The following is a 1,153,433-nucleotide window of genomic DNA, read 5'->3' as shown; positions in this document are numbered from 1 at the left end:
AGAAAAATCAGAGGTCATATTATTTCTGTCTCTTACAGGAGCATTTTACTGGCAGGCATTCCAGAAAAATGGCTTTTTCTTGCAAACAACTTTCTTTTCTCTGCCCTCTCTCCCTCCAAGGCCACATTCTGTGTCTTGCCTGTGGTCTTGTTTTGAAGGGTTGGGGTTGGGTGAGGGTGTCCTCCAGGGTGAACGTCTAATGCAAAAAGAAAGTCGGTTTCCACAAGTGCAGTGAGGCCACTGCTATCATGCTACTTGGATCTGGACAAGAGTTGCCAACCTCCAGGTAGTGTCTGGAGATCTCCCACTATTACAACTGATCTCCAGGCAACAGAGGTCAGTTCCCCTGGAGAAAATGGCTTTTTTGGAAGGTGGTCTCTATGGCATTATATCCCTCCCCTCACCAAACCCCACCCTCCTCTGCCCTCAAATTCTCCAGGTATTTCCCAACCCAGAGGGGACAACCCTAATCTAGCCTAATGTTTCTGCAGGACCAGGTGTCCAAAAAAGAGCCAACAGTTCTGGAGAATGATACATAAAAGAATTCAAGACATTTGCAAGTACAATTTGTATTAAACCCCAAATTCATGCTACTGGGAATTGTTCCCTCACAAGTGAGTCCAATCCATAAAGAACTTTTTCAATATGCAACCACCGCAGCCAGAATTTTGTATGTTTCATATTGGAAAGATTCTAAGACCCCCACAATGAACGAGTGGATTTACAAATTATTTGATTTTGCCTCAATGTCAAAACTAACCTGTTTGATAAAAAGACAACCATTAGATGACTTCAAGCATAAATGGCAACCACTATATGATAAATATGCTACAGCAGTAAATTTTGCCAACTGCATTTAAAATGCCAGCTTGTTCCAAGACACTCTGCAAGCGCAACTTGATCTAAATCCCAAATACATGATATTGGGAATTATTTCTTTGCAAGTGAGTCTAATTTATAAAGACTCTTTGAAAATGCAACCACGGTGACCAGAACTTTATATGCTTCATATTGGAAAGATTCCAAGATCTTTACAATGAACGAGTGGATTTACAAATTTTTTGATTTAGCGTTGACGTCAAAACTAACCAGATTGACAAAAGACAATTATTAGATGATTATATATGTAAATGGCAACTACTAGATGACAAAGATGTCTTAACAATTAATTTAGCCAATTGCACTTAATATATCAGTTTGTTATACTTGAAGTAAGAAATCAAAGGGTGTATTCTAAACTAAGCTAACTTATGAAACTTGGAGGCTATGTACTGGAAAAGTGTGGACACAGAAATTTAATGTTTTCCCCATTTCCCGCACCCCCACTTCTTTTATTTTTTGTACCCTAAAAAGCCTTAATAAAATATTTTTTAAAAAATCACATCTCTGTTTGTATGACTTGCCACTGGGTTTTTTTTTTTTTAAAAAAAAATGCTTTTATATATTGTCACCAATATAGCTTAGTCTCTGGAGCTCTGTACTGTTTTTAATTACCAGTGTTAAAGTGGCTTGCATAAAAACTGACTTGCTCAAAAATATCTGTAAGGTAATACTATGCCATTTCATAGAATTAATTGATCTTTAACATCCTATGGAAGAATGTAAAGCAGCAGAATAACCACTTATTGACTACAGTTTCTGGGAATACATCACATCCCTTAATCACTACCATGCAAATAATATAATCCAGTATGGCTTTTCTGAGCTCTGCTCAATTTGTTTTCATTCTTCCTCACACAAAGCAAAAGCAAAAGATTTAAAGTGGAATGTTATTACCCCACAAATTTTGAATGGAAAATTCATATGACTGCAACATACATTAATCCTGTACAATTCAAGGAAGGCAGAGCAGGGTATGTATGTGTGTGTTGCTCCGATTTTTTCCCCTTCAGGCTATTTTGCCATGTGTTTTTTAACCTTATTCACTTGGGGCACATTCCTGAGGAGGGGGGCTGAATTAGCTTAAGAGGTGGCGTGACCCCGACGCTGGCACCTGTGCCACTTGCGCTGTGCAAACTGGCATGGACGCTGGCATAGTGCCACTTATGCCGGGCCTCCTGGACTGTGGCAACAGCGTGACCCTTGGATGCCGGCGTGGCCCCATGCTGACATCCCGGGAGGTCTTCCCGGGAGCAATCTGGGAGGTGGAGCTGCCTTTACCCCTTTTGAGGTGGCGCAAGCCCACTTTCCCCTATAGGGGAAATAAGCCTTTTCCCCCTTTTTTTATTTCAGAAATAAAGGCTTCCCCCCACCCCTCCACAGCAGCCAGGAAGCCTCTGAGGAGGCTTCTAAGCTGCGCCGTCCCAGCCACCAGGGTTCTCTCTCCTCAGGAATGCGCTATCTGTTTCAGATCAGACATGCAGCCGTGTACTCTGAGTGCTTTGTGCACATGAGCGAGCCGCTGCTAGGCTTGAGATGTGGGAACATTCATGGGAAATCCCCATGTGAGAACTGGTGGTGCCACACAAACACATTGACACACACAAATCATGGCGTCCCCTCCCATGGTTCCCACAACAACTGTGTCCCCCACCTCCAAGCCTTGCTGGCCTGCATTGCCAGTGTGTAGTTTCACAATGCAAAGTCATCTGATTCTCATTTAGCAAACGTGGCAAAATGAATGCCTTAATTTGCAAAGGCTGTGTGAATTATATAATTGGTTAATGGGAATAGTTTTCTGACCTTTTCTCCAATCCATGGCTTTTACAGCCTTTTCTTGTTTATTTGATTATGTTGATGAGCTCACAGCTGTAAGAGCTATGCAAATAGTGAACTCTCTATTCAGAATTAGAAGGTCAATTAGGAGGAGGCATAATGAAACGGGCACTAGATACTTCAAAGCTCCTTTTCTTGAACGTCTTTCATCCCAGTTCTAAAGGAAGGGTGATGATGATGATGAATGCTCAAAGAAAGGGTACTGCTATGTGCCAGTGCAGGGCAGATACACGTCATGCATCCTTTCTCAGCATTTTCATAGTTCACACTTGAATGTGAAATGACAGAGCTGGATCTGAAAGGGCTCTTCTGCTGGCCACGATGCTAGCCAGATGGCACTTCCCCTGGCAGGAAAGCCTAATGGCATTTCCATTGCTGATTTTCATTCCTCTGCAGGGCCCCACAACTCCTCCTCACATTGTTCATGAGGTTCCTTTGACCCCCCCCCCCCAGGAACAGAACTGGGCGGCTTAGTGGGATGCAGTGGGAGGGGAAGGTGGGAAAGTTCTACTCTGTGAGCTGTTCTCTGCAGTTGGTATATTGGGTCCAACCAAAGAGCCAGCATGGTGTAGTTGTTAACAGTGGTGGTTTGGAGCGGTCGACTCTGACCTGGAAAACCAGATTTGATTCCCCACTCCTACACATGAAGCCAACTGGGTGACCTTGGGCTAGTCACAGCTCTCTTAGAGCTCTCTCAGCCCACCCTACCTCACAGGGGGTCTGTTGTAGGGAGGGGAAGGGAAGGTGATTGTAAGCCAGTTTGATTCTTCCTTAAGTGGTAGAGAAACTCGGCATGTAAAAACCAACTCTTGTTCTTCTTCCTCTTCCTCTTCTTCATGTCTGAGGTCATGACAGGTGACATAGAGCCCTATGTGGTTGTGGTTCTAACAAATTACCACTTAAATTGTTGGATGGAAATATTCCACCACCAATTGAAACACAAGTGAATAATTTGAGCGATGTTCTGAAATGCGGATTGCATTGCAACTGGTGAGCAGACCATGTACCACACCTGCAAGTGATTGAGCATCCCTGGTACCCATTGCAACATTCACAGTGACTCACCTGCGATTCCACTTTTCCAGACTTCTGTGGAAACTTTTTGTTCAAAGTTTAGTTTTGGAGTAACTGGATGAGTTCTGTGGGGGGGGGGCAGCCCTTTTGTACCTTTTTTGGCTTTGGGGAAAAGTGAACAGAATAACACACAAGTCCAAAATCCAGATAAATTATTTATGTAACTCAGCAGGAGAGACAGGAAATATAAACTGAAGAAGGAAAAGAAGAACTTCTTCAAAAATCTGTCCAGAAAATTGGATGGATTGATTTGAATTGTTGATGTAGATCAAGGTTCCCATGAATACTTTTCATGTAAATGGTGTGCATACGTGATAAATAAACCATGTCAATATATAATTAAATAGAGTATTTGTACCATACAGAAGGGTATACTTTATATAATTTTTCAGATAATCTGATTTTTTACTAACTTTAAAAAGGGTACATAATTGTTAAATGGATAATTTTGCTTATTATCATTATCAAACTGCCTGATTTTAGGGACGTTAACTAGAAGTAAATCACACATAAAATAGGAATTAATACATGTGCACATCACAGCATTCATCAAAATGAACAGTGCAATCCTAAACAGAGTTGCACCCTTCTAAAACCATTGAGTTCCACAGGCTAAGAAGGATGTAGCACTGCTGTAAAGGACAAATCCAAATTAGATCTACTCAGAATCCTACTAAGGTGCATTGATTGGGGCTTAATCCCAGGAAAGTGTTGTTACAATTGCGCTGTTAACATGACAAATTTCCTGTCCATATTTCTTTCATTCTGTCCATGTTTTTTCCCATGTACTAGACCTGGGAACCTTCTACCAATGCCCTGTTCTAGCAAGTGGAATAAAGCCTGGGAGAAAGTGCCACACACTACTGCAGGGGTCGTTCCCCCCCCCCCCCGTTTTCTCCTGCTGCTGCTCCAATGATGATCATAAACAGGAAGGCTGCCTGAGCAAGGCATCTCCCTTAGTCACAGACCTTACTCCTTACTTGTTTAGTACTCACAGGGGGGGGGGGTTTCACGGAGGTTTGCAGCGGTTTCATGTCTGTTTTACCGCGCTGCTAATTTTTGATTTTTCATGACAGCTTCGGATTTGGCTAAAAAAATTGCGTCATCCCCGCATCTTCTCAAACCTGTGTTGGTGTGATCTTTGATTTTGCTGCGCGGTTTTTGCCACAGGGCTCCATGAAAAAATTTCCCTGGTTCAAACGCCGCATCTATTTTCCCCGTCCATGCTGGCTAATTTCTCCTCTCCTGTGAATGGTGATTGGCCGGGGAATTTCGCACTCAGACAAGAATAACACCCCTTTTGCTGCCTGCCTGCCTGCGTGGAGTCGTGGCACTTCTCTCCCTCCCTCTGTCCCGGAGGCAGGTGGGTGGCACACCTTCCCCACCCCTCGCCCAGGATGGGCCTTGGAGCCAGGTCCACACCTCCAAGCCCAGGGGGATGCTGGCCGGCTCCAAGGGGAGGCCGGTGGGGCCACGCCACGTGCGCCTCGCACGCCGGGGGGGGCAGCTTGGTCTAGGGCAGTTGGACTCATGGGGGTGTTGTTCAAGGGAAGGGGCTTTTGGCCCCCCTACCCCAGTGGGGAGGGGATTTTTGAGAATTCGGATGGGAAAAATGTGCATCCCGAGAGAGGAAAACCCAAGGCAAAACTCCCTCCCATAACCCTTCTGAAGAGGGGTGGCCAGTCTGCTCTGGTCTCCCTCCTCTCTCTCTCGATGCACTGAGGCCGGATCGGGGCCAGTGCACAAGCCAGGGGCCTTTTTTCCTCTCCCCCCCATACACACGTTCTGGATCGAGACCGGCACGCCAGCCAGGAGGCCTCTCTCCTCTCTCTCACGATACACTGGGGCCGGATCAGGGCCGGCGCTCAAGCCAGGGGCCTTCCTTCCTCTCCCCCCCCCCATACACACGGGCTGGATCAGGTCTGGCATGCCAGCCAGGAGCCCTCTCTCCTCTCTCTCACGATGCACTAGGGCTGGATCGGGGCTGGCGTACAAACCAGGGGCCTTCTTTCCTCCCCCCCACCATGCATCCTGTGCATCCCCAACCTGGTAAAAGAATAGAACAAAGGAACTATGGAAATCTTGGAAAAGAGGGAGAGCAATGTGTGTTTTTCTTGTAGGTTATCCGGGCTGTGTAACCGTGGTCTTGGTATTTTCTTGGTATTTTCTTTCCTGACGTTTCGCCAGCAGCTGTGGCAGGCATCTTCAGAGTAGTAACACTGAAGGACAGTGTCTCTCAGTGTCAATGTGTGTGGATTGGCATGCTGCGAAGGGAAGGCAAGGGAGAGTGTTTGGCCATTTATTTATGGGAGCATGGTAAATAGAAAAATTATATAAGGAAACCTGAGGGACTGGTGCTTGTTTTTTTTTTTTTTTTTTTTTTTGTATATTGGAGGGGACATACTCTGGGAAATCACTTTAATGCAAGAGGTTTACAGTGGCCATTTATGCATGGGAGGTTTTGCCTTGGATTTGCCGCTCTCTAGATGCACCTTTTCCCCATCCAAATTCTCAAAACTCAACAATCAGCCCCCAGGCAGAGTTTTGAGAATTCGGATGGGGAAAATGTGCATCTAGAGAGCGGCAAATCCAAGGCAAAACCTCCCGGCCATAAATGGCCTCTATGTGCATCTAGAGAGCAGCAGATCTAAGGCAAAACCTCCCGGCCATAAATGGCAAGTGCAATCCTATGCACAGTTATTTCAGTCTACATCCATTGAAATGAATGGGCTTAGACTGGAGTAATGCTCTTTAGGATTGGACTGTTAGTTCGCTCCTCTGCTCCTTGGGCTAGTCACACTTTCTCAGCCCCACCTACCTCAGTGTCTGTTGTGGGGAAGGGAAGCTGATTGTAAGCTGGTTTGATTCTCCCTAAAGTGGTAGAGAAAGTTGGCATATAAAAACAAGCTCTTCTTCTTCAAGCCTCAGAGCTCTATAATTTGCTGAGTGCCCAAAGAAGTCGTTGGAGTCCACACTTCCAGCCAATGAGAAGTTTAAGGGCAGCCCTACTAAATTCCATTCCCTCTGGCTAAAGGGCGAGAGTAGTATACTTCCATTACCTGCAAGGTAGTATCCAGGCAGGGAATGGCACTCCTCGAAGCAGTCAGCACAGGGGGCAATCCTAAACTGGTCTACTCAGAAGTTAGCCTAATGTCTTTGAATACACCTTACTCACAGGGAAGTGCCATTAGGATTGCAGCCACAGTCACTCCTCTTGAATTGAGCACAGGTTGGAGCTGCTCCGTTCCCACTTTCAGCTAAATACTTCTCTGGGGCACATGGATGCAATTCCTGTCCCCTCCCAATCCTTTCTGTCATTAAAGGGCAATGGGTTCCACACTTATCGAAAATAGAGGGAAGCTTTGAGGAGAGCGCTGCCTTGCCCCCCCCCCCAAATTGGAATCTGACTGTTCAAAAAGCAGAACAGAGCAAGGGTGGAAGAAAAATGTAGGAGACCAGAGGGACTGGTGCTTGTTTTTTGCGCTGGGGCCGTATCCACAGAGGTCAACCGCACAAGGTAATCCGCTGGGCAGAGTTGGGGGCGGGCATCATGTGCTTGTCAGAAGGGGAGGGCTCCAACAAAGGGGATGGGACAGACCAAACCGTTGTTGAATACTGCAGACTTTGGTTCTTGTAGGTTATCCGGGCTGCGTGACCGTGGTCTTGGTATTTTCTGTGTGACCACGGTCACGCAGCCCGGATAACCTACAAGAACCAGTGAACTCTGACCGTGAAAGCCTTCGACAATACTGCAGACTTTGTTCCCATGAAAAACCAAAACTACTTTGGGATTGATGGGGATGATTCGTGGCCATGAAAAACAATTTAAAATCGTGGGGGGTTTTGCTCCACTGCAAGAGAGAAGCAAAATTGTCCGTAAAAAGTTGGCCACAGAGTAGCTGTGAGCCTGTATAAATCCCTTGCACTCTTTAAATGATGTACACAAGACATCAGCATTACTCTTGAATTGTCATACTGATGTCATTTATTTTAATTTATTAACTTTGAAAAATTATCCCAGTTATTCACTTTCAACCAGACTGATTGGATAGGGATTAAACAATAGATCAATTTTGTTTTTCATGTTAACCACTTACCACTGCTCTATTAGGCATTCAAAGTAGTAATTAGCATGTCTCAAACATTTCCCTGGTGCCTACAGTAGATGAACAGTTGGATGCTGAATGAAAATGCTTTGGAACCTCTGGTTTATCTTGATTCAATAAAAGCCAGCTTGTCAAAAAAAAAATCCACACCAATTTGAGGCCTCAGGCACAAAGCCTTGGCTTCCTTTGGATCTCCCTAAATCTATCAAAAATGGCATTAAAGGATGAAGAAGGTTGTGCCATCTCTCTGTTTAAGGGTCAACTTTCAATAAAATGGGTTGGTGCGAGTGTGTGATTGTGTTTATAATGGTTTCTCACACAGTCCTTCAGCATCAGGGCTGCCAGGCTAAGCATGGCAACTATAGGGTTGCCAGGTCCCTCTTCGCCACTGGTGGGAGGTTTTGGGGTGGAGCCTGAGGAAGGCGGGGTTTGAGGAGGGGAGGGACTTCAATGCCATAGAGTCCAATTGCCAAAGCGGCCGTTTTCTCCAGGTGAACTGATCTCTATCAGCTGGAGATCAGTTGTAATAGCAGGAAATCTCCAGCTAGTACCTGGAGGTTGGTAATGCTAGGTGGGAGAGTTGGGGGGCCAAGGGCATAGTGTGGGGGGACAGCATCACCAGTGCAATGATGTCACTTCCAGGTATTCCTGAAGATTCCTTGAGCTCACAAAAGCTTATGCCCTGCCATAAATTTTGTTAATCTTTAAGGTGCTACTAGACTCTTGCTCTTTTCTACTGCTATTGACTAACACAGCTACCCATGATGATCTGTGTGCAGGATTGTAGCCCAAAACAACCTTGGTAGTGATTTTCAAAGATTATGATGAATTTATAATCTTTGATGGGCATTCCCTACACATAATATGAAAACTCCTGCCATTATAGTTCATGTTTGCCATTCCATCCAGCCAAATGACCATGTGCCATGACAGTTGACACAGTTGGAGCCCCGAAACGAATCCTACATTGCAGAGATTGGGTATGCTGCTTACTCATACACTTCCTCATACACTTTCCTTTCCCCAAGTGACTTCTGAACATTGCGATTATCAAGCAGGAAGACGAATGTCTAAAACAGCAGGAGAATTTACTGAGGAGTCCCATTAAAATTACATTCTCCTCTGGGGCTAAAGCACGGTAATGTGGTGTGGTTCGGTACAGCATGCAATAAGGGTTTTGAAATCAAAATTGCTGAGTTTAATGTTAAAAATGTGTCCATTTTGGGGTCTTGTTGCTTGTTTAGTTTGTGGTTATAGCCACTTAATGTTTTCTCAGATCACTTCTGGGAAGAACTTTTATTGTACCTGGAAGAGCGAGGGCAGCATGGCTGTTTTGTTAATTATAATTAAAGCAGGAACTGCTGACGAAGTCCTCTCCCACGGACCGGCCATTGTCAAAAGTACTGATGCCAAACTTATAATGTACAGTAAGTGTTCACTGGCGGTGGCGGAGGGGGGCATATTTACCCTTCCTTTCATTGTTTTCTCTGTCAAGTGGAACTGACTATCATAAATTTGCATCTTTTCCAATTTTGATGGTCTAGGCCAACAGACCAGAGATACTAATCCAGTAATTCCCAAACGGGGTATTACAACAGAACAGTTAATGTCTTCTCTCTCTCTCTCTCTCTCTCTCTCTCTCTCTCTCTCTCTCTCTCACACACACACACACACACACACACACACACACACACACACACACACACACACACAGAGAGAGAGAGAGAGAGAGAGAGAGAGAGAGAGAGAGAGAGAGAGAGAGAGAGAGATTAACTGTTCTGTTGTATATATATAAAGAAATTAAAGCTTCAAATACCCTCCCTCTGGGGATACTGCCCATGATTCATTGCTCTGGCTTGACTTCTTTCCAATTAGCCACTTCTGTAGATGGGAAATTCTGCCACGTCTTCACATTGGGTAGGATTGTGTTCATTCAATCACCACTGATGCAGAATTACTTGCATTCATGGGCAGTCTGCATGATGAGTCCCTGCATGAGTCAGTGTTCTAGGTTTACCACTTTTTAATCCAGAGGCACACTTAGAACATTGGGTTGCATGCAGAATAACTCCTCTCTGGTTGTGTTGTTCTTAGTCTTAAACTGTATGTTAACTAGAGTTGCGAACCACCAGGTGGTAGCTGGAGATCTCCCGCTGTTACAACTGATCTCTTGGTGACAGAGTCCGTTCACCTGGCAAAAATGGCCACTTTGGAAGGTGGACTCTATGGCATTAGAAGTATAGAATAGAATCATACAATCACAGAGTTGGAAGGGACCACCAGGGCCATCAAGTCCAACCCCCTGCACAATGCAGGAAATTCACAACTACCTCCCCCCACACCCCCAGTGAACCCCACTCCATGCTCAGAAGATGGCCAAGATGGCCTCCCTCTCATCATCTGCTTAAGGCCATAGAATCAGCACTGCTGACAGATGGCCATCTAAAACCTCCAGGGAAGGAGAGCTTACCACCTCCCGAGGAAGCCTGTTCCACTGAGGGACCGCTCTAACTGTTAGAAAATTCTTCCTAATGTCTAGATGGAAACTCTTTTGATTTAATTCCAACCCTTTGTTTGTGGTCTGACCTTCTGGGGCAACAAAAAACAACTCGGCACTATCCTCTATATGACAGCCCTTCATTTAAACAAACTAGGCATTTGTGCACTACCCCAATGCCAATTCTCGGCTGCAAATCCTTCCCTCATTGTGTGTTCTGTTTATGCCATGTTGAGCACTGCTTCCCTTGCAAGAGAAGACTGAGGAAAAGTAGGAACTGAGGAGTTCTGCCCTCTCTTCATCTCCTATAACAATTTCACTTTCAGGTGTTTGCTGGAAATGTCAAGACACGGATGGTTCCTACTTCCATGTTTGGTGGACATGTCCCAAATTACAAATGTTCTTGAAAAAGATCCACCGAGAATTGCAGATAATAATAAAAATGAAGATAACACTAGACCCCAAATACTACTTGCTTAGTATGGTCCCATCAAATTTGCTCTCGAGATTTCACGATGTTTTTAAGTATGCTACAACGGCAGCCAGAATGGTTCTGGCAAGAACCTGGAAGCAAATGCAAATATCTGAAACAGAAGATTGGAAAGAAAAATTGTTGGACTATGCCAGTATGGCCAAAATGACTTTTATGCTAAATCCAAATTTTAATGAACCTACAGAACAATTTGATGAAAAGTGGGAATCGTTTTACACTTACATGACCTCTAGTTAATCAAATGAATGACGCATACTGACCAGCACGAAAATGAATAACAGGCAATGCTTTATTTAATATGTTTCAACTATTTGCTAAGTAATTTTTGGGCTTCTATACACTTTATACTATATACTTTTAATGTGTAACAGTTTGATAGTTTGAATGATTTTTACATTTTTATAATCACTTTTTTAGATATATTATACTGCATTTGATCAGTATTTAGGCTGGTTATATGTTACTGTATTCGACTGAGTTTATCTTCCAATTGAAATTGCTATATTGTTTTTGTATATAAAATGGTTTATCCTTCCCTTTTTTCCTTTTTGTATCCCTTCAATTAAAAAAATTAAAAAAACTAAAAAAAAAAATTTCACTTTCTCATAGGAATGGTTGGTAATTGCGCCTTCAGTATTTCATATTTAAGAAGCTCCAACCCTTCTTGAACTCCCTTCTTCTTCATTATTTCTGCCCATGGGATTCTACCCAGTATAAGTTTCAGTTTGTTAAAATTTGCTCTTCTAAAGTCCAACCTATATTTCTGACTACGTATAGTTTTTCCTTTCCCCAAGATTGTAAATTCCAACATTACATGGTCACTACTACCCACGGTGCCTACTATTTTAACCTCATCAACCAGGTATTTAAAATCTCCCATGACCACCATGTCCCGTCTCTTTGAGAACTTTGTAATCTGGTCTAGAAGTGTCTCATCCAAGTCCTCTGCCTAGTTTGGTGGTCGATAGCAGACCCCCACAACATCACAATTATTTCTTACTCCTTTCGTTTTTACCCATAGACTCTTGACTGAACTACCATGGTCAGATTCATGTACGTCTTCACAAGAGTACACATCTTTGACATACAGTGATACTCCTCCCCCTTCCTTATTTGTCTATCCCTTAAAAACAAGTTGTACCCCTCAGTCTTAATACTCCAATTCTGAGTGATATCCCACCAAGTTTCAGTAATGCCAATTAGGTCAAAATCCCCTTCCTGTATTAGGGCTTCAAGTTCTTCCTGCTTGTTTCCCATACTCTGTGCATTAGTGTACAGACATCAGAATCCATGGTTTATGTGCCCCGAGGTTTTCATTTCTGTACTTACCCACATGTTTATGTTTCCTTGCATACATCACACTCCCCACAAATCTTTATTGTTCTCATCTTCAGTTATTGTCATTGTGCTAGGCTTTAAGTTCCTGTTTCACTCCCCCATCGGATTTAGTTTAAAGCCCTCCTTATCAGGTTGGCAAGGCTCTCACCAAAAACATTTTTCCTACCCTCATGAGGTGCAAACCGTCTCCCAATAGAAGAGCTTCATCTCGAAAGAGTAAGCCATGGTTCAAAAATCCAAACCTTTCTTGATGACACCATCTACACAGCCAGTCATTAATTTGTAGTATTCTTCTTTCCCTTACTAAACCATGACCTTCAACTGGAAGAACTGATGAAAAAACAACCTGCACCCCAAGGTCCTTCACCTTCTTACCCAGAGCCGCATAGTCTCTTTTAGTACATTCTGGGCTGTGTCGGGCAATATCATTTGCACCCACATGAATGAGCAAGAAAGGGTAATAATCTGTGGGCTTGATGAGTCTTCCTGCCCTTTCTGTCACATCCTGAATGCGTGCACCTGGTAGGCAGCAGACCTTTTAAAACAACAAGTCTGGTTGGTACACTTTAGACTCTACCCCTCTCAGTAGGGAATCCGCAACTACCAGAACATGCCTCTTCCTAAATTGGGGAGCAGAAGATTGAGTCCTCTCATTTGCAGGAGCCTGAGAAATTTATTTCAAGCTTTGGGGGGTAGCCCTTGGTCCAGGGGTCCAGAATCAGTATCTATGTGGAGATCCTGGAACTGATTGCTAAGCAACAGAGAATCAGAATGAGTCCTGATTTTCCGGCTCCTGTGGGTCACATTCTTCCATGCACCCTTCTCCTGTGTTGCTTGCACCTCCCTTTGTTAAGATTCCTTACTCTCCTCCTCCTGTTGCTCCCTAAAGAGTGCTTCATGCATTCTGTCCATGAACTCTTCACCCTCCTTTATAAAATGGAGTGTGGACAAGCGTGCTTCAAGTTCCTGTATCTTCTCTTCCAGCAGGGCTACCAACTTACACTTCCTGCAAGTGTAATTATTGTTACCCTCATGTAAGAATACAAACATGCCACAGACCTTGCATGCTACTGCCTCTGCCACACTACTGTTATCCATTGCTGAAATTGTTCAGGTTTTTTCCTGTGCTACTCTGATAGTTCCTCTGACAAACTGCCTCTCAAGGCTCCCTGCTTGAAAAAGCAAAAACATTCAACACATTAAAAATGTAGAAACTTGTCAGCTGCTTACAGGGCCCCCAGGCTAAGAGCCCTTGTGCTTTCACCCTTTGGCATGTACCTCTGGCAAGAGGAACCTTCTTAAATACTCTCAGCCCCACCCCTCAGCAGCCAACAGCAGAGAAATTAACTTCAGCCACACCAGCCCTTTCTGACTCAGAAACAGCTTTCTCTAAGCTCCTGCTGTGTCTCTCAGCCAAGTTGCCACAGCTGCTGGATTATACCCCATTGAAGTCCCTACCCTCTCCAAACCCCACCCTCCTCAGGCTCCATCCCCAAAATCTCAAGGTAGTTCCCAACCCAGAGCTGGCAACCCTAATGCTAACCCTTTGCAGTGTAATGGTATTGTATGCTTCAGCTATCTGAACCACTGTCTAATTTTGTGGACAACAAAAATTGAGATCTTAATAGGCATGTACTGAATGGAGTGGTTGAATAAACTGGACATAAAGGCCAATGTCCATATAAAGGGCCATACTCGTCTCTATCAGGTGCAGATCTCCTACATACACAGGAATGCTGAGAGATGGAAATTCTTGAGGGGGGATTCTGGGGGCCTTGGTCATCCTGAGGGCCTGTGGAGCAGGGGAAATTGTTTGATTTGCTTACAAATGATGATTGGGTTGGATCAGAGAGATGGGGGGCAAAAGGAATCTTTGTCTGGGGGCCATGATTGCTCATGGCAGCCCTGCATATACAGATGTGCACCACAGCCCATGGCCTCTTGCACCCCTTTGAGGAGCATCTTGTGACAGTATGCATCCCTTGTTGGTCTTGTCCTCACTGGGCCATGTCCTGGGGCCTGGAAAGAAATGGGCAAGAGTCAGATCTTGATGGGTAGCCATGTTAGTCTGTCTGTAGCAGTAGAAAAGAGCACCTTAGAGACTAACACAATTTCTGGCAGGGTCTGAGCTTTCGTGAGTCACCCGGAGAGGTTGAGAATCCCAGGGACAGGGGAGGATTGGAATAGGACCTGCAAGTTGGAGCAGGCCTATTCCGCCACACTGTACCAGAAATATTGTTAATCTTTAAGGTGCTACTGGATTCTTGCTTTTTCTACCGGCAAGAGTCAGTTCAACTTGCTCCATGGGGACTTCCTTAGTCCTGCAAGAAGCAGATGGATGGCAGATGAATGAGTGACAGATACATTATTATGATGGATGGGGAAAGTGGAGTGAGGGCCTGTCTACTGTAGCATCCCCAGGAAGGAGGTGCAAGGAATGTTGAGATGCCAAGCACTGTGGAATCCCTGTCAGTTGTGGGTGGGATACCCAGTCTCAGGGTGAAGGGCATGCTTTGCCCTCAAATACAACAGCAACCCTCTAATTTCCCTTTACAGGACTGACTCCAGGACCCCACTGGGGCAGAGCTGCTCCTGATCTGTTGTCATAGTGCCATCCATCTTTTAGAGGTCCTTGTGCCAACGTTCTGCATTTCTTTTGCAGAGTTAACAAAAGCTAATTATTAAAAGGTGCAAGCATTCTGCCCAGCAGAAAAGCACAGCCTGCTAGTTTTAATGAGTTCGACTTGAGTTGCTTGCTAATGTTTGTTTGATAGATTAATCAAGTAAAGCATTAGCTGATTATTAATTGGGGACCAATTTTTCATTGATAGGGCAAATTTTAACAAGCGGGACTATAAATTAAGGTTTTAGATTATTTAGAGGTCTGGTGAGAAGTTGTAATGGACAATAAAGAAGTAAAAAATTAAGATGGCTTCTCCTTCACATTATAAGTGGTAACAATTATTTATTAACCTTTTAAATAGTTTAACACAAACTTCTCAAAAAGGCAGTTATGCTGAGATTTTGATAATCTGCATATTTTTTTTAACCAAGAGTAAATAAGCTTACATGCAAATAATTCATCAGATGAAAAAGAAAACGTAAATTGGTCGACACCCTTAAGAATTAAAACAAAACTTTTCAAAGTAAGTGCAAAGGCTAAGAAATGAAGGCAGCATGAAAATGATAATTTCTAGGCGTCGGGTTTCAGGTCTGAGCACCGGGCTTTGGAAAGCAATCTTCAGAACATGCCCACTAGACAGAAAGGGCAGAATGACAGAGCACCTGCCTTCCCCCAACTAGGGCTTCCACGGTAGGCAGGAGCATCTACCTCGGGAGGCTATGATAATAGGAAGCCACAACTTCAGCAGTGTTCACAAAGACATACAACATTAATGGATGTTGATTTAGAGGACCACTTGAAGGACAAAAAGAAGCACTGTTTCCCATCAACCTGCCAAACAGATCAAAGCAATTACTGTATTGTGTAAAGCATTCAGTCAGACTGCAGTTCTGTTCTGAAAATGCTACGGAAGTTAATGAGGCTTGCATTGAAAAGACGGTGTTTTTACTAGCGAGGTACCTTTGTAGCTAAAGGAAGAAAAATAATTTATGGGAGAGTAGAGGAAGGGGGAAAAAACCGAGATGTTTATACTTGAGTAGGAGTTGGGAGGACTTTTTAGTTGCCCACCACTTCAGACTGGCAACTAATTAGGGTTTCCAGGTCCCTCTTTGCCACAGGCAGGAGGTTTTTGGGATGGAGCCTGAGGAGGGCGGGGTTTGGGAGGGGAGGAACATCAATGCCATAGAGTCCAGTTGCCAAAGCCGCCATTTTCTCCAGGTGAACTGATCTCTATTGGCTGGACATCAGTTGCAATAGCAGGAGATCTCCAGCTAGTACCTGGAGGTTGGCAACCATACAACTAAGGCAAGTGAGTATCGGAAACTACTTGGCATTACAATCCCCCCACCTGCCAGAAATTAATTAATAAGGCTGTGCTAATGTACAAATGTACGAATGTACTGGAGTGTTTCCTTTTGTTTCATTTCTGTGTCCATTAATTATTTAGCACCATTTCATTTTCACTTCCTGTTCACTTACAGGTTGGAGTTTCATTCAATGGGTTTGCTTTTGTTCTTGAGTTAAAAAACACTCTATACACATTTTATATGTTAGCCATCTACTCTTGGGAGAAATGGACTAAGACATCATTACAACATGCACTAAGACAACTAAAGATGTATATTGCCTGATGAGAAATTTGCAAAACAAAGTGAAGGCAAAATGGGAGAAATGGTTTATACTGTGTATGTTTCATTTTGATGCAATGCAGGAACAAAAATTCAGTATTGAATTACAACAAATGAGAAATAATACTGCTGGTGTGAAAACCTACAAAATCTCCCCGCTAATTGCCATCAGACTCACGACCAGAAACTACAGATCAGCTTTCACAGTCTCTTTTTTCTAATTTAAAGTATTTTTTATACTTCCTGAACCCACAATCAATTGCACTTTATCAGAAAAATTGTCCTACAAATCCAGTTACACACAGCTTACAGAATGTTTTTTAAAATTCAACAACACTTAACACAAAAATAAAAGTAATTAAACTACAACAGCAACAAAACCAAACAATTGAAAAGAAACATAAAAGCTCAACTTCAGAAGACCTCAAGCCATGTGAAGGTTCATTATGGCCAGAACCAAGCAGTAAATTCTGTTGGTGTCTTGTTTAAATGGCCTGTAAGTTTATACAGTTTATTTTTTAAATTGTAAGCTGCCTCAACCAGGACTCTGGAGAGGCAGTGTGGAAATCGCATAAATAAATGCATTTCAAGAGGAGTGGCATTCGTTCATTTAGTCCCCAAGAGATCTGCAAGGGCAACTAGAGGCTATAATGCATCCATGTTGTTAGGCCTAAGTAGGGATGCCAGCCTCCAGGTGGGACCTGGGGATTCCCCAGAATTACAGCTCATCTCTTGATGACAGTGATCAGTTCCCCTGGAGAAAACGGGTGCTTTGGAGGGTGGACTCTGTGGCATTGTACCTGAATGAGGTCCCTGTCCTCCCCAGGATCCATCTCCAAATCTCCAGGAGCTTCCCAGTCTTGAACTGGCAACCCACCCCACCCCCTGCTAGTGACTAGGGGGGACCTGGAAACCCTAGGCCTAAGAAATCCCGAAGCAAACTGGAATCCCTGTGCTGTAAGACTGGGGTGGCCAGTTTTTCAGGAGATTTTGCTCTACTAGGTTGTTAAATACACACATAATATATGAGACACCTATACAAACCAGTATTACAACTAGAACCAATCTGACCAGATGTTTGAGTAATTTGTTAATAGATTTTACAATCTATACACTTGTCTGGTTTGATTTAAACTTTTTGTATATGTATTTATTTCTGTAAATGTGTGCAGGCTTAACATGGGTTTTAATTGACCACTGATGAAGGCCCAGTAGATATCAACCCCAGAAAATGCCATTGTGCTATTGTAATGTTTTTAAATATTTTTAACCTTTACATAGTGCTTCGAATAAATTATATTTTCAGTAGGTAGGTAGGTAGGTAGGTAGGTAGGTAGGTAGGTAGAGAGAGAGAGAGAGAGAGAGAGAGAGAGAGAGAGAGAGAGAGAGATTTTCTTTCTACCCAACCTTGGGTACCCAGCTTCTGTTTTTAGGTTGGGTTTTATTCCCCCTTTTTTCTTCCTCTGATCTGGAGAACCAGGTTTGATTCCCCACACCTCGATATGAGTGGCGGACGCTAATCTGGAGAACCAGGTTGGTTTCCCCACTTCTCCATATGAAGCCAGCTGGGTGACTTTGGGCTAGTCATATCTCTATTAAGAGCTCTCTCAGCCCCACCTACCTCACAGGGAGTCTGTTGTGGGGAGGGGAAGGAGATTGTAAACCGGTTTGATTCTTCCTTAAGTGGTAGAGAAAGTCGGCATATAAAAAACAACTCTTCTTCTTCTTCTTCTTCTTCTCATGTCTGATCAAGGGACTCACCTTTTAAAGTGCCTTTAAAAACAGTCTGCTCCAGATCATGGTGCAAGGGGAAGAGGGACTTCAACCTTCCCTTCCACGCTATGTTCACAAGTGGAAACATATTAGGGTTGCCAGCTCCAGGTTGGGAAATACCTGGGGATTTTTGGGGTGTAGCCTGAGGAGAGTGGGGTTTGGGGAGGGAAGGGACTTCAATGCCTTAGAGTCCAATTGACAAAGGGGCCATTTTCTCCAGGTGAACTGATCTCCAGGTGAACTGATGTCTATTAGCTGGAGATCAACCAGCAACCCTAGATCATATGACTGAAACGACTGGCAGTAAACAGTGCCCCCCACGGTCCTTTCTCAATGCCACACGCCACAGCAGAATCAGGCCCCACTGCACTTTTTAAGGTGAGTCCCCCAATCAGACCTGTCGGGTTAGGGACCCTCACTCACACATCACAGGCCCACACAAGCTGACCTCCCAGTGGTCGTGCTCCACAATAAAGTCGGTGACTATCTGCTTCTCCTCACCTAGTCCTTTTTTGAAGTCAAGTTATCCCAGCTTGCATTTGCAACTACAAAACTTCATGTAGTCCCAGGTGTTGATTCCTACCCCTGTTCTCACAAGTCCTTTCAGTTCCCTCCCTCTTTGGTGAATCCATTCCTTTCCCCTTTCAATGACATGGGCTAGTTTCATATTGGGAGTAGGGTTGCCAGCTCCAGGTTGGGAAATACCTGAATGTTTTTGGGGCAGAGCCTGTGGAGGGCAGGGTTTGGGGAGGGGCTTCAATGCCATAGAGTCCAATTGCCAAAGCCGTAAACTGATCTCTATTGGCTGGAGATCAGCTGTTATAGCAGGAGATCTCCAGCTATTACCTGGAGGTTGGCAACTCTAACTGGGAGCCTGCAGGCAGAGGATTATCTTTAAAAAAAATTGTACAGCCCCAGGAGCTTTGTCATCTTTTATTTATAATGGTGATGGAATAGTTCTTGTTCTCACAACATGAAAACTTTCCTTCCTTTTCTTTGCAAGTGAAACTATGGGTTGATTGAAACTTTTAGGGCGATTACAGGGCCACACAAAGTTAAGCCCATTAGTAGGGTTGCCAACCTCCAGGTGGTGGCCGGAGATCACCCGCTATTACAACTGATCTCCAGGCAACAGAGATCAATTCCCCTGGAGAAAATGGCTGCTTTGGCAATTGGACTCTATGGCCTTGAAGTCCCTTTCCTCTCCAAATCCTACCATCCTCAGGCTCCACCCCCAAAATCTTCAGCTATTTCCCAACCCGGAGCTGGCAGCCCTACCCATTAGTGGCCACCTGAGATTACATATGCCTTGTTTCATTACTGCAATCTCTCTCTCCCATCCCAGGGCTGCCCCACAGATCTTAGGCAACCTAGGTGAGCTGCTAGTTGTCCCCCACTAGCTGGAAGCACCCCCGCACCCCATGGCCTAAGAGCATGTAGAGTCGCCACACCCAGAAACAAGCTGCCATGTCGCCTGCTGGGTGTGCATGGCCCTGTTGCACCCACAAGTGATCTGCCCTACCCCTGGTTTCTTATGGGTTGATCTGGAAAGCCCATTAGACAGAACGGTAGGCAGTCATTACAATGGAGTTAGTGAAATTATCTCTACTTGGATCTATATTTTAAAATATCATGGCAATGTCCTATGATTAAGACAATACAATTGTTTATTTTATTTACATATGTATCCCCACCCTTTTCGTCAAGCAACTTGGGGCGGTAAACCCAAGGTGTGGGGGATGCCAATAATTATTTTTGCACTCTGACATGATTATCAAAGGGAAAATAAAAATCCTGTATGTGAATGTTTCAGTGTTTTCCCCCCAGTAAATGAAATAAAACAGTTATCACTAGTAGCTTAGATTCTTCCAGCAAAGATGTCAAAAAGAGCAATCCTAATAACGTTTACTCATAATTAAGCCCCATTTTATTCAGTGGGGCTTGGTGGTGGTGGAAAGTGCTGTCAAGTCACATCTGACTTACGGCAATGCCGTAGGGTTCTCAAGGCAAGAAACATTCAGAGGTGGTTTGCCATTGCCTGCCTCTGGGTGGGCTGAGAGAGTTTGGAGAGAACTGTGACCGGCCCAAGGTCACCTAGCAGGCTACGTGTGGAGGAGCGGGGAATTGAACCCCCACTAGATTAGAGTCCACCACTCTTAACCACTGCACCACACTGGCTCTCAGTTAATGCGGCTTACTCCCAGGAATTTCTTTTTGTAATATTACAGCCCAAAGGAGCAACACGTTTGTCTTTGTTGTCCATTTTTGCAAGGCACCTGGGAGGGCCAATTATTATTTTATTCTTATTTACAGAATTTATATTCCCCCCCTTTCTGCCCTCACAAGGGCCACCATTGAGTCTTTATCCCAGCATGCCCCAACATAGATCTTTTGCAAGAGTAACAAGAGTAGCCTAATCAATCTGAAAGAGCTTCCTCCATTACGGTTGTAAAATGGAAAAAAAAAACTGTAGGAAGGGGCACTGTATCCTCAACACCTATCCCCTCCCTTCTTTTTTGCTTAGCTTTCAGCATTCATAAAAGCTCAATATAATTCCAAAGCTTACATTGCAAATTGTGAATTCTGGTTGACAGTAATAAAAGAATCACTCCCTCTGTTGGGATGTTTTCTTTAAAATACCAACCCAAAATCTAGGACCTATTCCTGTTTCAAATTCTTAGAAATGGCAGACTATTTTTATATGTGGTGTTATCATGATCTTACCAATTTGGGCACAGGTTTCTATGTCTGAAATAGCCTCAGAACAGGATAATAAGAGGGGCTAAAATGAATTTTCCATGGCACACTACTCATTTCTCAAACAGTGCCGAGAACAACAGCAAGAATCCCAAGAGGGGGTCCATTAAAGGATAAAATATAAGGGCTGGGCCTCAAAGGTTCATTATTAGTTCATGTCCTGTTCTTTATATGCCCATCAAATCTTGATACATTGTAATCTATAATCATAATTACAAACCTCCTAACAAGGGAGAATGGAAACTCTAACTCAGAAAGCTCGGTCATAAAAAGTGTATGACAGCCAGATGGTATTTTCCCTTCCTGTTGGTAAACATATTACTTGAAATTTCCCAGAGCATATATTTGCTGATCTAAAGGTTCACCATTCTCTAGCTAAAAACAAAGATGAAGCAGAAGAAAATTAAGATGAAACATCATAGGGGGCTCCAGTGTGAAACTGCTGAATTAGAATTCATCAAGAAGTTCGATAACCCCTCCCAAGGGTTTAACAAAGAGATAGGATTTCTGAAACATTGCTGGAGCCAAATAGCTTTCCGATATGAAACAGAAGGCTTGTCAGTGCTACTAGCTTGTCTCCAAAAGTTACGTTCCACTAGCAGTAGAACCTTCCTCTGCCAGAGGAAGCCTTAGTGGGACAGAACATTTGGATCCTGTGAATAGTCACTGTACATTTTTTTATTACACTGGAAGTTTACCAGATGGAATCTTACTTCATATTTCCCACAGTTCATGGCCCTTTGATCCTGCTTTTTATCAAGTAGAAACTGACCACACTGTGCACTTAAGCACTTGGAAAAGTGGTCATCCTTATCATGGTGAGGGGAATCCAACCACGCTTCTGCACATGATTAGGGCTGTGTAATGGGGGGGGGGTATTTTTTGGGTTTAGGTTTACCAAACCCGGAAATTTCAAAAAATCTGGAAAACCTGGATTAAAAAAAAAAAAAACTTCAGGTTTGATAAATCCTAACTCAAAAAATATACCCCCCTTCTCAAATCTATCAAATACACCATGCCAGGCTTCTCTAAGGTCCAGAGAAGCGTTGCAGACTGGATTGCTGTCAGATCCACCCCACCGGGCTTCTCTGGACGTGGGCAGATCTGAAACAAACCTCACTGATCCAACCCCCCTGGGGTTCATATGAATGCTACATGCCAGATGCCACCTCCTCCAGGAGGTGAGAGCCAGCATGCAGCATTCAGATCAGTGGGGAGGAATTGAAGATTGTGCCGTCACACAGCACGGTCTTCAGGTTTTTGTCCCTGCCCCAATCAAGCTCAACATGGAGGTGGGGTGGGGTGGGGAGGGACTGAAGACTGTGCTGCCTCCCTGCCGGGAGACAACATGATCTTCAGTTTAGCGTAGCTGTAGGTTGTGGACATCCTTAACTTCAGAGTGGGTGGTCACGCTAAACAAAAAATTGCTCAGTTTAGTGTGGCCACCCACTCCGAAGCTCAGGACTACCAGAACCTGCAGTGACTCCAACACAGGGACTCCAGCCAGCAACAGATAAGTAAGGGAAGGAGGGAGGGGAGAGGGAGAGGAGTTTTAAAAAATGGCAGTGGGGCCAAAGCAGCCCCAAATAATGCCGAATAAATTCAGCATTATTCGTGGATCTGCTTTTTGCCTCCCATTTATTGCCATCATTTTTTGCTGGCATTTTGGCATATTGATATGCACATTGACATATAGTAATCTAATATAATCTAGATGTATGTTTCAGTGGCCAGAACGTCTCTGCCCTTGGAAAGGCCACAACTGGCTAACCAGTTGAAGATCATAAAAGGAGCTCCTGGCCACAGTTGCCACCTGCTTATCCTTTAACTATGTATTATCCTTTAACTGTTGTAAGAACTGTATTACAAATGTAAAATCGATATTGATTTGCAACCATAGTATTGAATTTAAATTTATGTTTATACCAATGGATGTATAAATACACTACTGTGAGAGTTTGATACAATTTTATATCAGAGGTTGGATACCAGTCAATATATAGTTAGTACTACACATTTACTACCTGTAGCCCCCTGCAATTATTATTTAAACCTGCTTATCCAGCAGGTAGCCTTAGGTCCAAGAGCACCCCTAGAATATGGACCAGTTCCTTCAAGGGTAGTGCAACCCCATTCAAAAACAGGCGACAATTTAAATCCTGAGTCTTTCTTCTCACCAGTAGCAGTGGCTCTCCAGGGTCTCAGGCAGAGTTCTTTCACATCACCTACATGCCTAGTCCCTTTAACTGGAGATGCTGGGGATTGAACCTGGGACCTTCTGCATGCCAAGCAGATGCCACTGAACCACGGCCCCCTTCTCCAGCCGAAAGAGATCAGTTCACCTGGAGAAAATGGCTGCTTTGGCAGTTGGACTCTGGCATTGAAGTCCCTCCCCTCCCTAAATCTCGCCCTCCTAAAGCCCCCCCCCAAAAAAAACCTCCTGCCAGTGGTAAAGAGGGACCTTGCAACCCTAAAGCTGGTAGCCATTCCAGCCACAGAAGACATTTAAGCAGAAATTCAGAAATACAAAACAAATATTAAATGATAAAAGCAAAAGCCATGCCATCGCTTTTATTAAGGCCAACCAAACGAACACGATACACATGTGCAAGCTTTGCATTCTCTAGAATTCTTCACAAGACTGGATGTTAAAAAGCAAAAAAAGGGGGGACCAGGCCATGGTCCTCCTGAGGCCTTTGTGTGTTGAGAAGCATGGCCACAGGAACAGTAGGTATAGGAGTGCAATCCTAAGGGGGGGGGGAACCAGCTTAGGAGCTGACGTGATCCCGCACTGCATTATGCTAGCACGGGGGGCATTTCTACTAGTGCCTTGGCACTGCGGAACTGCATCAGCCTCCCCCGCCGGCATCCACCTGGCACAAGTTCCTATGCCAGTGTCCCAGGAGGAGTTTCTGGGGCATTTCTGGGGGAGGAATAGCCATTAGGCAGCTTCCGAACCCCTTTCAGGCTGGGAATGCCCCCTTTGCCCTTACCACAAGTTATGCCACCTTTTTAGGTGGTGTAGCCCAGTGGAACACTATGGAGTGGTTCCACAGGGCTCGTAATTAAGGGCAGCATTCTGACTTTGGCAGAGGAGCTGGATCCTGCTATAGAGGCTGCGCGGCTGCATAACACACACACACCCCTCAGAAATGGGCTATTTATCCATACGTATGTGTGTGTGTGTATCCATCCATCTCTGGGGTTTTCAGAAGAAAGCTGATCTACAAATAGCCAAGAAAGATTCATGACCCAAAGTTGCCAACCCTAATTTCAAGGCTACCTCTTACTAAGAGGAATCAGCTCTTCGTCTGAGTGTGGCAACCCAGTTCACAAAGAATTCAGGACTGCCACCAAAACCAGCTGTGGGGTATCGGGGTCTCTACCTCTGTAATGTTTAGTAAAACCTGTTGTCTCCCAATGTCATCACACTATCTCTTCCCATTTTTCCTCACCTCTGCCCCACACCACTGGCCATGAGTTTCCATGTAGACATTAGGAAGAATGTTCTAACAGTTAGAGAGGTTCCTCGGTGGTACAGGCTGCGGGAGGTGGTAAGCACTCCTTCCCTGGAGGTTTTGAAGCAGAAGCTAGATGGCCATCTGTCAGCAGTGCTGATTCTATGACCTTAGGCAAATCATGAGAGGGAGGGCATCTTGGCCATCTTCTGGGCATGGAGCAGGGGTCACTAGGGGTGTGGGGGGAGGTAGTTGTGAATTTCCTGCATTGTGCAGGGGGTTGGACTAGATGACCCTGGTGATCCCTTCCAACTCTATGATTCTACGCTGGGTGGGACTGGAGAAAAGTACACGACGATGTCAGAACAAAGGGTAAATTACTCTACTGAATGGAGGGAAAGCCTGAATTCGGGTGTCACCTGTTCCCCCCAGCTCTGTGACTCATTTCCTTTTATTCCTCCCATTAAACGAGAATGAGGACAGGGGAAGCTCAACACTGAATGTGCCAATGGATCCACGCTTACTTTGCAGTGTGTTCCGCTGACCTGTGGCTCCTCCACTTGGCCACAAGCATGCAATCGAACAGCAAATGCTTCCATTTAAATATTCAAAGGGTTTTTTTTTTTACATGTCTATCGCCCTTTGCCGATCCCAGACTATCACAGTGTTTGCTGGCACCGCAAAAGTGCTACTCTCATAACTTACGCTTCTCTGCATGCTTTTAGCGATGTAACAAAACAGAGTCTGTTGCCATGGTAATGGCCAGCCGCATGCCGCATGCCCCCTAATCGGTATTAGAGGTGCAGACTGCGAGATTTGGTGTGCTTCGCTTTTCCTTCCAGTCTGTTTAGAGGTCATACTTTATTCCTTGATTCAATGTATTGGTAATACGTTCAGATTCTTGTGTGGATCACAAGAAGAAGCCGCACTCCCCAGGGAACTTATTGAATTTCTTTCTAGTTCATGTATACAAACCTTTGTAAAGCATACCTTGTAAAGGGTAAAAGAAAAAAGAGTTGACATTTGTTTTGAAACTATATTTAGAACGCCTCTCAAACCCATAAGCAGTTGGGTTCAGAAGCCACATCCCTCCATTGAGCTATGCATCCAGCATGGTGTAGTGGTTAAGAGGGGTGGACTCTACTCTGGAGAACCGGGTTTGATTCCCCACTCCTCCACATGAGCGGTGGACTCCAGTCTGGTGAACTGGGTTGGTTTCCCCACTCCTCCACATGAAGCCAGCTGGGTGAGCTTGGGCTAGTCACAGCTCTCTTAGAGTTCGCTCAGCCCCACCTACCTCACATGGTGTCTGTTGTGGGGAAAGGAAGAGAAGGTGACCCCATATGGAAGCTTTGATTTAGTCAATGTGGACTTCCTTGATAGAAATGAGGACTAAAAATAACAATGTGTATAGTGAATATTTTTTTAAAATAAATTATTTCACATAAGTACATGTTATCTGTCTAGCTGGCTCACTTATGTATATATTTAATTGATAATTTATTAGAAAATATATTCTTGGCATTCGTTTTGTCTCTTTCTTAGCCTCGTTTTGAATCTCAGCATGACTGAAAGAAGAAACCAAGTGTAAAACTGGGCTGTGAAATCAGATGCTGCAAAGACTGACCACAATTTATTTCTGAATGCTGAGGGTTTCCACTCTCGTTCCAAAGATCAATGAAAAGAGAAGGAACTGATTGATATCCTCTCTTCTGAACGGCTCCTGTGCCAGTAAGCTGGGAGGTCTGCTTGCCAGAAATGATCTCTCTTTGTCTCCTTAAGAAAACATAGTACACCAATCTTATTGTTTACTTTTAGCTATGTAGTGGATTAGATAAATACCAATTATTCCTAATTTAATTGCTGCTTTTCATCCCTCTCTCCCAGCACTAACAGTCTTCAGGTAAGCATCAGCTTTGGAAAGTAGAACATTCAATTTCAGGAAGCAGTTTTGTGAATTTCACAGGGCTGCTGTGATGCATCAGAGAAAGCAATTAGCTAAGGCTAGTTATGGCAAGGCATGTTGTGATGTACCTGAACAAACATTACAACTATAGAAATGCCAAGCTCTCCTGATGCAGTAGAGCTGGAAGCCTTCCTTTCAATGAAGCTGGCTCTATAACCAATCAGAATCCCACTTTTTCTTTCACTACATTAAAAAAAATGAAGACCCCCTTTGAGTTTTAAGACGCTGACGTGCAAGAAAAAATGTGACAAACTTGCATTCCTTCATACAGTTAGGCTGCAAATACCCTTGACAGTCTTGGGATTTGAACAGTTCCACTGTGCACATGAATGCAACAGGCAAGGCTCTCTTTTTTTTCATTTTCTCTAACCCTCCATCTCACCCCTTCTCCCTTTATCGTATATGCCTCAGAACAAAGATCTGAAAGCTCAGATCACATCTTCTTACTTTCTTTATGTACCGAGTATAACTGATGGATGGTTTCCATAAATACATGTTTTATTAGTATTACTCCTGTCTCCTTTTGACCTTAAAGGCAGGATGAAAATGTAAGAGGGAAAGAAGGTGTAATAACTCCACAGCACCCGGTACCAAAACAGAACAGAGCTTTATTTGAACATAAGCAAGACCATAACCAGCCACAGCCAGCAACCAACATAACAAGTGAAAAATAAATCGAAGCAGAGACTTTTAGCTTAAGGGATCATGTAAAAATGACTATGCCGTACAATAAGGGAATGTTAATAGATTCACAACTGCTCCCTCTTTCTTCTAAGACTCAGTGTGTTCAGGATGACCAGAGCTGGACAGTTTCTCATGATTCACCCAAATGAAATCTGTTCTATATCATTCCCATAATGGAGTAGTCTGAGACTTAAAAACAACGACAGAGTAATAGCTCATGGCAATAGGCAACCAACACTGCTATACTTGGTGGCTCATGGAGGGTGTGAGGTGGGATGGTTTTTGTTCCCCCCTTAGAAACCTCAAAATTTTCTCTGGTACCCGTAGCTGAGAGGAGGTTTTAACATTCTTTAAACCCCACAGACTGTCACCTTTGTCTGTGTGGGGAGAAAGCTCCCCTTTCCTCCCCCCAGGTGAAATAGAGAGGCTTAGAGGCTGAAGCTGATATTAAAAGTAGAAATATAAATAGAAGTTTATTATTTACAGAAAGGTTATTAGATTGGTGTTTTTTTTCCCCAAGAGAGGCGCACAACTTAGATGGTTACGAGCAGGTCAAATATTAGATGGTTACAGGCACAGTACTTAGTTCAGTTTCTTAAGAACATAAGAAAAGACCTGCTGGATCAGACCAAGGCCCATTAAGTCCAGCAGTCTGTTCCCACAGTGGCCAACCAGGTGCCTCTAGGAAGCCCACAAACAAGATGACTGCAGCAGCACCATCCTGCCCATGTCCACAGCACCCAATATAACAGGCATGCTCCTCTGATCCTGGAGATAATAGGTATGCATCATGACTAGTAGCCATGAATAGCCCTCTCCTCCATGAACGTGTCCACTCCCCTCTTAAAGCCTTCCAAGTTGGCAGCCATCACCACATCCTGGGGCAGGGAGTTCCACAATTGAACTATGCGTTGTGTGAAAATATACTTCCTTTTATCTGTTTTGAATCTCTCACCCTTTTATCTGTTTTGAATCTCTCACCTTCAGCAGATGACCCTGTGTTCTGGTATTATGGGAGAGGGAGAAAAACCTCTCCCTGGCCACACTCTCCAAACCATGCATACTTTTATAGACCTCTATCATGTCTCCCCTCAGCTGCCTTCTTTCCTAGCTAAACAGCCCTAAGCGTTTTAACCGCTCCTCATAGGGCAGTTGCTCTAGTCCCCCTAATCATTTTGGTTGCTCTTCAGGTTACTCAGTAATAAACTCAGATGTTATTCAATATATTATTATACTTAATATACTCAGTAAGGACTCCGACTACCCTAGCGCACAAAAAACCAGAGAGTGGAGGTTCATCCACCACCTTTCCCACTCATCAGATTTGCCCACCTCCTGTGGCAAACAACTCTTTTTCCCCCCAAACACTGAATCAGTAGTCTCCCTATTTCAGGAGCCACCTCCCACTTAGTGACTGAAGAAAGGGTTTTTCTCTCTCTACTCCAATCTTCCCCTTGTCACCACTCAGGTTTGGTTTATACAAGCTAGGTAATATTTGAACAGACAGGTTCTAAGAGTCCCTACGCACAACCGCACAGTTCAGGAGCTCCAAGCTAAAAGATCAAGAACTTCTCTCTCCTTCCAAGAAGACTCCGGTCAGCTCACCAGACTCTGCCCACTGACTGCTGGCATTGGTTGACTGTTCCTAGATCTCCGAATTTATAGATGTATATAGTAGTTTATTTGTTTTGGTAACCAGATCAAAAGGTTGGGTTGTTTGACATGTAGCCTGAATCCCTGGCGGGAGTGGGGAAAGGGGGAGCCATGTGTGTGCGTAGGGGAGGTTTCTAGGAATTCACACAGCCATGCAGAAAAGTGACCTTGAGGGGCACAGATAACACAGAAGGCCTCTGAGAAAAGAGAAACCACCTGGACATGAGGGGGATGGGATCTTGTGTTGGCTATAACCAGAGACTGCTGGAACGTATTGGTCATTAGAGTCTTTGTGCTCTACCAGAGCTATGAGATTTTCTGAATGCTCCCTGGAATTACAATAAACCACTGTTTACTGCTGAATAACTACTGAGTGCCTGGAATTATTGGAATATTGTCGGGACAATGAAGTCTCACACCCCCAACCCTTCTAAGGGTTAGACACATAGAATTCTCTAAATTGTCTTAATAAAAAATAAATAGAAGCAGGCTCGCACTTACATACATACATACTTCTGCTGTTATAAAAAGGTGGATTGGGGGCAGGATCCCCAACACCACTGTCTCTCGCCTGACAAATAGCTGATCCTCAGGACTCCAGCTCTGGAAAAATGAAACAAGTGTCAGTACAGCTGTAGCTGCAATTACTGCTCATGTGCTCTCTGGGATCAGGGTCATACTTTGTATTAGGAAGACATCCCCCCACCCTAGCCAATCAGATTGCTTAGTGTTGTACACCTGCTGTGTGGAAGAGACAGGCTGGAGAATTAGGAGGATGTCGACCAATAGGGTTCCCATTTGTAGGGTTGCCAACCTCCAGGTACCGCAAAACAGTGCGATACAAGTTGGCTAAGCAAAAATAATCAACACTAGGCTCAATTCTACACATATATTCTAAGTGAGAAGTCAATACAAAAAGTAGTGCAAGCAATATCTACAAGTGAGCGATAGTCAAACAAGAGAACATAGTACAACAAATATCAATTAACAAGGTCAAGGAACATATATACAAAATATCTATGTCTAGTGTTTCTCTCTGAGTCTAAAGACTTTCCAATTATAATATCAGTCTTTGTAAGAGCTGGTCTAAGTGATGAAAAGGATTCATGTAGATTTTTGATGAATTCCGTATATGGAATCAGACTCTATAATCCGCTGGCCATGTGCTGCGGGTAATTCAAACAAGGACCAAGCTGACACTTAATATCAAAAGGAAATGTCTTCCAGGTAATAGACACTTTCCCCAAAGATGGCTTCTTCAGCCTTTGTATTTTCTTAATGCTACATAGTAGTCTAGAAGTTGATTCTTGTCTGTGTAATGGTCACTAGTGTTGTACACCTACTGTGTGGAAGAGACAGGCGGTGGTGAGGAGGCACCTGGGAACCCTACCCATTTGCCAGTTAATGCTGGGCAATTGCCTGACAATTAATGGGCCTTCCCACCTGCCCTCAGCTGGTCAGCAAGAGGAAGCATGCCAGCTGCACGCATGGCAGCACATGGCGAAATATTGTCCTTTCTAGGGTTACCACAGAAGATACAGGAATGCTCTAGCATGCCCCTAAAAAATAACTCTATGGAAACCACAGAGTTTTTGGAGGAATTTGCTAGAGTGTTCCCATAACTTCTGGGGTAAACCCGGAAGGGACATTATTGGCCATGCACACAAAACACTCCCCCTTCACCACCACAAGGAAGCTCCTGCCAGTGCTAAGTGGGGACCTGGCAACCCTATCAGCCAATGTGCGGGTGACACAGTGTAATTACTATAGCTCTTCAGTCTTCATTATTCAATTTAATTGGGAATTTATGATAAAAATGCCACGGTATTTGGGGAACAAATGAAGTCCGTGGCAGATTTCCCCATCCAACTGATAATAGTTTCCTTCATAGAAAATGATGCCATTTCCCCCCTCCCCCAAAACCATTCATTTCTCTAATGATTGTTTCTGATCTCTTCCAGGCGAGATGTTTAATGCAAATGCCCTATTTTTGCAAGAAAAGATTATTACATGGCTCATGCAGCAGATCCTCTGAGGCAGGATGCCACCAGGGGCTACAGGCAATGTAAACAAGTTAAGCTAAAATTAGAAACTGAGAAAATAAAAGTACCCTTCAAGAATATTACCAAAGTTTGAACATGCTGTAGATGGGTTTCAGTTTTCTTTTCAAGCCATCTGGCTTGTTCCTCCAACCCAGATTTTCAAAAACTCCCCACCCCCGCCATCCTTAGGACAATTCTTCCTCTAACACTGGCTGGATAGCAGCACCCTTCATAAAAATAGTAATGTATTATCTTGGTTTAGGAGTAAATAAAAGGTTTAACAATTTGCCACTTAATTAGGTAACAGTGCTTGTTTGCATCTGCTATGGTTAGAGTTGCCAGCTCAAAGTTAGGAAATACCTGGAGATTTTGGGGGCAATGCCTGAGGAGGGCGGGGTTTGGAGAGGGGAGGGATTTCAATGCCATAAAGTCCAATTGCCAAAGCAGCCATTTTCTACAGGTGAAAAAAATTAGAATTCTGATAGTATATGGGGCGATCCTTCTGGATGGGAGAATATTCAAACACGCAGCCTCAACCTGGTAGCCTGAAATCACTTTACCACTTGCTGTGGCTGATTGTAGAAACTGGACATGAATAAACTTATCACCTGATAAGTGCTGGTTCTTGATTTCAGGGAGGTGTTCCTTGCAAAATCACCTCTCATGCTGCAGAAAGGATAGTCAGGTCTGTTGGTTTTGTTTGTTTGTTTCTAAGAGACTTTCATGCCTAATAATGTCATTGCTTTATGTGGTTAGAGCTTAGATAATGCAGAGAAAATAATTCACAATAGACTGAAATGATGGATTAGCAAGGGACGTGAGCCACCAGTGATAAAGACAAGAAATATTGGCAAAGAAGTACAAAATCCATCATACTAATTCAGTTGAATTAAATGTATCTTCGCTTCAGCACCGGCCAAAATGAGGGAGGGCAGTTTTCAAGCAGTGGGGGTGGGAAGCATTCAAGAACTCGCTGCGTGCTCTTCTTCAAAAGCTTTCTGTCTTTGTTGCAAGACTTTAATCTCTTCTGTATTAACATCAATCTTTTTTTCTATCCTGGAGAGTGTCTTTTGTATATCTTCAGTTTTCTTAGTGTTATCTTCTATCAGTTGTTTAAAAAAGTCTTTCAAATCTTCCATATGTTCTGAAGCTTGGGTAGCCAGTATTTCTTTTTGTTTCCCCTTCTTTGTTGTTGACTTTGGTTTCATCACCACTTATGGTTGATCTTCTGTTTCTAATTCCGGGATTTCAGGAAGCTTCTCTATAGACGTTTGTAGTTGCTCAGTGGCTTCTCCGGTCATAACAATAATTCTAGGTGTTTTTCTTCTTTTTGATATGTTCAAATACTTTTTCATAATTTTTTAAAGAAAAAAATATTGTCTGTTGGAGTAGTTACCAAATGCAAAAAGTCTATATAAATTACTCAATGAATACCTTATTGACTTCTACAATTAATTCTATTGTCCTTTACCCAGCCCTCATTGATCATGAAGCAAATTTGTAATCATACACACTAAATATTCAATGATAGTATAGTTGGTAAGTTAGTCAATTGATGAGTTAATCAGGTTAATAAAATTCATTTCAATTGGTATTAATAAATTGGTTTAATATTTATTATTTTAGCCAGAAGTTAATAAAGATATAGAATAGAGAGTGGCAGTTTTTGAACTATGGGTATACAAAAGCCTTGTAGAGTTAATACAAGTAAGAAGGGAAGAGTTAATAGCATGTAATAATTTCCCTGGACAGATGCAGTTCAGTTTTTGGTTACTCGGCCAGTAGGTGGCAGTATGTCACCAGAGTAGTCCAACTGCAGCTGACATCTTTCACTTACACACACTTCCTTGGTGTGAAGAAGAAGAAGGGAAAACCACAATGGTGTTGTCCTCTTTCTCTCTGCCATGAGGGGGAAGAGGGCCTTTGCTTGTAAACCTCCCAGCTGGGTTAGGAAAACGAAAGGAAAAAAATAACAAACTGGTCTTCCAGTCGCTCAGATGAACACCCACTGATCTTGCCGGTTGTCTGAGAGGGGGGACCATTGGGGTCAACATTTATTTGGCACACTGCCAATAAATCAGGTAAGTGGTCGCAACCCTTTCTCCACACCATGCACCTTCCCTCTCTCCGTTGATTCATTCAGCCTCAGCAGTCTCAGTTGGGGCAGGCTTTTCAGCTGTTCTCCTTTCTGTGCTTCTATCTTGAATCCCCCCCGTCACTTTCACACTGTCGTGGAGGAGGCAAAATTTACACTGTCTCTCCTTCTACTTCAGATCCAGTTGTCAAACTCTTTGTTTATTTATTTAGTTTTTCAGTTTCTGCTGGTGTATTTTTGGTAATAAATTTTTAAGCTTTTGAAGAAGAGCTGATTGGGCAAACAGCTACCCTAGATCTTCATGAGTCAAAACACAAAGCGACTAAAGAGAGACTGGATCTCCAAGAGATAATAAATAGAGAAAATAACCTTAAATTTAGAGGCCTGGAGGAGCAATTTGGCTCATTAGATCTGGAACAAGAACTGCAAGATTTGCTCCAGGACCAATATGCCCTACGAGATCAATTTCTACAAATAGAGAAATTTTACAGAATAATCTCTTTTTATGCTAAAAGAAAGAAAGTACCAAGGGAAATACTGGTGAAATTTACGCATCAGAAAACAAGAGACGAAATTCTCTGCCTCCAAAGGGAAAAACCCCTGATCTATAAAGAAAAAACGATCCAGGTTTTTTTGGATCAATAAGCATCAATGGATTGAATTCACCTACTAAAAGGAAGAAATTTTTTCGAAAGCTGACGAAATTATCCTCAGATGTGATCTGTCTACAAGAAACTCACATTAAACAGAAATATGAAGGACTCTTACAATGCAAGGCCTTAGACTCACTATAGTCCTCTTCCTTGCTTTCAAAAAAGAAAGGAGTTGCCACCTACATTAAGGGAAATAAACTGACTGTTCTAGATGTTGCCAAAGACAAAATGGGAAGATTTTTGATTTTGCTAATACAAGGCTCTGATGGAAACAAATTCACAATTGCAAATATTTATGCACCTTACAATACAAAAGAATTTTTTTTCAAATAATTATTTGAAACCTTGCAAGATTTTTAACAAGGAGAAAACCTTATTTTGGGAGACATGAATGGAGTATTGGACCCCAAATTAGATAAAACAGGTGATTCAAAAGAAAATAGGTTACAAAAAAAATGTTTTTACTTTCTTGAAAGATTGGAATTTGACTGATGTCTGGAGACTAAAACATCCCAAAGAAAAAGACTTTGACTGTTAGCCCTTTTAGAATTTTAAGAGACATTGATATTAGTTTTAGATTTGCTCTAGTTTAACATATACTTGTTCTATTTTTGTTTCTTTGTTTTCTATTCTTTTTTGCTAATGAATTTATTTCTGATATTGGCTCGGAAGTGAAAACCTTGTGATATTTGGCTCCTTTCCCCTCACTCCCTTTCTTTTCTGTATCCTAAAATCTTATAAATATTTTTTTTAAAAGACCTTGCTGCATGCATTCAAATGACTCCCTGCATGCACTGAAATGAACAAGCAAACAACTATTAATAACTGCATGATCTAGCTCTAGCAGCACTGAAGTACTTTTAAATCTACAACTTTCACTAGACAAGTTGAACAACTGATCAGCAGCAGAGGTTTTGGATGCTTCTGATCCAAAACAGTGCCTGAAATTCCCTGTTTAGTTTCAGATCAGGTATTTCCAATCAAAAACTAAACAGGGAATTTGAGGCACTGTTTCAGGTTGGAAATAGCCAACCTGATATCCCTACTTAATAGTTCAATCTTAAGCAGAGTCACAGCCTTCTAAGTTCATTGACTTCCATGAATTTAGAATGCTTAGGATGATTTGGAATCAGTGGGGGCATGGAATGCCTTGCTTTGCCTTCTTTGCACCCAGAGGGAGCTGCCAAGTCAAGCATCAAAGATTTCCAGCCCTATGATTAATTGTTCTAGCTCTGTGGATGTGCAGAGAGGGAGGGAAACTTTGGCTTAGTGCCTCTGCTTGGCATGCAGAAAATCGCAGGTTCAATCCCCAGCATCTCCAGTTAAAGGGTCAAGGCTTGTAAATTATGTGAAAGACCTCTTCCTGAGACCCTAGAGAGCCACTGGTGGTCTGAGTAGACAATACTGACGTTGATGGACCAAGGGGGTGTCTGATTCAGTAGAAGGCAGCTTTATGTGTTCATGTGGAAAGGGACTGCATTCTCTGGCCCTTCTCTCAACCACCACTTTCACACATTGATCAGGTCTTCTGCATATAGTTCCAGGCTCTGTGCAGCAGATCTGATCAAAATGCTGACCTCGTGCACAGCTGGTCCAATCCTGCTCTACCCTCCATGTGGCTTTACCTCTACAATGATATTAGATTGGTATCCTCCAAGGAGCTCAGAGCAGTATATATAGTCCCTCCCCCATTCGTTGGGTTAGGTTGTAAATAGTGACTATCTGTAGTAAGCTTCATGGCCAAGTGAGGACTGGTTGATGGATCAATCAGTACTGTGCGCAATGGAGACTCAAAATCAGTTGACAAAATACAACTGATCCAACCAAACAAGCCCCTCTCCCAACTGTACTTTGGATTCTGGGCTGGTCCTGGACGTACTTGTTTCAGGGCTAACAGCCAAAGGCCTTTTGGCTCAGGCCAAAGGATTCCTCCTCTGGCTACACCTGGGCTAAATCCCTGTAATGTAATCCCAACAAAACAGAGGTGCTGCTGCTTGGAGGAAGGATTGAATAAAGAACTGAGGTGTTTCCTGTTGCCCTCCCCAGGTTCAGAGTTTGGGGGTGTTGCTGGACTTTGCCTACTTGCTGGAAAAGCAGGTGGCTGTAGTGGCCAGGAGCACCTCTTACCAGCAGTGAACTTCCTGGACAAGAAAAGATCTTGCCATGGTGGTGCATGTCGTAGTAACATCTGGATTAGACTACATTAATGCACTGCATGTAAGGCTGCCATAGAAGAGCATCTGGAAGCTGCAACTGGTGCAGAACTCTGCTTATGAACCCATCTGTCCACTATAGTAACCTTTGGAGGCTCTCTTTCATTTTACCCTGCCATCTGCAGCTAAATGGGTGGCAGTTCAAGAAAGGGCCTTCTCAGCTGCAGCACAGAAACTTTAGAACTCCCTCCCCAGGGAGATTAATCAGTCCCCCTCTATAGTCTTTTAGGCATGGCTGTTTCCCTTGCCCTCACCCCTCCAATGACTTCGGGCCTTTGTTTGGATTATGTATGCTGTTTCCGACCGTCAGAGGGCGTGTTGCTCTCTCCCTGCATTTCCCCACTTTTTGCCCACGTTTTGAGGGACTTGTTTTATCTCAAATTTGAAAATGTGGGCGAAACTCAGAGAAAGGCAGGGAGAAAGTGAGGTGACCTCTGATGGTCGGAAATAGCATGCATAATCCAAACAATGACCTGAAGTCATCAGAGGGGTAACAGCGAGGGAAACAATAGATTACTTTTTTTTAAGAGCTGTGTAATGTGTCCAACTGAACAAACAAAAACAGCAGTAACTGTAGCATGAAGTATGTAGCAAATTTCAACAGGCTTTTTGCGTATCCACCGGCTTTTGCCCCAGGATCTCCTCGTTCCTCAGAAGATTCCATGCTGGCCATAATTAGGCAAGGAATGGAGAATAAAACTGCTGATATCACACTGCCCTTGTACAAATCTATGGTGAGACAACACTTGGAATACTGTGTAAAGTTCTGGTCACCACACCTAAAAAAGGATATTACAGCGCTTCAGAAGGTACAGAGAAGAACAACTAAAATGATCAGGGGACTAGAGCAACTACCCTATGAGGAGAATGCTGAGGGGTGTTTAGCTTGGAAAGACAGCAGTCAAGGGGACAGAGGCCTGGCTTTTGCTTCACATTAGAAGCTCTCTTCTCTGAAGAGAGAAGTGTCACAATCCAACTTTGCTTGTAGGTTGTTAATAATACATTGGACTGGTTTCAGTTGTGAGCATTATGTGACCACTAGAGGTAAGAACATAAGAAACATAAGAAAGGTCGTTCATGATCAGACCAAGGTGCAACAAGTCTAGCAGTCTGTTCACACAGTGGCCAACCAGGTGTTTCTAGGAAGCCTACAAACAAGACAACTATAGCAGCATTATCCTGCCTGTGTTCCAAAGCACCTAATATAATAGGCATGCTCCTCTGATCCTGGAGATAATAGGTATGCATCATGACTAGTATCCTTTCCTTTATCCCTTAGAAGCTCCTTGATCCATTGATCTTGAGCAGCATATAGCTAATGTTTGAGGGATATAAGGACTGAAACAAATCTTGCCACTGACAATGTAGCCTTGGGATCCCTGTCAATTAGTGAAAAAGGCATTATGTCAGACAGAGGCATTCGATTTATATGTTAAAAGGGGAGAGATATAATGTGATCGAAGTTCCTCATAAAAGCGGCATTCCAAGAGGGCATGAGCTAATGAATCGATAGAGCCAGAAGAGACAGGACAGGTCCTGTCTGGGTATGGTATATTCAAAATTCTGCCCTGCATAACCATAGAGGGGTTAGCATTCGGTCTAGCTCAGTGGTTCCCAACCGGTGGTCCGCGGACCCCTGGGGGTCCGCGAGAACTAAACCAGGGGTCCGCGAAACAAAGTTTACCACCAGGGGTCCGGCACACAGCTCTCTCCCTCTCTCTCAGTTGAGCTGCGGCCGTGGCTCAGGGGCCGTGTGTGAGGTAAAGTGCCCCCCTCCTCCCCCCTTTCCCTCTCCTCACAGCGCTGGGTTTTGCACGCGGCGCTCGAGGGCCGGCGGCACCAAGGCGGGCGGCGGCAGCAGCCAATCAGCGGGCAGGATTTTCCCGCTGGTTTTGGCTGGCGAAGGAGGCCGAGGCGCTGAGGACGGGCGGATGGCAGGCTCCCCGGGGAGGGAAGGTAGGAAGGAGCCCAGGCGGCGGCAGCGAGGAGGAGGAGGTCTTGGATTTGCCTTCCCGTGGTGATCCTCTCGGCCTCCACCCCATTCCCTCTTTATAGGCCGTGTCTTCTCCCCCTCGCTCGTCCTCCTATCTCCCAGCCATTTGTGGGGAGGTTTTGCCTTGGATTTGCCACTCAGATGCATGTTTACCCCATCCAGATTCTCAAAACTGTGCATGGGGGGGTTATTGGCCATCTGTGAATGGGAGGTTTTGCCTTGGATTTGCCTTTCAATAAAAAGTTGTTTGTATCATTGAAAGCTCTGCTATTGTGTTTTTCTTTTAAGGCAAAAGATGTTAACATATGAGTTGTTTTTTCTAAACTAAAACCTCAGGTTAAATTCAGGTTAAATTGCCGCATTGGCACTCGGAATTTTTATTTTGAACCTTGGGGTCCCTGCACCGAACAAAAAGGTTCTAGTGGTCCCTGGTCAAAAAAAGGTTGGGAACCACTGGTCTAGAAGGCTCTAGAAAGACAAGGAGTCATCAAATAATAAGTATATGCAGGCAAACCACATGGTGGTGGTATTCCGAAGAACTGGGATGAACAAACATGGTGAGTACGAAAAGTAGTGCCGTTATAATCAAGCTCTTTAATGTGCTTTTTAATTTTGGTGAAAGCTTCAGTTTTCCCAAGATCTAATAACATCTCCTGCGAGAAGCCCAACAATGACAATTTCTCATCTAAGAATTTTTGTATTGAGGATTTAAAAGGGTCATGCTTCAGAGAAGCTAGGAACCCCTCAGTGCTAAAGCACAGCTTAAGTTGTAGCTTAAAGGCGGCCAACCATGCCCTAGCTTCGAGCAACATTTGACCAAATTCGGAGTGAAGGGTAACACCAGCAACACATCGAGGGACATTTAAGAGTTTTCATAAAAACTGAAGCAGTGGACGATCTATAGATTCATTGACAACAGTTATCCAAATGGCAACACCAAAAAGAACAATTTGAATAGCCCCTGGAATATATTTGCCACCTTTGGCATGAGTAGTATCAGTTTTTTACTAGTAGCCATGAATAACCCTCTCCTCCATGACCATGTCCACGCCCCTCTTAAAGCCTTCCAAGTTGGCAGCCATCACCACATCCTGGAGCAGGGAGTTCCACAATTTAACTATGTGTTGTATGAATAAATACTTCCTTTGATCAGTTTTGAATCTCACTCTGCAGCTTCAGCAGATGACCCCACATTCTAGTATTATGAGAGGGGAGAAAAGCTTCTTCCTGTCCACTCTCTCCAAACCATGCATAATTTTATAAACCTCTATCATGTCTCCCCTTAACCACCTTCTTTCCAAGCTAAACAGCCCTAAACATTTTAACCTCTCCTCATAGGGCAGTTGCACTAGTCCCCTGACCATTTTACTTGCTCTTTTCTGTACCTTCTCAAGCTCTGCAATATCCTTTTTTAGGTGTGGTGACCAGAACTGTACACAGCATTCCAAGTGTGGTCTCACCATAGATTTGTACAAGGGCAGTACAATATCAGCAGTCTTATTCTCTATTCCTTGCCTAATTATGGCCTAATTATGGCCAGCATGGAATTTGCATTTTTCACAGCAGCTGCACACTGGGTTGACGTCTTCATTAAGCGATCCATTACCACCCCAAGATCCCTTTCTTGGTCTGTCACTGCCAGCACAGATCCCATCAGTCTATATGTGAAGTCGGGATTTTTTGCCCCAATATTCATCACTTTACACTTGCTCACATTGAATCACATTTGCCATTTTAATGCCCATTCTTCCAGTTTGTAGAGATCCTTTTGGAGCTCTTCACAGTCCGATTTTGTTTTAACCACCCTAAATAATTTGGTGTCTTTCCCCTTTCCAAACCCCGCTCTCCTCAGGCTCCGCCCCAAAAATCTCCAGGTATTTTCCAACCTGGAGCTGGCAACCCTAGACCAGATCTGTTCCACAGGAGGTGATGAATTTCATATTTGAATGTTTCCCTATGAACCCAAATTCTTACACATAGAAAGTGAACTTATCAATGAAAGCATCTCGACTATTTGATACCAGAGTATTTATTCACCCTTTCAGAAAGCTTTATTAGCAGGAATTGTACCTTTTGTGTATAATTTGTTGTCATATACATTTGTAAAGTTTTGACTAAACGTCGCCTGCGGCCATGAGCTTTTAATTATGCTTGCTTTTCTCTGTCCACTTCTAACTTGTACTTGTTTTGCAAATCAGCAAAAAAACTTCGGCTTATGTTATCTGAAGTAAATAATTGGCAATATCTGAGGAATGGCTGATGAAACTTGTTTCAAAGATGCCTCTTCCAAATGGAGCTTGTAGTGGTGGGACTGCATCTTGTGAGGGAAGTTCCCAAGTATTTGCCCTGTACTGACCTAGCTGGAATAAGGAATCAAATTAAAGTGCGGGTAAGTGAGAATTCCAGTTTTGTATTTCAGTTTTAGGAATTCATACCATGAACTCTATCTCTCCTGGCAGCACATGATTGAAAGGTTATAGGGTCAAAGGAATCAGGACTACACTGAAAATGTAATAAATATGACAAATGGGAAGATTTGCAATGTCTACACTTTGTCAGATCTAATAATGTGAAAACTTTTTAACACCTTGCAAAATATGCAACAGCAGCAGAATCTTTTCCAGACAGTTTTGCTATTGACTACATGACATAAATGGAACAATCGTCCATATAAATGTATGCAATTAATTTGTAGCACGTAAATTTCTGGCATATCTGTATGCAGGCTGGCTTCTTGGGTTGACAGAAACTGCAATCCATAAAGGTCTTATTCTATTTTTTAACTATTAGGTTAATCCTGGTTGTTAATGGTAACATAGAAATGAACTATATAACCAATTCTAGAAATAATCTAGACCTGACCCTCTGCATGGAAACCTTTGGTCTGAGTTCCAATTTGCAAAGAAGACGAAGACGAAGAAGAGTTGGTTTTTATATGCCAACTTTCTCTACCACTTAAGGAAGAATCAAATCAGCTTACAGATTCCTTCCCTTGATTGAAGAGAAGAATATAAAGTTTGCAAATATTCTACCCATTGCAATGAGTGCTCTGGATCTGCCCATGGTATTTAAATTACTACTACTTTCAGTGCCACACTTTAAGGCAGAATTTGCTTTACTTAGCACTGCTAACTTTAAGAACATGAGAACATAAGGAAAGCCCTGCTGGATCAGACCAAGGCCCATCAAGTCCAGCAGTCTGTTCACACAGTGGCCAACCAGGTGGTCATAAGAATATCAGAACGGCCCTGCTGGATCAGACCAAGGCCCATCAAGTTCAGCAGTCTGTTCACACCAACCAGGTGCCTCCAGAAAGCACACAAACAAGACAACTGCAGCAGCATTATCCTGCCTGTGTTCCACAGCACCTCATAGAACAGGCATGCTCATAAGAACATAAGAAGAGCCCTGCTGGATCCATCAAGTCCAACCAGATGCCTCTAGGAGGCCCACAAAAAATTGGACTGCAGCAGCATTATCCTGCCTGTGTTTCTCCTCTGATACCAGAGAGAATAGGTATGCAACATGACAAGTGTCCATTTTGGCAAGAAGCAGAATCCATGGCTGTACTTTGGTACTAGATGGGTCAGTCAGCTGCAGAGGAGCTGTACAGTCTTGCCAAACCAGCAACCTTAATCAGGGATGAAAACAATGAGGAGCAACAGCAACTCTGGGCCAAAATCCTAGGAATCAGCCAGTGTGAAGACAGCCTGAAGGCTCAGAGGTCATGGACCACAGATTCTGGAGTGCTCTTCAGGAAATCGGGGTGCCACAGGAATCCAAGGATCCAAGCCAATGCACAGAGAAAGGAGTCGCTATGCTCATGGACGAGAGGGCTATCCCTGGCTACTAGTCAAAATTAATACGAGTCATGATGCAGACGTATTCTCTCCAGTATGAGAGGACCATGCCTGTTATATTAGGTGCTGTGGAACACAGGCAGGAGAATGCTGCTGCAGTTGTCTTGCTTGTGGGCTTCCTAGAGGCACATGGTTGGTGTGAACATTCTGCTGAACTTGATGGGCCTTGGTCTGATCCAGCAGGGCTTTCCTTATGTTCTTGTGAGCATGCTTATTATCTTAGGTGCTGTGGAACACAGGCAGGACAATGCTGTTGCAGTCATCTTGCTTGTGGGCTTCCTACAGGCACCTGGTTGGCCACTGTGTAAACAGACTGCTGGACTTGATGGGCCTTGGTCTGATCCAGCACAGCTTTTCTTATGTTCTTATGAGCAAGCTTATTATCTTAGGTGCTGTGGAACACAGGCAGTGCTGTGGAACACAATGCTCCTGCAGTCGTCTTGTTTGTGGGCTTCCTAGAGACACTTAGTTGGCCACTGTGTGAACAGACTGCTGGACTTGATGGGCCTTGGTCTAATCCAGCAGGGCTTTTCTTATGTTCTACGTTATATTCAGAGCCATGAAGTGAGAGTGATACCTCTTTGAGGGATCCTGGCCAAATCACAGCTGCAGGAACTTCAATGCCTACCAGCAGTGCAGCTGAGCCTGATTACCTCCCAGCCTATTTAGGCTGAGGCTTGGGAAGGCTGCCTTGCTGGATGAATCAGTGCTCTAGGAGTAAGCCCTGTGCTCCAGCTGACACCCTCAAGTCTCACACTCCAGGCCTGAAGGCTCTACTCCAGAGGTAACTGCCTGCAGACTGCAGGACATTCCCTACCGTAGATCTGGGTGGTCCCCAATTTGTTATGCTCTGATGAGTTATTATCTACTCCTTTCACAGACAGATGACACTGAAAGTGAAACCTATTTGTGGGGGCCTGCTTATTAGTTGTTGTTGTTTTTTAAAATGTTTTCTAAAGTAGTTTCATAGTAAGTTTACAGAGCCAGTGTGATGTAAGGGTTGGATTATTTGACTCGAGTTTAAGCCATTCAGCTGTACAGTTTATTTATGAATAAGAAACTTTGGCACAGTCACTTACCCTCAGTTGGGATTACTGACTTTGAGGTGGGGCCTGGAATTCTTCTAGAATTACACCTCTTCTCCTGACTACAGAGATCAGTTCCCTTGGGGGAAAGGGCAGCTTTGGAGGGTGGGCTCTGGGGCATCCCATCCCTTCTGTGTTCCCTTCCCTCGCTAAATGCTCCCCTCCCCAGGCACTGCTCAAAAATTTCCAGTTAATTCCCAATCTGGAGTTGACAACCCCTGGTGGTTGAAAGCGCCTTCAAGACACAGACAAATTATGGTGACCATGTTGGGTAGTCAAGGCAAGAGAAATATGGAGGTGGTTTGCCGTTGCCTGATTCTGTATGGTAACCCTAGACTTCCTTGGTGGTCTGTCCAACTAGGGCTGCTCTTGCTTATTTCTGAGATCTGGTGAAATTGGGCTAACCTGAGCCATCCAGGTCAGGGCAACACCTAGTGTCAGTAGGGTTGCCAACCATCTTCTCAATCCTCAACTATGCTGGTATATAAGACTGCATAAAACAGTCTTCTCAACCATGTTTGTTCTTGGAATAAAATATTTGTTACCTTACAGACATTTGTCAGCTAGTCTGTGGTCTTTACTGGCCGCATTTATAGTCGCATAAAAAGTTCAAACAAATGTATCAGTGAGATTTCACAAGGCAAACACCTCCATAACTTGCAAATATGGCTTCACATTAAATTTAGCCAGATGTTTTAAAATTCAGCCCTGTTCCTCTCATTTGATTTGTTTGTTATAAAACAGTTCTCTGTCTTATGCTTCCATTACCAATAGCAGATCTCCAGCCTTTTCTCTCAGTAATGATATCATTGTCTGACAAAAATCATTGAAATTTCAGACAGTATCTATTTGCATACCTCATTCGAGATTTCCCATGATCTTCACATTTTTCAAATCTAGACTTATTTTCACACAAATAATAATTACCTGGATGTACCCGCACACAGGCTGCCTTAACACTCTAATAGTGTTTTTTTAAAAAACTTATTCGCAATGTATTTGGGGTATAATTTCTATCCCAAACCAAATTTCAAAAACACATAGCTGTTTTTGTTTGTGGTAGTAGAAATCATTTGAGTTTCACAGTACTAAAGCATCTAGCACTTGAAAACACACTCACATGACAAGGCAGAAGGTTTCTTTTGCTTAGATTCGCCCCTCCCCTTTTGCATGTTGAATAACTAGGGTTGCCAGCTCTGTGTTGGGAAAAACCTGGAGATTTAAGGGTGGAGTCTGAGGAGGGCAGGGTTTGAAGAGGAGAGGGACTTCAATGGCATAGTGGCCATTTTCTCCAGGGGAACTGATTTCTATCACCTGGAGAACAGTTGTAATAGCAGGCGCTCTCCAGCCACCACCTGGAGGCTGACAATCCGATGAATAACTCACACTACTATGGTTATTTTACGAAGCTATTTTTTAAAATTTGGAATGGTAAAAATGTTGGTTTGAAGCTATGATGTTAGACAACTAACAAACTTTAATTAATCCAAAACATCTAAAATTAATAATTCCTAACATTTTTGATAATTGGAGTGTTTTTCCAGCTCCACAAATATATTTCTCTGTGATGAGGTACATGGCCTCCGGTTGTCAGGAAGGACTGCATCACTCCAGAGCACTTAAAAATGGTTCCCTGGATCAGACGTTTCTTAATGAATTCCTAAGGTGTTGACAGCACTTGATGCACATGCACCAGGGTGAGAATCAATTTCCCCTCCTACCCAGCAGAGATGTGCAGTGTGACTTTCGGTGGTGTTCTTCTTCCTGAGGCTGATACCTGAAGAATTCTGGTGCTTGCATGTGACAGTCACAACACACATGTTTCGAAAAGCCATCCCTACCCCCAAAATCTCTCTCAAAGGCAAAGCAGGAAACAATTGTTTTACTAGCAGATACTAGAAAATAGAGGTTGTTTCTGGCCAATAGACAAAATGAATGATATAGAAAATAGAGGTTGTTTCTGGCCAACAGACAAAAATGTATGATATACATTTTTTATTTTTAATCAAGACAGAATTTTATCTTTTCTTCTGTTTATCACCCAAACCTTGCTTTGAGTGGTTAATATAACATTTACCAAAATGGGTGTTTTTACCTTTTTATTTGGGACTCTTAAATATTGTTTTGTCTTCTTATATGAACCGTTAACAATGATTCATTGAGAACGCCCCCAATTTCAATATGTCCTCATTTGCAAAAAACAATTTGCAATATGTTTCTAACACTGTGCTTTCCTGAGAAGAGGCATAATGCTTTCGAACAGACTCTGAATTGGCCACATAAAACTGATTCTGTACTTCCTAAACTGTCAAGCTTCAACCACGTTTGAATTTCACATTTGGGGGGGCTGTCACTCTAAATCTGCTTGGGAAAATAAAACTGCAAAGCTGAAAGCACCCATCCCTTTTTTTTACACAGAAAAAAGGAAGAACTGGAATGGGGGGCAATAAAAGAGAAAGATCTGCGAAGGGCACACACAGTATGCTGATTCAAGACTGTGAGCCTGCTTTATCGTCATTTCAATGCATTAAAAATGCATTTTTTTAAAAAGCAAGCCTCTATCCCCTTTCCTTATGGAGATATGACTTTTTCCCTTAAAAATGAAAGCTGAGAATTCAGAAAACTTGCTTGACCTATCATTATAGCAGTATATACTGATATTTTAGTGCCATTGTATTAAAAAAGTAAAAATGAAATGATTCATCTTCGGGGGGGAGAAGAAGAATTGGTTTTTATGTGCCAACTTTCTCTACCACTTAAGGGAGAACCAAACCAGCTTACAATCTCTTTCCCTTCCTCTCCCTACAAACAGACACATGAGGTATGTGGGGCTGAGAGAGTTCAGAGAGAACTGTGACTAGCCCACCAGCAGGCTTCATGTGGGGGAGTGGGGAATCAAACCCGGTTCTCCAGAGTCCACAACTTTTAACCACTACACCATGCTGGCTTTAATGATGTTTACAGCATTGTGAATAAAATAATTGTTACAAGGTCAATACAAAATGCTTCATTGGATACTTATGTTTGCATCACTTCCTGAGCCTATTGCATAAGAATGACAGTTCTGTGTCATTGAACACTACCCATGATGAGTCCCATGAAATTAATGGTAACATATGAAAGATCTCGTGCAAATAGACTACAAAGATATTGGAAATTCTGGCTGGGAAGCCCTTCATTGTCTCTTCTAATATGCTTCTTTTCCAGATGAAAGGATTTGCAAAAGAATCAGTGTGGTCTCCAGATGTGGTCAACAATAGATAGCAGAGAAGGGATTTGTCATGTTTCAAATTCTCCATGAAAACAAAATAAGATTGAATTCCCACAGTCAATCTTACAAAATATAAATGCCAATTTTATGCTTTCTGCTATTCCCTCAATCATCTGGAAGCCCTTGATCTTCTGGCAGAGTGGGAAATGTGCCGCAAACTCAGATTACGTAAAGTCAGGATTCCATTATGAAGGACGTATCTATCACTGTTGTTTGTAAGGTCTTTGGTACGTTATCAGAGAACTGTTCTCTGCAACACATTCATCCTTACTACACCCTAGGATGTGAGCATTTTGAAGTAGCCGGACGTGACAGACGACACTCAATCTTCATGTGTAGATCTGCCTCTAAATTTTTATTAAAAAATGGAATTTGAGTTCCATATTTTGGCCCATATCTTTTCAGTATCCTAAAAAGGGGTGGGCAGCCAGTAGGTCACATGCCAAACTTTAGCATATCAGAACATTTTGACCACCATTCAGGGCCTGCTCTCTACCCAAGCAACCAAGGCAAGCCACTGAAGCACTGATGCCACCGCTGTGGCCAGGGATGTAGAAGAAGGCAACAGGAATGGCTGGTGTTCACTGTTGCCTCCAGGACCCATGCAGGTACTGGCCAGGTCAGGCTCCACTGAGGTGCTGGGAGGACCGCTTAGGCTACACTTTCTCCCAGAGTATCTGGCCAGGTAGATTTCTCATTTCCTGTGCCAAAGTTTTTGTCCACCTGACATAGATGGCCCAGGCTAGCCTGGTCTTGTCAGATCTATATGATTGGTGCACGGCTTTAGCAAGATGAAGGAAGTCAGTAGTGCCAATAGAAATGTATGGATGGTAGGGCTGCAAACCTCCAGGTGGTGGCTGGAGATCTCCCGCTATTACAACTGATCTCCAGGTGACAGAGATCAGTTCCCCTGGATAAAATTGCCACTTTGGAATGTGGAGTCTATAACATTATTCCCCATTGAAGACCCTCCCCAAACCCTGCCCGCCTCAGGCTCCACCCCCAAAGTCTCCGGGTATTTCCGGACCCGGAGTTGGCAACCCTAATGGATGGAAAGCCAGCATGGTGGGGTGGCTGCAAAGTATGATTTTGACTAGGGAGACCTGGATTTCGATCTGCGCTCAGCCATGAAGCTGACCATTAGCTATTCTGTCTCCGTTTAACCTACTGCTCGGGAGGGGGGGGCATATGGAGGAAACATCCATTCTACTCTAAGCTCCTTGGAGAAAGGTTTAGGTAAAAAGTCTAATAACGAATGCAATAGTTTGTGCCAACGTTGCCTTTCTCTGGGGGTCCTGATGGGGAAACTACTTATGTAACAGGGGCACAACTCCACCGTAAATCACCAATGTGGATTATTTGCTATCCTTACGTACCTGGTAGTGACTATGCCTGCTTCCCTGAAGGCCTTCTGGATGTACTTAGACCAGTCTTCCTGGAGGGCCTTTGAACTAGATCTAAATGAAATGGGATAACCAGGGGGAACAGCACGATTGGGATATTGTGTTATGTTGATGTTATGGTGTTCAGTTGATTTCTGTTGTACTGTATTGATTTTACTGGGTGTAATTGAATGTTTAGCATATCTTGAGGGCCTTATTGATTTCATTGTATTCTTCTGTACTGTGCTTGGTTTTTCCCGGAAGTGCTACAGCAATGCAACAGACATCGGCCCCCCATAGCAGGAGGCCTGTGGCAGCTCTACTGCTGGAAGTTCAACAGTATGCAAAGGCCAGTACTACGAAAGTAACAAAAAATTGTTTAAAGTGTATCCATGTTTATATTTCAGTATAGAAGCTTTTGAATCAGAGAACTCTACATTAGGCAAAATGCAAAGATGGCGGACAATTGTGGGATGCCTGGTCACATGACAGGGGTGTGTTCTCTCTGAAGCCCATGAGCTCCCTTTCTGAGTGGCAATTCACATGAAACTAATATGAAGTCAAAGTAATGAGTACTTTCTCAGAACATCTGTGACTTTCTCATCAGAAAGCAATTCCTTGTTCCAAAGAGTTGCTTCAGTGATCACTCTGCTTAGCCACTGATCTGGAGCTGCCATCTGGAGCGGCATTTGTTACTCTCTGACTTTCACCAAAGTATCAGGTCAGCACAGAATGGAGATGCCTCTTTCCACATACAGCCTCATTAAGCCAACATTCCACTCACATTGGGCACTTGGGCCCTACGCAAACTGAGGCTTGAATTCCCTTGAACGCTTCAAGCCCCTAGCAAACTTTCCCACAAAGTCCAGAGTCTAGCAGAAATGACCGCCAGAGGCCAAATTCCAGGTGAATTTAGAGATTTGTGTTCAAGAAGTGAAGCGATTCTGGATATTTCAAAGGAACTTAAAAGCAGTTTTATAAAATGGGGTCTTTTGTCCCAAGGTGGGGAGGTGCAGATCTCTGACTAGACATACAGACCAAGGACCGGATTAAATGTTACCTTGCTCAAGGGGAGAGCTCACTTAGAACACTTACTACTCCTTTCTGCAAGCTCTCACTATTTATTTACTTTATTTATAGTCTGTCTTTCTCACTGAGACTCAAGGCAGATTACCCAGAATAAATTGTAAATCAACTCAATCGATAGGATAAAATAACTAATAAGCAATGCAGTATGACCAGGATTACAGAAATCTGAAATAAGGCATAGAATATTAGACATGATGTATTAAACAATGCAGAAAATGGTACTACTCAGAAATATGCAAACCCCCTGCCTTGAGACAATGCACACATCTTATAAAACTGCTTTTAAGTTTCCTTAAAATGTCCAGAATTCTACTTGAGTTTGGCCTCAGATGGTCAGTTTTGCTACACACTAGGCTTTGTGGGAAAGCTTGCTAGGGGCATGAAATTTCCATGGGAATACAAGCTTCCGTTTGGATAGGGCCAAGAAAACAGTGCAGTGAAAGCAGGATCATATAAACAGCAAACAGATAAATACATACTGTAGACAGTGGTATAGTTCACAGCCCTGTTCTGAACTATCCCATAATTATAATATCACCTTTGTAAAAATGCCTTCCTGATCGACAGGTGGGAGAGACAGCAAAGACTTCCAATGCAGGTTCTTTGCACTTCACTTGCCAGAGAGAATGAGTTATTGTGGCTGACTGATCTCGTTTCTTTTCTGCTGTTGCCTGTCCCATGGCTTGCTTTCCCTGTGGCTCCTTCCAACCATTAGAGACTGACCACATAGAAGTTCATATGTTGCAGTGAACACACATACGTCCCACATGCACATGTGTACATCTGTTTGTAGGAAAGACCGATGTGTGTTCACTTCACAAATGAAACCCAGGACTAGTATGTGGACAAATATGTGATATCATGATGCATACTTATTATCTCCGCGATCAGAGGAGCATGCCTGTTATATTTGGTGCTCTGGAACACAGAAAGGATAATGCTGCTGCAGTCGTCTTGTTGGTGGGCTTCCTGGAGGCACCTGGTTGGCCACTGTGTGGACTTGAAGGACCTTGGTCTGATCCAGCAGGGCTTTTCTGATGTTCTCATGTTCAGCTGTATATGCATTGAATGTAAAATTAGAATTACTCAATGCACAAGTAAAAAAAAAATCAAGTGTACACTGTACATGGATTACAATCTTTGAAACTTGTAAACAGGGCTAGATATGACAACGTTAGAGTGTTCATGGAAGTAAAGTCTACCAGGTCAGACAATTTAATTATTTGGGTATTACATTCCAAGCTAATTTAAATTGGAAACAACATCTTAAAAATATTATACTCAAAGCAAAAGTTTCAAGCAATGCATTGATTCATTTTTTTTCTGTTCTAGAGGTGGGAACTATATACCTGGAGCAATTAAAGCTTTTAATGCCAAGGTGACTCCCCAATTACTGCATGGTATTGGAGTCCTAATTGATGTGGTTGGTGAAGGCATTGATCAATCACTAATGCAATTTCAATTTCTCCATTCCATTGCAGTGATGCCAAATTGTGTTTCCGGGGTAGCTCTTAGAGTGGAATTGGGCCAGAAATCCCTGGAGGTCCTTGTGTGGTAAAGAGCCTTTCTATTATACCTTAAGATGCTTGTGTCTAAAGAAGGGTTTATAAGCCTTATTGGAAAAGATCAATCTGCATTCTTTTGGGGAAAAGTTGTTGCAAATAGATTGCAGCGGCTGGGTAACATCTCTTGATCGTAGTAGTACGCAGGAGAGAGCTTGGTTAGTCTGCTCTGTGGCCACTCATGGTTTAATTCCCTCTAAGTCCATTCTAGAATATGTCTTTAATTTAACAGTATATCAATATAGAAGAGCACTGATTTTTTTTAAATGTTTTTATTATTTTTTCAATAATAACCAACATTACATTTAGACATACACCCTCTATATCAATAAAAATAACCATTAAAATTCATAGAATTATTAGATGTATGTCTTCAAAATACAATCAAAAATAATTGACTTCCCCACCGTCTTCCTCCCTCTCTAAAATATCTAAAATCTCCTTTGCATCCATGCATTCTAATTCATTTATAAGTCACCCTATTTCATATTGTACTTTCCCCTTATCCAATATATTCATTATTAATAATACCAAGGAGAGAAAAAGAGAAGAAAAAAAAGAAAAAGAAAAGAAAGAATAAAAGAAAAATAAGAGAAATCTCACTTCCCTCCATATATTCATCTCAAAATACATGTGTTAATCTAAAAAGAAAAGTGAAAAAAGAGGATTAAAAAATATATAATCTTGTACAAAGATAATGATTATAGTATTTTCCCTCTACCCCCCACCTTTCCCATATTGAAAATCAAATTAGCGTTCTTCCTGCTTTCTCAGCCCTTCTTCTTATTCTTTTTCTTCTGTCGGGAGTTTCTGTCGCCCATCACTTTTTTGCTCGAAGTAGTCTCCTTTCTGGAACAGTCAATGCCCTGTGTTTCGTGAGCTATAGAATCTTCTTCTTGTTTTCCAACAGCATGAGTTGATAGCTCACTGTTTCTTGTCAAAAAAAATTCCATGTCTGCCAATTAGTTGATAGCATATTTAGTTTGTTTATAGGTAAAGGTAAGACCTTGTGGTAGCAACCAGGTATATTTTATTCCTTTGTTTCTGAGTAATTCAGTAAAATCTTTGTATACAGCTCTCTTTTCCATCAGGTGACGTGGAATATCTTTGAGAATTAGCAGTGGTATATTATCAAATCTCATTTGATTCTCCAGTTGAAATTTTATGATAATATTTTTCATCCTGATGTCAAAGAAAGAGATCAAAATTTCTCTGGGTTTTGCTTGTACTCGTGTTGGTAAAGGAATTCTATATATCTTATTTATTGCTGCATTCAGTTCTTGTACATTTAGATGGAATATTTCAGCCAGTGATTTAATGATGTCATCTCTGGTAACCCCCAGTAGTTCCGGATAATTGCGTATGCGTAGATTATATTCTCTTTGCTGTAGATCCAAAATAGCAAGTTGGTCTTTCATTTGCTGTTCCTGAAGTTGTATACCATCAATTAGTTGTGCCTGGGAATTCATGTCTTTCTTAAGCCTGTTGACATCGTCCGTGTTGTTGTTAATTGAAAGTTGCATCTTATTCATACTCTCTTTCATTTGTGAAACTTGGGTTTTTATTTCCTTGATCTCATTTATAACATCAGCAAACTGTTGAGTAATGATTAAAGTCATTTGTGTAACTGATTGCTCTTGTTGCTTGGAGACCTGTTCAAACTTTTTCTTAACTAGTCCATTTATCAATTCATTTTGCTCATCCAGCATTTCCTGTATCTTCTGATAGTTTATTTCCATGATTGTCTGTGGCTTTCTCCTTTTCCCTGACCAGAGATAAATGTAAGCAGGCAGACCGGTTCAGTAAAGTTGTGGAAAGAATCTGTTAGCTTTAGTGCTGTTACTAGGCAAAACTGGAAGATGCAAGGATGTAAGCCTTCCGTGACTCTCACTCTGATACAGGGAGTAGGATGTATTTTGATGTTGCACAGAGCGAGGCACACCGGCACGACCCTCCTCTTTGGTTTCCAAGTCCTAGAGAAGTCTCTTCTTGGAGGACTCTTCCAGACGGGGAAAACGAAAGCTAAAAATATTCCTCCTCCCCTTCACACTGCAGCTGTCGATTGGAAGCTATCGATGCTACTCAAATCTTCCAGGTTGTTTTTGTTTGCCTGCTAATTCAATTTATGTTGTTTTAAACAGACTTTTTAGCAGAATGTTCATTTAAAAGTCTGGGTGGTGGGGTGTAAAGTCTTAGTTGGATTTTAAACAGTTCCAGTTGTTCAAATCCTTGGTAGTAAGCAAAAGGAATTCAAGTAACTTACATGGAGCTTGAAAGACGGGATTTCTCTTTCATTTGCTTGTAGAATTTATTAGTGTAAAGTGAAGGGGACCACAGCTTCTATTCCTCGAGGCGTTTTATGGTGATGAAATTCTCCTCAGCCGGTGGGACTCAAACCATCTCTCCCCCTCTGCAGGAGGGGGGAGGTTGGGAGTCAAAACCGCTCTTTTTCGGCAGCAGGAAGTTTCCTGCATTCCAATCCCCTGTTTAGGATCGGAGACGAGGCTTTTGAAGGGAGCCCCGATTCAAAACGCCTCTCGGTTCTTCCGAGCGAACTCAGAAGACATGGCGCTGGGTCGGCATATTCACAGGAAGTAATATAGAAGAGCACTGATGTTGGCTGGGATGAATGTGTTTCCGTCTATGGTTACCAAAGGAATTTTTGCAGGCATTTGCAGGATGCTTTGCAGATGTAAAAAGGGTTAATTTTGGGGATTATATTAGTGTGATGCTGCTTGTGGCCTTTTGGCTGATTATGCAATATTATTTAAGTAAGAAAATGTTAGAGAACGTATACTGGCCCTTGACAATGGCACACTTCAGTCATCTCATAGCATAGTTCATTTTAACTATGGTAAGTTTGTGAAATCAAGATTCTGCTCTCAGATGTCACTCAAATCCTGGTTTGCCTTGACAAATATTGGCCTTCACTCTAACAAAGTGTCTCTGTAGCTCAAATATGTTCACGACCAGTATCATGGAACAAACCCGCTTTAAGGGGCTGTTGCTCAGAAGTAGAGATTAAATCACCAAAACCTTTAGTTTGGAGAACTGGTCTGTAAAAAAAGGTAAAGGTCCCCTGTGCAAGCACCGGGTCATTCCTCACCCATGGGGTGACGTCACATCCCGACGTTTCCTAGGCAGACTTTGTTTGCAGGGTGGTTTGCCAGTGCCTTCCCCAGTCATCTTCCCTTTACCCCCAGCAAGCTGGGTACTAATTTTACCGACCTCAGAAGGATGGAAGGCTGAGTCAACCTTGAGCCGGCTACCTGAAACTGACTTCTGCCGGGATCGAACTCAGGTCGTGAGCAGAGTTTGGACTGCAGTACTGCAGCTTAACATTCTGCGCCACGGATGATGTGAAAGACCTTTCTCTGCCTGAGACCCTTGAGAGCTGCTGCCAGTCAGGGTAGACAACAGTGCCCTTATAGACCCATGGTTTGACTCACTGTAAGGTGTTCAAGCCAGGATGTCCACATTCATACATCATATGAAACCATAGTTTAAGACCAAATGTGTTTTTAAACCCTGGTGTAAAGTAGCTTGTGTTCAGGCAGTCACACTAATCCTGTCTTGTGCCATGGCTTTGCCTGGTTTCTGAATGAAGCCAATGACCCATTCCTTCTGGCAAGGATCTGCTCCTGCTGTGGTGGATTGGGTCCTCTGTCCTTCTCAGAGGCCTGCAGGCCAAGGTGAGGAGTGGTCCAGTGTCCAGCCTTCCCTATCCATAGGGACAGTTTTTGGGAGAGAGACTTTTGGGTTCCAAACTAGTGGAGTCAAACTGTTGTCGTTCCGAAAAGTTTTCCACTGAGATAAATTGCTGTTTAAGAGACTTGAGAGTAACACATCATAAATCCCTTCCAGAAATTCTCCTAGAAGAGGCCAGTATATGAACAGCTATGGACCAGTATAGTTCCTTTGTGTGGAGATTTGTCTTCATTGATCAAGGGTCATTCTAAAACACATTGAAATCTTTCTCAGTGCAGTCCTAAGTAATTATGCCCCTTTAAGTCCATTGACTTCCATGGACTTAGAAAGATGTAACTCTTTGTAGGATTGTCAACTCATCTTCTTACTCTTAACTGTATACAGCAGAATGCTGGTGTCTGATATTCAGTTATAGGGTCGTGCAAAAATAAATCCGGTAAATTTCAAGTTTGGGTTTATTGGGCCTGATTTTTTCGGTAAACCTAGAATAAGCCAGTAAATATGGATATTCGGCTTATTTTCGGGTTTACCGAAAAAAATGCAGGTCCATTATAGTCTATAGGGATTTTTTTTAAGTTCCTGTGGTCACCAAATTTTCAGTGTGGCTGCAAGGGACTCTCCTTAGACAGTCACCAAATTCTGGTGAACTTTGGGACAGGAGGTTCAATTTTATGGGCCAGCAAAAAGGTCGCCCCCATCTTCCAGGCAATTGCAAGCCAAGCTGTCCATCGGTTTTCAGGCTCAGAAGTTCAGCATTGCCAACGACTGCCGGAAAGAACCGATTAGCAGGCTAGCACCTCAAAGTCGGGGGGCTCCCATCATATCTGGGATGTCCATGCAAATTAGTTTCCAAATGGAGGGAAGAGGCTTAAATGCAAGCAAAATAAGGGACAGAAAACATTTATTTTGGTGGCAAATGACATCCTGTGAACAGTCCTTTATTATAGTCATCAAAAATCTGATTTCAAGAGATGGTCATGGTGCGGGGAAATGAAGCCTCTGCTCTAGACGACCTTCAGTTTGATAGCAGGTTTTTTTTTTGGAAGGGGTGATACTGGAGCCAGACGATGTCTTGTCCAAGGGGGTTATGCTGAAGGAGACTGCTCATCCGCACAGGTGAGTAAGTCTCCTTTGGAAGCCTGGTGGTGTGATCAGCTGTTGAAGCTGGTTCTTTTTAGTTGGAGGGTATATCCCTCCAGACAGGACTTGGTCAGCCCCGTCTTTTAAATAACCCTTATGCTTGATCCAGATTAATCTGCTGAAAGGTGATAGTTGGTCAGACCAAGTTGGTTCCGATTACACTGCCCCTACCTCAAAAAGGCCCCAATCAAAAGACAGAAAAATGGCAGAAAGCACAGAGCCATGCATCTGAGCAAAGGCGAATAGGTGAACCCGAAAAAGCCAAATAATTATTCAGCTTTTTCGGGAATCATCTATTTGGCTTCGGGCATATTCCCAGGTTTGGGTAATTCGGTAAACCTGATACCTGAATATTGCCGAAATGGCTAATTTCAGGTTTATTTTTGGTTCAGGTATATCAATATGCACAACCCTATTCAGTTACTCTGCAAAGGGGTTGCTGACCTGCCCCCTGTAGGGGCATTTAAAATTCCACAGATGCCATTGTTTAGTGTATATGATATATATTTTTACTGATTTGTAATATTTTTCTGTTTCTCATTACAAGGGCTTACAGTTCTTTGTAAATATATTCTGTTACATGTCCTTGTTCGTTAAGGGATCCCTTTTTGTTCTTTCTTCCTCACTGACTGAAAACACAATATACATATATGTGGAAAACAAGATTAAGAAGTAACATTATAATTATGGTATAAGTGGAGTGGCAGGAATACTTTAAATGAGTAGTTCACAACAGGTTCAGGAAGCAGGAGATTCAAAATCCTGAAAATGACCTTTTACTTAAGGGCATGGGGGTGGAAGAGAATTCAGCAATATGGAATTACGTAATGTTTTTAAATACACTTTTAAAAACTGCATCTCACTATAATATTGTGAGCTCATACTCTCTTCCATCAAGTTCATAATGTCATGGGGGGATACCGCTTCTCCACAAAATAACCACCTGCAGCACTAACCTCAGAAATGTCAATTGAAATTAAAGGCCTTTTTAATGTCATCTTTATTCCTGGCGACGAGTGCTTCTTACTGGGTGAACTTTCAGAAAGTTGGATCTCATGTATCAGGAGTGGTTTCCCTCTAAGCTACATGTAAATGGCATTCAACTTCTCTTTCTGCATCCTGGACAGCTGATCGGTGAAGGCCAAATGAGACCTGGCTCTGAATTTCAATTCACCTATCATATTTGACAAATGAACGAAGTGCCAAATGTCAGGGTGGCAGCTTGACTGAGAGAAGCTCTCTTGATGGAAATTTACCTGAGGTGAAAATTTTACAGAGAGATCTAGAAGGGCAAGGAATATCAGTGGCTGACATCTAATATGTTCCGAGCACATCCTCTCACCTGGAGTGTCCCTGAGCATTTGACCTCTGGAAGGTGCAAGTGGATAAGAGGTACTAAAGATTATGAAAACCTTGGAGAAACTTTTCTGATCCCATGGAACTTCTTTTAACTTCATAGGATGCTTCTTGAGACAGACCTTCTAAATACATTTTGAATTTCACTTCAGAGGCAGCAGATGTCTAGAACTCCTGAGATCAGTCACCCATTTTATCGGACATCATTTGACCCATATTTAGAAGTGTTGTAGGCTGTGGTTATGGTATTACCACCACAACGTCTCGGATGGTTTTAGTGCTTGGAACATTGGCTCTTTGCCCCAGTACCCCAAATAAAAACACAAGACCACAGCATACCTGATCGGTGTCATTGGTTGTTAAATATGCTAATATTCCACAGGATGAGCTGTGCTAGGCTGCATTTGTTCTGGCTAATCCACCCTGGCTCCAAACCTGCCAGCCTTGTTTATCTTCGCCTGCACATATTGTGCTGAGAGGTGCTCGGCCCTGACTCCCTTCCCTGATGGGCTGAAAAGCCATTGCCAGGTTCAGAATGATGTTGCTCAGCACCAAAGGCACTCCTTCCTTGGCCCCATCCTGCCATAAGGCCAGTGACGATCTGTTCAGGACTCACCCTCCATCATGCCCAAAGGGCTCAGTGCGCTCATTGCTCATCCCTACCTGCCATAAGCAAGCTGGCCTGGGCCTGCCAAACAAGGGGGTTAGCCTAGCTTAACACTCTGTGCCCCACCTGCTGACAATGGCCCTTTATGCAGGGATGTTTGCCTGCGGTCACCCCCACCGACTGCTTTGGGGTTTCCTTTTGATTATGCATGCCTTTTCTGACCATCAGAGGTCATCTCTCTCCCTCTCTCTCTCCCTCCCCCTTTCCAGCAGGTCTTCCCATTGGATGGCATCTATTTTGCCAACGCTGGGGCCATGAATGCTGTAAACTCGGGGTAGAGAGAGCATTTGGTGTGTTGTTTTTATTCATTATTGCTGCTTTTTACTTTGTTGCTTTTTTTTTTTTTACTGCTAGCTGCCCCCTAAAGGTATCTGGAAAGGTGTCATGCAAATTCACTAAATATCATCATCATAATTGATAATTCCTGCAGCTGTTGTGCTGAGCAGAAATGCAGTTTGAATTTCCCTTAAAGCACAATTCTACAGAATCATATGGAAACTCTAGATATTGGAGTCCCCATTAAATACTGATTTCTGCCCTTTCAAAAGAAGGGCATCTTGTTCCAGAGAGGGCACCACTTTCATACTCTACTGTAGATGAAATCTAGCTCCATGGCATCATACCCGTGGATAAACTTAATAAGAGCACTTAACTCAGTGATGATTGCTGCAGCATGAATGGAATAGAAAATATCAATATCAATTTGTCATTGATGTATACATTCCAGAGGATGTTAGAATGAGTTGTGCCTGCTCAGCTCACATTAAATGGATGATTTGATAAATAATTAATTCCACCACTACAGGACTCCATCTGGATGGTACAGAGCATGGACACATATGATTGCATGGCATTATTTAGGGCCACACCTGCCTTAGAAGATGAAATAGCAGATGATAGTTTCTAGCTCCCAGCTGTATGTCCCAGCAATTGTGTTGGGTCACAGGGAGGGATACTGCAAACTTCACAGCAAACACGTTCAGTGGACAAACATAACATATTTGTGAACACACATAAGCTGAACCCCGAACCTATTTACCTCCCCCCACCTCCACTTTACACAGCTTTTGAACAACCATGCAGTAGCTGAGAACTGAGTCAGCTGGACTGGGGTAAGGAGCAGAAGACAAAGCTGCTGGTGAGGTGATTTTTTCTCTTTCCTAAACTGCTGGGGACCATTAACTGAGGTTGCTGTGCAAGAGGACAGTGTTTAAGGTAGGGATGTGCATTTGAAAAAGTCAAAACAAAAACTGAAATGGGGGGGGTTCTCCCCACACCAAATGGCAGCATTTAAAGAGCGCCAAAAAGCATGTCCAGAATCATGCCAAATGTTTCCAGCATGACCTGGCTGCTTCGGCCCCACAGTCATTTTTTTTTTTAGAGTGATGGGATCCCGTCTCCTCTTCGCCTCTCCCTCTCTTCCCCTCACTTACCTAGTTAAGTATAAATAATAAATAAATTTTATTTGTGGCTAATATGCCAGATAAAACAGAAACTGGCCATACAGAGTAGTTAGTAAGTAAATATTTATTACAGTCCTATTCTTCCCTGGAGAGAGCTTCATTATAGGAACAAGCAAAGCATCCAGAATATGTTTGTAGATTTTACAGTCAAAAACAACATGTTCTAAAGATTCAGCATGCCCCTCTTTACATAAACATTCACAATCCTTGAGAGGAATCCTTTTGTACCTACCTTCCAGAATAGCTGAGAGGAGTGCATTGTAATGCAACAAGGTAAATGCTCTCCTATAATCTGGATTGTCAAGATGGAAAATGTAAGATGCTGGAAGCATTTTATTAAGGGTACTAGTATCAAATAAAATGCTTTTAATCCTATTCAAGTCATGTTGCCTTTCAACGTCTAATATTCTCTATTTTACCAGAGCCTTAGCCTGGAGGTAATTCATTGAGACAAGGAATTCTTGTAAGGCCATAAAAGCCCATTTTATTTCTGAGCAATCTCAGCCAAGGAGGGACGAAATTATCCTGCAAAATTAACTGTGCAATACATTTCCTAGAGAAGACCAGTTTCAGCCCATAAAAGAATACTGCAATCCATAGCCTACCCTTTACCATGACCATACCCACCTCTAGACAGCAGCATTAGAAACAATTGGTGGCACTTGCAATATCAGTCTCAGAAATTTTGACTGAGTTATTACTAAGAGGATCTTATTGGCTGAGATACTGAAAGATGCCCCATATACTAGTTGAACTAAAGATTTTGCCTCCCATTTAAAGGAGACGCTCCTGAGAAGGGGGTATCCTGCACCTTTAATAGATGCAGCGAAAGAACGGGCAGATGCTCAGACACGAGATCAATTATTTGCACGCCCTAAAGAAATTAAAAGAAGGCTGGCATCATCCTTCCAGTACACTCCACTTGTGGGTGGCATATGCAAGATTATTAATAAACATTGGCACATTGTTGCCTCATTGCCAGACTGCTCAGAACCACTCCTCCTGGGATATAGAAGAACGATGTCCCTTAAGGACAAACTAGTGCACACAGACACCATCGATCACCTGATCGGAGATACTAGAAGGGGCCATTATCGTTGTGGATCATGTGTCATGTGCCCTTATGCATTCCCTGTCAAGAGCTTTACGTGCGTAAAAACAGGACTTTTGAAACTAAATGTTACACTGATTGTACCTCTGTTAATGTGATTTACGCCGTCCTGTGCCCCTGCCAGCTTCTTTATATAGGCAAGACCAATCGATCCTTCAAAACAAGGATTGGAGAACACAGGTCGCTCATACCCAATTCTGTTTGGGAGGCACCGATCGTCCCACATTTCATCCAAGCTAAACACTGCAATACTGACCTAAGATTTTTTGCTCTCTGGCAATTTCATAAAAGACCATTTAGTAAAGAGAATGTGGACAAAATATTAAGCCAGAGAGAATCTTATTTTATAACTTTGTTCAATACAATGATCCCGAATGGACTGAACTCGGCATGCGATTACTCATCCTTTTTGTAATTGGGTTTGTTACTCTAATTGTATTCAGGAACCATAGATCAGCATTTCTATAAATGTCACACCCTTCCTCTCCCTTGTATCCCATCATGAATTGAGTAACATACCTATGTAGTTACCTGGATATATGCTCAAGACGTGGAAAGTTGTCAGTAAGTAATTATGTTATATTATGTTTTGCATGTTATACTGTGCACTAGCATAAAAAAATTTTTCCCAATGATATAAGTTTTAATAATAATCAATTTAATTGATCAGAATAGAAGCATCGTGGGATAGCCATTGAGCACCAACTCTTCAAAAAATCTTCAGTAAAGGGATCTGAAAAAAAGAATAAAAGAAGAACAGAAGACTAATTATTATTTATGGACTATTATTTATTAACTGATGAAAAGTTATATGAAACAGGACATTTACCGGAAGCCTGTCTGTGAATGGTCCTAACAATATTTTGTTAAATGTCTTTGTGAAGGAACAAAAGACTAATACAGTATTATATTTATACTGATATCATTGGTTTGTTTTGTGTAATTATAGCCATAGTGATTGCTTATCATTGAATAATTAAATAATTTAACAGCTGCTAACACATTACATCTTCCTCTAGACCAATAAAACCTCCATATAGCACCAGCACTCTTTTGTGCATTCATTATGCCATATTCTACATGGGAGTTTCTTCTTCTGAAAGCCTGAAAAATTGTCCCCAAATATTTATACCAGTGGACTTGTTCAATACAAATCTTATTCAAGTACCAAGAATAAGTTTTAGGTCTTTCTGCAAAGACCATAATTTTAGTCTTGTCATAATTGATCTGTAGTTGATTTTGCTGAGAATAAAGGCTGAGTGAATGCATAGCTATCTTAAGGCCAATGAGAGTCCTTGGAAGGAGTACAGCATCATTAGCATATAATAGAATATTAACATGTTTATCTACCAGGATAAAATTCTATTTTTTAAGATGTGAAACCAAATCATTAATATAAAAAGTAAATAGAAGGGGTGCCAATATACAGCCCTATTTAACCCCCTTATGTGTTCTAATGGGATCTGTAAGATGCCCTTGTGGATTGCATCTTATCTGAATGTAAGTATTTTCATACTTTCCTAGTAGCTGCTGTCGCCTCCAGCCTTCACATGGGAATCAGAGGTGGCTACCACCACCACTGGACTTGAGTAAGTGAGGGGAGGGGGAAATTTGGTGAGAGGAAAAGTTTCAGATGCGGGTCTAATGGACCCAATTTTTTTTCGGGAATCCAGGATATTCCCAAAATTCGGGTCCTTTATTTATTTTTATTTATTTATTTATTTTGGATTTGTATCTTGCCCTCTATCACAGTTGAGGCGAGGCTCAGGGCGGGTAACACCATATCATGACATAGACAATAAAAATATTCAAATCCATACAATATTAGTTAAAATCAACAATTCTCAGTTAAAAACAATTAAAGATCAAAGACAGATGGCGCTCAAAGATCTGAATCTGAATTTTACCGGTATTTTGGTTTTGTTTTGGTTTTTTGCACACCCCTAGTTTGAGGGTGAGTGGGTGCTTGTATCCTGCTGGAGAGTGGTGTCTATTGGGTTCTGTTTGTTTTGTCTGATTGTTGCTGACTACAGAATGTTTGTTTGCCTGGGTTAACTCCTGACCCCTCCCTCTGCTGTTGCTGTTGAAAGGTAGAAACTGTGAGCCTTTCAACTCTAAAAGATCCTCATCATCAGAGGCACGACCCTTTGGCAAGAACCAAAAAGCTCATGGCCTGTGGCTCTTAACCTGGGGATCAGGCCTGGGGACCCTGTAAGAAGCTACAAAGTGTTTACATTCCTATATGTGTTTCTGCTTTTGGCTTCAGAAGACACTAGGTCAGGCCAATAAGTTCCCGGTTATATCAACACACAAAGGAAATTGTAAGATGAAGGAATCCACTTGAAAGGTGACGATGAATACTCAAGGCCTATTTCCAATCACCTGCCGGGAGTGCACCATGTTTCTTTTCCTCCCAAGGAGGACAAGAAGGACTTCACTTGTCAAATGTGTATGCTGATAGGGCACTTAGAAGAGAAGGTTCAGAGCCTGGAGGAAAGGATTACTACCCTTCAGGAGATCAAGGAAGGGGGGTTCATTAACAGAAGCCATGAGGCCCTGCATAAGGATGGGGAGACCGGTCAAAGGGAGAACATGGTGTTCAGCTGTACTAATGGGCTTCTGAGTGATACAGTCTGAATCCAAAGACATTGAGCGAGACAGCACTCAGTGCCTTTGGGACTCAGGCTAGGGCTGTTGATTCGGTTCGGCCCAAACTGAAAAACAGCCGAATTTCCCCTGATTTGGTGGTTTTTAGTTTGGGACGAACCGAACTCAAAAATGGCAGGAAACCGGGGAGCCGAATTCAGCGAGTTCGGGAGTTCACGAATAAATCCGGCCAATTCGGGGCCGTCAGTAAGCAGCATTCTCCTCCTCCAACCAATCGGTGGCCAAGCTGGGTCTTCTTCTGGCCAACCAGTCAGGATTGAGTACTGGAGGAATCAGCTGATGTGCGGCCCGGCCAGGGAGAGAGAGAGAGAGAGGGAAATCCTCGTTTGTGTGGCGGGGAGTGCTTGTGCACATTCGCTCCTTTCTGTGGCTGCAGGGGGCATATTTTTTTGAGTAGGGACACAAAACCTTCAGCAGAGATTCAGACAAGCCTTCTTAAGAGACCACCCAAGTTTTGTAAACATTGGGTCAGGGGGTCCCGAGATATGGGCCCCCTTTTTTCTTTCCATGGCTGCAGGGGGTGCATTTTTGGGGGTACAGACCCCAAACTTTCAGTGGAGCTTCAGATGAACCTTCTTAAGATACCCCCCAAGTTTTGTAAACATTGGGTCAGGGGGTCTCGAGATATGGGCTCCACCCCTTTTCCCTCCCCCCTTTTCCCATTTACGTGGCTGCAGGGGGTGCTTTTTTGGGGATACAGCCCCCAAATTTTCAGCATAGCTTCAGACAATCATTCTTAAGATACCACCCAAGTTTTGTAAAGATGGGTTCAGTGGGGGCAGAAATATCGGCTCCCACCCTTTTCTCTTTCCGTGGCTGCAGGGGGCGCATTTTTGGGGGTGCAGATCCCAAACTTTGAGCGGAGCTTCAGACAAGCCTTCTTAAGAGACCACCCAAGTTTTGTAAACATTGGGTCAGGGGGTCCCGAGATATGGGCTTTCCCCTTTCCCCTTTCCCCTATTGGGATGAATGGATCAGCTGATCTTGTATGCATCTCCAGAGCAAAATATCCCGTGCTTAAATGGAATCTTCTTGGATTACCCAGTCCTCCTCCCACCCCTCCTGATGGAACAGAAGACAGCCACAGTAAGACCCCTTTGGGGGCTTTAATCTATACTTTTTCTCCTGTGTGTGTGTGTGGGGGGGGGAAAGCAGAGTCTGTGTGTGTGTGGGGAGGGAGCAGTTTCTGTGGGTGGGGGGGAAGCCAAAGGGGGCTTTTGCCGGTTCTGCCTGGGGTGTGTGTTCCCCCTCGAGTCTCTCTCTCCCTGGTTTGAGGGGGGGTTTCAGTTGTGTGTCTTCAGGTTTTCCCTCATTCATAAGAGCGGTTAGGACTATTTGGATGCTTGCTCAAAACTGGTTTTCAAATGGTGACTTAAAGAATGCATTTTCCTGGTCCCGGGTCCGATGCAAAAGGGGAAATTCCACCCCTCCTGCTCATTATGCATAGCTAGCTGCCTCTGTCCTTTTCCATGGTTTGCAAACTCCCAGGTGTCAGGTGTTGCTTTGCACAGTTGCAAAGGTGTTGCTTACAAGGTTGTGTTGCTGTGCAGTTGAGTTGCTTTGCATTACTCTTGCAATGCTTTGCAAACCTCTCAGCTGTTTGTCGGGGCTGGGAGCTTTGCGCATGGGCGGCAAGCTCTGCTCAGACATGCTCATTAAGGGTGGGGGGACCCCTTTCAGGGCCCATATCTCAGCCCCCCCTGACCCAATCTTTACAAAACTTGGGGGGTCTTTCAAGAAACGTCCTTTGAAGCGCTGCTGAAAGTTTGGGACCTCTACCACCAAAAATGCCCCCCCCAGAGCCACGGAAAGGCGCGGTTGTGTTTTTAAAGGCTTTATTCAGCCGAATTTATTTCCCGAACTTTTAATTCCCGCCGAATTGCACGGACCCGAAGTGGGGGAGTTCGGACTTCGGCATATCAAAAGACACATCAATAAATGATTTTTTTTTATATATAAATTTTATTGGGTTTTATGATAGAAATTTTCCATTGCATTAAACAACATCTATAACAATATCGAATTTCAATTCTAACCTAAAGTTGTTATAATTCCATATCATATAATAAAAAAGAGAAAAGAAAAAAGAAAAAAAGAAATGGAAAATTTTTTGACTTCCCCATCACCTCTATCTGCCTCTTAATAAAAAGTTCCTCCCGTCATAGGTAATCTAATCTTGATAAAATATCAATACCATATATAAAAAACCATAATCTGTTAGTAAATATAATTATGCTTATTCAATATAAAAAAAATCAAAAATAATCCTCTGGATCAGATTAGAAAATATTCTTCCATTCTTCCCAATTTTAACTCATATTCACAATAATGCATCCACGCCCCCCATTCCCCCAAAAACCGAACGTCATTTTCTTCATTTAGAATAGCTGTGAGTTTTGCCATTTCTGCCACTTCAAACATTTTAACAATCCAGTCTTTTTTCTCTGGAGTTTCTAGCCCTTTCCATTTCGCTGCATAAAGCAGTCTCGCAGCTGTTGTGGCATATATCAAAAAGGTCCTTTGTGTTGCTAAGTCGTCTGGAATCATACTCAATAACATCATTTCTGGTGTTTTGGATATATTCTTTTGTAGTATTAATCTCAGTTCGTTATAAATCATGTCCCAGAAGTCTTTGGCTTTGTCACAGGTCCACCACATGTGATAAAAGGAACCAATTTCTTTGTTACATTTCCAACAAGTAGGGGACATCGTTTTATAAATCTTTGCAATTTTCTTGGGTGTTAGATACCATCTATACATCATTTTATAGATGTTTTCTCGCACTGACTGTGCTTTTATTCCTTTTAAATCTTTAGACCATAATCTTTCCCATTTATTTAAAACAATATCATGTCCCACATTTTGAGCCCAATCGATCATAGTTGGTTTAATCGTGTCCTGCTCACAGTATATTGTTAAAAGGAGATTATACATTTTAGAAATCAGCTTTGTATTATTGTCTAGTAGAATCCTTTGAAAAGGAGATTTTTCTTTAGAGAAACCTTTTTTTGCATCTTGTACAAAAACTGATTTGATTTGGTAATATTGAAGCCATTGTAAATCATCCTTAAGCAGTTGAAAGTCTTTTAGTGAGCATTTCTTTCCTTCCCAATTAGTTAGATCTTGATAAGTAATAAATTTGTCTGGTCTAAGTGGGCGCAAAGTTAGCATTTCTTGGGGCGATATCCACATCGGTGTTTCTGGTTCCAAAATGTGTTTATATCTCATCCAAATACGAAGTAGAGAGGACCTGATTATATGATTACGGAATGTTGCTTGTAGTTTAATTTTATCATACCACAAATAACCATGCCATCCACTTAAGTTATTATAACCTTCCAAGTCTAGCAAACGTACATTTGACAAATTCATCCAGTCTTTTAGCCATACTAAAGCTACCGCTTCAGCATAGAGTTGAAAGTTAGGCAATGCTAAACCTCCTCTAGTTTTTAGATCCACCAAGTATTTATAAGCAGTCCTTGGTTTTTTTCCTTGCCAGATGAAGTTTGAAATGTCTTTCCTCCAAGTTTCAAAATATTTTGTTTGTGATATTATTGGTAAATTTTGGAATAAGAAGAGCATCCTCGGTAAGACATTCATTTGGATCGTTGAAATACGTCCCATTAATGACAATTTTTTGTTTGACCATATAATCATATCAGTTTTAATCTTACCCCATAACTTGAGGTAATTGTTGGTTAACAGATCTTTATTCTTTGCAGTGATCCAAATTCCCAGGTATTTAACTTTGTTAGCTTTCTCCCAGCCAGTATATGATATAAATTCCTGTTGTTGTATTTCCGATAAATTTTTAAATATTATCTTTGTTTTTTCTTGATTCACTTTAAAGCCTGATACTTTTCCAAAATCATCCAAAGTCTCCTGAAGTATATTCATTGACTGTGTTGGGTTTTCCAAAATTAGCAGTAGGTCATCCGCGAATGCTCTCAACTTAAATTCATGTTTTTTAATTCTTAGCCCGCGGATGTCCTCCATACTTCTTAGTTTCACACATAGCGGTTCCAACACCAACAAAAATAAAAGTGGAGACAAGGGACATCCCTGTCTAGTCCCTTTCGTGATTTGGCAGTTATCTGACATTGATTCATTAACCAAAATTTTAGCTTGTTGGGAGGTATAAATAGCCGATATACCTTTCTGAAAACGATCTCCAAAATTCAATTTATCCAAAATCCGTTTCAAAAAGTTCCAAGAGACCATATCAAAGGCTTTTTCTGCATCCAAAAATACAAAAGCCGCAGTTTGTTGAATATTATGGTCATAATATTCCAGTGAATCTAGTAAAATTCTTACATTGTCTTTTATTTGCCTTCCTGGTATAAAACCTGCTTGGTCCTCATGTATAAGATCCTTAATAAATTGCTTTATCCTACATGCCAAAACCGAAGCAAAAATTTTGTAATCCACATTTAAGAGCGATATAGGTCTGTAATTAGATGTTTTTTCTGGATCTCTTCCTTCTTTGGGTATCAGTGATATAAATGCGTGTGACCAAGTCTCCGGGGATGTTCCCTCGTCCAAAATTGCATTGTAAAGTGAACCAAAAAATCCAACTAAATTGTCACTAAAAGTTCTATAAAATAGTGCAGTAATTCCATCTGGTCCAGGTGTTTTATCCGTTTTTTGTCTCAGTATTGCTTCTTGTATTTCTTCCCTTGTTACTGGAGCTTCAATACATTCTCTCTGGGTCATTGACAAAGCTTTCATCTGTATTGAGTTTAGAAATTTGTCTATTTTCTGTTTTGGAGTATTTTCTTTCTGATATAACTTAGAGTAAAATGAAACAAATTCTTTCTGAATTTCTGAAGTTGAATAAACTGGTCCTTTAGCAGTTTGGATTTTTGTTATAATCTTCTTTTGAAATGAGTCCTTCAGTTGTGTTGCTAAAAATTTTCCTGGTTTATTTGCATATTCAAAATACTTTTGTTTAGCAAGTTTCAGATTTTTATTCATTTCCTCCATTATTACCAAATTTAATTGGTGTTTAGATGCAGAAATCTGTATTTGAATTTCTCTTCTCTCCTCTTCCTGTGTTACCATTACCAATTTCTGCTCCAAATTTTGTAAATTCCAAAGTATGTTGTTTGTAAATTGCAATTGAGTCTTCTTCCAGGCCGAGTGTTTCTGTATCATAAAACCTCTCAGAACAGCTTTGAATGCGTCCCAAACTGTATTTAAAGAAGTTTCCCCATTAAGGTTAATTTCAAAAAAGTCTTTCATTAAAACCTGTAATTCCTTTTGTATCTTGTTGTCTTTTAAAAGTTTATCGTTCATTCGCCATCTAAATGCTTGTTTATTGTTCCAATCAAAGGTAACAGGATTGTGATCAGAAAAAGTTCTAGGTAAAATATGAATTTTACGTAGTTGCGTGAAAATTGATTTACTGGCCCATATCATATCGATTCTGGAGTGTGAATCGTGTCTTGCTGAATAAAAGGTGTATTCTTTAGCTGTTGTATTCATCGTTCTCCAAATGTCTTGTAATTCTAATTCTGAAGCCATGGCAAAGAAAGTTTTAGGCAAGCATCCATCATTGATATCTTTTGCTTTTGATTTTTTGTCCAGAGATGGGAGAATAATTCCATTGAAGTCGCCCATCAATAAAATTTGGTCTTGTGCGTACTGGGTTATCAGGTCATGTAATTTTTCATAGAAGGATTTTTTCCCTTCATTGGGTGCATAGATTCCAACCACTATTGTCCTTTGTCCCAATATTTTAGTTCTGATAATTACAATTCTTCCTTCATTGTCTTTATATACTAGTTCTGGACAGAGACTGGGGTGGGCATAGATTACCACTCCCTTTGTTTTAGTTTTAGCAGAAGCAATAAATGCTTGTCCAAGCATCTGTTTCTCCAAGTATTTTTTATGCTTTGAAGCTATATGGGTTTCTTGTAGGCAGATTAGGGAGTATTTATATTTCTGTAGATATTTGAAGATTCTGGCCCTTTTAGTTTTCTCATTCAGTCCATTTACATTCCAAGAAATTGCTTTTGCCATAGTGTAGTATTTTTAACAAAATAAAAAGTCTATAATTTAGTACCACCTTCTGCACCCTGTACCTCTTCTTCTTCCTCTTCTTCTTCCTCCTTCTCTCCAGGTAATTCTTTAAGGTCCATTTTATATTTTCTCAAAAATTTCCCCACATCTGCTTGGGATAGAATTGTCGTTTTCACTTCCTTATAGGTGAAAGCCAAACCTTGTGGCATAATCCAACGATATTTGATGCCATTAGCTTTCAGTATAGACACAAAGTCTTTGTAGTTATTCCTCTGTGAAAGTAGATGCCTTGGAATATCCTTCAGTAGTATAAGAGAGGAGTCTCCTGCTGACACTGGATTTTCATAATGAATCTTCATAATCTTGTCTTTAACTCTGGTGTCATAGAACACTATCATCAAATCTCTTGGCTTAGATCTTCTCATTCTAGCAGGTAGTGGTATCCTGTATATTCTATTAATGGCTTGTTTTAATTCTTGTTCATCTATCTGAAATAAGTAGGCCAAATTTGGTATTGCAGATTCTTTATTATCTCCCATCATATCTGGAAAATTGCGTATACGAAGGTTGGTCTCTTTCACTCTCATCTCCATCATTGCCATTTGATTTTTTGCCGCCATCTGATCCGCTTGTATTGTTTCAATCTGTTTTTCTTGGCTTGTTAATTTTTTCTTTGTGTCCTTGTGCTCATCCATCACTTTCTTAATTGATACATCCATCGCTTGCATATCTGTCTTCATAACAATCATTTGAGTTTTTACTTCTTTCAAGTCTCCAGTGACCACATCCAACTTCTGATTAATAGCTTGGGATGCTTGACCAAGATTTGTCATCATAGAAGTCAACTGTGCCATCTGTGCAGACATCTGTTCAAACTGTTTATTTGTTGCCTCAGTTTGTTTAGTTAGCATATCCTGTAACTTTTTTTCCATGGTCGAGGTTTGTAAAGAGTCCCTTAGTTTAGTATAGGCAGGGCTATGTAGTGAGCCAGAGCGGGGTCGAGACATTTACATTCAAAAAAAGCTGGTAAAATACATGTCCATCGACAGGGCCTTTAAGGTGCTGGTTAAAAGATGATAGTTCAAAGATCAGCCTAGTAATTTTTTCGGGTTGAAAAGAGTCGAAATTGGCTTTAAAATTGCATTTTAAAGTTTTAAAATACCAGTGAGTTTTTTCGGTCGCTCTAGATCGGATTAATCAGGAAGTAAACAGGAAGTTACTAGTGCTGCAGACCTTCTATCGCCTCTTCTCGATGGTTATTCCTTCAGGAATGATTTGAAAGTAACTCGAGTGCGACGGATATTCAGTCCCGCGGCTACTTCCTGTTGTTTTAGTTCCAATGATAGAGAGGGTGTTATAGAGAGTCTTCCGTTCCAGGCACTCCCTTACTGCAAACGTGGCAGGAATTCACCGGAAAATCAGGAAGAGAAATCACCCTCCCCTTCCTTCGGACCTCTCATTGGTGATAATTCTTGTCAGTCTAAAAGGTATCCTTCCGACTCTTTGTTATGGTTTAGGCTGATCGATCCGATAAGGCTCCTGTCGCTAATCCCGATGACTAACTCAGATCAAACTTTTTCAGTTCGGATTATGGAGGGGTGGGGGTCCCAGAAATATTCTTATCAGCCTCCCGTCTGTTCAAATTTCTAGTAAGTAGACGAAGAGTTCTTTTGTACTCACTTGGGTGTCAAGAGGTGAGGTTCTTTTCTTTATGTAGTCCTTATGTTGGTATTAAGGCGGTGGAGGGTAGAGCTTGCTGCCAAAGTTGCGTTTTGGCGATGTCCTTCCCTAGTGCCCTCGCAGGACCGGCGTCTAGGACTCCGAGGGGCTTAAAAAAGCCCCCTCAGAGTACCTAGGAGGTCAAACCGCGTTTGCGGGCTGCAGGGAGTTCCTGCTTTCCAACCCACTTGCAAGGGTCGGATTGGGGTATCTATGTACCCCAAAAATAACGCAAACTTGGATTTCTCCCAGGACAACCTGGGGAAATGGAGTGCTCTCTCCAACGGCACCACCGGAAGTCCATCAATAAATGATTTTTAACCAGAATCAAATGGATGATTTCTTCAACTGTTACCAATATAACTGTAACAAAAAAAGAGATACACGTTCTAAGTTTCTCTGTTCTAGTATATTCCACTCTTCTCCCAAGTAGAATCCATCCTGGAGGGTTCCTCCCCACATCTTCTAGGCATGGAGTAGGGGTTAGTAGGGATGTGGGGCGGGAGGTAGATGTGAATGTCCGACATTGTGCAGTGGGTTGGACTAGATGACCCTAGTGGTCCCTTCCAACTCTGTGATTCTGTGAATGTTTTCTGTCAGCAGAATGTTGCTTTAAGGCAGCTCCCTGCTTAAGAATTACATTTGAAAAAATACTTGGATATCATGAAAAGTGTGGTCTCACCATAGATTTGTAGAAGGGCAGTATGATTTCAACAGCTTTATTCTCTATTCCTCGTATAATTATGGCCAGCATGGAATTTGCCTTTTTCACAGCAGCCGCACACTGGGTTGACATCTTCATCGAGTGATCCACCACCACCCCAAGATCCCTTTCTTGGTCTGTTGCTGCCAGCACAGATCCTATCAGTGTATATGTGAAGTTGGGATTTTTTGCCCCAATATGCATCACTTTACACTTGCTCACATTGAATCTTATTTGCCATTTTAATGCCCATTCTTCCAATTTGTACAGATCCTTTTGGAGCTCTTCACAGTCTGATTTTGTTTTAACCACCCTAAATAATTTGGTGTCATCTGCAAACGTGGCTACTTCGCTTTTCATTCCCAACCCCAGGTCACTGATGAGCAGGTTGAAAAGCACAGGTCCCAACACAGATCCCTGAGGGACCCACTGCTCACATCCCTCCATTGGGAGAACTGACCATTGATTCCTACTCTCTGCTTCCTATTTTTCACCCAGCTCTCAATCCATAAGAGGACTTGTCCTCTTATCCCGTGACTATGAAGTTTGCTTAGCAGTCTTTGGTGGGGGACTTTGTCAAAAGCCTTTTGGAAATCCAAATACATAATGCCCACAGGCTCATTCCTGTCCACATGCTTACTGACACTTTCAAAAAACTCTAAAAGGTTAGTGAGACAGGACCTACCCTTACAGAAGCCATGTTGGGTTTTGCTCAGCAGGCCTTGCCCTTCTATATGCTTGACAATTCTATCTTTAATAATGCTTTCCATCAATTTACCTGGAACAGATGTTAAGCTAGCTGGTCTGTAATTTCCTTTTATATCTGTATATATATATAAATGGGTGTTACATTGGCCATTCTCCAGTCCTCTCGTACAGAGGCTCATCAAAGGGACATGTTACATATCTTTGTTAGGAGTTCAGCAATTTCCCATTTGAGTTTTTGAAGAACCCTAGTATGGATACTGTCTGGTCCCTGTGACTTGTTAGTTTGCAGTTTGTCTAGACATTCTAGGACTTCCAGCCTTGTTACCACTATTTGCCCCAGTTCCTCATTCTCCCCTCCCCAAAAATCTGTTCAGGAGAAGGAATCTGCCCTATATCTTCAACAGTGAAGATGGATGAGAAGAATTCATTTAGTTTCTCATCAATCGCTTTATCCTCCCTTAGTGTTCCTTTACTCCCATTGTCATCCAATGGTCCAACCGCTTCCCTAGCTGGTTTCGTACTCCTAATGTACTTAAAGAATTTCTTATTGTTTGTTTTGATGTGTTTAGTGATATGTCCCTCAAAATCTTTTTTTTTGCATCTCTAATTGTTTGCTTGCATTTCCTTTGTGCAAGTTTGTGTTTGCATTTGTTTGCCTCGTTTGGGCAAGCCTTCCAGTTTCTGTAGGAAACCTTTTTTCTCAAATTGCTTCCTTCACCTTACCTGTTAGCCATGGTAGTGACCTTTTGGACCTATTACCACCTTTCCTGACCTGCGGTATACAATTTAGCTGTGCCTCTAGTAATGTGGACTTTAGTAATCCCCAAGCCTTTTCCAGAGATTTAACCCTCCTAACTGTTCCTCTTTACCAGGTTTCTCATTTTAGAGAAGTTCCCGCTTTTAAAGTTAAAGGTAATTGTGTGTGATTTCCCAGTCACTTTCCCACTTACATATAAATTAAATTTGATGCCATTGTGGTCACTATTGCCAACTGGCTCAACTATATCCACATCCCGCACTAAGTTTCAGGCAGCACCACAGAGTATTAAGTCCAGGATCACCTCCCCTCTGGTTGGGTCTATGACCAACTGTTCGAGGGCACAGTCATTTAGGATGTCTAAACATTTTATCTCTTTGGCTTGACTGGAGAAGACATTTAGCCAGTCAATATGAGGGTAGTTAAAGTCTCCCATTATTACTACTTCATCACCCTTACATGCTTCTCTGATTTCATTCTCCATCTCAAGATCACCCTGAGCCTTTTGGTCAGGGGGCCGATAGAACGTCCCCAGTTCTAAATTACCTTTGGGGCCCAGAATCGTCACCCATAAGGATTCTGTGGACGAGTCTGCCTGTTTTATGGTTTCTAGATTATTAGACACTATGCCTTCCTTGATATACTTAGCAACTTCCCCTCCAATATGCCCTTCCCTGTCATTTCTTTACAGTTTGTAACCAGGGATGACCGTATCCCACTGGTTCTCTCCCCTCCACCAGGTTTCTGTAATGATCACTATATCTATGTTTTCCCTTAAAACCATGCACTCTAACTCCCCCATTTTTGCTTGTAGGCTTCTAGTATTAGCATAGAAACACCTCCACACTGTGTCTCTCTTTCGACTTGCCTGGCATGTGCCCTTGGGCATCCTTAAGTGGCTATCCCACTTTTTTTACCATCCTCTTTCATGTCTATGCCATTCCTGTGTGGGCAATCAAAAGCAATTTTCCCTTTGTCCATGTGCATTGAGTCTGCCCGAACCAGATGCTTCTCAGCTCCTGACCGCTTTTCCCCCAGGTTCAGTTTAAAAGCTGCTATGCCACCTTTTTTATGTTACACACCAGCAGTCTGGTTCCATCCTGGTTCAAGTGGAGCCCATCTCTTTTGTATAGGCCCGGCTTGTCCCAAAATGTTGGCCAGTTTCTAACAAATCTAAAACCCTCCTCCCTGCTCCACCATCTCATCCACGCATTGAGACCCCAACTGTGCCTGCCTAGCTGGTCCTGCATGTGGAACAGGTAGCATTTCTGAGAAAGCTCAACAAGAGGTGTGCGGACAAAAACAGTGGGATTCCAAGCCTCGCAGATCAACCACATGGAAAATCTGGAGCAAGTGATGCATGCAGAAAAGGCCAATGAAAGGGGGCAATTTATGCTGATTCCCCCCTCATGCTACAGTTTCCCTGTCCCCCTGTTTCGGGAACATTTGAGGATGGAGAGGAGGGCAGAGTAAGGGAAATTCTGTACTGCTGATAAAAGGTTTTCCATTAGAAGAGAATTATCATAAGATCCAAGCTACAACCTGTAGCCTTGCAGGAGTCCTCTGAGAGTAGGCAGTCCTGCTACATGTTTGCATCAAGAGAGGCTGAATCATACCTGAGGCAGAGATGTGACCAAATTAATTACCCTCTGGCAGAGGCTGCAATGATGGAGATATGGTATGATTGGTAAATGCTATGGAGACACAGCAGAAACCAATTCCTCTCTGGGTGAGTGTTCTGAGCTCTTATTTAATTAGTGGATTTCTTGTTTGCATGCCATAGAGTTTGGAAATTACTGAGCTAAACTTTTTTTCCCTTCCTTTCCAAATAACCTCATTATTGTGTTAGAAACATGGCTTTGTTTTTTACTGCAGCCATTCCATTACCTGACTCAGAGTGAGCTGAAGAAAATCTAACCAATACAAATACCTGGGGGGAAAAACCACCAGTGGCCTTTTAATTACAATGGTACTAAAAATAGCATTCAAATCCCAGGCAAATCAAAGTGCTTTGTTTTCCCTTCCAGTATGCACTTCACGATAATCACGCTACTTGTTGTAAACAGTAAAGCGAGCCAGCTAGTCAATTAGCCAAGTACTCTCTTAATCTTTTCATATAAAGAAACATTAAATTCAATTAAAATCCCACTGCTTAAAAATGGTAATGAGCACCCTGATCTGCTGACATTTTTAAGATGGAGAATTTGGACAGAAGCCATTCCATTGAAGTCTGCTTGGGTGGTCAATGAGTAGAAACTGGCTTAAGTCCAAGTTCTGTATGGTTATGCTAGTTCACAGGTTTGGCTGCCCACAATGAATATTTATTTTAAAACATCCTATTTATATTCAGCCATAGCAAAAAAAAAATTGTGTCTGAACTATATGATAAATTAAAATGGAAATGCTGCGTCTATGGGGCCATTGCAACGGACGTGGCTTACAACACTAAACTATTCATAGATTTTGAATGTTTCTCATCTTCACCACCAGGTGCTCAGTTTTTCTAGCCCAGGTCTGCAACACACCACCCGCATCCTTCAGTGGTACAGCATTTCCACTTCTTCTCAACATATTTATCTCATGGCTGTCATCAATGCATTTTTTTAAAGTGCGAGTTCATATATTTCAGGTTGCGCTGATTTCCACCAATTCTCCCCTTCTTATGCAGTTCCTAAGGGTCCTCTCTCTTTCTCTGACTGAGTGGGGAAGGCCAGCACACGAGGATCAGGACTTCAGGGAGCCCCCGCCCCAAAAGGTACTGGTAGTACCGATGGGAGTCATCACAAAAAAGCCCTGGATGTCATCCACCGAAGTTTCAGAGAGAGGAGCTAAAGAACGCTCTGCTGTAAGTGCTGAGCTACAAAGAGTTGAGTACGTAGAGAAAGAAGGGATAGCTTTGAATTTTTTATTCCTGCTATTTCAGCTGGAAAAGCCCATGTAGATTGAATTTCTCCCTGATATGAATTGACCCTGGGATTTTAAAAAAAGATTTGCACCATTTTTTTTTCCTGGCACCAACTGTTTTTTGCTGTAATATGTCTGGTGTTGGGATGGAAAAGTAGGGTAAATCCTATAGGAAGCAGGAAACACAGACATGGTGTAACCATACCACAAGAGAGTCAGTCCAAAGTGAAACTTTTACAGTAGGCTGAAAACCAAGCCAAGGAGTCCACCCAATGAAGGTGGAATAAAGCTACAAGGGAGCTACAGGTAGGTGAGCAAGCTGAACAAATGGGATGCCACAGAACAAGGGTCCCCAGCTTGGTGCTGTGGGTGCCATAGTGCCCACCAACAGTTTTCTTGGTACCCACCAAGTGTTTTGTAGAAAGTGGGTGGGACCAGGTGGAACTCTTGCCCAGCAGGGCTTTTGATTGGCCACTGAAGTTTTCATGGGCTGTGCTGATTAAAATAATATTATTTTAGTGGTAGCCGCAACCACAGTGTTTCACGGAAATATGTTCAACAGTCTGACTTTCCGTATTCAACTGTAATGATCAGATCTGAAGTGGGTCTGTTTGATACAGAAGTGAGTCTGTTTGATACAGAAAAACTCATATGCCCACCAAACAGGTTTGTGCAACATTTTGTAAAAATGCATATACAAAAATGCTGCTAATCTAAACAGATTGGCAGCCATTAAGATTGATAAAGAGTACTAAAATGAACACCCAATAATATGATTTTAAAAAGACAACAACACAGCATTTCTTTATGATTGATTCATATAATTTCTGACTTTGACTGTTCATGTAAAAAATTGCCTACTGAGCAGAACACCAATGCAGCAAGTACAACGTGGTGTAGTGGTTAAGCGTGGTGGACTCTAATCTGGAGATCCCCACTCCTCCATCTGAGCGGCGGACTCTAATCTGGAAAACCAGGTTGCTTTCTCCTCCTCCACACGAAGCCAGCTGGGAGCTGAACCAAAACCACTCACAGGTCTTCATAAATATTTTCAGTAGTGCCAGAACTAACACTTCCCCATTTTTTTTGTATTTTCCCCACACAAAAATGTTTGCTTACTCGTTTACATGGCCCTCACTTACCATCAGTTGACCTTACTTGCCCTCAAGTAGCACAATCACAAAGCTAAAACTGCTGTGCTATGTAATATTGTGCTACCCTCAAATTCAGTGAATGATTATTAACTGGGGAGGGTTACCCATAAATGACTAACGCAAGGAGGAAGGAGCAGGAGAAACAATAGTGTCAAATATTTCCACAATCAAAGTATATGGGAGTGGGTCATTTATACCCTACTGAAATGACTAAATTCAACTGAAAAATCAAAACTGGAGAGCATTTATCATGATTCCAATTTTGATCTTACTTGGTTATTTACAGGGTCAGCCTAAGCAGGTCTACTCAGAATCCTACTTAATGTAAGCAATAAGACTTACTGTCAGGAAAATATTCTTAGGACTCTACTCACAGAATCATAGAGTTGGAAGAGGCCAAACAAGCCATCTAGTCCAACCCCCTGCTCAATGCAGGATCAGCCTAGAGCATCCCTGACAAGTGCTTGTCCAGACTCTGCTTGAAGACTGCCAGTGAGGGGGAGCTCACCACCTCCCTAAGGAGCTGATTCCACTGTCAAGCAACACTGACTGTAAAATCCCCCCCAATATCCAGCTCGTACCTTTCCTCCTGCAATTTAAACCCATTATTGCGAGTCCTATCCTCTGCTGCCAACAGGAACAGCTCCCTGCCCTCCTCTAAAAGACGGTCCTTCAAATACTTCAAATACTTATTCATACTCTTAAAGAGAGCGTATCTTGTGGATTGAGCCCAAACACACTAATGTAATTCCTACAATTGGGTCTATGCTATAGTGAAGGAGGCAAATGTTATAAGAGGATTCACTGTTGACTGTGAGTTACTGATATTTATTCTTGGTTCTGTACCTTGCATGTGTGGTATTAAGTTTAGCTTTAAATAAGAACTGGCTAGAAAGTAAATTAAAATCAAATACATAATAAAATACCAGCACTCCTGGGTAAACAATTGAGTTTCACTGGACATGTCCACCAATCAATGCAAGGCAGTGCCTTCTAGGCCTAGTTTTCAGTGTGGTGATAAATGTACATCTGTAGGGCTGCCAACCTCCTGGTGGTAGATGGATATCTCCCGCTATTACAACTGATCTCCAGATGACTGAAATCAGTTCCCCTGGAGAAAATGGTCGCTTTGGCAATTGGACTCGATGGCATTGAAGTCCCTCCCTTCTCCAAACCCTGCCCTCCTCAGGCTCCACCCCCAAAATCTCCAGGTATTTCCCAACCCAGAGCTGGTAACCCTATACATCTGAGTTGTGTACCTTCAGACTGCAGGTGGGGGGCTGATGTTTATTCATGTGGCATAGCTCACCGGCAATCTACTGTGGTACAACCCAGACATAGATTTACCACCGCTGAGATAATTAATCCATGAAGACAATGATAAACAGATCTGGCCTTTGAGAAGCAAGGCCTTCCATTTCTTTGTATAGAATATACTTGAGCAAAAGTTAACAACTGCACTACAGTTTCATACATCATTAGGCTAATACTCTCCTTAAATATGGCTATTCGTCATTTCCCGATTAAAGACTTTTATGCTTAGCAACAAACGTGCATGAAGCCAACATGCTTGTTCATTACTCATGCCAGCCAAGCATTAGAAAAATGCACAAGATAGAAATGATGATGGCTCCTGTAGTCCTGATTCTTTTGGAGCCAAACGGCAAGGGCTCAGTGGAATGGATGGATCAGCACAGCTCCATGGGAAATCTTTTTGTTTACTGTGCTGCACTTAATGCCTTGGTGGTGGCTGACCCCCAGCCATACACAGGATGCCTTGATAATTTATTTCATTGTTCTATACTGTCAGCTCTTTTTGGCTATCACCACAGAGGATTCTTATATCATTGACAACTATGCTGGATCATTTGGGACCATATGAAGTCTTGAATGAACACACATAGAATGAACAGAGAGGCCCTTTTTCATTTCTTTTTGTACGTTATCATTGCAAATAGTTCATTTTTGAGATGGAGGACTCATTTCTTTTATGAATTTTTAAACAATTTGTACAGGACTTACACATGAACATAAGAATAAGAAGAGCCCTGTTGGATCAGACCAGTGGTCCATCTAATCCAGCATCCTCTCTCACACAGTGGACAAAGAAGAAAAATATGACTACCCCAAGCAACATGCCAGAAAACCAACAACAAAAGGAAAAACACTAGATGACAGCTTTATTTTTATACAAAGCCTTTACACGTTTCCCCATAAAAGCTTAATCAGGGGAATCTATAACAACCATTTTACGTTGGATATAAATAATAGATGGGCCCCACAATAAAAATTATTACTACACACTATTAAAATTAATTCAAAAGACAGGATAAAATTAAGTCCAAAAAAGTGTGTATATATTGATTAGAATGCAGAATGAAATGCATAGTCTATACATTGCATGTGAAGCAAGACAACAGAAATATATAAATATGTATAAGCAAAGTTCACTTTGTACTGAATCTGTCAATAGTAATTAAGTTCTTTTACTGAGTGAAGCTCGACGTAGCATGTTTTAAGAGATTAGCTGAGCAAGGCCAAAAGTCCCAGATCGGAATTTAACCCATGAGGGGCCAAAGCCTAATCTTAACATCCATTCAATCTCTTTTTTAACATGATTTTTCCATTAATTATATTATTTATATAAACCCCCATGTTCTTTTTCAATAAAATGTTGTATTCAAGGGGCACCAACTATTTTGCAAAATATGTTCCTTCTGTGTTCAGTTATTTGTATTTTTCATTTTCTAGAGGTCTTCTCTACATATACTTTAGTGCAAGAACATCTAATGGAATAAATAACCCTATTTGAATTCAAAATTGTTCAAAATTGCCCATATATAAATAAGCAATCTCCGGTGTCATAGAGGGCATAGAGGCCTTTCCTTGATGCTGCCTCCTGGTGCTGATATTCAGAGATTTACTGTCTCTGAACATGAAGGTTCCCTTTAGTCACCATAGCTAGTAGCCACTGGCAGACCAGCCCTTCATGAATCTGTCTAATCCTCAATTAAAGCTGTCTGTGCCTATGGCTATTACTACATCCTCTGGCAGTGAATTCCACATTTTAATCACTGCCCATCAGCTTCATTGGATGCCTTCAAGTTTGAATATTTTGGAAGTGGAAGAAAAATTTATCTTGCTCTACTCTCTGCTCTGTTCATAATTTTTAAACCACTGTCATATCCCCCCTTAGTTGTCTCTTTTTCTAAACTGAAAAGTCCCAGACTCTTCAGCCTTTCCTCATAAGAAAGGTGCTCCAACCCCCTTATCATCTTGGTTGCCCTCTTCTGTACTTTTTCCAGCTCTGTGATAACCTATTTGAGATATAGTGAACAGAACCTCACACAGTATTCCAAATGAGGCCACACCATAGATCTATATAGGGTAGGGTTGCCAACCTCCAGGTATGAGCTGGAGATCTCCTGCTATTACAACTGATCTCCAGCCAATAGAGATCAGTTCGCCTGGAGAAAATGGCTGCTTTGGCAATTGGACTCTATGGCATTGAAGTCCCTCCCCTCCCCAAACTCTGCTCTCCTCAGGCTCCACCCCAAAACCCTCCTGCCAGTGGTGAAGAGGGACCTGGCAACTGTAATATAGGGGCATTATAATATTGGCCATTTTATTTTCAGTCCCTTTCCTAATAATCCCCAGCATAGAGTGCCTTTTTCACTACTGCAGCACACTGGGTTAACACTTTCATTGAGCGGTATACTACAACCCCAAGATCTTTCCCTCTCTCAGCCTCAGTAAGTTAAGACCCTATTAGTCTATACTTGAAGTTGGGAATTTTTGTTAAAATGTGCTTCACCTTGCACGTAAAGGTAAAGGTAGTCCCTTGTACAGGCACCAGGTCAGTACTGACCCATGGGGTAATGTCACATCCCAATGTTTACTAAGCAGACTATGTTTACAGGATGGTTTGCCGTTGCCTTCCCCAGTCATCTACACTTTACCTCCAGCAAACTGGATATTCATTTTACTGACCTTGGAATGATGGAAGACTGAGTCAATTTTGAAATGGCTACCTGAAACTGACTTCCATCGGGATCGAACTCAGGTCGTGAGCAGAGCTTTTGACCGCAGTACCACGCTGTGCCACAGGGCTCCTTGCACTTACCGACATTAAACTTCACCTGTCACAGTGTTGTCCACTCACTTATTGGTTTTTAATTTCCCCAGTAGGTCTAGAACTTCATCTCACATTGTAATGGCCTATGGTCTTATACAATAAATTTGACTTGACTTAGAACTTCATCTCTCACCATCTCAGTTTGATGCAGTTCTTCAGGCTCCCTTCCTGAAAATACCAGCTGTGGCATGCAATGTGAATCATTGTATATGCAACATACAAATTATAAAGCTAGTTTATTGATATTCCTTTTACTGGGAATGTTTATTGCAAGGAAACAAATAAAATGACATGAAAATAATACTAACAGGTTTGATCTGCACAAGGAAGAAGCCAAATCAAAACAGAGATAATCATATATCAGTGAGCCTGTAAATTTAGCAGCATTCCTAATACATATGCACAACTTCAAAAACATAATTTGTTGTATAAAAAGCAATGGAGACTTTTCTTTACACAGCCAGGTCCGCTGTTAATTCATAAGGATGGCTCATTCTTAACCTGATTTCAATTCATCCGAGTATTTCGTAGGGGTTTAGAACACATTGGTTTGCCTCCTGGCGAGTTTAGGGCCCATTCATTCCAGATTGGGGCAGTCATGGAAGCTGCTGTGCTGGGGCTTCTGGCAGATAGGATCTGTGCAATTGGCCGATGGAGATCCGGGGCGTATAAAGGATACATCCCCCCTCCCGTCAACAATGTTTAATCCCTTGTTTTTTGAGTTCCAGCAAAGAGGACAAAAAACATCTGGATCTTTGGCCACAGCATCGTGTATTAGGCGGGCCAGTATGCAACATCTTCTGGTTGGGGCAGGCATTTGGGCCTGGAGGGAGTGCTTCGGACATCCTGGCTGAGCACGAGGGGCATGAGGTGGTCGTCGTTGATGCCTGATTTGATGTGTCTGGTCTGAAGACGCACTTATCATACAACTCGGGGAGAATGATTTGGGAGTGAAGATGGGGAAAGGTTTATCTGAAGTGGTGTGCACTGACTAGCAGGCTACTGCAGCCCAGTTTCCAAAAGTGGTGATCGGATAGTTGGATATGCTTGAGTGGCGCTCATGGAGAAAGGTTGTCAATGCAAAAAAGTTGGACGTGGCCAGGCGTAAAGCCACCAATGCCATTGGCAGGGTGGTGGTGGCCCTTGGTGGTTTTGTTATTAGGCATTGGGATATCACTTTTCAACAGGCAACATTATTCTAGCCTGACTGCGTTCATTTGTCAGAATAGGGTCAAGATGTGTGGTTACACGATATTCGTTCTGGCCTACAATGTTGGCTTCAACTGTAATCGCGTTGGCAGGAGCTCGGGCAGTTCATGGGTTCCGTCCGGCTCTTTGGCAGTGTCTGCATGGGGCTGGCGTCAGTTTATAGGGGAAAGTGGCCTGTGTGCCCCTTTCCTCTTCCATGGGGAACCCACTAAGGGGTTTTGGGCAAGGCTTCAGGGATTGATATGCCCGTATGGTGGGCTGTACGGGCAGCCTTTCCCCAAGTGGCAGGGGAACACCAAGTGGCTCATGCCCAGGTGTTTCCCAGAACTTCCATCCCTGCTACTCCTAGCGGGCTCACTGGGAGTAGGACATCCACATCTGCCACACTGGGGTCAGCAGATGTCCCTGGGCCAGCCTCCATGTGATGCCAATGCATTTCCAGCTATTGCCAAAATAAGTTGTGGCCATTTTATTTCCATAATTAAAGTCTGGTGTTTAGATCAAAATATGATGGTTGTGTATGTTATTGTGTTGCTCAGTGACTCCTCCCACTCAGTCCTGGGTCAGCAATGGGTTTTTAAAAAGCTCTCTGGTGGCGTGGTGTGGAAAATGGCAACCATGAAGGACTGACAGAAGGAAAAATAGTCCTCTGATGTTGGCAGAACCTTTGAAAAGGAACACTTTTCTGTCCAGAAGGCTTGCTAAGACACTATGATTCTTTCTAGAAAGATCATATCAAACCAGACTTGAGAAAGAACAGACTGAGGATGGGGGGGGGGAGCCTGGGAAGTGGTCATGAGGATGGGGAGGGGAGCCTGAGGACAGGGTCATGTGGATGCTAAACGCACGTGCGCACGCACGCACACACACAAAACACTTCAGTTTGGATGTCAATGCAGAGAACGTTTTAAAGTTTTTAAAGCATGGCAAATGCTTGGCATCCCCTTCCACTCCCCACCAAAACAACTGAGCCCTTACCTGTGTGTGAATGTTCTCTGCTGGAATCACATTCCATTCGATTCCATAAACCTTTAATGGCATAGACATTATGACAAATATCACAAACAGAAAGCATACATCTTAAAATCGGTACGATAAGATCAAAACTGAGAACCATAAATATCAAAGATCTTAAGATTTTGGATTTTCATCACTTCATCCAAAAACTTGGCTACGTCCACAGTGATCTCTGGAGTTACATCATTCATTAAGGATTGGCATTTTACTTTATTAGGCAAGTGAGACCTGGCATGTAGCCTATTTCCTAACCATTTCTCACGTGGTGATACATATAAAGATATAAGTAATAATGTATGATAGTAAAGTTTAATATTTCTGAGAAGTAAGTTTGTGGTTTGCGCTGCTGTTATATTTTTCTTATTTTTGCTAGTACCTGGAGGTTGGCAGCCCTACATGGAACCTCCTCCCCAGGTCAATTAGAATTGCTTCCTTTCCATTTAGTTTCTGCAAGCAATCCCTGACGTTTTAGTTTGCTTTGGCTTTTACCAAATCATTGTTCGAAAGCCTGCTGGAAATTATCTATATCTAGGCCTGATTTGGTGATATCTGGCAGCTGCTTTTTTCAAACTGACACATTTTCTGATATGGAAATGCTTTCTGTCAAGAAAATTTGTAACATTTTAAGCAGGCCTCAGATTGTGAAATGATTCAGAGTTGGCAGTCACACACACACACATTACAGCCATTCAGCTGATTATTGGGAAGGCAGCTAGCGACAGCTTCAACAAGATGAATGTGAATAATGTCCCATTTATGACGTGTTGGCTCCATTCTATTTACTTGGCAGCGGCAGCTACGAAGTTTTGAAAGGAGAAACTGAATAGATTTGTTTAAAGGCTGTTTGATTAGGTTTGATTGACTTTCATAGTATATTCTCTCCATTCCCTGTTCTAATCAATTGCCTATTGAATATAAAGAGACAAGCAGCTACAAAATATCCATTCCTAAATCCAAATTTGTTGAGGTCATTACAGAAAGGAGCACATTAAGCAGGATGAAAATTCTTGTACTTCTGTTCTGTCCTTGGAGGTAGGGTAGCAAGCTCCAGATTGGGAAATACCTGGAGATTTTGGGGGCGGAGCCTGAGGAGGGCAGGGTTTGGAGGGGGGAGGGACTTCAATGCCATCAAGTCCAATTGCCAAAGTGGCTGTTTTCTCCAGGGGAACTGATCTCTGTTGTAATAGCAGGGGATCTCCAGCCACCACCTGGAGGTTGGCAACCCTACTTGGAAGTCACTAGCATTTCATGGCATGCTGAACTACAGATTTGGGATTTCTGAACAGAATTACACACTTATACAAATGACAGTACAAAATTACTAGTGTTTCTGAACTTAATGGGAGTCTGCATGCAACAGCAAAAAGAGCTGGACTTGGATGAGGGAGGGCTGGGTTTGATTCCTTATTCAGCAGTTAAATTCACTGGATGACTCTGGGGCAGCTGTGATCTGTGTGTCTTCCAAGTTTGTTGTACAGCTAATACAGACAACACCCATATAAGCTGCTCTGAGATTCTTGGAGGCAGGAAACAGATGTGCTTAGTAATAATAGTTATTAGTAGTGTCCATCATGGAATGGAGAGCATTTAAAAGCTTACGGAATAATTAGATTCTCCCATAGGGAAGAAGAACTTATTTATTTATTTACTTCATTTATATCCTGAGTTTCGCCAACTGGAGATCAAGCAGTTTAAATTGTTCTCCTCTCCTGCATTTTATCCTCACAACAACCCTGTGGTGTAGCTGAGACTGAGAGTGTGTGAGAGTGCCAAGGTCACCCAGCAGGCTTCCATGGCTTATTCCCAAGGAATATTACATTAGACTGAAAACTGGATGTTATTAGCCATGATGACTAAAAGAAACCTCCATGTCCAGAGGCAGTAAACCTCTGAATACCCAAGCTAAGAAGCAAACTCAGGAGAAGCCTTGGCTTCTCTGCTCCATTTGCCGGCCCTCCAGGGCAACTGACTGGCCAATTTTAAAACTGGATGCTGGATGAGAAGGACCACTGGTCTGATCTTATTAGGGTTGCCAACCTCCAGGTGGTGACAACTGATCTCCAGCCAATAGAGACCCGTTCCCCTGGAGAAAATATCTGTTTTGGCAGTTGGACTCTGTGGCATTGAAATGCCTCCCCTCCCCAAACCCTGCCCTCCGCAGGCTCCACCCCTAAAACATCCTGCCAGTTGCCAAGAAGGACCTAGTTCTTATGGCTTAGAAGCGCTCAACTTCGGTTTGATCGCATCCATGTGGTCTTAAATTATTATATGTCTGGGCTAAAGCTCCATTGATTTCAATGCTACTTAAACACCTCTAACTTCCCCTGGATGAAGGTCTCACACAGCTGACCATGGATTGATTAAAAAGACAGAGGGGTCATCATGTACTCCGCTGACATCATTAGTTTTGTTTGTTTTTTACCAAAGTTTAAAGTAGTATTAAAAGTAGTTAGGAAGAAATGGGTGTTTACAACAAATTTAGTATGATTAATTTTCCATATTGTTGCCAACCTCCAGGTACTAGCTGGAGATTTCATGAACACATCAACATATGAGCACACGAAGCTGCCTTATACTGAAGCAGTACTGACTACTCAGACCAGCAGTGGCTCTCCAGGGTCTCAGGCAAAGGTCTTTCACATCACCTACCTGCCTAGTCCCTTTAACTGGAGATGCCGGGCATTGAACCTGGGACCTTCTTGTCAAGGAGAGAGGAGAAGAGAGAGCCTACCCAGCCTCGGCTAGGCAGGGTCATCTTTATGAAATGAGCCCAAAACAAAGTTGCTTTCAAAACCAGAACACTGGGCCCGGGACTCTTCCCTGGTCCAATGGATATTGCTGCCACCAGCCCTTTACTAAAGGTTGAGCTGCAGGGAAAGGATAAGGGCAATCCCCTCCCAACTCACTTCAAAATTAAGTGCAACGCTTACCCTGCAAGGTAGAGGCCTTGCTAGGGAAAGATTACACTCCCAAAAAAGGTTTTAGGTTTTGGTAGGTGGTTTCACACTCACACACACAGAAGGCACTTAGATTTAGGCTTGGAATCCCAAAGGCAAAAGACACAGCCAATTTAAAAGGCTAATGATTTATTTTATAAGATTTATGCTGGTTACAGGAAAGAAAAGTCATGAAGTTTTAAGCAAGAAAATAACAAAATGATTTAGCATAGCTAACTCATACAATGTTTCAGTTTCTAATATTCAAAAGATTGGCAAGGCGTCTCAAAAGCAATGTTCCAATAGTTACCAGTTTCAAGAGTTCTTTCAGCATTCAAGGGTTTCAAAAGGTTGTCCAAAGGTTTCTCCAAAAGGTCAGCTTGACCAGAGTTTCCCCCTCAAGGGCCAAAATCAAATGGGTTCTGATGCCGCCAGCATAGCTCTCCTGCTGTACCCCAAAGCGTGCATAATTTGCTCAGGACTGGTCCGTCCTTATATTCGTTTTCTCAATGGCATACGCTCATAGAGGCCAATTGAGAAAACGAAAGTAATTAGCTGTTAATAAATCGCTTGGTCAGAATGCTGACTCACTAATTAATGCATTCAGGTGGTGAAGCCTGCAGAACTCCCTGCACCTGAATGTCATCACGAACATTAAGATAGTGGCTGACCGGTTAGTTACCATGACAAAGCACGGCCTTGCATTCCAAAAAGGGGAGAGGAGGCTTTAACGAGTAGCAGCTGGATGCCTATCTTATTCCTTCCCCAGAAGCAGGTTTCAAAATGGAACTATTTTACTGTTCTAACATCCCAATAGCACAAAACTCATAGGCCTCCAGGCCTGAACCAAGGAAATCATGAAACCCAAGAAATTGAGGGACCTCAACTTCTTGACACTTCTGCATGCAAGGCAGATGTTCTACCACTGAGCCACAGCCCCTCTTTATCCCCTGCTATTACAACTGATCTCCAGCCAATAGAGATCAGTTCCCCTGGAGAAAAGGGTCGCTTTGGCAATTGGACTCTATGGCATTGAAGTCCCTCCCCTCCCCAAACCCTGCCCTCCTCAGGCTCCACCCCAAAAACCTCCCACCTGGAGGGACCTGGAGCCCTAATTTTCCAGAAAATTTAGATAAAGCAAGTTGATTGTCTCTGCCAAGGGCAAAGGTCAGCTCACATTTACCTTCAGGGTAGGAGGAGACTGAGATGAGAGCTTGTCAAGTTGGTACTGATTGACACCTTACAGAGTACACAGGTTGGTTCTGGGGTCACTACCCTGGGTCAGATGGTAGGCAGATAGGAATTAAAAATAAGGCCAAGGCCAATGGTGCAAAATTGGTAAAAAATATTTTTTTTATTACTCAGAATAGAAATTCCCCCAAGGGGCTTCTTCAGGGGAATCCGTAGTTATTGAAGTGGTCCTGCAAATGAGCATAAATTCTGAGTAATAAAATGTTTTTAACCTGTTTTGCACCACTAGCCTCGGCCTTATTTTTATCTCCTGTTACTGGTGCGTCCCTTTTATTTATCTTTGCTTAGGCAGATAGGAGTGGCAGGTTGTCCTCGATTCCTGAGTCTCTGGTCCCTGATTTGAAACAGGATCATAGCATGTGTGGAGAAGGGGCTTCAGCCTTCCCCTCTGCATGATTTTCCCAAACTGACCTGGATAGCTCCAGGCTAGCCTGATCTCATGAGATCTCAGAAGCTAAGCAGGGTCAGCCCTGATCGGAATTTGGATGGGCAACCTTCAAGGACTATCAGGGTCATGACGCAGAGGCAGGCAATGGCAAACCACCTCTGAACATCTGTTGCCTTGAAAACCCTATGGGATCGCCATAAGTCAGAACTGGTGATTTGGCAGCATGCACACATACAAGGTAGAGAAAAAAAGGGTACAAAAGCCTTCTCTTCTTCTTCTTGAAGGTGGTGCTATTTGGCATGGAGGGGAAACACACAGGTATCTCGGTGGGTTTCCCCAAATAATGTTTCTCGCATACTTTATTCCCAGCAGTGCATTGTCATGTCAATCCTATGTTATATAACCCAGAAGAAAAAGACCACCACTATCCAAGTACACACAGAGAAGCCAGTTGTCTCATTTTTCTCCCTAGCTCAGTGGTCGGCAAACTCATTAGTCAACAGAGCCAAATATCAACAGTACAACTATTGAGATTTCTTTTGAGAGCCAAAATGCCTTTTAACAACCATTCATGTACGGGAGGTTTTGCCTTGGATTTGCCGCTCTCTAGATGCACATTTCCCCCATCTGCAGTCTCAAAACTCTGCAGGGGGGCTTATTGTTGAGTTTTGAGAATCTGGATGGGGAAAATGTGCATCTGAGTGGCAAATCCAAGGCAAAACCTCCCATTCATAAACGGCCTATAACCCCCCATGCAGAGTTTTGAGAATCTGGATGGGGAAAATGTGCATCTGAGTGGCAAATCCAAGGCAAAACCTCCCATTCATAAATGGCCTATAACCCCCCATGCAGAGTTTTGAGAATCTGGATGGGGAAAATGTGCATATAGAGAGTACAAATCCCAAAAAGAGAGTACAAATGAATCAAACATGGCTTCGCCCCCCGGGCCCCGACCTCCTCCTCCTCCTCCTTGCCGCCGTCGCCTGGGCTCTTTCCTTCCTTCTCTCCCCGGCCGGCGTGCCGTCTGCCCGTCCTCAGATCCTCAGCCTTCTCCGCCAGCCAAAACCAGCATGAAAAATCCCTCCCGCTGATGCTGCCTCCGCCTGCCTTGGCGCCGCCGGCGCTCGAGAGCTGCCTGCAAAACCCGGCCGTGCTGTGAGGGGAGGGAAAGGGAGGAGGAGGAGGAGGGCGCTTTCCAGAGCCGCACTCAAAGGGCCAGAGAGCTGCATGTGGCTCGCAAGCCGCGGTTTGTCGACCACTGCCCTAGCTGGATGGAGAATCATGCAGAATACAAAGGTCCTAAGATGATCCAGCAGACAAAGCTTTGATCAGATGGGGAAGCTGAAGGGGGGCGTGGTTTTAGCCCTCCTGCTCCATTGTATTGATATTGTCAGTGATTGTAGTCTGAAGGTGTATTTGCATACAGTCAGATAGTGCATGTTTTGGCTGCAGGTTAAACTATTCTAGTATTAAAGACAAATTTATCATTTTGGATGGGGTGGATAGCAATGATTCTGGATGCAGGTATAGTAAAATTAGGGACTCAATTTCTGAATTATAAACCTAAGTTTTTAGCATTGGGATTATTGGTTTGACATTCAGTTATATTCCTGAGGATAACTTATCAAATGTAAGAGGTGACTTCATTTCTTTCCCCTTCAATAGTAGCCAAAAATATCCAATAGCTGACCAGATTCGTCTCCTGCTTCCGGATGTCTAGACAGTGCTCTGAATGCACTTGCTGTTCACTTTTCCTTCTGCAGGAATCTAAGAACTAAACTTAATTCCACACACATTATCTTTCTCTGTTTGGGGAGATCATGTGCCATTTAGTCAGTGGGATCCAGGCGACAGATTCTTGCCACTAAACAAATTGTCACCGCCACATTATCTCCTGATAATGCACAGCTTCTGCTATTCAGAAAGGGCACCCAGAACATGCTATGGAAATATTTAAATTGAATAATTCCCCTCCAAGGTACAGCATTTCATAATGTTATTACCTTTGCTATTCATCTCCTTATCATGGCAACATTTTCCAGCAGCTCCTCTTAAGATTCATCCACTCTAGGATATCTTGAATTATTGCATTCAAGTGATGCAGTCTCCATTTAGTATTTCTTTCATCCACCACAAGCACTTTTAAGCAAGGCAAAGAATATTTATCATTACCCTGAACCTTAGTTTACAAAACTAAAATGTGTGCATATTGAGAGATGAAAGAAAGACACTGGAGGTGGAAAGTTGTTCAAAGAATTGCCTTTGCTGACTGAGTAACAGATTGGTCCTCTGTCTCTGTCTCTCTCAAATAAATCTGTCTTTGCACCTAGTCTAATCTTTGCTCCAGTCTGGAGTGTGGAAACTTATTTTATGAGGTTTATAGGTCAGTAATTTAGCCCTATCTGCAAATATCTCCTGTGCATGTTGTGGGGAGGAGAAGGGAAGGTGATTGCAAGCCAGTTTGAGTCTCCCTTAAGTGGTAGAGAAAGTCAGCCTATAAAAACCAACTCTTCTTCCTTCCTTCCTTCCAAGTCGTGAAGAACAAAATTTGCTTGGGAGGTGCAATGTCAAGACTCCGCATGCCATGAGGTGACACCAGAGTTCATCAAGCTGCAAATGGATTCAGTCCTTTCCTTTCTGGAGGGCACAGGGTGCAAAGATTTCTTTTGCAGCTCACAAGTCCTGAAATGTGATGGGTGCCTAACCAGAGCCATGAAGAAAGGTGGCAGCGGCGGAGGTCTCCACAGCCCACAACCCCCCATTCTTCCGGGAAAACCATTGTGAGAATGGTAACTAGAAATGACTGGTGCAGTCACCTAAATTTCCAGTGTTGCACACTGCGTCCTGGAGACGCTAACACAGCAGTGTTCCCAGCACAAGGGGGACGACAGGAGAGAAATGGGAGGGTGGGAAGGAGCTGCTACCATTGCTGCTGATTGTGAGCAGGAGGATAAGGAGAGGGGGAGAGATGAGAGAGGTGCTGCCTTCCTTCCTTCCTTCCTTCCTTCCTTCCTTCCTTCCTTCCTTCCTTCCTTCCTTCCTTCCTTCCTTCCTTCCTTCCTTCTTCCTTCCTTCCTTTCTCTCTTTCTCTCTCTCTTTCTCTCTTTCTCTCTTTCTCTCTTTCTTTCTTTCTTTCTTTCTTTCTTTCTTTCTTTCTTTCTTTCTTTCTTTCTTTCTTTCTTTCTCCTCCCTAGAGGAACAGGCAAATTAGATTTAAAAAAAATAAGATATGGCATTAGAGTTTAAAGTCTATAAATCTAGATTTAAATCTATAAAAATCTAGACTTTTATCTCTAGTCTTCCTGGATGTGATGGTTGCTCCACTTGGAAATATTCCTATGTCAGAGAGGTTGTGGCCTTCAGAACTGAAAATGTTTCCCTTTTATTTGGAAGAAAATACACTCACCTGGTGCCACCAGGTTCAGAGATAGTTTACCTATAAATGTCATATGATGGGAACCATAAAAAGAGACAGAAACGTATTGGCTCCATGGCCTGCTTTTGGGCTTTCCCAAACATCTGGCTAGTAATTTTTTGGGAATAGGATGCTGGCCTAGAGATGGACCCTTGATAAGATCCAGCGGGGCTCTTAGGTGATGACCAAACCAAGTAGCCACACCTCTGACTCATAAGAACCAAAACTATTCCCTTCCTTTACAGAGTCACTGTGCTCCTTCTCATCTTTGTATTTCTCTCTCAGCCCCTGAGGAGTGGCTGTTAAATATTCTCCTGGCCTCCTCTTTCTCCTGCCGTAAGAAATTATTAAAAACTCGTCTCTTCTCTCTTGTGTTTCCTGCTGGCTTTTGTACTTGATTTCTTTCATTCTTCCCTTATTGCTAGGTTAATTATTGAGTAGATTTTACTTTAAATCATTTGCTTCCTTCAAGCCTCACTCAGCAAGCCCGTTCCTTACTGTCCCTTCTCCTTTCCTCGTGTATCTTAGGTTGTGAGCCTGTGGACAGGATCTGTGCATTTTATTCATATACAACTAGTTGTATTCATGTAAGGAGGTACCCACTGTGGTCAGGGAAATTCCTGGAGATTTGGGGGATGGAGCCTGGGGAGGGTGGCATTTGGAGCTCAGCAGTGATGTGACGTAATAGAGTTCACCCTCGAAAGCTGCCATCCTCTCTGGGGAAGCTGATTTCTGTCCCCTGGAGATTAGCTGTAATTCCAGAAGAACTCCAGGCCCCACCTGTAGGTTGGACACCGTATGCACAACAACCCTTATTGTGTGTATATATTTATGCATGATCATTTGTTTGCCTCCTAGATTTCTCCCCCTCAATTAATTACCTTTCCAAATAGTATTCCATACCTTCTCAGCTGCCCCCACAAACAATTTACCCTTTTGAAACATCATTACTCTCTCTAGATGATACTTTCAAAGTTTCCTTTCCCTAAAAAGGAGTAAGAAATAATCGTGATATTATGGTGGGGGTCTGCTATCAACCACCAAACCAGGCAGAGCACTTGGATGAGACACTCCTAGACCAGATTACAAAGTTTTCAAAGAAACGGGACATGGTGGTCATGGGAGATTTTAATTACCTGGATATCTGTTGAAAGTCCAACTCTGCTAAAAGTTCCAATAAATTCCTGACTTGTCTTGCTGAGAACTTCCTATTCCAGAAAGTGGACAGGGAAACAAGGGGATCTGCTATTTTATACTTGATTCTTCCCAACAGGGAAGAACTGGTTGATGATATTAAAGTAGTAGGCACCCTGGGTAGTAGTGACCATGTAATCTTGGAATTTGCAATCTTGGGGAAAGGGAAAACTGTACTTAGTCAGACATATAGTGTGGTGGCTAGCTGCCAATGCTCAGGTCTCCACTGCTCCACAGAGCAGCGTCTCTGAGATACTGCTCCAGGCAGTTGGCAACAGCAGGGAGAGGGTAAAGCAGAGTCCAAAGAACAAGTCCATTTGTCAAAGAAATCAGTGTCCAGTACTTGCCAAATCAGAGTTACAGTTTGTAGTCCAGGTAGCCGGTCCAAGGTTGAGGGTCACGGAGAGTCAGAGGTCCAAATAGCCAGTCCAAGGTCTAAAGGCGGAGAGTTGTTCTAGGGCTGTTGAAAAAAAAATCTGGTATAATTTGGATTCGGGTTTAAATGGCCTCCCCCCCCCCCAGGAAATCCCGATTCCTGAAATCCCTATACTGGTAAAGGTAGGAATTCGGGTTTAAATTCGGGATTCCTGAATAATTCGGCCATTTAAAGCCATTTAAACACATTAACGGCTTTCCGTGGCTCTGGGGAGGGGCATTTTTGCAGGTAGAGGTCCTAAATTTTCAGGGTAGCTTGAAGGGACTCTCCTTGCAAGAACCCCCAAGGTTGGTGAAGATTGGGTCAGGGGGTCCAAAGTTAAGGGATCTGGAAGGGGTCACCCCCATCCCCCCATTAGAAAGCGCTGGAGCCTCTACCTGCAAAAAATGCCCCCACAGGAGCCGCGGAAAGCCGGATATTCGGGAATGGCAAATTCAGCTTTGCCACCCTCCCATATTTTGCTGATTCGGTATACCCAAACCAGAAATTTATTGAATTTGCATTTATACGGTATTTTTCCAGTTCGGTTTTTACCAAATCAACAGCCCTAAGTTGTTCAGGCGTGGGAGACAGCAGGTTGTTCAGGTATGCACTGCATTGCTTCCTCGACCCTGGGCTGTTCAGCTGAGGCTTTTCTGGCATCTGGCTTCTCTGTCAGTCCTCCTCCTGTAAGGACTCACTGTTCTGCTGCTGTTCCAGAACATGCCAGTAGGCTTCCAGCCGGGCACTATGTCTTTTAGCCACCAGTGCCTTTCTCTGCTGCTGCCTCCACCTGTCAGTCTTTGCTGCCTTAGTAGCTTGAGGGCTCACAGCTGGGCCACTGGATCCGGGCTCTGAGCAGGTTGGTTCTGCCATGACTTCTGACTGCAAGTCTTGTGCCTGCTCTGGAGAGTCACCAGCTTCAGGGCTGCCAGTCTCCTCACCAGGCTGTACTGAGTCAGGCCCCACTTCAGGTTGCAAGGTCAGAGGCAGCTCCATTGGGCTGAATTGTCCTGGTTGAGTTCCTCCTCTGAGGAGGACCCATTCTGCAGGGACTGCCCCATGGCATATAGGTTGGACTTTAGGAAAGCAAATTTTAACAAGCTTAAACTGATGCTGGGTAGAATCCCATGGTCAGAAATATTTAAGGAGAAGGGAGTTCAAGAAGGGTGGGAGTTTCTTAAAAATGAAATACTGAAGGCGCAATCACAAACCATTCCCATGAGAAAGAAAAATGGGAGGAGCCTAAAGAGGCCAGGGTGGTTCCATAAACAGCTTTTGATAGAGTTGAGAAATAAAAAAGACTAATTTAGGAAGTGGAAGGAGGGCCTTATAACCAAAGAGGAATATAAAGAAATAACTAGTGCTTGTAGGGAGAGTGTTAGGAAAGCTAAAGCTCAGTATGATTTTAGGCTAGCAAGAGACGCTAAACACAACTTCTTTTCCTATGTACACACTAAGAATAAGAACACGGACAATATGAGCCCATTGTGGGGACCGGAAAGTGAAATTGTAACTGGAGATAAAGAGAGGGCAGAACTCCTCAATTCCTACTTTTACTCAGTCTTTTCTTGTGAGGGAAGTGGTGCTCAACATGGCATAAACAGAACCCATGATGAGGGAAGGGATTTGCAGCTGAGGATTGGCATTGGGGTAGTGCACAAGCACCTAGTTTCTTTAAATGAAATGAAGTCTTCCGGGCCGGATGAATTGCATCCAAGGGTACTTAAAAAACTTGTGGATGTAATATCTGAGCCTCTTGCCATTATTCTTGAGAATTTTTGGAGAATAGGTGAGGTGCCAGAAGACTGGAGGCGGGCAAATGTTGTCCCCATCTTCAAGAAGTGGGGAAAGGAGGATCCGGGTAACTACCGACCCATAAGCTTGACTTCTATACCGGGAAAAGTTTTTGAACAAATCATCAGACAGTCAGTCCTTGAGCATTTAGAAAGGATGGATCTGATCACTAAGAGCCAGCATGGGTTTCTCAAGAACAAGTCATGTCAGACTAATCTTATCTCCTTTTTTGAGAAAGTTACTACCTTGCTGGATCAAGGGAATGCTGTAGACATAGTTTATCTTGATTTCAGTAAGGCTTTTGATAAGGTTCCACATAGTATTCTAGTTGACAAATTGGGAAAATGTTGTTTAGATTCTATTACTGTTAGGTGGATGTGTCACTGGTTGACAGATCACACCCAAAGAGTGCTTGTTAATGGTTCTTCATCCACTTGGAGAGGAGTGACTAGTAGAGTGCCTCAGGGATCTGTCCTTGGCCCTGTGTTGGTCAACATCTTCATAAATGATCTGGATGAAGGAATAGAGGGGATGCTTATTAAATTTGCAGATGATGCTAAATTGGGAGGGGTAGCAGATATAGTAGAAAACAGAGCCAGGATACAGGATGATCTTGACAGGCTGGAGAATTGAGCTAAAACCAATAAAATGCATTTCAACAAAGATAAATGTAAAGCTCTGCATTTAGGTAGGAAAAATCAAATGCATAATTATAGGATCAGGGAGACTTGTCTTAGCAGTAGTGTGTGCGAAAAGGACCTTGAGGTCTTAGTAGACCAAACACTGAACATGAGTCAGCAGTGTGATGCGATAGCTAAAATTGCAAATGTGATCTTGAGCTGCATTAACAGAAGTATAATGTCCAGATCACGTGAAGTGATGGTATCTCTTCACTCTGCTCTGGTTAGACCCCATCTAGAGTATTGTGTTCAGTATTGGGCACCACAATTTAAGAAAGATGTAGATAAGCTGGAACGTGTCCAGAGGAGGGCAACAAAGATGGTGAGGGGTCTGGAGATCAAGTCCTATGAAGAAAGGTTGAAGGAGCTGGAAGACCTGCAAGAAATACTAGGGGTGTGACGTGGAGGCAGACAATGGCCAGCCACCTCTGAATGTCTCTTGCCTTGAAAACCACACCAGGGATCGCCATAGGTCACCTGTGACTTGATGGCAAAATAAAGAGCTCATCCAACAAGGACCTCTTTGAATGAGCAATAATAATGGGCATTATTTAGGAGAAGTTAAGCACTATTAAGTTATGTTGATTTCAGTGGTAATGTTAAGGAGGGGCCTAACTCGCTCCCACATAAAAAATCAGTGGGACTTAAAAGTGCTTCACTGTGGCTGAATAATTGAGATGTCAGTACACATTTCAAGTATGGAAAAATATGTCCCCCCAATGCTACTTGTGATTTTGCAGTCCCTAAATATGAGGCAGTTGGATTTAGTTGACCAAGATGTGTCTAGCCTTGGGTTCAAAATGCATATACATTTACTCTTGAGTTTTGTGTCTAGAGGAAAAAGAAGCCCTCATTTTAAAAAAAATCATATGTACTAGAAGGAAGAAATAGACCAATACACTGATGAAGTTTGGTTTGAAGAGACAGGGGCTTTCTGGCTGCTTTGACAAGTGCTGAACCAAACTGAGCTTGTCAAATCCAATCACATGGACAAAGCACAAGGCCACATTTCAAGGCAGTTTAAATGTTGTCCAGAAACTTATGGCAGCCAAGTTAGCAGAGGAAGACAGTTGCAGAATTACTTTTACATTACTTTGCTGCATAGGGTGTAGCTGCAGCAGGGTTTTCATGATGAATCATGCAAACCTGTGCTTCCACAGAATCAACCATCTTCACTTTGAAGTTTATTTTAAAGCAAATTTAGGGTGACAATGGCTGGCAAATGGTTGTCTGATCTCATAATGCTTCAAGTGAGGAAGTAAGAGGATTGCAAATTCAGGTTTTACCAACATCGTAGACAATATTATTATTATTGGAAAGATCATGTTCAGCATTGAGAAAGTCACTGAAACATATTGCTGTATTAAAGTGACACTTTCTATTAAGTATGACTTACACTTCAGCCACAAAGATTGCTGTTGCACAGGCAGAAGAAGGGATCCACCAGGAGAAACACTGGTAGCTGTTTGTGTCTCAGCAGGGCCCAATTTAGGCTGGGTCCTAGGGTTGCCAGGTCCATCTTTGCCACCGGCGGGAGATTTTTGGGGCAGAGCCTGAGGAGGGTGGGGTTTGGGGAGGGGAGGGACTTCAATAGCATAGAGTCCAATTGCCAAAGCTGCTGTTTTTCTCTGTTGCCTGGAGATCAGTTGTAATAGCAGGAGATCTCCAGCCACCACCTGGAGGTTGGCAACCCTACTTGGAAGGCACTAGCATTTCATGGCATGCTGAACTACAGATCTGGGATTTCTGAACAGAATTACACACTTATACAAATGACAGTACAAAATCACTAGTGTTTCTGAACGTAATGGGAGTCTGCATGCAACTGATCTCTATTGGCTGGAGATCAGTCGTAATAGCAGGAGATCTCCAGCCACCACCTGGAGGCTGGCAACTCTACTGGGTGCAGAACTGCCCCTTACCATATTTGTGTATATGTAACCCCTGCCAATATTGTGGGCTTTAGGATCCAGGGAGCTCACTGAGCATGAGCAGTTAGGTAGGTTACTAACTGCAACGGCCCCACCCCTCAGTCAGTTGGGATGGCAAGGAAATGGGAAGCCCAGAGTTCAATTGAGGGGATTAATCATTTCCCTTTACAGTCCCTTTGCACTGTTGTATTAAATGTTTAAGATGTATTAAATGTTCGTTACCTTATAATTTTAAAGCAATTTCCCATTTGTTCACAAGGGGTGCTGTCATTTTTATTGAATTTAGAAGGGGAAAAAACATCCTCTAATAGGGATTTGTGTCACTAGGATTGTACATATAGACCACTAGGATGGTTTTATCACATGGCCTGGTTGGTTTGTCAGCCTGCAGGAATATTGTCCACATATTCCCCATAGGCTGAAAACTATTTGCCTGTTATGGACCAGTCAGACATCCTCTTTACCATGTCGTCATTCATTGAACACATGAAGCTGCCTTACACTGAATCAGACCCTCAGTCCATCAAAGTCAGTATTGTCTACTCAGACTAGCATTATGTCATTAGGAACACTGAACTCACTTGCTCTGATCCACCACCAAAGGATCTGGGAGTGGAAATTCGGAAAACTATTTATTTCATTTATTCCCCACATTTCTCCCAATGGGGGCCCGAAGCAGCTCACATCATTCTCCTCTCCTCTATTTTGTCCTCCTAACAACCCTGTGAGGTATGTTATGCTGCGACTGCGTGACTGGTCCAAGGTCACCCAGCAAACTTCCATGGCAGAGTAGGGTCTCTAACCACTATCCCAAACCACCCCCTACAGACATGGGAATGGGAATTGCATGTGTGAGGGAGCAGGGAAGGAGTAATGTTCTATTTTCCCCACCTTTATGGACCCTCACAAATTTCTCCCTGTTACCAGTAGCTGACAGGAGCATTTAATACTCTTTCTACCCCACAGACAGCCACCCTTGCTTTTGTGAGGAGAGTTTCCCTTACCTTCCCCCCAGTAGAAATAGAAAGGCTTAGAGGCTGAATTCAAAAGGTGAATAAAAAGATGTTTATTATTTACAGAAAGGTTTTTAGATTGTTGGTTATTCTGCAAGAGAGGCACAAAGCTTAAATGGTTACAGGCTGTTCAAAATCTTAGTTGGTTTCAGGCACAGTTCTTAGTTTAAAGTTCAGTTTAGGGCTGTCGATTCGGCAAAACCCAAACTGGAAAAAAGCCGAATAAATGCTGATTTGGCTTTATCCGGTTCAGGATTTACCAAAGCAAAAAAAAAGTGGGGAAAAGCTGAAGCCGAATTTAGGTGCTTCAGCTTAAAGCCAAATAAATTCTGCTTTCCAGCTTCGGCTTTTCCCTGCCTTTCGAGGACAAAGCTCTCCTCAAGGGCAACCTACCTTGCCTTCAGGGAGACAACCAAACTCATCAGGGAGCAGTCCCAGTGGCCAATAGGTGGCCAGAGCTGGGTCTTTTGGCCAATCAGAGAAGGGATTCTCCCATTTGAAATTCTCTGAGCTGGCCAAAAGGGCTATATACTCCCTGCGAGTCCATGCGCTCTTGATTTTGCTGCTGCCGATCCTGAGCTGACCTGTGTGCCTGCATTTGGATTATTTCCTGCCTGCTAACTGGAGGAGGAGAAGACATCCAACAGTTTGACCCTATCGTTTTATTTTATTTGGGGCTTTTCTTCTGAACTTGATTCCTGTTGGCTTTTTGGGGGGTGGGGAGGCAGTTTCTGCTTGGTGTGAGGATTTTCTTTGGGGCTTCAAGTTCCAGGCTAGGGTGAGTCTCTGGGGTGTGGTGTCTGTGTGTGTTTCACTCTTTTTTGCTTAACTGCCTCTGTGCTTGGGCTTTTAGCTCCAAGAGGTTTGGTGGGATTAATATCTGCTCTGGTTTGAGTGGGATTAATATCTGCTGTGGTTTCAGTCCACAGTGGCCTTTAAGCTCCAAGAGGCCAGGGTGTGTGTGTGTGGGGGGGGGTTCACTCTGTGGTTTTACTTTGCTAAACTTGTTTGGGCTGCCTAAATCAGAACTTACTGACTGCTGTTTTCCTTTTCCTGTTGAATTGCTGACAGCCTGCCTCTGCGTGTGGGTGGGGAAGCTTCTGCTGTGGTTGGCTGGCTCCAAGCAAGGCTGGGTTTGGATCACAAACTCACACAGCTGCTTTGATTGAGTGTGTACTTTGCTGGTGGTTAACTTGGGTTCCTAAAGTGTTGCTTTGCCTTACCTGTGTGATTTCTGCCTGTGGGGGGGATCCAGTTCACCAGCCTCCAGGGGGTGATTTGCTGGTGTGACATCAGGCTATTGAATGGGGGGGGGGAGCTTCTGCTGTGGTTGGCTGGCTCCAAGCAAGGCTGAGTTTGATTCACAAACTCACACAGCTGCTTTGATTGAGTGTGTACTTTGCTAGTGGTTAAATTTGGTGGGGGGAAACCTCCAGCTACCTGGTGTTGTGTGGCTGGACGTGGGTTTTGTGGGGCATGTGCCACCAGAGCATGCCTGGGTGCTGTGCCCAGCCTCCACTCTGCGCATAGTGTAGGTTTGGTAGGGGAGGGCAAAAGGGCCCCCACTTTTGATTTTGTTGTGGTGTGGTGTGTTTAGGGGTTTTTGTTAAGGGTCTCGGCTCCATAGGCTTCTTCATGTGGTTTGTTGTGCTGATAGGTTGTTCTGCTTCTAGGTAGCTAGGTTGTGATGTTGTCTGGTGGTTGTGTAGGGGTTGCATTAGTTGTTAGGGATGAAGAATATGGGCTGGGAAAATTTAAGGCAATGGGCTTTTTTGTTTGCAAAGCTCCTGAGGGGGCATTTTTGCAGATAGAGATCCCAAACTTTCAGGGTGGCAGGAAGGGACTCTCCTTGCAAGAACTCCCAGGTTTGGTGAAGATTGGGTGAGAGGTTCTGAAGTATATGGGGTCTGGAAGAGATCCCCCCACTTACTCCATTGGAATGCATGAAAATATTTTAATGTCCATTGGTGTGATGTACCATCTGAAGAACTGTTTATACCAGTTTTCTCTCAGATTGTTGCTAGCTGTAAACTTTACTGAAATTGTCCAAAGTTTTGTTTTTGACATCCATCACATCAGATGTAGCATCTTTAAGTCATTGTCTGTGGTGACCCCCAATTATTTTTGTCAATCTAATTCAACAGCAGACTGGAATGAAAAGGGTGTGTGAATTAGGTCCCCCCTGGCCACCGATGGGAAGGTGGTAGGGTTGCCAGATCCAGGTTTGGAAACGCATTGACTTTTGGGGATGGAGCCTAGGGAGGACAGGTAAGTCAGCAAGGTACAATGCCATAGAGTCCACCGTCCAAAGCAGTCATTTTCTCCAGGGGAACTGATCTCTGTAGTCTGGAGGTGAACTGGAATTCCAGGGATCTCCAGACCCCACCTGGAGGCTGGCATCCCTAGTGTCAATACTCAGAACTGGGGTTGTGCATATTGATAAATCTGAACAAAAACTAAACCTGAAATTAGCCATTTCAGCAATATTCTGGTTTCAGTTTTACCAAAACCTGGGAATAAAGCCAAAGCTGGATAGCTAATCACCGAATCAGTGATTGCCGAATTTCTTTTTCTGGGGGATTTGCCATGTTACACAGTTGCAGCAATAATAAGCAGGAGACTCATAGCACCTGAAGACAAGGAAGATTTGATGCTAGCATAAACATATTTATATAATATTGGAATGTCAGAAATAAAAAATAAAACATTTTAAAATGTTTTTATGTGACAAAGGAGCTTCTAGATCTCAAAGTAGTTTCGAATATATCCCCCCACAGTTTGCCTGTGTATGGACCACCCCACCTTGGTTCCAAGCACAGACAGATATTCACTTTTAGATTTTACCTGCATGAGTGAACAGCCATGATCCTTTTTAATTGGCTGATTCAAGAAGTCTCTTTAAATTTTGCTGTTTTGGAAGCAGGCCCGATGTTTGTTGGAATGAGATTGTGGGAGACAATATCCCAAATGACTCTCTCAACATTTAATCAGCACAATATATTTTCTTTAGAGCTTTGTGACGACCCTCAGCACAATAAGCAACAAAAGAAAACAAAAATCCAGGGTTATTGCTAACTTTGTGCAGAAAACAGCCAAATGGCAGTTTTATTAATTTTCAAGCTAATCTAGAAAGAAACCTTGACAAACGTTATGCATTGAAAAGGAGCAGCAGGATATGAAGGGCAAAGATAAGGGACGTTTCCTCACTATTAAGAGTGAAAAGAAGAACAGCTGGAGCCCCAACACTTCTCCTATAGAAGGGAATTGGGAAGATCGGGAAGATAAAATGGTCAAGACATTTCATTTCTCTCATGAGAGGCTGTCAGCTTGAAAGTCTTACTCTCTTACTTGGAAATCATGTCTCCTAACCTCAGATATATATGTGAATTTGGGAGCCCTCTGTTATTATTTTATATAGTTCAGGGCAGCAGAGGTCATCCACTACAAAAAGGTTCTGGGGCAACCCTATGAACCATGCATATGATGGGGGTAGGGTTGCCAACCTCCAGGTAATAGCAGAAGATCTCCTGCTATTTACAACTGATCTCCAGCCGATAGAGATCAATCCACCTAGAAAAAATGGCCACTTTGGCAATTGGACTCTATGGCATTGAAGTCCCTCCCCTCCCCAAACCCTGCCGTCCTCGGGCTCTGTCCCAAAAACCACCTGCCAGTGGCAAAGAGGGACCTGGCAACTCTAGATTGAAACCATGCTCAAACCAGGAGCCCCCTCTCTCACCCCTGGCCACAGATACAGATGGAAACCACTACGATGCCTCCCCACTTTCCCACTGCCAGACTGTTCACACACACACACACATTTGTGTGAACACACGAAGCTGCCTTACACTGAATCAGAACCTCAGTCCATCAAAGCTGGGAAAATTATTTAGACAGACAGCATAGAGGCATAACCTGCTAAAGAACTTCCAACTACTGAACAATTTCTAACCCCTTATATACTCTTTCTCCATGAGAATTCAAATTTGTCTTATCTATTATTGCTTTCACATCAAATCTTTTCCCAGGAATCAAGACATCATTCTCATATATTAAAAATACAAATCAGACAAAATTTCTCCTAATAAGCATTGAGTTCCATCTTCCCATCCATTGTACTAAAGGTTACAGCTGCAAAATGGCATGGTCAATTGATAACAGTATGGATTTGCAAGTATGTTCACAAAATCTAGAATCTCATCTTCAAACAGTTTCTCACTAACTTCAAACATCAACACAGATAACAATATAAATGGCTAATTATACAATATGTTGAGAAATACTTTAATTCACACTTAAAAGAATTTGAGAAAGATGCTTGTATGCATCTTTCCATTACAGCAGTTTAAAAGGACCAAAATCTTTTGTTGTTAACTATGTTTACGTTAAAAAAGTTCTCTCTGGCTGAATGCCCAGAGTCAGATAGAGCGTACTGTATCCTCTTCACTTTCAGTTCTCCGCAAAACCAAAACAATTTATAATTACACTTGCCAGGCTCCAGTCAGGATCTTAACCCTAATTCTGTTAATTGCCATAATTTGCAATGCATTTAACATATTTCTAACCCAATATTTGCCTAAAACCATTACAGACCCTCTCCCATTCAAGTGAGGCAATTAAGTATAAAACAAAACACACCTTAACAGAATGAATATATGACTATATGAGATAAATGTGATTACAATGAGATAAGCAAACTTAAATGATTACATACATGGTTATATTTGAAAAGCATACAGCATACAATAATAAAAGCAGCATTAATTGTTAGCATTCAGCTGTTAATCTTCATCCAGATGTTGAATCAGGCTATCGAGATTGAAATCTTCTTCCAGGTCAGAATTCTGATCAAACATCGCATCAGGAAGATCAAGATCAGGCATAGGCAATTCAATATTTTCTTGATGAACTTCATTTAAAATTGCAGGAGATTGAGGAGTAATTCTTTATTTACCTCAGGCTTATGCACCACTCCATAGAAATCAAAGTCATATATAATTTGTCAAGCGAAATAGGCAGTTCCTTTGTGTTTGATAAATATAGTCCTTATTGTTTAAAACATTTGAGCTATGAACCTGTTTCAATGAAAAACAAGAGTTATATTCAGTTGTTCCGTTCTTTATTCTTACAGTCCATGACCAGTAGATAAATAAAGGAAACATTAATTGCAAAAAAGTATAAAAGTAATATACAGAAATTCATTAATAAACACAGGATAGTCCTAATGGATGCCAGCTAAAACTACACATTTCTAATGGATGCCAGCTAAAACTACACAAATTGGCACTTGGACACTCTCCTGGGCAAATATTAAAAATTAGGTCATTTCAGTAACTGAAATCACTGCCACTCTTCAGTGTTGAAGGCCCCACTTTTTTGTGATTACAGACCAGGGTGCAAAACCGGGCAACCAATCGTGTTGCATGGTGGTTCTTATCTGACAGAAGAGAGTTATATTATAACATTCATGCAAACTTCAAAAAGGTTTCAATAATGTCCAAAATACTTACATTTTTTCTCAGGACTTCTTATAAATATTGCAAACCACTGAACCACTTTGCAGGCAATATATTTTCCTGTTCTCTTAACACTTCAAGCAAAACACTTTCATTTTCAAGCAGAACATTCTCCCAAGATTGTGTTTGAGAAAGAAAGCTGCTATGAATGAAACTCATTTTCACAAACATTTGATAATCTTTGTTGACACTGTAGTACAACACACTGTCCTTGAATTTTTCCATGCTGTAATATTTACATTACAGTGAGAACATCTTTGTTAGACATCCTTGTTGTTTTTTAAGAATCAGTTCTGCAGCCATCTCTTGTTCTTCTCCCCCCCTTTATAAGAAAAGTACGCTGACAAAAGGGACTTTTATGTCTTTATTGGCCTTATTTATACCCTGCCTTTCACCAGTGATGACCCTGCAGTGGTTTACGTTGTTCACCCTTTCTCCATTTTCTCCTCCCAAAAGCCCTGAGACTGTGTGACTGGCCCAAAGTTATCCAACAAGCTTCCATGTCAGAGGGGAGTTTTGAACCCACATTCGAACTGCCACAACCAATAGGGTTGTGCATATTGATAAACCCGAACCCAAAATAAACCCAAAATTAGCCGTTTTGGCAACATTCGGGTTTCTGTTTTACTGGATACCAAAACCTGGGAATAAAGCCAAAGCTAGATAGCCCATTGCGGAATCAGCCGAATTGGTATTCGGCTTTTTTCGGCTTTCCGCACGCTTTTCCATATAGGAATTTTTTTTACATGAGCTCTGGGGGAGGCATTTTGGAGGTAGAGTTCCCAAATTTTCAAGGTAGCTTCAAGGGACCCCCCTTACATGAACCCCAAATGTTGGTGAGGAATGGGTCAGGGTGGTCTGATTTTATGGGGTCTAGAAGGGGTCACACCCCTCCTCCATAGCGAAGCATATTCAAGAATAGACATGTTAATGTTTTTTGAAATCCAACACATCAAAAGTTGGAAAAGCAGAAATTCTGCCAAAGACTTTGGCAAATCATAGCCCAATAGAAATAAGATGGACAAGTGAAACCAAGAAAAAAAGATTACAGTGCACTTTTGATCACCATGCTAACCTGTTTTATCAACAGCATGGCTGCCCATGAGCATCAACAAGCTCTTAACCTGATCTGGACTCCAAGAATTCATACCCTTTATCATTTCCTTAACATGATACACCAGCATATTTTAAAAAAAGATGCTACATTTTTTTCCCTTCACTCCATAGAAGAAGCCATGGCCCTCAGTTTGAAAGACCCGAGCAAGGCTGTTAACAATTAATTCATAGGGTTGCCTTAAGTCTGAAGTGACTAGATGGTACTTAACATATGCACATTTTTCCCTACTGCACACCCTGACTGTGCATGGCTCTTGAAAAAGCCTTGTTCTGTTACATATCCTAAACCTTAATCTAAGCCACATGAAACTCTACAGACCAGATCCTTCCGAATGAATTTCATGTAAAACTGATGGGTTTTTTATGCCTGCCATAGTCCGTTAATTCTTTTGCTAAGTACTGTTTGTTTCAGTTATGTGTCACTTTATACTTTCCTGCTACTAAATCCTCAGCACTACATACAATTTATTTTAGTGTGGATATGAAAATGGGGAAATGAATAATTGTTTCCACCATGGTCTAAATCAGCAAGTCACTTGAAATAAGTATCAAACTTTGTGCCCTCTGAGTTTTAACTGGGGAAATCAAGAGGAAGCCTGTGTAACTACCGTCCTTGTGGGATCCATGAGGAAAATCGGGGGCCAGATGTTTACCTGGTGAAAACCTGTTCACAGACTTCAACAGCGCCATGCAAAAAACACCTGTGAGGGATTCAGCCACCGCTTTCTAGCCTAATGAGATTTCCCCAGTGTGTCAACTCTGAAAGAAATAAAATATAACCCTGTTGTTCTCCAACTATCCTCTAAAACATCAGCAACTGAATGAAGCTTCTGCTATTCCTGTGAAGCTAGCTGGGCACAATTAAAATAACCATTCTGACCCAGTTGTCTTATCTTTGTCTCAGCCCTTCTGTTTAAAGATTCTAATAAAACACAAATGCATTTAATTGGCTAACAAGGAGCTTAGGTTCAGCTGGAACTGATTTTGTTTCCATACCAAGGGGAAGGAAACTTGGGGGTTACTGAGAAGCTCTAAGCACATATGTTACTTGCTCATATAAAGGAGAACATGCTTCACTAATCTACGTTCAAGTTAAAGTGAATTGCGCTGTAGAGCGCATGGCTGCATTTCCCTTGCAAACCATGATCCTTGCACACGTCAGAGAGATGACAGCCAAAGAGACGAGCCCATCGCAACAGCCTTTCAAATTGCATGCCTGAACAAAAAATTCATCAGAATAGTCTTCTTCTGTCATTGATGCACATGTGTTTTGAGAGTTGAGATGTTTCTTGGCTTTTTTGAGGCTGGGTTGATTGCTTCTTTTGGTTATTAAACATGTTATTGATGCTCATCCATGACCTGGATGGCCCGGGCTAGCCCGATCTCATCTCATCTTGGAAGCTAAGCAGGATCGGCCCTGGTTAGTATTAGAAGGGAGACCACCAAGGAAGTCTAGGGCTGCTACGCAGAGGCAGGCAATGGCATAACCACCTCTGAATGCCTCTTGCCTTTAAAACCCCATGAGACTTTCCATCAATATTGATGCCCAACAGCAAACCCCCGAACAACGGATACAATTTTCCTAGCTTTCAGTTAGATGAGAGGAAAATACTGGTTTATGTTAAATTTATGTAGAGTTTAATTTTCAGCTACCAACCTTTGGCCACCAAATCCTCAACCCTGGTTGCTGGCTCATGGCAATGTTGAAGGACTTGCTGCTACTGTGCATGCATACAGGGCCAGTTCTAGGTTTTTGTTATTCCTAGGTGAGAGACTGTAACTGAAATACCTTGCACTTCCCCATCACACGTCAGATCATTCTACACACACTAACTACTTTCTTGGGAGAATTGCCACTAAGATTTCCCCAATTGTGGTCTAAAAAGGTAAACACCTATCCTCAAGAGAGTCAGAGATGCACACCAAAATGTGCAGGAAGCATTCTGCCAAATGAAACAAGCTGTATGCTCCCACTTTCTATTGTTCTGGCCAAAGAGGCAAGTTACAGCTGTGATTAATGCTTATTACATTTATCCTCAACAAGTTTTGTTGTTGCCTGAGAAGAAAGCAAGAGTAGCATGAGCAAATGGCCAAGTGAAAAGAAATTTCCTACAACCTTTCCCCAACTTTTTGTGGTGGTTATTAGGAACACACACAAAGTAACTAGAGAACACTATGATTGGTTTCGCATGACCAGCAAAAAATTTGCTTAATAAGAAAATTAGACAGCTCGGGTCTGGGGAATTAGAACTCTAATCCTGAGTTTCTCAACAAGCCTGGAAAAACATGTCCTGTCCCTTCAGGAGAAATTCAGTGTGTGGAAATGGGCAGCCAAAGCTTTTAATGCAATGAAGTTAAATAAGGTCACACGGTAAATTCCAGTCTACTAAGTCTTATTAAAGGGATGCTTTTTCTCCAGGCTGGTTGGCAACTGTGGCAGGCCTTTTTATCTACAGAGGGGACACACACAGCCGCCTGTGTTTTTTGGGGATCTAGGTTTGTTTTATACTATAAACCTTCCCCTCGGTTACCAGGCATTGTAAAGGTAGCAAGTGTATAGGCTTTGTGTTAGCTGCCATGAGGTCAGTTTTGTGATGCACAAGGAGATGATGGAGATCACTGAGGCAGGATTAGTATATAAACAACAAAGAAGATCTGTTTATCTACAGGTTGGTTTCAAGGAACAGATCAGCAGCACAGGCTTCTAGGTAGACAAAGGAGCTACCTGGCTGAGGCACATAAATGTAAACTACTTGTGGCTTCGAAGAATAGTTAGAATTTTCTTTAATGCTTTCAGGCGCAAACAGGCTTTCACTGACCAGCCGCTAGGTTCGATCTCCTCTCTCTCACACACAGGATTCCACCCACACCTGCCTGCCCTTTCGCATGAGTCGGACCAAATGGTACAGGTCTGCTCATCCCCAGGGGCAGGCCTCGCGATTGAGCACTCTCTTCTCTCCAGGAGATAGAGCTAAGCCACTCTGCCACGCAAACCTGCAAAGCTACCCTTGTCTCTGTCTGCTCTTTTTCCAGAGCCAGACCGGAGCGCTCCCTGCTCTCCCCCTGAGAGGGTTGCCAACCTCCAGGTGGTGAAAGAAAAATCAGACACCTCTATACAATTATAAAAAGATGAGAAATTCAGTATAGGAATAGCTGTAAGTAATGCCAATCATGTTATGGCTATATATTTACAGTATGTGGTAATATACCCACCAGCAGCATATATTCCCAACAAACATATGTATTTTTCCTTCTTTATATAGAATTTCACAACAAACAAGTTCACAACAATTCCTGTAACAGGTAAGTATTGAAGCAATTTCACTTGAAATGTCCTTAAAGATGTACCTGTTACAGGAATTGTTGTGAACTTGTTTGTTGTGAAATTCTATATAAAGAAGGAAAAATACATATGTTTGTTGGGAATATATGCTGTTGGTGGGTATATTACCACATCCTGTAAATATATAGCCATAACATAATTGGCATTACTTACAGCTATTCCTATACTGAACCTCCAGGTGGTGGCTGGAGACCTCCTGCTATTACAACTGATCTCCAGCCAATAGCTATCCGTTCACCTGGAGAAAATGACCGCTCTGGCATTTAGACTCTATTGCACTGAAGTCCCTCCTCTCCCCAAACCCCGCCCTCCTCAGGCTCCACCCCCAAAATCTCTAAGTATTTCCTAACTTGGAGCTGGCAGCCCTCCCCCACCCCCGGCAGTCCTCCACTCCCTCCTATACTGTACTGTTGCTTTAAGGCTAATTCTCAGGGGGAGTCTGGCAGAATAAAAGTGCTTCAAGTTACATGATTAGAAACTGTGTGCTGCCTAATCCACATTGGGGCCTGTTGTATGTTGTGGTGCTTCATAAACTGTTGTTTTCCAGGCATCCTGCCACCACCTCTGTTTCTTGAATTAAAAGGAGAATATATTACAGCTCTTTTGCTTGATAACATTGATTAACTGCATAACATAGATGCGGAAAAGCTCTAAGATTTGGAATAATTTTGCAGTCTTTCCATAGTTTTATGAATGCAAAACAGTGCATTGAAGTATGAGGCTCAATAGGTATAAGAAAAGAAGAGAAATTGTATTAATTTACTGGAAAGTATTCCAGCAGAATGACTCTACATCTGAATTATTCACAAATAAAAGAAAGCTTGTTATTGAAGTAAGCAATCCTGCCAAAATAACAAGCTTTGGCGGCTAAGAAGGCCAATGCAATTCTGGGCTGCCTCAATAGGAGTATTGTGTCTGGATCAAGGGAAGTAATACTACCACTGTATTCTGCGTTGGTCACACCTCACTTGGAATACTGTGTCCAGTTTTGGGCTCCACAATTTAAGAAGGATGTTGACAAGTTGGAACGCGTCCAGAGGAGAGCGGCCAGAATGGTCAAAGGTCTGGAATCTATGCCCTATGAGGAGAGACTTAAGGAGCTGGGTTTGTTTAGTCTGGAGAAGAGAAGGTTAAGGGGTGACATGATAGCCATGTTTAAATATTTGAAGGGATGCCATGTTAATGAGGGAACTAGCTTGTTCTCTGTTGCTTCAGAGACTAGGACACCGAGTAATGGATTTTAACTAAGAGAAAAACTATTCCACCTAAACATTAGGAAGAACTTTCTGACGGTGAGGGTGGCTCGATGGTGGAATGCGCTGCCTCGAGTGGGGGAGTTCCCATCTTTGGAGGTCTTTAAGCAGAGGTTGGATGGCCATCTGTCAGGAGTGCTTTGATTGTGGGATCCTGCATGGCAGGGGGTTGGACTGGATGGCCCCTGTGGTCTCTTCCAACCTTGTGTGATTTTGTGATTCCTTTCGCCAGCTTTTGTTAGTTTTAATTTCCTGCATTCTGTGTCTTTATAAGTAAAGTTGCCACTTGCCATTAAAACAGAGGAAAGCACATCATAGCTGGTTGCAGCAAGTGTTACTGAACTAGCAATAGATGTTGGTTCTGAGTAGGGTTGCCAGCCTCCAGATGGTGACTGAAGATCTCCCACTATTACAACTGATCTCCAGGCAATAGAAATCAGTTCCCCTGGAGGAAATGGCTCTTTCGGTAATTGGACTCTATGGCATTGAAATCCCTCCCCTCTCCAAACCTCGCCCTCCTCAGACTCCGCCCCCAAAATCTCCAGGTATTTCCCAACCTGGAGCTGGCAACCCTAGTTTTGAGTGTGGCAGTATAGGTTGTGATGAATGCAAGAGCCAGGAACAGCTACTGGAGCAAAATGTATATTTGCCATGTCCTGAGCAATGCTGACCTTCTGAATCTGAAAACGGATTGAAAAGCTTGGCTTGCAAATGTCTAGAGGATGGGGGCAACCCCTTTGCGGGCCCATAAAATTGGACCCCTGTCCCAAACTTTGCCAAGCTTTGATGTCCATCTAAGGAGAGTCCCTTGCAGCTATGCTACAAATTTGGTGACTCTACCTCCAAAAATGCCCTCACAGGAGTTTAGAAAAAATCCCATAGACTATAATGGACTCGAATTTTTCAGGAAACCCGGAAATAAAGCCAAAATACCCATTTACCGGCATGGGTATTTGGCTTATTTTGGGTTTACCAACAAAAATTCGCACCCAATAAACCCAAACCCAACAGAGAACGGGGTAGAAATGTAATAAATAAAATTTACTGAATTTTTTTTGCACACCCCTATTTCCTAAGTATAATGCAGCTTTACTTGTAAGTCAGGTAGTTGGTTTCACTATTATCTCGTACAGCAGACTCTTCCAGATCCAAAGCCCCAAATCCTCTTAATAGGTAATACCAGGGATTGAAACTGTGACCTCCTACCTACAAAGCATGGGCTCTTTCATTCCATCATGGTATCTGAAGGATCACCTCTTCTCAACTGAAATTTCTGGTTTACTTAGATCAGCATCAGAGGGTGTTCTGTGGGTCCCCCCATACTTAGAACTAAGGTCTGTGGTGTCCGCAGGTTAAACCTTTCCCACTGAGGCAACATACCTTTGGCTCTCTTTTCCTTGAGTGGTCCACCTAGCGTTGTCAGTGTTGGCTTTTAGGCGCTAGGCAAAGAACTTTCTATTTTCATGTACTTTTGGTTAATTCATTCCTGGTTTTGCTAATTCTGGAAGTGAGACTGGGGTGGAAAACCCAAACACAAAGTCTCCTCAGTGCAGTTACAATTTCAAAGAATTATGGACGATATTAGAGTCTTTCAAAATTCTAGTTCACTCACAAAGGAACAGCAAAATTTGCTATGAGTTTCACTTAACTTTAAATCCAGTGACAACCTAAGGATAGGAAGACACATAATTGGATAAGAATACTTTTTTTTTATAATAGTTTTTTTATTGAGGGTTTTTAGGATACAGAAATGAAAAGGGGAAATTGGGAGAAGGGGGAGGGGAAAAATATTCAAGTCATATAAATATTCTATCTTACAAAAATCCATTTGATCCATAATACGTCCGATCCAATCCGATATTTTCAAGTAATTAGCATTATTTAAACTTACATTAATATTTACACTAGTGATACATATCATTTTCTTTTTCTTTTTATTATTATTATTATTATTTCATCTTTTTATTCATTTTCAACAAAACAAAAATTATTAATTAATAATTATGTATATTTCTACATATATGCAATCGATGGGTCAACTGGTAACGTAAAAAAAAACGGGGCTAAGGAATGGAATAAGTCCAACCTATCATACAAATAATCTTATTATTTATAACTATGATTATTTTTATAAGTGTACCAATTCAAAATTTTCTCACTTGTTACATAAAGTTAGAATAGTCTTATTGGGGTTGTTGGAGGCTTTCGCTCAATGTGTGTTTAACGTGTATCTTGACATGAGTTGTCACGCACTTTGCATATTAGCTATCTCTTCGTCTTATTTCTTGTGTGGTTGCTGGCAATTAAAAGGTTCTTTTTTGTTTTTCTCTTAAATTGTCACAATAAACATAAAAAGGTTTCAATTTTTCTTGATATTGTGTTTTAAATTGGATAAGGATACTTCTTCCATAAAGATAATTGTCATAGCCATTCGGAAGCAAACAAAAATGTATATCCCATACATTCAGTCCAGTTTATCTTCAGTGTTATTTTATTTGCACATAAAACTGTTGATAGCAACACAGAGTTCATTAGGTGAAACCTGACCTCATGAAATTTAAGTTAAATAAAAGCTAAGAATGGTGTATTAGTATTATAGTTCGTTACTTTTATAGGAACCTCCTTTTTAAAGTATTGCCTGTCTCTTATCTAACCAAACCATTCATCAAGTGAATCATTAAATATATTGGGGGAAATACCCTAGACAATACAAGTGGCTAAGTATAAAATAAACAAAAAGAATCTAACTTTCCAGCACTATTTCAAATTAATTGCCCTTGGCAATTGACAGTTCATTCTACCTTTGAAAAACGAGGGGGCTAAGGAGATTAGGTAACAGCACAAGCCAAATATGTTGGGAGGTCTGCTAAGTCAATAGCAACAATGGGATTAAATAATTGAACGGTTTCTCTTTAACATAATGAAACACAATCCTACTAGAAGTAATTAATCTTCATCTGGCTGAAAAGAAGGGATATCTGGAACGCTCTTCTGGTGCACAGATACCCCACTTGTGCTATGAAAAGAGTTCAAGAGTGCAATGCACCAAGAATTTTTTTGTAAGCCTCATCGAGTGGAAGTCACATAGAAACATGAGTGTACATGGAGATGTGTAGCATGTGGAGATGTGTAGCATGTGGGCTACACTGCATGTACCTGGATCTATCCAGAGCTAAGGTCTCATCAACCCCTTGGGAATGAATACTATTTACTTCAGCTGCGCTTTCAGCATGAATTCGTGTTTTTTTTTTAATCTCACCCTACAAAACGTTTCTACATACACACTGAACTTTTGTATCAAATAAATGATTCTATGATTCTATGAAATGAAGACCCATGGCACTCACAGGCTGATGCGGCATCCCTTGGCTTATGGTTGTTTCTAAGAAGCTAGAATCCTGGCATTTGGCACTCGTGTCACCCAAGGATAGAGATGTGAAGGGGGAGAGAGGGCAAGTGTCACACAAAGATTTTAGGTAAGACAAGGAGTTGGATCCTGCCAGTTCTTTCACTTAGGGCGCTTTCACACATGCCAAATATTCCACTTTCAATCCACTTTCAGTGCACTGAATTCAGCACCTGAATATGGTATAAATCCTATTCTGACATCACAAAAAGCAGTTCAGAAATATTATAATAAATATGGCCAGATCTATTTATTTTTGTTTTTCTTGACATGTTTCTGAAATTCCTGTCCACAATTCCCAAGTGCATCCACTCAAGAAGCTCCTTATATCTGTTCTCCAGTGCAGCAGAGTACAGCTGGTCCGCTCCCTCCTCCCTCTGAAACATGTTTTACTTTTCCAACAGCAAAATGATCAAGTCAATAAGCATGAAAACACGACAGCGAGTGGAATATTTTACCCTTGCAACTGGGAAGGGACGAGAGCAATGCTCACAAACAAGGAGGCTTCCCAGGGTGCCAAAACCCCCAGGGGCATCGGCCTCTGTGATGCAGATGTCTGGCAGAAAGGGTTTTTGCTTGTATTTCTGGAGGAGGCTGGCATAGCCCACAGAGCATGCCCGGCATTCCAGGGATGGCGATCAAAGGTCTCCTGGTCTCTGCTCCAGCAGGGGAAACACTGCTGCAAAAAAGAAAGGAAGAAAAACATGGGCAGGCATCAGAAATGTAATGAGAAAATAATATCCCAGTCATCTCTCAATATTTTAATATGCCAATGTTATCTCTGTCAGGGATGGAGATTCATTTCAACAAAAGTGAGGGGGAAAATGAAACTAGAAAAATGACATTTGTATTCATCTGTTTCCAAATGAATCAAAATAAAGATGCACTTCCCTTTTGGTTTTGTTTCCTGTGGCTGAAATGGGAAAACATATTTCTGGTAATTTCTCTCTTTTCCATTCAATAATAGGAACATTTCCAGAAACGGTATCCCCACCCCACCAGATATCCTGTTAATCTTCTGGCAAGTAGCAGAAACCAACACAGGGCTGTTAAAGACAACAGGCAGTGGAGATGGTAACTGCCACCCAGTTAGGATGATTTTTTTAGGGATTAATTAGGATGATCTTGGTCACCCTGACTGACAACATTTGCTGGTAAAGTAACAAGGGAAATGCATCCCTGTTGGTTCCTCTGGACTTGTGTGATTGATGGGCAAAGTTCCTGCCCTTTTCTCAAATACACCAATCCCCTTTAGTTCTGTTTGGTGTGTGAGCAAGCCACTAGCAACCAATCAGGATCCCTGGAAAGTCTGGAGGCATCAGATGGGAGGTGGAGCGAGAGAGAGAAAGCTGTAACAGTTGTCAGTTTAGGCAGGTCTCCGAGTTTGCCTTGTGTGTAAACTGGATGAACTAGTGAATGTGTGGGATAGGGGTCTACATCTCCAGGGCATTAGTTAGGGGACAACCTGTCTCAGGAGAGTCTCAGAATCCATCTCTGGTGATAAAGCAGATGTTCTGCTCATCAGCTTGGAGGCAAATCCCAGGTCACAACAGGTCTGTCAGCAAGGCTTCTAGGGTTTCAGTCCAAAGTCATGGGTTCAGTAGCACAGTCTAGAATCGTAGTCCAAAATTAGTCCAAGGTTAGGTAGCAGAGTTCCAATAGCTTAAAGAAAGCAGGTAGCTGGTTGGGTTATTAGCAGGATTGCAGACAACTTGATTCCATGCTGGCTGCAGCCTAACATAGGGAGTTTCCCTGCAGGTGTTGCTGGGTTCCACATTACTTCTCCTTGCAAGCTGAGTCATCTCCCCTGCTCATGAGGAGTACTGGGTCCCAGCAGCTGTGGCGACTTTTCTAGCATTTCCTTAGTAGATGGGAGGTTGCAGGCTGCCAGGTGTGCATTCCTGGCCCAAGCCTCAGCCCTCGCCCTTCACCTCCTTGCTCCTGGGGTAGGTCTGGTCATGGATATTTTGTTTCAAAATAACTATAGCAAGTTATGGCAACAAATGGTCATAGATCTTAAAAATTGGGAAAAATTACCCTTATCATTATGGGGTAGAATTTCAGTGGTTAAAATGATGGTATTACCTAACATGCTTTTTTGTTTCAAAACTTACCAATCCTAAAAAGAGTACAAATATTTAAAAGTTGGAAGAAAGATGTTTTAAACTTTTTATGGGGTAAAGAAAGACATAGAATAGCATATAATAATTTAATTGAATTAAGAGAGACTGGAGGGTTAGGGTTACCAGATTTAAGAATGTATTATGAAGCATCTTGTTTTGTGTGGTTAAAAAATTGGATCTTTTTAGAGAATCCTAAACTATTGGAAATGGAAGGATTTAATTTACGTTTTGGATGGCATGCATATCTATGGTATGAAAAAGATAAAGTGAATAGAGAATTTTATTCTCATATTATTAGATTTGGTTTATTCCAAATCTGGAAAAAATATAAAAGGTTCGTGGAAAATAAAACCCCATGATGGGTCAATCCAGTAGAAGCTTTTATGAAGAGAGGCATACAATAAAATTTGGATATGGATATTTATAGAGAAATTATGGATTGTAAGGAAGGGGAATGGTTTTTAAAGAGTAGAGAAGAACTTAAAATTAAAGATTGGTTTATGTATTATAAATTAAAAGATATATTTAATAAAGACAAGTTGATGGGATTTAGTAAAAATAAATCTAAATTAGAAATTATATTAAGTAAGGGAAATAAAGGATTGATAGGAAAATATATAAATTATTAATTGAATTAAACTTGGAACAAGAAAGAATTAAACCAATGATGGTAAAATGGATGCAGGAACTAATATATAATATTGATTTGGAAATCTGGGGAAATGTCTGGAAAAAAGAGTATAGATTTACAATTACTAATGAAATTAGAGAGAATTTATATAAAGTGTTCTGTAGATGGTATATAACTCCTGTGATGATAAGCAAAATGAAAAATGGAGAATTGGACCTATGTTGGAAATGCGGAACTGAAAAGGGAACCTTTATGCATGCCTGGTGGTTGTGTAAAAAAATTAAAAGTTTTTGGAGAAAAATTCGGAAAGAAACCAATAATTTGATTAATATTAAAGTAAAAAAAGATCCGGCTTTTTGTTTATTGGGGATTCCTCAAAGTAAAATGGATAAATGTGATAGAGTCATATGCCAATATATATTTGCAGCAGCAAGAATCATAATAGCTAAAACCTGGAAGCAAATAAATAAACCTTCAATCATTGACTGGAGAGAGAAACTATGGATGTATATGCAGATGGCCAAGTTAACAGATTTCTTACATGGAAACGATATGGAAGAATTTAAAATAATATGGGCGAAGGCCATCACATATTGGGACAAACTGGCAAAAATGAATTTCACTGTTTTCGTTAATGAGTTATAGAGATAAATGTTTATATCTTTATATTACTGTTATGAATAACTTCATAAACTGTTAAGACCCTTCTCCGGATGTCTGGTGATGGGTCACTGTTTTAGGTGGGTGGTGGGTTTTAAGGTTACTTTAAATGGTGTAATCTTTTAGTATACTATGTAGTTAAAATATTCTGTATGTACTCTTTTGTTTTTTCTGTTTTTTATTTGTTTTGTTTTGCTCACTCTTTGGAAAGTCAGCTGGAACTGGGGAAAGTGTGGAAATGATGGAAGTTACAGATTAGCTCCAAAGACTCACAAATTGGTGAAAATTATAGCCGCACAATCGGGCGAGTCTAAATGGGGTAAGTCTTAACCCTTACCCAACCCACAGCATGCCACCAAACAGTTTCCGGTGATTAGAGTTTGGTAAAAATGAAACAAAGGAAGAAGCAGGTTACCAGTCTACTCACCAGAAATTATGGGAGTGGAGGCACATATATCTTCAGGATTTATTGTATGCAGCTCATTGCTGAAGAGCTCTTCTGACCAGGGGTAACAATGGCATTGTTCCCACGCTCCTCCGTTACCATAACCAGGTCCATGCTCCGGGCCACTCGGATAGGGGTTATGGTAGCATCCGCACCAGGAATCCCATGCAACTGGTTGTAATAGGTGCATTTCTTCATGCTATTGCCTGAAATGTTGTTATGGGCCACACATCGCTTATATTCTTGCCGTAGTGACTTGATTTTGTTTGGCACTCTACTGCAATTCTGCTGTGTCACCTCTGCGCCATCTCTGCGGTAATCTTATCAAATAAATTGTTGTTGCAATGAAAAGTAAACAGAGCCCGCTGTACTCTATGCTCACCCCATATCGCAAGTAAATCCAGTGTTTCCCACTCCCTCCACATCACACCACGTACACCTGCACCTCTGTTGTTCCCCACCATTGCAGTTGTAGAAGCTAAGGTCACCCGACTCCTGAGCTAATGAGCTGTAGGAAATTGAACAGTGGCTGCAAGATGGCGTGCAGAGAAACCCCCCAGGCAGCATGAATGGCTCAATACATCTGCAAGAAGTCACGCCCACCACAGTGCACTGGTTACCTCCATCGTTATTGGCCAGATGTGGTCATGTGAGCGAGTTGTTTAACACAATTGGTTCTTCTCCCTCCACCATTAGCCAAGATATGTGTAACGAGACAAAATGGCAATACTTAACCACGTTGCTTTTAAATACACACCCCATGTTTTGAATAGCTGAAAAAACTGGGTGGGGGGAAATTCGGAGAGCGACATTTGTGTGCCGCTTGCCCTCCCTCTTACTTCTGAACTGTGAAGTGACATGTTGGTTAAAGGCAACGAGACAGTTTTGTTGCTGCCAATCATTGCTGTTGTGAAGTAATAACGGTGGACACAACAATCACGCTGGGAATCAACACTGGGCGGGAGGCGTTCGCCGACTATAGAAATAGCGAGATAGGCAAAAAAGGGAGAATGTTCGGCCGAGTCTCTTCATTGGCGCTAAATGTAAAATGGATGACCGTGCAAAGGGTGAATCAAGAAATGGCGAGTGGGGGGGGGAATCTCGGCCACACAAAGGGAAAAGGGGGTGGGGTTCTAGTTGGAACGCAGCCTCTTTTTGTCCAATCGCCGTTTGCCTGGGTGGGGAGTCGCGGGAGAGGGAGGAGAGAGGGCAGCATGGGCAGGAAGACATGGATCCGAATCAAAAGGAGTTTTTCATGGATCTCCGCCGCAAAAAAGTCAAGGCAAAAACCAGATTCGCCGCAAAAAAGGTTTGTGCTGATGCGGAGATAATGCTCTCCGGCTGCGAATTTTGTGCTCAAACCCTAAATGGTCGTGAATAAATGAAAATTACCCGCGCGGCAAAACAGCATCCATTGCACGGCAAACCACCATGAATAAATGACCTTAGGGTTAAAAGGGTGTAACTGCTTAGGATGTCATCGTAAACCACAATTGTTGCTATCTGCCCAGAACTTTAAAAACAAGAAGGTTGGCAGAAATTTTGCAGGCTACAGTACATGACTGGTGAGCTGTGTTTTGATTTTGTGGGTCACAAGTTTGGCAGGTCTGGTTTGTGGCATTTTGTCACAAATGTAGCATCTTCGTATTCAAGAGATAGAAAACAGTAGATTTCCAGTAAAACAATTTATTCCATTGAAATCCAACAGAGGAGGAGGAGTTTTTATATGCCGACTTTCTCTTACCACTTAAGGAAGAATCAAACCGACTTACAATCACCTTTCCTTCTGCTCGCCACAACAGATGCCTTGTGAGGTAGGTGGGGCTGAGAGAGTTTAGAGAGAACTGTGACTAGACCAAGGTCACCCAGCAGGCTTCTTGTGGAGGAGGGGGAAACCAACCTGGTTCACCAGATTAGAGTCCATGGCCCATGTGGAGGAGTGGGGAATCAAACCCGGTTCTCCAGATCAGAGTCCACTGCTCCAAATCACCCTCTTAATCACTACACCATGCTGGCTCTCATGCAGCCCCCATCACATAGACTGTGCTCAGGGATTGGCAACAAATGATGATTAATCACAAAGTACAAAGTTTGTGGGTCTGTCCAGTTTCAGACCACTGATAAGAGAATATTACTACTTATGGAAACTTCCAGGGGCATCAAGAGTTATATTGGAGGACACTTCAGCATGCAGTTCCCACCTTCCCTTTCAAAATCTATGGTCCCAGGAACTCTCTATACTGTGTGATTTATCTGAGAGAGTAATGGGCCCTAACAATCATTTAAAGTAATAAGCCGAGACTGTGCCTCAGATAACAGTGCCTCAGGAGGAACGCGGTACAGCTCTGCAGTTAGGCTGTTTCACATCAATTCATAGACTCGGGCAGTTGTGTGGAAATTAGCAAGGTTTTATACATTTGATTATACAGAATGACAAATTCACAATGACAAATTCACACACATCACATGTCCAAATTATTGATACAGAACACAGTAGTAGAAATAAAGGTGATCTTGTAACCTAATTTTTCACATCCCTGCACAGATTTTTTTTTTAACGTGCATTCTGGACACATAATGCCTAGCTCCCATTTTCGTCTCTGACATTTCCCAAACAATTCTACAAACATAAAATCGCCCAAGCAACAATGACAACCCTGAGATCTTTTTCTAATGACTAAATTATTACAGCAGTGAGAAGCTTGTGTGTTTTGTGTATTAAACTTTAAACATCATCCATAAAAGCTCAACTGCACGCCTGCTTAAATGCAGGTTATGAAAATATCTATTATCGAGAAGGCTGAAATGATATTTAACATTTGCTTTACAGTTAACTTGATGGTAATGCACACGCCTATTATTTGTTTGGCTTTTAGGTGATAAAACTGGAAAAGTAAAGGCAGCTTTAATTATGCACATTCCATAATCCTACAGTATGTATGATAAAAAAGACACCAAGATTTGTTTTAATAGCCTGAGGGGTGATTCTGAGTGTTCTACTCATTTTTAGTGTATTAAAAATGCATTATTAATCGTGTTCACAAGACTGCTTAGAAGTCTAGGTTTTTCATCTCTCTTTCTATTGTTTGTGATGCTGAAATGATCTGAGTTCCTTTTCTGTTCATGCATTTAGATAGCCTGGTTTGGGTTGTATTCTATTATGAAGCCAGACATACAAATGTTCCATATTCAAGGGGTATTCAGACACAGTATAATTAGGGTTGCCATCCTCCCAGTATTAGCTGGAGATCTCCCGCTTTACAAATGATCTCCAGCTGATAGAGATCAGTTCCCCTGGAGAAAATGGCCACTTTGGCAATTGGACTGTATGGCATTGAAGTCCCTCCCCTCCCCAAACCCCACCCTCCTCAGGCTCCACCCCAAAAACCTCCTGCCAGTGCAAAGAGGGTCCTGGCAAACAGAAGTAGAATACTAGGAAACTCATTTACTTAGTTATGTTCCCATTTCACCCAAAGCAAAATTGCTAGATCCAATAGTGCAGTGGCTAGCCCTCATAAGTCATGACAGCATCAACAACATGCTTCCTACAGATAACGGAGGGGTGTCTACATATTCACGACACTCCATAGATATGCAGAAAAAAATGACATTGTGACCAAAAGAAAATACCCCCCCCCCCAAAAAAAAAACCCCAGCATGATTGGGATATGATCTAGAAGGGATGTTCCTAACGAGAAAAGGGAAGGAGGGTAAATAACCTGTACAAGCCACAAACTGCTTATAGATTGATGGGGGGCTTCAAATTGTTCCCACTCCCATGATTCCACATGGACCCCTTGCTTGTGTTTAAATCATAGAATCATAGAGTTGGAAGGGACAACCAGGGTCATCTAGTCCAACCCCCTGCACAATGCAGGAAATTCACAACTACCTCCCCCCCACACCTCCCAGTGACCCCTACTCCATGCCCAGAAGATGGCAAAAAAACTCTCCAGGATCCCTGCCAATCTGGCCTGGAGCAAAATCGCTTCCTGACCCCAAAGTGGCGATTGGCATTACCCTGGGCATGTAAGAAAGGGCCACAAGAGCCAATCACTGATGCTACCCTTTGCAGTCCTGCCACACACCTCTTCCTCAAACTTACCCTGGCAGCGGGGGGGGGGGGGGGAAGCTGCAGAGAGGGCTAATATGGGAAGCTAAAGCAGGGACAAAGCCTTCTTATTGAAGACCTGGATGTTTTCAGGTTAAGCATCCATTGTCTTTAGGAGTCTGGGAACAAAAATCTTTTTGCTTAAGTGATTGAGCCAAGAAGGGCTCCCCCCCCCAAAGGCCATTGTTCATGCTATTTTGCAGAAATACACACTTCTCAGTGTGCCCAGAACAAACCAGGGCCATCCAGGTATTCAAGACGAGGTCTTTGCCACGGCTGAAGCCCTCCACCCCGGCCCTCTCTACTATCACTCCATTTTCACCAGAGTATGTTTCTCAAAAGGATGTATGACTGGCTTTATTTCATTTCATCTTGTAACATTTTAATACAACAGCTGACACAATGAAACTGGGTTCACACATTAGAATTTGGTGGCTCTCTGTAAACTGGTACTTTTCTACACTTTCGAACATTACCTTTCCTTCCCTAACATTACACCACATTGTGCCTATTAATCTAGTGAGAGGGAAAACTGGCACCAACACCCTTGTTCCTGACCAAACGTTATTGTAGATTTGTAGTTATTTCCCCTTAATAGAACATAAGGAGTAACTATTCCAAGATAAGAATTGTAAGGAAACTGACCATTAAGTTTTACAATCTCAAGCAGAACAATTTGTTATGTAGGAGTTTTATTACCAAAGACTACTCTCACTGGAACTCTGACTTGTAAGCAGGTTTCAGATTTCCATTGGTATGTGACACAAGCAATTTCCTGAGGCTTTTTATCCGGTTAACAGATATATCCTTGCAGAAAGAAATTCAGTACCAAGAACAGCTCATAACTCAAGTCCTAGGCAAAGCAACATTTTGTGGGGTGCTGCTAATGCAAGAGAGAAGCAATTTTCATTTCCAGTCCTGCATTAGGTCACATCTGCTGCTCAGGAACAACAAAGGTGATGGGGAAAGGACCAGGCAGGCACAAAGGGGAAAGGAGGCCGGTTAGCAATCAACAGTGTGGATTGTAGAGCTGGATGAGAGAGAGAGTCCTGCTTCTTACAGGTTTTCTGAAATATCTCTCTAATCCCAACATATATGTTACTCATGTTCAGTTCTGCACAACCATCTTCAGATTAGAGACAAGTCAGCTTGGTGGGAGGAAACAGAAACATTTAGGGGGAAAACAGTTAAATTTCAGAACTCCCTGTACCAGGATGTGGTGATGGCCGACAACTTAGAAAGCTTTCAGAGGAGAGTAGACATGTTCAAGGAGGATAGGGCTACTAATAAAAATGGATACTAGTCGTGATGCATCCATATTCTTTCCAGATCAGAGGAGCATGCCTGTTATATGAGGTGCTGTGGAACACAGACAGGATAATGCTGCAGTCTTTTTTGTGGGCTTCCTAGAGACACTTGGTTGGCCACTGTGTGAACAGACTGTTGGACTTGATGGGCCTGGATCTGATCCAGCATGGCCTTTCTTATGTTTCTCATGTTTCTTATGTTAAGGCTTTCAGAGGGGAGTGGACATGTTCATGGAGGAGAGGGCTATCCATGGTTGCTAGTAAAAATGGATACTAGTCATGATGCATACCTATCCTCTCCAGGATCAGAGGAGCATGCCTATTGCATTAGGTGCCATGGAACACAGGCAGGATTATGCTGCCATAGTCGTGTTGCTTGTGGGCTTCCTGGAGGCACCTGGCTGACCACTGTGTGAACAGACTGCTGGACTTGATTTCTGAAGTACTTTTTTCAGGTTTTCCAGTGGGGGGGGGAATTGATATTTTGGACAGCAGTGGGGAAAAATAATCTTATGAAATACTTCCTTTTTTTTTTTGAATTAGTGGAATGCTTTCTAAGATACTGCATAAGACATAGTATTATTTGGGGGGCCTGGGCCTGGGCCAGAGACATTGGTATGCTAGGTTCTTAAAAGATCCGGGGCCCAGTGAAATCATAGGGAGGATCCAGTGACAACACAGGGAGGAGCCTCCATTGCCACTATCTATGGAGGGGGGCGATGAGGGATTTAGAGAGGGGCTCCACTGAAATTTAGGGGTCACAGGCTCCCCTGTGCACCCCCCTAACAACACCCCTGGGCTAGGCCAAACCTAGGAAAAGGTTGGAGTTGGCATGGCTGAAGCAGCCCCCCAACACTACCACCATGACAAAAACAATTGTTCTCAATCAAGGATACATAGACCCCTCCAACACCCAGCAAAAAGCAACACCAGAAGCAAGCAAACAAACAAAGCTATTTCAATAAGGAAATGGAGGCACTACCCTTCCCCAGTGTTCCATTTCCAAAATACAGTGTAATGATAACATAACTGAAAAGTAAAATAAAACAGGTTCACTTTTTACCCCCAAATGTAAATTGGAGCCAAGCGAGTATGGTGACCCGACAGAGGCCTGGCAGTCTGACTGGGGCTACCTTGAAAGAGGGTGGAGCCAGCCAGGGTTGGGGAGGGGCCACGGCTCAGTGGTACAGCACTTGATTGGAATGCAGAAGGTCCCAGGTTCATTCCCCAGAGTCTCCAGTTAAAAGGACCTGGCAGTAGGTGATCAGAAAGACCTCAGCCTGAGACCCTGGAGAGCTGCTGTCAGTCTGAGTAGACAATACTGACTCTGATGGACCAAGGGTCCAATTCAGTATAAGATAGCTTCATGTGTGTTCATGTGTGAAGGCCTCAGCTGTGTTGTGTGAGCCAGAGGCACAGGTCTTTCAAGGCAGTGTATAAATTCTTAATAAACACACAAATAAATACTAGTAAACAGTAACAAGGCCCAAAAGAATCATGGAAATTGTAATCATAGAATCATGGAGTTGGAAGGGACCACCAGGATCATCTAGTCCAACCCACACACATACCCAGTGACCCCTACTCCATGCCCAGAAGATGCCCAAAATGCCCTCCCTCTCATCATCTGCTTAAGGTCATAGAATCAGCATTGCTGACAGATGGCCATCTAACCTCTTCTTAAAAACCTCCAGGGAAGGAGAGCTTACCACCTCCCGAAGAATATGATACAACAGGAAGAAAGGGCAGTCCTCCTCTTCAGCTGCCATTGTAACAGAGTCCCTCATGTGAGTTTGTCAATATCGCCTGGCACTGGTTGCCCAGGGGAGACTCAGCCCCCCCAGCCAAACCCAGGGGGGCTTGAGCCCCTCAGCCCCCCCAAGTTTACACCTATGCTAGGAATCAGTATTAGATATGGAATATATATTCCATAACTAATACTGATTCCTAGCATAGGTGTATATTCTATATGGAATATAGATTCCATATCTGACACCCTGAAATTGCCCCCAGCACTGGTTTTCAGATGTTTACTGCCTCTGAATGTAGAATAATGTAAATGAATGTAATTCTACAATCCAGTTTGATGTGGTACGTGCCACCGAGAGTTATGTCATACAATTTGCTGATCATCAGTTTCATTGTAAATCACTCCTATATCAACTAACTAGAGAAAAAAATTAAGTAGCTTTCCTCAACCCTTTTCTCCAATTTGCTCATACAATATTAAATTCTTTAATTTCTCCTCAGAGATGACCTATTTTGATCCTTTTTAATTATTTTACTTTCCCTCTTGGGGTTTTTCATGATTTTTTGATGCAACCGCGTGATCAAAGATACAAAAACTCTATTACTTTGCTTGATTTAACCCTATAAATGAAGGCAATAACCAGGCTGACTCTGACTTTCCAACAGGATTGTCACTCCATGTTTTGTTTTTTTCCACCATAGCTCAAATAATGGAGGAAATGTTCCTTTGTATGATGCCAAGAAATTCTGAAAAGAGGAATAAGCTGCACAAATGTGGGGGTGCTCATTGTATTGAAAGCTGGAGGCCTCAGACACAGCTGCTGATAATTTAGAGGGGCTTTTGTGGTTCTAATTCTGATTCCTAAAAAGATATATTTCCAATATTCTGTTACCAACAGAAGCCAGCCAAAAGTTTATGTAAAGAGGAGAACCACCTTCTTTTTTTCTGTTCAGAACATCTGGTACACTGGGAGAGCAATCCTAAGCAGGTTTACTTGGAATTGTCCCAATGTTCTTTGGTCTGCAACCAGAATAAACTACCTCTGAACAACCATTTTCTCTTTAGCTACCATAACCAATTACCTTAAAAAAAACCCTAGTATTACCAGAAAGTTATTACCATAACTAAAGTCATTATTGTTAATAACTGCAGTGTGTTCCTTAAATGAATATGTATGGCCCTAGATGTGCTTCTTTTCATCTATTCTGAACACACAGCAAGCTAGTTTTGGGTAATCCTAAATTCTAGTATAGTGAGAGAGGGTAACTAATTACTCTCAGTCCATTCTCTTCACTGTGCAAATTCAGAATGCTATAAATGTCTATCTTGTCTTGGCCTCCTCTTAGATGTCTAAGTGATTTGGCCATTGGAAAGACAGAATCATAGAATCATAGAACAGGCCATCTAGTTCAACTCCATGCTCTATGCAGGATCAGCCACTGAGGAACCACTCTAACTGTTAGAAAATTATTCCCAATGTCTAGACGGAAACTCTTTTGATTTAATTTCAATCCGTTGGTTCTGGTCCAACCTTCTGGGGCAACAGAAAACAACCCAGCACCATCCTCTATATGATGGCTCTTCAAGTACTTGAAGATGGTTATCATATCACCTCCCAGTCTTCTTCTATAAAGGTTAAGCATACCCAGATCCTTCAACCTTTCCTCATAGGACTTGGTCTCCATATCCCTCACCATCTTTGTTGCCCTCCTCTAGACACATTTCAGCTTGTCTACACCTTCTTAAATTGTGGTGCCCAAAACTGAACACAGTACTCTAGGTGAGGTCTAACCTATTACATCCTATGTCCCATTGATTCAACAAAGGAAGCCACAGCCTTCAATTTGCAAGATCTGAGCAAGGCTGTCAAAAATAACGCATGGGCAGAATGTTCTTGGTTCGCTCCTCCCTTATCTCACAATATTTTATTCTGAGACAGGATAGTCAAAAGCATGATGCTAGTCCATCCCACTATAAGTCTGAAGCAAGTAGCTGCTGGAGGCTCCCCATGCATTTGAGCCACCCATATAATGTGGGATAGTAGTGGAGTGACTGCCGTGTCATTGCCCAAGGATTGGCTGAGGGGTTATCCAATCAAAGGCTGATTCTCCCCCTTTTTTTTCTTGGGACACCAGCATTCCGATATACCATAGTGATGGTGTGAAGCACCCCCCCTACAGGGCTGGTCGGGGGGGGGCATCTGTCTGGCCTGGCAATGGTCGGGCCTTGAGGCACGTCTTCAGCCTCAGACCAGTCCAAGGGAGAGCCTGAGATTTCCTCTCCCTCGGAGGCTACCCGGGTGTCAGCCAGACTGGATCACAGCATGCTTCCTCCCTGGCTACTCTTCAGGCCAGAGAAGCTCCACCCCTTCCACCTCTGCCCTCCTCCCAGAAGTCCATAAAAGGAGCTCTCCTTCCCCGTCACGTCACTTCCCTTCCTAGCCAGCACCGCGGCTCGCACCTGTCCTGCCCTTGCTCACCCGCAGCTCAGCTATTTGTCGGGGCTGGGAGCTTGAAGAAAAGGAGGTTAGTAGCGGGCTAGTCATGTGATTACATGCACGCCAGCGTTCCGGTAATGTAGCGAAATAAAAAAAGTAGCGGTTTAACACAAAAAGATCGCTAGAAACCAGGGATTGCTTAACCTGTTTTTTTTTTTTTTTTTTTTGCTTAAATCGCGCCTAAGGTGGGTCTGATGCGCTGCCCTCGGATGGTCATGTGTTTAGACCACGGGAATTTGCTACTTTTAAGGCACAATGGCGAGAAAAATTGGCCATGCGTTAAACCCCGCTGTCAAAGATAGGACATTTTGGAGGACTTTCATTCATAGTGTCACCATGAGTCGGAAGCGACTTGATGGCACTTAACACACACACCCATTGATTACTGCCGCTTGTTCCTTGGAAATCTTGTCTTTGCAATGGAATGATTTCTTTCTGGAACAATTCCCCACACATCCCCTGATTTTAGTCCCAGACTAGCAATTTGTTTGTGTTAGGGCCTTGATCAAGCACTTCTTTCCTTCCTGGAGTTATACCACAAAGCTCCAACTCTGCTGCCACTTTAATCAATAGACTCTCCCCTGGAAATACAAGGTTTCCATGAATGAACTACAAAGTGAAAGCCAAGGAATGAAACGAGCAGAATAAAAGAAAGAGGGGTATGAAATGTGACACCACAAGAGGACTTTCAATCTCACCCAAATTCACCCTGAGAAACTTTCCCCTTCTAAGCTAAGAATAATTTTCCCAGCTACCTGTAAAAGTGTTGCAGGTTATTACTATTTCCAAATGGGTGACTGACAATTACTATTGAATGCACCCTTCCAGTTGACCTTTTCAAAAGAAACAGTTGTTGAGATTTCTTTGAAAAACCTCCTTGAAGGTTATGTAAAATGGCTGTTCATCTCCATGGAAGCTAATCAGGCAACACAAACCATAGAATTCTATTACTGTTTAAAACATGTGAGCTTTTCTATGGGACCTACTGTCTCTAGTATGACATCTTGTCTATAATTATAGAGAGCGGTGTTCCCCAGCATTGGTGCACTTTACAGTTATCACTTCAGTATGCAATACAGTGTGAAATGTTCATTCCTCTAACCCAGGAAATAAATGCCATTAAAACCAAGAGTATTTGCATTCAGGTAAATGTACTGAATTGAACTGCTGGTAGCAGCCTCCAAATATTTACTTCTCAGCAGTCAACAGATGCCCATGGGAATACTTAAAAGTTAAAAAAAAAATCCACCGTATTCTGTATTGTTGCTATGGCTTTCTTTGCTCATGCAATAAAGACTTGATGTTGATGATAACTTAGAAGTAAAAAAAGCAAACAGAGAGAGAAAAGAGAAAGTTTCCTGAGAAGCTTTTTAGCAGCCAGCCAGACAGAGTGAGTGAGTGACATGGTCTGCAGAGAGAGAATTTGTAAGACAAAGACAGGGGGCTGTGAGCCCCCCACCCCCAGTTTATTTGTGCTAATGTTCAACCAGATCTTGCCCCAAGCAGAGAAGTGTAGCAAAAGAAAGAAAGGCAGGGGCTCCAACCGTCTATACAGCGAAGAGGCGGAGATGGGTATTTGGAAAAGCCTCTGTTCCCTACCACCTGATCTGGCTTTAAGAATATGACAGGCTGTTTGCACCCCATGTGCTCTCCAACTCAGGGAGGGGGAGGGTTGAGGGAGAAAGGGAGGGGGAGAGGAGGGGTTGGCTTCTGTCCTTACCAAACAGCTCTCAGCAGTATGAAACGACAGGGGCAAGCACGTCACATGGCTTTCTAGTTTTCCCCAATCTTTATCAAACACGTGTTTTTTTTTTTAAACTTTGCCTCAGAGACAGCGACGGGGCTCCACAGGACAGAGAGTTTGTGGATTGACAGGTCCCGAGGGGGAGGGGGGGCACAAGATGATCGGAGGAGCCTTCTATTTTTTTCTAAGTGGCTGAACGAGCCCAATCTCGCAAGGAGGTCTAAAGGGGCTGAACGAGGAGGGCTCGACTCTCACACTTCTGCTTGCAGGGCTGACTTTCTAGATAAACACACAGTGTTAAAAGCATGACAGGTTGGAGAAAAAAGCATTCTGTTTCTTAAGGGGTGGGGTCGGGGAGAGACAGGTGGAGTAACCTTCTATTTTTCTAAGGGGCTTAACGACTTTTGCTTGGTGCCTGGCCCGTGAAAGTAAAAAATAAAAAACACAGAGGAAAGTTTTCCTGTCTTAAACTCTCCTGTTGAAAAGAGGTCGGATGGCTAATTCACACCAACAAAAAACACTCACACGAGTGCCCCTGATGCCCAGTCCCCAGAGACAGACCGAACAGGGCCTCCTGTTTTTGCCCGCTTGTGTAGTTTTTTTAAAAAACGCGCAAGACCCGTCAGGCGGGCCACCCCAACGCACCAACTTGCAGGGATAGCTGGCCAGAGCACCGAGCTTTGGCCCAGAGGTCAGGGGCGGCAAGCCCGGGCGCCCCGATGATGTTCATGGAATTCTGAGCTGGTTTAACCGACAACCACTAGGGGCGCTCTGCCACACATGTATCATCGGGGTGTAACATGTCACCTATCACCGTGTGCATCCGGGTGAGGGGGTGCCGGATCTGTTACCCCCGAGGGCCTGCGGCCTGGCACAGAGGAATTAGGGTGCAAAAAGCACCCCCGGTTGAAACACAAGGTTCTGACAAGGGGTGCGAGGCACGCCTAGGGTGGCATAGGGGAGAGAGACTGCCGATGCTCGATAGGGGTGGAGCGGGGGTGCGGCCCCCAAACTGCAATTTTATTTGGTACACCGAATTTCATAGCAGTATCGGTAGGGTGAATGTCATGAAGCAGTTCAAAATTACAGGTTCTTAACCATCTCTACTAAAAATTGAATTACATCGGGCCCTTCAATTGAGGCAATGATGCTGGCTCACACAAGACTTAACAAGGATTTCCAGTCGCCTTGCTCTCTACAGATTTTAAAAAATACGTGTAGTTCTACCGTTGTTCTACATAGCACTGATACCAGGTAGATATTTGCTATACAATGTAAACAACAGAGGGTGAAATTTCCTTCTGGTCAACCCTGACCTGCAGTAGCCAAAACAGTGCAGGTATCTTCCCAAAACACTGACTAGTGTAATGCAGGTGTTGCAGGTAGTAGCGGGGACAGAGACCGGCATCTTCTGGGGCAAATACAATAGAACCAGGCGTGAACGGAGCTGGCGGGCAAAAATCCTGTTACGTTAGATTTTTAAGACACCATAAGGCTCAGACGCACAAATACGCCACCCATTTGTGCTGCAATAGTAAATGCAGATGCTCCTGTGCTGGCAACATCGACCAATTCCAAAAGTTGTAGCATTCAACACCATTTTTTTGTGATACAGCAACTGGGTAGAAAGATGTGGCAGAGGTAAAAACGCAGTTCCCTATCAGAAAACGTATTCACATGACTAGATGAGTCCTTCAACATGAGCTTCGGGGATTAAATAATGATACAAAAAAGGTACCTGGTGTGTTGTGGAAAGCCTTCTTTAAGGCATTTAGGACAGACTTGCGGGTTTTAGGGTACAGCTGCATCTAAGCCATACTGGCCCCTATACTAATGCAGCCGTTTTTACAGATCAAGGTGATCAGGACTGTGAAGTTGCTTCTGCAGCCACTGTGAGATTGGTAACTCTTTCCTAACCTTCAGGGTTGTTCCATTCCGAGAGCAGGGATGTTGTAGAAACAGACTGGACCGGAACGCAGCTCCATGACTTTTTTTTTTAGCCCTGGAGTGGAGATGTCACTAAACAAAATGTCTTCTGGGCAAACCTATAAGGAGAGAAAGATTAATCATCACTTTTGCTAACTAGAGTTATAAATATTGTTGTTGTCTGTTAATGGAGAGTAAAATATACAAAATAATTAACCTTGGTTATTTTTTGGGTTTTACATAAGGACGTTTCCCCGCTGTCCCCCCTGCCAACTGCTTTGGGGCTTTTTTTAAATCATACATGCCTTTTCTACCCATCAGAGGTTGCCTTGCTCTCCCTGCATGTTTTGCCCATGTTTTCCAGATGCTGTTTTAGCCAGAATCTGCTGGAAAATGCAGGCAAAACACACAGGGAGCGAGGCAACCTCTGATGGGCAGAAAAGGCATGCATAACCAAAAGGAAGCCCTGAAGCAGTCGGTGGGGGTGACTGTGGGGAAACGTCCCTGCATAAAAGGCCATAGAGTCACAAACACTGTATTGGTAATTGGATATACAGCTTATACTAGTTTGAGTGTGCACAAGGCGCCCTTATGAAAGCCCCCCCCCCCAGTTCCTCAAAGAAGTTTTGTAATATCTTTCTTTATGTAAGGACCTGGAATTATAGTAAAGAAACAACTTTGCAGAATACAGAAGTGGGAAGAGGGATAAATGAAGTGGCAGAAAAATATCTGTTTACTCCACCACGGGGTCACAGAGAAAGAGGGATAAGGTAATTGTCTGGGGACAACAGGATCACAGGCGTCCTGGACTCCCACTAAAGAGCTACCTACCATGCAGATCCCCCCCCCCCCCGCAACCGGGCTCTCTGCAGGCTCAGAAGGCCATGGGCAGTCCACCACTGGTCTCCTGGGCAACAGCCCAGGCACAGCCAACGTCCTCGCAGCTGCCAGGCAACAGAGGCATATTTGGCAGCCTTGGCAAGACTCCTCCGGTGCCTCCAAAGCTGCCCCAAGGCTCCCTGATGGAAGGATGGCAGCATGGGACGGTACTGGGGGGAAGTGCTGCCCTTGGGGTATGACCATTCCTGGGCAGGTCATCAGGGCATTAAGAATACGCTGGCCCAGGTTCTCTTTCACTTCTTCTGGCCTGCAGGGCCTAAGGATGTGAAGACATTCTTTAAAATGTGTACCTTTTGTTAGCAGATGACCAGGAACCCCAATTCCGAGGCACCCCTTTCTCCATTGCCAGTGGTCAGATTCCCTTTCAAGCTCTTAGCTCACAACTTCATGGGACCCTCACCCTGAACTCCTCAGGGATTCCATGATTTGTTGGTGATCATGGACTATGCCACTAGGTACCCTGAGGTCATCCCCCTATGTTCCATGCAGGCCTATAGGGTAGACAGAGTCCTGATACACTTCTTCCCCCATGAGAGGTTGCCCAAAGGAGTCCTGACTGACCATGGGGCTTCCTTCATGGCCAGCATAACCAAACAGTGGTGCCAGGCCTTAGGAATCCAGCACCTCTTTACGACAGCTGCTCACCTCCAGACAGGTGGGCTGATAAAGTGATTCAACCACACTCTGAAGGCTAAGTTAAGGAAGCTGGCATATGACAAGCCTCAACAGTGGGACTTGTATGTGGTCCCATTACTTTTCACTATAAGGGAGACCCCACAGGCCTCTACAGGCTACATCCCATTTGAGCTCCTGTACAGGAGGAAGCCACAAGTGATAATGGAGCTGGAGGTTCCCTTTAGTCACCATGGCTAGTAGCCGTTGATGGAACTCTCCTCCATGAATCTGTCTAACCCCCTTTCAAAGCTATCTACTCTCATGGCCACCACTACATCCACTGGCAGTGAATTCCACAATTCAGTTACTCATTGGGTAAATAAATCTTTCCTTTTGTCTGCCCTGAACCAATGGCTCATCAGCTTCATTTATTGCCCTGAGTATTATGGGAGAGAAAGAAAAAGCGCTCTCTACCCATTTTCTCTGCCCCATGCCTACTTTTATGAACCTCATAATTTGGTCATTAGCAGTGCAATCCTCTGCAGAGTTACTCCAGTCTAATGCCATTGAAATGAATGGGGTTAGACTGGAGTAACTCTAGTTAGAATTGCATTGTAAGTTGACCAAGTTGTATTGTAATGCAAGATATCACTTGCAGTTCCTCTCCTCTTTAAGATTGCAGATGGATGCATCCCATAAGAACATAAGAAAGGCCCAGCTGGATCAGACCAAGGCCCATCAAGTCCACCAGTCTGTTCACACAGTGGCCAACCAGATGCCTCTAGGAAGCCACTAACAAGACGAGTGCAGCAATGATGTTGTCCATCCCTTAAATGGACAACATCATTGGGAAGCGAGCACAAAAACTGATCAAAAATAAATCAAAGTAGTGCTCAACATTCCTCTGAAGTATCTAGTGAAATTGCAGTTTGACATCAGGAAGTGGGCAGCAGAACTAGAGACTGTCCTTGTCCCTTGGTCTCTCTTCTCCCTCTGTGAAGTTTCAGTAGGATCTGAATATTGGAAACAAGAAAGGGGACATTTGGAAGGAGAAGCCCACCTTCATATACATACGCACACATCCTACTTTGGGGGGATCAGACATAAAGAAGGGAGAGGCTTTCTTTTCTTAATAATGGTGTGCTATGGGTATAGCTTGTCTCACCCCTGCATGACAAATTTACTTTAGTGGTTAAGAGCAGCAGACTGTAATCTGGAGAACCAAGTTTGATTCCTCATTTTTACACATGAGCGGTGGATGCTAATCTGGTGAACAGTGTTGGTTTCCCCACATCTACACATGAAGCCAGCTGGGTGACCTTGGGATAGTCACAGTTCTCTCTGAACTCTCAGCTCCACCCACCTCACTAGGTGTCTATTGTGGGGAGAGGAAGGGAAGGAGATTGTAAGCTGCTTTGATTCTCCCTTAAGTGGTAGAGAAAGTCAGCATATAAAAACCAACTCGTCTTCCTCTTCTTCCTCCTGAACTTCCCCCTTGGAAAGGACATACATACAGGAACTATTTTGCATCTGTTATCTCTTCCTAATGTAGCAACAAACTATAATGTTTTTGACTAGGTAACATAATAAAACAAACTTGGAGTAGCAGAGAACCCCAAACTTTGAATTAATTAATGCATACAACCCTTCATCACATCCTTGACTGGTCTGCATAAGAGTTGTATGCCCCAGGGTTCATCAGATCTTGTGGCTTCAAATATCTCTACATTTTTCTGCTTCAGGAATTTCCCAAGGTCATAGAATCATAGAGTTGGAAGGGACCACCAGGGTCATCTAGTCCAACCCCCTGCACAATGCAGGAAACACACAACTACCTCCCCCACCACACACCCCAGTGCACAGAAGATGGCCAATATGCCCCCACTCTCATGAACTGCCCAAGTTCATAGAATCAGCATTGCTGACAGATGGCCATCTAGCCTCTGCTTAAAAACCTCCAGGGAAGGAGAGCTTACCACCTCCAGAGGAAGCCTGTTCGACTGAGGAACTGCTCTAACTGTTAGAATGTTCTTCCTAATGTCTAAATGGAAATTCTTCTGACTTAATTTTAACCCACTGGTTCTGGTCTGACCTTCTGGGGCAACAGAAAACAACTCGGCACCATCCTCTATATGACAGCCCTTCAAGTACTTGAAGATGGTTATCATATCCCCTCTCAGTCTTCTCCTCTTCAGGCTAAACATACCCAGCTCCTTCAACCTTTCCTCATAGGACTTGGTCTCCAGACCCCTCACCATCTTTGTTGCCCTCCTCTGGACACATTCCAGCTTGTCTACATCCTTCTTAAACTGTAGTGCCCAAAACTGAACACAATTCTCTAGGTGAGGTCTAACCGTAGCAGAGTAAAGCGATACCATCACTTCGCGTGATCTGGACACTATACTTCTGTTGATGCAGCCCAAGATTGCATTTGCCTTTTTAGGTACCGCATCACACTGCTGACTCATGTTCAGTGTTTGGTCTACTAAAACCCCAAGATCCTTTTCACACACACTACTGCTAAGACAAGTCTCCCCCATCCTATAATTATGCATTTGATTTTTCCTACCTAAATGCAGAACTTTACATTTATCTCTGTTGAAATGTATTTTATCGGTTTTAGCTCAATTCTCCAGCCTGTCAAGATCATCCTGTATCCTGGTTCTGTCTTCTACCATTTTTGCTACCCCTCCCAATTTAGTATGATCTGCAAATTTAATAAGCATCCCCTCTATTCCTTCATCCAAATCATTTATAAAGATATTAAACAACACAGGGTCCAGGACAGATCCCTGAGGTACTCCACCAGTCACTCTTCTCCAAGTGGATGAGGAACCATTAACAAGCATTCTTTGGGTGTGATCTATCAACCAATTACAGATCCACCTAACAGTAATAGGATCTAAACCATATTTTCCCAATTTGTCAACAAGTATATTATGGGGAACCTTATCAAAAGCCTTACTGAAATCTAGATAAACTATGTCTACAGCACTCCCCTGATCCAGCAAGGTAGTAACTTTCTCAAAAAAGGAGATAAGATTAGTCTGACATGACTTGTTCTTGAGAAACCCATGCTGACTCTTAGTAATCAGATCCATCCTTTCTAAATGCTCAAGGACTGACTGTTTGATGATTTGTTCAAAAACTTGTTCAAAAAGTTCAGTGTTGGTTTGGCATCTCCTTTCATTGTTGCTGACAGATTTGGTTATGGGCAGGCTCAACTCTGATAAAAAGTTGTAGGTATTCTGTTGGTTTCATACTTCAAACCATTGTGCATTGAAAATATATATCCTTGCCACTACACAGAAATCACAAGACAATAACATTGTCTTAACTGAATGGGCTCTTAAATAACTAACTGTTTTCTAGTGTATTAGGGCAACCTGTAAAAAGAAAATGGACTGGGTACTTTTTTATAACCACCACTGGGAGACTTTATGTATTTATCTTGACGACTACAGGAATTTTTACATCATCAGTAAGTTCTGACCTATTGATCTGCTTTCTGTCTGCTGACACCATTTACTACCACGCAAAGCAAAATCAATAAAATGAAAGGCATACTTTTTTCCTTTACTGAAGTGTTATTTTTAGCAACTCTAGAGTTAAAACTGAATTTTTAAAATAACCAATATGTTGTTGTTGTTTTCAAATTATAATCCCATTGATATGGTATGGCACTGGGTACTCAGATCAAAAACCTGTTATCTTTCCCACAGAAAAACAAGCCAACAGTGTGCTGTTACAGGAGACTTCAATGCATTCTCCAAAGTATTTGATTTTTCCTGGTAAATTTCTAAGTTATTTCTATATTTATAGAGCAAGCTTATCCTTGAGTTGTGCTTGCTCCTAAGCTCCCTTCCCCCCAAAAAAGCACAGAGATAAACTACTGGAAAGATTATGCTGGTGTCTCAATACTGATGGCAGATGAGCACCATTGAAATGGGATAAATGGCGTGGAGCTGGTGGAAAATTGGTCACCATCACTCTCAACTTTGGTGCCACCCTCACTGGCAGTATACTATCATACCTATAAAAAAATAGAAAAGAGGTGGCATAATTTCAAACATTCCCCTCAGAGCCCCAGATGGTTGCATCCCATCTCTTCCCTCTCTGAATAACAGCATAAAGTCTGGACTAATCCTGCAACTGATCAGGCAGCCAGGAGGAAGGCATAATAGTCTTTTCCCCCCAAGCTCATTCAGACGCAGTTTGTGGAACATTCAACTGTGACGAGTGAACTGAACCTAGTTGGGTGGTCAAGCATCCCCAACAGCCATGCTTAAGAACTCCAATGAAACGGCTACGGTGGGGGCATTGTGCATCAGTGTTGTGATTTGTCAGTAGCAATGGAGTTCTCAGTGCCACTATAGAACTACTTGTTGTTCTTACTTTACCTTGTCTTTCTTCAGCTATTGTTGTGTTGTCGATTCTGCTGGCAAGCACAAAAATTAATACATTTATTTAGAATATTTCTATGCTGTCTCTTCAAAATTCAACTTGAGGTGGCTTAAAACTGCAGTATTAAAACACAAGCCATTAAAAACACAGCAATAGACATAAGTAGCATAAAAACGATCAATAAAACAGAAGCAGGTTATTGAAAAGCTGATAAGGTAAAACGTCTAATTAAAGGCTAAGTAAAAAGATGTATTGAACACATGAAGCTGCCTTATGCTGAATCAGACCCTTGGTCCATCAAAGTCAGTATTGTCTACTCAGACTGGCAGTGGCTCTCCAGGGTCTCAGGCAGAGGTCTTTCACATCACCTACTTGCCTAGTCCCTGTAACGGGAGATGCCAGGGATTGAACCTGGGACCTTCTGCAGGCCAAGCAGATGCTCTTCCACTGAGCTACGGCCCATCCCCAATTTTGGCCCTAAAGAAAGTAAAATAGGCATCAGCTAAGTCTCAAGGGGAAGGGTGTTCCAAAGGTGAGACGCCACCACAGAAAATGCCCTGTCTCTAATCACCACCTGCCTCACCACTGAGAGCAGGGCTTGAGAGGAAATTCTTAACTGGCAGGCTGGAGAGTATGGGAGGAGATGGTCCTGCAGACTGTCCTTTATCTGTTAAAAGAGATGCTCATCATCATCAGACTTTATTATGGTCCACGACCAGCACAAAAACAGGTACAGGGAATAAATATAAGGAATAAGATCAATATACAACCAACTTCATGTATCAAGCACCTATAAACATAATAGATACCAAACACAAGTTGCAGGATAAACATAATCTATAAACAAATTCTCCTTAGCAAATACTAAAAATTCAGTCTTACCCAGGAAGAACTTTAAATCTCTATCACTCTTTATATTAAAAGGCTCTCTTCACTTTTTCTAAAATTACAAACCTGGGTACAAAATCAAGCAACCAACCGTGTCATTTGATGATTCTTATCTGAGAGAAGATATTCAACTCTAATTTTATTGGATCTCCTGGGGAACCTTTCCAGCAATGAACCAATAGTTTCACAACAGTTTTTATTATATAGAGCACAATCAAATAACATGTGCTCAATCAATTCAATACCTCTTTGTGGGAATGCACACAATCTCTGTTTATATGGTATTTTCTTATATTTTCTTATATGTTAATGTCGAAGAGGCAATGTTGACATGGAAGTATTCTCAGAATGCTGAACTGTATGGAACTGCATAAGAGGTTGAGAATGTCTGAAAACTCCTACACTTAAAAATAAACTCCTCGCATACAAGATCAGCAGCCTGTTCTCAGCCTTTCTAGTTTGGAGGGGGGGAGGTTTGGGGGGGCAAAGGTGGGGCAAATATTTGATCCCCCACTGTCTGTCTGGGGTCAGCCCTGGTTAGTATTTGGATGGGAGATCACCAAGGAATACCAGGGTTGCTATGCAGAGGAAGGCACTGGCAAACCACCTCTGTTAGTCTCTTGCCATGAAAACCCCAAAAAGGAGTCGCCATAAGTCGGCTGCGACTTGTAGGGCTGTCGATTCGGTTCCATCCAACATGGAAAACAGCTGAATAGAATAGAAATTTTATTACAGTCAATGACCAGCACAAGTAAAACAGGTAAGTTACCAATTTACAGTCGTCTAAAAAAAAACCCATCTGAATAAAAACATGCTGGTTCATTAGTTAGTATAATGAATGAACCACTTGTTAAGAAAAGGAGAGCACATATAGTATAACTGTTTGCCTTCATTTTCAAGACTGCTGGTTAGCACAGCCCCTCCTCCGTCGTATGTCAGCTGAATTTTCCCCAATTCGGCGGTTTCCAGTTCGGATAGAGCCGAAGTAAAAAAAGGAGGGAAAATGACGAGACGAACTCGGCGAGTTCGGGCGGACGCCGGATAGATTTGTACAATTTCGGCTCCCCCGAATCAGCATTCTCCCGTGGCCAATGGTGGCCCAAGCTGGGTCCTCTTCTGGCCAATCAGAGCAGGGATTCTCCCTTTTGAATTGGCCAGGAGAAGAGTATAAAAACTCCCGAGTCCCTCCCGTCCCGTTCATTTCCTTCTATTTTGGTGCTGCTGCTCCTGAGAGATCCTGAGCTGAGCTGCTTGCTGGAATAGGATTGGATTTACTTCTCCTCCCTGCTCCTGCTGGAAGACATCCACACAGTTTGATTTTTGGGGTTTTTCTCTATACCTTTTCTCCTCTGTGTATGTGGGGGGGGGGAAGCAGATTCTGTGTGTGTGGGGGGGGAAAGCAGTTTCTGTGGTTGGGGGGAAGCCAAAGGGGAGCTGTTGCCTGTTCTGCCAGGGGGGTGCCCGCTCGCCTCTGCGGGAGTGTGCGTTCTGCCTTTTTCTGCCCATTGCCACCCTCGGCTGGAGTTGAGTCAGTGCGGCGGTGCGGCGTGAGTGTCCCTCCGCTCGACACCTGCGCCTCCTCCTCTTCCTTGGATCATTTGTTTGGGGTTGAGCCGAGAGCCGTACTGGTTTGAGGGGGGGGGGCTTTGCCTGTTCTGCCGGGGGGCGCTCGCCTCTGTGGGAGTGTCTGTTCTGCCTTTTTTTGCCTGTTGGCACCCTCTCCTGGAGTTGAGTCAGTGCGCCGGTGCAGCGTGAGTGTCCCTCCACTCGGCACCCGCAACTCCTCCTACTTGGATCGTTTGTTTAGTTGGGGTTGAACTGAGCCGTACTGGTTTGAGGGGGGTTTGTTCTGCTGTGGGGTCTTGATTGCCTCTGTGGAGTGTGATTTGGGGGGGTTACCTGTCCTAGGGGGGCTGCTTGCCTCTTTGCGAGTGAAATCTATCAATCCTGAAGATACAGAATTTCCGCAGGTCGCACTTACACTAGTAGCGTTATAAGATGCACTTTGGCTGTGTTGAAATGAAAAGATACGTTACCCATGCTAGTTACGCTGTTTACTTACGCTTTGAACATTGTTGGATGCACTTTCGGCGTAGTTACATTGGTTCTTAGAAGCCACGGACTGGCTTCTACTGTGTGGGGGGGTAGCCAAAGGAGGGGTGACCTGTCCTGGTGGGGGACGGCTTGATCTCCTCTTTGCGAGTGTGATTGTTGCTGTTATCACTGGTTGCAACCTTTGCCTGGAGGTCAGTGTGGGTCATTGAGTCTCTCTCTGGCTGCCCCAGAAACAATGGGAGGTTTTGCCTTGGATTTGCCGCTCTCTGATGCACATTAAGGATTGCTGGCTCCTCTTCATTCCAATGGGCGGAGGGGGGAACCTTTTCCAGACCCCATAACTTGGGATCCCCTGACCCAATCTTCACCAAACTTGGGGGTTCTTGCAAGAAGGGTCCCCTCAAGCTACACTGTTTGGGACCTCTACCTCCAAAAATGCCCCCCCCCCGGGAGCCGCTGAAAGCCACAAATGTGCTTAAATGCCATAATTCGGCCGAATTTATTCATGAACGCCAGATTTCATGCCGAATTCCACGGATCCGAATAGGGGGAGTTCAGACTTTGGCATTTCCCAAATAAAAACGGGCCAAATTTTGCCGAATCCGAATTTTACTGCATTTTTTTTCCAACAGCCCTAGCGACTTGACAGCACTTTACACACACACACTGTCTGTCTGGAGTGTTACAGTTCAGCAACAAGTTGGTTTATTATGTGGCGCTGCAGTTTAGGAAGTTTGGATCTCCCCTCTCTTGTTACTCTAGAATTCTCCTCATAGCAGGGTTACATAGAGACTGCATAATAGCGTATACACCTGGACAATGGCATTACACTCACCTTTAATTTGAACCATGAAAAAAATACACAATAGGAGAACAAGTGTATGCCAATCAGTAGAATAAATCAGGGGAAATGTTTCATTATTCCTAGTATCTTTGCCAGGCTAGAAAGTTTTAAATGCTGCAAAACCAATAGGGTTCCTTTAATTGGGTGCTGTACAGTATTATTTGAAATGTCAGTGGACTGATTGAATCAGCTAGTGGCCCTAATAGCGTTAAATTGGTTTCAAAATACCAACAGGAGGCATTTACAGAAAAACAAATCAGCCAAAATATTGGCCAATTCGACTACATCTGCAACTTAAACAAGAAGATTTTAGACAGATGCTTGAGAGGGATTTTAGAATGTCACCGTGAAGGCAGCACAATAAGGAAGAAAAGTCAAGGTTACTGTGAACTGTTGATGTGATATATTTATCTCGGTTTTCTGTAGGCTTGTATAAAACCAAATGCACATGATCACTGTGTGGGGGTGGGGGGAGGGAGATGTTGTGCTTCACCACACAGAGTTCATTGGCTGCCGTTTTTAGGGAGTGCGGAGTTCTGCATGCCCCTTTACCTTCATACTACTTCTCCATGGTACCAAATCCTGGCTTTGTATTTGCAACTGTACTATACTGCACTGCACTGCAGGGTAAGATCTGAATCTTGATTTCCACTGCTTTTGTGGGTGTGTCTGTGTTTGTGTTCTAAGAGATAGTGGTCTTGAACCCCTCCCCCCCAACTCTTATTAGTAATGCTAGCAGAGGTTCAGCATCAATCTCAGATGAGCAATGAATTCGTCATTTGCTGAATTGGGCCTCCGATGCCTGACAATTATGGTTTAAAAGTCACTGGAAGCACCAAAAGTGGAACTGCCAGAAGATACTTCATTTGGCCCTCGGATTCATTCTTGAGCTCTCAAGGTGTGCGGTAATCTCCACAAGCCTTATTCAAATAGGAATTCTTTCAGATTTCTCTGATTCTGAGCTTCTCTCCAGGAATTAGTTTCCCCTGTGTACCTAGTTCTGGTTGCAGAGTGATATTAACATGTTTTATTTCTGTCATTCCTCCAGCATTATGCTCAAGAATGTGTAAGGACAGGTGTGCATGTACCGTTTTTGTACTGCTGCAGGGTTCCCGTCTTTCAATCTACATGGCCTGTTTGCCAGCTGATACTAGCACAGAATGTTCCTCCAACACCTGCACAGCAGCTAGACTATATAGCACTGAGAGGGGGGGGTGTAGTGGTTAAGAGCAGCGGACTCTAAACTGGAGAACTTGGTTCAGTTTCTCCACTCCTCCACTTGAAGTCTGATGGATGACCTAGGGCCAGTCACCATTCTCTCTGAACTCTCTCAGCCCCACCTACCTCACAAGGTGTCTGTTGTGGGGAGGGGAAGGCAATTGTAAGCCACTTTGAGACTCCCCAAAGAAAATCAGAGTATAAAAACTAACTCTTCTTCTTCTTCTTCTAGCTAATGTCAGAATAGTCTTTTTATTTATTTATTTATATTTCACAAAATGTATACCCTGCCTTTTTGCCCTCAACAGGGCCACCAAGGCAGTCAACTAATTAAAACATACACAGTAGTAGTAGTAGTAGTAGTAGTAGTAGTAGTAGTAGTAGTAGTAGTAGTGTAAGCAGCTGGACCTCTCCTCCTAACATAAGTACAAAACACTGCTCCACTCAAAATGGATGCCACTCAGAGAAGTGTGGGATCCATCTTGAGTGTTTGACTTGGGCAGGAAGGCAGTTGGCAGCTATGCATTTTCCCATGGCCCAAGGGGTGCCTGGCTGGACAATGGGGCTAGCTAATCTCCATTGCCCCACCTTAAGGTGATTTAATCAGTGCTCTGAACTTAGTTACACCCATCCTGGGTAATTGTCAGAGGTGGTCTTTGGTTTCTTCTTCAGGATTCCTGTGTTGTCCATACTAGTCGTGGTGGAGCTGACTCGTACAAGCAGTCAGGCTCCTGACATGAGTTAGGGCCCTGCGAGGTGTTTACATAGTTGTTCTGCTGTTCTCACTCCCGGTTTCCCCCCGCCCTCTACCTTGGCCTTGAGCAGCTAACAAGCTGCAGTCTGTTTTGGGTTGCTTCGCTCTCCTCTCCACCAGACATTGTTATCAGTCCCTTTCCTGTTATCTATCCCTTTCCCAAGCCTGTTAGTATGCGCACCTGTGATGTAATCATGTAACCATGTCTTAAGTATTATCCTGTAACCTGGCCCACCATTAGCAGCTTTGAAAACCTGCAAGTTACCTTAGCTGTACCTGATGCTGCTACAATAAAGTTTACCTGCTTCTGACTTGGCTATCTGAGCGAGTGGCTTTTTGGGAATTGCCCAGGTTGGCTGGAGAACCTGACAGTAATGAAATCAGTATTCAGGAGGATCGCACATTCTCCTGCAACCTGATGACTCATCAAACCTCTCCTGTCTTTTTGTTCAGAACCCTGAAAAGCAATCAATTCTTTGTCTCTGGCTTTCCTGCCAGCTTACCTCATATCACCTCAGGACCCATTTCAGGGTATAAACATTAATCCTTTGGCCATTCATAATGTATGTATGTGTCCTGAATCCGTGCATGGGGGCTCTTTTTTCCTTTGCTCCTGGAAATGTTGGCCATTTTCACCCTCAGGCGCACTACTTTCTCTGCACAGCTTTTCTGGACCGGTAAATATTGCCTATCCCACTATTCCAGTTTTCTACCCTTGTTTCCTTAGCTCTTGTATAATTGTGTGTGTGTTTACCACTACAGGAAGTTGACAATAGCTGACTCATAGGGTTGCTAGGTGGGTGGTTTTGGTGGGCAATTGAAACTCAGAAGCCACACAACCTCAAGCAAAGAACTTATCCCTCTTTTCCTCTTGCAATGGTCCCAAGCTCAGGTCCCCTGTTAGAAACCTTCTTTGAAGCACTGGTCATGAGCTCCAGGAGCGAATAACGGGCACCACTACAGTCATACAACATTATGGAAGAGATTTCACATTTTAAAAAGTCAAAGAATTCATAGCTCTGTGGTTCCCACAGAAACCACTACACAGTGAACATATATTATGGCATTAAAATTTAACACCATATGGAGAATCACAAAATATTATCTCCATGTAATGTGGGCAAAGTTACAAATGCAGGAATTATTAGTTTGAATCCCCTTACTTTTGTGTAACTCTTGAATGAATGCTGTTACATAAAATGTAAATTTGAAGATATTACCTGTTTGCATTACATTTTTTTTTCAACATGCTGAGGTGGCTACTTTCATGGTATCACCCATTTGATATTTGTGAATATGTATCGATTTTTCTTTTAACTGTGCATATTTTCTTTTAACCGTGCATATTGGCTTTGACCTGTGTTCCTCTTTATACATTACATTTTTAGGTATTAAAGCTAAGCAGTTGCACCCTTATATGCCCCTTGACTTCAATGGATTTAGAAGGGTGTGACTCTTGTTTCAGAGGTTTACTGTCTCTGAATGTGAAGATTCACCATGGCTTACACACCAGGGATAAGAATATAAGGGTGTAGAGGAAAAAATAACAACACAGTATCGTGATTACAGTCATTCACAAGAAGTGTTAATTCTCTGACAGTTAGCAATTACACATGAATAGCTCAAGATTTTCTCCTTATCATTGTCTTTTTATTTCCATTTTCAAGAAATAACATTCATGAGGGACAGAAAGTTATCAATTACACAGCCCATCTGTGCAAGGTAATTGGCAAGCTGTGTACCCAGAATTTATCCCCATTTATAGAGGAAAATGAAACAGATAACAGGAAGAAATAAAGAACAGGATGAAGGGGTGGGATTAGAGAGCTAATGCACCGTGGAAAAGAAGAAGGGCTGTTGTCCTATTTTCTGGAGTGTGAGAAACTGAGCTGTGTGCATTTCATGAATGTGACAAAACAGATTTCCATTACAGAAAAATAAAATGCAAAGTAGAAAGACAAATATGGATGCATGTAAAGATTCCTCACACTACTCCAGACAAGGCTGCTTAAAACCTGGGGGGACAGGGACAGAAGCAATTCTTTTAAGGGGCCTTTCTGTGTGGATTTTCCCATTGCTCTTGCTTCAGTTTATCTCCTGCTTTCTGCATGCATTTTTGTACATTTACTTTTGACTACAGTCCCCCCTCCGGTAGGTTATTTTGGCTTCTTTGGAGACCACTCCTCCCCCCCCGCCCCGATCTTTTTCTGGAAGCCAATTTGGAGTCACCTTTTTCCTTGTGCATAATATTTCGGTCGGTTTTCTTTGTCCAGCCCACTCCCACCCACCTCTAGCCCATTTTTCGATGATCAGATTGATCATCATCAACCACTCCCTCTCTCCCTTGCCATGAAGACAAGTGGTTTAATATTCTGAAAGCACTAAAATATCTATATATTGATATGCTGCTGTAATAGGGTTGCCAACCTCCAGGTACTAGCTGGAGATCTCCTGCTATTACAACTGATCTCCAGACAATAGGGATCAGTTTGCCTGCAGAAAATGGCTGTTTTGGCAATTGGACTCTATGGCATTGAAGTCCCTCCCCTCCCCAAACCCCGCATTCCTCAGGCTCTGCCCCAAAAACCTCCCGCCGGTGGTGAAAAGGGACCTGGCAGCCCTATGCTGTAGTTATGGTCAAGCAGGTTGTGACGGACAAGGGGTTACTCCGCAGCAAGCTCACAAAAAACCAAAAGTGGGCAGAGTCAGGGAGATGACATTCTGAGCTCTGAGGGAGAGAAAGGATTTGAAGCTTGGTAACCAGCTTGAGAGAAGGCTGTGAAAGATTCTGAGCTGGGTGACATGACTGAGAAGAAGTGTGTCTGTACTCTGTAAACCTAAGGGTTCTGTATAGCCTAAGCTAGCAGAACACACAACCTGTGGAATGACCAAGCTGGATTCACGAGCCGTGAATGCCTTAATTGCAGAGCATCCTCAATCTGAGTCTCCTGATGTGCTGGGATATTCAGTCCTTCTGGTTGTCTCACGATGAGCAGGTCGTCCTGTAGAGTCCAAGCCTAGGCTCTCATAAACAGTGGTTATTATATGGGGAAACTGCTGCTGTCTGGCACGATCATCTGGAAGAACTGACAAAGCTGTTTGAATAGATGCAACCACAGCAAGTCCTGTACAAGTTGGTTTCAGTATGCCCCATATCAAAGCAAAATCATCTTTCAACATCATGCCAACATGAAAGGCAGTTATCAAACCTTCATTTCTGGCCAAGTCAGTCAAAGTTCTAGCCAGTTCCACAACTGGAACCATGCCATGGGCTTTTTTTATATACGTTTCCAATAACCTGAGGCCAGGTAGTGGCTTCTTCAGCTCTGAGTGAGAGGGAAGGATGCTCTGCAATTAAGGCATTCACGACTCATCGCAGTTACCTGGCTTAAATAAAGCAATTCAGCTCTCCTTTGAGCTGCTCCCCAGAGCATCAATTTCATCTCTCATTATAGGCAAAACCCCAGCTGTGTAAGGGTGGTCAGGTTACCAACTGTCATGAAATGGACCATGTCTGGCAGTCCCATCCATAAATTCTACATGTCCATGACCCACTACAGTTTCAGCTTGGAAATAAGTCAAAGAAATTACAGCATCTTGTGGGTCCACTGGCCCATCATTCAAAGTAATAGTAGGTTGCGGCAAAGGTTCACCATCATCAGCAACTTCTAGTGGTAAGTGTCCTCTCATGAAATGATCTCCAAAGCCAAAAGTCCCACTTGTAACATGAAATACTAACTGTTGCTCATGAACAAGTTGAATCCGAGCTCTTTATGCCAGGTTATTCAATGCAGTCATTTGTAAACAGAGAGCCATTTTATTTAAAGCTCACTTGAAATATCCCGGGGTTTTCATCATGGAACAATTATCTCTTATCTTATCTTAGATCTCGCTGGGGCCTCCAATTGAAATGGCCTCTGTACCGTTATTGATGACTAAATCTATAAGATGTATATCTGATTGACAAGTATGCTTCCTTAATTGAAATAGTAATCTAAGGTAAAGAGGCAATGTTGTTGAACCATAAAGTTTCTTTTTAATGCTTATTTCAATATATTAAAAAGCGAGTGCCAAAGCATAAGACAGAGTATAAGAGAATATAGGCAGAGTCACAACAGGCTATTGTAAAAATCTGCACAGAGTATACAGATCATAATATGCACAAAATACAATTTTATACGTACCAACCACCGCAGGGAAGGTCTCTGATAGACCTCCGAAACCTTCTAAAATTAACCATTTTCACCTGTTTCGCACCTCACAAGGTTTCTTTATATGGCCAGAAACAAGATTTGCCAATATAGATATAATAAAATCTTCAATGTCAAACCCATCACTCAGAATAAGGTGAGAAAGTCCTAGGAAAGATGCCTGAAGCATCCTGTAAAGGGATTCAACGCAAGTCAAACACCCCCCATCCTAGGATTTAAAAAGGAAACTTTATTTCGCTGTTATCTCACGTTTATACTTAGCAAAGGTCATTTTGGCTGTGAGCCCGGCTTTCCCGCCGATAGTTAACAATGACGTTACGGCATGGGGCTTTTGCTTGCTTGCCAGTTACTGACAAGAAATCCAGCTTTTAATTAACATACGTTGCATGAATATATATTCTTCAAGGCTAAATATGACTAGTGCCGCTACAAACTGGGTGAAAGAGGGGCCTTTCTCAGGACACAAAGGGGAATTAGTCTCTGGGGCAGAGCTATTCCAGTTGCAGGGTGGTGAGGAGGATTACTGCCACTGGTGTGGGGTAGTCAGTGAGAACTGGAAGAGGGATCTTGGATATTTCCCCATACTTCTGAAAGTTGTCTGTGGAGAAAGGGATTCAGAGTCCCTTCACTCCTGTTAGCTAGGCTGGGAACAGAGTCTGCGAAATTGAATCTGTGAGAGTTCTGAGAAACAGAACTAAGCTTGTAACCAAAGCACTGAAGAAACCTAATTTGTGAAACATCTAAGCTGAAGACAACTTGAGTAACACCTAAACTAAGCTATCTCTCTGATGGAATCTTGTATTTGTGATTTTGTCTTTTCCTTCCAATTCTGCCTTTTCATCTAAAAATCCATCTTGTGAATACTGTTCAATAAACTTCCCTGTTCTGTTTGTTAAAGTTAAGAAGCCTCTTTTGTCAAATTTCTCTCAGAGGCTAATACTGGTGTGGGACTGGAGGAGGATAAAAATAATCTCCTCACAAATACACTCAAGGTAACGCTTTCCCCTCAGCATACACAGTCAGGGTGGGTATTAAAGATAGGTAAAAGGGGGTGTGTCATACAGGTTCTCTGAATTCTCAGCTTTCATTAAAAACATAGTAAGTTTCTAGCTCCTTCCCTCACAATGACATGAGGAGGAAAGCATATCTTTGCAAAGGAAAGAGAGAGAGACTTTGTTAAATGAAGACTGGGAGTTCAGAGGACCTGACAAACCCATCATTATAATGCTATATAGATATTTCAGTCCCTTTTTTTAAACATGCAGCCATGATATAGATATATCAGTATCACAGCTCATTCCTGGGCTTAGGAGGCACCCAGACCCCTATGCCACTTGTGCCATGCAAACTGCCATGGACACTGACTACCATGGCAGCACAGCCCTAGGATGCCGGCTCAGCCTCCTGCCGGCATCCTGCCGGTGCAAGTCCTTGCACCGGCATCCCTGAAGGCAATCCTGGGGCGTTTGGGGGGAGGGCGGAGCTGTGGGTAAGCAGCTTCCTAACCCCTTCCAGGGACTGGAATGCCCCGCTCTGCAACAATGGTGCTGCACCAGCTTTTTGTTGGCACAGCATCACTGTTCTCTATGGGGCTATTTCCCCCATGTTCACATTTTTTTATTTTTTAAAGGGTTTCTTTTTTGCCTCCTTGCAGCCAGGAAACCTCTTTGGAGGTGCCGCGGAGGCACCTCGGCCACGCCGTCCCCGGCCACTGCAGGGCTCCAGAATTACCTGTAATCGTGCATAAAAGTGGGGGCACTGTGACGCCACCGATGACGACAGCGCCCTCACTTTAAAATCATGATTATTTAAGGTATGTCCAATAAAAAAATTAATAAACTGACTCCAGAACTGTGACAATGCAGAGTGAGTGCAGATATGTGGAAGAGCCATGCCCAAACCTATTCCATTGCTTGTGGGTGGACTGCCAAGAAAATCAGGAGTAAGTCAAGTGTGAGAGAAAGCTTGATGTCTGCATTGCAAAAGGGAGGGTGGGAAGAGCTTGTTACACTCCCCTCCAGCAAGTTTAGTGGGGACAGAAGCAATGCTTTTCAGCTCTGCCTTGTAAAAGGAGATAAGGAGGAGCTCCTTTCTCTCCTTTTCTCTGTAGCCCAAGCCCAGTTTGGGGCTGGCAGAAGGGAAATGAGCTGGGCTTCTGATCACATGCCTTCCCTCTGTCAAATCTGCTACATTTCAGCGGGTTTTGGAGGCAGCAAAGTCTCCAGGATGGGAGATCAGAAGAGCCCAATTTACAGCTAATTAGCTGTGAATTGGCTCCTGTTTCCTCCCCTCCCCACAAAAAAACTTTGCTGGGTGCAGCATGAAATCAGAAGTTGACTCCCAGCTGATCTCTCATCAGTTGGGAGTCAGCTTCTAATGGCTGCAAATAGGCTGTTCCTGTGAACACACACTAACAGGTTGCAAATTTTAATTGGTCACCACTGGCAAACAGGCAGTGAGCCTAACTGGCAGGTGTTTGAACATCCCTAATTATCAGTAGCTTCTAACTCCAAAAAATTAATTAAAATTCATAAAGTACCAATTATTATTGGATAATTCTATGGAGTTTGTCAAATTGGACCTAGTTTAGGCCTCAGCATCCAGCCATGATGCCCATCTTCTCTTTTGTTCAGCCTCCAGCCGAGCAGGGATTTTTCTTGCTGAAAAATCACTGTGGCTTCTCATTCTCCTTTAGTTCTGTAAGAAGTGTCTGAGGTTTCATGATACCCAACAGAAATACCTCAAGACTATCTCCAGGTGTCCATGCTACTATACTATGCTTCATTCAGCTTTGTTTTCCCCACTTCATTGTTGTTGAGAAAAGATGGCCCCTGGGCTCTGCATTCAGGCACTATCAAATGAGCAAAAAATGGCTCCAGACACGCTGTATTTTACCCTTGAAACGTATTTTACTACTATCCTAATGAGCATGCCTTTTATGAATAATTAAGTGGTCCTCTAACACTCCTAAATGCTGCGCCATTTTTTAAAATTTCTGCAATCAGGTAAAATTCTCAGCATCCAGCCAGATGTGCAAGGGCTCCCAAGCGATGTAGTCCCTTTATGCTTATGAGCCTCTCAAACCTGTAGCTTTGCACGCAGACTACAAATCGATTTTCCTAGTCTTTAACCACTTTTTACTAGGCTTAGGTTCCCATGCACCAATAGTTCTTTTCCTCCTTACCACTGGAAACGAGCACATAGCCATGCCTCAATAACAGGGGTCCCCAATACACAGCACTCACGCCCATGAACACCGACACTCGCTGGGAATGTTGCAGATTTGACATTGTTTGTTTTAGCATGTGAATTTTGACAGGGGTTGTTTTAGCATGTGGAAGACAGCTTCCCCCCCCCCCCCAGCCTTCTTTCTCTCCCCAGGAGCAGCACCTGGGAGGAATGGGGAAACTCCTGCTTTGGGAAAGGGTCAAGAGACTGCACATTTAATACGTTTGTTTTCTATGCTTGTCAAAATGAGTGGGGGACCTAGCAAAAAACCCAGGACCTATTTTTTACAGTTCTGTCTGGGAAGAAAGATACTGTTTTGTGGATGCGAAAGGCAAATCTGTTGTGCTCTTCAGCTGTTGCAATCCCCAAAAAGCACAACATTGAAAGACATTTTGAGACACAACACAGCACCTTTACACAGAGCTCTCTACTCAGTTCTGGGACTCATAAAAAGAAAATCTCTGAATTGAAATCAAAATTGGCCTTGCAACAAAATTGGCCTTGCTGCCCTTTAAGGCTAGGGTGCAATGCAATTGCATCTTTTATAACTGCAAACTTGCTTATGAAAAGGAAGAAACCTTTTGAAGATGGATAGCTCTGCAAAGAGGTTATTTTGACTGTGGCTCAGTGGTAGAGCATCTGGTTGGCATGCAGAAGGTCCCAGGTTCAATCCCCGGCATCTCCAGTTAAAGGGACTAGGCAAGTAGGTGATGTGAAAGACCTCAGCCTGAGACCCTGGAGAACTGCTGCCGGTCTGAGTAGACAATTCTGACTTTGATGGACCAAGGGTCTGATTCAGTATAAGGCAGATTCATGTGTTCATGTGGCTGTTGGTGAGTGACTTTTTGAAGATTTTCACAATAAAGTTGAAATCTTGTCTGCAATCCAGAAGTTGCGGCTCTCTGGAAACACAGTGATCAGAAGAACTGAAGCCATTTCTAGTGACCTGGAATATCAGTTACTAACTGACTTGCAGAAATGTCTGTTTAATTGTGTATGTTTGTTATATTTAAATTATTCTATACGTGTGGTTTGCTTTGCTCACAGAGAGAGAGAAGACAGGATGTAAACATTTGAAATAAAATGTTAAATAAAAGCAAGTGGGTGGTTTTATGGTTGGCTCCACCTCTTCTGGAAGCCATTTTGTGCTTGTGCCCATCACCCTGTCCCACAATCCCAAAAGTGCCCCCAGGCTCAAATAGGTTGGGGACCCTCCTGTTCTACAGAGACTTGCTTTAGGCAGCTTTCAAGTAAGAGCAATACCACAAGACAATTAAAATAATATCAGTATTTTTAAAAGCTATTAAAACAGGGTATGGGCATTTAAAAAACATAGAACAACAACAAAATAGAAGATCGACCATGAGTAAGTTATTGGTGTGGAAACGGCCCAAGACAGGCTGAGTCGATAAATACAGATCTTTTGCTTGCACTATGAATGGAGCGGCGGAAGTGGGAGGGGTGCCAAGCAGTTTTACTTACCTGAACAGCAAAGGGATATTATCTGTAGGGCAAGGGGTTACCCCAGGCCCCCTGGGGCCCCATCTTACTAGAGAAATGCACAGGCTTTGCCATCCACTCCTGTTGTACTGCAGATGAGCTTGGCGAACTGATGGTATCAAATGATGGTATCCTACAGATCCAGCCATAGGATCCATCTCAATGTTGTGGAAGTCTTTAGTTACATTGGTATAGCCTGTGATGTGCAAATTCATCTCTGCAATGAATTAGGTAGTAAAGGAACATATATTGCAGTTTACACAAAGTCTGGCTCTACTTACCCAAAAAGTAGGTACCAGAAAGAAAACACAGTCTGAACATGGAAAGGTTGAAAGGAAGACAGGATATGCAGTTAAAAATCAAGAGTGTTTTGAAACAAAGTATTTCCTTTGCAGGTACACAAAAGACAGGTGTGTGGATGGAGAGTATGGAGATGGTGAATAAGGTGCCTTGCTGCAGAGCTGAAAAATCCTGGCCCACCATGGGCCCTGTCCTAGTTCCAGTACTGCCAAGAGTAGGGAACTGTGGCCATTTCCTTTATAGATTAATATCCTGCCTCTACCAATTTGCTTACAGATTAATTTCCTTCCCTACCAATTAGCAATGGCTTTGTATTTATCTTTTTGCTTCCTACACTCACTGAACAAAAAAAAAAGGAAAGAAATCCAACCCATTTATAAACTTAATAACTCTTCAGGACAATTTTTACCTTTTGTATAGCCACTCTCATTGATTAGATTGTTAAAAATCAGGATGCCATATCATGAAATGACTAAATGCTTGAAGCAAATGCTGATACAGCAACAGTCTAGTTAAACTACTACACTAAACAAAGTTTTTAAAAGCTACACTAAGACAAACATTTCCAGCGGTTCTGTGATAAAATGAAAACCACACAGAATATGAGAATTAACCCTAACTCTTAGTAAGACCATAAAGAAGGAAATGATTGGATCTGAATCTCGGTTAGGGGTGTGCAAAAAAAAAAAATCAAAAACTTTGGTAAATTTCAGGTTTGGGTTTACTAGGCAGGATTGTTTTGAGGAAACCCAAAATAAGCTGAATTCCCATGCCGGTAAATATGAGAATTTGGCTTTTTTCCCCCCAGGTTTCCCCAAAAAATTGGCCCATTAAAGCCTATGGGGACTTTTAGCAGCTCCTGGGGGGCATTTTTGCAGGTAGAGGTCCCATATTTTTAGCTTGAAGGGTCTCTCCTTGCAAGAACTCCCAAGTTTGGTGTAGATTGGGTCGGGGTTATGAAGTTATGAGATCTGGAAGGGGTTGCCCCATCCTCCATAGAGAAGAAATAGTGACGTGGCCGTGGTAATTTTCTTTATTGAGAACTTCACTATGTTTCTCTAAGGAGTAGCCCTGCAAACGTTCTCACCATTGAAAGCAATGGGCCATTGAAAGCAGGTAGGTGAGGTGGAGCTTCTTGGGCTCCCCACCTCCTCCTCCCCTGGCAAGGTCCCCCTTTGGGCTTGCATTTTCTGCACATGCTGGGAGAGCTCATCTCTCCAGTGCAGCAGCTGGTTGGCCCACTCAGCAATGCTGCCCTTGATGCGCACATGGTTGCCAACATGTAGACTGGCTGCTGGGCAACAGGCTGAAGACGGGTTATCAGACCATATTGCAGCCTCCACACCAGTGTGTGCACTGCTGGAAGGTACTCTGCATGTCCTTCGGCTGGCTTCAGAAACTCGACCATCCTCTCATGAAGAGCATGTGTCACGGGAGCAACCAGAGGCAGTATTACCATGTCAGAGGAGAGCAACTGTGTGTAGTCCTTAAAGGGCTGACGGACCTCCACAGTTTGAGAGATAGTCAGCCAGTAGTCCCGGCTGAGCTGGCTCTCTGGCTCCAACACATCACTCTCACGGAACAATGCCCTGAGGGCTCTCTTCTGCTCCACCAAACACTCAAGCATGGCATGGGTGGAGTTCCAGCAAGTGCTGACGTCACCTTTCAGGTGGTGCTCTGGCACACTTTCCTTTGCTCTTTTAAAGACCTAACAGAGCCTAGTCGGTACGAAACTACAGCCCTACAGCTATGGTTTAAACTTGAGGGAAATGAAAATTACCCAACAGGTTCCTAACAAGTCCTTCCTTATTAAAGCTAGTTGTGTGACTGTGAAGTGCCTGGTGGATGAACACAGCACAGCTTCCAAGAGAATGCTAGAATCCACGTAAAGCTAATGCAGAACACAAGAAGAAGACACCAGCTGCCAGAAAAACCTCTCTCTAACAAGTGGCAGCATCAGCTGCAGGATCTCTCTCCCAGTAAAGTGAACTCAGCGCCTCACAGAAGCCCCCCACCAATGCTTTCTTCAAGCAAGATCTCCTCCCCAAACCCCAAATCCAAAAAGCAAACAGTGGAACTTTAAAATTAATTTGCAACAAGCAGTGCAGTATAAATGGTAGACAAAAAACCCAGATGAAACCACCCCCTCACCGATGCTTTCTTCAAGCAAGATTTCCTCTCCAAATCCCAAATCCAAACAGCAAACAGTACTTTAACATAAATGTGCAACCAGGATAAATGGAAAAAGAACCACCACCCCCAACAAGCAGAGTGCTAACAGTGTATAGATGAAAGATTTCAGCCCCTCAGCACACACACACCCCCAACCAACAGGGCAAGACTTCTAGAAAAATTAAGAAAGCAAGGCCCAAATAAAAGGAAAATGATGAAATTATCTCAAACCCTTCGATGACTTCTTCTCCAGGCAGCCAGCAGGCAGGAAGGAATCCAATTCAATCCAGCAGGTAATCCAAATGGTCAGAGGAATGAGGCACCAGGATCCAGGAAGGAAGGCAGAGGGAGAATCACACTACAGGAGCTACACCAAACTCAAACAGCTAGAAAATGCTGGTCCCTGCTTTTATAGTCTTCTTTGGCTAAGCACAGAAAAGTTTGAAAAATTACCAGCTTCTGTGACTGGCCAAAGAACACTGTTCTTCTGATCTGCGTTCCTCCAGGCCAATGAGAATTCATGGCACTTCTCTCTCCTTTAGGGTTAGGTTGTCCTCGAGTCCAGGTAGGCTGTCCCAGCAGGCGAGGAAATAATAACTTACTTTCCTTTCCTGCCACAAGGAGAAATAACTGATTCCTGAATAGCTGAATATATATTCGGCTTATTCGAGAATCGCCCAGTTCTGCTCAACTATTTCCCTGTGGTTTTCCTTTCTGGCAAAACCCGAACTCGAAATAAGCTGAAATGGTTTACTGATACGCACAGCCCTAATCTCAGTGTTTCCCTTGGCAATAGGCCAGTTTTGATCAGAGCAATACATTTGATTCAGTTTATGAGAACCATGTTTTTATTTTATTGACAAAAAGAGATTAGGAATATGCAGCTGGGGGGAGGAGGTGGGAGTACGTGACTATGTGTCCCTCCCACTCTCCCATCCTTAGGATCAATCCAATAATGCTACATGTCAACTGTGCAGTAGTCAAGATCCTTAATATTATTTATCTCATGTTGAATCTAGTCAAATATCAAATAGTACTTACTGCATACTGTCCTCTATTAAAATACTATCACATGTGAACTTTAATAACTGTCAAATAATAAACAGATCATTGTCAAATCATGATATGAAATGGCAATGGCTGACAAATGCCAGTTGCAGATGCTCAGTGGATATTTGCGTATTCAAAGACTTCACCATAAATACTCCCAGAGGAAGCCATTTTGCATCACATTCATTTTAACTTTATTCTGGAGTTGTGCCTATACCATATACACTGAGGTCTCCTTATTTTATAAATGTCCCAGTAAAATGAATGATAGTCTTCAGGGTCTTCCAAGAGCCTTCCACTAGGGAAAGGCTCCTTCTGCTGTAGGAAAATGCCAGCATAGTGTAGTGGTTAAGAGCAGTGGTTTGGAGTGGTGGACTCTGATCTGGAGAATTGGATTTGATTCCCCACTCCTCCACATGAGCGGTGGAGGCTAATCTGGTGAACTGGATTTGTTTCCCTACTCCTAAACACGAAGCCAGCTGGGTGACCTTGGGCAAGTTACAGCTCTGTTAGAGCTCTCTCTTAATCCCAGCTACCTCACAGGGTGTCTGTTGTGGGGAGAGGAAGGGAAGGTGATTGTAAGCTGGTTTGAGTCTCCCTTAAGTGGTAAAGAAAGTCGGCATATAAAAACCAACTTCTTCTTCTTCGCTAAATGGATCCATCAGATCTATCCCCTTCTCTCATTTGCTCAATAGCTGAACCTATAAATACTGGACATGAAATGATATGATCTTGTGTGTGTGTTATGTGTCATCAAGTTGTTTCTGACTTATAGTGACCCTATGAATTAATGATCTCCACAACATCCTATCACTATCATACTTACTCAGGCCTTGCAAACTGATGGTTTTACCTTCTTTTATTGATTCAATCCACCTCATATTGGGCCTTCCTCTTTTCCTACTGCCTGCATTTAGGGCTGTTGAAAAAAAAATCGGTATAGTTCGGATTCGGCCGAATTCGGCCCGTCTGGATTCGGGATATGCTGAAGTCAGAACTCCCCCGCTTCGGGTCCGTGCAATTCGGCGCGAATTCAAAGTTCGGGAAAAAAATTCGGCCAAATAAAACCATTAAAAACACAACAGAGCCTTTCCGCAGCTCCAGGGGGGCATTTTTGGGGGTAGAGGTCCCAAACTTTCAGTGGAGCTTCAAAGGACCCTTCTTGCAAGACCCCCCAAAGTTTTGTAAAGATTGGGTCAGGGGGGGTGAGATATGGGCCCTGAAAGGGGTCCCCCCACCCTTAATGTGCATATCTGAGCAGAGCTTGCTGCCCACGCACAAAGCTCCCAGCCCCGACAAACAGCTGAGAGCAAGGGTGGGGCAGGTGCTAAGAAGTTTGCAAAGCAACAGAACTGCAAAGCAACACTGCAAAGCAACACAACTGCAAAGCAACACCCACAACTGCAAAGCAACACCTGACACCTGGGAGTTTGCAAACCATGGAAAGGGACAGAGGCAGCTAGCTATGCATAAGGAGCAGGAGGGGGTGGAATTTCCCCTTTTGCATTGGACCCGGGACCAGGAAAATGCATTCTTTAAGTAACCATTTGAAAACCAGTTTTGCGCAAGCATCAAAATAGACCTAACCAATCTTATGAATGAAGGAAAACCTGACACACACACACACACACACACACACACAGGAGAAAAATTATAGATTAAAGCCCCCAAAGGGGTCTTACTGTGGCTGTCTTGTGTTCCATCAGGAGGGGCTGGGAAAACTGGGTAATCCAATATGATTCCATTTAAGCACGGAGGTTTTGCCGCTCTGGAGATGCATACAGTATCGGGTGATCCATTCATCACAATAGGGAAAAGGGGAAAGCCCATATCTCAGGACCCTCTGACCCAATGTTTACAAAACTTGGGGGGTCTCTTACGAAGGCTCGTCTGAAGCTATGCTGAATGTTTGGGGGCTGCACCCCCAAAAATGCACCCCCTGAAGCCACGGAAAGAGAAAAGGGGGGGAGCCCATATTTCTGCCCCCACTGAACCCATCTTTACAAAACTTGGGGGGTTTCTTAAGAAGGCTCATCTGAAGCGATGCTGAAAGTTTGGGGTCTCTACCCCCAAAAAAGCGCCCCCTGCAGCCACAGAAATGGAAAAGGGGGGAGGGAAAAGGGGTGGAGCCCATATGTCGGGACCCCCTGACCCAATGTTTACAAAACTTGGGGGGTCTCTTAAGAAAGCTCGTCTGAAGCTCCGCTGAAAGTTTGGGGTCTCTACCCCCAAAAATGCGCCCCCTGCAGCCACAGAAAGGAGCGAATGTGCACAAGCACCCCCCCATGAGGATTTCTCTCTCTCTCGCTCACTCCCCGGCCCGGCCGCACAGCAGCTGATTCCTCCAGTACTCAATCCTGACTGATTGGCCAGAAGAAGACCCAGCTTGGCCACTGATTGGCTGGGGGAGGAGAATGCTGCTTACTGACGGTTATGCTGCTTACTGACGCCCCAAATTTGCCGGATTTATTCATGAACTCCCGAACTCGCTGAATTCGGCTCCCCCGGTTTCCTGCCATTTTTGAGTTCGGTTTGTCCCGAACTAAAAACCGCCGAATCAGGGGAAATTTGGCTGTTTTTCGGTCTGGGCCGAACCGAATCGACAGCCCTACCTGCATTGTTTCCTAGCAATAGTCTTTTCCAGTGGTCTTCTCATGATGTAAACAAATTACAGCGGCCTCAGTTTAGTCATTTTAGCTTCTAGGGAGAATTCCGGCTTGACTTGATCTAGAACTGACTTATTTCTCTTTTTGGTGGTCCATGGTATCTGTAGAACTCTATTCTAACACCACCTCATACTCAACTATAAACTGGAGACTTGATTCAAGAATATTTGTTTGGCCAAAGGATTAAAGCAGAGAGGGTTTAAGGGAGATACTTGCTGCCAAGAGCATCCTGTTGTGATAGAGGCTTAGTGGCCTCTATCTGTGGTGATAGAGGCTTAGAATTCACAGCATGTCAGTAAACATACCAGCAGTATGTTTACTGTTCTCCCTGTAATAAGTATTTTAATTTGCCTACTGTGAGTTGGGCCCTGACATGGATGGCCCAGGCTAGCCTGATGTCAGATCTCAGAAGCTAAGCAGGGTTGGCCCTGGTTAGTATTTGGATGGGAGACTGCCACGGAATATCAGTGTCATCATGCAGAAGAAGGCAATGGCAAACCACCTCTGTTCGTCTCTTGCCTTGAAAACCCTATGGCATCACCATGACTTGGCTGTGACTTAATGGCACTGTCCACCACCACAGAGGGCTGGCTTCAAAGTACCTCTTGCAAGAGTGAAAGGCAAGTACTTTTGAGGTGCAGTCTTAAACAAGTATACATAATTCTCATTCTGTAGTGCACATGCTTAGGACTGCCACCCTAGTCATCCAAGAATGGTTAACAATTTCTTCCCTGCAGGCTGCACCCCACACTTCTTAAGCACCCCCCAACCCTCAGGAATTACTTTTTAGGTAGTTCAGAGATCTGTAGAAGAGAGGGATGACAAGCAAGCAGAACCCTCCTTTGAAATTCATGGGTCCAAACTAAAATAAAGATACCAATCTATGCTTTTTAATGTCTTCTGGAATAAGAATTCATCTCTGCATTTTGTCATTGTGGTCTCTCTGAGGCACCAAACTCCTCTCTGGCCCACGCTGCTTGAGTCTAAAGCTAGTGACTCAAATTTCCACACAGAAAACTAGCATTTTGGGGAGAAGGAATCTACACTGTAGAGCTCTCAATTAGGTGAGCCACTACCTGCTCTCTAAAGTGGTACAGCCCTCTCATAGGCTTATTATCTTTGTAAGAACTGGGTCTGTATTGCGGGATTTCTAACAATCTGATCATACCTGTAAGAAGAAGGGGAAGTATATAAACAGCTTACAGTGCCTTCAGAATCCTGGCAAGGTCCTGGTTCTTCCATCCATATAGCCAATTTCCATCCCGGTTTCCAGACTATAGTGAGATTGTCCAAAATATATAAGCTTCACATGTTATATTATTGTACAAAACATAATGGCTTTTATAATTTTAAGATCTTGTTGTTTAACCATAACCTTATTGATGGTTTTTCTTAAATGGCTGTCTGGGTCTAGATTTGCAAAATAAAATTGTCTCATTTATCCATTAGTGGAAATAACTACTTTTGTGAAATGGATCTATAACAAATTACATGTGGTTTCCATTTTCATGTCTCATATCCTTTAAAATATTTATTGTAGCCTCACTGGATAATTAACTAGCATTTTCCCCCTCTAAGGTTGAGGCTGGTATGATTAATGTACCATAAAAATGAACTTCAGTGGTAGAATCTATTACATCATACCCCCAATATGCCCATACCTAGAAAAAGTTTGATTACAAATGCTAGTAAAGCCTATTATTAATATGCTATTTAGGTAGACGTTTGCTTTCTATAGAGTCTTACTGGTTTTAACAGCTTGTTTTTTTAAAAGAAAAAAAACATTTGCTTTACCATCAAAAACAAGAGCAAAGTTGCATTTAAATTCAGGAATATAGCAGGAAAGTTCAGATTAGTCACTGAGACCAAGGCTGTGCAGACAAAAACGTTAGGAATTTACATTAAATTAGAGACTTGAGGAAATGTGTGAGGTAGAACTTGACTCAGAGCTTGTGGATTTGTGAGAAGGTAAAAAGTCTTAAATATCACCTGAACTGGACCCAGAGAGGGGAAGTTAGCTGTTAAGGAATCTTCAGAAGGGTAAACAAGGGATCTTTTGTCTGTGTATATTAAGGTTGCCAACTGCCCGCTTATGGCAGGCAATCTACCACCAATCACTGCTGTTGCCCGCCAACTCTCTGCTGGTCAGTGGGCGGAAGTAGGTGGGGGAAGAGAGGGGGAGTGACTAGCATCATCTACGTGACGATGTCACTTACAGTGTAACTGACAGTGGGTAGCCGTGTTAGTCTGTCTGCAGTAGTAGAAAAGGGCAAGAGTCCAGTAGCACCTTAAAGACTCACAAAAATATTTTCTGGTAGGGTAGGAGCTTTCGTGAGCCACAGCTCACTTCTTCAGAAAGCTCATACCCTACCAGAAAATATTTTTGTTAGTCTTTAAGGTGCTACTGGACTCTTGCCCTTTTCTACTACTACAGTGTAACTGGAACTGCTGGTGTGAGGCTGTCCCTGCCTCCTCCTGTTCCTATCTTAAGTTTCCAGCCAGCCGGTTTTGCTCCCCCCGCCGCCACTCAGCTGTTTGGCGGGGGTGCAGGCTTTCTTTTTTGCTTTGCCGCATCTCCGCGGCTTCCCTGGGGCCCCAGCATGCAAGCTTTCTTTGCTGTGCTCTGCCCGGTGTCCCAGGTTTCTCAGGCAGCTTTCCTCCCTGGCCACCTTTCCCTGCGGTTTCTTGTGAGTAGCAAGTAGTGCTTCTTGCAAGAAACTGAGTAGTGCTACTCGTGAGTAGCGAGTAGCGCTACTTGCGAGAAACCACGGGGAAAAGCGGCCGGGGAGGAAAGCTGCCTGAGAAACCTGGGACACTGGGCAGAGCTTTCTTTGTCGTTCTCTGCCTGGTGTCCCAGGTTTTTCAGGCAGCTTTCATCCCTGGCTGCTTTTCCCCATGGTTTCTCGCAAGTAGCGCTACTCACTACTTGAGTGAAACCTCACTTCTGGTTACACTGTAAGTTACATCATCGTGTAGATGATGCAGGTTGCCACCCCCAACCCCGCCTCCCTAAATCTCCCACCCGTTCAAGGTGGGACCTGGAAACCCCAGTGTATATGGAGGTTTTATTCCAGACCAATATTACCGAGAGGAGGAGGAGAATTGGTTTTTATATGCTGACTTTCTCTACCACTTAAGGAAGAATCAAACTGGCTTACAATCACCTTCCCCTCCCCACAACAGACACCCTGTGAGGTAGGTGGGGCTGACAGAGCTGTGACTAGCTCAAGGTCACCCAGCTGACTTCATGCAGAAGAGTGGGGAAATTGTCTACTCAGACCAGCAGCGGCTCTCCAGGGTCTCAGGCAGAGGTTGAAGTGGGTGAGTGCCTTTTGAGTGACTATGCTCTTAGAATTGACCCCTTCCTGAGAAGTGGTATGTTATCTTATTCAGATAGTCACCTACTAAGCAGGACTCAACTACTTTACTCACTTAAAAAGTGGGGAACCTTTTTCCTGCCAAGGGCCATTTGCACATCTATGACATCATTCAGGGGCGATACCAGGTGTAGATCTCCTGGTGGGGGGAGAGGCTAGGGTTGCCAGGTCTCCAGCCACCACCTGGAGGTTGGCAACCCCAGGGGAGGCCACACAGAGAAGGCCTGCAGGGTGCCCCCGCTCCCCCCTCCCAGGCGGGAGGGCAGCAAGTGGTGGGCCCGAGCAAACAAGGCACCAGGGGGGCGCAGCCCACAGTTGATCGGCAAGGGAGGAAGGAAAACAGAGAAAAAGGAAAAGGGAGGGAGGGAGAAAGGGAGAAAGAAATGGAGAGAGGGGGAGAAAGAAAAGGACGGAGGGAGACAAAGAGAAAAAGGGAGAAAAAGGAGAAAGAGTGACAGAAAAAGAGGAAGAAAAGAGAGAAAAGCCTTCCCACACACACACACACACACACCTGCACACGCCGGCCCCGTGCGACCAGGCCCCAGCCTCCCCGCCCCAACACACACACGGCGGTGCACATAGCCCCGTGCGACCGGGCCCCAGTCTCCATACCCTCTTCCCCCAGAGTCCACAAAAGCCCCCCCCCCAAAGCTCGATCGGCTCCTGCATGCATGCTCTGCCGCCGGGAGCCGCCGGCCTCTCCCCCACCTCGCTGCTCAACAGCCGACAGGCAGCAAGAGGGGCTTACAATGTGCCGTGGTGTTCCTGCACACTGTGGCTGTAAGGGGCAGCCTTGGGGGAAGCATCCCTCCCCCTCTCCTCTTGCCGACCAACAGCCGACAGTCGGCAAGAGGAGGTCCAAAGGGCGCCGCAGCACCCCTGTAAGCCGCAGCCCCAGGAATGCCCTCAGGGAGGGCTGCCCTGCGCCCCGCCTCTGTGGCAGGGCCCCGGAGCTCCCGAGGGCCACAAAAATGTGGCCCCCGGGCCTGAGGTTCCCCATCCCTGATGTACTCCAATGTAATTGTGTATATATGTGTGTATATGCAAATATTACAAAGTCTTAATATTCAGTAACAATGTATACAGTAAAGCAAGTTCTACATACGATTCAGTTTTAAAATCCAACACTTAAAATATAACAGTTAAAGAAGTCTGATTTAGTTCAAAGTATCTAATTCACACTCTAGAACAATATATTTGTAAAGCCATACATACCAACACCATCTTCTGAGACCCTCTGAGAGAGGTCTGAAGTTCTAGCCCTCTCCTTGCCTGTATTTATACTGTTTCAATCACCTTCAATGAGGTTGACTCTGACAATCGAGCAATTGACATTTTTACTGCAACTGCTCAGTGGCCTCCCATTGTATTACCAAATAAGGACTTCCTCTTTCACCAGGCTATTTTGCTAAACTTTGAACAAGCAGTCTTGAGCTTTGGCATCTCTCTATATAATCCATTTTATCATCATTCTCATCTCCAGAAAAATACGTTGAGATTGAACCCATTCATTAATTAATAGCATCATGTTTTCATGTTTAAATCATAAAATACAATTATTGTTTACATTACATCATTACATCTTAGTCAGCCTATAATACCCTTGGAATGGATAGCATTTCCACACTCTAAGTCATTGGAAAGGTGAGAATCAAGCACTCAGTTCTGTAACTCAAGAATTATAGAAAGTGCTGCTAAGCGTTTCTCATTAGCCATTGAAAAGGCTGGGAAAGGTCATAGAAAAACGCAGAATGTGCTGCTAGTATATTGCAATGACTCTGAAGCATTTAAGAGCATAAGCCTCTGGCAAAGAATATCCAGGCTCTCTTTCCTTTTAAAAGGAAATTAAAAGCCTCTGCTTTATGATTTGCAGTTTATATGTGTAATTGGGCTTTATATTGAATAATTCTGCATAAGTACAACACTAATATGTGCTCTAATATGTCAAAGCCTGTAACACACACTCCTTGTACATTGTAGAAATCATTCATGTAAAACATTTAACATCACCTTACTTGCCTAGTGCCTTTAACTGGAGTTGCTGGGGATTGAACCTGGGACCTTCTGTATGACAAGCAGAGGCTCTACCACTGAGCTACAGCCCTTCCCTTCAAAACAACTAAGAGGAGATTGGGGGTCAGATTGAGGGGTCTCCGCAGGAGGCGCGGACAGGGACTCACTTAAACACACTGCCTCAATTTGTTCTACACATAGAGCAATAGGAAAAGAGGAAGACCCGGCATGAGCTGGATGATCTCAATAAAGGAAGCCATGGCCTTCAGTTGGCAAGACCTGACCAAGGCTGTTAACAGAATGTTTTGGAGGTAATGAATTCAAAGGATTGCTAATTCATAGGCCATTTATGCATGGCTGTTTCCTCACGGTCACCCCGCCGACTACTTTGGAGTTTTTTTTTATTATGCTTGCATTTTCTAACCGTCAGACGTCACCTCCCTCTCCCCGCATGTTTCCATGCATTTTCCCCATGTTTTCTGGACTTGTGTTTAGCCAGCATCCAGAAAAAGTGGGGGAAATGCACAGAAACACACAGGGAGAGCATTTGGCAGCAAATGACTTGAATGCTTGCCAAAAAGGTTTGGCAAAGTGCTGCTGACTAGCAGATTAGCAGGCGTTAACTAAGGATGAATACAAAACGGTAAGACTTTTTTTTTTTAAGGCTTTGTCTATGACTGATTTAACTACCTATGGCTGCATCCACACAGTAAGCCAACATTTTCACTGCATTTTTCACCTGCTATGTTTTGGAGTTTTTTTTTTTTTAAAAATGGTAATTACTACTGTGATGTAATGTTTTAACAATGTATTGCCACAATTGCTGAAGTTTCAGCTTTCATTTTTTAAAGTCTCTAGCCCCTTCTGCAGTGGGCTTATAAGGAGGGGAACTGCAACGTCTACACCTTTCTCCTTGTAACTCCACAGCAGAAATAGCTAGAGACTTACTTTTTTTCTTTTTAATGAAAGATGGGACTTTGACAATTGTGGCTATACACTGTTAGAGTGTTAGATGGCAATAATGCAACAACAATGGCCAATTTTCCAAAAAAAATCTTCCAGAAGGCCATGCAGGGAAAAATGGCAATCATGGCTTCAGGAAAACCAACTGCACCACCCTGCACTGTTAAGAAGGAAAACAGTGAAGCACCTTATTGAACAGCCATGAACCAGTTGATGAAAAGAGGAACTGATCATCAGAAAAATCAGCTTCTTGCTCATGACTGGCAAACGAGACAGGAGCCAAACGAGTGGGTGTTTGGGCAACCAAAGGGAGAAGCCTCCCCCCCTTCTAGTCTTACCCTAGTTTGATATAGGTTTTTCAGATAAATTCTTTGTTCTTTCCTCTCTTTCTTTTAAACTAGCAATGCAATCCTATACTCCTTTATACTGTCCCTTTATGTTGGTGGATCTCAAATATATGCCAGTTTGGAGATTGGTAGGGGGATGTGGAATTTCTTTGTTTAACCCAGTGATCCCTGCTGAGGTAGCCATGGGTGTCATGGTGCCCATCAATGTGTTTCCTGATGCCTACTGGTTTCTTCCCCAAAGCACAGAACAATTCCTGGCTATCCTCACTGGAGCAGGGGGTGATTTCCAGGAAGCATCACTTGAGTGTCTGCTGGGAGCACCAATTCAGAAGCTGCCCCCATCACAGGAGGACGCTTGGCTTGGAATCTCCCAACTCCTTGTCAATGCCCCCAATTGCAGCCATTTTGTGACTGCTCCAGCCTCCCATGGCAGCCTTTTAGGGGTGGTGCCCACTACCTTTTCCAAAACCCCAAACGTTCTCATAGGCTCAGCAAGGCTGACAACCACTGGCCAGCATGGTGTAGTGGTTAAGAATGGTGGTTTGGAGCGGTAGACTCTAATCTGGAGAACCAGGTTTGATTCCCCACTCCTCCACATAAGGGGTGGACTCTAATCTGGTGAACCGGGTTGGTTTCCTACACAAGAAGCCAGCTGGGTGACCTTGGGCTACTCACAGTTCTCTGCACTCTCTCAGCCCCACCTACCTCACAAGATGTCTGTTGTGGGGAGAGGAAGGAAAAGAAATTGCAGGCCAGTTTGATTCTTCTGAAAAGGTAGAGAAACTCGCCATATAAAAACCAACTCTTCTTCTTCTGCCCTGCTTTGAGTTCAACCCAAACTTTATGCGAGGCACAGATGTTGCTGTGTTTAACACACCCAGACCAGTTTTCTAAAACCATGTCATAACTTTCCAAAAAGAATATGAGCTTGTTCCTGTATGTTGATGTAGGTTAGGGCCACCAACTGATCCAAAAACTGGCTTGCCGGCCTTGTGCCTTTAGCAACAGCCGGCTATGCAGATATCAGCAGATGAAGCTTTTCGTGGCATAAAGAGAAGCTTGATTACTGCAAAAACAAACATTGGCAAACACAGTACAGATTGTGACCCGATGGCATCTGGCCTGGCTACCACCTGGATGTTATCCTTTCTCTAAGTTTTACAACCAGATGTCTTTGTGTGTTTTTGTGTGTGGTATATAGCAGAGAGCCAATATTATGCAGTGGTTCGAGTGTCGGACTAGGATCTGGGAGACCCACCTTTGAATACACACCCTGCTATGGAAGCTTGGGCCTGTCACACCAACTTGGCTGAGCCTACCTCACTGGGCTGTTGTGAGGACAAAATGGAGAGGGGAATGGTGTAAGCTTCTTTGGGAAGAAAAGTGGGGTATACATGAAATAAATTAATAGTAAATGAATAAATAGTGAAACCTGGTCCTGAGCAAGCTGAATTTATATTGAATTTATGCTGTCATCATTAATTCCTTATTAATTCATTGCTAATAGGATCTACCCAGTGTGGTGTAGTAGTTAAGAGCAGTGGGCTCTAATTTGGAGAACCGGGTTCGATTTGGAGAACCGGGTCCCCACTCCTCCACATGAGTGGCAGACTCTAATCTGGTGAACCTGGTTGGTTTCGCCATTTCTCCACATGAAGCCTGCTGGGTGACCTTGGGCTAGTCACAGTTCTCTCCGAACTCTCTCAGCCTCACCTACCTCATAAGGAGTCTGTTGTGGAGAGAGGAAGGGAAGGAGATCGTAAGCCTGTTTGATTCTCCTTAAAAGGGAGAGAAAATGGGCATATAAAAACCGACTCTTCTTCTTATTCCCTTATATTTTTTATATTTAAACACTGTGGGATTTTTATTGTGTATGTGTGTGTATAGATTTTGCAAGTGTTTTGTGCTAACTCACTGTGCATAGCTGCACATTCTGTTGCATAGCACCACTGGCTCATCTTATGTGTCATAAATTTTGACATCCTTACAAATTATTTCACTGAGGAGTAATAAGATGCTTTGCTTGGTCTGTGCAGAAACTCGTTCCAAAAAGTAATCATTGTAATATACCAAAGATTTCCAATACTGCAGCTTTATTACGTTATATTGCTGTGGGATCTTTTCAAAATCTCATAATCTGGGTTTCCCCCTTCATTTTCAACACCAAGATGACACCAGAGGAAAATGACTTTATATTACTGAGCAATTTACACTGTGCCATGTAAACATTTCTAAAAGAAAGGTGCATATTTGCAAGGAGTAACTTGAGATTATTAAGGTGATGGTAAAGCAACATTTAATCAGGATAGCCTGTTACCCAGGAACATCTATGCAGGGATAAGGCCTACATTAATTCTTCTATTTCAATGTACCACGAGTACATTTGACAACAGTGGTGGGTGAGTTAAGTCCTTCTCATGTGTTATAATCACATTTACCAGTAGCCCACCAAGACCCAGAAATACAGTCCATCAAAATCTTCACAGGAATATGCCAGCAAATATGGAAAACAAAAGAATGGCGCACAGACTGGAAACGCTCAATCTACTTTCCAGTTCTGAAAAAAGGAGATATCAAAGACTGCAGCAACTATCGGACCATCACAATAATTTCTCATGCAAGCAAAGTGATGCTCAAAATCTTACAACAAAAACTGCTGCCATATATGGCAAGAGAAACCACAAATGTTCAAGCTGGATTCAGAAAACAGAGAGGCACTAGAGAGCATATTGCAAATTTACATTGATTACTGGAGCATATGAGAGAATTTCAGGAGAAATTAGCTCGTGTGATAACAGCAAAGCTTTTGACTGTATGAATCATGAAAAGCTATGGGTGGTTTTAAAACAAATGGGTGTGCCACATCTAGACAATACAGAGGGGGAGGAGAAGAAGAGTTGGTTTTTTATTTGCCAACTTTCTCTACCTTTTAAGGAGAATCAAACTGTCTTACAAACTCCTTCCCTTTCTCTCCCCACAACACACACCTTGTGAGGTAGGTGGGGCTGAGAGGAACTGTGACTAGCTCAAGGTCACCCAGCTGGCTTCATGGGGAGGAGTGGGGAAACCAACCTGGTTCAGCAGATTAGAGTCTGCCGCTGATGTGGAAGAGTGGAGAATCAAACCTGGTCCTCCAGATTAGAGTCCACTCTCTTAACCACTACACCACACTGGCTCTACACCACGCTGGAAGGAGAGTGCAATCCCCCTCATGTGATACTGACACTTCCATGTTTTCAATGGTTATATTTATAGTGTTCCTGTGTGATGCCAGCACGTCCGAGGGTAAACCTGGAGGTTTCAGTATTGCGCCAGGAGCATGAGCACGCAAATGGCTCCCCCCAGCCCTGCTAGACAGAAACTCCCACTGAAGGTCAGAGGGGACCTGTCAACCCTACCAATCGAGATCTCTGCTGGTCAGAACTCTGGTTTCCTTCCCTGCTGCATGCCACAGGCCTTTTCTCCTTGCTTTGTGGGCTCCTTGCTTTGCTCCTTGAATCTCCGCTGCATCTACCCCCAGACCTCTCCAGATCTCAAGCCCCGTATTTAAGGTTGTATGTCTCTTCCCTAAAACTTCCCAATTTCCTTCCTTCTCCCTTTTATAAAGTGTGCCCCCTAGCTGGCGTGTATGCATGATTGCTCAGGTAATCAGTTCTCAGGTGCTTAATGTAGATTCTTTACATTTTTATTTCTTTTTTTATTTTGTATACAATAAAGTTATTTGTGTGTGTTTACAATTATACTCTCACTCTTTTTCTTCATAATTTTATTATGGGGTACCCCTACTGAGAGCCACCCTGGTATACAGACACTACGTCATGGTTTTTTTCTTTCTGGAACCCTTTTTAAGCAAATTTCCCTTTCTCTAGGTCCAGTTTGGGTAACATCACCAAGCACCAAGTTTAAATGGCAGGGTTGGCAGATTTATTTTTATTGCCCCTGCTGCTGTGCCTTTAATAGAAGCCAGACTGTAAAGTTTAGTAGCTAAAGCTTTTCCTGGTGTGGAGTGGTAGGGAAAGTTTTAACAGCTGAATTTATGTACAGACATTTATTAAAGGCACAGAAACAGGTGCAGGTAAAAAAAGAAACACCTCCCTGGACGGAATCCACAGTTCAATTAGAATAGTTTTCTATGGAATGAGTGAGAGACAAGATCATTGCTGTAATCAAAAAAGTTCTTAGGAGGATGTCTTCTTCATGCACAGGTGAGCTAGAAGACAGCCACACTAGGAAATAAGATCAGCCAATCATGACATCTGGTGAGCCACCAAGTGTTTGAGGCCTGGATGGCAAGAGTAATTGAATGATGAAATGTTGGCTGGCTTTATGCAACGGCCAGTATTCCATCATCTGGGTTTAGGCCAGTCCACCCAGAAGCCCGTAAAGAAGGCTCCTCGTGCTCTGAAGTCTGCAGGTGACTGTAGCACTTATGGGTTCTGATGGCTGCTACAGCCACCCACAGAGACTGTTCACCAAGGCCTTGTTTAGTGCTGCCACCTGCCCTCCCCGTCCAGCAGAGCTCAGCTTCTTCTTGCAGGAAGGGAGAGGAACGAGGAAGTCAACAGTGTGAAACATAAATATGAAGCAAATGTAAAATCCATGAGAAGGGTTGCCAACCTCCAAGTACTAGCTGGAGATCTCCTGCTATTATAACTGATCTCCAGCAGATAGAGGTAAGTTCACCTGGAGAAAATGGCTGCTTTGGCAATTGGACTTGATGGGATTGAAGCCTCTCCCCTCCCCAAGCCCCTTCCTCCTCAGGCTTCACCCAAAAAACCTCCCACTGGTGGTGAAGAGGGACCTGGCAACCCTATCCATGAGCAATCCTTCAGCCTACAGATCTGCAAGACAGCTTTGCCTTGTTTACATTGGCAACAGATGAACATTCACCTTTGGGTTAATATTTTATTGACAGGAAATAATTAGGAGTGCTAAGCAGGAAGGAAGCCCTTATGGAACGTGAAAGGTCTGGGTTTCACTGCATTCCTTATGAACCCTTTTTGTTTTTAGGGTAATATAATATCTGTATCATTTCTTTTCCTGCAATACAGATGAGATTGTTTCCAGCATACATTTGCATAGAGCTCTCCTCATTACCATTCTTTATTTCTAACAGCTGCATATGCATTTGTTATTCCATGGAAAATAAGCAGAAAGTATATGAAACAAAGAATTTAACAAGCACCAAAAAAACAAAACAAAAACCCTGAGCTATTTAAGCAAACTTTACAAGATAGCTTTCTGGGTGCCCTTGAGCCAAAGATGAGAGATTAGTCTAATTCACACTGATGATGGTTTTCTTTATATTAGCATATGCATTATTAACAAAATATGTATGGAATCAGGTTATCTGACCAGACACTAGACTTGATACCAGATTCCCCCCACCCCCCAGAACCCAGGCCAATAGGTTTGCTTAAGTCTATTACAAAATACTATAACAGTACTATAGACTAAAAATGCTGAAGTTCTACATCTTCTTTCCAAACTTGGGAGGGAAAGGCAAAGTGTATTTATTTTATTTAAAATGTGCATATATTTTACTTAAAGTAGTTATATAGTAATGCAAGTAAATCTGACCTGGATGGCCCTGGCTAGACTGATCTCATTATATCTCAGAAGCTAAGGAGGGTCAGTCCTGGTTAGTACTTGGATGGGAGATCACCAACGAAGTCCAAGGTTGCTACACAGAGGCAGGCAATGGCAGACCACCTCTGCCGGTGGTTGAAAGCGCTGCCTTGAAAATCCTACGGGGGGGCCCAGTCAGCTTTGACTTGATGGCACTTTCCACCAACGCAAGCAAAAATGGAATTTGGGGGATTCATTGCTAGAAGGACAAGCAACACAAATGGACTGACAGATGCTGAGGAGCAGGTCAGCAGCAAGGGAAGGTGATGCCCAGTCAGCCCTGCTGGTGGGTTTCCTTCTGGAATGCAACTGGCCACTGTCAGAAAGGGGCTGTGAGATGAGCTGGACCAGCGGTCTGCTCCAGCATGGCAGTTCTTTTGTCCTACACATTCCTTACAACTTAATGTTAACTAGATTTACTTATTTCAGAATCATATAGAAGGTAAAAAAATGGTTTCAGGAAAATACTTTTTAAAAATTAAAATGCTGTCAGGCTAAAGCAGGAGTCAGTGAACTAAGTACATGGGCCGAAGAATCTTATGGGTGTTCCTAGTTTTTTGAACTGCAGCCCCTTTGCAGTATGTTGGAGGCTACTTCTTATAGTTCTTATGTTCTCATGAGTATGCCTATCATATGAGGTAGGAGCCCCGTGGTGCAGAGTGGTAAGCTGCAGTACTGCAGTCCAAGCTCTGCTCACGACCTGAGTTCGACCCCGACGGAAGACGGGTTCAGGTAGCCGGCTCAAGGTCGACTCAGCCTTCCATCCTTCTGAGGTCGAGAAAATGAGTACCCAGCTTGCTGGGGGTAAAGGAAAGATGACTGGGGAAGGCACTGGCAAACCACCCCGCAAACAAAGTCTGCCTAGTAAACGTTGGGATGTGACATGACTCCATGGGTCAGGAATAACCCAGTGCTTGCACAGGGGACCTTTACCCTTTTATTATATGAGGTGCTTCTGGAACACAGGCAGGACAATGCTGCTTCAGTCTTCTTGTTTGTGTGCCTGGAGGCACCTGGTTGGCCACTGTGTGAACAGACTGCTGGACTGGATGGGCCTGGGTCTGATCCAGCAGGGCCTTTCTTAGGTTCTTATGTTCACTTGCTGTCCAGACCAAACTTTGGGGTGGAAGACCTCCGCTCAGTTGCGGGAAAGGGGGGGGTGCAGGCAAACCCTATGGAGTACAGGGAATCTTACTTCTGAGTAAATGGGTATAGATACAGGTTAGATTTTGTGTATTTTGTCTGTGGAGATGGTGGGATGGGATGAGACCCTCTGCGCTGAGCCTACCTCACTGGGCTGTTGTGAGGACAAAATGGAGAGGGGAATGGTGTAAGCTTCTTTGGGAAGAAAAGTGGGGTATACATGAAATAAATTAATAGTAAATGAATAAATAGTGAAACCTGGTCCTGAGCAAACTGAATTTATATTGAATTTATGCTGTCATCATTAATTCCTTATTAATTCATTGCTAATAGGATCTACCCAGTGTGGTGTAGTGGTTGCTGTTGCAAGTCTGTTGCATGTTCATTCTGTGCTTCACATTTGAAATATAATAGCAATCATGGTGTATGGTTAAGAGTGGCGGACTCTCATCTGGAGAACCGGGTTTGATTCCCCACGCCTACACATGAGCAGCGGACTCTCATCTGGTGAACTGCATTTGTTTCCCCACTTTCCCATATGAAGCCTGCTGGGTGACCTTGGGCTAGTCACAGTTGTCTTTGAGCTCTCTCAGTCCCGCCTACCTCACAAGGTGTCTGTTGTGGGGAGAGGAAGGAAAGGAGATTGTAAGCCAGTTTGATTCTTCTTACAAGGTAGACAGTCAGCATATAAAAATCAACCTTCTTCTTCTAATAACCATCTGAAGACTTCATAAGACCATTACCTCTAGAGTCTAATATTACTTACGTGCACCACTACTTTCTCTTCCAAATACATGCAAAGGTTGGTTCCTGATTATTGCTTGTATGCATTTTGAAAGAAAAAATCAAGCCTCGACGCATTGTATGCCCTTCTATCTACTGCAGTACACACATCTTTTTTCTTTCTCTTCAGTATCAGAACTTAAGAAGCTACCCTCAGAGAGTTCCTTCTCCTGGATGGGAGTGCTTCTTCCCTAGCAAATTGCAAAGCAACTGAGTTGCCCTTTTTTCCAGGCACTAGGTTTGACTTTAGCAGCACTGATAACAGCCGGGGCTACATCTACATGTCTGGGGTTTGTGTTCCCCTCTGCGGAGACAGGGAGGAACAAAATAACTTTGTAGTGTAAATATTCTGAATAATATTACAGTTTCACTACTAAATTATAGCACCTTCATTTTGGCCAGGATCCGTTTCAGTTATTTTTCATTTTCATTGATGTGCTGGCGCTAAACAACTCACGCAAGAATGATTTTGCCTCCGTGTGCATTTTCATATTCTCCATCATTCAAATTATAAAATTCTGAACATTTTTCAGAGAACCATTATGTAGACATGTTTAGCTTTTTGTTATCAGCATAAATAAATCATCACATGTGGGTTATTCTTATTGCGAAGATGCACATAACATGTCAATTATGAATTATACATTGTTTGCTTAATTTAAAATAAGTCCATAGAACCAGCATAGTTCTCAGTGAGACGCTGGTGAAAAGTAATTTGATTCTTGAAAAAGTGGTGCCTTCCGTTCCACGTCCATGGTAGGACCACCTTATCATTGAAGACACAACAATACTAGTGATTTACTACATGGAGCAGCAGATCTTGTAAAGGGAATTGTGCTAGAACTGCAAATGTGGCTGATAATGGTTAAACATGTATATCTGTAATATACCACTGGGACTGGGGGGCAGTGGCGGACCTACATTTTTGGGGCCCTGAAGCTTGAACTGTTATGGGGCCCCCTTCACAACCAGCAACAACAGGGCAACAACCAACAAGGTCCAAAGGGCTTTGCTGTCCTTGCAAGGACCTCGAGGCCCAAATGGCGGAGAACGGGATGGTGGGGTGGAGTCCTGAAAATGGGCCATACAGTGACGAAATAAAACTATTAAGCCATGCACCAATGAAGGATTTGAGGATCCAGCTGGCAAAATGTAGGCTATGAATAGATTCTGGTGAGCTCAGAGAGACCTTACAGCTAGGGGTTCGGGCGCTGCAAGCCTCCGAGAAAATTTTGAAATTTGACCAATTACAGGGACATTTTGAGGCCATATGAAATGGATATTAGAGCATATTCTAAGGTCAGTATTAAGTACTTCAACCCATTGGCTTATGATTCTATCTGTTGGGTATTTAGTGGCGAGCTTTTGTTGCATGTCAGACAGTCAAGGGTTAATGTTGAATGTATATATACTGACCAGTTCAAGGAAATGATGTAATGTGTTAATTAACCAAGTGGTCAGCAGAGTATCCATTGCAGACGTGTTTTTTTGTCACGTACCCAAGCAATCTGCATTTTACTGCTTTTGTATTTTCCTTTGTGTAGAAGCAAAAGCAGTATCCAGTCTGAGCTTTGATACCAACCTGAAAAGATAAATGTTTTCATGTATTTTATTCTATGGATTTTATCTATGCTGTAAACCACCTTGAGCTTCTTAAGGAAGAAAGGTGATTAATACAAGTTTTAAATAAATACAAATTAAAAGAATCTTAAAATGATTGTAAAACTGTACAACATTTGGACTGAACACATAACCCTTAAGTGTCAGTAAATATAAGGACAGAATTGAGAAGTGACATTTCACTTAAAGTCCAATGACCAGTCTAATGGACAGGGCAGGATCATGAAATGAGAGACAAATAGGAGTCTGTGTTACCCACCCATTTTATATTTACTGACTTGGAATATTTATGGATTGCCTCTTGGGAGACTTGCTCAAGGTGGCTTACAAGGGAGGGAGGGAGGGAGAGAGGGAGAGAGAAACTTCTGCATGGTCCCTGGTCCCAAAACCATCCAGATGTCCTCAACCAGGGCTAGGTCCTTTTTGGCTCTGGCCTCAGCCTGGTGGAACACTTTGTCGAATGAGACCCATGCCTCGCAGGGGTTATAAGACGGAGATGTTCACCCAGGCGTATGATTGAGGGTAGCAACGGTGGAATAGGCCTCCCCTCCTGTCCTCCCTTCCCGTCTTCCCTTCCTTGTCCTTCCCCTTCCTTTTCCTCTCCCCCCTTGTTCCTTTCCCCCTTCTCCTTGTTTCTTTCATTCCTCCTGTCTCTCCCCTCTGGGGGACCTAGGAGTTTTTAGGTCACCATTGGTCTCCAGATCTATCTTAGTCCATCCTCACCATCGATTTGAGTAGATTCTTCTCTTATTTTATCACACGTAGATAGGATGCCATCTTAAGTTAAATTGGAACTAATGTTTTAAAACTATATGTTTTAATCTGATATTTATACTGTAATGTATTGTAAATTATTGTTGGAAATGCCCTGAGCCCAGGCTGGGCAGGGAAGGGCAGGGTATAAATGGAATAAAACAATAAATAAAATAAAAACCACTATAAAATGCTAATATTAAAATAAGCTATAAAACCAATATTAAACAGACTAAAATCATTTCCATAAAACAGCCTTCAGGATAGACTATCCCCCCCCCCCAAAAAAAAAGCTTTTAATGGTGGAACTCTTCAATTAAAAGAATTGGGTAAAGAGAAATGTTTGCCTTGGTGCCTAAAGGATGGCCAAGGGGGGCTCTGGGCATCATTCTAAGGTCACTCAGGAAGTGGGATGGTGAATATCAGTCACTGTTCTCGATTCCCGGGTTTGAGACTCCAGCTTCTCTGCTTAGAGCTTCAATCTAGCCCTTCTGTTCCCTGTATCTTCTGGGTTGCCAGCCTCCAGGTGGGGCCTGGATATCTTCCAGAATTGCAACTGCTCTCCAGACTACAGAGAGAAGTCCCCCTGGAGAAAATGGCTACTTTGGAGGGTGAACTCTATGGCATTATAGCCCACTGAGGTTCCCTCCATTCCCCAAACCCTGCCCTCCCCAGGCTCCACACCAAATCTTCATGAATTTATCAAATTGGAATTGGCAAACCTACTACCATCTTACCTAACTAGGGCCAGACAAGACATAAAATTTGCCACAAGTCAGATTGGGGTTCCAAAACTTAAGGACAGGTGTGACATCCAAGAACTTATGCTTCCAAACATGCTCCCCCCCATCCAATGCTCCTGAACCAAATTAAGCCCCAAATGTGCCTGGGAATATTATTTCTCTGATGTTATGTCTATATGTCAGGTCAGGGAACTCAGCTCATGGTAGATGTCATGGCTAGTCTGGCCCTAAGACAAGGAACACATGAACAAATGAAGCTGCCCTTCATGTTTCTACTGAATCAGACCTTTGGTCCATAAAGGTCAGTGTTGTCTACTCAGACTGGCAGCGGCTCTCCAGGTTCTCAGGAAGAGGTCTTTCACATCACCTACTTGCCTAGTCACTTTAACTGGAGATGACGAGGATTGAACCTGGGACCTTCTGCATGCCAAGCAGAGGCTCTACCAGTGAGCCACGGCCCCTCCCCTAAGTACAACCTGTTTGCCCCAGTAAGAGACTGAGGCATTTCTGGATGAACACAGGAAAGCTCACCTTGTGTCAGAGGCTGCCTGACAACAGATTCAGACTCTGACGGAGACCAGATCTAGGGACAGAGTCCTCCTTCCCCACCCACACTGACAGAGAAAACATCTGATGACGATGTATTGCCAAGACATACCTTAAAGTCACCGGCTACAGAGCGGCCTAAAGAAGACCAGACGCCGGCCGACCCAGGAACATCAAGGAAGCTGCCCAGGGAGCCGGGAGACCATGAGGAACAGATGTCTCCTGGGACTCGTCGAAGGAAAATGGGCCGGGTCCTGGCAGAACAACGCCGGCGTTCAGCCAGGTTGGAACAACAAAGAAGGAACCGAGACAGCCATGAAGATAGTGAGTGAGTCTTTACAGAAGCTGCCTCCCCCAGACAGCTGCAAGTATTTAGGAAGGCTGAGCCAGCAGAATCTGTGGAAGCAACGCGTGGCGAACCTGCGGCACTCCACTCTGGCTGACGCTGTATCGACTCGGACTGCTTTCTCGACCCTGAATTCTTCTGGACTCCCTGCCTGACCTTGGACCGGCCCGACCCTGGCTCTGCCTTTCGCTCTGACGGATTGCCTTTCACCCTGACTGACCTTGGACTGTTACTGGACTGCGTGATTACTCCCATTCCCAATTAATACAGCTGCCAGCTGTAGAAGCCTCGGCTTCAGAAACCCCAGCCTGTTGCCCCGCCTGCTGCAGGCCTCTTCAGAGCACCGTGCTGCTACAGGAGCACCCCGCCCTAGTGGGCCAGCACACCTGGCCTGGCTATGGTTATACAGACCTCAATCCCTGCCTGAACCTCAATTCCTGCCTGCACTTCAGCTCAGTGGATTAGGTGCAAAACCACTCCAAGGCACAGAGGATCACTTATGTAGCATTACCTCATACTGCAGACATGACATAGGTACAAAAAGGCTAACTGGCATTATTCTACAAAGTGTCTGATTCCCTGCATCAACACATCTCTAGACTAGCTGCTTGCCCTCAGCTGGAGCACCAGTTTCTAATTGTACTTCAGTGTAACTTCTCCCTACCTGCCTGCTCCTTTTCACAAATCCTTTCCCACTCATAAGGTTGACAGGTCCCTCTTCGCCACCAGTGGGAGGTTTTTTGGGTGGAGCCTGAGGAGGATGGGGTTTGGGGAGGGGAGGGACTTCAATGATGTAGAGTCCAATTTCCAAAGCGACCATTTTCTCCAAGTGAACTGATCTCTATCGGCTGGAGATCAGTTGTAATAGCAGGAGATCTCCAGCTAGTACCTGGAGGTTGGCAACCCTACCCACCCAGGGTATCTGAAGACGTAGCAATTGCTTTAGAGTCAAAGGACTTACTGGTTTATTAATTATTTTATAAAAAAAATGCAAATAGAAAAATAAAATCACAAATGATCAGCAGAACTCACTGAAGACATTTGTTTAAAGCCCTATTGGTATCTTTGGCCCAGGGTCCACCAGGAGATTAGCATTTGTTTATCATAAAGCTCTCTGAGGGGCATACCAGGAGAGGTCCACACTCTCTCATCGGGGAAGGTGAAGAGTTCATGGACAGAATGCATGAAGCACTCTCAAGAGGGCAAGAGGAGAAGGAGGTGAAGGTATTGAAGGGAAAAGCGAAGCACCAAACACAGGAAGAGGGCATGTGGAAGAACATGACCCGTGGGAGCAGGAAAATCAGGAGTCATTCTGAGCCAGGGTTGCCAGCTGTGGGTTGGGAAACACTGGGAGATTTTGGGGGTAGAGCCTAAAGAGGGCCGGGTTTGGGGAGGGGAGGATCCTCAAAAGGGTGCAATGCCATAGAGTCCACCTTCCAAAGCAGCAATTTTCTCCTGAAGATCAGTTATAATAGCAGAAAATCTTGAGCCACTACCTGGAGGTTGGCAACCCTATTCTGAGCCTCTGTTGCTAAGCAGTCAGTTCTAGGGCCTCCCCATAGATACTGACTCTGGACTACTGGAATAAGGACTACTGCCCCAGGCTCTCTATCAAGAGATAGAATTCAACAAGATCTGGGAAAGTGGACAGATATGAACAAGATTCAATTCAACAAGGATAAGTGCCAAGTTCTACATGTGGGTAACAAAAATGAGGTGCACGCACAGTGGATGAGAGATATACTTCTGGGTAGCAGTGTGTGTGAACAAGATCTTGGGGTACGGGTTAGGGTTGTGCATATTGATAAACCTGAACTGAAAATAAACCCGAAATTAGTTAAATCCAAAGCCGAATAGCCAATCCCCGAAAAAGTCGAATAGATATAGACTGATTTGGCGACTTGCCTTTGCTCAGAGGCATGGCTCTGAGCTTTCTCCCCTTTCTCTCTCTCTCTCTCTCTCTCTCTCTTTTTCTTTCTTTCTTTGAGTAGTTTTGTTAGGGCGCCATAGTTGAAGCCCTTTTGAGATGGGGATCGTGTAATCGGAGCCAACGTGGTCTGACCAAACTATCCATCTAGTCTGGAGGCAGAAGGGTCATTAAAAGACGGGGGTTACCCAGTTCTGTCCAAAGGGATATACCCTCCAGCTAAAAAGAGCCAGCTTCAACAGCTGCTGACCACCAGTCTTCCAAAGAAGATTTCTTCATCCACGTGGATGAACAATCTCCTTCAGACAGCCCCTGTGGTCAATCTCTTTCTGCCAGTCCTCGGCAACTCTAAAATTCTGAACCTGAAAACCGAGACACAGCTCAGCTCGCAAATGCCTGCATGATGGGGGCGACCCCTTTGCGTGCCCATAAAATTGGACCCCCTGTCCCAAAATTCACCAAACTTTGGTGACTGTCTAAGGAGAGTCCCTTGCAGCCACACTGCTTATTTGGGGACTCTACCTCAAAAAATGCCCCCCAGGAGCTTAAAAAAAAAAATACTATACTGGGCCTGAATTTTTCAGTAAGCCCCCAAATAAGCTGAATACCAGAATTTACTGGTATTGGTATTCGGCTTATTTCAGGTATACCAGAAAAAAATGGGCCAAATAAACCTGAACCCCAAATTTACCTAAAAATGTTTTTGCACAATCCTAGTATGGGTGGACTGTAAGTTAAATATGAGCCTCCAGTGAGATGCAGCAACAAAAAAGGCCAATGCAATCTTAGGGTATATCAGCAGAGGCATGCAAATTTCAAGATGTCATAGTTCCTCTGTACACTGCATTGGTCAGGCCGCACCTGGAGTATTGTGTGCAGTTCTGGAGGTCACACTTCCAAAATGATGCGGACAGAATGGAGCAGGTGCAGAGGAGAGCAACGAGGATGATCAGGGGCCTGGAGACCAAGCCCTACGAGGAAAGGCTGAGGATGTTGGGATTGTTTTGTCTGGAGGAGAGGAGGTTGAGCAGGGACATGATTGCTCTCTTTAAGTATTTGAAGGGCTGTCACTTAGAGGAGGGCAGGGAACTGTTCCTCTTGGCAGCAGAGGAAAAGACTCACAATCATGGGTTTAAATTATGGGTGGAAAGGTAACGGCTGGACATTAGGAAAAAATTGCTTACAGTAAGAGTTGTTCAACAGTGGAACCTAGGGAGGTGGTGAACTCCCCCTCACTAGCAGTCTTTAAACAGAGGCTGGACAAGCACTTGTCAGTAATATTTTTTATGCTGCCTCTCCTGGAACCTGCCCAGGGCAGCTTAAAAAATAAAAATAATAAATACTAAAAATATAATTAAAAAAAAGATTTTACTGGCTGGACCCAAGAAAGCATTTTTTATTATTATTAATTAGAAGGTCTGTTAGCCCAGCAGGGAACTTCTTGTTTTGGAAGCCAGATGTTAAGAAATATGGCTTGAAATAGATCAACAGTTTTTTTCATCTCAAATGTGTAAACAATTTTTTCATCTGAAATGTGTAAAGCAACAAATCCTTCAATGGCCTGAAAATCTTCAATAGGAACCTCTGTGGGATGATGGAGACCTAAATGTACTTACTTGCTATACTTGAATGCTGCTCCCCCCCCCCCTTTTAGGAAACTTCGGGGCAGCATACACAGGAACAGGCATTCCTCTCCGCTTTTGCAATGAGTAGAATGGATTAGGATTCCCTACTCTAGTTTGGGAAATTCCTGGAGACTTGGGAGAGGAACCCAGGGAAGGCAGTGTATAATGCCATAGAGTCCATCCCCCAAAGAACCCACTTTCTCCAGAGGTAACTGATAGCTGTAGTCTAGAAACCTGGGGTGGATCCCAGCTGCCAGAAGTATTTCTTTAAATCTCTCTGCAGCTACCTTCTATCTGCAACTGACACTGATGTGTGGCTGTGATGGATCCCTGAATCTGATATGAATCAAAGGTGCTTTTTATTTTTATTCTTTTAAGCCTCACTGTCCATAGGATTACTTCTCTAGCAAAAGTGGAAAGGCAGGCCTATGAAGGGAAAGTGTAAGACAAAACAAACTAACAAATCCCAACCCCATCATGTGTGCCAAGGGGAGACAAGAACCATCCCTCACTTTCCAATGGAGGCCTCCCTGTATTCCAGATTGGTACAGAAACCACTGGAACGCATCTGTTCCGTAAATGCATCAGCTCCAGATTGGGGGAGGCATAATTCTTCCCCTGCACTGGCTCTCAGTACTCTCTCATACAGTGACAGATAGGGTCACCTACTAGCTGTAGAGAGAAAAAGACCTATCCCAGCATGGTGTAGTGTAGATCTCCTGATCTGGAGAACCAGGTTTGATTCTCCACTCCTCCACACGAGTGGCGGAAGCTAATCTGGTGAACTGGGTTGGTTTCCCCACTCCTACACATGAAACCAGCTGGGTGACGTTAGGCTAGTCACAGCTCTCTTAGCCCCACCTACCTCACAGGGTAGGTGAGGGGGAGGGAAGGCAATTGTAAGCCTGTTTGATTCTTCCTTAAGTGGTAGAGAAAGTCCACATATAAAAACCAACTCCTACTCCTCCAACTCCTCCTCTTCTTCTTCTTCTGGGATTATAGAATCATAGAGTCAGAAGGGGCCATACAGGCCATCTAGTTCAACCCCTTGCTTAATGCCGGATCAGTCTAGAGTAGCCCTGTCAAGTGTTTGTCCAGCCTCTGCTTAAAGATGGCCAATAAGAATGGTAGGAGTAAAGAAGCTGTATAGTAGTGATTCCCATGTCACTGTAGTGCCATATAAATTGACCTTGGACAGCATCTCTGATTGTATCGTTGCCAATCCCCAGGTGGGGCCTGGAGATCTCCCAGAATCTCAACTGATCTCCAGATGACAAAGATCAGTTCCCATGGAGGAAACGGCTGCTTTGGAGGCTGGGCTGTATGGCACTATGCCCTACAGTGGTCCCTCCCTTCCCCAATCCTCAGCCTCCCCAGACTCTACCCCTGAATCTCCAGGAACTCCCTAAACCAGAGTTGGCAACCCTATTCAACAGGAAAGGGGATACAGGGAAAGAGACATGCTCTTTACACAAGCTGAATAAAGAGGGGAAATAAAACTGCCAGGATGGAATTATAGTATTGTTATGTATTCCGTTAATTCGTTAGATATCTCTTTTTCCAGCATGGCTTATTTCTCAATTTTGAGTTCCCAGCTATTTCTGACCCACAATAGGCCAAATGGATGTTATTTACCTCCATGCCATGAGAAACTTCATCTGCCCATTTCCACACATTAAGCCTGGTTTTATTGACAAGGTTTGTATCTTTTCTGGCTAATGCTGTAATAATAAATACCTACCTACCACATTAAGCCTGTATTAAAAGGACATGTCCCCCACCCCTTCCCGGCCTGTTGGCAACAGGAGTCATAACTTCTGCAATGAAACAGCACTGCCCTGGGAAGACAGACGACTTCTGGTGATTCAGTACAGTTGTACACTTTATGGCATTGAATATAATCTCTCAGTTTTTAATATCCAGACTAATGTATCATCTGGCAATTTAGCTATATCAAGACAAGCTTATTTTTTTTAATAAACAACAAAAGAGATTGTCCTAGTTTCACCACCAAGGGCCCAAATAATTAAATGAAGGTTTATTTTAAAATATTTAAGATATTTTTAAATATTTAAAATACTTTTTAAAAAGTTTGTTTTCTTGTGACACGGTCATGACATCTCATGCAAAGGACAGGGCGAATGGCCCAGAGAGATTGTGAATATGGAACTTAGGTGGGATTTAAGATCCAGGAAAATAATCAGAAGAAGATAAACTGTAAGGGAAAAGTGGGGTTCCCTTCAACCCCATTTCTGTTCATGATATCTCCCTTTGATTCCAAGTTTAGTGCAGTAAGTCAGCTTCATGGTCTGATAACCCATGAATTTGTTAATGCCACTTTCAAATTAACTGTGTAAGAGCCACATGTGTCCGCTGGGATAACCGTACACCTTTAAATACTGAAGCATGCTGAGATTTTCAAGTAGGAATAGCAATCTCATTTGGACTACAGTAGCTGCAGCAATTAGAGACATTTATTGTGGTATCCAATGCATGTCTACTCAGAAGGAAGTCCCGCTATATTCAATAGTGCTTACTCCATAGTAAATATGCACCATTTGTTTATGAAGTACCTGCCTTCACGACAGAAAACTCTGAAAGGTAACTCAACACCAATGTTCACCTAACAAGACAGCCGCTATTAACTTTTTTTTAGTCAGTAGACAAAATGATTCACAGGTTAGATGTTCTGATCTACACTTCAGGGATAGATAAGAGGAAACTGAGATCTATCTGTAGATCTTCATACCATGAAGAAACCAGTATATATGGATGAAACAAACAGAACTTGTCACAAAGTTTTATTAATGCTGTGCTTTGTATTTCTTCTTCTTTGAAGTATAAAGATTCACTCAAAGGTTTATTGCTATGGTTACTAGATAGAAAAGGCCTGTTAACTTGTTATGTTGTGTTGAATGGCTGCTGAACATACAGGATTTTGAAAAGTTAAAACAGCAACAAGAAATATAACTAGGGTTGCTAGGTCCCTCTTTGCCACTGGTGGAAGATTTTGGGGGTGGAGCCTGAGGAGGGTGGGGTTTGGGGAGGGGCTTCAATGCCATAGAGTCCAGTTGTCCAAGTGGCCATTTTCTCTAGGCAAATTGATCTCTATCGGCTGGAGATCAGTTATAATAGGAGGAGATCTCCAGCTAGTACCTGGAGGTTGGCAACCCTAATGATAACCCACTAACAATGTTTGTACTTTCTGTTTTAAGCAAACCAACAAAATGTGTGAGGCTAAAGAAAATGGGGGGGGGAGAGAAGGTGGCATGGTATAGCCCAATCTTATCAGATCTCAGAAGCTGAGCAGATTTGGTACTTGGATGGAAGGCCCCCAAGAAAGACTTTGCAGAGGAAGGCAACTTTGCAGAGGAACGCCACCACTTGCCTTGAAGGACCCTTGCTAGGGTCACCATAAGTGGGTTGCAACCTGATGCCACTAACATACGTAAAGAGCATGGTGCTGTGTTGTGTCCTCCAGCATGGCTAGAGAGGGAGGGAGGGGAAGTTGTCTAGGGCCTTCTTTTGACTCCAGTGGAAGTATTGTTATTTACCTTATTTTTTCCATAGGCATGATCTTACACTGGATGGGCATAAGGGTTGCCAACAGCCTGGAGGCTTAATGGAATGTTATTCACCAGATGTTGTTACTTACCTCCATGCCATGAGAAGTTTCACCTGCCCATTTCCATGCCTTAAGTCACTGTAAAAGGGACAGGACATTTTTCTCCAGCCCTGGTGGCAACCCTAGCTATTCCAACTCTCTCTCTCCCTCCCTCCACACCACCAACTCTTCCTGATCTGCATTTTCCCTTCCTGTGCTGTTGCCAACCTCCTTCCAGACCAAGGCTAACACTACAGTGGCTGTATTTACTGCACTGGTATAGAACTGTGTACTACCAACCCAAGAGAATTTAATAGCAATCCTATTGCAACCTGCGGGCACAACTCAAGGATAGTATTTCTCTGCTTGTTCTTTTGAGGGAGGAGTATTGTTATTACCAAGGGACACAATATGGCCCTATGCTATTCCTTTCCCATTTTTGTATAAAAATAGTTTTTGGTGTAAATGATTCACTCAGGTTGGCACCTTACTGAGCAAAATATAATTGACTGCGGGAGTAAGGTACTGTGCCTAGAGCACTGGCATTTATAATGTAATCATGTAAACAGTAAGAGGCAATTTTGCTGTAGCAGCTTGAGTGGAGTCACCCTCTTCGGCTGGTTCGATTACCTCTGAATTCCCTGAAATTAATTATAATAATGCTCCTGGACTATAGTGACAGCTTTAAATATGAAAGAAGCCAGTCCTCTATAGATTTTCCTGGTTGCCAAACTGGATCAACATCCTAGCTGTGATGAGAAGACGTAAGGGCCATAGCTCAGTGATGATACGTCAGGGAAAAATACCAGGGAAGATATATTTTAAACGAACAAAAAAATTGCTAAGATGCATTCCATCTGTAACCTTTTGTAAATACAGTCACTCAGCTGACAACCGAAAATAAAAAAAATACCATTTTCAAATTTAGGAGAGAAAATGAGTGACAATGATCATAATAAGAGGTTAAGTAAGGAAAAACACACAGAGAGTAAGAAAACAAAACCTGAGCTTCCATCTACTTGTTATCATGATAGCCGTTGCTTATATATTTAGATCTTTCTCTTTATCTTGTGTGTGTGTGTCAAGGGCCCTTAAGTCACAGCTGACCTGCAGTGACCGCAGCAAGGGGTTTTCGAGGCATGTTGAGAAGCAGAGGTGGTTTTGTCATTGCCTTCCTCTGCAGAGCCTTCCTTGGAGGTCTCCCTTGCTTAGGCTTCCAAGATCTGACAAGATCAGGCTACAGCACGCTGCCTTCCTTCCCCTTAGGAAGATTGGGGCAAGCAAAATATTACAAGAAACATGGATCTGCTGACCAAAGCTAGTTGCAAAGTGTGTTTGCAGATTACAAGCAGCAGCATCACAACAGCTGGGAAAAGAAGTTGGCCAGTGCTCAGAATTGGATTGCACGTGTGCATTCCAACATACTCAATCTTGAATTGGGGATGCTGGGGTCCTGTGCATTCCCACTGCAATATATGCTTTTCTCTTCAATCCTTCCTGCCTTGGGATATATATGGCTGGTTGGACACCATAATTCCTGAGGGATTCCTGTCTAGCGTGGTGTAGTGATTAAGAGCGGTGGTTTGGAGCGGTAGAGTCTGATCTGGAGAATTGGGTTTGATTCCCCACTCCTCCACATGAGTGGCAGAGGCTAATCTGGTGAACGGGATTTGTTTCCCCACTCCTACACACGAAGCCAGCTGGGTGACCTTGGGCAAGTCATGCTCTCTCACCCTCACACACCTCACAGGGTGTCTGTTGTGGGGAGGGGAAGGGAAGGCGATTGTAAGCCAGTTTGATTCTACCTTAAGTGGTAGAGAAGTCGGCATATAAAAACCAACTCTTCTTCCTCTATCAACTGTGTGCCCAGTTGGGTATGTGATTCAGGGATTGCTTCAGAGTGTGTGAGGTATAGATTCTAGTCTGGCATTTCTGGCTTGCGGCTGATTGAAAGTTCAGCTCTAGAGGTCTTTCAAATTATGCATGGTATGGAGAGAGAGGACAGGGAAAAGCTTTTCTTCATGTTTTGCCTGCGTTTTGGGGGGCCTGTTTCCCTGCATTTTGCCTGCATTTTGAGGGACCTGTTTTATCTTGAATTTGAAAACATGGGCAAAATGCAGGGAAAGGCAGGGGGAAAGTGAGACAACCTCTGACAATCCATGCATAATCCAAAGTCGTAGGAGGGGCGACGGCGAGTGAAACAGCCATGCATAAAAGACCTTTCATAACATCAGTTGGGGCCTTCTTTTTAACTCCAATAGTCCAGCATACTAAGGAAGCAGATGTTCAGGGCTGTAATCCCAACACAGTTCTTCAGAACCATTTTGTTGCCAGTGGCAATCCACTGGAGCAAATGTGTTTGGGATGGCTGCCAGAACTTTCAGTCACAAGTTCCTAGAATTCATACTGAAACAGGGAAATTTTGTCTTGTATAAATAAAACATCAATCAGTATGATTTTAAAAAAACTTTTCAAGCATGTTCCGCTTATATCAAGGAAAAGTTTATCACTCCTTATTGGCCTTTAGCTCTCCAACACATCTATGAATTTGTTTCCTGCATCGTGCTGTTCCAGAATCACCGTCTCCTATAATAAGAGGAACGGTTGCTGAGTGGTTCTTCAGTCCTTTGTATTTTTTTAATTCAATAAAAGAGCATTTGATTTCATCAGTTCCCAATTAAAATTATTGGGAGGGGGGCTAAAACACTGCACACCCATGATGGGAGAGGGCTAAATTAATCCAATGTAGTAAGAGCTTCAGTTGAACACCACAATTGTTACTTCATGATAACATTTCAGGAGGGTAGCCATTTTGATCTGCGGTAGAAAAGCTAGATTCGAGTCCAGGAGCACCTTAGAGACCAGCAAGATTTTTTGGTGTAGAAGCTTTGGAGAGGTATCTGCCAAAGGGAGCTTGACTATCGCAAGCTTGCACCCTGAAAATCTTGTTGGTCTCTAAGGTGCTCCTGGACTCAAATCTAGCTCTTTATGATGATGTGGCTTTTAACATGAGGCAATATTAATCATTTGGGACTTTCTCCCCCTGTCAGCTTTTTTCAAAAGCTGCCTTACACTGAATCATACCCTTGGTCCATCAAAGTCAGTATTGTCTACTCAGACCAGCAGTGGCTTTCCAGGGTCTCAGGCAGAGGTCTTTCACATCACTTACCTGCTTAGTCCCTTTAACTGGAGATGCCAGGGATGGAACCTGGGACCTTCTGCATGTCAAGCAGATGCTCTACCACTGAGCCACAGCCCCTCCCCAATGGGGGAGAGAGGTCAGTAGTAAAATGCCATTCCCCATTCCCTATTCTGCTACCCAACCCATGTGACTACTTAAAGCAATCTAACTGTAAACCCAATATTAAGTTTTACAAATGTGTGGGTTAAAATGTTACTGTCTGTGAACATCTGGACATTTTTCATGAGAAGCAGTAATCCTGATTAGAGAACATATCCCAGCACTTGCCCAGTAAGGAGGCTAGCTCCATGGAAGAGCAGGGCATGTTGACTGATACCCCTGACCAGTTCATCCTTAATCCACATGATGATAAATCTCTTTGTGTGTCAGCTTCCCTCAGACTGATGACTACATGAGAAAAAGAATATCACATATAGAAAGCCACAATAAGAAGCAATGCATCAAATGTCTAGACTATTGCATAGGAACTGAGCTCTTTTCGTTCTGACCGGTCTTCCTCTGGGGCTACTGGCAAACCTCTAAGGACAGAAACGAGGGATATTTTCCAACTGCAGTTCAAATTCCATTGAGGTCTATTCTGTATATTTAATTGAGCATTAAGGGGGTGGTTTTTTTTTTTTGAACGGTATGTCTATATGCATTATAATGAACTGGCTATTTTCTCTTTTAACATAGAATGAAAGACCCAATTAGTCTGGCATACAGATGAATGCTACTCGCTTCATAATCTAATAGGAGCATATAGCTGCCTCTTGAAAGACACAATTTGATTCTTTTCCCACTGTACTATGCTCATGTGAACTGTCTCCTTTGAAACCACTTCTTATTTTAATCACATGGACATCTAAAGGACAACAGTAACCAAATGAACTGAATTATAATTAATAGAACCTCCCCCCCCCCACTCTATCAAATGAGAGGGCAACTGAGTATGAAGTCAGATCATTTTTGCTTCTTAAAACCTTCAAAGCTCATTTTTGTATGTCCTTATTGATATGTCCCATTTTGGCAACAATGATTAATATGCCCAAATTTGTTTGAGGGATGTCTGCATAAGCTTGAAGCCTTAGCATCCCTTAGTACAACATTGGGAGCAAAACCCAGCAGGAAGTTCTTCGACAAAAAACTCATTGAAATCTAGATTCCGAACACATGACAGCGTTTTGATCCAGATTCTAGTTATTCATCTAATGAGTGGCCTTTTTGCCCCCAGTCTGCCTTCAGAAAGGCTGCACCAGGGATCAGTAATGGGTCTCCCCACCATCCCAATTCCAGGGGCAGAAGCTACATGATGACTGACAGCAGGCTTTTCAGAAAGGATACTGAGAGATTTTCCTAATGCACATAAGTACCCTAGAGAGAAGGCCGAAGAAGACGTATAACGCAAAAGTTATACCTTAATCCCACAGGCTTTCCATGCTCTAAATGTATTGAAGGATACATTTTTTAAAAAATGGTTTTGGCATTGAGAAATTTCAAATGACACTAACAGGGATTAATGTGTTTTTGAATAGCGAGTTCTACATTTTGGGTTTGATTCAGCAGAGCTGACATCATATTGCTCTCAGAGCTGTTCATGGGAAGATGGAGCCAGATAACTCATTCAAGAATCATTACCCGGGGCTTAGAAACTCTCGAGCTAAATTTAATCTTTTAGCATTATTATTCTATCTTTGATTTTTTTAAAGGTCAATAATATCTATAATTAAAGGTTCAAACATTTCCACTGGCACTTTAGTATTATTTGTGTTCTCTGTGTTCATGGGCATGATTCAGCCACAGTGAAGCATTTTGGAGTCACCAATAAATTCTGTGGAAGAAAGTCACATATGTTCTTAACCCTCTTATTAAAATCAACAGGCATTAAGGGTGCTTAAGTTGGGTCAGGCCAGGCCATTAATTGGCAAGTAGCCAAATTATTTCAGTTACTTAAGAGAGAGGTTGCAGTCCTATGGATATTTTCTTGCAAGTATAACCCAATGAACTCAATAGCACTTATTTTGGAGAAAACATTAGAATGTGCTATAGGGCTGCATTCTGTTATATTCTTTAATGTCTACAGCATCACCTGTGTGTGTGTGTGTGTAAAGTGCCGTCAAGTCACAACCGACTTTTGGCGACCCCTTATGGGGCTTTCATGGCAAGAGACTAACAGAGGTGGTTTGCCAGTGCCTTCCTCTGCATAGCAACCCTGGTCTTCCTTGGTGGTCTCCCATCCAAATACTAACCAGGGCTGACCCTGCTTAGCTTCCGAGATCTGACTAGATCGGGCTGTACCATGCTGCCTTCCCAATACAGCATCACCTACTTCATTGCTAAAAATACATGAAATGTGAAGCAGTCAAGTGAAGCAGGTGAAATCTTATTTATGATCCATACAGTGATTTTTGAATGCTCAAAGCTGTTCATGTGTATTATCTCAGTAATCCATAAAATGACCTTGTTAGGTGGGTCAGTATTATGATCCTCTTGTTGGGAAGCAGAGACCCCACTATAGTTTTAGTCTGACTCTAGTAGGCACAGAGTCTCTGTGCTTTGAAGCCAAGTAATTCAATGGGGGCCCCAAGCTCTGCTCAGTAGAGGGCTGTTAAAATATAACTGTATTTCCTTCCTCCACAGGAACTGTGGGGACTGTAGTTCAGGGAGGGAACAGAGAGAGGGATTTCTAACCAAATTCTCCTCACCAAACTACAGTTCCACAGAATTTACTGAGACTCCAAAATGCCTCACTGTCCACCGCTCTTAACTACCACACCTTGCTGGAAGCACCACATACTGATTTTAGGTTGGGGGCAGTTTCAGTAGAGGTGGGGTGGTCTTAGATCTTTTAGGGCTTTAAGGGTAAAAATCATCATTTTGAATTGGACCTGGAAACAAAATGGGAGCCAGGTCATAAAGCTGCGGCTTCAGTAGCTTCCTGTTAAAATCCTAGATGCCAAGTTTCAAAATAATATTCAAAATAATATTCAAAGGCAGCCCCACACAGAATGCATCAAAGTGGCATAAACATTATGTGTTATCAAGGCATGTGTGCAATTTACCCGTTCTTTTTCTCCAGGATTGAGAGGGAGGGGGCTAGGCTAGGGAGGTTGTTCCATAAATATGGGGCTGCCACTGAAAAGGCCCTCTCTTGTGTACTCACAAAACAAGCTTCTTTGGCAATTTATGCATGGTTCTTCTTCGCAGTCACCCCACCGATGACTTTATGCATGCATTTTCCAACTGTTAGAGGTCACCTCGCTCTCCCCGGGCATTTACGCATGTCTGGGTTTTCGAGATGCTGGTTAAACACTAAACCAAAAAACATGGGTAAAATGCGTGGAAACACGAGGGGAGAGCGAGGCAACCTCTGATGGTTGGAAAATGAATGCATAATCAAGGCAAAGCCCCGAAGACATCAGCAGGGTGACCTCAAGGAAGCAGCCATGTATAAACGGCCTTTGATTGATGGGACAGTCAGGAGGGCCTCTCCCTGTGATTTTAATTTCTGGGTGGGAACATATGGGAGAAGATGGTCCTTCAGATACCCCAGTCCTAAGCCATGTAGGGCTTTAAAGGTCAAAACCAACACCTTGAATTGGACTCAGGAGTGGATCGCTAGTTGGTGTATTTGCTGTAATATTGAGGTCACATTTATACCCTGTCTTTCTCCACAATGGGAACCATGTCTTTCCCCACCATGGAGACTCCTCCATTTTATCCTCACAAAAACCCTGTGAGGTAAGTTAGGCTGAGAACCTGTGACTGGCCCAAGGTTACCCAGTGAGCTTCCACAGTGGAGTGGGATTTGAACTTGGATCTCCTACATTCTAGTCTGAAACCATTACATCACAGTGGCTTTCATGGGGTGGCTGCTGTTGAACTATAGCACTGGATGAGTCGTGCAAGTTTTGGATCAGATTGCCTGGTGATTTCTTCCAGGCCTTGCCCCGATGAGTCCTCTCTGTAAGGTCAAAACAGCCCTGGAAAGGACCCCATCCCCTCTAACAGAAACCAAGGCTTGAAAGCTGGCAACACTGTTGTGGTTGCCTAATTATGGCTACAACACCACTCAGAGGGTATTAGTTTCTTACTGCTGTTACTTGGGAGGGCATTAATCCTCCATGTACTTCTTTTAGATTTTTCTGCAATAGTAGGGCTTTCCTCCCAGAAAGATCTGTCTTGTCTGTTCATGGCCCCAATCTCAACATTTAAGTATCCTCCGATTTGGTCATGTTGCAAGCATGGTGTAGTGGTTAAGAGCAGTGGTTTGGACCAGTGAACCTATGTACACCTGCCTGCAGAACTTTGCTTCTTGCATGGGTTTTTGAGTGGCATTTGGACCTTTGCTGGACTCTATTTTTTCAAATGAGATGATCCTCTATTGTTTACTTCTTCTTCCCAGAATGCAAGTGCTGTAATCTAGCACCTACAGCAATTACTGTGAGCTTGTCAGCATCTAACCCCAAAGCCTGGCATGACAGGGTCTCGACCTGGGAAATCTGCTTTTTTTCATCCTTCATTTTAATTTTTTTTTTTGTAACATCTAGTCTGATGAAGAGTTCTGATGAGCTTGGAAACTTGCATGATGGCTTGTGTTATTTTGATTGTCCCTAAGAAAAGAAGCTGAGTGGTAAACTGCAGTACTGCAGTCAAAAGCTCTGCTCATGACCTGAGTTCAATCCCGACAGAAGTCGGTTTCAGGTAACCAGCTCAGGGTTGACTCAGCCTTCTATCCTTCCAAGGTAAGTAAAATGAGAGTACCCTACTTGATGGGGGTGACGTGTAGATGACTGGAGAAGGCCATGACAAACCACCCCGTAAACACAGTCTGCCTAGTAAACGTCAGGATGTGACATCACCCCATGGGTCAGTATTGACCCGGTGCTTGCACGGGGAACTACCTTTACCTTTAAGAAAAGGTATTACATGGATTCTGAATTCTACAGGACCAGAGAGCCTTCCCAAGTGAGTCAGATTTGGCTTTGACATTGAAGTGGAAGTGTCTAAGTAACAAGTCATGCCTGTGTACCCAAGCACAGAACTAGCAGGAAGTAAAAACAGCAGAACATTGGCTGGAAGACATACACTGAATGGTCTCCATACATACCCTCTCCTTCTCTGCTGGGAGATTACAATGGAGAGATGAGCCTTGGTGGTTGGGGAGCTACACTTTCGGGTTCCTTGCTTGAGAGCAAGCATGGTGTAGTGGTTAAGAGCAGTGGCTTGGAGAACCGGATTTGATTCCCCACTCCTCCACATGAGTGGTGGATGGACGCTAATTTGGTGAACCAGGTTGGTTTCCCCACTCCTACATATGAAGCCAGCTGGGTGACCTTGGGCTACTCACAGTTCTCTCCAAACTCTCTCAGCCTCACCTACTTCACAAGGTGTCTGTTGTGGGGAGAGGAAGGGAAGGGGATTGTAAGCCGGTTTGATTTTTCCTTAAGTGACAGAGAAAGTCAGGATATAAAAACCAACTCTTCCTCTTCTTGAGTCTGAATCTCCAACCTCAGGGCAGAATCAGGTATCAAACCCTCTTCATATGGGCATCCTCCTCTTCTTCAGACTGGGTGTCAGGCCACATTGGATCCTGACTGCAGTTGACCTGTATCTGCAACAGCCCTTCGGAGTTGCTATCTAAAGTGTAATGGAATATGGTTCTACTGTTTAATAGCACCCAACAGCTGTGACTTCCTACACAGTTAGGAAGTGTACCATTCTCAACAGTTACACCCTTCAAAGTCCATTGAGGTCAATGGGCCTTGAAAGGTGTACCTCTACTTAGGGATAGTTCCCCCTGACCCTAGAGACAGACCAAGCCCTAACCGATTCATTATTGTTCTCACATAATAAACTTGGGAACAGACTAGAAAATAGTGGGGGGAGAGAAGGTGAAATAAAACAACTTTTTTTTCCTCATTGGAAGGGTTTGATAAGCACCATAGAGAAACTGAGGACAACATTCAGCTTTGTAAGGTGATCTTCAGAAGGGATGCACTATGGGTATAATTTCCTCTTGTCTTTGGAATTCATCTTTGTTTGAATTACCTTCTTTTGAGTGGCCTTCTTTCACAGGGGTGGCTGGTCTTTGATCATTAAAGGAGAATGTCCTTCACTTCAATTTAACAAAATTTTGTATATGGAATAGCAACCAGGAGGAGTTGAACATTAAAGTTATCATTTTTAATATTAAAAATGGAAAGAAATGGCAATTCCTGAGAAAATTCATTTATTAGATACCTTTCTCAGAGGTGGATAAGAACAGATGTGAAAAGGAAGACTCAAATGTTTGTGTGGGGGGGCTGTATATTCCTTATTACTTCAAGCAAAACTACTGAATTCATTCCAACCATACCAAGTTACTAAGCAATATGAAAACAGAACTTAGTTATATGTCTCTTCCCAGACTTTTCTGTGTAACCTTTATATATGTACATCTTTCCATTATTATTCTTTTCATTTCACTTTGAAAATTAGGTCTTGTTGAAGTGTTCCGGCCATTATTCCTTGACTCCTGACATGGAGATCTTTCCCAAAAAGTAAAGAAATATTTGACATCTTCTATCTTTACTACTTCACTTCTGCTTTTCAGCACCTTTTCAAACTCAGCTGACACTCAGATCTCCCCCTCACTGACCCTACATAGATATAAAAGCTCATTTCCTGTACTTTTTTACTGATGATGAGGTCAATACAGAAGCTAACAGAGTTATTCCTTATTTTTAGCCCCAATTCTCGAGCTTGAGTAATTGACACTTGACTATACATCCCTTTAAGTTAAGGCAGTGATTCTCAAATGATGGGTTGAGAGACATGTGTAGGCCTCAAAGATTTTTTTAGTGGGTAACCATGGTAACATTATTGGATGTTAGTGATCTATCTAGCACAGCAACCTACTGAGACAAATATCTGGTATAAAATGGGAAGATATGTATTTACTTGTGAACAGATACATTGATGACAATGATTAACAGCTGCTTCTCTTGCAATGCTTTTGCCAAAACTGCAAAGGGATTTTTAATTTCATGCAATGAAAATATTTATACTCTGCTTTACTCAACAGGGCTTAAAGTGGCTTATATAACCATTAAGAGTGCAATACTAAACAGAGTTATGTCCCCCTTCTAAGTCCCTAGGAGTTGGTCTCCTTAGAAGAGTGGGGCTGTAAAACCAGCTGACTGAACTGTAAAACCAGCTGACATCTCACTTCATAGAAACACAGTGAAAATAAAACAGGATGGAGCAAGCAAGCCACCACCCATCATGTTAACTAACCAGGGCCATGTCCACACCATTTGCAGCTCCGATTTCTGCGGGCTTTCCTTGCATGTTCCCACTTCATCTCACCCGAAGGATTCCAAGGACATCTCCAGAACACAATTCTTCCGCATTAAGCGCATCCGCTTATTCGTCGAATTAAAAAAATAAAACGTCTTCCACCTCCGGAGCCTTAAAGTGGGAACATGCAATGAGTATTAAATCCACTTCCTGCTGCCAGCCAATCCCTGCACTCCCCCCGCCTCCCTTAGTAACGCTGACCAATCGCCGTCCTTGCTTGGAGCGCCGACTGGGCATGGGTGGGAGCGTGCCGGTCTGGGGATTATCAAATGCAGCGGAGAAAGGAGGCGCGGTGGGAACAGGAATTTAAAGGCGTTTTGGATACTTGCGTACTGGACGTGTGTAACTTGCGAGGTAAGTGGCTAGTGCGTTCACAGGCCAGAGGTCACCCAAAGCATAATGTAACAGCTCCACTTCACAGAGCCTTTGGCATGTTTTCAATTATGGTGCTCAACATAGCACCCATGGGCACTTTGGCGCCTCCCAACACATTTCCTGGCACCTGCCAAGCATTGTTAGAAAATGTAGCCAGATGAGGCTTTTGCTCAGCGGGTCATCTGATTGGCCACTGTAGTAAATCTGATTGACTGTGACTAGTTTAAAAAAAAAATCCAGTGGTGCCCGCCACCATAGTGTTGGTTTTATTCCCTCTCACTCCTCTTTCACAGTGCATTTTTAAAAATTACCCTTCTTCTCCCCTGCACTTGGGCTTCCTCTGCACACACATGTTTGTGTGGTTCACTGTGGGCGAAAACGCATGGTCGTTTTATCCTCCTTTAATCCCTGTTTTAGCCAGGATTGAACTCATATTAGGCGAAACGCATAGGTTTGATCCTGGATGAATCCTGGCTGAAACAGGGATTAAAGGAGGATAATGCGACCATGCGTTTTCACCCTCTGTCTCTTGTGGCAGCCATTTTGGGGTAGTGACCACCACCCCATCTCAGAATTCCAAAGGTGGGCATGGGTTCAAAAAAGGTTGGGGACCCTTGATCTTCTTTCTTTCTTTCTTTCTTTCTTTCTTTCTTTCTTTCTTTCTTTCTTTCTTTCTTTCTTTCTTTCTTTCTTTCTTTCTTTCTTTCTCTCTTTCTCTCTTTCTCTCTTTCTCTCTTTCTCTCTTTCTTTTTCTTTTGCCATCAAGTCACAACTGAACATAAAAGAGCGGGAGTGCATCTCCAGGCACAAAACTCCTATTGCATGTGTGATACAAGGGTGACTTTCACACATGCCGAATAATGCACTTTTAATCCACTTTCAATGTACTGTAACAATTGTTTGCAAGCACACAGTAAAATAAGGCTGCAAAGTGCATTGAAAGTGTATTGAAAGTGTATTATTTGGCATGTGTGAAAGTGCCCAAAGCCTGTAGAGGGGCTGTGGCTCAGTGGTAGAGCATCTGCTTGGCTTGCAAAAGGTCCCAGGTTCAATCCCTGGCATCTCCAGTTGAAGGGACTAGTCAAGTAAGGTGATGTGAAAGACCTCAGCCTGAGACCCTGGACAGCCACTGCCAGTCTGAGTAGACAATACTGACTTTGATGGACCAAGGGTCTGATTCAGTAGAAGGCAGCTTCAGACTCTTCTCTGAACTGCTTACAAGGAAATTATTACAAAAATTTGCTATACTCATCTAGCTCCTTGACATTTTACTGGGTTTTATACATACATACCTCCATGCAAGTGGAGAAGAGAATACATACCTCATACCATCAGCACTTGTCATAATCCATGCCAGACTTTGATTATTCACAAATAAGGATAAATAACAATGAACACTATTGGCACCTTCTACAGATTGCACATGTCTTGGAACATCCATTAATCACACAGACAGCAAAAGAGTAAATGATGTCCACAATTCTGACAGCTAATTTGTGTGATAATAGTTTTGAATAAAGTAGTCACATTTAACTCTACAAAAAAAAATGTATTCCTGGTATTTTATTTTATTGCCATCAAGTCACAGCTGACTTATGGCCACCCTGTAGGGTTTTCAAGGCAAGAGACTTTCAGAGGTGGTTTGCCATTGCCTGCCTCCCCATCATGCCCCTGGTATTCCTTGGAGGTCTCCCACCCAAACACTAGCCAGGGTCAGGGCTGAGGGTGCGCGACTGTCCCAAGGACACCCAGCAAGCTTCCACGGCAGAGTGGGGATTTGAACCTGGGTTTCCCAGATCCTAGTTTGACACTTTAACCAATACACCCCACTGGCTCTCATTCCTGGTATACAATACTGTAATACAACCAACACTGATATATGGAGCAGCAACTTGGTTACCTATGAAAAAATTCTTAGGAGGAAATTAAAACTTACGAATAAAAAATGCAAACTGTCAGAGGACAACAAAACAAGCATGAAGTCTTTATGACTAAGCAATTAAAGCAACCGAGGAGAAATAAAAAAGGAAACAAAACTCTTACGATGGTTTGGACAGGTTGTATGTATGGATGAACTGAGGGCAGTAAAAAAAAAGCTGACTTATGGCAACTCTGGTGGGGTTTTCAAGGCAAGAGATGTTTGGAGATAGTTTGCCATTGCCAGCCTCCATATCATGCCCCTGGTATTCCTTGGAGGTCTCCCAACCAAATACTAGTCAGGGTCAGGGCTGAGAGTGTGTGACTGGCCCAAGGTCACCCAGCAAGCTCCCATGGTACGAGCAGGGACTTCAAGTCTGACCCCTTAACCACTACCCCACATCAGCTTTACTATATAATAAATAGCCCACATGGAAGAAGTTAAGGAAATGGCACTGGATAGAAGCACAAAAAAGTTATTTTGTAATCTGGATTTGGTGCTAACTGATTTGAACTATGTTTACTCGGAACTAAATTATTCTGATTTCAATGGGACTCTCAAATAAGTATTCAAACTGTAGCAGTCTAGCACTTATGTTTAACTAGTGGAGGAATATTTTATTTATTTAAAACATTTATATGCTGCCTTTCCACCCAAATAGGATCCCCAAGGTGGATATAAACAACCACCAACTCAGCTGACATGATAATGTTAATTAATGATAGTAACATCCTCGTTCTAAACGCGATCCATGACAACACATCCTGCTGACACTGGTGAACCATTCTTCCAGGTAGTCTGTTTATGATTTGGGTTTTGAGAGCAGAGGAAGTTATGAAAGGAACATCCAAGTCTTAATAGCTTCTGTGCAGCCTAATCCCATGCACGATTGCTCCAAAGCAAGTCCAATTTACTAGGATTTTCTCCCAGGTTAAGTGTACACAAAAATGCAGTCTAACATCCTGATGCTATGCACACTTATTTGGAAGTCAATCCTACTCTGCTCGATGGGACTTACTCCCAGGTATGTAGACACAAGAATGATAGCCTGATGCCTACATACTACTTTTTTTTTTTTTGCCATCAAGTTGGCCCTTTACTTTTTCCTGTGAGCAAACTACATGGAATCTAACAGAGATTACTTCTGAGTAAACAACCAGGTTTGGGCTGTGACTCTTTCACACAACAAAAACCCTAAAAACAAATAGTAGCAAAGAAAGTATATGGACCGATAATGCACTGCCACAAACTCTCTCTCCCTCCCTAAACAAATAATGAAAAATAATGCTATTTGAGAAGCTGTGAAAAATCACCAAGCAAAAGGTGGAAGCAGCAAGTTTCTCTGAAATCAGCTTCTACTGACAAATATTAATATAGAATGCACTCAAACAATATTATAATATATATTGGAAATTCAATGCTGATAAGAAAGAACTTGTTGATTTCTATTTATTTTGAAAATGCCTAAATGATTTTATACTACTTGAGTATGGGTTTGTGTGAATATCTTTATGTGGATATCATTACACCAAAATCATAGAATCCTAGAGTTTGAAGGGGCCATACAGGACATCTTGGCAAACCCACTGCTCAATGCAGGATCAGCCTAAAGCAACCCTGACAAGTGTTTGTTCAGCTGCTGCTTAAAGACTTCCAGCGAAGGGGAGCTTACCACCTCCCTAGACGTCCAATTCCACTGCTGAATTACACTCAGTACTCCAGGTGTGGCCTGACCAATGCCATGTACAGTGGAACTATGACATTATGCGATTTGGATGTTATGCTTCTGTTGATGCACCCCAAGATCGCATTAGCTTTTTTTTAAGATAGAAAGAGAGGGGGAGGGGAAAGGTCAGGAAAAGATAATAAAGAATTACATACAATACACTCTTTTTCTCCTTTCTTCCTTGGCACCCAGAATATGTTGTGATAAACTCACTAATACAGGGGTCGGCAAAATCATTAGTCAAAAGAGCCAAATATCAACAGTACAACGATTGAGATTTCTTTTGAGAGCCAAATTTCTTAAACTATATAGGTAGGTACACTGTTTATTAACTCAATAAACTTTAATTAAAGTTTTAAGTCTTAATCAAACTATAGGTACACTGAATAAAACTTGATATCATACTTAATAGTGATCTTATTGTACTATCAGTATCAAATACTTGTAGAGATTCTAATTTCGGGATCATTCATCTTCATACAAAATACATACAACTTCTATAAACATGTTTTATACTGTTTCTTCTCTTAGCATTTTACAAGCATTTACTTTTGTTTAGCATTGGGACTAATATATCTCTAATAGTCATTTGGAGATGAGAAATCATTATGACAAACACAGAGCTTATTTAAAACAAACAATAAGAAACTAAGAAGGAACTGAGTTACATATCTTGCTATAATACTGTTACTAAGTCTGTTTATGTATTAGAAATTTTTGTATAAAGTTTGTTTAACTATATTGAGAATCTGTGGTTTATGAATCTAAAATCATTCTAACATTCTCAGTGAGGCAGTCCTCAGACACCTATCTGTTTAACCAGGCTGCAGAAGGAGTCTCTACTGGGTTGAGATAGAGAGCCTTCACTTAGTTCTTTAACTAGGCTCTTTTGGGTTGCAATAGAAATCTCTACTGGCCTCTTTAGAGGCCAAAACAGACCAAAGCTAGATGCCAGCCATATGATATAAGACTTGACATATTTTCAGGGTCTTTCTACTGGCCGTGTTCAAGACCTCTCTAATGGCCAAAAGACACTTCAATAAAGCTACAGAGAGAGACAAACTCTTCATGGAATGAAATCATATGGAATGAAAGTGTTCCCTTCCTCCTCAATCTCTCTATAGAGAAAAGTGCTCCTTTCCTCCCCAGAGAGGCTACCAGCCAGCCCTTGAATGAATTTCAATGAGGCTTACAAAGGATTTCAATAAAAACTCAATGATTCCAAATAGGAAAATTCTTCAAATCCATATGTTCTACAAATCTCCTGTTGATGTGGTAGAAGTCCTAAATCACTGCCTGAGTGCTGTAGTAAATTGGCTAAAAGTGAACAAATTGAAACTAAACCCTGAAAAGACAGAGGTAATGCTGGTTGGGAAGTAGGGCTGTCGATTCGGTTCGGCCCGAACCGAAAAACAGCCGAATTTCCCCTGATTCGGCAGTTTTTAGTTCGGGACGAACCGAACTCAAAAATGGCGGGAAACTGGGGGAGCCGAATTCAGCGAGTTCGGGAGTTAATGAATAAATCCGGCAAATTCGGGGCCATCAGTAAGCAGCATTCTCCTCCCCCGGCCAATCGGTGGCCAAGCTGGGTCTTCTTCTGGCCAATCAGTCAGGACTGAGTACTGGAGGAATCAGCTGATGTGCGGCCGGGCCGGGGGGAGAGAGAGAGAGAGAGAGAGAGAAATCCTCATGTGTGTGTGTGGGGGGGTGCTTGTGCACATTCGCTCCTTTCTGTGGCTGCAGGGGGTGCATTTTTGGGGGTACAGACCCCAAACTTTCAGAGGAGCTTCAGACAAGCCTTCTTAAGAGACCCCCCAAGTTTTGTAAACATTGGGTCAGGGGGTCCCGAGATATGGGCTCCCCCCTTTTCTCTTTCTGTGGCTGCAGGGGGCGCATTTTTGGGGGTAGAGACTCCAAACTTTCAGCGGAGCTTTAGACGAGCCTTGTTAAGAGACCCCCCAAGGTTTGTAGACTTTGGGTCAGGGAGATATGGGCTCCCCCTTTTCCATTTCCGTGGCTGCAGGGGGCGCTTTTTTGTGGGTGCAGTCCCCAAACTTTCAGGATATCTTCAGACGAGCCTTCTTAAGAGACCCCCCAAGTTTTGTAAAGATGGGTTCAGTGGGGGCAGAAATATCGGCTCCCCCCTTTTCTCTTTCCGTGGCTGCAGGGGGCGCATGTTTGGGGGTACAGACCCCATACTTTCAGCGGAGCTTCAGACAAACCTTCTTAAGAGACCCCCCAAGTTTTGTAAACATTGGGTCAGGGCCCCCCGAGATATGGGCTTTCCCCTTTTCCCTATTGGGATGAATGGATCACCCAATCCTGTATGCCTCTCCAGAGCAAAATGTCCCGTGCTTAAATGGAATCATCTTGGATTACCCAGTCCTCCTCCCAGCCCCTCCTGATGGAACAGAAGACAGCCACTGTAAGACCCCTTTGGGAGCTTTAATCTATACTTTTTCTCCTGTGTGTGTGTGTGTGGGGGGGGAAAGCAGAGTCTGTGTGTGTGGGGGGAGGGAGCAGTTTCTGTGGGTGGGGGGGAAACCAAAGGGGGCTTTCGCCCGTTCTGCCTGGGGTGTGTGTGTGCCCCCTCGAGTCTCTCTCTCCCTGGTTTGAGGGGGGGGGCTTCAGTGTGTCCTCAGGTTTTCCCTCATTCATAAGATCGGTTAGGTCTATTTTGATGCTTGCTCAAAACTGGTTTTCAAATGGTGACTTAAAGAATGCATTTTCCTGGTCCCGAGTCCGATCTAAAAGGGGAAATTCCACCCCCTCCTGCTCCTTATGCATAGCTAGCTGCCTCTGTCCCTTTCCATGCTTTGCACGGTTGCAAAGGTGTTGCTTTGCAGGGTTGTGTTGCTTTGCAGTTGTGTTGCTTTGCAAACTTCTCAGCTGTTTGTCGGGGCTGGGAGCTTTGTGCGTGGGCGGCAAGCTCTGCTCAGAGATGCACATTAAGGGTGGGGGACCCCTTTTGGGGCCCATATCTCAGCCCCCCCGACCCAATCTTTACAAAACTTGGGGGGTCTGGCAAGAAGGGTCCTTTGAAGCTCCGCTGAAAGTTTGGGACCTCTACCCCAAAAAATGCCCCCCCAGAGCCATGGAAAGGCGCGGTTGTGTTTTTAATGGCTTTATTTGGCCGAATTTTCCCCCTGAACTTTGAATTCCCGCCGAATTGCACGGACCCGAAGTGGGGGAGTTCGGACTTTGGCATATCCTGAATCTAAACGGGCCGAATTCTGCCGAATCCGAACTATACCGAATTTTTTTAAATTCAACAGCCCTATTGGGAAGGCAGAGATCTCGAAGGATGTTGTGTTCCCCACTTCTGATGGAGTTCTGCTGACCCTTGGTGACTCAGTTAAAAGCCTTGGGGTTGTACAGGGCCCACTGTTATTTCTGGAGAAACAAGTTAATGCAATAGCAAAAAAGGCTTTCTCCCAACCCAGTCTAGCCCTAAAGATACAGCTGCTCTGGCCACCTGGATCCATGTCCCGGTGACACTGAGACTAGACTACTGTAATGCATTATATATTGGTCTCCCCTCAAAATCAATTTGGGAAATTCCAGTTGGTACAGAACGCCGCAGCTCAGCTATTATCGGGAGATAGCTGGAGCGTGCATACTACTCCCATGCTACAGTCATCGGTCACTCCACTGGCTGTGTATCAATTACTGGGAGCAACTAAAAGTATTGACTATCACATACAAAGCCCTTCAAGCCCTTGGACTCCCACATCTGTGAGACTGTCTCTCCCCCTATGCTGAGCCCGTCTGAGCACGGTCTTCTGCAGGCGCCTGGTTGTCCACTGTGTGAACAGACTGCTGGACTTGATGGGCCTTGGTCTGATCCGGCAGGGCTTTTCTTATGTTCTTATGCCAACCTGCAAATGGGCAGAATCAATCAAAACCCTCCTGTATGTGTGCCTTCTCTCTCCAGGCTCCCACCTTGTGGAACAGTCCACCTGAGGGGGTCAGGAAGGCTTCCTCTCTCTTGGCTTTCTGCCAACTATGCCAAACTGAATTATCCCAGAGTGCTTTTCTATGCAGGCAACAGCAGCGTTACTCGGATAAATTATGAGGGACTGGAGTGGAGTCCATTCTACCGCTTCGCGTACTCAAACCAGCGTCCTGCTATGTCATTTTTGCATCAGGTAGCGTGTCCTGTTCAGACTGCCGCTTGGCGTCGGTTCTGTTTTTAGATTTCGGATTGATTTGACAACCCGACCCCGACGCCCTGGTTTATTGACCATCCCATCCTGCGGATCGCAGGTGGACTCACCCCGTAATCCGCCCGGAGCCCGAACGAGAAAGGCGGACTGCAAAAAAAGGGGGACCCACGGAAAGGTTTCCTCTCTTTGGGGGCCCTTCTCCCAAGCAGGGAGGCCAGGCCCCCAAAGAGCCCCCAAAGAGAGGAAACCTTTCCGTGGGTCCCCCTTTTTTTGCAGTCCGCCTTTCTCGTTTGGGCTGCGGGCGGACTACCCAGAGGCCAGGCGCTTTCCTGGCCAGCCTAAGGAGGACTCCGGCGGCCCGTGGCCTGGGGAGAAAGGCAGCCCCGACTCGCGCCCCCTCTCCCCGGCCGGAGGGAGAGCCCCCTGCCCAGCCCAGCCCAGCGGGCGGAGAGGCGTCTGGAGCGCCTCCCAGGAGCCCTGCCCGGCCGGCGCGCGCTTCTCCGGCCGGGGCGACGGCGAGGCTGGGCGCGCCTCCTCCGCCTCCGCCTCCTCCTCCTCCTCGCGGCGGGAGCGCCGAGCGGAGAGCGCAGCCGCCCGCCCGCCTGCTTGCCTCGCCCGCCAGCCCGGCCTCGGCGGCGGCGGCACCAGCGCCCGGCGCGCGCGCTCCTGCGGCAGCAGCTGGCCCAGCCGCCTCTTCTCCAGCGGCGGAGGAAGGGGGGAGCAGCCGCCAGCCAGCCAGCCAGCCAGCCAGCGCCGCAGCCCCTCGCCCCCCGGGCAGCAGCTTGCAGGAGGAGGAGGAGGAGGAGGAGGAGGAGGAGGAGGAGGAGGAGGAGGAGGGCGGCGGCGGGGCCGATGGTGTGAGCGGCAAGGTCAGGCCCGCGGCGGGGAAGGGGGGCGCGGCCGCCGCCCGGAGCCTCGGCCTGGGGGCGCCCGGTCTATGCTGGGCAAGCAGCGAAGGGGAGCGCCGCCGCCGGCCTGGGGTGAGTCCCGCTCGTCGCCGCCTTCGCCCTTGGGGCGGGGGGGGCCGCCTTGGAAGGGGGGAGGGGGGAGGGGGGAGGGCAGAGGCGCCCCCTCCCGCTCCCTTCCCCCCTCCCGCTCCCTTCCCCCCTCCTTTCCTTCCCTCCCCCCGGCGCGCCTTTTGTGTCGAGTCGGGACCCCCTCCCGTGGTGCGGGGCTGCTGGCTTGCGAGCATCCGTTGCAACGCTCCGGCTGGCGAGCATCCGTTGCAATACTCCAGCTTGCGAGCATCCATTGCAATACTCCGGCTTGCGAGCATCCATTGCAATACTCCGGCTTGCGAGCATCCATTGCACTACTCCGGCTTGCTGCAATACTCCGGCTTGCGAGCATCCATTGCAACACTCCGGCTTGCGAGCGTTAACGAAAGCCATTGCTGAAAACTGCATTTTGGCTTGTGGCTCTGAATGGCGGAGGGGCGTCGGCGGCCCTGGCTCGGCCTCGGGGGAGCGCCCGCGCCTCTTCCCTCCCCCCAGCAGGGACGAGCGGGGGGGGGGCGCTCCTTCCCGGGGCTCTCCCCCCTCCCCACCGTCCGTGGCGGCGGGCACGGGCATGCTGCAGCCGTCCGGCCTGGGTGCGCGCGCGCGCAGCAGCAGCAGCAGCAGCCGTGGGCACGACCTGCCTCTCCCCAGACGGGGGGCAGCGGCGCGCCACCGCCTCCCCCCCTCCCCTCCCCTCCCCTCCCCTCCCCTCCCCTCCCCTCCCCTCCCCTCCCCTCCGGCCTCTGGGCGCCGAGGGTCCGGTCCCCCCGCGGGGCTGCCCACCCTGTGCGTGGATCCTTGCACCTGCTAAGCCCACGGGGGGAGGGGGGGAGAGGCAGGCGTCTGGCACCCGCGCCCTGGGAAGAAGGCCGGCCTTTCTGGCCGCTTCTCTGATCTGATCTAATCTATAATTCATGCCTGAAAGGGAAGATGCTGCTGGTTTGATCCGCCGCCCCCCCTTTCCCCTCCGCGTAATGCGCTCCCATTGATCGATGGCTCCTAAGCTCGCCCCCGCGGTGAGTCAAGCCCCCCCAGAGGAGGAGCGGCAGGCCAGACAGTAAATGGTGGTGCGCAGATTCCGGTTTTGCTGGGAAGGATGGAGACATCTTCCCAGAGGAATGAGCTTAGGAGTGAATGAAGCCTCCCCCCCCAGACAGAGGAGAAGAGGAAACAGGAGAGACTTTTTTAATTGTGTGTGTCATTACTTCTGGCACGTTTTGCCCTTTAGGACATGCTTTACCGTAAAGGGGGTGACTTCATTGGCCCAAGGAATGTACGGTTCACCTTTACAGTTAATGGGAAACTTTGCAGTAGCTTCCCATATACAATCAGGAGAAAAAGATTAAAACGGGTCGGCTATTTAACTTTTTGTGAATTGCAGAGAACCGGCACTTCTATAGGAGGGTGCATCGTCACAAAAAGCAGCTAGAGAAATGAAACTTTTTTGACCACGCTCATGATATATATCCATCATATAAAGAAATGATCTGTGTGACGTCATGCAGCCTGGTACTGTTCTAATTCTCAGCAAGGCACACGTGATTGTCATCTTCTTTGCAAAGGGAAAAGCTCTGTTTGCCTGAGAAACAAAGCGTCTTGCCTGTGTGAAAGACAGAATGAAAATGTCTTTAAAACACTGGGTGCGTGCCATATTTGTATAGAAAAGGAAGATCCGCGACCATTCCCCTCCTACTTTCTGTGAGCTCTGCGTGGAGTATAAAATAAGCATCGACTGGTTATTTGCTGTTGCGGTGAAACATCAAGAGGTGGAAAAACGAACGCATTTCTGCTGTCTCAGAAATTAGGTTAGAGCATTTGTACTCTTTCTAGATGCCTCAAAGTCTCTTTGACAGTGCTTGTTTTCTCTAGGGAATATTCTTGAATTGCCTTAGTTTACCCATGCATTAGATCAATTTTCTAAGCCTTTTTGACCAATTCTTTTGCAACTGGGGTGGCTGATCCTTTCTAGGTTTGATTGAGTCCACCTTTCCAGGGCTTTTGATGAATGCTTCTGTAGAAACTGCACACATGAGAATGAACTCATATAGATTAAGCCCTGGTTTAATGAGTGTCACCAATGGCTCAGATCTGTGATACTTGAGAAATATCCTGCTGCAGTACAGAAACATGAGATTCCATCTTGATCGTGTCTTCAAGAGATGGTGTTTCTGCAGTCTGTTATATAAGCGAGGCTTTGGAAAATGAAGTCGCAGACAGCGGTGTGTCCATTTGCTAAAGGGGAATATTCTTGAAAGCTGCAGATGAAAGGAGGAAAGGAAAAGTCTGTTTAGTAAATCTGTTCGCCATGTTATGTTTTTAAGTGGTTGGATCTAAAGGTTGTAAGATGGCTGTAACTACTGTAACTGAATTTTGTTTCTTTGACGTTGTTAAATGATATTGCCAAGCAACACAGAACAATTTAATGTAAATTAAGAACTCATAGAACTTTGCTTTTTTTAAAAAATGACATTATTCCTAAATTATTTCTATTCATAAGGCTGTTTATGCTCATAAGATTACAGCTGCAGAAGACTGAAATAGTGTTTATATATAGCTGCATGATTTTTATTTCAACAAATTGCTATGAGTCATGGTAGTTATCTTGATTCCAAATGACAGTAAAGGTAATGTGTTTGTGCTAAAGGAAGTATGAGTAAAATCATTTATCAATAATGGTTTATGATAGCGGAGGGGGGGTTGTTGTCTGAGGGCCAGTTTATTTTTGTCTTTCGTGTACTCTCGAAACTGTCAATCTGAACTGACTTGTTTAATGAAGCAGACAGATTCATAAGGATTAAATCCTACCATCTACGTTCCAATAGGTTATAGAAGATTTAACATTATAGTCTTTATCTAGGCAAAACATTTTAAACCGCAACTCCCAGCACTATTTATTATTTTTCAACAATTTTAATTATATAATTTTTATGAAGCGTATACAAAATACCGTTCCCATTTTGGTTGAAACTCTTCATAGGATCTTTTATGTACTTAATTCGTCCCCTTTGCCACCACCACATACTCTGCCATTTTGCTTTTCTGATCTTCAATGTCTGGCCACTCTTCTGACTTCTACTTCGTTGCAATGGCAACTCTTGCTGCTGTAATCATGTGATTGTGAGCCAGTTTGATTCTCCTTAAAAGGTAGAGAAAATCGGCATATAAAAACCAATTCTTCTTCTTCCTTACTCAAAGAGTAGTTGTCAATGACATTTCATCTGAATGGCAAGAGGTGTCCAGTGGTGTGCCATAGGGTTCGGTTCTGGGCTTGGTACTTTTCAATATTTTTATAAGTGACCTGGTTGAGGGTGTGGAGGGATTACTCATTAAATTTTCAGATGACATTAAATTGGGTGGAGCAGCGAATACACCAGAAGATATAGAATTCAAAAAGATTGAAAGGTGGACTGGAAAGGTGGGCAGATGTGAACAGGATGCAATTCAACAAGGATAAGTGCAGAGTTCTACATCTAGGTAACAGAAATGAGGGACATACATACTCGATGGGGGATACATTTCTGGATAGCAGTGTGTGTGAACAAGATCTTGGGGTACAGGCGGACCATAAGTTAATTATGAGCAACCAGTGTGATGCAGCGACCAAAAAAGCTAATGTGATCTTGGGGTATATGCGATCTTCTGTACCTGTTGTCTGCAAGCTCCGGGATGAGCCCAAGCGCAGCACCTGAGGAGCCAGCGAGGGCGGGTTGCAAAATGGGCAGCAGCTGAGGCAAACGGGCTCCGTCTGTCCACTGGCTGCAGCTTCTCAGGCAGCTCTGAAAGAAAGAAGCGGGGAAGGCTCCCATCCTTTGACTACCCTGTGCCTGTCGTGCAGGCGGAAGCGATAGCGAGCAAGGAAGGGGGGGCGGCTGCTGCTGGGTGCATTAGCAGCGTCTCCTCAAAGGCCACAACAAGCTCTGTAGGGAGCACCAAAGAGGAGCTGCTGCCACCGCTTCTGCCACCACCATTAACCCTTCCCGGGCTGGAGCCACTTCAGCCAGCAGATCGACCAACCACCTGGTTTTCCTCTCTACTCCCATCAGATTTGATCCACCCCTTTTCTCCCTCTTCGGAATCTAGAGATCTGCCAGGACCCACGAAGGGCCAGACCAAATGATTTTGTGGGTCTTAAACGGCCTGAGGGCCGGACATTCCCCACCCCTGCTCTAGTCTATCCTGTATTGAGCAGGGGGTTGGACTAGATGGCCTGTCTGGCCCCTTCCAACTCTATGATTCTATGATCCTATTCTTCTTCCTCCTCCTCAGTGAAATTTTATTTGGTTTATTATGTAAGTCAAGCTGAGGGAACCTGTGCCCCTTTCCCCTAGCTGTAAATGCATACCATATTGCAGTAGTTTAAGCTGGAGAGATTACCAAGGGAGGAATAATGAATGCAAGGTTTCTTTGGAGCAGCAGCTGGGCTTACTTTTGATTCAGTGGAGGTAGGGAAAGGCATTTCTGTCCACAGTCAGTGACTTACGCAGCAAAGCCAGATCTAGAAGCACACCTACCTGTGGACCTGCGGTTTTGCATGGGGTTCCCAGACCCCCCACCAGTCTGAGGGCCCCTCCCCCTGGCACTGATCAGCAGGGACTTAGAAGCAGCTGTTGGAGGCCTACACCTAAGGGCTACTTGGCAGTCTTATGTTTTGAAGGTGTTCACCTCCATCCAGAGTAGCTCATCCTTCTACTTCCTGATCAAGTGACCCAACTATCAATAATTCTGTCTTTTCTACATGCATCTTAAGCCAGGTTGAGAGCGCTCTTGCAGAGGTGAAAGCAAACCTTGTACCTCACTGTTCAGGTCAATATTAGGATTGTACACAGTTAATATTCGAGGTAACCGCTAAGACTTCTGGTTTGTTGATCTTTTTATTCTTGTGGTCCATTAACCCCACTCTGGATTTATTGTAATCTTTTCAAGCTGGGAAGTAAATGTTGTATTGCAGGCTTCAAATTTTTGGGGGTATGTTACATTATCAGGAGCCCCGTGGCGCAGAGTAGTAAGCTGCAGTACTGCAGTCCAAGCTCTGCTCACGACCTGAGTTCGATCCCGACGGAAGTTGGTTTCAGGTAGCCGGCTCAAGGTTGACTCAGCCTTCCATCCTTCCGAGGTCAGTAAAATGAGTACCCAGCTTGCTGGGGGTAAAGGGAAGATGACTGGGCAAACCACCTCTTAAACAAAGTTTGCCTAGTAAACGTTGTGATGTGACATCACCCCATGGGTCAGGAATGACCCGGTGCTTGCACAGGGGACCTTTACCTTATGTTACATTATGATCTTTCTATATGGTACTTTTCAATAAAGATCATATTAAGAGTAAAGAGGAGGGACAGCGGCTCAGTGGTGGAGCATCTGCTTGCCATCCTGAAAGTTCCAGGTTCAGTCCCCAGCATCTCCAGTTGTTGTTGTTGTTGTTGTTGTTTTTTAGGAGCAGGTAGTGGGTGATTTTAAAGACCTTAGCCTAAGTGTCTTTTATGCATTGCTGTTTCCTTCACAGCCACCCCTCCAATGATGTCAGGTCTTTATGTTGATTATGCATGCTGTTTCTGACTGTCAGAGGTCGCCTCACTCTCCCCCTGCATTTCCCCACCTTTTGCCTATATTTTCAGAGACCTGTTTTATCTCAAATTTGAAAATGCAGACAAAAAGTGGGGAAACGCAGGGGAAGAGCAAAGCGACCTCTGATGGTCGGAAATGGCATGCATAATCAACACAAAGACCCAAAGTTGTAGTAGGGGTGACGGTGAGTGAAACAGCCATGAATAAAAGACCTGAGACTCTGGAGAGCTGCTGCCTGCCCAAGTAGACAGTATTGATCTTGATGGACCAATGGTCTGATTCCGTGTAAGGCAGCTTCATATGTATAAGGCAGCTCCCTCCTCCTTTCAAGGGAGTTTCCAATTGTGGTTTGGAGGGAAGTAAAAACCATTGTTTGGCGTTGAATCAAGATTGGCGAGCTGTACTATTCAGACTAGACAGATGGGGAAGAACATGCTCCAGAGGCTTTATTATGACCACCAAACCAGGGTTGAGGGAGGCATGTGAGGTTGCCCACTGTTGTAAGAATGTTTGTAGCAATAACTTCATGTGCTCTTTGAACTCCAATTGACTTGATCATTAAAAAAAAAAAATCTACATCCTCCCAATTTAATAGAAATGTTTTTTTCATATATGGTATCAACAAGTGTAGCATACCACTTCATCGGGGTATAAAAACCAACTCTTCTTCTTCATCATCTGGCACTGTCTTTCATATTTCCTTTCTTCCTGACTCATGTGATTTTCATGGTCTTAATCCTGTATTATCTTTGACAGATAATGAAAGAAAGACAGATGCAAGCAATCCTTCTTTGCATCTCCTGAGAACAATTTACTAGCCCCTTCACATGGAAGCATCTCAGAGTTTTCCTCTTGGATTCTTAAAAAGCATGATGAGTAGTAATAAACCATGCAAAACTGTAGAATAAAAAGCCCCACTTTTTAACGTTAACAGCTTCAAATCTCACCACTGAAACTTGTTCTACAAAGTATTAATTATTCTAGCTTGCTTTTATGAAACCAATAAGATTCTCTTCCAGATAAATAGGTTTAGGATTGGGGTGGCAGAATGTTTCCAGACTGTTTGGAAAGTAAGAGCTTCTCTGAAGGAGAAGATTCCTTTGTGTGTGTGTGTAAAGTGCCGTCAAGTCGCAGCTAACTTATGGCAACCCCTTTTGGGGGGTTTTCATGGCAAGAGACTAACAGGTGGTTTGCCAGTGCCTTCCTCTGCACAGCAACCCTGGTATTCCTTTGGTGGTCTCCCATCCAAATACTAACCAGGGCTGACCCTGCTTAGCTTCTGAGATCTGATAAGATCAGGCTAGCCTGGGCCATCCAGGTCAGGGCAGAGGATTCCTTACTTGTTAATTTTTAAAAAGGATACCACTGGCTATTTTGGTCAGCATGGTTTCCTGAGTAACGCTTCTTATGAATGCAGAGACTTTGTCTGAGTCTTTCCTGCCTATAGCTTGGCACATCCAACTACTGTTTAAGCTACCTTATCTGCTAAGTGGTAGTTTCTTCCAGTTGTAGCTGCTAATGTGCCAGAGTGATCATTTCATTAGCCTCCTCCACTGAGCTGTATCCACTGGGGTTTAAGATAATGTCTTCATTGTGAATCTAAACAACCCAGGAATGCTGAATATTAACTGTTTTCATGCCCATCTATTCAAATGTGGGAGTGGGGGTCAATATTGGATTTTTCATGACATATATTTATTTACCATGCAATATGACTTCCATTCGTTCAGGTACCAGCTTCCAGAGGAGGCCTCATTTTCTTATTGTCTATACTGGGAAAAGTTTTCAGACAAATCATCAAACAGTCAGCCCTTGAGCATTTAGAAAGGATGGATCTGATTACTAAGCACCAGCATGGGTTTCTCAAGAACAAGTCATGTCAGACTGATCTTATCTCATTTTTTGAGAAAACCTTGCTGGATCAAAAGAGTGTTTGTTAATGGTTCCTTATCGTCTTGGAGAGGAGTGACAAGTTGAGTGCCTCAGGGATCTGTCCTGGGCCTGTGTTGTTCAACATCTTTATAAATGATTTGGATGAAGGAATCAAGGGGATGCTTATTAAATTTGCAGACAATACTAAATTGGGAGGGGTAGCAAATATGGTAGAAGACAGAGCCAGGATACAGGATGATCTTGACAGGCTGGACAATTGGGATAAAACTAATAAAATGCATTTCAACAGAGATAAATGTAAAGTTCTGTATTTGGGTAGGAAAAATAAAGTGCATAATTATAGAATGGGGGAGACTTGTCTTGGCAGTAGTGTGTGCGAAAAGGATCTTGGGATCTTAGTAGCCCAAACACTGAACATGAGTCAGCAGTGTGATGCGGTAGCTAAAAAGGCAAATGTGATCTTGGGCTGTATCAACAGAAGTATAGTGTCCAGATCACACAAAGTGATGGTATCGCTTTACTCTGTTCTGGTTAGACCTCACCTAGAGTACTGTGTTCAGTTTTGGGCACTGCAATTTAAGAAAGATGTAGACAAGCTGGAACATGTCCAGAGGAGGGCAACAAAGATGGTGAGGAGTCTGGAGACCAAGTCCTATGAGGAAAGGTTGAAGGAGCTGGGTACGTTTAGCCTGAAGAGGAGAAGACTGAGAGGTGATTTGATAACCATCTTCAAGTGCTTGAAGGGCTGTCTTATAGAGGATGGTGCCGAGTTGTTTTCTGTTGCCCCAGAGGGTTGGACCAGAATCAATGGGTTGAAATTAAATCAAAAGAAGCTGGAACATGTCCAGAGGAGGGCAACAAAGATGGTGAGGAGTCTGGAGACCAAGTCCTATGAGCAAAGGTTGAAGGAGCTGGGTACGTTTAGCCTGAAGAGGAGAAGACTGAGAGGTGATTTGATAACCATCTTCAAGTGCTTGAACCATCTTATAGAGGATGGTGCCGAGTTGTTTTCTGTTGCCCCAGAGGGTTGGACCAGAACCAATGGGTTGAAATTAAATCAAAAGAATTTACGTCTAAGTGGAACAGGCTTTACGTCTAAACAGAGTTTATGTCTAAAGAGTTCCTCAGTGGAACAGGCTTCCTCAGGAGGTGGTAAGTTCTCCTTCCCTGGAGGTTTTTAAGCAGAGGCTAGATGGCCACCTGTCAGCAATGCTGATTCTATGACCTTAGGCAGATATTGACAGGGAGGGCATCTTGGCCATCTTCTGGAAATGAGGTAGGGGTCACTGGGGGTGTGGGGGGAGGTAGTTGTGAATTTCCTGCATTGTGCAGGGGGTTGGACTAGATGACCCTGGTGATCCCTTCCAACTCTATGATTCTATGCTCTCTCTTCCCATTAAAGACAAAACTCTAGTCTCGATGCAGAGAAATTAAACAAAAAACTTTGCCTGGAAATACATGCACATTCTCTAGCAATAAGATGTCTGTGTTTTTGAGGCTTTGCCAGGAGTCAGTCAGTGACACTGACGTAACAAGCCTTAGGGGCGCTCAGCAGCTGTCTGAACTGCCTGTGGAGTTTACAAGAGCCAGAGGCAAAGCCGAGCATCGGCTACTCTAGATATAATTGCCATCCACAGTGGGAACATGGGCAGTGTGTTTTTAAATATTGAGGGAGAAATAGGGACTTTGGGTGCATTAGAAATATGAAGAGCTGTGGAGGGGATGTAGACACTCTGTGAGGTAGATGGGGCTGAGAGAGTTTGGAGAGAACTGTGACTAGCCTAAGATCACCCAGCTGGCTTCATGTGGAGGAGTGGGGAAACCAACCCGGTTCTCCAGATTAGAGTCCACCACTCATGTGGAGGAGTGAGGAATCAAACCTGGTTCTCCAGATCAGAGTCTGCTGCTCTTAACCACTACACCACACTGTCTTTAGCCCTGACCCGGATAGCCCCAGGATAGCCCAATCTCATCTGATCTCAGAAGCTAAGCAGGGTTGGTCCTGACAAATATTTGAATGAGAGACCTCCAAGGTATTGAAAATTATATAAATAATAAAAATATATTTTATTAGAAGCACTATGTAAAGATTAAAATTATTTAAATATGTTAAAACAGCACAATGGCATTTCCTAAGGTTGATATCTATAACCACATGCCAAATGCGTTTCGGCCTATATGGCCTTCCTCAGTGGTCTATACTATCACAGTAAAACAGTGTCACGCTGTTTTACCAGGTGGATAATTGCACACATCTTATATGGGAGAAGTATACAGCCCAGCATAACAACTTGAGACAATCTTACCAGATGTTTGTGTAATTGGTAATATATTATACAACCTATTACATGCCGAATCTGTTTCATATTGTCTGAATATGTATATATATCTGTAAATGTGGGCATGTTTTACATGGGTTTCAAATAGACCACTAAGGAAGGCCAAAGAGGCCGAAACGTGTTTGGCATGTGGTTATAGATATCAACCTTAGGAAATGTCATTGTGCTGTTTTAACATTTTAAATAATTTTAATCTTGGCATTAACAAAACCGGAGACGGTACAAGGAAGATTTTATTGGTCAGGAATGGGCAAGAACATTAGAGACTTTTGCAGATCCTGTGAGACATGCCAGCTCATGGGCAAGGCCCAGGACAAGACTAAAGGGCTCCTATGACCCATCCCTGTAGTTTCTGAAGCCTTTTCTAAAATCTGAGTAGACATTGTGGGGCCAATCTCTAGAGTCATCAGGAGGAGAAATAAGTACCTGCTGCATTGTGGACTAGGCCACAAAGTACCCTGAGGCCATACCACTGAGGAACGTGAGGCCAAGACCGTGGCTGATGCATTGTTGAAAACCTACTACCACAAACATCCAAACAACTGGGACCAGCGGCTGCAGCATTTCCTGTTTGGGTATCGAGAAGTGTCACAGGAGAGTTCCAGATTTAGTCGTTCTGAGCTGCTCTGCAGATGACAACCTAGAGGGCCACTGGACATCCTGAGAGAGACGTGGACAGGGTGAGACAACATCAGGAGCCAAGATGACATCTCCTATCTGCAAGAGCTGCAGGGGAACCTGAGGGAACTGAGATCTACAGCGTCTGACAACATGCACAGACCCCAGAAGAAGAAGAAGACCTGGCGACATGCCAAGACCAGAGACTTGAGTATTAAATTGTTGAGACAGTTCCTCGAAAGGAATATGTGGTGCAAGACTTTCAGGTGGGGAGACGGGATCAATCACTTTGACAGGGTGGGGGAAGCTTGCTCGGGAGAGTGCAGCTGGTAAAATAGTTTTGTCCCCATCCCTGACCAAGGACCAGGTATGGCAGGTCCAGGCGGTGTTGATGGAGCCTCAGTCCATCTTTACAAACCTCCCCGGGGAAAACCCAAGTAACATTGCAGAGTTGGCATGGGGGATTAGCAGTACCTCTTCACCGTGACACTGGCCCAAATGCCATTATCGATAGGGGTAAGGGGTTAAAAGAAATAATGAGCCTTGGGCTGGAATGTACTTTCTGAAGGTCCTTGGGTCTCTCCTGAGATTTTGGTCCATAAGCCAAAATTGACACCATGGGGGATTCAGACTCCCTCTTTACTGTGTCACTGACCCAAGTGCCACTATCAATAGTGAAAAGGGGTTAAAAATAGTAATGAGCCTTGGGCTGGATGTACTTTTTGAAAGTCCTTGGGCCTCACCTGAGATTTTGGTATTCAAGCCAGACAGAATGGTTCAATTTTGGTGCAGACTACAGGTAATGAAAAAGTGTTATAAAAAGGTTCAACTAAGGTGCAACTAATGGTAAGGATACATAAGTGAAATGTTTGTCATGTGGGCATATATTGTTTATGGTTATGAGAATATAGATAAGGTAACTTGATATAGTTAAGAATGGTAATATATGCTTAAATAGCAGGAATGGTTAAGTAAGAAATGTTTAGAATGTAAAAATGTGTTATAGGTTAACCCAGTGTGTTCATGTCCATTCATTGCCTAGGAGAGGTTTTTAAACCTCCCCAGAAGCAATGATCTCAGAAGGTGGGACATGTGACAGACAAGGGGTAAATCTGCAGGAAGCTAGCAGAAACCAAGAGTGGGTAGAGCCAAAAAGCTGACACTCTGAACTCCGAGGGAGAGAAAGGATTCAAAGCTTGGTAGCCAGCCTGAGAGGAGGCTGAGATAGATTCTGAGCTGGGGAGAGAGACTGAGAAGGCGGCTGACTGGACTCTGTGAACCTAAGGGGTGCTGTAAAGCCTAAGATAGTAGAACCCACAACCTGTGGAGTGACAGGAGTGAGAATTGGGTCAAAGAGGGCCCATTCTCACAAAGGGGAATTAGTCTCTGGGGCAGAGCTATTCCGGATGCAGGGTGGTGTGGACGATTACTGCCACTGGTGTGGGGTAGTCAGTGAGAACTGGAAGAGGGATTTTGGATATTTCCCCATACTTCTGGAAGTTCTCGGAGGATAAAGGGTTTCAAAGACCCTTCACTCCTGTGGGCTAGGCTGGGAGCAGTGTCTGAATCTGGGGGGTTCTGAGGGACAGAACTAAGCTTGAAAACTAAGAACTGAAGGAACATAACTTGTGAATAACATCTGAACTAAGCTATCCCTCTGAAAGACTCTTGTGTACATATACCGTATGTGATTTTGAGTTTTCCTTCCAATTCTGCCTTTCCCTTAAAATCCATCTTGTGAGTTCTGTTCAATAAACTTCCCTGTTCTGTTTGCTAAAGTTAAGAAGCCTCTTGTGTCAAATTTCTCTCTGAGGTATATACAGGTGTAGGACTAGAGGAGAAGAAAAATAATCTCACAATACACTCAGGCTAACACTTTCCCTCAGCATATTGAGTCAGGCTGAGAGGGTGGGATATTAAAGAGGGTATAAAAAGAGGGGTGCTTCATAGTTGGCTTTAAGTGGCCCCAGCCAGCCACCGCAGCAACCGAATGAGCGGCATTCCTTGGAGGTGGCGTGGCGCGGTGGCGTGGCCATGATGTACAGGGCAGCCCGAACCAAGCAGGGGCTGCCTGGCACAGGGGCTGAGTCAAGCAACCGTCAGAGCCCAGAGGTGGAAGGGGGCGTGGGCAGCGATGCTGGCTTGCTGTCAGCGGCACCTCCTCCCTTATTGGGAACAAGTTCCTCCACAAGTCCTTGGCCCCCTGCCAGTGTTGCGATGGGCCCCAGCATCCCCCCACCCCCCAAACACCCCCAGGTGATCACACGCCCATGTGGAGCTGCAGGTGCCCACCCTTCAGAAGGGGAAGGTGGAGATGTTGTGGGCAGCCTGTGCAGTCACAGGTGCCCTTTGCTGACCAGCATGCCCTAGTCAGCATCCAGAGCTGCTTTGGGCCTTGTGGGTGTGGCTGTGGCATTGGGGTGCACTTGTTTTTTGCTCCCCTAAACCAACCTTTTTTCTTGGCACAACTTTGTGTCTTTGTTGGGGGCATTCCCAGGCAGAAAGGCATTAGGGAGTGGACTAACTCTGGCCATGCTGCACGATCCACCCACAACAATGCTGGAGCTGAGCCCTGTGCCTGAGTTGCGCTGGTGGGTAGCCCCTGTGCAGCAGTGCCGATACCTGAGAATAACACAGCAGTGCTGGCAGCCTGCAGCAGAGTAAACAGCCCGGCGTCAGGGTCAGGCGGCTCCCTGTCCCCTTTGTCATCGTCCCCCCCCCCCAGGATTGTGCTGTAAATCTATCAAACAGTTTTCTCTTCACAACTATGAAAAATAAGGGGGGGAATAAACCAATCTTTTTCTTGCAAGTAAATAATCTGTATACACTGGGGGGCTGGGAGGGTGGAATCTAATATCTAAGGTCTCTAAACTTGAACTGCTTGGAATACATTTTTGCCCTAGTAATAAAACCAACTAAGGAAAGTGGAGTAAAATGATGATTTCATGGACTAGAACAAAGAACAAATATTTCAGTGAAAACTGAACGCATACAAGATCAGTCATAGAGATGCAGTAGATTCGAGGCTGCTTCCATGGATCTCCCCAGTGGCGAAAGACTGGGAATGGGGCATTTTCAGGCTGACACTGCATCTCTCCCTTAATCTCTAACTTGATTCAGTGTCATGCTCCATCTCACCCAAAATATCTAGGCAGTAAAGGCTGTCTTGTGTCTATGCAATTTCTTTTCAGCCAGCTGATTCCAGTATCAAGAGAGCTGCATGAGATAATAATACTTGATTAAGTTATTGTTGATGTATACTGGACTGATCTCTGAGAGGCAAAGTGTCTGTAGGCCTTTGTGGATGGATCCTGTCCCAATAGGGAGTAATTGCAAATTTATCACAAAGCCGTCCAACACACGACGACTACTGTTTTTTTCAGGAATTCCAGAGAGTTATACTGTTATACCAGTGTTTCCAAATAATTTATATTAGTATTGTTTAGGACAAGTCGGGCATAAATAGAATTGACAAATGTTGAAGAAAATATAAGTGTGCTTTTTCAATAGTGTGGTGTTATTTTGAAGATTGACATTCTGGTTGCACTGAAATTTTAAATCTACTATGGGAAAGATTTAAACTGCAGTTATGATAGTATGTGTGGGAGTGTATATTTACTCAAGAAATCTAATATTCTATATCAGGGGTGGGGAACGTCAAGCCTGGGGCCGTTTAAGGCCCATGAAATAATTTGTTCTGGCCCTTTGTGGGTCCTGGCAGATCTCCAGCTCAGAAGGATCTAAGACTGGTGATCTGCCCCCTCCCGCGGACAGGAATAGCCTCTATTCAATGCGGATGTGAGTTTGTTTTGCGGAGAAAAGGAGACTTTTTCCCCCTTGCAGAAGAGTCGTTAGCTATAGAGCTGCTAGGACCTCCCAAGAAACTGTGTTAACCCTTTCCCACCCCGGGCCATGGAGAAACATATTCCCTCTGTACTACAAGAGGGCTGCGGGCGGAAGTGGTGACAATGGAGGGGTTAAAGGAGGCAGGGCCAGAATGCGCAGGGTGGGGGAGTTCTTAGCCAGTGTGTACTCATTTCATCCCTGCAGGCTGAGGTAGCAGGAGCCAGCTGTAGAATCTGGCCCTGACCATGCAGAACAGGAGCAACTATGGCGTGTGGCTGGACGGCTACGCCCAGCTGGTGCAACAGATCATCCTGTGCCAACAGGTGGGCGAGTGTGCCACCGGTTGGATGCCTGCCTGCTTGCCCACGCCGGGGGGGGGTTGTCATCTGGGGCAGCTGCCTACTTGGGGCTTGGTAGCTAATTTTTAAGTTAATAATTTTGTATGGCCCGCAAATGATGTTATAAGTATCCAAATGGCCCTTGGTGGAAAAAAGGTTCCCCACCCCTGTTCTATATCATGTGGTCTACGGCAAAAAAGCTTTAAAATGATCTACACTTGAAATGAATGTATTTAGTACTAGATGGCAAATGTTGGAAGTGTAGACAGATAAGGGGGAGTTTGTCCAAGAATTGCCCTTGTTAAGACAACCAATTCATTAAAGATTCTAGTGGCTGGTAGTTGAAGACAGAAAACTTTAGAAAGAAGTTGGTCATTGGAATGAAAGCTATAGGAAGGTGTTTTTCTGCTACATGGTGTCCTTGTTGGAGATGCTAGATTCCCTTCAAAGACACATCTGGCTTCAACAGTGTATACATTTATTGGGGTACAGCAAGATCACACCCTGACCTGGATGGCCCAGGCTAGCCCGATCTCGACAGATCTCAGAAGCTAAGCAGGTCTGGATCTGGGACTCAGATGGGACACCACCAAGGAAGTCCAGGTTTGCTATGCAGAGGCTGGCAATGGCAAACCACCTTTGAATGTCTCTTGCCTCGAAAACCCTGCAGGGTCACTGTAAGTCGGCTGCAACTTGATGGCACATTCCATCACCCAGCAAGATCATAATTATTTATTCTTTAACACCCTTCAAGTGTCAAAATGCCCCCTTACTTACTGTTTATGTCTCTACCATTTTTACTCTATTGTCAGTGGTTTAAAGATGTTTGCTATAATATTGGCATGTTTCTTCTTGCAAAAAAAAAACAATTACGCATCTTTAGAAAAGCTTAGTTCCACTTAGTAGGAACAATGCTACCGGGAACCCTTGGTAAATCTGGAACTGGGGTTCATTTAGGACTTCAGCAGTTTGAGTCCTTATCAGACTGGCATTTTTAGTCTATTTATGGCTTGTCCCAGTGCCTTCAACAGAAAGGAGGTTATAGCAACTACCCTGGGGTAAGGGATGGAAAAAATACATGTGGAATGCTGACAAAGGAAGGGATGTGCCCCAATGTTACAGCATGTGGTTTGCATACAGAAGGACCCATGTTCAGCAAAAGGAAGGAGGTGGGGAAAAAGTTGTGCTCCACTGATGGAAATCCCTTCCATCTACAGAAGTAACTGGTGGGCTTCAGCCCCCATTATACTCGCTCTCAACCCATTTATTTTGAAAGCTTCATTATTCTGGATCATTGATAGGCATTAAGTATGGTGTGAAATGAGCAGTATCTATTGCTGGCCAAGTTAATTCCTTATTACCAAGTTCATTTAATGTCCTATTAATGTCAATTTCTGCTGGTAACTATAGTCAGGGCAGGTTTGCTATGTAAGTTTTATTACAGCTCATGGACGTTTTGTAAAAATTAGTAGCTTATAAGATATTCTATTTCCCGTATCTGTAACTGAAAATTAAAAGTCTACTCTGCAAACCAGATAATTGGGAATACTGGGAGAATACATCCTATGGCTGCTTGTTAAGAAATGTGTAGTTTGTGCCTACTTACTTCTAACTGCTCTCCATGAACACTGAAGGAATTGTTTGTGTGTGTAGACTAGTTCTAGTGAAGGAATGAGAGGCAGTGAGTGACTATTTTAATATACTGCGTAGAGCCCAATGCCACACAACCCTGAACGGCATTATTACTCTTTCTACTGTTATATGTTGTTGGCTGTGTTACCCAGTTTTTTCAAAAATGTTGCTGGAAGCACGAGTTTACATGTCATGCTTCTGAGTGGATTTGCGTTTGGTAAGGATCTCACAATATTCGCAAAATGATCACTAGAGACTAATACCCTTTTACAAAGAGATACGCTTGTTCTCAGTTTTATGAATACAGCAGGATAGTAATAATAATAATAAAATACAATTAGAGTTGAGGACAGTCTTGAGCTGCATGTAGGATTAAAGACTAACATAAATTCTGTGGGTTTAAATGCTTTGATCGCTTGATACTGAGAGCAGGTTAAAAATGTAGCCAGTTGGCAACTTCACCTAACAAGTCCTCTTAAAAAATCATGTAGGAGATGTGTGATATTTTTTGAAAATTTCTTAATATTTCCTTCTTTTAAATGCTTTTTCCCTTACAATTAAAGTTTACCCTCTCTATCCATCCCAGCAGCAATGAATGTAGAGTAGGGGTGTGGAATGCAGCAATGCCTGGCTATATACAATGTCAGCCAAAGACGATGCAATTGTCTCAACTGTTTAAACTAGATTTTTTGCTCAAAAAGTATTTTATTTAAAGAAATACAATTTAAATTTTTAAAACCTGGTTTAAAGTTTAAAAATCAATTTTTTATTTTTATGTTTTAAAAATCATTGATTTTTATCATTGATTTTTATCATTGATTTTTCATTGATTTTTATCCACCCTCCATGTCTTTGCCCCCCCCTTGAGATGGCTACTCTGAAAAAGTATGTTGCTTCCAACTGAGAGAAGCATTAGGATGCTGCCTTTGTCCCAGAAATAAGGTGGTCTTTCTGCAGTGAGGATGAGATTTTTACTTCCCCACTTAGGGTCTTCATTTATTTGAGCATGGCTGGACTAGTTGAATGTTTAACATGGATGCTAGATCATATCAGAATACCTTAGAGATCCTGCAGAACATTTGTGTGGGTGTTCTCATTTCTGAAATAAGTGAGACCTGCCTATCATTAACCTTTTGGGTCAAGGAGGAAGCAAATTGCCAAGGTGCTTACGGTTAATGCACAAACTCTAATCAGGTTTCATAAGAAATCCAGACAATATTTTGATGGTTTTTAAAGTGGCTGGAGGTTTCATTGGTAGAAAATACTAATGATACTATGTTGACATAAATGAGACTTCCCTCCTCTCCATTACTGCTACTAATATGCCTCAAGCATTAAGTAGTGTAAATCAAGCGCTTTAAACACCACTGAATGGAACAAATATCTGTGCAATATATATTCTGCAAGCACTGCAGTTTTAAGAACTGTTTCTTTTGTTGTATGCTGTTCTTTAACACAAGTGATTCTGAAGATATGGCAAAGACATGCCAATAGCAAAAAGATCTCCGGATTGCAGTATAAAGTGGCTTCCATAAAGATTAAGAGGAAATAAATGAAATGAAATGTTGCACAGCCAGTTGGGTATGCTTGGCTATTTTTTTGTTTGGTATTTTTAGTCTTTCTCTGAACTTAATGAAACATTTATATGTTGCCAGCTACTTCTGCTTACTAATGACCTGGTGATATAGTATGTCAAGTACATTGCATTTTATTTAGAGGTAACAGAAATGTAACTTTTCATCCACATTATTGCTCTCTCTGATGAAATGACTTGTCATAAATCATCAGCTTTGAACTGTTGGCAAACAGGAAAAAAAGAATTAAAATTTTTTAGGGGAAAATACAATGCATTTCCACAAAATATACTTTGCACATATTAGAAATGGTTTTCACATGATTATATGGTCTGTTTCAGTAATAATTTCAGAGTTTTGTGTTGAAGTGTACACAAAGGTAGTTATATTGTTTATCTCAAAACTTTTTTTTGTTTTTGATAATAGTGTTGATCAACATCTTTTATTTCCTTTAGGTATGAATTTATAGAAAATGCCTAAGATTTTGCTGCTATTCCCCGAAAACAGTGAATGCTAATTTAAATTAAATCAAAAGAGTTTCCGTCTAGACATTAGGAAGAATTCTCTAACAGTTAGAGCAGTTCTTCAGGGGAACAGGCTTCGTCAGGAGGTGGTAAGCTCTCCTTCCTTGGAAATTTTTAAGCAGAGGCTGGATGGCCATCTGTCAGCAATGCTGATTCTATTACCTTAGGCAGATCATGAGAAAGAGGGCTTCTTGGCCATCTTCTGGGCATGGAGTAGGGGTCACTGGGTGTGTGTGTGGGGGAGGTAGTTGTGAATTTCCTGCATTGTGCATGGGGCTGGATTAGATGACCCTGGTAGTCCCTTCCAACTCTATGATTCTAATGCAGTTAGAAATTTTTACAGGACGTAAGAAATGCTATTCTTGGGGACACCATCTTGAAATCCCTAGGCCAAGGCTAGCCTCTTAACCCCATATCCACCCTCACACTGCTCTGTTGAAAATAGGAAGGTGAAAAAAGCATTATTATTATTAATTATTAAGGAAGGAAATTATCATTAAGGCAGCGGGCCCTGCTGGTTCTCTGGACAGGGTGCCTCTGTGGAAACTCTCTGCTGTCCATGGTGCTAGCTTGTCCCTTTTCATACTGATACTTAGAGGCCCGCTTCATGTAACAAGAACATTCTACAGTCTCTCTCTTGTAGGGAATTGGGAATTGCGCGTCTGATTTGCCATTTGTAGATATGGGCAGGAAACAATGGTTGACAGTTATTTCCCTGCTGAAGTAATTTAAATAGACATTTGTGTCCATGCATCGAGTCATTTGTGCCGCTTCCTACGCTTCTGTGTAGGAAGTTTCATTTTGTCTGAATGGTTTTAATACTGTGTGAGCCTGACTTCAGTTAATTATCTCAATTTAGCCTAGACATGTAAGTAGCCAGTTGTGGTCTGGTCAATTGTGAAAACTAAGAATAAACTCCAGGTCACCACCACACAGAGAATTTTTTATAAATTGGACATTAATTGATTCTTCAAGGTGATTGATATGCCACCAAAGATGCATGCTGATATAAGAGATGCTGGATTGTTTACAAAAAAATAACCTTTGTAGGTTAACAACATTAACAGGCCTGTTTGCAAGGGGATGGTGTGACTGTACATATCTTTGCAAGTCACAGGGTTTCCATGTGTGACTGCACAGGCTCGGGGGGAGGGGTCTCATTTCTACTTTATTACTCATGCAAAACAGTGATGCCTTCTTAGCTTAAACAATACAGATCTGTAGCTCTAGCAGACATTATACTAGTGTGCTCACTAAACATATATAGCTTTTTAGCCATGGAGCTGCACATTTTTGGGACACATAGAACAATCCTTCCCCCAGGAAAATGAAGATCCTGACAAGGGGAGAAGGAGGAATGCTGCTAATTGTGCAAGCGCAAAAGAAATGGCCATCCCACAGTGCCCCAGGGCATAGTAATCTAGTATCCATTATCTTTAGCTGCCTGTCCACTGGGCACATAACTCACAATACATGTTTGACTGCTCAGATCTGTGGGGGTGGGGAGTTTAATCTGTACTTAGGCCTGCAGCTTCCACCAGCTCAGACAGTATCAGCATATATATTTTCTCGTTCTGATGTGCATCTCCTTGCAATTATATACACATATCTTTATTGTGTATTACAATTACAAAATTACAAAAATTACATAATTAGAATACTTTAGCCAATGATCGAAGCAGGATCAAAGCAATTACCGTATTTTTCGCTCTATAAGACGCACCTGACCATAAGACGCACCTAGTTTTTAAAGGAAGAAAAAGAAGAAAAAATATATATTTTTTAAAGACCCACTGGGTCTTTAAGAAAATATATTTCTCTTATTTTTCCTCCTTTTTCCTTCTCTTTCCCCACCGCCCCCCTTCCCGGGACTCCCAGGAAGGGGGGCGGTGGTGGTTTAAACTGCTCTGCGCTGCCTGCCCAGGCAGCGCAGAGCAGTTTAACCTCCGCACACACACACCCCGCACTTCCCGACCAACAGCTGAGAGGTTATTATGGCCAGGGCTGGGTGGAGGGATTACTGCACTCCACTTCCAGTTTCCCTGTCCTGCTCTGTGGAGCGTGCGCACAGCAGGGCTAGGAGGAAGGCTCCAGCCTCCCTTTCCAGGCTGTAAGCCCGATTGGGACCAGTCAGGCTTGCAGCGTGGAAAGGGAGGCTGAAGCCTTCAAAGCCCCACTGTGTGCATGCGCTGAGAGATCAGAGCGTGTGCACAGTGGGGCTTGGGGGAAGGCTCCAGTCTCCCTTTCCAGACTGCAAGCCGGATTGGGACCAGTCAGGCTTGCAGCCTGGAAAGGGAGGCTGAAGCCTTCAAAGCCCCACTGTGTGCACGCGCTGAGAGATCAGAGCATGCGCACAGCAGGGCTTGGGGGAAGGCTCCAGCCTCCCTTTCCAGGCTGCAAGCCGGATTGGGACCAGTCAGGCAAGCCCGATCAGGAGGGGCGGTGGGTCTTTAAACTGCTCCTCCGCACACACACCCGCTTCCCGGTCCCGAGGCTCAGCTGAGCCTCGGACCAGGAAGCGGGGGAGGTTAAACTGCTCTGCGCTGCCTGGGCAGGCAGCACAGAGCAGTTTAAAGACCCCCCCACGCGCTTCCCGTTCCGAGGATCCGCCCAGCAGCTGAGCCTCGGGATGGGAAGCGGGGGGGGGGGAGGTGAAACAGCTCCAGCTGGCGGCGTCCCAGCCGGCTCCCGGGGCGGGCGGCGCTGCATTCGCTCCATAAGATGCACTGACATTTCCCCTCACTTTTGAGGAGGAAAAAAGTGCGTCTTATAGAGCGAAAAATACAGTATATACATTGAACTTCATTTGTTATTGGATTAGTTGGGTTTAAGCTATAAAAAGGCCGTGTGTGTTCAAATTTCCGTTTCACTGTAATGTTACACCTTTACAATGCTAGATTGACATCTCTGTGGTAGTGGGCCTCATAAACCAATGACATGTTATCATAATGGCATGATTTTTCTCCTTTGTCTTTCAAAATGCTGAACACCTTCCAGTTTAATTTCTGACAAGGGTGGTGCTAGATGTTAAACTAGGACTTGTGGGTTTTGTAGGTTGTTTTGAGAGAGTATATTTAAATGGGGACACAGTACATTCCTGAGGGAGGGGCAAAACTCTTGTAGAGGTGTCATGACCCCTATGCCAGTGTCCATGCCACATGCGCTGTGCAAACTGGCATGGACGCCGGCATAGGGCCACTTCTATCCCCTTTTGCCCTCCCCCCTTTGTAGATTGCTCTCACTGTGCTTGAACAGGCACAGATCTGGGCAATACTTCAGGAAGGGGTTTGTGGTAGCAGAAAGTGAAGGATGATTCCTAGTGTCAGTCATCATTATGCTTGATGTTTCTCCTTCTAACTAGTCCAAAGTTGCAATCCATCCATGTTACGAGCAATACTGTGTGCTCAGGTAAGGAAGGGAGCAGGTAGGAAGGTGAGAGTTGAAATTTCTCTCTGTACAGCTCTTGTAGTGGAAGAATGCAGAAGACATCTTTGGGGGGGGCAAGCAGTCTGATGGAAGGGAGAGTAGATTAAAGAAGCAGAGCAGGATGTTTCATGCATTGCCTGATCCAGCAGTTGTCGAATTCCTGACGTAGTGCGGGAGAGGAATCTCTGCACATTGATTTCAATGGTTTCAGAGGAGCAATTCTGATTTCAGAGGAGCAATTCTGAGGAGTGGCCTGAACCTTTAGACTACTAAGACTTGTCCTAATGTGGCAGGGGAACTGTCTGGGGGTGGAAACTGAACCTGATTTGTTCATGCCAGGAGGCTACCTTTATACATTTTTACCTGGGTATTAACTATTGGAGCCAAATTCTATTGGTTGCGTTTTTGCATTTTCTCTGTCATTTGGCCAGATTTCAGAATCTGTGTGTGATTGGGGAAGGGGGGGATTTAGGATGCTCTGTGATTGGAAAAACATTAGAATCCTTGTTCTTACTGGGGGAGAAAGTCAGAATCCTTGCTCCTATTGGCCAATGTAGGTGGGAGGATTAATTTACCTGAGTGGTAGGTATGACTAATGTTTGTTGATAAAGACCAGGAGATCTCTTGATGAGATTTCCAGAGAAGATTGTGTTGCAGATTTCCGTAGGGCCCCCCAAAATTGGTGGTTGTTCTGTTGTGGTTGTCTTAGACATCAGAAGGTCTGAGAAGTTCGGCAAGGAAGTCATGGTTCTCGAAAATGGGTCTCCCAACACAGGTGCTACAACCTTTGCGATATTCTCTCTCTGAAGGGAGAGTGCTGCGTCTTAGTTTATAGTGGACATCCATAAATCTGATAGTATTACCATTTTAATTGACAAGTGTGTTCCATAGTCTAGTTTGAACTAAATCTTAGAATGCCGATCTGGATCACTGGGAATTTTAGGGTGTAAAGTAACATTTAATCTGTATTCAGCAATTGTAAGTTACTCAGTTTGAAGCCTTGCCTTTATCACATAAATTTCAACTTTGAATTGGAACTGGAACAAGGTGTAAATGAGATTGATCCAAAGATTAAGTAAACATATATAATAAAAAGGAAAGTAAATACGTAAAATGCAATTCTCCATTGTGTTTTGGTCCTGTTCTACATGCTCTAAAAGGGATTATATTCACAAAACTAGTAAAATGAGTAAAAAGAAGTCACATGATCTGGAAACTAAGTTGGTATGGCCTGTCGGCCACCCGAGTATTGACTAATAAATATTAGAATAAGAACAAAGTATATCTAGATATTGAAGACTAGTATGGCATAAAAGAAAAATACAAGGAGAATATTGTCAAAGGCTTTCACGGTCAGAGTTCATTGGTTCTTGTAGGTTATCCGGGCTGTGTAACCGTGGTCTTGGAATTTTCTTTCCTGACGTTTCGCCTGCCACAGTTGCTGGTGAAACGTCAGGAAAGAAAATTCCAAGACCACGGTTACACAGCCCGGATAACCTACAAGAACCAACAAGGAGAATAGTTGAAAATACAATTTTTTTGGGGGGGAGGATACTGTTGATCTTTTCTGGACAGAATCTATATGATTGCTTGCTTGTCAATCCCAAGAGTGAACTCTTTCCATTTTAAAACTTTCATTTCCTGTATCTGGAAATGCTGTGGCAATGAATGACAGTATGCGTCTCCGTTTTGTGTTAACCTGTCTCATTTCCGAGGGTGTAAGTCTGTTAGCATTTCTATAGACAAGCAACGGCAAAGGATTCTTCCCATGAACCCAAAAAAGTATCTGGAAATAAACTGTTTCACTAACAGTCTTCTTCGTCAGCCTTCAGTTTAATCTCATAAGATGCTGTTTTTACTGTAAAATCAGAGATACTGGGAAATTTGAGAGTGCAGACACACGTAGTTAATCTGACCATGGCCTGTAGCAAGTAACTATGCATCTCTTTGATATGGATATCACCATGGTTCAGATTAAAACCCTAATCCTTTGGCATGTGTTTAGCCTCACTTTTTTCCTTTTTTTTAAACATTAAATTTACATCTGCTTTAATCCTGATTAAACCTATGCTTAGCTGAATTCATGTTGTTGAATGTTTTAACATGGATGGTGTTCTATGCTTGTGATAAGAGTCCACCATAATTATGACACATTCCTTAAAGTTATAAGTGGATGTATAAATCCCTCAGGCTATAGCTAGCTGTAGGGTTGTTAATTTCTTGCTTTACAATCTTGAATTGCTTACATTGAATGAAGAATCTTGGGGTATGTGTGTTTTTAAGTTTACTATCAGTATGGGAAACTTAAAATGTTTTTATTGAAAAATGCTGTGCAAGAATAAGCATATTCTGAATTTTAAAAATTTGATAAAAATTGAAAAGCTATTGCAAATGCAAAAATCAGAGGTCTAACATACATCATTAACTGTGTAATCCTGAAGGGGAAGCTGAATGCTCTTAGGAGCCAGCATGACCCCTATGCTGGCATCTGTGCCACTTGCGCTGTGGAAACTGGCATGGACACTGGTGTAGGGCCTCTTGCACACACACCCCTGGACTGTGGTGGCAGCACAGCCCTTGGATGCCTGTGGAGCCTTCTTAACCCGGTTTGTGCTCGGAACGCCCCCTAATGCAATGCTGCGCTACCATTTTTGGTGGTGCATCATTGCTGTTTGTAATGGGGCCTCCCCCCCCATTTTAAGGTTCTTTTGTATTTAAACCCCTTTCCCCCCACTCATGGTGGCCGGGAAGCCTCTGTGGAGAGACCAAGGTTGCGCTGAGGCTGCACCGCCCCCGGCCACTGCAGTTCCCAGGATTGCTCTGCCCGAGAGGAAAAAAATACATATTTTGGGTTAGAAATGTGAAGTATGTGATGGGAGTATTTATTCCATTTATATTGTGCCTTCTTCCATGGCAGACGGCAGGGCGGGTGTGCCTGAGCTCCCAAGAGGTCTGCTGTCCAGACACTGACCAGACCCCGACCTGCTTATCTTCAGCAGGGTGGCTGTACTGCGAGCAGTCTAACCATTCCCTGAAGAAGGTCTCCTTGGAAGGCCTGTTGGATGCTAGATGAACCAGAGAAGGGGCACCCAGTCTCTCCTCTAGAGCCTACAGCAGCCTCTAGGGCCCTGGGGTGAGCGCCAGAGTCAGAACACTCTTGTCCCCCAAGCTCACCCAGAGGTCAGGGTGGGGAAAGGAGGCTGTGGAGCGGAGAAGGCCTCTGCCCAAATGGGGGGAAAGCTGCAGCCCCATCTCCCCTCCCCCCTCTAGTCTTCACTTTTCCCGTGGCCCCACTGCACTCCCTTCCTGCCACTCATTCTGCCCCCCAGAGCCCAACTCTGTCTAACTAGTTGAGGGAAGTTAGGTACTTAGCTACCTGCACTACAGCCTACCAGACTCTGAAACCTTTTTAGCAACCCTCCCTCCCAAACACTAAGTTTTTGTTTTGTAAAACTGCACCTAACCTAACTTTGCTTCAGTGGTTTTTTTTAAAAAAAATTTTTTTAGAACTAGCGGCTTTCTGTTCTAACACCAGACTAAAGATTAATTGGAACTAACCCCAAGTTAGACTTTGAAAACTTTTTAAAAAGCATGAAGGAACAGTATCAAACTTTCCCTTCCCTACCTCTCTTTCAAAGAGCAGCTAATTCTTCAAGGGAACCCTTCTGAAAAATGGAACTACAGGACAGCCAAAAACACTCTCTTTCTAGAACTGCCTGGCTTCAATTGTTTTAAAGCTCAGAGTTGACACTAAAAACATTTTTTACAGTTAATCTATACTAATTATTGTTTGATAACCTTGCCTCTTCTTAATTGCCTTAATTGGGTTCCTCCTAATTAGGGAGGAACCCAAGCCCTGTGCTGAAATTTAATTTGAGGTGTGTTTTTTTTTAACAGTTCCTAACATATCCCTATTAAAAGTAACCCCTTTTAAAAACCTTACTGGAATTTGTTGCTCAACAATTCAATGGCTCAAACCAACAGGAGCACAACACAACACGTCAACTAGCCAGAAAGGCAACACAACAGTACTGTGTTCTGGAAACTTCTAAGAGGAAAAGAACAACTCCCCCACCCCCCAACCAACCCTCTAGAAATTCAAGGGGGGGGGATGCAACAATAATAACAGACACAAAATCCCCTACACAACACAAAAGCAGAACAGAAGCCTTTTAACAAAATAAAACCAGCAGAAAGTGACGCTCAAGGGAAAAAAATAACCAGAGAAAGTAAGCTAAGAAATCAAAGCCCCCCCAGACCCCCCCAAAGCAAGCAAAAAAACATACGAAGAATAGGAATGGCAAGACAAAAAAATTCCAAAGTTACATAACTTAAAAAAAAACAAAACAAGCCGAGCCCACCCACCCACACCAGCCCAAAAAGTTGGAAAAAAAGTTGAATCCCGGCAGAATCCCAGCAACACAACAGCAAAAGCTAAGAACTCACTGACCACACAGAAGAAAAGGGAAGGCCTTTTAGGCCTTAGGCTCTTTGGCCTCCCGGCCCAAAGAACAAATGTAAAAAACTAAGAAAACGTTAACTAATGTTTAAATAAACCAGTTGATGGTCTTCTCCAGGCAGAGAAGCGGGTTCCAATCCAGCTCCATTTGCAGACTTGCAGGCAGCATCAGCAGACCTCCAGAGCTGCAGCGAATGTTAGCCCATTCCAGAGACCTCTCACTGTAATGGAGGTTAGCTGCAGGCGGGATTTGCTTTTATGCCCTTTGACCATGCTTAGACGAATTTAAAGAAAACCAGTCTATGAAACAACTGCCGTGATTGGGCTAAGTGTTCTGCTCCCCCTAAATTGCAATCCTATTTGCCTGTGGCAACTGCCTCCTTCCCCCCTCCCTCCTGTTCCCTGGGGAAACAGGAAATCAAGGTTGGGAAAAACAAGGTTGTTGGACTCCACATTTGAAGCCAAGCAAGCCTATAAAACATCTGCTGTGATTGGGCAAATGGTACAGCTTTCCCTAGCATGCATTCCTATTTGCCTGTGAAAACTGCCTCATTCCTCCCTCTCTTCAGTTGCCCTTGAAACCTTCAAAGGCAGAAAAAAAGAAACCTTGGAAAGCTTTAACAGCTTCTATTTGGCATTCCCAAATAAACCCAATTTTGTTCAGATTTTTTGGGGCTCAAGATAACTGACTATACAGGGGAAATTCTATGATGTATATTCTGCTAAAGGAAGCCAGCCTGCTGTAGTGGTTAAGAGCGGTGGACTCTGATCTGGAGAACCAGGTTTGATTCCCCACTCCTACACATTCCCAGATCCTCAAACGATACTCTAACCACCAGACAACACTGACTCTGGAGCATCTGTGTGCTGAGAGGATTGCCTGAAGACTTGATAGGTCGAATGTGATATTCCCTGTAAATGCTGTTAAAAGACCCTGAAGGCAAATTTTTCTGTTTTTATACTTTGATATGTTTATCACTCAGCAGTGTACACTGATAACTCTACCGGTGTGCATGCGTGAGATGATTGCTACATGTAATGACTTTGTGCATGAGAAACAGCAGTCTTATTTATACCACCAAAATCTCATGCATGAATGACTCTGCAAGGAACCACAATGTGTGCAAATGGATCCTGACAAACACTTCAGGGCCTCCATTCCAAAGTCTCTGCTTGCAGTAAATGAGGAGAGATTGAAAATGCAGAGGGTCTTCTGGGATGTAGCAACATTTTATAGCCAGAGTATGCAGCCATGTTTTTTTAAAAAAATTCTGAAATGTCCTCATATGTTTGTATTCCATTACTGTCATTATAACTAACTCATCTGATGGATGTAAATAATTGAAACACGGATACAATTCTATCGGTGTATTAGGAAAATGGAATTTGTACCTGGAATGCAGTATTTTTTTATTTCTCTTTCTGAACTAGTAGAGCTTCATTTGTTATTTGCTCCAAACAGCTGTTTTATCAGCATCAGCAATTTTATTCTCCCTTGCAATCTGCTCCTCTTGTGTGGGAATACTGTAATACTTCTTTGTGACATGATACTACAAAATACTAACACCAATAACATTTGAATATAAAAGTTAATTGTCAGTGGGAGGGTGTTAACTCAAGTACTTGCTCCATTATCAGCAGGAGAAGATTACAAGAAAGCCACGCTGCAAATCATGGAGAAATTGATTTTCATATGGTTTGGTGCATCTAGGCGACTTTCAATTTTTTTTTTACTTCCAAATAATGATACAATTTTTGTTTTCATCATATTGCAAGGGTATTTTTTTGGTTGTAGTATTTTGTACACTCTCAGTGGCGGTTAGACCAGTAAATCAGGAGATGCACAGGTCGATTTTTGTCTGTTCCTTTATTAGCTCACACCAGTTCAGTTCTGTGATCACACTGGGGATTTTAACTTGCATTTGTTTCAGAATTAAGTAGGTACTGGATATTGTCCACGGAAGACCTGCATTTGTATCACACTGATGACTAATGGCTTTCCCAGATTCAAGCCATTACTAGTCCTGTCTATGTCTTTTCATTTCAAAATATGCTTAAAGGTGAAGATATTTCCTGTTTCTTTTTTTCTTTCTTTTTTACTAATGGCTGAGCTGGTGTCAGTGAGATTAAATGCAACATTATCTTGCAATATGATCCCAAAAATGCATAGGCAGATTTGGGAACTCAATCCAGAGAGCCACATGGGGCCTGTGTGCATGTGCACCAGAGGGAGTTGGGCTGTGAAAAATCTATGCCTACAGTTGGCTGGCAACGGGAAGGGAGGTTTGGAGTAGAAAGTCCATCGTGTGCAGTTTCTGCTCCAAGCCTCAACAGCTAGTCAATGGCTCTTCCATACATCCTTTGCTATCTCCTTGCTCTGAGGAGGAGGAGGGAATCTTGCAGTCTGGGTTATTCCCACTCACTGCTCAGGGAGGCAGGACTAACTTTCAACTTCCTGTCTCCTGTGTGGGAAAGCCCTTCTCTCTCAGTTCGTTTCCTGCCTAGATAGGGAGTGCAGCTAGAAAGTGTTCTCTCCAGCTAAGACTAGTTTTTTTGTGACCTAACTCCTTATTATTCTTTGCTGAATCATAGAGTTGGAAGGGACCACCAGGGTCATCTAGTCCAACCCCCTGCACAATGCAGGAAACTCACCACTACCTCTCTCTTTCACACACACACACCCAGTGACCCCTTCTCCATGCCCTGAAGATGGCAACAAAAATCCTCCAGGATTCCTGGCCAATCTGGAGGGAAATTGCTTCCTGACCCCAAAGTGATCGGCATTACTTTGGGAATGTAAGAAAGGGCCACGAGAGCCAAACACTGACCCACCCTTCCTGCCCTCCCTCTCAAGATCTGCCTAAGTTCACATAATCAGCATTGCTGACAGATAGCCATCTAGCCTCTGCTTACAAACCTCCAGTGAAGGAAAGCCCACCACCTCCCGAGGAAGCCTGTTCCACTGAGGAACTGCTCTGACTGTCAGAAAGTGCTTCCTGATGTTTAGCTGGAAAATCTTTTCATTGAATTTCAATGTGTTGGTTCTGGTCTGACCTTCTGGGACAACAGAAAACAACTCCGCACTCTGTGTTATCGGCAAGAAAAGGGCTTGTGCGTCTTCCATAAGGACAAGGTGGTACACCGTCCGGATTCCACCTTCATGCCTAACATCAACTCCCACTTTCATAGGAGCCAGGAAATTCATTTACTGTATGTTCTCATTATATGTACTGTATTTTCTGGCGTATAAGACTACTTTTTAACCCAGGAAAATCTTCTCAAAAGTCGGGGGTCGTCTTATACGCCGGGTGTCGTCTTATACGCCGGATGCTGAATTCCGAGCCGGACTGGAGAATCTGCCTGGGGAGCCGCCTCCGCTCTGTCCATGTCCGGCAAAGGAGGGAGGGGAGGCGAGCCTGGCGAGGGCGCTCACTGCCCAGCTCGGAGTCAGAGCCAGGTGCGCCGGGGTGCACGGAGGGAAGTGCTCGGCTGTGCTCCAGCGGCAGCGCAAGGCAGGCATGCGGCTGGCTGGCCGGGGCTGGGGTGGCCACTCTCTTCTCCCGGCACAGGGTGTTTTGGCTGCCGCCTAGCACACCCAACATGCCCCCTTTCCTCCCCGGCCTCCGCTTCAGCTTCTGTCCTTATGGGCTTCCCTCCCCTCCAAACCCTCCTTTAGCCCCGCCCTCCACGGGCCGTCGGCTCAGTCCTCCCCTTGCCTTTAGCCTCGCCCTTCTCGAGGGCCCTTACTCTCGCCCCCGTCCCCCTCTTCTTCCCCGCCCCAGGAGGACCGGGGGTGGCCGTGGGGTTGGGGCGCAGTCCCGAGGGCCGGCCCCAGGCCGCGGACTCGTCTTGTACGCCGGAAAATACGGTATGTCCTTCCTGTCATTGATCTAGCTTGGCAAGTACTCGAACTGAGAGACAAGGGCTTTCCCATACAGGAGACAGGAAGCTGAAAGTTAGTCCTGCCTCTCTGAGCAGTGGGTGGGAATGACCCAGATTGCAAGATGCCCTCCTGACCTCAAAGCAGAAGGAACCCTCATAGTGAGTAACCAGGTTTCCATTCCCCCTGCCACCATTTCCTGTGCCTTACCTCAGCTCTTTTTATGAATGTGCCTACTTTGTTATTTACTTGGACAGAAACCATTTTATACAGCCACAGTAGGACCAGCAGCACGTTTTGATACTGAGTAAAACTTAAACATTAAAAGCATTGAATTCTTCAAATCTGTGTTATCATACATCAACATTATGGCATATTAATGTTGACAATTAGGTCTCAATAATAGGGTTGCCAAGTTTTGAAACCGTATTAACAGTTTTGCTAATTTATTTTTATAATGAGCATAAGTATTAAACCTGGTGGTTGATGTAAAGCTAATGTTTTCAAAATATTGAACTGTATTTTGGCAAGTCAGCTGATCAAATCTTTGACTGATGCTTAGGAACCAGTACAGAAAACAATTCAGACGATAATGTGGGGGACGGGACCCTATTATGCCTGTTGCTGATAGTAAAAGAACAATGGAGCACGTTGCTTAGTCAAGATGAGAGCTTTCCTCTGGCCCTCCTCCAGCAGCTGCGTCCCTGGTTGAGCAGAATGGCAGGATACAAACAAATGTCTGCTCGTAATCTGAAAGGGTTAATCACTGTGCCCGAGGAAACTGAGATGTAGAAACCAATTAATAAATCTTTTTGTCAGTCAGCCCAAAGAATTGGAGGATAGCGGTCTTCCTCGACTGTTGCCTGCTGTCATCAGCAGTAGTTTGTCTTTTCCCGTGGAGATTAACATCTTTCTTCATACTTACTTTAACGATACTGCTCATACAGCTAATTCGGCTCTGAACGGTATCACACTAAGATACATCTTTATTCCTGTTTCTGTAACTTTGGTGTTTCAATTTCTTAAGAGATTCCGATAAGCCGTCAGCAATAGTACACAAGCAATAGAACAAAGGAACTTCAGCATTCCTAGAAACCAGAGTCTGTTTCAATCAGGGGGCATATAATGCTTCACAGAGGGCCGGTTACCTGCACCGGTTGGCCACTCGGTGCATCTTTCCAGTGAGGTACAGAGCAATTCAAGTTAAAACCAGGTCAGCATTGCACATCTGCTGCAGTTTTATTAGACACAAGATGCTTTTGTGATGAAGGGTCTGGCCGTGGTACATGTGATAGTTGTTTCCTCCGTTCCGTCTCAGCGCAGCGTTTCTCAACCTTTTTACCCTTTTGCGGAACCCTTGAAATAATATTCATGTCTCAGGGAACCCCTACATATGATTACATATGATTTACATATGATTAGCCTATTTATCACTATTTCTCATGGAGCCCCTAGTGATTTCTTGTGGAATCCTAGGATTCCGGGGAACCCCAGTTGAAAAACGCAGGAGTGGAACCAATAGTCTCCCAAAGACCGTTTTCTGAATGGCACTTAGTACTGCGAGTGCTAAGTGAGTATTCCTTCATCATAAGTTGACCCATTTTTCTGATGGATAGCAAACTTCTCTACAGAAAAAAAGGCAGAAATCACGTAAGGGTTCTCAAGAGTGCACCTCTCTCATGTTTCGGAGCATTATTATACTTGGGTCGTAAGGAAGCTTACATTGCCAGAATTTTACATATATCATATATGATAATTGTATGAAATGTTGACTGCATTTCACCTCACTTGTATGTAGATTTAAGATGAAGGAGGCCTTGATGTCAAGAAGGCAGGCAATACGTTCTAGCCCTAGTCTGGCTAGATAGAATGTGAAGGTATTAATGAGGTTGAAGTTAGTCATGACTACTTTTGGAGAGCAGTCAGTGTCAGGATCTCAGTGAGTAAGGGCATTTTACTCATCCTTAACACTAAAGGCCAGTGTAAAAGGTCAGAAAATTCTAATATTTGCCAAGTTAATCTGAAGCAATCTTTTTGCTACTGACCAAATTCCATCTTTTCCATTATGTACCAGCAAATGACATTTGCAGTGATAAATGTCCAAAGTAAGCCCTGTAACACAAGTATACTGGACATTTGAGAAGTGTCAGAAATTGAGAGGGCAAGAGCCAGTTTGGTTGTAATGATTAGAGTGTTGGACAAGGAACAGGGAAACTTGAGTTCGAATCCCTGCTTACTATGAAACTTACTATGTGATCCGGGGGCCACTCATTCTCTCACAGGCTTGTTTGGATAAAATGGAGGAGATAAAATGCTCTAAAATAAGGTTTACCTTTAGAATATATTCACTTCTAAGAAATAGGTATGGTAAGGCAAAGGTCCCCTGTGCAAGCACTGGATCATTCCTGACCCATGGGGTGATGTCACATCCCGACGTTTACTAGGCAGACTTTGTTTTTACGGGGTGGTTTGCCAGTGCCTTCCCCAGTCATCTTCCCTCTACCCCCAGCAAGCTGGGTACTCATAACAAGTGCCTTAAACACACCCGTTTTTCCCCCTCTGTAAGCTGTAATGTTGTGTACACAAGGTTGCTTTCCATATCTTTAACAGAATTCTATTTTTATTTTAGATAGTATAGAAATAATTCTGCTATTGTTACCAGCCAGCGTGGTGTAGTGGTTAAGAGCGGTGGACTCTAATCTGGTGAACTGGGTTGGTTTCCCCACTCTACACATGAATCCAGCTGGGTGACCTTGGGCTAGTCACAGTTCTCTCCGAACTCTCTCAGCCTCACCTACCTCGCAAGGTGTCTGTTATGGGGAGAGGAAGGGAAAGTGATTGTAAGCTGATTTGATTCTCCTTAAAAGGTAGTGAAAATTGGCATATAAAAACCAACTCTTCTTCTTCTACCTATAGGCTAGCCATCAATGACACAGTGACGTGACAGGAACACAAATTGCCTTATATGACTCCTTTGGTTCATCTACTTCATAGAATCATAGAGTTCATAGAATCTTCATAGAATCATAGAGTTGGAAGGGACCACCAGGGTCATCTACTCCAACCCCCTGCACAATGCAGGAAATTCACAACTACCTCCCCCCACACACACCCAGTGACCCATGCTCCACGCCCAGAAGATGGCCAAGATGCCCTCCCTCTCATGATCTGCCTAAGGTCATTGGCTATTGTAGCCAGGATTGGCTACTTAAATGTCAGGCAGAAATCTTTCACCTGTCACCAGAGAGTCTCTGTTTTAACAGGAAAGGCCAGGAATTGTACCTGGAACTTTCTACAAGCAAGTGTGTGCTTTACCAATTGTCTGTGGTCCCTAATCATCTTAGAAGTCTTCAGAAGTAGTTGTGCTAAGGATCTACCGTTTGGCTGGAAATGTTTGTGCCCTGTTGTAGCAAGTGATAAGATTAGGGTAAAACAAAATGGATTGCATCTAATTTTCTCTTTCGTGCTGAACACTCAGGAGACTAATTTAGATGCAACCTGCCTAGAAATCTTTATACATTATTGTCCTTCTGCTCAACACTGAGCTGGGAATTCCCAATCTCATAATGTTGTGCAATATGAGCAAGATCCCATGAGCATTTATCAACACTGGAAAGGCTGTCCTGCTTTTGGGACACCTGAACATTTGCAAGGGTTTATACGAAGCCTGTCATTGATCTGTCATTAGAGATCAACAGATATAGCACATACAGCCTCCACCTAAATAATTTGGACAACACTTCATTCCACAGCACAACTTAGTATACTCTGTGGCTGGCTCCATGTGTCTTGGCTCCATGTGTGTAGCTCTGTGTGTCCCCAAAGCATCTGTTTGAAATAAGGAACTATGCAGCAAAAGGAAATGACAAGAGAATTTCAGGTTTCACTTGTATTTGCTTCCTCATTAGAAAGGAAGAAGTGCGTGCTGGAACGTTAAGGAGTAGATTGCTCTCAGCACAATATTATATATTCCTAGACTTCATCTGAAATTTATATCTGGGTTGAAGAGTTAAAATATCTAGAGCAGAGATAGCCCACTTGTGGAATGGGTGTGTTCCACGATACACTTTTGTGCCACCTACCAAATCGTAATCAAGTTGTGGTCAAAAATTCTCCCAGCTTTACTGCCTTGCTATTCAATGTGTCTTTAAAAAAAAAAATGCCACTGGTAATCTGCCTCTTCTGGGAATTTTCACGATGCATGTTAATTTCTCAGTCTCCCCCCCACCCCATGAATTACTTCATAGTGCTAGAGTATTGGTATGCATGAAGGTCTTGCTGCTAAGTGACACCAGGTTTATTACAGAATCTACTTTGCCATGAGACTATTATTTGATTCTGGACACAGTTTACCATCTGAAGAATAAATTGGCTCCAAGAATGCAAAAGTTGGCCATACCTGATCTAGAGGGATATTAGAATTACCAATAATTGTTATTTTGGCTCTTTTTGGTCTAAAGAGCTAGTACAGAGAAGTGTTGAATGTTGTTTGGAGAGAGATGACTTCATACAGTTTAGTTCCCCACTCATCCACATGAGTGGCAGATTCTAATCTAGTGAAACGGGTTCGTTTCCCCACTCCTACACATGAAGCCTGCTAGGTGACCTCGGGCTAGTCACAGCTCTCTTAGAGCTCTCTCAGCCCCACCTACCTCACAAGGTGTCTGTTGTGGGGAGAGGAAGGGAAGGAGATTGTAAGCCAGTTTGATTCTCCTTAAAAAAGACAGATAAAATGGGCATATAAAAACCAACTCTTCTTCTCCTCCTCCTCCTCAAACCAATATTTTATTTAAAAAGCAATTGTTTCAGAAGGAAGCTGCATTGGTCTACAGTAGAATAGCTAGAATTGAGTCCAGTAGCACCTTAGAGACCAACAACATTTTTCAGGGTAAAAGCTTTTGAGAGTCAAAGCTGTCTTCATCAGATAGTTTAAAAAGAAGTTTCTCTTCATAAAATGGCTGCATGTCATATAACTTTCCATGTATATGTGAGTTACGATCCAAGAACGTACACGTCTTTTTCCTTACAGCATTATATATATTTTTTCTACTGCTGATGTTGCCTCATTAGACATGGAAGAATGAACAATGTCATTTTTTCTTATAGAGAACATTCGTTGCATGGAACCAGCATTTAAGTTCATTTATTTAAATGTGATTATTTTGGGTTCCAAAGAGAAGGGGGCTTAGATCCAGAGCAGTATTTGCATGGGAGCAAGGATTTTTTTTTTTTAACCTGTGAAACACTATTTTCCCACCTCTCCCCAGGGATCCCTTGGAAGCAGCATTTCACAGGGTGTTTGGGTTCGCTGCAGGAGAGGGAAGGTGAAAAAGTCATGGTCCACCGGCAGAGATCTTTGAGCCCGTGGAGATGCTTTTCTGGATCCAAGCCTATGTCTGCTTTCCTGAATGTCCCAATACATACAAAGGAAAACCGCTACTAAAAACCTCTGTTACTGGGAACAACATAAAGTTTGAATCTCAGATTCCGTGGTGGCTGGGTTGAATTTTTTTAGCCGTATTGCAGGTTTCGTCTGTTAAAATTGATTTTCTTTACCTTGAAAAACCCTCAAATGAATGCACCGCATTCAGGAACATTCAGTTCATTTTCGTGGCTTCTGGGCAGTCCTGCATGACTAGAAAGCTTTTAGGAGCTTCAGAGCACCAGGAGCGCTCCCCCTCCCGTCTGTCCCAGGCCAAGAGCAAGCTTCCCGCCCAATGGTCACGTGGAGAGAGGACTAGCTATTGTTTCAGAGCGTCTTTTCCGTTACCTCAGAAAAAAATTCTCTTTAGGATTTTATTTCTTTTTTGCCAATATGGTTTTATTTAAACAAATGTGCCTAATGTACAGTGAGTATGGTGCAAAATATTAATGGTTTTTTTTTCTGTTTGAGAGATTAGTGTCTTTTCTTTTACTTCAGAAAAGTTTTTTCTCTTCAGGATTTGATTTCCGATTTGCCAGTATGGCTTTATTTAAGAAATACGCCAAATACACAGTTAATATGGCACAAAATAATGATGGTTGTTCTGTTTAAAAGATTCATGCTTTTTATTTTATTTCAGAAAAGTTTTTCTCTTCAGGATTTGATTTCCTTTTTGCCAGTATGGCTTTATTTAATAAATGTGCCAGATATAAAATGAGTATGACACAAGACAATGAATGTTGTTCTATTTAAGAAATCCATGCCTTTTCTTTAACTTTAGAAAAGTCTTCTCTTCAGGATTTGATTTCTTTCACTCTTTTTTGCCAATATGGCTTTATTTAACAAATGTGACAAATGTACATTGAGTATGGCTCAAAATAATGATGGTTGTTCTGTTTGAGAGATTTGTGTCTTTTCTTCTGACTCAGAAATGTTTTCTCTCAGCATTTGATTTCTGTTTTGGCCAGTATGTCTTTATTTAACAGTTCTGCCAAATGCAGAATGAGTATGCCTCAAACTAATGGTCTGTTTTGGATACTTGTTTCATCTTGTCACCCTCTCATTTTTTACAAGTCATTCAGGATGTGTTGTGAGAGAAATCGCTAACAGCGGTCGGTGTTACTTGGTGTTCACTTCGGAGACCCCCATCAAATAGACGAACAGCCGTGTAGTCTACTCTGATGTCACCTTGGCGCTGTGACTTGCAGTCTCCAGTTTGAATGTCTGTGAGGAAACCCGGCTTTACTAATGCAAGCTTTTTTTACAGTAGCACTAGGGGCTCTGTCCCCAGTGATGTGCATGCATGACATCTCAAAGTCGACAGGCTCCGTGGAAAGCCTGCTAGTCTACAGCACTAGGGGATGAGTCCCCCATGATGTGCAGAGAGGAGATAGATAGAGAGGCTGAACAATTCCAAGAAGGGTTGACTCCATCAAGCCCAATGGATCATGCCCAGTTCCGATCTGAGGCACCATCTCCTCAATGTCTGTCCTCATCGGGCCCAACAGATCATGCTCAGCACTGATCCAAGGCACCGTCTCCTCGATGTCTATCCTCATTGGGCCCAACGGATCATGCTCAGAGCTGATCCGAGGCACTGTCTCCTCGATGTCTATCCTCATTGGGCTCAGCGCTGATCCGAGGCACTGTCTCCTTGACGTCTATCCTCATTGCATGATGTGCAGAGAGGAGGTCTCAAGGTCAAACAATTCCAAGGAGGTGGGAACATCTATCCCTTCTCCAGGTGAAAAACCCCTTGACATTGGTTTGCCTCCGATGCACCAACATGACAGCCACCTGGCTCTTATTGATGTCATACACCGATGTCTCCTTGGTGCCGAGATGACCATGTCTTCGACATCATACACCGATGCCCCCTTGGTGCCAAGATGACCTTGTCTTCGGCATCATACACTGATGCCTCCTCGGTGCCAAGGCAACCATGTCGTTGATGTCATACACCCGTGCCTGCTCGGTGCCGAGATAACCGTGTCTTTGATGTCATGCACCAATGCCTTCTCGGTGCCAAGAAGACCGGTGCCAGAAATTGGGGGCCTCAGGCTACCCTTAATGTGTGACAGATTAGGATAAAAAGACTTACATTGCCAATTTTTATGAAAAGGAATGGGTCCTTTTGCGCCCTGAACACATAGGTGTGAACCCTACAAAGTGCCAGATTGCCAGACTGTTTTTAAGTTCTCCGTGGGTTATATCTGCTGAGAGAACAAACTTAAACACAAACAACCCAACCGTTTCTTCAAACTGGTATTTTCAGAGAATCATGAAGTATCCTCATGAGGTTTATTGATGAGGAAGTTGTCTGTGTATCTTGGAAATTCTCCAAATTGTATCTTGGAAATTCTCCATAGTTGCAAAACTATGGCTGGAAACTCCATCTATGTAGCAAGCTTCATCACAGCTTGTGCATTTTTAGAACTTTACAACTTTGTAGTTTTTTCTGATCACAGGGTCATAAAAGAAGCATGGATTGGGGGAAGTTCAAGTCTGTTTTTTGTTAACGTTATTTGGGCTTTCTAGTAGATGACAAATGTCTTCAAAATATCCCAGCTACGCCTGATACTCCCAGTTATCAGCCTCATCACAAATCTGGAACATTGCTGGCACCAGTTTTGTGCATACTGCTTCCCATTTCCCTCACAGATCCAAAGCCTTAACTAGCTGTATTGTAAAGGAAGTGCCGGTATTTTGCAGAAAGACACCCGTGGAGGTGTGGCTTTGTAGTGTGATGTAAAAACCGTCATCCTCCATGCTGTCTTCAGCAGCCACCCCGCTGTTCAATTTAGGGGGCCAGCCTAACCACTTCATTAGGAGATACCTTTTTCTTCTCCATTCGAGTTGCTATAATTGTTTCAGCCTTGTTCCATCATGTCCTCAGACATTATTCTTCCACAGTTCCTCAGAGTAGAATCTCCCTACTAATACTTTGCCATCAAAATCTTTCAGTTGAAATAAGGGCTGCTTGCCTCTTCTGATGATTTCTTCTATTATGAAAATTTCATCTGTGAGCAACTGCTCATAATCATTCTCAAGAGTACCTTTCATGTTTGATACTCTCATGTGGTCTCCTTTTCTAAACTGTGTTTGCTTCTTTTCTATGAATGTTGGGCTTGTAAACATGTTTCCATATCAGGGGAGAGGTAGATTTATGAAAGAAGCTTCAGTAACACACCTGTAGGTATTATTGGTTGTGAAATACCTTCACTTCCTTGACTTTAAAGTCCTGTTAAATTTTTCAAACAACGCTGCCTTGACTTAATTGTTGGTCACAAAGTGATGAATCCTGTGCTTGTTTTGACAGCACAGTCTGCACACATTTTTATTCAAAAAATATTTCCCCACAATCTGTTTGTAATTTGCAAGTGGTGTGACCCTGGCTGAAAATATTTTTTAAAGCCTTGAATACCTCTGCTCCAGTGTGATGTAGTGGTTAAGAGCCGCAGACTCTGATCTGGAGAACCGGGTTTGATTCCCCTCTCCTCTACATGAGCAGCAGACTCTAATCTGGAGAAGCAGGTTTGACTCCCCACTCCTCCACATGAAGACTGCCAGGTGACCTTGGGCTAGTCACAGTTCTCTCTGAACTCTCTCAGCCTCACCTACCTCACAAGGTGTCTGTTGTGGGGGGAGGAAGGGAAGGCAATTGTAAGCTATTTTGAGACTCCTTGTGGTAAAGAAAAAAGCGGGGTATAAAAACCACCTCTTTTTTTAATCTTTCAGTGCAACGGCCCACACATATATTTAGACAAAATGTCAACCACTGTTAAAATGTATTTGTAGCCTCCACTGTAATTAGAAAGCTGTTGCATATCAGCTAAATCAGCCTGCCATTGTTTGTCCCCATCCCTGACAATCATCATGTTTCTTTTAAAAATGTACTCCTGCCCCTTTATGCAGTGTGTAAGCATCCTGAGCCATAAGCTATTCTTTCAAATCCTTTCTTGTCAATGTTAGAAGCTTCTCGAAAGAGGGAGTCCACTGCTCCAAAACTCTGTTTCCCATGGGATTACAATAAATCCTTTTTAATACAATCTTGTGAGGAGTCAAGACGCAAGGCATCTCTTTTACTCACTGAAGAAGCTAGGGTTGCCAAATCCCTCTTTCCCATCAGTGGGATGTTTTTGGGGTAGAACCTGAGAAGGGCGGGGTTTGGAAAGGGGAGGGACTTCAATGCCATAGAATTCAATTGCCAAAGCAGCCTTTTTCTCCAGGGGAACTGATCTCTATCGGCTGGAGATCAGTTGTAATAGCAGGAGATCTCCAGCTAGTACCTGGACATTGGCAACCCCAGAAGAGGCAGATATGAATCTATTTGCTGTGGGGAAACGTGGAAACATGTTTCTCTGTTTTCATACCACACTCTTTCTTCCCTGGACTTGCATAGCCGTGGCTGTACAGGAAACAGTTACTCTGTGGGGCTAATTGTATTCTTGATGTATAAAAACAACTTCAGGAGGGAAGAATGGAAAGTAAGGAGGCAGCAAAGGGAGTGCATGCTTAGTCCTTTGATTGCTTATTATCTCCCCATATTTTTTGAAACCTGTATGTGATGTTAACAGCTCAGCTAAAGTGCACAATCGTGCTGATTTGGAAAAGAGATATTCTGTAAATAGCAGAAACATAAGTATCTTTTTGAAATAACTGCATACCAATGAGACTAGTTGTTATTCATTACTTCTTTGTCCTTCCTTACATAAAATTTATAGATCTGCTTATGAAGACTGTTGAAACCCATAAGCAGTTGCCTGTTGTGAGGAAACTGTAAGAATACTGGATATTGCCTCATTTCACCTTTTGGCAAATGTGGATTCAGCCCGCGCCCCCAATCTCAGTTTGCTCATACCAGCATTTCTTTGGCAACCTAGAACCCACCATATAATCTGTGAATAGAAAAATATTTAGGTCTACTGAAAAGTTTGTAAAACTGTGAGTTTAACAGCATCCACTTGGTTCATGAATTTCTTCGCTTCTTGGCTGTGCTTCTGTAACCCATGCACTAGAGGGCTGCAACGTATTCTATGCAGAGCTGCCCTTGAAGATAGTTTAGGAACTTCAGCTTAAACAGAGGGTGGCTGTATGCCTTCTTATCTGATTTACTCATTATGCACCTTTTATGCCGGTTTCAAAGTGAGTTGACTGTTTCCTGAGAAGTGCATTTCAAAGTGCTGCTTTCTTATCTTTTAAACCTTCTCATGACCTGGAATGTTAGGGTTGCCAACCTCCAGGTACTAGCTGGAGATCTCCTGCTATTACAACTGATCACCATCCGATAGAGATCAGTTCACCTGGAGAAAATGGCCGCCTTGGCAATTGGTCCCTCCCCTCCTCAAACCCCACCTTCCTCAGGCTCTACCCCAAAAATGTCCCGCCAGTGGCAAAGAGGGACCTGGCAACCCTATGGAACATACACATTTGAGGTGGTGCCTTACCCATCCATTCCTCTCAGCTGTTGTTTTTTTCCTGTCTTTCCTGCCTCCCCCATGAGTAGGCTTACCAGGTCCCTCTTCTTCTTCGGCGGGAGGTTTTTAGAGTGGAGGTGGGGGGGGGTCGCACACTCCCAGAAGTGCTTCAGCACTTCCAGTTCACATCTGGAAGTGTTGCATTGCAAAGGACCGGTTTCCACTCAAACTCCCAGTCTGAGTGGTAAAGTCCTGTTGCGATGCGGCACTTCCGGGTGTGAAACGCACCACAAGGGGCCGTTTTCCACTCAAATGGCCCCTCGTGATGCGTCTTACACCTGGAAGTGCCGCATCGCAACAGGCCTTTACCACTCAAACTGGGAGTTTGAGTGGAAACCGGTCCTTTGCAATGCAACACTTCCAGATGTGAACTGGAAGTGACCTGTCCCTGCCTACACAGATTGCCCGCCAACTCTCAGCTGGTCAGCGGGTGGCCAGGTGGATTGGCGGGGGTTTGCCCGCCACAACCTGGCTCTTGGCAACCCTAGCCATGAAGCACTTTCTGCTTCTCTCTGTTCCCAGGGTTTTTCAGCTGCTGCCCTAGAGCTGGGGAACAGACAGCCACGTCTGGTCTGCAAATGCCATAAGGCCTGGAAATCATCTAAGCCCATTGGGCTTTCTCTTGATTGACATGGACCCCAAGTAAGTTTGCCAGGTCCCTCTTTGCCACTGCCAGGAGGTTTTTGGGGTGGAGCCTGAGGAGGGTGGGGTTTGGGGAGGGGAGGGACTTCAATGCCATAGAGTCCAATTGCCAAGGGGGCCATTTTCTCCAGGGGAACTGATCTCCTGGAGGGTGGTGGAGTCCCCGTCTTTGGAGGTCTTTAAGCAGAGGCTGGATGGCCATCTGTCGGGAGTGCTTTGATTGTGGGATCCTGCATGGTGGGGAGAGGGTTGGGGTCACTGGGGATCTGGGGTGGGAGGTAGTTGTTAATATCCTGAATTGGGCAGGGGGTTGGACTAGATGACCCTGGTGGTCCCTTCCAACTCTATGATTCTAGGCAAGGTGGGATATAAGTATTTTAGACAAATCTTCCTTTCCATATTCACTCTTGCAGTTTTCTGCCATGTGCAGAGTTCTTGCGACAGATGTTTGGGAGTCATTCACAGATGACTCCGTATCCTTGCAAATAGGAAGTCTGTAAATCACTGGGCTCATGTACTTGCTTATTAGCACAAAACATGCAAGCACACCTGCAGTCAAACTCCTATACTCTTATGGAGTTATATCTAGAGTAACCCCCTTTCTTTTCTCAAAGTTTTAAGTCGGTTGCGTGCATGAACCAACTTTTAATTAATCCGCATAATCTGTGCAGAGGCAGGAACTGTGCACTGTAAAATTACTAATGACATGTCAATGCAATTAATATTTAATGAATTGTTCTGCACATCAATGCTTTTGGATGTATGTGGCAACCTGCGTGACTTAGAATTACCCAGCATAATTCTGACTGGAGCACAGCAACCTGAAATATGTCAGCTATTTTTTAATATTACATTTCTCAGGCAAATGATTAGAAGAGAAACTGAAAGTAATTGTCAGGTATTGCTATATTATTTGTTTCTGGAATTAACAGGAAAAATCTATAGGAATTAGGGTTGCCAGGTCCCTTTTCGCCACTGGCAGGAGGTTTTTGGAGCGGAGTCTGAGGAGGACAGGGTTTGGGAAGGGGAGGGACTTCAATGCCATAGAGTCCAATAGCCAAAGCGGCCATTTTCTCCAGGGGAACTGACCTCTAGTGGCTGGAGATCAGTTGTAATTGCAGAAGATCTCCAGCTAGTACCTGGAGGTTGGCAAGAAGGAAAACACCTATGCTGTACCATAGAAAGCTAGCAATAATAAACAGCACAAAGCTCAAGCATGTGGAAAGCACTATATTCAACAACTATACCCCACTACAAAACACCCAAAAATGTGTAATGAATATATATACAAAATCATAACATGAGAAAAAGACACAATTACAAGTCAAAAGTCCATAAGCAAATAATGCAAATGAAAACAGTTTCTTATAGTTGCCTGGACGGCTGTATGTATGTAGACTTGTCTTCTCAAGGAGGTAGTCCAGGCCAAAGATGGGAATGTTTTCCGGATTGTTTTTAACGTTTTCACCACTAGAAGACTTCATCAGCCTTATGTTATGCGACACAATGGTCTGTTATTGTCCCATAGGGTTCAGCATATCCGCACTGCCTCAATGGGCTAGGTCATCTTACAAGCAACCTCGGGTAGGGGCCGTGGCTCAGTGGTAGAGCTTCTGCTTGGCATGCAGAAGATCTTAGGTTCAATCTCTGGTATCTTCAATTTTTTTTTAAAAAAAAAAAGATCAGGTATTATGTGATGTAAAATACTAACACCCTGAGACTCTGGAGAGCTGCTGTCTGTCTAAGTCAGTGGTTCCCAACCTTTTTTTGACCAGGGACCACTAGGACTTTTTTGTTCGGTGCAGGGACCCCAAGGTTCAAAATAAAAATTCCAAGAATTTGAAAATAAACTTTAATCATAACTGTTAGTTAAATATTAAACTTAGAATAATATTTGAATATATATTTTATAATAGAGAACTTTTAATTGAAAATATTAATTTATTATGGGTTTATAACTTTGTTTCGCGGACCTTAATTTAGTTCTCGCGGACCCCTGGGGGTCCACGGACCCCTGGTTGGGAACCAGTGGTCTAAGTAGACAATACTAACCTTGATGGACCAATGGCCTGATTCAGTATAAGAGAGCTTCATGTGTGTGTTCATGTGTGTTGATGACTTGTCTCTGGTTTGCATCTGGGAATGCATAGTCTTTAGTTGAGTATAGTCCTCTTAGTTGCAGTGCTGCGTATCATTTTAATTTTGTTCTGTTGGTTCATTTACATTTATAATGGTCACAATTGTGCCATATTTGTACCACACCTCACCTAATAAATGTTTGTGATTAATAACAATGTTAGCTTGGATCCATAGATCCTGGAAGGCAGGTCTGCTCATACACAGAAGATCCTGATCACCAACACACCCCATCTGCACCCACCCCAAAGTGGTTCCAGGATGACTTTTGGGTGCTGCTTGATTGTAGATCAGGGAGAGAGCAACACCAGGCTCTTTCACCTGAATCGGTTGCAGAGAGGGATCTATGCCTTTTCCACCTGAGGAATCTTGTTTGGTCCCTTTCTTGTTCCATACGGCTTAGGGTTGCCAACCTCCAGGTAATAGCTGGAGATCTCCTGCTATTACAACTGATCTCCAGCCACTAGAGATCAGTTCCCCTGGAGAAAATGGCCGCCTTGGCAATTGGATTCCTCCCCTCCCCAAACCCTGGCCTCCTCAGGCTCCACCCCATAAACCTCCTGCCGCTGGCAAAGAGGGACTTGGCAACCCTAATACGGCTCTAGAAAAAGGAGGAGAGAGAATTGTTTATTCATGTGGTCATTCTTCTTTTGCTTGGTATCAGCAAATAATGACTCTGTAGTGAACATGGATCACTTTAAACTTTTGTCTGCACGGGCTCCCTTCAGAACCTTGAACTAAATTAACTGTGCCCTGTAATCACTCTGTCACACTCTCTACCCCCAGGAAACACAGCTGGCCGTGAAGCTCATAGTAGGTACGCACGGGTTGCTGGTGTGACTGTAGCTGAACTGATTTCTGCCTAGTAAATTCCCCCATGATTTCTTCTAGCTGGAAGCACAGATTTAAGGAACCACAGATTGGGGAAGGAAGGGGAGCAATCTGTCACTGTATTAAGAGCTTTCTGAAATAGGCATTCGTTGATCGGGCCTGAGGAGCATCCAGCTTGTTAAGGCTGTTACAGAGAACCTGCGAATGTCCCTCAGATCGAGCATCTTCCTGACTGCCGACCAAGCTGGACGAGCGCCAGCCACATCACCGCATATTCCCATCTTGTTGTTACCAGCCTTTATGATTAAGTCATGTGTCGACATGTCCTCTACAAGGATCCATCTGAATGTGTCCTCTAAAGCCTTCTCTGGGGCAAAAAGGAGATTCGCTGGGAGTCTCAGAATGTGAGCTTTTCAACTCCATTAACAGCCCTTGCTGTTTCGAAGTCAAGCTATGCTTTGATCGTAAAGTGCCTTTCACAGTTTTTAAACCCCTCTTTCAAAAGCAGTCATCTTTTTGCCTCGGGATCCTCCAATAAAAACATGAGACAACAGGAATGGGTTTAACTAGTTTAAGCAGTTAATTATGCAGATCTGTGTCATGTCACTAAATATGCTAACATTTAAATAGTTAAATTGTGGAACTCCCTGGCCCAGGATGTGGTGATGGTTGCCAACTTGGAAAACTTTAAGAGGGGAGTGGACATATTCATGGAGGAAAGGGGTATTCATGGTTACTAGTCAAAATGAATACTAGTCATGATGCATCCCTATTCTCTCCAGGATCAGAGGAGCAGGCCTATTACATGAGGTGCTGTGGAACACAGGCAGGACAATGCTGCTGCAGTCATCTTGCTTGTGGGCTTTCTAGAGGCACCTGGTTGGCCACCGTGTAAACAGACTGCTGGACTTGATGGGCCTGGGTCTGATCCAGCAGGGCTCTTCTTACGTTCTTAAATGGGCAGGCTGCTCTAGGCAACCTGGCAATGGCTGCCTTTGTTGGGCAGGTCTACCCTGATGCCAAACTCAGCATGCGCTGGCATTGTTTATCATCACCTGTACACAATGTACCGAGAGTTGCCCAGCCCCAGCCCCCTCTCCTGATGGGATGCACGGCCATTACCAGGTTCAGAAAGATGTAACTCAGCACTGAGGGCACACCTTCTCAGCCATACCAGTGACGCGCTGTTCCAGACACAACCTCTGTAGTGGTGCAGGCAAGGAGCGAGGGCTGGAAGCTTAGTCTGGGGAACAGTCCAAGGTCATTCACAGTTCAGGCAAAGTCCAAGATCTCAATACCAGCAAGGGAAGTCCAAGGCGTTAGTCAGAGCCAGTCCAAGAAGTCAGGATACCAGGAATCCAAAGGATAGCAGGGAAACAAGGCCGGTACACCAGGAGGTTGGTGACAAGTTGCTTGCACAACAGCCAAGCCTAACTGATGGCTTAAATCCCTTCCCCTGCTGCTGTAGCAGAGCCACCTGATGCTGATTAAGCTGAGTTCACAGGTGGTGCTTCAGCCCTGCTATTCCTCATCACTGCTACTGAGGAGATTCCTCTGTAAATCCATCAGTCTAGCACTTTGCCGTCTCTGCTGCATTGCCGGATGGACCTGTTTTCTTCTCTGCTCCAGTGGCCTTGGCGAGGCCTCTGGAGACACTGCATGTTGCAAGGTGTCAGGTCCAACTGGAGTCCTTGAGCTGGCAGGCTGCAGGCATAGTGAGTCATCTCCTGACTTTGGCTGATCCTCTATTCTGGCAGCCTGTAGTCCCTGTGGTTGTTCCTGTGGGACTTCTGCCTGAGGATGTCCCTCTGTTCTGGCTTCTAATTCCCCTTCGTCAGAGGAGGTCTCTGCAGGCTGACTCATGACACCCTCCACCACTGCTGATACCTAAAGGTGCTTGCCGATCATATCGTGATTAGACCACCCTACATGTCGTGATCAGACCACCCTATCCCCACCACATGAGGCGGTTAGCCTAGCTTAACACCCCTTGCTTCACACCCCCCCCCCCGAGCATTATGTCCTGCAGTCCATGACCTAGATCTTCCAAACAGATGTCGCACACTTCTGGAGAAAGATGCACATCCTCCTCCCTATGCAGGTGTGGCGTATCATATCCAATGGAGTCGTACAATATACATACTCCTCCACCATCCAAAATTACCCTATGCACCAAACTATAAATCTTGGCCCTTGTGAGCCTGATCCAAGCAGGCTTTGAGGCTCTGTAGAAAATCCAACCAAATAGTAATGGCCCTGGGAAACAAACTTTTAACCTGTTGTAGGTCCTTAAGTATTTTCCAATTAGCGCTGTTCCTTTCGGCTGCTTGGGGTTCTTTTCACCTATATGCAGGACTAGAATATGGGGATGCCTGCCTCCATCAAGACCTGATGGAGGGAGGGCAGGTGCTGGCTCTCTAACGTACCCTGAAGGCCCCAGCCCAGGATGTTGGCCATGGGGTAGAGGCCCAACTGCGATCCTATCTCACAGGCAGCCACTCTCTTCCTTGCCCAGAAGACAATGGAACGGCTACCACCAGCACCCTGATCGGGCTTCTTGATATGCTCAGACCCGTAAAAAATAAAAACCATCAGCTTATCAAATGTAAGCCTTAAAAGCCAGTGGCTGCCACCTGCCAAGTAATTGAATCGCCTGTCCATCATTCCCAATGCAGCAGCGGTGGATGCGGCCCCTGTTCTAAATGAATGGGTTCCAAAGTCCCAGGGCTTTGGAACCCATTCAGCCATCCATATCTGCTGGATGATGAGCAAAAACTGCATCAAAGGTATTGCATGAAAGGCGGCCTACCTCTGTGTTGAAATAGGCAACACGGGCCATAGCCCCACGTTCTCAAGAATGCCTTGAGTGCCTTCACAGGGCAGATCTGGGGTCCCTGGCAGGTCCTAAACCCAAGTGATTTCCCTTACCCAATGGATCCATTTTGGATTCCCGTATCACTGACTGTGTCATGTCTGGCCACAGCAGCAGATCCCAAACTAGCAGTGCTCCCCAGGACACATCCCACAGAGAGGCAACCAAGGGCTTTGCATTGTGCACCGCTGCGTAATGAGCAGTCTTTGCTGCTGCCTCCTCCACACTATTGTGAAGCCCCCTGTACCCCACACCAATAGCCTCACCAGCTCAGGTCTAAGTGATCACCATGACACCTTTTGCGCTGGTGCTTCATGCACCCAACCCTTGAGCATCTTTGTAATCGTAAAATCACCTATAATTTTCAGCGATTACTTTGAAAGCTAATGCAGCGACCCTTAAAGGATATTATGTTCCATAGATAATAACTTGTTGGTGGTCCCTAGCCCTAGAAGTGCATGGCTGTCCCTGATGAGGGCCAGGGTCTTTTCAGCCCTGGCTGCGGCCTGGTGGACTTTCCTTCCCACTGATGACACTCAATTACTGTTATCAGCGACTAAAATTATAGGATTTATACCTCACTGAAAGGTATGTTTCCTTATTAAAGATAGATACCCAAGTAATGAGGCAATAATTGGTTAATCCTTTTTATTGCTACACTTCAGAATTATTAATATTAAATCAGTATATATGCAATAAGTGTAATAAAATGTAAAAAGAGCAGAACAAGCTAGTTTACAAAGTTTCACAGATCTAAGTATCACAATAAAAAATATAACAGCAATACCTACCAATAAGGAACATTCCGTCTGGGAAGCTCAGACTGCGACTTCCAATGTCTTACAATTTCTACCCCCTTATATACTCTTTCTCCATGAGAACTCAAAACTATTCTCATCTATTACAACTTTCACATCAAATCTTTCCCAAGGATCAAATACATCATTCTTATATATTAAAAATACAAATCAGACAAAATTTCCCCCCAATAAGCATTCATTCTAATCTTCCCATTCATTGTACCAAAAGTTACAGCTGAATGTGTTACATAGTAAGTTGATAAAAATATGCATTTGCAAATATGTTCACAAAATCTAAAATTCCATTACATGTGTATTTCTCTATTTGTCCATAAGGCTCTTAAAGCAATTCATAACATTTTGAAATTACAATATTAGTTGTTTCTTCTTCTTCTTCTTCTTCTTCTTCTTCTTCTTCTTCTTCTTCTTCTTCTTCTTCTTCTTTTTCTTTTTCTTCTTCTCCTCCTCCTCCTCCTCCTCCTCCTCCTCCTCCTCCTCCTCCTCCTCCCCCCCCAGTATATCTGCCATCTGCTGCTTTACCACAAGTGTTCTATTGGTCACTTCAAAATGGTAGATGGTAGTAGTGTTGTAGAGACCCTCCCCATGTATTTTATTAAGGGTACCTCAAAATAGGATGCAATTACATTTCACAGTCCTGTGTCTCCCGTCCCCCATTCAACACTATTCTTCCAAGGACTGCATTGTCTAGAGGTGTGTATCCAAATATCAGGTGATTCTTGGCGCTGTGCAGCTTGCAGCAAAGATTGCCCTCCAGTCCTAGTTCTTAGTCACAGAGCTGTGCTCCCATGCAGACTAAGAGTACTTGCCCAGATTATTGAAAACTGACAGGTTGTCAGCAGCTAAAAAAAGCCTTGATCAGTCCCATTTTCAGTATTCTTGGTGAACACTCTTATCGTACTAGTTTGCATGGAAGCAGTCCTCTACCTGAGAAGTATGTTTTCAGTGTGTATTGAAAACAAAATTGGCCAAGGCTTTCTTCGTGGCTGTATGTCTTATTGTATGAGATTAGGTGGGAGCACAGCTTGAATTGGAAAGCAAGCTTGCTTAATTCTACCAAAACAATTCCTCCAGCTCAAAATGGGAGGAGAATCTAATGCTGAGATCACACTGGAGAATCTGAAACAGCGACTTCCAATTGATGTATTCTATTCTACAGAAAGTGGCAGTTTTTGATTCCCTTGTGTGAAGAAGGCAGGAGGCCTTTTACTCCACCTTTTTTGGGGGGTTTCACGGTTGTGGAGGAGTGCACCTTTGAGGGGTGGGGAGAATAGAAATGAAAGAGAGCTTCTTGACTGTGGTGAATAGGGGAAGGAGAGGGTATTCTATAAACATTTCCAGGGGATATGCTCCGAGTTTGAGAATGTCATATTTAAAAGAAAGACAGAAATTGAATGCACAGGATTTTTCAAGTATATTGACACAGAAAAGCAGTTTAAAAGAATGAGTCTCTTGTTGCAGATTCAGGTTAGAAAAGAAAGGTATATAATTAAGGAAGGTGGAATTTGCCCTGAGATCTGGTGTCCCTCTGGTAGCTGTGGAAGTGAGGAAATTTATGTTCATCTTTACAAGCGCTGTCAGTGTTCAGGCTTCTGTGGTATCCCCCCCTTTTTTTTAAGACACCACGTTATGAACAGTGAGATGGAGCACATGCATCAATGTTGGTGCACAGCCACCGCCTTTTACAGACAGATGTTAGAGAAACTGTAATTCTTTTGAAAGCTGTTTCGAGGAATGTGCCCAGTGAGGTCAGCCATCTGTAAGAAGCACCTCTTGGTCTCTGTCCCCTGCAGCAGTGAGGCCTATTTTGACAGAATGAATTACCATACGCCACAGAAAGAAAAGGGATTGGTCATTGTTTCTTAAGAAGTAATGAGTTAACAGATGAGATAAAGCAAAAAAAAATTAAGTATCTAACTTCAGGGTTTTTTTTATTTCTGGCAACCATAAACTGTGACATTTGATGATGTAGATCATTATCACCCCATCTGTTAATATAAGAAGGTAAACTTGCATACTTATTTGAACAAGTAGAGCAGAAAACCAGCAAGTTTATAGCAAAGTGGATCTTATGCCCCCAAATAAATGTGAGGCAAATGTTTTCTGTTCTTATGCTAATGTCCTCAATTAAGGACTATTTGTGATTCCTGTTCAATATGGCTAATTGATAGTATCCATGTTACCAGTAACAAGAGTGTGTGTTTGGTCTCCCTTGCGCTGTCTTAATTTGCTATGAAAGGCTATCCATAATAATATCCTATAACCTTGCATACTGTTGTGGCATCCCTAATGAAGTCTTTAATGTACTATAGCTTGCTTGGTCGCTGTCAAAACATATTGCCAACTTCCTGTAACTGTACAAAGTTCAACAGGATGCTTTTAGTTCTTCTGAAATGTTGAAATATTTATTGGTGAAGAAGATCCCCAAAGATCAAAATACAGAGTATAACTAGGGAAGAAAAAGAATGAGATAATGGTATGATTTCAAATTTTATTTAGCAGCATATAACTGAGATGTTTGCATCTATTCCATTAATTGTATCCTCACCCCTGATGTTTATTCTTGCATTATTTCTTTGCTGAAAGATAAACAAAAAAGTGGCTTGTTTTACTGCTAATGGGAAAGGAAGGTTCTGATTCTGCTCCTCATCTTAGCCCTCTGAATGACAATAATTTGTGCCTACATGGGTCCTTTGATCTATGGCAATGGATGCAGGGTGGGGGGGGGAGGTTACAAAATTGCCAGGGGGGAAAGGTAGGTAGGGAAAATATCCACTTCCACTCATCAAATATTCATACACTTCAACTTATTATTGTCAGAACAGATCCTGATAATAACTGAACTATAGCATTTTGTATCAGCTAGAGTTCTGAGCTGACTTTAACAGAAAACCCATGCAGAGTGCATTACAGTAGTCTAGCCTAGTCATAGCATGGATCCTTGTGGCAAAATTGGCTAAGTCGAGGTGGGGAGCCATCTTCTGGGTCAGTTTCTCTGCAAAGCCTTCCTTGGTGGTCCCCCATCCAAGTACCAACCCTGCTTAGCTTCTGAGATCCAACGAGATTGGGCCATAGTGTGCCACCTTCCCTCCCCTGGCTGTTTTATGCATTGTCATCACAGGCTGTATGGAATAACGCTGTCTCTTCTATTGGATGATGATGTGTGGGTGCACAGTCTTTACATGGTAAGTGAAATGGGGGTAGGGGTACTTCATCTTCTTAGGCTGAAGGTATTTGTACCAAGTAATTGTACTAATTCAGTTGTGACTTATAGCACTGTAACAACTTAGAGCCTGGAACTCTGTCAGATACTAGATATACTAGATTTTTAAATGGGAGAGTGCTGTAAGAATGATTGTCTAGATACTGTGAAATAAGGCCTAACCAGTTTAGTTTGTGGTCCTTGGATGACTGGTGTCATATAGTGGAGAACTAAATAGATTTATTGTGTTCTGTTTTTCTCCTCATGCAAACCCCTCTGTGCCAGAGATGATTATGGGGTTTGGATCAGTCAGCATCTCATAGGTAAGGTTGCCTGCTGGCCTGAAGAAAAATGTCCTATCCCTTTTCTTTAAAAAGACTGAATATATGGAAATGGCCAGTTGCAGCTTTGCATCGCATGAAGATAAATAATGTCCCATTAAGTCTTGATTAAAGCACAGGAGGTTTTTCTCATGGCCAGTTGGCAACCCTAAAGCCTTGTGGCACTACCAGGCCTCAGTGAATTGGATGTCTAGAGATATCAGCTGGGTAACTCTAGAGGGGGCCGTTTTTTCCATTGACTATTGTCATTTTAAAGAAGAGAGAAGAAGAGTTGTTTTTTATATGCAATTTTCTCTACCACTTAAGGAAGAATCAGACCAGCATATAATCACCTTCCCTTCCCCTCCCTCAACAGACACCCTGTGAGATAGGTGGGGCTGAGAGAGTCTGAAGAGAGCTTGGAAAGAAGGCAGTTAAGGGGAGACATGATAGAGGTCTATAATGCATAGTTAAATTGTGGAACTCCCTGCCCCAGGATGTGGTGATGGCTTCCACCTTGGAAGGCTTTAAGAGGGGAGTGGACATGTTCGTGGAGGAGAGGGATATTCATGGCTACTAGTTAAAATGGATACTGGTCATGGTGCATACCTGTTCTCTCCAGGATCAGAGGAGCATGCCCATTATTATGTGAGGTGCTGTGGAATGCAGGCAGTAGAATGCTGCTGCAGTCGTCTTGTTTGTGGGTTTCCTAGAAGCACCTGGTCGGCCACTGTGTGAACAGACTGCTGGACTTGATGGGCCTTCCTCTGATCCAGCATGGCTTTTCTTAGAGCTGTGACTACCCCAAGGTCACCCTGCTGGCTTCATGTGTAGGAGCAGGGAAACTAACCCAGTTCTCCAGATTAGCATCCACCACTCATGTGGAGGAGTGATGAATTAAGCCCGGTTCTCCAGATCAGAGTCCATCACTACACCATGCTGGCTGGAAAAAACAACGAAAGGTGGTAATGGCAATAGTCTGCACTTTTGGATGATGTTTGTTTGGGTGCAACATTTTCAAAAACCTTTCTTGAACACTGTGTATTTATATGGCCAGGAGGGGAGAGATGTGTGGTATAATGGTTATAATCCTGGGTTAATTCCTGCTTGCTGTGAAACTTGTTGGTTGAGCTTGGGCTAGTCAGTCTGTCAGGGTTGCTGTGAGAATAAAATGCAGGAGGGGAAACCCATGTATGCCTCCATGGTCTTCTTGGAGGAAGAGTGGGGGGAAATTTGCTCCAAATAATGTATTATGAGCACCCAAGAACCAGAGACAGTGCTTTTCAGTGTAATCCACTTTAAATCCCATGAAATAAAAAAGGTAAAAGGTAAAGGTCCCCTGTGCAAGCACCGGGTTATTCCTGACCCATGGAGTGACATCACATCCTGACATTTATTAGGCAGACTTTGTTTATGGGGTGGTTTGCCAGTGCCTTCCCCAGTCATCTTCCCTTTACCCCCAGCAAGCTGGGTACTTATTTTACCGACCTTGGAAGGATGGAAGGCTGAGTCAACCTTGAGATGGCTACCTGAAACCAACTTCCGTTGGGATCAAACTCAGGTTGTGAGCAGAGCTTGGACTGCAGTACTGCAGCTTACCACTCTGTGTCACGGGCTCTAGCCCATGAAGTAAGGCAGACTATAAACAATGTAAATAAATAAATAAATTGCTAGGGTGCATAAAGTCAGTGATTTAAAAAAATAGATTTTCATGTTAGAGACATTTTAACTTATAAACTCCTCTTAAAATATTAAATGGGTTCATGTAACACAATAGTTTGCTTCTGTTACGATTAGGGCTGCGCATATTGATATACCCTAAACAAAAATAAACCCAAAATTAGCTGTTTCGGCAATATTGGGGTTTTGGGTTGACTGAATACCAAAACCTGGGAATCTGCCCGAAGCCGAATATGCGATTCCTGAAAAGCTGAATTATTATTAGGTTAGGATTGCTGTGTAAATTATCTAAAAAAAAGGTCATTGATGTAATTAAAAAAATAGTAAAAATATTTAAGAAAATGTATAGTGAGGTTATATAACCTTTTGAGGTTATATAAAGCTCCTATTTGCATCTAAAAATCAGTGTTTTTCTGGTTACAGCAATTTAGTATATACTTTCATGTGATTGATTGATTGTATATACTTTCATGTACTAATAAGTAAGTAATAAATTTTAAAAATTTAAATCATTTCAATTAATCCACACAGTAAGTTGCTTGAGCCCATTGCTGAATATTCAGGTTTTGTGTAGGTTAGCTTCCTGCCATCTGCCCATGATAAATAAGCCATCCATAAAAGATCTTTGATTGCTGCTACATCTTCTAAAAATTCATGGATTCATTTAACTGCTGTTTCTTGTACTGGAGGTCAGCTGATTTGCCAGTGTTCTAAACTAGCAGGAAGATATTTCTTTTCAGCTGAATTTTTATGTCCAATGTTTTGGCATTTTTATTGGAATATTTTATTTGTATTTTTGTAATTTAACATCATGACTTCTTCCATATTGTGACGACCTTCAGCTATAAAGAATAAACTTGACTCTTCTTGACAAGCAATCTTACCATTATTACCCCATTTGCAGTGATATTGTTTTATTCATGTTACTCTTATTCTCCCTTGATAATAGCAATGGCTTTTCTTTTCTACCTTTATTCATCAAAGCTGCAGATTGCTCGCAAGCACCTTGGGCAAACTGCTCACTTAAGCTACCCACCTTTCTTAACTCCTCTTCTAAGTTGCATTGCATTGTGCCTGGTCAGAAAAAGGTGGTAATATAAATATTTAAAATAAATAATAGACATATTGTAGTCCAAAATCCACACTGAGAGTTACATCTCTGTGTAAATGCTAGACTTTACAAAAGCAACCTGTGCTCTTAATGTGCCACCAGGAATATGCAAGAAAGAGAGAAGTCAGCATGAAGAAATGGAGCCCGCTGCCAGCATCTTGCCCAGGGCCCCCAAATAGCTGGAGTCAGACCCCATTCTTCTGAAATCTAAAAGTTCTTTGCTTTTTTAATTCAGTTGTGCTCTGGATCTGCTGAATCCATTTTATTCAGTGTCTTGAGAGGGAGGAGGGAAATGCCCTACTCCTAAATAATAGTTGGACTCCAGGGTGTTCAAGATTAATGTTTTCAGACTATCACTCTTCCCATTGTGTTAGATACTACAGAAAAGAGGGCTTTAAAATATGTAATAGTGAACAAGAGGTTTGTATCATTTGCATTAAACGCATCAGGATATGCTTCACTTACTTGCTAATTTCTATTCTTTTCTTTTTTTAAAACTGTAGGCTAATAATGCAAACAGTAGTCGTACTTAATCTGGTATGTTCACTGAATTTATTTAGTGAAAACATCCTGATTTCAGGTTTTAACTTTATCAAGAGAGCATTAATTCCCTTATATATGGGGTAGATTTGAGTCCAGTAGCGCCGTAGAGACTCAAAGCTCGCTTTGTCAGATACAAGTAGGAATGGAGACTCCTGTCCTTATATCCTGGTCAGAAGGTGGGAGGCGTGTGGCAAAAAAAAGAAGTCAGGATGCAGAGGTCCAATAAAATATAATTAGCTTGATTAGAACAGGGGAGAAACACTTAAGGGCAGGAAAACAGCATCTCTCATGAGATAAGAATTCTATGTCCCTATTCAGCCCAGGGGGTGTTCATTGTTCTGAATTACACCCCGAAAATCTTGCTGGTTTCTAAGGTTTTCCTGGACTCAAATCTAGCTCTTCTACTGCAGACCAACATGGCTACCTTCCGAAACTATCTTATATACATGGAACATGTACATAGATTTAAATATCCTGATCCTGTTTGCATGCACTTTTACAACTTGCATTAGGTGATTCTTAAACACGTTGGCCCGAATTTTCCAGAAACCTGCTATGACTGCACCTGCTCACATCTCTGCACAACACTTCAAACCCTGTTTGTTCATCTGATGATTGCTAACATTTCTTATGGTTCAGAAATGTGAAAGATGAAAGTCCTTAGGAGGCCAAGAAGGGGCTGCGCCAGCATTCATGTCCAGGGTGGCATGGATGCCTGTGAGGGGACCCAGATGTCATCCTCCTGGTGGTGCTGCAGCAGCAGCGCCACCTAGGGTCCCTGGCTGAGCCTCCCACCATCATCCCACCAGCGCAAAGCCCCGTGCCGGCGTCCCAGGGGGCCAGTATGCTATCTAAAACAACAGTGTTGCTGCACCAGCTTTTTGCTGGCACAGCCTCACTGTTTTCAGTGGGGCAAAATGCCCCATTTTCAAAGAAAAAAACATTTTAAAGGCTTTAAAAAAATTTTTTGGCAGACATTAGGGAAACATTTTTTACAGTGAGAGTAGTTCAGTAGTGGAATCAGCTACCTAGGGAGGTGATGAGCTCCTACTCCCTGGCAGTCTTTAAGCAGAGGCTGGACAAATGCTTGTCAGGGACTCTCTAGGCTGATCCGGCATTGAGCAGGGGGTTGGACTAGATGGCCTGTATGGCCCAACTCTATGATTCTTTTATTCTATTATTGCAAATTTTAAGGAGCATCTGAAAAAACTGATATCACAAATATTTGTACAGTAGAGGGGTAATAGTCCTATTTTAATATGCAAAACCAGAATTCATTAACTATTGTTAAGCCACTTTTTGAAATGAATGTGAGTTTAATTTTCAGAACATTGCTTCAGGCAGTGGTTTGACATTTTCATGAAATCTGATTGGTTTTCAGTGTTATGCTGAGAAATGGCATTACTGAAAGAAAACACCATAAAGCTCAGCCAGCAAAAATAAGAAAAAAAGGCATTGATATTGGGTAAAACAGGTATCATGTTATATATTTCTCTCAGTCCTGCTAGGAGGAATCCACACGAATACCAATGTTTGTGCTGCAGGCCCATTGCCCCATTTCAACCTGCTGTCTAATTAGTCAGCCATTGACTAATTGTGTCCAGGCAGGAGGGCAGCCTCTTCTACCGGTGTCAAACTGGAAATCAGCAAGAAGGAAGCAGTCCAGGGGCTGTGCACACGGATGGTTTGTTCAGGGCCAACTCCATTATGTTATTAAACCAAATTCTTAGTAAAAATGGTACAGATGGGATTGGTTTCACTGGTATTCTTAGGGTAATGAAGTATAGAAATGAAATTAACTTCAAACACAGCCTTTCAAAGTCTGTGACAAAATATTTTGAAAAATATTTTGATGATTTTCACATTTAAATGATGAGAATATTGCAAGACTCCAGTTCGAACATCCAAAGTTTAGAATCTTTCATGAGTACTACATTGGCTAGGTATTATTTTGAATCTGTGACTTTGGGCTTCATTAATGAATAAAGATGATAATTCATTCTCAGTAGCTGTTAGAATGCAAGAGTATGCAAACATGATCTCTGAAATGGACATTGGAATATGTCTTCAGAGACGACAACAGCACTGATAGAGAAAAATCACAATAAGGTTACCCTGTGAAAGGCACAGGGTGTGGACAATCATTCAAACCTTTGGAATTAATTCATTACAAAATAACTTCCATGGGTCAGAGCAAGCTGTCTTTTTCTGCCCAAAATTTGGATGAGTGTTAATGTTAGTTAGTATAGAGGTACATCTGGGGGGTGGGTGTTAGTCTTTTATCCCAAAGAACTTATATCTGGGTTGGCAGTAGTGTATCTGGTAAGGATACATGACAGGTTTGCCCTTGCTGGATAGATCTGAATGTTAATGTTGTTGGAATATCAAAAATGCATATTTTACTGCATTGGGGCCAATGTTTTCTGTGAGACATACTAGATATGTCTTGACTTCTGTTACTTGTATCTTGCTCTGTCAAGTACTGTGACGAAAGCTGATTAAACACATTTTAAATTATTTTATGCAGTTTCATCTGTGTATTAAATATGTTTCACACTGCTTCTTAAAATCAACCTGAATAAGAATGATCCTAGCAATGGGAACTATTTTTAGAAACCTTTAAAGACGTTGCCTTTACTGTAACTTCTATAGAAGGTATAAGAAACATTAAAAAGTTTGTTTCAGCTGATCAACATTTTGGTGAGTGAAATACAATTTATGTTAAAACAATCCTAGGTCCTTCGTAAGATCATTTATAGGTCTTTTATGTTTCATTTGCCGTCACCCCTCCAATGACTTTGGGTCTTTGTGTTGATTATGCATGCCGTTTCCGACCGTTAGAGGTTGCCTCATCCTCCCCTTGCCATTCCTCATGTTTTGCCTGTGTTTTCAAATTTGAGATAAAGCAGGTCTCTGAAAACGCAGGCAAAATGCGGAAAAAGACAGGGGGAGAGTGAAGCGACCTCTGATGGTTGGAAATGGCATGCATAATTCAAAGACCACAAGTCATTGAAGAGGTGACAGCGAGTGAAACAGCCATGCATAAAAGACCATTGATACCTATATTTGCAGAGTAAAATACAACTTTTAAATAGCCTTGTTTTATGATTTTGGGCTTCTATATTGGAGTCAATAAGAGCTATATTTTAAAACAATGTAATTATCTGATATTTTGGAAGTACAGGCTGTGCTTAAGGGGATGCTTCACTTGAGTGAGGAAATCATTGCTTTGGCTGTGGCTGTACTGCAAGAGATGGAGGTGAATATCTTTTTAGTTTATTGCTCATTTACAAGTTGATGGAGAAATGGCCTTCATCCAAATGTCACTTTTTTTTCCTTTGAAGAAATTTTTGTAACACTTGTTGAAGTGCTTATGGCACCTTTACCCTTTGATTGCTTTTGATAGTTGTCTAGTTTTCTGTTCAGCATACTTGTTTCTTGGGGGTGGGGGGATGGAACAATTTAAAATGTACAAACTGTCATGTTGTAAAATAGTCTCTAAAAGCAGATTTCATCTATTTTGATTTAGTTTTTACCAAATGCAATAAGAAAGGATGCAGTTTTGCACATTTCCCATGACCTTTGTGTGCGCATGTCATATACTCAAATGTATAGATTAGGTAAACAGTAGTAATGATTTCATTTTGCACATAATTGTGTTTGTGTATTTTTTACTTTTAAAGCTCCAGCTTAGAGAATATTATGTTTAGGTCTCCTTGAAATTAATGGGACTTGAACTAATCATGATTAGTCCCGTTGATTTCAATGGTGACTAACATCCTCTACGTCAAGGTAATTGTTATTTATCACTAGTCAGTAGGACTAGAATTAAGTCATGGTTTTCTACACTCTTTTACAGACTGCTGCCATTATAGGCTCTCTCCTCCAAGGAGAGAATTATATGATAAACCTCAGGCTATACATACAAAGTTCTCAAGACTTGAGGAGTCTTCTGCTCAAAAGGTTTCACTTTCATTTTTACTGCTTGCCCCTCCTTTAGGGTTTCCAACCAACAGGTACTAGCTGGAGATCTCCTGCTATTACAGCTGTTCTCCAGCCGATAGAGATCAGTTTATCTGGAGAAAATGGCTGCTTTGGCAATTGCACTCTATGGCATTGAAGTCCTTCCCCTCCCCAAACCCCGCCCTCGTCATGCTGTGTCCCCCAAACCTCCCACCAGTGGTTAAGAGGGACCTGAAAAACCTCCCCTCCCTCCTCACACATAACTCCTTGTGCAGATATATTCCACTCCAAACAATGTTCTGTTCATTGAACTTGCTGAAACTTAAGGGGTAGGGGGTTGACTCTGTGTACCTAGATTTGCAAAGGAACAATGGGATTAAGGACTTTTTCTCAACCCTGTATGTTTATTTTATAACATTTTTGCAATGCAGAAGAGGTATGTTATCTCTGCAGATGCAAATTCACAGTTTTGAGAACTGCAAAACCAAGCATCTGTGATAATATCTTCTAGATAGAAAAATTGCCTCAAATCGTCTTATAAAAACCTCTGGAAGAGCATGATGTTGTGATTGGATTAATGGAATTCATTTATCCAGAAATTTAAACATTGCATGAATATACAACCTCATGTTACAGAATTAAAAGCTAATCCTTAATTTCATGATGAATAACATTTGGACTATAATGTGTCTTAAATAGAAAACAATCTTTAGATAGATTTTTCCTCAAAAAGCATTTTATTTAAAAAATCCGATTTAAATAAAAAAAATCCGATTTAAGTAAAAAAAATCAGATTTCTTGATTTTAAAAAAGCATTGGTTTTTATCCACCCTGTTATTTATTATAGATTATTTCTGTATATCTGCAATATGAAATGAAAATTTAGTACTACTATATATGTGTTATTATTAGATGTGCTATCTTTTGAGTGGATTGCTTTTCAAATGGGTTTCTAGGACAGAGACTGCGCTGCGAGACAAGCAGAAGGTGATTCTTCCTATAGTGTTAGGAACATGAGATATTCATGATAAAAACCATCAGTCTTTGCGTCTTCTCATCCCTCGAGATGATTCTGCATTTACTGTATTCTCATTTAATTAGGAATATTGTCGGCACTCTCCGTCTCCATGGTGATGGCATAATAGCTAATGCTTCGTGAATACTATTATTTGAGAATTTAACTTCTTTTAAAAAAAAGTGTTCAAAAAAGCCCCCTGGGGCAAAAACCCTATCATAATGATTTTTTTCACAACCTAACCCCCCCCCCCAGTCCATTAATGCTGTTGCTTTGGTAACATTTTAGGGCTTCTTCCTATGAAGGGCCCCTATGAACATAATGATGTTCCTTGTGGTCACATACGTTCCTTGAATTGGATATGGCTATGTGAGGGCGTCAACAGACTTTTTATAACCATTTACTCTGAACTGGGGAGAGTAACATTTTCACTAACCAGGCCGCACTCCCTGATCTGCCCCTTGGAGATGGCCGTTCCATTGGCAGCTTTCACCTAGATCCTGCCGTGATTGATGAAGTTGCTCATGATGCTCATTAAGCTACACAACTGAATAAATCCATTTTGTTTAAATTAGGCAACTAATTCAATTGGATCAGGAGGGGAAGCACGGGCCAAGCTGCTCCAGTATCAGAGACATGTTCCCTCTTCCCCATTGCAAATGTGATAAAGCCCTTTTGCAAACAGGGCAGCCTAGCCTCCAGAGAGAGTGGGGGAACAACTGGACCCCAGCTCTCATTTCCCACAGCTGTTCTGAGTGGTGGCAGGAGCGAATTTTTTTAAAAGGCCATTGCCCTGCAGTCATGATGTCACCTCTGGGGGAACCCGGAAGTTACCTCCCTATGTTGCTGACAGCAGCTCCCTCATTCCCCCTATGACGCACCCCCTTTTTACCCCCCTTTAATAACCCACTCTCTCAGCCTGGCTGTGTATGCTGAGGGGAAAACACTAGCCTGAGTGTATTTGTGAAGATATTGTTTTGCTCCTCCTCCAGTCCAACACCAGTATTGGCCTCAGAGAGAAATTTGACACAAGAGGCTTCTTAACTTTAACAAACAGAACAGGGGAATTTATTGAACAGTATTTACAAGATGGATTTTTTATGAAAAGGCAGAATTGGAGGGAAAACTCAAAATCACATGTATGTACACAAGATTCTTCCAGAGAGATAGCTTAGTTCAGATGTTAAGATGTCTTTAGCTTAGATTTTTTCACAAGTTACAGTATGTTCCTTCAGTTCTTAGTTACAAGCTTAGTTCTGTCCCTCAGAACTCTCACAGATTCAGTTCCACAGACTCTGTTCCCAGCCTAGCTAACAGGAGTGAAGGGACTTTGAATCCCTTTCTTCTCCGAGAACTTCCAGAAGTATGGGGAAATATCCAAAATCCCTCTTCCAGTTCTCACTAGGGCTGTTGAAAAAAAATTCGGTATAGTTCGGCTTCGGCAAAATTCGGCCTGAAGTCCGAACTCCCCCGGGCCGTGCCGAAGTCCGAACTCCCCCGCTTCGAATCCCCAGAAATTCGGGGGGATCCGGAGTTCGGGGGAAAATTCGGCCCCCCGTGCGCCTTCAGGGAAGCCCCCTGAAGGCATGCGGGGCGCTTTTTAAACAAGCCCCTCTGCGCTGTCTGGGCAGGCAGCGCAGAGGGTTTCCAGACCCCCCCCCGCCCTGCTGGGAGTCCCGGCAGGGCTGGCGGGGGGCTGGCAAGACCCCCTGTTCTGTCTGCGCAGACAGCGCAGAGGGGCTTGCCAGCCCCCTGCCAGCCCTGCTGGGAGTCCCAGCAGGGCTGAAGGGGGGCTTTAAATAGATTTGTGCCTCCCGGCCGGCTGTGCCTGCTAAAAAGCTGGCATACCCGGGGTGAAAGGGGACAGGAGGCTGCCTACAGGCAGCCCCACCCCCCAAAACAGCCAGGGAACGCCCCTGGGATGCCGGACCGCTCCCCAGAATGCCGGCGCGGGCCTTTACGCCAGTGGGCACAAGGCCCCATTGACGTCCCAGGGTGGCGCTACTGTGGCAGAGCCAGGAGACTGGCGTCCAGGTCTCCCCACCAGCATTGGGGCCACTTACGTTGGCATAAGTAGCCTGGATACTGGCATGGGGGCCCCCAATGCCGGCACAGCCCCTTCCTGGCCTCCTGAGGACTTTCATCCTCAGAAGTCAGTAATGCGCTGTCAATCTCCTTCTGTCTTCTTGGCTAGGAATACAATCCTTTCCTTTCCTTTATCCCTTAGAAGCTCCTTGATCCATTGATTTTGAGCAGCATGGAATACAATCAGTAGGACTAGGATTACAGAACTGGAAATGGTGGGAGTGAAAAGCTTTTCTAAGACCTGACATAATATAACAAAGAATGAGATTACAAAATAGAGAATATTACTATAATAAGAGAGGTGTTAAATTCAATAAATGCAATAGACTAAATGTCTTATAGAAGCAACCTTCTTATTTTCACTGCATTTATTGCTAAGAACAATCTTTAGCAAGTTTACTTCTAAACTCTTAAAACTATTCTGTGGGAGTGTAAACCATGAAATTGCTCCTGAATTATGTATTTGAAACAATGTGTTGTTTTACCTTGGTTTTAATGTTTTATATTGTTGGTAAGTTATGCCTTGTAATACATAGCAGTTATGATGAAATAATTGGTGTAAAGAGAAAACAGTTCCATTATATTCTTGTTTTAGAATGAAGATAAAATTCCATTTAATTCATGTCTTGAATAATAAATTCAATTCCATCTGTATGGATTATGTTGCAGTATATATTTAACAAGAAAAAGCCCAATTGAATCTTCTGTGTTGCATTTCATTTGTGTGGTGAAATTTATGTATTTCATTCCTGAAGAGGAGTCATAGTAGTTTGTTTTAGAAAGGGAGCCCTGTGGCACTTTCCAATTAGCAGTTGCATTGTAACTTGAATTATTTTAATAATTTAATTGTTGATCCAATTTGGAAAGTCATCACTTTTCTAGCAAATTCAGTATGTACCTTAATGGGAAGTTTCCCAGAGAGTATAATGTGCTCACATTTAGTTTCAAAAGCGGAAACTTCTCTGCAGTGAGTGGGTTAGTTAAAAGGAAGTTTAAAAAGCAGTCAGTGGAGTCACATTTCTTCAGGCCAGAAGAAGATTATTTAAAAACACAACATGACAACTTCAGCTAAAAACCATAGTGCAAGTCAGTAAATATACAAACATGTACAAGAGGATGTCATTATAGTTAACAAGCAGAACCAAGGAAACTCTGTTCAAAGCAAGAAGATTTGTTTATCTTTGCCCAAATGAGGAGAATGAAAAGGAACTGGCCAAAAAAAGTATGTTGGCGATAAGACTAAAGAAAAAGACAGACAGACAGACAGACAGAAATTTGGGGAGCACAAAGGTGCAAGAAAAGTCCTTCAAATACAATTACATCAAACTTGGGAAAACGAGGAGGGACTGAAAGACTGCAGAAAAGCTAAATGAACTATTAGCATCAGAAGCGTTAGCCCCACCTATACTACTTCAGATGATGTCTGAGGAAACAAACCAGATAGAGGTGACAAGAGATGGAATTCCAGAACTAATTTACAAATTAAAAATTAATGTCACCAGGTCCAGATGGCAGGCAGCTGGCAGTTCTTAAAAAAAAAAAAAAAATCAAATGTGAAATAGAAGATCTAAAAAAATGCAACTTGTCACTAAAATAAGCCTCCTCACCAGAGGATTGACAAGCTAACCTACATAATGCTCATTTTGAAAAAAGGAGCTGGGATCTTACAGGCCCGCTAGCTTAACAGCTGTTTCACATAACCCAATGCAAAACAACTTTGTTTATTAATCCTAAACGCCATTGGTCTTAAGATCCCTGTCCTCTGATGACACTGATATTGCAAATGGCACTTGTAAAGTCAGTTCATGTGGTACATTTCAGTTCATGTGATAAGAGTTATTGAGCCAAATAAGATAACTGAAAAATGTGAAATTCATCCTTTTGGAAATTTGCATCTGCTGCTTGTGCCTTTTCCTTTCAATATGTCATAATATTTGTGGGAAATATTAATGACACCTTCATGGTTGCGTTTTGCTTGTGTTTGTTGATGAGGTTGTGTTGATGTTTGACTGGCTTGTATCCAACCACATTTTTAAAAAGGGTCCTTAAGGCTCCTTAAGAGGGGATAACAATCTCTGCCAATTCCTCCTCCCTCTCTCACTGTGCTATTCTGTCTTCTGTCCCTCGGGAACAAAATTTCAGCAGGCTCGGTGGGCTGTAGCTGGAAGGGGGTAATTAGCAGAAATCATCCCTTTAAAATGCCTTAAAATGTTGCATCTCTCCTCTGCCATGCCATGGCTGTGGTTTCCAAAACTGTGCCCCACTCTGTGAGCGAGAATATTAATGGCCTACAAAAAGAGGATCTTGTTTTGTTCTGTTTTCGCAGCCTACCTGAAATTTGGTCGGTTTGTGGGGTAGTATCTGAAAATTTCATCCAAATGGAATGGGAAGCCTGAGAGTTACATCCAGAAGTGTAAAACAGTAACACTTTGAGCAATTTACTTGAATTGGGCAGGCAGGCTGTCATAGTTCAGATGCATAGACTGTGAGAATTTCATCTCAATAAGGAGGGAAACAAAACATTTACAGCTAGAAAAGTGTTTCCCATTGAATCCAGTAGAAACAAATCTGAGCATGGGTAGTAAATGCAATTAATATGAACACAGTCCACCAAGGGTAGCCATGTTGGGATGCAGTATAAGACCTAGGTTAGAGTCCAGGAGCACCTGAGAGACCAGCACGATTTTCAGGGTATGAGCTTTTGAGAGTCAAACTCCCTTTGTCAGAGACGATGTAAGGAAGGGACGAAGTCAGCTTTGACTCTTGAAGGTTTATACCCTGAAAATCATATTGGACCCTAAGGTGCTACTGGACTTGAATCTAGATCGTCAATTAATATGAGGTAAGGATGAACAAAATTATCTGAATCAATTTTTTGTGCACCCTTAAGGAATAAAAGCATCTTAATTAGAAATTAAAATGGGTGATATCTATTCCATTTCTTATGAGGTGTGTCTTAACAGTTCATGGACAGTACAAATCAAGGGATGAAATCAAATTTGCACATTACAAACCAGAAATGAACAATTCAGTATATATTTTTCAGACAAAGTTTTAACCTGCCGACCTTTTCCAACCACGTTAAATTATAGGAATGGGTCCATCAAATACACCAACTCTGGTGTTTCAGGTTTGTGGGAGCATCTTTGACTTCACTGGTAGCAGTTTAGACAAGCTCTGCTGGAATAATAAATTAACCCCCCCCCCATGGTAATTGCAGGTTCATGGTCATCGCTAGGATCACCCTTTCAGGAAGGAAGACACACACACACACACACACACACACACACAATGGTGCCAAAGAAGTTGTTAACAGGAGAAACAATTTCACCTTTTAAAAAGTGACTGTTATCACAGTTGGAGGGGGGCCTTATGTCCACCTCCCCAAAGCACTATTTTCAGCTTGAAAATCAAAACAGGAGAGCATTTAGAGCAAGCGTGCTAATAGCAACTAGGGTGGAAAGCAGTTTGGATCGTTATGAACCTCTCATTATATGAGGTTAACCCCTGTTGATGTGCATTAGTGAATCAGCAGTTCTAAGTATATTTTGGCCTCATAGGTCATAATCTTTGGGAAAATAAAAGAAAAACCTAGGTGTACATTACCCAGGAAATAAGAGCTATTATTATGGTGCTCTGATGTTGTAGATATCAACTTCAAAGCATCTCGTTTAAGATAATTGTTGCTTTTCCATTAGTTTTTACAATAGCAACAACTGGAAAAGACTATATTGCATTGTGAGGACAAAAAGAGGGATATAAATGTTGTAAAATAAATGTTTTGCAGGAACGCAAATGTTTGAGGGGGCAGACAGGGAAGAACTGTAAGAAGGAAATAGGTGCAGGGCCAGAATAGACAAGAGACACTATATCTTTAGTTCAGGACTAAGGTCCTGTGTGTGTTAAGTGTTAAGTGCCGTCAAGTCGCTTCCGACTCATGGCGACCCTAAGAATGAAAGTCCTCCAAAATGTCCTATCTTTGACAGCCTTGCTCAGATCTTGCAAACTGAAGGCTGTTGAAGGCAAATTGAAGGACCTGTTGAAGGTCTTATGACTATTATTTTTATTCACTTAAAACAATTCTAGATATATTTAAGAATTTTGACCACTGAACAAACTCATTCAATAGTAATTGATGTAAATGGCTGCTGTGCAATAAGCGTTAATTTGTATTGCCCTTTCATGAGTATTTCTACTGAACAATTCTCATAAGACCATAAGAAAAGCCCTGCTGGACCAGACCAAGGCCCATCAAGTCCTGCAGTCTGTTCACACAGTGGCCAACCAGGTGCCTCTAGGAAGCCCACAAACACAACAACTGCAGGAGTTTTGTCCTGCCTGTGTTCCACAGCACCTAAAATAATAGGCATGCTCATAAGAACGTAAGGAAAGCCCTTCTGGATCTGACCCAGGCCCATCAAGTCCAGCAGTCTGTTCACACAGTGCCAATCACGTATCTCTAAGAAGTCTACTAGTGAAAATAGTAACCATTTTTACTAGTAGCCATGGATAGCCCTCTCCTCCATGAACATGTCCACTCCCCTCTTAAAGCCTTCCAAGTTGGCAGCCATCACCACATCCTGGGGCAGGGAGTTCCACAATTTAACTATGCATGGTATGAAGAAATACTTTTATCTGTTTTTAATCTCTCATCCTCCAGCTTCAGCAAATGACCTCATGTTCTAGTATTATGAGAGGGGGAGAAAAACTTCTCCCTGTCCACTCTCTACATACCATGTATGATTTTATAGACCTCTATCATGTCTCCCCTTAATCGCCTTCTTTCCAACCTAATCTTATGAACTGGTTTCCCCACTCCTACGCATGAAGCATGCTGGGTGACCTTGGGCTAGTCACAGTTCTCTTAGAGCTCTCTCAGCTCCACCTACCTCACAGGGTGTCTGTTGTGGGGAGAGGAAGGGAAGGAGATTGTAAGCCAGTTTCATTCTTCTTAAAAGGTAGAGAAAGTCGGCATAGAAAAACCAACTCTTCTTTTTCTTCTTCTATTTACCTCTGGATCACTGGAATTTATTTAGGGAACCATCAGAGTTACACTTTCACTTGCTGCCGTGTATTAAGATTTTATATAGAATACTGCCTTTAGGTTGTTGCAAATGTGACTTGAATTCTTTGCTTATCATGGCCTAAGGCTTGGAGGCCTTTGTGAAGAGAGCAGAGCAAGGTATAGTGGCTGTTCTTCTTTGTTTGTGTCCAAATGGGGGGTGTATTAGAACAGAAGAGATGGGCGGCTGCACCGAAAATCCCCTAAGCATCAGGAGGGCAAATAATTATTTGGAAGACTGTGCTTAAAAATGATTGTGCCCATACTCAAAGGAAGACTCACCACTGTTCTTGGATGGATATAGAGCTGGAGCGTCATTCATTAACAATTTTCCCCACAGCAGACCTTAACTCTTACACTGAACTTCTCTCTCCAGTGTGGGCATCTCTGCCGACACGGACGTAGATTGATCCACCAGCCTTATCCCATGCCTGGACAACTCCATGGCTTAGAGCCCCAGTGCCGTTGCCTGTAGTGCCCCAGTGCCCTCCCATTCTAGGATGTAGAACTTCCCAGAACATAGGCCACAGAGACCTGAGTCACTGGTCTGATTGATGAAGCTCACCTAGCTGTTATAGAACCAAGGTGAGCTTAGGGCTTTAAAGGTGTAGTACTTTAACTAGTACTTTGAATTGTCCCTGGAAAAATTGGCTGACACAGTACCGGTAGAATATCCGGACATCCCATATCCGGACTGATCTAAAAAATCGGACCCTTCAAGCCGGCATGCAGGCTGATCCGTGCTGACTGCTTTCAGTGCCCATCTTCTGGGCATGGAGTATGGGTCACTGGAGGCGTGTGTGTGGTGGGGAGGTAGTTGTGAATTTCCTGCATTGTGCAGGGGTCCCTTCCAACTCTATGATTCTAATGTTTCCTCTCACCTACAAAAAATAAAATGCAGTGTACACTGCATCATAGGTGGAGACTGAAAGCCTGCCATTGTTAGTTTGTTGGTTGTTGCTCTTGTTTAACAGCTGATACAGGTATTCTGGTGAGATAGTTACACCTTTGCTTTCTGATGGTTCAGTGCACACAAAATTATTAAAAATATTGTTTAAAATTACATTCAGACTGTGTGTATAAAGTGTATATAAAATATAAATGAATTTGGGTCCCATTCCCAAGATAACTCATTATGTATATTCAAAAATTCTAAAATATTCCAATATACAGAAAGATCCAAAATACCGACCACTGCTGGTCCCAAGCAGTCCAGATAAGGGATACTTAACCTGTACTTTGGTTGCATATTTCTCACTGTGGCTCCCCCTTAGGACTCTCACTGTTATAGATTCCAGACACTTTTCAGAGGCAGTCCCATTTAGAGTGCATGAATCTTGGGTCTTTTATGCAGGGCTGTTTCCCTCGTGGTCACCCCTCCGATGACTTCTGGTCTTTGTGTTGATTACGGATGCCATTTCTGACCGTCAGAGGTCGCCCCGCTCTCCCCCTGCTTTTCCCTGCCTTTTGCCCGCGTTTTCAGAGACCTGTTTTATCTCAAATTTGAAAACACGGGCAGAACGCAGGGAAAGGCAGGGGGAGATAATCAACATAAAGACCCAAAGTAATTGGAGGGGTGATGGCGAGGGAAACAGCCATGCATAAAAGACCTCAGTAGTACAATCTGGAGGTTACAGTGAGGGGAAAAAGTATTTGATCCCCTGCTGAATTTGCCCGTTTGCCCTCTGATGAAGAAATGACCAGTCCATAATTTTAATGGTAGGTCTATTGTAGCTGTGAGAGACAGAATAACAACAGGAAAACCCCCAGAAACCCAGAAGACAAAAGTCAGAGATTGATGTGCATTATAATGAGTGAAATAAGTATTTGATCCCTTTGCAAAAGATGACTTAGTACTTGGTGGCAAAACCCTTGTTGGCAATTACAGAGGTCAGACGTTTCTTGTAGGTGGCCACCAGGTTTGCACACATCTCAGGAGGTATTTGGTCCCACTCCTCTTTGCAGATCCTCTCCAAGTCAGTAAGATTTCGAGGCTGATGTGTAGCTACTCGAACCTTCAGCTCCCTCCACAGATTTTCTATGGGATTAAGGTCTGGAGACTGGCTAGGCCAGTCCAGGACCTTAATGTGCTTCTTCTTGAGCCACTCCTTTGTTGCCTTGGCCGTGTGTTTTGGGTCATTGTCATGCTGGAATACCCATCCTCAACCCATTTTCAATTCCCTGGCTGAGGGAAGGAGGTGCTCACCCAAGATTTGACGATACATGGTCCCATCCATCGTCCCTTCGATGCGGTGAAGGTGTCCTGTCCCCTTAGCAGAAAAACTCCTCCAAAGCATAATATGTCCCCCTCCATGTTTGACGGTGGGGATGGTGTTTTTGGGGTCGTAGGCCGCATTCCTCCTCCTCCAAACACGGCGAGTTGAGTTGATGCCAAAGAGCTCGATTTTGGTCTCATCTGACCACAACACTTTCACCCAGTTCTCCTCTGGGTCATTCACATGTGCATTGGCAAACTGCAGACGGGCCTGTACATGTGCTGTCTTGAGCAAGGGGACCTTGCGGGCTCTGCAAGATCTCAGTCCTTCAAGGGGTAGTGTGTTACCAACTGTTTTCATGGTGACTATGGTCCCAGCTGCCCTGAGATCATTGACAAATTCCCCCCGTGTAGTTCTGGGCTGCTTCATCACCGTTCTCATGATCATTGCAACTCCATGAGATGGGGTCTTGCATGGAGTCCCAGACCGAGGGAGGTTGACAGTTAGGGTTAGGGTTGTCACCTTCTCACCAAGCTGCTTGGCAATAGTCTTGTAGCCCAGTCCAGCCTTGTGCAGGTCTACAATCTTGTCCCTGACATCCTTGGACAGCTCTTTGGTCTTGGTCATGGTGGCTAGTTTGGAATCTGATGGATTGATTGCTTCTGTCGACAGCAGAACCCTAACCCTAACCTTAATCTGGCTGGTTGCTAGGGGATCAAATACTTATTTCACTCATTATAATGCACATCCATCTCTGACTTTGGCTTCTGGGTTTCTGGGGTTTTTCCTGTTGTTATTCTGCCTCTCACAGCTACAATAAGCCTACCATTAAAATTATGGATTGGTCATTTCTTCATCAGAGGGCAAATGGGCAAATTTAACAGGGGATCAAATACTTTTTCCCCTCAGTGCACTATGGCATGTATAACTGTTCCCTGATATGCCTTATCTATAACTGGCTGCAGCTGCAATTTATTCTTCCAGGTTTTGGATTTTTGTTTAAAACTAGGTCAGCTCTTTTTTGCATGTTGAATTCTTGATAAAAACCATGTATATAATTGTTCATTGTTTCCTTGTTACAGGAGCTATGCCGGTTCCAGACCAGCCATCATCTTCGGACAAGGCAAGTTCTCTGAGCCCGGTGTTGAACACATCCAGTGGGGATGGATCTGAAACAGAGACCACGTCTGCCATTCTGGCATCAGTCAAGGAACAGGTAAGCAATTGCAAAAAATTACAGTATGATTTCAGTTGTATTTTATGTTGTGCACATGAGCTCATCCTTTTACTTGCTATATTCCATAAAAGAGTTGTGAATTAAATTTTGGAAATATTTCTCTTTTGCATCCCTCAGTGTAATTTGCAAATACCGTTTTGTGAGTGAAATGTTGATTTAAATAGTTCACTTTCCTTATTTACCTTAAAATGATTTAAAACAAGTGAACAGCACACCATTGGTCCATTTTTAATGTTTCCCCTGCTGTAGATTTTAGGAATGGGAGCTTTATGTGAGTGATAGGAAACACGTTTAACTTTCCTGAAGTCTTGAGTCAGGACTTCTTTAACTGTGAAAGAATTTGTTGAAATTTGTTTTCTTTTGCTGGACTGATAATATCTGAACTTGTTTTTCTTGATGACCGTGATCAGCATTAGACTGCATGCAGTGAGCACCATTGGTGTTTGGTTTGAGGAGGTCTTGCGTACTAGATTTTTACTGTGGTGAGTTACCTTTGCCAAGCAGTTGCTGACTTTCAGGGATGCTTGGTTTATCATCAAGTCAGTTCACGTTCCGCTTGTGAGCTGCAGTCAGCACAGGTGTACATTTGACAAACTAGTCATTTGTGCTCAAAGAGTTTGCACATGTTTATGCAAAAAACCTCAACAACACCCAGTTGCAGATGCACATTCATGCTCCTTTTCTCTGGCTTCCCCCATCCACTGCCCCGTTTCCTCCTAATCAGCTTTTCATCACATTCTTTAGGTACATACTCATTTACATTTCTCTGTTCACGAATTGTGGACCGGAAGTGTCTCCTCTGGCCATTTCAGTTGCCTGCCTTGGTGTTCATTAACGGCAAAGGTAGTGAGACTGCGTGGATCTGGAAAAAATACATTTGTGTGTGTATGTGTTTGTTGTTGCACTTCCTCATGGGCATTGTAGTTTCCCCCACTATAGGTCATTCAAATGATGCCTCTTGACTGTGCAGGTGCAAATAGGTGTTGAACTCTAAGTGATCTATTCTCAAGAATTAGGTCACTTTAATAACCTAAACATAACACAGAGCAGGGGGAAATGTTTTGTATGTTGGCTGTTCAAGTGTAAAAGCTGCTACCAGCTGCAACACATGCATTGCAAATGTAGTTTGCACATGCCCCAGCCATGATTCTGTAGCGTATGAAACAAATGTACTAAACTGGAAAGTCGGTGGAAGCAGCTACTGCACAGGTGCACAGTTGCACAATGAAGCCATCCAGATAGAAGCTAAATCAAAACGTTAAGGTGAGAGCCTTGTTTGAGAATGAGAGCCTTGTGTCAGACTCCAGTACCTCGTTGCATCTCAGCAATAGTAAACTTTACTCCAGACGTTGCAGAGAGTTTAAAGTTTTATTAGGAAAGCAAACGGGTTCAGTGGTCTATACAAACTTAAGGTCAGAATACCGATGGGGAAAATACAGGCTATACTTATAGGGAACACACACTAGAATTGATTACACGTAATCTTTGAAATGCAAAACATCAGGGTTCTTTCAAGTTACTAGAGGTGCCAGGTTTCTGGCAGAATTGACACCTTGAGAACAGATATTTGATTTACAATAGGAAGGCTTTGAAGTGGAGGTACAGTGCCTCCGGCCTTCGCCCCTTCTTCCCACACTGAAGAGACTTTCCCACGAGACCGGGAAGCGGGGGTGGGGGAGAACACGGAGCTTGGTAACTGGGGCCCGACTGGGTGCCCTTGCTGACACCTTGTTTGAGAATGTTGATCACATTTTGTGTGAAGCTTCCAACCTTACAGCTGACTTTGGACATCCCATGCTTGACTCTCTTCTGCCGAAAATCCAAGTGAAGTACTTGGAGCATGATTCAGACAAAGTTATTTAAAGAAACAGTGTTGCTTTGTAAAAGGAATACATTGGCAGTGACTAAACAAAGTGGACATGTGCTAAGAACTTGTTTCCTGCACATATGTCATAACCATGTGGCAAATGTAAGTTTGGTATGTATTATGTTTGTTGCTATCTTGCTGGGTTGTTTCTGAAAAGGCTGTTGCCCTCTCTTGGCTGTGTACCCCGTCTTTAAAGTTCAAGAATCCTTATGCAAAGTACTTTATCTGTCACTCCAGCTTTTTTGCTGGCAACTTTTACAATAGTATGCAAGAACCTTTCTATAGGAGCCAAGAATTAAAAACCTGCATTTTTGTGCCAGAAAAACCAATGCTTATGTAGGCCAAGTTTCAAAACAGCAAGCTTATGCCTCCTTCTCTGCAGCAGCCTCTTGGATTTTCCTTGAAAAGTTCAGTAAATACCCTTCTAAGCCCCCAGTCCACATGAGTATCTGTATACCAGTAGCGTCTTTCTTCGTTGAACCTACCAAGTCTTGCCACATTGAATTTCAGGTTTTTTGTTTGCTATAAAAATAGCAAAATGCACATCTTTACATAGCATGAGATAGATAATTCGAAGTGTGTATGCATGCACGCACACATACACATACAGACACACATTGGTTTAGATCCAATGGAGGGTTTCTGCAGATGGAAAGGAGGGTGATTTTCACCTATTAACCCCTTCCATGCAGAACTCCCCCCCCCCATGTTGTGTTAGCCAAAATGCCGGGTTACGAATTATTATATGGGGGAATTAGCATTCAATAACCGGCACTGTACATAACTTAAGCAAGATGCAACCTTTGTCTACCAGAGTCCATACCATGACCAGAAAATGAGGCAGAAGCAATGGAATTAGGTTTAAAAGAATTTTACTAAAATTATATTGTCACACATGCATACAAAAATAACATACATGCACACAACATACAGAGTCTAGGAATTGAAGGTGTTAGAGACATTTGCCAATGTGGCAGGCCCTCTGAAGACGAGTAATACTGCACCTGGTCCAGAAGCAGATTTCCGAGGTTCCATGCGGCTAAAGGAGGGGGAAGGGGTAGGGATTCCCGTGGCTTAACCAGCAAGGCTGGGGAGCTGTGTGCTCTGGCATTGCTACCCAGACCGACAGAATAACAGCGAGTGTGTGAGGGAGAGCGAGAGCTGGCGTATAGATGAGAGTGAGCCCAGATATACTCTCTCTCTGGGGTGGGGGAAGTTGGGTTTTCCCCCTCCTTGCTCCCGGTGTGGACAAAAGGTGATAATGAATCTAATGATCGGCTACTGGGGTGGGGCAGGGGGGTGATTGAGACGGACTAACTAGAACCTATGGGCTTTGCGCAATTCCGGAAAGTCTGGGAGACAATCGTTGATGGGTTTATTGAGTTTGACACAAAGGCGCGAACACCTGCGTTTGGGGTGAATCACTTCCCGGTTGCCTGAGGTGCGATCTCTGGCCGCTGCTATCTCGGGATAAGTCGTTAGTCATGCAGATGGAGGGGTGGGGGGGAATGACTGCGTACGTGTCAGGTCTTTTCTTGCGAAATGACAGCTGCTGGAGACACGATTTGGGCACAGAGAGAGAAAATGGATCCCCTCTGGTTCTTCCTTCTTGCTAGTGCGGGGGCCTCTGTCCATAACGTCTGGGCTTAACTCCCGTCTAATGGCGGTGACACATGTCTCCAGGTAGCACAGGCTTGGAGGAGGGCCACTGCTTGGCTACAGTTGTTGCTGGGGGAGCCCATGTCGCTCAGGAGTAGCATTTTGGGGGCTGTTTTTGGGCTGCAGTGGGAGGGGAGGGGTGAGGGTGTCCTGCTCCGTGGACTTCAGCCCCTTATGTTCATGTGGATCTGAGCCATATTTTAATATTTTTATCCTTTGTTTATTACAGCTGGTGCTTACTGGAAACCACCTCCTAAATGGTCAGCACCATATATGTTAAATAACAGAATGTATTTCTACCAAGTTTAAGGGTTCTGATACATGATTGAAATTTCCCCTTTTCAAAGATCCTTCCTCTTTTATTCTAGTGATGAATGTGTGTAATGGAGCAACTTAGAATCATAGAATCATAGAGTTGGAAGGTACCACCAGGGTCATCTAGTCCATCCCCCTGCACAATGTAGGAAATTCACAATTAACTCCCCACACACACACCCAGTAACCCCTACTCCATGCCCAGAAGATGGCCAAGATGCCCTCCTTCTCATGATCTGCCTAAGGTCATAGAATCAGAATTGCTGACAGATGGTCATCTAGCCTCTGCTTAAAAACCTCCAGGGAAGGATAACTTACCACCTCCCAAGGAAGCCTGTTCCACCGAGGAACCATTCTGTTAGAAAATTCTTCCTGATGTCTAGATGGAAACTCTTTTGATTTAATTTCAACCCGTTAGTTCTGGTCCAACCTACTGGGGCAACAGAAAACAACTCAGTACCATCCTCTATGTGTCAGCCCGTCAAATACTTGAAGATGGTTATTATATCACCTCTCAGTCTTCTACTCTTCAGGCTAAGCATACCCAACCCCTTCAATCTTTCCTCATAGGACTTAAATTTCAGACCCCTCACCATCTTTGTTGCCCTCCTCTGGACATGTTCCAGCTTGTCTACATCCTTCTTAAATTGTGGTGCCCAAAACTGAACACAGTACTCTAGGTGAGGTCTAAACAGAGCAGAGCAATACCATCGCTTTGTATGATCTGAACACTATACTTCTGTTGATACAGCCCAAGTTCGCATTTGCCTTTTTAGCTACTGCATCACACTGCTGATTCATGTTCAGTGTTTAGTCTACTAAGACCCCAAGATCCTTTTCGCACACACTATTGCTAAGACAAGTCTCCCCCATTCTATAATTATGCATTTGATTTTTCCTACCTAAATGTAGAACTTTACGTTTATTTCTGTTGAAATGCATTTTATTAGTTTTAGCCCAATTCTCCAGCCTGTCAAAACCATCCTGTAGCCTGGCTCTGTCTTCTACCATATTTGCTACCCCTTCCAATTTAGTATCATCTGCAAATTTAATAAGCATCCCCATTATTTCTTCATTCAAATCATTTATAAAGATGTTGAACAACACAGGACCCAGGACAGATCCCTGAGGCACTACACTAGTCACTCTTTTCCAAGTGGATGAGGAACCATTAAAAAGCACTTTTTGGGTGCGATCTGTCAATCAGTTACAGATCCACATAACAGAAATAGGATCTAAATCACATTTTCCCAATTTGTCAACAAGAATATTATGGGGAACCTTATCAAAAGCCCTACTGAAATCAAATAAACTATGTCTACAGCATCCCCCTGATCCAGCAAGATAGTAACTTTCTCATAAAAGGAGATAAGATTAGTCTGACATGACTTGTTCTTGAGAAACCCGTTCTGGCTCTTAGTAATCAGATCCATCCTTTCTAAATGCTCAAGGACATCCTTTCTAAATGCTCAAGGACAAAATCTAACACAGTATTCCAAGTGAGGTCTGACCAATGCAGAATACAGTGGTAGAATTACTTCCTTTGATCTAGACACAATACTCCTATTGATGCAGCCCAGAATTGCATTGGCCTTCTTAGCTGCCATATCACACTGTTGATTCATGTTCAGTTTGTGGTCCACTAAGACTCCCGGATCTCTTTCACATGTACTGTTGCCAACTATCTCCCATCCTGTACCTGTGCCTTATGTTGTTTCTGCCTAGGTGAAGTACCTTACACTTCTCCCTATTGAAATCCATTTTATTGCTTATGGCCTAGCTCTCCAGTCTATCAAGGTCATTCTGAACTCTGACCCTGACCTCTGGGGTATTAACTACCCCTCCCAACTTGGTGTCATCTGCAAATTTGATTATCATATCCTCTATTCCATCATCCAAGTCATTTATAAAAATATTAAATAGTACCCGTCCCAGCACAGACCCCTGTGGCACCCCAGTGGTCACTCCTCTCCAGGATGAAGTTGTGCCATTAATGAGCACCCTTTGGGTTCGGTTGGTTAATCAATTACCAATCCACCTAACAGTAGCAGTGTCCAGCCCTCATCATGTGTTCTGTGCTTATATGTGTCAAAACATTTGGGTTGTGGCTGTTTCATGAAATAAACATGGATTAATATATGTGTACTTTAGGAATAGCCCAGTTTAATGGCTAGTTAAGTTCAGAAGAATTTTTTTAAACAAATGCCTACATAATATTAACTATAATAATATGAACAAACATAAAATATATGTAACAAAAAAAACCCACGGACAATACAATACATACACAAAATCTAACATATGCAAAAAAAACCTTTAACTAGGTGAACATATACTATTTTGTTTCTATTTTGTTTCCCTCTTGCAATCTTCCCTAAGATATGCTATTGTAACTTTATAACATTGAATTTACTGTTTTTTATTCAATCTTTCACTCTTATAGTATATGTACTTTAAAGTTACATAATAAAACTGACCATTATGAAATCATTCTGCCTTATAATCTTACATAGATTAGTTTATATTCACTAGATTCTATTATATACTTTTCCTGTATGCATTTTAACTAAACATTTTCATTTCAGATATACATAATTTATGAGACATATACATTATATAATTTCCATTTTTTTAAATTCTTCACTGGATCTTTTATCCACATAGTTAGTCATCTTGGCCATCACTGCATACTCTGCTCATGTATCTTTCCACTCTTCTATGTGGAGAGGGACTGTGGCTCAGTTTGTAGAGCATCTGCTTGGCATGCAGAAGGTCCCAGGTTCAATCCCTGGCATCTCCCGTTATAGGGACTAGGCAAGTAGGTGATGTGAAATACCTCTGCTTGAGACCCTGAAGAGCTTCTGCTGGTCTGAGTAGACAGTACTGACTTTGATGGACCAAGGGTCTGATTCAGTAGAAGGCAGCTTTATGTGTTCATGTGTATGTCTGAACATTCTTCCAAATTTTTGAATTACAATTATGAATCTCAGGTGGCTCTGCAGTTTGTGATATTATATTTTCACTAGAGGCTGGCAGTCCTACAGGTAGAACTTACACATGATGATGAGTTGTGCTTCCATGTTGCTGTGTATGGGAATGGCAGCCTCATTGCTTGACCTTTGGCTCCTGCCCTGGCTTGGAGGGAAGAAGAGGAAAAGGCATCTGCTGCAGCCTGCTCATCTCTCTTCTCAGATCTCAGCAGGTGCAGCTGTGTTTGCGAAGAAGCCGTTTGTCACTCTGTCCAAAACATGCCACCTTGAAAGCAGGTTGTTGCAACGGCAAAAAGGCACGTAGCTTCTTTGCAAAGATAGACCATGACTGATGGGGACAAGATGGAGAATCCGGCGGCAGCTCTTTCTTTTGCCTACAAGAGAAAGAGAGAGGGTGGAGATCATAATCCGATGCAGTTAGACAAAAGGTAACTTAGCTGAATGCAGTGGACTTGCTTCTAAGTGAGCACAATTTGAAAGGATTGGACTGTAATCAAGTGTCTGCCTCATTCTATCCATCTCTAGCTTTGTCCTCACCCCAGGGTGATTCTTTACCTCCACAAGAATAATAGAATGTGATGTATTTGGGGTAAAAGACTGGTTTCTATTGTAAATTAGAGAACTCAGGATATTTGCAATTTAATAGGCTTGGATCCTAAACTGTTCTAGATCTCAGTTTGGAATCTGCTAGACTGTGTCATCTCTTATCTGTGGAGCTCCTGTCCCAAACACCTACAGGATGCTACTTCTCTCCCTTCAAACCTTCAAACCTGTCCTCAAAACCCATCCTTTCCATGAGGCCTTCGGAATTCCCTTTTGCCCCTCTTCCAAGCAGAAATGAAACTTGTATGTGCATACATTAAGGACACAAGAAAAGCCCTGCTGAATCAGACCAGTGAGGGTCCATATAGTCTAGCATCCTGTCTCACACAGTGGCCAACCAGTTAACCTGGAGGGCCAGCAATAGAGCATAGAAGCTGAGGCCTTTTCCTGATGTTGCTTCTTCTCACTGGTATTCAGAAGTTCACTGCCTCTGGATGTGGAGGTTCCCTTTAGTCACCATGCCTAGTAGCCACTGATAGACCTTCATGAACTCTTATCCATTCCTTATTACTCTTACCTCTTCCATTCCTTCTGCCTCAGCTGGCCTCCACTACTGTTGAAACTGTAACCTGCTATTGGAAGCTTGAGATCTAAACACTTGCTTCTGGGGGTTTCCAGATCTTTTACCATTTGTATATACTGTTTCCTCCAGCTGAATTCCCCAGGACAACAAGATTTTTCTAGAGATAATGGAGTTTCCCAGGTACAGGTAGTTATCATGGCTGAACTGCTTCACATTCTCAGACTGGACAAGTTGACCATATTGTCCCGATATTGGAGCATCTGTCTGTCTTTGCAATGTGGCATGTGATATGTTGCTCAACCGTTTTTTGACAGTTGCATGATGAATTACTTTGGGTTCCTATATAACAACACTTCAAAAAAAAGCATTTAACACCTTTCAGACCAAGGATTAGCACGTCTCTGGTAATGCTTTCTTCCCTATTCAGTAGCAGGCTCAGTGATGGAAACGATGAATTTCTTTATAAAACAAGAGGAGTGCCCATGACTCAATAATAACTGAGAAACTCAATAATTTTTGAGACTCAATAATAATTCAGAAAGCTGCTTAAAAGCTATCCAAGGGCTTGAGCATATCCACTAAGATTTGTTACCTGCTCCTGCAATTTACCCACATTTCAAAAGCAGGTGCTTCTGTAGCTATCAGTGATGCTGTATATACGGTCAGAGAATCGTGACTTTAGCCTACAAAACAGAGTAGAGTTGTTCATTTCTATAGAGCTTGTAAGTGAATCTTTCCCTCCTTCTCTTCTGTGTTTCTGAGGGTTTATTAGGTGTTCCTCAGAGTCAGCTGCAACATTGTCCGAGGCATTGGGGAAAGAGTTCAGGGAATGAGGGGAGGGGACCCATTTCCTACCTTTAAGTTGCTTAGCTGGCCACCTGCTTCCACCACCAGCTGCTACAAAGTAAATGGGAATGTGGAGATTAAGAGCGATTTCACAAATCCTGAATAATGCACTTTCCATCCACTTTCAATACACTTTAACGATCGTTTGCAATTGGTTTTTTCGTTACACACAGTAAAATCCAGCTGCAATGTGCATTGAAAGTGGATTGAAAGTGCATTATTCAGGATATGTGGAAGGGCCCTAACTCTTTTGAGTCATCCTAAGCTCTGAAATGGGTTCAGAGAAAACTGAGATATTCACTGTTTTGTTTTGTTTTTTAAAAGCCTTGAATTTCCATTTTTAGCAGCCACTCAGTAAGATCACGGTTATGCAAAAATGATAATCATATTTTTTTTCTATCCAAGTGCAACTTTGTCTGATAGGCACAGTTGCTTCCATAACCCTTTTGATGCTTATGAATTTTATCAAGCAAGTAAAGTTATTCTTTCTTTATACCTCCCCTCCACCACCACCCCCGACACCATTATTGAACTCAAAGACAGTAAACTTGGTTTTGGCTTAAAAGGAAAGAAAGGGCAACTGTATTAATACCAAGAAACAAATGATAGATTGGTTAAACATGAAGGCCCTAGTGATTCCTCATTCACAGGTGGTTGTTACAATTCCTGCAGTTTGTTGGAATTAGGATATTTTTAGCATACAGTGTAAATGCAAAAATGTAAATAGAATTGCACCCTTCTTAAAATGATTACACTGTTAATTGCTTATTCAAAAAAAAAAAGAGCCTGAAGAGGGGAAGACTGAGAGGTGATATGATAACCATCTTAAAGTACATGAAGGGCTGTCATATAGAGCAGGCTTCATGTGCAGAAGTGGGGAAACAAATCCAGTTCACCAGATTAGCATCCGCCACTCATGTGGAAGAGCGGGGAATCAAACCTGGTTCTCCAGATCAGAGTCTACCTCTCCTACACCACTGCTCTTAACCACTACACCACTATACCAAAGCAACTCCAACAGTGACCAGGGCTATGTCATAAGCGGCTTTCAAAATCTGAGTGTGTCAAAGGCACCCAGCAAATAGAACAGAGGGGCAGACTGTAGATGCTGGGGGGACAGAATTAAAAACCCAAAAGTACAGGGTCAGCCCTTGGGTGCAATCCCGATCCATCAAAGTCAGTAAGAGTTCCACACATTAGCTTAAAGGGAAATGAATGTTACCCTTAAGGTTACAAGAGAAAACATTTAGGGACAAAGACTCTTTTTTCCCCCTTCAAAATAAACAGGTTTAACCAAGTTGAATGCTGCTCTTTGCTTGTGGAGTTGGGAAGGAAATAGGTGGCAAAAATTAATTTTTCCTGTCCCTTACTGAATGCAATACTAATTAGTGTTACTACAGCTTCTAAAATGCAGATTGTATGATTTCCGCATTTTCCCGCTATTGATCTAGAAATATGTTTCTTTTGTCACCTCATACACTTTATTTTTAATTTACAACTGCAAGAAAATTTTTTTTATAAATTCATATTAAAAGTAAATTAAGTCGTCACTCAATATTGCTTCTGTGCTGGAAAATTCAATGCGGAATCTATTAAATGAATATTTAACTTTATGTCAAAACTGTAATTTAAATACTAATCTCATTAAATGACTGGCATGTTATTCTTAATGTGATTTTTCTTTTTCTTGTTTTCTGGGAATGATCAGACTCAAATAATGATTCCAGCTATGAGGGTTCTCCTGCAAAGAGTAAATGTTTACCTATTACCTGTGTGCAGCGAAAAACTCTGTTGAAGCAGTTGGTGATGGTCATTCTAATTTTGTTTAGATTTTGCCTGTTAAGGACTGGGTGGTACAATTTAGTAATTGCTGCTGTTGTACAAATTGTACAGTTGTACAAATCTACAGTACAATGTTTTTGGTTCCTTTATCTGCAGTTTTCAGAGTTTTCAGGAATCATGGGGTTCTTTGGACATTTTTCATGGGGTTTTCCAATGAGAGGTAAGAGCCCCGTGGCGCAGAGTGTTAAGCTGCAGTACTGCAGTCAAAAGCTCTGCTCACGACCTGAGTTCGATCCCGACAGAAGTTGGTTTCAGGTAGCCGGCTCAAGGTTGACTCAGCCTTCCATCCTTCCGAGGTCGGTGAAATGAGTACCCAGCTCGCTGGGGGTAAAAGGAAGATGACTGGGGAAGGCACTGGCAAACCACCCCGCAAACAAAGTCTGCCTTGGAAACGTCGGGATGTGACGTCACCCCATGGGTCAGGAATGACCCGGTGCTTGCACAGGGGACCTTTACCTTTTTTACCTTTTTTCCAATGAGAAGATAAGTGCTGGGAAGCCATGTTCTCTCAACGGGAGATAGCTTAATACTACCACGTTTTCTTCTTTCAATTTTTTTAACTTCTTCTGTTCTTTGCCTTTCTCCCCAACAGGGACTCGAAGTAGCTTACTTTGTTCTCCTCTCCTCCATTTTATCCTCACAACAAAACTGTAAGGCTTGAGAGTATGTGACTGGCTCAAGGTCACCCAGTGAGTTTCCATGGCAGAGTAAGGCTTCTAACCTGGGCCTCCTCAATTCTAGTTCAGCGCTCTAACCATTACACTGGACTGGCTCTTTTGGGATGCACCCTTGCAGAAGGAAGGTTTGATTGAATATTAGGCTGGCTATTAGTATGTTCTAGGCCAGTGGTTCTCAACCTTCCTAATGCCGCGACCCTTTAATACAATTCCTCATGTTGTGGTGACCCCCAACCATAAAATTATTTTCGTTGCTACTTCATACCTGTAATTTTTCTACTGTTATGAATCGTAATGTAAATATCTGATATGCAGGATGTATTTTCATCACATAGGGAGACATTTTAGATGTTACATTAGGTTTGCGTAAGGCAGCTAATTGTGCTCATGAACATTCAGCAATTCAGGGGAACCATATGCTCCGCCTGGGATCATTGGAGAAGCCAATACAGTAAATAAAAACAAAATACACCAGTAGGAAAGAAACACCCAACCCCAATTCGTTCACAGTCAAAATCTCCCTGCCCTTGGAAGGAGTGAGCCGTGAAGAAGGTGAGCTGTGACTCACGAAAGCCCATATACCCTGCCAGAAATGTTGTTAGTCTTTAAGGTGCTAGATTCTTGCTCTTTTCTACTGCTACAGACAGTTAAGACCCATCCCGATCTATCTCCTTGGAAGTTTTGCAAACGCACAAAGCTGCCTTCTACTGAATCAGATCCTCAGTATTGTCCATTCAGACTGGAAGCGGCTTTCCAGGGTCTTAGGTCAAGGCCTTTCACACCACCGAAATTCTGATCCTTTAACTCAGCTGTTTTCTAACTGTGCTCCATGGAGTACTTGGTGCTCCGCGAAACATCTCCTAGTGCTCCGTGAAGAGACTGGAAAGAAAAATGCTACTGTCATTGCTAGATGAAAATTAATGACTAATTTCTCTCCTGAAAAGTGCTCCAGGATGCAATAGGTTTGGGAACCACTGCTTTAACTGAAGATGCCGGGGATTGAACCTGGGACCTTCTGTTTTGCTCTTCCTTCATGAAGTACTGAGACTTTGAACAGAATGTCCTGAGGGGTTGCAACATCCCCTTTTGTGAATGCTGCCATCGCCCCCCACCCCCAAAGGCAGTTTTCAATGCAGAAAACGCAGCAGGGAAGAGAAGGCAGAAACCAAGCACAAAAGCTGAGCCTGACCTAAGCCTCTCTCATGGAGCCCGCAACAGCTCCCCGTCAGACAAGTGACCCTGGGGAGGGGGAGGAAACGCCGGAGGGCTCCAGTTTGCCCATCTGAGCTGCCTCAGGGGAAACTCATCCCCGGCGTCCCCAGCGCAAAGCAGCCTCCCGTCCCCCACGCTGCGTGAGGAAGAAGCCACCGCGGCTCCCACGGGGGGAAAGAGTGAGAGCGCGAGTTGCTGACTGAGGCGGCTTCCTCCCTTTCCTCATCTGGGGAGCCTGAGAAGGGGGGTGGGAGGGAAAGGAGCCCTGCGTGGGGTCTGAGGGAGTTTTCCGATGGTCTTAGGCAACCCCTGTGAAAGGGTCGTTTGACTCCCAAAGGGGTTGCGACCCACAGGTTGAGAACCACTGTTCTAGGCCTTTCCACAAGCAGTCTTGTATGAACAAAGCATATGCTATCCAGCATCCCAAAAAATATTTTGCAGCACTCTAAAAATGAAGAAGAAGAGTTGGTTTTTATATGCCAGTTTTCTCTACCTTTTTAAGGAGAATCAAACCGGCTTACAACCCCCTTCCCCACAACAGACACCTTGTGAGGTAGGTGGGGCTGAGAGTGTTTGGAGAGAGTTGTGACTAGCACAAGGTCACCCAGCTGGCTTCATGGGGAGGAGTGGGGAAACCAACCCAGTTATCCAGATTAGAGTCTACCGCTCTTAACTACTACACCATGCTGGCATCCAGAGGGCAAGTTACTGATACTGCATGAAGCGATTGTCAAAATAATAGTAGGCAGTTGTAGCTGTGTTGTGTTTATCCTGTAATCCGCCTTGAGTCTCAGTGAGAAAGGAGGATTATGAATAAAGTAAATAAATAGTTGGTGAATACAAGAGTGTCCCTTGTAGTGTCCCTTAGCATGTCATCACATTGCCACATACACAAGGGTTCACTCAGCTTTTTCTCACCTCCTGTGCTTCATTCAGTTTTGTAACCAGAAAGGGAAAAATCATGCCCCAATATTGCCAACTTGGAAGGCTTTAAGAGGGGAGTGGACATATTCATGGAGGAAAGGGCTATCCATGGCTACTAGTCAAAAGGAGTACTAGTCATGATGCATCCCTATTATCTCCAGGATCAGAGGAACATGCCCATTATATAAGGTGCCGTGGAACACAGGCATGCTGCTGCAGTCATCTTGTTTGTGAGCTTCCTTGAGGCTCCTGGTTGGCCACTGTGTGAACTGACTGCTGGACTTGATGGGCCTGGGTCTGATCCAGCAGGGCTTATGTTCTTATTACCTGGGCATCAAAGTCGCACAGTATGAATCAAAGTGGTAATGTGGATAGGCAGTGGTTTACAAGCTCTAAATAGAATTTGAAATCAACAGTAAAATGGAATTGATTTTTTAGGAAATCAGTGTTCACTTTCTTTTAAAAACAAAATAAAATCATTCTACAAATGACTATCCCCCTACATTAAAATGTATTACATTCTGAGATTCCATGCGACCCAGCTAGTCTGAGCTAATTCTATGACCATCAGTCAGTTTTAAGGCACCCCTTTTGGACATATCAAAACATATTAAATATTGTTGCAACTATTTGTCTTATTATGTATGTGTGGTAAGGATCCTGTCTGCTTTACAGAGTTCCAGGTAAGATGCTGTGGTGAAAAATAAATAAGGTATTTGAGGAATGCATTTCAGTGTTCAATGTCTGACTCACAAAGGAGCAGCATTTTGTTGCCAATGTCAGAATAAATTTGATTAGTGTCATAAAAATTGTTACTTAATTCGCATGTGTAGAAGAAGTATTCTTTCTTTAAATTAGGTTTTCCATCATGTATGACTGGGTGTTTTTCTTTTTAACTCCAATGGGGTTAGGTGGAAAGAGAAATTAAGGTAGTTATGCCATATTTTTCAATAAAATATGTTATGAGTAGTGTTAAATATTAATTTAAATCAGACTGGAGTATTTGCATTCTCAATGAAACTATTGTGACAGAAATATTTTAAAAGGAAAAAAGCTTGTTAAAACTTGCATTCCTTTCTATAAAATTTACAATCAACCTAATTAAGCCAATCTAGCATTAAAGAAACCATGCCTCATACCTTTAAAAGCAAATGGCTTGGGATGATTGGAAATTTCTGCAGAGAGAAGGAATTTCCATCCAGAGTACAATGTCCCTTCTACAGCAGTCCAAAATATCCCCAAGTGTTGCTTCTAGGGGAAAGAGGAACTCAGGAACAGCATGAGGGGAGTCAGAAATCAAAGGTGGGAGGATGGAATCGGCAAAAATCCCCCCACCCATCTATAGAAATTCTTTGTGCAATCCCAGCCAAGGTTTGTGCAGAAAAGGAGAATCTCAGCATTGATAGAGATTGTTTTCGTCTTTTAGGTTGCCAATTGTGGGGGTGTTTATTATCCACTCCCCCCCCCCAGTTCCCAAATCTCACAAGGTCATTAACCAACCTGTCAACCATGTCACCAGGAATCCCTACAGATTCACCATTAAAAATCCCAAACCTGAACGTGGCTGCCATATTGATGAGCAGAATTTGCAGGGCAAAGCAGATATTGTAAACCTGATTCCTGGGGCCCAAATAAAATGGCATGACTTTATCTTCTTAGCAACCTCCATCCTCTGCTGGGGAGACATACCGTATTTTCACCCTGCAAAGGACAGAATTGATAACAGCATGGGGTGCTAATGTGCCCCTATATAAGGTAACAATTTAGATCACACACACTATAGTGTGATCCAAACCAGGACCCTCCACCACTGTTTCCACCTTTTAAAACTCTTGAGCATAAGAACGTAAGAAAAGCCCTGCTGGATCAGACCCAGGCCCATCAAGTCCAGCAGTCCTTCACACAGTGGCCAAGCAGGTTCCTCCAGGAAGCCCACAAGCAAGACGACTGCAGCAGCATCCTGCCTGTGCTCCACAGCACCTAGGGTAATAGTCATGCTCCTCTGATCCTGGAGAGAATAGGTATGCACCATGACAGTATTAATTTTGACTAGTAGCCATGGATACCCCTCTCTTCCATGAACATGTCCACGCCCCTCTTCAAGCCTTCCAAGTTTGCAGCCATCACCACATCCTGGGGCAGGGAATTCCACAATTTAACTATGCGTTGTGTGAAGAAGTACTTCCTTTTATCTGTTTTGAATCTCTCACCCTCCAGCTTCAGCAGATGACCCCGTATTCTAGTATTATGAGAGAGGGAGAAAAGCTTCTCTCTATCCACTCTCTGTCCACTCTCTCCATACCCAGTTCAGATTTTATTTGATCTAGAGCCCACTTATTTGTCTTTTTTGGCAGTCCACAATATCCCTATGTAGGGCTATTTAAGCTCTCGTGTAGTTTCAGGCTAGTGATGGATGAGCGTTCTGTACTCTTGTTTTGCTAGGCTCTGGTATCCCTCTCATGGAGCTATCCTTGGTCCTGATTGTGGCTAACTCCTTTGAAACATTAAGAATTTGAATTCTTAACTGAGAATTAATTAAGAATGGATCTTGGAAGAGCCATTCTCAGATCTGAGTTTGTTGTGAAGTTTGGCTTCCACTTGGATTTTTTTTCTAGGAGTCCCCACAATCAAACCTTAGGAATAACTGAACTCTTCCATCCCAGCTACATAATATCTTGAATGCCAGTCTAAATACTTCTCATTTAACTAACAGTGTAATTCTTTGCAGATTTACTCCAGTCTAAGCCTATAGGAATCAATGGGTTGTATGCAACAATCTTCCCAACCTTCTCCTTCCCCCTCAGCAGTCCTTTCTGATCCTGAGAAAGTTGATTCCTGCAGCTGAATAGAGCTGCATGGAGCCACCCCGAGGCTTTCTTTTGCAAATAATATTCATGGTAGTTGGGGGGGAATTACAGCTCTGCACTTTCTCAGATTCTCATTCATGGGTGTGGGTTTACACAAGAGACTTTTTGAAACCCTAACCCCTGTGTTAAAAATTGGCAGTGCTATGGAGGGCCTGAATCTTTCATGTCGTCTCTGTTTGTTCAGAAGAAGGATCCCTCAATGGGTTTTTGTGTATTTGTAGATTCCCTCAGTATGTATGTGCTGCATTCAAGAGGAACAGCAGCATATCTTTATATAACTGTGTTGCAGCTATTTCTGTGCTATGTTTATATCAGCTTCCATGAGTTTACTCGCAAGTGACAAAAGCAATCTACTGAGCCACTAATCGCTTTCACACAAACAGCTAGTCAAGAAACGACCGTAGCTGAAGGCACACTTTGCCGGCCATTTTCCACACACAATTTTGTTGCAAGTATCACCAGAACTGAGTATAACATAGGACTTCTTCACATATTATGGATTTACTTGTGCAACTGAGTTATTTTTAAATGTACATCTGAAGCTAAAATGACTAAACTGAGGCTGTCGTACTTTGGACATATTATGAGAAGACAAAAGTTACTGGAAAAGACAGTCATGCTAGGAAAAGTTGAAGGCAGCAGGAAAAGAGGAGGACCCAACAAGAGATGGATTGACTCTCTAAAGGAAGCCAGAGCCCTCAATTTGCAAGATCTGAGCAAGGCTGTTAAGGATAGGACATTTTGGAGGACATTGATTCATAGGGTCGCCATGAGTTGGAAACGACTTGACTGCACTTAACACACACACACACACACACACATCTGAAAATCTCAAGTGTATACAGCAAATGCATGTTTTCAAAGAGTATTTGCCCTTCGGGATGTGCGAAGTAGTATGATCACAAGGCTTTGTGTTAAATTCAAAGCTCGCAATATTGTTAGTTCAATATATGTTAACATATTTCTATATTGAAATATTTTACAACACTAGCAGCAATCATAAACATTTAGCACTGATCCTTGTGCAATATAGATATGTATATATTGGTTTAAAATTGACTTCAGTTTTTTAAATATAAATGTTGTATTTTGTTTGTTCATGGATTGGTTTCTTGTTGATAGTTTCATAAGTTCTGAAAATGAAATCCTTAAAGTGTGGAATTCTCTGCCAAATAATTTTAAGTCAATGAAAGTACTTGGGATTGCTTTCCTTACTTTGTTTGGATCATCTTATGCTTGTGAGCAGCTGTTTTCAGCTTTGAATTATATCAAATCTGACACCAGAAACAGGCTAACAGATGACCTGAGTGCTGCATGTGTTGCTCTCAAACTTACAAAGTATGAGCCAAGGGTAGACAAATTATCAGCATGCACACAACAGCAAAAATCACATTAATTGTTCAAAAAAAGTTGTTTTTATACAAATAGACAAGCTGTTGGCCTGTCTACAGAATGCAATACTCTGTGGTTAACAATTTCTGTAAAATAGTTCATCCTGCTTAAAATAGTTCTGGATTGCTTCCTTTTGGTATAGCTAGATGGTAACAGATTTCCATTTTTGTTTTGTTTTGTTTGCAGCTCAGATTATTTAGAAAGCTTCCCTCTAATTTTAGACCTATACTGTAGAAAAATAAACCTTAATATGTGAGGATTCTTATATTTCTTTCAACGTTCACAGATAACGGTTGTACTTTCTAAAGTTTTGTTGCAGTATCTCTAAAAGAACACTCCAGAGCAACCAGAAACAAGCACCTTCCCTACAAGAAAAGACTAAGGAGTTTAGGAGTTTTTAGTTTAGAGAAAAGACAATTAAGAGGGCAATGTGGTAGAGGTCGATAAAGTTAGGCACAGGGTAGAGAAAATGGACAGAGAACTTCTTCTCCCTCTCCCATAATGTTTTGCTTGTGGGTACCCGATGAAGTTGATGGACAGTAGATTCAGGACAGACAAAAGAAATTGTGTGTTGTTTCAAAGAGTAATCGACTTTTGGAATTCACTGCCACAGGATTTAGCAATTACCCCTCATTTAATTGATTTTCAAAAGGAATTAGACAAATTCATGGAGGATAGACTCATGGCTATTATGTCATGATGATCAAATGGTGTGTCCTTGTTCTGTGGCAGTAACTCTTTGAATACTATTGGTGGGGCTAACAAGAGGGAGATGCTTTGGCTTCCTCATCCTTTTTGTAAACCTCCGAGGGGCGTGTTTGGCTACTGAAACAAATTGCTCAACTAGGTGATAGGGTTGCTAGTTGGCTTGGAATGGCGAGCAGTTGGCCGCCAATCCATCGGCCAGCTCATAGCAAGGATTGCACGTGCTCATGTCCATGAGCAACGCGATTCTGTCACTTCTGGTTTACTTCCGGAAAGCTGCAGCATGACAGGATGATTTACCACTCAAATGGGGTTTTTAGTGGTAAATCATCCTGTTGTGCTGTGGCACTTCCGGAAGTAAACCGGAAGTGATGGGATCATGTTGCTCGCAGCTGCGCATGTGTGATCCCTGCCTCAAAAATCTTCTGCCAGAGGAGAGGGGGGACCTGGCAAGCCTAACCATTGAACTCATCCAACATGGCTGCTGTTACATTCTTAAGCAGTTAACATCAAACTGGGGTAATGTGAGCCGTGCAGTAAGCCCCATTTAGTGTCCTTTCCGCTTTATACTGTGGTTCCAATTTGAGATCGCGGCAGCAAGAGTCTCTTGCCATCTTTCCATCCTTCACGGTACTTAGTCCTGCACTCTTTGTGACACCTCACTGCCCAAATTCAACCCCAACAAGATTAAAGTCAGTAGGTATTGGAGCCCTAGCCTTGTGTCCTTGGTCCTGGTTTGGAGTTGCAGTGTCCTCGTGATGCCTCCCCATGATTCAGACCTGGTTAACACATGCAGGTGAAGGAGTGGGTAGATGGGAGTGCTCCATGTCGAAATGCAGATGGTGGATCCCAGTTTGGAATCTTTTCCTGTTACAAAAATTCTCTGCGAGAGAATACCAGCTCAATAAACAATGAAAGCAGTTGAAACCTTTTTTCCAGCTGTACTGTGGTGCCTGTGATTTCTGAACTGTATTAATACATCCCCCCAATTTTTAAAGGATTATATAATAGTACAAAATCCTTCTTTTACCACATCATGTAATGGAACCATTTTCATGTACAATGCAATGTATTATGAAAGCCACAGAATTGTTATTTATTCTACAACTTCATAATCCATCAAAGCGTATACTGTGATAGATGTGTGCTTAACAGATTTGCATTTCTTTGTCAGTAATGCATCCATTTTACACAGTTTGCTGAACAAATATCATATGTTCCCATGAACACTGGAAAGATTATATGTCATCCATATCTAATATGTTCACTAGTATTCTCTAGGATTTTTTTTTTTTTTTTTACAATTTAGTCAACAAAGGCAACTCGGTCTCAGAGCTCCCTGCCAGGCAGACTCAGAGTGAGAATGTTGTGACTCTGAGTGCCCCTTCGAGCCACCTGATCACAAGCCCAAGGTGGAGGGCTTGAGTGGCCATGGTTGGTTGTTCGGGTGCCACTGGTCTCTGTTGTACTCATTTGCAAAATGCAGCAGGGGTCCGGCAGCACCTTCAAGACTGAACTCACACCTGGGGCCCCTCCCCTAACACCTCACTGGCTGCTGTGTGAAGGGGGGTGGACTGGTGGGTGGTCCAGGTGAAAGTATGCCTGCATGAAGAAGGGGGTGCCTCTGTCATGCAGGGGCAGACATCTAGAGGGGGCGGAGACCAACCTGGCCCTCAGCCTTCTATCCCCCCTGTCCCCCAAGTGCCCCTGTGGGCTGAGTGGCAGGCAGCCCAGGCACCATGTGTTCCCATCCTTGCTCATGCTCAGCATTGCCTCTGACCTCTTGCCCCACTGCTGCTTCCTCTGCTGCCCATAGTCATGGGGCCACAGAGTACGGCCGGGACCAACTCACCCACTTCTGCCTGCTTCCCCCAGGCCCATGCACCCTGACGTTTGCTGCTAAAGCCACCCTGAGCCCTTCGAGATGAGCTGTGGTGGCCAGGACAATTGTCTTCAAGACACGAGATATTGTGGGGACCTTTGAGTCAATGGCTTGGGGGAGCCATGCAGAGGGCAGTCTCTACATCTTCGGATGGGGGTGGGTTGGGGACTATAGGGGTTGGGAAGGGTGCTGGTGGGGGAGGAAGGTAGCTGTCTGAAATTCCTGGTGCCCCTGGGATATGGGGGACTTGGAACCCTTCCCAGGGTCCCGACATGGGCCCCCCCAGCTGGTGCAACCCATCCCCCCTCTTCCTAGAGCACAGACTTGAGAGCCAAATAATAAAAATCATAAGATATTTAGTGGAATTACATGTATGAAAGGATTCATTACATGCTTTGATCAAAATATGCTTCCTAAGACCAGTAATTAAGCCAGGAATTCTGCCAGTGTGATTCTATGCACCACATTTTGCCTGGATCACTTAGGCACGTACTAACAATACAAAGTGAGGTATCCTATTATAGGGAATTAATTGCTATTTATAGTTTGGGGAACTGTAAATCCCCAGTTTAAAAGAGAAGCCACTGGTTGCAAATATTGTTTTATTGGGTTGTAGGGGGTTTATCTGTAGTGCTAAAGTTGTGAAATTAAACCTCCATCCTAGCTTGTGATTGGTTTGTGTTGCAATATAGAGCAGTCTGTTTTCAGTGCAATATAATTTAATTGCTGCAAGAAAAGTAGCTAATACTCATTCCAAAGATCTATGTACTCCTAAATATTTGTGTTGATTTATTTCAGTCCTAAAATTCAAGCCATGTGAAGAGCTGTTTTCTATAGATATCCGAATGCATCCGTTCTACAGAAACAATATAAGGATGTTTAAGGATCATTCATTTATGAGGATGAAGAATTATGCTGACAGTGCATCTGTGCAAACAAAACAATATGCCACTGAGAATGGAATGTGCCAGAAACAATGAGCTATCACAAGTGATCCAATAGGTTACTCTAGAAAGAGTTGTTTTAGGAAGTGCCACATCACGTATGGAGGTTTCGGAACAATTATTTTTGAAAAATGGCCACAGGGTAGGCAAAGAAGCCCTGTCAGATTGCTCAGATTTTGAACTTAATTCTAAACAGCATATGCTTAAATGCATGTGTAAATGAGTAGGGCTTGAGTAGGACTTCTTCACACAACACATAGTTAAATGGTGGAACTCCCTGCCCCAGGATGTGCTGATGGCTGCCAACTTGGAAGGCTTGAAGAGGGGAGTGGACATGTTCATGGAGGAGAGGGCTATCCATGGCTACTAGACAAAATGGATACTAGTCATGATGCATACCTATTCTTTCCAGGATCAGAGGAGCATGCCGAATATATTAGGTGCGGTGGAACCCAGGCAGGATGGTGCTGATGCAGTTGTCTTGTTTGGGGGCTTCCTAGAGGCACCTGGTTTGCCTCTGTGTGAACAGACTGCTGGACTTGATGGACCTTGGTCTGATCCAGCAGGGCTTTTCTTATGTTCTTATGAGCATGCCTAATATATGAGGTGCTGTGGAACACAGGCAGGACAATGCTGCTGCAGTTGTCTTGTTTGTGGCCTTGGTTGTCCTCTATATGAACAGACTACTGGATTTGATGGGCCTGGGTCTGATCCAGCAGGGCTTTTCTTGTGTTCTTATGAGAGAGGGTGTCCATTTGTAGATGTTGCAACCTTAGCAGCATTATTCACAGAGGGCACTTGACTCCTTTAAGATTGACTAAGATCTGTAAGACTGAAACCAGCAAATATTGGTTCTGTGGAGAAAATAAACCAGACTTCTTTCATATATGGTGGACATGCATGCATGCCTCCAGCTATTGAAAGCAAATTGTGAAAATTATATCAACTGAATTGAGAAAACTGATACTCCGCAAGCCAGAGACCCTGCCGCTAAATTATCTACCTGATATCCCTAGTGACCTGTTAATGGTTGCCTTACACATAATTACTGCTGCTAGGTTGGTGTTTGCATGGCAAATGAAACAAAAAAATGCTCCTAAATTAGAAGACTGGTTGTTGAAAATAAAAGAGATCTATACCCCTGTGAAATTAACAGCATATCAGAAAAGCAGGAAGACATGATGTGAAGTTGAGACCATACTTTAATGAACCATGGTTCAATTTTCCAAAGCAGCTGTTTTGGACTCCATCTGTTCCACTCATGTACTGATAGACTCAATCAACCCTCAAAGCTGTTGAATTGAATCGTCGGTTATCTTATAATTAGCAGAAAGTTGTTTTAGTTCTTCAGACTGCTGTTTTAGTTGTTCAGATTGTTTTTCCAGCTGGGCAGCCGGAGAATCACCTCTTCTTGACCATCAGTGGCAGAAGGTTAAGTATCTTTTCCTTTACGGCTCACAGTTTGGATATTATATGCCTGTTTATCAGAAGAGTTGATAACAAGCAAAAGCAGAATGATTAAATGAGAGCCAATCGCCACAGTATCAAACAAAACAGGTTCAAATCAAAGTGTGATATTCAGAAGAGACAAGAGCAGTGCAGATTTGCTTGTGATTTCTCTGGCATCTTAACCGGAAGTCTGTGCACGAACCGACTGTAACACCATGTCAATGTGCTAAAATCCTGTTCCTATGGAAGGGCAGAGACAGCCACTGACATTTAGCATTGTAAAAGGCATGAGAACACTTAGTATTTTTAAAAAGTGTATTCTATTAGCTAAGCATTATTGTAGTTGCTAATCATGCAAGAATGTCAGAGAAAAGGCATCAAGTTCTTTATAGAAGAAGAGCTGATTTTATACCCTGCTTTCCCCTACCTTTAAGGAGTCTCAAAGTGGCTTACAATCCCCATAACAGACACTTTGTGAGGTAGTTGGGGCCAAGAGATCTCAAAGAGAACTGTGACTAGCCCAAGGTCACACAGCTGCTTTCATGTGGAGGAGTGAGGAATCAATCCTGGTTCACCAGATTAGAGTCCACTGCTCTTAACCACTACACCACACTAGCTCACCAGTGGAGCAAAAGAAGAAGAGTTGGTTTTTATAAGCCAACTTTCTCTACCACTTAAGGGAGACTCAAACCGACTTACAATCACCTTCCCTTCCCCTCCCCACAACAGACACCCTGTGAGGTAGGTGGGGCTGAGAGAGTGTGACTAGCCCAAGGTCACCCAGCTGGCTTCATGTGGAGAAGTGGGGGAACAAATCCAGTTCACCAGATTAGCCTCCGCCGCTCACGTGGAGGAGTGGGGAATCAAACAGATCAGAGTTCACCGCTCCAAACCACCACTCTTAACCACTACACCACGCTGACTCTGAGTACCACAGATGTGATATTGCTGGACTGTTGGCATTTTATGTAGTGTAGCCAAGGAAACAAATCTGGTGCGGTTAGGCAAATAAGAGGTTTCTAGATAAAATCAAGCCTGAATTCTTCCTGGAAACTAAAATGTCTAAACTGAGGCTGTGGTACTTTGGTACTTTGAAGACAAAACTCACTGAAAAAGACTATAATGCTTGGGAAAGTTGAAGACAGTCGGAAAAAAGGAAGACCAAGATGAGATGAATTGACTCAATAAAGGAAGCCAAAGACATGTTTGCAAGATCTGCACAAGGCTGTCAGTGATTGTACATTTTTTAGATCATATATTTGGAGGGGTGCCATAAGTTGGAAGTGGCTTGATGGTACCTAACAAACAGAGGCTGAATTCATATCCTGGGTGGGATTGAACAAAGTAAGATGGTAAATGATTCCTTTAAAAAGAAGATGCTCACGTTGATGGACAAGGGTTAAGAATCAGATGGTTCTCTGACAGCCCATTCCTGAAAAGTCAGTGTCTGGAGTCGGTGGGGAAGAGGCGCAGTGGCGCCTCTTCCTAAGCCGATTAGCGCACGTCGCGGGAACAAAAAAAGCCATTTTGCAGCTTTTTTTGTTTTAAACAGGGCCAAAAGCCCCATTAAAAACAGCGAGGCTACGCCTGCTAAAAAGCAGGTGCAGCACCGCTGTTCCCAGCTCTGGCGTACCGCAGTGAACTGGGATAGGAAGCCACCTAACCAGCCCCTGGAACGCCCCCCTGCGATGGCGCAGCCTCTCTACGCCATGGCCTGCACCACGGACAGGCCGCGCCGGCTTAGGGACGAGGCGTGGTCCCGCTGTGCTCGGCTCCAGCGGGACTGGTCTCGCCACTGTCAGAGATACAAGTTGACCATAATAGTTTGACAGACAGTGGTTAGATAGCTGTCAGATCTGGGACATCTAAACTGATGCAAGAGGCAGCAAGAGCCTTGGAGGTTCCAGAGTGAACTTCAGCAAACCAGATTAAGGCAGTAGGCTGATGCAATACTGTGGGCAGGTCTGCAGGTGGCCTAATTGGTATCTGGTGCTGAACATGTATATAAGACTGTATGATAACTACTCTGTGTCGGGAAGTATAGTGGAGTAAGTGTACGTGATGGTTGGTTTTATCTGTGCACTGTAAAAATAAATGAGCACTGTTTTCTACAAAGCCAAGGAGTTCTGGTGGTGTGTTCTGGATAACTGCTAATCCACTAGCTCCCGCGTCAGCTGCCAGCGTGTGTGTAATCACGCGATTACATGCACTTACGCTGGCGGCGAGGTCACGCCTCCTCCAAAGAACTTTCGGCCTAATTCTCAGGAATGGGCTGTGAGAATGAAAAAAAGTACTAGAAAAAGTGGCAGGTTTTGCACTTGTAAGCTAAATGTTTTAGAATTGACTGAATTATTTCTGAATTGATCTCAGAATTTTTCATGTTCCCAGATCTGCTGATATGCTGTGCTGATAATTTTTCATTTATCATGCAGAGCATGTGTGTGATTTTTATCCAGCTTTTTGTTGGTTTGGGTAGTATTGAGTTCTTTGTACCTGCACCATCTCATCAGCAATTGTACTTTACAAATATCGGGTGAAATTCTAAGGTCCTCTGGCTGGGGGAGAGCCCTCTTACAGTTATGATGAAGTTTATGAAATGAAATATTTTGGAGGAAGCAACTGTTTTGACATTAAATTCCAGAAACAGTAAATAGAATAATAGAATCTTAGATTGTAGAATCACAGGTTTTAATTATTGTTTTAAAATGTTTTGTTTTTGTTTTATTGTATAATATATTATTGTGTGAGCCACCCTGAGCCCGGCTTTTGCCAGGGAGGGCAGGTGTCGTGGCCCCCCCTGTGCCTGAGTCCGAGGCCTTGGATGCAGAACTTGAGCAGTTGGCCATCCCATCGGCAGCTGACCCTCCCTGGCAAGTACATCTGAAGAGCCTTCTGAGCCAGATGCTGAATTAAAGGGGCCATCAGACACTTCTACGTCTAGCCAGGCTGAGAAATTCCAGTCCCCCTTGGAAGCCCACGTGCCAGAGCCAGCCAGAGACTCAGAAGAGTCCTTCCCCATGATTCACTGAAGATAGAAACTCCAGACACTGCTGCATGAAAGAAGATGATCATCCCGGCTGCAAAGCCGGAGAGGCATTCCAGCTGTAGAGAATGACAGTGAGTAATGACAGGACCAACCTCACTCTGAGAGCTGGCCAGATTTAAGGAACGGCAAAAATCAGACTAGGCGTGGAAGCAACGAACTGAATTCTGGTTTCAGCTGAGCTCCACTCTGTTTGCTGTCTTGCCTGAGTATGACCTTGGACTGTTTGAAGATGACACCTACCGCCTTGCCTGTGACCCGGACCTTGGACTGCTTAACAACGACCCTTGCTGCATAGCCTGTGATATGTAAGAGAACCCAGCCTCTCTTCTTGGACTGCTTCCTGGACTTTGCCTTGCAACTGCTGACCCCACTGTTTCTGTGCAGCCACCCAGGCTGCAGAAGCCTTGGCTTCTGTACCCTCCACCGCTTCCTGCCACGCCCGCTCTGAGCTCCCTCTGCACCGTGCTGCAGTAGCACCCCTGCCAGCCTGCCTGGCCAGTACAGCGGGGTATAAACTTAATAATTAATTAATTAATTAAGTTGGAAAGGGCCATACAGGCCATCTAGCCCAACCCCCTGCTCAATGCAGGATCAGCCTAGAGCATCCCTGACAAGTGTTTGTCCAGCCACTGTTTGAAGAATGCCAGTGAAGGGGAGCTCACCACCTCCCTAGGTAGCTGATTCCACTGCTGAACTACTCTTACTGTAAAAATAAATCCTACTATTCAACCGGTAGCCCTTCCACCTGCAATTTAAACCCATTATTGTGAGACCTATCCTGTACTGCCAACAGGAACAGCTCCCTCCCCTCCTCTAAGTGGCAGCCCTTCAGATATTTCAAGAGAGCAATCATGTCCCCCCTCAACCTCCTCTTCTTCCGACTGAACATTCCCAACTCCCTCAGCCTTTCCTCGTAGGGCTTGGTCTCCAGGCCCCTGACCCTCCTCTTCGCTCTCCTCTGTACCTGCTCCATTCTGTCCACATCTTTTTTGAAGTGGGGCCTCCAGAACCGCACACAATACTCCAGGTGCGGCCTGACCAATGCAGTGCACAGTGGGACTATGACATCTTGTGATTGGATGTTATGTTTCTGTCGATGCACCCCATGACTGCATTAGCATTTTTTGGTTGTTGCATCACACAGACTACTTACAGTATGTTTAGCTTACAGTTCACCCATACCCCAAGATCTTGTTCATGCACAGCGTTACCCAGAAGTGTGTCCCCCATCCAGTAAGTGTGCTTCTCATTTTTGTTACCCAGATGTAGAAATCTGCACTTGTCCTTGTTGAATTTAGTTAAAGTGACCATCCTGGTTCCTTTTTTTTTAGGGGAGGGCTGGGAAGGGGATTTGAATTTTGTAGGAGAGCTTAATGGGAACTGCAAAAATAGCCCCTAATAGTTTAATAAAAAATGGGGCTGTCCATAGGGTAGTTGTTTTTAGCTTTGATTGTCATAAAAAGTGTAACAGAAGCTAACTTAAAGTATGTGTTTAAAAACCCCTGTAAAATACCTGGATGATTTTTTGATGATGGATAGGCAGTATGGATTCAGGCGGAGAAGGTCATGCTGAACTAATCTGCTGGAGTTCTTTGAAGATATTACTGCAAGAAAAGATAAGGGAAATTTAGTGGATGTCGTATTGTTATATTTTCGAAAAGAATTTGACAAGGTTCCACATCAGAGACAAACGCCTCAGGTAAAGAGCTCTAGTGTTAGAGAGAAATGGAAGTGTTGGGTTGAAAGATGGTATGGGGAGCAAACAATGTATCATGTAGACAGAAACATTTGAAGGTTCAAAAGGGTTATGAACTGTGTACCCCTGGGTCTAGTACCCTCAGGCACCTCTTCATTATCCTATATAAAATGAGGCCAAAGAGTGACATAATTAATGCACACCTTGCTGTTGTTTAGCTGTGTATTCAAGCTAGAGGACACAATCTATATTAGTGCTTTGTGAAGGAATTCTTGGCTCTATGGTGACTTAATGTAATGGTTCTTTAATTTTCTGAAAAGGGAGTGAATTTACTGTACTTCTTGGGACCAACTTGCCCTTGGGACCCCCACCACTCCCCCTCAGCATGAAATGCAAAGATCTCACATCAGTGAACAGATTTATCTTCATTTTTAGCATTTTCACTGAGTGATCAACTGTATTTCATGGCCATTTTGCACAGTCCTCAGAGGCAAACCCTATTTGCCATTGAACTTCTCAGAGCTTTGTCTGCCAAGTAAGCCTGTTTTCCTCCTCTCTTTTGGCCCACTTGCAAGAGAGTTGCAGCCCACATTTGGGTTTTGACCCACAGTTATATCACTGGCTTAATGGCCAGTGCACACAAGCTGCAGAAATGCTTGCTCAGTCGGAGAGGTATGTGATGGGTCATCTTATGTTCAGTGGCTAAACCTGTACCTGCCAGACATGGGAAAGCCTTTCACCGCCGTCTTTCAGGCTCCACCGCCCTTCGGAAAGTCATAATTGCTTAAAATGACTTCAGTGGGAAGTCCTAAGGAGGTAGACTTCAGGTACTTAAATTTAAATGTATATTCATGGGAACAATATTAAAAGTTAAAGATTCACAATTGCATTATGTGTATTATTTCAGCACTGCTGTTGTATCTCTATTTGTTGATGAAATCCTTTCTTAAGGTATCAAACCAGGGGTTTACATGGGGGGGGGGGGAATTTGATGCTTGTCTTTTCTGGAGCCTCAGCTCAGCAAATAGTGTCTCTCAGTTTGCTCTTTCTGCATCTGTACACACACAGAGCATCTCCACCACTGGTGCCCAAAGCCGTTCCCAGCAATGAATTGAAACTGCTCATACAACACATAGTGACTATACTATGGAAAAACCTAGCTGTTTCAACCCTGCCCCCGCCCCCAGCAGATTGAAGTACCCTCTTTTTTAGAGCGCTTACCCATTGCATTAGCCCCTCAAATCCCAGAATTCTTTTTTTCCATGAAATTTAAGGGCACAATCATTTGGATAGCTGCTGGCTTCCTTCAGCATTTCAGATAATGTATGATTATCGTTCTCAAGAATCTATACCTCGACTCTGTACACTTGGACATGTGTAATGATGGCACCCAATTTTTGAATGAGGGAGGAAAATCTTTCCGTTGTAGAGCCCAACCAGCCATTGTAAGCTTAAAACTTAAAATAACTCATTCCATCTCTAGCACTCTCCATGGCTAGAAAACTCTACCTAAGCATGGTCCCACCATTTCCCAAAACTTACACTGCTGTAGGGAGCTGGTGGCAGAAATGGCTAGTACGGAGAGATGACGTCTAAGACCTTAAGACTTGTGGAACGTTGAGGGTAAGTTTTGGGAAAGGGGAGCTGGGAGCAACCTCCCACAGGTTTCAGCTTTCTAAGCTGTCTCAAAGCACTCTCAAGGTGGGGGGAAATTCTAAGAATTATTCGAGAGAGCTTGGAAAACAAATCAAGCCAATTATGAGAGATGGAGGTATGTCATCCATCTCCGGGGAGAGGATATTTCCCTCCTGAAATCATAAATGGTGCTTTTGAGGAGAATGGACTTGCTGAGGGATGAGTTGTCATTGCAGCACCAATATTTGTTGATGAAATGCTGCAATTTCTGAATTTAGGAAACACTGCTTAGCAAACATGCTGTGATGATACCTTCAGAATTGCCTCTACTACCATGAGAAATAGAAACGTACCTTTTTGAATAAGGAGAGCCAGATCCCTTAAGATAGTGCACCTCAAACACTTTGACGTAAGATCCACATATACACTTATTGTACTTTTGAAATCCACTTCAGAATAATCCCACTCTGTTTTTTCCCTCCTGAACATGAAATATGAGTCTCACATCAGTTAATACTGAACAAGTTTACATTTTATTTCCCAGCACTCTTCCTGGTTGCTACTTTGCCTTCCTGCCCCCTTCCAACTCTCCTTCCCATCTTGCAACCACCATAACATCTTTTCCACCTTTCCAATCCCCCGTCTTTTGCTTTCATACTCCCTCGCTTTCGAAATTGGTTAAATAAAACAAAGATTAGTTTAAATGTTCCAATATTGAGAGCCAGTGTAGTGTAGTGGATATGAGCAGGGACTTTAATCTGGAGAACCATGTTTGATTCCCCACTCCTCCACATGAAGCTAGCTGGATGACCTTGGGCTAGTCACAGTTCTCTCCGAACTCTCTTAGCCTCATCTACTTCACAAGGTGTCTGTTGTGGGGAGAGGAAGGGAAGGGGATTGTAAGATGGTTTGATTCTCTTTAAAAGAATAGAGAAAATAGGTATATAAAAACAAACTCTTCTTCTTCTTCTTCTTCTTCTTCTTCTTCTTCTTCTTCTTCTTCTAACTACCTCATGAAGTATCAGCTGCCATGTTGGGTTGCTAGGTATTGTTGGGGAATAGTTTAGACAAAGCAAAATAGAGGCAGAGATCTCATAAGGTAGACTTGAGATATATTGCTGCTTTATATCACTATTATTTTACATGTGTGTCTAAACTGTTTTGTATTTTATATAATACACCTTTAACCCTTAAGGTTTTGTCCTGGACACCTGGGAGTTCCTCAGGGTTTGCAGAAACTTTTATCAAAGCCCTGGCTGCTCCCCCCGGTGGGTTTTTTGACCCAGGTGGTGAGTTGCAATGCTTTGCTTGTAGAAATATGTGACCAATATTGAGCAATAGCCTGTATAAAGATCACCATTTAACTCATTATGCAAAGGCAACCCAAAATTTGGTGCTGAGTGTACTCTCAACATTCGCTGCAGCCAGTCACACTTTCCTGATAAGGTGTTGCCAGGTGCTTGCAGTTATGAATAGGACTGCCAAGTCCCCCTTCACCATAAACATGAGGGTTTTGGAGCGGAGCCTGAGGAGGGTGGGGAGGGACTTCAATGCTGTAGAGTCCAATTGCCAAAGTGGCCATTTTCTCCCGGGGAACTGATCTCTAGTGGCTGGAGATCAGTTGTAATAGCAGGCGATCTCTAGCTAGTACTTGGAGGTTGGCAACCCTAGTTATGAAGGTGTGAATGCAAGCCACATTTTATATTTTTAATCACACACCTGGTAATATTAGGAGTGCACTTTAAAATGTAACATGTTAAGTACCTCTTACCGCCTTGGTTTAAGAATCAGGATTCTGCCCTTTTCAGCACTTTTTTTTTTGCAAACTTTCTCTGATGACTCACACCAGAGCTATCACCCCCCCCCCATCAATCTCTGTCACACAGTTCCACGGAGCCTCACAATAGGCTTCTACTTTGCAACCAACAGCAAAGAGCTTCTCTGGCTAGCCCTGTTCAGCAGCAAAAGGGGAAAGTCTGCCAAAAAGGGTCAAGGCTTTCTGAAATATTCCTCAGCTGGAGCTTCCCACTGGCTGATTCCTTCCAGCCAGCCATTCCCCCCCCCCTCCTGCTTTATTTGAATAGGGGCAGGGGGAAACAGATCCACAGCCAGACTGCTTTGAATGCCTCTTATGGCATTTTTGCTTTAGTACTAAAGCATTTCATGGAATTCTGAATTTGCCAGAGCTAGAAAACTCTTGAGTTCTATTTAGATCAGCTACAACTGGGAGCACACAGAAAAGAAGGAAACAATTTTATAGCATAATGTTTTGCACAAATGAAAACAGTGGCTAAATAGTGGAGGGAAGTTCTGGCTACTTTGATGCTAGCAAAATTAGTAAAGCTATCTTGTTAGGGTGTAATGTTTTGGATCTTTTGAAAAGCATTAGCTGAGTCATAAATTAGGGTCTAATTTTAAACAAAACGGCATTGTACTGTTAATATTTTCTTAACCCCAAATTATTTTAATGTGTAATAAAGAAGTGTAATAAAGCGCACTGAGTGTTTGGGAGGAGTAATTTTAACTGAAATAAAAATGCTTTCTTAGAGGAAGAAGAAGAGTTGGTTTTTTATGCTGACTTTCTCCACCACTTAAGGAAGAATCAAACCGGCTTACAATCACGTTCCCTTCCCCTCCCCACAACAGACACCCTGTGAGGTAGGTGAGGCTAGGGTTGCCAACTTCTAGGTACTAGCTGGAGATCTCCTGCTATTACAACTGATCTCCAGCCGATAGAGATCAGTTCACCTGGAGAAAATGGCTGCTTTGGCAATTGGAGTCTATGGCATTGAAGTCCCTCCCCTCCCCAAACCCTGCCCTCCTCAGGCTCCACCCCAAAAACCTCCCGCCGGTGGCGAAGAAGGGCCTGGCAACCCTAGGTGGGACTGAGAGAGCTGTGACCAGCTCAAGGTCACCCAGCTGTCTTCATGTGTAGAAGTGGGGAAACAAATCCAGTTTACCAGATTAGCCTCCACCGCTCATGTGGAGGAGTGGGGAATCAAATTCAGTTCTCCAGATCGGAGTCCACCACTCCAAACAACCACTCTTAACCACTATACCACGCTGAAAAAGGAAATAAAGCAGTAATAAAGCACTGATGTTGTTTTGCCTTTAGTAGGTTTATTGAGAATGCTCAAGCATATTTAAGAATGAAAAACAGCTCCTCTATCATAACATACTTAAAAAGGCCTAGTGCATTAAAGAATAAATATGAAGTTTACCATCTGTTATAATCCATCATCATACTTCATTCCACTTCTATGAAGCAAAAGTCTTTTCCAGCATGAGAACACAGGAGAATGGAAAATGTTTCCCTGTTATGTGTTTTAATAGAAGAAAATCAAAGAGAAGGAAGGAGGGAATGGTTGAGCTACAGAGCAGAGTCTCCGTCATTGCTGTTGTTGTTTTCTTCAGAGATGAACATAATCACATGAGTTCCTGTTACATCAGAGAAAAGGTCTATCAGATTCAGCCTTCTGTTTCACACATTGGCCAACCAGATTCCCCCCAAAAATATGGGGTCAGGAAGCAAAGGCCAAAGCCTTTGCTGGTACTTGCCCCCCCTCCACCGGCAGGAACCGAGGCACCCTTCGTCTGAAGCTCCCCTTTTGTTTTTAGGGCCAGTAAGAGTTTCCCCTATGCATGTGTCAAACCCCATTCAATAACTATCAAACGTAGCAGCTATCGCCTGTGGTGGTGAATTCCATTATCCATTTTGTGAGGAAGAGTTTTCCTCCATCAGTTAGGGAGTGTCTTTCAGTGTAAGGGTATGAGTAAATCAAGGCCATTAACGCATGGCCACTTTCTCCCTCTTTTCTCCCGGGAATGCAGCGAATTGAGGAGGTCTGCACGCACGTGCTTCGCCCACATGCGCGTTCAGTCCTCCCGCTTTCGCTGTATCCCCGGGAGAACCCATTCTTCTGTTATCCGACTTAAATGGAAGTTGCGTAACAAAGGAAGGAGTCCGCCCGTGCGTGCTCCTCCGGGTCGAGTCCCTGCTGGGAGACATCCGGGCCGGCAGGGGCAGCAGCGGTGGCACCTTTTCCTCCCCCCCACCTTTCACCTCTCTCTCCCCTCCCCAGGAGTGCAGAGCGGCAGTGACTCCTTTCCCCCACCGTCTCCTGCTCTTCTCCAGCCGGGGGGGAGGCGGGCGGCACCCCCACCCTCCACTGGCTTCCCCCACCCTCCTCTTGGAAGCGCCTGTCTCTCTCTCCCCCCCCTTCGCTTGGCAACCCCAGTAGGGGGGAGGCGAGCCTTCCCAATCATGCGTTCAATTTTTTGAGCGCGTGATCGAGAGGTGCGCCGCAGGTGAGAGACAAAAAATTGCGAATCTTGCCATGCGTTAATGGCCTTACATCTGTAATTTTTGATAACTTGCTTTACAAGTAAAAGTCACTGCAAGGAAATAGTATTGTGTGTGGATAGCAAAATCCCAATGTATAAATGATAGTTCTATCTAAGAACAATGTAGATGAGTAGCTTTTCCAGCCCATACCCCCTAACAGCTTATACTAAGGGAAGTCTCTATTTTTGTACTGTGGTTTTATTGTATGGCTCAGGACCTCCAGTTGAAGGAGCTTATTGTTAATAAAGGAAAGGAAATTTCTGTTCCATAATTATATTTCATTATATTTATTTTTGAAACCCGTATTTCTATGTTCTGAATTTAATTTACAGGTAACAAATAGGTATTATGCCAACTCTGGGTTAACTTTTAAAATTTTATACCTGATGGCATCAGTATAGTCACCTCTCCAAATTAGATGTGCATTTTCAATTACTTTTGCAATTAAACTTTCATGAAATCAGCAGGGTTTGGTGGATACTTTTCTGTAGTGTTCAGAGCAGCTAAACTCAATGAGCAAAATTATGTTAGTGTCATTCATGCCTGTGGATTATATGAACTAAGTAAATCTGAGAAAGAGTGAATTCCAATGGTGGTATTTTTGTATTCCTGCCCAGTTCCTACTAGCTTAATATGATCCTATCACCCTTTTAAATCCTATTAGCTAGGTTGTTTTCACTTTATGTTATTGATCTCTCTATTGATCCAGCTATTAATGAAACTTTCCTACTCTGGAGCAGAACATCCAAAATGAACAAAAAGTCATTCTCCAGACTGTGAGTCCATTCATTTACAGGGAAGCAAATAACCTTTTTCTTTTTTGCTGTCAAGTCACAGCTGACTTATGACAACCCTGGGGCTTAACGCACTCAGTATGTACTACACTTAAAAAAAGTGTCATCCAGGTTAGATCACACCTCAGATCTCCCATTTCTGCTTGGAAATGCTTTGGAAGCGCCAGACATCTGTTTCCCCCCCCCCAAAACGCCTATACTACGATGTATTTCGTTATGTCGTTTCAAAACCGGCAATCCAAGGGGTGTGTTCACCCCTTGCTATTCAGTTCTCCTCCCCTCTTTTTGCAACACCCAATGAAAAGCCTTTCTCCTCCCATCCCACCTTCCCCCTCCCCTCCTGTTTGCATCCAACAATCATTATTGTTACTTAATTCCCCCCCCCCCCAAGTGCTTGTGGTCTTACAAAGGAACACGGGAACGTTGGAACATTAGATCAACCATTTTTATTTGTGCAGGGTCCCAATCAAACATTTCCCTCATATGGAATGTCCTTGAAGTGGATTTTGTAAACAGTTCGTGGGCTTGAGGGGAAGGAATGCAGAGGAGGGCGAGGGCTGGAAAAGTAGCAAAATTGCTGCAAGCGGCAGATAGGGGAGGGGGAAGCAGCAGGAGGAGGAAGGGAGAGAGACTGAGGGAGAGAGAGAGAGTGCCCACACACACACACACACACACACACACACACACACACACAAGTCAGGGCTCTCCTGCCGGCACAAAGTTTCTCCCTGCCTGTTCCTCCCTTTCTCCCGCTGCCTCCCTGCTCTCAATTTTTTTTAATGTGCTCATCCCAACGAAAAAATGCAAGATCGTTGGACCAACACCCGAAAAGACGGCAGCTCTGTGATTAGCACTGTGCAAGGAACGGCTCATTTTGGGTTTTTTTTTTGTGGGGGGGGAATGCCTGCATAGGTTGTGATTAGGGTTTCCCTGCTGTGCAAATGAGGCAATTCTTAATGGCGTACAGCACTCCTTCAGATCAATGATATTGCGCATGCATTAAAAAAAGGGGAGGCAGGGAAGCATCAGCGGTGTAGACATGACGCAGTGCTCCCCCACGCTCCTCCTTGCGATATGACGATAAACCGTCTTGGGAGCAGTCTTAACAGGCACGGTGTGATCGGAAATGATGAATACACGTCCAAAACACACACACACCAAGCACGATGATAGTATGCTGTAAATTGTTGGTGCGATAAGCCTCCCTGTCAGGTTTTTAAGGCAAGAGACACTCAGAGGCGGTTTGCCATTGCCCGCCTCTACGTCACGCCCCTGGACTTCTTTGGTGGTCTCCCAGCCAAATATTAACCAGGGCCCATCCTGCTAAGCTTCCAAGATCTAAGGAGATTTAGCTAGCCTGGGCTATCCAGGTCAGGGAAAATAACCTAGAAGATAAAAATAATCCACCTTATCTCTGTAGGCCAGTTCACAAACCTTTGCTTATAATCAGGCTACCGTTTTCCATTTGGGTTCAAATAGGCTCATGATCATGCAAGACCATGATCTTCCATACTTCTTTAACCCAGGCCATGAGGGTGAGGGCATTTGTCCAAAGCCTCAAGCTCAAAGGTGGACTCAAATGTAGACACTTAAAAAAAAATATTGGCTAGTCGTAAAAATTGGCTAGTCGTAAGTTTCACATCTTGTCTTTATGTCCATCCTGGGCCCTAATTTTTAAGTCTTTATTAGGGCTTGGAGCCTTAAAAGCTGGAAGTGGCCCAAGCCAGCGAGAGGGTCTGTCTCAACCCAATTCAGAAATGATTGTAGTCATGTGAGATCTAATGCACAAGACTGTTATGAATGTAAGCTGGGAAGATCTAACTTGGTTGTAAATTCATGAGATGGTTTTAGGCAAGCCACTGTTACTCTCCACCCCTTCTACAATATGGAAATAAAATTAAGTTACCGTACAAGGTTATTTTATATGTGTGTGTGTGTGTGTATATGTATAAGTATATAATTATATATTACATATATATATATATAATATAAAGTGTGTGTGTGTGAAATTATCTATTAACAGACTTTTTTCATTAATTCAAAATATTTTGAAGCTTCATGTGCCTGAAAACAGTTTTCTTATTTAGTGTGATAACTACATCTTCATGTCATTTGATACATACGACACATATTTTAGTTGCATTGAGCTGAGATTGTCTATGCAAAGACAACTTACCTCTCTTTTTCACCCTTGTCTGCCACCCTCATGCCCTGAAATTAAATGTTGATTAGCAGTACTGTGTTCCCTGTTTATGAATATTGGAACTTGGCAAACGCCATGTGAAGAAATGCCCTTATGATGGAGGGGGTTATTTTGAATAATACGATGTCAGAAATATTTGGCCCTCGAGAAGCTTTTTGAAACACAACTTAAAAATAGTTTTATTTGTCTCTTTTTGTGGGATTTAAAAATCAGGTTAGCAAATCTCCAATAGTAAGAAATGTAGATTGTAACAGAATAACAGAACTGAGAAGAATGAGATGGTTAAGTTCAAGTGATATATTGTACTTCCAAATGTATGAAGGTGTTTCACATACAAGTGTTTTAATCTTTATTTTCTACTGAGAGGGATTTCTCTTGGCAGTCCAGTTCCAGTTCAAGTGTAAAAAGAGTGCCTGTATGCAAATGAGCATTTAGGCGTAACTTGGTTATAACTTTCGGCATATCTTCAGGGCATCTGTTAAGTAATAAACTACAGATAGAGTAACAGCCTTATCTTTACCACACAACAAATAAATTAAATGGTAATCATGAGAACAAACAGGAAAGTGTGCAATCAGTGGAGAGATAAAAGACAATCTTACAGAAGAATATAAATCACAACTGAATAAAAAATGGGTGTTTCTGTCTTTAGCTTTCCACACAGGCAGACTCTCTGATCGATTAAACTGTCTAGGAATCTGCCAAATAATTCATTGAGAGGTAAGGCATTGTGTCTGGCCAAGAAGAAAAGTCTCCAAAAGGTTGGGGAAGTTAATCTGTCCCCAGGAAGAGGGAGCACATTTCCTTTTGGCATCACCACATAATTCACGATCTCTTGGCAGTCTCTGGTTTGTTTCTTAAGCCTAAGTTTCTTTTACATTATTATTATTATTAGTAGTAGTAGTAGTAGTAGTCGTAGTAGTAGTCATAGTCATAGTCGTAGTAGTAGTAGTATAATGCTTTAAGTCTGATTTCTGGGGGGGGGAATCCAAGCCTATTTGGGCTTGCTATCTGAAATGTAGTAATGGGGAGGGACAGTGGAGTAGCTCTCCATCCCTGGAATATGATAACTTGAATTTGTAACATGGGGGGGTTGCCTTCCCATGCTAGCTTGTGGAGCAAAGTGGGCAGCACAGCAACCGGGCGGGGGGGGGGGCGGCTTTAAATGGCAGTGCAGGTGTAGAGAGCTAGATGTGTGAAAAGATGTGTCTATTTAGCAAAAGATACTCAGAGTCATTAGTGGCAATGGATGGGTGCCAGTTTGTTTTTTTGGCATCCCTGGGGAATGAGGGGAAGGGAAGGTAGCCTCACCAAACAGAGACTTGGGTATGGCCGATGGGTTGTTCTGATCTTTCAGGGACCAACCAGAATGAACAAAAGGGGCTCATGAGTCCATTCCTTCACATATCAATTCACTAACCTTGTTTTTGAAAAGAAAGGTAATACATTCATTATTATTAAAAGATTTATATCCTGCCTTTCCTCATGATTCAATAATAGTTAAAACATCCCCAGCTAAAACCAAAAATAAAATAGCAATCCGCCCCCCCTTACAAATGTGTGCCATTCAAACCCCTCCAAAAGACCTGGCAAACAAGCAGGACTTACAATGCCTCCTGAAGACCTCCAGGGAGGGCCCCCCCTTCCCCTCTTCAGGGAGCCCATTCAGCAGAGCTGGAGCCACTATGGAAAAGGCCCTGACTTTGGTCAATGCCAGATGGGCTGCCATAAGTGGTGGGAGAGCCAACCAATGGCTGCCTAACTGTCATAGTTGGTGAGCAGGGTCATGTGGAAGGAGATGCCTTTATGCTTGCTCGTCTGAACACCACACCTTCAGCAGTGCTAAATGGAAGATTTGGAAATTTACCCTACCCTGAAAGACTTTGCTTATGTAATATGAAGAAAATTGATACGCTCTCTCACATGATACTGGAGTGTCCCCATTTCAAACTCCAACGTGACCAATGGATCACTCCTACTTTAACAAAACTACCTGCCACTGTAACAGATGATAAAATAGTTCCCTTTTTGCTGGTGGACAAGTTATCTGTTATCCAAGTATGCTGTTATCCAAGTATAACATTGGCAGTGGACAAGTATATCTCCCCCATATTTTTCTTAAAGAAATAGGAAAAAAACCCTCCCCATTAACTGCTCAAGACCTGTGGGTCATGGGAGTTTGGAAGGAAAGGCGGAATAGTTGGTGAACAGGGACATGTGGAAGGAGAGGCACATGGAAATATGGAGGGAAATGTGTGTACTGCTTTTCCTCCTGACCTAGAAGCTCAAGGTGGAATACAGTTTTGTTTTTTTAAGTTCTATTGTCATCAACTTCAGCCCTGTATCCCTGGAACAAGAAATATGAAAGCATCCCAGTGCTGTTTCTCTAAAACCAAGATCTCAAAATTTAAAATTATTGTGCACAGTCTAGCCAAATTGCAGCATTTGTACATCTTATTTTAATGGGAAATGATTTAATGATTTTAATGGGAAAGTTTAAACTTTCCCTCTGAAATACATTCGATTTTAAATTTGCAAAATTATTTCAGATGTTTTAATACAAGTGTTGGTTGTATTTATATTTATAGGCATACGTACTGCTTTACCTGTCTTTGTAGGTTCCTGTAAAGAACAGGTGCGCAATACTTCAGGAATTTTCTATTAAAACTATTATGGCACCTCATCACTATTGCCTTCAGCATTTTTCATTCAGGCTTAGCACTGGCTAATGCTATTTCTCCAACCTGAAGAATGACAGCTTGTCCCTTACCTAATAGACTTCTTCGGCTTTTCTAAGCTCTCTCCATTAAGCTTTACCTGTTATGAGCAATGTTGTGTCATATGCAGGTTTTCTAACTTGTTGCACCCCTTCCCCATACAAAATCTTTAAAAGGAACTGTCATTTCTTCTCCTAAAGAATGACTTGAAGACTCCTCGCCATGCTTTTATGCACTACATAGATACAGTGCTTTCCTATGCTGACAGACTCATTGGGCAGGGGGAATTTCCATATTTATAGCAACATGTTTAGCATGGTATCAAGAAACAGAAAGCTGCAAAATTTCAGTATCTCTGAAAAACAGATTTTTGTAAACAAAAAGATATTCAAGCAAATCCCCACTTGTCTGAAATAAGAGGATGATTTCCACATCTCAATAAAACAGTATTAAGGCTGTTGGGGCTGTGGGATAGTATTACTTTCAAAGGTGTGTGTGTCTGTGTGTGTTACAGGTATTCAATCCTCATCTCAAATCCCCTCTGTTCCTGGCTCTTTTTGCACTTTCCTGCGCAGTTCCAGGAAACTGTTTGAGATTAAGCGGCATTTTGTACAGGGACAAGAAATAATACCAACGTGAGAGAGACAGGGAATTGTGTGGTCGACTGCTGAGCGCATCTGAAATTATGATACGCCAATAAACACAGCTAGCACATTTCAAACATTTCTTGCTTATGTGAGGATTAGAGACTTTGGGCACAATTCAACAAGAGTTAGTCATGATTGAGACCCATTCCATTCCTTTCAATGTTGCAATCCTGTCCCCAATTACCTGGGACTAAATACCATTAAATTCAGTAGGATTTACATCTACGGAACCATTGATAGGATTAGTCACAACTAATTTTAGCTGCATTTGTTTTTCTTTGTTCCTGAGGATGGGTATCCTGAAATTGAAAAATATTGTCCTGAGTTGCTCTCTTAACAATGTTCCGTTGTTAATCTGTTCCCACATTATAAACTAGATTCCACATAGATGCTTGTCCTGGTTCTTTTCCAGAATATTTGACCTGGTATTATTAAAAAAAAAAAATGCCTAGATCTAAATTTCTTCTCTCTAGCTTCATCAAGCTTTATTTTTATTTATTTTATTTTTACCAGATATTGCACAACATCAGTGACTGAGAAAGGTTTAATACCTTAGCCCCACCACCAACTGTCAAGCTGTCGATGGAGAGAGGTCACAGCCTTACCTGGGAGGTCAGCATAGGGCCAGGGAGATCCGTGATTGAGGGGGGACGGGAGGTACGGCAGTGGGAGGAGATATTAGAAGGGAAGGAGACAGAGATATGGCTGTGCTCAGACTCCTTCCAATCTCCGTCCCACCCCAAGACATGTACAGTTATTTAATGTTACCGTCATGACCAGACTCGGTAATCCTGGGGGCTGCCAAAAGTTCTACACCTCTTCTTATTGTTCTGATTCACTGTAAGACTATATTTTGTATTTTAAGAAGAAGAAGAGTTGGTTTTTATATGCTGACTTTCTCTACCACTTAACGAAGAATCAAACTGGCTTCGCGCACTGACAGTGCCCTCAATCTTCCCTTCCCCTCCCCACAACAAACACCCTGTAAGGTACATGGGGCTGAGAGAGTGTGACTAGCCCCAGGTCACCCAGCTGGCTTAATGTGGAGGAGTGGGGAAGCAAATCCAGTTCACCAGATTAGCCTATGCCGATCTTGTGGAGGAGTGGGGAATCAAACCCGGTTCTCCAGATTATAGTCCAACTCTCTAAACCACCACTCTTAACCACTACACCACACTGGTTTTAAGACATGAGTCCTGAAAGCATATTTTATTTGATATATTCATGGCAGCCATTGACCTCAGAGTCAGATAAACAACATGGCTAGATATGCTAAAAGGCAAGCAGGAGTCCTGCGATCGCGCTTGTTCACATGGAGGAGGCAGTTGTTCATTTTCTGAGCTCCTGGGTCAAGCAGTGACTGCCTTGGGTACTGTTGTAACCTGCTTTGTGTTGGGAAAAAAGAGGGCGTACAAATATATTAAATAATTATTTTTTAAAAAGATTAATGAAATACACATAGTTTAATGTATGCATTACACATATACATATTAGATAGCCCCTTATGAAACAATCTCCCTAGGGAGGTTCGCCTGGACCCCTCACTGTCAGTTCCCAGGATGCACTTGAAGACAGTCTTATGTAGGACTGCATTTGAATTAGTTTTTAATTTACTGGCAGTCCTAATTGGAGTTTTTAAATTGTAACCTTTATGTGTGTTTATAATTGTTTTCTTCAAAAATATATATAATTTTTTTCTTCAAATTGTTTTTGTTGTGGTTTTTTACAATTATTTTATTTATATTATAAGCTGCCCTGAGTTCCACAAGGGAGAAAGGCAGCTAATAAACGTTTTAAATAAATACATATTTGGGTTGTGGTGGAAGCAAAACACGCATACTTGAGGTTTCTCTGGAGAAAATAGCCAGCTGTCTTGCATGTGCCAACCAACCTTGTATGAGTTAGTGTTGGCATAATGATACATTAAGGCAGCGGTAGTTTCATACTGCTACATTACACTGTGGGCAAAAATGACTAACAGCTGCAGCAGCCAACAAGGGAGTTTTAGGTATTTAAAGATCAAAAAGTGGGGGAACCCTGCAGCATGAGGGGGCATTCCCAGGGTGCAAGGGGTGAGCCTAATGGCAGCTCCTCCGCCAGGAATGCCCCTTCCGGGAAAGCCCTGCCAGCATGGCTGTGTTGGCAGCAGGGGCTGGCAGCTCCTGGATACCAGCGTATTTGATCCCGCGCCGGTGTAGGTGCAACCTTATTCTGTGGCACCTATGCCGGTGTGGGGTCACACTGGCTCCTAAGGAGCTTCACCCCCCACTTCAGGAATGTTTTTGCATTATAAATGCAGCATGGCAGCTAGTACCTGTGCAAATTAACGCAAAGTGGAAGATTAATATGAGGCAGAAAATTGGAGAGTGGGTTATTTTTTCCCCTTCCACTAAAAACAAACCAACAAGTGAGATATCTGTACTATGGAAGACTACTGCTGCAGTATTTTAAATTTAGTGATGACCTTTTCAAGAAACAGTAATCTTGACTCTTCGTTTTTAGCCTACTTAGACTCTCTTCGCCTCCCGCCGCTCCCACTTCTGCGCTGCGGGAAGCAGTCATTGAGTAGGCATGGCTTCCTGCGTCACGGAAAATAAGTGGTGTGTTGCAGGAGAGGATGCTGGCAGCATAATTAGGACTGAGTGAGCATACTGTCATTGCTGATTTTCATTTCGCAATAGACATCAACCCATCACCTCACAGTGTACTTGCCTTTGGAATAATTCATACTGTTATATTTCATGGTGTCTATTTTAATTCAAGAACAAGCATAAATGGATAGGCAGTGTGATTACCATGTAGTCTGAACATTATTCCCTCCGACTTCAAGAGACTTAAGTTTTTCAATTTCTTGTATTTACCTACAGCTGACTTAGAACTTCCCACAAGCAGGTTCCAGAGGAAACAATCATAACAGGTCTTCTCAGAATTAAGTCCCATTTTACTCAGTGGGCATTACTCCCAGGAATGTGTCCTTAGGATTGCAACCAGTGTCACAGGCCAGTAACAGAGGCCCCTTGAGATGCCATGTCTACTGTCAGGGAAATCCAGTGTGAAATCCTAGCTCAGTCAAGAATCTCTCAGTTGCCTTCAACAGGTTACTCAAGCTTAGCCTAATCCTAGGACAAAGGAATGTTGACAGGATACAGGGAAGAAAGAATTGTGTGTGAAGTCTGAAAAATGCATTGAAACTAATAGGCACTTTACTGTTCGTTCTGTAGAAAAGGATTTACTTGTCCTCCTTTCACTAATGCACAGGAAGTAGTTGGAATTAACTGAGATATTTGGAAAGTTATTTTTGGCATAAGACCCTGATTGCGTTACTGTGACTTTACAACATAATTAGAGTGTTTAGAAGAAAAATAGAGGACTGCTTTTATATTACTGTCAGTTAATCTACATTTGTAAATACTACTTGTTTTAGTTACTGTTTATTTACTACTTTATTAACTACTTGTTGTATTTACTATTGCACCCTTGTGCCACTGAGCTCAGAATGGCATACATTGTATTCTCAGACCTCTGTAAAGTTGGGTAGGAGATAAAACAGTAGTGTTTTTTTCAGGCCACACTAGGCGCTTGGGAAAGTGGGGAAGGGCCGTAGCTCAGTGGTAGAGCATCTGCTTGGCATGCAGAAAGTCCCAGGTTCAATCCCTGGCATCGCCAGTTAAAGGGACTTTTGAGAAGTCTTGGAGAACAGGTGAGGTGCCAGAAGATTGGAGGTGGGCAAATGTTGTCCCCATTTTCAAGAAGGGGAAAAAGGAGGACCCGGCTTGACTTCTATACCAGGAAAAGTTTTTGAACAAATCATCAAACAGTCAGTCCTTGAGCATTTAGAAAGGATGGATCTGATCACTAAGAGCCAGCACGGGTTTCCCAAAAAGAAGTCAAAGTACAAAAGTACAAAGAGAGTTTAATACGGTCCAAGACCAGCATAAAAACATACCAGAACAAGTCATGTCAGACTAATCTTACCTCCTTTTTAAAGAAAGTTACTACCTTGCTGGATCAAGGGAATGCTGTAGACATAGTTTATCTTGATTTCAGTAAGGCTTTTGATAAGGTTCCACATAGTATACTTGTTGACAAATTTGGAAAATGTGGTTTAGATCCTATTAGGTGGATCTGTAACTGGTTGACAGATCTCACCCAAAGAGTGCTTGTTAATGGTTCTTTATCCACTTGGAGAAAAGTGACTAGTGGAGTGCCTCAGGGATCTGGGCCCTGTGTTGTTCAACATCTTTATAAATGATTTGGATGAAGGAATAGAAGGGATGTTTATTAAATTTGCAGATGATACTAAATTGGGAGGGGTAGCAAATATGGTAGAAGACAGAGCCAGGATACAGGATGATCTTGACAGGCTGGAGAATTGGGCTAAAACTAATAAAATGCCCTTCAACAGGGATAAATGTAAAGTTCTGCATTTAGGTAGGAAAAATCAAATACATAATGATAGGATGGGGGAGACTTGTCTTAGCAGTAGTGTGTGTGAAAAGGATCTTGGGGTCTTAGTAGACCAAACATTGAACATGACTCAGCAGTGTGATGTGGTAGCTAAAAAGGCAAATGCGATCTTGGACTGTATCAACAGAAGCATAGTGTCCAGATCACATAATGTGATGGTATCGCTTTACTCTGCTCTGGTTAGACTTCACCTAGAGTACTGTGTTCAGTTTTGAGCACTGCAATTTAAGAAAGATGTGGACAAGCTGGAACTTGTCCAGAGGATGGTGAGGGGTCTGGAGATCAAGTCCTATGAGGAAAGGTTGAAGGAGCTGGGTATGTTTAGCCTGAAGAGGAGAAGACTGAGAGGTGATATGATAACCATCTTCAAGTACTTGAAGGGGTGTCATATAGAGGATGGTACTGAGTTGTTTTCTGTTGCCCCAGAAGGTCGGACCAGAACCAGCAGGTTGAAATTAAATCAAAAGAGTTTCTGTCTTGACATTAGGAGGAAAAAAAATGGAAAAAAGGGGCAATCAACAAAGAGGAATTCAAACAAGTAGCCAGCATATGCAGGGAAGTCAGAATGGCTAAAGCGCAGAATGAGCTCCGGCTTGCCAGGGAAGTTAAACACAACAAAAAGAGTTTTTTGGTTATGTCCATAGCAAAAGGAAGATCAAGGTAATGATGGGGTCACTGCATGGCGAAGACGGTGAATTATTAACAGGGGAGGCAGAAAAGGCAGAATTACTTAACACCTTCTTTGTCTCAGTCTTCTCCCAAAAGGGAAATAGTGTTCAACCTGGGAATAATGGAGCAGAGGATGCAGTAGGGGTATTACAGCATCCAGGGCCGGATGAACTGCATCCAAGGGTGTTAAAAGAACTGGCCGAAGTGATCTCAGAACCACTGGCAATAATCTTTGAGAATTCCTGGAGAACAGGAGAAGTTCCAGCAGACTGGATGCGGGCAAATGTGGTCCCCATCTTTAAAAAGGGGAAAAAGAAATCCCAAACAATTATCGCCCAGTCAGCTTGACATCAATACCAGGTAAGATACTAGAGCAGATAATTAAACAGACAGTCTGTAAGCACTTAGAAAGAAATGCCGTGATCACTGACAGTCAAAATGGGTTTCTCAAAAACAGGTCATGCCAAACTAATCTCGTATCTTTTTTTTTTGATAGAGTGACAAGTATGGTAGATGAAGGGAATGCTGTAGAGGTAGTGTACCTTGATTTCAGTAAAGCCTTTGATAAAGTCCCCCATGACCTTCTTGAAGCAAAGCTAGTAAAATGTGGGCTGGACACTGCTACTGTCAGGTGGATTGGTAATTGGTTGACCAACCGAACCCAAAGGGTGCTCATTAATGGCACAACTTCCTCCTGGAGAGGAGTGACCAGTGGAGTACCACAGGGGTCTGTCTTGGGACCGGTGCTATTTAACATTTTTATAAATGACTTGGAGGATGGAATAGAGGACATGATAATTAAATTTGCAGATGACACCAAGTTGGGAGGGGTAGTTAATACCCCAGAGGACAGGGTCAGAGTTCAGAATGACCTTGATATACTGGAGAGCTTGGCCATAAACAATAAAATGGATTTCATTAGGGAAAAGTGTAAGGTACTTCACCTAGGCAAAAACAATTTAAGGCACAGGTACAGGATGGGGGATAGTTGGCTTGACAACTATACATGTGAAAGATATCTGGGAGTCTTAGTGGACAACAAACTGAATATGAATCAACAGTGTGATATGGTGGCTAAGAAGGCCAATGCAATTCTGGGCTGCATCAAAAAAAAGTATTGTGTCTAGATCAAGGGAAGTAATACTACCACTGTATTCTACATTGGTCAGACCTCACTTGGAATACTGTGTCCAGTTTTGGGCTCCACAATTTAAGAAGGATGTTGACAAGTTGGAGCGGGTCCAGAGGAGAGCAACAAGAATGGTCAAAGGTCTGGAATCTATGCCCTATGAGGAGAGACTTAAGGAGTTGGGTTTGTTTAGTCTGGAGAAGAGAAGGTTAAGGGGAGACAGGATAGCCATGTTTAAATATTTGAAGGGATGCCATGTTAATGAGGGAACTAGCTTGTTCTCTGTTGCTTCAGAGACTAGAACATGGAGTAATGGATTAAAACTAAGAGAAAAGCGATTCCACCTAAACATTAGGAAGAACTTTCTGACAGTGAGGGCGGTTCGATGGTGGAATGCCCTGCCTCGGGGAAGGGGGGTGGAGTCCCCGTCCTTGGAGGTCTTTAAGCAGAGGTTGGATGGCCATCTGTCGGGAGCGCTTTGATTTTGGGATCCTGCATGGCAGGGGGTTGGACTGGATGGCCCTTGTGGTCTCTTCCAACCTTGTGTGATTTTGTGATTTTTGTGATTTTTTCTAACAGAGTGGTTCCTCAGTGGAACAGGCTTCCTCGGGAGGTGGTATGCTCTCCTTCCCTGGAGGTTTTTAAGAAGAGGTTAGATGGTTATCTGCCAGCAATGCTGATTCTATTACCTTAAGCAGATCATGAGTGGGAGGCCATCTTGGCCATATTTTGGGCATGTAATAGGGGTCACTGGGGGTGTTGGGGGGGAGTGTTATTCTGGTATTACAGGGGGAGCTGTCCCCTTATCTCTTATGACTGTCCTCTTAGCATCTTGTTTCATGCAGAGAACTCAGAAATCTGTCCCCTCTCTGGCACTATTCAAGACACCCTTCTGTTCCTTTCAAGGAACTCTCTATGTCTCACTGTGGGTATGTGCCTAGCTGAGGACAGCAGGGTTCTCAGCCCTGTACTGCTCGGTGTGTGTGTATGTGTGTTTTGGACATTCCAGCCATGCACATCCATTTTATGTCTCCTTCTTTTGGCTGCCCCTGCCCTCTGCATTTGGTGTGATCAGGAAGGTAGTATCTTCTGTCTATCAGTGACTCCTGCCATACCCCAGGACCCTAGCTGCATTAGAATCTATATATGTCTTCCCATCAAGTAAATGCAATCTTATCTAGGGAAATATTTTTCTCTTCTATTTGTGCCATCAAGTTTTTTTTCTATTGTATTGTATGTAGTACACTATTTTTATTGCATTTTTAATTCCTTTTTTTAATGTAATGTCCCTAAACATACTTGTATTTGCAAGTATGTAGACATGAACTTTATGTGGAAATGGCTGATGGTCTCCTTGCCTTCTTACCATGGCAATATTATTTTTCTTTTAGAAGAAGAGTTGGTTTTTATATGCTGACTTTCTCTACCTGTTAAGGGAGACTCAAATCAGCTAACAATCACCTTCCCTTCTCCTCCCCACAACAGACACCCTATGAGGTACGGGGGGCAGAGAGAGTGTGACTTGCCCAAGGTCACCCAGCTGGCTTCATGTGTAGGAGTGGGGAATCAAACCTGGTTCTCCAGATCAGATTCCACCGCTCCAAACCACCACTTTCAACCACTACACCGCATGTTATTAAGCTAATAAAATTATTGCTTGCACACACTTCATTCAGCTTCATTGTATCGAAATTGGCTTTATCCTCACTGGAAATAATACCACCTTACTGTTCATTCTCAGTGTATTTTCTTCTGACTTTCTGTTCACATTGTAGCTTGAAATGTGTAAGAAAGGATACATATTAGAACTGATATAGCTAATCACACACACACACACACACACACACCTCCCCCAAAACAAACTGTTTGAAACATGTCAACAAATAGTGTTTCCTTTCATGAATAGGTAATTAGATAATTATATAATTAGGTAATTTTATATATATATATATATATATATATATATATATATATATATATATATATATATATATATATATATATATATATATATGGTCTAATTTTAAATTAGTAACATATGCTATATATTTTAATTTTTATTGGTTTTTAATTTGAAAAATGGGCGTTGGCCTACCAGATTTTAAGACCCAATTGTATGTTGTTGAATTCAGGTGTGCTGTAGTATTTAATGGACACTGAGAAAAAGAAAATGGAAAATAGAAGCATCCGGATCTCCTACTTGATCTAATCGAAACATTCAGGTGCTTAACCTCAGAATTTTTTATAAAGTTAGTTGAGGCTCTCTCCATGATTTGAGTGTGCCTGAAGAATATTCTACATAATTTGATGGTGCATGTCATTGCAGCTGAATAGTGCAACTTTCTTCTCTCCTTTTTTAAAACATGCGCTGAACATGCGAGGAAGGCTATGACAAACACAAGAAGGGGAAAAACAAACACAAAATAAAAATGACACCTCATGCTTGCTATCACAGCGAAAAAAATGCCTGCGTAAAGAGCTGACCGACGACTACAGAAAATGAACTGAAGTGGGAGGGGCGGGAGGTGAAAAAGGCCCCCCCCCCCAGCAAAGTATGTCACCAACCAAGGAATAAGGGAGAGAAAACTCATTGCTCTTCTAAGCCAGTTCTTGGATGTCCTGGTCAAGTTGGTGGGGGGAGAACAAGTTGAAATTCAGTCAAGACAAAATAGAGATGAATGCCTGCTGGTAAAGCTGATGTTCTGGGGGAATTGATCAGCCTATTCTGGATGACATTAGGCTATCATTGGCTGATCCTGTGAAAAGTCTTGGGATGCTTCTGGATCCATTCCTTGTTTTTTGAGAAAGATTAATGTGGTTGTCATGGATATGCCCAGACATATAGGGGAACGGTTGCTAGACTTGACCAAAAAGATCATAGAGGATGTTGTGGCACACATAAACAGAACAAACCTGACTTCTCAGGGAATCTTGCCAAGAAGGGAGACTAGAGACCCAGAATAGAATAGACTTGAAGACCAGTAAGAAAAAGACAAAGTGGTAACATCATTATATGGCCTTGTGTAGATTAGAACTAATCAAACCCATTATCAGCATATACATTTTGTTGAGGCCCAGGGGCAGATGCATCTGAGAATAGCAAGAATGTCCAATTTCACAGAAGTGAAGGTATGATTCAAGATGGCACTATTGGTTGAGAGCCAAAATATATTCATATGTATGAGAAACTTGTAATCATTAATCAATAGACTTAAGATAAAAAGTAGCAAGAATGAACTGACGTTGTTATATATTCAAAGAAGACATTTTAAGTATTGATAATAACCTAGTAGGGTTTTTGAAGTTATGACATATATATGTGCACCCTTATCAAATGGAACAATTAGCTATTGTTAGGAGCTGATTATAAAATCCTACAAAAATTGGAAGCTGTACTGATCAAGAACTTCTTCTCAGAAGGGGTTAGGGCTGTCAAAAAAAAAATTCGGTACAGTTCAGATTCGGCCGAATTTGGCCCTTGTGGGTTCGGTACGTGCCGAAGTCCGAACTCCCCCACTTCGGATCCGTTCAATTCGGCGGGAATTCAAAGTTCGGAAACAAATTCGGCCGAATAAAGCCATTAAAAACACAACCGCGCCTTTCCGCGGCTCTGGGGGGGGGGCATTTTTGGGCTTAGAGGTCCCAAACTTTTGGCAGAGCTTCAAAGGACGTTTATTAAAAGACTCCCCAAGTTTTGTAAAGATTGGGTCAGGGGGGGCTGAGATATGGCCCCTGAAAGGGGTCCCCCCCACCCTTAATGTTGTGCATCTCTCAGCAGAGCTTGCCGCCCAGCCCGACAACAGCGGAGAAATTAGCAAAACAACTGCAAACACAACCTTGTTAAACAACACCTTTGCAACACACAACTGAAACCTCCCCCCTCAAACCAGGGAGCGAGAGACTCGAGGGGGAACACACACCCCAGGCAGAACCGACGAAAGCCCCCTTTGGCTTCCCCCCCACCCACAGAAACTGCTCCCTCCCCACACACACACAGACTCTGCTTTCCCCCCCACACACACACATACACAGGAGAAAAATTATAGATTAAAGCCCCCAAAGGGGTCTTACTGTGGCTGTCTTCTGTTCCATCAGGACGGGCTGTAATCCAAGATGATTCCAATTAGGCACGGAACGTTTTGCTCTGGAGAGGAGATGCACACAGGATCGGATCGGCTGCCCCATTCATCCCAATAGGGGAAAGGGGAAAGGGGAAAGCCCATATCTCGGGACCCCCTGACCCAATGTTCACAAAACTTGGGGGGTTCCTTAAGAAGCTTAATCTAAAGTTCCAGTGAAAGTTTTGTGTCTGCACCCCCAAAAATGCGCCCCCTGCAGCCATGGAAAGAGAAAAGGGGGGAGGCGATATTTCTGCCCCCACTGAACCCATCTTTACAAAACTTGGGTAGTATCTTAAGAATAATTCACTGAAGCTATGCTAAAAGTTTGGGGGCTATATCCCCAAAAAAGCGCCCCCTGCAGCCACATAAATGGAAAGGGGGGGAGGGAAAAGGGGGAGAGCCCATATCTCGAGACCCCCTGACCCAATGTTTATAAACTTGGGGGTATCTTAAGAACACTGGTCTGAAACTCCACTCAAAGTTTGGGATTTGTACCCCCAAAAATGCGCCCCCTGCAGCCATGGAAAGAAAAAGGGGGGAGCCCATATCTCGGGACCCCCTGACCCAATGTTTACAAAACTTGGGGGGTACCTTAAGAAGCTTCATCTGAAGTTCCAGTGAAAGTTTGGTGTGTGCACCCCAAAAAATGCGCCCCCTGCAGCCACAGAAAGGAGCGAATGTGCACAAGCACCCCACACACACACACGAGGATTTCTCTCTCTCTCTCTCTCTCCCTGGCCGGGCCGCACATCAGCTGATTCCTCCAGTACTCAATCCTGACTGATTGGCCAGAAGAAGACCCAGCTTGCCCACCGATTGGCCGGGGGAGGAGAATGCTGCTTACTGACGGTTATGCTGCTTACTGACGGCCGAATTGGCCGAATTTATTCGCCGAACTCCCGAACTCGCTGAATTCGGCCCCCCCGGTTGCCCGCCAGTTTTGAGTTCGGATCCGTCCGAACAGAAAAGCACCGAATCAGGGGAAATTCGGCTGATTTTCAGTTCGGACCGAACCGAATTGACAGCCCTAGAAGGGGTTCCTTGCCTGTGATCTTCTTAGTTTTGTGGTAAGAAACTTTTATGGAGTCATCTAATTGCTTTCCTTTAATTATCTATGTAACAGTGATGTATGGATGGTATAATGCTTTGTGGATTTAGTCTGTGTAAAGAATGCAATAGTTATGCCTTAATTAAAAAAAAACCCTGAGAATGGAAGAAGAGCTTTTTCAATAGTATATACTTGTGTACTATACCCAGAATGAACCTGTAGTATTACTGAGGTGTACCTCTGACTAGGAGTTAAATGATCTGGTACAGGAAAGCTAACCAGATAGCCATAGTTTCTTAATTGCATGCCTATACATGAATCAAGCCTGACCAGAGTAATCCAGGACATCGTGGCAAGGAGCCCTCCCCCCAGTTGCTTCTGATGTTCTCCCATCTGAACCCTCTGATCTGGCCACGCTGGTCTGTCCTTTTGTAATTTCTAAGTGAAACTATTTTAATGTGCTTCAAATTGGACTGCCCTTGAAGACAACCTGAAAACTTCAGCTAGTATAAAATATACTTGTTTACTTCTGAGAATCAGGCATAATGAACATACTACACAAAGTGCTGAAGGACTTGCTCCAGCTACCTGTTTGCTTCTGGACTTAATTAGGGGTGCTAGTTCTTACCTTTAGAGCCTCATACTTTCTGAGGTTCATATCTCTTTATATGACCTTCTGTTGCCCCAGAAGGTCAGACCAAAACCAACGGGTTGAAATTAAAAAAAAATTCTGTCTAGACATTAGGAAGAACTTTCTAACAGTTAGAGCAGTTCCTCAGTGGAACAGGCTTCCTCGGGAGGTGGTGAGCTGTCCTTCCCTGGAGGTTTTTAAGCAGAGGCTAGATGGCCCTCTGTCAGCAATGCTGATTCTATGACCTTAGGCAGATCATGAGAGAGAGGGCATCTTGACCATCTTCTGGGCATGGAGTAGGGGGTCACTGGGGGTGTGGGGGGAGGTAGTTGTGAATTCCCTGCATTGTGCAGGGGATTGGACTAGATGACCCAGGTGGTCCCTTCCAACTCTATGATACTATGACCAGCTTAGATCCTCCCAGCACTACCTCTTGTTTGTTCATTTCATGAGGATGGCATGTGCATCTTCTGTATGGATCAATCTTTCTTACTTACTGCTCCTCATTTCTGGAATAACTCGCTGAAGGATGGAAAGCTCCTCTTTGTTGACCTTGAGGAGGATACATAAGACAAGTTTATTTCAAAGGACTTTAGTGCATCCATGACTTCTTTCTTTCCTTCCTTTGGATGGTAGTTTGCCAATGATCTGTAACATGGGCTTGCACTGTACACACTTAATTTTACCCTGAGTTCTGTTCCTTCAGATGCTATGGGCATGATGTGTCTGAACATATTGGGTAGCTGTACTGTCAGTGGCATGCATGCACATCACATGGCCAGTCTTCCTCCTAGGAGCTGGTCTTGGGTTTTAAAATCTCTATTGAGGGATGTACAATTGCAGTTGACAGATAAGGGCTTCATACATCTTTCTCACTGAATGGATTACTGACTATAGGAAAAACATGATCAAGATGCACATGCACATTTCAGTGGGGGTTCTGACTGTGCTCCTTTGTGAGCTATATTTGGGTGAAGCGGGGAGACTGACCTGTTTGTGAAAATGATCCATTTTCACTGTAATAGAAGGAGAACAGCCAGCAAATTCCACAAAAGGGTTTTGGCTGGCTGAATTCCCTGGAATTTGGGGAGGGGGCATATTGGATGGCAGAATGCATCCACAACAAGCTTGAAAACCTCCTCATGATTCTCTACAAGGATAATGTTGTCAGTATAGAGTACAGGACTGTTTCAAGAGGAGACTTTGGAGCCAACATTCTGGGATCTATGGCTGGTATGAAGGGGGCCTAGAGAGGCCTGTGGTGGCTTTTGGCAGCCATGATAGGATAAAGTCTAGATGCTTCTGTATCATCTTATGCAGCATGCAGATCACAAACTGTGTCCTCCCAGCTGTCTGTGTGGAACAAATGTCCAAATCTGGATCAGAAGAAGAGAAGAAGAAGAGTTGGTTTTTATATGCCGACTTTCTCTACCTTTTAAGGAGAATCAGACTGGCTTACAACCTCCTTCCCTTCATCTCCCCACAACAGACACACTGTGAGGTAGGTGGGGCTGAGGGAGCTCTAAGAAAACTGTGACTAGCCCAAGGTCACCCAGCAGGCTTCATGTGTAGGAGTGGGGAATCAAACACAGTTCTCCAGGTTCGAGTCCACCACTCTTAACCACTACATCACACAGGCACAGAGATCTTCTCGCCTTTGATGGGACTAGCCTAATGTGCTCTGGTGTTGTGGAGGCTTGGCAGCCTTTGTTCAAGAAGTCCAGTTTGATAGAATTTGGGGTGGGGGGCTCATGTACATCACACAGGCCCCCATCTCAAGGATATAACGGGTCCTGTTATTCTGCAGAACTGGTGGGGTTTTCTCACCCTTCAACAGAACCTGTACCTTCTCCCGGTGTACACCGTGCCAGCAAACACTGCAGGTCAGACTTGCATTACAGACACCTCAAATCAATACTGTAGTGAACAGCTACCGATTTGCAATACAGTACATTTGCTTCTGATTTACTAGTGTCAATTGTTTTAATTGCAGGTTGTTATTTTTAAGTAAATGAAGTTAAGAACAGATCTCTCATCGGTGCCTTTGTTTTATACGCCAACCATAAAGATAAATGGACACAGAGTTTAGTAGCAGTATACAAACGTAAATTATCTGCAGCTATTTTAGTTTTTCTCCTTCTTCTCTTTCTTCGATAAAACTATATCTGAACACTCCCCCCGCCCAAGAGGGCACATTTTCTTGCCCCATGACTTGCAGCGGAAAGTCCTGCATTGAGGCATAAGGGTTGGTTTATGATGCAGACATTTTAGATTTCAAAGCGGGAATGGTATGAAGCATCAACTCCCTGCAAGGTTGAAAGTGCACTTTCTGCCTTGAGAGACGGAGCGTTAAGCGACGGGCAGGATGCATTTTGCTTCAAACCAAATGTCGTATTATTATTTTTTTTGTTTTGTGGGAATCTAAATAAATGGAAAGGCCTCAATTGCAGGGAGGAAGAGCTTGGAGGTCCCAGGGAGGCTGGTAGGAGGGTCCTTTTGTGATGAAATGTAGCATAAGTAATAACGGCGGGGAGGGCCCCCTTCCATGTTTCCATGGAGACATTTGTGGCTGGCTGAATTCAATTCTTTTCCCCTTCATGTTGGCAGCCTCCGGATCTTGGAGCGGCTCAGTGTTTTGTCTTTTATTCTCTGCAAATGCCTGCATGCTTAAAAACGGAAGGAGAAGAGTTCTGGCCTGGGTTTCTTGGATGGTCAGGATGGTTGCTGATATTTGGGATTTAAAATGGTACGTGTTTCTTTTTATATGCGACGAAAGGAACGAAATGGCTGTGGCTGCTGGCCTCGCTGCTTCGGAAAGAGGCAAAATTCACCCTGGGGCTTTGTTTGCTTCAAGGGCTGTGGATCTTTTGGGAACTGATCAAGAGATATCCATTGGCAAAGTCTGTAGCAACAACAACAACCCATAAAGCTAAATGGATACATATATTTCTTATATTTAATAACAATCTTATAAAGTCTAGTGTTTAATAGCAAGCTTATAAAATTTCATTTTAAGTTTGACAGACCAGCTTTCTGAAAGTTATACTCTATAATATGCTACCAGTGAATCAACTCCTTGTGCTTATTCATGGGTGGTAAATTATCTTTTTGCTAAGGTAAGATTTTAGAAGGTAACAGAATAGTAACACTGACCCATAAGGAAAGAGTATTTGTTAAGCATGGATTGCATATTTGTCCAATTTAAGCTTATTAACATTTAAAACCTCATTAAGTGGCTGATTTTTATTCTCTCTCTCTTTTAAAAAATATTAAATGATGCACTTTTAAATGTAAGAAAATTCTCATTACAGAAGACTGGCGTGAGAGAGGCTACATATATCTGTTCTAGTCCCTAGATCACCTCTTGTAATTGAGGACTTTTACTTTTTGTTTGTTTCAGACGTTTAAAGAAAACTAAGACGTTTAAAGAAAACCCTACTTAGCTTCTGAGATCATTAGATCTCAGAAGCTAAGTAGGGTCGACCCTGGCTAGTATTTGGATGGGGAGACCTCCAAGGTATACCAAGGTCATGACGTGGAGGCAGGCAATGGCAAACCACCTCTGAACGTCTCTTGCCTGGAAAACCATACGGGGTTGCCATAAGTCAGATGTGACTTGACAGCAAAAACTAAATAAATAACCATATATGTTTTAATCGTCTGGATAATCATATCATGTTCAAAATATATGTTACCTTCTATGATAATAACTCATCCTATTTCTGTTTTGTGCTGCAAACCTGTTGCTTTGGGTTTCCACTCAGGACAGCATTCATTTTCAATTAATGCTCAGTAGTAACAAATGTCTTTTCTAACATTAGAAAGGTAATGAAATATGCATGTGTTCAAAGAGAGTCTCCAAAGTTTGCATTCAGATAATTCAGTCATTATAAAGTATGTTATGGAAGGTTCTTGACAGCGGCACATGATTATAACCTCACAGATGCATTGCTATGCAGTGCTAGAACCAAAGAATATCATGGGTGGCTGCTTAGCAAATTGAATCAAATAAATTGATATTGTTATTTGGATATGTCTAAAATGCAGTTGCCTTTCTTTTCAAATTTTACTCAGAATTCTGATCTATACGCTTTTTAAACAAAGGATTTAATTTGCTGGTACCTCTTATTGGTGCCTGGATTTCAATACTAAACCAACAAAGCTCAGTCAAACCACTTGACGTTCTTGATCATGTAGTAGAGAGTACACTCAAGTTGGCCCATATCTTCTGTCAAATTTGTTCTAATCAAACATAAGGGTGAATTTGCATTATTATAAAGATTTAGAGACATATTACACTTATAAGAAAAGTGTGTTTGATTAATTTAATAATACATTGCCTCTTTAAAATTTCTGTGCTGATTAAAGCGTATGGACTAATCCCATACACGCAGAGCTGGATAATACTCATTTTAAACAAAAATCAATGGAACAGGATTCAGTAATTGTGAATAAGATGGCACTAATGAAATTAAAGGGAATAATATATTTGATATGCTTGTGAGTAGTATTTGCCTGAACTCAGAAATAAGTTTTTGCTCCTATATCAGTAAAGCTTAGCTGCTTAATCCTATGCTGAATGTTTTATTTGCACTTCAACATTCTACATGAAAGTAACCTTAGATTTCCCCCCTAGTTCTTAAAAATACAATAATGTAGCATCAATCATGTTGTGATTAGAACATCTTATCTGTGGAAAATGTAATTGAAATTAAGTGCTCTATGTTTTAGAAGTTTTTTTCCCCCCTGTCAGTCCAAGCTTTGTTAAAATATGCTCTGGGACTTACTATTTAATTTTGTCTCCCAAACACACATTTGACTGATGCTGATGGGAATACTAAGCTGTGTTAGTTGTTCATGTGCTACTGAATTTATACTTCCGAGTCAGTTTCTTAGAATGGCAAAAAATGACTTCCTTTCTAACATCATGTCATTACAATAGAATAGATTTTTAAAAGACGGTTGGTGTGGATTCTGAAATCTTATATCTTATAGTCAAGTGTGGCCGAACTGCGGATCAGAGCCACATTGACAGAAGAGAGATTTTTCTCCAAACTTGTGAAACCCGCCAAGTTTGCAGGAAAAATATCTAATAACCCTGGGGGAAATGGTAAAAGGGAAGGTAAAGGTCGTCCCCTGTGCAAACACCGGGTGAACACTGACCCATGGGGTGATGTCACCTTCTGACGTTTACTAGGCAGACTGTGTTTCCGGGATGGCTTGCCATTGCTTTCCCCAGTCATCTACACTTTACCTCCAGCCTCGGAAGGGTGGAAGGTGGAGTCAACCTTGAGCCAGATACCTGAAACCGGCTTCCATTGGCATCAAACTCAGGTTGTGAACAGAGCTTGGACTGCAGTACTGCCGCTTACCACTCTGCACCACGGGGCACCTTTATGGGAGGAAATGGAGGGGATATAAATCCCCATTTGCTGATAGGTCTTCTCCACTGGAGGTGCTGTAGGCAGTTGGCATCATCATTTCAGCTTGGCCACGACCGGCTTTGCTGGCACCACTGCTGCCAGGCCTGGCTCAGTTCCCACCATTGCAGCCACAGCTCCTAGCCCTGGCATGGCTCCTGGCATTGTTGCTGCAGCCAGGGCAGCTGCCGGTGTCACTGCCCCTGGGTAGGGTTGCCAGGTCCCTCTTGGCAACTGTTGGGAGCTTTTGGGAGGCAGATACACGGGGTGGCAATCTGCATCCCCTTGTAATGACGTCTCTTCCGGCGCAATAGGGGGACATAATGATCCATGTTACGGTCATCTCCAGGCTAGATTCCTGTAACTTGCTCTACATTGGGCTGCCCTTGAGACTGATCTGGAAACTCCAGCTGGTCCAGAATGCAGCAATGAGGGTCCTTACTGGGACCCTGCTGAGAGCATATATCCAGCCAGTGCTCCAACAACTGCACTGGCTCCAGGTGGAGTACCGGATCAGGTTCAAGGTGCTGGTTTTAACCATTAAAGCCCTAAACGGTCTCTCCCAGTACGCCCCCTAGAGAGCATTACACTCAGCAAATACTAACTTGCTGGTGGTCCCTGGCCCGAAAAGTGTCTGGCTGTCCTCAGCCAGGGACAGGGCTTTTTTGGCTCTGGCACCAGCCTGGTGGAACTCTCTCTCTAATGAGACCAGGGCCCTGCAGGATCTCTCATAGTCCCGCAGGGCATGTAAGACTGAGATGTTCCTCTAGGCCTGTGGTTGAGGGCAGTGACAGTTTCCATTGTAGCTGGCCTCCCTTCCCTTCCCTTTCATCCCATCTGAGCTTTCTGACAGGGGACCCCAACTACTTTTCCCCAGGCTGGTCATAGACCTGTGTACCAATAATTGGGTGCCCACTTGATTTCAGCATCAGAATTGTGGGTTTTAAATTGGAGTAGAATTATTCTTTGTATATTGTCACTGTTTATTTTATTGTGTTTTTAATGGATGCTATCTATTAATTAATAAGTAAGTTTGTGGACTGTTGTGTACCTGAAGGGCATATTTGGGTCTACTTTGGAATTTGTGTGTGTGTGTACGCAAGCTCATATTGAAAGTTGTAGTGGCTTCATTGGGAGGGATTTGGCTGTGCTTTGGTGAATGCAAGGTTGGATGTTATCACAGGGTCTCCCACTTAGAAGCATTTCTTCTCCCCTTCTCCCCCTCTCCCATTCCCTTTAATTTTCCAATAGCATTCTTTTCCATATTGATTTGGCCGGGCGGGGGGGGGGGGGCGCTTTTGTTTGGGTTCGACATCATTGACAAGTCCTGACGTTAGAATTTGAGTTTTAATATTACTTTGTACAACTTTTGCATTTTTGGTGCATTGACTCAGGTTGCAGGGTAAGGTCGGACATGTAACTGGTAGTTGTATTAGGACTGTGTTAGTTAAAGAGATGGCTGCTGATTAAGTTAGCCAGCGTGGTGTAGTGGTTAAGAGTGGTGGTTTGGAGTGGTGAACTCTGATCTGGAGAACTGGGTTTGATTCCCCTCTTCACATGAGTGGTGGAGGCTAATCTGGAGAACTGATTCCCCACTCCTACACATGAAGCCAGCTGGGTGACCTTGGGCTAGTCACAGCTCTCTCAGCCTCACCTACCTCACAGGGTAACTGTTGTGGGGAGGGGAAGGGAAAGGTGATTGTAAGCTGGTTTGATTCTTCCTTAAGTGGTAGAGAAAGTCAGCCTATAAAAACCAACTCTTCTTTTTCCTCCTCTTTCTCTTCCTCCTCCTCCTCCCCAGCAGGGTTTGTACTACCCTTATATTGACTGGGTGATTTGGCCAAGTAGATTTGGTATTACAGTCAGAGTAGTGTTTGCATTATAGTCACTCCATAAGCAGCTTTTGAAATAACACACTGAGTTTGCATTACAGGTTAAGTTGTGTTTGCAAGGCAAGAATTTAGCATTGGAAGTGAAGCAGTAAGCAAAGCTGGCATTGAATGGAGTTTGGGCATTGTAATTTTACACTACAAGCTAGTTAGTAAGCAGTTATTTACATTATTTATATTTATTTATGTTATTTATAGTCCATCTTTCTCACATGGACTCAAGGCAAGATTACACAGAGTGAGTCAATACAATTGATGTATGGTACATTCAATAAACAATGCAATAGGATTAGTACGGTTGCCAGGTCCCTCTTCGCCACCAGCGGGAGGTTTTTGTGGTGGAGCCTGAGGAGGGTGGGGTTTGGGGAGGGACTTCAATGCCATAGAGTCCAATTGCTATTTTCTCCAGGGGAACTGATCTCTATTGGCTGGAGATCAGTTGTAATAGCAGATCTCCAGCTAATACCTGGAGGTTGGCAACCCTAAGGATTAGGGTTGTAGAACCAACCAGAAGTCAAAAACAGAACTGAGGCAAGACATAAGTATTAACATGACACATTAAATGATGCAAAATTCCTTAGGAGGATTGTTTCAGCAAGCTATACACAGTGGTATAAACCACTGTCCCTAATAATTTTTCTGAGTAACTCTGTGAATCATTTGATACATTGCAGATCTATTGCCTGCACAGAAAAGCCCTTTTGAATAATTCAGTTTTGCATAGTTTGTGAAAAGCCAAGTGAGTGGGAGCCCTCCTGACCTTCTCAGGCAGGCCCATTTACAGGTAGGCCCCTGCTGAAGTCCCTGCTCGGATGAGTGAAGTTGTCATGGCGGATAGGGTTGCCAGGTCCCTCTTCATAAACGGCGGGATTTTTTTGGGGTGGATCCTGAGGAGGGTGGGGTTTGGGGAGGGGAGGGACTTCAATGCCATAGAGTACAACTGCCAAAGCGGCCATTTTCTCCAGGTGAAGCCTCAAATGCGGAAATGGCCGAGGTATAAGATCTTAGTGTGGCCGGGGCTATAGACTACAAAACCCCCTCCATTACGGCACACCGCCAATGTTCCAGAGTTCTTCCGGGAAGGGGTGCCCAGGAGATACTACCCTACACGCAAAGTTCAAATGCCCTACTAGGGATTGGAGCTCCTTTAAAGAACATTTATTGCATGCCAAAAAGAGAGACACCAATGCTTGCAAAGCAAGTACCTTGTCAAAATATTGTCGAAGGCTTTCACGGTCAGAGTTCATTGGTTCTTGTAGGTTATCCGGGCTGTGTGACTATGGTCTTGGAATTTTCTTTCCTGACGTTTCGCCAGCAACTGTGGCAGGCATCTTCAGAGTAGTAACACTGAAGGACAGTGTCTCTCAGTGTCAAGTGTGTAGGAAGAGTAATATAAATTCATAAACATCAGCACAACTTTAACAGAAAAGAGGAGAGTTTAAGAATGAATAAGGCTTGGCTTCCTGTTCTGAAAACCTCCAGACTAAGAAAGGCAACAGTCAACAATAGCCATGCAGATTAGCTTTGGATTACACACATTAACAGATCACTTCAGGATACAATTGGTTCCATATTAACATACCATACCCTCATTAGCACATTATCTTGATACTTACAGGACAATGATTAGCACATTACTTTTGCCGGACAGTACTCAGCTCAAACCCAACCCCTTTCTGACTATATATTACTCTTCCTACACACTTGACACTGAGAGACACTGTCCTTCAGTGTTACTACTCTGAAGATGCCTGCCACAGTTGCTGGCGAAACGTCAGGAAAGAAAATTCCAAGACCACGGTTACACAGCCCGGATAACCTACAAGAACCAAGTACCTTGTCTTCCGGGAGCCTGGAAACACCTGCCACAGAATCAAACTCGATGCCCAAATAGACTAATTTGGAAGTGGGGCCCTCGGTTTTTTCCTGTGCTAAGGGGACCCCCAATTCCTCCGCTAAATTGCAAAAGGCGCCCAGGACCCTGGCATAGTCTACTGACTAGCTTTCCCAAGGAACAGGAAATCATCGAGGTAATGAGTGACAATTGGATAGCCACACTTATCCTTAACCGCCCATTCCAAGAAGGTGCTGAATTGCTCAAAAGAAGCACAAGCCATGGAGCACCCCATGGGCATGGCTTTATCCACGTACCACTCATGCCTGACTCTGAAGCCCAATAAACAGAAGTCCTCCGGGTGTACTGGGAGGAACCGAAATGCTGACTTAATGTCACACTTGGCCATAAGGGAGCCCTGGCCACAGGCCATAGCTAAGCGGACCGCCTGATCAAAGGAGGCATACCGCACTGAGCAATATTCCGGCAGAATTGCCTCATTTACAGATGCCCCTCGAGGATAGGAAAGGTGGGGGATGAGGCGGAATTTCCCAGGCAACTTCTTAGGCACCACCCCTAAGAGGGATACTCTAAGATTAGGCAGTGGAGGTGCTCGAAAGGGACCGGCCACCCGCCCGACTGCGCACTCTTTTCTAACCTTTTCCTCCACCACCTCAGGCAGTACCGGTGCAGATTTCAGATTTGTGGCATCCATAGCCACCCTTTAGCCCATGAATTGTATCCTAAACCCTTGTGTGAAGCCATCCCAAATGTATTCCGCAGCCGCCCGAAAGGGGTACCTGGCAACCCTTGCCCGCAAAGCCCCCAGCTTAATAGGAGTGCAAGCGAGACCCTCCAGTGAAGCCACATCACTTACCATCCCCATGGGCTCCGCCGACCGTTCTTTTTTGCGGGGGGCCGGCCCCCACGAAAGGGCTGGGAGCCACCCTGGTACCTGGAACATGATACTTTGGCATGGTGGCCGGCGCACAATTCGCAAACATGGTCATACCTGCACTTGGCCCGACTGCAAGAACCCTTGTTGAATTCCCAACAAGTTCTCTTCGCCGCCACCCTCTCGGAGCCCCCTCTACTTAGTCTAGACATGTCAAGTTTGCCCCGCACGTGTGGATTCACCACCAAGCTCCAAATGTTATTGTTTACCAAGTCCCAACGTGTCTTCGCATTGTATGAGGCCCGTTTCCTAAACTCCTCATCGTACTCCAAGGCAGCTGACTCACCTGCCAATTCAGCCGCCTTTTCGATGTATGAGGCATAATTCCAAAGGTGCCAGCCCTGTTTTGAAAACACCATGGACGCTACCCCAGCGTATACCCCAAACGCCTTACGCCAACGTTTTAGGGACCTCGCCCGACTCAGGTTTGCGGTCATTAGAAGATGAGCCAGTACCCCTCCCCTTTACTGAATCAGGCTTGATGAGGGTGAACACATCTACATAACAACCCTCCAGAATCTTTTCCCTGAGTTTACGTGGTAGATGCAGCCCGGGAGGATTTTCCTTCTCCTTATAAGTGGATTCCACCCGTCGCCTCTTTCCTTTGGACCCTGGCTCCCAGACTGCCTTAACCCCACCATCGGCATCCAAGTCCTCCTCAACCCTTCTATGGCAGGCCCAGGCCGGTAGGCCAGGCAAATCGGCGTAGGTCCCCCAATACCCTGCTGGAGCCCCATCAGATTCCTCCTCTGATGAGGACTCACCTGAGGATCCCGCACTGTCTTTTCCATTGCCAGACCTCTTCCCCTTCTTCCTGCGTTGACGTTTCTTCTTTCTGCCTTTCGAACGCCGCTGCTTGCCCTTCTCCCGTGATCTGGACTCGCTGGAGCTGTCCACACCACCGGGACTGCTATCACTGCTGGAGCTACTAGAGCTGGATGAAGAATCCATCCTTCGCCTGTGCTGGGCTCCTCGCGCCCCGCCCCTGGGCACTTCCTGGATCCCTGCTGGCTCAACAGCTGATGCCCCAGAAGATTGCGCCTTCAGGTGGCCAACGTCACTGACCAGCTGCTCAACCATCTTGGTGAGCCCTTGTATTGCTTGCTCAGGCGCCGCTGAAACAGCATCTGAACCGGCCGTAGTGTTACTCTGAGGCCTCCGTGCCTTGGGGGCCAATGCCCCCCATGACTTCCTGGGTCTGCCTTCCTGCCCCCGTGTGCGTGGAGGTGATGGGTCCTTCCTGGACGGCCGGCTGGAGGAGCTAGCCTTCACAGACGTCTTGGGTGTTGTAGACTTCCTGGGTGCCATGCTGGCAAAAATAAACACACGCCTGCAAATAAGGCTGAAGAATGAACAAGTGATTTTAGCTCAGCAAATCCCTGCAGCCGATTGGGCAGCCTGCTCATTGATTCCAGCAGAGGCTGGGAATGGGCCCCCAAGGTGCAGAGCAGTCAGGCGATGCCCCCAAAACCAGCTTCCCAAGTGGGGGAAAAAACATGTGCAGCCTGCACAGTGATTTCAGCAGAGGAGGGAACGTGCCTCCAAAGTGTAGAGCAGGCAGGCGATGCCCCCAAAACCAGCCTCCCAAGCGGAGGAAAACACGTGCAGCCTGCAGTGATTTCAGCAGAGGAGGGAACATGCCCCTAAAGTGCAGAGCAGGCAGGCGATGCCCCCCAAACCAGCCTCCCAAATGGAGGGAAACATGAGCTCTCGCCAGGGCGAGGCAACCCCCAGATGAAAAATTTGCCTCCTGCGGGAAAAGCCTCCGCGCCTCCTGCCTGGCCACCTGGGTGGGGGGTGGTGCGGGGGGAGCCCACTCGCCCTGAGCCTTCTTCGGGCCAGCAGGCTGGGGGGAGGAGAAAATTCTTCCCGTCCACGCTGCCGAACCGCCGCCGCTCAGAGACGCCACCGCCGCTCTTCTGCCGCCGTCCCTTTCCTCTTTGGCCAGCAGGCCAGTGAGTTCAGCTGAGAGAGGGGACCAAGCTTGCTCCGGAGCTCCTCTCGGCGTCACAATCAGAAGCTGAATGAGGACTGCCCAGAGCACGGCTGCTTTTTATGCTGGGGAGCTGGACCAGAGTGAAAACCTCTGGTCCAGCTGCCCGGTGGCCCCGAACCCCCCCCCCCGGGAGCCTGGGCCTGATTGGCCCATTTCAACTGGCTCCCGGCCAATAGCAAGTGGCAAGCGGCTGAGCCCGCAGAGTCAAGCCCGACGCTGCATTTCCCTTTCCGCCGCCGCCTGGGAGAGCCGCGGAGGAGCCCGGCTCCAGCCGGAAGCCCCAGGGCTCCTTGCTTCTTGAGGCCGCCCGCCCTCCCCGAGTGGGGGGGTGCAACTCGCCCCACGCCCGCCATGGCCCAGCCCAGCAACCTTGGGCTCTTCAGGGTAAGTCAGTGCCCCGTTTAGCTAAAACCTATGGCTTGCGGAATTCCAGGAGGGTCTGGAGATGATCGCTGATAAGTTTAAACAAAGGTGCGAACAGCTGTGCACGGGCGAGTCACTTTCGCAATGCCGGATGAGCGATTCTTATTTGTTGATATCACTGAGGCTTCTGATGGATCGTTAATCATGCAGATGGCTGGGTGGGTGCTGGCTACGTGTCTGGTTGTTCCTTGTGAAATGGCTTCTGCTGGATACTCAAACGGGGACATAGGAAAATGGATTCCCTCTGGTTCACTCGGAGGGGTCATCCTGCCCGTGGTTCCTTCATGCCTGTTTCGCGGGACAGTGCAGGAGCCCTTTCCATAGTGTTTGGGGCTTGCTGCACATCTGGGATGGTGGCCACATGTAGCTTCTGGGGTTGCCATGTATCTAGTCCGGGAGATGGCAAGCGTGGGGCAACAAGTAAACCGGCAGCTTCTTTTACATGTGACCGTGTTGTTAAGCCTGATCAGGTTACTTATACTGGGTAGCTCAGCTGAGTTTGCCTAACAAGCTATGAAGGGTTAGAGAATTGTCAATCTAGTGTCTCTCAAGATTATACTAGATAGATTCTAAGAACATAAGAACATAAGAAAGAGCTCTGCTGGATAAGACCGAGGCCCATCAAGTCCATTAGTCTGTTCACATAGTGGCCAACCTAGTGTCTCCAGGAAGCCCTCAATCAAGACGACTGCAGCAGCACCATCCTGCCTGTGTTCCACAGCACCTAAGATAATAGCCATGCTCCTCTGATCCTGGAGAGAATAGGTATTCATCATGACTAGTGTCCATTTTGACTAGTAGCCATGGATAGCCCTCTCCTCCATGAATATGTCAACTCCCCTCTTAAAGCCTTCCAAGTTGGCAGCCATCACCACATTCTGGGGCAGGGAGCTCCATAATTTTAACTATGCATTGTGTAAAGAAATACTTCCTTTTATCAGTTTTGAATCTCTCACCCTCCAGCTTCAGCAGATGACCCCGCATTCTAGTATTATGAGAGAGGGAGAAAAGCTTCTCCCTGTCCACTCTTTCCATTATCCAGGGAACAGGTGGGTGTAGGGTAGTTCTGGCCATTACCAGTGGATTGTGTTAGGCGGTATTTAGTATACAGGGAAAACTTTTTGGTGGTGCAGGCCTATTTGGTGCTTTTGTCTCTTTAAGCCAAAGCAGAGGGTTTGGTAGACAATGGTTTACTGTTAGGTTTAGGAGGATGTTGGGGGGTGGTCTGAGGAAATTTTGGCACTGCAGAACGTTAGACATGCCTCCTTCCAGATTGGAAGCATTCAAGGTTGATGAGCCTGGTAGGGTTTTCTTATGCACATAGCAATTGTACTAGGAATATTAGTCATGCACACTTCAGGATTAAGGTATATGGGCAGATCAAGGTGGATGCTAATGTGTGGCTGAAATTCCTAATGCCATTAAGCATAGTTAAATTGTTGAATTCCCTGCCAACTTGGAAGGCTTTAAGAGGGAAGTGGACATGTTCATGAGGAGAGGGCTATCCATGGCTACTAGTCAAAATGGACATTAGTCATGATTAGGGTTGCCAGGTCCCCACTTACCTTCGGCGGGGGGTTTCTGTTGTGTGTGCACTCGTGCGCACGCCGATGTGCCGACGTGGCACTTCCGGTTATATACCAGAAGTGCTGCCTGGCGCGTGGGGCTGCAGCGGGCGGCCCGCTCACCCCAGGGAGGGCAGGCGAGGGAAGGTTTCCACTGGCACGCGGACCTGCAACGGGCGGCCCACAGCCCCGGGGAGGGAGAGGAGAGGCTTCCCAGCTGGTGCGCGGGCCTGCACGTGCACGATTGCCCACCGACCCTCAGCTGGTCGGCAGGCAGAGGGGCACTTTACCGGGGATTTGCCCGCCACCAGCGGGCACCTGGCAACCCTAGTCATGATGCATACCTATTCTCTCCAGGATCAGAGGAGCATGCCCATTAAATTAGTTGCTATGAAACACAGGTAGGAGAATGCTGCTGCAGTTGCCTTGTTTGTGGACTTCTTAGAGGCACCTGGTTGGCCAATGTATGAACAGACTGCTGGACTTGATGGGCCTCAGTCTGATCCAGCAGGGTTCTTCTTATGTTCTTATAAGCATGCCTGTTATCTTAGGTGCAGGGAAACCCGGGCAGGATAATGCTGCTGCAGTTGTCCTGCTTGTGGGCTTCCTAGAGGCACCTAATAAGTCAGTTTCACAGTACGTGTTTTGTTTGTCTTTATATTTCTCTCCTACTTTACAAGTATAAAATGGTTTTGAAGTAGTTCACAAATATTGTTGTTTTATCTCTGTCTTTTGGTTTGCCAATAAAGGTTAATGAAATGAAATGAAGTAGTTCACAACAATTTAAAAGTACAATTTAAGATCCAACAAGCAGCTTAAAACAGGAAAGATTAAATAAGTAAACAATCAATAAAAACAGCCAAATAAAACCACTGCCTTAAACCACACAGTTTAACCAATTTGTCAGAGTCATTAAAGAAAATTGCCTGTCAACTGATAAGGCATTCAAAAAATAGTATTCACAGTTTCGTAATGCTTGCAGAGCGTAGGCTAATCACCCTTCCCAAAGAAAAGGGTATTCCTTAGGGAGAGTACTACCTCCATGAACCCCAACTGGTCCATTGGAAAAGCCATATGGTGCTGCATTCTGCATGGGCTGTGATGGGTTGTTCATAGAGGGGAGGTTATGTCTGTCAGTGTTGCATCAGTGAACTCGAGGATCTTTGGGTTCTTTTTTTTAAAAAAAATTTTGGTTTGAAAAAGATAATTAGAAAAGGAGAAGGAGAGGGGAAAATTAGGAAAAGATAAAAAATAATTATATACAATACATTCAAAATTTCTGTTTTGTTTATTTGTTTGTTTGTTCTTCCTTGGCACCCAGAATATATTGTAATAAACTCACTAATACATTAAAAACTGCCTGTTAAAAATAATATTGGATATTTTCAACATTTCTTGTCCTGTCTTCTCTTCTTTTCTTCATTTCTTCTCTTCTTATTACACAAACTCAGTTATGACCCAAATTAGATTGTGATAAACATAATAACACAGTGAGACATATCTATATTTGTAAAGTTGCAAGTGGATATTTACAATATGATTTAAGATATGACTGACTATATATATTGCTGTATATTAATATAAACTCTAATATAATGTTAAGATAAACACAATGAAATCAATAATATTGATAGACCAGCTTCCATCTCTCTTGGAATACATCAGAAGGTTTCGTGTCTATTTGATTTGTAAGCTTGGCCATTAAAGCAAATTCATAAAGTTTGTCCTTCCACTCTGATATTTTTGGTATTGTTGAAAGTTTCCAGTTTCTGGCAAAGATAATTCTGGCAGCTGAAATTGCATATAGATAAAGTTCTTTCTGTAAGCTGTCAGTTTGAGGTGGAATCATATTTAACAACATGTATTTTGGTTCTAGCTCAAAATTAGTTCTTAACATAGCTTGGAGATCATGGTGAATCTTCTTCCAATATTTTTGGCTTTTTTCACAAGTCTACCACATATGGGCTGTGATGAGTTGTTCATAGAAGGGAGGTTATGTCTGTAAATGTTGCATCAGTGAACTCGGGGATCTTTGGATTCTCTTGTGTGGCAAATAGAAGGCACGACCAAGTGCATTGAGAGACCTTTGAGAGCATTGACAATTAGGGTTGCCAACCTCCAGGTGGTGGCTGGAGATCTCCTGCTATTACAACTGATCTCCAGCCGATAGAGATCAGTTCACCTGGAGAAAATGGCCTCTTTGGCAATTGGATTCTATGGCATTGAAGTCCTTCCCCTCCCTAAACCCCGCCCTCCTCAGGCTCCGCCCCAAAAACCTCCCCCTGGTGGTGAAGAGGGACCTGGCAACCCTATTGACAATACTGATAAAATGGCTGAAAGTCCATAAGAGTAGGTGTGGTATGAATATAAGAAATAATCCAATACTCTTGTCCTGCGGCTTAATTCAAGCTCTTGCCCCATGCCCCAAGACTCTTGAATCTTACCATCAAATTGAGTCATTAGTAAAAATGTAAAATTTCTGGGAATTTTGAAGCCATGAAAAAGATTGCCGCCTCAGCTCAGAAAACTGAACTGTGATACATTTATAAAATGCAAAAGTATAAATGTCTTTGTTTTATTCAAGTAATAATTACAGATGCGTCCAGATATAGAGCTGCAAGCTACTGCATCATATGGTATTGAAGTAAATTTTTGCCATTTAGAGTAAAAAGGGAAAAAATAAAAGCCGAAAATTGCAATCTTGAAAACTGTAGAAAATAAAATTAAGATACCATCATCTAAGTTCAACAACAGCATATAGGCCTCAGCATTATCATATTAAACAGAGGAAAATTACTTTTTAAAGGCAAAAGTCTCTGTCTCTCTCTCTCCATCTGTCCATCTGTCTGTCCATCCGTCTGTCCATCCGTCTGTCCATCCGTCTGTCCATCCGTCTGTCCATCTATCTATCTATCTATCTATCTATCTATCTATCTATCTATCTATCTATCTATCTATCTATCTATCTATCTATCTATCTATCTATCTATCTATCTCATTACGTGTGGATATTTGTTAAACTTTATAACAATATGGTACTTCCATGCCATCCATACCAGGACTGCAGTCTTATGCACATTTACCTGCAAGTAAGTCCAAAGACCTTTCTTCTGATTAATTATGGATTGGGTTGCAAGTTTCATATAGTAACTGTGGGCAGAATGTGCTATCCCTGAGCAGAACTACCTAGAACCTACTCCCATGTCAGCAGCTAGTCCCAAATGCAGCCAAATACATGTTTGGTATGCGGAAGACCTCCATCTGCTGATGCCTGGATGAGGGAGGGGGGAAGCCCTCCCTCCATAAGGCCTGTCAGCCTGAACCCCACCCTCCTTGGCCAGGCTGGAAGAAGGGGCCATAAAGAGCCTATGTAGCCACCTAAGGCCTCTATGCCTGTGGCTCAGCTGTGGCCACCAACGCACCACCCTCCTTCCTGCCTCATCAGGGCCCACAAACCGCGCCCTTATTGAGTCTGGGGGTCTTGCCTTTTAAAGAAGTATTTCACTTCTTTGAAATTTCACTATAAATAAGCAAAATACTTTATCTAAGGGTTCCTCCCCCCACCCCAATTTTCCCAAATATTCCAAACTTTCGGTTTTGTTCTTCGGTGGGGGGTGGAGAAGAAGACCCCCACTCATTCCATGGGTTTCTTTTCCCCAGTCCTCCACACCTCTAGTGATTAGTGAAGCGATCTGAACGAACTAACATTTCCAGGGCCTTTTGAAGGGGATAGGTTGAAAAAGTAAAATATGAAAATGAGTTTTTCCCGATAGTCCCCTGTGTTTTTACTGTGCCATCTAATTAACTTTATAGGGACCTTTATCTTTCAGAGCTTAATGTGCTGCAGAATGTTCTTTCTTCTTTCCTCTGTGTACCATTTTTCATTCACCTTTGTCAGCATTGTGCAGTAATATCTCCTATAATTGTACAGTAATATTGCCTATAAAACTGTTCCATTATAACATTCTTTGGGAGCCAGCGTGGGTGTAGTGGTTAAGAGCAGTGGTTTGGAGTGGTGGAGTCTGATCTGGTTTGATTCCCCACTCCTCCACATGAGCGGCAGACTCTAATCTGGAGAACCGGGTTGGTTTCCCCACTCCTCCACATGAGTGGCGGAGGCTAATCTGGTGATCTGGGTTGGTTTCCCCGCTCCTCCACATGAAGCCAGCTGGCTGACCTTGGGCCAGTCACAGTTCTCTCTGAACTCTCTCAGCCCCACCTATCTCACAGGGTGTCTTTTGTGGGGAAGGGAAGGAGATTGTAAGGCGGTTTGATTCTTTCTTAAGTGGTAGAGAAAGTTGGCATGTAAAAACCAACTCTTCTTATTCTTTATCCTTGGAGTATGTTCCTCCTCCTCTCTAAAATGTGTGAGGGGACAACAGGGCGGCAGCTTCTCAGCCTGCTCATCCCATCGGGAAGTAAATACAGTAAGGCCAAAAGTGATGCAGCCGTTCAGCAGGAAGGGCAGCCATCGCCTGACTGCACCAGAAGGCTCTTGGGAAAAACAACAACCAACAGCTGGGGCCAAGAGCCTGGGCAGGCGTTGCAAAGGAGGCTGCAGCTGCCCCCACCCGAGGGTGCCCCGATGTGGGGGACGGTGCTCCAGCTGGGGTGCTCCAGCCTCGGAGCCTAGCAGAGCCCATCAGTTGCCGTCACCTCCAGCTGCTGCCTCGTACGCCACTCACATGAAAGAAACGGAAATACTTAATTATTTAAGAGCATCTTTATGCTGCCTTTGCATCCAACTTAGAATCACCAAGGTGGCAATGATCTAAACCACATTTTTGTGTTTCTCCTCTACCATAGCCATCTTCTTAATTATTAAAAATAGTTGAGTGCTGGGCTTGCTCAAGACTTCCTTGTGGCGTAGGGTTGCCAGCCTCCAGGTACTAGCTTGGTGATCTCCTGGGATTACAACTGATCTTCAGCTGATAAAGATCAGTTCACCTGGAGAAAATAGCCGCTTTGGCAATTGGAATCTGTGGCATTGAAGTCCCTCCCCTCCCCAAACCCCACCCTCCTCAGGCTCAGCCCCAAAAATCTCCAGGTGTTTCCCAACCTGAAGCTCACAACCCTATGGTGACTTGAACAGGATTTGTGGTTCTTTCCTAAGAGCGCTCTCCTGGGAAAGCAGCCCCACTGAATAGACTGGGACTGGATTCTGAGTAGACCTGTACAGGATTGCTCTCTTAAGCGCTGGTTTCGTTTGAAACTCCCTTCGTTTGTTTTTCACAATGTTCCCTAATTCAGCAATCCTAGTCCTATTGCATTGTTCATCGGTTGTTTTATGCTGTCTGATTGCGCTTATACCCTGTAATCCACCTTGAATCTCAGCAAGAAAGGCAGGCTATAAATAAAGTAAATAAATATAAATAGATTCTTCATGTTATGAAACCAATTAAAAGCAACAGTTAAGCTAAGCACATAAACAAAGCTAGGAAGATGAATGGGGGGGGTCAGTGAGGGAATACCAAACAAAACAGGTAAGTCTAAATCCTCTCGCAGAAGACCATGATCGGGGCGGGGGGAATAGAGAGATGTCCCTGTTCGCACACACCACACCCCTTCAGAACCAGTATTATCATTACTTCTCATAGAGCTGTTTCACATAACTAGTATCAGAGGAGCATGCCTATTATATTAGGTGCGGTGGAACACAGGCAGGACGGTGCTGCTGCACTCATCTTGTTTGTGGCTTCCTAGAGGCACCTGGTTGGCCACTGTGGGAACAGACTGCTGGACTTGATGGGCCTGGGTCTGATCCAGTAGGGCCTTTCTTATGTTCCTTTATGTTCTTATAACTCTCTGTTTTCTGGAACGTAAAAAACCCCCAGGAATAATTGGTGCTGCTGAATTTTACTGCTCTCCACCAAGATAATGTTCAGCTGTAATAATTGTTTCTTTTTTTACCAGTAATTTTTGCTGCACTAAAAATGTGTATTTTAGGGTCATCTGTTGGACATACCTGGAAGGAATACCTAGGGAGATATGTCTTTTTCCTGTTTCTGTGCTCTCCCTTGCCCCGCTTGCTGCCCCTGTGTGGACGCTCCCATAATCGACAGGGTTAAGGAAGCTGGAGCCTCCTGCAAGAACAGGAGTTGATCATTTGTAATTGTTCGTAGGCACCTCGGTTGGGCCAAAAGACTGGCTATCAATGAAGTGCACTCCTGACCTCCTTTCACAAGCACTTCTTTCAGCTTAGGGGAGTAAACTCATCTCCTCCTCCCTTGGTTGCCTTTACTCTGCCCCTTTTAACCATTCCCACCAAATCCATAGCAGCTTGTTAGAGCAGTTTCTGTTTTTAAGCAGAACTGTATCACCCAGTCCTTCCAGACTTAAGGTACCCGGGATAACCTATCCCTCCATCCCCTAGCTGTATAATACATTTTTTTTAATTTCCTTTCTGACATGTTCAAGAGTTACCTCTGGTTTGATGGGACGCTTTACCCTACTTCCTGTTTCCCCTCAGTCTGTCATGCAAGATGGTTGTTGCGCCATTTGTCAATGCCAATACACTGAAGGTGCTTCCACATGAAGGTGCAAAAATGTGCCCACACCACAACAGTAGCAGTGGCAGGCAGGACAATACTGGCATGCACCCCCTCATCCCCCTGCCTCTCCCTGTCACAAAAGCACAGGTGCATGGTGGTGATTCCATTGGGATGCTCCATAGCCCTATAACCCCCCACTTTCCTGTCACTTTCCCTTTCCCTTCAGCTCAGCAGGGAAGAGAGGGAACAGCCCAATAGCTGCAGCAAGCTGGCCCCCTGCACAATTTTGAAAAAAAGCTCAATTCTGCCTTGCTTCCCATAGTGGGAATGGGAGGAGCATCCACAGCTAGGGTTGCCATATTCCAGTTCCCCAAATCCTGTGCAACTTTAGTGAGAGAGAGAAAATCCATTTGAGTTTTATAAGTTTGTAAAACTTTCCAGGATTCTTTCTCTTTCCTTCTTTGCACCTATGACCCATAGGTTCTGAGCAGTTATTTCTTAGAGGAAAATATGATGGAGAGATATTTGGCCACAACCAATGTTATACTTGGATCTCTGTTAGCAAAAAGGGGACTATTTTGTCTCTTGTTATGGGGGCAGGAATGTTCGCCAATATGGGGGTGATCCATTTATCTTGGTGATGTTTAAAGAGAGGGCATTCCATCATCTTATGAGGTAATGTGTCAGTTTTCTTTGAATTGCATGAGCAAAGTCCGTCAGAATATGGTAGATTTCCATATCTTCTGTTTAATACTGCTGAGGTTGCAGCATTTAAATGGGCGAGCGTAAAGGCTCTTTGGAAGGAAGGGACTGTCAGGTTGTAAAAGTATAGTGGAGTTAGCAAAGGAGGAGGAATGCCAAAGAATTGAGTTGAACATACTCTCCGGGCATGCATTGTGGAACTATGGTGGTCTAATTCTTTTATGCATCTCTTAATAGTTAATATAGATTTCCTTTTCCCCATATTTAGTAGGGTATCCTTAGACAAACCAAAAAGTTGTAATTTTTTGTCGATTTCTTGCATCCAACAGCTGCTGAAGTGATCTTGTTTTAGTTCATAGATAAGGCCGTCCTTCACCATTGTGAATATAATTTTTAGGCAATGTTTAAAGGCTTGCAGCCATGCTTTGGCTTCAATAGAGCCTTGGCCTAACTGTAATCTTGGGCTAACTCCAGCTATACAATTCGGTGCTACTGTAATGCATCACAGAAATTGACACAATAGGAGATCAATAGTCTCCTTGATGTCTAGAATCCAGACTTGAGGGATGATTTTAATATTGAATGCATATAACCCACCAGGTATATATTAACCACCTTTATACCACCTTTATAAAACAGAAAGCGTTCAATTGCTGCCACCGAAGGTTTAATTTTCCTTGTTATGTAGTTAATGTGAGGTTTCCAACTTAAGTTAGAACTAAAAGTCACACCCAAGTATGTTATCGATTTACCAAATCACAGGATTTGGTTTTGGTTTTGGAAAATATCAAAGTCATGTCAGACTAACCTTATCTCTTTTTTTGAGAAAGTTACTCCCTTGCTGGATCAGGGGAATGCTGTAGACATAATATTGTCGAAGGCTTTCACGGTCAGAGTTCATTGGTTCTTGTAGGTTATCCGGGCTGTGTGACCGTGGTCTTGGTATTTTCTTTCCTGACGTTTCCCCAGCAGCTGTGGCAGGCATCTTCAGAGGAGTAACACTGAAGGACAGTGTCCTTCAGTGTTACTCCTCTGAAGATGCCTGCCACAGCTGCTGGCGAAACGTCAGGAAAGAAAATACCAAGACCACAGTCACACAGCCCAGATAACCTACAAGAACCGCTGTAGACATAGTTTATCTTGATTTCAGTAAGGCTTTTGAGTGATTATTAATGGTTCCTCATCCTCTTGGAGAGAAGTGACAAGCGGTGTGCCTCCGGGATCTGTCCTGGGCCCTGTTATTCAACATCATTATAAATGATTTGTATGAAGAAATAGAGGGGATGCTTATAAAATTTGCAGATAATACTAAATTAGGAGGAGGAGTGAATATGGTAGAAGACAGAGCCAGGATACAGGATGATCTTGACAGCCTGGAAAACTGGGCCAAAACTAATAAAATGAATTCCAGTGGAGATAAATATAAAGTTCTAAATCAAATGCATAATTATAGGACCTCAAATTAGTTTGACCTCTCTCCCAGGGAAGATAGTGGAGCAGATATTAAAGAGATCAATAGGTAAGCATCTGAAGGACAACTTGGTGATCCGGGGAAGTCAGCATGGATTTGTCCCCAACAGGTCCTTCCGGACCAACCTTGTTTCCTTCTTTGATCAAGTGGCGAGCTTACTGGATTGAGGGAATGCAGTTGATGTTGTTTACCTGGATTTCAGTAAGGCTTTTTGACAGGGTTCCCTATGATGTTCTGATGGGTAAACTAGAGACTCTCAAATAGTTAGATGGATAGAGAACTGGTTGCAGAACTGCACTCAAAGAGTAGTTGTCAATGGCATTTCATCTGAATGGAGAGAGGTGTCCAGTGGGTGCCACAGGGTTCGGTTCTGGGCTCGGTACTTTTGAATATTTTTATAAATGATCTGGATGAGGGTTTGGGGGGACTACTCATTAAATTAGCAGATGACACCAAATTGGGGGGGAGCAGCGAACACACCAGAAGAAAGAGATAGAATTCAATGAGATCTGAACACCCTGGAAAAGTGGGCGGATGTGAACAAGATAAAATTTAACAAAGATAAGTGCCGAGGTCTACATCTGGGTAACAGAAATGAGGGACATACATGCTTGATGGGGGATACACTTCTGGGTAGCAGTGTGTGTGTGAACAAGATCTTGGGGTACAGGTGGACCATAAGTTAAATATGAGCAGCCAGTGTGATGCAGCCTCAATGCAAATGCGATCTTGGGGTGCATCAACAGAGGCATAACATCCAATCACAAGATGTCATAGTTCCACTGTACACTGCATTGCTCAAGCCACACCTGGAGTATTGTGTGTGGTTCTGGAGGCCTCACTTCAAAAAGGATGTGGACAGAATGGAGCAGGTGCAGAGGAGAGTGACGAGGATGATCAGGGGCCTGGTAACCAAGCCCTAGGAGGAAAGGCTGAGGGAGTTGGGAATGTTTAGTCTGGAGAAGAGGAGGTTGAGGGGGGACATGATTGCTCCCTTTAAGTATTTGAACGGCTGTCACTTAGAGGAGGGCAGGGAGCTGTTCTTGTTGGCAGCAGAGGGTAGGACTCACTATAATAGGTTTAAATTGATGGCGGAAAGGTACCGGCTGGATATTAGGGAAAAATTTTTACTGTAAGAGTTGTTTGTCAGTGGAATCATCTACCTAGGGAAGTGGTGAACTCCCCCTCTCTGGCAATCTTTAAGCAGAGGCTGGACAAGCACTTGTCAGGGATGCTCCAGGCTGATCCTGCATTAAGCAGGGGGTTGGACTAGATGGCCTGTATGGCTCCTTCCAACTCTACAATTCTATGATACTGGGATGGGGAAGACTTGTGGAGGCCCTATTATGGTAGTGTTTTCATGAAGTTTGGAAATGATTCTTTTTAGTAGTAGCATATTCTTTCCTTAATTTTGAACATCTTTGAAATACAGCCACTTTTTATGTGGAATATCATCTTGAGTTCTTAGGCATGGCTCCCTCATATGCTTTAATTACCTGGGCCAACCCTCCATGACCTTGGGTAGCATCATCTCACCTGCTGTGCAAATGCAGAAGCCCCTGTAGGGTAAGCAGATGAGAGTTTGCCATCACTGGTACTGCACAGCTGCCAAGTAGTTTAATAGCCATTTGAGGCAGACGGCTGACAGGTGGAGGCTCGGCTGATGCTTGAATGTGGCTGTCAAACATGTTCAACTATCAAATCATGTTTGTCTGAAGTCTCAAGATCTGATTTCCTCAACATTTGTTGTAAATATTCTCTCTCTCTCTCCCCCCCCCCCCCACCAAGATTTTCATACTTATAACTACATAAAGTACACGATTATCTCCAGGGAAATCTCCTTTCTTATTTTTTTCTGAAGTCCCACTTCACTCATTCAGGAGTCAAAATGATAAAAAAAACAAAAAACAAAAACAAAATCAGTGTAATTTAACAGCATGTGATTTAACAGCTTTCAACAAATGCTGGTATCTCGTGTTCCTTTCGTCACCATCAGATGACACTTTCTTTAGTTCATGGGAGTTAACAGCTTTTATTATGCCAATGTAAACATTTGGCATATATTTAGGTGCTCTTGTAGAAACCTGGAATATGTTTACAAGTATTTGTATGAGTTATAGGAAGGAGATGAAGCCATTCATGTTTGATTTATTGGGAAAGACCCATGTTCTATGGAAGCAACAATTCCATCAGGAATTATCCTACAAGGCAAAAGAAAACAATATCTAATTTCTCCTTCCCCCATTCTAGAATCTCTGCCAGACCAGGTTCAAATTCCTAGTGTTTTTCTTTACCTTTACAGCTTTCCTCACTATCTTTCCCTTTGTATATCCCACTCTTCAACTCTGTGTGATTGCCTACTGTGTGATGGTCCCTTTCCCCACCTTTTATTACCACTTTAGTGCCTTCTTTCTTGCTCTTCTTCTTAGGATGGTCTTCCCCTCACAGAAGTCAGTTCCCTAACCTGCTCACAACTTACTCATGAAATCCCACAGTTTGTTGGTTACCATCTCCCGTGTCTGCAATTTCTTCATCAAGACAAATTTTTCCTCTTCAGTTCTGTCCATTACATCTTGCTAAGAATGCAGGTCAGAATCAAACTGTTGCTGAACTAGTATGAACTATTTATGGGTAATAACAACAGTTGCAAATGACAGTAGGTGTTCAGTTATTATTTTAAGGATTATGTTATTGACTAGTCTAATTAGGATTTATGGAACTATAGTAGACTAACCGTGCCTTCCTGGGGAGGGGGCGAATCCTCTCTGGAGGCAGCGTGGCCTCGCCACCAGCGTAAGTGCGTCTTATCACAGGACAAGATGCACTTACGCTGGTGGCGAGGGCAGTTCCGTCGGTGCCCGAGCACCGCGGAGCTGTGACTCACCCCTCCGCTGGCGAAGTCTCCCTGTGGCGCAGGCCACGGTGGAGACTTGCAGCGCCGGCATGGGGGGGTGTTCCCGGGGTGGGCTGGGGCTGGATCTGCTGTTAGGCAGCTCCCTTTGCCCTTTCGGCCCTGGCCGCCACCGGCCAGGATGGTGTTGCTGCACCTGCTTTTTAGCAGGCACAACCTCTCTGTTGGGGCTTTTAGCCCCATTGAAAACGAAAAAAAGCCTTTAAAAGGCTTTTTTCGTCCTGGTGGCGTGCGGGAAACGGCTTAGGAGGAGGCGTGGCTGCACCTCTTCCCCATCGTCCCCACACGCCGGCATCTCAGGAATGCATGGTGTCTTCCTTCCAGCTGTATCGATCGTTTCCCCCACACACACACACACACCAAAACAAGGAAAAAACAAATGGGTAAAGCTTAACTAACATATACAACATGGAAAGAATTTCTTCCACATCATCCCAAGGCTAGCTTTTTTTCTTCAGAAATCCAAGTATTGCTCAACAAATCTTTAGATAAAGGCAAAGTAGACTGGTGAGTTGTGATTTACAAGCTCTGAATTGTTTGACTAAGAGGATATGAGGAGGCATGCTAGAACCATTCTCCGAAGCAATGAGATCTATCAGTGGCTTCCAGTCTTGATGGCTACTAGTCATGATGTGTATCTACTCCCTCCAATGCCAGAGCCAGTATGTGTCTTTATATCAGTTGCTGGGGTCTGTGGGCAGGAGGGAGCTGCTGCAGTCATCCTTCTTGTGGGCTTCCTAGAGGCAGCTGGTGTGAACTGTGCGAACAGAATCCTGCACTAGATGGGCCTTTGGTCGGATCCAGCATGGCTCATCATGTACTTGTGTCCTTTTGGTTTATGCATTGTAGCAGCTCTAAGGGAGGCATATATATAAGGCATATAAAACCAAGTCTTCTTCGTCTTCGAGCCAGAGTGGTTGTGGTTAAGAGCGGTGGTTTCAGCAGTGGAATCTGATCCGGAGAACCGGGTTTGATTCCCCACTCCTCCACATGAGCTGTAGAGGCTAATCTGGTGAACTGGATTTGTTTTCCCACTCCTACACATGAAGCCATCTGGGTGACCTTGGGCTAGTCACAGTTCTCTCTGAACTCTCTCAGCCCCACCTACCTCATAGGCTTTCTGTTGTGGGGATGGGAAGGGAAGTGATTGTAAACCGGTTTGATCCTTCCTTAAGTGGTAGAGAAAGTCGGCCTATAAAAACCCAACTCCTTCTTCTTCTTCCTAAAACTGAGCTTCATAGCTAGTTGCTTTGATGATTAATTATATAGCAGGACTATATAAATTGAACAATTGAAGTACTGTACAGATGTGATTTTTTGTGTGTTTTAATGTTTTATATATAAGATGACATCTGTAGATGGCAGAAATAATTTTTGATTCTATGATACTGAAGCTTTTAAATTCTGTGTGTTTGTGGGGGAGAGAGAGATTAAAGTGTGAAAACACACAGACTGCTGATGAGCTGCCAGCGATTGAACAAGGGAATGCTACAGACATTTGGCATCTGAGCAACGAAATATACCAAATGGTTGAGTGTTTTCAGATGAGAAACTATTCCTGTGTTTTGCTGTATAGAGAGAAAGTGCTTTCTCATGTCTCCAGCCAAAACGGAAGGATGATCTACAAGTCCGTGCATTCAAAATAGGGAGGGGGGGGGGATACAGTGTTAGAATAGGTAGTTATCCTGATCAATAGAGGGAGCTGTAACAAAGACTGTATCTAGTCAGTAAGGAACTGGAAATGCAGCTACAGGTCAGAGTACTAAGGGAGGAGTTATGCTTGTTGCCAGGTTGTTCCATGGTTGCTTGTAATAAAGACTGAGTTAATGTTGTTGTCCTTGAATGATCCATTAAAATATACAGAGGCAGCTATATGATACAAGAGCACTTACACTGATCATGAAGATTTTATACTTGCAAAAATGGAATCCTTTCCCTAGCAATTGTATTTGAAAGCCTGACATTTGATTCCATTAAGTCCATTGTACTACAGAAGATGATTGAGTGAATTATATTTTTAGCAGTCTTATTTTACTGGAGTGGGGTTTTTACAATATCCAGGAGTAGTGGACTCAACCTTCTATTCTTCTTTTCTTTTCCTTCTTTTTTTTACAGAAAAAGTTTATTAACACGCTATAGTATATACAAAGTCACAGACTATATTTTTACAAGAAATATTTCCCAAAATATTTGTGACACATCATATCCTTTCTTTAAATTTGGCAGTTTGATTAACAGAAAGATTTCCTTAGATTTCAGAATCCACTCATCAATTCTAGGTCTGATTTCCAATATCTTGCAAATACCAGTCTAGCAACTGTCAACAGATGTGCAATTAAATTCCATTTGCCTTAGGGGGATCCTAAAGGGAAGTGATCATGTCCTCCTAGAATTTTTTTGTGGTGGGGACCAAGGAAGTTCATAGCTGGATGTGTATGCTAGATTTTAGTAGGGCAGACTTTAATGAACTCAGAGACACGATGAGAGTCGTTCCATGGGCAAAGCTGCTGGAAGGTAAAGGAGCGAGTGAAGGGTGGGCTCTCCTAAAATAAGAGCTCTTGCAAGCTCAAGTTATCCCTGTCCCAACAAGATGGAAACATAGTAAAGGATTGAAGAAGCCAATGTGGATGAACAGAGAATTTATTATTAGTAGTTCAATTTAATACCCCACTCTCCCCATCAAAGACTGGGGAGAACTCTGTGATGAGCTAATAAAGAAAAAAGACATATTCAAGAAATATAGGCAAGGGCATACCTCTAAAGAAGAGTGTCTGAAAGTTGCTGGGTACTGTAGGTCAGCCATCAGAGAAGCCAAAGCTGAGAGTGAGCTGAGGCTGGCTAGGGAGGCTCGCTTGAACAAGAAAAGCTTCTCCAGCTATGTGAGGAGCAAACATAAAGGAAAAGAGACCACAGATCCACTGTTGGGTGAAAATGGAGAAACTCTGACAGAGAGGGTGTTACCGCGATATGTATTCCCACCAATGTATTGAAAAATTTGAAAAATTATTAAAAAATTAAAATATATAAAAATTTGAAAAATGTTATAAAAAATACTGTTTGCACTTTGTTTGGCCCCTTTAGCTGTGAAGTCGTCTTCCAACAATTTTTTAGCCGTGGCATCCAAAAACCCTTTTAAAGCGATGTTTTTTATAACATTTTCAAACTCTTAATACTTCGCTGGGAATACATAATTTGGTAACCCCCAGAGAAAGCAGAAAGGCTCAGTGTCTATTTTGCCTCAGTTTTTCCCCCCTGAAGAAGAGAAGGGCTCATCTAGAAATGGTAGTAGGCAAGTCATGACTTCCAAGCTGCTGGTTGATATGGACAGAGAGGTTGTTGAAAGGCACCTGGCTGCTTTGGATTTGAGTATGAAGCTGGTCAGTGCATTTCAGTGATTATGCTCTTAGTGTTGACCCCTTCCTAAGAAGTGGTATGTTATCTTATTTAGATAATCACCTAATAAGCAGGACACAACTTTATTTAACTTAAGCAAATAAGTTATTTTTATTGTAAAGCTTCAAACAGAATATGTATGTAACTGTATATGTGTAGTCTTAAACCTGTTAAAAAAGTCTTAGGCCATTTATGCAGGGTCAATTTTGATGCTCGCTCACAGCTGTTTTTTTAAATGCGACCTTTAAAATGCTTATTCATGTTCCCAACGCAAAAGGAGAAATTCCATCCCCCTCCCACTCACCTGCTCCTTTGTTCTTTCCATTAGCAGCCGCTGTTTGCATAGCTAATGCATGGCTTTGATTTTGTATGCTTCCTTGAGGGGATTCTTCGAGGCGAGAGCAAAGCAAACACAAAAGATCGCGTTAAAGGGCCCTTAAGAAATGTGAAGCAGGTATGCACGAACCTCGCAGTCACTTCCTGATTAAGGTTCAGTGTGAAAAACTCAAAAAAATATGCAGGGCAATTCAGCCTGGAACGTGCTGCTAATTACCAAGCACAAATGGCCTGTAACATCAAAAGTCTTAAACATGTTTCATATTACAAGCAAGTTCTATATATTAAAGATTCCAACCTTAAAATACAACAGTAAAAAGATTTGATTTAGAAAATAAAACAGTTACAGAAATCTAGAATCATAGAGTTGGAAGGGACCACCAAGGTCATCTAGTCCAATCCCCTGCCCAATGCAGGAAATTAACAACTACCTCCCCCCACCGTCCCCAGTTACCCCAACCCTCCCCCCACCATGCAGGATCCCACAATATAGAATATATGGGCAACGTCTTGGGATTAATGGTGGGTTTGCGAGCATGGCTGCGGAGCTTGGGCATGCCACGTCAGTTGACAGCAAATGTTCGGGTTCCAGGGTTGGCTAAACGCCATCACTTGGAAATTAGCAGCCGGGGGCCAGGACCCCCCGCCAAGGGCAAACGCGACCTGAACAGATGCATGTTTCTGCAGCTGTGCAATGCCCGAGGAGGGCGGCCATTGAGAATATGTGAGCGGCAAAAGAGGCACAGCCAACTGACTTCTATTGGGTGGAGGTGTCTGAGTGGCGAGCATGGGAGGGCCGCCGAACGTAGGGTGGCCCCGGGTGAGGGGGTGACAGGGGTGGTCAGGTGTGCACAAGGCCATACACAATAGCCTGGTGTGTGCTCGACATGTATGGGTGGCCAGAGGGTGCAATCATTGGACACTCAAATGAAGGGGTGGCTCACGGTGGCAGCAGTGTATCAGCAGTAGCGAGCCACCCCATCTAGGCTCATTGCCGTGATTTCCTACCCCCCCTTTCCACCCTCCACCCTCTTGACAGGGCTCCCACCCAGCACATGGCCTATGCTCCCTCACCTCCCCCCAGTTGATGGGGACTGAGTTCTGAGAGTGAGAAGGCCATCCCCGGTGTGATGCTGGCTGTGTGGTATAGTGGTTAAGAGCGGTGGTTTGGAGCGGTGGAGTCTGATCTGGAGAACCGGGTTCAATTCCCCACTCCTCCACATGAGCAGCGGATGCTAATCTGGTGAACTGGATTTGTTTCCCCACTCCTCCACACGAAGCCAGCTGGGTGACCTTGGGCTAGTCACACTCTCTCAGCCCCACCTACCTCACAGGGTGTCTGTTGTGGGGAGGGGAAGGGAAAGCAATTGTAAGCCTGTTTGAGTCTCCCTTAAGTGGTAGAGAAAGTCTGCATATAAAAACCAACTCCTTCTTCTTCTTCCCCTGCCTGGGCTGGCTGTACCAGGGCACCAAGACCCTTCCGTCCCCTTCCCCAAACACAATGCAGGTGCCTGGTTAACAAACACAACTTTATTTTCACATAAGTTGGAGAGTGGCAGGTGAGAGGGCAGGGGTGGAGTGGCAGGGTAGGGCACTGCTGGAGTTCCATATGTCAGACTGGGTGTTGGTGCGGGCCAGGGGGTCGGAGATCCGCCACAGTGCTTGGAGGCGAAGGTAGTGCTCTCTCGCTGAACTGCTTCTGTCCTTGTGACAGCATGTGTGGGGGTGGCTGAAGGCAGCAGGGCAGCTGTCGGAGAGACCTGCAGCAAGAAAGATGGGTCTGAAAGGAGATGGGCAGCTGACCCCTGGGTGGCATGTGGGCCAGCCAGGGGTCTAGCTCCAATGGCATGGTGGTGGTCCAGGCCAGTGGCTGTGGCACGCTTCAGCAGCATCGTCACAAGGCTGTCCGTGGAGGATAGAAAATGGCTGAGGGTGAGGCTGGCGTGATTGGCGGGCGGCCGGGGTGAGGGCATCAGCGATGAGGGAGAGGCAGAGCAGCATGGATGTGGCGGCGAGCCCCCGGGCTGCCCAGAACTCCACCGGCATCTGAAAAAGAAACACAGAGAGGGATGAGAGGCGACCTCGCCCTGGCCTTCCACGAAGGCTCTCACTTGAGTGAGGCCAGGTGTGCGCCTCGACAATTCCAGTGGTTAGGATGGAGGGGGAAAGTATGGCACCAGGCTGCAGAGGTGGTTCCCCCCACCTGAAGCCGCTCCCCAGAGAGGGCAGCTGGAAGAGCCATAGAGCCAAGCCCCCCCCAAGAGGGCTTTTGCAAGGCCCCATGGGCCTCTTAAGCACTTTCGCCACCAAAGCTCACAAATGCACTGTTAATGACGGATTGATATATAATTAGGGTTGCCAGGTACCCCCTCCCGATCGGCGGGAGGGTTTGAAGCGGGTCAGTGCGTTTCAGTGCCTATGCTCTTAGAATCGACCCCTTCCTGAGAAGAAGTATGTTATCTTATTCAGTTAGACACCTAATAAACAGGACTCAACTGCTTTCTTACCAAAGTAAGCTTTTTATTGAATTGCTTCAAAAATATGTAGAATATATATATGTATGTACAGTCTTAATATGTATGCATGTAGATGGTTACAAAGTCTTTAAAATGTTACAAAGTTTAGACATTATGAGTCTTAAACATGTTCATGTATGCAAGCAATCTTAAACAATCTCTATACCTCTATATGAGTTCCAAATCTTAACTCAGTAATAATATTTCATTCAGAAAATATAACAGTTACAGAAATCTTATAAAAATGGTTCATTCAATGAATAAGATCTGATTTAGTTAAAAGCATCTTAATTCAAAATATCTAGACTATTATAAGAATAAGTAGGCACACTTTACCCAATCATATCATCTGTGAACCTCCCCAGTCTATCAGGACTAGAGAGATCTAAAAGTCCCCAGTCTATGCTTAGGATGGGTAGACCTTTAAGACTCTCCATTTGTTGTTGGAGTCTCTGAGAATCTCTAGTATATGAAATGGCTAGAGAAATCTCTGAGTGCATGTTAGGATTGAATTCATGAGCCTATAGAGAATACTCTCAGCCCATGCGAGGACTGAGTCTATGAGTTCCACCATTTTTTTGAGAGGCCTCTGATCTATGCAAAGATCAGAGAGATCTGTGTGTGAACCCCTAGTTCAGGCAAGAACTAGAAAGCTCCATGAACCTTTTAATCCATGCAAAGATTAAAGAGTTCTGTGTGAGACCTTAGTCTAAAGGAAGTCTAAGAACTTCCATGTCTATAAGGACTGAAGTGTCCATGTAAGGGCTAGATAGATCTTAGTGAAAACTCCTTAATCCTTACTAGGTTTAAGGAGATTTCAGTGTCTCCATACAAGGGATGGAGAGATCTATAAGAAGTGAGCTAGGAAGCTCTTAGAACCTCCATGTCTACGGAAAGACTTGGAAAGATCTAAGCTCCTCCAGTCCATGAGGACTGGAAAACTCTAAGAGCCTCAATCCATGCAAGGATCAAAGTCTGAGAGCTTACATCCCACACAAGGGATGGAGAGATCCATGTAGGCCTGTTAGGAACTCTAACTCTACTACTGTTGTGCCCCCTCTTTTATATCATTTCAAGATCTCTCTGCCCTTGGCAGGATTTAATTTTATGGCTTTATCTTATCTGATCTTGAGAGATATACTCTGAGTTTGTGCACAACGGCTGTATGTTCCCTGTGGCAGCAGTTTTTCTGGACGTTACCATATAAGGAGTTCCTTTTTCCAGTAGGTCACCTGCTGATCATGACCATATATACTAAACAGTTTGTGTCTTTGTTATGTTTCTATAATGGTTGATTTTACCAGCATTCTCATCTCCTAAAGAACACGATAAAAATGAATCTATTTTCAACTTTCTAATACCATTTTTTCATGTTAAAACCTTTAAAACCCAATATAACATTAGGTAACAGCAAAAATACCACCGGGTCAAAATGCTGCCAGATAAAAAAATCCCCAGAGTACAAAGAGAAAGGCCAAAGGAAAATATATTCCTGAAAGTGTAGTCATTCAAAGACAAAGATAAATGAGAGTGCAGTAATAATTCTGGCACACAAGTCCTTGGCAAGAGAATGTTTAGGCTTGTCCACTTTTAAATGAAAGACAAGCTTCTAAATGGCTGTACTATGAACTTTAAATAGGAAAATTCTACAAACTCTTCTGCTCCATGTGTTCCCATAAGCTTCTATATTATCCTTAGGTTCAGGACTGTGACAGTTTTAGCAGGGGGGGCTGAAGCAGCCACGTGTGCCCACTCAAACCCCAAAATTTTGCCCGCCAATACCACCCACCTGGCAACCCTATATATAATAGATGATAGGTTTGGGAGCCCCAGTTCTAACCATAGAGGGGAGGAGGAGATACATTGCGGAATACCCAGTAAGTTTCTGAAGAATTTAACTTGAAGAATATCAAGATGTTCTATATGTCCAGTGTATCATATGTGTGTGTGTGTGTGTGTGTGTGTATCCCCTTCTATCAACAACCAGAAAGTTATTCAGAACAATTCATTCCCTGTCTCCATCTAAGATGGCATCAAAAACACGGAACAATCAGATGTATGCAGACCATACCTCATGTGACCCAATGTATGCCATTCCTTGAGAGAGAACTTTCATTGCCTTTGAGGAAAATGTAGGCGTGTTTTATGTTGCCTCCTCTTTCAGCCCTCAGCCATATTACCCAGCATTGTCACCAAGACTAGAGCATGACTGCCTGTGTTTTGTATTTTAGGAGTTACAGTTTGAAAGGCTTACCCGAGAACTTGAGGCTGAACGCCAAATTGTAGCCAGCCAGCTGGAGAGATGTAAACTTGGATCAGAGACTGGAAGCATGAACAGCATTAGGTACCGTATGAGAGTTGCTTTGTTTCTTTGCCTTTGTGATTGATTGACATTCATTATAGTCATCATTGTTCTGATGATCTTCCTTTTATGATCACCAGAGAGGGTCTGATATTTTTAACAAACAGAAAAGAAGTTATTTTTAAGTAACCTTACACTGTTCATATGTGTTATCTGATAATGAATTGTTGGCAAAAAAATGATAGCAAAAATACGCACTATGAAAACTGTGGAGGAGATGAAATGGCATGATTTATGAATCTGATTAGCATTGGCTCCTTTTTCCTGAAGAACTGGGCTAAGAAAGCAGAGTGAAAAAAATTCTGTTATGTGGACTATGGAAATGTGGAGTAGTTACTTGGGTCATTTATTATCACACAAACACATAAAAACAGATTACTGGGTAATCTTTGGGCCTTTATTCTAGTTGGATCATTTTATTTGAGAATTTCTTTCCTTTACAATGTGTTGGTTTTAGTGGAAATATTCTGAAATCTGTGCATGCTAGTTGCTGTGCTTACAGGTTTTTAAAAGGAAGTACTGTGTTTCCATATGCAAAATGCTGCTATTTGATTTCTGAATGACAGCATGCATAGAATACTACATCAAGGGTGGTTTCTTAGGTAGTTGGCTGAAGGTGACTTGGCTCGTAAAGAGAATTTGCCATAGAAGGGCATTCTGGTAACGAAGGGATGAACAGCTGCTCCAGGTGATCCTTTATTCAGTGCCAAAATAATGCCATGTAAATAGAAGTTGACAAACAGCACATTTATTGGCTTGTGAGACAGGTGCTTTGTGGAGCTAACTTGCCCATCATTCTGGAAGCCAATCAACTATGCAAGTTAAACTGTGTTAAAGTGCTGGGAATCTAAGAAACCTAGGACATGCATATAGGAACATATTAATTGTCAAGTGTTTTAAAAGCAATGGTATAAATTCTGGAAAAAAACATTCAAGAAGATCGTAATATTGTTTGAAGATACTGCAAATTTTATTATTTAACTTGAAATGTTACAGTTGTTAATTTCCAAACCATTCAATTCTGACCAAATTGTCTGTTTGCCATGTTAGAAATTCTTGATTTTGAACTATTCATACTGCCACATTTTCCTAATCCCAAAGTCATTCTGAACTTTAAAAATATGCCTTTGTCTTTGTATTTACAAATACAAATTAAAAATGTTATTACACAGAAGTTGCATGGGGAGAATTACAGAGAGAAACATTTCAATTTAAATCCTTTCTTTTGGGAAAAAATAATTGTAAAGTGTCGAAGTCTTTCATATTAGAAAGCTACCGAAAAGAAACTCTGATATATGTAAAGATATGGCAGACTCTTCAGGTTATGATGTGGATTCTGCATTTTGGTGCTTCTTATTAATATATAGCTCTTCCTTTTCTGTTAGCACATTGTTTAGAGAAAATATAGGCAAAATGCTACGTTAGTGGCATTTGTCACCATTAAGGATTAATAGGATTTAGAAAAGCACACAAACCACTGTTGGTAGTAGGGTTGTCCTATATCTTATTGGTGCCCTGAAGTGCACTGTTTGTAACAGAAAAAGTCTTATATTTATTCATTGAAATTCATTGGTAAATAATAATAGCAATATTGCACAATATATTCATATAAACTTTATATTCACTATTGTATGATTACTTGTTTCGTTCATAGTGCTGTCCTTTTGTAGTACCGACTGGAGGTTGGCAACCCTAGTTGGTAGTATGATTCTGATTGAGACGACTTTTTACACTTGTGGTGGCATTTTTGTAGAGTGAAGCGTTTGTGGGTAGCGGTGGTGAAAACTTCCGCTGATGGATTTGGAATAGAGCTGTTGAGTACTCTTCAGTCCCACGAGAATATCAGTGCGTCGCTCTTTGTCTGCTCACAACAGCTACCTTAACTGTGTCCAAAGTGTCGAGATTGAACGTACTTCCCCAGAAACATGTTTGTCTTAAAAAGGAGAGACCATTTATATGTTAATTCAATTAATTGCAATGCAGAAGGCCTAAGATGTGAAATAATTGGATCAGAAATGGTCCGCTGTCCTCAGTAGAACTGAAACATGTAAAAAGTGGTTTGATCTTTTAATGTACTAAGATTGTACAAAAACTCTAGATAAATTCAATTTTATCTTCAATATTTTTCTGTGTGTGCTTAACAATAACTGCAAGGTTTGTTTATGTTGCAAAAAGAAAGTAATAATAAAAATATGCCTTGATATTTTAAGATGTTGATGAATATAAATGTTGATTAGCTTGGAGATATGGTTTATGTAAATACTGTGTACCAAAAGATTGCATTAAAAATGTTTGCATTATTTGTAATTGGCTCCACCGAGATTTTAGAAGTAAAATAGTAACAAATGCTTTTTAAAATCATTAAACAATGTCAAACAACAAAGCAAGATTTTTTAAATCACCTGCGAGAAGAGCATACAATGTCCATCATAGTTTGGCCTTATCTTCTCATTTTGACATGTTTTATTAAAAGTCTTAATAACAGTGTGGAAAAGGAAAACTTGTAATAAGCGTATCTCAGCTTTTCATGCAAGTAACTGTCCAGTGTCAGAAGGGGGGGTACCCAAATCTGATGACCCCACCCTTTCCAAGCCAAGAATGGCACCCAGTTCTGCGTCAGTTTACCATGAGCCCTCTGCTTACAAGGTTTACACCACCAAGCTGCTCCTCCTTCCATGACGTAGTTCAGGTTGATGTGTAGGGTTGCCATGTCCCTCTTTGCCACCAGTGGGAGGATTTTGGGGCGGAGCCTGAGGAGGGCAGGGTTTGGGGAGGGGAAGGACTTCAATGCCATAGAGTCCAATTGCCAAAGCAGCCATTTTCTCCAGGTGATCTGATCTCTATCAGCTGAAGATCCGTTGTAATAGCAGGAGGTCTCCAGCTACCACCTGGAGGTTTGCAACCCTTTTGATGTGAGTGGGAAGTGGAGTGCTGCCCTTGGCCAGTCTTCCTGGCCCTTCTGAAGACCATGCCACTCTTTGCACAGGCCACAAGCCCTATCTGGCCTTCAGCCTCTCACAAAAACTCCCTGTCTCACCTCACAAGAGGTGGATTCTTCTCTTAGCATGACCAAGATGTGACACCACCTCCCCTTGCAGCCACAGCTCAGTATGCCTTCAAATGCCTCCATTCCCATGGTGCTTGCTCTCTCCTTTGGACTGCAGCAGCTGCCGTTTGGGGCTCTATGAATCCCCAACCCTGGATATTCAAGCAATTAATGTTGCCATCTCTTTATACTCTATTTGCATGGAAAGAGCCCTGTGGGGCAGAGTGGTAAGCTGCAGTACTGTAGTCAAAGCTCTGCTCACAACCTGAGTTCAATTCTGATGGAAGTCTGTTTCAGGTAGCCAACTGAAGGTTGACTCAGCTTTCCATCCTTCCAAAGTTGGTAAAATGAGTATCCAGCTTGCTGGGGGTAAAGTGTGGATGATTGGGGAAGTCAATGATGGCTAACCACCCCATAAACAAAGTCTGCCGAATAAACGTTGGGATGTGATGTCACCCCATGGGTCAGTAATGACCCGATGCTTGCACAGAGAACTACTTTTACCTTTTCCTTTTTATTTGCATGGAATGAAAAACTAGTCTTTCATGAATATTCATGACACTGCAATATATAAAGCTGTTATTACAGCAATGTTGAGTGCATTAGAGAGGATGTGGGTATGTACTTTAATTCATTCTCAGTACAGTCTTGTGTGTGTGTGTGTGTGTGTACTTAAAAGGAAGTCCAGTTGTATCCCTTGGGTCTAGGATTGCCAACCTCCAGGTAATAGCTGGAGATCTCCTGCTATTACAGCTGATCTCCAGCTGATAAAGATCAATTCACCTGGAGAAAATAGCTGCTTTGGCAATTGGACTCTATGGCATTGAAGTCCCTCCCCTCCCCAAACCCCACCCTCCTCAGGCGAAGAGGGACCTGGCAACCCTACTTTGGGCCTATACCCAGGGAATTGTGCGTGGGGTTGCAGCCTTGAACAATTAAATGCTATTGCAGGTCACAGTAGGAAGGAGGTCATTGTGAGTCTTATGTTTTTCAGGTGGGTTCACTTGACTATACATTGGAAAATAAAGTCCTTTTAAAAAAGGGGGCTCAGGATTTAGCTTCAACTAAAATAAGAACATTAAAAAGAGTACAGCTGGGCCTGCTCTGGGCATTTTTTTCTAAGAATAGTGTTCACTGATTAAGAACCTGGAATTCCTGTGCAGGTTAATTCTCCCCCCACCCCCCAAAAAAAACACCCCTAGCTTGAGGGTGAGTTATCAGCAAGCAGACCGATAGGGTTATTATGATCTATCAACCAGATTTGTATATGCTGAATATGTCAGTCAGTTAGTGGCAAAGAAAGGTCTGTTCCTATATTGCACCTTGGCTCCATCCACACTGCTGTGATAAGTAATGAAGGAACTGTAAAGATATTTGGGCAGAATTCACTTCCATACTACCACTTCCTTTCCCAAACACTTGGTGGCTTTTAAGTAGGGAAAGGGTATGCTCCTGATTTCTTGTCCCCAATCGTGAGGGATACAGGTGTAGGGGTGTGCACCCAAGAAATCATTTTAAAAATAATTGGGTAGATTAGACCCAAAATTTTATCTATTGGCCTTAACTTTGACTCTTTGCTTATGCTTACTGAGGCAGAAGCTTTTCAAAGGATAAAATGCAGACTCTTAGACATAGGACTTCAAGACCTAAACATGCTCCCCATCAAATTTAGGAGTATCTTTTGACATTTACCAGCCCTCTCCATACTTATCTCACCTGTGTGATCCTTCTCAACATAGAGCCATTTCTCTGGCCAGATTTAATATTTTGCCATCTGTGCTACTCGAGGGCAGATTTTGGAAAAGCCCTCTGCCTGACAGGCTTTGTCCTTGTGACAACAATTGTATTGAAATGGTTGCTCATGTCTTATTTTATTGTAGTTTCTATACAAAATCTCGTAATGAACTTTTAAGCCCCCTGTTGGTTAATAGACAGAATGTCTCAGATTCTTTTAACGTTTCCTATTTATGAAACAATCGTTTGCCCCAAATATTGGAGAAGGTGGCACCGTTTTTAAAGTTTGTTTTAAAAGCCCGCCAAACAGTTAATTAGATGGCAGTATCAACAATATTATTCAATGTAACTGTCTTCTAACTATTCTATAAAGGGCACCTTTTTATATTTCCATTCCTTTTGTATCCTTCTGTATTGTGTTTTTATGCCAACAAATGAACGATGATGATGACCCAAAAATTTTCAAGATTTCTGAAGAAAAGCCAAATCTTTATACTGATATGGGTTTTCCCCCAGCTTTATTTCAGGAATTCTGAAAGTGTTCAGCTCCATTATACCCTCTGAGGAATCTTGGGGGGCTCTGGAGGGGCTCTTATATTTTTTTTAAAGGTAGAGGCACCAAATTTGCAGCGTTGTTGTTGGTGACTCTCCTTAGAAGAACCCGCAAGTTTGGTAAAGATTAGGCTGGTAAAGATTAGGCCCAATAAAATTGGACCCCAAATGGAGAAAAAATGGGGCCAATAAAATTGGACCCCTCCAGCCTAATCTTTACCAAACTCAGGGATTCTTCTAAGGAGAATCACTAACAGCTACACTGCAAATTTGGTGCCTCTACCAAATCAGTTCAGCAAAGCCAAATGCATACCCCTATAAAGGTGCCAATCATGTTTGCCCCAGTGGAGCACATAACAGTTCTCCTGGTGCTTTTTCAAGTTGGGGAAATGGTGTGTGTGTGTGTGGGGGGGGAGACTTAATTTCCTTCTCCATTTCATGCCATGGTATTCCGGATCACAATTGAGCCCCCACATGCTATGATGAATTTCCAAAAACAAAAAACAAAAAAATTGGGAACTCTTTTCCTAGAACCCCCAATGACGCATCTGGGTTGGCCCCAAATTAGCCAAGCAACTTGGAAATCACCCTTGCAGGTGCCTGAGGTGTCAAAGAGCTGCTGCTGCTGCTGGATAGAGCAGGCAGTACTGAGCTAGATGGACCCACTGTTTGACTTGACTTATCTTTAAGCTATTTTATGCATCTTTTAGCTTTTCTGTGGCCTGAGGACTCTTTTATCAATATCCTTTTCGGCTGCGTGGTGGGCACATTACATGTTTTTTGTATCTCGGTTTGTTTTTAATGTCCTATTTTAATGGCTTGGTTGGTTTTTAATGGTTTTATTTTAATTGTAAGTCAACTTGAGTTTGAATTGCGAGAAGTGGCATATCATTTTTCCAAATACATTAAATAAGGCTAATGGGGTTGCTCTCCTGAGGTGGGAGGAAATTGTATAACTTTAGCCTCAATGGATCATACAGATCTGATGCTTCAGCTTTTCAATTTAAAGTGAAAAATATTATTAAACTTTCTTATTTTTGTTTATTATTTTTGTCTGCTGTTTTTGGTAATTCATGTATAATTTATTTAGTGTATAATTTCATTGGAAGCTTTGAAACCAGAAATTTATTTATATATAAATTACAAAAATACTCCAGATGCTTCCCTTAGAAGCTGTTGTGGGGAAATATGTTCTCACTCTGAGTCAGAGAGGGCACCTTGGACACAGACCGGTGATTCCTCTTCCTGGTGCTAGGGTAGGCAGGAAGTAATTGATTCTAACTCCACTTCCTGTTTCCTGGCCGGAATCACCCTCTGTTTCCAGTTTTCCTCCTGCCTTGACTAGGGGAAGGCAGCCTTGCAGCTTGCTCTGCATCTACCTACAGCCACGAGGAGGGGGACTCCAATCCCTCCCTCCCAACGCGAGGAAAGATCTCCATGGAGTTTCTCCCCTCTCCCTCTCTCACCAACAAGAGGAGAAGAATGGTGGCGATGGAGGCAGAAGCCGACAGGTACCTTGACCAAGAGGACCACTTGGCTGGGCTCCTCTTGGCAGCACAGCAGATGACTGAGCAGTCCCGCTGTTGACCCAACCGGGTTGCTGCCAGCAAGAAGATGAAGAAGAACATAAGAACATAAGAAAAGCCCTGCTGGATCAGACCAAGGCCCATCAAGTCCAGCAGTCTGTTCACACAGTGGCCAACCAGGTGCCTCTAGGAAGCCCCCAAACAAGACGACTGCAGCAGCACCATCCTGCCTGTGTTCCCCAGCATGTTAAGATTATAGGCATGCTCCTCTGATCCTATGATTCTTTGAATAAAATTCAGCCACCCTGCATATGGAGCTTTCTACTCACAAGAAGGCTTCCAAAGGGGGGAAAAAGCTGGTGGCAGGAAACTCCCATATACTGAGCCATGCATGTGGCAGAAACTGTTAAGCATGCTAGAAGTGGGCCTTAAGATATGCTGACAACAGCAAGCTCTAGAAGCCAGAATCTATGAGCTTCCACTTTACATACAATGGCTCACACAGGCATATTCCCAGGAATTACCATTTTTCTTGAAAAGGAACACTGATTAAAGTTGCTGACGACTCCATTATGGTAAGAGACAGGCATAGTAATCCCATAGTAAAGTTACACTCTTCTAAATCCATTGAAGTACAAGGTCCCGGGATATGTTACTTAAAACTGGTTTCTTGTTAATGTGCACAATATTTTAATTGTCTGAGAAACTGAAATGCATCATCATATTAATGCTGACTTATGGCAACCTTGTAGGGTTTTCAAGGCAAGAGATGTTTAGGGTGGTTTGCCATTGCCTGCCTCCGCATCACTCCCCTGGTATTCCATCCAGATATTTGCCAGGGTCGAGGCTGAGAGTATGTGACTGGCCCAAGGTCACCCAGCAAGTTCCATGGAAGAGTGGGGATTCATACCTGGGCTGTTTATTATTATTATTACATTATTATTAAACAACCCATAAATTGGCATGCCTATAGTGGGCTGGGCCAAAATGAATTAAGCATTTGAATAGTAGTTGGATAGAGGAGAGGTATGTGTTACCAATCACAATTTGCCCCACCTGTATAGGGTCGAGAGTGTGCCTCTCTCTCCTGAGGGATGTGATGCCTGTTTAGCTGATTTGTGTCAGGGACTACAAGACTTTTTAGTCAACCAGTGGGGCAAGGGTGGCTAAACTAGGCAAACCCCCTTGTGTGTCAGTGATCGAGAGGGCTGATCATGATAGGTAGGGATGATCGGTAAGCACCCTGAGTCATCCGAAGTGGTGGCGGGAGTGTCTGGAACAGCACATCACTGGCTGTGCGGCTGGGAAAAAGTGGCCCTTTGTGATGGGCAACATCTTTTCCAACCCTGGTAGTGGCTGTGCGACATATCAGGTGAGGGTCTGGGGTTGGACACATCTCGGCACATTGTGGGCAGGCAATGATAAACAAGGATGGCAGAGGATGCTGGCTGTGTTTGGAGTCAGGGAGGCTCTGCCAGAAAGGCAGCCATGGACGGACTCCGTAGCACAGCCTGCCCATTTAAATATGTCAGACTATTTAAATATGATGCAAATCAGTTTAATTAATTAAATAAATTTGTTAAACCCAATGTGGTTGTCTCCTGTCTTATTGGAATGAGTGCCTGGGGCCAAAGGCAGGCCAATGGACAGATAATATAAGGCAGCTTCGTAGGTAGACAATAGTCTCATGGCCTGATTTTCAGCATTGGATCAGAGCAAGGAGTTTTGAAATGGATGGCGTGGCAGGAGACTCAAATTCATAATTCAAGTAGAGCAAAAGGGAAGTCAATGGGCACATTAAAGGAATTGCCACATTATCCATCATCATTTAAAATCTCTTTTTAACTTCTTCAGTAATGACTTATCCTCAAGTGTCACACACTAAGAACGGTGCCGGTTTGAATCCATGAAAAGCAATTTATGCTTTTCTAATGGAGTAAACACAGATGTTTCAACTCTTAATGTTAGAATCCCTAGAAATGATGCCCAGAATATAAAAAGTGTGTGTGTGTGTGTGTGTGTGTGTGTGTGTGTGTGTGTGTGTGTGTAGTGATGGAACGTTTTTCTGCAATGCTTCTGCAATATTTTCTGAAAGATCCAGATAGGCTGTAAACCTGTAAAGGGTTAATAATTACTATGTCAGGTACACACTTTATTGGTGTAATTATGGTCCCTTCTGTACTTGAATCTTAAAGCCTTGATTGTTAAAATTGATGTATGTTAGGAATACAGAGGAAACTCTTGTGTGTGCTGGCTAAATCCAAGCAAGTTGTTTTGAAGGAGTTAATTTATACTGAGGGGTGGATCATTGACCATGTTTCAGAAGAAAACAGATGTCAGTACGTTTATTTTAAATGCTTTCTGTTTTATCAAGCAAAGGTTAGTGTTTTTGTTTAACATGCTTATGATGAGAGCAAAGTAGCAAAGTATGTAATTTCAGAAATCATCTCTTTTACATGCTTTAGTTGTAATGACCATAATTACTTTATGGTTTGGGGTAATATTTTTTAAATGGTTATTTAGGGTGGTTGCTTCTAGGGGACTTAAGAACGTGGCTCCACCTAAGTGTTTGACAAGACTAAAAAGCTGAAACAACAGATGGTGGCATCCTTCCAGTCACACACCTCTTGAAAACAGCATTCAGTTCAGACATACAAAGCCTTTTTTAAACATTGGTTCTTGTAGGTTATCCGGGCTGTGTAACCGTGGTCATGCTATTTTCTTTCCTGATATTTTGCCTGCAGCTGTGGCAGGCATCTTCAGAGGAGTAACACTGAAGGACAGTGTCTCTCAGTGTCAAGTGTGTAGGAAGAGTAATACTGTATATAGTCAGAAGGTTTGAGCTGAATCATTGTCCTGCAAAAAGTATCAAAGGTAATGTGCTAATCATTGTCCTGTAAGTATCAAGATAATGTGCTAATGAGGGTGTGGTATGTTAATGTGGAACCATTGTATCCTGAAGTGATCTGTTAACATGGGGAATCCAAGGCTAATCCGCATGGCTATTGTGGACTGTAGTCTTTGTTAGTCTGGAGGTTTTCAGGACAGGAAGCCAAGCCTTATTCATTCTTAAACTCTCTTCTTTTCTGTTAAAGTTGTGCTTTAACAGAAAGCAAAAATCAGAAAACTCAGGAAAAACAGTCTCCCATAGGAAAGGTATTCTTGCCATTTATTAAAGGAGTCACTGATAGGATGGAGAAACTTGAAAAAACATAACCTACAAACAGTGTTTAAACCCACCAAGAAAATACAACAGATGCTACGATCAGCAAAAGACAAAAGAGACCCCCTCATCTCTGCAGGAGTATATCGTATACCTTGCAGTTGTGGACAAGTTTACATCTGGACCACAAAACACAGCATACAAACAAGGATAAAAGAACATGAAAGATACTGCAGACTTGGCCAACCTGAGAAATCAGCAGTGGCTGAACATGGACTGACCCAAACAGGGCACAGGGTCTTATTCCAAGACACTGAAATACTGGATTATTCTACCAACTATTTTGTCAGATTGCACAGAGAAGCCATTGAAATTCATAAACATCAGCACAACTTTAAGTTTAAGAATGAATAAGGCTTGGCTTCCTGTCCTGAAAACCTCCAGACTAACAAAGACTACAGTCCACAATAGCCATGCGGATTAGCCTTGGATTCCACATGTTAACAGATCACTTCAGGATACAATGGTTCCACATTAACATACCAGACCCTCATTACCACATGATCTTGATACTTACAGGACAATGATTAGCACATTACCTTTAATACTTTGCAGGACAATGACTCAGCTCAAACCTAACCCCCTTCTGACTATATACAGTATTACTCTTCCTGCACACTTGACACTGAGAGACACTGTCCTTCAGTGTTACTCCTCTGAAGATGCCTGCCACAGCTGCGGGCGAAACGTCAGGAAAGAAAATACCAAGACCACGGTTACACAGCCCGGATAACCTACAAGAACCAATGAACTCTGACCGTGAAAGCCTTCGACAAGGCTTTTTAAACACTTCACTTGAATTAAAATTTAATTTATATAAAAAGCACATTTAAGCTTGAATGTTTCTGACCATCTAAAGTAGACAGAGTGAGAGATTCAAATCCAGTTCACCAGATTAGCCTCTGCCACTCATGTGGAGGAGTGGGGAATCAAACCTGGTTCTCCAGATCAGAGTCCACCGCTCCAAACCATTGCTCTTAACCACTACACCACGCTGGCTTCCCTGGTGAACTGGATTTGTTTCCCCACTTCTCCACATGATGCCAGCTGGGTGACCTTGGGCTAGTCACGCTCTCTCAGCTCCACCAACATCACAGGGTGTTTGTGGTGGGGAGGGGAAGGTAAGGTGATTGTAAGCTTATTTGATTCTTCCTTAAGTGGTAGAGAGAGTCAGCATATAAAAACCAATTCTTCTTCTTCTGCCGCCACCGCCGCCGCCACCGCCGCCGCCGCTAGGGAGTCAGGCGGGGCTCTCCTGGGCAGGGCTTCAAGCCCATTACCATGACCTGATTTGCTCATGTCATTTCAGAAAGATGAGAGGGTATGGGGTGGCAAAGAGAACATCCTTCTCTACTTAACTTCCTTTGTAAAGAAAAAAATAACAACTCAAAAGCCCTTTCTTTTTTAGACCAATGTAAAACATCTTCTATCAATGTTTGTGTGGTTTTGTCATGAGGCTATGGCAGTGATACATGTTTAAAGATTGCCTAGTTGGTTACTGTGCCACATACTAGCTGAGCTAGGTTTCTCAGTCTTAACTTTAGCTGAAGTGTCACGGCTGTCATTTGGTTCACTACATGGAAGAACAATATGCAGTTTGGAGATCTGTGAGTGTCACCAGATTTAAGGTGTTACAGTAATTCTTCTGAAAGGTGTTTCATTCACCATCAGCATCTACCCTTCTTGCTCTGCTGTTTGCTGATTTCAGATGAAAGGTGGCACCTTCTTTGAGTTGTTACTAATAGGATGTCCCCCCGGTGAAGGTTGAGAGATGTATCATCCTGTTCTACTTTCACTTACAGCTTGTTCGAATTTGTGGTTGTGCCAAGGAAGGTTAGGCAGAAATATGGTGATGGGGGGGGGGGTGAGATATAAAAACAATCATTGTAGATAAGGTGGCAGATGAAGATGGATAATGTGATAAATAATGAGGAGGATGAGGCAGTTATATAAAGTGATTGCCCAGGAATTAGGGGCCCTTGCCAACAAATGATTTTGTATAGAAAATGGTCTGTGAACAGGAACGTGGTAATACATGCATAATGGGATGGGAAAGCAGTTAACTCTAAAAGAATGAGTGGGATCACAGTAGAGAAATAACTTGCCTGGAATGCCCAATGCTATTGCATAAAAGAATAACTCAGGCCAATGATGACAAGAAGCAAAATTTTAAAACACCCAGAAATATTGCTGCTACTGTAAATGACAACTTCAAAACCATTTCCAAAGTGCTGGGTCTTATTTTTAATCAATCATTTTGAAAAGTAACAAGAATGATTCAAGGACTGTGCATTTGTTGTTTTTGAATCTAAACATTTGTGCTTGTTGAAAAGAAAATTATAATATCCCTTTCTGCTTAAAAGAAAATGGTACTATCCCTGTAAATCTACCACGTCAAGTTCTTTAAGAGGGATTTAAGAGCCCAGATTGTTGGAGGTCCAGACTGAGCAAAGGTGACCTGCTTAAAGTACCCAGCAGCCTTCCCTATCTGACTTGTTCTGTAAAAAGAGCTTTTGCTAATTCCCCGGTCTACTAAAGCAGCAGATCTCAGGGAGAAGCAAGGAAACTGGAAGTCTGAGTCTCCCTTTCCTCCCACTTAAAGGATCATTGCTACATAGTACAGGTTTTGTCTGATTTCTGTAGACTGAGGGATGGTGGGGTATAACATCATAGAATCAACTCTCCAAAGCAGCCATTTTCTCCAAGGGAATGAATATTTGTGGGAAATCTCCAGGCATCACCTGGAGACTGGAAACCCTATTTCTGATGCATGTGTTAGCCAATGTGTGTCTGTCACATTTAGGCTTGAATACTTCTTAGAAATGAACGTGTGAAGAAGTCACTCTGAGATCAAGCATCAGCGCTGAGGGAGGGTGGGGGAGAAATCAGTGCAACATGGTTCAAACAAAGTTTCTTACAATTAGGGGGGTGTTTGTCTTATTTTGGGAAAATTTAGAAACATCCCCAATTTTCCCTTCGATATGACTTTGCCCCAACTCAGGGTACGAACAGCTGACTGCTCTAATGCTCAGCTACCTGTTACTTCTCCTGGTATTTTTGGTGGCTGCCTGTACAGCTCCAGGGCCTACACCAACATGGTGTAGTGCAGGGGTCTCAAAACTGCGGCTCCAGAGCCGCATGCGGCTCTTTGGCCCGTTGAGTGCGGCTCTCCGAACTTGGTTCGGAGCCCCTGCTCTTGCGCCCACTCGCACCAGCAGCCGGGCTGTAGAGCAGGCGCGCCTGAGAGAGAGAGAGAGAGTGGGCGAGCTGTCTCTCTCCACCCCCCCCACCGTGGAGAATGGCCGGGTCCCCCTTTTCCTTGTCCTCAATGGTTGGGAGGCTAAAGCCTCCCCTCCCCTTTAGCAGCACGATTGCTGGGCGGGTGGCTCGGCGGTTCCTGCCCCTCCCGCCTATCAGCTGTTGGGCGGGGCGGGCTTCCTTTGGTAGACCTGGCCTCCGGCTGAGTCCCATTGGGAGGCCATGTCTACCCACTGGCTTTCTTGGCAGTAGACCTGGACTCCGAGGAGGGGAAAAGTCCCCCTTCAGAGGCCAGGTCTACCAATTGGCTTCTATGGGCCTCCGGAGGGCAGGTCTACTGCCAAGAAAGCCAATGGGTAGACCTGGTCTCCCAATGGGACTCAGCCGGAGGCCAGGTCTACCAATAGGCTTTTATGGCGGTAGACCAGGCCTCCAGACGAGGACTCCGGACGGGGAGGGGGAAATGGCAGGGACTTACAATTTAATTTTTATCAATAAATAAGATCACTATTAAGTATGATATCAAGTTTTATTCAGTGTACCTATAGTTTAATTAAAACTTAAAACTTTACTTAAAGTTTATTAAGTTAATAAACAGTGTATCTACCTATATAGTTTAAGTTTAAGAAATTTGGCTCTCAAAAGAAATCTCAATCGTTGTACTGTTGATATTTGGCCCTTTTGACTAATGAGTTTGCCGACCCCTGGTGTAGTGGTTAAGAGCGGAGGACTCTGATCTGGACAACTGGGTTTAATTACCTGCCCCTCCATATGAGTAGTGGACTCTAATCTTGAAAACTGGGTTTGATTCCCTGCTCCTCCACATGAGCGGCGGACTCTAATCTGGAGAACCGGGTTTGATTCTCCACTCCTCCACATGAAGCCAGCTGGGTGACCTTTGGCTAATCACAGTTCTCTTTGAGCTCTCTCAGCCAAGAGAGTTTTCAAGGCAAGAGTCATTCAGAGGTGGTTTGCCATTGCCTGCCTCTGCGTCACGACCCTGGTATTGTTAGCCAAATTGCTCAGTTATGAATATTTATATGGGGAATTAGCAAATCAATAACTGGCAAGTAACTGCAGGATCTAACCTGTGTCTACCAGAGTCCGTTCCGTGCTTCAATGGATAAGGCGGAAGCAGTGGTTTTGCTTTTAAAAGGTTTACTCAATAATATGTACTCACGCATACAAAATTACATAACACATATACATAACACATTCAGAACCTAGGAAATAAAGGTAGTACCGTAGAGATGTTCGCCAATGTGGCTGGCTCCCTTTGAAGAGGGGCAATACTTCACCTGATCCAGAAGCGGATGTCCGGGGGTTCCATACGGCTAAAAGGAGAGAAAGACGGGGGCAGGGGATTCCCGAGACTCGGCCAGCGAGATGGGAGGATTGCATGGTCGGGCTGCGCAAAACCCACTCCAACAGAGTGACAGCAAGTATGAGAGGAGAAAGGGAAGATAGCTTATGGCTGAGATCGACCCCAGTAATACTCTTCTGGGGCGGGGGATAATGGAATTACCTCCTCGTGGTTCCCATAAAGAACAAAGGTGGCAAAAGACCTTAATGGTCGGCTGCTAAGGTGGAACAGGGGGGCAGTTGAGACAGGCTAGCCTGCACCTATTGACTTGCGCAATTCCGGGAGAGTCGCTGATGGAATTATCGGGCTAGATACAAAGGTGCGAACAGCTGCATCCGGGTGAGGAATTTTCGTAATGCCGGAGGAGTGATCTTTCGGAGCTGATATCTAGGAGTCTTTCGATGGGTCATTAATCATGCAGATGGAGGGGTGGGTGCTGGCTATGTGTCTGGTTGTTGCTTGCGAAATGGCTTCTGCTGGACACTCAAACGGGTTCACAGGAAAATGGATTCCCTCTGGTTCACTCAGAGGGGCCTGCCTGCCCGTAGTTCCTTTACGCCTGTTTCACGGGACTGTGCGGGAGCCCTTTCCATAGCGTTTGGGGCTTGCTGCACGTCTGGGTTGGTGGGGACACGTAGCTTCTGGGGTTGCCATGTAACCAGTCTGGGAGATGGCAAGCACGGGGTAACAGTATTCCTTGAAGGTCTCCCATCCAAATACTAGCCAAAGCCACGCTGCTTAGCTTCTGAGATCTGATGAAATCAAGCTCACCTGGGGCTATCCAGGTCAGGGCCAGAACTTTACAGTGGGGCGGAATTGTCCCTTCATACTGGAGTCCAGAAACCGATTCCTGCAATAAAACAGGGAAGATAACAGTCTCAGGTGGTTTCCTCCCATTCCCCAATTTCTTGTATTTAATGTTATTTTGATCTTCCTTGTTGCAATTCTTCTTTAATTGAAATCATTCAAAGAAGCATGGATTCCTTTGCTATCCTTTCTTCAGATATTTTGGTTGCTTTCAAAAATTTAAGTTGTGCTTTTTGTAGAATCATAGAGTTGGAGGGGACCACCAGGGTCATCTAGCCCAATCCCCTGCACGATGCAGGAAATTCACAGCTAACTCCCCCCACACCCCCAGTGACCCCTGCTCCATGCCCAGAAGATGGCCAAGATGCCCTCCCTCTCATGAGCTGCCTAAGGTCATAGAATTGGCATTGTTGACAGATGGCCATCAAGCCTCTGCTTAAAAACCTCCAGGGAAGGAGAGCTTACCACCTCCTGAGGAAGCCTGTTACACTGAGGAACTGCTCTAACTGTTAGAAAATTCTTCCTAATGTCTCTTTTTATTTAATTTCAACCCATTGGTTCTGGTCTGACCTTCTAGGGCAACAGAAAACAACTTGGCACCCTCCTCTATATGACAGCCCTTCAAGTACTTGAAGATGGTTATCATATCACCTCTCAGTCTTCTCCTCTTCAGGCTCCTCTTCAGGCTTCATGTCTTGAAAGAGCTGCCCCCTCTCAATTTTTAAAAGTTAAGGTGAGTGAAAAGGAAATTCCACACGTGCCCTCATTGTCTAAGGATGATCCTGACTTCAGACAGCTTCTCTCGCTTTCTCATTTCTTCTGCCACCAGGTCTTTGAAGCATAACATTCGGAGCCCCCAGTGTGGTCTCCTAAACTTCACAAAAATCAGGCAGGCGTTCCTTCTGAAGCTGTGCTTCTTGCAAGTCTAGCATCACATTCTGTGTCCTGCTAGAAAATGGGAGCATAGAGGGGTTATTTATTTCTTTATCATTCTTATAGCCTGCCCTCCCCAGCAAAAGCTGGGCTCAGGGCAGCTCACATATCATTAGTTACACAATAAAACATCATATAACATCATGATAAAAACAGAGAGTTAAAACAGCCCTAACGAATCATAAAATCACAATCTAATCTAAGTGGCACGTTTAATTGTAACCAAGGCCATAGCAAGGCCTGCAGGCAGTTCGAACAGGATGCAGAGCCTGTCAATCAGATGGACTACCACTCAGGCATTAACTGTAGCTGGCCTCAACCATAAGCCTGGTGGAAAAGTTCTGTTTTGCAGGCCCTGTGGAACTCTGTAAGGTTAGCAGTGCTCTCGATCATTATTAGACTAGCATGATTGGTTGTGTGCACTTCCTCCCATGAAAATGAATGGCTTCCATTAACCTTCTGTAGGATAAAACAACCGAGTGACAATTAAGAACACCACTGAGGGGGAGGTTGAGCCTTCCCACCCCTCAGAGAGTAATGACCCCGCTATATTCTATTTTTCTCAATCCCTTTTAAATCCTCATGGCAAAAAAATCTTAGATGAGAAACTGTCGTTGTTGGGCTTCTCGCAGGATATGTTATTAGATCTTGGGAAAACTGAAGCTTTTACCAAAATTAAAAAGCGCATTAAAGAGCTCGATTATAACAGCACTACTTTTCGTGCTCGTCGCGTCTGTTCATCCCAGTTCTTCGGAATACCCCCTCCGCGTGGTCTGCCTGCCTATACATATTATCTGACAACGCCTCGTCTCTGTAGAGCTTTTTGCTTGGCTAGATTGAATGCTAACCCTTCTATGATAATGCAGGGCAGAATTCTGAATATCCCATACTCAGACAAGATCTGCCCTTGCTCTTCTGGCTCTATTGACTCATGAGCCCATGCCCTTTTGGAATGCCGCTTTTACAGGGAACTTTGATCGCACTATATTTCCCCCCTTTTAATATACAAATCCAATGCCTCTGTGACTGACATAATGCCTTTTTTACTAAGTGATAGGGACCCCAAGGCTACATTGTCAGTGGCAAGATTTGTTTCAGTCCTTATATCCCTCCAACACTATATATATGCTGCTCAAGATCAATTGATTAAGGAGCTTCTAAGGGATAAAAGGAAAGGATTTTTCTCAATACAAAGCTCATAAATATCTCTCATAGAAAGGAGAGGCGTGCTAAGAGCTGTGTGAGAGCCATGCCAGCGGGGAGAGGTCATGGGTTTATAGTTGTGATGGATGTGGTTGTTGCCTGTTAGTTTTGATATTTCAATGGCAACCGCTCAATATCAGCGGTGGGGCTGTGAGGAAGGTGCTTGCAATTAAATAGTTGTGTCAAACAAACAGGTCCAGTAGCACATACAACCAAGGCTTTGGTACTTTGAAAATCAATTAAGCATCCTTTCCAAGGATAGCTTCTTTGAAGGTTTCACCTGAGGAAAGCTTCCATGGCCTCCATGATGAATGGTGCTGTTATTCAGCAGCTGTTGCTGTAGCCAGAGCCACTGTTTATTCATTGCCGGTGACTCCTGCATAGGCTCAAAGTGTGATTGTTAAAAATGACAATGATCGAAAACCTGCTTTTTGAGTTTCCCCTTGTTGCTTCACAAGTGTGTAGCTGATGCAGCAAGTTTGTGTTCGGGATGAGTGTGTTAACACTACACCGGGCTATGCCGGTAGCTTTTAATGTCATTTCCGTATCATTACCCCTTAGAAAGCAATTTAGGGCACCTGTGATGGCACTTTTCCATCTGCCAACATGGCACATTCATGCCACTCAACGTTTATAAGCAGTCAGATAAGGCAAAGTTAGGATTCCTTACATGCTCTGCAACATTGCTGTTAATAAGTGGGGCCCTCGGCTAAGAGGCAAGGGGGCAGCAGGGGCCACGGGAGGTGGGCCCCTTCAACTGCATTGTTCACCTATTTACGTTTGACCAGGCAAGAATCTTAATGCTGGCAAAAGGCACTCCAGGTTTGTGTCTCTGCATGGTGTGGAAATATGGTGGAAACTCTAGGAATTTTTAGTCCATATTCCACCAGAGCTCTAGTCAGACTAAAATAATGTGTTTCGAAAAATTGTTGTGACCGTGTTTTTGTTTTTTTTGTCACTTGGTCATTTTCAAGTTTTTGGTGGCAAGTCCTTAACATAATAGTATTGAGTGTGGTATTTATTTTCCTGTGTTACTGAACCTGTTGACTAGGAAGTACATTTTTTAGCTACATAAATGTTATTTTTGTCACAGCCTGCGAATTTGAAAAGCAGCCAACACTGTTAAGCATGTTTTAAGAACATAAGAAAAGCCCTGCTGGATCAGACCAAGGCCCATCAAGTCCAGCAGACTGTTCACACAGTGGCCAACCAGGTGCCTCTAGGAAGCCCCCAAACAAGACGACTGCAGCAACACCATCCTGCCTGTGTCCACAGCACCTAAGATAATAGGCATGCTCCTCTCATCCTGGAGACAAAGGTATGCATCATGGCTAGTATCCATTTTGACTAGTAGCCATGGACACCCATCTCCTCCGTGAACATGTCCACTCCCCTCTTAAAGCCTTCCAAGTTGGCAGCCATCCCCACATTTTGGGGCAGGGAATTCCACAATTTAACTATGCGTTGTGTGAAAAAATACTTCCTTTTATCTGTTTTGAATCTCTCACCCTCCAGCTTCAGCAGATGACCCCCATTCTAGTATTATGGGAGAGGGAGAAAAGCTTCTCCCTGTCCACTCTCTCCAAACCATGCATAATTTTATAGACCTCTTTCATGTCTCCCCTCAGCCGCCTTATTTCCAAGCTAAACATCCCTAAGTGTTTTAACCACTCCTCATAGGGCAGTTGCTCTAGTCCGCTAATCATTTTGGTTGCTCTTTTCTGCACCTTCTCAAGCTCTGTAATATCCTTTTTAGGTGAGGTGACCAGAAGTGTACACAGTATTCCAAGTGTGGTCTCACCATAGATTTGTACAAGGGCAGTATGATATCAGCAGTTTTATTCTGTATTCCTTGTCTAATTATGGCCAGCATGGAATTTGCCTTTTTTACAGCAGCCGCACACTGGGTTGACATCTTCATCAAGTGATCCACTACCATCCCAAGATCCCTTTCTTGGTCTGTCGCTGCCAGCACAGATCCCATCAGTGTATATGTGAAGTTGGGATTTTTTTGCCCTAATATGCATCACTTTACACTTGCTCACATTGAATCTCATTTGCCATTTTAATGCCCATTCTTCCAGTTTGTTGAGATCCTTTTGGAGCTCTTCACAGTCCGATTTTGTTTTAACCACCCTAAATAATTTGGTGTCATCTGCAAATTTGGCTACTTTGCTTCTCAACTCCAACTCCAGGTCACTAATGAACAGGTTGAAAAGTACCGGTCCCAACACAGATCCCTGAGGGACCCCACTGCTCACATCCCTCCATTGGGAGAACTGACCATTGATTCCTACTCTCTGCTTCCTATTTTTCAGCCAGCTCTCAATCCATAAGAGGACTTGTCCTCTTATCCCATGACTATGAAGTTTGCTTAGCAGTCTTTGGTGGGGGACTTTGTCAAAAGCCTTTTGGAAATCCAAATACACAATGTCCACACGCTCATTCCTGTTTACATGCTTATTGATACTTTCAAAAAACTCTAAAAGGTTAGTGAGACAGGACCTACCCTTACAGAAGCCATGTTGGGTTTGGCTCAGCAGGCCTTGCCCTTCTATATGCTTGACAATTCTATCTTTAATAATGTTTTCCATCAGTTTACCTGGAACAGACTGTAAGCTAACTGGCCTGTAATTTCCTGGGTCCCCCCTGGAACCCTTTTTATAAATGGGTGTTACATTGGCCATTCTCCAGTCCTCTGGTACAGAGGCTGATCGAAGGGACATTTTACATATCTTTGTTAGGAGTTCAGCAATTTCCCATTTGAGTTCTGGTCCCTGTGACTTGTTAGTTTGCAGTTTGTCTAGTTTCTAGACTCTAGACGGTCTAGGACTTCCTGCCTTGTTACCACTATTTGCCCCAGTTCCTCATTCTCCCCTTTCCAAAATCTCTGTTCAGGAGAATTCATTTAGTTTCTTAGCGATCACTTTATCCTCCCTTAGTGTTCCTTTGCTCCCATTGTCATCCAATGGTCCAACTGCTTCCCTAGCTGGTTTCCTACTCCTAATATACTTAAAGAATTTCTTATTGTTTGTTTTGATGTGTTTAGCAATATGCCCCTCAAAATCTTTTTTTTTTGCATCCCTAATTGTCTGCTTGCATTCTTTTGTGCAAGTTGTGTTTGCTTTTGTTTGCCTCGTTTGGGCAATCCTTCCAGTCTCTGAAGGAAGCCTTTTTTTCTCTAATTGCTTCCTTCACCTTACCTGTTAGCCATGGTGGTGACCTCTTGGACTTATTACTTCCTGACCTGCGGTATACAAGCTAGCTGAGCATCTAGTAATGTGGACTTGAGTAACCCCCAAGCCTTTTCAAGAGATTTAACCCTCCTAACTGTTACTTTCAATTTTCTCTTTACCAGGTTTCTCATTTTAGAGAAGTTCCCTCTTTTAAAGTCAAAAGTAATTGTGTGAGATTTCCCAGTCACTTTCCCACTTACATATAACTTAAATTTGATGCCATTGTGGTCTCTATTGCCAACTGGCTCAACTACAGCCAAATCCTGCACTAAGTCACTGGCAGCACCACAGAGTATTAAATCCAGGATCACCTCCCCTCTGGTTGGGTCTATGACCAACTGCTCAAGGGCACAGTCATTTAGTATGTCTAAAAATTTTATCTCTTTGGCTTGACTGGAGCATACATTTATCCAGTCAATATGCAATGCTTCAGAACAAAAAAAATTGATGGTTTGTGTGCATTATAGAACATTTCAGTATTAATTGCTCAGTCTGGAAAGCCACATATGATTGGTGAAGAACTCATCCAACCAGCGGTTAGTGAAGTTCTGATAAATGTTTGTGTAAGTAACCACCCAATATAATTAAGATGATTCCTCCCAGCAACAATTCAGTGCTAAGATACATAGATGAAATGACTGAAAATGTGGAAGCATTTGTGCAGCATACTAAGAACAACAGCATTTGCATTATGGCTGGATGAGTCAGTTTTGCCAGGCAATGAATCTTTGCTTCTCACTTATGTGCACTTTATAAAAGACGGAAGCTTGACTCAAGAGTTGTTATTTGCAATGCAACTAAAAACAGATACTAAAGGGAAGTAGAAGAGTTGGTTTTTATACTCTGCTTTTCTCTACCCTAAGGAGTCACAAAGTGACTTACAATCTCCTTCCCTTCCTCTCCCCACAACAGATGCCTTGTGAGGTAGATGGGGCTGAGCGTTTTGAGAGAACTGTTACTAGCCCAAGGAGTCAATATTTTGTGTTGTTGAGCAGTTACTAACATATTTGCTTGTGCAACTGATGGAGCACCATCAATGACTGGTTGCTACTGTGGGTGGAAAAAAGCGGTACCAAATGTCTTTACCATTCACTGTATCATTCATCGCCAACATCCCGTTGCAAAAAAACTCAGTGATTTCCTGCATAAGTCATGACACACCATCAATACAGTTGAATGAATGAATTTTATTTGCCGTCAAATACACACTATATGTAGCAATCATACAGCATTTCAGATAAAATACAATATAAAAACTTATCAAAATTAAAATCAGATTATTGCACAATAATTTCACAATTATCTCTTTCCTATGAACAGAACAGCCATCAGGTTTCTCCACTTTTGGAATCCAATAGTAAAAGCTCAAACTTTGTCTGTGTCTTCGCTTTTTAATTTACTGTGTACTTTAATCTCCGCAACACAAAATTTGGCAACCTGTCTTGTGGTCAAGTAGTTTTCGTCCACCAGTAATTTTTCAAGTTTATATTTGTTCTGATAGCCGGAAAGGTTTTCCAATAGTGGGGATAATATGGTGAGTCGGAGCTGATTTTAAATAGGGCATTTAAAGAAAATATGCTCCCTAGTCTCGACTTCTCCAAGTTCAGATGGGCAGATCCTTCTTGCAAGCAGAATTTTATTGTATCTACCATCCATTACAGCAGATGGTAGTACATTGCATCTAGCTAGTGTAAGGATTCTACATAGTGTGATTACACTTAGCTCTGTAAGATACGAAAGCGGTGTGAGTATATATCTGTTTTTTGTAGATGATAGGAAGCCGGGTGTCCTTTCTATGTCCTGCTGCCGTTCGATGTCCTCTACCCTTTGCCTTACTATTTGTTTAGCTTGGTTTTTACCCAATTTCAGTAGGTCCTGTGAGGATAGCCCCAATCTATCTAGATCATATCTGACCGCTCTTTCCTATTTAGATTTATATTGGTCTTGTTCAAGCAGCGGTAGAAGACCTTGCTGGGATTGTTGTACTTTAAGCCATTGATAGCAGGACATAAGTCCAATCCTTGCCCTCACTTTAATCATGCCCGTTTCAAGGTGAGCCATAGAATTAGAGACACAGGAAGGAACCTGTGAGATGGCACGCAAAAACTTAGACTGTACTTTCTTTCTCTAGCCGCTCTAGCCCTGTAGTTGATGACCCTATATAGGACCCATATTCCATCAGAGACAGTGTTTTTGCTTGGAATAGATTTAAAGCAGCTGGAATATAGAATCCTCCCCTTGAACAGAAAAAAATAATTATAGCATGAGTGGAAATCTTCGCATGTTCTGCCACATAGTTACAGTGGGCAAGACCATCAATATGGTTATTACTGAATAAAATTCAAGCCCGTGCTCTCAATTATTGGCTATTCTGGGAGCTCTGTGATGAGACTGAAAGTTGCAAACATTTGCTGCTTCATACTGAAGTTTGTTGGCTATCAAAAGATGCTTTTATGACCTTTTTGACACTGTAGTTGAGTTTTCTGACGATATGAATGCTTTGTTCATGGGTGAACTCAAGGATATCAGGCATGACATTGGTTAGGTATCAGAAATTAAACTTCAATTAAATGAATTTGCAGTTCCAAGGAAATGAGGTCAATCTTATTAAGGCCAGATCTGTTCTCTCTATGTTTATTTCAAAGTTAACTCTATTCAAACACAGCGTAGGCCAACACAAGCGATACCAGTTTCTGAGCCTGTCTTAACTAGAAGAGAAAGGTAGGATACGAGATGACAATTTGCAAATTTTTGTGACCATTTGGATACGCTGGATATGTCTGAGTGATGTGAGGATCTTCTTTCGATGGAAATTCCAGATTGGGTTCTAAATCTATTTTTCAGATACTGAGGAAGTTGGGGTTGTGGAGGAAGAACTAACTGAGCTACAAAATGTCATTGAGCCGATGCCAATTTTAAGAAATCGTACCAAAAGTTTTGATCACAGAAGGAAATTTCTGATCTCTGTCCAGCACCATGGACAGTGGTTAAGAAGCTCCTTGTTGCATTTCCAACATCTTATTTGGTGGGACGTAGTTTTAGAGTCTTCATCCAACTACCTCTCCAAGCAAAGAAATCAACTCCAGATTACTGGTGATTTAAGACTCTTGCTGGGTGACTTTAAACCAGACATTGCTAAACTAGTATCACTTCATCAAGCCCATCCATCATGTTAAGAATTTACTGAACAGTGAAGTAGTTACTAAATGTGGTATCTACAATTCTTGCTAAATGACTATCAGATAGAAAACCCATGTGTAGGCCAATGGAAAGCCACTATATTCTGCCTTTGTAGTATGAAAGGTGCAAGTTGATTACTTAAAATATGGTCTGCTCTTTCCTCCCTAGTAACTGTCTGCTCATTATAATAGAATCTTGTTTGCATAATTTACGCTGGCAAATTAAGTGCATAATTCTTATAACATTCAGCTTTGATTTATAGCAGCAATTCATTTTTCAGCTTTCTTTGGCATTCATGTTCTGTATTTTGTTTCGGAACAGTAAGTAGGTTCATAAGCCAAAGAAACATGAAGGGTTTTTTTTTTTAACTGATTTTTAGCACGGCTGACTCTATGCTTCAAAATACTACTATAAATAAATAGAAGCATGCATTATGAAAATTAAAAAAAAACAATTTATAGAATGCACTAATTTAATAGTCAGATAATCAACGGCACCACAGTGGAAGCATTATGAGGACATGCTTTTATTTGTTTTTAATGCTCTTCATTTTTATATCAAGTTTTACTTAGGGATAGATGTGTGTGTAACCAGTAAATATCATTTTACCACATTACTTCTGAACACATTTCACTTTAATGTTTAACATTTAACGTGGACCGCATAGTCCCAGCCCAGGTCTGGAGCAGAAGGGATGGAGTGGGGGCAGCAGAGCCAACAGGGCTGGGAGGAGAGCCGGGCGGGTCGCAGCAGCCACAGAGGAGCAATGGGAAGGAAGGTCCATCGGTACTCACTCACTGTGGAGGAAAGGACTCCTCTGGTGTAAAGTCCTCCTTGAGAGGATAGACTTGCTCAGGAGTAGTTAGCAGGGAACTAGGAACTAGGAATGAACAGGTGGAGGTAGTGAGGGGGCAGCGACTGAAGGATGGGAGGAGGCTGTGGGGCAGCAGTCTTGGGGCCTTTGCAGATAGGAAGACAGCACACCTCCTGGAGACTCAGAAGCCAGCATTCCTGGCAACAGGAATTTCTCTTTTGCGCAATAATGAGGGGCTATCAACACCAGATAAAGTTAAGAAACTCTTGACAGGCATAGACTTATGAGTTATGTTGGCTGCAGCCAAATCTTTTAGCCCACATAATCAAATTCAAAGGACCTCAAGCGGAGTAACTGGTTGGCTATTATTTATTTTTGTTGTATCTAGTGTGACTTTGCTCAAGGCCTGTAGGCTAAATGAGCAGTATCATTGAAGTAAAGAGTCTTGCGGTTGTTGTTTCAACTTGACTGTTCGATAACTGATTGTGAATCCAGTTTTTCTATCTGTTCAGGACCTTGCCTCTGAGCAGGAAAAAATATGTATATAAAATATTTTTATGCTGCCTTTCCACCTGATCAAGGTCCCCCAAGGTAGCACATATAAAAAAAACATTACAATATTTGAACAATTAAAAAAAACACTTTAAATTATAAAATAATTCATTAAAAACACATAACAAACAATACAAGAGGTGGGCCCATAACCATTATTGATGGTATGCCAGGTGAAACCAGAAAGTCTTCACCCCCTGGGGGGCTGGGTGCTCTTGGATTACCACTGTCGTCTGCTTGAGATGTATCATGAATCTGCATGATGTTACAGCCTTACAGAAGAGTTGAATATTGTGGATCCGGTTATCAGGATGGCTAATATTCATCAAGGGTTCTCCTCCTTGTTGCTGTATAGTGTTCCTCTTTGTTTGACAATGATGTCTCATTATCCATGAAAGAGTCTTGGATTAATTCTATTCAGATCTATCAAAGGGAGCACTATGGGAATGAGAAGTAAAATGATGGTTTAGATGGTGGATGTATGCCAAACAGTTACCTCTTCCAATAGTGCATGTCCTTATTTTCAAAAAGAACGTCTTACATCCCTTCTCCCCCAGGTTCCACATGCTGTTGGCAACTTAAGATACCCAAGCCTCTCAGGGATATCATAATGGTTAGGGTATGTTCCTTAGTTCAAAGCATCATCGTTCCTTAAGCAGACATCTGTTGCATCTTCTAGTTCTGTAGATTAGACATGCTTCTTGCCAAATGCTCCCATCTGAGTCAAAATCCATCCTTTCTCTGAGAAGTATCATTTTAGAGTCACATTTTCAGCTGTGACATTAAAACTAAAAGCATTTTTGGGTATTTCTTGGAAATGTAAAACCTAAACTCGCTACAGTACACATTTAATCTCCAAGCAATTGGAGATTTAACATTTTGACATCATGTAGTTTCAGCAGGGAGCTCAGGACACTGTGCATCATGTTTACCCCCTTTTATCCTTGTACCAACACCATGAAAGAGAGACAGAATGAGACAGACTTGCCCAAGGCCTCCCAGTGGGGTGGATCCAAGCATCCTCCAAGGAGCCTTCCTCTAACTTAAGTGGCTTCTCTTCTCACAGAGGAGCCTTTTAAGTTGGAGGAAGTCTCCTTAGGCTAGAGGAAGGCTTCAAACTTCAGCTTGTGAAGTTTTACACAGCCATCCCTGTATACAAAAGATCTTGCTACTGTGGTACATGCCCTGGTACCATCAAGATTAGAGTACTGCAAGGCACTGTAAGTGGGGCTGACCTTGAAGCATGTCCAGAAACTACAGAGTGCAGCGGAGTGCACTCCAGTCTTGCTTCATCTGCCTTGGCTTCTAGTTTGCTTCCAGGCCCAATTCAAGGTGTTGGATTCTTCAATATCAAGGAAGGGTGCTTTTCTTTCCTCCTCCCCTCTGTTTCCAGCTGCCCTGTCTTTCACTGACAACTGGTTTCTTTCTCTGCATCCCCACCCCCAGCCAAGGGGGTTCACATCTCACAGAGGAACACATTTTAACTTCAGTTGATTTTAAATTGCTACTACTGACGAGATCGGGCTGGTTTTCATACCTTTAATAATGATTTCCCGGTGTATATCAGGTAATAAAATTACTTCTCATTAAGTATCCTGTTTCTTCTCCATCTCCCACCCCCACCCCAGGAGGCTTATTGTGCCAAAACTGACAGCTGTGGTCACATTGGCCAAAAGTGTCCATGATTTACCCCAGTGCCATTTTCTTAGCCAATGTGGTTTAGTGGTTAGGAGCAACTGGGTTTGATTCCCCACTCCACCACATGAGCAGTGGACTCTAATCTGGAGAACAGGGTTTGTTTTCCCACTCCTCCACATGAGCAGTGGACTCTAATCTGGAGAACCAGGTTTAATTCTCCACTCCTCCACATGAAGCCAGCTGGGTGACCTTGGACTAGTCACAGTTCTCTTAGAGCTCTCTCAGCCCCACCTACCTCACAGGGTGTCTGTTGTGGGGAAAGGAAGGGAAGGAGATTGTAACCCAGTTTGATTCTCCTTTTAAAAGGTAGAGAAAATCGGCATATAAAAACCAACTCTTCTTCTCCTTCCTAGTCTGTATATGCACCAAAAAAAAGGGGTGTCCTTGCCTGGCAGACTGGGCTGAGGAACTGATTTGGAGAAAAAAGGCAAAAGGTAGCTATATCCTGTGCCAAATTCTGACAGTGTACCAGTTCTAAAGTTAGTCTTTATTTATTATTTCAGATTTATATATTCTGCCCTCCCCAGCCAAAGCCAGGCTCATGGCAGGTAACAACATTTAAAAGCAGCCTACAAGCATAATGACAATCCATTCCATTAAAATAATAAAAACAATCCTGAATCATGCTAAAACCATAGGTGGAGCAATAAGTCCTATGAAGAAAGGTTGAAGGAGCTGGGTATGTTTAGCGTGAAGAGGAGAAGACTGAGAAAAGATATAGCCAAGAGCTGTCATATAGAGGAGGGTGCCAAGTTCTTTTCTGTTGCCCCAGAAGATTGGACCAGAACCAATGAATTGAAATTAAATCAAAAGAGTATCCACCTAGACAGAGCAGTTCCTCAGTGGAACAGGCTTCCTCAGGAGGTGGTAAATGCTCCTTCCCTGGAGGTTTTTAAGCAGATGCTTGATGGCCATCTGTCAGCAATGCTGATTCTATGACCTTAGGCAGATCATGAGAGGGAGGGCAGCTTGGCCATCTTCTGGGCATGGAGTAGGGGTCACTGGGGCGTGTGGGGGGGAGGTAGTTGTGAATTTCCTGCATTGTGCAGGGGGTTGGACTAGATGACCCTGGTGGTCCCTTCCAACTCTATGATTCTGTTATTCTGTTCTATGATTCTAAAAGTAGTTTCCACTGAGAAATCTTGCAGCCAATGCTCCCCATAAACCAATCGCTTAATTCAACTAAAAGTGAGGGGGAAAGGTAGGGAGGCCGACATGGATGACATCTGCCGCTGCCCTCAATTGTAGGCCTGGTGGAACAGCTCCATTTTACAAGCCCTGCAGAACTCTTTAAGGTTCCGCAGGGCTCTGATGTTCCTAAGGAGTGAGTTCCACCAGGCTGGAGCCATGCCCGAAAAGGCCCTGGCTCTTGTCAAGGACAGCTGTGCATTCTTAGGGCCGGGGACCCACCAGTAAGTTATCATCTGCAGAATGCAAAGTTCTTCGAGGGGTATACCAGAAGAGGTGGTCCCAAAAATACGAAGGTCCCAGACCATGCTAGGGGTGCCATTTGTCTGCTTTTGATGGGCAAACCCCTGCTGAAGCACTCCTGTTCTCTGCCAGTGCTCAAATGAGCATTGGAAGAAAATGGCATGGGGAGAAAGGACGTTGAGGCATCAGTGCTGGAAGCAGCTAAAACCAGAAAGTGATGTCACCACACCGGCACTCTAGGCTGTTGCTAAGATGGGCTTTTGCTGGGATGTCAATTTCAGTTTTTAGCCAGCAGTGACACTGACGCATCACCCAGCTGCCTTTCTCCTATGCCCCCACCCAAGTCTTCTGGGGTTTCCAGGCATACACCTGGCCTACTTTTTCTGCAACAAGGTTCTTGAAATTAAAACAGTAAAAAATATTTCTTTCCTTGATATTATTCATTATGGTTTAGAAAAACATAAGGAAAATCAGTGAAGTGCACCATCTAGCTTGTGACAACAGCTTCCTGCTGTTAACCTAAATGTCATGCTGTCACTCGACAGTATTTATAATAAAGGGGGGGGATACAGGTTCTGGTGAAGCTGTAAGTACATTTTCCTAGCAGGGAGGCATTGATCCCAAGTCAAATATCAATGTCAGTGATTTGATTTCCATTATAGTAAATGACTGGTATGGATTTAATAATCTTCCAAACTTGACATTGTTGGTACAGGAAAACAAGAGGTGATGGTAATTATTAGATGCATTTTGATTTGCAGGCTAATTTCTTGACTTGGAAAAAAATGGGTTTAAGGACTGGCAGAATCCTTTGGAGATGGATCACATTTTCATGAAGAAACGTCCTTTTTGATTGACCAAAATAATAACAATAATAATCATAAGGAATTGGGGTCAACCTCCAGTAGTCTGATTGCTGGCAATTTTGGTTCTGTTTCATAAGTAGGAAAATAAAGTGCCATTGACCGTCTCCTGCTGCAACTCTTTTGATAGGTAAGTTAGGGATTTGCTTGTTAAAAGTTCAGTGATTAAATCCTGTTGTGCTGGACCGTCAAAGAGAGTGGGGTCTGTGTTTGAAATCAGGGAGGTGTGAATTCCATGATTCTTCTGGTACTGAGCAAAGTTGTCTTCACAATATTCATAGAATACTAGAGTTGGTAGGGTCAATAGAGACCATCTAGTCCATCCCCCTGCTTAATACAGGATCAGCCTAGAGCATCCCTGACAAGTGCTTGTCCAGCCTCTGCTTAAAGACTGCCAATGAAGGTTGAGCTCACCACCTCCCTAGGTAACTGATTCCACTGTTAATCAACTCTTACTGAATTTTTTCCCCCTAATGTCAAGCCAGTAACTTTTTGCCCACAATTTAAACCCATTACTGCTAGTCCTATCCTCTGCTACCAGCAGGAACAGTTCCCTGCCCTCCTCTAAGTGACAGCCATTCAAATACTTAAAGGGAGCAATCATGTCCCCCCCTCAACCTTCTCCAGACTAAACATTCCCAAGTCCCTCAGCCTTTCCTCATAGGGCTTGGTCTCCAGGCCCCTGATCATCCTTCTTTTTTTATGCACTTCTTTCTTCAGCTGTTATTATAGAGTTGCCCTTATATTCTGCATCTGTCATACCTCTGTGTAAATTGAGTAAGACCAATTTCCTCTCCCTGAGATTTAGTAAACAGTTCACTTCATCCAGAGTGTATTCTTGGGCTAGTTAGGATTCTTCATGAGCTGGGCTGCCTTTGAAATTAGGCAGTTTAGACAGCCCTCCATTTTTCATGCACGTTTGCAGCGGGCTTGTCAAAAGAGATTGCAGCAGCTTCATTTTGTCTGCAGAGTTTCACATCATTAACCTTGCCATGTCACTTTTAGTACATGAGGGAAATGAATGTGCTAAAATTTGAGGTGGGAATAATATTGTTTCTTGTACTAAAAATATGTATCACCAAAAAAGCACAGAAAATCCTTTTTTTATGTAATACCGCTGCCTAGTGTCTTTAAAGCAGTATGGCTCAAGGGCAGGTTTGAAATAATGAACTGCATGGTTTGTTGAATGAGGCACAAAAAGGCTTTTGTTGAATGAGGCACTAAAAGTTTTTGAAATGTATACAGGGGCTTTGAAAACATCCACAACGAGTGGTTGCATATTCAAAGCAGTCTTCCATGTATTTGCAAGCATTTTACAAAACAAATTTTGCCAGCTGGAGAGGGCAGGGTGGGCTTACAGCTGCCGGTCGAGCTCTTCAGTGGGAGCAAAAATGGGGGGTTGCAATGTCACAACATCATTGCCAGTTGTATCCAGACGTAGTGTTGCAACACTTCAGAAATTCCCTGTCCTCTATGGTAAAACCATAGAGATTTGGGGATACCTAGAGTGTCATGACATTACTTCTGGATGTAGCTGGAAGTAATGTCACAGTGTTGCTCCCCCCTGTTTTTACTCCTGCTACAGTGAAGACTGCGGTAGCAGCCTGAAGCAGGAGATTGCCTGTCACACCAGACTAGGGCTGTGCAAAAAAAACAAAAAAACATTACAGTTCGGATTTATTGGCCCTTTTTTCCCAGGAAAACCCGAAAGCCGAATTTCCCATATCGATAAATGTTGAAATTCGGCTTTATTTTGGTGTTTCCTGAAAAAAAATGGGCCATTTAAACCCTATGGGTTTTTTGTGGCTTTTTTCAGCTCCTGGGGGGGCATTTTTGCTGATAGAGGCCCAATTTTTCAGGGTAGCTGGAAGGGACTCTCCTTGCAAGAACCCCCAAGTTTGGTGACAGTAAGGTCAGGGGTTCCGAAGTTATGGTGTCTGGAAGACATCACACCCCTTCCTCCATTGAAAACCAATGCAAATACTTTGCATTGGTGCCTATGGAGGAAGGGAGAAAACCTCTTCCAGACCCCATAAAATCCGATCCCCTGACCCAATCTCCTCCAATGGAGGAGCAGGCTGTAATCCACCAGGTCAGCTCAGGTTGAGGCAGCAGGAGCAAAAGCCAAGGTTTTTGCACCAGAACAAACTCTCTCTCTCAGTGAGCAACATCCAGTAGAGAGAGACCAGGTAGTATAGCCTTTGGCCAAAACACAGAAATGTTTGAATGGAGAATCCAGCTTCTGTGATTGGCCAAAGAACACTCTTCTCTCAGGTATAGCCATTGTCTGGAAGTTAAATTCCCCCCTCCCTCCCCCTTGTTAGGCTGTCCAGGCAAGGTAGATTGCACCAAGGAGAGCTTTCTCCTTGCAAAAATGCAGGAAATAGCCGAACCCTGATAAGCCAAATTCTTTCAGCTTATCCGAGAATTGCTCAATTCGGCTTGGCTATTTACCACATTTTTTTGTATCCAGTAAAACCCGAACCCAGAAAAGCTGCAATGGCATTTATTGGGTTTTTTCCGGTTTGGGTTTTACCGGACGCACAGCCTACACCAGACAGTCTGGCAAGCCAAGTGGCCTTTGTCCATTTTCTGTGATGGTGCACCATGTGGGGTAAACAGCAATGGTGGCATCTGTGCTTTCCTAACTTAGGAATGAGGGAAAAGCAGCTGCAGTCTCCCCAATAAACTGCTTCCTGTTCAAAGTTTTTCCTAGAAGATCCCATATACTGCTTCAATTACAAGAGTCAGCCTGCTGAGGCTTCCTTGGAGGAAGGGGACCTGGAAGCAGAAGACAGTGGAAAGGAGGAGCCACAGCAGGCAGAGCAGGCATGGACGGATGAGTGTTCCCCGTGGGGAAGAAAATATATATTTAAATAGTGAAAATAATAATGCAGTTTCAGACATAACAGAGGACCTCCTGTTTGAACAGTGTTAATGAATATTTCTTTTGTATCCAAGATGAGCAGCTCTGAGCTGCCAGGGGCAATCTGGAGTCCATATTTTGTCAGAATGCTTGAAACGTATGGGAATCGTGCTTTGAAACTTAGAATGTGTGGTTGACTTGGCTCTTTCATGATGCTGAGTTGAAGGCTAGAGGCAAGTCTTCCCTTTGAAAAGCACTTTTTAATGAGTCATTTCTAGACTTCCCCATTAGTAAATGAAATGATTCAGATAACTTCTCTCCCCCCGGTATGATTTATTTATTTATTTGCAGGTCTGAACCTTCGTGTGCTGCTGTTCACATAATACATAGTGCATGCATGTTGTGAATGGCACTGTGGGAGTGAAATGCTGAATGGCAAGGCAGATATGTCAATAAGGGAACATACAAGTTCCTTCTCGATTAATGTGGTGACTATAAACAGTCCAGTGGGGCTAACATACTGGTATGCTGGAGCTGAAGTGTATCTTGAAAGAAGTCAGTGGTAAATGATAGTCCAAGTCAGTTCTAGGCTGGAAAGAAAACAGGTGGATAGCTTCTAAATGGGATTGGCCTCCACAGAACCATAGCATACCTATGAGAGCCAGCATGGTGTAGTGGTTAAGAGCAGTGGACTCTAATCTAGAGAACCGGGTTTGATTCCCCACACCTACACATGAGCAGTGGACTCTAATCTGGTGAACCAAGTTGGTTTCTCCACTGCTACACATGAAGCCTGTTGGGTGACCTTGGGCTAGTCACAATTCTCTTAGAGCTCTCTCACCTACCTCACAAGGTGTCTGTTGTGGGGAGCAGAAGGGAAGAAGATTGTAAGCCAGTTTGATTCTCCTTAAAAGGTAGAGAAAGTCAGCATATAAAAACCAGTTCTTCTTCTTCTCCTTCTCCTTTTCTTCCTCCTCCTCCTCCTTCATCTCTACACAACCAAGAACCCAGATATCTGAGGGACAGAGCCATGCACACATTATGATCTGCTGTGTCATCTTTGCTGACAGTTCCTTCTTTTTGTGAAGCACGCATGATGGCATTCTTAGAGGTGGCTCCACAGTTGTGGAAAGGTGCCCAGAAGCTTCCAGAAGAGCTGGCAGGGGCTGGCTTCTTACAATGACTTTTAGAAACTCTAAGGAAGTAAATGGGAGGTGCTTTGTAGCAGGCTTACATTTGGAAGGAGAAAGTTAAGCGTTAGAGTGTTTCATGTTGTATTGGCCCTGAACAGGTTGTATTTGTGTATATGCTGTTGTGAAGTGTTCTGTGCTTCAGAAAAGCAGGATATTAAGATGTTTTAAAAATCACAGGTAAGAGTAGAAGATAGTAGATAAAGGAGAAAAAATCTGTAAGGTCTTCACAGGTTTGGAGTATATGTGGGAGCTGGAAGGGATGTATGTGTGCTTTAACAATTCAATGAAAAGTTGTAGCCTTCCTTATACACTGCCTCCTCTGTTTTCAAGAAAAGACACTGTTATGAATCTGCCTACTTCCCTTTTGAATTGTCTTCTTCTCTCCTTTTGATCTTGGCTTGGAGACCTGCTTGCCTCCAAGTTTCCATAAAGGCTAGTAATCTGGTTTCTGGCCATCTCAGAAATGAAGAAAGCCAGGGAAGGGAGTGCGACCACACTTAATCCAATCATATTAACTGGCGCAGAATAGAAAAACCCTCTTCCAACTGGCATTAAATAACTATTGCTCAGTGTCTACCAATGGCTCTTTGTGTCTTTAGAGCATGCAGACAGTTTCATTAGAATTCCCCATTACCTATACATGAACACATGGAGCTGCTTTATACTGAATCAGACCCTTGGTCCATCAAAGTTAGCGGCTCTCCAGGGTCTCAGGCAGAGGTCTTTCACCTACTTGCCTAGTCCCTTTAACTGGAGATGCTGGCAATTGAACCTGGGACCTTCTGCATGCCAAGCAGATGCTCTACCACTGAGCCACATGCTCATGTATAGACAACTCTTCCTTCAATTTCCTGTCTGGGCTAATCATCCCAGTAGTTCAGTTCGTACTTGTTCTTGAGTTGCCCACCAAAGCCCCACTTTAGCGAGCAGTCTGAAGAAGAAGAGCTGGTTTTTATATGCCAACTTTCTTTACCACCTAAGGAAGAATCAAACCGGCTTACAATCACCTCCCCCTCCCCCTTACAACAGACACCCTGTGAGGTAGGTGGGGCTGAGAGAGTGTGGCTAACCCAAGGTCACCCAGCTGGCTTCATGTGGAGGAGTGAGGAAACAAATCCAGTTCACTAGATTAGCCTCCGCCGCTCATGTGGAGGAGAGGGGAATCAAACCCAGTTCTCCAGATTAAAGTCCACCACTCCAAACCACCACTCTTAACCACTACACCATGCTGGTTCTGAGGGCCAAACTCACCTACATGGGCGCCACCAAGGACCCCTTCCATTTTGAAGTGGTGAGTTGCCAGCTAGTAACTCTTTTAAATAGTTCTGCAAGGGCCTGAATCTGGTTTTGACCACCATGGTCCAACTTGAAATGCCGCCAGGGGGTGTGTTTGGGCAAACAACTTCCTCTAGGTCATTTTGGGTCATGAATAATAGGGCCTCCTCTGTCCCCTGTGCCAAGGTGGTCCCAACCAGAATCAGGCCTCTGTGGTGCAGTTTAAAAGAGTTTCTGCCGGGGGACTCTCTATTTCAAAACTACAGGCATCACTGGGGACATTACTATCTACTTTAGCCCAAAGATTGTTCCAGTACACACTCCCCCATGGAACCTCTCATGTTTGATTATTGCTAGGATGAGAGACCACCCACTTCACTCCCCTGTTCAGCCTGGTTTCATACCTGGGCCAGATTCACACTGACATTTGTCTAAAGTTGCATATGGTGAAAGCCTCAGCTGCGAACTGGAGGAGCAATAAGGGATATGCAGTGTTGTATGTCAAAATGAGGTGATGCTCAGACAGGCTGTTTGGTATCACCTCTGCTGGCTGAAAACAAGAGTATTTGTTGTTTTATAATTGCTGATCAGACTGAATGCAGCCGTTGTACAACTGTCGAGCTTTCAGTGGTCCCAGCATTTGATTGGCCTCCGTTTCGAAGTCTCGAGTCTGGCAAAGGCAGAGCAGCAGTTGTTTCGATTATTTATTTAAACTATTTCTATCTCACTTTCAAAGCCAAAGGCATTTGCGGCTGTTTAGAGGATTATTATGAGCAATATAAACAAGCACACATGAATATCACATTTTAAAACAATAACCGTACTCCACAGAAAGCCTTTGTAAACAAAGATATCTTTAGCTGATGCCAAAAACTTAGCAGTCTTGGCACATGATGAATGTCTGATGAATTTGTTTATTTACTTCATTTATACCTTTCCCCCCAGCGTTGTATATGGGTTTTATACGTAATTTCAGCTTAGCATCTTGGAAACCCCCTTTTGGAACCATCTGGAAACTCCCACGAGTCAGTTCGAGGCAACTTTGTGTAACACACACAGAGAGAGACACACACACAGACCACATATGCTTTCACACACCTTCAGATTTTTGTGCCAAAATGTAACAGTTGTCCTTTAGTACCAAGTAATGAATAAAACGGAAGTACGATTAATGTTGGAAGAAGAAAAGGAGAAAATATATTTGGAAGATGAAACACTATAAATAACACTTATACATATCAGGTATATTCTTCTTAAAGGTAAAGGTAGTCCCCTGTGCAATCACTGGGTCATTCCTGACCCATGAGGTGACGTCACATCCCGACGTTTCCTAGGCAGACTTTGTTTACTGGGTGGTTTGCCAGTGCCTTCCCCAGTCATCTTTCCCTTTACCCCCAGCAAGCTGGGTACTCATTTTACCGACCTCGGAAGGATGGAAGGCTGAGTCAACCTCGAGCCGGCTACCTGAAACTGACTCCCGTCGGGATCGAACTCAGGTCGTGAGCAGAGCTTTTGACTGCAGTACTGCAGCTTACCACTCTGCGCCATGGGGCTCTTATTCTTCTTACACATCACATAATTAGTTCAATTGCCTCTAATGATTTTTCTCTCTAAATTATCACGACTTTTTCATGAATTCGGGGGGTGTTACACTTGATCAACCTGGAATCCTAATAAAAACGGAGAGAGTCAAAATCATGGTGAGCAACCTCTATGAAAACCAGAGTCCTAGAAGAGCTGACATAATGCTTTCATGTGTGAACACCCTAAATATTTGGATCAGCCATGAATGGGCTTTTTAACATTTCCTTGCCTTTCCTCCCCTCAGCCCTCTGGCAGATTAGAAATGGTTTTGCTGGAAAGGAAGGTGGAAAGAAATAGAGAACATTAATCTATACTGATAGTGAATGTCTATATAGGTTAAGAAAGGCTTGCCACTACCAGAAATGCTATTTAGATGCTTGTATGCCCTGAAGCCAGGAGAGTTTGCAGAATGTGTCGGAATACCCATGTCAGCAGTGTAATTTAATTTTTTTAATAATCTGTAATTAGTCACCTATGTCCACTGGATCACATCGGGGCTTGATCTCTACCCTGGGAATGTCTTCTGCAAACAGCTATTTGCCCTCGGCCTTGAGGAAGTGAAAATTTGTGGCACTAATTTGTATTTGTCAGTGCAGCATCTGCAAAAAGAAGTCAGGATGCTTAAACCCTTATTAAAAATGCAAATGTGCTCTTATCTTGTCCAAACACTTGATAGCAGATGAGTTGTGATAAGACAGGTTTCCTGCTACACAGGGCATAAATCTGCAAACGGTGTCAACATGAGAGAGCTTACAGGGCATTACTCTTGGCTTGGCGGCTGATGCAAGCAGTAAGACGATTCTCGAAACCTGACCTTTGTTAAATTTGAAGATTAGAGGGTTGTTTTCGATACCTAAAACATTGGTAAGCAGTCATGAATGCGCATTGTGATGAGTGTGCAGTTCCCTGGGCAAAATTTAGGTAATCATAGCTGTGGGATGCGTGGCGAGATTACGCCTCTTTCAGTTTTGGTGAGATGTGGAAGCATGCATCTCTAATGCTTCCTGCGGGCCTGAATTTGCAATCCTTGCATCTGTATGCTGTTAGCTGCTGAGTCTGTTTCAAGGTGCTCGTTCTTCCCTTTAAAACCCTTCACAGTCTGGAGTGCGCATCCTTGAAGGGCCGTCTCTGCTGATAGGAGCCTGTACAGTAATACCTGCTAGTTCTCCTGTATCTGTGAGTTTTGTCTGTAGCTGCTTCAGCCCTGTGGAACAGATTTCCTGGGGCGGGGGGGGGGGGAATAAGCACCCTCCCCCAATCTTCTGTGCAATTTTGTAAGAGGTAAATTTAGAGAATCTTTGACGTCTCTGATTAATGTTGCCAACTCTGCATTGGGAAATTTCTCAAGATTTGGGGGTGGAGCCTGGGGAAGGTGGGGTTTGGGGAGGGGAGGGTCCTCAGTGGGGTATAATGCCACAGACTCCACCCTCCAGAGCATCCAAAAGAAATGAAAAGAATCCAATCCTGCCTGTTTATGATTGGAAATTTTGAAATGAATGAACATAATAGTACTAATTTTGGCACCATTGGTATCAGCGGGATTGCCATAGAATGTGCGGCCCATTATTTAATTATTAACTAGACTGTGCTAGTAAATTATTTATCAATGTGTTAATAAATATTAATTGTAAATATTACTAAATGGTTATTCTCTAAAGTGGCACAGTAGAATCATAGAATCACAGAGTTGGAAGGGACCACCAGGGTCATCTAGTCCAACCCCCTGCACAATGCAGGAAATTCACAACTACCTCCCCCCCACACTCAAAGTGACCCCCTTACTCCACACCTAAAAGATGGCCAAGATGCCCTCCCGCTCATGATCTCCCTAAGGTCATAGAATAAGCATTGCTGACAGATGGCCATCTAACCTCTGCTTAAAAACCTCCAGGGAAGGAGAGCTTACCACCTCCCGAGGAAGCCTGTTCCACTGAGGAACGGCTCTGTTAGAAAATTCTTCCTAATGTCTAGATGGAAACTCTTTTGATTTAATTTCAACCCGTTGGTTCTGGTCTGACCTTCTGGGGCAACAGAAAACAACTCAGCACCATCCTCTATATGAGGCGACCCCTTCTAGATTCCATAAAATCGGACCCCCTGACCCAATGTTCACCAAACTTGGGGGTTCTTGCAAGGATAGTCCCTTGCAGCTATGCTGCAAATTCGGGGGCTTTGCCTGCAAAAATGTCCCCCAGGAGCTGTGGAAAGCCTCATAGGCTTTACTGGACCAGTTTTTTTCGGGAAATTTGGAAAAAAGCCGAATTCCCATATTTACCAGTAGGGGAATTCGGGTTTTGTCAGGTTTCCTGAAAAAAATCCTGCATACAATAAATCTGAAATTTACTGGATTTTTTTAAATTTATTATTTTGCTCAGCCCTACCCTGTAGTGGATGGGGAGCGGGCTGTGCAGCATGGGCTTTCAGGTAGCTGGGACAAGGAGCTGCCACACCTGTAGGCAGAAAGAACACAAAGCTAGGCAAATGAAAAGGGGGGACGAGAGGGCCTGCACAGGGGCCACCCCCTTTCCCCTCAGCCCCACCTTCCTTCCCAGGTCTCCTCCTGCTCCCAGCTGGGGATGGTGGCGTCATCGTTGGCCATCCAGGCACTGGGGGATCCAGGCAAGCTCACATCATCATCTGAGGGCACAGTGTAGGGTGAGTGGTCTAGCGAGAGGCAAAGCCAGACAGACTTCCACATCCCCCCAGCCTCCACTGCCATAGCATCCCATCCAGGGGTCATGATGGGCCAGCATCCTCCTCACCCTGGAATGGACAGGCAGACATATCAATCCCCCACTTCTGTCTTCCACCCTCACAGCCCCTTCCCAGGGCTCCCTGCCACATGCAACACAAGACGTGTGCCAGAGAGATGGCCAGGAGGACAACTAACCAAAGGTGGCTCTCCCTCTGCAGCCACAGAGGAGTCTGTGGGCATCTCCCCATTGGTGTGGAGGACTGAGGGGCCGCCCTTGCCATCAGCCAGGCCCATTGCCCCCACGTGTCAAGCCTCCTAGCCAATGGAATGCCCCCGGGAATGCCCCCGTGGCCACCTCTCGAGCACTGGCATGGCCCTTGCTCTGGCACAGCCGTGCCTTTCCCCTCCGCCGCCTGCCGCTGCCGGAATATCTCGACTTACACTGGCGCCCAGGCCACTTGCGCCGGCATAAGTACCTTTTATGCCGGTGCGAGGGCCTGTGGGCCCCCCAAGCACTTTCAGCCCCACATCTCAGGAATGCGCTGTTAGCTTCTCTTTGAGAAAATTACATCTCTCGGAAGCACTGTCATAAATTCAGTTTAGTGGGCATCTCATCTCTTTTTATTGTGGTCGTAGCTTTCTCGTTTTGTTTTTTGCTGCTAACATTCAAGCTCACAGGCACTGAAGGTGTTAACAGTTACAAAATAGGTACATATTGCTGCATTAGACACTTTTGTGTGTTTCCCTGCTGGTTGTTTGATCACTCAGCAGTTAGAACAAATTTAACAAAAAGCCATAAAAGTCACTGCTGCAATTTTGTCTGCCTACTAAGAGTTCTCTTGTTCTCACCCTGGGACTCACTTTTGATTGCTGTAGAGCTGGGAGATTTGTTTAGAAAGCCACTTAGCAAATAGCAAACATTTGCACGAGTGGAGAAGTACTCAACAAGATCCATAACAGAACAAAAAAGCATGTAAACATGTAGGGGTTTTTACTAGCAGCCGCTACAGCAGAGATTCTGCAAGATCTAGTGGTGTTCCCTCCAGAGACATTTTGACACTGTGACATGTATAGCCAACAAGCAAGAGTGGCTGTGGAGGTCTGGAACATTCCTGAGCTAAAAAAAAGCTTTCTTAGGCCTGGCTATGGCAAAGGCATGAACCCAACTCTCTCTCTGCCGAGCCCTGTCAAGGAGCCTCCAAAGAGCCACAGCCCCTGGAGCTAGCTTGTACTACAGGAGGGCAGGTGTCTGAGTTAACAAAACCCCGAGCAGGGAATCCACCCAGCTCCTTGGTAGTCTTCCACCACTCCTGTACAGGGCTCAACCCAGGCTGAGGCCAAGAGCACACCAGCCTGCCCTTCACAGTTACAAAACCAAAACGCCGACCCTGTATTGTGGGGTTATATTTACAGAAGCCTAAGAGCCCCATGCGCAGAGTGGTAAGCTGAAGTACTGCAGTCAAAAACTGACCTGAGTTCGATCGCGACGGAAGTCTGTTTTGGGTAGCCGGCTCAAGGTTGACTCAGCCTTCCATCCTTCCGAGGTCGGTAAAATGAGTACCCAGCTTGCTGGGGGTAAAGGGAAGACGACTGGGGAAGGCACTGGCAAAGCACCCCGTAAACAAAGTCTGCCTAGTAAACGTCGGGATGTGACGTCACCCCATGGGTCAGGAATGACCCAGTGCTTGCACAGGGGACCTTTACCTTTAATTCGGTGAGTGTGCCATTTTAACCAGGCCAACTAGATTTAGCTCGAAGCCAGCAAAGTTCAAGAAGCCAGTCAGAAATATATTGTAAAGGTTTATTAAAGCTTGTACTTAGTTCCAAGTAAAGACATACATAAGCAGAGCAAAGTAAAACAATAAAGCTTAAAGCAAATATCTAACTACACAGTAGGGGTTTGGTACTGAAGAGGTTTGGTATCCAAAAGCAGTTACCGGTTCACATAGGTTTCTCATAGGCTTCCCCCTGTATTAGCATGCAGGATAGTATCCAAGGTTGAGAGCGACCGCAACTCTTCCTATGGAACAAAATACAAACATATGGTGATGGCCTCCCAGCAGTTTTGCATGCAGAGCACCACACAGTGACTAGGCCCAAATCAGGTGTTCTTATTCTTGCTCACCCAGAATGGGGTGAGCTCATAACCCAAACAGGTTCCGCAAATGACTATAGTCAGGTGTTGTAAATTATGCTGAGGAAGCAGTTCACAACTGTCCCTTTGAAGTGTGGTTGCCGAAGAATGGCTACCGTCCATCCATCACCCCCCCACACATCTTCCAAGTGACGTGTGAAACTCCTTATGTGAACAAAGTTGTTTCTCTTGAAGGCCAGAAGGAGGATAGCTTGGGATTACACCCAGCTGGGTGTTATCTGAGAGGTGCGAAGTGTTCCCAGGGACTTCAAACACCCCTTGCATACCAAAGACTTCTAAAATTGAAATCAGGCAGGCCAGGGCCCAAGCCTGAACCAAGGATTGATCATACAAGGAATTGTGGGTGATCTCAATTCCTTGACAAGCCCCCCCTCCCCACTGCCTCCTCCCTGGCTCATTAGAAAACAGGAAGAACTGTGCTAATACACAGAGAACTGAATACGCTCTCTACGATGCACCAGAGTAACACACCCTACTGTGGAACTGAGTACCCAAATGCCAAAAAGGTTGGCTACCTCTTGGCTGTAGTACGGTTTTCCTGCCTCCTGGTTATGGGCGGGGGGGGGGGGGCACATCCATCTCTCTCATACTGTGTAGGAGAAGGAGGTCAGATAAATCCTTCTTCCTTTAAATGCCCAACACAGTGATCTGGATCCCTGATACAGGAAGACATACTTGTGTAAGTGCCATCAAGTTGCAACTGACTTATGAAAACCCTAGCAAGGGGCTTTCAAGGCACATGAGGAGCAGAGGTGGTTTCCTATTGCCTTCCTCTGCACAGCCTTCCTTGGTGGTCTTTAATCGAAGCGCCAGCCCTCCTTAGATTCCACGATCGCACAGGAAGGCATACGAGAGAGAAATTTTGTAGATGTTGCTTATGTGATCACTTTTATATATGTCAACTAAATAAATGTTTTCATCACTGCCTTTGAAATTCCTTTTACTATCCTGTGAGTGATAACACCCCACATTGCTGTGGAAGGGGATGTTCCGTTACTTCCCCCTTCTCCCAACAGTCCTTTTAGAGAGCCAAAACTGAGATACCAAGGGCTGGGGAATCTGTATGGATGAAAAGGCCATGCAGTGCGGGCAGTGAAGACATCGAAGGGGGTGGGGTGGCTCCTCTCTGCCTCTTAAGTTGGCAGAACCTCTTTTGCCGATGACAACGCTGCTGGTGGGAAAGGCAAGAAGGGCGGTCTTGCCCATTTCTCCCTCCTTAGTGCAACCACCCATGAGATAAATGTGTGCGTCTCAGAGCAGGAGCAATATGGAAGATAGATTTTAGGTGAGAGTGGGTGCAAAACCACAAAACAAACCATCATATCCTTTTTTGCTCCACACTAGATCTCTCTAAAGCCTCTCTTGGTGCGTCCACCCAGTTGGGCAAGAGATATTTCCCAATTCCCTATATCCATTATGGAACATTAACAAATGTTATATTTGTTCCATTTTAATTCTGGGAGACCTAATAAGAAATGGAAAGAGAAATATCATCCCTACACAAAGAGTGGAAAGATTGGCAGCAGCTGTAAGTGAATCAGTTTACATCCCACAGATTTTGGTGTTGTCAGGAACCTAGAGATGTCAGGTGCTTCTAAGCTCATCAGGATGTTCCTGGGGTTCTGGGAGCAGCTCCCTATCCCAGGGAAGACAGCCATAAAGTACACATGCAGGTCAGCAGGAGTGGAGAGGTGTTTCTGCAAACAGATAACCATTTAGTCTACCTGCCAGGAAGGGCTAGATGGGTGGAGTGGCTGTTGTTCAAAAATGAGCTGGGTGATATTGAGATACGTAGGACATGCATTATTTAATGATCAGGAGATGGGGGTTCACCATCCCATGAGGGAGAAGACGCCCCAATTCTGGATTGGGTAAGGAACTTCCAGCCAGCTGGGGCAGGAAGGGTTAAAAGGTTTGAACAGCCCGTTAATTGTGTTCAAATACTAAGGATTGGATTCTGAATCCACATTTGCTCTGCAAGCATCCATGCAGGGAGATGCGGAGGGAACTTCTGTATCATTAGGGCTAACGGGCCTTTTATGCAGGGACATTTCCCCACAGTCACCCCTGCCGACTGCTTTGGGGCTTCCTTTTGATTATGCATGCCTTTTTCATAACATAAGAGCATAAGCATTTTCCAGATTCCAGCTAGAACAGCATCTGGAGAACGAGGTGACCTCTGACGGATGGAAAAGGAATAATCAAAAGGAAGCCCCCAAGCAGTCAGCGGGAGTGACGGCGGGGAAACGTCCCTGCATAAAAGGACTTGCAGATATGCTTTTGCTGTTCTTTTTAAAAATCTGCTGTGGATAATAGGTACGATAGTTATTTTTTCTTTCTTGTCTTGTGCTCTAGTTTGACAACTTGTAATTAATAAGGTCTTTCCTGTTTAAGAGAGCAGACTGTGTTTCAAATACCTCTCTGTATGCCTGACACTCACAAATGTGTTTATGCACAGGGGAGGGGCTGAAGTAATTGGGAAGCTCTGCCCTTTGTACATGCTCAGAAGCAGCCTTTAGTAGTGTTCCCCAAGCCACTGTTAAACATGGGAGGCTTGATTTATTTTGGGGTGTTGGCTCTGAAGAAGAACACACACACATGAATACATGCAAACCCAGGGCGGGTTTGTGAAAGGTGCTGCCATGGGGCAGTCCCTGGAGAATGGGTCCTCCTCAGAGGAGGAACTCTACCAGGAGAATTCAGCCCCAATGGAGCTGCCTCTGACCTTGCAGCCTGAAGGGAGGCCTGATTCAGCACAGCCTGGTGAGGAGGCTGACAGCCCTGAAGCTGGTGACTTTCCAGAGCAGGCACAAGACTTGCAGTCAGAAGTCTTGGCAGAACCCACCCCGTCCTGCTCAGAGCCTGGATCCAGTGGCCCAGCTGTGAGCCCCCAAGCTACTAAGGCAGCAAAGGCTGACAGGTGGAGGCAGCAGCAGAGAAAGGCACTGGTGGCTAAAAGACATAGTGCCCGGCTGGAAGCCTACCGGCATGTGCTGGAACAGCAGCAGAACAGTGAGTCCTCGCAGGAGAGAAGCCAGATGCCAGAAAAGCCTCAGCTGAACAGCCCAGGGTCGAGGAAGCAACACAGTGCATACCTGAGCAACCTGGTGCCTCCCACGCCTGAACAACTCTGTGCCTTTAGACCTTGGACTGGCTATTTGGACCTCTGACTCTCCGTGACCCTTGACCGGCTACCTGGACTACAAACTGTCACTCTGATTTGACAAGTACTAGACTCTGATTTCTGGCTTTGACAAACGGACTTGTTCTTTGGAGTCTGCTTTACCCTCTCCCTGCTGTTGCCAACTGCCTGGAGCAGTATCTTGGAGACACTGCAAGTGGAGACCTGAGCATTGGCAGCTAGCCAGCACAGGTGCCATATCTAATGGAGCAGCAGAACCAGCAGTATTTAAGGTCTCTGTCAGAGTGGATTCATCCTGTCACTATTGAAAGTTGTAATCACAAAAATGCAACTTGAAGCAAGAAGGATTGCCTTCCACTGTCGTGAAAACAGAAGAAAATTAACAACTGTCAGGTTAAGAAGATGGGTGGGGCAAGAAAAGACTATTTAAAATTGTAAACTTTGATTCATGGGGCCTGCCTTCCCAATATATTGTCACTAATGAAGAGACTAATTGTCTTTATTTTCAGAGTTGTGAAAAATAAATAGTCTAAATAGTAAGTGCACAGCTGAATATATTGTCATTCATCATCTTTCTGTATAATTATTGCCCTGTGTTACTCTTGAATGGATAATTCACAACGGTGCCTCAGAAAGTCTGTATTTGGTAGTATTCACACCATCTGGGATAGTTTGAAGTAAATGAAATTCCTTGTGATCATCAGATTACAATTTGTTCTTGATTTTCAATGGCTGGATCGCACTTGTGTTTGCCTTCAAATGTGTGACTGGGAGTGGGGTGGGGGGAGAATACACATAATTAATCTTGTTTTGCTAGTTGAAAGATGGCAGGACTGCTTCAGCCTTTACTTACATTACAGTTGTGTGGTCTTTTGCGCTTTATCTGTCAGCAACAGTATATGATTTCTACCTCCCCTCATATGTTTTAGAAGCTAATTTCTGTTTTAAGGAGAGGATATTAAAAAAAAACATGCTGCTATTGCTGCTGCTAATAAAAGTTATCTGTTACTATTATACATCTGCATAACGAGACATCTCTTCACTGAGAAGAATATGTCCTATATAGACAGGCTACTGAATATTGAAAAGGCACAAGATGTAGCTGTGATCAGTACGACTGAACAATATCAATATTCATTGCTCACTCTGTTTTTCTTGACTTCTTTATACTCAGAAAATACTATTTCCCCAGATGCCAGCCTCCCCTGCTCCCCAATGGCTTACTTTTTAGAAAAAGCCATAGGAATAAGATATTGTTTCTGTCTGATACCAAGAAAGTGTTCACTACTATACTTAAGTCTCTCTGCAGTAAACATCTTTTTAATTAATTCCCTGAGTTCTGCAATCCTTCTGTGGCTTTCTCCTCCAGTCCCTAGGAGGCACCACCAGCAAAATTGCAGATATTGCCAACAGATCTTTAATATTTGCCACACAAATTCATAGAGCCAAGACAGATTACTCTTTGCTCCACATAATTTTTCATCATATGCATGTTTGCAAGTTAATTTATATATGTGCAAATAATTACTGGAAATTAATTTTCACTATGGCTGTTGGACTTGTTGATGCAAAAATAATCATAGATGCAGGTAATTAGTTTTTCTTAAGTTCAGATTTTCACTGAGAAAAGTACTTTTAATGCAGAATGAGATCATGCAGCAAAACAATTTTTTCTGATTTATCTCAGTTGTGAGGAAGTAGGGGGGAAATCCAGGATTAGAAACTTGGCTGACTCTGCCAGTAATATTCCCCAAAAGTTCCTCATAGGAGAACAAGTTGCTTTTCCCCCCTGCTGGGGAAAAAAACAACACCTTGCCAATTAATAGTTGACTGGCCTGCGAAAAATGTAGAAGATTAAAATCATAATCATCATGCCTTCATAAATTTCTGCAGAAGATAAGAACATGGAGATGACCAGCCCAATTCCAACATTCCATACATTGGACAAGATCAGGTCATATGAAAAGATCACTTTGGAAATATTTAGGTCTTGGTCCAAGAAATGAAGCAAGGCCATTCAACTGACATTACAGGTTAATATTTGTGGCAGTGCCTGTTGTAGTTCCAGTTTCTCTAACATATCTTTGTGGGTTAACATCTATCTCTGTCTTCTCTGTACAGTGTGTCTTTAATGTCACTGATACAAGAACAACACCTGGGTGGGGGGAGGAAACACTGTGCCCCAGCCCTTTATAAAGACTCTACTGCAATAATAATGAACCTGGTTGTGGTAGACCCACATAGAATCATAGAGTTGGAAGTGACCACCAAGGTCCTGCCCAAGGTCACAGGATCAACATTGCTGACAGATAGCCATCCAGCCTCTTCTTGAAAACCTCCAGAGAAGGAGAGCTTACCACTTCCCGAGGAAGCCTGTTCCACTGAGGAACCGCTTTAACTGTTAGAAAATTCTTCCCAATATCTAGACGGAAACTCTTTGGATTAAATTTCAACCGCATTAGTTCTGGTACGACCTTCTGGAGCAACAGAAAACAACTTCGCACTCTCCTCTATATGACAGCCTTCCAAGTACTTGAAGATGGTTATCATATCCCCTATCAGACTTCAACTCTTCAGGCTAAACATACCCAGCTCCTTCAACCTTTCCTCATAGGACTTGGTCTCCAGACCCCTCACCATCTTTGTTGCCCTCCTCTGGACCCGTTCCAGCTTGTCTACATCCTTCTTAAACTGCGGTGCCCAAAACTGATCACAATACTCTAGGTGAGGTCTAACCAGAGCAGAGTAAAGATCACTTTGCGTGATCTGGACACTATACTTCTGTTGATACAGCCCAAGATTGCCTTTGCTTTTTTAGCTACCACATCACACTGCTGACTCATGTTCAGTGTTTGGTCTACTAAGACCCCGAGATCCTTTTCACATAGGCTACTGCTGAGACAAGTCTCCCCCATCCTATAATTATGCATTTGATTTTTCCTACCTAAATGCAGAACTTTACATTTATCTTTGTTGAAGAGCATTTTATTAGTTTTAGCCCAGTTCTCCAGCCTGTCAAGATCAACCTATATCCTGGCTCTGTCTTCTATCGTATTTGGTACCCCTCCCAATTTAGTATCATCTGCAAATTTAATACGCATCCCCTCTATTCCTTCATCCAAATCATTTATAAAGATATTGAACAACACAGGGCCTAGGACGATCCCTGAGGCACTCCACTAGTCACTTTTCTCCAAGTGGATGAGGAACCATTAACAAGCACTCTTTGGGTGCGATCTGTCAACCAGTTACATATCCACCTAACAGAAATAGGATCTAAACCACATTTCCCCAATTTGTCAACTCGAATACTATGTGGAACCTTATCAAAAGCCTTACTGAAATCAAGATAAACTATGTGTACAGCATTCCCTTGATCCGGCAAGGTAGTAACTTTCTCAAAAAAGGAGATAAGATTAGTCTGACATGACTTGTTCTTGAGAAACCCATGCTGGCTCTTAGTCATCAGATCCATCCTTTCTAAATGCTCAAGGACTGACTGTTTGATTATTTGTTCAAAAACTTTTCCCCGTATAGATGTCAAGCTGATGGGTTGGTAGTTTCCCAGATCCTCCTTTTCCCCCTTCTTGAAGATGGGGACATTTGCCTGCCTCCAGTCTTCTGGCTCCTCACCTGTTCTCCAAGACTTCTCAAAAATAATGGACAGAGGCTCAGAAATTACATCTGCAAGTTCTTTGAGTACCCTTGGATGCAATTCATCTGGTCCTGAGAACTTCATTTCATTTAAATAAACTGTTTGTGCACTACCCCAATGCCAATCCTTGGCTGCAAATCCCTTCCCTCATCATGTGTTCTGTTCCTGCTTCCCTCACAAGAAAAGACTGAGAAAAGTAGGAATCGAGGAGTTCTGCCCTCTCTTCATCCCTTGTTATAATTTCACTTTCCGGTCCCCACAATGGGCTTATCTTGTTCTTATTCTTACTCTGTACATTGGAAAATAACCCTTTTTTGTTATGTTTAGCATCTCTCACTAGCCTAAGCTCATACTGAGCTTCAGCTTTCCTAACACTCTCCCTACAAGCACTAGTTATTTGTTTATATTCCTCTTTGGTTATAAGGCCCTCCTTCCACTTCCTAAATGAGTCTTTTTTATTTCTCAGCTCTTTAAAAAGCTGTTTATGGAGCCACCCTGGCCTCTTTAGGCTCCTCCCATTTTTCCTTCTCATAGGAATGGTTTGTGATTGTGCCTTCAGTATTTCACTTTTAAGAAACTCCCACCCTTCTTGAACTCCCTTCTCCTTAAGTGTTTCTGACCATGGGATTCTACCCAGCATAAGTTTAAGTTTGTTAAAATTAGCTCTCCTAAATTCCAACCTATAGGTCTGACTACGTACAGTTTTTCCTTTCCCCAAGATTGTAAATTCCAAGATTACATGGTCACTACTACTCAGAGTGCCTACTACTTTAACCTCATCAACCAGTTCTTCCCTGTTGGTGAGAATCAAATCTAAGATTGCAGATCCCCTTGTTTCCCTGTCCACTTTTGAACCAGCGGCCAAAAAGAAGAGTTTATTTTTATATTCTGACTTTCTCTACCTTTTTTAAGGAGAATCAAACTGGGTTACAATCACCTTCCCTTCCCCTCCCCACAACAGAAACCTTGTGAGGCAGGTGGGGCTGAGAGAGCCCAAAGAGAACTGTGACTAGCCCAAGACCACCCATCTGGCTTTTTGTGGAGGAGTGGAGAATCAAACCTGGTTCATCCAGATTAGAGTCCGCAGCTCATGTGGAGGAGCAGGAAATCAAACCCAGTTCTCCAGATTAGAGTCTATCACTCTTAACCACTACACCCCACTGGCTCTCAGAGGAGGAACAGGTTAGAATGAGAATGATGCTTAAATCTTCCAGCATGACGCCTGGTCAACCCGACCTGTCTCCAGAACCACCTGAAAGCCTGTCCCACCAACAGCCCTAGAGACACGAGAGATGTCACAGGGACAGTTAATAGATCACAAGACTAGAGTGCTCCAAGCAAAAGTGTGGATCCTCCAAAGAGCCATTCTTCAGAGAGGTGCTCTTCAGGACCTGCACAAGTACATAAACCCCCACTCTGATTATTTCCAAAGAGAGGAGTGCTTTGGAGCTGTCTATGGTCCTGCAGCTAATATATAGCTCATCCTGCTTCCTGTTCCTCTGATGAAGCGTTTTTTTCATGGTGCGATCTGTCAACCAGTTAAGATCCACCTAATAGGTTCTAAACCACATTTTCCCAATTTGCCAATTAAAATACTATGTGGAACCTTATCAAAAGCCTTACTGAAATCAAGATAAACTATGTCTGCAGCATTCCCTTGATCCAGCATGGTGGTAACTTTCTCAAAAAAAAAAAAGATATATCAGCTGGTGACTTCAAAAGATAATCCAAACACACATTCCTTCTTCTGCACATATTTCAAATTCTCCTAGGACTCACCTTTCAGACCATGCGGGGAAATATCTTGGTTATAGCAAGATTTGAGTCCAACGAGATTCTCAGGGTATAAGATTTTGATAGTCAAAGCTCCCATTGTCAGATACCTGTCAGAGCTTTGAGTCTCAAAAATTATACTCTGAAAATCTTGTTGGTCTATAAGATGCTACTGGACTTGAATCTTGTTCTTCTACTGCAGACCAACATGGTTTTCCACCTGAAATTATCTTCGCTCTAGTTCTTCTTCTGCACTGGTTTCAAATGCTCCTTGTAGCCATCCAGAACTCTCTGTGGGAGAGATATAGCAAGGACATAAAGAATAAGAGAATAGGGCAAAGGGGGAATGAGGCACAATATCACATAGCTGGGAAATATTTACTGGCTCATTATGCCTCACTGTGGGTTTAGATGGACTTTGGCAGCTTTCTGCCTTCAGCTCCAGGGGTTGCAGTTAGACTTCAGCCAGGCTCCCTTGTACACAAAAAGGCATGGACCTGCACATTATGCAACTCTGCACTTCTCCAATGTGCCTCTAATCATCTTCCAGACTGTCCCTACATGCTGGTTAAATTTATGGTTACATTTCTTTTCAACTAGGAGAAGCAGCGTGTGAATAACTTTAATTCATTTAATAGATCCAATTTATAAACTTCTATTACCCGGCATTGTAAATGAGTGCAAACAAAAATCCTGGCTGGATCAAAAGGTCAGTCTGACTTAGTATGGTGGACCTGTTTTTTTTTTTTTGTCTTTCTACTCCCTCTTCCCTGCTAACTTGTTTTCCTAGTAAACTGCTTTTCTCTTTTTTTTTGTTCCATCATTAAATTGGATGAAGCAAGAGATTCACTTTATCCCTCTCCTTCTTTCATTCAGCACTCCACATATTCATGCATTTGTCCCTCACGCTTGATGAAGAAGAAAAAAGAAGAGTTGGTTTTTATATGCCGATTTTCTTTATCTTTTAAGGAGACTCAGACCACTTACAATCTCCTTCCCTTCCTCTACCCATGACAGACACCTTTGTGAGGTGAGGTAGTTGAGGATGAGAGAGCTCAAAGAGACTAGCCCAAGGACACCCAGCAGGCTTCATGTGTAAGAGTGGTGAAACCAACCGGGTTCACCAGATTAGAGAAATCCATTAATATAACACACAGTTAAAAATAACACCAATACCAATTCCAAAACCTTTAATGACGTAAAATATACAAGTCAGACAATAAAAATATCGCATAAGCCAAACTATTACAGTTACAGAACAGCCTTCACCTCTGAGTTTTATCAAAGCACAGTTTTATAACACTCTGCAAGAATTTGGCCACTTTAACCATTCTATTGGAATAATCATTGTTATGGAGAAAGAACACCTTAGCAGAATCAGAAACTTCTGTCTTGTTTGCCACATCCGTTACAAAATGGCTTATACTTAACAATAACCCTCAGGGATTGTCATCATTGATATTACATGACAAATTTCAGTCCTCATGGCTTGTAAGTGTCCAAAGTAAATAAGCATATTTAGGTTTTTCTACCCAGTTTATATTAGAGCTAAGTTTAGACCAGGCTATAACATTAGTTAAAAAAAGAGTTAAGGACATTGGTTGACAATTGGATTTGACCAGAACACCATCCTTTATTGTCCCAGCCCCAACTAGATACCTGTTGGCGCCAGCCACTTATTTGCTTTCTCTTGAAACAAATAGACATAGAAGAGCATTCTCACTTGCCAAATGCTCAGCATTGCCCGCGGCTTTAGTAGAGGGTCGTTATAAAAAAAATCCCCAGGGACCGAAGATTTTGTCTGTGTGGCAGTGGTCAAGTCGATACCACGGAACACATCCTACTATTCTGTCCTCTCTATGAAAAAGCTCATGTTGAAATGATCTCTCCGCTGTTGGTAATTCAGTGTGGATTCAATGGATAGGGTTGCGAGATTGTTAAGCGGTGAGAACCCTCAGGTTACAACTCAGGTTGCCAAATTTTGTGTTGTCTATATGAAGCTTCGTAAATCTCTGCTAGAATGATGTCATTGGCACTTATTGCACTTTTTTACACTCCATCTACTTTTTATGTAGTGTTCTTAAAAGTTATATATATATGTGTGTGTTTCTTTTTTTAACGTTGTTTTTATATTGGCCATGACTGGTTCATTGTTTTATAGCTTTTACTGGTCAATTGACTGTACTAATAAATTTGTAAAATTTGTTTATCTTGTTTGCCAAGATGAGTTAAAAATTTGGATCACGTTTCTGCATAGTAAGAACAGTAAAAAAGTGTGTGAGAGATAGTTTCAATACAACTCCTGCCACAGGGGTAAGTCCTAGCAGAATGAGGTAGATTTTGAAAACTCCCGTACAGAATTGCAGATGGGAAGAATCTCACGAAGGAAAAGGCTCTGCGTTGCTGTGGGGCTTGCAGAGCAGAGAAATATGGGGCTAGTTGATCTCCTTCTAAAGAGATCCCCAGACTAAAGGGAGAGCAAGTTTTATTTGCAGCACTATTAAGATTTTGGTGTTCAGTCTCCAAAATTCTACGTTTTGTCATTTGGAATGCATCTTTGGCCAAGAGCATGAGAAGCTAATCGAAAGGTAGACCAACCGATCTAATTTTTTTCTTAATACAGAATAGCCAATTAGAAAATTTAATATCAGCAAGCATTTGGTAAGAAAGATTAGATGTGTCAGAATTATAATGTAGCTGAAGCCTTCAATTTCCCAACATATTTGGTTACAGTATTTTACCTTTATTTCATGTAATGGAGTCACCTATTTCTGATCTGAATGATGCTCCCTATTGGCTTCCTGTGACCACAGAGGAAATTAAAAATAACACCCAGCCCAAATGCCTTCTCACAGTGGCAAAGAAATAGAAGAACTGGAGCCCAAGGACAAACCTCGATCCTTCCCAGTCAGCTCAGCCTCTCTTTCCACTTGTGGGGGATGGACGGACTGCAAGAGAGGTTCCCACCTTCATTTCCTCACATGACCAAGGCCCCTTCAGTCTCTCCTTTGCTCTCTCTAGGCCCAATAAGCTCAGTCTGAAATAATTAATTGTGTTTCTTTTGTGGCATTGCAATTTCCACCAAGAATTTACTTAGGGGTGTGACTTTTAATGGTTCTGGGGAACCCAGCAAGCCTGCCAGCCTCCTGCAACCTCTGCAGCTGGCTGGCCTTGCCCAGGTGGCAGGAGCGGCCAGCGACCATCCTTGATGGCCAGAGAATGGCTGGGACAGGGAAGGTGAAGCAACACCAGCAGGGGCAGTTGGGCAGCAACAGGGAACTGGGGGAAGAAGGGCAACCTCTGGGGGCTCCCTGGAGCAGGAGGAAGACCTAACAGGCTGGAAACAGACTGGGGAAATGTGGGGTGAGCCCTCGCCCTGAGGAGGAGAAGCTAGGAAATGGTGGAGGGATGAGAGCCCATTGGCCAGGAGGCCTGTCCCCCAATGCTCCCTTTATAAAAGGGCCTCCTGAACAATTGGACTAACAGTGCAATGAACAACGCAACGGACGCTGCTTAAACTTTCATAAACCTTAACTATGACCCTTTATTTTTTTAAAGGTGCTCCTGAAAAATTCTGTTTTGCCCATTCTGCACAATAATGGAAGCGCGGAAGCCTCCTGAACGTGTCGGGCAGGATGGTCCGCCACAGGGGAGACAGTACAGCGAATGCTCAGGAAGGGCAAGGGTTAATCTACCAATGTGGACGCTGGCAACTCCGGGGGGGGGGGGCGGCTCACATGAGCAGAGCTGCCACTGCACAGCGCATTGGAGGAGGTGGTCTTACAGATATGGCGGTCCCAGTTGGTGATGACATTTTCAGAAAATCTGGTTGAAATAGGATCGTTTTGAGAGAAGGGGAAGAGATATAAAGCATTCAGTTGAAAAGTTCAATAGGAATCTCTGCAACCAGAAGGAAAGACCACCAGTCAAGCAGCCTGTTCTTTCTTACGCAGTGTGATTAGTGGCTCTGTTCTTCCTCAAACGAGCAGAGAGGCAGATGGTCGGTGTCCCTTGTCTAGCTTCCTTAGGGCTGCCAGGCCTCCAGCTATGGTGGAAGGCTCCCTGCCAGCAGCTCTTGTTGCCTGGGAATAAAGGATACCATGGTTTGAGCTGCGACATCACTTCCAGGGAAAACGAAGCCCTACGAATTGCCATAAACTTACCGTAGAGTTTCTGGCAATTCCTAGAGCTACCCTATGTCACTTCAAGGGTTCCCATAAGTGGCATCATGGTGTGCCGTGCCCCCCCCCATATCCCCACCCTCAAAGCTCCCACCTGGCTGCCCTCAGCCCTCCCCTGCAAGGCTTCTCCAGCTATGTGCCAAACATGCAGCATCGTGGCCAAACCATGCGACTCTGAGGTAGGTGGGGCTGAGGGAGTTCAAGGAGAACTGTGACTGGCCCAAGGTCACCCAGCAGGCTTCATGTGGAGGAGTGGGGAATCGAACCCAGTTCTCCAGATTAGAGTGCACCGCTCATGTGGAGGAGTGGGGAATCAAACTCAGTTCTCCAGATCAGAGTCCACCACTCTTAACCACTACACCATGCTGGAATTGGGTCTGGAAGCAAATAGGCAACTCACGCATCTGTTTTAATAGAAGTAGAGTGGCTAAGCACCCCATAAGGCAAGTACCTGCATCCTGCAGCACTGGGTAGCATTTGAGTTGTCGCAGCACTGCAAGTGGTATGTTGCAGTAATCCAATTTAGCAGTTTCAGCTGCATGGATCAGATGCACACAGCCTTGTTTAGAAGGGAGGATAATAATCTGGTCATAATAACATCACTGCCTCTTCTATACTTGAATGAACTACAAAAAACAGAACCAGCGCCTTCTTTGATGTAGGAAACTGTCCAAAATTCCAGGTCAACATGCTGATCTAAAAGCAATGTGTAATAAATATTTTTTACTAAGACTGCTTGAAACACCACAAAGTAATGAGCAAGTGCTGGCATTCTCTAGAAAACTTCTTCAGGCTATAAGTTTAATTTCAATAAGATCAGGGAGAGAGACCTTTCAGGGTGTGATGGAGAAGAACCTTTCTCGTCTGCAGTACATCTGATGTAGCAAGGCATAATTTGTTTCTGAAACACAGGTACCCAATACTCATGCATTTCTTCAGAATTGAAAGATGTCCATGTGTACAAACCAGGGCCTTTTGCTTTAAAATTCATGAGTAGGGTAGCCACTTGAGTGTATTTTGAAAGAAACAGCCCTGATTTATGCGCATGCACACCCTTCCTATTTGATGCAATAGTTGTGTGTTTTGTGCTTGTGTATCCCAATCAGAATACAAAAGTTTTTGTAAGAAACGATCCTTGGCTTAATGCCAAGGGAAGTGCTTTCTTCAAAAGATTTTTATTCCTCCCCAGTTTATCCAGACAGTCTTGTATAAATACCACCACAGTATGTACCACAGTGCTTTAACCATTTTTTTTATTATCACAGTTGGCTGTAAAATATGCTGGAAAAGAATCTCTGTGAGGAGAAAGAAATTTTATTAATATTTAAAGAGCCAGTTCTGTAAAAAGACATCCACTCAGCAGCTAATATGATAGTTACAAAGAGATGAATAGTGATAACTTTAATCATCCCAGTATTCCAGTGAGTCGCTATAGTTTGGTTCACACCTGTCTATGTACTTTGCTTGACTGCTTATTTTTGAAAATGTATTTATTGAATTCATTATCTCTGTTGGCAAAAGATTTAGCTCTCTGGAGCACAAAGCATCCACTGCTATCATCATAGCACTGACTTATTGGCACTAAACAGACCCTATATACAGAATAGTCTTTGGTCTGACTCACACATGCAGGTTCATCTTTTGTTAACTTCTGAGTAGACCTGCTTAGGCGTGTTCCCTTATCTACATGTTTAGCTCTCTCCTGTTAATATCAAAGGACCTGTGAAGTCCTTATCTTTGGCTGAACGGGGCCTGACAACTGCAAAATGAAGACAAGCTGTAGCCTTGCTCAAACTCGAAACAAGTGTGCAGTCCATACAGAAGTGGGTTTCCAAAAAGAGTGTCCATTTTAATGCAATATGTGTAATTTTAACATTTTAAATTATTGTTATAAACCTCTAGATTTTTTTTTTAAGTTCTCATTTGCAGCAGATAATTATAGTGAAGGATTACCCTGGTATCACACCATATGCAGCAGATAGGATAGTTATCAGAGTGCATTTTAAAGCTGGCCCCAGAAGCAAGATAACATAATTAGTGTGTTCTTGAAATGGAGTGTTAAAATGGAAACATTTAAATTGGCAAAACTATTATGTTGGGCTCATGTTATTAATCTTCAAGAAGGATGGCAAAGGGATTTAATGAGTTTTAAATGTGAGACTAAGATTGATTACTCTTCCTCTTTTTAATACTCAGTGCAGAGAAGCATGCATGGTGGTTGATGTGTGCAAATACCATGCAAAGTTCAGGTGGCAGATGAAAAAGGAGACAGGTCTGCTGATACTTAACTTTTCCCCTTATTGCATGTTCCTTTTAATTGCTATTTCCTGAAAGCCCAAATGAAGGAAACCTGCATGCCAGCAGAAATACCAGTTTGCACCATCACTTAAAGGTAGCACTGATCAAAGTATCTGACGAAGGAAACTTTGATTCCTGAAAGCTCATACCCGGAAACTCTTGTTGGTCTCTGGACTCAAATCTATTGCAGACCAACATAGGTGCACACTGAAATTAAATTGAGCACTCTGATGGCTTCGCCTCTGAGCCTTTTGCTAGTTGACCAAGATTTGTTTTTCTGCTTACCCCTCTAAAAAAAGTGCATTTTTTAGTCGGAAAACTGTGAGGTAGTACTAGATATTACAGTAACTACAAATATCAATCTCAAATGGTTTGGAGTCTCATTAATAAACTCCCAGCAAATTCTCAGCCCCCACCCTCAAGCCAGCTTCCTCCTGGCTGTGCGGCTCAAATGACAGACAGTTGTCCAATTAACACTAGTTCATCGTTCAGTTTTACCTCTCTCCCAGACGTTGGTGGGGCTATCAGGGTTGGTTGGTTTTTTACAACGTCCGCATGAATATTTAAATATTCATTCATTAATTTAGTACTGTATAACTTTGAAAATGAAACCCTTTATTTAAAAGAATACAAAACTGCTCTGGAATTTGGGTGGAGGTGTCTTGGTAGCCGTGTGAGGGGTAGCCAGTCAATTACTGCTGTGTGGAAATATGCAAGAAATATCCAAGAAAGTACAGAGTGTATTTCTCTCACCCTTGAGAAATCAGCCCCACATAGGTGGACTCTTTAAAAAAGCCTTCCACGTCAGAAATCATGACTGACTGTTTGATTGATTGACTGATTGATTTACTTCATTTATAACCTGCCTTTTTCCCCATTAGGGATGCAGACTGGCACACATCATTCTCCTTTCCTCCGTTTTATCTTTGCAACAACCCTTTGAGGTAGGTTAGGCTGCAAATGTGTGACTGGCCCAAAGTCACCCAGCAAGCTTTCATGGCAGTGTGGGGAATTGAACCTGGGCCTCCCAGATCCTAATCTGAAACGCTAACCACTGCATAACACTGTCCTTCATGGGGAGGTTGCTGTTGAACGGAAGCACACAGTTGGGCCTGGGTGAGTCATAGGTAGATAGATAGATAGATAGATAGATAGATAGATAGATAGATAGATAGATAGATAGATAGATAGATAGATAGATAGATAGATAATTTATTTGCGGCACTTAGCCAGTCAAAACATGATAAAACGGAAAGCATGGACTAATAGATTCTTACAATCAATGAATTACAGTCTGAGTCTTAAAACATTTTTAAAACATTTTAAAAAAGAATTACAGCTGGGACACGTCTGTCAATTGTGCTGTTCTAAGGCAACGAATTTTCATTTCTGCTAAACAGTTTCGCAACCTGAAGAGTGGTCAAAGGATTACCCCCTTGTAGGAGCATCTCAAACCTTTCACCTGCTCTGTCAGGTCTCAGTCTCGATAAGAGGGGCTCAATAAACTTTGAACGGAGTAATGTATAGAAATTGCAGTTCAGGAGGGCATGCTGAACAGTTTCTAAGTCCCCTGATTTGCAGGGGCAGAATCTCTCTTCCCAGGGCGTCTTCTTATATTTCCCCTCAAGAAAAAGAAGATGGTAAGGCTGCACATCTGGCCAGGGTAAAGGCCCTTCTATAATTATTTATCTCTAAATAGTGGAGATAGGCTGCTGGTGCTAGGATGTATTTAGTATGGAGGGGTGCAGTGAATAGAGGCGCCCTTGCTAGATCTGTTTGTCTCTCGATGTCTTTGATCCTTTGGGATATAATTAACTTAGCTTGTTCCCACCCTAACTGAAGTAAAGCTGGGGGTGTAAAACCCAAGTTGTTTAATTTGACATCTATGGCTATCACCCATCTGGATCAGAGAGATCGAGGACAGGACAATCCTTGCCTCCACCTTCATCGTGCCAGTTTCTAAACGTATCAGAGCATTTGGCAATTGCAGGGCAGCTCTAAGGAACTTAGATTGCATACGTTCAATGGGAGTAAGACAAGAGGGTGAAGAGTCGAGTTGTGTTCCATATAGCATTTGTGCTAGGGTTTTCGCCTGATAAAGTTTGAGTGCTGCTGGAATGTAATGTGCCCCTTTGGTCCGGAGGAAATTGATTATCAAACTGGCTGACCTTTCCCCCAAATTGGCTACATGAGTATTATGGGCCAGATCCAGATGCCTGGATTGTCGTTCCGAGATATTTATATTGGGTGACCTGTTCCAGCCTGTGGCCATTAATGCTCCACCTCCTATATTTAGGACGTCTACCAAAGGCCATGACTTTTGTTTTATCATAGTTGATCATCAGGCGTTCTTTCTCACAAAACGTTGCCACTCTCATAAGCGCCCTCCTAAGATCAACCGGGGTTCTTGAAAGAATTACCGCATCATCGGCGTAGAGCAGTATATGAATATGCCTGTCCACCAGTTTAGGGGATGCAAATCTGGTGCTTTCAATGTGTCAACTAGATTATTTATATAGTAGGCAAAAATCTGGGGGGCGAGAAGACAGCCCTGCCTAACACCTCTATAGGTGTTTATGGGGGCAGTAAGATGTCCTCCTCTATTACACCTGACTCTCAGTGCTGTATGTTCGTGCAGGGCTCTCAGCAACATCAGGAGCCTTTTGTCTATGTTTGTGGCTTTAAGCTTGTCCCAAAATAAAGGTCTGGAGATCGAATCGAATGCTGCCTTGAAATCAATGAATGCCGCATATAAGGAGGAATTTCCCTTATTAGAGTATTTCTCTGCAAGGTGTTGAAGGACAAGGCAGTGCTCTATTGTAGCTCTCCCTTCCCTAAAGCCTGCCTGTTCTGTTGCCAAAATATCCTCTTGGGTCAGCCAGAGAGTTAATTTGTCTAGCAAGTGTCTTGAATATAGTTTGCTAACAACGCTTAGGAGACTAATAGGCCTATAGTTGGACGGGTCCTTCCTACTACCTTTTTATAGAATGGGATAACTATTGTCAGCCCCCAATCTTTAGGGACTCTTCCAGTAGAGTCTATAAATGTAAACAATGCTGCTAGAAAGGGCCCCCACCAATCTATATTCTCCTTAAGCAGCTCAGGGGGTGAATTCCCAGCTCAGTCACTTGTTCAGTGGGTAATAGTATCATGTAGTTTCAGTGTCTTTGTAGAATATGTTATATCTAAAGGTCAAAAGTATTTATTACAGTCCATGACCAGCAAATACAGCAAAAATACAAAAAAAATGGCACAATTAAAAATAATCATGGTATACATCAACCATGAATACAATATGTTATATCTAGTATTCCATATTTGTACGTCTGTCTGTTCCTCAACCTGTTTCCCGCCCAGACAAGAGAAGCTTCTAGGGAAAGAGAGAGGTCTGCTTGGATTCGATTTGAACTGATCCTCCAGATGCCTCCTTTCTGCACAAGCGAAGATAAGAAAGCCATAAGAAAGAGATAAGAAAGCCATAGCATGGCGACCTGCACACTTGCCTTTGTCAGGAGGGCAGCCAAATGTACTAATATTGCTCCTTCTCACCTCATTTGCATGATTGTAAACCCCCCTCCCCTAACAGATATGTAGCTGCTAAGTATTCCATCCTGCTAAATAGAAAGGTAGCCCAGCAATTAAGTGGCAGCCTAGCCACCTCATTGGCGAGGTTATTGAAGCCTCTAGCCAGTCGTCCATGCAATGCACCACTGAGACACAGAGAGCTGTGTGGCAGCATCAAAAGTAAACTATAATAGTAAGAAATGTGTCTTTAAAATATGCAAGGAATTCAGGGGGAAGGCACTGGGGCAGTGTGGGCATCCATGCCAGCAGCAACCACTGGGCAAAGGTATGAAAAAGGATTAAGGAAATGTTAGCATCTGCAGGCTGCTCTCACGGCATGCATCTGAGTAATGCAGAGGAACAATGGAAAACATTTTCTAGGGATTTGACCCATTCTTTTGATGAGCATATTGTTATTATCTATTAATGCCTGAACTTGCTGTGTTGTTTCCTTTATTGATACATTTATGTGCATCAATAAATGTGAGGAATGGATTGAGTTAAGGGTACATTAGATTCACTGAGACCCCAGTGTGCGAGGAACAAGCAAAAGAGCAGTCCTCTGCAAATATTCAGGCCTGTTTCTTTTTTCCAATACCAGCTGGACAATAAAAGGCACGCAGCAGCAGGTGGCATCCAAAGTACATGTGCTTCAGTATGATAAATATAGTGCACCACCCCATGGTTTTGCAGAGGAAATTAGGGGGGAATGTGGACCTCTGAAGTTAGAGCTTTAAATGATTTATTCACAATGTCGCAGACTTTAAAATGTGCAAAAAGTCATCTTCTCTTTACAGCATAAACATGATAAATGTGGGCTCAGATCTCTTGTCATGTTTTGAACCAGTCTTTTCATTAAGTAGTTATTCATCTAAGTGGACTATGCGGAACCAAAAAAAAGGATTCGGCTGCGATTGCAGTGATAGATGTGGATACATCAGTCTGTTTGTATAAAGATCAGAATGCAGCACACAGAAAAGCTGTGGGGAAGGCAGGCAGGAGCCGCAAAGCAGGAGGCTTTAGGGAGACGCAGAGATGGAATGTAAGAGAGGCCCAAAGGAAATCTTTGAACCCAATTCGAAAAATGCTTCCCTAGGAAGCTTGCAGGAACTATCATACCTTTGTGTGGGAACAATCCAATTTCAATTACATTTTAATCACAAATGATGATTCTCTGGATATCTTGTGATGCAAAAGATAATAGAATTGTGTTACTTCAATCTTCACCCCCCCCACTCAACCCATTTTGTTATCTTAATCCATAACCTGCTGTATGAATAGAAATACACTCGCAACTGTGAACAAGTTTAAATAGGTCAAACCAAACAGTGCATGTTGTTCTAGACAATACATTGTTAAGTCACTTGGGAACACTCTAGCACTTCCCAAAGCAAATGTGTGTGGAGCATGGCCCTCAGGACTGGGCTTTTCCTTACTGGCATTAGAGCACTGAGCAATTAAACTTATATTTAATTGAATAAAGGCATGTTTTGCATTCTGATAGGACATTCAGTACCATGCAATAATAGCAATAATACAGATCTTCCCTTGTGGATCAGAACCAGAAGATGAAATGATATATAACAACTTCATGCCATCTTAATTATATAACATAAAAGCTTGTATGAATTTATCATTGGCTTCAGTAGACATCATTATATCGGTGTGGGGAAATGTAATTGTGCCTTTTCACGCCCATTAATTGAGTAATAGGATTACCACATCTGCATGTGTATGGGATTTTCTAACTTCTTATTCATCTTGAAGTAGTTCCCGGTCTGTATGATTAACAGTGAATATTGTAATTGTCATGAAGGACAGGCCGATACATAGGTAGGTGTATGTATTTGTCCAGATTTTAGAAATGCAGGGGCTTAGAGAAGATGAAGAGGGCAGAATTATATACAGGATTATAAAGCCTTTGAGCTGTAATGAGGCATCTCATATCTGCAGTACCACATTTTACTGAAAACCTGCATTCTGTTGAATGTGTTATCTTTCTGCACTATATCCAAAGAACACCAAATGCCCTTCAATGCCTTATGAGGCAATGATTTTCAAATCTTCCTCTGTCTCACCCACACTATACAAATAGGAGTTTATTACAGCTGAGACATTTGAACTTCGCAGCAGAGGGTGTGTCTTCATTTGCTTGCTTTGGTTCAAATAATAAGGAAGAGAGAATCTATCACGAACAGTATCAATGTGATTCTTAGTGAATGGCAGATGTACTCTTTATGGTGGGTGGATGTAGCTCACGCTGCTCAGCATAGTTTGAAGCCTTCCTCCAGCCTAAGGAGCTTTTCATCCAACTTGAGCAGCTCAAAAAAGATAGCTTCAAACTTTGTTGAGCATTGTGGGTTGGATCCACCTTGTTATTCAATTTATGAATAGCCCAACCGCTATTAATTAGAAATGGTATACCAGGTACACAGTTCACCTTTTGTAAAGACACACTCCTTCCAATTGAGAGAGTGACTTCCTGTCTTTTACGTATGATGGTTAAACATCAGTTTGACAATGCTGGCTGGAACCACAGAAAGATACTTTTGAGAATCTTGAGTCATGGTCTTCTGAGTTCAGAGGCAGTATGAAGTACTGGGAATAAATAAAGGGGGATTTTTTTCTATCACTCCACTCCTCCACATGAAGCCATCTGGGTGACCATGGACTAGTCACAGTTCTCTCTTAAACCTCTTAGCCTCATTTACCGTATTTTTCGCTTCATAAGACGCACTTTTTTCCTCCTCAAAAGTGAGGGGAAATGTCGGTGCGTCTTATGAAGCGAAGGTGCGGACCCCCGCCCCTCCCCCCAGCCGCTGGGCGCACCCGAATGCAAGCCGGCGTTCCGCCGGGACAGGCAGCTGGGAGGCGGGGTATTTAAACTGCTCTGCGCTGCCTGCCTAGGCAGCGCAGAGTAGTTTAACCTCCCCCGCTTCCCGTTCCTGAGTAGACCGAGAGGGGGGGGGTTCTAATTGAGCATAAGGCAGCTTAACAAGGAGGGGCCCGTGGCTCAGTGGCAGAGCCTGTGCTTGGGCATAGCAGGAGGCCCCCAGTTCAGTCCCCGCGGGGCGCCTCCGCTCCCACCCGCCCCTCGCCCCGGCGAGCTCGGCGCTGCCCGGCCTCTGCCTCCCCACCCCCCACCCCCACTCACTGCACGGAGATCAGGCGGAGAGCGAGGCCGGGTCCCGCCGCCGGGACGATCCGCGGCCCCTCCCTCCTTCCCTTCCGCTCGCCCGGCCTCCGTGCAGTGGGGATCGCCGAGGGGGAAGTGGGAGAGGGAAGAAAGGAAGGCCGGGGGGTCGGGGCGAGCGGAAAGGAAGGAGGGAGGGCCCGCGGATCGTCCCGGCGGCGGGACCCGGCCTCGCTCTTTGCCCGCCCCGCCTGGTCTCCGTGCAGTGAGTGGGGGTGGGGGGGGAGGCAGAGGCCGGGCAGCGCCGAGCTCGCCGGGGCCAGGGGCGAGTGGGGGGGGAGGCCCCCAGTTCAGTCCTCACGGGGCGCCTGCGCCCCCTCCCGCCCCTGGCCCCGGCGAGCTCGGCGCTGCCCGGCCTCTGCCTCCCCCCCCACCCCCACTCACTGCACGGAGACCAGGCGGGGCGGGCAAAGAGCGAGGCCGGGTCCCGCCGCCGGGACGATCCGCGGGCCCTCCCTCCTTCCTTTCCGCTCGCCCCGACCCCCCGGCCTTCCTTTCTTCCCTCTCCCACTTCCCCCTCGGCGATCCCCACTGCACGGAGGCCGGGCGAGCGGAAGGGAAGGAGGGAGGGGCCGCGGATCGTCCCGGCGGCGGGACCCGGCCTCGCTCTCCGCCTGATCTCCGTGCAGTGAGTGGGGGTGGGGGGTGGGGAGGCAGAGGCCGGGCAGCGCCGAGCTCGCCGGGGCGAGGGGCGGGTGGGAGCGGAGGCGCCCCGCGGGGACTGAACTGGGGGCCTCCTGCTATGCCCAAGCACAGGCTCTGCCACTGAGCCACGGGCCCCTCCTTGTTAAGCTGCCTTATGCTCAATTAGAACCCCCCCCCCTCGGTCCATCTACCCAGACCGGCAGCAGCTCTCTAGGGTCTCAGGCAGGGGTCTTTCCCATCACCTACCTGCCCAGTCCTTTAACTGGAGATGCCGCTGGGGATTGAACCTGGGACCTCCTGCATGCCCAGCAGAGGCTCCACCACTGAGCTCACAGCCCCCTCCCCATGGCTCTCCAGGGTCTCAGGCAGGGGCCTTTCCCATCACCTACTTGCCCAGTCCCTTTAACTGGACATGCCACTGGGGGTTGAACCTGGGACCTCCTGCATGCCAAGCAGAGGCTCTGCCGCTGAGCTCACAGCCCCCTCCCCATGGCTCTCCAGGGTCTCAGGCAGAAAGGGTCTTTCCCATCACCTACCTGCCCAGTCCCTTTAACTGGAGATGCCGCTGGGGATTGAACCTGGGACCTCCTGCATGCCCAGCAGAGGCTCCACCACTGAGCTCACAGCCCCCTCCCCATGGCTCTCCAGGGTCTCAGGCAGGGGTCTTTCCCATCACCTACCTGCCCGGTCCCTTTAACTGGAGATGCCGCTGGGGATTGAACTTGGGACCTACTGCATGCTGAGCAGAGGCTCCGCCACTAAGCTCACAGCCTCCTCCAAAATACACATGAACACATGAAGCTGCTTTCTAATGAATCAGACCCCCCCAATTCAGTATTGTCTACTCAAACTGGCAGCAGCTCTCCAGGGTCTCAGGCAGGGGCTCTTTCACATCACCTACCTGCCCGGGCTCTTTAACTGGAGATGCCGGAGATTGAACCTGGGGCCTTTCAAGACCCCCCCCCCCCCGCCCGACTTCCAGGGAGTCCCTAGAAGTCGGGCGGGTCCCTGCCCAACAGCTGAGCCTTGGACCAGGAAGGGGGGAAGGTAAAACTGTTCTGTGCTGCCTAGGCAGGCAGCGCAGAGCAGTTTAAAGACCCCCGCCCGGCTTCTAGGGACTCCCTGGAAACCGGACGGGGGTCTTTATTTGGCAGAATATTTTTTCTTGTTTTCCTACTCTAAAAACTAGGTGCGTCTTATGGTCAGGTGCGTCTTATGGAGCGAAAAATACGGTACCTCACAAAGTGTCTGTTGTGGGGAGAGGAAGGACAGGAGATTGTAAGCAGTTTGATTCTCCTTAAAAGGTAGAGAAAGTCAGCATATAAAAATGAGCTCTTCTTCTTCTTCTTCGTCTCCTCCTCCTCCTCCTCCTCCTCTTGATAGTAATTGAAAATGTAAATTTTCCATGCTGTATTGGATATGGAATGCTGGACTAGTTGCAATTTTGGGCTTATCAGTTCCTATGTTGGTATTTGCGTTCTTTGCTCAGGCCAACTGGCTATGTTATGCATCTTTTCCTCCTTCATGGAAGGATTTCTGTCTTTATGCTTAGAGAGCTGATCAACTGGCTAGTTGTATCCACATTACTTGACAGTTTGACCCCATTCAAGTCTTCCCTGGAGTCCATAATCTGCTGACAGGGCTGCTGGCCTGTATTTTGAACTGTATTGTGGTTATCATCTGCTAGCAAAGGCGCCTGCTGAGGTCACTTATGTCCTGTAATCACAAACTCATGTTGTAAACTATTTTTGTATGATTAGTTTGTCGGTGTTTTATAGTTGTTCCAAATGGTTAACTGCTCTTTTGAATACCATTGACACAGTTCTATCCTTTTTTTGTTTGTAAGCAACAAAACCATCAGTTCATTACATTTGTCCTGGTTGCATGTCTACAAACGTATGCCTTTTATGCAGGGATGTTTCCCTGCGATCACCCCTGCTGACTGCTTCGGGGCTTCCTTTTGATTATGCATGAGTTTTCTGCCCGTCAGAGGTTGCCTCGCTCTCCCCGCACATTTTGCCCATGTTTTCCAGATGATGTTTTAGCCAGAATCTGGAAAATGCAAGCAAAACATGTGGGTAAAGTGAGGCGACCTCTGATGGGCAGAAAAAGCATGCATAATCAAAAGGAATCCCCAAAGCCGTTGGAAAAGGTGACCACGGGGAAACGTCCCTGCATAAAAGGCCTTAATGTTTTATGCAAATGAACTCCCTTGAACATTTGAAATGCACTATATAAATTCTGTTATTGTTGCCTGATTATTATTTTGCACAGAATGTGCTGAACAGAAAAGTTCAAGAGGATGTTTTTTATCGGGATTAGAATTACAGTATAATGGAACAGTCTAGAAAAGGGCCTTTATAAGGGACTGGGATTATAGTCTATTGCAATCTTTATTGTGTGTATCATCATGCTTCTACGGCACTGGATTCTACCTTTGTAATCCACTCTGTATGCTTTGTATGGTATGATAGGATTTAGATGGTTCTGTGTTCGCATCATTCTCTGATTCTGTAATCCTAATCCTATTGCATTCCTTATTGGATGTCATATGCAGCCTGATTAAATTGTTGTTATGCTTTTGTTATCCACCTTAAAGTGGATTATAAATTAAGTAAGTAAGAAATGAATAAGAATGTTATGATGTTTTACCATATTTTGCATAACCAGTTAACTGGTTAATTGACTGACAGCGCCGTTCTAAGTAGAATCACACCCTTCTAAACCCATTGACTTCAATGGATTTAGAAAGCTGTATCTATGCCAACTCTTCCTATTGGTAGCTTCTTTTTTCTTTGGTTGTAGCATTTCTTGGCAAATCTCAAATCCTGTGCCAGGGATCACTCAGTTTATATACAGTCTTTTCCTAAACAGGTTCTGAGCCACCTCAGCACTGTTTTCTTCTATCTGAGAGCAATCCTAAGGAAGTCTATTCTACTCAATGCTGTTCTATGGGGCTTACTCCCAGGAAGGGGTCCATAGGATGGCACTATCTATCTCATGACATACGTAGATGGCAAGCCCTAATAGGCTTGTCTCCATCTTGTCCATTACAGATTGAGTATTCCTTATCCAGACTGCTTGGGACCAAAAGTGGTCTGTATTTTTGGATCTTTACATCTTTTGGAATTTTTGCATATCCATAATGAGATATCTTGGGGATGGGACCAAAGCCTAAACACAAAATTCATTTATGTTATGTATATATAACATAATAACGTAATATATATATTATACACATAGCCTGAATGTAATTTTAAACAATACTTTTAATAATTTTGTGTACGTTGAACCGTCAATGCGCTGCTGAGGGCCTATGAGTAAGGCCCATACGCCGGCTCAAAAGGTCTGATTTTCGGATCAGTCCGGATATCAGATGTCCAGATAAGGGATACTCAACCTGTACTATTGTCCTGAAGCTATGAAGCAAAAGTGCTTTAGTCAATAAGAATATTTTTGGAAGATAAATGCAAAAGGAGGATGTGGCTTCTTGTATCTTTGATATCTGTGTAATAGCTTAACAAGGATGCAAAAAATACAGCAGCAGTGTGTCAAGAGAAATGGTCACCTCTGTAGCAGTCAACTTGACAGTTTATAAACGTCAGCCTTTTGGCCATGTCATGAATTTAAAGCAATTGCCTGTTTCCTGATGTGTCAAAGTTCCACATCAAACGTTCACAAACTCTTCTGTTGTTCACAAACTTTTTTACTGTAAGATGAAGAGCTTGAGATCACACCTTTGCATTTCAAAGCCTTAACTGCTCTCAGCGATGTCAGTTGGGAGGGGAGAATCTTGCTCCTCTTTAAGACTCATCTTTTGGATCGTTCTTGCTCGGCTTATACTGGTCAGGGGATCAGTGGTCCAGTTTCCTATAAAGTTAACCTATAGCCATCTGGCACAGGTTTTTCCAAGCATGGTGCAGTAACACCATCAGGACCAGTAATGGGCCAGGTACCATCTTGCATAGTCTCCTACACACTTTTTTGCTACTTACAGTGATCTGAAGACGTTGTACCCTGCTTGCCTTCATGTATATTAGTGTATGTTATGAAGCCGGATTTTGTTATTTTATTGTACCAGTGTGTCCTTTGCCTTATGCTTAAGCCTGAACCTTTTCTTTAATCTTTTCAATAAAGCCTGTTGCTTTTATTGGTGTGTTTTACTGCATGTGTGAGAGTCCAAAACCAGTTTCAGTCAAACTATCAGAAGGAGATTTATTCTGGGGTCCCAGGTTTGGGGACAGGGGAATGAAATCATCCTTGCAAGAATGTGGTGGGTCAGAAACCCCCATCTTTGACACAGTGTTACTTTTCCTTTGCATCTTCTTATCCACCAGAAGGATATGCCGCATTTCAGACATCAGAATCTTTTGGAACCCAGAACTCTTTGAACTGGAAATTATAGCATGGGGCCTCATTATTTTTTAGAAATGTATATTTGCAACCTTCTCCATCTTTCTTTTTGGCTATCTCTTTTTTTCTCCTTTTTGTCCATTTCTCTCTCTTGCTCCATGTTTTTCTTCAAACAAAATGAAAAATGGTTGGAGCATCACGGCTCAGCCCATACGACCAGGCCTTGACAAACTGGTGAGTCAAACCACCAGCTAAAGACCAGGGCTGTAAATATTTTGTTGTGGCAGTTGCTGTTCTTATTATCTGACAATATTTAATTATTATTATTATTTGCTGCAGAAGTTGGATCTGGACATGAAGCTGCCTTATACTGAATCATGCCATCTAGGTCGATCAAAGTCAGTATTGTCTACTCAGACCAGCAGCGGCTCTCCAGGGTCTCAGGCAGAGGTCTTTCACATCACCTACTTGCCTTGCCCCTTTATCAGGATATGCCGGGGATTGAACCTGGGACCTTCATGCCAAGCAGATGCTCTACCACTGAGCCACGGCCCCTCCCATAGGGGGTAAGAAATTCTGTAAGGTCAGAACCTTACCAAAAAAGAAGACTGTGCCATTGAGTCACAACAAAGTGATGGCAACCCCGTCCGTGGCACGAACCAGGCAGGAGAGGAGCCTTCCTCCACCTAGCAGCCCCGGGCTTCCCTGGAAAGGTCCCATCCAACTACTGACTGTGGCCAATCCTTCTTAGCTTCTGAGATTTGATGTATTGAGGCTAAGCTCGGCTATTCAGGTTGCTCAGAACATCATTAGAAAAGACTGTTTGTTTGTTTGTTTGTTTGTTTCATATATACTCTGTCTTTCGTCCCACTGGTGACCCAAATAATATGTTAATGCTAAGTAAAAGATGCTTTCAGATACATAAGTGACAAAGGAAGATGAATTTAGCTGTGAGACATTGGAAGGCTAATTTATTCAGCACCTCTGTTCAGCCCTCGTGTCTTACTCACAGTGGTCATTTATGCATAGTCGCTTTACCTTCCTTTATTCCCTGTTTCAGACAGGATCCAATTTTTCAGTATGCATGTTACCTTATTCCTTGGAAGCTCAACGCTGTTTCGACGCAAAACGAACCCGGCTTTTCCCATTCCACTTCTGGCCCAAATTAAACCGTTCATCCTGGCTCATTCCGGAGTCACAGAGCGTGCATACTCTGTTCTCGGGTAGAGCTTCGCCCCACCCTTTTCCAAACCCCTCTTCAAGGCAGCATGCAGATAGCCAAACAGGGGAAGCACAGAAGATTGATTTCTCTCACAGCCAATCATGAAGCAGTGTGCAGGGATTCAAGTGCTTTCTGCTACCTGCTACCGCAAACTCTTTCTGAGCAAAAGAAAGGCTTTTTAAAAATGAGGCTTGGATTTCTCCACCTCCCCCTCTTTCAGATCGCTCCCTTTTTTTGTTGTTGTTCTTAAAATGCTTTTTTATGCAGCAGTTGGGACTGGGGGGAAGGAGATCTCCTCTCAGGGTGAGTACTGCGAAGTCAGCCAATTACAGAGCAGCATTTAAAGGAGTGGGACTTGATTTGAACTTGGGAGACTGCTTTTCTGTATCCATGCCTCCATTCGCACACATTTTCGTCCGTGATCATTCCAGCCAATGCATACAGGTGTTTTATGCACGGTCGGTTTAGCCTCCTTCATCCCCTGTTCAAGCCAAGTTTTTGAAAATGCACGTTACCTCATTTCTTTTCGGTTCAACCCCGTTTCAACCTTAAATGAACTCAGCTTTTCCCATTCCTCTTCTTGCCCGAGTCAAACCGTGTTTCCTGGCTCATACCAGATTCAAAGAGCGAGCATACACATTCCTTGCGTTGAGCTTCCTTCCCCCCCTTTCCAAACCCCTCTTCTGTTCTGTTTGCTGATAGCCATAAAGGGGAAGCAGCGAAGATTGGCTTCTCTCACAGCCAATCAGAAGAAGTGTGCAAAGAGGCAGGGATTCAAGTGCTTCCTGCTACCTAGGAGCTCTTTCTGAGAGAAAGAAAGGCTTTTTTAAAACGAGGCTTAGATTCCCCCCCCCCTTCTTTCAAATGGCTCCATTTTTTATTTTTTTGTTCTTAAAATGCTTTTTTATGCGGCAGTTGGGTCTGGGGGGAAGGAAACGTTCTCTTACGAGGTGAGCCAATCACAGATCAGCAATTAAAGGGGTGGGACTTGATTTGAACTTTTCTGTATTCATGCCTGCGATTTGCACACAGTTTATTCCCTGATCATTCAAGCCAATGCATAGTTTTCCCCAACCCGGGTTACTTTGATCCTGGCTGAAATGGGGAATAAAGAAGGGTAAAGTGAGCATGCATAAAACCTTACAGTTTCCCACAACCCGTGTTACTTTGATCCTGGCTGAAACGGGGAATAAAGGAGGTTAAAGCAACCATGCGTAAATGACCATAGAAACAAGGTGAACCTTGGAAAATGTCACTGGCTGTATCCACTGATCTCTCAGAGAATCCGTCAACAAACAATCAAAGAAAACATGAGATGACATTTCAGTTGTTCCAGACATGCAAGCACACAGTCTGTCTGAGTAGGGTACCCCTGAGAATTCACCCACCAAAACAGCAGAGGAGAAATCATTTAGCCCGGCAAAAAGAAAAGCCCTTCAATATTTGGGGCAGTCAGTTGATGAAAAGAAGATGGAAGGGTAAGAGGAGACATGATACCAAAAAAACAGCACAGAACATACTCTATGAGCCGGCAGACTGTCTAATGCATTCAGTGTTCTGTCTGAAGAAGAAGAGTTGGTTTTTATATGCCGATTTTGTCTACCTTTTAAGGAGAATCAAACTAACTTACAATCTCCTTCCCTTCCTCTCCCCACACCAGATACCTTGTGAGGTAGGTGGAGCTGAGAGAGTTCAGAGAGAACTGTGACTAGCCCAAGGTCACCCAACTGGCTTCATGAGGAGGAGTGGGGAAACCTACCCAGTTCACCAGATTAGAGACCACCGCTCATGTGGTGGAGTGGGGCATTGAACCCGGTTCTCCAGTTTAGAGGCCACCGCTCTTAACCACTACACCACGCTAGTGTTGTGGTTAAGTCCAGCAGCCCGTGGGCCAATAGACAGAAGGAATGAAGGGGGCAGCCCTTCAAAATAAAGTTTGAATTCAAGATGTGACTGGCAATGCAAAACGTATCTGACCATAAAAGATCTGACTGTAAAAGAGAAAGAAAACTGCTAATATCCTCAGAAGACAAGTCCTTCAAGTAAGAGTGAAAAGCCAGCTTCCACGTGTGGCATTCCACTGATCCCCAGCTCAGTTCCAGAGAACCACAAAGGCAATACAAGGAATGCCACTGATTTTTTTCTGAAGAAAAGCCTCTAAAGGTCAGTCAACAGAACTGTCAACTTCCATAATCCAAATGGTCACACCATATAAAAGCTGAGACTGCAATTTATTCCTAAAGACTTGAATTGCTGCAGGGCCATACTGACCCCCCAGCAGAGGAGGAAAAAAGTGACAAGCAGCTGCCAAGGAACCCGGCCACTGAAAGCAGCACAAGCTCTTTGTGAGCTTTCTGCGAGAGAGAAGCTTGAAAAAGAATACCTACACAATGAAACTGGGACACCTGCTCAATTGGCTGATTATTCAGTTTCTAAGAGAGTTGTGTGGGCTGAAAATAGCTCAAAAAGACCATAACTTTACAGTTTTTTGCACAATGTATTATGAAGCCCTTGCCAGTGCAATAGTTCTGAAAGGCCTTGAGCAATCTACACAGACCCACTGGCCTAGACAGAAGGGCAGTGTTGTCTGCATGGAGCAACAACAGGATCTGACCGGTAGCTAGAACAGGGGCACAGGAATTCACCGCTGGTATGCTCCCTATGAGGCCATTAATATAGAGGTTGAACAGGAGAGGAGCCAATAGGCAACCCTGTCTGACACCCCTGTTGTTTGTCAGTTGCCTCTCAAGGCTTCAACGGACATGAACAGTAGGATAAATTCCTGAATTAAATACAATTGAAAGAGGATGCATACAAATTGGCCTACAGAAGCTCTCTGTGCAGCCATTACGTCCAAAGAACTACACAAAGCAAACCCTTTGGGTGGGCAATATACTTCTCTGCCAGGTGGAGAAGAACCAGGCAATGATCCAACGTCAAATGCCCTGTTCAGGATCTAGCCTGCTGTCTGCTCAAAACACCCTCTGTCACCGGCCGCAAAACCAGCTTCAAGGATAAATAAGAAGTGTGGCTGTTCCCAATGGAGAAGAGCAAGCTAACAAGGCAGTAGTCAGGTGCAGCACACCTGCATCTTTCCTTGTAGACGGGTACTGTGATCTCCTGCAGCCGGGGCTCTGGAATTACACCTGTGTAATCAATTGCACCAAAGCAGACAAACCACTCAGGAAAGGTTTTGAAAAATCTGCCAGCAAGAAAAGTCGCCCAGGGGCCTTACTAGCCTTGACACACTGTATTGAACCCCTGACTTCCTGCTCCATTACCGGAGGGGAGATCAGGGGCTGTGGCAAGAAGGGGAAGATCCTTCTGGGCTCAGGAGCAAAAAGTGATCCTTTGCTGTTAATATCACAATAGGTGCTCAGCTGTGAATGTTCTAGGATAATGGCAATTAGAGAGATGTTCTAATATAATAATAAAATGTTGGGTAGCAGCAAGTGCATTTACTTGATGCCATTTTAGCACTGGAACAGCAACTCCAGATTCAAGTATATCGCTTACCTTGAAAATTCAGCTTGCAAGCTCTTTTGTCTGTCCGTGGCCCTGCATAATATTGTACTGTACCTTTCAGAGTGTGTTCTGCCTTGCTTTCTGATATTTTACATGGTTTGGCTGTGATGGAGTTGCTTCTACATTTCTTTTGTAATTCTTGTTTGATTCCACATAGTCTTATTCTCCTTTTATTTTGGTTAACTGGACTAACCATAGTGCAAAATCTGTGTATTAAGTGAAATTTGGGATATATTCCTGTTCATAAGAATATAAGAAACACCCTGCTGGATCAGACCAAGGCCCATCAAATCCAGCAGTCTGTTCACACAGTGGCCAACCAGGTGCCTCTAGGAAGCCCACAAGCAAGATGACTGCAGCAGCACTGTCCTGCCTGGGTTCCACAGCACCTCATATTATAGGCATGCTCCTCTGATCCTGGAGAATTGGTATGCATCATGACTAGTATCCATTTTCTAGGCAATATTGATGCTTCTGGAACTCCCCTGCATCTATCAGCTGCATCACTACTCATGAGGTCTCTCCACACCAACAAAATGGATGTATTAAATGTGGGGGCTTTGGTTTTCAAGGCACATCTCAGCAGTTCTCATGGTAATCTCGTGTGCCCAGCATACAGCTTGGGAAAAACAAATGCAAGACTGTGTTACTCTCTGTTCATTTTACTTTCAGACAAGTAATACATATTAGCTTTGTCAGAGGAGCATGCCTATTATCTTTGGTGCTTTGCAACACAAGCAGGATAATGCTACTGCAGTTGTCTTATCTGTGGGCTTCCTAGAGGTGCCTGGTTGGCCACTGTGTGACCAGACTGCTGGACTTGATGGGCCTGGGTCAGATCCAGCAGGGTGTTTCTTATGTTCATTTGTCCCCTTTCAAAGCCCTAACTGACTAGGGAAAAATGAGGGCAAAGGGCAATATTTACTGGGATAGCCCAAAATTATAAGGAGACCTCTTTCCTGTTATTCTGGGATCCAATCCAGAATATGTTTGTGTCTATCTGAGTTAAAAAGTAAAGGGTGCCTTGATTTCTAACCCAGAAAAAGTATATCCTAGACATCAAAATATGGGAAATGTTTCTTTATAAAGTATCCCTATATCATCCAAATAGCTTTGTATCTGTGACCAGATGCAAGCAGAACTGCTAGATACTCATGTAGATGAGCACTTAGAATCATAGTCTCATAGAGTTGGAAGGTACCATAGAGGCCATCTAGTCCATCCCCCTGCTCAGTGCAGGATCAGCCTAGAGCATCCCTGACAAGTGCTTGTCCAGCCTCTGTTTAAAGACTGCCAGGGAGGGGGAGCTCACCACCTCCATAGGTAGCTGATTCCACTGATGAACAACTCTTACTGTAAAAAATATTTTCCTAATAACCAGCCCGTAGCTTTCTGCCCACAATTTAAACCCATTATTGTGAGTCCTATGATCCTCTGCTGCCAACAGGAACAGCTCCCTGCCCTCCTCTAAGTGACAGCCATTCACATACTTAAAGGGAGCAATCATGTCCCCCCTCAACCTCCTCTTCTCCAGACTAAACCTTCCCAAGTCCCTCGGCCTTTCCTTGTAGGGCTCAGTCATCCTCCTCACTCTCCTCTGCATTTCATCCACATCCTTTTTGGACTTTCTGCCCTCCACAAAGGAGACAGGATCATGGCCCAGGCGGTCCAAGCTGAAGTTCAACAGTTCAGAACCTTGCTGCATTTTGCACGCAAACAGACGAGTGGAAAATACTGGGGGATTCATTTTAGACTTATTTGAATCTTGAAGGCACCCTGCATATGGGTGGTTGGAGGCCACGGATCTGATTTCTTTGGCTTGGGCTGATGTGTGAAGTAATTTAAAAAAACTAGTCCTTACTAGAGTATATGGAAAAGTGTGTCACATCTGGGCTGAAATATTGCATAGGCAGCTATATTTAAAGGCTTTTTATATATTGGATACATTCTATGTGTCATTTTGTTTTAAATCAAAACAACAGAAAATAAAACTGCATGAACCCTTTGGTAGATCTGCAGGAAAACTTATTCTGGGTGATTTGCTACACACACACAGAGAGAGAGAGAGAGAATCTAGATGAAAGGTGTGACAGAAATAAACAGCTCTTATGGTGTTATTGGGCTTATGAGGGAAAGGCAGGGCATAAATGTTTTAATAAATAAATACCACCTTGAACCAACACGAAGGCAGGATATAAATATTTTAATTAATAAATAAATAGATAGATAGATTTTATTTTTTTATTTTATTTATTTATATCCCACCTTTTTCCCCATTGGGAACCCAAAGCAGCTGACATCGATCCCCTCTCCTCCGATTTATCCCCACAACAATCCTGTGAGGTAGGTTAGGCTGAGAGTGTGTGACTGGCCCAAGGTCACCCAGCAAGCTTCCATGGCAGAATGGTGGTTCGAACCTGGGTTTCCAGGATCCTAGTCCCGGTACTCTAACCACTGCACCACTCTGGTAAAAGGATGATGTATTCAGTGTAATATATAAGCCTTGCAGATAAGTTATTTGAATGATTGAAGATGGTCCTCTGGAAGTTCACAACTGGATTTACAAAGATACCAAACTTGGTTGACTTTCTGAGTCGATTGGATGTTGCTTTTCAAAAACTTCATTAAATTATTATTTTTTAAATCCAAGACTTGATCCAAGGATTAAGAGATAGGAATGATACATTTCAAATGCATTTCCTGTTGTTGTCGAAATGATTGGTATCTGAAAATTTTATTACAACTTCCTACATATATTATTATAGTGCTAATCTCCACACAAGAAGTTATTATACTCAAGGGACGCAGCATAATTGTTTTTAATTAGCCATCAAATGTTTCTTTTGTAAAAAAAAAAAAATGCAGGACACGTTTTTAAAGTTCTTTTTGCTATCTAAAGTTTATGAACGTTTTGTGTCGGCTCTCTCTTGTTATAATTTCCGTTGAACCGAAATTTTCTTCATTCTTACTGATTTCACTTTGGTGCATGCAGAGATTTTCTGGATCAAAGCCCCAACATGGTGCCTGTGTGTGCCATGGTGCCTACTGACGTCTTACGTGGTTCCCACCTAGTGTTTTCAGGAAGTGGCTCAGGGGTCAAGGTGAGGCTCTTGCCAGAACACCTTTGGACTGTCCTTTGCAGATCAGATTAACTTGCACATATTAAGACAACACTGCCTTGGCGGCAGCCGCCCCACCGTCCTATTTTGTTCTGTCTCTCACTCCTCTTTCCCAGCGTATCGTTCAACTTACCCCTCATCTTCCCTGCTCTTGGACTTTCTCTGGGTGTGTCTATGGCTCCGCCATTTGTTTGGATGCCATTTCGTGGTTGTCTGACACTCTGTTCCAAAGGTGTCTCCAGGCTCAAAAATGCTGGGGACCTCCTGCCCTTAAACAAAGTCCCGTCCCCATCCCAGATGCTTCCTTTTCAGTCACAGTGGGTCACATGACATCAAGAACCACTATTACTTACCTTAAAATGTGACCTTATATGCCAAGTCTGAGAAGTAAAAAAACCCCCACAATTAATTTAGATTGAGCCTTAGTACATCCTTTTCTTTTTTCTTTTATTCTCTTCAATCCTACTCCTATTACATTGTCCCATTGGTCGTTTTATGGTGTCTGATTGCACTGTTTATACCCTGTAATCCACCTTGAGTCTCAATGAGAATGGTTGGTGGACTATAAATAAATAAATGACAACATTATAACTAACAGCTTCTAGTAGAACTATTCTACTCCTAGGGTTGCGAAACCCTTGCTGGGGGTGGGGGTCACCCACTTTGAGCCCCTACTCCTGGCACTGTCCAACTGGCCAGTGGGGGTCTTCCCAGGCTTAAAATGAGGCCAAGGCCTCGATGTCGATGGCATGGTGACGTCACTTCTGGAAGGGACAGCCTCACATCAGCGACATTGAGGGAGACGCTCTGGTATTTGGGCAAAATTCTATGTTAAAAACAGCTTCTACCATAGAGTTTTTGCCCAAATACCTGAGTGTCTCTCTAGACATTGCTGACATGATGACATCACTTCCGGAAGTGATATTGGCATGTCGGTGCTGTCCTCTCTCCGTTGCCGGGGGGGGGGGGGGACATGGCAACCCTGTCCACTCTCTCTAAGACACTGAAAAATGTGTAGCCATCACTACATCAGTGAATTATTCACTGTATGAAAAAGTATTTTCTTTTGTCCGTTCTAGATCTATTGCTGATCAAATTAATTTGCAGTCTTATGTTCTTAGGTATTATGGGGGAATGGGAATATGGTTTAACAACTTGCACTAGACTTTGCATATGTTTATAAATCTCTACCATATCCACCCAGTCATCTCTTTGGTAAACTTGCATGGAAAGAGCTTGAATGGTAATTTTTGTTGCCCTTCTATGAGCCTCCCCCCCCCAACTGTACAGTTCTTTTATGAGACTGGGTGACCAGAGCTGTACACATTATTCCAAATGTGGTTGTAACCTAGATTGCATAAATGCCGTGTCTCCCCTGCAGATATTAAAAGATGACAGGGAGGATCATGTGGGAAGAAGTATGCCGCCGGTAAACTCAGTCGAGGCCATGAACAGCATTTTGACTTGTTCCCAGAACCTATTTGGCCTCATGTATGATCTGGCTTTCAAAATCATGTTCCAGGAGTTTTTAAGACTATTCTTTGTTGTGTTCAGTTATTAAAATGATGACAAAATAGTGTATTCAAGTGTGTGTTCTGAGACAAGTTAGAAAAAGATAAGAGGGAGGATGCTATTTTTCCTAGTTTTGATGATAGGCAAATGTTCCATTACATTACTGTAATGCCTACTATGTAGTATGCTTAACTGTTTTCAACACTGAATATAGTATCAAATATGGAAGCTGAAATATGAATTAAATTTTAATAATTTATCCAAGGTTCTGTTCTATATATTAAAATGCATTTAATATGTTTGTTTTTGCAGTTCAACTGAAGAACAGTTTCACTGGCAAACGCAAGGTACAGTATAATTTCAAAGAAATCTGCATTTAAAGTTTTCTCTCAGTAAAGACTATAATCTGCTGTTTTCAGTAGTAGGTTATCTTGATCTGTGCTGTACTATCCACTAAAATACTGAGGACCTTTCTGCATGATTGCTTCAGGATGGTCCAAGTACTTTTTTTGCTTGGTATCTCATTCACACACCATAAAGAAATAAGCAGGTTCCACAAAAGCCAGGCTATGCACTCTCCATCCACTGAGCAGCAAAACCAACTTACAAACACATAAATCCTAAAAGGAAATAATATTTATGAATAACTATTACATGCTAATTGGTTTGCAAAATTATGTGGTACGTTTGAGCAACTAGAGTGCGAATAAGCAGGAAAAGGGAGAATATATATAGATGTTCTGAAATGTACTGTTTGGTATGCCTTTCACAGACCTTTTTAGGATCTTTCTGCTGCCACTTTTTTATGTTGCCATTACTGTGATGCAACTTATAGGTCTAAGGTGGAACTAGGCTAACATTTCAGTATGGGGCTTGAAGGATTATTCTTAGCCTCTCTTCACAAGTCAGAACAGATCCCAAGCAAAGAAAAGCTGATTTAGATCTCATCACACCTCAAGTCAACAGCTGGCTTACTGGCACATTACCCAAACTTAGGGCAAAACTGAGACTATATCCGCATTTATGAAACATGCGTTGTGAGACAGCCATCTGTGCCAAGTACAAGACTGAGAAAAAAATCCCGCTCCTTTAGGGGCAGTTGTTGTGAATGGTTACAGTTGCAGATGTCACCAGATGTCCAAAACTAATTTCTGTCATTCTGCCCATGGTCATAATGAGAACCTTCAACCCTTAATTTGTGGTTTTATCTGATAAAGAATGACCCAAAAAATGGCCACAACAGTAGCAGCGGCACATTCGCAATGCTGTTGTCAACTGCCGTGAATCTGTGGGAAAGAACGGACAGGAATTCATATTTCTAGCTCAATTTTTAAAGCTTTGTTGTTGTATTAAGCTTGATTGCCAGTGACCTTTATGGTTATATTGATATTTCTTGTTTAATTTGATCTCATTTCTCAGTTGTGACTTGGGGTGGGGGGAGTTGGTTCCATGATTGCTATGATATTCTTTTCTATTCTGCTCATTCTATGCTTTTAGTAATCTATTAATTTTTTTTAAAAAAAAAATGGCAAACCACTGGAAATATTCTAGTTGATTTTCTAGTTTGATTTGTGGCTCATAAATCTCTATGGGCAACTGTTATTCTGGGTATAAAGGACCACTCTCTGAATCTAGAGGAAGAGAGCCCAGCTAATTCTGCTTTAAAGAAATAAATAAAAAAAGGTCTTGCCTCCGTTTTCTTCTGGAATTTTTTTGGATTGCAAAGAGCATTTCATAATCTGTTCTTACAGATGGCCAGAAGGACATAGAGGATGAGCTTACGACCGGTCTTGAACTGGTAGATTCTTGTATTAGATCCCTGCAAGAGTCGGGAATACTTGATCCACAGGACTATTCATCTAGCGAAAGTAAGTTTCTGAAGTATTTGCCTTTCTTTGTGTCTGTCCCTGAATTAAAACCCAGCCTATTCAGAGTACTTTATGCTTTTAAGATGAAAGGGTATCTGGCCATTATGCTCTTATTTAATCTTTCATCTCTGATGGCTGGCCATGTTCCCTAAGCAGTTGCCTCTTCACATCTGAGGATAACAATTCTCAAGCAGTTTTAGAGCCTTTTCACAATGCAGAGAAAAAAAGCAGCATGAGCTAATTGTACAAGTTTGTGGCTGTTGGGAGGAATGTGCAGGGAAGGGGAAAAATACAGGTATAAACATCAAACGTTTAGGAGGGGTTTTTTTTAATACCTGGATGCTTGGGCGTTTTCTCCTATCTTGAGACACTAATAAAGATGGACTGACTGAGACACCCTGCTGAGGTTGCTTCCCTCCCCAAACCTCACACAAGGCTCCTCCCCCAAATCTGCAGGAATTTCCCAACATCTGGCAACCCTAAGGGGGAACCAATTCCTGTAGTTGGGAGATCCATTGTGATTCCAGGAGAGCCACTGCTGCCACCACTGCTATATGTGGCGGGAGGAAGCAGGTGGGGGGGCTGAGAGGGTGATGAGGGGCCGGAAGAGAGAGAAAGAGTGATGGGGTGGAAGACAGAAAGAGAGAGAGAGAGTCACAGGCATGGAGGAGAGAGTAAGAAAAGGGGTGTCAGGAGGGAGAAAGCGAGAAGCAGGGGGAGAGGGGAGGTAGCAAACATGGGGGCAATGTGACAGCTTTTCCTGCAAGTTTCTTGAGGGCCCCACTTGTTGTCTTCCAGTGTACATTGCCTTGTTGTGGTTGCCTTCACAATAAATCCAGATGGGACACTGAGGCTAAGTGGCAGTTATTCTCTTGGCCACCCAATGGCTACAAGGCATGGGGGGTGGGGAAGCTGAGGGAGCCTCAGAGGTTGAGCTGTAACTTCTTATAAAATAATTATATGTATTAAGTGTATGCAATAGATAAAAACACAAGGCCTGGAGCACAGGCTACATATAACACCACCAGTATAAACTGTTACAGAAATACTCAACACAGTTGATGGTAACACGTAATATAAATGACCAATAGACCATATGCGATTCAGCCTCTTGGACCTTCCTCAGTGGTTATATATATATATATAAATTGACAAATTATTAAAAACACATGCAGAAATTGGAAAACCTTAAGAGGGCGGAGAAAAAGGAAAGCCAAATTAAATTGACAAATAAATTTACTATAGCCAATTTTTAAAAATTATTTTTGAAAATTAAACCATATATACCTTATGCCTTGTGTGGCCAGATGTAAAGTATAACACCAATCATGGGTCTTTTAGTACAGTAACTTGCTTACACATGCATCTAAATAACAAAAATGTCCAAAAAATGGTTCTGTGGGGACACAGGAAATTACAGGCCAGTTAGCTTAACATCTGTTCCACGTAAATTGATGGAAAGCATTATTAAAGATAGAATTGTCAAGCATATAGAAGGGCAAGGCCTGCTGAGCCAAACCCAACATGGCTTCTGTAAAGGTAGATCCTGTCTCACTAACCTATTAGAGTTTTTTGAACGTATCAATAAGCATGTGGACAGGAATGAGCCTGTGGACATTGTATATTTGGCTTTCCAAAAGGCTTTTGACAAAGTCCCCCACCAAAGACTGCTAAGCAAACGTCAAAATCATGGGATAAGAAGACAAGTCCTCTTATGGATTAAGAGCTGGCTGAAAAATAGGAAGCAGAGAGTAGAAATCAATGGTCAGTTCTCACAATGGAGGAATGTGAGCAGTGGTTCCCTCAGGGATCTGTGGTGGGACTGGTGCTTTTCAACCTGTTCATCAATGACCTGGAGTTGGGGTTGAACAGCAAAGTAGCCAAGTTTGCAGATTACACCAAATTATTTAGGGTGGTTCAAACAAAATCGGACTGTGAAGAGCTCCAGAAGGATCTCTGCAAACTGGAAGAATGGGCATTAAAATGGCAAATGAGATTCAATGTGAGCAAGTGTAAAGTGATGCTTAATGGGGCAAAAAATCCCAGCTTCACATATACACTGAAGGGATCTGTGCTGGCAGCGACAGACCAAGAAAGGGATCTTGGGGTGGTAGTGGATAGCTCAATGAAGATGTCAACCCAGTGAGTGGCTGCTGTAAAAAAGGCAAATTCCATGCTGGCCTTAATTAGATGAGGAGTAGAGAATAAAACTGCCAATATCATACTGCCCTTGTACAAATCTATGGTGAGGCCACACTTAGAATACTGTGTACAGTTCTGGTCACCACCTCAAAAAAAGGATATTACAGAGCTTGAGAAGGTGCAGAAAAGAGCAACCAAAATGATTAGGGGACTAGAGCAACTGCCCTATGAGGAGCAGTTAAAATTCTTAGGGTTGTTTAGCTTGGAAAGAAGGCGACTAAGGGGAGACATGATAGAGGTCTATAAAATTATGCATGGTTTGGAGAGAGTGGACAGGGAGAAGTTTTTCTCCCTCTCTCATAATACTAGAACACGGGGTCATCTGCTGAAGCTGGAGGGTGAGAGATTCAAAACTGATAAAAAGAAGTATCTCTTCACACAACACATAGTTAAATTGTGGAACTCCCTGCCCCAGGATGTGGTGATGGCTGCCAACTTGGAAGGTTTTAAGAGGGGAGCGGACATGTTCATGGAGGAGAGGGGTATTCATGGCGACTAGTTAAAATGGATACTAGTCATGATGCATCCCTATTCTCTCCAGGATCAGAGGAGCATGCCAAATATATTAGGTGCTGTGAAACACAGGCAGGATAATGCTGCTGCAATCATCTTGTTTGTGGGCTTCCCAGAGGCACCTGGTTGGCCACCAGTGGTGGACTGGGTCTAAAAATATTGGTTGCCAGGAGACCAAGGGGGCCCACCCACAACTATAAGACTATCATTTAATTTTTATAAGAATTAAATAACATTTTCAAACAATACATAAGTGGGGAAAAGATGCAATTAACATTTTTTGCAAAACAAATATATATTTTTAGTAATTAAAATGTAATTACTAAATGTACCGTATTTTTCCATATATAAGATGACCTTTTTTCTTAAAAAATTAGCCCCAAAATTAGGGGGGTCGTCTTATACACGGAAGGTGGCTGTTGCCGCCAGCCGCGTCCGTGACAGGCCGGGCTCGCGGCAATAGCCACCTCTTTCCCCGTTTGCTCTCTTTTCCCGTCTGTCAGCTGTTGGGCTATAAGACGCCCCCATGTATAAGATGACCCCTATTTTTTCTTAATTGTAGGTTAAAAAATAGGGGTCGTCTTATACACGGGGGCGTCTTATAGACGGAAAAATACGATAAATACAGATTGTTATAATTGAATTTTTAAATTCTTTTTAAAATTTTAAATAAATGGTGGATATTTTTAAATAGTTAGCTTGTACTGAACATTTTACACATTAACAGGTAGTTCAAAAGCATATTTCATGCAGTCCACTATAGTAAGATCAATCATTTGAATTAGCTAGATAATTGTGCGAATCTGTCAATAATTGCTTCTGCATCCAGTTCATCTAACGATTCCTTTTCAATGGACAGCAACATGTATGATTCCAAGTTCTCCTCAGACAGTGAACTTCTATTATATTTTCAAGATACTAAAAGGTCATTTAATATTTTAAAGAAATTGTCTAATGTTTAAGGGGGCCCACTTGCCATCGGGCAAGCTGATACCCTGGCCAGTCCGCCACTGTTGACCACTGTGTGAACAGACTGCTGGACTTGATGGGCCTTGGTCTGATCCAACATGGCTTTTCTTATGTTCTTTTGTTCTTATGAGTGGGAATTTTTACTGTTAGTGTGGACGCTGTATATGATCACATATACAGCTGAGCCCAGATTTCCTAGATGCAAGTCCAAATCTTGTTATTTACCAATGACCCATCTTGTTCTCCAATAATTTTCCATCCCTCTTTTTCTCCACGTCATTGCAAAGTTCTTTTAACTCATCTTTTTGGCCTTGATGTTTATGTTAAATTATACACCTCTTTCATCACTGAATATGACATTATTAGTTAAATGTCTGCTGTCTTTTTATTTTCACAATCATTAGAAACAGGTTGAGGTTTTCTGACATTTAGTGTTTTCCACTTGATGTGGTACAGTGATGATATCTGTATTGTAATTTAACTGATCCTCCCACCCCACCCCCACATACAGAAGTAATTCATATGTTTAGGCTTCACCTTTTTCAGTACAATTCTTTCATTTAGTCTTTACACCACATGCTGTCATAGTAAAACTATGGTAGTAAAACCACATATTACATGGCAACCGATCCATGTTTGTTGGTGCCTGCACATGCTCCCATGACTGTTCCCAACCTCCTGATGCATTACTGTGTTATATGTAATTTTTCAGATGCACAATTGTTGATTGTGTGCATTACATTTTTAATGCAGATATATGAGAGCATATATATACATGTGAAGTGACCCTTTAAATATAGTTCTCATTTCCCCATAGTGAGTCTGAGATATCTTGTGGGAGCAGAGCTTGGCTTCCCTTGAAAGTAGCGCAGATGTGAAGAACTGTTCCAGTAAAAGTATAATATAGGGGAAAGGCTCCAGGGGCCAACACCTGCAAACATGGACCAACACATGGGAAAGTGTTAAATTTGTATTTGAGAGGAAGGCAGCATGGAATAGCCTGATCTAGTCAGATCTTGGAAACTAAGCAGGGTCAGTACTTGGATGGGAAACCACCAAAGAAGGCTCTTCAGAGAAAGGCAATGGCAAACCACCTCTGCTTCTCACTTTCCTTCAAAGCCCCTTGCCGGGGTCACCATAAGTCGGTTGTGACTTGACAGCTCTTAAATCTGCATGTAAATCTGTATTTAGTGTAACGGGTGCCTGGTATATTTGATTTTAATGAAAGGACTCTGCATACATACAATGTGACACTTCATTAAACCATCTTGATTTAGCTCTCAGTTAATAGTATGCTTTCAGCAGTCCCCCAGTGAATACAGAGCAAGAATCAGCCTTATTGTAAAATCCCTTACAAAGCAGATGTCTGGTTCTGAAAAGCATTAGGTCCTTGATTTTATTATGGGTTCCCCCCACCTGTCACTTCCTCTGGAAAAATGGGGAAAAAAGACTGTACCATCATCTGCATTGTTAGATGTGTAAAAAGCCAATTCAGTCCATGTAGTCCCGCCACCCCTTTTTAAATAACCATCTGTTAGCATAAGATTAAATGTCGCGTCTTTTGAGCTGCCAATCTGTTCTTCAGAGAGAGTTGCTTTCTTCTTGCAATCCAGGAAAGATTTCAGGACAACCTCGTGCTGTTGGTCTTGACAGACAGACATTTGAGGTGTTCCTGGGTGTGTCCTGTGCGAATTACTCCATGCCTAACTAAAGTAATATAGAATAATCTGATGTATTTGCTTGCCTACATGCAGTACCTGTCTGCTTACGTTTTCTAAATCTTGGTTGGGGGACTTAAAATAAATAAGAGAGGTTTGGGGGCCTCAAAGTCACTATAAAGCCCTACATGGCTAGCCCTGGCAGGCAAAGTGTAGTGTTGGGGGGGGGGTTGCTGTCAAGTCACAGTTTATGGCCACCCCTGGTGGGGTTTTCAAGGCAAGAGAGGTTCAGAGGTGATTTGTCATTGCCTGCCTCCATCTCATGCCCCTGGTATTCCTTGGAGGTCTCCCGTCCAAATACTTGCCTGGGTTGAGGCTGAGAGGGTATGTGACTGGCCTAAGGTCACCCAGCAAGCTCCCATGGCTCGAGTGGGGATTCAAACCTGAGTTTCCCAGGCCCTTAACCACTACACCACGCTGGCTCTCTATAGTGTAGCATACCCATTTTGTATGATTGGCCAGTTAGTTTTTTTCTCAGAATAAAGAGAAAGGAGAGAGTAATTTAATTATTAAGTCACAGTCTAGTTAATGCAGACCACAGAGATCAGGCTGCAAAATGGGTAGTTAGTGAAGCCACACTGTTGGTCCACTGTAAAGAAAACTTGTCTACTGCAGGTTGTATCCCATCCTCTTCCTTGTAATGCCCCGTTTTCATGGTGCCTTCTGTAGCCACAGGTCTTCTTGTAGGGTTGTCAACCTCCAGGTAGTAGCTGGAGATCTCCTGTTATTACAACTGATCTCCAGCCGGTAGAGATCAGCTCCCATGGAGAAAATGGCCACTTTGGCTATTGGACTCTATGGCACTGAAGTCTCTCCTCTCCCCAAACTCTGAGATTAGGCTAAATTACATGATGATTACTAATATTCTAAAGTTTCCTTTTCCTCCTTTACAGATACCAGTGCATTATATAAACAATTTGTCAGTGTTCAGTAGATTTCATGGTATGTGGATGGAACATCTGAGGTCCTCTTTCTATCTCAGCCACTCAAAAAGCCACTTGAAAGTTAGACAAACTCTCTGGGGCTGCATCAAACAGCTGCAAAGGGAGGAGGAAATTCCAGAAGTCCCAATACATGTCTAGAAGGGCTTGAGGGGGGGACCTAACCAAATTATACTGGAGTGGGTTTGTTGGAAGCACTTTCAGCATTTGTCTGCTCAGCTACTGGATTTACCAAATAAAGCATCAATAAAAATGAGAGTTGGGGTGGTTTCGTCTTAACAAGGTAGATTTTTTTTTTAATGCTCTCTTTCTTGTTCAGCTGTTCAGGGCAGAACAAAATGTCGAAAGAATCTAACAGGTGCTCCGTGTCAGGTTCCTCCTTCCATTGTACCCATCTCCTGACATCACTTTACCTGTTCCCCTGCCCGCTCCACATCCTTAGCGGGTGGAGTTAGGGAAATATCACGATGTCAACTAAACGATGTTAGGGAAATATCACGATATCAACTAAACACCACAAAATGGCCTTGGAATGTGGAGTAAATGTCAACTACATTTCTTGGTGTGGGGGTTGGTTGGAGGGTTGCTGTTACGAGCCGTAGCTGCTCCTTGCGATCTTGTAACATTTACCTCTGTCCTGCAGCCTTTCATTTACCAGTTTGGGTTTTATTTATTGTTTGTTCAGTTCAGCAGGGTGGCATTTTCAGTTATTAAATATTCTGTTTCTTTCTTGAGAGTGGCAAAGTAATGATGTTTATGTAATGAAGGGCCACTTTAAATGATATGACCTGATTTTCCGTGCCAAAATGCCAAGACATCCAAAGCAGCAAATCGTCCTCTCCGAGCTTTTTGCAATAAATAATGCATGCTTTCCCTCCTTAGTTGTGGCACGCGCTGACTCCTGCCAATTACTTTCGACACAGGGCCCAGCCTTCTATCCCAGAGTGCACTTCAGCTCACGTCCAAACCCGAAGTGTCTTTCCAGTACTCATCCAGCTACCACAGCAACCCGACCCCTGCCCTAGGTGAAACAGCAACGTCACAGCTGCCAGCCCGAAGCAATCAAAGCAGATCAGCTATACCGAACTATAGCCAGGTATGTGTTGAGAAGGATCCTCCTGCCTTGATGTGAAAATGCTACTTTGAGGAGTGTTCTGATGGGGAAATGATGAGTATATGTAAACACACAGAGCTTTGCTGATGCAATATAGATCTAACGACTCCTAAGGAACAGTTTCTTTTCCTGACGGTCATCGAAACAACTGCGTTTATGACTTGAGAGCAATATAATTAATAAAATCAGTGCAGTATTTTTAAAAAGTGATTAAGAATAATGCATAGCATATTCATGAGTTTATATATGAGCAACTTCTTTTTAGATCTCACCCCCCCACACACACACACACAATTAACATGACTGTGATTCTTGTGATTTTCATTATGTCACACAGGAAGCACTCGTACAGTTGGGGATATGTGAAATCTCTCCATTTATTTCCTTGTATATATCCACTGACCACTGACTCATTGGCATAACGCTTGCCAGTAAAAGTAGCAGACAGATTCTTTTCATAATGCAGATCTGGACCGTTGCTCTTGATCATCTACAGCTGTCTTAGTCCTGCATTGTATAGCATGGGTGATGGAATGATGTAGATACACATCACTGTTGGGCATTTAATGTACGGATAACTGAACTGTGTGAGCATTTGCACATCCTGTCACTGCTTCCCCCTCCCCTTCTTTTTCTTTCCATGGCTCTAGTGAGCACATTCATCATCTTGTTGCTTATTCACTTACCTGCAACTGCACATTTGCAGCAAATGAGAGATACTTAGAGTACTTTTGCTCAGCAGTAGTGATGAGCAAATCCAGCCCACCTTGAATTGTAGCTGAGTTTTCATCTGCACACACTATGATTGAAGACAGGCCATTTATGCTTGGTTATTAGCCGTGTGATCCCTGCAAGACTGATTTGGGGCTTCTTTTAAGTTATTCATGATTTTTCTGACCTTCAGAAGTGACTTTGCAGCCACCCCACACTTGTCCCATGGTTACAGGAATCTGTTTTGTCATTAATTTTAATTTTGCCTCAATCCCAAAGCAGGGCTAATCGAGGCAATTTCTGTAGGTAGTCATAACTTTGGATTTATCTTCCCCCATCCATTCTTGTTTGTCTTGACCTCACCCAAGCCCTCCCAGGCAAGCCATTTTGGTCAGGAGTGTTATGATCTCTGGAAGGGAGCCAGTTTCCCGCACCTCACAGGCATCCTCTCTGGTCAGTTTCAGCAGCATGTTAACATCTCCAGGAATGGAAAAAATCAAATGAAAGAATTCTGCTGCTGGGCTGGCAAGGGGCTGGTAACGTATGGGCAGGCTGCTGGGCTGCTGCCGCAGCCTGTTCACCCCCCCCCCCCCACATCATGGGCGTCCTCTCTGGTGTCTCTAATCAGTATCAGCCAGGCAAGCCCCAACACACGCCGCCACAAGAACTCGCCCGATGGCATTCTCCCTGGCCTGGGCAACCATAGTGCCAAACAGCTGAGGGTTGGAGGGGCCCTGGAGCTGACAAGGGGCACTGGGTGATGGCCACTGCAGCTCGCGACCTCCCGGCCATTGGCGCCCCTTGGCAGCCAATTAACAGAGCAGCGTTTTCAGGGGGGAGCGACTCTGACAGTCTACATTTTCACTGTGATTTCTTCTTTGATGAAATGTACTCTTGCTACTCCTACAATTTCTTTGGGGCAATGAGCTCCCATGCATAGGGTTTAGAACATTCAGATCAGAATGTCTGCAGAGCAGCAAACACTCCAAAGCATAAATGCCCTCAGTTTTTAGTAAGAGTTCTAAATTGGATCAAAAATGCCAAATAAGATACTGCATGTGGGCAGAATGTTCTGTTTATTTAAATCAATTTTTTCATGGCCAAGGACCGTAGGATTTTATTTATTCATTCATTTATACCCCCCTTTCTCCACATTGTGCACCCAGGGACCTTATATCGCCCTCCTGTCCTCCATTTTATCCTCACAACAACCCTGTGATATAGGTTAAGCCGAGTGTATATATGGGCCAAGGTCACTCAGCAAGCTTCCATGCCAGAGTTGGGGTTCGAATGCACCTCTCCCAGATCCTAGTCCAACACTCCTAGTACCATCAAGCCTCCATGTCTGTTGGCCCCTCTCCTTCTGCCTCCATTTTGAGGACATGGAACTAGTCTCTGCCTGTCTGTCACATGAGATCAAGGAGTTGTGTTCCTAGCTATTTTTTAAATAAAGTTTTATTGAAATATGCAGAATATTACAGAATATATCCAAAATATACAAAAAACATAATATACAAAAAGAAAAAAGTGAAAAAGAAAAAGAGAAAGTGAGATATAAAACAATACAGAGACCGACTTCAAACTCTCTTCATACAGAACAAATTATTATATATCTTATTGCTTTTGTGAATAACTTTGATTTAATCTATTTTTACTTTAATTATTATTTAGCTATTTTCATCTTAGAACCTAAACTTATTAAACGGTAGACTAAAACCTAAGGTCATTTTTTAATCCCTAAAATATTGATTTATATATACTGACCATACCTTCCAGTCTATATCAAAGTCAGAAACCCAACTATCTTCAATATATTTACTTAACTTGGCTATCTTGGCCAACTCCTTAACTTTCTGATGCCATTCATGCAGTGTGGGTACTCCTTTTATTCTCCATTTTTTCTCCCATACAATTCTTGCTGCTGTCAAATATGTAAGGATATCTCCCAACTGTTTTTCTACTGTCCTATCTAAGATACCCAGTAAATATATTTTCAGTTTTACTGGAATTTTTACTCCCATAACTTTAGAAATTTCCTCGTGAATATCTTTTCAAAATTTCTTTGCTTTGCTACAACTCCACCATTGGTGGAAAAATGCTCCCACCTCACTTTGACATTTCTAATATTTTTCTATTCCTCTTTCATTCTTCTTCATTTTTGATATTTTAAAAGGCATCAAGTACCATCTATAATGCATCTTATAGTAATTTTCTTTTATATAATAGCTGGATGAAAATTTGAGGCCCTTTTTCCATGAATATTGCCAATCCTCTAATTGAATATTATGCCCCAAAATTTATTGCCCATGACGCCATAAATTCTTTGACAATCTCATTTTCTGTATCTAATTTCAAACACTCCTCATACATCTTTCCAATTAAATGGTCATCATCTTTTAGCTGTTGATGCATTGATGTGGTTGATTTTAATTCAAATAGTAACCAGGGCTGACCCTGCTTAGCTTCCGAGATTTGATGAGATCGAGCTGTACCATGCTGCCTTCCCTAATCTTGGTCTAGAATAGACTCTATTTGGGTTACAAAACGGGTAAAACTTATGATGGTTAAAACAGAAATACTTTCCGGGACTATTTCAGATCATAGACCGTTATGGTGTGAATTAAGGAAATGGAAAAGTGATGAGAAATTGAGATGGTCATTGAATAAACTTTGTTACAAGATGCAGATGTAGCAAATTGTAAAGTGAAATTAAAAGAATTTTTTCCAGATGAATCTTGATAAAGAAGTGGAAGACAGAATAGAATGGGATACTAGTAAAGCTTGTATAATGGCTATTTTAACTACATACAGCATTCAAAAGAGGAGAACTAGAGACCAGAAATTGCAGGAAATTCAAAAAGAGATTAAAAAAGAGGAAGTAGAACTAACAAAGAATCCTAGGAATGAGATGAAATGGAACAAATTAAATTTAATAAGACAAGAAGTTGATCTGATTTTGACGGAGAAAGTTAATAAACAAATAAGAGTAGCCAAGCAAAACCATTTCGAATTAGCAAATAAACTGTGGAAATGGCTTGCTTGGAAAATAAGGAAACAACATCGAAGGAAATGGATAGACAAAGTAGATGATGGCATCGCAGTAGTGGAAGGTAAGCAGAAGATTCAGAGAAAATTACAGGAATATTACTCTAGATTGTATAAAAAACAGAAGTGATTTAGAAAGGAGGCACTATTTGAGAAATGAGATAATAAAGAAACTTAATGAAGAACAGAAAGACATTTTAAATAAATTACGCCTGAAGAATTGAGAACAGTAGCTTCTTGGATCACAACCAATAGTGAAAGCCTTGTTCCAACCCAGCCTTTTCAAGTCTGATCTTTCAGTCCTCTGGACATAGAATCCACTCTGTTAACGCTACTAAGGAAGCAGCTTGATGATAAAGTTTCAAACTTGGTAATGCCAGTCTTCTGCTTTTCTCATCTTGTAGCACTGCAAATCTAATTCTTGTTTTTTTGCCTTTCCACACAAATTTATTGATACTTTGCTGCCATTTACTCATTATAGATGAACTTATATTGATTGACAATGTTTGAAACAAAAAGTTAAGTCTCGGCAAAACATTTATTTTGATCATTGCTATTCGACCCAACCATGAAATTTGCAGTCTGTTCCACCTTTCAAGATCCTCTTCAATCGTTCTCCATAAAGTTTTATAATTTAAGTCAAACAATGTGTTAGATCCAATAGGAATTTTTATACCTAGATATTTAACACTTTTCTTCGGAACAGAACATTGCAATATGTTTTGAATTTCAAGCCTTTCTTCCATGGGAATATTATATAGGATCAAATTTGTTTTAGATTTGGTCAGTTTGTATCCAGAATAATAATTAAATCATTTATCTCCATCATTGACGTCTTTGGATTCTGACATATAAGCACCATGTCATCTGCGTAGCTCCTAATTTTATATTCTTGGTCCTCGGACTTTAATCCTTTGATTCTCGAGTTTGATCTAATTTTGTTAGCAAGAACTTCCATCGCAAGGTTAAACAACAGTGGTGACAATGAACAACCTTGCCTTGTACCTTTTTTTATTTTAAACTGATCAGTTACCATCCCATTAATCAACAATCTCACATTCTGTGTATATATGGCCTTAACAGCTGTTAAGAATTGTTTGCCGCAATCTATCCGTTGTAATATTTTTAAAAGTTCCAAGAAACATTGTCAAAGGCCTTCTCCGCATCTAAGAACGGCATTGCTGCTTTTTCTTTTGTTGTTTTAATATGATTGATTGCGACCAAGACCACTCTAACATTATCCATCAACTTTCTTTTTGGTATGAACCCTGTTTGGTTTGGGTGTATGATCTTCAGAATACATCTCTTTAACCTTTCAGTTAAAATTTATGCTAAAATTTTATAATCCGCATTCAACAATGAGATTGGTCTGTATGCTCATGGAGAACATCTATCTTGGTCATCTTTTGGTATTAGTGAAATGTGGGCTTTTTTCCACGATTCTGGAACTTTACCTTCTTGAAGTAAATCATTGAAAACTTCTTGCAATTGGGGGATCAAAATGTGTTCCAAGGCTTTATAATAACTGGCTGTTAAGCCATCTGGACTGGGTTCTTTATCTAATTTTGATTTCTTGAAAGCATCAGAAATCTCTTGAGTCAAAACATTCTGATACAAAATTTGTTTGTCTTCCTCCAAAAACCCATTTAAGCTGGTTGATTGAATATAAGACTCAAGGTCTATCTGGGCAGTATCATTATTCTGGTAGAATTCCGAGTAATAAGATCTAAAGATCTCTTGAATGTCCTCTTCCTTCTTCATCAATTAGTTATTTTTAAAAAAACAGCCAATATCCTTCTTTTCTCTGACTCCTTTTTTAATGTATTTGCCAAAAAAATTCCAAGTTTATTGGCTTGTTCAAAGTATTTATGTCTTACAAATCACAGTTTCTTTTGCATTTCTTCTGTTTCAACCACCTCTATCCGGTGCTTCAGGTTTTGAATTTTTAATAAGTCTTGTTTGTCTCCCGATTTTGTATGAGCTTCTTCCAGCTGACATAATTGTGAATATAGGTTCTTCAATAATTGGTCTCTAGCTTCTTCAGTTTAGAGGTTATAACAATTAATCTGCCTCTCATATACTTCTGCCTTGCTAGCATCCCAAATTGTTCTTGCCGATATGTCAGTAGAGTTTAGTTCAAAAACATTTTTAATTTCTTCTTGGCATTGCTTTAATATGTCTTGTCTGAGAAGCAAGTTGTCATTCATCCACCATCTTCTTAAGCCTCTCCTGTCTCATTAGAATTTTATTTGCAGCAGACTGTGATCAGCATATGTCGCTGGTAGGATAGACTTCTTCTAAGTTGTTAAGTAGTGAATTGGAGATCCATCCTAGATCAATTCTGGAGTAAGAGTTATGTCTATTTGAAAACATCTTTTGGATGTTTAAACCACCACGCATCAATTAAGTTCCAATCTTTTAGAAACTGAAATACAATCTTTGGCAACTTAATCTCTTTAGACTTGACCGATTTATCTAGTTTTGGATCCATGACGTTGTTCATATCACCCACAATTAATATTTCTCCTTGATGAAAATTAATTAAATTTTCAAAAAAAGTCTCAAAAAACTTTTCTTTTGCTTGATTTGGTGCATATATATATTAGCAATTGTATATTTTTTGCCATTGGTTCCTTGAATGAGTAGAATCAAATATCTGCCCTTCTTGTCTTTTAAGGAATCTGTTACAGAGAGTTTATTGCCTTTGACTAATATTGCTACTCCTTTCTTCTTATTTGATGATGAAGATGAAAATAGGGTGCCTACTTTATTACATTGTAAAAAAAAATCATGCAAGTCTTTTATGTGTGTTTCATGGAGACAAACCAAGTCTGAAGTCGATTTGATTAACTTGTGGAATATCTTCTTTCTTTTTGCTGGTGAGTTTAACCCATTAACATTGACCGAGATTATCTTTAAGCTCTCTGTTTTACTCTGGTGCTCTAGCTTCATCCAGTTTCAGCTCTTCTTCTTCTTCAAGTGACAGACCCTATAGTGCTAGAATTTCCGCTTGTCTTTTTTCTTCTTGATCTATTTCCAGCAAGGTTTCAGGAGAAATGAACGGTTTCGCCAGACCAACTAGTTCTTTAACTCATTCTCTTTCATGGCGTGGTGTTTGAGGATCCACTTGTACTAAGCCAAAAACTGCTTCCTTGAGCTCTTGTCTCCGCTGCCGTCTTCTTCTTAATAGTTCCTCAAGTTTAGCCTCCTCCTCTGGAGTATTCTGATCTTCTCTTGATCTTTTTTGGTGATAATGATGAGGGAAAAGCAACTATTCAATAAGTTGATCGGCTTCTTCTTTATTCCTGACAGTTATTCTACCTGGTATTGGTAATGAGGTCTGGTGATGAGATGTCCAAAGCATATGGCACAATCCAGCAGAATCTTATATTCTTCTTATGTAGAACAGCTCTAAATTCATCAAATTGTTTCCTCTTCTGAATCACAGCTGGTGGCAGGTCTGAAAAGACCAGGATATCCTTTCCATCGTAAGTTAGAAACTTCTATCTTTGGACCCGAAGAATCTCATCCCTTGCTTTCTGATGAGAGAACTCTCTCGGTGTCTGATGCCTTCTTGAATAAGCAGAGTTAATTCTAAATATTTTTTTCTATCTGAAGACATTCTTCTCGGAGATTATATGTTTCTTGTAGTAACTGTTGAAGCTCAGCTTCCAAATCAGTTAATCCAAAATTTTCTCCGAAGCCTCTAAATTTCAGATTATTTTCTCGATTAATAATCTCTTGGAGGTCAAAACATTTTTCCGTCTGTTTATTTATCTTCGTGAAGGTTCAAAGTTGTAGATTGTTGTTCAAGTTTTTCTTCTATCTTCTGTTGTCTAAGTTGAAGAGCTTTTATATCCTTAGAGCTGTCACAATCTTCTTCTCTATCCTTGATAGAATCTCCTGCAGCTTCTTATTAGTCTCTTGCAAGCTCTGTTGAAAGCTCTCACGTAAACTTTTGTTTTCTTCCTGTTTCTTCGTGTTTTCTTTACTTAGTTGTAACATGAAGTTTTTAAGATCTTCCATTTGTGCATCCTCCTCATCAGTTTTTTACCTTTCCCCTTTTGGACCTAGGCATTCCTGCTTGAAACAATGAGTGTTGTGAAACTGTTTTTGAAGATCGAACAGTATTATCTGAAACAGCTGTGGTTTCTTCTTCTTGGCCCTCTCAAATCAACTGTATCCTTAGTGGTGGCTGCTTCTTTGTCAGGGTCAAATATTTTCACATATTAAATCACACATACATCAGTCTTATTCTAATTCAAAAGCCTTTGGAGATTTAGTTAAATTAATTTCATATACAGACGCAATTTTTAGTTTTTTAGTTTAGTTTTTTAGTCTTTCTAGTTTTTAGTACAAATTAATTAAATTAGATGACTATTATAAGATTAAAAACTTTATAATTTATTAATTGTTATGAGGTTAGAATCTTTATTGGGCAATTCATTAATAAGGGGGGTTGTATTTTAAAACTATTCAAGCAGGGAGGGGAAAGTTAATACACCCAAAGGGAAGAGGTTAGTTTCCTTTATAGCTTTTTCACCAGAAGATGGCACCAGAGTCTCATTTAAAAAAGCATGTTTTAACAGTCAACCGGCTCCTCTAAACTGAGTCAAGAGTTTTGCATAAGCATTCTCCCCTCTTGATCATAACAGCCTGGCTTCCGTTTTGGTGCACCTGCCCCGGCGCCCAATCTAACACCCAAGAACGGCCGCTCTACCCCCGTCCTTGCCACCACATATTTTAAAAATAAATTTTATTTTGTAAGTCACTTCGGGCAGGTTCCCTGTAGTGGTGGCATAATTTTTACCCAAAATAAATAAACTTCATTGTTATGTCATCTCATTTTTAATCACTTGCTTCACTGTGAAAAGTGACCTCAAATTCCTCTACAACAATTTTTTCTTACAGCAGCCACAGGCATCAGCGATAATACAGCTGAGATCACTAGCAATACCAAAGGTGTGGGATTTAACTTTTTTATTATGCCCATTACCAAATATCTTCAAAATACATACTGTTCATATCTTTGAAAAACGGTCTGGTTATGACAGCATCTCTGGTTTGGCCCAAACCTAAGAAAGCTCATCTTCTCATGGCCAGCCCCCTCCTGCGTGCCCCCGCCTGCGCCAAGGAGAACTTCAGATATCCTGCTTCTGGCAAGACATTTCACTGTCCTTCCGTGCTTCTGTTAAAGATCATGGCAATTTTCCTCCTTCTGACCCAAACTGAAACAGGATTAGTCTTTTCACAGAATGTGTGCACATACATATATAACTTGATTTGTGGAGTGGCTTTGTAATCTTTCTTAAAGCACAGTTGCAGTCTGCATAATGGCATGGGAAAAGTACAACATATGCAGCACAGAACACAGAGAAATGTCTTAAACATTCTTTCAGCTTATCTACTTCACACCGTTAGCAGTTGCTGCACAGGATCATATTAATTCTTACAGCATAATGCAGTTTATTGTAGATACACTGGTAACAGGAATAGTAATTGTACGTCCACAGCATGCCATCTGAATTTGCACATTCATTTTACTCCTGAGGAATTAAATGACTGACACATTTTATCACTGTTAGACTTATCTCATTTTCTACATCAAGCCCCATGCTGTACTACTGCCTGGAGATTTGTCTGCAATTCTAGTAGTTGGCCAACATCTCCAGTTCAGACTATTTAACTGAACACTTTCCATTTTACCAAGCGGTTTTGGGTTTTTGTTGTTGCTTTTTTTTTGGTTTGTACCAACACTTTCCATTTCTCAGACCCACCTGCACATATTCTTTATATATGTGAAACTTGGGCCAATGTGAGCACACACATTGCCATGGAGCCAGGCTAAAAAAACCATCAAGTCCAACGTTGTTTCCAAGAGCAGCTAGCCAGGCAGCTCTAGAAGCACAAAGGTTTGTCACAAGCTTCTTGTAGTCTAAGGAGTCCTTTATTTATTTATTTATTTATTTATTTATTTATTTATTTATTTATTACTACATTTATATCCCACCTTTCTTCTTAAAGGGGACTGGAAGCACAAACATTGTTCTCTCCTTCGTTTTATCCTCACAACAACCCTATGAGTTAGATTTGGCTAAGAAAGGCCCATGGTCACATTGCGTGCTTCGAACCTGGTTCTCTCAGATCCTAGTCCAACCCTCTCTAACCACTTCATCACACTTGCTCTCTACTTCTGTAACATGGAAGTTGTCATGGCTAGCAGATACTGATAGACATATTTTATACGAGTTTGCTTAGTTGGTTTTCAATCCTACTTAAGTCAATGCGGTATTCTGGCCAGAGTATCAGATTAGAACTGGGGAGCTCTGGGTTCAAGTCCCCATGCCTACTTCACAGGGTTATTAGAAGAATAAAATTGGGCTTGTGACCTTGGGCTGAGCTGCCACCTATATGCAGGTGACATTTAGCTCTACCTCATGCTACCTGCAGATCCCAGGAAGGCTGTGAAAGCCATGAACAGGTGCCCGGAGGCAGTTTTGGGATGGATGAGGGCTAACAAACTGAAACTAAATCCTGACAAAACAGAGGTGCTCCTAGTGGGAGGAACGTCTGACCAGGGTAGGGGGCTATCCTGTGTTCTGGATGGGGTTGCACTCCCTTTAAAGGAGAAGGTTTGTAATTTGGGGATGCTCCTGGACTCAGACCTCCACTTGGATAAGCAGGTAGCAGTGGTGGCTAGGGGTGCCTTTCAGCAGCTTCGGCTGGTGAGCCAGCTGTGGCCCTTCCTAGACAGAAAAGATCTTGCCGTTATGGTACATTCCCTGGTAACACCTGGATTACTGCAACATGCAATGGGTGGGGCTGCCCTTGAAGACTGTCTAGAATTTACAGTTGTTACAGAATGATGCAGCCAGAGTGTTGACTAGAGTGGGTCATAGGGACAATGTCATTCCAAACTTGTTCCACCTACACTGGCTTCCAATTTGCTTCTGGGCTCAATCCAAGATGCTCATATTGACCTGTAAAGCCATGTATGGCCCAGGACCAACATACCTTAAGAACTACTTTCTCCAATATGAACCTACTCACCCACTCCGGTCATGATTGGAGGGCCTTTTTTGCCACTGCCGTTTGAGGGTAGACGAGAAGCAACCCAAGAAAGACCTTTTCTGTTGTGGCACCAAATTGGTGATTTGGTTGAAAGATGGCATAAAAATGTTCTAAATAAAATAAAATAAACGTACACCACTCTGAGCTTTTGGGAACAGAGACAAGACAAAAAAATCTCTCCAACAGCAATAATAATGGCCATCAGTATGTCTTGTGACAATAAGCTTATGCACTGTCTCCTCGTTTCCCATAGTTTTGTAATGCTTTGTATTGCCCTTGAACAGGCAGCCCCCACAACCAAAACACTTGTAAGAAAACTACAGATTTGCAATGCTTGAGTGGATGCCCGGGACCTCTGAGGCCACCTCAGTTTTCTACGTTCAGAGCGTGTACAGTTCCAGTCCACCATTCCTTAACAGCTGCCATTCATTCACCAGTTGGGCCGCTCCAATCAGTTTTAAAGTTAGGGCCATTACTAAAATGCTAACGACCACTTCTGAATATTAAAAGTACAGAAGAATGATTCCATACAAGTTGAAGGTTAACACTGCCTAACCTAGATCTGAGCAGCATTCCAAGGGCAATTAGTGTGATTTGTCCTCAGCGGGCTATTTTGGGGGTGGGGGTGGGGGTAGAAGTGTTTTTTTAAAAGTTACAAACTTTTTTTCTGCATATCTCTCCCAAGAATGCAGAAATCCTGCCCCTGTCAGCTGGCCAGCCTTTCTCTTTGACTTTGTGACCGGCACTTAACCATGAAGTTTGCTGTTTGAGGGACCAAGCTGGAGGTCTGCAGGGACTTGTGGGTGAGGGGCATAAACAGAGCCCCCACCCCAGCACAGAATTGCATCACTGTGAGCAAATCTGTTGTGACATGGGAAATGTATCCTGGCTATGTAGGTTCCAGCAGGTTTTTATTTCTCCCACACATGTAGATATGTTGGCTCAACAAGTAAATCAACAAGTAAATCACTGAGTTAATGCAATTTCCCAACCATGTACGTTTAAGATTGCGGAAATCTATTGTGGAAGGCAGGCTGTTGCCCTCAGCAGCCAGAAAAGGAACAGTGGCCTCTTTGAATGAACGCTCCCCCAACAAAGGGCTTCTGGTGTTGGAAAAGTCCGGATTTTTGCTTTTCTCCTTAAAATCTTTCTGCGCCAGGTCATTTCTCCTTTTTTGGCTGGCTTCCTTGTGTCTTATGGCACTACTTTCTTGGGTTTGACTTTAGCTTAATGAACAACCAAAAGCCATTGGTTTGGATAATTCACAATACAAAGTCTTCCTAAAGTCTCTGAGCATTTAGGGACATTCTTTGATGTTTTAAATACACGCCCCCCCCCCACTCAAGACAGATAGAGAAGCAAGGGGTGGGGGGAGGAGATGGGGGGCAGAAATGGATCTGAAGCTCTTGCCTCTCTCTCACTCTGGCCATGTGCTGTTATTAGAGGGTTTGAATGTTACCAGATTAACAGCCACAAATGATCTCTTGAGCCTAAGATCTCCGATAAAAACTGGAATGCAGTCTCTGCTGGGAGATAAAGAGGTGCATTCTATTCTTTGCTGTTCCAGAAGGTTGATCAGGCACACAATGGAAATTTTGAATAGGGAGCATCTGCTGAGGATTCTCTCTCTCCCTGCTTCTTCTCCCTCCTCCTCCTCTTTTTTTTAAATTATAAGATTTGGGGGGAACTCTGCCCAGGATTGTGTCACAGGCAGGGAAACCGAAGCCTTCCTGGCCAGTTGTACCTGGCAATGCACTGTTTTCACCCGAATGCCAATTTCTGCCTGGATTGGATCCAGAGGAAGGGCCCCACCCCTTCCACAGCCCCACCCCTGCCTGTCCCCCCTTGTATGCCTTGCAAATAAGGGAGCCATAACTGCTTTTCACGGCAGAAGCTGCAGGGGCTTCTTGGAAGGGAGAGCAGCAGAGTGAAGGACCTGGAGGTTGTCATAGGAAAAAAGAGGCAGGGCTGGGTGGTCGGGCAGGAGGAAAAGGGGCCCTTTTCAGAAGAGTTTGTCCCCCACCTTCCAACCTTCCAGCTCCTCTGGACCATTTCTTTCAAGCAGTAGCCAAATCCTTTGTACAGTGGCAGGATTTGCATTAAAATTCACTCTTAAAAAACAAAGAACTTTAGAATAGCTAGACCGAGGGTTTCTTGTTAACCTTTCAGCTCCCAGGCTAAACTTTGAATTACCAGGGACCTGTTATCCTTAGTGTAAAAGAAGCAAAGCCAGACACACTCCAAGTATCATTGAACTACTTTATTTCAGCTGTGCTATGATGAAGAGATTTAAGGCAAGAAGATTTGTCCCTTCATTTCAATTTATTACAAATTTCTCAACCCAATAGGATAAAATATTGTCGAAGGCTTTCACAGTCAGAGTTCATCGGTTCTTGTAGGTTATCCGGGCTGTGTGACTGTGGTCTTGGTATTTTCTTTCCCGACGTTTCGCCAGCAGCTGTGGCAGGCATCTTCAGAGGAGTAACACTGAAGGACAGTGAAGGAGAGACAGTGAAGGAGAGACACTGTCCTTCAGTGTTACTCCTCTGAAGATGCCTGCCACAGCTGCTGGCGAAACGTCAGGAAAGAAAATACCAAGACCACGGTCACACAGCCTGGATAACCTACAAGAACCAAGAGGATAAATTCTTCAAAAAAAAAATCTAGAGGTTAAATTATCTCCACTAGTTCCTCTCAACTCAAGAGGACAAATTCCCAAACAGTTGAGCTGTTGGGAGCCACCTGAAGCCCTGTGACCCAGGGGCAGGGTGGGGTATAAGTCTAAAACAAAGTAAAGAAATCTCAATACATTCTAACACATTTTACCCTGATGCTGATTCTTCTTACCTCATCATCCTGGCCAATTTCCAGTGTGGTGTAGTGGTTAAGAGCAGTTGACTCTAATCTGGTGAACCGGATTGGTTTCCCCATTCCTCCGCATGATGCCTGCTGGGTGACTTTGGGCTAGTCACAGCTTTCTTAGAGATCTCTCAGCCTTTCCTACCTCACAAGGTGTGTGGAGAGGAAGAGAAGGAGATTGTAAGCTGGTTTGATTCTCCGTAAATGGCAGAGAAAATAGGCATATAAAAACCAACTCTTCTTCTTCTTCCCAACCAGTTCTGGATTTTTCCAGTTTGTTGTTGAGGGTCTCCCAGTAAAGACACATGGAATATGGCAAAAACTCTTTGCCTGGTCATTTTGACATTAAAGGAAAACATGAAACTTCTGTGTGCATTCCTCTTAATCAGTGTGGGTCATGTTACCCTTTTTGGTTTTCTCCGTAGCCCCTCACAATGCCAAGAATTCAACCCCTGAATACAATCTGGGTCGCCTTCTCCAAGGCTTATCCCAGAATGTTAGAAAGTTGCCTAACACTACCTACGCTATATCTTGGATCACGACACATCCGGTGATGGGTGAATCTTGAACCTGGTCCAAACTTAAACCTGGATCAAACCTGTCCAAATAGTCACTGTCAGAAAACAGTCCTTCTTGAAGACAAGCTTTAGTGAGAGCTGCTCCCTTAAGCACACACATTGCCCTTTAGAGCCCCTTGACTGATAACATGAAGATTCAGCTGACGTACAGGGAGTGTATTTGCTGTAGACCACACACATGTCTCTACAGGTAGTGAGAGCAAGAGGGTGTGAATACTTAGAGAGAGGCGTGTGACTTTTGACCCTCTAGGCTGTCAATCCAGTCAGCCTCTAACTGTCTTATGGACTCATTTGACCTTTTAAAATCCTGGATGCCCAAACTGCTCACCAGTCTTTTTTTTATGGCTCTCAGTTCCCTAACTCTCCAACTTGACTTGAGATTTTCCCTTTGAAGAAGAAGAGTTGGTTTTTCTATGCCAACTTTCTGTACCACTTAAGGGAGACTCAAACCGGCTTACAATCACCTTCCCTTCCCCTCCCCACAACAGACACCCTGTGAGGAAGGTGGGGCTGAGAGAGCTCTAAGAGAGCTGTGACTTGCCCAAGGTCACCCAGTTGGCTTCATGTGTAGGAGTGGGGGAACAAATCCAGTTCACCAGATTAGCCTCTGCCACTTCTGTGGAGGAGTGGGGAATCAAACCCGGTTCTGCAGATTAGAGTCTGCCGCTCCAAACCACTGCTCTTAACTGCTGCACCATGCTGGCTCTTCTTTGGAAGGTAGTCTTTCTTTTCCTCGTAAGAATCGTAACCACAATGCTTTATGCTTCATCCTTGCTTTCTTGCTCTCTCTTTCTCTCTGTGATGCATTTGCCTCAGCTGTTTTGGGCTGCTCCGATTTCTGGCCTCCTTCAGCGCCAACAATGTTCTGGGATTACTCCCAAGAGGGGCTACCACAAAAAAGCTTTGCCCAGGTCAGATAGAGAGCAAACACCAAGGCTTGAAGACCCAAAATTTGACAGAAACGGTGTCAACATTTCCCAGACAAACAGAAATGTTTCTCACCAGGCTTCATGCTTGATTTTAGTTCTGTAAATTTTTGTATACATCAAGCTTGCTGGAATCCATAGGTCTAGCAGCGTCCAGGTCTAGCAACTCCCCCCCAAGGTATTCCAGTAATTTTTTTTCGTGCAATGACTCTCACCGAAGTTATTTTATTTTCTGAAACGAAGATGTGTGTCTTCTCCCATCCTATTTAAGAGAGTACTCAAAGATATAATCCCTCTGGATCAGTGGTTCCCAACCTTTTTTTCACCAGGGACCCCAAGGGCTTTTTTGTTCGCTGCAGGGACCCCCAGGTCCAAAATAAAAATCCCCGAGAACTCGAAAACAAATTGTAATCATAACTGTTTAATCATAACATTAAGCTTAGGATAATATTTGAATATATATATTTTACGATAAGAGAACTTTTAATTGAAAATATTAATTTATTACGGGTTGATCACTTTTGTTTCGCGGACCTTAATTTGGTCCCCGGTTGGGAACCAGTGCTCTGGATGCAGAGAGACCGTTTCACGATCCTGGCCGACGACCACTCTTGATAGACCTGGTCTGGTATGAACGGTCCTATAAAGCCCCCTGAAGCTAGTGGTTGCCCTGACCTGGCTGGCCCAAGGCTAGCCCGATCCCATCCGATATCGGGAGCTAAGCGGAGTTGGTGACTTCTTGGATAGGAGACCGCCGAGGAAGTGCAGGGCGGCCGGGCAGGTAGGCGGCCAGGTGTGCCGGAGCGCAGGGGTGCCGTCCAGCCGGCGGAGGGCAGTGGGGTAGCCTAGGGGGGGCGGGCGGGGTGCTTGGCCCGGGAGGGGGCGCGGGGCGTGCGGCGGGCTCTGACTCGGGGCCGCCCGCCCCTTCTCTCTTCTCCCCCTCCGCAGGGCAGCAGCGGCCGGTCCGGCGCGTCGGAGCCGCCCCCGCCGCCGCCTCCGCCTCCTCCGCGGGAGCCCTTCGCGCCCAGCCACGGCAGCGCCTTCCACCTGCCCGACGCCACCCCGGCGGCCCTCTACTACTCCAGCTCGACGCTGCCGGCGCCGAGGGTGAGCTCGCCCCTCTCCGCGCAGCACGAGAGGCCGGGGGGCGCGCCGGGGGCGGCCGGCTCGCCCGGCAAGCCGCCCCCGCCCCACCCGCCGCGCGGCTCCTCGCCCCAGCAGCCGCCGCCCCAGCCGCAGTCGCCGGCGCGCCTGGCCAAGTCGTACAGCACCAGCTCGCCCCTGGGCATCGCGCTGCCGCCCGCCCCGCTGCGCCTGGCCTCGCCGCCGCCGCCCAGCCTGGCCGCCGCCGCCGCCTCGCCCCTCCACCAGCTGAGCGCCGCCGTCGCCTCCTACGCCACCCTCTCGCCCGCCAAGCGCCTCGCCCACCCCGAGCACTTCGCCAAGCACGCCCACGAGCTCTACGCCAGCGCCACCCTCCAGCGCCCCGCCAGCCTCTCCGGTAAGCGCCCCCAACCCCGCGGCTTGCAAGTAGGGCGGGGGGATGTGGGAGTCAAGAGACCCGCGGGGGCACCCGTTTTAAGGGTTTTTTTTTTATATATATATATTTTACTGTTGATAGATATATTGAAAACTGTTGTGACCCATCACCCGACTTCGGAAGAAGCGCCCTATTTGCACGGTGGGTGGAGGGTTGAAGGGGTATCTTTTTGATCTTAAAAACTTGGTCACTATGGATGTATTAATAAGTATTACATACTCTTTTGTATTATCTTTTGTTATATATTTTTGTATTACTTATTATTGTATTTGTCTTTTTTTTGTTTTATGTTTTATGTTATAAAAATTAATAAAAAATTATATTAAAAAAACAGAGAGAGAGACCGGCACAGGCCATGTGCCCTTCCCTGCTTCTGGGTAGGCACCCTCGACCCCCCTGGGTGGGCTCCCTCCCACCCAAGCACCGGACCAGGGACCACCCAGCTGAGCTCCCCAGACAGCCCTGACCAGGGACCACCCAGCTGAGCTCCCCAGACAGCCCTGACCAGGGACCACCCAGCTGAGCTCCCCAGACAGCCCTGGGCTAGCTAGGTCAGGGCCTCCTCGGAAGTCACAGGCACACCTTTTCTGTTCCCCACGAGGAGCGGCTGGATCTTCCCAGCTCTGGTTGCCTTGATAGGACCAGTTTCCCATACCCAGGTATGGGAAAGCACCCCGACCCCCGCGACCCCGACTGCTTGCAAGTGGGAGGGCTGGGCCCCGTGGGGGGATGTGGGAGTCAAGAGACCGGCAGAGGCCATGTGCCCTCCCCGGCCTATGTATAGGCACCCTCAACCCCCCTGGGTGGGCTCTTACCCACCCAAGCACCGGACCAGGGACCACCCAACTGAGCTCCCCAGATAGCCCTGGCTAGCCAGGTCAGGGCCTCCTCAGAAGTCACAGGCACACCTTTTCTGTTCCCCATGAGGAGCGGCTGGATCTTCCCAGCTCTGGTTGCCTTGATAGGACCAGTTTCCCATACCCAGGTCGGAAGGATCAGGATTTTCTAGAAGCCACATTCTAGATCCAAAGTGTCAGCTTGGATCTTCCTAGTGATTTGAGAACTAGGTGTAATACTTGATTCTCTTTTGGGCTTATAAAAAAAACGTCTAGAGACATTGCTATAGCAACAATTGTCTGTGCATATGTTAGCTGATATGTATGGATAGATATGACAGTAAGGGGAATTCACATGAGAGAAGATATTTAATAACAGGTAAGCATACTTTTTTTTGGGGGGGAAGCATGAATTGGTATACTCCATTCCCACACAATTGCTTGTCTCTGCAGGCTAAGCTAAAAAGGACACCTAGTTGTGTATTCTGTTACCAATTTGTCTCTTTCTCTAGATGTAATTTTTATCATCTTTTCCCCCCAAAATGTTCACTGGCAAAGATCTGTTTGCAGAACGAGTCTGTTGAGAATGTTTGAGGGTGTGGTCCAAAGACACACGACTCAGAAAAATAAGAGAAAAGTCTGGGGGCACCTTAAAAAAGGCTAACCAACATCTGTTTCAACATGACCTTTCCTGAGTCACAGCTCACTTTATCAGATAGATGTGTGATGGAAAACTGCGATGGGGAATCTTATGGAGGAGGTGGGGATGGTGTCCAGGTTTGGTGTGAATAACACCATGAGCCTAACTCTCAATGTAAGGCAGAAAGGGGGGGGGGGTCTGACGTAGAAAGGTTAGGTGTGAGTCCCAACATAAATAAACAGAATTATGACTTACACATACTGGATGGTGAGGCAGGTCAGAGGTTCAAACAGATAAGTGAACATCTTAAGTGAAGATTAACTGATATTGGTACAGGGTTGTAGTCTGGTAAAACATGGTTGCTGTTTTTTCCCTGTCAAGTCACATCTGATTTATGGCCACCCCAGTAGGGTTTTCAAGGCAAGATGAAGAAGAAGAGATGGTTTTTATATGCCGACTTTCTCTCCCACTTCTCTCCCACTTTCTCTCCCACTTAAGGGAGAATCAAACCGGCTTACCATCACCTTCCCCTCCCCACAGCAGACACCCTGTGAGGAAGGTGAGGCTGAGAGAGTTTGGAGAGAACTGTGACTAACCCAAGGTCACCCAGATGGCTTCATGTCTAGAAGTGAGGAAACCAACCAGGTTCACCAGATTAGCATCTGCCACTTATGTGGAGGAGTGGGGAATCAAACCCGGTTCTCCAGATTAAAGTCCTCCACTCCAAACCACCGCTCGTAACCACTATACCACACTGATGGTTCAGAGGTGGTTTGCCATTGCTTGCCTTCATGTCACACTCCTGGTATTCCTTGGAGGTCTCCCATCCAAATACTTGCCAGGGTTGAGGCTGAGAGAGTGTGTGTAACTGGCCCAAGGTCACCCAGCAAGTTTCCATGGCAGAGTGGAGATTCGAACCTGGGTTTCCCAGATCCTAGTCTGACACCTTAACCACTACACCATGCTGGCTCTCAAAATGTGTTAAGAACCACTAATTACATTTTCTAAAAAGTGAGTCCTGTAGCGCTATTAGAGATTGCAGCCAAAGAAATCCCATGTCCCCTTCAAACTGCCCTTATAATCTGTTTCAGCAGCTGGTTGCTATCGGATTTTAGTGTGCCATTTCATACACAGCTAGTTTTGCACCCGGCTGTGAATGGATTTTTTAAAACCTTCTCAGACAAAGCCACTTATGGATCCCCTTGGCATCCTGGGGCTCAGCCATTATTTATGAAAACTGCTTTCTCCCATTTTCTATTTTTCCTGGCGCTTCTGAATCACTGCAGTATGCTGCTTACAATGTCTGGAGCACTTCGGGGAGGACCACCTTTTTCCGCAACACGTTCTTTTTCAACTTAATTTTTTCCCCCTGAGATTTGTGCTAAAGCCTCCCGGTTCGCCACTGCAGCCTGTGCCAGCGGCCAGAGGCCAGCAGAAAGCTGCAGCGGCGTCAAGGCCCAACGCTGCGCTGGAAGCGGCTGGGGACCGGCATCCGGGCTTGCACACCGGCGCTGGGGCCACTCACGGCGGCATGCGCCCCTGCACCAGCGGAGGCCTTCGTCGGCCTCCTAAGGCCTTTGGGTCAGGCCGCCCACATATTTCAGGAATGTGCTGTAAAGGAGTCTTTTTTATTTCTCAACTCTTTAAAAAGCTGTTTATGGAGCCACCCTGGTCTCTTTAGGATCCTCCCATTTTTCCTTCCCATAGGAATTGGTTGTGATTGTGACTTCAGTATTTCATTTTTAAGAAACTTCCACCCTTCTTGAACTCCCTTCTCCTTAAGTATTTCTGACCATGGGAATCTACCCAGCATCAGTTTAAGCTTGTTAAAATTTGCTTTCCTAAAGTCCAACCTATATGTCTTACTACGTACAGTTTTTCCTTTCCCCAAGATTATAAATTCCAAGATTACATGGTCACTACTACCAGAGTGCCTACTAATTTAACCTCATCAACCAGTTCTTCCCTGTTGGTGAGAATCAAGTCTAAAATAGCAGATCCCCTTGTTTCCCTGTCCCCTATTTGGAATAGGAAGTTGTCAGCAAGAGAAGTCAGGAATTTATTGGATCTTGCAATTTTAGCAGAGTTGGAATTCCAACAGATATCCAGGTAATTAAAATCTCCCATGACCACTATGTCCCATTTCTTTGAGAACTTTGTAATCTGGTCTAGGAGTGTCTCATCCAAGTCCTCTGCCTGGTTTGGTGGTCAATAGCAGACCCCCACCATAATATCACAATTATTTCTTTTTGTAATCTGGTCTAGGAGTGTCATCCAAGTCACAAAATCACAAATCACAAAATCACACAAGGTTGGAAGAGACCACAAGGGCCATCCAGTCCAACCTCCTGCCATGCAGGATCCCACAATCAAAGCACTCTCGACAGATGGCCATCCAACCTCTGCTTGTCCTCATAGGGCATAGATTCCAGACCTTTGATCATTCTGGTCGCTCTCCTCTGGACACTCTCCAACTTGTCAACATCCTTCTTAAATTGTGGAGCCCAAAACTGCACACATTATTCCAAGTGAGGTCTGACCAATACAGAATACAGTGCTAGTATTACTTCCCTTGATCTAGACACAATACTTTTTTTGATGCAGCCCAGAATTGCATTGGCCTTCTTAGCCGCCATATCACACTGTTGACTCATATTCAGTTTATGGTCCACTAAGACTTCCAGATCTCTTCCACATGTACTGTTGTCAAGCCAACTATCTCCCATCCTGTACCTGTGCCTTATGTTGTTTCTTCCTAGGTGAAGTACCTTACACTTCTCCCTATTGAAATCCATTTTATTACTTATGGCCCAGCTCTCCAGTCTATCAAGGTCATTCTGAACTCTGACCCTGTCCTCTGGGGTATTAACTACCCCTCCCAACTTGGTGTCATCTGCTAATTTAATTATCATGTCCTTTATTCCATCATCCAAGTCATTTATAAAAATATTAAATAGCACCGGTCCCAAGACAGACCCCTGTGGAACTCCACTGGTCACTCCTCTCCAGGATGAAGTTGTGCTGTTAATGAGCACCCTTTGGGTTTGGTGGTCAACCAATTACCAATCCACCTGACAGTAGTAGTGTCCAGCCCACATTTTACTAGCTTTGCTTCAAGAAGATCATGGGGGACTTTATCAAAGGCTTTACTGAAATCAAGGTACACTACATCTACAGCATTCCCTTCAACTACCATACTTGTCGCTCTATCATAAAAAGATATGAGATTAGTTTGGCATGACCTGTTTTTATGAAACCCATTTTGACTGTCAGTGATCATGGCATTACTTTCCAAGTGCTTACAGACCGTCTGTTTAATAATCTCCTCTAGTATCTTACCTGGTATTGATGTCAAACTGACTGGGCGATAATGGTTTGGGATTTCTTCCCCCCCCCCTTTTTTTTTAAAGATGGGGACCACATTTGCCCTCCTCCAGTCTGCTGGAACTTGTCCTGTTCTCCAGGAATTCTCAAAGATTATTGCCAGTGGTTCTGAGATAACTTCAGCCAGTTCTTTTAACACCCTTGGATGCAGTTCATCTGGCCCTGGAGACTTGAATTCATTAAGAGTAGCCAGCTATTCCCATACCACCCCAGTGTCTATACTATGCTCTAATTCCCCTACTGTATCCTCTGCTCCATTATTCCCAGGTAGAGCACTATTTCGCTTTTGGGAGAAGACTGAGACAAAGAAGGTGTTAAGCCTTTTCTGTTTCTTCTGTTAATAATTCACCGTCCTCTCCACACAGTGACCCCATCGTTACCTTGATCTTCCTTTTGCTATGGACATAACAAAAAAAAAAAAAAACCCTTTTTTGTTGTCTTTAACTTCTCTGGTAAGCCGGAGCTCATTCTACACTTTAGCCTTTCTGAATTTCTCCCTGCATATGCTGGCTACTTGTTTTAATTCCTCTTTGTTGATTTCCCCCTTTTTCCATTTCTTGTACATGCCCCTTTTAAATCCTATCCCAACCAAACGTTCTTTAGACATCCACCCTGGTTTCTTCCAACCTCTACCATTTTTTCTCCTCATTGGAACTGATTGAAATTGCGCCTTCAATATCTCAGTTCTGAGAAATTCCCATCCTTCAGGCACTCCCTTCTCTTTCAGTATTCTTACCCATGGGATCACCTCCAGTAGTTCCCTAAATTTACTGAAATCCTCTTGTTTAAAATCTAAAATACATGTCCTGCTACTTCTTGCTTCTCCTTTCTGCTGTATAACACACTCCAAGAGAATATGGTCACTCCCACCTAAGGATCCCACTCCTTCCACCCCATAAACCAGGTCATCATTATTGGTTAAGATCAGATCCAAAATAGCTGTTCCCCTTGTTGCTTCTTCCACTTTTTAGACAATGTAGTTGTCTGCAAGGGAAGTGACAATTTTTTTTGGACCTTATTGACCTGGCAGAGTTTGTCTTCCAACAGATGTGAGGATAATTGAAATCTCCCATCACTACCACATCTCTCTTTTTTGAATGTTTGAACATCTGTTACAGGAAGGCATCATCTAACTTTTCAGTCTGGCTTGGGGATCTATAATATACCACTACAATGAAATCACTGTTTTTCTCCACCTTAATTTTTACCCAGATGCTTTCAAGCTGGCTTCCAGTGTTTCTAAGTCCTGGACTTCCTCGCAGGTGTAATCATCCCTAACATATAATGCTACTCCTCCTCCCTTTCGATTTGGTCTATTTCTCCGAAATAGGTTATACCCTTCAAGTATTACATTCCAATCATGAGACTCGTCCCACCAGGTTTCCGTAATGCCTATTATATCATATTTGCTTTGTTCTGTTAAGAGTTCTAGTTCATCTTGCTTATTTCCCATGCTCTGAGCATTAGTGTAGAGACATCTTAGACCACGGGTCCTTCTTCTTGGCAGCTTATTCAAGTCTGCTTCCTGGTTTGGTGGTCGATAGCAGACCCCCACCATAATATCACAATTATTTCTTACTCCTTTTATTTTTACCCATAGACTCGCGATGAGTTCCATTTTCAGATTCATGTATTTCTTCACAAGTATACGCATATTTGGCATATAATGCTACTCCTCCCCCTTCCTTATCTGTCTATCCCTTTTAAACAAGTTGTACCCCTCAATCTTAATATTCCAATCATGAGTGACATCCCACCAAGTTTCAGTAATGCCTATTAGGTCAAAATCCCCTTCCTGTATTAGGGCTTCGAGTTCTTCCTGCTTGTTTCCCATACTCTGCACATTAGTGTACAAACATCGGAATCTGTGGTTTATGTGCCCCGAGGTTTCCGTTTTTGTACTTACCCGTGAGTTTATGTTTCCTGGCATACATGCCACTCCCTGCAAATCTTTATTGTTCTCATCTGCAGTTATTGTCAGCATACTAGGCTTTAAGATGTTGTCTCGCTCCCCCATAGGATTTAGTTTAAAGCTCTCCTGATCAGGCTCTGTTTGAAAGGGCCAGAGTTCTTCAGAGCGTTTTACAGACAGCTCATAGATGGGATATCAATAGAGCTATTCCAAGCCACAGAAACGGAGTCCATCAAAATCTTGACAAGAATATGCCAAAAGATATGGAAAACAAAACAATGGCCCACAGACTGGAAACAATCCATTTACATTCCAATTCCCAAGAAAGGAGACATCAAAGATTGCAACAACTATCGGACCATTGCATTAATTTCTCACACAAGTAAAGTGATGCTCAATATCTTACAGCAAAGGCTGTTACCATATATGGCACGAGAAATGCTTGATGTTCAAGCTGGTTTCAGAAAAGGAAGAGGCACTAGAGATCATATTGCAAATATACGCTGGTTACTGGAGCGTACGAGAGAATTTCAGAAGAAAATCAGCTTGTGTTTCATAGATTACAGCAAAGCTTTTGACTGTGTGGATCATGAAAAGCTATGGCTGGTTTTAAAGGAAATGGGTGTGCCACTACATCTGATCGTTTTGATGCACAACCTGTACTCTGGACAAGAGGCCACAGTTAGAACAGAATATGGAGAGACGGAATGGTTTCCAATTGGCAAAGGTGTCAGACAAGGATGTATTTTATCTCCCTATCTCTTCAATCTATATGCAGAACATATAATTAGGAAAGCTGGATTAGATTTAGATGAAGGTGGAGTGAAAATTGGAGGGAGGAACATTAATAATTTGAGATATGCTAATGACACTACATTATTGGCAGAAAATAGTGAAGATTTGAAACTACTGCTGAAAGTTAAAAGAGAAAGTGCCAAAGCAGGACTACAGCTGAACATCAAGAAAACAAAAGTAATGACTACAGGAGAATTACACAACTTTAAGGTTGACAATGAGGAAATTGAAATTGTTCAAGACTTTCTATTCCTTGGCTCCACCATCAACCAAAAGGGAGACTGCAGCCAAGAAATTAGAAGGAGATTGAGACTGGGAAGGGCAGCCATGAAAGAGCTAGAAAAGATTTTGAAGTGTAAGGATGTGACTCTGGGCCACCAAGACTAGATTAATTCATGCCATCGTATTCCCTGTTACTATGTATGGGTGTGAAAGCTGGACAGTGAAGAAAGCTGCTAGGAAGAAAATAGATTCCTTTGAAATGTGGTGTTGGAGGAGAGTGTTACGGATTCCGTGGACTGCCAAAAAAACAAATCAGTGGATTATAAATCAAATCAGGCCTGAAGTGACCCTAGAAGCTAAAATGACTAAACTGAGGCTATTGTATTTTGGTCACGTCATGAGACGACAAGAGTCACTGGAAAAGACCATCATGATAGGAAAAGTTAAGGGCAGCAGGAAAAGAGGAAGACCCAACAAGAGATGGATTGACTCAATAAAGGAAGCCACAGCCTTCAGTTTGCAAGATCTGAGGAAGGCTGTCAAAGATAGGACATTTTGGAGGACTTTCATTCATAGGGTCACCATGAGTCGGAAGCGACTTGACGGCACTTAACACACACACACACACATAGACAGATTGAAATGAGCTGTGTGAAACACCGGTCATCGTATTGCTTTGTCAATGGGAAAAGTTGTGACTGTGGCCTACTCCAGAGGGCAACAAAACTTTGTCTATGTCGTGACTCCAAGACCAGCAAAGGTAGTCTGTCCCCCACCACTTTTATTTTGTACAGGGTACCGAAGAAGATTTGCAGGAGTGGGCCAGAATTCTCAGTATCTACCACTGAGCCACAGCCCCTCCCCAACCATATTACATAAAATTAGACAGAAGTTTCATTCAGTAGTTTGTCCCATTTTGTTCAGATATTATAAATGAATAAAGATGTACGAATGGAGTGCATTGTACCTTGATATGGGTCATTCAGACCCAGATGCATCTACACATTTGCTGTATGCAAATGTTTATACTCCACTTTACAGTTCTGAAGAAATATGTTGTGCTGTTCAATAAGGGGAGAAAATGGGAGCACAACACATTGCTTGGAATTGCAAAGGGGGCAGTGCAGTGAAGCATCATGGGTGAGGGGGACACAATTGGTGACTCAAAAATCCTCCTTCCCCTGACCCAAATCCCTTCTTCGAGAATAGCCTAAGCTAGGGGCACCCACCAATACCTTTCCTGGCACCTGCCAAGTCCAGGAGTCCCCAACCTTTTTGAGCCTGCAGGCACCTTTGGAATTCTGACACGGCATGGTGAGCACAGTCCCAAAATAGCTACCACAAAATGGCCTAAGCCAGGAGCTATTGAGGGCTCGAACAGGCCAGTTTCCCTGTTTCCTTTAAGAAGAAACCTTACTCTCAACTGCTCTCCTCATTCGGAGGGCAGTGAGCATGCTCCGTCTTCATCGCACCTTTTTTGAGAGCGTAATTTACAAACTCTTTCTCTCTCTCTTTTGCTTACGTTGGAAGTCCTGTGAGTACCCAGGAGTCCTGGCCTGGTTTGCAGGTGGGCTTCTTTCGTTGCCTCCATGATAAACACTTGGGGGTGAAGTTTGTTATTGGGGGAGAAACAGTAGACCATGAGGAAAGAGGGGGGGCCTTTAAACAGGCACTCGGCATTCCATGACTCCTGATCACAATGACTCCCCCCATTCTTTTTCTTTTATAAATTAACCAAGCTTGGTTTTTTTCTGTATACTAAGGAAGTCCCGACACTGGAATCCTTACCTTTTCTGTGTGGATAGATCACAATGGGTAGCCATGTTCATCTGTCACTAGCAGTAGAAAAGAGCAAGCATCCAGGAGCACCTTAAAGACTAAAAGAATTTCTGGCAGAGTAGGAGCTTTCTGAAGAAGTATCTGAAGAAGTGAGCTGTGGCTCGTGAAAGCTCATACCCTGCCAGAAATGTTGTTCGTCTGCCCCGTGGCGCAGAGTGCTAAGCTTGCAGTACTGCAGTCAAAAGCTCTGCTCACGACCTGAGTTCGATCCCGACGGAAGTCGGTTTCAGGTAGCCGGCTCAAGGTTGACTCAGCCTTCCATCCTTCCGAGGTTGGTAAAATGAGTGCCCAGCTTGCTGGGGGTAAAAGAAAGATGACTGGGGAAGGCACTGGCAAACCACCCCTTAAACAAAGTCTGCCTTGGAAATGTTGGGATGTGACGTCACCCCATGGGTCAGGGATGACCCAGTGCTTGCACAGGGGGACCTTTACCTTTTACCTTTTTAAGGTGCTACTGGTGCTTGCGCTTTCCTATGTGGTTTGTTTGATTGCTTTTGCAGTCATGACATAGGCCCGTCACTTTACCATTAGGAGGAGTGACAAGCTGGGGCCCCCACAAGGAATCGTGGAGGGGGAACAGTTGGAAATCTCCCTCTTGGGATCCTCAGGAGCTTAAGCAAATTCATTGTCCCTCCTCCTTTTCCCTTGTTGGAGTATTAGCTACTCACAACATGCTCTACTTCCTAGAGCTTATTCAGGCTGCAAATCCTGTGCACACTTTTCTGAAAATATAGACCAAAATAGAACTTAGTTCAGAGTAGATACACCTGGGATTATGTTGTCAAGCCTTTTAGAGTTGTGGGGGGAGGCTTTTTCTTTTGGTTAATTTACATAGTCATTTTTTTTCTGCGTACCTGATAAGTCCCCTGAGTAAGTAGAGATCCTCCCCAATTTATCTGTAGGTGGCCTCTTTTTTATAATGGATTACATATATTAATAGGTTGCATATATTTTAATGTTCATAATTTTTAACAAAGCAAGATAATATGTTAATTTTTTTTCTTAACAAAATCACTAGCAAAGCTGATACTGTGTAAGAATATATACATGGGCTAGATCAGGGGTGTTGAACTCATTTGTTAGGAGGGCCAGATATGATGTAAATGTCACTTGGTTGGGCCAGGCCATGTGTATGTACGTACATACATACATACAATAAAATGTAATGCCAGATACTGGAGTTACAAACTTTACAAAAGACACTGGCAAAGTCAATTAATGATATTATTTTTTACTTAAAACACAAACAAGTTTACAACAATAACATTCTCCCATTATTTTCTTTTATTTAACAATCTTATTGTTATTTTGTAAAGTATATTTGTATTTTAAGTAAAAAAAATCATTAATTGACTTTGAAAGTGTCTTCTATGAAGTTTGTATCTCTAGTCCCTGCCATTAATTTTGTTACAAAATTTAAACCAGGGGGGTGGCTGCCTTGGCTGGTGAACTTGCAGTGGACTCACCAGCCCATATCTGTACTGGGAGGTTGGCTGCCTTGGCTGGCAAGCCTGCAGCAGATTCACCAGGCCAGATCTGGACTAGGGGAGAACTGGCTGGCTTCACTGGTGAGCCTGCATCTCTCTCCCAGTCCAGAAAGACAGGGAGAAAGAGAAAGATAATAGAAAGAGAAATAAAGAGGGAGACAGAAAGAGTGAAACAGATAGGAGAGAGGGGGAGGGAGGGGAGAAAGAAAGAAAGAAAGAAAGAAAGAGAAAGGGAGGGAGGGAGGGAGAGGGGGGAGGGAGAGAAAGAAAGAGACAGAAAAAGGGAGGGAGAAAGGGAGGGAGAGAAAGAAAAAAGGAGGAAGGGAGAGAAGAAAGGGAGAGAGGGAGAGAAAGAAAGGGGGAGAGAGAGACAGGAAAAAGGAGAAAGAAAGGGAGAGAAAGAAAAAAAGAGTGACAGAAAAAGAGGGAGAAAAGAGAAAGAGTGATAGAGAAAAAGAAAGAGGGAAAAAGTGAGAAGAGAGAAAGAAAAAGAGAATGAAAGAGAGGAAGAGAAAGACAAAGAGGGAGGGGGGAAGGCTTTAGGCTGGCACACGGGGGCTGCAGCAGCCCCTGCGCGCCCAGGAAGGGAGGGAGGGAGGCTTCTGGTTAGGCATGCAGGGCCACAGAGGCCCCAGGAAGCCCAGAAAAGGTTGGGGGAGGGTAAAAGGGGGACTAGCTGCCTCTGCTTCGCAGGCCGGAGAAAAGCTTTCTGCAGGCCACATCCGGCCTGCGGGCCACGTGTTTGACACCCCAGGGCTAGATAGAATGTGAGCTTGTTAATATTTAACCATTTAATCGATACAATTTAGATAGTTTAAAAGGTGAGAAGAGAGAAGGAAATTTATATCCTTGGTTCGAACAACAGACTTTCACTGGAGAACATTCACCTCACCAGAGAGAGAAATATGTATTTGGGGCGCAAAGATACCCCTAATGCAAACAAAATTAGCAATATATATCATTTGATGTTTCCTAATATCTCAGGTTCAAAAAGTAGCTCTTTCAAATTTTAAAATAAAACTAATAGCTTTAAAAAGGAACAGAACTGGTGTTATATTCAAAAGACCGGAGGGGGGAGAGAGAGGGGTCTTCTCAAAAGAAACATTCCACCTCATGTAGAAGTATGTTTTCCAGATGTGAATATTGGTAACTACACTGACTTCTGATATCACACTTCTTTTTTGGTGTGTGTGTGTGTGTGACATTTTACTTCCCTGAGATACACGGGGATTTTGCTTGGGGTGGCGAATACATCCCGAGTACAAGTGTAAGGTTCCTCACACACACACACACACAGGTGCCCACCTGCAAATGGGCAACACCAGCATCTGCCTGGAGACGTGCTTTCCCTGTTGTGGTTCCTGCGTTGTAGAATGGCCTGCACGAGGAGGTCAGGAAAGCTCCCCCTCGCCTGGCCTTTCGCAAACTATGCAAAACTGAGCTATTCAAGAGGGCTTTCTGTGCAGATAATAGGGTTGCCCTGTACAAAATGGTTTTACAAACTTGCTTGGATAAATGATTAACGGCTGTGGTCTGTACCATATTTAGCTTGTGGTGAGCAATCCTATTTATGTAACTTTGTTACCGCTTAATGTGCCATGTGAATACTGTGTTTCAGTTCTTTCTGGTGTGTTTCAGTTCTTTCAGTTCTTTCTGGTGGTTCCAGATGTCTAAAATCCTAATGCCTTGGTTACTGAATATCCCATTTTTGTGATTATGCTGGCTCACTATGTGTAATCTGCCTTGAGTCCCTGTGGAAAAACGCAGAGTATAGAAGAAGAAGGAGAGTTGGTTTTATTATGCTGCTTTTCTCTACCTTTTAAGGAGAATCAAGCCAGTTTACAATCTCCTTCCCTTCCTCTCCCCTCAACAGACACCTTGTGAGGCAGGTGGGGCTGTGAGAGTTTAGAGAGAGCTGTGACTAGCCCAAGGTCACCGAGCTGGCTTCATGTGGAGGAATAGGGAATCAAACCCGGTTCTCCAGATTAGAGTCCACCACTCTTAAACACTACACCACGCTGACTCTCTAACATAAACAAAATAAAATAATTTAGCAATGCAGTATAATTCTCTGAATGCTGTATAGCAAACTAGTTTCCATAGAGATATATTCCTGAAAAATCACAAGATGAATCTACCTAGACTTCTTATGTTGAAACCAGCTGATAGAGTAAGCAATTTCATAATTGGATGTTGCACCTTTATAACATGAACATATGTTTTGTTTTTCCTGGAGAGAGGTGTTTGAGGCATATGGGTAAAAAGGCAGATCAGCATTTTTTTAAAATGAACTTCTTTGCTTCTTCAAGTAAGAGATGCTGCTATCACCTTTGGAACATTATTTCAGCTGGAATGATAGAATGTGATTGAAACTGGAGGATCAACATGGTATGTCATCCAAGTAAGGGGATGTAACAAAGCCTTATTGGTTCTTCTGTCAGTTCTAGAGTGGCTGGTTGCTGATGCAAATTTTATTCACTGGGTGGGGGTGGATGGAAGTAGACTTTATCTATTGCAAATAATGTAAAAATTACAACTTCCATCATTGGATTTTGGTGGAGTTTCTGTGACGCTTAGTAAGTGAGGGAATAAATTGTAAGCCTAATAGAAAAAAATATATATTGGGCCCGCTACCCAAGAATGTTCTGTTAAGACATGTTTGTAAAAGACAGTCTATTCCTAAACATCTTTATGTTTTTCCTGGGCGCATCTTCAGCTCAAGTCATAGACATGTTCTGAGAGTTCCATACTTCCCAGGCATGCGGGAGCCCAATTCAGATCTGGACGGCCAATAGTGGGAGGCTTAGACCTTCGCTTCCCCCCACTCCATTTTTCTGAACTGGTGCCCCCAGAGAGCTAATATTTGCTACACTGGGGAAATTGGCACATCAGAAATTGGCAGCCCCCAGTGAGACAAATAGCAGCAGCTCCCTGACCTATTACAGGCTGGGAAAACAGCGTGTGAGGGAGTTCAAGCCCCCTCCCCCTGGAGACCTGATTTGAATCGGGCCCCTGTGCATCTGCTCATCTGTTACCTAGCCTGGCAGCGCACCCCAGAAAAATGTAACATGCAATGGAGCCCTGAGAGATTGCTTTCAGAATGTTATAAGAAATAATATCAGAAAAGCCCTGCTGGATCGGACCAAGAAGGCCCATCAAGTCCAGCAGTCTGTTCGCACAGTGGCCAACCAGGTGCCTCCAGGAAGCACTCAAACAGGACGACTGCAGCAGCCTTATCCCTCCTGTGTTCCACAGCACCTCATATAATGGGCATGCTCCTCTGATCCTGGAGAGAATAGGTATGCATCATGACTAGTGTTCACTTTGACATGGATAGCCCTATTTTTCATGAACATGTCCACTCCCCTCTTCAAGCCTTGCAAGTTGGCTTTAATTTTTCTTCATTGATGGTTTATCGGCAGGCTTGTATGCTGCATGGGTCACTGAGATTATATGACTTATCAGATATTACCACTGGCTGATGCTTCCCATCCTTAATTCTGAGTCTTCTGAAATCCGTGACTTTTCTCATGTTACACTTTTAGTGTACACCAACAAATGTAAAGTATGAGTGTGACAACCAAGTGTCTCCTAAAGGGAGCTTATCAGAGAGCTGCAATTCACTTGTGGGTTGAGTGGACGCTTGCAGGCAGTGCTGGGCTGTTTCCGAACAGCCCCGTGACTGTCACTGATTTCAGTTTGGCCATGGTTGTGCTTCCAACACTCGTGTGAAATACTGAATTGCATCAAGTTGTGAGTTTTGCTGCACTAACGTCATGTTCTCTGCTCCATGTTTGCTCCATGGGCATGCATTATATTGTGAACTGTTTGGAGTCACTTGTTTGCACGGTAATGAGCAGCACTGAATTCCTGGGTCTTCAGTTCGGAGGTGGGGACAGAAAGGAGAAGGGAAGTAATTTTCAATAAAGTAATTTTCTGAAAAGGAGAAAATGAATAAGGCTTGTTGTTGTTGTTTGGCCTATTTATTTCTGTGGGAGGTGGTTTTCTGCTTTATATATAGACTTTAGAAATTCAGGTCTTGTCTGCTCATGATAGATTATGACATTTCAAGAGAGGGAAACTGAAGAAGTCTTTGTTTTTTGTGTCTTAGCACTTATTTAACTCCACTGACAAATGAACTCTTGAATCAAAGGTTGTCTTTGTTAAATATAAATCATTGCCAGATCTCTTCCATTAAACTCTTTTGATTCATGGTATCCAGACCTTGGGAGGGGGGTACTTTCTTTGAGGAGGGGGTGAGACTATTGAGGGAAATGTAAGCTTCCTTTAACAAATGGAAATAGGATTTTGTTTTACAGCTCACCTTCTTTTCAAAGACCAGTAGGGTTGCTTTTAATTTGAAGAATTCAATCTCTGTTCCTTGTTCCCCGATGTCAGTGGCAACTACCTCTGGGGATTTTGGACAGTAACGAGGGAAGTTCCTTTGGTTTGCCATGCGGTCAGGTTTGCTTGCATAAGTGGCCTTTTTTGGGGGGATGCCACTCTCCTGGGATATGCTGTCTGGTTAGGAAATTGCATTTTAGAAACTGGGAAAATAAGGTCTCCTGACAAACCTTCGGTATGGCTACATAATGCTGAGCCAGCATTTTGTGTGTTTGTTTTTGAAAATAATACCTTGCAAGAAGATAAAATACTCACAAAATCACACAAGGTTGGAAGAGACCACAAGGGCCATCCAGTCCAACCCCCTGCCATGCAGGATCCCACAATCAAAGCGCTTCTGACAGATGGCCATCCAACCTCTGCTTAAAGACATCCAAAGACGGGGACTCCACCCCCCCCCACCCCCGAGGCAGCGCATCCCACCGTCAGAAAGTTCTTCCTAATGTTTATGTGGAATCGCTTTTCTCTTAGTCTCAAAGTTTTGAAAGTCAGGGATTAAATTCAGGAATGTATGGGTCTCTCTAATATTGACCAACAATCCCCCCCCCCCAGTTTTTATACTTTGTGCAACCATACTAATCATCATTAAGTGAAGTAAAATATTATTTATGTACTTGAATTCCATCTTTCCTCTAGAGAACTTGGGGCTACATATATGGGGGTTCTTACTGCATCCTTCTATGTGTTGAGTTAGACTGAGGCATGCAGGTAACTTAGTAGCTGTGTGGGGGATGGGATACGAACCCATGATTACCTGGTATGATTCCAGCACTGTATTGGCTGCACCACACTGGCATATTCAGAGAACAAGGCTAAACTAAGTGGGTTTACTCAGAATCCTACTCAGGTCTATTGAATGAAGCTTACTCCCAGGAAAGTCTTACACTTTCAATTTCTATTGCACTGTCAATTTCTATGGTGCCAAACTCTAAATATAACTTTATATCATGTTGTTACTGTGTCTATCACCCCCCCATCTCTGAGAACATCTTTTTTCCCCATGACCCAACTTCATCAGCTTCCATTTCTTGAAGCTGATATTAAGGATTCATTCCCATGTCTCTATTTGCTGCAAGAATAATTGGTGTTGACCACCGCATATGCCAACAGTAGATTCCAAAACATACCTTTGTAAAGCTCTTTTGAAAGCTGAAACTGGGAACACTTTTTTAAAAACCCACTACGAATTTACATAGATTCATTATATTTCGTGCAATGAATATTTTATGCGCTCTCATGTTTAAGGTGTTTGCTTTCCTGCTTGGGGCTAGCCAAAATTCAGCTTTAAAATATGCATCAACCTATTTTCTTCTGCTTTGAATGACTGCTTATTTTCCTTTGCCTATTCCCAGTTTAGGTCTCATATCTGCAAGCTGGCGAATACAGCATGTTTTCAAGGCTGTAGATGCAAATCAGGGGGATTTTATTGCCCTGTCTTGCACCATCAGATGCCTAATGAAGCCTTCTTTGCCAGGATCAGAAGTACTGGTTTAGCCAAACCCAAAAGCTGATCCTTACCAAGTGGGATTTTTCCCTCCACCCCCATGCCCCCGACCAGCATACCTCTCTCTCCCTTTTCATGTTGCAGGCATCCTCGTAGCCTGCCTCTGCTTCAGAGGTCTTTTGCCAGACAACTCGGAAAGCAAGACTGCCGTTCAGGAAGTACAAGTCCTAAGCCGCCTTGGGCTCACACAACTAGCTGGCTGGTTCTTTGAACCTTTAACTTTGTTGTCTAGTATAGGAACCAATTCTGTATGCTAGCTGATCATATATTATTTAGAGTTATTCCCGACCTGTAACCTTATACTTAATGTAAAGCCAGTCCTATCAATGGGATTGAGTTCTGAACAGACAAGTTTCGGATCAGGGTAATGTCCAATAACAACATTGTTTTATTCATTTATTTATATTACATTTATGCCCCATCCTCCCCTTCACATGTATCATTTTGTGTTCATCCCATTGTTTTTCGAGTGTATTCCTATCATAACAAATATACTAGCTGACAGATTCTGATGCTTTTGCATGAGAGAAAAATCTTGGCTGCAGCAGGGAAACAGGATGAGAAACTCGGCTGACCTCCGGTCTGCCCCAGCGGTGCTTCTCTTATGTTCAAAAAGCCTTTTGTACATAAGTAAGATTTGACCCAGACCACGTCAAGCCATTCTTGTTTACAGAGCAGTTTGCTACTCTGTTTTTGGAATCTGTGCATGTCAGATGTTAAGAAGTATATTTTATTAATGGAATGGACTGTATAAAAAGCTAAGGACCTTTTTTTAAAACCAGTTGTTGCAGAATTAAGATCTCAATTTCTTCTCCAGTTCTTAAAAAAAAAATCACACAAATGTAACACATGTATGATTTGTAATCAGTTGCAGCCTAAGAAAGCTTAGGACCCTGGTTGCTATAAAACTGGAGCACCAAAACATCAGTAATAAGCAATGTGTCATGGTTTTTTAAAACAACCCCCCCTAGTCGGGGGGTGTGTGGAGGGAAAAATCCCACTTGTTTTTTAAAACAAACAAATCTGTGTAAGGGAAATTTTAACACGGTTATTTAAAAAAAATTACAAAATCACACAAGGTTGGAAGAGACCACAAGGGCCATCCAGTCCAACCCCCTGCCATGCAGGACCCCACAATCAAAGCGCTCCCGACAGATGGCCATCCAACCTCTGCTTAAAGACCTCCAAAGACGGGGACTCCACCACCACCCCACCCCGAGGCAGAGCATCCCACCGTCGAACCACCCTCACCGTCAGGAAGTTCTTCCTGATGTTTAGGTGGAATCGCTTTTCTCTTAGTTTAAATCCATTACTCCATGTCCTAGGCTCTGAAGCAACAGAGAACAAGCTAGTTCCCTCATTAACATGGCATCCCTTCCAATATTTAAACATGGCTATCATGTCACCCCTTAACCTTCTCTTCTCCAGACTAAACAAACCCAGCTCCTTAAGTCTCTTCTCATAGGGCAAAGATTCCAGACCTTTGACCATTCTGGTCGCTCTCCTCTGGACGCGTTCCAACTTGTGAAAATCCTTCTTAAATTGTGGAGCCCAAAACTGCACACAGTATTTTAAGTGAGGTCTGACCAATGCAGAATACAGTGCTAGTATTACTTCCCTTGATCTAGACACAATACTTTTTTTGATGCAGGCCAGAATTGCATTGGCCTTCTTAGCCACCATATCACACTGTTGACTCATATTCATTTTGTGGTCCACAAGACTCCCAGATCTCTTTCACATGTACTGTTGTCAAGCCAACTATCCCCCATCCTGTACCTGTGCCTTATGTTGTTTCTGCCTAGGTGAAGTACCTTACACTTCTCCCTATTGAAATCCATTTTATTGTTTATGGCCCAGTTCTCCAGTCTATCAAGGTCATTCTGAACTCTGACCCTGTCCTCTGGGGTATTAACCACTCTTCCCAGTTAGGTGTCATCTGCAAATTTAATTATCATGTCCTCTATTCCATCCTCCAAGTCATTTATAAAAATGTTAAATAGCACCGGTCCCAAGACAGACCCCTGTGGCACTCCACTGGTCACTCCTCTCCAGGATGAAGTTGTGCTGTTAATGAGCACCCTTTGGGTTCGGTTGGTCAACCAATTACCAATCCACCTGACAGCAGTGTCTATACCACATTTTACTAGCTTTGCTTCAAGAAGGTCATGGGGACTTTATCAAAGGCTTTACTGAAATCAAGGTACACTACATCTACAGCATTCCCTTCATCTACCATACTTGTCTTTCTATAAAAAAAGATATGAGATTAGTTTGTCATGACATGTTTTTGAGAAACCCATGTTGACTGTCAGTGACCATGGCATTTATCTCTAAGTGCTTACAGACCGTCTGTTTAATTATCTGCTCTAGTATCTGACCTGGTATTGATGTCAGGCTGACTGGGCGATAATGGTTTGGGATTTCTTTTCCCCCCTTTTTAAAGATGGGGACCACATTTGCCCTCCTCCAGTCTGCTGGAACTTGTCCTGTTCTCCAGGAATTCTCAAAGATTATTGCCAGTGGTTCTGAGATAACTTTGGCCAGTTCTTTTAACACCCTTGGATGCAGTTCATCCGGCCCTGGAGACTTGAATTCATTAAGAGTAGCCAGCTATTCCCGTACCACCCCAGTGTCTATACTATGCTGTAATTCCCCTACTGTATCCTCTGCTCCATTATTCCCAGGTAGAGCACTATTTCCCTTTTGGAAGAAGACTGAGACAAAGAAGGTGTTAAGTAGTTCTGCCTTTTCTGCCTCTCCTGTTAATAATTCACCGTCCTGTCCACACAGGGACCCCATCGTTACCTTGATCTTCCTTTTGCTTTGGACATAACCAAAAAACCCTTTTTTGTTGTGTTTAGCTTCCCTGGCAAGCCGGAGCTCATTCTGCACTTTAGCCTTTCTGACTTTCTCCCTGCATATGCTGGCTACTTGAGGCCATCATTTGCTGTGGAAAAGCTAAAAGGTCTGTGTTATGCTTTTTAAGCATCAATCCAATACTTGCCTTCGTTTTTGTTTGGCTGTTTGTTTTTTTGCATGAGTATGCATTGAACTACCAACAAACTTGCTATCTTTTGGTTCTTGTAGGTTATCCGGGCTGTGTGACCGTGGTCTTGGTATTTTCTTTCCTGACGTTTCGCCAGCAGCTGTGGCAGGCATCTTCAGAGGAGGAACACTGAAGGACAGTGTCAGTGTCAAGTGTGTAGGAAGAGTAATATATAGTCAGAAGGGGGGTTAAGTTTGAGCTGAGTCATTGTCCTGCAAAGTATTAAAGGTAATGTGCAAATCATTGTCCTGTAATTACCTTTAATACTTTGCAGGACAAAAAGGTGGTGCTTTTTGTACCTTCTTGCTGGGGGAAGGATTACACCTGTTATACATCACTTGAAAGAAATAGAGCCCTTCCAGGAAAAGGTAGCATTGATTACTATCTATCTCCATGGACTATGTTCACCTAGAAACAGAAGGTATAAAAGGTAATGTGTGTATTTGCGTGTTTAATCAGTGTTTTTGGACATTTTTTTTTGTTCTTGTGTTTGTGGGACAACAGTGGGTAGGAATTAGAGTAGTCTACCCTCCAGACAGAAACATCTGTGCTAGGCGGCCATAGAGCCTTTGTGAAGATGGAACAGTATGTGGGCAGCAGATCTCCTGCTCCACTTATTAAGCCTTTGCGAACGATGATGGGGTCACGGCGAGAGTCATCTAGGCCCCAATTCCTTCTGTGCTGCTGATGAATCACTTTAATTACCGTTAGATTTTGCTTTCTCCAGACAGAGATGTGAAAAGCTAATATACAGTAGCATTATTCTGCTGAGAGTAAAGTTTTGCTATTAACCAAGGGACACACTATAATCAGATTTGTGGGTGACACATAGATGGGGGTGATCAGCTGAGAAATTATAGACAAAAATAACTCAGTTGAGCTATTTTTTTAGCAGATCACATGGTGTTTAGATGTGTGGCTCATGGTGCCCTTCTGCATGTGGAACATGTCTTCTGCTTCCAGGATGGATGTTTTTCACCTAGTGTTAAAGAGTTGTAGCGGGGAAGTGGAACTGAATCCAAAGATGGCTACTGCATCCAGAAATGGGGGAAGGTACTACAAGTCCCCTTGTGGGGTCAGTCCATCCCTGCCTGTTATTGATCTGTTCATCTAAGCTACTGCATGTGCTTACAGGAGCCCTGCAACTAAGCTGTATTCTTTGCATATAATATTAGTTCCCAAAGGATCAACCCATCTCCGCTACAGTCAGAAAGCAGGAAGTAGCCAAATTGAGCCTAACTACATCCTACAGATAGAGCTTGCACTGTCCAACTTGCTGGTTCTGCCCTTTCCATGTTGTCCCATACTGTTTCCCTGAAGTAACTGTTGGTCCATATAGCCGTAGCTAGAGGTAGCAAATTACCTTTGCAAGAATGTAAATAGAAAAAGCAATAAGGAAACAGTAAGAACAATAAGATACAAATTCTATATTTTAATGCTATTTATGTGAAATTTTTTGACCATAACCTTAGATATTTGGGGAGGGGCTGTGGCTGTGGTTGCCAGGTCCCCACTCACCTTCGGCGGGAGATTTCTTTTCAGTTGTGTGTGTACTTATTTTCAGTTGTAAACCGGAAGTGCCGCCTGGTGCGTGGGGCTGCAGCGGGCCACCCACTTGCCCCAGGGAGGGCGAGGGAAGGTTCCCAGCTGGCAAGCAGGCCTGCAGAGGGCGGCCTGCTCGCCCCGGAGAGGGAGAGGAGAGGCTTCCCGGCTGGCACGCGGGCCTACAGCGGGTGGCCCGCTCGCCCCGGGGAGGGCAAGGGAAGGTTCCTGCTGGTGCGCCGGCCTGCAGCGGGTGGCCCACTCACCCCGGGGAGGGCGAGGGAAGGTTCCCGCTGGCACGCAGGCCTGCAGCGGGTGGCCCACTTGCTCCGGGGAGGGAGGGAGAAGAGAGATTTCCATGCTGGTGCGCGGGCCTGCGCGGGCACGATTGCCTGCCGACCCTCAGCTGGTTGGCGGGCAGAGGTTCACTTTACCGGGGGTTTGCCCGCCACCAGCGGGCACCTGGCAACCCTAGCTGTGGCTGGGGAGGAGCTGTGGCTCAGTGGTAGAGCATCTGCTTGGGATGCAGAAGGTCCCAGGGGATTCAGGTTCAGTCCCCGGCATCTCCAGTTAAAGGGATAGGCAAGTAGGTGATGTGAAAGACCCCTGCCTGAGACCCTGGAGAGCCACTGCCAGTCTTAGACAATACTGACTTTGATGGACCAATGGTTTGATTCAGTATAAGGCAGCTTCATGTGTTCATGTTCAGAAAGAATCCTCTTTTTGCGAAACAAAGTTTGGTACAATGTATATAGTACATTATTATTGAATCACACCCTACTATTGAAAAGTAGGTCAGAGATTGAGACTTGATTCATTGCATGTAATAGAGCTGGAGTGGAGAGTGTCAAGGAGAGCTCCAGCCAGTCTCCACAAGCTGGGTCTGCTTTGTTTAGGTTTGGGGTGTTTCTCAAAAACAAAACGTTAAACTCCAGGCTGCCACCTTGAGCTAAACGGGTCGCTGCCACCAGCTCTGAGTCAAAAGGGTGAGCCTTCAGGCAAAGGGGCCCAGAGCAACCCCTGCCAAGCTCCAAATACAGAGTGAGTCTCCCCTGCCAAGCTGAGACTTGGTCAGAGTGGGTCTCACTGTCCAAAAAAGGTTTACACAAAAGATAGCATGGGCAAAGCCAATCTAGGCACTTAGGATTCAGACTTGGGAAACCACAGAAATCACCAGACACAGTTACTATTAATAAACTGAATAGTTTATTCAAAGTGCTCGTTACAGAAAGACAAACGTTACGTGAGGTAATTTAGCATTTAAAACAAGAAAGCTTCAATAATCTACACATTTCATTTAAAAGGCAATTGGCTTAGGTTTAGGCAATCAGGCAAATAGGTAAAGCATTCGGGTATGCAAAAGAGTTACCACAGTCCAAGAAGTTAGCATCTGGATGTCAGCATGCTGGTTTCCTCAATCAAGCATAGGATCATTCTATGGGATAAAGCAAAGAGTGATGAAAGGCCCCAGGAAGCCTCCATTCTTCCTGAGTCCAAAAAGGCTCCTTTTATCCCCTCCATCTTACCGGCCTATGGCCATCTTAGCCAATAAAATGGTGAGGATGTCAATTAACCCTGAATTAATTTGTCATGTCATCTCTTAGTCACGAGTGTTACCGCTGACCCGCAGTCTGCAGTTATGCGAGGCACCTGGGAAGACTCAAACTCAGAGATAACGTTTAATGGCCCATTTGTTGTCTAAGAGATAAATCGTTCGGTGCTGCCCCCAATGGTTGTAAATTCAGGGCAGCTGCTTAACTGCAACCTTGACACCTTGAGGAGTAGTCTCCAAAATCGAAAGCACATTCCACTGTGATTTGTGATAGGCCTGCCGGTGTTTTTGCAGGCCCCAATGTTTAATTACCAGTATTTAATATCAAGGAATACTAGGCCATAAGCCTGAACCATTGTTTCATAGAAGGAAAGCAGGGTGCTTTTCCTTCACAGAGAGTTCTTATAATGTTGGGAATTTCATAGAAGACCCCTGATGGCTGTTAACGTGACGAGGTATATTATCTTCCGGATTTCTCATAACCATTATGATTTGGAAGGAATATTTGAGTCTTCCAGGGTCTTGCAGAATGTCAGCCTTACTGTTACTAACAGATTGTTGCTATGTCTAGTTTTCAAGCTATCAAGCACTGCCATTTACTAATTAGGTAAGTCAATCAGATGATCCCTCAGTGATTACATGCCTAGGGGTGCCACCCCCAAGAGCACAATATTTGGGAGAGGAAAGTGTTATGTCACAAACTTCCTTTGTGACATAACTCTTTTGATTTAATTTCAACCCACTGGTTCTGGTCCACCTTCTCATAGTGTAAGATCCAATTACATAGCCATTCTATAGCAAATTCTCCCTTAAGTTGCATGTCATTCTAAACTATAGATCTTTTCATCAAACTTTATCAGTGAGGTTGTGCTGCATATCATTTCTCTCTTTCTTAACATAAGATTTAGTATTACTTATGAATGAGCCAAGACTGAAAGGGTTGCAGGACTAGTTTTACATGCCCAAATATGATTTTTTAAACAGTAGCCCCACCATGCCACATGGCAAATTGCTCTAGTACCGAAAGAAATTGCCAAGAGCAGATTAGGATATGGCGTAAGAGCCTACTAATCAAAGAAGAAAAGTTCATAGTATCATAGAATCATAGAGTTGGAAGGGACCACCAGGGTCATCTTGTCCAAACCCCTGCACAATGCAGGAAATTCACAACTACCTCCCCCCACACCACCGGTGACCCCTACTTCATGCCCAGAAGATGGCCAAGATGCCCTCCCTCTCATGATCTGCTTAAAAAGTTAGGTAAAGGTCCCTGTTCAAGCACCAAGTCATTCCTTACCCGTGGGGTGACGTCACATCCTGACATTTTCTAGGCAGACTTTGTTTACGGGGTGGTTTGCCAGTTCTTTCCCTGGTCATCTTCCCTTTACCCCCACAAGCTGGGTACTCATTTTACCGACCTTGGACGGATGGAAGGCTGAATCAACCTTGAGCTGGCTATGATCTGCTTAAGGTCATAGAATCAGCATTGCTGACAGATGGCCATCTAGCCTCTTCTTTAAAACCTCCAGGGAAGGAGAGTTTACCACCTTCCGAGGAAGCTGGTTCCACTGAGGAACTGCTCTGTTAGAACATACTTCCTAAAGTCTATGCGGAAACTCTTTTGATTTAATTTCAACCCACTGGTTCTGGTCCACCTTCTGGGGCAACAGAAAACAACTTGGCACCATCCTCTATATGACAGCCCTTCAAGTACTTGAAGATGGTTATCATAAGACCTCTCAGTCTTCTCCTCTCCAGGCTAAACATACCAAGCTCCTTCAACCCTTCCTCACAGGACTGGATTTCCAGACCCCTCACCATCTTTGTTGCCCTTCTCTGGACATGCTCCAGCTTGTCTACATCTTTCTTAAATGGTGGTGCCCAAAACTGAACACAATACTTCAGGTGAGGTCTAACCAGAGCAGAGTAAAGCGATACCATCACTTTGTGTGACCTGGATACTATACTTCTCTTGATACAGCCCTAGATTGCATTTGCCTTTTTAAAAAGTAAAGGTCCCCTGTGCAAGCACCGGGTCATTCCTGACCCAAGGGGTGAAGTTGCATCCCGACGTTTACTAGCCAGACTTTGTTTTTTTTACGGGGTGGTTTGCCAGTGCCTTCCCCGGTCATCTTCCATTTACCCCCAGCAAGCTGGGTACTCATTTTACTGACCTCGGATGGATGGAAGGCTGAGTCAACCTTGAGCCGGTTACCTGAGACCAATTTCCATCAGGATCGAACTCAGGTCGTGAGCAGAGCTTGGACTGCAGTACTGCAGCTTACCACTCTACGCCATGGGGCTCCTTATTTGTCTTGTTAGCTATTTGGGGGGGGGGAACGTAAAAAAATCGTTGGTTTTTGTTTGTTTGTTTGTTTGCCTTTTTAGCTAGTTGGAAAAAAATGCTGGGAATGCCTAAGCCCTTTGCAATGTCTGTAAAAGTGCAGAATCACGTTTCTGGTGTTTTTTTAAAACAGTTTATTTAAAAACATTTCAGATTTTTCTGCAAATTTGAGGGTTTCTCCCAGTTTGGAGAAGAATCCTCCCTATCTTTACATGAACCCATTATGTAGGTCCATGTCCAGAATCAGATATAAAGATGCATAAGTTCTAATGAGATCACTCCATGTAATTTGTTATTGTTCTGTGGTAGATAGAAAATGTATATGTGGATGATATTGTAATCATAGAATCATAGAGTTGGAAGGGGCCACCAGGGTCATCTAGTCCAATTCCCTGCACAATGCAGGACATTCACAACTACCTCCCCCCTGCACCCCCAGTGACCCATGCCCAGAATATAGCCAAAAAAAAACCCCTCCAGGATCCTTGGCCAGTCTGGCCTGGAGGAAAATTGTTTCCTTACCCCAAAGTGGCAATTGGTGTTACCCTGGACATGTAAGAAAGGACCACAAAAGTTAAACATTGATGCAGCCCTGTCTGCCCTCCCTCTGATGATCTGCCTCAGTTCACAGAATCAGCATTGCTGTCAGATGGCCATCCCAAGAAGGAGAGCCTAGCTAGACAGGAGTTTCAGGCTCGGTTGTCATCAGTATGCAAATGACACCCAACCTTATCTGTTGGTGGATGGGTGCCCCGTCCCAGAAAATCTGGCCAAGTGTCTGGAGCCTGCGGTGGGATGTTTGAAAAATAGCCGCCTCCTAAAATGTTTTAATGCTGACGTTATTTTGTACTGTTGTTGGAAGCCACCCTGAGCCCGGCTGGGCCAGGGGAGGGCGGAGTACAAATAAAATAAATAAATAATCCAAATATTGATAACTTTGCTTCAGACTTACACTTTTTTGTGTCTGAAAAAACTTCCTTTTGAGACTGAAGCAATATTCAGATAATGGCTTGGATCCACTGGGTGGTTTTCACGACCACAGGCGATTTCCATCTGCAGAGCATGACTTACTCACTTCCCACTGCAGCCAGAATGGCAACTGAAATGTTGTCCACGGGGGACAAAAGACACCCCACACACACCAGGAGTAGTATGAGGGGGTTAGAGGAGGTCCGTTTTGGGAAATTCTTCTGGTGAATGCAAGCCAAGGACCTAGTGGCATAGCCTCATCCAGAGAGAGGCATCTATCCTGCCCTGTTCCTCAATATCACATCCAGGAGTAACATGTCTGTATAACACCAGCTTTCCTGCTATGTTAAGAATATTGGTCATAATAGAGATGGTTTATACTGGGTTTGTAGACTTTAGAAATGGCTGCACATTGGAACATGACAGTAGAGTGTCATACCCATGTGGTCTGAGTGTATATATTTTTAAAATATTGGATAAATATCTTCTGGATGTATGGGGCAGTTTCCTGGAATGATTCTTTCAGTATCTGCAGACCCTCGAGTCCGATGCTTCAGCTGCACATTGTGGCATCAGCAGAGATACAGACGTGTGGTGGGAGCCTTTGGTTACTGTGGGAATCGCCGCCTTGCCCCCGCCATAAGATAAAAAGCTTCTGAACACAAGCCCCATGTTGTGCTCTCTGCCAAGTCAGCTGCTTCCACATGGGAGAGATGGTTTTGTTCCAGGCGAGTCAGGTGACGGAGGTTCAGGAAGCCTGTGGGCAGTGAAAACACATGCTCTGAGGAATTCCTGGCCAAGGACCAGCAAGGCTTCTGGGAAGCCTTGAGGTGGCTGGGATTTGAATAATACTTGCCTGGGAAAGTGTCTGTCAGAGGGGAGCACAGGACAAAATGTTCTGTAGGGTGAAGACGCGCAATACATCCCTGTCCGGGGCGGGGGGGGGGGTATTATTTGACCTTTGGCTGAAATGGAACTCGAAGCCCACGTTCTGTTGACAGACAGATCCCAGGAAAAGGAAGCATCAAACTGCAATGTACTGGTTTAAGTGTGTTGCTGAGAACCGGACAACCGTAGACTTCCACCTCCCCATATTCTGGGGTAAATAACTGTCTCAACAGCCCAGTTCTATGAACACAGCACCTCCCAGAATGCAGCCCTGAGTACAGTTGGGTGGGACTTAGGACTTGCCTATGTAGGGGTACGAGCGCCAAGATAAATGTTTGACTTCATACTGGCATTAGGCGATTAACCCTAGCGCCGCTGCCAAGCTCTCATCCCTCTAATGATGGCCCTACAGCACAGCATCCTAAAGCCCATGATGGTGGTTCCAGAGGGATAAATTGGCAACCAGCTGTATGGCTTTTATTATGACAGTGTTAGGGGTTAGTGTTTACATACAATCATGGGAACCGCTCAGTCGGCTCTGATCTGCCTACCTGATCAAAAATTGCCCTGACACATACACCACTATTAACATTGCTATGCTCATTTGTATTTCAAATGGATAAAGAACAGCCAGTGGACTGAGAGACCCTGTCCTTCAGTGTTACTCCTCTGAGGATGCCGGCCACAGCTGCTGGCGAAATGTCAGGAAAGAAAATACCAAGGCCACGGTCACACAGCCCAGATAACCTACAAGAACTGATGAATAGCCAGTGGGTACAATAAAGGCCATTTCCAGATTTTCTTGTGCATCTTGAGCATCAGTGACCCCCTCCCCCAGGGATATATTTCTTCAGCTAGCACACTCCTGGGTCATTCGTATCATTCAAGAGTTATATGCAATTATGTTCAGGCAATGTGGTACAGTCAAGCATGTTTAAGTCCCATTGATTTCTGTGGGAGAACTAAACATACTTAAATCAGTGGGGCTTTAAATAATAGTAACATTGTGCCTTATAGATTTCTCTCTCTCTCTCTCTCTCTCTCTCTCTCTCTCTCTCTCTCTCTCTCTCTCTCTCTCTCTCTCTCTCTCTCTCTCTCTCTCTCTCCCTCCCTTCCTTCCTTCCTTCCTTCCTTCCTTCCTTCCTTCCTTCCTTCCTTCCTTCCTTCCTTCCTTCCTTCCTTCCTTCATTTTTAACACAGTCTTATATTTTCCTGGACTTTGGTTGGAGACACCCCTGTGTACTGAGGTAGAGCAAGACTGCCAATATATTTTAAATAAACCTATATTTATATAATCATTATATTTTACATGAACTAAACAAGCCTCTGCTCAAACTGTTAACTAGCGTTAGCATGATTATGGCAATAATTAGCGAATCTCTGAAGAAAATGCTGCTTAGTTTGGCCCGAGTGCACTCTTGAAAGTTAATGAAGCTCTTATTTCCCTAGAAAGTAGCCAAGGTTCATAGGTTGCAGTTTTAGTGAAATGCAGAGATCTAAAATGTCGTCTTGAATATTTTAGTGGCCTTTGCATCGTAGGAAATAAAACTTTAAATTTACATTGCCTCAAAAATTACTTTCATGTTAAGTTACAGTTATTTGATTTTGTACTTACAGTCTTGAAAACATATAAATTGAAGTAGATAAGTTTGAAATACTTTAAATGCATGATGTCTAATAAGATGCAACTTGCATAGTAAAGACAGTTCACAAAGAATATGTATTCCCCCCTCTTGACAGAAAATACCAAAGGAATTAGAGGGGTTCTAAAGGTCAGAGACCTGCCAATGTTCCAGAAAAAAAATATTTTTGCAATCAGCTAAAATCAAAGTGCAGTTCCTTATCTAAGATTTGTTTGAAGTTTTTTTTTAATTAACTAAAGCTCTGAAAAAAATTTCCAGTCTAATATTGAAAAGAACCATCAATGAACATTTAACCTGATCCAACGGATTCGGTATGTGTATAGGTATGTATAGCTTGACTTCTGGCAGTTGGGAAGGATGCTCCATGCACACAACCTCACTATATAGGCACTGCATTCCCTGGCATAAAGAAAATGGGGGCAGCTGCCCCTGCTTGAACAGAACCTTTGCACGATCACCAGGTTTCAAGGAGTATTTGACTGTGGCCAGAATGCTTGGCATAGAAATTTACAGGAAAACTATCCATTACAAAAGACAGAACAGCTGAGTGAGCCCGAATTATATTCAATTCTTTACGAAACCTGGCAGGAAAGACCCCTTTCTCTTTTTTTCTCACAGTTCATTCCTGAACCTGGGGGCTGAATGGGCTTAGGAGGCACCCAGACCCCTACGCCAGCATCCATGCCACTTGCGCCATGCAAACTGGCACGGACAACAGCATAGTGCCACTTGCGCCGGCCCCCAGGACTACTGCAGCAGCATGGCCCTTGGACACCAGCTCACCCTCCTGCCGGCATCCTGCCAGCACAAGTGCTCACGCCAGCATCCTGGGAGGCGTTCCTGGGGCATTCTGCGGGATGGAGCTGCTGGTAGGCAGCTTCCTAACCCCTTCTAGGCCCCGAACACCCCCCTCCGCAGCTGTGGTGCTGCGCCAGCTTTTTGTTGGCACAGCATCATTGTTCTCTATGGGGCTATTTTACCCATTTTTGATAAAAGCCCTATTTCAGCCTTCCAGTGGCCGGGTAACCTCTTTAGAGGCGCAGTGGCGGTACTTCGGCCAAGCCATCCCCGGCTGCTGCAGGGCTCAGGAATGAGCTGTCAGTGTTTTAATTGACAACATTCTATGTAATGTTCATTATCCTCATTAACCGGCAAGCTTAATAACAAAATACTTGCTGCTTGTTCACCTCTGTTTGCAGATTTAAAACACTCTCTCCATCATTTAGCATATGGAACCATATAATTTTCCATTCCTGTGTCAGCGTGTCTCCTCCTGCCATCGCTTCCCCCTTATTTTCATACTGCTACTGAAACTTCTTGCAGTTTTTGTGACCTCTTCCTGCACAAAGGTAAACATAGTTGAATAGTTTTCTTTTGACCAACCAGTCAGATGCATGAGTTGAGAATGGATTGTTTCATTCTGTGGACTTCCAGCTGGGTGGAGATAGGTTGCACAGGCAGACAAAAGGAGGAGAAGTAGGCGGTCGGTCCCTCCTGTTCTTCTGGCCTGCAATACTGGTGCTCCTTGACTCATTACCTTATATGGAAGAACAGGTTATTCGCAGGGACATCTCTCAACAGCAGGAGACCCTTCTAAAACTGTTGCAGTCCTTGGGCTTCAAGGGATCTCTGCTTAGCATGACACTAAATATTGAATGAAAACATGATCCCATTTTGCAAATCTTGTGTTGTTGGTAGGCCATCTTGCAAGAATGCGTAGCAGTTGTGCGCACCTCGCAATCTGCTAAGCTGAATGCAGCCCTCCAGGAGCTTCATAAAGCATCTGTGTTTCTTTCCTGTCTGGGACTGTAAAAAACAGGGAGGTTGTCAAATATCTGGTGGGCCATAGGTAGTGTTGGTGGGCTGCATGTGTCTTAATGGCTCACAGGTTGTGTAGGCCTGGCTTATAATTTTTTTTCCGGGATATAGGAGTTGTCGAGACTTGTGTGTATGTGTTAAGTGCTGTCAAGTTGTTTCTGATTTATGGTGACCCTAGGAATTAATTTCCTCCAAATCATCCTATCATTAACAACTTTACTCAGATCGTTCAAACTGAGGGCCGTGGCTTCCTTTGTAGAGCCAATCCATCTCATGGTGGGCCTTCCTTTTTTCCTGCTTTCTTTGGGTTGAGACTGAATCGGCTGAATTCCTCCTGAAGCGGGGGGTGGGGGGGGCGGAGAATCATAGTTATGTCCATAGTTATCCATTACCAAGAATTAATTTCCGGAAAGGGGAAAGGCAGTCTACCCTTTGCCTAGAGACTGGCTGACTTGTAATTAATGTGGAGCAGATTCAAACATACTCTGCTCAAATGAGCTATTATTCAAATTAAAGTATCACAAGAGGTCTCTGTAACAGATTATGCATTCAGTAAGCACAAATGAGTTGTTTGTATGCTCTAAACACCCAGGCACACCAATAAGTACAAAACAATTAGCTTGCTGGATTTGATATCCATAGCAGTCAACAAGGTGCCTCTGGGGACTTACAAACAACGCATGAAGGTAGCGCTTTTGGAAGATCTCCAGACATTTTAAACAGCACACTGTGGCGATTCAGAAGTGCAAGGAAAGGCTGAACACGGGAGAAAGCAGTTTTTATGAAACTGGCTGAGTCCCGGGTTGCGAATGGGACATGTGGCCTCTGGTATGAAAAGGATCGGGCGGCGGGGGGGGGGGGGGAATCCATTAGCTTCCGGGAGCCAAAACTGAAAGCTGACCAGAAGAAAGTAGATTACTTTGAAATGTGGTGTTGGAGGAGAGTGCTGTGGGCTACCAAAAAGACAAAAAAAGTGGGTTCTAGATCAAATCAAGCCCGAACTGACCCTAAACCCTCAAATGACTAAACTGAGGCTATTGGACACATTATGAGAAGACAAGAGTCACTGGAAAAGACAATAATGTTCAGAAAAATGGAAGGCAGCAGGAAAAGAGGAAGACCCAACATAAGATAGATTGACTCTATAGAGGAAGCCACTGCCCTCAGTTTGCAAGACCTGAGCAACGCTGTTTATGAAAGGACATTTTGGAGGACATCAATTCATAGGGTCGCCATAAGTCGGAAGCAACTTGACGGCACTTAACACTCACACAACTCTGCTTAGGATAGCATGGCAAAACATCTAGAATCTGTAGTACTGTGGAATATTGTGAGGTTTGTTGCATTAGTAACTGGAAACTGAATACACATTCCAAACCACAGTGCACGTAGAATCAAAATTTCTAAGCTGTACTAAGTAGCCCCCCATTTGTGTGTTTGTCTTACACCCTTTTGTATATGTTACATGCAGCTGACTTTTTAATGGTTAAATGACAATTGTATATTGTTACTAGATTCTGACTTTAAATTAACCCTTTCCTTTTCTTATGCATGGAAATTCTTTGCTATATCAACTTTTCCGTAACCATTTTCAAAACATAAAATATGTGTTCTTTCTTGTTCTTCCTATACTTCTCTTGGGTGTTAAACTCACTGGTGAAGGGAGTGGAATGTGGAGTTAGGTGTGGAAGTCAGGATCATGGAAGAAGTGGGGCTAGGAAGGTAGAAAGTGTGGGAATGGGGGTCTGAATCAGAGATCGACAGTAGAATTTCTCTGTGGTTTGGAGGGAAGATCTTTGTAGGACATTTGGACTGATAAAAATCAGCAGACTACTTTGGGGCCTATGGGTATCAGTGGTCATGTGCTTTAGAATCGCAGATGTTATTTTGCTAACCAAAGGTTGTGGGGTGCATGGTGTGACCCAGCAGGAACAGGCATCAGCAAACGTAGAAGTTATGACCTGTTTCGTGGGACTTACCACACAACAGTGCCACCCTGTTCTGCTTGGGAGCTTTCCAGGAGCATTTGGATAGCCACTGCTAGGGGAAATAGTGCTTTTCTAGAGGCAGCTTTGGGCTGCGATCTTCAACCAGCCTGCTTAAAATTCAAGTAAATGATGCTTAAGCTGCCCAGCTGTGTGTGCTGGATTACAGTCTGATTCAGAGAGGCAGTTATAATAGTTTTCTGTCCTTTCTGTCAGAGGTGCTGGAGCCAGGAGGACTGAGGAAGTGCCATTGCCTTTTTGTTCCTGAGACCCCCCTCCCCCTCTAAAGAAAACACATTAAAGATTTTTCCCAAAAGTGTGTGCTATGTCATTCTGCTTTTATTTTCCCCAACACTACCCACCCACCCTCCACTGTTACTGTGCTTGCTTTTAAACAAACTCATATCTTTCCGCTTAAAAAAAAAACAAAACCTGGCTGAGAAAGAGCTCAGAGCTTTGAAAGGTGCTTCTGTTCCAAACGATTTTGTTTTGCATTTGGGAACTGTCATGGAGCAGTGGTTAACTACCAGACAGTGTGCCCGCCGTTGCCTGGCATCATTGCCTGGTATCGTTGCCTGGTAACATCATGCTATCACTGTAGCATTTGGCTTTGAGTCAGTGTCTAATGAAAATAGTTAGACATGGTGACTTACATTTAAAGAAATCAGTGACTGTGTCCAGTTGCATACAAAACTGCTTTCTTTCTTTCTTTCTTTCTTTCTTTCTTTCTTTCTTTCTTTCTTTCTTTCTTTCTTTCTTTCTTTCTTTCTTTCTTTCTTTCTTTCTTTCTTTCTTTCTTTCTTTCTTTCTGTAGATAGGTGAAAAAAATTAGGCTTGTTTGCCCAGTACACTTACAGTGCATTCCTAAGGAGAGTTACTCCAGTCGAAACCCATTGAAATGAATGGGCGTAGACTGGAGTAACTCTCCTTAGGAATGCACTGCTAGACTTCATCTAAATATGAAATAACTGGGTATGTTTGTTGATTGGAAGATATTGGAGGAGTTTCTTTTTACCCAGATATACCATAATAAGGTAGGAAAGGAAGAGTTATCTTTCCAGTATTGCTTTCTGTATTCAGTCTTCTTTTCGATAGCTAGATATGTCTTGCCATGTTTTAGATCTCAATCACATATCTTATCTCTCTCTTTTTTTCCCATTCATTTTTTGATGATGAAACTTAATCAGTTGGTGAATGGTTCCAGATACAGCACAGTCTGCTGGAAAAGAAAAGAAGTGGGGGGAAAACATGAATATTTTGACAATTTGGAGATTTTTTTCATGGTTTTTAAATATAAAAAACTTTAAAGGCATTAAAAATTGTCTGGAGCTTTTAGGTGCTCTGAAGGCAGAGAAGGAAATGTTTGAAGCTGGAGAAGTAGAGCCCAGACACCTTTAAAACATAAGGCAACAGGATTGAGGTTAATGAAGGGAAACAGTTTGGAAGACATAAGGAGGATTGGGTCCCAGGAATCTGTTCTGCTAGCAAAGGTTCTTTCCTTTGGCAGAAGGAGACAAGATACTCCAAGTATCTTGTGTCAGGGAAAGCCTCTACTAGCAGATCAAATACACGGGATCCACCCCAGAGATCCTTAGAATCCAAAAATGAGCCCCTGCCCCGCTCTTACAAGACACTTACCTTTTCACTGTGGGCAAATTTCTGTCAAACATATGGGCACTCAGAGTGCCAACACAACAGTTGCTAGTGTAAATGCAGATTGTTTTTCGGCTGGGGCTACAATGACCTTGTGTGGAAAGCAGGATGGAGAATTGGAACAGGAGCCTGTGAGAGGCCTTTTCTGCCAACCAAAGGGACCTACACAGCCTCCCTTGTTTTTTGGGGAATCTTGGTTTGTTTTAGACTATAAACCTTCCCCTCAGTTACCAGGTGTTCTGAAGGCTTGAGGTTTACCGCTGTGCGGTGAGTTTTATGGTGCACAAGGAGATGGTGGAGATCACTGAGGTAGGCTTAGTATATAAACAACAAAGATTTCCATATATCAGGCTGCTGTTTAAAGGCAGGAGAGCAGAACCGACAGTACAATAGGCTGATATACTGATTCATTCATCAAACATGGAGTGCATGTCTATGAGCGCTGAGGAGAGAGAAGACTCCCTCTCTGCCGTCTTTTCTTGCTGCACGCTGTTGCTTTAAGCACTTCCCTTACACCCTTGCTTCGATTCTGAAAGTTAGCCAAGCTGGGACTAAAAGCGCTTAAAGCAATGGAGCAAAAACAAGGTAAGGTGGGAAGGCCAGAAGCCATGGAGGGCTCCTTACAAGGAAGAATGCAGAAACCTCACAAAACCGTGGACCCTTCCGTGCCCAGAATGGTAAGGCCGCAGCACGTCATCCTGCCTGGACTGGCATTTCAGCATCTGCTTCTGGGAAGATACTATAGGTGGCAGACAGTTGGCAGCGCAGCTGGTGCCGCACTGCAGGCAGCATGCTCAGGGCACCGCACAAAGAGGATGCCCTTTGCGTGGCCCTTAGCATCCACCTGGAGAGCTTCCGGAAATACTTTAATGAGTGTATGAATCTGGCTGTTGGAGGCAAGGAGGAGGGAGAATGTTCCTTCTGAATGTGCCCCAAATTGCCCGCAGAGGCTAAGGTATTGGATATGAGATCTTTGCATCTGGGCATTCTACTTTTTTGCCTGTAATTATTTGGGAGAGCTGTTTTAATAATCTGCTAGCAACACTATTGAAAAGGGGACTTCTATTACCCAGCAAAGAGTTAAAAAAATGGAAATTGTATTATTCATATGTGTTGTAAAATATGTAAAAATAGAATTGAAAAGGCTTAGATAGAAATCTAAGCTGGAAAAGTAAATAGGAGAAATTAATGATTATAAATAAGTTAGCATTACTGTTAAAATCAGATTAGAATTTAGTAAGGCAAGTTTTACTATGTAATTGCAAAGTACTAATACTGTGAGAATGGACGAATAAACAAAATGTAGCATGTTTAATTTAAAAAGCTAGAATATTACAACTTGTGTGTGTGTGTGTGTGAGAGAGAGAGAGAGAAGTGCCGTCAAGTCGTTTCCGACTCATGCCGACCCTATGAATCAATGTCCTCCAAAGTGTCCTATCCTTAACAGCCTTGCTCAGATCTTGCAAATTGAGGGCCGTGGCTTCCTTTATAGAGTCAATTCATCTCTTGTTGGGTCTTCCTCTGTTCCTGCTGCTTTCAGCTTTTTCTAGCATGATTGTCTTTTCCAGTGTCTCTTGTCTTCTCATTACAACTTAGGGAAGATATTAAAATGGAAACAAAACTTATATGCTCACCCAGAAATTGCTTGTTTTTTAAAAAAATATTTTACATTTTATGTTTGTATTGTCATGTTGTTATGTTCTTTATGTTTGTATTTTTATGGCTATAAAATAAAAACTTTCAGAAAGGTAACTGCTGTTGCAACAATAGCTGGAACTGCATAAAGGCACCTTATTATCATTACTGTGAGCTGCTATTGACCCTGTAGTGGCCGCTACATTTTACTGGGCTATATTTGAATAGAGGCACGAGGTCTCTTTAAAGTTGTTTGCTGCTATTGAATTTATTGGGCTCTGCTTAAATAAAAGAAATAAGGTCACTTGTAATTTGTGGCTGTTATTACTGGACTATACTTCAAGGAAGACACAGGGCCAATTTAAAATTGACTTGCTTCTATTGACCTTCTTGACTTTATTTTAGCTTTGAACAGAGCATGAGACCACTTTACAGTTTTCTGTTATTACTGGGTTATACTTAAACAATTTTTCTCTGTAGGTTATTATTGATATTGTTAGTACTACTGATGCTAGTTCTTAGTTATATGTTCAAGAGTAGTGTTGGTTGGATGGAATTTATATATTAAAATACTAGTAGGAATAGGGTTTATTCATTGTAGGAAGTTGTAATTGTTGAGTAAGAAAATGAGGTTGTTATTATAGGTATTTCTAACCAGTGCAAATTATTGGAATGTGATTTTTGCTTAGTCTGCACAGTGTTTGAGTAAGGTTTTTTTTACCTCCTTCCAGCTTGAGTAAGGCTATAATTTGAACATTTATTTTATTTATACCCTGCCTTTTCCCAGCCAAGTCAGGCTCAGGGCAGCTTCCAACATAGACTAAGAAGGTGAGAAAGAGTCTTAATATTTAAAGTAAGGTTGATTTCTGGACATACAAAAGTGAAATAAAAAGTGTATGTCAAGCACAAAATATACAGTGAGGGGAAAAAAGTATTTGATCCCCTGCTGAATTTGCCCGTTTGCCCTCTGATGAAGAAATGACCAGTCCATAATTTTAATGGTAGGTTTATTGTAGCTGTGAGAGACAGAATAACAACAGGAAAAACCCCAGAAACCCAGAAGACAAAAGTCAGAGATTGATGTGCATTATAATGAGTGAAATTAGTATTTGATCCCCTATCAACCAGCCAGATTAGGGTTAGGGTTAGGGTTCTGCTGTCGACAGAAGCAATCAATCCATCAGATTCCAAACTAGCCACCATGACCAAGACCAAAGAGCTGTCCAAGGATGTCAGGGACAAGATTGTAGACCTGCACAAGGCTGGACTGGGCTACAAGACTATTGCCAAGCAGCTTGGTGAGAAGGTGACAACCCTAACCCTAACTGTCAACCTCCCTCGGTCTGGGGCTCCATGCAAGATCTCATCTCGTGGAGTTGCAGTGATCATGAGAACAGTGATGAAGCAGCCCAGAACTACAGGGGATCAAATACTTTTTTCCCTCACTGTATGAGCAACTAGATATACTAGCGTGGTGTAGTGGTTAAGAGCAGTGGTGTAGTGGTTAAACCAGCATGGTATAGTGGTTCAGAGTGGTGGTTTGGTGGACTCTAATCTGGAGAACCAGACTTGATTCCCCACTCCTCCACATGAGCGGTGGACGCTAATCTGGTGAACTGGGTTGGTTTCCCCACTCCTCCACATGAAGCCAGCTGAGTGACCTTGGGCTAATCACACTCTCTCAGCCCCACCTACCTCACAGGGTGTCTGTTGTGGGGAGGGGAAGGGAAGGTGATTGTAAGCCAGTTTGATTCTTCCTTAAGTGGGAGAGAAAGTCGGCATATTAAAACCAACACTTCTTCTTCTAAAAAGAAAAAGGAGGATAATGGTATTCCTACAATAGAGGCTATACAGAGGTCATTCCAAATTGTATGTATAAAAAGTGAAATAAAAATGGTCAAGGAACTAAAAAGAAGAAGATATCATCAGTAAGGTGGAAGAAGTTGAAAAGAAATTATATCACAGACTTCATGATCTGGAAACTAAGCTACAGACTGTTAAAAACAAGCTTAAAACAACCTGAGCCACAGTAGAAGAACTGAAGGAAAATAATATAAAGATTGTAAACAAGACTGAAAAATTAGAAAAAGTTTTGGAGCCCATTCCTGAAGAGGCGGATTAAGCTCCTTTGGAACCAGCATAAGAACATAAGAAAGGCCCTGCTGGATCAGACCAAGGCCCATCAAGTCCAGCAGTCTGTTCACACAGTGGCCAACCAGGTGCCTTTAGGAAGCCACAAACAAGACGTGTGCAGCAGCACCATCCTGCCTGTGTTCCACCGCACCCAAAATAATAGGCATGCTCCTCTGATACTAGAGAGAATAGGTATGCAGCGTGACTAGTATCCATTCTAACTAACAGCCATGAATACCCCTCTCCTCCATGAATATGTCCACTCCCCTCTTAAAGCCCTCCAAGCTGGCAGCCATCACCACATCCTGGGGCAGGGAGTTCCACAATTTAACTATGTGTTGTGTGAAGAAATACTTCCTTTGATCAGTTTTGAATCTCACCCTCCAGCTTCATCAGATGACCCCCCATTCTAGCATTATGAGAGGGAGAGAAAAGCTTCTTCCTGTCCACTCTCCAAACCATGCATAATTTTATAGACCTCTATCATGTCTCCCCTTAACCAATAATGTGTGTACTAAACAAATTATTGGTGTGGATCTCACTTCACCCAGCATGCTTTTGTGTGCAGGTGGTAAGAGGGAAGCCACTGGCTGCTTAGGGGAAACAGGGAAACAAACTATCGCCTTTATCTGCCTTGACAGATACCACGCCAACTCTTTGGATACGCAGTGCATCACTATGATTAGATTATTGCTTTGTTTGGAGTCCAGAGCATTAGGAGCAATCGTGCTTGGATGCAAGTTTTATTCAGTACGGCTTACTCCCAGGAAAGGGTTCTTGGTGGCTCAGCAGTCTGCTACAAGCTGATTCCACTGTTGCCTCTGCAGCATATGAGACACACGTGGCCCATGTCATATTTGCCTGTAGTGTGGCACAGTAGCATGTTACCGTACAAACCAGGTTCTCTCTGAAAGTGGAGGGGGGGGCAAATTATTGGAACATCCGCTAAATTTTGTGAATGAAGTATCGCACAAAATTTGCCATTTTCCCCTATCAGCAGGGCTTGTGCCGGTGATGTTACCATCCACATTGGAGGAGGCAGTTCTGTTGTCATGCTCCATCCACCACATTTGGTGTGAGAACTGAAGAGTTGAGCAACTTTTTCTTTGGCTGTTGCTGGCTTCTGTCATGAGTATCTCTACAGCGCAATCCTATCTCTACTGTGCCCTGTGATACCACATGATATATTTTCATCTTCTTTGAAGCCTACAGAATTTCAGTTTCCTGTGTATGGAAGACTTGCATTTAGACTTGCCTGTATGTAAGGAGGTCTTCATTGGCTTGGCTCTTCTTCAAACCCTAGTTTATTGTAAGGTGAGGCCGCTTGTCTCATGGAGGATTTTCTCGCTTTTGAACATTGTGCCCTGAAGGTGTGTGTGTGTGCTCTTTCCTGCAGCCAGAGTGGTGTAGTACTTAAGAGTCGCGGACTCTACTCTGGAGAACCGTGTTTGATTCCCCACTCCTCCACATGAGCGACGGATTCTAATCTGGAGAACCACGTTTGATTCCCCACTCCTACACCTGAAGCCAGCTGGGTGACACAGCTCTCTCAGCCCCACCTACCTCACAAGGTGTCTGTTGTGGGGAGAGGAAGGGAAGGTGATTGTGAGGCCATTTGATTCTCCTTCAAAGGTAGAGCAAGTCAGCATAGAAAAACCAACGCTGCTTCTTCAAGGATAGAGTTTACTTCCCATCTGTCTGGTCTGTCTATAGAGCAAGTCCGTGAGATGAGCTGAATGCTTCACAGTGCGTTTTTAGCCAGGGTTTTAGCCAGCATAAAGAAGGTAAAACAAGGAAGCAGGGGATCAGAGCTTCAGAGCTCCCTGCAACTCATAGATTACAAAGCGAACAGAGATTTGAAAAGAGTTTACAATAAGGGATTTGCTCTGAGAAGACACTGCAAACATCTGGCCCAGGAGAACCCTTCCATTCTAAATGTTAAAATGTCGTCATTCATTTACCTAAATGGGGAGGGGAAATGAGTGAAGAGGGTGGCAAATAAACAGTGTTATTGCAAAAATGGCTTCCTCGGTATTTCCATATTTGTACAATGTATTTATCCCTGCAGTTATAGGAAGTCCCAGTGACGGGGTGTCTACGTAGCCTATGACAAAAGGCGGACAGAGCATAAATCAGCAATTATTCTTCAGAATTAAAATCATTTCATTTTTTGGTTTTAGGCGCAGACACAGATGATGTATTTGTTTGGTTATTGACTCCCTTGCCTACTAGCAAGCTTCTTTGGATAAAGCAAATGCATTTGTCAATAAGAGAGGGTGTGTATGTGTGTGTGGGTATTAAAAGTTCTGGCTTTACGGAAATATCCTTCTTGGATCTGAGTCAGTCAGATTGTGCACCAAGAATAGGCATTTGGGTCACGTCACCAGCATGCTGCGGCTGCCTTGATGGGGCATTTCTACTTACATTTTATCTATCCTTTGCTTTTTCCCCCAGTTGTAACTCTTGTTTCCACATATGCCTGTTGGGGGCCTGCTTTTACATGAACAAGTTTGCTCTTTCCATTGTTGTTGTTGTTTTCCCACCTGCCTCCATTTGTCTTGCAGCGGGATCTCGGGCTTCTTACACGAGCCAGCACAGCCACCTGGGTTCCGAGCTGAGGGGGCTGCAGTCCCCTGAACACCACATAGACCCTATTTATGAAGACCGGGTCTATCAGAAGCCCCCTATGAGGAGCCTCAGCCAGAGTCAGGGGGACCCTCTTCAACCAGCACACACGGGCACCTACCGCACGAGCACAGGTAGGTGGAGATTACCCGCCATTTCTTTCCCTTGCTGGGGCAAGTACGTTATTTTAAGCCCCCCGTTTCTGGATTTCATTGGATCTATTGGAAAACATAACTGAATTCACCGTTAGTCGATTGTGCAAACTACTGACGCAGCAAACACTTCGAAAGAGTTTATGCATTTTCCTGTATTTTACTTCTATTAACTTTTTTGCACTCTTACATTTTTCTTTTGAGCAAAATGTACGATGGCTCTCAGAAGAGGTGTTTTTGCTAAAGACGTGCAAGTTAAAAAAGGGCAGGGAAATATTTTCTGGTGAGGTTCATGGGCATTTACCATAGGATAGTTTAATTTGGGGGACAAGAGGGTCTCAAATGTGGGTTCTTTCTCCCCTCCATATAGGTATACACATGTTCATTCATTCATGAATTATCTTGGGTCACTCCATGTAAAACAGTATTGTAAAGTGGTTGCATTTCAGCCAATCTGTCTGTACCATTGATCCATCCATAATGTAACAATGCATGGTCTCACACATCAGCTGTATTGTTGTGCAAGCCTTAGTTGTGGAGTGTCCTAAATAACTCTATATTTGTAACCCTGCATACAACAATGAAATCAGTTGTGGCACTTAATACATGAACCAGTCTGCACTCGGCATGCTTGAAGCCAAAATAGGTTCTAAATAGACATGTGGAGAACTAACATCCGACATTATTGTGGTGTCATTCATGTCTATGAGATTTTTATTTATTTATTTATTTATTTTGCAGTCTTGATCTTGTATAGAGGAGTATTGTGGATTTTATCAAATGCAAAAGAGATTGTTTGTATTACCAGAAAATTGGTTTCATTCTGCTCGAGTCTTTTTTGTATGTGCATTTTTAGACATAAGATTTCTTGACTTTAACATTTTGATTACTTTTTTTTTTTTGTTCTCTGTGGATCCAGAAGTCAGTGAGGGCCATCCAAAGAAGAAAAATCCTGCCATTTAATTTGACTCATAAATACCAAACCCTTCATTGCATGATACAGACCAAGACAGTCAACAAAAATATCGCCAGGGGGCCTGTCTCAGTCAAGCATAAAAAAAGAGCAGGCTGGTTCGGTAGGAGTCCTGCTTATATCCATGATGAGCAAACGTTACAATTAAATTGTAAAATGAATAAGGAGTTAGCGAGAGGAATGAGGATGATTTCATGTTAGCAGCTGTAAACTTGATTGGATGAAACCAGAGTTATATAGTGTGTGAAAACATTCAAAAGATGGGGAGATGACAGCATTGTATTTTCCAGGTATGGGAGACCCAAAATGAGTACGTTTGGTTTACCACCAGTGTGGTGTCATGGCCAGAGGGTTGTACTTAACTTGGGGAAAACATGAACCTCACAGAATGAGCTTGGGCCGATCATTCTCTCTTGACCTAACCTACTTCATAAGGTTGTTCTGAAGACCCAATAGGATCGTCCTCATCAATATGTGTTCCTCTCAGCTCCGAAGGTCAGATAGAAATGTGATTGACTGATTCTATGCAAATTAACCACAATGTACACCCTAGGAACAGCAATCTAAGCAGCAGCCCCAACCTAAACAGAATTTTGGGGAGGAAAGAATGAAGAAACCCAACAGTCAACAAATAATTATCACTGCACACATGACTTATTTAATTTTAAAGTATTCTAAACAATGTTTTATGAAGCAGCCCATCTACTGTCATGGATCAGTTCTACATATACCAAAGACAGCTGAGAAATTAAAAAAGAAACTGAAGATCTACAGCAGGGGACCTCAACCTTGCTGAGCCTGTGGGCACTTTTGGATTTTTGAGAAAGGGTAGTGTGGTGTAGTGTTTAAGGGTGGCAGATGCTAATCTGGAGAACCAGATTTGATTCTCCACTAGTCCACATGAAGCCTGCTCGGGCCAGTTGCAGGTCTCTCCAAGCTCTCTCAGCCCCTACCTACCAAGGAGCCTTTTGTAGAGGGGAGGGAAGGGAAGGCGATTGTAAGCTGCTTTAAGAATCCTGACGGTAGAGAAAAGTGGGGAATAATAACTCTTCTTCTTCTAGTGAGTATCTCCATAAAATGGTGGGACCAGTCACTGAATAGCTGCTATAGGGAGGGGCAGTCATAAAAAGATGCAGGTTTCCAAGGTAAGTGTCATCTTGTGTTGGAACCATAATGTTTCTGAATGGGTGAACCAAAGGTCCAGTGAGAAGTAGGCCATCCAGAACTGGCTCTTAGCTTTGTGGAAGAATTTGGTATTTTTGGGGGGAAAACATCTAGTGGGGACCAGAAAATAGGTTGATAAGCACCATGGCTCCCATGGGCACTGTGTTCAAGATCACTGTTCTACAAGGATTCTGACTTCTGGGCAAAATCCCTCTCTCATCGTGCTCACAGTTCTGCTTATAACAACTGTGTCCTCTATGGAATTGGGTGTCAAACATAAGGCCCGAGGGCTGGATCCGGCCTCTTGATGGCTCTTATCCGGACCGCGAGCCAGCTGAGGCAGCCACCCTCCTACTCCCACCTCCCTCCCAGTCCTGATCTGGGTTGCTGAGGCAGTCATCTCCCCCAGTCCCGAGATGTCAATTATCAAAGATTGTCAAATAAAAGAAAATCCTGTAAGAGTGTTATTGTTTTAAGCATGTTTGTATTTTAAGTAAAAAAAATAATAATAAAAAATATTAGTTGGCTTTGCCTGTGTCTTCTGTATAGTTTGTATCTCCGGTACCTGGCATTACATTTTATGGTACACATGGCCTGGCCCGACCAAGTGACATTTATGTCACATCCGGCCCTCCTAACAAATGAGTTCGACACCTCATGCTATGGGTTGCCTTGTTTGCTGTCACTGCTCAGTTCTGTCCTGCTTGGCTTTCAGTAAGGCACAGCCAGGCCTCACTGGCAGTCTTTAAGCAGAGGGTTGACAAGCACTTATCAGGGATTCTCTAGGCTGATCCTGCATTGAGCAGGGGGTTGGACTAGATGGCCTGTCTGCCCCTTCCAACTCTATGATTCTATGATATACAATATTAGATAATAATTATATTGTAAGTGTTCAAGGAAACTGCAGATCATTTCTGATGTTGGAATGGAAGGCATAGATTTTTTTCCAGTTTATGAATATAATTAAGGATAATACATTTTACAAATTTGGTCTTCATTCAGCTGAAACCACAAGGGCTGCTTCACAAGAAGTGATGTTCCTATATGGAAATAATGTGAAGAAGAAGAGTTGGTTTTTATACCCCTCTATTCTCTACCTTTAAGGAGTCTTAAACAGGCTTATAATCGCCTTTCCTTCTTTTCCCCACAACAGACACCTTGTAAGGTTGGTGGGGCTGAGAGAGTTCGGAGAGAACAGTGACTGGCCCAAGATCACCCAGCTGGCCTCGTGTGGAGGAGTGGGGAAACCAATCAAGTTCACCAGATTAGAGTTCGCCGCTCTCTTAACCACTATGCCTCGCTGGCTCTCTAAGGGTCCTTGCTCCTTCTCCAGAGCAGTGAGGAGGTTCCAAGTGAAAATTTATTTTTATTTGTATGAAGGCAGCTACTCACTGGTTCTTCCTTCACAATGGCCCATGACTGCCATGTTGGGGAACCTGTTACCTGTGTTGGCTCAATCTGATATACTTATGTATGTAGTCAGGTAGTGTCCACTACTTTATTATTTATTCAACACTTTAAACCATAGAGCACTGTCCCTAGCCTCATGGAGTGGGAATGTTATGCGCTGTCAAGAACTGAGATAATTTTCAGTGCATATTGATGCAGCAGCAGAACTTGAGACTTGTGGTGGTGAACCACACATCAAGTGTCGCTTCCTTGCCCTGGGGTGCAAGGCTTTTTAGCTAAATCAGACTACAGGCTGATCACATCTTCCACTTTTCTACAAGCCTGCTATTGAAGATGCAATGAAGATGCCCAAGTTTATAAATCTAACATAGCAGGAATGTTTCAGTGCAGCATAAATATCCTCTATAGTGAATAAATTAATGAGGGAATATATTTACGAACCAATAATTGTGAGTAATGCTACTCATTAAAGCAAATGGAATTCTTACTCTTGTTATAACTAGCAGATCATTGGGATTCTGTGGTTCTATGTTTCTGTTTCTTTAATCATTATATTTAGGTTTTTTAAAGTTAGGCTTAAAAAAAATAAGTAGTTTTATACCCCTGTAATTGTGCTGTATTTGGATGAATGTATACTGCTGATTTACAGCAGAAAAAAAGTTTAATCACAGACTAGTCCAATTGAGGAAGCAAGTAATTGTCTAAAAATGTGCTCAGATGCTGAAAAATACAACTAAGAATGGGTGATAGTTAAAAATAAAAACCACCAAACAACCGTGCTCATTCTGTTTTCTTCACCACCTTCTGCAATCAGGAGTGTAATTTGCAAATGAAGTAAATGTAGTCCTGCATACCATTTCCCGACCCAACTTACTTAGATCATCATTAGCATTAAGGGTAAACATGATATACATTGTCGGGTAGATGACATGCTATAGGTGTGCGGGTTTTTTGGTGGATTGTCCCATGCCGGTTAGGGTTGCCAGGTCCCACTTCGCCATCGGCGGAATGTTTTTGGGGCAGAGCCTGAGGAAGACGGGGTTTGGGGAGGGGAGGGACTTCGATGCCATAGAGTCCAACTGCCAAAACAGCCATTTTCTCCAGGTGAACTGATCTCTATCGGCTGGAGATCAGTTATAATAGCAGGAGATCTCCAGCTAATACCTGGAGGTTGGCAACTCTAATCCCCCTTCCCCGCAACTTCCTGTACATAGAAAGTCAGCATTTAAGGAGGTAGTTGGACTAGAATCCTCCTCCTTCAGATGCTAAATTTGTACGTGCAGATAGAGTGGTTGTCAGGGTGTAAAGTTTGGGAGAGTATTCAAACTGGTAATTGCCCACATGGCAGTTTGAAATCCACAATATTATGACATATTTTCGATCTGATTCTGCAATTTATGCTTAGGCTGCAAAACACTGGTTATGACAGCCCTGTACATAGCAAGTATACAATGTGGCGCACAATCATTTTCTCAGTTAAAATATAATGGTTGCATAGATTGATCATAGATTGCTGTGGTTGATGTGGATGCTTTATGATAATACAACCATCCAGGTTAGATGTGGGCCAGAGGGGCAAATGATAGGAAAGTTTATTATGAAGTCCGTAGTTAAGCAGGGATTTCTGATGGCTCCATCACTTTTTGATTTAGCACCTGCTCTTAAACAAGATGAACTTCACTTGCCAAAACTTGGGGCCTTAGAAATACCCATTTTATTATATGGTGATGATCTGGTGTTAATATAATGATCTATTGGGCTACAAAGATTAATACGGTTCTTCTCTAAGTACTGTCAAGAACATGGGTCGATGAACAATATCTATTGGTTTTTACAAAAGCGAGACAAGATCTAAGATATAAATGGATTTTAGAGGATAATGAACGAGTAGGTTAGGTCTTTTAAATATCTGAGAGTGATTTTTGATGCACATTTAACTTGGAAACCTCTGTGTAAGGCTGTGATGGCACATCAGCTTTTTTCCTACAGGAAAGGTGGACAGTATTTTCTGGCAGCAGTCACACCTTTTATCACTACGGTATTGCCTCAACTACTACATGGGGCAATAATCTAAGTCCATAGGATAAATGAGACTATAGATTGGCTGCTAATACAATGCTTGCATCAAATCTGTGGGATTCCTAAATATGTAGCTGGCACTGCCCTTAGACTGGAACTTGGCCCGCATTCCGTTGAAGCTAGGGCTCAGATACTGCAAACAATTCTCATTTATGCTTCATAAGGCATATAACAATACAAACAGTTACATTCCGTATCTGTTACATTCGTGGACAATGTCCACAATTACATATGTAGCCACAATGAGAGGATCGTACAGTCCTAGAGTGAATAAACTAGGAAAGTGTCCGTCTCTTCAGAAGGTAAGGTGATGAAACGATTCGACAGAAGTCCGGTTTCCTTTCTGTTTCGGCTTGATAACAGCCTTCCTCAGGGGCCACTATATAAACAAAATAACGATGTGCAGTATAACGGCATAAATAATACTTACAAACATGCTTACTAACAGGAAAGATATATCAAATTATCAAGATACTTACACGCTAGTTGTAAATTACAATGCTTCCGCGTTGTCAAAGTGGCCATGTTACCGCCCCAACTAAATAGAGTACAGTCACGTGAGTACATAGTACGGCTCGACTTTAACAATTTAAAGATACAGAGTTCTAAATATACTGTGAACATCATAGCTGACACTTATACAGTTCGACAATTATAACAGACAATTTTAGTAAATTCTTACAAATAGCATGTTAAGTCCAGCGCAGTATTTAAGCCTTTAGGATAGATCTTCCCTGTGGTTGGATTTGTAATTTCTTTCACAGTCAGCATAAACCTACAGCTTAAACAAGAACAATCTATAATTACCATTAGGCAGATTTGATTTGGTGCTCTTGTGAGAAGTATTTTGTACAAGCATATCCCTAAAGGATCTCGTGCGTTTATATGCCACACGAGGTGGCAGTGCACATCCTGGTAAATGTTGCACCAGGTGCCAATGTCTATAAATAACTCGCCGAATTAGGGGGGACATTGATGTGTACTGCAACACACAAGTAAGGTGTTCGTCCTTCTGGATAGGTGATTCTACAAGTAGCTCTGCTCAAGGTTTCAGTTGGGCTTTACATTTTGCCCGTTCTATCACGTGTGCTGGGTAACCTCGATGTTGTAAATCTTGTGTAAAGCGCCTCATGGAATGATTATTGTCTGAATTATCAGATAAATTCCTTTTAAGTCTTAAGAATTGGCTAAAAGGAAGATTATCCTTCAGGTGGAGCGGGTGGAAAGAGTTGTAGTGCAGAAAGGTATTCCGTGCCATTGGTTTAGTGTAAGGACGGACACCTAAATTACCGTCAAGTTTCTTATATACGGTAACATCTAAATATGGAATAGATGTGTTGTTGCATTCCCCACTGAGGGTAATATTGGGATCTTGCAAGTTAATACAGTTGCAAAATTCGTGAAAGTTGTGTGTGTCAGTCATGACCAGAAACAAATCATCCACGTACCTAACATACGAGATGATATTATTACTAAATGGGTTGTTATGTAGAATGTGCGCATGCTCAAAGGCCACCATGTATATGTTGGCTATAGACGGGGCGCATGCACTGCCCATGGCAACCCCATGTTTCTGCATGTAGAATGTGTTGTCATATACAAAATAATTTTTCTCTGTTACTATATCCAATAAATTCAATAAAAATTGAGTCAGGGGTTGCAAAGACAGACGGGTGTCAAGAAGTGTCGCAATTATTGTTCGTACCTCGTCCGTCGGTACATTAGTGTAGAGGGCGTTAACATCTAACGTACACAATATTGAGTTTAAAGGAACCTTCACTTGTTCCATTCTAGTGATGAAGTGTCTAGTATCCTTGATATAAGTGCTCGTTGCCATAGTAAAAGTATTAAGTAAATATTTAGCTAGTGGTCTACCCAAAGGTGGGCGTGTGGGTTTGTGGATTTTAGGTAGGATGTAGAATTTTGGTATTTTCGGGAATTCATTATAAAGAAACTCTGCCGTTTCTTTCGATATATGGTCACTTGCCAAAGCTTCATTGATCACTGTGCGGATGATGAGTTGTATTTCATCCGTCGGATCATGGGACAATTTTTGATAGAATTGATTATTGTTAAGCTGTCTATGGATTTCACTATTATAATCTTCGATGGACAAAACAACTATGGCCCCGCCCTTATCAGCCGGTTTCACCACAATATCAGGTTGGTTGGCCAAATTAGTAACAAGATCATTTCTCCGGTTCATGGAATCAGGCTATAATGGAGAAATTGAATATTTACAATGCCCAGAGAAAGTAGTTTCTACATTAGGGTGGCCCCTATCCTGTAAGATTTTCAAGCAGTTGATTATGAAGATTGATATCAATAGTATCATTGCCAAGCTAGGCATGTTCACTCTACTCTCCCTATGGGAATCCCACCTGTCTTTACAATCCAAGATACTTACAGTTCCAAGATATAGGTGAGCAATTATGCTTGCAGGATTAAATGCACTACCGTGTGCAATCTCTGAAGGCCATGCATTAGATATACAATTTTTCAGGGAGATACTGCAGTTGTGGTATAGGGATTATAGAAATTGTGAAGGATGTTCTATTTGAATGTCCATTGTATAAGGAAGCTAGAGAGAAATGGATCTATCCACTTACGTTCCAGTGAAATGAGCTTCTTCTAGATATTTTAATTACTAAAATGCTAATGGATTTTAGGACAGCAAATATTATTTTCTTAGCTAAACTCCTTGTTCATACCCATTTAGCTGAGAAGGGATTTGGAGGGGGGAGGAGGGGAACTAGCAGATTGTCTGGTGAGAAGGTAATAATTGTTGTACTTTGTAATCTTTGACAAAACATCAGCATAGAATCATAGAGTTGGAAGGAACCACCAGGGTCATCTAGTCCAACCCCCTGCACAATGCAGGAAATTCACAACTACCTCCCCCACACACACACCCAAAGTGACCCCTACTCCATGCCCAGAAGGTGGCCAAGATGCCCTCTCTCTCAAGATCTGCCTAAGGTCATAGAATCAGCATTGCTGACAGATGGCCATCTAGCCCCTGCTTAAAAACCTCCAGGGAAAGAGAGCTCACCACCTCCCGAGGAAGCCTATTCCACTGAGGAATCGCTGTAACTGTTAGAAAATTCTTCCTAATGTCTAGATGGAAACTTTTGATTTAATTTCAACCCGTTGGTTCTGGTCCAACCTTCTGGAGCAACAGAAAATAACTCAGCACCATCCTCTATGTGACAGCCCTTCAAGTATTAGAAGATGGTTATCATATCACCTCTAAATCTTCTCCTCTTCAGGCTAAATATATCCAGCTCCTTCAACCTTTCCTCATAGGACTTGGTCTCCAGACCCCTCACCATCTTTGTTGCCCTCCTCTGGACACGTTCCAGCTTGTCTACATCCTTCTTAAATTGCGGTGCCCAAAACTGAACACAATACTCTAGGTGAGGTCTAACCAGAGCAGAGTAAAGCGATACCATCAGCAGAATTGAGACCATTTCTGTTCTTGGGCTCAAAGCTAGAATATATGACTTAGAGCAAGCTAAAGGTGAAGTAAAGGTGAAGACCAGTAAGCTGAAAGGATAGAATCTGAATGGTCAGTCTGATGCAGGGATCCCCAACCTTTTCAAGCCAACTGCAGGAGTTGAAGCCTACTACCATAGGAGGCTGAACCAACCACAGAATTCCAGGGAATGAGGTTGCACATAATGCAAGTAGTAACTCTTCAAAATTTCAAGCAGAATCTCTGTTTAACAGGTTGACTTTAAAATGACTCCATGCAGTAGTGAAGATCCTTGTGCTGTGGTAGCAGATGTCACTGAAGCGACTTTTAAAATATCTCCACAACCAATCAGAAGCCCTGCTGGGCAAAAGCCCCACCTGGCCCTGACCTCATTCTAAAAACACTTGGCAGGATCCAGGAAACATATTGGTGGGCACCACACAGGCATGCTGTCGGGAACTCCTGGTCTGTGGGAACAGGATGAAGACCGTAACTTGGAGACATGGACCGACAGACCAGGATTAAAGCCGGAGGTAGAAAACAGGTTTCAGCTAAGCATGAGGTAGAGTCCAGCCCCCTCGCTCAAGATACGTGCTGTGCTGGGCAGAATTTGCCCTCAGGAAGAGCGAGCTACAGTGTGAATGTCAGAGGGACCTTCCTACAGGCTTCTCTGAACAGACGTTACTTAAAGACACTTATAGCATACTGAGATTTTGCTTTAAAATTAGTCTTCTAGAACATTTTTTTTTCTTTGTGAGAGATAGTACGCCACGTTTATTGGGTCTAGATGACCCTTTGGTTCTTCATTAAATATGTGGATGTCCAGTCCCTTCTATCTCGTCTGTTGTTGGTCGTGCTGATTCTGTAGCTGAAATTGCAGCATGGTGAAATGTTCCTTAGCTAGTGAGAGCTTATGTCTGCAGGGCAATAAATGGTGAGTTCTGGACTTTCATTTGTTTTTACTGGTCACCAGTCAATATAGAACAATTTAGAACATACTTTCAGATGTCATGTTTCTCATATTTTACCAATTCATGTATAAACGGAGATGTACTCCTGTGCACAGGAATGCAACCTGACTACTTGTGCCTGCCGAACCACCTTCAAGAATACTCATGATGCTCACATTTTTGCCGCAGTCTGTAGTACATGCACATAGTTTATTCACAACAAAGAAACTGGCAGAACAACTAATCTGTATTAAATGTTTAGGGTAATTTTATTCATGATTTTGCAGTGTAATCATTGGTACCTGAATGGAGTTTCTTCAAATTTTGAAGGTACACAGATTTGAGAATGGGAATATGGCTTATTGGTCACATCCATGTTTATATTCATATGGATTGTAATGCAGGATTTGATTTGAAAATTGTTGCCTGGCTGCACTATTCCAGAAACTGAGGGGTCTAAAAAAATCAAATAGTTCAAGAAGTCAGAAAGAGGGATTATTTACACATTAAGGAGAACACAGGTTGGGTCCCCCATGTGTCCTATGTGACAATCAGACATGAGTCTAGTTTCAGCCGGGGAGGGCAGGCTAGAAATATAATAAATGTAATAAGTGATAATGATGATGAGTTGTGGATTCTCAACTCCTGCATGCAGAGTGTGCAGTTTGGAGCTTGACTGCAATATATTGGGAAGGGCTTCAGCACTGTTTTCCTTATCTGAAGTGGTCTCCAGATGGTACTATAGGCCGAGTGGGGACACCCACAAACATACACGTGGGTTGGGGACCCCACACTAACCTGAGTACTTTATAGTGTGTAATCACCTTTCCTACCACAGTCACCATTGGGTTGTAGTTGGCATTTGGGAACAAGAGAGGTCAGTTTCTGGATCCCTTTGTGCATCTCATCGTAGGGAGTCAGGTAAGGTGCCGATTGTTTTGCTTAGTTCTCAGCTGCACATTCTCAGCTGTATATTTTTGCTTGCTGCTTGCCACAATATATTTGAAATTCTTTGTGACACCTGATGATTTGAAAAGTGCATATGTCCTGTGTTTGAAAAAAGCACAAGTAAAATCAGCTGTTAAAATGTAAATACACATAAAATTTCAGCTTTGGAAGGACTGTGTTTTGGAACCTACAATAATTGCATATTACGACAAGGAAGCTGAGAACCAAACGAAATAATGAATGTATCAGTATCAAGAATTCCAAGGACTTTGCCCACAATCTGCACCATATGGTTCCCAAAATCCAGAATATTTAACCATTAAGACTCAAAAATATGGTGATAGTTCATGAGCAGAAGTCAGAAAAAAACTTCACTTTCAAATCTCATTCATGTTAATGCTAAAACCATAACATATACAAATATTAGCTGCATGTGCTGTGAGATCCTAAGAATGCTTAGTGAGAAGTAACTTGTACAGAATTCATTGGAGCTTACTGTCAAATAAGCATGGGTTTGGAGCCATTTTTGAGTACTCATAACTATTACGATGAAAAGGCCCTGCTTTGTTTTAAAAATTTGTTTCCATTTTAGAAGAGGCGTTCCATCCTGTGTGGGAGAAGGTGGAATACTTCTTCTTAAGGTGATGCCTGCCATCCAGGGGTTTTGCTAAGTTTTTGTATTTTGAAAAAAAAAATCAAAACTTTAAAAAACCCTCTGCTGTCTGATTAACCAGGGTGCCTTCATTTTTAGTCAGTGAAAAGAGTTTTTAATCAACCTAAGCAGTTAATTGACTGGAAATGTAACCCTAGTTTCAGTCAAGTGTCTTTTTATATGTACTCTTGTCATTGTCATTAAATAAGAAGGAAAGGTACTTTGTTATACTTGGCTGTCATACTAGAGCAAATATATCTCTTTTAACATATAAAATATTAATTAAAGCTAATAAAAAGTGGTATCTCTCTCTTACTTCTTAGCTGTCTTTGCCTCCTTAGGTGTGTGCCTGAGATAATTTAAGAGGTAGACTGAAATGACAAAGATAGCTTTAAAGCCAAGCAGAAATCTAGTAAAGAGAGAGAGAGAAGATTATGTGTTATAACTGAAACCTTACAGAGGGAAGAAAATTATAGACAGAATGTCTCTGTCTAGTTTTTGTTCGTTTTAGGTTTCCCAAACGGGAAAAATCCACAACTTGAAAAATGTTGAGGAACATTTAATTCATTAAGGACAAAGACAAAACAGTGTGTCAAAAAGAAGAGTGAGAAAGATAGGTCAAGCTCTAAAATAGGTTAAGTTTGGCACTTAGGCACTGCAAATCAGGGTCCTTTTTGAGACAAAAATTGGAATAAACCTCTATACACATGTTACAGTGAACACATGTTCAGCATACATGCATCTGTTTATAAGAAAGAGAGAATGCACATTCACTTGAAAAATAAAACTGAGAAGCAGTTTCCCTGATGAATGCGGGTTTTAAATTACATATACCCACTGAATGTAATGTATGAATTACTCAGTACAAATACAAAAAAAAATGATTATACGTACATGGATTGTATGTACATACACTATAACGTGCAGGGATAATGTATATCAAAATGAAGTATTAAGGGCAGATCATTCAGGTATTCATTCAGCATTTATGATAGGCTGTTGTTTTTATTAAAGATGTTTATAAATAGAATATGCATGTTAAACTGATATGGAAGAAGATGATTACACAAACAAATTACTACCATAATTTCTTTTTTTTTTTTTTTCTTTTTTTCTTTTTGCATTTGAATGCAAACCTTGAATTTTCACAAAGGTCAGTGGAAATTGCCCAGGCAAGACTGTGGTCTCTGCTACAGTTTTTCTTTTTAGTACCTTTAATTAAAATGTAATATTGTTGTCCTTTTATTAAAATGTGGCTTAAAACACATCATTTTTTGAAAGAGTGACAAGTATGGTAGATGAAGGGAATGCTGTAGATGTAGTGTACCTTGATTTCAGTAAAGCCTTTGATAAAGTCCCCCATGATCTTCTTGAAGCAAAGCTAGTAAAATGTGGGTTGGACACTGCTAGTGTTAGGTGGATTGGTTGACCAACTGAACCCAAAGGGTGCTCATTAATGGCACAACTTCATCCTGGAGAGGAGTGACCAGTGGGGTGCCACAAGGGTCTGTCCTGGGACCAGTACTATTTAATATTTGTATAAATGACTTGGATGATGGATGCTAATCAAATTTGCAGATGACACCAAGTTAGAAGGGGTAGTTAATACCCCAGAGGACAGGGTCAGAGTTCAGAATGACCTTGATAGACTGGAGAGCTGGGCCATACGCAATAAAATGGATTTCAATAGGGAGAAGTGTAAGGTACTTCACCTAGGCAGAAATAACATAAGGCACAGGTACAAGATGGGAGATAGTTGGCTTGACAACAGTACATGTGAAAGAGATCTGGGAGTCTTAGTGGACCACAAACTGAATATGAGTCAACAGTGTGAGATAGCGGCTAAGAAGTCCAATGCAATTCTGTGATCTTTTAGACCACCGCCACACTGATGCTGGTTTTTTGGGTCAGACCTTCAAAGGCTGCGCTCCTTTCTCCAAGATTGGGGACAGAGAGTGGTGCTTGGAGATGAAATATTGCAGCAGCGCCCTTTGGTGTGTGGGGTTCCACAAGGGGCGATGTCTCCCCTATGTTGTTTAACATCTATATGCTCCCTCTCGCCCAGGTTGTCAGGAGTTTCAAGCTAGGGTGTTATCAATATGCTGATGACACCCAGCTTTATCTGCTGATGGAAGGCCTTGTTTGTTTATTGTTGTTACAGCCAATGGCCAGCAGAGAATTACAAAACAGTGCAGGTACATATATACCGTTAAGTGAAAGCAGAGAGAACAGAATAAGATATCCTAAAAAGGACAAGTTAAAATACATTTATCAACATATTAAAATATTGTAATAAATAAATAAATAAATAAACATTATACCTTGGTTCACCCATCACTCATCATCTGATGCATCGCAAATAGTATAACCCTTTTTGTTTTGAACATTCCTTTTGGTAATGGCCTTCCAACAAAATTTAGCTACATCATAGGATATAGCGGGATTTTTATCCTCGAGCTGAAATAGAATAATTAAACTCTCTTTAGTTACATATTGATGTAACAGGCCAAATAGTTGTAACCAGGGTTCAATTATGGATCTTCTAAGTTCCAAATAAAATTCGCAATGTAATAAAATGTGTGACAGGGACTCTTCCACTCCCGTGTTTCATAAGCATTTTCTCAGCCCTCTGGGTTGATTTAAAAATCTACCCAGGAGAACAGCCAAGGGGAGGGCATCAAATCGTGTTCTAGAGAATGCCCATCTCAGTTGAGTGATGTAATGTTGATGAGATATGGGACCATGGCTTTGCCACCACAAAATAATAAATCCCTATACACCCCAGAAAGTTGTGCAATCTCCGACTGAAACTCCATATCACACAAGCATTGGTGGACTATAGCTTTTGTTCTGTCCATCCCTAGGTCCATCAAACGTGCCGGATTGATGCCAACTGAAGAAAGTGTATGGATTATAAACAGATTGAACTCTTTCCAAAGTGGTGAAATTATTATAAAAGCCCAATTGTGCACCGTAACAAAGTTGGGATAAGGATTTGGCATTAAAAACCTTTATGGTCGCAGGTATACATCCCCCGCCCCTTGTCCTAATGAATCTTATAATAGCATTGGCACTCCTTTGCACTGACATAATCACAGATTGGGTATGAGCAGTACTCTTGCCATTATATGAGAATACTACTCCCAAGTATCTATTCTAAAGGATTTAATTTGCTCAATCTAACGTTCATTGATTTGCCATGATGATTTCCTATATCGTGAATTAAAACACATTATCTTGGACTTCTCATAATTAATCTCTAATTAAATTAGCTGGCATTGTCGTGTTAGTTTCTCCAGTGCAGATTTTAACCCCGTCTTAGTTAATGCAAAGACAACTGCGTCATCCGCATGCATAAGAATAGGATGTTTTTTCTGTGCGGATAAATATGGGGCAGTCACTTCCTCGTTCTGCAAGCATGTTAGTAAAGAATTTATGTAAATATTAAAAAGAAAAGGGGCTAGAAGGCAACCTTGTCTGACCCCTCTCCGTGTGGGTATGGGGTTAGACAGTTGGCCATCCAAACTAACTCTTATCTGCAAACTTGTATTTTTGTGTATTTATATAATTAGATGGAGAAGCCGTTTATCCATTGTGGAGTTCCTAATAGATGGCCATCCAGACTCTGCCCTGGTCACACTGGCCAGGTGCTTGTAAGCCATGATTGAATGGATGAAGCAAAACTGGCTGAAACTATATCCATTGAAGACGGAGGTCCTGTGGCTCAGCCGTGGTGGCTCTGGGGTGGGGTGCCAACTCCCGGCTCTTGACGGCATGCAGTTGACACTTATGTCTGGGGTCAGGAGCCTGGGTGTGACCCTTGATGCCTCCTTGTCAATGGAGGCACAGGTCACAGCCGTGGCCCAGTAGGCGTTTTACCATCTCCGCTGGGTCCGGCAGTTGTTGCCTTACCTCCCCAACTTAGCTATGGTAATCCATGCGACAGTCACCTCTAGGCTAGATTACTGCAACTTGCTCTACATAGGTCTGCCCTTGAAAGCACCAGCTGGTACAGAATGCCACAGTGCGGCTCCTCGTGGGGATCTCACTGCAGCAGCGGGCGCATATTACGCCAGTGCTCTACCAACTGCACTGGCTCCAGCTGGAGTATCGGGTCAGGTTTAAGGTGCTTGTTATGACCTTTAAAGCCTTATACAGACTGGGACCCTCGAATCTGCAAGATCACCTCTCCTGGTATGTGCCCCAGAGGATTTTACCATCATCTAACACCAACTTACTGGTGGTCCCTGACCCAAAGAGTGTCTGGCTGGTCTTGACCAGGGCCAGGGCCTTCTCTGCCCGGGCCCCTGCCTGGTGGAATAGCCTCTCCAGTGAGACCAGGGTTCCACAGGGCCTGCAAGATAGACCTATTCTGCCTGGCTTATGACTGAGGCCCGCAACGGTATCCTGTATAAATGCTGGCCTCCCTACTCCTGCCCTGCTTACCCTTTATGCTACTCTATGGGGTCTCATTCTCCAGCATGCCCTATTGTTGTCAGCTGTACAATTAAGGGTGCCATCAGATACATGCTATCCTTTATTTAATGATTTTATAGGGCTGGTTTTAATTGTTGTTTTAAAATGTTTTTAATTCTTGTTATATTGTGTATTTGATTGATCTGAGGCTGGCTTTTGCTGGGGAGGGTGGGGTAGAGATGTGATTAAATAAATAAATATAAATGAGCCCATTTTTCCAGTGCTGATATCGCCACGTGGGAGGGGGACCAACTCTCTGCTTGGGCCCCCACCAGCCTACCCGCTCTTCATGGTCTCAAACAGGCTCTGAATGGCATTACCAGGTAAGGTTTCATGCCCTAAATTTTAAGGAACAGGAGGGCCCCCCAAGAAATATCTGGACAAGCCTTGTTTTCTGCTGGCACCAGATGCTTCTATTAGTGGAAGACTGAGAGCCATTTTCACCGATTTCCTCCTCTCTTTCCAGACCTCCACTGTGCCCCCTACTGTTTTGGTTCTAGTTTTTCTTCTTCTGTGTGTTCTTGCTCTACGTTTCGTTGGAATATGTTGCTTATGTAAAATGAAGCCAGCTATAGCTGGCACTTCTAGGCACTTTGCCAAGGTTTGCATAGCACAGTGGTTCTCCAACAGTTCTATATTTGGAAATACTAAAAATGAAAAATAGAATACAAATGTGTTCAGTGTTGGCTGATGTGTCATTCCGGTGTTTCATTCTGGGGAAGGGGAAAGTAATGTGGAGTTACTTTGCCAGTGGGCCCCGAAAGGTGTAAATAAGTTGAGAAGAGAATCCAGAAGAGTACAAAAACTTAAGAAGTGGATTGTACTTCAGAAAAGTTTCAGAACCACTGCTAGTTCATTCTTTCACTTCATGCAAAACACAAAACCATTCTTAGTTGGTCCATCAAACCAGGATGGTTTGGACTTGTTCAAACCACCACGTGAAGCCATGCCTCCGTTAACATATGGGGAGCCAGGAGAGTTCCCAGAGTGGCCCCCAGTCTCCCTGGTGGAAATACTCTTGAATATTGGACGTTTAAAGAAGAGGAAGGCTCCAGGAGAGGATGGGATCCCCCCTGAATTCCTTAAGGAACCCGATGGCTGGTGGGGCCCCTCTTGGCAGCCCTGTTCACATATATTGATGCTACTGGCCACATTCCAAAAGACTGGGGGATGGCGGTGGTGGTTCCATTTTTTAAGAAAAGGAGGAGAGATGAGCCAGCAAATTACAGGCCGATAAGCTTATTAAGCATGATCAGCAAGTTATATGCCGGACACTTGCTTGATAAGTTAGTTGTGGTTAGATCAGGAGAAGGTTATTGTGCAGGCTCAGACAGGTTTTAGAGAAGATAGAGGTACAATTGAGCATTGTATAATTCTTCAACACCTAATAGAAAAATATAGCTCTAAGAATTTGACCTCGCTATACACCACCTTTGTAGACTTTAAGGCAGCTTTTGATTCGATCTCAAGGTCCCGGCTATGGGCCAAACTGGAAGCTTCTTCCATAGACAGGAAGGTCCTTTTTGTTATAAGCGCTCTGTATGCGCAGATGGCAATAATAAGGTACAATAGATATGGACACCTTACAGAACCAATTGAAACATCTAAAGGAGTCAGGCAAGGTTGTCTTCTGGCACCCATGCTTTTTATCTACTATATCAATTATTTGGCTTGTTGTCTGAATTCAGCAGCCTTCCATCCGCCTAAATTGGTGCATCAAAATATTCCGATCCTCCTTTATGCAGATGATGTAGTGATTCTATCGAGGATCCCAGTTGGCATGAAAAGAGCACTGGCCTGTTTAGCTGATTATTGTATTAGTGAATCGCTTACAATAAATGGCAGGGAAACCAAGGTGATGGCTTTTGGCAGACATAGAAGGAAAGGAGCCTGGTTTATAGACGGGGGGAAAATCAAAGAGGTTAAGACCATTAGATACCTGGGGCTGACTTTTCAGGTGAATCGACTACGTTCAGAACATCATAAACAGGTTGCAAACCTTGCCAAGAGATCATCACATAATATTTTTTTAAAAATTCGCACAAGGGGAGCCTATTTTGTCCCAACTGCCTTAAAATTGCTTCAGGCCAAATCAATGAATCAGTTGTTATATGGGACTTTGTTGGGGTCACCTTTATCTAGCTATCTTCTGTTGGAGCGAGTTCAATCTTAAAGATGGAGTCTAGGATTGGCCTCTTCAATTTTTCTCTGGTTGAAAGTGCATGGGGTGACAGAGGGGCTCCTTCCATTACTTCTCCATGATAATTTTAAATTCAGGTGGTGAAAGCAGACTGAACAGAGAATTAGAGGCCTCAGCTTCTCCCCGTACTCCCTCTTGGAACTAAATAGAGATCAAGCAAGGTACACAATTAGACAAAGGCTTTTTGATATGGAATGTCAGAAGGAACTTACGGATTCTCCAGCTTTTTTGGCTCCTATCAGAAATGGATATATTCAAGTACCAGCAGAATATATATCATTCATAGAGCTGCACAAGCAAGGGAGAGCTTTCGCACTAGCGAGATGCTCCGCCTTACCTTCGGCGATTTTACAAGACAGATTTAAGAAGCTTCCAATAACAGAATGGGTGTGCCCTTGTAAGTTGGGGGAATTGGAGTTTATAGAGCATGTTTTGCTCAGGTGCTCCTTCTACGAGGAAGCTCATTGTAAGCTAATCATTCCCCCACTCAGACAAATCGCAGTCAGCTCAGATGAAGGGAGAATTAAGAGTCTCCTCTGGGAAGGGAATGCCCAGATGGCAAGACAGGTAACCACATTTTGTGCAATAGCATATAAAGTTCGACCCCTAATGTTGGACAACTGCAATTAGGTTAATTCATAATTTGGTCAATTTTAGTCTATTATAAATTATTTGGAAATTTTAATTACGAATGTTTTTTGGTTGAACTGCCGTAATTTTTTACCTTTTGTATAAATGACACGTGTTTTTACTGGCTTATGCTGTATTAATAAATCTGAATCTAAATCTGATGGTGAGCATTCATGTCTGGATGTAGGGTCCATCAAACCAGTTTGGTCCATCAAACAAGGAACTGAAGTTGATTAATTAACTGTATTAATTAGTTGTAACCATGGTTTTGTGCAATATCACTCTGAATGCAGACTTAAGCTTAGTTCAGGCTAGAGGTGTGAAGGCCCAGAATAAAACTGTGAAAATTCAGGGGAGGGGAATAAACACCTGTGGCTTCAAAATTTCTGGAAATTTTGCATGTTTAGTTCAAGCACAATGTGAAGCATGGCTTATTGTAGCTGCAGTTAGTTGGTGAAACCAAAATTGTGCCCGCATATGGTCAAGGAATCCTGGCTCATCTTGGCAAATTCTTGCCTCAGTGCTATTCTTTTTTCCCCTTCCTCCCTGCCGTAGACCCAGCTGCTACCCCAGATGGCCTTGCAGTGGCCAGTTGTTGGCAAGGCCTTGCTTCACCATCGACACACTCACCATTGGCTCTTGGAAACAGAAGGGCAGGGAAGCTTCTCTTTGGCTGCTCTCAGAGCAGCAACCAGCTGCCAGGTGTGTGCCCAACCCCTGTCCCCCTGTTGGAAGCTGGCCAACAACACTGGCAGGCTTTCATGACACCCTGAGGGAAACAAGCTCCAGCTGCCAACTTCCGTGCACCACCCACCGACTGATGCAACCAAATACTCCCACCTGAGCATTCGGTCTCTCTTCCATGCCAGACATGACACTTATTGCACATAATATATTCCCTGCTCCCGACCCCTAACTTTTAACGTGTATTCCCCAGGAAGTTTTTTTTTGGGGGGGGGGGTTGTTTTTTTGCATCCTGCAAATGCTTTTCTGCTAACCATGTTCCTGAATTGTTCACACACAGAGTCCAAAACACCACCGAGGCCCCTGGAAAAACTTGCTTGTCTCATAGTAGTTTCTGCTCACACAATAAACACGTGGCCCAATTGAGTGAGATGCACTTTAAGGCACAGAACATGCAGGTAGCAGGCTGTAAAATAACTGTGCATACTAACTTAGATAAGTTGATGTAAAAGGGAGGATACTTTGTTGTAGGAAATTCTGGGGTAGATTAATTGATTAAAAACCTGGCAATGGAACTAAGAATGCATGATTTGATACTGCTATTGATGAAATTCTTTTTAGACTCAGGGAAGAATTGATAAACAAGATGCTTTCCAAAGCCATAAATAGTCAAAATCACACAACCATATTCCATTCAAATGCCCTACTCTAACTGAAGGAAACTCATCTACCCGTATGAATAAAAAGTATACAGATAATACTTAAATCTTAGGCTAATTATTTTTCTCTTTGTGGGTGGTGCTGAAGAATGGGGGCAAGAAGGTAGAGGAGATTTTTTTCATGTGCCTATGGAAGAAAAGTAGCTTCCCACCCACCAGGCGGGACCCAGTTCTCAAGCGGTCCCCATGCTTCTCACATAGTTTAGGTGGGCAAGGCATGGCCAATGTCTTTAAAAGAAGGGATGGAGAAGGGATGGAATGGAATCAAGGTGGGGCTATTCAGAAGATTTCCTTTCATTTCTTTGAAATGTCATGGATTTTCATTTTTTATACTGTTTCCATACTTCCAGGTTCATTGCCAATGTTACATCCAGGCAGTCATTTGGAAGAGCTAGAGGGGAAAATTCCCCATAGTCCACAAAATGTCTCAAAGCTCAATGGAGATCTTGATTTCTGGTTTTCATTAACATTTGTGAAATTTGCTGATCTTGGGGTAATTTTTCTTTCATGGTGCCCAACTGTATTTCCTGGTTATTCATGTTTATGCAATCCAGTGTACCCTTAAATCTCATTGAAGTCAATACGGTTTCAATCTGATAACTGTTCAACATGTGAAGCTGCAGTAACTCTGTTTATTTTTAGAATCTCCACTTGTTTCACATACATTAATAGCAAAAACATACTGTGGAATCCAGGATTTTGGTTGTTTATATATTTATTTTGTTTTATAGCCCTTTTCTTCCACAAATATTGATGGCTGTTTGAATATATTGATTTTGTAAAGTTATAGGTTTATGTATTATTCAACTTTTTAGATTTCCATTGGAAAGATCAGTTATTATGAAACACACACTGTTGAATGAAGACCAAGTGCCTGTTTTGTATTTTCATGCATGTGGACTACTAACTTGGTATCATTACATTCTTTTTTGAGTGTCTACTAACCAATAGGATTTCAGTATTGCACCACCATGCCCATTGCCATACATAACAAGTACATTCTGTAGCTTGGTTTGCTGTTCCATAGACATGAAAATGCCAATTGCATTAAGAAAATGAACATTGAACCCTACCTGGAAGGAGCAAAATAATGTCCTTAACTTTTACCGTGAAGAATGCTGAGTATGTGCTTATATTCAAACTGGCATGTGGTTTTTTAAAAGGTCACAGAGGACATTTAGAAAATGTACAATTAGTTTCACCAATTGGTTTTCACCAAAGTACTTCAGTATCAAATCATTCCAACAGTATAATATCCCAGTCCGGATGGATGAATGGGTACATCTCTTAAATTTACATTTGGGAGAGAAATCAATGGCACCGTTATAAAATACCTTCATGTGTACATAAAAGTTAAACATTGAGGAATACAAGCAGCATCTCTAAACAGGTCTACTCAAAAATCAGTCCCATTTGTTTAACAGGGCTTGTTCCCATGAAAGTGTTTTTAGGAATGTCACCTTAGTCCCTAAAGTTCTGTTTCCAGTGACAGAAGCAAAATAGAGCACATATTTTCATTCACTTGTGTTCATTATCTCATAATTATTCACTTGTGCAATGTAAATGGAAATAGTTTCATAATGTATACCACATCCAAGGTCATCAAGTTGCATAGGGGTTCTCCCTGTAACTCTAAAAAGGGATCCCATTATCCATATTACATAACATAAATTGAAGTAAACTTTATTAAGAGGAAAACAGGAAGTTCAACAGAACTTTGGTCTCTTTCAAACTCTGGAAAAGCTGTAAGGGGAGGGCATTATCTGGTGGGGGGAAATTGCTGACTTGGGGAAGGGATTCTTGCATTTCTCCCCATCTGCTCCTTTTCACATGCAGATCTCTTCTCCCTCAGTTTTCCTCCCAGCTACAGGGAAATACGCATTTGGGGATACTCAGCTGGTGAAAAGCAGCTGAGGAAGGGAAGGGCAAAGAAGATACACCTCTTCCCCACTCCCTCCAAATGTTGCCCCCTTTCCCACTGCATTTTAGAGAATTGCCAGTGGCCCAGTTTCCAGATCTATGTCACCAAAGGTCTCATTTAACCCTGCAAAAATGAATTCCAATGAGTTCAGAAAAACAAAATTGGGAAACTTTCAAGAGGTTTTGTCTGACCATTTGCATGAAAGGTCGGGAGAGATCCCGTTCATGCCCATGGGAGGGATGACAACATGGTATAGCTCTACCTCAGAAGCTAAGCAGTGTAGGTACTTGGATGGGAGACCACCATGAAAGACTCTGTAGAGGAAGGTGATGGCAAAACAACTCTACTTCTCACTTGCTTTGAAAGCCCCTTGCTGAGGTTGTCATAAGTCAGCTGTGACTTGATGGCATTGTACACAGACACACACACACACACACACACACACACACACACAAACAAACACACAAGTATGCATTTGATTATAGTCTTGGTTAGTTACTGTTTCAAAAATGGTTTAAATAAAACCACACTAGAGCATATTTGAATGTTAATGTATTGTTTCCCAACATCATATTTTTAAAGCCACTGAGGACCAATTGACTTCTTGGGCTTTTTCCAATTTATGTTGGCTTTTCCCCACTGTACTATTGAAAGTTTCTGTGATATTCTAAAAGTATTCTAAATGCATGCCTGTATATCCAAATCCATTTTAGTGTGCCACCACAGATGTTTCAGAAAGCTCTGGTGAAATGCTATCCATGGGGTCAGGCCACGTCGATGTTGTCCAATGACCTTCGCACCGCAGATGATGGTGTTCTGTGGTGACAGATGTGTGTCACCCCAGACTGCCAGGAAAGCCATTAAACAGCTGTGTGGATTTGTCCTTATTTGGGGAGGGGGAGGGGAGTGTACTTTTATGTCGATCTCCTCAAGCAACTTTAGATGGAAGTAATTAAAAACCTGAGCATTATGAAGCATGTTACCAATCGTTTACAAAAGGGGGCTTTAAAAATCCGGAATTATCTTGCTGCTGTTAATACCCCAGCTTGGATTGCTTTTCACTTCTTTTGCAAGCATTATTCTAAGTGTGGTGTACATTTAAAGATTCGATATGCAGAAAAAAGAGAATTTTATGCAATATCTATCAATTGAAAGAGAGAAATCCTTTTCATGTAGGATGCTATAGAAAGGCGCTGCTGGGGCAACTGCATACGTATTTCATCCTTAAAAATAATTTTCTCTCTTTTGGTGCCCTTCAAAATAGTGCTGCAGTTATCAGGCAGTAATTTTGCCTTTTTAAAGACCTCACAATTGAATATTAGAACCAAGGGGAACTGCAATGCGATTAAATTTATGGGGGATTTTTGTTTGTATGTTGTTTGTATCACACTTATCTGTGGCAAATATTTTGGAATATGCTTTAATCAGAAGATTATACTTCAGAAAAAAAATACGATAATATATTTGAAATTTTCATCAGTGTATTTCATTGTGATTTCAGGTATGACAATGTTCTTTTTTCCCCTCATTCTTTTCAAACCCCTGTTTATATGTCTTGTATTTTTTTCCTCTGCCTAGACCTGGTTAACCATTTCTGTGAACAGGTCCTCAATTTTTTACTTTGTCCCTACTTTCCTGTCGTAGCCCCATCTTCCCCTGGTGTCGACTCCGTACCCTTACAGCGCACAGGCAGCCCGCACGGCGCACAGAACGCAACCGCGACCTTCCAGAGGGCCAGCTATGCGGCAGGCCCGGCCTCCAATTACGCAGACCCCTACCGACAGCTGCAGTATTGTCCTTCTGTTGAATCACCATACAGCAAATCTGGACCAGCCATCCCACCTGAGGGAACCTTGGCTAGGTCACCTTCCATTGATAGCATTCAGAAAGATCCAAGGTGGGTGAAATGTTACTTCTCTCTATGGTTACGAGCTCATAAAAGAGATTTACAGTTGAAACCAGCTTCGTATGTTACAGCTACGGGGTGTTGCTTGATGAGCCAAACCAGTTGGACTGGGGGTGGTGGTGGTTGCTGTTTCATTTGTGTCCTCTTTCATTAGCTTTCCCTCCATACACTTGTCTTTTGGAGAACAGAAATGAGAAAGTACCCTGAATACTTATTGTTGCATCCTCCTAAATATTCCATTAAACTTTTTCTAAGAACGACTTACCTGTCTTGATCAAAGAATCAGAGGAGGCTCTGCTAGTATTTTTGAATGGTTTAGGGTAAGTTTCCTGTCAATAAAGAACAAAAAATAATTGATTTGCTGAGAAGATTAATAACTTTGGTTAAAATGTCACCGCTTCTGATAGCTTAGAGCTGGAATTGAGAGTGTGAGAGAGAAATGTGACTGGGTCTGTCATCATAATGGGCTTTAACGAAGGATTATTTGGAACATCAAGGTGAAGCTAGTTGTAACCCCAGGGCATCCCCTGTGTTTTTGTGATAGCCACAGAGTCCCTGAACTGGATCAGGGGTTGCAGGGGAAGGGGGCTTAACCAGATCTTTCCGTGGCATTGTCTTAACTTCGTATGTCCCTCTGGAGATCCGTTTGCCCTATGTGGGGGGAATGTTCCATCACCACACATGTTTTTGTATTTTTCACCCGCTGGGCAAGTAGCAGCACTGGAAAGAGTTGATGAGGTTAACCACCCTTTTTTCTGCCCAGATGTTACCCTGAGCAAACTTAGGCCCTGCACATGGTCACGATTTAAATTTAAAGAGCCACTGATCCATTCATGAATTTCACGAAGGCCATTTAAGCAAGGGTATTTAGCTCGCAATCCCTGCTGGACTGCTTTGAGGGTTGTTGTTTTTTTTTTTGCATTATTCATGATTTTACCAACCTGTAGAAGTCATTTCGCTCCTGCCTCGTTCTTTCCCCACAGTTCTAGGATGCTGTTTTATAACAAATTTACATTTTGCTTTGAGGCAAGAGCGAGCCAAATCCCCGCCATTTCCATGAATAGTCCTAACTTTGGAGTTTCTCTTCCCCATGCCCATTCTGGCTTCTCCCTCCTACATGCTGTCCCTCCCATCCAACCCCTTCCCTCAAAGCGAAGCACAAAAGGGGGAGTGAAACCGTCATGAAATGTGCAGGAAGACACCAACTGAAGAGAGGCTAGAAGGCAGCTCCTGGAAGGGAGCTGTTGAAGAGGGTAGGAATACCCACCTCTGCAAAGCTCTCGCACAGACAGGGAGCAGTCCCTTTAAGAGCTGACTTGCCCCCTCCAAGTAAACTGTAATAAGGCTGCATTTCAGGGGGAGGGACTCAGAAGCTCAGAAGTGAATTAGTGGGGGTGCATAATTCATCACAAGGTACTCCTGGAATTTCTTGGGGGGAGGAAGCTCTAATGCATATGATGGTTGAGAATTCGGACCTAATGCTGAAACTGGGTTTACTGAAAAATATGCCAAAAAAAAAATAAGCACTGACCTTTTCGTTCAATACTTCCATTACCAGTTGGTTAAATATGCACAGTAAAACAGTGAGCTAAACACTTGTTTTTTCAGGGCTCATGGTAGAAATCCTCTTCTGACCCAGAAGCAAATAATTCTGTCTCATGATCTCATCGTCTTTCATGTTTAACATGAAAAATGATGAGAGGCTGTGTGGCTCCCTCCTCCTCCTCCTCCTCCTTTGTTTGTAAAGGTGAAATGTTGTCCTGCAAAAGAGTGCACAGGTGTCCATTTAATGTTAACAGTTCCAGGATGCAGATGTCTTGACTTAATTTATTTAAGAAGTCTCAGCCTGCACTATATGAAAAATGTATAGTACATACAGGAAATAGCAGAGATAACACTGGCTCTGCTGGATACAGATAGAGAAATAGGAGAAGAAGACACTTTTACACAGAGGAAAGTGCATTATGTCTCATGTGGCATAAAGTGCTTGACATCAGAAGGGGGGTCTATGTGATAAAAATGGGATTTTAAGATCAGCGAGATTGGTGTTTCCTTACTGTTTGCCTTGTTTTTTCATTTGGCATTTCTTTGGTATTTTGCCTGTTTCTCCTATAGTTCATATTTCCCTCATTATTTTCATATTTCCTTAGGTAAGTTTCCCTATGTCCATTGTATAGGCAATAATTTCCTTGCATAGCAGTTTCAGTAAAAAAAAAAAAAAAAAAAAACAGGATCAAATTGTGCTAGTGTTTGAGAATTTTGTGGGGCTCAGAGGTGACGGCACCTGGTACCTCCACCCACCTGCTTCCCGGACCTTTTAAGGTGGCTCCCCAGGTTCTGTGTGTCCCCTGGGCCTCTTGCAGGGCCTCTCTCCTCTTGAGAGGCTAGGAACTATGTTTTCTGGCCACACAGTTAAAGCCTGCTCTCCTTCCTCCCAAGCTAACTTGTGTGCTGCTGCTCACATGGTGGGATACCCTCGGGCGTGGTAGGTGGGGGGAGCATCTTGACAGTAATTCCCAAAAGGGCCCCAGGTAAGTCCAGGGATTCCCCCACCCCCAGATACTTCAAATGTAAGTCCTTCCAGTTCAGAAATCCTCTAAGAGGAGGGCAGCTGGGAGACCTGACTAAGGTTTCGGACTCTTTTAGTTTCCCAGCACTGTCTTATGCCATCTTCAAGTCATATTCGGAGTCTTCCTGAGGGTGGTTGCATTAATCCTGGGGAGTAAAGATTTTTATTTAACTGATTGATCAGGTGAGCTAAAATTTAGTTTCCAGAGTTCCCTTCATAATCAACAATTCCCCCATGTCTTCTATGATCCCCCAAATTGGGCTCCCATGGGTCAGTGAACCCCTGAGAACACAATGTGGGGTCAAAGTGGGAGGCTACAGGGAGGGGTGAGAATCGGCCATGATCACTCTCTCCCTCTTCTTCAAGCACAAGTGGGAAGGGAGGTTGGAATTCATGCCCTGGTTTTTGCTGCAAGAAAATGGGGTGTGTGTTTTGTATATTTGTTTAATATTTATACCCCACCTTTCCCTTGTGGCTCAAGGCAGCTTAAATGGTTCTTTGGGTAACCACCATCAACCATATGGAGGAAATTTAAAGATGGGGGGGGGAGGAAATCAGCAAATACATAAGATGTTTGTTGGGTTCCTCCCCCACCTTTAAATTTCCTCCAATTGGCTGATGATGGTTCTGTTCAACAGAATTGCATGCACAGATGAATGACATTTCCATTTAATTGGCAACATTGAGTTGGATCCCACAGAGGATTTCTGCAGACAGAAAGGGGGGAAAGTCAGGCGAGTCAGTTGGCGGTGCCTGGATTGGCCAGTGCTTAATGGAGCAAGGCAGAAGGCGGTGTCCAGCCCTGCACAAGGCAAGGTAGGTGGGGGCACCCAGCCCAGCCCATGCAAGGCGAATCAGAAGGCAGTGCCTGCCGGGCTGAGCTCCATGCAAGGTGAGGTAGAGGGCACCCAGCTTTGCCCAACTGAGCCCCACACAAAGCGAGGCAGATGGCAGCCCCCAGCTCTACCCAACTGATCATCATGCAAGTTGGGGCAGATGACAGCACCCAGTCCTACTGAGCCCCACACAAGATGAAGTAGGTGCTCAGCCTAGCCCCATGCTAGGTGAGGGAGGTGCCCAGGCGGCATGGCCAAGGCATACAAGGGAGGCCCTCAGCCTGCCCCCCCCCCAGTGGAGAATAGGGAACCAAAGCCTGGCCAACACAAGACAAGGGAGGTCGTACTTGGCCTACCCGAGACAAGGAAAGCTGCAGCTGGCCAGTTGGTTGGGCAGACTGCTTCTTCTTCTTCTTCTGTCCTTTCCCTCCTTCAGGGGGGTGGGGTCCTGGTGGGCAAGGGAAGGGGCTTTTTCCTTGGGGTTTTCACTCCCACTCTGTAGCCCTGCTTGCAGGGTTGTTCTGAGGATAAAATGAAGGAGAGGAGAATGAAGTGAACTATTTTGAGTCACTGTTGTGGAGAAAGGATGGCTATAAATGACATAAATAAATACAGCTGAAGATGGGGGAACAGGTAAAAGTTAGGTTGGTGGGTGCACGGGAAGGGGAGAAGGAAGCCAAGAGGGGGGAGGATGTGGGGGCTGCCAGGTGAAGGGAAAGAAGAAATAGTGTGGGGAAGGTGAGATGGGGAAAGGGGGTGCCCCTGGCGAGTCCTTGCAGGTTCCCCACTGGGTGGCTGGCCCTGCCCTGGCAGCTGGCACCATGCATGGGGGATGGGCATGGTTGTTGTTTTTTGGACAGAGGGTGCCAGGAGTAGGGAGGGTACGAAACGGAAAATGTGGAGGAGATAAAAGGTAGGTTGACTGGTGGACGGGAAAGGAGAGAAGGAAGCAGGAAAGGGGGGAGAGGCTGTGGGGGCTTTCAAGGAAGAGAAAGGCGAAATATTTGGAAGAGAGAGAAAAGAGATGCCCCCTGCCAAGTCCTTAACAGTTCCCCCTTGTTACCATGAAAGCACCATGAGATTAAAATACAGAGCGCACAGCATGCATCTTTTAAAAAGGCAAATCAAAAGGTTTCTGGGAAGCCCTTGTAAGATACCTGGTTTGTGTTTATTGAGAGTTGTTGCAAAACACTATTAGAAATCATTTGAGACCATTCTAAGCATAAGCCTTAACTCATGTGCTTAAGCAGACACCCTTTTTCTTGTTAATTGTTTAAAGTTATGCTGCACTGAACAGTAATAAAACCAAGGCAAGGTTATGTGTAGGAGTGGCTGTCTTCAGTGGCTTTCCCTTAGCTTCCTTTTGGCTCTTCATTGCTCTTGTAGAGATATTTGTTTCCACCATATCCTTGATGGATCGGTAGACTTGGCAGATATAGGCAGCAGCAGCAGCCTTAAAATAGGCTTTCTGCAATTAACAGCTCTTTGTTCCCTGTCCTCTCTTCCTTCAGGGAAGGCATTTCTTATGCTGCCTCCTGTTCTTATGCAGAAGAGACAGCACAAGCTCACAGACATCTACCAGTACTTATCCAATCACTGAACACTAAAAAGAATTTGGCGCCGTGATCCGAACGTTTGGGCCAAGGCAACATCTCTGCATCCTGTTTTGTGCCGTGGGATTGATTTGGCTGTTGTGCCGATGCACTTAGTTGGTGGTGCAGCAACTGTTAGTCATTATGTATGGGTCAAAGTGGGGGGGGGGGAACGAGCCTGTGCAGATACCAAAATACCAGCAGAATCTTCACAAGGCTTAACCAGCCCCCTCTGCCATCTCGAGCCTGTGCCATAGGGGGTTATCCCCCCCCCCATTACTGCAGGGAAATGTGGCCACCCACAGTGTATTCACAGAAGTTCCTGGGCCCCCATGGAAGCCACAGTTATGCATTCTTTTTTTTTCTTAGGGGCCTGTTCATGCAAAACATTTTCTCAACCATCTCAGTAATTATGATCTTTCCTGAGCAGGCACTTAGAGGGTTACGTTTCAGCCAGATTGGTCAGATCAAATAATTACCTTTCAATAAATGAGAAATCTTCTTTCATTTGAAGGAAGCGTGTCTTGTGTCTTCCCGAGTGCCCTGAAGTTTTCTTGAGGTTTGCAATTCTGCCAGTTTGCTTCTCTGCCAGATTTTGTTCCTCAGGGACAGCCTGGTGGGGACTGCAGTGGGAGGGGGGAATAATCATAAATTGTCACACCCTCTGAAAAAAAGGCTTGAAGTCTTTGGAAAGTGATTGGACAGTGATTGAAAGGAAAGTCTTTCTGTAACCTGCTGCTTCACACATCACACACGACCCTTGTAGTGCATTTCTGCTAATAGAAGGGTGTTCCCATCAGTGAAGGGAGGTTTTTCCTCCCACTGCAGATACCCACTTAGCCTCCACCCACCCCCGTCTTGTTCATGATGGTCCTTTGCTCAGTACTTTGATTTTCTTTCTTTTTTTGTTAGCAACTTGCTTTGTTTAGGGCAGCCATAATGTCCTTTTGGAAATAGGAAGCTGGAAATGGGGTCTTAAATTTTCCTGGGGATCCAAAATACCATTTAGTGCAAGGAGATTCCAAGAGATAAGAAATAGTTTTGTCTGTGTTCTAAAATGTGTATGCATAGTTTGAGATCAGATAATTGTAGGGTATTTTTGCAGCTTGCATTTGGTAAAGCTTAAATTCTGTCTTTCGTAGCATCTTGTCTTTGTTCTGCTGAATTTAATCATGAAAACTTAGCATGTATTGAGATTGGCATATATATTTACTTTCTTCATTTTGTAGTCCTCCTTTCTCACTGAGATCCAAGGTGCATTACAACTAAAATAAAAACAAATCGAGTAAGAACAGTATATGATCCACAAAATTAGAGAACACTGCACTAAAAACATGGTGTATAATACAGATGGTAAAGCAGGAATTACACGATTGTAGAACAATGTAGTAAAACATTATATTCTGTACAATCAACAATGTAATAAAGAATCAGAGGACAATGCAATAAACAGAGCATGATATATGCCCTGAAATTCCACAGACATTAACTACAGCCGTATTATAAGTAACTGTCTATGCATGTTGCTGGTATGCTTCTGGATCCGCAGGCTGGTATTTATCACCATGCAACTCTGAACTCTGTTGAACTGGCTGGGTGGGTCTCTTGATGGAAATATGACCGTGCATCCACATTCGGGGTCATGAGGTAGTATCACTTATTGCCTGCAATAGCTGGATTGGGTAACGGGTACAAAGGGAAAGTTTAGAAGAAGAAGAAGAAGAAGAAGAAGACACTGCAGTATCCAACAAAAGTATACCGAACCACCATAGGACTCTAAACTGGATGCTTTGAGGATTTCTATTCGTACATGTTCTGGTTTAAAGTGATATTCCAATTTCTGCAAGAGCACATATGTGCTTAAGTTAGACTGCAACATATTGACTTTTGTGACTGCTGCATCACAAAACATATTATACCAATATCACATTAATAGTATCTAGGGTTGCCAGGTCCCTCTTTGCCATCGGTGGGAGGTTTTTGGGGTGGAGCCTGAGGAGGGCGGGGTTTGGAGAGGGGAGGGACTTTATAACATTAAATTGCCAAAGCGGCCATTTTCTCCAGGGGCTCTATCGGCGGGGGATCAGTTGTAATAGCAGGAGATCTCCAGCTAGTACCTGAAGGTTGGCAACCCTAATAGTATCAGTGACAGATACTAAAGACTGAGCTTTAAGTGCTGATGCAGGTTCACATTTTTCCCAGTTCCATGCTTGCTACATTAATTTCTCATCTCCCTCCCTCTTCTCACTTGGAAGTCTTTTCAACTGAAGTTCAAGTGAGATGCTGAACGTCCAGGATTCATTAATTGTACAAGGTAATAGGTTAAAAACAAACTCATGTCCGCTAGCTAAACATGAAGACAAATTCCCACTATGTTACAATACAATAGTACATAGATATGTCGGGAAAAGAATTTGATAAACAGGTATTCAAAAATTGATTTTTCGATAGAGGGTATGTCAAGGGCCTTGGCGAGGCATTCAAGTGGTCTCAATGCCAAGTAGTTAGCCGTGATCACTCCTGCAATGTACATATCTTAAAGTGTAGTTTATGTGACTCCTCCTCCAAATCACATGGCAGGGAGGTAGGAAAATGTTTTATTGGGTTTGAGTTGAGCTGAGCCAAATGTTCGAGTGTTTCAATTTTTGTGTCAGAATGTGCATGTTCACTGAATGTTGACTGCCAGTCCCTTTAATGAAACAGCTCAGCATATTAAAGAAAAGTCAAAAAGCAATTTGATTTTGATACAGATCTTGCAAGCAGCTCTGGCAGAGGTGTGCAAAAGACTCTAATGGCTCAGTTTGTCCCATGTGACTTGTAACAAGCCTGCCATGTGATTGGGAGGAGGAGTCACATAAAGGGACTGCCCATAAGCTGTTTTAAATCCCTACCTGCATTGTATTACTACAGTTCCCAGGGTCCCCTTGTATAAGAGAGTGCATGTTAAACCATGTTACATTTGCAGTGTAGATACACTCTTCAGCATCAGCTCTTGGGGCTTTAATGACATGCAAAATTGGCAGTCAGCCTCCCGGAGATTTGCAGTTGCAGCTGTCAGATTCTCAGAACCATTCCCAATTGCCATTCATATTACACTCCATTTTCATAGTGGTGTAGAGGGGAAATTTCAGAATCAAACATATGCCTGTGTGGCTGAAATAATTATAGGAGGAAACAAAGCATCCGTACACCCCTTCCTTCATAGAATCACATTAAGATGTTCATCCTTCATCAGTTTAGCACTTGGAGATATTTTCTACTTCAAAATGTCTTAAGCCTTCCTCCTTAATTTCCTATAAAATAGAACACCTCCCTCTCTACGTCTGAGGCTTGAGGTGAATAATAGTGGGGGTAAACCGCTTACAACTCAGCAAATGGGACAAGAAGAGCAAGACCCTAAATAAGTTTATAATTGGGGTGCAGATGGTAGATATTGGGGGAGTCTCCCCAGATTAGTGCGGGACTTTGCAAAAGAATATTTGGAAGGTAGCAACTTGATTCTGTGTGGCTGCAGAAACAGAGCCTATGAGACGAGCAGAGCGAATCTCTTCTAAGTCCATTGAAGTCAGTGGACTTTTAGAAGGGGGGTAATTCTACTCTGGGATGGCCTGTCATGGAGCTAGTGAGACGGGGCTGTCCCCAGTCAAAAGAATCGTTATGCTGAAGTCAGAAAAGATGATCCCATTCCTTGTTGCTTCACTTGTCATGGGAAGCTCTGATGAATTGGTGTGCAAGGGGGCTGGCTTTCTGAGCTCCCAAAGGAATGGGTATGCCTCTTCCAGGCAGGAGCTCCGTTTTCTCATTCGTTTGCAGAAAGCAGGGCAAAATGCAGGTGTGGAGGCAGCCCGCTCTGCTTTTCAGCTTTTCTAGTAATTGCAAGGCAACCTTTGGCTTAAAGGGATCTAGAATTGAGGCTCGAAGCAATTTCCTAAACTGAATTATTTCCTTTCCTTTCCATTGAGCTTGGCATCAATATCTTTATCAGTCCATTTGCTTGCCCTCTAGAGATGGCTCCAAGCTACAGAATTAGCTCTTTTATACATCTGTGCAACTATTTTCTCTTTCTTCTCTGCTAAGGTAGCTACACCACATTCTTATTATTATTCACTTTAAAAACTGATGCTTCTAAATTGGCCTCCTGCTTGGAACTGAGCAGGTTGTAATACAAGTTTATGCTTTTATATCGAAATACATTTAAATGCATTGATTTTGTGGTCATATCGTAAAAAAAAACCAACTTCTACTCATCATGTGTTACATCCCAGCACAGCAACTTCTTATGTTGCACCAAGTTTGTCCACCATGATCTGGTCCTCTGAGGAAATGGGAAATGCTGGCAGATTGTTAATCAACAACGCTTTCCTTTTTTCTTTTGCTTGCAAAGTATTCATGCTCATTCCAAAAACACATAGATTGCAATCAGGTAAATTAGTGCAGCTCTTGACTGGTATAAAATTATTTTCATGTTTTCCATCATCCTCGGGAAACATCCTCCAGTTCAACAGATACTTTAAGATGATCTTAAAGAAGAACATAAAACACAACAGAATAAAAAATGGGTAAGTGTTTCTGTCTTTGCCTTTTCACATGGGCAGACTCTCTGATCAATGGGGCTAACTAAGAATCTGCCAAATAATCTGTTGAGAGGTAAGGCATTATGTCTGGCCAAGAAGAAAAGTCTTCAGAAGGTTGGAATAGTTAGCAATTTTCTGGAAAAGATGGGGTAATCTGTCCCCAGGAAGAGGGAGCACATTTCCTTTTGGCATCACCACGTAATTCAAGATGGTCCCTACATTCTAAATCTGTGAGGATTTACTAAAGGAAGGTCTGAGGGAAAGTCTTTTGTCTCCTGTCTTTGTCCAAGAAAACACAAAAGGGTCAAGCTCAGTCAATTTTAAAAGCTCAGGAAGAAAATCCTGATATAATAGGAAAAATCTGAATTTTACCACAGCTTTCCACACTAGCAGGGAGATGTAACCAAGGTCAGCCTCTAAATATAAATTGGAGTTTGAAATACAGTTAGGCACTTGAAAGATGGCATGTAAGAATTTTGATTGTAAAGATCAAATTTAGAGGAAAGTGCAGCAAACTAGATTGGTGCTCCATAGAGCAAAAAAGATCTAATTTTTGCCATATAGCCTTCTAGAGCTAAAGGAATAAATTGCCCTCCTGAATGATTAAAAAATCTCATAATGGCAGCTAAATGTCCTTTAGTAGACTCAAGAAGTTGAAAATAATGAAATTTCCACTTATTGGAAGAGACAAAGTGAAAGCCTAAGTAACTGAAGTTCGATACCTGCTTGATCTTATGCCTATCTCAAACCCAGTAGTTTACTTTTTGTCGTGATGGATATTTCTGAAAACACATATTTTTTGATTCAGCATAATTAATAGTAAGCAGATTGTTGTGACAGTATGAGGCAAAAGCTTGGAGAAAACGTCTTAATCCCACCTTCAAGTAGGTAAGAAGGGCTGCATCATCTGCATAAAGTAGAATTGGTATTGAGTGAGTAGCCAAACTAGGAATGTGGAAGTGGTTAGCTTGCAATTGATTAGGTAAGTCGTATAAATAGAAGTTAGATAGATCTGGGACCAAAAAACATCCCTGTTTTGTGATCGAGACCGGATCTGAGAAATGACCAGTTCTGGGACATCTTACTCCCATGAAAGTTGAAGTGTGTAAAGAATCTATCAATTGTAACAGTTGTTTGGGAATTCCCAACTGATTTAATTTATTCCAAACCCTTGTGCGGGAGATATTGGGGGTTACCGCACTTTGTATTCCCAGCGATGTATTAAGAGTTTGAAAATGTTGTAAAAAACATCGCTTTAAAAGGGTTTTTGGATACCACGGCTTATAAATGGTTGGAAGATGTCTTCACAGCTAAAGGGGCCAAACAAAGTGCGAACAGTATTTTTTATAATGTTTTCAAACTCTTAATACATCAGTGGGAATACATAGTGCGAACAGTATTTTTTATAACATTTTCAAACTCTTAATACATCACTGGGAATACAAGTGCGGTAACAGCCATTATCAAAGGCAGCTTTAAGATCTATAAAAGCAGTAAACAATTTCCCCTTAGGATATGATGAATATTTGTCAGCGAGAAAGGAAAGCACATATGCAGGATGTAATGTAGATGAACCTTTTTAAAAGCCAATTTGTTCAGGACCTGGTATTGACAGGGTGTGACTCCAGCTACAGTGATTTAAAACTGTACTATGATTAAAAACTGTAAGATACAAATACTCAATACTTTAAAACTCTAGACTCTGATATATTCCGATATTAAAAGTAAAGGGAATAAAAAAGTCCTAACAGTAAACTGACCCTAGAAGTTAAATGACTAAACTGAGGCTATCATATTTTAGTCACATTATGACAAGAGTCACTGGAAAAGACAGTCATGCTAGGAAAAGTTGAGGGCAGCAGGAAAAGAGGAAGACCCACCAAGAGATGGATTGACTTAATAAAGGAAGCCACATCCCTCAATTTGCAAGATCTGAGCAAGGCTGTCAAAGATAGGACATTTTGGAGGACTTTGAGTCATATGGTCACCATGAGTCAGAAGCGAGGGCACTTAATACACACACACAACAGTAAAATAAGTATGTAAATCTGTCACTTTCTACTCCTAAATTACTCATTCTCTCTGGTTTTTACGCTCCTATACTTCACTCTTCTGCTTTCTTATACTGCCTGGTCACCACAACCACAACCTCAACACACTGGCTACTTACTAAACTAAACAAGCGGCAATTTTGTTGTAAGTGAGGAAAGAGAAAAGGAAGGAAATACTTCTCAACCCTTTGGGAGAAGCTCAGAATTTCCCTAGGTTGTAGTAACAATAACAAATCACCAGCTATCAGATGATAAGGCACATAGTTAAAAATAAGCCAAAGAGACTAGTTAAAAGAAAGAACAGTCATCTAAGGAAATACTTTGCTAAAATAAATAAACAGAAAGAATACGATAGGTGGAATAATTAGCAACACACACACACACACCTCTACCTCTGCTTGGTAAGGAGAGAAACAAGGAGAAAAAGTTTCTCCTTTATTAGCTGCCCAGCCAGCTAATAAAGGTAGCTGAGATTGAGAAGCTAGCTAAGGCAAAAAAGATTTAGAGCACTTAAAATATATAAATTTTAGATAAGATAAGGATGAGGATCCAAGGAAAAGGAGAAATGAAAAACCCAAACAGTGAAATAAATAAGGCTAAAAACGTGGAGTGTGGGCTTGAGCATCTGCAATCTTCCACCCGGAAACCGGAAGCTTCTCCAACTATTATAGACCATAATGTATTACAACGTGAAGGTGCCTGTAATTTGAGTTTTTTCTCTTAATAGTGCTGCATGATGTTATCTTTACATTTCACTATTATTCTTTTAATTACATGGCATTGTAAACCTCTTGAAGTCACTTGCTGAGGTCAGGTACCAACCCAATGCTAAATCTGTCCCTTGAACCTGGACCTCTACACTGATGGCCGTGAGGCTATGAGAGGATCCTCCTCTGGAACGGAGGGATCATTTCTCTTTTCTCATATTCTTGAATCTTCCTTCTTCATCCTTTTGGATTTCTAGCTAGGTGGAAGTATTTGGACTAGCTCGTAGTTGAGAACTGCTTTGAAGACTGCTGGGAAAACAATAATGGAATATTTGATGGTATCTGACAAATTAATAGGGTTGCCAGGTCCCTCTTCACCACCAGCAGAAGGTTTTTGTGGCGGAGCCTGAGGCGGGCGTGGGTTGGAGAGGGGAGGGATTTCAATGCCATAGAGTCCAATTGCCAAAGCGGCCATTTTCTCCAGGAGAAACTGATCTCTATTGGCTGGAGATCAGTTGTAATAGCAGGAGATCTCCAGCTAGTACCTGGAGGTTGGCAACCCTACAAATAAATGACCAATTATTTTTGACCAGTTGAATGCTTTTTAAGAACAGCTTCTTCCTGGTTTACTGTTATCACCATTGTGGATTTCAAGCTGGGCTTTAATCTCAGGTCTGAGCCAAGATGTGGATGGGAGAGTACGGACCCTTTTAATCAATTGTGTTGAAGACACTTTTTAAGGACTGTTTTTTACAGGAACTACTGCAGAGAGAAGGCAACCCCCAATATATATTAAGGTGACCGTTGCTCCCCCATATCTAGCATTCAGGCAATACATTCCATTATGAGCTGCAATGTCAGTGTCTTTTCTGTTGCTGTTGTTGAAAACAAGTTCTTCTACTAGTTTAATCATCTCATTTTTTTAATTTACATATTTGCAAACCATGATATTATCATGGAATAGGGTTGCCAGGCCCCACCACCACCAGCGGCAGGATTTTAGGGCGGATCCTGAGGAGGGTCTTCAATGCCATGGAGTCCAATTGCCAAAGCGGCCATTTTCTCAAAGGGAATTGATCTCTATCAGCTGGAGAACAATTGCAATAACAGGAGATCTCCAGCTAATACCAGGAGGTTGGCAACACTATCATGGAACCAATCAGATTAGGAGTCATGACATCTCCGAGGGTAAATGAAGCTGGAGAGGACTGAGAAGGGAACATGATAACCATCTTCAAGTGCTTGAAGGGCTGTCATATAGGGGATGGTGCCGAGTTGTTTTCTGTTGCCCCAGAAGGTCGGACCAGAACCAACGGGTTGAAATTAAATCAAAAGAGTTTCCATCTAGACATTAGGAAGTAATTTCTAACAGAGTGGTTCCTCAGAGGAACCGGCTTCTTTGGGAGGTGGTAAGTGCTCCTTCCCTGGAGGTTTTTAAGCAGAGACTAGATGGCCATCTGTCAGCAATGCTGATCTATGACCTTAGGCAGTTCATGAGAGGGAGAGCATCTTGGCCATCTTCTGGGCATGGAGTGGGGGTCACTGTGTGTGGGGGGAGGAGGTAGTTGTGAAATTCCTGCATTGTACAGGGGGTTGGACTAGATGGCCTTGGTGGTTCCTTCCAACTCTATGATTCTATGATTCTAAGCTAATTCAGAGCAAAGGTAATGCTATGTTTTGAATAAGATTTGATGTCAAAACTTCAGTTTATATGGGAGACAAAAAGGCAGCGAACCTACAGAAAACAGCTAAGCCAGAGGGGCTGTTCTGGGAAACATTTTGTGTCTTTCAGCAGTACTTTTTTGCACCAAATATTTGCTGGAGACCATGCAGCTCAACCTTATTTATTTATAGCTGTCTGTAACAATTTATAGGCCTTGAACAATTTGTTCCAAATGGTAAGTTATTAACAAAATGATCCCCAGTCTATAGGAGTCAAGGGTTTCTTATATTATTAGATAATGGCACCATTTTATTTATTTTTTTGTTTACATTATTTATAGCCCACCTTTCTCACAGGGGCTCAAGGTGGATTACACATAGTGAGTTGGCACTATGAACAAAATGGGGCATTAAAGGGTACAGAAATTACATACTAGGATCCCACTTACAATAAGCTATACATAGCAGTATCGACCAAAGTCCCAATCATTTCTCCAAGTGAATTTGAGAACCATTTTGTACAGTCATACATATGGATTTTTTCCAGACTTTGGTAGAAAGAGTTTTTGTTCTCACTTGGGTAGAGTCTTTCCACCCCACCCCTGATCTAGGTACAGTGCATTTCAATTAGTAGGATTCTTCCCCATTCAGCTGTGGATTTTGGAATGTTTTTGCCACAGCTGCTGGCGTCCAGTTGGCTCAGTCTTGTCAAGCCACTTGAGTTACTTTGAAACCTACAGGGCAGTATATCCTTGAGGTTCTTCAACAGATATATTTCATTTGTCATAATGGTGAGACACGTCAGTTCAAAATGACATAGGAGAACAGAGGGTGGAAGTGACAAAGCCCCCCCCCCAAAAAAAATCAAGTTTCTGCACAGCATTGCTGTAGTATTGAAAAACGTCCATCATTATTAGGATCCATCGATGGAAAGATGTGGATCTTATGGTTACGATTTACCACTGCAGAACTTATTTTCATAAATCCCTCAGCATAGCGGTCAAATCTATCATTTCATCTGCTTGATGTAACATTAAACTCCTCTGTAGTCTTTTAAGCAACAATGTACAATAAGAATGCCCTTATTAAAACTAAAATGAATTAGATGAGCTGAGTTTAGTAGTATAGCTAAGGAAAAGAATAGGTGCCTTTGACTGTAGTCGAACAAGTCTTTATGTTCCTAGGCAGATTTCCTGGTAATTAAAATTGTCACTGATCCATAATGATCATGGGAAAAATCACCTACAGGTTTGTAAGTCTTTGAAATTTTGAGCTGTTTTGTCTGTTAATGATCTGACCAGCTCATCCTGTGCTTTACCACTTTAAAAATTAGCTGTTTCCCCCAATATCTTTATCTGTGTTTCTTCATCTTCTAGAATTTTTAATACTGAAGTTATTCTGTGAAGATAACACTGTTTACATTGCATTGCAGGTTTGTGTATAACCAGTTGCCTCTGATGAATAAGATTCACCTCTGGCAACATGAAAATTGCACATGCACGCACACACACACCCTCCTGTTGAGACCACTCATTGTTAAGCATTGGGTATGTGTACACAAATGGACAATCAAAGTATTTTTGCACTAGTCACTTCTGTAGACTTCTTAGCAAGGGTACGAATTGTAAGACGAACTTTTCCCACTGCAGGTTTGCAGACTCAGCAGCCAATGTAAGCCGCAGCAGTTTTATCCCACCTCAGGACTGTGGAACTTGTGACCCAGGAAGCCAAAAGAAGCCCACCAGCCAAGGATTCTGATCTATTCTGATGACCTTTTTGACTTTTAACTACTAATTTGATCTGAGATCCCTCCTGAAGTATGACACAATTAATAAGGCTTTTTTCTTACACTCTCTATTTGTCAAACATTCTCCTTTTTAACTAGTAGCAAATCCCTTCTTCATTGCAATGAGACTCCACTCCCTTGCTCTTCTTGTGTGACATCCTTCATTCAATATCTCTTGGAAGAAGGAAATACTCCTAGATAAATAGCAGTGAAAAATGTTCTGGAGTGATTCCTTTTTAAAGGCAAAGAGATGCCACTAAGGGGCAACACTGAGTCTTGAGAGGGTGACTTGTGGGGGAAAAAAGGTTTTTAATCACAAAAACCTACCCAATTTTTAAAGAAAAAGTTCTTGCAGACTTACTAACTGGTTTAAAAAAAAAGATTAAATTTTGAGGAGTACTGTCTGGGTCAGTACCCCTTTCCCCCAGTTATTTTTTTAAAGTATGCTTGCAATAGAATTGCAGGAAAGAAAACATGCATCGGAACCATTCTGCTATCATAAAAGGTTAATAGATGTTTTCAGAATTCAGATTGCCTTGGCACTCAAGGAGTTTGCTTCAGGTTATATGAAATCTAATGTCTCATTAACTTTGAATGTCTTGCCAAGAAAGTTGTACCTGAAAGAATAAAAAGAGCCTGTCCTGGGGGCGGGGGGAGGAAATGCGCAGTCTGCATGTTCAGTACTCTCTCTGCATTGAACAAACTGGAGAAATGCTGGTGTTTTCAGATATACAACTATCTCAATGTTTAGGTTGTTCATCTTTCCTGGAGATCTACAGTGCAGGCGATATTTTGAAATACTGAGCAATTGACTTTCTTAGAACAGTATTCTCATTCTGAGACAGAACAGTGTTGAGATGAGTGTGATATAATGTGGCATGGAATACTTTGCTAAAATATTCACCATATAGTCTTTTACTTTGCTCTCACAGCCAAATAAACTTTATGTAAGCATACTAAGAATGCATTTTTTCTCCATTTTTGGTCCTCTACAAGCTGGACAATTTTTTTTCCCCGTACACATCAATTTGAATCAATAGCAGTAGAAAAGAGCTTCATATCTTAGGTTGCCAAATGTACATTGGACCAAAGGAAAAAGCATGTATCCAATTATTTCTACCACTCCCCCCCCCCAATACATCTTTAAGACAAATATAATAAATATTGTCGAAGGTTTTCACGGTCAGAGTTCATTGGTTCTTGTAGGTTATCCGGGCTGTGAGACCGTGGTCTTGGTATTTTCTTTCCTGACGTTTCGCCAGCAGCTGTGGCAGGCATCTTCAGAGGAGTAACACTGAAGGACAGTGTCAGGAAAGAAAATACCAAGACCACGGTCACACAGCCCGGATAACCTACAAGAACCAAATATAATAAAACTTAATTCAAGGTTGAGAAAATCTGGGCAAGGCACATTATTATGCTTGCATATTCAGGGGATTTCAGATTCTTATCATTTGAAAGATCTGAACCTCTTCCCTTGTGGCACCCTTCACCTCCCCCTCCCTCATCTAGTTGGCACCCCAAGCATCTGCCTTGGGCCCCCTGGGTGGTGAACCGGCCCTACTAATTTGCATTAAATAATCTTGTATATACATCCTACATGTCCTGAGCTTTTGCAGCTCAGTCTTCTAACATAGCTGAGTGTATGAACTTGGAATCTACTCTGTGTTGTTCACTCATTTATACCCTCCAGCCACACTGCTAATCTTCTCCGTGCAATCTGTCTGTACACTAAACAAAGTCATCTGTTCAATTATCTGTTCTGTTGTGTTTATAGTAGAGCTGTTTCCTGGGGATGTGGGTTGGGGTGCAGAGAAGAAGAAGAAGAAGAGGAAGAGTTGGCTTTTATATGCTGACTTTCTCTATCTTTAAGGAGAATCAAACTGGCTTACAATCTCCTTCCCTTCCTCTTCCTGCAACAGACACCTTGTGAGGTAGGTGGGGCTGAGAGCGTTCGGAGAGAACTGTGACTAGCTCGAGGGCACCCAGCTGGCTTCATGTGGAGGAGTGGGGTTCACCAGATTAGAGTCCGCTGCTCATATGGAGGAGTGGGAAATCAAATCTGATTCTCCAGATTAGAGTCCACCACTCATGGGGAGGAGTGAGGAATCAAAACCAGTTCTCCAGATTAGAGTCCACTGCTCTTAACCCCTACACCAAACTGGCAGTGACCATAGGAAAAGAGTGGTGACCCTATTACCATAAGTTTCCTCTCACATTGGCTTCCATTCAGATGTCACCCAGACCACCTTACTCAACTTTGTTTCATTCAACAGATTATATCCTCAGATTGTTGACTGGTGATTTCTATAGCAGCAACAGTGTATGCAACATCAGCAATAAGGCCTATCAGTGACCCAAAAGGTTTACTGTGGAAACAGAAAGGTGTGATGAAAGGTGTGATGAATAAATATAATGGTACTTATGACATGTTGTTTTTTAAGGAAAAGCAATTTCTCTGTCATTCCAGGTTTGGCCAACATATCTCTGTGTTTCTCTGTTTCCTTTCTTCACAGTGATTTTGAAATCTTGTTTGGAAGATTGGGGTCATTTATGCATGGTTGCTTTACCCTCCTTTATTCCCTGTTTCAGCCAGGATCAAATTTTTCAGTATGCACGTATTCCTTGGAAGCTCAACACTGTTTCAACGCAAAACGAACCCGGCTTTTCCCATTCCTCTTCTGGCCCAAATTAAACCATTCATCCTGGCTCATTCCGGAGTCACAGAGCGTGCATACTCTGTTCTCAGGTTGAGCTTCGCCCCATCCTTTTCCAAACCCTTCTTCAAGGCAGCCTGCAGTTAGCCAAACAGGGGAAGCACAGAAGATTGGCTTCTCTCACAGCCAATCACGAAGCAGTGTGTAAAGAGGCAGGGATCCAAGTGCTTCCTGCTACCTCGGAGCTCTTTCTGAGCAAAAGAAAGGCTTTTTTAAAAATGAGGCTTGGATTCCCCCCCCCTTCTTTCTGATAGCTCTGTTTTTTTGTTCTTAAAATACTTTTTTATGCAGCAGTTGGGTCTGGGGGGAAGGAAATTTTCTCTCAGGGTGAGTACTGCAAAGTCAGCCAATTACAGAGCAGCATTTAAAGGGGTGGGACTTGATTTGAATTTAGGAGACTGCTTTTCTATATTCATGCCTCCATTCGCACACAGTTTCATCCCTGATCATTCCAGCCAATGCATACAGTTTTCCCCAACTTGGGTTACTTTGATCCTGGCTGAAACAGGGAATAAAGGAGGCTAAAGCAACCATGCATAAAAGACCTGGGTTTCTTACAGTGCAGTCCTACTCAGAGTTACTGCAGTCTAAACCTGTTGATGTAAACAGGCATAAACTGGAATAACTCTTTTAATCTACCAATTCTAGGATTACCATCATCCTGGTGGCGTGTGGAGGTCTCCCAGAATTACAACTGATCTCCAGACTACAGAAATCACTTCCTCTGGAGGAAAAGGCAGCCACACTGAGCGCTCTTCTGAGGCTCCGCCCCAATTTCTCCAGGAATTTCCCAAAACAGAGCTAGTAACCCTAACCACTTCCCAGTGGCTCCTGCTACACGAAAAAGGTTGTAGTGGTGGTGATGGTGAAGCACTAGAATATGCTTCATAACATGCATCATTTGTAGAATTCCAACTTGTACATTTACAAGTTTCTAAATATTGCTTCTCTTATATAAAATAAGCATTTCCCAAAAAACATGGTTACTACATACTCTTTCACAGCTGTTGGCAGCTGATATGCAGTCATTTTCTCATAACATTTCTTTTAGCTGTTGTTTAGCGAGTCCCACCATTCTCCAGATGTAGTAATGAAATCATAACTCAGTAATATTGTAGATGAATCCATACAACAGCTGGGAAGCAATATTATGGGGAACTTCTAATGATTTTTCTACTTAGCTGATATAATGTTCTCTTGATGTTTAAAATGTCACCCTTAATGTAATGCTGTTCCTAAAGGCAGAGTGTGCTACATTTGTATTCTCCTGGAAATACCATGTGAAAATGTGGTTCCAGAGGAGAGAATTGCAGAGAATTGCAGAGCTTCAGGATCCTATCTTTCCCCTAGTTTCACATTTTCAAGTATGAATGAATGAATGAATGAATGAATTTATTTACGGCAAAAGCCAGAATAAAATGACCAGATACAACCTGTGAGAGATTAGGATCTCTCTTGTTTAAAAATATCATAATTTAAAAACAGTTAAAACCAGTAATTTACCAGATAAAAATTAGCCAGCCTCACTGTTAACCTTACCCATACTGATCTTAATTGCAGCAGCGCAAAATTTGGCAACTTTTTTGTCTCAATGTCAAATATCGTTTGCTTCACTGAGGCTAGTTTGCTGGCTCTCACCTGAGCTCTAAAAGGGATTGTGGAGAGAAGCCCAGTCTTTCTATTTTTTCAATGGAGTGCTTCCACCATTTAGATTTGAACTGATCCAGCCCAAGCAGGGGTAAAAAAAACCTTCTGAGGTCTCATGTACCCTCAACCATAGTAAAATATAGGCTAAGGTAATTCTTGCTTCCATTTTCAGCATGCCTGTTTCCAGGTGAACCCAGGAATTTGAGACTAGGCGAGGAACCTGTAACACCCCCATAAGGAATTTTGATTGGACCTTCTCCAGTGGGCTATAACTTCATTTTGAGGAGCCTAGGATTGTACCATAGGCCATTTGGCTGACTGATTTCGCCTGGAAAAGTTTGAGGGCCTTCATAATAGAAAAAGCTCCTTTCGTCCTAAAGAACTTTAGAATATTAAATTAGGACCTCTCTGCAGCCAAGGCCACTTGTCTATGGTGTTCATTACGCAGGCCATTCATCTGGAAGGTCACCCCCAATCTAACTTGTTCAATACTATACCCATCAATCAGCCATTTACTCCTTTTCCGATGGTTTCCAAATGCTAACACTTTGGTTTTTTTATAATTTATAGAGAGCGCTTCAGCTTTACAAAAATTAGCTAGTCTTCCCAGTGCTCTTTTCATGCCAACCTGGGTTCTGGATAAGATCACCACATCATCTGCATAAAGTAATAGCAGGATATGGTGCTGTGCTATTTTCGGGGGCGGGGGGACAAATCCTCTGAACTTAAATGCTCTATGATATTATTGATATGAAAAGAAAACAAAGCAAGAGCAAGAAGGCAACCCTTTCTAACACCTTTAGTTGAAAGAATAGGCACAGTAAGGCTTCCATTTCTGTTACATCTTACTCGAATGGATGTGTGCCTATGCAGTGCCTGAATAAGGTATGGAAGCCTCCTATCTATGGAGGATTTTTCTAGTTTATTCCACAATCGGGTCCTGGAGACTGAGTCGAAGGCCTCTTTGAAGTCGACAAAAGTGGCGTAGAGGGAGGTAGCGCACTTTGAGCTATATTTCTCTATGAGACGTTGCAGGATTAAGCAATGCTCTGCCTTCTCAAACCCTGCTTGGGCTTAGACAATTATCTTTTCTTGATTTAGCCATGCCATTAGCTTTTCCAGTAAATGCCTGGCGTAAAGCTTTCCAATTAAGTTTAGAAGACTAATCGGTCTGTAGTTGCTTGGATCTTTTCTATTCCATTTCTTAAAGAAAGGAATAACGACTGCACTACCCCACTCTTGTGGAACATGACCTGTAGAGTCTATATAAGTAAACAATGCAGCCAAGAAGGGGGCCCACCAGTCTTCACATTTTTTGAAGAGCTCCGGTGAAATATCATCCCCTTCAGGAGCCTTCCCATTTTTAAGCCTCCTTATATGAGATCTAATTTTTGCGTGTGTGACCGGAGGCCATTCAGGGGACCCATCTAGAAGTGCCATAGATGTGGGGACAGAGTGAGAGTCATTAAACATTCTAGAGAAATAAGACACCCAAGTATTGGCAGGAATAACCGAGTCTAGTGGAGTATATTTTGCCCCAGGACAGTTAGAGGTTATATGCCAGAAAAGCGAGGAATTCTTTTCTTTGGTTGCCTTAATTAGGGCAGCCCATTGCTCTCTGACGCAGTCCTTCTTTTTTTGTTTAATCAGTATTTTATACTTCCTTTTATAATATGTCACTGAATTTAATGCTTCCTCCTTCATGGGTTCTGGAGCTTCCATGAATTTTCTGTAAACTGCCTGTAAGGCTTTTTTTTAACTCCTATACAGTCTTTGTCAAACCACGGTTTGAAACAAGGATTTTTTTTTTTACTTTAACAGCAGGTGTGGAGAATAAAATGGGTCTTAGATTTTGAACAATATTCTCATATAAGCAAAGTGGCCTACGAGCCAACTGAGGACTGAGAAAGGCATTACAGAGCACTTTAAGATCCTGTCTCTCCAAAAATTCTTTAAGTCTCTCGAAGAGCTGGATTGACCACCTAAATCTGCCATCTAAGTGGTTGCCAGGTGTTAATTTTAGGGGGTTCCCTATAGAAAGATGGATAGACTTTGCTGGAATTTCTAACTGTAAAAAAAGGGGTAGATGGTCGCCCTCTAAATAGGGTAGGATTTTAAACTCTTTCACTCCCCCTAAAAGTGGGGAACAGACTAAAATGTAGTCAATGGTGCTTGCTCTTGAGCCAGCTACAAAAGTAAATTCTCTTGGATGATCACCTGGACAGGAGCCATTTAGGATATGAAGGCTGTATCTTAGAGCCAATTTGGCTAGACAGAGCCCAGCAAAATTGGAAGTTTGGTCTTTAGAGCTTCTTAAATCAGGATATGAGCTTAACATAATTTCAGGATCTTTTAAGTGAATTTTAAATTTCATTTCTAGGCTAGCATCATTTGGACCCAGCCGAGCATTAAAATCCCCCATTACTAGCACTCTTGCCTCTGGATGATCAAGCAATAAAGTCATTATATACCTATCCAGCTCTGCCCAAATACTCTCTAGCTCAACTTTGCCTCTCTGTGGGGGGGATATACACATTTATAACTAATAACTGGTACGAACTCAATACTAAAAGAACCGCCATCGCCCAATTCCTGTGCGGACTCAACTCCAAGGCTGTTGAAATCAAAATGCCGAGACCTCCCTTAAGTCTCCCTGGCCCTTTCCCTGGGGCTTTATATAAAATTCAGCAGAGGGAGAATTTTACCTAATAGAGTAAAGGGAGATGTAGCTGTATGAAACGTAAGATGTAAGTGAACAGTTTTAGAATTTCCTTTTCTTTCAAAAATAAAGGGGGGAAAGAAAATTGCTGTGTCTGTGCTGGATAGGGGAAGGTAGCAAAACTTTATTGTTTTTTTCTTTTTCACAGAACTGTAACAGTACAACAGCATCCCTCTGCAACATAACACAAGACCAAAAAAATAAATAAATAAACATTTCAAATTGAACCTCTGTGTACCCATGAACAACTTTTTAAAAGTTTTCCCCCCATGCAACCAGTTAATTTTGAAGGATGTTAACGATTTTAGTGCTGTAAGCGCCCCCACAGGCAACCCACATGTAAAAATACACTGGCAGAAAAAGGTATCTTCTTATTCCATATTGCTCCCCCCCCCCGCCACTGGATCCCCTTCCCTTGATTGCTCCTGTGAAATCTGCTGCCTCCTTTGCATTCAGCTGGGCAAGTGGCAGCTTTTCTGAAATTTGGGAAGACATCCCATTGTGATTGTTTTCTTAACCAAATGCCCAGTCTCCCTTAACTTGTCATTACTTCAAAAAGCAACTTAAATGGATCCTTTGAAACCTCACAAATTTTAAGAACATTCAGTGGCTATCCACCACACCAGTGAGAGCAAGCCTTCTAGAATATTGATGGGTTTTTTGGAAAGTAAGCCCCCCCCCAAATAAAACCAAAACCATATTTCTGTTAGACAGCAAATCAGTCACAAATGCTAATTTTCAAAAGCATTTTCCCCATTTTTTAAAAAATTCAGCAATTTTACATTAGATTTTTCTGAAATTGAATCAGATTATTCCACTTTCTGGCTGGATCCTCTTTACTAGATTGCAGACTGGTGGGACAAATTATCCTGATTTTTGGATAAGTAGAATTTTCACACAATATGAGGACAGTGCCGTCTCTCTTATCCGGGAGCAAAGCATCTGCTATAATGGCCATTTCAGAGGGTAGCCATCTTGGTCTGCAGCTGCTATATTGACCTTGTTCAGCAGCAGAAACAACCCCCAAAAAAGTCTGACTTTCTTATTCTCATTCTGCATTGCTCAGTAGCCCTGGTTGTTCTCAATCTGAGCCCACTGTCTATTTCTAGAATGCCAGGCTCCTGCCTGCCCTTCTCCTCCAGTGCTGGGCTCACGTACCCCCCAAGTGCCCCCCAAGTAGATGCAGGGAGGCCAACAGCAGGTGCTCCGTAACCACCCACTGGGACCGGGGGTTTCTCCCCAGGCTGCTTCTTGCCCTGACAAACCCTCTGTATCTACGGTGCCCAAGGCAATTGCTGGCAGGTCGCAACTCTTGTCTGAAATCCTTAGATCAGCTCTAGCAGTGGAGTGCCATAGAAGAAAATGTGATAATTTCTACCCAAGATAACTGATTTATTTTTAATTCAAAAGTTTGCATTTGCAGGAAAAGAATGGAATATTTGCAGGAGACATTAAACTTCCTTGGGTAGGAGAGCTGCTCTGGTAGGCCACCTAAAAGCCTTTCTTTCTGAGAACCTTGTTTCAGTTAAGCAAACCATCAGCCCCATTAACTCCATGAATCTGGCAGTCAAGAGCAATGGCAGGGAGCCAGAATCCAGCTCTAGCTATGTTCTGGAGAAAGGACAAATTGGAAATCCATCACATTTGCTGAAGAGAGAGAGAGGATGAGGACGAGATCAATAATGTAATTGCAGGCAATACCCACAAAGTAAAGAATTTCATTCCACTGGACAATACTGAGCAAGAAGGATGTGGGCGGGTCAGTCTCCTTTCCTACTGTCACAGAATTCTAAGGAAGATAAATCATCTCACAGTGATGAGAAATAGATCTGGAAGATGAAGTGATTACCCAGTTTTCTTCGTTTTGGTCCACTAGTAAAGATTAAGTGCCGCTAAACCCGTTGTCCAAAGGGGAAAGGTAACTCTACTTTTCAGCTGTACAGTTCTAGTGTACATGTACCAAATAGGGGTTTGCATTTGGATACACCTGAACCAAAAATATACCCAAAAATACCAGATCAGTATTTTTTGGGTATAGTCAGGTCTCCCAAATATTTCTGGGATTTTTCGGGAAACCAAAAAAAAATGGTACCGGAAAATCCCAGAAATATTCGGGATTTACCAGGAAGATCAAGAGTTAGCATTTGAAGCTCCCCGAGGACTTTTTTTCCTTCTCTCTCTTTCTCTCTCTCTCTCTCTCTCTCTCTCTCTCTCTCTCTTCTTCTTCTTCTTCTTCTTCTTCTTCTTCTTCTTCTTCTTCCTCCTTTTGTTTTTGTGTCTTGGGGGAGTTCTGTGGGCTTGCTGGGCTGCTGCCATTTCAAGTTTTGTTTGTCAGTTTCAAGAGGTTTTTCTTTTTTCTTTGCAAGAGTTTCTTTGTGTTCCCTCCACTGTGTTGCTCAGTGCTTGGATTTGTTCTTCTCTGGTTTGAGATTAGTCCTGTTGAGCTTGCGCTGCCCGAATGCCTCTGGGGTTCTGCTGGGCTTCACACCAGTAATAAGTCCAAAATAGTTCAAGGCGAACTGGGCACAGATGTTTACTGGGCACAGATGTTTACAGTATCAGTTTACTGTCCTTCCAGAAGTTAACTCATGAAGCATACAGCAAATTTCAATCACTCTCAGGATCTCTCACCTTTGCAATAAGACCATGTCCCAGCACAGACTCCAAAGACTCCAAGCTTGCCTGGGCTCAATGGGGAAAAGAGCAAATGCAAATTCATCATTAAAATATAATAGGAAGGAAAGATCATACAATCCAGAGACAAATAAAAGATGACAAATGACCCAGAGTAGAGCAATTATGGGTCACAGATATTATGGTCAGCATGTCCCATCATCTTTTTATGCTCCATGATGGCGGCAGCAAATCTTGCCATTTGAGAAGTAATGTATTTGTCTCTGTCTTTCAATAATATGACTAATTTCTCCTGATCTGACCTTCCTGGGAAACGGGATAATATGGTCTGCCAAAATCGGTTACGCTCATCCTCATATCTTGGACATTGGAATTTGATGTGGGATAGATCCTCAATAGAGTTTTGATTACAGGAGCATACTCTTTTCCTATATGGGATCCCATTGAAATGGCTTTCCAAGAGTGTGAGCGGCAAAATATCTAAGTGTGCACTGGTGAAGGCTTTTCTATGCTTGCAGTTCCTTAAACTGGTGACATACTCTGGAATGGTCAGGGGAGAGAGAAATAGCTGTCTATAAAGCATTGATGTTCTCAAATTGCCTACAAGACCTATATCAGTTTGAGCACTCTGATCTAACAATCTTTGTTTTATGAGTAATTTGGCTGCATAGAATCAAAGGGTCCTCAAATATTCTACTGAGAAGCTAAGACTAGCCACCAATCGCAATACAGAACTGTGCCATGAGTTATTCTTCATCTCTTGATACGCCAAGGTCAAAAGGCCTGGGGATGTATGGAAGATAATCTTCAGCCAGTAATTAATTATTGTTTTGTTAACTAGGGTTGTTATTGAGGGTAGAGTTAATTCTACTCTAGCCATAGCTGAAGGTGTTGATGTTGGGACCACTAACAACCGGAGTGCAAATTTGTTTTGAGAAATTTCTAAAGATTGGAGATTTCCAAGACCCCAAACCAGTGCTTTATGTAGAAGTTGGGGCAGTAATTTCATTTTATAAATTTCTATAGTTCAAGGAATCAGACAGCCTCCTCTTCTCCTATAAAATCTAAGACCAAGGACAGCTTTTTCAAGGTTATGCTTAGTGTAGTCAATATGAGTTGCCCAAGAACCTGACTGATGAAACATCACCCCTAAATATTTAAAGCTAGATACCTGTTCTAAGGGTTTCTCATCCATTGTCCATTTATAATAATGTGGTCTTCTACCAAAAACCATAATCTTAGTTTTAACATGGAGTAGATTTTCTTTAAGTAGGAGCTGAACTGTCTCAACAGCCTTCTAGACCAATTTGGGTATGGGAAATTAGCAGTGTGTCATCTGCATAGAGCAAAATTGAAATGGCATTCCCACCTACTTTAACTGGAAAGAAATGAAGACCTGACAGGAATTTATGTATAGACCCCTTTTGTGGTTTTAGCTGAGCCAGACAATTGGCCATGGACACCTAGTCTGATCTTTAATCTGGTGTCTGTATAAAGGCCTTTTATATGCTCTAGCAACCTATGATCTATATTCATATTACTTAATTTTCTCCATAAATGATATCTTGAGATGGAATCGAATGCAGCTTTAAAATCGATGAATGCCACATATAATTGCTTAGATGATCCATTTAAATATTTATTAATAAAATATTGTATCAGGAGACAGTGGTCTAGAGTGGAATGTCCCTGCCTAAAATCAATTTGCTCTTGTGCTAACAAGTTATTTTCAAATACCCATGTTTCCAGCTTCAATAGGAGATGTCTTGCATAGAGCTTTCCTATTACATCTAGGAGGCTTATTGGTCTATAGTTAGCTGGGTTGGTACGCTCCTCCTTCTTATAAATTGGGACCACAATAGAAGAAGTCCATTTTTGAGGAAACCTACCAGACCAGTCTATATGAGTGAACAGGGTGGCTAAAACAGGTGCCCACCAATCCTGAAAAACCTTAAGCAAATCAGGGGGGAATAAAGTTTTCACCTGGGGCTTTATTACTTTTCATCCTAGAAATTAGGAGTTTTATTTCAGTAGCAGATACAGGGGGGCACTCAGGTGAGTTGTTTAATGGGATCATCACAGGGCATTTAACTACACTATCCTCATAGGTTTTACCATTAAATTATTTAGAAAAGTGTTCTTCCCATTGGTCTTTAGATATGTAGGAATCTAACTCATGGTGCATCCTCCCTTCTGAAACTGCAACTATGCACCAGAACCTCATTATATCTTTCTGAGTTAAAGCAAGGCAAGCTCTTGCCAAGATTCTCGTAATGAGGCAAGTTTTTGCTCTCTGAATAGACGTTTATATTTATTATGGAGCTCAAAAAAAGATTTGGGTAAGCAGTTTGTTTGTTTTTGTTTATGTAGCCTAATATCAAACCAGTTGTTCTTAAATTAGGGCTGTCGGTTCAGTTCCATCTGAACTGGAAACCGGCCGAATTTCCCCTGGTTCGGCGGTTTCCAGATTGGATGGAGCCGAACTGAAAAAAGGCGGGAAACCGCGGTGCCGAAATCAGCAAGTTTGGGGGACCGCGGAACATTTTGACATCCCCCGAACCTGCCTTTTCCCAGCTTTCAAAGAGCTCTCCAAAGGCAAGCAAACTTCCCTTCCAGGAGAGACAACCAAACCAAGCAAGCAGAGGCCAATAGGTGGCCAAACTGGGTCTTCTTCTGCCAATCAGAGAAGGGATTCTCACATTTGAACCTCTTCTCTGAATTGGCGAGGAGATTAAATACCCCTGGCTTCGAATCCGACTTTGCACCTTCCATTGCTGGCGTTTTCTGCTGTGCTGAGCCTTGGGCTCCTGAGACCTGAGGTGACCTTCTGCCCACTGCTCCTGGCTGGAATTGGACTGCTGGATCACTATCTCCCACCCTGACCTGACTGCCTGCTGCTGCCTGCTGGAAGAGAAGACATCCACACAGTTTGACCCATTTTGGGGCTTTTTCTAAAACTTTTTTCCTGTGTGTGTGTGTGGGGGAAGCAGATTCTGTGGGGGGGGGAGGCCAAGGGGGGGAATTTTCCTGTTCTGCAGGGGGTGGCCTTTCAATTTGATTGTTTCTGTGTGGGAGCTGGGAGTCTGGGACTGAGATTTCTGCTGCTTTAGCCAGTTGCCAACTGTACCTGGAGTGAGGTGTGTGTGTGTTTCTCTGCCAGGCCTGAGTTTGTTGTGTTCCTTTGTTTGGGAGAGATCTCCCTGTTCTGGTTGCGGGGGAAATTTTCCTGTTCTTCAGGGGGTGGCCTTGCAATTTGATTGCCTCTGTGTGGGAGTTGGGAGTCTGGGACTGAGATTTCTGCTACTTTAGTCGGTTGCCAACTTTACCCGGAGTGAGGTTTGTCTCTCTGCCAGGCCTGTGTTTGTGTTCACTTTGTTTCTCCCTGTTCTGGTTTTTTTTTTGGGGGGGGGATTTTCCTGTTCTGCAGAGGGTGGCCTTGCAATTGGATTGTTAACCACGAATAAGGAAGTAGCTTAATGAGAAGTATCCCAGCATAGAAAGCCATAGAGACGTTTTTTCCCACGGCTCTGGGGGGGGCATTTTTTTGAGGTAGAGGCCCCAAACTTTCAGGGTAGCTTGGGGGGACCCTCCTTGCAAGAACCTCCTAGTTTGGTGAGGATTGGGTCAGGGGGTCCGGATTTATGGGGTCTGAAGGGTCCCCCCCTCTGCCCATTGCATGAATAGCAGCCGGCTATTAACTATAATCTTCTTACCCTAAAAGAGCTGTTTAAGGTTTCAACTGATCTCAGGACAATAGACGAACCTTTAATTTTTAGGCTGTTACCGCACTAGGTATTCCCAGAGATGTATTAAGAGTTTGAAAATGTTATAAAAAACATCGCTTTAGAAGGGTTTTTGGATGCCACGGCTAAAAAATGGTTGGAAGACGTCTTCACAGCTAAAGGGACAAAACAAAGTGCGAACAGTATTTTTTATAACAGTTTCAAAGTCTTAATACATCGGTGGGAATACATAGAAAGTGCGAACAGTATTTTTTCCTAAAACCATTCCGCCAATGCTGAAAAACAAAAAAAAAGCCTTTTCACTGCTTTTTTTGTTAAACAGGGCCTTTTCGCCCCATAGAGAACAGTGAGGCTGCACCTGCTAAAAAGCAGGAGCAACAACGCTGTTCTTGGCACTGGAGTTATGGCGCAAAAGGGGACAGGAAGCTGCCTACTGGCGGCTCCTCCCTCCGGCCCGCCCCGAGAATGCCCCCCCAAGACAGCGCCGCAAGTCTCCGCCGTGATCTGCGCCACGGGGCGACTGCGCCAGCGGAGGAACGATGTGCAGCTCCGCAGCGCTCAGGTGCCAACGGAACTGCCCTTGCCACCAGCATAAGTGCCTCTTAACATGGAACAAGAGGCACTTACGCTGGCAGCGAGGTCATGCCACCTCCTAAGCGCAATCGGCCACAATTCTCAGGAATGCTCTTTAAGTCCAGTATGGTGTAGTCATGGGTGGGTGTCGGTGGGGAAGAGTTCACAGAGCTTTGCAGTTGAAAATCAACATTTGCCATTCAGCATGTGTCTCACTCTGTCTCCAGACCGAGTGGAAGGTCCTACAGCTGAACTCTAAGTTGTAAATTAAGCATTGGGCATTCAAACAGCTGGGCATCTTTCGCTCAGTTGCCAGACCTAGTCATAAATTAGGACTTCAGCAAAAATTCCTTCAGTTGGTGGTAGTTTATGCAGTCCTCTTTCTTCAACTGCTAACAGAAGTGCAATAAAACTCACTTAAACTGGAAAAAAAAATCCCATAAAGCATCCCATATGCAGAACGGGAGGTCTTAGCTACTGCTCCTGCCGCGACGCCATCTTGCCCCCATATCCTTAGAGAAGAAAGGGGTTCTGCTGGGCATTCTGTACATGGCCATTCATTCTGCTGGACTTGCGAAAGTGTCCCCCCCCCCCCCACCTTGACCTTCCACTGCGGAGATTCTCTGGTTCTGCAATGGGAGGCTCGTTGGTTCTTCCATGGGAGGCTTGATTTGGCCAGTGGTTGCTGCTTGCAGGCATGGCATTTGCCTGGATCAGCTTGGAGGTTCGTTCTTGCTTGCTTGCTTGCTTTCTTGCTTTCTTTTTCTTCCTTCCTTCCTTCCTTCCTTCCTTCCTTCCTTCCTTCCTTCCTTCCTTCCTTCCTTTTCCTCCAAAGGAAATAATTGTGGATGGCTGGAGCACCCTGTTCAGGGGCCCATAGAATTTTACCTCTTGATCCAATCTACTTGAAAACTGGGGGTTATTTAAAGGTCAAGCAACAGCAGCTCCACTGCAGTTTTGGTGCCAGTACCTTCAAAAACAACGCTTCCACCAGCGACCCAAAATGTTTCCCCATAGGGAATAATGGACCCGAAAAATTCGGCTTCCCCCCAAAAAACCAGAATCTGAATACCATATCAGTATTGGAATTCAGGAATACTGATATTTTTAAGGTCTAATATACCTGAGTCTGGAAAAAATGATTTCTTTTTGCACATTCCTACTACCAGATAGAAACAGAGAGAACTAATGCAGAACTTCCAGATCTATGTATTCTTTCCTGTAGCACACTGGGAAGCAGAAGGAGCCATAATCTTCTCTCCCAGCTACTTTTCTTATAATAAGAAGAAAGAGCTGGTCTCTTCTCCTTTGTGAGCCTTTTATGTTGGGGAGGAGGCATTTATGAGAAATCTGCAAGGCCTTCCAAACATAAATTGAAATGGAAGCTTCTGTTTGTCAAGCATAAATGTCAATATAAAAATATTATTTTATGAGAAAGGCCACATTACCTTTTGAGCGACACAGGCTAGATGCAACACAAAGGCGAGCTGGCTGAGCATTCTAGAGACAGAAACCTCTCAATTGTTTCAGAGCCAATTGTTTCAGCGTCCCTCCAAGAATGTAAACATTTGGTGGGGTGATGAATGCGAGATGACATTTCCACCTGCCAACCCACAATGAATGCGAGGGTGAGATTTCCATTTGCTGACACACAGAGATTATGGCTTCTGGGGAAATTGTGGCCATTCCTATTTGGCAATCAGCACACAGGCTAAGACAAGACAACCAGGGAGCATGGAAACACCTAGCAGAATGCAGATGAGTTGAAGAATTTTTTAAAAAATTACTTTATGCCATATTCCTGAAAAGGCTTTTATGCAAGTATCCAGGAAGAAACTGATCACACACCTAAACAAGATGTGCTGATACTTATAGGTGACTGGAATGTAAAAGTAGGAAACAAAGTAGAATCAAATATTGTTGGCAGATGTGGGCTGGGAGCATGGAATGAAGCAGGCGAGTGACTCATATAATTCTGTGAAGACAACAATTTGTTCATTGCAAACACTTTTCAGGCAACCAAATAGACAATTGTATACATGGACTTCACCAGCCAGGCAGTATAGAAGTCAAATAGATTACATAATTGGAAGCTGAAGATGGAGAAGCTCTATTTTTTCTGCTAAAACAAGAACAGGAACCAACTGTGATACAGACCATGAATTGTTAATATCAAGAATTAGAATAAAGCTGAGGAAAAACACCAGAACATTCATAGTGCAAAAATACAATCTAAGCAACATTCCTGAAGAGTTTAAAGACCATGTAAAGAACAGAACTAAGTTCAAGTGAATTAAACCAGAAGAACTATAGGTTGAAATTAGAGAGATTTTCATTGAAGAATGTGCATAGACTATTCCTGTAGCCAAAAGAAATGAAAAGCCTCAATGGATGACAGAGGAAACTCTTAAAATTGCTAAAAATAGACAAGAAACAAAAGTAAAAGGTGACAGAAACAGAATCAAAAGTCTAAATGCAGCATTCCAACGACTTGCATGTAGAGACCAAGGGAACTGTTATAATAATCAGTGTAAAGAAATAGAACATCAAAATAGGAAGAACAAGAGATCTGTTCCACAAGAACCAAGAAATCAAAGGAAAATTTAAAGCATGGTTAAGCATGCTGAAAGGGCAACATGATATATAGATAAATAATCTTGATTACGATCAATGACCAGCACAAAGGACAACATGGAAATACATTAACTGAACAGTACAAAATAAATAAAAGATGGGAACAATCCACTGAAGAACTATACAGAAGAGATTAAAGGATGACAGACTCCTTCCAAGAAGAACCTTTTGAAGAAGAACCCATAGTTTTAGAAAGTGAAGTGAAATCTGCACTGAGAGCAATTGGGAGAAACTCATCACTAGGAGCAGAAGGGATATCAATAGAGATATTCCAAGCCATAGAAACCAAAATCTTGACAATATAGCACTTAGTAGCCATGCATTTAAATCAGGGATTTATTATTTTTTTGTATTAATAACATTTTAACACATTTCTTTTTTCAGTATTATATCAGATTTTCTTGGTCATTGACTGTAAATAAATTTGATTTGATTTTACAACAATGTGCCAACAACCATGGGAAAAAAATGGCCCATAGACTGGAAACAGTCGATTTACATTCCAATTCCCAAAAAAGGAGACATCAAAGACTGCAGCATCTATTGGACCATCGCATTAATTTCACACATGACTAAAGTAATGCTTAAACAGTGCATTCCTGAGCTCTAAAGGCAAAAGCCCTTAGGAGGCCAGGAAGGTACTGTGATGGCATCCACCCCACCGCGCCAGCGTCTGGGCAACTTATTCCGGCGTTAGTGGCCCAAACGCCGGCGGGAAGGCCCGGATGCCAGTTGCCAGCCACTGCCATGGCACCACCACCCTGGGACTCCGACGGGTCCTTCCGCTGGCATCCGAATGCCATCAAAGCCCGTGCAGGCGTCCCGGGAGGCATTTCTGGGGCGTTCTGGCACTGGGCTGAGGGAGAAGCCGCCGTCAAGCAGCCTCCTATGCCCTTTTGGGCCGGGAACACCCCTTTTTAATTTTTGCAAGATACACCACCTTTTTAGGTGGCATATCTCCCGTGCAACCCTATGAAGGGTTGCACAGATTTTTTTACGCCCCTGGGATTTTTGACGCCGTTGGGTTGCACGGATTTTTTACCAGCCACGTTGCCTCCAAAGACCAGCACAGGTCTTACAACTGAAAATCTTACAACGAAGGAATGCACTGAAAATCTTACAACAAAGATTGATACCATATATGAAACAAGAAATGCCTGATGTTCAAGCTGGGTTCAGAAAAGGAAGAGGCACTCGAGATCATATTGCAAACTTACGTTGGTTACTGGAGCATACAAGAGAATTTCATGAGGAAATCAACTTGTGTTTCATGGATTACATCAAAACTGATGACTGTGTGGATCAAGAAAAACTATGGCTGGCCTTAAAGGAAATGGGTGTGCCACAGCATCTGATCATTCTGATGTGCAAACTGTACTCTGGACAAGAGGCTACTGTTAGGGCAGAATATGGAGAAACAGAATGGTGTCAGACAAGTATGTATTTTATCTACCAATCTCTTCAATCTGTATGCAGAACATATCATAAAGAAAACTGGATTAAATTTAGATTAAAGTGGAGTTAAAATTGGGGGAAGGAACATTAACAATTTGAGATATGCCAATGATACTACATTACTGGCAGAAAATAGCGAAATCCTGAAATGACTACTGCTGAAAGTTAAACGAGAACATGCCAAAGCAGAAAAACAGCTGAACGTCAAGAAAACAAAAGTAATGACTGCAGGAGAATTACTCAACTTTACTTTTGACAATAAGGAAATTGAAATTGTTCAACACTTCCTATTCCTTGGCTCCATCATCAACCAAAAGGGAGACTGCAGCCAAGAAATCAGAAGGAGATTGAGACTGGGAAGGGCAGCCATGAAGGTGCTAGAAAAGATTCTTAAGTGTAAGGATGTGTCACTGGCAACCACGATCAAGTTAGTTCATGCCATCATATTTCCTATTACTATGTATGGGTGTGAAAGCTGGACAATGAAGAAAGCTAATAGGAAGAAAGTAGATTTCTTTGAAATGTGGTATTGGAAGAGAGTGTTACAGATACCATGGACCACCTAAAAACAAATCAGTGGGTTCTGGATCAAATCAACCCTGAACTTTCCCTAGAAGCGAAAATGACTAAACTGAGGCTATCATACTTTGGTCACATTATAAGAAGACAAGAGTCATTGGAAAAGACAATAATGCTAGGAAAAGTGGAAGGCAGCAGGAAAAGAGGAAGACCCAACAAGAGATTGATTGACTCAATAAAGGAAGCCACGGCCCCCGGTATGCAAGACCTGAACAAGGCTGTTAACAATAGGACATTTTGGAGGACATTGATTCATAGGGTCGCCATAAGTCGGAAGCGACTTGACAACACTTAACACACGCAAACCTTAAGGTGGAGTTTGTTACATACTGTTGGTCACAATTCAGGCATAATTAAGTACTATAACAGATTCTACTACTCAACTGTGGGCCAATCTGCAGATATCTAAATCTGCGGATTGTTTCCACATTTTCTCCAGACTTGGGGGACCACCCAGATTTGCAGAAAAATCTTAAAACTTAAAGAAATTATATTGAGGGAAGTAACAATAACATTGGTTCTTGTAGGTTATCCGGGCTGTGTAACCGTGGTCTTGGAATTTTCTTTCCTGACGTTTCGCCAGCAACTGTGGCAGGCATCTTCAGAGTAGTAACACTGAAGGACAGTGTCTCTCAGTGTCAAGGGTGTAGGAAGAGTAATATATAGTCAGAAAATTCCAAGACCACGGTTACACAGCCCGGATAACCTACAAGAACCAATGAACTCTGACCGTGAAAGCCTTCGACAACAATAACATTGTCTGCTCACATGCAGATGACTTACCTGCACAGCCTCCTGGATCATCGCCTCAGTTGGCTGCGATGTGGCAGTTCATGGGTCCCCTGCCAGCTCCCAGGGGCCCTGCTGCCAGCACAGCAGCTGCCCAGAGCCCTGCCAACTCCCAAGGGCTCTGCTGCCAATGCAGTGGCTTCCAGGGGTCCTGTCACTAAAACGGTGGCTCTTGGGGGTCCTACCACTGGTATGGTGGCTTCTGGGGATCCTGCCGCCAACACAGTGGCTCCCAGAGCAATGGCAGCCCCAGTGGCCCCAGAGGAGGGGGTTAAGGTAAGGAAGGGAGGGAGAGAGGGGGAAGATTGTCAAAGAGGGGAGGGGAACAAATAGAGGGGGGAAGAGGGGTGGAGAGGGAAGTGAGCAAAGGCAGGGTGGTGAGATGCACCCTCCCTGCATGTTTTTTGCAGGTACCCATTTGTATTTATTCTAATAGCCAAGTCAGCCAAATCTGAGGATATTCAAATGTAGAGGTTGATATTGATATTCAATAAATCTGAAAAGTGCCTCAGATTTGCAGAAAAATCTGAAATCTTTAAAAAAAATCGCAAAACAAAACATTGGGGGTTAATAGACCCCCAACATGATAAAATGAGCACCTGTCACTTTAAGAAACAGATGCCCTCAGTTCCCATTGCTAGGCACCCACAACAGTATTGCCAGCCAGCTGGAGCCTTGGTTGTCAGTAAAAGGGGGAGGGGGAGGGCCCTCTCCAGTGCTGTTTTGGCTTTTGAAGGATGACTCATTGGAGCCAAGCCCAGCAGCAACCACTGGGTGACTTTATACTACACAACTTGCATGACTCACTCAGACCTGGCTGCTTGCTATGTTGAATGGCAGCCACCCCACGAAAGCCAGCTCAGTGTAGTGGTTAGAGTTTCAGACTGGGACCTTGAATCCTCAACCTGCCCTGGAAACTCACTGTGTTACCTTGGGCTTTCAGTGACACATTCTGAGCCTAACTTACTTCACAGAGTTGTTGTGAAAATAAAATGGAGGTGAGGAAAATAATTAAGCTGCTTTGAATCCCCTTTGTGAATAAAGGCGGGATATAAATAAAGTAAATAAATAAGACGGGGGCAGATAAAAAGTAGACTGGTGGGTGGATAAGAAGGAAGCAGGGAAAGGTGAGGATATGAGAGTAGCTAGAAGAAGAAAAGGATGAAATAGTGTGGTGGGGATGCTGGAGAAAGGTGCCCCCCACTGCAAGTCCTTACAGGTTTCCCACAGTGGACCCAGCTCAGCTGGCACTGGGCAACCAGGCCATAGTTTTCCTTGAGGAGAGGCTGACAGAGGAAGGGAAAGAAGGAAAGCTGAAGACAGAAAGCAGATAAAGGTGGATTGACTGTTGGGTGGAACGGAGGAAAAGAATCAGGAAAAGGCTATGGGGGCTTTCAGGAAAAGGAAAGGTAACATAGGGAAGGGGAAATGAGTTGCACTCTGCAAGTCCTTGCGAGTCCCTCACTTTCTACTAGATGGAATTCAGGTGTATTTGAATTTCTGTGATCCTGGATTTCATCCTGGATTCGATACACCACCTGGACTTACGGCACTGATATGGAATCCACCTTACTGGGGAAACTCTTCATCTTTGATCTGTCAAACAGGGCTTCAAAGCTAGTAAAAGGCTCTGAAATCTCTGAACTGGAAGAAACAGAAGTTCCCCTTTTCCATGAGGAAGCTATGATTTTAGTACTTCATGTTTCTAAATGAGATTATCACCTGCCAGTGTCTTCATACAATAATTATTAACTTCTAAACAACTGAAAGAAAAATTGTCACTTTGATTTTGAGTATTCTATATTTAAGAACTGTGCAGAATAAGAACATTAAGAGGCAAATTAGTCAAAATGAAAGTTGAGTATTTTTCTTTTAATTGCTGACTTACTTAGAAATCATTATGTGAATACTTAGGCTGAGCTTGTAAGTTTATTGTCCAAGCAAACATGGAGATTTGTTGCAGCAGTTCTTAGCGCTGGCTGATTTAGCTGGTCCCTAAGCACATTCAAAGTCTGAACTATCCATCCAAATAACATGCAGAGAGGAAGATCCATTACTTCATCATGGGAGTGCATTTAATTACAGGTAACTGATGGAAATTTGTTGAAGAATGGGCGTGCTCTTGATCTTCTTCCTTGCCACACCTGAGACAGAAATATTATTCATCAGAGTAGCAGTGTGCACTGTCGACGTGTATATTAGTCACTAACCATCATTTCTCAAGGTTCTGCCATTCTCTGTTTTCCATATAGACGGTTTGCTCTGCCTTTGTTTCCAAAGTGGAAAACTACTTTTTTCCCCTGATATTCTCTAACTGTCTACTTTCCAGGTTTGCCCCTGATTTGTTCAGATCTTTTAAAAATCAGAAATTGCTGTTCTACTATATATAGCACAACAACGTTATAGCAATCTGTAGTCATAATCTACTACTTCCCAGCTTTTTTTAAAGTTACATCTTTATCCTTTTTTGCTGGATAAAAAAAGGGAAATATGCCAGCTGTTTGTGTCTAAATTGTCCGGAAAGGAATGGGGAGGGGTGGGTGGGCTGAGGGGCAGGGCCAGGGCAAGAATTTGCTCCTCAGCAGGTCGTGCAGATGATTCATTCCTCCCTGAAAATGCCACTGCATTCACATCTGCAATGGGAAGGGAGAAAGTGGTTAAAAGGCCTGCCAGCTTCGTTCTCAGTGGCTGGGACATCAGGAGATGGAAAGAGACATAGTCACCGCTGTAGTGGCGGTCCCATTGGTATTTTCTCTTGTTTAGATAAGTGCTTTACTCCGTTGGGGGAAATTAAAGTACTGCACTTGTGAGCGCTATTTTGATGAGGGCAGAACCCATGGTATGTAAAGTTCATCCCACACAGATGGAATCCTGCAGGGTTTAGCAGGGTCCATCCCAATGATCTTTGCTCATATTCCTGTAACAACCCCACACACACACACACTGCAGTATTCATAGACATATTCTTAATGAGTAAAGCTGACATGACCTTAGTTCTTTTGCAGCAGTATTTTGTTCTACATTCCAAGCCAGTTAGGAGAGATTTTTTTTTCCTGCCCTAGTTATATTTCCCTACTTGATCATCTTGCGTTACTGCTTAGTGTGGCTGAATATCTTGGTCCCAGGACAAGAGACAGTATTATCCTAAATCTCTCTCTCTCCCCCCGCCACCCTGCACTAATAAAGGCAGGTGTTGTAGTTGAATGACAGGCATGAAGGAATTATCCGTGACTATCTAATTTTAAAAATGCTTTCCAGATAAAATTAGCCACTTGGAGAGAAGTAAGGCATGGACTGCAAAAGAAGGCACCATTGTCATGGGGTTTGTTATGCGAGATATCACATCTCTGAATTCTGACATGGAGCAGGCTTATGGCTTCTGACATTTGACAGTTGCAGAAGGCAAGATAGGTTGGATGGGATTTCATTGCTGACTTGGTGATTTCACAGTTTAGTTCTTACCTATCCTTATCCATCTATGAAGAAGAGCTTTTCCTCACATCTTGTTTGAGATTGAATGGTACCTTTTTATGTCTCTTGGAAAATACCAGAAAGCCCACTCCAGCAGAATGATCGATGAGCTCCTCCCAAATTGCATGAGCTGCAATGTCCATGTTGAATGGGGGGGAGGGGTTGCCTTCAGTGCTGCACAGAATGGACAAGCATTTGCTTGCTGGATGCACCTTGCATGCCTCTTCTCCTTTTAAGAAGTTGTGTTCAGACTTCTGAGCCCATTCTGTTTCCTTTTTACTCAATTAGGAAGCTTGGCTAAAGCAAGTCCCACTACCATCGCTGAAAAGCAAATACCAATATATTTTATCACATTCGGTTATCTGTATAAAGAATTTTACCAAGTGATAAAGGCGTCTGGTTCTGTTGCAGTTAGTGTAAGAATTGGTGGGAAGCAAAGTCTTCATGGGAAGGCAGATTGTACTTTGGAGCACAACCTCCCTCTGTCAACAATACAGTTATGATCAGGCTGTTGATACTGAACAAACAGTACCCATAAAACCACAAGGCTGGAGCCTGTGAGTGAACAGGAGCACTCTCCCACCTTCCACCAGCAGCTTCCAATAACTCCCAAAAAGGTGTGTCAGAGGGACTGTCCAAGCAGCACAGGAAGGGGGTGTCCACTGGCAGGGAAAACAGGGAGGCAATTTTGCCCAGTTTCCTTCTTGAATCTACAGGTCCCTTTTGACAGCTGGCTTTTTGTGCCCACAGGTCTTCCAGCTCCTGGCATCACCTTTTCAGGAGTTACGGAGGATTGTCTGGGGGAAGATCTGCCTCTGTGAGCAGCTCCACACCATAAAACGTATTGCCATTGTTAGCTAAAACACATTTCCTGTGACTGCCTGTAAAGTTAAATTAACAGCCATGGTGAACAAAGTTAATTTGGTTCTCAACAGACCTGTAGGAGTCATTGGAAACCAATTATATATGTACTTTTGCCATAATAAATATGGTTAAAATAATATTGTGTAGGAATACTATATTCAGTTTACTTTTTAAAAGATTCAGGTTATAGGCAGTAAGGGCATTGCCTTGTTTATTATGTTTTAAACTTGCTTTATCTAATTTTGATTGTAATTCTTATGACAGAAAGTGCACAGTCTTCTCTTAATAACTGACTGAACCGTGTGTGTCTGTTTTTCTGCTAACCTCCGCAATTCTGTTCCTCTCCAGATCTTTCATGAACCCTTTTTCCTGGATGATGGTTGCCTCCAATAAGATTTCAAATACGCATTCAAATGTGTATGTACTTGAATGACTGAATAATTTCTAGCACATTTTTTTAAAAGTTGGAATGGAACTCCAACCTCTATGACGCATTAAGTGTTGCAGCTGACATATGCACTTAGGCATATTTTCTCGCTACGTATTACTTGGTTTATCATATTGATGTTGATTTCCCTTTCCCCAAAAGGTTCAAAACATTGTGCCATAAAGATTTATCCCCCCACCATACCCACCCCGTTATAGTGAAAATTCGAAAGGCCATGTTTTGTCTACTGCATGTCTACAGGGGGTCTTCAGATCCCCTGCATCCTTTGTCCCCCAGCTGTCCCTGAAGGTCAAGGGACCCTCAAGGTCATGCCCCCATGTGCACATATCACCTCTCTGTAAACCAATTAATAAAACCAGTGAAGCCAGCAAAAAGCAGAAAGGAAAACAGAAACCTCCATCAGCTCAGCCAGCCGTGGCTCTCTGGCCAGATGGTATCATAAGGACCACCATGTTTCCCTGCAAACAGAAGCTTAATAAAGATCAATTCCCTCTCTTTTCTATACAACCACCAGAATGTTAACAAGAATTCTGGCTTCATTTAAAATTATGATTGATAAATTCTAGAGGAATAAAACTGGAGGTATAAAAAGGCAATTAAGATGCTTTTCTCTTTCACAGACATTATCATTTGGCACTATATGGAGCGCTGATTTATTTTTTACAGAAATTATTTATGTCTATGCTTGTGAACTATTATAATGCCCTTTGTGCTTTTCATAGCTGTGTATGTTCTACTCCAGGGATCAGTGTCATCCATTATGAAATTTAAATATATGTGATATGAAGAAATCAGGCAGGTAAAAATAGCTCTTAACTTTATAATTTTGCCAATATTATTATTAATGCAGCACTTTCAATGAGCATGAAGTTGGACACAGCAGAAGAACATCTGAGGTTAGGGAAGGAAGAAAATTGAGTCACGCATTTCAGCACGTCTTTCCAATATGTGTTTCTGTTATTTGTACACTGGAGTATTACTTGATGGATGTTCTAAAGCAATCCCAAATTTGGTTAAGTATTTGTGATTAGGAAACAGCCTCTGATTTGTTCACTGCTTGAGCCTTTCACAAGACTGGGTTAATAGAACCATGTCTGAGTTGGATTGATTTAAAATCCATTTCAGAGAAACAAATAATGCACCATGTGTGTGTGTGTGTGTGTGTTTTATGACTTACTTTGGGGAACCAGGCAATTCAGGACCAAAAGTTATATCAAGACTATGCTGGCAACTTCCTTTGATTTCCTCCCTTCCCACTGCAAAACCCCACCTCACCCCATGCCATCTCCCCTGGAGGAACTCTTCATGGAGATCAGTGGGCTCAACGGAGAGGAAGGAGTTGGGGAGGGTCTGTTCCGCTGATGGAAAATTTAGTCAGGACCCAACCCACAGTTTTGTATGTGGACCAAGAGGAGACATCACTGTGGCACGGAGAAGGCTGCAACCAAACACTATCTCCGCGCGTGGGCCCTCGTCCTTTGCTTTCTGTCTGCTAGTCGCTAGGACGACCCCAATGCAATCCTGAGCAAAAATATACCCCTTCAAGTTCACTGAAGTCAGTAGGCATAGAAGGCTGTACTCTGTTTAGGGTTGTGCTGCCAACCTGCTGGAAGCCCCATTCTCCAGATACCTGGAATGCGATACTGCACACCTCTCCACTTTGGCATTTAGAAGGACTGGTAGGGTGGGAGGATGGCCTACTCTGTGGGAAGCAATTTGACAGAATGGCAGTTTCTAATTTATCATTGCAGTTGTGAAACTAGTTTAATCTGTTGCACCACGCAAATCCTCAACTTCATTCATAAAGACATTTGCTCAAGATTTTAAATCAAGAGTAAAAAAAAAAACATATTTAAAGAACCTTCTCAAGTTTTTTCCATTATGTTTCCCCTGCAAAAGCTTCCTTCTTGCTTCTAATTGAAATATAGTGTTAGTTTTTTGTAATTGTCCAAAAGTTTCATAAGACCGTGATAGAAACATTCTCTTTCATTCAAAGAGAACAAGCCACTGATTGCTGAGACATCAGATTGATGAGGAGACAGGAACCTTATCCTGCAGGAACTCTGTACTGAGTATGACATTTGGGTAGGATAATCCCAGAGAGAAGTTTCCAGAATACCAGTTTGCAAACAGTAGACGTTGCGTCTTCATTTCTAGAGCCCAACATTTGGCTTGATGCCTACGTACAGTATGGGAGGCGACAGTCTCGCATGTGTCTTCCCTCTCACATGCAGACTCTTCTGGACCACTAATGAGGGCTGGTATCATGTGCAAGTGTCACCAATCCAGATTAAAATACTCCCAAGTAATGCTCCTAACACACTTTTAATCACTCTCATTAAAACCAGGTCCACAATTTACGTGTTGCATTTAATTTCAAACCCACCCAGGAAAGGCATCATTTTTAGTCAGGCAATGAAGTTGTGTCTGGACTGTATCACTTCAGCATGTCTCAATGCAATAAAATACAATTGAATCCTGTGTTTGCTGCAATCCAATGGGTTTAGGCTGGAGTAACTCTGCATAGGATTCTAGCATTAGAAAGTGAAATGTCGAGCAGAAGAGTTCTCTATGTGTTGGCTTCCTGTGTGAGAGGATTTTTTTTTTTAAGTAATAAGGGGAGACCCATTCTGCAAACTGATGCCATGGAATTAAAACCGAGCTTTGCTACCTTAAAGTCAAACCAGCATTTTTTCAAAAAGACATCACCATGAAAAATCCTACTGTTTCAGAGCGGGTGCAAGAAGGATTCCTCTTCCCACAGAGTTTTGCCAGTCACAGCTGACCCCGGGTGTGTTTGAAGGGGAGAAAGAGCCCTTCCAGTTAGAGCCCGCAGGTTGGAACACTGCAACACTGTGGGTTGGAAAAGAGGGCCTTTGTGTGATTGTGGCTTTTTCAAAAAAACTCAGGAGGTCTATTCACCAAATCCCCTGCTTTACATCTAGTGTGATCTTCAGTGAGAAGCTGATGTGAAACAGTAGGAGATTGTGAGCTCCAGGGAAGTGTGTGCTTCATCCCGCAGCCCAGTCCCAGATCCTAAATCTTGCTTAATTTATGTGTCAGTACTTCACCTTTGCCCTAACCTGGATGGCCCAGGCAAGCCTGATCTCTTCAGATATCAGAAGCTAAGCAGGGTCAGCCCTGGTTAGTGTTTGGATGGGAGACCACCAAGGAATACCAGGGTTGCTGTGCAGAGGAAGGCACTGGCAAACCACCTTTGTTAGTCTCTTGCCATGAAAATCCCCCAAAAAGGGGTCACCATAAGTCGGCTGAGACTTGAAGGCACTTTTTACTCACACACACACACACACACACACACACACATTTTACCTTTGATTCATGGTTTCAGTCCCAAATAGTCTTTCCCTTCTCGCTGGCCTTAAGTCAAATGATTCCACTTAAGAAATGTTTGTCATCTCACTTCACGGTGGGAAGTCTTGATGACATCCACAATCAGTGTTGTCCAGTGCCATAACTGGTTAATCAACCGGGTGGTTCTGTTCTCTGCCACAAATCTGAGCCTAGTAATGTAATCTCTATATACTGTACCTGAACATGATGTGTATACATATTATGGAAAACATTGTGTATAAGCTACTTTATAGAAGTCAGTACTATTGTCGGTGCCCTCACTTGGATGGCCCTGGCTAGCCTGACCTCATCAGAACTTGGAAGCTAAGCAAGGTTGGCCCTGCTTAATACTCAGATGGGAGACCACCAAGGAAGTCCAGGGTTGCTACACAGAGGCAGGCAATGACAAATCCACCTCTGTTTGTCTCTTGTCTTGAAAGTCTTACAGGGGTCACAGTAAATCAGTTGCAACTTGACAACACTTTCCACCAGTGATACTGGAGGTAAAGTTCTTTTCCGCATTTTACATGATGTGCAAGTTGAAAGCTACTCTTGGTGGTCCAATCTTGAATCCAGGCTTTCTTTTTTTAGGACTGTCCCCTTTGTTCCTCCTGTACATTGGCCCATGGCCTGCTAGACAGAACATTGGAGGCAGGAGACCATCAGTCAGCTCTTGGCAGGGCTTGTAGAGTATGCTCTACACTATTTTGGGTGTTGTGCTTCCATCACTTTTTCATCAACTGACTGTCCCCACATATTTTTATTTTGGCCAGGCTAAATACTTTCCCCTCAGCCATTTTGGTAGGTGGATTCCAAGGACTATCCTACTCGGATACATTATGTGCATGTGGGAATTGAAACTTCATCCCATATTTTCTTTGATTGTGGGTTGACTTGAGTGATCCGTGGATAAAGCCAATGACAATTTCCAAGGGTTGCCTTGTTCCTGTGTCTTCCCTACTAGCTGGCAGCAGCGGCTTCTGTACGGGGATGGAAATAAAGGAAGGTATTTGTAAGACTGGTTCTGTCCAAGACCACTGGGTCATTGGGTTGTTAAAGAAAGCTACTGTTAATGGTGCTTTATAATGCCCCAAAAGCTACAACCAGAAGCTGACTGCCATAACAAAAAGGTTATTAAATCTGAAATATCTAAAAAATAATCTTAGGTGGGTTGTTAAATGTCCTCCAGTGGCTAGTGGACTTGCAAAGAAAATGTGCCCAAGTTGTCAGTCAATCTTTATTATGGTCCACTGGCCACAAAGATAATGTTAAAATCATTGTAGTTTTCTTTCTTTCCAACTTCATGGTTTTCTTTTTACAAGTATGTGATTTGTGTTTTTTAAAGCAAGAAGGGGGCTCTTTTTTGTTAATGCAAAAATGTGAAAGTTACTCTTTTCCTGGAAAGGCCATCTGTGAGGTAGCACACCTGGACCTCCCTATAGGATAGATGCTTTAGAATTAAATTGGTGAGGGGGGGGGGTTGAATGACAACAATTAAGTATATGTGGATTCTAATATTAGTCCTCTGAATCCTGTGTTCGTAATCCTGTGTTCATATGTTGGGTAGGCAAGTATTCTCTAAACTGTGTAGGAATAAAGCACCCTATTGAAACACCAGCTTACTCTTATTTTAGTTTCCCCCCCACATTTGGAGCTTTGACCCTTCAGGATGGGAGAGGCTAGAAGTGTTGATTTCAAATAAAACAAATAAACCTCCATGCACAATTCACAATCACTCAGAAAATTTCGCTGGAGGAATATAAGCCTAATGCAGGATTCAGTTTGCTAGTTTTGTTGAATTCTTTAGGAAGATCACCTGAATAATTATTTTGCCAGTATCTGTTTTCCAGACCATTTAATCTCCTCCAAAACTAACTCAGTGTCTTTGTTTTTGTCCAAGATTAAGACCTCTTCTGAACAGTATGCACCACAAGGTTGAACAGTTTACAGTTCATAACAATCCTCAAGAATGTACAGTTCTTTACAGTCCTCAGAGAAATACAGAAAAACAGACTGATTTCAGCAGAATGGCTTTGTCAGATGCCTTTCTATAACATCAAGGGATTCTACTTAAAGGGATTCTACTTAAATGGTGCAATCTGACAGTGTGATCATTACAGAGCTAGATAACTTCACAGGGTCAACATTTTGCGAACATTTTGGGGTTTCGTATTGCCAGGTCTTTTGAACAGGCAGGTATTCTGTACTGCAGGCCTTTTTTTAAAAAAAAAAAACTCCTCTATGATCTGGTCACCTGGCATGTTCTCACATCTGCTTTAAATAGCAACATATAAATTTAATTATAAGTTTTTATTTCTTTCCTTGCAAAAGTGCTAATATTCCTCTTGATCCAAGGAGTCACATCCTGGGCTACAAGTCAGGATTCCCACAATGCAGCCTTCAGCACATTTGCTGTGATGTAAGCCTAGCTGTTTTTCAGTGGCTCCACAGGATTGCGTAGGAGCCTCTGAATCCTCCTCTCCTTCAAGCAACTGCCCAAAAGGCTGCCTCAGATTCAGAAATCTCCTGCAGTCTCAGCTGCTTCAGAGACTAACCAAGGGCCAAGAAATATTTGTTTGCTGAAATTTCATTCTTCAACACACACACTAAATCCCAAAGCACAGCTTTTAATTCTAAACTTAAAAGGTTGTGTTTCTTGTCCCTGTGTAGGGTTGCCAGGTCCCACTTTGCTACCGGCGGGAGGTTTTTGTGGTGGAGCCTGAATAGGGCAGGGTTTGGGGAAGGGAGGGACTTCAATGCCATAGAGTCCAATTGCCAAAGCGGCCATTTTCTCCAGGTGAGCTGATCTCTATCGGCTGGAGATCAGTTGTAATAGCAGGAGATCTCCAGCTAGTACCTGAAGGTTGAGCAAACCAAAATCAACACCTCTGCACTAATATCAAGGATAAGGAAAGTAGTGCAGGAATCTTAGGCTATAGTTACTACAACACAAATGAGTGAAACATCAAAGTGTAATCAATGCATACAATAGTGGAAAGGGACAAACATACAACTATATACAATGGTATTTCAATAGTCCACAAAGGTATGTATAAATGTGTTTTTTTCAATAGTCCATAAGGGTACATAGATCCAAGAAGATTCCAATAGTTGGTCACAAGACCTCAGCAGATGTGTAAAAGACTATTATGAAAGGAAGACAATCGTTTCATTCTTCATCAGTTCCATTCAATTCATGCAGTTCAAAAGGTATACAAGGTTCAAAAATTCATTTCTTCCCCTTAGGGATAAATCTTATAACTATATCCATTGGCAAATGTAATAGTCCATATGACTTAAAATCTATAGAGGATATAGTTGGAATAAACAGAAGTCATTGCAAATGTAACAGTTCCACAAGGGATACATCCCTAAGGGGAAGAAATGAATTTTTGAACCTTGTATACCTTTTGAACTGCATGAATTGAATGGAACTGATGAAGAATGAAACGATCGTCTTCCTTTCATAACAGTACCTGAAGGTTGGCAGCCCTGTCCCTGTGGGGTAATTCTATAGAGATAGTAAGAAATTTTAAGTACCTTGGGGTCATGTTTATGCACATCTTTCTTGGGACTTTTGTTAATGCAAAAGTTAAACTCCTCCTTTAGCTTCCTTAAAAATTATATTTTTGCTAAGGAGAGCAGTTTGTACTGGCCCTTATGACAGAGCAATCATACATTCAGCTAGATATGCTCCTCCAGTTTGGTACACTGGCCATATAGAACATCTTGATAGTCTTCAAGTTATTTTTTTTAGAAACTTGCTGGGTATTCTGCAATGTAACTCCTCCTCCACTCTATGGTTAGAACTCGGGCTCCCAAAACTATCATCTATTTTTTTTACAGTAGAAATAAATAGTTTATTCATAAAAATGGATGGTCAAAAATAAATATATACATAAACTAAAGGGGCTGGGGTCAGCCTGTGAGCTGCATGTTTGACACCCCTGCTGTAAACAATTACAAAATAAGATCTTAAATGAGGCTTGGTCCTTACTGCTTAAGGACGCAAATTGTAAATGTTCACCTCACTTCTTCCAGATATCCTTTAATATAACTTTTTACTTGCCAGACTATTTCTGCTGGTTAGAAATCCATAAATTTAGACAAGCTTTCTTATTGGCAAGGTGTAATGCCTTAGACTCAGCCGAGATGCAAGGGAGATACAATAACATCATTGCAGAAGAACACAAATGCCCATTTTGTCCAGATCAAGCAGACTCCCTAGACCACATTGTTTTAGCATGTTCACAAAATAATATTGCATGTAGTAAATATATCACTCTTTGGATAAAACAGCTAATGACACTTTCTGAGGAGCAGATACTGCTTTATCTTCTATCTAGTAGATTGGTGAATTGTGCAAGAGACATGGCAACTTTTCCCTTAATAGTGTCAAGAAAAATAATAATTTTCATCTCCCCCTTTTTTCTTGTTTTTTTTTAAAGTGTGAAATGGTAGATGAGCAGCCAACAAGAAAGGAAAAATGAGACAGAGGTTTCCTATAGCTTTTCCATAAAATAATTCATCAGACTGTGGTATTATTAGTTTTGGCATGACATACAGCAGTAGCCTGATTCATCTTTTATTAGCTGAATGATTTTCCTGGCAAAATATCATCAGGTGAGCATAAAACTATTAGATGTTCTGCCTTTATCTTCATTATTGCTTTATAGGAATGTGGAGACTCATCTGATGGGCAAGTTTATTTCCTCTTAACTCATGTGGTTCCCTGATTTTGATATTTTTTAAAGAACAGATTTTGAATTGTTTCAAACAGTATTCAGCTTTGAGTAGTGGTTGAGATAAATACTCTGTAGTCCACAAAAAAGCACAGTATTAATCTGATCTAAAGTCTTCTGAAATCAATTGAAAAGGCTATTTTTGGATCTCTGTTAGAATCACCAAGAGTGTTATTGAGCGAAGAAAGTGTTCGAAACCAAGTTATCGGTTGACTTAAATAAGATTGATTAAGGGCTTCATGCACTCATACTGTGTAACAGGATCAGAAGAAACGGTATCCCTCTGCAAATGTGGTTTGCTTCAAAAGATTCTTTTCCAACAATACTGGAGCCTTACCCCAGAGGAAAAAATGTGTTTTGCCAGCAGTTTGTTCCATTTGCCAGAACAGAACCTGTGAATCCAACCCTAGTTCTCTTGCTACAGTGACTATATATACATATAGTTCTTTAAATTTAGCCAAGCAGTTACATTATTGGTAATTATTTTGTAGTATAATATTCTTAAAACAGCTCACAGGGATAGACAATGAACACAGAGAGCCTATTGTCCATCCAGGCAACCAGGGAAAGCCCTGTGGGAGCTAATGGCCTGGAACCCATCCCCTGGTGGGGCCACACTGGCCCCAAGGGAGGGGTGGCCTTTGCCCCACGTGCTGAAGGACATTCCCACACCAGCCTTGCCACCTTGTGGCCCAGCAAAGGATTTTCCCTGGCTTTACCATGGATATCCTGGCAAGGGAGACACCTGGCCGAGCCACCCATTGTGGGACTGTCTGAGCAGGCTCTCCCTCCATCTCTCCTGCCTCAGAGCAGGCCAGGAGCAAGGCCGCTTTGCCAAAGGCATTTTGTTCTTCCCATTAATTGTGCCCGTGATTTGGATCAGTGCTTGAAGATTGCAAGTATAATTAAGAAAAATATTTTTGTAACTACTGATAAAAAAGCAGGTATACTCCTTTTCCTGCAAGGTTTCAAGAACTTCACTGGCACCATAATTATTTAAGGCCTTTTCCAAGGCCAAGGAATGCTGATTCCTGGGGACATAGGACCCACGTGGACTAAGAGCCACGTAGGTCATGAGGAAGAGAAAGTAAAAACTGGCCTTCTCTTCCATCAACAGAGTTGCCCTGACAGGGATGAGGAGAGGGTGATTTTGCCCCCTTCCCACTGCAGCCTCCCAACCAACATGGACTTTCGGTCAGAAAGACCTGCTGGCATGAGGAAAAGAAAGAAAAATCCCTTATTCTCATAGAACACAGGATCCAGTCCAATTGCCACAGGGCAGTCCCTGGGTAATGGGTCCTCCTCAGAGGAGGAACTCGACCAGGAGAATTCAGCCCCACTGGAGCTGCCTCTGACCTCGCAGCCTGAAGTGAGGTCTGACTCAGTACAGCCTTGTGAGGAGGTTGACAGCTCTGAAGCTGGTGGCTCTCCAGAGCAGGCACAGGACTTGCAATCGAAAGTTGTGGCAGAACCACCCCCGTCCTGCTCAGAGCCTGGACCCAGTGGCCCAGCTGTGAGCCCTCAAGCTACTGAGGCAGCGTCAAAGGCTGACAGGTGGAGGAAATGACCGAGAAAGGCACTGGTGGCTAAAAGACATAGTGCCCAGCTGGAAGCCTACCGGAGTGTGCTGGAACAGCAGCAGAACAGTGAGTCCTCACGGGATGAGGACTGACATGGAATCAGTATGCCAGAAAAGCAGCAGCTGAACAGCCCAGAGACGAGGAAGCAGTGTGTACCTGGGCAACGTGCTGACTCCTACGCCCAAATGACTCTCCATGACCTGAGACCTTGGACTGGCTATTTGGACCTACAACTCTGTAACATTTGACCTTGGACTGGCTATCTGGACAACGAAATGTGACGCTGATTGGCAAGTACTGGACTCTGATTTCTGGCTTTGGCAAACGGACTGGATTTTCTGACGCTGCTCTAAACTCTCCCCGCTGCTTGTAGCTGTAACTCTGAGACTCTGTAAGCTGACACCCAGGAGTTGGCAGCTAGCCAGCACACCAATGAGTCTAACTGGGAAAATACCTTATGAGCTTTATCATCCTGAACCTTGCCACAGTCTTGCATAGTGGTTCATCTTTTCCCCCCTGTCAAATGGGAATACAACATTGAGACTTGATTATTTGCCCAAGGTTCCAGATTGTCAGTTTGTGCCTGAGACAGTATTTGGAGCAGGTTCAGGTGGAACATTATGCCTCTCTGTCTCTCAAGCATGCTTTAGGACCACACATAGAATCAGCGAAACATACCTCTGGAGAGGAGTTTCCAGTGAATATCCTTGACTTTGTTTCTCAAATGTATATAGGACATTATAGGGCAGAGCAAAGATTAGCAACCTTGCCAGAAATTAGGGTTTGGAACTAAAATCTTAGGGGACAGCTCACCTATTCAATGAAAGTGATAGCTATCCTTTGTTAGACGATAAACATAATACTTTCTCCGTTGGCTCTTTTATCGGGTAAATGTTTGAGGTGATTGAAGTTTCATACTTTCATGAAATAACTGAGTGATATGCCGGGGGGTGGGTGGACGGGGAAGCAGCTTGGCTTCCTTTAGTCAGCACTTTTTTGTTATTCCGAAGTAGAACTTTTATCTCCCTCCATGGTAAAATGTGCAATGTACCGACAGTTCATGTAACTCCTTCCAAATGCCTCATCCTGGGGGACTCCCCAGTTCACCAGGCTTTTATAAACAATGCTGGAAGCTCTGAGTACTGGTACCTGGTATTTACTGCATAGTTTGCCCTATCTTGAACTACTGTCGTAACCCTCAATTGCATTATAACACTGTTCTGTTCTCCTCCTCTCACCTTCTGCATCTTCTTCAGGTTTTTTTGTTTGGACTGAGCTTTGGCCGCTCTCCAGACTTGCCTGTGCTTTAGTAGTTACTTCAAGTCTGACACCAGAACATGTTCGCTAGATGAGTCTTAAAATATATATGCTGTTGACAGCATGTAGTGTAGGGTGACCAGCTGAATTTTTCCTGAAAATCCTCATGAAAGGCAAAAGGCATACTGGCATTCTGCGAGCAATGTCTGTGTTGAAATGAGATTCTTGCTGACACAACAAAGACAGTTCCCAGAGGCTTTGTAAGTTCAAAGTACCTGATTAACATTAATTCCTTGATCTGAAGTTTTGTTGTTGTTTTTGTAAAATAACTAAATGATACACAATTATGATTTTTGTAGAAGAAAAACCATCAAGTACCCTTTTTTTAGGACAATGTTCACAACAGTCTGATCAAGGAAGCTCCTGGCCTTTTTGAGCCGCTGAATAAACTTTCAGTTGCATGGGGAGAAAGCTAACAGCGCATTCCTGAAAGGAAAGCTAAAACCTGGCGTATCTTAACAAAAATAAAAAGGGGCGTTCCCGAGCCAAAAGTGCTCGGGAGGCCAACTAGCTTATATTTATGTATATTTATGAATACCCCCCAATCTTTATTTATGAATATTTATGAATACCCCCCAATCTTTAGCTATCTCAAATGTCATGCCTTCAGACCATTAACCTCACTATATTAAAGGTCATTCCCAACATAAAGGAGCAGTCTTGAATCTCCATTACTGGAACCACTGGAAGCAGGGATGATCCTTAACCCCTCACCCCAATCATTACTGTGTGCTTACATGGGTGAGTTCATTCCTATGGGGAGGAATGGAGCACTGTCTCTTAATGACACTGTTGTGGGATCATCTCTTGTGAATTGCCCTGGTTCTGCATTCTGCTGAATTAGGACTAGACAGGAGTAAATATCATTTATTTTAATAGGGAAAATGCTCTAGCATGTTCTATAAACGCTTTACATCTCTCTAATGTGTACTTGCTTTCATTGTCTGTTGATGAACTGTTTGTATTCAGTGATTTAAAACAAACAAAACATCCTAAGTACACTATCACAGATGTTGCTTCAACTTTAATGTAAGATTACATGAAGTATTTTGCATGATGCGGGCCAACATCTTGGAAGTCTCCTTCCATATTCCTCAGTGAAAGTCAATATTTTTCAGAGGGAGGGGAGCAGAAGAAATCCTATAAATACAGATCAGTTCAGAGCCTTACAAAAGCTGTAGAAATCTGACAGCAAATCTGAACACTTAGTCGAGCTTTGCTTTGAATCAGAGATAAATGTTAATGCCTTCATGCTGTGAGCACCAAAATCCATTATTAGAAATCAGCTTCATATATTCCATGAGGCACCAAGCTTCTATTTGAGTGTTTCTGGTGGGAGGAGGCATCATTGCTCACAGCAAGGGTGAAGCCTTCGATGTCATCTTGACCTAAAGTAAATTACAGTTTGAAGAAATCAAATCAACATGGGACTGCTTAGTAGTGCAGTCAGCTGATATGTCCCTTCACACAAATGATGTGTGTCCTGAATTCTGTTGGCCTAGAGACGCCTCTTCCTTAGCCTCCTGTGCTCCAGGAAACAATCATCCTACTCCTCTCTGACTTGCTAGTAATGGCAACCTCCTTAGTGGCTGGGGGGCCAGTATTCTATTTTTTTAAAAGGATGCCCACCACAAATTCAACTTGCAGCATTTGGATTTTCCTCAGCAGAAGGGTCCATTTACTGAAAAAGAAAAGAAAAAAATCAGCTACTGAAATAACTTAGAAAGATTCCTTCCCTTTGCATTTTTTTTTCAAACTACTATTGACAGCCTGAAAGCTAACAGAGACTCATAAGTCAAAAAGGGCAAGAGTCCAGTAGCACCTTAAAGACTAACAAAAATATTTTCTGGTAGGGTATGAGCTTTCGTGAGCCACAGCTCACTTCTTCAGAAAACTCATACCCTACCAGAAAATATTTTTGTTAGTCTTTAAGGTGCTACTGGACTCTTGCCCTTTTTGACTACTGCAAACAGACTAACACGGCTACCCACTGTGAGAGACCCATAAGACAGGAGTGCGTTGTTTCACAAGGGAGCAAGAAAGAGACCTCTTCCTCAAAAGCCAAAAGGGAAATTGTAGTCAGTTCTGCAACCTGTTTTTCAAGCTGCACCAGAATAGGGGACCCCTGATTTAAAATGTCATGTTTTGGTATACCATTGGTTATATATATAGGCTGTTATTCTTCAAGGTTAAAAAAAAAACCCTTTGCTGTTGTGACTTAACTAGATGGAATAGGAAAACAAAGAGCTGAGAAGAAGGAAATGGGCCTTAGAACACTACTGTTGCTCCTAAATGTTAAGCTATGGATTCTGTACAGGAGATACCTAGAAATATGTCTCAGGAATACAAGCTCAGGAATACAAACTTCTTATGAACTGTATAAATCTACCCAGCCACAACAGCCATCTTTTGAGCTTTGAGTGCACTTGCCTTCTGAGATGAGGCTGGCGGCAACCCAGGAGAGGACCTTCTTGGTTGTCGCACCAAAACTCTGGGACTCTCTCCCCAGAGAAACTTTCCTGGCCCCTTCTGTTGCCATCTTCTGCCAGCAGGTGGAGACTTCTTTGTTAGGCATTCCCTCGGTGACCAAGGTTTTATTTGTTCTTGTTATGTCTTTGTATATGTGTTGTAGTTTTGTTTCAGTTCTTTTATTGATTTGTTTTTGTTTGGTTTTAGTGGTTTTTAAAACTCGTTTTTATTATGGATGTTTTTAATCTGTAAGTTTCCTTTGTGGCCCTAATGAGGGCAAAAAAGTCAGGTATAAATTCTGAAAATAAACAAAACAGCTTCTTACTAAACCTAGCTTTCTGTCAAATGAACTGGAGAGTATCTCTTTTCTTGCTTAACTCCCCCATTCTTCCTCAATGCTGCTCTGTTGCAGTCTTGCTGTTTTGGTTTGTTTTAAATAAGGGAAAAAAGCATTAATTTCTCATGTAAGCAAAAGTGATGCTCAAAAATCTTACAACAAAAACTGTTACCATATATGGAAAGAGAAATGACAGATGTTCAAGCTGGATTCAGAGAGGGAAGAGACACTAGAGATCACATTTCAAATTTACGTGGGTTGGAGCATACGAGAGAATTTCAGAAGAAAATAAGCTTGTGTTTCAGTTTATAGCAACGCTTTTGACTGTGTGCATCATGAAAAGCTGTGGATGATTTTAAAAGAAATGAGTGTTCTGCAACATCTGATTGTTTTGATCTGCAACCTGTACTCTGGACAAGGGGCTACTGTTAGGACAGAGTATGAACAAACTGAATTGGTTTCCTATTGACAATCATGCCAGGAAAAGTTGAAGGCAGCAGGAAAAAAGGAAGCCCCAACATGAGGTGGATCGACTCAATAGAGGATGCCACAACCTTCAGCTCGCAAGACATGAGCAAGGCTGTTAATGACATGACATTTTGAAGGTCATTAATTCATAGGGTTGCCATAAGTCCGAAGTGACTCGGTGGCACATAACACAACTTAGGTACGCTACCTGTATAGCCTCCCAGGTTGGCATGAAAGAAATGTAGTGTCAGTCTTACATGTCAGTCCTAACAGAAGTTATTGTTGTTGTGTGTGTTTACTCTACATTAGGTAATGACATCAGACTGCTCTGAGCAGGTGCAGCTCATAATGGAAATGCACAGAGGAGGCTGACTGCCAATGACAGCCTCCCAGTAACTCATCACTCACTCTGTCAACAGAAGACATTTCTGAATTATCCCGTTTTCAAACACCTGATGTCTGTGAAGAGATGCATATTGTTAATGTGTTCTGCAAATTCGGTATGCCTGCCTGTTCTATCGGTTCATAGTTTTTCAGAGCTAAGTCCATCTGGGTCTTCAATCCTTTTTGAAGGGAGAATATAAATGTCTGTTGGCATCATGCTTTGGGGCATTCCTGTCTCATTTAGCACTTTTAGAAATTTTACGCTACCTGCAGACATTTGGGCAAGGGGGTGAGTGTTTCTTGGTCCTCTCAACTAAATAGGTTGTTCTTGATGCAACATGTCACTTGATAGTTTAAGGAAGTAAATGCATAACTCTGAGGTATAATAAACCTTTTCCAGACATCATAAACCTTTTTACCTTGAAAGTACAGATGGTGAATTAAGAGCACCAGTATCAAATTTTACCCCTTCAGGGAAACGATTTTAAATTCCATTTCTACATGCATGTTAAGATGTTTAAGATTCCATGATGGCCTGTATTGCTATGCATTACTTTTGTTAGTTTTTAGCAGTTTGTATTTCCTGCTTCTTTCAGGAAGCTGGAGATCAGTTTAATGGCAGGAGATCTCCAACCACCATCAATGGACAGATGTGAACCACGTGCTGGCCACCACTCAGATAGCTGAGCTCTGTCTGTCTGTCTGTCTGTCTGTCTTCTGACATGTTTAATATGAAAAGAACACCTCTATTCTAAATTAACACAATCACAAAAATCAGCATAGGAAGCCAAAATGTAATGAAGTCTCCTATTTCTAACAGTATTTTAGTTCCAGTAGAACACTAACCCCACAATACTGTATCTTTCATGGAAGTATAATGCTATGTAGCCGATTAGATTTGGCATGTGATGATATTGCTATGTAAATTAATAAGCAAATATTTTTTTCAAGGAGATAGCTTTGTAGAAGTTTTTTTTTTTTTAAATTCAAGGACAGAAGGGGTTTTTAATTGCTATTTCCTCCCCCACCCCCGGTTTGGCCTTAGAGTGGGATAGCCTCTTTTTTTGCTGTCAAGTCACATCTGACTTATGGCAACCCCATAGGGTTTTCAAGACAAGAGACGTTCAGAGGTAGTTTGCCATTGCCTGCATCCATGTCATGACCCTGGTATTCCTTGGATGTTCTACTGAAGTATCTGGATGCTTTGGATGGGGATAAGTCCCCTGGGCCGGATGGTGTCCACCTGACCTGAGAGTGCTTAAAGAACTAACTGGAGAGTTGGCAGAGCCATTATCCATTATCTTGAAGGCCTCTTGGAGGACAGATGATGTGCCAGATGACTGGAAAAGGGCAAATGTCTCGATTTTGAGAAAGGGGAGGAAGGATAAACTAGGGAACTATAGGCTGGTCAATTTAACCTCTGTCCCAGGAAAAATCTTGGAGCAGATTTTAAAAGGGCTGATTTATAAACATCTAGAGGATAACTTGGTGATAAGAAGCAGTCAGCATGGATTTGTTCCTATTCGGGTCTGTCAGACTAATCTCATTTACTTACTCATTTATGACAGGTTTAGTAGATTTTGGGGATTCTGTGGATATTGTACATTTGGATTTTAGTAAGGTGTTTGATAAAATTGCTCATAATGTTTTAGATTGATAAAATTGCTCATAATGTTTTAGATTGACAAATTGGAAGGCTGTGGATTAGATTTTAGGATGTTTAGGAGGATAAGGAATTGGTTGGATAATTGCACTCAAAGAATAGTCGTTAATGGTTCCTTATCTGGTTGGAGGGTAGTATCTAGTGGGTGCCGCATGGCTCAGTTATGGGCCCAGTGCTTTTTAATATTTATATCCATGATATAGATGAGGGTGTGAAGGGATTACTCGTTAAATTTGCTGGTGATACCAAATTGGGTGGGGTAACAAACGCTCCAGAAGATAGAGATAAAATACAATTAGACTTGAATATATTGAACAAATGGGCAGATGTGAACAAGATGTGATTTAATAGAGATAAATGTAAGGTTTTACATCTGGGTAGTAAAAATATTATGCACATGTACTGGATGGGGTTGTCCTTCTGTGTGAACAGGATCTTGGGGTTTTGGTAGACTGCAAACTGAGTATGAATATGCAGTGTGATGCAGCAGCAAAGAAGCCAGATTCTACCTTAGAGTGTATCAACAGATGAAGATATCTGCAGGATATTAGAAAAAAAACTTTTTAACAATAAGATAAGTTCAGTGGTGGAATCTGTTGCCCAGGGATGTGCTAGGTTCTCCCTCTTTGCAGGACTGGACGATTATTTGTCAAGGTTGTTTTAGGTCATCCTGCATGGTGCAGGGGGTGGAACTGGAAGGTCTTCAGGCCCTCTCCCACTTTTTTAATTCTGTGAAATCGTATCTGTGGGACTTTCTCTCCTGGTATGCCCCCCCTCAGAGAGCACTATGCTTATCAAGCAATGGCTTACTGGTGGTGCCTGGCCTGAAGAGTGTCCGGCCGTCCTCGACCAGGGCCAGGGCCAAAAAGGCCTGGTGGAACTCTCTTTCTAGTGAGACCAGGGCCCTGTGGGATTTATGACAGTTTTGCAGGGCCTGTAAGACTGAGATTTTCCACAAGGCCTGTGGCTTAGGGCAGCAGAGATACCATTGCAGCTCCCCCCCCCCGCTTGTTTGTCTTCTTGTCTCATTGAGACTTTAAGGGGGGGGGGCTCTTACTGCTTTTCCCCGGGTTTGTCATGGTCCTGTGCATGTATAAATAAGTACCATTTGATTGATCTGATGTTATTATTGGAGTCTATTGTTGGATTTTGTATTTGAATTTTATTTGTCTGTTTTTGTTTATGTATTTCTATAATGCTAGAAGCTGCCCTGAGCCCAATTTGGGAAAGGGTGGGGTACAAATTGAATAAATAAATAAATCTCAGCAGTTTCAGCTAACTCCAAAAAATAGTCATTCACCCATCTGTTCAGTTGCAGTCCAGGTGAGAAATCTGCTTCTCTGAGGAACTTCTCTATCTGGAACTGTTAAAAACAGTAATGTAATATTTCATGCTCATGATTCTATACAAAATACAGAGGGAGTTTAAATTCAGACATGTCATTTTTTATCAGGCGTGGAATAATCACCTGCCATCTCTTCTGTTTACCTTGTAGTGCTGAAGGGATGGAATTCCATGTCCTTCATGGCAGAACACTTCCTGCATTAGAAAGTACAGAGCTGCAAATTATGAAGATTTAGTAACTTAATCTTTTAGGGCTTATTCCAAAAGATAACACACCAAAGAGAAACTGTGGGCATTGTGTGTGGTAGGCACTGAGAGTGCAGGGAACAAAGATGTTTTTTCATCTGCCCTGCTGTCGTGGTGCAGGCGAGGGGCGAGGGCTGTAAGCTGTAAGCGTAGTCTGGGGAAAGTCCAAGGTCATTCACAGTGAAGGCCGAGTCCAAGATATCAATACAGGCAAGGGAAGTCCAAGGTGTTAGTTAGAGCCAGTCCAAGAAGTCAGGATACCAGGAATCCAAAGGATAGCAGGGAAACAAGGCAGGTAAACAAGGCAGGTACTCAAAGAGGTTGGTGACAAGTTGCTTGCACAACAGCCAAGCCTAACTGATGGCTTAAATCCCTTCCCCTGCTGCTGTAGCAGAGCCAGCTGATGCTGATGAGGCTGAGTTCACAGGTGGTGCTTCAGCCCTGCTCTTCCTCATCACTGCTACTGGGGAGGTTCCTCTGTAAAGCCTTCAGCCTAGCACTTTGCCGTCTCTGCTGCATTGCCGGATGGACCTGTTTTCTTCTCTGCTCCAGTGGCCTTGGCGAGGCCTCTGGAGACACTGCATGTTGCAAGGTGTCAGGTCCAACTGGAGTCCTTGAGCTGGCAGGCTGCAGGCATGGTGAGTCATCTCCTGACTTTGGCTAATCCTCTATTCTGGCCTCTACTTCCTCTTCGTCAGAGGAGGTCTCTGCAGGCTGACTCTCTGCAGGCTGACTCATGACACCTGCTGTGTTGCTTGCTGTCCTGAGCATTCAAAGTTGGCAAGGGGATGTACCAACCATTTATACCTCAACTGGATGAAAACCAATCTTGCTAGCATCCTAATAGCTTAAGATAACATGCATCCTTCCTCTGCAGTCCTGTACCTCGTGTCAAATTATTAGCTGGAAATACAGAAGCAGCTCACTGCCTGCAATGTCAACACCGAAGTTATGAGTTAAAGAGTTTTGAAGCTTTGCCTGTTGGGATAAAACTTCACACTGTTGTGTGTCACTCTTTGCCTTAGCAGCCAAGAAAATTTGGGCAAAAGCTGTATTTGATCAGGGCATTTAATGCATTTAATGACTAGCATTGTTTGGTCATGCTGTTTTAATGTTACTATTTATGACTAGGATTTATATGACAGATAGTAATGGCCTTCTACCGCAAACAATGAACTTTTATCATATATCAAGCACTAGTGGTGAGCTTTGCTGGAAGAGATGAGGAGAAGGAAGCCTTGGTAGAAGGGAGGGAGCCCCTTTTGCCGCTTCATAGTCCACTCTCCTCTTTCTAGGCAGTGGATCCCATGGATTGGTCTACCCTGGGTTCCAGTGATACCAAATGTGCCTCACTGAAAGAAATAGCTGAGAATTCATGTAAGAAAATTGCAGTATATTGTGTGGGGAGAGTACTGAGTATTCATACCAAAGAAGACCACACTCCATTGTGTCTGGATCCTGTGTTAAATAAGAACATAAGAAAGACCATGCTGGATCAGACCAAGGTCCATCAAATCCAGCAGTCTGTTCACACAGTGGCCAACCAGGTGCCTCTAGGAAGCCCACAAACAAGACGACAGCAGCAGCATTATCTTGTCTGTGTTCCACAGCACCTTGGATAATAGGCCTGCTCCTCTGATCCTGGGGAGAATAGGTATGCATCATGACTAGTATCCATTTTGACTAATAACCAAGGATAGCCCTCTCTTCCATGAACATGTCCACTCCCCTCTTAAAGCCTTCCAAGTTGGCAGCCATCATCATATCTTGGGGCAGGGAGTTCCACAATTTACCTATGCGTTGTGTGTCGAAATCTGTTTTGAATCTCCCACCCTCCAGCTTCAGCAGATTACCTCTCATTCAATGGGAGAGGAAGAAAAGCCTCTCCCTGTCCACTCTCTATATACCACGCATACCTTTATAGACCCCTATCATGTCTCCCCTTAACCACCTTCTTTCCAAGCTAAACAGCCCTAAGAGTTTTAATCACCCCTCATAAGGCAGCTGCTCTAGTCCCCTGATCATTTTGGTTGCTCTTTTCTGCACCTTCTCTAGCTCTGCAATATCCTTTTTTAGGTGTGGTGACCAGAAATCTTGACTGGTATTCCATTAACAAATTCCCAGAAGGGGGTTCCCTCTGTGTTCTGTAAGAGGCTGTTCCCTGCCAAGGAAAGTGACCTCACTTGGTTCCCTCATCAAGCCGTCTAAATTTCTGAGCCAGAAGGTGGGATGCTGGAGGTAAGCAGCCTTTTAGAATTGGTGAACCACATGACATCGACATTCAGAGCAAGAAATCAAGAAAGAGCCAGAACAACAGAGCCCACTTGCTGAAATGAAAATATGTAACTTAACATTAGTGATAATTGACATTTTGATAACCCATTTTGATAAGTAATAAATATACACAGGAGCTGCCTGAGTGATTGTTTCAGTGCCCTGGCATGAATCTGTGCATATTTCTTCCTTGGATTACTGGCAACTGTTCACCTCTCTCGTTTCTCTTGCTATAAAACATCTCCAAGCCTCCTTTTACTCTTATAAAAATCTTTGTCTGCCATTCCCTTCACATTCTAGTTATTCTAGCCCCCCTTTAGTGGATCTTGTATCTACAGGCTACAATATGCACGTGCCTTTTGCATACCTAAATAACAATGATCATTTGGAAACTCGCTTGAAGGTCTGTTGTTTGTGTGTCAACTTGTGAGTATATTCAAAGGAGAAAGAATCCAAAATTAGTATGATTGAAATGTCTTGGACTTAAAATCTAATTTATTTTTTAAAAAAACCTTGACTCCTGTTAATCTTCTGCAGTGCTTTCCCACATTTGCTCATTTTGCAGTAGGAGAGCATAGCATCTTCCTTCACCTGTGATGTTTTACTATAGAGTTTCTGGCAAGTCCTAGAGCTATCCTATGTCATTTCTGGGTCCCCCCCCCCCCCAAGTCTCCTGCCAGTTTTCCACACAGCCTGGCAACCCTATCCATAAAATAGAAGCAGACCACTAAAAGCTGGTAAGAGAAAAAAACTCTAATTAAACATTAACAATAAATCATGCTTAATTACTACTCAGGCCAAAAGCAAGAGGTTGCTATCATGACAACAAAGCCGGATTCACAGCACGTTAATTTCAGCAGAGGTTTTCCTCGACAAGAGCAGACATAGGAAGTAAGCAAAGCAAGGCGGTTAACCCATTTGCACCTCAACCAAATGTCTGAAATTTGCACTGTTAATTCACAGATGTGATCATAATTGGGTCAAGGTCAGTAGCCAGCCCTGTGCCCAGTGCAATAGGAAACTCTCTTCGATTTTGGACAGATCTAGATTCCTGTCTCTATCAAACCGTGTTCATTTCAGAGAAATTGAGAAAAGGAATGGTTGCCGTATGAGCTGTTCTGCTTCTTACCGTGCATTCCTGAGATGCCGGCGTGCGAGGGCGGTGGGGAAGAGGTGCAGCCGCGCCTCCTCCTAAGCCGTTTCCCGCACGCCACCAGGACGAAAAAAGCCTTTAAAAGGCTTTTTCGGTTTCAATGGGGCTAAAAGCAATGAGGCTGAAAAAAGTGAGGCTGCACCTGCTAAAAAGCCGGCGCAGCAATGCTGTCCTGGCTGCCGGCATCCCGGGCCGAAATAGGCATAGGGCCCACCCCGGGAATGCCCCAGGAACGCCTCCCCCCATGCCGGCATCGCAAGTCTCCGCCATGGCCTGCGCCACAGGGACACTTCTCCAGTGAAGGGGCGAGGAGCAGCTCTCTGACGGAACTGCTCTCGCCACCAGCATAAGTGCGTCTTGTCCTGTGATAAGATGCACTTATGCTGGAGGCGAGGTCATGCTGCCTCCTGAGAGGATTCGCCCCCCCCCTCAGGAATTCACTGTTAGTCTCACAAAGCCATCCACAGCAGAGTTATAATGAACTTACAAGGGTGTAACTCTGCTTACAACTGCACTTCCAGTTTCCAAAAGGGAGTTGGGGGGCTCGAAGCAGTGCAGTCCTCAGCAGCAGGGGCATACTGGGAGGCAAAAACAGGGCTCCACCAATAATCTGCCCCAGCCTCCTGATGGGGGGAGGAAGGAAAGAGCATCCTCGCTGCAACTTCTTCCTGTCTCGGCCATCGGCCCATCAGGATTTTCCTTGGTGGCCTTAATAGCCAATCGGCCCCTGATAAACAGAATTACACTTTCCTAAATCCATTGGGCTTAGAAGGGTGTTAAGTCTGCTTCAAATTGCACCGGAAGAGTAGGAGACTCCAAGCAATGCATCCGATCTCTACTTGCCACCACCTTTCTTTGTTTTCTTTGCCTAAAACATCCTTGGCATTTAAAAGCATCCCTAGTATCAGCTTCTTTATTAAAGTAGGTGCTGTAGAAATTATGGTAATTAAGCTGGAGTGTAATTATACACTAGAAATACAATTTTGCAGTAAGATTTCAATTGTTGTAGATAAATGTGCATTAACTTAATAGAGCGCAGATAATTAGTTTTTCTATTTATTCACGTAAGGTTGGGGGGGGGGGTAATAATCAGTTACTTGAAGCTTTCATGGCTGACCGAAAGTGTATTCTATCAGGATCCTGATAATGAGTATTTTCCTGACATCTGTCTCTGATTTTTTCTGTCCTGTAATTACAATGGTCAGTGGTGACTAATTAACCCATTTCAGTTTATTTCCATTTATGACATTTCTTGTACAAGAGAATTAAATGTGCTCCAGTAGCAGGGCATGTTTGCAATTATATTCCTCATTTGATATAAGGGTATTCTTTCAAGTAAGTAGCTGAAATTTACAGTATCACCAGATGTCTGTCTGTCTCTCTTTTGTACCCTGCTGAGAGGAAAGTGACTGACAGCGCATTCCTCAAATGCACTGGTGGCTGAGGTGAAAGGCCTTAGGAGGCTGATGAAGGCCTCCACCGGCGCAGGGTCCCCCATCGCAGCGGAGAGCCGGGAAGCGTTCCCAGGGCATTCCGGTGCCAGCCGGGGGGTGGGGCCGACGTTAGTCAGCCTCCCGAGCCGTTTTGGCTCAGGGACGCCCCTTTTTATTTTTCACAAGGTACTCCAGCTTTTTGCTGGCGTATCTCCCATGCAATTAAGGGTTGCACAGGTTTTTGGTGCCGGGTAGAGGTTTTGGCGGTGCCGATTTCAGACTGTGGAAGACACAGCTTGATGAAAAAGACCTTTATTTGTCTAGTACCTTCTGCTTCATTAATCCCATCGTTATGGGACATGATTTGGGCATAAAGTTCTAAAACTCAATGGAGGGGAGGGGAGAAACACTATATGCAAAGATATGCTTATCTTTAGATTATTTCTTGATATTTGCCGTAGCCTGTATGTTATGACCTCACATGCTCCATGCAGGTGTGGTTCAAGCTTGAGAAATGGAGAGTTCCCAATTAATTCCTGTCGACTAAGTTGTCCTTGGTCCCATGTGCAAACATCGTGGAAAGCCTCCAGCTATTTCAATGTGGAATCATGTGATCTGTTTTGTTGGTTTCCATGGCACCTCACAATGGGCTGCTGTCCTTTCCAAATGTGCATCATAACATAGAAATAGCATCAGGACGCTGGTTCTTGGGTTCAGTTAATATTTGCATATGATATGGTCTGATGGGATCGTCTGTGCCTGTAAAACGCAAGCCATCTGTGGCCTCAAGCTGGTTTCTTGTTGTCTTTGCTTTTGAACAGGACTGTCTTAATCACAGTGACATGATAAGCTGGAGAAACAGGTCACCAAGTGGTGCTTCAGCATCCAAATGTCCTTTCAAAGGCTAAGAACTGCAGCGTTTTGGAATGGAATCTACACTCTTGCTAGCCTGTGTTTCTCTTTCTCACAACTATGCACTCACTTTTAGAGTCCACGGAGGAGTGAACTTTGCTGATACATAACAAGGAATAATTACAAGGGATATATTGATGATTTTCTTTTCCCCACTGTAAGATACCTGCTGGAACGCATCATGTTTTAAAAGAACTAAACTGGGATTTTATTCAAATCCAGATTTTCATTTTTATATATATTGCATATGAATTGCGTTCATTCAGTGGAGCAAGCACTTGAGGAAAATGGACATCAATATTTGCCATCAAGTGTACTCCCAACTATAAAGTATGCTTAAAGGGCCAATAATGGCAGTGCCTTCCCCATTTGTCAAAGTTAAGGGTGCTTTTAGTTTTCATGTCCAGCCTCGTTTCAGAATTCTGCTCTGCCCGTACTTTTTAAACAAGAGGCTGAACCAAAGCCCATTTAGGTCTAGATTGGATTTCTCTTACATTATAAGGTGGTGCAGTCCTGCAGAATTAGCCTAGCCCATGATTCACAACTTCTACACCCCCAAGACAGAGTCTATTGCTGCTGTAGTTGGGTGCAAAATACTGAATCATAGGAGGTTGCTCGTATCATGTGGATTGGCACATCCATCCCATTGTCAAGTGAGAGGGCATCTATAAATTCGTGAGCCAGAATGGAAACCTGTCTGCTGTTCAAAAAGGGAAACCACTCTTAGACATATGTGAGTCAAGGTTGCTGGTGCTCTGTGGCTGTATGTCATAGTACTGTATTTAGTTGACTGTTACCAACTCTGTCTAAGCATGTGCATGTTATTGTTTTGTATTCAGATGCATTTCCTTAACAGGTGCCAAGGGACCCCCTGTCTGTGTTTCAGGAGAAGCACCTCTTTTCCCATATTGAGGAGCCAATAAGATAATATTGTACCCATTTACTTTGTGAAGTGGAGCACAGTGTTACTCTGCTCATCAAACCTTGGGTCTGTTTCTAAATTTTGTCTTTGTGCTTTGATGACTCAAATGGAAGCAGTGTGTAGCTCTTTAATTCTTTTTTGATATTTGCTTCCACACAAGCAAGCTGAGCAATTGTGCAGAAGCATTTCTGATAAGTTCTTTTTTTTAATTATTAGATTTTATAGGATACAGAAAAAAGAAGGGAAGGCAAAAACGTTAATACATTGCTTGGTCAGTGCCTGGAGCAGGCCACCATTAACATCTTGGAAAAAGTAATAGATCACTAGTGAATTAAAATACCCTATCTAGCAATATATGCTAGATATTTATTCACGGAAGGTTGGGGGTGTTACTTGAAGCTTTCATGGCCACCATTAACAGAAAAGACAATACACTACCAGTAAATTAAGATGCCCTATCTGACAATCTCAAAATTTCATAGCTGTTACTTTTTCGTGGAAACCATTACAAATACCTGAGTGTTATATTTTCTTTAATCTAGGTCTACTCATAACTCATAAACTCTTATATTCAAACAGTTCTACTAAAATAAAGCAAGTCTGTCATATAGAGGTTGCCATTTTGCTTGTGGTCTTCTATCATGTTTCTTTGAAGCAAGTTAGTTAATTTCGCCATGGACTCATATGCATACATTTTTGTAATCCATTCTCTTAGCTCTGGTATTTCACTATCTTTTCAATGCTTTGAATATAAAATTCTGGCTGCAATCATCGCGTATTGGTATAATTCTTTATTTGCGGATTTGATTTGAGGAGGAGTCATTCCCAACAAGAAGTATTTAGCTCCCAGATCAAAGTGTGTTTGAAATATTGCCTGAAGTTCCACATGTATCATCTTCCAATGCTTCTGTGCCTTTTTACAAGTCCACCATTGATGAAAATAGGTTTCTTCCGTTTCTGAGCATTTCCAACAGTTTGCTTGATTCAATTTGTACATTTTTTGTAAGTCTTTCAGAGCCAGGTGCCATCTATAAAACATTTTGTACCAATTCTCTCTGATAGTCTGTGAACTGGAAAACTTAATTTCTTTCTTCCACATTTCTTCCCACACTCGCATGGGAATCATCTCGCCAAGGTTTTGCATCCATTTGACCATGCAGATCTTTACTTGTTCGGCGGGTGTTTCTATAGTTAATAGCAACTTGTAGATCTTTGAGAGGAGGTGATCTGGTGTTTTTATTATCATTTTTTCAAACTCTGTTTGCTTCCTCTCCTTTTGTTTTTGCATGAAGTCCTCTTTTAATGCATGAATAACTTGTTGATAGGCAAACCATGAGATCTTGGCATTGGCCTCTGTTAATTCTTGAAATGACTTGGCTTTGCCATCTTTTTTGAGAAGACCTTTATAAATTAAAAAGTCATTTTTAACTCTGCCTGCAAAGTCCATATACGCCTCTGTTGGTGACATCAGCCCTGGTGGTGATGGACTAAGAGTTTTCTTCAATGCATTCCACACTTTTAGCATTTGAAATGCCAAGTTCTCTTGGTTCTTATCTCTTGGGATCTTTATGTGTTTATTGGGCCATAACCAATGATGAAACCCTTGGCCTAGGCAGGCTTTCTCCAGTCGAATCTTACGATCTTCAGGTTTTAAAATCCACTCTGCCATCACCACTAAAGTTGCTGCTTGGTGATATAGCTTCAAATCAGGCAGGGCCAGCCCCCCTCTGTTTTTATCATCTTGCAAGACAGCAAATCTTATCCTTGGTTTCTTGGCAGTCCACACAATTTTATTAATGGTCCGCTGCTATTTTACAAAGGTTGCAGAAGTAATTTCAATTGGTAATGTCAGAAAGAGAAAATTAAGTCTCAGAAGCACGCTCATTTTGATCGTTGCCATACGGCCCAACCAGGATATTTGAAGTCTATTCCATCTTTGAAGATCTTCTTCTATTGCAGCCCATAGTTCTTTATAATTTAAATCAAATAAAGTGTCTTTACCTGTCGGAATTTTTATCCCTAAATACTTTATAAATTTCTTTGGAATGGTACATTGCAGCATATCTTGAATTTCAACTTTGTCTTCTTCAAGTATATTATACGTAATCAAATTTGTCTTTTGTTTGTTCCGTTTGTATCCTGAGTAGTAGCTATAAGTGTCAATTTGATGCATAATCTCCTTAACTGAAGTCTTCGGATTTTGACAAATTAACACCACGCCATCTGCATAGCTTCAAATTTTTTATTCTTGATCTTCGTTCTTTATTCCTTGAATTTTGGGGTCAGCTCTGATTTTGTTGGCCAGCACTTCCATTGCCAAATTAAACAATAGGGGAGATAGTGGACAACCTTGTCTTGTGCCCTTTCCAATCTTCAACTGTGTTGTCAGCATCCCGTTGATGAGTAATCTCACCTTTTGCGTGGAATAAATAGCTTTTACCGCCATTAAGAACTGTTCTCCACAATCTATTTGTCTCAGTACCTTAATGAGAAAGTTCCAAGAAACATTATCAAAAGCTTTTCTGCATCCAGGAATAACATGGCCACTTTTCTATTTTTGGACTTGATGTAATTAATTGCAGCCAACACCACTGTAACATTGCCTTTCAACTGTCATTTTGGTAAAAACGCACCTCTTTAATCTTTCTGTTAGAATGTGTGCCAATATTTTGTAATCCATGTTTGACAGGAAAATCAGTCTATATGCTCGTGGTGAGCATCTGTCCCGCTCGTCTTTGGGAATAAGTGAGATATGAGCCACTGTCCACGTCTCTGGTAACTTCCCCTGTTGAAGTAGATCATTAAAGACTTTTTGTAAATATGGTGTTAATACCTGGTCCATCCTTCTGTAAGACCGTCTGGTCCTGGTGCTATGTCTGGTTTCAACTGCTTGGTCCTGGAGCTTTGTCTGGTTTCAACTTCTTAATGGCATCCATGACCTCTTGTATACCTTCTGATTAAGTAGTTGTTGGTCTGCAGATGAAAAAGGCATGAGATTAGCTGATTGAAGATATCGGTCTAAATCTGATCGGTCTGTATCATTGTTCTGATATTGTTCTGTGTAATAATTTAAAAAAACTTCCTGAATATCTTCCTCTTTGTTTGTGACCATCTCTCATGACCATCTCTCATAACTTCCAATATCCTTCTTTTCTCCGATTCTTTCTTTAACATATTGGCTAGTAGCTTTCCTGGCTTGTTGACTTGTTCATAATATTTGTGTCTGACAAATCTTAGTTTTTTCTGCAAGTCTTCTACTTCCAGTTCGTTGATTTTATGTTTTAAGTCACATATCTTTGCCAAGAGTTGTTTACTTCCCAATTTCTTGTGTTCTTCCTCTAGCTGACATAACCGTGAATGCAAATTTTCTAGGTTTTGTTCTCTGTCTTTCTTCAATTTGGATGCAAATGATATCAGTCTTCCTCTCGTATATGCTTTACTTGTATCCCATATAGTCTTTATGTCTACATCATCAGTTGAGTTCCTTTCAAAAAAATTATTTTACTTCTTTTTAGCATTGTTTTAATATGTCCTATCTGAGTAGTAAATTGTCATTCAACCACCATCTTCTAAAACCTTTTATTTCCCCTCGAAATTTCAGTAATAGTGGATTTTGATCTGCAAAAGTAGCCGGTAGGATGGACACCTCTTCCAAATTGTTGAGTAACGTATTCGAGATTAGCCCTAAGTCAATTCTGGAATAAGAATTGTGTCTGTTAGAAAAAAAGGTATAGTCTCTTTCTTTTGGATACTTGAATCGCCACGTGTCAGTTATTTCCCAGTCTTGCAGGAATTGGAATACTATTTTTGGTAACTTACTCCCTTTTGCTTGAGTCGATTTGTCTATCTTTGGCTCCAAAATACCATTCATATCTCCAATGATCAACATTTCTCCTTGATGAATGCCAACCAGGTCTACAAAAAAAACCTTGAAAAACCTTTCCTTTGCATGGTTAGGTGCATATACGTTTGCAATGGTGTATGTTTTGCCATTTACTCCTTGGGCCACTAAAATCACATATCTTCCCTTCTTGACTTTTATCGTTTCTAATACAGTAAGTTTTGGTTCCCTTAACATAAATAGTGACCCCTTTCTTCTTCTTCGTTGCTGAAGAGATGTAAACTATACCTGCTTTTTTACATTCGAGATAGTTTTCGTGTGAATTTTTGACATGTGTTTCTTGAATGCAAATTAGGTCTGCAAATTCATCAACATGAAATATCTTTTTTCTTTTGGCTGGTGAGTTTAGTCCATTGACATTAACCGATAAAATCTTTATGTTCTCCATCTTAATTTATATGAGGTGTTTCTCTTAGCTTCTTCAGGTTGCTTTGTCTTTCTTTGATTCTTCTTCTATTTCCTGTGGAACATCTTCCAGTCCCAGAAGTTCAGCTTGTCTTCGCTCTTCCTGTGTTATTTCTAATAAAGTCTCAGGCAACACAAATGGTTTGGCTGCTCCAGCTAATTCACTGAATTGCTCTCTCTCTTGTCTTGGTGTTCGTGGATCTACTTGAACTAGCCCTAAAACCGCTTCTCTAAATTCTTTCTTATGTTGTCGCCTTCTTCTCAAGAGTTCTTCTGATTTAGCCTCTTCTTCAGGGGTTTCACGATCTTCTTTGGATGTGCTTTTTTGGTATTGATAAATTAGTTCTGCCGCAAGTTGGTCAGCTTCTTCTCTGGTCCTAACTGTCCTCCTCCCATCTGGTAATGAAATGTCCAAAGTGTATGGCGCTACCCAACTGAATCTGTTGTTTTTGTGTAAAATTGCTCTTAACTCATCAAACTGTTTTCTGAATTACAGCTGGTGGTAAGTCAGTAAAAACCAGAATTTCTTTCCCTTTGTATTTGAGACGTTTTTCTCTTTGAAGACGAAGGATTTCGTCTCTCGTCTTTTGATGAGAAAATTTAACTAAGATATCTCTAGCTGTTTTAAATCTTGTGGAATACCTAGAATTTATCCTTAAAATCTTCTCAATTTGCAAAAATTCCTCTCTTAGGTCATAGGTGTCTTGTAACAGTTGTAATTTAGTTTCAAGATCTGTTAGGCCAAATTTTTCTCTGAGCCCTCTAAATTTCAGGTTGTTCGCATGGTTAATAATGTCTTGGAGATCAAAGCATTCTTCTGCTTGGTCGTGTTTATCTTCATGAAGACTTAAAGTGATGGCTTGTTGTACTAATTCTTAAATTTTCTGTTGTCTGGTTTGAAGAGGTTTTATGTCCTTAGAATTGTCATCAATTAATAGCAGGGGGCTATAATTTCTCCATCCACTGGGTGTTGCTGTGGTCCTCAGCGTAGTAGTCTCTGTTTCCTCAGGCTCAGTTTCTCCTGCTTCCCTTTCTGATTAAGTGGTCTCTCTCTCTGATTGATGGTCCAAGTAGGCAGCCATCCAGCTTTATCTGTAAAAGAGACTTCTCCAGTTTCAGGGCTAGTTTGCTCTGTGGGCTCCATTTGCTTGGACACTTGGAGTATACTGCTTTCATCTATGTGTACTACATTGCACTCTTTGACTAATAAGGTTTTAGAATCCATAACTCGGTAGCCTCTCCCACTTGGAGCATATCCAACAAGTATTCCCTCTTCAGCTCTGGGGTCTAGTTTCTTCCTTCTTTCCTTGGGTACATGGGCAAAGACTTTAGATCCAAATGCTTTAAAATGTTTTAAAACTGTCTTCTTCCCATGCCTGTCAGGCCTGCTTTCCACTGCTCTCAGCAGCCTGTCAGACTGAGAATGGTTTAGTTTCGATTCCACCAGGTGCCTGTCAAGGTCGAACTTGCTAACTGCTGAATTCCTGTTCCAGCGCTATCTCCCATGGGAACGGCTCCTCATTAGAGGGGGGGCCGCCATGACCCATTGTGACTGATACTTTCCCTTATAGGCCCTACACTGTGCTCCTGTTGCCATTCGTGCCAATTTACCTGTAGCTTTGCAAACCTGTATGTTTTCCAATAAATCAGCTCTCTTTTGGACTCCTTGTCTGTGGATGCTGTTTGTGGGATTACCACAGGGACAAGTGCTCACAATGCCATAGTTCAAATGGGGTTTTTCCTGTTGCTTTGCAGGGAACTCTACACAGCTGTCTTCACTGCTTCTGCCCAGCAGGTGTCAGGTAAGCCAGCTTGGAGTAGTAGGCAGTGTGTCATTTCTTATATACTTCTGTTGAGAAATTCTATAGACCCATTTTGCTGAGGACAATATGCAACACTCTTATTGTGCTCTATTCCCTCTTGCTCCAAGAAACTTTGGAACTCTCTGCTGTAATATTCAGTCCCATTATCAGTAAATAACACCTCTGGAGCCTTGTTAAACTTGTTTTTCACAGCTGCAACATACACTTAAAACTTTTCCAACATTTGATCCTTAGATTTGATAAAATATACATATGCAAAGCGACTTCCAGCATCCATGAAAGTCAATACATATTTGTTTCCTCCAGTTGAAGCACTGAAAGGACCAATAAAATCTGAATGCACTTGCTTTAACAACTCTTCATTATGCTCAGTCTGATGCCCTTTAAAGCTTGGTGCTGTACCTTTTGCCTTCAAACCGATCTCACAACGCTTTTCCATATGATTACATTCACACCCCTTAATTCCACAATCTTTAAGTAGCTTCTGCATGGACTGGAGGCTTCTATGTCCAAGTCTTATGCGCCATGCATGTTCACAATTTAAATGAGAGCATTCAATTTGTTTAGTCTGATAGTCTCTCTCTTCAATATTCCTTAGGTAGTAAAATGCCCCAATTCTTTCTCCTTTTTATCTCAACATCTGCTTCAGGGTGGTAAGTACTACACACATTGCCTTCCAGCAGAAAACGATTCCCACTGTCTAATATCCTTCTCACTGATAACGTTTTTGTTGGTTTTAGGTGCAAACATACAATCTCTTAGATAAAGCTCAGTCACATTTCCATCTGTGTCTAAAACTTGGAGTTCGACAGTCCCAGCTCCCTCAACACATAATGGGGACCCATCTGCTTGGAGTAAATTCTGCTTTCTGTCTTTATTCAACTCCACAAAATAATTCTCATCAAAACAAACATGAGAGCAGCTTTCTGAGTCTAAAAGCCACATGTTCTTTTCATTTGAATTTTTAGAAGCGACAAGGTATGAACATTTCTGATGGGGTTTGGCTTCACACTTTTCTGTAACAATTTTTTCTTTAAATGTGGCATTTCTTTAGGAATCATGTATCCCTCCATTCCCTTGTTTGGCAGAGTCAGTCTTCACCTTGCAAAACCTTGCAACATGCCCCTTTCCATGGCATTTAAAACATACAATGTCTCTATTTCTATGCTTCAGCTTTAGTACAGACATTTCTGCAAATATTTCTCTAAAACTCCTCTTTGTATATTAATCTTTTTAAAAGTTCAACATATATGAAACATCAATTTCATCTCTTGTTTCCAAAACAGCAATCTGAACAGCATATGAACTAGGTAAACTATTCAGAATGGTAGCATTTATTTCCTTATCTGATATAAGTTCCCCTGCGGCTTGCAGTTGTTGTACCAATGCCATTAAGGCATTCAGATGTGCACATAGATCTGCCCCTTCTTGCAGTTTAAAGTTATACAGTTTTTATTATGTATGCATGGGTGATACACGAGACTGGAGACGGAGTTCCAACAGCAACTGCTTTATTAGGCGAACAAGAACAGAACTGTAGAACTGTGCAACAACCCCTGCTTATATGCCCGCTTGGCCACATGGGCCCCCACCCCCCAAGTCTGTGATTGAGCAGCTGCAGCCCCTTGAGCCAATTAGAACACACAAGCGCAGGAGCCTGGAGAGGCTCCAAGCTCAACATGATTCCAGCTTCCCACTGCATACATAACACCCCTCCCCCCTAAGTTGGAGCTCAACCACATCAGCAGACATAGTCCTTCAGGTGACTTGGTTGCAAACGGACTCGCTGCGAGTAGCATGGCTCTGGGGTGGTAGCCATTGTGCTCTTGGCGGTTGCTGGCGCTGCCGCATTGGAGGTCGCAGTCGGGACCTCCAGATCCTTTGGCTGTCCATGGAAGGGGTCCATAGTTTCCGTGGCCACCGGGTCCACAAGGGGTTCCCCTTCTGGGCTGGACTCTGCTGCTGTAGGTGCTGCTGCAGCTGCATCAGGGTGTCCACTGGCCGGCACTGCAACTGGTTGATGTGGCGCCGAAGGACTTGGCTGTCTGTGGTGGTTACCTTATACGAGACTGGCCCTGTTGCCTCGTGGACTGTTGCCAGCACCCATGCTGGCCCCAAGCCATAGGTCCTGGCATAGACCGGCTTCTCCTGCACCAGGGACCTGGGGGACACTCGAGTCTCCCAGCCAGGAGGATGGTCGGAGGTCAGGTCTGGGTGCATCTGGTTGAGTCTTTAGGCGGCGGCCCATGAGCAGCTCTGCTGGGCTCCTGCCGGTGGCAGTGCACAGCATCAGTTGCTGCACCAGGAGGAAGTGCACCAGCCACGAGTCCCAGCCCCCATAGATTAGCCGGCCCAGGGCGTCCTTGGTTCTGGGCATGTCCACACCATCCACTCTGCCTGCCTGTTGGTCGAGGGGTGGAAGGGAGTCGAGGTCACATGCCAGATCAGGCTCCTATACATAAACTCCTGAAACTCGGCGGATGTGAACTGCACCCCGTTGTCTGACACGACAGTGTCTGGCAGGCCATGTGTCATGAAGACCTGCCGCAATGCTCTCACAGCCACCCTGGCCATAATGGACGCAATGGCCCCAGGAACTCCACTTGTGAAAGGCCCAGCTTGCACTTCTCCCGCTTCACCATGAGGCCGGTGTCTCTGAAATGGCCAAGGACTTGCTGGACCTGACTCAGCAGCTCCTCTTCTGATTTGCCCATAACCAGGACATCATTAAGTGCGGGATGACTCCTGCCAGGCCCTTGAGGAGGTCTTCCATGAGGTTTTGGAAGATCCCCCAGGCTGTGCTGACCCCGAACTGGAGGTGCTTCACCCGGAAAGCTCCCTGGTGGGTGACGATGGTCTGGGCCTCGGCGGACTCTGCGTCGGCCAGTAGCTGCTGGTACACCTGGCCAAGGTCGAGCTTGGTGAAGACCTTGCCCCCTGCAAGGGATGCCAGGAGGTGGCTTACGATGGGCACCTGATAAGATGCTCCTGGAGGGCCTTGTTAATGGTCCACTTGTAATCCACGCAGATCCAGATCTCGCCATTGGCCTTCAGCGGCATGACGATGGGCGTCTCCCACTTCACATTCGGGACCGGTTCCAGGAATACGTTTCTCCATGGCCCGGGTGGGAAAAGGTTAACACAATTTCTTGGATGGTCCCAGCAGCTCCATAGCTAATGACTCTTCTGCAAGGGGAAGGAAGGTTCCTTTTCTCAGCAAAACAAATTCACATCTGCCTTTAATAAAGGCTATTCCTGTCCGCGGGAGGGGGCAGATCACCAGTCTTAGATCCTTCTGAGCTAGAGATCTGCCAGGAGCCACGAAGGGCCAGACTAAATGATTTTGTGGGCCTTAAATGGCCCCCGGGCCTGATGTTTCCAACCCCTGTGCTAGAGCTCCCAACTCTGGGTTGGAATATTACTGGAGCCTGAGGAGGGCGGGGCTTAGTGAGAGGAGGGATTTCAGTGGTGTCTAATGCCATAGAGTCCATCCTCCAAAGCAGCCGCTTTCTCCAGGGGGACTGATCTCTGTCATCTGGAGATCAGTGGTAATTCCTGGAGGACTCCATGCCCCCACCTGGAGGTTGGCAACCCTAGAATCTGCCAGTGGTCCTCTCTCCCTCACTTTCCAGCCCAATTACTGTTTGGTAACTCACCGCTTCCCCATATACTTTCATCTCACTGGTTTATGCAACTACAACTAAGTGAACTCTTCTGTCAAGAAAACCCACCTGTATTCTTGTTAACAAGAGAGAGGGCTCCCCCACCTTACATATGACACTGACACCCAGGTCAAAGGCTTCAGCCTGGAGATGGGGCAATGAGCTGCCCTGATCCTATGCAGATGCCCACAAATCTCCTGCTGCCTGTGCGATACTGATGCACATGGTTGTGCAGTAGCTTCCCCATTCTTTCCTCTTCCCCCCTCCCCACAAATTTCCCCCAAAGCATCACCATTCCAAACAGCTGCAGGAGCTGGAGATCCAGAAAACATGAACTTAGGAACTGCACTTGATCTGCCTAACCTTACTCATCAGTCTTTTCTAGCTCATAGTAATTAATCCTGGAATTCTGTGTAGTATACTATTTTTAGGCAAGTTCTATAAAGCGACAAGTCAGCTTTGGAGGCTTACTCTGCATTTTTTCCTGAGTTTATTCTTTTTTTGCTAGTAGCAAAGCTTCTCTAATTTAATTGCTTGCCACATGAACTGCAGTTTCTGGAGCTTGAAGAAAAACAGCATGTTTTCATTTGATTCCTAAAAAATATATGAAAGAAACTGTGTAGAATTGGTAAGATGTTTGCTTCCTATAACATGCCTAATTAGATGTACAAAACATATCAAGTCCTCCAACTAGAAAATGACTTCAGAAATAAAAGATTGGAATGATCAGACAGATTGCTTCTCTTATGATGTTTAAGGATCAAGGATATATAATTTCAGTTGCAAACCTGGGATATGGAATGAGGCAGATAGTTTATTTAATCAAAATTTCAAAGCTATACCATGGCAAGTGCTGGCAGTGCTCCGTCTGTTCCTAGTAAATAGTGTCAAATGAATAATTTTCCTGTTTTGTGTTTTTAAATCTTACTTTGTAAATTGGATTCCCACCCCTGCCCACTGGACTTTTCCACTGTCTATTCTTCTGATAAAGTAGTAGACTGAAGCTCATCCTACTTTGCAGGGGTTTTGTACAGTTTACACATCTGCTTCTTGAACATATAACAGGATTCTCTTGGCTTGGCTCAGACAGCTGCAAACCAAAGTGTATTGCTATATGAAAGACCCTAAGGTGATTTGTGGGCTTGTGTACCCTCTCCTCTGCACCTGTGAGACCAGCTAATGAATAATTTCTGCTTTTGTGATATACCATAAGTTTGCCTGTATGTTCAAACTGGCAAAATATAGTTGCTGCTTTTCCAGCAAACCCGGATTTCAAATATTGGTTTGAATTCCTGTTTTGCTTGAGAAGCACAAACCATAGTTTGGAGGTAGCAGCAAGCCCTGGTTTCCTATGGGATCAGAAATTTCTCATCAGCTAGCCAATTCAGTTTATTTCGATACATGATCATAAGAACATAAGAAAAGCCTTGCTAGATCAGACCAAGGCCCATCAAGTCCAACAGTCTGTTCACACAGTGGCCAACCGGGTGCCTCTAGGAAGCCCCCAAACAAGACTGCAGCAGCACCATCCTGCCCGTGTTCCACAGGACTTAATATATTTGGCATGCTCCTCGGATCCTGGAGAGAATAGATATGCATCATAGGGCTGTTGGAAAAAAAAATCGGTATAGTTTGGATTTGGCCGAATTCGGCCTGTCTGGATTCGCGATATGCCAAAGTCCAAAATCCCCCGCTTCGGGTCTGTGCAATTCCGCGCAAATTCAAAGTTCAGGAAAAAAAAATCAGCCGAATAAACCCATTAAAAATACAACCGTGCCTTTTCGCGGCTCCAGGGGGGCATTTTTTTGGGTAGAGGTCCCAAACTTTCAGCGGAGCTTCAAAGGACCCTTCTTGCAAGACCCCCCAAGTTTTGTAAAGATTGGGTCAGGGGGGGGTGAGATATGGGCCTCGAAAGGGGTCCCCCCACCCTTAATGTGCATCTCTGAGCAGAGCTTGCCGCCCACCCACAAAGCTGCCAGCCCCGACAAACAGCTGAGCTGCGGGGAGCAAGGGCGGGGCAGGTGCGAGGAAGTTTGCAAAGCAACACAACTGCAAAGCAACACAACTGCAAAGGAACACAACCATGCAAAGCAACATGTTTGCAACCATGCAAAGCAACACCTGACACCTGGGAGTTTGCAAACCATGGAAAGGGACAGAGGCAGCTAACTATGCATAATGAGCAGGAGGGGTGGAATTTCCCCTTTTGCATCGGACTCGGGACCAGGAAAATGCATTCTTTAAGTCACCATTTGAAAACCAGTTTTGAGCAAGCATCAAAATAGACCTAACCGATCTTATGAATGAGGGAAAACCTGAGGACACACAACTGAAGCCCCCCCTCAAACCAGGGAGAGAGAGAGACTCGAGGGGGCACACACACCCCAGGCAGAACAGGCAAAAGCCCCCTTTGGCTTCCCCCCCACCCACAGAAACTGCTCCCTCCCCCCACACACACAGACTCTGCTTCCCCCCCCACACACACACACAGGAGAAAAATTATAGATTAAAGCATCCAAAGGGGTCTTACTGTGGCTGTCTTCTGTTCCATCAGGAGGGGCTGGGAGGACTGGGTAATCCAATACAATTCTATTTAAGCACGGGAGGTTTTGCCTTGGATTTGCCGCTCTGGAGATGCATACAGGATCGGGTGATCCATTCATCCCAATAGGGAAAAGGGGAAAGCCCATATCTCGGGACCCCCTGACCCAATGTTTACAAAACTTGGGGGGTCTCTTAAGAAGGCTCGTCTGAAGCTATGCTGAATGTTTGGTGGCTGCGCCCCCAATAATGCGCCCCCTGCAGCCATGGAAAGAGAAAAGGGGGAGCCCATATTTCTGCCCCCACTGAACCCATCTTTACAAAACTTGGGGGGTCTCTTAAGAAGGCTTGTCTGAAGCTATGCTGAAAGTTTGGGGGCTGCACCCCCAAAAAACAGCCCCCTGCAGCCACGGAAATGGAAAAGGGAGAGAAAAGGGGTGGAGCCCATATCTCGGGACCCCCTGACCCAATGTTTACAAAACTTGGGGGGTCTCTTAAGAAGGCTCGTCTGAAGCTCCGCTGAAAGTTTGGGGTCTCTACCCCCAAAAATGCGCCCCCTGCAGCCATGGAAAGGAGCAAATGTGCACACTCACCCCCCCACACGAGGATTTCTCTCTCTTTCTCTCCCCGGCCGGGCCGCACAGCAGCTGATTCCTCCAGTACTCAATCCTGACTGATTGGCCAGAAGAAGACCCAGATTGGCCACCGATTGGTCGGGGGAGAATGCTGCTTACTGATGGTTATGCTGCTGCGTCCCGAATTTGCTGAATTTATTCGTGAACTCCCGAACTCGCTGAATTCGGCTCCCCCGTGTTCCCGCCATTTTTGTGTTCAGTTCGTCCCGAACTAAAAACCACCAAATCAGGGGAAATTCGGCTGTTTTTCGGTTCGGGCCGAACCGAATCGACAGCCCTAATTCATCATGACTAGTATCCATTTTAACTAGTAGCCATGAATACCCCTCTCCTCCATGAACATGTCCACTCCCCTCTTAAAGTCTTCCAAATTGGCAGCCATCACCACATCCTGGGGCAGGGAGTTCCATAATTTAACTATGTGTTGTGCGAATAAATGCTTCCTTTTATCTGTTTTGAATCTCTCACCCTCCAGCTTCAGCAGATGACCCCGCGTTCTAGTATTATGAGAGAGGGAGAAAAGCTTCTCCCTGTCCACCCTCTCCATACCATGCATAATTTTATAGACCTCTATCATGTCTTCCCTTAGCCGTTTTCTTTCCAAGCAAAACAGCCCTAAGAGTTTTAACCACTCTTTATAGGGCAGTTGCTCTAGTCCCCTAATCATTTTGGTTGCATTGTCTGCACCTTCTAAAGCTCTGTAATATCCTTTTTTAGATGTGGTGACCAGAACTGTACACAGTATTTCAAATGTGGTCAGCTTGATAAGTATCACTGAAAACATGTGAGGGCAATCTGGCTGCAACATCAGCTGGCCACATAATGGGGAAGGAGGAATGTGACAACACATGAGTCCAAGCATCCCCCAAGATCATTCACACAGTGGCAAGACACAGTTTGAGCCCAGCTTGTTGTGGGTTTTGTGTTCTGGCCAGCTGACATGGCTAATCTTCTGGCAGTTGCATACTACTGCATAAGACTGTGGTAGGGCTAGACACTTGTCTTCATGAACCCATGGCAGAACTTCTGTAATGCAGAATTTACACCTGGAACTTCATTATTGAGGCAGATAATAAAGTGAAGAATCCCAGGATGTATGTCATGAAGGACTCCATCGGTACAGTGGTTTTATCCTTTATTGAGCAATGTGCTATAATTCCACACTGTTACCTTACAAACTTGACTCAGTTGTCCATTTTTGCAACTGCCAAGATTATTATTAGATAGCTTTCATAATTTATTTATTTCTCCTTGATAAAACAGTAATTTATGCCAAGGGTGGCTTTCAGAGGAGTCTAAAGATTAATTCTGCTTGTTCGTATCCTTTGGTAGTCATCTGAGCAGCTGGTCGGAAGCTGTCATCTATGCAGAGTAGAGTGTCTTTTTTTGCTTTGGTTGATAGGCATCATCTGATAATTTTGCATGAGGTTATGTGTGAGGGAGATTTGGTAGGACCTAGGCAGGGTCTGATTTAATTGTTAGCTTCCATATGTACATTGAGTCCTCCACTGACAGAGACTATTCTGTGGTAATGAATTGTGAGTAGGCGTATTTATTTATTTATTTGTTTATTACATTTCTACCCCGCTCTCCCCAACCCGAAGGTCGGGCTCAAAGCAGCTTACACAGTCTAAAAAACAATAACCCATTAAAATAGTTTAAAATACGATTTAAAATAGCCCAGTAATGCCCCTCAATGGTGCCAAAACTCCAGAGACAGAAATTTGCAGGTAATAAATTAATCTAACCACACCCTAAGGTGGTATAGAAAGTGTGGTGCTCAGTAGCGGGGAAGGAGGGGAAGGACTAGGGAGGCCAGTAATTATAACAAGAACCGTCGCTGGCCTCAACCATAAGCCCGGCGGAATAGCTCCGTCTTGGAAACCTTGCGGAACTCCTGACGGTCCCACAGGGCCCTTATCTCACTAGGGAGGCTATTTCACCAGGCAGGGGCCAAGGCCGAAAAAGCCCTGGCCCTGGTTGAGGCCAGCTGGATACTACTTGGGCCAGGGATCACCAGCAAGTCGGTATTACATGAACGTAAGCTTCTCTGGGGAACATACCAGGAGAGGCAGTCCCGTAGATACGACGGTCCCATAACAAGCACCTTGAACCTGACCCAATATTCCAGCTGGAGCCACTGCAGTTGACGGAGCACTGGCGTAATATGTGCACGTGGTGAGGTACCAGTAAGTAGCCTCACTGAGGCATTCCGTACCAGCTGGAGTCTTCGAGTCAGTCTCAGGGGCAGCCCTATGTAGAGCGAGGTGCAGTAATCTAGCCTGGAGCTAGACAGTAGTCTAGCTGTTTAATCAGCTGTAATAAGGAAGGGGCAGTTTGACTATGGTGAAATGCCTGACAGAATCATTTTACCCACAGTAACATAAGAATAGCATTGCTAGCATCAAAGTAAGGGTCTATCTAGCAGAGCAATCAATGTACAACTGTGGCTACTGAAATGTACCTAGGGAGCTCACAACCTGCCTCTTTTGTTGAGCATCTGGTAATCAGAAGTGTGCTGCCTCTGAGCATGTAGGTACTCTTTTTACTTGTCATGATGTGCTCGCCCTGGCTTTGTCTAATCATCTTTCAAGTAACAAGTTTAACAGCTGCCATCATCTCTTGAGACAATTAACTTCATTAATTATGTCTAGCATGAAGAAATGCTTCCTTTGGACTCTCCTGTCAATCAGTTTTGTTGAATTCTAGTAGTTTAGAGAGAGAGGAAAAAAATCTCGCATCAGTTCTTTCCATACCATTCACCACTTTGTCGATGCTTTCAGCTGAAAGAAGCAATTGGAGAGCGAAAGCAGTATTGCTGTGTAGCAGAAAAGAGGTGTTTGGTAGGAGAAGTTGCAGATTTACAAAACCATTTCAGTCAAAGGTCTTGGGGAGAAAAGTAGGATGATCTGGGCATGCTTACTCTGGAGAAGAGAAAGCTGGAGCAGAAACATAAGAATGTGTACCATCACTCTGAACTCAATGTTAACCTTCTCTGAATTTCACTGCCTTACCAGCTTTCCAGCCTGGGCCCCTCATTGGATGACCTTTGTCCATCTCCTCTTTGCACTTAAGGATGGTTTCTTCCCTCATCCAGCCATAAAGCCAATAAGCAAGGGAGGTGAAAGCAATCATTCTCTACTGAATTCAAAGTAATGGGCTAGCAATTACGAGAAGGTGACATTTCACAGCAATTTAATTTCCCTTTGGGAAGACGGATGATCCCTTTGGGAAGATAGATGAGCACTATATTGCATTGCCCATGACAGGTCTGCAGTGCCCAAGACTGTTACACATGCTCTCTGGAAGGGGAAAAGAGTGTCATGACATAAGGGAAAGTGAGGATCACATCAAGGAAAAGCAATCAACCAATGTTGGGCAGTGAGGCAATCTTGTTAGTTGAGCTTTCTAGCAACATGTGAATAGCTGTGTCCTGGATATAATTTTTACAGTTACTATAGATGTAGATAAGAAGACATCAGTCTTTCATACATTGCACCTGAATAAATGGGGTTAATGAAAAGGTTGTTCTGAAGTGAAATGTGCTTAGGTGCCACTTGGTTGGGTCCCGAGTGTTTCAGCTCTCTACATTACATACGTCACACAGTCATTGAGAAGAAAGATTTGTCCTTCACTCTCCTCTATATTGTTTAAATCAGAGTAATACCCTGTGTAGGGGGATTTGGGGCATTTGTGTGTGTGTAAGTGTACATTTGTGCTATGACGCACTGAGCCCCTGCCTTGGTGCCATCAGAATGGGCAATGCAGTGAGGCAGGGTTGCTTTAGGGAGGCTAGGGAGACATTCCATTGGGTGCACTGACCTTCCATTCTGCTTCTCTGATTTACAGCAGAGACTTCACTTAGGCCAAAGGAACATTTCAAATACATTTCCACATGCATAGTTAATCCCTCTAAGTCACCTCTCTCTGCTGCAAAGTGCTGCCTGACAAGATCCAGGCACTGATGATGCATCTTCATCATTCTCTTTCCTCCCATGCAACTGCTCATGACGATCAAAGCCTTCCAGATGTTGAAAGGATCAGGCCAGGATTGCTTCTGCTTCTGAAAATGCTGCTTCCTTAGTTGCCGTATCCTCACCATCTGGTGATTCAGGTTGTGAATCCAGGATGTTGGATTGGAGTGGATGCTAATTTCCAGTGCAGGGGTGGGGTGGTTGTTCTCCCTTGTATAGAACCATCAGGAAGAAAGGAGGCAACAAAAGTATCCTTACATTATATTTTTATCAATAGAGATTGCTTTAAGCAGTCTCTCATTGATCATTTTAACCAATTCTGCCAAATTTTTGTTTTCCCCATTTTTGTTTCTTTCTTCTGTTTTATTCTATTTGCAGAGAAGGATGACTGACATGCTAATAAAGCAGCTGGTGCTCTGAGCACCAAAGAATGAGATAACGGGAGGCAATTAAGACTAATCCTCTCGAACCTTCCTATGGATATACATTTGAAGAAGACCATTCTGAATATTCTGCTTATGCAGTTTTTTAATCTCTCATCCACAGATCATTACAGAAATCATTATAAAAAGAGATACAGAATCATAGAAGCATAGAGTTGGAAGGGACCACCAGGGTCATCTAGTCCAACCCCCTGCACAATGCAGGAAATTTCGAACTACCTCCCCCACACACCCAGTGACCCCTACTCCATGCTCAGAAGATGGCCAAGATGCCCTCCCTCTCATGAACTGCCTAAGGTCATATATAAGCATATAAGTGGCATATTATATATATATGGACTGTTTATTTTGTGTATTTACTACACTTACAGGTCACGTTTACCAAAAAGCAAAAGGTGACAGTCATAAAAAGCAAGAATTTTTAAAATTAAGCCAAAATGTTAATTGGAAAGAACATGAAGAACAGTAATAACAGCACAGTAAAACCAGGTTCAGTTTCAAAATAATGAGGTTAGGCTACAAATGCTTTGTTTTCAAAGTATTTTATCTGGTGGAAATATGTAAGAGGTGAAAGTTTGATGGACTTGTCCTGGGAGGGGGCTCCAGAGAATGCTGTGTCCCAGGAAGGTGGAAGTTAAATCTCTTTCAGCTACTTGGTACCTGGAGCCAAGAGCTGACCCCAGATCTAAGAGCCTGGGGGGGGGGATCTGTGTGGGGGAGAGGACGGTCTCTGGTAAGCTGGCGGATGGCATTACAGAGAAAGCATTCAGATTAATCCATATGTGTGAATAAATTTGCTGTGATTACTTATTTCCTTTTTTTTACTCTGAATAATTTCCTTTCCCAAAGCTATTTTTAAAGTAAAGTATTATAGATTTCTCTTTCACAAACATCTGGTTGAATTAGCTCCTGTCAGTGGAAGCTCGCAATAGCAAAACTATCAGTACTGGTTTAGGCTGACTAAAATCTGCATTCAGGATTTTAGGAGCCTTTCTTTATAGCAGTAGTTCCCAACCTTTTTTTGACCAGGGACCACTAGGACTTTTTTGTTCAGTGCAGGGACCCCAAGGTTCAAAATAAAAATTCTGAGAATTTGAAAATAAACTTTAATCATAACTGTTAGTTAAACATTAAACTTAGAATAATATTTGAATATATATATTTATAATAGAGAACTTTTAATTGAAAATATTAATTTATTATGGGTTTATAACTTTGTTTCGCGGACCTTAATTTAGTTCTCGCGGACCCCTGGGGGTCCGTGGACCCCTGGTTGGGAACCAGTGCTTTATAGGGTGAGAGTGAAACAGGGAAGTATCAATCAAAGGTGGGCAATAACAGAGCCAGCATGGCGTAGTGCTTAAGGTGTCAGACTAGGACTTAAGAAACCCAGGTTCAAATCCCCACTCTGCCATGGAAAATTGCTGGTTCACCTTGGGCCGGTTACACACACGCTCTCAGCCTCGGCCTTGGCAAGTATTTGGATGGGAGACCTCCACAGAAGACCAGGGGTGTGACGTGGAGGCGGGCAACGGCAAACCACCTCTGAAGGTCTCTTGCCTTGAAAACAATACGGGGTTGTCATAAATCAGCTGTGACTTGACAGCAAAAAAAAAATCATCCCTGTAATACTTCTGGGTTCACCATTATAGCTGGTGCCCCTACGTGATAAATTGTAGCTGTTGAAAGACTGTTGTTAATTTTCAAGGGGAGGATTTTCTTTAGGGGGTTAGAGTGCATTTTTAAGAACCCCAGAAGACTCACCGGGCTTTTGTGGTGGGAAGAAGCAACTCTCAGCAAAAATAAAATAAAATAAAGCAGTCTGTGCAGGGACTGGCCATTTGACTTACTGGGGGATCAATTGGGGGGGGGGGTGGCACTGCCTTAGAGGGCTGCTGGTGGTAGGGTTGCCAGGTCCCTCTTCTCCTCTGGCGGGAGGATTTTGCGTTTAAGCGCGTGTTTAGAACTGGAAGTGCCGCCTCGCAAAGGGCCTTTACCTCTTAGTTTGAGCGGTAAATGGTGCTGCTGCACTCGTCTTGCTTGTGGGCTTCCTAGAGGCACCTGGTTGGCCACTGTGTGAACAGACTGCTGGACTGGATGTGCCTGGGTCTGATCCAGCAGGGCCTTTCTTATGTTCTTGTGTTACCCCTCAAACTAAGAGGGAAAGGCCCCTCGCGAGGCGGGACTTTAAACTGGAAGTGCCATGCGCGGCACGCAGGCGTGCGTGCCCGTTTGCCCGCCAACTCTCAGGTGATCGGCGGGCAGAGGGGGCAATTGCCGGGGGTTTGCTGGCCACCAGCGGGCACCTGGCAACCCTAGCCGGCGGCCAGAAGCCGGCTGAGCCAGGCCTCCGAGGCTGCTTGGCTCAGAACCAAGTATTTGAGAACTTTTCAAAACTGCAATTTGCTTTGCGATATATTTTCGAAAGGAGGAAAATAATTTTATTTCCGGTCTTAGTGGGAGGTGATAAATGGCTGCTCTTGATTGTGGGGGGAGAATTGCCTCCTTTTTCATTGCTCCTTGCCCTGAATGTTCTAAAAGGGATGCTGAGGAGGCCCTGGCGCAGTTTTGTACATTAAAAACCAGATTAGTTTGACAGAAGGGAGATGAAAATGGCTGTTTGTATTTCACTGAAGCTTTCTGGTCACAGCATTTACAAGGGCTGTGTACATAGAAAGCCAACCAGTGGACACGTATTCTTCTATGGCAGCTGGAGCAGCAGCAAGCAAGAAATCTGGTGAAGCGGTTTAGGAGCTTAAAGGTTGACGTTCCAGACATTTATGCCATCTTCTGTGAAGCAATGCAACTGCCTTTGTCTCCTGCTGGGAGTTTAGAGGTCCCTCCCTTTGCAATCTTTTTCATCCTAAATTAAGATTTGTTTATTGGGGGGGGGGTTCTGCTGTGACAACAAACTTTCCTTTCCTTTTATCCCTTAGAAGCTCCTTGATCAATTGATCTTGAAGAGCACATATCTAGTGTTGGAGGGATATAAGGACTGAAACAAATCTTGCCACTGACAATGTAGCCTTGGGGTCCCTATCACTTAGTCAAAAAGGCATGATGTCAGTCACAGAGGCATTGGATTTGTATATTAAAAGGGGGGAAATATAGTGCGATCGAAGTTCCTCGTAAAAGCGGCACAACAAACTGTGATTCAGACTCTTAATCAAAGAGCTGCTCTTTCGGCACCTTCCCTGACAGTTCCTGGCGGCTTGATTTGATGATTTGCACTTTGTGCCGTAGCAGTTATAGTAGCAACTGAAAGGTAATAGCAGAGACTTCATTTTCTACTTGATTAAAAAAAAATGCATGTACCCAGGATTATTTCTGTGTTCCAGAGCCAACTGTAATCCATTTTAGTGCTTTATCAATGTGAATTCCTCCCCCAAACCAGGATCCACCGAGGGTGCTATGAAATAGAACCTCCATGTTCAGAGGCAGATAGCCTTGGGCCTGGCTTTTAGGCTTCTCAGAGGAATCTGCCTGGTGGCTATAGTAGAACCTGGGTGCTGGGGGAAACGGCTCCTTGGCCTGATCCAGTAGCGTGAGCATAGTGTGAATGCTTAAGTTGGAGAGGCACCAGAAACGTTGGAATGTGTAGTTCCTTAGAAGCAGATGTCAGTGAGAGACGGCTTAGAGGTTCAAGGGTGGGATTTGGATAGAGAGTGAGAAGGAGGGTAGAGACAGAAATCCTAGAGGAACACATGCTTCGTAGTTTCCAATTTGATGTGTGAAATGCATCGGTCTCTGCATTCTAGCCAGGGACAGCCCTGCTCCCAGAAGCAAAAAAAGAAAAGAAAAAAGAAAAGTCCCCATATGGGGGGATGCTCTGAGCTGGTCGGTGTTGCCTACCATCGACGTGGGTCATTCAAGGGCAATGCTGTGCACCACTGATGCTGCGCCTGCATCCAGCAGGGCTGTTCTTATGCCTGGATCTCTTCCATTCTGGGAGGGGCTGAGGCTACGCACCAGCATACAGAGGCTGTGTGTCTGTATGAAACAAAACTTGAAGGCATAAACCTGATAACCGTATGGCCGTGAGAGCTGGTTTTGTTTTGCTTTGTTCCCCTTTTATGATGAATGTTTGATGCCATTTTTAGTGTATGATTCCTACAGAAATCTGCTCCACCAGGCTGCCTGCACAGGACTGCATCTGAAAAGCAATGAACATTGCTGTCAGTGTTTCTGCACACCAGCTAATTGATCAGATGTCCATGTTCTGCTCTAGTAAGAAAAAGAAGAGTTGGTTTTTATATGTTGACTTTCTCTACCGCTTAAGGAAGAATCAAACCGGTTTACAATCGCCTTCCCTTCCTTTCCCCACAACAGACACCCTGTGAGGTAGGTGGGGCTGAGAGAGCTCTAAGAGAGCTGTGACTAGCCCAAGGTCAGCAAGCTGGCTTCATGTGGAGGAGGGGGGAATCAAATCTGGTTCTCCAGATTAATGTCCACTGCTCCAAATCACCAGTCTTAACCACTACACCACGCTGGCTCTCTAGCATAAATTGAAAGAGAAATTCACACATACACCTGAAAAATTGCTATAACTAAGTGATGTTTGTCATACCTGCCCCACAACTCTAATGTAAAGCTAGTACTGAACATGTGTCTTCTGGATGCCAAATAGTTAGAGAGCCAGCAGGGTGTAGTGGTGGGCTCTAATCCGGAGAATCAGGTTTGATTCCCCACTCCTCCACACGAGCGGCTAACACTAATCTGGTGAACCGGGTTGAAGCAGTCAGTACTGTGAAGGTAATTAGTTTTCTAGATGTTGTATTTTACTGGAAAATACATTATCTTACATAACCAATTACCCCATAAGTAGTGATACAAGCTTTGAATTAAGAAATTCCTTTTTATTGTAGAAACTTCAGTATAAAAAATAATATAAAGACAGAACATACAAAATACAACAGTTACAAATATATTACAGTTACACTGTAGGAAAAACCTAACATTGTAGGAAAAAAACTAACTGGATTATTACAAAATTTAAGCAGATCTGTTCAGTAAAAGTTACAGTAGAAATACCAAGTTCACATACCTCTGGATGTGCCATGCTTCTGGGGAAATTGTTTAGACAGACAGCATAGGGGCAGCATGTCTGCTATAGAACTCCCAACTACTGAACAATTTCTGACCCCTAAAAACCTTTTTATGGGAATTCTAATCTTTAAATAATCTTGTTTATGACATCACATCAAGGATCAAAAACCTTTCTCAGCCTTCAAACAAGGTTGTCTAGCAGATAACTAACATAGATATGTGATTATATCTTCCAAAGACAAACATATTAATTATAATATAAGAATATGACATAAAAAAGATGGGAAGCAAGGCTATTTAACTTTATATAATGAAAGCCTATTACCCCCCCCCACTCAGACAAAAAATAATTCGGTGTTGTCTTATTATTTATACTTAGTAAAGGTTGCTGGCTCAACACCCGGCCTTTAGCTTATCGTCTTGCCTTGTTGAAATTACAGCCAGGCTACAGCTAGGCATCTGATACACTTTAATTAACATTCATAGCAACTATTGTATAGAATTTCAAGCTATATTGTATAGAATTTCAAGCTATATATGCCTACATTACTACATGCCCACAACAGGGTTGGTTTCCCCACTCCTGTGCATGAAGCCAGCTGGGTGAACTTGGGCTAGCTAGTCACAGCTCTTTTAGAGCTCTCTTAGCCTCACCTACCTCACAGGCTGTCTGTTGTGGGGAGGGGAAGGGAAGGTGATTGTAAGCATATAAAAACAACTCCAACTCCTCCTCCTCTTCCTCCTCCTCCTCTTCTTCTTCTTGTTCTTCGGCATCCTCTTTGACATGTCTCTATTCTCATATTTTGTCATGGTTTGTAAGGAGGTGTCTGCACAGACTCGTTCAAAGGAAGTTAAATGCTGTTTCTGCTGCCTTGCAAGCAGCAAACAACTTATTGATAATTCTGCTGGGATGGGGAGCTTTTATGTTTCATTTGTAATTTTCCTTTTAAATACCCTCCTGTCAATATATACAGTAAACTGCATGTTGCATGTTTTCAAGCCTAATAAAACCCAACCTTTTGTGGATTGGCACTTTAGTTGCTACAGTGGTAGTTGACTGATATGCCAGGGTGGCCAACATTTTGGCCACACAAATCAAGCCTTGAACTATTAGACTGTGCATAGCCAGACCACATTATGATAGCTTGTGTGAAGCTCTTTTTGTGTGGTTTCCTCTCTAGCCTCCCAAGCCAGGATGCAGGCAACGCAGAATCATGGAGATGGACCTGGGAGGTTCCCCCCTTACATTTTAAGCTGGAGACAGGTCTTTGCAGTATCTGTAGAAGATGAGGGCCCCCCAGCTTAGCATGTTTTGCACCCCAAGCCCCCTGCTCCCACACTGCTCCAAGGTGGGCAGCACATGCGCTCAACAGCTGGTCTTGGTCCCAGCAGTGGGGCATACCACTATTGCTGCTCTCCATAATGCCTCGATTTATTATCTCAAAAACTGTAAATTTAGTTCAAATGTCTGATTGTGAGCAAGTCAGATCTGCCAGGTTTCTCCTTAAGTAATGTGAATGTTGCAGTTCCTTTATATAGTCCGCGTACAAAGGATTACAAAGGCTTAAGTTCTAATTCTGTCTTCCAGCAAAAGGTTTAGTCTCCGCTCAAATATTATTAGCACTTATTTTTCTTATTGCTGTCATGTTTTCAATTACATATCTGATTAGAATAATGATTAGAATAATGAGAGCGCTGTGGCTGGCGTCCAAGTACAGCATGCTAGTGAAAGGCAGGCAAGACTGTTAGCTATATACTATTAAAAATTGGCGTTCTTGTCCTCTTTTGATTGATGAAATCAATGAAAACCTATGGGCATCATCGCCAGTCAGTTCTGCAGAATAAACGTGCTCTGAATTTGCCATATGACTTTCATATAAAGAGCAAACTTGTGAGGAATATTTGTGGGATTTAATGCTTGTTTGGACTTTCCGCATTAGTAACCACAAGTGGGAACCCAAAAGGACTTGCAGGGGGCATTTCATTTCCCCTCCACAACTATTTCCTCTTTCCTTTTATTGAAAGCCCCCATAGCCTCTCCCCTTTTCCCACCTCCTTCTCTCCTTCTGGGGTTGCCAACCTCCAAAGCAGCCTTTTCCTCCAGGGAAACTAGGGTTTCCAACCTCCAGGTGGGGCCTGGAGATCCCCTGGAATTACCACTGAACTCCAAACAACAGAGATCTGTCCCCCTGGAGAAATTGCTGCTTTGGAAGGTGGAATCTATGGCATTATACTCTGCTTAGGCCTCTCCCCTCCCCAAACCCTGCCTTCCTCAGACTTCACCACAACATCTGCAGGAATTTATCAGCATGGAGCTGGCAAACCTAGCCAGGCCTGGCCACAATGAGTCCTTCCTCAAAGTCCAAAATAGGCCTGGAAAAAGCTCTGCCCCCTCCCCCTGCTTTTTACTCCCAGAAACTGAAGCCTGGAATGCTGTGGCTGCCTAGCAACAGCCACTGAGGGAATATGTTGCTTAAAGCTACAGGTGCTCCTTTTATCATTTTCCGGTTTTTAAAACTGCCCAAAGTTTGTTTTTTTGTTTTTTAGATTTCATATTTTTCTGCAAACCTGGCATCCTTTTCAGGTTTTTAGAAAGATCTATCTTGCCCGTTTACAGTTCCAGTCACTGTATTTAAGCTTCCAAAGATTAGGTCGACTTTGCTATTACAATATAAGATAAGGGGGGGGCTGTGAAATTCACAGGGGGGGGGGATCCCATCTCCCTTCCCCATCATGGTTTCAGGCCCCACCACCTACCTTTATTCTACACCCCTCCCCACAGTCCATCTCTTGGTGGGCTCCGGAGCGGCTCTGTGTGTCCTCTTCTAGTGCCTCTGGGCCCGGAGACGCTGCTGATTGGCAAGCATATGCAGACAACACTTTTTAAACCAGGATCTTATTCTGATCTCCAGGATCAGAGAAGCATGCCTATTATCTTAGGTGCTGTGGAACACAAAGGCAGGGTGGTGCTGCTGCAGTCGCCTTGTTTGGGGGCTTCCCAGAGGCACTTGGTTGGCCACTGTGTGAACAGACTGCTGGACTTGATGGGCCTTGGTCTGATCCAGCAGGGCTTTTCTTATGTTCTTAAGAAATAAAACAAATAACGTTGCATCAGGTGTTTGTTTTTTAGTTTTCAGATTTTTCTGCAAACTTGGGGGGTACCCTAAGTTTGAAGAAATATCTGTTTGGGGTGAGTGTGTCCCTTATCTGCGGATTTAAGTATCTGCAGGCAGGGGCAAAGTTGGGAACTAGATCTATAGATTTACAAAACTGATCACTGCTGCCGCCTAATGGCAGGGCTGGCAAGGACACTCAGTGGTGGGGCAAGAGCAGACAGCAGATGTTGAGCAGCAAATTGCCAGTGTGCAGTGGGAGGGGACCCTGGTTTGCACAACAAAAATCTTGGCCTCAGAAGGGTTGCCAACTCTGGGCTGTGAAATGCATGGAGATTTGGGGGTGAAGCCTGGGGAAGGCAGGGTTTGGGGAGGGGCTGGTGTACAATGCCATAAAATCTATTCTCTAAAGCAGCTATTTTCTTCAGGGGAACTGACCTGTGTAACCTGAGAGATCTGCAGGCCTCACCTGGAGGTTGGCAAGTCTAGGTCCATTCCTGCCTGGCAATAGTTTGGAAGATGGAGCTGCTAATGCAAAACAAAAAAATGAAGAGAAACTGCACTGTGACGATCCATTACCAGTTTGAGCTTAAGGGAGTCACACAAAGAGATCTCTTCTGAAATTACACTGTGGGAACATTTATAGCTGCATATGCAACTTTCATTTGTTGAATTGGCACATGTTCTTGATTAGCTGAAAACCTGCATTGACACCAAAACAATGCATTCCTGAGCCTGAAGGCCAAAGCCCTTAGGAGGCCAGGAAGGCGCTGCACCGGCGTTCGGACCCCCGCAACAGCGTCCGGGCAACTTACACCGGCGTTAGTGGCCCCAACACTGGCAGGAAGGCCCAGATGCCAGGTGCCGGGGGCTGCTGCAGCAGCGCCGCCCCAGGACGCCAAAGGGAACTCCTGCCGGCGTCCCAGGAGGCATTCCGGCAAATCCAACCACACGTCAGGTTCTCACACATTTTTACTGATCTCAGATCCAGTGTGTGACAACTGAAAAGAGCTGGTCTGTGCTTTGAGGGCAGAGCGAAGAATAGGATCTGAGTTGGAAGAAATCTTTAGTGAGAAAAGTAGGTGAGTTCTGAAGGAGGGGAATGTTTATGAAATGAAGAAACCGACTGCAAACAATATTTCAGTTGTTGAAATAGTAATTGATGCCTTATTCTCTCTAGAAAAAACTTCCTTAAACTTTAACACACACAATCCTTGTTATTTATCTCTTTAAAGCAGTTAGTAAGACTTTCCCCTTCTGAGGGAGCAGGAAAGTCAGCAGGGTTAACACATTTGACTAATTTACATAACTGTTTTTTAATGTATTTAGAACTCACTAAAATAACAGTTTTTAAAGAACATCTGCTTTTGAAACAGCCATTGCATATGGACATTAAATTAGTATTTTCTTATCTGCTTTTGTTTAATATAAAGCAATCACTGGTTACTAAATTCATTTCATAATAGTACCAAGATAGAACTGCATCCATATGTATTTCCTTTTCCAACTAAAATTAGAATCCTTGCATGGATAATCTTCTGAAGTTTTTTTTTTTATTTAACCATTTGTGCTTGTTATTTATTTGTATTTTGACCCTGCTTCTCTGCCCAGAATTGCATTCCTTCCTTCCACTGTTTCATTGAAAAGTCATTTTGAGCTTATTAAATTTCGCTTTGATTGCAACTTGAACCTGTGTTTGTTTTTGTTGGGTAATTCATAACAACATACCCATCCTTGAGAGAGCTAGAATAGAGAAGAAGTCAGGGTTAAATGTGGGGAAACCTGGGGAAACCTTTCATCATCAACTTCAGCTGTTAAATGTGAATTTGAGGTCTCCATACCTAATCTGCCTTTTGAGTGATTCTGGGGCTGAAATGCCCATGTGAGAGAGGAAGAGGCAAGATAAAATATAGAAATGGCAAGCAAAGCTAGCTGTTTGAATGTAGCGATGATTGTCCAACTCATTTCTGATATAATGAATTTTCATAGCAGAAAACGGTGTGTTAAAATAAAGATGATACTTTATTTCCTCTGTTTGAGAGATGTTTCTCATGCAGTGGGAACTGCAAGTTGTCTGGTAATTTAGACTAAACTAATATTGAAACTCAAAAGCTGTCAGCTGTAGAAAGACAGTGAAACTTCAGTTGGCAGCTGCTACAAAGCTGGTTATTTGGAACTGCCTTAAAGTTCATCTCTGGGGAAGATGTAAATCAACCTGTCTCACTTGGTAGAGCTTGACCAGTTTATCTTCTCTTATGACTGCACGTTTTGCACAGTCAGTCACATTTGAGTAGTAAATATGTATGACTTTATTTGTGGGAACTAATGAACTTACACTGCACAAGAAGTCCCATATTCACAGATTACTATACCTATTGCCCTCTGTCTGCAGTCCAACATTTTTCTTTGGTTTAGTGTTGTTCCTTGATGTTGGCTCAGCCCTAATTGTGTCTTGATGGCCATGATTCTCTATCCTTCAGAGATGTCTGCCCGTAGTTCCTAGTCTCAGGCTGTGAGCTGTTCCTTGTCTCAATTGCTTCCCCTTTAAATGGCATTGAATGTGCCCAATGATAGTTGGTTATTTCACATGAAGCAATACACTTTTAACTTCACAGGAGTACCAAAAAACCGGGGGCGGGGGGGACTCTGTCTACAGGATTTGGAAATAACTGGGTTAATACAACACAAAAAACAGTGAGACAAAAAGAAATAAGGTATCTGGTGCTCATTTGCATTAATTCTGTAAAAGAGGAGGACCAGCAGGGCAATGGCTGGGATGGAGGGACTTTGCAAAATGTCTACCTAAAGAAAAATTAAAGTGAAAAGTAATGGTTGTTTTAATGAGGTATTGACTTTCACATTGAAAATCCTGAAGTGGAGCTCATTCAGAACTGAACATGGGATAAGTCATGTCCATGGGACATTCAAGTATCTATAATGTGAAAAATAGTACAAGGTATACTCTTGTTGATATAGCCCAGTGGAGACCACCACGGGAGGATTTCCCATACTATAATTGCTTTGGTCCAACCATATTAAAATAAATTGCTACACATTCTAATAGACCTAGTAGCAGAGTCCAGGCTAAACTAGGGAGATCTGGCATCTCCCACTTAGGCACAGGGGTCTCTGCATTGCAGCGATCCGAGAGCCTTACCTCTGAGGCTGCTTAGGTCAAAATGCCACACCACCCCCTACCCCAGAACCTGCTAGTTGAGAGGGGCGCTATTCTGACTCAGTGAGAAAGCATGTCTGTGCATCTTGGCTGTGTTTGTGTATTTCTTTTTCTTTTTTCTTCAACTTCATCACAATCAGGGCTTCCTATAGTGCTTTTGATTTCTATTAGGTTTAAAGGAAAACAATGAAAAGAAAACCAATCCAGGCAAAGTCTGTAATGGCTAAGCATATTTAAAATTCTGGATAGCATTGTTTCCATATGTTAATTTTGGCAGTGACACTAGTAAAAATCCCTCCCCTGCCCCCCCCCCCAATACATTTCCTGTTGTCTTGTTAGATAAACCGATGGCACTTCAACAACACTGGATGCTACTGTCATTTTTTTTTTTAGAATAATTGCTTACCCTTTTTCTTGTTTCTTTGTGTACAGAGAGTTTGGATGGAGAGATCCAGAACTTCCAGAGGTTATACAGATGTTACAGCATCAGTTCCCCTCAGTGCAGTCCAATGCTGCTGCCTACTTACAGCATCTTTGTTTTGGAGACAATAAGATAAAAGCTGAGGTAAGATAACCATAATGGTGGCATTAAAAATAGCTGTTGCTTGGGTGTGTGTGTGTTGTACACAGCCTTCTGTGGCTGTGCCAACGTCCTCGAAATTCCATTCTTGTCCAGACTGAGGTTGCTTCAAGAGCATGAAGTCTAATATTCCAGCAGTCTAACCATTGGATCCTGTTTTTCCATTGGTGAATAAAGGAAGAGGGAGACCCCGATGACCCCCAAAATGTTGAGGATCAGGGGACCTGCATGAACAAAAGCCATGTTGGGTGGAATGGGGTCTGTAGTAAGAGGGGGAACTGGGTGATGGTGGGAAAGTTGGCTGGTCTAAGCCTCACATTCTTTCCTGGGTATGGAGGTTAGAGGAGTAGAGGAGGCATGTGGTTTTTTCAGACTTTTTCACAATCATGGCCAAGTCCCGTATTTCAGCTTTCTTAATCTTTTTGATTCCATTTCTGGTGCTCAGACTTCTTGAGAGAGACATAAATGGGCAGGTGGGGTAATAAATCTTTCTTTAGAAATGTTAACTGCCAGCTAGATCTTAAAGAGAGATGTTATGCCAGAATTGTAATACATTTGGATGTATGTTTGGCATCTACTTCAGAGTGAAAGGTTGAATGGGACAAGAAATGCTTCCGAATTGTGCGTGCTTTTCACTAGGACAAACCTGTGTATTGTTTTTATAAAGGAGTATTCCTTTGATTTGTCACAGATTAGCATACCTCCTGGGGGTGAACCTATTTCTTTCATCAGTGACAGGAGAGGTGGGCTTTTTTATAATTCTGCTCTAAATTATATCACTGACTCAAACAGTAACTATGTGAGTAGGACTTTTAAAAGTCAAAGTTATTACTACTTCACTTTAATCTTTAGCATTCCTGTTTAACAAAGATGCACCTTAGAAGTTGGATTATTCAGTAAAGAATATGATCGAGGAAGCACCAAAGGTGCTTTGTCTAATTTCATTCGAAAATAGTGACTTTGGAGAAACAAGAAAGACCTTTGTTGTTCGTTTGTTTCCTGGAGCTGTTTAAAGGCATTTCTGTTTTGAACTAACTAGCTACTTTCAATTCCTAACTAACTCATATCTTTCCCAGCGAGCTCCAAAAAATGCTATTGCAGCAATCATTAGTGGTATCCTATCCACAGAACACAATTTCATACAAAACGTTTCTCTATGGAGGATGGTTTGCAAAGGGCACAATTACATGTACGCATACAAACTCTACCTAGGAGCGGCAGAAGTCTGTAATGGTTGATTCCACTTACTTCTGTGATTGGTGTAACTTAGAGTAATAGAATCATAGAGTTGGAAGGGACCACCAGGGTCATCTAGTCCAACCCCCTTTCACAATGCAGGAAATTCCAAACTACCTCCCCGCCCCACACCCCCACTGACCTACTCCATGCCCAGAAGATGGCCAAGATGCCCTCCCTCTCACCATCTGCTTAAGGTCATAGAATCAGCATTGCTGACAGATGGCCATCTAACCTCTTCTTAAAAACCTCTGGGGAAGGAGAGCTCACCACCTCCCAAGGAAGCCTGTTCCACTGAGGAACATGAATTCTAACTGCTGTTCCACATGTATAACCACTGAAACAGACTACCATCCCATTACTATGCACCTTTTTACTACCTTTTTACCCCTCCGCCACGTCTATTCATAATATTAACAAGGGTTTGCTGCTATACTTCTATTAAATACATTCTGAGTTGCTAACCTGGGATGATAGACCACAATTTGTCTGTCTGTACTAGTACTGACAGTATTTGTCTGTCTGTACTAGTCGAAAAGAGCAAAAGTCCAGTTCATACCCTGCCAGATATTCTGTTAGTCTTTAAGGTGCTACTGGACTGTTAACTTGGGATGAGAAGGAGTTGACACCAAGACTGACAAATAAAGTGGGGATTAGAAGAAGAGAAAAATGAAGGAACAGAAAAGTGTGGGGAAAAGAAAGAGAAATTAAGAAAAGAGGAAAAGTTGTTTTATTTCTACAACACACTAACAGAGCCACTGCTCTGCAAGATCTGATTGAGCAGACAAAACTATAGAGCTGGGTGGATGGAAAGGGAAAGGGAAACAGCAACATTGTGAGGAGGCTGCAGCCCGGAAGTGACTCTTGCAGCCGTGAGGGGTGCTGGTTGGCCTTGCCTTGCTCCAGTGCTGGCTTGGTTGATGGGTTTAGCAGGATATGCAGGTGTTGGCCTCTTTGTAGTAAATGGCGAGCAGAAAGCAGAGCGATTGCTGTTTACTGTGCTTCTTGGGACCCAGAAATTTGTCCCCCCAGGCCCCTCCCCCTTGGCAGCCCAGCTTAAACTATTACTGCCATTCAAACTATTACTGCAGCTCACTCCCATCCGTGTAGAGTTGGGAGCCCTTGAGCTGCTGGCCTGAGCACAGATGGGAAATGGTCCTTCTGTCCTTCAGAAAAGTCCCTTAGGCACCTAGCCACTGTGAAGTTGACCTGTCCAGTCTGCAGATCACCTTTTTTGATCTCACATCCTTCAGGGCAATTGAATTTGTGTTGCAAAATTATGACATGATTCTTGTCACCTTCCCATACTGTTGGAAACTTTGCTTTTCCTGCCTCTTTCCTAGCGCTGCAATGAATGAGAAAGGTTTCAAGGCCTTATATGTATTTGTGCAACAAGTAAAACAGATCGTTGGAGAATGTTCTTAATCTGCAGATGCAACATCATTCCAGCTAACCCTAAACTGCAGCCATGCATTATTTTCAGCTATTAATTATAAACTTAAAAAAAAAAAAAACTCACCATCCACCTCCTATTCAGATCCCAGCTACTCTGGACTATTTTGGTTTAGAACCACTTTAGTTCAACTTGAAATCCATGCCAATTACACTGGATTGGCTCAGATCCTAACACTGAAGTTTAACTCATGTGTGGATTGCAGCCTTTTTTTGTCAGAACCTATTTTGTCCTAATTTTTAAACTGCTTTGCATTAACTCAGTCACTGTGTGCAATTTGTACTCTACATCACCATTAGAGGGGGAAATGAGAAGAAAATCAGGTTCCCTTCCCTATAATCAGTGACTGTAAACTGACCCATGGCTCAGAGTGGTAAACTGCAGTACTGCAGTCAAAAGCTCTGCTCACGACCTGAGTTCGATCCTGACGGAAGTTGGTTTCAGATAGCCAGCTCAAGGTAGACTCACTGTACATCCCTCCAAGGTTGGTTAAATGAGTACCTGGCTTGCTGGGGGTTCAGTGTAGACGGCTGGGGAAGGCAATGGCAAACCACCCCATAAACATAGTCTGCCTAGTAAACGTTGTGATGTGACATCACCCCATGGGTCAGTAATGACCCAGTGCTTGCACCTTTACCTTTTAGTCTGTAATTCAAGATAATGCATCCAAGAATAATAAAGAATAGTCCTTTGGACTTTGTTATGATTTTTTCAATTGCTGGTTTCTCTTTCAGTAAAACGTGTTCCTAGTCCTCTTCCTTTCCCCTCCCCACAAACAAAGGAGAAGCCTGTAGTTTTGAACTCCTTATTCCTGTTTTTGGCACTTCTTCTCTGTCAGCTTAGATTCCTGGATACCAATACATTGAAAGAACATTTGGCAGAGAAAATTATTTGTTTTCTGGACAGAAGCCTGAAGCTGGTTGCTTAGGTGTCAGAAACTATTTGCACGTTCACAAAACACCCCTTGTGCTTGCTTGTGTTGATTTCACCTGGAAGGGTTTTAACTTTTCCTTTCCAGCTCTTGTCATGAGGTCTTAATAATTAAAGTGAACTAAATGATTACAATTAGGGTAGGTTGTATGGGGGGTCCAAATTGTGTTGTTGTTTTTTCCATTGCAATGTTGTCAATAAATATTTTAGAGAACCTATTTCCCTCTACAGACAGGGTTGCTTGTTTTCTGCTAATCCTAGAAACCCCTGGGCCTGTCCATTTCCTGGCAGAGCTATGGTAGTTGCAGGGATTTAAAAATGTAATCATATTAAGAGAGATATGCCTAGCTTAATACAACTTGTTTAATCAATGAGTTCTGGCTCTTAAGCAGGGTTATTTTTAACTTCTCATGATCCAAAACAAAAGAAAAGTCCAGTGGCACCTGGAAGACTACCATGTTATTCCAGACACAGGGGGGTCTCCTTTATTGGGGGAAATTAGCTGGAGACTAGATAGAGCTTTGCAAGAGGGGACCTTTTAACCAATTTCGCCCCTAGGTGAGCTAGCCAGATGGAGAACAACCCAATAATGAGGAGGCTTTTATGAATTTTAAATGTTTTATTAAAAGTAATCACATAGGGTAACAACAGACACACACAAACAATTCCCAATACACATAGAGCTAAGAAAGTAAAGATTTGAGATTCCCAAGTGGGCTATAGTCACCTTTCCTGCAGAACAAGGTTCCAGAATGGCAGCTACAAGAGAGGAAGGGGAAAAGGACTTCCCTCCAGTTGTAGGGCTCACATCTTTGGCCAGCTACTGTGGCTAAAGGAGATATTTTATACCCAAGGAAGGGAGGAGGAGCAGGTATGGTCTCCCTGCAGTTGGCAACACCTGGTGATGGCTGAGAATGACTGGTCATTGCCACTCAAACAAAGGTTTGGTTGCTTCTCAAGTATTGGAATATTATAGAAAGAAAAGACAGGAGCTTGGGCAATAGAGTTTTGATGGCCAGTTGATATCAGCCATTGATTAGCTGTGTGTAAGCATGGGGTGGAGAGGATCCACAAGATGGGATTAACCAGCTGTCAGGCTGTCCCAGGAAAGGAATGCAAGGTGTGAGAGTGAGCGGTCATTGTTCTCTCTCCAGTTGTCAGGCAGCTCTTGATAGAGGGGCCAATTTGATGGCGATGCAAAATGTAGCAAAGTCCTTCTATTGTTTGAGTAGGTGTCGTCCTTCCACAGCTCAGGGGGTGGCAAGGTGAAGAGGTTCTTTTCTCCAGTGGAGTGAATCTTCTTCTAAGATGGAGTCCAGGGCACTTCCTGTCCTTGACATCCAGCACTGCATGCCTATGGAAAGGTTTCACTTCAGTCCTGCACACTTCTTCCTGTCCAGTCCTGTACATCAGTCCAGGTGTGCCAGAAACTCTGGGTCCTTTTCCAGCTCAGCATGCCTTCTGGATGGTACTGCTCCAGTCCTGAGCACTGATTCATGGGTGCCAGGAATGCTGGGTATGCATGGGTCCTGCCACAACCATTAGCTAAGACTACTGTGACTCACAAAAGCTCTCATTGAAATAAATGTTAGTCTTTAAGGTGTCACGGGACTTTTGTTATATCTTGCTATAACAATCATCGAGATCCCACCCACGCTTGATTTGATCTCTCTTCCCAGAGAGCTCCATTACACCTCTAGCACCAGACTGGTGTGTCTGAGTACTTAATCTTTCCTTATGTTTCTATATAAAGTAGATATAATTCGTGATTAAAGTCAGAGGTAATGTGGTGTAATACAGAGGGTTAAATGCGGGGATGGAGCATTTGTTGCGGGGAGTTAGGGGGTTATGATAACCAGTTAGCATTGAATCTTACTGGGTAACCTTGGAGCAGTAATTTAACTTAGCTCCTGAGGTTGTTGTAAGAGAGCTAGCGTGGTGTAGTGGTTAAGAGCAGTGGACTCTAATCTGGAGAACTGGGTTCGAGTCCCCTCTCCTCCACAAGAAGCCTGCTGGGTGACCTTGGGCTACTCACAGTTCTCTCAAAACTCTCTCAGTCCCACCTACCTCGCAATGTGTCTGTTGTGGGGAGAGGAAGGGAAGGCGATTGTAAGCCACTTTGAGACTCCTTAAAGGTAGAGAAAAGCAGGGTATAAGAACCAACTCTTCTTCTTCTAACAATAAAATGGGGTGACGTATGTATTCCGTGTAGAAAAGATAGAATAAACAAGGGGAATATGTGTGACCAAGAAGCAGAGGTTAGACAAAGCTACGCAGCTGAAGCAGTAGGCTTCTTTCTCATTGGCTCCTGTTAAGTTCTGTGGCACAGAATAAAACTGCTGCAAACTGGGGGGGCACAGATGGAAGGAGACATCTGTGCCAGGTACTGGTAGCGTGGAACCCTCCTACAACCTTTGGCCTTCCCTTTGGCCTTCTCCTTGCCCATTGTTGTGCTGGTTTTCGTACATTGTGTGCCCATGCATTCTTGGTAGACCATCTAGGATTCTGGCATAGCCTGCTAATGCTGTTGATGGTGCTTGCTATGAAAAGAGAAGAGATAAATTGTAAGCAAGAAGAGAGAGACCTTTCAGCTGCAGCTGACAACTGGCAGAAATGGTGCGGTAGAATTACAGGCGATTTGAGAAAGTCACGTGATGCATGGCAACTAACAAGGGTGAGATTGTTTGAGCTTGTCCTAGCCTACCATCAGAGAAAACAAGGTGAGGGGGAAGTGGAGCATTTTAGAGAATTTAACAGAAAGTTTTAAGGAAAAGTGGCTCCTATTAAACAAAAGGGTCATTATTCTCAAAGCAATTCCTTGTGGTTATAAAGACATCTCGCTCTTTTGTGCAAGGCTGCTCTACAAAAGGAATTGAATTGTTCAGTTTTGCATGCCAGCATCATTTTGTTCTGGTAGAAAATGGCAGCTGGCCATCAGCAGCAGTGACTCAACAGGTTACCCAAGGTTCACGCACTGGTGGCTCTCTCCTGCGTGCTGGGAAATTAACGTTACCTATGAAAGCAACGGTACTTTCTCATGACATTAGATTGTACAGGGATGCGGGAGAAGGGGCAGGTGACTAGTGAACTAGCCGTCATAGTTCTCTGCCTGCCTTAACAAACATTTCTCTTGACAGGGAGTTTTCTTTTCCTCTGCTTACTCTCTGCATCTTTGGTCATTCTTTTAGAACATCAATAATAATTAAAAAGAGAATGAAGCTATGTTGGAAGTATTCCTCATCCTGCCCTACATGAATGCATGCAATTGATGCATTTATTTATTTATATCCAACTTTTCTCCCCAGTTGGGACTGAAAGTGGATTAGAACAGCATTGTTCCCTCCTCCATTTTCTCACCACAACAACAGCCCTGTGAGGCTGAGAGTACGTGGCTGGTCCAAGGTCCCCCAGAGAGCTTCCATAGTAGAAGTGTGGATTCAGGCCTGGCTCTCCCAGGATCCTTGTCTGAGACTCTCTCCACTATGCCATGCCATCCCAGCTTCCCGTAGCAAAGGTGGCACTCCAGGTCAAACACAGCCCACCATCAGGGTATTCAGATACACGTACACCAGTCACCAATTTGTACTTATAAGAACAGAGCACAAACAGAAGTTTTATTGGGTTATGTTCAGTTTGCTGGGACACAAGCTGTGTAGACCTTCTGTAGCATAAATGAAACCAAAGCAGGTCAGGGAGTCTCCATGGTCTTTGTCTTGGATCCTGTGCCTTTGCTCTGCATACCAAGCACTGGGAAGGCAGCGTATGCTTCCTCTTCCACTAGGCACTTGGGAGCTAATTGAAAAACAAGGGGCGGGGGGAACCCATTATGCAACCAGAAGTGCCAGAGGAAGAGAGCTCCTTGGCAGGCAACGGCCTCTGCAGTGTCCAGAGGGAATCATGTGCAGAGCAAAGGTATAGGATCCAGACCAGTATGTTCAAATGGGTTTCAGCTATATTTGGAAGAGGGGTATATCCAGTGTAGGATGAGTGACTCCATGTGCTCAAATTCAAATGCTGATTCATGCATAACTGCTGCAGTTCAAGGTGGACTCAACATTAAACGTGGAGGATGAATCTGATTTGGTACACCCAGTAGCACTATAGTGGCTCCTTCTCCACTTCCCCCAGAGCCTCTCTCGGTATGTGCGGAGGCTCTTGGGACTAGCGAGGATGGCTGGTAGAAGAGATGCACAAGTTTCCTTTTCACTGTCATGTCCTACTGCAGCAAACCACATGTACAGGGGTGTTAATTTTGTTCCTTTTAAGCAGGAGGCCTCTCTCTTTTTTCCCTACAGGTTTTCACCCTGGTGAGTAGGCAATTGTCAGTAGGAAGACGCAGACTTCAAAGTGTTATGGATGCAAATTAAACAGTTATTGGAAGTCATTACTGCACAATACAGTATTATAAAGGCAAATTGTAAACTGAATCAGATGCATGATACAGGAATAGGTATGGGAAAGCATGGATAGTAATTACAGAAAGTAATAGAAACAGATAGACAGCTGAAGCACAAACAATAAAATACAATTTTAGATCCATTCTAAACCAGGAGATGATATACTAGATAGTGGAGAGGTGAACCATAAACCGCTGGACCTTGTAAATACACTCAAAACAAAAAGCTGCAAATATAACAGCAAATTTAATTCATATTAGCCAATCTAAATCTAAATATTAAACCATTAATTGCCACCCTACCACCCTTCTGTGTCCCCCCACCCCCGGTTTTAGCTCAATTTCCTAGCAAGCAAGCTGATGTGGTTTCATAGCTACTTTGCAAGGATCCAGAAAGGTTGAAGAGGCAGGGCTTTCACAGGCTTCTCAACCCTCAGACTCCTAGGAAGGAGGAGGAGGAGGGGAGGGAAGACAATGTATTTGGAGGCCTCAAGACATCCTCAAAGCAGGAGGGCCACCAACAGCAAAGGCTATTTCTGGCCTGAAAAAAAAAAGTTGTTCAAAAAGTGAAGCTGTTGCCAAACCTGCTTTCCTCCTGGACTTTTCTACATTTTCCTTAGATGGGGAGGCACCGTGACAGCATGTCACTCCTAAAAGATGGGGACTTAATTTCCCCCTCACTCTTTGTTTATTTTGGTACCCAGGAGACTGCAAAGCCCATCCCCAGAACATCTCCCTAGCATCCCAAAACAATATTTTAGTCCGAGCTCTTCTGATTGGCCATGAGACTGGTCTTCTTGCTTGTCAGAGTTGCAGGTGATTGTCAGGTGTTTGTCAGTCTTCATGCTTGGTCAGCAGTCAGCATCAGTACATTCTGGGGCTTTTCAGTGACAAGTTTCAAGAGGGGTTCAAGGAAAAGTACTTTTGAATAACATGATTGTGTACGCTAACGGCCGGGGGCGGGGGGAGGAATCTTTGCTACCTCAAACATGAAACCCAGTCCTGTTCAATCTGGTTCTCATGGCATCTCAGCAGCTGCTTATCTTTTCTTAGTTGAAAAAGTTAATATTCCACACCAATTTCTTGGCTCCTTGGGCTGAATCCAAAGATTTTCCCAAAGCCATGGGCACGATCCCACAAAATGGGATCAAAAATCCAGCAAACCATGCTTTTTCTTCTTTTTCTTCTTCATATGATAGATGTGTGCCCTGGGTAAGAGACGGCGTACACTAGACCACTGGTATGCTACAGCCCACAGTGAGCCACATTCACAATTGACAGCAACCAAAAGAGCCACATGACTACAGCATGCCCACCAAGCACACACACACAGTAATATAACTATTAATATTAAATATATAACAATAATTTTTAAATTACCAGTGACTTCTGAGCAAGTCAGGTTGTCTCTTCCCACTGCTGTTGAAGCCTCGGCCAGTCCTTGTGCATCCGGAGTGAGGAGAAAGGATCCCCTCTCGGCCCCCTCGCTTTCTCCTCAGCATGAGAAACAGCCACTCAGGTGACAGACAGGCTGCAAAATCTCCCAGAGGAGAGCAAGCTGGTCATGGAGAGAAGGGAGTAAATCCAACCCCGCCTGCAACATGCTGTTTTCCTGGGTGGCCATCACGGGGGTGGTTGCATTCTCTGTGGACCAGCTTATGGTCCTCCCAGCAGCTGCCCAGGTGTTGGGATAAGAGTGTAAAGGAGAGCGTGGAGAAGGGCTGGGCGGTTGTTAGAGAGCATGGGGCCTTTTCCTCCATCCCTGGCATGAAGATGTTCACACCTTACCCATCGTCCACTCCCTGTCGTGGCTGCTGTTTCAAGATGTGGAACTCCTGCTAACCTCCAGGCCTACCAGGCGGTGGGCTAGCTGACTCTCTTGGACTATGGGGGGTGGGAGCCACATTGATGAACGCTGCCCAGAAGAGTCACTGAATGAGTATTATTATACTAGACTACAGTGCAACTACATTGAAAAGAAGGCATCCCGGGGGTTTTTCTCCACTATGCAGTCTACAGATAGAAGTGTCTATATCTGGTGCTTTCCCCCTAACAGCTTTGAAAAAGGAACGGTTCATCCACAGTCCAAAAACCTGTGCGAGCAAATAGGTGTGAGTTCAGGTTACTTGACATCTGCTACATACATACAACAAGCTCCCCGATACTGAGTCAGACACTTGGGTCATTTATGCATGGTATCTTTAACCTCCTTTATTCCCCATTTCAGCCAGAATCAAAGTAACCCTGGTTGGGGAAAACTGTATGCATTGGCTGGAATGATCAGGGACGAAACTGTGTGCTAATAGAGGCATGAATACAGAAAAGCAGTCTCCCAAGCGCAATTCTGCTCTGTAATTGGCTAACTTCTCAACTCACCCTGACTTCCTTCCCCTCCCCCCAGCCCAGCTACCACATAAAAAAGCATTTTAAGAACAAATAACGGAGCAATCTGAGAGAAGGGGGGGGAATCTAAACCTCGTTTTAAAAAGCTTTTCTTTTGCTCAGAAAGAGCTCTGAAGTAGCAGGAAGCACTTGAATCCCTGCCTCTTTACACACTGCTTTGTGATTGGCTGTGAGAGAAGCCAATCTTCTGTGCTTCCCCTGTTTGGCTGCCTTGAAGAAGGGTTTGGAAAAGGGTGGGGCAAAGCTCAACCCAAGAAAGATGTACACTCACTCTGCGATGAGCTGGGAAGAACAGTTTGACTCGGTCCAGAAGAGGAATGGGAAAAGCCGGGTTTGTTTTGTATTGAAACAGCATTGAGCTTCCAAGGAATGAGGTAACATGCATTCCCAAAAATTTGATCCTGTCTGAAACAAAGAATAAAGGAGGGTTAAGCGACCCTGCATAAAACACCTTGGACTATCAAGGACAATTTTGTCTTCTCTGGCAGCCACTCTACAGGGCCTCAGGCTGAGATCTTTCCCATCACCTACTACCTCGTCCTTTTAACTGGAGATGCTGCTGGGGATTGAATCTTTGGGGGAAGGAGAAGCAGTGTCACTGCTCTGTGCTCAAGACACTCTCAAGAATAGATTCACACTTCAGATTTTCTAGTAATTGTATGTAACTTGCTCTAGCGCTTACTACTCTGTTACTCTTAAATTTGTGAAGTCACTCAGACTGTTACATAATACTTCAGTAGTCCCATGGAAATATATTTCATTAGCATGCTGTTTCTGATTCACCCTTGGAATATATTGGGTTGAATTTAAGCAGCTTTTCTGCAGTTGATAAAAGGAAGAGGGTATGCGGAAGAAGCTATGTGGAAGATCACGGGACTTGTGTGGACAAAAATCATCACGGGACTTGTGGAAGATCACGGGACTTGTGTGGTCAAAAACCATGTAGGATGGGGAGTTGTAGTAAGGAGTGGCATTAGTTGAGATTGCATGGGAAAAGCTGGCTTTTAAATTATTTTTATCATTTTATTTTATTTATTAGTATTATTCTATTTTATTATTATGGTATTGCATGTGCTAGATTGCCATTGTTTGGGAATGTTCTAGTTTGGATTTCATGCACCCAGTAGGGTATTGGGCAATTGGCCTACAAGGGCCTTTCCAACTTTGTGATTCTCTGACTTTGAATGATGGTGAATTTACCTGAGAGTAAAGTAAATGCAAAGTTACCTGACAGGCCCATGGGACTCAGTGGGGCTCACTTCTGGGATAACACACATTGAGTGGTGCTTGGCTGCAGTTCATATGATCCAGCCAGAAAATACAAGTGTGTCAGCAGCGGTGTCCCCTGTTGCCTCTTTGCAGGCTATGAGCTGATGCCTAAATAAAAGATTTACCTCCTTTTGTGTAATTAGCACCTCTCAAACTTAGGGTTCACTGAACTCTGTTAGTTGCAGACCTATTAGTGTCTAGAGCTACCAAAATCCATCCGTGCAGCAACACACTATGCATGGGAGTGGCAGCCCGAACGCTTCTCGAAGTTCAAGGGAAAGAATCAGGGATCACTAGGAATTTTGTATATTGGTAGGGAGAATAATTGCATTATTTGGCCTGGTAGGGCTGGTACTTGGGATAGACAGCCCTTGGGGATGCTCCTGATTGAGTGACTAATGTGTTTGAACAGACCCCAAGCTTTCTGAAGCCCACCCCCTACAAGAGGAAATCATGCTGTGCAAGGTAGAACACAAGAAGCTGCCTGGTACTGGATCAGACCCCCCCCCCCTTGGGGTCCATCAGAATCAGTATTGTCTACTCAGATTGGCAGCAGCTCTCCAGGGCCTCAGGCGAAGGTCATTCACCTCACCTACTGCCAGATCCTGTAACTGGAGATATCAGGGATGGAACCTGGGATCTTCTGCATGCCAAGCAGATGCTCTACCACTGAGCCACAACAACCCTCCCCACTTCTTGTGGTAGTTCTCTCCCTAGACATTGTTCAACCCTCATAAACTATATTGAGATATTCATGGCTGATCCGGCTGTTAGTTGCTGGACTGCTCGACTACATGCAGAGTTTATAATTTACACCTTTGAAAAATTCATAGTAATACTATGGGCAAGTTCAGTATGCAAGGTATGATTGTTCTTAAACCTAATGAAACATTGTATATAAAGCAATGGCTGGGTTTATTTAAATGAAAAGCAGTAATTGTTTTAAATGTTGTTGTGGTTACCCACTCTAACACATCCTTCATTACCATACTGAAAATCTCTGTTTAAATGGGACCTAGGTTTCAAATGTTAATTTAGATTTCCTAAACAAATTAGATGTTTTGAACTAACACAGCAATTTGCATACCATTCCACTCTATTTTGAGCTTAAATTGATCCAATGCTTTTTGTAACCCGCAACAAGTTACTGCACTGATGAGGCTAAATTAAGTCATGATATTTTAGGTAAATATGTTTCCAATACTTCTCACCTACATTTTCTGCACAAAGATGTCACATTGCTTGCCCCCTTAAGAAAAAAAATCTAGGATACTTAAAAAAAAACAGTCAAGGAAGAAAGGGGAAAGCTCTGGATTTGATCCTAAGGTAAAGGTAAAGGTCCCCTGTGCAAGCACCGGGTCATTCCTGACCCATGGGGTGATGTCACATCCCGACGTTTCCTAGGCAGACTTTGTTTACGGGTGGCTTGCCAATGCCTTCCCCAGTCATCTTCCCTTTACCCCCAGCAAGCTGGGTACTCATTTTACCGACCTCTGAAGGATGGAAGGCTGAGTCAACCTTGAGCCGGCTATCTGAAACCGATTTCCGTTGGGATCGAACTCAGGACATGAGCAGAGCTTTTGACTGCAGTACTGCAGGTAACCACTCTGCGCCACGGGGCAGACTAACAAAATTTCTGGCAGGGTATGAGCTTTCATGAGCCACAGCTCACTTCTTCAGATACTTCTTCAGAAAGCTCCTACTCTGCCAGAAATTATTTTAGTCTTTAAGGTGCTACTGGATGCTTGCTCTTTTCTACTGCTAGTGACAGTTGAACAAGGCTACCCATTTGCAGCCTGAATAAGCTCCAGGAAGTAGAGCATGTTGTGAGTAGCTAATACTCCATCAAGGGAAAAGGAGGAGGGATAATGAATTTGCTTAAGCTCCTGAGGATCCCAAGAGGGAGATTTCCAACTGTACCCCCTCCATGATTCCTTGTGCAGCCCCCAGCTTGTCACTTCTCCTAATGGTAAAGTGACGGGCCTATGTCATGACTGCAAAAGCAATCAAAAAAACCACACAGGAAAGCACAAGCACAAGTAGCACCTTAAAAAGGTAAAAGGTAAAGGTCCCCCTGTGCAAGCACCGGGTCATTCCTGACCCATGGGGTGACATCACATCCCAACGTTTCTTAGGCAGACTTTGTTTACAGGGTGGTTTGCCAGTGCCTTCCCCAGTCATCTTCCCTTTACCCCCAGCAAGCTGGGTACTCATTTTACCGACCTCGGAAGGATGGAAGCAGAGCTTGGACTGCAGTACTGGAGCTTACCACTCTGCGCCACGGGGCCCCTTGGGCTTGATCCTACCCCTCTGCTAAGCTAAGTGTGAAACTGTCCTCTGGAGAAAGACCCTCATCACTTGGAGGAATCCACCACACTAAGCTGAACAGTGCAGGGGGTCCCAGCCCCCACTGTCTAATATTGTGGTGGTGGAGCTAACATTGTTTTTTAAAAGAAAGAGCCAGCATGGGAAGAGCCAGCATGGTGTAGTGGTTAGGAGCAGCAGACTCTAACCTGGAGAACCGGGTTTGATTCCCCACTCCTCCATATGAGCAGCAGTCTCTAATCTGGTGAACTGGGTTGGTTTCCCCACTCCCACACACGAAGCCAGCTGGGTGACCTTGGGCTAGTCTCAGCTCTCTCCAAACTCTGTCAGTCCCACCTACCTCACAAGGTGTTTGTTGTGGGGAGAGGAAGGGAACGCGATTGTAAGCTATTTGATTCTCCTTAAAGGAAGAGAAAAGCAGGGTATAAATACCAACTCTTATTCTTTTCTCCTGTCTCTTAAGAAGTGTATATTTAGAAAGTCATTAATCATCATGTTTTCCATCTTGGAAGAGCACCTAGTCTGAATGAAGTTTCCTCCATCTTTTGGATCCAACCCAGTTCAGGGCTGTCCATTTTTGGTCTGGTGGGGCCCCAGTCTCTCTGGCTGCCCTGTGTCCCTTTCCTGGGGCCAACAAGAGTAGAAGCAGTGAGGGGACCGAGAGGCAGCAGATATGTGCCTGACAGGAGCACCTTCCAGACGGCATCACTTCCTGGCTGGAGTTTCTGTACACATGGTTTCCCCCGATCACATAGCTGGTTTAGTGCCTTGGGAAGGCTCGGTCTATGGAAGCTAGGGTCAACCCCATAGCTATGGGGGGCTGGGAGGTCTGGCCCCTTGGCCACCGCAGTGGAAGTAATTTGTCCCTTCTCCCTTTCTCCTGTCCACCACCACCAGTCACATCTTCACCCAAGCCAAGTGCCTAAGCAGGTAAAATTTCTGTTCGTCCCAGTTCTTCGGAATACCCCCTCCACGTGGTCTACCTGCCTATACATATTATCTAAGGAAATGATCTCAGTACACAGCCACTAATTTTCTTTAACATATGCACTTTTACTAATATGTTACTGCAATATGCACACTGTATATGCTTAACACTATATAACTAAGTTCTAAACTACAAACAGCCTGAAATCAATGTCAATTAGGCTTGTATGCATTTACACAGTTTTTTTCTTTGTAATACAATTATTCCAAGTTATAATACCCCCAGGGGGAATATTTCTTACGACCAGCAGCAAGGTCCATAAAGTCCTTAAGATGTGTTATACTTCGCCACAAATCAGGCAATGCGAATTCAAAGTGTTCTCAATCGCGGTCAGCTGATCCCGCGTAGACCAATCCGATGATTCTATCGCCTTTACTGCTGGTTGAGCCGATTTTAAACGCTAGCTTCTATGGCTATGCGCTTTTGTTGTTATGATATATATGGCACGTAAATGATGACAAGTTCCCGGTTATATCTCCTTGTTTCGCATAAAAGTGCAATATGCTTCCTCAGACTGTGCAATAATATCTCTAAAATATTAACAACATTACAATTACATATCAATGAAATACAATTTTCTCTGAAACCCACCCCTGTGCATTTAATATAATAAATCAAAGTGATATATATCCTACCTGACTGCAGATTTGCTGTTCATGAGGATGACCCATAGTCACCTTTTTTCTTTTTTGTTAGTGCCATTCACCTGACTTTAAATAGTCTTTACCAGGTGTGAATGCTAAAATCTACTGTGGTAAGTATTCTGTATAAACTTATTTAGTTGTAATTATTTTAGATACATTTTTAAATACATTTTAAAATACATTTCTAAACACTCTTATAAATACATTTTTAAATATATTTTTAAATACTTTTTTTTGGATTTTATTAATGCTTTTAAGAATTTTAAAAGTTATAAGATTTATAATTAATTTATTGAATTTTAAGAATTTCCAAATGTTAAATGGATATTGAAAACATGATTCCTGTGGATGATTACATAAGAATTAATGCTTGATACTTGTTGCTATTTATAAATAACTGGACAGATCCAAAGCAGAGTTTAATCCTTGGGGATGGATTGATTGAAATAAATGAATGAACCGTGCCTCTTGCTGACATAAAATTCTTTCAGCATTAATATAGGGGCCTTTCTGTATTTGCCAAATGGCAAAAAATTGTAAATCTGTATCTCTATGTCCTTTTTCTATAAAATGGGGGATCATGGGGGCCTCTAATACCTTGTTCCGAATTCTGGACCTGTGCTCCCCTATTCTATATTTTAATGCCCTAAGGGTTTTGCCAATGTAAATTAAATTACAGGCACATTTAATGATGTAAATTATCCCCTTTGAATTACAGTTTGTAAAGGATTTGAGCACAAATCTGAAGCCTGTCTGTTGGCAAACAAATTCTTTCACAGGTAATGATAAATGGCATTGGACACAATGTCCACATGAAAAATGACCCTTAATAATTGGTTGAACATGCTCTTTTATGCTAAAGTCAGACTGTATAAGATGATCCTTAATTGCTGAAGTTTTTTTTAAACCTATTTTGGGTAGAAAATTACATCCAGAGATGTCACTGATTATGTGCCAATTTTTATATATTATAGCTTTTATTGCTGGAGCTAAATGTGTATATGTTAAGGAAAAAGATATTGATTTATTCTCATTGATTTTATTATCTTGTAAAAGCTGTTTCCGATTTGTCACTTTGGCCCTGTGAAATGCTCTTTCTACAATTTGTTCAGGATATCCCCTAATCATCAATGATCCCTTCAATTCTTTAGCAGCTGTTATAAAATCTTGCTCTCTTGATGAATTTCTTTTGAGGCGGATAAATTGGCTGTATGGAAGGCTATTTTTTAGGTGAGAAGGATGGAAAGAGCCATAATTCAAAAGTGCATTCTTATCAGTGTTTTTCCTGTAGGCACGTACAGCTATTTTACCTTCTGTATTAATAAACACTTCTGTGTCCAAAAATGGGATCATAGTGGGTGAAATATTGCCTGTAAATTTAATGTTATTATGACTATTGTTAATGTTTTGTATGAATTGTGTATATGTGTCTTGATTACGTATAATAATAAAAATGTCATCAATAAACCTAATGAATGTATGAACATGTTGTATGTATATGGGATTGCTGTAAATAAACTGTTTTTCAAAAAAAATCATAAATATGTTAGCTATAGAAGGGGCACATGCTGAGCCCATTGAAACTCCCCTAGTCTGTAAATAATAATGTTGATCAAATCTAAAGTAATTTCTATCAAAAACCAAATCCAAAAGTTCCAATAAGAAGTGAGTGGGTGGTACATCAATATCTCTGCTGCATAACAATTCTGCAATGATTGAGCGTACCTCTTCCAAAGGAATGCTAGTGTATAATGCATTTACATCTATAGATGCTAACATGTATCCCTCAGGAACTAAAATTCCTTCTACCTTTTGAATGAATTGTTTGGTGTCTTGTATGTAAGATTGAGTTCTAATAGAAAAGGGGTGTAAAATGCTTTCTAAATATTGAGCTATTGGATCTAATACTGATGCTGTTCCAGATACAATGGGGCGTCCTGGAGGAGGGTATATATTTTTATGTATTTTTGGTAGACAGTAAAATACTGGAGTGCGGGGATATGAATTAATTAAATAATCCGCAAGCCGTTTGGAAATGTAATCCTGGGCTAATGCCCCGTGTACAACCATGCGGATAACCCGCATGGTTTCTGCAGTGGGATCTCCCGCTAACTTTTTATAAGACTCTATATCACTAAGTAGCCTAATTGACATTGATTTCAGGCTGTTTGTAGTTTAGAACTTAGTTATATAGTGTTAAGCATATACAGTGTGCATATTGCAGTAACATATTAGTAAAAGTGCATATGTTAAAGAAAATTAGTGGCTGTGTACTGAGATCATTTCCTTAGGGATTCACTAACCTTATATCAGTACACCTCCAGTTTATAGTATTTACAAATGGCCACTTGGGTAGATACTTTTGCTTATAATGATAATGACAAAAATAGAATTCTGGAAAAAGTACCCCCCCTTAGGGGAGTAGACTTGCCTACAAGTGAAGGTTTTGATAAGCTTTATAATTTGGCAAAACGGGAAACTCGCAATGAGTTACATGCATCCACCCTTAAGGAGTACATTAAAGAGAACATGATTCCTCGTGGTTTGAGGATTAATAAAGCACCCACCCTTTTTAGGGAAAATAATGACTTTAAAAAGAAATGGGTCACAATTCTGAATAAGTGCTCACTGGACCTTATGATCCTTATAATAGAACAGGCAAATGAAGAAATATCTCTATTGAAGGAGGATATAAAAAAGCAGCTGGAGAAGGTTAAGGATGATTTGGATATTTCCACGTTTGATAATAAATTGAAACAATTTGAAGAGGAGCTAAAAAACTATAAGGAAAATATTAGAAGCAATAAGATCAATAAGTTAACTAGAGACTCCACCGACTATAAAAACAATCAGGTCTACCCATGGTTAAATAACACCAAAGAGAATACGTCTCAGTTCCAAAATAGGCGCAGACCTCAATACAGAACGGAGCAATCTTCCCGCTCGGAAAGCGATTCGTCGAGTCTATCCAGTAGAACTTCTTATCGCGAGTACGAGCTGAGACCACGTAATCAAGGAGGAAGAGGTAATATGCAGTATTTTCCCCAACGCCGCGCACGGCGGAACCAATTCAATTAGTAATTAACCTCTCTGACAAACATCTCACTAGAGATGAAATGCGTGTGCTTAATTTAGGGCTAGGCTTTGTGCCGAAGCCAAAATACTCATCGTTCCAAACAAGGGTGGAGATATTTAAATTAATAAGACTTATAAAATTAAAAGAATATTTTGGAACCACATCATTTGAACAAGATATATCCACTTTTCGTGTTAAATCCACATTCATTCCTCCCAATCAAAGTCATTGCATTTCCACTTTTCAAACAGTAATATTAAGGGAAATTGAAAAGGCAGAAAAAAGACATAGAGATTGGTCACAAGCAAATTTTTCTTCACGAGATTGGGAAGCTGTCCATAATTTAAGTAATGACCCCAATATAGTCATTAAAAAAGCAGATAAAGGAGGAGCTACGGTTATTTTGAATAGAAGTACTTATTTGGAGGAGGTACAACGTCTACTTAGTGATATAGAGTCTTATAAAAAGTTAGCGGGAGATCCCACTGCAGAAACCATGCGGGTTATCCGCATGGTTGTACACGGGGCATTAGCCCAGGATTACATTTCCAAACGGCTTGCGGATTATTTAATTAATTCATATCCCCGCACTCCAGTATTTTACTGTCTACCAAAAATACATAAAAATATATACCCTCCTCCAGGACGCCCCATTGTATCTGGAACAGCATCAGTATTAGATCCAATAGCTCAATATTTAGAAAGCATTTTACACCCCTTTTCTATTAGAACTCAATCTTACATACAAGACACCAAACAATTCATTCAAAAGGTAGAAGGAATTTTAGTTCCTGAGGGATACATGTTAGCATCTATAGATGTAAATGCATTATACACTAGCATTCCTTTGGAAGAGGTACGCTCAATCATTGCAGAATTGTTATGCAGCAGAGATATTGATGTACCACCCACTCACTTCTTATTGGAACTTTTGGATTTGGTTTTTGATAGAAATTACTTTAGATTTGATCAACATTATTATTTACAGACTAGGGGAGTTTCAATGGGCTCAGCATGTGCCCCTTCTATAGCTAACATATTTATGATTTTTTTTGAAAAACAGTTTATTTACAGCAATCCCATATACATACAACATGTTCATACATTCATTAGGTTTATTGATGACATTTTTATTATTATACGTAATCAAGACACATATACACAATTCATACAAAACATTAACAATAGTCATAATAACATTAAATTTACAGGCAATATTTCACCCACTATGATCCCATTTTTGGACACAGAAGTGTTTATTAATACAGAAGGTAAAATAGCTGTACGTGCCTACAGGAAAAACACTGATAAGAATGCACTTTTGAATTATGGCTCTTTCCATCCTTCTCACCTAAAAAATAGCCTTCCATACAGCCAATTTATCCGCCTCAAAAGAAATTCATCAAGAGAGCAAGATTTTATAACAGCTGCTAAAGAATTGAAGGGATCATTGATGATTAGGGGATATCCTGAACAAATTGTAGAAAGAGCATTTCACAGGGCCAAAGTGACAAATCGGAAACAGCTTTTACAAGATAATAAAATCAATGAGAATAAATCAATATCTTTTTCCTTAACATATACACATTTAGCTCCAGCAATAAAAGCTATAATATATAAAAATTGGCACATAATCAGTGACATCTCTGGATGTAATTTTCTACCCAAAATAGGTTTAAAAAAAACTTCAGCAATTAAGGATCATCTTATACAGTCTGACTTTAGCATAAAAGAGCATGTTCAACCAATTATTAAGGGTCATTTTTCATGTGGACATTGTGTCCAATGCCATTTATCATTACCTGTGAAAGAATTTGTTTGCCAACAGACAGGCTTCAGATTTGTGCTCAAATCCTTTACAAACTGTAATTCAAAGGGGATAATTTACATCATTAAATGTGCCTGTAATTTAATTTACATTGGCAAAACCCTTAGGGCATTAAAATATAGAATAGGGGAGCACAGGTCCAGAATTCGGAACAAGGTATTAGAGGCCCCCATGATCCCCCATTTTATAGAAAAAGGACATAGAGATACAGATTTACAATTTTTTGCCATTTGGCAAATACAGAAAGGCCCCTATATTAATGCTGAAAGAATTTTATGTCAGCAAGAGGCACGGTTCATTCATTTATTTCAATCAATCCATCCCCAAGGATTAAACTCTGCTTTGGATCTGTCCAGTTATTTATAAATAGCAACAAGTATCAAGCATTAATTCTTATGTAATCATCCACAGGAATCATGTTTTCAATATCCATTTAACATTTGGAAATTCTTAAAATTCAATAAATTAATTATAAATCTTATAACTTTTAAAATTCTTAAAAGCATTAATAAAATCCAAAAAAAAGTATTTAAAAATATATTTAAAAATGTATTTATAAGAGTGTTTAGAAATGTATTTTAAAATGTATTTAAAAATGTATCTAAAATAATTACAACTAAATAAGTTTATACAGAATACTTACCACAGTAGATTTTAGCATTCACACCTGGTAAAGACTATTTAAAGTCAGGTGAATGGCACTAACAAAAAAGAAAAAAGGTGACTATGGGTCATCCTCATGAACAGCAAATCTGCAGTCAGGTAGGATATATATCACTTTGATTTATTATATTAAATGCACAGGGGTGGGTTTCAGAGAAAATTGTATTTCATTGATATGTAATTGTAATGTTGTTAATATTTTAGAGATATTATTGCACAGTCTGAGGAAGCATATTGCACTTTTATGCGAAACAAGGAGATATAACCGGGAACTTGTCATCATTTACGTGCCATATATATCATAACAACAAAAGCGCATAGCCATAGAAGCTAGCGTTTAAAATCGGCTCAACCAGCAGTAAAGGCGATAGAATCATCGGATTGGTCTACGCGGGATCAGCTGACCGCGATTGAGAACACTTTGAATTCGCATTGCCTGATTTGTGGCGAAGTATAACACATCTTAAGGACTTTATGGACCTTGCTGCTGGTCGTAAGAAATATTCCCCCTGGGGGTATTATAACTTGGAATAATTGTATTACAAAGAAAAAAACTGTGTAAATGCATACAAGCCTAATTGACATTGATTTCAGGCTGTTTGTAGTTTAGAACTTAGTTATATAGTGTTAAGCATATACAGTGTGCATATTGCAGTAACATATTAGTAAAAGTGCATATGTTAAAGAAAATTAGTGGCTGTGTACTGAGATCATTTCCTTAGGGATTCACTAACCTTATATCAGTACACCTCCAGTTTATAGTATATACATATTATCTGACAACTCCTCGTCTCTGTAGAGCTTTTTGCTTGGCTAGATTGAATGCTAACCCTTCTATGGTAATGCAGGGCAGAATTCTGAATATACCATACTCAGACAGGATCTGCCCTTGCTCTTCTGGCTCTATTGACTCATGAGCCCATGCCCTTTTGGAATGCCGCTTTTACGAGGAACTTCGATTGCACTATATTTCCCCCCTTTTAATACACAAATCCAATGCCTCTGTGACTGACATAATGCCTTTTTTACTAAGCGACAGGGACCCCAAGGCTACATTGTCAGTGGCAAGATTTGTTTCAGTCCTTATATCCCTCCAACACTAGATATATGCTGCTCAAGATCAATTGATCAAGCAGCTTCGAAGGGATAAAAGGAAAGGAAAGGAAAGGTAAAATTTATAATAAGACATGTGGACTGACCAGTGCCAAATAATCTAAAATAGAAAACATGGAGCATACCTCTCTTTGTTTGAGAACAGAAAATATCACAAGGAAAAACACCCCTTCGGCCTGTTAGATTATCTGCTTTCAGCCTATCAAAACGTAGCTGAACATGAGAGAAGTGGATTAGAGGCAGAAATACTTCAGAGGTTGATCAAAGTCCATGAACCTGATAGATTTGGTTTCATATATCAAAATCTGGAAAGTTACCAGAGTGTACAAAGGCTACTGTGTGCAGCAAAGCCCCATTTCATCTCTATGTGTACCAGAAACAAACTTACTTGGAGACTTTTTATCTATTCAAACTGATATACTTCATTTACTGTAGGAACTCTATTTCTGGATAGGATAGATAGAATATAGTTTCCTAATCTAGACTAGCTAACTAGGATGGGGGGAGATACAGAACCTACGTCCTTCTCTCATGGTGGCAAGATGAAGAAGTGTGCCTGTGTGTGGAGTGGAGGTGTGGAAGAAGCAGGAAGGAAGGAAGTTTCCCAAAGAGTAGCAATCATCAAATGAAGAGGAAAGTTCAGAGCAGTAGAGCAAGGATGCCCCATGTCTTGAACCCCTTTAGCTCTCTGACTCGCTAGTCTAGTCCCCCTCTGAAGTCTGAGGTTAAGAAAAAGCGCAAAGTCCTTCACTTCCAAAAGAACCTTGATCGGATTACGTTTCCATAGGAATGGGCCACAGGAAGCAAAAAGTGCCCCCGAAGGATTTCTCCCTGACCTTCAGGAATCATCCTTTAGTACTGGCGAAATACAGACTACCTACTTGGTACTTTGCTGAAAGGACATGTTGGCATTTTGTTCTCGGCACCTACTTAGGTAGCATAGAAAGCCAAGCAAGGTGGTGGTGATGATGATGATGATGATAATGAAAAGCCAAGCTGGAAGAAGGTGCGTCAGTGCCCCCTTGTGTCTGTCAGCCCCTCAGTACCCACTGCCTGCTTCTGGAGAGCCACTTCCCAAAATTGAGTCTGGATGAATATGGTGTCTGTCAGCATTAACAAAGGTAAAGGTCCCCTGTGCAAGCACTGGGTCATTCCTGGCCCATGGGGTGACATCACATCCCGATGTTTCCTAGGCAGACTTTGTTTACGGGGTGGTTTGCCAGTGCCTTCCCCAGTCATCTCCCCTTTACCCCCAGCAAGCTGGGTACTCATTTTACCGACCTTGGAAGGATGGAAGGCTGAGTCAACCTTGAGCCGGCTACCTGAAACCGACTTCCTTCGGGATCGAACTCAGGTCGTGAGCAGAGCTTTGGACTGCAGTACTGCAGCTTACCACTTTGCTCCACGGGGCTCCTCGTCTGTCAGCATAATCCATAGGTATATGATTAAAACAGTATATATGTAAAAATTGATATTCACAGCTGATCTTCATATTGCCTCTCTGATTAGTAATTATCTGCTTTAAACACAGGATTGGAAAGATCAAAGCGTAGGTCTTCTTAGTATGGAATATTATAATGTCTGCTGTTAGCAATTAAGGAAGACCAAAGCCAATTATTATCATGCCCTTTTCAGAAGTCTTGGTGTACTTGATGGACTGATTATGAAAGATATTTCAAACACTCTGATAAGCCTTCACAGCTCGGACCACTTTATTTAATCAGAGCTGACAGTCTGAGAAAGAATAAGCGGCATCTGAGCAAACATTTCAGTAATCGGCCAGAAAGTCCATTCACATTCTTCTGTTCCAAATGAATACTTATGGAAGAGTTACTGTACATTCATTCTGTAGTCACAACCATTAATGTCAATTGAAATTGCGAGTCCGAACATGCAATTCCCCTCCCCCAGTGGTTCTAAGTGCCCTTCAGGTGTGTATCCTACCACCAAAGCACAAGGCTTTAAGCATGCACATCATGGGCCTGGGAGATGGAATGCTGTGTACCCAAGCATCTGAGCTCCATGTGTCCTGGCTGGGGTTTCTGGGATACAGAGAGGGCTGTTATTGGGCGCCTGGCTGGAAACAGGAGGCTGCCTTCTCCTGAGTCAGGTCATTGGTCTGTTAAGGTGCGCAGAGACTACTCTGACCCACAGTGGTACTCCAAGGTATCAGTCGGAGGTCTTTCACATCCTCCGTTTACTACCTGATACTTTGATCTGGGAATGCTGGGGACTGAACCGGGCCTTTTCTGCTTACAAACCAGATGATCTGCCCCTGAGCCACCGTCCTGTACAAGCACCACCTTGCATTAATCCTTGGGGGGGAGGGGAAAACAGTCCACCCTCTGCCCACTTTTTGGACATCCTTAGATACCCTTTGGATAACCTAGCAGATGTTTATACCCCATGTTCAGTACCAAGGGATTATGAGGATGCATTCTTACCTCCCAATACTTAATATACAGTATTTATTTGGAGGGACACACTTTTTCCTTTTAGTTAGACTTGCCTAGAATGGCATCCTTATTCACATTGAGTAGCTCTTCTAGGGCCATTCAGATCTCCAGATGCCCAGAACTTTGTCTGGCAACAAAAACTGCCCCCCCCCCATTTTCCTGCTCCATAAGGAAGTTGGTTCCATCCAAACAATCAGGGCATCCCAATTATTAAACGTATAGACTTTTGTGCAAGTAGTTAATTTCTATGTTATACGTACATCACATTAAAAAAAACAGATTTAACATTAAACTGTAGAACATCTCGGCTTCTTCTGATTTGAAGGCATTTTTTTCTGTTAAGATTGTGGGATACTGGATTGCACAGAGAGCCATTTAGGAACATTTCCAAGAAGACCTTTTTAGGGTGGCCCAAAAGCAGTCAAGGAAGACACGAGTCCTAAGGCACAAAAATCCTGGCAGAGGAAGATATCTTGGGAGCAGCCCTAAGAGGGGTTGGTTGGCAATAAGTACAATTTTATTACATAGGTTTAAATTACTGAAACATGAGCAGAAGGAGTAGAAAAGAGCAAGAGTCCAGTAGCACCTTAAAGACAAACAAAATTTCTGGCAGGGTATGAGCTTTCATGAGCCACAATTCACTTCTTCAGAAAGCTCATACCCTGCCAGAATTTTTTTTAGTCTTAAAAGGTGCTACTGGACACCTACTCTTTTCTACTGCTAGTGACAGACTAACACTGCTACCCATAGTGATCTATGAGCAGAAGGAGTTCGCAAAGGTGAGTTTTCCTTCACCATCTCCTTTTTGCAAGCCCCCCATAACCTCCCCGAAAGTACATTCTGAGAGCCATAAGGAGTAGGAATCAGGTGTGTTCCCCCCCCCCACTGCACTAATGGATGAAAGGTTGGTGGAGGGAGCTCTCCAGGAAACCTCTCTAGAACGCTTTGCTTGGGGTTGGTGGACCTTCATGGCCACACGGCATGGGGGTTTGTTACATCCTGGTGATTTCCCCTGGTCCCCTCTCCTTAATGCAGCCCTTCATGTTGTGTGGCATTTTGGCCAGGAAGGGCCCCGTGGCATCAAAGGGTTCCAGGAGGCTCCTGGAGGAAGCTGGGGGAAAATGCTAATTGCACACGATTATCCTACCCATGTTGATTTTGTCTTTACTGCTTAGGAAGATGTTTCAGACAGCTGGTGACAGATATGCAGGCTATCAAGGCCAAAAAGTCAAGCTTTTATTTAGCCAAAGGTGGAAGGGTCTTTTCAGAGGAATAGAAGCTGCTATGCCTGCAGGTGTATCCTCTTAGCAAAACCACAATGCTTGGGAAGTACATTTATATTTAGTAGATATGAACGGCAAGATGAGTGACATCTGCTAACACATGATAAAGACAGAGGTTTGGGTATATGGCTAAAGCTTTGCTTTAACTAAGAAACCTGCATTTACTCATCACTTCTGATAAAGGCCAAAATTACCGTAGTTATGGGAAACCAAGACACACAGAATTAACAAAGATGTATGAGGTGAAAGGTGTGTCATGATCATCTGGCCAGCATTAGGTAAAGTGACTAGGCTGTATTCTGAAATGTCCCAAAGGGTCCAAAAAGAAATAGGGAAATAAAGAATAACAGATGCTTATTAGATGTCTGAAAAATGTCCAGGTCACATGGCCTGGAGTCAGTAGGCATGACTCAAAATCCTCCTGCCTACGTTATAAGGAAAATCACCCCAGGGGGAGGCACTAGAGGACAAAATCTGTGCCAGCCCAAGACAAAATCAGAAATCTCACTTGAGAGATTCCTCCTTCATCAGCACCAAGGGGCTTGGCCAGCCCTTTTGGATTTTTATCAGAAATCTCCCCTTAAGAGATAAGTCAATATTAGGATATTATCTGCTGGCCAGCATGGGTGTGTGGGTGTGTGCTCAAGTCAAATTGTAAGTAATTAATAAAGACTGCCGCTTTACCCAAAGCACCCTCACGTCCTGTGCCTGTTCCTCCAGGTAAAACCTGCAGCTCAAATAACAAACCTCTGATAAATTGACTGAGAGAAGGAGAGATCTTGATCAATCCTTCCCATCTCCAGACCACCACTGAATTTCATTTCTAACATTGGAGTGTACCTGTGGCTAGTGTAATGAGTTGCAGGAAGGTCTAGGAGAGCAGTGATAAATAAGTAGACCATCTCTCTGATGAAAGCACATCCAATTTGGACAAAATTAGAACTCTCAGTACTGTAAGGTGACTGATGACTTCATGCACATAGCCTAGTTGTTTTTCCAAGAACAATTGCGGTATTAGCCCATAAAACCCAGCGTCATCTATTGAGGGGCCTCGGCTGCCTTCTGAGTATCTCCTCTAGAGAACTGTCTTCTCAGCTCTTTTCATTATATGAATGAAATTTGTTCATCAAGTCTTCTGGCCGCAGGTTTGATAAGCTTAGATCTTTTTGTACTTTAGATATCTGTTCGTGAATTCTTAATTATACACTTACAGTGCAATTTAAGAACACTTTCCTTGAAATAAGCTCCACTGAGTAAACTTGAGGAGGATTCTGAGTAAACTTGCTTGGGGTTGCTCTGTTAAACTCTTCTTGACATATTTTGAATCCTTTGGAGGGGAGGGGCTGTGGCTCAGTGGAAGAGCTTCTGTTTTGCAAGCAGAAAGTCTCAGGTTCAATCCCTGGCACCTAAAGTTTAAGGAAAAGGCAGCTTGATGTGGGAACCAATTCTGCCTGAGACCCAGGAAAGCTGCTGCCAGTCAGGGTAGACAATATGGACCAATAGTCTGATTCAGTACAAGACAGCTTCATGTGTGCTTACATGTCCATATTTGACTCTTATAAAAATTTCAACTATTAAGTATAAAATCAAGGTATAATTTCTGGTGGGAAATGCATACTCTTGAATCTAGACCCAGGTCCCCCAATTTGGCCTCCTCCAGTACTTCCCTTGACACCTGCCAAGTTTTTCAGAAAGTGGGTGGGGCCATTGTAAGGCAGGGATTGTTATTGGTTGTCCTCATTCAAGTGAAAGGTTTTTGCACTGGAGGATCAGGAGGACTCGTAAACCCCTGAGTTTTCTTAGTCAGTGTGTGTTTCCATCCCCCTTTCATGCTTTTGTCTGAACTCGGATCCCATTGGAAAGAGCCAAGCACCCAAGGACTTCCATGCCCAGAAACATGAATTTGCTGCCTCTCCATCCTTCCCCATACACAAAATGTTGCTCCCGGGGACACAGGAAAGAAGGAAGCTGCTGCAGAGGTTGGAATGAGCAAAAATCCCCCCCACACACACATGGATCTGCTCATCAGAATTCAAGCCCTGGGCCAGAATGGCCCACTACCTCAATGCGAAGGCTGGTTTGTACTGCAATAGCTAAAGTAGCATTTGAACTTTAGCATGTGGGACGAGCCCTGACCTGCGTAACCCAGGCTAGCCTGATCTTGTCACATCTCAGAAGCTAAGCAGGATTGACCCTGGGTGACCTACAAGGAATGCCAGGGCCATGACGCGGAGGCAGGCAATGGCAACCCACCTCTGAACATCTCTTGCCTTAAACACCCTCCCCCCAGGAGTAAATCAGCTGTGACTTGAAAACAAAAAATTGGGACAAACTATTTTGGGTATACACTCTCTGTATCCAATCAAATTGATTTTTCAATACAAGGTCAAATATCAGTACAAACTTAGAAATGTTTATTAATAATAAGGAGACAGAAGACATGGCTGTGTGTCCATGCTTGCATATTCCCACACCTGCACGCTGAAATCATGATGCATGTACACCTTGCTCAAAGACTGACTCCTCAAAGTTTCTGGGAGGAGGCCAGAATCTCAAAAACCCAAGTAGATATGAGTTGCCTAACAATTTAAAAAAGCCTTTCCAAAAGTCTACATGGTGATAGAGGTTTTACCAAGCCTACTTACCAGAAAATAGAGACTTCTATAACACAAAATAATTACATAGTAGTTTTTTTTAAAAAATAGCAACTCTTACAAGGTTGGTTAGTTGCAATGTCGTGAGACACTCAGTGTCTAAGGACCCTCGTCCAGGGTGGGAGGGGAACAGCCGCCAGGCTCCCAGAGCCACCGGGAGAGGACGGGGACGGCCACAGCCGAACCTGACCTCAGCCCCGTGGAAAGGGAAACCGGCTGGGAGGAGAAAACAGGAGTGGGCAGGGAAAGTCACCCATGTGGCATCGGGAGGAACGAGGAAGCCAGGTGGGCGGAGGGGAAGAGTGCGCCTGCCTGCGGGGGGTGGGGGTGGGGAGCAGAAAGTCGGGAAGCCGAGCTGCTGCAAAGGGCTGCCCAACAGCTGACAAGTGGCATCGGAGCTGGTAGGGCGTGCAGGAGGCCGATAGTTGGGAGGGGCCCAGGAAAGACGCCGGGCGAGGCGGCCGAGGGAAGCCTTATGGCCTCGGGAGGCGGACCCATAGGGAAGAGGGGGCGGGCGTGGGAACAAGGGGGCGGGGAAAAGGAAGAAATAAAAGGGAGGCAACAGCAAGGCCAAGGAGGATGGCAAACCTAGTGACTGGCTGACGTAAGCCAGTACTAGGAGAAAGGCGAGAAAGGTGAAAGCCCAGCCAAGAGCCTCCTCAGCCCATATCCGAGGCCATTGCTGAGCCCAAAAAGGGGGAGAAACATTCAGCGGGGCGACACCTAGGCTGGACCCACTGCCAGAGCAGAAGGAGGGTATCGGCCAGAAAGGCATCGTGGACCCGTTGCCAGCAGGGGGCGGTGCTAGTACGGGCGACATGCAATAAAGACAATTTCCTGAGAAGCAGAAATGAAAATGGCAAGATAGGTTCAGTTGCTAGATTAATCCACTAAATTGGTAAGCTTTCATCAGAAGATTAAATCGTGTAAAGCTTATTGAGTAACAGGGGTCAATTTTATTCATTAAAAGCCTGTATTATTTGATGGGTCAGCACATTGATAGCACTCGGGTTTATTTTAGTACACCAACTAATAAGAGACCAAAAAAAAATTAAAATCATTAAAGCTTGCCTTTCCGTCAGAGTTGCAACATTTCTTTATTAAACTATAAAGTGACCTCACACAACAGTTTCTCAAAGAGTTGTCTGTGTAGAGGTTTTACTAATAAGCTGAAATTTAGATTTACTCACTTTATGGATCAGAGAAAACAAAGGTAATGAAGATTCTTTAGTCCACTGACAGATTCTTCAACTGACACTTCAAGAAGATAGGAAGAGCCCCGGAATTGGCTCTTCTGGTTCAGAAAATAAATTGTTGCTTGGTTTCTATATAGTTCACACCCAATTTTTTTTTCTGGGATCCCCGAAATGAACAGTTATGTCCTGCAGCTCTTGATGGTTATACGTGGCTCCAGCCACCTTGTGGCTGGCAAACAGGTTGCATGAGCTGGTAGCATTCTACCCTCTTACATTTTTAAATGTGAAGGACTGGATGACCTTGATGCTCGCTGGAAGGGGGGCAGCGGGGCATTAATGGGGGCAGCCGGCTTAGCTACTTACACACCTGGCTGTAATTCATTCTCCTGAAGTGGGGATGACTAAGTGCTTTGACTGGTACTTATCACAGGCAGCAAAAGATGGAAGGCAGGAGGCAGGGGGAGGTGAATGCAGGCTGTTTACCGCTTGCAGTGTAAAATTATTCCTTTGCTTGTGTACGCTTGGGAAAATATTGAAGAGAGGAAATTGGACATTTGTTTGGAAAAGGTTAAAACACTGTTTTTAGAAATAGTGGGGTTTAAAAAAAAAAAAAAACACCTACCACATCAGTCATCTTTCTCAATATTATGTTTTGTCCAATATGATTCTCAGTATATCCTTATATTTAGCTTGTGTTTGCCTCAATGCAGTTCTTCGTAGCTCACTTTTCTAATGCAGAGAAGAATAGTACCTAAGAATTAGCATTAGGCTTACATATATTCAAAAGTAAGGAGTTATAAAACAACCCATTTATATAAACATCAAAGAGCTCTTACAAAACACTAATTGCTTTAAAGGAAAATCTCCTTCTATCAAAAGTATATTTAAATGTAGCTCATTGTGACCAGGACACAGCTGTAAGAGTTTGTCTTAACATCAAGAACAAATGCTGCTTTCCTACTAGATACTAAATACAATTCTCGCCTAAAGATTACTGACTATATCTTGCTGGAGACAAACAGACAAAGCAGTTGGGCAGCGGTGGAGTGGATGTGGTGCTTTACCCCACTTGCTGTTCTGGGAAGAAAAAAAAAACCTCTGGGAGACTGCGCAGAAGAAAGGTGGTCAGTTTCAATATCTCAAAATACAGCACACGTATTTTCTCAGATTACACAGTCTAAATCTGTTTCTTCTACAAGTCATATGAAGTGGGATCCTGCTGACTGGTTCCCTTCCCTTAACAAAGGCACACTCTTCCAGCCTTCTCCAGATGCAAGACACTCTTCCACATAGAGGAAGGCTCCTCTGCTAGTGGAACAGATCCATGGAATCAGACACAAGATGTATAGCTAACTGGTGTAACTTATAACCAGCGCATCACTGTAGTAAGGAAAAAGGTAATGATCATCTCACCTGCTCATTTTTTAAATTGTTGGACAGGACAGTATGCATTAATTCCCCTTGGGTTCAGAGGTTGAGGCACAACACTATACCCCAATAGCTGTGCTTCTCTATCGAAAAATATTCCAGCACCTCTCTGCACCTATCTCAACTGACAGTACCAATTACGAGTGCAGTTTTGAGTTTCCTTGTATCAAGTTAGCCTCCGTAGAAAGACAGCCTTCCACCCTCTCTTCTGGTGCTCATAGTTATAGTGCTCTTGAAGCCAAGATTGTCAAACACACCCAGTCTGGGCCTGCCCTCTCCACTGGTCAGCTAGCAGCGGTCACTGTTGGACACAGAGGCTTCTCCCTGCTCTACCAAAGCTCTCAGTGTAGTCATACAGTAAACACTCACACACACAAGCCACAAGAGAAATAAGCCTTGGTTTGAAGGGAGATGATGAAATGCATGTTCTCAGAGTTAAAGTACTTGTAGTCAAGTTCCCCAAATAGCTAGTTTTGTGTACAACGTGAGTATTTTTGAGGGGTCTGCTCAGCCTATCTGAGGCCATTGCTGAGCCCCAAAAGGGGGAGAAACATTCAGCGGGGCCACACTTAGGCTGGACCCGCCGCCAGAGCAGAAGGAGGGTAACGGCTGGAAAGGCATAGTGGACCCGTTGCAAGCAGGGGGCGGTGCTAGCACAGGCTACATGCAATAAGGTGGTTAGGAGGTGGTTCCTAAGTGATGTGCTCTATTGGAGAAAATAATTTATAATAATCTTAAACCACCCATCCCTACCCATAGGCAGCAAATTTTGAGCCAGCGCAGGACCCAGGGCATTTACAAGCAACCAGTAGGAACTGGTCACTTTTCTTGGATGCTAGGGTCAATTTGTCTGGATACAAAATGCACTTGGAATGAAATCCTGTACTTTAGGAATCTCTCCTCCTACTGACACTTCATTTCCTCCAAACAGCACTTCCCCCACCACCAATAGCCCCCCCCCCCAGTTCCCAGCTAGTTTGCCTGTTGATGGAGAAACCATCAGAAACACACCCGTTGCCCCTCCCACAACATGCCAGCTACTCCCCATCTTCTCCTAGAGAGCTGTTCTGGGGCTTTTAGATTCAGATGCCTGCCTCGAGGTGGGCAGGGACTAATAGTAGTTGGCAACCGGCAGACTAAAGTATCTTCAGACTGCTACCAAGAAACTGAAGGGTTAGATTACATTTTTACACACATTTAAATCACCCAAATCTTAGTGAGTCAGCCAGATTATAAATAAATATATAGCATGAATCTCAGTGAGTCCGGTGGATTATGAATAAATACATATCATAACTTTTCTAGATTTGGTGAGGTAAGGAACCTATAAACAATCTTTACTCAAGAGAACATATACCAGTGATGGCGAACCTTTTAGAGACCGAGTGCCCAAACTGCAACCCAAAACCCACTTATTTATCGCAAAGTGCCAACACAGCTAGAAGTCCACATGGAGCTAGGGATTGCCAGGTCCCTGTTTGCCACCTGCGGGAGGTTTTTGGGGTGGAGCCTGAGGATGGTGGGGTTTGGGGAGGGACTTCAATGCCATAGAGTCCAATTGCCAAAGCGGCCATTTTCTCCAGGTGAACAGAAATAGCAGGTCTCCTGCTACTACCTGGAGGTTGGCAACCCGGCATTGGCGGCCGAGCGGGGGAAGGAAAGCAGCTGGAGCATAGCCGACACCCCTTCAGTTTGGTTCTTTTTCCAACTGTTATCTCCATACGAATTAAAAAAGACTGTTATGTGGGGGGGCTGATGGTGGGGACAGCCCTCTGCACGCGCTCAGAGGCACCTTCGGTTGCATGAATGAGCAGAGTGGAAACCCAAGCTAAGCGAAGGGCTTGGCTCCAGCACAAACGCCAGGCGGGCCTAGTCCCTTTAACTGGAGATGCTGGGGATTGAACCTGGGACCTTCTGCATGCCAAGCAGATGCTCTACAAACTGAGCCACAACCCCTCGTTTATTCAGCTCTTCTGAATTCAACTGCCATGGTGTGGTTTGTCAATTCAAATGTCACATCAAGCCATAGATCAGATGAACAGCCTGCCCTCCAACTACATATTGTATTCTGTGATCCAACCCTATGTTTTCTGTTCCTGGTTTACCAGCCAGTCAACAGCCACAGTTGGTTCACTCTGATATATGTGCATTCCTGCTTCTCCACTGTGGCTTGGCAGAGCTATTGATGTTCTGATCTCTGTGTTTCATATATGTAAGAATCTCTGATACAACATTGTATATATTTATTCTTTCGAAACATCATTAACCTCTTTATAATACCCTTTGAACATGTAATGGTGTGTTTCAGGTAAGAAAATCTAGAAGCTGATCAAAAAGATGGTTTATCTCTATAGCTGAGTTGAATTTTTTTGTTTTAATTTAGATGTTGGTTTCTAATTATACACACATACATCAAATTAAAGCTGCACTCCGTTCATTTTGCATAATCATTAGTAGTGTAGCAGAAAATGCAGTACTGAGTCATAATTATTGTAAACAGCAATGCATATCCCATTCACTTTTACTGAAGATAACTCTGATAACAGCTTTCACCAATCAGATGCTAAGACCGTGTGCCATCTTCTCTCCCTGAAGGTAATTTGTTTTAGCCCTTCACAAGGGAAGATGGTCTCTTTCTGATCAACTCAGTCATCACTTGTCCATTTTTTTTGATGGTTGTTCAACAGAGCTGTTACTTCCATAGCACCCTTGAAAGAAACGTGATGGATTCCTCAAATCCATTCCACTAATGGCAACGCCTTCCCCCCATGCAATTTTTTTTCATTGGGAAGGAACCATAAGTTGAATGGACGTGTAGGAATCTAACCCAATGAAAGTGGCCCGGCACGTTGTCTCATTAGTGGATACTCACTCTCTGTCCTTTCTGTAGTTACTGTGTAAAAACCGTTGGTATAGACTATGCTGAGAATATCTCATCAGCTACTGATTCTTTCTCTCCCCCCCCCCCCAACATTTACTGTTGCAGATAAGAAGACAAGGAGGAATACAATTATTGGTGGATCTTCTGGACCATCGAATGACAGAAGTCCACCGTAGTGCCTGTGGAGCTCTGAGGAACTTGGTCTATGGGAAAGCAAATGATGACAACAAAATTGCTTTGAAAAACTGTGGGGGTATTCCGGCACTAGTACGATTACTCCGCAAGACTACAGATTTGGAAATCAGAGAACTAGTCACAGGTTTGAAGATCTTTTGTTGTTCTATGCAAAAGTGTTGTTTGGAATATGATCTAGGGCTGTCGATTCGGTTCGTTCTGAACCGAAAAACAGCTGAATTTTCCCCAATTTGGTCGTTTTCGGTCCGGATGGAACCAAATAAAAAAAAATGGGAAAACGACGAGCTGAATTTGGCAAGTTCGGGATGATCGCCGAATAAATTCTGCAAATTCGGGGCTCCGAATCAGCAGCATAACCGTCAGTTAGTAAGCAACTAGCAGCATTCTCCCGCGGCCAATGGTGGCCAAGCCAGGCCAATCAGAACAGGGATTCTTCCTTTTGAATTTTCCAGGAGAAGAGTATAAAAACTCCCGTCCTCCCATCCCGTCCTGATTTGGAATTCCTTCCATTTTGGTGGTGCTGCCAATCCTCGCCTGGAGTTAAGCCCGTGCGGCGGTGCACACGTGCACGAGTCCCTCCGCTCACCAACCACCCCGCCTCCTCCTTGGGTCATTTGTAGGTGCTTTGAGCCGAGTCGTAATGGCTTGAAGGGGGGGGGTTGGTGCCCGCTCGCCTTTATTTGGGGTTGAGCCGAGCCGTACTAGTTTGAGGGGGAGGGGGTGTGCTGGACCGGTTCTGCTGGGGTCTCGTGTTTATGCCCGCTCGCCTCTGTGGGAGTTTGCTTTCTGCTTTTTTTCTGCCCGTGGCCTGTCCTCGCCTAGAGTTGAGCCCATGCGGCGGTGCGCACGTGCGTGAGTCTCTCCCTCCGCTCACCAACCGCCCCGCCTCCTCGGGTCATTTGTAGGTGCTTTGAGCCGAGCCATACTGGCTTGAGAGGGGGATTTGGTGCCCACTCGCCTTTATTTGGGGTTGAGCCGAGCCTTACTGGTTTGAGGGGGAGGGGGGTGTGCCGGACCGGTTCTGCCTGGGCCTTGTGTTTGTGCCAGCTCGCCTCTGCGGGAGTTTGCTTTCTGCTTTTTTTCTGCCCGTGGCCTGTCCTCGCCTAGAGTTGAGCCCATGCGGTGGTGCTTGCATGCGTGAGTCTCTCCCTCCGCTCGCCAACTGCCCCGCCTCTTCCTTGGGTCATTTGTAGGTGCTTTGAGCCGAGCCGTACTGGCTTGAGGGGGGGATTTGGTGTCTGCTCGCCTTTATTTGGGGTTGAGCCAAGCTGTACTGGTTTGAGGGGGAGGGGGTGTGCCAGACCGGTTCTATCGGGGCTTTGCGTTTGTACCCGCTCGCCTCTGCGGGAGTTTGCTTTCTGCTATGCTGAAAGTTTGGGACCTCTACCTCCAAACATGCCCCCCCCCGGAGCCGCGGAAAGGCACAAATGTGTTTTTAATGTCTTTATTAAGACGAATATTTTCCCGAACTCCGAACTTAGTACTGAATTCCACGGATCCAAATCGGGGGAGTTCGGACTTCGGCATTTCCCAAATCAAAATGGGCCAAATTTTGCCGAATCCAAATTTTACCGATTTTTTTTTTTTCAACAGCTCTAATATGATCAGAGTTTAGTGTCATTCAGAGCTTGGCTGGTAGATTTGAAAATGTCACAGGTGCTTACTGGCTAGTTGGATTTGGTTGTGATGTCCTGCGTGTTTAATTACAACTGCTGTTTCCAGTTTATTCTAGAATTGAGGCACCTTGTTTGACATCCTAAATCCCTCAAAATATGTAAAAATGATTTTAAAAACAAAAACCTACTTAAAGATACTCAGATAATATTCAGAGCACTTGCTTTAAAAGGAAAAAACAACAACCCTATGGGCCATTGTCTCAGTTAAGACTCACCAATAAGGTAATCATCTGTTGCTTCATGCTTTTTCTCACTCTGGCTGTGTGACTTAGCTTCAGTGATGGATTCTAAGTGCAGAGCTTTATACGAGTGCATTTAATTCTGTCTTAATCATCCTACCTGTCATCACTTACCTGGTGGACAGGATTAATTAGGTTTTTCTTGACACAAGGATGCTGTGCTGAGCCATGTTCAGGAGCTGCATCCTGCTGTGACTTCTGTTTCCATGCGCTGTTCCAGTGCTTGGCTGTAGCACTCAGGTTCTGGCCCTGGGGAGCAAGCCTGCAAGCTAATCTCCGTAATCAATTACAGTCAGTGTTTACAATGGAAGTCCTCCACATTATCTGCTGGTGTGGATGATTCAAGGGAGAGAGAGGGGGAGATGGATGCAAGACAGATGAAAACCTTGTGGCTTTTTGTATTTCAGAATCAGTTGTGTATTATCCTCTGCCTTCACACTCAATATCCTATACTCTTACCAACTTGGGAAACCAGTGCACTAATGTGGCTTTAATCAGGTTACCTTTACATTGCGTTGCTACGTTCATTGACTTTTAGTCATGAAGCAAGGCAGAATATACAATAGCTACAGTATGAAGCATAAATCACACGGCTGCTAAAGTAATTAGTTGTCATTGCACAGAAGAGAAATAAAACGTGTTTCTGGGTTTTTGGTTTTCACATGCATTGTGTACCGTATATACTCGCATATAAGCCGAGTTTTTCAACCCAAAAAAAGGGCTGAAAAAAGCCAACTCGGCTTATACGCGGGTCAATACGGTAGGGGAGGGGAGGAGGGAAACTTACCACTGCAGCCATCCTTCGCTGCCGGCCCGCTCGCCTTCCCGCGGCCTGGGAGCGACCAGCGGAGCCTGCCTGAGAGCAGGCAGGCCTCGCGGCCGCCCCCCCCACCCCCCCGCCCCCCCCCCCCGCCGCTGGCCCGCTCGCCTGGGAGCGGCCAGCGGGGCCTGCCTGCTCCCAGGCAGGCCTCGCCGCCGCCCCTGCCGCCCCCCCCACCGCCGGCCCGCTCGCCTGGGAGCGGCCAGCGGGGCCTGCCTGCTCCCAGGCAGGCCTCGCCGCCGCCCCCGCCGCCGCCGCCCCCCCTGCCGCCACCCCCCCCCCACCGCCACCGCCGGCCCGCTCGCCTGGGAGCGGCCTGGGAGCGGCCAGCGAGGCCTGCCTGGGAGGCTGCCGGGCCCGTGCCGCTTTCCGCCGCCCGGAGCAGCCTGGGGGCGGCCTCCAGCGGCTGCAGGAAAGCCGGCCCCACCGCCGGCCCGCTCGCCTGGGAGCAGCCTGGGAGCGGCCAGCGAGGCCTGCCTGGGAGGCTGCCGGGCCCGTGCCGCTTTTCGCCGCCAGGAGCCGGTCAGGTAAGCCTGCGGGGGGGGGGGAGTTATAAGCCGACCCTCGGCTTATACGCGGGTGCCTAATTTTTCCCCATTTTTGGGGAGAAATTAGGCACCTCGGCTTATACGCGGGTCGGCTTATACACGGGTATATACGGTAATCTTTCTTGAAAAAATTTTTTAAGGAACAAATAAAGGTTTCCTGTAAATGGCACATTCGTGGTTCAGGTAGGGTTGCCAGGTCTCTCTTGGCCACCGGCGGATGGTTTTTGGGGTGGAGCCTGAGGAGGGCAGGATTTGGGGAGGGGAGGGACTTCAATGCCATACAGTCCAATTGCCAAAGTGGCCATTTTCTCCAGGTGAACTGACCTCTATCGGCTGGAGATCAGTTGTAATAGCAGGAGATCTCCAGCTAGTACCTGGAGGTTAAGAAACAAACAATCTTATGAGTACAGTTTCAGAGACACTTGGTTACTTACCTTGCTGTCCATTGTCTTTAGGACAGACATATTGTCACTTACCTTGCTTTCTATATTGTGTAGGTTGACTAATATATCATTTTGCACTTTGTTATACAGATACAGATATTAGAACCAGAAGTAAACCATTAAAGTACAGGCAAAAGATATCATCTCAGAGAATTTAATCACCCAGAGCCCCCCAGAAAATAGCACTCTTAACTAGAAGGTCAAAACCAAGGGGTACAATGAATTTCCTTGATAGAGGATATGTTGGGTGGACATATCACAGCTGAAAACTCTGGGCCCACAAATCTGCCAATCCTAATGCAAGAAGGCAAGCAGGGCAGCAGGAGGTGATCTTGGATCATAAGCAGTCTCTTGTGGGGAGATTTTTTTTTTTTTTTTAGAGAGGAATTCTGGTCCTGTCTGCTGAGTACCATTTTGCTAAGAGGAAATGTCGGCTCAGCGCCAGCATTCCCAATCGGAGGTCCGGATGCCCTTCTGGCTGTCTGTGTGAGGGCATTCAGCACCGTTATGGTATGTAAAAATAAATACAACATGAGAGATGATTTAATGGGAAGAAAAATGAAATGGAAGTCCAGTGGCACCTTAAAGAATTACAGCATTTATTCTCGCATGACCTTTTGTGAGTCAGGACTCACTTCTTCAGAGGCAAGGGAAGGAAGCAATGGAAACTGCTGGAGAGAGAAATAAGAATATGTTAGATGGCTGAATCGTTTGCTTATTTGGATTTTGACTGTGTGTATGCTATACTTTTTAAAGACAAGAGGGCTATGACGGATCTCCTTTTGTTTTATGCATTCCCCCCCCCCCACCAACAACCACCTCTATGACGCCTGAGATTTATCGTGTCTCCTGTTGTTTTTTCTGTCCCACTCTTGAGATGGTTGGGGGAGCTTTATATATAAGTTAGAATGTATGGCACAAAAGAGGCTTATTGAAACTAAAAAATAGTTTTGTTTCTTGTGAGAAAAATTGAAAAGTCAGGATAACATGGAAGTTTGAGAAAATAAACTGGGCAGATTAACAAAACAACAGGAATGAGGAAATGTAGGATATTTATAAGTAGTAAATATTTTGTAATCAGGATGTATCTGATGTAGTTCACAGACAGGTGTTGATACTTTTGATAAATACTGATATAGATTTCACTTGGCAGTCACTGCTTAGTTGAATTACGTTTTTGATTCAGACCAACATTTCAGTGGGCATAAGGACCTGCCCTTGGGGCAGGATATTCCCACATGCCCACTCTGATGGGAACCTGAAATTCTTCCTGAAAAGCTGTTCTTGGGGTAGGGGGATTCTCAGGAAGAGGATCGGGGACATTTGGGGCTGCCATGGGAAGGGGTGGGGTGGGAAAATTGTGGTCTGTGAGCAGAACTTCTTGAGCCCATGGAAAACATTAGTCTGGACTCAATTCTACATCTACAAGCTGCTTGCATTCCGAAAAGGCCCAGGTGGTCACCAATCCAAGCACTGAACAGATAACATCTTCTGTACCTCAACATTTTACAGTGTTAGTTGCTTTCAGACTATTCTCTAGACACAGTTTCTTTGTGGAAGCTTCTTTTCAAAGATCTCCATATTAAATACTTCTGGGATTCCTTAGTTTTGATCCAAGTTTGCATAAATGTGTGCTTGATTGGTATTTTAGGAATACCACACAAAATACAGCAATGGGCTGTGAGGACCAGTTTCCCCTCTGGCCACCTAGAACTTGCAGATTTTGTGAATTTACATGTCTAAACTGGTTATGGCCATTATACCATCATTAAAATTAACATAAATGGGCATGAAGACTATTAGGCTCAGAATGATTAGTGTTGACAGAAAATGCACCTGAGACTTGGAGCACCTGAGCTTCTCTGACAAACCTGCACCCTGGTGGCCTTTCTCCAGTTTCCTCCTTTGCCTAGATCAGGGGTGGGGAACCTTTTTATGCCAAGGGCCATTTGCATATTTATAAAATCATTCAGGGGCCATCCGGCCGTAAATCTCCGTGGTGGGGGCGCTAGGGTTGCCAGGTATTCTTTGTCAACACTGGGAGGTTTTGGGGGTGGAGCCTGAGGAGGGCAGGGTTTGCAGAGGGACTTCAATGCCGTATTGCCCAATGGCCCAAGGGGCCATTTCCCCCAGGGGAACTAATCTCTATTGGCTGGAGATCACTTGTAAAAGCAGGAGATCTCCAGCCAGTACCTGGAGGTTGAGGAATCAAAGTTATGCACTTGTAGAAAGCTCAATAAAGCACATAAAAGCAATATGCAAACAATTGTATTCAGAGAAAAAAGAACCTCACTGCAAAGGCATCCAAAGGATGTAAATACTGAGCAAGGTAAGTAATACACAATAAGAATACAAAAAATGTGTACAAGAATAAGTCAGGTATACAATAATAGACTATCCAGAATGGTAAAGTCCAAAAGAGCACGGAATAAATATCAAACGCGAATAAGTCAGGTATACAATAATAGACTATCCAGAATGGTAAAGTCCAAAAGAGCACGGAATAAATATCAAACGCAATGGGCTTCCGGTAAAATCCCCATTTCAGAGCTTTCCTCAAGCTTCAAGAAGTACCACGTGCCAATATCACCTGTAATAAAATGCATGCTATCACAATATCCAATCAAATTTACAAGACAACATTTGATATAAATTAATTAAAGGTTACAAATTATTAAAATATCATGCTTACAAAAATATATCATTTTACATACCAAAATTGGAGAGAGACGTCTATTCTGCCATTCTATGTAAGAGGCTTGGTAAGCGTCTGAAGTAAAACTGGCTGACTCTCTCTTAAGGCTTTAATGGTTCCACAGGTGTATGCTATCTGCTCATAAGTGCTAGGTCATGCTACCTAAAGCTGTGGTGAAGAGGCAAACCTACTGCAAATCAATAGAACATTAAAGAAAACTGGAGAGATCCAAAAATGAATTTAATCCTTTTGGCATTAAAGTGTCAAAAAGGAAAATGAAGCGGGACTCCTGTTGTGCTAAAATCCTGTCTATATTTTGATTCTGAAAAACCTTCCCTTGATACTGCCAAATAACAAAAAATTGCATGTCCGTGTCTAAGTGCTTGAGTTCTTTATAATGGGCAGTCAATGGAGCTTCTAGATTAGAATTCCTGATCCGGGACCGGTGCTCCCCTATACGAAGTTTGATCTCCCTCTTTGTTTTGCCTACGTAGAGTAGACCACACGGGCAACGAATTAAATAAATAACAAATTTACTGTTACAATTACTAAAGTGCCTCAATGTGAAAGTAAAGCCCGTTCTAATGTCCCGAAATTCTTTAACCGGTAGTGCTTGCGCACAAGCACTGCAATTGCCACACTTAAAATGGCCGACTGGCAGGCAATTTTGCTGGAGAGGTAGACAATCAGATTTTACAAGTTTGTCCCGTAAGGAGTGTGTTCTTTTTAAACCAAATCTAGGTAGTTCTTCACAGCCCGGTATGTTTTGTACCAAGTGCCAGTGTTTTCTGATGATATTCTGTATATCCCTAGTTTTGTAATTAAATTGCAGGGCTGCAGTTACACTGGCAGGACTAGAACTTTTATGCTTCCTTTCCAGGAGTTCTGATCTCTGTCGGCTGTCTGCGCGACGTTTGGAAGTCGCAATGACTTCTGGGGGAAAGCCCCTATTGGTTAGCGTGTTCTTAAGGTGGACTGATGCAGTTTCATAGTCTCTAGACTCTGTAGCATTACGTTTTAAACGTAAAAACTGCCCATATGGCAAATTATTTTTTAAGTGCATGGGGTGATGAGAGTTAAAATGTAGCAAAGCCCCCCGATCCGTAACTTTTCTAAAGGGTCGTACCGCTAATGTGTGTGTGTCTTCTTTTAGATAAACAGTAATGTCCAAAAAATTAATATCTGTTGGACTCGCATTAGAGGTAAACTTAATATATGGATCCCTATTATTAAGCCAAACCAAAAATTGAGGAAAAAGGTTAGCTGGATAAAAAACACAGAAAACATCATCTATGAAACGTTTGAAGAGGGTAATGCAAGATGAAAATGGGTTATTATTAAAAATAAATTTATTTTCAAAATTTACCATGTAGATGTTGGCCAATGTAGGGGCGCAGGCACAACCCATGGCCACTCCTTGCTGTTGCAAGTATAATTGGTCCTGGAAACGAAAAACGTTATTATCTAGAACCAAATCCAGGAGATCCATAATAAAATGAGTGGGTGGAACTTGCTCAGTTCTAGAAAATAGAAGGTTTTCTGTGATTTCTCTGATATTAGCTAGTGGAATGCTCGTATATAACGAGACAACATCCAAGGATAATAAAAGCGCGGATTCAGGGATTGCCAGCCCCTCTATATCTTTAATGAATTGTTTAGTATCAAGAATATATGAGTCCGTTTTTGTACTATAACTATGTAAATGATACTCCAAAAACTGTGCTAATGGTTCAGTCGCTGAATTGTTGCCTGCAATTATTGGACGTCCCGGGGGTGGAAGTTGCTTTTTATGGATTTTCGGGAGGGTGTAGAACACTGGAATTCTGGGGAATTTGTTAATAAGAAAATCGGCTTCAGACTTGGTGATATAATCTAAGGCTAAGCCCTCATTTATGGTAGTTTTTATACTAAATTTAATGCTATCACTAGGGAAGGTTTTTCAGAATCAAAATATAGACAGGATTTTAGCACAACAGGAGTCCCGCTTCATTTTCCTTTTTGACACTTTAATGCCAAAAGGATTAAATTCATTTTTGGATCTCTCCAGTTTTCTTTAATGTTCTATTGATTTGCAGTAGGTTTGCCTCTTCACCACAGCTTTAGGTAGCATGACCTAGCACTTATGAGCAGATAGCATACACCTGTGGAACCATTAAAGCCTTAAGAGAGAGTCAGCCAGTTTTACTTCAGACGCTTACCAAGCCTCTTACATAGAATGGCAGAATAGACGTCTCTCTCCAATTTTGGTATGTAAAATGATATATTTTTGTAAGCATGATATTTTAATAATTTGTAACCTTTAATTAATTTATATCAAATGTTGTCTTGTAAATTTGATTGGATATTGTGATAGCATGCATTTTATTACAGGTGATATTGGCACGTGGTACTTCTTGAAGCTTGAGGAAAGCTCTGAAATGGGGATTTTACCGGAAGCCCATTGCGTTTGATATTTATTCCGTGCTCTTTTGGACTTTACCATTCTGGATAGTCTATTATTGTATACCTGACTTATTCGCGTTTGATATTTATTCCGTGCTCTTTTGGACTTTACCATTCTGGATAGTCTATTATTGTATACCTGACTTATTCTTGTACACATTTTTTGTATTCTTATTGTGTATTACTTACCTTGCTCAGTATTTACATCCTTTGGATGCCTTTGCAGTGAGGTTCTTTTTTCTCTGAATACAATTGTTTGCATATTGCTTTTATGTGCTTTATTGAGCTTTCTACAAGTGCATAACTTTGATTCCTCATTCTCCTATTTTGTACTTGGAGCCCGATTTTGAATACTAATTTCCACATGGCTAACTGGTCGGAAACATTTGCTTATACAGCAGAGGACCAAAATAGAATTTTGCATAATTTACCGTCCTTACAGGATATGACGGTCCCTAAAACGGATATTTTTGAGCAATTGTTAAACACCTCAAAAAAGGCTATTAGATGTGAAATGCATGCCGCCTCAATTGCAGACTATATAAAACATAAGATGATTCCACGGGGTTTACGTGTGAATAAAGCTCCCACCTTATTTAGAACTAATGAGAATTTTAAGAAGAAGTGGATAGCTATTTTAAATAAATGTTCATTTGATCTTATGTTATTAATTGTGGAACAGGCAAATCAAGATACTGCAACTCTAAGAAAAGAAACTGATAAATTACAAGAAAAATTGCATAAAGAAACTAACTCCTCGCAAGTAGAACTTTTGGTTAAAAAACTGGAGACTGAAATAGCAGCTTTTAGTGACAATATAAAAGCATATAAGCAAAAGAAATTTGAAAGGGACACCTCTGATTACACGAAAAACACAGTTTACCCATGGTTTAATTCTGGGAATGAGATTAATAATGACAACCGACCCAATAAAGGAGGAAGAAGACAAAATCGTAGGTTTCAAGAGGACAGTGATTCCTCTAGCCTATCTAGTAATTCCTCCTTTAGGGACTATCCTTTAAGATCTAAAATGAGGGGAGACGCAGGAAGGGATTTTTTACCCCAGCGAGGAAACCGGCGGAGACTAACCTAGTTGTTAACCTCTCTAGTAGAATATTAACTGAAGCAGAAAATAAAGTTTTAAATAAAGGCTTGAGCTTTGTGCCTCGCCCTAAATATTCTGCTTTTCAAACTAGAATAGACGTCTTTAAACTAACTCGCCAATTAAAACTTCGTGAGTTTTTTGGAAATACTACTTACAATAGAACGCCCTTTAGAGCTAAATCTACTTTTATCCCCTCCACATGTAGCCATCTTATCTCTTCATTCCAACATTTGGTTCTTAGAGATATTCAAGTTCTTGAGAACAAAAGGAAACCCATATTAGAAAATTTCAGTGAGGTTGATCATAAGATTATTGAAAACCTAGCAAGGGATACAAGCATTACTATTAAGGAGGCGGACAAAGGGGGCGCTATTGTCCTTTTGGACACAAAAGACTACATAAAAGAAAATCTAAGACAATTGGCTGATCATACCACCTATAAAAAACTGACTGTAGACCCTAGTGATAGCATTAAATTTAGTATAAAAACTACCATAAATGAGGGCTTAGCCTTAGATTATATCACCAAGTCTGAAGCCGATTTTCTTATTAACAAATTCCCCAGAATTCCAGTGTTCTACACCCTCCCGAAAATCCATAAAAAGCAACTTCCACCCCCGGGACGTCCAATAATTGCAGGCAACAATTCAGCGACTGAACCATTAGCACAGTTTTTGGAGTATCATTTACATAGTTATAGTACAAAAACGGACTCATATATTCTTGATACTAAACAATTCATTAAAGATATAGAGGGGCTGGCAATCCCTGAATCCGCGCTTTTATTATCCTTGGATGTTGTCTCGTTATATACGAGCATTCCACTAGCTAATATCAGAGAAATCACAGAAAACCTTCTATTTTCTAGAACTGAGCAAGTTCCACCCACTCATTTTATTATGGATCTCCTGGATTTGGTTCTAGATAATAACGTTTTTCGTTTCCAGGACCAATTATACTTGCAACAGCAAGGAGTGGCCATGGGTTGTGCCTGCGCCCCTACATTGGCCAACATCTACATGGTAAATTTTGAAAATAAATTTATTTTTAATAATAACCCATTTTCATCTTGCATTACCCTCTTCAAACGTTTCATAGATGATGTTTTCTGTGTTTTTTATCCAGCTAACCTTTTTCCTCAATTTTTGGTTTGGCTTAATAATAGGGATCCATATATTAAGTTTACCTCTAATGCGAGTCCAACAGATATTAATTTTTTGGACATTACTGTTTATCTAAAAGAAGACACACACACATTAGCGGTACGACCCTTTAGAAAAGTTACGGATCGGGGGGCTTTGCTACATTTTAACTCTCATCACCCCATGCACTTAAAAAATAATTTGCCATATGGGCAGTTTTTACGTTTAAAACGTAATGCTACAGAGTCTAGAGACTATGAAACTGCATCAGTCCACCTTAAGAACACGCTAACCAATAGGGGCTTTCCCCCAGAAGTCATTGCGACTTCCAAACGTCGCGCAGACAGCCGACAGAGATCAGAACTCCTGGAAAGGAAGCATAAAAGTTCTAGTCCTGCCAGTGTAACTGCAGCCCTGCAATTTAATTACAAAACTAGGGATATACAGAATATCATCAGAAAACACTGGCACTTGGTACAAAACATACCGGGCTGTGAAGAACTACCTAGATTTGGTTTAAAAAGAACACACTCCTTACGGGACAAACTTGTAAAATCTGATTGTCTACCTCTCCAGCAAAATTGCCTGCCAGTCGGCCATTTTAAGTGTGGCAATTGCAGTGCTTGTGCGCAAGCACTACCGGTTAAAGAATTTCGGGACATTAGAACGGGCTTTACTTTCACATTGAGGCACTTTAGTAATTGTAACAGTAAATTTGTTATTTATTTAATTCGTTGCCCGTGTGGTCTACTCTACGTAGGCAAAACAAAGAGGGAGATCAAACTTCGTATAGGGGAGCACCGGTCCCGGATCAGGAATTCTAATCTAGAAGCTCCATTGACTGCCCATTATAAAGAACTCAAGCACTTAGACACGGACATGCAATTTTTTGTTATTTGGCAGTATCAAGGGAAGGTTTTTCAGAATCAAAATATCGACAGGATTTTAGCACAACAGGAGTCCCGCTTCATTTTCCTTTTTGACACTTTAATGCCAAAAGGATTAAATTCATTTTTGGATCTCTCCAGTTTTCTTTAATGTTCTATTGATTTGCAGTAGGTTTGCCTCTTCACCACAGCTTTAGGTAGCATGACCTAGCACTTATGAGCAGATAGCATACACCTGTGGAACCATTAAAGCCTTAAGAGAGAGTCAGCCAGTTTTACTTCAGACGCTTACCAAGCCTCTTACATAGAATGGCAGAATAGACGTCTCTCTCCAATGTTGGTATGTAAAATGATATATTTTTGTAAGCATGATATTTTAATAATTTGTAACCTTTAATTAATTTATATCAAATGTTGTCTTGTAAATTTGATTGGATATTGTGATAGCATGCATTTTATTACAGGTGATATTGGCACGTGGTACTTCTTGAAGCTTGAGGAAAGCTCTGAAATGGGGATTTTACCGGAAGCCCATTGCGTTTGATATTTATTCCGTGCTCTTTTGGACTTTACCATTCTGGATAGTCTATTATTGTATACCTGACTTATTCGCGTTTGATATTTATTCCGTGCTCTTTTGGACTTTACCATTCTGGATAGTCTATTATTGTATACCTGACTTATTCTTGTACACATTTTTTGTATTCTTATTGTGTATTACTTACCTTGCTCAGTATTTACATCCTTTGGATGCCTTTGCAGTGAGGTTCTTTTTTCTCTGAATACAATTGTTTGCATATTGCTTTTATGTGCTTTATTGAGCTTTCTACAAGTGCATAACTTTGATTCCTCATTCTCCTATTTTGTACTTGGAGCCCGATTTTGAATACTAAGTACCTGGAGGTTGGCAACCTTAGGAGAGGGAGGAAAAGAGGGAAGGAAGTAAAAAACGAAAGGGAGGGAGGAAGGGAAGGAAGGGAAGAGAGGGAAAGAGAGGGAAAGAGAGGGAAAGAGAGGGAAAGAGAGGGAAAGAGAGGGAAAGAGAGAAAGATAAGTAGGGAAAGAAAAAAAAGGACGGAGGGAGACAAAGAAAGAAAGAAAGACAGAAAAAGATGGAGAAAGAGGGAGACAAAGAAAAGGAGAGAGTGACAAAAAAAGAGGAAGAGAGAAAACCCTTCCCCCACAGACACTCACCCGGCCTCGCACCCGAATGGAATGAAGCCTTCCCGCTTCCCCTCCCCTCCCCCACGGTCCCACCTCTGCCCTCTGCCCGCAACGGAGAAGTCAGGGGTGCACAGAACAGCCACAGTGAACAGGGTGCCGGGAGACCCCCCCCCCGCAGAGGCTTGGCGTCCTGCCCCATTGACAGCTGCCCCCGCCCAGCCGAGCCCAACTCCTGATGCATCCGGAACTTGAAGAGCAGCTCTTCTATTGGGGGGGGGGGGAGAAGAATGTCAGATCCTCTCAAAAAGAGGAATTAGAACTGTAACCCCCCCTCCCCAGGGATTCCCAGCGGAGGCTGCCGAGTGGCAGGAAGGGGCCCTTTGCAAAGGCAGCTGAAGGGTGCACCGCATCAGCCACCGGTTCAAGCTGCCTGGAGGCGGGGACAGGAGCGGCGAGTTGCCCCGGTGGCGCCGAGCCACACTCCCTGGCCAGCGGCGCCCCGTGGGGATGGCACTCCGGGCAAGCTGGCTGTGCTCCAGCAACAGCAGCGCCCGGAGCCACATCCTGCCTGCCTGTCCGGAGGGACTCGACGGCAGGGCGAAGGTCACAGGCTCTGCCTAGCCAGGGGGAAGGGAGTGGTGGGGCCTGGCAGATCACAGGAGTGGGTGCGCTGGGGCGGAGCCGGCCACTCCCACGGAGTTCCTGGCCAGGCTCTCGGCATGCCTGCGAGCTGGGTTGGGCCCCGAGCAGGAGGAGGAGGAGGAGGATCCCCCACCCGGCCCGGTCTCGCCACCACCTCCCCCACACCCACCCCCTTCAGACAGGCTATACAGGGGCCCACCGAGCTGGCGGGGCCTGCAGCGCGCAGGCCCCAGCGGCACCAATCTCAGCCGCCCCCTCAGTGCTGGCTGCGGAGGGGTCGAGCAGGGGGAGGGCTGTATAGGGGCCCACCGAGCCAGCTGCGCGGCCAGCGCGCAGGCCGGCGAGGCCCGGTGGCTTGAGTCTTGGCCGCCCCAGCAGCATTAGTCCGTGGCACAGGGATGCGGCCGGGGGATTGCCCCACCACACAGGCAAGCTGGGAGGGAGAGGGAGGTTAAGGGCTGGCATTCAATCCTGCCTCCCAGCAAAGCCTGAGAGGAGGCCCTGGCTAGCGGCAGCTAGCTCTGTGGAGCTCCCAGCCTCAGCAGGCAGGCCGTGGAACTCCCAACCTTGGCAGGCGGGCGGGGGGCCATTTAAAATGAGCCCACGGGCCGTTTCCGGCCCGTGGGCCAGAGGTTCCCCACCCCTGGCCTAGATCAATGGTACTCAGCCCATGGTTCACAGAGAGCCATCTTTGTTCATGTTCTTCTGGCGTCTTCTTCTTCAACAGATTGGATAGTCTGGCCATATCCTCATATTCATACATTTTTATAGTCCATTCTTTTAACGTAGGTGTTTTCTTGTCTTTCCAGTATTTTGCATACAGTATTCTTGCTGCCGTCATCCCATATTGGAAAAGTTCTTTATTTGCAAGATTTACTTGGGGTGGTATCATTCCTAACAAGAAATATTTTACCTGAAGATCAAAGTTCACCTGAAGGATAGCTTGAAGTTGCTTCTTAATTTCTTTCCAGTATTTCTGCTCCTTTTTGCAAGTCCACCATTGGTGAAAGTAAGTTCCATCTGTTTCCGAGCATTTCCAGCAATTTGCTTGGTTTGATTTACACAACTTTTGCAAATCTTTCGGGGCAAAATGCCATCTGTAAAACATCATGTAGCAATTCTCTCTGATTGATTGTGAACTGGAGAACTGAATCTCTTGCTGCCATATTTTTCCCCATGCTCGCATAGGTATCATTTCGCCAAAGTTCTGCATCCACTTTACTATGCGTACTTTCACTTGCTCAGGGGCTGTCTCAGTTGTTAATAATATTTTGTAAATTTTTGACAATAGATGGTCTTGGGTGCTCTTAATTACGCGTTCGAATTCTGTTTGTTTTCTCTCTTTTCCCCTCCTTTTTGACATATAATCAGTTCTTAAGGCATGGGCAATGTGTTGATATGTAAACCATGATAATTTTTATTGTCATCTGTGAGCTCTTGCAACGACTTTATGTTGCTTTGCTTGCTAATAAGGTCTTTATATGTTAAGAAGTCACTTCTGGATCTAGTTGTCCAATCTAAATAGGTTTCTGTCAGGAACATCATCTCAGGAGGTGATGGACTTAAGGTACCTTTAAGTTCATTCCAAACTTTTAGCAACCGAAAGGTTAAATTCTCCTGATTTATTTCCCTTGGTATTTCTCTGGTTTATCCCGCCATAACCAATAATGAAAACCTTTATTTAAGCTGGCTTTTTCCAAACTAATCTTACGATCTTCTGGGTTGAGTATCCATTCTGCAGTACAGCCGCCTGGTAATATAATTTCAAATTTGTCACAGCCAGTCCTCCTCTCTCTTTCTCATCTTGTAACACAGCAAATCTTATTCTGGGTTTTTTCCCGTTCCATATGAATTTATTAATTACACATTGCCATTTTTCCAGTGTCATCTTAGATATTCTAATTGGAAGTGTTGTGAAAAGAAAATTAAGTCTTGGTAATATATTCAACTTTATTGCAGCAATTCTTCCGAACCAGGATATTTGGAGTGTATTCCATCTTTGAAGGTCTTCTTCTATTCTTCTCCATAGTTCTTTATAGTTCAGGTCAAATAATGTGTCTATTCCAGTAGGGATTTTAATCCCTAAATATTTGATGCTTTTCTTTGGGGTTATGCATTGCGTTATGTTCTGAATTTCCCTCCCTTTCCTCTGTCGATAAGTTGAACATTAATAAGTTTATTTTCTGCTTGTTCAACTTGTATCCAGAATAGTAACTGAAGGTGTCAATCTGGACCATAATTTTGTCCGTTGATGTTTTTAGTTTCTGGAAAATTAATACTACGTCATCAGCATAGCTTCTAATTTTATATTCTTGATTGTTATACTTTATTCCTTGTATTTGAGAATCCATTCTGATTTTGTTAGCCAAAACTTCCATTGCCAAATTAAATAATAAAGGAGACAAAGGACATCCTTGCCTTGTTCCTTTTTCTATCTCAAATTGCAGAGTCAGCATACCATTAATGAGTAATCTTGCCTTTTGTGAGGTGTAGATTGCATCTGCTCCTTTCAGAAAGTTTTCTCCACAGTCTACCTGCTTCAAGGTGCACTTTAGGAAATTCCAGGATACGTTATCAAAAGCTTTCTCGGCATCTAAAAACAACATTTCTGCTTTTTTCTTGTTTGCTTTGATATGATGTATAGCGGCCAAAATTACTCTCAAATTGTCTTTTAATTGTCTTTTAGGCATGAATCCTGTTTGATCAGAATGAATTATCTTTGGTAAACATTTCTTTAGCCTTTCTGTTAATATCATGGCCAATAATCTGTAATCCACATTTAATCAGGAAATTGGTCTATATGCTCTTGGAAGATGACTCTCTTTTGGAATCAGAGAAATATGAACTTTTTTTCCATGAACCAGGTAGTTTACCCTCTTACTGCATTAAAGACTTTCTGTAAGTGTATCACCAAAGTATGTTCCATCAGTTTATAGTAATTTGCTGTGAGTCTATCTGGTCCAGGTGCCTTATCTGGTTTTAGTCTTGTAATTGCGTCTGATATCTCCTGCATGGCAATCTTCTGGTTCAGTAAGTTTCTGTCCTCATCTGAGAACTTATTCAAACTTGCAGATTGAATATACTTTTCTATACCTGTTTGTTCAGTGTCATTGTTCTGGTACAGTTTTCTATAATAGTCCATAAAAACTTCTTGAATGTCTTCCTCTTTGTTAGTCAACTGGCTATCTTTCAATACAGCCAAAATCCTTCTTTTCTCCAATTCTTTCTTTAGCATATCAGCATATCTTCCAGGTTTGTTTGCTTGTTCAAAAAATCTGTGCTTGGCAAATTTTAGTTTTTTTTCTGCATTTTTTCTATTTCTAAGCCACCAATTTTCTGTTTTATTTCTTGTATTTTGGTCAAAGTTTGTTTTCTGCCTGATTTCTTATGTTCTTCTTCTGATTGTTGTAAAGAGTCCTAAATTGTCCTAAATTAGTCCTAAATTAATTCTTGAATAGGAATTATGCCTTCTGGAGAAAACGGTAGTCTCACGTTTTTGGGTGTTTAAATCGCCATACATCAGTTAGACTCCAGTCTTCCAAAAACTGAAATACCACTTTGGGGAGTTTATTTCCTTTCTAATCTTTAAATGAGTCTATAATTGACAGCTTATTCCCCTTTACATATGTTGCAACTCCTTTTTTCTTCTTAGTTGATGATGAAAAGTATAGTTTCCCTAGCTTCTTGCATTCCAAAAATTTGCCGTGCTCATTTTTAATATGGGTTTCTTGTATACAAACTATGTCACAGTCTTCTTTAATCAACTTATGCAATATTTTCTTCCTTTATGGTGGTGAATTTAGCCCATTAACATTAACTGATAGGATTCTTAAGTTGTCCATCTTAACTTGTTCCTGCAGCCTCGTCTAGTTTCTGTTCTTCCGGTATCTCCTCTTCTTCCTCTAATAGAATTCCCCCCAAGGCAAGTATCTCTGCTTGTCTCCTTTCTTCTCTTGCTATTTCCAAGAGGGTTTCTGGGGAGACAAGTGGTTTCGTAGCTTCCAACAGTGCGTTAACTTGTTCTCTCTCTGGTTGTGGTGTGTGGGGGTCTACGTGAACCAATCCCAAAAGCGATTCTCTAAGCTCTTGTCTGTGCAATCTCTTGTCACTTATCTGCTCTTCTGTGTCTCTTTTTGCTGGCGTTCCTTGTTCACTACTTGGTTTCCCCCTTCGAAATTTGACGGTTAGTTCTGCGATGAGCTGATCGGCTTCTTCTCTGTTCCTGACAATTTTTCTCCCTTCTGGTAATGAAATATCCAAAGCATATGGTGCAATCCAACGGAATCTAATGTTCCATTTATGCAAGGCTGCTCTTAGGTCATCAAATTGCTTCCTTTTCTGGATCACAGCCAGTGGCAAGTCAGCGAGAACCAAAATGTCTTTCCCTTCATGTTGAAGATGGTGCTTTCTCTGAAGATGCAAAATCTCGTCTCTTGTCTTCTGATGTGTGAATTTAACCAAAATGTTTCTAGGAGTTTGATATCTCTTGGAATACGCTGAATTTATTCTGAATATCTTTTCTATTTGAACAAATTCTTCCTTCAGTTGATACGTTTCTTGAAGTAACTTGTAGTTCCGATTCAAGGTCCGCTAGGCCAAAATTTTCTCCAAAGCCTCTAATTTCAAATTCTGTTCACGATTAATTATGTCTTGATGGTCCCATCGCTCTTCAGCGTAGTTAAGCTTGTCTTCATGCAGGTTCAGAGTAATAGCTTGCTGCACCAGCTCTTCTTCAATCTTATTTTGTCTACATTGAAGTGTTTTTATCTCCTTGGTATTATCATCAATCTTTTTCTCAATTCTTGACAAGGTTTCTTGAATAGAATCCTGTAATTTTTCATGGCTTTCTTGCAAGCTTTGCTGTGGTGTCTCTTGTAACTTCTTTTTATTTTCTTCTTGCTTTTTCACATTTTTTTCCATTTAATTTTATCATCAAGTTCTTAAGCTCATCCATTTGAGTGTCTTCATCATCCGAATTTTTCCCCTTCGTTTTTTTATTTCTTGGCATTCCTGTTTGATATAAGAAATTTTGTATATTCATGGAAAAGGTTTGAATGGCTGTCTTCTGTCTAATATCCCCTTCTTTTGTTCCTTCTTTTGACCCCTGAGTTGTAGGTGATTGCTGTTTCTTTGGTTGAGCTGATCTCTTTTTCATATTAATTCATTCTTTAAAATACTGACAATCAATTTAGACTATTTATAATAAATTCTATGAATGCATAATATTGGTCTTAAAAATCAATTAAACAATTTAAGCAATCAAAGACAATATCATTCCAATCATTATTAAAAATTCAGCATATCTGTGCTTTCAGAACCATTAAACACTTTAAACAGTCATTAAATGAACAGTTTTACAAATAGAATTAATTTCTGATCAATTTAGTATTATTATTAAATTAATCCCCTTTATTAATTATTGTTAGTTTTGCCAAACCCGAAATTAGTTGATTATTACTTGTTAGGTTACAGTTAGTTCTACTTGCTTTGCTAGGAAGGTAAGAGTAGTTTATATAGCAAGGCTCAACATAAGTCAACGGCAAAGGGCAGCATTTAATTGTGGGGGACTATTCTGACTGTGTCCACTAGATGTCATTGTTGAAGCTCAGTAAGACACCATCCCTCTCCTTCAAAATGACTGCTCCACTTCCTTAAGGACACCAGATGCCAATGGAGACTTTCAGTTGGCAAGTCTTGGCTGTGTGCCCACAGAGTCAGCTCTCTGTCTGATCTGACACCTTGGAAAGGTAGGGCCCCGGTTAAGTCAATATCCCTTTCCCTTGTGCACGGGAGACTTGTATTGTGTTCCTTCCCTTTTCCCTCTCGCTTTTCCCCGCCACTGCCGCAGGAACCCAGTGGCTTGAAAAACGAAAGTTGTTTTAATACCCTCTGGGCTTCCAATATCGCTTTGCCCCCCTACCTCAAAATGTTCTTCCCTTCTCAGTAGCAAATACCTTTTCTCCCTTATTGTTTAAGTAGCATCTCTGATCCAGTCACTTTGCTTTCGCTTTGAGTCCGTGCTGCGGTCCTCCAGTCTCCGTTCAGTTCCTCTTTGCCGCTTCTCCGCCAGACTTCTAGGATCTTTAATAGTTGTAGCTGTTACTGCCCTTTCAAAATATTGTCCTTTTAGGGCCTGCCGTGAACGTCTCCCCAATCTCGTTGAAAAAGGAAAAGAGGGAACAGAGAAAAAAAGGAAAAAAAGACGGAGGGGGGGAAATGGCGGGTGCGGTACGGCTCGGGCAGTGCCCGACACCTAAGCCGGTTTCATTTAGATCCACAAAGAGGAACACGGCGCCCAAAACACATGGACCTCATGGGGGGGGGCTTAGAATGTGAAATGTTAGCCCCCCGGGGGGGGATCTCCTTCCCAAGACTCCCCTTCAGCTGGCAAGTGCTGGGAGCAGCTCGGTTGCCTCCATGCTGCTTCTCATCTGGGCCCCTCCGAAAGTCACAAGGCATTTGATAGCTAATCAGAGAGGATGGCAGTGAAGGCAAAGGGAAGCAGCACGTGTGGAGAAGGTGTCAAGAAATTTATAAATTGAACATTGTGGATAAGGTTGATTTGGAATCAATTAAATATTCTTTAATATTTGTAATTCCAGGTGAATTTCTGCTTTAACACTTGGATTGAAGTATAGAACACTCTAAATGGAGCAATGGTGCTATCTGTCTCACTCATAGAATACTTTACGTCCTTTGTATTCTCAAATTTGCTGTGGTCAGCCACAGAGACCAACAGACTTCTTTCTTTTGTCCTCCTGCCTTGGAAAGTTGCAGCAGTGTCAGTCTCCTAGACAGCAAATAAGGAAGTAAACCTGTGTTTAGGCTGTATTGACTCAGACTGCAGGTAAGGACTTGTATGATAGAAAGTCCCAGGCAAACAAGATTTCTCCTGGAAAACAAGGATATCAAGAGAAAGCTGGACAAACCTTCACCTTGATATGCTAGTTCTCTAGTTGCAGGGATTTTTTTTTTAAGGAGAAGCTTTCAGTCATGCAGGTCTCCACCTGCAGTCCAATCTGGTGCAGTCCAAATGTAGGTTTTCTTACCACATTTTTTAAGCATTAAACTCTACAGTGTTAAGGCTGAAGAGAATATTGTTCTCATGATCTTCAGTGTAATACCAACAAAATTAGGACCATGGCCAGCGGTACTTCCTATCATGTGATAATGAATATCCATACTGGCAGAAAAGAGGAGATGTTACCACTATAAATGTAGCAGCAGGATTGCTTCTGTTTTTCCTGCATTTTAGCGTTGCATAGCTGATAAAACCTGAAAGATGCTGGTCATGGTTTCCTTCCTAGTGATCACTGCAGCTGCCACTGGTATTTCCTGCATGTTGTTTGAGTGGGTTGGATGCCAGAGCTCTGTCAGCAGAAGGAGACTTCCCTGCCTGGCTGCAGCTGCTGGAATTCTGCTCCGTGGGGCTCAGGGGACCCTGGGGAACAGAGCAGAGTGAGGATCTGCAGTGGGGAGGGAAGAATCAGCAATAAAGGTGGACAAAACCACCCCAGCTGTCCTTCTGGTGGAATGGCAACCTTGGATCCCACTCTCTTGTCTGTGATACCAGGACGTGTGGCCTCAATCTACTCAATACCCTCTCAAGTCATTGGACTGCTATTAAAACAAACAAATATTACAGCAGAAGATAAGAACAGTTTCCCCGTTTGGAGGAGAAAAATACATCATGGATGTTCTACTTGACCCTTTTGTCCTAAGCCATATTTGAATCTATCTCTTTTTCTTACGTTAGAATTACATTTTAATACATTTCTTTGAAATGTGTTGACTAGGGCAGGCTTGAAAATAGCCTCTGTCCTGGTGAACTGGAACAAATTAGGCTCCAATCGACCAGGCAGGGAAGATTGTGTTCTTTGAAAGAGAGTTGTTTCTTTCACGTCATGAACATGCTGCAGCTGATTGATACAGGAAACAAGCCTAGGCAGATATCCTCAGAAGAAAGTCCCATTTTATTCAGTGGGTATTTCTTCCAGGAGAGTGTTTCCTAGAGTTGCAGCTGTACATTTCTGTGGACTCATTTGAAGCCAAGCCACACACTCCAGGTGTTGCAAATGCAAGTGGAAATTCTGCAGTGTCACATGCCTGTTTCTCTTTCCCAAAAACATTCATTTATTCCATTAAACCGTTCAGGGGTACAAAACAGGTTGCAGTGGGGGGAAATGTAAAGAGTATTTTTCTTTTTCATCAAGGAAACTTTTGTGCATTTAAGGTAATATAATATTTCCATCAGACCTATTTACAAAGTACTTTTTTGATAAAATATTTTGACATTTAGTTTCAAGATGGTATTCAGATGTGTTGCAAAGAATTACAGCAGATGGAGATGAGTCTAATATATAGGATTTCAAATCAGTTAATCAGCTCGGTCATTTTTTTCCTGCAAAAGTACATTTTGACGTCAGCTTAGTAAGTACACAAATGTGTCCTATTTATTGTGACATCAGCTTTTCACAGAGAGACAACATAGCTATTTTTTAGTAGTCTGAGGGGCTTAGATTTGAAGCAGGCCCAGTACTGTAGAAGGAGACATTCTGATCATTCCGCTGACTGTCCTGTGGCTTCATCATAAGTGTGGCAGGCTGTGCGGTGAAAACTGCTATCAAGTTGCAGCCAACTTATGGCCAACCCCTCATAGGGTTTTCAAGGCAAGAGACGGACAGAAGTGGTTTGCCGTTGCCTGCCTCTGCGTAGCAACATGGAACTTCCTTGGTCATCTCCCATCCAAGTAGTAACCAGGGCTAACCCTGCTTAGCTTCCGAGATTTGATTAGATCAGGCTAGTCTGGGCCATCTGGCCTGTATGTTCCCACAGCCAATGCCTTACGCAAAGTCCTTCATTCCCTGACATTCAATACAGATGCTTAGCTGTAGAAAAACTATATTGCAACTCTCTTTCTGACTCTTTATATATTCTTTACGTAGGTTTTGTTGAAGTTTTTAATTTTTCAGAAAATGATAGTAATATTTTGTCTGTGATGCTGGTTCGCAGATTTTAAGGTTATAAGCTACCTTGTACAACTATTAAACAGAAAGACAGCATAAAAATAACACTGTAGTAGCAAAAGTGGTGGAACATAATTCCAGGGTGCGCAGGAACTCCAACATTGAACCAGGGTAGGCAGTTTACACACTTACTCCTTTAGCCTGGTCCACAGTGGCAGAAGCCTGCATTACATGTGTCAGCATATAGTGTAGAAAACCAGAAATCTTGTGACTGCTGATCAGTGATCACACAGAAAGTCTGTGTGACCATGGATTGTTCATGTTCTCTCTCTCTCTCTCTTTTTGCCATTATGTCACAGCTGACTTATGGCGACCTCGCAGAGTTTTCATGGCAAGAGACGTTCAGAGGTGGTTTGCCATTGCCTGCCTCTGCGTCACACCCCTGGTATTCCATCCAGATATTTGCCAGGGTCGAGGCTGAAAGTGTGTGACTGGCCCAAGGTCACCCAGCACGTTTTCATGGTAGAGGGGGGTTTCAAACCTGGTTTTTCTGGATCCTAGTCCAACACTTCGACCACTACCCCATGCTGGCTCTTCCACCACACTGGCTCTGTCATGTCCTCATAGCATTTGCGTATCTTTTCTTGAGGACAGGTTGGCTACATCTCCCCAGATATATGCATTGAAAAATTCTGGTGGTGGTGATTACTCAATTACTATTAGCTATAATAAATAAACCCAATCCTCCCTCAGTGGCTAGGGAGCCCTGAGTGCCTCTTTGACTTGCCATCTGTGGCTCTTCTAAGCTCTGATCCCCAATGGGGTGCTTGGCCCCTATCTTGGGGGACTGGACAAGGCTCTTACCAGGTGGGGACTGTGGTGGGCCATTGGTTCCTGCCTTGGAATGGCTGTGGCCAAAGGAACAGGTAAGCTTTGCCTCCCTGAAGTGTAGGCCTCATGCTAGGGAAGGGAAGAAAAGTGGTTCTTTTGGCTGAGGGTAACTGTGAATGTGGCTCTCTACAATCCACAAAGTGAGTACCACTGCTCTATACTGAGAGGCAGCACAGCTCTTGATAGACCCCAGGGCCTAGCAAGGAAGGATTGTGGTCTCAGAAGTGTCTGGGTGGCCACATTTGGAAACACGAATATGGTCTACATCAACTTTTGATCTGCTTCGGCAGAGTTTTTCTTCTGTACTATGGCAGTTTTGCTGCTGTGCTGCATCTGTTCTTTTGTGTCTCACTAAACTGTTTATTCCTTAACTTCTTTTCAGGTGTACTGTGGAATCTGTCCTCTTGCGATGCATTAAAGATGCCAATTATCCAAGATGCCCTCGCAGTTTTGACCAACGCAGTGATCATTCCTCATTCAGGATGGGAGAACTCCCCTCTCCAGGATGACCACAAAATCCAGCTCCATTCATCACAGGTGCTGCGCAACGCCACCGGGTGCCTCAGGTGAGTTCGGACAGCCCACTCCCTCCGCTCAAGGTGTTCTCCTCTCCCCCTCTGCTTTCCGTGCCTAAGTTGCCATCATGCTGAACTAAACAGTGTTTTTTCAGAGCATCTTAAACATCATAGACGTGTGAAGAGCTTCTATATGTTGCACCTGAGTTCTATGGAATGATTTTGCATGACATTTTGCCCTTCTCAAAGCAACCCTAGGTCTGGCAACAACCGCTAGGTGACTGGACACCACCCGACTTGCACAACTCAGCGAGGTCCTGCTGCTGGCTACTGTTCAACAGCAGCCATCCTATGAAAGCCAAAGTGGTGTAGCACTTAGAGCTTCAGAGTATGGTCCGCATCTTGCTGTGGAAGCCCACTGGGTGATTTTGGACCAGTCACATACTGTCAGCCTAACCTACAGATTTCCTAGGTAGAGGCTGCCGGGGGGGGGGAGTGAAAGCTTAAAACATGGGAGATAAAGGTAGGCTGGCTGTTGGGTGGGGAGGAGGTAGGGTTGCCAATTCCAGGTTAGGAAATCCCTAGAGATTGTCGGGGGAGCCTGAGGATGGTGAGGTTTGAGGAGGGGAGAGCCCTCAAAGGGATATAATGTCATAGAGCCCACCCTCCAAAGCAGCGATTTTCTCAAGGGGAACTAAGGTTGCCAACCTCTAGGTGGGCATACTAACAAGAAATCACCATATACTATAAGTCAAGTTTAAGCAAAGTAATAGTACTAGGCTCTACAATCACACATCATGAGATGCAGAGAAAGAATGAACAGCCGCAGAGGCGCTTTGAGATCTCCAAATAACCTTGGATAAATCTATGAAAAAATTCATTAATTTGAAGTTTGAAAGAAACACTGAATTGGAACTTTGGCTGATGAAGCTACGCTATAGTAGCGAAAGCATGATAGTTTATCCGGACAACGTTCCCTTGTTCCATGTCAAAAAGTCTTAGGACTGATATTGAATAAGCTGTGATGAATTAGAAATACCTGTAACAAAGAAGAAATGATTAAGTACAAAGAAAGAAAAGTATTCATACTCACCTTATAATTTCATTATATTTCACACTTGTCTTGCTGTATTGTTTTAGTGTATACCCTGTACATAGTTGTTGTTTCACACTTATTGTTGGTTGTTGTTATGTTTAGTTAAACGTGTTTTTGACACACACTTATTTGTTTGAACTTGAATTATTATACCTAGAGCCTAGTACTATTACTTTGCTTAAACCTCTAGGTGGGGGCTAGAGATCAAGTACTTGAAGGGCTGTCATATAGAGGATGGTGCTGTGTTGGGTAAGGGTAATAAGTTTAATACGGTCCAAGACCAGCAAATAAAAGATATACATAAATATACATATACATACATAAAAAGGATAGCAAGTATATACCCCAATAAATACTTGTCACTCATAAAAAGCCGTTGAGAGCATGATTTTAAAATATAATACATAATTGGAATCAACATAAATATAAGTCTAAAATCGCTCAACCATTGAGTTCAACCCATGCACGCCTAGTCCTCATAGCTTGCTGTGTTGTTTTCTGTTGCCCCAGAAGGTCGGACCAGAACCAACAGGTTGAAATTAGATCAAAAGAGTTTCTGTCTAGACATTAGGAAGAATTTTCTAACAGTTAGAGCGGTTCCTTAGAGGAACAGGCTTCCTCGGGAGGTGGTAAGCGCTCCTTCCCTGGAGGTTTTTAAAAAGAGGCTAGATCTGTCAGCAATGCTGATTCTATGACCTTAGGCAGATGATGAGAGGGCATCTTGGCCATCTTCTGGGCATGGAGTAGAGGTCACTGGGAGTGCAGGGGGAAGGTAGTTGTGAATTCCCTGCATTGTGCAGGGGATCGGACTAGATGACCCTGGAGGTCCCTTCCAACTCTATGATTCTATACACAGTGGTTTTAATTTTTCTCTCTCTCTTTGTACAAAATTAAACCTGTGCTCCCTACTCTGAAGCACCCATAGCTATTTTTCATGTGTTATTCAATACAATTTTGAATGCATTACCATAGCTCATTAATAAGATATTTATTGTATTTCATTTTTTGTATAGCCCCACCTTTCAGATAAACTTCCCAATTTCCACTTGTCCCCAAGGGACAATTCCCTGTGATTAAAAAATAGAATAAAATGGACCTAGATATGAGATTTTTTTCTGGCAGCCTTCAGTTAGTAAATTTCAAGTACCTGCCTTTCATTTTCTGTCTCTGCTTCCCACCTCTTTTATAAACTCAATTATGGCCATTCTGAGTCCTTTAGTGTTGTCATCCAAAGGTTAAATGAGTTTCTAGCTAACGAGCTTTAAGCCGACAGCAAAATATATTTTGCACTTTATGTTCCCCCATGAATGAAATAAATGCCCACTGCTGATTGAACGCCTTCTCAGAAATGAGGAAGTCTTTAGGGTTCGCATGTCCATTTTACACTCCAAGTTGTGGATTTGATAGAAGAAACTTTTTTTAAAAGCCTCAGACTTATCTCATGCCTTCCAACTGATATCCGTTCCCTGGGACAGCCCTGTAGTTTTGACTGCGGCCTCAGGATGTAACTGTCCTGGGAACATCCCAGATTCTCCTCATTTTTTTAAATGTGAAAATTTGTCCCCATAAAGAGTGCTGCCATCTTCTCTGTGGCTTTAGCTCTCTCATACCTTTGCACAAGTTGTGATCTGTAAGGCAAGAGATGTGTCAGCCAATCAGAGGGACAATGGTAGCAGCACCCTGTTTAAATCTTGATTCCTCATCCCTGCATTTCCTATGGGCTGGATCGAGACTGAATTTTCCACTAATGTTGATTTTTGTTGGGGGGGGGTTATATGCCGACTTTCTCTGCCACTTAAAAGAGAATCAGACCGGCTTACAATCACCTTCACTCTCCTCCCCACAACAGACACCCTGTGAGGTAGGTGAAGCTGAGAGAGAATAACATGTCCAAGGTCACCCAGCTGGCTTCGTGTGTAGGAGTGGGGAAACAAATCCAGTTCACCAGATTAGCCTCCACCGCTCATGTGGAGGAGTGGGGAATCAAACCTGGTTCTCCAGATCAGACTCCACCTCTCCAAACCACCGTTCTTAACCACTACACCTTGCTGGCTCTCTTGGAAGGGATAGGGTAGGGATGCCAGCCTCCAGGTAGGACCTCAGGATCCCCTGGAATTACAGGTAATCTCCAGACTATGGCCATCAGTTCCCCTGGAGAAAACGGATGCTTTGGGGGTGGACTTTATGGCACTGTACCCCACTGAAGTCCCTGTCCTCTCCAGGCTCCAACCCCAATTCTCCAGGAGTTCCCCAACCTGCAGCTGGCAACCCTAACCCGCCCCCATCTTTCATCCCCCACAAGGAGAGACCTGGCAACCCTAGGGTAGGGTAATTTCCACTGATTCCTTATACCTGTTGCAGACCTTCCCATCTGCCTCTCCTGCTGTTTTGGAGAAACCCTGTTCCCCCAGGAGCATCATTTTGGGGAGGTCAATGGGCCGCATTGGGAGGGGGAGGGAGGAGCATTCTGCCCTACTTTCAAAAGTGCCTTGCCTGGGTGGCACTTCTTGGTCTGGAGGGAGCCCTCAGCCTCCTGTGTCCATCATCCTTGCCCTATCAGCAGGGAACCCCAGCATGTAGCGGCATATGGATGTTCCTGCTGAGTCCATGATATCAAGGAGGTTCTGGTGAACCTTTCAGAAATTATGCCCTGTCTCACTGCCTTCTGTGAGGGCAGTATTTACTCCCAATTCAGGTGTGAATTTCTGCTTAATTGCAGATCTGTTAAGCGACACATTGGACACAGTTTGCATATGTGTCTTTTAGACATCATAGTTTGCCATTGGTATCATGATGTTGATCCATACTTTGCTTATGCCTGACTACTTCACATCCTCCTTCCCGGTTATGTAGGATTTCTGGAAACGACTGTCATCTGGGCGCTTGTTCGTGGTATGGCAGGAGGGGCTGTGGACGTTGTGTGTATGATGGGATTGCAAAATGTACTGAAGGGATTGCCTAAGGTACTGAAGAAGAAACTGCTGAACCTACCTAGGACTTCTCTGCCATGGACCTGATTGTGGGTCTTATTTCTGACATTGAGTGTTTCAGCATTAAAATGAGTGGTTGTATTTATGCTGAGAATTGTTGCCCAGGGCTTCAGCTGCTGGCGAGCCTCAGTGTTTACCCATAAAATGGGCCAAATTATTTATTTATTACAACATGTATAGCCTCAGGGGTGTAAACTTCAGGGGAGGCAGCAGGGCTCAAGCCCCCTCCAGGATTTCCTAGTGGGGGAAATATCCCCCTCCAGGCTTCCAGGTAGCATCATGAAGCTGTTCAAGATGTCAAGTTCTGTCAGTCCTGTTGGTCTTTGTAGCAACTGAGCACGTTCTTAGGAGGCAGAGGGCTGGTTTAGTTTCTTTAATGTGGTCAAGATCAGAAGGGGAGGGGACCTTCAGTGAATAATACTGTCTGTGAAGAAACAATGGGGGGGGGGAGAGAAGGCACCTGGAGGGGAAGGGAGGGGAAGATTAACAGAACTTGTGGATTCCACTTAGCAATCAGAAGGCTTCAGAGATTGGACTGAAGAGTACATGTCCTGTGGCCTCCAACACAAACTCTGATGCAAGTAATGGATCAAGTGAATTTTGGTTTGCCTTTGCAGATGGTATAGTAATAATTGCAGTATTACTGTGTCTTGGTGAGCCCTGCTTTAGGCAATTAAATGGTCCCATTTTATCTTTAGCTCTGGGTGGGGGAGAAAAAATGGTTCCTGAAAGGTGGCAAGGTTATTTTATTACCAAGGCCCTCTTTTAAATAAAAGGAATATTTCCATCTCCATTATATTTAGTCTGGTGTGTTTGGGAGGCGCAAAAGCCTGTTCCTCAAATACTGGAGGTTGTAAGTTGGTGGGGTGGTGAGCAGAGGCCTGTGGGCCAAATGGTGGTGTCCTGGGACTTGCTTTAGAGAAAAAGAAATGGAAAAAATGGGAATATTTTTGTCTTTGGCTTTTTTTGTCTCTGTTCGTCTGTACGTGGGGGAGGGGAGAGAGATAATATAAAAAGTGAGATGATTCTGCTGTCCTGGACACTACTTCAACCAAACAAATACGCTCATACTTTCAGGCCAGGGTACCTGAGAAATCAGTTTTTACCGTGGATACTGAGATTCATGTGGCGATTCACCCTGAGTATCCAGTGTTTGAGCGGTATAGTTGTTAGAGTGTTGGTCTAAGATGGGGAGACCAGAGTTCAAATCCCTGCTTAGCCATGAGCTCACTATGTGACCATGGGCCAGTCACATAGTTTCAGCCTAGCCTACCTCATAGGTTACCTATAAATAGGGTTGCCAGGTCCCTCTTTGCCACCGGTGGGAGGTTTTTGGGGCAGAGCCTGAGGAGGGTTGGTTTGGGGAGGGACTTCAATGCCATAGAGTCCAATTGCCAAAGCAGCCGTTTTCTCCAGCTGAACGGATCTCTATTGGCTAGAGATCAGTTGTAATAGCAGAAGATCTCCAGCTACTACCTGGAAGTTGGCAACCCTACTGTACTGGCCGGGCAGGCTGGCGGGGGCTGCTACTGCAGCATGGTGCAGAGGGAACTGAGAGCGGGCATGGCAGGAAGCGGTGGAGGGTACAGAAGCCAAGGCTTCTGCAGCCAGGGCGGCTGCACAGAAATAGTGGAGTCAGCAGTGGTAAGGCAAAGTCTAGGAAGCAGTCCAAGAAATCAGGCCTGGGTCTCTTACCATCTTGGCGCCATCTGTTAGTTCATAGAATCATAGTTCTCAGGTTTTAATTGTTGTTTTATTTTAATTATTTGATATTTAAGGGCTATGTATTTCTATGATTGTTAGCCATTCTGAGCCTGCCCTTGGTCGGGGAAAGGATGGGTTAGAAACTGAATAAATAAAAATAATAATAATAAAAGAACATGCAATGCTACAATACCCTATAGTACTGAAATGAAATATTCTTGACAGCAATCTAGTCACTTGATGACATTAAGGTATTATGCCTTGATTATCATTCTTATTCTAGTGGCCAAATGAAATGTGCATATTGAAATCTGCACAAATTCTAACTATTGTATATCCAGCAAACAATAATTCCTATGACATGCAGTATTAACTTACTGAACTTTTAACCTGTGATTTGAAAAAGCAAAACAAGATGAATCAAGTATCATTTTTTATAATTTTCAGAGTAATTTTATTCATTTTGATAGGTTAAATCCCGAACAACTATTACAACTTTACACACTATTACAACTTCACACAATTCAACTTCCATGAGAGTAAAATATCCCATAAAATGGTCATTTCTCAAATCCGGTCCCAGGAGTTAGACAGGGATGTGTTCTGTCCCCAGATCTATTTAACCTCTATTTATACGACTTCCATAATAAATTGCAAGCTAAACACTTCCATGTTCCTAGTTTGGTACCAATTCTACTTTATGCAGATGATAAAACCCTTCTTTCCTACTCGAGGGTGGGATTAAGACGTCTTCTCCAAGCTTTTGCCTCATACTTCCATAGGGTTGCCAGGTCCCTCTTCGCCACTGGTGGGAGGTTTTATGGGGCAGGGCATTGAGGGGGGTGAGGTTTGGGGAGGGACTTCAATGCCATAGAGTCCAATTGCCAAAGCGGCCATTTTCTCCAGGTGAACTGATATGTATCATCTGGAGATCAGTTGTAATAGCAGGAGATCTTCAGCTAGTACCTGGAGGTTGGCAAGCCTATACTGCCATGACAATCTGCTTACTATTAACTATGCTAAATCAAAAATTATGTGTTTTCAGAAATTTCCATCACGATGAAAAGTAAACTACTGAGTTTGGGATAGGCATAAGATTGTGTCGAACTTCAATTACTTTACGTAGGCTTTCACTTTGCCTCTTCCAATAAGTGGAAATTTCATTATTTTCATCTTCTTGAATCTACTAAAGTACATTTAGCTGCAATTATGAGATTTTTTAATCATTCAGGAGGGCAATTTATTCCTTTTCCTCTAGAAGTCTACAATGCAAAAATCAGGTCTTTTCTGCTTTACAGAGCCCCAATCTGGTTTCCTGCGCTTTCCTCTAAAATCGAATCTTTACAATCAAAATTCTAACATGCCATCTTTCAAGCACCTGATCGTATATCAAACTCCAACTTATATTAGAGGCTGGCCTTGGTTCCATCTCCCTGCTAGCATGGAAAGCTGTGGTGAAATTCCAATTTTTCCTATTAGATCAGGATTTTCTGCCTGATCTTTTAAAATGGACTGAGTGTGACCCTTTTGTGTCTTCTTGGACAAAGACAGGAGACAAAAGACTTTCAAGCTTACAGATTTTCTACCCAAGTTTTCCCTCAGACTTTTCTCTAGTAATGAACAAGATTCTCATGTTGGGTCCATCTTGAATTATGTGGTGATGCCAAAAGGAAATGTGCTCTCTCTTCCTGGGGACAGATTAGCCCCATCTTTTCCAGAGCTTCCAGACTATCAAAATTTCCTAACTATTCCAACCTTTCACAGAACTATTCCAACTTTTCTTCTTGGCCAGACATAATGCCTTACCTCTCAACAAATTATTTGGTAGATTCTTAGGCAGTCCAGTCTATCAGAGAGTCTAACCATGTGGAAAGGCAAAGACAGAAAAACTTACCCAATTTTTAATCAGTTGTGTTTGTATTCTTCTTTAAGATCATCTTTTTTCACTCCATTGATTTCACAGTTTCCTGTTTGTTCTCATGATTACCATTTAATTTATCTGCTGTCTGGTACAGATACAGTTGTTACTCTATCTGTGGTTTATTACTTAGCAGCTGCCTTGAAGATATGCTGAAAGTTATAACCAAGTTACACCTAAATGCTCATTTGCATACAGGTGCTCTTTTGGCACTGAAACTGGGTTTAAAATGGGAAAAGGAATATGTCAAAGATGTCCATTATCACCACTTTTATTTATTCAAGTGCTAGAAGTGTTAGCTACCAAGAATAGACAGGACCCCAGAATTAAAGGATTGAAATTGGATGGGGAAGAGTTCAAAGTGAAAAGTTATGCTGATGATATAGTATTTACAGCTACTATGGCTAATATTTAACAACAATATAACGTCAACACAGTTTCTTGCACTCACTGAGTATTATATTTTCTTTCTTAGTTAGCTAAATACAACATATGTTTAAACAGAAACTTAGATAGGAAATCAATAAATTGTTGCAGCTACAATTTCATTACAGTATAAAGTCCATAATAAACACAAGGGGTGATACAGGTTTCCAGTAATGTATCCTTGTTTCACTGTATTCCTTCATCAGTCACCCGTAGTTGAGCCGAGACTGTCTTGTAGAGATTATATTGCCGCTTAAATCATTTCTAAGCAGTTGCTAGTCTTCCTGTGAATTCCATAATCACAATGTTTTTACAAATAAAACAAATTTCTAATGCATATAAATACTGTGTTTAACATAAGACTTATAACATATTTCAAAAAACTCACCTGCTCCAGTGTCCATGCTACTTTGGACAATGCAAGTGGCATGGAGGCCGGCACAGGTCACACCGTCTCCTAAGCAGCTCTGCCCCCCCTTCAGGATTGCAGTCAGTCCTCCAGTATCACCACTAATGTCTTCCATAGAGGCATAATATGATAAATATGTGAGAAAAAATGATCATATAACATATGAAGATATGATAAATTTGCAAGGAGAAATTAAATCATGGCAAAAGATAAAGGATGAAGGCAAAAATATACAATGGTCATTATATTTTCAATTAGTTTCAAGATTTAAAAAGGACTTTCACATGGCATAAGGAGTAAAAAGGAAACTGACTGAATTTGATAGGATGATAATACAATAAAATGATCACTTATTAGGGATGACTATATAAGCTGTTACTTAAATTTGATACAGAAACAGAACAAGTTAAGACATGCATGGTTAGATGGATGCAACATTTTGAGGAAGAACTATCCTTCCAACAATGAGGATCCTTATGGACAAAAGACATAACATTTATAGCCAGTCAGTCATTAAGAGAAAACTGGTACGTTTTATGGGTGGTACACTGAGAAGATGGACAAGAATTATAAAGGGAAATGTTGGAAATGTAAAGAGATGGACGGTTCTTGTTATCATATGTTGTGGATGTGCAAAAAAAACAAAAAAGTACTGGAAAGAAATACATGCTGAAATTAGGAAATTTTAAAGATTAAATTTGCTATGGAAGCTAAAAGTATGTTACTGGGCATTCTACCAAAACAAATCCAAAAACTCTGTAAGAACTGTTTAGATATATGAAAATGATGGCCAGAGTCACATTAGCAACTAAATGGAAAGCTGAGGAATGTCCTTCTAGAGAGGACTGGGAGAGTAAATGTCCTGAATATGCAGTAATTGCAAAACTGACAAACTATGTGAACAAAAAAACAGTTAAAGAATTTCAAGATAAATGGAAAGTATATTACTCATATTATTCTTTAAAAATCGTCTTGACATTGTATACTGAAAACATGTTTAAAAAGAATTAAAACATAATTTTTAAAATGTGGGGAATGTTTTTAGAAATATATAATAATTACTAGTACTGCAGGTGGTTTTATCTATTGTATTTTGCAATTCATTTTATAATATTGCTTAATTTTGATAACATGTTTAACCAGTATTGTACACAGTGGGTAGCCGTGGTAGTCTGTTTGCAGTAGTCAAAAAGGGCAAGAGTCCAGTAGCACCTTAAAGACTAATAAAAATATTTTCTGGTAGGGTATGAGCTTTCGTGAGCCACAGCTCAGTATTGTACAGAATATGTAAGATTTTAGATTAGTAGAATGATTACTGTTTAACTATTATTATTACATCATATATTGCTTTTATAATGACTAATACTGTTCTATTGTGCATTGATTATAATACTGTATATTATAATTTTGCCTTCTCTTCTGATGCAATTGTAACTGTTGCTTTTTAAATTTTTCTTTTCTCTGTATTATTTCTTTGTAGTCTGATTTTATATAAACATATAATTTTTTTAAAAAAAACATTATGAATACAATATAAGCTGTCAATAACAACAGAGCTAAAGTAATACCTAAAAATTAAACTAATATAGAATGACATTTTAAAATGAAAATCTCTTTTGTATCTAATAATACACACTAGTCATTTAGACCCACATAATTGAGAAATTGTAAATGTCTTATCTCAAATGAACAAAAAGCTCTCTCAAATGTTTTATTTATCTGTTAATTTTAATTGATGCTTCAGTCATTTCACATTAGTCTAGGGCAGGGGTCCCCAATGTGGTGCCCAGCAACATCATTTTTGACACCTGCCAAGTGTTTGTAGAAAGTGGTGGGGGCAGGTGCGGCTTTTGCCCAGCAAGCCTTCTGATTGGCCACTGGAGATTTTATTTGCTGTGCAGACTTTAAAAATGTTGTTTTGGCAGCAGCTGCACAAGGATCTTCACAGTCTGACTGAAGGTGGCATACTGTTAACCTAATAAAGTGTGACATGTTGCTTATTTCTGCCTATGTAGGGAGAAGCTTAACTGAATTCCTGAAACTTGCATGAACAGCGTCACAAATCTGCCTAAGGACTGCAGCTGTCAGAAACAGGGAATGGGCTTAGTTATACTGTAATTTACTGTGTAATTTCTGCTGAATTATTTGTTTTTGGACTACAAGAAAGTCCATTGCACCACATACCATTGCAGACGTCACAGATAATCATTTTTTATTTCCTCCCTTGCTTGCTTGCTTCTCCTAATATATATGGATGTATGTAAGCTTCTATATTATTGACATTTGTATTTCCACCCTACTAAAAAGGGATATTGCATGTCCAAGTCAGTTAGCTAGGACCACTGATACATATTTTTCATGGGTTTAGGATGTTCCAGATAGGGCTGTTGATTCGGTTCGGCCCGAACTGAAAATCAGCCAAATTTCCCCTGATTCGGTGGTTTTTAGTTCGGGACGAACCGAACTCAAAAATGGCGGGCAACCGGGGGGGCCGAATTCAGCGAGTTCGGGAGTTCACGAATAAATCCGAAAATTCGGCCGTCAGTAAGCAGCATTCTCCTCCCCCGGCCAATCGGTGGCCAAGCTGGGTCTTCTTCTGGCCAATCAGTCAGGATTGAGTACTGGAGGAATCAGCTGATGTGCGGCCCAGCTGGGGAGAGAGAGAGAGAGAGGGAAATCTTCGTGTGTGTGTGGGGGGGGTGCTTGTGCACATTCGCTCCTTTCTGTGGCTGCAGGGAGCGTATTTTTTGGGGTACAGACCCCAAACCTTCAGTGGAGCTTCAGATGAGCCTTCTTAAAATACCCCCCAAGTTTTGTAAACATTGGGTCAGGGGATCTCGAGATATGGGCTCCACCCCTTTTCCCTCTCCCCTTTTCCATTTCCGTGGCTGCAGGAGGTGCTTTTTTGGGAATACAGCCCCCAAACTTTCAGCATAACTTCAGACAATCCTTCTTAAGATACCACCCAAGTTTTGTAAAGATGGGTTCAGTGGGGGCAGAAATATCGGCTCCCCCCTTTTCTCTTTCTGTGGCTGCAGGGGGCGCATTTTTGGGGGTGCTGATCCCAAACTTTGAGCGGAGCTTCAGACAAGACTTCTTAAGAGACCACCCAAGTTTTGTAAACATTGGGTCAGGGGGTCCCGAGATATGGGCTTTCCCCTTTCCCCTATTGGGATGAATGGATCAGCTGATCCTGTGCATCTCCAGAGCAAAACGTCCCGTGCCTAATTGGAATCGTCTTGGATTACAAGTCTTCCCCAGCCCCTCCTGATGGAACAGAAAACAGCCACAGTAAGACCCCTTCGGGGGCTTTAATCTATAATTTTTCTCCTGTGTGTGTGTGGGGGGGGGGAAGCAGAGTCTGTGTGTGTGTGGGGAGGGAGCAGTTTCTGTGGGTGGGGGGGAAGTCAAAGGGGGCTTTTGCCGGTTCTGCCTGGGGGGGTGTTCTCCCTCGAGTCTCTTTCTCCCTGGTTTGAGGGGGGGTTTCAGTTGTGTGTCTTCAGGTTTTCCCTCATTCATAAGAGCGGTTAGGTCTATTTGGATGCTTGCTGAAAACTTGTTTTCAAATAGTGACTTAAAGAATGCATTTGGAGTCCCATGCAAAAGGGGAAATTCCACCCCTGCTCATTATGCATAGCTAGCTGCCTCTGTCTCTTTCCATGGTTTGCAAACTCCCAGGTGTCAGGTGTTGCTTTGCACAGTTGCAAAGGTGTTGCTTACAAGGTTGTGTTGCTTTTGCAGTCGTGTTGCTTGCAGTTGTGTTGCAATGCTTTGCAAACTTCTCAGCTGTTTGTCGGGGCTAAGAGCTTTGTGCGTGGGCGGCAAGCTCTGCTCAGAGATGCACATTAAGGGTGGGGGGGACCCCTTTCAGGGCCCATATCTCAGCCCCCCCTGACCCAATCTTTACAAAACATGGGGGGTCTTTCAAGAAGCGTCCTTTGAAGCTCCGCTGAAAGTTTGGGACCTCTACCCCCAAAAATGCCCCCCCAGAGCTGCGGAAAGGCGCGGTTGTGTTTTTATGGCTTTATTCGGCCGAATTTTTTTCCCGAACTTTGAATTCCTGCCGAATTGCACGGACCCGAAGTGGGGGAGTTCGGACTTCGGCATATCCCGAATCTAAACGGGCCGAATTCAGCCGAATCCGAACTATACCGAATTTTTTTAAATTCAACAGCCCTAGTTCCAGATTATTTGCATCCTTGCTTAAGCGTGCTTACCTTATTTGTAATATCGGTGGCTCACCTTGTTGCTCCTAGAAGCTCCCCGAGGAGGGTGACCAAAGCTCTGAATGGCTTGCCGATGTACTGGGTGCTCTTCTGTTGTTAAAAAGGCGGGAGTATCGCTTCTCTGTCCCATCTTTGTGCTGTAATTGTGAATCACCATTATTGTTCCCTCAGACCTGCAATAACTGTTCAAAAAGCTCTTTCCTTTTTGAAGGACACTTTAGACACTTACCTGTAGCTATAAATATGCAAGTTATGGCTTTCAGCAATAGCAATTGATGGGTGTTTATCCATCCTACCAAACTGTCTTGAAGGATTTAGGAAAAATTACTTTCACCATCTGTATTGTTAGGCTTTTCTTTATTCAACTTATAATCTTCATGGCTGATCTTCAGAGATTTTTTGGCTAAGTACAAAGGGTGACACGTTAAGTCCAGCCATTATTTGAATGGAATACATAGACGTGTTCATTTTCACCTTGTGTGATTGGAGCCAAAATCCTCCTTTCCCAATGCTAACACTTCATGTTTGTGTTGTGACTTTGATCCAGGTCGTTGCAGAATAATGAAACGAACAAGAGATTTATCGAGAAAGCAGTTTCTTTTTAAAACACAGTGAAGTGCAGTTCTCATAATGCTTTGTTGGAATATAAGGCGACCCCCAAAACAAGAACAGAAATTGTCATCGCTCAGCATTAACAATGGGTGAAACACTACACATTCTGTACAAAATATTTAATTCCACCATTACTAACTGCGTGTGTGTAAAGTGCCGTCAAGTCACAGCTGACTTTGGCAACCTCAGCAAGGGGTTTTCAAGGCAAGTGATTAAGCAGAGGTGGTTTGTCATTGCCTTTCTCTGCAAAGCCTTCCTTGGTGGTGTCCCTTCCAAGTACTAACCCTGCTTCGCTTCCAACATCTGATGAGATTGCACTATACCACGTTTTGTTTTCAGTCTGCCTTCCTTACTGAGATTCAAGGATGATGACAACTAAAAACAAATCACACCTTTATTTGGCATTAAGACAACTAAAAACAATGAAGAAAGAAAAGTACAATACATAGAACCAATAGCACTGTAATGTTACAATGATGTATTACAAGTTTCCATCTTTCGTGTATATATAAAAAGGTTAAGTCTCTGGCCCTTTTGGTTGTGCAGTTATAAGCAGAAATTGCACAGCCAGTATTTTTCTCCCTATATCTCCACAACCAAAAGGATCAGACTGACCTTTTTAAAAATGAAAGCTAGGAATTAGTACACTTTTGCAAGAGATTGCTATTATATTGTAATGCTATAGCGCTATGCCTGTTACCGATCCTTGTGGCAACAGCCTTGAAGAACTATGCAGTGAAACATGATATTGCAAGCAGTTGCAGAAATGGATTTCAAAATTAGAGGACAGCAGTTTTTAATAAACCTGAACTCTGCCTTTTAATATGGAAAATTGATGGCTAATTTAAAGGTTATTGTTCCCCTTCAAAAAAACCTTTCAAACACAAAGTCATCGATTCATAAACAACATTCAAGACCACGTACCACCGAGGGCTTAACAGGGGACCTTGGGCCCCTATCTCACTGTAGGGGCTGATATCAGGCATATCCCTCCCCTTGCAGATGGGCGGTTGTTCCACAGTCCCATTTCTTCCTGCATTAGATTTGATGTAAATTCTCTGCTGCTGTTGGTTGGGAGTGTCTCGCACCACCCTCCGCTGTTTCGCAGCAGCTTCTCTCTAACGTTTTCCCTCTCCCCCTTTCTTTCTGTTGGGTATTTAACTTTGCCTAATGTATGTACACTTCTATGCATATGAGGAAGTGAGCTCTGAGACATTAAAAGTTAATGCTAAAATAAATTCTGTGCCACTTGGACTCCTGTTTAATTTTGATCCAACAGACTAACATGGCTTCCCCTCCAGAACCTTTTTATATGCTGTTGGTTGCAACTGCTGAGAGTATTGTCAGAGCTTTAAAGAAGACTAGCGGGCATTAGCGGCACCGATCTACCCTTTTTTGTGGCTGAAGGGGTCCTTTGTAGGGTTGTCAGGTCCCTCTTTGCCACTGGTGGGAGGATTTGGGGGTGGAGCCTGAGGAGGGCAGGGTTTGAGGAGGAGAGGGACTTCAATGCCATAAGAGTCCAATTGCAAAAGCAGCCATTTTCTCCAGGTGAACTGATCTCTATCGGCTGGAGATCAGTTGTAATAGCAGGAGATCTCTAGCTACTACCTGGTGGTTGGCAACTCTAGTCCTTTGCATCCTTAAGAAAAGTCTTTCCCGATACCCTGCGTTAGTATTATAATATAACAACATTACTCCATGGGCACAATTAACCCCGCATTGAGGACTTGACTGCCTGTACCACTCTGGCAGGTCTGTTTTAATTGGGCCAGGAAAAGAAACTGTGATGTTGCTATTTGATTGCTTCTCAGAACACACAGCAGCAGCATACATGGCAACATCTTCTGCCATGAGAACAGACAAGTGTGAGTTCGAGGACAGAGGCCACCTGCAAGGTCCTTGACTAGAGCGACTAATTGTACTGATGCTTTCCAGAATAAAAAGGGTGACGGAATAAAGGAAAATTAAAGTAGCGTTTCAGGCCATTTGGCTGGAAGATCACAACCTTTGAACTATATTCAAATTCATTGTGGCTTTTATAATTATGCTGAACAAAATCAGTAGCTGAGGGATGAAGATGTATGATTTATTTGCTGATGTAAATGTCAGGAAAAGTAGCACCAGTTACCCATTGAAAGTAGTGGAATGGGATTTCCTGAGCCCCGTTTATCTCAGTGGGAGGCTGCTGTGATGGGTTATTGTTAGATTGCGTCCGGGAAGTACTTGAGCAGAATGATATGGGTCGTGCTCTGTACCTTGGGACTAGTAGCAGCTTCTCGACTAAATTTTCATTAATCATAGTGATATTTGATCATAATACCAGATTGATACCTGGTTAAAGTTTGGAGTACAGTTTTGTGATGCTGACTTCCTTTCCTTTGTCACGGGACTTCCTTTTAAGAAGAGGAACAAGGCAAAGGGCCGCACCACCATTCTTAGCTATGTGTATTTTATATTATGCTTTACTTGGGGGTGGAGCAAGACCATGACCTAGGAGTTGCAGAATCGTTTTTCCCTCCCACAGCTGCCTCACAGGTTACCCTATTTTTTCCCCTGAGATCAAGATCATCTGGAGTGAACTGGAAGAGATTCGTGATACACCACATACAGTACAATCCTCAGAAGAACTGCATCCTGCTAAGCCCAATAGATTTAGAATGGAGTAACTCTGTTTAGGATTGCCCTGATAGAGTTACAATTAATGAACTATGAAGGGTGGTAAATGCTTTTAAAGGCAAAAACAAATCGAACGCCTGTTGTCCAAAGTGGAGAGTTGTGCTGGGCAGACTGTGACCCTTGCTGTTGTTTCCTTACAGGAATGTCAGCTCTGCTGGAGAAGAGGCCCGCAGAAGAATGCGAGAGTGTGACGGGCTTACCGATGCGCTGCTGTATGTGATCCAGTCTGCTCTAGGAAGCAGTGAGATTGATAGCAAGGTTGGTCATCTGTGTCCTTAGAGGGGCAGAATTACAAGTCTATAAATGTAAAAAAAACAGATTAGGATCTTTGGGCTTGATTGGAAGCCTGGCCCATATGTTTGTTTTGCTCTGTATATCTGTATTTTGCTCTGTACGTCTGATATCCCCTAACATTCACTGTATTTGGGTAAAAAGCTGTTCAGTCATGGAGGCTGTAATAAATTCCCAATTGTCCATGCACATAACACAAAACTTTCAACCAGAACAGGAAGTTCTATGGACTGAGGAAGATCCTTGAGAACCAGTTTTACTTTATGCAGAGAGTGCCTGGAATCAATTCTAGGTTGGACAGAGTGGGTTGGATCCCACAGACCTGTTCTGCTGGCAGAGAGGTTTTCCTCTAGCAGATGGAGCTTCCCTTTGACTCTTGCAAAAAGGCACAAGAAGGGAGGATGATTTTTGCTGCTTCTCCACACACGCTCACACTGGAGACCCCCAACTCCTCCATAAGCTATTCCTGCGTGTCGTGTGTAGGGTGTTTGGGGCTGCTGCAAGAGGGAGGAATCATTAAAAAAATCATCTGCTCTCCTTGTGCCCATGGAAATCTAGGTGGAATCAAAGCCATCATTACTTACTCTGTGGACCTGTTAGGTTAACAACTAGCTTAAAGGTAAAGGTAGTCCCCTGTGCAAGCACCAGGTCATTCCTGACCCATGGGGTGACGTCACATCCCGACGTTTACTAGGCAGACTATGGGGCTGTTTGCCAGTGCCTTCCCCAGTGGTCTACACTTTACCCCAGCAAGCTGGGTACTCATTTTACCGACCTCAGAAGGATGGAAGGCTGAGTCAACCTTGAGCCAGTTACCTGAAACCGACTCCCAATGGGATCAAACTCAGGTCGTGAGCAGAGTTTTTGACTGCAGTACTGCAGTTTACCACTCTGCACCACAGGCCTCTAACAACTGGCTTAGCACTATCCTAAATAAAATAATGTGTCTTTTAAGGCAATGTTGGGAGCAAGAAGAAGAAAAGATTTCATGAAGATTTTATTTACATGTTTGTGAACCTTAAATACTGCAGAGACTTCTGTTTCCTTTCTTGGGGAGAGGCTGTGACTTAGTGGTAGAACATCTGCTTGGCATGAAGAAGGTCCCTGGTTCAATCCATGGCATCTCCAGTTAAAAGATATGGCAGTAGGGGATACGAAAGACCTCAGCCTGGGACCCTGGAGAACTGCTGCAAGTCTGAGGAGACAAGGCTGGCTTTGATAGACAAGGGTCTGATGATTCAGGGTGATGCAGCTTCAGGTGTTCACTGTAGTTACAGGATGCTCACCTCCACCCCAGGGACTATAGGCAAGCAGGTATATGCGGGTTGCTTGGTATAGCCAGGCATTCCTTCAGACATTACGTCAAAAATGTGGAGATGGAGGCGAAGGGAGGAACTGCATCACAAATAAGGCAATTGCAAACATGGAAGTCCATGGACTTGGAAGGGTATCACTTAATTTAGGACTGCACTGCAAGGCCCACCCTGCATTCTGTGGAACATCTGGTGGAACATCTCAGTCTCATAGTCCCTGCAGAACTGTGCTAGGCACTGCAGGGCCCTGGTCTTACTGGACAGAGTTCCACAAGGCTGGGACAGAAAAACGCTTTGGCCCTTTAGGGCAGTCGAACACTTTTCGAGCGGGAACTACCAGCAAGTTGTTGTGCGCTGCGTGTAATGCTTTGGGGGGGCATACTGGGAGAGACACACCCACAGATAGCTGTGGAATTCATGCAAGCAATAAGCAAAATAAGCAAAAGTAGTATTTTCCCTCTGTGCTCAGTTTGTAATTGGCAAGATCCAGTTCTTGCTTGACTTTCTCCTGTTCATCGTATTTTAACTTTATATGCTTTCACCTTGGATTTTTCATGATACCTGAAAAACTATAGGTGTCCCATATAGAATAAACTGTGATCCTATGCACACCTAGTTGGGATCAAGTCCCTTTGAACTCAGTGCCGCTTTCTTCCAAAGAGAATCAAGCTGAATGTAAGACATAGTTCTCTCAATAAAATAGGACTGCACTCATTCTTACATTCAGGTTCATTGAGGAGCTTTAGTTTTGGCACGGGAAGCCACTTACTTGAAAGCACCTGAAAACCCTACGCTATTGAAAGCAGGCTAGCATTTGAGCTTCCTTCCATGGGAGGATTGTACCATCAGCAGGGAGGAGGTAGTGTCTAACTGGCAGGTTGTTTTGACTTTTATAAATTGTAGCTGGCTTGTCTGGGGAACAATTCCAAAAGAATATTCTTGAACAAGTATTTATCAAGTCTGCAACTTTTCTGGTGAATACATAAAACCTTCCTTTAACTTATCCTGCCCATTGGATTATTGCCTTCCCTTTCAGACCGTTGAAAACTGTGTGTGCATTTTAAGGAACCTCTCATACCGACTCGCTGCAGAAACATCTCAGGGACAGCAAACGGGGACCGATGAACTTGACGGTTTACTTTGTGGTGATGCCAATGGGAAAGATGTGGAAAGTTCTGGATGCTGGGGCAAGAAAAAGAAGAAAAAGAAATCTCAAGATCAGGTACGCCAGGCTGACTTGGAGTGGCAAACGGTTAGTGCTGGTGCTAATGGAGAAACAAATTGCGCAGCAACAAAAGAAGGGGATATTTTGATCAGACATTTGATCATTTTAAGTGTTACTATTACTTCTGTCTTTCATATAAGGCTGTGCATTCAATAAAACCCAAACCGGGAAAAAAACGACAAATGCCATTTCAGTTTTTCTGGGTTCGGGTTTTACCGGATTTAAAAAAGGCAGGAAATAGCCAAGCCGAATTGGGCAATTCTCGGATAAGCTGAAAAAATTCGGCTTATCAGGGTTTGCCTTTTCCCACCTTTGCAAGGAGAAAGCTCTCCTTGGGGCAACCTACCTTGGCTGCAATGACACCCAAACCAAGCGGGGGGGGGGGGGGGAATACAAAGACCATTCTTTGACCAATCACAGAAGCTGGAATCTCACATTCAAACTTTTGTGTTTGGCCAAAGGCTATGTATACTCCCTGGTCCCTACTGGCTGTTGCTCAGTGAGAGAGAGTTTGTTCCAGTGCAACAACCTTGGCTTTTGCTCCTGCTGCCTATCCTGAGCTGACCTGGTGGGTTACAGCCTGCTTCTTCCATTGGATTATTTCCTGCCTGCTGCCAGGAGGAGAAGACATCCAACAGTTTGAGGTCCTATCGTTTTATTTAATTGGGGCTTTTCTTCTAAACTTGGCCCCAAGCAAGGGAGGGTGTTCTGAGACTGAGTTCAAACATTGATTTCAACTCTTTGTTGCTGTTGCTCATAACAGGTTTAATTCCTGTTTACAGTTTACAAGTGGTAAAGTTTGGTTCCTATTGAAGTGTCACTCTCAGTTTACTGAATCTTCTATTTTCTGTTAACTTGTGGGGGGGCGGGACTGTTAGGCTTTGGTCTTGGACTTCCTGGTCTGAGTGGCTGTTTTGATCGTTTCTCTCTTGGTAGCCTAGCGGGGTGAGGTGACTTCACAGACACACAACCAGCATTAATAAGATCTGTTAGGATGTTGTAGGGCTACATTGGCCTACGGCTTGGATAGCTGTACGTTACTCCCAAACACCATGGGCCTGTCGCCTATGTATTTGTGGGGCCGCTCCAGAGGACCTAACTCATTACACCTTATTCATCCATTTAAACCCTAGCTGTAGGGCCTCAGTTTCTTACCAACTAGGCTCTGTTATGTCTTTAAAAGAGCAAGGGATATTGATTTCTGTGAGGGAGCGGGGAAGGAAGGAGGAAGGTTTCTGTTTTTCTTTCCCCACCTTTAGGACCCTCACAAATCTCCCCTCCGGTAGCTGAGGGGAGGATTTAATTCTTTCTGCCCCAATAGAAACAGAAAGGCTTAGAGGCTGAATTCAAAAGGTGAATAAAAAGATGTTTATTATTTACAGAAAAGGTTTTTCTTTCAGAGAGGCACAGAGCTTTAATGGTTGCAGGCAGTTCAAAATCTTAGTTGGTTTCAAGGCGCAGTTCTTAGTTCTCAGTTCAGTTACTTCAGATTGCTCAGTAATATACTTAGATGTTGTTCAGATGTTCTTGGTCTCAAAATACTTAGTGTGGACTCAAACTAATCTAGCACACCGGTGAGTGGAGGTTCACCCACAACCTTTCCCACTCCTTAGATTTGCCCACCTCCTGTGGAAACAAATCCCTCTGCCCCAAAACACTTGAGTCAGGAGTCTCCCTGTTTCAGAAGCCACCTCCCACCAAGGGACTGAAGAAAGGGCTTATCACACACCACCACAATCTTCCCCTGGTCACTACTCAGGTTTATTTTGGCACAAGCTAGGTAGTATGTGAACATCCATTCACAGAGTCTCTCCACACCACACACAGATCAGGAGCTCAGAGCTATCTCCTACCCAAGAGCTAACTGCCCCAGATCTCCTCTCTCCCTCCAAAAAGAACTCTGTCTGCTCTCCGGACTCTGCCCACTGCTTGCTGGCATTGGCTGACGGTTACCAAGTCTCTCTGTTGAACCCTTCATCCATCACAATTTCTAAATAGATAAATAGGTCAAACAGTTATTGTTGTTGTTGTTGTTTGAGTTTATTGTCTGTGGCAGAAGGCCATCACAATCCACCATACAGAACATTAAAATAACATTAAAATATCGTAAAATAACATTAAAATAACTGTCAGGAATCATGGCAAGAGTCAGGCTTATTCATGCTTATTTCTATTCAAGTGTATCTATTGGTTGTACTGTTCAAGTGTATCGAGTGCGTTTATTTCTCTGAGATGTTCGAGCTGTCAGGAGTCATGCTGTCCACGGCTCTTGACATGAGTTAGGCCCATGTCTGGTCAAGTGGTAACCTTTGGTTTCGTTTCTCTGAACCGTTCAAGCTGTCCCCGCTCCTCTCCTCTCCCCCTGCTCTGGCCCCCTGCTCTGACCTTGAGTCTCTAGCAGGCAACTTCAGTATTATGGCTTGCTTACTCCCTACTTCCTACCAGGCACCGTTATCTCCTGATTCCCAGGCCGTTTGGTTTTGCACCTGGGATGACTCTGTGCTTAAAGTTATGCTTTGTAGTTTGGATTGCCATTAGCAGCTTTGAACCTGTGGATTGCTTATGCTGTATCCTGCGGCTCCTGAATAAACGTTTACCTGCTTTAGACCTGCCTGTCTGAGCAAGTGACTTTTTGGGATTGCCGAGGTTGGCTGGAGAACCTCACAATAACTTTAAAACAATCTGACCCACAAGAAACTAATATATAAATATGTTAAGATCTCTGGTTAAAAACAGCTTTAGCTCGGATTTTCTTAGCTGTTAAAGCAAAGAGTGACACTTTGTAGGAAACATCAGGGTTGGTGTCTGATAAAAAGAGCAGCTTCTCTGGATCTAGAGAAAGATTTAGGCCCTTTAGAATTGCTCCGAGGAATTTAAGTCTGGGCTCTGTATAAAGAGGACAAAATAATGTGTAATGAATGAATGAATGGTTTTATTTGCATTTAGCCATAGGCCATTACAAATCTGTCAGGGATACCTCAGATACATAATAAAAGGAAATACTGGGATAATAAAATTCTGGATTAATAATAAATATACATAATAAAACTATGCTAAATCAATAAATAAGGTGTACTGAGTTAGGTCCTCTGGAGCGGCCCCAGAAATACGTAGGCGAGAGGCCCAATGGTGTTCAGGAGTAACGTACAGCTATCCCAGCCGTTGGCATGGTTTGAAACCGGAGGGAGGTAAAAGCTATTCTGAGGTTATGGAAGGGGATACTGACCAGGTATGAAGTTCTGACATGATCCCTTTTAAACTGTTTAAATCATGGTGAGAATTTGGACTGGGAGATTGATTGCCTGTCCAATGCAGTATCACATTTGAACACCCAATCCCGAATGTTGGTACCTGCTATTGGGGACAGCCTGGGTGTCATCTGATATGGAGTAGCAATGCAGGATGTTGTTATAGCAGGCTAGCTTGTCAGCATCATTTTGCATCATCAATTTGAAACACTGCCTGCGATGTAAGTTGGTGGTGTCACTGCTTTGCTTTTTCCAAGATCTTAACAGAGCTAAGTGAACACGGGTCCTGATAGAGGGCAAACCAAGTTCTGCTCGCATCAGGGCTGCAGGGGTGCCTCTGGGTAAGGCTAGAATTCTCCTCAAGAAGTGAGTTTGGATAGTTTCCAGCTTTGTGCCCAGACTATCCTTCCAACCCCAAACCTCTACACCATTCAAAAGTTGGGGAACCGCCTTACTTTGATAAAGTTTCAGAGCTGGGTCAATCAAGAATCCTTCTTTTGTATAATAAAATTTCAGAACAGCTCCTATGGAACTTAAGACTGTGACTCTTGTAATTGCCAAATGAGCCCTCCAGGTTAAAGTTTAATTGAACGTTATACCTAGATATTTGCAGGTGCTGGATTGCTCTATAGGGGTTCCGTCTATGGACCACTTAAACTTGCAAGGCTTTTTCCTAAAGACCATCACTTTGGTCTTGGCATAGTTGATTCTTAAGGCCTCTTCTTTCCGGTAGTCACCTAGTTTGTGCAACAACCTTCTTAGGCCTACACATGTAAGGGAGACCAGAGCCATATCATCAGCGTATAAGAGGACTGATATTTTCTGAGGGCCTAAAGTGGGAGAAACGAACTTAGAGCCAGATAGTTTTGGGATTATGTCATTTAGATATAAATTAAACAATAGGGGGGCCAAGACACACCCCTGCTTTACTCCTCTGTTTATTGGGATTTCCTCCGTTAAAGAACCTGAGGTACCTACCTAAATTTTCACAGAGATGTTGGTGTGTAGTTCCTGTAGCAGAAATAGTAAGCGTTTATCTATGTTTGTGCCAGCCAACTTCATCCAAAGGCGTTCTCTATCAATAGAGTCAAAGGCAGCTGTCAGATCTACAAAGGCCACATATAATGATTTAGTCGGGCCCTTGATACTTTGAAAGGCTAGTTGGTTAAGAATTTGACAGTGGTCGATAGTACATTGCCCTTTTCTAAAGCCTACTTGCTCTGGATGAATGACATGATTGGAAACCTCCCAATCCTCTAACTTGCATAGAAGGAATTTGCTGTGCAGTTTGGCGGCTATGTCCAGCAGGCTTATTGGACGATAGTTCTGCTTTATTCCCCCTTTTGTACACAGGGACTACAATACTCAGTTTCCACCCAGTGGGGATAACACCTGTTGAATTTACATGGGTGAAGAGTTTTGCTAAAATGGGTGCCCACCAATCAGGAAAGAACTTAACGACTTCCTGTAAAGACGGTGATCTGAGTGCCACGTTCCTCGGGAGCTCCCGAGGGACCCAAGAAACGTTCGAATTTGGGGTGCAACCCTGCACCCCCCCCCCCCGGTTCCTAAATAGTGGACTGGGAAGCAGGAATACCCCTGCAGCCGCGAAGAGCGGTTTGACCCCCAATTTCTCTGAGAGAACTTCAAGAAGTCTCTCGGAACATTGGGCGTGGTCCTGCCGGCATCGAGGGGAATTACAACGCCGCGAACGTCTCTTTGGTATTAGGCACAGATCTTCTCTATCTATTACCACCTAAGCAACTACATGGAAGCAAGAATACCTACTCTTCTAAAATCTGAGTAAGTTACAAGAACTCTTTCGTTTTGCCTGGATTTGGAAGCTCTGAAGGATTGTTAAAGACATCTGTTAAATCCACGTCTCCCCACCTAATGTATAAATGACTCTATGAAAACAAGAAAATATCTGATAAACCGGCAGGAACCTTATCAATTTGATCGGTGGGTAGACACAACATACAGGATCTTTTGAAAGACGCTACAACTACCAATCAGACACTACAACGCAGAAAGGGGAGGGAAGAGGAGATACCCCCCCACCCCAGTGGTGACGTCTTTCCGACTCAAGTAGGTCCTCCAGCCACGTTTTTCCTGGAAGCGACTTATCTTGGAGAACTGGAAGACAGTAAGAAACTTGGTGCTCTCTAAGGCGTCTAACACCATCGCAGTATCATCGATCGTAGGACCAGAAGTGTGTCTCCCTTGTGCAACTGGCAAATATCTCCCAAGTTCCTGGATATCAAGAGGAGGTAACGGAAGGTCCACTATCCTGCAACTTCCTGTGTATATCCTGTTTCCTGCAGCATCTCCGTGCTAAGTGACTTCAACTCGATGGTATTCTAATACTAAAGTATACAAGAATCCTGCCAAACTGTTTACAAACTTTCTTTTTTCGGTGTATCTGTCTGGACTTTACCAACTAAGCTTTAATAAAAAATTTAAAAGCAGCAACCATGGAACGTGTGATTAATCAGATGGATCAACTACTTGCTATGATAAATTCTCAATATCAATCTATCAACCAAAAATTGGACATCCTCTTAGACGAACTTAAAGAGATAAATAACCAAGTTACTACAATGAAGCAAGATGTGGGAGCAGTGGACTTTCTAACTGAGAAGGTGGCTGAAGAACAGGAAAATCCTATAAAGGAATTGGAAAGCCATGATAAACAGCCAGAGGCTGCATACCTTCAAGAAGAAACCGCAATAGATCAGTTGGCTACAATGGATCTGAATGTGAGAGACTTTGATTTCTGTCTTTGTAATCTGCATGAAGAACTCTTTAATGCTAGCTTGGAAGATTTGAAGGGTGGAAAGGCTGGAATTACTGGGATCTCTCTACGACTTTGGGATGGAAGAAATTACAATGCAGATTTACTATGAGAATCCTATGTCTGCAGAGGGAATTTTACCAACAATCTCTAAGGATGCTCTTTGACGTTTAGTGTTAAAGTGGAAAAGCGGAAGAAGCTGAAAATTCCGGAAAAAGGGACTGGATAAAAGAGTTTAGATTTTCTGGAACAAAAAAGGAACTGGTTAAAAGGTTTAGCTTTGGTGGAAATGGAACAATTTACTATACTAATATACTAGAAAGATAATTTGCAATTATGGGTGATTGGGAGACATGGAGGGTTTACAGAGAAATTGACTTTTAAAGGAGGTAATAAATGTTATCTATTGTTCTAATCTATTTACTATTAATGAGACCTATTAATTTTTTTGTGTTAGTATCAATTAATTTTTTAACGAATATATTCAATGCTTTATTTTTAAAATTGCATGTGATTTAGTTTAATGAATAAAATTAAAAATATTAGGATTGGAATTATCTATACTAAAGAGTACATAGGCTTATTAATGGATGGAGGAAGATGTAGGCGAAGTCTTCTTTTTTCTTCTTCTTTCTTTTACTTTTTATATTGGATATACTTTCAACAATAATATAACGTGTTTTTTATTATTGTTAGTAAATGTAGAAATGTATATGTTTATTTGACTTAGAAAAACAATAAAAATATTTTTTTTTTAAAAAAAAGGAAAGAACTTGAACAACTCTGGGGGAATCAAGTCCACACCAGGGGACTTTCCAGAAGCGAGGGATGAAATAAGACCTCTGATCTCAGTCTTGGTGACAGGGGGCCATTCTGGCAAAATGGACACATCACAGAGAGGTTTCTGACCTAATGCCTCATAAGCCAGAGTGAAAGAATCTCCAAATACCTGGCTATAAGGGGCATGTCAATCTTTTGCCAAGATCTGGGCTTCCAAAGCAAGAGGAGGCCTACCTGACCCAAAAGAGATGAGTTCCCAAAATCATGCATCCCTCTTTTCCTGCACAGCCAATCCTAGTTCCTGCCACTGTAGGTTAGCATGGTCAGACTTTTTCTGCCTGAGAAGCTTCTTTTATGCTGATCTTAACAAGATAAGATTGCTTATAGATTTTCCTTTCTTAAGAAGGCGAATCTGTCGGGTATAATAAACAAGCTCTTTCCTGGCAGTTCTGCATTCCTGATCAAACTACCCTCTGCTAAAGTGAGTAGTAGTTTTGAAGGGCCTATCATTGGAGAGCAGAGGTTTAAGAAGTTGTGCTATATCTTCAAAATACTTAATTGCATCTGAGCCTTCCCACAATAGTTGCATCTGAGCCTTCCCACAATAGTTCTTGGCGTTTGGACCACAAGTCGTCCTTTGCCAAGGATTGGGCTAGGTTGGCTTGGTGGTTTGCTAGAGGCTGGGGCAGAGATGAGATTTGGACAATCGGTTGAACAGGAAGAAATTTTACACTGTGTTAAAGTCGCACTTAGGAGGTTCATAAAGAATTCCATCACCTTATTTGAAGGAAGAAATTGGTTGCAGGCCAGCCTGCTGAAATCATTTTATTCTTGGGGGGGGGGGGTTAATTATCAGTGTTGCTTTGAGCTGCCCTACTTTATCTATTTGTATTACTCATGGGGGGGGATGGAAGATTGCACCCAGAGAAGCACCTCCTAAATGCAACTGCGGGTTGTGTGTCGATGGTGATTGTTGTTTCAAGTCATAACATTTCCCCAAATGCTTTCATGTCGCCTCCATTCATAACAGTCTCCTTTTCTGCCTCTTTCTAGTGGGATGGAGCAGGACCTCTCCCAGACTGTGCAGAACCACCCAAAGGAATCCAGATGCTGTGGCACCCGTCCATCGTCAAACCCTACCTCACACTTCTCTCTGAGTGCTCAAATCCAGATACGTTGGAAGGGGCAGCAGGGGCTCTGCAGAATCTGGCGGCAGGGAGCTGGAAGGTATCTGTCCCCCCACCGCATGCCGGTCACCAGAGTGTGGTAGGGGCGTGCTGATGGGGGTGGCGGGAGCCAAAGTCCAATGGGAATAATTCTCTTTCCATCACACATGATCTTTAAAAGGGTTCTCACCATTAAATGTGGGACAATCCAATATTTATGCAGTACCATATTGGCTGCTGTTGGCCTTAGTTTCTAGCAACTTGAATATTTATCTGAAGTTTGTGCTAGAATCATAAAATCATAGAGTTGGAAGGGGCCGTACAGGCCATCTAGACCAAACCCCCTGCTCAATGCAGAATCCACCTAGAGCATCCCTGACAAGTGTTCATCCAGCTGCTGCTTGAAGACTGCCAGGGGGAAGAGCTCACCATCTCCCCAGGCATCCAATTTCACTGTTAAACAACTCTTACTGTAAAAAAAAATTCTAATATCCAGCCAGTACCTTTCTGCCTGCAATTTAAACCCACTATTGTGAGTCCTGTCCTCTGCTGCCCACAGGAACAGCTCCCTGCCCTTCAGATACTTCAAGAGAGCGATCATGGCCCCTTTCAGCCTCCTCTTCTCCAGAAGAGGTGGTTCCAGTGATTGGATCTGAAGTGGGTCTGTTTGGTACTGAACAACTCAAATGCCCGCCAAACAGGTTTGCATAACATTTTGTAAAAATGCATGTGCAAAAATGCTGCTTATCCAAACCGATTAGCAACCATTAACATGGCTAATGGACACCCAATAATATGATTTAAAAAACAACAGCACATCATTTATTTATGACTGATTCATATTATTTCTGAATTCAACTGTTTATGTCAATTATTGCCTGCTGAACAGGACACTGATGCAGCCAGTACAAGGTAGGAATCTGTTGGGCTGTGTGAGAACACACATGCGCAGAAAGCTGATTGCTCTGTCCTGCATTGTCGGGAAGGAACACACTGAGGCAACCTGCTGAAAAGTCACAAGTGAGGAACCTCCCTCAAAAATCAGCTGCATAATGATGACTGTGGAACATGATGCTAGTCAAACCAGTGGGTGTCTGAACATCCCTAGACTACACTGTCCCTTTCTTCCTCTGTTCTTCTCTAATAACAAAATATCTACACCAAAATAGTTTTTAATTCTTTTCGTATTCTTATGCTTCCAGGGCTCTTTGTGCTACTTGCACTCTTTTACATATGGATATCTTTAATGCATTGTTGCACAAATCATGTTGTTGTGGCTTTGCTGTGCATTATTTGAACAATTTTCTCTGAGAGCAACATATTCTCTCTCTGAGAAATCAGGTCTTGATCTAAAATGGGGCTTCTCTCTCTCTCTCTCATAGAATCATGGAATCATGCTGTTAGATTAATTCTTACTTCCCTTTAGCTAAAGCACTGGTCAAAATCTCTAGTTCTGCATACTTGTTTGATTTAAACAAAGCATTCTCATTGTAGGAGCAGCCAAATATACTTGTTGGCATTAATTAACATCCTTGCTGACAGGTTCAGTAGAACAGCCACGGATAAATGAGAAAACGAGACAGGCTCTGGGGAGGGGGGGGTCTCGAGAACAACCTAAGCAGTTCCACTGACTTACTGCAAGACAAGAATTGATTCTGCTGAAAATCCTTTCTTGGACCTTAATTAGTCCCATACCAAGATGCATGGACTCAGGTTGTGTAAGGCTGATGTGATTTAATATGTCTGTTTCCTGTATTATGCCAGCATGTTTTATTTAAGCAATGAAGCTGTTAATTCAGTGTAGTAATCTATACAGACCAGGTGGTAGAATACATGATTTATCCTGCTGGTGCTTGCCAATAATAGTCCATATATCAAAAAGATGCAGTGTTTGTCATGTCCAAGGTAAGCCTGTTCGACCAAATGATCACTCTGTCAAATGGGAGATCAGTGATACAGCTGAGCAGTGAATGAAATAATCCGCTTACCTAGAAAACATGTATAAAAATAACCTATGTGCATCTCATTCTGCCCTTTTAATTTGCTGCAAATGTTATTGACCCTAGAGGGGACCATTTCCAGGAGAAAAAGCAAATGGCTGTTCCTCCTTGTGTATCCTTTGCTTAAGCAATGTCTTTTAGTCCTTGCTTTTTGCCAGTTGTAGGGCCTTTTCATAAGGCAGAAAATATTTGTTCACAAAGTAAAATCTGACTACAAGCAGAGCTTTCTGTACACTCTCCAGCAAATGGTAATAATATCATTGGAGGAGAGCAGCCATCCAGTTTATGATATACAGTTCATTTGTCAGAGTTCCCAGCGACCTGGCTTAAAATGACCCTGAAAAGCTCTTCTTAGATTCTCAGTGATTTTAGGTAACTGTCAACTGGTCTGCATTTCCTGGGCAGGACTTTGACTATGTAGATCTTTAGCATTACTTGACTGGTTCTTGGACTGAAACCATCTTCTCTGAAATGATGACCTAGTACACCAGGAAATGAACAGGGAATATGATCCTGCTGGTTCTCTTGGATATTGATATTGATAAAAGTTTATTGTTTATGGCCAAAGGCCATCACAACCTACGATATAAAACATTAACATAACATTAAAATAACTTTAAAACAGTCTGATCCCCAAGAAGCTAGTACTTAAATATGTTAAACACCCTGATTAAAAACAGCTTTCGCTCAGATTTTCTTGGTTGCTAAAGCAAAGAGTGATACTTTGTAGGAAACATCAGGATTGGCGTCTGATAGAAGAAAGAACAGCTTCTCTGGATCTGAAAAAAGATTTAGCCCTTTAGAAACACTCTGAGAAATTTAGATCTGGGCTCTGTGTAATGAATTAGGTCCTCTGGAACAGCTCCAAAACTTGGATCTGTTAGTATTCGGCACCGTCTGTCTTGATATGTTTTTGGCTTGCCTTAAGAATATAAGAAAAGCCCTGCTGGATCAGACCAAGAAGGACCATGAAGTCCAGCAGTCTGTTCATACAGTGGGCAACCAGGTGTCTCTAGAAAGCCCAGAAACAAGACGACTGCAGCAGCATTATCCTGTCTGTGTTCCACAGCAGCTAATATAATGGGCATGTTCTTCTGATCCTGGAGAGAATAGGTACACATCATGACTAGTATTCAATTTGACTAGTAGCCATGGATAGCCCTCTCCTCCATGAACATGTCCATTCCCCTCCTAAACTCTTCCAAGTTGACAGCCATCACCACATCCTGAGGCAGGGAGTTCCACAATTTTATTATGCATTGTGTGAAGGAATACTTCCCTTTATATGTTTTGAATCTCTCATCCTCCAGCTTCAGCAGATGACCCCGTGTTCTGGTATTATGAGAAACCGATAAGACTAGGAGTACCGTTATGCAGTGACCGTGGTCCTGCCTTAAAAACTGATACATCTCATAACTCCATCTCATAACTCTTGGCATATGGGGTGCTGCAAGATTCCATCTTTTCTTCCATGCATTAACATATTTATTCATGGCATAAGGAGTTCTTAGCAATGGAATTCATATCATTCTGCTGTGGACGGACAAATATGCGATTAACATATTTATTTATTTTATTTAGAAAATGCATTTATTTGCTCAAGGCAACTGACAAAGTAAAATGAAATACAGGAGAATCATAAAAACAACCACCATAAAAGTATCAATATTAAAACAAGCCAGACAACCAAATGCAACAAACACCATTAAGCAGCCTAAAATTGTAGCTATGAAGCAGACCATAAAAACCAGCCTTAAAAGATGGAACATGTCGTTTAAATTAAAAGTCTGGGTAAAGAAAAAATGTTTTGGGTTACCATACACATGTGTGAAAGGGCTAACACACATCTGGAATTCTACTGTGAAGATTTACAGCACAATCCTAAATATCCCCCCTCTTTTGAATCCAACGAAGTAAAGAGGTTTAGAAGGTCACAATTATATTGGGGTACTGATTCCCTGCCACGTCCTGCTGCTCCTACTCAAAATTGTCTCATCCCAAAAAATGCTTTTAATTTTTTTAAAAAGTCATTTCTTATATGTGTTTTATGAATAATGTGTAGTTTTCCTCTTGACCTAATTTAATCCACCTCCATTGAAGAGCAAAGCCTTTAAAAACATTTTTCTAACAGTGGCAAATGAAGGAATAACATTATATTACAGTTCATGATGGGTAGCCGTGTTACAGTACATTCCTGAGAGGAATGCCTGTGCTGGTCATAGGAGGCAGCGCAGCTGCATTGCCTCCAAAGGAGGTTTTGTCCCTGCTGAAACCTCCTCGCGCCATTAAAAATCCGTGCAACCCTTCATAGGGTTGCATAGGAGATACACCACCTAAAAAGGTGGCATATCTCAAGAAAATAAAAAAGGGGCGTTCCTGGCCCAAAAGGGCCTAAAGGCGGCTCCTCCCCCAGCCCCGTGCCGGAACGCCTCCTGAGATGCTGGGGCAGGCTTTGCCGGCGGTGGGAAGCTAGCGGAAGGCCCCATTGGCATCCTGGGGCGGCGCTGCCAAGGCAGCGACCGGCAATCAGCATCTGGGCCTTCATGCCAGTGTTCAGGCCACTTATGCTGGCGTAAGTGGCGCGGATGCTGGTGTGGGGGTCCTGAATGCCTTTCCTGGCGTTTGCCCTTAGTTTGTCTGTCAATAGCAGTAGAAAAGGGCAAGAGTTCAGTAGCACCTTAAATACTAACAAAATTTCTGGCAGGGTGAGAGCTTTCTCTGAAAAGGAGCTGTGGCTCAGGAGAGCTCATACCCTGCCAGAATTTTTTTTAGTCTTTAAGGTGCCACTGGACTCTTGCTCTTTTTTGCAATATATTACAGTGTTTTCCCTCAATTTCAATGTCTGGGCTGAAAAGGAAGATTATTAATGAAAAGGGACGTTGGGGTGAGCTCTCAGTCTTTAGAGCCATGTCAGCAGCTACGCCCCACGCATCCCATTGCCTGCAAAGCGTCCTGGAGCACTTAAGGCTGCCTCGGTGCATTCCTGACAATTTATCAGCAATTGAATTCAAAGAAATACATTTTGTTTGCTGCTTTACCTCATTCTGAGATGTAGTAGGCCATTCCCACAGGAATCCCTCCCCTTTTCATGCTGAGCAATTATTGGGATGCCGGTGTCACACCAATTTATGGAGTAACCGGATGATTAAATATCTTGGCAAGCTGTCTCTTTTTTAAAACAAAAAGGGGGGGAAATCCTTTCCCTTTTCTCACTTTTTTTGGTAGGCTTATAGGAATGTATTGACTGGCAATGTAGAAATGCAAAAATGTTTCTCAGTGGCTTTAGTCAAACTGCAAGCATAATCAGGACCCACCAGAGTCAATCCATTTCTCAATACTTGGGGAAGAACGAAGATGCTGTTTGTAGCATCCCCAACCAAATGTTCCTGTAATGCAAACAGCCGGGATAATTGCTTGAAAATATATCCTAATTGACAGCTGAGGTGCCCAGAGATTTCTCACATGGTTAATAGAGGTGCCTGCATTTGCTGTCAGTAATATTTATGGCTCACAGGCATAGATGAGATTATAGATTCCATCAGAGTGACAGTTTGTTGTCTTCTCTTTGTGGATACTGGCTGGAGAGGCTAAAAACTGTTGCTTACTCTGGGGAAATTGTGACAAAATCGTTGTTTCACACTTTTTGGCAGAATCCAGACAGATACTTAGACATGCATAAGAGTTTGTGCACGCCCATGTCCATATCTATGTACACGTGTGAACAGTTAAGATTTTTCCATGTGGAAGCAGACCCTTTCATGTTGCTAAGAGATGCCAACTCTGGCTGGGGAAATTCCTGGAGATCTGAGGCGGAGCCTGGAAAGGGTGGAGTTTAGGAAGGGGAAGGAGCTCAGCAAGGATGTGATGCCATAGAGCTCCCCCTCCAGAACTGCCCTTTCATCCCGGGGAACTGATCTCGCTATTCTGGAGATCACTTGTAATTCCAGAACTCCAGGCCCCAGCTGGTGGATGGCAACCCGATGTTTCTATCGGATTTTGTATGCACACTTTAAAAAAAAACTTTTCACCCTCTTTCTGCGTCACTGAGTGTAAAGATCTCGTGGGGTCATTCCTTGTTCATGTTGATTGTGAGCTTATAAATGTTATAGAACGAAATTTAAAATGCATCTCAGTTCTGTTGGTTTTATGATCTTAATTTTACATTTTTCCCTAGATGCACTTAGCTTCTATTCTGCTGTAGAATTATATAGCTGTTTTTTTAAAAAGAAAAGAAAAGATTGTGCTGTGCATTTCACTTTGACTCCCCATTAGAAACAAATTATAATAACAGAATCTGAATGGCGCCTAATATAACAATTGTATTTAGTTGGTACAAGGACTATGCTGAACTATTGAACTCTTGAATTCTTGAACTGTTGAACTCAGCTGTGCTGAACTGTGTTGAGCTTGAGGCTCTGCTCCAGGCTCCCTCATCTGTTTCTCCTATTGGACAGTGGACTTTGGCCGTCCAACCATGGACTGGGTGTGTGTGGCTCTGGGTGGCTGGGAACTGTATATAAGTTGGGGTGTTTTGCAGTTAAGTTAGTTCTCTCTTCCCTGTTAACTGAATAAAGCGGTTGTTGTTGGAACTCCAGCCTCATGTGTAATCTATGCATATATAATACTGGTGACGAAGGTGGGATTATTCAGCTGGTAGGCAGCCCAGCTAGTTCCAGCTGAGATCACTTCCAAGGCCAAGCCTTGGAGTTTGATACCTCCACCCCTGAGAAGGTGGGGCAGCTATGCACTGCGACTTGTGTTCTACTTGAAGGCTAACAAGATCACTGATGATGATCTTAAAAGGGCAATGTTCCTCAGCGTGAGTGGAGCCGACATGTTTGAGCTTGCACAGGCATTACTGTCTCCCGCCACACTCGAAGAGACACCATCTACAGACATCTTAGAGGCTCTGCAAAAGCACTTCATGTCTCAACCATCTGAGATTGCCAGGCGGCATGCATTCTACCAGTGGAATCAAGCCCCAGACGAGTCTGTCACTGCATACGTTGTGGTCCTTCACAAGGCCGCCCGTGATTGTAGCTTTGCCGACCTCGACACCACACTCAGGGACCTGCTAGTTTGCGGCCTCTACAATGAGAAGGTTCAGAGGCACCTTTTCGCAAAACAGGTTGTCACCTTCAACTCCGCCCTAGAGAAAGCCCTGGCAACAGAGGCGGCCAACAAAATGACTCGTGAGGTGCACCACGCAGAACAATCTTAGCCACTATCATCCCAAGGGCCGGTTCCTGTCCACTTCGAGGATGACAGTGAGGAGGAGGAAGTACAAAAGCTGAGTTCTGGGGGTTCCAAGTGTTCCAGCCTGTGGGGAAACTGTGTGCAAGCTGTGGACACCAGCACAACCTCAATCATATAGGTTCTGTGACACAAAATGTCAGGCATGTAGCAAGGTCAGCCACCTCACAAGAGTTTGCGGGCAACACGAATTTTCCTGCCAGGGAAGGCAGTGAGCACCAGCCAGCTCCCTCCCATCATTGCAGGGTACCAAGGCAGTTGGGGAGCGACAAGCAAATGTCAGGGCACTCATCAACAACACGTCCAGAGCGTGGAACTCAACAAGATACACTTGATGGAAAAGATCTGCATAACCATCAAAATACAAGGCATCCCATACAAAATGAAGGTTGATTCGGGGTCTGCCCTCTCCATCGTCTCTGCCAAAACATTCAATTGTCATTGTGTGGACAGGGGAGCACCTCGCCTGCAACCAAGCAACCTCATCCTCACAGATTTCCAAAAGAGAAGGGGTCGCCAAAGTTGACATATGCTACAAGCAGTTCTCCAGTACTCTTTGCTTGTAGTAGTTGAGGGACAAGCCCTCCTGGGGCTTGAATGGTTCCAGGCCCTGGGTATCCACATGGTCGGTGTGAAGCACATTGACCACTCACAGTTTGAGGCCGTATGGAAGGAATTAGAAAGCGTCTGGAATGTACCATTGGGCCATGACAAGGGCCTGCCAGTCAAACTTCAAATCGATCTGACCGTCACACCAATCCGACACAAGCCCTGTTGAGTGCCATTTGCACTCAAGGAACAGATCAATGCTGAACTGAACTGTCTCATCGAGCAAGGTGTCCTGGAGCCGGTTCCCAATGCCAAGTGGGAAACACCTACCGTCACACCACTGAAGTCCAACAGTGAAGTAAGAATATGTGCTGACTACAAGTGCACTATCAATAAAGCCCTTCAGCAGCATTCATATCTGGTGCCCATAGTCAGTCACCTCATTGCATCCCTGGCTGGGGGCAAAGTCTTCACCAAGCTTGACCTCGCCCAGGCATACCAACAGCTTCCAGTCGATACAGCCTCTGCTGAAGCTCAAACAATCATCACCCATGGGGGGCATTCTGCATCAAATGCCTCCAGTTTGGGGAAAGCACGGCACTAGGGATCGTCCAAGGCCTAATGGAAGATGTCCTGAGCGGTCTTCCAGGGGTCATTGTCAAAGAATGCCGCCTCAAGCCGCATCCCCAAGGAGCACCTTGAAGTTATTTCAGAAGGCAGGTGACCAGGTTTAACACAAACCCCGAGCCAAGGTCACTCAACTCGCTTGGTAGCTGCCACCACTCCTGTGAGGGTTTACCCCAGACTGGGGTCAAGAGCACTCCATTCTGTCCCTTCACGGTTACACAACCGAAGACACTGACCCTGCAGGGAAACACTCCTGCAAGGTGGGCTGCAAACACAGAAGTCTGATTAGGTAAGCATGTCGTTTTAACCCAGGCCAACTAAATTTAGCTTGAAACCCTTGAAGTTAAGAAGCCAATCAGGAATTATAGTTTAGAAATTTATTAAGGTTTGTACTAGGTTCCAGTTAAACATGTACATACAAGGTAAAAGTAAAGGTCCCCTGTGCAAGCAACCGGTCATTCCTGACCCCCAGTCGTTTTCCCTTTACCCCCAGCAAGCTGGGTACTCATTTGACAGACCTCAGAAGGATGGAAGGCTGAGTCGACCTTGAGCCCGCTACCTGAAACTGACTTCCATCGGGATCGAACTTAGGTTGTGAGCAGAGCTTAGACTGTTGTACTGCAGCTTACCACTCTGCGCCACGCAGCTCGTTAAACATGTACATAAACATAGCAAAATAAAACAAGAAAGCTAAAGCAAATATCTGACTACACAGTAGGAGTTTGGCATAGCAGAGGTTTTGGTACACAAAACAAGTTACAGTTTACATCCAGTCCCCATGGGCTTCACCAGTCTCGGCATTCAGAATGGAATCCAAAGTGCAAAGTGACCGCAGTCCTTCCTGCAGAGTAAAGGCAGCATGGTGATAGTCTCTTGTGTGGGTTAGCATGCCGAGAACCACACACCGACTAGCCAAAAGACACAAGTTGTTATCCTTGCAGACCCAGATTGGGGCGAGCTCATTAACCAACCTGACTCTGCCACAGCTATAGCCAGGTGGTGTTCATTTTGCTGAGCAAACAGCTTACACTAGCCTTTTGGAATGTGGTTGTGACAAATGGTGGCTGTCCATCCATCACCCCCAGCTCCCAAATGACAGCTGAAACTTATGAAGTTGTTTCACTAATTGCTCTCCAGCCTTGAAGACAGAAAGGAAGATAGTTTTGCATTCCTCCAAGCTGGAGGTTATCTCAGAGGTGTGAAGCGTTCTCAAGAGTTCGAAAACACCCCTTGCATACCAAAGCTTTTTCTGAAGTGGAAATCAAGCTGGCCTGAATCCAGACCTGAACCAAAGAGTTGGTCACACAAGGAATTGTGGGTGAGCACAATTCCTTGACAGTCATTCCCTACTTCGACAATGTCCTTGTCACTGGTGAGTCCAAGGAGGAACTCATGAATCATGTTCGTCAAGTCCTCTGTCGTTTCAAGGCTGCCGGCCTCACCATCAAGAGAGAGAAATACCAGTTGGGTCTACCACAAGATGAATTTTTAGGATTCCTCATTGATGCTTCTGGAATCCACCCAACTCCTGCAAAGGTCAAGGCCATCCATAATTCACAACCACCCAAGATCAAGCAGGAGCTCCAGGCATTCCTCAGACTCCTGAACTTCTACCATTCCTTTTTGCCCAACAAGGCGTCCACTGCAGAGCCCTTACACTGTCTCCTTGATAAGATGACACCATGGTCCTGGGGGCATCTGCAACAGTCCACCTTCAATGCTGTGAAGCAATTACTGTCGTCATCCAGTCTCTTGGTCCACTCTGATGAATGGAGGCCAGTCATTCTCACTTGCAACGCTTCACCATACGGTACTGGTGCTGTCTTGAGTCACAGGTTGCCAGACTGCCGGGAGGCCCCAATCGGCTACTACTCATGGACATTGTCCCTGATGGAAAGGAACTGTGCCCAGATCAACATGGAGGCACTGGCAGTGGTTACAAGAGTAAAAAATATATATCCATGACTACATCTATGGTTGCCCCTTTGCCATCATCATGGACCACAAGCCACTCCTGGGCCTCTTTGTTCCTGACTGGCAAATGCCTTAGATCCTGTCTCCTAGAATGCTCAGATGGTCCATCTTCCTTAACGCGTACAACTTTGAGCTGCACCACTGTCCTGGACGGAGCATCAGTCATGCTGATGCCCTCAGCTGCCTGCCTCAAGATGAGTTGGACCCGGACCCCTTGCCAGCCCATGATATCATGCTCATGAAGATACTGCCAGAGCCGCCACTCCATGCTTCAGTCGTTGCCACCTATTCAGCAAAAGACTTCCTCCTCTCCCGAGTACTAAACTGGGTGTGAAGGGGGTGGCTGATAGGCCACCTCAATGCTTAGTTTGCCCCATTTGCTGCCCGCCAGCATGAACTCTTGGTCCACAAGGGTTGCCTCCTTTGGGGAAACAGAGTCGTCATCCTGAGCAAGCTGAGCACCAGTCATGGAGGCTCTCCACACCTGCCACCCAGGCATCATCAGAATTAAGGCACTGGCAAGAAGTTATGTATGGTGGCCGGGCATTGACACTGCTGTGGAGGAGTGGGTCAAACACTGCTGGATCTGCCAGGAATCACAGCCTGAGATGCTGCATGCTCCAGTGCAGGCATGGGAGTCCACACATACACCGTGGTCTCACCTCCACATTGACTTCGCAGGACCTTTCCAGGGACAGACATTTCTCATTATTGTGGACTCATACTCTAAGTGGCTGGAGGTTATCCCTGTTGTGTCCATGACCGCTCGAGTAGTCATCCGAGCACTGAGGCAGGTCTTCACGACCCAAGGCCTGCCCAACACAGTCATTTTGGACAATGGGGATCAGTTTACATCTGCAGAGTTCTGGCAATTCATGTCCAGAAACCTGATCTGGCATGTAACATCGGCACCATTCCACCCATAGATCAACAGGCAAGCGGAGTGGATGGTGCAGACAACAAAGGAATCCCTGGGCCGACTGGTCACCGGAAGCTGGGATGTGCACCTGGCAGACTTCCTCCTTGCACAACACCTGACACCATGCATCGCCACCAGTTGGAGTCTGGCAGAGATAATGATGGGCCACTGCCTGAAGACCCCCCTGGACCGTATTCATCCAGATCTGACATCAGGAGGCTCCAGTGCCCCTCAGATCCCTGGTGCAGGACGAGCCGATGTATGTCCGGAACTACTGCTCGGGGCCACTGTGGGTGCCCATGACCGTCAGTAAGGCCACCGGTCCAGTCTCATACAGAGTCACCACCCCTGATGGGCGGGCCTTCTGGCACCACACTGACCAGCTGTGGTGCTGGCTTGCAGACTTGCAACGGACAAGGTGACCCCAGCAGCCTTACCGAGCCTGAACTCAAGGAGAGCCCCCCAGTGGCTCCAACACCAGCATTTGGTCCAAACCCCCCTCCAGTGAACTTCGCGGACCAGGAGTTCCCAACAGAAACCATAGGACCAACCATGTCAGCTCCAGCCGAGCCTACAACTGTGACCTTTGAGAAGCTGCGAAGCTCAGCCGAGCTACCTGCGGGACTATGTGTGCTGAAAGCAGGTACGCTCATTCTTAGGAGAGAGGGGTGTAATGTATTTACTTGGTGCAAGGACTATGCTGAACTCTTGAACTGCTGAACTGTTGAATTCAGCTGTGCTGAACTGTGTTGAGCTTGAGGCTCTGCTCCAGGCATCTGTTTCTCCTATTGGATGGTGGACTTTGGCCATCCAGCCACGGACTGGGGGTGGCTCCAGGGGGTTGGGAACTGTATATAAGTTGGGGTGTTTTGCAGTTAAGTTTTCCCTGTTTACTGAATAAAGTGGTTGTTGTTGCAACTCTATCTCCAGCCTCATGTGTAACCTAAACATATATAATAATATTTATAAAGGATTTTTCTAAGTGTTCAAAACAGGTTCTTCTACTAGTAATCAGAGCAAGCCTGTAAAATGGATGTGTGTTAGAGGTGTGCTTTCAGCATAGCCACACACACCCCCAAAAACCCACTGAAAAAGACCTTATTGGTATTTGGGGCGTTGTTCTCCCAAAAACGTTTAAAGGAGTCAAAAAGCAGATCCCAAATCATGCCAATACTTTTGGGCATGATTTGGGCTGCTTCGGTCCCACTGCCATTTTTAAAAAAAGACTGGGGGGTATCCCCACTCCCCCTCTCTTATCTGATAGCAGCCCAGTTGGCACAGAGCTCCACCACCACCACTACCCCCGGCTCCACGTGGGGTTCGGAGGGGGCACTGCTGCCGCTGGACTCCTGGGCTTCAGGTAAGTAAGGGGGAGATGGGGGAAGGGGGTAAAATTCAGATTTGGGTCTAATGGACACAATTTGTTTTAGGAATCCTAGATATTGCTGATATGGGGGTTCAGGAATATCTGGGATTCCAGAAAAATATTTGATCCATTAGACCCAAATCCAAATTTTACTGAGTTGTTCTTTTTTGCACACCCCTAGTGTGTGTTCAGTGCTGTCAAATTGCTTCCAAGTCATGGCAACCCTATGAATCAGTGTCCCCCAAAATGTCCTGTTGCCAACAGCCTTGTATTGACAGGGCCAAGCCAATATTGCGACAAATTAACACATTTCCAAAGTGGAAATTAACTTGGTGCTGGATCATCTAAATAATTTAAAAATCGGAATTCAGCTTTCTAGTTGCCTGTGCAAATTAAGGTGAGCTTGAAGGTCAAGAATCCAGTTAGAAAGATTATCAATTTCCTGCCTGCAGCTGCTACAATCAAGAAAATATAATTCTAAGCTTTGTAACAACATCCTGCTCTTCTTGAGTTATAGGTCTTTGACTCTTTCTTTTTTTTGAGAACTAGTGTGGTGTAGTGGTTAAAGTTTTAGACTAAGACTTGGGAGACCCAGGTTTGAATCCCCACTCTACCATGGAAGCTCACTGGGTGACCTTGGTCCAGTCACACAAACTCAGCCTAACCCACCTCAAAGGATTGTTGTGAGGATAAAATGGAGGAGAGGAGAATGATTAAACTGCCTTGGGTCTCCATTGGAGGAAAAGGCAGGGTGTAAATGAAATAAATAAGTTTTTCATTCTCCCTCATGTCCTATATCTTTACAGTGGTCAATATACATCCGCGCTGCCGTCCGGAAAGAAAAGGGCCTGCCAATCCTGGTGGAGCTGCTTCGAATAGACAATGACCGGGTAGTATGTGCGGTTGCAACAGCTTTACGGAATATGGCCTTAGATGTCCGAAATAAAGAGCTAATAGGTAAGTGCTTTCAAAACACACACACACACACACACACACACACACACATATATTGCTATTTTATCTCTTTCCCCAAAGCATGGTTCCATCCTACCTTTTAAATGCATAATACTTAGATTCAATTCTGCAAGACTTCATTAGAATATTCAAGAAAATATTTGCTTTCCTTTTTAAAAGGGTCGTGGGGGCACCCACAGCTGTTTGGCCTCAGACTGCTAAGAACAGTTGCTTCTTTGATCTCACTTCTTTCCCACCCATCATATCTCTTCAGATAGTGAAGAATCACATGCTGGGAAGAATCACTCTTGGGAAGAATCACATGGTGGTGTGTGTGTGTGTGTTCAAACTAAACATTGATGGTTTGGATCCAGTGTGAAAAATTATGTTGATTGTCCCCGCAAGATACCCCAAGGTTGATTCTAGGGTTTCCAGCCTCCAGGTGGGCCCTGGAGATTTCCCGGAATTACAATGGATCTTCCGATTACAGAGATCAGTTCCTGTGGAGAAAATGACTGCTTTGGAGGGTGGGTTCTGTGGCATTAATACCCCTGCTGAGGTTCCTGCCCTTCACAAACCCTGCCCTCCCCAGGCTCCTCCCTAGATCCCCAGGAATTGTCCAGCCTGGAGCTGGCAACCCTAGTTGGACCCCTTTTACCCTGCACACCATTTGTATCACAGATAGCCAAGAAGTGAACACTTTGTATAGATGATAGTTGTGTGGTAGTGATTGCTGCATGCAAGTGCAATCTTGGGCTGCATTAACAGAAGTATAGTGTCCAGATCATGCGAAGTGATGGTATTGCTTTACTCTGCTCTGATTAGACCTCACCCCAGAAGGTCAGACCAGAACCAATGGGTTAAAATTAAATCAGAAGAATTTCCATCTAGACATTAGGAAGAATTTTCTAACAGTTAGAGCGGTTTCCTCAGTGGAACAGTCTTCCTCAGGAGGTGGTAAGCTCTCCTTCCCTGGAGGTTTTTAAGCAGAGGCTAGATGGCCATCTGTCAGCAATGCTGATTCTATGAACTTGGCAGTTCATGGGAGCGGGCATCTTGGTCATCTTCAGGGCACTGGGGATGTGTGGGGTTTCCTGTGAGTTTCCTGCATTGTGCAGGGGATTGGACTAGATGACCCTGGTGGTCCCTTCCAACTCTATGATTCTATTATTGTGATCAGAATGGTCATAAAGTTGTTATATAAAAGAGGCACATTTATCAGCCTCTCATTGAGTTTTGGTGATTGTACATGGTGAGCATACACATGGTATGAATTTAATTTTTGAACGAAAATATTTGATTTCAGTTGTGCTTACATTTCTGTTCCATATTCTCAAATATATTTTTGGTTGAAGGAAGAGGCACTAAGCTGGAAGAAGGCTCTTTAGGCTGGAGGAAGGCTTTGCTTAGTGGAGTGGTAGGTTCAGGTAGGATAATCCTACCCAGTACATCACCTCTGACTTTAATCCAATATATTTATAAATTTTGGGATGTTTGTTTGGCCTTGTGCGTGGTGCACCACATTTCTTTGGTGTTGGCTCCTTACGTTATTCACAGTGGTTGAAAAGAGTCTGAGGAAAATATCAGGGAAATTATTTGGAGTAGGGGTAAAGCAATGGCATTATCACAAGTCAGCACTGCTAAATAGTACCATATACATTTTGCTCAGTGAAAACATTTTACATTTTTGAGAAAATCAAGTGGATCAAGAAAAAGGGCATAAAGGCTGGATGTTAACCCTCCCGCTGCTGCCACCTGCATTAGTACCTGGTTTTACAGTAAGAATTGGAAGTCTAAAGTTGTGTGCTGACTTACCAAATTAAGTCTGTTAAAAGCTTGTGTGGGGGGAACCAGAGGACATTTTGATTCAAGAAGTATCTTTTGATTCTCCTGCAAGTGTCTCCCCATCTGATCAGTGGTGGCCTGTCAATAGAAGGCTGTGAATTTTCACCAAATAAAGCTAAAGGATGCTCACCTTCCATTATATCCATGTTACACATTTCATTGCTGGAGTTTGTTTCCTAGAAGCATTTTTTTGTCAGCTGTCACAGTAAAAAAGTAAAGTAGAGCTTTCCCTCTCCATAAAGCTAGACTTTCTGACATCACATTTGAAGCATAAGATGTTGCTTTTACTGCCAATTGCCTGCCTTTAATTCTCTCGTGGCTAAAGCCAGACATTCAGAAGGCTGTCTAAGCAAAGTCTATACCAGAGAGCTGATAGCTTAACAGTTGTTACAGGGGAGTTGTGTTCTTGGCCCTGCTTCCCTAAAAGGGTAACACTCTGAGGCATGACTTCCAGCAACATTGGAAGGTCTCATTAAATCCCTGCTTCTAGAACTGATGTGGTGGTGAAGGTTGAACTCCATGATTTGAGGAGAAGAGACGTCTACCCCAGATGGTGTTCTCAAGAGCAGGGTTCCTTTCCCTCATTACCTGTAGAGGTGTCTTCTGTAAAGGATTCACTGGCAGCTGCCTCTGATACCTGGGATCTCCATCAGCTTGGTGTCATCAGGCTCCTCTTCAGATGTAGTTTCAGGAGGATAGCCATGTTGGTCTGCAGGAGAAGAATTGGATTCGAGTCCAGTAGCACCTTAGAGACTAGCAAGATTTGGGGGGTACAAGATTTCAAGAGTCAAACCTCCTTTCAGAGGAGGTGTGAGTCAGTATCTATTACTTTTACCTTGTACACTGTTGGGCTGCACATAACATAACACAAGACAGAGAATCCTTTAATGTGAGGGAGGTACTCCACTAAAAAGATTTGTGGGATTATAAAATAAAATGATAACCCCTTTATTCTTGCCTACTAGGTAAAAATAAACTTGAGTCAAAACCACCCCCTCCTAGGGCAATCCTACAGCCCTTAAAACCAAAGTAGCCCAACCAACCCCACCTTCCCTTTGAACATTCATAACATTCATTCGCATATTCCTAGCCTTTTTATAACTCCCAAATTAAATTAAACACTGTACCCAAAAGTCTTTTCCACAGTATCCCAAGGAGAGGGTACACAATGTCTTTTGATCATGCCTTTCTGGCTTTGCCTTTAACATGCTGCTTGTCTTATGGCTTGACTGTAAAGATAGGCATCCTGACCCTCCACACATACCTCTGGCCGATGCACTGCCTCTGGTCTGTCAGTGCATTCTGCCGGCCAGCAGAAGTATTTGCAGCGGTCATCTTCAGATCTTCTCCCACAATCCAAAAGCAGCTCTGTGGCTTCTTCAGTCTTCCCAGCAAAGAAGGCCTCCAACCCTGTAAAAGCATTCTATGGAAGCCCTAGAGAATCTTAAACCTTGTACACCTCTAACTCAGCACACACAAATGCATCCCTCAAAGCAAGAAGCTATTACTTTGCCTTCCTTGCTTAAAGTAATTGACCCTAATAAAGGCAGGCCATTTAAAAATCTGTTTAACACAGTATTGTAATTCCTATGTACAGAAAGCATATAGATGAACATTTTTTTCAAGCTACTAATTTTGTAGGAATGAGCTGTAAAAGAAGTGATGTTATTTTCGGGCATCACGCCAAATTGGGGAGTGTCTTCGAACCAGCTACTTACTACAGCCCCCCAACCCTGGCCATTCTTGGCATGCAATAATGCATAATCCTAATACTGTGATGACCTTAGCATACAATTAAACACGCAGAGACAGTAGCTGTAATGAAAATGGCCACAATTTTATTGGTTACAGCATCAGGCATTGGCGTTGCATAGGGACTGGATCCAAGGCATCGGCCTGACCCACCTTCTGACCGATGCATCCTACTCCCAGCCCACCTGCTGGGAGTAGCCTGAGATGGCAGTATGTGGGACCCACTTGGATGGAAGCCTGCTGTGTGGATCCCCTGCCACTTGGCGGGAGGCCACCACCCAGACAGCCCCCAACTGTCCCCAACTATTCCACTCCAATACCAAGTGTAGCCAACAGCAGCTGTTTTAAGTGATTCAAAATGTGCCACCCAAAGAGTGCTAGTTAATGGTTCCTCATTCACTTGGATAGAAGTGACTAGTGGAGTGCCTCAGGGATCTGTGCTGGGCTTTGTGTTGTTCAATATCTTTATAAATGATTTGGATGAAGGAATAGAGGGGATGCTTATTAAATTTGCAGATGATACTAAATTGGGAGGGGTAGCAAATATGGTAGAAGTCAGAGCCAAAATACAGGATGATCTTGACAGGCTGGAGAATTGGGCTAAAACTAATAAAATGGCACTTCAACAAAGGTAAATGTAAAGATCTGCATTTAGGTAGGAAAAATCAAATGCATAATTATAGGATGGGGGAGACTTGTCTGAACAGTAGGGTGTGTGAAAAGGATCTTGGGGTCTTAGACCAAACACTGAACATGAGTCAGCAATGTGATGCAGTAGCTAAAAAGGCAAATGCGGTCTTGGGCTGCATCAACAGAAGTATGGTGTCCAGATCACGCGAAGTGATGGTATCGTTTTACTCTGCTCTGGTTAGACCTCACCTGGAGTACTGTGTTCAGTTTTGGGCACCACAATTTAATTTTATAATTCTACCTTGGAGTATAGTAGTGGGTTGTGAAGCCGGTGCGTATGAGCCCTCTACAGGTGTTAAGCCTTCATATGTTAAGGTTATTATCCTGTGACACAGAGTTTCAGAAAAGGGGGTGGGGAGCATTTCTCAGTCTCTCTTGTGAGTCACTAGCAATCTAAAGTACAAAGTACATGTTGAGCAAAGCCTCCTAAGATGATGGTGCTGAAGACAAATGTTGGCACTTTATCCCGTGTAGTGAAATGCATTCTGCTGATGTGGGGCTGGATATGCATCTGCTAAACCAAAATGCTGAACTTCTTCCTAGGAAAGTGAAATCCTTCTTATTCACTCCCCCCCTCCCCACACGCACACACATTTAAGCATCTTTTATTGGAAACTTCAAAGCCAAAGAAAAAATATCAGAGAAAAAAGAAGAGGAACTTGAGTTCACATTTCAAATAAGAGGGAAATGTCACACACAGCACATTCCTGAAAGGAATGCCTGTGCCAGGCTTAGGAGGCAAACTAGCGGCGTTGCCTCCTAAAGAGGTTTCGGCACTGCCCGGCGCCTAAAGAGGTTTCGGCACTGCCAGGTGCCAAAAACCCGTGTAGCCCTCATAGGGTTGCACGGGAGATACGCCAGATGCTGTATCTTTACAAAAAAAAAAGGGGGGTGTTCCCGAGCCCTGGGAACGCCTGTGCCAGTAGCCGGAGGCCGGTGGGAGGCAGCCGCAGTTGGGGAGCGGCACCCGGCCCTGCAACCCGAAGCTGGGGCCACTCACGCCGGCATGCGCCTTCTGGGCGCCGGCAGTGTGGGCCCCTGCGCCGGCGGAGGCTGTAGTCGGCCTCCTAAGGGCTTTGGGCCCATTTTTCAGGATTGGGCTGTAAGAACTGGAGATTCATTTCATTTGGGGCCTGTTCCCCCACTGCAATTAGCTGTTTCCTACATCCCTTTGTTAGGCTCTCCTTTCTTTCCTGAGCAGTGGGGATTTCCAGGGACAGCTGTGCCGTGCTTGGTTTCCATTGCATGACATTTTTTTTGGTATCTTTACTTTGTTTTCTTTTTCTTTTCTTTTTAATTGTTTTTATAAAGGGATGCAAAAGATAGAAAAGGGGGTAAAGTGGTGAAGATGGAAACAAGATCAAACCTATTTCGTCTTCCAAGCTTTACACAGCCTAAGCTATCGTCATGTCAAAATAACATAAATTGTCTTAAACATATAAACATTATTATAAGCACTCATTGAGTAGTTTCTGAAGTAATTCTCAAAGCTCTTTGTTTCTAGTGAATATTCATGGCAATTTTATCATGAATTCATCCACAGAGTTCATTTTGCTTTGTTTTCTAATATACACACAGCACCCAAATGAAGGTGAGGAGGCACTCCTACGAGGCAGCAGGATCCTCTGCCCCACACCATATCCCCAGAGAGAGACCCCCGACCCCATATGGTTTTAAATGGCACAGAGATGAAGAGCTGCAGAGGATTGTGGGATGTGCTCACAGACATCCCATTACCCTTTGGTGCCTACTTGCTCCACTTGGGTGCAGTAAGGGGAAGCTCTATAGAAATCTGTGGGATTCCTCCACATGAAGGTGTAGTATCCACGGTAGAACTGGATCAAGCCCTAACTGATTTTAGGTTTAATTTATGTAAAGCAGCCAAGCAACATAAAACTGTGCACAGTTGTTTTTCTTCCAAATACCTATTAATCATGCTAATGGCGCCATGCAGAATTTCCATTGTAGCTAATTAGGAAATGTGTGATCACTATACCATGGCCTTATCCCCCTGCCAAGAGACAGGAGGCTTGGTTTTTATCATATTTGTTTTTTATCATAGCATTTCCATCAATTCCATAGTGAATATAAAACCAATTGTTATTAAATGGATTATCGGGAGTTTTTTTTTTTAATCGTTCTGGGAACTGGTAGTTTTTAAACGGCAGGAGGGTTGGTGTGTTGCATCATGAAATGCTTGCAGTCAGTTTATGTTCTGAGTAGATGCCAGCATGTACTGGGGATATGATTGAATGTCAATGTTCAATATCTCAAGAAAAATGACAAATATTATAATTTCAAACATTAAATGTAAAATTTGCATTGTACATTAATAACTAGACTTCTACCTTGTTTTCAGACAAAAATAAATACATCAGAAAATTTGGCGTTCTCAGCAGCCTAGGTAGCAACATTAGTAGGTGCTCACATGTTGACCTCTAAGACGCACCCCTCTTTTTATACCCTCTCTAATATCCCACTCTCTCAGCCTGACTCAATATGCTGAGGGAAAGCGTTAGCTTGAGTGTATTGTGAGGAGATTATTCTCCTTCTCCTCTAGTCCCACACCTGTATATACCTCAGAGAGAAATGTGACACAAGAGGCTTCTTAACTATAACAAACAGAACAGGGAAGTTTATTGAACAGAACTCACAAGATGGATTTTAAAGAAAAGGCAGAATTGGAGAGAAAACTCAAAGTCAAATATATATACACAAGATTACTTCAGAGAGATAGCTTAGTTCAGATGTTATTCAGGTTGTCTTTAGCTTAGATGCTCTCTTAAAATAAGTTCCTTCAGTTCTTAGTTTTCAAGCTTAGTTCTGTCCCTCAGAACTGTTACAGATTCAGATTCAGGGAGTTCAGAGTGTCAGCTTTTTGGCTCCCCCAACTTTGGTTTCTGTGAGTTTACTGCAGATTGACCCCTTGTCCATCACAACCCCTTAGATGAAACTGCCTGATATGGATTGCAATGTTGAAAGACTCATCTGGGCAGCCATTGGTTGCTCAAGCATGTTACAAAGCTGTCTTATAAAATTGGCATCTAGGTCAGTGTCCCACTGGGCAATTTTTCCTGTATGTTAAACGCCCACGTACAGTTGAACACAAATGACATGTGCAGAATTTGGCAGCTCTCCTTGTTCATATCACTGTGAATCTAATTTTGGGAACAATGCCAGGGAAAAAGCTGATCCACAAAGAGTTCTGCATGTAGCATCAGCATTTGCACAGCCATTTGCATCACAGCACAGGCGGACGTCAGTGTGGATGAAATGAAATGTGTGGCCACCTGATGCTGAGAGGGTTATGAGACAATATGTCCTCGGAGGTTTTTTCACAGAAACTGGCACAGGTTAAAGCTTTTCTTGCAACTGTATACTTCAGGGAAGGCATTTATTTTTGATGGAAAGGTAGAAGTCAGTAGCGTATGATGTTCAGGGGTGCTTGTGTGACCATGCTGGTGGCCGCTGTCATATTTTGAAATTCTTCTTTATTTGCATCAGAACAAAGCGCCAAAAAGGCCTTTTGCTGGCATTCCTAAGCACTGCCATCCTGAACAGATTTTGTTGGACTCGACAGCTCCTGCCCCCTTAAATAGAGAGTGCCTTTCTCTTCGCTTCCTTAGCTGGATGTCTAATCTACTCCAACACAATTTTACTACCTTGAGTCCATTTGGAATGCTTCTATGAAGTTTTCTTGAGTTCATTTGAGGGCAACTGGCTGCGTTCCTCTTTGAATCCATTTATGAGCCCCCCTTTCTGAGATCTGAGCAAGGCTGTTAAAGATAGGACATTTTGGAGGACTTTCATTCATAGGGTCTCCATGAGTCGGAAGCGACTTGACAGCACTTAACACACACACACACACACACACACACTTTCTATACATCCCTGTTTGGCTGCACTCCTTGCAGCCTCTAGCTTCTTACTGAACTGTCTGCCCCCCCACCCCGGATTGTGCCATCAATAACCGCAGTTCCCACCTAACAGTTTACCCCTCTGCTACCTTTATGATTTCTCCCAGCCTGTCTTCTATGTAGCTAAAGTGCTCCTTATACAGTCCTACAAAACAACTACCTTCTGTTACTTTTTCAAACACCCAGCAAGAATCTTGTCTCCTCTGATTCCTGCAAAAGTTCAACACTACTTAGGTGATCAGTGCTTCCAGAGTACGGATTATAACCCCAAATACAATCCTATTGCGATACTGCTTCTTCCCTCCTATTGACTGTGATGGTATTCGCTTTATAGAGTCAGGAGCACATCTGCAAAGCCCCAATGATCTTACGATCTCTGTTCATGGCCTCCATTTGTCACCATAATACAGATAGTCTCTAAAAAGAAAAGTTCAATGTCAAAAGATATAATAATTACCTTCTTTACTGTATGTTTTCTGTGGGCTTTTAACAGCTAGAATAGAATGGAGAAAAAAACTAGCTGGTAATTATATTGCATTCAAGCAACAGTGTGATGCAATGACATTTCCAATGAAATTAAAATGCCCTCAATTAGCTTGCCTTTTTGAGTTTACTTTCCTGCTTTATAATTACCAGTAATTAAAAGTGAAGAGTTCTTTTTTTTTAAAGTCACAGTCTAAAAATCACATTAGCTCAGAAGAACGTTCCCAAGAGTAAGGAAAAGTTCCATTGACAAAAAATAGATTGAGCAATGTAATTCCAGTTCTTAGAGCAAGGATTATGCATCTGTGTTGCAGACATGAGACCTTTGAGAACACTGGTAGGCACTGTGATAATGCTAGCAAAGACATTCAGAAATTCAGAAATGTCCGTAGATGAGTTACAGTTGTAAAACCTTCTGTACAAAAACAAATACATGTAATACATGTAAAAAACAAATACATGTAATACAAAACAAATACATGTAATACCTCTTATAAAGACCAAAATAACACAAACACAACATTTTTTGCAAGCTTGCTAGTCCTCTTCCTCTCTTTCTCCATGGCTTATAAACAAACATACATACATACCTTCATTCCCTTTACTTACATGCAGTCCTCAAATATGGAGCTGATGTGCCATTCACATACCACTACCATAGACACAAAAGGTTCACATATACAATCTAGATTGGTATTGTACTATCTAAACCCATTTCTCAGTTTTCTGTGATAAAACAGCATACAGCCCCCAACTGTCCTATTGTCCTATAGGGAGGCAGTTTTTTAAAGTTCTGAGTCATTGGAATATTCATAAACATTCCATAGTTACAGAGGGATTGCCGTGTTAGTCCATTGCAGCAAAAATAAGCTAGAGCCTTGTGGCACTGTAAGGACTAACAAAAATTAATCCCAACATCATTTTTTGTGTACTAGAGCCTGTGTGTTCAGAGACCATACATTAAATCCTTCCTTTTTAGAAAGCCTGGGAAAAACAGCAGGGTCTAGGAATCATGAAATGCAGGAAGTACCAAGTGAAAGGTAATTATGTAAAATTCAAATCTACTCAGTCAGAAATACTCAAAGCATTCATTAGTTATGCTAAACTAGTTAACACCTGTAATAGGTGGGGAGTCACCAGTTAAAACAAGGGCATTTTAGAAACTCACAGAGTTTATTCCAGCACCATTTCAGGAAAGGGCTGGTTAACGTTAACAGAGAGCCAACGTTAACAAAGAGCCAACACACATGGGTGAATGTGGGACCAGGACATGGGTAAATGTGGGGTTTCTGTCACTTATTCAGTGGTGCATATGTTGTATGTGACAATTATTCAAGACATATATTTTAAAAACTTAAGTGTACACTTTACACAGATTGTACATGCATTCAGTGTAACTTGTGAACAGAGCCAGTGTCATAATGTCCAACAATCCATTGCACATACCTATGAGTTAGATTGTGGAACTCCCTGCCCCAGGATGTGGTGATGGATGCCAACTTGGAATGCTTTAAGAGGAGAGTGAACATGTTCATGGACGAGAGGGCTGTTCCATGGCTACTAGTCAAAATGGCTACTAGACATGATGCATCCCTATTCTCTCCAGGATCAGAGGAGCATGCCTATTATCTTAGGTGTTGTGGAACGCAGGCAGGACAATGCTTCAGTCATCTTGCTTGTGGGCTTCCTAGAGACAACTGGTTGGCCACCGTGTGAACAGACTGCTGGACTTGGTGGGCCTGGGTCTGATCCTGCCGGGCTTTTCTTATGTTTTTATGACACTGTCAGGTGCAAAATCTGATAGAATCAGTCAAGTTTTAAAAGGATCATAGTGCTGTTTTTCTGCCCTCATCAGGACCACCAAGGCAGTTAACAGATGAAAAACATACATGAAGAAGAGCTGGTTTTTATATGCTGACCCTCTCTACCACTTAAGGAAGAATCAAACCGGCTTACAATCACCTCCCCGTCCCCTCCCCACAACAGACACCCTGTGATGTAGGTTGGGTTGAGAGAGCTCTAAGAGAGCTGTGACTAGCCCAAGGTCACCCAGCTGGCTTCGTGTGTAGAAACGGGGAAACAAATCCAGCTCACCAGACTAGCCTCTGCTACTCATGTTGAGGAGTGGGAGATCAAACCTGGTTCTCCAGATCAGAGTCTTATTAAAACCAAACAAAAACACATTGTTCAAACAATTAAAACCAAGCTAAAATATACACAGGAAAACATCGAAATAACAATTAAAACGAAGGGTGGGAAGGAGACTTCACTGAGAGAACACCTGATGAAAGAGTGTTTACCTGCTGGTGGCCCTCAGCAACAGCAGGGGACCGGCGTGAGTGGCAGAGGTTGGGTGCCCCACCTGAGAAGGCCCTCTGCCAGGTTGTCTCAGAAGGCAAGAGCACCTGGAGCATGGCCTTGGAAGATGGCCATAACGGTAGGGTAGGTTTGTAGTTTTCCAGTTCTTAAACTGTTTCTGGATTAAGCCCTGAAGACTCAGCAAAGAGGAGTCCATAAACAGATGAGACATGATGTTCAGTGTGTTTTTAAACATGCACTACCTCAAACACAGAGGAAGGGCAATGGAGTTGTGGTTTTAGCAGCCAAGAGAATATGTAAGATAGGAATGTACAATTCTCTCTTGACCCTGCCCACAACTTGTGTCCCAGTGGGCTTTTCTCCTCAATGCCTCGCCCTACCTCTTGGGGGGAGGCAAGCTGTGAGGAGAATTCTATCCCCCTCACTGAAGTACCTCATTTGCTGTGAAAAGCAGAGCTTCACCTCCTTGTTCTACACGATGGAGGTAGTTTCATGAGCTTAAACACATGTAATTGTCACAGTCACATCAGGTTTAGTCCAAAACTGGCATTTTTTTCATTGTTTGAAAATAAAGCACAAGCTCGCTCGAATCTGTTTTGCCTCAAAGGCAACTGTAAATCAGTGTCATCTTCTAATGTTGCTTTTTGAATATAAAAAAAACCTAGAAAGCCATAAGAGAGCCCTATGTTAGAATAAATAATGTAGATTCTAATCCAGAAACACAGTTACTTTTTAGTGACCTTTTGCTAGAAGGTGCAACAGATCCTAGCACCTAGTAGAAATACAGTGACATTGTGGTATCAGAAACCTTGCTTAGAAGGATAGCTTCACCTTCATCAGAAAATTCCATTTCTGCAAACACATTGTTTCTTCTGTGAATGGTGTCCTTGAAATTTCTTTCATTTTTGTTCTGCCAATAAAACAGGGCAGGTAAATCAGCTTCACTAGATGTTGCAGAGAATTTCAACTCTATCATCGCATTCAACCCCTTTTAAAGTATGTCAAGTCAGCAGCCTTTCCTGTGTTGCTGTGAAATATGCATTTGTTTGCAATTGCATATTGCAGCTCAAATGATTTAAGTACAGATGCGTGCTTGAAAATTTGCTGTTGCTGAGCAAAATACCCATTCATCCTGAGGAAAATACCTGTTCATGCTTAACTATTGAGCTGCACTGTCATCTCTGACAACAAAGATGATGAGAGCCAGTGTGGTGTACAGGTTAGAGTGTCATAGTAGGTGCTGAGAGACCCAAGTTCAAATTCCTGCTCTGCCATGGAAGCTTGCTGGTTGACCTTGGGCCAGTCACACATGCGCAGACTAACCTACCTCACAGGTTTGTTTAAAAAAAAATGAAGGAGAAAACAATATAAGCCACACGGAGTCCCCATTAGGAAGAAAGACAGCGTATAGGAGAGGTAAAGGGAACACCTTGATGCAATTCCACTTTGTTCCATCTTATTTTATCATTCTGACTGCTTGGTACCTTGGGTTGAGAAAGCAAAGCTTCCCTCTCACCAGCGGGTTTTTATCCATCCAACACACTGGAGCAAGGATGTTATTTATTTGTATAATTGTTCCCCTGGCAACTCTACTCCAAATGAAGTACAACCGTTTGCAACATTCATAGCCCTGCTTTATTTCATACCAAAAGTACATGTAATTGAATATTTGTATGAGGGAGCTATCTGTCTGTCACTCAGAAACTGCTGTGTCCTTCAGGGGCCACTGGCTATTGAAGGTGAACAGTTGAATATGACTAGATCCAGGTCAAGGCCATCGTCTTTAATATCAGTTTTTGACTGCTCAAAGGTTTTGGGAATATTTGGTGCTGAGAAAGTCTAGCTGAGGCAGCCCACGTCACCTTTTTAGCACCTTCCTGAAAGGATGAGAAGAAACCTAACCCAGGGAGCTCAGGCCATCTCCTACTGAAGACATACCACCAGCACCCTGAAAGATTTATTATTTTGTCTTTTTGTATCTCTTCTAATTTTTGTTTGTGTTTTAAATTATAAACTGCTATGGGTATACAGGCAGAAATTTAAATAGTGGAATTTGTATAGTATGTAAATTTGCAATTTACATACTATACAAATGTAGTATGTAAATTGCAAAATGATATTAACAGATTATCAGGACCTTATCAGAGATTTCTGTTTTGAGTGCAGTCATTGTAGAGCTGTAATACTCTACTTCTGAATGTTCAAAGTGTTTTTCATAGCTGGATCCAGCAGTAATTTCTGCTGACGGAAGGGTTTCTGTCAGTGGAATGTAACTTTCTTGCCTCCTTCCTTCCAGTACAAACCAGTATGCTGCTTCTGGGGGACAGGGGAGCCATGGAACATTATGAGGGGAAACGGGGTGTGTGTGTCTCCAGTGGGAGTAGAGAACTGGCAAAAATTGGCCTCTCTGTTAGTTGAAATTTACTGCTAGATCTGACCCATAATCTTATTGTAGACTTCACAGCAAGCCTTGTCAGGCCAGTCCCTAGGATTGTACTCATGGGACTGGTGTGTTGTGTCATGGGTGTAGTTCCCCCAAGCCTTCCTTCTGTTTTGCTCTTTGCTTGTGCTGCATGACTCTTCCCTGCGTGCTCTTTTTTCTTCTCACAAGGCAAATATGCCATGCGGGACCTGGTTCACCGACTTCCCGGAGGTAACAACAGCAACAGTTCAACAAGCAAGACCATGTCCGATGACACGGTTACTGCCGTTTGCTGCACCTTGCATGAAGTCATCACAAAAAACATGGAGAATGCCAAGGCCTTACGGGATGCAGGAGGAATTGAGAAGCTTGTTGGCATTTCCAAGAGTAAAGGAGACAAGTATGTTTCACAATCCCTCTCTTGCTTATGAGCTATAATTTAATTAGTTCTTGTCTGCTCTAATTATTTCCTGGAGAGTTGTAGTTTATCATTTATTAGTAAGCTTGATGGATGAAGAAAAAGGGGTTGGTGAACATTTGCATAACAACATATTTGACACTTCCAGTCCTTAATGATGTTGATCTTATAATATTTATTTATCAAGAGAGTCTTTTGAATTAACCTGCATCCACCAACAGTGCCCAGCATTGTGGGATCTATACTTGTTAACACAGGGGCATGTTTCTCCAGGAGTATGATTAGAAAATGCTTTCTCAGATATTTTCAGGTGGTGCAGTTGGGCAGGAGTGTGTCCCACCCATGACAACATGTGAGCCTTTTCTGTCTGGAAAAGTTCCAGCACTTGCCATTCATGCCTTTGTAGCCTCAAGGTTTGGCTGTTGTCATGTGCTGTATTGAGAAGAGCATTTGGGAGCTTCTGCGTCTGGGGTGGGTTAGACCTAACAGACAGGAACACTTCAGTGCCCTCCACTGCTTAACTTCTAGGCATAATTCATGGTGTGCCGGTTATAGGCAATTGATAGCATGAGTTCTGCACAAGTAAGGTCGTCCAACCAATTTGTATGCTGGGTTTGATTACAAGGAGAAGACAGTGAAATGTTCTCTGGCTCTTTGATTATGAAACTCTCTCCCAAGCAAGGAACCCCAGAGCCAAGCTTGATGTTTTTTTCTTGACATCATGAAATCTTTTTGTATGTGGTTTTGATTAGTCAAGCAGCTTCGGCATTTTTATTGAAAGAGATGCTAGGTAGAAACTATCTATTACTATTTTTTCATATGAAGGACTAGGTTTTAAAGTGTTAGAAACGTGATGTATATTTTTGGATGCATTTTAAATTATTGAGTGATCTTTTAAGCTGCTTTGAGTTATGTGGCAGTAGACAAGAAAGAAATGGAATATTTCATTTTAAGAAATACACCGATGTGTATCAGCCTCCCAGAGTCATCCTTTGTGAATTATGTTTTACTGTGGCATTTATTGTCCAGCATTAGGCCTTTGAACGAGGATTTTCACCGTTATTTTAAATGCTACACTTTCTTCCAAATGCTTTGTCAACTGTTAATTTGTTTATAAACGAGCACTATTCTTGTTCTGCCAGCAAACCCTCTTTTTGGCAGTCTGAACCTTGTGAAATTGTTGCTCTTTTCCCCCTCATCCAACATGTAGTAAATATTGTGATGAAAATTCCGATTCTCAACTATCATGAATTAACACAGCACGCCTCACAAGCAACTGACCGAATTGATGAAATTCAGGCCTGCTCCCTCGAGGTCTTAAGTTACTCTGAAGTGTCACCTTTTTTTCCTTTCTTAAACAGGCACTCTCCAAAAGTAGTCAAGGCAGCATCTCAGGTCTTAAACAGCATGTGGCAGTACAGGGACCTGAGGAGTCTCTACAAGAAGGTAAGAGTTGGTTTAGTAATGGTTGCTATGCATTTTCAAAGCAGAAATGAGGAGCTCTAGAGCAAAACATATTAATGGATCTGCTATTTCAGTGGAAGCCTAAGTCCTGGTTCAGTAAGGGGTACCATGTTAAGGTTGGATTTCATTAGGGTTGTGGGATAAGGGAACTGACATAGGACAAAGTGCTGTTCTTAAATTCACTCGGAGATAAATTACAAAAGAAAAGTATATTTTAAAAATACATTTGTTATGATTGATTTTTTTATGCCTCATAAGGCCCCCCTCTGCAGAGTTAATAAGACAGAACAGTCATCTTAGTTAAAAACAAAAAGGGCAAAGATTTCAGCATCTTTGATAGGAGTATCTAATAAATGAAACCCATTTAATAAACCAGCATTATTTAGTAGACAGAGGCAAAGAGATGGGTGCTCCTGAGGAATATACCTGTGTGATCTGAAGGTTGCCTCAGATCTCATTATTTTGTTTTCAGTAATGTCAGAAAGTATAAGCCACACCGTGGAATTTTCACCCCTACCCACTCATAGCCAGCAAAATCACTAATGGAAGTGAGAACACTGAAATGAAAGATCCTCATCCACTTTAGGTCTTTGTCTCTTTCCCATGCTGAGAATGCAGACTATTCTTTAAAATACAGGCAATATGACGTGGAGTGAGTTTATTTTGCATCCGTGTAGAGATCGTGATCTTAGAATTACAAATATGGTTTAGATTCAGTGATGAATATCAGGCAGTTTAGCCCAGCTCCATTCCTAGCTGTTGTCTGATGGCAAAGTACAGGCATTGTGTGTAACCATATTGGCCTCTAAGGTGCTCCTGGACTCGAATCGAACTGCTCTACTGCCGGCCAGTACTGCTATCCTTGGAAACATCTTTTAACTCTGACTGATGAGCATGCTTGTCTGAAGATGGGCCACCCCAGTAATTCTGGCTTGTTAGTATCTATCAAATCAGAACATGAGGTTGGTTTATCTTAATCGATTGTAAATCAAACTAAATCAGCCTCTTTCAGCAGGAAGAGACTAAATAGATCTGTAAATGACAGATGTGATGTTGGGGGAGGGGGGAAATCATGAATATTTCATTTATTTTTTAAAAAAAATTATCCCACCTGTCAACCCAAAAAAGGCTTTTCAATGTAAATAACAACCAAAAGGGTCTTTCCAAACTGAGTGGCTGGAAAGCAGGACAGCAAATGAGGGGAGGTGTAAATAAGCCCAAGGAGCTGGGCTCTTTGGGACCAAATTCCTGACCACCAGGTGCAGATCACAGGATCTAAGGCTGCAGTCTTACATACAATTTCCTGGGAGTAAGCCCCACAGAATAAAATTGGACTTCTGTGTACACCAGCTTGAGATTGTTCCCTAAATTTCTTGTGCCAGCCCTGGAAAGAGATGTTGAGTTCCTAAGCTGAAGACACATAGACTCATAGAGTTGGAAGGGACCACCAGGATCATCTAGTCCAGCACCCTGCACAATGCAGGAAATTCCCAACTACCTCCCCACACATCCCCAGTGACCCGTACTCCATGCCCAGAAGATGGCAAAAAAAAATCTTCCAGGATCCCTGGCCAGTCTGGCCTGGAGGAAAATTGCTTCCTGATACCAAAATGGTGATCAGCATTTTCCTGGGCATGTAAGAAAGGGCCACAAGAGCCAAACACTGACACAGCCCTTCCTGCCATCCCTCTCATAAATTGCCTAAGTTCACAGAATCAGCATTGCTGACAGATGGCCATCTAGCCTCTGCTTAAAAACATCCAAAGAAGGAGAGTCCACCATTTCCTGAGGAAGCCTGTTCCACTGAGGAAATGCTTTAACTATCAGAAAGTTCTTCCTAATGTTTAGCCGGAAACTGTTTTGATCAACCCATTGGTTCTGGGGCAACAGAAAACAACTGGGCACCATTCTCTGTATGACAGCCCTTCAAGTACTTGAAGTTGGTTATCATATCACCTCTGAGCTGTCTTCTCTCCAGACTAAACATACCCAGCTCCTTCAACCTTTCCTCATAGGACTTGGTCTCCAGACTCCTCACCATCTTGTTGCCCTCCTCTGGATATGTTCCAGCTTGTCTACATCTTAAATTGTGGCACCCAAAACTGAACACAGTACTCGAGGTGAGGTCTAACCAGAGCAGAGTGATACCATCACTTTGCGTGATTGGGATGCTATGCTTCTGTTGATACAGCCCAAAATCTCATTTACCTTTTTAGCTACCACATCACACTGCTGACTCATGTTCAGTGTATGGTCTACTAAGACCCTAAGATACTTTTCACACATACTACTGCCAAGACAGGTCTCCCCAATCCTATAATTATGCATTTGATTTTTCCTACCTAAATGCAAAACTTTACACTTATCTCTGTTGAAATTCATTTTATTGGTTTTAGCCCTGTTTTCCAGCCTGTCAAGATCATCCTGTATCCTGGCTCCGTCTTCTACCATATTTGTTACCCCTCCCAATTTAGTATCATCTGCAAATTCAATAAGTACCCCCCCTATTCCTTCATTCATTCCTTCATTTATAAAGATGTTGAACAACATAGGTCCCAGGACAGATCCCTGAGGTACTCAACTTGTCACTCCTCTCCAAGACGATGAGGAACCATTAATAAGCACTCTTTGGGTGCAATATGTCAACCAATTACAGATCCATTTAACAGTAATAGGATCTAAACCACATTGGACCAACTTGTCAACAAGAATATTATGTGGAATCTTATAAAAAGCATTCCCCTGATCCAGCAAGGGAGTAACTTTCTCAAAAAAGGAGATGAGGTTAGTTTGACATGACTTGTTCTTGAGAAACCCGTGCTGGCTCTTAGTAATCACAGCCCTCATTTCTAAATGCTCCAGAACTGACTGTTTGATGATTTGTTCTAAAACCTTTCCAGGTATAGACATCAAGCTGATGGGTCGGTAGTTATCTGGATTCTCTTTTTCACCCTTCTTGAAGATGGAGGCAACATTTGCCCGCCTCCAGTCTTCTTGCACCTCACCTGTTCTCCAAGAATTCTCAAAAATAATGGTCAGGAGCTCAGAAATTACATCCACAGGTTCCTAGGTTGCAATTCCCTTCCCTCATCATCCGTTCTGTTCTTGACATGTTGAGCACAATTTCCCTTGCAAGAGAAGACTGAGGAAAAGTAGGAATTGAGCGGTTCTGCCCTCTCTTCGTCACCTGTTATAATTTCACTTCCCTGTACCCGCAGTGGGCCTACCATATCCTTGTTGTTTTTCTTACTCTGAACTAAGCATCTCTTGCTAGCCTAAGCTCATACTGAGCTTTAGCTTTTCTAACACTCTCCCTACGAGCACTGGTTATTTGTTTATATGCATCATTGGTTATAAGGCCCTCCTTCCATTTTCTAAATTAGTCTTTTTTATTTCTCAAATCTTTAAAATGTTGTTTATGGAGCAACCCTGGCTTCTTTAGGCTCATCCCATTTTTCCTTCTCACAGGAATTGTTAGTGTTTGAGCCTTTAATATTTCACTTTTAAGAAACTCCCACTTCCTTGAACTCCCTTCTCCTTAAATATTCCTGACCATGGGATATATTGACCCAGTATAACTTTAAGTTTGTTAAAATTTGCTTTCCTAAAGTCCAGCCTATATGTCTGACTATGTACAGCTTTTCTATCGCCCAAGGTGGTGAACATATTTGCACCCTGGAAGATTTATGCATTGATCTACAAGGGAACTTTCCAATAACAACTTTACTGTTTAAGCTGGCAAAAAAAGTTCTAGAGAAAGTTCTAAATATGATTGTGTTTCAAGGCTTCTTGCCCAATGCTTTGTAGAGGTAGGCATGCCTATTTATTTTAGTTAGTCTGTTTATTTTAGTACAGCAGGAGGAGGAGGTGGAGTCCTTATGCAGTACGCCCGTGGGATTCGGAGTTGGGTCAGGATGGGAGATGTGCTACTTGGCCCAGCACTGGCAGCAGCAGGAGATTCACGGAGGCAAAGGCATGAGTTTTGTGCAACAGGCAGATGGCTCAGGGAGTGTGGGTGGGTGGGGGTCTTCTGCTTTACCCATCTCTTAATTTCTAATGTCTAAAATTTCATGGAGTCTTACATGTGAATAGGAGCCCTGTGGCGCAGAGTGGTAAGCTGCAGTACTGCAGTCCAAACTCTGCTCACGACCTGAGTTCGATCCCAACGGAAGTTGGTTTCAGGTAGCCGGCTCAAGGTTGACTCAGCCTTCCATCCTTCCGAGGTCGGTCAAATGAGTACCCAGCTTGCTGGGGGTAAAGGGAAGATGACTGGGGAAGGCACTGGCAAACCACCCCATAAAACAAAGTCTGCCTCGTAAACGTCAGGATGTGACGTCACCCAATGGGTCAGGAATGACCCGGTGCTTGCACAGGAGACCTTTACCTTTACCGTTTTTACATGTGAATGGATGAGGTAATTATTAAATCTTGGTGTGAAGTGCAGAGATCTTTTAGTCACTTGGGGTTCCTCTTTTTTCAACAGTGTGATCCGTCTATGTTTATTCAAGAGAAAGTTTCACTGAGCCCAGTGGGACTGACTCCCTAATAAGTATGTATAGGGCAGCCATGGATGATTTCACACCATCTGCAAACGAGTGAAGTTCCTGGACAGTCTTATCACTGTTGTTGTTTGGTGTGCACTGTGCTGAAGCCACTTGGTTCCTTAGCCAGTCCCAGGCATTATTGCTTTAGACGACCTTTCATCCAGCTAGTAGAAATAAAGATTGGCAACCAAGTGTAGCCACAATTCGTAGACTCCTGGCTCTGTGTTATGAATAACCATGCATGTGCAGCTGTGCTTTTCCGTACAACACCATTTTTTAGTAAGACAGAATCATTTTTAGGGAACATTTGGGAAGCCTGCATGAGTATGAGCAAGTCTCCCAGAGCCTAGGCCTCTCCTCCTCAGTCAAATGACTGTTAGCCTGTGGACCTTAAGGCGAGATGGCATTTGGCCATTTTCAACCTAGGCCGGCAGTCCGGGGTAGATGCACAGCATGCCAAATTTCACTGTGTCTGGGCACATGAGGAAGAACATCAACATTTGACAACTTTTGATCAGTATTGGGCCAATCAATTGATTAAGTGGTTATTGACTTGTGAAATGCAAATCCTTCAAAGAGTAGTCTGTGTTTTTAAATACATATTTTCCCTTGTTTATATTACTTGGGCATGTTGATTCATTTATTTATTCATATAAAGAAGGCCAATCCCTAAGAGGAAAGTCTGAGGAAGTTGGGAATGTTTAGTCTGGAGAATAGGAGGTTGAGGGGGGACATGATTGCTGTCTTTAAGTATTTGAATGGCTTTCACTTAGAGGAGGGCAGGGAGCTGTTCCTGTTGGCTGCAGAGGAGAAGAGTTGCATTAATGGGTTTAAATTATGGTTGGAAAGGTACCAGCTGAATATTAGGAAGGGAATTTACAGTAAGAGTTGTTCAGCAGTGGAATCGGCTGCCTAGGGAGGTGGTGAGCTCCTCCCTTCTGGCCGTCTTTAAACAGAAGCTAAGTTCTAATTTCTTGTGAGACTCAGTACAACTTGAACAAGCTGCCATCTGCCTCCTGAGTCTGGTACAGAGGAAGTGATTAGGAGGACCACCCATGACATTCTCCAGTGTCATTTTAAGTGCCTCCAAAGCTCAGGGCAGTGGTGAGGATTATTAATTCTGAAGGCTGAAGACGAAGGCAGAACAGTCATCCTGGTTCTCATGCTATGCTTCTGGTGCATTTTTTAGAGATGTGCATTCAAGGGGAAGGGCCGTAGCTCAGTGATAGAGCATCTGCAGAAGGTCCCAGGTTCAATCCCCAGCATCTCCAGTTAAAGGGACTAGGCAAGTAGGTGATGTGAAAGACCTCTGCCTGAGTCCCTGGAGAGCCACTGCCGGTCTGAGTAGACAGTACTGACTTTGATGGACCAAGGGTCTGATTCAGTAGAAGGCAGCTTCATGTATGTGTTCAATATATCTGATCTGAATATATATCCAAAAATACCATATCAGTATTTTCCAAATACATTTGGGTCTCTGGATGGTATCTGGGATTTTTCAGGATACTGGGAAATGGGTATCAAAAAGTCCCAGAAATATTCGGCAGTAACCAGGAATATTAGGAGCCAGCATTTTAAGGCTCTAGGGACTGTTTGTTCATCCTGGGGCTTGGTAGTGGCTTGCCAGGTTGTGTCCTTTGAAATTCATTTTGTTAGCCTTGCAACATTGTGTTCTTTGCTTAAATTACATTTCATTGGGTTTGCAGTGGATTCTCAGGTGTCACATTGCCTTTGATTTTACATTTGTTGGGCTTGCAACAGCATTCCCATTCTGTTTGACTTGGACAATTCTCTGGTTTGACATTGGGTTGTACATGTTTTGTGTTAGCCTTGCCACATCGTCCTGCGCTTCTGCTGGGATTACCTGGTTTTGCATCGGTTTTGTGGGCTTGTTGGTTCTGTCTGCTTTGAGAGGCTTTTGACCAGGGGTTGCTTTGCTTTCTCTTTATTTTATTTTTTAATAATTTGTATTAGGCATTTGAGGGTACAGAAAGTAAAAATATGGGGAAAGGGAAGGGAAAGGGGGGGAAAGGAATAGAATAAAATACATCACTGTTTGCCCGCCTCTGGCGCAAACACAACTCTCACCCCCTTCATTAATAGAAGCCCCAGATTTTTTCTTAAATGAGACCTTCATCCAATACTTCAAAAATACCACTACGTTTGTTCAATTATGTTTCGTCGCTCATTTACTACTGTTGACGAATACATACACCATAAATTCAACCTTGACTGCTAATTTTATTACTAACACTATCTAACTTACTTTATACCATTTTACTCAGCCGATACATTTTCTAAACTATCTCTAAGTAGTCTCATAATTAATATTAACCTGATTAAAGACAGTAAACCACATTAAATCACAAATATCTGTCATTAAAAGGTTGCCATCTTTGCTTATGTTTGTCAATCATCTTGTGTTGTAGCAAAGCTGAGAGTCTTGACATAGCTGCATATTCTTGCATTTTTGTAATCCACATTGTTAGTTCAGGTGTCTCTCTGTCTTTCCAATTCATTGCGTACACCGTTCTCGCTGCCGTCATCACGTATTGATATAGTTCCTTATGTTTGGATTGAATTTCATTTGGAACTAATCCCAGCAAAAAATACTTAGCTTCACATTCGAAGTTTGTTTGCATCAATTCTTGAATCTCTTTGTGTATTAACTTGCAATACTTTTGAGTTTTCTTACATGCCCACCACAAGAAAGTTCCTTCCATCTCTGAACATTTCCAACAGTTGGCTTGGTTGGATTTGTACATCTTTTGTAAGTCTTTCGATGCGTAATGCCATCTTTTGATCTTGAGAATTTGATTTCTACCTTCCACATTCTTTCCCAAGTGTGCACTGGAATCATCTCTCCAAAATTCTGCATCCATTTCACCATGCAAATCTTCACTTGTTCTGGTGCAGTTTCTGAGGCTAACAACATTTTATATATTTTAGACAAAAGATGATCTTGTGTTTTCATAATCAAAAGTTCAAACTATGTAGGTTTTCTCTGCTTTGATCCCTGTAGGTAGTCCTTTCTTAAAGCATGTGTTATTTGGTGAAACGTGAACCAAGAGATCTTGACGTTTTCTTCTTGTAGATCCTGTAATGTTTATATCTGCCTGTCTTTTTTAATCAAATCATTGTAGGTAAGATAATCATTTCTAATTCTTCTGGTATAATCCGTGTATGCCTCCATTGGTGACATCAAACCAGGTGGAGAAGGGGCTAAGAGATCTTTTCAGTAAATTCCAAACTTTCAGCATCTGGGTTGTTAGATTCTCAGTGTTAGTGGTTTGCTGTGTTTTTTGACCACAGCAAATTGTGAAATCCAAAATCAAGTCCTGCTTTTTCTAATCTGATCATCCGATCTTCTGGACGTAGAATCCAGTCTGTCAACACCACCAAAATTGCCGCTTGATGATATAATTTGAGATTTGGCAAGCCTACTCCGCCTCTGCTTTTGTTGTCTTGCAAAACTGCGAATCTTATTCTTGGTTTCTTACCATTCCAAATGAATTTGTTGATAGTCCGTTGCCATTTAGACATTATTGTTGAATTTATATAAATTGGTAGTGTCTGGAATAGGAAGTTAAGTCTTGGCATAACATTCATCTTTACTACTGCTATTCGGCCCATCCAGGAAATTTGAACTCTGTTCCATCTAGGGTTGCTTTGCTTTCTCATGTGTCTTTGGGTATTCTTTGCTCTGGAGAAAGCATGGGATTACCCCCAGGAAACAATGGTTGGCGGCACCTTGTTCAGGGACCCATTGAATTGGACCGCTTGGTGCAATTCACTTGAAACTTGGAGTTGATTTAAAAAACAGGCACCAGCAGCATGGCTGCAATTTTGGTTTTTGCAATTTCCTTTTTGGCTGTGAAAACTTCATTGATGAGCCAAAGACTACTCACCTTTAGCCTGCTAGGCAAGAAGAAAAAATCATTGTTTGATACCAGTGCTGGATGCACTATTTATGAACTTTGATATATTACAACAATGCCGTGTGCAAAAAGAATTTATTGAATGTGTCTTTATATGTTTGTATTGTCATATTTGTTGCACTTTGGTGGTGTTATTCACTAGTCACATAGTTGGTAATTCGTAAGTTGTAATATTCTTATTATTATTACAAAAAACCCTCCAGGTAATACCAGAAGATCTCCTGCTATTACAACTGATCTCCAGCTGATAGAGAAAATGGCCTGGAGAAAATGGCCGCTTTGACAATTGGACTGTATGTAGGCTGACCATATTTCCTTGAGACAAAAGCAGGACATTGGGATGGCAAAAATGGGACAGGGGTTATGTAATATTCTGTAATCATGAAAAAGCAAGATGATAAAAAAAGTTTTATTACACAAACATATTGAGTTTCTTCAGTGACAGAACCCATACAAAAAATTAGGTAGACGTAGAGGGGGAACTGGCTAAAATCAAATTGAGAAATTTAAAAATAATACTGTTATTTTATACTACATACAACTTTCCACTATATTTTAATTGTTTTAGCTAATCACTATATTTCTCAAACCAAGAGCTTAAATAAAAATATTTTTTATGCTCCTGGGGCCATGTTTTCTTAATATGTCCCAACTATACATCAATAGGAACAAGATTACATGGATGCCATATTCAGAAAAATAATGTGCAATAGGAAAATTTAGGAAATATCCACTCTAGTAAATAAAAATATTTAATTGTAATAATTTTATATAATTTTACAGCAACATGATAAATATTAATGCACTGTTGATATCATACTGCCCTTGTACAAATCTATGGTGAGACCACTCTTGGAATACTGTGTACAGTTCTGGTCACCACACCTAAGAAAGGATATTGCAGACTTGAGAAAGTGCAGAAAATAGCAACCAAAATGATCAGGGGACTAGAGAAACTGCCCTATGAGAAGCAGTTAAAACGCTTAGGGCTGTTTAGCTTGGAAAGAAGATGGTTAAGGGGAGACAGGATAGATTAATTAATGTACAGGGAGAGTGGACAGGGAGAAACTTTTCTCCCTCTCTCATAATACTAGGATGCGGAGTCATCTGCTGAAGCTGGAGGGTGAGAGATTCAAAACAGATAAAAGGAAGTATTTCTTCACACAATGCACAGTTAAATTGTGGAACTCCCTGCCCCAGGATTTTTGCACTTTGATTACATGTAGTCTCGCTCCTGTGCTAATTTCCTAACCTCCAGGTAATAGCAGAAGAGCTCCTGCTATTACAACTAGGGTTGCCAGGTCCCTCTTCATAACCGGCAGAAGGTTTTTTGGGGTGGAGCCTGAGGAGGGTGGGGTTTGGGGAGGAAAGGGACTTCAATGCCATAGAGTCCAATTGCCAAAGCAACCATTTTCTCCAGGTGAACTGATCTCTATCGTCTGGAGATCAGTTGTAATAGTAGGAGATCTCCAGCTAGTACCTGGTGGTCAGCAACCCAGATTACAACTGATCTCCAGCTGATCTCCTGGGGAAATGGCCTCTTTGGCAATTGGACTTTATGGCATTGAAGGTCCTCCCCTTCCCAAACCCTGCCCTCCTCAGGCTCCACCCCAAAAACCTCCGGCCAGTGGCGAAGAGGGACCTGGCAACCCTATATATCAGGTGCATTGGAACACAGGCAGGATAATGCTGATGCAGTCGTCTTGTTTGTGGGTTTCCTAGAGGCACCCAGTTGGCCACTGTGTGAACAGACTGCTGGACTTGATGGGCCTTGGTCTGATCCAGCACGGCTTTTCTTATGTTCTTCTTATGTGCAATAAGGAATTTGAAGCAGAACATGGAACATGATCAACTGTATTTTTAATGTTCAACTGACAACAAAATTAGGCACCTTAATGTGGAATACCACAACTAAAACTGCAGGTGTAGCCAAGGCCTTTTGTGTCCCACGTATTCCACCCCTGGGGCTGTCAACCCAGTCCCAGAACACTTTTGTTTGTCCCTGGGGCTGTCAATCCTATCTGTGGGTGTGGCTACTGTGCTACATAAGAGATGCCTGGCTGTTGTTACCTGGCCTTGTCTGCCATGGCAACAATTCCCAGGGGAGACGATTTGGCCAGAGAGCAGCCCCGGAGTTACCAGGAGCCGAGAGGCTAGAAAAACGTGTAAAAGGAGCCTGACCCTCTGTGTAGCTCTGGAAAACAAATGATTTTATTCAAAAAGCTCTGCTCTTGCTAAGTTTAAGAACTGCTGAAGATATATATTATTCTGATCACCTGCTTGGGGACTCATAGGGTTGCCGTCACACAATAATGGGTTTTCTCTGCTTCGGAAATAGGAGTGAATTTATGTAATCTATTTCTGCTTATAATTTAAACCTGTTATTGTTCTGCAAAGAAAATATGGACTAGATCCCATATTTCTATATCACTGTAAAAAAAATTAAAACCTCATTGAAATATATGATTTATTGACTGACTGATTGATTTATGGCAGCGGGCGGCCCCAGACTTCAGAGTGGCTGAGGAGAGAGGATTTTCACCTACCCATCATTCTGAGTCATGGCACGCTCAGCAAGCCCTCTCCCAGAACCAAGAAACCAGAATCTATTCCCAAACCCAGGTATTCTGGATGTCAGATGACCAGTCTTGATTTGTGATTTTTCTTTCTCTCTTTAACATAACTTATTTATTCTAAAATTTATATGCCACCTTCTAACCAACAATAGCTCTCATAGTGGCTAACCAAGTATTAACACATTTAAATGTGAAATAATATTTAATGCATTGTTTAATTTGCATCTGCTAGGAGCATTTAAGAGTTTCTTAAATATTTATATTATGAAAGGGACAGTTGCCAAAAGTGATGTGTGTAGTTTATTTTAATATCAGTTGCCTCATCAGTCAATATCTTGTGGGTTAGTGGAAACTGCCACCCTTGTGCTACTGTTTACTGAGAGTAAGGTGAATTTTAACATTGAACAAATAGAAGACAAAGGGGACTTGATTGTGCTTAATTTATTCAGTTCTTCTTTAAAAGCCACCGTTAATTATTTCAGTGCTAGATTTCGATCATGAGAAATTTGGTCATTTACAAAAACCTTTGTTTTAGCTAGCCGAGAAGATTCTTTAATCTTCTGCTTCCTTTTGTAGGCTGGTACGTAAGCTTGTACATTGGAAGTTTTATTTAGATAATGTATCCTGAAGCTTCACCTGGATGGCCCAGGCTAGCCCGATCTCATCAGATCTCAGAAGCTAAACAGGGTCAGCCCTGGTGAATACTTGGATGGGAGACCACAAAGGAATACCAGGGTTGCTGTGCAGAGGAAGGCAATGGCAAACCACCTCTGAACTTCTCTTGCCTTGAAAAACCCTATGGGGTCGCAGTAAATCGGCTGCAGCTTGATGGCGCTTTCTACCACCTGAAACATGCCCCCCCCCAAAAAAGTGAAAGGGAATTATTATTAGCTTCATATCCCTTTTAGCAAAAATGATGCAAATAGACTTGCAAACTGTATGAACTGTGAGCCAGAAAATGACAGGTTAAAATGAAAGGATCTCAGGTAAACTGTTGTCTCTCCACCTCAGCCACTTCAGTTTGGGGACAATAACAGCAGTCTATATTAAAGACCTGAAATAATGTGAGCAAAGGACTTTGAACATTGGGACTGCACCATATAAATGCTTACTATAAAATAAGTGTCATTATTAGACTCGAGACTGTCTATCCAAAAAGGCTACCCCAATTCCCTTTCATAGATATTACTTTAATATCAGCTACCATTTTCTCGGATTCTTACCCTTTTCCTGTTTAGCGTGGTTTAGTGGTTAAGAGCGGTGGTTTGGAGCAGTGGAGTCTGATCTGGAGAACCGGGTTTGATTCCCCACTCCTCCACATGAGCGGCGGAGGCTAATCTGGTGAACTGGATTTGTTTCCCCACTCCTACACACGAAGCCAGCTGGGTGACCATGGGCTAGTCACACTCTCTCAGCCCCACCTACCTCACAAAGTGTCTGTTGTGGGGAGGGGAAGGGAAGGTGATTGTAAGCCGGTTTGATTTTCCCTTAAGTGGCAGAGAAAGTCGGCATATAAAAACCAACTCTTCTTCTTCAAGTATTGCATAGTGCAAAAAGCCCTATTCTGAAGCTCCTACATTTTCTGTTTTAGTCCCGTTGTCCTGTACAATTGGAATGAGAAAAAAAAATACCATTTGATGGGGACTGTGTTCAAGTTGAATATTTGATCAGTCCTGCCACAGGCTAGGTACTGGTATATAGCCATGGTTCCAACTTTAGAAGGCGCTTGTGTAGCCAGCTGCCTCTCTCCAAGGCAGCCTGGGGGTTGCCCTGAAACTGTCATTTCTCATGTTTTCAGCAGGATTCAGCCTTTGGTGATACCAAAGCTGGCAGTAGCTGCCACCTGTCGGTTGACTAGATACATCCAGTCATATTTAGGCAGAATGTAAGCATACAGTGTACTGTGTGTCTCTAGGATGGGTTAGGGAGTCAATTTTTAGAAGGACGTGGCACGGGGAACCCATGAAACACTTTTCCTGGTACTTCACCGCTAAAGCATTGTGGTTTGATCAGTTTTTCAATCTATAGTGAAATGCTGATGCACAGAAAATTTAAAAATATTTAATTGTTTTTAACCTAATTCTCTTTGTTCTGATGGGACCTGCTAATTAGTGCTGTGTTTTGGGTTTATAATATATGTTACAAATTGTAAATGTTATGCCCTGTGTGGACCACATTCAGGCCTCACCCAAGAATTTTTCATTGATTTGGCTCTAAAGAAAATGGCTCTCACTGATATTATGTTTAAATGATCAGGTAGTCTAAAACCATGCTATACATGATGCATTCAAAACAGAAGAAAATATAGCAAGAATATTTTGCTATATCTGGCTATATCTACATTGCAACAAAGAGACCCATGTCAGTACACACAACGTTTGTTGAGTATTGGTAGGTATTTTAAATTTAGAAATACAAAACCTATATTCTTATTGCTATTTTGTCATGCTGCATTCTTTCTTTTGTTTGAAGGCAATGGCAAACCACCCCGCAAACATAGTCTGCCTATTAAACATTGGGATGTGATGTCACCCCAGGGATCAGTAATGATCTGGTGCTTTCACAGGGGAACTACCTTTACCTGAATAATCCTGTCAAATAATTTCTATCCAAAACACAGGGACACTTTAATACCTTTCCCCCCCAAAAAAATCAAATTCTTTAGTATGTAAAAAATTACTGTGCTGTTAGCCAGCTAGAAAACCGATGCAGTATTTGCTTGCAGAATTACATAGGGAACAGAATTTAACCATACAAGTAAAGGCTTTTAGATTACAGTATTAATACAAATTATTGTATTGATCAAAATGTCATATTTGAACCTAGAAGATGGATGCCACATATTTTCAGCCCTCTGTAGGGGCAGGGAACCTCAGAGTTAACATTTGGTAGAAATTGTGTTATTTACAATCCTCCAGAGTACTGAACATGCTCTAGTTAACTTACATAAGAGCTCCTGGACATGAGGCATTTTTGAAAGTCCCAACATTTCTCTACTGGCTTTACATCTGAATTTAGGAACTTGAAACATTTCACAGAGCTTCCAACAGCGCTGGTTATTAAAGGGTCCCATCTTTACACAGAGTAGGGTGCCTTCTTTTGATCTTCTGGTAAAGAAAGGCAAATTCTCTGCACTGTCTGGCACTTATAGTCTGAGTATTTGATTGACAACCTTCCTTTTGAAGTTAGTTATTTAAGTCTCAAAACTTGCTCAAGGCATCCAAAGAGTTTGTGTAGGTCAAGGCTGCGGTATCTTTATAATCCATTCAGAAGTTCAGTGAGGTGCCTTTGCAGAAAGTTTCTCCAGAGGCATGAACTTCAAAATACCAAATTTCAAAATATTTAAGTTTCTTCTTGATGTGCCAGAGTAGTCCTGCCTGCAGCTATAGGTCTCCCTTACACCATCATCCCATGTGGTGTAAGCAGAGCAAAACTCAGAGTCAGTTCCCTTGTGGCCTCTGGGATACGTCCACCCTCTCACCAAGGCTGTGTGATGTGAGCAGGTCATCCATATGTCCCATTCTTGGTAAAAGGTGTATTAGTGGTGGCCATGGAAGAGGAGGAGCCACGTGAACGCCTGAATCCATCAATGCCAGTATTGTTTACCCACCCTGGCTGCCCCTCTCCAGGCTCTCTTTAAGTGGAGGGGCTGCCAGGGATTGAACCTGGGACTTCCTGCGTGCCAAGCAGGTGCTCCATCCCTGAGCCACCGCCCCTCCCCGAATCCATCACCCTGTGGCAGGAAAAGGGTTTAGCTGCTGTGATTGTGCACCTGTAATCGCAGGAGTGAGGTATAATTTTGTCATTCAAGGCAGACGCCATGGACAGGTAGATGAATCAGCGCTGTAAGGGTAGGAAGCTTTCTCGTTTCCTTTGGGGATATTCCTCTACCACACTACAATAAAGGCAAACAAAAGGACTAGTTATTCTCAGTTCTTAAGAGAAATCAAACAAAGTGACCAGTGCATGCAGCTAGAAACTGTACGTTCTGCCAGGACTATGAGTGAGTCAGTGATAAGATAGTCATTTCGGCTTTTTCATGTTTGGTGTGATCTAGTTACACACTTGTTTCAGAAGCAGTTCGGGGAATAATGGCTTATTAGTTTTCTTGTTCTCAATACTGAGGTGGGAAGAGTGGGCTGCTATTACTTGCATACAGATGCAGAGTGTTCTTGTGGTCCTGTTTCTATGGCTGTCAGTTTTAATTTATTTAACCCAGGGGTGTCAAACATGCGGCCCGTGGGCCGGATCCGGCCCCCGGAGGGCTTTTATCTGGCCCACAGGTCAGCTGGGGAGGCCTGGGGGGGCGTTTTGCCATGGCCCCAACGGGCAGCGAGTCAGCTGGGGGGTGTTTTGCTGTAGCCCTGAAGGGCCCCGGGTCAGCCGGGGGGGCTGGGGGGGCAGGGGCGTTTTGCCCCTGCTCGTCAGCTGGGGAGGTCTGGCGTTTTACCACGGTTCGTCAGCTGGGGAGGTCTGGGGTGGGGTGGGGGCATTTTGCTGTGGCCCTGATGGACAGCGGGGCAGCTGGCAAGGCGGTGTGTGTGTGTGGGAGGCTTTTCTCTTCCCCCCCCTCTTCTTCTGTCACGCTGTCTCCTTTTCTTTATTCCCTCTCTTTCTTCCTCTTTTTCTGTCCCCCTCTGCTCCTTCCTTCCTTCCTTCCTTCCTTCCTTCCTTCCTTCCTTCCTTCCTTCCTTCCTTCCTTCCCTGTACCAAAGCTAATGCAAAAAGAAAGTTGATGTGCTTGTTCTTTTAACAATGAATGGTATCCCACTTAGTACATGAAAGTTATCTCACATGCAAGAGAAAATGTGCCTTTCCTTCTGTATCCTCAGAAAAGATACCTACGACCATGGCTTTGAAAGACTGGACTTTATAAAACTTGAGTTGATCAACCAATTAGCTGATTTAAAGCTAGAGAGTTGATCAATTAAGAGCTTCAATTAATTGGCAGCTGTGCTCTATTCTACCTTATGTAGATGACAGCTTAAATTTAATTAGATATCCATTTAATCAAGTCCAACTCAGAATGATGTCAAGTATAGTTGAAAGAAACCGGTGTAGAACTTTTAGTAATGCCATTAACAGTAAAACTGAGTTACCACTATATTTTAAGCCCAGGGCACAGACTACAAGATAACATTAAACATTTAAGAACTGTCACCAGAATTTTAGTTTAAAATTGGGCCTGAATTCTTTCTTGAAAATCAAGATTCTTAATAGTACACCCCTTCCACCTTCTGAACTGGATATAGGGGATGATGGAACCTCATTCTATTTGTATCTGACGAAGTGAGCTTTAACTCATGAACGCTTATACCCTTGAAGTATTAGTTGGTCTCTTTTTATTGGACTCAGATTTGGTTCTGCTACTACAGGCTAACACAGCTATCCACCTGGAAGCTCAATCTTGTCACTGAATAACATAGGTCCCTATCATTGCTATGTTATAGATTAGGAGCTACTAGCATGCCCGAGACCACCAATGAACTGATAGCAAAGAAATTATTTTCTGGTCAAATTTCATCCACTGGGAGTCTATAAAAAGATGTCTTATGAAACTGGGTATTAAAGGATTGGAGTGTAGTTTTTCCCCTCAGCATACCATTTCCCAAATGCTGCCTCTGGTGAGACCCTGGCTTTTTACCCAGTGGGAACTCAAAGCCACTTATGTCATTTTCCTCTGTTACATTTTATGCTGACAACAACCCCTGTGAGGTGAGTTAGGCTGAGAGTGTGTGACTGGCTCAAGGTCACCCAGCAAGTTCCCAGACCAGAGAAGGAATTCGAATCTGGGTCTCCCAGACCCTATTCCGGCACTCTAACCTCAACACCAGACTGGCATACTTGTTAATTTTGGTTTGGTTTGTATGGATTGAATATGTGTGCATGGATGTGTTGTATGGATGTTCCGGCCTTGCAGAGAGGAAGATTGGGGATACCTTTTATGCCTAATTTGACAGGTTGTACATACTTGATTAAATCCTTCGTAGAGCTACCATTGGGGGAAATGGGAGACAGTCACTTTATCCTTATGCTTCAGACCACATCTGATCATTGCCCAGGAGTACCTGTGTCTCTGATTAGGTGATATGAAAGGTGACCACAACAAATGTTCATAAAATGTACAGGGTTTTTTCCCATTTGTTTTGGTTTTTTTGCAGTTTAATCTTGCCTGTATCTGCAGGAGGCTTTGATTGTTGCTGTCTGTCTTGAGATCTGTTCTGCCTTCCTGAAGAGTCCTCTTTCTGATCCCTCCTGGTAGCTTCCAGTTCTTTAGCTACAGCAAAGTCACCACCTCCTTCCCATCCACATTTCTTTCATGCAGTTTTGCAAAACGACTGGAACCACGTTTCCAGAGACCCACCAGGCAGTGAGTGGGTTTGTCAGCGGCCTGTATGGAAGTGAACCGCTTTGCTAAAGACCAGCATTGTCCGATGGAAAAGCTTTAAAGGGCTTTATTATTTTGCTGTCTACATCACATCAACAGTGTGGCTAAAGAACTTCTGTTAGGTCTGAGGTTCCCTCCTTCACAGGCTGTTTGCTTTTCTTATGGCTGTGTTATTAATGAGGTTAGGTCTTGTCACCTTGTATTCCCAACAACAGGAAATCAATAATTAATTATGAATAGGTAAAGCAATGCTTGTCTTGCTTTTCAAACCTCCCTAACTTCTCATTAGAAAGAAACGGTTGGGTATAGCTCTTTAGAAATTTACACTTAATTGAATTATGGGGGCCCACTGGTGGTTGGGGGTGCCTGGAAGCATCAAGTTACTCTCACACCAGGGGTTCCTGTGTACCAAACCCCGTTCTGCTCATGGATTCCAGTCAGTTGCCTCGCACGGTGCTGTACCATTGATGACCAGCTCTAGAATGTCCTGAATCCTGGCTCTGCTGGGCCTGTAACCCTTCCAGATTTCAATATGATCTGAAAGAAAGAAGCAGTTCTCCATAGGTTTACTGGGCTGTAAACCCCATCTACAACACCACCAAGAAGACTTGGGTTGCTGCACAGAGGAAGGCAATAACCTCTGCCTTGAAAACCCCATGAGGTGGAACTTCACAGGGCCACCGTGAGTTAGCTGTAACTTGATGGCACACTGTATCATTTCCCCATTTTACCTTTACTTCTACCTCTACAGATACCCACCAGGAAGGAAGTCCATGGTCACATAGATACAACAACCATTCTTGTCCCTACATGGAAAGAATGTATTACCAGGAAATCTCTGTTCCTCTTTGTGCTGTTCCAGTGTTCCTTGTAAATCCTACAATGTTGAACCGTGCCGAGAGCCAGTTTTGTATAATTTGAAGGCATGTAGTGGACCCCCCATTTCATACAAATCCAAAAATGTGGGCTCAATTTTTTGTGTCCAGATTCATGGTGCATAGTTTATGAATTGTGGACACAAAGTCTGATCTGCTTTGCAGCCTCCAAAGACGAATGGCAGTAATGCACTGAGTTGCTGCTCCTTGTGCTCATGCATGTGCCCTGTGCAAAAGTGCATGAAAATTGGATTGTAAACCTGGGGAAAATAAAGCAGCTCAACATGTGTTTCAAGATAATGTGAGCTGGCCTTGAATTTATCCACCTTAAAGTTAAAATCAAGAAGTTGAGCTGTAAATGGAAAAGGCTGCCTCTTTCTTGCAGTGTGTGTCATTGGTGAAATAGCCACCATTTGAAAGAGAGAAAAAGGCATATGTTCAGGCCGGTAGAAAGGCGAGGCATAATGAAGCATTCTCTGTGGCATTAAAGCTGTGCAGTAATAACTTGAAGAAAAGGAGAGGGATCAAATGCTTCATGTCATTGTTTGAGTCTAGTATGTTGACTCTTGAGAATTAACAGGGTATTGGTTTTCAGAGTATCTCAGGCAAGAGGCTCAGTAAATCGACCAGAATGAAAGATATCGAGCCACTTATTTTTGAAGTCTAGACCCTCATTGATGCTGGCTGCTTCCACTTCAAGTCATGATTGTGCAACCCAAGAGCTTTGTAGTCAGATCCAGAGAGTTTCTGGCTTTGCATGTACATTTGACATCAGTGTATCTAGCATGTTTAAATTCCCAACGATATTAACAGGATATCTGTCCTAGTACTGAGTAATGGGAGACAGGTGTAGCATGATTAGTCGTGTAATATCTCATTGTCTTTGTCTTTTTGAGTCTACTAAAGTACATTTGGCTGCACTTATGAGTTTCTTTTATCATTCAGGAGGGCAATCTATTCCATTAGCTCTGGAAGTCTATAAGGCAAATATTATATCTTTTCTGCTTTACAGAGCTCCAATTTGGTTTCCTACACTCTCCTCCGAAAATGAAACTTTGCAATCAAAATTTTCACATGCCATCTTTCAAGCGCCTAACTGTATTTCAAACTCTAACTTATACTTAGAGGCTGGCCTTGGCTCCATCTCGCTCTTAGCATGGAAAGCTGTGGTGAAATTTAGATTTTTTTCCCCTATTAGATCAGGATTTTCTTCCTGATCTTTTAAAATAGACTGAGCTTGACCCTTTTGTGTCCTCTTGAACAAAGACAGTAGGCGAAAGAATTTCAAGTTTACAGATTTCCTATCCAAGTTTGCCCTCAGATCCCCCTTTAGTAACGAATAAGACACTCATGGACTTAGAACAAAGGGACCATCTTAAACTATGTGGTGATGCCAGAAGGAAATGTGCACCCTCCTTCTGGGGACAAAGCACCCCATCTTTTCCAGTGCTCCCAGATTATCTTGAATTCTTAACCATTCCAACTTTTCAAATACTTTTCTTCTTGGCCAGACATAAGTATAGGATGGGGCTGGCAGAAAGTCTGAGGACACCCACAGTTCTTTAGACAACAATAAATAGCCTATTCCCTTTCTATTTTGCTTTTAAAAAATAGTGCTGCTGGATAATCCATAAATAAGAATAAAAGAGCTGCAATGGGCATTTGACTTACAGGAGCTTGAGCTTTTCTTACAGTTTATGGATCTAGCCCAAATCTCACCTCTTCTGTCATGGTTCATAAAGACACAGAATTTCACAGGGGTGGGGGTCCCACAAGGAGTTATGAGGTTGGGGTAAACAACAAGGAAATATCACCCCTTAATGCAACAATGTGAGACCACTCTGGGGCTAGAGGAGTCATGCTCCACCGACAGAAATCCTTTCCATCAGCAGAGATTTACTGTGGGATCTAGGTTTGCTAACTTTGAGTTGGAAAATTCCTGGGGCTTTGGGGGTGGAGCTTGGAGAGGGCAGGGTTTGAGGAGGTGAGGGACATCTGCAGGGTATAGTGCCACAGACGCCACCATTCAAAGAAGCAATTTTCCCCAGGGAAACTGACTTCCGTAGTTTGGAAATCAATTGTAGTTCCTGGAGATCTCCAGGCTCCACCTGAAGGTTGGCAACCCAGTTCAAAATGACCCTCTTACCCCCCCTTCTATTGTATAGTTATTGTTCATTAACTGGCGGTAACTAATACTTCCATCCCTACCATAGCCTCAATGTACAAATATTTTTTGTCTTAATTTTGGTGTACTAAAGTAGGGTGGATTGGATAAATAGGGTTGGTAGGTAAATAGGGTGCAGCTTTTTCTTTTTGATTTCCTTGCTCCCTGCAGGAGACCCTTATATGCTGTACCTTCTAAGTGTCCAAATCAATTTAATTAAATTCCATTAGGAGCACCAGAGCTGAAACAAACTAATGAATGCATCTAGCACATCAGGTGGTATTTATTTCTTCATTAAATTGGAAATAGTCCATTTTGGCTTCTAAAAATTAGTTTAACACTAATAGCTTTTAGAATTGTTAATAAAGTAGGTCTAATTAATTTGTTACCAACAGTTTACCTTTAAAATGACAGCATGCTTGTTTTCTTGGAGCGAAGGAAGGCTAATGGTAGATTTTGATTATCAGCACTGGAAAATATTGTAGGGGTCTATCAGACACACATAAACATAAAAATAAGGAAGTGCAACTGAAACTATATACCACAATGGCAATAACATCTGCTTTGGTCTGACAAATTGTTATTTAAATCATATATGAGGCTGACCCAAAGAAACCTGTTCAGGGTTTATGCTGTAAGATCTCAGAAAGAGGCAAGATTATTATGATACAAAATCAAATTATAATTGAAAGACAAGCTTGGTACATTTGGTATGTCTTCTGATCTTCTTAATAAAGGAAAAGCAACGCAAAAGAGACTCATGCAACTTCTGAAAATAAATTTCTGTAGTATTTAGAGTAGGTTTATATAACCATATTGTAACTTTTAAGATTCCAAAAAGTGAGGGCAGGACATTGAGATTCAGTGTGTTACCCCAATAACAATTTGCCAGCCCATCTACGAAGCCATGCCCCGCCTTTTTTTGGTAGCAAAATAAATTGTAGTTTCTTAACACCATCTTATTATAATCAGCTATCCAGTACTCTGAGGATGCACAAAACCTGCCAACCAATTGTAGTGGCTTTCCAGGGTCCAATCAGAGCATGACAGTTTTAGATCTAGCCAAATATGTCCACTTCTTCCTGCGGAATGTTATCTAAAATTAATGGGAAAGAAGTGTTACTTAGGTTAAGTTGTTGTTCTCCCCACCCAGATACATTTGGTGTAAAGTGTTAAAGTACTTAACACTCTGGGCATTTTGTCATCTTCTCCTTACAGTGCTTGGGTGGTGAGAAATTTATTTGTATGTGGCCATAGGCCTTCACAAAACATCATCCACAAAGTAATACAATATTTAAAAACGACATGTACAAGAAAATAAAATCTAGTAGGGTTAACATGGATACGAAGCACCAAAAACAACATCATTTGTGGGATTCTGCTCTAGAGCTAACTATCTTAGCTCTTATTTTCCTTGCTGCCAGGGCAAACAATGCTTGGGTAGGAAGCATTTTATATGTAGAGACACCATGTATTTGAAACTCTTCGTAAGGTCAGGACAATGTACAATTCGAGTCTACTGCATTTGGAATTTGCTTAATCTATTTGGCATTTTCGTTTTTCCTGTGCTGCAAGTTTAATGTTTTTTTGGGGGAGGGGGGATGCATGACGTAGCTGTGGGGTTGTTAATATCAGTCTTTGGTGAACATAATCCATGCCACCTGCTCAACATATTCATCTGTAACCGAACGAGTTATGCATTGACTCTTTTTCTCCACATGTTTTTTTCTGAAGGTCAAACTAGACATAGTCCATATACATACATGTACATATCAGGATAGGAGCTTGAAATGTTAGGAGCTGGCTGGTGAGGGTGAGGAATTCCTGGTTTCTACCAGTTTCTCCATCCAATGACAATCCCTGGCACCGCATCCTGCATTGTTCCTGAGGCGCTGCGTCAAGAAAGCCCTTCTGAAGAATCAGAACTGCTCCTGCACTTTCCTGGATCCATGGTCTTTTACCAATTTCATTTTTATTTATTTTATTTCATTTATGGTCTGCCTTTCTCCCTGAGACCAAGCTAGATAATCCAATATAAAAATCAGTTCAGGACTAGGATTACAGAACTGGGAAACCAGTGCAAATAAAAAACTTCTTAAGGCAGCATGATGCACCATACCCTTTGACCTGCTAGGCTCCACCCTCCAATGTGATCCATTGCATCTGTGGGGGCCCTCTGATGCTTCTTTGCCTGAGTCATTTTGAGTTCCCCATCCACCCCTCTCTGTTGAGCTCTTTCGTTCCCATGTGAGCTTTGCCACCCTGGTGATTCTGGAGCTTTTATTAGAAGAAGAGTGGGTTTTTGTATGCCAACTTTCTCTACCACTTAAGGGAGACTCAAACCAGCTTACAATCACCTTCCCTTCCACTCTACTGAACTCCCATTTGGCATCTCCTTTTCCATATCAGTGACACAATTCCTGTGTTTGTGTTCAGTAGCACCTTAAAGACTAACAAAAATATTTTCTGGTAGGGTATGAGCTTTCGTGAGCCACAGTTCACTTCTTGAGATACCTGGTATCTCAAGGTGCTACTGGACTCTTGCCCTTTTCTACTACTGCGGACAGACTAACACGGCTATCCACTGTGTTTGTGCTGTCCTCAGGACAGTTGAAAACTAGTTTTCCTGCTCAAAGTTACGCTATGTATCTCTGGACCATCCAGCTGTTGTGGGGTTTAGCCTCCTTGTATCATTTATTTGTATTTGCTGTTGTCTGGAAAGATGACTTATGCTGATCAGCAGTAGGATTCCCTTCCACTGGGATTTCAACAATTCATAAAGGTAAAGTTCAAGGCCTATGTGGGTTCTAGTGGGAAGATGTGCCCTTTCTCTACTCGTATGTCAGCAACTTCCATAGAGTTACGTAAGCTTTACAGCAAAGCAGTTTTGCGATAAGCTGCCATAGATCGAGGGGGAGAACAATCAACTAATTATGTCTGTCAGAAATTAATGGCACACAAAGGCTTGGTGAGGTAAAAGTTTTATTAATAACAGCAATGTAGGATGAAGATCTAAACAGGGAAACTTGGTTTCAGAATGGTAATAGGTTGGTCATAGACCAATAAAGATTAGGCACTTCACACTTAAATTGTTTTTGTTTTTTTCCCCAAATGGTAACACTAAATTCACTGCAAAATGCTGGAGACTTGTTTTCACTGAGAGGCTTGCTTTAGTTTATCAGTTACTTGTTCAGATTCAAATTATTTATTAATACGGCAAAGCCATTAAAATATTCATATCGATTACAAGGTAGAATTAAAAGACGAAGTATCTAAAACTATGAGATATATAATTCTTAAATAGATAAATAAATTAGCTAAAAACCTCAGATTAAAATAACGTTCTCCTTTTTAGGTTGGATTGCCAAGCCCCCGCTTTATCTGATGGATCTTGTATATAGTAGCGCAGAATTTAGCACTCTGGATTCTAGAGAATAATTCTCTTCCACCCTTTTGGGATCCCTCAATACACCTGAGTCGACTTCCCTCTCCCGGGTTCTGAGAACTCTCCCTCAGAGCTATCTCCCAATTTCAGTACCAAGAGATGCACTCTGTACACTCAGAGTTAACGTCCTTATGAACCAGTTGCTTACCCTGTCATGGTCAAACAACTTAAAGAGTGTTTCTTTAACTCCTGGGGACAAATTCTCCTTAGTTCAGTCCTTGTATCCCTCCAACACTAGATATATGCTGCTCAAGATCAATTGATCAAGGAGCTTCTAAGGGATAAAAGGAAAGGAAAGGAATTCTCCTTAGGCAGCTCACAGCCCTCACTAGCTGCTCAGAGCTCTGTCCATCCTGCACCCTGGTGCTGAACTGACCCTCTCTCTTTCTATCCCTGATGCTACCATTGCATTGGCCACTCCCAGAATTCATTAGCTGTCAATCAACTAGCTCCTAAGCCAAAACGACCTCTTGGATTCTTGCATTCTTCACATAAGCATTAAACAAAATGACCTCCTTCCAACTGACTCTGAAATTTTAAGAGCGCTTGGGGCAATCCTAGATTGAATTTAAAAAAATCCTTCGGCTTCACTTGACTTCAAAGTGATTGGGGTTGTAGCTTAAAATTCTGATGCCATTTAAGACTCACCTTGGAAGCAACTCAAACACAAGCCCCGTGAGTTTTAGTTCTACTATTTTTGCAGCTTGAGGACTGGTGCCTTATTAATTTCAGATAGTCCATATTACTGTAATTAAAAATGCTCGCCTTGTAATTTGTAAAATATTAATTATTTTCCCTACTAAAACAGCTTGATGCTTGCATGTTTTCAATGGTTGAGACAGTTTTTAAAAGAAAAATTTCAAGTAAGAATGAAAAAACACTAACAAAGCAGAAGCAAAATAAATGCCATGAGATCCACAATTATCTCCCACTGTGTAAGCTCTAGTCCTGTGGCCCCATTAAACAGACTTCAACAGACAACCAATCCACAAAAGCGGTTTTATTGGGTATAATCGACAGGTTTCAGAAGTCATTTTCAAAAGGACACTAGTAAGGGTCAAAGGCAAGGTACACTGCATATATGGAAGAGCAAAAGGAGATAACCAGTTACCCAAGCAACCCCCACCCCTCCAGGAGGCAGGAAGGAGTACTTGGCGATTCCCACAGTATGGTAATCTATGAAGACTAAACACGGGGCATAGACTGGCCTTGGACAGAATAGCACAACAGCACATGGAAGCAGCACAATCGCACTACTGCATACCATCTTCATGGCCTGCTCCTGACTCACTGCCTCATATATGTAAATAAAGTTTAATGAGAAACTTCTACATTCACATCCAGGTCAGGGTGATGGGCACATGATTATAAATGTAAATTGAAGAGTATTTCTTTTTTATTGATTGATCATGAACTTACAAACAAAAATTAGAACATACACACATGATTATCACACTATTTACTGTAAATCAGCAATTTTGATCTAAATACAATTAATGATCTTTAACCACTCAGACTTCTTCAAGATTTCCATTCCTTTGAAAGGATGTGAGTGTAATAATCAGATAGACCTCCTTTTCTAACCACTCATTTACACCAGGAATATCTTTTGATTTCCAGTGCCATGCAAATACCGGTACTTTTCAATATTTTTATAAATGATCTGGATGAGGGAGTGGAGGGAATACTCATTAAATTTGCAGATGACACCAAATTGAGAGGAGTAGCAGACATCCTGGAATATAAAGATAGAAGAGTTGGTTTTTATGCCTGGCTTTTCTCTACCTTTAAGGGGTCTCAAAGCAGCTTACAATCACCTTTCCTTCCCCTCCCCACAACAGACACCTTGTGAGGTAGGTGGGGTTGAGAGAGTTCTGAGAAAGCTGTGACTAGCCCAAGGTCACCCAGCTGGCTTCATGTGTAGGAGTGGGGAAACCAACCCGGTTCACCAGATTAGAGTCCGCCACTCTTAACCACTATACCATGCTGAATTCAACCAGATCTGAATGCTCTGGAAAAGTGGGCAGACATGAGCAAGATGCAATTCAACAAGGACAAGTGCAGAGTTCTACATCTGGGTTATGAAAATGAGAAGCACTGGATGGGGGATACACTTCTGGGTAACACTGTGTATGACCAAGATCTAAGGGTATGGGTGGGCTGTAAGTGGAATATGAGCAGTGTGATGCAGCAGCAAAAAAGGCTAATACAGTCAACGGGCAAACCATCCAAATCACAAAATGTTACAGTCCTGCTGTATACTGCATTGGTCAGGCCACACCTGGAGTACTGAGTGCATTTCTGGAGGCCTCACTTCCAAAAGGATGTGAACAGAATGGAGCGGATGCAGAGGAAAGCGACAAGGATGATCAGGGGCCTGGAAACCAAGCCCTGTGAGGAAAGGCTGAGGGACTTGGGAATGTTTGGTCTGGAGAAGAGGAGGTTGAGAGGGGACATGATTGCTCTCTTGAAGTATTTAAAGAGCTGTCACTTAGAGGAATGCAGGGAGCTGTTCCTGTTTGCAGCAGGACTCGCAATAATGGGTATAAATTATGGGCAGAAAGGTACTGGCTGGACAATAGGAATTTTTTTTTTTACATTGAGAGTAGTTCAGCGGTGGAATGGGCTGCCTAGGGAGGTGGTGAGCCCCCCATCTCTGGCAGTCTTCAAACAGTGGCTGGACGAACACTTGTCCAGGATGCTTCAGGCTGTTCATGCATTGAGTAAGGTTAAACTAGATGGCCTCTATGGTCCCTTCCAACTCTTTGATTCTGTGAATACCAAGTGTGAAGCTGTTATTAAATTCAAAGTTATATTTTGTAATTTCTGTAAAAACATAGTTTAGTAGCATAATTTCTGGCTTAATTTCTACCTCTCTAGATGAAAACTCAACAGAATAGCAACTTTTCTTTTTTATATGTGGTCTTTTACAATTGCTGGGTCTATAAACACTAATGTATGGGTGGGATCCTGAATATCTGTTCGGCTAGCAAAAGCATCTTGCTTCCGAGGAAGGCTCCTTCAGCCAGATGATGGCATCTCTGCTAGTATAACAGTCACAGGATTAAGCCTTATAAATGCCAGAAGTTATAGATTATATCTGTGCATAATTTCATGAGGATGCAGTCTATCTGGTACATCTCCTTTGCAAACCTCTGAAATTACCAGGAGTTGCAGAAGAACAGAAGCAGCACTCAATAACTTTAAATATGCCACCCCAAAAAAGAGAAAATGATCTTCCATTCTTACCCAGAAGAAGAAGAGTTGATTTTTATATGCCGACTTTCTCTACCACTTAAGGGAGAATCAAACTGGCTTACAATCATCTTCCCTTCCCCTCCCCACAACAGACACCCTGTGAGGTAGGTGAGGCTGAGAAGGTGTGACTAGCCCAAGGTCACCCAGCTGGCTTCATGTGTAGGAGTGGGAAAGCAAATCCAGTTCACCAAATTAGCATCTGCCACTTATGTGGAGAAGTGGGGAATCAAACCCGGTTCTCCAGATCAGAGTCCACCGCTCAAAACCACTGCTCTTAACCACTCCACCACACTGGCTCCCACTGATTTCTGGTGTGACAAATGCTAAAGGTTTAAGGTATTTTATTTTCTCACATGGAGAATAATCTCTAATTGTGACACTCTCTGACAGACTTCAAGTAACTGCTGGACAGACGCTTGTTAGGGATGCTCTAGGCTGATCCTGCATTGAGCAGGGGGTTGGACTAGATGGCCTCTATGGCACCTTTCAACTCTATGTTTCTATGACATTGTGAGCTGGATGATCTGGATGAGGGAGTGGAGGGAATACTCATTAAATTTGCAGATGACACCAGAATATATTACACTTGTGACATGGGCTGTACATTTCTTAGACATAGGCTTTGGTATGTCAGGACTTTAAAATCTTAATTCAGAACAAAATGTATACCTTAAAGACTAACAGACATTATGGCATAAACTTTCATGGACAAGAGTTCACTTCATTAGATGAAAGGTGCTTCCATTATAATTCTGTTAGTCTTTAAGGTGCTGCAAGAAATTCTTTGGTGGTTGTAGAGTTTTATTTTAACACAGGAAGCTCCCTTACACCTAATCTGACCAATTGGTCCACCTAGCTCAGTACTGTATTCTCAGTACTTTCTCAATTTTCTTTTGTGGGGCCAAACCTCCAAGAACTAGGAGTGATTCTTAAAAACTTAAATGTGGCTTAAACATTTAACACAAAGAAAGCTTATGGGATTAGCTAGTTTTCCTAGGGGTTCATGTGGCCATTACATGATCTCCTTGGAGTCTGTCAAAAGTAAAGAGAAGACTGTGTTCAAAATATGGAGGCCAGAGAGCCATCCAAAGGAGGAGCTGCTGTCTTAAAACAATCTGCCTTTCTGAAAATAGCAGTCACTCATGGCAGCCCTTTATGGGGCATCTGTTGTCATTCCATAAATTAAAGTTGCATCAAATTATTGCAACTGTTTTTGTTCTAAAAAACTGGGCTTACTAGCTAGAGTAGTCTGGAATAAAAAGTTCTGAGAGATGTTTACTTTAAATAAATATAAACCCCAATGTGTAACTAGTGAATATTTTTAAATTAGGCTTGCTTTTGAAACCATATCGGAATCTTGACTTTGGAGAAGAGAGAAATGAAGGCATTTCAGAGATTCTGTATTTCTTCTACATTTATTGGCCATGGAATATTCTGCAGTTATGCTAATCTAGGTTAATCCTTATGTATGTTAAGTGCCATCAAGTCACTTCCTATTTATGCTGACTCTATGAATTAATGACCTCTATAACGTCCTATTGTTAACAGCTTTGGTCAGGTCTTGCAAACTGAGGGCCGTGGCTTCCTTGACTGAATCAATCCATCTCATATTGGGTCTTCCTTGTTTCCTTCTCCCTTCAACTTCTCGTAGCATTATTGTCTTTTCCAGTGACTCTTGTCACTGTGACCAACATACAATAGCCCCAGCTTGGTCATTTTAACTTCTAAAGAGAGTTTAGGCTTGATTTGGCTTAGAACCCACTTATTTGGCTTTTTGATGGTTCATGGTATCCATAAAACTCTGCTCCAACACTCTCCTCTCCTCCATTTCAAATGAGTCACCTTTCTTCATTGTCCAACTTTCACACCCATACATAGTAATGGGAAATTCCATAGTGTGAATTATCTTAATTCTTACTGTGATAGATTGAAGAGTAACTTGGATTTTTTCAGGGAAATGAGGTCTGTCACAAATTTGATGGCACACAGAGGCTTGTGGTAAAAATTCAAGACAACAGGAATTTATAACAGAAAGGCAGGATGAGGGTTTAGGATGATAAACTTGGATTTAAGAAAGATATTACGATATTCCAAAAACATACAGAGTAGCACTTCACAATAATAGATATTTACATAATAGAGGTTTGGTTCTTCTAGATCAGGGCTTCTTAAACTTTTTCCACTCATGAACCCTTTTTGCCTGAGAAATATTTGTGCAACCCCAGGTATGTAGGTATATAAAATAGGTATACAAACCAAACATTTACTGATCAAAGGTTCAGAAACCTTTTACTGTCGCCAAATTTTTTGTGACCCCCAGATTCAGTTGTGACCCATAGTTTAAGAAGCTTTGTTCTAGATGGTGTGGCTAAATTCATTTTGGGATGTGAGATGTTTGTTTTCACCGAGAGTTTGTCTTTTTGTTTGTCAGTTTCTTGTTTCAATTTCACTTGAGTTGGCTTTAAAACACAACCCAGTTTCAGTTTCTGGAGTAAGGAACTACATGACACTCATCACCATCGCAGCCAGTGGTTCACCTCCATTATGAACTCTATGATTCTATCTTCTGTTCCTGTTGCATTCCTCTTCCTCTGACAGGAAGGAATGAAGAGAACACCACCTGTGCCCTTATTCCCTTCAGCTTCCTCTTGAGAACTTCATAGTAAGCATGTGATCCCCCCTCCATACTAAATACATCCTAGCACCAGCAGCCTATCTCCATTATTTAGAGATAAATAATTATAGAAGGGCCTTTACCCTGGCCAGATGTGCAGCCTTACCATCTGCTTTCCTTGAGGGGAAATATAAGAAGACACCTTGGGAAGAGAGATTCTGCCCCTGCAAATCAGGGGACTTAGAAACTGTTGAGCATGCCCTCCTGAACTGCAATTTCTATACATTACCCCGTTCGAAGTTTATTGAGTCCCTCTTATCGAGATTGAGACCTGACAGGGCAGGTGAAAGGTTTGAGATGCTCCTACAAGGGGGTAATCCTTCGACCACTCTTCAGGTTGCGAAATTTTGTTTAGCAGCAATGAAAATTCGTCGCCTTAGAACAGCGCAATTGACAGATGTGTCTCAGCTGTGATTCTTTTTTTAAATGTTTTAAAAATGTTTTAAGACTCGGACTGTAATTTTTTGATTGTAAGAATCTATAGGTCCATGCTTTCCGTTTTATCATGTTTTGACTGGCTAAGTGCCGCAAATAAATTACCTATCTGTAAGCATGTGATGGTGTTCACGACCATTTGTTCCCACATGGACCATCACAAATGGGAAATGATCTGTACGTTGGATCAGTTTGGGCATCTGGTTTACAATATCTTTAATCTTTGCCCCTGGCAAGCAACATACCTCTAGGGCCAGGCCTGGACACATGATGCTCCATACCCTTCAGCAAAAAGTCACCGATGACCAAGACTTTCCTTTTCCTTCCACTGCCATTTCTGCATATCCCCTTCCTTCCTCCCTCTGTCTTTCTGTGTTTCTGGTTTCTTTCTCTGGCAGTGTTTCCATCTCTGTTGCCACCGCAAGGGCCTGGAATCAATTCCTGAGTTCCAATGGCACTGAGTGCCGTCTTGTTCCATGTCTTTGGGCTCATGCTGTAGCTGTCAGAGGTGGCTCATTAGGGAATTCAACCACTCTGTTGTCCCTTTAACTGGTCTCACCATCCCTATGCAGGTCCTCATGGCTTCAGTTAATGAAACCGTCCCCTTCTAGTCATCCTTTCCTCCAGGCTCTGAACCTTCTCCTCTTAGAGCCCTGTCAACTTACACCTCTGATAAGTGAAGTCCATTTTGTCCTCAGGGAGGAAAACAAACATGGCTCACTCCCTGCAGGTGACTGGAAGTGGCCCTTGAGCCTCCTTCCAGATGGATTCCTTTGCCCTAGAATTTCCTTGGTGTGTTGATCTAGCCTGAAACTTACAGAACTGATCAAATGTCTATTGAGGCCAAAAGGGATAACACACACAAGAATGTAAGGACTTCTTAGGTACTTACAGGGTCTCCAGGCCTGATCCCCAGGCTAAGAGCCACAAGCCAAGAGCCCTCTGGCAAGGAGGAGCCTGATGGTTCAAAGGCTCACAGCCCCCACCTCTCAACAGCCACAGCAACAGTAGAGGGCGGGGCCAGGCAAGCAGACCCTCCTCAATCAGCAACAAACTAGACTCACAGAACCCATCAGAACCCATCAGAAACCCCTCTCCAGCAGTCCTCAAACGCTCACACCCACAAGCACTGCTCTCTCACACAGCAACTTCAGTTAATGAGGTCATAAGAAGTACATTCATAAATGGGGCATTTTCAGTTTGAGTTTTGATTAATTACAAGCACATCCCTAGTAGCTGAAAATAACGTATCAGTTTTTTGCATTGCCTTTTGTCCTAGAACTTGAAGGACATGGATTCAAGATTGTCTGTTTCCTAAAGAGTAATTATTGGGTTTTTAAAAAAAACGTGTTATCATTAGTAGTCGGGATTAACTAGCCCTTATATTTTTTTCCCCACTGCTCTGTGTTGGCTATCAATTTTTCTTCCCTGCAATTTCTCATCTGACTCTCAGCTGCCTAGAGACATACAGATTAGATTGCGTGTCTGAAGTGTACAAGTGGTTAGAATTTAGTTCAAAGAAATTTTTACTTTTTGTGTTTGAAATGCATCCGCACAGGGTAAAAGGAACACATGCAGATCGTGTACTTCAGCTATGCGACACCTAACTAACATTATACATATGTAAATAATTTGTAAGCAAGTATTTTCAGTTCCCAAAATACAGATCAATACTGAAGAAATCAAATTAAGGCATGATTGATGCAAAATTAAGTCTCATTATTTTTAGGAGGGGATATTTAAACAAGTACTTAATATTTCTGTTTCTGTTAGTGAGACCCAAAATTTGGTTAGATCACCCTCCCCAAGTTTTCAGCCATAACAGAATGCATAGATTTTAATTTAGCAAGAACATTTTATTATTTGTAAATAAATAATAAATCATTACATGCAGAAAACTACAAAAGCAGGCACAGAATAAAAGGGGGATAATTAGGGCGAGAATATAATGTTCATCATATATGGAAAATGGTATACTTGCTGATGGTAACTCATATTTTTAGACATTTGGTAATGGCCTTTTCTAGGATTCTAACAGCCCATTCCTCACCTTTCGGCAGCCAGGGATGGAGTGTCCGAGGCGCCGTGGTGGCGCCTCCAAACCTGTTTCCCGGCCACCGAAAGGCTTTAAAAAGCCTTTTGCCGGTTTTTTAAATAGTAAAGGCTACAGAGAATACACAGCACGAGGCTCTATTATGGAAAACAATAGGGAATAGGAATAGGAAGGCCCAGCAAGAATCTAAGGGTAGTGCTGCAATGCAACTTTCGTCCTTTGAGGTCAGGAATGGGCTGCCTGTGCAAGAGGCAGTTTTAACATACAACTGATGGGCCTTTGTGTGTGAGCTCGGTTAGAATGTGCAACATCAACCTTTGCTCATCCACAGCAGGCTGATCAACCTATAATAAAGAAAGCATTCATAGTTGAAAAAGCTGAACCTGGCCTGAGAAGTGTCCGGCTGTCCTCAACTGGGGCCAGGACTTTTTCAGCCCTGGCCCCCTGCCTGGTGGAACTCCCTCTCAGAGGAGACTAAGGCCCTGTGGGATCTGTCAAAACCGATGTTGTTTTAGCTTGGAATTGTTGATTTTAAATTAATTATTGTATCAAATTGTTTTGTTGTATTTTATGATATATCATTGATGTTAGCCACCCTGAGCCTGGCTTTGGCCGGGATAGAGGGCGGGTTATAAATCCAATAAACAAACAAACAAATAAATAAGGAAAAATATCTCATTAGCAGGGGAGTACTGAAGAATGTGGGACAGTGGCCCTATTAATGAAAAACAGATGATTCAGTAAGAGACAGCATTTTGAATGCTTGGAACACATAAAGATATTCTTGAGGTAACATATGTAGTACACCTTAGGTTGTTTGCTTTTTTTGCCATTCTCACTGTGTGTTGGACTTTTGCAGGATGGATGGTCACAATATCACTTTGTAGCCTCGTCTTCAACAATAGAGAGGGATCGGCAAAGACCGTACTCTTCGTCACGCACACCCTCCATCTCTCCAGTGCGCATGTCTCCCAACAATCGTTCAGGTAAAACCCGTCCAATTGTTTTGATCCGCACAGACTAGTATGCATGGAATAGAGTGGCCCCAGAGAGAAAGCTCCAGAATTAAACTCAGAGCCCCCCGCTTTCAACAGCTGCCATGTGTACATTATCCCCATACACTGTTATGCATTAAAGATAACATACTTCTCCATTAAGTACTTAAGGTAATCTCAGTAGCCCTTTTCAGTCATTGTGTTCATGGTGCTGTGAGCACATGTACCAGAGGAACACACCACACACGACAATCCTATTACACATTATTGCTTTTTCTCTTTCACAAAATGGATTTTCAGTCTCAGATCCCTGGAGGATCATATGTTGTAAATTCATCATGTACACAAGGTCAGATGTAATGATTGAAAAGGGCTACTGTTTTGAAGAAAATGGTGTTACATGGTACTGGGAATCTAAACTCTGTATCTCCCTGAAGACAACACTGTGTACACAGATGGTCCTGGGTGCATCATTTAAGTCCTGATTCCATTGAATGTTATCATCTAATTTTGCAAATATGAGCCTTTTTGGAATTACATTATATCCTTTAAAGGGATTTATGTTACACTTGCATTAACTGTGGCAGGCCATGGGCCACAACACTCATTTAGTTCTGTTCCAAACCAACCAGACAGAAATAACCCTAGTGCACCTTGTTGACCAACATCTGAAGCCTTGATCCAGCATAAGGAGCCTTCTTCCAACTTGCTGGAGATGAGGGCAGCACGAGGCTCAAAATAACTTCAAAATACAAATAAGCCTTAGCCAATTTAAAGAAATATTTCATTCATCAAAAAAACTAAAGAACAAACAAATTAAGGAACCTCTTAAAGAGAGAAATATGTGTTAAATCACACCAATATGCCTCACAGGGCTTAACCCTGCTTAAGCCCTGCGAGGCATATTGGTGTGATTTAACACATATTTCTCTCTTTAAGAGGTTCCTTAGTTTGTAAAGTAAAGCCCTGCGAGGCATATTGGTGTGATTTAACACATATTTCTCTCTTTAAGAGGTTCCTTAGTTTGTTTGTTCTTTAGTTTTTTTGATGAATGAAATGTTTCTTTAAATTGGCTAAGGCTTATTTGTATTTTGAAGTTATTTTGAGCCTCGTGCTGCCCTCATCTCCAGTCTATACTATATCAGCACAGGTTATTTTTTTCCTGAGAGGTCTTCCAACTTGCAGCAGAAGAACGACTTAAGTTGAAAGAAGTCATCAAACTTTGCTGAGTAGGATGGGATGATACATGCCTCCAACTCACAATGACAAATTACACAAAGCACATGTTTGAGCATATTTGGAATCCCCTCTGATGATTCAGCACTCCACTCATTGACAGATAAACTCCACACTCATCCTAAATGACTAGCCAAATTAGAAGTCAGACTGACTTTTCTGCCTCCCAGCCATTTTTGATGCCCTTCGCTGATCTTCTGTGATGATGTAAAGTAAAGCTTTGCAGGGAGAGCTGCCATGCTCCTCCTCTGGATTGAGGTGATTGAATTGAATAGCCAGGGGCAAGTTAGCAAAGTGCTAGGGAAGACTTGGTTTTTTCAGAGGCGTCAATGATTTCTTCCACTGCAGCCCATTGACTCCTGAATTTTTTTCAGGAGGGGAGGGACACAGCTGACCTTCAAAAATATTGAACAGCCCTTCAAGACCTCTACCTGAAACCCTGGAGAGGCACTGCCAGTCTGAGTAGACAATATCGACATTGATGGACCAATGGTCTGATTCAGTATAAGGCAGCTTCATGTGTGTGTGTATTAACATGGGGACAAAGTGGGAAGAATCAGCAGAAATTGCTTTCCCTTCTTTAAAAAACTTCAGGACTCTTTAGAAAGTGTGGTTGGATATAGGCATTTGAATTTATTTATTTACATATTTATCCTACCAATCCTCCAGGGAGTTCTGGTGGCATACATGCTTCAGAACAACAACACTTTGTGGTAGGTTAGGCCGGGAGAGAATGGTATGCTCAACATCATACATGGTGAGTCTCAAAGTGAGCAGGACTTTGGACCTAACTTGGGTCTCCGCAGATATAGTCCAACACCCATTGAGTGACCTGTTATTGCTTCAGCTCTGAGACGTGTTCAATCCTTCTGTGAAAATAGATGATGGTGCTATTTAGTATGTGATTCTTTAAATAGCTGATAACAACAGCATTTCCTTCCAACTCCTCTTTGTGTGTGTGTTCACTAGAGGCAGATTTTACACAAATTTGATGGGAGGTTAAAAAACTTGAACATGTTCCTCTTTTGTAGCAAGTGCCCCAGCCTCACCTCGGGAAATGATTAGCTTAAAAGAAAGAAAAACAGACTACGAATCAACTGGAACAAATGCTACTTACCATGGAAATAAAGGAGAACACACTTCTAGGAAAGATACAATGACAGGTGAGACAACAAGTGTGTATCTCACACAAAACATGATTGACAGAACATAAAACAACATGTGGCAAAATTGCTCTCCCTGTCTATTGAAGATACACATTACAGGCTCTGAACATCATAAAAGATCTTCCTCTCCAATGTACATGCATTTGTATTGTTTATCGTTATGGTGCCATTTGGTCTGACCTTGAGGTGGCCACAGAAATTCCTTCTATGTGCCATTTTTACAACTTGCCATCCTTTCTTTTTGTGTATTTAATTAACACAGGTCTGTGTTGGAGGTGTGAGCTATAAAGTGTTGCTGGAGTAGGTAGGAAATTACAATTTCAGTCCCTGGAGCACAATGTTTAATTTAGTAATAAAGCTTCATACAGGAATGATGCTTGCTCCTAATGTTTTTTTCATACATTAAAAAAAGCTTTCAAAATACTTTTTTTTCTAAACAGAAGAGTGTACGTGTGACTTGTACTAACCACTTCAGTTTTGATATTCCTTCCCTGTCCAGCGATATTTAGTAACTTATAGTATCCCTCTTGGCATGAATAGGAATAACTGGCAGACCAAACATCAGAGCAGTACTCCAACCACCTGGATTTTGTCCCCCCCCCTTATTATCACAACTTTGTTTTATCCTTCAGCAGTCTAATTTTTCTCTCTTCTCAGTTGGCACATCTTACCTAGTTAAGAGCTTCTCTTTCCTAAACACACTTTCAGACGCAGCTAATTTTATTCAAAGGTTTTGTTTGTTTTGCTGTAAAGTCACATCTGACTTATGGTGACCACGTAGGGGTTTCAAGGCAAGATATGTGCAGAGGAGATTTGCCACTGCATGCCTGGTATTCGGGCCATGCATGCCATCTAGTCCAACCCCCTGCTCAATGCACGATCAGCCTAGAGCATCCCTGACAAGTGCTTGTCCAGCCTTTGCTTAAAGACTGCCAGAGATGGGGAGCTCACCACCTCCCTAGGCAGCCAACTCTACTGATGAACTACTCGTACTGTAAAAAATTTATTTTTCTAAAATCCAGCCAATATCTTTTTGCCTGCAATTTATACCCATTATTGTGAGTCCTATGATCTTCTGCTGACAACAGGAACAGCTCCCTGCCCTCCTCTGAGTGACAGTCCTTCAAATATTTAAAGAGAGCAAGTGAATATTCCCAAGTCCCTCAGCCTTTCCTCATAGTGCTTGGTCTCTAGACCCCTGATCACCCTTGAGGATGTTATGCCTCTGTTGATTTATCCCAAGACCGCATTAGCCTTTTTTGCCACTGCATCACACCGACTCCTCATATTCTGTTTACAGTCCAGCCCTAAATCTTGTTCACACAAAATGTTACTCAGAAGTGTATCTCCCATCCAGTTGCATTTTTCTCATTTTTGTTACCTGGATGTAGAACTCTGCACTTGTCCTTGTTGAATTGCAACTTGTTCACACCTGCTCATTTTCCCACTGCGTTCAGATCTCGTTTAATTCTATCTTTATCTTCTGGGGTTTTTGCTACTCCTCCCAATTTGGTGTCATCTGCAAATTTAATGAGGTCTCTCCACCCACTCATCCAGATTATTTATAAAAATACTGAAAATACTGGGCCCAGAACCGAGCCCTGTGGCACTCCACTGGACACCTTCCTCCAATCAGATGAAATGCCATTGAGAACTACTCTTTGGGTGTGGTTCTTTGATCAGTTTCCTATCCACTTAACAACCCTAGAGTCTAGCCTGCAGTACTCCAGCTTACCTGCCAGAAAATCATGGGGAACCCTGTCAAAAGCTCTATTGAAATGTTGTGGTAAGCTAGGAAGGAAGGGAGACAAAGGTCCCACACAGAGCCCCACGTGAGGGAATGTCTTGCCTGTTTTAGATGCCTTCTTTATCTCCTCATCCCTTCCGTTGCCAGCAGCCCATGGGGGCAGGACAGAGTTGGATAAATGTGAGGATTTCAGTGGGGGAAATGGGACATGATCCTCTAATGTGAGGATTCTAAGAGGTCTTGGATTCTTTAGGTTCCCTGACCAATCTTTTAATTTAGGAGGGCTGAAAACCATGCCTCTAGAGCTGGGTGACCAACCCCACTGGCCTCTGCTTGATGTCATTCTCCTTGTCTGCTTGAGTGCTGCTGGGTTTCAACTATGCAGCACTCTCTCAACTTGCCTTCTGTTCCTGACTACAAGCACAATATCCTCATTCTAGCACTGTCTACACCAACGTAAAGCCTAAAAAGAAGGTGGTGCAGAGCTAGAAATGGGGTGGATGGTTTCATCCATCCTGTACAGTTCCAATTATGCAATTGAAGCTACTCATTTTTCCTGTATTAAAAAGACTATTGAGGAGTGTGGCTTGCCCTCTGCTGCTTCTGCTGCTTCCAGAATTATTGTTAAGGAGACCTGCTCTCTCTGCGGATAGGAGCCCCCCCCCCACTTCCCCCACAAGTTATTTGGGGGAGTAGCATTAAGAAGGGATTGCATGTAATCAGGTAAAAAGGGGGCAACAGACACTTTATTTCCAGGTTGCCGATACAAGGAAAGAGAGTAATGGGGGGAAGATTCCTGATGGCAAGTAGGAGGGAAACAAATAGTAACAGAAATTGTAGTACGTGATATAAAATCTAATTCCATGTAATCCTTGCAGATCTGCAGATGTCCGGATCAATGATAACTAGTATTTCTTTAAAACGGCTGAGAATCAAGAATCAGTTCTCCAAAGCATCTCTGTCCTGCCGTACGAAGGCTCCCCGTTATGTTAGGAGGCTCACTCTGTTCTTGTTACTAAATGCAGCCTGAGGGGTGGAGGGAGAAAGTGGGTTGATTTTATTGGCCAAGTGGACTGTGAGTTACTGTTCCTTCTGCACTGGTGGAGGGGGGAAATAATAGTGCCTTTATCATGAATATATTCTCCTCTGGGCTGAGCCAACAGCAGCTTGAGTAAGTTAGAGCAACGGAACGAAAAGAAAAGCTAAATACCTTCCCTGTTCCAGTCAAAGTGGAAGCCTCCCCAAGCTGCAGTTCATGTAAAAAAAGTAAAAGATCCACCACAGACTTCCCAGGGTAATACATGGTTTCCCCCTCAACTTCCTCATGGAGAGGGGCCATTGCATAGGTGATGTGAAAGACCTCTTCCTGAGATCCCGGAGAACTGCTTCCAGTCTGAGCGGACAATACTGACCCTGGTAAACCAATGGTCTAGCTCAGTATAAGGCAGGAAGGGGAGGAAGGGATTAGTCAGTGCCTGGGTCTTGTGGCCCTTTCTTACATGCCCAGGGTAATGCCAATCGCCATTTTGGAGTCAGGAAAACATTTTCCTCCAGGCCAGTTTGGCCCAGGGATTCTGGAAGTTTTTGCCATCTTCTGGGAATTTAGTAGGGGTCACTGGGGGTGTGAGGGGGAGGTAGTTGTGAATTTCCTGCATTGTGCAGGAGGTTGGACTAGATGACCCTTGAGGTCCCTTCCAGCTCCATGTTTCTATGTTTCCAACTTCATGTGTCCCATTCAGCCAGAATGATGTCATACTTGCTTATTTGCTACATATTGTTACCAGTCTGTGTGGCAGTCCTAGCCAAACCCGTCAGATTTTTCACCTAAGGGTGACCAACAGATGGAACATCATAAAAGCCACTGTAGGACACCTTACTCCTCCACCTGCTCATCAGATTTCAATACACTGGGAACTGGAAGAATTCAGAAGAACCAGCAAAATGATGACTCCTCTGTTCTAAAAAGGTATTGCATGTTGTGTTGACCTTCATTGTTTGAGAATAGCTGAGAGCCGTTTCACGCATGCCGTGGTGTCCAACCCCCATCCTGATTCCTTCTCTCATGCAGCTCTTTGACCTTCGTTGCATGCTGAAAATATCTTAAGCATATGCCTGCAGACTTGATGTGCAAAGCTAAAGGCTTGGTTTTACTCCAGTTGGACTGCTAGACATACCTTTGTTGTTGCTGCTGCTGCTGCTGCTGTTGGTCTTTAAAATTCATGTCCTGATTAAGGGAGACCTGAAGTATCCTTGCTTGTTAGAATCTCATTTGGCACCACAGAGGAAAATCCTGCTTTAGTGTGTGTGTTTTTAACTGAAAAGTAAGGTTACAATATTTGAATTGATCAATCCAGTAGGAGTTGCAGCAAAAGCACATTTATTAAGCAGTCACTGGCAAAGGCAGCGTATTAGCACAGTTTCTTTCCATATGTGTGTGTGCGTGTGTGTATGTATATATATTTTTCAAAGAAAACTTTTAAAAATACTGAATATATAATCAGTGTTTTCTAAAGTTTTCTTTCTCTTTGAAAATAGGACTTCCTTGTTGTTTAGGCTTTTGTTGTTGCTGCATTGGGGCTTTTGTGCCATATTCAATCCCTTCCCTCTTCCATTTTGCCTGAGAGTCTCTCTTTCTCTGTACATACTGCTTTTTAGCTCAGCACAGCCATTGACAGGCAACCATTAGCCTCATGGTTGTCCTACCATATGTTCAGTTCTTTATGAATGACGAGATAGACAGCCACGCTAAAAAAACTTTTTTTAAAAAAACTGTCATCTTGTCCTCTATAATACTGTGTGCTCTCAGACAGAGGACAGAGTTCACAGGTCTTGTTTGCTCTCCAGGTTGCCCCAGCTGAGTTCAGGGGAAGTCATTCCTGCAGCAAATGAAATATCACCTGAAGAGAACAGCAAGAAAAAATGAAAGAAGAATTATTCTGTTTGTGTATGGAATGTTTATATCACATTGGGGATGAACAAGAAAGGCATGAACAAGAAAGAAGCTCAACAAAATATAAAATGGTTAAATAAAGCATAACACAAATCTCATCTTTCTGAGCTTTTTTTTTTTTTAACCTCCTGAGACAGACTGAGTTAGATCCTGCAGATCCATTCCACTGGGGAAACACTTTCCCTCAGCAGAAGGAGCTGGCATAAGATACCCTCACATAAGATACTCTTCTTCTTGGGTCAAAGATGGCAATGGGTATGGTGGTGGTGGGGGAGAGACTCTGAGGCATCTGCCCACTGGAATGAATAATGTCCAATCCTCTACTCTGGCCTCTCCTATGATTCTGCCAACTGCCCCCAATCAGGGTTGGCAGCATATAAACTGTGTGCTCCCTCAAGGTATCTTATTTGGAAAGCTGCTAGACCAAGACTATAATTATTCTTGTTTTTCTTTTTTTCTTTTTTTTTAAAGTTTATTTTATAATTAAGGGGATACAAAAGGGAAAAAAGGGAAAGGTCAAAACCGTTTGATATACAAAAACAATAAAGCAAATTCAATGGAAAAATAAACTTAGTCGAATACAATACCATATGACAAGCATGAATATTAATCAAGTAAAATAAAATATATCTAAATATGTAGTTGTAAAAGTTTGAAAATCAATCAAAATATGTACCTATTACATAGTAAAAATGTTTTATACTGTTTGAAAACCCAGAAGTTACATAACAAATGGTTAGAACATAGTGAATAAAACATTGCCTATTACTCATTCTAGTACTATTCGGTATTTATCAATCATTTGATTAACTGGAAGTCATATAACTATAAAATGATTCCCACTTTTCGTCAAATTGTTCTGTGAGTTCGTTGTGATTGGGGTTCAGCATAAAAGTCGTTTTGGCCATACTGGCGTAGTCCAACAGTTTCTCTTTCCAGTCTTCTATTTCGGGTATTTGCATTTGCTTCCAGGTTCTTGCCAGAACCACTCTGGCTGCCGTTGTAGCATACTTAAAAACGTCATGAAATCTCGAAAGCAAAGACTATAATTATTCTTGAGCTAAACAGAACAGATTTTTTCATAGTTAATTGACTGGTCAGTCAAGACACAGATGGAGATTAAACAATAAAAGTTTATTCATCCGAAAATATTTAACGGGGAGAGGATCCTGTGTGGAAATGTTTCAGCATGACAGTGTGAACTGCTTCTCCACTTCACCTCCATAGGTTGCAAGCTTTCCCAATGAGAGTAACTAATTTGTGACTGAGACTCAGTTTATATAAATAAACCCTGAGGGGAGGTTTGATTTCCCTCTCTCCTGACAGGTGATCTCAGCATGGTCAAGGTTGCTCTTTTAGCACACAGAACCAGTACACCTGAGATAGGGATGTTGTTCCCTTAACAGGATGCTGATTTGTCTCACTGGAATAAGTTTCTTACCTAAACCGACCCCAAACCATAACTAAAAGTCAAACAAAATCCTGGCTAAGCTGATGCTCTTACCCAGAGCCACAATCCCATGTCTAAAGGGGGGGATTCTTCACCCTTCCTAAGCTGAGCCTGACTCAGCCCCTCCCCTCTAGTGAAGTTCTAAGGGCTCTGATTGGTTGGAAACCACTTGGATTGGCAGGTGACCAAAATCACAAGGGTTGGTTCAGAGCCCTGGAGGAGAGGCGGGGCTACTGTATTTTGGGGTAATAAATGTGCCACTTTTTTGTGGGGACAGAAGCCGTTGTGTTTCACAGCACACTGAAAACATACCGAAAACACACTTGCACATGAGTGTTTCATTTGAGTAGATTCACCCCTCCCTTTTTACATATTGAATAACACACCAACACAATGCCTTTATAATGCTATTTTTTTCAATTTGAAACAGCAGAAACTCTGTTGTGAACCTGAGATATTAGAAAACATGCATAAACTTTAATAAGTGTTCATGAGAAACCTCTACAATTAATGTTCTAACATATCTGTCCATGGTGGCCGAACTGTTCTTCAGGAGGAGGAATGTGGTTAGCAGGAGCGGCTGCGTCTCTCCAAAGCATTTAAAAATGTTTCTTTCAATCAGTGTTTTCCATAACAACACAAAAACCTGAACTCATACATTATATGAACTGGCGGGGCTGGGGAAAGCACCCCACGTGTTGAAATCAATATATTTCCAGAGTTGTTTTGTACCCCGGATGCTTTTTGTATTTATAGAAAGAAAATGGTAAGTAGCTGTAATTTGGGCAGTGGGGCTGGATCCCCCTCCTTACTACAGCCTCTGTCCTTCAGTCCACGCAGCTTTTTTTGATAGTCATTGGGGACCACTTGACCTATTACACTGCTTGATGTATACCCATCCTTAAGAGCCCGACATGCAACAGAAGGTGAGACAAGGTTCTAATATATAAGAAATAAATAAACATACAGGGAGCTTCACTATACTAGAAGGGCTTTTATACATTTTTTACTGTTCTTTATGATATAATATAAACTATAAACTATAGTGCTAAACTATAACTATATTACTGACCACTGAGGAAGGCCTTCTTAGGCCGAAACACGTCTGGTCCTTTTTTGGATTCTACTTTGGTCAATATAAGATTGTACATCGCAGGTGTTCATGTTTGTATACATTGAATGTGAAAGTTTTGCCTATGCTAGAGGCCTATGTTTTTATCATGAATGTGTACCTTATTAAAATTTATATATCTGTAATTTTAGCATTTTTCAGCTCAACCTCTTTGGTCTGGAATCAGTATTCTGGTTGAGTTCCATTTGGTTTCCCCCACCTCTTTTGTAGTCATTGGGGACCCCCCATCTCTCTTTTTCACCTGTGGAAAAGTTGGATGGATCCAAATTGTACTGATGATGTCCTAAGAGGAAAAAGTTGTTGAATCACTTCTCTATTCATTCTTCTGAAAAAAAGTGCAATTGGGGTAGGAAATTCACTCCAAAGTTGTCTTCAAGGCTATGCACACTTAGCTAAGTGGCATTTGCCCAGATTTTACTTAGGTGAAATTAGGGTTATGACCCTTCCCTGTATATGTTACTTGCTGATTCAACATCTTTCTCCTCGCTAGAGTGCACAAAGCCAACCTATTAAGTTGACTAACCTGGCTCTTCTTTTTTCCATTCTGTAGCTCAGAATGCAGCAATCTCTACTTTGTATAGAAATTCTTATGGTGCACCTGCTGAAGATATTAAACACAACCAGGTAAGCTGTCAGAGCGCCTTCATTGCCTTTCCAACTAGAACAGAAACTAAGCTCTACGGCTCAGATTCCATAGTAACTCTCTGATGATGGAGGAGATTCCCCCCACCGTCAAAATGGGACTTCCTCACCTCCCCCCTCCTGCTGCAGCACAAAATAATGAGCCCTGAAATGCTGGCCCTGGGAGAGAGGAGACCACCCCCAAGAATGGTGTGAGGCACTGTGGTATTCTTAAGATGTCAGTAAATGTCACTATTTTCTAATATTTACTACCATCCTGTAAAGGTGTTAAGAAATTTTGGTTAATGTTTTAACATACTTGTATGAAAAGAGGGGAGGATAATTCTTTCCTGTGCTGGATCCTTGTGACTTAATTTGTGAGTCGCTGTGGTTCAATGGTAAAAGAAGAGTTGGTTTTTATATGCCAACTTTCTCTACCACTTAAGGAAGAATCAAACCAGCTTACAATCCCTTTCCCTCCCCCTCCCCACAACAGAAACCCTGTGAGCTAGGTGGGGCTGAGAGAGCTCTAAGAGAACTGTGACTAGCCCAAGGTCACCCAGCTGGCTTCATGTGTAGGAGTGGGGAAACCAACCCAGTTGACCAGATTAGCGTCCGCTGTTCATGTGGAGGAGTGGGGAATCAAACCTGGTTCTCCAGATTAGAGTCCGCCGCCTCAAACCACTGCTCTTAACCACTACACCACGCTGGCTCTCAATGTGCTGAAGGTCCCAGGTTCAATTCCTAACAACTCCAGGTTTGTTTGTTTTTTAAAAAAGATCAGGTGATATGAAAGACCTCTACCTGATATTCCAGAGAGCTGCTCTCAGTTAATGTACCGATCAGCTGATGGACAAGTTAACTGATTCAGAATGAGACCATTTCATGTGTTCATGGGGTACATTGAAGAGGATGGAAGGACTGTGTGTGCTCACAAGATGGAGAAATTGGGAGATGTGCCACAGGTTTTTCATGATAGAAGCTGCCAGGTAGAAAGGGGAAAGGGAGGATTCCCACCATGCCCATGCTATTTTCCTCAGTGAGGTCTCAAAGCTGTTATTTGCTGGATGAGGAAGGGGCTGACAGGATGAATATACATGCATGATTTGTAAGCACCGTTCAGTGAGACCACTGGCCAGTGTACACATGCCAACTGTCTCTTATTTATTTTATTTTACAAAATGTTTACCCTACCTTTCTGCCTTCAAGGCAGCTAACAAATTAAAACATACATAATGAAGTCTCCATCTTAAAAGCTAATAAAACCAATAAACAAACATCTTTTAAACAATTAAAACCAGTGCTAAAATAAATTAGAATTGGCAACTAAAACATTGGGGAGGGAGGAGAAAATAACCAATGGCGCAACGGACAAAATAAAAAGGCCTTCCTCTGCTGGCAGGAGATGGCAGCAGAAGGGGATGGGTGAACCTCCCCAGGGAGAGAGTTCCAGCGTTTTGGTGCCACTACCAAGCAGGCCTTCACACAGGTTACCACCTGCCTAATCTCAGAAGGGGGGGGCACCTAAAGCAGGGCCTCCAAAGATGATCACAGTGGTCAGGTAGATTCATAAAGGAGTAGGCAGCCCTTCAGGTACATAGGGCTTTAAAAGTCAGCATGAGCACCTTGAATTTCAAAGACTCCCTCCTTCTGAATCTCTGAACTGTACATCTCTAACATTAGACATCTCAAAAATATCACTCTCATATCAAAATTATTCCACAGCTCTGCTGGGGTCTTTAACAACTCAGCATTTGCAAAAAGTCTGTGCAATTTGGTTTGCTACCTGAATGGGTTGTGGGGGGGAGATAAATTTCTAGAGGTGCCTGCCAGTATAATAGGGAAACCTCTTAACTCCAGTCACTAGGGAAGAGTCATTAGATATCCAAATGATTTTGGGATTCCCACTTATTCAGTACCTCACTATCTACTGGTTGTTTGTAATGTATGCTTCTTTAGCTGAAGCTTGAATATACATCCGAGAACAACCTGGAAAATGGTAGAAGGCATTTTTACAACACTTTTTAATTCAGATTTTGGGACCTTGGACTCTTGTTGAAACCAGCTATAAATTCAAAATGCTTTGGCCATCTCTTTAACCAAAGTATCTATTGGGTAGAGTAATAAATGCAAATGCAAAGTAATCATTGGTTCTTGTAGGTTATCCGGGCTGTGTGACCATGGTCTTATTATTTTCTTTCCTGACGTTTCGCCAGCAGCTGTGGCAGGCATCACAGCTGCTGGCGAAACGTCAGGAAAGAAAATACCAAGACCACGGTCACACAGCCCGGATAACGTACAAGAACCAATGAACTCTGACCGTGAAAGCCTTCGACAATATTTTGCAAAGTAATCACTTGGCAAGAAACAGCAAAGCAGTACAATTAATTCAAGATGCCAGATGTATTCATATTGCCAATCTCATAAGCAGTGCTGATGTGGAACCATCATAACCATGCCCTTTGGTTCCCTTATCAAGGGTTGCCAACTCTCAGATGGGAAATTCCTGGAGATTTGGGGGTAAAGCCTGGGGAGGGCTGGGTTAGGGGAGAAGAGAACCCTCAACAGAGTACAATGCAAGGTTTGGGGAGGGGAGAGGCCTCCCCTGAATATAATGCCATGGAGTCCAGCCATTTTCTCCAGGGGAACTGCTCTCCCTAGTCTGGAGATCAGTCATAATTCCGGGAGACTGCCTGACCCCACCTGGAGGTTGGCAACCCTAATCTTACTTAGAAGCTGAGGCTCTTCTTCTGTTGGGCAGGTTTCAACACAGCCAGTTCCACAGGAACCCAGTAGGAAAGACTATGAAGCATATCAGCCATTTCAGAATTCAACAAGAAACTATGATGAGTCCTTCTTTGAAGACCAAGTGCATCACCGTCCACCCCCAAGCGAGTACAATATGCATCTGGGACTTAAGTCCACCGGCAACTACGTCGACTTCTATTCCGCTGCACGACCCTACAGTGAGCTCAATTATGAAACAAGCCACTATCCAGCATCTCCAGATTCCTGGGTTTGAAATTTGGGCAAGATTTCAAACAAACAAACAAACAAACAAACGAAAAAGAGGCTCCGGGGACTGTGCATGTGCATGCAAACCACAAGACTTTATTTTCCTGCAAATTTAGTTTGTTCAAGCCTGTTCCATAGGATGGCCCGGGTAACCAGTTTGGAAAAAAATTAAGATATTGTCAACAGCTAAAAATAATTGGAAATTAAGCGTGGGGGGGGAATCATTATCAAGGAGGGAATTGTATATCTATTTCTGTATCTATATAGTCTTGTCTCTCTATATATAGATATAGAAATATATTGGGGGGCAGCTTTACAGTTGACCTTGTATGTAGAGTTTAAAGAGAAATAGTGCTGTACATTGAATGTGGCAGAAGGGAGTGGGAGAAGAGTGAGACATCAGGAGTGGGTCCAGAGTTAAGCACAAGAAAATGAGGCAGTTTACACACCTTAAAGGGGGGGGGACAGCTTCTCACACTTTGTTTACTCTCCTCATCCATTGTGAATTTAGGCTTCCAGTTGCATTTGGGGTTTCCTCTGTACAGCAAGATGTTTCTTGCCTTTTGTTAATGCATTGTTGTAAAGTATTTGATGTACATTACAGATTTAAAACGAAAAAGCGAGAGAGAGGTGCATTGTGTATATTACACCAATGCCCCAGTGTTTCTTCATCTATGGTTCTAAATACTGCTTCAGTTTCCAAACTTTGAAATATATATGAATTTCCAGAGGGGAAGGGGGAGGTTTTTTTCTTTTATTTTGTTTCCCCAGTGCGTTTTAACAAAAGAAAACAACAACAACACAAAACCCCAGACTATTTAGCAGTATTGTTTGTTCTGATATGTGAATTTGTTTGTGGCAACTAAAAAAAGACATTCAGCAGTTTCTGAAAATTAACATTCATCATTCCACACTCCTTGTCAACGAAGTGCTTTTTCACTGCCTAAAATTTTAGCTGTAGATACTTGAAATAGATTTTTTTCATTTATACCAGTTTTCTTTATGATGATACAGTGTTAAAAGAAAATAAATTACAATTGATCTGTCATCCATATTTGCTAAAAATGTCTACTTCCAAGAATCCTCCTTCAAAACACATTTTCTTGCCTGTGTGTATGTTCCCATGAATGCCTTATAGTCTAATATTCTTCTATGTATGGTTGTGCTGTATAAGCAGTGTTCTGTGTTACTGCTGCCAGGCCTGAAAAAATTCTCAGTCATGGAGCTTTTACGCAATCTCAGTTTCCTTGCATCTAACTTCCTATTTCTTCCCCGGGGGGGGGGAGGGGTCAGTTCTGCACGTGTTTTGCTCCTTCTAGTGGTCAATTTGATATAACACCAATTTTTATCAAGTGCAAAAAGCTGCCGATTTAACCTGCAGGGAGAAATGCTTCATTTAGAGCGGTGTGATGTTGAATCAACCATCAGAGAGAGCAAAACGCATGCAGAACTGGAAACCCCCCCCCCCCAGAGAAAACAGGAAGATAGATGCGAGAAAGCTGAGAATGTGTAAAAGCCCATGTAGACTTCATACAAAGTGTGAGACCTTTTGTGTTCTCATACAAAAAATATACAAGAATACAGGCTTCCTTGGAGCAGCACTCATTTTGGTACCAGCTGGTCTGGGGAGGGTAGCGCGGTAGCTCTGTTTCTAACATGGTCAGTGAATCTCAGTCAAAAGTGTTTTTGTTGTACAGGTGAGCGAGAGGGAGAAGAGTTTTCCTTTCTGGTGTAGTTGTTGCCCCATCTGCATGAAATGAGAAATGCAGCGGGGGAAAGCCAATTAGTTTTTGAAAGACAGCAAAGAAGGAGAAACTCTGTGCTCTTTAAGGTAGGTTGTGTCTGAAGGACAGCAGCCAGGATCTTTTGTCATTGCTGCCTGAGGTGAGAAATGGCTGAGAAGCAAATGGGTCTGTGCTCCTCCAAAGAAATGTGGTTAGACCAAAGTTAGAATTTTTCTTCCCTTCCTCAAACACAGGAGGTCTGTTTAAAAAACAAACCATGAGGATTTTGAGGCTCTGGAAAAAGGAATCTAAAAAATTCAGGGCTTGTTTATAGTTTATAGCAAACTATACTGTATTTTAATCATGTCTAGGATTGGGGGATCACATGAGTTAATAGATAATAATGGAAGCTCCACTGTATATTTTAATGGAGTTTCCGCTGTAGATTTATATTTATTACATAACTTCATTGTGTACTTCCATTACCCTTACTGTGAGCTGACCACTATTGACTCATGGGTTCACCCAACCCTAGATAGGCAAAAAGTATAGTAAGCTACTTTTTTCAGTTTCTGAGACTCTTTAATATTGTTTCCACTGATTTTCCCACCAAAAAAAGGGTATCTGAGCTCTGCTCTACAAACTCCAGTGCAGTCTACACATAGGGTTTGTGGTATGAGAGGGTTGCCCGACACTGCTCACAATCAGGAATAAATGCCTTTGAAGAACTTTACCTACACATAGAGTAGGCACTGCTTACCTGGCACTCTGCATCACATTGGGACCCTGTTAAGTAGTTCAATGGGGAAAGTGCCATAGGTACAAACACTCTCTGAGGTCTTGTGTGCATACTGGAGGAAAGCAGAATGTAATACCACAGCAAGACTATCTAGTGGAATCTTATAGCTGGGCCAGCAACACAGCCTTAAAACCTAACCCTTTTGTCTGTTTGTGCTGTGGTGGCAGCTGCTGCTATGGTTGCCAACCTCCAGGTACTAGCTGGAGATCTGCTATTGCAACTGATCTCCAGCCGATAGAGATCAGATCACCTGGAGAAAATGGCTGCTTTGGCCTTTGGACTCTATAGCATTCAAGTCCCTCCCCAAACCCTGCCCTCCTCAGGCTCTGCCCCAAAATCCTCCCACCGGTGGTGAAGAGGGACCTGGTAACCCTAGCTGCTGCCAAAGCAGCATTTAAAAAATCTGTGCAGCCAAAAACTCCAATGGCCAATGAGAAGCCTTGCTGGGCAAAAGCCCACCTGTCCAGGAAAGGTGTCAGCAGGTGCCATGGCTCCCACTCCATCACATAGAACAAATACTGCAACAGAGACCCCACTGTGGAAAAGGGTCAGGAGATAAGTCAAAGTATGGTATGTTTCACCAAGAGAGCAGAACAGTAAATTGCATTTTAATAACAAATCTAGTCTCCCCCATCTCCCCCAAAAAGTGTAGAAACCACTGTATGTTTTAAAATCAGGTATAATCAGTGGGGAAGAAACATCTTCTAACCATTTGCAACAAAGATCAAGAAGGCAAGGCTCTTTGTCCTTTGAAGATCATTGGTAAGTATAAAAATTATGATGGTTTGATATTGTTTTATTTTCATTATCATTGGCCTGGTGATGCAATGCACAGCCCTCATGTTAACAACTGTCATTTAACATTGAACACCAGCAGAATCCTGGATATAGGTCAGAATGTAGAAGGGAACATACAAATAAAATACAATTAAACAGAATGCAAATACAATACAAATAAAATATAAATAAAATACAAATACTATATATATTTACACATATACATGCACATACAATATATACACATACAGAATACAATTCAAATAAATGAAACAAAGCCAAATGTGTTTCTGCAACAGTAGCCTATCGCCATAATTTCCATAATCATATCTAACATACACAGCAAAAGACATAACAAATCACAAGAACAAGCAGGATAGCCAAATTAATTACCTGCAAAATAATAAAAATTAAACTATAAATTAAAGAAATTAAAATTAAGCCAGAAATTGAAAACCATCAGAACTTTTTAAATAATCGTTCATATTTGGAGTGAATCAAATATATAATGTCAGTCTTCAAATATTTCCACATTTAAGTATCTTTAAAAGATGAATAAATAAAATCACAATTACAAATAAACATACATGTATACCACTGTATATTTTTAAGTCAGGTATAATCAATGGGAAAGAAACACCTTTTAACCATTTGCGACAAAGAACAAAGCCAAAAAAGCTTGAAAGTCAGCTCCACCCCCTTTGATGCTGGCACAAACTCTTGTGCCAGGAAAATGCTGCTGGCAGGGCTACTGCACTGCTCCCCAGGGCTGGTGTTAGTGGCCCTGTGCCGGTGTTAATGCCAGTTTGGCCCGCACAAGGGGTCACACCAATTCCTATCCCCCTTCAACCCCCCATTAGGATTGCTCTGCCCATGACAGAGAACGATCAAGTGCCAAGTGAGGAGGCAATTCCCAAATATTGGCTCAGAATAGGGTCTTGCAAGCCTTTTAAACCCATGAAAAAGGCTGTGTAGCTAAACGTCTCAACATAGTTTTGCATTTGGGGAGGGATTTCTAACAATAGAACTAATTTCCATGGGCCTAGAAATCAGCTTGGAAAAGTCCTAAAACAAATGTTTATTAACTAAGAGATTTTTGGATGTTCACTTGAGTCTTAGGAGGGGAAAGCCCTCTGCTTCCATATTGAATGAGTGCTCAAGTCTGATGACCCAAAAACTGCCTCCCCAACATTGGCTAGCACTTGAAGTAGGAGTAACAATTGAAAATTTTATTCTCCAAACAATAACTCTATGATAAATCATTGAATACCTTCACAATATTGGTAATTAATGATGTAGCAGTGCATGAATCCAATTTTGCTAAGGGCCCCCAATATCCTAAAGTTATGGCATAAAGTACCACCTGTAATAAAAGGGTTTGTTAGTTAGTTCTATTTAAAAGTTGGTGTTATTCCTACCACCATAGGAATGTGACTGTTATTTAAAGATGCAATCCTAGTCACCGTTACCTGAGAGTATGTTTCTTTGAACACAGTGGGGCTTACACATGAATAAAAACACATAGGATAAAATGGCCTGCATGCATCAGTATTCATGGATACTACTAGTACCAAAAATGTTTATGGTATATAGAATCATACAATCATACAATCATAGAGTTGGAAAGGACCACCAGGGTCATCTAGTCCAACCCCCTGCCCAATGCAGGAAATTAACAACTACCTCCCCCCTCCACATCCCAATGACCCCCCACCATGCAGGATCCCACAATCAAAGCACTCCCAACAGATGGCCGTGTAATGTATGGTGAGCTAAATTTTCAGATAAATTTTGCTTGTATCAGCCTTGCAAATAAAGTCCACACAAGTTACCTGTCAATCAAACATATAAACAATGTTTTGGCGATATTTATAGAGACAAGTCCAATTTTCAGTGCCTTGGTGCCTTAAAGAGGCCGCCATTCACAAGAGATCAGCCTTTTTAACCAGCCTGGTTATTGCCAGAACTCTTCTAGAACTAGTCCGCCTCAAGCATTCTTTTTTATTTTATCTTTCAAGGTCTCAAAGCTTCTGTGTGACGCTGTCAAATTAAGCCCACCCACAGCCATAAATCACAATGAATTCTACGAGGGATGGCAGTCCTCACAAAATCCAATCAGAAGCTTGCAATATCCTCAACCTCCTGCTCAACCTTCTTTAAAAAGAAAAAAAAAAAAGCTAACCACTCCAAGTAGAAAGGCAGGTCACAGACGCAGCTTATAATTTCTCTGAGACAGCCAGAACTTGCTTGCCACCCAACTAATACTTTTCAGTGACAACTCAAGTGTATTGTTCCGACAATTGAAAGCATGTCTGTTGCAATCAATTTTTCACCAGAAATTTGGAGAAAGCTTAGTCTTTTGACCACAGGCTGGGGATTTCTCACTCTCAGTTTTTTTGGGGGGATTGACTTGTGCTTCTGCTCATTTATTACTGTCATATCATCTAGTTGGGCCCAGAAGGAATTCTCTTTCTCTCTGTACAAATCTAGTTTAAGGGCCTCTCATTTCCCCATTATATGCCTCTATTATCAGGGACTTATAACAACCTCCAAATGTCAATTCTGTGCAAGGAGTGAGGTCTTTATAAGTCAGCTGCCACATCTGAGTCCTTTTTAAGATGGTAAGACATAAGACTGCCCGTTTCATCCTTTAGTTGAAGCAATTTTACCATCACAAAAATCATTGTGATTCAACAAGCTTTTTGTGATTGTGGCAGGATGGAGACTGGATACTCTTGACCTGGCATGATTGTCACACATCAGCCAGCACCAGCACTGCCTCTGGGTGCGAAGGTTAGTCGACATGGCTAGTAGCTGCTGTTGAATAAGATCTGGCCTCAGTCTATTGACCTATCAACTTAATTAGGCGCCCATAAGTCAAGCATTAAGGGAAGAGAAAAGGTTTGATCCACTAATCCCAACTTTTAAGGATTCATCTAAACTGGATCTTTATGTTGGTTTTGCTGCAGGGCATTGGCCCATTGAATTGGTCTCCATAATTGTATGTACAGATAGCAGGTTCCATTTGAAGTGATTAATTTTGATGCCTTCTTAAGAGACTATCCTATATCCATCTTTTTAATGGGTGTGAAGATTAGTAACAGAATCACAGATTAAAGGAGCAGGGCTATACTTTACATCATTAGTGATATTATTATGAAACGTATTATCATTATAATGGAACAAATTATTTACAAACCTGTGTACCATTTGAAAGATACACTAGTAATTCTCAAACTGCTTCAGCAGTTTAAAAAATATTAAGGCCCATTTTATCGCTATAATTTCAGGAGCAATTCAGAAAAAATGATAGGGTTTTGTTGGTTTTGAACCTGAGATTTCCCTAAAAGCAAAATCTTGCAAATCTAAAATGCATTTGCACCTGTTCAGAAGACAGGATAGGGTCCCACTTCTTATATCAGGGGAGAGACTGTAGCTCAGTGGTAGAGCATCTGCTCAGCATGCAGAAGGTCCCAGGTTCAAGCCTGGGCATCTCCAGTTAATGGAACTACACAGGTAGGTGATGTGAAAGACCCCTGCCTGAAACCCTGGAGAGCCACTGCCAGTCTGAGAAGACAATACTGACTTTGATGGACCAAGGGTCTGATTCAGTATTAGGCAGCTTCATGTATTCATGTGTACACACGCCTCGCTTGCAAACAGAGACAAATGTTTAACATTGAACTATTGTAGATGTTATTTTTCTCTCAACCAGACTACCTTTGGTGTACTAATAACACCAAAGTTATTGTTGTCCTCAGATTCCATTGCTGCGTTCTTTAGTTAAAAAAATCGTTATTTTTACCGTCAAATGCAAATGACTGGGATCGAGTTGGGTTCTATTTACTAAAAGTAAGATTTTTTAAAAATGTATTTAAAAAACCATGATAATGTTAGTGCAGCATAATAGCTATCACAGGATTTCACAGTCAAATTTGTTCAGCTCTGTCAATACTTTAAAAAGTTCCCATTCAATAGCCAGCTTGAGTATTTTTTGTGCTCATGAATCCATAAACAATTAACAATACAAAAATCCATCAAGGCAGCCAGAGAGAATCTTGTGAGGGGACAAAATCTCAGTGGTCAACTAAAGAATAAGGCAACAAAGCACTCTTTGGTCTGAAATGAGCAAAAATGGCATCTACAGTCCAGCAGGGTCCCTGTGAAGGTTAGGAGGTAGTGGCGGATTAAAGAAAAAAACTTTATCATTTATATCGTGCTTTTTTAGGCATTCAAATGTTTCTCCATTATTTGTAAGAAAATGTAATTCCTTTCATTCTGGAGCCAAATTTGACTTCCTGCCTGAATCACTCCAGTATGCAACTGTTCATGGGACTAACCCATCTGAACACAACATGGCAGAAGAGAGATAGTTGCTCAGACCAAACAGCAAGAAGAGATTTGTGCAGATGTCTCTAAGACTCTGCAGCCAATTATGCCACAAAGTGTACACTGTAGGGGCATTTGGTCAGTTTTTCCTGAATAGAGTATTGATGTTAGCAAGGTCATCTACTCGAGAAGCCTGGTAGGTGTGGAGTAGAAGTTCCAGCTATGGAGAGATGGTAAAGGCACAAAAATTATTGTTCCCCTTAGACACTGTGTCTCTGGGAAAATCTAATGTTGCCGCATTGGAAACTGTAATCATCAAGCAGTCAATCAACATAGTAATCAACATTTTTGCCATTTTAGAGGAAAATTTTAGATTGGTGAGATGTCATTATTCTCTGATCTCAATACTGACTACAATAAAGCAAAGGCTGTTCAGCCTGTCGACATCACCATGATCCTCATTCAGACCCGCATATTTCCTGTAAAAGGAAAGATGAATTTTCAGTTGGGCATAGGGTTGTGCACATCGATAAACCCGAACTGAAAATAAACCTGAAATTAGCCATTTTGGCAATATTTAGGTTTCAGTTTTACCAAATGCCAAAACCTGGGAATAAAGCCGAAGCCAAATAGGCTATCACCAAATCAGCCAAATAGGTATTCAGCTTATTTCAGCTTCAGCTTTCCCTAGGCTTTTCCCTATTGGAATTTTTAAAATGAGCTCTGGGGGAGGCATTTTTGGAGGTAGAGTTCCCAGATTTTAAGGGTAGCTTTAGGGGACTCTCCTTGCATGAACCCCAATGTTTTGTGACTATTGGGTCAGGGAGTCTGATTTTATGGGGTCTGGAACAGGTCGCTCCTCCTCCATAGAGAACCATTGTAAGCTTTACCATACTTCTCCATGGAGGAGGGGGCTGACCCCTTCCAGACCCCACAAAATCGGACCCTCTGTCCCAAACATTACCAAACTTTGGGCTTCATGCAAGGAGAGTCCCTTGAAGCTACGCTGTGAATTTGGTGACTCTACCTTGAAAAATGCCCCCCGGGGGAATTTTTAAAAACTTTTCAGTCTGTAATGGCCACTTCCTCTTCAAAGAGTCATGGGAAAACTCAAGTTTCCAGATTAGAAACCCTAGTAAGTGCCTAACAAGTAGGTTTGGACCCTCATGTGTCTATTAAACACATTCGGACCCTCATAGTTGGCAATTTAATGGTGATTGGTGCCAAATATTGGGATTCAGACCCTAACAAGCACCATATAAGGTGATTCAAAAGGCCAACTATGAGATTTTGGACCCTGATAAGTCCCATGTAAAGGGATTGCCTAATGAGCTGGTGCAGATCATAAGAGTTGGCAATTTAAGGGGGTTCTAAGTAACCAATAATGGGCTTCAGATCCTATCGTGCCAAATAAGTGACTCTAAAGGCCAAATTGGACTGCCACATAAGGAGGTTTGGACTGCCATAAGGAGGTTTGGACTTTGAACCCTAATAAGTAAAAAATGAGTGGGTTTGGCCCCAATAAGTAAAAATTAATTGGGGTCTAACTAATGTAATTTCACAATAAGAGGGCTGAGAACCTAATAAGACCCTAACAACTGACAAATTAAGGGTGATGTATGTGCCATATATGTGGAATCAGACACTAACAAGCACCATATAAGTTTGTTCAAAAGGCCAAATATTGGGTTTTGGACCCTAATAAATCCCATAAAAAGGGATTCAGACCCTAGTAAGATCACAGGGCAGTGTGCCAAATAAGGTGGTTTGGAAACTAGAATGTGTTACAAAAAGATTTGTACCCTAATAAAGGGTCCCTAATGGGATCCAAAAGGCCACATTATGGACTTCAGATCCTAATAACTGCCATACTAAAAGGGCTTGGACACTAATATGCACAAAAAGGTAGGTTCTGACCCTAAGATCACAATGCGGTGATAAACGCATTCAGGCCTTAAGCTGCCAAATCTGGGGATTCAAAACCTATTAAGGGCCAAATGAGTGGGTTCTTATCCGAAGGTGCCATAATTTGCACTTTGAATCCCCGTATTGTGACATTATATATGTCAGAACCATCTAATTAGCACCTATTAGTGTCTGAGGCCCCTTAATTTTCACTTTACAAGGTTGTGAACCCAACATTTGTACTTTGAACCCCGTTATTTGGCAATTATAATGGATCTTATTAGGGTCCAAATTTGGCAGATTGTACCACATTACTGTGATCTTATTCTGGTCGGACGCTGATTTTACATTGATTAAAGTCTCAAGTCCCTACAGCGGTGAGTTTGAACCCACATTAGTCACTTATTAAGGTCTGAATTTTTCTTATATGTCACTTAATATGATCCGATCACCCTTATTCTGTTATTTTGAACACAATTATATTTAACTTCATGACAACTCATTTGGCTTGTTTCTGTGTGAACCTCATCATTTGCCGCATATTAGGGCCTGAAATTGACTCTAACTTTAACCATTAAAATTACCAGAACCTGAACAATAACCCTAATTACTAACTCCCATTCAATTTTTTTTACTTACTTAATTCCAACTTTAACCTAAACCAGAACCTGAACCCTAATCCGAACTAAGAACACCTTTCCAAAATAATTATTTCTAAATTACTTAACTCTAACCTTAACCCGAACCCAAACCCTAATCCTAACTAAGAACACCTTTCCAAAATAATTATTTTTAAATTGCTTAACCCCAAGCTTAACCTTAACCAGAACCCTGACTAATAATCCCTATCTTAAAAATTATTTCAAATTACATAACTCCAACATTGGCCTTAACCAGAATCAGAACCCTAACCCTAGCTACTAACCCCTATTCAAAAATTATTACAAATTACTTAACTCCAACCCTAACCTTAACCAGAACCGAAACCAGAACCCTAACTACTAACCCCTATCCCAAAAATTGTTTCACATAACTTGACTCTAACCTTAACCTTTAAAAGAACCACAACCTGAACCATAACCCTAACTGCTAACCCCTATCCCAATAAATTATTTTTAAATTACTTCACTAGAACCTTAACCTTATCCAAAACCAGAACTCTAACCACCAACCCCATCCCAAAAATTACAGACAGGGTCAAGGTCAGTGTTAGGGTCAGGGTTAGGATTAGAGTCAGGGTTAAGGTTAGGAAAATATTTTTTTAGGAAAATAAAATTTTATTAGTTTAAACTACCATTCTACATTCAATTGAACTCTACAACCACAGTCAACAAAATCCAACTTCCCCAAATTTTACATAAACAATTTTCTTATTCATACAATTTATATACACCATATCCTTTATCTTACTTAAAATACAGTTATATATACTTCTTCCTTACCTAACATTATACAAACCATTGGATATAAACACAACATACCCAACATGACATAACATACACAACATACCAAAATTTACATAACTTTTTACAAAAACAATATATGATTCTGTATTGTTGCATTTCTACTCTCAATTTCATGTTATAGGTTGTACATTCCCCATCAACCATGGCCACCAAGAATTCCATCTACATCTAGGAATTTTTTGCATATCATATGTTGCTAACTATTTTAATTTCTGGCAAATATAACACTATCATTCTCTCTAAAGTTGCGTTTTTCATTTTCTAGAGTTGTTTCTCTCTCAGCCACACCAACACTTGTATAGTTACCAAGTTTACAAGTCTAATGGTTGACGAAGAAATTTTCCACTCCTCTTTTTGCGTGGCAAGCGTGCTATCATCTTTGTTTCTTTGCTTATTTCTTCTTTGGTACTTTTGTGGTCCTTTGATGCCCTCCGATGGTTCTTTTATCCAAAGCCATTTCAGAGTCTTAGCCAATCCTTCCCATACTTCTCTGGATGTATTGCAGTCCACTAAAAAGTGTTGAATGGTTCCTCTTGTGTGGGTACAATCAGGTCATCTGCACACTTGCTCCATTGGTTTGAGCCAGGGGCTAGACTCCCCTACAAACACAGTGCGGTGGAGAGCCCTCCACCTAGTCTTCCATATACTAAAAGGTACTCTCTTGTCCCCAAAAGTGTCCTTCTTTTTCCTCATCCACTCCTCATTGTCCACACCCATTTTCTCTCTCAGTTTTGCATCATACAGTTCTTCATATTCTTCTTGTGTTTTTAAATAAAATATATTTGCTGCAAAAGACGCCTTTTCCTCCGTAGCTTCCTTTACCTTAGCTGGATCCACTTTCCACTTTTTAAGCTTGTTTATTTGTTGCGGCCAATGGCCAGCATAAAATTACACTTTTTAAGCAATCATCTCAACTAAGAAACTCAGTAACTCCTCAGCCCTATAGCCCCAACCAGCCTTTTCTACTATGTCTGTTTCTTCTTCTATTTCTGTATCTCTCCCAGTTGCATAAAAACTACTTTCGCTATCACAGTCACTGTCACTCTCTACCCCTTCTCTTTCACTTTTTGACCTATCTGTAATCATCCTCCCCTCTGTAATTCCAAAAACCTCCTTTTTCTCCTTTCCTTTTCTTTTCCATCATAAATTCTTTATGGGTCAAAATAGGATTTCTAAGAAATTTTGGTTCCTTTGCAGGTGTTAAAATTATCTCATCAGTGTGCGGGGTCAGCCCCTTGCCTTTATTAACCTCAGACAGGAGATCAGGTGATCCAGGCTCCCTATCCACTCTTCTGTAGACATCACAGAATCTTTGTCCCCCACCATTTTCCACAACTTGAGACCAGGTCGAAAATTTCTCTGTATCTCTTGAAATGTTTTTATCATACGCCCATCTTCTAGCCACTCTGGTGGCTCAATCACTTTAAGCCTAGCTTTTCTGCTCACCAGTAGTTTCTCCACCAGTGCCAGGGTCTTGCTTCTGCTAGTTGGCTCCCTCCATCATCAACTTGGGATCCCTTAAAAGCTTGCATAATAGTGAATGAAGCCTTGGTGAGCATTTTCCACAAAACCTCTTGTTTATAAGATCTCAAATTAATATAGCCACGGTATGGCTAACTTTGAAATCATATAGCCCCATAATTTCAAGAGATCCTTAAAGTCCATCCGGTCAGAAAAAAAATATCTATGTATCTCACTCATCTCTGTGCTCAAAATCTGGTCCCAAGTCTCCCTAATAACTCTCTCTCTGGACTTCTGACCCTCTTCACCATCTGTATGTCCATAGAATTGATGTTGACAACCACTGTGTGGAGAGTGCAAAATAGTTCCTGGAATTGCTACATCCATAGCCTCCTCTTCCTCCTCTCCACTCTCCCTTTGACTAGCAGAAGTGCTATCTGTTAATATTCCCCTACTCTCATAAGAAACCCAGCAATGAAACTGTACTTCAAAATTTTCAAAGTCCTCATCCAATTGGTATTGTTCCTGCTTCCTCTTTCTGTCCTGCCTGCCTGGCTGGTGTCAGGGTATAGTGTCTCTCCCAGCCTTCAAGATTTACGAGCCAAAGGAATGTCCGTAAATCAGAGTCAAAACAGTCCAGAGTCAAAAGGGAGCCAAAAAGATACACAGGAAGGTTTGCCGGTCCAAGGTCAGGTCACAGGAGATAAATCAGGTAGTGTCAGCCAGTTCAATGCCTATTGAATGTGTCGCCTCCATGCCCACCACCTCCCATCTGGAGGCTTTATAGCTGGGGAGGGGCGGGCCGGTTGCCTCCAGAACAGTCCTGCAACTACTCATCATCGCTGTTGCTTTCCATCTGCAGCTGACATTGAACAGCCAGGCGAGTACTCCGTCTTTGAGTCTGCAGTTCTGTTCTCAGTTGTTTTCTTCCAAGGGCTTCCAAGGGTGCTGGTGACCCTGGGGAGCTGGGGGCTGGGCTACTGCCTCAGGGTCAGGAGGTGGAGGTGCCTCTGAGCTGATTGTCGGCTGCACCTCTGGGAGTGGCTGCACTTGGTCTCCTTGCCGGTTGTCTGTTGACAGCTGTGGTTGTGCTGTACTGGTTCCTTCCTCCTCTGAGGAGTTCTCACTGTCGCTGAGCTCAGGCTGGGCCATGACACTTTTGTTCCTCCTCCCTTAACATAGTTTCTACTTCTGTATTACTCACTTCCTCCTGTGTCTCTGATAATATGGCATCAACACTATCTCCTGGGTTCAAACCCAGTCTACTGAAATCACCTTCAGGTTCCCGCATCTCCGAGGTTTCCCCCCCCCCCTCTTGGCTACTTTGGGGTTCGAGGTTGCAGGTCACAGAGTCTTTGCCACTTTGTCCAGGTATGCCTTCATCCATTCTTTCTGATTCCTCATTTATTTTCTGCAGAAGAAACCTTTGCTTTTCCTGTTAGAGGCTTGGGTTTTTAAAGGACACTTTTTTTCTTTGGGGTTTCTGCCCCCCCCCTCCGCCCCGCTCTCCCTCTCAGCCTTATTCTCCATCATTTGCTGTATTTCCATTGACGTGTTAGTTTCTCCCTGGGGTTGCCCAGTTGAACTTTTCTCCTCTCCTGGTTTTTGCAGCTCAGGAGCTTGTAATTGACCAACATCTTGCAAAACAGCTCCTCCAGCTCTAGCCTTTTGCAAAGATGCCCTTATGTGGTCATCTTCTACTTCAACTATATCTTCTTGCAAAAATAACCTTTTATGGTCACCTACTGTGCTCTGCTCCTCTTCTTCTACTTCCAGTTTGGGCTGGGCAGCCACCGGAGTCACTTCCTCCTCACTCCCACTACTGATTGAAACTTAGCTGCTTGCAGCCTTTCTAGAGCCTGTAGGGCTCATTTTGCTTCATATTCAAATTCCCCCTTTTTCACATCAACAGCCTCCCGATGAGCTTCACCCAAAACTTGTTGCTTTTCAACTGCCTCCTCCATTCCTTCTTCAACCGGGTAAGGGCCTCCTTCTCTCACTAAGGCTTCTGCAGCCATTGTGCTGCTGTTTCCCACAATGAGGGAGGCAGAAGGGTTTTTTTGTTGAAGGTTAATTTTCAAAAGCCCCTCTTTTCCCACATTCTTCTTGTTTCTCTTTGACCCTTCCACATCCTTCCATGACAAGGGCCCCGTTCACTTGCCTTTTTGTCCAATTTGAGGTCCATCAAAGGAGGTTTTTCTTCTTTTTGCTGGGGGTAGTTCTTCTTAGCAGCCATTTTGAGCTGACTGATCGACATGGTCCCTGAAAAATCCAAACTTTCCCCTTCTACTTTTGATGGGGTTTTTTGGCACCTAAGACTTTCTTTTTGAACTCTTTTGAAGCCCCACGCCTTTCTCTCACCTCTACCATCCTGAGAGACAACCCATACAGGCAAAAACCATCTTTTTTTACCCAAAAACTGTCTCTCCAACCACATCTGCTCGCATTTAAGGTTAGGGTTAGGGTTGGATTGGGGTTAGGGGTTAAACCTAGGATTGGCTTAGGGTAGGGTTAGGGGGTAGGGATTTGGGTAGGGTTAGGGGGTAGGGGGTTGGGTTGGGTTACGGTTAGGATTGGTTTAAGGTTAGATTTAGGGTTTGGTTGGGGTTGGGTTAGGGTTGGGGTTAGCATTAGGGTTAGGTTTAGTGGTAAGGTTAGGGGTTAGAATTGGTGATAGGGTTGGGGTTACACTTAACATCAGGGTTGAAGTAAGGGTTAGGGTTATGTTACCCCTAATCCTAACCCCTAATCCTAACCCAACCCCAACTGTAACCTAACCTAATAGTATTCAAAACATTTAAAATGTTTAGAACATTAAAAATGGGGAAATAATAAAAAGGGGGGAAAGTAGAAGTAAAATAAAATAATATGAAAAAACTCTGAACGTAGAAAAAAGCCTTCAATGTCTGCAATCTCACACTCAGAAATAGAGCCAAAAATACAACAAAACAGACAAAAGCTTGGATAAACTTAAAATAAACTTAAAAGAGCCATGGGAGATAAGGAGAAACAAATAGGAGCCCTAACTAAAAGCTAATTAAAAGTGAAAACAAGGAAAAATAAAACCAGTAACGGAGCACGTCCTTGAGCATCCTGCAGTCTCATCTACAATATACATTATACTTTCTCCTACAACTTTCTCTTATATCAACCAACTTTGTACCTAACAAAGATTGGTTTTAACAAATTTAACAGTTTTTTATTTACTATTTTAACGATTTAGCAGCTTTTATGTGCTCTTTCTCCTATTCATAAACACCTGGTTGTTTACAGCCTTCTAACCACAACCACCACTTTGCTCCTGAGTGGGGTACTGTTTCCTCGCAACTAATTGGAATTCAACAGTTTCTCTGCTAGGTTTCAGTTTTGTTTTTGCTCGCTCTGTTTGCTCCTGAGTGGGGTACCAATCAATCACTTATTGCAGTCAAAAGACCAGTTCAGCACAGACTTTAAAACTCTACAACATTCAGTTTTCCCCCCCACATAAAATGTACATATCCAGTATTATTTAAAATTCACCCACTGCATAACAAACAGATATTAGTTCTAAAAAGGACTGACTAGTAAAATCATAAATCCCTGTCCTGCTCTGGGGTAAAAGTATGGCTCAATTTGGCCTTTCTGGTGTTACACACCAGTCTGCGAAACCTGGCTACCTGTTTTGTTATCTCCGGTGAAGCATCATTGAGAAGAAAATTTACTCTACTTCGTTAAAACCTGTGCTTTTCTCTAAAAGAGGGCCTAATATCTTTCCACGCACCTCCTTATGAAAACTACATCTAAAAAGAGCATGCTCCACTGTTTCCAATTCATCAGAGGCACAAGGACATAACCTTTGTGAGTAGGGGATTTAAAAAAAAAATCCCTCCAGAAGGGCCAAGGGCAGAGCCGAGCAGCAAGCTAAGGTAAAAGCTCTCCTGGTATTGATGGCTTCTACCCTCGAAAGGTGTTCTGCAGGGCAAGTTTGAGATTTAGTATTTATCGGTGCTCTAAATAAAGGAGCCTGAGTGGGGTACCATTTCCTAGCAATGAATTGTGATCTTAACAGTTTCTCTGCTAGGTTTCAGTTTTGTTTTTGTTTGCTCTATTTGCTCTTGACTTTGCTGTTCTGTGCCTTCTACTGGCTGTTACTCGTGTTCTCTGATCCAGAAGGAACTTTTAAGCTGGGCCTGAACTATCAACACGGCAAACATCCAGGATACAGATAAGTATTCAAGTAATAATCCATATATGATGAGTCGCACAACTGATCTTCCCAGTGGTGGGAATTCTCAGGAGAGAAAACTTGGATGAAAGTAAAATTATCTCTTTACCACTTGTGCTACCCAAGGGAGGAGAGGTGGTTGTATTCTGTTCCTCCTGTTCTGTCCAGAGCATCAGCATGATTATCGATTTGACCAGTACCGATGGCTAAGAAGGGGTTCAAATTTTCATAAGCAACGTTTGCTCTCTCGAGCCGTTTTGAAAAGATACTACAGCCTAAAAAATCCAAAAGGCTCCTGGAAAGATTCACTGCATGGCTTCAAGAAACATGTGTACTGCCTGAGGGAGTGCACTGACCAAAGAAAACTGTACATTATTCACTATTTGGGTGATGAGACATTGAACCAACCTTCCAGTCATGGTAATCTGAAGGGTTCTAGGAGACCTTTCATGGGAAGTATGAAGCAGGTCTTTACAAAAATGGAAAGTGCATTGGAATCTCATAAAGAGCCAATGAAGGTATATAAATACTTGCAGTCCACAATATCAGCAGACAGTTCACATAGACATACGGCAACTGATCGCCACGCAATCTGAAGCAGGTGCAAAATATATCATACCAAAAAAAGAAAAAGAAAATTGGAGGTGATAAGATATTTAACCTTATAGAACTCTCACAACATCTTGAGAGCTTTATAACAAAATTAACCCTTTTGCCTGATCTCATAGTTTCATTTGCACATCCTAATATCATTGCTGAGGCATGTGTCCTCCTTTCCTTATCAAACAGAGATGTGTCCTTGCCCCAGCTTGTTTCCTATGACACCACTTTTAAACTTGGTTATTTCTGTTTCTCTCCCATTATGAGAAACATCACCTTGGAAGGGGACCCAATATTTCCTGTCACATTTCTCATGCATTCCAAAAAAATTATGGCATATCATAAAGACGTCTTATGTGAAATCCTCTCAACATTAGGGCTCAACAACATGGAAAAAATACCATTTGTCACAAATCAAAGGGGTATTGTTCAACCACTGCATGAAAAATTGCTACAGATTCCAAATATATATTGTTGAAATCATATTCTTAGAGATATACAGATGTGGGTCAAAGATCATGGTAGAAAGAAAGATGATGTGAAGGTATTAATGGACCACATGACACAATTACTTGATTCATCTTCCATGAAACAGTTTCAGGATAAGTACAGGGAATATAGTATGCTATGGAGCCAGCCATTTAAGAACTATTTTAACCAAGAATCAAAACATATAAAAATATGCAGCAAAGTTTCATACACAGAAATTTGCTGCCTTTAAAAATGACATAACTGTGACTAATAACATCAGTGAGAGCATGAATAAGGTAATTAAAGATGAGATGCTGTGGAAAGAAATACCCGTTGATAGTATGGCGCTCACAATGTATTATATGCAGACGTATTATCTTTATGAATTCAAACGTGCCTATTGTAGTCTTGGAAACTATACTCTAAAGAAGCAATATTCCCACTTACAAAAGGCACCTTGAGAGGTAAAATTTCATCCATTTTATCCTCTTGAAAAAAATCACTGACACCATAAGATCCATCCAGAGAGAAAGCAGTTCCTGGACACATGACAAAATCAAAAGGTTATCGGATGAGCCAAACATCTCTGGCCAAACTTTGCAAGGGCTCAGGAGGAGTCACTCTGTGCAGTCAGTCTGGCACCTTTAACGTACGAGATGTGTACAGCAGTAAAATGCAAGCAGTTACACTGTACCCAGAACCAGCATATTGTTCCTGTGGCAGTACAGTCCAATGCTATCATACTATAGCCACTCAAATGGCAATTCGATACACTGAAAGAGTAGATAAACACACAAACTCTCTCTCTCAATGCTTATGAAAAAAAGGAAGATCCTACAAGTCAGGAAAGATAAAACCAAGAGCTGATGACTATGATTACAGCGTAAACCGAGCAGCTGATACTATTGTTGCCACATCACTTTTAGAATCTCCTGTATCAAGGGATCAGCAGATCACAAACACCGTTCTAGATAGTTACGAAATGGAAGGAATCCATTTTAGCGAGGCAACAGAGGCGGGATCACCACACCATTCTACACCAAAGGCAGAGAAAAAGCAAGACCAATGCATATCTTATTGGAAGCCATGGAATACACCAGCAAATGAGGAATACAAAAGATACATGAAAAAGCTACCAGTCGTGCTCCAGAAAACATTAAAATCTAAAAATTGGGTCTGTGGTGAAGTCACTGATGAGGTGATAAGCAACTTTATTTGTTGGAATAGTTTAAGGGATTACATTCTCCTCTGTCCCACATTCATATATCAGAGTGTTGCATTAGGCAGCACAAGTCTGTTCTATGGTTTCCTTGACCGTAATGTTGCTCTCAACAAAGACTTTCTTATAATTCCTTTCAACACCAATATAGCAGGTACAGGGCATCACTGGCTTCTCAGTGTTATCATTTCCACAACAAAAGAAATCATTATTATTGATTCAATGAAAAACCAGCAGAAGTCAAAACAACATGGTCACATTCTCTTATGTCTTGCAGGAGCTTGTCGCCAAGTGGCAAATGTGCAATTCAAGATGGACTTGTGGAAGGTGCTGTTATGTTCAGATGCACAACAACAAAAGAATGCCTGTGACTGTGGAGTCTACACAGTTCTAAATGCATACTCTACAATAACTGGAGAGGAATACTGCGATGTTGTAAGTGAGCATGCCAGATCATGGATTGGTGCACCGGCAAGCATGCATAAGATGTGTGCATGCAAGCAAGGAAAACAAAGAAGAACTGCCCATTTGTATTCCACGATACATCAAGAACTCTTACAAGTTATTACAGCTGTAGAGGTAGTGGAGATACCATTGGCTGCATATCTGCTAACATTAACTGATAGAGAGGAAAGTAGATGGTTTACATGTCCCCAAGCTTCCTGCAAAGGTAGCTTCTCCCCAGAGGATACAATGGCTTTCTGCTGTGTTTGCAGACAGTGGTATCATGTGGCTTGTATTGGACCAGAACTGATCCCATTGCAGCCTATTATATTTGTGACCAGTGCAGCAACTACATTTCTACATAGGGTTTTTCTGTGAAACAGGGGCCTTTAATGCATGGGGACTTTGCCTCACATTCACCGCCAGACTGCCTCAGGTCTTGGTTGGAGTTATGCATGATTTTTCCATCCTTAAGAGTTCACTTCGATTTTGCCAATGCTGTTTTGACACACATTTAAAGTCTGCTTCGAGCTCAACTCGATGCAAATCGATGCCATCTGTGTGCATATGATTGACTTCGGGTATCTTTTGTCATGGCCCCATTCTTATTTTCCCCTCGCACTCCCCCTCCAGCCAGACTTCAGACAACCCCTCTGCTTGAAGCTCCAGAACCCATCTTTTATCACTGGGGTTTCTCCTATACTCAATTTCATTTGTCCTCCTCACCCGCCCCCTTCCCTTTAAAAAAATTTTAAATTGAAATTATTGGATTATCGATAATGTGATGAAATAGTGCAACTTTGAGGGGCTGAGGGAATGCTTTCCACCATCCAGAAACTGAGCTTTGGTGCCATTTTGCCGGCACGCTTCTCTGGCTTGCCTTGGTAAGGTGAGGTGTAATTCTCTAGCTTGCTTCTGTGTGATGAAGATGGCAGGGACAAAGGGCCTAATAGGGTGCGTGGAGTGTCCTGGCGAGAGTGTGAGACACTAGATCTTCTCTCTATCTGGGGCAAGGAGAAGATGAAGCAGGCCTTGGAGCTGTCCCACAGAAACATTGATGTTTTTGAAAGAATTGCTGCACAAATGGTGGAAAGGGGCCATGAGAGATTGGTGGTGGAGTGCTGCCCAAAATCTAAAGCACTTCACAAAGAATACAAGAAAGTGGTGGCACATAACAACACATCAGGAAATTCTCCCACTACCTGCCCATACTACAATGAGCTACACTGGATTTTCCAAGGGATACCAGCATAAGGTCAAGATGCCTAGCCAGGAGCATGAACCTCGTGATGGTAACTGAAGATCCTAGACCAAGCATGGAGGTGGCTGACTGCTCAAAGGAGATGTTCATGCATGATCTGGCCACAATCAACCCAGCAGACATTCATTGCTCTACCCTGGTGGGCTCAGGTGAGAACTCTGTTACTAACCCCTTCCCCGGATGACGTTGGGGTTCCTTGTGTGGGTGCCAGCAGGGGCATGCCATTGGCAAATGTGCCCTATCTCCCCCCCGCCGCAGCATTAAGTTGGGTTTTTCCCCATGTGCCCTTTTAGTGCCCCCACGGGATTACTATGGGGATTTCTTGTGTGGGTGCCACTAGGGGGGTACCATTGTTGGACATTCATTGCTCTATCCCGGTGGTCTGTCATATTTTGAAGGTTATTTTCTGCATTGCCCTTTGCCCTGTCTTCTGGCATTAATGTGGTGTTTGTTCTTGGTGTCACATTTACTTTTGCCCTATCTTTCATCTAGCATCCCCAGCCTATATGGATGTGTGCAGAAGCCATCACTCCCCTAACCACAGGTAGTTCTGATGGGGACCATGATGAGACAAGGCTTTCATTCCAGGTTGAGCCTCCTGTGTCCTTGAAATCAGATCTAGGTAAGAACTCTTCCTCTTCTGCCTCGAGGTGGTCACCATCCATGATTAAAGTGATGTGTCACTAATGGGCATGCCAGCTTCCTTGCACTTTCTGGGAAGGTCAGTGAGCTAAGCATGACAAGAGAATCTTAAGGTTCTTTGAGGTTGGCCAGTTCATTTGTTGGCTCTGTATTGATGTTCTTCCTTGTTGCCAGCAGCAAGGGTTGAAAATGTGATGTTTGTTTTCTTCCCCCACTTAATTCTTATCTCCTCTTGTTACATTTCAGTGGGTGATGCCCCAGAAGTCAACGCACCAGGGCATCCCCAACCAAATGTCTACCCTGCCATGAAATATTGGTGGTTATAGTACTCCTATGTGTTTCATCCTGCATCACTGAGGGTTCCTGCAGAGGGGAGAGTCAGTAACCCATTTCTCACGCAATGCAAAGATCACTGTCATCTGTGCTTGGGTCCAGGCCAGGCCAATGCCTACAGGGGAGCCTGCAAAGTGCGGTGTAGAGAGTCTAGAGAATCTAATTTAATGACAGGCTCCTTGTCAATGACCCATCGTATATACACATTAAGGAGCAAAAGTTGGTACTTGTCTGGCAACCTGCTAAGAACATATGTCACAGTTAGGGTTGTGAAAAAAAAGTTTCAGTAAATTTCAGGGTTTTTTTTCAGACCTATTTTTTTTTGGTAAACCGAAATAAGATGAATACCTATTCTGGTAAATATGTGTATTCGGCTTATTTTCGGGTTTCCCAAAAAAATTGGGCTCATTATAGTCAGTGGAGATGTTTTTCTAAGCTCCTGAAGGGGATTTTTGGAGGTGGACTCCTCAAATTTGCAGCATGGTTGCAAGGGACTCTCCTTCAACTGTCAACAACGTTTGGTGAACTTTGGGGCAGGGGGTCCAATTTTTGACGCCCACAAAGAGGTAGGCCCCATCCTCTAGGCATTTAAATTGCAAGCTGAGCTGTTCTCAGGTTTAAAAGTTCAACGTTGCTGAGGACTGGTGGAAAGAGGCTATTCCGGGCTGGCACTTCAAAGTCTGGGAGCTGCCTTCATATCTGGGGTGCATAGCATGATGTCCATGCAAATGAGCTTCCAAACAGAGGGAAAAGGCTTAAATGCAAGAGAAATAAGGCACAGAAAACATTTCTTTGGGTGACAAATGACATCCTGTCCTTTCTTGTGGTCATGAAAAGTCTTGTCACAGTGCGGGGAAACAAAGCCTGTACTCAGAGCGACCTTCAGTTTGAGAGCAGGTTTTTTTGGGGGGGTGAGATCGGAGCCAGCTAAAGTCTCAACCATGGGGGCTGTCTGAAGGAGATTGCTCATCCACATGGATGAAGAAATCTCCTTCGGAGGCCAGGTGGTGTCAGCAGCTGTTGAAGCTGGGTTTTTTTATTTGGAGGGTATATCCCTCTAGACGGGACTGAGCGAGCCCCGTCTTTTAAAGTGCAGATCAGGTCAGCTCATTGATGTCAGTTGGTCAGATTAAGTTGGCTCCGATTACATGATCCCCATCTCAAAAGGGCCCCAACTATGAGGCCCTAACCAAACCAGTCAAAAAAAATAAAGAAAAAGACAAATAGTTGAGCATGAAAAGTCAAATATCTATTCAGCTTTTTGCGGGGGAATCGCCTATTCGGCTTTGGCTTTATCCCTAGGTTTTCACATTCAGTAATCCCCAAACCCGAAATTTACCAAAATGGCTATTTTGGGGTTTATTTTCGGTTCGGGTTTATCGATATGCACAACCCTAGTTGCAGAGGTTTTTTAAACTCCTTTTTCAATTTGACCATATTATTCCCATTTCGATGCCTTGCATGAGTGAAGTCTGAGTCTTGGATTGCTACTTTATGTACTGGCAAAACAATCTCTGGATTCAGCTGGTTATATTTGTGCTTTACTTGCAGGTCAACAAAGCGATGCCCAGCTGGAGCGGCTGCCCGCAAAGCTGTCACCAACCAGACGTACAACCAATTCAAGGAACCGCAAAGTGCATTTTGCAGTCCTGACCAATGTTGCCCATCAGAAGTTGTGCCAGAGTAAACAAGAGAAGCAGAATGCTTCACAGTGCAATGGGGTGATGATGATGGCTGATGAACAGTGCATCCATGCCGAGGAGCGGCATCATGAGAATTTTCTTGTGGAGGCCAGGCTGGACTGCTGTGCAATCCAGGATGCCATGGAGAGAAAAACTGAGGTGATGCTTGCCACGACTGATGCTGTAAAAACCATTGGTAAAGCCTTATGTAGGAGACAGCCAGAGGAGGAGGCGTCAGTGCAATGTCAGGTTCTTTCTCAAGCAAAGGAGAATGTGCCCAGGCATGGCAAGTGTTCATGAGTGGATCAGAAGAGGGCATGGCCAGACCTCTAGGACGCTAGTGGTCTCCCTCAGGACATGCCACACAATGCTAAAGTGGACATTTAGAGGTTCCGGTTCCGGTGGTGAAGACGCAGGCGACGCCCTCTTCAGCACCGCAAGTTATTGCTTTTAAAATCCCTTTTTAAACAGTTTTACCTTTTATATTTTAATCTCTTCTCCTGTGGGAAGTAAACTTGAAGATTCCAAATTATCTCTACTCCTCCGAGTGTCAGCCTTTAGCTTTTATCTTTATATAATAGGGGCAAACAAGCGGAGGAGAGAAAAAGATTCGGAGTTGGAAGGGAGTGACGACATTGACTGGCCTCCTGCCAGCAAGCAGTCTAAAATAATGGACTTCTTCTCTAGTGAAGAGACTGTTACATACAATGTCCCAGTAAAAAATCGTTACGCACCCTTAACTGAAGGTCAGGACTGAATCACAGAGTTAGAAACGCCCGGCGAAAGTGATTTAATTACTCTAGATGAGCAATGGAATGAGGGGAGTGTACTCTCAGAAACGCCGAAGGAGAATGAGGAGGACATAACAACCAATTATGCACGGCTGACGGCAAAAACAGTCTCCTTGATCTTTGTTATGCTAAAAGAAATGCAAGCTCAAATTGACACTCTTACAAGGGGAATGGAAAAATTAGTAAATGGCAACGGGATGGCAGCTTCATCTACATATCCACCAAGCAGCAGCAGCAGAGGGTGCTTATCAAGTATAGGGCCTTCAAATATTGAGAAACAACAGCATGCAAATATAAATCACCCTCCACAAAAGCTCATTCTACAAACAAAACAGATATGTTTAACAGTATGCCCATTCAAAGGGAATCAAATCCTCTGGAACACCAGAGCCGAAGCAATTAAGCACCTGGCCCACTTACTCAGGAGGAGGGTTACCTTTTCGGATGTGCAGGCTATTGTACCTCTGAGTAATTCAAAACAGACTCAAAAGGTGCTGTTGTCGTTCAAATCTCCTGAACTACCTAATTTGATACTGAGACAACAAAGCAGATTAAGCTTGATGGGAATCTTTCCAACATGTGTTTTCCACAATTCTAATATAGCGCCACTGTTCCCAAAAGCTCTCCCTGTGGGGCATCTAGCCTCTCTAAAAAGGGATTTACCTGAATCAAATCGCCAAACTTCAAAGATCGATCCGCCTCACATAACTGCAGCCACGTCCGATAACATTTACCTGGAAAACTCAGTGGAGGATGAATTACTGCTGTCCTTTAAAGATCTCCCTACGATGGAACAAATAGCTATCACGAACAGACTGGACTCTCTGAGAAACCAATTGATACAAACAAAAAAAATGTGCATCAGCCCAATGCCCCATCAGAAGAAAGCCCCTTCCCACATCACAGCTCACTCGTCAAACAGATCGTCTAAAAGCTTCCCTTCTGAACTCTCATCTGACATCCATATGAACACTATTGCCTGTCAACAAACTTTGAATTCTCAGCAACAGGTTAATTTTACCATAGATATGCAGACCTAACCCTCAGAGAAGAATCTGAGACCCATGAACAAAAATGGATGTGTTTTTGATGATGCTTCTGGCCACCTGGACCTCATCACTTTGGTTTGACTGCACAGGACTTCGAGAGCTAAGTCCCCCTTCGGCCATCAAATTTCATTATTATCATGGAACATTGCAGGATGGGCTACCAAAGCATTAGACAGGGGTTTCATTGAATATTGAACCCATTCTGATATAATTTTACTACAGGAAATGTGGATGGTAGAAGAGTTTGATATACCAAACTATACTGCAGCTCTTGCCCCGGCATCGCCCAGTACGAAGGGGGGAAGAGCTTCTGGGGGGCTGGGCATTTTTGTTTCCACCACATTAAATGCTGTGGTGGAAGAAATCCACCTTCCGAACAACTGGGGCTTGGCAGTCCTTCTTAGGTTCCCTGATTATTCCATTGTTTGCCTCAATTTATATCTACCTCCTTACCACTCTCAGGCGCAAATCGATGCCTCCTGGCAAAAAACGGAATCATGTATTGTCTACTGCATGCAAAGTTATCCCAAACTATGTGGTTAATTGGTGGCGACCTAAATACTAGAATGGGACCAAATGACGAGACGCTATTGAACAAGTATGGTTTTAACCCATGTATGGAGGGTGAATTCTATAATAATATTAATCGTTGCTCCTTAGACCCGGTGTTAAACTATGCAGGACTATGTTTAGCTTTGATGGCACATAAGCTAAACCTTCACATTTTGAATGGTGAAGTGCAGGGAGACTGCCCCGGCCAATTTACTTACTGGTCAGGTACGAAGCACTCTACAATAGACTATTAGTTAGCTTCTTATGATATGTTAAATAGAGTTAATATGTTTACAATTGAAGTAAGAACAGAAAGCGATCACCTCCCTCTCAGGTTGAACTGGTTGGGGGGTCATCACACCAGACAACAATCACATGGAGTGCATATTGACTCTGAACAACTATATGGTAGACAAAAACTCAAATGGGATGCTGAATTGAATGTAAAATTATTCCAATGGACTACCTCAGAAACGGGTAGATCAATCTATAACCAATTCTGTGAACCTTCAGCGGTTGGAACATCTCCCCTAGATACTTACACAATTCTGATTTCCCATTTAACTCCTTTATTATCTAGAGAATCTACCCAGAGTCTACCCAGCCCCAAACAAAATCTCATTAATATATTTAAAGTTTTTCAATCTTCTCTGAACCCACTTTTAGAAGCAGAAATCTCAATCAGAAAAAAGGAATATAAAACACTTATAAGAACAAAAAAGTTATTAAATACTCAATCCAAGTGGCAGTCCTTGATAAAAGCCGCCAAGGAAAAGGACAGCAGAGAATTTTGGAAATTTACCAAAGCAAATTCCAGAGGCAACAAATTAAGGGCATGTGTGATTCCTGCCAAAACATGGAAAATTCATTATTCCGCACTGTTTAAGGGAGTCTCCCCTAAACTTTGTATTAAGCCACCCCTAAATAACATCACGTCATGGGACCTGGTCTCTCCAGATGAGGTCGAACATTTAATTAAAAATCTAAGAAATGGGAAAGCCTCAGGGAGTGACTTTGTTACAGCAGAGGTGCTGAAATCTAAGGTAGACTGGTGGGCCCAGATTCTTGCAAAGATTTTTACGTATATTGATCACACAGGTTTAATTCCGAAGGAATGGGGCCTGGCTATAATAATCCAATATATAAAAAGCACAGTAGAGCGGATCCTAACAACTATAGACCAATCAGCCTTCTAAAAATTATCTGTAAACTATATACTAAACACCTATGTGTTAAATTCATCGACTGGCTGAATCAAGAAAAAATTATAGCCGTTGAGCAGGGAGGTTTTGCAAGAAACCGCTCAACCCTTGATCATTGCCTGGTACTGGATTATATTATTCAAAAATATGTCAAACAACAAAAGGGAACTCTTTTTGCTGCCTTTGTGGATCTAGAGGCGGCTTTGGATTCTGTTGATCGTTCAAGGCTTTGGGCTAAATTGGGATCTACTACCATAGATAAAAGACTTCTACATTTATTAATTAGCTTACACAAAAACACTCATCTACATAGAGATTCTTGTAAAGTGTCTTGAAGCTTTTGATGACTTTCTTGCAAACTCTGTTGAAATGATTCTTGTAATTTTTTTTGGCTCTCTTCTAATTTCTTGGCGTTCTCTTCACTTAACTGTATAATCAAGTTTTTAAGATCATCTATTTGTGTGTCTTCTTCATCTCCTTTTGTTTTTTTTGTGTTTTGGCATCCCGGAATGTTGTAAAAAGTTCTGGAAGTTAGATGATAAAATTGAAATTGTGGTCTTGAGTTTGTGGTCTTCTTCTTTTACTTTTTCTAATTCAACTGGAACAATTTCCTTGGATTCTTCTTTTAGTGTTGGTAAGGTCTTTCTCATAATAACATTAAGTTCATTTAGCCTTCTCTATGATCTCACTTTTCAAATATTTTATACTTATTAACTTTATATTTAAAGATTTAATCAAGTCAAAACCACAGAATTAATTAAACAATCAATTTTGGATGAACAATTCAAAACACAATTTTCTCGCAGTTCAGTACATCAATTTCAACCCACTGTATCAATACTAGAAATGTTAAAAGCTTAAAACAAAATTAATGCTCAAAAATAAAATAAATAAATAAAAATTAATATTATTAGATTTGTTATGGTAATTCATTCATGTTAATAGTTTGTTCCCGAAGTTAATTGGTTAGAGTTAATTAGTATTAAGATTAAGATTGCAATGTTATTGGGATAATTCTGGCATCTACAAGCAGGCTCAAATGTTGTTAATAGCTGTGGAGAACTTTGAATAGCAAATTGTAATTTTTGTAATTTCCACTGGGTGTCGCTGTTTTCTTCTGGTTGGTTTTCGCCATCTCTATACTCCACTCTATTATCTTCCATAAAGAAACTGGAACTGTTGGTTTATTCAATGGCGGTCTTCTGGCAACTAGCCAAGTTTTCCCGATCAGGGCCGACAGCTTATTTCAAGTCTGCGCAAGCAAGGTTAGAAGCTTTAAAGTCTGTTTAGATCAGTTTAAAATTGAAAGGGGGCTTTTGTTTCTGGGTGGCCACGGCTTTAGCAGGCTTTAATAGGGAAGACAGGGTAGTTAAACGCATTCGCCCGAGACCCAACGATGAAAATCTACCCTCTTTTTTTCCTTTTCTCTTCTTTCCGCCTAATTGGTGTCCTGTTTTATTCTTCTCCACCCGTTTGATGCCCCCTATTATTTTTCCACCCCTTCTTTAAAATCTCTTTATTTAATTCTACTTGTGTTTTCTTGATATCTCTGTGATTCAGGATTGCTGGTAGACTCTTCTCAGGTCAGTAATTTCAACAGGCTTGATGTGGCCCGTCCAAAATGGCAACTACTATTTTTGAGTCTTTTGCGGGGATAATCAGAAAGGCAAGGTGGGGGGGGAAGAAGGGGAAATGGGGGGCGCGAGAAAGCTCTGGCAAAGCCCGACACAAAACTGGCTTCACTTGGAGCCGCTTTTGTTTTGCAGCGCCCAAGACTCATGGACCTCGATGAAGGGAGGCTCAGAAAATTATTTCTTTGCCCCCGGGGGTTATCTGAGCCCAGATTCCCCTCCTAGCCAGTTTGGTGCTGAGGGCAGACCAGAGCTCCCGATCCACTCTTTGCTCGGGTCTTCTAGCAGAATTGGAAGTGCAAGATAGGAGTGGAGCTAGCAGAAATTCACAAACTAAATCCAAATCTTCCACTGGTCATTCTTCAAGAGATGGACACACAAGAAGATACAAATTAAGAGATTCTCTTCTGGGCTTAGCGCAAGTTGAACCTGGAACTCCTCAACCAGAGAGAAAACAAGTGAATGCTTTCATTGATGCAGTCAAGCCATTTGTTTCACCAGAGACTTTGTTAGAAATTGAGAAAGAGGAGAAAAGGCAAGCAGAAATACTAGCTTCCGGAGGAACAATATCAGAAGAAGAAGAAGAAATTCCAGAAGAACTCAAATTAGACAAACTCAAATCAGCTACAAATTAAAATGGACGACCTGAAGATATTGTTGGTCAATGTTAATGGATTGAATTCCCCTGCTAAAAGGAAGAAAATATTCCACAAGTTAATAAAAGAAAATTGTGATATTGTTTGTATCCAGGAAGCTCATGTCAAAAATACTCATCAAAATTTTTTAGAATGTAAGAAATTAGGGAAAGCATATATATCATCAGCGTCTATAAAAAAAAGGGAGTGGCAATATATATATAAGGCAATAAGGTGAACGTAATAGACATTTTAAATGACAAAAATGGAAGATACCAACTAGCTGTGACACAAGGAGCAAACGGAAGAATTACCACAATTGCAAATGTATATGCCCCGAACCATTCAAAAGAAAGCTTTTATACCAAGTTTTTTAGATATTTAATAGATATTCATCAAGGAGAATTGCTAATCATTGGAGACATGAATGGTGTATTAGATCCAAACCTGGACAAATCTTTTCAATCAAAAGGGAGTCAGCTACCTAAAATAGTCTTTCAGTTTATGAATGATTGGACTATGACAGATGCCTGGAGATTTAAGCATTTGAAAGAAAGAGACTACACCTACTTCTCTAACAGGCACAATTCTTATTCCAGAATTTATTTGTGTTTAGCATCAAAGACTCTGTTGAACTCCATAGAGGAAATCTCAATTTGACCTTCAACGTATGCAGATCACAATCCTCTATATTTGAACTTTTGGCAAGAAAAGAAAGGTCTAAGAAGATGGCATATGAATAACAACATAATATTAAGGAAAGATGTCGCAGTTCAATTACAAGAAGTAAAGGAATTTTTTTGATATAAATTCTACCCCAGATCAAAACCCAGACTCAATTTGGGATGCAAGCAAAGCATATATAAGAGGACGAATGATAGCGATCACATCAAAAATAAAAAAGCACAAATAACTCAATTAGACCAATTAAACAAACAACTTCAACAATTAGAAGAGGAACACAAGAAAACAAGTAACAAACAAATAATGGCCAAGATTCAAGAAACGAGACACAAAATTAATGAGATTAAAGTGGAAGAAATGCAGAAAAAACTGAAATTTGCCAAACAAAATTTTTTCGAACATTCAAATAAACCAGGAAGATTACTGTCTAATATATTAAAAAAGGAATCTGAAAAAAGGAGAATATTAGCAGTTCTCAAGAATGACCAAATGTCAAACAAAGAAGACATACAGGAGGAATTTCTGAATTATTATAAGAAACTTTATCAAAACACTGACACACAACGAATTGGTCTAGATGAATACATACAAACTGCTTGTCCAAATAAATTTTCTGATGAAGATCACCAATATTTGAACCAATCCATTACTATTCAAGAAATATCAGATGCCATAAGAAAACTGAAACCCGAGGGACTTCCGGTGGTGCTGCTGGGGAGAGCACTCCATTTCCTCCGGCCGTCCTGGGAGAAATCCAAGTTTGTGTTACTTCTGGGGTACATAGATACCCCAATCCGACCCTTGCAAGTGGGTTGGAAAGCAGGAACTCCCTGCAGCCCGCAAACGTGGTTTGACCTCCTAGGTACTCTGAGGGGGCTTTTTTAAGCCCCTCGGAGTCCTGGACGCCGGTCCTGCGAGGGCACTAGGGAAGGACATCGCCAAAACGCAACTTAGGCATCAAGCTCCACCCTCCACCACCTTAATACCAACATAAGGACTACATAAAGAAAAGAACCTCACCTCTTGACACCCAAGTGAGTACAAAAGAACTCTTCGTCTACCTACTGGAAACTTGAACAGACGGGGGGCTGATAAGAATATTTCTGGGACCCCCACTCCTCCTTAATCCGAACTGAAAAAGTTTGATCTGAGTTAGCCATCGGGATTAGCGACAGGAGCCTTATCAATCCGATCAGCCTAAACCATAATAAAGAGTCGGAAGGATACCTTTTGATTGACAAGAATTATCACCAATGGGTCCAAGGGAAGGGGAGGGTGATTTTTCTTCCTGATTTTCCGGCAAAAAGAATATCCTGCCACGTTTGCAGTAAGGGAATGCCTGGAACGGAAGACCCTCTATAACACCCTCTCTATCATCGGAACTAAAACAACAGGAAGTAGTCGTAGGACTGATTACGCGTCGCACTCGAGTTACTCTGAAATCATTCCTGAAGGAACAACCATCGAGAAGAGGCGGTAGAAGGTCCACGGCACTAGCAACTTCCTGTATACTTCCTGATCAGCCCGACCTAGAGCGACCGAAAAAACTCACTGGTATTTCAAAACTTTAAAACGCAATTTTAGAGCTAATTTCGACTCTTTTCAACCCGAAAAAATTATAAGGCTGATGTTTGAATCATTATCTTTTAATTAGTACTTTAAAGGCCCTGTCTGTGGACATGTATTTTACCAGCTTCTTTTGAATGTAAATGTCGGGAACTCGACCCCGCTCTGGCTCACTACACAGCCCTGCCTATGCTAAACTAAGGGAATCACTACAAACCTCAACCATGGAAAAAAAATTACAGGACATGCTAACTAAACAAACAGAGGCAACAAATAAACAGTTTGAACAGATGTCTACACAGATGGCACAGTTGACTTCTATGATGACAAATCTTGGTCAAGCATCCCAAGCTATTAATCAGAAGTTGGATGTGGTTACAGGAGACTTGAAAGAAGTAAAAACTCAAATGACTGTCATGAAGACAGATATGCAAGCGATGGATGCATCAATTAAGAAAGTGATGGATGAGCATAAGGATACAAAGAAAAAATTAACAAGTCAAGAAAAACAGATTGAAACAATACAAACTGACCAGATGGCGGCAAAAAATCAAATGGCAATGATGGAGATGAGAGTGAGAGAGACTAACCTTCGTATACGCAACTTTCCAGACATGATGGGAGACAATAAAGAAACTGCACTACCAAATTTGGCCTACTTATTTCAGATAGATGAACAAGAATTAAAACAAGCCATTAACAGAGTATACAGGATACCATTACCTGCTAGAATGAGGAGATCTAAGCCAAGAGATTTGATGATAGTGTTTTATGACACTAGAGTTAAAGATAAGATTATGAAGATTCACTATGAAAATCCAGTGTCAGCAGGAGATTCCCCTCTCATATTACTGAAGGATATTCCAAGGCATCTACTTTCACAGAGGAACAACTACAAAGATTTTGTGTCTACATTGAAAGCTAATGGTATCAAATACCGTTGGATTATGCCACAAGGTTTGGCTTTTACCTACAAGGAAGTGAAAACGACAATTCTATCTCAAGCTGATGTGGGGAAATTTCTGAGAAAGTATAAAATGGACCTTAAAGAACTATCTGGGGAGAAGGAGGAAGAAGAAGAGGAAGAAGAAGAGGCACAAGGTGCAGAAGGAGGTACCAAATTATAGACTTTTTACTCTGTTAAAAATACTACATTATGGCAAAAGCAATTTCTTGGAATGTAAATGGACTGAATGAGAAAACTAAAAGGGCTAGAATTTTCAAATATCTACAGGAATATAAATACTCCCTAATTTGTCTACAAGAGACTCACATAGCTTCAAAGCATAAAAAATATTTGGAGAAACAGATGCTTGGACAAGCATTTATTACCTCAGCTAAAACTAAAACAAAGGGAGTGGTAATTTATGCCCACCCCAGTCTTTGTCCAGAACTATTATACAAAGATAATGAAGGAAGAATTGTAATTATTAGAACTAAAATATTGGGACAAAGGACAATAGTGGTTGGAATTTATGCACCTAATGAAGGGAAAAAATCCTTCTATGAAAATCTACATGATTTGATAGCCCAACACGCAAAAGATCAAATCTTATTGATGGGCGATTTCAATGGAGTTATTCTCCCATCATTGGACAAAAAATCAAAAGCAAAAGACATCAATGACGGATGCTTACCTAAAACTTTCTTTACTATGGCTTCAGAATTAGAACTACAAGACATTTGGAGAACAATGAATACAACTGCTAAAGAATACACTTTTTATTCAGCGAGACACGATTCACACTCCAGAATCGATATGATATGGGCCAGTAAATCAATTTTCACTCAGTTACGTAAAATCCATATTTTACCCAGAACTTTTTCTGATCATAATCCTGTTACTTTTGATTGGAACAATAAACAAGCATTTAGATGGCGAATGAATGATAAACTTCTAAAAGACAACAAGATACATAAGGAATTACAGGTTTTAATGAAAGACTTTTTTGAAATTAATCTTAATGGGGAAACTTCTTTAAATACAGTTTGGGATGCATTCAAAATGGAGGAAATGAATAAAAACTTGAAACTTGCTAAACAAAAGTATTTTGAATATGCAAATAAACCAGGAAAACTTTTAGAAACACAATTGAAGGACGCATTCCAAAAAAAGGTTATAACAAAAATCCAAACTGTTAAAGGACCAGTCTATTCAACTTCAGAAATTCAGAAAGAATTTGTTTCATTTTATTCTAAGTTATATCAGAAAGAAAATATTCCAAAACAGAAAATAGAAAAATTTCTAAACTCAATACAGATGAAAGCTTTGTCAATGACCCAGAGAGAATGTATTGAAGCTCCAGTAACAAGGGAAGAAATACAAGAAGCAATACTGAGACAAAAAACGGATAAAACACCTGGACCAGATGGAATTACTGCACTATTTTACAGAACATTTAGTGACAATTTAGTTGGATTTTTTGGTTTACTTTACAATGCAATTTTGGATGAGGGAACATCCCCGGAGACTTGGTCACATGCATTTATATCATTGATACCTAAAGAAGGAAGAGATCCAGAAAAAACATCCAATTATAGACCTATATCGCTGTTAAATGTGGATTACAAAATTTTTGCTTCAGTTTTGGCATGTAGGATAAAACAATTCATTAAGGATCTTATACACGAAGACCAAGCAGGTTTCATACCAGGAAGGCAAATAAAAGACAATGTGAGAATTTTACTAGACTCACTGGAATATTATGACCAGAATATCCAACAAACTGCGGCTTTTGTATTTTTGGATGCAGAAAAAGCCTTTGATATGGTCTCCTGGAACTTTTTGAAACGGATTTTGGATAAATTGAATTTTGGAGATCGTTTTCAGAAAGGTATATCGGCTATTTACACCTCCCAACAGGCTAAAATTTTGGTTAATGAATCAATGTCAGATAATTGCCAAATCACGAAAGGGACCAGACAGGGATGTCCCTTGTCTCCACTTTTATTTTTGTTGGTGTTGGAACCGCTATGTGTGAAACTAAGAAGTATGGAGGACATCCGCGGGTTAAGAATTAAAAAACATGAATTTAAGTTGAGAGCATTCGCGGATGACCTACTGTTAATTTTGGAGAACCCAACACAGTCAATGAATATACTTCGGGAGACTTTGGACGATTTTGAGAAAATATCAGGCTTTAAAGTGAATCAAGAAAAAACAAAGATAATATTTAAAAATCTACCGGAAACACAGCAACAGGAATTTATATCATATACTGGTTGGGAGAAAGCCAACAAAGTTAAATACCTGGGAATTTGGATTACTGCAAAGAATAAAGATTTGATAACCAACAATTACCTCAAGTTATGGGGTAAGATTAAAACTGATATGATTATATGGTCAAATAAAAAATTGTCACTAATGGGACGTATTTCAACGATTCAAATGAATGTCTTACCGAGGATGCTCTTCTTATTCCAAAATTTGCCAATAATATCACACACTAAATATTTTGATACTTGGAGGAAAGACATTTCAAACTTCATCTGGCAAGGGAAAAAACCAAGGACTGCTTATAAATATTTGGTGGATCTAAAAACTAGAGGAGGTTTAGCACTGCCTAATTTTCAACTCTACGCTGAAGCGGTAGCTTTAGTATGGCTAAAAGACTGGATGAATTTGTCAAATATACGTTTGCTAGACTTGGAAGGTTATAATAACTTAAGTGGATGGCATGGCTATTTGTGGTATGATAAAATTAAGTTACAAGCAACATTTCGTAATCATATAATCAGGTCCTCTTTATTTCGTATCTGGATGAGATATAAACACATCTTGGAACCAGAAACACCGATGTGGATATCGCCTCAAGAAATGCTAACATTGCGCCCACTTAGACCAGACACATTTATTACTTATCAAGATTTAATTAATTGGGACGGAAAGAAATGCTCACTAAAAGACTTTAAACTTCTTAAGGATGATTTACAATGGCTCCAATACTACCAAATTAAATCAGTTTTTGTACAAGATGCTAAAAAAGGTTTTTCTAAAGAAAAATCTTCTTTTCAAAGGATTTTACTAGATAATAATACAAAACTGATTTCTAAAATGTATAATCTCCTTTTAACAATATATTGTGAGCAGGATACGATTAAACCAACTATGATTGATTGGGCTCAAAATGTGGGACATGATATTGCTTTAAATAAATGGGAACGACTATGGTCCAAAGATTTAAAAGGAATAAAAGCACAGTCAGTGCGAGAAAACATTTACAAAATGATGTATAGATGGTATTTAACACCCAAGAAAATTGCAAAGATTTATAAAACAATGTCCCCTATCTGTTGGAAATGTAACAAAGAAATTGGTTCCTTTTATCACATGTGGTGGACCTGTGACAAAGCTAAAGACTTTTGGGACATGATCTATAATGAATTGAGACTAATACTACAAAAGAATATACCCAAAACACCAGAAATGATGTTATTGAGTATGATTCCAGATGACTTATCAACACAAAGAACCTTTTTGATTTATGCCACAACAGCTGCGAGACTGCTTTATGCAGCGAAATGGAAAGGGTTAGAAATTCCTGAGAAAAAAGACTGGATTGTTAAAATGTTTGAAGTGGCAGAAATGGCAAAACTCACAGCTATTCTAAATGAAGAAAATGACGTTCGGTTTCTGAGGGAATGGGGGGCGTGGATGCATTATTGTGAATATGAGTTAAAATTGGGAAGAATGGAAGAATATTTTCTAATCTGATCCAGAGGATTATTTTTGGTCTTTTTTATAATGAATAAGCATAATTATATTTACTAACAGATTATGGTTTTTTTTTATATATGGTATTGATAGTTTATTAAGATTAGATTAACTACGACGGGATGAACTTTTTATTAAGAGGAAGATAGAGGTGAAGGGGAAGTCAAAAATTTTCCATTTCTTTTTTTTTATTATTATATGTTATGGAATTATAACAACTTTAGGTTAGAATTGAAACTTTATATTGTCATAGATGTTGTTTAATGCAATGGAAAATTTCTAGTATAAAACCCAATAAAATTTATATATATATAAAAAAAAAGAAAACTGAAACCCGACAAGGCACCTGGCCCGGATGGAATAACGTCTAAATATTACAAACTGATGGAACATATCTTGAGTCCACATTTACAGAGAACTTTTAACAAAGTACTTCAAGAAGGAGTAATTCAAGATTCTTGGAAAGAGGCCCACATTTCATTAATTCCCAAAGATTAAAGAAAACATCATATGCCAAAAGCTTACAGACCGATCTCTTTATTAAATATGGATTATAAAATAATGGCTGCAATATTGACTGAAAGACTGCAGAGACACATTTCAAAAATAATACACCCTGATCAAACTGGATTTATGCATAAAAGGCAACTGAAAGACAACATAAGAGTAGTATTAGCAGCGATTCACAATATCAAAATACATAAAAAGAAAGCAGCAATGTTATTCTTAGATGCAGAGAAAGCTTTTGACAACGTTTCTTGGACTTTTCTTAAACAGACACTGCAATATTTGGACTGTGGTTTACAATTTATGAACGCTGTAAATGCAATTTATTCATCACAAAAAGCAAGACTACTCATAAACGGTATGTTAACGGAGCAATTTGACATCAAAAAAGGAACAAGACAAGGATGCTCGTTGTAACCCTTATTATTTAACTTGGCCATGGAAGTTCTACCAAACAAGATAAGAAAAGACCCAGAATTATATGGACTGAAATTTGAAGACCAGGAATATAAGATCAGAAGTTACGTCGATGATGTTGTATTAATTTGCCAGCAACCAAAACATTTATAGAAAGAATTCTTCACCAAATCAATTCATTCAGTTACTACGCTGGATACAAGTTAAACAGAAATAAAACCAATTTGATGACATTCAATTTATCTCTTCAAGACAGAGAAGAACTCCAGAATGTTTTACAATGTGAAACGCCAAGAAAAAGTCTGAAATACTTGGGAATACAAATTCCAACAGGATCAGAAAAATTATTTGACTTAAACTATAAAGTACTATGGAAAAAAATAGAAGAAGACCTTGAAAGATGGAAAAAACTCTCAATATCTTGGTTTGGCAGAATTGCGACAATCAAAATGAACATTTTGCCAAGAATAAATTTTCTTTTTTTGACATTACCAATTGGAATTCCAAAGACTACTCTTGAGAAGTGGCAAAGAACCATCAATAAATTTATTTGGAACGGGAAAAAACCAAGAATAAGATTTTCTGTACTTCAAGATGAAAAGAAGAGAGGCGGACTAGCCGTGCCTAACTTGAAAATCTATCACCAAGCAGCATCATTAGTGGCAATATCGGAATGGATAAAAAAACCAGAAGATCGATCACTAAGGCTTGAGAAATCTTGTATAGACGGAGGCTTTCACCATTGGTTATGGCCAGAGAAGAAAATACCAATTCCAAAAGACAAGGCTCAAGAAAACTTGACATTCCAATTATTAAGAAAATGGCAAGACTTGAAAAACATTGTCAGTCTAACTCCGCCAGAGATGATGTCTCCTACAGAGGCATATTGGGACTGGAAAACTAGACAAAAGTATGACTTTTTGACTTATAAGGACTTAATTAACAGTCAAGGTCACATTAAAACCTTTCAAGATCTAACTGCTGAGAATATTAAAATATCTTGGTTTTCATACATGCAAATCATTCATGCACTCAAAACTGAATATCTCTGCAAGGGGAAAATAAGAAAGTCAACAGAATTTGAAATCATAATAAGTAAAACTCAGGATCATTTATTGTCTAAAATCTATAAAATGTTATTGACATTAGAAACAACTCCAGAACAAGTAAAAGTTTGTATGGTGAAATGGATGCAAAACTTTGATGAAATGATACCTCTACAGACCTGGGGAAAAATGTGGCAACAAGACATAAAATTCACAGGTTCTCAAGCATTACGAGAAAACTGGTACAAGATGTTTTATAGATGGCACTTTGCACTGAAAGATCTACAAAGAATGTACAAATCAAACCAAGCAAATTGTTGGAAATGCTCAGAGACCCAGGGCACGTTTTTCCATCAATGGTGGAGTTGTAAAAAGGCACAAAAGTATTGGAAGGATATACATGGGGAAATGCAAAAAATAATGAACTCAAACTTTGACTTTCAACCAAAAAATTTCTTGCTAGGTTTGTTCCCATCACAGATAAGTTCAATTACACAACGAGTTCTTTCAATACGGAATGACTGCTGCAAGAATTCTATATGCACAATACTGGAAAGATAAAAGAATACCAACTTTAGAACAATGGATTACAAAAATGTACGAACACGGTGATATGGCAAGACTTTCTAACTGGATGAAAGAAAAACCACCAGATGAACATCAACAATGCTGGCAACTATTCTACAATAGATATGTGACCAAAGAAAGCACAAGACAACTGGCCTGCTCTAGTTATTCTGGACGTTGACTAGTCTACACACGCTTGTAGATGAAAGGATTTCAGAAGATTAGATGAAGTAATAAGACTTTAAAATAACTGTGAAGTTTTTATTAATACTAACCATTTTAGGTAAAATCATTGAAAATAGCCAGATAGGATATAGAGTATAGAATACTAATAAATATTAATAAAAGCTCCTAATGTTAGACACTAGACTTTGGTAGATGTTGAATTATGAACCAAAAGACATGATGAACAAGATGTGAGCCTGTCCTTAATGTCAATCACGCATGATATCATAACTGTTCCTATACCCTTTTTCCCTATTCTTTTTGTTTAACCAAAAATTAATAAAATATTAAAAAAAGAAAAGAAAACACTCATCTACAGTTTAAATACTCATTGGATGGCAGACTTTCCAAACCAATTAAATACCAAAAAGGAGTTAGACAAGGATGCATCCTTGCCCCCTTTTTGTTTAATTTTTATGTAAATGATCTAATAACTAGTCTCCATAACATTGACGTACATGCCCCCAAACTCACAACAGAGAAAAAACTGCCAATTCTTATGTATGCAGACGCCGCCGTCCTACTGTCTTTAACTAAGGTGGGCTTAAACAGAGCATTCCAATCTTTCTCTAATAAATGCCAAGAAGAATTACTCTCAATCAATTTTACGAAGACTAAAATAATGCATTTTCATAGGAGGTTTAAAAAACTAAACTGGCAAATAAACAGAAATAGCATTGAGCAAGTAAAAAACTTTAAGTATTTGGGGCTAATATTCTCCTTTAATGGGAATCCAGCCGCACACATTAAATCATTGGCTTGCTCTGCAGAAAGAAACGCCACTGCTATTTTAAACGTCTTCAGGAGAGATGGAGCTCGCTTTATTCCCGCTGCACTAAAACTTTACTCAACCAAAGTGCTTGCCAGCATGAGATATGGGATGCAAACCATCCAGGCTGAAAATCTCAAACCCCTAGAATTAGTGCAATCGAAATTTTTAAGGGCACTATTTAACACCCCAAAAGGCACATCAAATGCGATATTGAGACATGAGGCGGGACTCGGTACGATAAAAACGGAAATGTGGCGACACACACTTTTTTACTGGTTGAAAATACATCTTAATCTTTCTGGTTTAATTCATGCCCTCCTAGCTGCCAATCCTTTTTCACAATGGGTCCAAAGAGCAACAGTAAGATTAAGAACTATAGGGCTGGATCCAGAACAACTTTTAGAAGTAGGATTAAAAAGAGCTAAATGTGTGGTCCACCAACGCCTTATCGATATCAAATTACAAACAGAGCATGCCATCTTACCCCCTTTTTACAACCACCTGAATCCTGGTTCGGGTTTGGCTCCACCTTCATACTTGGCCAATATTTCCAACCCAAACCATAGATGGGCCCTATCAAGGGCAAGATTTGATGCCTTTCCCTCCTCACTACTATATGGCAAATTCCTCCATACTCCTCGCTCCATGAGACTCTGTCCCTGTTCAAGCAACTCCATAGAGACAGTTTCTCATGTATTATTTCATTGCGATCGGTATGCCTCGGAGAGAAAGTGGTTAATTGAACCATTTATACACCGTTTTAACCAAACCGGAAGTTTTATAAGTGGACATTTACTTTTGTTTTTCTATGTGTTGGTCACAGAAGAGTAAGCCTTTAGTTTGTCGTGACACATGCAATGTGCACTTTGTAGGTATTTTTTTGTTGGTGACTGCAGAGCAAACCCTTGAACTGTTTAAATAAGTTGTGGTTTTCCTTTATGGACACCAACAGGGTTTATCCCCTAGACAAATGTGCTCTTTAACTAACGCCCCCCCCCCGGCAGAGATTACGTTGGGGCTTCCTGTTGTGGGTGCCAGCAGGGGCATGCCATTGTCATGTGCAATATCCACTGGCATAAAGTTATGTTATTTCGCTGTGTGGTCCCCAGCAGGGGCATATTTTTTCTCGAGGTCCAAAATGTGCAATTCCTTGTGGGATTACTGTGTTGGTGACAGAAGAGATACTGTTGTAATCAAGAGCATCATCTGCTTTGACTCTTCCCTTGTCTCCACAGACAGTTACAGTTCACCCGTACCCCAAGATCTTATTCACACACACACTTCTACCCAGAAGTGTATCCCTCATCCAGTATGCATGTCCCTCATTTCTGTTACCCAGATGTAAAACTCCGCATTTATCCTTGTTGAATTGCATCCTGTTCACATCCGCCCACTTTTCCAGTATGTTCAGATCTCGTTGAATTCTATCGCTATCTTCTGGTTTGTTCACTGCTCCTCCCAATTCGGTGTCATCTGCAAATTTAATGATTAGTCCCTCAAATACCCAATTAAAGCAAGAGCGGGAAATCAACTTAGAAGAGCTGTGATATAGTGCATAGGAGGAACGTACATACTTTGCATTTCTAGATCTTTCGTTCTTCCTTTTTGGTTTTGCTGTCAAATCATAGCTGACTTATGGTGACCTCATAGGGTTTTTAAGGCAAGAGACATGCAGAGGTGGTTTGCAATTGCCTGCCTCTACATCATGACCCTGGACTTCCTTGGTGGTCTCCCATCCAAATACCAACCAGGACTGAACCCTGCTTAGCTTCTGAGATCTGATGAGTTATCGAGGTCAGGGCCTTCCTTTTGTATTGGGGTGATATTTGCTCCTCCCAGATTTCGAACTCTCATATGTGATTTCTAAGAGAAGTTGTGTTCCTTTGGTGAATACTTTGCTTTTGCTACCATTAATAATTGACAGGGGAGTGAAGGTTGTGGGCAAATATAGGTAGGAATGCAAATATAATTAGTATTTCTTAAGGAACAATATTGACACATGGAAGGAGCATAGTCTGGGATTTCGTAAAATGTTATTGCAATAAAATGATGCAATCCTTCAGCAAAGAGTGGCTAAACTTGCCTGTAGAAATAAGCTTGGGTTCAAAATTTGCACAACTTCCAGAGTAGCTTGTGACTCCAAGACATCATGGCGTTGGGTGTTCATTCACTTCTTACCCATCAGTCATTGTGTGTAGCACCCTTCCAAACCATGAGTGTGAATTATCAACATTGATCTATTTTCAAGCATTATTAAATTAATGACTAACAGAGCAATCCTGAAAGGGGAGGCCAACCGGCACAGGAGCAGGTGTGACCTCTTTGCCAGCATTAGTGCCACTTACGCCAGCTAAACTGGCACTAATGCTGGCGCAGGGCCACTTAGGATGGCACTGGGGAGTGGCGCAGCAGCACCATACCTGGGTGCCGGCACTGCCACCACTACCAAGTTCCCCTGGCACAAGGGCTTGTGCCTGAGTCAAAGGGGGCATTCCCGGGGGCAGGGCTGACTTTAGTCAACTCCCTAAGCCCCTTTGCCCTGGGAAGCCCCCTTTAGCCAGCGCGAATTTGTGCCAGCAAAAAGGCAGGCATAGCTCCATTGGGTTTCATGGGGCTTGGGTTTTTAAAAATCTGTACATTGCTACCGCACTGCTGCAAACAACTCAGGAGGTGGCATGGCAGCACTGTCCCCAGGTGTTCCCTAATTACCTTCCCCTTAGGATTGCTCTGCTATAGTCACAAATTGGGTTGGCTACTCCTTGACTGATTCATGTCTTTTAACTGCAGTTTCAGGATGCAGATATCAGGAGGTGGTGATGCTTCTCTCCAATTCATGAGAACAAAAAAAAAATACAGATTTTGGCAGATAGAGCTCTGGGTAAAAGGCACAGGTTGTTTGTTTTGGGCTCTAACAGTGCAATCCTAAGGGGGGGGGGTAGTCATGGCAGGCTCCAGGACAGCGCAGCTGCGTTGCCTGCTGAGCGGCTTGCTGCCAGGCGCAGCAAATTGAAAATGTGTTTTTGCTGGAAACTTCGTAAAACTGTTCCATGCAGTTCCACAGGGCTGCACCTCCCTTTTTGAAGATGCAAGTTTGTGCCAGCAAAAGGGGGCATTCCCAGGGTGAAAGGGTTTAAGAAGCTGACTAAAGCCAGCCCTGCCCCTGGGAATGCCCTGTGTGGTGCTGGAGCAGGCCCTTGTGCTGCAGGAACGCTGCCACTGCGGATGTGCTGGTGCCCATGCATGGTGCTGCCACACGGCTCCCTGGTGCCAGCATAAGTGGCTCTTGCTGGCATTAGTGCCCACTAATTAGTGCAGGGGTCACGCCAGCTCCTAAGCCCTTTCGGGGGACCTTTTGAGGATTATTTTGTTAGCATTAGTTGAGAACACTGATCACAGTCAAGTATTCATGAGCTCCACTCGAATAAAACTCCTTACTCAGCATAGTTTTGTAAAGAGAGAGAAGGTGGAGGAGAAGATCTGACCTCCATGAAACAGTCCACAGTAATGTAAACTAAACTCTGATCACTTATAATGAAAAGGTTATGAGTTAACAGTAGAAGGGAGGTAATAGTAACTGAAGCAGAGAGATGAGGGAATAAAGTGGAACACAAAAGACAATCGAACCAATGCACGAAAGACGCCTGGAGCAAACGCTAGCTGAGAGTCCTTCTCCCTCTTGCTTTCCACTGCTGTCAATGGGTTGGAGTCTATGGGTGATCTGGTGGAAGAAGCAGGCCTTTTCTAACTTTAACAGCCCCTTGAGACCTGCACACAGGCAATGTCGGGGAGACCTAACACAGACAAGAAGCCAAAGGGATGGGGAGGCTGCAGTGAGGAGGAAAATCAGATGAGGTCACCCTTCTTCATCTTCTATCTGTTGAACATTCATAGGATCCAACCTGAAGAACCCATCAGAGGGGCAGCGAGGAATAGCCAGGTGTCCTTCTGATCCTGGATCCCTCCCAGCTCTGAATTCTTTGTACTGACTTTTCCCATTTGCACTAGACTTTGATTCCCATGAGCCCCTTAGGAAGGCAGTGTTTGGCAGATAAGTGTGATTATAGTGAGCTGACCAGCCATAAACTCTCTAAGTAACACAAGCACACATGCACATGTGAAGGTATAATTACGATTGCCAGTTCCAGGTTGGGAAACTCTTAGAGATCTGGGGATGGAGCCTGGGGAGTACAGGGACCTTACTGGGGTACAATGCCATAGAGTCCACCCTCCAAAGCATCCATTTTCTTCAGGGGACCTGATTTCTGTAGTCTGGAGGTGCGCTCTAATTCCAGTGGATCCCCAGGTCCCACCTGGAGTCTGGCATCCTTAGCTATAATGCTTCCATCTTAATTAAAAACTCATTTCTTGCTTTTTCATTCTGTTCTATGGGAGGTTTTGTTCTCCCTAAAGTGCCTTGAGTCTACACACAATCACACTAGAGTTGAATTAGGTTCTAATCTCTCATCAGATTCTTATAAATGCTGTCTCTTATGTCGGGCCTCATTTCTTCTGCCTGTAGCAGGTTCTGTAGAGCTCAGTTTATTTTGGCTTGATATAAGAAAAATCACTCAACTGGAGCAAAAATTCTGAGGCCAACTCAGAATTCACATTAAGGTGCCCCGCGTCCCGGTGTGCCTTATTCAGTTAGAAGATTCTCTTACCACCTTAAGTGATACTACTAAAGAAGTGGCAGACTTTACTAACTGCACTCCTCATGCCTTTTTTTGGTACCTATTTTACTCAGAAGAGTGGAAAGTGCACTTTTTAAGTGACCTGGCACCCCCTGCTAAAAGATTTTGGGAGGCAGTGTCTATTCTAGGTCTTTTTCCAGGATGTTTTGGAACATCAAAAAGTACTGTTAATATTTTCAAAACAACTTGTTTCACCAAAGGATCTTATAAAGTGTGCATATTTGAGAAAAGTTCGAGAGTTTAATAAAACCTTTTCTAAACAAATAACAAATGTTAAAATTAGGAGCCATAATGGCCCTGCTAGAAAGAATTACACATTTTCTGAACAAACAGATGACTTTGCGCTTGAACCTGTGAATTGTATTCTGATGTTGGGATTCTGTTGTATCTACTGCTTTCACAAAATATGAAACTAAGCAGTCAGTATACATGGTCACAGACAAGTGAATGTACCTTGTTGAGCCTATTAATTGGTTGTGATGCATAATATAAATAAAGGAACTTCATCTGAATTGTTCTGTTTCTTCCTTGATGTAACTAATGTCTCTTAGACTTCCCACGCAGCAGAAACTCTCATGAATGAAAATCATCACCAGTTCCATGTTTGTCCGCTAGGTTACTAACAACACTCAGTCAGTGTGAGTTCAGGAAAAGTCCTTCCTGTACACTGCTGATTCTTTCAGTTAACGGAGTTGACTGAGATGCATTTCATTCTGAGCTGGTATGTGAACTGCTACACACTATGTTTCAACTCTCTGTTTCCCAGAGGCTGTATTTTCTGACACCTTTCCCTGGTAAATTATCATTCCCATTTTGGTGCTTTCTTGTGATCTGGACAGATTTTTGGGCATGCCATTTTAAGAACTGCTAGTAGTAGCTGATTAAAATGGCTTCATTACCCCTTTTCTGGGTCTGTAGAAGTTAAGGATGTATCTTGGGTATAGGGCTTGTCCATGTAAACGTAGACACACAATGCAAATTCAGTCGCCTGTTATAGCCTATCCAGTACAGTAAGCACTACTGAATTTGGATTTGACAAAGCCACACTAGAAGTAAAAACAAATCCAATCTCATAGTTTTTGTACCGAAGTAACTTGGTTGGATTAAAATGAGGATTTTTAAATTTAAAAAAACCATAGTTGGAGTGTGCGTTGCTGTAGCATTCTAAAACGGTATGCACACTGTTTATAACAGTGAGCCATAAGTAGATGACAGGGAAGAGACCCACCAGCTGTCTGGGGAAGGGAGATGAAGCTAGCAGCAAAGGAGTTTGCCTTCTTTTCCTTGTTCCCATAGAACCAAGACAAAATCCTTTTGCTGAAGCTTCAATGTGTTTAACTGTTTAGGAATTATTAATCTCAGAAACATATGCAGGGAAGAAGAGTGTTACCAACTCCAGGTTAGGAAATACCTGGCGATTTGGGGGGGGGGAGCCTGGGGAGGGTGGAGTTTGAGGAGGGGGACCTCAGAAGGGTATAATGCCTGAGATTCCACCCTCCAAAAAAGCAATTTCCTCTATGGGAACTAGGGTTGCCAACCTCCAGATGGGGCCATGAGCACTCAGAATTATAACTGATCTCCAGGTGACAGAGATGAGTTCCCCTGGAGAAAAGGCCTGCTTTGGAAAGTGGGCTCTATGGCATTATACTCTGCTGAAGTTGTTTCCCTCCCCAAACCTCACCCTCCCGAGGCTTCACCCCCAAATCTCCAGGAATTTCCCAACTTGGGGCTGGCAACCCGAGAGAGGAAGAAGGAAAAGAGAGGCTATGGGAGCTTTCAGGAAAGGGGGGGAAATAGTGGGGGAGGGAGAAATGAGATGCCTCCCGCAAGTCCTTGCGGGTTCCCACTTTATCTTATTTTTCATCCTCTGTTTTACTTTGTTCTGCACTAGAGACAAATGAGAATTACTCCCGGCTCATATTTGCCAAGGGTGAGGCCTACATTTTTGGGGCCCCGAAGCTTGAACTGTTTTGGGGCCCCCTTCGCAACCAGCAACAATAGGGCATTGTCCAACAAGGTCCAAAGTGCCTTGCTGCCCTTGCGAGGACCTTAAGGCTGAAATGGTGGAGAACGGGGGGGGGGGGTGGAGTCCTTGAAAATGAGACTTGGATACTCACCGTGAAGTCTCCTTCTGCTCTGAGATACGAAGGGCATCTATGATCGGGTGTTTCAGCTTCGCTTGCTTCGGGAGGCAGGACTTAAAAATTTCACTCCCCTTTCTGTCTCCTGGGAAACATCCCCCTTCCTCTCCAGTACAACACTTGCCGAGAATTAGAGGGCTCACATAAAACTCCCCAGGAAAGAAGTAAACTTAGATAACAGGTTAATCACAAGAAGGAACAGTGATACACATAAATACACAAGAATTGCCACAAGAACCAGGGCTGCAGCCAGGTAAGACCGGGCAGATAACTGAGGTAACTAAATATTTAACCCTTAAGGATTGACTAACTGTAACTAAGTCGACCCCCACTCTCTACTGACAAGAAATCGCAGAACGTCTGGACGGGGAGAGGCCCTTCGTATCTCAGAGCAGAAGGAGACTTCACGGTGAGTATCCAAGTCTCATTCTCGCTCTGAGAGAGAAGGGCATCTATGATTTGGACATACCAGAGCTGTCCCCTAAAAGGGTGGGATTAGACGTCCTGCAATACACTGTGAAGGACCCACCTACCAAAGGCGGCGTCCGCCGAAGCATAGAGATTTAGCTTGTAATGTCTAACGAACATGGAAATGGATTTCCACGTTGCAGCCTTACAAATTTCCTCCACAGAGGCCCTGCGGTTAAAGGTGGTGGAGGTAGCCGCGCTCCTGACAGAATGAGCGGTAATTCCAGTAGGAACCGGCAGACTACTATGCTTGTATGCCTGAGAGATGCATTTAGTGATGGAGCGACTAATAGCGTACCTGGACATGGATTTTCCCTTGTTGGGCGGGGAAATATTAATGAACAGGGAGTCTGACGTTCTAATTCGGCCAGTGCATCGGGTGTATATTCGCAGGGCCCTTCTCAAATCTAGGGAATGCCATTCTCTTTCTCTTTGAAACTTTGGATTAGGGCAAAAGGAGGTCAATATTATTTCCTGTTCTCTATGAAATGTAGAATTGACCTTGGGACAGATGGATGGGTCTGGCCTGAGTACCACTTTATCTGCATGGAAGATGCATAGCTCCGGTCTAATGGATAAGGCACTAAGCTCGGAAACCCTGCTTGTAGAGGTCACGGCCGTCAAAAATAGAGTTTTCATGCGTAGTCAACTCAGGTCCACCTGTCGCAGGGGCTCGAAAGGTGGTTGAGTCAAGGCTGTAAGAACAGTATGTAAACTCCATGTCGGGAACCTATGGGAGACGGGAGGAGATATAAGGGTAACCCCTTTAAAAAATGATTGGACATGAGGGTGTTTAGTGATTGGGAAACCCAAGACCTTTGGAACTATGGTGGCAATAGCCGCCAGCTGTCTGCGGAGCATGGAGGCCTTCAGTCCTTGTTTGCGGCCATCCTATAGAAAGGACACTGGCTATGCTTGGTTTCAGTGGATTGATCTTCTTGCGACGGCTCCACCTTGCAAAGGCTTTCCACGAGGTATTATATATTCTAACCGTGGAGGGTCTTCTAGACGCCAAGATGGTTTCGGTGATGTCTGGAGAATAACCGAGCTCTAGGAACCTGTTCCTTTCAATGCCCAGGCGGTCAGTTTGTACCAGCCTGGGTTGGGATGGAGAATCGGGCCTTGGTGCAGGAGATCTTCCCTGTCCAGCAGCTTCCAAGGTTCCTGGGTAGATAGTTCCTTCAGGACCAGAAACCATGTCCGTCGAGGTTAATGTGGGGCCACGAGGATTACTGATGCTTGGAGGACCCGGATGCAGCGTAATACCTGTGGTATCAATGGGAGCGGTGGAAAGGCGTAGAGATGTTCTTTCGGCCATGGCGCCACCAGTGCGACGATCTGTTCCGCTCCGTGCTGTTTGTACCTCGTGAAGAATCTTGGAAGCTTTTGATTTCTGCGTGCCACGAACAGGTCTACTGCTGGATGACCGAACCAAATGGTGATTTGGTGGACACATCTTGGTGGAAAGACCATTCGGCTTCGCTCAGGACCTCCCTGCTGAGCCAGTCCACCTGTAGATTCAAGCAGCCCTGAATGTGCTCTGCCGAGATGGAGGATAGATTGGCTTCGGCCCAGAGCATCAGTAGTCTGGCTTCTCTTCCCATTACCGCAGAGCGGGAACCCCCTTGCTTGTTGATGTGTGCCTTCGTGGCCACATTGTCTGTTCTTATCAGGAGGTCCGCTCCTTGGATCAGGGGCGAGAAGAATTTCAGGGCCTTCAGAACCGCTCTGGTCTCTAGTGCATTGATGTGAAGCTTCTTCTCCCAGGAGTTCCTATTTTTATTGTCTTTCCCCTTAGAGCCTGTCGCCTGACTACAGGAGGGCTGCTCCCTATCACTAGCTGGCCTTAATAAGGAGGGATCAAGATCGTCCTGGACGATGAACTGATCAGGGCGGTCAGACGCCATTTTGTTTTTGCGGGAACGTCCGCACCAACTTTCCCCCCCCCCACCGAAAGAAACCCTCCTTATGGAGGAAAGAAGGAGCAGTTTTAAAAGAGACAGACCACAGAAGTAAGGGTGGGATGGGGAAGAAATAGTGTAGAGAAATAGTAAGAAAATTAGTGAACTTTCCTCAAGCTGAGTCAGAGAGCTGCAGAAAAAAGCTCTCCCAATAAGCGAGGCAGGAAAGAACTGGAGAGGAAGAGGGGCATTTCCCAGGAGACAGGAAGGGGAGTGAAATATTAAGTCCTACCTCCCGAAGCAAGCGAAGCTGAAACACCCAATCATAGATGCCCTTCTCTCTCAGAGTGAGAATGGGCCATACAGTGATGAAATACAACTACAGAACTAGTAAGCCGTGCACCAACGAAGGATTTGAGGACCCAGCTGCCAAAATGGAATAGATTCTGTGAATAGATTCTGGCGAGCTCAGCGAGCCCTTACAGCTGGGGGTTCGGGCTCTGCAAGCCCCCGAGAAAATTTTGAAATTTGACCAACGACAGGGACATTTTCAGGCCATATGAAATGGGTATTAGAGCATATTCTAAAGTCAATGTTAAGTACTTCAACCCATTGGCTTATGATTTGATCACTAAAAAACTCCATCAATTTTGTTGAGAAATGCACTCATTTAAAAAAAGTTGCTTCAGGGGGCCCCTCTGGGATTATGGGCCCTGAAGCTTCAGCTTCATTAGTTTCACAGTAGAGCCGCCTCTGCCTACACCCATACACTCTATGTAGAGTTTCTTCTGATTCATGGATTGTTTTTCGTGTGCTCGGGGTCCAGCCCGCCTCTTATCACTTTCCCCTCCCTCTGGCTGTCCAGATTGGCCCCGGAGGCGCTGCCTGTGAGGAGCATTTTCCTGGGGACCAGGGGGACGCAATTTTGGATGCCCCAGGCTCTTGTGGGAGGGGGGCATGGAACTGGACAGGCCATACGACGTATTCTCCTACGATGTTAGGGTTGGGTTTGGGTGCTGGCATGGGGAGCCGAGCAGGCATTTTTGCGGGGCTGGGGAGGGGGGCTGGTAGGCATCAGCAGCCTACTGAAGAGCTCCGTGGGATTCCGAAACTTGCACGTGTAATGCCTGAAATCATTATATGCTATGGGAAATGTATTGGAAAAGTATTCTTTGATTTGAAATATATTCTTTGTACTCAATAAAGTATATCTGCGCTCATGAACATGCCACACTCAGCATATCAGAGGTGGCTTGTATAGTTACACCAAGCACTTGCATATGTTACAGGCCTCAAGTATAAGAGGCCCATTGTTGCTCCTTGGTTAGAAGCCAATTAAAGAATCCATAGATGGCTTTAGTATGCTTGCATAAGCTGGTTTTCCAGCGATAAGAACCAGCTAGGAACCCTCTTAGTTAGCCTTGGCAGCTGCCAGGGTCCGAGATAAGAAGAACTGCAGTAATTTAGGATCAAATAGAGAAGCACCTGGGAATGTGGGTCTTCACTGCTCATTAGTATGAGATCACCATTTCTATGTCATGCCTCCGAATCTCTAATAGGGTATTCAAATCCTTAAATATCTATTATTGGCTCTATGCATTGACGCCATGTATTTCGACTTTTGTACCTCCCATTACCAAAGATTGTATCCGTGCTTGCACCCCTTTGATGTGGGTGTGAATTGTCCTGCACATTTGGGACCCGGTGTGTCTATGGGGCCGAATAAACTGCTTGGAACTCGCAACCTGCTACTGTGTTGTTGCCATTGGGGATTGATACAGTAATGCAAGCATATCACACGCTCCTGGGAGAGTTTGCAGTCGTCCCCCACCCCGGTGCTGTGGCTCCTAACCCAGGGGGGCTCAGCCAGGCAAACGCCCACTCGCTCCCCACCCACGCCGGGTTCAGCGCCGACCCTCTGCTGGGAGCCCAGCCCGCCTCCGGCCGCTCGGCCCTCCCTCTGGCCGTCCGGATCGGCCCCGGAGCCGCAGCCCGCCCCGCCCCGCCCCGCCCCGCCGCTCCTGGGCAGAGCCGAGTCGGACTGGCCGGGAGCAGCTCGCGGTCCTGGCGAGGTCTCCTCTGGCGACGTAAGGAAGCCACTCTTGCCCGGGTCCTATGCGGATCTGATGCTGCTCCAAAGAACGATTTGGGTGGGTGCGTGGGTAGGTGGGGAGCAGAGGAGGAAGGAACGCCTTCGCCTCGGGCTCGACCTCTTTGGGTGGGTGGATAGGTAGGTAAGTAGGTAGGTAGGTAGGTAGGTGGGGGGGCAGAGGGGGAAGGAACACCTTCGCTTCGGGCTCGACCTCTTTGGGTGGGTGGGTAGGTAGGTGGGTGCGTGGGTTGGGGGGCAGAGGAGGAAGAGAACGCCTTCGCTTCGGGCTCGACCTCTTTGGGTGGGTGGATAGGTAGGTAAGTAGGTAGGTAGGTAGGTGGGGGGGCAGAGGGGGAAGGAACACCTTCGCTTCGGGCTCGACCTCTTTGGGTGGGTGCGTAGGTAGGTAGGTGGGTGCGTGGGTTGGGGGGCAGAGGAGGAAGAGAACGCCTTCGCTTCGGGCTCGACCTCTTTGGGTGGGTGGATAGGTAGGTAAGTAGGTAGGTAGGTAGGTAGGTGGGGGGGCAGAGGGGGAAGGAACACCTTCGCTTCGGGCTCGACCTCTTTGGGTGGGTGGGTGGGTGGGTAGGTGGGGGGGCAGAGGGGGAAGGAACGCCTTCGCTTCGGGCTCGACCTCTTTGGGTGGGTGGATAGGTAGGTAAGTAGGTAGGTAGGTAGGTAGGTGGGGGGGCAGAGGGGGAAGGAACACCTTCGCTTCGGGCTCGACCTCTTTGGGTGGGTGGGTGGGTGGGTAGGTGGGGGGGCAGAGGGGGAAGGAACGCCTTCGCTTCGGGCTCGACCTCTTTGGGTGGGTAGGTAGGTAGGTGGGTGCGCGGGTTGGGGGGGGCAGAGGAGGAAGGAACGCCTTCGCTTCGGGCTCTACCTCTTGGGGCGAGAACGCACGGCCGCTTGAGCCGCCTTTCTTCCCTGTTCCAGCCAGGATTCAGCCAGGATCGAACGCACGGCCGCGCGTTCGATCCTGGCTGGAACAGGGAAGAAAGGCGGCTCAAGCGGCCGCGCGTTCTCGCTCTTGGAAGGGCTGAGCGGACCTGCTGAACTTCCGCGATCGGGCTCGCCCGGGCTGGCGTTGAGCTGGATGACGGCTGCCTCTCTTTTGCTGGGCGTGTGCGGGAGAGCAAACCGAGAAGAGAAAGCGTGGGGCGTGGAGTAGGGGTCACTGGGGGGGGGAGTGCGGGGGAGGCAGTTGTGAATGTCCGGCATTGTGCAGGGGGTTGGACTAGATGACCCCGGGGGTGCTTCCAAACGAGAGTTTGGCCTCTGGGACGACTGAATTGAGAGCGGCTGCAATCTCTTGCCGTTCTTCCCTTTCCTCCCTTAGAAGCTCCTTGATCCATTGATCTTGAGCAGCATCTATCTAGTGTTGGAGGGATATAAGGACCGAAACAAATCTTGCCACTGACGATGTAGCCTTGGGGTCCCTATCGCTTAGTAAAAAAGGCATTATGTCAGTCACAGAGGCATTGGATTTGTATATTAAAAGGGGGGAAATATAGTGCGATCGAAGTTCCTCGTCAAAGCGGCCTTCCAAAAGGGCATGGGCTCATCAGTCAACAGAGCCAGAAGAGCAAGGGCAGATCCTGTCTGAGTATGGGATATTCAGAATTCTGCCCTGCATTACCATAGAAGGGTGAGCATTCAACCTAGCCAAGCAAAAAGCTCTACAGAGACGAGGAGTTGTCTTGCCATTCTTTCTGCAGGAAGCTCCTTGCATAAGGAGTGGGGGGCGTCTTTAGCAAGTGGTTGGGGTGATGGTCTAGCGGGCAGAATCTTGTAAAGGGGCTGGGGTTGAATTGAGAAGCACGGGGGCGGGGAGGTCTAATTTGGCGCTGCCTTATATTTTGGGTGTTGTGCCTTTTGCTACTTCGACTTTGTGGACCTATTGAATCCCCCCCCCCCCCCCGTAGGATTCAGCTAGGACTAAGCATCTTGGTTGCTGGCTTTCTGCTTGCAGGTATAGCACCAAATTAGCCCCTTCCCCATGTAGGCAGGGGAGCTGTTTTTGTTGTCTGTCCATCAAAAACACACATCTTACCAGCTCAGCCTGCTGCAGATTTTAACTTTAAATCACTGAATGGGGTGTTTTGACACAGTTGTAGTCCTGACATTTTACTTTGAGGTTCTTGTATTAATGTGCAAACACGTTCTCCCACCCCCTTTCCAGCAAATCAACAGCTTCACCCTAGAGAAGGCTAACATGAATTAATGGCCTTATGTCCAGAATGAATCACAGAAGAAATGGAACAAAGTTTGTACTAATTATTCTTTTGGAAGGCTCTCGCATCACACCTTTAAGGAAACTGAACTAGACGGATTAAGAAAATAATGTGTTATTCCATTCTAAGTCAATTGACGTCAGTGTGCTTACACTGGCGTAACTGCACATAGGATTGCACTGCAAATCTCTCAAATCTGGAGTGTGGTCTTTTCTTTTCTGAAAAGGCTTCATAGAAATTGCGTTTTTTCCTGTTCGTGTGTCAAAATCAGAGTGCCTTTGTGCCCCAAAGCACCTTGGTGAAATTAGTAAAACAACAGCCCTAATAACATTTAACCCCAGGGATGTATCTGACATATACGCCTGTCTGATTCTTAGGGCATAAAATATAAACTTTACCATGGACAAAGTAACATGCCTATCATTACTAGCCAAAACAGGTGAAAATCATATAAACAGCAGGGGAACATACTCAAGAAGGGCAATATATATTTAGCTCTTATAGATGAATACAAATACACCTAAATACAAAATAATGTACGCTTAATGCTCAGAGGTCTCTAACCTTTACAGAAAATGAATGAGATGGTTTAAGAAAGTCATGTGGCAATTGTGCCTATATAACTTTAAAAAACCCCAAATCTCTCAAATTTGAGATGTCATAAATCATATCTGGGAAGACTTAGTAAGAATTTTAGAAATTGGATTTTATCTTTAAATACAACCTTGGTAGGAGAAGAGTGTTTTTTATTTATAATCTCATTTATATATACTAGTGTTTTCTGTATAATTGTGATTCTGGTTTATTTAATCTGTTCAAGAGTAACTAGAGTAATTTTAAATATAGTTCTTAAATTACAACATTAGAGGATCATTGGTTGGGATTCAAGGTTTTCATCAACATCTGGAATAAATAAGCTTCCAATCAGAAGACTGTTACCTGTGCTGAATGATCATTGGAAAGACTGGTCAACCCACTATCTCACAAAATAATGATTTCATCTCTCTGCTCTCATTTTTTGGATCTAAGGAAACAACACCTCTGAGTATCTGCAGAGTATTTTTGGCTGCTACACCAGACAAAAAAACGGGAGCCCTGCCTGGAGGAGTTGGGTTCTGACTTCTAAACAGCCTGCTCAGTGCAGCTGATGCTTACCTATAAAGTCTTCATTCCCAGAGCAAGTCTGATAGGATTTTAGACACAAGACTGCATTGACTGTTGTGATGTGTTTTTAGGGAATACTGATCTCTTTATGATGAGGGAAGTTACAGTCAGAAGAGGAGACCTAGGCCTTTGGATGGGCACCAGTTCACTTCCCTTTGACCCTGTGTAGTTGCAGCTTGTGTGTGAATATCACAGCCACGAGAAATGGAACTCATTGCTTGGGTCTTTCCCACCCATTTAGCACCTTTCCTCTTGGTGCTGTACAGAGAAAACAGCTGCATGAACCAACCTGCTCTTGTGCGACTTCCATACAGTCACATTGTAGTTGCATGCGATAAGCGCCATTGGAAAGTGACACCCATGTTGTTCTATGTGACTATGCAACAGAGGGTTTTACTTTGATCTATGATCTGCCAGGTCCTGACCTGGATGGCCTAGGCTAGCCCAATCTTGTTGCATCTTGGACGCTAAGTAGAGTCGGCCCTGATTAGTATTTGGATGGGAGACCACCAAGGAAGTCCAGTGGTGCTAAGCAGAGGCAGGCAGTGGGAAACTACTTTTGAACATCTCTGTCTTTGAAACCCTACAGGGTCGCAGTCAGCTGCAACTTGATGGTACTTTATGCACACATATTATGTGCAAGAGCGTTATGCACATTGTCATGTGAATAATGTATAAATGGGGAGAGTGGGATTATCTCACTAGCCAAATTCCCAGCACATGTTCAGTATAATTATAGAAGAACCTGTCGTCCTTGCAGCTTGCCAGCATATACTTTTTTGCGGAAGTTGTGCTGAATACACTTGGAACCCAGCCAGCAAATGTGATTGTGCTCTGTTCTCCTACGTGTGTTCACTGCATGCAGATGTAACATGCACACAGGTATCCCATGCTCTGTCGAAAGCAAGTTCCAGGTTTCTCAGCAGCACAGGTGGCCCTTTTACTTGCTCAGCAATCGTGGGATTACTCTTAACCCAAGTTTTCATTTGTTTCAGGCTCTCCGATTTTCAACATGGAGAAACTAGCAAGTGCAAATGCTCATTTTGCTCTCGATCTCTTCCAAAAGTTCAGGGACGCCAACCCCACAGGCAACATCTTTTATTCCCCAATGAGTATATCCACTGCAATCGCCATGATCTTCTTAGGAGCCAGAGAAAACACAGCAACACAACTTGCAAAGGTTAGCAACCCTCCCGCCCCCCTGAATTTTGCTCATGTTGGTATCTGGCTATTTTGTTATGTAGCTTCCACTTTTTCCTTTCACTTAAATCTTTTGTAGCCTGTGATGATGCCTTAAACTGTCACACCAACAAGAGCAGCTTTTCTTTGGATTTACTGATGAATCAGGCTTTTCATGGGAGTTGCCTTTTGTATTATCATCATGGTGTTAACAGGCAAGGGCAATAAAGCAACTCCTTCCTCAAGAGGCTTAGACTTTGTACAGAAATTATCTATGTGCCAGAAGGTCTTCATAATGCTGCCATTCTGGTCCTGGCTTTGGTGGGAGTGCCTTACGTATTATTGCATCAAAATGGTAATATGCAAGATAATAAAGCAAGGCCTCTTTTATCCTCCTTTTAAAAATAAAAATAGATTTAGCAGGTTCAGACTGCTGGCTTTTGAGAGTATCCCCAACAGGTGGAGGAAACGGAAATGTATGTGTTGGGGTCATGCTCACAGGCCATTTCTATGTTCATGCCTTCAGTTATCAGTGCAAGCCAATCTCCAGTCTTCTTACTGTACAGTAGGCCCTCAGTCCCAAATGTTGTAGTACTGCAGCCTTAACTGGGGAGGGTTGTAAATCAATGTGGAACAGATTGCCTAGCTTTTAGTTATTTGGTTTATGAACACTGCGATGCAGTCCTAAGAACACTGGAGTAAACCCCACTGAGGAGACCTGCTTAGGATTGTCCTGTAAAGCATTTTAATAAAATAACATTGAATCATATTAAAGTCTAAACTTAAATGCCATGTGTGTCATAGTCATATCAGCTCTGATTCAGCTCATTACCCATAATGCAGAAAGCTAGGAAAAAACCACCTTACTGAGCACTTGACTAAAGTATCATGCACATGTTGCAAATTTGGGCATATAGTTTACTCCATCCCCAAAATTGGTAGTGCTAACAATATACTTTTAAAATATACTGTTCTTGATTCCTAACAGCCAGACAAAGAAAATGTTGTGTGCCCTTTTAGAAGACACATGGAGTTGTCAGGAGTCCCTGTCTTCTCCTTGGTGTATCTGTGAAGAAAAGGATTAGACTCTTGCCTTTTAAAAAGGAAAGCCGACTATTTAGGTAGTGGACCAAAGCTGCAAAACATTTCTGTCACATGTCTGTACACACCATCTGGAGAGTAGGAAATGCCGTAACTGTTGTGCAGCTCTTTGGTTTCTCAATTGGGATGAATTTAATTGGCCTCTGTGATAATGATGCAGAATATTCCCCTTGCCCTGGCAGACATTTCATTTTGACGGTATTGAAGACCTTCATTCAAGATTCCAAACACTCAATGCTAAGTTTAACCAGAGTGATGCCACCTATATATTGAAGGTTGCTAATCGGCTGTACGGAGAGAAGACCTACAACTTTTTGCAAGTAAGTTGATTTCCGGGACACAAAAGAGCTTTGAAAACTTACATGGTCATTAGGGCTGCTTTTGATTGGCCTAAAACCTGCTTCTGACACCGTTCTTTGTAGTGAGAACCAATAATCATTTGGAACTGAAAGGTGTTGACTGATCCAAAACCAACCTCTGTTGTTTGAGCAAAGGGATGTAAAAAAATCCACTTGCATTTAGTAAAGAAAAAAAAACCAAAAAAACAAGCACTGCATGTGTCTTGTAAGATGTTGCCCATACAGTAATGCCCACCAATTCTTCAAGGTTTGAGGTCGCACAGATCCTAGTGATGTGAGAAGAAATAGCCTTTACAGAGAGTCTGAGGGTTACTTCCTACATAATGAGTCGGTGGTGCTGGATTTTCTACTGATGTTTCGCTGTTTATTACTTCTGTTGTATCTATTGGGTCTAGTCTGTAGTTCATAGATGAGAGGGTGACAGGACACTTACTCTGTATATTGAAAGCTATCCTACATGATTTCTCCAGAACTTTTTGGCTAGTACACAGAAACTATATGGAGCTGAATTATCTCCAGTGGATTTCCAAAATGCTGCTGCTGATGCCCGAAAGGAAATGAACCAGTGGGTTGAAGAGCAAACTGAAGGTGAGAGGGTTTTTAGGCATTATGTCCTAACATTTTGCCTTTCTCTGGGTGAGTCTGTTCCTCGTTAGGATAATGTTCCATTTCTCTAGTTTCCATTGCAAGAAGAGATTGAACCAACTGGCATTCTTTCTTCAGTGCAAATGTTATTTTATTCAGGTGTGTTGCTGATGATTAATGGTAGATTGGTTAAAAATAACTGATTCTAATATAGTCAAATAAAACAGCTGAATTTGGATAGCTATTGTTAAAAGCACACTGAGATGGATCTGATCCAGCAAGGGAATCTTCAAGTTTATGTTCCATACCTATTCATTCCACTTGGATCCCAATAAGATGGAAAGATCATAGGGATCATATTGGAAAGATCATGTTACTGTTCCCAAGAAATTAATTGATGAGAAATTCTGGAAAATAATCAGATAGGGAGATTGACTGGTGTGTCCCCAATCCAGGTATGGTTTTTCACAAGAACATGCATGCAGCCTGAGGCAGTGGGCTTTGCAAGCTAGATCTGAGTTGATATCTGCATCTACACAGTGTATGGGATATACAGCCAGATCCAGTCAGTGTGCAGCATTCCTGATCCAGCAGTGGAATCGGTGAATGGGTGCTACTTCTATGTACGATCAGGGATGTGTTGGAAAAAGCAGGGACCTTGTAGGGTGTAAATTGCAACACCCGTTAGAGGATGTGAATACTTATCAAGAAACTTACAAGTTATTTATATAAAATATTTCTGCCTCCTGAAAACTCAGGGCACAAGACAGATAACCATAATAAATACAGAATACATTACATTATTAAATATTGTGTATATCATGTAAATAACTTCTGTGATGTAACCATTAGATCAGGGGTGTTGAACTCAATTGTTATGAGGGCCGCGCCGCGCCTTGCCAGCCCAGATTGAAAGTGGGGTAGGTGGCTGCCTCGGCTGGCTCATGGGCCGGATGAAGAGCTCTCAAGGGGCCAAATCCGGCCTGCACGCCTTATGTTTGTCACCCTTGCATTAGATTAAAAGCAAATTCACCAAGCCCTGTACATGTGGCATAATTCTTTCCCCCAAGATTCAAATTGAAATGAAAGTTGTGTATTTCAATTTTTGGCCCTTGGCCATGTCCAGGCAAGCTGTCTGCTTTGTGTGTGTGAGTGTGTGAGTGAGAGAGAGCCCTGCATGAACATTTGTGTGGGTATTGTTTAGTTAATTTTTTTTCATACTTTTACAAACAAAACTGTTTTTTCAAAAGTGCAGAACAGTTCTGGGGAAAGGGGACAAGGTTTCCTAGTGACATAATGGGATGTAGCAGCACTTAGCACAGCAAGCTTCATGAAACTCAACCGTGGCAAGGAAAGGTGTGTTTTGACTGAACACAGCAAGCTCTGGTATTGTTCCGTGATGATAGCCAGCTCTGTATTTCATTAACAACCAGCCCACACGCAGTCTTAGGTACTATTTTTGTATTACTTGTTTTATCATTGATTTTGTTGTAAGCTGCGTTGGGGTTTCCTTTGCAGGAAAGGTCAATAATAAATGCTCAAACAAATGCATGTTCTACATCCCTTCAGTGTTTTACAGAAAAAATACTTTATGATTTCTTCAAACTTTTCATTCAAGGTAAAATCCTTGACTTGTTACCTGAAGGTTCAGTTAACGAAATGACCAGACTCGTTCTGGTGAATGCGATCTACTTTAAAGGCAGCTGGGCAGAGCAATTTCAAGAGGAGGATACAGAGCAGAAGCCTTTCAGACTCAGTAAGGTAATCGCAGTTTTGAGTTACACCTTATCTGTATCCACCATTTGTACCAGCTGCATTTTGAGGTGGCGTAATGGGTAAGTTTGTGATATTTTTTTGAGCAAGGGTATATACCACATGAGCCCCAATGATGCTCCGTCCACACTAGAGAAAGGTATTTCTGGTGTGACTAGTTGTCAAGAGCAATATAGTGCAGACTGATCCTTTGTTGGTTTTCTGCTGGCAGTTCCTGACGTAGAAAGCAATATGTGAACAGAAAGCCTCCTTTTACACACAGATCCTCTTGGCTGGATTGAGGCCACGTTTTACTATTTTATGCTGTTCTCTAAAATAAGTACCCCTCCTCCCATTTTCAATCTGCTTACATTTTTAATGAACCAAACTAATATTTTGGTTGATAAAAATAGTGTGCTGCACTAGATTTCTGTTAGTCCACTTTACTGCATGCAAGAGAATAGGTGAAAAGGTTAAATCATAATTACATTAACGACTCACTAATCTCCTATTAGATAATAAAGAACAGCTTTGCATATACTATAAAGTACTCATATGCTCTGAATCAGTGTTTCTTAACCTTTAATTCACTACTGTCCACCAAGGATATAACATTAATCATCAACTCGCCCACCCCCAGGCTGCGAGTAAAAAATTAGGACTTGAAAACAGCACTCCAGACAAGAAAACTGTGTGCGACCCTTTTAGGCTTAAAAGGGCCAGGTTAGTGGTCACAGGATTGTGTTTGCCCCATTCAAAACCTGAAGACATTTAAATACGTTTATTGAGAGATGGGTTGGATTAGGAGCTTTAAGGAACAGTACGAATAAAAATGATAACGGCAGTCCCAAACTTAGGGCCAAAAAAGAGAAGAAAGTCTTCTAGCCACTTTTACTCACATTCACTGAGAAGACTTTTTCCCCGCAGTCTCCACGAAGGCGCACACTCTTAGAATTGACAGTTCCCTTCAGAAGACAACCACTCCTCTGCCAACTGCCTTTCTCTAACTCCAGTCTGTTTTCCCAGGAACAACTTCTTTAGAAATTATCCACACCATCAGGAGGAAAAGCCCCTCAGCTTCTTCTCTGGCTCTTTCCCCCTCTTGGAGTTTACCCCCTGCTCTTCCTGCCCCGTTCCCAGGCAGCCATTCACCCTGCCTCCTTTGTAGGAAGCACCTCTCTCTAGAGGACAGTGTTTCCAGGCTAGGGACAACAATGTAGGTGAAAACATGCAACATGCTTTTTAATAATAAATATTTTTACAAGGATTACATATGTGTATGATAGGCAGATATTAAGCATAGGTAGATTTGAGTCCAGTAGCACCTTAGATTTTTGGTATATGAGCTTTCAGGAGTCAAAGCTTCCTTCGTCTTGTTGTCCTCTAAGGTGCTGTGTGTTGTGTTCAGTGCTGTCAAGTCGCTTCCGATTCAAGGCGACTCTATGAATCAATGTCCTCCAAAATGCTACTGGACTCTAATCCAGCTGTTCTCCTGAAGCAATGAGATCCTTTGTCTAGTGGCAATAGATGTGATGGTTGGTTCCTGTTTGCTTTGTGCTGCTTTTTAAAGGGCCTGGATTTGGGATTTTATCCTCAGGGTGGTGCGAGCAGTATAAAATAATTCTTCTTTGGTTGCAGTCAGAAGGCCATTGCAAGTGGGAAGAAGGAACTGGTTAAATTTCCAAATGCCCACATTTCTCCCCCCCCCCCCAAATTTTGAATCCTCCCCAAGATTTGCAAATGGCTAGCTAGAACTACTGGGCAGTACCTGAGCTTAGGGTGGAGGAACTTCCTCCCTCCAACTTAAGTGGTTCTGCCATTAAAGGAAGAGTTAATGGCTATTTTAAGCTATAAAACGTAACTTGTTTTAACATATTTTAGCCAATATCATTTCATGTGTGTGTGTGTGCATTTGTCCATGTTCAGCCAATAGTGTACATACAGTTTTTTTTTTTTCATTTTTTCATTTCTACCTCCAGAAGGAAAAGAAGACCGTGAAGATGATGTACCTGAAAAAGAAGCTTCCTTTTCGGTACATCCCTGAATGCAAATGCCGTGTCCTGGAACTGCCTTACAAGGGAAAACAACTTAGTATGATCATCCTGCTGCCTGATGACATTGAAGATAACTCCACTGGCCTGGAACAGGTGATGCCTTTTTTCTCTTTATTAATGTAAAATATTCTGCTGAAACACGGATATACCAGAGATATAAAAATAAATGCAGATACAGAGAAGCAGCCGGTAAATTCAGAAATGTAGCAGGCAGGAACAAGGGCACTCTTCAAGGGGTGAGATCATTGTTTCATCTGGCCCCGTACTGTGTCCTCGGATGGCTAGGGGCTTGCCAATGACTCAGACAGAGAGGAGGACTCTCCCAATTCTGCTACCCCAAACCCCTGTTCACTGGAGACTGAAGCTGAAGTGTCATGCCTGAAGGAATGTGCTCTACCACTGAGCTATAGCCTCTGTGATAGTAACCCATCCACACAGAACGAAAGTATGACACCAAGCTCTTCTCCACAATTCCTCAGGTGCATCAGCAATTTCCAGTTTCTGCCCAAAGTACTTGTATATTGCTAATTAAATGTAAATGTTTGTGTCATGGCAATACTTCTGAATGATTTATGGGTGTTCTGTTTCTTTCCATCATTGTAGCTGGAGAAGCAGCTCACCTTAGCAACGCTCCAAGAGTGGACACAGCCAGGAAAGATGTCTTCCTTCAATGACGTTAATATACATTTCCCTAAATTTAATCTGGAAGAAACATATGATCTTAAGTCCATTTTATGCGCATTGGGACTGGTGGATGTCTTTGATAGCGGCAAGGCCAATTTGTCTGGAATGTCAGGATCCCGGGACCTCCATGTGTCAAAAATTGTTCACAAGTCATGTATCGAAGTGAATGAAGAGGGTACTGAAGCGGCAGCAGCAACTGCTGAAATGATGGTGATGTGTAGTTTGCCTATGGAAGAGGATTTCATTGCTGACCATCCCTTTCTGTTTTACATCCGTCATAACCCAACAGAAAGTATACTTTTCTTTGGAAGAGTTGTTTCTCCATAAGAAGTAAAACAAATGGCAGAATCGTAGAGTAGAGCCCCCAAACTAGGTATTCTTACCTTGACTGAGAGAGGAATGAGATCGTAAGCAAAGTTACTCCAATCTAAGTCCACTGGTTTCAGTGGCTTAGAGGGGGGCAGGCCTGAATAGGATTGCATTGCTAAACACTGATTTTATTTCAGCTTGGATTCTCTTGCTGACCCAGGGTTAATTAAAAGGAACGTCGCTATTCAATAAATTCAAACATTTTTTAAAAGTTAACATTTTATTAAAACACAACTCTATTAAACAACAACGTTATAAACATTTAATTGTAGGAATTAGATTGATTTTGGAATAAATTGGCCACAGCTTGGAATTGGCAAACAGCTGCGACCCTCGTGGCGCAGCATGCGTGATGTGTCAAGTGCCCAGGCCGTGTCCACCACGGCCATGAAGTAACCTCCGCCCACAGGGCTCCCGCTGTGGGCAACTGGGATGGCAGTACCAGGATGACACCAGGACGAACGCCCGGGGCAGCAAACATGGCTCCCGATAAGGCGGGAACCCTATCTTGTGCTTCTTTGCTGATTCTGTTAGCATTGCTTGAAGCTAAAATCATAAGTAACTGTCTTTAGCCCTGTTCATAGGTTACAGTAAACACGCATGCAATCCATGTACAAGGGACACTCGATTTTTCTTTATTATTATTCCCGCTCTGAGGGAAGGGCATCTTGTAGCTTGGTTTTTTTTGTTGTTGTTGTTGTTTTTTGCCCATTGCTTGGGGAGGCAGGACTGAACTTTTGAACTTCCTGTGTCCTTGGAGGGAAAGCCCATAGCTTCCAGTTTCTTTCCTGCCTTGCTGGGGAGAGCACGTTAGAGGCATAGCTCAGCTGTGCTCGTTCCTAGTGTAGCTAAGGAGTTTTTCTTTTTCCTCCTGTCTTTTCTTCCCCTTCTTATCCTCCACTGCAAAAAAAGAAAAGAAAAAAAAGAAGCCCTTTTGTCGTCCTCCTCTCTCTCTCTCCTTTGCATCCCAGCATTTGAAACGCTTCAAAACGGAGGCTGCCGCCCCGGAGGTCAGCAGAGAAGACAACCTGCTTTCTGTGGCCGATTATGACCCGGCTCTCCGTCCTTAGGGAACTGAGAGACATGCCAAAGCCTCCACTAGCTGCTCCGGTGGGGTTTTTGGAGGCAGAGGACACAAGGGGACTTGTTAAGTCCTCAAAGAAGTCTACTTAAAAAAAGGGCGGGAACACTCAAGCGGTGTCCGAAATCCACTGTGCCAAACAGCAAAGGCACAAAACGGCTGCAGGGCCTGAAGCGCGGCTCGGGCACCCTGCCAGCCTCTTCATCCGGCCTTCCCTGCACGTCTCGCCTTGTAGAAGAGCCTTTACCCTGCTGCGCTCACAAGGTCATCTACCCAGAATAAAAAGGTCCCTCTTCCAGAATTCTTTGAGAGGCTTATTAGGATGGAATGGGAAACAGAACTCTAGGAGGAATATCATCTGGTCCCAGTGATTTGTTAATTTTCAGTTTGTCTAGACGTTCTTAAAAAACTCAAATGGGAAATTGCTGAGCTTCTAACGATGATATGTAACTTGTCCCTAAGTTCATCCTATGTACCGTTTCCTCTGTCAGCTGCCCAGGTGGTCTCTCAGAGGACAGGGAGTCGGCCTTAACTGCTGCTGCAAAGATCTCTCGGCGGCAAAAAAGGCGGGAAGCCACAAGCAGCACCTCTCTAACATGCATAGTGGAAAAGGCGCCAAAAGGCTGGGGGCCCACAGCAGAGCTTGGGAGCCCCTGCAGCAGCTGCTACCGACCTTCCCTCCACCAGTAGGCTAGTGGAAGAGTCGTCTCCCGGCTGCTCCTACACCATTGAGAAGACATCGGATGGTAATGTACTCCATCCATCAGGTGCAGTTTTAGGAGGGAGGCCTATCACTACTGAGGAAGTGGCAGCCATGATTGAGTCGGCCTTTGCACAGAGGCATGCCTGCCTAGCCCCCTCCTTCCACATCCCCCTCTACAGGGCCCGTTAATCGGTCGAGGCAGTTCTCCCTCCCACTCCCCCTGGGTAGTGAGCCCTGCTGCAGCCAAGGGGAAGCAGCTAAACCATGGCCCACTAAAGCTGCCAGAAAATCAGTTTGCCATCATGTTCAGCCCCTTATGGGTAATTGCCTTTCCCTTGACTCCGGCTCAGAGGGAGGTGATAGGGAAGAGGGAGAGTGCACCTCTGAAGTTGAGGACCTGCCTATTGAGAAGAAAAATCAGCCTAGGCTGTTTTTCATCAGATGATTATCAGTCTCTCCAAGGCCCTTGTAGCACTAGAGCTATCAGAGGAGCCTAGCTTGGCTGAGGAACCTAGATCTAAGGTGTGGCCCACTGGCATCAAGGCATATTTCCCCAGAGTCTCATCTCAGAAAAGTTCCTCCACCAGAGTATTTTGAAAGGCTTATTTGGATTGAGTGGGATAAACCCATGGCCACCAAGACACTATACGATATGTCTCCATCCTCCAAGGAGCTTCTCAGTCTCCCTGTAGTAGACACTCCAGTGGCGGCCTTACAATCTTCAAATGTCCTGTCTGAAGATGGGGTAGGATCCATTCGAGATCAACTGGGTCATAAAATGGGGTTCTTCTCCAGAAAGGTCCCTGAATCCTCCTCCCTGGCCATTCAGGCCACTACCACTGCAGTCTTTATTGCAAGGGCTTCCCTGGCTTGGTCTAAAAATCTCACATCTCTCTCCGGTGCTGATAGGAGAATTGTTGAGGGTATCAGAAGGACTATAAAAGCTTCAGCCTTCCTTGCCTATGCGTCCTTAGACGCGTTATCCTTTTCAGCTAGGCCCATGGCAACCAATGTGCCTATCCGCAGGGCCCTTTGGCTGAGGGCCTGACAAGTTGATGTTAAATCCAAATCCATCCTAGCGTACCCGTTTCAAGGAGGTAAACTTTTTGGTGACCACCTTGATAAAATGCTAGCAGAAACCAAGGACAAGAAATGTTCCATGCCAAAAACCTTCAAAAAGGAAACCAAAGGGTTTCCCCAGACCTTTCCTCCCACACCCTTCCCTGCTTTAGGCAGGATCAGAGGTGCTCCTCCTGATGCAGGAATCACCAGTCCTTTTGATGCCCACCATCCTTTTCAATAATAACACTTCAGAGGAGATAAAGGGGACATGTTTCCCAAGTCTGGAAAACAATGACGCCAGCTGTGTTCCTGTGGAAGACTCTTCGTCTCTCAGTGGATAGACTCTCAGCCAGATGCCTGGGTGCTACAACTTGTTCTGCAGGCCCACCTCAACAAACAGGGTGTGTCCAAATCTTCGACCCTCCATCAGGAAGCTGTGAAAATCTACTGGGCAGAGAAGAAATTGCTGCATCTCGGGGCCGCACACATCCAGGGAACCCAAAATATTCAGGCCAATTAGCTGAGCCACTGCTCCATAGACAAGGGGGAATGGTCGTTATGTCCACAAGCCTTCTAGTTGGTAACAGCCAGGTTCGGTCCCCTCATGGTGGACCTCTTCACTTTGGGAGCGAATCGATAGCTACCCAGGCTTTTCTTCAGGTTCCACCACCCGCAAGTGGATCAGGTCACTGCTCTCCTGTCTCCCTGGCCGCAGGGAATTCTTTATGCCTTCCCCCCATCCCCATCCTACCAAGGGTGCTCAGGAAGATCCAAGTCGAGAGAGCAACAATGATCCTAGTAGCTCCAGATTGGTCATGTTGACCCTGGTACGCTTCCCTAACAGTGATGTCAATTCAGAGACCATGGTGTATCCCGGTCATGCTGAACCTTCTGCACCAGGGACCCATGACCCATCCCAGATGGTTCAAATTAACCGCTTGGACTTTGAAAGACTCAGGTTAGCTAAGATTGGATTGAGCAATGATGTCATTTCCACCATTCTGGCTGCCAGACTGCCTTGCACAAAAGAATGTGTGTCTGCACCTGGAAAGCTTTCATTAGATGGTGTCGGAGGAAAGCCAAGGCTCCTCTTCCCATCAATCTGCCCTCTCTACTTGTCTTCCTACAAGGTGGGGTGAAACAGCTCAGACCAGCTACTTTATGCAAGCAGTTTTCAGCCATTTCTACCATAATCCCAAACCTCAACGGTCTTCCTCTAGCAGCTTACCTTCAGGTTAGAGCGTTCCTCAAGGACATCATCCAATCCAACCCTCCTCCCATTCATAGGTTCCCTACCTGGCGCCTCAGCGTGGTGCTTCAGGCTCTTATCAAGACCCCTTTTGAACCACTGAGGAAAATTTCACTCAGGTTCCTCACGCTGAAGGTAGATTCCTGCAATCCCCTCGGCCAGGAGAGTTGCGAGCTCTATCAATCTGAAAGGAGCTCTGTAGTCTTCATAGGGAGGAGATGGTCTTACATCTTGTCCCCACGTTTCTTCCAAAAATGAACACAGTCTTCCACAGACAACAGGAACTCCAACTGCCTTTCTTCTGCGATAATCCGTCTACTCCTAAGGAACGAGATTGGCATACCCTAGACATGTGCAGAGTGCTTAAGACATATCAACCGCACTGCTCTTTTCCAGTAGCTACACCAGTCCCTCTACCAAGGCATGTACTAGAGGAAGAGGACGATTAAATCCCACCCAGGAAAAATTAGCTCCTGGACATCCCAAGCTACAAGATGCCCTTCCCTCAGAGTGAGAATGTAGCCTTGTTTACTCACCGAGAAGGCTCTTTCCACTCTGAGGTAGAAGGGCATCTTGCCCACCCGATAACGATCATCAAAATGGGCTGCCTCCTCCATAGTAAGGGATGATCCACTCAGTGACCAACACCATTACTTGTCCTCTCAGGAAGTGCCAACACGTTGCCTGTTGTACACTGTCACAATTCAGTTACGTGTTGTGAAGTTAATTACAGTGGTATAAGTTTATATGTACCTGTTTTATATTTCATGCTATTCTTAATGTTATAGTTGTTACATCTGTCTCTTATCAGCCTGCTTTTGGAAAACTGGAAGCAATGGGCTTTCCCTCCAAGGAGACAGGAAGTTTAAAAGTTCAGTCCTGCCTCCCCAAGCAATGGGCGGGAAAACCCAAGCTACAAGATGCCCTTCTACCTCAGAGGGGAAAGAGCCTTCTTGGTGAGTAAACAAGGCTACATTTTACAGCATTTAGATCCCGCCTTTCTGCCCTCACAAGTGCCACCAAGACTGCTAATAAATTAAAACATAGATACTAAAATCATTCTCACTGTAGGCTTACTCTGACATTGACATAGTGAAGCAAGATCACTCATTCTGTCATAGCACTACTCATTCCCCTTGGATTATTGTAATGGCTGTTGGTTTATACTTGGGTAACCAAAAGGTTTGGTGAAATAAAATTAAATTAAACAATGAATTATATTTATTGCAAAGTGTTATGCATATATTAAAAACAAGCTCTTATGGCAACAAATACAGGGTTGATAATCTAAAACCACACTTTTCAGCCCCCAGGCCTTCTTCACACAAGAGACTTTCATTAACAAATAGAATGATTTTGTATTAGCCCGGGGATGTATAAGATGTATTCCAAGTGAACTATGCTACTAGAATATTACTAAACTATGTTTTAAATTGTAAAAGCACACATCCAAGTTTAATTATTGTATGTTTAATTATTTCTTTCTGGAACAGGCTGGCATTACATTCAAATTGTGCATATCAGTATCGACCAAGAAAGACAGGGTATTAATGCTTATTTATGCTAAAGTCATAACCTGCTTTAGGAAGAGGACAGTAGACCCTTGAATTTTTGCCACTCACACACTGCTGTTTCTCAGAGCCGAGGATGGAAACAGCAGCAGGCGGCTTTCATTTTGAAATTATAAAGGTTTTCTTCACATCCTTTGTTTACTTTTATTTTGCTTTATTTCTATCCTGCCATTCTTGCTCCTCCCTCTTCCACCAAAAGACAAACATGGATAATTAATGAGCGGAAGATTTCCCAGGTTTCCTCGTTTAGGTATTTGGGTGTCCTATTTCATTCCACTGTAGCAGCGTTAGGCATATATAGCTTCAAAATATATTAAATGCTTGCAATGTATGTTAATTAAAGTTGAACTCCTGCCGGGAACCTGGCATGTGTAATACTGCAATATTATGGTTTCACTGAAGGTTACCAGTTAGGCAGTATCAGAATGAGTTCAGGCACTCTGCCAATACGACCTTCAGGTAAAATAAACAAAGATAAGAACGTAAAAATTCCACCTCTTTAAACTTAACTACAGTGGGGGGTAATAGGGATTCATTATAAACATCGTTTCTCAGTGGGGGTAATAGAAATTCATTATAAGCATCTTCCTGTAACTTTCTCACCATAATTATATTTAGCAACTTATAATTATCTAGCTTGACATTGAGAATCTGATTATCTATGTAACCTTGCTATAGAACTTTGCTGATAAATATATTGAAGAATAAATTTTGTTTTGAGAGTTTCAAATCCTTGAAGAGATGTAGTGTGAATATTGTAATAGATAATGATAATTAATCACAGATTAGGGTTCCCATGGAGTAAAGGTATATAAGGGACTTAAAATTGTAAGACGATGGAGGTCTTTACCAGACTTCCTGAACGGCGTGTTGGTATGTATAGCAATTCTGTTCTATGATTGTATTATGATCTGTGAAATCCTGTAAACTAGCTTGGTCTTTGCCTATATTCTGTTATACTCTTCTTATACTTTGATACTTTGCATTTATACTTGATACTAATATTTCTGAAGTTAGCAATAAAAAGAATCTAAGATTCAATAAGATTGCCTCTTTACTTTGGGTAACTAATTCTAACAAGGAAACATACCTTTTAGTGAGGTATAAATCCTATAGATTTAGTCACTGATAATGGTAATTGAGCTTCTTCACCACTTTGTCCTGGAGATGTCAAACAATTGGCCATTCAGAAGTTTACAGCTACTCTGAAGGCAATTTTTCTTTTCTAATAGGGCACATTATATCCCAGCAGCTATTAGAGTCTTTAACTCAATAGTGATGTCACAACATTTGTACGGTGCCCCTATATGGATTTCTGCTGTAGACAATTCCATAAATAGAGTGCAGTCCTCATTCCTTCAAGCAATTGGAGGGCTCCCCAGGTGCATTTCATCATCAGCCCTTCGCTATGAGTTTGGTCTTAGCTCAATAGAAGCTTGTGCCTGGGCATGTGCCTTTAATTATTGGTTTCATCTATTTTTTGAGTCCCCGGAGGATAGCTTGGTAAGCTTAACCCTCAAGGACTCTTATAAAGCTCTATGGCTCCAGCATTTTGAACATAAATCTATCACTTGTAAATTTGGAGGTGGAAGGCCTTTTCTTCTGTAGATCAATGTAAAAAAAACATGTGGCCAAATTAATCTATGCTAGAGTAAGTTACACTCATTTTGATGCTCAGAGGATATGTTCTCCACTTGCCCTGGGCCTGTTAACTAAGGGTAATCTTCCTTTCTGTATGGATTTTCTAGTTAGTCCAAAGTTATGTAGAATCTTTATGCATTCAAGATTTAATTGCCCAGTTTCAGTCACCTTTATTGGCATGATAGCCCTTTTTCAGATTTGCTGTGTCCCTGCCCTCTTCAGTCAATGGACTCCTCAGTACATATCCTTTTGCACTGTCCTTACATATACCAACTTAGGTTAAAATGGATTATACCATGTTTTAACAAATGGTCCACATCTTCTCAAGCAACTTTGGAGCAAAAGGTTCAGTTCTTCTTAGAGGACTCTTGAGTACTTATTTTGTTGCTTTTTTTGGACGCTGCAGAGAAGAGTCAAAGGGAGGTGTTTTTAGAGATGGGTCTTATTTAAGTTTTATGGTTCTATTGTTCAAGACCTCAATCTAAGAACAGGGGGAAAGAAAGAATATCCCACCTTTCTCCCCAATGGGGACCTGAAGCGGCCAACACCATTCTCCTTTTTATCCTCACAATAACCTTGTTAGGTAGGTTAGGCTGAGAGGGTGCAACTGGCCCAAAGGCCCCCAGCGAGCTTCCATGGCAGAGTGGGGATTTGAACCAAGGTCTCTCAGATCCTAGTCCAACACTTCTACCACTACACCACACTGGCTCTCATCTCCCTAAAGTCTAATAGATTTAAGCCTGCTATACCGCCTCGGTCTTTTTGGATATCTCCTGGTTTCTCTTATTTCTGACAACTACATACTGGAGCAGGGAGCATCCACAGGAACAAAAAGTCCAACTTCTGGATGCCTCCCTGTGCAAAAAGCACTTCACTTTGAAGCAGCTGGTCTACCAGTAGATGGCACTGTCTTGGCTTGCATTTGTTAGCAAGGAAAAAATTCCCCTGAAACGCTGAGGTGAACATGCAGCCATTTGGCACGTCATTTACCAAGACGGGTAAAATCTGGGCGTGCTCTGTAAACCAGCATTTCCATTCATACTGGCCAGTCGTGCATTTTTGCCATTCTAAGTTGCAGTGCATCCTTTGAGGAATGGAAAGAGCTAAAAACAAGGCAACAATAAGATCAAGTTATTAGCAGGAACATGCTACATACCTGGGCTAAGTTGTGGCGCATGCTCCGTGTGAACATGTTTTCCAGATGCCTGACAGAGTGATAAGTGTGTGTGTAAAGTTATGACAAGTTGCAGTCGACTTATGGCAGTCTTGTTTGGATTCCAAGGCAAGAATCATTCAGAGGTGGTTTGCCATTGCCTGCCTCTATGAGTTTACAGGATGTTTTACGCCTTAAGACACACCACAGTGTTCTATCACACTGTCTGGGAATTCTGGCCTACAGCATAGGACAGGAGTATCGAACTCAATTGTTATGAGGGCTGGATATGATATAAATGTCTCTTGGTTGGGCTGGACCATGCCTCACCAGCCCAGATTGAGAGTGGGGGTGGGGGGGTGGCTGCCTCTGCTGGCTCGTAGGCCGGATAAGAGCTCTCAAGGGGCCGGATCTGGCCCTCGGGCCTTATGTTTGACACCTCTGGCATAGAATATAGTGGCATCAGTCCAATAGAATCTTGGATTGAGATTGCAGTGCGCCAAATTTCTGCATCATTCCTTAGTAACCATTCCACTATTGCCTTTGGAAAATAATAACTCACCAATCACGCATCAAGCTTTTTTCTCTTCTAATCAACTTGGGAATTCCAGGCACTTGAAGCAAGGGCAATTAAGTGGGAAATAAGAGGGCATATAAAATATTGCTAGGACTACTGCTAAGATCTTTTAATCAAAAGATTAATTTTAATAATTTTAAAATCCATCTTTATTTACAAATGTATCAAAAATAATCTGACGTTTAATTTTTGTTACATTGTTTTTCATCCATTTTTTCTTTTTCTTTGCCTTTCACAATTTAAAGTAAATTTAAATAACTAAATCCATGATCCAGACAAAACTATTAGAACTTTTAAGACCATTGATTTCTGTGAGAGTGCTATTCACATTTTAATCTGTCTGTTCATATAGATAAAAGTTAACAGTGCCTAACTTTAGCCAGAAATGATTGAACTTTAGAATAAGTGACTGCTATCTAAACTATACATGCTTGTTTATGATCCAGTAATTCTAGATAATCTTGTCTCTTAAAACTATAGGGAAGATTCAGCCAACATCAACGCATGCCATGTCCAAAGTTTCCTATATTTTTTTCCACCTAGGACAAAAACGCTCAGCCTCAGCCAAATAGCCCATTGTCATATTACCAAATCACCAATACATTTATAAAAAGTGCATGTTATTATGAGCAAATGTATTCAATACTATCAGCCCAGGAGGCACATAGGTCTTAGAAAATGGTAAGAAATTACAGAATTAACAGTGTGTATGTATTAGGACGGTGCTGGGGGAAGACTATCATGGGTACTATTACACTCTACTCCCTCTGAAAAAATTGACCCCTTTTAGTTCTTCAGGCAGATATTCCTGATCGACAGGCTCCTTATACACTGGATTATATTTATACCCTTTACCATAGCCAATGTCCTTCATGAGTCTGGTAGGCGCATTCCTTAAGTGCAAAGGAACAGGCGGAAGAGGTCCTTCATGATTTCTTAGGCATGTCTTGACATTGCTGTATGCGCTGTACACCTCTATAGACTTTGGTGCTCTGGCAAAGTAGATTACACACTGGGCGAGTATGACCTATAAGACACAAAAGAGAACAATCGCGAATGATTTGGAGTTTGTCCAAAGGCAGGCTGTTGAGACTTTCAGCTCCACTATATCCGGTGAACTGAATCTATGTATCTTGGCCTCACCCCATTTAAGGTTCTTGCTACTTGCAATTCACTTGATAGCAAGCCAACTGGCCTTGAGCAGCTGCTCCGTATTATTCCAGAAAGAATGCAGAGTCATGTGCTACCAAGAGATGATGGCATACAGTCAGTATTCTTCATTATATATATATATATATATATATATATATATATATATAAAATCATAGTATTACAGAGTAAGGGACCACCAGGGTCATCTAGTCCAACCCCCTGCATAATGCAAGAAATTCACAACTACTTCCCATGGTCCGATCTTCTGAGGCAACAGAAAACAACTCAGCACCATCCTCTATATGACAGCCCTTCAAGTACTTGAAGATGGTTATCATATCACCTCTCAGTCATCTCCTCTCCAGGCTAAACATCCCAAGCTCCTTCAACCTTCCCTCATAGGACTTGGCCTCCAGACCCTCACCATCTTCATTGCCCTCCTCTGGACACGTTCCAGCTTGTATACATCCTTCTTAAACAGTGGTGCCCAAAAACTGAATATAATACTCTAGGTGAGATCTAACTAGAGCAGAGTAAAGCAATACCATCACTTCGCGCGATCTGGACACTACTTCTGTTGATACAGCCTATTGGCCCTGCATACCGGAGACACCGCTGAGTTGCATCATTTGGGTACTTATGTACCACCATATTCTGATTTTAGTATTTGTTATATTCATGGGGCTTTTATTATTATTATTAAATGGTTTAAATGAATTTAATTGTAGTTTAATGTGTTTAATTTTGTTGTCAGCTGCTCTGAGCCCAGCTTTGTCGTGAAGAGCGGCATAGAAGAAAAATAAAAATATAAATAAATAAATAATAGGATCCAAGTGTATTACAACAATCCAAACATATTACAACAGCATACACATACGCACATGCACACAGTCCAGCAATCTGATCAGCAACATGTTGAGTAGTGTGATCATGCATTTCAGTTGCTCATACAAAACAGCAACTACACCAGACCTAGAGCATGGCTGCTGAGTTATCGATAAGGGGGTTGGGATGGCTGTTATCAATCTAGTCCTGCACTAGCTACCAGTTGCTTTTTCAGCCCAATATAAAATACTGATTTTGACAAAGAGACCCTTCAGGACTGCCTGCCGTTGACACAGTTGCACACTGAGATGGTGCTGGAGGCTTCCTGCTCCATGATCTCTTGCTGTCAAAATTGTGAAGCATGATTACAAGGACAGAGCATTTTTATGGCACCATCCCAAGCAGAGTTATGCCTTTCTAAGTCCATTGATTGCAACGGGCTTGGAAGGGTGTTGCTCTGCTTATGATTGTGCTGTTGTTGTGTTCTGTTTGTTCTCTTCTGTACTGTACAGCATGCCATAGTTTTCTCCTCTGCCAGCCCCTGAAATGTACTTTAGTTGAGTCAATTTGGATAGTATTGATGATTATTATAGATTATTACTTTACATAGGTTTTATGCTTTACTCCTGTGAGCTTCTTTGCGGATCAGTAAGAAAAAAAAGTGTTATACCCATTTTTAAAATAAAATAAATACAACTACACGAGAAATAAAACTTTTTACTTTAGGTCAAGGAAAGATGAGAGGAAGTTAAAAGGAAGAACTGACTCATTAGATAAAGTGGAAGGAAACAAGACTGACAAAGTAAAATGTAGCTGTTAAGAATGAATCTGTCCCTTACCTCACACTCTGGCATTCCAATGAAATGGCAGCCCTGATAAGCAGCCACTGCTTGCGTTAATGCCAAGGGATCAGCCAGTCCTGCAACAAAAGAGTGAAAGGGTACACCAAAATCAGGAATGAACACTCCAAGTATACCTGTACGTGTACCAGTTTCAGACTGCAAGCAAAATCTTATATTATTTAAGCACTAAATAAAGGGCTTGTATTGGCTATGATAATACTGCTAATCACCAGTGTTGCATTGAAATTGGGTGTCCAAAATCTTGCCCAATTACAGAGGTTCCCCCAGCCATGGTTAAAGAACATTGACTACAGCATTGTTTCAAGATACTGATCCATCACTATGCATGGAGAACAAGAAATGTCCTTGAACAACTAGAGTACACAAAAAGCTGGACAGTGGGGGCTCTTCTCAGAGCAGTAATGCAGCTATTGCGAGGGTGCCTGACATGGCACTGTGCTGGCACAGAAGGCCAATGGCCAGTCCACATAATGCAGAAGTGCACAAGATCAGCTCATAAACCAGCTACTCAAGAGAGAAAACAGCTTTGCAAGGTAAGAAGTTTCACTACCCTGCTAAATTATGGTGTCTTGAAGACTGCCAAGTCAACCATTTTAATGTCAGTTCTCCAAGTGGTTCAACATTTGAAACCTTTTTAGTTTGTCTAGAAAAAGTAGAGTGGTGTGATCCAACATACAACCAAAAGAGGACCAACATAATTTTGAAGGCAGTTCAGCAAGTGCAATAAGATTTCATGGCTGATAACACAGGTAAGTTCACCCCAGAATTCTGTGGACCAAATATCCATTCACAGAGAAAGCCATTAAAAAGGCAGATAACTATTGTGGGCTTAGCAAATATGGCCAGAAATCATCCTCAGTTTAGTCTCAGTTGAAGTGATCCATAGCAGTACTAAATGCAAATCTCGGGTATTGGTTTGCAGCTACTTGAGGAAAATCAATAGGAAGTATGTGAGAGAGAAACATCTGAAGGAACAAACATGTATTATGTGAAAAAGGCTTATGCGACAATAAATCTTAAGCCTTTAAGGTGCTACAAGACACTTTGGTCATATTTTAATGATGAAGAGAACTCTTTAAAAGCGACATATTCTGTAGATGGAGTTTTTGAAGGCTGAAGAAACCTTATTTAAAACCAGAACAAATCACAGCACAGTTCTTTTGAGTTACTCACCTATATCTTCGCTTGCAAACCTCACCAGCCTTCTTGCCACATACAGAGGGTCCTCCCCTCCCTCAAGCATTCGGGCAAGCCAGTAAAGAGAAGCATTTTCATCTGAGCCTCGCATAGATTTATGGAGGGCAGAAATGCAGTTATAATGTTCTTCACCTATTCAGCAACAGAGGGAAAAGAACCACGAGTATCAGCTGTGACTCTCTGCGTCATCTAGGGCAACTATCTAACAGTGCATTGAGCACCACCGAAAGGAAGTACTAAATGTCTGTCTTATGTTTGGAATTAATTGCTGTACAATATGATAATCACTCTACCTTTTCTACCTCTATCTCTGGGCAGACAACCCATCCACATGTTGACTCACTGCACACTGCCCCTGCTCCCCACATGATCATTGAGTCATATGCATGTGAAAGTGCCCTTGTGCACGCCCCATCCCCATGATTAGTGATGCCATTTTCTGAATGTTGCTGATCATGGGGAGGGGGGTATGCACAGGCTCTGCCTCCATGTGTTCCCACTATGAGAAATAAAGCACAACAATGTACCTCAGCTACACAAGGGCCATGAGAGCAGTACCCTAAAACCAGCCAATAGTTAAGATTGTACAGGGAGAGGTTTACCCAGAGACTGGAAGTTGGGAGTGAGAGAGAAATGCCATTTTACCAAAAGTGTGAAATAAAGTTCTGTAGGGATATCAGATCCTTGGTTAAGTCCCTGTGTCTGGGTAACTAAATAGAAAAATGTGTTAGAGTATGCCGGCAGGGCTCTTCTGATGTGGAAATAAGCTGCAGCAGAGTACTGTTTTATATTATATAAACTTGCCTAGGAGGTTCTTTCCTTGGACATGTACTGCTTGAAAATTAACATCCACAACTCCTGGATAATAATATTTATCACATTTGTGTGTTTCCTTCTGAATAAACTTTCAAAAGCAATCCAACTTCAGCCTGTCAGTTTATCTGGTTATCCCTCAGTTACCAATCTGGGCTCATCAGCTAAGCAGGGTTGGCCATGGTTAGTACTTGGAATGGAAGACCACCAAGGAAGTCCAGGGTTGCTATGCAAAGAAAGGCAATGTCAAACCACCTCATCTCTTGCCTGGAACACCTTGTGGATGGGGTCACCATGAGTTGGTTGTAATTTGATGGCATGTTCTACTCTTCTTACCAATCCAGGCATGGGTGCGTTTATACTCAAGCCCATATTCTATATCCTCAAACCTTTTAAAATTGCCACTGTGTACCCCAGTGCAGTGGGGTAGGTGGGAAATGGTGACAGGGAAAATCCTGTGAGGTGGTCTCTAGTAAGCAATAAAAAATGGTGATCACTTTATGCCCTTCTTGTGGGTTTTGGCATCGAGTTGGCTAGATACAGAATTCTAGACAAGATAGATTTTCAACCTGATCCAGCCAGGAAACTAATGTGTTCTTATGAATACTTGCAACTATTTATACCATTAAGATCTCATCTGAATTACTCAGTGGCTTGATTTTATTGCCTCATGTATCTTTACACAAACATGTGAATAAGTTTAATTACTCTGATGGTTAATGAGCATGGGCTTCCAAAGGTGTTTAAATCTGTTTAAAGCAGGGCACTTGGAAGGGTCGATTCTCCACTCATGAAAAGGGGGGAGATTGTTTGCGGATTTCACCTTCCCACTGCATGCTGCACTCCATGTTTCATTCCCAAGGCTCAACACAAGCCTTGGGAGCAGCTTTTTGGGTGGCCCCAGTGAAGAAGAAGTCTGGGAGAGGAGGGAAGGACCATTCTGCAAAAGGAACTTCCACTCACAGTTCTTGGGGTCCAATCTGGAGAAAGCAAATTCATTACTGGCTCTTTCACTATTCTGCTTGCTGCCAACCACAATGTTGCTGTTACATTGGGGTTCTCTCCAATCTGAGGGAGGTTTGGGGTTCTTGCATCCCATATCAGTCTTCCTGGGCTCAATGAATGTCCCTAGAGTGCACCTCAGCATTCTACACTCTAAGCTGTATGGCTTCTAAACTCTCTGCCTCCTTGGCCCTCTTGGCATGGGCCACTTTTAGAAGCTTGGAAAAAGTTGGGCCGGATCTCACTGACTTAGAATTGCTTCAGGTCCAGCTGTGAGACATCCAGGCCAGTCAGCTCTCCTGTGGTTCTGCTGAGCAACCCCTTGTGAGTAGAGGTGCCACAGTTACTTAAGAGGGTGTCTGTTTTACACTTTTGCTCACCCGGTCTGACACTGCTTCCTGTTGTAGAATATCCTATCACATACAAGTACGGTATAACAATGTCTGTAGAAAGGGGCCACATTAATACTGCTTCTAAACTTAAAAAGTAAAATTATATCTTGACTCTCAATGGTGTAAACCTGCAACCCTAGTTCAGTGTGATTTCCTCGAGCTATTCCATCCAGATCTCAGAATAGTGGTCACTTTTGGAAACACACCAGGCCAGCAGACAGCTATTTTTAATAGTCTTCCACACAAAAAACACCCTGGAATGCCATCATCATCAGGCTAATATAAACAGCACATCCATGGCCTGCCACAACAGCTTTCAACTTGCGCTGGCAGCAATAAACCAAGCAGCTGGGAGTCTCGTCACACTCTTGGGAATGGCGTCGCCTGGTCTCCTGAAACTAAGATGGCCTTTACATATGTTAAAAGGCAAGTGTAGCCTATTTTGTTCAGCTGGCATGTTCTTTTTCTTTTTTTTGCAGCATTTTAAAACACCAAGATGCAATATATATTGCATTAGGGTAAAATTGAAAAAAAATACTAAAGAAATATCAATAAACACTGAAAGGCAAAGGATAAATCCTGGAGAGAATCAACTGAGCAGGAAGAAAACCTTCTTCTTTTTCAGTTTAAAAAGAGATATTCCCATGTGAGGGGATTAGAGTGCAGAGAGCTTTTGGTAGTTAATATCCTCAGAAGTGTTTTCTAAATGTTCACCTAAATGTTTTCTAAATGTTCACAGTTCCAAATCATGTATCCAATAAAATGGGTTGTGATCTAGTTAAGTCAATAAAAGTAAAAATAAAAGTGACTCCAAATATTCCAAAGACTTTCCACAAGACATAAAGAGCAAACTTAAGCAGAGTTACCTCCTATATCCATTGACTTCAATGGATTTAGGATGAATTTCTGTTTAGGATTACACAACTGAGTGTCTCTTTTCTCAGCACAAAAGGTAAATATGATTTTTTAAAAATCTATTAAATTTCCTCATGTAGCACAACTAAATTGTAGAATTTAATTTACATAACCATCTGAGAATAGATTGTGTGAATGTGTTAAGTGCTGTAAAGTTACTTCAGAAGCATGGCGACCCTATCAGATCTTGCAAATTGAAGACTCTGGCTTCCTTTATTGAGTCCATCTATCTCTTGTTGGGTCTTCCTCTTTTCCTGCTGCCCTCAACTTTTCCTAGCATGACTGTTTTTTCTAGTGAAAATAGGTTAACATTCTTTAAAAGAAACAGTTAAGCTCTCTAGCCCTATCAGAATATATTAAGGCGTGGTGCATTGTACTTCACCTGAATACTTCAGTTGCCAGCAGTTAGATGTGCAATTTCTTTGTCAGCATGGCATATTAATCTGATTTTGCAAGGTTCTTTTTTTAAAAGTTTGTGTTTCCCCATCATAAACAAACTAACAAAAAGTCTTTGAAAATCTTGATAAATGGATAGGATCTCATGAAAACAAACCTAATCTGCCTTCTCCAAAGGGCTCAAGGTAGATTCACACACTCGTTACTTGCATTTTCAAACACTTCCAACTAAAGCAAGAAAACATCATTTTGAAAAATTATATTGTATGATGATGAACTTCCACCCTAAAAGTGACCATAGAAGTGATTTTTTTAAAAAGCCAAACCAAAGCACCAAGACCGATGTGGTCTACACCAGCTGGCATTGGCTTTTTCAGACCTGCTACCAAAAATACTTTTAAAATTGGTGGTACTAGGGATTGGATTTGAGGTCTTGCAAAGCACGTGCTATAAGAGGCCCCCCTCCAACAATGTCATTAGGACATTATTTGTCAGTAAATATGCATGTTAGATCTCTTGTTTGAGCTGAGCCCACTGTAAATTTGAAGACTGGACGAGTAAAAGCAATTCCACATACGCCTTGGTCGGCGGGGGGTGGGGGGAGGAATAAAGATGATCCTTAACCAAGGACAGTTTTGCATTTCCACTGAGTATGTGCAAAAACAGAACAACCAGCAGCATTTAGTGCACCTGTCAGCATGTCAAGAAATGTCAAATGGATTAAAACAAAAAAAGGGCACAAGTGAACCCACCTAAGTATCAGGCACTTAAAAACAACACCTGAAAACACATCATCTTAGCCACTGGCACTGGTCATGGCCAGAGCACTGCCCAGATCAACAAGGTTGTACTTAGCAGTGGATAGAAACTAACAAATAGTAATTGCTACGTATAATAATTATTAACAGTGGGGTGTACAGTACCCCAGAAAGGGGTAAGAAAGGCCCTCTCTCATGGCATCTTGGTGGCAGTACTTTCTTTTAGCGATCTCTGACTTCTTCATATTTCTTGTACTCATAAGAATAATAGAGTCGGTTGTGTCCCTCTTCTTCAACCTCCCCCAGGACTTTTTGTTTGTTTAAATTAAGGAAAATGCCAGAAAACTGTCAGTATAATTGACCCCCACTGGAATTAGTGAGAAATTGAAAAACTGTACCTTTAGGCTTATTAAAACATGTTTATTCCAAACACCTTTTACTGACATTGATTGGGATCCAGTATATTCCAGGCGAAAGCCAACTGCCAAATTACAAGCTTAATTTATCATTATATTCTTTACAAAGAGGTTCATAAAGCTGCATTTCTTTTCAACAAATAATTTATATTTTAATTTAAAAAAATGACTCCAGTTTAATTATGACTTATTTGGAGCATATCAAACCCCACTAGTTTATTAATACAGTAGATTGTTAAACCAGGTTAAAAACTTATACATAAGCATCAATTTGTTTGAGTTAAGATGGGAGCACTAAACCAGCGTGTTGTAGTGATTAAGAGCGGCGGACTCTAATCTGGTGAACCGAGTTTGTTTCCCCGCTCTTCTACATGAAGCCTGCTGGGTGAGCTTGGGCTAGTTCACAGTTCTCTCTGAACTCTCTCAGCCCCACCTACCTCACAAGGTGTCTGTTGTGAGGAGAGGAAGGGAAGGCGATTGTAAGCAGCTTTCAGACTAATTAAAGGTAGAGAAAAGAGGGGTATAAAAACTAATTCTTCTTCTATTACTGCTGGAGGCATATTCTGCATTAAGATCAGCTAACAGCAGTACATAAATTATCATAGACTAACTCAAAACCGTTTAAGAGGTAATCCAACAAATTTTATCTATCAATAATAGGTAGGAAAAAATCCTGGCAAGAGAATAAACCTTCAGCCATAAAAATGCAAAAATGCGTTTGTTCAAAGGTTATTTGAACATTAGCACCTAAGAAGTTAAATGCAAGATGACAACTTCAATCCTCAGTGTGCAGACTCTAATTCTGATCACCGCCACAAAGAAGCGACTGGCTTTTGGGACACAGAAGGGTACCAAGTCACGAACTGAGCAAGAGCTGGTATCAAATGAAGAAGCTTTATATGCAACTAGCCTGACATAAGCAAATTTAAAAATTCATTTCCGAAAAAGGAAGATTAAAAATAAAACGATCAACTAAAAAATGTTAACTAAATATTGGTTCAAACTACAACAAGGGGTGGGGGTGGGGGGAATGAGGTTGGCTTATAAGTAATATTCTTAAATAAACAAATCTAAATAAAATAATCCCGAAAACATACATCTTTCAAAATATTATATTAGGTATTTAATATATATCAGAAATGTCAGTTAACAAGTGGGCACCTGTCCAAAAATAACTGGTACAGTCTTCCATGAGCCCTGCTGAAGATTTAACAATTGCACTAGGACTGTATCGCAATAACTGATTGAGGGCTGGAATTTAAAGAGGAACCTTTTTACATTAAACAAATTGCAAAATTAGTGCTCTGATCCTGAATCAAGTTTTTTGTTGTTTCACAAATACATAATGGAATGGTAAGCATACGGTATCTCCAAGTCCTAGATCTATGTAGTTATTTATATATTACTATTATTATTTATTTATTACAGCCAAAGGCCAGCATTAAATATAAAAAATACATCCTATGATAAAATTATACAACTCCCACTTACAGTATCTCATCCATACTGATTAATCTGAAGGTTTGCCCATAAGGTCTTTGTTCTTCACAAATGCCTTCTGGTTCCAGCAAACATAAGAGCAAAATTTTGCTACGGAATATGAACTATAAGTCACTCTATCTTCTAGCAGATATTCTACCAAGGCGGCCTCAGAGGTGTAAGAGTGTACAAATTGAGATCAGAGGGGAGTAATTAAACGATTTCTGGCATCATCATAACATTCACAATGGAGCAAAATATGTGCTAGCGTCTCCACCGTATCCATGTAACAAGAGCATTTGCATGTCTCTCTTGGGCAATGAAGAAACCTTCCTGAGTACAGAAGATGGAAGGGCATCAAATCGGGCCCTAGAAAAGGCCCATCTTAATGTTGGGAAGTAATTGAGGTTAGATAAGGGGCTAAATAACTGCCTATCCATAACCTGAGGTTTTTAAAGTAATTAGGAAGAAGAGCATTGTCATTTTGAAACTCAATATCAGTGAGACGCTGATGGACCACAGACTTGGCTTTCGTCAGTCCCAACTCTATCAGATTTTGAGGATCAAAACCAATTCTAAATAATTTTTTGATGATCCTATCAGACCATGATAGATATAGTACAGCGGATAAAAACTGTGTTAATAGCCTAGTTGGATTTAAGTGGATTTTTAACCAATAATTGATAGCATTTTCCAAACCTTAGTTTCAATCCTATGCAGACCAGCCTCACGTCTCAGAACCACATTGGGAGTACATTTGGGTGCGTTAAACGGGGCCCTTAGAAATTTTGATTGGACTCTTTCTAGTATTACAAAGTTACTAGTTTCGCTCCGTACATAAGTTGGGGTAAGGTTTTAGCCAAGTATAGTTTAATAGCAGATGGAATGAAACCTCCCCCTTGGGTTCTAAAAAATCTGAGTATTGCGTTGGAACTTCTTTGCGCAGAATGTGCAGCAGCTTCAACTTGTCACTTTTGTTTCCCATTAAAATGAAACACTACGCCCAAATATTTAAAGCACTTAACTTGTTCAATATGGTGGCCATCGACTAACCAAGACGATTTGTGAAACTTGTTATTGAAATGTACTATATTTGTGTTTGTAAAGTTGATAGTTGTTCCTTTTGGCACTGCTGGACTAATACGCTTAGTGCTTTCTTTAGTCCAAGGGTGGGGAACGTCAGGCCCGGGTTTAAGGCCCACGAAATTATTTGGTCTGGCCCTTCGTGGGTCCTGGCAGAGCTCTAGTTCAGAAGGATCTAAGACTGGTGATACGCCCCCTCCCGTGGACAGGAATAGCCTCTATTCAAGGCAGATGTGAGTTTGTTTTGCTGAGAAAAGACACCTTTTCACATGAACACATGAAGCTGCCTTATACCGAATCAGACCCTTGGTCCATCAAAGTCAGTATTGTCTACTCAGACCAGCAGCAGCTCTCCAGGGTCTCAGGCAGCGGTCTTTCCCATCACCTACTTGCCCAGTCCCTTTAACTGGAGATGCCGGGGATTGAACTTGGGACTTTCTGCCTGCCAAGCAGATGATCTACCACTGAGCCACAGCCCCTCCACTACATGGTAACTGGGGCGACAGGGAGACTCAGGTTCAAATCTCCACTCAGCCACTAACCTTGGGCCACACTCTTTCTCAGCCTAAACTACCTCGCAGGGTTGTTGCAGGTACACCAAAGGAAGAGAAAGTCCTGAGCTCCAGAGACAAATCGATGAATAAAAATCTCGTTAACTAGTGTATGCAGATGAAGGCCACAGAGGGGCCCAAGTTGGCTCACCTTCCCAGCTCTTCCCCCATCTCGTAATGGTCTTCCACATTTTCCTGGCGGAAGGTGGACATGGTGCCTGGCGGGAAAGAGTCTTGCAGAAGAGTCGTTAGCTATGGAGCTGCTAGGACCACCCAAGAAACTGTGTTAACCCTTTCCCACCCAGGCTATGGAGAAACGTATTCTCGGTTGGATGCCTGCCTGCTTGCCCACACCGGGGTGTGTGTGTGTCATCTGGGGCAGCTGCCTGCTTGGGCTTGGTTGGCTAATTTTTAAGTTGATAATTTTGTATGGCCCGCGAATGATGTTATAAATATCCAAATGGCCCCTGACGGAAAAAAGGTTCCCCACCCCTGCTTTAGTCCTATTCTGGTTTGTGAGAGGAGGACTGCATTGTCTGCATACATTAAGATAAGAAGTTTTTTCCCTTCCATTAATTTAGGTGCATGAGTGTCCATCTCCTGGAAGTACTTTATGAGGAAATTAATATATTTGTTACACAGGAAGGGAGCCAAGAGGCATTCTTGTCTCACGCCCTTCTGTGTAAATATGGAGTTAGACAATCGACCTTCATGACTGTATCTAATACGCAAACCGGTGTTTTAATGGAGTTTCATAATCAGGTAGAGAAGTCTATTGTTGTAGTCACCATTTTTAACCATAATTGCCCAAGGGAGACCGTATCAAAAGCAGCTCTAAGATCAACAAACGCTGCGAACAGTGACCCTTTTGCAAAGCAAACATGTTCTTGGATTAAATAATCCAAAACTATATAATGATCCCGTGTCCACCTTCCCTACCTAAACCCTGCTTGCTCCTCCTTTAGGTAGCCTTCCTGATCCAGCAACTTACAAAGTTTTAAGGAAAGATGTTTGGTGTAAAGTTTACTAATTACGTTCAGTAAGCTGATTGGCCTATAGTTGGAAGGGTCTGCTCTGTTACCTTTCTTAAAAATGGGGACAATAATAGCTAGTCCCCAGTCCTGCGGGATTTGGGCTCTTTGATCTATAAACGTGAAGAGAGCTTCTAAAACTGTTGCCCACCAATCTGAGTTTGATTTTAGAAACTCAGGTGGGATGAAATCACTGCCAGGGGCTTTCCTGTTCTTCAGCTGTTGTATCCATTGTTTCACTTCCTCTGGAGTTACGGGCACCCAATGGGGAATATCATCTAATATTATTTCAGAATGCAGAGCCGGGGTCAACCGTTGTTCTGAATATAAAGATGTAAAATGATCTTAAGAACATAAGAAAAGCCCTGCTGGATCGGACCAAGGCCCATCAAGTCCAGCAGTCTGTTCACACAGTGGCCAACCAGGTGCCTCTAGGAAGCCCCCAAACAAGACGACTACAGCAGCACCATCCTGCCTGTGTTCCACAGCACCTAAGATTATAGGCATGCTCCTCTGATCCTGGAGATAATAGGTATGCATAATGACTAGTATCCATTTTAACTAGTAGCCATGAATTTACCCCTTTCCTCCATGAATATGTCCACTCCCCTCTTAAAGCCTTCCAAGTTGGCAGCCATCACCACATTTTGGGGCAGGGAGTTCCACAATTTAACTATGCGTTGGGTGAAAAAATACTTCCTTTTATCTGTTTTGAATCTCTCACCCTCCCGCTTCAGCAGATGACCCTGTGTTCTAGTATTATGGGAGAAGGAGAAAAACCTCTCCCTGTCCACTCTCTCCAAACCATGCATAATTTTATAGACCTCTATCATGTCTCCCCTCAGCCACCTTCTTTCCAAGCTAAACAGCCCTAAGTGTTTTAACCACTTCTCATAGGGCACTTGCTGTAGTCCCCTAATCATCTTGGTTGCTCTTTTCTGCACCTTCTCAATCTCTCTAATATCCTTTTTTAGGTGTGGTGACCAGAACTGCACACACAGTATTCCAAGTGTGGTCTCACCATAGATTTGTACAAGGGCAGTATGATATCCGCAGTTTTATTCTCTATTCCTTGTCTAATTATGGCCAGCATGGAATTTGCCTTTTTTACAGCATCCACACACTGGGTTGACATCTTCATCGAGTGATCCACTACCACCCCAAGATCCCTTTTCTTGGTCTGTTGCTGCCAGCACAGATCCCATCAGTGTATATGTGAAGTTGGGATCGTTACATGCCTCTGCTGAAATTGTGTTCGCCATAAGATTAGAAGAGTTATTGAGGGTGTTAGAAGTTAGCCTCCAAAACTCCACTGAGTTTTTAGCCTCTACAGCTCTAATCAGTGCTCACCAATTAGACTGAGTTGCAACTTTCTTTTTGGTTCTAAGTAAGGCCTTATAAACTTGTTTACTAGCCATAACTTCATCCTTTGTAACCAGGGCTGGATTATTTTAAAATCGATTATATTGTCCTATAAGTTTTTTTTTTGGCATTTATACAGTCCTGGTCAAACCATTTTTTCGACAGGTTTTTAGGGGCGACATGGTCCTTAGAAGGTTTAGATAGAAGAGGTTTAAGGGTCTCTATACATACTTAAAATTGAGGTCCCTGTATTTGAGCTTTCCAGCAGCTTTGCATGCAGTTTTCTACCATATTCTGAGTTGATCCACTGAGTTAATCTGTCACTGAGTTGTCAATCCCATTTGATTTTTGTTCTGCCTGGTTCCACCATGTGGTCTAAATGTAGTACCTTTGGATATTTCATTAACTGATCTTTAAAATCACAGCGCAATATAAGAGGAAGATGATCACTTTCTGGTCTAACTTTTATCATGAGGTTTGAAATCTGAGGCACCATATCTTGTGACACTAAAAAATAATCTATAATAGATAACTTGGAACTGGACCAGAATGTAAATTGACCAGGGCAATCTCCCAGTGCAGCACCATTAAGAATGGATACATTTAATTTATATGCTGCTTGAGCTAAACATAAACCTGCAAAGTTTGCCACCAAATCCAGAGACCTTCGATCGTTAAAGGACTGGGTGCTCTCCTCATCTGGGATCCAGGTTCCAAATTTATTTGTCATTTTGCCCCATCCTAGCATTAAAGTCTCCACCAATGATCAACACTGCAGAGGGATGACTAAGGATCAGTTGGGAAATATATGTCTCCATCTCACCCCATATTGTTATACTTTGGGCATGGGAGCGCTGAGGAGGTAAATAATCACTAATACATAAAATCCTAAAGGATTTAAAAACAAGAAGCATTGCCATTGCCCATCTATTCTTAGTTAAAATCTTTTTAACCTGTGCTTTCAAGCTGGTAGAAACAAATATCCCCATCCCACCAGAGGGTCTGCCGCCCTTCTGACTCAAGGCAGCAGGATTGTTAATGAACAATAATCAGGGAGATCAAAGTCCTCAGTCATCCAAGTCTCTTGAGACAATACTATATCAAATTGAGCAATAAATTTCTTACAAGTTTTCATCGGTGCATTTCGAAGACCATCCTACGATATTCCAGGGTAACAGGGAAACTGATTGTCAGTTCAAGCTTTCTATTCTCTCTAGAGATCCTTCAGGATCATTAAAAATACAGCCATTTTTAGTAAAGGGTGAGCTTTCTGGTGGTAAAGTCCATGTATCTGTTGATATAGTGTGGGTGTACGTTGGTTGCACACTGAGAGATAATGGTGTTACCTTTCCAAAAGGAAAGGAAGTCTTTCCGCTATTGTCAGCTGTGGGAAGAGTCAAGGTTTGCCCAAATTGCAGTCTTTTAGCATCCTGGGTTTTAGTTTTCAGATCTCCTAGTATGTCCATTGTCTCTACTTCTTCCATAAGTGGCAGAGTTGTGGGAGTATTGAGCAGAGTCTCTTTACGTAAGTCCATAAGGCCCGTTCTATTTTTTTGTTTATTTATCTATTACATTTTTATCCTGGCCTTCCACCAATGAGCTCAGAGCAGTGTACATTGTACTTCCCCTCCTCCACTTCATTCTCACAACAACCCTGCGATGTAGGTTATGCAGAACTGTGTGACTGGTTCAAGGTCTCCCAGCAAGCTTCCCTGGCAATGGGAGATTTTAATCCACGTCTCCCAGATTCTAGCCCAACATTCTAACCACTACATCACAGCAGGTCACCTCAGAGTGCTAAGATGTGACATTAACATGTTAGGTTTCACAGTCTTCATTATGCAAGATTAATTCTATTGAGGTGGCACCCTAAAAGTTGAACTCTTATTCTGGGGGAGAAAAGGGTCTTCCATATTTAAATGTGCTTTGATATCAGAAACTTTCTGTAGGTAGAAAAACCACCCTGACTGGCAAAAGTGTTCACATAGCCTTCTGCTCCACACACTGTTGGTCTATGTATAGGCAATATTTTCACAGGTAACCAATCAAATGTGCAACCTCCCCCCCCCCCCACAACACACACACTGCTTGCTGAAGTGGGTCAGCCCAGGAAAAGCCCAGTCACTTCATACTACTCATAGTCATACAAGCTGAGAAACCATATTTTATTTTGCAAGGAAAATGTCAACCCAAGTGCAAAAGAAGATCAAAAGAGAAAATCGTAACTGCAAATGAAGATTAAGTGCACAAGTGTACTCTTTGGAAGAGTACAAAAATTATTTTTAAAAAGGGACACACTTGTCATAGAGTATTGCTAAACACACTGTAGGGCAACATACAAACTGTCACCAGCTATTATTAGAGAAGAACAAAGCCATTTTATGGCAGTTAACTGCCATAGTGTCCATAAGGAAAACCAGTGTGTGTTACCCTGCCCCTTTGAGCTAACAGCAGAGTTCACAGTACATCCTGTCTGTCAATCTCCTCTCATTTGTTCCCACTCTTCCAGCAGCCCTGCCTCAACTCATTCTTCACTCATTGTTGAGACAGATGCAGAAAGCCTCAATGAGCTGTTCAGTGAGAAGATGGCCCTGGTTGGTTCTCTCTCAAGCAATGGCTATCTAGGGCAACTATCTGTCTAATGGCTATACTTCTGAGCCATTATAGCACAAGCAATAATCTGGTAAATCCTCTGAAATAATGCTCCCTCTTCACACTATTGCTCAGGAAAGCAACAACTATACAATGAGCTAACACTTTCTTGACCAGGAAGGCTTTGGGTCTCTGGAGGGAACCTAGAGATTTCCCCCCTGCATTTTTGGTGTTTTATTGAGCTAATTTGCTTTTTTATAGTTCTCTTTGATATTATTAATTTTTACTGTTGTGTTTTTATGCATTGTAAATTCTTCTGAAAGTCCTCTTGGACTAGTAATATTGGGTATAAATTCCAGAAATAAATAAACAGTGTATGTTTGCTTTACATTGACTCACAGTGTGTAGAAAACTGGGATGCATAATCCTTCCTTCTTTCAACTGTTGAAACACTTTGAAGAAACAACACAGAAACCTACTATGCCCTTTATTTTATTTTTTCCGTGACAGATGAACATAGGTTTAAATTCTCAGAGGGGTGGCTGCTTCAAAGATTCATTTCACTGAGAAAGTATACAATTCATTCATATAATATCTATACCTGACCAGGGGTCTACATTTATACACAGAATTCCTTAATGGGCTGCTATTTCTAGTACTCACCTGCTCGATCATATAGAATGTGGGACCGCTGGAGTCCTTCCTTCACATGATCTTCTGTTATGACTATTCTTTTAGTAGAAGAGCCGTGCATGTTATTCTGATGGGGCAGTTGAGTCAGCTGGGCCTGGAGAGCCATCTGGAGTCCATTCAGTCCAGTTCTTGCATCACCATCACAGAGGTAGGCAAGTGTGCTTACAGCTGTTCTCTCAATACATACACATGATCTGGAATGAAAATTACACTATGTTGCTGTTCATTGGTATGTGACCTGCAAGCACCTTACTCACCTTACACATTGTTCACAAGGTTACATTGCTTTTGCACTGATGACAAAGTCAACTGGATTTAAGCTTCATCCTTATGAAATGCTGTAGTAGTTAAATGTCAGGAGAATTCTACAAATGGTATGAAATCTATGCACCATGCCCTATGCACCAGTCTATATTAAAATAGCTGTGCATGTTTTATCATCCCAAACTTGTGTGTACATTTGGCCACACAATGAACAAGGAGAGCAAAGTGAACTGCCTTTTATGTTCATGACAAAAAATACAGACATAAAACAGTAAGACAATGAGAATCCAAGCCAGCCAAACCAAAGTTTAATTGTTTGGGATCTGAAGAGTACTTGAACTATTATTATTATTTTTATTGTGGATGGGGTACAGGATTTCCAGACCAATGCTGACGAAAACAGAAACTGTGAATATTGCTCCTAGAATATTGTCTGATCATAATCTGGATCCAGGTCTGGATCCAGGGAAGGCCAGGATTAAGAAGATAGAAACTAAACGACCAAATATTATGAAAGAAGCAACATAAGAACATAAGAAAGGCCCTGCTGGATCAGACCAAGGCCCATCAAGTCCAGCAGTCTGTTCACACAGTGGCCAACCAGGTGCCTCTAGGAAGCCACAAACAAGACGACTGCATCAGCACCATCCTGCCTGTGTTCTACATCACGTAATATAATAGGCATGCTCCACTGACACTAGAGAGAATAGGTATGCAGCATGACTAGTATCCATTTTAACTAATAGCCATAAATACCCCTTTCCTCCATGAATATGTCCACTCCCCTCTTAAAGCCCTCCAAGCAAGTGTATGAGCAATGTAAACAGGATATTATTGAATTTTTTTGCCTATAACAATACTCCAGAGGTATCAAGTTTTACAATTTGGGACACAAGTAAGGCCTTTATCAGAGGCAGAAAGATAGCTTTCAAGCCAAAATTAAGAAAGAGAAAGAAAAAACTCACAAAGATCTTCAGAGACAATTAAGAGAATTAGAGAAAAGTCATCATAGCACATCAAATAAAACAATACTACAGAAAATAAAGCTGATCAAGCACAAAATGGACACCTTAGAAATCGAAGAAATGCAAGAGAAAACAAAATATGCAAAACAAAGGCTTTTTGAGAAAGCTAACAAACCGGGTAGATACCTAGCCAACCAACTCCGCCAAAAGGAAGTGAAGAGGAAAATCCTAGGAGCTAAAAGTAACAGGACAACCCATAACAAACAAGAAGAAATTGAAAAAAAAATTGTAGACTACTTTAAACGACTCTATGCAAAAGATGATTTACAGGAGCAAGGGTTACAAGTTTCATGGGCCAACCTCCCAAAGCTATCAGGAGAGGAACAAGAAAGCCTCAGCCAGAAAATGACCACCCAAGAAATTGTAGATGGGCTCAATAACTTAAAGTGTGACAAAGCACCAGGTCGGATGGGATTACACAGAAAATTTACAAGCTCTATGAACAGCAAATTATGCCTGTTTTGCTATCACTATTTAATGATGTAATAGAAAATGGGAAGATCCCTACTTCGTGGCAAAATGCACATATCTCTCTACTTCCGAAAGAAGGTACAGATCCATACCACAGGCGTATAGACCAATCTCTTTATTAAATGTGGATTACAAATAGTTTGTTTCCAATTTAACTAAAAGACTCCAAAGATGCATCACCAAACAAGTGCACCCAGACCAAACAGGGTTTATCCCTAAAAGACACGAGAGATAATGTAAGATTGGTCCTCAGTGCCCTTAAATACATTAGGACAAAATCAATGAAGGCTGCCATGATTTTTTGGGATGCTGAGAAAGCACTTGACAACGTTTCCTGGGTTTTTATTTCAGCAACTTTACAACAAATGGGCTGTGGAGACACTTTTCTTAAAATTTTCAACACAATATACTCAGCTTAAAAAGCACGACAACTAATCAATGGCAGCTTGTCATCAGAATTCGATATAGCAAAAGGTACAAGGATGTCCGCTTTCATCATTGCTATTTGATTTATCAGTGATCTTGGCGAACTATATTAGGATGGATCCAAACATCAGAGGACTTAATTTTGAAAAAGAAGAACGTAACATTGAAAGCTATGGAGATGATGTAGTTTTAATTTGCCAAAACCCAATGGAAGCACTTCAGTATGTACAACATCACATCAATGAATTTGCAAGGCACTCGGGTTACAAACTAAAGAAAGCCAAGACAAAAATACTGACCTTTCACATCTCAGAAACAGATCAAACACACATCAGAGAAATAACAGGATGTCAGATAACAAAGGACCCACTCAAATACCTAGGTATGAATATATCTTCACAGAACAACACACTTTCCAAAGTGAATTATGCAAAAGTCTGGGGAGAAACTGAAAAAGATCTGAATCGATGGACAAAGATGAATATCTCCTGGTTGGGAAGAATATCAATAGTAAAGATGAACATACTTCCAAGATTAAACTTTTAATTTCAATTCCTACCAATAAGTATAAGTGACAAAACAATAGAGGGCTGGCAAAGACAGATAAACCGGTTTGTCTGGAATGGGAAGAAGCCAAGAGTCCAATTTAAAGTTTTACAAGACGATAAGAGGCGGACTAGTGTTACCGAACTTCAAACTGTACTATCGTGCGGCCTGCCTGACGTGGATAGTTACAAGAAGAGAATTAGTCCTTCTCCGCCATCTATAATGTCTGCTATTAATTTGGAAATGCTGCTTTTTCTTTTGAAATATGCCTCCACTTTGCATATGCTCTGGACAACATATGCAGAGAGAATTAAAGATCTGTCTTTCCATTTTTAATTACAATGCAACGACCGTGAAAATGTTAAGGGAGCTCATCAGACAAATCCTGTCAAATTATTTTTATGGGCCGAAGCTACTATGCTTTGGCATGCCAAGTTCCGCAACAGGAGCTGTTTCCAGCTCTTGACTCACCATGTCTGTCTATCAGGGATTAATGCACAGAGACTGGAATAAGCAGCCATTCCTTACTGAGTACATTGGCATTGCAAACAAATCCCAGATTGCCAGAAGATCTTGCACTTCATTCAATGGAAGATTTATGAAATGATCTACAAACAACCAGGGCTGTCAACCAATTAAAAGGAAAAAAAAACTAAGCTGATGAGCCATTTAAACTTTGACTGGTTATATTTTATCGAGAATTCATATAGCCAAAACCTGAAGAAATGTGCTCTTTGCGATAATGAAGAGGGTGTGACTTAATGCATAAGGGAAAGCATTCAAGCAGCCTATCCATCCAGAGGCAATTCATTTCCACGCCAGACTCTCACCCACATTTTTATCCCACTTCTTCTACAAGGACCTAGGACAGAATACATCATCCTTTCCTTCCCCGTTTATCCTCTCAACAACCACACAAGGTATGCTATACTGAGAATGAGCGGCCCAAGGTCACCCAGTGAGCTTCCTGCAAAGTGGTGATTTGAACCTGGGTCTCCCATATCTAGTCAAGTGCCCTAACCACTGCACCTCACTTTTTCTTGCCTGACCAAGAGCTGTCACCTATGACTGGATATTGATTAACTAAACAAAAGTGTTAGCATATGGTAACAATAACAATATTGGCCATCTGACAGGGGCCAACATGCCTGCATCACCACTGGAATTGTGTGTGTGTGTTAAGGGCTGTCAAGTCGCTTCCGACTCATGGCGACCCTATGAATGAAACTCCTCCAAAATGTCCTATCTTTGACAGCCTTGCTCAGATCTTGCAAATTGAAGGCTGTGGCTTCCTTTATTGAGTCAATCTATCTCTTGTTGGGTCTTCCTATTTTCCTGCTTCCTATTTTCCACTGGAATTACCAGAGGTAATTAGAGAGGTATAAATAATGAAATATTGGGTCAGTCACACTCTTCCTTGCCACTGCAACCAGCCTGTACAACATGCCATTTTGTAACAGCTCAGCATGCACTGAAGTGGGGAGACTATTACCTCATATTCATTTCCTATAATCTCCTAAGCCTACTGAAGCTGCTGTACTATTTCAAGGTAGCTTCCCCAAAATTTGGGAGGAAGTACAGAAAATCCCCCATAGTAATAAACACAAACGCATCTCTTGAGAGTAGATATTCGCATTTGTGCTTTTGTGGACTGCTAGGATGTAGTGTGCCTACTGGTTCTCAAGGATGCTACTGAGCTTATAAACAAGGCAAAGGTGACTTAAAGGTTATTTTCAAAAGCAAATCGGGCTGTGAAAGTACTACCAAGTGACAAATACTTGCATGAAATGAAGGCCAAATGAAGAAGAGCTTAAAAAACAAAACAGTTATGTTCAAGAATGATGACTTGTTGGAGAACTGGTGGGATTTCAAACAACTACCGTATTTTCCGGCGTATAAGATGACTTTTTAACCCCGGAAAATCTTCTCAAAAGTCAGGGGTTGTCTTATACGCTGGGTGTCGTCTTTCCTCCCCGGCCTCCGCTTCAGCTTCCGCCTTTATGGGCTTCCCTCCCCTCTAAACCCTCCTTTAGCCCCGCCCTTTGAAGGCCGTCGGCTCAGTCCTCCCCTCACCTTTAGCCTCGCCCTTCTCGAGGGCCCTTACTCTCGCCCCCGTCCCCCTCTTCTTCCCTGCTCCCTTCTCCCCTCGCCGACTCCCCCCGAGAGCCACGTCCCGCTGCTTCGGGCTCCCGCCCTCCCGCTGGAGCCCGGGGCTGAGCCTCGGCTACAGCCGGCGTCTCTGGCTGCGGGGCTCCCGCTGCCCGGGGAGGCTCCCTCCCCGCCTCGCCTCCAGGGTTTGCGCCGGCCGCGTTGGGCCGGCACACGCTCCTCCATGCTGGGAGGTCAGCCTCCGGCGTCCTCCCGTTCCTCCCGCCGGCCCCAAATCTCCAGGAGTTTCCCAACCTGGATCAGGCCGCGCTACCCCCTCATCCCCAGCCGGTGGCCAAGGGGGAACCTGGCAACCCTACACCTCCGTCCTTCTCCGGGGTGGGGGCCCCCCCTACCTGGCTGCGCTGCCCCCCCCACAGGACTCCCAAGGACACCACTGGTCCCGCGCCCGCAGTCCTGCCTCTGCGGCACCGCTTGGCTTCCGGGGAAGGGGGGCTCCTGTCCTTGCCCGGCAAGCACCCTCCTCTCCCCTCACCTGCCGCAAGAAGCCCCCGTCCGGCTCAGCGGCTGCCCTTCAGGGCACCCCCCAGCAGTGCAGGGCACGCCGGCGCCCCCTCTCCCCAGCCGGGGTCCAGCCCTCCCTGTCCGGGCTCAGCCCCGCCGGCCGCCTTCCCCGCGCGCCAGCCTGGCCGACTACCTGGCGTCTGCTGCTCTCCAGGCACGCTGCCAGCTCGTCCAGCCGCCCCCGCCCCCTCTTTCTCCTGCCCCGGTAAGTGGGGTTGTTTCCCCGGGGGTTGAGCCACCCCAGGAGGACCGGGGGTGGCCGCGAGGTTGGGGCGCAGTCCCGAGGGCCGGCCCCAGGCGGCGGACTCGGGACAATCCCAAACTCTATATTTTAACTTTAAAAATGGGGGGTCGTCTTATTCGCCCAGTCGTCTTGTATGCCGGAAAATACGGTACTAGCTATTTCCAATAAATAAAGGTGTAGGAATACCTTGCCCTGTCAATCTTAGTTCCCCAAACCACCTATCCTTTTTCTTAATTCAAATTACTCAGTGTTGGGCATCATCCTATTGGCAGCAAGTTGCACAGATCAGCTGTGATCCACACGAAAGCAGAATACATTTTTTCCCTTTTAAAAGCATGCTGCACATTAATACTAGAATTAGATCCCTTTGCAGTGAAAATGACATAAAAGGCCAATCAGCCATTCCCTGTTGTGTTATTTCCGCAACTTGAAAAATAACACCAAGGACATTAAACTGTGACTCAAGAATGCACTTTGAAGCAACGACAAGCACAAAGTTGGGAAGTGTATGTAGTCATTAGTACAACCAGTGCTGGCCCTCTGCAATTTGGCCTTTGGGGAGGCAATAATATGTCATGCACATACTGATGTGGTTTTCAAATGCTACCCTAGCCATTAATCACATTCATTCCATTCAGGTCTCCCACTCAGGTCTCTCTGCCCACTGTATTTGGCAAGGATTTTCTCAGACAGTAAAGGGAAAGTATTTTGCATTATACCTGCCATAGCAAGACTGGTGGGCCAAGTTACCAGATTTCTCTCAGTGGGCTACTGCAATTAACAACACACTATTGGGAAAAGTACCTCCTTCAACAATCAATGCCTTCTTTGTCTTATTTATCCCTCCTCCCAGTCCTACAGATAATCTGGCCAGCTTGCTGTGATCAATGTGACAGAGAGCCAGAGCCTTTCTAGTAAGAAATAATGAACTAAGGGAAGGAGAGTCATTCTTTACAACTACTTCTGGGAAGAGACAAGACATCCAGCAGCTGGAGAAGGTGTCTCATTTCCCTACATGGTTAACTGAAAAAAGGGACAGGTCAAATCAAAACTACCTCCTTCCAAAAGTTCTAGGGTAAAATTACACAGCCGTACGTATGCACAATTAATATTATAAAGGATTTCTACATCATGCATACATACAATCAGTGGTTCTCAGTGTCCAACAGGCTTTAATTGTTACCTTACACAAACCAAGTTTACCCTATAACTTGATAAGACAAGGACTTGGGAGCACCTTACTTTCCCCTCTACCCCCCTCCTCACACTATTTCCTCTTTCCCTCCTCCTGGCAACCCCCATATACTCTGTCCCCTTTCCCTGCCACATTTTCTCCTTCTCAGTCATTCACTAACTTACCTTTTATCTGCCTCCAATCTTTAGCAATATTTATTATTTATTTACCGTTCTCCAGATTGAAGACCAAAGCAGCTTACATTATTCCTCTATTCTCCTTTTTATCCTCACAACAACCCTGTGAAGTAGGTTAGGATGAAACTATGTGACTGAAGCACTCAGTGAGCTTCCACAGCCAGATGGGGATTCGAACCTGGGTCCCCCAGATATTATTCTGAAGTTCTACCCGCTACACAATGCTGGCTGCTTTAGAGAGTGGACTCTATGGCAGTATATCTGGCTGAGGCCCCTCCCTTGCCTACCCCCACTCCCCAGATCTTTAGAAATTTCCCCAACAGGAGCTGGCAACCTTAGGCCCAGGCCTGGCCCCTATGATCCCCCATACATTATTCTGAAGCTCTAACTGCTACATCTCACTGCCTTTCATAGGGTGGCTGTTGTTGAAGAGTGGCAAGAAGTCAGGCCTATGTGTGTCATGCAAGTCAGGTGGTATCAAGTCACTCAGTGATTGCTGTCAGTCTTGTTCCCTATGAATCTTCCCTCAAAGGCCAAAATTGGCTTGGAAATGACCATGCCCCCTTCCCCAGCCTTTTTACTCACATAAACCAAGCGTTGGAATGGTGTGGCTGCCTAGCAACAGCCACTGAGGAAATCAACTGATTAAAGCTACAGGTGCTCCTTTTATCATTTGGGTTTTTTTAAACCCCCCAATGTATTTTTTTAGATTTCTGATTTTTCAGCAAACCTGGGATGTTGTTCAGGTTTTTGAAAGATCTGTCTTGACCATTCACAGCTCCAATCACTGAACTTAAGTATCCTCAGATTTGACAGATTTTGCTATTACAATGAACAAGTGGGAACCTGCAAGGATTACGGGAGGCATCTCATTTTCCCCTCCCCCACTATTTCCTCTTTCCCTTTCCAGAATGCTCCCATAGCCTCTCCCCTTTCCCTACATCCTCCCCTTCCCACCTAAGCAGCCAACCTACATTTAGCTGTCCCTTTGTCTTCAGGTTTCCCTCACTCCCCTCAGTAGCCTCTACCTAAGAAAACTATGGCCTAGTTGTGTGGTGCCAGCCACTGAGCCAGGCCCTTCACCATCAGGTTGAGCACTCCTCACGATCACAATCTCAATACAATTTAGAACTAGTCTGTGCATTTGGGGGGGGTGAACTTCCCCCCCCCCAAGTAATCAATGGTACCGCTCACAATTTTTTTTTTTAGCAAAACGTTGTTCAAATTACCATTTACCATTGCCTATAAATGCCCAATATTCCAGGGTGTTGCAGGGCAAGATTAGTGTGTTGCAGGGCAAGATTAGATAAACATTAGTCCACCTTGGCCACTGCTGCCTACTCTACTCTGCCTTGCAGCAGCTCTCAAAGATCTCAGCAGGGGTCATTCCTGGCCCATGCTATCTGTGAGCCTTTTAACTAGAGAAGCTTGCACTTGAACCTAGAATGCTCTTCATGCCCAGAGATGGCTTTACCATTGTTCTGTGACCCCTCCCCTTGCTTGGCATTACTGAGGAATCCCTGCTACGTTTCCAAGGAACTGCAGTGCTTCCCAGAAAACCACTGGTATATATAACATGATTTCTGTTTTTAAATAATACTAATGCAATAACTTGATCACAAAAGACTAATATAATGCTTTGCAGAAGATGTCAATGTCATACTGCCGATTTGACAGAACAGATGGAAGGACAAAATGATTTCTAAGCAATCTGCCAGAGATCAGACAGAAGTCAGCAGAATAACAGCCAAGGTATCATAATTAGAGAATGCTCTTTAGCCAAATAAAAATGAAATGCTAGTTGCATCAAAAGACATTTGAGATCTGGATATTGGAACCAATGCCTATTCCCTCCTAAGAAATGTGCATGCACACTGAAAGGGGAACTATGATACTAGGGCTGCCCTGTCTCTAGGAGACCAGCTATTCCGTATTTGCGTGTGGTAATTTAAATGCATGTACTTTTTCAATTGCCCATAACCCGGAACAGAAGCGGAATGCAAAATAAATTGAAGTGCTTGCGATACGGAAGTGCCAATTAAAAAAACAAAACCCGAAACTATTCTCCTTTTGTTCACTAGTTCTCTACAGGAATTTCCCAAGAGGTACAACATATTTCAGCTCTGCTGATTCACAAGAGAATAAACACTGCTTCACCTTCCTTTCCTCCTGGCTCCATATTCAAATTCAGACCTTCCTGCATCAGTGCAGGTAGGCCACTCTTTATCCTACATGAGGTAACAATTCCAAGGCAAGACCTAACCAACTTGTGACCTCCGGAGAGCTCTAGACTCTCATCTTACACTTGCACTATTCAGTATTTTTGCCAGTCTCCAAAATTAAACGCAGGACATATCAGACACCAGGCCTTGATGTTCGTATTTTGTAACAGATGATACTTAGAGACAGAAATATAAACAAACTGGCAAGGAGGACACCCCAGGACCCAGCACTGGCTGACCTCAAGACTGGGATATCAACTCAGAAGGCAAAGGAAAACTACAGCTCGTGTATGTCCAGTGTAAAAGCTCAGCTGAGCCATCAACAGGATTAACCTAAACGGATAGATGTTTCACTGATGAGAACAGGCACAAACAAAAGGCCCACCATGAAAGTGATTGTTGCTCATTCCTGTCTTCAGGCATGAATCTACTGTTGAGAGATACATGTAATGATGTTCAAATACGTGCTGACACCATTATGAGCCACTGAACATGCTGGCTTCTAATCATGGTGACCTTCAGGGGGGAAAAAGCACAAAAAAACAAAAAATCCCAAAATGCTGCAGAAATTGACGTTTTTCCAGTATCAAAGAAGGAATCCATGAGGTATTAAAATATAGTAAAATGCGGTCATGATGAATTGGGCCATGTATCCTTTCGACAAACTTAAGATTAACATAACGGAGTCCTAGCAAGCAAGATAAGTGTCCCCTTGCCTTCCATTTAGAGGTCCAGTCTATCCATTGTCCCTGAAATTTATAAATATCAAGGACTATAACTTTTGGTATTAAAATCAATTAGGTGAAGAATTCAGGGGCACGTACTAATCTGGGTTGTTTCTCTTTTAATAAATGAAGGGGTTGACTCAATAAATTGTTTATAGGATGCAAATCTCCCTGTTCCCCCTGTTTTGGAACTACAAAGTCTGAGGTACCAGGTTGTTTACAAAAAAATTGGAGTAATGGGTCAAGCATCTCATAAAATTTACTTACAGTTTGAGCTATTAAGTGTTTGGGAAGCCAAAAATTCAAAGTCCCTGGAGTGAATCTTCAAATATTTTATTTGGTGTAATCTGTTTCTGGTGGCTTAGGTGTTGAGGAAAGAGATATTTCAGTCTCATTGGTAATACTTGTAGCTGTTAAGTGGAGCTTTATCATTGGGGAATAACAGTAAATAATGATTTGAGCAGATAGTGGAAAAACGAATATCTAGGAAATCATCCATTCTACTTTGTTTTCTTTGGGGTGCTGGAAGTTCCTCAAAAGGGCGATTTCTTTTTCTCCCCATAATAACCAATTCTTTTCAATCACCTGAGTGCTTGAGTTAATAAAAGGTGACTATCAAATGCAGAGTTTTCTGCTCAAAAAACCCTGTCTTACTATGGAAAATATAGAGCCACAAAAGGGAACAAATCCAGAAGAAGTGAAAACTCAGAGAATACCCTTCTCAGCCAGCCAAGTATATATATCTTTATCAATATATGTTAGAAGTGGTTAATTTTTGCAAAGAACTACATTTAGGCTAGGAAAGAGGAATCTTTGTGTGAACAGAAAGGAAAGGAGTAGGATGAGGTAAGCTGAGAGAGGGGCCATGAAGAAATGTGTACCAGTTACTGCAATGGGTACTTGAAAGGGAATGGGTCAGTTAGGCAGATAACAAAGTTGAAAGGACCCAGGTGTTGGGATCAGGTAAACGAGCAGAAATGATGGCCAACTGTGAATTAAGAGGTATGTTGGAAATAAGAGGTAACATGTTACGTTATGTTGTCAAACCAATGAAAGGGCAAATTGATCAGGTATAAAATGAAATCCACAGCTATTGTGTCCTTATGCAGCTTTGAGAATGAGCCTCTTGCACCTGGCTTCTTTATTCACGGCTATAGATAAAGAACTACTGCTGACTTCCACTCCTGTCCGCAGTTTATTGTCCCTTGACTACATAAAGGCAAAATGAACCGGTATCTGCAAAGTTTCACATAACAAATCCAGCTAAGCTCCATTTTAAAACAATAACAGTTAAATAAAATAAGTTAATAAATCAACAGGTAAAACACAATATATGTTTTGTCTCTGCCTATAGCCCAGCTGTTCCTTCTGCAAAAACCAAAGCTAATTAAGACACACTTGGCCTTTGATCAAACATCACAAAATGGAGCTCAAGCCTGCCAAGGCAGCTATCCTAGGACAGGACAAAACAGACCCAAATCAGCTGGTCAAAGATAATAAATAAAAGAAAATAATAATAAAAGAAGACACAGCTCTTTGGGGAGTGCAGCAAGAATCCAACACCCAGATAACCAGAAAACCAGAGCTGTAATCAAAAGAAAACCAAACAAAAATGGAGCAGAGGGCTGAATAATGCCCTTCTGAGCGAGGCAGAGCAGGTAAGCTCCACTCAAAAGTAATAACAATTAAATAAAACGAATGAATAGATAGATAAATAATTGTCAGAGGTGGTCTAAGTCACCTTAGCTGTACCTGATGCTTCTACAATAGTTTACCTGCTTCGGACTTGACTGTCTGAGCGAGTGGCTTTTTGGGAATTGCCCAGGTTGGCAGGAGAACCTGGCAATAATAGAACACAATATGCAGCCTACAACTATAAAGCAGAGAAAAAGGCTCTGTCTCTACCTATACCCCAGCTGTTCCCTCCCCGTAACCAAAACTAATTAAGGCATTCTCGGCGTCTTATCAAGAAAAAAATCTTTGTAAAATATGCTCAAGGCTGCCAAGGCAGCTATCTGTAATGTACTGCCTGCAGCCATTTTGAGTGGGCACTATTCTAAAAAGCCATACTCTGAGCATCTATGTGGATGTGGAACTGGTTTTATCGAAACCATGGAGCGTGTCTTATTTTATTGTAGAAGATATGAGCACTTAAGAACACAGCTGATCAATCCATTAATTCCTGATATAAACATGCCTGTAGCTAAGCTACAATTTCTGCTGGGTGGTAGTGATCCAGTGATCACAGTTCCAGTAGTGAGATTTATTTTGGGTTTATTTGAATTTAAGAGGCACAAGGATAATTTAAAGAATATAATAAATTATTTAAAATAATATTTTTTTAAAAAATTCTGCCCAGCTGTTCAGTGTGGTTAGCTTACAGTCTATTGGCTAGGAGCTGTACCATTAAAGGAAGGAAAGCATGGAATATATATTCTTTCTCCTAGGATAATTATACCTGAGGTTCATTTTACTCTCAGCTCATCAAGTGCCCAAGAGATCATTAGCAAGTAGAACACATGTGCAAAAATAAAGTGCAGAATAAGACAGCCTTCTGTCGTGAACAACCTCACACCTTTGCTACAGCACTGCCATGAGCAAATTGGTATAACTTCCATCTTACTTGCCAATACTGAGCTACTGCATTAATATTTCTAGAAGATTAGCTGCAGCAATCTATTGTAGCAAAATAGACGACAAACAACATTTGGTCCAGCATGAGCTTTTGTAAGTCTACTTTGTCAGATGCTATGAAAATATGGAAAATTACCAAAGGAGACAAGGTTTTGATTTCTTTACAGAGAGTATGATTCTCCGCCCCCCCCTTGTAATTTTCCCTTATTAAAATGTGGAATATGATTTTCTTTTCATAGCATCTGAAGAAGGTGAGCTCTGATTCATAAAAGCTCATGCCAACATACATGTTGTTGGTTCTTAAGGTGCCACTGGACTTCTGTTTTATTGTGCTTCATTCAGTACAGTTTTGAACCAACAGTGCTGCAATCCTAATCAGAGTTATGCTCTTCTAAATCAATTGAATTCAATAGACTTAGAATGGCATGACTTTGCTTAAGAGTTGCACCGAAGATCAAAAATATAGCTCTGCATACACATATGGACCCTAAACAAGAAATATCCTCCCAACCAACAGACACAGCACAGCATGATCAGGGTTGTATGAATCCCACAAAACCCATTAATCAATGGGAGCATTCAACTGGGCATTTCAACCAGCAGCCTGCTTTCCACACACCCCTAAACCTAATCCTTATCTATTCCCAAACTTCCTTCACCCCTCTTGTGGTCCAGCAGAACCCAATTCAGTTGAAAGTGTGACTCTTGGAAGCACAACAAATTTCATAAAATAAACCTGCCTGGTTACAGTTACTTGATTCACATGTATTATTCCTATCAGACATTCTGATATTATCAGAAATTGTACTATTTGTAGAGAGAGGACCAAAGACTGGAATACACTGAACATCAAATACAGATATTTTGTCTTGCCCTTGAAACTTGGCCAACAGTTGAATATTGCAATAAGTTTGAAGGGCATTCAGCAAAATTAACAATAAAATAAACACAAGTGTCTTGACCAGGATCATTAAAAAGAAACTTGCAAATGGAGGTATTTGGCATTTATTGTAAAGGGGGCATTATAGCATCATACAGCGTGGTGAACTACAAATGAGGTGTTCTTTAACCACTCAAACAACTGCGTGGAAGCAATTTAATTCATGGCACACTTAGTTCGGCACTACGTGTGTGCAGCTGATCACAACAATCCCTCCAATGAACTCACCGTTTAGGAAAGATCACACTGGTAAGAGAAGTCATTTACCTGGCTCTGCCCACATGGTGTCACCCCTTGAAATGTAACAGATTGAAGCTATGGAAAGGTGAATCCCAGTTTCTGAAGGGCTCCCCAAGCAGTCCTGTCATTTCTTGGCTCTTTCTGTCTTGCTTAGTAAGTGACCTTGAGCAATCCTATTAAGGTTTCTGTGTTTCTGTTTATAACATGTTTACCCATCTCACAGAGCTCAGAGGATAAAATATAAATGGGCACAAAGCCTGTTGATTTCCTCAGACAGGTGACATTATGCAAGAGAAATCCACTAGCAATCTAACTCATAATTTATGTGAGAGACTAGGGCTGTCTCGCATATCCTGAATATCTATTGCAGAAATTCCCATTTGTCCTGTTTCACATTTAGCACACACAACTGAACACGGCTTCCCAGCATTTGTACTTGCAAAGAACATATTTGCTCACCACATTCAGTCATGGGTAAGGAAGCTTGGTGTATTGTATGAAATGGCAAGAAATGGTTTGTGATAGTCAATATCACAAACCACGTTTTGAGGTAGGGATACCAAGCCACAGTTTGTGCTAAATATGGTTTGCTGTTACGGCTGAACAATGGTTAGGGCTCATTGTTTTACCTCCTCTGCTAGGCAACAGAAACGGAAATGATTATTTTCAACTTATTAAGCTGAACATTGAGAGGATGGAAAATGAAAGCAGAGAAGCAACTCTAAACCACAGTTTGTTTGGGAAGCTCAAACCATGGTTTGGACTCTAAAGAATGATTAGCAAACTCATGGTTTGGAACTGTGACATAACGATTTTTTCCTACCAAGGTTAAAGGGTGCTTGGGGATAGGAAGAATAGTTACTATCTGGGAAATGTCACAGGAAGGGTTAACCCACCCCAGTGGCCCAGGCCTAATTCAAACCCTGCCCCAATCCATGGAGTCTTTTAAAGAAAAAATCAAGATGTCTGGAGATCTGATCATGGATTGCCATTATGACACATCATTCAGTGTTTAGACTATGAGGCCTTTGGGGAGCAAAAGAAAACACCATAAAATACTGATTCAATACCAAGCTACATAAAGTGTGCTAAAATATCAGTCCCAGATGAAACATTAACCCCTGCCACAAAAACCCATCTTAAAAAGGTAAAGTTTGCTGTCCTACAATGCAGAGAACACGTGTGGGAAAACAGACTGTGGGTTGACCTAACATCATACAGGAGGAGGGCAAAATACACAAAGGGCCTGTTTTCAGCACCAAGGACAATGTTTGTTTGGTAACACATTGTTCTGACCATCATATGGAACATATTATGTACAGAAAATGAATTAGTACTTTTAAAACTGAAATTCCACCAAGACATAGGCAAAAGCAGTCTGATATTTGGCATTACAGGAATGGACGAACTTTTTTAAAAATACAGTAATCATGCACATGTCATCTGTGGGCAGCACTAGTGCCTGCTGATAGGTTTCCTGGTGCCCATTTGCTTCTTCTCCAAAACAGTCCTGGCTTTCATCTACCTCAGTGAATGAGGAAGTGCTTCAGAATAACCCAGGAGCAATCACCTCTGTATCTTTAAGGGGCATCCATTCAATAACAGCAGGATGCTTGCCATGCAACCTTTCTACACTGCGATCAGACCCAGTACCCCATGGTAGCTGTTTAGCAGCTGGCCCTGGCCTATATGGCAGTCATTTTACTCTGTGTGGCACCCACATTGTGGTTCAAAATTCCAGAAGTTACCCAAAGCCTCAGACAGACTGGGAAGCCTTGCTTTAATGGCTTTAGATCAGTTATTGCTTGGCCCACTAATCTCTAAGCTCCAACTAGGAAAAGCAAGCTTTGGCTTGAGTAAGTAGCTCACTTCTTGCATTTGTCATCTGATAATGTTTACTATGTAATAATATTTTCAGTGTGCATGGATTGTAAGAGGGTCTAATGAAACATAAAACCCTGGACAAGTGCAGCTGGAACAGTGATTTCTCTTTACCTACATTCTATCTGGAAATCGAGCCTCCAAAACTTGGCCAGGGAGTCACCCCCACCACAGCTGTGCCATTATATTAAGCCTGATATGCAGCACTGGTCTGCCCCACTCCTCCAATGCAGTTCTCATCCCGGTGCAATAAAAACAACAAATGGCCACACAATGATAGACATGATAGCCTAAATAAAGACACTGCATTCCTTTGTTCATTTGCGTAACTTATGCAATCTAGTTAGGAACTCAACCCACTCTTTTTCTTACATATGCTCTGAAGGAATAAAATCATATTTGCCGTACTTCCTTTTCAAAAATAATTTCAAACTATATTAATTGTACCCATTCTGTAGGGCTTTCACTTCATCAGTTTTAAAGGCAATACTCCTGGGTGTTTTGCTTTTTCCTGATCACTGAACAGCTACTTATGAAGGCAATACTAATACTGTCTTTAAAATCACTAGACTAAATGAGAGAGACGCTCCAATCCCCCCCAAAATGTTGTGCTTAAAAATCCCATAAAATCAATGGGAATTAAATTATGTCTGGAAAATTAGAAGGAAACTAGCATAGGGAGCCTGCAAGGTATAGTGGTTACAGTGTTGGACTAAGATCTGACAGATCCTTGTTCAGCCACAGAAAATCTCTGGGTGATCTTGGGCCAGTCACTCACTATAACTCAGCCTAATTCACTTCACAGGGTTGCTGTGCAGACAAAATGGAAGACAGGAGGAAAGTGGGTAGGATAAAAGTGTACTTAATTCATTAATTATGGTTGAATATTCCAAAATCTGTTTTTCCAGACTGAACTAATATTTTCTCTTATTTTTAAACTCCAAAACTTTCTGAGTGAGTTTGGAAGCAGACAGAAGAGTGAGTTTGGAAGCAGAAAAAAGTATTTTAATTGAAAACTCCTCTTTGGCTACCAGTTTTTAATTGTGCTGAAATGTTGGTCAATATCATTTTTAAATGGACAATTGATGGCTTCTAAACTGACTCTCAGTATTATGATGTAGACATGATTCTTCCTTTGCTTGTAGTCAGACAAGGTCCCTAGCACACAAGAGCGTTTTGACTGACAGGATCCAGACAAGTTAACATAAGGAAGTCCTGGCTAAAATTCTGTTGTTGATGGCAGATGCATCATATTACAAGTGCAGCACAAGAAAGAACAAATTCTCAACAGCAGAACAGATTTAAATATCCTATGGGCAGCTACAAAACTACTTTCCTCAAGCCAAGAAAGCAGGATTTTTGAAAAGCAGAATTGCCTTTGTATTATTCCCCCCCACATATATTTAGCACACACATACACACTTGGGGGGGGGGGCTCTGTTTACTAAGTTTTTTTTAATCCCTCCTACCCAATCGCCACTCCACAACTCTTGCTCATTTCTGCTCTGGCAGGCTGTCAATGGATTCTTTGGGTGGTGTGTGTTAACACGGTGCCATGCATGAAACACTCACTCAGAGATCTTGCTGTTGCTGCCATTCACTGAGCCAGCATGCTGCTCATCTGTGCTTAAAATCTGGATCCCCAAGGACTTGAGAGCTCTCATCAGAATAGCTTCCATTGCTTCCACTGAGAGCTTCTCGAGAACGATAACACGGCACCGGCTGAGTAGGGCAGAATTGACCTGGAACGAAGGATTTTCCGTAGTTGCTCCAATCAAGGTCACAGTCCCACACTCAATGTGAGGAAGGAAAGTATCCTGGCCATGGGAGGGAAACAGAAGAAATTGGTCCCCATCAGTGATAGCCTGAGGCATCCAATGTAAGTATCTTCTTTTATAACTACACCTGCATTTTTCATGTCTTTATATATATATTTATATAATACATGGGTACAGAAAAGAAAACAAGGGGGGGAAAGAATGGGGGAAAATCAAACACCCTTTATCAACTTTGAACTTAAATTATTAATTGCTAATCCTAGTTATTAGTTTGTCATTCTTCTCGATAGATGTATTTTTGACAGCTCACCCTGCTAAGCTAATAGCTTCACTCATTCTATTTAACTAGCAATGTTTCAGGGAAGTCCTTAGGTATCCCCATCAAGAACACAAAACAGTACTGGTATAAAGCAATCATTTTCTGAAGACACCATTCACTTCTGTCCCTTTTGCTTCATTGTTTGGGACAGAACAGCACCTCCATACACAAAATTACTGAAATGATAAGCAGAGAAAAGGAACTCTTTGGGGGCTCTTCCTGTGCCCCCAAGCCCACCAAGGATGACCTTAAGTCAGGTACTTTATAATTCTGATACAGAATCAAAACGTTTTTTTCTTTTGAATTCATGGTCAAACTTTAGAATATCTATTGGAGATCCATTGGTCATCCCATACATATTTTATAGTTTCCCACTCTGCCTACTGACGAAGGGTCTCTATTGCCCTTGTTTTTAGATCACTTTCAGTTACACTATTTTTTAAGGATCCAAATGCAACGTCTATAAAATAGTGTTACAATTACATCCTTAAAGCTTCTTCCCAGAGGCTGGGGAAATATGCTTTTAATGTGTTGTCTGGGGAAGGTAGATACATTAAAATACTGCAGCACTTGCCAGATTTCATATTCTAAGCTTGTGATTTAAACCCAGCTACAACATTTGTAGCGTTGCAAATCTAACTGTAATTCAGTTGCCAAACTCTATTAATGCATTTTCAATACAGATCAAAAGAAATGTGATCTAATAGCTTTGAAAATTGGGATTTGATCAGGGAGACCCAGAATCATGTCCTTGCTCAGCTATGAATTTCCCGAAGTAACCTTGGTCTGTTGCTCTCTCTAAGCTTAGCCTACCTCACAGAACTGGGAGAAAATGAAACTGCTCCCATCCACCAATGTATGCAATTCTGTCCTCCTTCCCAGGATAGCAAGAGACAAATTTGAATCCGTAGCAATATTGTCAAAAACAATGAGCAACACACTTCCAGAAGAAAGCCTTCTACGCATATCATCCTGAAGCTGAGACTTATTGCTGAGACTTACCTGCTGAGACTTATTGAAACGGTGTATTTCATCAATGAAAAGGATGGTTTTCCTCTTGAAGAGTCTCTTCTCATTTTGGGCTTGGGAGATGACTTCACGGACATCATTGGTTTTGGCACTAGTGGCTGATAATGCCACAAACCTTGTGCCTTTCTTCTTGCTGCCTTTTGCTATAATATGTGCTAGGGTAGTCTAAAACAAAGAAACAAGTCAGCATATTGATTTTGCTTTGGATACAGAAAATAGTGGGTTCAAGGTCGTTGAGAGGTAGACAACACATGGAAGGGAACCCAGTATTTATATAAGATATAGCTCAATAAATCAAGCTTAGGAGTTCTCCCAGTTGTTATTCGTTTTATTAATGGTCTTGTCTACTAAGACCACTGCGCACCACCTGTTGATGGTGTCTTAAAAATACACTCAGAAGGCACGGAAATATTTTTTAATCTTATTAAGAAACATATGAAGCAGCAAAGGACTTCCACACAGCTCCATATGAAGAGCTGCTGAGCCTGTGTATGTTTCCAACCCACAGCAGTGTCATATAGACGTTACACATATCAGTAGCGTATTTTGTAGATATAAACTTAATAGATATGAATCTTAAATGCATATGTATGTTCCGTTAAAATTATTTCCTGGCCTACACAAATGAAATATAATGCCAACACTTTATTGGCTGCCAGACAAACTGTTGATTTATCTTAAAGGGTGGTTATTTTGGTTTCCTCTCTCTGCCCTCTTCACAGGACACATTTATATGTCAGAGATTATTTATGAACAGTTCGGGGCAGTTCTTATTGCAGGCCTCTGCAGCTGGAGTTCTGTCAAGCCCAACACACCTTCAGCCACAAACTGTGGCCTGGCAGTACTTTCTGCCTCCGATTTTTGCAGTCCTCTCAATCACCCACATTCCTGGCAGACCACCACACAAGGATGGCTGAGATGACTGGCCATAATTTGTGTATACCCTCCTGGGTTATATGAAACCATTTTAGGTAAAATATTGGTGTTTATATCAAAATTCAACGTCAGTGTACTGAAGAAGAATGGATAACATCCAAGGGTACCTCAATGGGAAGTCCTGCCTAACCAACCTTTTGGAGTTCTCAGAGAAAGTGAACAAATACATAGATAATAGCGACCAGTAGACATTATATACTTGGACTTTCAAAGGGCTTGTGACAAGGTACCTCAACAAAGACTCCTGAGTACGCTTAGCAGTCATGGATTCAAAATTTGTGGATTCAAAATTGGTTAAATGACAAGAAGCTGAAAGTAGGAATAAATAGACAGTTCTTGCAATGGAAGGAAGGAAGCAGTCCAACAAGAATCAGTATTGGGGCCAGTGCTATTTAATTTGTTCATAAATGATCTGGAACTGGGGGTGATGGCCCACCATTGGACCTCTAGAGTAACTGGTTGGCCACTGTGTGTAACAGGATGTTGAACCAGATTGACCACTGATCTGATCCAATAGGGCTCCTCTTATGTACCTCCAGACTACATTTAAAGTGTATTTTTAAATAATGTGGTATGCTAGCCTGTCCTATGCTGTGCAAACTGAACTTTATCTAGTCTTACTAATCACAGTACAAATGTTCTTCTTTTCTCATGATATGGAGGCATCCTTGGTTCAATGCAGAGAGAATCCCTCTGCCTCATCTTTTATATTTATATGCCACTTTTCTTGCCCATTGGGGACTCAAAGCAGCTTACATTGTCTTTCTCCCCTCCTTCATTTTATCCTCACAGCAACTACCACGTGAGGTAGGTTAAGGTGAAATGCCAAGGTCCCATAGTGAGCTTGGATGGACGAGAGAGGATTCGAGCTGCAGCCTCCTAGATTCTGGTCCAACACTCTAACCACTACACTATGCTGGGGCTCTTTTCATCCTTTCCTATCTACTATAGTCAGCAAAATTAAAATTTATGAAAAAACCGAGAAGTGCATTGACATTGTTCAGGACAGCATTCAAAGTTCATTTAAAAGAACACTAGCTGGATTCTGTGGAATAAAATGAGAGAGTGACCAAAGTGAAGAAAAAAGGCAACTAGATAATACCCCCCAAAGCCCTTCTATTCATCAGCCAAACTTGTACTCATTTGTTCAAGGAACCACAGCCAGATAAACACGTGTGAGGCTATGGGAGACGACGACATTCTTCTGCCAAGTAGTAGGAATTTTCAGTGAAACAGGTGTAGGAGAAACAGCTGTCAAGACAGTAAACATATTAACAGTAGTCAGGGAAGTAGCAAGAAGTCTTGGAAATGTGTGGAGATGGTGGGGAGGGGGCAGCAGCCATGAGTATTTTAAAGTTTGACTCAAACAACTTGAGTTGATCCACCCTACAGCCAGCCTGCAAGATCCAAGTCTACGAACCAGATAGCGCTCTCAGGATTCAGTGTATTGTAGAAAGTCTAGGAGAAATAGACCATGCAATCTGACCCAGTCATGTTAATGGCGACAGGATGCAGACCTGAACAACATTGGCTCAAACAGACATACTGCAATAGCTTGGCTGCCATCTCAGTCCCTCAGATGTAAAACAGAAGCCAGCTTTCAAACTTTAAACTTACTCAGTACCATAGAGAGTCAGCGTGGTGTAGTGCTTTAGAGCAGCAGACTCCAATCTGCTCCATATGCAGCCTGCTGGGTGACCTTGGGCCAGTCACTGTTCTCTCAGAACTCTCTCAGCTCATGTGGAGACAGGCAATGGTAAACCACCTCTGAATGTCTATTGCCTTGAAAAGCCTATGGGATTGCCATAAGTCAGCTGTGACTTAATGGCACACACACACAGAGCTTTGCTTAGGAATGCACTGTTAGTCAAAGAAAGGAAAGTTTCCCCATAAATAATAGGGGCAGCAGAGGATATAGCTATGCAGAAAGGACAACTCTGTCTTCTTCACTGTGCTGAATCTGATCATTATTGTTTAAAATTAAAAGGTGGGTTTACCTGTCAGTATAACCATAATCAGTATAACCATAATTATCTGAAGTGAGTTGTGCATCACAAAAGCTCATACCCTGTCAGAAATTTTGTTAGTCAGTTTCAGTCACCTTTATTGGCATGATAATTTTGTTAGTCTTTAAGGTGCTACTGGACTCTTGCTCTTTTCTACTGCTACAGACAGACTAACATGGCTACCCATCATGATCTATCTCCATAATCAGCTATTTGACATTTATGGGTAAAACTACATAGTTTCATTCCTGTAATAAAAAGCAAGGCAACGGTGAGAATAAACTTGAAATAAAGACCAGTTTTGCACAATACCAAAGAAAGCTTGAACCTATGTAGGTTCAGGTCTTATCAGCTTTGTAGAAGATCCAAAAGGCCATTGTGGTGGCTATAGGGTAATAGAGAGTTGGGGGGGGGGGAAGGCACTGGAGCAACTGCCTTCTGGACTGAAGAATATCCAGTCGTCCACTCTGACCTCTCCTGTAGATTCTTTATACCCCAACTGTCCACAGTCAAATAAAAAGGGGGACACAAGCTCTAAATTAAATATTGGTAGTGTATAGAATAATAGAATCATAGAGTTAGAAGGGGCCATACAGGCCATCAAGTCCAACCCCCTGCTCAATGCAGGATCAGCCTAGAGCATCCCTGACAAATGCTTGTCCAGCCTCTGCTTAAAGACTGCCAGTGAGGGGGAGCTCACCACCTCCATAGGTAGCTGATTCCACTGTTGAACAACTCTTACTGTAAAAAACGTTTACTCTAAAAACTTTTTCCTAATATCCAGCCGGTACCTCTCCGTCTACAATTTAAACCCATTATTGTGAGTCCTATCCTCTGCTGCCAACAGGAACAGCTCCCTGCCCTCCTCTAAGTGACAGCCCTTCAAATACTTAAAGAGAACAATCATGTCCCCCCTCAATCTCCTCTTCTCCAGACTAAACATTCCCAACTCCCTCAGCCTTTCCATTTCCATTTATTTACTAGCTCCTTTGACCAAAGGTCTCAAGCTTAACCTCAGCCTTTCCTCATAGGGCTAAGTCTTCAGGCCCTTGGTCCTCTTCATCGCTCTCCTCTGCACCCGGCCTCCAGAACTGCACACAATACTCCAGATGTGGCCTGACCAATGCAGTGTACAGCAGAACTATGACATCTTGCGATTTTGACGTTATGCCTCTGTTGATGCACCCCAAGATCGCATTAGCTTTTTTTTGTTGCTGCGTCACATCGGCTACTCATATTTAACTTACTGTCCACTCATACCCCAAGATCTTGTTCAAACACACACTGCTACCCAGAAGTGTATCCCCCATCCAGTATGCATGACCCTCATTTTTGTTATCCAGATGTAGAACTCGGCACTTATCCTTGTTGAATTGCATCTTGTTCTCATCCGCCAACTTTTCCAGTGTGTCCAGATCTCGTTGAATTATATCTCTGTCTTCTGGTGTGTTCGCTGCTCCTCCCAACTGGTGTCATCTGCAAACTTAAAAAGTAGTCCCTCCACACCCTCATCCAGATCATTTATAAAAATATGGAAAAGTACCAGGCCCAGAACAGAATCCTGTGGCACTCCACTGGACACCTCACTCCATTCAGATGAAATGCCATTGACAACTAACCTTTGAGTGCAGATCTCCAACCAGTTCCCTATCCATCTAACTATCCTAGGGTCCATCCCACAGTCCTCTAGTTTACCCATTAGAACATCATGGGGAACCCTGTCAAAAGCCTTACTGAAATCTAGGTAAACAACATCAACTGCATTCCCTTAATCCTGAAAGCTCGTTGCTCTATCAAAGAACAAAACGAGGTTGATCCAGACAAACCATGTTGACTTCCCCAGATCACTGAGTTGTCTTTCAGATGCTCACAGATTGATCTCTTTAATATCTGTTCCCGTATCTTCCCTGGGACAGATGTCAAACTGACTGACCTGTAGTTTCCTGGGTCATCCTTCCTCCCTTTTTTGAAAATTGGGATAACCGCCCTCCTCCACTCTTGTGACACATCTCCCGTCCTCCAAGAGGTCTGGAACATGATGGACAAAGACTCTGCAAGCTCTCTAGAAAGTTCTTTGAGCACTCTAGGGTGCATACCATCTGGCCCAGGGGATTTGTACTCATCCCATGCAGCCAGGTGCTCCTCAAAAACCTCTCTGTTCATGTCAACCAGCAGCCCTGATGCCATTCCTTGCCTACAATAATTTCTAGATGAGCCCTCTGTCTTTTTCAGGTAAAAAACTGAGGCGAATAGGCATTGAGCCTACAAGCTATGTGCTCCATAAAGGTCTCTTGGAAACCTGCTAGATCATGGCTATACATATTTGTGAGGTTAACAAAGATCACATTTTCTGAGATATTTGACTTGACAGACAAGACACAAATGGAGATGAACAACAAAGGTATATTTAACAGAAAATAAAGTATTGAATAAGGTAAATATGAAGTGTGGATAACTTAAGTAAAGCTGTCTCTCAAATAAAGTAAGTATCCCCTGAGGGGAGATGTGATTCCCCTTCCTCTGGACAGGTTACCCCTGCAGGTTCAAGACTGCTCTTTTCCAACACAGAGCACCTTTCCACAGAACCTATACACACCAGTTAGGAATGATGGGCCCTTAACAGGTAAAATTCTTTCTACCGCTAAAACAAGCTTTCCTCCCTCAGCCACCCCTCACCCCAAACCCTAACTAAAAATCCAAATAAAACCCTGGCTAAGCTGACACTTCTTTCCAGAACACAAAATCCCTCCAAAAGAAAAAAAAAGCTTTTCTTTACCCTTCTTAAACTGAGGCTGGCCCACCCCATCCCATCCAGTGGAGTTCAATGGGCTCTGATCAGCTGACAATCACTTGGATTTGCATGAGGCCTAGATCACAAGGATTGGTTCAGAGCCCTAGAGGAGAGGCAGGATTTTTAAGGATGGTTAACACACACGTTGGAATTTATTCATGACTCCATTTTCTTTACTTTAGTGTGTAATACTCTGTAGTCCAGATTCTTTTGTAAACAAACAAAAAAAGAAATCCCAAAAGAAGAATTGCCTCCACCCAGCCAACAGCTGATAGCTCTACAGTGCAATCTAAGCAGAGTTGCCCCCTTCCAAGACCATTAAATCCAACAGGCTTAGAAGATAGGACTGCGCTGATAGTTTATCACAAATAATTTAATAATTATTTTGAGTTTTAAAGAAAAGAAATACCAATATATGGTTATGGCAACCAAAACTCAATGCAGTGGACTAGGTTGGTAAAACCTAGAAAAAAATAGAAAGAATGATGATCCAGCTCAGAGGACTAGAAAGTAGAAGTGCAATATGATAAGGTTAGTAATGCACTTTGTAGACAGGCAGGTCTGTATGGGGTTACTGCAACGAGGCCTCTCGAGACCCATTGCATCCAACACATGAGCATGTTTCTACAAATGATCTACTACCACCACCACAAATGATAGCAAAAGAATGGAAAAGAAAACTTCATGTTGTTATAAACACATTAACAGAAAATTGCCTCCCCCAGTTTTTTCCTCCAATTGCTGACCCAGAAGGCTGAAGGGAAGAGATCCTCAGCAGCTGGTGTGGGCAGGTGGTGACAAGCCTAAACACTGCTTGCAAAGATATTCTAAAGATCAGGATTACCGTAGCAGGTGTTCTGAACATGATCCTCTCCTAGATAGAAATTCTGACTCATTGGGGAGCAGCAGACACTCTAATTTGTTCCCTTGCTGGCAGCTCTCTCCCGCTTCAGCAACCTGGAGGAAAACTTGCCCAAAATAGGAAAGTTGTGGCTAACAAGAAGCCAGAATAAAAGCCAAGTCCAGTTTCTAGCCCAAACTCTTCTAATCCTAGGCACTGAAAGCCCATTCAACCATGCATACACTTTGCTGGATGACTATGGGATCAAGTGACAAACTGCCGTGTGAATGAGCCCCCAAACAAAACAAAACATCACAAACCAAACTTCATAGGACACAGGATGCTTTTCAGCACAGTCAAGTTGCACATTCAGCTACAATGATCAAATGATGAGCAAACAAGTGGATGGACATGAGCATGTAAACCAGCTCCTTGTTCCTTTGGGGAGAAGGAACCAGAGAAACAGAATCCTGTTATTTATATGCATAACGTTTGGCTGGTCAAACAGACCATATCAATAATCTTACTTACTTCTAGTTCATTTAGCACAGGCTGTTTTCCAGTTTTGATTTTAAAAACCAGAACGCCAGGAATACACCTGGTGAATAAAAGAAACACTGCTGCAACCCCTCAGGGATTGCAGAATCAGTCTTTCCGGGATGTATCTGATATTAACCAATAATGTGATCTTAACCAATAATGATAACCTGGTTTATGGGGTGGAAGGAGTGGGATCCTTAGGTGGGAATGACCTTATTCTCCTGGAGTTTGTTATACAGCTGAAAGGAGAAGCAAGGAGTAGCAGGACATGTATTCTGGATTTTTAAAAAGCTGATTTCAATACATTTAGGGAACTACTGGGGGTGATCCCGTGGGCAAGAATACTGAAAGAGAAGGGAGTGCATGAAGGATGGGAATTTCTTAGAAGTAAGATATTGAAGGCACAATTTCAATCAGTTCCAACGAGGAGAAAAAATGGTAGAGGTTGGAAGAAACCAGGGTGGATGTCTAAAGAACCTTTGGTTGAGATAGGATTTAAAAAGAACATGTACAAGAAATGGAAAAAGGGGGTAGTTAATACCCCTGCCTCTGGGGTATTAACTAACCCTCCCAACTTAGTGTCATCTGCAAATTTGATTATCATGTCCTCTATTCCATCATCATCCAATATTTATAAAAATATTAAATAGTACTGGTCCCAGGACAGACCCTGTGGCAATCCACTGGTCACTCCTCTCCAGGTTGAAGTTGTGCCATTAATGAGCACTCTTTTGTTGGTCAACCAATTACCAATCCACCTAACAGTAGCAGTTAGGTCTGGAATCTATGCCCTATGAGGAGAGACTTAAGGAGTTGGGTTTGTTTAGAGAAGAGAAGGTTAAGGGGTGACATGATAGCCATGTTTAAATATTTGAAGGGGTGCCATGTTAATGAGGGAACTAGCTTGTTCTCGGTTGCTTCAGAGACTAAGACGCGGAGTAATGGATTTAAACTAAGAGAAAAGCGATTCCCCCAAAACATTAGGAAGAACTTTCTGACGGTGAGGGTGGTTTGACGGTGGAATGCCCTGCCTCAGGGGATGGAGGGTGGAGTCCCCGTCTTTGGAGGTCTTTAAGCAGAGGCTGGATGGCTATCTGTCGAGAGAGCTTTGATTGTGGGATCCTGCATGGCAAGGGGTTGGACTTGATGGCCCTTGTGGTCTATTCCAACCTTGTGTGATTTTGTGATTTGTATCCCACCCTCCCCCGGCAGACCGGACTCAGGGCGGCTAACATCAAGTGAATATATGTACTAAAAATACAAGTAAAAATAATCTAAAACATCACTAATTAATCAATCCCATACAGATGGCACCCTGACTACTCCCACCTTAGAGAGGATGTTATAAAATGTGGTTTTTTATCAGTACCTACTATTGATATCACCCAATCTGTTGGGGGGAGGCGAATAGAGGATGGAGATAGACAGGGAAAACCCAACCAGGAACAAAGGGAGGGAAGAGGGAACAAGAGAAAAAAGGAAAAAGAAGGAATAAAGGGGGTAAGGAAAGCCAGGCTGTAGATTTATTACCGTTACTGTGCTCCACCATAAACTTGGTGGAACATCTCCGTCTTACAGGCCCTGCAGTATTGGGTTAAATCCCACAGGGCCCGGGTCTCATTAGACAGAGAGTTCCACCAGGTTGGGGCCAGGGCTGACAAAGCCCTGGCTCTGGTTGAGGACAGCTGGATAGTTTTAGGGCCAGGGATTACCAAGAGATTTGTTCCCACAAAGCATAATGCTCTCTGAGGGGTATATTGTGCGAGGTGGTTACACAAATACAATGTTCCCAGACCATTTAGGGTGTTAAAGGTTAATACCAAAACCTTGAACTTGATTTGGTACTCCACCTGGAGCCAGTGCAGCAGGTAGAGCACCAGCTGTACATGGGCTCTAAACGGGGTCCCTGTAGAACCCACACTGCCAAATTCTGGACGAGTTGGAGTTTCTGGATCAGTCTCAAGGGCAGCAGTGCATAGAGCAAGTTACAGAAGTCTAATCTTGAGGTGACTGTTGCAAGAAAGCAAGAAAACACTGGATAGAAATCCATGATGAAATGAAAAAAGGGTTTACAAATAAAGTTTGTGATGGATCCTAAAAGTATGTTAATATATTACCTAGCAATATGCCAAAAATTTACAATGAATTATTCAAAAACATAGTAACAGCGGCAAGAATAATATTTGCAGCAAAGTGGAAAGCAGGCAAATGCTCAAACCTGGAAGAATAGAAAAACAAATTTGCAGAATATGGTGTCATGGGAAGTCTAACATCCTACATACATGACAGACCAAGATTGGAATTCAGGAAAAATGAAATGCCTTTTACACGTATATGGCAGGAGGCTCAGATGAGAATTAAAGTAAAAAGGGAAAGATTTAAGAAAGAAATGTTTTTAAAAAACTTTTTGATAAGCAAATGTAGATGAAAATAAGACTAAGAGTTATTGTGAAAGCAATGTAATGAAACCTAGTATAGAAACAAATAATTAGAAATTTATGTAATAAGTTCTACATATGATAGCAAATTTACTGATTGTTCCTTTATGTTGCAATAACAATGAATTGTTTAAATTTGGTACCAATAGCTATGGAAAAGGAAGTATCATAATTTAATTTGGCAGTTTGTCAGAAATCATCTCAACATGCATACAAAGAAAGGCAGGATGTGTGGTATACCTGCTCTTTGCATGTGCCCACTAGCGGCAGGGTGGGCTCCATAATCCCTCTTGATGGACCCAACCCTTGCATTGAAGACCCTGTAAAGGGTTTGGACCATGAAGTAGCATAAAAAGTACTCTATGAACTCTACAGAAAATCACTTTAGTGTGTTTTCAGTGGTGATATGTATTCAGTCATCATAATAGAAGTATAATTTTGGCAGTATTTCCATTTTGGGACCACCATTAGTTGGTGGCTGGGCTGAGAGAGAATTCTTCCTTCTTAAAATTTAACTGGCCATTATGCAACTATATTCGTTTGGCACTCAGAAGTAAAATCTGTTCCTCCCAACAACGCACACAAGGAGGATCAAGTTCAATTCAGTCATGTATAAGTATTCCAGAATTCATTCCTTTGATTTTTTCTCTTCCATAACTCCATGGGAGCCATACCTGATCATCCTCTCTCCATATGCTATCAACTTGCTTCCTACAAAGGAAGCAGCAACAACCTGTTTCATTCAAACAGATAAAGAGAAATATCAGAATGACACACAGCCTAAACTACCACTACTAAACTGAAAGTCAACCTTAACCTTGGATCTTAATACATACAGATAGGGCCATCATCATATTCTTGCATCTCTAATAGATGTCATTGGTCATTTACACATGGTCGCTGTAGCCTCCTTTATTCCCTGTTTCAGCCAGGATCAAAGTAACCTGGGTTGGGGGAAACTGTTTGCATTGGCTGGAATGATCAGGGACGAAACAGTGTGCTGATGGAGGCATGAATACAGAAAAGCAGTCTCCCAAGTTCAAATCAAGCCCCACCCCTTTAAATGCTGCTCTGTAATTGGCTTACCTTGCGAGAGAAGATCTCATTCCCCCCAAACCCAACTGCATAAAGAAGCATTTTAAGAACAAAAAACAGAGCAATCTTAAAGAAGGGGGGGGGGAATCCAAGCCTCGTTTTAAAAAAGCCTTTCTTTTGCTCAGAAAGTGCTCTGAGGTGGCAGGAAGCACTTGAATGCCTGCCTCTTTACACACTGCTTCGTGATTGGCTGTGAGAGAAGCCAATCTTCTGTGCATCCCGTTTGGCTTTCTTCATGCTGCCTTGCAGAGGGGTTTGGAAAAGGGTGGGCCAAGCTCAACCCGAGAAAGTTGTATGCTCGCTCAGTTATTCTGGAATGAGCCAGGCGGAACTGTTTAATTTGGGCCAGAAGAAGAATGGGAAAAGCTGGGTTCATTTTGCATTGAAACAGGGTTGAGCCGACAAGGAATGAGGTAACGTGCGTTCAGAAAAATTTGATTCTGGCTGAAACAGAGAATAAAGGAGGCTACAGCGACCATGCGTAAATGATCACTGACAACTAAAGTGGCAAGCCAGAAGGATCAAGAAATACTATAGTGAGACTGCATCCCCATCTATAAGAGGCAATGGGTGGAGTTTGCTGGTCATTTTCTGATGAACAAGCAGTTCCAATAAAAGATTGCCAAGAAAGTACCCCAGATGCATTTAAATTTGTCACAAGGAGATCTGGGATAAAACCCAAAGAAAACTGGAAGATAAAAATAAGCCAACGGAAACCTAATATGCCTGTTGCTTCAAAGTCAACACATTTCTGCCACTCTTATCTACACTGATTTAGTGCAAGAGCAGGTGGTTTGCACTCTTCCAGTTAATTTTCTTAAATAATAGCATGTCAGACATTGACAGTACAACTCTATGCAAAGTTACTGGAATCGAAGCCCACTGATTTCAGTAAGCTTACACTGGAGCAACCCTGCACAGCATTCCACTGTCACTTACCCAGCATTTTGAACAATATACTTATCAAAACCAAAGATTTTTTTTCTTGTTTTTTTTTTAAAGGATACCCACATGGAAATACCAAACCTGGCTTTGGCAGCCCTGAAGTTCATTTGCAACACTTAAGTTATTCTGTGCTTGGGTTGCAGCAGTGGATCTTCCTTGGCTGTCTCACAACTAAAATTGGGTGCCCCATGGCAGACAAGCAAAAATCTAAATCTCGCACATTAAAGGGTCATAAATCACAGCACAGCTTACTCAGATTGCAAGCTTGTGTTTAAGCAGCTGGACCATTAAAGACAGCCATGAGAGCTTTTTAAATTTTAAAAGGCGTTTTAAATTTTAAAAGGCGTCTAGTTTTAGTCATATATCGTATGAATTTTGACTGTATAATGCTCTTGTAAGCTGCTCTGAACCTGACTTGTCAGGATAGAGAGGCCTAAAAATCCAATAAATTATTAATATTAAATAATAACAATAATTTGCAGTCAAGCCCAACAAATGAAACTAACTAGTTTGTGATACATGTCCTTGGCCACACTCATAATATTGGGTTCAGGTTTGAATTCCAAACATGCACTTTATTTCAACCCATATATTGTTCCCTTATGATCTACAAGGTTGATGATCAGCCCAGGTTTCTTAGCTGGCTTTCTAGAGTGAGCACGGATGTTCTGGAGGAAACTACTCTTTGATGCTTGTTCAGGTGTTACAGCATCAAAACATGACGTTTCATCCAGATTTGTCCTTTTCACACCATTGCTTTATTTATTTACATCCCACCTTTCTCCTCGCTGGAGACCCAAAGCAACGAACAGTCTCCCTTTCTTCATTTTATCCTCACAACCACCCTGAGAGGTAGGTTAGGAGGAAAGTGTATAACTGGCCCAAGGTCATCCAGCAAGTGTCCATGGCACAGTGGGCACTCATTCTCCTAGATCCTAGTCCAACATTCTAACCACTATACAATGCTGCCTCACATTTCCAATCATTGCAGTTTATTTACATTCTTCTAAACCTGCCTGTGTCCTCTACAGACCCAAAGAGGCTTACAATATAATTAAAACAAGATCAGTTAAGGACATAAGAAGAGCCCTGCTGGATCAAACTGGTGATCCAACTAGTCCAGAATCCTGTTGCCCTGGAGGGCCAATAAATAGGGCACAGGGGCTAAAGCCTTCCCCTGATGCTGCCTCCTAGCACTACTATTCAGAGATCTGCAGCCTCTGAATATAGAGTTTCCCTTTACTCACCATGTTTAGCAGCCACTGATGGGCCTATCAACCATTTTCTCCACGCTATGCATAATTCAGAAGGATTCCAAACAGCCCACAAGTACACGTCAGATAAAACTCCTTTAAGAACCTAACCATCTACAGGGGGGAAAAATCATAGAAACTTCATCCTTGAATATTTTCTGAAACTGTAACAGAGAGGAAGCCTTTCCAAAGGGTATTCCATAAAGAAGGAGCAACCACTGTGATTAGCCCAAGGACACCCAGCTGGCTTCATGTCTAGGAGTGGGGAAACCAACCCGGTTCAGCAGATTAGAGTCCGCTGCTCATGTGGAGGAGTGGGGAATCAAACCCAGTTCTCCAGATTAGAGTCCACTACTCCTAACCTTGGGAGGTTAGAGATTAGACTCTACCGCACCTCCTCGGAAGGTGGTAAACTCTCCTGCCCTGGAGGTTTTAAAGAAGAGGTTAGATGGCCATCTGTCAGCAAATGCTGATTCAAAGGGGTCACTTATTAAATTTGCAGATGATACTTAATTGGGAAGGGTAGCAAATACGGTAGAAGACAGAGGCAGGATACAGGATTATCTTGATAGGCTGGAGAATTGGGCTAAAACCAATAAAATGCATTTCAACAGAGATCAATGTAAAGTTCTACATTTAGGTAGAAAAAATTAAATGCATAATTATAGAATGGGGGAGACTTGTCTCAGCAGTAGTGTGTACAAAAGGATCTGGGGGTCTTAGTAGACCAAACATTGAACATGAGTCAGCAGTGTGATGCGGTAGCTAAAAAGGCAAATCTTGGGCTGTATCAACAGAAGTATAGTGTCCAGCAAAGTGATGGTATCGCTTTACTCTGCTCTGGTTAGACCTCACCTAGAGTATTGTGTTCAGTTTTGTGCACCACAGTTTAAGAAGGATGAAGACAAGCTGGAACATGTCTAGAGGAGGGCAACAAAGATGGGTCTGGAGACCAAGTCCTATGAGGAAAGGTTGAAGGAGCTGGGTATGTTTAGCCTGAAGAGGAGAAGACTGAGTGGGGATATGATAACCATCTACAAGTACTTGAAGGGGTGTCATATAGAGGATGGTGCCGAGTTGTTTTCTGTTGCTCCAAAAGGTCAGACCAGAACCAACAGGTTGAGATTAAATCAAAAGTTTCCACCTAGATATTAGGAAGAATTTTCTAACCGTTAGAGCAGTTCCTCAGTTGAACTGGCTTACTCGGGAGGTGGTAAGCTCTCCTTCCCTGGAGGTTTTAAAGAAGAGGCTAGATGGCCATCTGTCAGCAATGCTGATTCTATAACCTTAGGCAGCTCATGAGAGAGAGAGCACCTTCGCCATCTTCTGGGCATGAAGTATGGGTCACTAGGGGTGTGGGGGGGAGGTAGTTGTGAATATCCTGCATTGTGCAGAGGGTGACCCTGGTGATCCCTTCCAACTCTGATTCTATGACGTTAAGCAGATGATGAGAGGGCATCTTGGCCGTCTTCTGGACATGGAGTAGGGCTCACTGGGTGTGTGTGGGGTAGCTGTAAATGTCCTGCATTGTGCAGGGCGTTGGACTAGATGACCCTGGTGGTCCTTTCCAACGTTATGATTCTAACCACCACTGTATAAACTACACCACGCTGGTGTAATCAGCCTACATGAGGGGATAACCGACAAGCCCTAATCAGAAGAGCCGAATTATCATCTAGGATGGATTTACAAACGCTTTGTCAAAGTCAGGCTCCTTGTACTCCAGTCGAAATAATGGTCCTGTTCAGAGTTACTGTCAATATTGTAACAGAATAATTAAAACAATGAAGAGTAATAAGAGTGTTCAAGGAGGTGGGCGCAAATAGGATGAAAAAAATTAATTCTAAACTTGGGATAGATACACATTGCTGAAAAGCTACATTTAGTTTGGCGTTAGGAGAAGCTGTACTCTGTACCTTCTGCTACTTGGTAGCGATTCAAATTTGATAGAAGAATTAGAAACCAAGATTAACCATTTTGTAGCTTTTACTTCTTTGATATAAATTCCTCTCTTTGTGCCTTCTTACTATGATCCTGGCCTGCCTTTCTCAAGCAATGTAAATGCCATAGTCCTGTAGGCCAAAAAGTGCATGCTATTGCTGCTACCCTTTTAGGGGAGCTGAGTGGTTAGAGAATGAAAGCTGGCAAAACTACAACTTGATACCTCAGATAGATTTTCCCCCCATAATGCACAAAAGTCCCATTACTCTAATCCACCAGGAGGCAGCAGCTGTTAACTTTGTACATGTTTTAAAATGAGATTAGTACCAGGGCCAGTTTTGGAGCAACCAGACCAACTATGCAATCCTAGGAGCACTTTTTTGGGAAATAGCCCCGTTAAACAGACCTGAGTAGGGTTAGGGTAAACCCGTTTAGGATGGCACTTCAAGGAACTCAGAGTTCATGTTTACTCAGAAGTCCCATCCAACGGGATTTGCTCTTCCACAAAACCCTTTAAGAGCCTTTATTCATCCAAGTCACAAAAGCCTTATGAGGATAAGATTAGTTTTAATAACTAAGCTGAGTGGCCTTGGGCCTACCTCAGAGAAGACAAACATGATAAAAGAGTGTACAGAACTTTGTACTTTACGGCAGAAAATATACACACACTGACGTATCCCCCTCTGAATTCAGTGAGACTAATATCTGAGTAAATCGGCATTCGATGGGACTGCCAAAAATACGATGTAAATAAACTCTTCATAAAATGAAGTATGGATTATGTTTTCCTTTTGTAGTGAAAAGGATTAGAAGTAACTGTATCTCTACATCCTGATTTCACAACATCCTATTTTGACAGTTAGGTATCATTCAGTCTCTGCTCACCAAGACATTCATTCTCAATTGTTATGTATCATTTTATAGGTTGAGTAATTCTAAACTGGAAATGTTCTGAATGGTAGACACAGATCACTCTTCTGCACATTCTCTAGAGATCACCTAACAAATTATTCAACGCTGTCTTCACTCCACAAGATTAACACCCTTTATTTAGATTTCTTGCCTACGTCACTGGGAGAGATGACAACTGTTAGCACACAAGCCAATAAGACCAATCAAATAAAGCCTCCATGAAAATGTCATATATTGTATTCTAAAAATTGAAAATTTACCCATTATCAACTTTACCACGGATCTCAAAAGCAGACCCAAAGAAGAAAGATTTACACCGCTAGAGAAATATTCAGAGCTCCTTCACACGCTATGGAAGTTAACAGGTACAAGCCAGTATACCTTGTGTATTCCTATTATGCTATTCCATGTGAGAGACCACATTTTGACCACTTGTGCAAGGAGCATCAATCTATATAGGATCCCTCCAGTAAAAGATTAGTGTGACTTTCAGACAATAACACTGAATGCATTATGTTTTGTCCTGTGTACTGATTAGTATTATCTCCTACTTTGTAGGGTTGTTCTTGCTTATTTTAATCTTCTGTTTTGTTCTTTACTTGTTTGATTTGTTTTATGGATAGGAAATGTTATTGTTTTAACTTGTAAGGTGTCTTGGGCATTTTTTTTAAATGAAAAGGACAGCTTGAAAATATCACCAACTAATAAATAAATAGTGAGGCAGCAGCAGAGGTTCACACCACAGAAAAGCATAATTCTGCTGTTTTCTCCAGTCTGTGCAGCAGTTCACAGGCTTACAGTCTACAGAATCCTACATGTTTTACACAGAAGAAAGCCCCCTTAAACTTATTTCCAAGTAAGCAGCCGTAAGATTCTAACCCTCTCCTAGCAAGTCTCTTCAAATTTAGTTACGAGACAACCACTAAGATCCTTTGTACTTACTTCTTAACCGATATTTTTCTGCCCTTTAACTGCATGCTTATGGCCAATGTTGAAATTCCGATCCATGGCAATGATTTATGTCTATAATTGTACTTACAAGAACACATGTGAATAGCTTTTACTTCCCCACAGTTAGTTAGGACAGTGTGTCTTGGTACATCTATTCACACATATTTCTCCTCTCTCTTCTTAGTAGAGGTTTCTGCTAGGAGTGTTTATTTGGGTTTAGAATGAGTACTTTGTTTAGCAGCTCCTTCATTCGTATTGGTTGGTAACCTATTCAATGAAATCAGAGGTTTGACTCCCATTTTTGAAGTATCTAAAGGGAAAAAATCCCTAAATGCTGTAGAAATTGACGCTTTTTCAGTATCAAAGAAGGAATCCATGAGGTATTAAAATATGGTCACGATGAATTGGGCTATAAGATTAACATAAGAGAGTCCTAGCAAGTAACAGAAGTGTCCCTTTGCCTTCCATTAGAAGACCAGTCTATCCATTATCCCTTAAATTTATAAATATCACGGACTATAACTTTTGGTACTAAAATCAATGCGGTGGAGAATTCAGGGGCATGTGCTAATCTGGGTTGGTTCTCTTTTAATAAATGAAAGGTTTGACTCCGTAAATTGTTTATAGGATGCAATTCTCCCTGTTCCACATTTTGGACCTACAAAGTTTGAGGTACCGGGCTGTTTACAAAAAAGCTGGAGTAATGGGTCAAGCGTCTCATAAATTTTACTCACAGTCTGAGCTACTAAAATATTTGGGAAGTCAAAAATTCAAAGTCCTTGGAGCAAACCTTTAAATATTGTTCTTTGGTGAAATCTGTTCCTGGTGGCTTAGATGTTGAGGAAAGAGATATTTTAGTCTCATTAGTAATACTTGTAGCTCAGTGGATCCCAAAGTAGGCAGTATCACCCCCTGGGGGTGGTAGGATTACCTATGGGGGCACTAAGAGGCAAGGGGGCAGCAGGGGGCACTAGAGGTGGGCCCCTTCAACTGTGTTGTTGGATAGGGTAGGGGGCACTGGGGTTGAGTTTATGGAACCAAGGGGGAAGTGGCCTGAAAGGTTTGGGAACCACTGTTGTAGCTGTTAAGTGGAGCTTTATCATTGGGGAGTAAAGGTAAATGATGAGCTCAAATCACACATATTTCTAAGAATGCACATACATAATGCTGCCTGACCCACCCCCATGAAGACAGGGAATATCCAAAAGTTATTCACACTTCTGCTACCTATATTGGAAACAGTATAGGATCCCTATTTTTGTTATGTTTGGATGAACAAAGACAAGGATAGCTTCCACAAGGCAAAGGAGAAAGTACCTTCTCTTGACTTCCTCCTCTTACATAGATGTTTTCCCATGGTTTGGGTTCCAAACTGCAGTATTTTTTCCCTCTCCATGCTTCCTTACAATTTCATTTTCCATTTATTGACTTTCCGTAATTTATAGACTTTCCGTAGTTTCTTCATTGTTTCTCTGTCCTTACCCAAATTGGATTAAAGTCAGCTTGAGAAAGCATGGAGAACCAATGAGGAAACAAAGAAAGACAACAAGTTGGGAGCGATGTCATGAGAAAGCTTGAAGAAAAACCAATGCAGCTTGGAAACTCCAGGATAACCTCAATGTAAAAGGACCAATTTTCATATATGGAACAGCTGCTCCATGCAGATGGCCATTTTGTGTCAACTCTTTGCCTCAAAAACAGGGGAAAGTGTTTCACAATGTGGCGTCAGTGTATATGACATGATTTGTGAAGGAGGATAATCACTCCCACACACACCTCTACCACTTGAAGACTCCCACCAACCCGAGATGAACTGGGCCTTAAAACTCTTTGGCCATTTATTCATGGAAGGTTTTGCATTGGACTTGCCACTCTTTAGATGCACTTCTTCCCCATCCATATTCTCAAAACTCAACAATAAGCCGCCATGCAGAGTTTTGAGAATTCAGATGGGGAAAACGTGCATCTATAGAGTGACAAATCCAAGGCAAAACCTTCCATGAAAATTCAGTGCTTCTGTTAAGGTGCCTTCTTTGCACAAAAATAAAAAGAGTGTGGCTCTTGGTCTGCAGCAGAGCAGCGTCACAACTGAGAAGTGCTGGGATCCATGCTGGTACATAACGCGCTCTGGGATACCCCTCCATAGGACAACCGCTCAAGCGGTGGTTACCTAAGTAGCCATGGGAAGGAATCGACTCTGCGTATGTTCAGAGGCGCGTCATCAAATTGTGATCACCCCTTTCAGGGTTAGGGTTTTGATGGGCGCAAAGCAAAAACCCTGGGGCTTAGGCCAACTAAGGCACCAACTAAGTCCTGGCTGGGATGCTGAGATTGTGCCGGGACGAAAGGAAGCGAGGGAGGAGGGCAGCAACTGGGGGCCACTCACCTTGCCGCAGCCAGGCGGCCCCCAGAGAATGAGGGAGGGGATTTCGTGGGCTTCCAGCAGGGGCCCACGAAATCCCCTAAGTAGCCATGGGAAGGAATTGACTCTGCATATGTTCAGAGGCGCGTCATCAAATTGTGATCACCCCTTTCAGGGTTAGGGTTTTGACGGGCGCAAAGCAAAAACCCTGGGGCTTAGGCCTGGCACCAACTAAGTCCTGGCTGGGATGCTGAGATGGGGACAGGGAGGGAGGGAGGGAGGGCAGCAACTGGGGGCCACTCACCTTGCCACAGCCAGGCGGCCCCCAGAGGATGAGGGAGGGGATTTCGTGGGCCTCCAGCAGGGGCCGCAAAAGCGTCTGCTCCCCCACCACCTGGCTCTGCCCCATGTAGTCCCCCAAGGTGTCCGGCCGCAGCTTGTCCGCCAGGGGCTTCCCTTCCAGTTGCCGGGCCAGGCTCCCGCCGCCCAGCTCCGGAACCGAAGCGTGGGGGCCGGTGCCAGGACCCTCCCCGCCCGGCGGCTTCTCCGGGCCCGGGGTCGGAGGCGCGGCGGGGCTCCCCGGGGGGGCCCTCGCCCCGGAGAGCCTCCCCTTCTGGAAAAGGGAAAACACCGCCGGGGGGCTGCGGCGGCCGCCCTCGGGAGGCCTGGAGAGGCGCGTTTTCTTCTTGCAGGGCTGCTGCAGGCCTTCCTCCCCCTCGGGGAGGGGCTCCCCTCCCTCCGTCCCCTGTAAACACCTGTCCAGGTGCAGGTTGATGCTGGGGGCCGGGAGCTCGCGGGAGCAAACGGGGCAGCTCACGAGGGGCTCTCGCCCACCCCCGGCCCCGTCCATTTCCCGGCAGAGAGGAGACCCCCCGCGGAATGGACACTGAGCAGCTGCTGCTGCCTCCCGGGGAGGGGCGCCGCCGGAAACGCTTCCCGCCAAGAGGTCGCTCGCGAACGGAAAAGGCTTCCGGCGCCGGGCGAACGAGCAGCCAGAGCGGCCCGGCGGGAAGGGGAGGAAAGGAAGCGCCTCCTGTTCCTAGGGGCGCCTTCGGCGCGCGGGCCCCTGGGAGTTGTAGTCCTTCGCGGCTGGCGGATGAAAGTTCTATGGGGCGTTTTGATGCCGTTCGTTCACGGTGGGCGGCCGTGTTAGTCTGTCTGCAGGAGTCGAAAAGGGCCAGAGTCCAGTCGCACCTTAAAGACTAACAAAAATGTTTTCTGTAGTAGCAAAGAGCAAAAGTCCAGTAGCACCTTAAAGACTAACAAAAATGATTTATGTAGTAGAAAAGAGCAAAAGTCCAGTGGCACCTTAAAGACTAACAAAGATGTTTTCTGTAGTAGAAAAGAGCAAAAGTCCAGCAGCACCTTAAAGACTAACAAAAATATTTTCTGTAGTAGCAAAGAGCAAAAGTCCAGTAGCACCTTAAAGACTAACAAAAATGATTTATGTAGTAGAAAAGAGCAAAAGTCCAGTGGCACCTTAAAGACTAACAAAAATGTTTTCTGTAGTAGAAAAGAGCAAAAGTCCAGCAGCACCTTAAAGACTAACAAAAATATTTTCTGTAGAAGAGCAAAAGTCCAGCAGCACCTTAAAGACTAACAAAAATATTTTCTGTAGAAGAGCAAAAGTCCAGCAGCACCTTAAAGACTAACAAAAATATTTTCTGTAGTAGAAAAGAGCAAGAGTCCAGTCGCACCTTAAAGACTAACAAAAATGTTTTCTGGTGCTTTAAGGTGCTACTGGACTCTTGCTCTTTTCTACTACTGCAGACAGACTAACACGGCGACCCACTGTGAAAAATATTTTCTGGTAGGGTATGAGCTTTCGTGAGCCACAGCTCACTTCTTCGGATACAGCTAGAATGTGAATCCATCTGTCTTTAAGTAGTGGAGAGTGAATTCAGACAAGCATTAGTATGTAAATGTTAACAGTATGTACATGTGAATAGCAGGCGTGATGGGATTAGGGGTGGTATGCAGAAGAGTCTGTGATGTCCAGGGGAGAGATGGGTGTGGAGAAATCAGCATTGGTAATGGGCCATGAATGCAAGGTCTTTATTCGGCCCAGGTAAATGCATTGACTTTAGTTTGAATATCAACTGTAATTCAGCAGTTTCTCTTTCCAATCTCCCTTTGAAATTCCTTTGTAAGAGAACGGCTACTCTTAAATCTGCAACAGGATGTCCTGGAAGGTTGAAATGTTCTCCCACTGGTTTTTGAATATTGTGGTTTCCGATGTCAGGCTTATGTCCATTTAATCTTTGTCTAAGAGACTGGCCTGATGCCGTTAAGGAAAGGAGGAGCGCCGTTAGGGGCTTGAAGCGCGGTTTTTCGTTTCCTCAAATTCCAGCCGCGCTGAGAATTGCCGCCATGAGATCTGAAAAAGAAGGACGCTAATGCTTCTGGGTTATTTTAAATACATAAAGCCAGGATTCCCAGGCCATAATCAGTTTGCGTAGCCAAGCCTTGCTCGTGATTCCCTGCCTCTGTGAGGGATATTGCTGTGAGAAAACTTACACGTTCAAAACATTCCCTTGTATTAGGTTTTTATAGGCCGACTTTCTCTTCCACTTGAGGAAGAATCAAACTGGCTTAACAATCACCTTCCCTCCCCACAAAAGACACCCTGTTAGGTAGGTGGGGCTGAGAGAGCTCTAAGAGAACTGTGACTAGCCCAAGGTTGCCCAGCTGTGACTAGCCCAAGGTCAGGAAGCCTGGTACACTGAACTTCTGATAGAGAAGCTGAATAAATTAACAGTGCAATATGTGGTACTCAAGATAATCTGAATATGATTCCATCTAGGGTTGCCAGGTCCTCCCCCACACCACCGAAGGGGGATGGGAGTGTAGGGTTGCTAGTTCCAGATTGGGAAACGCCTGAGGATTTGGGGGTGGAGCTTGGGGAGGACAGGGACCTCAGTGGGGCGCAATGCCATAGAGTCCACCCTCCAAAGCATCCATTTTCTCCCGCAGAACCGATCTTTAGACTAGAGATGAACTATAATTCCGGGGGATCTCCAGGTCCCACCTGGAGGCTGGCATCCCTAATTCTATTTTATAAATGTTGCCCTTCTTCAGTTTATATTTCCGTAAGAATTGGTATGTGATATTGCCAACATCAGGGTGGGGCCTGAAGATTTCCTGTTGTGACGGACAGCTGCGTAATGATGAGTTGTCTTGGGCATAGAACGTTGTGACAGGAGGTTCGAAAAGAAAAAAAACCCTGAGAATTCTATAAGTGGCAGTTGAGAAAGACGGTTAGAAATGTTTAGTTGTTAACTGACTGTTGAGCCTGGCAGCTGGCGTGAGAGGAACACAGTTGTTGTTTAGGATCAAGAAGGATCCTGTGTGTGAGGGATATGAGTGTCCTTCCCTAAGGGAAATAGCTCCTAAGTAAAGGGGGTAATCTCCAACCAGTTTTAAGAAAGAAATTTGGAAAAATTGTGTTTTGTTCCTGACTCCACCAACATTTGAAATATTCTTTCAAGAAGCTTAGGTTTGTTGGACTGCCAAGAATTCTCTCTATCTCAGTCTATATCAAAAGTATCAACACCTGTCTGTGAAATACCTCAGATACATCCCAATTACAAAATATCTATTGTTTATAAACATCATAAATTTCCGCATTCCTCTTGTTATTTTTTAATCTGGCCAATTATTTCCTGAAACCTCCCTGCAAACCTGACTTTACTTTTTCCCAAAAAGAGACAAAACAGTTTTACTTCATTAAATCTCTCTTGTGCCATATTCTAATTTATATATGGATTATATATTGATGGATCCCTCATTCCTCCAAAGTTTGAGACAGGAAAACAACAAGAGATAAATTATAAGTCTCAGAAGTGATAGTGGTGGTTGGTGAAGTAAAATAATTTTAAAAAGAGTTCTGTCATATCTGCTATTATAGTTGACCTCCAGACTAGAGAAATCCCTCCCCTCCCCAAACTCCATCCTCCCCAAGCTCCACCCCCTAAATCTCCAGGTATTTCCCCAACTAGAGCTGGCAAACCTTTCCTGTGTGACCTGTTTACTTAACTCACCATTTACTCCTAGAATATTGTTTGTATTAGGCCAAAGATGACAAGGATGATAACATTCAGTTGTGATCCAAGATACTTCATACAAACATCGTAAAGGGGCTTTGAAGACACATGAATCTATTTTTTAAAACTATAGAATGATTAGGAGTTTAGAATGAAATTTTTGAAAATCTGTATTGAAAGTCCAGCTTTGCTATATACTCAACAACAGGGGTCCCCAGTGTGGTGCCCATGGGTGCCAGTGGTGTCCACCAACACCTTGCCTGGTGCCCACCAAGTGTTTTTAGGAAGTGGGTGGGGCCAGGTAGGGGTTTTGCCCAGCAAGGCTTCTGTTTGATTATTGGAGATTTTATTGGCTGTGCAGATTTTAAAAAAATGTTGTTTTGGCAGCAGCTGCCCCGCAGCACAAGAATCTGCACTGTGTTACTGAACTTAAGCTGGGGCAATCATTTCATGACTGGCTCCACCTCCTGTTGCAGCCATTTTGTTGCTGTACCCACCATGATGTGTCCTGAATCCCGCAGGCTCAGAAAAGTTGGGGATCCCTTCTCTACAAGGGTTCTTTGCCCCCCACCCTTGGAGGGATTATTTGTATGTTACTTATTTTGTTCCCTCAGTTTAAATTAATTGGTACTTATGGTAGGTATATTAAGTGCTATACTTAATTTAGGAATAAATATAAGTCAATAAAAGTCATCCGTGCCACTATTTTGCTAGCATATAGTGTTTTAAAAATGAATCAATGATTTACCTATATACACACATACATGTGTACGATACGTATCCTTTTCTGAGAACTAAGTTCACCATCCTATCAGTACTTTCTATTTGTTTCCCTTTGTTGCAGACAGCAAAAAGGTGAAATCAGGACTCACTCCTGTTCACTGATCTATGGAGCCAAGATGGAGAAGTGTCAAGATGGTAATGTAATAGGATGTCCTGCAAAATTCTATAAGATTAACCAGCTAGAAGAAATTAATACACAGTACTACAATAGCAGGCAGGACAGAATGGCTTTCTTCCATGGCCTGGAAACAGTGAAAAGTTTCACGGATGATGAAGAGGTATGAGTTGGTTATGCTGATTGTTGTGTTCTCTTTTGTGCATGTCCCTTCTCACATGCTTATTACCCAAAGTATATATGCAGCAAACTGTTGGTTGGCTGTGAGTTTCTTCTAGACAGTTGACTTATTGTGGTGTCACAAAATGTTCACAAAATTCTAACTGCTTAAGAGATGGGAGATTCCAGGGCATCATAAAAGTCAGTGTTCTTTTTTAAAACTTCAAAGGGAGAATCAAGTTTTGAGAAACTGCAGAATTCTTTACGATCAGTCTTTTTCTCTCATATCTTAACAAGGTCATGGGATTTCCCACTCACTTTAGGTGCCAATATCTTAGCATATCCCACCTTACTGATAGTAATTAATTCAGCAATGCTACTATACGTTTCAAATTAGATCTGCTTATCATGTTTCACCCTGCACTTTCCTAGATGAAACCTGCTTTTATGTTAATCCCATGTCACCCTTCAGTCAACAGTAGTAAATGGTCCTTATTAGGAATGTGCAAAAAAAAAAATTGGTAAAATTTAGGTTCGGGTTTATTGGGGCCGATTTTTTTCGGGAAACCCGAAATAAGCCGAATTCCTATACTGGTAAATATGGGAATTTGGTTTATTTTTGGGTTTTTCAAAAAAATTCGGCCCTGGGGGCATTTTTTGAGGTAGAATCCCTAAACTTGCAGGGTAGCTTGCAGGGACTCTCCTTGCAAGCACCTCAAAGTTTGGTGAAGATTGGGTCAGAGGGTCTGAAGTTATGGGGTCTGGAAAAGCAGGAATGTAAGAGTCAGATTCTCTGTTCCCTCATGGGCTTGTCTATAGAGGAGGGAGGGGCAACCTCTCCAGAGCCCATAACACTGGACCCCCTGACCCTTACGATTCTTTGCGCTGGTCCAGAAGTCATGTTCGTCTCAAAGAAGAATTTCAAATCTTTCTGACATTGTTCCAAAATATCCTTCCTTAAAAGAATATTATCATTCATCCTCCATCTTCTTAACCTGATCCTGGGACTCAGCAAGTTTAGTTCCCTTGGATTGTGGTCCGCATAGGTTGTAGGTAAAATGTTGACTTCCCCCAATCTGTTAAGCAGGGTGCTAGATACCAAAATCATATCAATTCTGGAATATGTTTTGTGTTGATTAGAAAAGAAAGTGTAATACTTTTCCTTCTGATGTTTATATCTCCAGACCTCTATGAGTTTCCAAGCTTCCATTAAACCATCTTCGGTAATTTTCCTCCCTTGTGTTTAGCGGACTTGTCTAGTTTAGTATTCATGACTCTGTTCATGTCTCCAACAATTAAAAATTCTCCTTGATGGAAGTTGGTTAGAATGTCATGAAAAACTTTTCCTTAGCTTGATTTGGTGCATAAATGTTGGCTATCGTGAATTTTTGCCCATTAGCTCCTTGAACTAGTAAGATCAAATATCTTCCTTTTTCATCTTCAGTTGAGGCTATTACTGACAGTTTTTGGCTTTTGACATAATTTGCTACTCCTCGTTTCTTAGTTAGTGATGAAGATGCATGCAAAGTCCCCAGTTTGTTACATTGTAAGAGTGACGTGTGATTGTTTAACGTGTTTCTTGAAGACAAAAAATGTCCAAAGATGTTTTGATAAGTTTATGGAAGACTTTCTTCCTTTTAGAAGGGGAGTTAAGACCATTAGCATTCACTGATATTATTTTAAGATTCTCCATAGTTAATCAATAGCAGCAGCTTCAGCAAGCTTGAATGCTTCCTGATCTTCTAAAGAGAGTTCTTCCGTTACTTGAATATTCAGTTGACTTTCTGCTTGATTGATCAGTTGCCTTGTTTCAGGAGAAACCACTGTTTTTATTGCTCCCGCGACCTCGTTGACTTGAATTATTTCTGTAATCGGAGTGGTGGACTCTAATGTGGAGAAGCATGTTTGATTCCTTGCTTCTCCACATGAAGCCTGCTGGATGACCTTGGGCCAGTCATAGTTATCTCAGAACTCTCTCAGCCCCCACCTCACAAGGTGCCTGTTGTGGAGAGAGGGATTGTAATTGTAAGGCACTTTGAGACTCCTTAAGGTAGAGAAAAGCGAGGTATAAAAACCAACTCTTCTTCTATACCATTGTTACTGGCATTTATATATAGAAAGCTATGGTTGAATTAATGGTAATCAATTTATAAGTCCACAGCTGATCCATTTATTGACTGTACTTTTCAGTCTTATGATTTTTAAATAATCTGTATAAATGAAATAATATGATCTACTTGGTAAAGTCTATTTGGATTTGGGGGAATACTTATGGCCACCTATGAATTAATTACCTCCAAAATGTCCTATCATTAACAGCCTTGCTCAGGTCTTACAAACTGAGGGCCATGGCTTCCTTGATTGAGTCAATCCATCTGAATCCCTTTAATACATTTGATGCAGTAGGTTACTGCCTATGAAAGATCATGCGAGTTCAAGGGTAAACTTGTTATATGCATTTATTTATATTCATATTTTTATATTCATTTGTTTATTTATATTAATTGGCACATTGGGCAATATACAGTTCTGTGTATAATTTCCACAAGTCCTGTAGATGCCAAAATGTTGCCCATGTAGCTGGAAGAAGGGATGTATTCTTAGCACACCATAATCATATGGGTGTGAGTTGCTTGCAGGAGATCTCAAGTGCATATTTAATTGTGACTGGGGAAAAGGATATTAAGCTCTGTGCTTAATACTGTTTCTACTGGACAATACTTTGACATTGTTCTTGCATAGGAGGCAAGGAAGGAAACGGATCCGGAGCCAGCAAAGTGGGAGAGAGGGCAAGTGGAGCTGAAGGCAATGGGGGGAGCAGGGGGCAACAAAGGTGTAGGACAATTGGGAGGAGAGCAGGAGCAAGGATGGGGGTGGGAAATGTGGGACCAGGCAAGTGGGGAAGAAGATCCTGTTCATGGAGGGGGCTAATTGGGAGAGAATGGGATTTCCCTTTCCCCATGAGTCCAAAAGGAACCCCACTAGTCTATTATAAAAAACACAGCAACGTTTTACAAAAGCAAATATTCAACACATCCACTTCTTTTGCATATTTTTACATGCAAAATTGAAAATGCATGTTATTTCAGGCCTGCTGTTTATTTCCTGCATTCCTCCCTTTGTGTTCTCCCCATTCCTGCCTTGCCCCTGGAATTTTAACGGAAAATTCCATTCAGTGGCAGTAGGGTTTTAATAGACTTCATAAAACTTAAACCATACTCTTGTTCCAGTCTGAAATTTCAGGTCTGAAAATGTAACCTCTCTTTGCATTCCTCCCCCGCCGGCGGTTCTTTTCACCTCGAGCTCATTGTGAAGATTAAAAGGAGCAAACGGCTGAGTTGCAGCAGGAGCTGTTAACTGCCGGACTCGAAGCTCATAGATCTGGCCCATTTGAGAAGTGCTAGAATGTCCAGCAAAATTATCTTCCCAGTAATGCTCTGAACATCATATCAGTGGGCCGCAGCACCTGTTTTCTGCTTGTCATGGGGCCATCACATTGCTTCCCTTATAGGTATAAGGCAGAGTTTGGTCGCTATGAGAGGATCCCTTCGGCCGGCTGCATATCCATTTCTTCAGTTAGGTAGTGCTGGCTGACCCAGGGAAAGGCCCAGCAAGTGATTTCTAGTAATGCCAAGCCTCCAAAGCCAGTCTTAAAATATCCAAAAATGGATTTCCGTTTGAATGGAAAAGCTGTCTGGATTGCTGGTAGCTTCTGCTTCGTAGCTTCATTCTTCTGGCACATGCTGTGGACTATACTAATCCCTGGAAGAAGGAGAAAGCCTGGACTATCTGAAAATCCACAGGTAGTAGATAAATGGTTAAAGAGGATGGATTTATCTCACAAAGTAAGCTTGCTGCTTGTTATGGATCCAAATATGGATCTATTGATTAAGGTGTTCCAACTGCATTGTATTTGTACATTTCATACCTTTTAAACATAATTTCTTTGAATCTAGTTCTCATTTGTTAAAAGTTTTTTTAAAAGGAAAGGATAAAGGCAACATGTGACAAGATGTCATTTACATATTTGAATAGTCTATGTACAATTCTAGCCTGACCATCATCATGTTACCTCACTTTTTAAAATTATTGCATCCTTCCAGCATCGTGATAGTCCTGAATTCTCATTGGTCCACTGTAAAGTCCTAGTGACCTCTGTTCTGAAAAAGAGGCAATAATCACAATAACGTGATTGCTACTGGGATTGCTACCAGCTATTATGTGAATCCTCCTTCACTGGGTACTCATATTAACACCTGATTTATAGCAAGTTTTCCATGAAAACAAGTCAACATTCTGCCATCTCCTTCCTTATAGGCAAACTTCCATAAATTTTCTAATGCCGCATCCCCATCTTCACTACATAGATCCTTCCGTCTTTTCCCCCAACAATTCAGAAATGAATTTCCCTTAGAGTTAACCCATATTTGATCCTTACAAAGCAAAATATGTTTTTAAGATATTGATGTATATTAATTTTCTTTTCACAGTGAAGAACGGAAGGTATTCTGGGCATATGTATGTTAGACTGAGATGTATTCAATTAACTTTTTTTTTCCTTCTGGGGAAAAAAAATAAGAAAATCTAAGGGGGGGGGAGTAATCCTATGGTTCTGGTATGCTGAGTAATTGATTTGCCATGTGCTGCATACAGTGTCCTATGCTACACCACAACACATACTTCAGTAACAAAAGCTAATATTTCAGCACTGAGGAATGGAACCTGAGCATCCCTTGAAAAGCCACTACCCTTCCTATCAAGAAGATGCTTATTGACTATAACATTACATTGTGCATGCATGGGCGACACCGTTGAATGAAAAGCAGTGGCCAAGTTAGTGTATACCACTTCATACAACACAGACAGCTACACAGAGATCCTTGAACAAGCTGGCTATCCCATGAGTAGGATTCAGATTCTGCTATGACAACAGTGTTTTATGCAGGCACAGATCTACAACGCTGCCCACAACCTATTTTTGTCTCTGTGAAGGAAACTTAGCATTTTGCAGGGGGAAGAAAATGCCACATCTACAAGGAAGGACAGAAACTTGAATATTATCACAGAAATGGTGTGATCACTGACCGTCAACATGGGTTTCTCAAAAATAGGTCATGCCAAACTAATCTCATATCTTTTTTTGATAGAGTGACAAGTATGGTAGATGAAGGGAATGCTGTAGATGTAGTGAACCTTGATTTCAGTAAAGCCTTTGATAAAGTCCCCCATGATCTTCTTGAAGCAAAGCTAGTAAAATGTGGGCTGGGTACTGCTACTGTCAGGTGGATTGGTAATTGGTTGACCAACTGAACCCAAAGGCTGCTCATTAACGGCACAACTTCATCCTGGAGAGGAGTGACCAGTGGGGTGCCACAGGGGTCTGTCCTGGGACTGGTGCTATTTAACATTTTTATAAATGACTTGGGTGATGGAATAGAGGACATGATAATTAAATTTGCAGATGACACCAAGTTGGGAGGGATAGTTAACACCCCAGAGGACAGGGTCAGAGTTCAGAATGACCTTAATAGACTGGAGAGCTGGGCCATAAACAATAAAATTGATTTCAATAGGGAGAAGTGTAAGGTACTTCACCTAGGCAGAAACAACATAAGGCACACGTATGAGATGGGAGATAGTTGGCTTGACAACAGTACATGTGGAAGAGATCTGGGAGTCTTAGTGGACCACAAACTGAATATGAGTCAACAGTGTGATATGGTGGCTAAGAAGGCCCATGCAATTCTGGGCTGCATCAATAGGATTATTGTGTCTAGATCAAGGGAAGTAATACTTCCACTGTATTCTGCATTGGTCAGACCTCATTTGCAATACTGTGTCCAGTTTTGGGCTCCACAATTTAAGAAGGATGTTGACAAGTTGGAGCGTGTCCGGAGGAGAGCCACCAGAATGGTCAAAGGTCTGGAATCTATGCCCTATGAGGAGAGACTTAAGAAGCTGGGTTTGTTTAGTCTGGAGAAGAGAAGGTTAAGGGGTGACATGATAGCCATGTTTAAATATTTTAAGGGCTGCCATGTTAATGAGGGAACTAGCTTGTTCTCGGTGGCTTCAGAGACTAGGACTCGGAGTAATGAATTTAAACTAAGAGAAAAGTGATTCCACCTAAACATTAGGAAGAACTTTCTGACGGTGAGGGCAGTTCGACGGTGGAATGCCCTGCCTTGGGGGGGGGGGTGGAGGGTGGAGTCCCCGTCTTTGGAGGACTTTAAGCAGTTGGATGGCCCTCTGTCGGGAGCGCTTTGATTGTGGGATCCTGCATAGCAGGGGGTTGGACTGGATGGCCCTTGTGGTCTCTTCCAACCTTGTGTAATTTTGTGATTTTGTGATTTGTGAAGCAACACCATTGGTTTAGTGGTAAACAGCAATAGAAGGGGCTTGAGTCTGCCCAGGAGAGATGTGAATGTGGCATCCCCATGGAATAGCCTGCCTTTGGGAACAATTTTAAATGCTGATGCAGCAGGAACAGAAGCCAAATCTCCTGCTCCACAAAGCTGTACCTAACCCCACATCCAGAGGAGCAAATAAGAGAGGTCCATGACACACCCCTTTTCTGCTCATACCACGAGGTTGGTCTTGCAGGACCTGTTGGGGACAAATCCATGCTGACCTTCCTGGATCACCAAATTGTCTTTCAGATGCTCACAGATTGGTCTCTTTAATAACTGCTCCAGTATGTTCCCTGGGACAGAGGTCAAACTGATTGGCCTCTAGTTTCCATGGTCATCCCTCCTTCCTTTTTTGAAAATTGGGATAACATTCGCTCTCCTCCAGTCTTGTGGCACATCTCCCGCCCTCCAAGAAGTCTGGAACATGATGGGAAAAGGCTGTGCAAGCTCTCTAGAAAGTTCTTTGAGCACTTTTGGGTGCATACCTTCTGGTCCGTGGGATTTGTACTAATCCAGTGCAGCCAGGTGCTTCTCAACTACCTCTCTGCTTATGTCAACCAGACGCCCAGATGCTGTGCCTTGTCTACTATCATCTCTAGATGAGCCCGTTATCTTTTTCATGAAAAAAGAGGCAAAATAGGCATTGAGCCTTTCTACTTTCTCTCTGTCCTCTGTCAGAGTATCATTGAGAGCCTGTAGTGGTTAAGGGCTCTGGACTCTAATTTGGTGGGGTTTGATTCTCCACTCCTCCACATGGTCTGCTGGGTAACCTTGGGCTAGTCACAGTTTTCTCAGAACTCTCAGCCTTACCTACCTCACAAGGTGCTTGTTGTGGGGGGGGGAGGTGATTGTAAGCCCCTTTAAGACTTCTTTTGGTAGAGAAAAGCGGGGTATAAAACCATCTCTTTTTCTTTGGCATATGCATGAGAGAGCTAAAGAAAATACCTTTCCAACTCTGCTGGTTATAGATGTCAAAATTTGTTCAGTGTCTGCTGTTGCAAATAAAATTCTTGCCTGCTTTTGTCCTTATTGCATTTTTGCACTCCAGCCCCAGATTCCTAGAGAAGGGTCACTTCCATTGACTACCTGGTATGGCTTCTATGCTGTACACAAGGAAGGGGTAGGATAAAATCATCAGTGTTGACCCAACTGAATTTGATTGCTTTTCAACCTCTGTACAACAATGGAGACTAGAATAAAAATACTACAAACGAATATTGCTACCAGTTTTGCTTAAAAAAACCTGAAGTCATAGGGAAGAAGGGTATTTTTTTTAAATTAGGAACGGTTTTCTAGAAAGAAAATTATTACAGAAGATTCTGCAAATGTGCTTGTCAATCAAACAGAAGGTGTATTCCTTGCATTGCTCGGAGCTTGACACCAGTTTCTTGTTACATATCGTGATTGCTATGTGTTAGACACTTGACTGCTGAATAAAAACAAGATGTAAGCATTTGTTAATTAGTCCCACCAGATGAGGGTGTTGGGGTGTGATTGCTTGATCACTTTATTACTTTTCATCCTCACACAAAAACGTTGGCTATCTTTTAATTACAGTCAGTGACACTGAAGCAGACTTGACTCAATACAGGCTACAACCACAGATACTCATCATTCAGCAAAAATAAAGAGCAGACCATCTGTAGCAAACTATTCACATAGTGAGGAGAGTTATAATGAAATATAGATGGGATATAAAATTGCCCTCACAGATGAACTGGCATCTTGTGTGTTTTAAAATATTTTTATTCCTTTCAAAGCAGCTGCACCTGATTCCCTTTGTGTGTGTGTGCGGCCATCAAGTCACAGCTGACTTATGGTGACCCCATACGGTTTTCAAGGTAAGGGATGTTCAGAGGTGGTTTGCCATTGCCTGCCTCTGAGTCATGACCCTGGTATTCTTTGATGGTCTCCCATCCAAATACTAGCCAGGGTCAGGGCTGAAAGTGTGTGACTGGCCTAAGGTCCCCTAGCAAGCTTCCATGGCGCAAGGAGGGTTTCGAACCTGGGTTTCCCAAGTCCTAGTCAACACCTTAACCACTACGCCACGCTGCCTTTGTATAGTTAGCCAGATGATATAGTGATGTGTCAATATACTAGTATCAGTTTTAATGGTAATATTCCTATCAAATTCTGTTAGTAGGGGAAAAGACAATTGCATTTTTGTCCTAAATGGGGACAGCCCATTTGAGAAACTGAAACTTACAAAATAAAATAGAATGCTCACAAAATTTGGTAATCTCCCACACCACATAAGCTACTCTATGGTAAACAATCCACTTGCATATACACTAAACAGATAAAATAGTTAAAATTAGCAAATGTTTATCACAGCATTAAAAAAAACAGCTCTAGCACAAGTACAACATAAAGCATTTAATGGCTTCTGAAAGAGTTTGATAAAATAGGCTAGAGCAGAAGGTAACAACAGTGTAAAATATTAATTCCTGAGGCTGGGTAAAAAGGAATTTTTTAGTCTGGCACCTGAAAGAGATGTCAAGCGAGGCTCAAGGAGAAGGGAGTTCCACAGGCAGGGTCCACGAATGAAAGATCTCTGTCACTGGCGCAACAGTAATAGTTAGAAACTTTATAACTTCTAATCTATAGTTATCACTATGCAACAATCAGACTGGGTATTCTGAGCATTTTACTGATGGGAGGGGAATCTTTGTTCCATAATTAAAGCTTTCTGCTCTTTGCCTTTTTGCTTTTTTCAGACCAGCAGGAATCAAGATTACTGCAGGTTAGCATTAATGTGTGCTTTCGGTCTCTCGTCGCACATACATGCTCCCTTTAGTGCTGACCCCATGGTTTTAGGGGCTCTCATCCGTTCTCACATGGCTTCTTTAATCTGAAAGAAGTGGAGGAGTTCAGATTGAGATTTTACTCTCATGATGCCTCTGATCTTAGTGCTCTGGGCAAAATAAGACTGATTATACTTTTGGGGTATTGGGTGACGGGGATATTTGTTTGTCAAATACCCAAGAAACCATTCTATAGAATCTGTCTTTTGTGTGGGTGACAATAATGAAACAAATTATTCCAAAGTTAATCTTTTCAGTTTTTCTGTCTAAAGCAGTGGTTCCCAACCTTTTTTTGACCAGGGACCACAAGGACCTTTTTGTTCAGTGCAGGGACCCCAAGGTTCAAAATAAAAATTCCGAGAATTTGAAAATAAACTTTAATCATAACTGTTAGTTAAACATTAAGCTTAGAATAATATTTGAATATATATTTTTATAATAGAGAACTTTTAATTGAAAATATTAATTTATTATGGGTTTATAACTTTGTTTCGTGGACCTTAATTTAGCTCTCGCGGACCCCTGGGGGGCCATGGACCCCTGGTTGGGAACCAGTGGTCTAAAGTCTTTCGTCTGTCCCACTGCGAAGGACAAAGGAATAAATATGCCTGTTTCCAAACATTTTAAATTTAGTGAATTTGTACACAGACAATATTTAAAACACTAATTGTTAAGCTTTCCATATTGGCAAAGGATACGAGAATCCAAGTGCCAGCCAATTAGTAGCAAAGACTGCCAGGGACCTGGGAAGAAAAACATGAAATGAAGATTACAGTGACCTCCAGTGGTAGAAGAAAATCCAAAGGAAAATTCAGAGGATAGCTGTATTATGAAGTACATTTGATGAAGTGGACTATAATCTGTGCAAGTTTTTCACCTGCCACAAAGGCAAGTAAAAATAGGAAAGCACATTATTTACTAAGGGGATTAGCACAGATGGGGAAAGCAAAGGAGGCAGAGCCTACTCTGTACATTTTTTCCTGTATTCTCAAAATAAAGTAAATGTTTATTCTCTCAAATGATTAATCTAAGATTTAAAGTTTCTAAATGGCAAAATATTTCTGAAGGGATAAATATGGGGAAGTGAACACTTGTGTAAGTGACAACTATTTCTGAACAAGAAAAGATCCCAACTGGAGAAGGCTGAAAGCACAATTCCTCTCCTAGCCCCTCACTGGGATCTTCCCACCACTAACTTGGAAAGAGTCAGGCAGTGAGAGTGAGTCTACATATTCCCTTTTTTTGCCTGTCCCCTTCCCTTTCCCATACTGCCATGATGAAGACACAGAATTTGTGGGACTCCATACCCAGAAGTCAAAGCATTCAAACACACTCGAGTTGGACTCTGAGGGAAACTCCTTAAACCACCTCTCTGAGGAGGAGGAGGACTGGTTCTCAGCCCCTTATCCTTAAATGGATAGCTCAGCTTTCATGAATTTCTAGGTACTGGTTAAGGAGGGAACAAGCACAAACTGGGACCACCCAAACTGGGACCATAGTGAATTGTTTCAAGCAGAATTATCACACCTTAAAATTTTCCACTTTATCTTGCTTGGCAAGGTTCTGATAGTCATCAGATCTGGCCAGGCTATGTAAAGGTTCAAAGGCTCTAACTGCTACTGCTACGGGTAATGCTATTACCATTATTAATTGTGTGGTACTGGCTACCCTACACTTGGATATCTGGTGATTTTGCTGCAAAGTGATTTCATGAGGGCTGTGAGCGAAGGTACGCCATCTGAAAGTTGCACGATTTCATTTCTTATGCCACTACAAAGCATTTGGGATGCTGTTGTGTCATTAATGCTATGCATCAAAATAAGGAGGCAGCATGGTTTCAAACAGCAACACAGTTGAATAAATCCAGTTTTTTCTGTGCCTAGAGCTATTGTAGCAACAACCTCATATCCCTCTGTTTGTACTCACACCAAATCTTAGAGTGGACTTTGGTAGTCTAAAAACTGGCCTGGATTAAATGAACAGAATTGTCAAAACACCACAGATGCAGCACAGATTATGGCGTGCATTTGGAGCAGCAAAATATCTTAAAAGTGTGTGTAATGTGTAATGTGCCAAGTCACAGCTGCCTTATAGTGACTCTGGTGGGGTTTTCAAGGCAAGTGATTAAGCAGTGGTGCCATTGCCTTCCTCTGCAGAGTCTTCCTTGGAGGTCTTCCTTCCAAGTACCAACCCATCTCAGCTTCCAAGATCTGATGAGATCAGGCTGTACTGTACCATCCACATCCATCTTAATAGTACACATGGCTTTCCCTACATGCTAGGAGACAAAGAGATGTTAATGGCTTCATATACCTTTATGCAGACAGTAAGAACCAGATTGACAAGGATTTTTACCTTACATAAAAAGTATTTCCTATTGCACCGCGTTCCTGAGCTTTGGTGGCGAAAGTGCTTAGGAGGCCCATGGGGCCTCGCGCCAGTGCAAAAGGCACTTTAAAAAGTAATGGTAAAGGTCCCCTGTGCAAGCACCACATCATTCCTGACGTCATATCCCGACATTTACTAGGCAGAATTTGTTTAAGGGGTGGTTTGCCAGTGCCTTCCCCAGTCATCTTTCTTTTACCCCCAGCAAGCTGAGTACTCATTTTGCCGACCTCGGAAGGATGGAAGGCTGAGTCAACCTTGAGCCGGCTACCTGAAACCGACTACCATCGGGATCGAACTCAGGTCATGAGCAGAGCTTTGGACTGCAGGACTGCAGCTTACCACTCTGCTCCATGGGGCTCCCTAAAAAAAGGCATTTATGCTGGCGCAAACGGCCTGGGCGCTGGCATAAGTTGAGTTGAGGGGGAAGTAAGTTGAGGGGGAAGGTGCGGCCGCACCAGCACCCAAGAGGTGCAGAAGCGGCCGGCGGCAGCCGCGGGAGTGTTCCCAGGGGTTGTCCACCAGCTAGTAGGCCTCCTAAAACCCTTTCAGGCCGGGAACACCAACTTTTGCCGCCGAAAGGTTATGCCAGGTCTTGACCTAGCATAGCCCATTGGCCGCCATGCAACCTCTCCGGACCCTTGTCTCTGCGCTGCGGCAAGCACTGCCCATCTCAGCCTGGCGCCTCTGGAACCTGACTAGGAGGGCGACCAATGGGGCCAGTCCAGGAAGTGGCAGCACCCCCCTGGGGGAGGGGCCTCAAAGGTGGAACTTACCCTAATAAGCGGCAGTTCAAAGCTCATTTGACAGGTAAGCATCGCTTGGGCTGGCATGCTGCTGGTCTGTGCTGGGGGGGTTGGGACTTTGTGTTTTTCTCACTCCAACTCCCCTCTCTGGGGGGACTTTGCTTTTCTTTCACTCCAACTGCCCTCTCTGGGGGGGGGGGCTTGGCGCTATGGCTCCTCCAACTGCCCTCTCTGGGAGGGCTTGGCGCTATGGCTCATCCAACTGCCCTCTCTCAGGGAGCTTCTGGTGGGGTGGCACCTCTCCAGCCTGGCGGCATACTTTCCCCCTCCACCCTAAGCCAGGTGGCCAGGGAGGTCATGGCCGCCGTCATCTGCCTCCTTCTCAGGGGCCACGGCCATTGTCTCTCAGGGTCCCTCGGTGGGGTCAGACAGGAGGACGGGAAGGCCCTGTCAGAGTATCAAGTTGGTTGTAATAATCTGACAGAAACAGCTGTGTGACAGCTGTCAGATCTTGGAGATCTGAGAGGCCAAAGATGATGTCAGCAGAAGCAATAGCCTTGCTGGTACCAAAGGGAACTGCTGGAATCTGGAACTGGGCAGTTTGCTGATGCAATGCTTGGGAAGGTCCACAGGTGGCCTAATGCAGATCAGGTGCAGTGGGTGTATATAAGGCTGTGTAACTGTGCTTCTGTAATACACACTCACTCAAATACAAATCAATTACAGCCTGGAAGTAGTAGTGGAGAAGTGTACGTGATGGTATGTTTTATCTGTGCACTGTAAATAAAAGACACTGTTTTCTTATAAAGCAAGACTGCTGGTGGTTATGTCCTGGAGGAACTCCTAAACCACTTGCTTCCACGTCAGGCCCTGGCAGATGGTGATGTTGTGAAGCATGATGCAGGCAATCTGCCTGGCAAGTGGCGGCTGCCAGCCGAGACCTCAGGAACATCGTCTAAAGAGGAGCAGGCTGGTGATGGCACCCCCCTCCAGGACCCTCCTCACGACTCCCCCAGGGCAGCAGGCCACCCAGGGGCAGAGGACGTGGCGGAGGGCCTGCCCCCTGGCCTTCGCACCCGTGGCCCCTGCCCGTCGCAGCCCATCCCCTCACCTTCTCCTCCATGCCAGCTGCCATTGAGAGGGATCGGCTGGAGATCAGATGGGAGTGGTGAGAGACAAGTGAATGGGCTGATTGCTGGATGGAGACCTTGTCAACTCCTCCAGGGGCCTCCTAACGATGATGATGGAGCTGACCCGCTCCATGCCTGAGCAGCAGGCAGGGTTACTGGGGGCCCTCCAAACCCTTCAGCGCACCATGGAGGCCCCCCACCGGCTCCCCGGGCCATCCAAACCACCCAACCCCCCCACCCACCTGCAGCCGTGGATAGGGACATGGCCCCGCTCGCCAAGGGTGCCCCGAGGGTGCCTTGCACCTCAGGGATCTGTGGAATTCAAAATTGCTTATGGCAAGTTAAGTGGAAACTTCATAGAATCATAGAGTTGGAAGGAACCACCAGGGTCATCTAGTCCAACCCCCTGCACAATGCAGGAAACTCACAACTACCTCCCCCCCCCCCCAGAAGATGGCCAAGATGCCTTCCCTCTCATCATGTGCCTAAGGTCACAGAATCAGCATTGCTGACAGATGGCCATCTAACCTCCTCTTAAAAACCTCCAGGGAAAGAAGAGCTCACCACCTCCCGAGGAAGCCTGTTCCACTGAGGAACTGCTCTAACTGTTAGAAAATTCTTCCTAATGTCTAGACGGAAACTATTTTGATTTAATTTCAACCCATTGGTTCTGGTCTGAACCTCTGGGGCAACAGAAAACAACTCGGCACCATCCTCTATATGACAGCCCTTCAAGTACTTGAAGATGGTTATCATATTCCCTCTCAGTCTTCTCCTCTTCAGGCTAAACATACCCAGCTCCTTCAACCTTTCCTCATAGGACTTGGTCTCCAGACCCCTCACCATCTTTGTTGCCCAACGAAGATGTTGCTCCACCTTCATGTGAAGGTGTGGGAAATCAAACCCAGTTCACCAGATTAGAGTCCGCCCCTCTTGTGGAGGAGTGGGGAATCAAACCCAGTTCATCAGATTAGAGTCCGTTTCTCATCTGGTGGAGTGGGGAATCAAATTCACCAGAGTAGAATCCACCGCTCATGTGGAGTAGTGGGGAAACCAACCCAGTTCACCAGATTAGAGTCTGCCACTCATGTGGAGGAGTGGGGAATTGAACCCGGTTCACCAGATTAGAGTCGTCTGCTCCTACACCATGCTGGCTCTAATTCTTGTTTCAGTTGCAAAGCTGCAAAGTGACAAAATCTCTACTGGGGAAAAATTATTTTCCTTCAGTTTATTCTTCTTGGGTTTTGTACCCAGTAATACTTTACCTTGTAAAAGGAAAATCAAACCAGGGCTTTCCCCCTATAAAAAATCTGCTAAAAAGCAAAATAAACTTTATTCTTTCTCTGCATTGGCTTTATCAGGTGCTTCTGCATATTAGTTGATGTTGCTTAACTAGAAACTGGAAGGGAGGGGGAGAGAATGGCAGTGCAAAAGAAGCATTTCCAGAAAAAGGGGAGAAAGGTACCTGTTTCATACCAGCGGCATTTATCAGCTTTATGATAATAATTAATTAATGTTTAGTCCCAGATAACTAGCCTGGCCCACCCAGGTTTGGGCCCTGACCTGGGTGGGCCAGGCTAGCCTGATCTTGTCAGATCTCAGAAGCTAAGCAGGGTCAGCCCTGGTTAGTATTTGGATGGGAGGACCACCAAGGAATGTTAGCCAAATTGCTCAGTTATGAATATTTATATGGGGAATTAGCAAATCAATAACTGGCAAATGACGTAACTGCAGGATCTACACCTGTGTCTACCAGAGTCCGTACCGTGACCACAAAACAAGGCGGAAGTAATGGAATTAAATTCAAAGAGGTTTTTACTTGATTAGATGTTCACAAACAAACAAAACAGATTCTTACAAAACACACGCAGAGCCTAGAGACTAAAGGTGGTAGAGTTCGCCAATGTGGCAGATTCCCTTGAAGAGGGGAAATACTTCACCTGATCCAGAAGAGGGGGCGTGCGAGGTTCCATGCGGCTAAAGGAGGGGGAAGGGGTAGGGAATCCCATGGCTTAACCAGCAAGGCTGGAGAGCTGTGCAGTCTGGCATAGCTAACCAGACTGACAGAGTAACAGCAAGTGTGGGAGGGAGAGAGCTCATGAATGCGCTTTGGCTTCTCCAGTTATACCCTTCTGGGGGTGGGGGTTAATTAGATTACCCCCTCGTGGTTCCCTGTGTAAACAAAGACCCTAATGGTCAGCTGAGCGGGTGGGTTAATGGGCTAACCTAAACCTATTGACTTGCGCAATTCCGGGAGAGTCTGGAGACAATCGTTGATGGGATTATTGAACTGGAAACAAAGACACAAACAGCTGCGTCCGGGCTAGGCACTTCCGCAATGCCGGAGGAGTGATCTTCTGGAGCTGATATCTCAGAGGCTTCTGATGAGCCATTAATCATGTAGACCAGTGGTTCCCAACCTTTTTTTGACCAGGGACCACTAGGACTTTTTTGTTCGGTGCAGGGACCAACCCCAAGGTTCAAAATAAAAATCCCGAGAATTTGAAAATAATTTTTAATCATAACTGTTAGTTAAACATTAAACTTAGAATAATATTTGGATATATATTTTTATAATAGAGAACTTTTAATTGAAAATATTAATTTATTATGGGTTTATAACTTTGTTTCGCGGATCTTAATTTAGTTCTCGAGGACCCCTGGGGGTCCACGGACCCCTGGTTGGGAACCAGTGATGTAAACGGAGGGGTGGGGAAGGACTGCGTGCATGCCTGGTCGGCTCTTGCGAAATGACAGCTTGTTGGAGACTGGGTCAAAGAAAATGGATTCCCTCTGGTTCTTCCTTCTCGCTAGTATGGGAGTCTCTGTCCATGGTGTCTGGGCTTGACTTCCGTCTAGAGTGGCGGGGACACGTGTCTCCAGGTAATACAGTCCAGGAGATGGAACCTGCTGGCTTACAGAAAGTCCAGGGTTGCTATACAGAGGAAGGCACTGGCAAACCACCTCTGTTAGGGCGAAAACGCATGGTCGCTTTATCCTCCTTTAATCACTGTTTTAGCCAGGATCGAACGCACATTAGGCTAAACGCATGCGTTCGATCCAGGCTGAATCCTGGCTGAAACAGGGATTAAAGCAGGATAAAGCAACCATGCGTTTTCGCCCTTAGTCTCTTGCCTTGAAAACCCCATAAGGGGTTGCCATAAGTCGGCTGCGACTTGACGGCACTTTACACACACACAGCTATGTTTGGGTGTGAAAGTTGGACAATGAAGAAAGCTGACAGGAAGAAACAACGGCTCCCACTTCATTCCCTTCCTGCCATCTCAGGCTGCATCCAGCAGGTGGGCCGGGCACAGGATACATCAGCTGGCATTCAGGTCACCTGATGTCAGGATACCACCTCCATGCTTGCCAATGCCTAATGCTGTAACCAATAAAGTTGTGGCCAGTTTCAATCCAACCATGTTGGATTGAATTTGTGATTTGTATACTACTTAACTTTGCATGCACAGTGGTTTGAAGCTCTGGGCGCTGTGGGTTATGGGCAGGGGTGGGTGGGATACCCCTGTGGGAGGGGCCGGTCCTCTGGATCCCCCGCTTGGCCTGGGCCCACAAAATGGATTTCTTTGAAATGTGGTGCTGAAGGAGAGTTCACAGATACCGTGGACCACCAAAAAGACAAATAAGTGAGTTCTAGATCAAATCAAGCCTGAATTCTCCCTAGAAGCTAAAATGATGAAACTGAGGCTATCGTACTTTGGTCACATTATGAGAAGACAAGACTCACTGGAAAAGAAAATAATGTTAGAAAAAGATGAAGGCATCAGGAAAAGAGGAAGACCCCACATGAGATGGATTGACTCTATAAAAGAAGCCACAGCCCTCAGTTTGCTGCAAGACCTGATCAAGGCTGTTAACAATAGGACATTCTGGAGGGTTGTTTGGAGAATACTATGGCATGAATTAACATGATCTTGGTCACCAGCAACACACCATTACACTTAAGGATCTTTACTAGTTCCTTCATGGTTGTCTTTCCCAGTCTCAATCTCCTTCTGATTTCTTGGTTTTGCAGTCTCCCTTTTGGTTGAAGATGGAGCCTAGGAATAGAAAACCTTGAACCATTTCAATTTCTTCATTGTCACACTTAAAGTTGTGTAATTCTTCAGTAGTCATTATTTTTGTCTTCTTGATGTTCAGCTGTAATCCTGCTTTGGCATTTTCTGTTTTAACCTTCATCAGTAGTTGTTTCAAGTCTTCACTATTTTCTGCCAGTAATGGCCAGATCCTTCACTAGCACTTTATATAAGAACCAAGCAGACCCATAAAAACCCAAATGTAACTACCTCCTCACATAGAGTTTGACCCATATTTTTTTAAAATTTTTCTTAATCTGAGTGCAGACAGGATAGTAATTTTTGTGTGTGAATGTGAGCTTGTAATTTTGAGAACCTATTGAGTACCTATGTACAACGCTACTGTGTCATAAATAAATGTTGTTGCATCAGTACTGACTAGAATCTTCCTGGCTAGACATATGATACTTGCTTACTTTCTTAGTAACTTAACATCAGGGAGCCCCCAGAGCATATTTTCATGTAGAAATTAAGGACGAAGCTTTGATGCCCAACTAGATGATTCTAGAAATAGCCTGTATTTACTGAAAGATGTGACTCATATGAATGCTAGGATGAAAAGGTGGCAAATGAGACCTAGCCTTAGTTCCACCCAAGAGGAAAATGTGTGCTTCTTTCCCTGTAAGATTTGCACGGCTGTAACAGGGACATTGGGTTTCATGCCCACGTGAGAGATTATGGATCTTTGACAAAGATGTTGACAGTTTTGGTGCATCATGGAAATTTGGAAACCTGGAGCTGTCAACAGAACAGCAGGTGTTGCTATAGCGAAGGTCCTAAGCTATGACTCAGAGGTGTTGTTAACTTTGTAGTTAACTCCCATACTATGGTGTTCAAGTGAAGTACCTTCCAGACAGTAACATAACAGAATTGTTTTTGAGTGGCTATTTCCATACTGGCTTTTACTGTGGTTTGCATTGAAGAGTGTTACAGCTGAGCATATGTCACAAGGTGTTCTTACTATCCTCCTCAAGTGCCAGAACGTATGGTGCCACGATCCCTAACTGGTTGTTACTTTCTATCTAAAATGGTTAGATCCTTTCTGAAACTCAAAGCTGAAAAAATGCTTGGTACAGCTCTAATAAGAACGTGTTCAGTTCTCTGTGCATCATTGTTAACTGTATGAAGAGTTACAGAGCTATAGTAGTGTATAGTAGAGTATAGTAGTAATTGAAGAATCCTCATGGAACCAACTGAGAACTGGCACTATTATGAACATGACAGAATATGTAAAAGAGCAGGAACATTGTAATAAGCACTATGTTAAATATCAATTAATTGCAAATGAACTCAGTAAGGAGAGGCTTCAAACTGAGTGAGAGACAGGGAAAATGAACTGAAGCATCATGTTTCCACTTTCTGCTACATTGTGGGAAGGGGCTGTGACTCAGTGGCAGAGCATCTGCCGTGCATGCCCGGCATCTCCAGTTAAAAGGGTCAGGGGGTAGCGGTGATGTGAAAAATCTCTGCCCGACAACCTGGAGAGTTGCTGCTCGATTGAGTAGTCCATACTGACCTTGATGCACCTAGTGTAAGGCAGCTTCAGGTGTACATGTGTATGTGTCTCATAACATCTGAAAAGTGCCTATTCACAGAGAATGTCTGTGAGTTCTCTCTGGAAAATTGCCCTTCTTGAGACAATGGAGGGCCAAAGTGCAGGCATGCTCACACTTTTGCCTGCCACTGTAACTCCTAGTGTAGGAGAACGCTAGGATTGGTGGTGTTAAGGGAGACCAGAGGCCATTGTCATAAGTAACTGCTGAGTTATGGAATTCTCTGTGGGCCCAGGAGCCCCTCATTTTGCATGTTAACAGCACAAGTACAGAGGCATTAATTGCACACCTGAATAGTCCACTTCTGATGATAGAAGGCAGAGTATATATAGCATTTGGTTTTTAGAAAATGGTTGGCAAGTTTATTACGAGCTGCTGTGATAGCCTATCTGACCTGAAAGCATGATTTGGTGATGTTATTGTGCAAAGGCAATTAATCAGTTAGTAAGCATCCTATGAGACTGTGCATGTTTGGGGGACATTCCAGGGAGTACTGAAGTACACAGGACAAACAACTATTCCAGGAGATGAATAAAACACTCTGAGCAATCCCAGGGGAAATAGTGGCAGGGCCTTCTGATATTAATTGCAGTTTAGATCTTCACAATAAAGAACTGCTGACATTGCGGGGGTATAATATGGTATACTTTGTATAAGCATGAAGCACAATACTGGCAGCTAAGCAAACAACAGAATTCTGAGCGGCTACAGGTACAGATCCAAGCTCATAATGATTGCATGAAACTAATCATGATCACTTTAATCGTGAGAGATTAGCAGTTGCTGATCTAGGGTACCAGTACCTGTTCTATGGGGGCATCATGAGTAATTTCCACATTAAATAGCAGTTCCTGTGTTTTACCAATCAGATTCTTGAAATCTTGCACTAAAACAAGTTGGATGTCGCTCCACTGGATGCAATCAGTATATGCTTGGATGTTGGAGAGATTGCAACAATGGCTTTTCCTGAGATCCCGCACAAGAGACCAGGTCACAGCCCCGGATCTAGGCCTTTCACTTTTGTATTATTCTTTATTTTACCCATAGAACAAGCTCCTCAGGCTGTCGGGTTGTGACTCACCTAACCACTCGCATGCTCAACTCTAGGAATGTGGGGCAAAGTGGATTTCTTTTATTTTTTATTTTTCTGGACCCATGCATAAGATTCCTTAATCGTTATGCAGGGTACACGGCAGATACCAATCAGGACTCCTTTTTCCTGGATCCTATAGAGTTTGCTGTGGGTTGTATATATTTACGAGAACATGAGTCGATAACAAAAGTACTTCATTTTATTAAACTGGTAAGCTCTAGTATATTAGGTGACACAGAGGGGTGCCAACCTCCAGGCAATAGCTGGAGATCAGTTTGCCTGGAGAAAATTACAACTGATCTCCAAGCCAATAGAGATCAGTTTGCCTGGAGAAAATGGCTGCTTAGGCAATTGGATTCTATGGCATTGATGTCCCTCCCCTCCCCCAACCCCACCCTCCTCAGGCTCTGCCCCCAAACCCCCCCCCCCCCGCTGGTGGCGAAGAGGGACCTGGCAACCCTAGTGACACAAGTTACCAGAGTTGGGAGGTACTTTGTGCTTATTGGTCACAAAGTAAATGCTTTACAGGATCTCCGAAACAATAACCAGACAAGTGTTAAGGCTTCGCGGTTTCTGTATAGGAAAAGCTATATAGCTTTCTATATAGGAAATGTTTAGCCAAAGTTCCGATTGGACTCCCTGCCTATTCAGGGTCCCTGCTGTCCCTTTCCCTTCCAAACCCAAGTCCTTATTTTTTTTCCCCCAGTGGGACACACTGATTGTTGAACTACCTCCGTTTTTTCTCTCTCACACTCCAACTTTCTGTTCAGCCTTTCACATTCGATTGGTCTGAGGAAGAAAATGGGGAAGGAAAAAGGGCAGAATCTTTTCCTTTCCGTCACAGGGCTCAATACCCAGAGTGTGTCATGGGCATATAAGATGTCGGTAGGCCAGTAGTTGCTTATATCTAAACATATTTTGTTTGGTAGATAACAATGAAGAAGAAAATGCTGCTTTTTTGCATATTAACTCATGCATTAGATTCCACAACTCCCATTCATGACATAATGAAAAGGAACTTTTTCACAGTTGTATGTCAGCTTCCATGAGCTCAGTGTGTTCCAGAATCAGATATTTCTGCACGGATGCATGGAGATGTGTGAGTTACTTCCCCGTATGTTACACTGATAACCAGTTAAGTGAATTGCTCTGTATGAAAACCAGTAGAGGCCCCAACCCGGCAGGAAGACAACAGGTCTCCAGATATGACAATAAACATGATGCCCGATCACCATCAGAATGTATATACACCTGCATTTTTGTTGATCAGCCTATTTCCAAGCTAATGTATGTTGCTTGCATCTCAATAATAATCTACCTTGGCATTTGTGACACCCAGGCAGGCAATGGCAACCCACCTCTGAACATCTCTTGCCTTGAAAACTGTATGGGGTCGCCATAATGTGACTTGATGGCAAAAAAAAAATGTTTCTTACACAATTTATTGATACTGGTTTCACTCTCTATCACTTGGAGGTAAAATTCCAGATCCCTCATACAACTAACTTTTTGTCAGGAGGGAGATCTGATATTTAAGGCCACATCCAGAACATTCCATTCTTTATTCCTGACCGAATTCTGATCCCTAACACTTGATCCCTGACAGCAAATATCCTGAAATGTGATCTTTGATTCTTGATCCTTGCCAGTTCATTTTTTTTCAGGGAAATCACTGAAATCCGATATCTCTCTCTCTCTCTCTCTCTCTCTCTCTCTCTCTCTCTCTCTCTCTCTCTCTCTCTCTCTCTCTCTCTCTCTCTCTCTCTTGATTATTCAAGAATGTGATGTGGATAATATATCTTCATATGAACACTGCCATACACACAAAAAGATTCAAATGTATACTCAGTTAAATCTGGAACATATTGCAGAAATGGGGGGGCAAAATATCCAACACATTTTTAAAAAGAACATGAAAATAAAAGCCATGAGAACAGAAAAGAAAGATTTGTTGTTTGCATTAGCAAGCATCACAAGACTGAATCTGATCAAGTGAGAGGTTATGCCCAAAAATCTAAATTTTATTATTTACGCACCAAAATTGCATGACTGGGCTAATGTTTACAATTATGACTCTTTGTCAGGTCCATCCAGGGTAGCTGCCTCGATGTGGCCTTTTGTACTCTGCAAGCATCACTTCTACCCGCTGCACTACGTGGTCTCTCTTGTCCTAGCTATCTTCTGTGGCAGTTAATGCATATGGGGGGGGGGGGGAAGAGTGACTGTTTGAAACACACAACTGTTCTCTCTCGTTCTCTGGCTGTGCCCAGAATTAGAACAGAATCATGTTTAAAAAACAGATGTCACACAAGTCCTTAGTAAGAGTGTAACAGTAGCCACTGCAGTAAGTGGATACTGAGTCCCACTAAGTGACATGTCTATAACCTTTTGTAGGACTGTCCCCTTCCAGAGGTCAAGGAATAAAAATACCTGCTTTGCCACTGCTTCCTCGTGCCACACTTTCACATGACTCAGTAGACAATAAGGAGACCAACAGTCCAATCCTAACAAAGGTACATCCTTCTAAGGCCACTTGACTTCAATAAACGTGGAATGGTGTTACTGTGCTTAGTATGGCACTGTGAAGCTCCTATATCCTCCAGTCTGGGACCAAATAGAAAGCTGCAGAATGGCTTTCAGATTCTCAGTATGCAAGCCAAAATAAAAATAGCAAAATAGAAAATCTTCTGGAGTATTGGTCATGTGGCAATAAGTACATCCATATTATCATGGTAATCTGAAAATGTTTAAGGACAACATTTTTCATTCCTTGAAATGGAAGAACCTGTTGACTGATTTTGCTATTATAGGGAAAGGATAGCTAGAAGTCACATTGAAAGCCAGAGTCAAATCAGAACATGGTCACTGGGTTTTATTTGACTTTAATCAAAGAACAGAAGATATTTGCGTTCGTAGGACTAATAAAAGCCTTTTTCTCAGAGGAACTGAAGTATGCTGAAACACTAGCCCTTTGTAGAATATAGAGAAACCAACAATGAAGGAACTGGAGCTAAAGATGTGCTGCAGGAGCTGCTAGAATAATGCAAGAGAGACCTAGCTTTCAAGCTCTGATTGCAGAAAGCATAGCTGGAGCCAGGTCACTGTGAGCAAATTTGTTCCAGAATTCCTATGTGTATGCCCTTATATATCCATGCATTAAAATGTTGAACCCCCAGGTGGACAACTCTTGTTCTAGTTAGCATGAAGAGGAACTTGGTATAAATTACCAAATTACTTGGTATAAGTTCGAAACAAGTTTTTTCAAAAACATACTAGTCTATAATCCTGATTAAACCATATTCTATGTACTGTAGATAGTCATTTGCACTTCAGTGGGAATGAACAGTGGATCTTAGGACCATGCAATTAATCATCTAATGACAAAATGTGGTTGAAACAATGTGGAAATAGAACAGTAATGGTCTGAAATGAGGTTTCAAAGCTCACTGATTGTGTGAGGACATTTTAGGGTGGTTCTTATTGCCTTCATACATGCAGTGCTTAAACTGTAGCCATTCTGCTGAATTGAGAGGACAAACATTGAATTGAGAGGACAAACATAGTTGTTTGGCAAGAGAATACTAGGACCAAGTCATACCACAACACAAAACCTCTAGTATTTTTATCATGGCATTTCAAATTATATGTAACTGTGGAACAGGACACTATTTGCCTGTCTCTATGCTTCCCTTACTATGTGTGTGTGTAAAGTACCGTCAAGTTGCAACTGAGTTATGGTGACCCCAGCTAGGGGTTTTCAAGTCAAGTGAGAAGCAGAGATAGTTTGCCATTGCCTTCCTCTGCAGTCTCCCACCCTTCTTATCTTCTGAGATCTGACAAGACCAGGCTATACCATACCACCTTCCCTCCCTTTCCCTTGCTACAGGAAAGAGTAAAAAAAATAATAAAGTTAACTAAAAAAAATAAAGTCTTCAACACCCCAAATCGTCTATTATTCATCCAGGCAAATATTTGGTACATTAATAAACTGAAGAAGGGAATGAAAGAGTAAAGTTGAGTTTAATCATCTCATATTCCTTTCAAGGCCACAGAGGACAATTACGATAATCCAGTGTAGTCTTCCTCACATATCACACAAGCCTGTGGAATTTCCCCTGTGACTTCTGTATCAACAACTTGCAGCTGAAGTAGTCTGAGTGCATCATTTTCATTCTAGAAATAGAATGAGACAGAGTGAGAGAGCAGATGAGGCCAGATTAGGGGAAGGAGAACAGGGCTTCTGAGGTAAGTGGAGAGCAAGTTTCATAACAAGATGCATCTCTTCTCAGGTTTCTCCATCCCAAGAGTGGAGTCTCTTGACACAGCAGCAATTCATACCCATTCGCCAACAAAGAAATAGGTGTTTTTTTTTTATTCATTCTGTCTTTGATTTATTTCTTGCCCCCAGTCTATCCTTGCAAACATAAGAACGCTTTCCTGGGAATAAGCCCCACCAAACAGATCTGAATAGATCTGAGCAGACTGACTTAGAATTGCTCTTGAATGCATTAAAAGCTGTACTGTCCTTTTCATTGACAGAAAAAAATTACATGACCAAATTCTGTCTTAGATCAGCCTTCCCATAAGTCTTCCTCTGACAGAGCTAGCTTCATTCTTCCTCCCTGATTAGTGGAAGGAGGTGTGTGTCACTAAATCCAACCCTCTATTTTTCTGCTGCCATGTTGATCTCATACATTGTGTATGTATTGCTTTCTTCTTTGTGCCTTACACTTTCCATTCTTTATTATTTATTCCTTTATTTGTTGAGTGCACTTTGTTCTCTCTCCAATTTTTTTTGTTTCATGCTAAAGTTCTATAATTAGGTGACAATCCATAAGAACATAAGAAAAGCCATGCTGGATCAGACCAAGGCCAATCAAGTCCACCAGTCTGTTCACACAGTCTGTTCACGCAGTGGCCAACCAGGTGCCTCTAGGAAGCCCACAAACAAGACAAGTGCAGCAGCACCATCCTGCCTGTGTTCTACAGCACCTAATGTAATAGACATGCTCCTCTGATACTGGAGAGAATAGGTAAGCATCATGACTAGTGTTCATTTTGTCTAGTAGCCATGGATAACCCTATCCTCCATGAACATGTTCACTCCCCTCTTAAAGCCTTCCAAGTTGTTAGCCATCACCACACCCTGGGGCAGGGAGTTCCACAATTTAATCCTGTGTTGGATATATTTTACTGATGATACAAAGATCCCCTTTTCCAGCAGAGAGCCTTGTTGCAGCAGAATATACCTCTTGTGCTGAAGCAAGGCTCCATGTACTGGAGAAAAGCTCCTTGTGCCAAAAGAATCCTTAGTAGAACAGAGTCACAGGATCCATGCCCTGACTAGCCAAGTAGGAGGTGAGTTTAGGACCAATCCTAAGCAGATCTGTTCAGAAGTCCCATGTTGTTCAATAACGCTTTCTCCCAAGAAAGAGTCCTTAGGGCCGCTGCCTGTGGGTGCAAAACTTCTTAGTGAATTCACTGCCACAGATGACATTAAAAAGCACAAAATACAATTGTGTTGCCTTTTGATTTTAAAAGTAAGTTTTTATGTAACACCTTCTTTATCTTATCTCTTCTTTCTTGTCCGGCTCAGGCTTTCAGTGAAAAATGAGATAATGTTTTTTCACTTTTAGCTACACACATTTTCCAGATTCCAGTATTTATTTCCCCAGTCTTCCATTTCACCTTCCCGTGCTCTATGATAACCTATGAAAGACATTTGCACCAAACCCTAAGGTGTAGTTTATTGCTGCATTTTTGAAATCTTCTTTGACATAGAAGTTTAGGTGAGTTATTATAGCCCAGAGGCAAAGGTGTAGCCGCTGAGGGCAGGAGAGTCGATATACTGTTCTATTAATCCCTGTAGGAGACCAGCTGTGTTCACTGGACCCAGACCAGGTCCATCTTTGAGTGTATTTCTAAGATTCTGGGAAAAATAGAGAGAGATTTTTTTTAAAACAGTGTTGTTTGCATTAGTTCTATTACATCTTCAATTTCATTTCTACCACAACTTGAAAAAACATAAATAAGAATATGAGCATTGGAATATGTGTGAGAATCAGTTGATAAAGGTGTCATGGGAGCATGGAATTCTAATAAGCACCCCCCGCCCCGAAGCATTAGGTCGAAGGGCCAGTTTATGCATTCAGCAGAATTAAGCTGTAAAGCTTTCCCTACAATATACCTATTAAGGCTGAAGGTAGATGAAAATAGTACATCTGAACTCCTTCATGAAGCAGAGTGGGTTCAGCTGAGCCTCAAAACTGAGAGGGGAGGGAGTGACAACCACCTTCCTCTTCAGACATATCCCTCCCAGCCTGATGAGTTCCTGCTTCCTTCCTCCCTGATCTGTTGGAACACACCCCTTTTTGTTCCCCTCCACAAGGCTATACTGGCCCAAACAAAGCCCTGCCTCCTCATGAGGAGTCCTAGCCCCCCCCCCTGAGATCCTGGCCGCTCCCATAGTTCTCACCCAGCCCTAGCCCCTCCCTGCCATGACCAATCAGGCATTCTTCATTGCAGCTACTTCTGCCATGGCTTTTAAAGAGGCTGGCTTCTCCTGAGTTGGCCCTGCTTACCAGCTGCCTCATGTGTACCCCCCTCCGGTCTAGGGTTGCCAGCCTCCAGGCACTCCAGGTAGGGTTGCCAGCCTCCAGCTGGAGATCTCCTGCTATTACAACTGATTTCCAGCTGATAGAGATCAGTTCCCCTGGAGAAAATGGTCACTTTGGCAATTGGACTCTATGGCATCAAAGTCCTTTCCCTCCCCAAACCCCGCCCTCCTCAGGCTCTGCCCCAAAAACCTTCTGCTGGTGGCAAAGAGGTACCTGGCAACCCTACTCCAGTCTCTGTCTGGGCTGTATTGGGCTCGTCAGTGACGCTATAAGGGAGCCATTGAAGGTGAGAGTAGGTCTGGCCCTATGCTCAAGGCTGGACAAAGAGGAACTGTCAAACAGACTGTGGCATATTATCAGCAAGAATCCCTCCAAGTATGTAGCTATTAGTTAGACTAAGGACAAGGAGCCACAAGCTTTGTATTGGCAGTCATTACAATACAGGTTGAGTATCCCTTATCTTGAAAGGCTTGGGACCGTAAGTGACATCAGTACCAGTAACCCAACAGTTGATTGAAACGTATGCTAAATAGATGTTTGGCTGACCAAGAATGTATATAAATGTACTAGACGATAACTGTGTCATAGTGGGAAATGGATCTTTGAAGGAACATGGAGTTGATATCTCCTGTGTTCCCAGAAGTATGGAAGTATTAACATCTGTAATGTTTATATGTTATATGTAAATAAGGAACTCAACCTCACAGTACTTGGTCGCCAATATTTGTGGTCTTGTATGCTTGTTCCTTAGTACATTAAGGAAGCAAGAAGACCCACAATCAAGGTGGTGGTGGTGGTGGGCAGCTAAATAAGAGACAACCCCTACAACTGCTAACCGCGCGTTATCCATTATGGCAGGGGTGTCAAACATACGGCCCGGGGGCTGGATCCAGCCTGTTGAGAGTTCTTATCCAGTTCGCAAGCCCGCCGAGGCAGCCACCAACCCCCCTCCCCCCGCTTCTGATCTGGGCTGGTGAGCTTGCTATGTGGGCCCACAGGAAAGAACACAAAAAGGTTTTGTTGATATCTGTTCTGAGTTTGGGGTATATTCCTGCAGTGCTGTCTTTCTGTGAGCAGAAACAGGCTAAATTTCCAATTCAAGGGAAAGCTTATTTGTGAACCTTTAATTGCTGGATTAGACTTCTGTGTAAGGGGAGATGTCTAAGACTATTCTTGCAGACTGTATCTGCCTTTCATTTTAATGAGAAAGATTGGCTGTAGAAACTAATTTATTCGATCTATATTTTTCCTTCATGGTTCATTCTTTTGGCTTTTCTTTAGCTTATTTTTAACTCTTGTTTGCCTTACAGTTGCTGAAGTTCTATTTGGACACTGTCTAGGAGATGTGTTCATTCAGTAGGATCTTTCTTTGCTTTTTAAAGTTAAATCTCTCCCCTTGGTTTAATATGTTCATGTTTAAATATGAATGTAAAACATATTTTTCAAATTGAGGGATCTTTGTTTACACAGGCATAGAATCTTGTCTGAAATGTTCCTCTTTGTATAAATTTATGCTTCAGTGCCCTAATACTTTCAAATGTTCTACAGTACTTTAGCGATCCCTTCATTGTTTTGCAACATAATAGCTTTGTTTAATATGAACTTTGCTATGTACTAATATTATATAAACACTGAAAGACTAGTATTTTTCTTTTCTTAATATTTTTGTTCCTTTTTGCATCCGTTATTCGTGCACACTCTCCTCACATTCTCAACACTTCCCAGGTTCACACATGAACACATGAAGCTGCCTTATACTGAATCAGACTCTTGGTCCATCAAGGTCACTATTGTCTGCTCAGACTGGTAACGACTCTCCAGCATCTCCAGTGGAGGTCTTTCACATCACCTACCACCTGATACTTTTTTAGCTGGAGATGCTGGGAACAGGACCTTGGACGTTCTGCATGCCAAGCAGATGCTATACCACTGAGCCAATTCTTTATATCAATGAATTAGTTCCTCTACATCCCGTGCAGTCTTAACTTTTAAGATCCAGACCTGGGGTGCTAAGTATGAGGTCTGAGAGAGGATGTTAATAAACAGGTGTAGACCTGGAATTTGGGAACATAGAGGACCCTCTGGCTACCTATTTGCTTGAAATGTTAGACTGTAACTGTATATTTGGCCGGACATAAATTTCACTAAAAACAGATGCAGACCACTGTAGTAACCTCAATGAGCTTGATGATATTGTAGTAACCTCGATAGTAACATTGCCGTAACCTCAATAAGCTTGACCCTGGTGGTCCCTTCCAACTCTATGATTCTATTATTCTATATAGGATGCACTCTGATCAAAGGTTCACATTTTTAAGGCCTGTTCATTACACTTGGAGCATTAAGGGTTGCATAGAATTCCCAATGAAATTATCACTGGATCTTAGCTGGATTGTGCTCATTACCAGAAATTCCAGATATAGTTTTAGAGTCTTTCAGCAAGGTCATTAATAAAATTCAACAACCAAGAGGGTTTTATGTGCACACTCAGCTGAGTGCTAAATGTTTCTGTGTACTTGGTCATTTTTGCACCCCATGAAATGATGAACATTTATAGATTTCATTATATTTTTCCCAATGTGAATGACAGTTGCATTAAAGGTACCTAATTAATTAAGGGCTCTCCCTCCCCCCTACTCAGTTGGAGCACAATTTCATCCTCACAATAACATCTTGATCAAACGATAACATCTTTCTTCTGCTATGTGTTGCATAAAACAAATTAAAAACCAATAGCAAAATCCATCAACAATTGTTTGTTTATTTAGAATATTTCCATGCCATTCCAAAGGTGAGGTGCCACCACAGAAAATTCCCTGTCTCTAGTCGCCACCAGCCTCACCTCTGAAGGTAGGGGCATGGAAAGCAGGGCTTTTGAGAGGCAGACCTTAACTGGTAAGCTGGAAAGAATGAGAGGAGACAGTCCTTCAGGTACTCTTATGGTACATAACTTTTTAGAATACAAATAAGACACTGTACCCAAAATGATGGGGCAATTTCAGAGTGAATCTAAACATTTCTGGAAAAATAATAATCAGTGTAGCTTTCTTTCCCATTTGCTGTATTTTTAGTCAATCCTAACAGAGCGAGAAGTCATAATTCACATCCAATTTTCCACATAACTACTTCTGACTGCTATCCCTTTTAAAGTTTTTTTTCAGGCTATCCATCCAGAATTAACTTCCTTTTAAGAAAAGGCCTTTGGTGGTTTATAAATTTTTAATACAGGATGCTAGCTGCCAGAAAAGCTTTGGATGGCAACCAAAGATTTGAAGCAGTCTCCCGAACATGAAATGAGGTACAGCTCCTGGTGCACCCGGAGACAGGGCCTCTTTCATTCCCCTCCTTCAGAGTTATGACACCTCTGGCTTTCGCCTCAGAACATCAAGAATTTTCCTTCAAACTGATTTCTTGGAACTAGGATCATGTACTATTAGGGGATAATTTATCACATCATATTTCTCTGCCTTGAGAAATTTGGCTCCTTTTTTTTCTTCTTTCTTTTTTTGCAACTGGATGATTTTTTTAAACGAGGAAGAAACATGACTTCAGCGACTGTTAGACTCATGCAGGCATCTTCGGTTGGGACCAGATTTAATGGGCAACAGGGAGTAAGTTAGAGTTAACTGGCAGCAAGGGAATACCAGGCATCATCAATTATAAACTAGTCTTAGAGGTTTGATTATGTCTGTGGATAAGACTTCTCATTAAAGGCCTGATCCTCCACATTTGGCCTGTGACTCACCAAGAGTTTCATTGATATTAGTTAGGTTGGTTTGAGGGAAATTTCTAGTTTTCCTGAGTGAATTACACGTAACAGGACCGTACTGATTTTCTTTAACTATGGGAAACATGTTAGTGCTCCTGCAGAAAAGTGGACAGGTTCTCCAACAGAACTTCTTCTCAGCTCAAAAGCTCCCTACCCTAATGACCTCCCTCTCCTCATAAATAATTGAAAACATTTTAAATCCCTGTCATCTGAGTAGATGAATCAGCAGGACTTGACATTAATAGAGGACCATCCAGATCAGGATATGTGGCAGAAAGGTAGACGATAAGAAAAGGTGGCTGATTGTCAAATGGCTGGGATCTATTGATCTAGACTATCCCTATTAGGCTGCTTGTTATATTGTTCATTTTGTTCAAGCCTGTCTTTGTTGTTTATGAATTTATTTATAAGGCACATAAAATTCTTTGAGTACTTGAGAAGCTTTCTTAAAATCAAACTTAATATTCTGTAATCTAAATTGTTGCTTCTCCCCCTTCCTGTTAGGAAAGAAGATTACTGTCAGACCTTACTTAGACAAGATTTCCAGGACACTAAATTTAAAAGTGGCATTTCTTACTACTTGAGGGAATGGGTTCAATGGGACGTCAGGACTAACAGCCCATTCCTGAGCTCCAAGGCCGAAAGTGGTTAGGAGGAGAGACTACAGGGAATAAGAAGAGAAGGGAGGATGAAGATGATGAGACAGGGATGTGAGCACATGCAGTCAGTCATTGGCAGGATTCATTTCATTTGGGGATGGAAGACTAAGAATGAGTCGTGCTTTTGTATCCCAATATTTGTGACTTAACATTTTCAATTAATCAACCATGTGTTGAAGGAAATAGTGTGTTTTAAGGAAGAACCGAGAAGCTGAGAACAAGTGAATTACTTTTACAGAGGAGTTGTGTTACCTCTTTAACTAGCATTGTGTTTGCTTTTGGAAGAATATTTGAGCCAATGTAGGTCTCGAGAATGTTGGAGAGAAAGCATGCTGCTTGTCTTGTGCATCACTGTGCATCATTTCTTTTTCTGCAGTCGCCTGACAAAGAGAATTGGAACAAAAGATTCCACCAGACACAAGATAGTAATTGAACATTAGGTGTCCTACAATGATTGATCGCCAAAGGGATTTGCAGAACACCCATATTGCCAGTTAGCATATAATAAGGGAGGTCAGGATTTGTAATTGATTAACAGGTGGTAGAATCATTGTGACTTCAATCCACACTGATGCTGTAAATTCCCTATCTCTGCCTCATTGAGCTTATGGCCAGAATGACCTCTCTGTGTGTACTGTAAACGTTTGTCATTTCCTTTGGGCAGAGAAGGAGGAGACTGAATGGAGTTCCAGACAACCTTTTGGGACAACTCTATGGACACCACACTCATATATCACATAAGACACAGCATGTCACTTACTTTCAGCTATTATGCAATAATTGTAACTGACACAGTGAGAGATTCCAAAATGCATTTGCAGTAAACAGATTTAGGCAAATGCGTTGATATCTGATGCAGCTCTGTGACAGTGTTTCTGTTGACAGCTAAGGTGACTTTCTAATTTTGCCATCCATGATCTATATTTTCCCTTGAATCTTATGGTATATTTTTAGGTAGCTTCTTTCCTTTAATGTAGCGCTCTTCAAGCTGTGTCCTAGCTAGAGGACTCTAGAGTTCCCTGGAAGCTTCTCAAGGGTTTCTTCATTCTAATATCAGTAATGGCAATTGACAAACAAGCTTTTCAGAAAAGCAGCTTGCTCACCACTTCTTTGGCCATACACAGGCACAGAGGAGGTTTTTTATGTGCTCTATTCAGGCCTAGCATCAGCAGTTAGCACTGTGGCACATCGTACAGCATCCATGCACAAGGAAAAGGAGCACTGCCAATCCGCTAACCACTGGCATCTTTTCAGTTGTGGCAGAATGCTGCCATTTGGTTTAGCCTTGTGTGCATACTCCAACAGGTGTTCAAGAGCAGAGAATGCCTTCCGGTCGCCATCCATTTACCCTCTTGCCACTTCTGTGACCACTCCTTCACCCATCTGCCTTTGTCAGGCTTTTTTTTTTTTTTTAAAGATGTTCCTTAGTAAAGGGGGAAGAAGTAGGGAAAATCTTGCTAGCAACAGCTAGGGGTGAGTTTGTTTTCTCCTCTCTTTGCAGGTACTTGAACCTGGGTGAGGTTAGAGGAGTGAGCCAAACAGCTCTTGGCCCTTAACAGCTTGTTGGCTGCATTAACCATCACAGTAAATCAGGACCTGCCCAGCATGTTTTGGGGAGGGGGGTGTTTATTTCTTTAAAATGTATTGCTTCAATTTGTTGTCTTGTACTTTGGAACTTTCTAGATGCCACTTTTGGGGGAAATAGAAATGCCTTAATAAATATATAAATATAATCCAAGAAGGCATTGTACTGATTAAGCATAAGGTAGGTGCAAAAGAGACACATGTATTCAGGTAACCAATGAAGAGAGGATCTTGCTACTTGTTAATCAGTATTAACTACATTGTTCATGTCAGTAGCTACAATACCTTTGGCATTTGTCTCACAGTTTTGAAGCAGATCTCCCTGACATATCAAGCAGCTGTATTACTAACACTTGGCTTATCTAGAATGAGGAATTACTTGTGAACAAAATAAGCCCAAGGAAGCCAGGTCCCCAGAGTCTGCTTCTTTTTATACTCCAGTGGATGGCTCAGAGAGGCACTGTTCCTTGCCTTCAGGCTTATCATCTGGGGAGCTGGACACATGAGGGAAGAAGTGAACAAAAGATTTTTTAAAGTGGTTAAATATGGAAACAGGATGAGGCAGCTGAAGAACAGGAGGTGGAACATTTCAATGAAAACGAGTGGCGAGTTGGAAGAGGCACTACTGGGGAAAGTGATTTTGTGTTATATTTAATTAAAATTAACATTAAAAGGATGCTGGTTTATGATGTTTAATTGACACAATAGACTTAAGCTTGTTTACTAATCATTTCTCTACAGCAGGGTCTCTTGGAAGTTGCTGAGCCAGGAATCTTTAAAATGCAAAATTTCCATATCCTTCTCACCAAACTATAATTCCCAGGAGTCGCCTGGGAAAGCTTGGACCGTAAAACTGGTATAAGATTGATATATTTGTAGTATAAATTTGCCCATAGTATTATATCTGCAGAAGATGAGGCAATGTGCTCTATATGCATGACGAACATGGTGACAAGTCAAGACAGGTGCTGGGGTTTGGTTTGGTTTTACCAGGGAATGGATAAACAGGAACAGAGACTAAATTTATGACCTACAGTGATAAAGTGGAGTGGTAATAGTGAAGGACAGTATATACCAATGTGTGGCTTTTAGCCAGAACAGGCTAGGACTGGACTCAACTACTGAAACATTTCTACTTGAATTCCTGTTTGTCATGTTTGATGCCAGCTGCCATAAAATAATAAGATGTTCAGTCAGAGCCTTCAGCAAATCAGCACTCTGAAGTAACTGGTCAGAAGTATTAAGTCAACAAATAAAAGCAAGATTGTGGAAGAGGGATCTCTATTCTGTACTTTCTCAAAATACTGGCTCTAGGCAGTAAGCAGTAAAATTAACAATCTGGAAAATTGCAATGACAAACCCAAAGGTTGTTCAGTGTAAGACATTATCCACCTGTGGAATTCTTTGCAGTGAGATGTTGTGACAGTCAAGTTATTGCTGTGGTTTCAGAACGTATTGTTGAGTTCATGATACATTTTCTAATAAGCTGGAGGATGTTAATGCTATCAGCTCATAGCATTCACATATTGCATTGTACACTGACTTCAGCATTTGACATGCTTACTCAGGACTGCAACTCAGTCATAGCAGAATCTCAGTACATTAGACTAGTGCAGGGGTCCCCAACGTGGTGCCTGTGGGTGTTATGACGCCCGCCAACACAATTTCTGGTGGCTGGAAATCTCCTGCTAGTACAACTGATCTCCAGGCAACAGAGATCAGTTCCCCTGGAGAAAATAGCCGCTTTGGCAATTGGACTCTATGGCATTGAAGTTCCTCTCCTCTCTAAACCCTGCCCTTCTAAGGCTCCACCCCCAAAATCTCCAGGTATTTCCCAGCCTGGAGCTGGCAACCCTACTGACTGGTAAGGATACAGGCAGGTGTTTCAGCCTCATTTATCCAGTGCCCAGCATGCAAGGCATCAAATTTACTGGCAGCACGCTTTGGCCAACATAACATATGTCTTGTGCCATACAGTTATTCTGTAGTTACCCAACTTATCCCAACTCAGAAGCATGGAGCAAGAAAGATGTCTGCAAAATCCTCCTTCTCATTGGCTCTCCAGAGGGACATCTCTCCATTCTGAGCAGTCCACCAATGTAGCTTTCTTCCTTCATGACCACTTGCATATGACTGATCTTTGGCATTTAAAAGTGGGGAAGAAAATACGATGTTAGAATCATGCATGATCCTTTGGCCCTGGCATCATTTGTGAACCACACAGATATCCCAGAGATAAATGTTTCTGTGAACTGGGTTGTTTTACAGATGGTGCAAACACCTCTCCTGGAGCTTAGTGGCCAGCTAACACGGGCTTTTGCAGATGTCCAAGTGTCAGGAGGATTTAGCCATTCTTTTAGCAGACGTACTCTGAAAATCCCTAAACATTTTGAACATAACTCTTTTTTGTTGGAACTTCCAGGCTTCTGTCTTTCACAGTCTTTTCAGGGATGTTTATGTATTATTTTTTCCATGAAATAGGGACCCCCTAAACTCTGGCTTGTTCCCTCTTCCAGATTCCTGCTTTTAAATCAAAACCATTTAAATCAATGTAGGAAATGCCATTCTAGCTGTGTTTGCATGTTAAATCTTACAGCTGTCTGTTCTGTACAGAAGAGATCTTAATGCAGGGTCATGGCTAGGCAGAGATTGCCACAGAGCACGGAGACTTTTCATTCTTGGTTTTTCTGTCAACACTATGTTGTAATATAGATAGAACTGTATTCAGCAGAGCTCTGTAGATCATTTCTTTGAGATGCATTTATGGCCTGCTCAGTGCACACAACCTATTCTCTAGTATCTGAGGAGCATGCCTATTATTTTGGGTGCGGTGGAACACAGGTAGGATGGTGCTGCTGCAGTCGTCTTGTTTGTGGCTTCCTAGAGGCACCTGGTTGGCCACAGTGTGAACAGACTGCTGGACTGGATGGGCCTTGGTCTGATCCAGCAGGGCCTTTCTTATGTTCTTATGTTCTTAATTAAATCATCCTGAGGTGGTTGAGTAGATTGTAGCAGTTCTGGTTGCTGGTAGAGGGTACCATTCTGAATGTTCTCCCATTTAGATGAACCCCCAGCAATTATAGGCAAAAACAAAACAAAATGAAAACCCTAGCAGATTAGGAGAGAAAGTTCTAATCAATATCACTCCACGTTGTAGTAGTTTTTAGGTAATCTTTTATGCAAGGGAAGAAACCAATAAGAATAATTGCAAGGCAACTATAATATGGGCAGGAACATTTTAACCTCTGAGGCTGCAATCCTATCCACAGTTATCTGGGAGTAAAACCACTGAATGTAGAATTTATTTCTGAATAACCAGTCATATGATTGGTGCTGCATGGACCAAATTAAATGTATCCTCCTACAAACCCCAGCACATCTTGGAATTGCTACCCGTAAAACCCTGTACCAGTTTGCCTTCTTATGATGACGTAGCTGAGAAGGGCATTTTCTGTAGTTGCAAGCACCCGCCATCTTGTATTCTGGGTCACCAGTGTAGCAACTGAACTTAACTGCTGTGGACTATTCATAGAATCATAGAGTTGGAAGGGACCACCAGGGTCATCTAGTTCAAACCCCTGCCTAATGCAGAAATTTCACATCTACCTCCCCCACACACCCAGTGATCCCTACTCCATGCCCAGAAGATGGCCAAGGTGCCTTCCCTCTCATGAACTGCCTAAGGTCATAGAATCATCATTGCTGACAGATGGCCATCTAACCTCCTCTTAAAAACCTCCAGGGAAGGAGCACTTACCACCTCCCGAGGAAGCCTGTTCCGCTGAGGAACCGCTCGAACTGTTAGAAATTTCTTCCTAATGTCTAGATGGAAACTCTTTTGATTTAATTTCAACCCACAACTCCAAGTTACGGTTGCATCTCTGAAGGTATCATGGCAGCATTGTTGTGGAAAGCTTGGAAGTAACATCCAATATCATAATGCTGGTCATTCAAAATGAGGAAAGTTAAACACATAGCTGAATGTCTCCTTCAGAACTAGAAACCATATTGGCAGCATGGCCTGGAAAAGATGGCAAAACACTTCTGCATATTTGTTACTTACTCTCACATGTGCACATATTCATTTTATAAAGTTACCTGTCTACTTGTATGGCGTATCTTCTAATTATTATATGAGCTGTGAATTTTGCAGGTAACATTCCACAACCTCTGCTTCACATGTGTACCTTGTGAGTTTCACATTTGTGCACAGCACTTGCACATGAGAAATCTGTAATCTGTGACTCTACCACACTGGACTGTTGCTGCCATGTGCAGAAGCATCAGTCGGTAAGGCATTTTTTATACCAGGCGAAACATTTAAATTAGACCTCATGGCCATCATTTTGCAAACTACAGCAGATTATTTTGATTGCTGCAATTATATAGTTATTACATTATATCATAACCATTTGGTATTGGTTACAAGTGCTTGCTTTGTACAGCTGTTATATTGAGCAAGACTCTGGAAAAGAGCAACAGATATAAAACAAACCAGTTTTAATTGGTGGTGGCTGGTCGGTTGTAAAGCAGAGGTTCAAAAAAGGCATACTGTATCTGTAAGCTCTATGCAAAGGGATTTCTAAACATCATGAATAACTGATGTACCGCACACTTTAAAAAAACAGAAACGAAGTTTCTTGAAGCAACTGGCACTTTAATCTGAACAGTTTGCATTAAGCAATAAGAATTCCAAGCACCCAAAATTAGCTTCTCCCTTATGGGTTCTTAGTTTATTCAGATGAAGGATCCACTTGGATACCAGGTGCATATTTCTGACAATCAGCAATGCCGCTGCCAAAGCGTCTCTGGCTTCTGGTGCTTCTCAAATTTCCTACAGCCTTTCGGCTGTCAAATTCCACTTGGGTGCAAATAGTTCTACCCTCCCCCAAGTCCCTACGTCACCAACTGCAAGTCCATTTAGGATCCTCAGCACATATCTGCCTGGACCTTGGTTTTATTTTATGTTTGCTTTTTCACAAGAAGAGATTTGGTTGTTTGTCTTCATGGCTACTCTTGATTATATCTCTGACTTATGGACCTTGCTTCCATCCTTGAGGAAACTGAAGTGAAAAAGGTTCTGAGGATGTTATTTTCCTATGTGCATCTAGATAAACTGGCATAATGAGTACCTCCAGCAAAAAGACTTTGTCAGTGGTCAACTCTTTGGCCAAAATATTTGACCCAAATGCTTTACGAAACCAGCGCCCTTCTATAGAAGAAACCTTACAAGCTACTCATTGCGCTGACAACAATGTTAGCTGCCCTGAAAATGTGAGTGTGTTGGATTTGAAGTTTGCTTCCTTGGGTCAGAAAATAGACACAATACTGACCGTGCAAGACTGTGTTCTTCAGAAGTTGGATTGTGTTTCTCAGGAAATCTTCTGCATGGAAAAGGAGGTTGAGACGTTGAAGGGGAAAGGAAGAGGCTCTGGACCGTCCGTTATAACGTCTGAGAATCTAAGTAGTTTTGATGTAAAGATGTTGTGCATAGAAATTAACAACAAACTGGCAGATATGAGCAAGAATGCCGAACAGCAAGCAAAAAAGTTAGATGGGCTGGAGCAAGTTGTGCTGGGGGTACAGCAGCTTGTTGGCTGTTTGGTAGAGAAGCTGAGGACTTCTAAAATCAACAATCTAATACATAGAAATGAACTTCCTCATAAGCTCCTTAGAGTAGGTGGCTACTTGAGAAAAGATAAATCAAGCAATCTTTTCAGGATGCAGACATTTTCAGACAAAAAGGATGTTTTGTTCAGCAAAAGAAATGAAAAGGTGAGCCCAAAGTTGCTATGAAAAGCCTAACTTTTTTCTCTCTGCTTTGTGGTTAGTAAAGGTTTTTGTTGTTGTTAACTGTAGCATATCATTTAGCTTTGCACTTAAAATTTATTGTACTGGATTAGAAGTAATGTAGGCTGTGTGACCTTGGGCCAGTCACTCACTTTCAGCCTAATCTACTTTATAAGATTGTTGTGAGGATAAAACAGAGGAGAGGAGAATGATGTAGACCATTTTTGGGTTCCTATTGGGGTGAAAAGCAGGATGTAAATATAGATAAAGTAAACAAGATGCACTGATATTTAAACACAAACAAAAAGTTAAATAAAGAAAAAGAAGAAAAGCAGGCAACATTTAATGAAAAACTGTAGTCTGCTGCTGATAAATGCAGATTCTTTTTAATGCTGAGATGACATAATAAAAAAGGGAATTAGGAGAAAAACACCTTGTCCCTAATTTCCTCAATACCAAAATTCTTATAAAAACTAATGCAATTGAGTTTTTCCAATTTGTGAGTCCCTGAATATTTTTTAAGACTAGCATATCATATATTTTTTAAAAAAAACTCTTCAGGCATTTCATCATGGCAAATTCCTATGCAACTAGCAAATTCCATTTAAATTTCCACAAGCCCCTTTTCCCCATCAATTTGTTTACAAATGAAATAATTTTATTTTGTAAAATATAAAAGGAACATTGTGCATCAAAGAAGTTATTTCAGTGCAGATGTAAGTATAGATTAGGTAGTGATTGGTAGATCGCTGACTTCCAATTTTAAGTTAATGATATAATTGGGCCCCAAGGCCTTTCTGATATTTTTGGACAATTTTCATAGGCACACAGATAACTGCAATGGAAGGGGAAAATGGCAACCAACCCATCGCTAATATTAACTAAAATGAAACTGCTTGAATTGAAAAGCAATCGCCATAATAACACTTGGCATTTCTAGAGCTCCCCTGAAAAGTTCAAAGTTATTTCCCAAGTTCAAAGTGCTTTACATTCATTATCTCAGTAATCCTTACTGGAGAGTCTAGCACTATCACGTTCATGTAGAATAGGAGGGCCAAGGCTTGCAAAAGTTAGTTTGTGGCTGATGTGAGGTTTGAATGGGCGACTTCCCGTTCCACATTAATTTAGAATTTCCCACTGTTGAGTCAAAGTTCTTTTGAAATTCACTGTCCTTATAAAGCCTCACTTTCTTGTTAGAGTAAACATATGTAATTCAATAAAGGCCATGGGTGTGTGGGGCGAGAGGGTAGCCAGCAGGACAAGATGTCATGTTGCAAAGTGATTCCTTTCAAAAATTCAGGCCAAGGATTCCCCATATAAGCTAGATAACTCTGCAGGGACCACTTTAAAATAGTGATAACCAAATGGCAACGTAATGTGCTGTGTAAAAGAAATGAAACTGTGGAAAGTTACAAACAGTTTGAGGATACGAAAGTGGGCCTGCCTCTTTAGGCACCTAAACCTTTGTGCTGTGGATTACTTCTAGTTTTACAAAGTGTGCGTTAGTATTTCATTTGAAAAGCATAGGCTTGCTGGTGGCCGAAGAGGACTTCCCCTTTCCCCTTTCCTCAGCAAAACAGCTGGTTGTTTTGTACCTTGCAGAACACAGCAAATAAATATATACCTTTTAAAATCTGTTTTAAAAACTTCACACACGCATACACCATAAGTTAAAGACTGTATTTTAACAGACTCCAGGGTCAGTCTAACTGTCCTTAAAAAAACCACTGCCTCAGTCGGGTAAACTACAGCTGGATTTACTAAGCATGCATCTGTATTCTGTTAAGCAAAACCAGGCTGTAACTCAAGTTCTTTTCGACAAGGGTTGAACTTAACTCCTGGTAATACCTTACAGCTGGGTCCTCTGTTCCTTTTGCTGGGACTGCCTGTCATGTTAGGCCTGGTTTTTACTGTTGTTCTGAGTACAATTGGGCAATTAAAATCTCATCATCCACCCCACTGGGAGAAAAAACAGTGGTTTTCGGAGACAACTACTGAAAAACGACAAGACCTGTTTCAAACTAAATTATAGTTGGGATATATGTAATAGGTTGTTGTTGCTGCTTATTTCTGTGCTTACCATATATATTCTTTTGAGACACAGAAGCACCTCCATGTTTATTGGGGGGGGGATGAAAATGCAAAGCAGACAATTGGTGTAAGTTTCAATGAGGCTCATATTTTGAGGGGAATTCAGTTTCGGCAAGGGGAGTGGTGGTGTTGGAGATTCATAGAATATTCTTTCAGCTTTCCCCGATTGGTAATTTGGCTGAAAGTGTTCTCGGAGAGTATGAGGAGCACTGGCAGTAGGATGGAGCTAACTTTAATTATTTGTAACTTTTAAAAAAGATTTATTTCCAGGGTATGTAAGAAGCTGCTGCAAACCCCCAGCTCTGTGATGAGTGTGTTTGTGTAATATATTTGTTTGTCCACCACGTTTTGATGGCGACGCAAAGGAAGAAGGCAGTATGAAGCTAAACCTCTCTCATGGCAGGTCAGGGCTGATGGTACAATTAAGGTCAGATTAATTCTCCTGTGTTTGGTTCAAAATGGGGTTGTGTCACATTCCTGGATAACCCCAGCCCTGGGGGAGAAGGAATGGAACATGGGCACTGCCCTGAGAATGCCACCAGCATTGAAATGGGGCAGAAGGAGGCACCCTGGGGGTTGGTGAGGGCACAGAAGGAGCAGTTAGGAGGAAGGGCAATCAGGGCTACTTCCTGAGGGAGAAAAGGCTTACTTGAGGGGAAAGGTCTTCTTGGGAGAAGAAACCTACACAGGAGTAGGCAAAGGGGAGCAGAGGTCTAGAGCAGACGTCCAGTAAAAAGGGCCAATTGAAGGAGGTAGGGAGAGAGAACCTGGCTGGAACTAGCTAGGAAATGAAAAGGAGAGTAGCCCACCGGGTCTGAGATCTTTTTTAAAAAAGATCTGAGAAATAAAAAAGACTCATTTAGGAAGTGGAAGGAGGGCCTTATAACCAAAGAGGAATATAAACAAATAACTAGTGCTTGTAGGGAGAGTGTTTGGAAAGCTAAAGCTCAGTATGAGCTTAGGCCAGCGAGAGATGCTAAACATAACAAAAAAGGGTTCTTTTCCTATGTACGGAGTAAGAATAAGAACAAGGACATGATAAGCCCACTGCAGGCACCAGAAAGGGAAATTGTAACAGGAGATGAAGAGAGGGCAGAACTGCTCAATTCCTACTTTTCCTCAGTCTTTTCTTACAAGGGAAATGGTGCTCAACTTGGCATAAACAGAACCTGTGATGAGGGAAGGGAGTTGCAGCCTAGGATTGGCATTGGGGTAATGCACAAACACTTAGTTTCTTTAAATGAAATGAAGTCCTCAGGGCCAGATGAATTGCATCCAAGGGTACTTAAATAACTTGCTGGTGTAATTTCTGAGCCTCTGTCCACTATTTTTGAGAATTCTTGGAGAACAGGTGAGGTGCCAGAAGATTGGAGGCAGGCAAATGTTGTCCCCATCTTCAAGAAGGGGGAAAAGCTTGATGTCTATACCAGGAAACGTTTTCAAACAAATCATCAAACAGTCCTTGAGCATTTAGAAATGATGGATCTGATGACTAAGAGCCAGCATGGGTTTCTCAAGAAGAAGTCATGTCAGACTAATCTTATCTCCTTTTTTGAGAAAGTTACTACCTTGCTGGATCAGGGGAATGGAGTAGCCATGGTTTATCTAGATTTCAGTAAGGCTTTTGATAAGGTTACCCATAATATTCTTGTTGACAAATTGGGAAAATGTGGTTTAGATCCTGTTATGTTTAGGTGGATCTGTAATTGGTTGACAGATCGCACCCAAAGAGTGCTTGTTAATGGTTCCTCATCCACTTGGAGAGGAATGACTAGTGGAGTGCCTCAGAGACCTGTCCTGGGCCCTGTGTTGTTCAACATCTTTATAAATGATTTGGATGAAGGAATAGAAGGGGTGCTTATTAAATTTGCAGATGATACTAAATTGGGAGGGGAGCAAATACAGTAGAAGACAAAGCCAGGATACAGGATTATCTTGACAGGCTGGAGAATTGGGCTAAAACCAATAAAATGCATTTCAACAGAGAAAAATGTAAAACTCAACATTTAGGTAGGAAAAATCAAATGCATAATTATAGGATGGGGAGGATGGTGCCGAGTTGTTTTCTGTTGCCCCAGAAGGTCAGACCAGAACCAATGGGTTGAAATTAAATCAAAAGAGTTTCCATCTAGACATTAAGAAGAATTTTCTAACAGTTAGAGCAGTTCCTCAATGGAACAGGCTTCCTCGGGAGGTGGTAAGCTCTCCTTCCCTTGAGGTTTCGAAGCAGAGGCTTCATGGCCATCTATCAGCAATGCTGATTCTATGACCTTAAGCAGATCACGAGAGGGAGAACATCATGGCCATCTTCTGGGAATGGAGTAAGGGTCACTGAAGGTGAGTGGGGGGAGGCAGTTGTGAATTTCCTGCATTGTGCAGGGGGTTGGACTAGATGACCCTGGTGGCCCTTCCAACTCTATGATTCTATGATTCTACAGGTAGTAGAGATAGGACCACCCCTGGATGGGGCAAGGGGCATTCCTGGCCAAGAGGCCACAACTACCACTGGCCAGGCCTGGGTTGGCCTAGCTACTGCCAGCATTAACCCTACCAGAAGATAAGGTGGTCAGAGGTAGGAACTACCAGGACCAGGTAAAGGACCTCAGCAGGAGAAGATGGCCTAAGAACCTGGGTGGAAGCAAGTGGAGGTAATCAGGGACAAACCAGCCAGGTTGCAGGATGACAGTTAACCTTGGCACTGAGCTAAGCAATAAAACAGGCAACCTCGGCATCTCTGGAGTAGTGACTTATCTTTGCCCACATGGATACACCATGGTACGTCCCTGGTGGGATTGGGCCCCTGGACGGGGGGGGGGGGGCGGCATCAAAGTTTGGCTAATGCAAGCTATTCTCCCCCCCCCAATAAAAATTAGCTTTTTATCTTCATAAACCCTGTTTCAAAATCCTGAAACCTCATTGTACTCCTGGTGTCGTCATTGTGAATATGATGGATCCTGACCACCACCCCCCACCCAGAGGCCTTTAGCACATGGGGTGCTCTTGTGGCTTCTTTACTTTAAATATAACAGATGTATCAGCTGCAACCACAGCAACCAAAGATGTGTATTCATTTTTTTTAAAGAGAAACATAAAAGTACCATCAGTTAATGTTTGCTATTAGAACGGAAAATAGTAGAAAAATGAACAGTGTTGATATCAGTTATTTTGGCTTAGAGAATTAAAGCTGTGTTCAGAGTTAGGTGGTGGTAGGAGAGAGTCAGCAGATAATGAAATTGACAGGGCATCTTTCAAGCCAGCAGAGTTGAATAGATCTTGTAATAAAAAAGATCTCTGGTAGGTTTTTCTATCCCCCGTGTTTCCACCAATCACTGATAGCCTGAGAGAGGGCTTTCTTGATTCATTAGAAGCATTCCCCTCCCTCCCTCCGTTGTTTTGCCTGAAATGGTGCTGTTCTAAAAGACTGCAATTATAGTCACAGGTGCTTTACAAATGGTATAGATAATCTATGGCTAGCCTGCCTGACAATGGGTATGATCAATTTCCTAATTTTGCTAGTGTGTGAGAATGTTATTCTTTAGCTGGTGTGGACATTTCTCTTATTCCTTTAGTTAGTCCAAGCCCAAGTCATAGTTGTTACTGTGATTATTTGCAGTGCATACCAATACCCAGTTCTTATTGCATATTTTCTCATAGTCAGTTGTGCCCTAAGACTAAGGAAAGGGACAGTGTATCTGCCATGCTACCTTCCTTCCTTGGGGTGCCAAATATTTCCTTCAGCCCCTTTTATAACTTGGCCATCTTTTTATGGGGTGCTAAATGCCTCTGTTCTCTGTAATACTTCCTGTCTTCTAGAATGCCAAATATCTGCCTCTGCCTGCTCTGTAAGGAAGAAATTTATTTTCCTAGAACATTTGTATCCATTCTTCTATTTGTCTGTAAGTTAGAAGCCATGATCATTTGCATGAGAGTTGAAATTTCCAGAAAATGACAGTCAGATTGGAGGCAAAATAAAGATTTGACCACCTGAAATATGTTTCCTATTGAAACCAATGAAAAATAAATATGAATTAATGAAAAAACAAATACAATGAAAATGAATGAAATTCATCACGCAAAAATTGTAAATCCCTCACTTGGACGCCTTCCTGTGAAGGTTCCATTTATTCCTAGTGAGATCAAGTTTCCAGGTTCTCTGAGTACTCTAGAAGGGACATCACACATCCTCGAAACAGCATACCACATACCAGGTACAAGAAGATACTCTTGATTTAAAGGGTTGCCAACAGGTCTGGAGAAAAATGTCCCATCCCCCCTTTTCTTGCCGTCAATTCACAGTTGATTTATTGCAACCCTGTAGGGTTTTCAAGGCAAGAAACATTCAGAGGTGGTTTGCCATTGCTTGCGTCACAACCTTGGTATTCCTTGGAGGTCTCTCATCCAAATACTGACCAGGGTCAACCCTGCTTAGCTTCTGAGATTAGAGATCAGCCTTGTCTGGGGCTATCCAGATCAGGGCCCTTTAACAAAGGTTTAATGTGTAGGAGGCAGCAGCTGAAGCTTTCATGGCACAAAGGCAAATAATATCCTATTAAGCCTCTATCAAAGGGGCAGAACATTTGTTTCTCCAGGCAGCTGGCAACCCTATTTTGCCTTGCTGAATTCTCAGACACATCATGTTTCACGGTTCCTTGCTCACCTGCACATGCTTAAATCCAACTACATTTTCCATCAGTGGAATGAAACTTTCTGTGGAATGAAACTTCCTTGCATTGAAGCCCACTGATCTCCATGAAGTGCTGTCCCTAGGGTCCCTGAGTAACGACAAGAGGGAGGTTGGCAGCAGAAGGTGAAATCAAAGGAAACTGCCTGTTTCATCTGGATCCAACCCTTAGTTAACATTTTGAAATTTCCTGGGGAAATTGCACTCATTCTGAAATGCATCCAAGCATTATTGGGCGGAGAAATTTATTTTCCAGCAATAAAAAAAATTGGCCACATCAATAGTTAGAACCATGTGTATGCCATACATTCTTCTGGACCCTCTTTATGTCTTCCATCTTTGGCCTCTACCACTGTGGTTGCTATCCATGTTACATCAATGGGCAAGATCAGCAACCAGAAATATTCCAAATGAATAGATAATTTATACAGTTAATCCAGACTGTAGAAATTATCTCTTGATTTGACATATGCTTAAGAATGGTTGAGTAAGGAATGATTCATTGAAAAGTATTGACTTTAGGTTGATAAGCAATTTAAAAAAACCCTGTCTTTGTAGTTATAATCGATGATGATGGTTTATAAGCATTTTTAAAGCCGTGTCTTGATGCTACAGTCAATGAAAGATAAATATGAGTGAGGATTCTGTTGGAACTCCCACCCTGCCAAAGCCCCCCAGAGATGCAAAGAGGATAGAAAAGTGGGGCGTGGTAACCTAGCTGTGGAGGTGCCAGGATCAGGAGGGTGGCTTCCTTGTGAACAACTGCCTTTCATGAGTAATGACCGGCAGGAGAATAAAGGTCAGGCACAGGGGCATGGAGTGGGTGGGGCTAGGAAGCGACAGGTAACAGGCAGAGGAAGACTGAGGAGAGCTCTGAAGGAGAAGACACGTTGGGCCCCCTTTTCTGTGGTTGAGGGCAAAAGGACCCTTCTCCCCACTCCATTCCTCACATGGTTCTTACTGTGTAATATATTTAATTATATCCTACCCTATATTTGCAGTAAATGTTTCAGAATGTTGAAATTGTGCCTTTTGCTGATAGATGCAAGAAGCCCTGGCAAAAATTTAGCTTGGGAATACTTTGTATCTGCATGTTCACATTTGATCATTGCTGCAGAAAGTGGTAACTTGGGTGCATGAAGGAGCCATTACAAAACATAAACAAAGCTTTGGTATCTCCTAAGGTCACCTCAATCACAATGGTGCTGAATGATCTAATTTTGAACACAATGAGCTACAAATTTGTAAGAGTGGTATACTCAACCTCTAGCATCATTGTTTTCAACCTGGAGGCTTATTTAATCCTGAGGATATGTAAATCAAATTTAAAAGACTGCTTAGATATCAGAATCAAGTGTAACTGGAGTTGTTCCAAAAACAGTTCATGTAGTGTTTATTGTTTTCTTGTGATGCCTTGTGCTGTTCTTGCCTTGTCTTGGGGTATGGAATTGCAGAAACTATAACAAGTAAAGGACTTTATAATACTGCAGTAGATTTTAAAATGTTTAGAAAATATCAGACTTTTAAGCAGAAAATAGAAAATGTGTTATGAACGTCTTAAAAGATTCCACGGAAATCATGTGACTTGTATTAGCTTTCCTCTGCTGTTTTATCTGTTGTTTGCTGATCTTAGATTTTCTCAGTGTATATATCAATATAAATGGAATTTTACTGTATGAGTACAGCCAAATGTCACCAAAAACAGGAACAAACTTGAAAGAGAAATGCACTATTTCTGTAGTCTTTAAATTTTTTACTCAAGTTCTTTCTGATGTAAAAACTGATAAAATCAATGTACTGATGCTTTAGTACAGTTGCACCTGGCCTGCTCCCAGGAAAGCGTGCATGTGCAAAGTCCATGTACACTCTGTGTTGATGCTTATATATCAAAATCCAAGATGTTACTTTGGCTGGGAATGACACACTGAAGTACTTGGTATCATCATCCAGATCAGGTAACTAAACTACAACTATTAATGGGACTGACACAGAAGTGAGATATCTGATCCTAATAAATCATGGAGAGCATTTGTAGGCAGCCCTACACAGTCATGTGTAGGCAATGTAGTATTTGCAAATGCAAATTTCCATATATTATGACTTGTTAAGTGCAATTGAACTGAAGCCACAGAACAGTTTGATTTGGCACCCAATTCAACCTGATGGGATGATAAAGGGGCAGAAGCCTGAAGCAGCTTCATGAAAACGATCATTATAGAACTTCTGGCAGTCGCAAGAAAAATCAAAGGATTTTATTAGGTGAATTAAACAAATGAAAGTTGGATATTGGAGACTTCGCCAGGTTAGTCCTTATGGTGCATAAAGAAGGAATTCAATTACTCTTTTTTTCAACAAGGAGTCAGGTGTTCATAAAATTAAGTTAATTTTGGACTGAATTTCAAATTGCAACTAAAATATGTCGTTTATGTCTAATGCCGCCTTAATGTCTAATTCCTACTTTTTTCATCACATATTCCTTCAAATAATCTCATCCAAGCATCAGGTCAGGACGAGGCAGTTGGAAAAGGAAATTATGTGAGCAGAATTAAAGGCAACTCTTTGGCCTTGACTGCTCAGAGAACACATTGCCCTAGCAAGAATTTAGGCAAATATTATGTTCTGGAAGGAGCAGCCAGAGACCTTGAAGAAAGAAGAGCCTGTTCAGTACGGCATGACACCCTTTCCCCTTTGAATACCACCTGCTCCAAAGCTGCCAGATCTGGCAGACCTGGAAACTTGAGAGAAAGTGGTTGTTGGAAGAAAATATTTGATCTTGTTGGACTAAGGCCTAGTTCTCACAACAGCAGAAGAAGTGGTAGATTTGTGTCAGGGCTGTACCACTTCAGACTGCAGGTGACAGTCGCATTATTGGATGCTCCTCAATTAAAAAAAAAAACTTAGTTCACAGAAAACAAGGTATTGGAAAGAAGGGTTCTAGTCTAGCTGCCACGCCCCCACCCCACCCCAGCATGCTAGATTTTAATGTCAGCATGTTTTTGTAAGGTGCAATTACATTATGTGAGGCCCCCACAGTCTGTATAGTCCTACAGCCCAGGAAAGAAGCTCTACCTTTCACCTCCTGTGTGTGAAGAACAAAGCCTGAGTTGCACACACAGAATGCCAAATCTAAAGTCCATCCATTTCAAGTGAACGACAGACTTCAAATAAGCCACAATATTATAGAGAAAGGATTTAGAACTTAATAAACTACTGACAGTACCAATCTCATTAGATGGGAGCTAACTGTCTTCCCACTGGTTTGAAATTAAAACCAGCAAATCAGTATATGCCAAAGCTACTGGCTACTGTGATAATTCCAAATCCAGGCCACTGTTAGCAATATTGAGAATGCTGCTATGTTTCCACTTCAGTGACCCCAAACAGAACAGTATGTACATGTTAAGCATTGAGAGGATGGCTTCTGAGCAATGCATACAGAGGCACAGGTTTCATTCAACCAAAGAGGTTGTCCATGAACTAAACACAATGGGTTTTCTCTTTTGATGTCCATTTTTATGTATGCTTCCAAAGTGGTTTATACCTGCAGTATTAAGGTCATAAAAAATTAAAATTGGGCTAATAATGACCATAAAACAACAAAGCAAAATACTGAGCAGAAGAAAATATTTGGAAGGTCTTGCCTCCCAAATGCAAGGTAAAATTTTTTTTTAATTGTCCACTGTCTCCATAAAGATGACAGAGAGGAGGACAAATGAATACATAAGAAAAGTCATGTTGGATCAGACCAAAGCCCATCAAGTCCAGCAGTCTGTTCACACAGTGGCCAATGAGTGATTTTTATTGCCAGATATTATGGACTGATCATAAAACCTGAGAAGGTACATATGGAAAAAGATGCTTTCAGGTTATTGGGAGCCAGACATTTAGGGCACAACATGTTTTCTTTGGCATAACTGCTGGGTTTATCTCCTCTATGGGTTATTTATATTCAGAGATTAAAAGATGTGGGGAAATGTGTCATGTCTCTGACGAGGTTCCATCTGTTTCTTGTCATCCTTGTCATGAAGAAAATATATTAAAACTGTTTTTAAAAATGGAATTAAGGAATTAAAATAGTTTTTTGTCCTTGCTATGTTAGTCGCAGTTCTTTTGGAACACTGAACACACTTACTTGCAATAGTTAAATAAATAGCATTAGCTGATGCAAGAAGAAGATGCCATAATAGTCATATAAAGCCTAATCTTAGCTATGCTTACTTGGAATCAGATCCCAGCAGTCTGAGTATGGTTTTCGTCAGAGTGAGCATGCTTATTAATGCAGTCTTGGAAATTAGCAAATCGCTTTACTCGAGAGTTTGTCACACTGAGTTCAATGCTACCTATGCATAGGACAGTAGTCCTAGTGGCTGGTAACTTAATCTTATCTTTTTGGGGTTTTTTTCTCTTAATAATTTGTGCATTCACACACAAAATAGAATGCTGGATGCTTCTGTCTGGAATTCATATTTTCACCATTTTACATTCAGCCCTCTAGATGTCACTCTAACATTGTAGACTACTTAAAAGGTAGCACTAGGCTTGGCTCACTATACACACAGAGCCCCAAATAAATGTGTCATCAGTCTATGACAGTAAATTATACTGGTTCAGTTTTAGTGCTTCTCTGTCAACAGTATATATCTAATTGAAATCTGACAGCAGGGCTCAGATACTTCGCTGATTAAAAAATGGCTCTAATTTCCAAATTTACTTCACTCCCAGTCATTAGTTGAACTGCTGACATGTGCAGAATGTTCATAAATATTCTAATTTCTGAAGAGTCTGTGAATATTTAAATGCATGTTCATTCTGCTTTTTTACCCAGAGACCAGTAAATCCAAGGTTTGGATAATATACATAATAAATGGATGTATGGTTGTGAGAATACCTCAGCATATGTTCCCATATGGGAACAGTATATGAACAGTGTGTGAACAGTGAAAATAAATAGAATACATATATGTACACTAAAAAGGAAGGTAGGTTTATATGTTGTTCATTGGTTGATTTGCCTAAGAGGGAAAAAAACCTATTACAGGGATTGGAAACATTAAAAGATAGTGAGCTGTGAATGAAATGGGGGAACGGGGTCTAGGAGAGCTGAAAGGCTGGAGCTAGGAAATCAAATAAATAATGAGAGTTTCATCCATACATTCAAAGTTATTGGGGGATCGGGGCCCCAGTTCCTGTAAAGGGAACCCCGATCTTTAATTTATCTGCTACCAAATCAGAGGGAATGGATCGTTCCTCTTGAACTATGAGAATTGAGATCACACACACGCACAAAAGAGGCAAGACGCATTTGTCTTGAAGTAAAACAATCTTTACTCTAACTCAGGGTAGGGAAAAAGTCACTGGGATACAAAACAAATAATATCTGTCTACATTCTATGTTTCCTATACTTGCCAAAAGCCTTTGGCAAGGCACTAAGCTTACTTACGAGTAGGCACCCTTAGCAAAAGGAGAGCCTCTCTCCATCCTGCCTGTTCAGCAGTCAAGCAAGGAGAAAAGTGATCAACTACTTTCTCTTCTAACAAAGAAATCGAAAGCAGTTGAACATGCAAAGTAGTTGTATACGTGACCCTCGGGGCACGACTGCAATGGCCACTACACTGACCAAATGGTCAGTTACAATATTAACCCTTTAACTGTCTGACATGTAACAAAGCTCGCTCTCTAATACCCAACAATCCCCTTTTCGAGGTTTAGTTACATTCAGACATATAAACACAATGCATCACGTAAGTATTCAAACTGTTGTCTAGGCAGTGGCTTCGTCAGGATGTCGGCCACCATCTCTTTACTTTCACAGTACTTCACTACTACGAGACCTCTTTCTTGTTTGTCCTTTACTGAGTCCATTTTGAGTCGAAGAAGTCTCTTCCCTTTCTTAGAGTTCTCGCCATTCAGTAGTGCTATACACGATTGATTGTCCTCAAACATTGTAGCAGGTGTCAGTTCATCTAGTCCAAAGTCGCGTAGCAGTTCAATTATCTCTTCCAGCTCTGTACATGCGCACTTGGCTGCTATGCATTCTGCTTCAGTTGAAGATGTTGACACAACTTGCTGTTTCTGGCTGGTCCAGGAGATCAGGTTTTCTCCAAAGTAGAACAGATATCCACTTGTAGATTTGCTGTCTGTTCTAGTACCACCCAGACTAGCGTCCATGTATCCTATCAGTTTCAGCTCAGTATTTGGAGTTATCTTCAACTTCAAATCAATAGTTTTCTTTAAGTATTGTGTGAGGTGTTTGATTGCATTCCAATCATGTTCTGCAGGTGTGCTGGTCCTTCTACTTAGGATTCCAACTGCTGCACTTATATCCGGTCTACTAACGTTGCTCAAGTATAGAAGTTTTCCAATAGCTTCTCTGTATTTGTGATTGTTAGGCAATAGTTCACCTCCGTCTAGATCCATATATGAAGGGTCAAGTGGAGTGTTCTTGGTCTTGCACTCCTTCATATTCATGAATTGTAGAAATTCCAGTATCTTGTTCCTTTGATTGATTGAAAATCCATTGTCTTGGTTTCTTTCAATCTCCATTCCAAGATAGTTCTTTACTTCTCCAAGTAGTTTCACTTCTACTGATTCATTCAGTTTGTTTGCAATTTCCTTTGCAGCTTCTTCAGTGTCAGAACAAATCAGAAGATCATCTACAAAGGCCAAAATAAAGTCCCATCCATCATCCTTCTTCCTTCTGAATAAGCATTTCTCTATATTTCCTTGTTCAAAGCCTTGAGCTTTCAATAATGAGGTTAGTTTGTGGTTCCATGCTCTTGCTGACTGTTTGAGCCCATACAAAGTCTTTTCAAGTTTACAAACTTGATTTTTAGTATCACAGTCCTTTAATCCTGGTGGAAGTTCCATGTATATTTCTTCTGATAATTCTCCATTCAGGAAAGCTGTTTTGACGTCGAGTTGCAGTACCACTTTATTCCTGGAGGCGGCTATACTCAGCAAAGTCCTTATAGCCGTGTGACTAATCACAGGTGCGTAGGTTTCTGTGTAGTCAGTTCCATACTTCTGGGTAAATCCTTTTGCAACTAGTCTTGCTTTGTATTTGTCAACAGTTCCATCCGAATTCTTCTTGACCTTGAACACCCACTTACACCCCACAGTCCTTTTGTTTGGTGGGAGTTTGGTTAGTTTCCAGGTATTATTCTTCTGCAGTGAGTCTAATTCTTCTTGAATTGCCTTCAGCCATCTCGACCGCTCCCCATCGGGCAACTTTTGCAGTTCGTCCCAACTTGAGGGTTCCACGTGGCTGTCAATTCTAGTGAAAAGACTCAGTTTCTCTGCTGGTATTCCTTTTGTAGTCCTTGTAGATCTCCTTAAGGTCTGAGAGGGTTCCGCTGTTCCATCAGCACCGGGATCAACCCCTTTTGAATCTGCAGTCTCTTGCTGTTCCGCAGGAGCAGGTGGATTGCAATCCCATGCTGTAAATGGAATCTCTATGGTTTCCTCTTCACAAACCTCTGGATCATCAAAGTTATTAATTTGTTGATTATTAATAACATTTCTTTCATCTATATATACTGCATTCAATATTTGTAAATTGTAAGTCTTAATGTCCATTATCCTGTATCCTTTTGAGAAAGGATGGTATCCCACAAGAATTCCAAGTTCTGTAGTAGGATCCATTTTTCCCCTTTTCTCCTTTGGGATGTATGCAAACACACGAGATCCAAATGCTTTCAAGTGTTTCAGACTAGGCTTCCTGCCATTCCATCTTTCATATGGAGTCATGTTGATAGCACTTGAAATTGTCCTGTTGTAAAGGTAAGCTGCTGTATTTACACACTCTCCCCAGCAGGGGTAAGGCAAGCCTGCCTGTAGCATTAAACATCTTGCACTTTCCATCAGAGTTCTGTTAAACCTTTCTGACAACCCATTGTTCCTAGGGGTATATGCAACTGAGGTTGCATGCTCTATTCCTTCAGATTCAAGAATTTCTTTCATTTCTTTATTAAGGTACTCACTTCCATTGTCAGTGAACAATAACTGTATACCTCTGTCATGTTTATTCTTCATCAGGGCAACATAAGCTTTAAACTTTTCAGCTACTTCAGTCTTTGATTTCAACAAATACACATATGCAAATCTTGAGGCGCTGTCTATGAAATGCAGAACATATTTTGCCCCTCCTGCTGAAGCCTTGAGTGGGCCAATCAAGTCTGAGTGCACTTCTTCCAAAATCTCTGCCTTAACACTGCTTGGCCTCTGCACGTGCTTAGGCGCTGTTCCCTTTCCTCTGAGACACACTTCACAACGTTCTTTGTCCTTAAAGCATTCCTTAACTGGCATTCCACAATCAATCAGCAGTTGCTTCACTGACTTAAAGTTTTTATGAGCTAGTTTCACGTGCCATTGGTACAAACAGTCCTTGTGGTTACACTCTGCAGCCTTCTGCTCTGTCAATCCTTTATTAAAAGCAACTAGGCATTTTGATTCTTCCTCAACATTATCTTCATTTCCATCAAAATCACTTTCATCAGAATCAACATTGCTCTCAAAATCACTACAAGCATATTCCTCCAATTGACTTGCAACATTCTCCAGGCAATAGTGCGAGCCTACTGATAGCACTGGGTATTCTCTTCCTTTAGAATCAAATAAGCGACATTTGTCTCTTTTTATAGACACTTCAAAGTCTGCATCCACTAATTTATTCACGGACAGTAAATTTTCATCTGAATTAGGCATTAGGAATACGTCTTGTAAGGTCAAATGCATCACATTTCCACAATAGCTTTGAATTGCAATAGAAACTTCTCCTTTCTGAGTGCATAGAAATCTTTCTCCACAAGCCATAACTAATGTTTCATCACAAGGCTCTAGAAAGTCAAAAGCTGATCTCAAGCCAGACACATGTACATCTGCACCACTGTCCAGAACAAATGTATTTACACGCCTTAAATAATCTTTGGTTGAAGCTGTATTCGAGACTAGATAAGCCTTTGGGTGACTGTGCCATCTGGGCTTCCCTTGGCTTGTACTTGGGCTCCCTCTTGTGGACGATTGGGGCTGTTGCCTCCCATTTCCATCCCTCTCCCTTTGTGAGGATTTGGCGGGCTTTTCTTCCCGGCGAGAGGGGGGGGGAATTTCTCCCTTTGTTTCACGTCTCTCACATTGAAACGACCGGTGACCATGCCTTCCACACAAGAAGCATCTGATTGTGGATTTGTCATTTACACGCAGTACAGACACTCCACGAGATAATTCCCTCTCTTGGCTCCTGTCTGCTTCAAACTGTTTAAGTGCAGTCACCAGCTTAGTAAGGGTTAAGTCCTCTCTACCCAAAAGATTCCTTTTTTCAGCGTTATATTTAAAATGCAAACTTCCCAGAAATAGTACAAGAAACTCTTCTTCACCGATTTCCCCTCCTACAGCCTTCAACTCTGATTCCATATCTTGCATTTTCTTAAGGTGTTGCAAGAGGGTCATATCTCCAGACATTTTATTTGCATACAGTCTAGTTTTTAAAATCATTTTCTGGGTTTTTGACACAGTTCCAAATTTCTCATTGAGTGCATTTAGCATTTTCCTGGCGCTATCATTATTCAAAATTATTGCAGTTTCTTCCGGATTAATCGCATTGGAAATCAAATTCATTGCCTGGGCATCTGAAATCTTAAATTTCTTAAGGGCTTCTCTATCTGTGTCAGCTGGCGGGTCTTCATTCAAAACGTGATTCACCCCAATTGCTGTTAAAGCATTTTCCACCATTCTCTTCCATACTGGAAAGGAGGCTTGGGTGATATGGGGGACAGAAACGGATTGGGGTTGTTTTGAATTCATACTTTCCTTATCGTTGCTCATTCCAGCGGCTCAGGGCTGCTTTCTTCCTCACAGGATCCAAGCGTGGCGCGCGGGGTTAAGTTTCCTGCCGTCCTTTGCAGACCAGGCTGCTGGCTCCGTCACAGGAAAAATTCCCTCTGGGCGTTTGTAAATCCTTTCGTCTCCAGTGAAGATCCCAAAAGCAAAAAAAAAGGAGTGCGGTGTGATCCTATCTCAATAGCCAAAATAAAAACCAAGCGTACTCAGCTACCACTTATTGGGGGATCGGGGCCCCAGTTCCTGTAAAGGGAACCCCGATCTTTAATTTATCTGCTACCAAATCAGAGGGAATGGATCGTTCCTCTTGAACTATGAGAATTGAGATCACACACACGCACAAAAGAGGCAAGACGCATTTGTCTTGAAGTAAAACAATCTTTACTCTAACTCAGGGTAGGGAAAAAGTCACTGGGATACAAAACAAATAATATCTGTCTACATTCTATGTTTCCTATACTTGCCAAAAGCCTTTGGCAAGGCACTAAGCTTACTTACGAGTAGGCACCCTTAGCAAAAGGAGAGCCTCTCTCCATCCTGCCTGTTCAGCAGTCAAGCAAGGAGAAAAGTGATCAACTACTTTCTCTTCTAACAAAGAAATCGAAAGCAGTTGAACATGCAAAGTAGTTGTATACGTGACCCTCGGGGCACGACTGCAATGGCCACTACACTGACCAAATGGTCAGTTACAATATTAACCCTTTAACTGTCTGACATGTAACAAAGCTCGCTCTCTAATACCCAACAAAAGTAATAAGTCAGATCTTGTTGCTGATCTCTAATAAGGCCCACTTGAATAGTAGGGCTGTGCAAAAACAAAAATTCGTTAAAATTCGGGATCGGGTTTATTGGTCCCTATTTTTTCAGGGAAACCTGAAAAGCTGAATTTCCCATACTGGTAAATATGGGAATTCAGCTTTTTCCGAGTTTCCCGAAAAACCAGGATCCAATAAAGCCTACGGGGCTTTCCTCGACTCCTGGGGGACATTTTTGCAGGTAGAGGTCCCATATTTTCAGGGTAGCTAGAAGGGACTCTCCTTGCAAGAACCCCCAAGTTTGGTAAAGATTGGGTCAGGGGGTCTGGAGTTATGGGGTCTGGAAGGGGTCGCCCCATCCTCCTCCATTGAAAAGCATCGGCAAAGTGGCTGTAGGCAGATTCTTTAGTGCGATATTTGCTATGTATCTCAATGGAGCAGCCGGGCTTTAAACGCTGGGAAAGTTTGTCCCGCTCCTCCATAGAGATACATTGTATCCAGATCTCTTGGAGGATACAATGTATCCAGATTGGATAGTACAGTAGCTGGGTATGTGAGCAATTAAAGGTAAAGGTCCCCTGTGCAAGCACCGGGTCATTCCTGACCCATGGGGTGACATCACATCCCGACGTTTCCAAGGCAGACTTTGTTTGCAGGGTGGTTTGCCAGTGCCTAGTATTTTTCTGCACACAAAATAAACATTAATTTTCAGTCCAGTGTTGATGATTTTATAGTGCTTGTACATTATAGTGCTCTAACTCTTACTGGGGGTGATTAAAATGTATGTAGAATTCAATCCCATTTCATCGTCATTTGTTTCCTTGTAAGCATTGATCACCACAAAATAAAATTGTACATATTGTAAAATATAAAGAAAAGTTTGCAACTAGCTAATAAAATTACTTTCCAATGAAACGGTCTCCTTGACAGTAATATTTTATATGCCAAATTTCTTTCTGGCTTGGTGCTGCTTGAACAAAACTGCAACTTTACGTATCACAGTTGTCTAAACAACAAAGAAGGAAATGGGTTTTTTCCACAGACCTCCACAGTAGACATTTCAGTGGAATTTCAGACACAAACTTTGGTTTTGGTGAGGCACACAGCGGGCAATACAATCATGAGTAATGTCGTCAAACACATTTAGACCACAAAGACATAGACAACAGTTCATGAGAGTCTTTGCATGCCTTCCTTTCAAAAAAGCAGATATTTTTTTTTTTGCAAAGGAATGGTCATGAATGCTGCTTTTAAAGAAAAATGGTGGTCAGTTAAAATAGATCCATCAGTGCCACACTGCTGCAAAATCACAGAATTCAGATAATGGTGTCTGAAATTGAAATTGATTACAGATGTTATTATAGCTGGAGTTTGATTGGAGAAAATCTGTGACTTTCTCCCGGAAAAAAAATGCAAAGTTCACACGTAATTAAATGTGGATTGAAGATTGAATGTGTTTTCTTGCTTTTCCCATACAGGAGAAATCATATTTAACTACAAAGGGAACAAAATCAATGAAAAAGAAGAAACCACCTGATTCCTCAGGTTAGAAGTTTTATTCTTGCTTGAAATCTAAAGTCAAGGCCACTGTGAATGCAGCTCCGGCAGCCTTGGCGTCTTGCTCATGGGGACATCTGCCAAGTTTACACCTCTGCCTAGTTGCATTGCCAACCAATTCTCATGCCAGCATTACTAAAGTTTATTCTTGTAATTAGATCAGCCAGTTTACTTACCAATTAAAATATTGCACAAACAATGTTTTAATAATGTCGAAGGCTTTCACGGTCAGAGTTCATTGGTTCTTGTAGGTTATCCGGGCTGTGTAACCGTGGTCTTGGAATTTTCTTTCCTGACGTTTCGCCAGCAACTGTGGCAGGCATCTTCAGAGTAGTAACACTGAAGAGACACTGTCCTTCAGTGTTACTACTCTGAAGATGCCTGCCACAGTTGCTGGCGAAACGTCAGGAAAGAAAATTCCAAGACCACGGTTACACAGCCCGGATAACCTACAAGAACCAATGTTTTAATAGTTCAGGAAGAGTTATATTTTACCCAGTTGATTGTCTGTTGCCATAACCTATGTGTGGTTTCAGACTTTTAGAGGGGTTGTTTTCTCATTGCAAAGCAAACTTTAGATTAGCTTTGTCATTAGGTACAACAAAGTGAGGGGGAAATCTACTGGTGCTGAAAACACCACTATATTTCAGTTCCTGGGAGCCCGGCATGAAAACAGGACTGAAATTCAGAAGGATATTTCTAACGTTTAAACACCTATTTTTAAGAGAGTGCAAACTGTTTTTATATTAATGTTGACAAAAATTAATGTTTTCTGGAATGATCTTGCCAAGATCTAAAATTTTCTTGAATTGAACCTACATACTGTAGCTCCTGGTCAAGATTTTAACTGGAAACTTGAAGAAAGGAGCCCATCTTAACAGGCTCCTTTGCTAATGGGTTGTTCTTAAAGGAATACTAATCACTCAGGGTCTAACTGTACATAGCTGAGGATGAATGACTGCTGTCAACCTACACATCATCCCATGTCTACCCAATAATTTTAATGCTAGATTGTGATATGAGATCTTCACACTTAGCATTTCATCACACCTCAGAAGAAGCAACCAATGAAATGAAGCAGGGATGAGGAAACAATGAACATGATGATGTAATGTCACTCATCTCATTGAATATGGGAGAAGATGGAGTTGTTGTCTTCACACATCTCATCTAACCCAGTATTTGGCCCTTGCAGAATTAAATATTTTATTGACTAGATGATATATCTCAGTTGTTACAATTTTAGGGCTTATGTTAAGTATTTCATGCCTTTTTTGTGGGAAAGCCAATGGCAAATACTTGACTTGTAAGCAAGTGAAAATATACTTGACATGTGAGTCATTCTTTTGTACAAATAGCTGGTATTTTCTGTTTGGTTCCAGAGGAATCTGATGAGAAGATTCATACAGAGAAGGTTCATAAACTTAACAAGGAGAATACAACTACCGTTTTTGGTCAAAGAAGTCTCCCCATATCTTATAATCATGGATCAAAGAACAATGCAGATGAAATCAATAGCAACAGTTGGGAAAAGCCTCTTCAGAAGACAACAGAAAAAAGCCAAGGAAAAGCAAATGCCATGGGTAATGCTAGTAAAAAAATGAGTGGCCATGATATTAAGGGAGACTCGCTGGGATCTGTAATGAAGCAGGAGGTGCTTGAACAAAGCTGGAAGAACACAGAAGAGGAGGTTGAAGGAAGATATTCTAACAGTGCTGATGAGAGGAAAGTACCAGAAACTACATCCTATAGTGAAGACACAGCAGAAGATCATGAGGACCCATCAAAAACACAGGGTCAACATATCAAGTATGTTGTAAATATTCACACAATACTTATTGTCCTGTAGTGGTTTCCATATACATTCATAGAATACAGATGGATAAGATGGTCATGGACAATAGATTCAAAACAGATGAAAGGAAGTATTTCTTTCTTTCTTTATATTTTTATTTATTTATTTATTTTATATTCTTTATATATTTATTTATTTGGTAATGCTTCGGGCAGGATCATGACTCCAAACGTCAGAACTCTCTCACAGGTGGACTGCAAGGCTCAAACTCTGAGTTGGGAGAGGTGGCTCTGAGAAATCTGTGGAAACCACAGGCCCCCTTTCATTCGCAGAAGTGCCTTTTCTCATGCAAGGGCACCTTTGGTTATAACCCAGTTTTTGAATCCACACACTGAATTCTTGTAGAAGAAGAAGAGTTGGTTTTCTACCCCACTTTTCTCTACCTTTAAGGAGTTTCAAAGCAGCTTACAGTCACCTTCCCCTCCCCACAATAGGCACCTTGTAAGGTAGGTGAGGCTGAGAGAGTTTGGAGAGAACTAAGACTAGCCCAAGGTCACCCAGCAGGCTTCATGTGGACATGTGAGGAATCGAACCTGGTTCTCCAGATTAGAGTCCACCACTCCTAACCACTTCACCATGCTGGTAAAAGGCTGATAGATGGTACAGTAACCATATTATTGAATAGAATATTCCTAAATATATGCAATATATCCTCTGATTTAGCTAGACGTTTGTCATGTCCATTAAAGCTTTGTTATTTATTTAAACATGTATCCTGCACAAACTCAATGGCTCAGCATGGACAACATTTTTAAGACAGAAAAAACATTGATTTAAACTAACACACAGCTACAATATAGAAATGATAAAAAGGTATCCAGCAAATATTATATTTCTACTGTGTCCCTTGGTGAGACTTGAATGGGCACTAACTCAAAATAATGGATACTTGTTCATTGGGCCAAAACGATACTGTCCTTTGCCATCTCACCCTTTTAAACTCTCTAACAGTGCAATCTTAAACAGAGTTACATCATTCTAAGCCCATTAACTTCAACCCTCCACATAAGGTTGCACTCTAAAACTCTAGTTCATACTCTGCTGGTAAGTTCTCCTGCACAAGCCTTATTGAATAGTGGCTACTCAAAGGTGCCATAGAAGAATAGTGGACTGTGGTCAGAGTCATTCAGAAGCTCCTACTACATCATTATAAACAAGGGAAATATTTCTGTGAGTGTACTGACATTTTTACAGATGTTATCGGTAAACAAAATATACTTATCCCAATCCACAAACCACAAAGGGATGAGCAGAACTCTTTATTACCATTATATAATGATAATGTTTTTGTAGGGATCAGAATAGTTCAATTCCATCTTATTCAAGCTGCAGGCAGGAGTGGAAGGTGGAATGGATTCTACAGTACACTCTGCCCATGTGCAAGCAGGCTTCCAACAAGTTAAACCCTTGCTGCCCACCTACTTTCAGAATGTTCTTCGGACCTGCCACAATGCCGAAGGTCCTGGATGTATTCTGAAAAAATTTCTGCCCCAGCCAATATGCATGGGTTCCAGTTACCAGCTGAAATGTGACCTAGCAACATCCCTGGTTGGAATATTTCTGCCACATCATTCAATCGTAACAATAATTTCTAGCAGTTTTAGATTATAAAGCGCTTTTCATAGATTATGCATTCTCAGTCCATGAGGTTCATAAAAATCTCATTTCACCAATTGAAGGACTAATGCTCAGAGTTAACTTTCCCATGCCATACACTAGGCAGTCAAAAAGTGGTCAGGTTTTTTAAAACGTTGCTGTTCTAAGTCCCTATTATTTATTCTATTTTTTTTAAGGGGACTCCTGATTTTTTTTTTTTTTTTTTTGCATATTTGTATCTTCTACTTCCCCATCCCCACTGTAATGATACTGGAGTAATCTATATTTTGTCCTGTAGGCATAAAGATAGTGAAAAATCATCATCATCGTCTCTGAAAGATGAGCAGAATGCCAGCAGTAAGCGTCGAGTGAATGATGAAGGGCTTACTAAAGATGACAATAAAAAGAGCAGGGTAGACGCAGCAAATTCCAGTGGTGAACACAGCTCAGAAGACTTGGCTAAGCTGAATAACGCAGAGCCTGCCACATTAGAACAAGCAGAAAAATCTGATTCAGCTGCTGATGAGAATGAAAATAACCAAGAGCCTTCTATAGGAAACACTGATGTTATAATTGGTAATAAAAAAGCTTTATAAAAAATTACATGCAATCAAACCCAAGCAAAATTAATCTTAAGCGTAACTGCATCCTTAATTTATACAAGTTAATTGTGACACACTAACTTTTGGGGGAAAGTCTGTTAAATGTTTGAGAATGCATGAGTTAAAAGTTTTCTGTAGAAACAAGTTTGAAGTCCCGTTGCAGCTACTTGTGGATAGTGATCTTATGCCTTCGAAAAAGATTCTGTCATTTGCTTAAACACGTAGAAGGAAAAATATGTTTTACTTTTATGTTTCTTTAAAAAAAAATAAAACCACAATCCTGAGAAAGTTGTTATACTTAAGTGTGAGTTTATGCAATCATTTTTATGGACAAAATCCCCCACAGATAATGTGTGCAATTCATACCCAGTTATTTGTTCTTACAAGTCATGAAATCAGAGTACATTTTTGGAAAAAGCACTGGGATTTTTCAACAAAATTTTTTTTCCGTGGTTTTATTTCTATTCAGGGGATGTTTTTTGAATTATTCTCATGGATTGTTTTTGCTACAAAACGTGCCCCAAGATGGTTCCATGAGTTGGATTTGAGATTCTTCAATCCAGTGACTCAAATCTTTGAGTGAGCTTAGTGAATGGTGCTTTCTAAAGAAATCTTTCAAAATGATCTCATGGATGCTTGCTGTTTTGAAGAAGCTTCCGGGGCCCTCCCAGAAGCATACATGTTTTTTAAATAACATTTTAAAAATTAAAAATGGACTGTGGAAGGAATATAAATGCTTTGGCAAATATCTGGATGAAAAAATACAGGTCTACTGAATGTTGCTGAAACTAACAACTATTAAGACGCACTTGGGCCTTTCTCTGGAAGGAATGTTTAATGTGTAACACTGTTATGTCTTCAGGGAGAGAAAGGATCAGTGCTGGAGGGAGTAGTGGTCATAAGAACTGTGTTTATTGGAACACAACAGCCAACTAACAGAACAGCCCATAACCAGGCTTCAATAACTCTAACTCCTCCTCCAGTTATGGTCACAAGACCTGAGTCTCTCCTTTCTAGAGAGCCTCTGGGATAGGGATGCCAGCCTACAGGTGGGACCTGAGGATCTCCCAGAATTACACCTCATCTCCAGACTGCAGAGATCAGTTCCCATGGAGAAAATGGATGTTTTGGAGGGTAGACTCAATGGCATCGTATCCTCCCCAGGCTCCATCCCCAAATCTCCAAGAGTTTCCCAGCCTGGGCCTGGCAACCCTTCCCTCCCATTCCCTGCCAGTGGCCAGGGGGACCTGGCAACCCTACTCTGGGCGTTGTCCTTAAAGCAATAGTACCAATATACCACAGTTGTATTTTTCTTGGGAACAGTTCATAACCATGTGACAGTAACAGGCTCTCTTTTCTGTCATTTGTAGATGATTGCCCTCCTCCTCCAGCCCCTTTTGATCATCGGATTGTCTCGACCAAAAGGGCAGGGATCAACTGCTTTTATAATGTGAACAAGAGTGATATTTTGGGAGGGTAAGTACAATTAGAACCACTGGTAGCAGAAGAAGCCATTCCTTCAAGTGACTGGAAAGTAAAACAATCAGCCCTGTGGGAATTTTTTTTTAAATACAGATTAGACAAAATGGTATCACCAGGCAGGAAAAACAGGTGGACCAGACCAGGGCACCAGGCAGTGGCGCAGAATCAATGTCAAAGACTGTAATATATTGAAAATTTTAAAAATAATGCTAAACTACATAAAGTTTTTAATTTGGAGTAGCATGTGTGTTTATATGCACATTTTCAATTTTGCCTCAAATACAAGATATCCGACTTATCATAACCTTCATGAGACCAGCAGTACCTTCATAGATCCAGATTCTGCTGATCATTCTCCAGAGTCTGTCCAGGTATAATTTCCAATTCCCCACATTTCCCCCCTGTTGCATCCCGGGGTGGCGCAGCCATGGCAGACCCCGGAGACCAGCTTTCGGGCCATTAACGCTGGCGTAAGTAGCCCGGATGCTGGCGCAGGGGGCCTTAATGCCGGCGCAGTGCCTTCCTGGCCTCCTAAGGGCTTTTGCCCTTAGAGCTCAGGTATGCGCTGTTAGGTTCTGGAGGTGCATGTGCTACGTAGTTTCCAGTGAAAGTCGGGAATGTTTAGCAAACGAGGGAAAGCTGTAAGGCTTTAATCAGTAGCAAGTCTCCTGATGCTACACATCTTGGGGTAAACACAGTTTGCGCATTGGTGTACAGGGCATGTATGCAAAAGATATGCTGGTCACTAATGACAGGGAATAGGAAAAATGGGGGGGAGTTATGAGAACGTGCTATTATTTGTTAGTTTATATATGCAAGCTATATTCCATTTTTCAAAGTAGCTTGCACCAATTTTAAAGGCATTAAATATTTATTTCCCCTTCACTACTCTTCACAATATATTTGTCCCCATTCCTGAGTGGATGCTTAACCTTTTCCACCCAGGACAAGAAATCTTTAATGACCTGAGTAGGGAGATACCAGGAAATGTTCTTTCTCTGATGCTATTCGGTTGATGGGTTTAAAATGCCAGTCTCTTTGGTAGAGTGCTCGTCTCTACCTTCTTCTTCTCAGAACAAGAGATCTATTCCCAGAGGCATTGGGTTGGCCACTGTAGTTAAGAGGATACAGGATATAGGCTTGGTTTGATCCAGCAGGGCTCTTCGTATGTTGTATTTTGATCTGACTCAGAGAATGGCATGAAATACAGATTTAAGACTCACCTATCCCTCAAGAAAGACAACTTAAAGCCTAACCATTTTTGAATGGCTCCTAGATAAACCAACATTTTCCCCTCTTTCTCCAGTGGACGATTTGGACAGGTGCATAAATGTGAAGAAAAATCAACAGGTCTCAAATTAGCTGCCAAAATTATAAAAGTCAGAGGTATAAAGGAAAAGGTAAGAGTGAACAGCAGACCTTTGCCTATCTGCTTTTGCTACAGAGGGAGATTATTCCATGGGTGCAAGCTCTTAAAACAGGAAGTGTTGTGATGCTATAGGTTTTTTGGGTGGGGATGCTATTGCATGTATGTTTGTGCACAGTGCTTCTATCCCACTGATAGCCCTCTGAATCCACAATAGATTACAAATCTTATTTCTATTTCGTTTTTGTATAATGTCCTTTTATTTTTTTGTTGTTTGTCAAAAAGCATTTTATCAAAGACTTAGTTTTATTTTGTTAGGCAATAGTTTGGGTCATCATCTAAAATTTGGGAGGAATTTATCTGGCTATTCTCAACTCAATATCTACATTCCACACACTGTCATAATATGCTCACCGCATGCTCTCAACTTGTTTTCATGTCAGCTCAAAGCTCTTGCTGCACAAAACATATACAGTCTGTCTCACAGGGAAATATACAACCCTGTTATTTTGACAAATAAAACTAGGAGGGCGGTGATGTGTTCAGTTGCCTTTCTTGCTTTCTTTCTTCACAGGATGAAGTAAAGAATGAAATCAATGTCATGAACCAGTTGAACCATGTGAACCTCATTCAGCTGTATGATGCATTTGAATCCAAAAATGATATTGCTCTCGTCATGGAATAGTACGTATCCACCTGTCTGATGTTTCTTCTACTTCCATATTTTGAAATTATGTATTGGCACCAATGCATTTCTTGTAATACAACAGAAAACAAGAAGTTTCAAAATTGCAGACATACCTATCAGAGTCATGTGAACTTTCAAACAACTGATACATAACTTCCACAAGTCAATGTGTAAACACCTTACTCAGTTCTCTGTGTATTATTTCTTGCTTTATTTTCCACCATGAACTAGTGTTCATCCTTAACCTAGATATGTATGTATGCCTCTACTGCCTCCGTACCCTTGGGGTATGGGAAAACCATAAATCATGTGAAGAACCTGGATCCTGAAAGACAAATATATTTTCTCAATTTTGCAGATTTGCACACATAATTAATTCAGATGGGCAAATATTGGTGTAGTAGGTGGGGTTTTCCCTCTCTTTTTGTCTGCATGGAACAAAACAGGTTAAGGATAAATAAATTGAAGACTCTCTCTCTCTTTCTCTTCAGTGTGGAGGGAGGAGAACTGTTTGATCGAATTATTGATGAGACTTCTAATTTGACAGAAATGGATACCATCTTGTTCATAAAGCAGATTTGTGAAGGGATTCAGTACATGCACCAGATGTATATTCTCCATTTAGATCTGAAGGTAAAGTGCATTGATTTACACCATCCATGTCAGTAATGTGACAATTTGGCACATTTCTTGAAGTGTACTCACCAGGTCAAAGACCAACAAATTGCACCATGTTATGAAGCACCATTCCAATTCATTTTGCCTATCCCATTTGGCATTTGTTTTTATAAAATATTTGTGCAACAAAAAAAAAAGAAATGGTTATATTGTGGTCTGCTTCACCAATTGATTCATTTTTGTCCAGAAACAGTCTGACCAACAAAGCTTTGAAGCTAAATTGGAGTACCCAGTTGTAGAATCGGAATCGAAGAGGTTCATAATGTTACATACATACATGTGTAACAAAAGCTCTGTGGCTGCTTTTCATACCGGAAAAACTGTTAAGAATCAGAGTCGATAAATCATGATTGTGATTACAAAAGAGTCAGATCACATCACACAACAAAACAGAGACAAAGACTTTTGTCTTAATTTGTTTTCCCAACAAAAACAAATTCAGGAGGGATGTGTGGAGTTGAGAAGCAGAGTTCACAATTCCAAATGTAGGCATGGAGCCCTATGGCTTAATGGGGCAAGTGCTGATCCTTGTTTTCCTTGCTGAAGCCATAGACAGCAGCCCTTTGTTATAACTGCTATGGGTGGCCCACCACCAGTACCAACATTGTGTCCAGAGCTACTAAGTACCAGGCCCAGCAACAAGGATCCCAGTCTATTCTCCACCCATCCCCATCACAACTGCTCTGTTAGGACTTGGGTTGCCAACCTCCAGTTAACACCTGGGTCGTTTATGCATGGTTGGTTTATCTCACGATTCTCCCATGATTGTCTCAGTTCTCCGCAGGGGATATGCATGATGTTCCCCTCCCTTGGGGCTCAGCTCGCTTGTGTTCCATGATTTCCCCGGTTTTCCAATCCCTGATTCATCCCCAAATTAAGTTTTCTTCCGAGATCATCTCAGATGTGAGTAGGTCCATAGTTCAGCTGCAGGTCGATCTTCCCACGTCCAGACACACACCCATTCTCCAAGTCATAAAATCATAGAATCATAGAGTTGGAATGTACCACCAGGGTCATCTAGTCCAACCCCCTGCATGATGCAGGAAACTCACAACTACCTCCCACCCCCACCCCCAGTGACCAGAAGATGGCCAAGATGCCTTCCCTCTCATCATCTGCCTAAGGTCAGATATATTGAAGCTGAAGGATAAATTAGAACGAAGTTAAAAATTCAGTGCTATATAATCACTTGTAGCTGTTTAGTCAAGTAGGAAACCATTTGGTTAGTCGTAGAAAATACACAATGTTTATTTTTCAAATGTATTTACATTCTCATTTGAATAGTAATTATTCACCTGGAAGTGAAGGGGATACTCTAGCACATTCCTCCAAAAACTATATGGTTTATGGAGGAATGCGCTAGAGCACCCCAATCACTCCCAGGTTCATGCCAGAAGTGACGTTAATCACCCCCCCTTCAGCTGGCCTACTTCCGCCTGCTGGCCAGCTGAGGGGCAGCAGGCAGCCCCGTTAATTGGTGGGCAATTGCTCACCATTACCTGGTATCTGGCGACCCTAATTACCATTGCTCTCCAGACAACCAATATCACTTCCCCTGGAGAAAATGGCTGCTTGGGAGGATGGATTCTATATCACTATATCCTGTTAAGTTCCTTCCTCTCCTCAAACCACACCCTCCCCAGGCTCCACCCCAAAATCTCCAGGTGTTTCCCAACCCAGCGTTTACAACCTTGTTCAGGACAACTGAGCAGAAAGGCTGCTGGGTATGGCAAAAAAAAAGTCTCTCGGCTCAGGGCGAGGGTTGCCAGCAGTAGCACACACTAGACATGTATAGTCAAGTAGCTTAAAATCCAGACAATGAGAGCAAGTGAGGAGCAGAAGCAACAGCCATCACCACTCAGCAGCAGTTTGGTTGGTGATTGGCTCCCTGCCAATGTTTGGGCCCAACCATGCTGGCTGTTGATGCTAGGCCTGCTCCTGATGCCAAAGGAAAGCAACCATGGGGCTTTTGTTACTGCAATGGGCCAAAGCAATGCATATGGCAACATCTTTTCTCTCTCTTCTTCCAAGGAGAAGGCTGCAATGTCAACCCCAACACCTATAATAACTTCAGTGAGAATTAATACCTATTCTCTGTTGAATGGATTTTCTATCTTCATTTTGTAACAGTGTCACAAGCAGGAACCTCCCGGCTGAGAGAAAAAATCTAATTATTAGCCACAGAAAGCTTTCTTTCCTGCAGAGACCACCATGTCTGAGATTTAAATGGATGTGTCATTCGTTCATTCTTATAATATTTATAATGCCTGTTCCACATAACTTGAAAAGCTTACTCATAAGCAAAATTACTAATGTGGTCCAATAAAATGCTCACAACCTCACCTACTTCATGTCACTCTACCTGGATTCAAGATTATTTAGTCTTACTAGTGTGATCGTTCTGACTGATTTGGGGATCCCAACCAAAAGTCTCCGGGTGATCCGGTGGTGTAGGTATCCCTTATTATCCGTATTTTGGTAACTGTACGTTTGTGAGAAAGAGGAAAGTAAAAAGGTACAGGTCTGACTGTGAAATGAACATTGATGAGACCAGGAGTATTCTGAAGGCTCAAAATGTGCATCCCTTTCTTCTTTTAGCAAATTTGTAATTGTTCTCAACTGAGGATGCGATGTGAAAGTTAGGATCCGTGAGCCATTCATACAGAGTATGAATGATTTCCCTCTTGACAACCCAGATCCATTTAGTTAAGATTTAGAAAAGTGTAGAGCAGAGTTGCCTGACATTAATGTATCAGATACTGAGTCGAGAAGAACGGTGAACTTAAGAAGTCCCAAGTTGAAAGATAAATTTCAAAGAATGATGCAAACCTTTTTTTTAATTTAAATGTCCCAATGTCAGCTCATTAAAGGCTGCTAAATCACAACACTGACTTCCTGAAGTCCAGTCAGAAAGCTTACATTCCCTTTCTGAAAGCCCACTAATGAGTTCTTTATCTTAAGTTGCTGTATTATGTCAAACTGAAATGCCATGGCAGGGAAAAAGCTGTACTGGCAGAGTATTCCCAGCCTCAAATACCACATGATTATAGTCATAGATATCCACCAAACCCAGCTTGCTTCAAAACGCCGGGACAGAGCCATATTTTTATACTGTGCAATGTTTTTAATGTTGATTCCAGTACACTTCACTGACATTTCTCATAAATATGTGATTTTTTTTTTCTGGCAGCCTGAAAATATCCTCTGTGTGAATCGAGAGGCTAATAAAATAAAGATTATTGACTTTGGGCTGGCGAGGAGGTATGTTGTTTTAATCGGTTATCAGCACTGTTAATTTCCTGAATCCCAGGTTTACTTTTATTTGATGAAATAGTAAGAGGAGTGGTGAAGGAGCAAGGCAAACAACCCCACCAGGCTACTTGGACATTGTTGGCCGTCTAGTATAAAAACTGGAGAATGTCTGGATCCATGATGTCTGATGCTACAGGCTTCACAGGAGGTTGAAATGATGATTTGCCAGGCATATTCAGTGGCCCATTAGAGTGATCAAATGCCCGTTCCCATTCTAAGAGTTCAGGGCAGAATGCATATCGAATGGTTTGATTTTAGTGGCTCATAGTTCACAGGACATATTAAGGGTTAGGGTACAAAATCACACTGCAGCCTTGAGAAATTAAAAAGGAAAGATAATAGAAAAAGGAACGCTGGGGGAACCCCAGACTGTATTCAAACCTCTGTCCAAATCAGCTCTGCTCTTCTCTCCAGAACCATCACTAATTTGTAATCTTTAAAAGTCATACTGAAAGTTTAATTTGATTTTTTTTCAATTGTATGCCCTAGTTTCTCAGTTGAGGGGGACTAATGGTACCCCCAGCATCCTTATTTGTGGCCACAAACTCACAGAATGCTACTGAAAGCTATTTGGTTTTGGAATGGCATCTGAATGCAGGGTGCCTGGGGAAGAGGACATTTGTGGCTTCCCCACAAACTGGGCTTCTAAACCAGGATTAAACCAGTTTGCTCAGGAACCCATATTTGGATGTCATAGCAAATTGAGTTTGATTGAAGGCTTCTGAAACCAGAAAGCCTTCAATGAGAGGAAAAGGGAAAGAAGCAAGCAAGCAAGCAGAAGAAGTTGGTTTCATGCCCAAACTCGGACAGACATCTATCTATTTTAGGGCTTTTTATCCCCGCCCTCCAGGGAGCTCATAGCAGTGTACCTGGTTCTCCCATCCTCATGTTATGATATCATGATGTCTGAAAACAGCCACTGTTGGATGTATTTTATTCACTGGTGTTGTTCTCAAATTTCTCTCCTCATTGACAGATGGGCTGGCTTGAGTCTGTAGCTGATTCTTGTTCCCTCATCATGCTTCCCAAGGGTTGAACTGCAATTGGCAATAAGCATGGGGATGATGAGTGCTTCTAATGGCAGCTCTCTTCATACCATTTCCCTTTCCACTCTGTATCATATAGAAGAATTCCGCCCCCATGCTCTGAGGTCTTCACAATATGCATTTCTGCCCAGACTACTGTAGTTATTTGAAACTTTTCAGTGCCGAAAATTAAGGAGGAACTGTAGACATCTTTGCTGTTACTGTTTTATTTATTTCAACCTATTTATTCCCACCCTTTCTGGTACAGTGACCACCAGTCCAAATTTACTTGGTACGGTGACCCACTTAGAAAAAAATAGAGCACAAATTAATAAAACTGAAAAAGCCTGGAGCCCACTTGCACGGGCTTTGCCACTCATGGTTGGATTGGGTCAGGAAACACTGATTTATTTTGTTGTTACTGTTATCTACTAGATATAAGCCAAGGGAGAAGCTGAAGGTCAACTTTGGCACCCCAGAATTCCTCGCTCCTGAAGTTGTGAACTATGACTTTGTCTCCTTTCCAACTGACATGTGGAGCATAGGAGTCATTGCCTACATGTTGTAAGTAAAACTAAGGCATTTGCTGTTAAGCTTGTCTTTTTTTTGCAACCACTTAATGAAGCCCTGCCAACCAGTTTTCTCTTCAAGCCCATAAGTAAATTTCATATTAGCCTATGATTTACTCAATGTACATAGAGTTTTGTCTTCCCTATAGGCTCAGTGGATTATCTCCTTTTCTGGGGGACGATGATAATGAGACTTTAAACAACATCCTTGCTTGTAAATTTGACTTCGAAGATGAAGAATTTCAAAATGTGTCAGAGGAAGCCAAAGAATTCATCATTAAACTTCTCATCAAGGAAAAGGGGTAATTGGATTCCCATAAATTCCAGCCTTTAATACACTATCCAACAATGAAAAGTTTTCTTTTGAGACACCAAAGCAGATGATGGTGTGTAGTTGGATAAATGCCATAGATCAGGAGTCCCCAACCACCATGGTGTAGTGGTTAAGAGTGGTGGTTTGGAGCGGTGGACTCTGTTCTGGAGAACCGGGTTTGATTCCCCACTCCTCCACATGAGTGGTGGAGGCTAATCTGGTAACTGGATTTGCTTCCCCACTCCTACACACGAAGCCAGCTGGGTGACCTTGGGCTAGTCACAGTCTCTCAGCCCCAACCACCTCACAGGGTGTCTGTTGGGAGGAGGGGAAGGGAAGGTGATTGTAAGCTGGTTTGAGTCTCCCTTAAGTGATAGAGAAAGTCAGCATAGAAAAACCCACTCTTCTTCTTCATGATCTTTTTGAGCCTGTGGGCACATTAGGTATTCTGATACAGCATGGTGGATGCAGCACCAAAATGGTTGCCACAAAATGATTATCACAGCTTAACTTTAGTAACACATTGTAGATCTCTGGCAGCTACTGCCAAAGCACATTTTTTAAAAATCTGCACAGCCAATCAAAAGCCTTTCTGAACAAAAGGCCTACTTGGCCCCACCTAATTCCTAAAAACACTTGGGAGGCACCAGAAAAGGTGGCAGGTGCCATGGTGCCCATGGGCACCACATTGGGAACCCCTGCCACAGATTCACACAAAGTCCTTTAAAATCCTGTAAAGCAAACAAGAGTATGATATGACTAGGTGTTATCATAGATAATGATGGCTGAGATGAAAAATATGGGAATTATTATAAAATAGTTGTTTTAGCGTGTCCTACTATTATTTATTGTTAGCTTGTCTCACTGAGTAATCTAATGTTAAACTACTCATTTATGGATAATTATTTATAATTCATCTGACCCACTGAGATATGTAGCACCATGATAGACAGTTGTTTATTGTCTGCTCGACTCACTGTGATATGCCATATTGCATTAGAATGTGTTTGTATTGTATGTATAAACAAAGTTATAATAAAATATATTTTAAAGAAGGGTATGATATGATCAAATATAAGCATTTTAAAGTTTCCTTTGATTCAATAACTTAAGTGCTTGCTTAAATTGTTGCTTAAGTATACTTCAGAATATGATTTATTTGATATATAGACACCTCCTCCTCCCCCAAACCCTGAGTTTGAGGTGGATAACAGTATAATCCCAGTTACAGAGATGAACAGGCCATTCTTGAAAGGGATGGTGGTTAGACAGTGCCCACAGGTGATGCAGCAAGCCAAAAAATGAATTAAAAATTATTTTTAGCAAAAAAAAAAACCTCTGTGGAACTTCCCATAAGTTCCAGGGGCTGCAGCATGATTTTGCAAGCCTGCAAAATGGCGTAATTTGGGGTTGGAAAAGTTTAGGAAGCTGCTTACAGGCAGCTCCTACCCCAGGAACGCCCCAGGAATGCCACCCAGAACGCTGGTGCGAGCACTTGCACTGGACATACACTGCCAGGGAGGCAGCATGGTTGCAGGAGGCTTGCACTGCTGCTTAGGCCCCAGGACTGGCGTAAGTCACCCTGTGCCAGCATCCATGCCAGTTTGCACGGCGCAAGTGGCATTGACGCCAGCATAGGGGTCATGCTGGTTAATATGCAGCTCTGTCCCTCCCTTCAGGAATTGGCTGTCCAAAAGCTATCCTAACCAGATCCACTCAGCAACCTACTTAGGTTTATTCAATGGGGCTTACTCCTGGGAAAGTGTCCTTAGGATTGCACTGTAAGCCTCATAAAATCCTATCTTCCCTATCCCTGCCCACCAGAAGCCAAGCAGGGGAAAATGAAGGTTTTGGCAAGTCAAAGGAAGTAATTCCATCGTTTCAAGCCCACCTGGATACCTTTGCAATTCTGGCTGGGCGTATCAGTGGTAACTTTTGAGTACATTTCCATTAGATCCTAATATGGCAAAACCCTTTATTGGGTGGCTTAAAGAGAGTTATTGCTTTTAGTTTCTGAAATGTGAACACAATGAACGCTAAAACCATTGCAGATATATCACATACTATTCCCCCCCCCAGCTGGAGAATAAGTGCCACAGCAGCCTTAAAACATCCTTGGTTGTCAGACCAAACCCTCCATTGCAGACTCCTGGCTCAGGTAGGTTTGTTCTTTGTATTTCTCCCCATGAACCTTATTAATCCCCCCTTTTTTGTACACCATGTTGCTGTATGCTTTTGCCTGAGCTAATATTGTTTTATAAAAACCTTGTGTGTGTGTGTGTACGTGCATGCTTTGGGGGGTACTAATTGTTCTTATTAATGTAATGTTCTTATTAAAGATATGGTTAGACCTTATCTTTAATGAGCTGATAGTCTTTTGTAGATGTAGAATCAGGCACAGTTGTTTTTACTGATAAAAGTTCAAAATCCATATGTCTTCCAATTGGCTTTAGTGGGAAATGTGAGTTAGTTGCCTAATTTACCTTAGTAATGACAGTTTGACTAGGGCTGTGCACCATTTTGGGGGGGGGGTATTTTTCAGGCTCCGGTTTAATAAACCTGGAAATTTTCAAAACATTCGAAAAGCCAAATATAAAGAATTCAGCTTTTTCAAATAATTGAAAATTTTTGGTTTTATTAAACCCAAACCCAAAAAATAAGTGGCACAGAGCTTTACACTTGGCTTAGTGGATCCCAGCATTCAGCTCTGCACCACCTGCCACCTCAGAAGTTGATGTGGACTTTGGAAGCGGTGGCAAGGACTCAACCAGCACGTAAGGGGGGGGGGGATGGAGGGGGAATATGGTGGTGGGGCCAAAGCAGCCCCAAATAATGCCAAAAGAAACTCAGCATTATCCAGGATCTGCTTTTTCGGCTTTCTTTAATTGCCACCCATTTTTACCAGTTTTTAAAAACCCCGAAAATACTGAAAAGATATTTTTTTGGGGGGGGGGGTTTCTGGTTCAGCTTTAGCTGAATGCACACCCCTAGTCTTCACATGGTGGAGGAACCCACAGAACTTCCCTCCATTCCATCAAGCAGATAACCAGTTCCACCCTAAGCAGAGTTATACCCTTCTAAGCTCATTGACTTCAGTGCACACGGAAAGGTATATAACTCTGCTTAGAATGGCACAGAACACATATTATAAAGGTTATCCATATGGATTCCAAGACATGGGAATGTTCCCCAAGGCTTGATGCTATTTGCATACAGGTGGGTAGGAAACACCTCCACCATAGAAAGAATAGATAAGAATCAAGACAAGCCTCATGACTACATTGCATTGTGACCCTTGCCTCTGCCTTTTCACTATCTCAGAAGCCATTCTGTGGTCAGATTGGTAATGCTGCAGCTATTCACTATTTTATTAGATGTCAGAAATGTTGGGACCCTAGACAATTCTTATGATACCTTTTATCTCCCTTGCAGAAGAAAGCTAAAGGTTCCTCTAGATGTCAAGAGCCTGTGAATCCATAACCTCTTTGAAAAATCAAAGGTTGGTATCAAGGTCTACCTTACCTACAGAAGATATCAGGCCTAATGTACACATGGGGACCATCATGTGGAAGCCAGCTTCCTCTGAAAGCTGGTGCTATGTCACAAGCTCACTGCACAGTTATGTTTCCTGCCGCTGCAAACGATCAAAAGAAACCACTAAATCTGTGCGGAAAGCTGTTAGCAATGAAAGCCATCATGTGACATTATTTTAAGTTACTTCCCCATGATGGCCATAATGTATATACCAGAATCAAATAGCCTCAAGTTAATACCAATGAAAGTATTTAACGTTGCCATGTTTAATAAGAAGTGATGTCAAATAATCAAAAATCTGGGCTTGTTTGGTCTCTTCATCATACACATTAAAAACAGAAAAGAACGATCTACACCAAATAATACTACATTTTATGACCCTTATAAATTCTGTAATTTTTGCTATTTCATATAATTTATCCTTTCGCTAGTCCTAGGCAGGCCATGCCTTTGACAATGAGAAACCTCATTCCGACAACTGAGATTTCACCAGGCACTGCTGAACATTTTTAGGCTTTCCTTTGTAAGCATATAAGAGCCCCGTGGTGCAGAGTGGAAAGCTACAGTATTGCAGTCAAAGCTCTACTTTGAGTTTAAGTCTGATGGAAGTCAGTTTCAGGTAGCCAGCTCAAGGTTGACTCAGACTTCCATCGTTCCAAGGTCAGTAAAATGAGTTCCCAGCTTGCTGGGGGTAAAGTGTATATGACTGGGGAAGGCAATGGCAAACCACGATGTAAACATAGTCTGCGTAGTAAACATCATGATGTGATGTCATGGGTCAGTAATTACCCAGTGTTTGCACAGGGGGCTGGCTACCTTTCCTTTCTTCTTCTTTTTTTGGTAAGCATCGGGGCTCACACTTCTTCTTTGTGTTTTAATGAAAGATGAGAAATTTAGGAGGCATAACTACATCCCACAGCTTTCCTGTACTACCACACAACTGTGACACACACAAAGTCCTGATTCCTAACTGCAATAATAAGTGACAAAACAGCCTACTTACACACAGAGGACATGTGATGCACAAGCAAATTCTGAATATCCTCTATGACTGATTACAAATTATCGTCTATATATCTGTTTCTCAAGTATTGGCCCCATTTGCAGATATCTAAATCCATGGATTGAGGCCACACTGACACTAAACAGATTATCCTGCAAACATGAGGGGTCCCCTCCCCAGGTTTGCGGAAAAATCTGAAATCTTAAAAATATAAATTTGGGGGTTTAAATTTCCCCCCAAATAGAGCTGGTGGCAGCAATGTCTGGGAGAGGGTGCAAAAGAGGGGGAAGATTTTTAGAGAAGGGTGGAGAGGGAAGGAAGAAAAAGTGGGGAAGGGATGCACCCTCCCTGCAAGTTCCTTGTGGGTCCCCACTTGTATATTATAATAGCAAAGTTTGCCAGCTCCGAGGATGCTTAAATCCAGTGACAGATCTTTCTTCAAACCTGAAAAATGCCCCAAGTTTGGAGGAAAATCTGAAATTGTTAAAAAAAAATTGGGGGGGGGGTAAAAAGCTACAGAATGATAAAAGGAGCACCTGTAGTTTTAAGAAACCAAACCCCTCAGTGGACATTACTAGGCAACCATAGCATTCTAGGCTTGGTTTCTGTCAGGAAAAGGCGGGGGGGGGGGCAGAGCCATTTGTTTTGGTCTTTGAAGAAGAGCCAAGCCTGTCAGCAACCACTAGGAGACTTGATACCATCCTATTTGCATGACTCTTCTAGTCCTAGCTGCTTGCTACTGTTCAAAAGTAGCCATCCAATGAAAGCCAGTGTGGTGTAGCAGGTAGCGCTTCACAGTAGGGTCTAGGAGACCCAGGTTGGAATCACCAGTCTGCCATAGAATGATGTAAGCTGCTTTGGTCCCCACTGTTGAGAAAGGCTGGTATAATGAAGAAAATATATAATAAATATAGCTGAAGATGAGCCAATGTGGGGGAAAGATCAGATCGATTAATAATCAATTTCCTCCAGACCAAAGGGGCACATTATATTCCAGCAGCACTTAAACTTTATCAGGCGAAAACCCTAGCACAAATGCTATATGGAACACAACTCGATTCTCCACCCTCTTGTCTTACTCCCATTGAGTCTGTCCAATCCAAGTTCCTTACAGCTGCCCTACAATTGCCAAGATGTGTTCCAAATGCTTTGATCTGTTTGGAAACTGGCATGGTGAAGTTGGAGGCAAGGATTGTCCTGTCCTCAGTTTATCTCTGGCTAAAAATTAACTTCAACCCCAAGGGCCTTCTCCCACTGATCCTTTGTGACACCTTTAGGTCAAAATGGGTGATAGCCATAGAAGACAAATTAAATAACTTGGGTTTTACACCCCTAGCACTACTTCAGTTAGGGTGGGAACAAGCTAAGTTAATTATATCCCAAAGGATTAAAGACAGAAAGAGAGACAAGCAGATTTAGCAAGGGCACCTCTATTCATGCCACCCTCCATTCTAAATACTTCCTAGCACCAGAAGCCTATCTTCACTATTTAGAGATAAATAATTATAGAAGGACCTTTACCCTGGCCAGATGTGCAGCCTTACCTTCTGCTATGCTAGAGGGGAAATTTAAGAAGATACCCTGGGAGGAGAGATTCTGCCCCTGCAAATCAGGGGACTTAGAAACTATTGAGCATGCTCTCCTGAATTGCAATTTTTATACATTACCCCGTTCGAAGTTTATTGAGCCCCTCTTATCGAGAATGGGGACCTGACAGGGCAGGAGAAAGGATTGAGATGCTCCTACAAGGGTATAATCCCTCAATCACTCTTCAGGTTGAGAAATTTTGCATGGCAGCAATGAAAATTCGACGCCATAGAACAGCCTCTTAGCTCAATTGACAGATGTGACTCGGTTGTAATTTTCTTTTTAAGTGTTATAAGACTCAAACTGTAATTCTTTGCTTGTAACAATTTATTAGTCCATGTTTCATGTTTTATCTTGTTTTATCTGGCTAAGGGCCGTAAATAAATTATCTATCTATCTAGCTGAAGATGGGAGGCAGATAAAAGGTAGGTTGGTGAATGTCTAAGAAGGAGAGAAGGGGGCAGGGAAAGAGGAAAGGTAATGGGGGTTGCCAGGAGGAGGGAAAGGAAAATAATATGGAGAGGGAACATAAGAACATAAGAAAAGCCATGCTGGATCAGACCAAGGCCCATCAAGTCTAGCAGTCTTTTTACACAGTGGCCAACCAGGTGCCTCTAGGAAGCCCACAAACAAGACGACTGCAGCAGCATTATCCTGCCTGTGTTCCAAAGCACCTAATATAACAGGCATGCTCCTCTGATCCTGGAGAGAATGAGTATGCATCATGACTAGTATTCATTTTGACTATTGAGCCATGAATGCCCCTCTCCTCCATCAACATGTCCACTCCCCTCTTAAAGCCTTGCAAGTTGGCAGCCATCACCACATCCTGGGGCAGGGAGTTGCACAATTGAACTATGCGTTGCGTGAAGAAAGACTTCCTTTTATCTGTTTTGAATCTCTCATCCTCCAGCTTCAGCAGATGACTCCGCGTTCTGGTATTATGAGAGAGGGAGAAAAGCTTCTCCCTGCCCACTCTCTCCATACCGTGCATAATTTTATACACCTCTATCATATCTCCCCTTAACCGCCTTCTTTCCAAGCTAAACAGCCCTAGGCATTTCAACTGCTCCTCATAGGGCAGTTGCTCTAGCCCCCTGATCATTTTGGTTGTTCTTTTCTGCACCTTCTCAAGCTCTGCAATATCCTTTTTTTAGGTGTGGTGACCAGAACTGTATACTGTATTCCAAGTGTGGTCTCACCACAGATTTGTACAAGAGAGATACAGAAGAGAGTGATGCCCCCCCCCACGCCAGAAGTCCTGGGGGGTTCTCTACCATGCAATTGGGCCTGGCTCAGCAGCCAACACCACACAACTGGGCCATAATTTTCCTCGGTAGAGATATCCAAATATGTGTCTGTGATGAAACCCATTAGCAGCCATTGGATGATGATCCCTGCTTTGAACCATGGGCCTCTTTTGTCATTATAGACCTTTGGATTAGGGAAAGTTTCATTCATTCTCAATATAGGAAGTAAAGCCTTTGAGAAATTCAAGGCAATGTAGTATTTTGCTTCTGGTTTTTGACCAAAAATATTATTGATCAGTGAGCCAGAATTCAGTCTTATGGAAGAGTCGTATCTTAAACCACTGCATCCATAATCAGAGCCTGTTTTCTGAGTACTACAGAAATCAATTCAAAAGACTCTAAAGTATATCTAAAGAAGACTCTCGCTAGATTTGCAAAGGCTGAAAATTCTTATATTATGATATAATAATTTTCTACGAAGTATTTTGAACATTAAATCTGAGACAAACTATGCCGGTTATGCCACTTTTCATTTTGAGTTCTAGTTTTAATTAGTATTCCCATCCTCGTGGTCATATACAGTCTGCCTGATGGGGTTACAAATATAGTTAGGTGGTTTGTAGTTCAGGCATTGTTTTGTAAAAACTGTTCTGCAGAACTTTGAAGGTTACTGGCTTATAATGGGTTCCTGTAAATTGCATTACAGGTCTCTGTTTCTAAGCCACCAAAACCACATAATTCCCAAGCACTTCAATATACTGAGTCAAACATGTGGGAAGATTCCTACTGTGTCATCTGGAGAAGGGTATGCCGACATTACTTACTTTGTCTTACATATTGCCTCTGTGGCATAACTAAGTAAGCATATTTACTCCATTATGCTGTTTGCTAATTATTAAGAGTATTTCATTCTTACATTATATACCTTATAGCACATTCAAAAGTTTGTATAACCCTCTGATCCAGCAAAAGTTTACTTTGTATAAGTACCAAATAATAAGTACCAAATATAATATTTTCAAATACCATTAGTTAATTGTTAGAATGTAACGTACTTTTTCATGGATTTCCCTGCCCCCATTATAAATTAAACTTGGATCTCCAACCCATTCTTGTTTCCATTTAAATAAATCATGGAATAAATTATTCACTCATCATGTACACTGTTATTTACATTGAACACATGAAGCTGCCTTATTGGTTTGTCAAGATCAACAGCTGTTCTCCTGGGTCTCAGGCACAGGTCTTTCACATCACCAACTATCTGATCCACTTAGCTGAAGATGCCAAGGATTGAACCTGGTACATTGTGAGATGACCTCTACACCATAATAATAACATGAAAAAGAAACTTTTATTACAGTGCAGCCTGACCAGAATGCAGCGAAACAAAAGAACACTCTCAGCTGATCACTTTTATGCGACCACATTTAGTTCAGTGCTCTGATGGGAACTGCTGTACCTCCATCACTCAGATTACACTGGAGTGTGGAGCTCAATGAATGTTGATATTTAACACAGACATTGAAGGAGTTTGAAAGAGGCACCCTTCGCCAACCAACACTCATCTTCCTGGTAGAATTGATAAAATGTTATTTTTCTTATATTTGAAGTTAATTGAGGGTTAAAGCCGTTTTGATCAGGTGAAATGTATTTTCCAATAATTTGTTTTAATCTGTTGGAGATAATAGTAGTAAGTATTTTATAATCTGTATTTAATAAGCTTATTGGCTTATGTACCAGGGAATGTTGGATCTTTAGCCGGTTTAGGGATGATGATGATAATAGTGCTCTCATACCATGATTCAGGGAATCTTTCTTTCTTGAAAATATCATATATTGCAAAACTCTTTATAAAATTCTGAAATAAAACCATCTGGGCTAGGAGCTTTATTGATTTTTAACTTTTTGATTGCATCCTCAAGTTCTTCCAAACTTATATCTTTATCTATTAACTCTATCTTCATTTGATAATTTGGGAATTTTAATTCTTTTTTTAAAAAATCATCTATATCTTCTAGGTTGGGCGGTTCAGATTTGTACAAATCTTGTTAATATTCTACAAAAGATTTTATAATCTTTTTAGTGTCATAACACATACTACCATCACTTAATTTGATTTTGTTTATAGTTTGTTTAGCTTTGACTTTCCATACCTTGTGGCTAATAACTTTCCGGCTTTATCACCATTCTCAAAATATTTTTGTTTTGTAAAAAGCAAATGCTTATTAGTAGCATTTGTATCCATTTGTATTAATTTCATTTCCCTCCCAGGCTGTCTCCATCCTACGTCACTGTCTGCTTTTCAATGTTTCCTCCCTTTGTAAGGCTGTTTGTCATGTTATTACAACAGCTGCTTCTCTGAGAAAAAATGAGTCCAAAGCCTTCTTGGCACATTGAAGTAGTAGTATGGTTCCCGGGGATTCGGACCACTAAAGCCATTGTGGCTTCCATAGGAAATTCAACCAAATGGCTTTCCTATAACACATACTGCCAACTTAACCAGACTCTTGTTTTGTTTCTTTTACAGAAAAGGCACTGTGTGGTGACTGCTGCTGTGGTGTTTGGAAATAAAAACCAGCAGCTCTGATGCTTTGACTGCCCCCACACCACTACCTGCATGGTGACTTCAGGCTTTTTCTAAATGGACCAACACGTCTTTTTCTGCAAGACTCAGTTCCAGCCATTTCAAGCTGCTTTCTTCCCCCACTCTTTTTCTGTTTCCAACAGCTGCTGGAGTTTCGAAGACAGCCGTGCAGTTGAGAGACTATGTACATTTAAAATTCTGATTTTTGCTCACATTCAGTAGAATGTCTGTGGCTTTCCTGACAGCTGTTGAAAGACTGGGGGAAATTTGTTTCAGTTGATGAACTCTCTTAAAGCTCAACAAATAGAGGTTATATTTGATTTGAAGGTAGCTGCTTTGAAGAACATGCTGGTAGCATATTGAAGAATTGAATGAGGGTCAATTTGAAGCTCATCTGGCCTCTTCTTATGCAATCAGAAATAGAATGGATCTAATATGAATCAGAAAAGGATTTTTAGGGCACCCTGAAATATAATTTTGAACATAATTAACATAGAATATTCATTTACTGTTGTAATTCTGCTGGTTAGATTGGGCAAGTAGCAATTTGCAAGGTGGCATTATGAATGCAAGGAAGCATTTTTCACATTTTACATATGGATTTAATTTAAGGCATCCGTGTGTGTGTGTGTGTGTTTATATAGCTAGAGAGAGAGAATGAAGTAGATAGTGAAAAAGGAACTGGGTCTAAGAATTTGAGAGTTATAATACAATCCTTATTTAAGAGAACTGAAGCAGTATCATAGCTTAGCTGCATACAAGTGTCATGATTAACCAGGGTTTGTTTAAACCACAGTTTATTGAATTAACCAGACAATTAAAACTAACCAGAATACTCTGCTTGGACATCCCAGTTCATCTGCTGCCACTAAGAGCTGACTGCAACAGGAGCAGCAAGGAGGTTTTTTTGACCACTTTGCATGCTTGGGACAGTGCTATGAAACAAGTCAAGATTCCTGCATTTGGATTTACCAACTAAGGGCCAAATTACAAGTGATGGTGGCCACTGGTCCATCCAGTGGCCACCTACATAATTCTAGAAGTGTTTGAAGTTCTTTAACAATTGCCCAGAGGCCCCAATCCAAATCAGGCATGTGGCACGGTGGCCCCAGGAGCTCTGGTTCCCCCACCCCTTTTCAAGTTCCAAAACAGCCATGGGGGGCTGTTTCTGCACCTGAAAAGGCATGGGGAGGAAACAAGACCTCCTGGTGGAGCAGAATGTGCCTGATTTGGGTTGGGGTTTCACAGCACTTTTTAAATACTTCTAAAATGGTGTTTGCAGACACAGGATGGATCCGTGGCTGCTGTCACTTTTACTTTGTCTCAAACAGATTTACTACAAGCCAAGCCAGAATGCAATTTTGTTGAAGTATTCCGATGGATGCCAAGCAACTGGCCGGCATCTCCAGGAGCTATCTGTGTGAGGCCCAAGTTGGATGTGACATTTGACAACACGTGATATCATATCCATTTGGATGTGACATAAGTGCATCAGGTGACAATGTGGCCAGAGTATCACCTTATGTGTTTACATCACATCCAGGTTTTTGGGCTGGTATGAAGTCACACATTGCCAGACATCATTTGCGGCCTGGGCCTTTTCTCCCACTGCTCAGAGGACCAAAGGCAAGAGGGAGGGCCCAACCAGCAGGAGTCCTATTATAAATGGGCAAATAGTTTTCTTACCTCTTACTAACTAGTTTAGTCAAACCATAGTTAGTGTGACATCTGAATTCACCCTAAGAGTTTGAGCTGTGGACAGGGGATAGTCCCTGGTTCAAATCTTTCCTTGCCCATAGGCTCACTAGGTATCATGAGGTGTCTGTAGCACACCTCAGTGTCTTGCCCATCTGCAGTGTGGAGATAACAACACTCACTGTAATACAGAGTTGTAGTAACATATGTGAAGTTCTTTAAACACTCAGAAAATTCTGTATAAATTCTAGTTACTATTTCTACATGACAAAAGGGAAACATCAGGGAAAATCCTCACTTATCATCCCAGAATAGTTATGCCATTTTATCTACAGTGTTCAGCTGCATGATTCACTGGGAAGATCTCATCTATCTCAACAAATACAACAGGAACACCAGTGAAGGTAATTTATATTAGCCAGGTTATTAAGGGTCCCAATTCATGTATCAATATATTACTACAATGAGATACAAATAAATCTCCAAAGGTTTTTTGAAAGCAGAAAGCTTTGTTTTCCAGCATTAAATCTTAAGACACATCCTTTTATCCAACTTCTCCAAGTCCCAGTTCCATTGACACTGAAACTGAGACCTTGGGGAATATGTTGGTAAAAGTACATTATTGCCAACACAACTCTTCTGAATAATCTTTGCCCTGTCTGGTGATTTCTGCTAGCTCTGTAAAGTTAGAAATGATGTGTTATGCTACTGTTAAGAGAAAAAATATTTTGTGTCCAGTAATTTGCAGAATACTCCAGGCTGAGCAAATGAAATTGCAGTATCAATTTTGGAATTGATAGATAGATAATTTATTTGCTGCACTTAGCCAGTTAATACATGATAAAACGGAAAGCATGGACTAATAGATTTTTTGGAATTGAATTTTGGAGAATTGCAGCTATAATGAGAGCTCTATGGCCTGTTTGTGCTTTCTGCTGCTTCAGAAAATACTCCTGCTATCATTTGCCATTTATTAGTTGCTCAGGGTACCTCATCTGACCAGCACTATCACACAGGCTGATGGAGTGGCTGCCTTAATGTGATACAGAAGAGGTATGTGACACATTGGACATTATGTGGCTCACTCAGGTGAGGGCACATCTGCCATGTGTGTGTGTGTAAAGTGCCATCAAGTCGCAGACAACTTATGACAACCCCGTAAGGTTTTCAAGGCAAGAGATGAACAGAGGTGGTTTGCCATTGCCTTCTTCTGCATGGCGACCCTGGTATTCCTTGGTGGTCTCCCATTCAAGTATTAACCAGGACTGACCCTACTTAGCTTCTGAGATCTGATACGATCAGGCTAGCCTGGGCCATCCAGGTCTGGGCAATGGGATTATGAAAATCAAGTTCTGTTCTTATCTGTGTAATCAATAAGCAGTGTGATTTTGTTAAAAGCAGCCAATGGCTTCTTTTTGCATTATGCAACAGTAAGCACAGCTCTATAGATTTTACTCTTAACTGTAACTATCATCACAAATTATTTAAATATTAACACTTGACATGCTTGCAGAGTTTTATAAAATATATTGCACCTTGATAGCATCTTCTTAATTCTAGTTGAGTTTTTTAAATTTTATGAATGATATAACCATAGGATTTTTTTTAAAAAATCAGTTCTTTAGATTTGAAATGCACATTTCCTGATTTAATACTAAACTGATTACATGGCGTGTCTAGGACAGAGTGAGTGTGTAGGTTTTTGAGTGGTTTTGCTTATTTGTATTTTTATGGTGTTTTGCTTTTGGAAACTGAATTACCATGACTGAGAGCAGGTTGGGTGTGAAGGGCATTTTACAAGCTATGGTTATTGCACTCAGCTGTATATTCACAGATGGGTTGAAGTGACTGTAGGTATTGTTTTTGTAACTAGGGAACTGCACTGAACAGAATTTTTGGTAATAAAATGAAAGGGGAAAGATGTCAAGATTCAGAATCCAGAAGGGCTTAATCCTGAAAATATTAGCTGATCTGTAATGTCTCAAATTTGCATAAGTTGTAAACAGCTACGATTAGTGTTAGTTTTAATCACTGTATTATGGCTTGCCCAGATAGGTTACCTTTGAGGCACAGCTTCCCTGAGGCTCAATGCCAGGCTCTGTTTTTCAGTGCAAATGCGCACACTTAGAAATGGGAAGCGATTTAAAAGATGCATGCAAAGTGCCTTTTTCTCACCCCTAACCACAGACGTTCTACACATTGCTGGAATTAAAAGGAAGGGCTTCCAAGCCAAAAGGTACCATTTCCAGGTAGGCGTGAGATCCAGCACCTCTTATTTTATTAGCCCCAGCACTTCCCAGCTAAGCAATGCAGAGGACACACAGGAAACTCTTTGTGCTGTGTGCTTAGTGCTTTAACATTAAACTTGTTGGAAGCAATACCCATGCTGTGTTGTGCCAAATACTGCACAACTTTTCTGTGTAGACACTGTACACAATGAGTCCGTGTTTCCCCCTGTATGTCTGGTGGATTGCCAGGAATTAAACTTTGAATTGCAAGTGCTGTTGGCCTTTGAACATGACCTTTTCTACATGAGAGCTGATGTACTAGAGAGAGCAATTCATGAGTACTCATAGGTTTCTATAGGTTTGTCAGTTAAATTATTAGGAATGTACTACTTAATGTTTAATTTAACTGCTGTAAAATACATTTAATAGGAACAAATGTTTTTGCGAAGGCAATGGAATTTATCCATTGCATTTTGAATCCCCTTTCTTCTCCGTTCCTGATCAGTGCTGTATTACAAAAGAAAAGACTGGTCAGAAAAATGGGTAAAACTAATAGGATAGGCGGGGGGTGGGGGAAATGTGTCACTTGTCACTTAATAGCAACTCTCCAATAGCAATAATGATCAAGACATTTATATGCTTCTGGCCCCAATGAGCTTTTCTGGATATTAGATGAACACCTGTAAATTTTCTATTAAAATCTAGAAACCACCCCATGGCGATAAGTTCATAACAGCATTGCAAATGCTTTTCGAAAGTATTGGTCCTCAGAAAGGAAGGTTGCTGCATTGTCACATTTCATTTTCTTCACCAATGGAACATAGTTGAAATGATGTCTACTTTAAGTAACGCTTTATACTGCATGAATTCATAGTAGCTTAGACCAGAGGGTCTCGAAGCAGATGTTAGGGTTCGTTTTTGCTAGGATAGGCCTGATAGCAACTCACTTAGCAACTATCCACACTGCCTTGAAGAGGCCACCTGCCCACTTTGAGAATCATGGATTTAGGCTGACAATTTCACCTTCCATGAAGGCTTATAGTTAACTAATTATTTATAAATATTACTAAAAATATGCATAGAGGTAACTGTAAATATGCTATTCAGGTTTAAAGTCAAAAGAGTCACTGCAACTACATATTGTGGCAATATTTTTTTCTCTGTTCCACAATGATGTTTTCTTAAAGGCAGAGAATGGCTTGTATAGACTTAGGACTATAAAGATATGCAAATGCTTGTGTAATATATGCATTTTTTGAATACGGTTTTTGTAGATTAAAAACCCCTCTGGTATTCTTAAGCATAGCAACTATGCACATAAAGTGTAGAATAAATTATTACTTTGTTTACTCTGGAGCTTTGAATTGACTGTCCTTATATTCCAGTTTTATCCCTCAAATTTAATTAATGGCATTCGGGTGAAATTTTATCTAAAATTCATGCACTATTCTTGTTGTAATCGCTTGATTTCTTAGGGAAATATCAAATATCAAATCTATTCAGCTATTGACTGAAGTATTAAAGATTGCTTCAGCTAATATCTGCTATGAAATACTGAAAATAAAGATCAAGACAAAATATTATTGGGTGTCCAATGCTGCTAAGATATTCTGTGAATATCTCAATATTCAGAACCCATCGGTTGATATTCCACATCAAAATGACACAAGGAGAATTGTGAGATGAATGTGAGAAAATCAGCTCTAGTTTGAGTGCTGAGCAACAGGGTATTCCTGCAACAGAATCACAACTACGAGGATTGTGAGGGAAGACATCAAACCACTGCCCCAAATGAGTAACATCTGTGTATTTCTTGTGTAAAGGAGTGATTGTCTGCAAAAGCAAGTAGACATTCCTTGGCAATGATAACCAGTTTGTTATATTTCTGGAGTCATCCTTACTCTCCTCCTTCAGTCTCTTTTCCCCATAATACAGACTTGTACTTTGCCAGGGGCATCTGCCACAGATTGAACACATACAGGAGTGGACTGGCCATTGAAAGTACAGGGAAATGTCCTGGTGGGCCGCTGTCCTAGAGGGCCAGTGGTAACATAGTGCAAACAGAGCCAAGCTTAGGGTTGTCAGGTACCCCCTGGCAACCAGTGGGGGGTGGGGTGCAACTTACTGGCAGCAAACAGGCCTAGGTTTCTGTCATTGGTAATGCATTGACATCCCTTCCAGCGCACATCAAAAGTGACATCATCACTTTGCCAGTGTCGTGGGGACATGCTGCTATTTGGACAAAAACTCTATGGTAGAATCTGTTTTTACCCTAGCCAAGCTCCAGCAACTCTGCCAGTGCCTCAGCAGCAATGATGACCAGTGTCAGTTCACCAACTGTCTCCTCCTGTGAGGATGCCAGCCTTTTGGAAGCTGGGACAGACCGTGCTTTTTTCACCAAATCTCTTTGGCAAAACATAGACTTCTACCCGTTCCACCCAGTTGTGATTGGCCGTGGCCATGGCCGGTTCTCCTTATTACATAGGGTTACCAGGTCCCTCTTTGCCACCAGCGGGAGGTTTTTGGGGCGGAGCCTGAGGAGGGTGGGGTTTGGGGAGGGGAGGGACTTCAATGTCATACAGTCCAATTGCCAAAGCGGCCATTTTCTCCAGGTGAACTGATCTCTTACCAGCTGGAGATCAGTTGTACTACTAGCAGGAGATCTCCTGCTAATACCCTATTATTACAGGATATTAGAGGGTCAGTGTTATGTGACTAGAACCTGGACAAAGACCTGGCTTCAAATCCTCATTTGGCCATGAAGTTTACTGGATTATCTTAAACCGATCACTCACTCGCACTCTCTGTTGAAAGGATAAAATGCTGCTCTGAGCTTCTTAGATGAAGGGCAGGATAAAAAGGTAAGCTCAATAAAAGTGTCTGAATGACAAAGCACCTAACCAGGGCTGTTCTTGGACCGTTTCTCACCTTGCTTCAACTTGCTTGAACTCCACTTCCGGATTTTGCAAACCTTCCCGAAAGCACCACGTACGTCTCCTCATTGTGCCTTGATTTCCTGCACTGTCTTCTGGAAGATGACTGGGAACTTTCCAACTTAAAATTTTGCCTCACCTTGGGTTAGATCTTTCCTCTCTTCATCTGAGAGACTAAGGCCCTGCCGAGGGGATGGGGAGGGTTGACCACGGAACACACACACACACACACACACACACACACACACACACCACCACCACCACCACCACCACCACCACCACTGGAAAAATAAAGCATCCGAACAAAAATGTATTTGGTTAAAAATATTCTTTAAAATCAGCTTTAATAGCCAGTCCAAATAGGTTGCCCAGATCAGAAACAAATTCTAGAAGACTTCCATAATCTCACTGGAATTCGCTGTTAAACCTTCCTTTTGCCTCCCCGCCCCAATTATTTCAAACACCTGCTCCCAGTACATTTTCTTTGCATTTCTTTGCCCAGCTCCGTTAATATTTTGAAGTACTGGCAACACACTCAGTATGTCTTTTCTTTTTAATTAGTTTCAAATTAATTTTAATTTTCTGAATTATTCAAGCTTGCCCATTTGTTCAATAAAACTGAGCTTTAATTAATATTTTTTAGTTTAAAGTCTCCTAAAGTTTCTGCAGGGTGCTTTATGGGCTGTTTTAATGAAATGCTTTGGAATGGTCTTGAGATTTCCCAATTTCTCAGTTAATGGCACCTTTTCCCATAAGCAAAATAATAATGTTTAAAATGTTCTACTAACAACTAATGTGACTCAACAAAGTATCCTGGTAGTGCAGTGGTTCATTTCGGAGGTATGCCAAATTCTACATGGGGGAGTTGTCATCAGAATTTTGGCGTTTGTAAAATCAACCTGTTTTATATTCAAAGAAATAGTCTCTCTCCCAGCCTAAAGTTGGAAAATAGTTATTATCTATTGCCATATTAAGGTGAGAGTACAGTAGGGTTGCCAGGTCCCGTGACCACAAGCATGGGATGGGAGGGGGTAGGGTTGCCAGATCCAGGTTGGGAAACCCCTGGATATTTGAGGATGGAGCCTGGGGAGGACAGGGTCCTCAGGTACAATGCCACAGAGTCCATCCTCCAAAGCATCCATTTTCTCCAGGGGTACTGATCTCTGTAGTCTGCAGGTAGGGGTGCCAGGTCCCCCCTCCCAATCGGCGGGAGGGTTGAGGAGGCGGGCCTGGGGTGGCCATGTGTGCGTGGGGGTGCGCACACATGATGACATCATTTCTGGTTTTACATCCGAAGGCACCGTATCGCCATGGCGAATTTAACTATTTGAGTGTTAAAGTAGCTGCAATGATGCGGTGCTTCTGTAAGTAAAACCGGAAGTGGCGTCATTGCGTGTGTGTGCCCCTGTGTGTACACAGCTGCCACTCTGGACCACCCACCTGGCAACCCTATCAGCAGGAAGCCTTAGGGGGCAGGGCTGGGGTGGCTGTGTGTGCGCTGGGTGCATGCCCATAATGACATCACTTCTGGTTTTACATCCGGAAGCCCTGCATCACCGTGGCCAATTTAACACAATTTAACAATTTAAAATTTGGGGGGGTTGAGTGTTAAAGTAGCCGCTGCAATGCGGCGCTTTTGGAAGTAAAACCAGAAATTACGTTATCACATGTGCGCGTCACTGCGCGCACAAAGCTGCCATTCCTGACCACCCACCTGGCAACCCTATCTGCAGGTGAGCTGCAATTCCATGGAATCCCTAGGTCCCACCTGGTGGTGGGGATCCCTTGAGTATAGTCTCTTGAGGGCCTGGAAGATCTCTAAGGTGAAGATGTCAGTCATTGTTGTCTGTTCCAACTGTTGAGCCTATTGAGCAGATGTTTGTTAGCATCAGTGACTTGGGCAGAGAGAGCCAGATCTTTATTTCCCACACTTACAACGCAACCACCCACTTTGAGACAACGTGCAACAACATCAAAGATATTTACAAGTGGATGATTGGCGTAGACTTTGACGAGATGAAGCGGAAGAAGAACGACATCTACGGCGAAGAGGAGCAGCAGTAGCAGACGAGCCAAGGTCACGCTTCCCGATATCGGTCGGCCAGCAGGGTGTGTGCGCAGAGGAACTGAAGCGAACACCGTACGAAATCCAATATTGTAAGTCCAGCTTTTTGTAATCCTATCTCCGAGACTGAAAAACGAAAAAAAGAGTCCTGCACTGCCAAAAATAATGCTCTCCCCTTCCCTTTGGATGTAATCACATGTCAATTCTTTAAAACGAGGCTGCCGTGTCAAAAATTGGCATACAACTGACATGCTTTGATTTAACTCTCCCTTAACTTCGGCTAAAGATCAGCAGCAGTTAAAACGTCTCTCAGCTGATCTCGAGTCGCGGACGACTCAGACGCCCGCATCATCTTTCGTTAACCCCCCCCCATGCGTTGGTCTATGCTTTCTGTGCCAAGTGGCGGGCACCCCCCTGACCATGGGTGTCTTTGAACCCGTGCGCACCCTCCAATGAGAGGGAGAGGGCCTTCATCCCAAGCAGCCTTTCCCCATCTGGTCTTAACTTCATGGCAAGCTATTACAGCCAAAGTCCACAGCAACTGTAGCCCCGCGGCAGGGTTTCCCCTTCGGCACACCATCCCCTTTCCCTGTCCTCCACCCCCCCACACACACACACACTAAAAGCTTCTCAGACTGTTTACATCTCTCAGGACATGGCCTCTCTTTGTGTTTTAAAACACGATACTAATAAATTTGGCGCAAGAACAAACAAACAAAAAGGAAGGGAAAGTCTAAGGAATCTTTCCATGAGCTCCAGTAGACAAGGCATGCTTTACCAGTAGAAAGCTATATGACAAGCAGAGCATAATGTTTAGGCCAAGATCATGAAGATGAGTTGTGGGTAAAGCCTGAGAAGTCAGAGGGGTTGTCTGAGTGGGATTTCCAATGGACAGAGGCTGGGAAGAGGTTTCGTTTCCACCACTGCTTCTTACCCTCTCCCATGACCAACACAACATGCAATGTAAAATGCGCACAGGCATCTGCCAACTTCTTTAATTTGCATGGTTTTTACAGAGGGCTGCCTTTCATAGTGTGAAATTGGTGGTGGTTTGAAGGCATTTTAAATATATTTTTACTGCAGGGCCCTGCGCTGCTACATGAGAATAGTGTTCAGACTGGGACTTTTCACAAAGCCCTAGGGCTGCCAGCCTCCAGGAGGGGCCTGGGGATCCCCTGGAATTACAGCTCATCTCCAGACTACAGAGATCAGTTCCCCTGGAGAAAAGGGATGCTTTGGAGGGTGGGCTCTGTAGCATTGTACCCCACTGAGGTCCCTGTCCTCCCCAAGCTCCATTCCCAAATCTCCAGGATTTTCTCAACATGGATCTGGAAATCTACCCCCACCCCCACCAGTGGCCAGGAGAGACCTGGCAACACTACCCTCTCCACACATTTCTCACTGCCATAGGATAAAGCATGGGATCTGTGCTGGCAGCAACAGACCAAGAAAGGGATCTTGGGGTGGTAGTGGATAGCTCGATGAAGATGTCAACCCAGTGAGTGGCTGCTGTAAAAAAGGCAAATTCCATGCTGGCCATAATTAGACGAGGAATAGAGAATAAAACTGCTGATATCGTACTGCCCTTGTACAAATCTATGGTGAGACCACACTTGGAATACTGTGTACAGTTCTGGTCACCTCACCTAAAAAAAGGATATTACAGAGCTTGAGAAGGTGCAGAAAAGAGCAACCAAAATGCTTAAGGGACTAGAGCAACTGTCCTATGGGGAGCGGTTAGGACGCTTAGGGCTGTTTCGCTTGGAAAGAAGGCGGCTGAGGGGTGACATGATAGAGGTCTATAAAATTATGCATGGTTTGGAGAGAGTGGACAGGGAGAACTTTTTCTGCCTCTCCCATAATACTAGAATGTGAGGTCATCTGTTGAAGCTGGAGGGTGACAGATTCAAAACAGATAAAAGGAAGTATTTTTTCACACAACGCATAGTTAAATTGTGGAACTCCCTGCCCCAGGATGTGGCGATGGCTGCTAACTTGGAAGGCTTTAAGAGGGGAGTGGACATATTCATGGAGGAAAGGGGTATTCATGGCTGTTAGAATGGATACTAGTCATGCTGCATACCTATTCTCTCTAGCATCAGAGGAGCATGCCTATTATTTTGGGTGCGGTGGAACACGGGCAGGAGGATGCTGCTGCAGTCATCTTGTTTGTGGGATTCCCAGAGGCACCTGGTTGGCCACTGTGTGAACAGACTGCTGGACTTGATGGGCCTTGGTCTGATCCAGCAGGGCCTTTCTTATGTTCTTATGACAGTCACAACATGACTGCCTTGTACAAGTGGTGTTTTTGATTACCTCAAGCAGGAATACCGAGGTCTGAGTTGGGGACTAAGCCTAATGAGCTAAGCTAGATTGTGTATACTTCAGGCTTATAGAACTACTCAAGGAGGACAGATGTACTATGTTGGGCCTGGTGACTGGCTGGTAGTATGAAACCTCTGGATTGGTAAGACATAAATAATAGAATCCTTGCTCTCTGCCTCTGTCTGACAAGAGATGCCTCATTTCCTTTCTCTTTTTTTTTTTTTTTGCCAGCTTCATTCCAATTAAACTACTGCCAACAGGGCCTTTGAGATAAATTATACAATCCTATAGATCAATATATGCCACCCACATTACTGGGTTAGCCCTGGTATTTCAGGGCCTGGCCTTGGGAACCTGTCTCCATAGGGCATCCCCTAAGTGGCAAGCGCTCCAGCCCTGAACTGAGTATAAAGCTTTCCACCATTTGAGGACCTCCTCCAGATACATTCAAATCCAATGAAAGGCTCACCTGGGCATCTGCTCAGCACAGTGACAGTTTTGGCTTGGACTTAAGTGAGGACTCGACTATGTCAAAAGTGATGGAACTAATTAGAGAAGAAGGAGGCGCTTTGCAGTTTATTCAGTGACTCACTGTTTTTCCCAGTTTCTGGACGTGACAATCCCACCTTTCTGAATGGTGCTTCTGTTGTACCAATTCTGGCAATCCTTTTATTTGACAGCATGGCAGGGCTGGATTTGCAGACAAGATTTCTCTTTCTCTAAGAACTTTTATAAAGTTCTTTAAAATGGGCTAGCATGATAATATTGTTTACAGACCAAGTTACAGGCCTACCTGACCCAGCCCAGATTCCATTTAAACAGATGCTTCATTGATTTCACCTATATAACATCCAAATATACCAGTTTTACTAGGATTCGAGATCAGGATGGTTATTTCTACACTCCTGTGTGTGTAATGTGTGAGTGTCTTTGCTTAGCTGTACATGAAAAATGCCCCTGTCACATCAGTACAACTACTTTTCTAAGACCTTGCTAAATCAGCTTGTGAAGGTTCAACTGGCCTCAGACCAGGGGTACCGGTGGGCTAGCCAGGAGGGGTCTCCCTCCCAGGTTCCTCATCGACCAAAGCTTACAATATTTTGCTTAATTTTCAGTAGGTACCCTAGTTCATCCTTTCCAGTCCTAAGAGTTCTGTGCCCATGTCCCTTCCCTTACTGCAGTTCTCCCTTGGTTGTAAGGCCCTCTAGGAGCTGATATAGCTCTCCCCAGCTGTTATAGCTGTTTGCTCTCCTCAGCTTTGCTGTCAAAGCTCTCTTGCTGTCTTCTCCCTGGCCTCCCAGCCTTGTCTGCCACTTACCCCAGCTGTGATACTCCTCTTGCCTTGGAGTTGGCCATGGCCTTCTCAGTCCTTCCTTTGGCGGCTGCTTCTGAAGCCCCCAACTAGGGTCGTGCAAAAAAAAAATTGCAGCATAGGTTTTCGGGGTTGGGGTGATATTGGAGCCAGCTGAAATCATGACCAAGGCAGCTCTTGTGAAGAAGATTGCTCATCCCCATGGGTGGTCAGCAGCTGTAGAAGCCTGGTGATCAGCAGCTGTAGAAGCTGGCATTTTTTAGTTGGAGGGTATATCCCTCGGGATGGGACTGGGTAAGCCCCGTCTTTTAAATAACCCTTATGCTTGATGCAGAATTGCAGATCAACCCACTGAATGGTTGTCAGATCAAGTTGGCTCTGATTACACAACCCCTACTTCAAAAGGGCCCCAACTATGGGCCCCTAACAAAACCAGTCAAAGATAGAAAATGGAAGAAAGCACAGAGCTGTGCATCTGAGCAAAGCGAATAGCTGAAACCTGAAAAAAACAAATATCTATTCAGGTTCTGGCAGATTCCCAGGTTTTGGTAATCGGTCTACCTGAAACCCGAATATTGCCGAAACAGCTAATTTTGGGTTAATTTTTGGTTCAGGTATATTGATATGCACAACCATAACCCAACCACTCCTCCCCAGCCCTCTTCCTTTTTCTCCCTCTCTCAAGCATCTCTAAAGAGCATCACCATAACTTCAGTATGCTTTCATTTTGACCAAAAATCATGCAGAACATCTTTTTAACCCCACGCTCAACTGCCTTCTTTCCACCCTCCTGTCATCATTGGCCCATTCTTGTTTAATTCTGACTGGGCTGATGGTAGGGTTGCCAACCTCCAGGTGGTTGTTGGAGATCTCCCGCTATTACAACTCATCTCCAAGCAACAGAGATCACTTCATCTGGAGTAAATGGCTGCTTTGGAAAATAGACTCTATGGCATTATATCCCATTGAAGTACCTCTCCTCCCCAAACCCTGCCCTCCTCAGGCTTCACCCCCAAAATCTCCAAGTATTTCCCAACCCAGAGCTGGCTGGAGACAGCCAAACACCATTCAAGCTTGTAAGGGTGGGCCGTCTGCTACATGGTTTTTGTTTTATTTTGCTATGAAGTGGCACCTTCATACAAGTTCATTCCATCTTAAGCTGTTGTAAGTCAGCTGGCACTTCTTCAGATGCAACTGAGGAAGAAAATTCTGACTTACAAAAACTTATGCTGGAATAAACGTTTGCTAGTTTTAAAGGTTCCCCTTTTCAGTTTATAGAATAGCAGAAGCAATCAATTCAAGAATACAAACAAGAAAAACAGACAGAATGATAAAGATTGTCACAACAGACCCTGCCCCATGTATCAGCTGGAGTGTCAGACTAGGATCTGGGAGACCCAGGTTTGAATCCCCATTGTACCATGAGAGAAAGCATGGTGTAGTGGTTAAGAGCAGTGGACTGTAGCGGTGGACTCTAATCTAGAGAACTGGGTTTGATTCCCCACTCCTCCACATGAGCAGCGGACTCTAATATGGTAATACGGGTTAGTTTCCCTACTCTTTCACATGAAGCCAGCTGGGTGACCTTGGGCTAGTCACAGCTCTCTTAGAGCTCTCTCAGCCCCATCTACTTCACAGGGTGTCTCTTGTGAGGAAGGGAAGGGAAGGTGATTGTAAGCCGGTCTGATTCTTCCTTAAGTGGCAGAGAAAGTCAGCATATAAAAACCTTCTTCTTCTTCTTCTTCTTCTTCTTCTTCTTCTTCTTCTTGTCACTCTCTCTTTCAGCCTAACCTTACTCATGGGGTGGTTGTTTAGTGGATAAAATGAAAGAGGCGCTAATGATATTGTACACCCCTACATAAAAAGATTTCCAAGACTGTATGAATGTATAGAGGTAGAGATGGGTTCTTGAGTATGACAAATACCGCTAAAGTTGAACTGTAGGACTTGTCAACTAATGTAGTATGAGTCAATTGCCTTGTAAGACAATTCTCAACTTTCCATTTCTATGTCTGCATTCTTCCTTTTCTCTGGAAAGGGAGCCAACATGGTGTAGTGGTTAAGAGCGGTGGTTTGGAGCGGTGGAGTCTGATCTGGAGAACCGGGTATGATTCCCCACTCCTCCACATGAGTTGTGGAGGCTAATCTGGTGAACTGGATTTGTTTTCCCACTCCTACACACAAAGCCAGCTGGGTGACCTTGAGCAAGTCACTCTCTCTCAGTCTCACCTACCTCACAGGGTGTCTGTTGTGGGGAGGGGAAGGGAAGGTGATTGTAAGCCGGTTTGAGTCTCCCTTAAGTGGTAGAGAAAGTCGGCATATAAAAACCAACTCTTCTTCTTCTTCTTCTTCTTCTTCTTCTTCTCTGGCTGTTTTTTTTTTTTTTTTTTTTTAAGTGAGGATATGTCTGGTCATCAATATTGTGGATTCTGTGGGTAGCATCCAAATGTGGCAAGTGACCACAGTGCTGAAATACAATGATTTCAATGGGTAACATAATTCTTATAGGAAATTTGGGTTGGGACAAAATTGCTTGGATCATTTTTCTATCCTCTTATGACAGTTCAGCAAAAAGAGGGGGGGAAATGAGCTTAACCATTTGAGAATCGTTTAGGATGCAGAGTAGCCAAGGGCATCTTCAGAACAGTCTAATTCTTGCTGCATTTTTTGCCAACTCGATGCACATCACACCATTTTCCTTGTTTTATTTGCTGACGCTCAGCACTGAAAGGATTCTGTTTCACTCACTGTAAGCCTGAATGCCATCACAGCTCATTAAGAATCTGTACATGTGTCTAAGTCATTCCATGCTTTTTCCTTCCCAAAGCACTAACAGTGCATTTATCAGCAAGGACTGTAAGTTGCATGGATGCCAGATATTCTGAATGCATTGTGGGTAAAGTGCTGTCAAGTCTCAGCTGATTTATGGCAACCCAGGCAAGGGGCTTTCAAGGCAAGCGAGAAGCAGAGGTGGTTTGCCATTGCTTTCCTCTGCAGAGTCTTCCTTGGTGGTCTCCCTTTCAAGTACTGACCCTACTTAGCTTCTGAGATCTGATGAGAACAGGTCATATCATGTCACCTTCCCTTCCTTCTGAATGCATTAGATCCATGATAAGTTGTTCATGGTGTGATTTGCATGTGTCCATCCACTGAAGCCCAAGACAGCCTAATCAGTTAGATTGTTTTGTCCACTGTTAGACCCACACTTACAGCTGGAGCAGCAACCTTCCATTGTGGTGTGTAGTATAGGATGGGGCAAGTCTACATGCTTTGGATGTTGGGGGGTGCAATATGCTTATGTTAGTAAGAGAACTGGGGTAAGGTCTTCTTTATGTCTGTATCAAGCTATGCCTCTCATTGTCTGCAGCTTGAGACTTTTCTTTAGCCCAGATCCCTTCCTTCCTGTCTCTCTTTCTTCTGGAATTGCTTCCAAAGGACCAGGTTGCGCATACTTCTCTCTCTTGCTTGAGGGCATACTTCATACATGCTTGCCAGCATGTCTGGCTGTTCATAGGAAAATCAGTGTACTAGCAATAACTTGATGGAACAGAAATTGTCTCAATAAAGTAAATGTATTTTTTCTTCATTTTCATTCTGCCTTGTGTCTGAAATTATTTCCTCTAAAGAAGAAGAAGAGTTGGTTTTTATACCCCACTTTTCTCTAACTTTAAGGAGTCTCAAAGTGGCTTACAATCACTTTCCCTTTCCCTCTCCAGAACAGGCACCTTGTGAGGTAGGTGCGGCTGAGAGAGTTTGGAGAGAACCATGACTGGCCCAAGGTCACCCAACAGGCTTCACATGGAGGAGTGGGGAGTCAAACCCGGTTCTCTAGATTAGAGTCTGACGCTCTTAATCACTACTCCATGCTGGCTTCTAATGCTATGTTACCATATTGCTGCACTACTGCGCAAACTCTGCTTTCTAGTTAGCTTTAATTCTCCACAACACATAGAACCTTTTTGCAGCTTTGGCTAATTTGTTTATTTTTATTTATTTACTTAAAACATTTGTTAGCTGCCTTTCTCCCTTGTGGAACTCAAGGCGGCTTACCACATATATAAAACAATTATTTAAAAAATGCAATAAAACAATATAAATAAAACAACAATTACAAAAAACCATTAAAAGTTACAATTTAAAAGCTCCTATTAGGACTGCCAATAAATAAAAACTGCATTAGTCAAATGTAACTAAATGAAACAGTCCTTAAATGCCTCCTGAAGATTGACAGTGAGGGGGCCAGCCACACTTCCCTGGAGAGGTTGTTCCATTGTTGAGGGGCTGCCACTACGAAGGCCCCATCTCACGTGCCCACCAGATGAGCTTCTTTGACCTGAACACTACAGCCAATTATCCAACCAGACTTGGGCTCTCAAAGTTGTCTTAGAGCTCAGGAGAATGAAGTGACAAATATGGCCTCAGTTTTAAAATCGGATGCTGTCATTTGTACTAATGATCTTGAGTAACCTCAAGCATCTCTAAATAGCACTACAATGATAACTTCAGTGTGTTTTCATTTTGACCAACATTCATGACTGAGAGAACCTCATAAACTTACGTTGATGATAGGACATGTACAGTTAGGTTTCTTGCAAATGCAGAACATCTTCAGATGTTCTTGCCACTTCCTAGAGGAAATGTTTGTATAAGTTCTTCTGTGAGTGGAACACTACTACTGCATGTAGAAGAGGATCTCTGCATCCTGGACAATGGGCGAAAACGCATGGTCGCTTTATCCTCCTTTAATCCCTGTTTCAGCCAGGATTCAGCCTGGATTGAATGCATGCGTTTCGCCTAATGTGCATTCGATCCTGGCTAAAACAGGGATTAAAGGAGGATAAAGCGACCATGCGTTTTCGCCCAATATGGCTATTGATTCAGTCAGATCTGGGATTCTCTAATAATTTCTGTATGTTCCGATCAATGTAGATTGTTTGTAATTCATAGGAGTATAGCCGGTACTAAAGGTTAAATACATCTTGCCATCCAGCAGTCATCTGTATGGTAGCTGACTTTGGTGAGAGACTGTTTGTTTTTGTTAGGGAGAGACTGCGTATTTTTGTTAGCTACTCCAACTATTTTATTCTTAAGTTCTTTGAGTGATGTATCTTGGTGGGGATAGAGAGCGGGATTCAAGTAGAAATAAATAAAGTAAAATAGGCTTCCATCTTTAAAAAGAAAGCTTCTCAGAGCCTTGGAATGTTATAAATACTCTTAGGGGGAAAGCCAGAGGTATACATTAAAATGGATTTCTTAGACAGGTAGAAAACTGTTATTTTTCCTCAGAAAAGTATCTATTTTAATAAAAATGTCCAACTAAATGCTCCTTCCAAAAGAAAAAAAATCAAGACTGCCAAAAATAAAGCATCATGAAAGGGTGTGTGTCAGTTGCTGTTTTTGTTTTAAATTATTTTTCACTGTGATTTAAAAAAAACAACACATAATTTTCTTTTTCAAGTACTAAGCTGGAAAGCTAGAACCTTTCCTCTCTGCAATAATTTTGTATGTTAATTCAGCATTAGAAATGAGCTTATCCTGGGTGCCTGTAAATCCACTGAAGCCAATAGACTTAAGTAGCCCTTATCCTGCATAGGATTTTTTTTTTTTTGAAGAAAGGTCAGTTGTTTTAATCCAGTGCTCTTATCAACTCAGGCAAAGTTTTAATGGCATTAAACTGGCTTAAATAACTCCGTTTAAAGAGGTTTGTGGATAAGCCAAAGTGAGATTTCACTTCCTTGCTCATACATTCTATTAAATGTAATGCTTCAGTAAAGGCAAGTACAAGAGAATTTTGAATTTTTTTTTATCCTCCTGTGAAATGTTCCTCCTTTGTTGTGTGTTGTTTTTTGCAAGGGCAAAAAAAAGAAAAAAAGAAAAAAAGAGTTGAAATGTCCTTGCAGCACAAGCACCACAAAATCCACGCTGTTAGTAGTTTCTGCTGTGACCCATCTTTCTTTCGGATAGCAGCTCCCATAGATCCTTTAGGACTTGTTGGTATGTGACACCAGCTGAAAGTACTCCAGAGTGAAAGCTTTATAGTCCTGATAAGCTTCTAGTTCATCATCTCTTTATGGTAAAATGAATAGCTAGTATCTGATTGGCTATGTTCCTATTGACTATCCTCATCTATCTCGGTTAGAGCAACAGTCATTTGGCTCCTCCCCTTCCTAAATGGCATCCAATTTTACTCTTTCCTATTGGCTGGGTAAGAGATGCTATTGAAACACCAAGGCCCCTCCATTGGTTGGTCTGGAACCAACAGCTTCTTCCTCCTGAGCTTCTCCCTGCTGTGTCCATTCTTCCTGGTCTTATGTAACCCTTTTATAACTTACCTAAGAGTGAATACCTAAGTCTGCTTCTTTTTGTTCTTTCTGTCGAGTCTCTTTTTTTTCCTTTTGTGTCATATGTATGTGTCAATAGGCTGTTATTCTGAATTGCTATTCATAGAGTTGCCAATCTCCATGTGGTGGCTGGAGATCTGCTATTACAACTGACCTCTAGGTGACAGAGATCAGTTCACCTGGAGAAAATGGCCGCTTTGGCAATTGGACTCTATGGCATTGACTTCATCCCCTCTCCAAACCCAACCCTCCTCAGGTTCCACCCCCAAATATCTCCAGGTATTTCCCAACCTGGAGCTGGCAATCCTAGCTAATCATCATGAATGCCGTGGCCCAACACAATATATAAATATAGGAAACAAGCAAGTAAATATGCACATAACAATGTCACTGTTAGGAGGAAGAGGGAGGCAAATTTTTGGCCAAAACAAATAGTGCCCAAACTGAGGCCAACAGAGACAGCAAAGCTAAAGATAAGCACTAAAGAGGTACACTTTGGGGGACTTTGAAAGCCCGTCATTGTTATGACATCCTCATAGGCTCGCAGCAACCCTGGGACACCCCACAAGTGTACAGGACAAGCTGGTGCGCAAAGGATGGAAACACTGCTGTGTAGCCAGAGACAAAAGGGGTCTCCTGGCATCCATTTTGTTTGGGCAAGGCTGTAGCAAGCTGGCTGGGCTAAGTCCAGGCATGTTCCCATGCTTTCCCCCAAGAAGACAATGGAGGCTCCATGGAAACAAAGAGACAATGGACAAGCATTTAGCATTTCTATACTTTTCCTGCAATAGATGGCAAGCATCCTGCCAGATCCAATCAATTCTATTGTAACTAACTCCTAATCTCATCCCAGAGCCAGGCAAACCCTCTCTGACTTCCTCCTTCCAGACCCCACCTCAATTTCCAATTCTGTTACTCAAGGCTCAGACATTGAATTCTTAAGTGTTCAGCCATCATCTCTGATGACCTTACTCACTACACCTTCCTAATCCAATTTCGAGCAATCAAACCTTTGTTTGAGTGGCAATGACCAGTCATTCTCAGCCCTCACCAGGTGCTGCCAACTGCAGGGAGACCACACCTGCTCCTCCTCCCCTCCTTGGGTATAAAATATCTCCAGTTTGCCACAGTAGAAGGCTGTCCTGTACACAAGATGTGAACCCTGCACCTGGAGGGGAAGTCCTTTTCTCCTTCCCCTCTTGTAGCTGCCATTCTGAAACCCTTTCTGCAGGAAAGGTGACCATGAACCACTTAGGAATCTCAAAATCTTTATACTTCCTTAGCTCTGGATGTGTTGGGAATTGTTTGTTTGTGTGTGTGTTTTTTTACCCTATTTGATTACTTTTAATAAAACCCTTAAAATTCATAAAAGCCTCCTCATGATTGGGTTGCTCTCCATCTGTCTGCTCACCTAGTGGCAGAATTGGTTTAAAAGGTCCCCTCGCCAGCCTCTTGCATATCAGTCTCCAGCTAATTTCCCAATAAAAGGAGACCCCCTCTGTCTGGCGTAACATCATTACATAGAAAATATTATGTCTGCAAACATTTGTTTCAGCTCCAAATAATGCTTTAGTTCCCACAGGGACTGTATCCCTTATGAGTGGGATTCTGCCCAGCAAATTTTAGGTAGTGTGTGTGTGTCCCAGTTAAAGACAGAACACACTTGAAGCTCTACGTTGTTTTTCCTCACACAATTAGAATGAAGTGTTAAAGGATTGTCCCCTTACCCAATGAATTGTTCCTCCAAATTTCACATTTATAGGAGAAAGAGTTCCTGTTTTATGAACAGTTCACATTCTCATTTGCAGAATGGGCTTAAGGGGGCATTTAAGGGGCATCTGGCAGCCCTGGAAGGTAGATGAACATAGCATAGCAGGCGTTTGCACTTGACAGCCCAAGAAAGGAGGCAGTGTTACAAGAAGGCATACTTGGGAGACAGACAGGCCCTCTGTCATGCACACTACAGTCACAAAACAGCAAGCAACAGTAATTAGCAAAGAAAGTACAGAGGAACCCGCAAATACACAGTATCTGGGTAAGAAAATCTTCAGCATGGAGAGAAAAATGGGAGCACGGTTCCTGCAGTAGAGCATCCACAAAGGCCTTGTATAGATCACAATGATTGATGGAAATGGAATGCACACAAACCTATCCGCACAATCCTGTTTCGTGGCAAAAATGATATACATTGCTGTCATTTACATTTTCTGATGCCTCACATTCCCTGCCATCTGGTTCCACAGCCCTTGCTGAACTGAAATAACGCCAGTGATGTACCAGAATGTTGAATGCTTTCCATCAGTAAATTCCAAATGCTATGAATTTCCCAATCCAGATTAGTTCTGACAGCTATATCAAAGAGCAGAATGTGTATTTGGTTCAGTTTTGGATTCGTTACAATCTGACTGTACATCACTAATAAACACAAGTGATCTAGGAAGCCTTTCCTAGAAATTGGTTCAAGTGTCCACTAGGGGTCAGTTTTGCTATTCAGTGAAATGCTTGCTCAAAAGTACCGCAACAATTTTGGAAAGCCAGTATGCACCACATTGCCTTTATTTGTTTTGAAGTTGTGAGTGACCAAAGTCTTCTGTCAGGATCAGATTAAATAAATACTTTTTTTTCTTCAGAACGCTATAGCTCCATAGTTTTCCTTATCTATGTGCAACCTTTGTACAAATACATGTGGGGAAAAGGACACCTGAATTACTGTAGGCTATTCTTTATAGAATGGAAACAAAAACTAATTTCCAATAATAAAACTCAGTAGGTTTCATTAGAAAGGATTTCAGAAATGGATCTACAGGGCAGTGGGTCACTTTATAAACTCCTTGGGTGGCCTTCAGCAAGCCACCAAACATGAACGAGTACATGCCCCACGCACACACACACAGCTTTATTTCAAAAAAGTGATAACAGACCTAATCAGAATCAGCCACTAAGCAACACAAAGGAGAGGAAATAATGTAGCATTTTTAATATGTGACTATTAAAAAAATAAATCTATCGACCAGCATAGATGTGACTGTTTTCAGCGAAACAGAGAATCTTAATTTGGTGTAATTGGTTGACCACAGCTGTGCTGACACAGGGATGAGAAAAGCTTGCCCCTGCAAGTAGAATTGTCATCTATGGGGAAGGCACTCACATACACTAGCCCCAAATAAAGTGGGGACATGTTGTATGCCACCCAGGGGAAAATCTCCATGTAGAATCAGCCCAACATAATAATTCTAATAAAGAGTGTCTTTGTGTACAGTGGAAGAGCCCATAATCCCAGGAACAGGAGAGGTCCTCAGTAGGAGACTAGAACTGGTGGAAATTGCTTCTCTTCCCCCCACTTTCGGCTGGTAGAAGTGCCTTCGGGAATCCCTGCCATTTTCAGAAGAAAAATAGAACAGGAAGAGGCCAAAGTCAATCAAAGCCAGAAATGAGTAGGACATTAAACCTTTTAAGATAAGCAATCTAGAGCGCATCTGGGAAGTAAATACAGAGAAGCCATTGAAATTCATAAACATCAGCACAACTTTAACAGAAAAGAAGAGAGTTTAAGAATGAATAAGGCTTGGCTTCCTGTCCTGAAAATCTCCAGACTAACGAAGACTACAGTCCACAATAGCCATGCGGATTAGCTTTGGATTTCACTCATTAACAGATCACTTCAGGATACAATGGTTCCATATTAACATACCACACCCTCATTAGCACATGATCTTGATACTTACAGGACAATGATTAGCTCATTACCTTTGATACTTTTTGCAGGACAATGATTTAGCTCAAACCCAACCTCTTTCTGACTATATATTACTCTTCCTACACACTTGACACTGAGAGACACTGTCCTTCAGTGTTACTCCTCTGAAGATGCCTGCCACAGCTGCTGGCGAAATGTCAGGAAAGAAAATACCAAGACCACGGTCACACAGCCCGGATAACCTACAAGAACCAATGAACTCTGACCGTGAAAGCCTTCGACAATATTTTAAATAATGTCTGTTGGGGAAGAAAGTAGGTAACCAATCAGGCACGTATGAATACATGCCTGTGTGTGTGTTTGTGTGTCTATCTATGGCCTTTTACCCGTCCCCCTTTCTCCCCAATGAGGACCAAAAACAGCTTACAAATTGCAAAAATACAATTGGAAAAAAACAAAACAAATTCAAACAGCACAGTACATCCTGACCTCGTCCTGGATCCACTGGCTCAGCTCATTCAAGGCCAAAAGTGAGAAACCTTGTGCCAAGAGTCAAGCTTTGGTTCTTACCCATTGGCTTGTACCTCTGGTCACACCCAGGCTTAAGTACCTGCAACATGAAGGGAAATAGAAACTTAGATGTTATACAGCTGTTGGAGATGTTCCCAAGATTCCTCTCCCCTGTTGATAGTAATGGAGTTCTTCACCTAAGTTGATACTACTAGCCGCCAGGAACTCCAAGTGATCCAATCTTTGTTCAGCTGTTTTAGGGGTGGAATAAGGAGCCTCAAAGCGGCTTACAATCTCCTTCCCTCCCCCTACCACAAGAGGCACCTTGTGAGGTAGGTGGGGTTGAGAGAGTTTGGCGAGAACTGTGACTGACCCAAGGTCACCCAGCAGGCTTCATGTGGAGGAGTGGGGAATTGAACTTGGTTCACCAGATTACAGTCCATTGCTCTTAACCACTACACCACGCTGGCTCATCATTTCACACATCATATCACTCACACTTGCCAGGGTAGGGGCATGTGCATTTCAGCTCCATGGTCCTCTAGCAATGCAGCAGAGCTGGAATCTTTTGCTTCTCCCAAAATATTTTTGAGTCCTGGTTAACTTTTCATCACTGGAGAACAGACGTCTTGTACTACCGCTGTGGTGGTCGGTGAGAAAAGTCAATGACCTAGGTGCCTGACTCCACTTGGTATTTTCTCCCCAATATCTTTTAAACAAGCATGCCTTTTGTGTCAGGGAAGAATTAACGCATTTTGATAACCGAGATGGAAAAGACATTGTGGGATTAAAAGTGACAGATGAAAAAAAAGAGGGAAGGAGGCAGCCGGGCTACATTCTTACTGGAAGTACATAGGTGAATGTTGAGGCCTTGTGCTGCCCCCACTGGAAAGGGTTTACCAGTGAGAGGTATAAATGATCTGCCAGCAGATTTCAAGCCCACAAGGAAACAAAGCACTGAAAAAGGAACAGACAGAAAGCGAGTCTTGGAGATTTGGGCTCAGGTTAACCTGTCAGCCTTTGGAGATGGATAGATCTCAGTGGTTCATGGGAGAAGGAGTCGAAAAAGAACTGGCAAGGCAGTTGATGTTATTGCAGTACTTAGCACAGGCCATTCAAAGACCCGGTTTCAAAAACTGCAGAAGTTGGTCTTACATGGTGGGTTCACTTTTTGATCTGAGCCAACATAAAGGGATTTTACTTGATAGTTTTAAAGTTTTTAGGAAGTGGGAAGACCCAATTCTTTGCCATTTCGAGTTTGTTTTTCTGTATGGCATAGGGGCAGGTGTGCTTTGCAGCTGGGTACATAGTGCCCTCTTTTGGCATACTTATCAATGTCTCATTTGTCCAAGGATTCAAGATCATAATTTTGAACTGGTCTTTTGACCGCAATAAATTATACATCATCAAGATCATAATCACCTGGAGTAATCATATAGTATTATAGGAATCTACTATAGACTGCCATAAGGCAGGAAGGCATCCTACATCTACATGCACTATCATTGTTTTCTCAACCATTTGGGATGACATTCCTGATGGCATTTTGATCAGAGTGTTTGATTTTTGGAACTTAGATAAATATGATATTTTAGCATGCTTTAGCTTGTGGCAAATGGCATTAGACCAGGGAGGGCCGCATTTGGATTTATTGGATTTTGTGGTTGTGCAAAAAGGAACCAAAAGGGATATAAGTTGTTCTGAATCACGTTTTCATGAGGACCCTTTATGATAATTTCTCTTAAGTCTCCAACAATTGGGGACTTTAAGGAACAGTAAATCTTCTGGGTCATAACTATGGACTATTTCCTGGCTCTGTGTGAGGTGTTATTAGAGCTCAGATTAGTATTCCTTGTAGATTTATCCACCAAGACTGCATTGGCATTCTCTAATCTTTATTTTAAAAGCAACAGTGCATGATCGCTATCACAGAGGTAACCAAGAGAAAATGTAAAATCAAGTCTGTAATATTAGAGAATACTAAAATATAATCAATAATACTGCATCCTCTGTCTGAAACATAGGTGAAATCTCCTTTGCTATCTAAAAATTTGATTTCCTTTAATAACCGTAAGACCAAACTGACCAGCAAAATTTATCAAATATTGGCTGCCAAAATTAATGTGATCATCTTTAGTTTTACGTTGGCCAAGTATTACATCGGTAATTGAGAGATCCCAGTGCCAAAAATATTTTATTAGACATTCAGTGGAGTTGCCTATATGAGCATTCATATCTCCACAGACTATCCAGGGAATATCTGGGCAAATCGACTGTGTTTGAACACAACTTAGTCAATTTCTGCCATTGGGCAGCTGTTTCTAAATTAGAAGGCTAGGGGCATAAATAAACATTTTAAACTATTAGTTTTAGCTAATGTATTGTACGTAGATTTGCTTGAGCCACCATATCATCCATAATCAGTGGACTAGCTTTCAATTGAGTATTTTCAACTAACAAACTAGTCCAACTCTAATTAGGCCAGTCCTTAGAACCTGTTCCTCCCCCCCACACACACACACCTTTTAAGTAAGAAGAATATCCTTTTAGTGAAATATTTTAAGGGACCAAGTTTCTTGGGCCAACATAATATAAAAATTATTCAGAAAGGGATGCACAGGAGGGATCAGATTGTCTCGTAACCCATCCAGCTTTATTATAAGAAAGTAGACATAGGTTATGTCTCAATCCTGTGCTTCTAAAAAATTAGAAACTTGACCAGGTGCGGCGATGTGGGAAAGCTCAACATGAGAGGAGTTTGATGGAACAAGAGGCGTAGGTGTTTTAATAGACTTCATAGAGTTGTTTAGAGTTGAAAGGTCCATGGAGGAAGATTAGACAAAGACAACGGGCCTAAAAAGAATTCAGATTTTCTACCTCAGTCAGTTGTTCTTCCATATAAGGGGGTTTACTGCTAGGAATTGTTAACTGGTTTGTTGAAGAATCTGTCTGGGCTGACATTCTCACTTTGAGAAAGATTCCTAACTGACTCAAGGATTTCTGCATCAAGAGAATAATTTCCTAAAGAAACTAAAGAATCTGTTTTGTGAGTTACATTAACCAAGGGTTTAGATTTATGGATTTCTGATTTACTTCCTTCATGGGAATTAGAATGCTGAGAATAGGGGACTTTCATACTTACTAATGGATTAACAGTCAAATCCTTAAACACCCTCTGTATCCAGATATTATTATTTCACCTTTTTGCCCATATCATAGATAGAATTTTCTTAAAATGAAAAGTAAGCAGAAACTTGGTATGGATATGAGAAACTGAAATACTTAGGAAAGTCTTCTGATCAATTGTAATCCGTGTCTAACCCAAAAGTTCATATCGGTCTTTTATGCATATATACTTTGACCTACTTTCTCCACTGGTCTGACTCAGATTTTTGTCGGGGTTATGGATGAGTTTTCGATCCCTTAGAGATGACCTCATGCCCAGCACGCACAATGTCTGGGTCTTCCTGATCCTGTTAAAATGTGATTCTTTTATCTCCCCTGAGATCAGTCGGTCAAATTGTCCTCATCTCCATGCATAAGCCAAAGCGCAGAAGAGTGGAGCTGGGGGGAGGAGTGATATTTTTCTCACAGAAAGCACTACAGCCAATTACAAAGCAGCTTTCAAGGGGCAGGGACTCAGATGCTTCCTGATTTTTTGCTGGTTATTTTTTTCTTTGTTTCCCACCACCAGGATTTCTTTCTGAGCAGACATTTTTCTCACATAAAAATGGGTTTTATAATGGAGCATTGACCCCCGCCCCCCTGGCTTACCCCATTCTTTTTAAAGAGTTCCGTTTTGTGAAATGGATTTTAAAATGGCACTTGGGAGGGTGTGGGAGAAGGGAGCTGGGGGAGGGGTGATGCCAATTACACAGCAGCATTTTAAAGGGGCGGGGACTCAGATACTTCCTGATTTGTGCTGCTTTACTCTGGAAACCCCAGGACTTTCTCCTGGATGAACAACAATATGCATAGCATTTTTAGGATTTGAAACAGAAAAGAGCATCAAACCCCAGGTAAAACTCCCATGCATAAAAGACCAAAGATGGTTTAAAATGGACCATCTATCACTCCATTTGGGAGTGTCACTTTTGAGGAAGTGACAGACAGAACCACCTGAGAGGGATTCATAGAATCATAGAGTTGGAAGGAACCAAGTTGTCAACAAGAATATTATGGGGAACCTTGTCAAAAGCCTTACTGAAATCTAGATAAAGTATGTCTACTGAATTCTCCTGATCCAGCAAGGTAGTAACTTTCTCAAAAAAGGAGATAAGATTAGTCTGACATGACATGTTCTTGAGAAGCCTATGCTGGTTCTTAGTAATCAGATCCATCCTTTCTAAATGCTCAGGGACTGTTTGATGATTAGTTCAAAAGCTTTTCCCAGTATATATGTCAAACTGATGGGCCGGTAGCTACCTGGGTCCTCCTTTTTCCCCTTATTGAAGATGGGTATTCCAGGCCAGGGGCTGGTAGTTAAGACCCTTCAAAAGATAAATGTTCAACTGGAAGCTAGCTGGTTTCAGTCATTCTTTATTTTGTGATCTGCATACATCCAAAACAGTTCAAGGTTACTCCCAACCTGAATAGAAGATATCTGCATTCATTTTGAAATTCCATTTGTAGTTGACCATGAAAACATAATGGATTCACATACCTCTCTATTCCTCAGGTCTCATTACAATGAAATATAAAGGCCCACACTTTTCCCAGGCAAGGTGGCCTGACCAGAAGAGGAAATGAGATCTGCCCAATCAGTATACTACTACAGAGGCAAGTGACTAGTGGGTTTCCTAAACTACAGTAACCAGCATGCACTCTTCTTAAAGGGAAAATACTATTTTCCTTGCACATTACCAATACAAAACATGAACTTCAAACCTACACATAATACAAAGCTACTAAGTCTGCCTAGGGACAGCACACTCCCTGCCTGGAATTCTATGAATTCCACCATCTAAATGCTTTGGTATTTTAGCTGTGGTGGTGGTTGGAGGACCATGGACGACTGACGGATCCTTGGTGTCTGACCAGTCCGGTGGTAGTTTGATCTTTCCAAGGATGAAGTCTGCATTCAGGCAACTCTCCCCACCATCAGTTGTCCAAGCTGCTACTGCTGTCGCTGTCAATGGATTAGATGAGGTGACCTTAGAAGGGCTGTGAAGGCTGTTCTGGATTAATGGATTCTCGACACACCCAGGTTCTTCAGACCAATAGGTTGGACTCATTGTCTAGGCTTGCCATCATCTTGGGTCGTCTGGAACGCTGCGACCTCCAGGCTCCTGTTTTTCTTTCTGAAAGCACAGGACACTGGGCATGTTTTTGGGTACATGTTGTCTCCATTGTGGTCTACGGTTGTAGCAAAAGAAATTACATGACTTGGTGTCTGAGAGCTTCCTCCACAAAAACCCTTGGTCCCCTCTTACTAAACCTGGCACCCTGCCCACTCCCTCGCCATCAATATCCAGTTTCTCTAAGGAAAGGAAGAGCAGAAGAGATTACCAGTCACCAGAACACAGTGGACTACAGCAGTGACTATAGCAACATCTGGTGGTCGGAGAAATTATAATCCCTTTGCTATTAAATATTACCCAGGGCTATTAACTTTGAGCCCAGCTAAAAATTCTTCTTCATCTTACTAATCATTGCAAAAGATCTAATTTGTTTTTAACCAAATCTAATAATTTTAACTTCGGGAAAATGTATATTAATAAATAACAATTAATAAAAACTAACTCATTAATTCTATTAAATTCTGAGATTTTTTTTCTTTTTTCTTAAACGATCTTAATAATAAAATTGACTGGGAAACATATTGATTAACTTCATTAAATTTTGGGAAATATACATATATCTTTAAAAGAACATTATTTTTAATCAAGTGTTGAATAACGTGCTTCTGGTTGTTTTTTGAGATTTTGACGACTCTAACAATAAAATTGAATGTGAGTAAATTGAATGTAAAAAAATCAATTGTAAAGATGAATGGTTTAAAATAATATGAAAAAATATTTTAACTCTAAGCAAAAGCAAGTTACATCAAGGATCAGCCTATCTCAGAACAATTCAAGAAAAGAGAATAATTCTGCTAAACAGTCTTGTGAAGAGAACCTGTTACAATCTTGTGAAGAGGACTATACACAGTCTTGTGAAGAGGAATTGTTGCATTCTGTAGCACAAATGGAAATGACAAGGGGGGGGGAGGCCAAAGCAGAAGAAGAGGCCCAAATGGAAGATCTTAAAAATTTATGCTAAAGTTGAGTGAGGAAACTAATAAGAAAATAGAAGAAAATAATAAGAAAATAGAAGAAACAAAGAAAAGTCTTCAAGAAAGTCAACAGAAAAGCAACCAAAAGTTGCAGGAAACACTGGAATGGATAGAGAAGAAAATAGCTGACAACACAAAAGAAATTAAAGCTCTCCAACAAAGACAACAAAAAACAGAAGTTGACGTTTCAAGCTGCCACTCTAACAATTCATGAAGACAAACACGAACAAGCCAAAGAACGTTTTGACCTCCAGGACATTATTAATTGTGAAAATAATTTAAAATTTAGAGGTTTTCCAGAAAGTTTTGGATCTACCGATTTGGAAGGAGAACTACAATCACTGTTACAAGACACATACGATCTCAAAGAAGAGTTGCTTCAAGTTGAGAAAATATACAGGATAAACATCAAACTCCAAGACACATTCTAGTTAAATTCTCACATCAAAGAATGAGAGATGAAATATTAAGACTGCAAAGACAGAAGAGACTAACATATGAAGAGAAAACAATCCAAACTTTTACAGATTTGCCATCAGCAGTTATCCAGAGATGGAAACAATTTGATGAGCTGCGGACTATACTACACAAATATGATATAAGATTTCGCTGGATCGCTCCTTATGCAATAGATATTTATTTGTCGGATGGAAGAACAGTTAAAAATAAAGGTGAAGCAGAACAACTAATAGAAGAATTACTGTACTCTCCTCAATATCGCCATTACAGGAGGAGAGGAGGCCAAGAAGGACCAACAGAAGAAGACAGACGAGAGGAGGAAAGGAAAGGTAAGAAAAAGAACAAACAGGAACTCAAAGAAGCGGTGTTAGGACGTGTCAAAGTGGACCCAAAAACACTGCTGAGAGAACGCCAACAAGTTTATGACATAGTAGATGCAGCAAGACCCTACATATCTCCAGAATCTCTTTTGGAGATAGAACAACAAGAAGAACGACAAGACAAGCTTCGAGCTCTAGAGGATCTTGATTCAGAAGAACAGGAGGAAGAATCTAAAGCAGACAAAGCCTGTGCATACTAACAAAATGGAGAATATTGACATTATTAAAATTAATGTAAACGGGTTAAACTCCCCTATCAAAAGAAAGAGGATATTTCACAAGCTGCTGAAATTAAATTTAAATCTGATTTGTAGTCAAGAAACTCATTTTAAAAAAGAACAAGAAAAATTTCTGAAGTATAAAAACTGGGTATGGTAGTATCATCTTCATCATCTAAAAAGAAAAAAGGAGTGGCGATTTATGTCAAAAAGACCAAATTTTCTATTGAAAAATCTAAGACAGACAAAGAAGGCTGATATGTTCTTATATTGCTTCAAGGGGCCAATGGATGGAAATTTACAATTGCCAATATTTATGCTCCAAATCACACCAAAGAAAAGTTTTTTATGACCTTTTTTGAAGACTTGATTGATTTCCATCAAGGTGAAATATTGATAGTAGGAGATATGAATGGGGTCATGGACCCCAAGATGGGCAAATTGACCAGATTGAAAGGGAATAATTTACTGAAGGTAGTGCATCAATATCTTCAGGACTGGAATTTGTCGGATGCATGGAGATTTAAACATCCTTATAAGAAAGATTACACTCACTTTTCCAACAGACATAACTCATATTCAAGACTTGATCTTGGATGGATTTCAAACTCCTTACTTACAAATTTGGAGGAAGTTGAGATACTACCAGTGACATTTGCTGACCACAATCCACTACAAATCAAAATTCATGGTGATCGAAGAGGACAAAGAAGATGGCGAATGAATGATAATTTGTTTTTGAGACAGGATATTGTTATTCAGTGTCAAGAGGAAATAAAAAAAATGGAACAAATTGCACTCCAGGCATGGAATCGAGAGCAATATGGGATGCCAGTGAGGCTAATATGAGAGGAAGACTGACAGCAACTGCTACTAAAGTGAAAAAGGAAAGAGAAGAGAGATTACAAAATCTTTATTCTCAGCTAAGACTCATAGAAGAAGAACACCAAAGATCTGGGAAAAGACAAGACTTGAAGATCTCAAGCCTCAAAAATAAGATTGAAAGCATGGAGATCGAAGAGATGCATAAAAATTGAGATTTGTAAAGCACAAACATTTTGAACAGGCAAATAAACCGGGAATATATCTAGCAAACACTCTGAAAAAAGAGTCAGCCAAAAGAAGAATTACTGCAGTATATAAGAACGAACAATTGACAAGTAAAGAAGAAGTTATCCAAGAAATCTTTAAAGAATATTACACACAGCTATATCAAAACAATGACACAGCACAGACAGACCTACAATCCTACGTACAATCAGAAAATCTTAAAAAAATTGAGGAAGAAGACCAAAAAATATTAAATCAAAAAGGCACTGTGCAAGAAATATCTGATGCTTTAAGAAACTTAAAATTAGACGGCACCAGGCCCTGATGGAATTACAGCGAGTTACTACAAGAAGAAGGACAACATTCTAACTCCTCAACTACAAAAGGTCTTCAGTGACTTACTACTTGAAGGCAAAGTTCCGGAAACATGGAAAGAAGCACACATTTCCTTAATTTCGAAGGACAAAAAGGAGAGCCACCTCCCAAAAGCATACAGACCAATTTCACTCTTAAATGTTGATTATTAAATTTTTGCTTCAATATTAACCCAAAGGTTGAAGAGATGTATCACGAAGATCATACATCCCGATCAAACCGGCTTTATCACAAAGAGGCAACTAAAATATAATGTCAGAGTGGTTCTGGCAGTAATTAACTATATCAAGAATAAAAAAGAAAAAGCGGCAATGATATATTTGGATGCCGAGAAAGCCTTTGATAATGTTTCATGGAACATTTTGGTGGAAACGTTACAACAAATAGACTGTGGCACACAATTTTTGAAAACCTTTAAGGCTATATATACTATATATATACAAGACAAGGCTGTCCTTTGTCTCCTTTATTGTTCAGTTTGGCAATGGAGATACTTGCAAATAAGATAAGAGCTGACTCTAAAATAGCAGGAATAAAATATGAAGACCAAGAATATAAAATAAGAAGTTACACAGATGATGTGGTTTTAATATGTCGAAAACCAGTAGCTTCACTGATGGAAATAAGAAAACAAATTGATCAATTTAGTTATTATTCCGGATATAAGTTCAATAAAACCAAAACTAACATGATTCTTTACACTGACACAGCTGAAGAAAGACTGGATATATAGAAGAAATTCATTGAATTCAACAATATAAAATAGAAGGTTAAAAGAAGAGGATATGCTTTATCAATGATTTGGTGCCACATATCAAAGAGGGAGCAAAACACCCCCCATATCTGGCCGGTCAGCCCATATCACTCTTATTATATGCGGACGATGCAGTTTTGTTGGCGACATCAGAAGTGGGGCTGAGGTCCACTAACAATCTCTTCTTGGAATATTGTGACCAAGAAGCACTCACTGTGAATTACGCCAAGTCAAAGGTGCTTCGCTTTTCTGCCACCAAGAGAAGAGGCTCCCAGTTTTTCAAGGTCAAAACGGACAATTCGAATGGGTTTCCACCTTCCGCTACTTGAGCATTGTCTTCAGTTACAACCTATCTTGGTCTGCCCATCTGGACCATGTGAAGAAGACAGCAAGATCCACCACTGTAATGGTAGAGAGGTTTTTTCGAACCAAGGGGTCCAAGCACATCCCATCTGCCATTGATGTCTTCAACGCAAAGGTGGTTTCCCAGATTCTGTATGGAGCAGACATTTGGATTTCTGGCGTGGATGAGAAACTAGATTGCCTTTTGAACAATTTTCTCAGGAGAATTACTGGAACCCCGAGGTGTGTTGCTGGGCCTGCCCTCCGTATGGAATTGGCCCAACCCTCGCTTGAGGCATGTGCATGGAGGAGAGCAATTAAGCTTAGGTTTAAGTTGCCTGACGACAATCTCCCGTCCCAGGTGGGGTTTCTCCATCTTACTCTTAAGGACCCGGCCCCCAACCCCTGGCTGAATCTGTTAGCGGAAAAACTAAAAGTACTGGGACTCCCAATCTCTGCTCCCTCTGACAACCTGATTCCATCTCATTTAGTGGCAATCATGAAGAGATTGAAGGAGTTAGATTGGGCCAGTACGGTTGGGAGGGCCAGACGTACTTGCTCCGGTCTGGTCTTGGGACTCCCCCCACCAGAGAAGCTTCCAGAGTTCCACTTTACGGTCTCTATCTTCTCACATCGTCGGGCTCTCCTTTTAGCTCTTTTAAATGCCTTTCCATCCATGGTCATGTTGTGCAGATACACCGGGATACCTTCTACGGACCGTCTCTGCCCATGTAACACGGGTGAAATTGAAACGTTGGACCATCTGATGCTCCACTGTCCTCGCTGGTCTCAAGATAGAGATGCTCTTATTGCTCCAATCCTCACCAGCTTGAACCTCCCTCTACATGCCTGGGTGTTGCCTTTTTTGCTTGGCGACTCAACTAATGGTGCAGCCACATCGAATGTTGCCCGCTTTTTGGCCAGAGTGGCTGCTCTTAAGAAGAAGGAACTCTCAACGCCTACCTCTGGCAATTTTTAGTCAGTTCGCTCCGCCCCCAGTTTATTTTAGTTAGGATTTTTACTTATTGGCTGACACCTAATTTTTAGCATTGTTAACTTAATATTGTATTATCCTTATCATGTTTACTATGTATTATGCTTCCTATCCTCCCTCGTCTTCTTCTCCCTTCCTTTCCTCCTCCCTTGGTCAAAGGCTGCGGTCATAGACCTAATAATAAATTATAATACTTAGAAAAAATATTAAGTTATTATAACAAATTACAATGGTCAATACCAAAGAAGAGTGTGAAATATCTGGGTGTCAGGATATCAGTGGGATTAGATACACTTTTTGACTTAAACTACAAAGTAGTCTGGGGAAAAATAGAAGAAGATCTTCAAAGATGGACTAGACTACAAATACCATGGTTGGGTCGTATAGCGGTGCTGAAAATGAACATTATGCAAAGACTTAATTTTCTTTTCCAAACAATTCCAATTTATATAAACTCAATGACATTGTCTAAATGGCAGAGAAGATTGAACAACTTTATTTGGAATGGCAAGAAACCCAGAGTAAGATTTGCAGTCTTACAAGATGAGAAAAGTAGAGGTGGATCATCCAGCTAGGGATGATCATACAGAACAAAATGGCATCATAATGAGCAACAGCTGGTAGAAGGATCTAAGTGAATATGTGGGTTGATACTGGAAAGGTTCTACTGAAGTACAGTACACTTACCAATGCTTTTGACATTTAGCATGCTTTTGGTATTCCTTTCCTCCACCTCTTTACAAAATTTGTTCTCACACAAGAAACAAGGAGAAATTTTGAGCTGCAGTTTTTCTTGAGAAGATCTCTCAAGGCATTATTAGGATTGTTTGCATGCTGTTAGCTGGGTCAGTACTAAATATACACTGGAATGACTTAGCTCTCTATCTGTCTTGTTTATTTGTATAATGGGAACTAAATTCACGGTTGAAATCTACACCACTTAAAAATTTCCTGGAAAATTCTATGTGAAAGAATTTGGAAAGAAATGAAAAAGTGTGTGTGAAAAATGGAAAAAAAACGCCTTACAACATTCCCTTCAGGGAAACTTGCTTAATACTTGAGGGTTTACTAAGGGCAAGTTTTTATAACTATGATGTAGGGATGTGCATTTGGAACTCTAAGTTTCAATCTGAATGATGCCATATCATGAATCAGAATCATGGATCATGGATCAGAAGAGCATTCTTTAAGACATTCAGAAATTTCTGGAAACTTTTTATCTGACAGTTCTTGTTTGGTTTCATATTTTAAGGAAGCAGAAGGTAGGAGGATTGTGAAAAGAAATAGTGACTCAGGAAACAAGTACCTGACCCACCCTAGCATCTTATTTTGAAAATTAAAGCATTCGAAAAACTGCTCATGAAATTGGCACTTCAGGTGCGAGTCAGTGTTCTCTATAAACCTGTTTTGCTGCAGTGAGTCGGATGCCATGCCACTCTACTCCACAGGAACCAGACCTCACCTGAAGTATTGAGTCTAGTTCTGGGACCACCCTGTTGAAAAGATGTAGACAAAAATGGAATGGGTTCGAAGTAGGCTTGCCACTTGGCCAGTATTGGCGGGCAAATGCCTGCCAAGTGACTGGGCTGCCTGCCAACCCTCAGCTAGTCGGTGGGCAGAAGAGGGCCAGCTGGAGGCGGGGGAAGAGATCGTCATCGTCACTCCTGGGTAAACCCAAAAGAGGAGATTGCTAGAGTATCCCTATCACTTCTGGGTTTACTTCTAGGTTTACCCAGAAGTGCTGCAGATTCCCCCAAAAAAACTCTATGGAAACCATAGAGTTTTCAGAGGAGATTGGTAGAACATCCACGTCACTTCTGGTTTGCAGCGCCCCAGCCCCAAAAAGCTCTCACTAGTTGCCCTAGTTCGATGGCCAGCCATGAAGATGGCTACATTCTGGGAAAACCAGCTCTACAAAGACAAGTCGAAATAACTGGGTATACTGAGCCCGGAAAGAGTAGATTGAGGGAAATATGCTCGCATTCTTCAAATATCTGAAAGGAAGATGGTAAAGACTTATGCTCTGCTGCTCCAGAGGGCCAGACTAGATCTAATGTGCTTCAACTAAGGGAGGGGAAATTTCAGCTGAATGTTAGGAGAAGCTGCTTAACTGTGAGTGTAATTTGACAAAAGAGCCAATTACTAGTGTGGGGAGGGGGATTCACCTTCACAGGGCATCTTCAAGTAGAGGCTAGACAGCCATCTTTTGGGAGTGCCCTAGCTTTGAATTAACTGCACTGAATAGGGAATTCGTCTGTCAGGCCCCTTCCAAAAGTCTGCAAGTCACTGTAACGATTTTTCTTTCTACCAACTGGCTCCATGGCTCTGAAAAGATAACATCTGTAAATGTTACATCTGTCTCCACATTTAGAAAAGCAACTTCACCCCATTTCTCCTCCATCCTAACAAGGAAAACTGTCTAGGGATCAAGGAGAGACTCCTCCACTCCATGATTTATACTGGGACAAGGAATACAAAAAGGTTGAATTCCTTAACAGATTATTAAACATTCATTTGCGACACCTGGTGGCTCTTTGGTTTTATTCAGGCTGCTGTGGAAACACAATGATGTGAATTACTTGGGAAAGAATAGAACACGGGAAGGTTTCCTCTCAGAACCATTTCCTAAGGAAGTCGTTCGGTTTCAGAAATGTCTGAGGGCTGTAAAACATCCACCCACATTTTAATTTCATTCTTACCTAAATATTGAAGTTCCCATCAGACCAACATACCACAATGTCCCATAATAATAGGGGTGAAGATGGGGAGGGAACCCATCACCTTCTAGATCAGTAGTGTGTTTTACTGGTAACGGTAAGATCCACAGGCTTACTGGAGGTGCCAATATCAGCAGAAATTTTAAAAAAACTTGGCTTTTTTTCTAGCAGCTGCATTTTTCTAATCCAATATATTCATGAATGTATGGAGACCACTCTGTATCTCTAGGGTTGCCAACCTCCAGGTACTAGCTGGAGACCTCCCACTATTACAACTGATCTCCAGCAGATATAGATCAGTTCAGCTGGAGAAAATGGCCACTTTGGCAATTGGACCCTATGGCATTGAAGTCCCTCCCTCTCCCAACCCCACCCTCCTCAGGCTCTGCCCCAAAAACCTCCCGCCGGTGACGAAGAGGGACCTGGGAACCCTATGTATCTCTGTTCCCCATAATTTCATTAAGAGACATGAGGTTTCCACTGCACACAAGGGGGAGACTTTTTAGGAAGCTCTGCTCCCCTCTTCCCATTTTTCCATTCATATACGATGAATCCTTTACAAGGCAGCTAAATAAATCAGTGCACCATTCTACCAGGTGCATATGTTAAAGGCAAAAATCACTTTGCTTAAAGATTGAAATTCTGTTAATAATGGGGCTTTAGTGATCTGCTGTGGGAGTGGGGAGGCCAGAAAGTCCCACTGTCTGCTCTGCTTCAGAGCTCTCGTAGAATTTGTAATTGGGATCTGTGCTGATTGGGCAGATGGCGTGGATACCTCCGATGAAAGCACTGCCAGCGTTTAGTTAGAGATTATGTATTGCTGAAAGCAGCAATGTTTTGTGACCTATATTATTGCCATTACTGATGTTACATGTAGGGTTGCCAACCTCCAGGTGATGGCTGGAAATCACCCACTATTACAACTGAGCTCTGGCCGATAAAGATCAGTTCACCTGGAGAAAATAGCCGCTTTGGCAATTGGACTCTATGGCATTGAAGTCCCTCACCAAATCCCGCCCTCCTCAAGCTCCGCCCTCAAAATCTCCAGGTATTTCCCAACCCTGTCCTGGCAATCCTAATTGTTATAGTCATAGTGGAGCCTTAAGGGAAAAAATGTAATGCCACCAAACTTTCAAAATATGCTTCTTTTTTTGTAGCTGAATACTGATTACATCTAAGAGCAAGCCTTTGACTCTTGCTGCAAATATTTCCTCTTGCCCCAAAATCTCTTTGCCCTTTCTACTGAAATGGCACACCTGATGGGAAAGAAGAGAAAACTTATTTTGCCTTCAGTTTTTAATTTGGTAGAAGGCTCTTCCAAGACTGTGCCTCACTTGATCAGCATCATTACTTCTCAAGAAGTCATGAACAGGAAGTCATATCCAGAGAAGGAGGGACTAACTACTTGCTTCATTTCTAAGAGAACAGGGAGAAGAGCTGCAGCAGCTGATTATGTAAGGCAAAGACTATGACTACAGTAGAAAAGAGCAAGAGTCCAGTAGCACCTTAAAGACTAACAACATTTCTGATAGGGTATGAGGTTTCATGAGTCACAAATCACTTCTTCAGTTTAAGATCAGTTTAAAGGACAGATCAGCCCCCCGGCGCAGATCAGTTTAAAGGACAGCCCGAGCCTCTCCAGCGGAGCCCGCTGAAGGGGGGCGGGCTGCCCTTTAAACTGATCTGCGCCTCCCAGCTGGGAGGCTCAGATCAGTTTAAAGGGCCCCCGCGCGCCTTCAGGGAATCCCTCTGAAGGCGCGCTGGGGCCGAATTTCCCCCCGAACTCCGGATCCCCCGAATTACCGGGGATCCGAAGCGGGGGAGTTCGGACTTTGGCACGTACCGAACCCACAAGGGTCAAATTCGGCTGAATCCGAACTGTACCGAATTTTTTTTTTTTTGACAGCCCTATGGGAGATCACCAAGCAAGGCTGGGGTTGCTATGCAGAGGAGGATAATGACAAAATCTCTATGTTCATCCCTCGGCTTGGCCCTGGGGTTGCCATGCTTCAGTTGCCACTTGATGGCAGATAGTTCATGATGGTTTTGTTTACCCCTTGATTTTTCTACTTTGGGGTTGTACCGTAGCTTTAATATGTTGCTGTGTTTTGTGTTGCTGTTGCTGATTTTAGTGGTTACTAGTATCCTTTCTCCGTTGTCTTTAACTATTTTAACTGATTTGGTTGGGTCTGTATTTTGGTTTAGATGCTATGGGTTCATGGGTTAGTTTATTGACAGATTGTACATTGTTAACCAGATCAGGCACAAGTTTGTACAGAGGCAGCACATACATATTTTAATTAAATAATGCTATTTTAAGGGGTATTTTGTTCTCATCTGGAAGCACCTAAAGCCTCATGGATGCTAATGGGAATCATACAGTTAGGTGCAACACATCCACCTGACACTGAAAATGGACTTTATAAGCTGTTTAGCATTCCCATCAGTGTTCTTATCCTATTAAACTACATATGCAGGTAGGAGAGCTGAACCACAGTGATATTTTAATGAAATAAGAATCACCTGCTTTACTTTCCCTGTGTGGAATAAGGAATTACCCCTCAAAATGTGTCCATGTAAGCACATTCTCTCATCTAGCCACTTTCCCTGTTGGGAGAATGGTTCTGAAGCAAAGACATAGAAAGTGGCTCTTTGTAGCTAAAATGTGTGTGTACTTTTTAAATAAAATCTAACCATAATATATCTGAAATTGTTGGGATTAGCCCTTTTTCTCCCCTTTCCTGTGTGCCTTCAATTAGCTGCATAAAAGCAAACCGAGTGCTTTGGAGCTGAAAATAGCTGAAGCAAAGTGATGCAGATTTCACCCGAGATGAAAGACTGGATTCCAGAAGCCTAATTAAAAGCAACTGAGACACCATTATTTGATACAGAGTTTACTCACCTGAAAAAATAAATGGAGAACTGTAACATGGCTTTAGTGGGAAAGAGGCTGGAGGGTTTTTGCTCAGGTCACAGGAAGGCCTAGTACTGCAAGAACACAAAATCTGTCTGTTCCTTCAGAGTCAGGGGGAGGTCAGCCCAGGAGGGGAAGCTGCAGCTGCTGCACTCCTGCTCCCATCCTGACTGATGTCCTCTTGCTTGAAATATAGTAGAAGAAACCAGGAGGCAGCAGGGACCAGGAGTGTACTGGGCTGAGAGCTTTCGGAGAAGCAGCATTTCAGGAAGCAGAGACAGACAGAGGGTTTTGAAAGCTCTGTGGGTGGCATATGAGCCACTATTCTCATAGTGTTGCCAAAAACTTGGAGGAAAAAATGCACTGCCCCCTTAACAGAGGTTCAATGGGATGTTATTAACTAGGTTATGTTATTTACCTTCATACCACGAACAGTTTCATTTGCCCATTTCCACATTAAGGCTGTTAAAAGGCCAGGGTGTTTTTGTGCAGGTTGCTGGCAACCTTATTTTCCTTTGATGCATACACACAATTCACTGTCATCTGTTTGGCCATGCCCATAATCTAAGATTGGTTGCCAGATTTGTGTGTTAAGAGTGATGAGATTGGTGTGCAAGCACATGACAATGGGGGTGGGACACAGGGTTCATTATTTACTATATCCAGAGGCTAGATGGCCATCTGTCGGGAGTGCTTTGATTGTGGGATCCTGCATGACGGGGGGAGGGTTGGGGGTCAGTGGGGATGTGGGGGGAGGTAGTTGTTAATTTCCTGCATTGTGCAGGGGGTTGGACTAGATGACCCTGGTGGTCCCTTCCAACTCTATGATTCTATGATTCTATCTAAGATTCCTCTTGGCTGCACTACCACAAAGAGGAGCCCCTACTCTTAGATATTGTTATCTGATTCACTGTTTTCTGCTGTCCCCTTAAAGGTAAAGTACCCTTTTCTACTTGTGTGTGTGTAAAGTGCCGTCAAGTCACAGCCGACTTATGGCGACCCCTTTTGGGGTTTTCATGGCAAGAGACTAACAGAGGTGGTTTGCCAGTGCCTTCCTCTGCACAGCAACCCTGGTATTCCTTGGTAGTCTCCCATCCAAATACTAACCAAATACTAACCCTGCTTAGCTTCTGTGATCTGACAAGGTCAGGCTAGCCTGGGCCATCCAGGTCAGGGCCTTTTCTACTTACGCCTCAGTAATTTGATAAACTTACTGCCAGTGTCCATTGTGGTGTGTCATCTGTAGATCTCACTGGAATTGCTCACTAGAGTCTAAGGGAGAAAGGCAGACTATTAATAAATAACAATATAAATAAGTGGATCAGCCAATAATAGAAGAGAGGTCATGGGGACAACCTGAGTCCCAGGATATGCATATATAAGGTGTTACTGAAGACAGAGCAGGGCCATCAAGAATCAGCAGGATTGCTGACAAGTCTTCCCAGCTGCAAGCCTTAAGAGGTCAGGACTGATCTTCTGACTCCCTCACCTCAGCAAACCAGAAGATGGTAGGGACAAGGGGCATACTGGACTGAGGGCTCTCAGTGAAGTAGTGCATCAGAAAGCAAAGCCAGGAAAGTAGGCAGTTCCAAAAGGAGAAAGATGAAGGACAGTCTTCTCTCCAGGACATATTCACATCCACTTGACCCATGATGAAAAAGGTCCATGACCAACTGTGCGACATAGGACTTGGGTCCCAAACACCAAGGGATGTATACTCTGAGGTCACTAAGGTAACACTGAGTATGTGTTAGTAGAGGTGAGATTGGTGGCACAACAGGTCTTTTTAGTGGTTGACCCTGAGTATGGAATTTCCTGTTCCAGAAGAGCCATTTGGCCCACTTCCTGTTGGATTTCCTATGCTTTGTTCACACACACACACACACACACACACACACACACACACACACACACACGTTTATTCTCAATAAAATAGTCCATAAAGTACAATGGCTTGTTGGATTTACTCAGACTGGGTCCAATACAAATATTCAGTAACCTTCACTATGCATATGAAGACAATTAAGAATCAAAAGGATAAAAGTAATGCATAATGAAAGGATAAAAGTAGTGCATTTTAATAGATTAATATCAATATGCCTACTATGAGAATTGGATCAAAGTCCAATCAATCACAAAAGTTTCAGAACCTGGTCATGGTGTTTTAATACTTACAAGATAAATTTTAGCCGCTGTTTCTGTGGTGGTCTTGTCAGACATCGAAAGGAGATTTAACAGGAGGTATGGAATGGTATAGTATAGCCTGATCTTGTCAGATCTCGGAAGCTATGCAGGGTCGGTACTTGGATGGGAGACCACCAAGGAAGACTCTGCAGAGGAAGGCAATGGCAAACCACCGCTGCTTAATCTCTTTCCTTGAAAACTCTATAGGGGGTCACCATAAGTCAGCTGCAACTTGATGGCACTTTAAACACACAACCCACAGAAAGGGCTGGAAAGATAGACATAAGTAGAGCTAACATATTAGCTCTTTGGTCAACATACATGTTAGAGGAAAACAGAAAAGGTGTAATAGATACAAGAGTCTGAACTCTACAGGGACAAAACCTCTGTTTGTATGGGATTCCCCTAAATCTACCAGTTAGCTCTGCTAAAGGAAGCATGTTAAAACGGGCTAAGGAGAACAGCCTACGATAAGCTACGATAAGCAGGGACCATAAGATATTTATTGTAAGAGAAGGCAAACAAGGCACAAAACCCAGATAAATAGGTGAGCAGACTCAACAACAGTAGCAAGCGTTTGCCAACCCAGCTCTTCAAGCCTTTCTGTAACTACTGCACAGGCTTTCTTTAAACCCAGCACTGAAAAATAAGTTATATGGATATGTGTGTATGTGTTCTCTGCAACTGAAAGCATTTGATCAAAGAGTATTACGAATGTAGAAGTTGACATCACAAGGTAGATTCCAACCGCCACGTCCATAAGACAGGAAACCTTTCTTCTGCGACGCTCACAGAGGTCTGATTTAATTGGAAAATCTCCAACCAACAAGTTGTATGGATCGATTTTTGTTATTTATTTTCATGTCCCACTTCTTTTCTACCATGGAACTCAAAGTACGTATATAGGATTACCAGAAGTTCTTCCATTCAGGCAATGACCTGGGCTAACAGAGCATTCCTGAAAGGAATGCCTGCGCCCAGCTTAGGAGGCAAACTAGCGGTGTTGCCTCCTAAAGAGGTTTCGGCACTGCCAAAACCTCTGCCTGGCACCAAAAACCCGTGCAACCCTCATAGGGTTGCACAGGACATACGCCAGCTAAAAGCTGGCTAAAAGATGGCGTATCTTAACAAAAATAAAAAGGGGCGTTCCTGAGCCAAAAGTGCTTGGGAGGCCGACTAACATCGGCCCCACTCTACGGCCGGCAACGTTACGCCCCAGGAACGCCTCCCAGGGCGCCAGAACGCCTTCCGGCTCGCTGCTGCGGCCTGTGCCTAAAGCCAAACGCCCGGTGGGAGGCAGCGGCGGTCGGGGAGCGGTGCCCGGCCCTGCACACTGGCGCTGGGGCCACTCACGCCGGCGTGCGCCTTCCGAGCGCCGGCGGTGTGGGCCCCTGTACCGGTGGTCTCCTGCGGGTTTGGGGCCCATTTTCAGGAATGGGCTGTAAACCCACTTATACAATACAATACAATTACCTTTATTGGCATATGATGTGATACAACAGATGGTCCATACAGAAAATAAACGGTCAGAGGAAACAGAGGAAACAATATTAAAAAGCCATCAATCGTTAGACCTTATCCAGTCTGTTTTTGATTATTGTGTGTGTGTCAAGTCTTAGCCGACTTATGGCGACCCCTTTTAGGGGTTTTCATGGCAAGAGACGAACAGAGGTGGTTTGCCAGTGCCTTCCTCTGCACAGCAACCCTGGTCTTCCTTGGTGGTCTCCCGTCCAAATACTAACCAGGGCTGACCCTGCTTAGCTTCTGAGATCTGACCAGATCAGGCTAGCCTGGGCCATCCAGGTCAGGGCTTTTGATTATTAAGCTTAAGAAAACAGCTACTTTTCCAGTTATTTCAGGTGATAAATCATTAAGGAGATGATAGATTTTCAGGGCTTCCGAGCGGCCTGATATTTTAGCTAAGATAGAATTGAGAAAATTGCAGCGGCGCCCGACCCTGCACCCTGGCGCTGGGGCCACTCACGCCGGCATGCGCCTTCCGAGCACCGGCAGTGTGGGCCCCTGCGCCAGCGGAGGCCATAGTCGGCCTCCTAAGGGCTTTGGGCCCATTTTTGAGGAATGGGCTGTAAACCCACTTAGCTCGGTTTCTTATCACATGTCTTCAAGCTATAACTAAGGCCTAGGTACAGTGGCAAAAATATCATTTGTGTTTTTATTAGACCAATTTGAGATGGCTGCCTGGAGCTGAGAAGGTTGATATAAAATGTCAGATATTGATATGAAGGAGCCTTAACCATATTTTCTTAAGGAAATTGTATTTGTTCTTAATGGTAAACCAAAACAAACATCCTGATCTCTAACTACTGGCATGTCCTACTTTGAATTATCTCTCCAATATACCCTCTAGGAAATATTAGCAGCATCAGCTATTTCTACTTACGTGTAATAACATTTCATGAAAAGTAATATAATTACATTCCCATGACTTGTAAAACTGGGGGAGGCTCCTGTCAGGTTTTCTCTTTAATGTAACTTCCCAAATATTCTTCACGGTCACTTTGTTTTTCTAAAAAAGCTTGTTTTGGTATCCCTGTGTGGTACATTATTTCCATGTGTGAACTATTTATTAGAGGGAGTTGTCTGTGGGAAAGGTGAGGTATAAAAAGCATTATAGGCAATACAGGGGAAATACAGGGACACTTTGCAACTGTACATTGTTTGAAAGTTAAAATAAAAGTGACAACATTTTTAAAAGCACACACAAAACAGTTAATCCATTTAAAATGTGTATAAAATGTCTTGAGAGTGCAGGTTAAATTGGTGTGGTGGGAAAGGTTAGAGCATCAGGCCATGAATAGAGACACCCAGGTGCACAGCTCCACTCATCTATGAAGCTTACTTTAGAGTAGGGTCAGGAAGGAGAGGCCGTGGCTCAGTGGTAGAGCATCTGCTTGGCATGCAGAAGGTCCCAGGTTCAATCCCCGGCATCTCCAGTTAAAGGGATTAGGCAAGTAGGGGATGTGAAAGACCTCTGCCGGAGACCCTGGAGAGCTGCTGCCGGTCTGAGCAGACAACTTTGATGTACCAAGGGTCTGATTCAGTATAAGGCAGCTTCATGTGTTCATGTGAGTTGCTGTGCTGGTTTTAGTGAAGCTTGTGGAAGAGAAAACAAGAAGCGCTGAATCCTCTGACTTCTGGGTAGGGGCAGAGGCAGGGTAAGTGGGTGAGACAGGGACAACTTGGGGATGGCAGGGAAAGAGGGAGGATGCTGCCCCGCCAAATCCACCACCAGTTGCACCTGCCTCGCGTCGTGGATAAGCCGGCCTTGGACCCTCTGCCTCAAGACGTACAAGCAGCTAGTTCAATGATGCTAAGTACTGCAGTGCAAACACAGACCTCCCTTGCTGGACCAGATTTTTTAAAATAGCAACTCTTTTCATTGTTAAAGCAACAACAGAGCATTAGAGCAGACAGTGGCGTTATTTGCTGTGCTGGGGACCACAATGTGAAATTTAAAAAATATATATTTTTGCCAAATTATCCCACAAGCACCAGGGGTTTTCTGTGATGAGTGGAATTCCAGGGCCAAGGAAGGGCCCACAGGATGCAGAGTAATGGGAGATGTCTGGCCCATGACGTACCCCAGTCCCTCTGCTGTCTTCCCAAAGCCTCTTGTGTGGTGCAGCTGTGTCGCACAAAGTAACCAAGGAATATGAGTGAATCAAATTATTTGGCTGCATTACTCTATGTGGCATAGGTATTTTTAGAAACCAAATATCTGTCTGTATAATAACATACGAAATACATGTGCCATTTTGAGTATGTCTTCTAAACGAGTATGTTTCTGAAAGTGAAAACTAAACACAACTTTCTTTACCCTTTGTGTCCGACACAAATCCCACTGGCATTAGTTAGGATTTTTCTACAAAGAAAGAAAAGTAATGTGTTCCAAAAAGAACCCAGAAAGATGAATTCTGTAATACAACCCATAATAACCCAAAACCACCCTGAGGAGATCCAATATTTTTACAATCCCACAGCTCAGGCAGGGTGCTTATGACTCTGCATCTGTGGAAACAGCAGGCCTGCCTGTTTTAGGAATATCTGCCTATCTTTATTCAGGACGGTTAAAACCTAAACAGAAATATGAAGAGCTTCAAGAGGAATTCTGAACACTAGGTGAGTGGGCAGCAATGTGGCAAATTAGGTTAAATGAGATGTACATTGGGGCGAAAAAACTAATTTTACAGATACATTAATAAGATCTGAACTGGTGGTGACTGAGCAGAACAGAAATCTGGGGGTCATAGTGAAGAACGCAATGAAAATTATGTATTTACTTAATTTATACCCTCCTTTTCTCCACAATTGGGGACCCAAAGTAGCTTAAAATATTCTCCCATTTTCCATTTTATCCTTACAAGAACAATCCTGTGAGGTAGGCTAGGCTGAGACAGTATGACTGACTGGTCCAAGGTCACCCAGTGAGCTTCCATGGCATGAGTGGGGATTCACACACCTGGGTCCCCCAGATCCTAGTCTGCCATTCTACCACTATACTTCTCTGGCTCTCTATGCTAGGGATTATTAGGAAATGGACTGAAAACAAACAGTCAGTATTACTGTAAAACCCTTGTATAGATCTTATTACGTGTATTTATTTATTTTTAAATGCTTTTACTTCACTTTTCTCCCATGTTGGCGGAAGTGTAGATCTATTGTTCAGCCATATTTGAATACACTTCTGATTACCACATCACAAAAAGGATATCATAGGCAGGAAAGGTGTAGAACAGGACAGCCAAAATCATGACGGTTGGAACACCTTTCTTATGAGGGAAGCCTAAAGAATGTGGGGCTCTTCAGTTTAGAAAAACGACAAGTCATAGAAATCATGATAGAGGTTTATAAAATTCTTCATGAAGTAGATAATTCACAGTGGGTAGCCGTGTTAGTCTGTCTGCAGTAGTAGAAAAGGGCAAGAGTCCAGTAGCACCTTAAAGACTAACAAAAATATTTTCTGGTAGGGTATGAGCTTTCGTGAGCCACAGCTCACTTCTTCAGATATCATTTTTGTTAAGTCTTTAAGGTGCTACTGGACTCTTGCCCTTTTCTACTACTTCGTGAAGTAGAGAAAGTGATGACTTTTGTTTCCCTTCTTCCCCTCACACTAGAACTTTGGGTAGGGTTGCCAGGGCAGTGGGGGCCAGGCAAACCTACCAGCAGCAGGGAGGCCTACATCAATGTCTCAGCATCATTGCTGGCAACATGGCAACATCACTTCAAGCACGAGCCAAAATTACATTATCCCTCACTGGAAATGCAGGGACACTCTGGTATTTGAACAAAAACGCTATGGTAGAAGCCATTTTTAACAAAGAGTTTTTGCCCAACTACCATAGTGTCCCTATATCACTGGTAACGTGATGGCTACCCTAACTTCTGGTCACCCAGTTAAACTGATGGGCAGTGGAATCAGAACAGACAGAAGAAAGTACTTCAGACAACGCATGATTAATGTATGACATTTGCTGCCATGATATGCATTGATGGCCACTAAGTTTGCTGTTTCAAAGGAAAGTTATAGAAATGATTGGAAGATAGATCCATCATCAATGACTGTTCACCATGATAGCAAACTAAAACTTCCACATTCAAGGGCAGTAACACTCTCAATGCCAGTTCTGGGGAGCAACAACAAGCAATGACTTTGGCCTCCATGTGTTGCCTGTAGACCTTCTGGGGCTTCTGGTTGCACACTGTATGAAATAGGATCCTGAAGTGGATGGAACCTTGAATGGGATCCTCCTGATGTTCCATCCACACAAAGCTTGTTCTTGGTGTTTCTTTTTTGCCTATTATACAATACTGATATTACATTCCATCTTATTTAAATACTTATGTGTCCCTGTTCCTGATGATTTTATTTGAGTCTGAATTCATCATCTGTTTTTAAAACAGCAAAGACACTTGAAGAGTTAATTAGTGTCCAGATCACACGAAATGATGGTATCGCTTTACTCACCTATTGTGTTCAGTTTTGGGCACCGCAATTTAAGAAGGATGTAGACAAGCTGGAACGTGTCCAGAAGAGGGCAAGAAAGATAGTGAGGGGTCTGGAGACAAAGTCCTATGAGGAAAGGTTGAAGGAGCTGGGTAAGTTTAGCCTGAAGAGGAGAAGTCTGAGAGGGGATATGATAACCATCTTCAAGTACTTGAAGGGCTGTCATATGGAGGATAGTGCTGAGTTGTTTTCTGTTGCCCCAGAAGGTCGGACCAGAACCAACGGGTTGAAATTAAATCAAAAGAGTTTCCGTCTAGACATTAGGAAGAATTTTCTAACAGAGCGGTTCCTCAGTGGAACAGACTTCCTCGAGAGGTGGTAAGTGCTCCTTCCCTGGAGGTTTTAAGGCAGAGGCTAGATAGCCATCTGTCAGCAATGCTGATTATATGACCTGAGGCAGTTCTTGAGAGGGAGGGCATCTTGGCCACCTTCTGGGCATGGAGTAGGGGTCACTTGGGGTGTGTGGGCGAGGTAGTTGTGAATTAACTGCATTGTGCAGGGGGTTGGACTAGATGACCATGGTGGTACCTTCCAACTCTATACTATGATTCTATGATTCTTCTAATTGTTTTAGAGTAGTTTTTTTTAAAAAATGAAATAGAAATTAAAACAATTGTTAGCGACACACCTGTGAACAAAATTGCTTATTGTCTTTTCTTGCTCTCTTGCTTTGAAATATTAATGCTATATGTTGCATGACTGGTTGCTTACTTATTTTTTGTTAATTTTTTTGCCATCAAGTCACAGCTGACTTATGACAAGCCTGTAGTGCTTTCAAGACAAGAGACTTTTCAGAGGTGTCTTGCCATTGCCTGCCTCCTTGTCACGACCCTGGTATTCCTTTAAGGTCTCCCATCCAAATACTAGGCAGGGTCGAGGCTGAGAGTATGTGACTAGCCATAGGTCACCCAGCAAGCTTCTGTGGCATGAGTGGGGATTCGAACTTGGGTTTCCCAGGTCCTAGTCTGACACCTTAACCACCACCCTTACCTCAGTGGGGTGCAATGCCATAGAGTCCACCCTCCAAAGCAGCCATTTTCTCCAGGGGAACTGATCTCTGTAGTCTGGAGATGAGCTGTAATTCCAGAGGATCCCTAGGTCCTACCCTGTGGCTGGCATCGCTAACATAAACTGTCCCTCCTTGCTATGACATGAGCTCTTCCACAAACAGAGGAAGAATTTGTACAAGAGTAAGGCTACAGTGCTAAGAACATTTTTCTGCTAGTAAAGCCCATGAATAAATGGGCTGGAGTAAGCCGGTTTAGAATAGCTCCCTAATCTTTTATGCATGGGGATTTTACCTTGGGTTCGACGCTCCTTTGACCCACACTTTTCTGATCTGAATTCTCAAAATCCTATTCATGGTCAATCAATCAATCAATCTATCAAGTTTTATTTTGATACAATATCAGCTCTGAATAAAAATCAAAGTTAGGTTAAAATAATAAAATAAAATAATAAAAGTTGATCATTCTGGGAAGGATGATTTGAAGACGAGGAGGAAAGATCTACTATGGGGAAAGGTTTTCAATTAGCTGTTTACAAATCCCACTAGACTGGAGGCAAAATTTGGCTGCTTGAATGGTTAGTTGTTCCCCCCGAAGAAAGTCCTGGAGTATCAGGAGTAAGTTTTTGTAATGCAGAGTCACCAGCACAAATCTGGAGCATCTGAATCCTTGCCCCTTGAAAACGCTGCTTTGTGATTGGCTGTAGTCTGCAAAGGGATGTACTAAAAGGAATGACAGGATTGCCACTGGAAACAATGGGAGAGGCTGGAAGGCCCACTGAAGATCCTGGGAGCCAGGATTGCCAACTGATTGCATGGGCTCCACTGAAATACATTACAGCACAAAAAGAGTTGCAAAGAAAATGTGGAATGGATTTTCCATTAAGATCACTTGGCCCAGATAGACTACTCTGGCACTGGATTGACAGCCCCCAGAGTGCACTGTCATTTCACTCTGGGGCTGTTATTCCAGTCTCAGAACACTTCGGCTACTTGCAGAGGATATCATTCCACTCTGGGGGCTGATATTCCAGCCCCAGAGCACAGCTTCTGTGCCCTGGGACCATTATTCAACTCTAGGGGCTGTTAATACAGTGCCAGAGTAGTCTATCTGGGCCAAGTGACCTTAATGGAAATCCCATTCCGCATTTTCTTTGCAACTCTTTTTGTGCTGTAATGTATTTCAGTGGAGCCCATGCAAGTGCAGCTAAGTTGGTTCCTGATTATGCAAACACTCTCTTCCTCCCTGCCCAGTGGCTGGGCTGGAGGAGGAGGGGGAAACATGGAATGGCTTATGCACACAATTTTAACCAAGTTGATCTCAGAGCAGACTTTAAATCCGTGGCAAAACAGCATTGGGAAAACCCAAGAAAAGTGTGGGGTGGGCACGAGGTCAACTCTGAGGGACAGAAAACTCATGAATAACTCCAAGGAACAACTGAGTCAGTTTGGGGGTGAATGTGAGTCAAAGTACCGATGCATAAAGGAGCTAGGAGGGGCAATTTCTGCCAATTCCTTCTTCCATTGCAGTCCCCAAGTCACTCACCCCATTCCCATGGATTCTCCAATGTTCCAAAGGTAATTTTGGGGAGAAGCAGGGGCTTTAGTGGAAAAAAACACAAAGATCCTTGGATCAAGTTGCTCAGTTGGATCAAAACCCATTTCTTTAACAACACACCATATAACATTCCAGAGAACAGCAACCCTGCAGTTGTTTGTCGCTGGCACATCCCAAGAAGGAGTGTTAAAATATTTATGACTGCTTCCTGTACATATGTATCTCTCCACATGGGGCTTCCCATCAGGCCAAGGAGAAGCAGACCCTTCCCTTCAAAAAGACAACAAAAGGAAAGTTTTTAGAAGACCAAAATTATGAATACATGTGCAAGGCCCTGCAAGGACTTTTTAAAGCAGGTATTTTGACATCCTTCTTGCCTCCTAGCTGCAAATATTATGGAGAATGCAGAAGAGGGGAAAGGGACTAAAATGCATGACCCAAGGGCAGGGGGTACCCACTCCAATGGGCTGTCATATGACTTTGGCCCTAGAGCAACAAGAAACAAATGTTGTCGAAGGCTTTCACGGTCAGAGTTCATTGGTTCTTGTAGGTTATCCCGGCAGTGTAACCGTGATCTTGGTATTTTCTTTCCTTGGTATTAAGGAAAGAAAATACCAAGATCACAGTTACACAGCCCGGATAACCTACAAGAACCAAGAAACAAATGGTTTGTGTTCCTAAATTTGGAATGCTAATTTCCCCAAATCTTTGGAAAAATGCATACTTAAGGCAAAAGATTAACAGTACTGTGAAACTGACACTTGCAATTTTTTGCATTTGTACTTTACTCATTTGGATTCAGTGCTGGGCTCCCTACTCAGTTGGAGCTTTCTTTGTTCTTTCAGGGAAGAAACTGTTCTGCAGAGGGGGAAAGCAAACTATGCAAAGTCTGGGGCCACTCGCAAGGCAAGGCAGGCCTTCCAAAAACCTGCTGCAAGCATTTCCCTTGCTGTTTTGCTAGAATAACTTAAAGCTTCAGTCAACTAGCAAATGGTTATGCACATTTTTAATGCAGTCAAGAATGAAACAAGGAAAACATTTTTATAAGACTGTTTTTTAACACACACACACACACACACATATGCAAGGGAGACTTTTTTAAAAAGTGCTGTAATTTTTTTGATGGTGAAGAAAAGTCACGGCTGACATCCATAGCAGCAATTTTCTCCAGTGAGATTTATACACGAAAGAGATGCTGCTAACAGTATTCCAGTCTAATATAAGTTTAATTTAATAATAAGGGCCAAAATAGCTAGGCAGGTTTATAGCGCACAGGTTGGCTCCACACTACTTTATCTGCTGTGCTTCTAACACAATAAGGAGGTTTTCGTAGAACTGTAAAAATGGCAGTGGGGTATTTGGACAGCTTTAAATCCTTCAAACGTTATTAATCCTTGAACATTCAGCTGAATCACTCCTGTAGATAGCCTGCTGCTTGTACTCATAATTCCAAATAATGCTCCCTTCCTGTATTCACACATCTGCCTTCAGCCATTATAGTTCACTTGTCTGAAAACTACCATTATATTTAATCGATGAATGATGTGAAACTATTTTTTCCAAGTGGATAGGAAGCTCTGAGCAGCTTATGTGAGATTTCTCAGGATCCCGATCCAAGCCCCTGTGTAGGTTGAACCGTGGAACAGCATCAGGGGCTTCTATACTGTTCTTGGGTTAAAAGTCAGAATGGATTCATGGACACCCCCAAAAGCCTAAATTTGACCGCCCCCCAAAAATGTTTTTTGATATAATTTAAAAGTCAGACATTTTTCTTTGCACTTATTGTTTTCACCAGAGGTCTATGAACTGACAGCATTGCTAGCGTTTATTTTTTTCTTTCTAACTGTCAAAAATGGAATACAAAACGGCTGCAACATATGCATTAAACCCTGCTGAAATCACTAATTTCGTATGCACAGTGAAGCAATTACAGGTTATCCAGACTACTTAGGACCAGAAGTGGTCCATATTTCAGATCTTTCCATATTTTGGAGTTTTTGCATATACATAATGAGATATTGTGGGGATGGGACCCAAGTCTAAACACAAAATTCTTTTATAGATGTTTTGTATATACTTTATATACTTTAAAATAATTTTGTGTACATTGAACTATCAATGGCCCTGCTGAGGGCCTGTGAATAATGCTTGCATGCCGGCTCAAATGGTCTGGTTTTCGGATCAGTCCGAATATCGGATGTCTAGATAAGGGATACTCAACCTGTATATCACATTTACTCTCAATTAGACTTAAACATACGTAACTTGTTGCCAGGTACTTCTTCGCCACTGGTGGGAGGTTTTTGGGGCAGAGCCTGAGGAGGGCAGGGTTTGGGGAGGGGAGGGACTTCAATGCTATAGAGTCCAATGGCCAAAGCGGCCATTTTCTCCAGGTGAACTGATCTCTGTCGTCTAGAGGTCAGTTGTAATAGCAGGAGATCTCCAGCTATTACTTGAAGGTTGGCAACTCTATTGTTGGAGCATGTGAGCCCTGTCTCCCTATCTTCTTTATAACACTCAGTTATCTGAGAAATTGAACCAGGCCACAGAACTACCACTGTGACAGTGCACTGCTGTGACCACTTTCCCGGGAGAAAATCCTGTTAAATCTACGTGAGTGGGTTTTATAGCAGACCTGTTTAGGACGGCACCATTAGTGGAGTCCTCTGATCTCAGATTGAGATAGAAAATATTTATCATGCTTAGAAACAAGAAAGAATGGAACAGCATCTAATCTTACAGATTTTTTTAAATTACTGTAAACATTGTACAGCTTTTTCTTCACTTTGCATTCATTTATTGAATGTATTCTATACTGATATATTCTTAAGTAAAAGACATTTTATATATAACATGGTAACTCTCACAAGTGTCAGTTGGTACTACAGGTTGTTATATGCCCACCTCTCTCGCTGTCTCACACATACACACACACACAACTCTGCATGCATCAACTTTCCATACACATGTACAACCTTTTCAAGTTCTTGGGGAGGGGCCGTGGCTAGGCATGCAGAAGGTCCCAGGTTCAATCCCTGGCATCTCCAGTCAAAGGGACCAGGCGAGTAGGTGATATCGAAGACCTCTGCCTGAGACCCTGGAGAGCTGCTGCTGGTCTGAGTAGACAATACTGACTTTGATGGACCAAGGGTCTGATTCAGTATAAGACAGCTTCATGTGTTCATGTGAATGCAATCCCGGGCAGAGTTACTCCATTGAAATCAATGGGCTTAGGCTGGAGTAACTCTGTATTGGATTTCACTGTCAGTATCTGCACAAATTAGGATGTTATTGTTTTTTCCTTCTGCTTCCACTTCCATTCATTCACTGACGACCATTCATTCACATACACAATATTTTCTAAGGGCATAAACAAGAAAGGCATATTAGCATAAACAAGAAAGGGGAGAAAGACTTTACTGAGAAGAGATGGACAAATAAAAACATTGCAAGAACTTCACCAAGAAAATTTCAAGATCTCTTGGTTTGCTTACCACCAAGTAGTCCACGGACTAAAAACAGATTATTTGAAAAGGGGGAACCAGAGAAAGCCAACTAACTTCAAACAATTGATTATTAAATCAGAAGACCATTTGTTGTCAAAGATATATCAATTGCTTCTGTCCTATGAAACGGCTGACAAACAAGTGAAGACATGCATGATCAAATGGATGCAGAATTTTGACGAAATGATCTCTATGCAAAACTGGGGAACACTTGGACAAAGGTTATGAAAAATATTGTCGAAGGCTTTCACTGTCAGAGTTCATTAGTTCTTGTAGGTTATCCGGGCTGTGTGACCGTGGTCTTGGTGTTTTCTTTCCTGACGTTTTGCCAGCAGCTGTGGCAGGCATCTTCAGAGGAGTAACACTTGAGAGACACTGTCCTTCAGTATTACTCCTCTGAAGATGCCAGCCACAGCTGCTGGCAAAACGTCAGGAAAGAAAACACCAAGACCACGGTCACACAGCCCGGATAACCTACAAGAACCAAAGGATATTAAGTTTACATCATCACAGGCAATAAAAGAAAACTGGTACAAGATATTCTATAGGTGGTACCTTGCTCCAAAAGACAAAAGATGTACAAATCTAACCAAGCGAACTGTTGGAAATGCTCGGATAAAGAAGGAACCTTTTTTCACCACTGGTGGTCATGCAGGAAAGCCCAAAAATATTGGAAAGGGATACACCAAGAAATCCAAGACATGCTACATGCCAAATTTGAATTAAATGCCAAAAACATGCTGCTTGGGATGGTACCAGCACAGATCAAATCCATCCGTATAGAATTATTCCAGTATGTAGTTGCCGCGGCCAGAATTGTGTTTGCAAAACATTGGAAAGCAAAAACTGCACCAGAGAGAACCAACTGGATTATAAAATTACAAGACTATGCAACACGCCTTCTCAGAAATCAACCTATGGAAGAACAGAAGTGGCAGTCATTGTTTGATTGATTTCTGTGATTGAATTATGTATATAATGGAGTAGAATATGGTAGTAGAAGAGATATTAGTAATAGAGAATTTGTAAATGCATTCAGTTTTCAGGCTAGAGTGGTTTTATACTAAATGATAGACTAACATAGACATGTACAATTTAATTGCTAGTAAGAAAGGAGAGCACAAAGTTGTTAACTAAGGACTAATTTTTATTATAAAGTTAAGTATAGTAAATATAGCGAAGATAGTAATGATAGAAATCTATGAACCAAATTAAGATAAAAAATGGGGTAAGACTAAAGCTCTGTCACAGGCTGGGATTGGAGACGACAAATGACATGTTAAAATCCCTTATCTGTTTTTTCCCCCTACTTTTCTTTTCTGTACCCCCTTTATCATGAAAATAAATAAAATATTAAAAAACCAAGAAGGCTGCAGGTTTCTGTGTTCAAAGATATAATAAAGTGTAATAGAAAATGACTGAATAAAAGGAAAGGGAGGGAGCTAAGGTTGCAAATAAGGGTGTTGGGGAAGGAAAACAATCAAAAAGTGGGTTGGATCCAGCCAGTGCATCTGTACTCATATATAAGGTTGCATCAACTTCCACCAATTCCCCTATCAGTAGGGTTGCCAACCTCCACGTGGTGGCTGGAGATCTCCCGGTATTACAAGTGATCACCAGGCAACAGAGATCAGTTCACCTAGAGAAAATGGCAGCTTTCGGAAGCTTTTGGAAGGTGGACTCTATGGCATTATATCCCACTGAAGTCCCCCCTCCAAAACTCTGCACACCTCAGGCTCCACCCTAGGATTGCCAACCTCCAAGTGGTAGCTGAAGATCTCCCACTACTACAACTGATCTCCAGCAGACAGAGATCAGTTCACCTGGAGAAAATGGCTGCTTTGGCAATTGGACTCTATGGCATTGAAGTCCCCTCCCTTCCCCAAATGACACAAATAACATCAACACAAACAACATCAACATATATTATTTATTGCACTTGTGAGTAACATTAAGCTCGGGGCCAAACCACATATTGTAGTAGTAGTAGTAGTAGAAGAAGAAGAAGAAGAAGAAGAAGAGTTGGCTTTATACCCCACTTTTCTCTATTAGGAATCTCAAAACGGCTTACAATCACCTTCCCTCCCTCCACAACAGCCACCTTGTGAGGTAAGCGGGGTTGAGAGAGTTTTGAGAGAGACATGATCAGATTTCCAAACCTGATTTTTAAGGCTAACTTAAGTATGAAGTTCTGATTCCTAAAGGAGATCCATTCTCTTAACCAGAACTCATGTATAATTTAATCACTGTTCCAAAGCACTGGGGAATTATTTTCACTTTTCATTTAAAAAATTAAGAACATAAATAATAAAATATTTGATTTTTGAAAAAGTGGGGGAAATTAGTACAATTAAAATTACAAAAATCAAACTTGTATACAGTAGCATGAAACTACTTGGCAAACAATACACACTGAACTATTTTACATTTCCTCTGATTAAATATAATTGTCTTGATCATTACTCCCTCTTTCATAGTTGGATATTGACAAGGGATTACTAATATAATTAGTTATGTCTATCGGAAGACTGTTCCTTGCATAGGGTTGCCAGCTCCTGGTTGGGAAATGTCTGGAGATTTTGGGGGTGGAGCCTGAGGAGGGCACAGTTTGGAGAGGGGAAGGACTTCAATGCCATAGAGTCCAATTGCCAAAGCAATTGGACTCTATGCAATCAACTGTAATAGCGGGAGATCTCCAGACGTCACCTGGAGGTTGGCAACCCTATATTTGCAACGTTGAGGCTGAAATCTTTCCTCTTTTGCCTGAGACTACTGGTTGATCTAGACATACCGTTTTTCACTCTTCCATATTCCATGTTGTCTTTACTTTCAATGATCACTCAAATTTTCTAGGATGTGTCAGAGACGCTGACACCAGAAAAGAGTTCTCAAACCCATTTCTCTTACACCATTGAGCTGGTGAGCCAGCAGCTCCTCTGCAACTAATTTACAGGGACACAGGAAGATATGTGACAGCCGAGGTTACAAAGAGTTCACCCCCTTTTTATATATATTTGAACACATGCAGAGAAATATCTGATTGCACTAATAGCTTTTATTACTTTTAACATGTACTCACTTAGCCAAACAGGTGAAACTGATTTATGCCAGGTTTTTTATGAGCCCAAAGGCCAGGCGAGTGAACCCGAGTTTTCATACATATGTGACAAGGGCCCCAGCTTCTCCTGGTTCTCATCCCAGTTTGAAATTTGTGAGAAAATTCAATTTGAGTGAGCACCCTTCTCCCTCCCCAACTCTAAGGCAAGCTCACGGCCACCTGAATCAAAACCAGATGGACTTATCAGGCCTAAAGATAACAAACTGCAGCTTGAGATCTTGTCGACGGCAGACCACCAGAGCATGGGTTACAAAACTCACCCGACGCGTGAAATTCTAGTCCAAATGCATATTAATGCTCAGCAGATCTCAAGCCAGGTCTCTTCTAATTTTTGTGTGTGTCAATTCTGCAAAACATTCCTGCATTATAAACTGGTCATTTGAGACTGTTTAAGTCCAAACCAAAGGCTGCGTTGCCCTCTAAGTCCCCTCCCCAATTCCTTTTTACTCCTGAACTGACAAAGACTGGTCTTTTCAACTCAGCCTGCAGAAGGGGATGGCTTGTTTTGGCAAGGAAAGCAGGTGCCTTCCCAAGCACTGAGATCTGGAGTGTCAGCAGTGACCTGGGGTCTTGGGTGGCCAGCTTCACGCTTACATTTCCCCTGTGTCAGCTGATACACCTACCACCCACGCGCTGAAAGATTCCAGCAAGTTCAGAAACTTTCAAAGGAAGCTGACCTTTTCCTCCTCCCTCCTCTGCCCTGCCAACCCATTCCTCCAATCCCTTTGGAACAGCTAGGGCATATTAAGAACCTTCGGCTTTTGCTTCATATAAACAGCCGGACAGAGAGAACATTTGAAAACTCAGGCCATGTAACTTGAGCTTTGTGAAGATTATTAAAAATGTGGCCATGTCAACAAATGATGCTTCGAATCCTTAGAATTCTCATCTTCGCCCTTGTCTAAAGAGAAGGTTGTGGGGGATTAACTGGATATTTTTGCACGTAAATTTTATTTGTTGCTGTCAAACAGATGGTGTTCATTTTAGTGCTGCAGTGATCCGTGATCTCGTTACCTTTTCACCATTGTCTTTGGGTGTTCATGTTACTGTGCCCTTGTCCTGCCAGATTTTCAGGGACGCTTTGAGCTCTTGACCCTACTGAGAACTTTACTGAATTAATAATAAAACTGGAATTTACAGCCAGTGGACATAGTGAAGGCCAACAGCATCAGTGGCTTTAAAAGGGGCTTGGATAGAATCATGAAAAATAGGACCACCAATGGCTACTAGCCATGGTGACTGAAGGGGATCTACACGTCTAGAGACAGTGAATATCTGAATACCAGTGGTAGGAGGAGGCAACACTGGGAGGAGACATTGGTCTCTGGCCCTCCACAGCAGTGGGCTGGCCACTGTGTGAAACAGATTACTGGACTAGATGGACCACTGGCCTCGCCCAGCAGAGCTTTCCTTATGCTCCGAACTAAGTTCAGTATTGTGAGACTTACTTCCAACTAAATTTGCATGGGATTACAATCTAAAACTGCTGCAGTTCTAATCATGTATTCTAAAACTAGACATACTTCCCATTGATTGACCATGGTGGAACTTCTACCTGAGGAAATATGTATTGAAACAAGCAGTGTGACCTTTGTTCCTACATATAATTCCAACATACAGAATTAGCGCTACATGGAATCTGGATTTGGAATAGTGGCCCTTAAGATGCCCCTCCAGAGGGGCTGGCATAACTGGTCCCACGCCAGAATGGGTGCTCTAGGCAATAGAAAAAGAACAGAGCATAGTATGGCCTGAAGAGATTAAAAAAAATCCTACCACTTTAACAAAGGTTTAATGTATGGAAATGAGCAGGTGAAGCTTTTCGTGACATAGAGATGAGGAGCATTGCCTGGTAAATAAGATCCCACTAAGCCTCTATTAAAAGGACGGGACAATTTTTCTGCAGGCAGTTTGTCATAGGGGATTTTAACAAACTGTACTGAAAAAAATGCAAAACAGACCAAAACTGGCCAGAATAACTTCTAACAACTAAGCTAAATACAGCCTGCCAAGCAGCCATGCATTGTAGCCTGCCAAGAGCTTGTTACTCTGAGGGTTTAACAGCCCATTCTTGAGAGCTGCTGCGGCCACAGCGCTGCCATGGCACCTCCAATGAGGTTTTGCGGTTGCCGTGGTGGAAAAAAAGGGGGATTTACTTTTTTAAAACTCAAAAATGGGGGGGAACATTGCAAACAGCAATGCTGAGCCACCAAAAATGGTGCAACAGCAACACTGTTGTGTTAGGAGTTGTTCCCTAATGCCGGCGGGAGGCCACGCCAGCGTCTGAGGGCCACACTACCACTGCTGTCCAGAGGGGCCGGCATAACTGGTCCCACGCCAGCGTCCGTGCCAGTTTGCATGGCACAAATGGCACCCATGCTGGCATAGGAGTCACTCCACCTCCAAAGCAGCCCCCCCCCCAGGAATGCACTGTTAGTCATATGCAGGCATCAAAACTAGCTTTAGGCAGGTGAGCTGCGCACAACTTCATAGGCTGCATGTTGTGCAGGCCTTCACTAAATTCTACATTACAATCTCTCTTATAGGAACCTAGGAAATAATAAGGTCTCATGTGCATAATAACACATTACATATCTAGTTTTGTGTATACACAGTAAATTGAGGGAGGAAATGCTATTATTTATATGTCAGAATTGATCACCTTTGTAGTCAAATGGCAATCAGGAAATAGGCCACCCAACCAAAGTCAGGAAAAAGGGGCAGTGACTGCTTGAATCTTCTATTGAAGGTACTTCTCGGCTAGCTCTCATAATTTATTTATTTACAAAATTTGTATTCTACCTTTCTGCCCTTGCAAGGGCCACCAAAGCAGCTAACAATTTAAATCATGCATGGTAAAAATCACATTTTAAAACCACTAAAATCAACCCCCCTAAACACACATCATTAAAACAAATAAAACAGATTTAAAATACTACAAAACATAAAAACAACAATTAAAACATTGTTTAGGTAGGACAAACAAAACAAAAAAGTCTTTACCCTCTGGCAGAAGATGGCAACAGAAAAAGACAGATGAATATCCCTGGTGAGAGAGTTCCAGAACTGTTGAGCCATGACTGAGAAGGCCCTCTCCCCACCTACCTAATCTTGGAAGGTGAGGCACCATAAGCAGGGCCTCCAAAGATGACTGTAGTGGCTGGCCAGGTTCATAAAGGAGTAGATGGTCCTTTAGGTATGTTTGTCCCATACCATATGGGGCTTTAGAGGTCAAGACCATCACCTTGAATTATGCCTGAAAACAAATTGGGAGCCAGTATGATCCCTACTACCCACTCCAGTCAACATCCTGGCTACAGCAGTCTGTACCAATTAAAGTCATGCAAAGAAAAAAAACAACAGTAAATTTCAGGTTTGGGTTTATTAGGCCTGCTTTTTTTTGTAAACCCGGAATAATTCAAATACCTGTACCTGCAAAGGGCTATTTTGGCTTTATTTCCAGGTTTAACGGGGGAAAAAATTGCATCCATTATGGTCTATGGGGATTTTTTGAAGCTCCTGTGGGGGCCTTTTTTGAGGTAGAGTCACCAAATTTGCAGCATAGCTGCAAGGGACTCTCCTTAGACAGACACTGAAGTTTGGTGAACTTTAGGACGGGGGTCCAATTTTGTGGGCCTGCATAGGGGTCACCCCCATCCTCCAGGCATTTTCGAGCCGAGCTGTCCATCGGTTTTCAGGTTAAGAAGTTCAGCGTTGACGAGGACTGGTGGGAAAAGCCTATTGGCAGACTGGCACCTCAAAGTCTGGGGGCTCCGTTCATATCTGGGGTGCATAGCATGATATCCATGCAAATTAACTTCTAAACTTAGAAAAACAACTTAAATACAAGAAAAACAAGGCACTGAAAACATTTTTTTTGGTGGCAAATGACATCCTGTGAACAGTCCTTTATTATGATAATCAAAAGTCTGAAATTTTCAGAAATAGTCACAGTGTGGTGAAATGAAGCCTCTTCTTGGGGCGAACTTCAGTTTGAGAGCAGGTTTTCGGGGGGGGGGGTGATATTGGAGCCAGCTGAAGTCATGACCAACGCAGCTCTTGTGAAGGAGATTGCTCACCCACGCAGGTGAGCAGTCTTCTTCGGAATGAACCTGTTCAGCAGCTGTTGAAGCCAGTGCTTTTTAGTTGGAGGGTATATCCCTTTGGATGGGACTGGGTGAGCCCCGTCTTTTAAACGACCCTTCTGCCTCCAGCTTATCCTGATCCAGATCACTCCACTGAATGGTCATGGATAGTTTGGTCAGACCAAGTTGACTCCGATTATACAACCCCTACCTAAAAAGGACCCCGACTATGGGGTCCTAACAAAACCAGTCAAAGGTAGAAAAATGGGAGAAAGCACAGAGCCATGCATCTGAGCAAAGGTGAATTGCTGAAAACTGAAAAAGCCGGATGTCTATTTGGCTTTTTCAGGAATCGCCTATTTGGCTTTGGGCAGAATCCCAGGTTTTGGTACTCGGTCTACCCGAAACCTGAATATTGCCCAAATGGCTAATTTTGGCTTTATTTTCGGTTTGGGTATATCGATATGCACAACCCTAGTATCAGTTGAAGTTTCCGAACACTTTTGAAGAAGAGCCCCATCTAATCAAATTAAATTTGGGGAGTTTGAGCACTAAACATGCCATGGCGATGTGGCGCTTCCCCGGGTTAACCCAAAACTGATATCATGGTGTGCGTGCAGTCACCCGTGCACACGGTTGCCGCTCTGGAGCAGCTGGGTGGATTAGCGGGCAATTGCCCACCGAAACCACCCACCTGGCAACCCTATCCATGTGGCAAAGTGGGCATATGCTCCTCCCTCCACCACATATCTAATGTAACATGCTATGCAGCTGTTCCATGTGTAAATGTGCAAATGGAGTCTGCATGATCTTCTCCCCCTGCTCTGAGGTGGAATAATCACTGCATTGAGGTGGAATATCACTGCTTTGAGGTGGAATAATTACTGGCCCCTCACAAATACAATCATCCACAAGGAGGGACCATGTGCACCTCCATCAAGGGAAAGGATTGGCCAGCTGAGTAGGATCTGAATCTTGGCTTAGATTTCCTGACTCCTAACAACAAGCTCATTTGCTTTTAATTGCAAAGAGAAGTTCAGCAGGTATGCCTTCTTTCTTTAAGGTACTACACTTGAGTGTGATATTATGTGCCTGCCATATCATGTGCCTGCCAAACCTCTCAATGACATGCAGCTATTAATGGCGCAGCAACATCCCTCAAGATCAGACTTTGGCCAGACCAATTTAACATAAAATAGAGTTTTCCAACATTTGGGTGGGGGAAAAAACAGTACTTGCAAATTAAATATAAAATCCTTTCTAATGATAAATGGAGTGTGACAACTGATGTTAAGTATGCTGGTGAGGAGGAAATAACATTTGCAGAGTTTCCTCAGCTTTTTTAATTGCCGGGAAAAAATCCTCTCATAAAATCCTAAGAAAATTATACTTGTGCTCTTCATGATTTCCCACTAATGACAGCCTCAGACAACCTTTGGACAGAGGAAACCAAAATTCTGACCTAGCATTTAACAGGGTCCTCGTCAGAAAACCAAACGTGGGCCAGTCCAGGAAGCAAAAGGCTGGAGATAAACATGAAAATTGACTGAGGGAAAGCAAACGAGGAAAAGTGGGACTAAATGGACTACATCAAGCCAAATCTACGACTACCTAGCTGATACAACTGCAATGGTTGCTGGAGTCAGAAGAGATCCCTCGGGATTAGGAATGATAGCAAATACAAACTACTTCCCCTACAGACTGCTAAACAATGCTTTCCTTGTGCAATCCTAAGCAGCTACAGAAAGAGTTACTTCAACTAAGGAAGGAAGGTGAGAAACCAAACCAATCCTCACATTGATGAATGAACAATTTCCCAAATGAAAAGCCTCTCAGACAGCAGTTTTCTCTGAACCAGGGCTTTACAGGATTTCAACCTAGAAACTGTCTTCAGTACTAAAGCTAAGATCTGGAACATGAGAGGAGGGGATAAAGAAGGGGATGCTAATCTGAATATATGGAGCATGCCAATCCTGTACCAGTGAGAATTCAGTAGCAGCTCACACATATATTGGTATATTGGATTAAAAGGGAACCTTATTCAAAAACTTCACTTGATGCCAAATGGTGCAGTTTGTATCTGGCCCAGGCTCTGTTATGATACATAAAATTATGGCAACTTCCCAGGAGAGATAGTGGCATAGTAGATTCAGATAGTTTATTTGTGGCCCTTGGCCAGATAAAACAAGATACATGGACTAAAATTGTCTTACCGACAAAGGTTTACAGTCCGAGTCTTAAGTCACTTAAAAAATAAAAGTAATAAAATATATAACATCCGAGTTACATCTGCCATTTGGACTAAGAGACTACTCTGTGGCAACGGATTGTCATTGGAGCCGTACAAAATTTTGCTACCTGACAGGTGATTGAGGGATTATCTCCTTGTAGGAGCTTTTCTAACTTTTCTCTTTCCCTGATGGGTCCCATTCTCAGTATGAGGGACTCAATAAACTTAGAACGGGGTATAGTGTAATAGTTACAGTTAAGGAGAACATGTTCAGTGGTTTCTAAATCCCCGGATTTGCAGGAGCATAGTCTCTCTGCCCTGGGTATCTTCTTGAATTTCCCCTCTAACATAGCAGAGGGTAAGGCTGAGCACCTAGCCAAGGTAAAAGCCCTCCTATATTTGTTTATCTCTAAGTAACAGAGATAAGCTGCCGGTGCAAGGATAAATTTGGAGATAGGGGCATAGTATAGTCTAGGGTTGTGCAAAAAATTTTGGGGGGTAAATTTTGGATTTGGGTTTATTGTGCCTGATTTTTTTCAGTAAACCCGAAAAAAGCCAGATAGCCATACCAGTAAAGGGGTATTTGGCTTTATTCCTGGGTTTATCCATTTTAGTCTATGGGGACTTTTTTAGAAGCTCCAGTGAGGGCATTTTTGGAAGTAGAGTTCCCAAATTTTCAGGGTAACTTCAAGGGACTCTCCTTGCATGAACCCCAAAGTTTGGAATAGCTTTGTGCAGGCCCATTGCAAGGATTCATGGGAAACTGAGTTTTCCCACAAGTCTTTGGTGAGAAAGAAGCCATTACAGACTATCAAAATTAAGTACTTTTAAAATTTTCCCGGGGGGCATTTTTCGAGGTAGAGTTGCCAACTTTGCTGCATAGCTGCAAGGGACTCTCATTGCATGAACCCCAACATTTTGTAGAGTTTGGGTCGGGGTCCAATTTTGGGGGGTTCTAAATGGGTTGACCCCCTTCTCCATAGAAAACCATAGTAAACTTTACCATGCTTTTCTATGGAGGGGGCAATGCTTTCAGGACCCCATAAAATTGGCCCCCCTGACCCAGTCTTCACCAGACTTCGGGGTTCATGCAAGGAGAGTCCCTTAAAGCTACCCTGAAAATTTGGGAACTATCTCCAAAAATGCCTCCCCCAGAGCTCATTAAAAATATCCCATAGGGGAAAGTCTGGAGAAAACTAAAGCCGAATACCTATTTGGCTGATTCGGCGATTGGCTATCCAGCTTTGGCTTCATTCCCTGTTTTAATATTCAGGTTAAATTAAACCTGAAAGAAGCCAAAAAGTCCTTTTACGGATTTATTTTCGGTTCAGGTTTATCAATATGCACAGCCCTAATATAGCCCGATCTCATCAGTTCTCAGAAGCTAAGCAGTCTGGATGCTTGGATGGGAGACCACCAAGGAAGACTCTGCAGAGGAAGGAAATGGCAAACCACCTCTACTTCTCACTTTCTTTGAAACCCCCTTGCTGGGGTTGCCATGAGTTGGTTGCTACTTGATGGTACTTACGTACATTTGTCAACTGCATCTGTGTACAGTTTGCGCCCAAGTCAAAGTGCTGGTTTGTGTAACCAAAATATTTGAAAGTCCTGCCCCTATGAATGCACCTGAAACTTGATGGTCAGCTGATGGTGCTCTTGTTAGATCTTATGTGTATTTATTGTCTTTTAATATATTTGTTTTATTGGCACTGCTTTTTTATACTTATTTGGCAAAAATGATGTATCTTGCAAGCTAAGCCATTTTGCATCTTTAGCAGAGTGAGAACATCTGTACCAAAGGGTGTGACTTCCAAGCAAATCTCAGTCCCAATATCCTCATTACTGTTTGTCTTTAAGCCTCACCCTGACCTCATGCCCGGTCTGTGACTCCAGGGACCAGGAAAGAAGCTGCTGTTGATCGATTATAGCTCCCAAGCTTCAACTATTTGATAATGTCCAAGTCACTAATAGTTCCGTGGTAATGGTTATAGTATTACTTGGTGGCCAAGTGACTGGCTAGACTGCAAGCGAGGGGATAAGAATGATTTATTTCTTATTTTCCGTAATGCCAAGAAATAGTAAGGAGGAGAGAAGATTAAAAAGACAAGAGTCACACTTACCTAATTTGTAGGATGATATGAATGAGTAATCAGCACATAATCAACTGTTCTGGAAAAAAACAGTATTGGCTTTTATATGGGAACTTTTTATGGGTGACTCAATTCTAGACAGCATGCTAAATATGATAAATGCATACAGCACCATGCTCAGAGTGATCTTGTGTCTTTGATTGACTATCATGGGTATTTCAAATACTACATTTTCCCTGCATGAGAAGACACTATTATGTAGGGGGCACATTTGTGTGTGTTAAGTGCCGTCAAGTTGCTTCCAACTTATAGTGACCCTATGAATTTAAGATCTCCAAATCCAGCCTATCATTAACAGGGCACATTTAACACAGGTATACTATTTCATGAGTGAAGATCTCTTGTTTATCTATTATACAAAGCATATCCTAACCGCAAAACAACTGTCAATCATACCCTCCTCAAGAAAACAGGAAAACAAATAAAGGTGGTGTTTTTTCTAAACCAGTATATATCTTATTAATAATTAATGCCACTTTCATAATTAAAGCAGAACGGCAGTAGGATAAAAATGCAAGACCAAATTAAACATATGTAATTCCCCCCAATGTAACTGTTGCTTCTGCTGCTGCAAACAGCCAACTCATCTGGTGTGGGGTGTAATAAGATTGGCCTTTGGGCAATCTGCTGAGCAGGCTCCTTCATCCAGTAGGTTGGCCTGCTCAAGAAATAATAGCTCATTATGGGTGCCTAACATGGTGACACAAAGATAAACAATGTGAAAGACAAGCTGTAGAGGGAAAGGAGAGGGCTGTTCATTGGCACCCCGATATTTACTAAATGTAGGATGGATGGTCATGGAGAGGAAATAGGTTTTGCAAAATGGGATGACTGGGTAATTTTCTGATTTTTACAACAGAACTAACAACAAATTATATTTAAGGAAATCTGATATAAATGTATAGGGTCTTTGAAAAGCAAATTAACACTCCACACTAGAACAGTCTATGTGCATTTGGGTAAGATAGGTTGGATACCACTGCATAAATTTAATGCTCAATGCAGAGCTCCATATGTACTAGAATGCATTTAGAGAGCTCCTGTGTGAGCAGGCTTCACAATCAAATATAAATGGAGTTCCAAATTGGCATACCATTGCACATATTGAATTTTCCCTTTTCCACCTTGAATAAGAACAGAGAAACCCCTGTAGAAGTACAGTTTTATCAGGGATGCTGCAGATTGTTTTAATAATTCAAGTGGATGAATTAGAATCCCTTAAAGAAATAGGTTGACTTGGAGGTTGTTTTGTTCATCACAAGTGGCTTCCCCCAGAATTGTGATAATATCCATAATTAGAAGAGAAAACACTAAAATGTAGCTTAAATCAAATTTCTTCTGACCTTCAAAGTAGGCATTTATAAAACTTCCATCAGGGGAGAGTAATTGGAGGCTGTAAACCACATGTAGTCTCCCCCCTGCCCCCACCCCAGAAGTAACTTTTTGGAATTCAGTACTGGTTTCTATGCATCATGATGAAAATATATAAACACGGGAAAAGGCTGACAAATATACTACTGAGTAGTATAGTAGTATCATAGCTGCCTTCTCTTGTGAGTGTTGCTGTATGCATTCATAATGTGTGAATTAATGTGAAGGGATCATAGTAAAAATAAGAACATTAATTTCATCAGCATTGTTTTTAAAACTAGAATTAAGTTATAATAACTTGCCCATTAACAGTCAAAGCCAGAGCCTCAACATATACTGTGATGTGCACATGCTCTTGAGCACAGGGTTGCCTCTTTCACTACAATGGTGGGTGGATGGTTAAGCTACATGTGCCCTTTGTGTTGAAGCATGTGAAACATGAGTTGCAAAGAATTTTCATGAGCAAGTTGGAGTATTCAAACCAGCAAAAAATTTGCTGGTTTAAAATGCTGGGGTGCAACAAACCATACATGAAGAATCTTACACATCAAGGAGACAACAGGGGAGTTGTGATAAATTAGTGATCAGTTATTGATCTATTTGATTTATCTGTTTCGATATTTGTTCCCTGTTTTTTTTGCCAAAAGCAGCTTTCAACTTCTTCTGCTGTCCCTCTTCCAGTTTAACTCCTATAAACAACCCAATTAAGTAAGTTCTGCTGTGACTGTGATCCAAAGTCACCCAGTGAGCTTCCATGGCAGAGTGGGGGTTTGAACCTGGGTCTCTCAGAGCCTACTCCAACACACTAAGCACTATGCTACCCTGGGAGAACAGTCTGAATGGGAACACATTTTAAAAAGGCCTTAAAATGAGACACATAATTTGGATGATCCCCAGTTCTAAATAGACGCAGACCTCCCATTGACTTTAATTGAACTGGATTCTACCCTTTCTAAGTGATGAGTAACTTTATCCTCAAGCAAGGTAAGCCAGAGCGCTTAGGTCAAAATGATTTAGTCAGTGGGACTTAGCTGGCCCAGATTCAGGTATTCATGCTTTTGGATCATGTTGTATACATGTATTAAGCTCCAATTTAAACAGCAACATACATTTACCTCACAGCTCACATCTCAGCAAACAGCCCTGCAATTTTTTGTTAAGTATGAAGTGAGATGGTGGTGGTTGGGATTACTGTAATAAATTATTATGACTTAAAAACTCACATTGCATTTACCGTGTTTTAAGACGTACATTAAATCTGTGGTTTTCATACTAGTAAATAGTTCTTATATTACAAAATAATGATTCTTTGTTCAGGCTCTAAAAGTAGAAATTAAATATATATATATACATGTATAAACATAAAGTACAATTTAGTTCTTATAACAAGGTCACATTATGCCATAAAACAATTTAATATTAAAACTCAACCCCATCCCCATTTTTAGAAATTAATGTGAAGTACGATGAAGCCAGAGAGGTACCCCTGCATCACACTGAAAGCAGTAAAATATTATTTTCCTTCCTACCTCTTGCTAATTATTTTCCAGTAACAGAAATATAGTAATAGGTTCTTGCGTTTGCCAAATAAATGAAAGAACAAAGTATGATTTGTATGAGCCCATTAAGCCTGGGAGCACCTGCGTATAGCATTACTCAGTGTTCCAGCAAAAACCCTTCCTCAGAACCATTATATTTATTAGGACTGTTATAGCCTACTTACCTAAAAGGCTGCCTCCTCCTAGGTGCCATTGTGATCTCTAAGATCAAAAGCTCCTTCTTGACTGCACGGTATAGAAAGGCATTCCCGATGTCTGTCTGGGTCAAGCCTGCACGATGGGAACATTTTAGTACTACATCAAAAATTCATTTTTAACTGGATAGGAAGTAACTAGGTTTTTAGAACTAAAAGTGTAGGGTTGAAAAGGGACATACATAGAACATATTCCTTGTTTCTAGCCACATATGATGTTTCGGGAGATAGTTTCTCGCCAGTTAATATACATTCCGGTGGTTCCTCCCCCTGCCCCACGCCGGGAATGCCCCGGGAATGCCCCCCCATGCTGGCGCAGCCATTCTCCACTGTGGCCTGTGCCGGCGGAGGGGTGAGGCGCAGCTCAGAGGCGCTTGAGCGTCGATGGAACTGCCCTCGCCCCCAGCTTAGGTGCGTCTTGTTGCATGATTAGACGCACTTACGCTGGTGGCGAGGTCACGCTGCCTCCTAAAAGGATCCCCCCCCCAGGGTGGGGGATGCCCCTGTGTATCTGCTGGGACCTTAGGGAGTTTAAAGTCCATCTTTTCAGAGGAGGTGCGAGTGCCTAGCCCTCTGTAAGGATCTTTTTAGCAAGGAAGAAACAAGCAAGCGTCAACATGACCTTGTCAAGAGCAGGGGAGATGTCCAGTAGTAAATGGATAGTAAAGAAAGGCAACAACCCCTGGGAATTGGGATCCTTTAAAGGCCCAGATCCCCTTCAAATCTTGAGAGATGCATTCCAAAAACTACATTAAGATAAAAACTTAAAAGGTTCGAAGAAGGACCTATTCGCAGTTTGGGGACTCTGGTCATGCCTTAATGATATTGTTAATACCACCAAGGAGAAGGATGATAGAGTAAAAAAAAAATTAGTGAGAGATGCGAGAATTTAGAGAAAGAAATAGAGATGATGAGAGCCCAAAATTATGAGCAGGTCATAGGAAAAAACAGCTATGCCACAGCCGCGCTAGAAAATAAGCATAGAACAGAGACAGCGGAGAGAGGAACTAAGAGAGGAATTAACCAATGCCAAACAGGCAGCTAAATTTCTAGTAGCAGAGAGCCTACGCCAGCAGGATGAGGTTAATCATACAACCTGTCAGGAATAAATAGATAGCCTTAAAAGGAAACTAGAAATGCAGCAAGCCATAATCTCCGCAGTCCACTGGATAGGAAGTGACAGACTTTCCAAAATCAGGGAAAGCTCTCCCTCTGAGTCTTTGCCAGAGGATGCCCTAGCTAAAATCTCCACTAATTCTGACCGGAAAGAAGCCCCAATGCCTTTCAACCCAGTCATCACTAAAAAAAACTTTGCTAAAACCTCTGCCACTGGCAAGAGTAGAGAATCAGGATATACTGGAGAACGAAGCATTGGAAGGCCATGGAGGCAAAAGCGATAGCTGACCAGCTGGGCCCTTTAAATCGGGACACTGGAATAGCATGGCTGACAGCAGCTTCATGCTAATACAGCCTAATACAATGTGTGCACTGTTTTGGGCTATTTATGTCAACCTACTTAAGGCTGCTGATGTCGTCAGATCTTGGAAGCTAAGCAGGGTCAGCCCTGGTTAGTATTTGGATGGGGGACCACCAAGGAATACCAGAGTTGATATGTAGAGGAAGGCACTGGCAAACCACCTCTGCTTGTCTCCTGCCTTGAAAACCCCAAAAGGGGTCACCATAAGTCGGCTGCGACTTGACGGCACTTTACACACACACACACTTAAGGCTGCTCCCTTATATATTCTAGCTTGCTCTTAAAATAACTTGTCTCTATCATATGGATATCTGCCTGCTTTTAAGAACTTAATAGCAACCATGCATTCTCTCTCTCCATGGGAAACAAGGGGGGGAGAGAAAACAAAAAGTTTTTTTCATGCTTTTTTTAGCTTTACAACTCTTCTCTCAGCAGCCACTGCTGATTATGCATGCCTCAGTATGCCCCGCTAGCCCCTTTTGGCTAGCACTCTCCCTGCAAGGTCCTTTCTACCTGAAGAGCTGACTGCATTCGGCTCTCTCCACCTCAATGACTTTTTTCCGACCCTGCTTCAAGGCGCCACGCTCTTGTCAAGCGCCTCTCCAGCCGCTAATGTGTCTCAGTTCTATCCCCAAGCAGGCAGGTCTCCGCTTTTGGAGGGGGAGAAAAGTCACCATCACCTTCTTTTATGCACGCGTGGGTGATGCACGAGGCCAGAGACGGAGTTCCAACACAACCCTTTATTAACACACTAGAAGGCTTTGAACTGCAGCTGTATTGAACTAACCTGAACTGTAAGGGCACAACACCCTGGCTAATATGCTCAACCCAACTGCCTGGAGCCACACACCCCAAGTCCGCAATTGATCGGTAGTAGCTCATTGTCCAATTGGAACTCAGGAGCACACCAAGTCGGTGTGCGGCTTTAGGAACATACAGGCAAGGGAGCCTGGAGCAGACTTCAAGCTCAACATGAGCCTTGCTCTCTGCTGCATACATAACACCTTCAAAGGGAGGAGGAGGAGGAGGTGGTGGTTTTTATAGAAAGAGTTGGTTTTCTCTACCTTAAGGAATGTCAAAGTGGCTTACAATCACAATTCCTTCCTCTCCCCACAACAGGCACTTTCCCCCCTCTGCTTAAAAACCTCCAGGGAAGGAGCACTAACCACCTCCCGAGGAAGCCTGTTCCTCTGAGGAACTGCTCTGTTAGAAAATCCTTCCTAATGTCTAGGCAGAAACTCTTTTGATTTAACTTCAACCCGCTGGTTCTGGTCTGACCTTCTGGGGCAACAGAAAACAACTCGGCACCATCCTCTATATGACAGCCCTTCAGGATGGTTATCATATCCCCTCTCAGTCTTCTCCTCTTCAGGCTAAACATACCCAGCTCCTTCATTGGAAGATTTACTTGTATGGAAGCTTTACTTTGAAATCATTGTTCTCCTCTTAAATCAGCCACCCGTCTATTATCCCCATTCTTTTACTCAGAGAAATGGATTTCCTCTAGTTAACATTGACAGCTGTCTGTGTTGTAACCTTCACCAATTTAAACTGCTATACTCTTCCATTTAGCATGTGTGGGGGAAATCCATAGCAGTGGTTTATCTGCAGCAGCCAGGTTGTGCAGTTTGGGCTGTCTTGTAATTATTTCAGTTGTGATGGTCCTTCCGCTTTCTGCTCCAAAATTGTCAGTACCACCATATCGAATACAGTGTCCAACAGATGGTCCACCATATATCCAGTTTTTGCACTAGTTTCCAATCATTTTTTCCCCCCACTGCTAGGACATCCTCCCACAACAGGCACCTTGTGAGGTAGGTGGGGCTGAGAGAGTTCTGAGAGAACTGCGACTAGCTCAAGGTTCCCTACCAGGCTTCATGTGGAGGAACATGATATCAAACCAGGTTCCCTAGCATAGAGTCTGCTGCTCTTAACCACTGCATCACTAGGCTTGCCAGGCCCTGTAGCTCCACCGGTGGGAGCTTTGTGGGGCCGAGGTGCGTGATGTGCCTGTCACGGCATGCGTGCACACCCTGCACGACGCGGATGCTCTAGCAATCTCGGTTGAAACTCTATGGTTTCCATAGAGTTTTAGCTGAGGTTGCCAGAGCATCCGTGTCGCTTCCGGGTAAACCTGAAAGTGACGTGTGCGCTGTGCGCACGTGCACACAGTGCCCACTGGCCCTCAGCTGGTCAGCGGGCAGCCCGGTGGATTGGCGGGATTTTACCCTCCACCACCGGGCACTCGGCAACCCTATACATCACACTGGCTCTCAAAGTAAAGCTGTAGACTACTTTCCCTGGTCAAACATTGAGTCCCTTTTTCACCTCAAGACAAAGAACAGTAGCATGTACAGTTTGTATTGTTCTGCTTCCATTGTGGCAATGAAGGGAAGCTGTGTGGAAGCTGGCTTCCTTGCTGAAGCTGCCGAAGCTTTGCACATGAAAATTATTTAAGTAGGGAAACAGGAAGGCGATGGGAAAAGAACAGCAAGGTTACTTGTCACAGGCCCAGAACAGGCTCTGAATGGCTTTGGGCCTCCCTAAAACCAGATGCAGTATTTTATCTGTTTACTTCAATTCTCCAGGCTTCCAAAAACCAGCTGTAAACCAACTCCCAGGAGACTGGTCAAACCCCCCAAATTAACCTGGGTTCTTATAACAGACACTTATTTTCTCCTAATTTTTAACATTCAGGCTATTCAGAGCAGCTGCACTTCAACACAAGATTCTGGCAAAAAAGAAAACCACATTCAAATAAAGGGAAATTTCAGGAGCCTTAATGTAGAATTTAATGCTGTAAAGTAACCCTTCCATTAGTACAAAGATGCTAGTTGCACAAACAACATGCTGAGTAAATCATTTATTTCTAGATCTACTATGATTGTTTTAAAAAAATCCTTGATAGTGAGTTAAGTACATTGGGACTAATAACCCATTCCAATTCTCCATTCGTCTCAGTTCTCGTTGTGCTCTCATTTCTTCTCCTCCAAACCCAAGTGCATTATCCAGATAAATCATCCCATGCATTTAAGCCAAATGTGAGACATGTGAAATGCAGGATATTAATTGATATTGATAAATAAATAAAAATAAATGGGTTGGGGTCAAAATATGAATACACATATCAGCAGTATAAACCCTTATCCTGGCAAAAAAAATAATAGCAAATGTTAGAGCACACTGTTCCTCAATCACTGAATAGGATTACTCACAGAAGGTCATCTCCTGAGTAGGTTCTGATCCCAATTCTCTCTCAGGGACTAACACGGCTGTAGGTGTAGGGTTGCCATTAGACTGTAGAGAAAAAGTCTTGCCTCTAACGGAGGCTTAATGTGTGGAAATGGACAGCTGAAATGGACATAGCAGGGAGGTAAATAACATGACCCTATAACTAACATCCCATCAAGCCTCTATTAAAAGGACAGGACATTTTTTTCCCTCCAGGTTGTTGGCATCCCTATTTAGAGGGCAGGTGAGAAGCAGGAATTGAGTTCAGGAAAGTGCACCAAACACTTTGCCGCTTTGGGCGTGGAGGGGGGGCTCCCTCCCCTTGGTACTGAAGTGATTCCAGGAGGGACTGGATACACACGAAGTTCTCCAGTTTCTTCTCTGCCTCCAACGATTCACTGCCAGGGGGTAGGCAAGACACCAAAGTGATAAAAGAAGGGTTCGTATTTCTTTATTGCCTTTTAGGAGACGATGAACATCACCTTTTTCAGAATGCAATTGGGGCATTATTTTTTCTATAGTGTTAAAGATTGTATTGGGTATGTCCTTCAGCTTTTTTTAAAAAAAACATTGGAGTTATATTTAGGTTTTAATGAGCTGTATTCTATTGATAAGAATATCATAAGCATTGATAAGAATATCATAAGCATATCATAAGCATTTCTGAGGGTTCCTTTGATCTAGTACGGTATAAAATTGAAAAATAAATACCTAAATAGTAGTAACTACCTGTACAGTCCTAAGCGGAGTTACACCCTTCTAAGCCCATTTACTTCAATTAACTTAAATGTTATAACTCAGCTCAGGATGGCATTGTAACAATACCATTCATAAATATCCTGGTTTATGTTGTAAAACCATCTAGAAGAAAAACTCCAGTTGACTTGGTTTCTAGAGGCTGACTCATGCAATTCTTTTTTTATAAAAAAAAAATTAGTGGCCAAGTGTTCCTGTCTGTCATAGGTCTCATGTGGAAAAAATAATGAGTGAATAAAAAACCATGGATAACATCAAGCAAATGCAAGTCTTATTGCAGAGGATGAGGGAAGTGCTTCTGCAGTCATGGGGATGACTGCTAACTAGATCTACAGTCATCTGGTCTAGACATTTCAGTGGCCCACCCATGTAAATGCGAACCAAACAACTCTTGTGACAATATTTTTATTCATTTAAATAATTTATGTCCCATCTTTCTCCACACAGATGGGGGATGAACAAAAATTAAAATAACTGAAGCAGATAATATTCCATATAAAACATAAATAGCAAAGACAGGTTCCCATTAAAACACAAACCTCTGTACAAAAAGCCCTCTTAAGAAGTTCCGCTATGCAACAGATTTGGTGTGATCTCAGTTAAGCCCTAGTTATTGGAAATTGTGCCAGAAAACAGGGGCAATTTTTTTGTTGTTGTTCACAGAAATCCCATGACTTTTAATAAGGTTTATGAGTTTATAAGAATATATTTTTAAACCTTTTGATGGAAGAATTACACATCGCAGTCTTATCCAGTCTAGTCTTCCATTTAAAAAAAAATGTATTAATGTTTTCAACATATTATAAAACATACAACAACATACAAGGAAAGGCATACATACCACACAATATAATAATTCTGCTTTTCAATACATCTCTAGGACAAGTTACTGTTTGTGAATAACCGGAATGGGTTTATAATATTTTAAACCTAAACTGTTCTAAAACTATTAAATGCTTACCCAACATAATATTAGTTGGTTCAAACTGCATTGACCTGCTATATATTTTTCTATATATTTGCTGATATCAAAAGTTAGCTTATATGGAATTTAAAAAGCAGATTTAAAGATTATGAAATGCTTTCATATATCATAATCTTATATAGTTGTCATCTCGAATTATGGCTTTCTACTTAGTTGAATTATTTAGCAATGTATTCATAATATAGTTTCCAATTCTTTGTAAAATCATCTCTCAGTTTTTTATTAACAATGTTCGTCAGCTTGGCCAACACTACATACTCTGCAAGTTTATCCAAAATTTTCTTATTTTTATACAGGACCACCAACAATGAAAGAAAGTTCCTTGGACTTCCTTACATTTCCAACATCTTCCATCTGTATTTTTACTTATTTTGCTAATATCTTTGAGTGAAATATACCAGCGGTAAAACATTTTGTACCAATTTTCTTTTAGGCTCTAGCTAGCAGTGAATTTGATTGCTTTCAGCCCAGTCTTTTAACTCGATTTCTTGACAGAAATTTTGCATCCATTTTATCATACATGGTTTGATTTGCCGACTTTCTCCACCACTTAACAGAGAATCAAACCGGCTTACAATCACCTTCCTTTCTCCTCCCTACAACAGACACCCTGTGAGGTAGGTGGAGCTGAGAGAGTGTTACTAGCCCAAGGTCAACCAGCTGGCTTCATGTATAGGAGTGCGGAAACAAATCCAGTTCACCAGATTAGCGTCTGCAGCTCATGTGGAGGAGTGGGGAATCAAACCTAGTTCTCCAGAACAGAGTCCACCGCTCCAAACCACGGCTCTTTACCAATACACCACGCTGGCTTCCCTGAGAAGTGTTCGTCCAGCCACTGCTGGAAGACTGCCCGTGAAGGGGAGCTCATCACCTCCCTAGGCAGCCGATTCCACTGCTGAACTACTCGAACTGTAAAAAAAACCCTTTCCTAATATCCAGCTGGTACCGTTCCGCCCATAATTTAAACCTATTATTGTGAGTCCTATCTTCTGCTGCCAACAGGAACAGCTCCCTACAGCCTTTCAAATATTTAAAGAGAGCAAGTATGTTCCCCCTCAATCTGCTCTTCTCCAGACTGAACATTCCCAATTCCCTCAGACTTTCATTTAAAATGTAGTCTTTTCAATTGAGCGAGTTAATTCATGAATTCAACTGCAGTCATCAAGTGTACACTAACCAAGTGTAGAAAACTCAACAGCTCTGCATGAATGTGTGAACCTCAAGTGACAACTGAATGTATGAACTGATTCCACTGAAAAACATCGGGTTAGATCCTATGACTCCCTTCTGAAAACTTGGATCCTATGACCCTCTTCCATAAAGTCTTCCTTTAAGAGGAAAAAACATCCTTTAGTAAAAAAATTACCTTTTCTGACGGAAAAAGCTTTCCTCTGATGGCAGAAAATCTTTCTACGGTGAAGGTAGTCTTTCTGTGTTGGAAGAAGACTTGGTGCAATGTAGTCACAGGATCTAACCCATTGGGAGTCAGGATCAAAACTAGAGTACTTTAAGTGATGTGAAGTAATGTTAAAGTCGTGCACTTGGTGAAAAATTGTGATTTTAAAAATATAAACAGAATATAAAAGAAAAGAAAAATCAAATGCCTAATTGTGACAGCATTTATAATTAAATAGATTAAAAAGGTAAAAGTGCAAGCACCGGGTCATGACTGGCCCATGGGGTGACGTCACATCCCAACATTTACTAGGCAGACTATGTTTACGGGGTGGTTTGCCAGTGCCTTCCCCAGTCAATCTTCCTTTTACCCCCAGCAAGCTGGGTACTCATTTTACCGACCTTGGAAGGATGGAAGGCTGAGTCATGACCTGCTACCTGAAACCGACTTCTGTTGGGATCGAACTCAGCAGAGCTTTTGAAAGCAGTACTGCAGCTTACTACTCTGCACCATGGGGCTCCTATATTAAATCAATTGCACCAGAAGAGAAACAAAAAGAAAGAACATAACAACAATGATATAATGAACAATATGCAATAAAAGAGAATAACAATTATGAGCAGTATATAATAAAATAATAATAACCATTAAACAGTGATTATCCTAATATTAGTGTAAGTCATAAAATTCTTTGTTTAGTACTTAATAAACGCAGTATTGATATTAAACAATATTATAAAATTAATTGTGAAGTAAAATAGATAAAACAATACTTGCAATGGTAATTATTCATTTATATTTCTAAAAATACTTCCCAAACATTGAAAATTAAGTTCCCTCCCCCCGTTTGGCACATTTTCAGTACAATATATCAAGAGGGTTTTTCATAGTTCAGCAGCATCATTTCAACAATTTCCTCTTTTGATCCCCTTTTTTAGGAATAAAGATTTGTGGTGAAATATTTATGACAGCCAAGGCTACACATGCAAGTCACTACTTGCTGTGGCAGTGATCACAGCCTCCTTTCTCAGCTAGAAAAATAAGAATGATGCTGTAAAGATGAATGAGACAAATGTATTATAAAGAGGAAATCGCAAAATATTTTGTATAGTACAGATGCTATACATCTGACAGATATGTGTAGGATTTGCGAGCATACCAAGAAAATGACAGATAGATTGATGTGGAAAGCAGACTGGAATATGTATTGGGAAGTAAATGTTATAGACCAACGTCCCTAACAGACTGGAAACAAAACAGGAGATTAACATAGATCATTTCACAATATGATGTAATAGCAGTGTGAATGAGCAACAGGAGGGCTGAACTGGACAGATTGGCATAATAGACTTACCTTTAAATGTTTGATGCATTTAAATGTTTGATTCATCAACATGGATTTTAATTAAATATAGATATTTTCCCTTTAGAACCTGATTTTTTTTTAAGTTTAAGATGGAAGAAGAACAGTTGGTTTTTATACCCCACTGTTCTCAACCTTTTAAAGGAGAATCGAATCTCCTTCCCTTCCTCTCCCCACAACAGACACCTTGTGAGGTAAATGGAACTGAGAGAGTTCAGAGAGAACTATGACTAGCCCAAGGTCATCCAGCTGGCCTCATGTGTAGGAGTGGGGAAAATAACCCTGTTCACCAGATTAGAATCCACCGCTCTTAACCACTACACCACACCGGCTCTCTAGGTCACAACTAGAAGAGTTTGCAGTCACTTAAATTTGGCAATGTTATTGAAGAACTTCATATGAGTAAAGATTGGTATCGTGAAGTTCTGCTTTCAACTACATCAATGCAGTCATGTTAAAATGTATATTACTGGTAAGAGTACCCATCCTTATATTACTTCAGTCAACTTATCCACGCCCTCCAATCCACAAATATAGCTAGTAGCTATATGTTGGCTAAGCATCTAATCTTCAGTTCCAAAGTCGATCAAAAAGGAGATAGTTGAGTGTCAGCAGCATATTGTAACAAGGCATTTGTGTGCACTGTGTATTTCTCATAGCCACTGAGGGAAAATCTTGTTTGAAGAGCTAGTATTCCTAGAAGAGGGAAGAAGAGAAAGTGGAAAACACTGTTAGACCACTGTGACTCATTTCAACTTTTGATTCTCTCACTTCTAAGATATACTTTTCTTCTTCTCTAGGGCCTCTTCCAGACATCTTATTTTTGTTGCTTGTGTGCCCTACTGCGTATAGGTTCCCCTGTTCCGTATGTGTCTTGCTCCCTCTAGTGGTCGCTTCAATAGTACATCTCTAGCTCATTTAGGAGAACTTTAATTGTGCTCCTAAATAAGTTGGAGATACAGAGACGAGATACCAAAGCAAACACTAGAGGGGAAAAAACACGTGGAACAGGGAAAAACCCCAATGCAATATGGGCACACAAGTGAGGAAATAATACATGCAGAAAAGCCCTCATTCACAACAGGAGCCTGAGAATCTATTTGGCCTTGTATATGTACCACAGTTTACAAGTACAACATGTACACAAAATTTGATTTGGCATAATTTGGAATGTGCAGACAAACTTAATTTCTGAGCTGGGTGTTTATTACTAGGTTCATTCACACAAATGCATAAGAACTATTCCTGTGGGGAGAAACTATACTGTGCATAACAGTTCTGTTTCTTATAGATGTACAAACCTGCACATCAAGAGGCCAGCAGGTACACTGTTGCACCTGGACCACTGATTCATCCCACCAAAGCCATTGTTTTAAAGAATTTTAATCTGTGCTGTGCTGTGGTGATTTCCATTAAAAAAAGGAGTTATGATAGGAGGCTTATGTTGTTGTTGCTTTAAAAAAAATCTCACCTGGCCTGCAATAGGCATGGCAAAGAGGGGTGGAAGATAATTTACTGATGGGGTAACTGGTTTAGGCTCTGTATTGTCCCTGATCATGACACCACTGCTTCCTTAGCTCCTGCATGCAAATTCTCTGGCAGATGCATCTGGTTCTTCCTAAGCATGTTGGTACCTAGTTGGTACCTAGCCCTGATGTGCTTGTACATACAGTAGCCTGTGGTTGCACCGTTGTATAGCTTCTCCAGCATAAGCTGAACTCCCATCCTCTGGTCCTCTAAGTGACACTCTTCCAGTTACAGATCGCAGGGAACACTACTGCAGATTTGACACTGAATGAGAGAGAGAGAGAGAGAGAGAGAGAGAGAGAGAGAGAGAGAGAGAGAGAGAGAGAGAGAGAGAGAGAGAGAGATGCAGTCTCCTATATTCTTTTTAACAGTCTAAAGCTTGACATTTCCCAGCCACTCAAGAAATGCCAATTTGTGACAAAATGAGCAAGTTCTATAAAAGCCCACATCTACTTAAAAACCTTTCATGGATCAACTGCACTTAGTAGATTCCACATTTTATGTAATTTCAGCTTTATCCCACATATTTTAAGTGAGCCATTTTTAGTAACTGAATGTCATCCTGGAAGGCTTTTGGCAGGAAAAGCCCAAGGACAAGAATTTGGCTGATATTTTCAGGAAATTAGAACATTTTATTCTGTCATTGCCATCAGGGGCTTTCCAGAAGATGATACATCCTCCGCCATGATCCCCTCCTTCTTTACCCTCACACCCACTTTTGTTTGATTTTATAAGCATGGGGACAAAAATGTCACTGAACTGCAGAACAAATGGAAAGCGAGGGAAATTGTGGGGAAGGGGAAAATTATTTTTATAGATCATCTTGAGAGACAAAAGTTTAGGAGGTATTTGTGTTGCTATCACAAACCCAAATAATATGTAATCTTTTCAGGGGTCTTCCTTGTTCTATGCACAAATCCATTTTGGTCACTAGAAAGAATGGTACATGGCTAGCATAGTATATCTGAGACCTACTTCATTTTTATTTATCTTACAGATGATGTTGAACTCCAGTCTTACACAACTGGTATATGTTCTGTCTCATAAAATTGCAGCAATGATTTAAATGCTGTAATAAAGTATGAAAGGTATTTTTTCTCCTGCATATATTGGGGGGCATATATAGACAAAAATGAGAGGCCATTTCATAGCTACAAATATGTCTTGGTGATTTATGTTATCTGCAGGGCCTCACTTTTATTATTTTATCTTTCTATACAGTAATTTTACAACAAGTAAAAATAATGAGCAGTCAAAAGTCAACAGCTCTGTGATTTAGAAAAAAACAATCTATTGAACAAAAATGCTCTTTGCCACATTAAGAGGTGTTAGCAGGATTTGAGGCATCAAAGTTTCAGAACTGGAATAAATATATTTTGGGCAATAAAATTGGATTAAATTCTATGGCTCCCTTCCACTAAGATGGATCTTATAAGACTTCTCCACTTTCAGCCCATTCCTGACCTTGAGGGCTGAAAGTCCTTAGGAGGAGCACAGGGATCCATGCCAGCGTCCATGCCCCTTGTGCCAGTGCCTGTGCCCCTTGTGCTGGCAAAACTGGCACTGGCACGGACACCGGTGTCGGTCCTCTCACACCGTCTTCCCTGGCTCAGCCTCCCACTTTCTTCCTGGGGAGTGGTCCCGGGGTGGTGCGCCTTGTCAAACTTCTGGGAACGGAGCATAGCCTGGTGATAGCTGGCCCGTCAGCCCTCACCCTGCCTAGCGCTGCTCCCCACACCCCCACCCAGAAAGTTGTCGGGTTGCCACCAGTGCGCAGTTAGGGAGAGGTACCCATGCTGTGATTGCGGGCTAGTCCACAGGTCGGAGGTGAAGTGCACAGTTCTCTTGGCAGCACATGAAAGCTCTGCCTTCTCATACGCCCTGGTGGCCCTGTACAATGAGGGTATCACAGACCTTGCCATCATGAAGCAAGCAAGAAACATGTACCAGGGAACCAGGTCATGGATCACCCTTTGGAAGCCAACTTTCTTCACGATATGATAGGGCTGATCATCAAGGGCAATCATCTCGCTGATGAGACAAGTGACCCTTCTCACTGCTGCCTTAACCCCACCTCTTGGCGCCCTACTGGCACCATCCCCACCATGCATCTCAGTCAGAGTTGCTTTGCGTCCGTTCTCTATGGAAGCCATTGCACTGGCACCATCCCCACCAAGCATCTCAGTCAGAGTTGCTTTGCGTCCGTTCCCTATGGGAGCCATTGCACTGTGTGCAGTGAGGAGAGCACAAGGGGAGGGCAGTGATTGCCTCCCCCCTCGGCTGGCTCCTGGTCCTATGGCCACCAGTGCACCAGCCTCTCTCTCCCCCTGAAGAAGCACCACATGGTTCTTAAACCCCATCTAACTCTGCGCTCCAACAATGAATCCCCAAGGAACCAGGAGGAGTTTGCTCTGCAAGGACTCGCTTCCCTCACGGTTGAACTGTAAATCTAAGGCCAGCTGGCCACAATACAGGCCAGGAGGCTTTCGATAACTGTTTGACCTATTTATCTATTTAGAAATCAATATCCCTTGTTCTTTTAAAGACCTAACAGAGCTGAGTTGGTAAGAAGTTGAGGCCCTACAACTAGGGTTTAAATGTGAGGGGCCAATGTAGTCCTATTAGTTCCTAACAGATCTTATTAATGCTGGTTGTGTGTCTGTGAAGTCACCTCACCACACTAGACTACCAAGAGAGAAACGATCAAACCAGCCACTCAGACCAGGAAGTCCAAGACTAAAGCCTAACAGTCCCCCCCACACACACACACACAAGTTAACAGATAATAGATGATTCAGTAAACTGAGATTCACACTTCAATAGGAACCGAACTTTACCACTTGCAAACAGTAAATTAAATCAGTTATGAGGAACAGCAACCAATAGTTGAAATCAATGTGAACTCAGTCTCAAAGGTTCTCAGAACACCCCACAGCCCACACACACCCTTGCTTAGAGCCAGCCAACTAGTTTACAGGAAAAGCCCCAAATTCAGTGAACTGAGATTCACACCAAGTAAATCACCAGGGACTCCAGGGGGCAATTAAAATGGCTCCCCTCACACACAGAGAGACAGAAAACCAACAGGGAAGGCAACACTTCAATAGGAACCAAACTTAACCACTTGCAAAGTAAACAGTAAATTAAACCAGTTAAGAGAAACAGCAACAAATAGCCCATTATCTACATCAATGTGAACGCAGTCTCAGAAGTTCTCAGAACAGCCCACAGCCCACACCCTTTGCTTGGAGCCAGCCAACTAGTTTACAGGAAAAGCCCCAATTTCAGTAGACTGATATTCACACCAGTAAATCACCACCAGCAGGCAAGTGAAATGGCTACACACACACACACACACACACACACGGGCAGAAACCCAACAAGAGCCAAGTTTAGAAGAAAAGCCCCAATTAAATAAAATGGTAGAGTCTCAAACTGTTGGATGTCTTCTCCTCCTGGTAGCAGACAGGAAATAATTCAATGGAAGCAGCAGGCTGTAACCCACCAGGTCAGCTCAGGATAGGCAGCAGGAGCAAAAGCCAAGGTTTTTGCACTGGAACAAACTCTCTCTCACTGAGCAACGGCCAGTAGAGACCAGGGAGTATATATAGCTTTTGGCCAACACATAAAAATTTGAATGGGAGTATCCAGCTTCTGTGATTGGCCAAAGAACGCTCTTCTCCCAGGTCTGGCCACCTATTGGCCACTGGGACTTGATTCCCCCCCCTCCGTTTGGATGTCTCTGGAGCCAAGGTAGGTTGACCCAAGGACAGCTTTCTCTTTGCAAAGGCGGAAAAAGGTGGGAAAAGCCGAAGTCCCATCAGCCGATTTTTTAAGCTTATCAGAGAATTGCCCAAATTCGGCGTTGCTTTTTCCCGCCTTTTTTTTACTCCAGTAAACCCAAGAAAGCCCCGTGGTGCAGAGTGGTAAGCTGCAGTATTGCAGTCCAAAGCTCTGCTCATGACCTGAGTTCGATCCCAACGGAAGTCGGTTTCAGGTAGCCGGCTCGAGGTTGACTCAGCCTTCCATCCATCCGAGGTCGGTAAAATGAGTACCCAGCTTGCTGGGGGTAAAGGGAAGATGACTGGGAAAGGCACTGGCAAACCACACTGTAAACAAAGTCTGCCTAGAAAATGTTGGGATTTGACATCACCCCATGGGTCAAGAATGACCCGGTGCTTGCACAGGGGACCTTTACCTTTTTTATAAAACCCAAACCCGGAAAAGCCGAAATGGCATTTATTCGGCTTTTTTTCTGGTTTGGGTTTTACCAAATGCACAGTCCTACCACACATTTGTTTCTCCAGCCTCCTAAAGGCCAGTTCTTTGTTTAATCAAAAATGTTGGTGGAATATCATCTAATCAAGTGTTTGCCTCTTTGCATTAGATAGCTATACCATGTGTTGTTTAATTATATCTGCAGGCTCTCTGCTTATGTACAAAAAAACACCTCTATACTATCAGAAGTGGTACAACATCAGTATAGGTGTGTGCTATAAAAACTCTCACAATCTGCTTGATTCAAGTCTAAATTATACTGAAATGCAAAATGTGCAGTACAACAATCACAATAATTCAATGCAGAGACGTGTAAAGCTGGAAGTCTATGTAATCGGTAAGAAAGTCTCTGAAAATAAAGTCCAATCTTGACAAATCAAAAATCCAATTCAGGACTTCCGGCGAAGATGGCCATCAGCCAGTAGGACCCATGCCAACCGCTCCTCACCGCACTGGCAAGGATGGGCTTCCCACACAGCTAGAAGCCGCTGTGGGCCGAAGCCAAGGTCCCAAAGGCCACGGGGTCCGGGAGACCAGAATCCGGGAGACTGGGTCCCCGCAGCGGAGCGAGCCCGGAACGACCGGCGTAGTGTCGGCCCCTCCTGGCTGGCCACACTTCACCCACCATCCCCTCCTCTCCCCCACACTCACCCTCCTTCGTTCCAGGAGAACAGGAGACGTCTCTCCTGTGACCCATGTCCAACCATTCCGGATCAGTGAGTGAAACAAAAATTGAAGCTGTATTTAATCTGGGTAGATAATATCTGACCGAGTGGTGCAATCCTGATTAATAATATACTGGAAAATCACAGAATCATAGAATCACGGAGTTGGAAGGGACCGCCAGGGTCATTTAGTCAAACCCCCTGACTGATTTTAACTGTTGAGGATCTGAAGTTGAGTTCACACTGAGCTACCTGCAGTGATTGGCTAACCGGGAACCAAAGGCCGATGGAGAAGGCTGTGCAATTTAGTGCACCACTCCAAATCCACCAACTCAAGAGCGGTATACTCCCGGCCGCTGACGAACTAAATACTGACTATAGCATAGGCTGATCGGAAACAGTGACAAAGCCAGGAAGAGTGTACCCGAGTGTACCCAAGCAGGGCTGTTCGTATAAAGGGACTACCGGAGCATTGGAGGCAGATACAGAGTGCTAGGCGATTCAGCGCTCTGCTCCAAATCTGCTAGCAGACCACACCACCGACTACCGGAACCAGCAAGGTCCCCACCCGCGAAAACAGGCAGCGCCAGAGGAATGACAAAGGTGAAGAAAAAGACCAAAGCCCAAGAACAACAAGAAGAAGACTCACAAATGGAAGATCTTAAAACTCAATTCAGCGAAAAGAACAAAAAAAGACAGGAAGAGACCAAACAAAGCATCCAGGAGTCACTGCAAAGGATAGAAAAAAAGATTGACGATAATGCCAGAGAGATCAAAATGCTACAACTAAAGCATCAGAAGCTAGAAGAGAAGCTAGAACAGCAAGAAATAACGCTTCAGTCACATGAGGCGAAACACCAGGAAGCGGAAGAAAAATTTGACCTGAAGGACACCATCAACCGTGGAAATAATCTGAAACTCAGAGGCCTGCCTGAAAACTTCGGGCTAGTAGACTTGGAAGCCGAACTACAAGAACTGCTGCATGAAACCTACAGTCTCCGGAGAGACCTTCTGCAAATCGACAAGACATTCAGAATCGACTCAGCTTTCACAAGAAAATATCAAACACCAAGAGACATCTTGGTAAAATTCTCCAGTCGGAAAGTCAGAGATGAAATACTCCGGGAGCAAAGAGACAAGAGATTGTCCTACAAAGGCAGAGAGATCTCAGTCCTCACAGATCTATCACCGGCGGTGATACAAAGGAGAAAGCAATTTGACAACTTGAGAACTTGACAACTTCACCAAAAGAACATAAGGTTCCGCTGGATTGCGCCTTACGCCCTAAACATCTCTCTGTCACGAGGGAGGAGGATTGTCAGAAACAAGGAAGAAGCGGACCAGCTTATAGACAAACTTTCCTCAGATCACCCACTCCGAACAGGGAGACCAGGAGATAACCTCAAATGGCACAAGGGCAGCATCTCTACACATGACAAAGAGTTTGGAAAGAACCAAAGGAGAAGAGCAACCACAGAGGAAGCTGAAGACGAGGAGCAAGTGGACCCAAGAACTCACACAGCAGAGGGAACCCAGACCAACAGAACAGCAGAAACACCCACAACAGAGATTAAACTTCGAAGAACAGGAATACAAAATCAGAAGTTATGCAGACGACGTGGTGCTGATCTTCCAAGACCGCAAAACTTCTATCGAGGCGATCAAACAGGAAATCGACCGTTTCAGCTACTTCTCCAGATATAAGTTAAACACACGGAAGACCGACATGGTTTTCTACAACATGACCAATCAAGAAAAAGCGGAAATTCAAGATCTCATCCAGTATTCAACCCCAAAGAAGAGTGTCAAATACCTAGGAATAAACATTCCAACTGGAAACGACACTCTGTTCAACCTGAACTACAGAGAGACATGGTCTAAAATAGAAAAGGACCTAGACTGATGGAACAGGCTGCAAATCTCTTGACTAGGCAGAATTTCTACGATCAAGATGAATGTATTACCAAGAATAAACTTTTTGTTCCAAATGCTACCAATAGCCATTAACAAGACACTAATGTACCAATGGCAAAGAACTATTAACGAATTGTACAACCTTCCCCCATCTGTCCCTTCACTTTTTTCCTTTCCTGTACCCCTTTTAAAAATGAATAAAAGTTTTTTTTTAAAATCCAATTTGGAGCTACATGGAGACAGTCCTCTGTCTTCTGAAGATGTGGAAATCACAAGCTCCATAGCGTGGGTGTGTTGCTTGCTAATCCCGTTGCAAACGTGGAATCTCAACAATTACAATGCAGAGTGTGCTCCAAAGAGCGGGTATAATACACAGACAGCCTTCCAGGGTACTGTGCTGTTTCAATTCATTTCGTCAGTGCGCTCTTTAGCTAAATCATAAATTGAATACACTTAATTGTGTGTGTAAAAAGCTGTCGTCGCAGTCAATCCCGCATGCTCATGGCATGCAGGTTATTCCCTAGGTCAGGGGCAGCTTGTGTGCAGCTGAAGGTTATGGCAGATGTTCAGGGCCAGTTTATAGGTTCCATAAATAGGAGCGCTCAGGTGGGTTCATGGAGGCAGGACAAAAGCAAGCATCACTGAGATTGGATGCTTCCGATGGACACCTCGTTGGTGGTCCTCTTTTCTTAGTCATACTTATTGTTTCTTTGTCTTACCTAAACAAGTACAAATTAAATTGTAACTGGCAAATTTGACAATTGGAATTTGACAAATACAACTGTTTAAATAAGAGGCAAGATTTAGCATTTTGTCCACTATTCCCCATCCCATCCACAGCTTTTGAAACATGAAGGATGGTATAATTTAAGTCTAGTTTCTCTATAAAATATCTCAGGCTGAAAAGTACTTATAAGTCTTTGAAACTAACCATTTGAATGACTTTGTCATTAGGAAAGAATTTAGTGGTGTTATATTTAATATAGACTAATGGTTTCTAGAGGATATTTGGGCAGCAAATAAGTTTAAACAGTCTCAAGAGACGTCTGAATGACGTACAGCCTACCAAAGCACCAGAGACAGTACATCTTTAGCTGCAATATTTAAAACCATCCATTATTTATTTTCATCTTGACTGCACTTGTTTGAATTGATTCCCTAAATGAACATTAAAAATAATTCCCCCTATATTTCAGCCATTCCAGTTCTTTAGGCCTTGCCGTAAACAATCCTGATTTCATTGTGCATTAAAATGTCTGTAAGGAACAGAGGAAAGGATTTGAAGGTTTGGTTGATTGCATTGAGAGGAAGATATTGTACTAGCTTAATTTTACTTTCCCTGTTCTTAAGCATTAAGAGATAAACCAAGCCAAAATCTATCTGTTATTTGCAACTGTGCCAGATTTATTATTTACTGTTATTAATAATTTCTATAATGCTACCCAATAATGTCAATAAATTCTACAATGTTACTGTGAGCTTAGTATTGGCCGATGGTGAATGTCTCCAAGGTCATCTGCCTGCCTCCAAGCTGAAAGTATTTAATTATACTGTAAGGTGGCTAATGAAGAAAAACAATGAGAGAAACAAAAAGTGAAATAAAAGTAGTACTTTCTAAAAGTTATACAATAAGGGCCTGCTAGCACAATTATCTTCAAGACTAATAAATGCACATTTTTGCCCATTATCTACATCCCTTCCATCAAGATTGCAATTTTGTTTGGTATCCTTTTCTTCATTGTCCCATAAATTAAAGCACAATACTTTGTATGAAAGAAAAACATATTTCTTTTCCCCAGATGTTACATAGCTATGACTGCAACTGCTTTGTTTACCGTTCAATATGGTTTGTGAAAAGACCCTAAGTTAACATAAATAATTGGGTTTACACAACTGTAGCAGAACTATCAGAAAATATTCCTAGTTGGTTTGTTTTGTTTATTTAGAATATTTAAATTCTGCTTTTCAATTTCACATTTTTCAAAGTGGCTAAGAACCACCAGACAAAGATGTGTCTATCCCTTTCAGGGATCAATGGCCAAATCAGCGGAAGAGAACAGACAGTTCCAATGGTGATGGGGGCGGAGGATACCTTGAAGAGCAACTACTGGGAAGCATCAGTAGTGGTAGCTGACACTGGTGGAGGATCTTTTGTAGACAATGGCAGTGCCACTTCAGCTAACCCTAGTTAGTACTGCCAAGAAGAAGGCAGTGGTAAACCACTTTTGACCAACCCTTACCTTGAAAATCCTATGATGAGACAATCCAAAATGAAATAAGATTTAGTGCTGGAAGATGGTACCCCCAGGTTGGATGGCACTCAATCAGCTACTGGGGAAGAGTGGAGGACAAGTATGAGTCGCGCTATTCTTAATGAAGCAACTGGACTAAAGCCAAAAGGATGTTCAGTTGTTGACATGAATGGATGCAAAAAGAAAGTCCAAAGCTGTTAGACACACATGATAGGAACATGGAACATGACAAGCATGAATCAAGGTAAGCTTGAAATAATAAAATGCAAAATGGAATGTTTAAACATTTCAATCCTGGGAGTGAGTGAACTAAAATGGGCTGGATCAGGGCATTTTCAGTCAGAAAATTACATGTTTTACTCTGGAAATGACAAAAACAGGAGAAATTGAGTTGCTTTAATAGTGAGGCAAGATATGGAACAGGCAGTCAGGGGTTATAATGCAAAGTTTGACTGAATAATATCAGTCAGACTTCAGGGAAAGCCTATCAACATACCGTATTTTTCGCTCCATAAGACGCACCTGACCATAAGACGCACCTAGTTTTTAGAGGAGGAAAACAAGAAAAAAAATATTCTGAAACAAATGGTGTACTAAACTATTTAATAAGCTATTAGAATAATATTTCAACCATATAAAGTGAACAACAGCCAACAGTGGCATTAAGAACCATCATCACTGTCATTAACAAATGAAGAGAGACTTTAAGGTTCGAGTACTCTTCTAGTCTTCTGTGAACCCCAAGAACTCATCATCGCTAGAGTCAGAATTTAGGAAGCTCAGTTGCTCACAATCACTGTCATCACTTTCGTCGCTATCTTCAAATAAGATATCATCTTCGTGACCGTCCAAAGCATTGCTAATGCCACATTTTTTGAATGAGTGGGCAACAATTTCCTCCTTCACCGAGTGCCATGATGTTTTCACCCATTCACAAACTTGAGTTATAGTGGGCCTCTTCATTCGTCCAGTAGGTGTCAGATCATGATTACCAGCAGCCATCCATTTGTTCCACTCTTCTCGCATAAAGACCTTAAATGGTTTGTTGATGGAAACATCGAGAGGTTGCAACTGGCCGGTAAGACCTCCAGGAATTACAGCTAGATGAGTCTTCACTTCTCTAAAGCACTTCTTTGTAGCTTCGCTAATATGTGCCCTGAACTGGTCTAGTACTAATAAGGCAGGTTTTTTCAGAAGCCCTCCAGGACGTTTGCACCACACTTTTTCAACCCATACTCTCATTCCATTTTCGTCCATCCATCCTTTCTCATGAATATGTACAACAACTCCTTTTGGAATCACTTCTTTTGGAAATGTTTTCCTTTTAAAAATTAGCATGGGTGGCAATTTGGTGCCATCTGCACAGCAAGACAGCACAACCGTGTAATGGGTTTTCTCATGTCCGGCAGTTTTCACGGTGATCGTTTTTGCACCTTTCAGATCAACAGTCCTATTAGATGGCACATCAAAGGTTAGTGGGACTTCATCCATATTCCCAATCTGGCCAATGTCAAACCCATATTTCTTCCTAGCATCAATTACAAATCTATGAAAAGACAGAATCTTAGATTCATATTCTTTTGGCATTCTTTGCGCAATTCTGGTTTTGGTGCGCATAGCAAGGCCACATCGCTTCATAAATCTGTAGCACCACGATGGTGATCCAGTAAAATCGTGAATGCCTTTCTCTTCAGCAAAGCGTTTGGCTTCATGTGTTATCATTTTTGTAGAGACTGAGAGGCCATTATTCCGGTGATGTGTGATCCATTCTTTCATGGCCACATCTAACTGTGGCCACTTTGCAGCATTTCCACGAAGAGTGTGCTTACTTTTATCTGCTTTTTGCAGCTTATCCTCCTGTTTCCTCCACTCTCTTATCATTTTTTCAGTTGGAGGTGGCCCAAAATGTCTCTCTGCTGCTCTGTTTCCATGCTCCTTAGCATATTTTACTACCTCTAGTTTAAAAGGAATCTTATATGCTAGTCTCTTCTGCTTTATCATCCTTGTTTGTAGAATGGGGGAGGTTTTCTGCAAGAAAATACAGTAATGAAGGAACTGTCAGTAATGTGCCGGTAACTCCAATGTTTACCACTGAGCACTGACCATGGTCTTCAATCAGAAAATACACTCTGGTGGCACAAAGCAAAAATATTCTGAAGAAACAGAATTTACAACATATGGCTGACTATCCAGCAGTCTGTTCACACAGTTGCCAACCAGGTGCCTCTTTGAAGCTCACAAACAAGACAACTGCAGCAGCACCATCCTGCCTGTTTCATAGTTATTTCATAGTAATATACTGGTATTTGGCATGCTCCTCTGATCCTGGAGAGAATAGGTGTGAATCATGACTAGTACCGATTTTTACTAGTAGCCATGAATACTCCTCAGGTCAAAATGATTCCAGGGGCTAGGCCTTGTTAATTCTGTCACAGGATGGCACTTGCATTGAATATAGCCTCTGCAGCACAGTGACAGGGCAAAAAGTCACCCCTGAGAACATTTCAGCTTAGGGAAATGACATGTGGAGGTGGCTGGAGTGCCTCCCCCCGCTCCAGTGCCACGGTCCTGGCCCGAATAAAGCCCTGCAGTATTTGGAGATCAGTTGTAATAGCAGGAGATCTCCAGCTATTACCTGGAGGTCAGCAACCCTAATCATGACATGCATGAAGAAGTTGCTTCAGCCTTCGCAACCACACCACTTTCCTGACCTGAAACAGTCTGGAATGGGGAGGAGGGGATATCTGTTTGATATGGTGGGAAAACCCAGGAGTGTACATGTAGGTTTCCCTAACACTCCAAATAGGCTATTCCCAGGACTGCTGCTGGTTGAGAAAATCCATGGGGTGGGGGAGCCTTAAGAGAATGGGCAGAGTGGGAGAATTCACATACCAGGAACTGCAGAAGCGAGGAATTGCTTATCAGTGTGAAACAAAGCCAGACCTTGCATGAAAAACCGTCTTCACCCACCACGTGCCCTTCGCCGCGCGCACATCGAGAAAGACCGCCTCCTTCCTGTTCCTCCCAAGCCGCCCTTTTTCCACGGCTCGGCTCCCTGAGGCGCCTGCGTGTCACGCCCACCCCCTCCCTGGCCGCGCGTTTTGCCAGCTGGCTGGCTGCATCCAAGCCGGTGTCTGAGCCGGCTGCCGGGGCAGGCAGGCTCCGCGCCCCGCTGCCAATGCTCTGGGCGCCTGGGAGGGAACTCCCGCCTCCCCCCCCCCCATGGCTGCATCCAAGCCGGTGTCTGAGCCGGCTGCCGGGGCAGGCAGGCTCCGCGCCCCGCTGCCAATGCTCTGGGCGCCTGGGAGGGGCCTCCCGCCTCCCCCCCCCATGGCTGCATCCAAGCCGGTGTCTGAGCCGGCTGCCGGGGCAGGCAGGCTCCGCGCCCCGCTGCCAATGCTCTGGGCGCCTGGGAGGAAACTCCCGCCTCCCCCCCCCCCATGGCTGCATCCAAGCCGGTGTCTGAGCCGGCTGCCGGGGCAGGCAGGCTCCACGCCCCGCTGCCAATGCTCTGGGCGCCTGGGAGGGGCCTCCCGCCTCCCCCCCCCATGGCTGCATCCAAGCCGGTGTCTGAGCCGGCTGCCGGGGCAGGCAGGCTCCGCGCCCCGCTGCCAATGCTCTGGGCGCCTGGGAGGGAACTCCCGCCTCCCCCCCCCCATGGCTGCATCCAAGCCGGTGTCTGAGCCGGCTGCCGGGGCAGGCAGGCTCCGCGCCCCGCTGCCAATGCTCTGGGCGCCTGGGAGGGGCCTCCCGCCTCCCCCCCCATGGCTGCATCCAAGCCGGTGTCCGAGCCGGCTGCCGGGGCAGGCAGGCTCCATGCCCCGCTCCCAATGCTCTGGGCGCCTGGGAGGGGCCTCCCGCCTCCCCCCCCCCAATGGCTGGCTGGTTGGCTGGATGCATCCAAGCCGGTGTCCGAGCCGGCTGCCGGGGCAGGCAGGCTCCGCGCCCCACTGCCAATTCTCTGGGCGCCTGGGAGGGAACTCCCGCCTCCCCCCCCCCATGACTGGCTGGCTGGCTGGATGCATCCAAGCCGGTGTCCGAGCCGGCTCTCGGGGCAGACAGGCTCCGCGCCCCGCTGCCAAATCTCTGGGCGCCTGGGAGGGAACTCCCGCCTCCCCCCACCCCCGCTGGCTGGCTGGCTGGCTGGCTGCATCCGAGCCGGCTCCCGGGGCGGGCGTGCTCTGCGGCCCGCTGCCGAAGCTGGGCGGCTGGGAAGGGCCTCCCGCTTCCCCAGCTGGCTGGCTGCATTTAAGCCGGTGTCCGAGCCGGCTCCCGGGGCGGGCAGGCTCCACGCCCACTGCCGATGCTCTGGGCGCCTGGGAGGGACCTCCCGCCCCCCAGCTGGCTGGCGGCGTCCCAGCCCGGCCCTGGCGTGCTGGCTCTCCGCACCCCGCTGCCGCTGCATTCGCTCCATAAGACGCACTAACATTTCCCCTCACTTTTGAGGAGGAAAAAAGTGCGTCTTATGGAACGAAAAATACGGTAACTGTCATCCAAGTTTATGCCCAACTACACATGCTGATAAGGAAAAAATTGGAAGCTTTTATGCGAGTGTCCAGGAAGAAATTGATCACAAACCTAAACAAGATGTGCTGATAATCATAGGTGACTGGAATACAAAAGTAGGAAACAAAGCAGAATCAAATGTTGTTGGCAGATTTAGGCTAGGAGCACGGAATGAAGCAGGAGAACAACTCATAGAATTCTGTGAAGACAACAATTTGTTCATTGCAAACACATGTTTCAGGCAACCAAATAGACGATTGTATATATGGACATCACCAGACAATCAATACAGAAATCAAATAGATTACATAATCAGAAATAGAAGATGGAGAAGCTCTATTCTCTCTGCTTTATCAACACCAGGAGCTGAATGTGTTACAGACCATGAATTGTTAATACTGAAAATTAGAATAAAACTGAAGAAAAACTCCAAAACATTTATAATGCCAAAATACAATCTAAACAACATTCCTGAAGGGTTTAAAGACCATGTAAAGAACATATTTGCATTACTAAGTTTAAGTGAACATGAACAAAAGAACTATGGGTTGAAACCAGGAAGAATGTGCAAAGACTATTCCAGTAGCCAAAAGAAATGAAAGTCCTCATGCGAGTAAAGGGATGTTCAAGATCTTACATAAAGATTGTTACCATATATGGAATGAGAATTGCCAGATGTTCATGCTGGATTCAGAAAAGGAAGAGGCACTAGAGATCACATTGCAAATTTATGTTGGTTACTGGAGCGTACAAAAGAATTTCAGAAGAAAATCAGCTTGTGTTTCATAGATTACAGGAAAACCTTTGATTGCATAGATCATGAAAAGCTATGGTTGGTATAAAAAGAAATGAGGGTGCTACAACATCTGATTGTTTTGATGTGCAACTTGCACTCTGGACAAGAGGCTACTGTTAGGGCAGAATGTGAAGAAACAGAATGGTTTCCAATTGGCAACAATGTTAGACAAGGAAGTATTTTTATCTCCCTATCTGTTCATTGTATATGCAGAATTTATCATAAGGAAAACTGGATTAGATTTAGATGAAGGTGGAGCTAGAAAAGATCCTTAAGTGTAAGGATGTGTCTCTGGTGACCAAGGTCAAGTTGATTCATGCTTTCCCTGTTACTATTAATGGGTATGAAAGCTGGACAATGAAGATAGCTGACAGGAAGAAAGCAGATTCCTTTGAAATATGATGTTGGGGGAGAATTTTATGGATATTGTGGACTGTCCAAAAGTCAGATCCGTGAGTTATAGATCAAATCAAGCCTGAACTGTCCCTAGAAGTTGAAATGGCTAAACTAAGGCTATCATACTTTAGTCACATTATGAGAAGACTGGAAAAGACAATAACGCTAGGAAAAGCTGAAAGTAGCAGGAAAAGAGGAAGACCCAGCTTGAGATGGATTGACTCAATAAAGGAAGCCCCGGCCCTCAGACTGCAAGACCTGAGCAAGGCAGTAAATGATAAGGGTATTTTGGACTTGGACAGCACTTAACACACACACACAAGTACCAAATCACTCAATAAACTCCATATTTCCTTTTAAAACCTTTAAATCTGTGTTCTGTTATCGCTTTCCTGCTGAAACTTGCTACTTTCTAGGTAAAAGATTGCAGTTTTCCACTCTTTGCACAAACATGCAAGCTAATTTCCCAGGTCAGTCTGAACACACGTTCAAGTGTTTGCAGGGGTGTGACATTTTTCTGAACTTTGGCTTTTCTCTTCCTTTTGCAGGTGCTATGCAGCTTGGATATTGCCAGAGGCATTAGGCAAAGAGCCAAAGGGCCATTTGGCTCGGTCTGTGGCTCACAGCTTTTGCCTTTAGATAAGATAGCCACTGAATCTAAGAATGACTCCAGATGCAGTCTATTGTTAGTACATTTGTTGCTGTGGATATTTTTGCTGTTGTAAACTACTTTGGGTCTCTTAAGGGAACAGGCGCTAGTAGATTCAGATTGTTTGTTTACGGCCCTTAGCCAGATAAAACCAGAAACATGGACTAAAATATTCTAACAAACAAAGAATTACAAACAGGCGCTAGTATTTCCTATTAAAGCCTTAATTGTACCTACTGTTCCTCAACTGAAAGATGTTGCCAAAAATTGAAAGTCTCCAACTCCCAAACATTACAAATGGAGTAACACAAGCTGTATTGTTTTGCTTGGATGTGAAAATTACTACAGTTTAACATAAGCTACTGTTATGAAAATGCAGTTTCTGTTTTTGGCACAAAAGGAATTGAATGCAAGCTATCGCAAGAAAATAGAGACCCGCTACAAGAATAGGACCCCTGAAAGAATACAGAGTGCAATCTGTGCTGAATTTGTCAGAAGGCAGCAGAATATGAATAAGGTGAGAGAATTTTGAGGGTATTTCTTGACCTTTTTTACCCAAAGTTCCAAATCAATCTAAATTTGCTCAGAAGCCAAATCAAACACAGTTGGCTAATGGGTTTGCCTCAGACTTAAAATCCTATAACAGCTCCAAGCTTATTAGTGCCCATTTACTGAACAAACCTTGGCAGTCAGGCTGATTTTCCATTGGCATTAGGAGAGTTAAAGAGACTGTTTGGCATGTCCAACTTTCAGCAAATCTGAATCTAATTCGAAGGCTTTATTCATCTCTATGTCTGGCTAGATCTTTGTTTAAGGTTCAACAGCTTCATTGACTGGAGTGAAGGAGACGGTGAAAGAGACAGACGGAAAGAAATATTTTGCATCACACTTGCCAGATTTGAGGATCTGCACAAGGGGCTAGGAATGGGCAGACCACCTTCACCCCTTGTTCATTTCAGACTGGGAACATTTAAATCAGATTAACTAGGAGTGTGTCTACTGGGTGCCCTAGATTAATCCTATTTAAACAACCCCATTCCAAACTGGCAAGATTTCTAGGTGCTACTACTGTGTTTCCAATCATATCTTTGGGCCTAACAGCTTCCTCCCCACCCCAAGTCTTACCACAAGCCTTGTCCTTTTAAAACTCAATGAAATGGCAGAAGGTAATAAGAGGGGAGAGAAGATAGTAAGTAAGGGGACAAAAGAACAATTTAACCTGGATTGAAGGCCCAGATTTGTTAGAAGCATGGTTGTGACCGAAGCACAGGCAACTGGCAGGCATTATAGGGGGCAGGGACATGCAAAAATAGATGTTACAGCTGTGCCACAATATTACTCTGGTACAATCCCAGAAATGACATCAGCGGATTCCACAAATTTTTTTTGGTAAAACCTAGGTTTGTGCCAAAAGTGATGTTGCAGAGTCCCACAACCTCTATTCCTTCCCGGCCACTCTACTCAGCACTCTATGCCTACTGTAGTGGGAGACTGGGACACCCTACCTAGAAGCATGTGCAGAGGTATCCAGGCATGGGGGGGGGGGGAGAATTAGATATGTGATCCACATACAACACGTAGGGTTGCCAGGTTTTGTGCCCAGGTCTATAACCTCAAAAAAACTAAGAAGTGTTCTTAAATTAAAGAGTGGTACAGATTTTAAATCCTTGGGGTGATTTTATTTTTAGCATTTGTTAAATACACTACGTTTATCTGTATTTGTGGTTGATGTGTACGATGATTATTTTTAATTGTTCCTTTGGTATTTTTGCTGTATTTGCTGGTCAAGGACCATAATAAATACCTTTGACTTTGACATGTGATCCACATACTTTCTAGAATTCCTAGATGATCATGGCAGTGTTAAGACTTCAGCCTGAGGCCTAATGGTTATTGCCCTCACTCTGCCTTGCTCACCTTTTAAGGAAGTTTGAGGAAAGGGGAACGAAGAGGAGGGTCACAGAGGCCTGAAATCAATCAATTTAGATTTCATACAGTTTAAGTAATAAATTAATCAATCACATACACACAAGAACTCCAAATGCACCCCATCACTAATGGTGGTATTTTCACTGACTGTGGCACATTATGTATTGGTTAACTGTGTGTGGGTGAAATTAATTCCCTTACCCTTGCTTCTTTGACTTATTGGCCATTAACGCATGGGCAAGATGTCACCAGTTAATCTCTCTCTCATCTCACACTATTTTAATCTGGGATCATAAAAGTAAACGCACGTGGAGAACTTCCGGTGGTGTGCTGGGACGAGTACGACGTTCCCTCAGGCTGTCCTGGGGGAAATCCAAGTTTGCGTTAATTTAGGGGTGATATATGCACCCCAATCCGACCCTTGCAAGTGGGTCGGACAGCAGGTATTCCCTGCAGCCTGCAAACGCAGTTTGACCTCCCAAAGACTCTGAGGGAGCTTTTTATAAGTCCCCCAGAGCTTTGGACGCCGGTCCTGCGAGGGCAATTAGAGAAAGGAATCGCCAAAACGCAACTTTGGCATAAGGCTCTACCCTCCACCATCTTAACACCAACATAAGGACTATTTTAAGAAAAGAACCTCACCTCTCGATGCCCAAGTGAGTACAAAGAACCCTTCGTCTTTTACTGGCATTACCGAATAACCGGGGGGTAGATGAAGATATTCCCAGTACCTCTGCTCCTCCCTTATCTCAATCGGGAAAGTTTGATTCGTAAATTCCATCAGGATTAGCAGCAGGAGCCTTATCAAATAGATCAGCTTAAACCAAAACAAAGAGTTGGAAGGACGCTTAGATGATGGACTAAAATTTCCACCAATGAGAAGCAACTTTGAGGGAAGGGGAGGGTGAAGTTCTTCCTGATTCTCTGGTGAAAAAGAATTTCCTGCCACGTTAGCAGCAAGGGATTCATCAGACCGGAAGTCCCTCTATACCACCCTCTCTATCATCTGAGTCACAACAACAGGAAGCAAGTCGTAGGACCGAATACACGTCGCACTTGAGCAACACAGAAACAATCCCTGAAGGAAACAACCATCGAGATGAGGCGGTAGAAGGTCCACGGCAAACTCAACTTCCGGAATACTTCCTGGTAGATCCGACCTAGAGCGTCCAGTAAAACTCGCTGGTATTTCAAAACTTTATTAAGCTTTTTTAAAGCCAAATTTGGCTCTTTTCAATCCGAAAAAATTATTAAGCTGATCATTGAACTACCCACTATTACTTATCACCTGGAGTGGTCTCCTGCCAGATGAACATCAAATTTAATTAAGCTATATATTCTGGAACCTCTCCCTGATCTGGCTAAATATATAGCCCTGCTCTTATGAAATCAAAGGGAATTTTACAGAATTCAACCATGGAAAAAAAAGTACAGGATATGCTTGCTAAACATTCTGAGGTGACAATTAAACAATTACAACAGATTTCAACACAGATGGCTCAATTGATTTCAATGATGATGATTCTTGACCAATCATCACAGGTATGTAATCAGAAGTTGAATCTGGTTACAGAAGACATAAAAGCCTTGAAAATTCAAATGATGACTACAAATACAGACATACAAGCAATGGATCCTTCTGCCCAAAAAGTTACGGAAGAACACAAGGATATAAAGAAGAAGACAGAAGTTCAAGAAAGTAACCAGCCGGCGACAAAGAGATCAGACATACATGAAATGGACTTTTCATCTAAAAAAGTCATGGAAGGACGTGTGGATATAAGGAAGAAGAGAGCAGGTCAAGGAATACAGATTGAAGCCACGATGAAGATGAAGCCCAGAAAGAATTATTTTTGGATACGCACCTTGTCTGAGGAAATGAGAGAGAACAAAAAAATCCTGTTCCCATACCTGACTGGCTTATTTCAGTTACAGAAGGAAGTATTAGACCATGGTTAAAGGATTGACTTAAATATGATTGTGGATTGGAAGGTTTTGACAGTGTGGATGGGTGGCATGGCTATTAATGAAGTAGTGGAATTAAGATTAAGACATCACTTTTGGATTATATAAATAAGTCCTCCTAATATAGATTATCAATTGATATAAAGGTATACTGGAATGGGTAGACTTTTGATATGGATCTGGGATATGATTTACACTGAAATAAGATTGATTATACAGGAAATATCCCCAAAATACTGGAAAGAATGTTGTTTAGTATGATTAAATTTATGTTATAATGGCTGCAATTTGATGCAGCCAAATGGAAAGGGACAAAGGTTTCAGAATAAAGGGATTAAATTATTTTTATGTTAGAACTGGTGGAGTTGGAGAAACTAGGGAAAAGGGGAGAATTGAAGGAATCATTGTGATAATGTACAAGATCTGGGAATAATAGAAGGTTACTTTTTATTCTGATCCAGAATGTAAAACTTTATAAAATATGCAACTTTAGAATGAAATTAATGCTAGGATCAGTACATGCTAACGAAGGATAATAATACTTTATTAAGAGGTAGATGGAGGTGATGGGGAAGTCGTTATACTTTTGTGTTTAATGGTAATTAAGACAACAATCAATATAATTGTGATTGTGATATTATTTTTACATTGTTGTCAAAATTATGGAGAATTTATAGTTTTAAAAAAATCAATAAAATTTATATAAAAATAATAATAATAATAAAAGTAAACGCACGTCCGTCTCCCATCCCACACTATGTGCACCACCCGATGCCCATGTGTTTGGGACATGGGATAACGTGGGATATTCGGGGAGTGCTCCGTCGCTACCGATGTCATTACATCACAGTCACGTGACTGTGCATGCTTGGCGTCTTCCTTTTTTTTCTTCTCCCCCCTAGAATGATATGCCGGTATACCAATGCAACTCACTTCAGGACGTTCGTTTTTCTCTTGCCCTCCTGCTCTGCAGCAAAAAGCAGAGCTCTCCGCCCCGCAGCTCCGCTGTCTCCGTTTTTGAGGCGACAGGAGGCTCAGAAGCTCAGGGCAGGCGCGGCTAGAGCAGGGAACACTGAGTCCACCGGCCAGCTGAGCGGCGGCTCAGCGAGTGCCGCAGGAGCCGCGAGAGACGAGCGGATGCTTGGCCCGTCTCGTCAGGCTTAGCGGCATCGCCCGCTCGCTTTCCTGGCCAGGGGAGGGGCAGTTTTGAGCCCCTGAGGAGAGTGAGCCTGTGAGGGAGAGGCGCGGCCTCGGCGCGAGGCGTACACGGGGCCTGGTGTCAGCGGGTGGCTGATCTACCGGAAGATCATTCCCCTCTCTTTGGCGGGGAATTTCACACACACACCCCTCTTTAGGGGGCTTGCCCAATCCGACCTGTGGGGCAGTGGCTAGCTAGCCTGATCCAGCCTGTGGGGAGAATGGTGGGCTCACCCAATACGGCCTGTGGTGGGTGGCGGACTCACCCGATATGGCCTGTGAGAGGGATGGGGGCTCGCCCGATCCAGCCTGTGTGTGTGGGGGGGGGCTAGCCTGATCCAGCCTATGGGGGTGGTGTGCTTACCCAATCCGGCTAGCAACTCCAAGCTCTCCCGATCTGGTCTGCGGGGGGAGGGGATGTGGCAGCCTCAGCACGCTCAGACGGGATTCCCCCCCCACAAGTTTCATGGGCCCCCACTTGTTACCTATATAGTACTATGAAACTGCAGATGGAAAAGTTAACGCACGTTACTAGGTATGCGTATAACTGGATTGAAGCTCAAATCAAATAACATGCACTGTGCCATATGCACTGTGCCATCTTAGGATCAAGATCATTAATTGAAGGTAAATCCCACTTAAATCAGTGGAATTATTTTCATGTGAAGTGTGATCAGAGGTGACAGCCCCAGAGTGATCCGGGGCTGTTTTTGCGGACATGCGCCTTGGGAGTGAGCAAGGGGGAAAGTTTCACACTTGGCTCTCCAGCTAGGGTTGCCAACCTCTAGGTACTAGCTGGAGATCTGCTATTACAACTGATCTCCAATCGATAGAGATCAATTTCCCAGCATCTGACCTGGATGCTGCTAGGATTAGGAGATGTCTCTCCCATAGGAAACATGCATATTTCTCTAAGACTGAGGAGCCCAACACAGAATTCTGTAACTGTTAGAGATTCCTGTCAGAAAACAATGTTGTTTCTCCTGAACAGACAGACAATTTATATAAACATGTGTGGATGGTTGGATAAATGGATGGATCTATTTTTGACGTTCCAGGCAGACAGCAAAAACAAACAGATTATGCATTTACTGTTGCACTAGCATGCTTAGATTGGTGGTGGATTGCATTTGTCTTGTTGGGTCACACGTTTTGTAGGTGTTTTGGCTTCACTGTTGTAAAAATTAACCTTCCATGCTTCTGTTCTGCCTACTTGAAAGTTTTATGTTGAGATACAAACATTGTATTACTCACAGAGAACCTGGGAGGAAACCCCAAAAGGCCCCATGAAAGAGAATTCTCTGGCCCATGAGGTTTGTTGGTTAGACTATTGTGGTGCTGTCTGGGGCTTTAAGGAGTCCAAAGGTTAAGCGACTTGTGGTTACATGGCTAGACTGTCCTGAGCCCATGGGGAAGGGTGACCTGATTGTGAGAGTGTATGCATTCCAGGGATCCTTCTAACTGGAAGGGTTTGTCTATCTTTCTCCAAATGTTTATCCTTGTGTTAAAGGTTTAGATTGAAACGCAAGAAAATATATGTTTTCTACATGCTTCTGATAGGATGCTGTGTAACTGAATCTTTCCACTTATTGGGAAAAATAAACAATCACACTGTATGGGCATTTAATATACATTTCTCACAACCACCTGCAAAAACCGATTAAAACTAGTAATCATTTTGTTTTTTTATGTGATAAATGCAGCTATAACAGGACATGATCGTGCCATGTCAACTCAGCATTTAAAAGCACTGCCTTACCATCACCTGCAAACCATACCCATCAACAAGAAACCCGTATGTGATAAAGTTATCATATAATTATATTATTTTGGTTGATCTAAAAACATCACACAGTGATTTTGTTTCCCGTGGTGGCTTCAATGCCCTCTACTTTCTTCAATTGGTTCAACAGGTGGTTTGCCATTGCTTTCCCCAGTCGTCTACACTTTACCCCCAGCAAGCTGGGTACTCATTTTACCAATCTCAGAAGGATGGAAGGCTGAGTCAACTTTGCACCGGTTACCTGAAACTGACTTCCATTGGGCTTGAACTTAGGTTGTGAGCAGAGCTTTTGACTGCAGTACTGTAGCTTAATACTCTGTGCCTATTACTTATTTTAAAAAACAGGGCTGTCATTTTCAGTGGCCATATTTGGTTTATTTTAACATTCTTTTTTAAGAAAGCAAGATTGTGTTGAAATTTTTCCTGACCAGTCCCTTACAATGAAGTGTTAATTGAAAGTGTTTTGATACATTGCCAGCACTGGAGAGGCCAAGCAATGGATAGTTTAGGATGCTGTTGGATCTTTGGACAGGGTATATTTTTGGTACAGGGAAGAGTGCATGGTGGGAAATTGGGCCTCTCACACAACATCATTAATCATTTTGAAGACCTATCTTTAAAATACATTCCACAACATTAGTAGCAAATCTGTAGTGTGAGGATTTAAAAAGCAAGGCCCTCTTTCTGTTTCTAGCGCACGCTCTCAAGATAATGCCTATGCTTGTTCATGGGTTTTAAACTTGACTAGGATACTGTCTTTTTAAGCCTCTCCTTTGGCGATCAGAGGCAGTGAAAAGGAGATGATCTGTTTTGGCCTTTGTCACAGCACGAGGCCATCAGCTGGATTTTTCTGTTGGCCAGGACATGATAGATGGTGATTCTTCTCAAGTTCACAGCAAAGACTGCCTTACCCTGAGTCCACCCAGCTAGCAAAACAGAAGCATTTGCCAAGAAAAACAGCTCAAGGTATGAACATTAACAGTAAGCAATAACTGTGGTGTGAAACATTCTCAGGAAAGTCCAGACATCAAGGATGCTTCTTGGAATATCTTGAATGTCCTGCATTCTTTTGCAGTGAAAAAAAGGGCCCTACAACAAGCATTGTGGGAGACGGCAGCCAAGGAGGAATAGCTGAGCCCCAGAGGGGGCAGCCATCAATTTTATTACTGTGGCAGATTCAAGGGAAACTGAAATGTATATTACAGTGACTTTCGATGCCTTTTTTAAAAGGTTTTTGGTTTTTAATCGTTTTCATCTGGGATGGAGAAACCACCCATAACTATTTCATGGGTCGTTGAAACAAGCTTGTGTTCACTAACATATACACACAGTAGATTAAGAAGAAGATAATTTATGACTTCTAATTTGTTGGTTGACATAAAATTTGTCTTATGCTTGATGTTGTTACTAAAAAACATAAAAATGAAGAAAAATGAAGATATCAAAACCCATGAATGGCAGAGTAACAAAGTTTTTTTTCCAAATTATGTATTTCTGGATGAATTGAGAGTTGGTGAAAAATCAACAAGTTAATAAAAACATGGATTTTAATATATTGTATCTTAAAGAATTGTCACAGTTTGTACCCTGTTATAATGTCTAGTCAGTGTGGTATAGTGGTTAAGAGCAGTGGTTTGGAGTGGTGGACTCTAATCTGGAGATCTGGGTTTGATTCCCCACTCCTCCACATGAGCTGTGGACACTAATCTGCTGAATCGGGTTGGTTTTCCCACTCCTACACATGAAGCCAGCTGGGTGACCTTGGGTGAGTCACAGCTCTCTTAGAGCTCTCCCAGCTCCACTTTCCTCTCAGGGTATCTGTTGTAGGGAGGTGAAGGGAAGGTGATTGTAAACCGGTTTGATTCTTCCTTAAGTGGTAGAGAAAATCAGCAAATAAAACCCAACTCTTTTTCTTCTTGATCAGTTCAGATGCACAGAAGAAGCTCTGCTCAAATTGGCATCTAGATTATACTGATAATCAGTATCAGAAGCAGCATGGGTTTTTTTTTAGTAGTGGCACCCTTACCATGAAAATCTCTCCCTGACAAATTATACCAGATTAGCTCTTTTTAAACACTTACAAGGATGGTTGAAACCTTTTTATTTTGAACACATGAACATATGAAGCTGCCTTATACTGAATCAGACTACTGGTTCATCAAAGTCAGTACTGCTACTCAGAGTAGCAACTGCTCTCCCTGGTTTCAGGTGGAGATCTTCCACAACACCAACTACCTCATCCTTAACTGGAGATACCAGGTGCTGATCCTGGGACCTTCTGTATGCTAATCAGATGCTCTACCACTGAGCCACTGCCCCTCTCAAGATTTTGTAACTCATTGGGAGAGAATGGCCAATTTATTTTTGGACCTTTGCAATTTAAACTCTGTGCAACATTTAACATTTGCCTCTTTTGCCTGATGTATTTATACTTGAGTTTTAATGCATTGTTGCACTTGACTTGAAGGTCAGTTTTAAGATGAGAAGAATGCCATTATGCAGTCCTGTACATAAGATTAAAACAATAAGCACTGGTTATTATTTAGCTTTCCCCTCCTTTCTTGCTACTGTTGATCAGTGACAAAACTGCTTGAGGACTGAGGATCCAGCCTGTCCTGGAGAAATTGTGCTCCCCCTGAAGGAGCAGGTTCATAGCTTGGGAGTAGAGTTTCTTCCTTTGAGTTGGGAAATTCTTGGAGATCTGTGTGTGGAACCTGGGGAGGGTGGAGTTTGGGAGGGGAGTGACCTCACTCAGGTACAAGGCCATACATTCCACCCTCCAAAGCAGCCATTTTCTCCAGGGGAAGAGATCGCTCGTAATTTCAGGAGATCTCCAGGCCCCTACCTGAAAGTTGGCAATCCTACAAGTTAGGGTTACTGCTGAATCCTAGCCTACAGCTGGAGGCCCAGGTCTCCTTCATAGCACATAGTGCCTTTCAACAGCTTTGGTTGATACACCAGCTATGGATGTTTGTCAAAAAGCATGTTCTAGCCATAGTGACCCATACTCTGATTGCATCCAGGGTTAGATTACTGTAATACACTTTGTATGCAGCTGCTTTTGTAAATGGTCTGGAAACTTCAACTAGTCCAAAAGGCAGTAGCCAGGCTATTGTCAGTGGTGGGATACAGGGATGAATTACCCCAGTGCTGCCCATTGGCTTCCCGGCACAGCTGGTTCTTATCTGTAAAGCGCTAAAAGTCCTGGAACCAGGGAGCTTGAAGGATCACCTCTTCCCTTACTTTATAACCCACCAGTTCAGACCTGCCTCACAAGCAGTGCTGTCTGTGCCCCCACCTGCAGACGTGAGGCCACAAAGCCAGATGCAGGGCTTTTTCAGTATCAGCACCTCACCTGTAGATAGATGGGGTTTCCTGACAGACCCCTTGCTATAGCTACCTACAAAGTGGCCTTCTCCTGGTGGCTTGCCTGGTGCCTATGCTACTCTCCTTTAGGCCAGGACCAAATTGTTTCTGTTTACCAGGCTTTTAGTCAAAGGGTTAATCTTTTAACACCATTTTCATAGTGGCTTTTAGACTGAAAACTGTTAAATTCATTTTAAACTGCTCGGTATGCTTTATGCTCTGGCTAGGTTTTTAATACTGGGTTTTCATTGACAGCTTTTAATGTTTTATGTTTTTATCACTTGTTTTTAAAGCCACCTCAGGCAGATTCCCTGAAGAAATGGCATAAAAGTTTTCTAATACATTTTAAAAATAGCTTGCTTTAATTACCCTGCAATATTCACCCTAAGGTGATCAAAGGGTCTTTTTTTAGTAGAGAAATTACATACATTAATTATTTTGACTGCAGACCTATATTACCAACCTAGTATACAAAGGGAATTATTTTGAATTTGCAACATTTCTTGCAAATGTACTTGTCCTGATATAGCAGCATAATTCACTTGTTTTTATAGCAGTGTGAGTAGGCTTGCTCTAAAAAACGATGCCGTGTTGCTTACCAGATTTCAAGTGGTGCAATCAAGTGCTTACAACATAAATCTGCAACTTTTGTTCCTATCTTTACTCCATATGATCAATTAATTAATATAGCCCCTATATGCATTTACATATCTTATTCCATATGTAATCCATATTAATTTACAGTTTATTATCTGGGATATAAATTTAAACAGGAGTTGATTTTGATATGTATATGCCAGTAGGGTTTCCAACTCAAGGTTGGGAATTACCCGGAGATTTTGGGGTGGAACCTGAAGAGGGAGGGGTTGGGGGATGGGAGGGACTTCAAAGGGATATAATGCCATCAAGGCCACCTTCCAAAGCAGCCATTTTCTCCAGGTGAACTGATCGCTGTTGTCCGAAGATCAGTTGTAATAGTGGGAGATCTCTAGCCACCACCTGGAAGTTGCCATGGTTGAATCCCCCCCCCCCCGTTTTTACAATGAGATTGCATTTAATGCTTTTTTAGGCTGGACCAACAGGAGATGGATTGACTCAATAAAGGAAGCCACAGCCTTCAATTTGCAAGATCTGAGCAAGGCTGTCAAAGATAGGACATTTTGGAGGACTTTCATTCATAGGGTTGCCATGAGTCGGAAGAGACTTGATGGCACTTAACACACACACAGGTTTTATTAGTTATACTTTTTTAAAAAAAATCTGTATTATTTTACTTTGTGAGCCACCTAAAGCAAGTCTCTGGGGAGGTGCAATATACATTTTCTAAATAATATATATATATATTAAAATGCCCAGGTCAGCACTGCACATGTTTGAAACAGCACACTTTATTTATATTTCCTCACTGTATGTGTGCTTTCTTTTCACATACGGTATGTATTACAAAGGTGCAAAAGATGATGAGAAACAGAAATGGACAAACAAAAAACCAAAATGCAAAGAATTATAGCGCAGGTACCCATTGCAATTAAATGACAATTTGCCACTGATTTCCCTGGAACAAAATTTGAGCTCCCCTCATTCTTGTGGTAGGAGGGCAAAAGTCCTCTATGTAGCCACATGCCTGTCTCAAAAAAAAAAAAAAACACCCCCAAAAAAAACCCAACCCTCAAGTCACTCGTTGTTTGGGAAATATATATGAGAAATGAATTTAACTCTAAGAGTCAGTGAGAAAAAAAACATATATCCCATCTTCCAAAGATCTCTGGTGCAGGTATCAACAGTTCCTAGTCTAATCCAATGACTCACCAGCATTTAGATATTTTTTATAAACATCTAAAGTAGACTAACCAGGCACACCTAACTTTTTCTTAAAGAACTTAATTTTCCATTTTATTTTCATTGTTTGAAAAGCAGGACTCCATGCATGACCCTTCGTAATTGTGACAGCTGAAATTCCTCCTTTGCTCCCAAAACTGCAATATGACCAGCAACTTGAAACACTTTGCTAAATGAGTTTCACTGTACCTGGGGAGAGAAGAAGAAACCTGATCACAGCCAACAGCAAGCCTCACCAAACAGACAGTTTGAGTTGCCTTCCAACAGCGCATTCCTGACTTGTGCTGGTGGCTTCACCCAAAGGCCTTTGGAGGCCGGCGATGGCCCACGCCGGCGCAAGGGCCCACAGCGCCGGTGTCTGGGAGGCGCATGTCAGCGTTTGTGGCCCCAGCGCCGGCGTGCAGGGCCAGATGCCGGTCTCCGGCCACTGCCGCAGCAGCACCGAGCCCGGATACCGCTGGAGCCTGCCATCAGCATCCAGACGCCGGTAAAGGCAGCTGCAGCGACCTGGGAGGCATTCTCGAGGCATAACGGCATCCCAGGAGGCATTCCCGGGGTGTAACGGCATCCTGGGAGGCGTTCCCTGAGCGTTCCTGCGTTCCTGGGGCGTTGAGCATTAAGAGAAGAAATGTTAAAATGCTAAAAATTAACTTTAAATAATCATTGGTAGTTTTTTAGTAAAGTAGGAAATTGTTTAGTCAGCCATAGAATATGTATAATGTTTATTTTTAAAATGTACTTACACTCTCGCCTGGATAGTAATTATAAACAAAAACTATAACATCTTCTGCTTGAGCAACTTTTTAAGACGACGTGTTTATGCTGTATTTTCTTTTTCTATCATTAGACGAATTCCCCTTTATTTTTACCCACCCCCTTTCCCCCCTTTTGTACCCATATTATAACAATAAATAAAATATTATTTTTAAAAAAGGGGAAAAAGGAAGAGAAGAAATGAAGAGAAGAAGAGAAGAAAAGAAGACAGGACAAGAAATGTTGAAAACATCCATTGTTATTTTAATAGGCAGTTTTTAATGTATTAGTGAGTTTGCTACAACGTATTCTGAATGCCAAGGAAGGCGGGTGGGGGGAGAAGAAGAAATATTCAATGTATTGTATATCATTCTTGTTTATCTTTTCCTAATTCTCCCCCTCCCCTTTTCTTTTTCTTTTCGAATTGTTTTTTGCAAAAATACAAAATTATTTCAAAAAAGAAAAGAAAGTTAGCTCTCACCTATATCTGCTACTTAATCCTATATATTGATACAGGATTTTTGACTAGGAGGAAAAGGCATTCTATACATGTTCAGAAAAACACTTTTTGGTACTGATGCATGTATTTTAGAACTCAGCTCTGGCACTACAAATACGTTCCAGGCCGAGAGGATGGAAACTGTGCTAGGTGACAAGAAAAACAAAGTTCAAATCCACCACTCAGTCATGTAGTTACAGGGTGTTCTTTGGCAAGCTAACCTAAAATGTGGTATATAAAGTAGGATTAAGATAATAATCTTGCCATTATTACCAAGACTGGCATAACTGTAATGGGTAGCTTGACTCAATATAGAAAACTGGACCCCACAGGATAATTTGGTAAAAGTTTTAAGGATTTTCTTCTCTTTTGTATTCAACCAAAAATGTACTATCTCGTTTCTTGATAAATACAGAAGTGAACAAGTGCCCCAATGTATTCCAATTCTGTATTGTATTCCAGTTCTGCCTCCTTTTTCTCATCCTGGTTCCACTAGCCAAAATTTACCTTTATGTACACTTCTTTGCAGTAAATTCAGTGCTTTCTCTGTGACAAATATCTTCCTAACCCTTCAGCTCCTGACCCACCTCAGAACTTGGTTTGCCAGCTGGCCTTTCTACTTCTTACACTTTCTGGTCATTTTCTGATCTTAGGGCCATGCTTCGTTCTCCACAATTTGCTTCTTTGTTTTGGCCTTTTCGTCTTCTGTCCTGGCTAATTGTGCCACTTTATCTGTTTATTTGAGCCTTACTCCTGTCTTCCTCAAATGTCACTCTCTTCTCAGGATCAGCCAGGAACAATGGTGACCTGTATGCTTACCACTTTATGAAGGAAAATTACCTCAACATTTTGACAGCTCCCATTATCTTTGCATTAACTGGTCTTGAAGAAAATCAGTTGTATACCACATTACTTAATTTCTGTCAAATGTCAGTCCATTCTCAGAAAAGAGCAATCCCTACAGAGTCATTGCAAGGTAAAACTTAAGTGGCTGAAGAAACATCAACTCCTTCCTTCCTCCTCTTCTACCTCAAAATGTAAATTGTTCCCACAGTTTCTGTCATCTAGTTGAATAAAGCAATATGATCGTTGCAATATGATTCTGAACAAATCAACAGTTCACTTCTTGTCTTTTGCCCTTGAATTTATTTCAGCTAAATACATAATTAAGGAGCCCTGTGGCAGAGTGGTAAGCTGCAGTACTGCAGTCAAAAGCTCTGCTCGCGACCTGAGTTCAAGCCCAACAGAAGTTGGTTTCAGGTAGCAGGTTGTGACTCAGCCTTCCATCCTTCCGAGGTTGGTAAAATGAGTATCCAGCTTGCTGGGGGTCAAGTGTAGACAACTGGGGAAGGCAATGGCAAACCACCTCATAAACATAGTCTGCCTAGTACACGTAAGGATGTGATGTCACCCCATGGGTCAGTAATGACCCGGGGCTTGCACAGGGGACCACCTTTACTTTTAAATGCATAATTCCATAGTGGCCTAGTTGGGCTTTATGATGGCATCCGGGTTGGCATAAATTGCCCTTTAGAAGACACTCCTGAATCCTCCCTGCCTTTACATAGGGATTCTGCAGGAAATTACCATAATATGACTACAATTTAGAAAATCAGCAGTATATCCCAACGGTGTAGTTATATACTTATTTTCTTTCTGTGATTAATTACTTTATGCTATGGCACTGTGACCACTCTTCTCCACAATCTCTCTTGATAAACCATTTATATATCTCTATTTTTCCAGGCGTTAGAAGAAGAAGAGTTGGGTTTTATATGCTGACTTCCTCTACCACTTAAGGAAGAATCAAACCACCTTCCAATCACCTTCCCTTCTCCTCCCCACAACAGGCACCCTGTGAGGTAGGTGAGGCTGAGAGAGCTCTAAAAGAGCTGTGACTAGCCCAAGGACACCCATCTGGCTTCATGTGTAGGAGTGGGGAAACCAACCTGGTTCACCAGATTCTGGCCCGCCGCTCATGTGGAGGACTGGGGAATCAAACCTAGTTCTCCAGATTAGAGTCCACCACTCCTAACCACCACTCTTAACCACTACAGAAGCTAAATCTTCTGTTTCAAAATTCCTTCCCCAAGTACATCTGACCGAACCTCTGCCAGCCACATGAGGAGCCATGAGATCTTTGTATCAAGTGAAGCAGCCATAGGGCAGAGTGAGTCCTGCTAAGCTGGGGAATAGGAAAAGTTGCTTAGCTTGTCTTTCTAGTGTTCTAACCTGGTCAATTCTGCCTCCTGGCCTGACTCCCAAAGCTGAGTGTATTTATGTTCATTTGAATTAACTGAATGTATGTGTTCAATCTTGCACTATGACCTGGGTTCAGCAGTTCAATCTAGTCAGTTCTTGGCATGCATCAACACAATGAATATTGCCAGAGCAAACACAACAGCAGCACATACACTTCACAGAGATCATTTAAAAGAATGCATGACCCACCCCAAAATGCCCCTGAGGTAAACATTTTGTAAAATAAATAAATAAATAAATAAAGCATAATATAAGCAAGTTAGTAATTTGTGAACATGTATCAGTGGCAGCTAGGGTTGCCATCCTCCAGTTGGAGCCTGGAATTCTCCTTGAATTGCTTGCAAGACTCCATCTTTGGCAGGGCATGCTCTAGAGTTCAACTTTAGGATGCTACTGAGTGCTGAAGTGTTGTGTGCTAAGTGCCATCAAGTGGCTTCCAACTCATGGAGACCCAATGAACTAATGTCCTCCAAAATGTCTTATTGTTAACAGCCTTGCTCAGGTCTTTCTTGCAAACTGAGGATTGTGGCTTCCTTTATACAGTCAATCCATCTCATGTTGAGTCTTCCTCTTTTCCTGCTGCCCTCAATTTTTCCTAGTATTATTGTCTTTTCCGGTGAGTCTTGTCCTCTCATAATGTGACCAAAGTACGATAGCCTCAGTTTAGTCATTTTAGCTTCTAGGGAGAATTCAGGCTTGATTTGATCTAGAACCCACTTATTTTTCTTTTTGGCAGTCCACAGTATCCATAAAACTCTCCTCTAACACCACATTTCAAATGAATCAGCTGTCCTCCTGTCAGCTTTCTTCACTGTTCAGTTTTCACACCCATACATAGTAATGGAGAATACTATAGTATGAATTATCTTTAGGGATGTGCATTAAAAAATCAGTATTTTTCAGATTTGGGTACATTGAAGCCAAAAATTTTTCAGGATCCCAATACTGGTATGGTGTTTGGATCTGGGTTTTATTAGAGAATCCAAAATTATTTTGCTCCACTGTAGCCTATGGGGAAGAAATCCGGGGATGGGTGGGGTGGGGAGATGTTTTTAAGCTAGAGGCATCACAATTGCAGCACAGCTGCTGGTGCTTGTCCACAGAAGAACACCCAAGTTTCAAGAAGATTGGGTCAGGGTATCTATCTTCCATTGTTTCCAATGGTGGTGGGGGGGAACACCAGTGCACACACTGCTGGAACCAAGTCTGCACAGCCTATAGCTGGCTCCAGAAAGGTGGCCATTTGGATCATGGGAATGACCAGAGCCAGGGCTGTCAAGTCAGACAAGAGCAACTGTGTGTAGTCCTTCATGGGCTTGACCTCCACTGTCAGAGATAATCAATTACCCAATCCTGGTTGAGCTGGCTTTCCTCCCAAACATCCTTGATCTCAGAGACCAAGGAGGTCAGAACTCTCTTCTGCTCCACCTATTGCTCAAGCATGGCATAGGTGGAGTTCCAATGAGTACAGACATCGCAGATCAGGCTCCAGCACACCTGTCATTGCCTGCTTCTCAACTGATGGGATGCCTTCACACTGCATGAGAAGTGGCCAGTGAGATGCTGGCATTTCTGGAGGAGATACCAGAAATCATGATTCTCAGCATCCAGCCTGGGATTCTCTGCAGAACCCAAACCCCAAGCATCCTTAACCATAAGGTGGAGAAGGTGGGTAGTGCAGTAAATCTCTTCTATCGGAAGATGGTTTGCACCTCACAAGGGAAGAAAAAAAAATGTTTTTGGAAAGAGCCTTGCCAACCTGGTAAGGAGGGCTTTAAACTAAATCCTATGGGGAAGCAAGATAAGAATTTAAAGCCTAGCATGATGTCAATAACTGGAGATGAGAGCAATAAAGGTTTAAGGGGAGTGCCATGTATGCGAGGAAGCATAAACTTGCAGGTAAGTTCAGAAACAAAAACTTCGGGGCACATAAACCATGGATTCCAATGTCTGTACACTAATGTGCAGAGTATGGGAAACAAGCAAAAAGAACTTGAAGCCCTAATACAAGAAGGGGATTTTGACCCAATAGGCATTACTGAAACTTGGTGGGACATTTAAATGTGGCAGGTCACATTCTGTAAGTATTTGTTAGCAGTTAAGAAGTTTAAAAATCCCCAGAGAGGTTTTCAGTTCCGCATCCAAAGCTTCAACAACTGTGAATCCAAGAATTTAATATAAATTGCAAAAGCTCATGTCAACTTTTTTATGTGGGAAAAACCAATAGACCAATTAAAACCAGAATAGGAAAACATCTATCGCGAATCAGGAATCATGTATTAGACGCCCAATGGTATCACATTTTATTAATAAAAATCATACCACGGATGACTTCTCATTTTTTGTCATTTGGCTCTTTGAACAACAGAGTAGGGACCATGTAGATGTAGATATGGTTTTACGGCAACAAGAAGCTAAATATATCCATCTACTGAACACGGTATCTCCTAAGGGCCATAATAATGAGTTAGATCTAACATGTTATATATACAAGGCTTTTTCAAGACATCGGAAAATGAGTAATGTTCCTTTAAGGATCAGAGAGTCACAGCCACAGCTGCGGGTAATTTGGAGCTGCTTTCTTTTGATGCTTGAGAACACAGTGTAGCCAGAGAACGTTACGTTCTTCACAATTGCATACATCGGACTGCAAGGTTCGTGGGGCCCAAGCTTCACACAGCAGGAGGTGCACCTATCGGGATATTATTCCATGCATGCACCAGACAGCGAGTTGTCTACTTATTTGACTCTGGATTTATCATCATGTTTGAATATGGACAATGATTCCAAAAAATATGATGTTATAAGTAGTGATCCACTGTATGTTGTGGTCTATTGTTAATGTAATTGTTAACGTGAGTATTCACTTGTATATAAAGCATAGCACTCTTTGTATTGAGAATATTGGCCTGAGTTCTGCTTTTTGGATAAGTGCAACTAACGTTACAGCAGGCTGACTGTTTGCTTCGCCAGTACCTGGAGGTTGGCAACCCTATTCCTCCCCCAAATCTCCAGGAATTTTCCAAGCTGGAGTTGGCAGTCCTACAGGCCTACCAATATTGTGTATAGTTTTGCTCTTATAAAGGTTTTTTGTGCAGGCACATGTTTTCATTCTTATTAAGTATTTTCACAAGTGAATTTCCATTTTTAGGTTTCCCCTAAAGGCTATCTAAGAGAACTTCTGAAACACATACATGGGCAAAGAGGATGATCAGTTCCTGGGTATGTGCATGCTTGTGCATCCCTGTTCTCCCCCCAAACACACACCGATTTGTCAGGCCACATATAGGAAGATGGTTTTCTTGTTTCGTTGAATTGTGCACTGGACTGATCAAACTTGCTATTTATCTATGGTTTGAGTTATGAAATAGGGTCTGGTCCTGTTTGAAAAACTGATATCATATGTGTGAGGTTTTCCACATCTATGACCCCAGGCAATAAACACCACATTCACAAAACTTCAAGACAGTTAATTAGAAAATGAAAAAAAGGACATCTGGACATCTTATAAGAGATTTAACAAGCTTACTGGAAAATACATACAATATTATAATGGAAATCAGCTGCTGAAAAGGTTAGTTAGAGGAAGGTTGTTTTTTTTAAAAAAATCTTATCCCCTATGTCATGAAAACAGCTGGATGTTCAGATGTCATATCCATAATCTTATTTCATTTCATTCTGTTTTGTTTTGTTTCCTTTCATTTCATGTGATTGTATAAAATAGTAAATTTAGCAACTGGATGCAACATATGGCATTGCATTTAACCTATTCCTATCTTACTTAAATATCAAGGACACTATCAGCCCATTCCTGGGGGCTGCCAGCGACACCCCCCCCCCCAATGGACAGAAGGGCTGGGGAGGCAACTATTGGCCGTGAGATCCAGGGGATTGGCCCCGTCCACGGCAGGAATGAGCCAACCCTTTCCCGATGGGCAGCTACATGCTCTGTCTTTACACCACAGAAAAGGTTGTCCCCCTGAGAGGGGGGGAAGGGGTGTGGGGGGGAACATGGCCTGCGTCCGCCTGTCAGGGCTTACCGTAAAAGCGGACGCAACTCGGCTGGACTAGCTGAATTCTTCCAGCCACTGGGGCAAGTCACGGGAATGGCGCATCTTCACAGATGTCCATTCCAGTGGCCATGAAGGCCCCAGGGATCCCAGCAGCGAATGTGTGGGGACACAGAAGGCTGCCAGATCACATGAGGCTGAGATGAGCGGCGGCGGTGTCACCTGTGTGGGAATGGCACACCAACATGTCATGGTGGACAGAGTCCTAGGGGACTTGGGGGTCCTCGGCACAGGGGGGCAGCCACGGGCCATCTCAGCGATGGTTGCGGTAGCACCGGGAGGCAAAGGCTGGCCACAAGTGAGCAGAAAAGGATGGCGGGGACTCCATTCAAATGTCCGTGGAGATTTCTGGGAGCTGCCAGTGCAGCAATGCCAGCCCATGCCCTCTCTTCAACAATTTCTCTTCAACAATGTAGATTTTCGTTTTACCAGCCTTGTTCGTAGTAGGTTGTTGTTGTTGCACATTTCTAGAACTCAGAATCAGGATTTATGGGCTTATCATATTTCTATTGGAAGGGAAGGCGGAAGAGATTTAAGTCATGCAGCCAGGGAGAGCAGTACTTTTATAGTCACAACGAAGACTAGACAATATTTTGAGAGAGAGAGACAGTTTGCAACCCTACTGAAATGAAATTCCAGACAAACCCTTGGAGAGTTTCAGAGCTCACAGTGATGGTATTTCTTAACCTCCAAGAATATGAATGTTCAATACCGGTGTTGTCTGAAGTGACCTGGCAAAGAAAGCGTGGGGGAGGGGAAGGTTTATCAGAGTCCACATATTAGCAATTAATGGGAAGCCAATGCAGGGACTGTATTTGGCAGGGCTGAGATAGGAATCCTTCAAGAAGAAGGCAGATGTAAGGTCAATCCTGGAGTTTCTTCCAAAAATCCATTTCCAGCACAGGGGTATAGTCGAATGAGGGCTTGTATATTTCAAGGAGTCCATGCAGGTGCAATTTGCCTCTGAACACAGAACTAGCATGTAGCCTTATGCCATCCCACAGAACTCAGTGATAACCATTGAGAACTGACACTATCTGCACATCTCCTCCCTCTTCACCTGCTTAGCACCTGGGTTCTATTTCCTGGTTATGCTGAAGAGGAGCATTGTACACCAAATATATATGTGTACAGAAAAGTGCATGTAGAGGAGGAGCAGAACTGAGTACGCTGGCTCCATTCCACCTATGCATATTCAACCTGGTGTTTGAACCAAGTCCACGTGTGGACAACATGTATGCATATAGGCTGCATCCCAGGAAGATGCTTTTCCAAATTTCCTGATCACATAACCAGAACATTCATGTATAGTTTATACCAAGCATACTGAGAACTTTGTAACAAATACAATTGCCAGGTGAACATACCTGGAGTGAACTTTCTTATTGACATGCAAGGTGAGTTCCTGACAGATTAGATTTTTCTTCTGTCGCAAGTTGTCTCAGACAACATGCCACGCAGCTAGCACCATAGCACCTGTAGAATCCGGCCAAGTCATACCTTGGTAAATAAGTAACAAGCAAGTTGCACCTTTCTGCCACTTCTATACTTGCACAGTTGGCAAACTAAATGCCCCAGGACTTATGGTCGGAGAGATCTTTGGGGCCATGATCCATAGCATTTGGCTCGGTTTTAATCAAGAATAGTACATAATTTTCATTTTTACATAAGCAGGAACACAGTTTCTTGTCTGCTTTTGGAATACCACAATCTAGCTGTTAAAGGGATACTTCAACCAAATTAAAAAGATCTTTAAAAGACACTAGGAAATAGTAGTACAGTTTGGTCTTTATTGACATTTAACATACTGCCTTATGGACTCTGGTTGGGTGGAAAGACAGCATAAACATGGTTTAAATAAAATAAATAAAATTAAATTCATCTCTGAACTACTCAGTTCTGCTATGTTCTTGGTGTTTCAAAGAGACCTCTTAATTCCATTGGGCATCAGAGAAACATTTGATCAACAAATGACATTTTATGTTAAGTTGGGGAACCTCCCCCCACATACACACACACAGGGAAAAAAATTATAGAGAATTATAGAGAAAAGCCCCCAAATGGGTCTTACTGTGGATGTCTTCTTCTCTTCTATCAGGAGCAGGGACTGGGAGGACTCAGGAGTAATCCTATCCAATATTGTTCTAGCAGACTCACACAAATACCTTCTGGCACAGGAGATTTTGCCTTGGATTTGCTGCTCTCTAGATGCACATTAAGGATTGCCTGCTCCCATTCATTCCAATGGGTGGATTGGGGGGGACCCCATAACTCGGGATTAATTGCCTTTTAGTCAGACCTCCGGGCTGGGTATGGCCCAACTGCCGAGGCAACCAGACCCCCAGGCCGGGGTAATGGTACGGCCCAACTCGAATGTGTTTTTAAAGGCTGTAATGGGCAGATGGGTGGGGGGACCCCTTCCGAGCCCCATAACTCAGGGCCCCCTGCCCCAATCATTACCAAACCTGGGGGTTCTTGCAAGAAGGGTCACCTCAAGCCACGCTGAATGGGTCCTCTACCTCCAAAAATGATCCCCCAGAGCCACGGAAAGGCGCGAATGTGTTTTAATGCCTTTATTCCTGTGGGTGATTGGGGGGACCCCTTCCAGGCCCCATAACTCGGGACCCCCTGCCCCAATCGTCACCAAAATTGGGGGTTCTTGCAAGAAGGGTCACTTCAAGCTACGCTGAAAGTTTGGGGCCTCTACCTCCAAAAATGCCCCCTCAGACCCGTGGAAAGGCGCGAATGTGTTTTTAATGCCTTTATTCCTGTGGGCGATTTGGGGGGACCCTTTCCGGGCCCCATATGTCGGGACCCCCTGACCCAATCTTTACAAAACTTGGGGGTTCTTGCAAGAAGGGCCACATCAAGCTACGCTGAAAGTTTGGGACCTCTACCACCAAACATGCCCCCCCAGAGCCGCAGAAAGGCGCAAATGTGTTTTTAATGCCTTTATGGTTATGCTGCTGATTCGGAGCCCCCAAATTTGCTGAATTTATTCGGCAATCGCCCCAAACTCGTTGTTTTCCCACCTTTTTTGAATTTGGTTCCATCCGAACTAGAAACCGCCGAATAGGGGAAAATTCGGCTGTTTTTCGGTTTGGGATGAACCGAATCGACAGCCCTAGTCTTCATTTAGATGGAATATAAAATTTGCTTAACAACAGAGTTGCAAAGTACAGTCTGCATTTAGTTGGAATACTAGATTTGCTTAACAACTGACTTGCAAAGTGGAGTCTGCATTTAGTTGGAATACAAGATTTCTTTAACAACAGAGATGCAAAGTAGAGTCTGCATTTTATGGGAATACAGGATTTGCTTAACAACAGAGTTGCAATGTGGTGCCTGCCTTTAGTGGGACTACAAGATTTGCTTAACAACATAGTTGCAAAGTACAGTCTGCATTTAGTTGGAATACTAGATTTCTTTAACAACAGAGTTGCAAAGTAGAGTCTGCATTTAGTTGGAATAATAGTTGAAACAGTGGATCAATAAATAACTTTTAAAAAAATAGAAGAGCAATTATAGATTTCTAGTGTGGTGGAAAGTGCTGTCAAGTTGCAGCTGACCTATGGTAACCTCATAGGCTTTCGAACGCAAGAGATGTTCACAGGTGGTTTGCCATTGTCTTCGTCTGCATATCAACCCTGGATTTCCCTGGTTGTCTCCCATTAGAATACTAACCAGGGCTGCTGACTTTGCTTAGTGTTCGAGATCTGATGAGACTAGGGCCATCCAGGTCAGGGTGCATGTCTAATATACCTGCTTTATATGGAGGTTTCCAGGTGGGTGCTTCCTGTCACAGTAGCAATGTTGAACAGAATCACAGTCACAGTTTCCCCCATAAACCCTTCTTAGTTCCTTTCCATCAACCTCTGGTGGGGATGGTAATTCCACCACATCTCTGCCTTGCATTTGATTGGATCATGGAGTGATTCCTGATATGACAGAATGACCCACCTCAGTGGGGTTTCTTTGGGCATTACTGTATGAGTCACTGTTCCTTAAGCACCATGGTTTCCCCCCACAACTGTCCATCAAATTCCATTTCTTTCTGAGGTTCTCAAGGGAAGCACACCATTTTTACATCAAATTCTGGTCCATCTGCAGACTGGAGGGAAAGCCTTCATAGACTTTACATCCTTGTAATTGCCTCAAAGTAACACCCATGCAGTAAAACTAATGGAAATTTATACTTTCATTATCCTCCTCCACAAATTGAACCTCTTTGAATGTCATTTTCATGATTTTGCAAATAAACTGCCAAAATTCTTCTCACTTACTTCACATTAGTCTGCCCTAATGCGTATTCTTAAACAGCTGGTAATTGACTGTGGCTGGCCTTTATCATCCTGACGGTGGAAATTATGCCAAGATTTTTTTTTGCCATGAATGGACATTAGAGGGCGCTCCTGCATTTGGTGTGTTATCCAGTGTGATGCGGCTTTATTATCTCTCTGGGTCTTGCATTCTCCAGTCTCATAAAATGCAAAAACAAAACATGGCTTGCTGTTATAAAACCCAGTGATTAGTTCAAGATGTAAAAGCTTCTGTTCAGCTAGTGATGCGATTGGGCAAGATGTATGAAACAATGGTCTCCTATTGCTTCAAGCAATAGATGGGGAAAGGTTTTAGGGACATCTGTGGGTTCTGTAAGAAAAGAAGCTGTGGGGGCATAAGTTTATGGACTAAGAATAACTTTTTTTCAGTGGATTGTGATATTCAGGCCCTAAGATCTGATATTCAGAGCTTATCCCAGGTAAGACTGGAGGAGATTGTTCGCTTGCTTTTCTCAGCAGCACATGGGCACAATTTTCTTGTTTGACAGTGCCATTCTATGCAGAGTTACTCCACTCTAAGCCCATGGAAATTAGTCGGCTTGTGCTGGAGTAATTCTGCACAGGACTGCACAGTTGATAGACCTTTTCCTACAGGTGCACTGGAATGGATTTTTCTGCTGTCTCCCTGTGGCATGTGGTAATCTCAGTGATGAAGATCATTCCAGTAGGGGTGCAATTTGAGAAGAAAGCTGCTTCAGTGCAATGGGTTGGACTAAAATGACTTAAGAAATGACATGTAACATAACTATCCCAGCCCATGTTTTAGTTGTCTGTTGAAATAAGACATCCTGTACCCACATCGTATGTTGCATCGAGCCCCAAGACCTCTTTGACAATGGCTCCTCTGATAATGAATTTGAGCCCAGGACCATCTGCCCAGAAGATCTCAACAGCCCCTGAATCAACAGCAGGCATCCAGCCACACAGAAAACCCCCAGCAACCTCTCTGAGGAGAAGAACGAGATGCCAGACTCCCAACCTGAGAGTGACCACTTTCAGTCTTCTCAGTAAAGGAGTCCAGGTCTATATATGCAGCAAAATGGAGCAGTAGAATTCTGAGGCAGTAAAATGGGTGTACTAGCCAGGGCTGGGAGGGAAGGCAGCATGGTATAGCCCGGTCTCATCAGATTGCGGAAGCTAAGCAGGGTCTGTATTTGGAAGGGAGACCTCCAAGGAAGACTCTGCAGAGGAGGGTAATGGCAAACCACCTCTGCTGTAAGTTGACTGCGACTTGACGGCAGTATACACACACACACACACACACACACACAGAGAGGCAGGGCTGCTAAGAACCACCATGGTCTCCTGGATAAAGATTCTACCTGGCCCCCCATATGACCCTGATCCAAACCAAATGTCCTAACAAACTAAACCACTTGGCTTGATATTACCATTAATCTATAGCAGTGGTTCCCAACCTTTTTTTGACCAGGGACCACTAGGACCTTTTTGTTCGGTGCAGGGACCCCAAGGTTCAAAATAAAAATTCCAAGAATTTGAAAATAAACTTTAATCATAACTGTTAGTTAAACATTAAACTTAGAATAATATTTGAATATATATTTTATAATAGAGAACTTTTAATTGAAAATATTAATTTATTATGGGTTTATAACTTTGTTTCGCGAACCTTAATTTAGTTCTCGCGGACCCGTGGGGGTCCACGGACCCCTGGTTGGGAACCAGTGATCTATAGCAACAAAATAATCCGCCTGTCCTTCCATCTGTCCATTTGTGGCAGGCATTACTCATCAGAGAATAAAGCTAGGAGACTCAAAATTGGCCACTGGCTTCAGGATGATTGTGGGTGTCCCAGGCCAAAAATGGAAGGCATGGAAATATCTTAAGACACCCCCCCCCCAATACTATTTGCAATGGAAGCAAAGATTCTCTGTTTGTGGCAGGCATAACTGTTCAGAAAATAATAAATTGGAAAACCCTGAGGCAGGTTATCTTCACAATGAGCAAGATGTAATAAAAGAGCTTTTAAGCAACCTGTCTAACTCTCAGATCCCCAACCAGCCATGCAAGGTTGCTGGGTGATACACTCTCGGCCAGGCCTACCTCACATCTGGTTTTTGTGATGATAAAATGGAGGACAGGAGAACAATGCAGCTTTGGACCTGACTGGGGAGAAAGATTGGGTCTGTTATCTAGGAAACAGTCGTGTTAATGAAGATGAACAGTGTCATTATAGTCTGTCTTGGTTGCTATGTAGGCCAGCCACATTTCTAGGTGGGGCCACAGAGAAAGGTCTGATCATGCCAGTATCATCTAGGGACAACATGTTTTTAGTTCTGAACCATACTAGCAGCAATGACTTTCATACCCTCATATAAAGGTTAATCCAGAGACTTTCGTGCATGGATGCCACATAGCTTTTAAGTATATTAGTTGATACTAATCCCAAAATAACAGTTGTGTGTTTTACTCATTTTTATTAAAAAAAAAAAAAAAAAAAACAATAGCATACTGTGGCTCCTTGAAGTTTAACAGCATTATTACACAAGCTTAGCCAATATTTGTGAAATTAATACAGCATTCTGTTCACCATTTTATAAAATTAAGAGTGATGTATACCCCCTCTTAGACACACACATTCATGTGGTGAGAGGGTTTGTGTATGTCAGCAAAGCTGAGAACAATACTATAAGGAGTTCAGACTCTGTCAAGAGGCTAAACTCGTGGCAGAGTCACTCAAGGTGGAATGGTTACAGCTGAGACACCAGACTAAGATGCAGCCACCCTCTCAGCAGAAAAGAATAGACAGTTCCATTGGTGATGGGGCACAGGAATCCTTGAAGGATAGCTACTTGGCGGCAGCAGTAGTAGAAGGTGACACTGGTGGAGGATGTATCCTAGACAACAGCAGTGCCACTTTAGCTAACCCTGGTTAGTACTGGACACATATTATAGGAACATGGAACATGAGAACTATGAATCAAAGTAGGCTCAAAATCATAGAAAAAGAAATGGAACATTGAAACATTGCAATTCTGGAGCGAGTGAACTAAAGTGGACTGGATTAGACCATTTTCAGTCAGAAAATTACAGTCTTTTCCTCAGGGAATGACAAACACAGAACAAATGAAGTTGCTCTAATAGTGAAATGAGATGTAGCAGAAGCAGTCAGGGGCTATAATGCAAAGTCTGACCAAATAATATCAATCAGACTTCATGGAAAACCAATCAACATAACCATCATTCAAGTTTATGCCCCAACTACAGATTCTGAAGAGGAAAAAACTGAAAACTTTAATGCAAGTGACCAGGAAGAAATAGCTCACACACCTAAACATGATAGGTGACTGGAATGCAAAAGTAGGAAACAAAGTAAAATCCAATATTGTTGGCAAATCTGGGCAAAGAGCATAAAATGAAGGAGGAGCATGACTCATAACATTCTATGAAGACAACAAGTTGTTCAATGTGAACACATGCTTCAGGCAACCAAACAAATCACAAAATCACACAAGGTTGGAAGAGACCACAAGGGCCATCCAGTCCAACCCCCTGCCATGCAGGATCCCACAATCAAAGCACTCCTGACAGATGCCCATCCAACCTCTGCTTAAAGACCTCCAAAGATAGGGACTCCACCCCCCCCCCGAGGCAGCACATTCCACCGTCAAACCGCCCTCACTATCAGAAAGTTCTTCCTAATGTTTAGGTGGAATCGTTTTTCTTAGTTTAAATCCATTACTCCGTGTCCTAGTCTCTGAAGCAACCAAGAACAAGCTAGTTCCCTCATTAACATGGCATCCCTTCAAATATTTAAACATGGCTATCATGTGGTCACCCCTTAACCTTCTCTTCTCCAGACTAAACAAACCCAGCTCCTTAAGTCTCTTCTCATAGGGCATAGATTCCAGACATTTGACCGTTCTGGTTGTCCTCCTCTGGACACACTCCAACTTGTCAACATCCTTCTTAAATTGTGGAGCCCAAAACTGGACACAGTATTCCAAGTGAGGTGTGACCAACGCAGAATACAGTGGTGGTATTACTTCCCTTGATCTAGACACAATAATCCTATTGATGCAGCCCAGAATTGCATGGGCCTTCTTAGCCACCATATCACACTGTTGACTCATAATTCAGTTTGTGGTCCACTAAGACTCCCAGATCTCTTTCACATGTACTGTTGCCAAGCCAACTATCTCCCATCTTGTACCTGTGCCTTATGTTGTTCCTGCCTAGGTGAAGTACCTTACACTTCTCCCTATTGAAATCCATTTTATTGTTTGTGGCCCAGCTTTCCAGTCTATCAAGGGCATTCTGAACTCTGACCCTGTCCTCTGGGTTATTAACTACTCCTCCCAACTTGGTGACATCTGCAAATTTAATTATAATGTCCTCTATTCCATTATCCAAGTCATTTATAAAAATATTAAATAGTACCGGTCCCAGGACAGACCCCTGTGGCACCCCACTGGTCACTCCTCTCCAGGATAAAGTTGTGCCGTTAATGAGCACCCTTTGGGTTCGGTTGGTCAACCAATTACCAATCCACCTGACAGTAGCAATGTCCAACCCACATTTTACTAGCTTTGCTTCAAGAAGATCATGGGGGACTTTATCAAAGGCTTTACTGAAATCAAGGTACACTACGTCTACAGCATTCCCTTCATCTACCATACTTGTCACTCTATCAAAAAAAGATATGAGATTAGTTTGGCATGACCTGTTTTTGAGAAACCCATGTTGACAGTCAGTGATCACGGCATTTCTTTCTAAGTAATCAGAGACCATCTGTTTAATTATCTGCTCTAGTATCTTACCTGTTATTGATGTCAAGCTGACTGGGCGATAATTGTTTGGGATTTATTTTTTCCCCTTTTTGAAGATGGAGACCACATTTGCCCTCCTCCAGTCTGCTGGAACTTCTCCTGTTCTCTTTTTTTTTTAAATATATTTTTATTATTTTTTCAATAATAAACAACATTACATTTAGACATACACCCTCTATATCAATAAAGATAACCATTACAAATTCATGGAAATATTAGATGTATGTCTTCAAAATACAATCAAAAATAATTGACTTCCCCACCGTCTTCCTCCCTCTCTAAAATATCTAAAATCTCCTTTGCATCCATGCATTCTAATTCATTTATAAGTCAACCTATTTCATATTGTACTTTCCCCTTATCCAATATATTCAATATTATTTATACCAAGGAGAGAAAAAGAGAAGAAAAAAAGAAAGAAAAGGAGAAGAAAGAATAAAAGAAAAATAAGAGAAATCTCACTTCCCTCATATATTCACCTCAAAATACACGTGTTAATCTAAAAAGAAAAGCGAAAAAAGAGGATTAAAAAAAAGATATACAATCTTGTACAAAGATAATGATTATAGTATTTTCCCTCTACCCCCCACCTTTCCCATGTTGGAAATCAAATTAGTGTTCTTCCTGCTTTCTCAGCCCTTCTTCTTATTCTTTTTCTTCTGTCGGGAGTTTCTATCGCCCATCACTTTTTTGCTCGAAGCAGTCCCCTTTCTGGAACAGTCAATGCCCTGTGTTTCATGAGCTATAAAATCTTCCTCCTGTTTTCCAAGAATATGAGTTGATAGCTCACTGTTTCTTGTCAAAAAAATTTCCACGTCTGCCAATGAGTTGATAGCATGTTTAGTTTGTTTATAGGTAAAGGTAAGACCTTGTGGTAGCAACCAGGTATATTTTATTCCTTTGTTTCTGAGTAATTCAGTAAAATCTTTGTATACAGCTCTCTTTTCCATCAGGTGACGTGGAATATCTTTGAGAATTATCAGTGGTATATTATCAAATCTCAGTTGATTCTCCAGTTGAAATTTTATGATAATATTTTTCATCCTGATGTCAAAGAAAGAGATCAAAATTTCTCTGGCTTTTGCTTGTACCCGTGTTGATAAAGGAATTCTATATATCTTATTTATTGCTGCATTCAATTCTTGTGCATTTAGATGGAATATTTCAGCCAGTGATTTAATGATGTCATCTCTGGTAGCCCCCAGTCGTTCCGGATAATTGTGTATGCGTAGATTATATTCTTTGCTGTAAATCCAAAATAGCAAGTTGATCTTTTATTTGCTGTTCCTGAAGTTGTATAGCATCAATTAGTTGTGCCTGGGAATTCAAGTCTTTCTTAAGCCTGTTGACATCATCCGTGTTGTTGTTAATTGAAAGTTGCATCTTATTCATACTCTCTTTCATCTGTGAAACTTGGATTTTTATTTCCTTAATCTCATTTATAACATCAGCAAACTGTTGAGTAATGATTAAAGTCATTTGTGCAACTGATTGCTCTTGTTGCTTGGAGACCTGTTCAAACTTTTTCTTAACTAGTCCATTTATCAATTCATTTTGCTCAGCCAGCATTTCCTGTATCTTCTGATAGTTTATTTCCATGATTGTCTGTGGCTTTCTCCTTTTCCCCAACCAGAGATAAATGTAAGCAGGCAGACCGATTCAGTAAAGTTGTAGAAAGAATCTGTTAGCTTTAGTGCTGTTTCTAGGCAGAACTGGAAGATGCAAGGATGTAAGCCTTCCGTGTCTCTCACTCTGATACAAGGAGTAGGATGTATTTTGATGTTGCACAGAGCGAGGCACACCGGCACGGCCCTCCTCTTTGATTTCCAAGTCCTAGAGAAGTCTCTTCCTGGAGTACTCTTCCAGACGGGGAAAACGAAAGCTAAGAATATTCCTCCTCCCCTTCACACTGCAGCTGTCGATTGGAAGCTATCGATGCCACTCAAATCTTCCAGGTTGTTTTTGTTTGCCTGCTAATTCAATTTATATTGTTTTAAACAGACTTTTTAGCAGGATGTTCATTTAAAAGTCTGGGTGGTGGGGTGTAAAGTCTTAGTTGGATTTTAAACAGTTCCAGTTGTTCAAATCCTTGGTAGTAAGCAAAAGGAATTCTAGTAACTTACATGGAGCTTGAAAGACGGGGTTTCTCTTTCATTTGCTTGTAAAATTTATTGGTGTAATGTGAAGGGGACCACAGCTTCTGTTCCTCGAGGCGTTTTATGGCGATGAAATCCTCCTCAGCCGGCGGGGCTCAAACCATCTCTCCCCCTCTGCAGGAGGGGGGAGGTTGGGAGTCAAAACCGCTCTTCTCGGCAGCAGGAAGTTACCTGCATTCCAATCCCCTGTTTAGGATCGGAGACGGGGCTTATGAAGGGAGCCCTGATTTAAAACACCTCTCGGTTCTTCCGAGCGAACTCAGAAGACATGGCGCTGGGTCGGCATCTTCACAGGAAGTCCCCGAACTTCTCCTGTTCTCCAGGAATTCTCAAAGATTATTGCCAGTGGTTCTGAGATCACTTTGGCCAGTTCTTTTAACACCCTTGGATGCAGTTCATCTGGCCCTGGAGACTTGAATTCATTAAGAGTAGCCAGATATTCCCATACCATCCCAGTGTCAATACTATGCTGAAATTGCCCTACTGCATCCTCTGCTGCATGATTCCCAGGTTGAGCACTATTTCCCTTTTGGGAGAAGACTGAGACAAAGAAGGTGTTAAGTAATTCTGCCTTTTCTGCCTCCCCTGTTAATAATTCACCATCCTGTCCATGCAGTGACTCCATCGTTACCTTGATCTTCCTTTTGCTATGGATATAACCAAAAACCTCTTTTTTGTTGTTTCTAACTTCCCTGGCAAGCCGGAGCTCATTCTGCGCTTTAGCCTTCCTGACTTTCTCCCTGCATATGTTGGCTACTTGTTTGAATTCCTCTTTGTTGATTTCCCCCTTTTTCTATTTCATGTACATGCCCTTTTTAAATCCTATCTCAACCAAAAGTTCTTTAGACATCCACCCTTGTTTCTTCCAACCTCTACCATTTTTTCTCCTTATTGGAACTGATTGAAATTGTGCTTTCAATATCTCACTTCTAAGAAATTCCCATCCTTCATGCACTTCCTTCTCATTCAGTATTCTTACCCACGGGATCACCCCTAGTAGTTCCCTAAATTTATTGAAATCAGCTTTTTAAAAATCTAGAATACATGTCCTACTACTCCTGCCTAAGGATCCCACTCCTTCCACCCCATAAACCAGGTCATCATTATTGGTTAAGATCAGATCTAAAATAGCTGTTCCCCTTGTTACTTCTTCCACTTTTTGGACAATGAAGTTGTCTGCAAGGAAAGTGAGGAATTTATTGGACCTTATTGTCCTGGCAGAGGTTGTCTTCCAACTGATGTCAGGATAATTGAAATCTCCAATCACTACCATATCTCTTTTTTTTAGTGTTAGGACATCTGTTCCAGGAAGGCATCATCTAACTCTTCAGTCTGGCTTAGGGATCTATAATATACCCCGACAATAACATCACTGTTTTTCTCCCCCTTAATTTTTACCCAGATGCTTTCAAGCTGGCTTCCAGTGTTTAAGTCCTGGACCTCCTTGCAGGTGTAATCATCCCTAATGTATAATGCTACTCCTCCCACCTTTCGATTTGGTCTATTTCTCCGAAATAGGTTATACCCTTCAAGTATTACATTCCAATCATGAGACTCGTCCCACCAAGTTTCTGTAATGCCTATTATATCATATTTGCTTTGTTCTGTTAAGAGTTCTAATTCATCTTGCTTATTTCCCATGCTCTGTGCATTAGTGTAGAGACATCTTAGACCACGGGTCCTTCTTCTTGGCAGCTTATTTAAGATAGTTTCCCTCCCACTGATGAGTTTTTGAACTGTCTTTCCAGGCGTATGTGCTACCCTACGCAAATCCTTCATATCTATATCTGCAGTTATTGTCCTCTTATGAGGCTTTACATTTACGTCTCGCTCCCCCGGAAGATTTAGTTTAAAGCCCTCCTTATCAGTCTTGCAAGGCTCTGGCCAAACACATTTGCCCCCACCTTTGTGAGGTGCAAGCCATCTCCCGATAGAAGAGCATCATCTAGGTAGAGTAAGCCATGGTCCAAAAACCAAACCTTTCCTGGTGACACCATTGACACAGCCACTCATTTATTTCCAGAATTTTTCCTTCCCTTCCCAAGCCGAGGCCTACTACAGGAAGAACTGACAAAAACACAACCTGTGCTCCCAGTTCCTTCACCTTTTTACCCAGAGCTGTATAGTCCCTTTTAAGACTTTCTGGGCTGTGCTGGGCAGTATCATTTGTTCCCACATGAATAAGCAGGAAGGGATAATGATCTGTGGGTCTAACAAGTCTATCCAGACTTTCCATCACATCCTGGATGCACGCCCCCGGCAGACAGCACACCTTTCGAGACAACAAGTCTGGTCAACACACTTTATCCTCTACCCCTCTCAGTAGGGAATCCCCAATAACCAACACTCGTCTACTCCTACACTGGGGAACAGAGGTCCTGTCATCCCCAGGGTCCTGAGAGACCAGACAGGACTGGGTGCTTAACCTTTGGGTTTGGACAAAACTTGAAGCTACCCTTAAAATTTCAGAAGTCTACCTCCAAAAATGCCCCCACAGGAGCTTTGAAAAAAATCCCCATAGGCTAAAATGGGCCAAGATTTTTTTGGTAAATCCGAAAATAAAGCCAAATACCCCTTTACAGGTATGGATATTCAGTTTATTTTGGATTTAACAAAAAAAAATTACCCCCAATAAACCCGAACCTGAAATGTACTGATTTTGTTTTTTTTGCACACCCTTATGGGAAACTGTGCTGCAGACTGGATGGATGGTGACAGAGACAAATGCCATATACCGCATATTATCTAGTGGGAGGTTTTTGGGGTGGAGCCTGAGGAGGGTGGGGTTTGGGGAGGGGAGGGACTCTAATGCCATAGAGTCCAATTGCCAAAGTGGCCATTTTCTCCTGGTGAACTGATCTCTATCAGCTGGAGATCAGTTGTAATAGCAGGAGATCTCCAGCTAGTACCTGGAGGTTAGCAATCCTAGCAGACCCACCCACAGCGTCTGCTTGCATGTCTCCCATGTTTGTGGCCCAAAAGCTGGGGGAGGGGGAGCGAGGAGGGGTGGAGGGTGGCGTCTGGCTCAGTGGGCTGGTTAACAATATTTCTCACTAGGCAAGGAGAAGGCAGACAGGAGCACCTTGAGCTGGTCGGGCGCCCCCAAGAACAGCCCAGTTAGCCAAGCTTGCTTTCATGCCTCTCTCCTTACTGCTGCTGCAACCACCACCACCATGAGCTGCAAGAAGACTCTCTGGGTGGGCAGACCCACCTGCAACCTCTGCTGCCACAGCCTCTGTCTGCCAAAGTCAAGCAGGAGGGGAGGGCGGATGGGAGTGCTGCGAGCCAGCATGCTGCTGCTGCTGCCGCAACATGCAATGGGAAGGGTCTCTGGGTGGGCAGATGCACCTGCAGCCTCTGCCTGTGCATCTCCCATGTTTGCAGCCCAGACCTGAGGGGGGAGAGAGGGGGGAGGCAGCTGGCCTGGCAGGCCAGAATATCTCACTCTGCGGGCTGGATGCAGCCTGCAGGCCTTATGTTTGACATCCCTGGGCTAGAGAGTTGGCCTAGGATGTAGGAGACCCAGGTGAAAATCCCAGCTCTCGCATGGAAGCTAACCTACCTCATGTGTTTGTTGTGAGGATAAAATGGAGACAGGGAAAATAATGTAAATTACTTTAGGTGGAGAAAAGTGGGATATTAATCCCTAAGTAAATAAATGTTCCTGAAGAGAAATGGTCCCCCACCAACAGCTTTTAGCACCTGTAGAGGAAAATGACAGGCAATCTCTCATTCACATGTCAAGAAAGCAGGAGATAGAATAATAGAATCATAGAGTTGGAAGATGGATTATGTCTTTTTAAATAAGAATAGAAGGTACAGATAAGGGTAGCTAAACCCTGCCCTCTTCAACAGCTTGCCCTGCCACTCTCCAAAACTTCAAGCATTTTAATCCCAACTCACTAATAGTATCAGAACCCAGTTCAGGGGAAATTCTTCAAGCACTGAAGCACAGCATGATAAGGCAAAGGCAGGATTTTGCTCCCCTCACCCATGTTCTCTATTTTCATTTAAAAATAGATTCCACACCCAGCTTTGAATGTGAATGAGAACATAAAGACCTATTATATAAATATTATTTATGCCCATTACCCAGTTTCTTGGGTTGCCAAACATCTGCCTCTGCCTGAGATGTGAGCAAGAATTTTAATTGCCTATAAAATGTGGGCCTTTTCTTGGATCTGATAGAAATTTAGCAGGCAGGATCCCTTGGGTGAGTGGTTCAGACTCTGAATATTTCATTCCCAACAGCTATGGGGCAAGTTACAGCTGGAAATTTCTTTTTCATGGAAACAAAGAACAGAATAAAAGAAAATAATATATGTGATAACTATAATAAAGAAATTAATTTAAAATTAATTTAAATTTAAATGAAAAAGAGCTTTTAAAAAGCAGTTTGTACACATTCCAAATATCGCTTTATTTCCCCTCTTGGCCTCAGATGACTCATACATTTAATTCCCTTATGACAGGAAGATGAGAAAACTTCTAGTCTCCTACAGAAAGAATGAGACCTCCCAGAAATCTTCTCTAGTGAAATATTCTTTTGTATGATCATTTCTTATTGGCATGATAGGGCACTTTGTCCCTATGTATTCAAAGACTCATTGGATTTTATCAAATTCAGATTTTACTGTTAAAAGCAAATTTTATTCCTTGTGAAACAATCAACTTTAAGAATATGTCTTCAAAATATATCACTTCCCAGGGCTCTTTTCAAAATGTCTTCTTAAAAATCCCTACAATATTTGATAAATAGTTATTTCTAACTGTAGGCGTGGCAGTCAATACTGAGCTGGATTCTGTCATTTTGTTCCATTCATTCCTCCGGCACGAGGATCCTTCTGTTGATGCAACTCAGCTATGGAAGGGGAACCTCCAGGTTGGACAAAAAGGATAAATTTAAAACAAAATGTGCATACATAGATTTTTATGATGAGCACGTTGTTTCATTCATTAACTGCATGAACAAGGAACACAGCAGGAAGGAACAGAGAGGGGGTTTGTGGTTAATGTTTATATTATTTTTCAAAATAAAAATAAGCAAACAGGTATGAAATTTATTTCTAACTACCTCCCTGAGTTCTAAATCTTGTGATCAGAGATCTAAACATTGAAGTGGCTAAAGAGCAGCTTTCAGTAAAAGGTTCTTTGGAGACCTAGATGGCTGCTTTCTAATTCTGTGCTTTTCTGGCACTACATTTTCTTCCATTTCATCTTCTCAATTACATTTAGCCAAGGCGTCTCTGTTTACATCTCTGTTTCCGTTCCAGATGGGACATTAATAGATATAGAGATTACGGGCATACACAAACAGCGTTTAAAGCTTGGTTCCTTTCACCCTTTACAGTATCAGGTCTGCTATATTTGATTATGCTTCTGGCTTTCATTATTTTAAACCAAAGTCAAACGTAGAACAGTGTGCCTCTCTTCTTCCTTTCTTTATGCAATGTTCCTTCCTTCCATGCCGAATGGCTTCTATGCCACTCTCAACATACCTCTCCAGGGGGGTTGTGAATAGAAGGTGAGTCAAAGGATGGAGTGGGGCTGTAGGGCTTGTTTGCCTCAGGCCTGTTAACTTGAGCATACTCTCTCTTTCTCAAATTTGTTTTCTCAGCTGGTGGCAAACTGCACCACTGCCCCAATACCATCAGTCCTGTGGAGGTTTCTTATGGGATCTGTGGTAGCATTTAAAACAGAGGTGGAGGAAGCAAAAGAAAAAAGAGAATTTAATAACGGCTTAGCGGCCGATTCTCTCTGTATTTGCTTAGTATATTGAAATATGTGCTATATAAACACTGCACATTCCACCTGCTGAAACATTTGCCAAGCAGTTCACAAAAGGGACTTGCCCATTTAAAAAACAAAAGCATATTTGTTGTGCTGCTAAATTCCAGCCACCAGCCCCATATGCCATCTTTTTGCTCTGCCCTCCAACCTACAACCACAGATAATCATATACTCTTCCCAACAGCAGCTTCTAATCATTGAATGTAGTAAAGTTTTTGTCTGAATCAAGACTGCATTTCTATAAATTTAATTAAAACATTTTAATGCTGCCTTTCTACCCGATCAGGGTCCACAAGGCAGTGAACATTAAAAAAATTACACCATTTAAACAGTTAAAAATAGTTAAAAATCATAAAATAATTCAATTAAAACACATAAACAACACTAGAAGGAGGGCCAGTAACCATTATTGGGGGTATGCCAGATGAAACAAAAAGGTTTTCACTGCTGGCAAAAGACAATGATAAAGGGAGACAGACGAATCTCCCTCAGCAGGGAGTCCCAAAGTTTTAGCAAACAACCAAGAAGGCCCTTTCTTGTGTTGTGACCCATCTAGCTTCAGATGGTGGGGTCAACCAAAACAGGGACTTCAAAGATGGCTGGATTCATATGGGAGGAGGCAGTCCTTAAAGTATGTTGGTCCCAAGCCATACAGGACTTTAAAAGTCCAATACGAATACCTTGAATTGAGCCTACAAGCAAATTGGAAGCCAGTGGGATAAACTGGAGTGATCAGGTCCCTACGACCCCCTCCAGACAACCTTCTGGGTGTAGCATTTTGTATCAGCTGTAGCTTCCCAGCAGTCTTCAAGGGCAGCCTCACATAGAGTGCATTACCAGGGTATGCACCACAGTGGCCATATCTTTTCTGTCCAGGAACAGCCGCAGATGGCTTACCAGCCAAAGCTGCTGGAATGCACCCCTGGCCACCACTGCTACCTGTTCATCAGGAGGCCTGGATCCAGGAGCTCCCCCAAGCCAAGAAGCTGCTCCTCTAGGGGGAGTGCAACCCCATCCAGAACAGGGGGGTCACCAATGTCCTGGGTCAGACCTTCCCCCCACCAGTAGCACTTCCGTTTTGTCAGGATTAAGTTTCAGCTTGTTAGCTCTCAGCCACTCAAAAATTGCCTCCAGACATCTGTTCGTGGTTTCCACAGCCTCCCTGGGATCAGTTGGTAGTGTGAGATAGAGCTGTGTGTCATCTGCATAGTGGTGACAACCTAGCACAAATCTCTGGATGATCTCTTCCAGAGACTTTCCAAACCTGGAGATGGCAACCCTACCCTGAGGACATCCGATCCAGTTGTTAAAAAGCACGGGGGACAAGATGGAACCTTGTGTAATGCTGTAGACCAGGGGCCAATGGTCAGACCACAGTCCGCCAGTGCCACACTCTGAAATCTACCCTTGAGGTAGGGTCAGAACCACTGCAGAACAATGCCTCCCAGTCACAGTCCGAAAAGGCGATCCAAAAGGATACCATGATTGATGGTCCTGAAAGCTGCTGAGAAGTCTAGGAGAATTAACAAGGTTGCATTCCCCCCTGCCCATCTCCTGGCACATGCCGTCCACCAGGGTGACCAAGGCTGTTTCAGTCCCATAACCAGTCTGAAACCAGATTGGAATGGATCTAAACAATCCGCTTCATTCAGGAATCTCTGAAGTTGGCCAGCCACCACCTGGTCAATCACCTTGCTCAAGAATGGTACATTTGAGAAAGTAGTTATTTGACTCTCTAGGGTCGAGAGTCAGTTTCTTTAGGAGTGGACATACCACTGCTTTAAGGCAGGAGAGACCATTCCAACTCCCAGGGAGGAATTGACGGTCTCCCGGACCCAGTCCTCCAGCCCCGCCTAGCAGATTTAATCAGCCCGGAGTGGCAAGGGGTCATACAACAGGTCTCAAACTTCCAAGAATTCTGTCTACATCTCCAGACTGCACAAGCTATAAGGTATTCCACACAACTGGAAAAATTGGTACCCTGAGTTAGGGTTGCCTACCTCCAGGTGGGGACTGGATATCTCCCAGAATTACAGCAGATCTGCAGACTACACAAATCAGTTATGTATTGTTTATTTATTTAAAGCATTTGTTCCTGGAGAAAATGGCTGCTTGGGAAGGTGGACTGCATTACATTATAGCCTACCAAAGCCCCATCCCCTCTCTAAACCCCACTTTCCCAAGCTCCACCCTCAAATCTCCAGGTATTTCCAAACCTGGAGATGGCAACCCTACCCTGAGGCCATCCGATCCAGTTGTTGCTGATGTATAGTCCAAGTTGGAATGGATGTGAGAGATTTTATCCACAACATACTTAGCAAAGTGTCTGCAGCGGGCTGCAGAGCAGTCCATTTTCTCTTGTTGGCCAGAACCCAGTAGGCCCCTGACCACCCAAAAGAGTTCTGCAAGTCTACACAGTGCGGATGCAATGGTGGCGGACAAACATTGTTTCTGCGCCGCCATCACATCCATGGAGTAGGCTTTCAAAGGAGCATCCCTGAACTATGGCAAAAGGAAGAGCAGTCTGGCCCCAGTCACAAGAGAATGAGCAGCGAATGAGAGATTGTTTCCCCGTGTCTGCCAGAAAGAACTCTGCTCCCACTGCTAGTTGCCCTGGAAGGATACTGTTTTGCTTTAATCTGTGGTAGACTGCATAGAGATAATTTGTTTGAAAGGCAAGGTTATGCATCTTTAACGTTACAAATAAGTACATACTAATGAGAGTATTACTATACTTTCTCCCCTTTTGAGTTCCCCTTTTGAAGAGAGCCAGCATGGTGTAGTGGTTACAGTGGTGGTTAGGAGCAGTGGACTCTTAATCTGGAGAACCAGGTTTGATTCCCCACTCCTCCACATGAGTGGCGGACTCTAATCTGGTGAATCGGGTTGGTTTCCCCACCCTTACGCATGAAGCCAGCTGGGTGACCTTGGGCAAGTCACAGCTGTCTTAGAGCTCTCTCAGCCCCACCTACCTCACAGGGTGTCTGTTGTGGGGAGGGGAAGGGAAGGTGATTGTTGTAGAGAAAGTTGGCATATAAAAACCAACTTTTCTTCTTCCATATTTCAAAAAGAGCCACTGCCTTGCATCCCTTACAAAAACACAGCGCTATTAAAAACTTCTATCCCTGGTTACAAAGCCAAACCATGTGTGACCGATCTATACCTTGCGACATGTATTTTCCCACTCACACGGTTTTGCCCTCTTGCATAATTTCCTCATGCCTGAAAACTGATTCATGCAAAAATATCTTAACCTCTTTAGAACAGCCTTCCCTTTCTTCCCAGCAGGGGGACCATGCTTTAGGACTAAAAGCTAAGAATATGGAGAGGGAGGAGATAAAGGAAATAAATAATTCCCTCCACCCATCTAGGCAGGAGGAGAAGTTCTAGTAATCAGTCAGATGCATGAAGGTCAAAAGAACAATAAGAAAAGGTGCAGCATAATGAAGTGATGGGTGTAGTCCTGACATGGATGCCAGAAAATCTTGCCAGCAGAAACAAGAATGAAAAGTAAGGTAAAATGATGTCATTCATGAGATGAGTTTTAATCCCCTAAAAGCAAGTGATTTTCTCTTGGAAGGTGCCTTGACACATTAATGATGGAACTCAAATTCTGTCAATTTCTACAGTTGTCAGAACCTATATCTTCAGCTGAACACAGACATAGCTGGATAAAACAGGCACATGCCTATTTCTAGATATTTTTAGGTGGGTGGGAATGAAACAGAGGTAGAGACATGTTCATGTATATGTATTCATTCCACAAGAGAGGTCATGAAACTGGAACATCAAGTATGCTTTTGAAAGGATTGCATTTCATCAGAAACAGCCAGAAATAAGAGATCGTTTAGTAACTTTGCTAATCCATTAAGTATACATAGGGCAATGCAACTATTATTTGGAACATTCTTAGAACAAGGAAACACTATCCCACTGAGTTTAGGTGTGGTGTACTCTAAGAGATAATATAACATTCAGTACTTTTATGTGGTGCTGATTTTGATGTGTACATATACAAACTCCTTTAAAAAAAAAATCCAGCCAGAAAATCATAGAATCATAGAATTGGAAAATACCTCAAGGGTCATCTAGTCCAACCCCCTGCACAATGCAGGAAATTCACAACTACCCCCACCCCACCCCCAGTGACCCCTGCTCCATGCCCAGAAGATGGCAAAAAACTCCCCAGAATTCCTGGACAATCTGGCCTGGAGGAAAATTGCTTCCTGACCCCAAAATGGTGATCAACATTACCCTGGGTATGTGAGAAGGGGCCTCGAGAGCCAAGCACTGATGCAACCTGTCCCGCCCTCCCTCTCATGATCTGCCTAAGTTCACAGAATCAGTATTGCTGTCAGATGGCTATCTAGCCTCTGCTTTTAAAACCTCCAAAGGAGAGCCCACCACCTCCCGAGGAAGCCTATTCCACTGAGGAACCACTGTAATTGTCAGAAATTTCTTCCTAATGTCTAGACAGAAACTCTTTTGATTTAATTTTAACCCGTTGGTTCTGGTCCGACCTTCTGGGGCAACAGAAAACAACTCAGCACCATCTTCTATATGATAGCCCTTCAAGTACTTGAAGCCCCTCCCAGGGCAGGCGGCGCCCAGCACTTCAAAGACCCGGTCAAATTTTCCCCCGAACTCCGGATCTCACGCCGAATTTGGCGGATCCGAAGAGGGGGAGTTCGGACTTCAGCACGTCCTGAATTTAAAAGGGCCGAATTTTGCCGAAGCCGAACTTTACCGAATTTTTTTTCAACAGCCCTAGTATTAATAAACTTGACGTGAAGGGCTTTCAGATACTACATTTCCTTATAGAATTACAATAATGTCACCAGTTGGGACTTGGAAGCTCTCCTAATGTGGCTGAGCCATTTTGTGTATAAAGTATAAATAGGCAAATATTTGTGCTGCTTTTATATGTTCTTGCCCTTGGGCATTCTGAGAGTTATTTACACATATTTTGAAGTATAAATCTAGGTAGTAAAGGCCTGGATTACACTGTTTTCAGCAGTTCTGAATACTTTAAATGTCCAACAAATTCAGTGTAGCTTATATTTAAGTAATATTGTTAATGTCTCAGTCTTTTCTATAACATAATATATCCTTGGGTACAAAGTTACATGCGACAGGGAAATTTAGGGGACTTCAGACCCATGTTTCTATGGTTAAGATTAGTTGCAAAAACAGTTTGACATCATTGAACTATCATTTCCTATATATCTGACCCCCTTCATTGGCCACCAGTAGTATGGGATGGAAAAATGTTGACTAACTGGTGTTGCATCACAGTTTTTCTGTTACATGTTACTGGAGACTTAGATGGAGGCACATACATGTAGGGCCTATCATGTGGGAGGGCCTTTGGCCTAGTCCTCACAAACATGGAGGCTCTTAAATTTAGACTTTTGATGTTATCTCCAAATGAGGTTATACATACGGTCACAGAGATACACTGACAAGATTGAAAGATGTTGTTCATCATACATATTTTAAGTTGTGTCCCATTACTGGGCCACACCACATGTAGTGCACACTATGAATTAAAATATACCACCATTTTTGTAACCCTGTTTTGCCATTTCTGCATTTTTTGTTAATATACCGGGAACCTCAACAATTGAAGCAGCCCAAGCCTCTCTAAATGTTGTCAGGCCTGAGTTGTTAGGTGATTATCACAGCACATGGTAGCTGGATAGGGGAGCAACAAGTGGACTTGGCTGGAGCCAGAGGGCCACGTCCAAGTTGTTCACAGAGAACAGTCATATATACCACTTCAATAAGGCAAGAGGAAGACAGCTTTTTGACCCAATTCTCATCCGTACTGCAGCCCCCATCCCAGGTGGCTTTTGTCCATGCAGGTCCCATGATCCTTAGTATAGCTTGCCTTCTTGGTAGACAAAGGGGACCCCCTGCTCCTTTTCACCAGTGGAAAAGCTGGTTGGATCCACTGAAAATTAGGTATACATTGCCTTAAATTATGGAATGAATATAAAATAATAAAGTGCTTGGTTCAGTTAATTTGACATATATTGGTCTCCTCGTGAAGATCTGATTGTAAGATCAGAGTCATCTCCCCTAAAAATCTCTATTTATTATATTATTATATTATTCATTCAAGGCAAAAACAAACAAACAAACAAACAAACCCTAAAACAATAGATGTCCTCAAAGAGTACAGGATAAAGCAATGCCAATCTACTGTCTATTGTAAATTTGTGGAATGAATGGGAAGTTATGTTTTTTCTCATAAACATGATATCACACTGTCTCCTACAGCTGGCACAAAACATTTTTTTCCCATCAGACTATAGAATGGAAAATGTGTGCTATCGGAGGAAAATTGTCACATATTACTCAGCAGTGAGAATGTACTGAAAGACGTTAACCTACAAACCAAGTGTAAAACAAAAAGGAAAAGACAGCATTACATTTCAGCTCTGTCATCAGTTCTGAAAAGACTTTAAAGAATAAACTTGTGTGTAGACAGGACTGTGAAAGGATGCCTGCAATACTTCAGTTAAGAAAATAGATCATTAAAATGAAGTAACATATCAACTTCATCTCATTGCCCAAAATGTGCCCCAAATATTTAAAAAATAGTGCAAAACAAAGCCCATCCACATTTGAAGATTGCATAATTTTAGTAAATAACTCATGATCACATATTTGACTGTCACAAAATATCAAAGGACAAACATTAGCATACATTTTAACACATAGTGGAGTGAAATTCACTGTGATAGAACAATTCCTTATCAATTTCACAGTTTCATCAACATGTTTACGGTCCAATTTCTATAGCCAATGGCATGCTGACCACTATGCTTAAGTACATCCATGCAGTGTAGTCCTCACTGAGGTGTTTAATTAAGGGTGGAATCCTAAGCAAGTCTCCTCAGTTTCCGACTCAGGTTGATTTAGTGGGGCTGACTCCCAGAAGTGGTGTAGTTAGGGTTGCCAGGTCCCTCTTCACCACTGGTGGGAGGTTATTGGGGTGGAGCCTGAGGAGGGTGGGGTTTTGGGAGGGACTTCAATGCCATACAGTCCAATTGCCAAAGTGACCATTTTCCCCAAGTGAACTTGGGATATCCGCTGGAGATCAGTTGTAATAGCAGGAGATCTCCAGCTACTACCTGGAGGCTGGCAACCCTAAGTGTAGTGGTTAAGAGTGTCAGACTCTAATCTGGAGAACTGAGTTTGATTCCCCACCCCTCCACCTGAAACCCCGAGCCAGTCACAGTTCTCTCAGAACTCGCTCAGCCCACGTGGAGGCAGACAATGGTAAACTACCTCTGAACATCTTGCCTTGAAAACCCTAAGGGGTCTCCATATAAGTCAGCTGCGACTTGACAGCATGCACGCACACACTTCCATGGAAGTGTTTTTAGGATTGTGCTGCAATCCTTTCTGCACATGCCTAACTTGGAAGGGAATCCATCTTTGTTGCACACTTCCAAGCTGACCAAACTCGGTAAATGTTGGTTAAATTGAGGGCTGAGTGAGTACATGCTGAAGCCTTTACGCTTCTTCCCAGACTTTATGCATATGTAAAGTGGCGTCAGATCACAGCTAGCTTATGGCAACCCCAGCAAGGGGTTTTCAAGGCAAGTGAGAAGCAGAGGTGGTTTTTCATTGCCTTCCTCTGCAGAGTCATCCTCAGTGGTCTCCCTTCCAAGAACTGACCCTGCTTAGCTTCCAAGATCTGATGAAATCAGGCTAGACCATGCCTCCTTCCCTCCCACCAGACTTCATTCAACACACAATTTCAGCATGCCAGTCAGGTTCAGTGAGGTTTTTTCTTTGTTAATCCAGGGAAATAGTTGGGTATATAAAATTAAATGAAAATTGAGAATCAGTGTAACATAAAGGGAGGGGAGGTACACTGTCATCCATTCAGAAATGTAGTCTAATTTATTACCTCTTGGATTTCAGTGGATTTTTACACTTATTAGGAAAGGGGGTGTAAAGCAAGCCTTATTACAGTGTTGCAAAACAGCCTCTGGATTAACAGCATCATAATTTTCATTCAAATATGTTCTATAAAAGTATCCAGTTTTCAATAAACCCATTCAGTTGCGGTCTTCCTCTTCAAACTCTTTGTGAATCTGTTATTTTAGACAAAACTGCCATTGGCAGTTTGAAACCATCCTTTGAAACCATTCCAAGATAGTTGGAGCATTCATCTTTTTCTGCTTTCAGTTATACTCAATTTTGCTGCTGCCAGAAAGCTCAATATTATTTTGAGGTCTTCGTTGGCAAGTTGCTTCTCAAATAACCCAATTTATATTCATTTGCATCAAAGGGATAGAATATTCCTCAGTTATTTTTATGTTCTACTTCCAGTTCAATTATAATTGAACACTTCTAAAATATATCAATAAAAACAACATGTGCCATATGACATTGTCAATACATCAAATTATATATTTGCTTCAGTCTATGAAGAAGATCGATACTGATAAAATGGAATTTACTGTGGGAATAAAACTAATCAAATCCAACTCCGTTAATCCATACAGTGTTATCCTAAGAAGAGCTACAGTCCATGGAAGTTATATTTTGTATACCAATATTCTTTTTCTAGAGCTCCTTTGTTTTAAACAGCATTTTCAGGAAAAGGACATTCAAGCCTGGATCCAATACATGAGGGTTACTGTGAAATCCTAAACAGAGTCACCACCTTCCAAATCCATTAAAGTCAATGGGCTTACAAGAGTGCAATTTTGCTTAGTGTTGCACTGCTGATGACAGTGCATGTGTTAGTATAAATTTTGCACCAAATCAGGGCCAGATGGAAGTTTCAAGACTCAGCTCAATACATGGCATATCCCTAGATTACTGGAATCTATTTTTGTGGAACCCTACATTTGAGAGGAGGCAAAAATATCACTGTCTTTGCTATATGTGGATAATGTGGAATAGAGCTTGTTTAGTTATACAGACATATACTTCTCTTGCTAAAGTTAAGCTGCTCATGCCCTGTACGATGTTTCTTTGGAGAACACCAGATAACACTAAGGTTATTTTTGCATGGTTATTAGCCTCACGTTCCCATCTGACTTGCCCCGCCGTTTATTTTTAATTTCTCATGTGAATCTTGCAACTGCGCAGTGACTTCGAAGTAGGGGTGCTTTTGCTGCGGATTTCGAGGGAGCACTGTTGGTGTGATTTTTTCCGTTTGCTCCGACTCTGCTGCGAAGTAGCCATATTGTCAATGGTGCAAAATCACAAATGCGGCTTTTTCCAATCCCGCCCACTGTTGCTTCCTCTCCCCACCCAGCGTAGCACACGCTTCTTCTCTTCCCTCCCCTTCCTGCTCGTCCCTTCCTTGCCAACAGACATTTTGCGAGGCACACGGCAACACACAGGTAACTCTTCACCTTTGCCCATCCATTTAATTTCCCCCCTAATTTTAGTAAGGTCGATATATCGACCTAGCCATTCAGTGATGTATTAAAATATCGAACCACATCGCATCTCTCTCATCCACCACTCTATCTCGTTACTTTTTGGGAGGGGGCCTTGCAAACATTATTGCACAATAAAGAACCATTCAATTTCTTCATTTTCTCACCTATTCATGGTGCCAAAACGGCCTTCACAAAGAGCATCCGTGACCTTGCCGCCATTACTGATATTTTCGTCACCCTGCTGCATTTGTGTGTGTGTGTGTGGGATAGATAGTGCTGCAGCTTGCCCTCTGCCCAGTCACCGTCCAGGCAGCCATCCTGTTCCTTCTTTTCTCTGGTCACTCAGTGGATGCTAAAATCCAAAAGGCGGGTGTGGAACTAGTGTGAGTGAAGGGAAACTTTGTGCCCACGCATGAGGGAGGGAACCGTGCCAGGTCACAATTTAAATCCAGGCTCTCCGTTTCTCTTTTTAGTGTGTTTTACAGTACAATCATCTACACAACCAGTAATGGCGGAGAGCAGCAGGGCATCCGTGGTAAGGGGCGTCTCGTGGAGAGAGTGGGAGACGCTCGATCTACTTTCTATTTGGGGAGATGAATGTGTGCAGAATGCCTTATCTGCATCACATCGCAACATTGATTTATTCGAGAAAATTGCTCGTGAGATGGAACTTAGGGGCCACAAGCGGACGGCACAGGAATGCAGGACAAAATCGAAGGCTTTGAGGCAGGAGTACAAACACGTGGTGGCACACAACACTTCAGACAATAAATGCAAAGAATACTAGTATTACAGCCAGCTCCACAGGATATTTCACGCAGATGCCACCATCATGCCCATTTGTGTAGCTCGAAGTATGAACCTGGTTGTTGTGACTAACTAGTCCCTGAGATAGCAGAAGGGTTGGAAAAGTTGTTCAGCCATGACATGCAAACCATCAGTTTTGAAGACATTCACATGTCGACCTCCCTCAATGCTGGTAAGTGCTGCTTAGGGTCTGTGAGTTGGGTGGGAATGGCCTTTTCCTGCAATTTCCTGCACCATGTACCTCTCCCTCCATTTAAACTAGTGGTTCCCACAGTGGGCAGTACCACCCCCTGGGGGGCGGTAGGATTACATAGGGGAGGCACTAAGAGGCAAGGGGGCAGCAGGGGGTACTAGAGGTGGGCCCCTTCAACTGTGTTGCTCAGTTATTTACAATAGATCAAGCTATGGCCCCATTCTGGCAAATTTGGTGGAAATTATCAGAATTTTTTTCTAGACAATAAAGAGCTGGTACTGCTGGATCAAGTTAATCAGTTTTGTAGACTACATTTCAAATAAAAAGTTTTAATCTGATTTTAAATAGATGTGAAATTCATTGTTACTGTTTTTACATTTTATAGTTCTTATCTTCTTTAGTGAGTCATGCAAACACCTATTTTGAATAATGCTTTTCATAGGATAGGGTAGGGGGCGCTGGGCTTGAGTTTGTGGAACCAAGGGGGCAGTGGCCTGAAAAGATTGAGAACCACTGATTTAAATCCTTCATTCATCATGATTCCACAACAGGAACACCCCTCCATGATTCCAGTGAACAACCCTTCTCCAAATGATGAGAACATCGTCGGGGATCCTGATGAAACTATCCTTCCACTTGCCCCTGGGGCTGGTGGACCCCCTCAAGGTAAGTCTGGAGTGGTCCCGGGATCACTGAGCCCACCTCACAGATGTGAAGGTTTCTCCCCTTAATGTTTCCCCTAGCTGCCTTTTCAGGACATGTTTAAATGCCCCCATGTTTGGTGGAATACCAACATGAAAACACCCACCACCCCAAATCAAGCACCACTGGCATTGGAATAACAGTTGCTGTGCTGCATGGAGATGACATGCTTTGGGGCATGATGGTGATTTGGTCCAAGGCAGCATGACAGCATGGGTCATGCATGTTTGGAAGCACAGTGTACATTCATTGTCACGATGTCTGCATTACCATTTCTCCTGTATTGCAGGACTGGGCAACTAAGAGGGCCAGGACCATGTGGAGGCGCAATGTGCCACAGCCCCTCCCCAGGGAACAGCGATGGTGAGTTTTGTCATGTGGAATACCTCTGCACCCATGCTTCCACCATGATGCAAACCAACATGTCATGCTTTGGCACTGGCTCACGCTGCCACATTATCCCAAGCTGTGGTATAATTACTTTCTTTTTGCAAGGTTGCCCCATCCTCCCCCATGCCCTGCTTCACAAAGATCATGTAATGCCAGGGGTTTATTGTATTATTTTCATTCATTAAAAATGCTGAAGTTGGGATAGCTGGGAACTGTGGGTGGTGTCAATGTTTGCCTAAATTCCCAAAGCTCAAAATGGAGAAGCAGGAGATATTGCCTCAACACTGACTGCAAAAATATTTCTCTATGATTGATGTTCTGTGCATAGGTGAGGTGCCTGATGCCAAGTTGGAACAGCAAGCTGGACATCAGTCACCCGCTAGACGCCTGGCCAACTCTAGGAACAGGTGGAGGCATGTCTAACAGATATGGCCGATCAGATGCTGCTGCAGTATGAGCGGGATGCGGAGGATGCATCTCGGAGACATGAGGAGATGATGCTCGCAATCCAAGAGGAGTCTTGGGATAGGAAGGCATTCTTGGAGGAGGCCAGGCTTGCCCGGAATGCCATCAATGATGCAACGTCCAGAAATCTGGAGGTCATGCTGTCGGCCATTGAAGCCATAAAATCCATGGGTGAGCCCGGTGAAGGGGGAGTCCAGCGAGCGTGGGTCTCATCCTATCAACCAAGCACACTGTGTTCAATAGAAAATGTGCAGCGTAACCCCAAACGTGCCTGTGTGGGAAGGAGGAGGGAAAGCCTTGACATGTAGTGCTAACAATGGCGGCCCTCCTGCGCACAGTTGCCTGCCGTCAAGAAAGTTTGTCCTAATTTATGGTGTTCTTTGTTTTTGTTTTACATTGTTGGTGTTATCTTTAAATTACTGTTCTTTAAGCAAAATCTAAAGACCATGGGCTCCCCAGGGAAATGCCACTCTGGTTGGCCTGACCATGTAGCACTAAAAATGGCGGCCATCCTGCTCACAGTTGCCTACTGGCAAGAAACGTAGTCCTAATTTATGTTGTTCTGTGTTTTGGTTTCACATTGTTTGGGGTTGTCAATAAAGTATTGTTCATTAAGCAAGATCTAAAGACCACTGGCTCCCCAGCGAGATGCCCCTCTGGTTGGCCTGCCGATGAGAGTGGTTGTGGTTGTTCTTATGTTACAGTTGCCAATGCATACCCAGGAGGTGAAATGAGTCAGCTAGGAGGAGAAGTATGGTGAGGAAAAATTCCACATTTAATGTAACTTTTCTGCTGGAAAAAAAATAACAATTAGACCAGAAACTCGCTGCCCAAGTATTAGCCCAACTTTGAACCCTTTCACTGTACACACACTGGAAGTTCCAGCGTGTCCCATACTTTTTTTTTGGGGGGGGGGGTTGTGGCCTGTAGACAATTAACTTTGCCATTGGCCTTCATGTGAGGAGTAAAGAGTCCACCATCTTGCTCTATTCCAAGCATGTCTTTTATGATGTGCAGGTCCTGTTCCCTCCTGCGCAGGTGCCTCTCCAATGACATGATGCGCCTTGTGAGGGTGTCTTGCTGGCGATGCATGGTGTTAACTGTGGAGGAAAGTGTGGTCATAAGTTATGATTCTCTATTGTGGCTGTAAATGGGTAGTCATATCCAAGTTCTCACACTGACTCACCACATCATTAGATGGCATGGCCTTTGTAATCTTCTGAGTTTTGTTTTTTTGCATTCAAATAAACTTTTATTATTGTGTTGCATAAGTGCTTCAAGTCACCTCCTTGTGAGTCCTGCTATGGATTGCACTATCTCCTCCTCCTCCAAATTGCTCGCTGACCCCTCTGTAGGTAGCAGTGTTTGCCAAGTAGCACAAGGCGATTGCAATTCTCTTGTCAACATCAATGGATTCTCTCATGTTCGTGGTCTCCCTCACAAGATCACCTCGCACCACTTCCATGATCTCCATGAAGGTATTCCTCGTCATCCAGAAATTGCACAGCCATTTCTCATCACCCCATATTCCACATACAAAGTTGTCCCACCAATCCGTAGTTCTGGGGTACACCCAGAAACAGTGTGGGACAGACATGCCAGCAAGAATATACCAATTGATTCTTGCCTGATTAGAAAAACGACACTTGGTGCGATGGGCGGCTGTCCTTCTTCACCTATTGGAGGCCAGTTGAGAAGCCAACACCACCCTTGCATGGAGCTGCACACGGGACAGGTACTCACAGGCAAGCTCAATGGTCCTTTGCCAGCAGAAAATCAGCACATAAATTGCCAACCTCATTCTTTGACACCGTTCCACGTTGAGGGTCCCCAAAGCCGCTTTTGCACCTATGGTGGAGGGTGATGGGTTGCATGGCCAGCAGCTGAAATTCAGTGATTTACCTGCAATGCCCCATGGGAGTGGCGGTGACTCATTGCTAGAAACAAATGCCATTGTTCCCAGAGAATAGAGACAAGAGGGTGTGTGTCCCCACCCATCCAGCCTTTCCTCGGCATGGGGTCCGTGACCTAAGACTATCCCAAAATGGAGTCCATGGTCAATGAGAAGGAGCAGATTGCAAGGAAGAGATCTCCTTAATATCGATGTGTTCAACAAGTGCCAAGAAAGGAGAGACTCCCTTTTCCAAGCTTCCTTCTCTAATGTGTTCACAATTGCCCATATAGTGATCATTATTTTCAGTGTATTGTATTACAGAACCTCCTGCTTTCGCGTTCCCCAACAACAATAGCAAATGTCAGTTTCATTTGTTGATGCAGCATCGTATCAACGTATCAATATTTTGCCCTTAAAAGTGGGGGGGGGCAGGGAAGACACAACGGAACGCGAGTCCTTGTGAAACAGGCGCAATTTGCAGGAAAGAATTTTATGTGGTGGTGATAATATTTATCCTGCAAGAGGGAACATCTTACCATCCAAGAGAGGAACAAATACTTTTAATGGTGGGAGAATGAACAGAGGAGTGAGCTACGGTCAGACCAAGGGGCAGGAAATTTAGCCCGACATCATGGCAGGGGGGAAGGGTCAACCCGTCGGGGACTTGACCCAAGGAGAAGGAATACTGCGTGGCTTTTCTGGCGGTGAGTAATGTCCGCTGCGGGGTTTCCCCGATAACTCGCGCAAGTGAGAAAGGCATTTTATGATGCAGTTTTTTCAAGGCCACTTTTAGTGAACAGCAAGGTCAGCGATGCGTAAAAGACCTATGATTTTTTTAAAACTTTTGGAGGAAGAGTAGGACACATATGTACTAAATAAACACTGTTTAAGTATTTTCTTTTCCTCTGAGTAGAAAAACATACACTACAGGATGAGTTTTATGAAAAAAAGCCAACACAAAGCACATTAAATGGTTAAGTATTAAAACTCATTTAAAACTTTAAGGCTTATGAGTGACTCAGATCACGTGACTGAATGAACTAGTACAACAAAGGAAGGATGGGAGAAAGGGGTAGCACGGTGCACTTGCGGCCTTCTAAAAATTCATGGAACAGGGGAAAGATGGGGGAGAAACACATAATATATCTTGGGAGAGGTAATGTCCTGTTATTGTTGAAAACTGCTGGGACCTCATTAGTGACTATGAAAACATCATCTGCAAGTTCTGTGAGGTAATAAATCTACAGTGGCCAGGGAAAGGGAGCAGGAGAAGAAAGCAAGAGCATAGCACATTCTGAGCCACTTTCCCCCCTTGCACAGCTGTAAGTACAGACTTTCCATATCGGCTAGCCAAGCAGCTTCCAGAAAGTATTACTGATTATGTGAATGCAACAGTCTGCTGAATAGTGATAAGATAATTGGTTTTTGTTCGAGACTTAGCATGACAACCTGACAAATCTCTGTTCCATAGCTTTTGTACCCCCCTTAACTTTGGCCTGCTCTTCAACATCTATGTATCACAGAAGATCTGGAAGACACCTCTGAAGGGTCAATTACTTTATCCCCTAGATTGAGGCAAGATGCTCCCCTCCCTAAATCCTACCCTCCTCAGATGCCACCACAAAATCGCCAGGAATTTCCCAACATGGAGCTGGCAACCCAACTCAGGCCTGGCCCCAATGAGTCCTCCCTCAAAGGCCAAAATAGACTTAGAAAGGACCCTGCCCTCTTCCCCTGCCTTTTACTCACAGAAACAAAGCCTTGGAATGCTGTGGTTGCCAAGAGACAGCCACTGAGGGAATCTGTTGCTTAAAGCTACAGGCACTTCTTTTATCATTTTGAAGTTCAGATTTTTCTGCAAACCTGGGGCCCTTTTTAGGTTTGTAGGAAGATCTGTCTTGCCCGTTCACAGTTCCAGTCACCAGAATTAAGTATCCTCAGGTTTGGCCAACTTCGCTTTAGTACTAGATGATATGTAGCTCTGCCATCACTATTAAATTTTTGTCATTACTTTATGTAAATATTTTTCCTTTATTTTTAAAAACTTTTATTTAGTTGATGGATTTTAAGGTTTTTCCCTCTTGTTCTTTTTTTTTTTTAAGAAATAAAAAGTACGCACATGTGAGGTAGGTTAAGCTGAAAGGCCCAAGATCATGGCAGAGTGGAGATTTGAACCTGGGTCTTCCAGATCTGAGTCCAAAACTATAATCACTACAGTACAGCTCTCCATGTGGAATCAGTGCTTCTGAGAGAGGAATGAGAAATGCTTCTGCCTGAATGGTACAACCAAATACCATCAGTCAGCAACATAGGAGAATGAATTGGTAACACATCAGTGAATACCAGATACATCTTTAATCTTGCTCCTTCTATAAACGTTCAGTGACAGACAGTTTTGCTGTTCGTAAGATGCCAAGAAGTAATTAAATAATGATCCAATTAAAACTGTCTTTTCGGTGAGATTAGATGTGAGCCATCTAATGACAATATCATAGCTACAGTGGCTAAGACCAGTAGTTGGATTAGTAATACCATGTCTAAGTCATTTCATTCTATCAAAGGAAATGCCTACCTAATTTCTGTTTACACATGTCTAAAGTTCAAAATTCACTTAGACCAAATTTCTTTTATGAACTGCTTCTGAATTCAGTATATTTATGAACTCAAAAGACCCCAAAACCTTTAGCTGAGTTGATGTTCACACATGCACAGTACCTGGGAGCTGCTGTGACATGGTGCAAACCCATTCTGCTGGGGAGAACACATTAATATTTCATGGGAGCCTTTTCATCCTGATCAGTACACACCAGGACCACACCTGAATTTCTGTCATGTCTGTACCATTTCTTACATTTTTCAAAAGCCTATTTGCCCTTATAACAACCTTATAGCTCACTACCCCTCCCAGTTTGCAGATGGGTAACTGTGGCAGAAGGATGGCAACTTGCCAAACAATGTTATTACTAAGAATTGTAAGTATTATTTATGAGAGGAATATGGATTCATGACAGCAATTTCTATTTTCCATGCATCTTGCTGGATGGATTATGGTAACTTGAATAACACATTTTAGAAAGTAAATTGTCACGAATAACTAGATGACAGGTTTCCGGAGGGGAGGAGACTGGCGGGGGGGGGGGGGAGAGATAAAAATGTAAAAATCACCATTGGCACAACAGCATTATAGCACATCTAGGGGAAACCTAGATGTGATGCTAGTTTGCTCTGAGAATTGCTGGAAATTCCCCAGAAGTGACATAACAGTCACTTCTGGGGAATTTGGTTGGAAAAAATCAGCTGGAAGATGAAAAACAGTATGTGGCCTCATGTGCCAGTTGTAAGTCCACCCATAATGTCAAATCTTTGCAGAACATGAGCATAGTTAGCAAATGCAAGAGGTTTCAGCCCACCCCATGGGCCATGTACAGGTGCCATTGATCAACAGCCACATCTGTTACTGCCATTTTAGGCTCATGTTTAATGGTCCTACATTGTTCCTGCTATATCAGTGATACCTGTTTTTACCTGTTAGGAATTTTAACTCTTTGTCATCTGGATCCGTAAGTACTTATGCTGGTGTATTGGAAAATGATTTATAGTAAAGCCTTCAGCCACAAAAAAAAAAAAAACTTGTGACCTTTGGCAATCTCAAAGATGACTCATGAAAACTGTTTAACTTTCACAAGTACTTGGGCAATAGTGCCCAAGAGTTCATGAAAGAACATGTTAAATTAAGCCATTACTTTTGAGAACAGGACAACTCCTCATGTCCCAGGCTGTTTGCATTAGCACATGGAAACAACAGTGAGCTCTCTCATTAAGAAATTTTACTACCAAAATTTTAGCTGTCACTCCCACGGAATTACTCAGGATAAGTTATGCAATTATCTGGGAAACAAGGTCTCTATATAAAACAGAGGACTGATCATGTGTGGTGCTTCCAAGTACAGGAAGGTGTCGTAGCCTTTTTAGAGCCCAAAAAATTCCCCCACAGGGAATATTTAGACCTAAGTATCTTCAGTATTTCAGTTCAGAAAAAGAACTTTTTATTTTACTTTTGTAAGTCTTTTCAGATTCTCTCCCCCCATAAATCAACAGTTTTGTACACTGTAGGAACATATTCAAAGGACTAACATCTTAACTCTAATATTATACTGCAGTAAAATAGGATGCACATAAGATACCTCATGATTTTTGCAAAAATTATTTTCTGGATTTCTCTCTTCAAAATATATAAATCCCACAGAATCTCACATTTTAGAAGGCCTCTTTCAAGCTCAAACTACATATGGTTGGCAAATAGGGTTGCCAACCTCCAGGTGATGGCTGGAGATCTCCCTCTATTACAACTGATCTGCAGGCGACAGAGATCAGTTCACCTGGAGAAAATGGCCCCTTTGGCAATTGGATTTTATGGCATTGAAGTCCCTCCCCTCTCCAGACTATGTCCTCCTCAGGCTCCACCCCCAAAATCTCCAGGTATTTCCAAACCCGAAGTTGGCAACCCTATTGCTAAATCCAGCTTGGGATTTCTGGAAATTTAGGAGCAGACTCTGGTGGGGAGCAAACTTTGGGGAGGGGACGGAGCTCAGCAGTAACCTCTGAAGCTGCAAATTCCTCCAGGAGAACTGACCTCTAAAGTCTGGAGATCAGTTATAATTAGGGTTGCCAGGTCCCTCTTCACCACTGATGGGAGGTTTTTGGGGCAGAGCCTGAGGAGGGCAGGGTTTGGGGAGGGGAGGGACTTCAATGCCATAGAGTCTAATTGCCAAAGTGGCCATTTTCTCCAGGGGAACTGATCTCTATGCTGGAGATCAGTTGTAATAGCAGGATATCTCCAGCTAGTACCTGAAGGATGGCAACCCTAATAATTCTTGGAGAACTCCAGGTCCCACCAGGATGATGGCAACCCTATGTTAGAGTTTCATGATCAGAACTCCGGAAGTATAAGTTAGTCCTGAGGAGCAGCTGTGGGAAGCTCCTGATACCAATCAGGGCTTAAGGGTGAACTCCTTCCATTGATGGTTCTAAGCGGAAACGCATCTTGAGTTGGCCAAAGGACCTCTCGATAATCATATGAGTCTTGCGGTGGCAACGGTTGAAGAGCTCACGGTCTGCTGGGTAATCCACCAGGGTGTCAAGAGATAGGGCCGCAGGGGGTATCCAGGGTCGCCTGCAGTTGAGGGGGGAGAGTTGAGCGGCTGAGAACAGCCCTCCCCTCGCCACCCACCTTGTTCAACGTTGACTCGGCCTCCACCCACTCACCTAGAAGCCAGCCTTTCTCCTCCGGCCAGGTCTCCAGGAGGAAATGCAGACCTGAGGCATCAGAGATCTGGGCGTCGTGCACCGACCCCAGGAATTTAGCGACCAGGTCAGTGACGATGCCTCTGTGATCACAGGAGGCCTGAATGTTGATGCTGTAGAAGTGGTGGTGGTTACAGTAGAGGTGCGGGTCTTGGTGGGGGGACAGCAGAGAGATGTGGGTGCAGTCCACAGTGCTGACAATGTTGGGGAAGTCTGTGACAGCCTGGAAGCCGGCTCGAGTGGGGGCCAGCTCCGCCTCCTTGGTGGAAAAGTGGACGTGCTTGGCAATGTTGGCGAGGATGGCGTCCAGGAGCGTGTAGGCATTGGGGGGGGGGGATGACCCTACTGTTTCTGTGCAGCCGCTAGGCTGCAGAAGCCTTGGCTTCTGTACCCTCCACCGTTTCCTGCCATGCCCGCTCTCAGCTCCCTCTGCACCGTGCTGCAGTAGCAGCCCCGCCAGCCTGCCCGGCCAGTACAGATTGCTTCCACCCCTACGGTGCTACTTTAGAGGGAGGGGTTTGTGGAACACATCAGCATGGAACAGGCCCTGGCAGACCTGGCCGAACAGAACAGGACCCTGCAGGCCCAACTACACCAACTTACAGGAGTGGTCTCCCAACTACAGGCCCAGGTCGCGGCAAGAGCCACCTCACCTCCACCAAGTGCCCGCTCCGCGCCCCAGAGACGTTTGATGGGAGGCAGGCCGATTTCCCTACATTCCTGGCTCAATGATGCCTGTACATGAGCACCCGGGCCCAGGATTTCACGACCAACCATCTCAAGCTGGACTAGTGACTTTCTCCATATAATACTAGTCATTTTTTAAAAATTGCATGGCATTTTGTTTCGTTTTTAACTTGTTGTTGAAGGTGGTAACACCCACCTGCAAACTGAAACTGTGCTGTCCAAAATTCTACAGATACATTCTCTTTGGACTAATGCTTTACAACACAATCCTATGCTTAAGGTACTACAGTATAAACTTACAGGGCATCAATGGGCTTCAACTGGAATAATTCTGCATAGGATTTCACTGTTATTCTCTTAAATGATTAGACTAGGCCTAGCTAACAATGTTTCCTAAAGTGATTACAAATGACAAGGAAGACTCCATCACAAATAAGTATATTTGGATTAGTTATTGACTTTGGGATAATTCAGGCTGAACAGTAAAGGAAATGTTAAATAGTAATAGGCCTTTTATGTAAGGCTGTTTCCTCACAGTCACTCCCCCCTACACAAACACACACACACTGCTTCAGGGCTTTGCTTTGCTTATGCATGCCTTTTCTGACCGTCAGAGGTCACCTCACTCTCCCCATTCGTTTCTGCACATTTTGCCCATGCTGGCATCCAGAAAACACGGGCAAAAACCGTGGAAATGCGTGCGGAGAGTAAGACAACCCCTGGCAGTTGGAAAAGGCATGCATAAGCAAAGCAAAGTCCGGAAGCTGTCAGGGGGGTGATGGCGAGCCTTGCATAAAAGGCCATATAGAATTAACTGTATATCAAGTAAAAACTGGATGATAGGGTTGTGCGCACACACACAAAATTTGGTAAATTTTGGGTTCGGGTTTATTGAGCCCGATATTTTTTTCGTAAACCTAGAATAAGTTTACTCATACCAGTAAATGTCAGTATTCAGTTTATTACCAGGTTTACCAAAGAATTCGGGTCCATTATATATGGAGATTTTTTTCAAAACTGCTGTGGGGGCATTTTTGGAGGTAGAGTCACCAAATTTGCAGCATGGCTGCAAGGGACTCTCCTTAGACAGTCACTGAAGTTTGGTGAACTTTGGGACGGGGGGTCCAATTTTAAGGGCCCGCAAAGGGGTCACCCCCATCCTTCAGGCATTTGCGAGCCGAGCTGTCCATCTGTTTTCAGGTTCAGAAGGTCAGCATTGCTGAGGACTGGCAGAAAGAGACAATTGGCAGGCTGGCACCTCAAAGTCTGGGGGCTCCGTTCATATCTGGAGTGCATAGCATGATGTCCATGCAAATTGGCATCCAAACTGAAGAAAATGGCTTAAATTCAAGAAAAATAAGGCACGGAAAACATTTCTTTTGGTGGCAAATGACATCCTGTGAGCCCTGTCTTTTTAAAAACCCTTATGATTGATCCAGATCAACCCACTGAATGTTTGGTCAAACCAAGTTGTCCCCAATTACACAACCACGACCTCAAAAGGGCCCCATAGTAAAAAAAGATAGAAAAATGGGAGAAAGCACAGAGCTGTGCATCTAAGCAAAGGCAAATAGCCAAACCCGAAAAAGCTGAATAATTATTAAATTGATTAAATGTCCTCCTTTTGAGTAATAAAAGCTCAGAATAGACCCCACTATCTTTAACGCCGAGAATTTCCCTGTGGCCAAATGGTCCTTCCAATTTAAAATCTCCTTAAATGTCACACCAAGGAGGACACTGATTCATAGGGTCGCCATGAGTCAGAAGCGACTTGACGGCACTTAACACACACACACTATTAAATACATCTGGCATTAACAAATCCTTGAAAAGTTATTAACATGTATGAATTGTGGGGATGAAAACGAGAAAAAAATTCACCCTGTTGTCATTGTCACCCAGAAATCACTCTTTCATTTAAACCCAGATTATCTGAGGCACAAAATCTATGCGTTTGTATTTTAAGGAGAACCATCTCTACAATAACAGTATTGAGAGCTGGTGTACTACAAGGATCCAGTCAGATTTATAATATGTACACACAAAGCCTCTGTCACTTGAAAATCAGGGTCAAGAACCTATCAGGGTGGAGAAGGCACAGCCAACGCTTTCCTGAAATCTCTCCTTCTGCCAGGAAATAGTCACCACACCCACAGCTTCTATATTTGAGCCAAGGTGTTCCTGGGACTTAGGCTGAAATACAAGGCACGCCTGTGGAAAATAGTTTTATAAAGCGTATCCTGTTCTTTTAACCTTCTATTTTACATTGCTGAATTCAATGAATGTTGAAATATTAAAGTAAGAGTTTCTGTCCAGTGTCTAATGTTTAACAAAACAAAACCCATTTGATTTTTCAAGTATTACAGGTTGGTCAAGAAAGGCTTTATTGACCTTCAGTAAAGATAACTGTGAAGGCATGGTGTAGTCAAATGCAAGCATTTTTAAGAGAGAGATTTTAAGCAAATACTTGATTCCCCATTGGGCATGTCTATGCTAGACACATATACTGGTTTTATACCCGTTTATCTCGAAAGGGTTATCTCTTAAGGGTATCCTGGGAACTATAATTTGGAGATGGTTCTGAATATGAGAAATTCCTTCTTTCCTCTCATATCATGTTGTGCCATGTCAAGCTGCGTTGTGTCATACCATACAGTGTACATTCTAATAATTAAGTGTGGCCCCATCTGAGGATACTTAAATACAGAGACTAAAGTGGTGAACGGACAAGACAGACAAGATCCAGGTTTTAATCCCCATTCTGCTGTGGAAGCTCACAGGCTGAGCCATATACTCTCAGCCTAACCTATCTCATAGGGTTGTTGTGAGGATAAAATGGAGAAGAGGAGAATGATGTAAGTCGCTTTGGGTTCCCATTGTAGAGAAAGGCAGGATATAAATTAAGTCAATAAATAATAAATGTAGCTGAAGATGGGGGCATATCATAGAATCATAGAGTTGGAAGGGACCACCAGGGTCATCTAGTCCAACCCCCTGCACAATGCAGAAAATTCACAGCTACTTCCCCCCCACACCCCCAGTGACCCCTACTCCATGCCCAGAAGATGGCCAAGATGCCCTCCTTCTCATGATCTGCCTAAAGTCATGGAATCAGCATTGCTGACAGATGGCCATCTAGCCTCTGCTTAAAAACCACCAGAGAAGGAGAGCTCACCACCTCCCGAGGAAGCCTGTTCCACTGAGGAACCACTCTAACTGTTAGAAAATTCTTCCTAATGTCTAGAGGGAAACTCTTTTGATTTAATTTCAACTCGTTGGTTCTGGTCCAACCTTCTGGGGCAACAGAAAACAACTCGGCACCATCCTCTAGATTGACAGCCCTTCAAGTACTTGAAGATGGTTATCATATCACCTCTCAGTCTTCTCCTCTTCAGGCTAAACTTACCCAGATCCGTCAACCTTTCCTTGAGGCTAAGTTTCAGGAAAAGGTAAACTGATAGTAAAATGTTGGTGGAGAGTAGTGGTGTGCAAAAAAGAAAAAAAAATTACTGGTGAAATTCAGATTCGGATCTAATGGACCTGAATGTTTTTTGGGAATCCTTGATATTTCCGAACCCCCATATCAGAAAATCCAGGATTCCTGAAAAAAAATGGGTCCATTACACCCAAATCCAAATTTTACCCCCATCTCCCTCTTCCCTCACTTATCTAACTCCAGTTATTTGGAGGGGGAAATAAATCTCGGGTTAGCAAAATTAAGGCATATCTTGAGATCCTACTAGGAAGAAGATGCAACTGAAATGTACTTTGAGCTGTCAAAAAGCAGTATAGGAACCCCAACAGTCACCCCAAGATCTGCTTGTCAGATGGCTAGATTTGAGACAAAAAAATTCCTACTTGCCTCCCAAGAGGCAACATCTGGCCTAAAGTATGACACTGCCTTGGTACAAAACCTGCTGCTGCACTCCTTTCTTTCAGGATTACAGATTGATAATATTAGGATCATGATGCAGCCTTATTTAAATGACAGCCAGGTGACAGATGATACATTATTAGAAAAGCTAAATTTGGTTGGCAGTGAAGACAAACAGAAACAGCAGAAATGGGAAATGGTACCTGGACAAAGACAGAAAAAGCCTCTGCTCTACAGCATTTGTAAGTAGAACCTCAGAATGAGACAAAAGCTGTCTCCTCATCTAAGGAAAATAGAAATTCCTTAGGACATAAGGGAACTAAAAGCTAGCACTGAAGAAATCAAGGATGTAAAAGCTGAAATTAATCTTTTAAAACAACCCATTCGGAATTTCAGCCAAAGTACACACTAGAGGAGCAGAAGAGACATCAGTAGACAATTCTATCAAAGAGGTTGCTGGACTAAGAGGATTATCCTCTCCAGTAAATATCCCAGTCAGCCACCTCACAGAGCAAGACACCATGTAAAGAGCAAGACAGTGTGGGGGAAACCTCCATCAGATCAGGTCAGAATACCCCTGTGGATTTTAAAAAAAAATTGAAACTGTTTCAAATAGTTTCCAATTCAAAACCTAACAATGACTTGCTTAGAGAAGTCTGTCATCAAACGGAGAAGATAAGAAATATGGATGTCTCCAAAGAAGGACTTGGTACAATTCTCTATCAACAGTACAAAAGTCAAATTTGAGTCCTACGGGCAGTCCAGAAAGATGTTCAGATCTCCAAAATTCTACAATATAAAGCTTTGGGTCATAAACCCACTAGCTATAAGTATAACAAAGAATGGTCTACTCAGCTGCAAGAATGGAATAGATTATAGGTAAACAATGAGGGCCTGCTTTATTAGGAAAAAAAGTCAAGAAACAAGTTAGTTTAACCTGACAAATAGAAGCCATTGCTATATCATGAACTACATGAGGAAATGGGACATCTAGGTGGGAAAAGGGTCTTCAGTTTAGCAAGGATTTTTTTTGGACTGTCATGAAAAGAGACATTGAACATTATATCACACACATTTGCAGCGGTGCCAAACAAAAGAAGGCATACCGTTTGGATAGAGCTCCACTTAACAACATAATCATAACAGAACCTTTAGAACTTGTGTCCATTGATTTCTTGCATTTAGATAGGAGCAAGCGACGATATGAATATATCTTAGTCTTGGTTGATCATTTTTCAAGGTTTGTCCAGGCTTATCCAGAGTAGTATAATGGTTAAGAGTGGAGGACTCTAATCTGGAGAACCGGGGTGGTTTCCCCACTCCTACCCATGAAGCCAGCTGGGTGACCTTGGGCTAGTCACAGTTTTCTCTGAACCCTCTCAGCCCCACCTACCTCACAAGGTGTCTGTTGTGGGGAAAGGAAGGGAAGGCGATTGTAAGCCGGGTTGATTCTCCTTAAAAAGGTAGAGAAAATTGGCATATAAATCTAACTCTTCTTTTTCATCATCCTACCATCAACAAGGCTGGAAGGAAAGCAGCAGACAAATTATTGAACGATTTAATTCTGCAGTTTAGTTTTCCCAAGCAACTACATCATGACCAAGGTGCACAATTTGAAAACCATCTTTTCAAAAGACAGCAGCAGTATTGCAATATTAGTCCTTCCTGGACAACTCTATATCATCCTGAAGGATGAAGTTGAGACACTGAACTGGATGCAACTGGCTGTGTGAACTTTGCCAGAGAAACAAAAAGCCAGTTGGAAGGACTTCCTTAACTGGAGAACTGAAGCCACAGGGTTTTCCCCCTTTTACTTGTTGTTTGGAAGATCACCATACTTATCCATACACATTGCATTTGGGCTTTCAACAGGCCAGCATCTTTACCAGGAGACCACAATTCATATTCTAAACAGATGGAAATAACAGATGAAAGAAGCATACACACTAGTGTAAAAACGTTCTCAATCATCTGCTTTACAGGGAAAGAGAAGTTATGATTGCAAGGTCCTTGTCTTGCTCTAGGAGACCAAGTGATAGTCAGGAACCTGTCAGAGAGAGAGGCCCCTGGCAAACTGTGAGTTTATTGGGAAGATAGAATATCTGTGGTGTTCCAGAGGAAGGGGGATAGTTCTGTGTCTAAGGTGCAAGAATGGCAATAGAGATGTAAGAGTTCATCATAGCCTCTTACATCCCTGCAACTTCTTAGCCGCACATCAGGCATCTGTGGCCAGAGAAGCACAGAAGCAAACCTCCGAACAGGGTACAACTGGAATAGCTGGACATCAGATGAAAACTTCCTGTTCTGGCTCTGATGATTCAGACACAGACTCCAGTCTATCAGATGAGGAACAAATATGATGCCTAAGCATGTGTGCGTGCTTGGGGGAGGGTTTGTTCTTGCAACACCTTGGGGTGCCAGGCTGGCAACCCTGGGAGCTTGGGGGGTATGGACAGAAATGGTAACATGTGACATCACATCTGCCTAAAATCCTGTATGTACATCAGTGATTTAGGCAATGCTTGGGCTGTCCCTGAAAACTCCATGGTACTTACAGACCCCATGGTTGCCACATGTAATTTTCAGCCCCAGGCAGAGACGTAGCTGCCTTATTGGGTGGTAGCAAAGTGGGTGGCAAGCCATTATCACTAAGTATACCTAATATTTAAGAAATTTCAAGTGCTCTGGATCCATTACCTCGTGAGTGCAAAGTATGCAAGCATTATTATCCCCACAAAATAGGGGCAAGGAGCTGGTGGAAGTGGGAAATTTTTTTTCCTGTACACATGTGAGCTCTATGGCTACTTGAGTAACTTCCTTGGCCTCAGATTTCAGTAGCTGAACAACATAGTTCAAACGCCCTACAGTTTTGACTGCTGAGGTTTAGGGCCAGAAAGTTAATCAGCACAGTGCATGAAGAGGAGCATTTTACCTTTCTTTTCTATGTACTGCATACGAAAGGCAGTGGAAGCAAAAACACATGATTTACTCCTTCCAATATGTTATATGAAAGTAAAATTGTAACAGGTGATGAAGAGAGAGCAGAACGAATTCCAACTTTTCCTCAGTCTTCTCTTGCAAGGGAAATGGTGCTCAACATGGCAAAAACAGAACACATGATGAGGGAAGGGAGTTGCAGCCTAGGACTGGCATAGGGGTAGTACATAAACACCTATTTTCTTTAAATGAAACAAAGTCCTCAGGACCAGATAAATTGTATCCAAGGATATTAAAAGAACTCTCGGATGTAATTTCTGAGCCTTTGTCCATTATTTTTTGAGAAGTCTTGGAGAACAGGTGAGGTGCCAGAAGATTGGAGGTGGGCAAATGTTGTCCCCAATAAGAAGGGGGGGGGAGATCCAGGTAACTACTGACCTGTCAGCTTGACATCTATACCTGGAAAAGTTTTAGAACAAATCATCAAACAGTGAGTCCGTGAGCATTTAGAAAAAATGTGATTACTAAGAGCCAGCACGGGTTTCTCAAGAACAAGTCATGTCAGACTAACCTCATCTCCTTTTTTGAGAAAGTTACTACCTTGATGGATCAGTGGATTGCTGTGGACATAGTTTATCTAGATTTCAGTAAGGGTTCC

At 42.8% G+C, this 1,153,433-nt stretch overlaps 4 protein-coding genes and 1 non-coding gene across 5 annotated transcripts; 3 read left to right on the top strand and 2 right to left on the bottom strand.

Moving 5' to 3' along the window:
- Nucleotides 1-184,707: 184,707 nt before the first annotated feature.
- On the bottom strand, nucleotides 184,708-184,779 carry TRNAV-GAC (transfer RNA valine (anticodon GAC)). The gene has a single exon. It is a non-coding gene; the product is annotated as a tRNA-Val (tRNA).
- An 87,018-nt stretch (nucleotides 184,780-271,797) lies between these two features.
- Nucleotides 271,798-781,728, top strand: CTNND2 (catenin delta 2). The gene is made up of 21 exons (XM_056854116.1): nucleotides 271,798-271,927; nucleotides 357,927-358,039; nucleotides 435,739-435,773; nucleotides 437,178-437,294; nucleotides 444,561-444,733; nucleotides 460,890-461,442; nucleotides 502,280-502,474; nucleotides 526,418-526,670; nucleotides 620,475-620,607; nucleotides 654,950-655,163; nucleotides 679,082-679,265; nucleotides 695,412-695,529; nucleotides 697,912-698,097; nucleotides 705,976-706,149; nucleotides 719,583-719,733; nucleotides 733,348-733,558; nucleotides 734,938-735,022; nucleotides 768,250-768,376; nucleotides 770,653-770,784; nucleotides 778,617-778,690; nucleotides 781,449-781,728. The coding sequence occupies exons 1-21, from the start codon at nucleotides 271,799-271,801 to the stop codon at nucleotides 781,707-781,709; spliced, it is 3,618 nt and encodes a 1,205-aa protein (XP_056710094.1). The 5' UTR covers nucleotide 271,798; the 3' UTR covers nucleotides 781,710-781,728.
- Nucleotides 781,729-837,066: 55,338 nt separating this feature from the next.
- On the top strand, nucleotides 837,067-844,122 carry SERPINB1 (serpin family B member 1). Its single transcript, XM_056854091.1, has 6 exons — nucleotides 837,067-837,248; nucleotides 838,531-838,668; nucleotides 839,178-839,295; nucleotides 840,911-841,053; nucleotides 843,024-843,191; nucleotides 843,702-844,122. The coding sequence occupies exons 1-6, from the start codon at nucleotides 837,081-837,083 to the stop codon at nucleotides 844,107-844,109; spliced, it is 1,143 nt and encodes a 380-aa protein (XP_056710069.1). The 5' UTR covers nucleotides 837,067-837,080; the 3' UTR covers nucleotides 844,110-844,122.
- A 9,817-nt stretch (nucleotides 844,123-853,939) lies between these two features.
- WRNIP1 (WRN helicase interacting protein 1) lies at nucleotides 853,940-909,357 on the bottom strand. Its single transcript, XM_056854980.1, has 7 exons — nucleotides 908,812-909,357; nucleotides 889,470-889,661; nucleotides 887,943-888,187; nucleotides 870,679-870,902; nucleotides 857,202-857,357; nucleotides 856,005-856,084; nucleotides 853,940-854,215 (listed from the first exon to the last, which is right to left on the bottom strand). Exons 1-7 carry the CDS (start codon nucleotides 909,355-909,357, stop codon nucleotides 853,940-853,942), a joined length of 1,719 nt encoding a protein of 572 aa, XP_056710958.1.
- Nucleotides 909,358-951,575: 42,218 nt separating this feature from the next.
- Nucleotides 951,576-1,003,527, top strand: MYLK4 (myosin light chain kinase family member 4). The gene is made up of 13 exons (XM_056854979.1): nucleotides 951,576-952,226; nucleotides 971,082-971,148; nucleotides 972,543-972,969; nucleotides 974,910-975,187; nucleotides 976,584-976,689; nucleotides 978,002-978,095; nucleotides 978,636-978,745; nucleotides 979,241-979,382; nucleotides 982,618-982,688; nucleotides 984,200-984,328; nucleotides 984,483-984,635; nucleotides 986,726-986,804; nucleotides 1,003,339-1,003,527. The coding sequence occupies exons 1-13, from the start codon at nucleotides 951,576-951,578 to the stop codon at nucleotides 1,003,525-1,003,527; spliced, it is 2,496 nt and encodes an 831-aa protein (XP_056710957.1).
- Nucleotides 1,003,528-1,153,433: the final 149,906 nt, after the last annotated feature.

This window comes from Euleptes europaea, chromosome 8 (assembly GCF_029931775.1).
Source record: "Euleptes europaea isolate rEulEur1 chromosome 8, rEulEur1.hap1, whole genome shotgun sequence".
NCBI classification, from domain to species: domain Eukaryota; kingdom Metazoa; phylum Chordata; class Lepidosauria; order Squamata; family Sphaerodactylidae; genus Euleptes; species Euleptes europaea.
Note: the sequence above shows the minus strand (reverse complement) of the source record. Positions and strands in the feature narration are given on the sequence as shown.

Excerpts from the sequence above, each read along its gene's own strand:
- CTNND2 (XM_056854116.1), top strand. The coding sequence starts at position 271,799 with ATGCCGGTTCCAGACCAGCCATCATCTTCGGACAAGGCAAGTTCTCTG. Across the intron at positions 437,295-444,560 it reads GGACTATTCATCTAGCGAAA|GGCCCAGCCTTCTATCCCAG; the intron begins GTAAGTTTCTGA and ends CTTTCGACACAG. Across the intron at positions 620,608-654,949 it reads ACAATAAGATAAAAGCTGAG|ATAAGAAGACAAGGAGGAAT; the intron begins GTAAGATAACCA and ends TTACTGTTGCAG.
- SERPINB1 (XM_056854091.1), top strand. The coding sequence starts at position 837,081 with ATGGAGAAACTAGCAAGTGCAAATGCTCATTTTGCTCTCGATCTCTTC. Across the intron at positions 839,296-840,910 it reads GGTTGAAGAGCAAACTGAAG|GTAAAATCCTTGACTTGTTA; the intron begins GTGAGAGGGTTT and ends TTTTCATTCAAG. Across the intron at positions 841,054-843,023 it reads AGCCTTTCAGACTCAGTAAG|AAGGAAAAGAAGACCGTGAA; the intron begins GTAATCGCAGTT and ends TTCTACCTCCAG.
- WRNIP1 (XM_056854980.1), bottom strand. The coding sequence starts at position 909,357 with ATGGACGGGGCCGGGGGTGGGCGAGAGCCCCTCGTGAGCTGCCCCGTT. Across the intron at positions 857,358-870,678 it reads CATTCTATATGATCGAGCAG|GTGAAGAACATTATAACTGC; the intron begins GTGAGTACTAGA and ends GTTGCTGAATAG. Across the intron at positions 856,085-857,201 it reads GTTTGCAAGCGAAGATATAG|GACTGGCTGATCCCTTGGCA; the intron begins GTGAGTAACTCA and ends CTTTTGTTGCAG.
- MYLK4 (XM_056854979.1), top strand. The coding sequence starts at position 951,576 with ATGAGTACCTCCAGCAAAAAGACTTTGTCAGTGGTCAACTCTTTGGCC. Across the intron at positions 952,227-971,081 it reads TCAGCAAAAGAAATGAAAAG|GAGAAATCATATTTAACTAC; the intron begins GTGAGCCCAAAG and ends TTTCCCATACAG. Across the intron at positions 975,188-976,583 it reads AAACACTGATGTTATAATTG|ATGATTGCCCTCCTCCTCCA; the intron begins GTAATAAAAAAG and ends TGTCATTTGTAG.